The sequence below is a fragment of the Kogia breviceps genome, chromosome 6 (assembly GCF_026419965.1).
Source record: "Kogia breviceps isolate mKogBre1 chromosome 6, mKogBre1 haplotype 1, whole genome shotgun sequence".
Lineage (NCBI taxonomy): Eukaryota > Metazoa > Chordata > Mammalia > Artiodactyla > Physeteridae > Kogia > Kogia breviceps.
Window position 1 is genome coordinate 120191629 of NC_081315.1, and position 950789 is coordinate 121142417.

A 950789-nucleotide genomic window follows, 5' to 3' on the forward strand; every position below is an offset into this window, starting at 1 on the left:
AGCTTTCTTGCATGGCCAAAAATAAAAATAAAATTGTCTTTTATAACAGAATCTTCAAACTATTCAGAGATGAGCCACCAAGTTTTACAGACTTTTTTTTTGCTACAAATAAGTTATATAGTCTTCAAATGAATATACTTCTATATTAATCAAAGTGGGTTTTTATGATGCAGCAACAACCTTCAAGTCTTCCTGGCTTTCAACTCACACGTTTTTTTTCTTCCTCACGTAACATCCACTGTGAGTTGAGGTGACTCACAAGAACCACCACTCTTTATCTGATCACTCAGAAGCCCAACGAGCTTCGACATGTTGGCCTCACGCTCTCAAGAGAAGAGGAAGAGAGAGACCAGAGATGGAGCCTCACCCTCCTGTAAGGGGCCTGAGCATATGCCCAATAGGGTTAGGACATCAGATATTCATGGAGACTAGAAATGTCCTCCACAGTATCCAGCAGCAGGATTTTGTCCAGATGGAATGAAATGAAGTCACAGGCTTTGAATAAGAGTTTCAGAGTAGGATAAAGATAGTACCAATGAAATTCTGTTTCCTGAAACATGCAGGAATATTGCCCAGTGTATATGGGAGGCGCTATCAGGACAAGAAATAGTAATACTCAAACAGTGATACAATGATGGTCAGTGGCTGACGGTTGTGACTGTTACAGATTCTGTGAGACAGTGAAGATACTGTGTGGTGTAATCATAGCTACCTTGTTTACTGTTATTTGGAGACTCCCAATCCCTTCAAATATGCTATCAAAATTCTAAAGTGTGTCATGAATACCAAAAAGTTGAGAAGCCTAACATTTATGAATACTCTTCTTTTAGTCCCTTACAAAAGATCTTGTAACATCACTTGTTCTGCTGGGGTAGGAAAAGGGAACCATTGAACTTTGGTGTCATTTTGGTGGAAAGAGATAGGACTAGCAATTATCTGGAGAGCTATGACCAGTAGTTGCCTCCATAGGGATTTGCTCCAGCCTGCTTTGTAATGTGTTATCACCATTACCATCTTATACATGTTGTTATTATCGAAGACATGAGTATCTGAGAGATTCAGAGTAATGTGAAGGTGAGGGAAGGACTCTGGCCAGTGCCTTCATCAGTTCAGTTTCATCTTATGTAGTTTAGAACCATTTTGCTCTTAAAAAAACTAGAAGTCTAGACAAGTCTCCCCAATGTAGGAGAGCAGAATGGTCTTAAGATTCCAGAACAGTTTTACTCAAATAGAACTGAAACCCCTTTGAAATTATTTGCTCACAGAAAAATAAAAGTCAGTTTTCACTACACTCTTTCTGATTCTTCCCAGACTAAAGATGTCATATAGACTCTCCTAGATCTACTGAAAATGACAGGAACTTCTTTTGCAAAGCCATCAAGAGCTCTATTGGCAAGGCTTGCCTGTGCAGTGCCCATGTCGTGCAGATATAGTGAAATCATTTCCTTCTAATTCAAGAGAAACACTGGATTTGAACTCAAAACTTTTGAGTTGCTTTAGTGCTCCACCAGCAAACTCATGTTTTCTTCTTTGTCTATTTCAAGCTGCTGCCACGGCAATTTTGAGTTAAGGAAGCTATTAGTTCAGATAGGTTTGATTCAGGAAAAAAGAAACAATTTTGATCATGTTCTAGGCACTGTGAAATGAAAAGTATTAATGCGTTAATACAATAGTTATCTGAAGTTTATGGTTAGACTTTGTACAGTTTCAAAGGTTTTACCTCATGTGGTTTCTTTTCCAAAATTATCTGGAAAGTAAGGCAAAAAAATAAATTGATCATATCCTCACAATGAATCAATCTTCTTGTACGTTTGCATGTAGTGTTTCAATATATGTGAAAGATATGAAGAAAAACCACAAAATCAAATTAAAGTTATCCCAGAATCTCTCATTTTTAAATTATTTCAATGCGTAGCAAAATTTATGTTACAGAAAGAAAGCGATGGCAAGCCCGTGGGGTTGTCTTTTGTCACAGTGGCACTAGTTTGGCTTCTTTCTGCTATTCTTATACCAAAGAGGCAATAAACCCCCTTGAGAGTCATAGAGCTGCCTGTGGAGGCCTGACGGAGCATAGAAGCTTTTATGCCAAAATACAATGCACAAAGGGATCATAAACACATGTGAAAAGGAAGATGACCTCTTTGTCACAAGGAATTAGGCTTTATTGCAAGCTGCTACCCTGGAAACCAGCCCCCAGCTTTCTTTGCTTATTTTGAAGGTTCCTGCTCCCATATAACATGGACTTCAGCACTTTTACTTAATTGTTTCTAGATCAAATAAGATGGGTGAAAGATTTTTGGTTCTTTGCTTCGTTGTTTAGTGTCTCCAGGTATGCCTCCAGGTCCTGGAGTGAAGAGAATCAAGGAGAAGGTGGTAATGGAATCGTTAGAAGGGAAGGATGAATGAAGAAAAATACTGGTGGCACAGTCTGTTTTACAATTCAACGAGATCAGAGAAGATATACACCTGTTTTTGAATCTTTGAAAGACCAGCTACAGTCCAAACAGCCTCTCTGGGAGATGTGTCCTTTGAAATAACTAACTTTTTGCCTCTTGATTTCTTACATCTCTGGAATTCAGTACACCCTGCAGTGTCTACCAGGTAACATGACTCTACAGGGCTATTGTCCAAGTCAAACAAAATTAAAAGTATGCTTCCATTGGGAAAAATCTTGAATCCCAAGTCCTTCTATTTCGTAAGAAGTATGACTTTTGTGAGACACTTGATATGAAGGAAAACAATTGCTTATACAATTACAGCCTTGAAAAGTAAAAAGGAAAGATAAGTAAAAAGAGAATTTACAATGAGCTAAACAACTGTTGAAGCTCTGAGTCCAAAAGCTGGTGGGACACTTGAAGAATGGCCCGGGGTCCAGCTTGGTGAGATGTGGGGGCTCGGGAGAGCAATGGGACCCCGGTCGCGCAGGTGCTTCGCGGATCCCCCTTGGTTCCCGCCTGCGTCTCCCCGCCCCCGCCTTCCCGGAATCCTGGGCTTAGCGCCCGAGGAGGCTGAGCGTTTCTCCCACAGGTGAGACCTACCCAGGCTGGAGCGCAGAGCTGGCGGCTGTCCGGTTGCTCAGGAAGCCCCAACCTCTCACGTAGCGTTCCTAGTCAATAATCCAAGTTGACTTTTCCCGCTTCGCGCTTGAGGGTCTGGAGAAGCAGGGTGAGAGAGAAAGCAGAGATGAAAGCAGAGAACTCCCGCCGCCTAACCTCCTCCTGCGACCCCGGCACCGAGAGGAAAGAAAAACAAAACCAAAAAAAAGGTCATTTATTGTAGCGCACACACCATCAGGACTCTTTCCCACTCCATCTTCCGACTCCCGCCACCTTGCAGGGATATAATAGCTCCGGCCACACTGGCTTTCTCGACCCGCTTTCCGGATGACTGAATTTCTTTGCTCCTCTCTCCTGCCGGGGACCATCTGAAACTGCCCCCATCTTGCCTCCCCAGGGGCCCTCCCCACCCGCCTCGTTTCCACTCGGGGACCAAAGAGCAGCGCCCTTCGGCGTCCTCCTTAAGACGAACCCCACCCAGGCTGGGTAAACCAAACTGGGAAAGGAAGAACGGGTGGGGGGCGAGGAGGACCGCTCCTGCAGACCTCGGCCCCGGCGGACCCCGGCGGGTGCCCACTGCGAGCCACGTGGGGAGGCCCCAAGCGAGGCGCACGCCCGCAAGGGCTTTGGAAAAGAGACTGCCGAGAACAATGAACCCTGGAGCACAGAGGGAGGTGGAGGGGGCTGAGAACTCTCGTCCTTCACCGCCTTCCCCCTTTGGGGACATTCCTTAGGTTTAATCATTAAAGTGGATCCTTTTTTTTAAAAGGAGGCAGGAGCTTAACGCAGCCGTTTCTGACAATCTACCCCACACGCTGTCAGCGAAGTGAAAGATCTGGATCGAGCTTTGTTGCGTCTCTACCAATAGCAGACTTGGGGAGACCAAGCCTCCGATTTCTGGCCACATCAAAGCAGTGATTATGCAAATACCCATTTTTTTTTTTAAAGAATAAAATGGAGGGGGAATTATTTATCAAACAATGAACCCCCTGCCAGGGCGGGAAACAATAGATCAGACCAGATAGCCCTTCTAGCCCCAGGCTGGGGGAACGGGAAGGGGGGGGGGGTTGCTGGAGCCCTCACGTTTTATTGGTCTAACCTAATTTCACTAATTCTCTTTTCACACATTTTTCTTTTGCGGATTCGGAGGCCAGGACTTTCACGCTCCCGAGAGCGCCCTGCGTTGGCGCGATTCAAGGGCTGCCTGCTTTATTTAATTAATACATTCAAAGCTCGCCTGGGACCCTAGAGCCTGGGGGTGGGGGGAAAGACCGAGGCCGGGCGTGAAGAGGAGGCGCTCTTAACGGGTTCCAGGTGTCGAGGCCCAGAAGTCACAACCAGCCCAAGGCTGTGCGATGCAGGGGGTGCACGCGGCGGGCGGCGGCGGCTCGCAACTCCCTGCCTCTGCCTCGGACTCGGCCCTGCCGCAGCCGGGCGCCCAGGCGACCCGGGCTGGAGGGTGGGCGCCGCAGAAGCGGGCCCTGGGCCTAGATGCGCTCCGCGGGTAACAGGACCTTCCTTCCCTCCCGGTCAAGGCCGCCCGGGGCCTTCCGAAGCCCGCGCCTCCTCCGGGCCCGCAGGGCTCTGCCCGGGAGGGAGCCTACCCGGCGGCTGCCCAGGTGCTGGGGGGCTCCGGGAGCCCCAGTACTCCTCTCGTCCCCGCCTCGCCTGGCGGCCCACCTCTCCGCTTCTCCGTTTTCTCCTTGTTCGCCCTCAGATGGATTTGTCTTAGATCTGGTGAAGGAAACTCAGCCCTAAGACCTGGGCATGTCAGAACAAGTAAATACAATCAATGCCCAGGGCCTGGCGGCGCCGAAGCAGAGATCCACCCGGGCCAGGACCTACCCTCGCACCTCTCCGCGCTTAGGTAAACACGCCACCGCGCCCCTGGTGCTGGAAAGATCTGGCAACTTCTGCGGTGTGGGACTGTCATCAGAACAACATCTTCGTGGCCTTGCTTGAAACGGCTCTCAGCAGAGAGCTCCAGAAATAGAATGGTTTGGCTCAGCGGCCCACGAACCTGCTTGGTGCAGACAGACCAAGCTGGTCACCGGGCGGGAGGCGAATGGGTAAAATGAAAGAGCGACTACATTCCCTACTGCTGAAGCTTCGACCAGTAACTCTCATCCCTACAGGGGACGGGAGAGGACGACTGGGCCTCAACCCACAGGCTGCGGAGTTTGCAGTGGGTGGGAAGGAGAACTCCCAGCGCGAAGTGAGGCAGAAAGAACATCGTTCTTAACGGCTAGAAGTGATTAGACGCCCTAAAAAATAATTGCACCTATTTAGTGTAAAATAAGGTCTGCTGTAGATAGCGGAGGAAAAGCCCCAGCGTAGATCACAGATGGGAGACGGAATTCCTGCCGTATATGACGTGATACTGGTGTGTAAGGGGACCTGCAAGCCCTTGCTGAACGGGTCTCTGGTCCTGGAGAAACTGTGCAGAGTTGGATTCAACTAGGTCGCAGGTTAAGTCATTAGGTGTATTACCCATTACTCAAAGCTATGACGATTGAACCCTCCCCCCATCTGTGCTTCTCCAAATAAGCTGTTAGGGTCACCACCTGCTTATAGGTTCCCACTCACCAAATGAGGTTTCCTGAGTACCTGCACCTGAAGATTTACCTCCCCAGACTTGTGTCTTGAACCTGTGTCCTTGGCAGGTTTCCAAAAGAAGCCTATAATCACCATAAAAGCATCATCATCACTAAACTAACAGTTATTTGGCATTAAAACCGTGATTTTTAAAACTCTCATACTACGATTGCTTTGCTTGCTGGCTTGGCTTTTTTTTTTTTTGGTGGTATGCGGGCCTTTCCCGTTGCATGGTTCATGGGCCCAGCCGCTCCGCGGCATGTGGGATCTTCCCAGACCGGGGCACGAACCCGTGTCCCCTGCATCGGCAGGCGAATTCTCAACCACTGCGCCACCAGGGAAGCCCTGGCTTGGCTTTTTAAACACTAGAAACATAAAGGTGAATGTATGAGAAAAATCACTTTCTCATAGCAGATAATCGAGTGGCTAATAATAATACAATCTTTAAATTAGAAGGGGTTTTCCAACAGGTCTCCCTTACATCCAGAGATGAAAGCCAGACAAACCCTGGGTGGGTTCTTCCTTTTGTTAAAAATGGAGTTATTGAGATATTAAACAATATTTTCCATATGGATGGAGACGAAGAGCAGTTTCAGATAGACATCTCAGGAGAGTTATCACTGCTTTATGGAGTGGAGGATTTGGCTCAAACCAGAAGCAGATATGAAGTTCATGAGGGTGGGGGAGACAGTGAACAACCAACATTTCTTTACTGACATGATCTTTTTTTTAGCTTGTGTCGTCCTGGACACCCTTCCCTAAGGGGCTTAAACCTAGAATGTGGTCAACCTTCACTTGGTCATCTTTGACCCAAGGCCAAAGGTCATTGATTTCTGCTTTGGAGATTGAGGTCCAAGTTACAGAGTTATGTACCCTGGAGATTAGGAAACCATTTTTGCTTTTTCTTTGAAGAAGTTGTGTGAACTATTTTAACAAAGATTGGATTGGCTAATATGAAATCAGCTTCCAATAATGAATTTATAAATACTCAGTTGCATCACAGATGTTAGAGCTGGAAGGGGCCCCCTTAGAGATCACTGTCCAATCCCTTTAGTTCACAGATGATAACTGAAGCTCAAAGAAGTGAAGTGTAAGAATCAAATTTCTACATACTCCACCAAGAAATTTCAACTTCACTGTTTTTTAAAATCAAGGTTTCTGAACATTGGCACTTATCATGACTTAATTATCATTAATTAAAATGATAATTATTAATTATCAAAATAAAATTATCATAAATGCTCCCCCCCTTTTTTTTTTACTAATGTTTGCTCCGAAATTGATTTCTTAAAAACTAAGTTTTGTCTGTATTGAGAGTTACACTTTTATATCAGTGTTAGTGTCTCGAATATAATTCAGCTTCCTGTGATTGCTTAGACCTTATGTGTCAGAGAAATTTCTACACAGACATTGACCAAAAACTACAAGTACTCTACTCAATTTGATATTGGGAGAATTTCAGAAAAATGAAACTCATTCTTCTGGAAGCCACATAAGCAGGAAAAAATTGTAATACAACACACAAAAACTATGAAAATTAGATATTTTATTTATAGTTTAATCACGAGAACAACTTTCTTGTTCTTCCAAGATGTAAATACATACTAGAATAAACTCTGTAGAATATACAAAAAATACATACTTTTCTCATGAAATTTTTCTTTATAATAAATAGAAGGAAACACGTGTGTGGCTGATCCTGATAATGCTCCGTGTCTGCTTAGGTTTTCAGCCTGTTGATTTATTTTTAATCTCTTGAAAGAATAGGGGAGTTCCTTCTCCCCTAAAAGGTCGAGATAAATAATACATGAAGCAATCCTCCCTCCTGATTTTTCCCTTTTCCTCCACATTTCTCCTTTTGATAGAGAGTTCAGCCTAAATTTCCACGCTTGCATTCAATCATTACAAAGCCTACAAATTATACAATGACTTCTAACCTGGCCCTCTAACAAAACAACTTTTTCCCCCTTATAAATCATAAGAGACAGATGGCAAAATGGAGAAGAAAAAGGAAAGAGAAGGGCGGGACAATAGGCATTGTGACGAATCTGGGAAACAGAACAAAGTGCACATCAGAGAGAGAAAGTTTGGTTTGACAGGTGAAATTCCCACAGCCCGCAGACAGCACTGGGAATAAAGCAGATGCCAGCCATTGCAAATCTGTGGATAATATTATTACCGGTAAAATCATTCAGATGCTAAGATACATTTCTTTCTACTCGACATTAACATCTCTACATAGAAGCAAGGTGAAGAGATCACAGGAACCAGTTGCATTCCCTCTGGGAGATTCACACGAACTGCACCGAAAGAGGGGAGGAGCGTCAGTCAGCTCTGCAAACTCTTTAGACATGCCACCTTCATCTCTTCCCAGCATCTTTTTAGCCTTAAGAAGTGCCCCCCAAACTCTACCATCCTCTTTGACAATAAGCTCCATCACACCAATAAATTAGAGAGCCCGTCTGAATGAAGGAAACCCTTCGCCAAGGAAGGCAACAAACAACCCAGGAATCATAACGGCTACACCTGCTCTGAGTAGTGAGATCGTTTCTGGGGCATGGAAAGCGGGGTCAGGAGAGGGGTGGGAGGAGGGCTTGAACGGGGACAGGAAAGGGTAGCCACTAAGGTAGCAGAGATGGAGGCTCTAGATACAGTCCCTGACTATGGGCAGGTGAGGTGCGTAGCGGTGCTTGTCGGGAGGTGGGGGTTGCCAATAGTCCATGTCTGAACCCGCCGGGCTGGCAGGAGATAAAGTGCAGCTGTAAGGAGAGGTGGAGTTGGAGGAGGCGGAGGAAGACGGCGCGGGGCTGTTCGTGCAGCTCCACGTCGAGGCAGGCGAAGGGCTATCTCCGCTGTTGCTCAGGGCGGCACTAGAGCCTCCGGGGCTCAGCAAGACGGCCTCGGAGAAGAGCGCCCCCGGCAGGCCGCCGCCGCCGCCCCCGCAGTGGTCAGCCAGGCGCAGTGTCTCGGTGAGCGCCCATATGTAGTTATGGGCGAAACGCAGCGTCTCGATCTTGGTGAGCTTGGCGTCCTCGGGGAACGTGGGGAGCACCTCACGCAGCGCGTCCAGCGCCGCGTTGAGGTTGTGCATGCGGTTGCGCTCGCGGTTATTGGCCTTCAACCTACGGGTCTTCTTGATGCGCTGCACCGTCTCGGCAGTCTTGGCGCCGCGAGAAACGGCCCGCGCCCTGGAGGGGCGCCGCTTGCACTCGTGCACCAGACCCAGCAGCCGCGCTGGCCGGCAGCCCTCGGCCCCTCCGGGCGAGCCAGCCCGCGCCCCGGCCCCGGCCCCGGCCCCACGCTGCCGGCGCGCCCCGCCCGACGCGCCCAGCTCCTCCTCTTCCTCCTCGTCGGCGCTGGAAGATAAGGGAGTCAGAGCCGCCGAGGCGGGGGAGGCCGAGCCGAGCAGCACCAGCACGTCCTCTTCCTCCTTCAGCTCCAAGGTCTCAGACTTGACGAACATCCTGGAGAATAGAGCACAGAGGGAGAAAGAACCAAACGAGGTGTCAGTATAGACGCAGAGGCATGTTCATGGTGTCACCGGGATGTACTGCTGCGCGCACGCGAGAAGACCCCTTCGGAACGGCGCCAAGGAGGAAGGTACATTGGGGAGGAAACCCCTCTAGTGCTCCCCAAGCTCAGGAGCGCCCCTTGTTGGGACCCCGTCGCCAGCCAGCTGAGTCCCGAACTCTACCGGCCGCCCTGACGGCTGTGTTCCCGCCCCGGAAAGGGTTGCGGCCCCCGTGACAAAGATTCTGCGCGAGCGGAGGGCGTTCGGGCGTGGTGGGCCGGAGTGCGGGAAACACCCTTCCAAGTTGGAAGCCGCCGCGCGGATACTTACTTGGCTCGCTCTCTAAATGTGCCTCGGCGTCGCTATTGCTTTGGCGTGTGCTGTGATTCTCCGAGCCTCCCGGAGCGCAGTGCTGCCCCTTCTGCTGCCTTGGAAGCAGCGGGCCTGGCGCTACTGCGGCGCGGCTCCGCGGGGGACCTCTCCGTCGTGCGAGTTTGCCAAGAGCCCCGGCGGCCGCGGCGACCCGCCCGGGTCTCGTGTGTTGTGCTGGTGGTGCGTGTCTGTCTGTCAGTCAGTCCCCGGCCGTGCGGCTCCTGGCACGCGACTCCCAGGCACTCCAGTTAAAGCGAAGCTGCTTGTGGTTCAGTGGCTGCGTGTCTGGCACACGACCCTCCTTAAAACCCCTTATATACCACCAAGAAAACAATCAGATCTGCCCCCGGGGCCCCCATCTCCCCCCTCCGTGGCCGCCGCCGCCTCCTCCCCCTGTGCCGGCCCCCCTTCTCCCCCGCTTTTCCCTCCCCGGCTTACTCTTTTCATTGCATTATCATCATTCATTTCTTTCTCTTTCTTCACCCACTTCCCCCCTCCCCTGGCCCTGCCATCCATCCTCCTCCTCCCATCGCACCCCCCCCTTCTCCCCCTTTATCTAATCAGCATAAAATGGTTCTAAAGCTCCTGCTGGAGCTCGAGGCTGCGGTCGGAGTGCTGAAGCGGTGGCGGCTGCACCGGCTCAAGCTGCGGCTGTTGTCGCCGCCGCTGCCCATTGTGATTGGTGGCTCGCGCTCGGCTGGAGCGTGCCGCTAATTTATTAATGAATGGAGGTCGCGAGGCGCAGCTGGCCAATCAGGGCGCCCGGGACTCCGGGAGGCCTGCGAGCCACGCGCACCGGAGCCCGCTCCCTTTCAGCGGCTCATTAGGGGCCGGGGCGCCGGGGGCCGGTGGGGAGACCAAGGCGACCGCCCCCGCCCGGGGACCTTGCGGCTGCACCCCACCCCCGCCCCGACGCGCGCGCGCGCGCGCGCACACCGCACCGGGCGCTGCCCGGCCTCCTAGCTCCCGGACGTCGGGATCCGAGGAATTAGTTAATGGGGGTCAGAATCCCGGGGAAAGCAGTTAGCCCTTTGGTGCTGCCGGACGTCTCTTGGCAAAGCTTCTTAGGAGCTGTATCAAATAGTAAACTATTTAAAAACGCTTTCATTTGGTTAAAGGAGGAATGGGATTTGGATGACGAGCTGTGGGCACTTGGTGGGCAAGCGTGTTTAGGTTCCAGAAGGACTGACGTGGGAGGATGAAGAGAGAGGAGATTGGAGGATTCATAGGGGCGTCTCCTGCCAGGGCAGATAGAGTAGGGGAGCAGCTGATAGGCTTTTAGGGGATGTGAGAATAAAAGCACTCACATATGAGAACGAAAAGGGACCTCCTCATTTTACGTGTGACACACTGCACTGAGGCTCCGAGCACGGATATAGGTTTTTGGTCTGTTGGGGGTGGGGGGCGTTAGGGTTAACCCCAGTTTATGGTGGGGCGGGACAGCAAAGAGGCTTCCTGCGTGGGGGCCAGGGGGAAGAGCGGCGGACTTGCAGCTCCCTCGAGCGAATGGGCTGCGTTGACATCTCCATGACCTCTGCTCCGCGCTGGGGGGCGTTGTAGGGACATGGGGCCCGTCCTCCCGATTCTCCCGGCTTTTCAATAGGAAAAGAAGAGCTGGAGGGCTACTGGACCTCGAAGGGAACTTGTTCTGAATTGCTCAACAGCCCTCCCTGCGTCCTCCTCCTCCTCCCCCTCGCGCTCACGCCCACCCTCTTGTCGAAGTGGCTGACTTCTTAAAACCAGAGCCCCCCGAAGTGTGTGCTGGGCCGAGTGTTAGACGGTGCATGAGTAGCGGGGATGGATCTGGACTCCAGTAGATTGGAGAGGAGTCCCTTTTGCAGATTTAAGTTTCAGCAAAGCACAGTTGGAATGTTAGGATTTGAAAAGTGGCCGGAGAAAAAGGATATTGTCTGTGGTCTCGGTCTCATTCGAACTGTAGGAATTGGAAACAAGTTGTATTTCAGAGAAGGGGATGATGGAAGTGTTTTAGAGTGGTTTCAGTTTGTTTAATGTTTTCTGCAGGGAGATCATTAGCCGGCCTGGAAGGCACAAAGTAAAGAAAATGAAAATTAGAATCCCATGAAAGAGACTGTTATCTGCTGCGGCTACCCAACCTCAAGACTTCCTTCTGTCCTGAATTTATTTGAAAACTTCCACGATTTTCACCTTGCTGGTTGATATTTGTGCTTTGCGTCTCCTCCACTTTAAAAACAAACTCCCTAAATTTAAAAGAATTATTTCCCCAGTTCCCTCCTCAATCCTTTTAGAACAGATTAATTTCATAAGGCAGAAATGCAGATACTAAAAAAGAAGAGAAATGTTCAGTGTCTCCAGAATACAGCATTTGCCTCTCTCACACTTCTTTGGGTCTCTATCATGAACCTGCAGAATAAGAACTTCATAAAAGAGTTTGACCAAGCAAAAGATGTGTCAGTAGTGAAAGATAGCAGAAGTGCTTACCATGGTTGCATGCACACATTAGCATTATTTTATAGGTGATGATCACTGATACCAAACAAGTAAATACTCTTTACAGCCCCTCTAAAAGAAAACCCTCTAATGTCTTGGCTAGCCAAGGTAAAAAATTGAAGGGACACATGGGAGTGGATGCAGGATTTTTGTGTTAATTTTAAAAGAAACAGAGGATGAGAAAGCTAGGTTCTGAGGAAATGATCAGACTGCTAAAAACAAATACTGGAATGATGGGAGATATTATGGAGTGTCAACCTTTAGATATCTACGTCTCATGGAAGGAGTTGCCTGCAAAGAAAGACAAACCAATAGGTTAATGTAATAGAAACAAAAGAAAGTTTACTTTAGCATAGAAACATGCTTCTTTGGACAGGTCTTAAATTTTTGGTTTAGCTAGGAAGTACTGGGTTGATTTTATGATCAAATATATTGGGGGGAAGAACAGAATCAGAATCCAGTTAAGTGGAGGTTTACAGGAAGACCTGATTAGCTTTTTATAACTCCAAACAAACACTGAGATCAAGCTGGTTCTAATGGTTAGGGCTAGTGAAAAACACAATGGATTTCTTTTTGTTCTTAATTAATTAATTTATTTGGCTGCATCGGGTCTTAGCTGTGGCACCTGGGCTCTTCGTTGTGGTGCGAGGGCTTCTCTCTAGTTGTGGCGCGCAGGCTCCAGAGCGCTCGGGCTTGGTTGCTCCGCGGCATGTGGGATCCTAGTTCCCCGACCAGGGATCGAACCTGTGTCCTCCCCATTGGAAGGCAGATTCTTAACCACTGGACCACCAGGGCAGCCCCACAATGGATTTCTTTAGTTGATTTTTAACAGTATTGGGGTATCTGACCCACTAGATTTTATGTTCTCCCAAGACTTTATGTTTTTATGATGCGCTGAAACGGTGAATGCTTTTCTTTGTCAAAATCCAAACTTTCTCTAGTCTCTGTAAGATGTTAATAGTGCATATTTAAGTGTATCCTGTGCAGATATGTAGTAACAGTAAAATATTATTAGGATGAATTGCACATTTCTGATTCTGGAAATTTCCAGGCAAGGAAATTATTTTCAAAAAGAAAAAGTATGCCAAGAAACTACTATATTGTGTACGTATTCACATGACATAAAGCAGTCTCTAATCTATGTAAATCGAAAGATATCAGGGAGTTTATATAACTTTAAAATAAGGGCTTCTTTGGGTATATGCAGTGGTGTGTGTTAGATCACTGTGCAAAAGTACAGGCGTTTAACAAAAAAGTCACCCTCTATATTATAATGGAATTTGAAGAATTTTGGTTGTGTGTTTCCATTGTAGCCTTCAAGAGAAACATCACTCTTGATAATATTTCTGGAAATATTCCCCATCATGAAGAGTATTGCTTTTTAAAAGAACGCCAAGAACAATTAACTTGCTAGCGCAATCCAGAAATCAGCCGTTCACACTCAGTTGCAAAATTTTATATGTTCAGCATTTTGCTCGGTTTGGCTGAAAGAAAGCAATTTCGATTTGTACTCAGATTTGCAAAGACGTGAGCAACGCCAAATATCCTTAGCTGGACTCTTCTTACACTCTTTTAACTTAAATAAATTCAAGAGGCACTTGTGTGGTCTAAAAGATTGTCCAGATGAAACAAGGCTGAAATGTTATGCGAAGGGGAAGGGGAGCGCGTGAATAGCGTCAGGGAGTTTGGTGACCGAGAGCTGCTCCTGTCCATTGCGTGAACTGTCCTAAAGGGTCAAGCTGTTCATCTTCAGCCCCTCTTTCAGTGTGCAGTCCTACTTTAAGGGAACAAAAGCTCAAAGCAGGCAGTTATCAAGAAATGGGAGCCCAATGATTTAAACTCATCCCCAAGCCTTAAAAAGAAAGGGGGCCAGAGTGCGTGTAGGGAGAGAAAAGTGACGTAAGGGGAGGGGGGAAGGGGGTGGAGACCTTTAGAAAGCCTTTGTTGTTTTTAAGAAGTTTGAACTTTGAGACGACCCAAAAGCCCCAAAGTTTAGGGTAGGTGTTGCTGTGGAGCCACAGGCTACATCCCCTCCACACTTCGACCTCAAAAGTGACCAGAGAGGACAAGTGCCCCCCACGCCATACTCTCGCTGTTGCAGGTGAATGGGGCGAGGGCGGCGGCACAGAAGGGCTCCTTTCCCAGAGCGCTGCAGGAGCGAAAGTTTGCCCGCCCAGCAAACCCGTCCCCCAATTCACAGTAAACCGCCCTGCCTGCAGGGGAAGGGAGGGTCTCTGCTCTGCTAAAAGGACGGGATGACGTATCTGCCAAGGGTGGCTTTGTAGCCTAAATCCTAATCTGCCTGGTGAGCTCTCAGAAAGGCGGAAAGAGGGAGAGAAAAAGTTAGCCAGTCCTGAAGAGCTTTGGTTCTTCGCCGCGGACTAGAAACACAGTTTCCAGCGCCGAGGAGGCCCGAGTGGGAAAGATCAGCTCCCCCCACCCCCCCACACATCCCAGCAGAGGACTCCTCACCCTGTCAGAGTTCATTACCGGCGATGGTGAGTGCTTGGGAGCCAGAGTAAGCTCAGTATTTTCGGCAGTCCCCTTCTGGGGAGCCAAGGAAGCCGAGAGCAATAACAATGTAAACTCACGCCCCACCTTCTTACTGGACCCCTGTGCGGATTTCTCAGTCTCATCCTCGATTTTCCCTCGGATCCTGTCGGGGAGGATTTGTCAATCTAGTCCTGCACAGGTCCGAGCTAGGATGCTGCGCTGTCATTTCAGCGTGCCAGCCCCTCCCCCTCCCGTGTTTGGGGAGAGGCGGGAGAATCTACAAGAGGAGAAGAGAGGCAGAGAAGATCGTAACCCCTCCCCCTGCACCCCCATTCCGAGACCCTTGCCCTAATCCCGCATAACGTGCTTTGGTGCCTCAAGTCAAACATTCAGGAAATCCAGCTTGACACACAGGTCGTCTTGATGGCGGCGAAATCCGCCCGGCAGGTGCCGAAAGGCTCCCTTCCTTCTGCGTCGACTCTACCCTCTCCCCACCCGCTCCGGAAAGGCAGCGCCCGGCAGGCCTCTCTTCGCTCCTTACGCGACCCGCTGCCCAAGCGCCCCTCTTCTTTCCCACGAAGGAAAGAAATCACTGTAGGCGATTTTGCCAATCTCCGCCAGCTTTCTGATTGTTTTCCTCAGGTAAGGGGAAAAGAACAGCCGGCGCGTGAATGGGGGGCTGGGGGCCCGCTAGGGAGAGAAGCCCCCACCCCCACCCCTCTGTGCCTGCAAAAAGGGACATTGGCTATCCAGGGGAAAGTGCAAGAAAGAGAGCACTAATCGCTGAACCAGGAGACAAACACGATTACCAGCTCCGAGCCTTGAGTCAGAAAGTCTCATAGACTTTAAGATGTTAATCCCCAGCATAATCCTTCCTTTGGCGTGTAGGAATAGTGCAGCCACAAGAGTTGTTTTGTTATTTATATTGGCGTTTAATAAAACTCAGCCAGTGGTGAATGGCTGCCCACTCTCCAATGGTAATTAATTCCCTATTTCAGTGACCCAATTGTCCTGGGACAGAGCGGTGGGCCCGTCCGGGTGCCCCGGTCCCTCTTTGTGCGGATACACGGCCCTCGTGCTTCAACAGCTATGGAAACTTATTCTTTTGATGTCATTCAAGGAGTTTTCCTTGGGCATCTTCTAAACTTCAAGGACCCTTTTCTTTCTCCGTTTCATGAAAAGCAGTGCGAGCTTGACCACCTCTGTAGAATTTAATGATTTGGTGAAAGAACTCTTTGGGGTTTGTGTAAGGAGTTAGAGAGAAAGGAAATTTGGCAGCCTGCTCCCTTGCACGGACAGTCCCGAACCTGGAAAACACAAAACTTATTCAAAGCAATGGATAAAGATCTGAAAGCCGATTTTCCCTCTCCTCTCCCCACTAAGAAAAATCATAACCTCCCCAAAACATAACCTCCCAGAATTCTCTTCTGAAAATTATTGTTTGTTGATATAAATTAAAAGGGTGAGGTGGGGTAAATAAGTTCGAATCTTTAGCAGAGAAAGTTCTTAAATCTGTTCCTTTGGGAAATAGGATATCATCTTTCTACGTTAGCGCATTCATTCAATCATCTCTCCCTTTTACCTTCAAAATGTACTTAATGAGCACCCATTGTGTGCCAAGCACTGTACCAACCCCTGGGAACAATGCCATGCACAAGGCGGACACCATTCCCACCCCCATAGAGCTTACATTCAAATAAGTAGACAAAAAAATTAGAAAGTTACATGCCAGAAAACCGTGTGTCGGGAGAGGCGAGACTACCTTTTCTCTTCACGGATCCAAAAGGATACTTTAGGACACAAACCACTGGGGTCAACCCGCGTAGCTGATTTATTCACTTTTTCATTTCCCCCGTATATTTCTGCAAGCGCCTGCTGTGTGCCGGGCGCAGTGCGAGGCGCGGAGTACACACCGCGAGCGAACCGGGCAGCTGCGGCCTGCTGGTCGTTCGTCCGGCCTGCTGGTCGTTGGTCTGGTCCGCGCGGCAACACAGTCGCCGGTGTTACACTCCGCGGAGCCTCCGGGGCTCCAGGCCGGGAGGGGGCGGCCGCGGCGCGCCCAGCAGCTCTCCTTGCACAAGTAGCTCTTCTATGTCTTTATACGCACTTCCAAAAAAACTTCGCAAGTCACAGAAACAATTCAGAATTCAACTAAGAAAATACAGAGTGAACCATATGGCCTGGGTGGCTCGAGTCGGCTGCATTTTACTCCAGACAAAGAAGGGATTGAGAGTTGAAGGAAAGGAGAAAAAAACCAACTTTCCGGCTGATGAAGCTGTTGTCTGGAGGCAATGATCCCAAATCTGAAGGCTTTATTCCGGCTCCGACGGAGACGTGATATGTCATATGATTAGCATCTTTCATATTTACAAGAGTGGTATGGGCTGCCAGTGTTGAGAGAAAGGCGAGAGAAAGAAGGGGGCATATGCTGAAATGGATTTAGCATTTGAAAGAGAGAAAGGAGATCGGATAAATACACTTAAACGAGGATTTCGTTTTACTCCTGTTGAGTTCTAATGGATTGTTGATTGAGATTGTAGGGGCCTGGAACCGAGGTGTCAGCAGTAATTTAAAGAAGGCATTCAGCCTTCCATCGCCTCTTTTCTCCATTTCCCCCTCTCACCCCTCCCACCCTCTCTCATTTACGCCTTCAAGCAGTACGGGGGCGGAGAAGGCTTTTTAAACAAAACACAAAACAAGGTCTTACGCTCGGGCGATAGCCGAGGGAACCGAAGCGCGGATGGGTTTGGAGCAGGCGCCCGTACAGCCCGCCGCGGCCCGGGATCACGCGGCCTCCCTGTCGCACCTGAGCGTTTTTAGGTCTCGCCTAAGGTCCGGGGCCCGCTGGGCGCGCGGCGAGGTCCTGGCGCCCTCTGGTGGGGTCGGCGGACAAGCCCCCTGCTCGGCCCGCCGGCCGCAGACACCGCGTTGGGCTGGGCGTCGCTTCGCAGTCCCTCCCGGGACCGCCTCTGGGGCCTCCCCCTGCGGCTTGGGTTTCGAACGCAGGTACGCGGCCACCTGTAACCTTCAGGCTCAAAAGCGTCAGTGGTGTGCGCCTCGGAGCCGAAATAAACCGACCTATAAGACACCTCCTCCAGTGGTTCTGATGGCTGTCAAGTTTGAGAACGAGCGGGCCTCGGTCCCAAGACTTTTGTTTTGAGGAGTTCAGCTATTCAGCCGCTAAAAGCGACGCCAAGACTCAATAGTTTGGGGGAAAGACTTAGACTCCAGACTGTTAAAAGGACCTCATATGCACTTAGCGGGTATATACTATGTCAGTACAGATCTGTGATTCTCCTCACATCCAGAGCCACTTCCAGACTCATTCTCCACAGTGCTTTTCGCTCCCCTGGTATTTTTTATTCTCTTCCGAATTGGTGCTTAATGCTCATTTTAGCTAGATTTCATGTGTGTAAAATGTTGGGGGAGGAGTCTAAGAGACTCAAAGTGCCAGTCGCCTTAGGCCTTATCCCCTGGATCCAGATGCCCGAATTCCGGTTTCCGCTCTGCTTCATCTCTTTCTTGCTTAAATTTGCTTGTCCTTAACTTTGTCAGGCAAATTGTGCTTTCCCAAGTGTCAAAGGCAACTTAAGGATGTGTTATTTTAGCACTTTACCTGTGAATCTTTTATGCTGTCCACATTTACCAACAGTAGAGACTAACTAATAATAAATATAATAATGCCACAGTAACAAAATGTCGTGCAGACTTTAAAATCATATTTTTGATGGATATTTAATTTTTTTCAAATTTGATATAATGCTTAGTATGACCCCAGTATGTAGATGATTTATATCTCTGAATGATTGGAGGGAAATATAAACACATACATCCAGGAAAGAAAAATATTCATAGTACTTATCTTTTTGTTATTGGTAATTTAAATTTTCTTTTTTGTGTTTTCCAAGTAAATTTAGGAACATTTATACTCAGAAATTGTAATTTAAAAAAACAAAACAAAACAGTGGCCTTCTGGAAATGCCCTTGTCTTTTTTAGTCTTCATTAAAGATTGGGAGTAAATTTCAGATCAGAGGTATCTGAAATGGGATGAGTTATATCATAAACCTTGCTCACAGTTAAAATTAAGGCCCCAGGAGCTGGACCATTTGTGTTGACATGGGATACTGTAACTTAAAAACGAACATTTAACTATAATGGAAACGTTGTAAAGAAGAGAAACGTTCAGTGCTAATTTTTAAATTTAATTTTTGTCAAATCACAATGCCTGGGATTGGACAGAGAAAGGAAAGCTTCTCAGTGCTATTATTTTCTCTTTTCTGGGTAAATCACATCTAATTTTCCCGGAGATGTGAGATTACATCCCAGGGACTGGATGGATTTTTTTTTTTTTTGTCTGCCTTGGGTCTTCGTTGCTGCGCACTGGCTTTTCTCTAGTTGTGGCAAGCGGGGGCTACTCTTCGTTGCGGTGCGGGGACTTCTCACTGTGGTGGCTTCACTTGTTGCAGAGCACGGGCTCTAGGTGCATGGGCTTCAGTAGTTGTGGCGCACGGGCTCAGTAGTTGTGGCGCACGGGCTTAGTTGCTCCGCGGCATGTGGGATCTTCCTGGACCAGGGATCGAACCTGTGTCCCCTGCATTGGCAGGCGGATTCTTAACCACTGCGCCACCAGGGAAGCCCGACTTGATGGATTTTTAAAGAAAGATTTTTTACCAATGTCTCAAGGTGATATATTCCCTTATTTAATAATATTTGGTAACAGGAAATTATTTATGTCTAATCTTTCTTAAACGTGTTTCTTGACCACTCCTCAATAGTGATTACAAACTTTCCTCCTCTGTCATTCTGTGCTTGAAAATATAGCATCTGATACTTATATTTTAAAAATAATCAGGATCCAGAAAATGTTTAGTTCTGAGTTTTGCTTTCCTATGCTTTTAGGCTTTTGGCTTTCTCTGTTGACAGAAGCCAACTTTACACTGAAGGAGGCTACTGTGGGTTTCTGTTTAACTCTGCATTTTTATAGCACCAATCACCACACTGAAACTATGTTGTATTATTGTCAGTGCATGAGACAGCAGGACTCAGAATAAGAGAAAGGAAAGGATTTACAAGAGGATAATGGCATTCTTCTAAGCAAATTCTTTTTTCTCCAGGGTTTTTATTTTTGAGGATTTGAGAGTTCATTTTCTCTTGGAGGAAAAGAAAGAATAATCTCACAATACAATATTGTACAGAAAAATCAATATATTTTCATGGTAATTGTTTACTAAGAAATTCGGAAAACAGGCTAGAATTAAAAACTAAAACTTCATGTCAATATTAATCCAAATTTGAACTCCTGTTAATGCCTTAAATAGAACATAGCTTTTCCCTTCCTTTTTAAAAATTTCCCAGCTGTGTAGAATTTAATGTGCCACCAAAAATGAGAGGAAAGTACAGTTTTATTATTTTCATGAATCTAGTGACCTCTACTCTTATACTACAAATTATTTGAGTTACACTGGATTTGAGACCAACACTGTTTCTCAGAAAATGAGTCATTGGAGGTTTAAGGACTTTTTTGGGGCTTTGTGCATTGTTCCTTAGGGTAAATTGCTGGCCACTCCCAAAGAATCCCATGGTATTTTGGATTTTTTCTCTGAATCTTCCTTTGGTCCTCAGTCTCATGAAATTGGCATCAACAATGTTTACTTTCCCCCCCCGGAGCTGGTGCTTGGAAACAATTCCTTTGTTCAGAATAAGCTAATTATGAAGTAGCGTCTTGTTAAAATATCAGCCTTTTCCTTTCCTCTTATCCCAAAAGCTCAAAGCGTTTTTCTTTCCCGCACAAAATAGGGGTGAAATAAAATATACCACACAGAATTTTAAAATAATGGTTAAAAACATGTGCATACAGTCCAATAAGAAGTCAGTAATACATTCCTTTGTTCCCAGCATTTGGCCAAGAAAGAATACCTTGATGGTGATTTCAGTCGTAATTTGTGGGCAACTGGAAATTCTAACTCAATATTTAAGAAGAAATAAATCTGTATCTATAGAACACAGAGTGAATTTAATCATTGTAGGGGAGCTAAGACAGAATTTAGGTCACAAGGCATTCATAGGAATGAGGACCATCACTTTTTTTTCACTTCCTCCTCTTAATTAATTAATATTGATTGGATGGTACATAGTTCATGGCTGTGCTAAGGCTAAGCAGATCAATATCAGTGCTCTTGACAAAACTGTCTTTTTTTTTTTTTTGGCCAAACTGCCCGGCTTGCAGTATCTTAGTTCCCTGGCAGTTAAAGCACTGAGTCTTAACCACTGGACCACCCAGGGAATTCCCCAAACTGTCTTTTACAGGAATGATTTCTTTTGCAGTTTTTCCTTCATTTAGTCTTTCCCTATATTTTTAGGTTGCAGCGAGTGGCCAAGGAGGCAGTGTTTTCTGGAGTGCTTTCTCACAGGCTTCTCTGTGGCTGATACCTGATAAAAACTGAGGAAATAGGAACTACCTCTTGTGGAGGGGAAGCAGACCTACAGTGGGCCAGGCCCTGTACCACGTAGGAATTTTCAATATATTATTTTGCTTAGTCTTCACACAAATCCCAAGGAGAGCATTGTTGCCATTACCATCTTCACAAATGAGGAAACTATTGCCCAAGGTCACATGTTGGCTAAAGTTCAGGATCCCAATCACTGTCTAGACCTGTCACACTGTTTACAAAGACTTGACAATTCCAGGCCTGTGTCCCTTCTTTGAGTAATATGTTCATCCTTCTGTAAAGGAAAAGATTCTCTGTGTTCCCCTCAGTGTAGACCATGACTATTGTTATGATGTTATTTAAAGATCTATAAACATAAATCTTGGTGTATGTTTCTTATGTTTCTATCTCTTATGAAACCATGGAAACCAACAAATTTACTAATTAAATATAAGCACAACTATAAAGGCAATTCCATCCAAATCAATATTAGTTTGATGTGATAGATTTTATACATTTTTTCCCCTAAGGACCTCATAACACAAATTTTATACAGTCTGCCGCTGTGAAGTTTCAAGTTTGGGTGCCTTTAGTATCACATCAGTATCATATGATGATGCCCACCACTTTTCTCTTTTATATGTATTGAGAAATCTTAGGACAGTGTCATTTGGCTGTCATTAAGTGTCTACAAATAATGTATACACAGAGGATTTTTTAGGGAAGGAGTAATACTCGTATGATTTTTTTTTCTTTTACTATATATATATTTTTTAATTTTTGGCTGTGTTGGGTGATCGTGGCTGTGCACAGACATTCTCTAGTTGAGGCGAGCAGGGGCTACTCTTCATTGTGGTGCGCAGGCTTCTCATTGTGGTGGCTTCCCTTGTTGCGAAGCACGGGCTCTAGGTGCGCAGACTTCAGTAGTTGCGGCACACGGGCTCAGTAGTCGTGGCTTGCGAGCTTTAGAGCGCAGGCTCAGTAGTTGTGGCTCACGGGCCGAGTTGCTCCGCGGCATGTGGGATCTTCCCGGACCAGGGCTCGAACCCTGGTCCCCTGCGTTGGCAGGAGATTCTTAACCACTGTGCCACCAGGGAAGTCCCTCTGTTTAATATTATAATGATGGCTATATGTCATTATACATTTGTCCAAACCCATAGAATTAGAATGTACAACACCAAGAGTGAACCCTAAGGTAAACTTTAGACTTAAGGGTGATTATGATGTGTCAATGTAGGTTCATCCTTGGTAAAAAATATGTACCATTCTGATGAGTGATGTTGATAATGGGGAGGCTGTGCGTGTGTGGGGGCAGAAGGTATATGGGAAATCTCTGTACCTCCTTCTCAATTTTGCTGTAAACCTAAGTGCTCTAAAAAAATAAAGTCCTTTCAAAAAAAAAAAAGATAAATTCAAAGGAATCTCCCAGAGTATAGGGGAAAAAAAGTCAAAGATTAAACAACAGTAAGGAAAAGATATTGATATTTATCAGTCCAGGAGTCCATCATCTGACCAGTAGGAGTTTCAGAGAGGATAAAGAAAATAGAGAAGATGAGAGTATCTCAGAAGTGAAGAACTGGTGAACAGATTTAAAACAACAACAACAACATTCATACAAGAGCATATGACTCAGCATTCAAAGGAATGAACTGCTGAGACATGTAATTACATGCATATACCTGAAAACATGCTGAGTAAAAAGACTCGAAAGAGTAGATACTGTATGGTTCGATTTACATGAAGTTTTAAGGCAGGTCAAACCGATCTGTGGTGACAGAGTAGATTAGTGGTTACCTTGGATGGAGGGATTGATTGAATTAGTGAGATTTTTGCATGTTTGAAAAATCATTCTGGTGGGAAGAGTGACTGGAGGCAATGAGTTGAAGAGCTTATTAGGGACATATAACTTCTGGGCCTGTGGGACCTGTGAGATCAGTTATCATAAATGTGTTGTGGCACTAATCTGCACATTAGTACACTTTTCCCTAGAGCACCAGCAGCCCAGGTGTAAGAAAATGGAAGAGGATGTTTGGACGAATCCATGGAAAAATGTGTAGCAAAGAGGCAGTGCACCAAGGCAACGGAGAATGATTCAAAATAATGGTGACAGGAAGAGATAAAAGGCAGCTGATAGAATAGTAAGGAGTCAGGAGATGCGAGATGATGATGGGGCTGGAAAGTATGTGTAGGGGAAGTGAGGGAGAGGCTGTGGTCAGTGGCGTGCCGGAGTAATCCAGGGGCTGACAAATCCCAGGCAATTCTTTAAAAGTCTAGACAACATGGAATGAACTCTAAGATGTGCTGTTTAGTGAAAAAGACCAGATACAGGAAGATGTGTGTATAGTAGGCTACCAGGTAAAAGGGGAGACCATTTAGATGTATGTACTTGCATGTTAGTAAACTATTTCTGGAAGGAAATATAAGAACCTTATGATATCAGCTGACTCTGGGGAGGAGAGCTAGGTAGCTGGGGGACACAGGAGGGAAGGAGACTTTTCACTCTCTTCCCTTCTGCTCCTCTTGAATATTGACCCATGTGTATGTTACTACCTATTAAAAATATACAAATAAAATTTAAAAAACAAGGAAAAAGAAAATAGATGTGAGATAATTAATAAAAACAGAACGCAAAGTGAGGTATTCATGCTTCACATATAAAGGTATGCTTCAAATATATATACGCTTAGGCACATATGTGAACCAGTACTAGACAGAAAGAGAAACAAGCCCTATTTGATTTGTTTATTTATTAGCCACATGGCATGTGTGATCTTAGTTCCCTGACAGGAATCGAACCTGTGCCCCTGCGGTGGAAGCACAGGGTCTTAACCACTGGACCACCAGGGAAGTCCCTGATTTGTTTTAGAATATAGACGAAAATGCTTAAAAAGAAGGCAATCAGGGCTTCCCTGGTGGCGCAGTGGTTGAGAGTCCGCCTGCCGATGCAGGGAACACGGGTTCGTGCCCCGGTCCAGGAAGATCCCACATGCTGCGGAGCGGCTGGGCCCGTGAGCCATGGCCGCTGAGCCTGCGTGTCCAGAGCCTGTGCTCCGCAACGGGAGAGGCCACAACAGTGAGAGGCCCGCGTACTGAAAAAAAAAAAGAAAAAGAAAAAAAAAAAAAGCAGATCACTGGACATTCTAGATTATATTATCTAATGGCTAAACACTTAGCACCTACTATGCTGGTGCTGATCCCAAATTATTAATGCAAAATATGATTCTGAAGAACCATTGGCACTAAAGTTATTCATGTAGCTTCTTCACAATATATTGTCTATTTTGTCCGTGGTCCTTTATATTCAGTCAGCTTGCTTAGAGTGTGCCAGCACATAAAAGCAAGTCTCGGACTTCCCTGGTGGCACAGCGGTTAAGAATCCGCCTGCCAGTGCAGGGGACACGGCTTCAAGCCCCGGTCTGAGAAGATCCCACATGCTGCAGAGCAACTAAGCCCGTGCGCCACAGCTACTGAGCCTGCGCTGTAGAGCCTATGAGCCACAACTACTAAGCCCACGTGCCACAACTACTGAAGCCCGCGCCTCGAGCCCATGCTCCGCAACAAGAGAAGCCACCGCAATGAGAAGCCTGCGCACTGCAACAAAGAGTAGCCCCCGCTCGCCGCAACTAGAGAAAGCCGGGGCGCAACAACGAAGACCCAACTCAGACAAAAATAAATAAATAAATAAATAAATAAATAAATAAATAAATTTTTAAAAAGAAAAGATTGACCTTGTGGCAATAATTAAAAAAAAAAAAAAAAAAGCAAGTCTCATACAACATCTAGACTCAGCAATTACACTTTGCCTGATGCCCTGATCCTGTACTCATGTGATGTCACCATGCGGTTTGAGAAGGTTATCATTATCCATTCAAAACACTAGATAGGGCCTGTGAGACCTAAAAGAAGTCATAGATGATCTGGTTTTACACCCACATCCCCCCCCACACACACACCATCTGTGCTGAAAGACCTAGGATCTTTTCATGCCTCAGAATTTGTCAACCATGTGTCTTCCTCACCGTGCATATCTGTCCCTCTTTTACTTCTCACTGCCTTACTTGGTCCTCAAAGGTCTGGTCTCTGCCTCACAACCCAAAGCCTGAAAGCCTGACATTAACTCTAGAGATAAGGAACCTGAGGATGTAGAGGACAATGTATCTGAGCTCCCAGAGCATCACGGTCGTGTTGGTTCTTGGTTCATTTAGAAGTGTACATTCCAAAAGAACGGCCAAAGAAGCCCAATTTTCTTACCTCAAGAATGCCACCAATTCTCCATCAGGGAGAGCTTTAGCTTGCCCCATGTAGGAGTAGAGTGATATGTAACTAGTTCACCTATACTCCACGCCTGGACTGAGAAATAAAACAAGCTGCACATGTCTTCCAGACTGAACCAGACTGCTCTCCATTTACACAGGACCAGCCACAGAGTAGATGTTCAATGAATGCACTGACTTCAATGGAACCAAAGAATCTTTTCCAAGAAGCCACAAATCCATCAGCATTCAGCCAATAAAATCAATGTACTGGAAGTTTTTGTTTTAAAAGAAGCAATAGGTACCTTAGGAAGCACTTAGGAAGTCTTCTTTACTAATTTTTTAACCTGAAAGTTGACTGCTTCCTGATTATTCACACACACACACACACACACACACACACACACACACACACACACCCCTTCATTTACTGTATTATCAAGATCAGATTTGCCCAATTAGAAAGTAGAATAGTAAGGAATATCTATAATTAAGAGACTAATAAGAAGAGTTTTTTAAAAAAATCAACCTAACTAGTGTTTCAGGATGAAAGGAACTCAGGGACTTGCAGAGATATTTGGATTGTATTTTTCCTTTACTTTATAATCAAGTCATGCTAATATAAACCAAAAACATAACTTGAACTAAATATACATTTCACTCATGACTAATTACAAAGCAGGCATTTCAAAGCAGTGTTGAGCTAATGCTTTTAGAACAATTATTTAATTTTCAGCGTCCAATATCTGTCGAGTAAATCACCAATTTCCATTTCATACTTATTTAATATAAAAAGAATCAAATTAGTATAAAGCTATTTCACAGCTGTCTTTAAATTAAACCATAATCAAGAGCATGCAGCATTTGGGGCTTGCTTTGGCATCTCCAAATCAAACATTCTTTTTTTTTCAAATATTAAAGAACAATACCAATAGTTATGTTTTATTTTGAAGTTTTAAGCCGGGCTTCATAATCTCAGATTTTAACTTGTGATTTTTCATAAGTAACTCAAATATTGAAATGTATGTTTCTAAGGACAGGGGTTGGCTGCGGAGTGGAGCAGAGTATGAAACATAATTATTAGTTTTTAACTGACTTTTGATAATAAGAAGAGAATCACCAGCTCAGCTATTACTACATTTTTGTTAATAATCAGTTTTTCTTACATTAAATCTAAACAGATCTTCTCGTAGCAAATGTAGACCTTCAAGACCTTCAAAGAAAAATCAACAATCCCATTTTCTAGCAAAATTTATTTACCAGGAAGGTATAGATTTTTCAAACAAATAAATTGTTAATAAAGTTTTGCATAATAAATTAACCAAGTTAAATTATCAGGAAATGAGCCTGTTTGGTTCGGTCAAAGACGATTTTTGGTTTTAGTGTCTTTCACTGCTTGATAAAGTGAAGTGACTTACCACGCAGGCAGTGCAGTGTTGCAGAAAAGACTCCACTGGGTTAGTCTGGGTTCCAGCCCTGCCTGTATCCTGCCTTGTATAGTAGATTAGATGGATCACTTCAGTTTCTCCGACTGTTGGCTTCATCATTTATAAAATGGGGAAAATACCTGTTCTCCTCCCTAGGGATCATTGTGATGTTTGTGAAAGAATCTTGGAAGAAACCTCACACACATACCCTGTGTGAAGCAAAGGCAATTGGTGAGTGGATGAAAGCCTAGAAATTTCATTGTCTCGTTATGTGATGCCTAAACTAACAGACCTTTTTTATAAATAAAAATCTAGAGATCATTCTTATTTAATTCTATCACTTACTGAGCACAAAATGGGAAACATTGTTTTAATATTATTTCTATCTGGGGACTTCCCTGGTGGTCCAGCGGTTGGGACTCTGTGCCTTCACTGCAGGGGACACAGGTTCGATCCCTGGTTGGGGAACTAGGATCCTGCATGCCAAGCAGCGTGGCCAAAATATATATATATATATATATATATTATTGCTATCTGTAGATATATGATGGCTCTAGCTGTAAAACTGACCTGCTACTTTGAGTACATTGTAAAATCATGAGAAATTTTAATATTTGTTGTTTATTGAATGGGATACTCCTTAAAGTTCAATTTGTGTCTATCTAACCTTGGTATTTGAGATGAAAAAGATAAAGCAGGCATTAGTCTGGATTTTGGAGATTTTTCTTTATCAAGAATTGTTATGGCCCTTTTCTTCTTGAAAATAGAAATTAAGGCCCTACTAATATTCAGGGTTCAGACAGTATGTTTTTGCTCAGAATAGATCATGAACCAAAAACAACTCTACAGTGGTCAACACCACCCAATCAGAAGAATGTTTTGATTTATTAAATTAATCTTTGAGAAAGTCAATATATTCCCCAGCTCCTCTTACTGAGTGAGTTTGTGAAGGAAACAAGGAAGTGAGAGCTAACTGTCCCTCACCCCATTTCTGTTGTAACAGCCTTGGGGAGAAGGAATGAGTGAAGCCTGATTGTGCTCTGATGGGCAGGAGCTAGGGCAAGAACACTGTGTAGGCTCTGACCCCTGCATCTTCACCAGACCTGCTGCACCAGACAGTACACCCTGGGATGGTGCTCTGTGAGCCAATCCAGATAGTCTCTCTCCAGGATAGGAAAGATGAGAACCAGAGAAAAAGACACCAACACCATATCCACTGAAAGTCATGTGCACCCAGAGGGAAAGAAAGCCTAAACTGTGAATCTCCACCCTGGGCTGAGAGAAGCAAAAGAAGATAGATTGAGCCATTTCCATCTCTTCCCTTTTTTCTCACACCACTATTACTTCTTTTTCTTTTCTAAAGTGCCTTGTGTAAAGGACTGCTTAATATGGTAAATTATGCAGGTGGGCTAGAAAAAGGAGAAAAGGTTGGCCCAGAAGCAATTTTGCAACACCAATGTTTTCTGTTAATTAGGTTTTAGAACTCTGTTAACTTTAATATACTATAAATTATATAGATATATGCAACCCCATGTTCACTGAAGCATTACTTAAAATAACCAAGATATGGAAACAACCTAAGTGTCCATCAGTGGATGAGTGGATAAAGAAATTGTGGTATACAGTCAGCCCTCTAATTCACAAGTTCTGCATCCACAAATTCAACCAAACATAGATCAAAAATATTTGAAAAAAAATTCTAGAAAGTTCCAAAAAGCAAAACTTGAATTTGCCTCACTCTGGCAACTATTTACATACATAGCATTTACATTGTACTATGTATTATAAGTGATCTAGAGATGATCTAAAGTATATGGGAAGCAAATCATAACTACAACGAGGCATCTCCTCACACCAGTCAGAATGGCCATCATCAAAAAATCTACAAACAATAAATTCTGGAGAGAGTGTGGAGAAAAGGAAACCCTTCTACATTGTAGGTGGGAAATTGGTACAACCACTATGGAAGTTCCTTAAAAAACTAAAAATAGAGTTACCATATGATCCTATGATGCCACTCCTGGACATATACCCAGAGAAAACCATAATTCAAAAAAAATACATGCACCTTCATGTTCATAGCAGCACTATTTACAATAGCCAGGACATGGAAGCAACCTAAATGTCCATCAACGGAGGAGTGGATATAGAAGATGTGGTACATATATACAATGGAATATTACTCGGCCATAAAAAAGAATTAATGTGGATGGACCTGGAGATTGTCATACTGAGCGAAGTAAGTCAGAAAAGGACAAATATATCACTTATATGTGAAATCAAAAAAAATGGTACAAATGAACTTATTTACAAAACAGAAATAGAGTCACCACAGTCTTACGGTTACCAGGGGGGAAAGGGCAGAGGGATAAACTGGGAGACTGGGACTGACATATACACATTACTATATATAAAATAGACAACTAGTAAGGACCTACTGTAGAGCGCAGGGAACTCTACTCAGTACTCCATAATGACATGGGAAAAGAATCTTTAAAAGAGCGGATATATGTATATGTATAACTGATTCATTTTGCTGTACAGCAGAAGGTAACACAACATTGAAATCAACCATAGTCCAATAAAATTTTTTAAAAAGAATTAAACACAAATCTCTGGGAGAGGCAAGGTTATCACATTGTAGTGTTGAATAAAATTGTTATTTAAAAAATAAAATATAGGGCTTCCCTGGTGGCACAGTGGTTGAGAATCCGCCTGCCGATGCAGGAGACACGGGTTCGTGCCCCGGTCTGGGAAGATCCCACATGCCGTGGAGCAACTAAGCCCGTGAGCCATGGCCGCTAGGCCTGCGTGTCCGGAGCCTGTGCTCCGCAACGGGAGAGGCCACAACAGTGAGAGGCCCGCATACCGCAAAAAAAAAAATAATAATAAAATAAAATAAAATAAAATATATGATAGAATGTACACAGGTTATATGCAATACTACACAATTTTATATAAGAGACTTGAGCATCCATGGATTTGTTATCCAATGGGATAACAATGGGAGACTGGGAACCAGTCTCCCTCGGATACCAAAAGATGACTGTATATATACAATGGAATATTATTCAGCCATTAAAAAAAAGGAAATCTTGCCATTTATGACGACATCAATGAACCCTGAGGACATTATGCTAACTGAAATAAGTCAGAGAAAGACAAATACCATGTTGTCTCTCTTATATGTGGAATCTAAAAAACAAAAACAACAAAACAAAAAATCTCATAGAACAGAGAACAGATCAGTGTTGAGATGGAGGCTGGGGTGGGAGAAATGGGTGAAGGGGGTCAAAAGGTAAAAAGAAAAAAAAATGGAATGTCAAGTTATAAAAAAGAAAAAGTATTGCCATTAAGGAAAAAAATATATATAAATACTATAAATTAGAGAAAAAATTAGGTATGTAATTATAAGATATAGCTACCCCTTAGCAAAAGTAGAATACCATATACCATACTATCAATCTCTTAGCCACCTACTATACCTATTAACATTTTTACATATTATTATGTTCTATATAAGCATATTGCTAAATGAATCAGAAGTTCTTTTAAAGATGTTGGTGTGTTCCTGTTTAAAAGGTTTCAGTAGTCTCTGTCACATTAAAATAACTGTGAAGACACATAAGATAAGTATTTGACACTCATAGCTGACCTAATCTCAGAAGTTGGGAGGAAGAGTCATGAGCTGTAAGGATGACAGCACTGGACTGGGAACGTGCCTGGTGGACTGCCTGTGTAATGCCATTAGAAATGGGCAGGCATGCCTACCTAAAAATAAAAAGTTTCTCCGCTCTCCTTTATTAACTGTTGCCTGGATCAAAAATACAAGAGGGGGGCTTCCCTGGTGGCGCAGTGGTTGAGAGTCCGCCTGCCGATGCAGGGGACACGGGTTCGTGCCTCAGTCCAGGAAGATCCCACATGCCACGGAGAGCCTAGGCCCGTGAGCCATGGCTGCTGAGCCTGCGCGTCCGGAGCCTGTGCTCCGCAACGGGAGAGGCCACAACGGTGAGAGGCCCGCGTACCGTAAAAATAAAAACAAAAACAAAACAAAACAAAATACAAGAGGGACACCAACCAGGAAATGGGGCAGCCATACTTCTAAGTGCAGCTGCCTCTTTTGGAGACAGCTGGGATGCTGGACCCACTCTATATCAGGATATTTGGCAATGGCTGGAGACATTTTTAGTTGTCACAGCGTGTGGGGAAGGTGGAACTGGCATCTAAGGGGCAGGGGCCAGAGATGCTGCCAAACATCCTATGAGGCACAGGACAGCCCCCCACAGCAAAGAATTATCTACCCCCGCATGTCAAGAGCACCGAAGTTGAGAGATCCTGCTCTACACCATCAAGACCTCTTCCTACATCATTGCAGAAATCAAAATTTCTTGAAAACTGACAAAGTGAGAGACTGGATGTGGGAACTAATGGTAGCTTGAGCACAGGTGGGGAAGACTGTATCAAAGTCTTTGAGAAGTATTAGATGAAAACCAGTAGGAATTAGACTACAAGCTGTGCAAAATCAGCCTGCCATCTAGGTGTAGATCTGAGATGGAAAGTCAACTGTCATCCAAATGAACAGGAAGTGAGGCCAAGGGCAATTCCCGTGGTGTTTAGATAGCTCTCATATGTATATGTAACAAAAATATATCTTCAGATATACCAAGCCTCAAAAGTTATGTCATTTATACACTCTTCTCGGAAAAAAAAATAAATTACTCGAGACCTAGCTCCAGATGGCCAAGAACGGATTAACTCAAGAAATGAAAAATAGGGGAAGTTTGGGTAGCAAAACTCAGGAATAAAGTTTAAGTATGTGTCGTCAGACTGTACAGCTCAGAGGTAAAGCGTGGCTCTGTAATACTTCCTTTAACTATTCCTTACCCAATGTAAAGAACTGTTGAGAATCACATCTCGCTCCCTCCCTCCCTCCCTCCCTTCCTTCCTTTGTATAATTCATTTACAATGTTGTGTTAGTTTCAGGACAACAAAGTGATTCAGTTATACATACATAAATATCTATTTTTTTCAGGTTCTTTTTCCTTATAGGTTATTACAAAACATTGAGTATAGTTCCCTGTGCTATACAGTAGGTCCTTGTTGGTTACCTATTTTATATATAGTAGTGTGTATATGTTAATCCCAAACTCCTAATTTGTCCCTCCTCCCCCTTTTCCCCTTTGGTAACCATAAGTTTGTTTTCTGTGTCTGTGGGTCTATTTCTGTTTTGTATATAAGTTAATTTGTATCATTTTTTTAATATAGATTCACGTATAGCAATATGGTATTTGTCTTTCTTTGTCTGGTTTACTTCACTTAGGATGATAATCTCTAGGTCCATCTGTGTTGCTGCAAATGACATTATTTCATTCTCTTTTATGGCTGAGTAATACCCATTATATAAATATCCCACATCTTCTTTATCCATTCCTCTGGCAATGACATTTAGGTTGTTCCCACGTCTTGGCTATTGTAAATAGTGATACTATGAATATTGGGGTGCACATATCTCTTTGAATTATGGCTTTCTCTGAATCTATGTCCAGGAGTGGGATTGCAGGATCATATGGTAACTCTGTTAGTTTTTTCAGGAACCTCTATAGTGTTCTCCATAGTGATGTACCAATTTACATTCCCACCAACAGTGTAGGAGGGTTCATTTTTCTCCACACCCTCTCCAGCAATTATTATTTGTAGATTTTTTGATGATGGCCATTCTGACCAGTGTGATGTGATACCTCGTTGTAGTTTTGAGTTGCATTTCTCTAATAATTAGCAATGTTGAACATGTGCCTGTGGGCCATCTGTATGTCTTCTTTGGAGAAATGTGTATCTAGATCCTCTGTCCATTTTTTGATTGGGTTCTTTGTATTTTTGATATTGAGCTGTATTCTTTTTTTGGTATATTTTGGAGATTAATCTCTTGTCGGTCACATCATTTGAAAATATTTTCTCCCATTCTTTATGTTATCTTTTCGTTTTATGGTTTCCTTTGCTGTGCAAAAGCTCTTAAGTTTATTAGGTCCCATTTGTTTATTTTTGTTTTTATTCCCATTACTCTAGGTGACACATCCAAAAAGACATTGCTGTGATTTATGTCAAAGAATGTTCTGCCTATGTTTTCCTCTAAGAGTTTTATAGTATCTGGTCTTACATTTAGGACTTTAATCCATTTTAAGTTTATTTTGTGTGTGGTGTTAGAGAATGTTCTAATTTCATTCTTTTACATGTAGCTGTCTAGTTTTCCCAGCACCACCTATTGAAGAGACTGTCTTTTCTTCACTGTATACTCTTGCCACTTTTGTCATAGATTAATTGACCATAGGTGTATGGATTTATTTCTCGGCTTTCTGTCCTATTCCATTAATCTGTATTTCTGTTTTTGTGCAAATACTATATTGTTTTGATGACTATGACTTTGTAGTATAGTCTGAAGTCAGGGAGCCTGATTCCTCCAGCTCTGTTTTTGTTTCTCAAGATTGCTTTGACTATTCGGGGTCTTTTGTGTTTACATACAAATTTTAAAAATATTTGTTCTAGTTCTGTGAAAAATGCTAATGGTAATTTGATAGGGATTGCCTTGAATCTGTAGATTGCTCTGGGTAGTATCATCATTTTGACAACATTGATTCTTCCAGTGCAAGAACACGGTACATCTTTCCATCTGTTTGTGTCATCTTCAATTTCTTTTATCAGCTTCTTATAGTTTTCAGAGTACAGGTCTTTTGCCTCCTTTGGTAGGTTTATTCCTAGGTATTTTATTCATTTTGATGTGATGGTAAATGGGATTGTTTCCTTAATTTCTCTTTTCTGATCTTTCATTGTTAGTGTATAGAAATGCAACAGATCTCTGTGTATTAATTTTGTGTCCTGTGACTTACTGAATTCATGGATGAGCTCTAGTAGTTTTCTGGTAGCATCTTTAGGATTTTCTATGTGTATTATCATGTCATCTGCAAACAGTGACAGTTTTACTACTTCTTTTCCTATTTGGATTTCTTTTATTTCTTTTTCTTCTCTGATTACCGTGGCTAAGACTTCCAGAACTATGTTGAATAAAAGTCACAAAAGTGGACATCCTTGTCTTGTTCCTGGTCTTAGAGGAAATGGTTTCAGCTTTTCATCACTGAGTATGATGCTAGTTGTGGGTTTGTCATATATGGCCTTTATTATGTTGAGGTAGGTTCCCTGTATGCCCACTTTTTGGAGAGTTTTTATCATAAATGGATGTTGAATTTTATCAAAAGCTTTTTCTGTGTCTATTGAGATGATCTTATAGTTTTTATTCTTCAATTTGTTAAATGTGCTGCATCACACTGATTGATTTGCAGATATTGAAAAGTCATTGCTCTGTACTTCCACTGCAGGGGGCACAGGTTCGATCCCTGGTCAGGGAACTAAGATCCCTCAAGCTGTGCACCATGGCCAAAAAATAAAAATAAAAATAAAAATAAATAAAATTTAAAAGTCCTTGCATCCCTGGGATAAATCCCACTCAGCATGGTGCATTATTCTTTTAAAGTATTGTTGAATGGGGTTTGCTAGTATTTTGTTGAGGATTTTTGCATCTATGTTCATCAGTGATATTGGCCTGTAATTTTCTTTTTTTGTGATATCTTAGTCTGATTTGGTATCAGGGTGATGCTGGCCTCATAGAATGAGTTCAGAAGTGTTCCTTCCTCTGCTATTTTTTGGAATAGTTTCAGAAGGATAGGTATTAACTCTTCTCTAAATGTTTGGTAGAATTCATTTGTGAAGGCTTCTACGGTCCTGGATTTTCATTTGTTGGGAATTTTTTAATCACAGATTCAATTTCAGTACTTGTAATTAGTCTGTTCATATTTTCTATTTCTTCCTGGTTAAGTCTCAGGAGATTGTAACTTTCTAAAAATCTGTCCATTTCTTTTTTTTAAAACATATTTATTGGAGTATAATTGCTTTACAATGGTGTGTTAGTTTCTGCTTTACAACAAAGTGAATCAGTTATACATATACATATGTTCCTATATCTCTTCCCTCTTGCATCTCCCTCCCTCCCATCCTCCCTATCCCACCCCTCTAGGTGGTCACAAACCACCTAGCTGATCTCCCTGTGCCATGCGGCTGCTTCCCACTAGCTATCCACCCTACGTTTGGTAGTGTATATATGTCCATGCCACTCTCTCACTTTGTCACAGCTTACCCTTCCCCCTCCCCATATCCTCCAGTCCATGCTCTAGTAGGTCTGTGTTTTATTCCCGTCCTACCCCTAGGCTCTTCATGACAATTTTTTTTCTTAGATTCCATATATATGTGTTAGCATAAGGTACTTGTTTTTCTCCTTCTGACTTACGTCACTCTGTATGAAAGACTCCAGGTCCATCCACCTCACTACAAATAACTCAATTTCGTTTCTTTTCATGGCTGAGTAATATTCCATTGTATATATGTGCCACATCTTCTTTATCCATTCATCTGTTGATGGACACTTAGGTTGCTTCCATGTCCTGGCTATTGTAAATAGAGCTGCAATGAACATTTTGGTACATGACTCTTTTTGAATTATGGTTTTCTCAGGGTATATGCCCAGTAGTGGGATTGCTGGGTCATATGGTAGTTCTATTTGTAGTTTTTTAAGTAACCTCCATACTGTTCTCCATAGTGGCTGTATCAATTTACATTCCCACCAACAGTGCAAGAGTGTTCCGTTTTCCCCATACCCTCTCCAGCATTTACTGTTTCTGGATTTTTTGATGATGGCCATTCTGACTGGTGTGAGATGATATCTCATTGTAGTTGTTTTGTTGTTGTTGTTGTTGTTGTTGTTGTTGTTGTTGTTTGCGATACACAGGCCTCTCACTGCCGTGGTCTCTCCCGTTGAGGAGCACAGGCTCCGGACGCACAGGCTCAGAGGCCATGGCTCATGGGCCCAGCCTCTCCATGGCACATGGGATCTTCCTGGACCGGGGCACGAACCCGTGTCCCCTGCATTGGCAGGCGGACTCTCAACCACTGCACCACCAGGGAAGCCCTCATTGTAGTTTTGATTTGCATTTCTCTAATGATGAATGATGTTGAGCATTGTTTGTTGGCAATCTGTATATCTTATTTCGAAAAATGTTTGTTTAGGTCTTCTCCCCATTTTTTGATTGGGTTGTTTGTTTTTTTGTTATTGAGCTGCATGAGTTGCTTGTAAATTTTGGAGGTTAATCCTTTGTCAGTAGCTTCATTTGCAACTATTTTCTCCCATTCTGAGGGTTGTCTTTTGGTCTTGTTTACGGTATCCTTTGCTGTGCAAAACCTTTGAAGTTTCATTAGGTCCCATTTGTTTATTTTTGTTTTTATTTCCATTTCTCTAGGAGGTGGGTCAAAAAGGATCTTTGTATGATTTATGTCATACAGTGTTCTGCCTATGTTTTCCTCTAAGAGTTTGATAGTGTCTGGCCTTACATTTAGGTCTTTAACCCATTTTGAGTTTATTTTTGTATATGTTAGGGAGTGTTCTAATTTCCTACTTTTACATGTACCTGTCCAGTTTTCCCAGCACCAGTTATTGAAGAGGCTGTCTTTTCTCCACTGTATATTCTTGCCTCCTTTATAAAAGATAAGGTGACCATATGTGTGTGGGTTTATCTCTGGGCTTTCTATCCTGTTCCATTGATCTATATTTCTGTTTTTGTGCCAGTACCATACTGTCTTGATTACTGTAGCTTTGTAGTATAGTCGGAAGTCAGGGAGCCTGATTCCTGCAGCTCCATTTTTCGTTCTCAAGACTGCTTTGGCTATTCGGGGTCTTTTATGATTCCATACAAATTGTGAAATTTTTTGTTGTAGTTCTGTAAAAACTGCCAGTGGTAGTTTGATAGGGATTGCATTGAATCTGTAGATTGCTTTGGGTAGTAGAGTCATTTTCACAATGTTGGTTCTTCCAATCCAAGAACATGGTATATCTCTCCATCTATTTATATCATCTTTAATTTCTTTCATCAGTGTCTTATAATTTTCTGCATACAGATCTTTTGTCTCCTTAGGCAGGTTTATTCCTAGATATTTTATTCTTTTTGTTGCAATGGTAAATGGGAGTGTTTTCTTAATTTCACTCTCAGATATTTCATCATTAGTGTATAAGAATGCCAGAGATTTCTGTGCATTAATTTTGTATCCTGCAACTTTACCAAATTCATTGATTAGCTCTAGTAGCTTTCTGGTAGCATCTTTAGGATTCTCTATGTATAGTATCATGTCATCTGCAAACAGTGACAGCTTTACTTCTTCTTTTCCGATTTGCATTCCTTTTATTTCTTTTTCTTCTCTGATTGCGGTGGCTAGAACTTCCAAAACTATATTAAATAAGAGTGGTGAGAGTGGGCAACCTTGTCTTGTTCCTGATCTTAGTGGAAATGGTTTCAATTTTTCACCATTGAGGATGATGTTGGCTGTGGGTTTGTCATATATGGCCTTTATTATGTTGAGGAAAGTTCCCTCTATGCCTACTTTCTGCAGGGTTTTTATCATAAATGGGTGTTGAATTTTGTCAAAAGCTTTCTCTGCATCTATTGAGGTGATCATATGGTTTTTCTCCTTCAGTTTGTTGATATGGTGTATCACGTTGATTGATTTGCGTATATTGAAGAATCCTTGCATTCCTGGAATAAACCCCACTTGATCATGGTGTATGATCCTTTTAATGTGCTGTTGGATTCTGTTTGCTAGTATTTTGTTGAGGATTTTTGCATCTATGTTCATCAGTGATATTGGCCTGTAGTTTTCTTTCTTTGTGAAGTCTTTGTCTGGTTTTGGTATCAGGGTGATGGTGGCCTCATAGAATGAGTTTGGGAGTGTTCCTCCCTCTGCTATCTTTTGGAAAAGTTTGAGAAGGATAGGTGTTAACTCTTCTCTAAATGTTTGATAGAATTCTCCTGTGAAGCCATCTGGTCCTGGGCTTTTGTTTGTTGGAAGATTTTTAATCACAGTTTCAATTTCAGTGCTTGTGATTGGTCTGTTCATATTTTCTGTTTCTTCCTGGTTCAGTCTTGATAGGTTGTGCATTTCTAAGAATTTGTCCATTTCTTCCAGGTTGTCCATTTTATTGGCATATAGTTGCTTGTTGTAATCCCTTATGATCCTTTATATTTCTGCAGTGTCAGTTGTTACTTCTCCTTTTTCATTTCTAATTCTGTTGATTTGAGTCTTCTCCCTTCTTTTCTTGATGAGTCTGGCTAATGGTTTATCAATTTTGTTTATCTTCTCAAAGAACCGGCTTTTCGTTTTATTGATCTTTGCTATCGTTTCCTTCATTTCTTTTTCATTTATTTGTGATCTGATCTTTATGATTTCTTTCCTTCTGCTAACTTTGGAGTTTGTTTCTTCTCCTTTCTCTAAGTGCTTTAGGTGTAAGGTTAGGTTGTTTATTTGAGATGTTTCTTGTTTCTTAAGGTAGGATTGCATTGCTATAAACTTCCCTCTTAGAACTGCTTTTGCTGCATCCCATAGGTTTTGGGTTGTCGTGTTTGCATCGTCATTTGTTTCTAGGTATTTTTTAATTTCCTGTTTAATTTCTTCAGTGGTCTCTTGGTCATTAAGTAGTGTGTTGTTTAGCCTCCATGTGTTTGTATGTCTTACAGATTTTTTCCTGTAATTGATATCTAGTCTCATAGCATTGTAGTCAGAAAAGATACTTGATATGATTTCAGTTTTCTTAAATTTACCAAGGCTTGATTTGTGACCCAAGATATGATCTATCCTGGAGAATGTTCCATGAGCACTTGAGAAGAATGTGTATTCTGTTGTTTTTGGATGGAATGTCCTATAAACATCAGTTAAGTCCATCTTGTTTAATGTATCATTTAAAGCTTGTGTTTCCTTATTTATTTTCATTTTGGATGATCTGTCCATTGGTGAAAGTGGGGTGTTAACGTCCCCTACTATGATTGTGTTACTGTCGATTTCCCCTCTTATGGCTGTTAGTATTTGCCTTATGTATTGAGGTGCTCCTATGTTGGGTACATAAATATTTACAATTGTTACATCTTCTTCATGGATTGATCCCTTGATCATTATGTAGTGTCCTTCTTTGTCTCTTGTAATAGTCTTTACTTAAAAGTCTATTTTGTCTGATATGAAAATTGCTACTCCAGCTTTCTTTTGATTTCCATTTGCATGGAATATCTTTTTCCATCCCCTCACTTTCAGTCTGTATGTGTTCCTAGTTCTGAAGTGGGTCTCTTGTAGACAGCATATATACGGGTTTTGTTTTTGTATCCATTCAGCCATTCTGTGTCTTTTGGTGGGAGCATTTAATCCATTTACATTTAAGGTAATTTTCGATATGTCTGTTCATATTACCATATTCTTAATTGTTTCATGTTTCTTCTTGTAGGACTTTTCCGTCTCTTGTGTTTCTTGCCTAGAGAAGTTCCTTGAGCATTTGTTGTAAAACTGGTTTGGTGTTGCTGAACTCTCTCAGCTTTTGCTTGTCTGTAAAGTTTTTAATTTCTCCATCAAATCTGAGATCCTTGCTGGGTAGAGTAATCTTGGTTGTAGGTTTTTCTCCTTCATCACTTTAAATATGTCCTGCCACTCCCTTCTGGCTTGCAGAGTTTCTGCTGAAAGATCAGCTGTTAACCTTATGGGGATTCCCTTGTGTGTTATATGTTGTTTTTCCCTTGCTGCTTTTAATATATTTTCTTTGTATTTAATTTTTGACAGTTTGATTAATATGTGTCTTGGTGTGTTTTTCCTTGGATTTATCCTGTATGGGACTCTCTGCACTTCCTGGACTTGATTAACTATTTCCTTTCCCATATTAGGGAAGTTTTCAACTATAATCTCTTCAAATATTTTCTCAGTCCCTTTCTTTTTCTCTTCTTCTTCTGGGACCCCTATAATTCAAATGTTGGTGTGTTTAATGTTGTCCCAGAGGCCTCTGAGACTGTCCTCAGTTCTTTTTTTTTTTTTTTTTTTTTGCGGCATGCGGGCCTCTCACTGTTGCGGCCTCTCCCGTTGCAGAGCACAGGCTCCGGATGTGCAGGCTCAGCGGCCACGGCTCACGGGCCCAGCCGCTCCGCGGCATGTGGGATCTTCCCGGACCAGGGCACGAACCCGTGTCCCCTGCATCGGCAGGCGGACTCTCAACCACTGTGCCACCAGGGAAACCCTGTCCTCAGTTCTTTTCATTCTTTTTTCTTTATTCTGCTCTGCCGTAGTTATTTCCACTATTTTTTTTATCTTCCAAGTCACTTATCCGTTCTTTTGCCTCAGTTATTCTGCTATTGATCCCATCTAGAGTATTTTTAATTTCATTTATTGTGTTGTTCATTGTTGCTTGCTTCCTCTTTAGTTCTTCTAGGTCCTTGTTAAATGTTTCTTGCATTTTGTCTATTCTATTTCCAAGATTTTGGATCATCTTTACTATCATTATTCTGAATTCTTTTTCAGGTAGACTGCCTATTTCCTCTTCATTTGTTAGGTCTGGTGGGTTTTTACCTTGCTCCTTCCTCTGCTGTGTGTTTTTCTGTCTTTTCATTTTGCTTATCTTACTGTGTTTGGGGTCTCCTTTTTGCAGACTGCAGGTTCGTAGTTCCTGTTATTTTTGGTGTCTGCCCCCAGTGGTTAAGGTTGGTTCAGTGGGTTGTGTAGGCTTCCTGGTGGAGGGGACTAGTGCCTGTGTTCTGGTGGATCAAGCTGGATCTTAGCTTTCTGGTGGGCAGGACCACATCTGGTGGTGTGTTTTGGGGTGTCTGTGACCTTATTATGATTTTAGATAACCTCTCTGATAATGGGTGGTGTTGTGTTCCTGTCTTGCTAGTTGTTTGGCATAGGGTGTCCAGCACTGTAGCTTGCTGGTCGTTGAGTGAAGCTGGGTCTTGGTGTTGAGATGGAGCTCTCTGGGAGGTTTTCGCTGTTTGATATTATGTGGAGCTGGGAGGTCTCTTGTGGACCAGTGTCCTGAGGTTGGTTCTCCCACCTCAGAGACACAGCCCTGATGCCTGGCTGGAGCGCCAAGAGCCTTTAATCCACATGGCTCAAAATAAAAGGGAGAAAAAAAGAAAGAAAGGAAGGAAGGAAGGAAGGAAAAAAGGAAGGAAGGAAGAAAGGAAGAAAGGAAGGAAGAAGATAAAATAAAGTTATTAAAATAAAAAATAATTATTGAGAAGAAAAATTTTTTAAAGTTAAAAAAAAAAAAAACGGGACAGTCAGATCCTACGACAAATGGTGAAAGCAAAGCTATACAGACAAAATCTCACACAGAAGCATACACATACACACTCACAAAAAGAGAAAAAGGGGGAAAAAAGTAATATATCTTGCTCCCAAAGTCCACCTCGTCAATTTGGGATGATTCGTTGTCTATTCAGGCATTCCACAGATACAAGGTACATCAAGTTGAGTGTGGAGATTTAATCCGCTGCTCCTGAGGTTGCTGGGAGAGATTTCCCTTTCTCTCCTTTGTTTGCACAGCTCCCGGGGTTCAGCTTTGGATTTGGCCCCGCCTCTGCATGTAGGTCGCCTGAGGGCGTCTGCTCTTTGCTTAGACAGGACGGGGTTAAAGGAGCAGCTGATTCGGGGGCTCTGGCTCACTCAGGCCTGGAGGAGGGAGGGGCACGGATGCGGAGTGAACCTGCGGCGGCAGAGGCCAACATAACATTGCACCAGCCTGAGACGCGCCATGTGTTCTCCCGGGGAAGTTGTCCCTGGATCACGGGACCCTGGCAGTGGCGGGCTACACAGGCTCCCAGGTGGGGATGTGTGGATAGTGACCGCTTCTTGGTGGCGGCAGCAGCAGCCCTAGCGTCACATACCCGTCTCTGGGGTCCGCGCTGTTAGCCGCGGCTCACGCCCGTTTCTGGAGCTCCTTTAAGCGGAGCACTTAATCCCCTCTCCTCGCGCACCAGGAAGCAAAGAGGGAAGAAAAAGTCTCTTGCCTCTTCAGCAGCTCCAGACTTCTCCCGGACTCCCTCCCGGCTAGCTGTGGCGCAGTAGCCCCCTTCAGGCTATGTTCATGCTGCCAACCCCAGTCCTCTCCCTGCGATCCGACCAAAGTCCGAGCCTTAGCTCCCAGCCCCTGCCAGTCCCGGTCCCGGCGGGTGAGCAGACAAGCCTCTCGGGATGGTTGCAGCTGGTCGGCACCGATCCTCTGTGCGGGAATCTCTCCGCTTTACCTTCCGCACCCCTGTTGTTGTGCTCTCCCGCATGGCTCTGAAGCTTCCCCCCACACCATCAGCTGTGTCTGCCAATGAAGGGGCTTCTAGTGTGTGGGAACCTTTCCTCCTTCCCAGCTCCCTCCCACTGGTGCAGGTCCTGTCCCTATTTTGTCTGTGTTTATTCTTTTTTCTTTTGCCCTACCCAGGTATGTGGGGGAGTTTCTTGCCTTTTGGAAGGTCTGAGGTCTTCTGCCAGCATTCATTGGGTGTTCTATAGGAGCAGTTCCACGTGTAGATGTATTTCTGATGTATCTGTTGGGAGGAATGTGATCTCCGCATTTTACTCTTTCGCCATCTTCTCTCTCCCTCTGTCCATTTCTTTTCTTTTTTTTTTTTAATTATTACTAGGTTACTTTACACTCTTTTCTTACTAAGATTTTTTTTTTTCTTTTTTTTGGCTGTGTTATGTCTTTGTTGCTGCGCTGGGGCTTTCTCTAGTTGCAGCGAGTGGGGACTGCTCTTTGTTCTGGTGTGCGGGCTTCTCACTGCGGTGTTCTCTCCTGCTGTGGAGCATGGGCTCTAGGCCCAGGAGCTTCAGTAGTTGTGGCCCGCGGGCTCCAGAGCGCAGGCTCATTAGTTGTGGCGCATGGGCTTAGTTGCTCCGTGGCATGTGGGATCCTCCTGGGCCAGGGCTCGAACCTGTGTCCCCTGGATTGGCAGGCAAATTCTTAACCACTGTGCCACCAGGGAAGCCCCTGACCATTTCTTCTACCTAGAAAAATCTGTAGAACTTAGTAAAAAATAAGTGAAACGTCTCATTGCTGAAGCAAAGAAAAATTACAAGAAAAAGGTGGCAGTGATGAAGAGGAGACAGGTGATCCTTTAGAAGATGGCATGCAGGGCGCCTGTACGCAGGCTCAACCTCAGATCCCCTGGAGGATGGTGACCCAGAGGATGACAGGACACTGGATAATGATGAGCTGGCCGAGTATGACTTAGATAAATATAATGAAGAAGGTGACGCAGATACTGAAAGTCTTGGTGAATCTCTTTTGGGTCTTACAGTCTATGGGAGTAATGATCAAGACCCTTACGTTACTCTGAAAGATACGGAGCAGTACAAACGTGAAGTTTTCTTGATTAAGCCCAATGACATTCTCATAGTTTGTGGCAGAGCTGAACAGGACCAATGCAATTTAGAGGTACATGTTTATAATCAAGAAGAAGATTCTTTTTATGTCCACCATGATATCCTGTTGTCTGCATACCCTTTGTGTGGAATGGCTGAATTTTGATCCTAGCCCAGATGATTCAACTGAAAATTACATTCTGTGGAAAACATGGCCCCCGTTATTGAAGTGTGGGATTTTGATATAGTGGAATTCTTTAGAGCCAGTCTTTTACACTTAGAAGTAAGCTATCAAAAAAGAAGAAAAAGAAAGGAAAGATGAATTCCTCAGCAGATGGGCATACCAATGCTGTCCTTGACCTTTCTTGGAATAAGCTGATCAGAAATGTGCTGGCCAGTGCATCAGCTGATAACACTGTTATTCTGTGGGATACGTCCTTGGGGAAACCAGCAGCCAGCCTTGCCATACATACAGACAAGATCCAGACTCTCCAGTTTCATCCATTTGAAGCACAGACTCTGATTTCTGGATCATATGATAAGTCAGTGGCTTTGTATGACTGCCAAATTCCAGAGGAAAGCCATCAAATGTGGCGATTCAGTGGGCAGATTGAGAGTGACTTGGAATCACTTTTCACCTTGTCATTTTTTGGCCAGTACAGATGATGGTTTTGTATATAATTTGGATGCACGTTCAGATAAGCCAATTTTTACACTTAATGCACACAATGATGAAATTTCTCATCTTGATCTAAGCAGTCAAATCAAGGGCTGTCTTGTGACTGCATCAGCAGACAAGTATGTGAAGATCTGTGTGAAGAATCTGTCCATTTTATTGGAATATAATTTTTCTTAGTGGACTCTTATGATCCTTGATATTTCTGTAGTGCCGGTTGTGACTTCTCCTTTTTCATTTCTGATTCGGGCCCTCACCCTTTTTTTCTTGATGAGTTTGGCTAAAGGTTTATCAATTTTGGTTATCTTTTCAAAGAATCAGCTTTTAGTTTCATTGATCTTTTCTGTGGTGTTCTTCATCTCTATTTCATTTATTTCTGCTCTGATTTTATGATTTCTTTCCTTTAACTAACTTTGGGTTTTGTTTGTTCTTCTTTCTCTAGTTGCTTTAGGTGTAAGGTTAGGTTGTTTATTTGAGATTTTTCTTGTTTCCTGAGGTAAGCTTGTATTGCTATATACTTCCCTCTTAGAACTGCTTTTAGAACTGCAGCATCCCATAGGTTTTGGATCACTGTGTTTTCATTTTCATTTATCTCTAGATATTTTTTGAGTTTTTCTTTGATTTCTTCAATGATCCATGGGTTGTGTAGTAGCATATTATTTAGCCTCCATGTGTTTTTTGCAGTTTTTTTCTTGTAGTTGATTTCTAATCTCATAATGCTGTGGTTGGAAAAGATGCTTGATATGATTTCAGTTTTCTTAAATTTACTGAGGCTTGCTTTGTGGCCCAGCATGTGATCTATCCTGGAGAATGTTCCATCTGCACTTTAAAAGAATGTATATTCTGCTGCTTTTGGATGGAATGCTCTAAATATCAATTAAGTCCGTCTGGTCTAATGTGTCATTTAAGGCCTGTGTTTTCTTATTGATTTTCTGTCTGGATGATCTGTCCATTGATGAAAATGGGTTGTTAAAGTTCCCCACTATTATTGTATAAGTGTCAATTTCTCCTTTTATGTCTGTTAACATTTGCCTTATATATTGAGGTGCTCCTATGTTGAGTGCATGTTATTTGCAATTGTTATATCTTCTTGGATTGATCCCTTGACCATTATGTGGTGTCCTTGTCTCTTGTAACAGTCTTTATTTTAAAGTCTATTTTGTCTGATATGAGTATTGCTACTCCAGGTGTCTTTTAATTTCTATTTGCATGGAATACCTTTTTTTCCATCCCCTCAATTTCAGTCTGTATGTGTGTCTCTAGATCTGAAGTGCATCTCTTGTAGACAGCATATATACAGGTCTTGTTTTTGTATCCATTCAGCCAGTCTGTGCCTTTTGGTTGGAGCATTTAATCCATTTACATTTGAGGTAATTATTGATATGATGTATATTCTTATTGCCATTTTGTTAATTGTTTTGGATTTGTTTTTGTAGGTCTTTTTTATTTCTTTCCTCTTTTATTCTCTTATCCTGTGATTTGATGACTATCTTTAGTATTGTGTTTGGATTCCTTTTTCTTTTGTGTGTGGTGGTATATCTATTATAGATTTTTGGTTTGTGGTCACCATGAGGTTTTGATATAGCAGTCTGTATATATATTTGATTGTTTTTTGCCGGTCTCTTTTTTTTTAAACATTTATTTATTTGGCTGTGCCAAGTCTTAAGTACGGCACATAGCATCTTCGTTGTGGCATGCAGGATCTTTAGTCGCAGCATGTGGGATCTTTAGTTGCAGCATGCGGGCTCTTAGTTGCAGCGTGTGGGATCTAGTTCCCTGACCAGGGATTGAACCTGGGCCCTCCTACGTTGAGAGCATGGAGTCTTAACCACTGGACCAGGGAGGTCCCAAATTGCTGGTCTCTTAATTTCAAATATCCTGCATTTGCACTCTTCTCCTCTCATGATTACTGGTTTAGATGTTATATTTGTATGTGAATGATTTCCTACCTTTCTATATGTTTGCCTTTACTGGTGAGGTTTCCCAATTTGTAGTTTTCATGTTTCTAGTTGTGGCCTTTTCTGCCTAGAGAAGTTATTTTAGCATTTCTTATAAAGCTGGTTTGGTGGTGCTGAATTCTTTTAGCTTCTGCTTATCTGTAAAGCTTTTGATTTCTCCATCAAATCTGAGAGCCTTGCTGGGTACAGTATTCTTGGTTGTAGGTTTTTCCCTTTCATCACTTTAAATATATTGTGCCATCCCCTCTGGCCTGCAGAGTTTCTGCTGAAAAATTAGCTGATAACCTTATGGGGATTCCATTACATGTTATTTTCTGGTTTCCCTTGTTGCTTTTAATATTTTATCTTTATCTTTAATTTTCATCACTTTGATTACTATGTGTCTCAGTATGTTCTTCCTTGGATTAATCCTATATGAGACTCTCTGCAATTCCTGGCCTTGGGTGACTGTTTTCTTTCTGTTAGGGAAGTTTTCAGCTATTATCTCTTCAAATATTTTCTCAGGCTCTTTCTCTCTCTCTCTTCTCCCTCTGGGACCCCTATAATGTGAATGTTGGTACATTTGATGTTGTCCCAGAGGTCTCTTAAACTGTCCTCATTTCTTTTTCTTTATTCTGTCCCATGGCATTGATTTCCAGCATTCTGTCTTCCAGCTCACTTATCCATTCTTCTGCCTCATATATTCTGCTATTGATTCCTTCTAGTGTATTTTTTTTTTTTTTTTTGTGGTACGCAGGCCTCTCACTGTTGTGGCCTCTCCCGTTACGGAGCACAGGCTCCGGATGCACAGGCTCAGCGGCCATGGCTCACGGGCCCAGCCACTCCGTGGCATGTGGGATCTTCCCGGACTGGGGCACGAACCCGTATCCCCTGCATCGGCAGGCAGATTCTCAACCACTGCACCACCAGGGAAGCACCCTTCTAGTGTATTTTTTATTGCAGTTATTGTATTCTTCAACTCTGGTTGTTCTTTATCTTTTCTAACTCTTCATTAAAAACTTCTTGTAGCTTATCGCTCTGTGCATCCATTCTTTTCCTGAGTTCTTGCATCATTGTTATGATCATTACTCTGAACTCTTTCTCGGGTAGATAGCCTATCTCTATGTCACTTAGTTGTTCTTCTGGGGCTTTGTCTTGTTCTTTTGTCTGGAACATATTCCTTTGCTATCTCATTTTGTCTACATTTATATTTGTATTTTTATATATATGGAAGGTTAGTTATGTTTCTCAACCTTGGATAAGGGGCCCTCTGTGGGATGTGTCCTATGAGTCCCAGCAGTACACTTCCCTCTTGTCACCCAAGGGCCAGGGACCAGCTGGTCCCAGGGTAGGTTATGATCTATGTCTGCTGACTTGGTTCCACAGGCTGCCGGATCTTAGTTTTCTTGCTTCTGGTGTCTGCCGCTGGTGGGTGAGGCTGGTCTAGAGGCTTGTGCAGGCTTCCTGGTGGGAGGGGCCAGTGCCTGGGCACTGGTGGGTGGAGCTGAGTCTTGGCCCTCTGGTGGGCGGGGCCATGTCTAGGGGCATGTCAAGAGGTGGTTGTGGGCCCAGGAAGTTGTTAGGCAGCCTGTCTGCTGATGGGTGGGGCTGTGTTCCTGCCCTATTGTTTGGCCTGAGGCATCCCAGCACTGGAGTCCACAGGCTTTTGGGGTGGGCCAGGTCTTGGTCCCAAAATGGCAGTCTCCAGGACAGTTCACACTGATGGATGCTCCCCAGTATGCCCACCACTGGTGTCCTTGTCCTCACAGTGAGCCACAGCTGCCCTCCACCTTCCCAGGAGACCCTCTAAGACCAGCAGGTAGGTCTGGCCCGGGCTCCTATGAAGTCACTGCTTTTGCCCTGGGTCCTGGTGCGCATGAGACCTTGTGTGCACCCTCCCAGAGTGGAGTCTCTGTTTCCCCCAGTCCTTCCTGTGGAGCTCCTGCACTCAAGCGCTGCTGGCCTTCAAAGCCAAATGCTCTGGGGGCTCCTCCTCCTCCTGATGCCAAACCCCCAGGCTGAGGAGCCTGACAAGGGGCTCAGAACTCTCCTGTGGTAGAACTTTTGTCATATAATTATTCCCCAGTTTGTGGGTTGCTGACCCGGGGGTTATGAGATTTGATTATATCATGTGTGTGTCCCTCCTACCATCTTGTTGGGTCTCTTCTTTATGTCTTTGGATGTAGAACATCATTTTTGGTAGGTTCCAGTCTTTTTAATTTTTAATCTCCTCATAAGAGGAGATGAGCTCAAGGTCCTTCTGTTCTGCCATCTTGTGTTTTGTGAAAATGTGGGTCCTTTCTTGTCCATGTAATTGACATAAGGTGGCACTCAAGTTTGCACTCTCAGTAGAGTTGGGAAGTAAACTGGCCCATTAAGGCTACTCCTTTTCTTCTGGTTGTAAGACACACAATTCTGGGGTAGAAAAGTAACTTGCAACTAAGCAAGGCCTCTTTGGGGTAATGGCAGATTGGTAAAGGCTTCTCTCCCCTCCCGTTTTCCCAGATGGTGATGCAGAGCTCAGCCGGGGCACCCACCCTGTCTAGCCTACAGGTGGCACCTCACATGCTATCTTCAGGCCTGGGTCTCTGTCCTAGTGAATCTGCTGAGGATGTGCTGGGCTCAAGGGGCTTTTGGGCCCCACCAGGGTCCCCAAGGGGCAATGAGTAATTTCTGAGGTGTCTCCTATTGCCTGGAACTTGAGAGTCACGTCTTTCACTTAACATTAAAAGAACAAAAGCTGTTGCAATCATTAACACATTGTGGACAAGGCTTGGAGAATTACAACTTTTGTTTCTTCGTTAGATTTATTTTTCTCCCAAACAAAAGAAGAGTCTCATAGACTGGTCATTTTTTACAGTGAAGTAATTCAAGTAAGCAATTTTCTGCATTTTAAAAATAAATATTGTGACTCAAATCACTCATAAAAAATATGAGTTTTTAATTGGTAAAGACAAATATTTCATTGGTATTAATTATAATCAAGTCTTTGCCATTTTTCCATGTAGGATAAGTAAATGTTCCTTTGTTTTTTGTTTTTTTAGGGGGGGTAGGAGTTTTTTAAAATTAATTATTTTTGCCGCGTTGGGTCTTCGTTTCTGTGCAAGGGCTTTCTCTAGTTGTGGCAAGCAGGGGCCACTCTTCATCGCGGTGCACGGGCCTCTCACTATCGCGGCCTCTCTTGTTGTGGAGCACGAGCTCCAGATGCACAGGCTCAGTAGTTGTGGCTCACGGGCCTAATTGCCCCGCGGCATGTGGGATCCTCCCAGACCAGGGCTCGAACCCGTGTCCCCTGCATTAGCAGGCAGATTCTCAACCACTGCGCCACCAGGGAAGCCCTGTTCCTTTGTTAATAATAATGGCTAAAAATCATACAACAAATGGCTTAACTTATTTACATATTTACATATGGAATATAAGCATAGAAAAAAGACTGAAGCAATATGTTAGCAATTATTATCTGGGTAGTGAATCTCCAGGTGCTTTTTATTTTCTATTGTATACTCTTCTATATTTTGCAGATTTTCTATAAGGGGGATGTATTCTTTTTATAATATTTTAAAATCCATTATATACTATATATACCAATAACTACTATGCAAATAAATGCACAGGAAAAAGACTATAGAATGAAATGAGCCAAAGGGAGTCTTTCATCCATCCATTCATTCATTGATTCATCCATCCAACAGATACTTATTGAGCACCTACTATACCAGGGTCATGGACAGTTTTGAGCACTGCTGTTTTCAGGAATGAACTTTTAGTTCATTTTTCTTCTTTCTTTTGTACTGCTTAAAAGTTTTATTGTGAATACATTTTTACTTATAAAATGACAGGGCATTATAATTATTTTTAAAAGATTCGGCTAGAGCTGTAGTTCAGAAAGGAGTGTGTTGGTATAACTGTGTAGACATGTTTTAACAGATGAGCTTTTGAGATATTCACTTATTTTTGAAGTATCATTGGTATTCCCCATAAAGGCTTTTTCCTGCTCCTTGTAAAATTCATTTCTTTAGCAAACAGAAACCATAATTTTTAGAAAAAAATTATTTTTATTAGTTAGATTTCATATTACTTTCAACATCTGCCTATCTTAATATAAGTAACTATACTTTTTCTGAAGAGCAAAATTTTACATGTTTATTTATTTTGTTTAAATATCTTTTTTATTTCAATAATGGGTTCGGGGTAATAAAAATATACAAATGTATAGTGTAAAATGAATTTGAAATTATATAAATACAAACTATATCATGTCTTTCTGCAAATAAGATTTATCTTTAGATTTATCTTTTTCACTCTTTTTCTTCTGTTTTTCTTCTGCTTGTTTTTCAAAATAATCTTTAAGGAGATGGTTCAGCTGTGGTTCATACTGGCTTGCGTGTTGCAATCCATCTTCCCTCCCTTAGAAAGATACAAAACATGAGACAACTATATTTTACGGTAGTTTCCATATTATCATTTCACTCATCTCCCATAGTGGCAAATTCAGAGCTGTTCCTACCTGAACCACCCCAAGCACTAACCCAAAAGTCAGTTTTAATTCAAAATGCTTGAATTAAATATTTTTATTTTACCTTCACAGTGTTGGATCACACGCCCCCATAGTTGATTTTTCTTCAGACAGGCTAAATTTCCTACAATCAACAAATGCCTCCTTCCTCTGGTCAATGCAACATTCATTCTTTTTTCTGAATCAATAAATCCTACTTGTCTGGTCCTTACGCAGGACAGAATAATGATCTCCTTTTCAGCTCCCTGAAAAGCATCTACTGTGGACACCTGCACTGCTTTTATATCAGGATGGCCAAAGTCCACAGCACTGAGTAAATGACAGAGCTGTGGAGGAAAGAAGACAAGGCTCATGCGGTGCATACGTCATGAAGAACCTACACCTCTCAACCTACCCACAGCAGCCCTCATCATTTAACTAATAGTGGGTAACTTTCATTTTCTTTTTTATTACTCTCAGAGATTTGGCTAATTTCTGAAATGATAAATAACTAATGATAATGTAAGTTATGAAACAAAATCAAAGTGATGATTTATCTTTTGCTAGGAAACTTATTTAGATATGCTAACTTGGAGCTGATAAACTAAATGAAGCAGATGAAAAATACTAAAAATAAATAAATAAATATAAATGAAAACTAGTTAGAAATAACTGGCTTGTGTGTAGATTAATATCTGGTATCTATCTTTGATTTACTGATAAAATGTAATAATAATAAAAGAACATTTTGGAAAACAGATTCAATCCCATCTGTCCCAAAACACAAAGCATATACCATATTTCCTTCCCTCTAATTTGTTTATTTGCATTTTTGCCCCAACAGCTGTAAACGGAATTTAATTAAACCTTGTTAGGTTTACATTTAATTATACAGAAAAAAAGCCAGACTAAAGTCTGAATGCTGCTTTTTAAATATATTAACTACAGTCCCCAAAGTTTTTCTAGCACCAAACCAAACTACTACAAATGTAATATCAAATAGTATAATATATGATAAATATCATAATAGGTAACACAAACCTTGTACATTTGGGATTTGTATAATGTTATCACCCCAATCATAGAGCCCGCTATTCCACTTGCAATCAGTGACTGGATCAGCTTGAGTGTAAAAGCAGCTTCTGCCACATTATGAAAGCTGTTATCTCTTTCAATCTGGAATAAGAAACAGAACCTAAATTACATTTCCCAGAAACACTACAGAAAGACCATGAAAAGCACGCAGACAACAACAATAAAGTTAAAACAGGAAACTAAACTGTGTTGACTTTTATCAACACTAATGTCATTTACCTGTTCCAGTCCTTTAACATTATAGAAACACAGGGTTGGGAGCCATTCCAGTAAAGGGCTCCTCTCTGTTTCTGAAATACCATTCATGAGGTTTCCTTCATAAAACAGATCATTAGCAATAGCACTGATTGTAGGGTGACAACGGTACTGGGTTCTCAATAGAACTGGTTTGTGACCCTAAGAAATTTAAGTGCAGAAAAATAAGGAATTAAAACAGCATTTTTTTTCTTAGTGGAAAAAAAATCCACAATATTTTAAAGTTTAAAAATACTGCCATATTGTGCTCTCAGTAAATTAATTACAATGATAAAATGAATAAAAAGAATTTTTTTGAATTTACTAAAAATGTTTTTATAGTAAACTTTTTATACCAGAAAATTATAAAATATAAACAAATCTTAGACTATCTAATAAGTATGGTACCTAACATCATGCTTTCATAATCTGTATAGAATTGGCCTCACACTAAATTGAAAATAAATCTTTAAAAAAATTAGAAACAGTTGTTGATAACTCATTAACTATCCTCCTTAGGTACAAGCCATTTTTCATCCTGAATCTTCAAAGAAGTTTCCGATTTTCTTAATACATCCATAAACCAACTCCCATCTGCTTCAGGGCTTTCTGTGAGTATGTTCTTTATTCGCAAAGTGTTCTGTAATATTGTTTGAACATTTTGAATAGTTACAAGGCACTCTAATAATATGTAATAAAATGCAGGATTAGTGATCACATGGACAGAGGATCTTCTATGGGAGAAATACGTGAGGAAATAAAATCAATCCCCAATACTCTTTTAGGGCATAAACATGTGAAAAGACAACCTACCAAATGGAAGAGAATATTTGCAAATCATTTATCTGATAAGGGATTAATATCCAAAATATATAAAGAACTCCTACAACTCAACAACACAACAAACAACCCAATTCAAAAATAGGCAAAGGGCTTGAATACGCATTTTTCCAAAGATCAGTGCATGAAAAGATGCTCAACATGATTAGACATTAGGGAAACCGCAGTGACATACCACCTTATACCCATTAGGATAGCTGTTATTTTAAAAAATGAAAAATAAGTGTTGGTGAAGATGTGGAGAAATTAGAACCCTTGTACACTGCTGTTGGGAATGTAAAATGGAGCAGCAGCTATGGAAAAGAGTTTGGCAGTTTCTCAAAAGTTAAACATAGAATTACGATCAGATCCACCAGTGGCACTTCTGGGTGTATACTCAAAAAAACTGAAAGCAGGGCTTCCCTGGTGGCGCAGTGGTTGAGAGTCCGCTTGCCGATGCAGGGGACACGGGTTCGTGCCCCGGTCCGGGAAGATCCCACATGCCGCGGAGCGGCTGGGCCCGTGAGCCATGGCTGCTGAGCCTGTGCGTCCGGAGCCTGTGCTCCGCGGCGGGAGAGGCCACAACAGTTAAGAGGCCCGCGTACCACAAAAAAAAAAAAAAAAAACTGAAAGCAGAGACTTGAACAGATAATTGATAGCAATTTTCCTAACAGCATTATTCACAATAGCTGAAGGGCGGAAACAACCCCAATGTCCAGCAACAGATGAGTGGATAAATAAAATGTGGTGTACACATAAAATGATGGACTATTATTTAGCCTTAACAAGTAATAAAATTCTGACACATACTAAAATATGGACAAACTGTGAAAACATTATGCTCAGTAAATAAAGCCAGACACAAAAGGGAAAATATTGTATGATTCTACTTATATGAAGCACCTGTAATAGGCAAATATAGAGACCAAAAGTAGAATAGGGGTCACCAGGGGCTCAGGGGAGAGGGGAATGAGGAATTATTGTTTAATAGGTACAAAGTTTCTGTTGAGTTGATGAAAAAGTTCTGGAAAAGGATAGGGTAATGGTTGCACTACGTTGTAAATGTACTTAAAAAAAAAAAAGTATTGTTACATGCCGCCAGTGTGGATAAACCTCAAAAATGTCGTGCTAAGTGAAAGAAGCCAGACACAAAAGGTCACATATGGTATGATTTCAAGCTGTATGATACGAACATTGTTAGACTGTATGATATGAAACACAGAAAAGATAAATCCATACAGAATGAAAGCAGACTGGTGCTTGCCAGGGGCTAGAGGGAGGGAATAGAGAGCAACTGCTAAATGGGTACAGTTTTATTTTGGGGGGATGAAAATGTTTTGGAACTAGACAGAGGTAGTGGTTGCACAGCATTGTGGATGTACTAAAATGCCACTTTATTCATTTAAAATGGTTAATTTGGGGGGGGGGATGATTTGACAGACTTGCAAAATTTATTGTTGGTTATGATTGCTTTCCACATTTTAATAAATATTCACTTTTGAATTTTAATTTTTGCATCATTGAAAGTGAACTCCCAAAATGTATAAACCCAGGCCCCCCAAATCTGCATCCATCCCAGTGAAAAAACTGGAAGAATGAGCCTCCAAATGACAGTGATTATAAAATGGTTAATTTTACGTTACGTGAATGTCACCTCAACTTAAGACTATATTAATAATTTTTAAATTAAAAAAAATGTGAAGTAGAGTTCTACAACATTATAGATTTTTTAAATTTTACAGCAAAATCAATATACTTACTACCCACTACGAAAGTACACAGGAAAAAGATTCATTTCATTCTAAATTATTAGGGTTCAACTTATCTTGAAGATGAGTACTTTCTAAACAATTCCAATTAAAATAATTTTAGGGCAAGGACTTGGTCTTCTAATATTTTCATTTTCTATCAACCTACACAGTGTATTATCAATAAATAATAGTTCTGTATGAATTCAGCAGTAGTACCATTAAGCAAAGTCGATCAAAAAGAGTTTGTTCCAATCCGTTTTCATGGGCTGCATCAGAACCCTGAATAGTAGGAGGGAGCTGTTTGGGATCTCCAACAAGAATCAGCTTTTCACACTCAAACCTAAAAACAGAATTCTAAAAATTAATCTAAGCAATGAGAGAAACATGCATTAACATCATTTACTGCACTATTTTCTAAAATGTATTTCAAAGAATTTGAATACCATGACACGTTCTCAGAACTAACAAGGCTTAACAGTGCTAAGTGTATTAAAAGGCTTTAAAAAGTTGTGCAGTAAAGAATCCTTTACATAACTTTACATTTTTTCCACATAAAACCTAATAAGTGTCCCCTGCCTCTGCAAGGACTTAGTATTTCACACAACACACTTTGAGAAACAATGATTTTTAGAATCTGTAAACTTAGAAATGTTCTTAGAAGTCATCTGGCTTAAACTCTTGTTTTAGAGATGAAGCAAATTAGGCTCTCAGGGGTAAAATGTCTTTCTAAATAGGAATAGAATATAGTGGGAAAAAGTCCAAGTTTTGAAGAAAAACCTATATCCAAATTTTAGCTCTGTTATATTGTGTGGACACAGCAAGTTATTTAATCTCTACAGCTTCACTATTCTTATCAGTTACCTTGCTATAATAATACCATGCATGGCTGTTGTAAGGACTTCATAAAGTATGTAATGTGTTTAGTAGACAGTAGGTGCTCCACAGTATTAACCCTCCACCCTCGCATGCAGGGCCTTACTTTCTCCATCCCTGGCTCCTGAGTAGGGTGACCAACTCATTCTGGTTTGCCCACGACTGTCCCAGTTTGAAACACTGAAGACCCCATGATGCCAGAACCTCCCAAGTCCCAGGCAGATCGTGACAGTTGATGCCCTACTCCCTCATCCTTATACCTGGGAAGAAAGACCTGTAAATTCACCAAAATAATTGTTTGCTTTATTTTACAGTGGTTGTTAATGTTACATCCCCATTTTTTAAGGGGAAAAAAAACATACTTTTGGTGATGACGTGTGGAGATTTATTGCCATATATACTGAATCAAAATATATTAACATAAAAGTACTTGTGAAGTAAAATCTTTCTTGTGCATTTCCAACACTTACAAACTGGAAATCAGAAGATTAAATATTTACTATAAAGAAGACAGAAAAGGAAACAACAAGGGGGACAGAACAAGGCCTAGGACTGAAGCCTACTGAGTCTGGTCTAGTACTCCTTCCACTACCTTTAGGATTCCTCAATAAGAGAGGCTTTGAAAGCACAGTGTTTTAATTGGCTGAGACAGCTTAGAAGATTTCAGAGTTTCCTAAATTTTAGTAGACAAATTTTCATTTTCAACTTATTTTTCTTTATATACTTTATCTACTTTCATAATCTAAAAAATATTTTCAGAACCTAAACACTGGAATTATATCAAGGTAAGGCACCAAACAACATTCTTCAGTAGAGTTAGGTTCTTAAACTATGACTAAAGAGGCACCTTTAGTCTGGTTGAGAAGTCTGCAACGTTCTAGTAGAATCCTAGCACTAGAACTTTCAAGGCTTTAAGAATGTCTAAACTGTGATCTAAGTACATGATCCAATTGCCTCAACTGTGATCTAACAAAATTTTGATACATTAACCCCTCCCTCAAATTTCCCTCTGGATTCTTTGAAAAAATCAGTTTAGTACTTGCGTTGCCAGGAATTTTCACAAAAGTTTGGGAAGAGTTTGAACTGAGGAAATGTTTGAAATAATTGTAACATCTGAGCATCTTTGGAAAAGAACTTTTTAGGTTACCTGGCAATGGGAAGGAGGGAAGCCGGTTCTGTGATTTGACTACACTCATCCAGGACAGCCACAGGAAATTTAAGATCATTCATGCATGGGAATGGGCAGGCTGCACAGGTAACTCCAACTACTCGGACCTTTATTACAGTAAGAATGTTATTCATTAACAACTGTTAAACAAATTAAGAGAATATATTTACCAAAGAACTTACAGGCTAAAATCAGAAATGAGCAGGTCCTAATTTAATCACTGGCAATCAGAAATCATAGGCCACTTTATCTCTACATTTTCATTATTCCCACATAAGAGATGGAAATTCCTCTAAGAGTTTTATTTATGAACAGGTGATACCGACGAGCAATAGTTTATAGTAAACCGGCTTTCACTTAGAAAGGTATCAAAGAAACCATTAATAATTATTCTTACATATCAATATGCTGGATAAGGATGTAAAATGGTAAGTAGTTTACATAAATGACTAATTTGCATTAATTGAATGTAGTCAAACTAAGCCCCTCTGGATTTGGTTGGGGAGAAGGGAGGAAAGGTAAGTCTGTAACCCAGATAATAAAAAGCTGGTCTGAAGGCTTCTGAGGATTTCTAGAACCCAAACTTGTTGTAGATTATTATTTACAATTCCCTCCTTCCCCGTGACAGTATTGCTCATCCACACCCTTTGCTGCCTCTGCAGTGCCTCCCCCCAGAGAAGGAGGTGGAGTATACTTCCCTGCCCCCTGATGTCGGGCTTGGCCGTGTGACCTGTTATAGCAATGGAACGTTAGCCGACATGCTGTGAACAGAAGCTTCACACATATCTGTGTGATCTTGCCTGCCCCCTTGCACTTCTGCTGTCTGTCAGGAGAGGGGCATGAATCATGCCACGGACAACTGTTCTCAGAACGAGAGCCTTCACCACACCAACTGACCTGTAGAGTCGTTAAGTCTGTTGTCTCAAATCACTGAGATTTTGTTGTTAAGCAACATTATTTCAGCAGCAGCTGACCAAAACAGGGTCCCAAACAGGTTGACTGTCCCAAATCTCTCGCAGAAAAAGTGGACCCATGTCCACACTGTCCAACAAGCCAACAACCCTCTTTTCCTCCACTCTCTTTTCTTTCCCCCAGGCTCTCCTTTCACAGGAGAAAGCTACTAAATGACTTCCTCCTCCCAGCTGACGCCCAGACTGGCCTGGATCAGAACTTGATGAAGATGATGCTACTAGTTGCAGCCGGAGGCCCTATGTGTCCAGTGTTGGTTCCCAATACCTGGCATTAAGTGTCTGAGCCTCCTAGATTCTTAGGATAGATTTCAGACAGACCCTGAAAGGACTGGTTTTCTAGGAAAGCACCAAAGATAAAAATGAACTTGGATATTTTGCCCAGTGTCTGACTTTCTCTTCCTCTGTTTCTCCTAGAAAAAGCCAAGTGTCGTTTAACTTCGCAGGAATCTATTCCCACCTCTTCCCTTTCCCCTAAAGCCTATAAAAAGATAGACATATAGGGAGAAAGAGGAAAGAGGACTCTGTCATGGAGAGTTGGATGTGTTCACAAATTTGAAGAACGCTTTGCAATAAAATAAAATGTGCACTGGATAGACAGGCACACTTCAGTTGAATCTGAGCTATCACAGTCATTTGTTTCATTTAAGGGAAATAAATAGGAATAATACTCCTATCAACAGGAATAAAAGGGATCTAAATCGTATCTATAAATTAAATAAATAAACAAACTGAAGCTGTTTCCCCTCACCTGCTTCAGCAGGGTTTTATTGGTCCCCAGTTTATGCTGCTCAATACTTTTCCTCACATAGACTCTTTCCACAGGAGTCAGGTCTTCCTTCATGAGTGCATGTAGTTCTTTTAATTGTTCACTTTCATTTTCGGAGCCAGCATGCAAACTTAAAAAAGAATTACATAAAAGAATACCCTTTGATTCCATTTTCACAGCATCACAAAAAAGTAAAAGACGGATTTGCTAAATTAACACCAAGAAAAAGATAAAGCTTTCTCTAGTCTTCTTCAGAAACCAGATTTAAGGTAAGACTTATATAAAATTATACTTCTGTGAACATTCTGTGACTTGGAATTTAGCCTTCTTACCTGTAAGGTAAAACTGGCTTGGCAATCTTCCTGACACTCCCAACCCTGACAAACTTTTCAAATCCAAGACTAAGAAGCCTTTAAAGAAAACAGGGTAAAATAGATTCTGATTATTTAGAAAATGGAATCTAAAAGTTTCACATAATATTTACATTATTAAAATTAACTTTGCATAACAGTATATTTTATATTATGTAGTTCAATGTGAAATGCCTAAACTCAAAGTAAATATAATGTACTTGAAAGACTTTTTTATAAAATGTGTTTCAGAGAATTTTAAAAATATGTATTATCTTTTTTTTAAAAGCATGCCTTTATTTTATTTTAACTTTATTTATTTATTTTTGGCTGCATTGGGTCTTCGTTGCTGCGCACGGGCCCTCCCCAGCTGCGGCGGGCAGGGGCCACTCCTTGCCGCAGTGCGCGGGCCTCTCAGAGCACGGGCTCTAGGCGTGCGGGCTTCAGCAGTTGTGGCATGTGGGCTCAGTAGTTGTGGCTCGCAGGATCCAGAGCACCAGCTCAGTAGTTGTGACCCATGGGCCCATTTGCTCCGCAGCATGTGGGATCTTCCCAGATCAGGGCTCGAACCTGTACCCCTGTATTGGCAGGTGGATTCCTAACCACTGCACCACCAGGGAAGCCCCAAAATATGTATTATCTTATGTTGAGGGCTCATGAAAGGTTCATAAAATATTTATGTTAGAATTTATCACAAATAAAATTGCTCTGGGAATTCCCTGGTGGTCCTGTGATTAGGACTTGGTTCACTGCCATGGCCCAGGTTCAATTCCTGGTCAGGGAACTAAGATCGCAAAAGCCACGCGGCCACAAAAGAGAAAAACAAAAACTACAAAAAAACGAACTGGCCCCTAAAAACATAATAATATGGCAAGCAACAGCTACCATATATTTAGCATCGAGATTTAGTAGGAAGAGTGTTAGCCTCTTAACATACCTTATCTTAATACTCGTTACAGCTCTGCACAATATCTTATCTTAGAGATGAGGAACTGAAACTCAAGTCAGGTATTTTGCTGAGGCCACATAGCTAGTAAGTAGAGTCAACCATGATTCAAACCTAGGCAAGTCCGTCTACCTCCAAAGGCTACCAATGATTGTTCTTCTACATATGTTACCCCTCAGTGAGGGCTTTGTGAATAAGTGGCCCTCACCTACCCTTCCCATTATATATCTTACAGCTCTAGCTCTATGCTAGGAACAGAGTAGGAGCTCACTGAACATCCAGACTTCTAAAACATCTACCACATCAAATGGGAAATAAAGAGCTGAAAAACTAAAGAAACTATAGCTCTCCAAACACAGTTTTCCTAAATAATTTTGAAGCAGTTTATTTAATGTCAATATATGAATAGACTTCAATTTTTGCATTTTTTCATAGTTTTCATCTTGGAGAATAGTCAGCTATTTTTCAGCCTGAAAAACTAGTCTACATTTTTTTTGTTTCAATGTCAGTTTGCATTAATTCTATAATAGAGAGTATAGTATCCTCATCATACCATGGGGCAAAAATGTTTTATTTCTTCTCAAGAAACTCTTTGTCCTATTCTGTCCATTGCCATTGAAATGCATTATCCAAGCGCACAGCTAAATGTCAGTTCAGTGTAAAGAAATGTATGGGTCCAGCTTACATGCAGTTGAGGTATAGATCCTAAATGAGGATTCACATTCCTCAGGTCCTCATCAGAGGCTTAAGCACTAAAGAATATCTTCTACGTGTTTTCTGTTACTTTTCAGTAGTTAGTACTTACTCTTCTAGCTTCTTGATTTTTCTTTTTTAACAGTCTACAGTTAAATTTTAGTCTTAGGCTAAGCAATCTAAAGTTCTTTGCTGGGCTTCCCTGGTGGCACAGTGGTTGAGAGTCTGCCTGCTGATGCAGGGGACACGGGTTTGTGCCCCGGTCCGGGAAGATCCCACATGCCGTGGAGCGACTAGGCCCATGAGCCATGGCTGCTGAGCCTGCATGTCTGGAGCCTGTGCTCCGCAACAGGAGAGGCCACAACAGTGAGAGGCCTGCGTACCGCAAAAAAAAAAAAAAAAAAGTTCTTTGCTGTTTAGTCTCCAGGTAACTTGTCATTATCTTGAATCAGAAAATGTCCTCAGCCACTGTTTTAGATTACTCAGAAGAAAGAGTATACACAGGTAGAACCTTCCTGGAGGGTGATCTTGCAAAGTATATTAAGAAGCTTAAAAATGTTCATATCTTTTATTCTAGGCCTAGGACTTTTTCTTCAGGAAAGAATAAGAAATGGAGACCAAGATTTATGTTTAAGCAACTTGGTTGCAATACTATATATATAAGGGCAAAAATCTGGTAAGAACTTACTGATCAAAATTGCTTATCGTATAAGAAAATCATTGCATTTAATAGAGCTATGAAAAATTTGGCTCAGCAGCCATGGCTCATGGGCCTAGCCGCTCTGCGGCATGTGGGATCTTCCTGAACCGGGGCACGAACCCGTATCCCCTGCATTGGCAGGCGGACTCTCAACCGCTGCACCACCAGGGAAGCCCGGTTTCTAAGATTTAATACCATAGAGAAATAATCACCAAGTAAAAAAAAAGCAGGACAGGGCTTCCCTGGTGGTGCAGTGGTTGGGAGTCCGCCTGCTGATGCAGGGAACATGGGTTCGTGCCCTGGTCCGGGAGGATCCCACGTGCCGCGGAGCGGCTAGGCCTGTGAGCCATGGCCGCTGAGCCTGCGCGTCCAGAGCCTGTGCTCCGCAACGGGAGACCACAGCAGTGAGAGGCCCGCGTACCACAAAAAAAAAAAAAAAAGTCTGTAAAGAAATATAATAAAATATCTGTACTGTCTGTATATTTTCTGCCATAAGCATTAACTTATGTAATTATAAAACTTAATTTTTAAAGAGTCTACATTTATAAATAACAGATTATTTTTCCTAATCAAATTTTATCATTTATGTGAAATTCTGATCATTCAACACTGCAATATTGGTAAAACATTATGTAATACTTTCTTTGGTTTTTTTTTTTTTGGCCACGCTGCAGCATGAAGAATCTTAGTTCCCCAACCAGGGATCGAACCCGCCCCATGCAGTGGAAGCGCCGAGTCTTAACCACTGGACCACCAAGGAAGTCCCAATTTTTAATCAAATTTACACAAAAATTTTACACCTGTAAAACAGATTGTGCTATTGCCTTCCATGAAACAGCAACAGGCTAACTTACTAGTCTGTAAGTAGGATAAAAGCAAATACAAAACCTGACAATTTTGGTACAGGGATGGGATAAAGGTAAAACTAAAGGTAGATCCCTCTTATTGAAACCAAAAACATAATTTAATCAAACTGTTCAGCTGTTTTACTATTATTTGTTCATATAGGCAGGGGGATAAGAGAATAACCCATGACTTGGTTTTGCAATTTTAGCCTACTTCCAAGGTAACCACCCAAAGCTCCTGGGTCAGAGACAAAGGACTTTTACTTATGGCACAGGAAGCAGCATAAGCACCAACATATCTACCGTGGTTTCCCTTGGTCCCCGTGTCCTGTGAGGAGACACAGAGAATCCAGATGGATGCCTGCACTGCAGTGGACTGAGTTGTAGGAAAGGAACACTGAGCTTGGGAATCCACTATTTTTATAACAAGCAGTAAGTAACCCTGCTCTTTGTTCTGGAGGGAGCTACTACCTCATCAGTCAAGGCTGCTCACTGCAGACACAACCCTAAGAAATGTGCTAAGAGTGCTCAGGGCCTTGCACGGTAGTTTCCTCCCCCAACAATACATGTTCTGGGCTGGACTCAAATTTTTACATGAGCAACTAATAAGTTAGCCTCTTACTATTTCATGGATGCTGGTTCTTGAGTCAGAGATAAAGGCCTTTGCATGTCTGGCATACCCAGGAAAAATGTGCATGGACACTCAGGGCCTATGGTGATCTACCTCTCTCAACAATAATCTAAAACATTAGGTACCGAAATACACCTGTGATACCTACCCAAGAAGTACTCTGTCAACAGCTACATTAGTAGAAGAAGAAATCAAAAGTTTCCATGGTCTTGCATTTCCAACTGTAAGAGCTTCACTCTTTTCAAATAGCTGCACAAAAAATAAAATCACCACTGCCAGCAAATAACTCTTTCCTGCTCCAAAAACACCTAATTATTTTGAAAGGGAAAAAAATAAAGGCAATATCATAAATAAATCTCTGAAAAGCACAAGAAATATTTCATCCATCTCCCTCTCTCCTTCATTTAAGTAATTTATTAAAAATATTAACTGAGTGCTCACTATGTGCTTAATTAGGACAAGGGATAAATACATAGATAACTATTCAAAAGACCTCTATATTTAATGAGACCATAGTCTACTTAGGAAGACAGACAAGCAAAGAACAATGATAAGACAATATGGTAAGTAACATTGTTGGTATCAGAGAAAGAACATCTCTCTTTGCTTTGGCAGAGATGGGAGTGCTTCCTAAAAATAAAAAGAGTAACAGAACTAAATCTTCCAGGATAAGATACTCTGCTAAAGAGAGGGTCGTTCTAGGCAGAAGCATGACAAAGCACACAGCTGACAAGTATTTCCATGCAGCCTATAGCAAACCGGCGAGAGATGAGGCTGTCTGACAAGGTAGGCAAGGGGATAAATCACAAGAGCTCTGCTTGCTACGGCTAAAAGTTTGAATTTTATCTTAAAGACCAGGGGAAATCAACGAAGGATTTTTAAGTAATGGAACTAAATCAGATTTTTTTTTTTTAGAAAAACTACTTGAGTGAAGATATGAAGAAAGGTAAAACTAAAGGTAGATCAATTAGAAAGCTGTGTGAGATGATCATAACAATAATACATGCTACCTTTACTAAGTGCCTCCCATGTGCCAGACACCACTCCAAGCCCTTTATTTATGTTAACTCATTTAATCCTCCAAACCTATGAGACAGATGCTATTATCAAACCCCATTTTACAGAGTAGTCTCACCAACTAGGCTATACGGAGGCATGATGAAGGCTTGGATTGAGGAGGTGCAAATGAGTCGGCGAGGAGAGAATCAATATGAAAAGTGGGTACAAACTAGAAGGGACATCTCAGTGACTGATCTCATGAGGGGAGAGAAACAGAGAGATGGAGGAGGATTAAGAGAAAGTCACTTAATCTAGGGAGAAAAATAATCTAGGATGACTCCCAAGTGTCTAGCTTGGTCAACAGAGTGGATGTGAAGCAAATCCTCAAAATAGGACAAAAAGTAGGATCAGCTTCAGAGAAAGGTCTGTGAGAGGAAATGAGTTAAAGAGGGAACAGATTCCAGATAAAAGTAGTAGCTCTGAAGAGGAGAAAGTAAAGCCCCTTCACTGAGACAGAACCAGAAGAGTAAGAATAGGTCCATACTTAGGTAAGTTGGAAAAGGAAGGCAGGACATTGAAAGGAGTTTGTTATGACCTCCATTTCCTATTTTAGAAGCAAAATCAATTTCAGAGAGAGTGGGGCAGGGGCAAGGATGGGATTATGAGAAGGATGAAGGTTTAGAATAGCAACTATGAAGGGTGAAGGGTGAGCTGACTAGGAATTAATTAATAGAGGGCAACACATAGATGTCTAGATCAAATCTGGATACTTTGATAATGAGAGTATAATGCTACCCATTCATCAGATATGCTGTCTATTCTCCCTTTTAGGATGGTCAGTTCTGCTCTCATCTAATAGTTTACTAAAATGGGTCCAGATTTGAAAAATGTAGAGTTATCCTGGAATCTTGTCTGACTAGGAAATTAAAAGCGAGCAGATTGAGTTACAAAAGCTTATATGACAATGTATTTACTAGAACCGTTTTCTTTTCTTGCTTCTTACCATGTATGATTGTGATAGGGAGGGTATGAATTCCCAGTTCCTTCACTTCTTCAACACTTTCACGTGATGCCATCATTTGAGCTATCTGAATTAGAGCTGTAGCTTGATCCTTGTTTAACTTGTGTGCCTGAATTAACTCACTAGCTAACTGCAATGTTGCTCCGATACTGAGTAGTTCAAATTTTGTGTTGATATTTGAGAAGGCCGGTGGGATAAATTTTCTCTTATTGACTCTCTTGTTGCTCATTGTAGTTGATGAAGACCTAAGCAAATGAAAATTTTTTTCAATGAGGGGCTTTTGAAATAGGTGAGTAGACCTAGTCATAAGTTAGCCTTCACTTTATAAGCGTCACAGCGAACATTTTTTTGGAGACACAAATACACATATACCCCAATTTGGAGGAGGGTGGAAGAGAACTAACATTTGTTGAAAACCTGCTATGTGCTGGCATTATACTAACGATTTTACATGTTACTTGATGCAATCTTCACAACAATACTAAGTAGTTAATTATCCCAAATAGAGGTACAGAAATATTAACATTTTTCCCCCAAAGCACACAACTAATAAGTCGTATACTGACTTAAAGCCCATGTTCTATTAAACAAAACCGACTTAGGTAATTAATATAGCCTCCATTTAAGGTAGAACTGCAATAAACTGGTTTTCTTTCTATTTCTATTAAGACTGAATTCCTGGGCTTTGCTGGTGGCGTAGTGGTTAAGAATCCACCTGCCAGTGCAGGGGACAAGGGTTCGAGCCCTGGTCTGGGAAGATTCCACATGCCACGGAGCAACTAAACCCGTGCACCACAACTACTGAGCCTGCACTCTAGAGCACACGAGCCACAACCACTGAGCCCATGAGCCACAACCACTGAAGCCTGTGTGCCTAGAGCCTGTGCTCTGCAACAAGAGAAGCCACTGCGATGAGATGCCTACACACTGCAACAAAGAGTAGCCCCTGCTCACGCAACTAGAGAAAGCCCACGCACAGCAATGAAGACCCAAAGCAGCCAAAAATAAAATAATTTTTTTTTAAAAAAGACTGCATTCCTTTCAAAGTAGATAAATGACATAATGGATAAGGATATTTATTTTTCTTACCTAGGACTTTATTATGGCGAAAAAAAAAGAAATACCACAAGTTGGATCATAATATTACAAATTAGAAACTAGACTTTTTCTATCATTTTAGTGAATTCAATATAATGTCGCTCCCAATTTTTAAAAAAGGGGCATAGTGCTTGAGAAATTAAAAATGAGATATAGGTTATGTCAAGAATAAAATTAGTATCAATATATATACTGGATTCAAGCTGTAAAATGTTACATAATTTTAAATGTTTTAAATGTTAAATAATTTGTAGCATAAAAGTACAGATAAATAAATAAACAGAAACACTCAAAAGATCCTTAGGAAATTATTCCTTGACAAAGGAAAAAAATTTGCAGTAACCCTTTTACTAGACTCTACCACAATAAATAAATAAACAGATAGATGAATGGGTGGATTGTTGGGAAATGATGTGTATTCCTCTTTCTCTATTGAACCACTGACAAACAGTAACTTCATAATCCTTGAAAGAAAATTAACACTTTGCTGGCAAAAATTTATGTAATGTACTTTTATTACATTTTCATATTTACAATTAGTCATCATTTTTTAATACTAATGACCCAAAGGTAAATAATGACTTACATTGTTAACAGGTACTGTGTTAGAGGTAGAGTAGCTGGATTAAAGTTGTCCTGAATATTTTTCAAAGTGGTCAGCTCTGTGCTAGCATTACAAACCAATAATGCATGGACCACTGCTGTAGACAGAATGCAGAAAATTAACATTAATGTAAATGAAATGAACCATTAAAAAAATCTATTAAATATACATACAACTCAGAGTTCAGCTACTGAATTAATCACACAACATAATATAAACGCTTAAGTACATGCAGAGGTCCTTTTATACATTAAACTACTATACTACCTGCTCATTCATACTTTATAAATTGCATAACTTACATCAGATTTGGACTTCCATATGTCAGTTAATGAATAAGAATAACTGTTTTGAGTTAGGGTGTGGTGACACTGCTTAACAGCCAGTTCGATTTAATCAGCATACATTGTACAGTAGTGTTTGTGGAATTTTAAAATATTTTCTTGCATTTCTTCATCAATTATTTTATAGGAATATATGGAAAGCAGAAAATTAGAATGCTGTTATTGGTGAGGAAACAACTACAACAAATAGGAAAATATGCATTCAAAAAATGACAAATGTTCACTTAATTAGGCTCTTATTGAACTCAAGCTGGTTGACTAGGTTTATTCAGTTCTAAAAGAAAAAAAATCAAGTTAAAAATGTCTATGAAATATTTGAAATGGGTCGTTAAATGCTGTGTCTTAATTAGATATGGACCAAATTCAACCATCAGAAATTACTCCAGAGATCAAAATGTATAGAGAAGTATACAGATTCATAGAACTGGATAGGGATTCAGCTTACTAAAGTTTCCTTTATTAAAAGAAAAGTAAGGCTCATAGCCTACTGTCTTATTAAGAATTTCTCAAGGCAGATGATAAAATAGCCTCAAATGAAAATCATACCCTCCTGGCTCAACTGCTCACAAAGTCTCTTGCAAAATCTACAAGACCTTCTCAATGTAAAAATAAATGATTTGTTTACTAAATGTACACTACTAGAATAATAAACCAAGAGGATTAAATAAATCAAAAACTGGAACTTGACGTAAGAAATTATTTAAGAAAATTCTTATTTGTATGTTTAATATTTATATTTTTAGAAATCGGGTATATACTTGTAAATTCAACTTTAACAAAATACTTAAGTGAGGGGTCAAGATTTTATTATATTGTTAGTCCTCTAGGACTTGAGCTGCAGAAATATTTAGATATTCAACTTTCATACACATTTCAAGAATACTGTACACAATAATAGGAAGTAGAGGTGGATGCTTTTTGTTGGCTTTAATCAAACAATCCCACACAAAGTTAGCATTCTTGCTCACAGTGCATCACATGTTTTTCATTCTTTTTTTAATACAAATTAATATGGGCATAATAATACTTACTGTTAGTGGGCCAATTCGAAGGGAAATAACCTTTCAAAGGTAGTAGCTCTACCTCATTGATAGATGATGGACCAAAGAAAGTACTACATGCAATAAAAGTATCCAATTCAAAGTCTAGGGTTTTTGAAACCACCCAAAGATCATCTGAAAAGACAAACACTTTTAAAGGATTCGGAACTATGCTCCATCCAAAGCTACCTTGGATTTCTTTGATGCTTAGTCCTACATTATTTCTCAAAAAAACAAACTTGTTTATTATCACCAACAAGATTCCACCCAGAGACCCAAACACATAACATTTCATTTCCATGTTTTTAACTCAATTAGTTTAATGTTTTTAAAGTTACTTTATAATTATTATTTTCTTATAATTATTTTTTTAAAAAAACACTGTAAATAAAGCAGACAACATCTAACTCATTTTTCTCTTATAGCTACATTTGATTTTCCAAAGGTAGAATATCAGTCTAAAAAGATGTTCCACCATGTAAAGGTTTCTATGCTCAAATAAAGTTGGCAATCCGTGGATAGAATACAAGTTCTCTTAACAGACTTCCACTTAACATATGTTCCAGATTAATTAACGTTCTCCTTTCTTCTCCATAGTACACTGAGCACTCATAGCTAGTAGGCTGCTTTCCAGAATATCTATGCACTATTTCTACCATCAGTGGAGTTTACACTTACAAAGAGTCAACTGTATTTGTTCTAAAACTTATTTAAACTAGTTGTATTTGCTATTATAATTATATAACTTAATCACATATTATTTGACCCATTATAAGTATGAAGGAAAAAACTTGTTGTTTAAAGAAAACTACATTCCGGGCTTCCCTGGTGGCACAGTGGTTAAGAATCCACCTGCCAATGCAGGGGACACAGGTTCGAGCCCTGATCCAGGAAGATCCCATATGCTGTAGAGCAACTAAGCCTGTCTGCCACAACTACTGAGCCCATGTGCCTAGAGCCTGTGCTCTGCAACAAGAGAAGCCACCGCAGTGAGAAGCCCGCACGCTGCAACTAAGACCCAACACAGCCATAAATAAATAAATAATAAAATGTATTTAAAAAAAATGTTAGGTAGGGCTTCCCTGGTGGCGCAGTGGTTGAGAGTCTGCCTGCCGATGCAGGGGACACAGGTTCATGCCCCGATCTGGGAAGATCCCACGTGCCGCGGAGCGGCTGGGCCCGTGAGCCATGGCCACTGAGCCTGCGCGTCCGGAGCCTGTGCTCCACAGCGGGAGAGGCCACAACAGTGAGAGGCCCGCGTACCGCAAAAAAAAAAGAAAAAGAAAAAGTTAGGTAGCTACCAGGTACTAGATTTAGCTTTGCTTTGTTGATTCAAAGTTTCTTATATCATTTAAAATAACTCATCAAATAACAAAAGCAAGCTAGGTTAGGATTAATGACAAGAGTAGGTCATGAAACCAAAGATAAAAATTAACCCAGCTTAGGGACTTCCCTGGTGGCGCGGTGGTTAAGAATCTGCCTGCCAATGCAAGGGACAAGGGTTCGAGCCCCGGTTCAGGAAGATCCCACATGCTGCAGAGCAACTAAGCCCGAGCACCACAACTACTGAGCCTGCGCTCTAGAGCCCGTGAGCCACAACTACTGAGCCCATGTGCCACAACTACTGGAGCCTGCGCACCTAGAGCCCGTGCTCCGCAAAAAGAGAAGCCGCCGCAATGAGAAGCCTGTGCACTGCAATGAAGTACTCTTCATTGTACTGCTCGCTGCAACTAGAGAAAGCCCGTGCGTAGCAACAAAGGCCAAACACACCCAAAAAAAGAAAAAAAAAATTTTTTAAGGATTTTTATTTCCAAATATACAAAATTTGGGGTCCAATGTTGTCATATTGTGCAGCAATGACAGAAGTATCACTAAACTCATTACATTTTCAGCTTATTTTTTATATTAGGTTCAGGGCACAGTTCATTCAGTATACTTACGATGCCAACAACTTGGTGTGACTTTAACCAAAATTAAACAGTTTTTGGTAGCCTATAATAAAGCTTTTAAAAAAACTAAAATTTAAAATATGCTTTTTAGGGGTGGGGGAATAAAATATGCTTTTTAGAAATGGTCTAATTTATTATACAATAATTCACAATATGTACTATGAAACTGTACTCTTAAAAACCTCTTTAATATAAAGAATTTACAGGGCTGTATGTAACAGAGATACAAGGCTAGACTCAGCCACAACATAATCAGATCAACTTACCTTTCCTGTAAGTCGAAGAACTTTCCTTCCGACTCAGCTTAAGATAAAGTTTGCTCTTAGGTTCATTATAAAATTCAGGATCTACAGTAGTAAACTTCTTTAGTTTACCATACTGTTTTCTTTGAAAATCGAACCCTTTTCTGCAAAATGAGTAAAAGACAAAAGTGAATTTGAATATTAAGGTATGATTTTTTTTTATTGAGATATAACTGACATATAACATTATATTAGTTTCAGGTGTACAACATGATTTGATATATGTATATACTGTGAAATTATCAGCATAAGTCTGGTTAACATCCATCGCCACACAAAGTTTTTTTCTTGTGAAGAAAATGAGTGAACTGTTTTTATTTTATTTTTTTTTATTTTTTTTTAAATTTTTTGAACTGTTTTTATTTTTAAATAAATTGAATTTTTTAAAAAAGCACGGAAGAACTCACTGCATGTATAAAATTTTTTTCAAATAAAAATTTTTTCTTGTAATGAGCTCTTACTCTCTCACCAATTTTCAAATATACAGTAAAGTAATATTAACTATAGTCACCATGCTATACATTACATCTGTAGGACTTATTTATTTTATAACTGGAAGTTTGAAGGTACAAATTTTTTTTTTAAATCTCTAAAATACAGTATGAAGAGGAAAGAACCAGGGAATGTGTATGTTTATATACTTTCATACATATATACACAATAAAAATACACTGTGTCAAAGGAAGAAAATAGCAAGCCTCACAGAAACATCATTAGTTTTAAAAGAGACCGAGATAGGAATAATATCTAAAAGAAAGGGTACTTCAGTTTCTATAACTGTAAAAATGTTATAATAAATTATCATATTACCATTTCTTATAAATTATGGTGATTGAGTAAATGAAATAATACATGCAAAGTGCTTAGAAGAGTGCCTGGCATGTACAAGCTCCCAATAAATGCCGTTATTATTAAATTACCACGCAAATCCTCATAATATTTACTTTTTGGGTAATCCAACTTTTTGTGTGTGTGTGTGTGTGTGTGTGTGTGTGTGTGGTACACGGGCCTCTCACTGCTGTGGTCTCTCCCGTTGGGGAGCACAGGCTCCAGACGCGCAGGCCCAATGGCCATGGCTCACAGGCCCAGCCGTTCCGCAGCACGTGGGATCCTCCCGGACCGGGGACACAAACCCGCGCCCCCTGCATCGGCAGGCGGACTCTCAACCACTGCGCCACCAGGGAAGCCCTAATGCAACTTTTGTAAGACATGTTTCCAAAAAGTAGCATTCTATCATCCTATAAACTATGTAGTTCAGGCTTGTGAATGACCAATATGTATTATCCTGTGCTGATAAAAATTATTCTTGTGATTTGATAGGGTTTCCCTTAGAATTATGATTATATGTAAAACTGGTTAGAAAAATGGCATTCCCGCCAGTAATCCTGATATTGCTGACACTGCTCAACGTTAGGAGGGAGCCAAAAATAGCTTTAGGGAACTATTCCCATTTTATAGTCATAAAAAATGAGGTACTCTATCTTTTAGATATTCTTCCTATCTCAATTTCTTTGAAAACTGGTCATAATTCTGTGAGGTTACTATTTTCTGATATAATTAGAGGCAATTACTTGGCACCATAAAACATACCTCACCAAAAGCTGGCATTCCTCATAGAGGGGTATCTTTTGACTTCTTAAGTACAAGCCAATACTTTTTATATCATTTAAAACCATGCTAGGTAGAGATTTTTCCTGTGTTAAATATCCTGGGGTCACTTCTTCAAGCCACTTGAAAAATTTACATCGGTCAGCTCTGGGTCCATCACAGGTATAAAAGAGACGACCCTAAGGGGAAAAAGATATTGAAACTTTAGTGAGAAAAATAATGTTTTTATCTGCTTATTTTTTTTACTGTTTTTGTACTATGTTTGTCAAGACTTTTATAAAGGCTGCTTGGCATTAATGTACTCCAATAAATTAGCCACTATACAACTTAATCTTTTTATTAATTTAAACAATAAAACTTAAAACCACCTATTTTTCATTTTTTACTTTTTGTCAAAACTTACACTATTCTTAAAATTCAATCTTATTTGAAAAATAATATTTATTGGGCTTCCCTGGTGGCGCAGTGGTTGGGGGTCCGCCTGCTGATGCAGGGGGCGCAGGCTCGTGCCCCGGTCCAGGGGGATCCCGCGTGCTGCGGAACGGCTGCGCCCATGGGCCGTGGCCGCTGAGTCTGCGCGTCTGGAGCCTGTGCTCCGCGGCGGGAGAGGCCGCGGCGGTGGAAGGCCCACGTACCGCAAAAAAAAAATAATAATAATAATAATAATATTTATTGATTTCTGACTTAACAACATGTTCACTATAGAAAACCTGAAAGCTGCCCCAAAACAACTATAAGGAACATCTCGTGCATTTCTTTTTTTTTTAAAATTTAATTTATTTATTTTTGGCTGCATTGGGCCTTTGTCACTGTGCGCAGGCTCTCTCCAGCTGCGGTGAGCGGGGGCTACTCTTCACTGCAGTGCGCGGGCCCCTCATTGCGGTGGCCTCTCTTGTTGTGGAGCACCGGCTCTAGGCGCCCAGGCTTCAGGAGTTGTGGACCGCGGGCTCTGGGGCGCAGGCTCATCAGTTGTGGCGCACGGGCCTAGTTGCTCTGTGGCATGTGGGATCCTCCCGGACCAGGGCTCGAACCCACGTCCCCTGCATTGGCAGGCTGACTCCCAACCACTGCGCCACCAGGGAAGCCCCTCATGCATTTCTTTCCAGACTTTTTTCTCACTCACATAAGTGCAAGCATATGCACAAACACATACACATACACACACACACACACACACACACAAGGATACACGCATGTATGTTGTTTTAATAAAACTCAGATAACAATACATTTTCTAGTCTATAACCTAACCCTTACACCCAATAACATACTATGAGCATGACAACCATGTCATCAAATAATCTTAAAAAGAAAAAAAAGACTTTTAGTGGCTCTATAATATTTTATTCTATGGTTATAATATTTTTATGAATTCTTGCTTTTGAAAACCGAATTTACATACTCAACTAATGATGAAGTGGAATATGCAAGCAGTGGAGGAAAGTTGTATTATTATGAGTGAAAGCACAGTCTTATGAGTACAAACCATAGCTCAATATTACAAACATTTTACTAACTTAACTTCTTCCATAATAATGTTATCAGCAGTATAAATTAAATTGATATGCTTTTCTATTCTCCTGGCCTTATCAGTTACGTTACTCATATTAGGGATCACATAGTAGACCAGTTTTAACCTTTATTTCCTTCAGGCTCATCTCTGCTTCTCTAAGCCCTCAGGTTGGGACATATTCCCTTCTCAGTGCTCTCACTGTAATTTGGGCATATCCCTCCTACTCTATCAATTACAGTATTATATAAAATTTCCTTTTATACATCTCTCTCCTTCCACTACTGTGCAACAAGTTCCTAAGCAACTCGAAGGTTGATTTTAACTCATATTTTTGTATCGTCGAATGCAAATCATCTTTCAGGAAAAATGTATTGAGAGTTTACTATATGTTAGTTACTAATGTCTCAAGCAGAAGGCTCCCAGTCAAGACTTACTCTTTTTTTTTTTTTTTTTTTTTTTTTTGTGGTACGCGGGCCTCTCACTGCTGTGGCCTCTCCCCATTGCAGAGCACAGGCTCCGGACGCGCAGGCTCAGCGGCCATGGCTCACGGGCCCAGCCGCTCCGCGGCATGTGGGATCCTCCCAGACCGGGGCACAAAGCCGTGTCCCCTGCATCGGCAGGCAGACTCTCAACCACTGCGCCACCAGGGAAGCCCAAGACTTACTCTTCAAGCTTGTTGTAAAGCAATAGGTACCTAAGCCTTTTATGAAACTTACTTGTCTCATAAAAGGAGGGGAAGAGGGAACAATACCTTATTTGGACCTTCCTTTTTAACCACGACAAGTTTTGCAGGCTGACAATGATGGCAGGATGGCACATTATTTTCTACATTTTTCAGTTTGTCTCTGTTTGACGATGTGTAAAATGATATGTCAACTTTTGAAAGAGCTCTGTGCAACCTTTGTGCCAACCCAAACAGCAATATATTTAAATGTTCTACAAAAAAATTTTTAAAGATAATTTTAAAAACTCTATAGGTACAGATGAAAATTAAATACAAAATAATTTCACATTTGTATCATATATGTATTAGCTAAAACTGAAAATAGCCTTTTGACAGAGTAAACTATAACCTAATACTAACATCTATTTTTTAAAAGTCTAGTTTTACTCTTGAACAAAACAATGTACCATACTTAAAATTTCCTACTTAATTTAACAAAACCATCTGTAACACTTCCAGTTTAAAAAAATTTTTAGACTCCACCTTGAAAAAGATAATGCTGTCATTTCCCACTCAAAACTCAATTTCGATCTGAAATTAAAATACAATTTGCTGTCAAAAACTGGATTAAATATATAGAAAATAACAAATCTCAAGTAGACAATTTAATGTAAAAATTCATAAAAGATACTATACTTTCTTACAGCTAAACTATTTACATTAAGCAGCAATCAACCATAATAAAATAAAAAGATAACAGTCATACCTATGAGACAAGATGTAAAAATCTGCTTATAATGAGCAGGAGACTGAAAAACAGCTGGTATGCGAATTTGCCTTTGGGGAAGATATGCAGATTTTATTTTCTGCCCACTTGGGAAGCATAGCTCGGAGTCATTTATCGCCTGAAATGGAATAATTAAAGTTATTATAACAACTCCAGAAAAATACTGTTTACTAATAGATATGTTAAAGGAAATAAACAAATTTTTGATTTCCAGAATCCATGAAAACCATTTTCTAATTTTAAATGAGAAACTAAGTATAGCAAGAAAGGCTATGCCATGGCACTTTTTTTTTTTTTTTTGCGGTACGCGTGCCTCTTACTTATGGCCTCTCCCGTTGAGCAGCACAGGCTCCGGACACGCAGGCTCAGTGGCCATGGCTCACGGGCCTAGCCGCTCCGCGGCATGTGGGATCTTCCTGGACCAGGGCACAAACCCGTGTCCCCTGCATTGGCAGGTGGACTCTCAACCACTGTGCCACCAGGAAGCCCCCCATGGCACTTTTAATGATAAATAAGACTAACTTTTCTTGTTTGCTCCTTAATAAGTTTTAAAATATTTTTGCTAGGACTTAACTGATGTGAGTGAATCATTATGTATCTCTATTTCTGGTTATAACTATAGTAAGAATTGTTCGTAACCAATGTATCATAAGATGTCTCTTTACCCTAATAATGATCTGATCAGCAAAACTGAGCTGAGAGTGAAAAATGAAAACAATCATAATAACAAGCAGTGGAAGTGATGGTAGAAACAGAGCTATAATTTATTAAGTACCTATTATGGGCCAGATACTGCACCAGACACTTTCAAATATAGAACTTCATTTAACGTTCACAAACTCTAGGAAAGATCTTAAGTCAAAGAAAATGTGAGTGTAGCAAGAGTTTTGGAAAACTCAAAAAAAAAAAAAGACAAAACAAAGCTATTGGCTCCAAGACTAAAATCACGGCACCTGGGGGCTTCCCTGGTGGTGCAGTGGTTGAGTGTCCGCCTGCGGATGCAGGGAACACGGGTTCGTGCCCCGGTCTGGGAAGATCCCACATGCCGCGGAGCGGCTGGTCCCATAAGCCATGGCCGCTGAGCCTGCGTGTCCGGAGCCCATGCTCCACAACGGGAAAGGCCACAACAGTGAGAGGCCCGTGTACCGCAAAAAAATAAAAAATAAAAATCATTGCACCTACATGATTTTGGTAATTCTTTTGCTGAAATTCAGATAATAACTACTGGAAAAAAGATGCAAAACACTGGTACATTTCCTCACCTGAAAATCTCCTGTTACACTGCAGTTGTAGCAGGCATAATCTCTTAACACATTCTGAATTTCCTCAGTCTTAGAAGTCTGCTTTAAATTCAAAGAAAATGCTTTCTTTCTGGAAACCAAATCTTGACTGCTAAAATCCTGCTGCTGTTGCTGAAGCATGTGTTTCATCATTTGCAAATGCACAGAGTCTACAGAACTTTCATTCACAGCACCACTCTGTCTTTCACCCGTGTCACTAAAATGCATCCCAGAAATAGCCTCAGCAAAGAAGCCATCTGTTACTTTCTGATCAACTCTGTTTGGAGTAGTCAAGTTGCACTGGAGTATGTTTTGATATTTTAGCCACTTGCTTTGAGTAGATATATTATCAAAAAGTGAAACGTCCCTCGGAGTCACTTCCTTAGATTCTTTAGAGAAAGAAGTTTCGCTCTGGTCCTCTGACCCAAAGCTAAAAGAAGGAACTGCTGACTCTTCACCGAAGTTGAATATGGGAGAACCAGAAGACTCTTGCCTATCACAGTCAATCACATATGAACAAGAATCTACGTCAGGTGGCCCACTGGCAGGTGGCAAAGTAATAAGTGGAACTCGGGTTCCACTTACTAATGAAAGCCTTTGAAGGTTCTTATCCTCCAGAGAACTCGATTTTTTCATTACTAAAAGAAAAAAAAAAAGCCAGTTAAATAAAAATGTATTATGGACATCACCCAATCTCTAGAAAACAGTGGGTATCCATACAAAAAAACAAAAAGTACCAACATGCCTTGTACCAAGACAAACAAAAAAATCACATTTCCTTTTAAAAAATTTAATGGTTTTAGTCTCCAAAAAATAAACTTTTTCAAGGTTGATAAACTTGAAATCCTTCTCTTTTTCTTTTCCCTCTTAGCTAAGGATTTCTACTACCACCGCCCCACCAATTACTACATTATATTTACATAACACTGAAGTTTTCAAAGTATTTTACAGCCAAGAAGGGATTCATCATTCTCATTTTATAGATAAGATTGCCAACAAGGCCTAGAGGTAACATGACTACCAACTGGCAGAGTTAAGGCAAGAACCCAGAACTAGTTTCTCGTTCTCAATTTTATATTCTCCAGAGACTGAAGTTCAAGGTTTACTTATCGATGTGTTGCAACTTCCTTTATATATTTATTACATTCACAGACTAATATGTTGACCTTCAGGGTAAAGAAGACTTTTAGCTTTACTGTGATATATTGTTATGTGATAAGAGTTCAACTATGGTAAACTCATGTTATGGCAGATTTTGGCTGAGTTTTATAATTCCTTCTGTCAGCATCGTTAGTAACTGATATATTCCTGAAAATGTAAAAGCAGTAATATTTGTTGAATAAATAAAGAATGAATAATACTGCATGGGAACTATATAAGCTTTAAGTTTTTCTCTGAAATGCTATGGTTTCCTATTTTATAATAATGTACCTTCTTGATAGAGTTTCTATTTTGTTGGGAATAAACTCTGGAGGTCACTTGGGAAGGTAGTAGAACACCAGGTGAGTCAATGATATTCTTTTATAAACTGTTACCCCGTAATTCTAACAAGCTGATCAAGCAACACTGACAGAAAAGTTAAATCCTCATTAAATAGTAGAAGATTCATGGTATAACTCTGTAAATCATCTATATGCCACTGTCACCTCACTTGTGTTAGATACGCACAGCTCCCATACTGACTCTTTCCTACCTTGTTTCCTCTATCAACCACAGCTACTAAACCTTCTTCAACCCAGCTACCCAGACACATTAGTTTTTATTTTTATATCATCCACCCATGACCAAAAAATTATCTACAACTTCACCCCTCACCCAACATAACTTCAGAATCAAGGGAAGATACATTGATGAGATTACAAGAAAAGAGACAGAAAAAGAAAAGTTAGTGAAAAGGATCCTACAGAATGTATTATAATTATCAAGAAGCAGGAAATTACTCACAGGGAAGAGTCAAAATGTATGAAAACACAGAGGCCTGAGAATGCAATTGAGGTAACAGCAACTGAAGAGTTCCCTGATATTGCCAAGATCCCAAAGCAAAAGAGGGGAACTAAGAGGTTATGCTAAGGTCAACCATGACCAGACATTCACAATGAATCCTTTCCCTGGGAGGAGAAGAGGCTATAGAGGGGCCAGGCTCTGGAGTTACAGCTGTGAGAAGTGTTGGCAATGGTAGAAGACACTTTTAGAGGTCTGTGATGAGAAGATGAGAGAAGAAATAAGAAGGAACTAGAAAGCTGGAAGGGAGTATTGTATTTGGAAATAAGAGCCATCTCCAATAGAAAAAGTCAAAAGGGAGAGAGGGTGTGGGAAGGCTTGAGGGCGTAAGACATTGAATCTGGTTTCAAGATTATTTTTACTTTAGTAACAATCTCTCAAATAAAAAACTTCACTTTACATGGACAGACAGATTAGAGCCATATGGTAGCAACTGTCCAAGTTGAGAAAGTGAAAATCACCAGGTAAAGTTCTTGCTTTCAGGGACTCCTCAGAGAATTCCAGTATGAAGTCTTCATCTCCTGAGTTCAAAGATAAAGTAGAAACAGGACTTAATGTTGAGATCTTTTGTTCTGGTGACATCACCTATCCAGAAAGAAGAGACAAAACTACAGATCAAAATCTTCTTCCCTATAGTTTGAATGAATTCTAGTAACAATTGTAAAAATAATGCTTTCAAGCACATTGTGTAGAGCTATAGTGGGGCAAAGCTTCTTCCAAAAGGGACAGGATAGAATAAACTCACTAAAATAAACAAGAATAGAAAGTGAAATACAGAACATAAAACCTGTTGGATTTATTTGAAATGGGTCAGATTCTGATTTGGATTGATCTGGGTTATGGGATTTGGTTGTGAAGGTCAGTTTCTAGTCTAAGGGTCTCAGGCTTAATCAGATCTTATGTTTGGAGCTGTGAAGGTAAAACTTCCTGAAAACCCAAGGACAGCTTTCTCTTAGGTCCTCAGGTATAGGATACACCCACAGTTGCTCTAAACTTCAAAATATTGCTCCTAAATGGAATAAACTTTTTTGATATATTCCACATCTGAACAGTCATATTATTCCCTATGTTATTCTCCTTAGAACAGTATTTAATTTTGTTGCTGCTTCCAGAAATTAATCACCCTAAAGGTCTGATACTAATTGAACAGACAAACCTGGGGCTTGGGCCTCAAAACCAGCTGGAATGGGCTTCCCTGGTGGCACAGTGGTTGAGAGTCTGCCTGCCGATGCAGGGGACATGGGTTCGTGCCCCGGTCTGGGAAGATCCCACATGACGCGGAGAGGATGGGCCCATGAGCCATAGCCGCTGGGCCTGCGGGTCCGGAGCCTGTGCTCCGCAACGGAAGAGGCCACAACAGTGAGAGGCCCGCATAATGGAAAAAAAAAAAAAAAAAAAAAAAACAAAAACAGCTGGAATCAGGGCTTCCACTGCTGCCACTAACTCCGTCTCTTTCTCTGAAAGTCTGCTTCTCTCTCTTTCCCTGTAGACCAGATTCCTCCACATGGCAGGAAGCACAGCCCACTGAAAACTTCCTAAACTTTCCACCATTAACCACTGTAGCAGACGCTGTTGCTGTCCTGGCCGTGGCTCCTTGGCCCATCTATGAGGTCATTTACAGCTGGGGAATTGCTCCCCTACCCATCCCAGGCTTCCTACCTCTAGCATCTACATCATTCTGCCTGAGGACAGCGGCTGGGGGAGCGGGCTGGGACAGCAGGTAGGGCAGGCCAGAAGTGCCAGGTGGTTAATATGCCCAGGAGTAATCTTCAGCCAAAGAGGGGTGGGAATTGGTGCATGAATACCTTACTTTCCTCATTCTTTGGGAGGACAATTCTGAGTTTTGTTTTATAGGCCTCTTAGAGGGTTCCCAGCAGGACTCAACACCTTTTATTATTGCTTTCTTCCTTCCCCTGTCCCCCAGTGTGACTGTATTTGGAGACAGGGCCTTTAAGAGGTAATAAAGGCTAAATGAGGTCATGAGTGGTGCCCTGATCTGACAGAATTAGCGTCCTTATAACAAGAGAGTTCTCACTCTGCTGTGCTCTCTCTTGCTCTCTCTCTCTCCATGTGCACATACCAAGGAAGGACATGTGAGGACAGAGTGAGAAGTAGCCATCTGTAAGCCAGGAATAGAGTTCTCACCAGAAACTTGATCTTGAACTTCTACCTTCCAGAACTGTTACAAAATAAATTTCTGTTGTTTAAGCCACTTATCCTGTGGTATTTTGTTACAGCAACCCTAGCCAATTAATAGAGTCCTGCATCTTACTCCACTCAGTAAAGCCCACCTCAGTCCACGCTGTTAAGTCGAAAGCCAGGAGTCTTTCTCCTCCCCTTCCTTCACCCTACTCTCTACATCCAATCCAGCAACATCCATGCTTCTAACTCCAAAATTTATCTTAAGTCTATTTACCAACTGCTCTAAACTTTCACTGCCACAATCTTTACTTCAAGTCACTATCATCTACAGCTCCTCTTGACTGGTTTCCTGGCTTCCACCACAGTGGCCATCAAATGCATCTTCCACACAGCAGCCAACAAAATCTCTTAAAAGTGTAAATGTAAATGTAACGGGTGTTCTGCTGAAAACCCTTCAGTGACTTCCCCGGGGGGAACACAGAGCAATATCAAAGTTCTTAACCTGACCTGCAAGGCTTTGTATGTCTGGTCCTGCTCCTTTCCCCAATTGCAATTAATTACCGCTTTTCCTGTCACTTTCCACAATCCAGCTACTCTGGTCTCCTTTCACATTCTTGAACCCACTCAAGTCTTTTCAATCGCAGGGTATTTACACTTGCTTTTTCTGTACGTGGTATGTTCTTCCCCCTACTGCTGCAACAGCTGGAGAAGCCTTCCTAATCATCCATAAAGTAGATTCCCCCTATAATTTCAGAGTATCTTCACAACTTTTCTGTATAGCAATTATCTCAGTTTGTTTGTTCTCTTGAGTAACATCTCTCTCCCCTGCTGGCCTTTAAAATCAGAGATCATTCGTGTTTTGTCCAACACTCTATATCCAAGTCTTACAAGTCCCTGACCTAGAAAGGCATTCAGTAAACACTGCTGAATTCCTATTTATTCATAAATTTTATATTTCACAGTAAAATTTCATTGCTCATTTCACACATGTTCCACATATTTCCAATTAAGATCATGCCTAGGCACTTCATTGTATATCATTTGTTACTATTCTTGGGACTCTTTTTCTGCTATATTTTCTACTTGGTTTAAGAAAGCTATTAAATTTTCAAGTTTATCTTATCTATAGCTCCTTTACAAAATTCTTCTTAAACATCTCATTTTTAATTGATTCATCTAATTCTATTTCTTCCTTTCTAATTATGTACGCCTCTCATTTCATGTCACATTGCAAAAAATAAAACATCTGAATAACAAAGAAGATAGAAGTCATCCACATTTTGTTATTTATTCTAACAGAAATTATTCTGTGCTGTTTTATTACTAAAATAATCATGGTTGGTTGTTCATAAACTTTCTTGATCATGTTAAAAATATCATCTAGTCTTAAGATTTTTACTTTTTAGTTTTTAGTAGAGTCATTTCTTATAAGACCACCAAAATTTTTTACTCACAACTGTTAAAACTTTGTTTAGGGAATTCCCTGGTGGGCCAATGGTTAGGACTTGGCACTTTCACTGCTGGGGTCTGGGTTCAATCCCTGGTAAGGGAACGAAGATCCCATGAGTCGCAGGGTGCAGGCAAAAAAACCAACAAAAAAAACTTTGTTTACATTATACCTTATTTGCTTCCCATGAAGTCCTCTCTGTTGATTTAAAATTATAATCCAAATAATTATATAAATGTTCTAAATCTTTAGGAAGGAAATCTAAAATTGCTGTGGGGGAAAAAATAAGCATGGATCTTTACATAATAGTTTGTTCGATGTCAAATAACTTCTTAATGTTACATTTTATTTATAATTTACTTACAATCACTTTCAACTGAGTCCTTATTAGACTCAGCTGTCACTTGAAAATTCTCTTCAATATTAAAGCTAGTACCTCCTTTTGGAAAGTTTTCTTCATCTGGGAACTAGAAAATAGTGATCCATTTATCAGTTTAGAAAAAATGTGTGTGCATATCCATATCTTTACCTATTTCTCTCCACACATATAGTTATAACTTGAGACACAGACAAACGGAAAGAAATATGTTATAAAGCCACTTCCATTCCGAGAAAGCAGGGTACATTATATTTCATCAATTCTTATGACTCACGTTTCTTACATCTTAACATCTTTGAAATACAGATGCAAAAAAAAATTTTTTACATCTCTATAGCACAGGCAACATCTGTGACATAGATGTCTTTGCCTGTGCAAGTGTAACTATATGCAAAGTAGTAATACTAGTCAAATAATGATGACTTAAATATGACTTTGTGCATTGTTAACATTAGACATATTAAGCAATTCTGCTGTTCAAACATCTTCAAAAAGATCACACAAGGATTTAGCATTGAAAAAATTGTACTGTGGGGAATTCCCTGGTGGCACAGTTGTTAGGAATGCACCTGCCAATGCAGGAGACATGGGTTTGAGCCCTGATCTGGGAAGATCACACATGCCGTGGAGCAACTAAGCCCGTGCGCCACAACTACGGAGCCTGCACTCTAGAGCCCACGAGCCACAACTGTTGAAGCCCAAAAGCCACAACTATGGAGCCCGTGTGCCACAACTACTGAAGCCCAGCGCCTAGAGCCTGTGCTCTGCAACAAAAGAAGCCACCACAATGAGAAGCCTGTGTATCGCAATGAAGAGTAGCCCCCACTCACCGCAACTAGAGAAAGCCAATGTGCAGTAAGGAAGACCCAATAAAGCCAAAAATAAAGACTAATAAAGAGCAGAAACTAACACAACATTGTAAAGCAACTATAATCCAATTTTTTAAAAAAAGGTATTCACTGATAGCTTCTATCTCTCAGGCACAAAGCAAGGCACTGGATATACAACAAACAAGCAGCCACTGACGGTGCCTTCACAAAACTGATACTTTTAGGGGGAGAAAATTAAGGAAGAAGCGAAATTTGTGGCCCTGAACCAAGATGGCGAAGTAGAAGGAAGTGCTCTCACTCCCTCTTGCGAGAACACCAGAATCACAACTAGCTGCTGGACAATCATCGACAGGAGGACACTGGAACTCACCAAAAACGATACCCCACATCCAAAGACAAAGGAGAAGCCACAATGAAACAGTAGGAGGGGCGCAATCACAGTAAAATCAAATCCCACAGCTGCTGGGTGGGTGACTCACAGACTGGAGAACACTTATACCACAGAAGTCCACCCACTGGAGTGAAGGTTCTGAGGCCCACGTCAGGCTTCCCAACCTGGGGGTCCGGCAATGGGAGGAGGAATTTCTAGAGAATCAGACTTTGAAGGCTAGTGGGATTTGATTGCAGGACTTTGACAGGACTGGGGGAAACAGAGACTCCACTCTTGGAGGGCACACACAAAGTAGTGTGTGCATCAGGACCCAGGGGAAGGAGCAGTGACCCCATAGGAGACTGAACCAGACAGACCTACCAGCTAGTGTTGGAAGGTCTCCTGCAGAGGCGGGGTGTGGCTGTGGCTCACCGTGGGGACAAGGACACTGGCAGCAGAAGTTCTGGAAAGTACTCCTTGGCATGAGCCTCCCAGAGTCTGCCATTAGCCCCACCAAAGGGCCCAGGTAGGCTCCACTGTTGGGTTGCCTCAGGCCAAACAACCAACAGGGAGGGAACCCAGCCCCACCCATCAGCAGTAAAGCCGACTGAAGTTTTACTGAGCTCTGCCCACCAGAGCAACAATCAGCTCTACCCACCACCAGTGCCTCCCATCAGGAAACTTACACAAGCCTCTTAGTTAGCCTCATCCACCAGAGGGCAGACAGCAGAAGCAAGAAGAACCACAATCCTGCAGCCTATGGAACAGCCTGTGGAACAAAAACCACATTCACAGAAAGATGGACAAGATGAAAAGGCAGAGGGCTATGTACCAGATGAAGGAACAAGATAAAACCCCAGAAAAACAACTAAATGAAGTGGAGACAGGCAACCTTCCAGAAAAAGATTTCAGAAAAATGATAGGGAAGATGATCCAGGACCTCGGAAAATGAATGGAGGCAAAGATCAAGAAGATGCAAGAAATGTTGTAACAAAGACCTAGAAGAATTAAAGAACAAACAAACAGAGATGAATACTACAATAACTGAAATAAAAACTAGACTAGAAGGAAATCAATAGCAGAATAACGGAGGCAGAAGAACGGATAAGTGACCTGGAAGACAGAATGGCTAAATTCACTGATGTGGAACAAAATTTTTAAAAAATGAAAAGAAATGAAGACAGCCTAAGAGACCTCTGGGACAACATTAAATGCAACAAAATTCGCATTATAGGGGTCCCAGAAGGAGAAGAGAGAGAGAAAGGACCCAAGCAAATATCTGAAGAGACTATAGTCAAAAACTTCCCTAACATGGGAAAGGAAATAGCCACCCAGGTCCAGGAAGCACAGCGAGTCCAATACAGGATAAACCCAAGGAGAAACAAGCCGAGACACATAGTAATCAAATTGGCAAAAATTAAAGACAAAGAAAAATTCTTGAAAGCAGCAAGGGAAAAATGACAAATAACATACAAGGGAACTCCCATAAGGTTAACAGCTGATTTCTCAGCAGACACTCTATAAGCCAGAAGGGAGTGGCATAATATACTTAAAGTGATGAAAGGTAAGAACCTACAACCAAGACTACTCTAACCAGCAAGGATCTCATTCAGATTCAATGGAGAAATCAAAACCTCTACAGACAAGCAAAAGCTAAGAGAATTCAGCACCACCAAACCAGCTCTACAACAAATGCTAAAGGAACTTCTCTAAGTGGGAAACACAAGAGAAGAAAAGGACCTTCGAAAACAATTAAGAAAATGGTAATAGGAACATACATATCAATAATACCCTTAAACGTGAATGGATTAAGTGCTCCAACCAAAAGACACAGGCTTGCTGAATGGATACAAAAACAAGACCCATATATATGCTGTCTACAAGAGACCCACTTCAGACCTAGGGACACATACAGACTGAAAGTGAGGGGATGGAAAAAGATATTACATGCAAATGGGAATCAAAGAAAGCTGGAGTAGCAATACTCGTATCAGATAAAACAGATTAAAATAAAGAATGTTACAAGAGACAAGGAAGGACACTACATAATGAACAAGGGATCAATCCAAGAAGAAGATATAATTATAAATATATATGCACCCAACAGAGGAGCACCTAAATACATAAGGCAACTGCTAACAGCTATAAAAGAGGAAATTGACAGTAACACAATAATAGCGGGGGACTTTAACACCTCACTTACACCAATGAACAGATCATCCAAACAGAAAATTAATAAGGAAACACAAGCTTTATATGACACAGTAGACCAGATAGATTGAATTGATATTTATGGGACATTCCATCCAAAAACATCAGATTACACTTTCTTCTCAAGTGTGCATGGAACATTCTCCAGGATAGATCACATCTTGGGTCATAAATCAAGCCTCAGTAAAATTAAGAAAATTGAAATCATATCAAGCATTCATTTTGACCACAACGCTATGACACTAGAAATGAATTAAAGGGAAAACAATGTAAAAGACACAAACACATGGAGGCTAAACAATACATTACTAAATAATCAAGAGATCACTGAAGAAATCAAAGAGAAAATAAAAAAATACCTAGAGACAAATGACAATGAAACACGACGATCCAAAACCTATGGGAGGAAGCAAAAGCAGTTTTAAGAAGGAATTTTATAGCTATACAAGCCTACCTCAAGAAACGAAAAATCTCAAGTCAACAATCTAACCTTACACATAAAGGAACTAGAGAAAGAAGAACAAACAAAACCCAAAGTTAACAGAAGGAAAGAAATCATAAATATCAGAGCAGAAATAAATGAAATAGAAAAAAAGAAAACAATAGCAAAGATCAATAAAACTAAAAGCTGTTATTTGAGAATATAAACAAAATTGATAAACCATAAGCCAGACTCATCAAGAAAAAGAGAGTACTCAAATCAATAAAATTAGAAAGGAAAAAGAAGAAGTTACAACAGATGCCGCAGAAATACAAAGCATCCTAAGAGACTACTACAAGCAACTCTATGCCAATAAAATGGACAACCTAGAAGAAATGGACAAATTCTTAGAAAGGTATAAGCTTCCAAGACTGAACTAGGAAGAAATAGAAAATATGAACAGACCAATCAAAAGGAATGAAATTGAAACTGTGATTAAAAATCTTCCAACAGGGGCTTCCCTGGTGGCGCAGTGGTTGAGTCCGCCTGCCAATGCCGGGGACGCGGGTTCGTGCCCCGGTCCGGGAGGATCCCACTTGCCACGGAGCGGCTGGGCCGGTGAGCCGTGGCCGCTGAGCCTGCGCGTCTGGAGCCTGTGCTCCGCAATGGGAGAGGCCGCAACAGTGAGAGGCCCGCGTACCGCAAAAAAAAAAAAAAAAAAAAAAAAGTGTTTAAAAAAAAAAAAAAAAAAAAAAAAAATCTTCCAACAAACCAAGTCCAGGACCAGATGGCTTCACAGGTGAATTCTATCAAACATTTAGAGAAGAGCTAACACCCATCCTTCTTAAACTCTTCCAAAACATTGCACAGGAAGGAACACTCCCAAACTCATTCTATGAAGCCACCATCACCCTGATACCAAAACCAGACAAAGATACTACAAAAAAAAGAAAATTACAGGCCAATATCACTGATGAACATAGATGCAAAAATCCTCAACAAAATACTAGCAAACAGAATCCAACAGCACATTAAAAGGATCATACACCATGATCAAGTGGGATTTATCCCAGGGATGCAAGGATTCTTCAATATACGTAAATCAATCAATGTGATACACCATATTAACAAACTGAAGAATAAAAACCATATGACCATCTCAATAGATGCAGAAAAAGCTTTTGACAAAATGCAACTCCCATTTATGATAAAAACTCTCCAGAAAGTGGGCACAGAGGGAAACTACCTCAACATAATAAAGGCCATATACCTCAAACCCACAGCAAACATCATTCTCAATGGTGAAAAACTGAAAACACTTCCTCTAAGATCAGGAACAAGACAAGGATGTCCACTCTCACCACTATTATTCAACATAGTTTAGGAAGTCCTAGCCATGGCAATCAGAGAAGAAAAAGAAATAAAAGGAATACAAATTGGAAAAGAAGAAGTAAAACTGTCACTGTTTACAGATGACATGATACTATACATAGAGAATCCTAAGGATGCCACCGGAAAACCACAAGAGCTAATCAATGAATTTGGTAAAGTTGCAGGATACAAAATTAATGCAGAGAAATCTCTTGCATTTCTATACACTAATGATGAAATATTTTAAAGAGAAATTAAGGAAACACTCCTATTTACCATTGCAACAAAAAGAATAAAATACCTACGAACAGACTTACCTAGGGAGACAAAAGACCTATATGCAGAAAACTGTAAAACAATGATGTAAGAAATTAAAGATGATACCAACAGATGGAGAGATACACCATGTTCTTGGATTGGAAGAATCAATATTGTGAAAATGACTATACTACCCAAAGGAATCTACAGATTCAGTGCAATCCCTATCAAATTACCAATGGCACTTCTTACGGAACTAGAACAAAAAATCTTAAAATTTGTATGGATACACAAAAGACTCCAAAGAGACAAACCAGTCTTGAGGGAAAAAAACAGAGCTGGAGGAATCAGACTCCCTGACTTCAGACTATACTACAAAGCTACAGTAATCAAGACAATATGGTACTGGCACAAAAACAGAAACATAGATCAATGGAAGAAGAAAGAAAGCCCAGAGACAAACCCAGGCACCTATGGTCAACTAATCTATGACAAAGGAGGCAAAGATATACAATGGAGAAAAGACAGTCTCTTCAATAAGTGGTGCTGGGAAAACTGGACAGCTACATGTAATAGAATGAAATTACAACACTCCCTAATACCATACACAAAAATAAACTCAAAATGGATTAAAGACCTAAATGTAAGACCGGGCACTATAAAACTCTCAGAGGAAAACATAGGAAGAACACTCTGACATAAATCACAGCAAGATCTTTTTTGATCCACCTCCTAGAGTAATGGAAATAAAAATAAAAATAAACAAATGGGACCTAATGAAACTTCAAAGCTTTTGCACAGCAAAGGAAACCATAAACAAGATGAAAAGACAACCCCCAGAATGGGAGAAAAATATTTGAAAACGAATCAACAGACAAAGGATTAATCTCCAAAATATATAAACAGCTCATGCAGCTCAATATTAAAAAAATAAACAACGCAATCCAAAAATGGGCAGAAGACCTAAATAGACATTTCTCCAAAGAAGACATACAGATGGCCATGAAGCACATGAAAAGCTGCTCAACATCACTAATTATTAGAGAAATGCAATCAAAACTACAATGAGGTATCACCTCACACCAGTTAGAATGGGCATCATCAGAAAATCTACAAACAACAAATGCTGGAGAGGGTGTGGAGAAAAGGGAATCCTCTTGCACTGTTGGTGGGAATGTAAATTGATACAGCCACTATGGAGAACAGTATGGAAGTTCCTTAAAAATCTAAAAATAGAATTACCATATGATCCAGCAATCCCACTACTGGGCATATACCCAGAGAAAACCATAGTTTAAAAAGACACATGCACCCCAATGTTCATTGCAGCACTATTTACAATAGCCAGGACATGGAAGCAACATAAATGCCCATTGACAGAGGAATGGATAAAGAAGATGTGGTACATATATACAATGGAATGTTACTGAGCCATAAAAAGGAACGAAATTGGGTCATTTGTTGAGACGTGGATGGATCTAGAGACTGTCATACAGAGTGAAGTAAGTCAGAAAGAGAAAAACAAATATCGTATATTAACGCATATATGTGGAAACTAGAAAAATGGTACAGATGAACCGGTTTGCAGAGTAGAAGCTGAGACACAGATGTAGAGAACAAACGTATGGACATCAAGAGGGGAATGCCAGGGGGGGTATGAATTGGGTGATTGGGATTGACATGTACACACTGATGTGTATAAAATTGAGGATTAATAAGAGCCTGCTGTATAAAAAAAATAAAATTTTAAAAAAGATTAATTAAAAGTATTGTGTTCACAGAAAGACAAGAAAACAAAGCTGTGTGATATACAATAAAACACTACGCTCAAATAAATCTAAAAGAATCTTCCACTAAATATAACATTCAAAATCCAAGTGAAAAGGGCTTCCTGGTGGTGCATTGGTTGAGAATCTGCCTGCCAATGCAGGGGATGCGGGTTCATGCCCTGGTCTGGGAAGATCCCACATGCCACGGAGCAGCTGGGCCCATGAGCCATGGCCACTGAGCCTGTGCGTGCAGAGCCTGTGCTCCACAATGGGAGAGACCACAACAGTGAGAGGCCCGGATACCACACAGACACAAAACAAAAATCCAAGTGAAGGTGAAAAAGTTCTGGAGATCTGTTTCATAACACTGTAAATATACTTCCCATTACCAGAGTGTACACATAAAAATGGTTAAGACTGTAAATATTATGATATAAGTACATACGATATGTTTTTTACCACGTTAAAAAAAAGGCTTTTTAAAATAAAAAAGGCAGTGAAAAACACTATGTAGTGCTAATTGACTGCTCTTTCTTAGTGGTATATATTATAATGGTGCTTCTTACAATCAATGATAGTATGTTAGGAGCTGATGAAATACAAGATTGTTTTAAAGTTCAGAGACTGGTGTGTGCAAGCAATCTGTCACACTTATTTCAAAAAGTTCTTATCTGTGTTGGTAAGTCTAGTCATTTTGCCTTAGAACATTTTTTATAAACTCAGGATATAAAACATGACCATTCTGATGTATGTGAAAATAATTTAAAATAAAACAAATGGGACTTCCCTGGTGGCACAGTGGTTGAGAATCTGCCTGCCGATGCAGGGGACATGAGTGCGAGCCCAGGTCCAGGAAGATCCCACATGCTGCGGAGCGGCTGGGCCCGTAAGCCACAATTACTGAGCCTGTGCATCTGGAGCCTGTGCTCCACAACAAGAGAGGCCACGATAGTGAGAGGCCCGCACGCCGCGATGAAGCGTGACCCCCACTTGCCACAACTAGAGAAAGTCCTCACACAGAAACAAAGACCCAACACAGCCATAAATAAATTAATTAATTAATTTTAAAAATGTATATTTTTAAGGGCTTCCCTGGTGGTGAAGTGGTTAAGAATCCACCTGCCAGTGCAGGGGACACAAGTTCGAGCCCTGGTCCGGGGAGATCCCACATGCCACGGAGCAACTAAGCCCGTGTGCCACAACTACTGAGCCTGCACTCTAGAGCCCGCAAGTCACAGCTACTGAGCCCATGTGGCACAACTACTGAAGCCTGCATGCCTAGAGCTAATGCTCTGCAACAAGGGAAGCCACCACATTGAGAAGCCCATGCACTGCAACGAAGAGTAGCCCCCACTTGCTGCAATTAGAGAAAGCCCATGCATAGCAACTGAAGACCCACTGCAGCCGAAAATAAATAAATAAAATAAAATTTTTAAAAAGTATATATATATATATATATATATATATATATTTTTTTTTTTTTTTTTTTTTTTTTTTTTAATCTGAAAGAAGTCAATCTGCATACAAGTGCTAGGCAACTCTGGTGTCAAAAAACAACTGTTTGTTGTGCAGTTTTCATACACAATACTATCTGGAAACTGACTGCACTCAAGCTGTGAGCTGTGTCCTCTCACTATCACAGCACTAGCAGCTGATCCTTTCACTTGATGCCCTTGAAATTCAACAGGCTATAGTAAATTATTAAAAATGAGTATTACATAAGTTTACATATTTACAATATACATATACAAAGAAAATAATGCATAATTCGGTTTTCTATTGAATATTAATGTAAATAATTACTAAGAGACTAATACTGTAAACCAGGAAATATTCATATTATCCTAAAATACGTTACGGGTAGACTAATTTAAAGTGCAATGATTGGGGCTTCTCTGGTGGCACAGTGGTTAAGAATCCGCCTGCCAATGCAGAGGACATGGGTTTGAGCCCTGGTGTGGGAAAATCCCACACGCCGCGGAGCAACTAAGCCCATGCGCCACAACTACTGAGCCTGCACTCTAAAGCCCACGAGCCACAACTACTGAGCCCACGTGCCTAGAGCCCATGCTCTGCAATAAGAGAAGCCACTGCAATGAGAAGCCAGAGCACCACAGCGAAGAGCAGCCCCTGCTCGTGGCAACTAGAAGAAAGCCCACGCACAGCAACACAGCCAAAGATAAATAAATAAAAATAAATAAAACATTAGAAAATAAATAAAGTGCAGTGATTTAACCGCATTAAAGGTCAACATTAATAAGTATGATTTTTTTTTTTTTAACAAACACAAGGAGTGTAATGATAATGGGTTGATTAAGCCAGAAAGACACAGGTGCTCCTTCCACTATGCTTCCACTATACATTACACAACTTTTTTGGTTTTTTATTTTTGTTTTGGCCACGCTGCATGGCTTGTGGGGTCTTAGTTCCCTGACCAGGAATCCAACCCGGGCCCTTCGCAGTGAAAGCATGGAGTCCTAACCACTGGACTGCCAGGGAATTCTCCACAACTTTCCATTACAGACATCACATTACACTACAATGAAGTTTCTTCTTATCTGTATACTAACTGTACTGCAAGCTCCTTGAGGGCAAAGACTCTTCTGCTTCATCAGGATATCACCTGCATTTAATACCATGCTTGGAATACAGGAGGCAATCAATAAACACATGATAATAGGAAGGGAAGAGAGAAGGAACAGAGGAAACATTTTCCTTTAAGGGTTTTGTAAACTACCAGGCTATTAGCAAGAGGGATGCTGGGTTCCCAGCTTCCCAGATGATCTGATCCTATAGCTCTGAGAACAAAGGCCTAAGAGTACCAAGACAGACATGTACCTCAGAGGGGTGTTTTCACCCCCTCAGAGACTTGGTCTGCTTTCAGACTTCAGATGGCTTTCTCTGCTGCCCCCTTGAGGGTTCTAGGATTTTTACTCTGCAGAGGGTGACAAAGCCTACCCAGAATGTGGAAAAATAAGAGTGTGTACAGTCAAAGGAATGTACATAAAGAATTAATTTATTTCTAACTGATAAATTAACAGAATGACAAAAATACATAATCTGAATATTCTCTTATTTTAAAATGAAGATTCTAAATCACACATTTGAAAGGAACTAAATTGCCTCTGAAACAAGAGTTTTGTTGAAAACATTATTCTGAATTTTAAAACATAACATATATGAATAAAAAAAAGTCTAAACCTTTAAAGACTGTATATTTCTGCTTTGTTTGATGTGGAATACAAATTCTCTGCAAGCAAACAGATGCTTTGCTTTCTTTGATGCTATGTAGATCTTTTCCAGAGATCTGCTGAGTTTTAAGACTAGAATCACTATTTACAAAACCCAACCATTTATATGCTGTTGTCTCTATCAATTTTTGCTGTGGAGTGGGTAGCATTACTTAGATCTTGGGTTATATACACTTCTATCCCTTCAGCCTGAAGTAAAAGTGGTTAGAGTAAACTATAATGAAGTAAAAGTTATAAACATCTTCACTTTGTTCTACAAAGAACATTCATTAACTGTACTTTACATATCTTTGTGCCCAATCCCTAGGATATACTATGCATACATAATGCATTATTAGTTCATGAGTAACAGAGAGAAGGCTCAAGACCAAAAAAGGGATAGGAGTCATTACTGTCTCTTGTTCTTAAAACCAGGTTAATTCATTTTGCTCACTAACCTTCTGCCTATGAAAACTCTGATAGTTGTGTAAAAAAACAGCAGGAAAATACTGTGGCTTAGAAAATCAATTCTTCACAAATTTTACCATGGGGTCACAGGTTTCTCCCTCCATTTGTTTAGGAATAACAGCTAGAAAAGCAGTCTCTTCTTCACTGCCCAAGGAAAAGAACTAGGATAAAATATCAATAAGTATGTTAGCTAAAATAGTTTTGTAGGTGTTTATGAGTTTGATGGGAAAATATTCCTCAAACTTAAAGTTAAGTCTGTCCGTTGAAAATGATGATACTTGTTATCTCCATCTTGCTTCTCTCTATATATATATATTCATATCATAAGCTACCCCCAGCAAAGGAGTGCTCTAGCAGAGAAAGTACGAGACTGGTTAATTTTAAAACTCAGCATATTAGAATATTGGAATTCTAAACTTTTAATTGAATTCTTTTTTAACATTGCTGGGTATGTTATAATTCCAATACTAATATTTATGTTAATGCAGATTATTTAATTCAAAAATTAGTGTAAAATTAAAGAAGTGTAATAGTTTATTTAAAGAATGAATCATCTTCTAGCAACCATAAAATACAAGATACAGACAACAGCAACTAGTCATTTTTAGTTCATCAAGTAACTATATAAAATAGCCATAATTTCTAATATGAACTACACACTCAGAAAATGAACTCAACTGTAGAAGTAATTTCTTTATGTTTAATAAATATGGAGAAAAACTTTGTCACTAAAAGAGGTAAAATAGTGTATTTATTCAAATAATAGTCACTTTCCCTTTATAACAATATACATAAGTACAACTGCCAATCAGGTAGCTCTTAAAAACATTCAACTCATATTTTAGAACTAGCATTTTTGAATGTAGTGAGTTTAAAAAATTAGTTAGCATATAGTATCTTCTAGCTCCGTTGCTTTGTGTGACTAATCACACTTACAGAACATAAGGTGAAGGTGGCATTAAGTATTAAGAGCACCCTAACTTTAAGTTTTGAAAATTCCTTCAATCACTAGTGTGTATGAAGAGTTTGATTCAGATAGTTGTAGCAAGAAAGCTATAATAAAAACACAAATGTACTTTAATATTAATGCTAAAAAGATTTAAATTATTTTTTTTTGCAAAAGATTCTAAGACCTTTTTCATTACTGTGAGATTATAAAATATTTTGCTTTAAATATATATGACATTTATTTAAATGGCAACTCATCCTGGAGGGAAAAACATTGATAGTGTTAATTTGCAATTTATACTTTGTGATAATTATCCTTGAAAAAGTTTAAACCGTATTTTTTTCAAGTGAAAAACACCCAGTAGGAATGTGATCATTTGTAAGCAGCTGCTGACTATTCATTATTTTATACACTTGATCTTGTAATATAAGTGTGAAAAATGATTGAGTCACCACAATGGATTTTGTTTTATTTTGTACTGTTCTAGGCAACAGAGCCTGCAGATGCAGTTGTAATTGTCAATGACAATTCTTGGATTAGGTAATGCTTACAAGTTTGAAAAATTAGCTTTATGATAAAAGATTTCTTATTTACCCAAATCCTACTGACTACACAGGACACTTATACAAGACAGTAGGCTCATCTAAATGAGTATAAAAGGGTAACTAATTACAAATAAATTTGAAAACTGGCAATATAAAATACAAACATATAATTACATGCCATACCTATATATATGAATACAATTTCTGCTATGTTACATTTCAAAAGTTAACTCACCTGCAAAGACTGAAGTGATTCACTTGGTTCAACTTCATTTTCTTTTATCATCTTAGGAATAGAACATTAATATAAGATAAGCCAAAAGGTAATAGCAAGTTAGAAAATAAAATATAGATTTTTTTAGACATAAGAAATATAAGGACACCATTACTAATAATCAAAGAAAAAAAACTAAGTGTTGATTGAACACTATTTCACTTAGGAAGAATTTTAAAAGATCTCAGTACTGGTAAATATGAAATGAAACAAATATTCATACTGTAAAACATTAAGATATTTCTATTTGACTTATATCAACAATCTAAGAAAGTTGTTCTTGGCCTCTCAAATTATCAGTTCCACTTCTAAGAATCAAATCTAAGGAAATAACTAAATGTAAACAATAATTTATGTGCAAAAACATCTACTAAAGTTTTATTTACAAAAGCAAAATGCTGGAAATAATCTAAATGTCCAAAATAGGGAACTGTTTATCCAAAGCATAGGATATCCACGAGATGGAATGATAAGTAACCTTTAAAAGGTATGTGTAAGAGTTCTTAATAATGTGAGAAAATATGATATTAAGGAGAAAGGATATAAAACTATTTGTACCCATCAATCTAACCATATTTTAAAATTAGGCCAAAAATGCCGGAAATGTTAATAGTAATTATCTCCAGGTGGTATGGTAAGTTTTATTTTTTCTTTACCTTTTCCTGTATTGAAAAAAAACGGAGGAATATATTGATATTATTAAAAAACCAGTAACATGAAAGGGCTTCCCTGGTGGCAGTGGTTGAGAGTCCACCTGCTAATGCAGGGGACACGGGTTCATGCCCCGGTCTGGGAAGATCCCACATGCCGCGGAGCGGCTGGGCCCGTGAGCCATGGCCACTGAGCCTGCGCGTCTGGAGCCTGTGCTCCGCAACAGGAGAGGCCACAGCAGTGAGAGGCCTGTGTACAAAAAAAAAAAAAAAAGAAAGAAACAGTAACATGGAAAACAGAATATGATACAAACTGGGGGTAAATGAAACAAGGAAAGAACTATCTCTTCAAAAGTGCTAAATGCATCTTCACTGAGAAACACTAATCTAGATAACTTATTCTAGAATTCCATTTCATCCTAATTAGTACTATTTTTTTTTGTATTATTTCCATGGTTCCCAAACTGGTATAACAAGGTACTTTGGGGTGCCACAGTGAACTCAACAGAGGCTCCACAAGATATTTTAAATTTGAGAGAAACACAGTGTCATTAGACATCTGTCAGAAACCGAACAAACTGCGAACTCAAGGTAGCTCAGTTTCAACATCAGATTTCATGTCATTTCTGTCAGTGACATCATATCTTTGTGAAGCTGGGTTTTAGGAAATTTCTATGATAAAAATCAATTGCCATACAAAAATCAATGTGGACCCGGAAACTGAATCTATTCCAAGCTTTGAGAAGTTGGACAGTGCCCAACAAGTGCATGCATTCCATTAGTAACTGTGTTTATTTAAAAATAAAATGCTTATCATAACCATTTCACAATATATGCATATATCAAATCATTATGTTGTACATCTTAAACTAATACAATGTTATATTGTCAATTATATCTCAATAATACTGGAAAAAAAAAAGACAAAATGCTTAACAAATTACTAAGTTTTTAATACTACTAACTAAATAAATGGAACTGCTAGTTTCTTTTGGCCAAGCAATGCAATAAAAGAAATCACTAAGATACAGGAGAGGTTGTGAATGAACATAGCTTCAGACCCCTGTATTTCTACAGTATCATTACAAACTATAGGACATTCTATGTCAAAATAATAAATATACTGACAGAAAAAAATGTACCTGTTGAGGATCCTGGTTTAGATGAGGAGACTTTGGTATAGTTTGTGAAACTACTGCAGTCAATGGTTTCCTAGCTAGAATGGACAAAATCCAATGATCTTATACATCATAAATACAGTAGTGCTCTAAAATGTTTAAAAACTTATTTCTGAAACTGAGTGAAACAAGGAATATAACACTTATTTCCAAAATACAGTATGCCAGGCACTGGGGAAACAGCAGTGAACAAAACAAACAAGATCCCTTGAAAAGAAAGGGACACAGGAGATAAATAAATTCAGATTATGATACAAAAGGGTTTCATAACACAGGGCGATATGACCGAGAGTAACATTAGCAGGATAATCTGAAGAGATCTCTCAAAGGAAGTAACATTTATGCTGAAACCTGAAGACAAGAAAAAACCAGCTATGCAGGGGTAAAGGTGTTCAGGTGAAAGGCAGAACAAGTGTAAAGACTCTGAGACAGGGCTTCCCTGGTGGCACAGTGGTTGAAAGTCCACCTTCCAATGCAGGGGACCGGGTCCGGGAAGATCCCACGTGCTGCGGAGCAGCTAGGCCCGTGAGCCATGGCCACTGAGACCACACGTCCGGAGCCTGTGCTCTGCAACGGGAGAGGCCACAACAGTGAGAGGCCGCGTACCACAAAAAAAAAAAAAAAAAAAGACTGAAACAGAAAAAGCTGGCAAGACTGCAGAATGGAAAGAAGGATGGGGGGAACTCAGCCGGCTTGAGAACGAAGAAGAGCGTTCTGAGAAAGGTCTTGGAAAATATTTGGAGATGAGTCGAAAACTTCCCTAACATGGGAAAGGAAATAGTCAATCAAGTGCGGGAAGCAGAGAGTACCACCCACAGGATACACCCAAAGAGAAACACACCGAGACACATATTAATGAAACAATCAAAAATTATATACAAAGAAAAACTATTAAAGGCAGCAAAGGAAAAGCAACAAATAACATACAAGGGAATCCCCATAAGGTTAAGAGCTGATTTTTCATTAGAAACTCTGCAATCCAGAAGGGAGTAGAGGGCATATTTAAAGTGATGAAAGGGAAAAACCTACAACCAAGACTACTCTACCCAGGGGAAAAACCTACAACCAAGATTACTCTAACCAGCAAGGATCGCATTCAGATTCGATGGAGAAATTAAAACCTTTACAGATAAGCAAAAGTTAAGAGAATTCAGCACCACCAAACCAGCTTTACAACAAATGCTAAAGGAACTTCTCTAGGCAGGAAATACAAGAGAAGGAAATGATCTACAATAATAAACCCAAAACAATTAAGAATATGGTAATACGAACAGACATATCGATAATTACCTTAAATGTAAATGGATTAAATGATCCAACCAAACCACACAGACTGGCTGAATGGATACAAAAACAAGACCCGTATATATGCTGTCTACAAGAGACCCACTTCAGACCTAGGGACACATACAGACTGAAAGTGACGGGATGGAAAAAGATATTCCATGCAAATGGGAATCAAAGAAAGCTGGAGTAGCAATACTCATATCAGATAAAATAGACTTTAAAATAAAGAATGTTACAAGAGACAAGGAAGGACACTACATAATGATCAAGGGACCAATCCAAGAAGAAGATATAACAATTATAAATATATATGCACCCAACATAGGAGCACCTCAATACATAAGGCAAATGCTAACAGCCATAAAGGGGATATCTACTGTGACACAATAATAGTAGGGGGCTTTCACAACTCACTTTCACGAATGGACAGATCATCCAAAATGAAAATAAATAAGGAAACACAAGCTTTAAATGACACATTAAACAAGATGGACGTAATTGATATTTATAGGACATTCCATCCAAAAACAACAGAATACAATTTCTTCTCAAGTGCTCATGGAACATTCTCCAGAACAGACCATATTCTGGGTCACAAATCAAGCCTTACTAAATTTAAGAAAACTGAAATCATATTAAGTATCTTTTCCAACCACAACGCTATGAGACTACATATCAATTACAGGAAAAATAACTGTAAAAAATACAAACACATGGAGGCTAAACAATACATTACTAAATAACCAAGAGATCACTGAAGAAATCAAAGAGGAAATCAGAAAATACCTAGAAACAAATGACAATGAAAACACAACAACCCAAAACCTATGGGATGCCGCAAAAGCAGTTCTAAGAGGGAAGTTTATAGCAATACAATCCTACCTCAAGAAACAAGAAAAATCTCAAACAACCTAACCTTATACCTAACGCAATTAGAGAAAGAACAAAAAACCCCCAAAATTAGCAGAAGGAAAGAAATCATAAAGATCAGATCAGAAACAGATGAAAAAGAAATGAAGGAAACAACAGAAAAGATCAATAAAACTAAAAGCTTGTTCTTCGAGAAGATAAACAAAATTGATAAACCACTAGCCAGACTCATCACAAAAAAATGTGAGAAGACTCAAATCAACAGAATTAGAAATGAAAAAGAAGTAAACACTGCCACTGCAGAAATACAAAGGATCATGAGAGATTACTACAAACAGCTATATGACAATAAAACGGACAACCTGGAAGAAATGGACAAATTCTTAGAAAAGGACAACCTTCTGAGAATGAACCAGAAAGAAATTGAAAATATAAATAGACTAATCACAAGCACCGAAATTGAAACTGTGATTAAAAATCTTCCAACAAACAAAAGCCCAGGACCAGATGGCTTCACAGGCAAATTCTATCAAACATTTAGAGAAGAGCTAACACCTATCCTTCTCAAACTCTTCCAAAAGACAGCAGAGGGAGGAACACTCTCAAACTCATTGTGCTAGGCCACCATCACCCTGATACCAAAACCAGACAAAAATGTAAACAAAAAAAGAAAACTAAGGTCAATATCTCTGATGAACATAGATGCAAAAATCCTCAAAATATTAGCAAACAGAATCCAACAGCACATTAAAAGGATCGTACAACATGATAAAATGGGGTTTATCCCAGAAATGCAAGGATTCTTCAATATATGCAAATCAATGTGATACAGCATATTAACAAAATGAAGGATAAAAACCATATGATCATCTCAAGAGATGTAGAAAAAGCTTTTGACAAAATTCAACACCCATTTATGATAAAAACTCTCCAGAAAGTAGGCATAGAGGGAACCTACCTCAACATAATATAATAAAGGCCATATATGACAAACCCACAGCCAACATCATTCTCAATGGTGAATAACTGAAACCATTTCCTCTAAGATCAGGAACAAGACAAGGTTGCCCACTCTCACCATTATTACTCAACATAGTTTCGGAAGTTTTAGCCACAGCAATCAGCAAAGAAAAATAAAAGGAATCCAGTTCGGAAAAGAAGAAGTAAAACTGTCACTGTTGCAGATGACATGATACTATATGTAGAGAATTCTAAAGATGCTACCAGAAAACTACTAGAGCTAATCAATGAATTTGGTAAAGTAGCAGGATACAAAACAAGTGCACAGAAATCTTTTGCATTCCTATATACTAATGATGAACAATGTGAAAGAGAAATTAAGGAAACACTCCCATTTACCATTGCAACAAAAAGAATAAAATACTTAGGAATAAACCTACCCAAGGAGACAAAAGACCTGTATACAGAAAACTATAAGACACTGATGTAAGAAATTAAAGATGATACAGATGGAGAGATATACCATGTTCTTGGATTGGAAGAATCAACATTGTGAAAATGACTATACTACCCAAAGCAATCTACAGATTCAATGCAATCTCTATCAAACTACCAATGGCATTTTTTACAGAACTAGAACAAAAAATTTCACAATTTGTATGGAAACACAAAAGACCCAAAATAGCCAAAGCAATCTTAAGAAAAACTGAGCTGGAGGAATCAGGTTCCCAGACTTCAGACTATACTACAAAGCTACAGTAATCAAGGCAGTATGGTACTGACACAAAACATAAATAGAGATCAAAGGAACAGGATAGAAAGCCCAGAGATAAACCGACATACATTTGGTCACCTTGTCTTTGATAAAGGAGGCAAGAGTATATAATGGAGGAAAGACTGCCTCTTCAATAAGTGGTGCTGGGAAAACTGGACAGCTACATGTAAAATAATGAAATTAGGGCTTCCCTGGTGGCGCAGTGGTTGGGAGTCCGCCTGCCGATGCAGGGGACACGGGTTCGTGCCCCGGTCTGGGAGGATCCCACATGCCGCGGAGCGGCTGGGCCCGTGAGCCATGGCCGCTGAGCCTGAGCGTCTGGAGCCTGTGCTCCGCAACGGGAGAGGCCACAACAGTGAGGCCCGCATACCACAAAAAAAAAAAAAAAAAAAAAAAAAAAAAAAATAATGAAATTAGAACACTTCCTAACACCACACACAAAAATAAACTCAAAATGGATTAAAGACCCAAATGTAAGGCCAGACCCTATAAAACTCTTAGAGGAAAATGTAGGCAGAATACTCTATGACATAAAACATAACAGGATCCTTTTTGACTCACCTCCTACAGAAATGGAAACAAAAATAAACAAATGGGACCTAGTGAAACTTAAAAGCTTTTGCTCAGCAAAGGAAAACATAAAGAAGACGAAGACAACCCTCAGAATGGAAGAAAATATTTGCAAATGAAGCAACTGACAAAGGATTAATCTCCAAAATTTACAAGCAGCTCATGCAGCTCAATATCAGAAACACTAACAACCTAATACAAAAAGAGGCATAAGACCTAAATAGACATTTCTCCAAAGAAGATATAGATTGCCAACAAACACATAAAAGGATGCTCAACATCACTAATCACTAGAGAAATGCACATCAAAACTACAATGAGGTAACACCTCACACCAGTCAGAATGGCCATCATCAAAAAATCTACAGATGATAAATGGTGGAGAAGTTATGGAGAAAAGGGAACCCTTTGCACTGTTGGTGGGAATGTAAATTGATACAGCCACTAAGGAGAACAGTATGGAGGTTCCTTAAAAAACTAAAAGTAGAACTACCATATGACCCAGCAATCCCACTACTAGGCATATATCCTAAGAAAACCATAATTCAAAAAGAGTTGTGTATCACAATATTCAATGAAGCACTATTTACAACAGCCTGGACATGGAAGCAACCTAAGTGTCCATCGACAGATGAATGGATAAAGAAGTTGTGGCACATATATACAATGGAATATTACTCAGCCATAAAAAGAAGCAAAATTGAGTTATTTGTAGTGAGGTGGATGGACCTAGAGTCGGTCATACAGAGTGAAGTAAGTCAGAAAGGGAAAAACAAATATGCTATGCTAACGCATATATATGGAATCTAGAAAAAAAAATGGTTCTCATGAACCTAGGGGCAGGACAGAAATAAAGATGCAGACGTAGAGAATGGACTTGAGGACACCGGGAGAGGGAAGGGTAAGCTGGGATGAAGTGAGAGAGTAACAATGACATATATACACTACCAAATGTAAAATAGATAGCTAGTGGGAAGCAGCTGCATAGCACAGGGAGATCAGCTCGGTGCTGTGCGACCACCTAGAGGGGTGGGATAAGGAGGGTAGGAGGCAGACGCAAGAGGGAAGGGATATGGGGATACACGTATGCATATAGCTGATTCACTCTGTTATACAGCAGAAGCTAACACAACACTGTAAAGCAATTATACTCCATTAAAGATGTTAAAGGAGAAAAGGAAAGAAAGGAAAGTGCATAAAGGAAAAAAAAAAAGGACAGGGTGGCTAGGCCAAACCACCTTATCAGGTATCTGTTTAAAATGGGATTTTTCCCTTAAAAGAAATTCAATAATCTCAGTTTCTTGCAAAGTCACCAATAAGACTAATTTTAGTGATAACTACCATTAAAGAAAATAGCTATGGGGCTTCCCTGGTGGCACAGTGGATAAGCATCTGCCTGCCAATGCAGGGGACACAGGTTCAAGCCCTGGTCCGGGAAGATCCCACATGCCGCGAAATAACTAACCCCGTGCACCACAACTACTGAGCCTGCACTCTAGAGCCCGTGAGCCACAACTACTGAGCCCGCGTGCCACAACTACTAAAGCCTGCACGCCTACAGCCTGTGTTCCGCAACAAGAGAAGCCACTGCGATGAGAAACCCATGCACCGCGATGAAGAGTAGCCCCCGCTTGCCACAACTAGAGAAAAGCCCATGCACAGCAACGAAGACCCAACGCAGCCAAAAATAAATAATTAATTAATTTAAAAAAAAAAAATTCAATAACTTTTTTTTAAAAAAAGCCATATCCAGGGCTTCCCTGGTGGCGCAGTGGTTGAGGGTCCACCTGCCGATGCAGGGGACACAAGTTCATGCCCCGGTCTGGGAAGATCCCACATGCCGCGGAGCAGCTAGGCCCGTGAGCCATGGCTGCTGGGCCTGCGCGTCCGGAGCCTGTGCTCCACAATGGGAGAGGCCACAGCAGTGAGAGGCCCGCATACCACAAAAAAATTAAAAAAAAAAAAAAAAAAAAATTAAAAAAATCCATATCCAGTGCAAACTTCACTTTTTGCCAATTGTTACTTTTGGTTTCATTATTTTCCTGTAAACATTCAGACTATACTAAATGAAACAAAAATAAGTGGATTTTGGAACTTGAGGTTATTTATAAAAGGAATTTTTAAAAGGCACTGGATGAAAATTATTTTTCCCTTTACTGCCTTCACTCAAGAATAAAATTCTAAATTAACATTTCTAAAAATATCCAGTCATCTCACAAAAACTTGAAGATAATGGAAAAAATATTTTTTAACACTTTCACACATTCTAAAATGGTGGTAAAACAGATTCTTCTCTAATTCTGTATTAAAATCCATGAAGTCATTTGCTATATTCCAATTTTAAAAATTCCAATTCTCAAATTGTCTCAAGAAAACCAACTTAATCATTTTTAGAGAAATATATTTATGTCAGAAAATACAGTCAATCCTCATTATTCACAGATTCTGCCTACTTGCTAAAATTTATTTGTAACCTCCAAATCAATACTGTGTTTCTGAGGTCATCTGCAGACATGCAGAGCTACAAAAAATGAGTTGCCTGACATGCACATTCCAGCTGAGGTAGAACACGGTGACATTCTGCCTTCTAATTCCAGCCCTCATGCTACAAACAAGTGTCCTTTTTATGCTCTATTTAGTACATTTTTCATATTTGGGGGCTTTTTATTGGTGACTTTGCTATTTAAAATGTTCCCTAAGCATAGTGCTGCCTAGTGTTCCAAAGTGCAAGAAGGCTCTGATGTCCCTCATGTAGAAAACATGTGGTAAGTTTCATTCAGGCATGAGTTAGTTACAGTGCTATTGGTCATAAGTTCAGTGTTAATCAATCACCAATATATATTAAATAAGGCATCTTTAAATGAAAACACACATAAAACAAGGTTTTGTACCAATCAGTTGATGAAAATGTTCTGACCAGAGGTTTGAAGGAACCTAACCCTGCATTTCTCCAAAAAGCAATGGACTATTTTTCACTAATCCACTGTTTGGTAACTTTATAGAACATAATCACCACAAATAATGAGAATCAACTACAATCCTCTTTTCCAATTTGATAAGAAAAAAGAATAAATTTCCCAAAACTAAATTCTGTAATTTCTAAACCTTCATATTAGGAATTTATATCCTTATATGATATTGCATAACTACATCTACCTATATTTATTTTTCAATAGGTTTCTTATTTTTTAATTTTTTAGAAAAAAAACCGTAGGGACTTCCCTGGTGGCACAATGGTTAAGAATCTGCCTGCCAATGCAGGGGACACAGGTTCCAGTCCCAGTCCGGGAAGATCCCACACGTCGCAGAGCAACTAAGCCCATGCGTCACAACTACTGAGTCTGTGCTCTAGAGCCCGTGATCCACAACTACCGAGCCTGCATGCCACAACTACTGAAGCCTGCGTGCCTAGAACCCGTGCTCCGCAACAGAAGAAACCACCACAATGAGAAGCCCACGCACCACAACGAAGAGTAGCCCCCTACTTGCCACAGCTAGAGAAAGCCCACAAGCAGCAACAAAGACCCAACACAGCCAAAAATAAATAAATAAATTTATTTTTTTAAAAAAGAAAATAAACTGTAATAATAGTCATCATATTTAACTACATTTGAAAGAAACATTTTACTAGGTACAATAATTTATTCCTATTTTTCTCAGGGATTCCTTGAGCTATTCAAAGAAGAGTTCAATTTTAACTTTTGAGTACACTGTTCATTCACATTCATGTGTACATAATATTTATGTCCTATAATATTATTTTTCTTAAAAAAAAAAAATGCTATTGGCAACGTACCACAAGCCAAGTCAAAAGACCAATCAATGACATACTGAAGGAAAATATCTGCAACATAGATAAAGGGCTATTTCTAATATATAAAGAGCTCTTCCAAGTAAAAGAGAATAAAAGACCAACAACCATTAAAAGACTGGACAAAAGAGTAGAGCAGACAATTCATGAAAAAAGACATACAAATGATGCTTAAACATATGAAAAGCTCAATTTCACCTGTAGTGATAGAAATACAAATTTAAACTACACTCTCGTTTCTCATCTATTAGATTGGTAAAAATTCAAAAGCTTGGCAAAATACTCTACTGGCAATGCTATGGAGAAGCAGGCACTCTCATACGTTATTGGTGGGAATGAGAAACAGTATGATTCCTTCGAGAGAATTTTGAAGTATCTAACAAAGACACACCTTTACCCAACAACCTTACTGCTAGGAATTTGCCCTGAAGACACACCTGCAGTAACATGCAAAAAGTCCATATAGTTATACAGATACAGATATATAAAGTTACTTATTGTCACATTATTTGCAATAGCAAATACTGGAGACTGGTTGCAAAAATGATGGTTCATCCACAGAGTAAAATATTATACAGTTATAAACAAATAAAATGAGGATGAGTCCTATGAAGTGATAGGTAGTGATTTCCAGGATATATTATTAAGTGAAAAGAAGCAAGGTGCTAAAAAATACAGAGCACGGTATCTTATATTGCATAAGGAGAAACAAGAATTTATATAGGGAGGTGTTTATTTTTGCAAAAAAATAAAAACCAGACCACAAGTATGATATATTGGTTACCTACAGCAGGATGGAAGGCATAAGGAAGGAATTTGAGTATATGTCTTTATAGTTTTGATTTTTGTACTCAGTTAATATTTTACATAGTCAGAAAAAAAAAATTTTTAAGAATAAATCAACTATATCCTCATACAAAATATAGACGATGAACTTAACTATATTTATATCAAATGATTAAAAAATCACGGTAAAGAAAAAAAAGTACCCAATAAGTTTGGAACATAATACTCCAACTCTATACTCTCAGGATAAACTCTAAACACAAACAAAGGAACAAAACACAACCAGTTTTAAAAAAATGCAAACAAAGAAAAACTCCAAGGAATTTGTAAGCTTTACAAATTTACAAATTTTTTTGCCAGTAGTGATACTGGTTTAACAATTTGGAAACCATTTGGTGTGCACCACAGAATTGAGGAAGTAAATATACTGATGCTGCTGGGCACCAGGACCCTTTCCACTCTGAGAATAAAGAAACACAATTATGGAACGAAGGGAAGAAAGGAAGAACCCTGTGGTTTAGAACTGCAGTTAGAGATATCAATATGAGCTTATGACTTTTTTCTTAAAAAAGTATCTCCTAGCACATGACCAAAAATGTATAACGACAGGAATGGATTATAACACACACACATATTTGCTTATATATGCCTATATATGCTTATATATGCATAACATATTTTTGAAAGGATACTCTGGAAGAAGATTGCTAATTCTGAGTCGACTGAAGGGCTGTGGTAGGAAGGAGACTTACTTTTCACTGTTTTATCCTCTATTAGAGTTGATTTTATCAAGTACATGTATTACCTATTTAAATACCATGTAATTCTTAATGTAGCCTCCAGAGCAAATATCTTCTCATCCTTTGAACTATAAAGAGAACAATCCAAAACAGACATGACATTCTAACCTTCAGGATTGCTATCTGGCTCATCTGTCTGCCAAGCTCCTTGTTGTTTAAAAGCGGCACTCCTCTTTTTCAATACTTCCAAGCCTTCCAAAGCCGTACTGTGTTCAGACAATGATTTTAATAGGGAAATGCTATTTACTAATCTGGAAAGTTCTGAACAATGTCTAGGATTATTCCAGTATTGTCTGCTTTCTCCAGCAGTTTCTACATCAATATGGTCCTGGGGTAAACTTCTAGTCCTTCCCAAGTCTTCAGATTCAGGAATATGTGATTCTGTGTCTTTGGAAATAGGATGTTTTTTTCCCAAAGGGTAAAACAAAGAATTGGAAACTTGGGTATGTGATTTATCAAGTGCAATACATTCTTCAGAGTGAATCTGACTGGCATTTAATAGTTGGATACTGTTGTCACTGCTAGAGGTTAATGGTAAATCCTGTTTGGCATTTTTGTCCAAGTCACTTCCCATAATAAAAGGCCGAGGCTGAGCCTGTTCTGAAAATAGGTTTTTTTCAGGATTCTGTTGAGTGGCTATGTTTAAAAAATGAGGAATATGTAAATTTGTGTTTATACTTTCAGATTTATTTGGGAATGAAGCGCTAACAGATTTATTACTGCCTTCTTTATTTTCTGCATATACATCATCAGTCCACTCTAAGGATGAGTCAAAATTGCTTAATGTGTCACTCCACTCCTCCTCTATTTCTTTTCCAGTGTTTCCAGCTTTCCAAGGTCCTCTGTCAAAACCCACACAAGTTTTATCACAAAACTGTGATGGCAGAATCTCTTTCATGGGAAATGTCTCTGATAGTTTGCCCGCAGTAGACGTTAAGAGAGGCAAGTGTTCACTGCCAACTTCTTTACAGCTTACATTCTCACATCTTGAATTGCCGTCATTAACCAAAGTTTCTTTCATCCAACCCTCTGAATCCTGGGAAATTCTGTTGCTTTCCTGTGATTCCTCCTCAGTGTCACTGGTTTCAAAATTGTTTAGATTAAATGTGACCTCCACAAGTGGCTGTGTTACATTACTCATAGGTTCATGAATATTATTAAGGAGTTCATTATTAGTACTACTTTTAGAAAATATGTCAGTATTATCATCAGAGATCCCAGAATTGTTACTTAGTGAAGATTCAATTTGTAGAGGTTTATACTCCTTTTCTGGTGTTCCATGTATATCTATCTCCTGAGCTTTTTTTCTAATGAGAATTGATCCTTTTATGCCCATCTGGTCATTTTGATTAAGAGGTCTTTTATTACTGTCTTGAATGTCAGATTCTGATAACAAGCCATCATTTTCTGCGCTACTACAGGTAACTGGTAAGCTGCTGCTTTCACAGAATGAAGGAATTTCTAATTTTCCTTCTTGATCCCAGGTTTGATCATTATCTTCTACTGGCTTGTCTTTGTTATAGTTTTTTCCATTTTCAGCACCTGTTTCAAAGAACTGTATCTTTTTTTGCACCAAAAGGTCTTTCCGGTTTAAATTACCAACTTGGGCCTTGGGTTTTTTTCCTATATCATTTCCATCTACCGTAGATGAATGTACAGGTGAACTCTGTGAGGATAAATACATGGCCCACCGGCTTTTATTTCTCATGGTATTTTCTGATTGATGCTGGTAGTGTAAACTTGCTGTGCTCTTCACCTCAGCAAACTCTTCCTGTTCAATTAAGCACTTTGGTTTAGTAGGAATTTTTAAACTTCCTTGTGGTTGCATTTGAGGGAAATGTCCTGTAATCTCAGAATTTAGTTCCTTAGACGTACTAGTTGATTTGGACTTCAGAAGAGCTAATATTTGGGCTTTGCTTCTAATATTTTGTGAAACTCCTAAACAGTGAGATACCAAACTATCTCTTTTCATGGGCTCATTGGTCAGTAAAGAATCTGAATGCTTATTTACAAAACTGACAGGAGAGCAAAAATAATTTTCTTTACACAGCATTTCTGGGTTAACCTTGAAGGACGAAGCAGAGACAAGTGAAGAAAAAGGTATGCCATTTCTCTCTCTGTTCTTGTAAGTGACAATGTTCTCAGTGTCTGTTGGTATATTATTTATATCTTTCTTACCAACTGTAGAAAACAAAGGAGGTGTGCTGTTGAATGGAGAAAGAAAAATAGGACCAGGCTTCTTAGCTTCAAATGAAGCAGCTGATTCATTATTTTCTGTAATAACGATTTTCTTTGGCACTTGACGTGGTCCTTGAAAACCCTAAAAATATTAAACAATTATTAGCTGTTCTATAACCTATAAAGAAAATGTAAAATGAACTGACTAAAAAAAAAAAAAAAAGGAATGTGGATGCTTTACAAGGTAAAGTAATAATTAAGATATAAAGTTTGCTAAGCTAAAATGCAAACACTCATTTGTATTAAGATTAAGGTTTACTTCCTTTCTACCTAAGCATACACTATGAAGCACTGTTTTAATCATACAGTACAATAGCTTCACAATTCACTACTTCTTAAAACAATTTTATAAATATATATTGATTTATTATTTTCAACAGAGAAACTTACAGCAAACTTCCTTTTTAAACCAGCAGGCTGACACCCAAGGGACCGGCCAGAAGATATAAACCTCTTTGAATTCAATGCTGGTGCTTCTTTAACAATATCCTGTTTGACAGCTGTGCTTCCAGTAACTTTAACCTCCTCAACTGTGATTAAGTATCGATCACTTTCTAAATTATCTCCAGGTTTCACCTAAATTTTAAAGAATTAACATCAAGATCATACACATCTAATTATTTGATTACCTATGTGTTCCAATAAGCTTCTAGCACAGGCAAAGACACAATGGATATTCAATAAATAGTTGCTGAATGAATGAATCAATAACGAAATTATTGATTACTATGCACTACTTAACTAACAACAAGCACAAAAAAAAGTAATACAACAAAAAAAATTCACTAATTTGTTTATTCAACAATATATATTAGGGTGACTTCCCTGGTGGCGCAGTGGTTAAGAATCTGCCTGGCAATGCAGGGGACACGGGTTCGAGCCCTGGTCTGCAAAGATCCCACATGCCATGGAGCAACTAAGCCTGTGCGCTACAACTACTGAGCCGGCACTCTAGAGCCCGCGAGCCACAACTACTGAGGCCCTCATGCCTAGAGCCCGTGATCCACAAGAGAAGCCACCTCAACGAGAAGTTTGTGCACTGCAACAAAGAGTAGCCCCCGTTCGCCGCAACTAAAGAAAGCCCACGCGCAGCAACGAAGACCCAACACAGCCAAAAATAAATAAATAAATTTATATTTTAAAAAATACATATTAGGGACCTATATGAGAACTTTTGTTACATGCTGGGGATACAAAGACAATCAAGGAAAAGATGCCTCCGCTCAATTCACCTAGAATTCATAAAAGTAAATGTAATTTTTAAATTAGAGCTATTAGAGACTTCCCTGGTGGCGCAGTGGTTAAGAATCTGCCTCCCAACGCTGCGGACACGGGTTTGAGCCCTGGTCTGGGAAGATCCCATGTGCCGCAGAGCAAGTAAGCCCGTGCGCCACAACTACTGAGCCTGTGCTCTAGAGCCCGTGAGCCACAACTACCGAGCCCACACACCTGCAGCCCATGCTTCGCAACAAGAGAAGCCACTGCAATGAGAAGCCCGCGCACTGCAACGAAGAGTAGCCCCCGCTTGCCACAACTAGACAAAGCCCGTGCGTAGCAACAAAGACCCAATGCAGCTAAAAAACATTAATTAAAAAACAATTAGAGCTATTAAATAATCAGTTATATATATATATTTATAAATTAATGTGAATTAGATACATACTCATAATTATCACAAATTATTATAAATTGTTAGTTAACCATATTCCCAAGAAAGCATTTTTAATCACTTTAATAAACAAATACAGCACTTGCCACCACTTCTGACTGCAGCATAAAAATAAGATTATCAACCTAGTTGATAATATACAAAATCTGTGTATTATCACAGATAATGTGCTCAATCTTTACTCATGAAATAATTTTAAATGAAATAATAACAACAGTCATTACCATCACTAAGTATCTACTAAAACAGTGCTTCTCCAAGACCCTCTTTTGGTAAGTATAAAAATTCCACAACAACTACTGTCATAAAAGTTAAAAACAGATTAAGTACCATGGCCAAAATCAACACAGTGATAATAAGAATATGCATTTTAGCACTTTGAGAATCACTGTACTAAACTGCTAGGCACTTTGCCTAAGCTATTTCTAACTTCCCCACCAACCGAGTAGTCTGTCTCCAGTCTACATTTGACAGCTGAGAAGCTGAACACAGAGAGGTTAGGTTAGCTAGGAAGTATGTGAAAGTGGGAAATAAACCAAGAACAAACAAATTCTAATATCTCATTCTTTTTTTTTTTTTTTTTTTTTTTTTTCCATATGCGGGCCTCACACTGTTGTGGCCTCTCCCGTTGTGGAGCGCAGGCTCACGGGCCCAGCCGCTCCGCGGCATGTGGGATCTTCCCGGAGCGGGGCACGAACCCGTGTCCCCTGCATTGGCAGGCGGATTCTCAACCACTGCGCCACCAGGGAAGCCCTAATATCCTCATTCTTTACACTAAAATATTCCCTTCCATTTTCCAACAGAGGAAAACATGGAATAAATATCTGAGAAAATATTTTAAATTGGAATAATTTCACAAAATATATCCCACTGTAGGTCTCTGCTTATCAAAACCACATAATAGATTTTTTTTTTTTTTTTTTTTTTTTTTTTTTGCGATACGCGGGCCTCTCACTGCTGTGGCCTCTCCCGTTGCGGAGCACAGGCTCCGGACGCGCAGGCTCAGCGGCCATGGCTCACGGGCCCAGCCGCTCCGCAGCATTTGGGATCTTCCCGGACCGGGGCACGAACCCGTGTCCCCTGCATCGGCAGGCGGATTCTCAACCACTGCGCCACCAGGGAAGCCCCACATAATAGATTTAGAGTCACTTTCTGGGTTCAAATCCCAGCCTTACCACTTTAACTCTATAAGCATGGTCAAGTTATTTAAACTTTCAGTACCATACTCCTAATCTATAAAAATCACAGGGTTGTATAAAGATTAAATGAAACAATATCTAAAAGCTGTTAGCAGAGTCTGGCTAATAATAAATGTTCAATAAATACTAGCTATAATTATTAGTATTAGTACCATCACTATACTATTTTACAGTATTCACAAAGGAACTAAGATTTAACAATAACTTAAAAATAAGATAAATTAAAATACCTCAAGGCACTTAAGAAATAAACTCTCCAAACATTCTCCTTTGTCATCGTATAGAATTGCCTATATTAAAACAAAAAAAGTGTTAAAAATGTTAAAAAGGGACACAACACAATTCCACTTTTCTTAAACATCTTCAAAGCAAATCAAAAATTGTTATATAAGTAAATCATGTAATGAAAGGAATACCCACTTTGTAAACTTGGATTAGCAAGTGCATCTATCTCAAATGTTTACGAAGCATCCATTCAGTGTGTGCAAGAGAGCAAAGGCATACACATAAATTCAAGAACTTATTCCCTACCAGGAGAATCTTGGAATGGAATCAGGGAGAAGACAGAATCGGAATGAGTTATAGGAGGTTAAACAGGAAACACGATCAGTAAAGAGATTATTGTAATGGTATGATATGAAGGATCAAGGAGATAATTAGAGCTTGAAATAAGTCATTAGTACTAGGATAAGACAATTGTATAAGAGGCATAAAGAGTAAAACTTATTGAACATGCAGGATATGGAAGAAAAAGGAAACTAAGGTGATTATCATTTTCTGGCTTTCTCCTCATGTCTCTCTAGCTCTGTAGCCACTTTTCAAAGCAGCTTCTCTACTAGCCCCTTAAACACTGCTGTTTCCATCACTTTGGCTAATAGTTAGCAGTTCCTTAAAAGAGTGAACACAGAGTTACCACATGATCCAGCAATTCCAGTCCTAAGTACCATATATGTACAGAGAAATGAAAACATGTCTTCAGAAAAACTTGCATACAAATGTTCAGAGCATCATTGTTCATAATACCAAAAAGTAGAAACAACTCAAAAGTTCATCAATTGATGAATGGATAAACAAAGTGGGATATATCCATAAAGTAGAATATTATTCAGCAATAAAAAGGAATAAAGTATTGGTACATGGTTCAACATGGATGAACCTTGAAAACATGCTAAATGAAAGAAGTCATTCACAAAAGACCACTTATTGTATCATTCCATTCATGTGAATAGTCCAGGATATGCAAATGTGTCAAGACAGTAAGTAGATTGGGACTGCGGGTTGGGTACTGAGTAGTGCCTTTATGGTATCTCTTTCTGGGGTGACAAAAATATTCTAAAATTAGACTGCGGTAATAGTTGCAAAACTGTGAATATATCGAGTTGTATACTTTAAATGGGTGTAATGAAAAATATGTGAATTGTATCTCAATAAAGCAGTTAAAAATTTTGGTATTTCTAAGGTCTCCTACCTTTTCTTCTCTACTCTTTACATTCTATTCTCCATCCCTGAGCACATTATTCACAAAAATCATGTCGCACTTCTGCTCAAATGTCTCCACAGCTCCCAAAGAATAAGACAAAAGTCCCTACGTTAGCCAATAAGGCCTACATAGTCCCCTTTATCTTCATTCTTACCCTTGCTCACTCTACTTGTTGTTTGCCTAACTCACTAGACATACATCTTCATTTAGTTTACTGGTCTGTCTCCTCCATGTTATTTCCACAAAGCCAGGGATTTAACTGTTTTGTTACCTGCTGCATCTGCTAGAACAGTGTGTAACTCATAACAGGTGCTCAAAAAGTATTTGTTAAATAAATGAATGAAGGAATCCACTCCAGGAGCTTCAAATATCATCTAAATGCCAAGTACTCCCAATCTACATCAGTAGCCCAAAACTGCTTCCTGAGTTCCAGGTCCCTATCGCCAATTACTTACGTGTTTTCATGACACTGCAAATTCGGTATGTCCAAAATGAAACTGAAAATCTTCATTGTTCCCCCTAAACTTGCTTTTCTTTTTCATATATCCTATCTCACTCAATACCATAATCATAATACAGAAACCTGAAAGTCATTCTGGATACTCTTCACCTTCCATATCCAAGACCTTAAGATTCTATAATATTTTCACAATTTCTCTCTAATCATCCTTTCTCTCCATTGTCAGTGCTGAGGCCTCCTTGGTCAGACCCCCATCACTTTTCATCTACATTATTCTATAGCCTCTTTATTATAACTGTCTTCCTAAATCCAATCTTTCATCCTACATAACTTAAAAGGTATGTCAGACATTGCTGCCAGAGTGATCTTTCTAAAATAGAGACATGCTTATGTCATTCTGCTTCTAATTCTTCACTGGCTCCTCAAGCTGAGCACACAAAGTCCTTCATGATATGGCTCCTGCCTACCTCTTTAGCTGTGTATTCTACAGTTTCCCCACACGGGACCTTCATTCCAGCCAGAGCCAATTGTTTATAGTTCCCCAGAAATATTTCACACTGTTGCACACCTCCACACCGTTACAGCAATGACACCATCTTCAGCTCCCCTACTTCCGACCTATCAATTTTGTTTACAAAACAAAACAAATACTCAAAAAAATACTCTTCATCTGGAAAGACTTCTCTGAACCAGAGTCAAATTTTGAGGTCTCTCATTTGTAATTTCATAGACCGTTAAGCATATCTCTGTATATACTCTAATCCTTAGGCGCTTAGATAAAATTCCCTTGAAGACAAAAACTGTAACAGTTACTATTTATTGCATGCTTAAAATGTGCCAGGTACTTCGTTAAGAGGTTTATTTGTTTTCTTATTTAATCCTCAAGAAAACTTTATGAAGTATCATTTTCCCCATTTTACAAAGAAGACACTATACGCCTTGAGGGACTAAATAACTTATCAAGATTACACATCTAGTAAGTGAAGAGCAGGATCAGGCTAATGTCTACTTGACATTAACTGCCCTCCTACACTGCTTCCATACGTCTTATTTGAATTTTCCCACTGCCCAGCAGCAATATATGTTTACTGAATGATAACTCAGTTAATGGAAAATGAATAACCCTGACAGTAAGAATCTGAATACATAGAGAAAAGGCATTACTAGCAAGAAAAATACTGTAAGCAATAGCTTGGATTTGGGAACAAGGGTTAGGATATGAGATTGTTAATTTTCCTGGATCATAGAAAAACTCCCTGAGACTATCTTGTATTTATCTTGCTTTCCTGTAACCTACCAGTGTGAGGTATATAATGGACACTCAATAAATATAAGCTATAGATGAAAATAAAGTTGGACAATACCACTAGCATAACCTTAATACTTATGATTTTGTACCAAAAGAAGACATGAAAGATAGGCAGAATCCAATCATATGTCTTTTTAACATAACACAAACTATGTAAGATTTTAAAGACTTGGCCATAACTGAATAGGAAGAACACCAAAAAAAAAAAAAAAAAAAACCCAGTGTTTTACAGAGCAGCATTGGACAGTGAATGGATTAATTAGTTTAAAAGTATTGGGCTTCCCTGGTGGCGCAATGGTTGAGAGTCCACCTGCTGACGCAGGGAACGCGGGTTCGTGCCCCGGTCCGGGAAGATCCCACATGCGCAGAGCGGCTGGGCCCATGAGCCATGGCCGCTGAGCCTGTGCTCCGCAACGGGAGAGGCCACAACAGTGAGAGGCTCACGTACCAAAAAAAAAAAAAAAAAAAAAAAAAAAAAAAAGTATCTAGCCTGTTTGACTTAAGTTGACTAAATATTGAGCTAGGACTCAACTAAAAGTTAAACTAGGGCTTCCCTGGTGGCGCAGTGGTTGAGAATCCGCCTGCCAATGCAGGGGACGCGGGTTCGTGCCCTGGTCCAGGAAGATCCCACATGCCGCGGAGCGGCTGGGCCCGTGAGCCATGGCCGCTGAGCCTGCGCGTCCGGAGCCTGTGCTCCGCAAAGGGAGAGACCACAACAGTGAGAGGCCCGCCTACCACACACACACACACACACAAAAAAAAAAAAAAAAAAAAAAAGCTAAACTAAACTAGGTTTATAAACTGAATAAGATCTGTAAGCTGAAACTGAAGGCTTAAGGCAAAACTAGCTTTTCTTTTACTTTTCTGGTTTTTTGTTATTGTTTTTAAAGAATAGTGCTCATTTCCTTCCCTACCATCTTTTTTATTTTATTTTCTTTGGCCACGCCACACAGCTTGCAGGATCTTAGTTCCCCAACCAGGGATGGAACCTGGGCCCTCGGCAGTGAAAGAGCAGAGTCCTAACCACTAGACCACCAGGGAATTCCTACTTTTCTGCTTTAACAAATCAAATGTTAATTTAAAAAATGATAAGTACTCTTTCTACATTAAAAATTTTCTCTTAGTGATAATTTCAGAGTGATAAATATGTAGAATAAGGACAGAATATGGAGATCTTTAACTGCTGGCTTCATTCAGGCCACAATCTTGTCAACGTGTCCTATATGTTATCAACTCATCTAAAATAAAGTTCTTCTTTTAAATTAGTAATATTAAAAGAAACAATAGAATGGCTAGGGCATGGGTTCTGGAGCCACAAAATCTAAATTAATAAACGACTCCTCCACTTTCTAGCTGTGAGATCTATGGGCTTCATCTCTCTGAGACTCAGCTTCATCATCAAAAAAATAAAGATAAAAGTAGTACCTAAATAATAGGGGAGTTATAAAGACTAAGTAAGTTGATACATTTAAAGCATTATGCCTGGTACATGGTAAGCACTTGATAAGTTTTTTTTAAAGAAATCAAAACAGGGTGATGGGCCAAATGGGTGAAGGGGGTCAAAAGATACAAATATCCACTTACAAAATAAATAAGTCATGGGGATATAATGTACAGTACGGTGACTATAGTTAATAACACTGTATTGTATATTTGAAAGTTGCTGAGAGTAAACCTTAAAAGCCCTCATCACATGGAAAAGAAAAAGAATTTTCCTAACTATGGATGTTGATGGATGGTAACTAGACTTATTATGATCATTCTGCAATGTATATAAACATCAAATATCAAATCATTAAGTTGTACACCTGAAACAAATAATGTTACATGTCAAAAATATACCTCAGGGCTTCCCTGGTAGTGCAGTGGTTGGGAGTCCGCCTGCCGATGCAGGGGATACAGGTTCGTGCCCTGGTCCGGGAGGATCCTGCATGCCGTGGACCAGCTGGGCCCATGGGCCATGGCTGCTGGGCCTGCGCGTCCGGAGCCTGTGCTCCGCAATGGGAGAGGCCGCAGTGTTGAGAGGCCCGCATACAGCAAAAAATAAAATAAAATAAAAAATAAAATAAAATAAAATATATATATATATATATATATACACACATACATATATATATATATATATATATATATCTCAATAAAATAAATGACTACAGCAGATTACTCTGTGGATGGGCTTAATCCCATCAGTGGAGGGCCTATATAGAACACAACAGCCAATAAAAGAAAACTCCTCCTGCCTGTCTTTGAGCTGAGACATCAGTTTTTTCCTACCTTCTGACTCATACTGAAATACTGGCTCTTCCTGGGTCTCAAGCCTGTTGGCATAAACACTAAAACCACATTATTAGTTCTCCTGGGTCTCCAGCTTGCCAACTACAGATGGTGGGACTCGTCAGCCTCCATGATCACATAAGCCAATTCCTTACAATAAATCTGTTTTCTCCATAGAGAGAACAACAAAGAGAGACAGAGATAATTTATATATAAGAGCATGTAGGCCTGAGTCCTGAGTAAAAATTTTAAGTATGGGAAGAGAATGAGCCCACAGAAAATACACAGAAGTGGGAAGTAAGCAACATCAGGAGAGCATGGTGTCACAGAAGTCAAATGAAGAAGAGGTGTTGTGAAGAATGGAAGAGATAAGGGTATTAAATAAGGTCACAAGGACTGATAAGAGGAGAATATGAAAATTTGACAGATGGAGATAATCAGGGTGGGAAAAGAAACCCAAGGAAGTATCACCATATCTAGTAGGGTCAAAGATTATCCTAGTAAATAATTTTCTCAAGACTGATAGGATCATATCATAAAATAACAGATTCAAAGAAAATCCAAAACTGGAAAAATTCTATACATAATTTCAGAAATTGGCAGCTTTTCTAAAATGGTATGTCAACTCTGTATGTACCATTACACTGTGAGTATCGTGTTAGAAATATATTTTAATAGTAGTTTTTTCTGTATAGTTAAACTCTTATTACCTGCAAAGAAAAAAGTGTGCCGGGACTTCCCTGGTGGCACAGTGGTGAAGAATCCGCCTGCCAATGCAGGGGACATGGGTTCAAGCCCTGGTCCGGGAAGATCCCACATGGCGCAGAGCAACTAAGATTGTGTACCACAACTACTGAGTCTGTGCACTCTAGAGCCCGTGAGCCACAACTGCTGAGTCCATGTGCCACAACTACTGAAGCCCGTGCGCCTAGAGCCCATGCTCTACAACAAGAGAAGCCACTGCAATAAGAAGCCCACGCATTTCAGGGAAGAGTAGCCCCGCCCGACCCCCCCCCGCCCCCCGCCCCGCTCAATGCAATTAGAGAAAGCCTGCACGCAGCAACAAAGACCCAATGCAGCCATAAATAAATAAACAAATTAAAAAAAAAAAAAAAAGTGTGCCAAAATTCCTGAAAAGTTTCATAGTATTAACTAAACTTTTATAATGCACAAATGAATCACTGTGGTATGGGAATCATTTGACAACTTCTGTTTTCATATCACATCAGCTTATGGACATATCTAAGATTTTATCATCTACAGTTTCCTTTTATTTTTTTTGCGTTACGCAGGCCTCTGACCACTGTGGCCTCCTCTCCCGTTGCAGAGCACAGGCTCCGGAGGCGCAGGCTCAGCGGCCATGGCTCACGGGTGCAGCCGCTCCGCGGCATGTGGGATCTTCCCGGACCAGGGCAAGAACCCACGTGCCCTGCATCAGCAGGCGGATTCTCAACCACTGCGCCACCAGGGAAGCCCTACAAAGTTTTCTTAATATTCAATCAAAAGGCAAGAACCCAACTCTTAGACTCCGTAGTCAACTGTTTTGCACTTACTTTGTTTCCTAAGTGAGTAATCTTCAGAATTCCATCTTGCCACACTTTAGACTTCTTCATCTTTTGATGAGTATATAGTACCTTATTTCCAAAAGTACAAAGGAAAGAAATGGTTTCTATTTGCAAGTATTAAATGTTATATATTTTTATACCCCTCCTACCTATATAAAATATTTAAGACATCTTTTATCAAAATAAAAGCACAGATATCATAACAATAACAACAAACACCACCACCAACAAAAAAACCTGGTAGCAAAAGGCAAGGGAGGGGGGCTTCCCTGGTGGCGCAGTGGTTGAGAGTCCGCCTGCCGATGCAGGGGACGCGGGTTCGTGCCCTAGTCCGGGAGGATCCCGCGTGCCGCGGAGTGGCTGGGCCCGTGAGCAACGGCCGCTGGGCCTGCGCGTCCGGAGGGCTCCGCAGCGGGAGAAGCAGCAGCAGGAGAGGCAGCAGCGGAGAAAGACCCGTGTACCACAAAAAAAAAAGGCAAGGGAGAGGAGAAAGGAGAGGTAAAATCTAAGGAAGAAACTGAAAAGTTAACTAAGCAACAAAAACTATTTTGAGCTTCCTAGTCATTTGTGGGATAGAAAAAATTGAACAGTTCTCAAAGTCCAGGAGTACAGAGACTCCTGGAGGTGCCCCCCTCAAGATTTTGTCAGGGGTCTGTGAAGTCAAAACTATTTTCATGATGTTGTTTGCATTTCAATCTCATTCCTTTGGTCATGTACTTAGTAGAAGCTCCCAAGTTTATATATATGCAATATTGCAAGATTCAATTTCCGAACGAATGCAGAAGCAGAACTGAGAAGCTAGCAGTCTTCTATTAAGTCAAATATTAAAGGGATTTGCAAAAAATGCATAGCATTGCTACTCTTTACAATATGTTTCTGTTGTTATTGTTTTTGGACCATAAGCTTTTCATTAAAAATGTAATCTATGTTAAATGTAATGGGCTTCTTATTTTTAATGAATTAATAAACATTTAAAAAATTTCCATTATAATTTCTAATATGAAAGACAGCAATAGATATAAGCCCCATAATCAAAAATTCTTTGGGGTCCTCAATAATTTTTAAGAGTATAAAAGGGTCCTGAGGGCTTCCTTGGTGGCACAGTGGTTAAGAATCTGCCTGCCAATGCAGGGGACACCGGTTCGAGCCCTAGTCTGGGAAGATCTCACATGCCGCGGAGCAACTAAGCCCATGAGCCACAACTACTGAGCCTGCACATCTGCAGCCTGTGCTACACAACCGGAGAGGCCATGACAGTGAGAGGCTCGCGCACTGCGATGAAGAGTGGCCCCCGCTCGCCACAACTGGAGAAAGCCCACGAACAGAAATGAAGACCCAACACAGCCCAAAATTAATTAATTAATTAATTAATTTTTTAAGAGTGTCCTGAGACCAAACAGGTTATGAACCACTAATCTTGAAGAGGCATGCCAGTCCTTCAAGAGAAAGAAATTATTTCCTGGTCCCAAACTTCCAAAGAATTTGTTCCAAAGGACTTTGTATAACCAATGTGTAGGATTTCCAGACACAATATAGGGCAATATTTGGGACATACATACTTATACTAAAAAAATTATTCACTGTTTATCTGAAATTCAAATTTAACTGAATGTCCTTCTTTTAGGTTTGGGTTTGTTTTTTATTTTTTTAATTTATTTTAGGTTTTTGTGCTGAATCTGGCAAGACATTTGTGAAACATGGAAAGAAGGAAGAAAAAAGGAAATAGTGAAAATTGATAAGACTTACAATAAACTCTTGGCTTTCCATTGTTTCTTCTGAAATTATATATAGTCAGGTCCAAAAAATAATCAGTGGTCATTCAACAATTTATATCACCTAAAATGAAAAATGACAAAGAATATTCAACCCTGATGAACAGAGTAAGTATCAAATACAATTTTTCCCCCACAAACTCTTGACCAGAGAGAGGCATCTAAGCGTCCTGAGACTATGTAACTGTCAAGGCAAACACAGGTATAGGGAATTCCCTGATGCTTCAGTGGTTAGGACTCCACGCTTTCACTGATGAGGGCCCGGGTTCAATCCCTGGTCAGGGAACTAAGATCCCACAAGCCATGTGGCATGGCAAAAAAAAAAAAAAAAAACCCCACAGGTGTAATCAAATTATCTGCCACTGAGGACACGATAGAATAGTGACACTACATTGTGGAAAAAGAATTTGCCAAGTAAAGAGAAAACCAAGTAAAATATATAAAATAATTAGTAGGCTGCAAACATTTTTCCAGCTGCCAATATATGTATCAGAAAATATGATTCTTCCCTTCCCCCCAAGCTTGATTCTTTATAGAAAAAGCTTCAATTTTTAAAATTTTCTGAATTTCTACGATCACCACAAGATGGCCCTCTTGCATTTCAAATTTTTCATTTTACATTTTAAAGTCAATATAATACAGTATCTTAGACCAAATATACATTATAATACTTCTCCAAGGAAAATCCTTTCCAATATCATTGCAGTGAGTACTGTAGTTATCCTACGTTATTGGATAAAATTGTTACTGTGGACAAATTCAGAAATCTAAAATCAGAGGGTGAATTGAAGAAGTAAATAGAGATGTCGAAGAAAATTATTTTTAACCACTGCCTTAGGTCCCTGGGCCAACATCATTAGCATCACCTGGGAACCAGTTAGAAATTCAAATTCTTGGGTCTTGACCTATTAAATTATAAAGTCTGGGGTTGGGGCCGGATAGCCTGTAATTTAACAAGCCCTGCAGGTGATAGTGATACATGCTCAAATTTGAAACCTAGATGGATTCAATAAAGCTATAGTTTGCAATTCTGGATTAAATTCATCCCATATACATAAAAAATATATAAAAACAGGCCACCTACATATTATTTATAAATGACATATATTTGTACTTACTGCGTGCCAGACATTGTGCTAGGCCGAGATACTAAATTGAACAAAATACTATTCCTAGTCTCAAGGAATTTTCAGTATAGCAGGGTAATAAACGGTAATTACAATCAAATGTGGCAGGAATAAGCACAGGAGGGGCACCCAACTCGGTCTAAGGCATCAAACAAGGTTTCCTGAAAGACATAATATCTAAGCTGTAAACTGAAATAATCATTAACCAAGGAAAAATGCCAGGGAAGCTATTTCCAAATAGGAATCAACATGTCCAAAATCCTGTGGAAGACACAGCAACACATAATCAAGGAACTCTAGTACAATCAAGTGTAAGATAGTGAGTTGTGAGAAATAACATCGAAAAAGTGAACAATAACAGGATTCAAGGGGCCTTCTATTTTATGCTAAGTTGTTTGGACTTTCTGTAAAGACAGTAGGAGGCCAAGACAGGATTTTAAGAATAAGATTACATAATGTGACTTGGGTTTTAACAAAGATTGCTCTGGCTGCCAAATGGAGAAAGGATGTGGCAAGGGGTACGCAAATGAGTTGTGAATACTTGCCCCACAACACAGTGCACAGGACAGAACCCAGACCTACAGAGGCACTGCGTTTCAGAAATATAACTCCCATATCCAATATCCCTCCCCTGCGGCCCACGGGATTGCTAGATGCCCAATGAAATCCAAGAAGATAACAGAGAGGTCCAGAGAAACACATCATTCACTGCTACTTTTATAGCAACTTGCTTCTAGCCACTGAATGGGTTAGACATTCTATATATGTAGGTAAGACGACATGGTGTCAAAACAATGCTTGGCATGTGGCAGTTGTTAACATTAGGTCCCTTTAATAACAGCTATTATTTACTCAGTGCAATTATATGCTAGACACTGTTAAAATGCTTTAAATGTTCACACCTTATGGTATAGATATTATTTTTTATATTCATTTTACAAAAAAGGAAAATAGGTATGTAATTTGCCTAAGATCATGAAGTAAATAAATGGCAGATTCAGAATTCAAAACTAAGTAGGCTAAATTCTGGTGCTCATATTCACAAAAACTACATTATGTGACTATTTGTTGAACGCCAACTGTATCAGGCAGGAATGGGACTAGATACTTTACATATAATATTTATCAGCCTCATAATCCTGAAAAGTAGTTATTACCATCACAATTTACATATTAGAAATCCAGTATTTACTAATTTAGGATTGCTTATATGCTATTTACAAATTGCAAAATAAAATTTCCCATTGTTTTCCTAAATTAGAACTATTACTTGTTTAAAATTTAAAAGGAACTGAGGAGATCCAAACTCACATATGTGGTAAGTTAGTTTATAGGACTAGACAATGAAAAAAAAAAAAAAGGCTAACTGGATCTTAAAATATTTAGAAGAAGCCCTAATTCCCACATTCAAAGGTGAGTCAACACCCCTTTCTTACCATTAAACAGGAAAAACGTTTTTAGCGAAAGCATTATATATTTCAGTGAGGTGCAAAGATAAAAAGCCTTCTGAAAGTATTCATCTATCCATATCTCTAAAACAAATCAAGTGTTGACCAACCTCTAGTGGGTGAAAGCTTAATGTGCAAATAAGTTTTTGGTATGGAGACCCTAGACGTTCTGTGATACTTAAGTACAGAAATACATACATATCTTCACACATACATTATTGTGCTGCTTTATAGATTTATGTATAAATTCTGTGTTACCACTAAAATATGAGATGTTTTCTGTCAAGCACGACGAGATGTTTCTGGTCCTTTTGTTTTGGAACAAGCAGGATCTTCCGAATCCCTAAATGATTCACAGATTTAAAAGTTTAAGAGTCACGAACCCGATAGCTTTTTAAGAAAGCATCCAGTCCAGACAACCAAAAGAAGCTCACATTTCATTTGACAAAGTTTAATTACCATCATTCTGTGTAACCAAATGACAGTGGAGAATTAACCCTTTGTCAGTCCTAAAAACAAAGAGCAAAACCATCTCTGGCTCTCACACGTATGTGGGAACTGCAAAACAAGGGCTGGGAAAGGCGGTGAAGAGGAGACACCAATTCTTACAAGTCGTCCGAGAACCCTGTGATCCAATCCTGTTTCCACACGGCTTCCTCACCGGTCCGCTTCTGGCGGAGCAAATTCCTTCGTCCAGTCGCGCCAAAATCAGTGACACCACCTCTCGCACAAAACTCCAGCTTAACCCTCCTTACTCCTCGGAAACTCCGTGAAACAGCTCACTTCACACATCTATCGCACAAAATCCATTTTCGAACGTCTCCCGCGAAAGGCCGTGACGTCATCCAGTAGCGACCACACCAGATCAAGCTCCAATATTTAGCCCGCCCACCACCGTCCCGGCGAGAACCGCCGTTTTCAAACCGCCAATCAAATTCTTCATTGTCTGCGAGCCTCCGTAGTGGTCGCCTTCTCCGATGCCCCGCCCCGCACGCTGAGGCAGCCCACGCCTGTGACGTAAACGACGGACGCACAGTCGCTGGGCCTGTCTTTTCCGAGGCGTACGGAAGAACGCTGTCGCTCCTCCTATGACGCGAAAACAACTACGACTTTAAGGATCGGGAGACGGGGAGGACTGAAGGACGCAGTCTCTGGCCCTGTATTTTGGGAATTGGACGGAGTAAGTTCTAAGTGGACTATAGGGTCGCCCAGGTTGGGTGAGGTCTGAATTCCTCTCAGTCCTTTTTTATGCAGCCCATTCTATCATCTGTCCTTCTCACCCCGCCCCCTCCCATCAACCCATCAGTTCGCTTGTCCTAGTGCTCTGTGCGCACGCGCAAAAGTCCTCCGGCAGCCTTTGTAGTTCCCAATTTTCAGTGATTGGGGGCGCGTGTTGTCCGGTGTTGGAAGGTTCGGGGCCGTCCCGTGTTTGGCGGCTTCCGTGCGGAAGGACGGGTACCGAGAGGGGCAGTAGTCAAAAGTGAAATTGCCTTACTTCACAGGTTCGAGTTTTGCTGGCTAAAAGATAGCGAGTGTGAGGACTTGTATTTTAAAATTAAGTCATTCTCTTTCTCAGAACTTTAGTCCTTGTCATTCAGAGAGCTGAAAATCCAGTTATGGAAGGAACAAATAATAAGGGTTAAATAGTGTACTGAGTACGTTAATAGACTTACTTAAGGGAAAACAGATGAGGAGGCAATTGATTACGGGAGACGTGGTAGTGGAAGGCTAGAAAGAGTAAGATGCCGTTTAACCTGGGCCTTGAAAATTGTATAGGAGTTTATGAGGCAGGGAAGATGAGAAGACTCATTTAAAGCGAAGGCTCAAGAAAGTGTTTGGGTACTGCTGAATACTCAGCTGTGACTAGAACAATGGTTCTTAACCTTTTGGGCACACCATTTGCTTTTAAAACATGATTTAAAAGCTATGATTGAGCCTCCCAGGAAAATGCGTGTACATGTCAAAACATTTTGCTACAACTTTTTCTAAGAATCGTGGAAGACGTTGAAATGGCCTATATATATATATATATATATATATATATATATATATATATATATATATATATATATTCACACACATATATGTGGTGTCTTGTCTAGTCTAGCTCACTGTTCCAGGTTATCTCTGCCTTTCATCGTCATTGAGCTATTTTACAATTGTGTAAGTTGTAGAAAACAATAATGGAAATCAGTCTTGCAATTATTGCCTTGATTAGTATTGCAGTCTATTTTAACAAATTCATGTCAACATTTCTGATTGCTTGTACTTGTTTGTGTCTAATTTTTGAGTTCTCCTTTGAAAAGGAGTTTTTGAGTAACTCCTTTTAACCAGGAGTTAAACTCCTGGTTTTTAACACTTGACTAGTTCCCTGGTTAATTGCTTAAATAAAATCTTTGACACGTGTTCATTTTATATATGTAGAAGTCATGATTTCACCTTTTCTTTAAAATTTATCTTTTGAAAATTTCATGGGATTCACAAGAATTCTTGAAATCCATCGCAAATTCCATGGACTTCAGATTAAGGATTTCTGAGTCAACATAGAGCGCATGGTAACAGGTTGCAAGAAGGTCTACTAAAAGGTAGGCAGTGTGGGAGTCAAGCATACCTGAGCTTACTTACCCAGCTAGCTTTAGCCAAGTCACTTAATCTTTGAGCCTTTGTAAAAAGAAGTCAAAAGAACCTAGAGGGATTATGAAGATTTTAAACAATGTATGTAAAGGAACTCGTATTGTTACACAGTAACTTTTATGTGTTTAAAGCCCATGAAACCAGTTCATTCAACAATTTTTTAAAACTACAGATTATGTTACTAGAAGGTGCTGAGGAGTTTCTGATGTTGAAAGTTTTAATGTCAGAGTCAGAAAATTAGATCTGTGTTTTAGACAAGTTACACAGCTTCTGTGAAGGATGGATGACTTCTAGAACAATTTATAAACTAGTTCCATATTGTTGTGACAGTAGTTGTGGAAAACACTGGATGGAGATAAGAGCCATTCCAAAGGTTGAATTGATAGGACTTAATAACAGATTGGTAATGATAATGATAATAACTCAGTAGAGTGTGTGCTATATAGCAGCAATGGGAAGGGGTTTATTTATTTTGATTAATTCTTACAACTCTATTATGCAGGTATAATTTTTATTCACATTTTATAGACCATAGAAAGATGAGGTAACTTGCTCAAAATCCATACAGCTAGTAAATAGCTTGATTGGTTAACTAAGTGGAATATGTCATCCTTAAATAAAATGAGGATGGTGAGAAGAACAGTCACGGGTAGGAAAGATAATAAGTTTGATTTGGAATGTATGGAATGACAACACACATATTTGTTATCATAGGACATTGAGAAAGTAAACTATGAAGATCAAAATTGTAACAAAAGTACTGCCATGTAACTTCCTGATCTTCTGCAACCATTGTGTAGGAAAGCTTAACTTGTACCATAGCTTGTTATTTCCTGTTTAATTAATGTCTTCCCCTAAAGTGAAGGTATATTTGATTATCTATAGAATATATTTTTAAGATTGAAAATTGCAGATGAGTGTTATTCACAGTAGGCAAGATTTTCTGAACTTAATTCTCCAAGCCACAAAAAACCGTTAGGAGAAGGAAAGAAGGAGAGTATCTGGGCTGAGATACGAGAATGATGGGAAAAGTCTGATTTCTGGGAGAATTGTGACTTTCTGTGCTTATGCAGTTCTGTCCACTATTTCCTTAGATGGTCGCTTTGACAATGCAAAGAAATGGAGAGCTGGTGGTCTGCCCTCTATAATTTGTAGTTTTTTCAGAAGGGAAAGTTAGCGTGTATCCTGCTGTAGTGAGTCGTACCCTACATTTGTATTTTGTTTATAATTCTACCCCCTAACAAAATAACTTGAAATGCTTAACACTTTACAGTTTATTAGATCCTTTTAAATATATTATTTAGCTAATCACCAAATGCTGAGGTTGTGATCAAACTCAAGTCTACCTTCATAGTGTTTATATATTCTAGTGAGACAGACAAGCAATAGAATTATAATTCCAGGTAGGGATAAGAGGATACAAGTGTGGAAAGTGGTGACTGAGCAGGCGGTAGGGTTAAGGTTGGCTGGGAGGGGATGTTTTAGATTGGGTGAAAGAGAAAGCCTCCTCTTGAGAAAGTGACATTTGCACAGCCCTGAATGAACAAGGAAGTAATCCCTGCAGGTGTGGCAGGGAAACTAGAGAGCAACAGGAGCAAAAGCCTTGAGATGGGAATGGCCTTAGCTTGTTTTAAAAGGAACAAAAAGATGGTGTGTTGTGGTTGGAATGAGCACCCTGGAAGAAGTTGCGAGTGATGAAGTTAGAACGAGATCCCCAAGCCAGATGGAATAGGGCCTATAGGCCACAGTAAGGACTTTGGATTCTATTCTGAGTGTGGTAAGAAGCCTGTGGAGGATTTTGTTCAAGAGATTGACATTTTATTTACATATTTAAATGATTATTCCAGCTGCTATCTGGAGAATTGATAATGGAAGAAGAGTAGAAGCAAGCAAATGTTAGGATGTGTTGGCAGAAGTTCAGGCAAGACACCATGATGGTTTGGGACAGGTGGTTGTGATGGAAGGAATGAGAAAGATTCATATTCAGTATGTATTTCGAAAAGGTAGAGCTAACAGAAATGCTAATGAATTGGCTGTGGGATGTGAGAAAAGAAGAATTAAGAAGGATTTCAGTGTTTTTGCCCTCTCAGCAATTTTGTCACTGGTGTTTTCTGAGGTGCGGAAAACTAGGCAAAAAATAGGTTTGTTAAAATTAGAGAGTTCAATTTCTGCCAATTTAAGCTTGAGATACACAAGAAATAACCAAGTCAAATGGACAGTTCCATGTTGGAATGGGGAGCTAATGGGAAAAGTCAGGGCTGGAAAAGATAGGTTTGTGAAATATCAGCATAGAGCCAAGGAGCTTAAAGCCGGACGCCCTCTGAAAGGAGGTCTGTGTAGATAAAAAGGGGGCTCAGGACTGAATGCAATCCTAGGCAGCATGTAAAGGTAGAGCAGAGTAGGAGGGTCCAGAAAAGGAAATTGAGAAGAATACGCCTGGAAACTAAAGGAAGAAAATGTTTTCAGTGAGGGAGTTACCAGCTGCGGATGCTGCTTAGAGGTCCCGGTAGACAGCAGAGATAATTGTTTTCAGTTTCATTAGAAAGGTGGAAAAGAAAGCCTGACAGGATGGGTTGGGGTTGGAGTGCAAGGTGAGGACTGTGGTTATACAGCACTGAATGACACCTGATTGTCTTTCTAATGATTAACTCTGACATATTCCTCCATTTTATGAGTTATGTTAGCATCATCTAAATAAATACTTAAGTACTTGTATATTTTAAAAATTGGTGCTTAGCCAATCAGCAGAAGCCTATTCTAAAATTACCAGAATACTCTTCTATTGACTTTGGTGAGAATGCACATTTAGTTGGAGATTGAAGTGAAAATGCATTAATGTCTTTGTACCCTTTTACTGGATGTCTCTTTGAAACACTATTTCTATTACTCTCTGCAGCATCACTGTTGCAGTGACAGATTCTAGCTGACAGTCAGACTCAGGAGACACAAATAGACTTTAATCTTATACTGTGTTTACTGAGCTTTAAAGGATGGATACAAGACAGATGATACAGTAGGACAGAATCTTCATCTCATCTGGAGGCCTAGCCCCAGCATTTACCCAAATCCACTGCTTCCCCTGCCCCCAGCCTCCGACAAGTATGACTTCCACAGATAAAGGCCACGGTGTTTTGGGTCACCTTGATATGTAAGAGCTTTAGCCCTTTTGCCCACCAATCTATTGTGTCATTCTGGTTACAGCCTTAAGGACTGCATACCAACTAATAGCAGATCCCAACCCAGTGAGACAGAGGAGACAGATGAAACTCTCCCCATTTGTCTTAATGCTCCCGTTTCCAAAAAAAACATGTTATGGCAGACCGAGGTTATTCTTAGGCAAGGCTGCATCACCCCAGGCCTCATGTTAAGCCTTTGCTCATCTACTCATTTTTTGTGTGCATACCTTTAGTGATTCAACTAAGATGACACAATTCATTCAACAAATTTTTGAATGAGTACTGTGTACCAGGGACTGGGGTTTCACCAGTAAGCAAAAGAGACAAAAATCTGATTTCATCAATCTTACCTTCTAGAAAGGATAAAGAATAAACAAATGTATAGTAATGTTAGAAACAAGTACAATAGAAAAAAGACTGGAGAGATGCAGTATCTGTCCAGAACTTTGCAGTTTTAAATAAGGTCATGGGAGATCTCACTGAGGTGACATTTGAACAAGACTTCAGCAAGTGAGGAAGCAAGCCATGTTATCTAGGGGATAATTTTAGAGAGAATATCAAGTTCAAAAATCCCTCAGTTGAGTTTGCCAGCTGAGTTGTAGCTACAGCTAGAAAAGCAGCATGGCTGGAGCGGAGGGAGCAAAGAGGCATGCACAGTAACTTGAGGAATGAGGGGGTTGAAAGTTGCGGCCCAAGAAATAAACACTGGGACAGGAAGGTCACCTGAAAAAGAAATAGTGGATTCTGTGACTTATCAGTTGAATTCTGCTTCTAGTAAACAAATTAACATTTTTAAAAATCAAGAATCAATTTTTATTTCATTAGAAGTTGTATTTTAAAATGCAAATAACTTTTTTGAGGTTTTTCAAAATGAAGAATGTTTCAGTTCCTTATGTTATACTTTGAGATATAAATTAGACATAAATTATACTAGGATAATCTGGTTCTGCAGTTTAAGACATAAAATACTGAAGCTATGCTCCATAACATAGGAGGCAACTTATTTTAAAAGTAAAAACAAGGCCAAATGAGAAGTGAATGAGAAAACTAAAAATTAAACACTCAAGAAGGCCAATGAAAGTTTCCGCAGCTGATGGTGAAAATGTCTGAAAAGTGCTCCCTGAAGTTTGTTCTCTGGCAGTCAAATTTCAGTCCATTTCCCTTCAGACAAAGGCGAAACTAAACATTTTTTCTGTATTACTAATTATTTGTACTGAGTTGATATTTACCTTTTTGCAGTTGACAGGAATGGAAACTGAAAGTGTAAATCAAGAAAAGGCACTGGAAGAGGAAAGCACTGAAAAGAAAAAAGAAGTAGAAAAAAAGAAAAGGTCTCGAGTAAAACAGGTCCTTGCAGATATTGCAAAGCAGGTGGACTTCTGGTTTGGAGATGCAAATCTTCACAAGGATAGATTTCTTCGAGAGCAGATAGAAAAATCTAGAGATGGATGTAAGTTTGCTTCAGTGTACAATTGAACTAATTTTAAGAGGTGTATCTACTTCTAAGGTAGTGTATGTTATTCTGTAATATAGTGCATATAGCATCAAATACTACGTTTTTGTAATGTGTATAATTTTACGAGAACTATAGTAGGTCACTTTTATAGCCTTTATATTTTTACAGTTAAAAACTCACTAGGCCTCTAGCAACTTCAAAGCAGATGAACATTTACCACGTATGTTTGAGAATGCATAGAGGTATGTGCAGGATTCAGACAGAAAGGCATTTTACCTAGTCCGCATTTCAAAACATCTTTGATTAGTTTTGAAGGGAAGTTGTATTAATTTTGTGTTATGAATGTATAACCATGACCAGTAGGGCTGTGCCTAACTTAAGGGGCATATTAAATTCATCCCAAGTACCATTTATTCTGCTGGTTTATCTTTTTAATGTTTTATTTTTAATTGTATTTATTCACTTTAACTTTTATTAGATGTTGATATATCACTTCTCGTGTCATTCAACAAAATGAAAAAATTGACCACTGATGGAAAGTTAATAGCCAGAGCATTGAAAAATTCAGCTGTTGTAGAGGTAAGAATTGTTGCAACTTATTATGTCACATAATATTGTATTAGTGTATTAACCTTATGTACTGTTTTAAAGCTGGATTTAGAAGGCACCAGAATCAGGAGAAAAAAACCTCTGGGTGAAAGACCAAAGGATGAGGATGAGCGGACTGTGTATGTGGTAAGCCATTTTTCTGTAAAGTGTCATCCCCAAAAAATAGCAAACATTTTAATATGCAGTTAAGTAAAAATTTATTCTAAGACTTAACATTTTATTTAATATTGCTTCTAATTTATCATAGGAATTACTTCCCAAAAATGTTAATCACAGCTGGATTGAAAGAGTATTTGGGAAATGTGGCAATGTTGTTTATATAAGTATACCACATTATAAGTCTACTGGAGATCCAAAGGGATTTGCCTTTGTGGAATTTGAAACAAAAGAACAAGCAGCAAAAGCTATTGAGGTAAGTCCAGAACCTAAAAGAAAGGAAAAGAAAATTACCAAGTGTTTTTAAATAGTAACAAAATTTTATTTCATTTCAGTTTCTTAATAACCCACCAGAGGAAGCACCAAGAAAACCTGGTATATTTCCCAAGACAGTGAAAAACAAGCCCATTCCTGCCCTTAGAGTAGCGGGTGAGTTATTAAATATTTTTAAAGTAGATGTAGTTGAAGTAAAATAATAAATAATAAAAAGATAAAATTGTTACAGAAGAAAAGAAAAAGAAAAAGAAGAAGAAAGGCCGAATGAAGAAAGAAGACAGTATCCAGACCAAAGAGTCAAATATGGACACAAGCAAGGAAAGCGTCTGTAAAAAAAGAACGAGGACCACATCTGAGGGCTCTGAAGTAGAGGTTACTGAACCCCAAAAGCCACCCACAAAGAAGAAGAAAAAACGAGAAAGAATTGAAGTATCCAGCTTACCTTTAGGCAAAACAGGGAAGAGAAAGAGAAGTAGCTCTGGAGATGCAGATTACGTAACTCCCAAATCAAAGCTTAAAAAAGTGGCTCAGAAAGACAACATTAAAAAAGAAGCTTCAGAAGTTTGTAAAGAAAACAAAGGTATTTCTAACTTTAAGCTTACGATTAGATAAATAAGGTTTTTTTTTTCTTAACTTTATTTATTGTTATTTAATTTAGAATTAGAAGTCTCTACTGAAGAGGAAAAAGACACTGGAGATATAAAAGATGGATCCCTCTTGAAAGCAAAAAGAAAGCATAAGAAAAAACATAAAGAGAGGCATAAAATGGGAGAAGAGGTTATACCATTACGAGTACTATCAAAGTAAGTCAGCGGTACAAATTATATTGTTGGCAGTTGACACACTCCATCACCATTGCTAAAGTGCAATTCCAATTTGTATTGAACAGAGTTGCATATTAGCAACAGTAATGGCCTGAAGCCATCATCTGCAGGCAAGTTGCTATAACACAATTGGGGTTTAAAGAGGAACCACCGCACTAAAACATGGAAGCACTTATTTTTTATCAAGTCACAGCAAGTGCCTCCATGTTAAAGTAGAGGGTGTTCCTTAATAGATTTAGAAGTACAGCTTTAATGTACCATAGACCGGCCATTCAATTTAAGTACTCCTGAATTTTTCTTGAAGTTAAAATGAAAAAGGAAGACTTACCATCACTAAAACATGGAAGCACTTACTTTTTTAGTTTCAAAGCAAGTACATCCACGTTTAAGTGGTGGGGAGCCCAGTCTTGGGAAGAAAAATAAAAATCATGAATGTTCTTTGACCTGTAAAGGAAATTTAGAAAATAATCTGGGATCAGAACAAACGCGTCAGTTTGGACCTGTCCGACAAAGGCCTATTAAGTTAAATTAAGTAAAATTTCATCGTAAGGATTATATATTTTTATCCTTTACTCACAATTAAACAAGCAATGCTGTATTTTCATTATTTTATTTTCAGAGCTTCATTAGTAGCTAGTTTCAACAATTTATCCTATAAAAATAGATCTGAATCCTTGAAAGTGTCGGTTTGGGGACACCTCCACTGAAACATGGAAGCACTTACTTTTGTTTTACACAGCAGGTACCCCCATGTTAAAGCAAAGGGGATCCCCTTGGCTTCTGCAAGTTGGAAAGTTTGCCATCTCGAATCCAGAGGCATAATTTGGATTCACTTCTACTCAAACATGGAAGCACTTACTATTTTAAAAGTCACAGAAAGTACTTCCATGTTAAAGTTAAAGGGAGTCCATCTACTCAAGGGGTGAGAGATAAGTAGAAGAAAGCAAATGGCATACCTTTTAGAAGAGAGTTTTTCTTAACCTTCCTGGATTACTTTCCAAAGAATCCAGTTTTCCTCTTGGAGGGTTAAAAGGCAAGGACTTTGGGTACTTCTATTTATACTATTCTTAACTCCTGAATTCCTTTTGCCTTTTTATCTCAGAGAATCATTACAAGAGCCCTTTGTTATTCTAATGTATCAGCTCTCAGGGAATGTATGGTCCTGGGTGGGTCTGGATACTTTTTTTTTTTTTTGAAGTATACAGATGTCAATGTTAACAGCTAAAACCATTACCACAGATATTCTCCTCTTTAAAAAAAAAAAAAAATCCCCTATCTGCTTGTTTGATGGCATAGATTAGGGTAACAATGAGTGCTCCTGCAGAGCCAGGGGAGGCATTGTGTTTCTATCTGGTGGAGCTCTAGCTGTTTGAAGAAACATCTTACACGTTAAATGTATGTAAATAAATAAATTGCTTCCATGGGGTGTTTTTTTCTTCTTAGAAATTCCTTTTGATTCAAGTAAATACTAAGGAATGTTGTCTCAAATTGGAAGCAGTTTAACAAATCTTTAAATTTTAATTTCTCATTTTTTCCCCAGAGTTGACTGACTTTGCTAGTGAATGTTACTAGTTAATTAATTCAATACTTTTAGTTTCATCAGTTCAGATATTTGAAACACACTCAAGAATTGACTCAGCAAATATAAAACATTTAATCTGAATGTTGGAGCAAAGGAAACTCCCCTTTGCTTGTTTGCCAGATGGACTTAGAACTCAGGAAATAATTTGAGTGTAAGTGTTTAAAGAAAGAAAGGTTGGGAGGAGGAGTGATTGTAAGTCACTGAATGTCTGTATTACATACTTACTTTTTATGTAATGATCTGTTGTCACTATTTTAAAAGTACAGTGTTTTTTCATTATAGGACCGAATGGCTGGATTTGAAAAAAGAGTATTTAGCACTGCAAAAAGCTAGCATGGCGTCTTTAAAAAAAACAATATCCCAAATAAAATCAGAGTCAGAAATGGAAACAAACCATGGAGTACCTACTAAGTCCGAAATGAAAAATGAAAAAAGTAAGCATCACTATGATAGTTTTTGTAGCATTATATTGTACTTACACTAAAAGTACTTTGAGTTATTATAAGATAAACTTTAGTTTTAAAAACTTGATTATACAATGGCTGTTATTAGAACAATTACTGATTTGTCAAGTTGTCCAGACGTGATTTATTCTTAACATACGAATATTTGAAGGGTTCATTTTAAACAGTATCTTTTTTAATCATATAAGTTTTCTCTACAGTTTTCATTATTAATCAAATTTAGTAATGAGTGCCTAGTTTGAGTTGGGCAGGTTTGTAGAAACAAAGATGATAATTTCTCACCTGACATGTTATTCCTTGGTATTAACCACAAGCAGGAACAAATTAAAACAAGGTTTTTGTGAAATCTTCAATATTAGGATATATTTTAAATTCCTGTAAGTTGAAAATACAAATTTCACATTTGAATTGTAATTTATATACAGTATTCTTAAATATTATCCTATGCCTGTTTATTTCTTCACTGAGTAAAGCATTTTGTTACTTGGTTCATTGAAAAGGAGCTTTTTTTTTTTTTTTTAAGGTTTTACAAGTGCTCTTCTAATGGTAAAAGTTTGCATTTACAATAATAAAGGTTTTTGTATTTTACTTCTTGGTAATCTGCAACAAATAGTATAACTTACAACATAATGACTCTGTGAGTAAATTTAAATTATTTAAATCAGCCTGAGAAATCATTATTGTTATTCTAAAGTGGGCCTCCTAAGGGTTAAATAATTAAGTGTAAGAGATTTATTTCTGCTCTTTTTCTTTTCAAACAGCAGACAGTGAAGAGGGTGGTCCCCAGGAGAAGGTTAATGCTGCAGGACCACAGTTTGTGAGTGGTGTGATTGTGAAGATCATTAGCACTGAGCCTTTACCTGGCAGGAAACAAGTCAGGGTAATGCTTTGGAATCCCCAGGATAGCTGTTTCTCTTTCCTCTAAAAAACTCCCCCATGTGAAGGTGTTTTGAATGTGGAAAATGAGGCAAATCAAATTAGAATTTGTTCTCTTGTGGTAAACTGGTCACTGGTTTTGATTCCATAATAACCCTTAAGTTTGACTTGAAGCACATTCTAAAGACTGAAATTCCTCACTGGATCAAATTTACAGCGAACATAGTTTAATCCATTTATAGGAAAAGTGCAATTTGTGCTTATTTTTATTGGTGCCCTTAATGGTGGTTGTATAGTTGGATGAGGAAACCATACTACAGTTATTATAACTAATAGGGTAGATAAAGTAAAATGTTTCCCAGTGTTCCTCTGTTTTCAGAAAAATCTAGAGAAACTAGATTTTAGGAAAATGCTTAGTGATAAAACTTTTTTAAAGATTTAATCAACATTAGAGTTGGTTTGAAATTATTTTTAAAATAAAATTGTAATTATCTGCCGTTGTCTGGTTTGGAGCAAACTAGAGAATTTGTGATTTGTTTTCATTAGAGCTCTTAGCTTTCGATAGATTCCTAAAAGATTTTGTGACTTAAAACAAGTCAGAACTATTTTGGAATAAAAGGGATAATATGCATATTTTTCACTTACCATGGGCTTAGTTTCTTTTTGTCTGTTAATGAATCCTCTTGGGAATTGAAATTTTTTTCCTGAAAGAAAGGCAGGGTTTATTTTGGAGGTAAGAGCCTTTTAAATTTTTATTTTTAAAAATTTTTGGTGTTTTTAATCCATGCTGATTATTTTAAACATTTGAAACAATGACAGAAAAGTGTAAACTATTTTGCAAAGCTCCAAAAATTTTACATGCATATGCAAATAAATCTTTATTTCTACACAATTTACACTTTAAATTGCTATTCATACGGTGTTAGTCTTTTTTCACTTTATAAAGTTATCTTCTACAGCATTTTGTACAGCACAGCAATATTTCTTTCTTATTCACATATTCCTTTGAGTGGGAGTACCCTATTTTATTTACTTTTAAACCTTGTCACCCATTTAGGTAAGACGCTTTCTTTTTAAACTATGTAACATGTTCTGTAACATAGCACATATATTTAAAATTCTTATACTGACATCAGCACCATGTAGTATATTGTTTTGCTTTTGCATAGACTCTTAGCAGTCACATTTTTTGACTTGCATAACCATTAAGGTTGCTCATTGTAACCATCTGTAAGCACTTCATCTGAAACCCTATCCCCTAAAATCCTGTAGCTGTCATTAACACATAAATTTAGATTCTCATTACAGTATTAATGAGGAACCTGGTCAATCCCAAATTGGTATTACCAGCTTGCATTTCAAAGTTTGGTCACAGTATAGACTATCAAATAAGAAGGAGAAAAAATTGAGGATGTAAATGCTGCTGTGGTTAGTAAGACTGAAAAAGATTTAACAGAAAAATTATACAAAGTTTGTTATTTGGAATGACTGACATAGGATCAATTATATTTATCAAATAGCTTTTATTATCTAAATGGTAATTATGTCAATTACAGATTCTTCATTTATGATCACCAAAATCGTAAAATAACTGCATTAACCAAGTTAGTAATTACTTACATTTTGCTGGAACAAAAACTGAGCTACAATTGTTACTGCTGTCTGTGACTTGCCCATGTGATTACCAGGTTAATTTGTCATTCTAAGAAGGGTTTTAAATCCGGAGATTAGTCTGACATTATAATGGATATTTAGTAAATATCTTTTGAATTGTAGTAATCTAATCTGTCTGATAAATCAATTATAAAACTCTCACTACTACCAATGAATACATTAAAATTTCATCACTTCATTACCATAGTTTCTTGCTTTGTGTCTAAATTTAATACTGATTAGATAGAGAAATGGGAAGAATTAGCAGGTATATTTCTCTCCAGTTCTCTTAATTTTCTTTCATTGAATTAGCATACATCTATTAAGAGCCTATTTTGTGATAGACAGTGTTTTAAGTGTTGGGATGAATTAAGATTTAGTCCCTGGCTTGTACATAAGCACAGGTTTTTACTACTTTATAAACTTTTCTTATGAAAAAATATTTCCAGGTATTGCTCAGTTCTTTTTGTAATTCATACTTTAAAAATCCAATGTCTAAAAGTAATCTAGGGAATTCTTTGGCGGTTCACTAGTTAGGACTCCTCGCTCTCACTGCCGAAGGCCTGGGTTCAATCCCTGGTCGGGGAACTAAGATCCCACAAGCTGCATGGCGGGGCCAAAGAAAATAATAAATGTTTTAAAATAAATAAATAAAAGTAATCTAAATTAGTTGTGCCTTGAAATTTTGGGTTAAAACTAAAGGAGGTGTGGTGGGTAAGACTTTTTTCCCCCAGTTGGGAACCTTCAGTTATTTCTTTAGCTTTATGAATGGAAGTTGATGAATTAAGAATTAGTGTAACATTCCTGCATAATTGCATTGCATACACTGTAGAACCTGCTGCGAAAAAAAAAAAGACTAGGAATGCAGGAATCTTGTTAATTTGCCCTCACAGCAGGCCGTATAGGTAAAACTTTTCCTTGCTGTGTGACTCAACTTGTTTAGAAGAGGTTGCTTAGGTATTTTATCAGAGAATAAAAGCTCTTGAGATATCTGTATTACCATAGACTACTTGGGAACTACTTTGTATGTTCCTTGAAAGTTTTTTTACAAGTGGTTATAAAAAGTTTACATATATTTTAAGTCATAAGTGATTTGGTACAGGTGAGTGGAAATACACCTTCTTCCTTAATCCCTGTTCGATTTTGTTTGCTTTTTAATTTTACTCTTTAACTACACCCAGACTTGGAAACCTTCTTCTGAATTTGGGGTTGTATTTGTACATTCTGCTCTACAAATCTCTTTTCCTTATGCAATATTCCCATTCCAGTTAAGATTTTAAGGATGCTGTTGAAGGAAGGAAAGTTATTAGAGTTGATGTTAAATTGGTTCTTAACTTTGTCCAAGTCACTTTTTAAGAGCATTCGTTTTGAGGGATTTTTTTTTTTCTTGTTTTTTTTTTTTTTTTGGTTTTTGGCTGCACTGTGTGGCTTGTGGGATCTTAGTTCTCCGACCAGGGATTGAACTTGGGCCCTCAGCAGAGAGAGCACAGAGGCCTAACCACTGGACCGCCAGGAAATTCCCCATTTGTATATATTTTAGAAGAAATGTTTGATATAGGGTAGTTTCGCCTCATTTTAAATGACATATTCCTGAATTTTATAATAGATTCTAGTACAACCATTGAGATAATTTTAGAATTATATTGAAACATTTTTATTATTTATTTTAAGCCTTTCTAAACTCTAACGCAGGATACTTTGGCAGTAATCTCAGAAGTTGTTTATGTTGATTTGCTGGAAGGAGATACCGAATGCCATGCTAGATTTAAAACTCCTGAGGATGCTCAAGCAGTAATAAATGCATATACGGAAATTAAAAAGAAACACTGCTGGAAACTAGAGATTCTTTCTGGTAAAACTTTATAGAACATTCTTTTTTAACAATTCTTATTGTGGGGTGATTGTTTTCTAATTTCTGAGTTTGGCTAATGAAACTACGTTGTTGGGTTTTTTTGGTACTATAATATGCATAAAGTAGCATTAAATAAAATCAGACAACTATTCCGGTTCTGTTGTTGACAATATAAAGCCTTGAATATGTTTCTTCATCTGTATCCTTATGATCAACATTTTTGTGGGTTTTTTGTTCCGTTTTTTTTAAGGTGACCATGAACAGAGGTATTGGCAGAAGATTTTGGTAGATAGGCAGGCCAAACTTAATCAGCCTCGTGAAAAGAAAAGAGGCACTGAGAAGGTAATCAATTCATTTTTTTAAATTTCTCTAGATTTTGAAATATACGAAATTAGAATTATTTTCCACACAAGGGTACATAATTCTATCTTTTTTTAAAAAGAAAATAGTGATGTAATTTAAATTTCTGACTGTTTTCATTTATGGCTTTGTGGTGAATGATTATTTAAAGATTGTCTTAATGGTAAAAAACACAATGTATTTAGATTATACTTTTTAAAAATATGAGCCTCCACAGATAAGATTGAGAGACTATGCATCACATTCCCTGTAGCAATGGTAAGCTTTATTCCTTTTTCTCTAGACGAGCTGACAAGTGAAAGAAACAAGCTTAAATAAGTACATTAAATAATTTAAAGCAAGCTCTCTTTCAATAATTTTATTTTAAATGACACTAAATTTATTAGATATTTATTGTTGCTAGTAAGCTGTCTAGTATATTCTTTTAAAACATTATTATACATGTAAAGATTAGAACATCTTAAAGTGCTTAGAATAAAATAGGGCACATAATAACTGCTCTACTATGTGCACATAATAATAGTAATATTACTAGTATCAATTTTTTAATGTATATTTTAAAAATATGGAAAGATGTACGTACATCCTTTTATGATTGATTAACACTTGAAAGGTCATACTTGCTGTGTTCTAGGTTTGTTGCTTTACGGTCCTATTTATAAAATTCTTTTTTTTTTTAATTGGAAAATCAAGCTTTTTCATCAGCGTTACATAGCCTAGGATTCATTGGAATTTAAGATGATTTAGTAGGAGGTTTTCTACTGGTCTTTGTTAATTCTGTTTCTGTGAATGTGGACTGAATTTGCTGAGATGGGGAAGCCTCCCTTCTTAAGGACTCTTTCAGGTTCAAGAGGTGTTAATTTCAAAGCCTGCTTGAGAGTATTTAAATGTTAAAATCTTTAATCCAGAACTGACAACTGAAATGAAATCATTTTGTTAAATAATACTTATCCTTCTGATTGGTGTGAAATTTCATTTAAATTTTATATATTTTTAAAACTAGAAATCAGAAAGTGTGTTTTTCAGAAAGATTCCATCTCCACAAGTTAAATTTGAGACAAGGAAATAAACATTGACTTAGGGAATTTTATAAATTGGGTTGGAAAGCAGTGAGTAGTTCTATCGTTGACTTGGAGAGTTCTCATTTAGCTGTTTCACCATCAGGTTTATCATACACATGATTTGTGTGATAAACCTCTGAAAGTATAGAATCCTAGCTAAAGCTATGGATGTAACTAGTTAGCTCATTTCATGAAATGAAAAAAAGGTACCACACAGAGAAGCTTCTCAGAGGAGAGGGGGTTAGACCATAATTTAGTTTACTTCTTTGTTCATTTATTTAATTAATATTATTGGTGCCAGTTTGTGTTAGCCACTGTTCTAGGAACTGAGTATATAGCTGTGAGTAACAAAGTCCCCTTCTTTGTTGAGGCTTAGAGGTAATATAGTAATAGGTCAGATGATGACATGTGCTGTACAGAAAACTCAAAAGTATAATGGGATACATGAGATGAGATTGTCTGGGAAGTTCTCTTTGCAAAGGTGACAATAGAGGAGACCTTAGGGAAGGGAGCAAGCAAGCCAGGAAAATTTAGATGCCTAGCTTTCCAGTCTGAGGCAACAGAAAGTGCAGAGGCCTTGGGACTTCCCTGGTGGTCCAGTGGTAAAGAATCTGCCTTCCGATGCAGGGGACAAGGGTTTAATCCCTGGTCAGAGAACTCAGATACCACATGCCATGGGGCAACTAAGCCAGTGCGCCACAACTACTGAGCCTGCCACCTCAACTAGAGGGCACGAGTACCACAAACTACAGAGCCCAGGCTCTCTGGAGCCTGCACGCCACTAGAGAGAAAAAACTCCGCATGCCACAACTAGAGAGAAGCCTGCGTGCCGCAACTAAGAACCGACACAGCCAAAAATATAAATAAATAAATAAATATATTTTTAAAAGAAAATGCAGAGGCCTTGAAAGGAAATTGTGAGACTAGGAGGACAGTGTAGCTGGAGTACTGGAAGCAAGCATGTTAGTAATGGAAATTAAGTATTTAGAAAAAATTAGCAGCCAAAAGTATAGCATAAATACCTCACTGACATGCCAGCCTACCGTTTCCACAGTAACATTATACTTGGTCCATAATTGAGTGAAAGAAAAGCACCAATAAAAAATACTGGTTCTTATTTTAACATTGTGGAGGAGCAGGCTACTGGGGACACTTTCCTGAGCTCTGGTCAGTTTACACAGAATTAAAAGACAAAAGAATTGGTATAAATATTTTATTTTCTATGTATGATATTTTTACCCATAAAATCAAGTACAGATAAGTTAAATTAAGACCTCTGACAAAAGATCAGTAAGATGAAGGAAAGATCTGCCAAAAGGGATCTGTTTCATTCTACCCAGACCAAATCTTTGTAGTGTACCCTATAACTTTGAGCACATTGGTAAAATTAGATAACAGGTACTGGAGACACAGTAAGGCTTTTCTCATTTCTCTTTAGCTTTTAAAGCATATTTGAATTTTTTTATGTTTTTATTAAAATGTTCTTTACAAAGTACTGATAGGTCAGATATTAAGCAGGTATAGGTAGAATTCATAAAATGTGTGAAGAGCATATCAGTGTGACAGTTTTAAACACTTACATTTTTACTCACTTCACTGATAAAAAGGCTTTTAGTTTAATCTGAAAGTGATTTCCTGCCAGTGGCCACTTATCACCAGTTTAAATAAACTATTTTAATGAATACTCATTAGAATCTGTGTTTTTAAGAGAATAAAATTTTCATTTCCTCCAAAGCTAAATAAGATACCTTAAGTTTTTTTATCAAGAAAGCTTCTGGAATATATAGATATTTTAAATGTTCTTCTGCATTCCATATAATTTCATTTGCCTTCTTTAAAATTTTCAAGTATTTATGTAAGGGTGTAATTAATAAGTACTCTTAATAGCAGTTTCTTATTTGGAACAAATTTTTTTAATTTGTAAGCAAACCTTTGTGTAGCACTTAGCCCAAAATACGCTGTCTCATTCAAATAATATATGAATTTTCAAGCACAATATAATTATTAAAAACCACACATCATTTAAGAAGTGTCTTGATAATTAATACTCAAGCCCAAAGGGCTATGAAACAACAAATGTTGGTCCTTAAGCCTCCTAAAATGTCAAAAAAATTACCAGCATGGAATGTTTTTTTTCCCCTAATTTTATATTGGAGCATAATTGATTAACATTGTTGTGTTACTTTCAGGTGTACAGCAAAGTGATTCAGTTATACATATACATGTATCTATTCTTTTTCAAATTCTTTTTCCATTTAGTTTATTACAGAATATTGAGGAGTGTTCCTTGTGCTGTACAGTAGGTCCTTGTTGGTGGAATGGTTATTTTTAATTGAAAATTTTTTTAGTAATCTGGAACTAAAATGAGAGGATCTTAGGTAATTCAAAGATTTAATATCTATTTAATAAGCCATAATCTAGACAGTTCTGTCTGTAACTGATTTGATCTAAGCTTAATTATCTCATTTGTTTTCTTCCACTTTTTAAGAAATTTTATTCAAGCTAATAGTTATGAGATTTTTCTAGTCATAATTATCTTCCTCTTTTTAGGTATCCAGTACATTCTAATTTCTGATTTCTTTCTCTGTAGTTAATCACCAAAGCCGAAAAGATCAGACTCGAAAAGACACAACAAGCAAGTAAACACATTAGATTTTCTGAATATGATTGAAAAAAACATTTTGGTTCACCTCTTAAGATTTCACTCGATGCTAGAGCTATTCTTAGGGAATTCTTTTTTTTTTTTTTTTTTTTTTTTTTAATGGTAGTAATGTATAATGAATGTTTTTCTAAAACCTACATTTAATTAAAAAATAGTTTTGTTCCTTAACTTGTAAACAAGACTTTTGTCCAGAGGCAATTACACTGCATACCACAGTTTTTTCAGTAAACATTGTATTTGTTGAAATTATCTGATATAAATCAACCTCAAAGTGATTTAGAAAGTAAATGTGTTTTGAACATTATCTTTTTTTCCAAACATTATCATTAATTTTGCTGGTTTGTATTACAAAAACAATAACATTTTTGCAAAAATAATAATACCACATAAATAAATAGTTAAGGAAAAAATGTTTAACAGAGAACTCTCACTGTACTTATTTTGTAGCTTGCTTTTTCCATTTGAAACATCTTAAATACTTTTTCATGTTGATTTATGCAGAGACATATGTGTGATATTTCATTCTGCTTATTGCACTTTGCTTATCTGAGCTTCCACTGAACAGACCATATGAACTGTTTCCAATTAAAATGTTAAGTGAGTTTGTTTTCATAAATGAAGCTAATAAACATTTTATTTTGGTTAGACAAAATAAAATGTACCAGATGCTGTGAACACAGAAAAAAAAAAAAAAAATCTAGGAATCAGCCTTAGGCATAACCAAAGTCTTTCATTTTATTCGGGTAAATCACAGAATGGTATGTTGAAGGCCTTCCCAGAACTGAACCTTGCAGGGCATGTACGTGACTGGCATCTTAATCTCTCACCAGGTATCAGGAAAGTACTCTGGACAGCCCTGGGGTTCATTTTCTTGGGCTACAAACCCATTTTTAGTTCCATCAGTGTCGTCCAGCAGTGAGGGACTAATTTGGCTCTCCCTTCTATGCATTGTGGGAAGCAAAGGATCAAGAATCTATTCACTCCTATGGGCCAAAAATTTGAGGAGATAGGCTACATCACTAGTTGGGATGGCAACAGCTTATCAGTGCCAAAAATAGGTATGCTGGGGCTTCCCTGGTGGCGCAGTGGTTAAGAATCCACCTGCCAATGAAGGGGACATGGGTTCAAGCCCTGTTCCGGGAAGATCCCACATGCCATGGAGCAACTAAGCCCATGCACCACAACTACTGAGCCTGTGCTCTAGAGCCCACAAGCTACAACTACTGAGCCCGTGCGCCACAACTGCTGAAGCCTGCATGCCTGGAGCCTGTGCTCCTCTGCAACAAGAGAAGCCACGACAATGGGGAGCCCGCGCACCGCAACGAAGAGCAGCCCCCGCTCGCCGCAACTAGAGAAAGCCCGCACGCACCAACGAAGACCCAACGCAGCCAAAAATAAAGACAAACAAATTATTTTTTTTTAAAAAGGTATACTGACAGGTTGCCACTGACTCACTAGTTTTTCTCTCCCCATGAAGGAAAGTTAGCATACACACTCGTGAAGGAAAAGAATGATCAATTAATAGTTGCTAAACCCTCTTGTGAGGATTGTGACTAAATATGCTCCAGTTGACCCAGAATAATCAAAAGTAGGTGTATGTCTCAAGAATTGAGTTAATCTCAAGGAGGACTCTCATAAGGTGACTTCGAAGAGGTTATCAAATAAAATTTCAAAAATTCTCCTCTTGGCAGTCTTTAAAATAAGAGAAGCAATCATTCAACAAATATCTGTGTTTAGACACTCTTGCCCTCGTGGTGCTTATGTTTCAGCAGTAGATAGAGAAAATAAACAAAAATAAGTAAAAATCACACAGTTGGTTAGATAAGTCCTAGGGACAAATGGAAAAGGTGGAGGAGGAGAAAACCCTATTCATTCATTCTTTCACTTATTCTTTAATTCACTTAATTAAAGGAATACTTATTTAGCCCCTGCTATATATCAGACACGGACACTATCAACGTTAGAGATACAAAGAAGAGGTAAGGAAGGTCCCCTGCCCTTGAGGAATTTACAGCCTTGGGGAAGACAGGCAAGTCAACATAAAGTTGCAGTACAATGTAAGTGACAGGACAAGTTACTCCAGATATGGGATGGGTTCCTGAAAGCAAAGTCATAATTCTGCATGACCTTTCAAGGTCTCTAACGTTTGATCCTCTGGGTAGGTGTATTCCCTTCATTATCCAACACTTAGTACCTAGTAATTGCTTAGTAAGTATTTGTTTAATTGAGTTGAATGTGTGCTTCAGGATGTTCCCCAAGATCTGATGCTGATTTAGTTGCATAAAGGATATTTTCTCTTTCAAGTTGGATTCTCAGTACTCATGTTCTTTTTTTTTTTTTTTTCTTTTTTTAGTGCCTACTACATACCTGTCTTTGTGCGTGTCAGTGGGGTTTCCTTCCTTAACTGAGATGCTAATTTTATTTAAGCACCTTGCAGTAGCTCAGTACCACTGTAGCAAAGAAAACCTCCATGGTCATTGTCTTTTGTTAACCTGTTTACTTTGTTACTTCAGTGAAGTAGGTGCCACTATTATCACCACTTCAAAAATGAAACTGAAGCACTTGCCCAAGGTCAAAATAGCTAGCTAGTCTAGGATTTAAACTCAGTTTCTCCTACTCTAAAGACCACATATTTAAATGATTAGAACACCTCCCTTTCTCCCGACCTCTTCCCACTTTTCTTCCTTTCTTATTTCCTTCTTTTCAACCAATGCTTTGCCTCTCATAGTAGAGATGTACTGCAATTTCTTGTAGTTATCTGCTTTATTTTACTACTAAAAGCAATGCTGTATGTCCTCCACCTTTGTTGACATGTGTGTGTGTGTCTGCAGTATAGATTTCTGGAATGGGAATTGCCAGGGCAGAAATATATTTTACATAGCATGACTGAAATAGTCCAAAAACGCTGTACAAATTTTCACTGCCAGCAAGTTAACTACATTCTTGTAAATATTTTCTCCCATTCAATCTCTTGCCTTTCAACTTGGTTTATGGAACATTTATTTTACAGATATTTTATATTTTTACAGAGTGATATCTTTTTTTTTTTCTTTTTATCTATACCACATGGTTTGTGGGATCTTAGTTCCCCCACCAGGGAACCCAGGCCCGTGGCAGTGAAAGCACCAAGTCTTAACCTCTGGACTGACAGGGAATTCCCAGAGCCATATCTTTTAATTTGCTGTTAACAGAACATGATTTCCCAATCTGAAACCTGTGAATCCTGTCTTTACCTCATTTTTTGATTTTGATATCCAGAAGATAGAGACATAAGCAGAGATCTTTCTTGAGTTAGCATGAGTGAGTCCATTCTTTGCAGCCAGTACAACCTTAATTAAAAGGAATATCATTCTTTAAAAAATAAATCACACATTTTTTTTAGTCTAGGTTCATGAGTTTTTAGGCAGTAGTAATTTCTCAAGAACTCAGTAGACTTCCTTGATTCCAGAGAATTCCACATGCTAATAACCACATCCTTGGTCTTTTTAAAGACATATTTCTGTGCTATCTTGCTTCCTTACCTCTCTCTGGATTTAAGAGAGCTGCTGTGACCAAGTTATACTATTCATCTAAAATTTTTTTCCCCAAATTTCCAGTTTTTTAACCATTTGTTTAAATTGAAGTATAGTTAATTTACAATGTTGTGTTAGTTTCAGGTGTACAGCAAAGTGATTTATATGTACATACATATATGTACTTTTTCAGATTCTTTTCCACTATAGGCTATTACAAGATATTGAATATAGTTCCCTGTGCTATACAGTAGGTCCCTGTTGTTTTTAAATCACACATTTTTGAAAATGCCTTAAGAAGTTTATAATACAGAAAAGCAATTGGAATGAAAAACTAGAAAGGAGTCATTCTAGGAAAGAGTCAACGCTATCACTTGTACTTAGTCCTCACTTGTCTGTTGACCTTCTTAATGATACCACACAAACAAGGCTGCCTTTTTCATATTGAGGCCCAAGTCATGCACTGATAGCAGCATTTGCATAGGTTACAATGTGAATGGTGTTCTTGGATTTGTGCAGTGCACAATCTGCCCACCATACGTGGCAGCCCAGCGCACAAGGATGTTCAGCTTTTTGTGTTTTGTATTTGAGAATATTCTTCCACTTCTGAAGGAAACAGAACCAAAAACTACCATTCTTATAAATCGTCACAAGTAGTCCAGGTCTGGGGCGATCCAAACCTAGAGGCACGATTTGTAATATAGACCAAATCATCATCTAAGTAGAGACTTCAGGGACAGGAATTAAAATAGGGATCTCTAAAGGTAGTCCATAGTCCTGAGATTTTGAACTACTATAGGACAATGTTAGTTTTTCATTATTATTCTTTCTGTAGCCAATACTTAGAGCTATAATCATAACTATATTCCAAGGGTATGGAATATAACATATTCCTGGAAGGTTTTAGATTTGTTTTATCTTGACTAAACAAGGCTTGGTCTTAAGAAAAGTGTTGTGTTTTTGTTTTTAATCCTACAAACCAATGAGGAAAGATTAAACAACTTAATAGAAAAATGGATGAAGATTAGGAAGTACAAATGGCCAATAAACATAATGAACAGACCCATGAACTCATTAGTAATAAAGAAAATGAAAATAAAATGAGGCACCCTGCCCTTTTATGGGTCGATTAGATTGACAAAATAAAAAAGATTAGGGCTTCCCTGGTGGCGCAGTGGTTAAGAACCCACCTGCCAATGCAGAGGACATGGGTTCGAGCCGTGGTCCAGGAAGATCCCACATGCTGCAGAGCAACTAAGCCGGGGAGCCACAACTACTGAGCCTCGTGCCACAACTACCGAAGCCTACGTACCTAGAGCCCGTGCTCCGCAACAAGAGAAGCCACCGCATTGAGAAGCCTATGCACTGCAACTAGAGAAAGCCTGTGGGTAGCAACGAAGACCCAATGCAACCAAAAATAAATAAATAAAATTTTTTAAAAAAAGATTATTAGTATTATCCTGTATGATCAGGGATAGGGGTAAAGGGCTAATATTATATACTGTATTGTGAATTGATAGAACTTTACCACCATGCAACTGGAATCCACAGTAGTATTTAGAATAATAGCTTATACCAATGAACAGTTATTTGAAAGAATCAACTGACAATATCAGCATCCTTATACCCGTACAATAGGCTTAGCTGATGCTAGGGAAAAAAAAAAAGGCTTTTTTGTGCTTTGAGTCCATTTGATAAGCCTCTTGCTCTGTTATCTTTTAACTAGAATAGCTCTGAATTTGTATTTCCAAGAGTCTTTAGTGGCATGAGTAAACAAAAATTGTCCGGATTTAAGGAGTTTATTTTCCTGTACTTAAAGAACATTTATTTCATGGAATTACTTATGAAGTAACCTTTCAAACAAACCCCTACCAAATCCTTATTTTAATATAAAGTGAAGTGTACAAAAATAGGATGGCTATTTAAAAATTAATCTTAAAAAAAATTTTAAATTAAAATTAATCTTCATATCTTGTGGGTTAACTAGTGAATTCATTATTCAGTTGATAAATTCTGAACCAATGAGTATGGAAAATAATAATGTACATCTTTACCTAAAATATTACAAAACCATTATTTCAGTTGCAATAGAAATGAGCCCACAAACGAAGGTGTACAAGGAATATAACTTTATTTTCCCATAACACAACTCTGTTTCAAGCCGCACAAATATTCTTTTTTTTTTAATAGATTTTTATTGGAGTACAATTGCTTCACAATACTGTGTTAGTTTCTGTTTTACACCAAAGTGAATCAGTCATATGCATACATATGTCCCCATATCCCCTCCCTCTTGAGCCTCCCTCCCACCCTCTCTCTCCCACCCCTCTAGGTCATGGCAAAGCACTGAGCTGATCTCCCTGTGCTATGCTGCTGCTTCCCACTAGCTATTTTACATTCGGTAGTGTATATATGTCGATGCTACTCTCACTTGGCCCCAGCTTCCCGCTCCCACCCCACGTCCTCAAGTCCATTCTCTATGGCTACATCTTTATTCCTGCCCTGCAACAAGGTTCATCAGTACCTTTTTTTTTTTTGGGATTCTATGTATGTGTGTTACAATATGGTATTTGTTTTTCTCTTTCTGACTTATTTGCAAATGAAACAACGAAGTATTAATCTACAAAATATATAAACAGCTCATGGAGTTCAATATCAAAAAAACAACCAATCCAATTAAAAACTGGGTGGAAGATCTAAATAGACATTTCACCGAGGAAGACATACGGATGGTCAAGAGGCACATGAAGGGCTTCCCTGGTGGCGCAGTGGCTGAGAGTCTGCCTGCCGATGCAGGGGACACGGGATCGTGGCCCAGTCCGGGAAGATCCCACCCCACCCCATGAGCCATGGCCGCTGAGCCTGCGCGTCCAGAGCCTGTGCTCCGCAACAGGAGAGGCCACAACAGTGAGAGGCCTGCGTACTGCAAAAAAAAAAAAAAAAAGCACATGAAAAGATGCTCAACATCACTAATTATTAGAGAATTGCAAATTAAAACAACAATGAGGTATCATCTCACACCAGCCAGAATGGCTATTATCAAAAAATCTAAATAATGCTGGAAAGAGTGTAGTGAAAAGGGAACACTCCTGCACTGTTGGTGGGAATGTAAATTGATACACCCACAAATGTTCTTAATCTCAGTCAATTTAGGGTTCTCTCCCTTTCACTAAGTGTTGAGTCAAAATTCTCAAGGCTATGCAATATGAAGTTTGAGGGGACTATTTATCTCCAGAAATATATCTGAGAAGGCCACTGTTCCATTTATGAAGTTACAAGTCTTGAATTCAGCTGCAAAGGTATTCTTGTATACTTGGCTCAATAGTTCTCATGGTACTTCTGGGCCATGCATAGGACACAAGAATAACTCCAGAGCTTTTGTGCTGTGCTGAAACTTGCCCGGCTCATGAGATAAATACTCAGTGATTGTTGATTTTCTTCACCTGTCAATCAGAGTAAGAATAGGTCAATACAGGGCCCAGCAACATATTTACAGAATAAGTGTGCAAGAATGAGTGAGAAAGAAATTTTATTATTTACAGTTTTTTTGGTTGCAAGAAACAGAAAATAACTCCATTAAATTAAGCAAAGGAAAAAAATTATTGTCAGAATACAAGGGAGGCACATGAACTCTGTGGAAGAGATAGCTGAATAATAAAGCTTCAAGAAGTGCAGGACCCCTGGCAGCTCTGGACCTCTTGACAATAGGAGTTTTTAGAGAGCCTACTTCAACTGTTCACTTGACTCAGTAGCAGTGCTCTCCAGGCTTGTAACTCTCAATTCCAAATTCCAAATTCCCAGAAGACAGACTCTGACAGACCAAGCCCGGGTCAGGTGCATTCTTAGATCAATCAGTTGTGGCCAGAGGAGTAGATTTTCTGAATAGTCACACTAGGATTGATTACAGGTTTGGAAGTATTTCTTAAAGAGGGCAAAAGGTTGTTAGTTGAATATTTACCTAACTAATTCTATTGTAGTAGTAAAGTTGAGAGAACAGCATATGTAAAAATAATAAATTTGGAACTTGTCTGCCATGTTTGGGACACAGCAAAGAATCTCAGCAGCTGAAAAGATTGATTAAAAGAATGTAGGAAAAGATAAAGAATGGGAGAAGTAGATAAGGATCAGTCTATAGAAATTTTTTGAATGTCAGACTCGGGGTATGACCTGAAGGCAACTGAAGATTCTAAACACGGGAAGGATATCATGAAATATCAGTCTAATAAAATGAACATCAATATGTAACTCTTTGAAGTGATGAAGGAAAAAACAGATATCAGTGAAACTAGATTAGAAAGCCACTAGAATATCTCTGTCATGAAGAAGTGGAGTCCAGTGAAAATGGAAAGGGTATTATTGAGGAAGAGCTGACAGTCATTGGTGACTGATCAGATATAAATGTTGATGGAAGTGGAAGAGCCAAAGCCTGAGATTTTAGGCTGGATGGCAGAACACAGCAGTTGATTAAAAAAAAAAAAAAATAGTTAAGATGAGAGTTGATTTTTCAAGAGGTAGACCCGTGAGGTGGAGGTGTGATTGTTAGCTTTTTAATATGTGCTAATTTGGGGGTAGAATTCTAAGTGGAAATATCCTGCAGTTTGTTGGACAAATAGGAAACCACGATCAGATAATAGCAAGAGGCCAAATACAGGGACTTGGGTTTCTCCCACATAGCTGTGCTATTGAGGCTGTGATGCCAGAGCAGTATTTTGGAAAAGAGGGTATAAGGTCACATGTCAATCATTTATTTGTAATTATTATATATTTAGTCATTTAAATATGCAAAAACACAGAGCTAAAACTTAAAAGTAACCTAAGTAATCGCTGTGCTGCAAAAAGCACCAGTGTTTAAGTCTTATAAATAGCAATTACAGTAACAACTCTCTTTTCAACTTCTTATGGAAGTATAACATGTGTACTGAAAACTATATGTTAAAGCTTAGTAAAGATTAATGAAATTTTACAAAAGGGCTACACTTGGGTAAGCAGAGCACCCAAATCAAGAATGATAAGCACCCTAGAAAAACCTCTGCTTCCAGTCGCTCCCACTCCCTTCACCAAGGGAGGACTCAGCATAGATTAGTTTCACCTGATTTTGTGCTTTATACAAACAGAATCGGACATTTAGATGTTCTTCTTAGGTCACTGGTTTGCTCATTCCAGGACTGTTTCTAAAAGAAAAATCCTAAGTCATCAAAAAGAGACCAGTTGTTTACATGATGGTACAATTTATACAATTGAATGCTCTGTAGCAGTTAAGACTGAAGTGGAGAAAAGATGTTACAAACCAATAATATATGAGCCCATCTGGGTAAACATATTAAAGAGAATATATCTCCTTTAGAAAAGCATATATCATATATGTACTGTTATATACATTAAACACATTTTAGAATAATACACAGGAAATTTGATAATAGTGATACCTTTGGTGAAGAACTGAAGTAATGACAAAGACTTTTTAATTTTTATGTCTTTCTGTCCTGTTTCCATATTTTAATAAACATGCATTACTTGTGTTTAATTTTAAAAATATGAATAGAAAGTTGAAGAATCCTCTGAATACAATCCTTACATTTAATATGAGAACCCTTCTTGCCATCTGTGCAATAAGATGTTGGCCCTTGAACTTAAATTGTAGCATTGGAAAGTGTCTGAAAATTCTAGGAGGAAATGGTGACCCACTTAAAATTGTTTATTTAAGCTGTTAAAATTGTTGGTTTAAACTTTGAATCAGGCCCTTTTCACAGTCATCATTTTCAAACCCCTAGAATAAAATCAAACTGATAATTAGTATGCATATCTATTACTCAGGAAATCCAAACAGTTTTAAAAGAAAGTAATGGGAAAAACAAAAAGAAAGAATGTTTGGAAGCTTTAGCTGCTATTACTAAGGAAACCAACTTTATTTGCCCTTTCTCTAGATTTAAAAAAAAAACAAAACCAAAAATGTTTGATAAAGGGTAAGGAAGGAAGACTAAATATAGGAATGAAAATATATTTGTTTTTAAATTATCTCAAGTACTGAAAATAACTTTAAATTTTTTATTAAAAAGTTCTTCCCCTGTTATTATAATTCAAATATATAAATAACACAAATTCTGAGGAAAAATATTAGAAAATATATATGGAAAAAAGAAAAGGAAGTCATCAGAATTCTATACATGTTATTACACTGTTTCATAACTTCCTATGTTTCCTGAGTAGTATACTATAAAGATTTTACTGTCAATAAATATTACCTTCAAGTCAGGTTTTTAATCTGCAAAATAGAGATAGTAATATTATCTACCATCTAGCACATCCATGGCATATGGTAAGCATTCATCAAATCTCTTAAAAATAGCATCCTTATTTTTAATAGCTATCTGGTGTGCCATTATGTCATCTGCCATAATTTATTAATCAATCCATCATTACTTGACATTTAGTTTTCTATTTTTTGATTATTATAAGTGTTTGTGTATGCTTAGGATAAAATCCTGGAAGTGTTGACGGCAGGTAGCTGGTGGAGTACAGAGGAGGTTGGGCCATGCAGTCCTAAGTAAGGACCTGCTAAATATTTCTTAAAGCCTTTTTTGCCCCTCCTGCAAAGTTAATATGGTTTGTGCCATGCATCTCAAGAACCTGCTTCGCTACTGTGACCATGACTGACTAGACGAGAGCCAAAGGCACACGTGTGTGCTGACCTGATGGAATGCAGTCCCTCCAGGCGGTGTACCACTGGACGCAGCATCATCCTCTGTCTTGGGTGATAGGTCGCTGAGCTCCTGGGTGGCTCTCCAACAGGACTGCTTTCATCACAGGCTTGACTGGAATGCCTGATGAGTTGACATATGTGTCATATTCTGAAGTAACCTGGGCATGTCTCTCTCCTACCACTTTAAAGAATCTAACTTTCCGTCTTCAAAATGAAATAAGAGAAACTGGAAGAAAGGAACACCTAATTAGAAATTTCTAAGACACTATACATTTTTCTTAGCTCTGAGTAAGCCTGTCCTGTTTCTGAGCACCAGCTGAACTGTTGCTCACTATCAATGCCAGCCTGAATACTCGGACATGCTCTTTCTTCCCAATTGTGTCTTCAGTGTTTTAGTAATCTGATGAAAAACACTGCTTTTCTAAGAGTAAGTTGTCTGCAAGTTTCTGATCACATCATGCTATTCACGTGCCTTCCCCACGGATGCTGAGATCAGCCCTCAGGACTGTTTTCTGCTTCTATGGACATATTTTGGTTTGGTTGGATCTAGCATTAGTCTCAGATTTAATATATCATATATCAAGATTTCTTAGATTATTTTTAAAGAAGAAAGGCTGACCTCAATTATTGTCAGTGAATAAATAGATTTACCAGCTCACCAAAGGACCATATTCTCTATTACACATTTATCCTCTCTAACCAGAAACTATACAGCTTGGTTCCAGGCAGCCTGGAAGTCAGTACTCTGTCCAAATTTGATTATGAGTATGTATGGGAGGGGCTTAATTTATGTATAGTGAATTTAATTCTACTATATATATATATACATACATACATATATATACATATTTCTTGCTGATTATAAAATAAATATATTTAAGGGAAAAAAAAAGTTCAAGAGCAGAATAAGCCCACTCATGTAAGACAAATATGCACATACATTCAGATGTAAAATTTGTATATGTGTATAAAAACAGGACACATATAAACCAAACTATTAACACTGGTTATGTATGCAGTATGGGATGGGTATGGATTTTCACCTTTTACATTATACATTTCTGTATTAATTAACAATAAAAGAATACCCGCAGCTGCTTACTGTGCCAGGCACTGTTACAAGCACATGCATTTATTCACTCATAACAATCCTATGAGATAGATACATTTTACCTTTGAGGAAACTGAGGATCAGAGAAGTTAAGAAACTTGTCCAAGTCTGCACAGCTAGTAAATGGCAGAGCTGGGATTTCAAACAAGATCTCTTCAGTGCCTAGATCTGTGCCTGCTGCATAAGAAGCATCAAGAAAAATATGTTGGTCATCTCAATACATGCAGAAAAAGAATTTACCAAACTTCAACATCCTTTCACTATAAAACTCTCAACAAATTAGGTAGAGAAGAATGTATATCAACATAATAAAGGAGAAACACCATTAATAATAAAATTTATCCTAGGGAAAAAAATTCCCCACAAATATGCCTCAGTGGAAAAACTTGTTCTTTAAGCTCAGCAGGGAATTCCCTGGCTGGCCAGTGGTTAGGACTCAGCACTTTTCACTGAAGGGGGGGAAGGGTTCGATCCCTGGTTGGGGAACTAAAATCCCACATGCAACGTGGTATGACCCAAAGCAAACAAAACAAAATGAAACAAACAAAACAAAAAAAACTCAACAGAGCCAATTTTCTACCACTATTAGAAGCAGTCTCTGTTCCTTCAGGTGGACACCAGTGAACATGAGGGTCATGTCATTTGACAAATGAATATTTATTTATTTACTTATTTATTCAATTTTCTTAAATTTACGGAGGCTTGATTTGTGACCCAAGATATGATCATTCCTGGAGAATGTTATGTGTGCACTTGAGAAGAAAGTGTGATCTGCTGTTTTTGCATGGAATGTCCTATAAATATCAATTAAATCTATGTGGTCTGTTGTGTCATTTAAAGCTTGTGTTTCCTTATTAATTTTCTGTTTGAATGATCTGTCCATTGATGTAAGTGAGGTGTTAAAGCCCCCCACTATTATTATGTTACTGTCGATTTCCTCTTTTATAGCTGTTAGCAGTTGCCTTATGTATTGAGTGCTCCTAAGTTGGGTGCATATATAGTTACAATTGTTACATCTTCTTCTTGGATTGATCCCTTGATCATTAAGTAGTGTCCTTCCTTGTCTCCTGTAACATTCTTTATTTTTTTTTATTTTTTTTATTTTTTTATTCTTTTGCGTTACGTGGGCCTCTCACTGTTGTGGCTTCTCCCACTGTGGAGCACAGGCTCTGGACGCGCAGGCTCAGCGGCCATGGCTCACGGGTCTAGCCGCTCCGTGGCATGTGGGATCTTCCCAGACCGGGGCATGAACCCATGTCCCCTGCATTGGCAGGCGAACTCTCAACCACTGCACCACCAGGGAAGCCCCATTCTTTATTTTAAAGTGTATTTTATCTGATATGAGTATTGCTACTCCAGATTTCTTTTGATTTCCATTTGCATGGAATATCTTTTTCCATCCCCTCTCTTTCAGTCTGTATGTGTCCCTAGGTTTGAAGCGCGTCTCTTGTAGACACCATATATATGGGTCTTGTTCTTGTATCCATTCAGTGAGCCTGTGTCTTTTGGTTGGAGCATTTAATCCATTCACATTTAAGGTAATTATCGATATGTATGTTCCTGTTACCATTTTCTTAATTGTTTTGGGTTTGTTTTTGTAGGTACTTTTCTACTCTTGTGTTTCCCACTTAGAGAAGTTCCTTTAGCATTTGTTGTAGAGCTGGTTTGGTGGTGCTGAATTCTCTTAGCTTTGGCTTGTCTGTAAAACTTTTGATTTCTCCATCGAATCTGAATGAGATCCTTGCTGGGTAGAGTAATCTTGGTTGTAGTTTCTTCCCTTTCATCACTTTAAATATGTCATGTCACTCCCTTCTGGCTTGTAGAGTTTCTGCTGAGAAATCAGCTGTTAACCTTATGGGAGTTCCCTTGTATGTTATTTGTCGTTTTCCCTTTGCTGCTTTCAAGAATTTTTCTTTGTCTTTAATTTTTGCCAGTTTGATTACTATGTGTCTCAGCATGTTTCTCCTTGAGTTTATTCTGCCTGGGACTCTCTGCACTTCCTGCACTTGGGTGGCTATTTCCTTTCCCATGTTAGGGAAGTTTTCGACTATAATCTCTTCAAATATTTTCTCGGGTCCTTTCTCTCTCTCTTCTCCTTCTGGGACCCCTATAATGTGAACGTTTTTGCATTTAATATTGTCTCAGAGGTCTCTTAGGCTGTCTTCATTTCTTTTCATTCTTTTTTCTTTATTCTGTTCTGTGGCAGTGAATTCCACCATTCTGTCTTCCAGGTCACTTATCCGTTCTTCTGCCTCAGTTATTCTGCTATTGATTCCTTCTAGTGTAGTTTTCATTTCAGTTATTGTATTGTTCATCTCTGTTTGTTCTTTAATTCTTCTAGGTCTTTGTTAAACATTTCTTGCATCTTCTCAATCTTTGCCTCCATTCTTTATCCGAGGTCCTGGATCATCTTCACTATCATTATTCTGAATTCTTTTTCTGGAAGGTTGCCTATCTCCACTTCATTTAGTTGTTTTATGGGGGTTTTATCTTGTTCCTTCATCTGGTACATAGCCCTCTGCCTTTTCATCTTGTTTATCTTTCTGTGAATGTGGTTTTTGTTCCACAGGCTGCAGGATTGTAGTTCTTCTTGCTTCTGCTGTCTGCCCTCTCAACAAATTAATCTTTAAATGCTAAGTGTAGCTTCATGCCCACACTCAGAGAGGAATGTGAGGAAAAAAGAGAGGAAAAAAAATGTCAGGGAACAGGATCCCCTGGTGGCGCAGTGGTTAAGAATCTGCCTGGCAATGCAAGGGACACAGGTTCGAGCCCTGGTCCAGGAAGATCCCACATGCTGCGGAGCAACTAAGCCCATGTGCCACAACTACTGAGCCTGCACTCTAGACTCCATGAGCCACAACTACTGATCCCATGCACCACAACTACTGAAGCCCATGCACCTAGAGTCCGTGCTCCGTAACACGAGAAACCACTGCAATGAGAAGACTGCACACCGCAATAAAGTAGCCCCTATTCCCCACAACTAGGGAAAGCCCACATGCAGCAACGAGGAACTAACGCAGCCAGAAATAAAATAAATAAATTTATTTTTAAAAAGTCAGGGAAGAGCATATTCCCATTTCCCAATTAAGGAGACTTTTCCATACTAATTACATCATTGTCACACTCTCAGTCCTCTCCCGCCCTTCCTTTTCTTCACTCTCTCCCTCATTTTCTCCCTATCTTTTTTCTGAGTGTGTATGGTTTGCTATTTAAGGTCAATGTACATATTTTCTGACTCCACCATAGTTGATGGGCTCATAGAACCACAAGAGGAACTGAAACAGTGGGAACAGAGAAGAAAATAGAAGAATGATGTGCATCTGCTGGTGAGGAAACTACCCAGTGATTTTCTTTGGTTTATATCAAGTAGGAAATCCTTACCCTTTTTTTCTTGCCATCCCAATGACTTACTCTCCCAAAATGCAAAACTCATTTCTCTATACTTTTGGCCAAAAGTTAGTGTTGACCCTTAACACATGTTGAATGAAATCTACAGGTTCTGCTTTTCAATACTTTGCTCTCCCTAGCTCTTAGAGTCCTAGACAGGTTTGGAAAAGTTTCTCTTTGATGTCATCACTTCCAGGCTATCAAGTCTTAGCAAAATTCCTACACTGATTTGTTATTCATCAAATCTGCTCTTGATTTAAATTCTCCACAGTATCCTTGAGTTATGTGGACCCCAGAGTGAACAATTAGAGCTCAATTATAGATGACTTCTTATGCATGTAGAATATCAAAATTAAAAAGAACAGTAAAACTCAGGATTAGTACTAGACATATAGTATCACATTTTCTCTTTTATTTAATATCTTCGACATATTTAAAATATCAAGATTTTTAAGAGCTATTTTCAGCCTTGTTACTGCTCCAGTTAAAGATGGTGATATTCAAGTCTAGATGCAGTTGCCTTAAATGAAGCTGACATTGTATGCAAAAGACATAGCAAGCAGAGACTTCACTGGTTTGACCAAGTTTAAGTGGTACAGCCTTTACAGCTCAAAGCAAGTGGAGGTTCAGAAATGTAGTTCAGAAATACAGTGTTAGGATTGGTTCAAAAAAACCTGAACTTTTGCATGATAGAAATTTGGTGTATTAGAGGTTATTTTTTTCTAGCACAAATTTACATTAGAATTATTCTACATTGTTTGATGCTTGGGTTGGGGGGAATAGGGCAGGGAATTGTTAAAGCAGATTAAGTATACAAACAGGAGAAAGACATAATAGTGCAAATAATTATTATGTGTCTTATTCACAACAATTCTTGCTTTAAATGGCTTATATTGCCAACAATATAAACCCATGGATTTTGACTTCTATCTCAGTATTCATTTTGGATGTGAACCTTTTTTTATTGTTTTTATCACATCACTACCTCATTGTAAATCTATCAAAATTCTCTGTTTACTGGTTACCGTATCTCTCAGTTTAGCAATCTGGGCTCACTGTCAGCTCTCCAACCTCAACTTTTGTTATTCCCTAACATGACCTTCTTCTTGAGCCAAGTTAATTGGCAGATAGCACCCAGCATATGACTTGCTAGTTCCTCTCTTTGGCCCTTGGAAAGGCCATTCTTTAAACTTGGAGTGGCTTTCCGACTCTCTGCCAATCATATCCATCACTTCCTCTCAGTGCTGATCCAAAACTTAACTTTCTTCTGGAAACCTTCCCTTCTGATCACTTCTTTACTGTGTATTCTCTAATCACTTAAGTACTGTGGTGCTTCTCACTTATTTCCTTAAATTACTTCACGTGATTGTTGTCTTTACAGAACAGGGACTGATTCTTTGTTTCTCTGTTACTTGAGTTGAATTTAGCACATGGCAGCACTCAATGCCGTTTTCTGCAGGAGATTCAAATGCTATGGCCACTGTTTGTCGTAAAAATCAGAGTTAGTTATTTTCTGTTTTTAAGCCACTGAAAAGGAAACACACAGAAAGACTGGAAAGCATAACAATAAAAAGCATATTGGCTAAACTGATACATGGAAGTGTGTACATAAAACAAGTGAAAAAGAAGCGGTAGCCTCAAATCCTTAATAGATAAAGGTAAAGCAGAAATGAAAAAAATTAAAATCATATTGCAGAAATAGTACATATACACTGATTTCAACTCAGGTAAAATATTGTGTGTACTTCGTACAATGTAAATGGTGTTAGAGATTAATATTTTCTATAAATTTGTGTTTTTTTTAATTGAGGTATAGTTGACTTATAATATTTTATTAGTTTCAGATATACAACATAGTCAATATTTGTATAGACTATACTCCATTTAAAGTCACTGTAAACTAATGGCCATATTTCCCTGTGCTGTACAGTGTGTCCTTGTTACTTATTTATTATACATAGTAGTTTGTATCTCTTTGTAAATTTGCTTGAGTATAACAAAAACCAGAACATGAGAGATGAGTGATGGAAGTTGATAAGTTCTGCTTCTCTGATATATATGAATATGTTCCTCCCTTCCCACCTTTCCTTTTGTCCACAAGGCCACAAGAATTGATGAAGAGCCTATTCTGCGCAGGGCATTAGAGGCTGTGATCTATCACCAGGTGATGATCCTAATGTTCATGAAGGTTGCAGAACTATTGCACCAGGGCTTGAGATTCACTAGTTCAATGGTTCTCAAATGTTACTGTGCAGCAGAATCCTTGGGGGGCTGGGTAAGCTTGCTGCACTCTACCCACAGGGTTTCTGATTCAATAAGTCTGGGGTGGGACTGACACTTTGCATCTTGAACAAGTTCCCAGGTGATGCTGATGCAGCTGGTCCTGGGACCACACTTTGGACCACTGTTCTCGAGATTATCTCGTGATTATACATGGAAGTGTATTACTATCCCATACAATACATTTTTGCGTATCATTTGGCTTCTTCTACTTGCTTAAACCCCACATCATCATATTCCCTTGTGAGGTAACCTATTGTCTGCTTCTAACATAACCCCTCTTCATTTATACTTAATTTTTCTTCCCCTAACCCCTCTAAGTAAAAAAGACTACCATCCTCTAAATAGCATTTCTTTCCATCACTGCTTCCTAACTTACCTATGCCAAGAAGGAAAGAGCTGTAATTAAAAGTTTTCCAGAGCAAGTTTTGGATGACTCTGCTTTAGTTGGCATCCAAAGCTGATGTTTAATCCTGGAGTTGTGAGACCCTGCATGGGGCCACAGAAGTGTTTGGTTTCACTACATCTCTGGCCCTGAAGTGCATATCATTGAAATGTAGTCTCTACTGATCTCATTCTTAATTTTGAAACGGTTTGAAAAAGTAGGAGGGGACTTAAGACCTTTCTTACGTAGTTCTAATCTTAAAGAGTTATTGAAAATTGACTTCACAAAGACTAGAAGAGGCTCTGGGTACTGGTCTGAGAGTGTGCGTGCTATCAGAAGTGAGAAGAATGCTGTCACCACATGACAAATGTTCTTGCAGCAGCTGGGAAGGCATACATGGCTTCCAGTATGATACAGTGTATTTTTATCTGGAGTCACGTAGCCCCTGCCTTTAAATATCCAGTTTGCACTTGGAAAAGATGGTGCAAATACCAGACCATTTAAATTTCTAATTATTATATGAAAATAGAGAATTGCAAATCTTAGTTTCTTAAACTTTCCTATCTCAAGGTTGAAACCAAGAATAACATAATGTGTTCCTTGTTGATAGGATCTTATTTTGGCAGAACTTAGTCTTTATTTCTTACAGTACCATGTAGCTATATTTAGTTAAGTCATTCTCTTCCGGGCCCTTGAAGTAAATTTTTTTTTTTTCCCTCTAACTGCTCTTAGAAGAAAAGGAGAGATCTATTAACATGAATGAGAAATGGCCACAGAAGAGTTTTAATACAGTGGAATTTCTTTTTTTTTTTTACAAAGTGTTTTTATTTAATTAATTTATTTATTTATGGCTGTGTTGGGTCTTCGTTTCTGTGCAAGGGCTTTCTCTAGTTGTGGCAAGCGGGGGCCACTCTTCATCGCGGTGCACGGGCCTCTCACTATTGCGGCCTCTCTTGTTGCGGAGCACAAGCTCCAGATGCACAGGCTCAGTAACTGTGGCTCACGGGCCCAGTTGCTCTGCGGCATGTGGGATCTTCCCAGACCAGGGCTCGAACCCATGTCCCCTGCATTAGCAGGCAGATTCTCAACCACTGCGCCTCCAGGGAAGCCCCAATACAGTGGAATTTCTGAGATGAGGTTTGGGTTTTCTTCAATTGCCTGGATTAATGCAACATTGTTTCTGGCCCACCAAAAAGGCTTGGCTTTCTACAAAATGATCAGGTAGACGAGTTTATTTCCAGACCTCCAAGACTGTCCCGTTCCATGCCCTTTACCTCCATGTGTATCCCATCTGATTCTCATGCTTCCTCTCATGATTGTACTTTTAGAAAATATTTTCTCAGATAATCCATTTCAAATGGCAAGGTATATGATTTATTCACTTATTCTTTCAGCAAATATTTATTGTGTAGCTATTAATGGCTAAGCATCAGCAATAAAATATATATCTGCCCTTGTTGAGCATATGCTCTAGTGGACAGAGATAGCAATCGATATATAAATGCATATGTGCTATTTTGGATTATGACACATCTATGGAGAAAAATAAAGCCAGGAGGGGTTGGTCTCATTGAGAAGATGATATCTGAGCAAAGAACCTGAAGGATGTGAGATAGAGGGAGTCTAGGTTTTAAGTCCAGGAACATCAAATGCAAAGTCGCCAAGGTGGGAGTGTGCCTTGGATATTGCGGTACAAAAAGAAGGCCAGCAGAGCAGCTGCGGAGTAGCTAAGAGTGGTAGAATATGAGGGTAAGCATGGAGCTGGAGATCAGGTGATGTAGGGCCTTGGGGGGGTGGTCACTGTAAAAATTTTTTAGTTTGATTCTAAGGGAGATGAGAAGCCACTGGAGGGTTTTGAGGAGAATGATGTGATCTAAAACATCTTAGAGTACTGTCCCTTCCAAGACTACAAAATTGTAGAGATAAAGTAAAAATAGGGAATTCCCTGGTGGTTCAGTGGTTAGGAGTCTGCGCTTCCACTGAAGGGGCCCAGGTTGGATCCCTGGTCAGGGAACTAAGATTCCCACATGCCACGCAACATGGCCAAAAAAAAAAAGTAAAGATAATATGTAATTTTATATATATTATATGGTAATAGAAATAGCCATCATATATTGAACAATTAATAAATATGTGCTGGCACTGTGATAGGCATTTTACAAGGAGATTCTGAAATAGAATTTCAGGGGTAGGAAGATATTTTGGGGCAAGGGATATCTTCTTTCTGAAATTACCTCATTTTCTCTCTTCCCCTATCTATAGACAGGACCAGCAAGGTAGTACCCTGAATTTTGCTAGTGATGTGAGAATGAAGATCTTCTTTTAGTGACAAGAGGTAAAATGAGAAATAAAGAGAAAAGTTTCAAATCACATTGTTCCAGAAATATTATTCTTACTATAAACCCATCATTAGATGGGGACCCATCATTGCTACCTCATCATAAAAATATGCTGACCAACTCTTAGCATTTCATATTCTCTCTCCTGTTGGATCCTAAGTTCTTTCTAGGATGAGGCAGGACCATTATTTCTCTCCTCTTCCTTTTCTAAATTCTCTACCTGAACTAGATTTATATTGAGAGTCCCTGAAGTTGATGGCTAATGCAAAGTCCTGTGTGGCTCTGCTGTCAATTCAGTAGTGCAGGCTCTATGGCAACACAGCAAAAAATTCCTGGATCTGTGTCCTACTGGCCACTCTTAAATTCTCAACCCTTTTCTTTTCTTTGACATGGAGCCAAGTAGACTTCATAACCTGAGGTATGTACATGTGAGTGGAAGTGCTGGGCACCATTTTGTGACATTGAAGGGCCAAGGAGATTTCTCTCCCTTGCAAAACTTCTCAGATGCCTATGCTGGCAAAGAATTAAACTCATGTATATATGTGCTCATCTATTTAATTCAGTTGCAACGAATACACATGAGACACCATTCTAGCTGTGCTAAGAAATAAAGGTTTAAAAAAACTATCTGCCTGGCACTCTATTAGTCTTTTTGCATATATTATTTTATTTAGCACTTAAATTTGCAGTTGGGTACTATTAGCTGCATTTCGTCTAAACAAATTGAACTTTAGAGAATTAAAAATTGCTTAATGAAGTTCCCACAATTAATAAGTGGCAAAGTCAGGAGTAAGATTTCAAGTTTATCTGACATCAAAGCCCATGTTTTACCAGCACAGATGATAACATTTTGTAAAATAGAATATAAATATCAAGCATACAGTCTATATATAGTTTCATTATTTCGTGGAACATTAAACATAAGTAAACTCTTTAAATTGTGTATCCCTATGGCAAGAGAGATCTCTTTGATCTTTTACTGAGGTGAGAATGTTGCCCAAACCCAAGGAAGTTGCCTAAAGCAATGCTGATCATTAGGAACCCTAAGGGATCACTCAGTACCAGCCTAAATGTCATGGGCGTTTGCATTGTGCAGTGAGAACAGGAGAGTGGGAGTTTAGGCTTACCCTGTCTTAATGTGTGTCTCCTCAAGGGCAGGATGGAGGAGGGGGGTTAAGGGCAGGCACTGGTGTCCAGCAGGAGGCCAGGTGCAAGATGAGAAGCAGCAGCAGCTGAGGATCCAGGGCCTCTGAAACCCATCCTTCCTCTTTGACCTTGATTTATTTTTTCCACTTTCTTTTATATCCAGCATCAACCTTCTCTCACTTTGTGTTTTGTGTTCCCTGAAATGAATAGGTGAGACGTCCTAAATCCCTCTAAGAAAAACATTACAACAATATGAAACTTCAGCTCAAGGAGGCAGCTTTTATTCCTCCAAGTTGAAAAATTAGGTTATTCTCCATTGTTGATGATAAATAACACAGACAAGTGCAGGTGAAGTGCAAGGGGTATATATACATACATTAAAAAAAAAAAAAAAAAGATGTAGTACAGTATATGCCAGGAATTAACGTTGTTGCTTGGAATACATCTTTTGGATTTCTTTTTCCTTTTTTTCCCTTGTATATTTTATGATGTTCTTTAGTAAACAGGTATTGCTTCTTTAATAAAGATGAAGATTACATTTCATTTTAATATATGCATATATGATGACTTACCAATATATTTAAAAGTGGAAAACAATATATAAATTGGAAAGGCTATATAAGGACAGATGTAGCACCATGATAGAATTAAAGAAACTAAAAATAAAGGTGAAGAGTTAAGGAAAATCTGTAGAGGGTCTAGCATGGAGATGTCTATAAGCCTACTTTTGGGAAAATTTGTTCAGTGGCCCCTAATGGTGTGCTAAGGAAGGGCTAAAACCACCACTTAGCTTGACGGGTCAACCTGATTAAACTCTGATGGGTGGGTTAACAATAGTCAAAGATAGAGCGTACTAATATCCAAGTAAATTCCACAGAACATTACAGTCATTAAAAAAGTATGTTGGGCTTCCCTGGTGGCGCCGTGGTTGAGAATCTGCCTGCTGATGCAGGGGACACGGGTTCAAGCCCTGGTTTGGGAAGATCCCACATGCTGCGGAGCAATTAGGCCCGTGATCCACAACTACTGAGCCTGCACGTCTGGAGCCTGTGCCCCTCAACAAGAGAGACCGCGACAGTGAGAGGCCCGCGCACCGCGATGAAGAGTGGCCCCCGCTCGCCTCAACTAGAGAAAGCCCTCACCCAGAAACGAAGACCCAACACAGCCAAAAATAAAGAAAAAAAGAAAGAAAGAAGCTTTCATTAAAAAAAGGAAACTGTTTAATTATGTGGAAAAATGTTAAATGAATAAGTTGGAATGTGAAATTGTATTTATAGTAGGAATACAAATAAGTTTTTTAAAAAATAAAAATAATCTAAGCATTAAAAGAAGACTGGAAGGAAATCCACTAATAGTCTATCAGTGACTTTGAGGATGGGACATGAGTAAAGTGTTTTTCCTACTTCTACCTTTCAGCATTTCTAAAAATTTTTAAGTAAGCGTGTTACATTTGAAATAAACAGTAAAGCCATAGTATAGTAGTAAAAATTTTAAAGTAACTCCTTTTCATATGTTAATCAAACAATTTGAGAAAGATTGGGATTTTTCACTGAAAATTTAGAAGCTTTTAAAAATTTTTATGTTCACCAAGTTCAGTTTAATTTTGGTCTTATACAGATACTGAATAGAGAGATATATTTTAAATGAATTTTAATATATTAGACAAAATATTCATTATTTTTGACCCAGCAATCCAAATCTGAAAATTTGACCTAATATTATAATCCGAAAATAGGAACGTTCCTTCAGGGCTATTTATAATAAGGAAGAATTAGAAGAAGCTGTAAGCGAAATAGTGACTGAAATAGTAATATATATACTCTGCATTATACAATAATTATAAATGCTACTTTTGAATACCATGTAGACAAAAGGCAAAGTTGAATATGCAATATAGATGATAGGTTATTCCCAATAATGTCATTATGCAAAAATATGCATGCATTTTGCAAAGTACTAGGAAAATAATATACAAAATATTAAAATTAGATTTAAGGAGATGAAATTAGGTTGATTTTTCCCCTATTTTCTTCAAAAATAATTTTTTTTTATAGATGTAGTTTGCTTTTAAAAGGGAAAAATTATCTAAAAAAAAAAAAAAGAAAACACTCAAAAAGCAACCAAGAGGGCTTCCCTGGTGACACAGTGGTTAAGAATTCTCCTGCCAATGCAGGGGACACGGGTTCGAGCCCTGGTCTGGGAAGATCCCACATGCCACAGAGCAACTGGGCCCGTGAGCCACAACTACTGAGCCTGCACTCTAGAGCCTGCGAGCCACAACCACTGAAGCCGGTGTGCCCAGAGCCTGTGCTCCACAACAAGAGAAGCCACCACAATGAGAAGCCCGCGCACCACAACGAAGAGTAACCCTCACCCACCACAACTAGAGAAAGCCCGAGAGCAGCCACAAAGACCCAATGCAGCCAAAAATAAATAAATAAAACAAAAACAAAAAACCCCAAGAGCAAGAAGGGTTACTCTGTATGAGCACGAGTTTGGGTTTGGGCACAAGACAAGTGGCAGAGTTCAGAGCCTATGAAAGGATGAGTGAATGAATGAATGAAAGAAAACAAAGTCCTATGCATTCAGGCCAGTTTAACTGCTATCTTTTTCCCACATCTCACATCCAACCAGATTTTGTCAGCCTTACCTCCATAAATAACCCAAATCTGACCTTCTTCATCACCTACACTGGTACCATCCTAGTCTAAGCTACCAAACTTGCACAACTGGGCAATTGCAATAGCCTCTTAACGGGCACCCCTACGTTCATTTTTGCTGCCTACAATCTATTCTTTTTTTTTTTTTTGCGGTACGCGGGCCTCTCACTGCTGTGGTCTCTCCCATTGCAGAGCACAGGCTCCGGATGCGCAGGCCCAGAGGCCATGGCTCATGGGCCCAGCCACTCCACAACATGTGGGATCTTCCCAGACCGGGGCACGAACCTGTGTCCCCTGCATTGGCAGGCGGACTCTCAACCACTGCGCCACCAGGGAAGCCCCAGTATATTCTCCATAAAGCAGTAAGCGTGTGACTCAGAGTTTCTCACTCTTCTGCTGTAAAACCTCCAATGACTTTCAGTGTCAATCAAAATGAAGTCAAAAGGCCTTACAGGGCTTCCCTGGTGGCGCAGTGGTTGAGAGTCAGCCTGCCAATGCAGGGGACACAGGTTCGTGCCCCGGTCTGGGAAGATCCCACATGTTGCGGAGTGGCTGGGCCCGTGAGCCATGGCCTCTGGGCCTGCGCATCCAGAGCCTGTGCTCTGCAATGGGAGAGACCACAGCAGTGAGAGGCCCACGTACCACACACACACAAAAAAGTCCTTACAGAGGCCTGTCAGACTCTGCATCTGCCCCCTCTCCACATCTCTCTAACCTCATGATCTACCCTTGTTCACTCAGTTCTGGCCATATTAGCTTTTTGCTCCTTCCTTAGGTCCTTTGCCCCTGCCTTTCCCTCTGCCTGGAACTCTTTCCCCAAAATAACTGCAAAGCTTGCATCACTTCATTTAGGCCCCTGTGTAAATGTCAGCATATCAAAGAGGACTTCCCAGATTCTTCTACTAAAAATAGCACCATTTCCATCCATCATTCTCCTGTCATTCTCTGTTCCTTTACTCTGCTTTGTTTTTCTTCATAGCCCCTTTAACCACCTGAAATAATACATATTCATTTGTAACATCTATCTCCCCTCCTATCCCCCTGGATAGAATGTAAGGTCCATTGACGCAAGGGATTTTCTTGTTGTTTTTATTACTGCTAGACACAAAATTAATTTTTTGAAAATTAAAACACAATTACTAACTGTTAAAAGATTATTGATATGTTCCCCTCTCTGAATTATCTCAGACTTGTAATAAGGGCACCTTAAATTCATTTCTTCTTTAACTTCAATTTTGAACGCTGAAAGGTTCCAAAATATCCTAGTGCTAAAAAATAATGTGTTAGGCTGAAGTCTACAATGAGAATTACTAGACATCTGGCATACAAGGTACTATAATATACCTTGTGTACCAAGTTAGAAATATTTTGATTGATTGTATTTAAATTTTTAATATATTGGTTAGCATTAATTCATATTGAAAATGATGTATAACTTATGACAGAAGAAATATGGCAGCAGTTATTGCTTGATACTTTTCTGAGGTTGTGTCTCTATGAATATGACTACTGGGGCCTTGAAACTTGATTTCAACCTCCTGATAGCAGATTATCTTAACAATTAGCTAGAAACACTGGTTCCACAGAGCATGCCCCATACAGTAATCTCAGGCAATTTAGATGGACTGAATATTATGATCCTTGTTAATGTACATATTCTGAGATAGTTTAACTCCTCATTTGCTTTGTGATCTTGGCCAAGGGACTTAACCTCTCTAAACTGCAATATCCTTGTCTGTAAAATGGCGATAATGATAGCAGGCAATTAATAGGCTTATTATAGAAATTAAATCATATACTATCTATTAAGTACTTTAGAAGGAAGCAGAGGTGCAGGAAAAGGGATATGTCATTAGCGAACATAGAAGGAAACTGCATTCAGTGAATTTGTGCTACCAGTATATGCCCGGTAGCACTAAGTGCTTTATGCATATTTAGAAACCAGCGATGAAGAGCTCTTGCTCTGGGACCAGACCACCTGGTTCTAACCCTTCCTTTGACACCACCAGGGTGATCTGGGGCAACTTGCTTAAACCAGAATTGTCCCATAGAAGCATAATAGGAGACACATTAGCAATTTAAAATTTTCTAGTAGCCATGTTAAAGAAAGTAAAAGAAACAACTGAAATCAACTTTAATAAAGTATTTCACTTATGCCAATATACATGAAATGTTACTTCAACATGCAATCAATGTAAACTTTTACATTTATTTATTTATTTATTTATTTATTGGCCTCACCATGTGGCTTGCAGGATCTTAGTTCCCCTGACCAGGGATCGAACCCATACCCTCTACAGTGGAAGCACAGATTCCTAATCACTGGACCAGCAGGGAATTCCTTAATGTAAACTAATATTAATGAGATAGTTTACAATCTTTTAATTTGTGCTAAGTCTTTGAAATCTGATATGTGCTTCACCCCTACATCTCAATTCACACAAGCTACATTTCAAGTGCTCAAATGTTACATGGGCTAGTGGCTACTGTGTTGAACAACTCAGGCTTAAACTTCGGCCTCAGTTTTCCTATCTGTAAAGTGTGTGTAAGAACGGTAAGGTCTGGAGGGTGGGGAGGTGGGTGAAATGGGTAAAGGGAGATCAAAAGGTACAAACTTCCAGTTATAAAATAAATAAGTCCTGGGGATGCAATGGATAGCATGGTGACTATAGTTAATAATACTGTATTGCATATTTGAAAGTTGCTAAGAGAGTAGATCTTAAAAGTTCTCACAAGAGGGCTTCCCTGGTGGCGCAGTGGTTGAGAGTCCGCCTGCCAATGCAGGAGACACGGGTTCGTGCCCTGGTCCGGGAAGATCCCACATGCCGCGGAGCAACTAAGCCCGTGAGCCATGGCCGCTAGGCCTGCGCGTCCGGAGCCTGTGCTCCGCAACGGGAGAGGCCACAACAGTGAGAGGCCCGCATACCGCAAAAAAAAAAAAAAAGTTCTCACAAGAAAAAGAAATTTTGTAACTATGTATGGTGGTGGATGTTAACTAGACTTGTGATCATTTTGCAGTAATACAAATATTGAAATCATGTTGTATACCTCAAATTAATACAATGTTGTCAATTATACCTCACTAAAAAAAATAAAGATAACATTTTAAAAAAACCTATCTCGTGTGATTAAATGTTATTCGTTATGAAGTGCTTAGCACAGTTTCAGAGTTTATAAAACAAAACCCTCTCCAAGAATGGCCTGGTGGTCTGTAGGGAAAGAGGAGCTTGTTGCCACTCAGAGTAGCACAGGGGAGATCTCCTGACAGGAGGCTGAGTAAGGCTGTAATCATGAGTTAGCAAAGGTCAAAAGGTTGCTTGAAAGACACTGAGAGCATACATTTGCAAGGATTTACAAGATTTGCCCAGTAAAACATTAATGATCTATCACTTTGCTGAGACTTTAGCTTTCTTTTTCTAATTACTGATGTTACCACTATCTTATTTTGCAGGTGCTCATTTTTGCAAGAGGAAATGCCAAATAGGCAACTGCTCTTAAATTTTATCTTTTAAAAACTTTTTAATTTTACTGTTAAGTCCACTTAACATGAGAGCTACTCTCTCAACAAATTTTTAAATGTACATTACTGTTGACTATTTAAATTATTATCTTAATCTATTTGCTAAGAACTCAGTAAGAAGAGTGTTTTTATCTCCATTTTCCAGCCTAGGGATCTTATAGATGAAATCAAGGGAGAATAGCTAAGTCATCCAAAGAATGAACAAAGATTTGGGCCTGAATTTATCTGTTTCCAAAGCCCATGCTCTTTTCATTTCACCATATACTGAAGAGAACATAGACTGTGTCAGATATTTAAATCAGATTGATTTTGTGATATGTCTTTTTAAAATCCCATATCTTACCACTATTTCCTAATTTGGTGTATGTTCAAATATTTATTTCTATTTGGTAGATTTTCGTTTCTTTTCTTTTCTTTTAATTTTTGGCTGCACCTTGCGGCATGTGGAACCTTAGTTCGCCAACCAGGGATCGAACCAGTGCCCCCTGCATTGGAAAGCAGAGTCTTAACCACTGGACTGCTGGGGAAGTCCCAGATTTTAGTTTCTGAAATGGTACTAAATCTTATACATTAATACCATTCCTATCCAGAGCCCAAAGAATCATGAAGTAAGGAAAGTATTCTGTTAGGCAAATATAATTGTCATTAAGACTACTGCCCTAAAAAAAAAAAAAGACTACCGCCCTAGAGTCATGACCATTCTCATAAGAGAGTGTCCAGGACCTCATTCTGAATCTACCTGTGTTTTTCATACAGTTACAGCAATTTTCATGATGTTTTCCAAACTTGTAACAGATCGGAATGGTATTAGAGGAAGAACAGCTGACTCAGGTGGCATATCAACAACAGTAATAAGCAACAAGTGATTTCATGTCAGCAAGGAAGCTAAGAGAAAACTATAGAAAAAAACTACTTCAAAGAACAGTAATAAGGAGTCATTTAGAAGAGTCCATCAGTGGGCTTCCCTGGTGGCACAGTGATTAAGAATCCATCTGCCAATGCAGGGGACACGGGTTCGAGCCCTGGTCCAGGAAGATCCCACGTGCCACGGAGCAACTAAGCCCGGGTGCCACAACTACTGAGCCTGCGTGCCACAACTACTGAAGCCCATGCGCCTAGGGCCTGTGCTCTGCAACAAGAGAAGCCACCGCAATGAGAAGCCCATGCAGTGCAAGGAAGAGTAGCCCCAGCTCACCGCAAGTAGAGAAAAGCCCTCACGCAGCAATGAAGACCCGACCCAACGCAGCCAAAAATAAATAAATAATTTTTTTTTTTTTAAAAAAAGAAGAGTCAGTCAGTATTTTTTTAGAAGGCAGGGAGGTTGTAATACGTCTTAGAAATTTTTCTACATAAAATGATTAATATAAAAATATTTTTGTTGCTTATAAGGAATACTGTCAGCCATCCTTAAATATCTCCATTCATCCATCCATCCACCCATCCACCCATCCACCCACTAGACACTGTATTCAAATTGAACCCAGTATCCAAGGCGTTTACATTCAAGTGGGGAGGAGAGACATAAATCATCACCACATTTTGACAATATAATATAATGCCTGGCACATGGTAGGCACTCAAATATTTGTTGAATGAATGAAGGAGTAACACAGGTAAAATGAGAGCGTAAGACAGAGGAATTTATTTATCTTTTTAAAAAGTATTTATTTATTTGGCTGTGCCAGGTCTTAGTTGCGGCATTCAGGCTCTAGTTCCCCAACCGGGGATTGAACCCAGGCCCCCTGCATTGGGAGCATGGAGTCCTAACCGCTGGACCACCAGGGAAGCCCCCAAGACAGAGGAATTTAAATTAAAGTGATGGGGGGGTAGGGGTAGCAGAACCCAAAAAAGGACCTTAAGTGTGTTTTAAAAAGGAGAAGAGCATTTGAGTTACAGGGGGCAGGATGTCTGAAGGCAAGATGGTGAAAAATGTGTGTAGTGTGTAGTGTGTAGGAATATGGTAGATGATGATGCAAGAGCCACAGGCAGGGACCAGATTGTGAAGGGCTTTGTGCATTCAACTAAGGGGTTTAGAGTTTATCCTGATTACTATGCAGAACCTTTGAAGCAGTGGAAGCAGATGTGCCCCCGGATTAAACATTGGTTTTAGAAAGATCATTCCAGGATAGATCACAGGATTGAAGTGGGAGAGACCAGTCAAGAAATCCTTGCAGGTGAGTCTGCGCGGGAAGTGGAAACGGGCGCGGAGGAGAAGCGGCGAGAGGGCCGCCCAGGCGGCTTCAGCTTAGCTCCTCTCTCCGCGCTGCTGGGCTCGCGGCCGGCGGTCCGGCCCCTCCGCCGCAGCCGCCATGTCCGTGAAAGGCTACTTCCCGATACTCCGCACCCTGCAGTACCTGGGCCAGGGGGACGTAGTGTTCAAGGACTCGGTGAAGGTCATGACGGTGAACTACAACACGCACGGGGAGCTGGGCGAGGGCGCCAGGAAATTCGTGTTTTTCAACATACCTCAGATCCAGTACAAGAACCCCCGGGTACAGATCATGATGTTTAAGAACATGACGCCAACACCCTTCCTGCGGTTCTGTTTAGATTCTGGGGAGCAAGTCCTTGTGGACGTGGAGACCAAGAGCAATAAGGAGATCATGGAGCACATCAAAAAGATTCTGGGGAAGAATGAGGAAACCCTCGAGAAAGAGGAGCAGGAGAAAAAACAGCTTTCTCACCCAGCCCACTTTGGCCCCCGAAAGTATTGCCTGCGGGAGTGCATCTGTGAGGTGGAGGGGCAGGTGCCCTGCCCCGGCCTAGTGCCATTGCCCAGGGAAATGACAGGGAAGTACAAAGCAGCTCTGAAAGCCAGGGCCCAAGACTGAGGCCCCAGAAAAGCCCCTGCTCCTATTCCCCGAGAGACTGAAAATCTCTTTGCAATAAAAGGGTCTCCTTTACAAAAAAAAAAAAAAAAAAAAATCCTTGCAGTAAAACAGGAAAAAAAAAGCAGTGAGAGCCTGAATTGAGATTATGGCAACTGTGAAGAAAGAGAAGGGAACTGATACAAAATAAATTGGTATAAAGGGAATTTAATATCTGATGTGGGGATGATTAGACAAAAAGAGGAAGGAGAATGGGATAATCCCTGAATCTCTGGGATTTCACTATGAAAACACACAGAAGCAGTCAAGGTGGTTGTGGACATGCTGAGTTAGAGATGCTTACTGGGCCTGAACAGTGGACCTATAAAGGATGTTTTTATTTATTTATTTATTTTTGGCTGTGTTGGGTCTTCGTTGCTGCACGTGGGCTTTCTCTAGTTGCGGCAAGCAAGGGCTACTCTTTGTTGCAGTGCGCGGGCTTCTCATTGCTGTGGCTTCTCTTGTTGCAGAGCACGGGCTCTACGTGCGTGGACTTCAGTAGTTGTGGCATGCAGGCTCAGTAGTTGTGGCTCACAGGCTCTAGAGCGCAGGCTCAGCAGTTGTAGCGCAGGAGCTTAGTTGCTCTGCGGTATGTGGGATCTTCCTGGACCAGGGCTTGAACCCGTGTCACCTGCATTGGCAGGCGGAATCTTAACCACTGTGCCACCAAGGAATCCCCTATAAAGGATGTTTTATTCTCATTCTAGTCTTTCATTATTATTCTCCATATCCCCTTTTGCACTGTTTAAAAAAAAAAAAAAGAAAGAAAAAAGGATGTAGGGAATTCCCTGGCGGTCCAGTGGTTAGTACTCCTTGCTTTCACTGCCAAGGGCCCAGGTACAATCCCTAGTAGGGAAACTAAGATCCCACAAGCCACAAGGCCTAAAAAAAAGATGCATATAAGTGAAGAAAGTATTTCAAGGACACAAACTGAAATTTGCTTGTGTGTCAAATTGAAAAAATAGAGATAATTTATCTTAAAAGCTAACATATAAGCATTTTTGCAGAAATAGGAAAATAATTGTTTAGTTTGGAGTTCCAGACGTTATTTTCTTTGTCACTGAAATAAACTACTCTCCATTTCTCTCCCGTTCTTTCTGATCTATTTTTACAAAGTCACATTTATGTGCCATCTGCAAACCAGTGAAATTTGCTATTCAAATTTTCCTAGTTGCCTATGAATATTCTGTTTCTATTTACAGATCCTTAGATCACATTTTAATTGATAAAAAGAAAACAAAAGGTCAAATGCACATTGTCCCATCTATAAACCTATGTCTAACTTGATTTCCTGTGCTTGTATTCCCTCCTAAGAACTAACATTGCTAAGGAAAAAAATTCTATTATATGGAAAAATTCTTTTTAAAAAATCTATTTATTTTACTTTATTTATTTATTTATTGTTTTTGGCTGTGTTGGGTCTTCATTGCTGTGCGTGGGCTTTTCTCTGGTTGTGGCGAGCGGGGGCTACTCCTCACTGCGGTGCGCGGGCTTCTCGTTGCAGTGGCTTCTCTGGTTGAGAAGCACGGGCTCTAGTCGCGCGGGCTTCCGTAGTTGTAGTGCACAGGCTCAGTAGTTGTGGCTCACGGACTCTAAAATGCAGGCTCAGTAATTGTAGCGCATGGGCGTAGTTGCTCCATGGCATGTGGGATCTCCCCGGACCAGGGCTCGAACCCGTGTCCCCTGCATTGTCAGGTGGATTCTTAACCACTGCACCACCAGGGAAGCCCCGATATGGAAGAATTCTTATATATTTGTGAAATTTTTTTCTATTCTACTTTCCTCTTTTAGAACAGTGCTTTTTTTTTTTTTTTCTTGCGGTACCCGGGCCTCTCACTGTTGTGGCCTCTCCCGTTGCGGAGCACAGGCTCCGGACGCGCAGGCTCAGCGGCCATGGCTCACGGGCCCAGCCGCTCCGCGGCATGTGGGATCCTCCCAGAGCGGGGCACGAGCCCGCGTCCCCTGCATCGGCAGGCGGACTCTCAACCACTGCGCCACCAGCGAAGCCCTAGAACAGTGCTTTTTGACAGCATATTACTTCACATTTTCTGAAACACTTTATATAGCTGTTTCAGCAATTGTGAGGTTAAATGTGTCCTAAATTTGTAGTTTTCCTCAGTCTTCCTTTTCCTTCACAGTTTGCTAACTGCTCCGAAGGATGAATATTATCTTAATACACTAAGATACTCCCTGTCTTTAAACAGGAAGTTGTTTCAAACACTAGAGCGAGTCCATAAAAGGGTGCTTACCCATTTGACCTACTTAGATAGCTGGTTTTCACATTGCCTCTTCATGTACCAGGCATTCTGCCCTGGATGAGCTGGAGGATATCCCAGTAGAGAAGAAGGTCAGAAGTCTTCTGGGTTTCCTTCAACCTAAGGTTGCTGTTTTTGTCTCTTAAGTTCAAATTAAATCATGTTACCAAATGATAAAACACGTACAAACGGAATGGTATTTTTGAACTTTATACATTTTCTACTGGAAAGACTGTCCTGGGCCTCACCCAGGACCATATTCATAAAGTTCCCATTACACTCCTGAAAACAAGCTGGGCCTATATTAATTTCATAACACAATCCTTGACTTTTAGGGTCACTTAGATTTGATTTCTTGAAACATGTTGTGATAGAAGATGCTGTGGCATCTGATAATACCATGCTGCTTATAGTATTAAGATTCTAACTTAGACCACTCTGCAATAAAAAGGAATGAAGCGGGCTTCCCTGGTGGCGCAGTCGTTGAGAGCCTGCCTGCCGATGCAGGGGACACGGGTTCCTGCCCCGGTCCGGGAAGATCCCACATGCTGCGGAGCGGCTGGGCCCGTGAGCCATGGCCGCTGAGCCTGCGCGTCCGGAGCCTGTGCTCCGCAACGGGAGAGGCCACAGCAGTGAGAGGCCCGCGTACCGCAAAAAAACAAAAACAAACAAACAAAAAAAATAAATAAAATAAAAAGGAATGAACCATTGATGCATGCAACAACTTGACTGGGAATTTAACAAAAAGGTTAATCTCAAAAGGTAACATACTATATGATTCCCTTTATATAACACTGGGGAAATCTGAATTGGTAGATTGTATCAAAGTCAACATCCTGGTTGTGATATTATGCTGTAACTGTAAAATGTTACCATGGAAGGTGACTGAGCAATGTGTACAGGGGATCTTGCTGTATTGTTTCTTACAACTACAAGTGAATTTACAATTATCTCAATAAAAATTATAGTTTAATAAATAATAGGCTCATATTTTGTTTTAATTATTATATATTTGTTACATAAGTTTTTTGTAGGTATCAAGTATTATATTAAAGTTAAAGAAACAAAGTAGATTTATATGTACTGATATGGAAACACACTATATTGTAAAGTGAAAAAAAAGTAGACTGTATAACACGATCCCTAAATTATACTTATATCTTTGCAGATATGTGTGCTAAGAATTCTGGAAGGACAAATAAGAAAGTTTAAGTTTAAGTTTATGGTAGTTTACTGCTGCGTCATGGGACTAGAATAATGTGGAATGGAGGACTTTTATTTTTCACTTTATATAGTTTTGTAATGTTTGTATGTTGTTTATAATGAGCATTTATTACCTTTAAAATCAATATTTTAGAAAAAAGATTACAGCTTCATAACTATCTTAAATCTTAATGAAAGTTTGTGAAGTACTGAGATACTTGTAAATATGAGAGTCAAAAACATCTGGAATAACTTTATATAATATGGTATCAATAAGTTGTCAACTAAAAACCAATGTGTTCTTCAAAACTTGCTTCTCTATGCTCCCTATTATTTTGATGAAGCCAAAAATGACTTGAAAATGAGAAAAATAATCCTTTTTAAAAAAAGTTCCTGTGTAAGAAAAAGCCCATTTCTAACATTTTTTTCCTATTTCTGGCAACTTCTTCAAATCATCAACAATCATCATTCTTATTTCATGCCTACTATTTATAGTACATGTGCTATGTTCTGAGAAAAAAAGCAAGCATATGACATAGCCTCTGACTTCAAGATGTTGATGATATAGCTACTGAGAAATAGAATATATAAATAAAATATAGATAACTGTATAATAAGTGTTATACATAAATATTATATATATGTATGTGTTATATACTTGCTACAGACAGTAAGTGCTGATAAATTATCAGAGGATGAGGTAGTTACAGAAGTTTAGGAAAATCCAATAATACTTTTGCTAGGAGGCCAAAATAAATGTGGGGACTTATTTAAGCAAGAGGAGACTGGTTCAGCTCTACAAAGATTTATGTAGAGAAAAGATAGGAAATAAAATTGAAAGGAATCATATCAGTCCTAATGTGAAGTCTTCATGTCAGCTTCCTAACATTCAGTCTATATTAAATATGAAAATAGAACTTGGATCAAGATCTATATAAGATAGAATATCTGAATTTCAGCCTATTGGTTTGTTTTGTGTAACTGAAACTCCTGTTTTTTTGTTTTTTGGTTTTTTTTGGTGGTACGTGGGCCTCTCACTGCTGTGACCTCTCCCGTTGCAGAATACAGGCTCTGGACGCACAGGCTCAGCGGCCATGGCTCACGGGTCTAGCTGCTCCACAGCATGTGGGATCTTCCTGGACCGGGCTACGAACCCGTGTCTCCTGCATTGTCAGGCGGACTCTCAACCACTGCGCCACCAGGGAAGCCCACTCCTGTCCTTTTAGTTGATCAGCTTTAAGACTGTTTTGGACCTTTGCATATTGGTTTAGTATGTTTATTTGGAAAAGGGCCCAATTCTCTTTAGAGAATTATTACCCTCTCAATTTTGTCTGGGAGCTGGAGAGAGTTTTTAAACCTTTGCTAGGGTATTGTGTGGAAAGCAAGGTCTAGGGTTTTATTTTTATTTTTTATATTTATTTTTTTATAAATTTATTTTTGTCTCTGTGGGTCTTTGCAGCTGTGCACTGACAACTGTCAGTAGTTGTGGCACGCGGTCTCAGTAGTTGTGGCACATGGGCTTAGTTGCTCCGCGGCATGTGGGATCTTCCCGGACCAGGGTTCGAACTGTGACCCCTGCATTGGCAGACAGATTCTTAACCACTGTGCCACCAGGGAAGTTCCAAGGTCTAGGGTTTTAGATTACAAATCCCAGCTAAAGTATCAATTATACTGTATTAAAACTATCTTCTCTTATGAGTAAGATGGGTCCTTAGCTTCTTTTCCAGTTATATATGGAGGTAGAGGAGGAGGAAATACCTGTAAGCTAATTAAAAATGCTGTGGCCAGGTGGTGTGCTGCAGGTAATGATCCTTGACATTTGTATGCCATGGCCCTTATCACTTACAGTGTGTTATCACATATATTTGATCCTCGGGAATGCAGCTCGTGATGAACATCAGAAGGGGTAGAGTAATGGCACATTAGTGGCAGACCCATAACTTCCTAGGAATTTAATTCAGCCTTTCACATGATCTAGTCTGGTTATACATTGAAGCATTTATTTCATGTTATTCATGGTCTTCAGTTCATCTGAGCCAACGAGTAAAAGCAGGTGGAGGGAAATCAAGCTCCAGAGTTAGAAGAGAAAAGGAAAGAAAAGAGAGCTTTTTAGTCAGAATTAGAAAACAGCTGGGAATTTTAATAAAGTTCCACAGTAGTATAATTCAGCAGAAAGTGCTTGACAAGGGCTCTGGAAACATTGATTACTAGCCATGTGACTAGGGTCATAGAACTATACTTCTCTGGGTCTTATTTTCCTTAACTATAACATGAGTGTAATGTGGTCCTGCTTCTCCACGTTGTAGTTGTGAAGATCAAATGTGTGATAGGTATAAAAGCCTGCAAATGAAAAAGTAATCCTGATGGGAACTTCAGATTAAGGAAAAAATAATACCCAATATTGTTTCTCACTCATTTAGTTCCCAGACCCAGTAATGAGTGTTTTACACTGCATTTAGAGCCTCTACCCCACTAGACACATACATACACACACAAAACAACCCATGAGGTTCCGAGAGGTAACTTGCGTAAGATTATAAGAGACAGAATCCAAACTCAAAGCCAAGTTTGTCACACCAAAATACATACCTTTACTTTATTGGACCTGCACAAATATCTGTGTGTTCTGGCAATGAGGGTAATGAGTCTCTGTTATGAAATAGAGATCAGGAGCTAATTGGAAACATTTGAGAGGTTGGGGGCCCTGTGTTTTTTGAAGCTTGATTGAAGTGCTTATTAATACATATTTAAAATATATTCTTAACATATATATTACATTATGTATATAATACTATTGGGGGAGTTTTGTGAATCTAAGAAAATACAAGATAATAAATTTATTGTTATTTATTTTTATTTTATATGTACATTTCTATTACTCTGTAAGAAGTTATAATCTCTTAGAGGAAACAAACATCGACCTTTGAGAAGATTTCTGAGAACTGTAAGTTAAGAATTACGTGGTTATGTTTCTTTGCTTCATATTTGATACAATGGTCTCTCCAAATTATGCAAACACACACACACACACACACACACACACACACACACTTTCTTTCTCTAGTTATAGGTTATGATTCAATACTGTTTCAAGTTGTGCTTCTTTAAATCACAAGCTTTACTGAGTATTTATTAAATGTGAAGAACTATGCTAGGCACTGGGAAATCAGAAAAAAATAAAACCCAGTCTTAACCCTTGGGAACTCATAGTCTGGTTGGGGAAATAGCTGTGTAGACAGACAATTTACAGATGTCAAGTATTAAAATATAACTAGGAAAAATTGCTTGTGGCACACAGAGAACAAAACTCTAATCAGGGCTTCCCTGGTGGCGCAGTGGTTGATGGTCCGCCTGCCGATGCAGGGGACACGGGTTCGAGCCCTGGTCTGGGAAGATCCCACATGCCGCGGAGCGGCTGGGCCCGTGAGCCACAACTACTGAGTCTGAGCGTCTGGAGCCTGTGTGCTCTGCAACAAGGGCGGCCGCGATAGTGAGAGAGGCCTGCGCACCGCGATCAAGAGTGGCCCCCACTTGCCGCAACTAGAGAAAGCCCTGGCACAGAAACAAAGACCCAACACAGACATAAATAAATAAACTAAAAAAAAAAAAAAAAAAAAAAAAACAAACTCTAATCAGTCTGAGGGAGTCAGGATGGCTTTCTCTTGAACTAGGGGTTGCAAGGTACATAGATGTTAGTCAGATGAAGAAGAGAGGTGAGGGCATTCTGGGCACAGAGAACCTAGCGTGTGTGAGGCCCCAGTCACAGGCAAGGCTGGCTTTTAAGAACTGAGGAGTGGCAGGAAAAGAACATGAATGAGAAACAGGAGACAGGCTCAAAGGCCAGCTGTGGAAAGACTGGGAAGGGCAGGCACTAAAGGGAAAAAACCCCAACCAACTAATAACTTGAAACAATTTTATTATGACAACAACTATACCTGAAAGAGTTGCCTAAAGTATTATGTGAATGGCCTGAATAGCATTCCATTATACATCCCAATATGCAGAATTTATATAATGTATGCACTCAATTTTTCCTTTAGAATATTTAGGTGATTTCCAGGTTGTTATTGTTTATCTGTTTTACTATTATAAAGGCTGCTGCAGTAGAAAAAATCTTTGCTCTTGTTCATGATTATTTTCGAAGCCAAAAGTTATATATATATTTTAAGGCTATTTTTGGTACAGAGTGACAAAGTACCCTTCAAAGAGTTTGTACCAATTTATAGCTGTATCAACAATGCCTGAATATTCTTTCTGAAGCTCTGGGGGAATTTTCTTTACTAGAAATCTCTTCTCTGACAGTTTATAAGTGAAAATAGTATTTTGTCATTTGAATTTGCATTTCTTTAATTTTAATAAGTCTAAATATTTTTTTTCATCTGCTCATTGGAAGTCACTATTCTTTTGTGAGTTTTCCTAAAACCCCTCCTCCCTTTTAATAAAGTGATTGTCTTTTCCACATACTAAGGATATTAACTCCATCTGTCCATAAAAACTGTATAAATGCTTTTTCGTGGGGACATTTAATTTTTTCTTTTCATACACACACAATACATACACACATTTATGTGTATTATACATGTTCATACCCAAATTATAATAAGATGAGTTTTAACATAAATTTTATAATTTTACGTAGAAAAAAATCCAGCAATCTTTTTCTTATTTATTATTTTATAGCTATCATCTTTTTAAAAAATTAATTTATTTATTTATTATTTTTAGCTGTGTTGGGTCTTCGTTTCTGTGCGAGGGCTTTCTCTAGTTGCGGCGAGTGGGGGCCACTCTTCATCACGGTGCGTGGGCTTCTCACTATTGCGGCCTCTCTTTTGCAGAGCACAAGCTCCAGACGCCTCAGTAGTTGTGGCTCACAGGCCCAGTTGCTCCGCAGCATGTGGGATCTTCCCAGACCAGGGCTCGAACCCGTGTCCCCTGCATCGGCAGGCAGATTCTCAGCCACTGTGCCACCAGGGAAGCCCCATAGCTATCATTCTTGAAAAATCTCCCTCAATACAAAAAGTATATTAATATTAAGAAGGGCTTTTACATCAAAGCAAAGGGATGTAGATTTTTATCCTGAGGGCAATGGAATGCCATCAGGGCTTTTGAAATGAGAGAATATATTTTTTTAAGCAAGGTAACAAGATGTTCCAGGATAGAAAAAGCTCTGCAGGGTCATTATTAAGAAACTACAATATACTAGGTGTAGCTGAAAGCCTGGAATAAAGCCATGGATATGGAGAAAGAGAAGCAGGACATTACCATATGAGAATTCCTGGAGTTTGGTGAGAGATTATTATAGAGTGTAAGAGATGTAGAGAGGCCTAGAGTGACAGTACAGTTTCTCGTTTGAGTCACTGAGTTGATGCTGAGAATCTTCATCCAGATTAGGAATGGAGGGTGGAGTAGATTTTGAGAATTTGTGTATATGGATGGATAGAGGAGATGGATAAGAAAAAAGGGATGTGTTTTACTTCATCTCATATTCTAGGGACTGAATAATGCCATTACTTAATGCACTGGAGCAAACACTTTCCTGGAGTACTCTTCACTGCTGTGGCAGGTGCAAGTGATACCAAGATGTATGAAAGTAAAAATGGGACTCTTTTCCCACTCACAAGATTACATTATAAATCTATTTATCCAAATCTATCAATCTCAATATCTACCTCTATTTATGTACCTATTACTTACCTATCTGTCTACCTGAAACCTTAACATTATTTATTGATATATTCCTTTCTTGTTAATTTTGAAGTAAGCACCCCAGGCCACTAGAGACTGAAGAACCTGATTTAGATTTCTATGTTCCCAGTCATGATACAGAAGAGCAGGAAGTCATAGCCAAATTACTGTCACTTAACTTGCCTCACTAAGTTTCCCCTGATTCTCTGAAATAAAGGGTTTCTTTTTAACCACCTTTATCCTCAGCCTCCTATTATTATTTTTTAAAATTAATTTATTTTATTATTTATTTATTTATTGGCAGTGTTGGGTTTTGTTGCTGCACGCGGGCTTTCTCTAGTTGCAGTGAGCGCGTGGGCTCAGTAGTTGTGGCTTGCGGGCTCTAGAGCGCAGGCTCAGTAGTTGTGGCGCACGGGCTTAGTTGCTCCATGGCATGTGGGATCTTCCCGGACCAGGGCTCGAACCCGTGTCCCCTGCATTGGCAGGCGGATTCTTAACCACTGCGCCACCAGGGAAGTCCCTCTCCTATTATTTTTTCTTTTTCTTTTTTTTTTAAATTGAAGTATAGTTGATTTACAATATTGCGTTAGTTTCAGGGGTACAGCAAAGTGATTCAGTTATATATATATTTTCCGATTATTTTCCATTATAGGTTATTACAAGATGTTGAACGTAGTTCCCTGTGCTATATAGTAAATCCTTGTTGCTTATCTATTTTACATATACTAGTGTGTATCTATTAATCCCATACTCCCAATTTATCCCTCCCCCGACTCAGCCTCCTATTTTTTAGGTAGCTATCATTACATAAATAAATAGTAATAACTATATTATTGAGTGTTTACATTATGTGTTTATAATGTTTATGTACATTATCTCATTTAATAGTCACAATAACCCTGTAAAGTTACTACTATTATTATTTCCATTTCACAGATAAGGAAACTAAAGTATAGAAATGTTAATTAACTAGAATTTCAAGGTAGTAAACTGAAAAGTAAGTTCACCATCTTAAAGCGTACTACACTGCCACCATAAAAATGTTCACATTGATTGACTTGAGGAAATGCTTGTAAAGGAAAAAAAAAACAGTTTTTATGATGTAGTTTCATAACGAGTTTTTCATATTTGAATATGAATGTAATTCTTATCCACACATTTGAGAAACTGTAGTATAGTGTTTGAGTTATAGTATAGAGTTTGGGTTTTAAGATTTGAACTAGAGTTCAAATCATGACTCTCCAGTCTTCTAAATAAACTTGACAGAAATATTTAATTCATTCAACAAATACTTATTGAACATCAATGTGTCAGGCACTGTTCAAGGTACTGGAGGTTCTATGTGTTAATTGTTTGCTTGTTTTTTGTTTGTTTGTTTGTTTTTCTCTTTTTGGGGGCCATGCTACCCAGCTTGCAGGACCTCAGTTCCCCAACCAGGGATTGAACCCAGGTCACAGCAGTGAAAGCCAGAATCCTAACCACTAGGCCACCAAGGAACTCCCCTAGGTGTTTAAAACAGTGAACAAAATCAATTCCCTGATCTCATGGAACTTACCTTCCAGTGACAGGCGAGTGTCAATAAATCAACAAGTTAATATATAAACTCTGTCAGACAGCGGTAAGTGCACAGGAGGGATGTACTGCAAGGTAAGAGATATAAAAAGGGTGGAGTGTTATTATCTTATAGGATATATTAGTTTTCTAGGGGTGCTATAGAAGTACCACAAAGTGGGTGGCTTAAACAACAGAAATCTATTGTCTCACAGCGCTGGAGGCTAGAAGTCTGAGATCAATATCTACAGGGTTGGTTCCTGATAAGGGCTTCGAGGGAGAATCTGCTCCATGCTACTTTCCTAGAGTCTGGTAGTTTGCTGGCAAACTTTGGCATTCCTCCATTTGTAGGTGCATCGTCCCAATTTCTGCCTTAATGTTCACATTGTGTTCTCCCTGTGTGTGTGTCTATGGACAAATTTTCGCTTTTAATAATGACACCAGTCATATTGGACTGGGGATACATCCTACTCCAATATGACCTCACCTTAACTAATTACATCTGCAATAACTCTATTTGCAAAAAAGGTCACATTCTCAGGTACTAGGGATTAGGATTTCAACATCTGCATTTGGGGGGACACAATTTACCCCATAATACAGGGTAATCAGGAAGTCTTCGCTGATAAGGTGATATTGGCACCAGGGGCTTGAAGGAAGTAAGGAAATGATCCATGCAGATATCTGAGGGAGGAGTGGTCCAGATACAAAGGACCTGAGACCAGGTCCTAGAATGTTCAAGAAGTGGAAACAAGGCCAGTGTGGCCATGGTGAGTGAGTGAGGGGGTGGCTGGAAATAAGGTTAGAGAGGGGTGGGCAGGAATGGAGGATGGATTACATAGATCTTATCTTACATCAAAAGATGGAAAAGCCTTGGTTCTTAACTCTGAGTGAGAAGGGAAGACACAGGAGGGCTTTGAGCACTGCTAGCTGCTCTCTGGTAAGCCACGTGTGAGGAGCAAGGGTGGAAGAATACAGACTGGTTAGAGACTTTTGCTATCAGGCAGGTGAAAGACAATGGTGGCTTGGACTAGACAGATTGTACTGGAAATACAGAAGTGGCTGGATTCTGTATGAATTGCTCTTAGAGCAAATGTGGATTGTGAGAGCAAATAAGGAATTAAGACTATCTCTGAGGTTTTTGTCCTGAGCATCTTAAAGGTGGGAAAAGCTATATTGGAGCAGTTAATTTGGCAGGGGAAGATAAAAAGGAGCTCAGTTTTGCCCGTGATAAGTTTGAACCTCCTAGATATCCGGTAGAGGCCAAGGCAGTTGGCAATAGGAGTTTGAACTTTAAGGGGGAAGACTGCGGATGGAGACATACATTTGGAAATGCATATCAGAATATAGATTCTATTCAAAGTGATGCAGGCCTTCCCTGGTGGTCCAGTGGGTAAGACTCCACACTCCCAGTGCAGGGGGCCTGGGTTGGATCCCTGGTCAGTGAACTAGATCCCGCATGCTGCAACTAAGAGTCCTCATTCCGCAACTAAGAAGTCCACGTGCCACAAGGAAGATCCTGCGTGCCACAACTAAGACCCGGCGCAGCCAAAATAAGTAAATAAATAAACATTAAAAAATAAATAAGTAAAGCCATGGAACTGTGAGATCCACAACAGAGTGAGTACAGAGATAGAGAAGATATACATGGAGAGGAAAAGGACCAGAACTGAACTCTTTGACACTTCAAAGTTTAGAAGTTCAGAAGTTGAGCCGAATGAGGACTGAAAATTAATCATTAGATGTAGTAACATGGGGGTCACTTGGAACCTTGTCAAGAGAAAGTTTGGTGGAGTAAAAAGCCTGAATGGAGTGGGTTCAACAAAGAATGTGAAGAGAGGAACTGGAGGTATTAGAACTTTGTGGAAGATCTTGCTGAGAAGCTGTGTTGAGACTGGAACACTAGCTTCAGGGGAGAGGAAGGAGGGAGAGGAGGGTGTCTGCGGTAAAGGAAAACATTTTTCAAAGGTGGGAGTATGTTTATATGGAGATCCATAAGAAAGGGAACAAATTAATCTCTTGAGGGTCATCTTATCTATAAAAAGCCATAACTCCCACCTCCATGGGGCAACTGAGCTAATGAAGGGAGATAAGGATCAGGTCTTGGAAAGTGGTTTGCCCTCAGTCAAAATGACAGCTCCAACTGCATCCCTGAGAAACAGTGATGTACACAAGGCTGGCCCCCCAGGCCTGGCAGAGATGGAGGTCTGCAAAACCTGGTGCTGCCATTTAAGTTCTTCACAGGGCTGGGGGACGAGGGGCCCTCACTACCCTGTCCAGTAGCTGAAAGATGCTTTCTCATCGTGAAGAAGGTGGGAAGGGAGAAGCACGATCTTGGGGAAGGCGGAAACGCCCAAAGCGTGGAAGACACACGGCTGAAGTCACTTCACTCACCAGCCCACATCTGACTTGGGGTTGAAGTCGCAGTTCGCATTTCACACCGCATTCACTCCAGAAATTAATTCCTCCTAATCAAGAGGGAGTGGTTGGCGGAACAAAGAATAGTGTGTCTGCGGAGGCTAGGGGTGGCTGGGTGGGTGCCTATCACAATGCGAAAGGGGAGACTGCGTGGGACTAGGCAATGTGTGCACGGTATGAATGGAAAGAGGCCAGTGAGTGTGGAGATGGGCAGGGGAGAGCTGCACGCGGCGCCCCAGCGGCCGGGGGCCTCCCGAGGGAACGTCTGCCTGTGATGCGGGAGCGTCCGCCGAGGAGCCTCCTTCTCCCCACCCACCTCCCAAACTCCGGCAGTCAGTGGTGCATATAGACATATTTCTGGGAGCTGTCCATGAGCTCATCGCTCTCCCGGCGATAGCGGCGGCAGCGAGAGAAGCAGCCTCATTTCCCCCCGGCGCCGCTAGAATAAGCCCCGCCGCTCGCACATTCACACGCGCGGCGCGCGGCGCCGGGAAGGAGCAGCCGCCGGCCCAACCCCGAGGCCAAGGTCGCCCCCGACCCTGGCCCGCCATGGCCCGGAGTCTCCCCGCCGGGAGGTAGGTGGGCGCAGGAAGGGGCGAGGGGCTCCGGCCAGGACTGCGGCCGGGCGAGCCAAGCGGGCAGCCGCCCCTCGCGCTCTGCGGCGGCGGAGCCGGGCGGGGCCGCGAGCGCGGCGGCTGCGGAACCTCCCGGCCCGTCTGGGGCCGCGGGCCGCAGGCCCCGCGCGGAGGAGCCGCAGGAGACCCGAGGGACCCGGGCGTGACAGGAGGAAGAAACCGGAGCACCAGGAAGATGGCTTCTCCCACCTCCCCGGCCCCGGAAGGCGGGGCCTCCACGCCGCCGAACCCGCCGCGGATTCGTCAGGTGGGTGCACAAAGTGCGGGGAGGGGCGCCCGCACCCCATTGTTCTCGCCTTCCCCAAGGACGGGGACGTCGCCCCAGTGCAGAGGCTGACGAGGAGTGGGACTGACACAGGCGTACTTGGCCGTATCGCCTGGTCCAGGACCATTCTCTGAATGCCCTTTTCCCAGTCTCGCTTCACACACGGACAGAGAAACACACACACACACGCGCGCGCGCACACACACACTCCTAGAAAAACACGCTTTCCAAAACCAGATGTGTAACTTATGCATACACACACGCTCACACACACCCCGCAAACTCACCCCCCAAACTCATCCCCCCACCGCGCACAGAGACACACGCCCAGCTGTCACATGACCCACTGCGGAGCTACACCATTAACGAGGAGCCCTTGGTGCCCTCAGGGGGGAAATCCACCCCAGACCCCAAACCCCCGAGGACGTTGAGAGGGACTGCTGGAAGCATTCACTTCCCACCCACAGGAGAGAAGGAACCGTGTCTAGAGGTTGCTTATTAGTTCTCAACTTTCAGATAGAGCTACACCCAACAATTGCAGCCTTGTATTAGACAGTACTGGAAAACATGTGTTCCTGCTCTCCCGACTGTCTCTGTCTGCTGAGACAGTAGTTTTCCCCAACACTGCAAGGGAGGGTGTGGCGTGGGTGATGCACATTTCTTTGGCTGTCTGCATAAAACCTGTTTTCTGTTTGTATGGTAATATTAAAACATGGGAGTACTCCACCTCGTTGTGATCTGTGATTTGGTGTCTAAAGGAGCTTTCTTCTTTTTGTGCTACCATTGCCAGGAACTACAGCATTAGCACTTTAGGTTATCGCGGTAGCAACGCAAGCGTCAGTTTGCCCTGTTCAGTGTAGTGTATGGGTGTGAGAATATGATCCACTGCCTACAGATGGGCAACCTCTTTACCAAGGAGAATCGAACTCCTGTTTAGAAATATGGTACAACTGGTTAATGCAGCAGGAGGGGAGTACCCAACAGAATAGTTTTTCTTCAGGGCAATGTGGAAATTTTGAAGAACCCAGAAGCTTTAGAATTTATGAAAACATGACAGTAAAATTTGGTTGACACTTCACAAGGTCTTTGCCGCATTTGAATTTTAATGTGTATAGATAATGTTATTTTAGGGATAACCTTTGTTTATGTGCCTTTATAATGCAATGACTAAAAATCAATGTGTACTTTTTTTTAAATGGCCCTCTGTGTCTCAATGAAATTGTTAGGGTTTTAAATGCTGGTAGAATCCAAGACTCTAATTTTATGACAATGCATTTTTAATTGCACTTGGAGTTATTTATTTTTTTTTTTGAAGCATTGTGGTAGCAGGCATCATTACATCTGTATTTGTGATACAGGCATCAAAGAATGATGGGTGAAATCACCTCTATTTGCAATGTAAGAAAAATCATGTCCTATGTGAAAAATCACTTATACCTATTTGGCTAAATATATATGTACGTTTGTGTGTATAGTTATATGTACTCATAAGAATCTCTGTGAAGCCTCATTCTATATTTAGAATAATTTTACTGATCTAAGAAATAGTATGTGTGAAAATGGTCAGGAGAAAAAATTTATATGAAAGGTCATTGCTATTTTGCAGAGTAGACACTCTACTTAGAGGATCTCATAATTAGAAGCTGTGTAAATGACATCCTGCCACAACATTCAAGTAATTGACTGGTGTCCTCTGCTCAGCTTTTCATTTATATGACCTTACAGAAGCACTCTTTTAGTGATTGGTGCATTAATTTGCATAGGGTGTAGAAATAGGTTGCTGGAATTATTGGTCATTCCAGTTTACATGATTCATCTAGGCAGGTGGAACGGAAGTCCTGACAACCTCTGAGTACAGTATCACCACTTTCCTGCAAGTGATTTTGAGCAAATTAGAAATTTTAAAAAGCAGAAAGGATAGCAGTGTTTTCCTGCAAAGTGGTGAAATATTTTAGGTCCCAGTCCCGGTATATTTTAACTGTGTCACTGTTTCCCTGACATGTTTCTCCTTGTTCTTTAGTAATTCTTTTTCAAATCAATTCTGGATTGAATCAGAATTGAATTAAAGTCTGAATTGTTTTCCTCATTTTAAACCATAGTTGACAGAAAAAGTATAATTGAAAGAACATAGAAGTCCAAAGGTTGAAAGATTTTAATTAAAGACATGGCATGGGCTTTAGCAACAGATAAATTTATTGGTCATCATTTAAATTATATAATAGAAATTTAGAAATAAAATATTTTAGAAAGGCTTTCAGTGAATATATATTTATATCTTGTAAATTAGTATATTTAACTGCTAATTTCAATGAAAATATTCTATGTGAAGATTCATTTATTCAACAAACACTTATTCAGCACAGAGTAATGTTTCATGCCCTAAAGATAAAGAAATGAAGAAGATAAAAATGTTATCCATTAAGAGGTGTAGGTGTTTTTAATGAAGACAAGCATTAAAGTATCTGAAATTTGAATTGCTTATAGGGGCTTTTCCACATTATTTAAAAATATATTCCTCAACTTTTTGTTTTGATCATTCCTCTAATAATGAGTCTAAATAATTCCTGGGTTTGCATATACCTAAAAAGTCACTGTATGACTGAATTAATGTTTGCATCCATTTGATATATGATATAGTTCTGTTTTAATTATTTAATCTGTTATTAGAATGATATATCAGAAACTGTATATATTATTTTTACAACCTGATCTTTTGGACAAAGTGTTTTATTTATTTTTATTTTTTAAGCTTTTCGAAATTGCTGATATAGCATGAAATAGCTGAAGTAATCCAGTGCCTTTGCACAGTGCTGTTAAAATCTAGGTTTCCAAAAATGAGATGATCAAGGGAAAATGACCTTCAACTTCATTCTGTCATGTTAAGTGAGAGAAAAATTTATTAATATGCTCTGTCTTCTCAGGCTCCTAAGATACTAGATAGTTAATTTTTTTCCTCTTTTAAGAAAAGGGTTATATTTTCTTTATTTTCTATACAAGATAACTATGGTACAGAAGTTTCACTACTTTTTAAAACCATTTAAGTCAAATTAGCAACCAAACTGTAAAGACAAATCTCCTGGATTTCATTACGTGTTTATTCTTTATTCATTTTCTGACCATAAAAGATTAAGAAACGATAGTTTTGCCCCCTACGTTTTTAAATAGTTTGTCTACATATATTATGTGTATCAAGAGATCCATATGATTTCTATGGCCATTGCCAGAAAATTTAAATCAGTTAATTAAATGAGTATTTATTGAGATCTTGAAGTTAAGATACTTTGCTAGGATCTTTCTGGGCCTTATCATCTTTCTGATGAGCTATGATGGGAGTTTCCAAAGCATTGATTGCTTTGAGAATTGGAGAGCTATAACACATCCTTTATAATTGGTGCCAGTAGAATTTAGTGTCTTTTTCTTGTTTCATGATTGATCCTTCTCCATGATCTGTGGGTATTAGTGTTATTTCATTTATGGAAGCAAACCAGTGTTCTTTCTTTCTTTGTTGTAGAAACTCAGAAACCTCTCCTATGGTAATGATAAAATATTTACAAAGGGGCCAGGTGTGATGCTAAGCAAGGCACAGTTTTCCCAACAGTCCTATGAAGGAGATGTTATTATACCCATTTTCTGATGAGTAACGTGGGCTTAGCGAAACTAAGCTGCATCCTCAAGTTCAAAGCTAGTTAAGCTGCAACTATGCAACTCCGGGATTTAAAACGTCGTCATGATGCCTCATGTCACACTCACTGTTATTTTATTGTCTTCCCCTTCTAATTTGTAACCATTGGGGGAGATCATCTTAGCACTCTTTCTACTTTGAGCCCTCTGTAACCATTCTCAGGAATTTTCCTTTAGTTTGCCTTGATTAACTGTAGGATCTACAACAGAGTTGAAAAAATTTTCATTATTTTAGTTCATCAAATGAAAATAACTTGAATTCCACTTGCACTTCTGTATTCTCTAAGAGAGCATTTCTGCAGTCTCATGGTTGCTGAGAGGAGAGACTGAGGCCCTTATTTAGCTTTTGTTTCCCCTGAGAGCTCCTCAATTATTCCTGCTGTTTCCACGTTGGTCCTGAGAAAACTAGTTCTAAGAATGAGCTGGATTAATGGAGAGTCTTCTTGAACAGGCATAAATAAATAAGAGGCTTTCATTTTCAAGTTTTTTAGTTTCTTCCAGTATTAATTCCATGATTTGTTTATGCTTGTCAAAATAAGTTATATTTTGAATTTTCGTGTTATGCAAAGTATTTGAGTTACAAAAAGAGGATAATTTCCTTTAGACAGTGAAGGGATAAAAGAGAATAAAAGGAATAAGAATATAGTGATGCATTGATATAATTGGTTTAGATTTTTAATTTTGTTTTTTAATTTATATACAGTAAAATTCACTTTTTATACAGTTTAATGAGTTTTGACAGATCCTTAGAGTTGTGTATCTATCACCACAATCTAGGTGTACAACAGTTCTAGCTCCCTGAACTATTCCTTTTTTTTTTTTTGGCCACACTGCGCAGCGTGCAGGATCTTAGTTCCCCAACCAGGGATTGAACCTGTGTCCCCTGTGGTGGAAGTGCAGAGTCCTAACCATTGGACTGCTGCGGAATTCCCCTGAAATATTCCTTTGTGCTAATGCCACTGTAGTCAAACAAATCCTCCCACCTTCAACCTCTGGCATCCACTGAGCTGTCCTCTGTCCCTATACTTTTGCCTTTCACAGAATGTCATATACATGGAATCATCCAGAATACAACCTTTTGAAACTTTTTTTCACTCAGCGTAATGCCCTTAATAGCCATCTAACTTCTTTCATTTGTCAATATTTTGTTCCTTTTTATTGTGGAATAGTATTTCATTGTATGGGTGTACCATTGTTTAGCCATTCAGATGAAGGACATTTGGGTTGTTTCCAGGTTGGGGCAATTATGAATAAAGTTGCTATTAAATATTTGTATACAGGTTTTGTGTAAACATAAGTATTCACTTCTCTTGGGTGTATACCTTCAACGTTTTCTTTGTTGAAGTGTCCAAATATTTTGGCCATCTTTTAAATTGGGTTGTTTTCTTTTTGTTGAGTTTAGAGAGTTATTTATATATTCTGGAGACAAGTTCTTTGTTAGATATATAATTTTTAAAAAAATTATTTTATTTTTGGCTACGTTGGGTCTTCATTGCTGCGCGTGGGCTTTCTCTAGTTGTGGCGAGTGGGGGTACTCTGTTGCGGTGCGGTGGCTTCTCTTGTTGCGGAGCACAGGCTCTAGGCGCACAGGCTTCAGTAGTTGTGGCTTGTGGGCTCTAGAGCGCAGGCTCAGTAGTTGTGGCGCACTGGCTTCGTTGCTCCATGGCACGTGGGATCATCCGGACCAGGGCTCGCACCCGTGTCCCCTGCATTGGCAGGCGGATTCTTAACCACTGTGCCACCAGGAAAGCCCTACATATATGATTTGAACATATTTTATCTTAGTCTATCTCTGCTCTTTTTATTCTCTTTTTAGTGTCTTTCTCAGAGCAAAGGTTTTTAATTTTGATCAAGTCCAATTATCAGTATTTTCTTTAATGGGTTGTCCTGTTGTATCTGAGAACTCTTTCCCTAACCCAAAGTCACAAAGATTTTCTCCCATTTTTTAAAAAGTCTATCATTTTAACATTTGACATTTAACTCTTTCAGTCACTTTGAGTTGATTTTTGTGATGTGTAGTTCAAGGTTCTTCTTCTTTTTTTTTTTTTTGCATATGAATATCCAGTTATTCCATTACCCTTTGTTGAAAAGACTATGCTTTATTAAATTGCCTTTGCATCTTTGTAAAAAAAATAAAATCAGTTGACATATTGGCATGAGTTAATATCCAGACTCTGTCCTCTGGATTTAGATATTTTGAGTTTTTCAGATTTCAGAAAAAAGTATGTATCATGTAATTTTTAGAAAATCTAATGACATTAACATGCTTTTTTTTTATTAACATGCTTTTGACTTTGTTTTTTAAATGTTACTTACAGAGTTTTTAATCTAAACATCATATTAATGTACAAGGCAAGCCCTTATGTCTGGAATGGAAGCAGTTTATGAAAGTGAAATGCATTTAATAAAACTATATCAAGAAAACAAATGGAAAAAAGACAAGCTGTACCCTATTTGATGAATACAGAGAGTTTCCAGAGGTTTTTAGAAAACAGTTTCTAACTCAGCTATGTTGCATATGGAAGTGAGATGAGAAGTAAATGGGGACTTTAAGCTTCATTCACTATAGGCTTTGGCGAAGATTAGCATTTCATTTTTTATAAAGCGTTACTATATGGGTAGATATGGTATATTAAGGAGCTAATTATCTCTTCCTAGTGACACATATGGCATTGAGTTCAGTAGTCTAAACCTAGCTTTTAGGTTAGGTTAGGTTATCTATTGCTGTGTAACAAACCACCTCAAACATAGTAGTTTCAAACACCAGTAATCATATGCTTTGCTCATTAATCTGCAATTTGAGTAGGGCTTGATGAGAATTTTGGGAGTCAGCTGGGGTTCCTGGAAGGCTAGAGGTGACTTTACGGCTGGGGACAGATCATCTCAGGTTTGCTCGCTTGCATGTCTTCTGGCCAATGCTGGGGCTCTTGGCCGGAACACCTATATGTGAGTCCTCTTCAGGTGGATACTCGTCTTCCTCACAACATAGTGACTGGGGTCTAAGAGTAAGAGTCCCCAGACATCACAGCAGAAGTAAAGGACATCTTATGACCTAGCCTTGGAAATCACATAGGGTTACTGAATGCCATACTCTCTCTCTTGGTTGAGGTAATCACAGAGGTTCAACCAGATTCAAGGGGAGGGGAATAGACCCCACTGCTCTATGCAAGGGATGAATATCAGCATTACATTGTAAGAAATGCACGTGGGACAGGCTGTTTGGCCACCTTTGAAAATATCATCTACCACAGAGTGAGAGCTAAGTTAATACAAAGTAAGCTGCTATATTCGGCACATTATTTTTGTCATTGGATCAGGAGGTAACACAGATGAGACAAGAACTGGTTAAACAAGTATGTCTCAGGAAATATTTTCCCACTTAAATATCATAAATCACTCTATGCAAACACTGTACTTTTTCACATTGTTTGATTTTCGATTGCTTAGTAGTCCTGGACTTGGGTTCTGCCTGTGGAGTTTGGAGGGCGTTGCATAGTACCACCGTTAGACACAAGGCTCTAGAGCCTCCGAGAAGTCAGAAATCAGGCTTGTACAGCTGTCCTGGTTGCTATTTGAGTAATTCTGAGTAAATAATTTCATCTTGCTAAACCGTAGTTTTGTAATCTATAAAATGCAAATAATTATCATTCTATCTCATAAACCCATTATTAAACTTTGATATAATATTTGGGCAGGTATTTCTAAACAATAAAATAATACAGAGGTATACTTTATTGTGAAAAAACATGTAATTTTTTTTTTTTTTTTTTTTTTTTTTTTTGCGGTACACGGGCCTCTAACTGCTGTGGCCTCTCCCGTTGCGGAGCACAGGCTCCGGACGCGCAGGCTCAGCGGCCATGGCTCACGGGCCCAGCCGCTCCGCGGCATGTGGGATCCTCCCGGACCGGGGCACGAACCCGCGTCCCCTGCATCGGCAGGCAGACCCTCAACCACTGCACCACCAGGGAAGCCCCCAAACATGTAATTTTGATTTGAATTATTTGTGACCTAAGCATCTTGGTTAACTAATTGAACTTATTCTAACAGTTTATAAACATAATTTTATTATACTTTTTTTAAAATTGAAAAAGTCATGTAGGAATGTGGTAGGGAATTCCCTGGTGGTTCAGTGGCTGGGGCTTGGCGCTTGCACTGCTGTGGCATGTGTTCGGTCCCTGGTTGGGGAACTAAGATACTGCCAGCGGTGGTGTGGTCAAAGAAAAAAAAGTGTGGTAATAAATTAATATTTTTAATGATGGATATTATATTTGAAATGTAAACCTTACTCCAAACCCAAACTCTGCAATCCCCTACCCCTGAAACAATCATTTCTTATGTATTCCCTTAGAAATATTCTGTTTACAGAAACATTTATCTGTGTACATATTCCTCCCCCCTTTTGTTTACACAAATGGGAGCCTACTGTACACGTTGCTTGATACTTTGCTTCTTTCATAAAAATTTATTCTGGTCCAGCTTGGTACATACACTTGATCTTTTATTGTTACATATTATTTTATTAAATGAATGTATTTATAATTCATTTCACTGTTTGTGAATGGACATTTAGGTTGTTTCTAGTATTTTGCTTCAGTGAAAATCTTGTACATTTGTATTTAAGAATGTGTGTGGGCATATATGGCTCTTTGAACACATGTATCGGTAAATAAATTTCCAGAAGTCAAATTGTTGTATCAAAGGCTACTTTTTACTCCCTCTCACTTCTGAATACTATATTCAACAATGTAGAAACCCTCAAGTAACAAAACTGAATTATATCAATTTTGGTCTTAGGTGTGTAATTGTCAATCAACTTTATATTTTGCTAATCCTTTTTTTGTTTTCTCCATTTTTTAAATGTTACATCCTCAAATGTCAACATATTAGGAAAAGAGCCATCATAATCTTGCGATGCATCATTATGGATCATACTACTTTGGCTGAAAACTTTGCTTCATTTAAATCCATTCTTTCCTTAGATCACTTTAGATTACTCAAGTTCCAGAGTGTTATTAACAAGTATTATTTCTGTTCACTTTTCAGAATCCTTCATTATAATTCTTAATTTCACAACGACCAACACGTGTAACAACTTGGAAAGCAGATAATCCATATCTTAGATTTCAGATTAGTTAAGTGGATGCACAAAGCGTATAGTTTGCTTGGGATTACCTAGCAAATGAATGGCAGCCTGAACAAGGCCCTGATTAGTAACTGTTTGCTTTTTAACCAATAGAACTTTATTGCATTTCAAACAACCAGATAGCAATCAATCACATTTTCAATTTTAACTATCATTTGGTGGAAGGTTACTAATAATGTAACTCTCCTTAATATTTTCACTTGGATATAGATAGTGTATACTTGGATATATAGAAAGTAGCTCTTAAAATGAGAAATCAAATTTAACAAATCAGGTGTAGAATACCCCTAAGTGGTCATTTTAAGAGATAACTTCCTCAGATTTTTCAAAAGAAAAGCCATCATTATGTAAAGTAAGTTATGGTTCATTTGGAAAATTCTTCCTCAAAAGGATATTAGATCTATCCCTGCTCTCAAAAATCTTACAATCCTATAGAAGAAGAAATCAAGCAGTGTATGCAGCTTACTGTAATGCAGACAGAATATGCTAAGTATACTAATAGAGTACAAAATACCATGGGAGGAGATAAAAGAAGTTTATTTTGATTGGAGGAAATCATATTAGGTTTAGTGAAACAGTTGAAATGTGAGTTGAATATTTAAGAATGGATTTTATTTTGACAGGTAGAGATTAGATAAAAAGCATTTCAGAGCCAGAATAAACAGCGTGAAGAGACGCATAGAGATGGAAAAATATTACAGGGTAGGCAGAATGGTTAGTAGTCAATCCCAGTTGGCTACAGAGTAGGAGACAAGGAGATATTAGTGAAAAATAAAATTGGAAAAATAATTGGTATAACATCATGGAAAGTCTTCAATTTACCAGAATTTGGTCTTTATTTATTTACTTATTTATTTTGCGGTACGCGGGCCTCTCACTGCTGTGGCTTCTCCCGTTGCGGGGCACAGGCTCCGGACGCGCAGGCTCAGCGGCCATGGCTCACGGGCCCAGCCGCTCCGCGGCATGTGGGATCCTCCCGGACCGGGGCACAAACCCGTGTCCACTGCATCGGCAGGCGGACTCTCAACCACTGTGCCACCAGGGAAGCCCCAGAGTTTGGTCTTTATTCTTTAGAATATGCATACTCCTGCTAGGGTTTAGTTTTATTGTTCACCTCCCTCTCATCCTCAGATAAAAGCTACCTTCAAATAAAATAATCATCTTCATCATCACCTAATCATGGATAAGCCATATTTTCACAATCTTAACTAAAAGGTGAATAAAAGTTACTTTAGATTACTTGTAGTAACTACTACTTTTAGTAACTACTACTTTTAGTAACTTTTAGTTACTTTTTTGCTATTTTCATCAATTCTGTAACATAAAATCTAAGAAAAACCATATGTTTACTCTCTGCACAAATAACTTCATGCCATGCTCCCTTAGATTCTCTCTGTCTTCCTATCAGATTACCTTCTCTTGAATAACCATTTTGGAGCTGTTGCTGCATGTCGGGATTTTAGTGGAAGCAATAATTTATTTCAAAGGCTGAACAATAATAGATTTAACATCATAGCTCTCACTCAGATCCTTTTGTGTAAATGTACCTCGTAGAACACTCAGAAAAAAAAAAGAACATTGTAATAGTCATTGCTTATCTGATTTGTCTCATTTGAGCTCCAGAATCTTAACTAATGTCTGGGAATTAAACTAGATTTTTTTTTTTTGTAACAATGCTTTCAAAAAGTTCTTTAATTCAGGACTTTATGAAGGTAATAAAAGAATGCATAGGGAATAATGGAACTCACAATATACAATAAAAATTACATGTCTTTAAAGATACAATAAGTTAAGCATATCCTTGCAGTTATTAATACTATTCAGTGGGGTTTAGATACGAAGTTCTGTGCCTCTTCAGTATCGCTCAGTCCTGTCTGGATTTCCTTTCTTCCAGATGGAGCCTGATCACATTCTGAATCCCATATCTTTCCCAGTAATGTTTGTGCTGTAGTTGATAAATTCTTTCAGGCCATTATCATTATCTGCATATTAATCTCATTTGATACTAATGGGATTTAATTTGAAAATTGTTAAATTAGTTGATTTTATTAAAAATTAATTTAAATGTTATTTAATGTACTAAGTTTTATCGTCTGATTTCTGGGCTATTGTGCCTCTGTCACTTTACTCTGCAAATCTTCTACCATTATATATCTATTAACCTGTTAATGTTATCTCTCTAATCAGTGTCTTCCATCTTGAGAACGTGTATGTGGCCATGGTCATCATTTGGTGAGCTGTAGGTGATGGGAGGGGTATTTTAAGTTACAGCTTACTAGGTCATTTCTTGATGAGAGTTCAGGCTGAAAACAGAATCCCTGGGGCGGACTGCTGGTACTTCCTGGGTCACGCATGACCAGAAGCAGAATCTGTGGTGATATACTCGAGTGTAGACAATGGAAGCCTAACAAGAAAGCAAAGATGCGATCATGCTCATGGAGCAAGGTATCTCACAGCTGAAAGAAATGAGAGGAAACACCAAGATCTGAGTTTTTGTCAAGAGCTACACCTGGAATTTATTATTTTTTTCTTTTAACAAACATTCTTTTGTTTTACCTGAGGAGGTCTGGAAACAGTTTCGTTCTGTTAAATGCTTTATTTCACATAGACTGAGGTAGTAACAAATCTCCTTGAATCTGCTACACTTATCTTTTTTTTTTTTTTTTTTTTTTTTTTTTTGCGGTATGCGGGCCTCTCACTGTTGTGGCCTCTCCCATTGCGGAGCACAGGCTCCGGACGCGCAGGCCTAGCGGCCATGGCTCACGGGCTTAGTTGCTCCGCGGCATGTGGGATCTTCCCGGACCAGGGCACGAACCCGTGTCTCCTGCATTGGCAGGCGGATTCTCAACCACTGCGCCACCAGGGAAGCCCTACACTTATCTTTATACACAAGTTATTTATCTCAACAATTTTCCTTTATAATAGATGGTAACTTGCTAGCCACTTGGTATTAAAAACCAGACTCCTGGAAATGCAGTTTTTCAAATCCATTAACCTTTATTCAACTCTTATGGTAATAAATATAGAAGGATCACATCATTTTTCTTCAGTGTATGATCTAATATAAATTGGGTTTGTCTGACCTTTTTTCTGACTGTCCTAAAGGATAGGCTTATAAAACTAAAAGAAATCTTCCCACAGGTTTTATGAATACTGTGTTTCTCTTTTGATGTCTGTCTTTGCTTTAATATCATAAGGTTATTTCACCCTAGTTTATTTTGGGATCCGGCAAGTCAAATAAACCTTTTCTGGAACTGGATTTGACCTGGTTTAACCAATTTGCTGCCCCATGTAATGACTGATTATCCTGAACACAAGCAAAAGTATTAGATGCATGATTTTGTGATTTTGCTTAAATTGTGCAAGCTTATAAACTTAAGAGTAACGGTTATATTTAATGTAAATTATATGGACTAATCACTTTCATAGTGCCAGTTTATAAAGAAAAATATTTGTTTTGTACATTTGCACCGAGCTAAAAATGATATTCAGTAAATCAATATATTGAGTGTTATTTCCTACCCATGATAGTAGTCAAGTATTTGTATAGCTTTGTTAGAAGTTCTCATACAATTTATTTAGACACCAATGAATAAATATTTACTTAAAAAACATGAATTTATAGATATAAGAAGCTAAAATGGACAACAGTAACAGAGCTGTTGACTAAATCAGACTTCCAATTGGATGAAAGACCTTGTATGGCAACTTAGAAAATCCTATCTCTATTTTTGATAAAAGCTTGGATTGTTTATCACTGAATTAACTCTTTCATCTGAGAGTACAAAATGTTTTATTCATGAATGCCTCTTTTATAGCCACCTTCTTCAGTTATAAAAGAAAACGAGGAACATACCTCCACCTCTAAACCTCGTATTTTCACATATTCTTGCTTTCTTCCTTCCTATTTCAGAGGAAGAATTATCCTGGCCTCGATCACACTCCTTTTGCCTGTCCTAGGAGTTGACTATGTCCAGGAGGTGCTTTTCTTTTTTTCCCAATTTTTCAGTCTTCATTGTTACAGAGACTAGGGCAGGGGTGAGCCTGATGGTGAGGGTAAGGAAACCCAAAGGCTGTGGAGAGAAGGATGCTTTGGTTGAGAATTTAGCAAACTGACAGCCCTAATCCTTTTAGACTTCTCAGCAGTTTTGATTCTATTGATCTTTCTCTCCTTCCTGAAACTCTTCCCGGTAGGACTGTAGATCTCCATTCATATGTTCAATAATTACATTAACTTCTGAAGTAATGATGTTCACACTTAATTGAGCCTGAGTGTGTGCCAAGCTCTGTGACAGGTTCTTTACATGTATTATCTCATTTCATCCTCCCATCCATCTTCTGAAGTAGATACAATAATTATCCCAATTTAAGGATAAAGAAACAGGCTTAGTAGTTTGCTGACGATCACACAGCCAAGTAAATGGCAGAGTGAGGGATTCAGACTCAACATGCGTTAGGCATCAGAACCCTCATCCTTAAACAGAGCATATGATACCACCTCTTCATGCCAGGTGCCTTGGTAGGGGCTGGAAATACAGAGGTGACAACACCTCAAATACAGAGGTGAAAACACTCAGTACTCATGGAACTTACGCTATAGTTACATGGCATATATGTTATAGGGAAAACAAACTAAACAGGTAGAATGTGATGATTTTGATATGGAGGTATGATCCAATGCAGTGGGGGCTTTTCTTCGGTTAGGGAATTCAGCAGAGGCCTCAAGGAGAAGCTGGTGCTTGAAGGAAGAGTAAAAGTTTGCAACATGACTAAGATAGGGAGGGAATTCCAGGCAGAGGAAACAGCAGGTGCAAAGGCATGGAAGTGGAAAGCATATTGCATTTTAGGGAGTGATCAGCAGTCCTGAATGGCTGGAGCAGAGTGTTCGGGGGAGGTCACAGGAGATGAGACCCGTGAGTCAGTCTAGAGCCAGGTCATAAAAAGCCTTGTTTATTATCATGACTCACTTGTGGTTTTCTTCCTAGTGTTTTCCCAGGCAGTTCTTTATCATTCTCCTCCATCTCTTCCTCTTCCTTCCCTTGTTATCTAGATATTAGTGTCTCTCAGAGTTCTGCTTGCTGTCTTTGATTTTCTTCTCTTATGTGTTTATACTTCTTCCCAGACCCAATCACCAAGTCCTATGGACTCCATTACCACTCAAATGCTGATCTTTCTTCCATCATTATCTTAGCACCAACCCTTCTTTTAATATTTTCATCTGACCTCTGTAAATCTTCTCCTTTTTATTCCTCAGGTCCTTCAAACTTAATATTGTCTAAAAGGAAGTCACTGTTTTCTCCCTACCCCACCAAAAGTTTCACATGTGTGGACTAGATGGAAGGAAAAAAGTAGAGTTTGGTTTTATAGTGTACTTTTAATAATTAAGTTATTTCAGAGCATTTTACCATGTTATGAATAACTCAGATATGTGTTGTCTAGAGATTGTGTTGACAAATGGAAAAGCCATTATGTACTGAAAAAGAGCTTAAATTTGGCTGTGACTGTCAGTGAGGGATGAAAGATATAATGGGTCCATGACTAAGAAGTTTTGCCTACCTGTTGTTTTTCCGAAAAGTTACATGGGATTATCTCAGTATTTTAAAAAGTCACCCACGCCACCCTCCTCAACTTTGTGGGCTCTTTTTACTCTCTTCTTAAAGTTCAAAAGCCCATATGCTCCCAGGCCACTCTAAAGGTTGGGTGGGAGAAGGACGCTGAGGAAAAGGTAGGACAGAAGATGAAGAGTTCCTTTGTGTTTCTTCGAACTGAGTTGCCATTGTGATGAAGGTAATGGAGATTCCTTCATCACCCTGGAGCTGACTAGGAGTTTGGCTGCCCTGAGGAAGGCAGTGTCCCTGTACACCTGGAAAAAGGCTGTGAGTTTCCAAATTAGAATGTGGGAGAAGTGGAAAGTAGGAGAAATGATTCCAAAGCTATTGCTCTTTTCAAAGGGAAACGTAACAATGAAATTGTGAATCCTGAATTGAAAGTGTCAGGAGTTATTATGTCTAGCTAGCAACTCACATGCAGGTGTGATGGAAGTGGAATTGCTAGCCTTAACAGAAGAGATATCAAAAGTAAGTCATTGTTTGAGTAAGTGAATCACCTGGGATCACACTAATCTAAACTCATGGCATGGAGAGCAATTAAAATGAGTTTCTCTTAGAAGAGAAGTAAAGGCGTCAGAGAGGGAATTTGCCTATCTTGCATGCATTATTAATCAGACTTCATTTGCTGTCCTCAAATTTAATAGAAAAAAAATGTAATCTCTTGAAAGGTTTTGTTTTATTAACTTTTATTAAAGGTTTTGCTTTGTTAACTTTTATGTCCATAGATTCCTGTATCTGTAGACATATTATTTGAGTGATTTCTAACTAGCTACCACCATTTTGTATGCTCTAAATTGCTTCAAGGCTGGCAGGGACAGTTCCCACAAACATGTTATAGTTGCAGTTTATCTTGTGTTTAGTCTTCAACTCTCTTTTAACTCATCCTTACTTCTGGTCCCCAAAGCTTATAAGTTTGAACCACCTAACAGTCTCTCTTTCTCTGTCTCTCTGTCCCTCTCTCTCTTTGCAAAAGGTGCAGCTGTAGTCTAGAATTAGAGCTATTTAATGGAAGAGTCTACCTAAAACACACACGCACATTCACACACATCCCTAAGCCATACAGATATCTACTGTTTAGCTAACAAGGAGGCTGAAGTTATCAGTCCCAGGATGTTTGGTTCAGTAGTTCAGTAATGTTATGAGTAATTGAAGCTTCTCTGATTCCTCTGCTTTGCAGTCCTCAGGTGTTATGTCCTCTCTCTTGGTCATAAGATGGCTGCCACAGTTCCAAGCATCGTGTCTTTGTGTAACAGCCAAAGCAGAAAGCAAGGGTAAGGCGAAGGTGGCAGGTGGTGGCCAGGTCTTCCTCTGGTCATACATTTTTCTTGTAAGGGAGGGAAATCTTTCCTAGAAGCCATCCTGCAAAAGCCTCCTTTCATTTCATTGTTAGAACTGGATCATGTGCCTGCCTATCCCTTGAAAAATCCCTAAAAATGAACAGGATGCCATGTGTCGAGGTTGGATACATTATCATCCAACCAAAATGGATGGGAAAAGTTAGAGAAAGGTGTTTGGTAGCCAACCAAGAAATCTGCTACATCTACATAGATAGAACTCAATTGAATTTTAGAGCTCATGAATCTGCAATTAATTTACTGGATATTTACCACAATTAGATTTAAATGCTGTATCTTATGTTCAATTTATCTACCTCAATGGAAGGAGAAGTTGTTTTTAAATTCTTTTTCTGTTTAGCTGTTTCTACAAGGGCTTGATATAAGCGTTGTGGTTGATGTTTCCATGGTGATCAAGAACATTGTCATCTAAGAGCATTCCTTTAGAACCTAACAGCAAAGGAAACTGTTTAGATGATGATCACAGGAACAAACAAATATGGTTCTTGACAATTGCTGAGAATGTGTTTTGAAAGAATTGATTCTTCAGCTGATGTGATGTATACATTACATTACTGAAGTTACATCTGCTTTTGAATTTTAAATTGTCATCAATAGTGATAAGAGTCTCAATTTTACACTCAAACTTCTGAGGGGATCTGTTAAAGATGATCTATGTAATAATTCCTACAATAACTATTCTCTTGTCTTTTCAATTTGAAAGTTATGCTAAGATGAATGAAATCTCGAAGGTGGGCTATCATTAGTTCATTCAACAAATATTTTTTTGATAACTAATATGTATCAGGCAGTGTTATAGGATTTGGGAATACAATAGTGACAAAAATGAAGTCCCTGCCCTCGTGGAGCTTATATTCTAGTAGGTAGGAAAGATAGAAAATAAAGACATAAGAATAAATATATATAATCTCACCCACATTAGGATGACCACTATCAAAAAGCAAAAAATAATAAGTGTTGGTGAGGATGTGGAGAAATTGTGCACTGCTGGTGGGAAAGTAAAATGGCAGAGCTGCTATGGAAAACAGTATGGCAGTTCCTCAAAAAATTAAAAATAGAATTACCATATGATCTAGCAATCCCACTTCTAGGTATATAACCAAAAGAGTTGAAAGCAGGAACTTGAACAGATATTTGTACACCTGTGTTCATAGAAGCATTATAGGCAAAAAGTGAAAGCAACCCAAGTGTCCATCAATGGAATAATGGATAAACAAAATATGATATATATATTATGATATATATATATATATATATATATATATATATATATATAGAGAGAGAGAGAGAGAGAGAGAGAGAGAGAGTCATCTCTTGTATCCATAGGGGATCAGTTCCAGGATCCCCTCAGCTGCCAAAATCTGAGGATGCTCGTGTCCTTTGTATAAAATGGTCTAGTGTCAATATTTGCATATAATCTATGCACATCTTTCTGTATACTTTAAATCATCTCTAGATTACTGGTAATACCTAATACAATGTAAATGCTATGTAAGTAGTTGCCTGCCATGCGGCAAATTCAAGTTTTGCTTTTTGGAACTTTCTGGAAAAATTAAAAAAAATTTTTCCGATGTGCGATTGGTTGAATCATGGATGTGAAACCCATGGATATGGAGGGCTGACTGTACATACGATGAAATATTATTCAGCCTTAAAAAGGAAGGAAACTCGGACATGTGCTACAATATGGATGAAACTTGAAGACATTGTTAAGTGAAATAAGCCAGCCATAAAAGGACAAATACTGTCTGATTCCACTTATATGAGGTACCTAGTCAAATTCATAGAGACAGAAAGTAGAATGGTGGTTGCCAGGGGCTGTGGGGAGGAGAGAATGTGGTGGTTTATTGCATATAAAGTTTCAGTTTGGGAAAATGAAAAGAATTCTGGAGATTTGCTGCACAACAATGTGAATGTACTTTACTGAACTGTACAGTAAAAATTAGTTAGGATGGTAAATATTATGTATATTTTACCACAATTCAAAAGAAATAAAATGTCAGGTGGTGATAAGGGCCATGGAAGAGATAAAACAAGATGCGAGTGGGAACACATGGGATTTCCGGGGAGGGGGGTGGATTGATATTTTATATTTGGTGATCAGGGAAGACCTCCCTAATGAGTGACAGTCAGGCAGAGGCGTGAAGTATGTGAAGGAGGGGACCCACCTCTGGGGGAAGAGCGTTTTAGGCAGATGTTAAAGCAAATGGGAATGGTCAACGGTAGGACCAGTTTGGTGTGTTCCGGGAATAGGGAGCTTGCCAGTGTAGCTCAAGCAAAGTAGGTGAGGAGGAAAGTGGTAGAATGAGATCTCGCAGAGGTGGGGGTGGACAGATCGTGTTTCAGGTTATGACACTGAGTGGGTATAAACACGTCCTCGCATGAATAAAATATGGGTATTATATTTCTCTATAATTGTAGGCATAGTGTCGGTTTGTTGGAAAGCAGATGATTGTATTGATCTAAATCATGTATGTTTCACTCTCTATACCTCTGCAGTTAACAGATGAACATTTGTGTTGGCTCACACATTCCCTAAACTGTATTCAGTATGATTCTAACCCCCTCAACCCCCCAACTCTGCTCCCTCTTGCAATTCTTCTAAAGGAATATGTTTCCAGAATGTTCACATTACAGAATTAACATTGTGTCTAAATCTTCAGAGTCAGAAATTACAGTTCATTTTAAGAATACCATGATTGTGAAAGTAAATTAAAAATTACAGAAATCAAAGTATAAGCCTTATTGATTTTGGTATTATGGGTAATTTACTGGAAAATATACACTAAGATGAGTTTTCTCAGTGTTTATAAATATCCAGCTAGAGCTTACTATGGATGGTATATATAAAATTAAATAATACATACATGGTTCAGTATATAGTAGCTGTAGTATGCAGCAGAGAGAGTTATTGTTAAAATACTATTATATAAGCTAACCCAAATTTTTACATGGAACTGAAACAAAATGAAAAACAAAACAAAAAAACTTCTGCTAATTATGAAATAATGTGGGATAATGGAGCAAGCTAATCTCTACCCTCAAAAGACTAGGTTAAGTATATATGTTATATTATTTCCGAGATGTGTACCCTTTGGAAAGTTATGAATCCTCTCTTAAGCCTCAGTTTCTTCACTTGGGGATAATATCCACCCAATATGGTGGCTGTAAGGATTCATTGAGATATTGTAAGTAAAGCACATGGGATACACAATTAATTGTCATGAAATTATAAATCATGTATCATTAATAATGTCATTCAAATAGGAATCATTCATGCATTTACAGTGGCTCTACTCTAGGAGGGGAATAAGGGTGGAAGTCTGACTAGAAGTGGCAGAGACATTGGGGCAATCTGTGTTGATCTGTATTTGCATAGTAAGCATACTATTTTAGTTAGGTTGTATGTTTTTGGGGGGCCTCCTGGGAAGTAGGGCCCCCTAGGCACTACTGTAAATTCAGTTATTCTGAATATTATAGGGTATTTGAATGATACAAAATCAGAGAAAATGCTGTCATATGTATTATATTAGTATATATAGTAACTAATATCTATGTATTTTGGGTATATATATAGTATATATATATATAGTAATTAATATCTACATAGTGTGTGTGTGTGTGTTTTTTTTTTTTTTTTTTAGTACGTGGGCCTCTCACTGTTGTGGCCTCTCCTGTTGCGGAGCACAGGCTCCGGATGCGCAGGCTCAGCGGCCATGGCTCACGGGCCCAGCCGCTCCGCGGCACGTGGGATCTTCCCGGACCGGGGCACGAACCCGTGTCCCCTGCATCGGCAGGCGGACTCCCAACCACTGCGCCACCAGGGAAGCCCTGTGTGTGTGTTTTATAATGCTCTGCATGCAGTGGTGAGCCATGTACCAGCTTGAGAGAACCAATTGTTCAAATATCAGGAATTCTGTGAGCGGATTGTCTTTACGTTGGTAGCTTGAAATTGGCTGTGGAAGGAAATAGGCAATTTCTAGAAAGCAATCTTATCTCACAGGCCAATTGTTAAACATTTTCCATCACACCACTGTGTGTTTATCAACTCATTTTAATCTCAAAATGACTCCATAAGATGAGTACCATTATCATTCCCATTTTACAGATGAAGGAATGGAGGCCAGGGGAGTTAAGGTCAGTGGCCCATGGTCACTCAGATAATAAGTAGCAGAGTAGGAATTTTAGTTGCAACAGTCAGGCTCTGGAGTTCATGGCCTTAAACGGTTTGCATTGCTATTAATTGATTATTTCCAAAGAGGTGTTCTCTCCTTACAGTGTTTTCTACAAAAAAAAAAAATGCAGCCTCACAATTGAAGGTTGTAATGTACTCTTAAAAGTCATCTATATGGGTTTTCATTAACACCAGACAATACCGTTTACTCTGGATTGGAAAGGGCCTGGGTTTCCCTCTGCATCTAAATACTATACACTATTCTTCCTGAGACTCAGATTCCTCACCAAAAAAGTAAAGAATTTGGATTTTCTTATATCTACAGTGTCTTCTAGGCGTAAAATTCTTGCTTAACCAAAGCCTGTCCAGTTCTGCCTCTTGGCCCTGATGTTTGGAGACTCAGCATCTGTTCCATGTGTAGCCTGTAGCTCTATCAGTGATTAAGCATTTGACTCCATTGGTAATTTTTCTCTAGTTGTTTCGTACAAGTATACTTTTGCATAAATTAGGTAGGTTTTAGACTAATAGCCTATTATGATTTTGCAAGTTAGACTCTAAAGTTTGTGATGGCAGAAACGCTGTCTGTTTGGTTCACTGGTGTAGCCTGGGCATGTAGCTCAAATTAGGCATTTGTTGAATGAATAAATGAAATTTTCTTTGATTCAATTGAAGAATTCAAATGAACAAGGATTAATACTATGGGTAGAGGTTGAATATATTGGGGGTGGAAAGAAATTGGAAAATCGGACACACGAGATCATTTATGTGATGTAATATGATGTGATGTGTGTGTGTAACATACATATTTGTGTCTATATGCACAGAATATGGAAGAAAATGGGAGAAACTAGTAACGTTGTTGTTGTTTTAAAAATAAATTTATTTATTTTTGGCTGCGTTGGGTCTTCATTTCTGTGCGAGGGCTTTCTCTAGTTGCAGCGAGCGGGGGCCACTCTTCATCGCGGTGTGCGGGCCTCTCACTGTCGCGGCCTCTCTTGTTGCGGAGCACGGGCTCCAGACGCGCAGGCTCAGTAGTTGTGGCTCATGGGCCCAGTTGCCCCGTGGCATGTGGGATCTTCCCAGACCAGGGCTCGAACCCGTGTCCCCTTCATTGGCAGGCAGATTCTCAACCACGGTGCCACCAGGGAAGCCCTAACATTGTTTTTTTTTTTAGGGGTGAAAAATGTGAGTTCAATTGTAAGCCTACTCACAGTCTCTTCTTATGAGAAGATGCCGTGTCTTCTACTTTTTGGGTGAGGAAACTAACTCCCCAAATTGGCTCACCGATGGGACCTGACAAGTTATATGAAACATTCTCCTTAGCGTAATAAGTGATGGGAGTATTCCCACTGTTCCCTCTTTCTCGTTAAGTTCAGGGCCAAAATGAACCCCAGGGATGGCTTAGTGCTTTCTGTCTTTTGTGTTCTGAGTCACTAATCCTCAAGAACTGTTTACTGAGAAAGTATGCTGGAAAGAGCCTTGTTAGGGGTATGTAAAATCAATGAAACACAAGTTACCTGCCACCATGGAGCTGTAATCTCCACTTTGCTTGGTGATACATAGATGTGGAGAGTGGTCTGAGAAGGCTTTGAGGGAATCTGACCAAGAGAATATGTCCCCTTATTTTGTTGTCAAAGAGGATCCCCATCTTTCAAACAATACTTCTTCCACTTTCCAAAGTGATTTATTATATTGGAAATTTATTTCATGAAATGTTTTTTCATTAGACAAGGTGTTCATGCTTATTTTTAAAACAGAAATAAAAAGTGATACAGGGAAAAAGAAGAAAAAAGTCTTGCATTATTTTACCATCCAAAATATAACCAGCATTATTGTGAGACACTTGTTTCCATTTTCACTTTGTATAGTACTTTGTTGGTGTGTGTAGGAAGTAATCTGGACATTTTGCCCAGTTTGGTTTAATTTTTGTTTATTTGTAAAGTGCCTTAGATTACATTAAACTTATTAAATCATTACTGTTATTAGCTGTTACTAATGATATATTATAACATGTTCTTACCAATCTAAGATTGAAGCAATAAAAAATTCATTCCCTAGGGCAACCTCATACGTTGTCTCAGGTATGAAATGGTGCACAGTGGAAATATAACTCTAACTATAGTGAAGTTAAAATTCCCTGGATTTTGGTTGTTTAAGTATTTCTTCTCTGTTCTCATTGCTTAGTGCAAAATCAGAGTCGTTCTCTTCTGACCTCCCAATACACTGGCCTTTTCTACTTCCCCAGTTTTTTTCATCACTTCACTCTTCCCTATCTCCACCTGTCAAGACTTAAGTCACAGTTTTACTTCCTACAAGAAAGCTTCCCTTATCACACTAACATTCACACCAAACAAATGTATCTCTCATCTACTCAAACGCCTGCCCTACTTAGTATCTGTATAATTCATGTGGTATTTATATTCTATTTCCTTTCTTTTTTATTGCGGTAAAAAAAACTCATAACACCAAATTGACCATCTTAACCATTTCTAAGCATACAGTTCAGTTATGTTAAGTATATTCACATTGTTGTGCAACCGATCTCCAGAACTTTTTCAGCTTGCGAAACTAAAATTCTGTACCCGTTAAACAACAATTCCACATTTCCGCCTTTCCCCCAGCCCATGGTAACCACCATTCTACTTTCTATTTCTATGAATTTGGCTACTCTAGATACCTCATGTAAGTAGGATCACCCAGTATTTCATATACTATATTTTTCCTTGATTGCAATTATTCACTGATGCATCTTTTCTTTCCTATCAGATTTTAAGCTACCAGAAAGATAGTGTCATGTACATTTTCTTTTTTAATGTGCATTTTCTGATTGTTCATGTTGCTTAGAACAGAAAAGTTTTAGTTAAATATGTTCAATAAACTTGTGTTAAATGAATAAAGCAATTTGACCCATACGGAGAATTGCTTTAGCTACATGCCGTGCATACTGGTGGAGACCATGAGGGCTACTTATGTAACATTTCTCATTCTCGGGTTTAAAATTTATTTTTCTCAACAAGTTTTAACGTTGCTGGCAGATTTAATGTAGATAATTTGTCTCGGAGTCATTTGTACTAAGTGTTCCCTAAACTCTCTCTTTTCTTGTAAGTTTCAGAATAGAAATAACTCCATGTATTACCAGTACCTTTCAATTAAGTCATGATATTTTATAGTCCTTTACCTAACTTAATGACTTAAACAGCTACATTCCCTAATTTACCTAACTTAGTGACATAGCTGCTAAATTTATCTTAAAAATATTTAAAAAAATAGAACTATAGAATCAAAAAAATAAAGTTCTCTAATTTTACACATGAAGAAATTGAGTCCAGAGAATTGGGTTTCCAGAAGTATGTAACAGATCAGTATCGCTTCCCTTCTGTGATGGCACACTTCAGGCATCTACCAGTTGGGGAAGAAATTTTTGTCAGACGGGTTTTCTTTGCAATCACATCATTTCCGTAGGTGCTGAATGTTGGCAAGGTTGACTGTCTTTCTACAAACCCTTTTTAGAGGTAAAAGATTGCCAATTCTCCCACTTGACCAGTAGCCCTGGAGGCGCTCTGCTGAAACTAGAGAAAGAGAAGTGGTTAGCGTGACAGATCCCTGTCTTCTTCCTTTAAGGAGCACAATTAATGGTTCTGATGATTGGGTGGCGGTGGCAGCGGTTCTTTTCTGAAAATCACTGTAGTGTTTTTAAGATCTTGGGATCTGAAGGTACATTGTCTGGGTTCAAATCCTGGCACTGAATCTTGCTTGCTGTGTGACCTTGGACTGGTTAGAGTACTTCATCTCTCTAACCCTCAGTTTCCTCATCTGTAAATTGGGGAAACTATGTGTAGCACAGAATCATTGTGAGGATTAAGTGATGCCTACAATATGCAAACACTTCATACTGCTTGATTTAATAACACATCAGACTCTCATATGTCCAGAAAATATACAAGTTCTTTCTGTAAATTTGTTGCCTTTCATTGAAGCATATCTTTGAGTATGCTTGTGTATATATTTATTTATTGGGTATTATTTGTATGAAATTTAACATTTGTCCATCAACCATCTATCTCAGTTATCGATTCCTGCATAACAAACCCTTCCAGTATCTTTTTTTTTTTTTTTTTTGCGGTACGCGGGCCTCTCACTGTTGTGGCCTCTCCCATTGCGGAGCGCAGGCTCCGGACGCGCAGGCTCAGCGGCCATGGCTCACGGGCCCAGCCGCTCCGCGGCATGTGGGATCTTCCCGGACCGGGGCACGAACCTGCGTCCCCTCTATCGGCAGGCGGACTCTCAACCACCGCGCCACCAGGGAAGCCCCTTTCCAGTATTTAGTGGCCTAAAACTACAGCAAATCGTTTATTTGTTCATGATTCTGCCATTTGTGCGGGACTTGGCTGATTAGCTTGTCTCTGCTTCATGTGGCATCAGCTGGGGCTGCTTGATTTGGGGCTGGATGGTCCACTTCTAAGGTGGCCCATTCACATGCCTGGGAAGTTGATGCTGGCTGGGGGAGAGGTTCAGTTCTTGCTCAGCTGAGTCCTCAGTTCTTGCTGTTGGCTGTGTTCTCAGTGCTCTTCCAGGTGGCTCCAGCATATAGGTAACTTGGGCTTCCTCCTAGCTTGATGGTCTTAGGGTAGTTGGACTGTGTACATGGATTAGCTTCCAAATGTGCAAAAAAAGGAAGCTGCTAAGCTTTCTTAAGGTTTAGGCCTGGTTACTGGCACAGAGTATCTTCCACTGTATTTTATTGGTTAAAGTGTGTCAGATTCAAGAAGAGAGGACTGCGCAAGGATGTGAATAGTAGGAGGTGTGGTTCATCGGGGTCCATTAATGTAACAGACTGCCACACCTTTAATCTAATAAAAATATTTGACTACCCTTGGTGTATAAGAGGATATTTATTTGTTATTTCCACAGTTATTTACTGAGCATTTATCCTGCACCAGGGCTTGTAGGCACCGGAGATACACAAGGGAACAAAATGTACAAGATCCTTGCCTTGATAGAGCATGCATCAGGCAATTAAACAAGTGATTTCACTAACTTGTGATTTGACGGTGCTCTGAGAATGGTAAGAACTATATGTTGGCAGGATTTAGCAGAGATCTTAACCTAGTCTGCCGGTTCAGGAAAATTCTGCACTGTGAGGTAAAAACAATACATTCTGTAGGAGTTCAAATGAAAGGAGAGAAGCAGAGTTAAAGTAGGTAAGGAGAAGTCTCTTTTGCCTGGATACTAAATGATGTGCAACGCCTGAAATGGTAAGGTGTAGGGGAGGAAGCATTCCAGATGAAAAAGCCCAGTGCTGAGAATGGAAGCCAGTGCGTGTGTGAATGAGGTGTGTGATTTCTCTCTGTAGCAGCTGTGCTGAGGTTGTACTGCTTCTTTACTGCTTTCTAACTTAGAGCCACAGGCGTGTGCTTGCAAAATAGCAAGCAGAGAGGAGTGTGCATTTGGTACTCAGGAATCTAGGGATTGACCCTTCGACCTTGAGGTTATCAGCAAAATTCCCAAGTGATTCCAGAGAGGGAGAGGCAAATGTGCATAGGATATGTATATGTATGTGTACAACTGAATCACTTTGCTGTACGCCTGAAACGAATACAATATTGTAAATCAACTCTACTTAAAAATAAATAAACTGCACAGGATGGAAGCTTTTAAAGTCTACCTATGCGCATGCCCCCTTATGCCAAATTACCAACTTCCTGATGTTTCCTTGGGAGGGGGAACAATTTCCTCATACCTCCCCTCCAGTTTCTCTTTCTGATAAATCTGTGTTGTCACCTTCTCTTTTGTTAGTGGAGGAAAATATTAGAGAACCACTGATTTGACTCAAGGATGCTAAGAAGTTTCCAGAAAAAAAAAATATATATTTTTTGGCCACGACGCGTGGCTTGCGGGATCTTAGTTCCCCAACCAGGGCCCTCGGCCGTGAAAGCACCGAGTCCTAACCACTGGACCTCCAGGGAATTCCCAGTATTTCTTTAAAATACCCTTGTCATTGTTGAATATAACAATTGTCCAATTTCCTATTCAAAATATGAATTCTTATAAATTAGAATAAAATAGGGGCCAGTTTAATCAAATGAGGCATACTCATCTGTGTAATGGGAAAGTTGGGTTAGATCCCATGGTTTAGGTTTCATATGGTGTTTTTGCTTTAGGAATGAAAACGATGTGGTTTGGGTTTTAATTTTTTAATATATTTGTTTCATTTTTAAACATTGGAAAAAAAGCATAACATTGAAATATATTAAATAAAAATACTATAACAGGAAACCACAAATTTGAGTCAAATTAAAATCTCCATTTACTTCAAGCCTGCACGCCACCGTTACATTTGGTCAAAGAAAAATATGCAACAGTGGTGCCTGGTTTCCCTTTAGATTCATAATCCTGAACCTCCAGGGGCTCTTAATGTTGTCCAGAATTGTTACTGCACTTCCCTCATCCCACGTACTCAGATTTCATTGCATATCACTTTCACCAGGGAGGAGTGCTTGTTAGAACAAGACATCCAGGAGTACCTCCCCTCCTAAGTTTCTGATTCAGTAAGTCTGGTGGTCCTTGAGATTTGTAATTTCTAAGAAATTCCCAGATGACACTAGTGCTGCTGGTCTGGGCACCACACTTTGCAAACTAGTGTCTTAGACCGTTCACGTTTTCACTCTATTTCATAATTTCATTTCTCCATTCTCTTAAACTTCTAACATCTCCTCCTTCACCTTCACTCTCACCTTCCTTCTGGATTCACTGAGAAAGTTGAAGCCATCAAAAGAGAACTTCCACAAGCTCCCATCAGCACCAGCATGCTCTGTCCACCAAGTAGAGTCAAACACATAACCAGCTCCAAGTCATTATCTTAGATAAATCTTAACAAGTATCTTTACAAAAAAATATAGGTTTGAATTTATATAGCACATTTATCCTAATAAAATGCAGTTCATATCATCTTATATATTGGGTTGTTGTATAATTGTTCATTTGAGTTATACAGCTAAAAACAAAACTGAAAAACCACTGGAGTTTATGACCTTTAAGATCTCTTGCAGCTGAATCATTTTCAGACTTCATTTAATGTGGAATAATGAGACAGGATAATACTCAAGGGAATGGGGGTATTTCACGACCAGGGAAAAATTAAGTAGAGAAAAACTGCAACAGTTATCCTGCTGGACAGAAGGTCGCTGTCATGATGATGAACTTCTATAAAGAGTTGCTTATTATTTGTTGCTTATTAGTCATCACATTGAAAGATATGTATGCGAGTGACATCATCTGAATTACTTTTTATCCTTTATTTTTTAACTTTATTTTTTATTTTTTGGCGGTGCCACGCGGCATGTGGGATCTTAGTTTCCCGATCAGGGATTGAATCTGCAGTGCCTGCGTTGGAAGCGTGGAGTCTTAACCACTGGACCACCAGGGAAGTCCCCTGAATTACTTTTTAAAAAATTCAGTCACTACTGGGTGGAGATTAGGTGGAATGGGGACAAGAGTGTTAACAAGACTAGTTAAGATAGTATATAGCAATCCATGGGAGAGATAATGGTAACTTGGATTAGAGTGCTATCAATGGAGATAGAGAAAAGTGGATGGTATTGAATGTATTTAGAAGATAGAGTTGCAGACTTCCTGATAAATTAGCTATGGTTGGTGGGTGAGGGAAAGAAAGGAAGCAATAAGGTGCAAGGTTTGTGATTTAAAAAATAATAGCTCGAATAATTTAAAATTTTCTTCCTAATATTGCCCAGATTGTCATCTTGCATTAATAATGTTCAAAATAATCAACCGAGTCTAAACCATTTAAAAAGACATGTAGGCACAGGGTGAAGTAACTTCTGAAATATCTGAATGCTTTGTACAATCAAAAGTATGCTATGAAATACATTTTCAAATTTACCTTTATGACATATATATTCAGAAAATAGGAGGATATATAAAAATTTTTGTTGTTGTTACTCAAGTGTAAATTACACAAGGGCAGGGATTGTGTTTCATTTTTCACTGTTCATTTACCCTGAAACCTAATTGGAACTAAGTAAATATTGTTAATTATATTATATATATATAAATTACATACATACATATAATATATATAATCTTTTTTTTTAACATCTTTATTGGAGTATAACTGTTTTACAATAGTGTGTTAGTTTCTCCTTTACAACAAAGTGAATCAGTTATACATATACATATGTTCCCATATCTCTTCCCTCTTGGGTCATCCTCTCTCCCACCCTCCCTATATATAATCTTATGTATACTTTTAAACTTTATATCTAAAATATTTTGTTTATAATCAACAATTTTGACTAATTTATTGAATGATAGATACTTGAGGAGGACAATCTTCAATCCCATTAGTATAACCTTGTGTTACCATATTTTCTTCAGAAAGATGTGGGAAATTTGACACAGTCCAGATGGATTGGATTACTGTTCATCCTAGGAGATTCTTTCTAGCTCTAAGAAAACCCAGGTAAATGTCAAGTTAAGTTCTTAATGAGTGATTCCTCTGTTTACCTACTTCCATTAGGCTAACAGTTTGCCCTGAATTAGAAACCTGGTGTCCTCTAGCTGCCAGTGCATAATTAGCATTAACACTCATGCTGAGCTAGAAAACGCCTATATGCTTTCTTCTGGGTCTATCAGGAAAGTATGGCTGGAGTTTCAGGGCTGGAAGAAGAGGCGTACAATACAAACATTCTGATACTAACACAATCAATTAAAATTTAATCCTTGTATTTCCCACCTCTCCCCCCCACCCCGCTAGAATGATGAAGTAACATCTCTTACATGTCCCTTTTTGCTTTTTTGCTTTTCTTACTCTCTTCTCTTACTAGCTTGTCTCCTAGTGTCCTCTATTTCATCCTTTACTTTGTTGCCAGCAAGATCTTTTTAAAACTCAAATTTGATCCTGTTATTTCCTTGTCTGAAGCTATTCAATGATTCTTCATTGCCTTTAAGATAAAGTTCAGATTCTTGATAAGGCTTCTAAGATCCTGCACAGTCTGAATTGTCCCTTCTGAGCAAGGCCCCAGGTCTCTGAATGGGCCAAGCAAATTTTGCTTCTCATACAAATTCCTTTGGATTCCAAGCCTTCCCCCTTCCTGCCACCCACGGAGTCTACTTCTATCTCAGACTCATCTTAAGAGTCAACCCTCTATGGGAGCCTTTTCTGAGTCTCCCAGGTTGAATTCATCAGTCTTTCTTTGTGCTCGGCCTCCACCTTTCTAAGCTTTCATTGTCGCCACCTCCAACAGTTTAATGCACTTCTTTGTCTTAACATCTGTAACATCCTGGAGTGCATGGACTCTGTCTTATTCATTTTATCCCCAGTGTCTAGCATGGTGCATGGTGCAGAGAAGGCACAAGATGTATGTTATATGAATCGTTAAATGAATGGTAAAACCCTTCTTAAGAAATGAAATCTTGGGAATTCCCTGGTGGTCCAGTGCTTCCACTGCAGGGGGCATGGGCTCGATTCCTGGTTGGGGAACTAAGATCTTGCAAGCCACGTGCATGGCGTGGCCAACAAAACAAAACAAACAAATTATATATATATGTGTGTGTGTGTGTGTGTGTGTGTGTGTGTGTGTGTGTGTGTGTGTGTAAATTCTTGCTTGCAGGCTGGTTTTTCTAGCTTGGCTATTTTGTTTTCCAAATTCTCACCACCAGCCAGCTCCTTTTAAATGTGGTTAGTTGTCAGTATTTGCAGTCCAGTTTCTTATTGAGGGGATGGGGAGAAGGAGGAAAAGCAGAAACAAATAGGTATTACCAAAGGGGCAAAAGCATTATTCTCTGAAGGATTATTATCACCTATGACAACCATCCTCTCCCTACCAACAACCATTTATCATGTGCTTCTGTATCCAGAGATTCAGCTTTGCCTTTCTCACCCCGACATAAACACCCAGGAGAAAGAGATGAGCATGACTGCCTTCTGTTCAGTGATCTAACTGCTCCCACTAGGCTTTTCCTTAACCAGTAGGCTTTCCTCTTTCCAAAAGCACTTTCCAATAAGGCCTCTTCTTTCCAACAAGTGTAACACTATTACACTTGGCCCTATATCAGTAGAGAGCTTCCTTTTTCCTTACATGTTCATCTGGACAAGGCAGCTGCCCTGTGCATGTTCTCTTAGGGCTGGGACTGGGAAGTATGGTCTGCAGAGCTGCTGGCTGTCCCTCACCACAGCCATCTGTCTCAGGGCTGGGGTCTGTAGAGCTGTCTAGGATAATCACTCATAGTCAGATTTTGTTCTGGATATAATTTTATAATTATAAATTTGTTTTTTGTTCTCCATTCCATTTGGATTTCATTAGGCTTCCTGTGAAATGGCTGATTTGTAGATCTTTAAAATTGGTATTGGATTCAAAACACTTCTCAAAGCATTTTCCTTACGCTTTACTTGAAAAAGTTACTGTTTACAGCAGAGAATAAGCACTTAAACAAATAAAACAAAGTGTGATAAATATCACACAAACTCAGGGAAGGCTCCATAGAGGAGATGAAGTTCACCCTATGTTAGCACTGTGTCCTCATCAAACTTTTCACGGAGTTTGTGTGTGTGTGTGTGTGTGTGTAGGTTGGGTGTGGAATTGGGCGAACTGAGATCCTAGGTATGACTGGTTAAGGTAGGTTGGGGCCAGAATGCTAAGGGCCTGTTTGCCTTGATAAGGATGAATTTGGGAATTATCCTTTGAACAATGGTTCCCCATAATAGATTTGCAAGCAGAGAAGGAACATGATCAGATTTACTTTGTTTCTTCTTAATACAGCGTAAAACTAAAATTGGGTAAAAGTCCCCCAAAATGAAATGCCAGATGATCCAAAATTCTATTATAACAATCCATAAACAGATTTTGGAGATTTCCATTTCATTCCACGTGTCCTTCTGAGTTCTACTGGGGCCACCAAATCAGGTCAAAGCCCAAATGTTGACTCTGAGCTTTTGCGTGAAGAATATGGAAATTTAATCTTCCTTAGGCCGTGAAAGCAAATCTTTTCCCACATCAGCTCACTGCATTGCTAGGTCAATAACACGGTCGTTAGGAAACTGGCTTCTTCCCCAGTCTCACCATTTTAATGGTTTTCTGTGATCTTTCCTTTCCATTTGGGACAGAAACATGAAAATACAGGCAGTCTATGGTCGATACCTGACAAGTCCATTAGAGTAGAATCCCGTGAATCACTTTGTTTATTTACTAAATTGTTATTTACATATTTTGTTTCAGTTCTACGTATTGAATTTTATTTTAAAATAATGTACTTTTCTGGTTACAGCATAGTATTTGCTTGTAAAAACTTGAAACGTTATAGAAATATATTAAAGGAAAATAAAAGTCTCTTCCCTAAAGATAACTTCCCTAGTATAGTCTTCCAACTTTTTCACGTGTCTGTTGTTTAAACCAACACGTGTAGATGAATATTATTCTGCAGTTTATATTTCTCACTGAATATTTTGGATAAAATAGCATAAATATATTTACTTAATGGCTGCAGAGTATTACATTTAATGGGTAATTCTACTCTAGGGACATTTCCATTGTTTCCGGTTTTCATGTTACCTATAATATTTCCTTAGGATGAGATCCTAGAAGTCAAATTTCAGTGTGTTTTGAATTTTAGAGTATATTGCCAAATTGTCCTCTATACTTACAGCACAAATTTACATTCCTGCTTAAAGAATATGAGAGTGCCTGTTTCAGCAGTTGCTTGCCAATGATAAATCTTTCCTCTCATTTTTTATCTTTGCCAACCTGACAGTCAAAACCCATTTCGTTGGATTAACACGTATTTCTTCATTTGTCATTAGGTTAAACATATTTTTATAAGTTTATTAGCCGTTTATATTGTCCTTGTTTGTGAATGTCTGTTCACAGCCTTTGTCATTTTCTATTCATGCTTTGGTCTCTTTTTAATTGACTTGTGAGGACTTTTTGTATAAGTCATATGTGATCAATTAATTTCTTTGCAGTTGGATTGGAATGCTTGGATTCCATTTATCATAGTTTTTCTTTATTATATTCATAAGCAGGCAGTCATATTTACCACTCTTTTTTCCTTCATTATATACTTCTCCCCTAATTCTTAAAAAGAAAAATTACCTATATACCTATTATACAGGTACCAACACATAAGCATCAAATATAAATTCATACATAAGAACTATAATAACAATTGTGTTTTTTTTTTTTTGCAGTACAGTATTGACTTTTGCCTCTAACCCACCCCTGCGCCTCACTTCATCCTTGAAAGAAATCTACTGAATTTTCAATTATACACTTGCTAAGATATTTTGGAAGTTATTAGATAAGATTACACATATTTGGGATGACAAATACATTAGCATGTATGGCCAGGTTTTGTTGATCATTAAAATGTACAAGAATTAAGAAAATTGAAGAATTATATTAATCGTAAGAGTAGTTTCCTAAGTATATTTAAAGAGCACTTTTTTGTATGTTTTACATCAGTTAAAACTGCTTTTTTTTTTTTTTAAATCTCTTAAGTATGATGCACATAAAAGGAGAGTCCAAATAAAATGTTATTTGGATTGTGCAGGTGGCAGAGTTAACTTGGGGACCAGAAAATGCCTTTAAATACCTACCTCTTTCTAACATGCATAATTTTCTGGGTAAAGAAAAATATCATTATTTTTCTTGTATTGGAAAGATGCAGATGATGAGCCCCTTATGTTTTGCACATGCTTTCCTGTTAAATAATATTTAGTTTTATCTGAATATTTGTAAAATAGGAACAAATACTCAATACATATTAATCTAAAAGAATTTATTAATTTTTAATACTTTAAAATAGGTTTAAATGATTTATTTATTTTTTTGATTTATTATTTTAAATGTTAACTATGCATAGCAGGGAATGCCTGATGAAGCTTATTAAAGTTATTCCTATTATTTGGTGACCAAAAAAAGACATGATTTTATTATTCTGTAAATACTTCAAATGCATTCAAATATTCAATTTTAAGCAGTAACTAGGTCTATAACTATATTCACTTATTTATAAAATTTCTAAAATGAATTTCAATATGTATTATATTATTTCAGGAATTGAGTACAGTTAATAGTTTCAGACTCCAATTTCCCCAAAAGAAAGGAGCAACAATAACCAGGTCTTTTGAGGTTGAGGAATTCCTAAGAATGTAAGTTATAATGAAGGGTATCAACATCCTGAGGTGATACATTCTTCACCCAAAACTCTGTGGGGATTTTCAAAGTGAGAAATTCTTTTGTATCTTTCAAACCAGGACAATCAAAGGAATTTCTTTTAGTCTGATTTACATCCAGGCCAGTGAGTGGTACTAATAAGGAACAAACACATTAGCACCTAAAGGAAATGATAATTAGAAATGAAATCTTAATCCAGAGACCACTGGCTGGGATCTCTAAAGCCTTGCCACTGGACTTTAAATGGAAAAAATCACATTTACAGGTGCTAAATGGTAATGGTACAAGGATATTTGCATGTGAAAATGAGTGGTTTATGCGCAAATTGGTTAGGTGAATACCTTTTGTAGGGGAGTTGGAAGGTGTCTGTTCTTTTGGGGTGGAGGCGGTAGGGGAAGCACAGTTTTACATGAAAGCACTAAATTTAAAAGTAGATTTATTTTGCAAATCAAAAGTTAAATATTAAGTGCTGACAGTTAAGCAAGTTGACTTTGCTCTGAAGTGATTTTTTTAAATGGTGGTTCTGTAATTTCTGGTTCTACTTATTGGAATTCAGCTGCCCTCTTAATATTGAGAATTAAAAGAAGGTGGGAGAAGTATGAAGAGTGATAGGACAGAAGTAACAATAGACTTTAAATAATACTTTAACCCTTCAGTATCCTAGGGTTGAAAAGGAGAAATATTAATTAAGAGATAAAAGGTAGAAATTAGTAAGTATTTCTAAATCTAACATCATCTGCTGATGTTATCAGGATACCCCTGGCACAAGGAGCCGATAGTTCTTTATTGTAGAGATTCCCAAAGATGTCATCATATGTATGTTTACTTTTTTTTTTTCCATTGATAAAAAGATCTGGCTATCATCCTAGAATATAATGAGCTTTACATTTGCTATTGAGATATAGTAAAATCTGTTTTCATACATACATTTTTTGGTAAGGCATCCTCCAAGTGATTCAATATCTTCAGGACATCAAGAAAATGTAGTGATTAATAGTGTATGATGTAGAACCCTAAAATCCCTTCTGGAACAGTCTCTTGTTCCTGAATTTCTGTACCAATTTACAAGGGATACCTGAGGCAAAAATAAGTTTTTAATCAGGAGCTAAACCACCAAATTTGCCTTTTTACACATACATGTTTCCCATGTAATAATTGTTAGATAGCAAATTAAAATGGTCATTGTGAATTTCATAGAGGAACAAGTCAGGAATAAAATTCAAGGTCCCCAAGTATGGTAGATCTAATTCAGACTTGCTACAACTGAACTTCGTATGGAAGGGCTGAGAACATCTTCTTAACAAACCTGAAGCACTTACTTTTAGGAAAGTGAGTGACCCTAGTGTCTTTAATTCCTGGGGAGAGGACTAGTTCACAATGATAAATTCTTCTTTCCTTAAATCTGTCTTTTTTAATTTAGTTGGCTCTATCTTTGTCTCATGGTTAACCTGTAAGGGTGTGTTAATTTCATACACAGAAAACACATTCCTGTTTAATCTTATTTCCTTTCCTCTAAGTCTAGTGCTGTTGGGCCTGAAGTTTCTTACAAGATGATTTTGTCCTGCATGTGTTCTGAGAATGGATGAAAACAAGATTCTCATATACATGCTTTATGGTTCCCTGAAGCAACGCAGTTGAAAACCACTTTGTTGGAGAACATTATGAAACACGATCATACTTTTTTTTTTTTTTTTTTTGCGGTCCGCGGGCCTCTCACTGTTGTGGCCTCTCCCATTGCGGAGCGCAGGCTCCGGACGCGCAGGCCTAGCGGCCATGGCTCACGGGCCCAGCCGCTCCGCGGCATGTGGGATCTTCCCGAACCAGGGCACGAACCCGTGTCTCCTGCATCGGCAGGCGGATTCTCAACCACTGCGCCACCAGGGAAGCCCCACAATCATACTTTTTAAGTGCTTGAAATGATTGGAAACAGGAATTGCAGATAATCAACTTAGTAAATAACAGGTAAAAGTAGAGGTGGTTCTTTAAAATAAAGGCATTGGACTGATTCATGATTCTAAGTCACTTTTTAAAAAAAAAAATTATTTATTTTATTTACTTATTTTTGGCTGTGTTGGGTCTTCGTTGCTGCACGCAGGCTTTCTCTAGTTGCGGTGAGCGGGGGCTACTCTTCGTTGCAGTGCCCTGGCCTTTCATTGGCGGTGGCCTCTCTTGTTGCAGAGCACGGGCTCTACAGCACGCGGGCTTCAGTAGTTGTGGCTCACGGGCTCTAGAGCGCAGGCTCAGCAGTTGTGGTGCACGGGCTTAGCTGATCCGCAGCATGTGGGATCTTCCCGGACCAGGGCTCGAACCCGTGTTCCCTGCATCGGCAGGCGGATTCTTAACCACTGCGCCACCAGGGAAGCCCTCTAAGTCACCTTTAATCAATTTTTTTATGACCCCTGCACATTTCAGCAATTATCACCATCTATAGTGTTGTCACTGGTAACATATATATGTGAGGATTTCAAATTTCTAGTGGGAAAATGGCTTGGTTAACTTTGCACTTAGGTATAAAACTAGATCCGTAGCTACTAATGGCAAGCATTTGCTTATGGGCCTAAATAAATAAACTTTGAAATTTGGGGGAAAAAAATGTTACATTCAGATAAAGTATGGAAAAGCATGGGTTGTTTACTCTAAAACTTCCCAAAGTCAGCTGTTCCAACCCTGCAGTGCTTGTAAGGTAGATGGTTGGCTACTGAATAATGTCACTGGATTGAAAACAGTCACAGCAGTATTTTATAGGATTGCACCATGATGTTCTGGATGGTGCTGGATAATAAGGAAGCAAATTTTTTGTTTTTTTGCGATTTGCGGGCTTCTCACTGTTGTGGCCTCTCCCGTTGCGGAGCACAGGCTCCGGACGCACCGGCTCAGCAGCCATGGCTCACGGGCCCAGCCGCTCCGCGGCACGTGGGATCCTCCTAGACCGGGACACGCACCCGTGTTCCCTGCATCGGCAGGCGGACTCCCAACCACTGCACCACCAGGGAAGCCCAAGGAAGCAAATTTTTTACATCGAGATTTATCATAGTAATAAAATGTGTTCGTTTCACTATTATTCAGCTCTAGGCACCTTCTAACACATTATTTTCTTACTTCCGTAATTTTTTACTTGGAAACTCAAGAAAGATGCCTCCAACCCCAAACTTTTTTGATTACCCTAGTGTTCATGAATGAGAAAAATTTAAACAGATCAACAGTAAGTAAGCACCTGTTTATTTCCATGCATTAGAGCATGGATATTATTAGGCTTTATTTGATCTGTAAGGACATTCACCTTCTCTTACAGGAAGCAGATAGTGAAGGGGTAAATCTCAGGTTAACTGAAGTGTAATTAATAGGAGTCAGTGCTTATAGAAAGCCCCAGGATCCCCTGCCCCATTCCAACGAATTTGTGATTGAACACATCAAGGAAAGAAAAAGAGAAATGGAAGCCATTGAGACAGAAGCTCATTAAGTAGGAAATATCTACCTCTTTTTCAGAGAAATCACCCTTCAGACTTTTATGTATGTAGATCTGGTTGAGTTATAAGGGCAGACAAGAATCTCAGCACACTGCCTTTTAACCAGATTCAATGTTGCTATCTAGTATTACTATTTACTACAATATAACTATTTGTATCTGTTGTATATATATATATCTGTGGAGGTGGAGATTTCTCCTAAAGTCTTTCTACCTCCTGCCAGTGCAATCCTTCAAATCTCAGCAGATGAAGCAAGACCTGTGCTCTGAGCCCAGAAGCCCCCAGGTGAGGCCTTGAGAGGCAATGAGGTACTCTATGAAGGAAAGGGCCTGGGGCTACAGAAAAGAACCGGGAACCAGAGGCCTGTGGAAAGAGAGGGACCAGGCTCATTGGAAGGCTGCTGAGAACATCGCTATGAAATGAAGGCAGTGAAGAAAAGAGACAAACCTGACCAAGAGAGTGTTGCTTAGAAGAGAGGGAAGGAAAGGCTGTGTGTATACTACAAGGCCAGGCCTAGAATGAAGCAAGAGGCACCAAACTGCCCAAAATTTAATGACCCGGAGAGCAAGCATCTGTCTTGCTTTGTCCTTGTGTCCTAGGTGTGAGTGGAGTGCGTACCGTGCACACACCTATGCATGTCACTCAAGGAGGGTTGGTGGGGTCGAAACAGATGGTAAAGAGCGGAGGATGATGTTAGTAATCTAATGAGGACAAGGAACACAGTCAGGTTCCTAACAGGGTCTCCTATAGAACTCAGTGGATGATTGATGGATGAATAAAGGATTGGGTTTTTTTTCCCCTCGATTTTCCGTCTCCTGAAGAAACTAGAGTTCCTGGGAGGGGGGGATCAGGTTGTGCCATGTATATAAGAAGTCTTGGTTTCCATCGTCTTTTACCTTCAGGTAATATGTCCTAAGAATTGTAGCAAAAACACCAGAGCATACCCCAAACTTTATTCCCCCTATCATTGTACTGAGAGTACAAGCAGCTCCCTAAGATGTCACCGTCTTCACTAAACAGGCTTCTCAGCTCTGCTGCAACATCACTTCTTGAGACCTCAGCACGTCCCCACAAGAAAAGGCCCAAAAATTTGCCCCACTTCTTAAATCCTTAACAGCTCCCTTGGGATTCCTTATGCAGATAGCCCTCACTTCCTATTTTAGAGATAAGATCTCTGCCATCTGGTGGAAACTCCCTCCACACCTTAGCATATCTCAGGGTGCATTCCAGTCCCTACAGTTTTGCTAAAGTTGTTTCCTTCAGCTCTCCACCCCGACGCCCACTTGTAATTCCATCCCTTCCCCCCACCCCCACTACTTAATCCTTCTCATCCTTTAGGACCTAATCTAATCCATAACTCCTCTGTAAAGTTTCCTCTGCTCCCACTGTGTCCTGCCCACAATGATATCTTTCCTCTTTGAATTTCAGTGAAGTCTGTCCTAAAAAGTCTTAGGATGACTTGAACTGGCAGCTCCTTAAGTTGCCTTCCAGTCTAACCTCATTGGTTTAGGTATTTGCCTAATCCTTGAGCTAGTTAATGGCTGAGCCAGGACTAGACCTCTGCTTTCTCATACCCAGGGCTGTGTTAGCTGCACCATCGTATTTTTAAAATTAAAGCCCAAGTGTTTCTTCTCCCTCACAGGTTGCCTGATTCTGGTATGTGGCATTCTAAGTACTGGCAGCTTTTCTCTGTATTGGCAAGCGTGGCCACATTTTATTCTGCTCCGTTTCCTTGGAGTGAGGGTTTGGGGTTGTTTGTAGGAGGCAGGAGGCAGTCTGGTATGCCTGGAGGAGTTTGAGACTGGAACCAGAGACCAGGGTTGGGAGGACAGACATCAGCGGACTACTTACTCCTTTGTTCTATTTCTGTGCCTTGAACAGTGTTTTATTGCTTGGGCGTCGACAAGGATTTCCAAGTGTTCACAGGTTCTTTCTTCCACTAGACTGAGCAGCTTGAGGACAGTTCCTTGAGGGCATCCGAGTCCTCTGCCTGGCATGGTAATTCAACCCCAGTTAACACTGGTTCACCTGCACTGAAGCCGTGGTCCCTCTCGGGGACCCAGTTTCCTTTCTGCCATAAAACAAAGTTTCCTGCATTTCATGATTTCTAAAATCCTTTTCAGTTCTAAATTTCTATAAGCAAGCTAAAGCTTCTTGTAAATTAAAGCATAGGTAGCTGTCAACTTGTGGGCTGAGTTGGGTCCATGTTATGTTTTTGTTGCATGTGTGGGCTGAATTGTTTCAAAAATTTTTAGTATCCAATGGTTAAAAGCCTTCACATAAAAGTATGGATTTCCAGCTTCTTTTGAAAAAACTTGGTTTCCTTAAGCTATCAGCTGGAGCCACTCTCTTGTGGCCACCACCTGCAGACTGGATAAAGTTCACCAGTTCCCAGGTCCACAAGCCTGTTTCAGCGTTTCATGTTATTTCCTAACCACTGTATGTACCGTATCTGAGTCCCTGCCCTAAAATTGCCCAGGACAACTTGCTAGAAAGGAAAGTGGTAGAAGGGAGAGTGAGGGATCATGTAAAGAAAAACCAGGAGTGGAGACTGGGGAGGATGAATACTGAATGACAAATTCTAACTTGACAGCGGTCACCCCTGTAAACAGACAGAGGAGGAGGCGTGGAGAGGAAACTTTTACTTTCTACCTTAAACTCTGTGTCCTGACAATCTACAAGTGGGGAGAATCCAAGACGAAAACTTTCAGGCACATAAAAACTTAAAAGTAGCTAATATTTACTCTGTCAAGATGTTAAGTCTGATGGTAGACCAATGTATATACCTTGTGGCAGGAACAACTCTTGTTCATTCTTTTAACTAGCCTATAAGCCCTACAGAGTGATACTGGTGCAGAATAAACGATTATTGCATTGAAATAAGAGAACTATTAATCTTCAGATTATTGCTTTGTATACTGGAGAGAAGCATGTATTTCAGTATTTCTCAAAGTTGGTTCCTAGGATCCTTTGTGCTATTCTTGGCTGGATGAGGTTTACCGATGTGATTTGAATCTGTTGGGATAATGGTTCCAGTATATCTGACCATGAATTTGTCAGCATCTGGTCTCACCATGCACTGGAGGATGTTTGCTAAATGGGTCCCAGGGGAGGTCATCGGGTTCCAGCATGTCAGCACGTCATCTGACTTTGGTCCTGCCCTGTAAACTGTATGGGTCTGGTTTCTACAGTTTAAAAAGGCAAGACTAGATTCTCTAAGGTCAGGTGGAATGTTCTTACTAAATATTTGTTCAAATATTTGTTCAAAAATATGGTCCTTCTGCGGTTACCTCATCAGTGCCATTATTCAGGGATGTTACTGCTACAGAAAACAGGAGGAAGTCGGAGCCTTAATAATCTAAGCCTGCAAAGTCTGTACAGGTCTATCTGGACTTCCCAACCTTGTTAAAAACGTAAAACAGGGCTTCCCTGGTGGCGCAGTGGTTGGGAATCTGCTTGCCAGTGCAGGGGACACGGGTTTGAGCCCTGGTCCTGGAAGATTCTACATGCTGTGGAGCAACTAAGCCTGTGCGCCACAACTACTGAGCCCACATGCCACAGCTACTGAAGCCCGGGTGCCTAGAGCCCATGCTTTGCAACAAGAGAAGCCACCGCAATGAGAAGCCCGTGTACCACAACGAAGAGTAGCCCCCGCTCGCTGCAACTAGAGAAAGCCCGCGTGCAGCCACAAAGACCCGATACAGGCAAAGAACAAACAAACAAAAAACCAAAAACAACCCCACATGAAACATACACTCTTAAATCTCACACCACCAAATGCGCAAATGAAATGTACTGTTTATGATTTTTTTTCGGGAAAGTCATCTAGTTTATTCTGTAGATCTGCCTTTTCTAATTTTTAGAATAAACGTCTATTTTAATTTTGAGCCAAAGTATATTGTTGCCCTTGCATCAAGTTTTGTTGGAAAAATACCAATATAGCACTAGCCTTCATAAAATCATAGACTGTTGAGAGTGGATAAACTTGTACATAGATTATAGAAAACAAAGTGAGACTCCAAAAGGTTCTCTCTGATATATCTTTATTGACCTCAATTTATATTATATAGCTCAGTTAATGACAGTGAGTTCTTGCTGTGTGTGAGAAGGTACATGATGTGTAAGGACCCTCCTACCCCTTGACTGCTGAAAACTGGGGAGGTAGGGAAGAGGTGTGAACAAAGATTGGCAGTGAGATATAGCGGGAGGGGATGGCCATATTAAATCAAGAAAGTGAAGGCAAAAAGTGAAGACATTGCAATTCAAAAGGACTGGGAGCACACCAAGTAAGACAACAATTACTTAGATGGCACTTAATTAGCATTGCTTTTCCCCATATTTGATTTGCAACCTTGACTAACCTTGCCAATCCTTATAAATATGGTAATGGTTTTATTATTTCCTAACCACTGGGTTCATAAGTTTTCGACATCATTTATCTGTGTAACATCATCTTCATTAGAAATTATTATTAAAGTGAGTCACTATGTGTCTGAATAGTTTTTAAAAAGGGAAGAAAATATCCTGTACTCCTTAATGACTACGAGTGGAAAATATATTTCAGGTAGAAAGACCCCTCAGTTCCTCTCATAAAGGGCCTTTCCTTTCTGGGAGCTCAGCTAGCCCCTGAATGAAGCAGGAATACAGGATTGAGTTCTGGTTACTAGAGCCTTTCCCAAGTGAAAAATGGGATCCAGTGTTAGGCCAGTGCAAAGGGGCTAGAATAGAAAGTAAACATTGGTGGTTTATTTATTTATTGCTTGAAAACACTCTTTTGCCATATTGCAAAGCAATGTCCAAGTATTTTCTTGTAAACAGAGAGACCATATTTAGCAGGATTCTAATGAAACTGATATTATTTGTTCCCTATTGGGATAGGAGATTATATTGGGGGAGGGGAAGGATACTTTTGAATCTTAAAATATTTGAATGTAGTAATTAAAATAGTTTTAGTGATATCTTATAGATGTAGAAAAATAAAAATAAGAAAACAGATAAAAAGAAGAAAAGTAAAAATCCCTGATAGTATTCACTTGAAAATGATCATTGTTAACGTGTTGTTGTATGCTTTTCTGTTTTTTTCCCCTATGCATCTAATTTTTAAAAGGAGAAACAGGACATACATAAATGTGTGGAGTTTCAGTTATACTAAATGTCTGAAAAAATCAACAAATCCCCATCTCATTCTCTAGAAAGACAGGTTATTCCTTGTTGGCAAATCTAGTCCTTTTTATCCCTTATCCTTATGAAATGCAGGTGATAAATAGTGTATCAGTGATTGAGGAAATCCCTCTTCTTGCAATTAGAAGTCAAAATATTTTATATCTGGAAGGAACCTAAAAGATGGAGTTCAAATCCCTCATTTTAGAAGTCAGTAAGTTGGGTTCTGAAAGGTGAGCCACCCAGCTGGTTGAGAACAGAATGTGGCCTGGATCCCAGGTGAGGGTATCTTTCATCGCATCATGCAGCCATATCGTTCTTCTAAAAACCTTAAATTCCAGTGTGGGGACAGACTGCACAAGAGGAAAGCAGAGAAGAAACTTGCCTTCGTTTGACATTGAAGAAGTTCAGTTTTGATTTATTTAGGAACTTGACTTAAAAGGCAAGTTTATTAACAGCAGTAAGACCAAAGAAGAACAAACCAGCAAAAATAAAACTGAGTTGATTAAAACCTTTTGAAACAAACAAACGAACAAACAAAACTTTTTGAGCTCTCAATAAGTTCAACAAGAAGTAATAGCAATTATATTGTTTTAAGAGTTGTGTACTTCTTAATGCTCTTCTGATTTTTAAAATTACTTTTCTTGGGACTTCCCTGGTGGCCCAGTGGTTAAGAATCCACGTTCCCAATGCAGGGAGCACAGGTTCAGTCTCTGGTCGTGTAACTAAGATCTCACATGCTGCATGGCACAGCCAAAAAAACCCAAAAAACACACAAAACACAAAATTACTTTTTTTATTATGGACGTTTTCAATCCTGTAGAGAAGTAGAGAGAATAGTTTAATAATCCTCTTTATAACCATCACTCTGACTCAACAGTTATCAATATTTGCTCTTGCTTCATCTGAACCCTATTTTAAAAAAAAATAATTAATTTATTTTTAGCTGCATTGGATCTTCTGCTGTGCACGGGCTCTCTCTAGTTGAGGCGAAAGGGGCTACTCTTTGTTGCGGTGCGCGGGCTTCTCATTGTTGTGGCTTCTTTTGTTGTGGAGCACGGGCTCTAGGCACACGGGCTTCAGTAGCTGTGGCTCACAGGCTCTAGACCGCAGGCTTCAGTAGTTGTGGCTCACGGGCTCTAGAGCTCAGGCTCAGTTGTGGAGCATGGGCTTATTTGCTCCGCGGCATGTAGGATCTTCCCGGACCAGGGCTCGAACCCGTGTCCCCTGCATTGGCAGGCGGATTCTTAACCACTGCTCCATCAGGGAAGCCCCTTTACTTTATTTTTGTTGCTATAGTGTTTTAAAGTCAATCCCTGCCTTCTTGTGATTTCACCTTTTCCATTTGTGATTACATCATCCTACAATTCCCATGTTACAATTTCATTGTTGACAGTTAACTTGGCATTTCCTGTGGTCTCTTAATGACAGTGACATTTCTTATTAGTAACTGTCTAACAGTATTAATGAGTCTACCTTGATGGCACCCCATGTGTCAGGCATTTTCCATGTATTAATTTATTTAAGTCTCACAATAATCCTGTGAGAGGGGATCTACTATGTTCTCTGGTTTTATAGATGAGGAATTGGAAGTACAGAGAGTTAGTCTATGGTAGATTACTTCTGAGCAGTTCGTCACTTAATAAGTAATCCACAGTTTACAAAATTGAAGTCAGAGTTTCTCAAGCATGAATGTCGTATACTTTTCAACGTTTTGCCTGCTAGGTTTTAGGGTGAATCTTCTTTTTGTGTCTGTAGCCATCCCATCCTAACACAGGAATAGTCTGTGGGTTGAGAAATGGTGTATGTGGTAAAAGACAGAAATATCAAGGGCTTCATAATCTGGAGTTGTTAACTGTAGGAGAAGAAAACATTTTTCTCGATCCTCTTAGGTTTCCTGGCTGGGTCTGAAAATGAGACTCACAAAGACAGATTCATAGGAGAAAGCATATAAATTTTTTTTTTTTGTGGCATACAAATTTATGTGATATAAGTGTTATAAGACGTGCGAGCTCTTATAAGGAAAGATCTGAAGAAGTTAAACCTGAGTGTTTTTTATGCTTGGTTGTCAGCGAATGGAAGGTCATGGAAAGATGTTGGGACAAAGAGTATGAGGTCAGTGGGGGAAACTGGGGGAAACTTAGCAAGGCCTGTCCATTCAGATTCCTCTCTGTGTCCCTTTCTCTTAAGAGATAGATGCTCATTTCCTCCAGTATAGAGATGGCATCTCTCACATAATGAACTTAAGACCTGCTTCAGGGGTAGGTAAGAAAGTTCTTCCTGCACCGGCTGTTTCTCAAATTCCTTCAGCTTAAAATGTTTAATACGCCAAAGCACCGTGTTTTGGGTAGTATGTCCTGATTATGAACCCTGTCCTAATCTTTCCAAAGATGCAGTGTTTTAGGTGTATGATTATGTACAAGTTTTAACATCAAGTTAGAAAAATAGAATTTTTTTCTGTTTATTGTCTATTTTGGATTTGAAATGCAAACCTAAATATATTTTAATTCTCTGATCAGTTTTGAATGTCATTCCTTCCAAATTAGTTTTTCTATTTATGATTTTCAGAAAACAATACTAAAGATCAGATCTTACTAAACTGTCAGAACAGTCTTTACAAGGCAGCAGATCTTTCTAATTACCAAATTTGAATTGCTATTTTCTGTTTTCTTCCTAGGAATTGGTATCAGACAATAAGAACAAAGGTGGAAGTTGCATAAAAATAAGAGGATTCCCTCTGGTCCATTTCTTGGTGGTAAATTCCATCTCAATACTGTAGAGAAGTGGGTGGTGGTGGTGATTAAATTAGCATATGAAAGGAAAGTCCCTTTCCTCTCTCATCCTTAACTTCTGTGGTTTTAATTGGTTTCAGTGGTATCCCTCCAGCATTTTCCTGTCATCCAGACTTGGATCCTTTATTTGATAATTAGTGATTATTAGAGCTTCAGAGGACTTTATGCTTTTCAGAGGACTTCTGTATCCTTGATGTGTTTCACTCCTTTTCCCCTTCATCTTCTCCCTACCCAATTTTTGTTAAGTTCCTATTGATTCCCTATTATGTCTTTTAGATTCAACCCGTCCATTCCAGTAGCTGATGCCATAAAAATCACAGCATGGTGGGGCTGGAAGAATCCTTAGAGACCATTTAATATGAACACATCATCTGTTAAATGAAGAAACTGAGATATGAGTGTTATGTAACTTTGGCAAGATTATAGGTCCCCTGCCTGCCCCTGGCCCCTGCAGGTCTCTGGACCACTGCCTTCTAGGCCATAAATCACAGTTTGGCTGCTTACTGTCTACCACCCTCATTCTCACCCCAGTTCCAGTTCATTCTGTAGAGTTAGGAGGAAAATATTTTTCAAATTCCATTTTCTTAAAGCTGAGTTTTCTCCTCTAGACTTAATGGGACTTATTTTCTGATATATGAAATCAAAAGGGCTTTAGGTAGGTTAATGACGTGTACCGTCTTTATCAACTATTCGTTTTTTTCTTGAACATGTGTGTACTGTCTTTATAATAAATATATTACATTTGAATGTATATTGCTTTTGTAATGTACTGAAGTTTTGGGTGTGTATGCTTAAAATATCTGAAGTTTGAAACTGTGCCAGTTATTTCTTTTGTAGGCTTCCTCAGTGTTTAATACAGTGTTCTGAGCTGGATCTCAATTAATAAAAATAAAGTTCTCTACCAAGTTGAGTGCAAAGATAGTACTTGGAAATATTTCTTTCAATAATGAATGCTTACTTAATGTTTGCTAATTTTCCTCTACTGTGCTTCTTCCATTATCATATACCTATTTTTGCATGTAATTGTATTTTTTTCTCGTGTCACTCTATTACTTATTGTAGGTGAGAAAACAATATCTTTTTTCTCTATTTTTTTTAGTTCTGGACTGCAACCCCTTCAAGAAAAGATGGATTAACACTAGAAAAGCATACAAGTTTATTTAATATTATTTATGTGATATCAGGGCCTTTATAAGGAAATGAAGACCTAATGAAACAAAATGGTTAAACCTGAGTGTTTCCATGATAGATTTGCTGCAGAGTGAAAAGTTTTGGAAAGGTCCCAGTGATGGGACAAAGGATATGAAGTAAGTGCAGTAAACTGGGGGAAAACTTAGCAAGGCCTGTTCATTCAGATTTATCTCTGTGTTCCTTTCTCTTTGGAGATAGGGATGATCCTTTTGTCTGAGTACAGGGAGGGTTTCAAGATCTGCTTTAGAGGAAGGTCAAAAAGTCCTTCCTCCACCTTCCATTTCTCAAATTCCTTCAGCTTAAAATATTAAATATACCAAGATGCCGTATTTTAGGGAAGCGTGTTCTGAACCCCATGATATAAACTCCTTGAGGGAAAAAGCTAAGCCTCTGATGCACAGCATATAGTAGGCTTTTAAGAAATACTTCCTTCATCTAATGACACTGGAGACACCAAGTGTTGTAGGAGTACAGAAAAGCACAGAGGAAGGAGTGATTAATTTTTGTACAGGTGACATAGTGTGAAAGGCAGCTGGACCAATATTTGAGCTGGTCCTTGAATTTACTGGGCTGGGGGAAAGACGTTTCAGGTAAAAGGAATCATATCACCAAGGTAGGGAGAGTTCCAGCATTTTAGGTGTGATTTGCCCTAGTTGATCAGTGAAAGACTGAAACATAGACCTCTGAGGGCTAGTCTGTTTCTTTGGAATAAAAGAGGTAAAGAAAAAAAGTTTTCTTAACGTTTGATTAAATAAATCATTGGAATTTAAGAGAAGCCAAGGAAATATGTTAGCTAAGGTGAAAATTACTAAGCTCAAATCTGTACCCTTAATAAAATGAGGCAATTTATTGGTTTAAGCAGAATACCTTCTAATTTAAAATTGCAATAAGCTCGATAATATAATTCTGATATTTTTTTTTACTTTTGTAAGAGTTTCAAATATTGTGTCAGTTAAAAAAAATCAGTTTAAAAATATTTAATGGAAAAGAATAAAATTAAGCCATGAGTTAGATTTTCTAAATATTTTGACGCTCTAACCTGTACTCTATTTTAAAAATACTTCAAAATTGAATTTTTAGCAACTTGAAAACTATGGTATTTTTAAAATGCTTGTGCTTCTGAGCTTCTAGTGCCCTCTAGGGGCAGGAATGGACTATTAAATCCTTAATTTAGTGTTTTGAAAATGCTCAATACTACTTGATAGAGTTAATTTTATGCATATTCAACATTTCATTAGGAGAAAATTAGGCTTACAACTAATGGGAAGGAAGTACTAATATGGATTAACATAAAGTAATAACTCCTAGAAACACTGTTGGAACATTTGATGAATGTTAAATTCATTTAAGAAAATAAAGAATCAGTGGGCTACAGTTCTCAAAAAGTGTTACGGTATGTAGTTTGGAGCTGATACACTTATCTAGGAAGCTAAGTATATCAAATCAAGAGGAAATCAAGAACATACAAAGTGGAGTGGTAATTTACATAGTTTCTTTCATCTGTAGGTCTTCAATAATTAGGGAATTTTGCCCCTGGGAGGCAGTAGTCTGCCGTATTCAAAAGATAACTAAGTGCAGTGGAATTTTCCCTGATCCCAGAAATCAGATTACAGAGGTACAAAGTATCAGATAACCGGTCGTGTTTCTTTTGAAAAACTCAAGGCAGAATCAGGCAGCTGAAAACTTTAATAGAAGACCTTGCTTCTAGTTCAAGATAAGTCACCTCACCAGTGGGAGGGTGGTGCCCACAATATTTAAAATACGCTGTTTGCCATCACCCCAATGGTGGGCTCAAGATCCAGAGTCTGGAGACTGAGTTTGGACACTTGCTTCAACTCTGACTGGCTGTTGCCATTTATCCTTGCTGGGCTTCAGCTTTCTCATCTGTAAAGTGGAAATTGTAATATCATTGTTTATTAGTTTGATTTTGTGTCTTAAATGAAATGGGTAGATAAAGAACTAGCTAATTTTAGAACAACTTTAAAAATTAGTGTTTTCTGTTTTGTATTATTGTTATTTTTTAATGTTTTAGGCCATGCCTTGCGGCATGCGGGATCTTAGTTCCCTGACCAGGGTTCAAACCTGTGTCCCCTGCATTGGGAGTTGGGAGCACGGAGTCTTAACCACTGAACTACCAGGGAAGTCCCTAAAATTTTTTTTTTTTTTTTTTTTTTTTTTGCGGTATGCAGGCCTCTCACTCTTGTGGCCTCTCCCGTTGCGGAGCACAGGCTCCGGACGCGCAGGCTCAGTGGCCATGGCCCACGGGCCCAGCCGCTCTGTGGCATGTGGGATCTTCCCGGACGGGGGCATGAACCCGTATCCCCTGCATCGGCTGGCAGATTCTCAACCACTGCGCCACCAGGGAAGCCCTAATTGGGTTATTTTTATTGCTAGGAATTGTTACTATCGTTACTAGGCAGAGCATGAGGAGACAGAGAGAGATGGAGGGCCGTTCCAAAGGGATATGTCAACCAGGCTTTTGGCAACTGCTAAGACATTCTGAAAATTTTGCCAGTCTCCGAGTTCAAAACTAGAATGCATAAAGGAGGCTAGGCCTGAAAGGTCAATAAAGGCATGTAGAATTAGTCTCCCAAGGGGAATGGGACTAGATATTTCTCTCTGGATCCGTGAACAGTGTTTATTGTGCGCCTTTCTCTTTTGACTATGTAACTGTTAGGGCTTCATTTGGGTCTTTGTTGGGGGACTCTGGGGTGTTTGCATTCGACTTTATGAATTGTCCTTGAAACTTTTCAAAACACATTTAATATCAATCATCACTTTATTTAGGATACAGCCATTAAGATCCAGGCCCCATGAAAAAAACACTGCTTTCCCCCTTTGGAATCTAACTGTGGGAGTTAACACTGCCGGACTCCAAGGTGGCTTCTGAAATGCAAGGGTCACTCACCTAAGGGTTCATTCTAGACTTTGACTAAACCTACCATCTGGCAAACAGGAAGTTTTCCCTCAAAGAAATCATTCCCTTGGAATCCACACACTTTTCTTCCACTGAGGTGTTTCCCTGTATCTTTTTTTTTTTTTTTTTTGTGGTACGTGGGCCTCTCACTGTTGTGGCCTCTCCCGTTGCGGAGCGCAGGGTCCGGACGCACAGGCTCAGCTGCCACGGCTCACGGGCCCAGCCGCTCCGCGGCACGTGGGATCCTCCCGGACCGGGGCACGAACCCGTGTCCCCTGCATCGGCAGGCGGACTCTCAACCACTGCACCACCAGGGAAGCCCTCCCTGTATCTTCTAACTGGTGTCCTGACTGCACTGTCTCTTCGAAGCCTCTAACTCAGTAGTTCACAGTGTCAGTCAATGGAGGACCCATATACAACTGCTGAAGCTAATTTCAGGAATTCCAGGGAATCTTGACTGTTAAGTAAGCCAAAGGAACCTAGCTTGTGTCACAGTATTAAAATAACTTAAAGCAATGACAGTTGCAAACATTTCTAGGGCAAAGCTTCCCAGCATATCTTGCTGTCTTTTCTTTCACTGGAAATCACCTTTTTCCGCACTCCCTATGCCCCCTAGGATTTTCCAGCCTCTCTTTTTACTAGGAATGCTGACACTGTGCTCTGGCTTCGTATCTGGGCCCAGGGTTTCTATTTCAGTTCTAAATTGAAACTATAGTGAAGAGGCAACAATACCCCCAGTGGCTACCTCTCTTGGATTCTGGCACAGACTCTGTTCTTCAAGGCTCTCCTTTGTCATTGATATGCAGTCTCCCTACAGGGTCTACCAAATCATTTCCACCTAGTTCTGACATAATTGCTTTTATAGTGAATTGGTTGTTTCGTCCATCTCTTTCAATCAGCTGTTTCTGTGCTCCTTTCTACTTAGACTACTTACCATCTATATATGAACAATGGATGTACATCTGTACACACCCATTGTTTCATTTGATCTTACACTATCCTTATGGGATAGGTTATAATGATCCCATTTTACAGATGTGGTTCAGAAACATTTAATGATTTGCTAGCGTAAGGGAACAAAAATTCTTTTTCCTACTGAAAAAATTCTTTTTTCTCGGGCTGGGGCCCTAAAAAGTGATCTGACAAAAGACAGATTAACAAGAGAAAAGCATACAAGTTTATTTAACATAAGTTCTATGTGACTTGGGAGCCTTCCTAAGACCCGAAGAAACTGTGAATCTTGAGAGTTTTTGAATTAGGCTTGATGAAGAGTGAAGAGTCTCGGAAAAATGTGCTAGGACAAAAGGGTATGAGCTAAGCATAATAAACTGGGAGGAACTTAGCAAGGCCTGTTCCTCTGTGTCCCTCTATCTTTGGAGATAAGAATCTTCCTTTCCTCCAGGTATAGGGAAGGCATCTCTCACATGAGGGTCATAAGACTTGTTTCTGGAGAAACAGGGGAGGTCAGAGAGTCCTTCCTGCAAGAATTTCTTCTCAAATTCCTCAAATTTCTCAAATTCCTTCGGCTTAAAACATTCAGTATGCCAAGGTGCCACATTTTGAGGGATAGTGTTCACTTGATAATGGCAGAGCCAAGACAAGATTTTACACCTCCAAGATCCTGGTCCAGTGTTCTAGCCACTGAATTACTGTCTCCCTTTTATCTTCTTGACCTCTGACCTCTTCTCCTTTTTTCAAATACCTGTCCAGGGCTTCCCTGGTGGCACAGTGGTTGAGAGTCCTCCTGCCGATTCAGGGGACACGGGTTCGTGCCCCGGTCCGGGAAGATCCCACATGCCGCGGAGCGGCTGGGCCCGTGAGCCACAGCCACTGAGCCTGCGCGTCTGGAGCCTGTGCTCCGCAACGGGAGAGGCCACAACAGTGAGAGGCCCGCGTACGGCAACAAACAAACAAACAAAAACCAACCAAACAAACCTGTCCATCTACTGAGATTTTTCAAGGACAAATGTTGGGTGTTTAGTACTTCAGTATTTTCTAGCAGTCTCTCGTTTAATCCTCATGATCTTATGGGGGAGGTATTACTATGAAATTTTTTTTTTTTAGTTTTTTAAAAAAATGAAGTATAGTTAATGTACAATGTGATATAAGTTACAGGTGTACAATATAGTGATTCACAATTTTTTAAGTTTATACTCTATTTATAGTTAAATTGGCTAAATTCCCTGTGTTGTACAAACTATGAACCTTGTATTACAAATGAGGAACTGGATGAAACATGGAGAAGTGAAGTAAGAGGTCCAAAGTCACACACCTAGTGTTTGGTGATGTGAAGATGTGAATCAAGAAGTGTGACTCCAGAGTTCTTGCTGTCAACCACAGTGCTGTGCAGGCATTTTGTTTCTTTCTGTTTTCTTTTTTGGCTTAAAATCCTTCCGTGATCTTGTCAACATGTTCTTTCATCACCAAAATCAATCCACTAACTCTATTCCCTTATCAACTGCTTACTCTTCCACTTCCTGCATTCTGGCTCTTGATCAAAACTTTTTTTTTAAGATCAGCAATCACCAGTTTTCTAACATATTTTCTTTCTTTTTTTAACCTCCATTTACTCTTGGCATTGTTAAGTCTTTCCTCTTTCTTGAAGCTCTTTCTTTTGTTTTCTGTGACACATCAGTCTGACTGGTCCTTCTCCAAATTCATTTATTTAGGCATTCATTCATTTAGTGTGTGTGTGAATGTATGAGAGAAGATGAGAGTCACTGTACTAGTCATTGGACATTGGAAAATGGTTCTGTGGTGTTTTATGTTTTATTCTTTAACTTGATTACTTATTATAGGGATGTGAAAATTCATAAAGCCCTACATCATGATTTGTGCCCTTTATTAGTCTTCAACAAAACATTTAAAAACAAGTTAAGTACAATGAGGAGGGGTTTAAGGTCTAGTATGGGAAAGACACACACCATTCCAGTACAGTATGATTGCATTGCTATGGCGTTATTCTGGTATGGGTTATGATACTTGGGGTCCTAGGAAATTACAAACTGAGCAGTGAGAACTGAAGTAGTGATGCCAGAGTTGAAAGTTAAAAAAATGTTTAATAAGGTCAAAGAGTTTGAAGAAGATTTAATTAAGACGAGGTGTAAGCACCTTTTGGGCAGAGGTTACAGCATGTAAAACGTACATTTAAAACATGGGGGGCTTCCCTGGTGGCGCAGTGGTTGAGAGTCCGCCTGCCGATGCAGGGGATACAGGTTCGTGCCCTGGTCCGGGAAGATCCCACATGCCTCTGAGCGGCTGGGCCCGTGGGCCGTGGCCTCTGGGCCCGTGAGCCATGGCCGCTGAGCCTGCACGTCCGGAGCCTGTGCTCCGCAACGGGAGAGGCCACAACAGTGAGAGGCCCACATACCGCAAAAACAAACAAACAACCATCAAAAAACATGGGGATTGGGCTTCCCTGGTGGTACAGTGGTTAAGAATCTGCCTGCCAATGCAGGGGACACGGGTTCGAGCCCTGATCCGGGAAGATCCCACGTGCCGCGGAGTAACTAAGCCCGTGCGCCACAACTACTGAGCCTGCGCTCTAGAGCCCGCGAGCCACAACTACTGAAGCCGGTGTGCCCAGAGCCCGTGCTCCGCAACAAGAGAAGCCAGTGCAATGAGAAGCCTGAGCACCGCAACGAACAGTATCCCCTGCTCACTGCAACCAGAGAAAGCCTGTGCGCAGCAACAAAGACCCAACGCGGCCCCCCCAAAAACCATGGGGATTTCCCTGGTTGTCTAGTGGTTAGGATTTGGCACTTTTTTTTTTTTTTTTTGTGGTACGCGGGCCTCTCACTGTTGTGGCCTCTCCCGTTGCGGGGCACAGGCTCCGGACGCGCAGGCTCAGCGGCCATGGCTCACGCGCCCAGCCGCTCCGCGGCATGTGGGATCTTCCCGGACCGGGGCACGAACCCGTGTCCCCTGCATCGGCAGGCGGATTCTCAACCACTGCGCCACCAGGGAAGCCCAGGATTTGGCACTTTAATTGCCATGTCTTGGGTTCAATCCCTGGTCGTCAGGGAAGCGAGATCCTGCAAAAACAAACAAACAAATAAACAAAAAAAAACATAAAAAGAGTTTGCCAAGTTTGGAAGACTCCATAGCCTTCCATCCACCTGATAGATTTTGGGTACCTATGCTTAGGTACTATGCTAGGAATGACAAACTCAGTCTCTACTCTCAGTGAGTTTACTCTCTAGTGTAGCATATGAGATTGACAGTTAAGCGGTCAGTTTAAGGTGTGATGAGTTAACTACTACCAAGAAAGAACACGGTGATATTAAAGTTGAGATCTAAAATATATGAATAGACATTAGCCTGGAAGCTGAGGCCAAACCCTAATGGTCATGTTAATTGCTTAGGATTTTATCCCAAAGGCAATTTTTTTTTTTTTTTTTTTTTTTTTTGCGGTACGCGGGCCTCTCACTGTTGTGGCCTCTCCCGTTGTGGAGCACAGGCTCCGGACCCGCAGGCTCAGCGGCCATGGCTCATGGGTCCAGCCGCTCCGCGGCATGTGGGATCCTCCCGGACCAGGGCACGAACCCCTGTCCCCTGCATCGGCAGGCGGACTCTCAACCACCGCGCCACCAGGGAAGCCCCCCAAAGGCAATTTTTTCACTGACAAGTGAAAGGATTAGATTTGTGGTTGAGGGAGGTTCTCTCTCTGTGGCTGCAGGGGCTGGACTTAAAGCAAGGCTCCCAGTTAAAAGGATGTTGAGACAGGAGAGACATAGGAGTTGATGGCCTGGCTTTGCTGGCTGCCTTGGTGATAGGAAGACAGGATGGCTTCATGAGATAGATTTCTCAGGACCTGGTGTTGATTGGATGTCAGCCAGAGAGTGAGGGGTTGAGGAAATCTTCCACACTTCTGACACGGTCATTAAAGATAGATCAGGGCTTCCCTGGTGGCGCAGTGGTTGAGAGTCTGCCTGCCGATGTAGAGGACACGGGTTCGTGCCCCGGTCCGGGAAGATCCCACATGCCTCAGAGTGGCTGGGCCCGTGAGCCATGGCCGCTGAGCCTGCACGTCCGGAGCCTGTGCTCCGCAACGGGAGAGGCCACAACAGTGAGAGGCCCGCGTACCGCAAAAAAAAAAAAAAAAAAAAAAAAAAAAAGTTAGATCAGACTGTAAAATAGAAAATGTGAGAGCAGGTCTTGCTGTAGGGAAAGTTGATGAGGCTAGTTTTGGCCTTAGTGACATGCAAGGTCAGTGTGGCTAAATGTCCGCAGCAGGTTGCAGCTAAACTAGGGAGATGGCTGAGGAGCATATCTTGGAGGGCATTCCATGTCTGTGTGCACACTTGGAATCTATCTTTAAAGGCCACGGGGAGCTAGCTCTAAGGGCTTCTTCTGTGCCAAGATTTGTGCGTTTATGTTCACCATTCTTATTGTACATTTACTGATCTCACTCACTGCCAGTGCTTTAATCACTGTTTTCGTGCAGGGTGGTCCTAAACCTGTGTTTCCAGGTACCTATCTCCAGAGACGCATAGATAACATTTCCATTGGCCTACTTGGTAATTGGTGCTACCTGGTTGTCCTATAGCTTTCCCTGGGTATCTCACTCACACTTAAAATTTAACATAACTCCCACGTTTATTCCTTCTGGGTCTCATGATTATTTTCCCCCCACCATCCTCCCATTATACAGCCACTAAATATTGGCATCATCTTTGGCTTTGCTTACTCTGCATATCCAATCAGATGGCTCTTGGTCCCATTGATCTCTTTTCTACTGTAGCTCTCTAATCTATGGCTCCTTCTATTCCAGTCACTTTTGTGTTTTTTTTAATATCTCGCATTGATTTTTTTCCCTTGTGTCTTCTAATTGGTCTCCTTGACCTCACCATACATCCCCTCTAATTTACGGTCTTGACTGGTAGGATTAGCACAGGTTGTCGTCATGAATCAAGATCTCCTAGAGAGCTTTCTATTCTGCTCCTCTCAAACCACCCGGGCTATATCAGACCCTCAACAATATACTTTGTTTTCTCTTCCCCCTACATTCTACAAAGAACCAGTGAGTCCAGTTCAGTTTTCCCCAAAGGATGAGAATTAGCTAGAGTGATTCCTGGACCTGAGATTACATTTTACTAGATTTTTGATGGGGCTCAGGAATTTGTAGTTTAAGACTCTCTGGTCTAATTCATTCTGCATACACTTGCTAAAGTTATATTCTTCAAGCACAGGCCAGGGCTAACCTGTGGTTTCACTTTTTTCAAGTGCATTGAACATGGAGGCAGAGGCCTCTGATTATGATTTGCCTTCATTGTTTACGAGCTCTGTGAACTTGGACAAGTCCTCAATATCTTTGAGCCATGTCTGCAAAATGGGATGATAATAAATAATATTAATCATCATGATATTGAATTCTTATCTGGATCAGAAACTTCTTCAATTATGAAGATCTTTCATATATTTACATTCCAGTGTCTTCTCATAGTAATGGGGATATTGATACCCAGTCAGTTTTATCTCAGATTTCAGAACTGGGTCATAAAGTGAGAATGGTCCTAGAAGAAAGAGTAACCAAATGCTGAAAGGCAGGGTCAGGGTTATTAAAAAACCCCTTCTTGACTCAAGCCAGTATAAATTCCGAACTGCAGGTTGGTATCAGGAATTTGATAGGGCATCACCCAGATAGGATGAGGGACCCCCGCATGCACACATGAATGAATGCAGAGTAAAATTTGGGTCAGTGTTTATCAACTTGGCTGCTCACAGGACCGGAGGAGCTTTAAAAACTGCTGATGCCTGGTTTCTACTCCCAAAGTTTCTGATTTAATTTGTCTTGGTGGTGGTGGTGGGGGGCTACAAGGAAGTTTAAAATACTTTCCAATACCCAGGTTGTTTTAATGTACAATTATAATTGAGAACCATTATTTTAGAATGTCTCATGAGGAGTTTGCTTTTTCCTTCCAAATTGTCACTTATTAAACTGAAATGATCTTTTTAAAAAGAATTTATATGCAGTTTAATATGTGCCAGGTATTGTTTTAAGCACTTTACAAGTATTAATTCATTTAACCTCAACCACATATAAAATAAGTATTATCTCTATTTTACTGATGAAGAAATTGAGGTGTTGAGATTTTAAGCAACTTGCCCATGTTTTGAATTCAAGCAGTTTCGAAATGATGTTCTAAGTGTGTAGGCTAAGCTGTTTCTCTAGTTTTTCTTCAGCTTTAAAATTAAAAGGAGTGGGGAGACCAAAATATTATAGCACAGTTCATACCCCTTAGTGTTTTCTTAAATAAACAGTTATTTATTAAAAAAATTGGAAGTTGTTTAAACGAATCTTTAAATAGTATCAGTACATAGAAACTATGTAGGACAAGAAATAGAAAACCATAGGAAGGATGCATATGTATTATTTCTTCAATTAACTATGATAGTCATAATTTTTAATTGACATTCTATTATGAAAATTCTTCTAATATAGAGAAAAGTAGAGGGAATAGGCTAGTGAAAATCTATATATCCAGCAGTATTTTAACAAAATAATGAAAAAGCAGTTAAAGAGGATTAAAATGCTAAATGAATCTAACACAGTATCCTAGATTTAACAGTTATTAAGATTCTGCCGTATTTGCTTCATCTGAAATATTTTAACATACTAACAAACATGATGATTGTCTACCCCTGAATATTTAATTATACATCTCTAAAAACATGAATATTTTTCTATATAACTACATCAAACAAACTGGACAACTTCTTAATATCATCGAAGATCCAGTCTGTGTTCAGATTCTCCCAGTTGTCCCCCAAATGTATTTTACAGCGAATTTGTTCAAATCGGGATTCAAGCACGCTCAGCATACTTATCACGTTAGCTTGTTCTGTTTCTTAGGTCTCTTTTAATCTAGAATAGTTCTCACTGCCCCCCAGCCCCAACTTGTTTTTGACCTTGCCTTGCTGAGAGGGAGGACCAAATGACTGCAGAATGTCTCCATTTTGAACTTGTCAGATTGAAGGTCGATTTTATTATTAACTTGTTTTGTCTTGCCCCTGGCTGCTGGCGACCTCAAGCATTTTTTTTCTTTCCATCCTTAATCATTTGCTATTTCATATCTCTTTGTATTCATTGAAACCCTTATTTGTCTTTTACCTTCTAATAGTAGATATCACTCTGTTCTGACTTCTTGAACAACTTTTCCTATTCTATATATATATATATTTTTTTTTTCCTTGATGGGTACTTCTGATATGCCCTTTATACTGGACATGCTTGACAGCTCTAAAATCCTTAGTTCTATGATGTCATGATCAGGGTCTCCCCCCTCCTCGCCCCTCAGTCACTCTCAATCAGGAGTAGTACTGCCCTCTAGAGGAATTTCTGGAAATGTGTGACAATTTCAATTGTCACAGTGACTGGGGGCTTACTGGCATGTATATTGGCCAAAGGCCAGGGATGCTAAATGTTCTTCCCTACTTGGAATAATCCTGAGCAACTAAGAATTATCTTGCCTAAAGTTATAATAGTGCCCATGTTGAAAAACACTATGCAGATGACACTAGGTAATTTACTTTTGGTTGACTGATACACCAGCGCATAGTAGGTGCTCAATAAGTATTTGTTGAATGAATGAATTTTGAAATTTGACCTTTTAAAGCAGACTGTTTTGCCACACACACACACACACACACACACACACACACACACACATTACACAAAATTATTTTGTTAGAACTCCTTTAATTACAAGTGAGAAAAACTCAGTTCACACTGGATTATGTAATTGAAAAGTTCAGGGATATCTGCCTTCAGAAATTGCCAGATCCATGGCCGTAAATTGTATTATTGGCACTTGATCTCCTTTAACTTTTGGCTTTCTACTATGAATATTGGCTTCACTTTCTGATGGGCTTTTTCCTCAAGAGAGTGCCCAGCAGCTCAAGGTTTATATCCCTTACCCTGAAGTCCGGGAGAAAGGAGAATTTCCTTTTCCTAACAGTTCCAACCCACACTTTAATCTTACTAGAGTCATTTGCATCACCTGCTCATACCTAAGCCAATCACTGTGGCCAGAGGAGATAGGGTACATTAACAGGTCAGGCAAGATTGTTTCTTTTCCTTCACTCAAGGCAGGCACTGAAGTTAGCCCATCTGCCCCAGGTGCTTTTATCAAAAGAAGAGGGGATGGATGCTGAGCAGGAAACAGCAAAACAGCATGCATTTCCACTGCTCAAACCCATCACTCAGTACAGAACACCAATCAAATATTCACTCAGTCATCATCATCTGAACCAGGGACAGATTTTAAAAATGTAATTATACAGTGTAATTTTAACGTTATTATACAATACTAAATAGTAAACATTATTTGTGTATTTTGAATATCTTATGCTATAAAGCATCATCCCTGTCTTACCATGAAACTATTAACTAAAGGAATATTCCAAATAGAACTGAAGTGTTTTTTTTGTTTTTGTTTTTTCTTTTCTCTTCTTTTGTTTTCTTTTTGGCTGCACCACATGGCTTGTGGGATCTTAGTTCCCCAACCAGGGATTGAACCTGGGCCCTTAGGCAGTGAGAACTGGAAATCCTAACCATTGGACCACGAGGGAATTCCCAAATAGAACTGAAGTGTTTAATTCGATTCTACAAGTATTTCTTGAGGCCTACTTGGAGTGTCACATTGTACTGAATTGGTCGACCAGACTGGCGTCTGGGTCCTAGCCTGAGAGAGATAGGAGGTTTTGGCCAGGGAAGTTCTTTTTCTGATAGGATTTGTGCAGCCAATAATGAAACTGATGCTGAGACTAGAACAGCACAAGCTTTATTCAATGGCCAAAGAATGGAGAAGCCAGAACCTAGTTCACAAATCATCCTCTCAACTCAGGCAGAGACACCGAATATATAGGAGGGTGGAGGTAAAAGGGAGGAAATTGGAAAGAGTAGGAGGAATGTTCATGAGTTATCCAAGAACAGGGGTGTGGTTTGGACCTGGAATTGATGCAACTCTCCTTTTCATTCCTTGTTTGGGCTTTCCAATTGTTGTCACGGCTCTGGTGGGTGTGTCATTTAGCCATCTAGTGCATTACAATTAGCTATAATGAAGCTCCAGATCTACTGGAAGGCAAATCCTCCCCCCATCTTGGGCCTAATTGGTTCTAACTAGTTCATGCTTTTTTTTTTCTTTTTTCTGTTTGCAGCTTCTTCCTGAAACTTAGATTAGTTGGTTTTTATTTAAGGGAGGGGCAGGGGTATGATTCTGGGGCAACAGCCTTGGTAACAAAATTTCTAGTAAAACAACTGAAGAACACTTCAAGGTAGTATGAGTTAAAATGCTAAATTTAATTTCTAAAAATATAGTTTAGTCCATATATTCCTAGCTTTCACCTCTGGGGCAAAGGGAATGGACAGCAGGCAAATATTATTTATAGACTAAATTTTCTTTTTGGATATGTCTTGAATATGTAGGTGCTATTGTTAAAAATTAAATGTCTGTTCCTCGGTAGCATTTTTTTTTTTTTTTTTTGGCCATGCGGCATACAGGATCTTAGTTCCCCAACCAGGAATCAAACCTGTGCCCCCTGCAGTGGAAGCTCGGGGTCTTAATCACTGGGCCACCAGGGAAGTCCCTCATTGGTTGCATTTTTGGCGATTGTTGTTACCTTAGCAGATGTTAGAAGTAACATTTTCTTTCAACTTTAAAAGGAACTAATGCTGTACTTTTGAGTCAGAAAGAGAAAAACAAATATCGTATATTAACGCATATATGTGGAACCTAGAAAAATGGTACAGATGAACCGGTTTGCAGGGCAAAAATAGAGACACAGATGTAGAGAACAAACGTATGGACACCAAGGGGGAAAGCGGCGGGTGGTGGTGGTGGTGGTGTGATGAATTGGGAGATTGGGATTGACATGTATACACTGATGTGGATAAAACTGATGACTAATAAGGACCTGCTGTGCACAAAAATAAATAAAATAAAATGCAAAAAAAAAAAAAAAAAAAGAAGGAACTAATGCTCAAAAAGGCTGGGTTTTCTGACCCAGGCAATCAAATACTCCTATTAAAGGAATACCTGGGCTTCCCTGGTGGCGCAGTGGTTGGGAGTCCGCCTGCCGATGCGGGGGACGCGGGTTTGTGCCCCGGTACGGGAGGGACCCGCGTGTCGCGGAGCGGCTGGGCCCGTGAGCCATGGCCGCTGAGCCTGCGCGTCCGGAGCCTGTGCTCCGCAACGGGAGAGGCCGCAGCGGTGAGAGGCCCGCGTACCGCAAAAAAAAAAAAAAAAAAAAAAAAAAAGGAATACCTTTCCCATCTCCTCAATCTCATATCAAGGTCTGAAATACTCCCTTTGCCTTTTAGCTGAAAACAATCAGAGGAAGAAAGGAATAGGGCCAGAAAGGCACAAAAGGGGCAGGAGACTGGGAGAGGGCAAGGAGGAAGAAACCCGGGAAGGCAATGTTGATGTGCAAGATTTCTCGCATGGCTGCTGTTGAATGGGAGTAAGGCATTTGGATGTATGGGATGTTTAACTTTATATGTTGTCCTTCTATCTGCATTGACATTACTCCATAATCTATAGGCATATACATTTTCAGACCTCATCCGAACTGAAATCAGAAGCACTTGGTACTATTGTTCATGCTTGCTTTCTTGAAATTCTGTTTGTTTATATTTTGCGGTATTATTTTCTTCTGTAGCAGGAGAGAATACCTGTTTTTCTGACTACCTTTTAAATGGTGTTCCCCAAATTTCTTACTTTGCTGTTTAAAAAAATTTATTATTATTATTATTACTTTTTTATTTTGCTGTTAAAAAAGAAATCTTACTGCTTGTGCTCTCTGAGATCAGTTCATGCTAAAGGAGCAAATTTATGTCGCCAGCTCAAAATTTTGTTTGGGTTCTCGACTTGTGTTTCTATGTTACTTTTGCATGTTTTTACCTAGTTGTCCTATAATGATCTTAAACTCATGATGTCTAGACTTGAATTTTTCTTTCTCTACTCACATGCTCTGCCTCTGTTTCAAAGTCTGCAAAGAGAACCACTGGGTTTCTTAACTATCTCAGTTACCTTTACCTGTTGCTACAAAAATGCTGTGTCACAGTTCACTTTGAAAGCTCAGTGGCTTAAAATACAGTCATCATTATGGCTTACAGGTCTCAGCTGGTTTTGCGCATGTAGTGTGAAGTCAGCTGCCCTTTGGTTGCGTGGTTCTGATGAGCCTGACTAGGCTTTCACATGTTTGAGAGCAGCTGGCTATAGGCTGGTCTAACATGACCTTAGTCGGATAACTGGGCTCTTCTTCAAGTGTCTCTCATATGCACATGTTTCTCATGTCCTGGTAGTAGGCTAGCCTGAGCATGTTTTCAAGCAAGCTTGGAGAATATGCTCATAGCGATCACAGAGAAGCAAAAGAAGGTAGCAGTTCTTAAAAGCTTTTTTAAGTCACTGCTTGCTTTAAGCTTGATATTGTCCCACTGGTGAAAGCATGTCATATAGTCCAGCCCAGAGTCAGAGTAAGAGGGAACTAAATATAGGGTAAAGGGTCTAGATATGGGAGTCCCTTTAAGTGGGGCCATTAATGGAATCAATTTACTGCACTTTTCTAAGTATGCCTCAGAGTTATCCTTGGTTTCTCTATTCCCTTTACTTTCCATGCAGTTAGTTGATCATGTCTTCTTTTTTTTAATTTAATTTTTATTTTATATTGGAGTATAGTTGATTTACAGTGTTGTGTTAGTTTCATGTGTACAGCTAAGTGATTCAGTTATACAAATATATCCATTTTTTTAAGTTTCTTTCCCCATATAGGTTATTACAGAGTACTGAGTAGATTTCCCTGTGCTATACAGTAGTTCGTTGTTGATTATTTAATATACAGTAGTGTGTACATATTAATCCCAAGCTCCTAATTTATCCCTCCCCCCCACGTTTCCCCTTTAGTAACCATAAGTTTGTTTTCGAAATCTGAGTCTGTTTCTCTTTTGTAAATAAGTTCATTTGTATTCTTTTTTAAAGTTTAATTTAATTTTAAAATTTTTTATTAAAAAAATAGTCACGGCACGTGGGATCTTTCGTTGTGGTGTGCGGACTTCTCTCTAGTTGTGGTGCAGGGTCTCTAGAGCGTGCAGGCTCAGTAGTTGTGATGCGCGGGCTCAGTAGTTGTGATGCGGGGGCTCAGTAGTTGTGATGCGGGGGCTTAGCAGTTGTGATGCATGGGCTTAGTTGCCCTGCAGCATGTGGGATCTTATTTCCCTGACCAGGGATAGAACCTACATCCCCTGCACTGAAAGGCAGATTCTTAACCACTGGACTGACAGGGAAGTCCTGTATCTTTTTTTTTTTAGATTCCAAGTATAAGTGATATCATATGATATTTGTCTTTCTCTGTCTGACTTACTTCACTTGGTATGATAATCTCTGGGTCCATCCATGTTGCTGCACATGGCATTATTTCATTCTATTTTAAGGCTGAGTAATATTCCATTGTATATATATACCACATCATCTTTATCCTTTCATCTGTTGATGGACATTTAGGTTGCTTCCATGTCTTTTTTTTTTCAGTGATTTTAATTTTTATTGTGGTTAAAAAATATAACAAGATATAAATACAGTCAGCCCTCTGTATCTGTAAGTTCTACCTCCACAGGTTCAAACAACCATGGATCAAAAATATTCAGAAAAAAAACAAACAATTCCAGAAAGTTCCAGAAAGCAAAATTTGAATTTGTCACATTCCAGGAATGATCTATATAGTATTTTTTTTTCTGAGCTTGTCATATGGAATGTGTAGCCTTTATTATGTTGAGGTGAATTATATACTTTTGAGGTTTTATAAACAACACAGAAAGGATGGACAGCAAAGAAAATACTTGGTTCAAATGGAGATGGTACTAAAGTTACCTCTGGTTGCCTCAACGTTGCTGAGTCTGATGCATCCCTTAGCTACCTCTGCAAAACAGCCCACCTTCCCCCAACTCGGTGCTGAAAATAACAAGCACATGTTGTTGCTTGTGCATCTCTGGATCAGCTGGTTAGTTCTTGGCTTGGCCTGGCTCCCTCACATGTCTGTTATTAGCTGAGTGTTGGCTGGAAGCTTTGCTTTGTCTGCTCTTCCCATCCCTGGTGTATGAAGCCGTTTTTGCTTCTCTGCAGAGGTATGGTCTTCCTCAGCATCGTTCCTATGTCTTCTCCTTGGACCCCAGCCAGCTCCATCCATCATGGTTCCGTCAGCTGAACGCTGGGCATGTGAACCTTCTCATGGATTATTTGGGTTGCATCTGAATCCTTTGTGTTAAAAGTACATCGCAGTTTACCCTTCTAATCACCTGTCCCTCATTCCCCTTCACCTCTTATCACACACAGGATTGTGAATTCCTTTTACTTTGTTCATCTCTCTCTCTTATTTTTTTTTTTCAGGTATTATTTTATTTTATTTTTTTAGCATCTTTATTGGAGTATAATTGCTTTACAATGTTGTGTTAATTTCTGCTGTATAACAAAGTGAATCAGCTATATGTATATATATATCACCATATCCCTTCCCTCTTGTGTCTCCTTCCCACCCTCCTTATCCCAACCCTCTAGGTGGTCACAAAGCACCGAGCTGATCTCCCTGTGCTATGCAGCTGCTTCCCACTAGTATCTATTTTACGTTTGGTAGTGTATACATGCCCATGCTGCTCTCTCACTTTGCCCCAGCTTACCCTTCCCCCTCCCTGTGTCCTTAAGTCCATTCTCTACGTCTGCATGTTTATTCCTGTCCTGCCCCTAGGTTCATCAGAACCATTTTTTTTTTTTTTTTTTTTAGATTCCATATATATGTGTTAGCATACGGTATTTGTTTTTCTCTTTCTGACTTACTTCACTCTGTACGACAGACTCTGGGTCCATCCACCTCACTACAAATAACTCAATTTCGTTTCTTTTTGTGGCTGAGTAATATTCCATTGTATATATGTGCCACATCTTCTTTATCCATTCATCTGTTGAGGGACACTTAGGTTGCTTCCATGTCCTGGCTATTGTAAATAGTGCTGCAATGAACATTAGGGTGCATGTATCTTTTCCGTTTATGGTTTTCTCTGGGTATATGCTCAGGAGTGGGATTGCTGGATCATATGGTAGTTCTATTTTTAGTTTTTTTTTTAAAGAAGATGTTGGGGGTAGGAGTTCATTAATTAATTTATTTATTTTTGCTGTGTTGGGTCTTCGTTTCTATGCGAGGGCTTTCTCTAGTTGTGGCAAGTGGGGACCACTCTTCGTAGAGGTGCGTGGGTCTCTCACTATCGCGGCCTCTCTTGTTGAGGAGCACAGGCTCCAGACGCGCAGGCTTAGTAGTTGTGGCTCACGGGCCTAGTTGCTCCGCGGCATGTGAGATCTTCCCAAACCAGGGCTCAAACCCGTGTCCCCTGCATTAGCAGGCAGATTCTCAACTACTGCGCCACCAGGGAAGCCCGATTTTTAGTTTTTTAAGGAACCTCCATACTGTTCTCCATAGTGGTTGTACCAATTTACATTCCCATAACAGTGTAGGAGGGTTCCCTTTTCTCCAGCATTTATTGTTTGTAGACATTTTGATGGTTGCCATTCTGACCTGTGTGAGGTGGTACCTCACTGTAGTGTTGATTTGCATTTCTCTAATAATTAGTGTTGTTGAGCATCTTTTCATGTGCCTATTGGCCATCTGTATGTCTTCTTTGGAGAAATGTCTATTTAGGTCTTCTGCCCATTTTTGGATTGGGTTGGTTTTTTGATATTGAGCTATATGAGGTCTTTGTATATTTTGGAGATTATCCCTTGTCGGTTGCTTCATTTGCAAATATGTTCTTCCATCGTGTGGGTTGTCTTTTTGTTTTGTTTATGGTTTCCTTTGCTGTGCAAAAGCTTTTAAGTTTAATTAGGTACCATTTGTTCATTTTTGTTTTTATTTTCATTACTCTAAGAGGTGGTTCCAAAAAGATATTGCTGAAATTTATGTCAGAGTGTTCTGCCTATGTTTTCCTCTAAGAGTTTTGATCCTGTCTTCATTCTTCCTTTGAATTAAATCAGCTCTTTCTCTTCATCAGTGCCCACTAATGCTGATTGATTTAAGACCTTAACCATCACTCTCCTGAATTACTGTAATAGTCTTTGCACTGGTAGGCTTCCCCACCTGCACCCTGTTTTATCAAGTTCTACATCAGATCACAACAAAACTGGTTCAGTTTCTCCATGAACCCTGCATATCCCCATCAGTTTGGTTTCCCTTTTCTGGAAGTTCTGACTCACAACCCCAGAGATGTTTTAGCCCTCCTAGTCCTGTGCCCCAGTCAGGAGCTCCAGGGAGTGTGGACATATGGGTTGGGTGAGCCTGCTACAGATTCTGTGCTGTTTGTTCATCCAGCATGGGGTATGTTACCGAACGCAAGTTTGTGTGCCCGACACAAGTAAGGCCAAACAATACTGAAATGTTCGGAGCAGAGAAAGGTTTATTCTAGGACCATGCAAGGAGGCGGGTAACTCATGCCTCCCAAAACCCCAATCCACCGAAGGGTTTCAGCAAAGCATTTAAAAAATAATAATAATTTTATGCAGTGTTTCACAGAACTAACCCCCGAGGTTTTTTTTTTAAAATAATTCTACAGCATTTCTATTTATTTATTGATTGATTGATTGGCTGTGTTGGGTCTTTGTTTCTGTGCGAGGGCTTTCTCTAGTTGCGGCGAGCGGGGGCCACTCTTCATCACAGTGTGCGGGCCTCTCACTGTCGCAGCCTCTCTTGTTGCGGAGCACAGGCTCCGGACGCGCAGGCTCAGCAGTTGTGGCTCACGGGCCCAGTTGCTCCGCGGCATGTGGGATCTTCCCAGACGAGGGCTTGAACTTGTGTCCCCTGCACCGGCAGGCAGATTCTCAACCACTGCGCCACCAGGGAAGCCCCCAGCAAAGCATTTTTAAAGCCCAGGTAAGGGAGTGGGGTTGCAGGGTATGTGATCAGCACGTGCACAATTCTCTGATTGGTTGATGTTGAGGTAACAGGGCGGTTAACATTATCCATCCTTAGGCACCAGTAGGTCTGGGAGCTACATGCTACATGATCATCAAGTAGTTAATTTCTTCCATTTGGTGGTGTTTTTTAGCATCTGAAAAATTCAGGAAATATGCATGAGATAGTATTATCTGGGTACTCAAGAGAGGAGCTAAAGCAGAGGATGTGGGGGAGGGGTCTGTCCGGGCAGGCCCCATAAGGTCCTGCTCGGTTACCGATAGGGTATCAGAAGGCATCCCAGGACTCATGCTTCATTCATCGGTAATATCCCTGGTTAAATGGGAGGAGAGCACTTTTTACTGTAGCTAATGCTGATGAAAATTCCAGTTCTCCATAGTACACTCATCAGCAGAGAAATGGATGCATCAGCATTGGAAACAGATTCTGGAGGCCTCTAATGCTGGGGTCACAGAAGGTCACTAAAAGCAGATCTTGGTTGGGATGGCAGTGGCTCTCTGTGGTATCTCTTCTTGGGCATGCCTCTGCTGATGCCTTTCAGAGCCTTAAATCTTCATACTTTCTACAAGAACAGCAGCTGGTGCCATAGGCTCGACATTTCTAGAAGAAAATCTAAAATCTCTTGTGGCCAAAAAGCTGGGTGGGATATTGGAGGATTTCTACTACGAGGATGAAGTGAGGAAGTGTTTGGGGAGGCCTGTGACCCTAAGACTATTGTGGTAGAAGTTAGCAAGTGTCTCATCCAGATCTGGCACCAGTGTCTCTTTTTTGTTGATGGCCCTAGGACACAGGGGTTGGAGGAGGGACTCCATACTGAAAAGTTTGGTGCTGACTTACCACTCTGATCTGAGGAGCTCTAGAGCTTTGTGGCAAAGGCCCAGAAGGTGCACGGGCCCAGCAGACACTGCATTATCTCAGTGTGCCTCACTGAGGTCCATGCAAGCCAGTTCTGGCCATTAGACAGGAATTGGGGGACTCAAAGGTCAGTGTCTAAGAAGGACATAGGACAGAATGAATAGAGAGTGGGTAGAGGGGGCAGTAGGGCAGCAGGTATGGGCAGTTTGAGGGGACCCTTACTGGGAGAACTGCACTGAGGGCTCTCTGGGAGTCTGGACAGAGACAGCCTCACTGGCTTTCAGTCCAAACAAGACATAAATATCTGTAAAGTACCTGGTACTTGATACATTGTAGGTGCAGTATAAATGTTTGATTTATTGTGTTTCTCTTTGCTTTAATTTATACAATCAGAGTTACCTTTCTAAAACACAGATAAAAGTATTCAATACATCATTACTTTGTTTTCAACCACCAGTCACTACCTTTCCTTTACATCAGTAGTTCTCAGATTCATGTACTTTAGGATCACCTGGAGGGCTTTTTAAAACACAGATTTCTAAGCCCCACCTTCAGGATTTCTGGTTCAGTAGATCTAGGGTGATGCCCAAGAATTGCATTTCCTAAGAGATTCCTAGCACCGTGTTAAGACTGATGGTCTGGTAATTGCACTTTGAAAGGTACTTTATCTCTGAATAAAGTCCCAGCTCCTCAGCATGGTTAACAAGGACCTCCATAACTTGAGCTCAGATGTGAAGACGGGGCATTCTACCTCGGAGAAGCGACAATGCCAAGAGCGCCATCCCCTCTCTGGTGTGTCACACCTGGATTACCCTCCCCTTTTGGCTAGGCAATATTTTATTCTCCTAAAATCTGGCTTAAAAGAGTGTGAAGGACTGTTTTGAGGGGAAAAGAAGGCAGTAAAGGCAAATGTACCTTCACTAAATAGTACAGCATAACCTCAGGAAAGAAATGTGTGTTCAAGAGGGAGACGGCCAAGACCCTTGCTGTTTAGTCTGGTACCCTTGATGGGATGGATTTTGTAACCAGGTCACACCTTCAAGTCCATTTTATTATCTGCTGGTGAAGTTGCTTTCTTCTTCTGTTACACTTTTAACAGAAGTTGCCCCACCCATTTACCACCAGAAGTAGGAGGTTATTGTATTGGGGAACATGTGTCCTGTGGGGTGTACCAGAATCATGTGGGGAGACTGGCAAAGAATGCAGATTCCCACTGTAGATTTACCAGCTGAGAACCTCCAGAATGAAGCCTTAGAATCTGTATTTTAATTTTAATACAATGTATTAGGTCTTAAAAAAATACAGAAAACTATTTTTTTAAAACCCATAAGAGGGGTTCCCCTGGTGGCACAGTGGTTAAGAATCCGCCTGCCAATGCAGAGGACACAGGTTCAATCCCTGGTCCGGGAAGATCCCACAAGCCATGGAGCAACTAAGCCCATGTGTCACAACTACCGAGCTTGTGCTCCAGAGCCTGTGAGCTACAACTCCTGAAGCCCGGGTGCCTAGAGCCCGTGCTCTACAACAAGAGAAGCCACTGCAATGAGAAGCCCACGCACCACAACGAAGAGTAGCCCCTGCTCACTGCAACTAGAGAAAGCCCGTGCACAGCAACAAAGACCCAACACAGCCAAAAATAAATAAATAAAATTTTTAAAAAGTTATTAAAAAAATAAAAAATAAAACCCATAACATTGGCCATATTCCTCTACTCAGATAACCTATATTGGCATTAAGAATACAAATATGAACATATTAGAACATTGATATAGTAAAACCTTCCCTCCATGCTCTTCTCCTTAGTTCCTTTACTAAAAAGTAATCACATTGCTTTCCCGTTTTTATCTAGATAATATTCTGGGAATCTACTTTTTGGGGAAGAAATGTACATACTGAATGTAGAACTATTTTTATTACAATGTGAGGAGAACACTACAACATATCTATAAGTATCCCTCACTAGCTCCTTTTCCCTTATTTCCTTCTTAAATTGGGCATGCTGCAAAATCCATCCTCAGCCCTCTTCTGTCACCATCACCCAGGTGTGACAGCCCCTGTTCTGGAGAAACCAGGAGGGACCCATTCAAGCATTTAATTTGTGCCAAGATAGTTAGGTTGGTTTGGCTTAACCTTTGTGTGGTAATTGATACAATATGTATTTCCGCTCAGTTAGTGTTTATTGAGTGTGTCTTAGTCTGTTTGGGCTGCTATAACAACATACCACGGACTAGGTAGCTTATAAACAACAGAAATTTATTTCTCGCAGTTCTGGACTCTGGGAAGTCCAAGATCAGGATGTCAGCATGGTTGGTGAGGATCCTCTTCCCTGTTGCCAGCTTCTCATTGTATCCTGACATGGCCGAAGGGGCTAGGGAGCTCTGTGAGCCTTTTTATAAGAGCACTAATCCTATATGGGAACATATGTATATGTATAACTGATTCACTGTGTTGTAAAGCAGAAACTAACACACCATTGTAAAACAGTTATACTCCAATAAAGATGTTAAAAAAAAAAAAAAAACAAATAAAAGAAAATTCAACTCCCCCCCTCAAAAAATTAGAGCACTAATCAATTGGCGAAGACTCCATCCTCATGATATAATCACCTTACCAAGGCTCTGCCTCCTAATGCTATAAACATTAGGCATTAGAATTTCAAAATATGAATTTTGGGAGGACACAAACATTCAGACCATAGCATAGTGCTTTCAAAGTAGGCTAAGTAGTTTAAGAGATAGAAATGAATTAAGGTCTCCATCATGCCCTTTAGGGCATGTGTTATCAGATAAGCAAATAACTACTATGCCTGGAAGAAAGGAAACTCTCACGGAGGTGTAAGAAATGTGCCATGGGGAACTTCCCTGGTGGTGCAGTGTGGTTAAGAGTCCACTTGCCAATACAGGGGACTTGGTTGGAGCCCTGGTCTGGGAAGATCCTACATGCTGCGGAACAACTAAGCCCATGCGCCACAACTACTGAGCCTGTGCTCTAGAGCCTGCAAGCCACAACTACGGAAGCCCACGTGCTTAGACCCTGTGCTCCAAAACAAAAGAAGCCACCGCAATGAGAAGCCTATGCACCACAAGGAAGAGTAGCCCCCGCTCACTGCAACTAGAGAAAGCCTGCACGAAGCAGCGAAGACCCAGCGCAGCCAAAAAGTAAATAAATAAATAATAATAAAAAAAGAAATGTGCCATGGGAGGCACAAATTTAACTGATTTGTGAGTTCTGATTGGCAAGTAGCATTCAAACTGGTATTTGAAGGATAAAAAGTAAAATGGTAAAGAAAGAGGGATGGAAATGGGAGGTGAAATCCAGATCTAAGGAGGAGCATGAATGAAAGTGTGGGGTGGGACCACGCTGTCATGGCAGGGGGCAGGGGTTTAAAAAATCATTTTAAAGAGTTGAGATTTTTAAATAGACGATGGGAAATTTTTCTTTTTTTTGGCCTTACGTCATGTGGGATCTTCCCTGAACAGGAACTGAACCTGTGTCCCATGCAGTAGAAGTGCGGAGTCTTAACCACTGGACTGCCAGGGAAGTCTCGACAATGGGAAGTTTTGAAAGTTTTTTTTTTTTTTCTTCCCCTCCTCCTGAAAGTTTTTGAGAAGAGATTTAGCAGGAAAAGACTAATGTTTTGGAAAAATAACGCAATACTATTAATATTTATGAGCAACAGGGTCACAGAGAGAATTGAGTCCCAGAAAAAGAATCTTTTGGAGCAACCAGCAATGGGATTATATTGAGGTACAACATAGTGTTTCTCCCTCTTTGTTTTGTCCAGCAGAAGTGTGAGGGATGGATTTGGGTGGGGATCAACCAGTGGTGAATAGACCTGTTACTGCATTACGGTAGTGAAAGTAAGAAAGGAGAGTAGGACATGAGAGACATTGCTAAGGTAGAGTCAGGACTTGTGACCAGAAGAAAACTAAAATAGATGATTTTTAAGATTTCTAGGCTAAGAGACCAGGTGAATATTAGGTATCATTAATTGAGATGGGAGAGCTGGAAAATGAGCAGGCTTTGGGGTAGAGGTGGTCAGGGAGAGGGGTAGGAAGGTCAAAGTTTATTACTTTGCTGAGTTTGAGTTACACTGGGGATATTAAGATAGAGAGATTTAGCAGGCAGATGGTAACTCAGGTCTGGAGCTCACAAGAGAGGTCAGAGCCAGGAAGTACAGGTGTATAGCCACAGACCTAAGAGGCGATGAGATTGCCTGGAGGCAGTGGTTTTCCACACTTCAACACACATCAAAATCACCGGGAGGCCTTGTTAAAACTCACCGCAGGGCCTCATGCCTAGAGTTTCTGATTCAGTCTGGGATAGGCCCAGTAATTTGCAGCTCTAACAAACGTCCAGGTCGTGCTGATGCTGCTGGTCTGGAAGCACACTTGGAGAAGCATTAGCCTAAAGAAACATGTAGTGAAAGAAGAGGGCTGAAGGTGGGAATTGGGGCAGTGCCCAGCTTAAGGAGGAAGTGAAGGAAGAGGAGCTAGTGAGAGTTACTTATAGATATATCTTAGTGTTCCCTTGCTTAGTAATAAAAGTAACTGTACATTAAATGTGTACATTACATATATTTGCACATAAAATATGCACATTTCAGGTATACAGTTAGATAAGAAGTATCAGAGGAGAACTGGAGAAAGAGGATGCTGTGAATCCCAGAAATCTGGTCTTTTCCGAGGAATCGCTCTCACTCTGTTTAATCCCTGAATGGCTTTCATTTGGGTGTCATCCATTGGGTTGCTTCTAAAAATTGAAATAGATTTTAATTTTCTTATTAGGAGGAAAGTAAAAATAATATTGGTAACAGTAACTCAGTAGCGGTTGGTGTAGTATATTCTTGTTAATTGGGTTGCGTCGTTTCTATACACAGTTTTGTTCTGAGGGGTAAGCTACAGCTGGCCAGCAATATGCACATGGAAGACTCAAATGAGCAAAATCACACTGTGGGGAACTTGCTCATTAAGGTAAACTTTTTAAAAGCCCTGCTGATAAAAATATTGGAAATTATAGAAATTAGTTTTTAAAAATATCCGTAATTTCATATTTGAGAAATAACCACTATGAAGATTTAGGTAGATTTCTTTCTAGTCTCATATATTTTGTAGGGGAAGAAAATTTCTTTTTTTTTTTCCTTTTTACTACACTCTTAGATTCTCTGGCTGGGGCCCTATAAATTGGACTGACAGAAGATAAATTACCGAGAGGAAAGCAACCACACTTATTTAAGTTTTATGTGACTTGGGAGCCTTCATAAGGGAATGAAGACCTGAAGAAACAGTTAAACCTGAGTGTTTTTATTCTAGATTTGATGAAGAGTGGATAGTCATGGACAAAGAAGTATGAGCTAAGGGTATTAAACTGGGGGAAACTTAGCAAGGCCTGTTAATTGGGATTCTTCTTGGTGCCCCTCTGTCTTCAGAGATAAGGATGCTACTGTCTTCCAGGTATAAGGACGGCACCTCTCACATGACGGTCTTATCACCTGTTTCAGGGGAGATGGGGTAGGTCTGAGAGTCCCTTCCATATCTGTCACTTCTCAAATTCCTTTAGCTTAAAATATTCAATATGTCATGGAGCCATATTTTGGGGGCAGCATGTTCTGAACTCCATCAATATTTAGAAAACTTAAATCAAATAATTGATTTAATTTTATATCATGCTTTTTCCCACTAAATATTATAATGTGGTCATTAAGTATCTTTTGGAAACCTCATTTTTTATTGGCAGGACTGCATTCTAGTTTATGGTTGTATTATAATTTAACTATTGCCTCCAGTTGTTTCCTTTTTAAAATTTATTCTAATAAAATACAGTGAGGTAAAAATTAATGTTCTTGTATGATAGAGAATTTCTACTAAAATGTCATAAACAGAAATTAATTTTTGGCAACATTCTCCTTGCTGTTTAGATATTTAGATGATATCTCATCTGAGTTAATGGATGTATCTAGTGCTTAAATATGCTCAACAGTTTTATTTTCCTCGATTTCTTTCATTTTGTTGGACATGAATCACCTGCTTGAGACTTTTTTGCTGATTGTATGTGTGTAACTTTTAACAATACCCAGTAGCAAATATGTATTAAACTCTGTGTATCAAGAAATATTAGGTGTTATGGGAAATTATAGAGATAAGTAAAATGGGGCCTCTGGTCTCAGAGAGATCATATGTAGTAAGGCAAAAATATAAGAAGAGTATAAATGATAATCAAATTTAGTTTATTGATAAACCACTCTCCGATTTACAGTTCCAAGTGAAAGGAAAGAAGTCGTTAGGCAGTAGAAATTACATGTATATTTCTTCCCTTCTGTAGTGTTAGGAAAAACAGACTGTTGTGTTAAATATGCACATTGATTATAAAATGCATCCCTATTTCAGAAACATTAGATGTGTAAAGATATATAGTTCAGAATTAAGACATTCTAATTTATGTGTATGTATCTGATATCTATCAGATATACATGTACCCACCTATTATCTATCTGTGTTTCAGCTATTGATGTATATTTCTTTTCCTTTTATATTACTTAAGAGAGTCTCTTATTCTAGGGCTATTTTTGTGGTCCTTTAACTGCTCTATCTGCCTCCAGTCACTTCTGATCTTGCTTATTACTTCCAGATGAATATTCCCAATCTCCAACACTCATCAGAATGTAGTGAAAACAGTCTATGCTGGCCCTGGGGCCACAGCTGATTCTGGGATTGTCAAGACAGTTGATCCTCTGTACTGGCTACAAAAAAGACCAGGGTCCTGCTGATAATAACAGTAAGACCTTGAAGAGCCAATCAGGGTGGCTGTCACCCGCCCTTCTCTTTTCTGTGGTTGTTGGGATTTGATAGCTAAACGAGGTATGGAGAAAATCACACTGGATATAGTATACCAGAGTTTGAGGCCCATCTTTGTTACCTATCTTGGTTTTTTCAGTGAAGTCCCATGTAGTCTTAAACAACTTTTGTAAATCAGGATAATAATTATTCTAGCCAGACCTTGAAGTAGCAGGGTGCTGACAAAATTTAACTTATTCATGAAATAATGTATCCTTTTAAAAGCAGTTTCATACACATAGCTGATTTCTTCTTTACTATGCTACTTCAAGGTCTGGCTGAACACAAATCCTGAAATATTATGACTTCCAACCAACTGCAATGTCAACAAACATCTGTGGAGGATACAATGAGACCTGGTAGTGCTAAGGGCTGGGAAGACAAGGGTAAATAGAACACACAGTTCCTTTCCTTGAGAGGTCGGTAGGTACCTTTCCTCTGAAAGCAGGTCCCTGTACCTTGCTTACCCCCTTGCAATAACTATGTCATGGAAACCAAATCTTTGAGAACTGATGCCAGACTGCAACAGGATTGGCTAGCTAAATTATTCTTGTTTGTGTTTGGCTGGTGGGAGCATGGTGAGAGAGTGGCTTGACTATCAGATAACCATCCCGCACACCATTGCCTGGAGCTGCATTTGTTGCTTTGCTAATTTTTCTTTTGTATGGGGAAATTGAATTTATAATATCTTCTGACATCACCTTTTTCAGGCACTTACAACTTATTATTACCACTGATTTCTGACTTGCTGAGTTAGCTTAAATTGCCTGTTCTTTACATCAAATCGAACCTCTAGGGAAATCTAGTTTGCACCAAAGTGGTCAGAAATGAAAGCCTGCTTCTGTGCAAGGTTTCTACATCACCATTCAGTTTGTGTGATATGCAACTTCCATTTATCAATGCTGTCTTCTTGGACCGTGGAAACACTCTCTGGGTGAGGTTCTGGTGTATTTTCAATAGCTACACACATCTTATAATAGAAATGTGGAATAGGTAAGTGATTTTTTTTTTTGATAATTCCGTATTTTCTTTAAAAATCAGTCACCTTATTCTTACTGACAATGTAGTATAATAGTATATAGATTTCTCATTTTCTTCTCATTTACTCACATAATTATCTTAATTTTACAAATGTGTGAGAGACAGTCTCAGATTTTATCACCGGATTTAGCATTTTTTTTTTTTTTTTTTTTTTTTTTTTTGCGGTACGTGGGCCTCTCACTGCTGTGGCCTCTCCCGTTGCGGAGCACAGGCTCGGGACGCGCAGGCCCAGCGGCCACGGCTCTCGGGCCCAGCCGCTCCGCAGCACGTGGGATCCTCCCGGACCGGGGCACGAACCCGTGTCCGCTGCATCAGCAGGCGGATTCTCAACCACTGCGCCACCAGGGAAGCCCGGATTTAGCATTTTTCTCAAAGTCTTGGAGAGTGGAATACTCTACATGACTGTTTTACATAAGCATTTATACATATTTTAATTTCAGACCTTTTCACAATTATTTTATCAGACAGTCTTCTCTTGCTTTCACCTGAACATAATCTTAAAATCGGATTATGGAGGAAAATAAAAAATTTATGATAGAGCTTGACTTTCTGTTTTCCCAGAACAAGGGATTTATTGCAGTGCATCTTTCAAGGTTTCCTTTCTCCCAGGAACTCTGCCAGAAGACAGCATCCTGCTCCCAGAGGCCCCTCTCTGCTGCACCCAGTCATTAGAAGTCAGTGAAAACTGCAGTTGGAAGGCCCATTAGCCTCAGACTGGCAGGAAATGAATTTCCTTGTGTATCTTCAGTCAAGGACAATGCCATTAAGGGTTGCAAAACTACAATATCTCAGAATAAAGATTTTCAAATTCTATTACCGGCGCACCATTGAGACATTTTTCATTTCATTTCGACCCAGGGCTGGAAACCCAAGTAAGGAAGCACAGTAGTTAAGGTAGAATACAATTATGATAATGAAAAATACAAGTCAATTCTAAAAGCGAATCTCTATATTGAGTTAGCTGGAGAATAGATCTCTGGCTGTTTGCTATACTTTAATGACCATAGTTGAATCTGTTTTTAATTTTCAATGGTATTTCCTTTCTAAAAATGCTGTTTGTTGGTAATGCCTTGAAAGACTACCCTGGCATATTTCTGACTTCCATTTTCACTGCCAGTGGTAACAAACAGTATATTATATATTATTTTAGAAATAATGAAAAACACCTAAGTTGTCTAAAAAGTCGAAATAGGCTCATATCATTCATCACTGTAATGTTAATTTAAAAATGAAAAATTACTGTGAAAGAGACTGTCAACCATTTGTAAGATGTGACCCTATGTGGATCCTGATTTGAAAAAAACTGTAAAAAACACACAAAAAGATGGAAAACTCAACGTTCTATTTCTTCTTCCAAGCGCTGGCTGGTTACATGGGAATGTTCACTTTGTAAAAATTCAGCAAGCTGTGTACTTATAAATACTGCAAAACAAAATTTACTTAAGTATTTATGAGACAAGCAAGGAAATTGAAGCAGTGACTAGATATTTGATAATATTAAGGAACTGTTAATTCTTAAAATGTGGTAATGGTATTTTTGGTTACGTTTCTAGAAATCCTTATGTTTTAAAGACATATAAAAAGTATCTGGATGAAATCTAGGATTCCCTTCAAAATAATCTAATGTGTGTTTCTGGGAATGGGGGTAGAAGTGAAACATATTGGCCATGCTTTGCTAATTATTAAAGCAAAGTGATTGGTACATTTGGGCTTCTTATACTAGTCTCCTTGCTTTTGTTTATATTTACAGTTTTCCATAATAATAAGTGAAAATAAAATAAGTGAAAAATATTTTCATGAAATATTACAGCTGTACAAAAAGCTATAGAATATAATAGTAGCTGAATCAAATAATGCTTACCCATGTGCCAGGTACTGTTTAAGTGCTTAATATATATTCACTTATTTGATTTTCATGGTACCCCTGTGAGATATGTTTTCTTATTATACCCATTTTACAGATAAAGAAATTAGGTTAAATAACTTGTCTTGGGTCATAGAGCTAAATAATGGTGGATCCACATGGGTTCCTATGAACCCATGTGTATCTTCCTCTTAGCTTAAAAAGTAAAACCTATTTAACATAGTCAAGGACCACTTACATGTGAGGTTGAACCATATATGACATTGTTGTTTTTGTAGGTCAAAAATGGTGGAACATTGGCAATATCATGTGGTTTAACCCAATACCTTGTCCCAATTACATTGTCCTTCCTAACCCCCATGCATTTCTTTGTACTCTTAATTCATATATATGTGTCCCTAACAGTAGGTAGAATTGTTTCTCATGTTTTAAAATTTCATATAAATGATATAATATTGTTAGTATTTTAGCAATTTGCATTTTGCCCTCAATTTATGTTTATGAGATACATTTATGTTGATATGTTTTATAAATATATTGTGGTATACTCATACTCTGGCATAGTACACAAGTGAAAATACATGAACTAAAGCTAAACTTTTCATTTTAACTTGTTTTCAATGTCACTTATTATTCTTTGGTGTGCTTTCCATCTCAGAAATATTGGTCTACCTCATTCCTTTTCATTAGCTGCATAGTATCCATTCACTGTATTGGGTAAACTAATTTATTTAACCAGCTCCCTACTGATAGACATTTAGGCTGTTTCTAGTCTTTTGTTATGACAAGCACTCTCCTACAAATATATAGGGCATACTCGTATGAGTGTGTTCAAAGGATAAACACCTGTCAACAATGGCAATTTATAAACTTTACAATTAGTGGATAAAAACACGATCTTAAACTTCTGTTGCTTCTCAAACGTATTTGATTGGATTTTATTTGGTCCTTCCTGAAAATATTCCAGATGGTTCGCACTGATTCTCATGACAGACTGTATTTCATCTGTTCTCACAGAAAAATATAGCCCCCCTTAAGAGCAACTTTAAGTGTGTGTGGATAGACAAAGCAGATAATGTGGTTGAGCTGGAAAATGTTTACTCAGTTTGATACTGTGGCCAGTAACATAAAAAAGAGGGAAAAAACCAGAAATATGAGGAGAGAGGGAGTCTTCACAAAATAATATATTATCTTATAGAAATAACCCCAGTGTAGCTTTGGTGAAACAGCTGCTTGCTCTTGAGAGAAATCCATCTTCAAGAGTCTGTGGGCTGTGGGGGACATCCCTGGTGGTGCAGTGGTTAAAGAATCCTCCTGCCAATGCAGAGGACTCGGGTTCGAGCCCTGGTCTGGGAAGATCCCACATGCCGTGGGGCAACTAAGCCCGTGCGCCACCACTACTGAGCCTGCACTCTAGCCTGCGAGCCACAACTACTTAGCCCGTGTGCCCCAACTACTGAAGCCGGTATGCCTAGAACCCGTGCTCCGCAACAAGAGAAGCCACTGCAATGAGAAGCCCGCGCACGGCAACAAAGAGTAGCCCCTGCTTACCTCAACTAGAGAAAGCCCGTGCGCAGCAACGAAGACCCAGTGCAGCCAGAAAGAAAGAAAGAAAGAGTCTATGGTGGGCTGTGGATGTAAATGATGGAAAAGTTTGTACATCTGGATCGTTGGTAGGAATATTTATCCATTTTTACTGCCCACTCTCACGCTTATTTTGCTACCTCTCCTTGATACCTAATATATCTTTAGCCTTTCTGGTGACCTTTTGAGGCCCTTGGAAGTAGTGACCCTTTCTTACATAAAACCTGAAAAGATACAGGGAAGCCTGAGCTTCAATAATGAACACTGGGCATACCAAGGTGCATCTTCTTTGCCAGGCTGCCGTGGCCCTTGTGCTCTTGGTACACACATTTGTAGAAAGAGGTAAGAGGTGGTGGAATGACTTTGGAAAATAAATCGTTACCAGTCGGTGTTGTTTTTTAACTGTAAGCTTTTCTCTTTTTCCCACGTTAGCAATACTTAGTAGTCAATGTTCCTGCATTGTAGGTAGATTCTTAGTTGAGATTATCTTGGAAAACTGGATACTTGCTTTTTTTTTTCTCTGAATATTAAAAGGTTTCAGCTGCCTTCACTTCAGACAGAGTGAAGGAAGATATTTCAATTAAAGAATTATGGTTAAAAAATTTTTTTAAAACATACTGCTAGACACAGGAAAGAACATTTTAGCATCTTACTCCTTTAAACTTTCTTGCTACTTATGCTTTGCTTTAAAAAATCATTATAAAGCAGACCCAGTTATTATGCATTACCAATTGGAACCATAAAGCCTTTAATATTTAAATTCAACTACAAGAAATATCAGTCTTATTTTGAGATAGCTGATAAATTTTTTACAATGTTGACCAAAATATTTAGGCTTGCAAAATCCATTCTTCACTGCGTGTAAAAAAATATGACAATATGAGATTTGGATGTAGATGTACATCTTTTTTTTTAAAGGTTTATTTTTTAGAGCAGTTTTGGATTCACAAAAAAATTGATAGGAAGGTACAGAGGTTTTCCATATACCCTTTGCCTCAACACGTGCATAGCCTCCCCCATAATTTTTTTTTTTTTTTTTTGCTACACCCTGTGGCTTGTGGGATCTTAGTTCCCCAACCAGGGATTGAATCTGGGCCCTTGGCAGTGAGAGCACCGAGTCCTAACCGCTGGCCAACCAGAGAATTCCCACCTCGCCCATAATTAACATCACTCACCAGATTGGTACATTTGTTACCAAGGATGCATTTCCATTGATGCATCATTATTACCTAAAGTCCATAGCTTACTTTCGGGTTCACTGTGTTATATATTCTAATTCTATGAGTTTGGACAAATGCATAATGACATATAATAATATGTCATTATAATATCATACAGAGTATTTTCACTGTCCTAAAACCCTTCTATGCTCTGTCTCTTCACCCCCACCCCCATTTCTGGCAACTGCTGATCTTTTCACTGTTTCCATATTTTTGCCTTTTTCAGAATATCATATAGTTGGAATCATACAATATGTAGCTTTCTCAGATTGGCTTCTTTTACTTAGAAATATGCATTTAAGTTTCCTCCATGTCTTTTCATAGCTTGATAACTCATTTCTTTTTAGTGCTAAATAACATTCCATTGTCTGGATGTACCAGAGTTTATCCATTCGTCTTCTGAAGGACATATTGGTTTCTTCTAAGTTTTGGCAATTATGAATAAAGGTTCTATAAACATCTGTGTGCACGTTTTTGTGTGGACATGTTTTCAACTCCTTTGGGTAAATACAAAGGAGCATGATTGCTGGATTGTAAGATAAGAATATGTTGAATTTTTTAAGACAGTTGCCAAACTGTCTTCCAAAGCGGCTGCATCATTTTGCATTTCTGTCAGAAATGAATGAGAGTTGCTGTTGCTATACATCCTTGCCAGTGTTTGATGTTGGCCAGTCTGATAGGTGTGTTGTGGTATCCCATTGTTTTAATTTGCCTTCCCTTGGTGATGTATGTTGTGGAACATCTTTTCACATGCTTATTTGCCATCTGTATATCTTCTTTGGTGAGATGTCTGTTAAGGCCTTTGGCCCATTTTTTAATATGGTTGTTTTCTTATTATTGAGTTTTAAAAATTCTTTGTATATTTTGGATAACAGTCCTTTTTCAGATGTGTCTTTTGCAAATATTTTTTTCCAGTCTGTATCTTGTCTTCTAATTCTCTTGACATTGTCTTTTGTAGAGTAGATGTTTCAATTTTAATGAAGTCTAGCTTATCAATTATTTCTTTCATGGATCATGCCTTTGGTGGTGGTGTTCCCAAGGTTATCTGGGAGTTTATCTCTTGGAGCTTTATAGTTCTTGCATTTTACATTTAGGCCTATGATCCATTTTTAGTTAATTTTTGTGAAGATGTGAGGTCTATGTCAAGATTCATTTTTTTGCACATGGATGTCCAGTTATTGCAGCATCATTTGTTGAAGAGACTACCTTTGCTCCATTGTATTGCCTTTGCTCCTTTGTCAAAGATCAGTTGACTGTATTTATGCGAGTTTATTTCTGTGATCTCTGTTCTGTTCCATTGATCTATTTATCTGTTCTTTCACCAATACCACACTGTCTTGATCACTGCCACTTTATAGTAAGTCTTGAAGTCGAGTAGCATCAGTCCTCCAACTTTGTTATTCTACTTCAATATTGTGTTGGCTACTCTGGGTCTTTTGCCTCTGTGTACAAACTTTATTTTTTTTTTTTTAAGTTTTTTTTGATGTGGACCATTTTGAAAGTCTTTATTGACTTTGTTACCATATTGCTTCTGTTTTTTATATTTTTAGGTTTTTTGTTGCAAGGCATGTGGGATCTTAGCTCCTCCACCAGGAATCAAACTGACACCCCCTGCATTGGAAGGCGAAGTCTTAACCACTGGACTGCCAAGGATATCCCCAAACTTTAGAATCAGCTTGTCAGTATCCATAAAATAACTTGCTAGGATCTTGGCTGGGATTGCATTGAATCAATTGATCAAGTTGGGAAGAAATGACATCTTGACAATATTGAGTCTCCCCATTCATGAAGAGGCAGTATCTCCCCATTGATTTAGTTCTTTTATTTCATTAATCAGAGGTTTGCTCATATAGATCTTATTTTGTTAGATTTATACCTAAGTATTTTTTTTTGATGTAAATGTTACTGTGTTTTGAATTTCAAGTTCCACTTGTTCATTGTTAGTACGCAGAAAGCAACTGACTTTTATATATTAACTTTGTATCCTGCAACCTTGCTATAATTACTTATTAGCTTTAGGAGTTTGTTCCTTTTGTTTTTTCACATAGATGATCATGTCATCTGCAAACAAAGATAGTTTTATGTCTTCCTTCCCAATCTGCCTGTGTACCTTCTATTTCCTTTTCTTGCCTTACTGCATTAACAAGGACTTCTATTATAATGCTGCAAAGAAGTGGTGAGAGGGAAATGTCCTTTCCATATACCTGATCTTAGTGGGAGATATACATCTTTTTTGTGTGTGAAAAAAAGATTTAGAGAGCATCTTCTTATTATGTCAACACACTACTAGATTTTTAAATACCTTTGGTTATCTGTGACAAATAGATATAAAATCAAACATTGTTATTTATGCTATTCAAGTCACATCTCTCTCTCTCTCTCCCCCCCCTTTTTTTTTTAAGAGAAGCCTTGTGTTTAATGGTAAAGCTTAGCACACTCTAGCACTGGGCATGGCCTGGAGTGGAAGCATCAGGGGTGGGTAGGTGACCTTCATGGAGCCTCACATGGCAAAGAGGATGAGGAAGGTGACCATCAAACAGAAGAGCCCCATAGACTCAGACAGGGCAAAGCCCAGAATGGCATAGGAGAAGAGCTGCTGCTTCAGAGATGGGTTCCTGGCATAGCCAATGATCAAGGTGGCAAACGCTGTGCCAGTGCCGGCCCCCGAACCAGATACACCAACTGTGGCCGCTCCAGAGCTGGTAAACTGGCCTCTGTGTCAGTGTCCCGGGAGACAACACTGATCTGGAACTCTCGCCTGGCCACGGGGAGTGGGACACTGCTGTAGGAAGGCTGTTCAGATGGGACCTCTGGCCTCCTCAAGAAGGAGGCAGACACAGGCCTGATCAGACCCCTGGTACAAGAGCGGATCAGAGCAGGAGGAATGAGTAGTGCCCCGGTGGGCTGCATTTTCTCAGTCTGCACACCCACTGCCCTGCTGCCCCTGCTCGGCCCACAGCACTCGCCCGGCTTGAGGTCACTGACTCCTCAAGTCACATGTATCGCTTGCAAATTAATTTATTTCAGTCTTGACTGATAGGCACTCTTCTGGTTTTTTCTTTTTTTTATTTTTAGGATGTTGGGGGTAGGAGTTTATTAATTAATTAATTAATTAATTAATTATTTTTTGGGCTGTGTTGGGTCTTCGTTTCTGTGCTAGGGCTTTCTCTAGTTGTGGCAAGCGGGGGCCACTCTTCATCGCGGTGCGCGGGCCTCTCACTATCGCGGCCTCTCTTGTTGCGGAGCACAGGCTCCAGACGCGCAGGCTCAGTAGTTGTGGCTCACGGGCCTAGTCTCTTTGCGGCATGTGGGATCCTCCCAGACCAGGGCTCGAACCCGTGTCCCCTGCATTAGCAGGCAGACTCTCAACCATTGCGCCACCAGGGAAGCCCTGGTTTTTTTTTTAAAGTTTTGCCAAATGTGCAATGGCAAAGTGAAAGTAAGATTACATAAAAAAGAAAGAAAAATATAGCTAGTATTCAAAGTTCTTCACAAGTGAAGACCTTAATCTACTATTTTGAATTTACCTTTTGCTGTCCCCCGGATAAACCCTTCATCAGGGTAGACCTGTGTATTGCCTGTTCCTAAAATATATTGCACTAGGCTTATTGTTGTTGTAAGGAGGAGATTCATTCAGGTAATCTTAAGATAAAAGGGGTTTATTGTAAATACCAAGGACCTAGACTTTGTTTTCTCATGTCTTTCTGGGTGACTGCTCTCTATTTTTCTCCCCCCTGTTCAACCTTCTCTGCATTCTCCAGTATAAATTCTGGCGGGAGATAGTCTGATTGGACTAATTTCCACTGCTCCAGTAGGAAGAGTCCTTTGAATTGGGCCACCTCATGAGTCAAGACTGTGGAGTTGCTGCCCTTGGGTCAGGCCCACTCTGGTTTACTCAGTGGCCATTTCTGAGTAAAGAAAAATTAGCACCACTGTCATGGGTAGGCAGTTTCAGTGAGAAGAATGAGATTTTCTGTGTGACCCTGGGACTGCTACGTCCAAGACATGTCTAAGGTGTTTCTACCTCTCTGCCTCTGTTGACACTTATTCTCTTATCCATAGGGTGTTCCCTATGAATTTACACATATTCTGATTTTACCAAGCTGAAATATTAATGAGTTAGGTAGGCAAAGCCTGCCCCCAATATTGCAGTCTACCGATATCGTCCATCTTTGAATTTTTAGTGGATCATCACAGAGCACAGTGATGATTTGAGACCAAGGAAGTGAAGGGCCTAGAGAGGAATGACTTTTTCAACAGTCTGTAAGAATGCAAAAATAAAAATATTTATTAAATTTGGAGTTGAATTTATTCTGGGCTTGGAGGTACGGGGAGAAGCAACATGCACTAACAAGGACAAGAAAGATTACTGAATTCTTTAGATCTCACCAATGATTTACCCAGGTGTGTGTGGTTTACAGTCCCTATGTCCTTTATACTCTAGTAAATCTGTGCTTTTTTGTTTATTTTTAAATTAAAATGTAGTTGCTTTACAATATTGTGTTAGTTTCAAGTGTACAGCAAAGCAGTTTGTTTATACATATATATGTATATATTTATTTTCTTTTTTTTCATTATAGTTTATTATAAGATATGGAATACGATCACGCTGCTCTACAGCAAATCCTTGTTGTTTATTTTATATATGGTAGTTTGTAGCTACTAATCCCATACTCCCAATTTATCCCTTCCCTCCTTCCCCTTTGGTAATCATAAGTTTGTTTTCCGTCTGTGAGTCTGTTTTTGTTTTCTAAATAAGTTCATTTGTACTGTTTTTTAGATTCCACTTATAAGTGATATCATATGGTATTTGTCTTTCTCTGTCTGACTCAACATCACTTAGTGTGATAATCTCTAGGTCCAACCACATTGCTGCAAATGGCATTAGTAAATCTGTGCCTTTGATCTCTGTGTTGTGGACCACGGCAGTTAGTATTCAAAGTAAATTTTTTGACAATTCAGATGTGACATATTTACAAGAAAAGCACAATAGTTGGAATAAGCTAGAGAAAAAGAAAAAAAGGATGGGAGAGGACATGAACCAAAAGGTGCAGGACTTGAAGGCAAAAATCTCCCTCTCGGCACTTCCCTGGTGGTGCAGTGGTTAAGAATCCGCCTACCAATGCAGGGGACATGGGTTCGAGCCCTGGTCTGGGAAGATCCCACATGCTACGGAGCAGCTAAGCCCGTGTGCCATGACTAATGAGCCTGAGCTCTAGAGCCTGCAAGCCACAACTACTGAACAACAACTACTGAAGTCTGTGTGCTTAGAGCCTGTGTCCAAAACAAGAGAAGCCACCACAATGAGAAGCCTGTGCACCACAACGAAGAGTAACCCCCCACTCTCTGCAACTAGAGAAAGCCCACACGCAGCAATGAAGACCCAACACAGCCAAAAAAAAAAAAAAATCTCCCTCTCTTTGGTCCTTGGAAGCAGCGCCAGAGGGTTACCCAAGATGGTGACAGCAAGGGATTCACTGAGGAGTTCCCCAGGTGCCAAAGGACTAGGCTTATTTGCTCTTCTAATATAGTAGTTTACATAAATGTGCATTGGACTAACTAGTTTATCCCTATGGAAAAAAAGAGAGTGAATAAGAGTAGACTAATGTAGACATTTTGGACATAAGAAAGGTGATAAAAAATACATGAATTTTACTGGTGAGAAGGAATGAATGGATTCTTTGTCCACAGTGACCTTGAAGTAAATAGAAATAATCTGTCCTCAATGATGTACTCATTTATTTTCATGAAGTATCAGGTCTCCAACCCGTTGATCTTGAAGTCTATCTTGTTGATTTCTGAGCCAGCTGACTAGATTTCCAGCAGAGGGGACCTTACAGAAGGTTTTTCTTCATAGATAGGTGGTCTCATAGACTGAAGTTCCCTTCCTCTTTTTAGAGAGTTTAAAAAAAAAACCCTTTTTAGAGGGGTTTTTAGAGAGTAGCTTTTCCTCAGGAAAATTTAGGAGTAATTTAGCAAAGTATCGTGCCCCTTATTATTCATATTTATGGAGTACTTAAGGAGTCTTTGTAGCTGCCACATTTTAAAGAGAGTCTTGGTAAATTGGAGTATGTCTAAGTAAGAGGCTAAAGGATAGAGAAGAGTTGTTAAAATATTGGGGACTCTTCATGTAGTCGTTTTTTAAATTGAGAACATAGGTTAAATTTATTTCATGTAGCTCCAGAAGGCAGACATTGGATTATCGGGTGGAAGCTGCAGAAAGCAGATTTCTGCTTAAAATAAGAACTTTCCAACACTTCTAGTTGTTTGAGCGTGGAATTGGCCACCTTGTGAAGCAAGGTGTATTAGTCTGCTGCTAAAACAAAATTCCATAGCCTAGGTGGCTTAAGCAAGAGAAATTTATTTTCTCACAGTTCTGGAGGCTAGAACTCCAAGGTCAAGGTTCTGGCTGATTGAGTTTCTAGTGAGAGCTGTTTTCCTGGCTTGTAGATGGCTGCCTTTTCATTATGTCCTCACATGGTATTTCCTCAGTACATATATGGAGGGAGAGGGAGAGAGAGAATGAGTGAGTACTCTGGTGTCTCTTCTTTTTTTTTTTTGCGGTGCGCGAGCCTCTCACCGCTTTGGCCCCTGGCTCCGGACGCACAGGCTCGGCGGCCATGGCTCACGGGCCCAGCCGCTCCGCAGCATGTGGGATCTTCCCGGACCGGGGCACGAACCTGCGTCCCCTGCATCGGCAGGTGGACTCTCAACCACTGCGCCACCAGGGAAGCCCTGGTGTCTCTTCTTATGAGGACACTAATTCCTGTCAGATCAGGGCCCCTATGACATCATTTAATTTTAATTGCTTCCTAAGCAGCTCCATCTCAGCCACATTGGAGTTAGGGCTTTGGCATATGAATTTTGGGGGGACAGAAACAAAACAGGAGAACGCTGTGTTTGGAGTGTTTAAATAGAAACTGGTTGCCATCTGCCAGGAAAGTTTTAGAGGTGATCCTCAAACTAGGGGAGGCTTGGCCAGATGATCTCAGTTTTCTTAAATCTGAAGGAACAAGGTCAAGCTGTAGATTTTTGAAGGTAGGCATGTGTAGGAAAATCAAAGTGGAAGTAAAGAAAACCTCTTACCTCTAGAGCTGCCTGTACTTGGTTAGCTATGAGAATTGAAAATATTAGAATCTACCTAGATGGAATTTCCAAATATCTTATTCTTCATAAATAACAGAAATAAAGGGAATACATATGTATTTGTCATGTAGCTGGTTCTTTAAAGGACAGATTCATAATAACGTTATAATATGTTGTGTAATTATTGGATGTTGATAACTACTTTTTGAGAACATAAACCTCATTTCATTTTATTCTTCAACACGTCCTGACAGAGTTCCTTTTTCAGTAGGCAGTGAGGTAAATTTTGCTTCTGTTAGGATATCGGAATTGGACCGAATAACAATCAACATTTGAATGACTTGAAAACATTATTTATTTATTTATTTATTTTTGGCCGTGTTGGGTCCTCGTTGCTGCACGTGGGCTTTCTCTAGTTGCGGCGAGCGGGGGCTACTCTTACTTGCGGTGCGCGGGCTTCTCATCGTGGTGGCTTCTCTTGTTGCGGAGCATGGCCTCTAGGCGTGCGGGCTTCAGTAGTGTGGCTCTTGGGCTCAGTAGCTGTGGCTCGTGGGCTCTAGAGTGCAGGCTCAGTAGTTGTGGAGCACGTGCTTAGTTGCTCCGCGGCATGTGGGATCTTCCCGGACCGGGGCTTGAACCCGTGTCCCCTGCATTGGCAGGTGGATTCTTAATCACTGTGCCACCAGGGAAGCCCTTCAAAAAGTTCTTATATACAGGTTTATTGCATTGGAATTTGAATCCTTTTAGCATGAAAAATAGATGATAGTCTACATTGTTCAGTGTTGTTGATGACCATAGATTGGCTACTAGGAGGATGGTCATCTTAGGCGTTTGGTATTTACTTTGAGTCTCACAAAAATTTATACTTTATGCTAACTGCAGCAGAAAAAAAATTTGGTTTGTGACAAGAAATGTTAGAAACGTATAGATGCTACACATCATATAATTTTCTACCTTCCCTGCTTAGTTGATTTGCTACTATTTTACAAACCTAGAGAAATGAAGGGCCAAAAGGAAGGAGAGAAATAGAAAAGTTTTGTCCTGATATAAAGGAGAATGTGAATTTTATTTGCATGGTATGCTATTCTTTTGTTTTTGTTTTATTATAAATTTGATACATGCTTATTATAGAACACTTGGAAAAGAGTGCATTCTGTTTAAACTTACCATCTGTTACCTCAAAACTAAATTTTTTTTTTTTGGATAACTTGAACTCATCCCTTTTGATCCAAAATTATGAAATAAAACCACAACAGTGTGGTTTACTTTAAAAAGAACTTCAATTTTTAGAGTTAAGAACCTAAAAGTATTAAAAATATAAAAAAATCTTCAAATTAGTTTTTTTATCTTTTGGTGCCATTTATTAAATTATTTTGCCCAAGAAATTAAAACAAGTCACAAACGAGCCAAAAGTGAAGGTGTTAAGATCGTTCATATCAAGATTATTGATGTGAAAGCCTGGAATATTATTTATATTTTGTTCAAAGAATTTAATTATAAGCATATTAGTTATACGGTAATAACTTAGAAAAGTAGTTATTACAAGTAGTTTTTATCATTATTATTTACCCTGCAAACCCTTTGTTAAGAGTTTTATCTCATCATGCCATTAGTTATTAAAAATTAGATAGGAACTATTTTGTATCTTGGTTTATCACATTGCTGAATAACCAAATCATAAAAGCTCAAAGACTGGAATATAATTAGAGATGATTTTGCTCAATTCCATCTTTCATAGATGAGAAGACCGAAGCTCAGATGGAAATGAGATAATTTCCTCCATTGAATAACTAGCAGCTCCCCTGCCTTCCCAACCCTGTCGGGTTTCATCGCATTTCATTGGTGGGGTTTGTGGAATAATGAATTGTTGATTTCCCCCACCACAATCCAATGTGTTGGAAGATATATTAACAATGCAGGAGACTCTGAAGTGCTTCTATGACAAAAGTGAATTTCATTTTAGGACAAGCCATAAAAGGTCATGAAAATCCTTTGGAAAGTTTTCATGCAGTTGAGTTTATTTGTGTAGCTTTCTAACTTGGAAGTCATAAAATCAATTTCTGTGTAGTAAGATTTCATTGATAAGAATTTGATGTATTTAATGCAGTATTTTGATAGACAAGTCTGCTGTTGTCTGGAAGAGGAGCAGGTCACTTGTTGGAAGATATTCAGTTACTTAAATGAGTAATAAAAACAGAGTATATAGTTATCCTATTTGTTTATTGCTTTGCTTATTCTTAGCCAATAAAGTAAAATCAATCCCATAAGAAATACTCCTGAAAATGCAATTTAAATATAATTAAGCGTACAAGGTCTAGAATGCCTGTAGGGGAGTACAATATCCAAGCCTGAATTTAAACTTAGTGATTTGCAGGCATCAGGTTTAATTTCTTTCATCAGTATGAGTTGGTGGCTGTTTTCCTCTTGAGCCAAGGGAGGTACTGAAGGCAGGGGTAAGAAGCACTTTCTTCTGTTGCCTCTAATTATTCTAGTTGAGAATCAATTCTTAAGTGCTTTCATCAAAGAATGAACTTGCTGCAGGAGCCTTATTTTCCTGCCAGCATAAAAGTTTTTTATTAAAAAACTCTTTAAATCTTATTAAAAGATTTTTAATTTCAGGGTAACATAGCGCTTTCCAAGGAGGACCCAATGGCAGAAATCGACTCTATAGGCAACTGTGAGACGGAACAATATAAAATGATCCTGGGGTATATGAATTAGAAAATAGTCAAGTTTGAATCCTAGTCCTAGGACTTGCAGGCAAATGACTTTGGGAAATACTAATTGCTTTGAGCCTTAATTTGGCCGTCTATGAAATGAGTATAATAATATGTTTGTTATAAGAATCAGATGAAATAATGAATGTCAAGCACCAATGGCAGTATATGGTACATGCTACACGTCTTATTTCCCTCCCTGTCTCCCTACAAATTCAATTCCTCTTCCTTCAGATTTCTTTGGAGACTAAACTGCAGAATAACTGAAGTGGGGACAGAGCATGTTGGGCTACTACAGAAGCCATCTGTGGACATTGCCTTTAAATACAATTGAGATGACCATTCTCCACTGTGTCCCTTTCCTGACCCCTGCTCTAACTTCAAGCAGTGCAAATCCAATTAGTTCCAATTCCCGGGAGCCTCATCTTTGGCTATATCACTTAGAAATTTGACATGATGATAACGAGGCCTTCATTCCAGGGTGAAGTGATCCAAGATTTTTCCCTGTGCTCAGGTAAGGTGGGTTACTGTTATTCTCTATGAAAGATGAACAAGAGCCACAGATGCTAAAGTAAGATAGATATCAAGATCCAGGGACAGGATCAGAAAGGACAACTGTATTAATCTTTTAAAAAATGTGGTAAAATACATATAATATAAACTTTACTATTTTAACAATTTTTAAGTAAGTGTACAGTTTAGTGACATTAAATACATTCACAGTGTTGTGCATTCATCACCAACATCCATCTCTAGAACTTTTTTTTTGTTTGTTTTAACCTCGCTAAGCAACTTGTGGGATCTCGGTTTCTTGTCCAGGGATTGAACCTGGCTGGGCCCTTGGCAGTGAAAGCGCCGAGTCCTAAGCACTGGACCGGCAGGCAATTCCCTCTATAACTTTTTATTCTTCCCAAACTGAAACTCTATACCCATTAAACAATAACTCCCCACCCCCACCACCCCCAGCCCCTGGTCACCACCATTCTACTTTCTGTCTTTATAAATTTGACTATTCTAGATACCTCATGGGTGGAATCATACAGTATTTGTGCTTTTGTGAACAGCTTATTTTGCTTACCACAGTGTCTTCAAGGTTCATCTATATTGTAGCATGTGTCATAATTTCCTTCCTTGTTGTGGCTGAATAATATTCTATTGTATGTGTATATCACATTTTGTTTTGCCATTTCTCTGTCAATGGATACTTGGGTTGCCTCCATCTCTTGGCTATTGTGAATAATGCTTTTATAGACACATAGGTGTATAAATATCTGTTCAAGTCCCTGCTTTCAATTCTTTTGAGTATATACCAAGAAGTGGAATTACTGGATCAAATGATAATTATATTTATAATATTTTGAGGAATCCCCAAATTTTCCATAGTGATTGCACCATTTTACTTTCCCACCAGCATTGCACAAGGCTTCCAATTTTTCTATATCTTTGCCGATACTTGTTATTTCTGGTTTTTTTTTGTTGTTGTTAATGTCATCCTAATGGATGTGAAGTGGTAAATTAATCCTGAAGAAATGATGTATAATGCATAACCTGTCTAGGCTTCAAGCACATAGTAGGTGCTTGTTAAATGAATGAGCAAGAATTCACATTTCATATATGAAATGAAATATCATTAGAATATAATCCAGGAAGTATTACAATACAATTTATTCATCTATCCATTAATGAAATGGAGTGTGTACCATGCACTATGTTCATTATTAGGAGTTCAAATTTCAATAAAAAGTGAAGCCAAGACAAATGTTCCTTCTCTCAAAGAGCTCACACTCTCCTATCTCTCTAAGGAGGGAAGCTGAGTCACCAAAATATGACAGCTTAATGAATGGATCCTTAAAAACATCTAATCCTTTTGGCTCTAGAGTCCATGTTTTTCAAGCCACATTATAATTAATATAATTAGCCACATTATAACTAGATACTATATTCTAGTTTTTGTGACACATGTATTTTCTTTTACCAATTAGTAAATATAATACATGTACATACCTACACACATGTATACATATATATGTATAAACTATATATATATATATATATATATATATAGTTTACTTCATGGGATTCAAGCCCTCTGGAATTCTGGGAGTGAAATAAGCCCTAATGGTTATTAGGCGTCTGTTGCATGTAATGAATTAACTTCTCTTTGCATCTAGAATGGTAATAATTATTTGCCATCCTTGGGAGAATTGAGAAATAATCTCTCATAATTTTCTGTATTCTGTGTTCAGATGAAGAACCTCTGTTGAGAAAGTCTGCCTCAGTGACTTTCCACTTTTGAGTGAAATAGTAAAATTGAGCTTCTGAGCCTGCAAAGCTGAGGACTGTTCACTGGACCATGATAATGGCAGAAACATGCAGGAATCAGTCAACTCTGCCATTACATTACTGCTCTTACTTTCTGTATAAATTCAGAAAGATAAGGTGGAAAAAAATTTGCAGCTGAATCACAGTCTGGTTTTCTTCCTGTAGGGGAATGGGCTTATTTGCAAGGGGGCGGGGTGGTGGTGTTTGGGTTTATTTGTCTTATGCCCAAGTCAACAAAATGCTGTAAACAATCATGCTGCCATTTTGTTTATTACACTGAAGCCATACATTGAACTGCCTCCCTGAACAAAAGTGTACAGTACCTTTGCTACTGGGATCAGCATTGCTCTTTCTACCCATTTAGTTCCATTTATTTAACAAGTATTTATTGAGATCCTACTGTGTCCCCGTTACTAGGCTAGGTAGTATTTGATAATACTTTGATAATACAAAGGTGAACTGATCCTGTGGTCTAGTGGTGGTGAAAGACAAATGAATAGGCAGTTATAATTGCTAAGTATTAATAAGTGACAGAAAGCACAGGATGCTGAGATAGAACAGAAAAGAGACCCCTAACTCAGACCAGAAGAATCAGGGGGAAGACCTCCTGGGTAAACTGATGGCTAAATTAAGACCTATCAATTTAATAGGAGTTAGCTAAGCAAAGAGAGAGAAAACTCTTTTCAGAAGAAACAGCACATACAAAGTCCCAGCGTGGGTAAGCATACACTCTTAAGAAAATGAAAAAATGTGAACATGATGGTTTGAGACCAAATTGTGAGGGTGTGAAATGAAGCCAGAGAGATAAGCAGGAGCTCACTAATCTAGGATATTATAATCCCTCTTTGGAACTTTGGTAGCTTTCTGGATATACAACGTGGGGGAAAAGGGTGACTCCCTGGTTTCTGGCTTGGCCACTGGATTAGATGGAAAACACTAGGAGTATCAGGTTTCCTAGGGAAGAGAGTAAGTTCAATTTTAGATAATTTATATTTGAGGTGCCTGTGCAACAAGCAAGAAGGCTTTTGGGGTGAAAAGTTTAGGGGGAGATTAGGGGAAATTATTGTTGTTGATGTTTTAATTCTTGCCTTATTGCCAATCCTCTCTTAGGATGCCACTATAAAATAAATAATTTGTGAAGTAGAGATATTTCCTGTGGGATTGGATCCAAAGCATATAACAAGCAGGAGCATGTAACTTGCTGCTTCTTGGGAGCATAATGTGCTGAGGTAGCATTGTTTTGATTATCACTTTCTTTCTTTTTTTTTTTTTTTTGGTGGTACGCAGGCCTCTCACTACTGTGGCCTCTCCTGTTGCGGGGCACAGGCTCCGGTCGCGCAGGCTCAGCGGCCATGGCTCACGGGCCCAGCCGCTGCGCGGCATGTGGGATCTTCCCGGACCGGGGCACGAACCCGTGTCCCCTGCATCCGCAGGCGGACTCTCAACCACTGCGCCACCAGGGAAGCCCTTGATTATCACTTTCTGCCAACAGCTAAACGATTGCTCTTTCCTATTTACTTAAATATATACATGGTTATATATACATAGATAAGGTCTTGATATATCTGTTGATGTGCTCATCTTTGGGAAGTGGGTTTAGTCGGAGGAGAGGGAAATATTACTTTATATACCTCTATATTGCTAGAATTTTTTTTGACACAAAGCACTTTATTTTTATGAAATAATAAAATGAAAATCATTTAGCAAATAATTGAGTAAAAATTTTGAGTACATTGAGTTGAAAAAAGTAGTTGAAATGTTGGGGAAGTTTTGAAGGGCAATGCAGAAGACATAGAAAGAAAAAAGAAAGACTGGAAGTGAGATAGGAGGGGTGGGGATACTCCACAAACTACATGGAACAGGTGTTTCTGCCTTCCTGCCTCCCTAAGTGGTATATCAGGAACCATGTGTAAAGAATGTTTGTCATTCAGTTGCTGCTGCTTATTTATTCTCCAACATTATACCTGTTAACCGCACTCCCTGGTAGGCTGTAGTGGATATTTATAGATAATGTCTGTTATGGTTGGTCTGATTACTGGTTGTTATTATCACTACTGCTTTAGTTATTTATACCCTCTGGCATCACTGATTTAGAAAACCTTTCTTGGCATCTGCTTTTTTTCCATCTCCTTTCAAGTTGAACTGTCAACTCCTTCTCTGTTTTTCCAGTGTTCCCTGATAGATGTCTATCATGGCTCCTGTGGTGGGCCGAACGATGACCCCCAAAGGTATCTGGTCCTAATTCCTGGAACCCTCAAATGTTACCTTATTTGGAAAAAGGATCCTTGCAGATGTGATGAAGTTAAAGATCTTGAGATGGGTTATCCAGACAGGCTGTAAATGCCATTACAAGTGTCCTTATAAGAGATAGGCAGAGAGAGATTTAACACACACACAGGAGAGAAGGCAATGTAAAAGTCGAGCAGACAGAGATTTGAAGATGTCGGCCTTGTAGATTCGAGTGATGTGGCCACAAGCCAAGGGATACTGAAAGCCACTAGAAGCTAAAAGAGGTAAGGGACAGATTCTCCCCTAGAGCCTTGGGAAGGAGTGCAGCCCTGCTAACGCCTTGATTTTGATCTAGTGAAACTGATTTCATGCTCTTTAACTCCAGAAATCTGAGACAATAAATATCTTAAATATACTGAAAACCTATTGTTTGTTGTTTATTTGAAATTCGAATTTGATAGGGCAGGCATTCTATATTTTATTTGGTAACCCTAGATAGAGATCATGTGTTAATCTTCATATTACTGTTTAGCAGCATTTCATAAAATGGATGTTTGGTGAATAAATAAATAACCTAATAATTTTACAAATAGTTAAAGAGTATTTTTATTATTGAAATTTCCAAATATATTCAGAAGTAGGGAGAAGAGTGTAATGAAGCTCCATGTAGGGGTCACCTAGCTTCCACAATCATCAATGCATGGCCGGTCTCACAGTTTTTAAAACAATACTTTGTTTAAAATAAGCAGCTCTGGTTGTTTTGTTTTGTGTGTGTATATTTATGAGTATGTGTGCATTTGTACAGCAAAACAGGGGTGTGGTAGTAATAGCACTGAATTTCAAGATACTATATCTTTCCAAAAGAATCCAGAAAGTGGAGAATGATAAGCCTTTGTATATGAATGACAGGAGAGCAAAACGAGACTTCTACGATTAAAGGAGCTTGCTATAGAAAGCTGGGTAAGATAGAGGACGTGGCCAATATTTTCCAAGTATAAACTGAAACATAGGTACAGAGACTGGTAAATATAACTTCTGGTAGTCTTGTTCTGCTAAAAACGAAGCAGTTCATGAACGCTCAACTAGCTTTGCTGCTAATTTCACCTCTCAGAATAGCAAGGAATCAATCAAGAGAATGGACATCCAGAACTTGATTCTGAATGCCAGGGGGGAACAGGTTGGAAACGTGGAAGTGACTGGCACTGAGTCGGGGGCATGACCATGTGGTCCTATCATCCCTGAATATGAAGTTGCCAAGGAACGGAGGGCTGGGCTTAGTTAGACCATGGTTTGTAGGAAAAGCAGGCTTCGAAAATTCAGGTTTAATTGCATCATAAGGATGTTGAATGATGTGCAGGTGCCAGAGAAACAGAAAATTTTTTTAAAAAGAAAATTTTACAGTTAAGCTTCAAACATTTTTATGGGAGGAGAATAAACCAGAAGGCATCTGTAGCAGCTGCTGTTCGTTGCCCATCCTCATAACAGGTAGTGTGAACCAATGAAGTGGTCCAGTCCAGCAACTCAGCCGAGAGAGCCTTTTCTTCTTCCAGCTTTACTGAGGTTTCATTGACAAAGAAAACTGTATGTATTAAAAGTGTATGAAGACATAAGAATGAGGAAAGAAGAATGAATAGGAAAAATAGGTCAGGGAAATGTACAAAATGTGTCAGAGAAGGAAGATTACGTGTTTGCTTACGGGTCAATCAATAAGCATTTATTGTTGTTCTTTCATTGTGCACCTCAAAAATTATTACTTTGGGACCTGAAAATTCTTTAAAATTTAAAAGTAAATTTCACAAGTACCATGGCTTAGAAAGTTCACTTTTCTCTTATACCTTCTTTAAAGATTGTTGTATTATTTATATAAATACCAGTTATTAGTATATTAATTATTGATAATTGTAATATAAAAATAATATCTTTAATATAGAGAAAATATATCTAAAAAAATTAGGGATTCAATTGTGATTCTTATAGCAATGAACCTTTATAAAGCCATTGCTACATGCTAGGTAGTATACTAAACACATTATACCCATTAACTAACGTTAATTCTCTCTACACCCTCTAAAAATTGATGTTATTTTAATCTCCATTTTATAGTTGTGGAAACTGAGGCACAAAGAGGTAGAGTAACTTACCTTTAGCTAGTAAGTAGCAGAATAGGGTTTTGAGTCTAGAATCATAAACGTTATATAATATTCCCTAATTATTCTACCAAGATCGCTGTCTATGATGAGAAGTATTCAGTAGAAGAACCCAAGTCTTGTATGTGACATCATAGATGTCAGCCTCACAAACTAATCGGGAAAGATGTCTGAATTAGTTAAAATCTGATTTAAAGAAAGACTGAAAAAATTACATTCTCTATTTTGACATATATTCTTTGGCAGTACTTCAAGACAGAGGAACAAAGCACAAGAAAATGTCACTAAATAGGAATAATTTGAAATCAATATCATTAATCGTATGTAAATGGGTATTTCTTAAGTAATCAAAAATTCTTATGATAATTAAAATAAACTTAATCTATTTATAATCCTTTTTAAAGGTTGTACAATGTGATGATTTATTCTATGTATAAATTGTGAAAGGATAGCCAAAATCAAATTAATTAACACAGCCATCACCTCACATAGTTACCAATTTTTGATTTTTTTTCTTTTGTGGTGAGAACATTGAAAATTTACTATCTTAGTATGTTTCCAGTATACAGTATATTATTATTAACATAGTCACAATGCTGTACATTAGATCCCCAGAACTTATTATCTTACAACTGAAAGTTTACACCTTTTGACCAACATCACCCCATTCCCCTCACCCCCAACCCCTGGCAGCCACTGTTCTATTCTCTGGTTCTATGAGTTTGGACTTCTCTAGATTCCACATATAAGTGAAATCATACATTGTTTGTCTTTCTGTGTCTGGCTTATTTTACTTAGGACAATGGCCTCTAGGGTCAACCATGTTGTCACAAATGGCAGGATTATATATTTTTTATGCCTGAGTAATATTTTATTGCATATATATACCCCGTTTTCTTTCATCCATTCATCCATTGACACTTAGCTTGTTTCCATATCTTGGCCACTGTGAATAATGCTGCAATGACTTGGGAGTGCAGATATCTCTTCAAGACGCTGACCCCGTGCCCTTTGTGTATGTACCTAGAAGTGGGATTGCTGGATTGCGTGGTAATTATATTCTTAATTTTGGGGGGAATCTCCATGATGTTTTCCATAATGGCTGTACTAATTTACACTCCCACGAACAGTCTATGAGGGTTCCCTTTTCTCCATATTCTCACCAACACTTGGTATCTATTGTTCTTTTGCTAACATGTGTGAGGTGATATTTAATTGTGGCTTTGATCTGAATTTCCCTGATGATTAGCGATGGGCATTTCATTTATTTATTTATTTATTTATTTATTTATTTATTTATTTATTTATTTATTTATTTTTTAACCTATGAAAGTCAAGGTTTATTTGAGGTTGCTGTATAATTTTTCTGAGTTGTACAATAACCTTGCAAAGGAAGCATTATGCACAGTTCATAAATGGGGAAACTGCGGTTAAAAAAAAAAACAACTGTGGTTAATTTTGTGGTTTGCCCACTTCCACACAGTAGGCAGTTTTGAAGTTTGTATCCTCCTTGACACCAAATACATGGTATCTTTTCCAACATCAACAGCCAATTCGCCAACTCTCCGGCATCATCTAGGTATCCAAAAATTCAATTCAACTCTGATACTATCAGAGTTAGCTCATACCCCTCTGTCCCACCAGGCTACCCTACGTCAGACACCAGCCACAAATGGGTTGCCCAGGCTACCCCACATTTCTGCTCAGCTGACTACAAATGTGGGGTGTCCCACTGAAATTGTGCAACCCAGATTGGGCCTTGAACCCGTGGCCTTTTATTTATTTATTTATTTATTTATTATTTTTTTTTCAATCTCCCAATTCATCACACCACGACCCCCAGCCCCCGCCACTTCCCCACCTTGGTGTCCATACGTGTGTTCTTTACATCTGTGTCTCAATTTCTACTCTGCAAACCGGTTCATCTGTACCATTTTCTAGGTTCCACATATATATGTTAATATAGGATATTTGTTTTTCTCTTTCTGACTTCACTCTGTATGACACTGTCTTGTTTCATTTTTTTTTTTTTTGCGGTATGTGGGGCTCTCACTGTTGTGGCCTCTATCATTGCAGAGCACAGGCTCTGGACGCGCAGGCTCAGCGGCCATGGCTTACTGGCCCAGCTGCTCTGCGGCATGTGGGATCTTCCTGGACCGGGGCACGAACCCGCATCCCCTGCATTGGTAGGCGGACTCTCAACCACTGTGCCACCAGGGAAACCCTATGACAGTGTCTAGATCCATCCATGTCTCTACAAATGACCCAATTTTGTTCCTTTTTATGGCTGAGTAATATTCCATTGTATATATGTGCCACATCTTCTTTATCCATTCATCTGTCGATGGACACTTAGGTTGCTTCCATGACCTGGCTATTGTAAATAGAGCTGCAATGAACATTGTGGTACATGACTCTTTTTTTTTTTTAAATTTTTTTATTTATTTACTTATTTATTGTTGTTTTTGGCTGTGCTGGGTCTTCGTTTCTGTGCATGGGCTTTCTCTAGTTGTGGCGAGCGGGGACCACTCTTCATTGCGATGCGCGGGCCTCTCACTGTTGCGGCCTCTCTTGTTGCAGAGCACAGGATCCAGACGCACAGGCTCAGTAGTTGTGGCTCACTGGTCTGGTTGCTCCACGGCATGTGGGATCTTCCCAGAACAGGACTCGAACCCGTGTCCCCTGCATTGGCAGGCAGATTCTCAACCACTGCGCCACCAGGGAAGCCCTATGACAGTGTCTAGATCCATCCATGTCTCTACAAATGACCCAATTTTGTTCCTTTTTATGGCTGAGTAATATTCCATTGTATATATGTGCCACATCTTCTTTATCCATTCATCTGTCGATGGACACTTAGGTTGCTTCCATGACCTGGCTATTGTAAATAGAGCTGCAATGAACATTGTGGTACATGACTCTTTTTGAATTATGGTTTTCTCAGGGTATATGCTCAGTACTGGGATTGCTGGGTCGTATGGTAGATCTATTTTTAGTTCTTTAAGGAACCTCCATACTGTTCTCCATAGCGGCTGTGTCAATTTACAGTCCCACCAACAGCAACATAGTCTTTTGATGCTTTGTATGCCTCAGGCACTGACCTAGGCATTGAGGAGCCCATTATAAAGGATCCAGACAAAGGTCCAGTGTACCAAGAGCCAATATTCTGGTTGCAGTTTAAGACCACAAGGATGTAGGGACTGTGACAAAGTAGATAAGTCTGTGGATTTCTGTATCTTTTTTTTTTTTTTTTTGAGATTGTGTGGGGCAAACAAAATGAGACTGCAGAGGAACCTGGCTCTTGGGTGGCCTGTTTTCAACTTTCTCCTAAAGGATAAAGTTGAAGTTTCTCAGCATGGTTTCCAAGGGACTCTCTGATTGAGGTCTTTAAGAGGTACTTAAAGGATGTTACTTAAAAGGTACCTTCCATCCTTATTTCCTGCTACTCCATAATTCTCAGTCCAGTAGTACAGAACTGTTTCTAGTCCCTGTACACACTGTGTTGTTCTGTGTCTCTGTTTCTGTTGTTTTCGCTGTTGCCTCCCTGTCTCCTCTTACAGTTGCTGTTAAAATACCTGACATTCATTAAGTGTAGGTTGAATTGAACTGAATGTGACTCAGTGTTGTTTAAGTAACTTAAAATCTGATTGAGGAGACAAATGTGTATGCAAACACCTTCACAGAAGTGCATGCAGGTACCATAATAAGTTCATGGCTCTAGACTTAAGGAATGGTATAGCAGAGCAATGAAAAATGTGTAAGTGCAATTCACAGTCATTATTCTTTGAGGAGAGCTGGAGAATGGCAGAGATTCTAGGTGATGGGTGACTTTTATTCATATTTTCAGAAAGGGGACAAACTTTGGATTTTGATGTATAATTGTGTTCGACGTTGGTCCTCAGCAAAATTTAGAATGAATTTTAAAATAGCAGGTGTATGAGCATTCAGATTGGGGAGAGATAATCATTAGGAATCAGTATGGGTTTACGATGAGCAGGTGAGATCAAAGTAACCTTGCTCATTTTTCTCCTAGGTCTCCTAGTTGGTAAGAAAATGCTAAAGATCCACTATTTCAACTCTGCCTTGGGCAATACCCCAGAATGAAGCATTTGGTTATTTTGTCATTGGACTTGGTTCTTTACTCTTTGTCAGACATGTTTATTAAATTTGCTGATGACTAAGTTTTAATTCCTTGAAAAGTAAGATTTGGATTTATAGTTAGGCTGAAATGATGGACCAATGTTGAAAAGATGACATTTCACAAGGGTACATATAGTAATATATATACAAATAGATTCAGCATTCGTCTGCTTATATTCAAGAAAATGTAGATCTATTTTAAGAACAATTCAGTGGAAAAGTTCTAATGATTTTAGTTGGCTGCAAGCTCATTCTGAGCCAATAGTGTAGAGGACTGCCAAGAAGACTGGATACAAATGTAGACTCCATTAATAACAGCTGAGTGTTCGGGATAGAGTAAATAATAATTCCTTCTTTGTGCTTCTCAGATCACATATAGTTGGAGTCTTGAGTCCTTAGATCTGTGCTTCACATTTCAAGAGGAAACACTGACAAAGTGGAGCATATTTCAAAGTGGGTAAGCAGGACAATGAAGAGAGTGAAAAATCATGTCAAACAGGAAACGGCTGAATAAACTGGGAACATAATTGCGCTCTTCAATTATGTAGAAGGAGTTCACAAATTTTATGTCACTCCAGAGAGCAGAACTAAAACTGTGGGCTTGAGGAATTTGAAGAAAGCACATAATAACTCAATATGAGGAGGAATTAAAACTAGAGCTCTTAAAATTTGAGTGAGATTAAGTATTAATTGTCAGTAATATAGAGATAACAATCCTTTCCAATTCAATTTTAATGAAACCCCAATAGAAAACAAACAAAAATAGGATTTTTTTTGGAGGTTGGGGGCAAATGTCAAAAATTAGTCCAAAAAACAAATGGACAAAGATAAATACTGTATGATATCACTTATATGTGGAATATAAAAAATAAACCAAACTTATGAATATAATAACAACAGAAAAACGAATGGGCAATAATGGCTTTAAATATTGAAAAGAGAAGGTTGTTTTATCATTGCATAAGGCTATAATAATTATATTAAAATGACACTGGTATAGATATATCAATGGAATAGTTTTCTTAGAAATAGACTAATATATCAATATTTAATAAAAGACAAAAAAAGTATAACAATTGAGGAGAAATAGAAGGATTATTTAATAATTTTTTAGGGCAATTGCTTTCATAATTGGGGAAAGACAAAATACTGCGAAAAACAGTCCAGGTAACTTAAATTGTTAAATGGTTAAAAAAAAAATCAAACCATAAAAATTAGAAAAATTAGAAGTAAATATTTAGAAAACTCCTGGACTTGGGAAGTACTTTTCTGTGTTATTATGTTTTACTATAAAACCTATCAAATATGAAAATAAATAGGGTGAATAGCGTGACAAATACCCACATACTCCTATATAGGAGTTACTAATTATTAACATTTTGCTGTATTTACTTAATTTTCTTTTTAAACATTTGGAAATAAATTACGGTCATGTCGTTTTATCTCTACATTCTATGGTATGCATCTCTAAAATAAGGATATTTTTCCTAAGCATGACACTATTATTATCACATCTAAAAAATTAGCAAAAATTCCTCGATATCTTGTAATACCCAGTACACATTCCTTAGTTGTCCCCAAAGGGTGTGGTTTGTTTTGTTTGTTTGTTTATTTGTTTGTTTTTAGCTAATTTGCCCAAACCAGGATCTAGTCAATGACCTACATGGCTCTTACCATTTGGCTATTGTATGTCTTATTTCTCTGTTAGTTCAGGAAAGTTCCACCGTTCTCTATTTCCCCCTTTTTAAAAATTATATTTACTTGTTGAAGAGACTGGGTCAATTTTCTGGTAATTCCACCCTCTGGACTCACATGATTGTTTCCTTCTGGTTTCATTTAACTTTTCATTAACTCTCCACCGTATTTTCTGTAAACCCGAAATTTTGATCTCACGTTATGACTAAAGTCAGGTAAAACATTCTTGTCAAGAATATTTCATGGGTGATGCTGTGAATATATATATTTTTAAATTAATTAATTTATTTTTTAGGCTGCCCCAGGTCTTCGTTGTGGCATGCGAGATCTTTAGTTGCAGCATGAGGGATCTTTAGTTGTGGCATGTGGGCTTTTAGTTGTGGCATGCATGTGGGATCTAGTTTCCTGACCAGGGATTGATCCCAGGTCCCCTGCATTGGGAGCATCGAGTCTTACTCACTGGATCACCAGGGAAGACCTGGTGCTGTGCATATTATATTGTTTATTTTAGGGGTTGCATAATACCTAGATGTTTTGCTTTTTAATAATCTAAGCTCCATCACTGGATTAATGGTTAACGTGAAAATTGCCACATCACTCCATTGTAAAGTTATGATTTTTCCCCTTGAGACAAGTAAATATTCTGTGTGTTGATAACTTTGTGGTAGATTAGTATCCAGTCCCTTGTCAACCTCATATTGAATGCTTTCAGCATCCATTTCTGATTCTTGCCTGAACCACTTATTCCATTACAAGTTGAAAAATGGTGATTTTTTTCCACTTCCTTCAGTCCTTTTGCATTCATTGCTTGGAATTCTTCTGTCAAGAAGAGCTTCCCCTCATCAACTGGAGCTAATTTTTACTCTGAAATAGAGTCCCATGTAGAAAAGAAAGAATTCATACTTAAATTTCTCACTTTACCAGTTTTTGAGTAAGGAATTGGTATAACTGTCATCTCAATTAGTGGCAAATGTGGGTTTTTTCCCTGTGTTGAGTATCATTAGGATTTTTATATATTCAAGTACATCAGTCAATTATAGGATTCTTTATTATGCTGTGATTACATTTACCAAAGAAGGCTACACCAATATATTTGGTCTCACATGTTCTTCTTATAATGTGATATTGACACTTCTCCATCACTTCTGCCTGGCACTCTCTTGGGACATGAGTGTTTGGTGAAATTTGATCACCTTGAAGACATTGCACTGAAAAGAGCATATCAAAAGACACCATAGAGACAAAGAGAGTTAACTAAGAAGTCCAGATTGTTCCATTCCTTAGCTGTTCACGTCCAGGCAACAACAGACATGCAAGTGAACAAGCTGTCAGTAGATTTCAGCCTCTACCATTTTTTTTCTTTTTTGGCTGTGTTGGGTCTTTGTTGTTGCGTGCGGGCTTTCTCTAGGTGCGGCGAGCGGGGGCTACTCTGTTGCGGTGCACGGGCTTATCATTGCGGTGGCTTCTCTCTCTTTTTTTTTTTTTGCTGTACGCGGGCCTCTCACTGTTGTGGCCTCTCCCGTTGCGGAGCACAGGCTCCGGACGTGCAGGCTCAGCGGCCATGGTTCACGGGCTCAGCCGCTCTGCGGCATGTGGGATCTTCCCGGACCGGGGCACGAACCCATGTCCCCTGCATCGGCAGGCGGACTCTCAACCACTGCGCCACCAGGGAAGCCCCGGTGGCGTCTCTTGTTGCGGAACTCGGGCTCTAGGTGCGTGGGCTTCAGTAGTTGCAGCACGGGGGGTCAGTAGTTGCAGTGTGCGGGCTCTAGAGCACAGGCTCAGTAGTTGTGGCGCACGGTCTCAGTTTCTCCGCAGCATGTGGGATCTTCCCAGACTAGGGATCAAACCCGTGACCCCTGCATTGGCAGGTGGATTCTTAACCACTGCACCACCAGGGAAGTCCCCAGCCTCCAGCTTCTGAGATGCTCAGTTGATACTGAGTAGACACCAGCTGACGCACTGAGCCTTTCCGACACTAAAGATTTGAGCAAAAATAAATGTTGTTTTAAGTCAGGTTTGGTGTGGCTCTTATATATCCATAGTAAGTAGAACAGATGCTTTGATGAAACTGGCCTTTGGGAGCCTCCCCAAATTGATTCCTATGTCCTTTGACACGACGCCAATGCTCTTCAATAGTTTCCTTTCTTTCTGGCGTAAGAGAATGTCCCAAGTTTACTTTGTACCTTCTCGGCCTCAGATCTGAAATCAGCCTTTTCCCTTAAAAACCCTGACTCTTTTTAGTGAGGTAATGGTATTTAGGTTTCAAAATCTGGGCATTTTGAAAAAATGAAAAATGAAAAAACAACATGAATAAGCAATTCTCAAAAGATGGAATACAAATGAACACTAAATCATGTTTAACTTCCTAATAATAAAAGAGAGAACATATACTACTATTTTCCTTAATCAACTTAGTAGATTTTCTTTAAAAGAAATAAGCTTCAGTGTTGACAAGAATGCAGTAAAACTGTAATCTTGTACACATTGGTGGAAATGTCACTTGATTTTTGGCTTTCTGCTAAGTGTGCAATATGAATTAAGTTGTAATATTAAAAAGTTGTGATCCAAAAAAAAAAGAGAAAGTTATGACCACTTATACTAGTTAGGATAGCGCCTAAGATTCTGTGACAAAGAGGTACCAAATAAAATGTCTTAAAACAACAAATTTATTTTTCTCTCATATAACAACAGTCCATAGAGAGTGGTCTGGGTTGGAAGAAGAGCTCTGCTTTCTGTCGTTATTCAGGGGCCACTTTTCCTTCCATTCTCTTGCTCTGCCATTTCCAAAGTGTTAAAGCTGTGTGGTTGAAGCTCGGTCACAGGCAAGTCTGTGTTCCAGTTTGCATGAAGGGGAAAAAAAAGAACTCTAAGACAAGCAATTTTCTTTTAAGCAAGAGAGGTAGAATTCTGCTTACAAGGCCACACCCAGCTGCAAGGGACGTTGGGAGCTCTAGTCTTTGCACAGTCAACTATGTATCTAGCTTAAACATTATTACTTTGGAAGAAGACCATATGCTTTGATGCAATAATTCCATTTTCTGATAGTCTACCCTAATGAAATAAATCAATTATAGAAAATGTATTAATTCCTTAAAGAACAATAATTCAGTCAAGGAGAGTAATGTTCAATATGTTACTAGAGAGGAAAGGCTCTTGAGAAACATCTATACACTATTATTGAAGGGTTTTAAGGGCCGTGGTAAGGAATTAAATGAGATGGGAAACTGGTGGAAGGTTTTAAGTAAAAGAGTGATTCAATTTGATCAAGAAGAACATTCTGCTTCCTGAATGGAGGACAGAGTAGAGGCAGTGCCATAGTCTAGGAGACAAATGATGATACAGTTTGAACTAGGGTTTTAGCAGGAGCAGTGATAGTCTTTTGAATATTAAATTTTTATTAGCTGTATAGATTTGGAAGTAGCATTTTGTCTGTGAGGCCAAATTTCTCACTTTACTTATCCCATATAGTAAGAGATAATGGCAAGAGATCACTAAGTGGCGTGTTGGTACAGACACGTTTCTGGGAAGTATTATTTTAAAATGTTCAAGTTAATTATGTTTATAAAGTTAAAGGTGAGCAAAATGCCAAGAAACTAAACAAAAGGACATTTCTTAAGTAGAAAAATATATCATTTTCATTTTCTTGTATCTTAGTTTATTAATATGCTTTTTCCTACAGAATAACCAAAATCATTTTAGCTTTGTTTTTTTAAAATTTTATTTTATTTATTTATTTAAATATAGCAGGTTCTTATTAGTTATCTGTTTTATACATATTGGTGTACATATGTGAATCCCAATCTCCCAATTCATCCCCCCCGCCATCACTTTCCCCCCTTGGTGTCCATACATTTGTCCTCTACATCTGTGTCTCTATTTCTGCCCTGCAAACCGGTTCATCTGTACCATTTTTCTAGATCCCACATATATGCGTTAATATATGATATTTTTTTCTCTCTTTCTGACTTCACTCTGTATGACAGTCTCTAGGTCTCTACAGATGACCCAGTTTTGTTCCTTTTTATGGCTAATATTCCATTGTATAAATGTGCCACATCTTCTTTATCCATTCATCTGTGGATGGACACTTAGGTTGCTTGCATGACCTGGCTATTGTAAATAGAGCTGCAATGAACATTGTGGTACCTGACTCTTTTTGAATTATGGTTTTCTCAGGGTATATGCCCAGTAGTGGGATTGCTGGGTCGTATGGTAGTTCTATTTTTAGTTTTTTAAGGAACCTCCATACTGTTCTCCGTAGTGGCTGTATCAATTTACATTTCCACCAATAGTGCAGGAGGGTTCCCTTTTCTCCACACCCTCTCCAGCTTTTGTTGTTTGTAGATTTTGATGATGCCCATTCTAACTGGTGTGAGGTGATACCTCATTGTAGTTTTGATTTGCATTTCTCTAATAATTAGTGATGTTGAGCAGCTTTTCAGCTTTGTTCTTTATATTTAAAGTGGACTGTATTGTTTTCTTATGCATTTATTAAAGCTATAATATCAGTGATTAGATAGTGTCTCCATATCCTCTTTGTTATGGAAACAATCTAATCTAATAGCAATCTATTATCTATATAATTATTAATCTAATAATCTATTTGTTATTTTATATGTAATATTTAAGTCATCTATTTGTTTTGCATCAAACTTGTGATGTTTACCCCTGAGAAGATTACCTGGTTGCTTGTGACTGTGGAATTCAATATGAGATTCCATGAGGCAACTAATTTCCATTTGATCTCTATTGGGAATAAGCCATATAAAGAACAAAACTGTTTGAGTCAATTCATTTATTCTTACTACTTATTGAACACCTATTATGTTTAAATCACTGTAAATAATACCGAGGTACATGGCATTCAATGGGTTTCTAAGCTGGTTAGGGAGCTCCTGTTTCCACATAAATATCTGAAATGCAGTTGATTAACCAAATTCACAGGAAGTAATATAGTTAAAGCAGACAGAGTGAATTCTCCTCTTGATTAGGGAAGAATACATTTCTGGTTCTTGCTGCCTAGCTTGGCTATTTTGCTTCATAAAAGCTTAATAATTTTGGTTATTCTTACCTTAAAGGTTACATTGATCCCCATTTATCATAATGAAATTAGGGTAGAACATGGTTTTGTTATCAGCCTTCAGATTCAGTATTCGACGCAGAACATATCGTAAAAAGCCTTCATAAAGCTATTACTTCCACAGCATATTACAGAAATAGAATTAGAAGCCCTGTGCCAAGTTAAAAAAGAACTTGAAGCTATGCATATTGTTCAAATATTCACCCCCCCAATTTAATATTCCCCCTTTGTTCTGGGTACCTAACAGGTGATCAATAAGTAGTTATTGAATGAATGAACACAAGCAAGAATAGATCATCCTGACTTTCTACCTACTTACCTCTCTGTCCGTCCAGATCTACAAGTCATTTCTGTTGGACTGTATATGAGTGCCCTCACGGTGGAATTATTGTAATTGGCACTGAGTCTAATGGTTACCTCCCTGAGATCTTCTTCCATGAACTAACATCAGTGGTGCCTAGCTTATAAAGTCTACACAAAACCCACTGCTATTTTATGATATATATAATATATATAATATACATGATGATCTACAGAAACATGGGGGAGGTGGTGGTGATTTGCAGATGAAATCACCCCCCTGGTATTGGCATCTTGACAGTGGCTCATTCATCACCTTCCCTGAACCAGGTGTGGAAGTCCAGTTACTTCCCATATAGCTGATAAATTCTGGCTGCAAACGAATCCAAGTGCTTTCTTACTTATTTTTTCCTTCTGTTAGAAACAGAAGGAATCAGGCAAAAAAACCCATTTTGTGAGAAAACAACAGTTCCTTACTCTGTACCACCTGCTTAAAGGCAAGCTAAAGGCACCCAAATGATGCAACCCATGAGTGTGGAAGAGGCTGGCCGATGGGCTGTCACGTCTGGCTGATCTGATGTCAGAGCAGATCATGTGGTGCTCTGTGGGCAGCTGGGACTGGCCCGCCGAAAGCACATGGATTACAGTCTGAGGCTGTAATGGGAAAGTCGGCTCCTGGGCTACTGTCTCCTAGACATCAGCTTGCTGGGAAGCTGGGGGCTCTCCGATTTGCCCTGCTCTGGGACCCCTCCTGCTGCGTGACTCACATTGCTGAGAGAAGCTGCTGCTCCCAGTAAGTGCTTAAAGAAGGTCTTTATTCAGAGCATTTTGGAAGCGGAAAGGAAGCACTGGTGTTGATGGGGGTTCCTGGAAGCCCTTTGTAAAACGCTCTCCCAGATCTGGGCTGGGCAGCATTGCTTTCTGTGCCATCCTGGAGTTCATAGGCAGCACTGATGTGCAAATGTCCCCCAGCCCTGATTCCTGTTTGTTCTCCACGTGATGTGTCTTTCTGAATTTCATTTTCTATTTTTGTAATTGTAGGGTAGATTTGTTAGAGCTGGTTAAAGCGAATTGATTTCAGATTCACAGACCCATGAGTGGACTTGGTATTCTCTGTATGGTAAGCAGGGAGAGGGGAAAGAGGGTGGTGGCTCTCTTGGTCAAAAGCACTGCTTCTGTTAAGATATTGGCTGTGTCTGAGCTGGATAAATATTTAGTGGTTGCTGCCTGTTTTCTGCTTTGGGTGAGCGGGTGGTGAGAGAGGAAGGAGGGTGAACCAGCAGTGAGGAGCGTGTAGATTTAGGTAGTTACTGGTAAATTGCATTTTTTTAACGGTCTAATTTATCTTAGGTGGGGTCAGCTGGCAGAACAGGTGCCGGTAGTGGAAGAATGATGGAGTTCTCTCCCCTTTTTCGCAGCAAGCAAATTGTTGCCTGCTTCCAAAGCCCAATTAAAGAGCAGTGAGAAGTGCGAGAGCACAGATTTCTAAGCACTGCTTTTTGGTTTTTTGCTGGTAACAAGCATCACATTCCCACACTCATGCATCAGAAGAGATCCTCACCTTGGCAATGTTTAGGTGTGGGCTTTTTGGAGAGCAAGGGAATAAATTCAATAACATCTTACAGTTTCTCCTGGGCATATGACACTAAATTTGTTTTAGAGACTGAAAATAAGTGTGTGTGGTTGGAAGGGACTTTAAAGGGAAATTTAGGAGAACAAATTGTTTCTTTGCCTTCGTACTTTTCTATGAAAACTTGACAGAGTTTTAGGTCAAGGTATAGGATGCCCACTTGAAAGACAATAGCAAATAAATAATTAGGCTGTATCTTTAAGCATTGTAAAATATTTATCCTTTTTTTGTTTTATTTTGAGGGATAACCCTAGTCTTTTCTGTGAGTCTCTGCACGAACTGTAGGCTTTGGGGCCAAAGACCAGTTCCAGAAACATGTAGCCACTGAAGAAACTTTTGGGTGGGAAAGATGGTGAGATGGGAGCAAAGGAAGTAAGCTGAGATGAGGTCTATTCTGTTTTACAGCCTTTTGCAAGAGATGATTTAAATCACGGAACAACAGACAAGAGCTTGCCCCACCCATAGTGTGGTGAACATGGATTATTCACTTGCCGTTTTATTCCACTGAATTGCATGAGCACTCAGTGCAGAAAGGGTTCCAATTCATCCCATGAGCTCTGTGGAATAGAGTACAAACCAAATCAAATGAAGCATAGAAAAATGAGCTTCCCCCCGTCCTGCCCCACCCTACCTTGTCCTCCTTCCATATTGTTGAGTGCAGGCAGATTTATGCTGGAAAGGGCCCTATCCCTGCTTGTAAATTTGTGAGTTATTTCAGAGCCGCTGACAAAGGGCAGAGGAAATGCAGCTGGTACTCTGCCGGGGGAGAGAGTAGGTGAGCGGAGCGTGAGGAATGTTTTCAGAGGTATTACTGACCCAGCCCTCTCTCTCTGCCTTCTCTGACCAGCCTGAGACCACACCCCCTTTTCTGGCCATGTGCCAAACACCATCTCTCTCTGAGGGGAAGCCTGATGAAGTGATGCCCATGCTTGGGCGTGTTGATTCCTTGGATAGAAACTTGAGGAGCCCTCATCTCTCTGTAAGCAAACAAGTCGTGCTTCTCAGGGTAGAGATGCCCATTTATGGGAGCTTTAGAATTTCTTTTCTTCAAAAATTAATACACTGCTATGAAAAGAAATGGAAGAAAAGTTACCCATTTCCCCATGTCACTCGCACAAGCTCCGTTTACTGTCTTTGTGTTCCCTTGTCCTCATCATTACTTTGGGCAGGTTATGATTAATGCAGAGAGGCCATCTATACCCCATACCACTTTTCAGGGAAGGCATGCACAGTTAGGAACTTAGAGCTGAAAAAAACCTTCAGGACTGACAATTCACCCCCTGATTTTACAGAGGGGGCAACTGGCCAGAGTTATACATGTGATGAGTGACAGAATCAGGACCAGAACCTAGATCTCAGTGCACCTCTGCAGTCACGTAACTTAAGGAAAGAGTATTTTCCTACAAACTTAGGTGTTTTTTCAATTTCAGGTTCTTTTTCTTTTTAGTTAGCTATGGTATTGCTGGAATAGTGAAACCACTGCCACGTCACTGGCCTAAGAATATCTTGGAATAGGTTGGAAAGTCCTTAAAGAGAAAATTAAGTTTCTTTTTCTTAGGGGCGTAGCATGTATATATTCTTTGCAGGTCATGTGATGAGCTCTCAAATACCTGATCAGTAGTTTTCCAATCTTGCCGTACCGGAAATGAGGAGCACCCTAATTAATAAAGGGATTATTGTTCAGTTTTGGCAAATCAAATACCACAAGATCATGTAGAAGCTTCTTCCCATTTGGGCAGTTTTCGGAGTCATATTAATGTTCTTTGTTTATGCAGGCCCTATTTATGGTGACATATTTAAAACCAGGTATAAGGGATGTTTAATTTAAAATAAAGTTTCTGCTTGACCTCCTCTCCTTAGATTACTGCTAGACCCCAAAGAGATTTCAAAAAATACTTACTGATTGAGTGATAGAATATACAGAATACTACAATGCCTGCTTATGAGTATAATGAAATTTAAAATGTAACACAATGTTATGATGTTCCTTAATGGTATTAGAATGCCCATCTGTAAATCATTCAGTCTAATTTTAGTCAGGGTGAGATTCACATATTTGTTTGAAATCAATATAAATATGAATAAGTGTCACATGTAATTTGTCTGTGTTAATGCTATTTGTAAAAGCAATAAACACGTAATTAGATTGGGTGTGGTTTGATTACATTTTTTTAGAAATCTTGACTACAATACAGAGGCCCTCTGATTATATCCTTAATGTGCAATAATCAGTTTCTACTGGTCCAGTGAGGGCATCTTTTCATTCTAGACGTTAAACTATAGTGATATATTGGGAGAAATTAGTTCTGGTAGCTTTGAGTGGTTTCAACAAGAATAATTGGAACACTGTTCTAAAGAGCCTGCACTCTCTAGCTTAGAAACAAATGGCTGCATGTGTGACATTTCTAAATGGTGACATAGTCAAGGAACTCTCTGATTTTTTATTTTCAGCTTCAGGTTATGGAGAGGGGAAAAAACCAGAAAAGGGAAATTAGGCATTAATGTTCCACTGTGGAGAGACAGAGACTCCAAATAAAGGTACCACTTATTTTAAAAAGATGTAACTTAAGAGGAAATAAAAAAAAAAAAAAAGGATGTTCACTGGAGCCTCAATACAGTGAATAGCTGCTGTCCTGGTTGTAAATTTCACTCTTAGGTCTTGGGTGCCTTTAACTCGTTCCATTTAGGCTGAAAGCACAAGAAAATACCTCTTGTGGTAAACAAAGCAACAGATTTAAGTTAATGCTAATGTGTTCACAGCCAGAGCCAAAAGCTTTTCAGGGTTATTATAACACACTGGGCTCTTAGCCCATCCATCTAAATGTCTAAAGTAGACTAAAGTTATGGATCAGTCCATTGTATACACCATCCCACATGAGAGCCAGATGCTACTGTTTACTGTGCTAGTAACTCTGCCAGCTTCAATGTGAAATCTGAGATTGCAGTTTGGGGTCAATGGAAGTTATAGATTGATTTTTTTCTGATCATGAATTCAAGCTTCTACACTCCAGTCTGTTTTAATGAATGCTGCTTTTTAGAACAATCTCTTAAACCTAATTTACACCCAACTGTCTAAACTGTTTAGATGGAGGGCTTCCTTGTGAAAACTTTATTGTCTTTTGGGCTTTGGGTTTGGTGTAGGTCTTCAGCATATTTTTGTCCTTTGTCTTGAGCATGGAAAAGAAGGCATGAAGATCTATTGCACAACACTACATTTGAAAGCACCACTACATCCCAGCCTTTGAGAAGACTGGGTAGAAAAACAGTTCTGTGTATACTAATTGAGAAAACGACTATCTACTGTCCTCAGGTGTAAAGACAATTCTATCATTCAAGACTCAGTATTGTGTTTTACTGACTCAGATCCTTTATTTTAATCTTACCCCATTTGATTTGTGCCTTTTTATCATATTTTGAGGAAGTATCATAAGCAATAATAATAATAACAATAGCAATTACCACATGCTCAGCACTTCCCATATGCTATACCGGCTACCAACATTTCATTTATTTATGGACATTTCACAGACGGTAAGGTAAACTTGCACCAAAGCACATGACTTGTTAGCTGAGATTCTAACCGGGTCTTTCGAAGTCTAAAGCGCTTTCTCTTATAACTTATGCTTCTTGTTTCAACTATAGACTTCTATCGATTTTTGTACACCAACTTAAAAGTTGTGACAAAGCCCTTTTTATCTACATACAACACAGACTTGGTGATGGGGGGGGATGTTGATTTACAGATGAGGAGGGAATGCCTTTATTTTAGGTAAGATTTCGTTGTGTTCATGAATCGTGGTGTGATGTGGTTGAAAGGTATGGGGAATGCTTAGAAGTAATACTTACCTGCTTGTTCTTCTTTCAGTATCTAGAAGACAGTCCCCATAGCAAGTTCCTAATGAAAATGTAATTTAACAAAATTTTGCATTACAGGTCCTTATTATTAAAAGGGTAGCTCTTTTAGCTTTATCCAAAACATGGTAGACTTTACTATAAAGTTTTGCAATGATTAAGGACTTCAAGGTAATCAATGTAGTTTAATGCACTAATACAATTATTTCACAGAACAATATTACTAAAAATCTAAAAAAGCACATTATCGTATTTGTTATATTTTCCTCCTTTTGTATATTAGTTCACGTCCCTGAACTTGGGTAGTCAGTTGCCCGCATAGCTTAGATTTCTTTAAGTTCCTTGAGAGCGAGGCCAACTTTTACCTTTGCCTTCTCAGCTGGGCACAGTAACTGGTACAGGATGTTGCTTTGTTCACAAAATTGCCATCCACTCAGAGGCCAGCTCTCTAAAGGTGTAAGCTTAGTGGTTGAAACTTCAAAGTAGGATTTCTTTGACTTCTTAAGAGAACACATTGTAGAAAAACAGAAAAAAATCTAAGAAATCCAAACTGAACTGCTTGTGCCTTGGTTTTTAGCAAAGCAATTTGACAAATCCTTTCATGCTAGCCATTCAGAATACCTACCCATTGTTGCAGGTTTTGTTTGTGACACTTAAAAGTATACCCTTAAATGTGCTATTCAAGTGTTAATGAAAAATAGGTTTCAGAAAGTTTTACATATTAGATCTTTTTTCTCATCTTGGTGTTGAAAAATCAACTCTGCCATTCATAACTTTTCCTCATAACTCAATATTATTGGGTTTTATAATAAAAGAAACATTAAACCATCCCTAATGAAGAGTGAAGCTGATTTACAAGGTAGATTTTGCATGATTTTACAGTCACACAATTATTATGTTTTGTCCAGAAATACTATTATTTCTCCATGTTGTATATGCTTACTAAAACTGTTGGTATATATAAAAGCATATTCTTTCTAGTTGTGAAGTTACTTGTGGAGTAATACGGCAGAATTTTAAACTCCTCATCCTGACATTGTATGGTATTTAATTTCAGAATAAACTAAAACCTGTAAGAACATTTGGCCCAGATGTTACTAAAAATAATTGTTGCTCTAAAGTTTCACAAAGGGAATAACATTCCATGATTTTCTATTTGTTATGTACTCTGGCTTCATTTTCCATTTGGGATTGAAAAGAAGAAATTTAGAAAAAAAAATATTTAAAAAGGAGATGTCTTGGTGCTTTATAAGCTCCCAATATGCTGCCTCAGTTAAATCTAAATTGTTGCTGTAAAGAGACAACTATATATTTGTGTTTAGGCACTAATCTGTTTAAATTATTTAAAATTTAATTTGGAAAAAAGGCAAATCCCCCCTAATGACAGCTAGACTGGTATATGTTAATTGATCAACACTTAGCTAGGTTGGAAGGACAGAAAATTATCTGTAGCATCTGGATTGTAATAATACAGGTCTCATTTGGATGTGGGCCAGTGTTGAAAGGTGGTCTCGCTTTCAGCTTAACCACCAGAGAAATAAACAGAGAGGCTTTGCTCTACTGAGGGAAACGCTGGAACATAGAAATATAAAAAGGTTTAACCAGAATAAGCCAAACATGAGGTAGTAAGTAAGGGAGATACCAATAAGCTGAAGTGGCAGTCTTATAGACCATAGTAGCTTGAAAACCCAGAACACAATATTGGATTAAACAGATGGCTGGAGATTTCTGAGTTTAGAGATATCAGAGCAATCTTCCAACATAAATCTGGTAGGATACCAAAGTCAGATTAGTTTAAGCTGTGACTGATAATCACAGTTAATGATTAGTTTTGGTGATACATGATGCACCAGGTGTCTATACACTGTTTTTTTCTTTTAATTTATGAATGATTTATGTTTTTGAATATATAATATACAACCCTAAATTCAAAAGATACAAAAGGATAAACACATCTTCTTCCTTCCCCTGTGCTCTAGTTTCCCTCCTCAGAGACAACCACTGTTTTTAGTTCCATGTGTATTTTCCGGATGTATTTCATGACTTTCTGTCTCTCTCTATATATACATGTATATATAGACATATATATATATGTATATATGTACACACACATATCTCTATATCTTGTTAAACACAAATTGTGGCATAGTACGTACACTATTCTGTGTCTTTTTTCACTTAATATGTCTTGAGCATTTTTCCATATCAGTACATACAAGGTTCCTTATTTTTTAAGCAAGTGTTTTATTATGAAAATTTCAAACATACACAAAATTAGCGTGTATCATGACCCCCCCAGATATCTATTATCGAGCTTCAACATACATATTAATATTTTGACAATCTTACTGTATGTTAGAAAATATTAAGAGATTATCATTAATTTTGTTCCATGTGATATTGGCCTAGTTGTTATGTGAAAAAGAAAAACTCCTTATTGATTAATGATACATGTTGATATATTTATGAGTGAAATGATACGTTGTCTGATGTTTGAGATTTACTGTAAAATATACAAGAGAAGATGTGTGTGGGAGGAATAGCTTGAATCAATATAGGCAAAATGTTGAAGTTGGATGAATGCAGATTCATTGTTTTATTTCTCTGCTATTGTATATGTTGGACGATTTCCGTAAGAATACCTTTGCTAATCTGGTTTCAACTATAGCTCTCCTTTTTTCTCAGGAGTGTTTTAAAATAAATCCAAGATATCATGTAATTTCACCCATAAATACTTTAGTATGTATTCCTAAGACATACTGAACAAAAACCCACTACAATGCCATTATCACATCTCAGAAAATTAATGTTTTTTGATAATCTACAATCCAGTCTATTTTTCAATTTCCCTGATTCTCTCAAAAATATCTTTTAAAAGTTGTTTTGTTTAAGTTAAAAGTCAAATAGGTCCACATATGGCATCCATTAACACTTCTAAACTTTAATAATTCTCTTCCTTAACAAAAGGCATCTATTCATTTAAGAAACTTAAGTTATTTACCTTGTAGAAGACCGAACCTTCTGGATTTGACTGTTCCCACCATGTGTTGTTCAACTTGTCCCTCTGTCCCTCGTACCTGAGGCTTGACTGGATTCAGATCGAATATTTTTGGCAAGAATCCTTCCTAGATGGTGCCTGCTGTGTTCTTGCTGCATCACCTTAAGAGGCTCATATGTCTCACGTTTGATTTTGAGTGATTCAAAGATTGAGCAGAGGATTTGGGTGGTGTCAATCTGATCTGCCTATTGTAAAGCTTCCCATCAACATTTTATATAATGATTTTGGCATCCAGTGTCTATTACTGCCTCAGTCCATTTTCCATTAGGGGTTGCAAAATGATTTTCTAGTTCTCCATTCATCTTTGCATTTATTGCAAAACGAAGAAATTCCCCTCGTCAACTTTTTGATTAGTCTAAGTACAGTTGGCTTATTCTTTTAAAGACCATATAGCATTTTACCATACCATAATTTAACTGGTCCCTATTTATGGATATTTAGAGTGTTTCTTTTGCTATTTCTTGGATTAAATATGTTTTCATACTGTATTTACTATTCATTATACATACATAAGCATATGAGAAAACTATAGAATTTTAAGGTATTTATATTTTAATAGAAAAATAATTATTCGATTTTTTACTTTCTGCGTGTTAGTTTAGTATAAACATAAGAGTTGGAGTCACACAGACATGTATTTTAACCCTGGATCACTTATTAATCACATGACCTTGAGCAACTTACTACATAGGAAGTGCTCAGTAAGATGAACTTGGTTAACATTTGAGGGTTAAATGAAATAGCACATGCAAAATCCATTGGACAGCCCCTGGCAAATAGATGCTCAATACATAGTGCTACTTTTCTCCCTTTCTTCACTCCCCCCGCACCCAATCTGAGCAGTAATGATCATTCTTTTTCCAACTGTTTTCAGGAATGAAAAAATAAAACCCCCAAAGTCTTAGTTCCTCTGACTCTTTTGCTGAGAGACCATTCTGTCACTCTAGTATTAGCCTTGATGGAGACCCACCTGGAAGTTCTGGGGCCTCAGCTTCCTGTTGTGGAGGCCTGGCTACATACGGAGAAACCGCTTTTCAGGTTGTCTCAGTCCAAAAAAAGAATAAGTAGAATGCAAACAACACTAAGTTCTAACCATGACCAGTAGAAACAGTGTTCCTCTCCTCTGCCTTGCCCTCCCTGCCCAGATAGAACCATGACAAATTAACATTCCCAGCAAACATTACTCTAGAATAAATGCAATTTGCCTGAAAGTTGATACGCTAAATTATTTTTGCCGGCAACTTATGAGAATGACTATTTCTCCTGTGCTCTTGGCATTCCTCTTTCCCATGTATTCCTCATCTTAGTGAGGTTTTCATCTTAGCTTTATTCCTGTACTTTCCCCTATCAAATCATGGCCACTCTTCCCCCTTTCCCCTAGGGATTTAGGCTTCTAGCATCTCCTCTTCTTACTTTCTGCTCTAATCTTTCAATTTTCAGAAGCATCATCTGTCCATGAAGTAAGGAGACATTTTGCACAATTCCTTTGTTCATGTGATTGGATAAAACTGGCCCTTCTCAGCATTACCTCATCATTTCTTTTTCCCATGTTCCTATAGAATAGCTGACAAGCACTTTTCTTTCACTGGTCCCAGGTTTCTTAGGTACACAGAATGCAGAAAGGTTAAGTGATTTGAAATGATATGCCAAAGATAATAATGGAGACAGCCTTGCAGACTGGATGAGGATGGTTGGCTCCCTGATGCCAGGATCAGGCTATTTTCAATGAAATCTGCTGAAGGAGCACACACATATTTTAGTAACAGTCTGGAAAACAAGAGGTACTTTTGGTAATTCTAGTGATACTCTACTTTGACAGAAAGATACCATGAATGTGTGCCGAGTCTTTAAAGAGTGGTGAGGCTAAATATTTTGCCAAATTTGAATGACTTTTAGGTATTAAGGTGTGGTTTTGGTTAAGGTGACTGTCATTTGGTATATTAATTGAGATTTGGAGTATCACAAACTCTCATAGAATGGCTTTGCTACTTAAATGAAAAATAAAGTATAAAGCAGAGGAAAGAAGGTCAAGAACACGGAGGCCGCTTATCTTTTCAGTCACTTTATGATTAATCCATGACAAGTTAGTTCAGATGTCAGTGATCAATTTTTAGCAGGAATGACCCATGTCTGCTCTTCAATCAAAAAATTTCTATACCTAGGATGAAGGATGACTTAAAAAATTATATGTAGAAGTTGAAACTTTGTCTTGTACATTCTCTGTACCTGGAACTCCTAAAGAGGAAGACCTCTTAAAAATGTCAACTTGTGATCTTTCTCTGCTAGGTTTGCACTCCTCTATGTTTTGGGCAATAGATTGTTTCTCCCACCTATGAAGGACAAGCATTATTCTTCCTGCTCTCACTCATTCATGCAACAGCTATTTTAATAAGCAACTACTAAGTGCTACATCTGGTGGTACAAAGACAAATAAGATGCGGTCCTGCTCTAACAGCTGGCACTAGGTTAAGCATCTCTGCCTGGAACAGGCAGCGTTTCCCAGAGTGTGGTCTGTGGCCTCTCCTGGGGCCCTACCTCAGCTACCGAGTCAGAATCTCGGGATAGGCTGAGGAATCTGCATTTTCATCAGATGCTTCTCATGCACTGGTCCAGAGCATAGTAGGAATAAGGTGGTTCAGGGGGAGAGTAACAGCCCGCATGCGGTGCAGCACATCCCTCAGAGAGAGCTTTCTTTCCACTCAGCATTAATATTTCTGGGAGGCTCCACGGAAGGGGAGCACCTTGCCTGGCTTGAAGGAGCTTCCCTTGGAAGGGGTAGGCCGAGTGTTGATGTAAAGGCTTCTGGGAATGGTATGAGTTCTGTCCTCCAGAAAGTCATAGTCCTGGATCGAGGGGCAGATTCTGGCTTGGGTCAGGAGTGGTGGTGGTGGGGATAAGGGCCAAGGGCTTGTACCCCTAGAGGGTCCATAATTTAGTCCCTGGAGTGTTCAAGGGGAGAATATAGCTGGCAGCTAATATTCTGAAGATTCATTTAAGGACAGAAAAATGTAGAGGTAAAACCATAAGAGCTAGTACATATGCAATGTCTTGTTATACCTAGGTGCTTAGAAGGACTTTACATATATTAATTCATTCAATCCCAACGACTTTATGAGTCACTGTGTTAGTACTATTGTTCTCATTTTACAAACGAAGAAACAGGAAGGTTAAGCAATGCTCCAAGTCCCCTAGAGGACCCAGGATTCCAACACAGGTAAGTGTAGTACAGAAGGTTAGCTCATTACCACTGCAGCCAGCTGCCTCTTAGAAGCAGCCTCGTGAAAATGGTAAAGCGGAAGTGCACACCTTTCATACTGTTCTACTTGAGCATTGATTTCTTCAGCTTTTCACCAAGGAGTATCCTCCCTCCTCCATGGGCCGCACAAAGAACACTTTTGGAAGCCCTGACAACTGCCCTCTTAAATGCCTTTAGGACTGGCTTCGGTTTTAGAGAAGAAATTACATGCTTCTTTTTGTTGTTACCTTACAATCTAGATGCACATGAAAATCCCTGTTGCAGAAGATGTGGTCCTTCACTTCACTGCCTGAGTGCAGACTGGATGCACTCTTTTTAGAGATTAAGGCCCCGACGTCTTAGTCTTTAAGCAAGTGTGTGATACAAAACAAAACAAAACCAACCAAACAAAAAACCCCCCAAACTCACAGTGCATATTTAGAAGGCTGAACAACCTTTCAGTTTCTTTTATTTAAAAATTTTTTTTTTAGTTTCTTTTATTTGATTTTAATATCAGATTGAGTATCTAAAAGCTTTCATTTTGTGTGTTCAGTAACATGGCTAATTATTAACAAGTTTAAAAAATGTTAACAAGGAAAAATACTTTTGAACTCTGTCTGAGCTTCTGACATGGAGAGTTATTTGACTTGAGTTCTTATTCAGGAGCTATTGAACATTTTTACATATTGTGCCAGCTGACAGAAACCTGGCTTACAAACAGATCTGGAGTTGTCTTGAATCAGAAGGAAATTGGTGAATTGAGATGGCTCTCTTTTTTTCTGTAGCATGAGGAGCAAGAGGCCTGCCGTTTCTTGGAAATGTTGCCCAGTAGTCTGGCAATGTAGACATCTTCCTGGCCTCCTTGTTGGAAGAATTACACCCACAAAACGTTATCCAACACTGACCAAATCATTCTTAGGTGTAGGTTTGCTGCATAAACACTTATTCCTGCACTCATCAATACCCTTGCCTAACTGGGTCAGCTCTTGCAGCTTTACTGAAGGGCATGGTTATTTCTGACTATGAAAAGCTGCATGAACTTCTGATAGACCCTACTGAAGATCCAAACCCAAATTATGTTATTAATTTCAACTAATTGTTTTCCATTAAAATAATATGTGCTTCTTATAAAAAATTCAGTAGAAGAAATATTTGAAGTAAAAGGTGAGTGACCCTCAACTCCCAATTATTTTCAATGTTCACAGATATCTGGTGCTTCTCTTAAAACCGTTTTTCCACCGAAGAAAACAATAGTTTAAACCTCTGAAAGCTAGAGTTATGATTCATAAGAGTTATTTTTAAATTTTTGACTATTAAGAGACTATGTTAGTTTCCTATTGCTGCTTTAATAAATTTCCACAAATTTACTGGCTTAAAACAACACAAATGTATTACCTTACAGTCTGGAGATCAGCCGTCCCAAGTGGGTTTCACTGGGTTGAAACCAAGGTGTTGGCAGGGCTGTGATTCCTCTGAAGGCTCTAGGGGAGAATTTGTTTCCTTGCCTTGTCTGCATTCTAGAGGCTGCCTGCATTTCTTGGCTCCTGACACCATCCTCCATATTCAAAAAACATCACTCCAGCCTCCGGTTCTGTCATCACATCACCTTCTCCCTTGTTGATCCACTTGCCTCCCTCACAAGGATCCTTGTGGTTACACTGGGTCCATCTGGATAATCTCTCATCTCAAAATCCTTAGCTTCATCACACCTGCAAGGTCCCGTTTGCCATCTGTGGTGACATTCACAGGTTATAGGGCTTAGGAGGTGGACATCTTGTGGTGGAGGCATTACTTAGCTACCACAGAGATATATGACTCTGATTTGCTCAGGGATTTTGTGTGGGAGAAATTCATATTAAATTAGCACTTCTCCCTCAACTCTTCTTTCTGTTTTCATCCAAATACCAGAAGCTCCATTAAGGTCTCACATTTGATTTATTTATGAAATGTTAAAGATGTTCTGTGTTAAAAAGTGTTCTGAGGGAGTTCCCTGGAGGTCCAGTGGTTGGAACTCCGTGCTTTCACTGCCGTGGCCCGAGGTTCAATCCCTAGTCCGGGAACTAAGATCCTGCAAGCCACTTGATGCAGCCAAAAAAAAAAAACAAAAATAGCGTTCTGAGTCAAATAAGATTGAAATATTCAATACATTGTATGCTCCTTCCCACTCACCTTCCTCTTGTTTTTTTTTTAACATCTTTATTGGAGTATAATTGCTTTACAATGATGTGTTAGTTTCTGCTTTATAACAAAGTGAATCAGCTATACATATACATACATCCCCATATCCCCTCCCTCTTGCGTCTCCGTCCCACCCTCCCTATCCCACCCCTCTAGGTGGTCACAGAGCACCGAGCTGATCTCCCTGTGCTATGCGGCTGCTTCCCACTATCTCTCTATTTTACATTTCCCACTCACCTTCCTCTTTAATACACATTAGCATATGGGAAAACTACTGAGAATTGTTACTATTGTCTGTGATTCCAAATGTATTTTACAATGAAATATTTTCTCTCTCTCTCTCTCTCTCTATATATATATATATATCTATATCTATATCTATATCTATATCTATATATATATATATATATATATATATATATATATGTTTTTGAAAGAATGCTTATTGGACTTCCCTGGTGGCGCAGTGGTTGAGAGTCTGCCTGCCGATGCAGGGGACACGGGTTCGTGCCCCGGTGCGGGAAGATCCCACATGCCGCGGAGCGGCTGGGCCTGTGAGCCATGACCGCTGAGCCTGCGCATCCGGAGCCTGTGCTCCGCAACGCGAGAGGCCCCAGCAGTGAGAGGCCCGCGTACAAAAAAAAAAAAAAAAAAAAAAAAAAGAATGCTTATTAATGACCTTCTCAAGGATACGAATGTATCATGTTCAGGAACTGTTGTTCTTAATGCGGCCTTTCATTCTAAAACTTAACTAACTATATTGCCCTGAAAAAATAAATAAAATAAAAAGGGCATAGCAGAGCTGACTCATTAAATATCTCCTAAATGACATTTTTCCTATTTAATTCTGTCTCTACTACTTATGTGGAACTTATTTAGACTGTAAAGCAACCAACTTTCATAATTTAAATTAAAAACCTGATATTAAGAATAACTTAAGTTTCTGTTAATAAATATTTAGAATAATATTACGTGCATAAAACATTTTGTGACTATGACAGCACAAAATTGTTTTGAAAAGGAAGATAATGTCTTTTTATTTTTTTTGATGGTCCTTAGCATAGGTTGGCAATGCAATCTTTGTCAGATAAGACTTTCATTGCACTTTCTTATGACACTGATCACTTTTTAATCATACATTATTAGTTGTATATTATGGCTTACCTGCACAAAGTAAAGTTCCTGAGGGTAGGAGCCATCAATATATCGGTTGTGTGCCTGTTTCAGTGCTTTTCCCTTAGCAGGAACTGGAACAGTGTTTGTCAAATGAATGGCTCAATGAATGAATGAATGCATTAATTTCGGATGGAAATCCTAGCAATATCAAGTGTGTATGTCAATAATCCATCAGTTGATCCATCCATTTATATCCTTCCCTACTTAAAATTTGAGGAAACTCTCAAATATATATAGAGAGAATAAGGAAAAAGCTAAATTAAAATTAGGTAAGACAATTAAGGCAAAGGAAGGATAAGGGCTGGAAAGTAAAATGGATTTAGGACTGAGCCTAGTTCTGAAAAATATATACCACAAAATCTTATGCATTTGTAGGGGGAGAACAGTAATTTGGTGCTAAGCTTACTGGAAGCCTATGAAGGAAGCAGTTGGTTATTTGATTTTCAATATCTAGAAAATTATGATGTCAGTTGCTCACATGAAACAGTTATTCCTGGAATTAGGACCAGAGGGAAACTCTTCTTATGGTATAACAGAAGGAATTTACTGTGTAATATAAAGAATGATGTATTCAGCTTATCTTTAAACACAGCGATGCATTTCAAAGAGAAATTTCTTATAGTACCCTTGGTTTATACTGATAGCTTCCCCACCATAACCTATATGAAGAGTACAGCTGTAGAAAGGGATAAACAGTGGTTCATGAGATCCTGTGATTCAAAGGAAACTGCAAGATAGCTTTTAAACATTTTTTGCAAAACCTGTACTTAGCAATTAATGTGTATATAAAATTTCACTAGCAGGTAAAAGAAACGAATGTGGAATAATGTAAAATCTATTGCCTAGTTATTAGAATAAATAAATTGTAAACAATTAATAGAATCAATTATCTGAAGATGGGGCTCAAATATTGATGAACATCATTTACTTTTTTTTTTTTAACTTTTCTCTCTCTATATAACTACAGAATGCAGCAAATGGAACTAGTTATTAAACAACAGGGAAAATTCAGTTAAACAGAGAATATACTTCTTCCTTAGGTTGTAATTTAACTTCCTTTTCAGTAGAAGGAAACGGACTCTAGTGAGAATTCACAGATACCAATTATCCCAGAAAATGATGACTTAAAAGGAAGGTGAGAATAGAAATCAATTAAAGAAGAGCATGCACCTGGAGCCCTCTCTTGGGGATGGGAAAGTTGGATGGGAGTGTTGTAACTGCAGGGATGTGATAGATGGAAATAGCATGTCTTTTGGGAAATTAACCATCACTAGCTTCCCTCTTATGTGCCCGTGTGGATTCTGTGTTGCCATCTTGTAACAGAGGCACCACCAATGGCAGTTTGGAGATATTTGTCAACCTGCAAAAATTTACTGAAGAGTTTACAAAAATGTGAATTCCCAAAAGTTATTGTTAAATCTTAGAGATTTTCTTGGGATGTTGTCTAACTATTGGAAGTTCTAAGGTTAGGATAAAACCTTACCCTGTCCTCCTCCCTTACTTCTGACTTACAGTGTTGGTGCTGGCAAGGGGAACCCATCAGATCTATCGATAGAATGGAAAATAAGCCTTCTTACTAGGTTTCTAATTCCTTTGAGTCACCATACATTTAGGAGTTTTAAGCCTATATAAAATGACCGTCAAAATACTTTTTTCCATCTCTCTTCCCTTTACTTCTTTTTTTAAAAAAATTAATTTATTTTTGGCTGCATTGGGTCTTCGTTGCTGCGCACGGGCTTTCTCTCGTTGAGGCGAGCGGGGGCTACTCTTCGTTGTGGTGCGCAGGCTTCTCATTGTGGTGGCTTCTCTTGTTGCGGAGCACGGGCTCTAGGCATGCGGGCTTCAGTAGTTGTGACACGCAGGCTCAGTAGTTGTGGCACACGGGCTTAGTTGCTCCGCGGCATGTGGGATCTTTCCGGACCAGGGCTCAAACCCGTGTCCCCTGAATTGGCAGGCGGATTCTTAACCACTGCGCCACCAGGGAAGCCCCCTCTTTACTTCTTGAAACAGTAGTCTTCCACAACTCTATCTGCTTCCTTCCTTCCTGTTAACTTTTAATAGGCCACCACCCCTACTGCTTCACTGACTTTGTTCTGGCAAAGAATAAAGATCAATTTTGTTCTTCACCAAATTGATTAGCCTCTTTTAAATCTCCATCTTAGTTTTCTTCTGCCCCATTGTATATCTCTAAACTAGTCTTCTTCCTGTCTGAAGTACTCTCCTCTCTTTTGACCTTCTCCTACCCCTGTGGCTGTTTCTTTTAGGTCTTGTAAAAGGGCCTTTCTTCACTTTTTAGAGATTGTTGTTCATGTTTGTGTTCCTTTAAGTTTTCTCTCTTTTTTTCTGCTGATCTCATTCCTCCTGAGGTTTGAACTATATGCTGATGCCCCATGCATTAGTCAGAGTGAGGCTAAGCTGCTGTAACAAATAGGTAGGCGAGTGATTCTGCTCCATCTGGTCTCCCAGGACCTCAGTTTTCTTATCTCTTGTTGCTCTACCATCTCCTAAGGCGCTGTCTTTATCTGCGCCATCTGCAGTAGCCCAGTGGCACCATGCCTATGTTCCAACACCCAGGAAGTGAAGGTCAATAATTTCCAAAGGAAGTGATAAAGAAATTGTACACAATGTTTCTGCTGAAATTGCATTGATGAGGTTATAGTGTCCTGACCACCTGTAGCATCAAGAGGGTCTGGGAAATGAATGGCCATGTGCTCTGTGAAAACGGTGAGTTTAATAACTATGAGGAAGAAGGGGAGAAGGCAAAATGAGTGGTCCCTGCTAAAATACCTTCCACCCCACTCTCTGATGTTCCACATTCATAGATCTGTCTACTTTGTGATGCTTTTTTTTTTTTATGGTTCATTAGTTCTTTTAAAAAAATTTCAGCTTCGTTGAGGTATAATTGACATATAAAGTTATAAGATATTTAAAGTGACCATTGTGGTGGTTTGATATACACTGTGAAAGAATTCCTCCATCTAATTAATTCACGCATGTGATGTCTTCTTCTGCGTGTCCTGTAGACACCTCAAACTCAACATGTCAAAACGAAACAAGTGTGAACTAATTGTTTTCTCCAAGTCTACTCCTCCTACCAAACTTTCTCAGTCTTAGTTAGTGGTCATTACTATGTTGTTTGAACTAGAAAACTTAGTCATTCTTGATTTTTTTATTCCCCACCACAAATTTGCCACCCAGTTCTATATATTTTAATTATTGAATCCATCCTTCTACCACTGTCTGTGTCTATCCAGACCCTAAAAAGCTTTATCTTATATTATTTGTGAAGCCCCCTGACTGGTCTCCAGTCCAAACGTTGTTTCCTTAGATGACCGTCCTCCCCACACAGCCACCATATTTATCTTTCTAAAGCACATATGGATGATTAAAAGTCTGTAGTCACCCTCCATTTGCTCCCGTGGGTTTTCTTTAAATACGATTTTTAGAAATGGAACCCTTCTTTTTTCTTAAAATAAATCCTACCCCAAATTCCCCATATAAAAAATATTCAGAACTTCTTATATGGGCATCGTCCTTAGAGTGTCATTTGAAAATTACTGGCCTCAGGATTTTAATTCAGGTTACTTGCTGGTAAATAGAAGACCCTCACAATCCGGGCCCATCTGACCTTCCCAAACTTACCTCTAGCCAGTATTTCCATCATCTTCTCTGCTCTAGTCACATGGCATTAATCACACCCCCTCACACACTTCAGGTCCTTGTAGGTCTGTGTTTGCTCCTGTTCCTTCAGTCCTGAGCGGTGCCTCCTTGTTGTACACTGGCCACACCGTTACTCACCTGAAGGGGCATGAGCTTTGGAGCTAGGCAGACTTGGATTCAGAGCCTCATTTGAGCCTTGGTTTGCTCATTGGATGGGTTTAATAAGAGAATCTACATAAAGTACCCAGGCTATAGGAGAACATCAAAATGCCACTTCCTTCTCTCTCCTTCTTAAATGTCACTTCCGTATTGTCTGTGTGTGTGTGTGTGTGTGTGTGTGTGTGTGTGTGTGTGTGAATACTGCAGGAAGAAGTTGGTTTCCCCAATCTGTTTTTATAGCATTTGATAATGCTTCTATAAGAGAACTTTTATTATTATATTTATTTATGTATGTAGTTGTCTCACCTGTTGGATTTTGAGCTCTTTGAAGATAGGAGTCTTGACTGACTCACCTTTGATCTTTGGTGCCAGGCAAAAATAGACATAAAATAAATGTCTTTTAAACTGAAGTGCATTGAACTGAATTGAAATGGAGTTGTGGTAGAGAAAAAAAGGTCAGTCAATTTCCTTGGCGCCCTGACTTACTCTTCTCATAAGGAATGGAACAAGAGTTTGATGGATGTGCATATGCTGTTTTGCAATACAAAGGAGCAGACTTCTGATTCTGAACATGAAATAGCAACTGCTGGACTGTGAAACAATTTGCAAAATTGCATTTATCCTGGAGTGTTTTGTTTTGGCATCAGTAGGGTAGAATGTTGTTTCATAGTCCATGTTTACTGAACCATGTAAGGGATTTACAGGAGCATCTGTATGGAGGCCAAAGTTGAAGTGGGGCACAGTCCCAAAAAAGTGACATGTAAAACAAATTGATGTGTTCAAGCATTCAGAGTTGACGACATAATCTGCTATTTTTATAGAGGACATTTTGGCACTAGGTGCAGGGTGTATGTATATGTGACAAAATCAGGCTTAACATCAACTCCACCCTACCAAACAAATAAACAAGTTCCTCTTCTTTACTTCTCTATTTCTTTTTATTTTAATGTGGTAAAAAACATAGCAAAATTTACCATAATAACCATTCTTAAGTGTATAATTTAGTAGTGTATATTAACATTATTGTGCAACAGATCTCTAGAACTTTTTCATCTTGTTACAGTGAAATTCTGCACCCAGTGAACACTAATTCTTCCTCTTGCCTTCTCCCTGCCCTCAGCACCACCCTTTTACTTTCTATTTCTGATTTTGACTACTTTAAATACTTCACATGAGTGGAATCATAGAGCATTTGTCCCTTCGTGACTGGCTTATTTCACTTATAATGTTCTTTGAGGCTCAGCCATGTGGTAGCACATGACAAGATTTCCTTCTTTTTAAGGCTGCATAACATTCTGTTATTTGTATATTCCACATTTTCTTTATCCATTCATCTGTCAGTGGACATTTGGATTATTTCCATCTTTTGGCTGTTGTGTTAATGCTGTGATGAACATGGGTATGCAAATAGCTTTGAGATTCTCTTTTGAAATCTTTTGGATAGATACCCAGAAGTAGGATAGGTGGATAATATGGTAATTCTATTTTTCATCTTTTAAGGAACCTCCATCTCCATGTTCTTTTCAGTAATGGCTGTACCATTTTACACTCCCACCAGCAGTGCACAAGTATTTCAATTTCTCTTCATTCTCACCATCCTTGTCATTTTCCTTTTTTTTTTTTTTTTTTTTTTTTTTTGCGGTACGCGGGCCTCTCACTGTTGTGGCCTCTCCAGTTGCGGAGCTCAGGCTCCGGACGTGCAGCCTCAGCGGCCATGGCTCACGGGCCCAGCCGCTCCGCGGCATGTGGGATCCTCCCGGACCGGGGCACGAACCCGTGTCCCCTGCATCGGCAGGCGGATTCTCAACCACTGCGCCACCAGGGAAGCCCTCATATCGTTTTGATTTGCATTTCCCTAAGGATTAGTTATGTTGAATATCTTCTTTGGAGAAAGGTCTGTTCAAGTCCTTTGCCCATTTTTAAAAAAATTGGATGTTGCTGTTGTCCTTGTTGTTGCTGAGTTGTGAAATTTCCTTATGTATTTTGGATATTAACTCCTTATCAGATATATGCTTTACAATTTTTTTCTTCCATTCTGTAGATTGCTTTTTCACACTATTGATTGTTTCCTTTGATGTGCAGATTTTAAGTTTGATGTAGTCCCACTTATTTTTGCTTTTGTTGCCTGTAGTTTTGGTGTCCTACCCAACTTTTTTATTTCTTTCAATGACATTACCAGTTTTTGTATTATACAGCTCTGAAGTCTTGAAATATCTCTTTCTATTTTTCCTATAGAAATGTCCCCTATAATGAAGAGTTGCCTAAGAGTTGCCTAAGACCACTCAATTCGGTAATAGTTCTTATATCCATTCTCTCTCTCTGTCTCCATTTCACTGCACACATGGTTTATCACTCCTGTATGGATTTCTCTCTCTCCTCCTTATATGATCTCTCTCCCCTTTCCAGGCTTGTCAATATACTGCCTCCAGTTTGTGCTTCTTAAAGAAGCATATGTCTAGTCATAGATCTGTTTAGAATACTTAAGGTTTCCCCATTGCTGTGCAGAAATGTCTAAATTTTTCTAAAATCTGGCTCTGATTTACCTTTACAGCCTATCCTTTGTTCCTTTCTCCCATTCCCTACACAGACTTTATAGTTTAGTTAAACAAGGTTAATCACCTTTTCCTTATGTTGCCCCATAGTTTCCTGACTTTGCCCGTGTGCGCTGGTCTTTTTGCTTGGAATGCATTAGCACGTGCTGGTGACCCTCGATTGGTCATTCATCTCTCTGTCTGCCATCTTCTGCTCTTATTTCTCTATATCTGCTCCTAGAGAATTCATCTTTAACCTTGACCTATATGTTGATATTTCTTAAGTTAGCATCGCTGTGTATGATCTCATTGCCTCATGTATGTTACTGAGGTTTTAGGGGACCAATGACTAGCACTCATCCTCCACACCCAAGATATGAGCCAGTTAAGGGATAGACTAGGAGTAAGACAAATGAAACCAAAATACCATCTTTATTATTAATAAAGTTGCAACTGGAAAAGGTGGCTTATACTTGGGAGAAATAGAGTTCCTATTGCTGGACCTAAAATTAGCCCACTTTAGTGTATACAGCAGGATGCACCTCCTACTGGCAGTTGCTGCCCAAAGATAAAGAGAAAAAGGAGAGATGCTGTACATGTCCAGCTTTTGCTCTCAAGTTCCTCAGTCACCCTCCTGTGGGGAGGAGTGAGTGAGGAGATGGAGCAAGGCTGAGGGCGTTGCACTACTGGACATCTGTCCACACGGAGGAAACATCGGGAGTGGGAGGAACATTTCTCCTCCTCCCCTGACACACAGGTCTCCTTCCTGATCTCCCACTCTCATCCACATCCATGTTCATCATATTCTCCTCAAAGACAGCTTTCCTCCCCGACTGCTCTTGTAACACTAGAACTTTTCATCACCTTTAACTCGACTTCCCTCATATGCCACAAAGATGAGTATTTTAGTATCATTCCTTTTCTTTAAAATGCCTCTGTAATTTGTCCATTCTCCAGTATTGCTACCATTAACTTATGACGGACCCTTAGCACCCTTGAATGGATTTGTCCAATCTGTAAGTGTTCTCCTTCACTTCTGGTTTGCTTCCTAAAGAAGACTGTTTATAAATCCAAGGTCTTTTGGATTAGATGCACATTGGCATTCAAGTGTCTCTTCATTGCTCTAATGCATGACATTCTTTTACAACATACTCCAGCTTACAAACAGCACTTTAGAAAGATAATGTTCTTGGAACATTCCATGCTCATTCCTATTGCATCTTTGCCCAAGTGGACATTTCTGCTTGAAGGGCAGCCCCTTGATCCTTTATATTTTTAAATTTCCAATTCAATGTCCATCTCTCCTAGATGGCTCTTTGTGTACCTCTGGTTGGCATCTCTGCTATTGTACTTAAAGTTTATTATTTTACAATTCTCAACTTATTTATTTTTTGTTTTATTTTTTCAACTAATTTTATTGAGGTCAAGAGGATTTCCTTTACTTCTTATGTCTGCCCACCCTTTCCCTACATGTCTAATATGGGCTAAACACAACAAAAAATCAGTGGAACTGATTAGTCAAGAAAGTTAGAATAACATGAGTTACTTAATATGTTTGAGGTTAAATTTCCAGGCTAAGATGTGAGTCTTTACATATTAAACAACAAAAATTTTCTCCATTTCCTAGTTAAGAGCTTCTGTAAATGACTTGGCATTTATAAGTATACAATTTAGAGTTCTTCTGATGCATTCCTTGTTGGAATATAAGACCCTTTTCTTTGCTGAATCCTAAGTGAGAGTATTGGAATGGAATACTGACAGGAAAAAAAAAGCTCTCAAGATAACACATGGCCTCAATCAAGAAAGCATCAGAAGGAATTAAGCAGGAATTTGGAGAAAAGACATGTTGTCATCTGGGCTTGTTGATTTTAAAAGAAAACATTTGGGTACATTTAATATTTAAAGCCACTTTCTGGACCCTTCATCTTAGAAAATAAGTTATTTATTTATTTATAATGACTCTGGTTTCTCTCTGATGTATATAGTGGTAAATTTGAATTGACTTTGTACAGCATAAAATATGTGATGGAAAGGTCAAAAGATGCTCTAGAAGTATCTACTGGAATTTAATTTACTAAAGGAAAATATTAAAAGCAGAAGTTTTGTCTTACTTATATCCACACAGTTGTTTTTTCTAATAAATACAGAACAATTTGAGAGGTTGACTCCCTGAGCTTTTATTGTTCTTGACTTTCAGTTGTTAAAAAAGTCTTCCTTTTAATAGTAGAACAACTATTACAAGTTAGCTAATCAATTGAGTCTTCCATCTTTTATGAATATTTTGAACTGCTAAGACTAGGAGGAAATCTTGGAGAAATTGGGACTGTTTCTTAATTCACAGGATTTCAGGATCCTGGAGAAGGTGCCATGTCTAGGAATGACCACAAAGTGGTGTAGAAATAAATACCTTAAACATACATGTCATTGATTCATTCAGTAAACAAGCATTTAATAGTCCCCAGCTACATGCCAGGGATTATGTTAGGCACCAGAGAAATTGAAACAACTTAGATACAGTACGTGTCCTCAAGGAGCCTAGAGTGTAGTAGACGGAGATGTACTTGTAAGGAAATAAGGGCAATAAGAGTGGTATAGGGACTAAGGTGGAACTTTATATGACAAAGAATGGGGACCAGAAAGAAGGGATGGGCACGTCTACAGAAGTTGGGGGATGGAGGAGGGAATGTGGATTTGCAAAGGCACAACAATGGAAATGATTCTTTTTTTTTTTTTTTAACATCTTTATTGGAGTATAATTGCTTTAAAATGGTGTGTTAGTTTCTGCTTTATAACAAAGTGAATCAGCTATACATATACATATATCTCCATATCTCTTCCCTCTTGCGTCTCCCTCCCTCCCACCCTATCCCAACCCTCTAGGTGGTCACAAAGCACCAAGCTGATCTCCCTGTGCTATGCAGCTGCTTCCCACTAGCTATCTGTTTTACATTTAGTAGTGTATATATGGCCATGCCTCTCTCTCACTTTGTACCAGCTTAGGCTTCCCCCTCCCCATGTCCCCAAGTCCTCTAGTAGGTCTGCATCCTTATTCCTCTCCTGTCCCTACGTTCTTCATGACCTTTTTTTTTGGATTCCATATACATGTTTTAGCATATGGTATTTGTTTTTCTCTTTCTGATTTACTTCACTCTGTATGATATACTCTAGGTCCGTCCACCTCACTCCAAATAACTCAGTTTCGTTTCTATTTATGGCTGAGTAATATTCCATTGTATGTATGTGCCACATCTTCTTTATTCATTCATCTCTCGATGGACACTTAGGTTGCTTCCATGTCCTGGCTATTGTAAATAGAAATGCAATGAACATGGTGATACATGACTCTTTTTTGTTGTTGTTGTTTTTTAAACATCTTTATTGGAGTATTAATTTACAATGGTGTGTTAGTTTCTGCTTTATAACAAAGTGAATCAGTTATACATATACATATGTCCCCATATCCCTTCTCTCTTGCATCGCCCTCCCGCCCACCCTCCCTATCCCACCCCCCTAGGTGGTCACAAAGCACCAAGCTGATCTCCCTGTGTTATGCGGCTGCTTCCCACTAGCTATCTATTTTACGTTTGGTAGTGTATATAAGCATTACTCTTTTAGAATTATGGTTTTCTCAGGGTATATGCCCAGTAATGGGATCGCTGGGCCGTATGGTAGATCTATTTTTAGTTTTTTAAGTAACCTCCATACTGTTCTCCATAGTGGCTGTATCAATTTACATTCCCAACAACGGTGAAAGAGGTTCCCTTTTCTCCACACCCTCTCCAGCATTTATTGTTTGTAGATTTTTTGATGATGGCCATTCAGACCGGTGTGAGATGATATCTCATCGTACTTTTGATATGCAGTTCTCTAATGATTAATGATATTGAGCATTCTTTCATGTGTTTGTTGGCAATCTGTATATCTTCTTTGGAGAAATGTCTATTTATGTCTTCTGCCTATTTTTGGATTGGGTTGTTTGTTTTTTTGATATTGAGCTGCATGAGCTGCTTGTAAATTTTGGAGATTAATCCTTTGTCAGTTGCTTCATTTACAAATATTTTCTCCCATTCTGAGGGTTGTCTTTTCATCTTCTTTATGGTTTCTTTTGCTTTTGAGTTTCATTAGGTCTCACTTGTTTATTTTTGTTTTCATTTCCATTTCTCTAGGAGGTGGGTCAAAAAGGATCTTGCTGTGATTTATGTCATAGAATGTTCTTCCTTTGCTTTCCTCTAAGAGTTTGATAGTGTCTGGCCTTACATTTAGGTCTTTAATCCATTTTGAGTTTATTTTTGTGTATGGTGTTAGGGAGTGTTCTAATTTCATTCTTTTACATGTAGCTGTCCAGTTTTCCCAGCACCACTTATTGAAGAGGCTGTCTTTTCTCCACTATATATTCTTGCCTCCTTTATCAAAGATAAGATGACCATAATTGCGTGGGTTTATCTCTGGGCTTTCTATCCTGTTCCATTGATCTATATTTCTGTTTATGTGCTAGTACCATACTCTCTTGATTACTGTATCTTTGTAGTATAGTCTGAAGTCAGGGAGCCTGATTCCTTCAGTTCCGTTTTTCTTCCTCAAGGTTGCTTTGGTTATTCGGGGTCTTTTGTGTTGCCATACAAATTATGAAATTTTTTGTTTTAGTTCTGTGAAAAATGCCAGTGTTAGTTTGATAGGGATTGCATTGAATCTGTAGATTGCTTTGGGTAGTAGAGTCATTTTCACAATGTTTATTCTTCCAGTCAAAGAACATGGTATATCTCTCCATCTATTCGTATCATCTTTAATTTCTTTCACCAGTGTCTTATAGTTTTCTGCATACAGGTCTTTTGTCTCCTTAGGTAGGTTAATTCCTAGGTATTTTATTCTTTCTGTTGCAGTGGTAAATGGGAGTGTTTCCTTAATTTCACTTTCAGATTTTTCATCATTAGTGTATAGGAATGCCAGAGATTTCTGTGCATTAATTTTGTATCCTGCTGCTTTACCAAATTCATTGATTAGCTCTAGTAGTTTTCTGGTAGCATCTTTAGGATTTTCTGTGTATAGTAACATGTCATCTGCAAACAGTGACAGCTTTACTTCTTCTTTTCCAATTTGGATTCCTTTTATTTCTTTTTCTTCTCTGATTGCTGTGGCTAAAACTTCCAAACCAATGTTGAATAACAGTGGTGAGAGAGGGCAGCCTTGTCTTGTTCCTGATCTTAGTGGAAATGGTTTCAATTTTTCACCATTAAGGACAATGTTGGCTGTGGGTTTGTCATATATGGCCTTTATTATGTTGATGTAAGTTCCCTCTATGCCTACTTTCTGGAGGGTTTTTATCATAAATCAGTGTTGAATTTTGTCGAAAGCTTTTTCTGCATCTATTGAGATGATCATATGGTTTTTATTCTTCAATTTGTTAATATGGTTTATCACATTGATTGATTTGCGTATATTGAAGAATCCTAGCATTCCTGGGATAAACCCCACTTGATCATGGTGTATGATCCTTTTAATGTGCTGTTGGATTCTGTTTGCTAGTATTTTGTTGAGGATTTTTGCATCTACATTCATCAGTGATATTGGCCTGTAGTTTTCTTTCTTTGTGACATATTTGTCTCATTTTGGTATCAGGGTGATGGTGGCCTTGTAGAATGAGTTTGGGAGTGTTCCTCCCTCCACTATAGTTTGGAAGCGTTTGAGAAGGATAGGTGTTAGCTCTTCTCTAAATGTTTGATAGAATTCACCTGTGAAGCCATCTGGTCCTGGGCTTTTCTTTGTTGGAAGATTTTTAATCACAGTTTCAATTTCAGTGCTTGTGATTGGTCTGTTTATATTTTCTATTTCTTCCTGGTCTCCAAAGGCTGTGCTTTTCTTAGAATTGTCCATTTCTTCCAGGCTGTCCATTTTATTGGCATAGAGTTGCTTGTAGTAATGTCTCATGATTCTTTGTATTTCTGCAGTGTCAGTTGTTACATCTCCTTTTTCATTTCTAATTCTATTGATTTGAGTCTTCTCCCTTTTTTTCTTGATGAGTCTAGCTAGTGGCTTATCAATTTTGTTTTATCTTCTCAAAGAACCAGCTTTTAGTTTTATTGATCTTTGCTATTGTTTCCTTCCATTTCTTTTTCATTTATTTCTGATCTGATCTTTATGATTTCTTTCCTTGTGCTAAATGTGGGGTTTTTTATTCTTCTTTCTCTAACTGCTTTAGGTGTAAGGTTAGGTTGTTTATGTGAGATGTTTCTTGTTTCTTAAGGTAGGATTGCATTGCTATAAACTTCCCACTTAGAACTGCTTTTGCTGCATCCCATAGGTTTTGGGTCATTGTGTTTTGTCATTTGTTTCTAGGTATTTTTTGATTACCTCTTTGATTTCCTCAGTGATCTCTTGGTTATTAAGTAGTGTATTGTTCAGCCTCCATGTGTTTGTATTTTTTACAGATTTTTTTCCCTGTAATTGATATCTAGTCTCATAGCATTGCAGTCGAAAAAAATACTTGATATGATTTCAATTTTCTTAAATTTACCAAAACTTGATATGTTACCCAATATATGATCTAGCCTAGAGAATGTTCCATGAGCACTTGAGAAGAAAGTGTATTCTGTTGTTTTTGGATGGAATGCCCTATACATGTCAGTTAAGTCCATCTTGTTTAATGTATCATTTAAAGCTTGTATTTCCTTATTTATTTTCATTTTGGATGATCAGTCCATTGGTGAAAGTGGGGTGTTAAAGTCCCCTACTATGATTGTGTTACTGTCGATTTCCCCTTTTATGGCTGTTAGCATTTGCTTTATGTGTTGAGGTGCTCCTATTTTTAGCGTATAAATATTTACAATTGTTATATCTTCTTCTTGGATTGATCCCTTGATCATTATGTAGTGTCCTTCTTTGTCTCTTGTAATAGTCTTTATTTTAAAGTCTATTTTGTCTGATATGAGACTTGCTACTCCAGCCTTCTTTTCCTTCTTTTGATTTCCTTTTGCATGGAATATCTTTTTCCATCCCCTCACTTTCAGTCTGTATGTGTCCCTAGGTCTGAAGTGGGTTTCTTGTAGATAGCCTATGCATGGGTCTTGTTTTTGTATCCATTCAGCCAGTCTGTGTCTTGGTTGGAGCATTTAATCCATTTATATTTAAGGTAATTATCGATATGTATGTTCCTATTACCATTTTCTTAATTGTTTTGGGTTTGTTTTTGTAGGTCTTTTCCTTCTCTTGTGTTTCCTGCCTAGAGAAGTTTCTTTAGCATTTGTTGTAAAGCTGGTTTGGTGGTGCTGAACTCTCTCAGCTTTTGCTTGTCTGGAAAGTTTTTAATTTCTCCTTCAAATCTGAATGAGATCCTTGCTGGGTAGAGTTATCTTGGTTGTAGGTTTTTCCCTTTCATCACTTAAAATATGTCCTGCCACTGCCTTCTGGCTTGCAGAGTTTCTGCTGAAAGATCAGCTGTTAACCTTATGGGGATTCCCTTGTATGTTTTTTGTTGTTTTTCCCTTGCTTTTAATATTTTTTGTTTGTATTTAATTTTTGATAGTTTGATTAATATTTGTCTTGGTGTGTTTCTCCTTGGATTTATCCTGTATGGAACTCTCTGCCCTTCCTGCACTTGATTAAGTTTTTCCTTTCCATATTAGGGAAGTTTTTGACTCTAATCTCTTCAAATATTTTCTTAGTCCCTTTCTTTTTCTCTTCTTCTTCTGGGACCCCTATGACTCGAATGTTGGTGCGTTTAATGTTGTCCCAGAGGTGTCTGAGGCTGTCCTCAATTCTTTTCATTTTTTTCTTTATTCTGCTCTGCAGTAGTTATATCCACTATTTTATCTTCCAGGTCACTTATCCGTTCTTCTGCCTCAGTTGTTCTGCTATTGATTCCTTCTAGAGAATTTTAAATTTCATTTATTGTGTTGTTCATTGTTGTTTATTTTCTCTTTAGTTCTTGTAGGTCCTTGTTAAACATTTCTTGTATTTTCTCTATTCTATTTGCAAGATTTTGGATCATCCTTACTATCATTACTCTGAATTCTTTTTCAGGTAGACTGCCTATTTCCTCTTCATTTGTTTGGTCTGGTGGGTTTTTACCTTGCTCCTTCATCTGCTGTGTGTTTCTCTGTCTTCTCATTTTGCTGAACTTACTGTGTTTGGGGTCTCCTTTTCACAGGCTGCAGGTTCATAGTTCCCATTGTTTTTGGTGTCTGCCCCCAGTGGCTGAGGTTGGTTCAGTGGGTTGTGTAGGCTTCCTGGTGAAGGAGACTAGTGCCTGTGTTCTGTTGGATAAGGCTGGATCTTGTCTTTCTGGTGGGCAGGACCACGTGTGGTGGTGTGTTTTGGGGTGTCTGTGACCTTATTATGATTTTAGGCAGCCTCTCTGCTAATGGGTGGTGGTGTGTTCCTGTCTTGCTAGTTGTTTGGCATAGGGTGTCCAGCACTGTAGCTTGCTGGTCATGGAGTGCAGCTGGGTCTTGGTGTTGAGATGGAGATCTCTGGGAGATTTTCGCCATTTGATATTACGTGGAGCTGGGAGGTCTCTGGTGGACCAATGTCCTGAACTTGGCTCTCCCACCTCAGAGTCACAGGTCTGACACCCATCCAGAGCACCAAGACCCTGTCATCCATATGGTTCCGAATAAAAGCGAGAAAAAAAGAAAGAAAGAAAGAAAGAAAGAAAGCAACCAAACCAAAAAATAAATCCACCAATGATAACAAGAGCTAAAAACTATACTAAAAAAAAAAAATACAGACAGACAGATCCCTAGGACAAATCGTGAAAGGAAAGCTATACAGACAAAATCACACACAGAAGCATACACATACACACTCACAAAAAGAGAAAAAAGGGGAAAAAAAATATATCTTTGCTCCCAAAGTCCACCTCCTCAATTTGGGATGATTCATTGTCCATTCAGATGCAGGGTACATCAAGTTGAATGTGGAGCTTTAATCTGCTGCTCCTAAGGCTGCTGGGAGAGATTTCCCTTTCTCTTCTTTGTTGGCACAGCTTCCGGGGTTCAGCTTTGGATTTGGACCCGCCTCTGCGTGTAGGTCGCCTGAGGGCATCTGTTCTTCCCTCAGACAGGATGTGGTTAAAGGAGCAGCTGATTCTGGGGCTCTGGCTCACTCAGGCCGCGGGGAGGGAGGGGCACGGATGCGGGGCGAGCCTGCGGTGGCAGAGGCCGTCGTGACGTTGCTCCAGCGTGAGGCGCGCTGTGCGTTCTTCGCTCAGACAGGACGGGGTTAAAGGAGCAGCTGATTCGGGGGCTCTGGCTCACTCAGGCCGGGGGGGAGGGAGGGGCATGGATGCGGGGCGAGCCTGCGGCGTCAGAGGCCGTCGTGACGTTGCACCAGCCTGAGGCGCGCCGTGGTTCTCCCGGGGAAGTTGTCCCTGGATCACGGGAACCCGGCAGTGGCGGGCTGCACAGGCTCCCGGGAGGGGAGGTAATAGTGACCTGTGCTCGCACTCAGGCTTCTTGGTGGCGGCAGCAGCGGCCTTAGCGTCTCATGCCTGTCTCTGGGATCCGCGCTGATAGCCACGGCTCGACCCCGTTTCTGGAACTCCTTTAAGCGACGCTCTTAATCCCCTCTCCTCACGCACCAGGAAACAGAGGTAAGAAAAAGTCTCTTGCCTCTTCGGCAGCTCCAGACTCCTCCCGGACTCCCTCCCGGCTAGCTGTGGCGCACTAGCCCCCTTTACGCTGTGTTCACGCCGCCAACCCGTCTTCTCCCTCGGATCTGACCTCCGAAGCCCGAGCCTCAGCTCCCAGCCCCCGCCCGCCCCGGCGGGTGAGCAGACAAGCCTCTCGGGCTGGTGAGTGCAGGTCGGCACCGATCCTCCGTGCGGGAATCTCTCTGCTTTGCCCTCCGCACCCCCGTGGCTGCACTCTCCTCCGTGGCCCCAAAGTTCCCCGCCTTCGCCACCCACAGTCTCCGCCCATGAAGGGCCTTCCTAGTGTGTGGAAACCTTTCCTCCTTCCCAGCTCCCTCCCACTGGTGCAGGTCCCGTCCCTATTCTTTTGTCTCTGTTTATTCTTTTTTCTTTTGCCCTACCCAGGTACGTGGGGAGTTTCTTGCCTTTTGGGAGGTTTGAGGTCTTCTGCCAGCATTTAGTAGGTGTTCTGTAGGGGCTGTTCCACATGTAGGTGTGTTTCTGATGTATTTGTGGGGAGGAGGGTGATCTCCGCGTCTTACTCTTCCTCCATCTTTAAGCTCCTCTGGAAATGATTCTTAAATGGAGTCTTATGAACTTGGTGTGAGGGGGGGGGTTAGTAGGAAGTAGGTTATATAGATTGTAGAACTGGAGGAGGTGGGGCCCGGGAGTAGAGAAGGGGCTTTTAGGCAGAAAGAAATACATGATTGAAGGACCAAAAATTTAAGAGCCAATCTGGCATGTTTAAGGAACGTTAAGCAGTTTAGTATGATTAAGGCACACAGTAGGAGAGGAACCCGTAGACAGTGCAGGTCAGATGACGGACAGCCTGCCATGCTGTGGTGACGGGATAGCCTTGTGTTCCAGCGCGGTCACATTGGGAGAAGACCCCATAGGTGGTGGCAGGGAGGCAGGAGATAAGTTGGGAGAGTGTTGTAGACTCCAGGGGACAGACGATAAGGGCCAGTACTGTAGGAATGGGAGGTTAGTTAGATCCACATGGTTTAGCAGTTCAGCTGTCTGGAAGTAGTATTTCAAGAAGGTGCTGAGGAGTTCTAGCTTAAGAGAGAGTGAGAAATGATTGACCGAGACTGGAGTTACAGGAGGAAGAGTGGGATCAGGAACAACACCTGATAGAGCTGCATAATGGGTTCATAATGAGCTTGTGATGGAGGGTTCAGTTTAGAACCGATTGTGCAGAGGTAGGGGCTAGGGTGAGGAAAAAGAATGGGAGGCGTGGGTGCTGAGAAGGTGCTTGGTGTGGGAGGAATGGGGTAGCATGGGGGGGGGGTGAGGTGCTCTGGCTTGATTTTGATTATTTGCGTCTTTGTATAATATTACTTGTGTTTCTGATCGGGTGTCGAAGAGTTAGGTTGAAGGTATATAGACAAACCTCACAGAAGATTTTAGTTTGTTTCTCAACATTAAGCTCCGGATGACAGAAGTGTTGCTTTTGCAGTTCAGTTTCTTAATCCCACAAATACATTGAGTAAGACAGGCTACCCATTCTCTGGGCACAGACCATGAACTTGCTCTCTGCACGGCTGTCTAACGTTGGGCAAGTTAATGATTTTTTTCCTCAGTTTCCTCATCTTGAAATGGGAAAATGTATTAAGCAGGGGGCTAATATAGAATTAATCCTCTTCTCCCCATGAGTTAAAAATTAACTGAGAATGACAAAGGATTCAGGGAAACAGCAAACTACTAACTGTAGTACTGAAAAAGCTGGGTGAAAGGATGTGGCTTAGATGTGTGGAAACAGTGAGCTTCCTAATTGTCTCTTTCTCTCAGTGGAGACCCTGGAATAGATAAATTACACTGTTACCAGGGATACTTTCTGCTAGATTTTGTGAAAATTAAAAACGGGTGTCTGGACCAAGGGCTACCCTCCCAGATGGACACAGCCCTGGCCACACGCAGCTTACTACTCCTGGTGGGTTGCGTTGCCCTCCTGGGATCACCTCAGTGGCAGCCGGTCTGGCCCAGAGTCCTGTGTCCATCTGCATTCCCTTGGTACCTACCAGCCTGCTCAGACTGAAGTATTGTCCACTTTTCTACTCGATTGTCTTTGTGCAGTTTGAACACCTGCTGAGGCAACTTTCAGCTAAGCTAAGTTGCCTGGCCAGGAAGTCCAAGCAATACCAGTTATACTTTTTGGTAGTGCCCTGATGACAGGTTGCATAGTTTTTTTTTTTTTTGTGGTACGCGGGCCTCTCACTGTTGTGGCCTCTCCCATTGCGGAGCACAGGCTCCAGACACACAGGTTCAGCGGCCATGGCTCACGGGCCCAGCCACTCCGCGGCATGTGGGATCCTCCTGGACCGGGGCACGAACCCACGTCCCCTGCATCAGCAGGCGGACTCCCAACCACTGCGCCACCCGGGAAGCCCCAGTTGCATAGGTTTTAAGAAGTCCCTCTATTCCTCTTTTGCCCCCCATAGACTGTATTTTTAGAGCACAGTTTTGTAGAATATAGAATTTTTTTCAGGGTGTATATATCAAGCTATAGCTGAAATACCTGTAATGATAATAGCTAATATGTCTCTAGTACTTACTGTGTGCCAGGCACTGCCATAATCGAATTACACATACTAACTTCACAACGACCCTATGAGGTAAGTATGATTATATGCAAGAAAACGAGAGGCACAGGAAGGTTAAATGACTTATCCGAGACCCCACACCTGGAGACTGACAGAGCCAGGGTTCAGACTCAGAGTCCCTGAGCTTAACCACCAAGTTACCCCGTCTCTTCAAGGAAACAACAAATGGTGAATAGCAATGGGTGCAGCCGTCGCCTCTGTTACCCTCCTCATTCTTTGCTTTCTGCAGCCCTCCTCCCAGTCTTCTAGTGCCCTCAGTGATTGTGTTTCATCCTTCTGAATAAATGGGAATGATTTGTCAGGTGCAGGTGTCTCGTCCCAGCCCCATATGGAACGCCTCTCATCCTCCATGCCTGTCCTCACTTTCTAACTCTTAACAGTAGGGGCTCTTCTGGATGACTGCACTCTACCTCTAGGCTCTCCACCTTTAAAGGAAAAGCAAAATTTCCCCATTATTCTAAACTTTTGGGGAGATGAGAAGTAATCATGGTAGTGTATTTGTGTGTCTGCGAGTATTGTGAATGCCATACCTTAATCCTTTTTTTAAAAATAAGCTTCACTGATAATATAAGACACCCGTCCCTCCCATCTCCTCCTTTTCTTTCTCCAAGAAGATGAAGTCCTCACCATAAGGTTTAGCAATTTTCAATGAGTAATTCACATTGTGAGATTTTTAAAATAAACTTTTTATTTTTTGGCTGGGCCATGCGGCTTGCAGGATCTTAGTTCCTGACCAGGGACTGAACCCAGGCCCTCAGCAGTGAAAGCGCCGACTCCTAACCACTGGACCACCAGGGAATTCCCACACAATGTGGGATTTAAAGAAAATGTTCTGTGGCAATTGCATTTGGGAAAACCCTGGATCAAAGAAAGTTATACAGGCTCCTTTCCTTCGGAACTTTTCGGAACCTTACATGCTAATATGATTTAGAATCTTTTGTATGCTAATGAACATATGATTCTTTTCAGGGAGGATAGAGCATTCATTCTTTTCCAAGTTAAGTTGATCAAGGAAACCAAGGAGATGCCTGTAAAAGTGGCCTGAAATTTTCTTATAATCTATCCACATTTTAGTAACTACATCTACTTTGACCTATTTTGTTAATTTTTAGACTTGAGAGTATTTAGAGGTCTTTTAAAAAATATCCCCTGTGGGGGACTTCCCTGGTGGTCCAGTGGGTAAGACTCTGTGCTCCCAGGGCAGGGGGCCTGGGTTTCATCCCTGATTGGGGAGCTAGATCCCACATGCATGCCACAACTAAGAGTCCACATGCTGCAACTAAAAAAATAGAATAAAATAAAGGAGCCTGCATGCCATAGCTAAAGATCCTGCATGCTACAACTAAGACCCAGCACAGCCTAAATAAATAAATAAATATTTTTTAAAAAATAAAAATTATCCCCAGTGGGAATGCTTGATGTGATGGGGGCAGTATTATGTAGAGTGCCTGGACCTTTGGAAATTGACCATCCTGTTGTCATTTTGATGGCCTTTGGAGGGATGTGAGAAGAGTCTCCTGTTGTCTTGTTTCTGGGACTTAAATTGAGGAGTATGAGTGAAATTCAGATGTGGGTACTTGCCCAAGAGGTAAGTTAATGCGGGATCACTGGACCTCTGTTCAGCTTGCTCATTTCTATTTATACTCCCAACAGAAATAGATGATTAATATTTTGGGGCTTCACATTTTTGGACCATTGTTTAGATGTTTGATTTTATTTAGACTATCTCTATCTAGCATTCTGGGTAAAATCACAGCCTTGAATAACTTAACTTGTTTTGTTTTGAGCTAAATAGTCTCAAAAATACTTTTAATAAAATAAACTTGGTTCAAACAAACTGTTCCCAGTGTTTTACAGTTCTCAGTGAGTAAGCTACAGTTCTTGCCAATGTTTCTGTGCTCTGGCTGCTGCTTTTTTTTTTTTTTTTCCTGGTTGCTTCTTAATAAGAAGTTTTAAAAAGGGTATTGTTAAAGACAAAATTATTCTGACACTTGTTAAAATGGTAAGGAAGACTACTTAGAAGTATTATGAAAGATGTCAAGACTACAGTAACAGAAGTGAGAGATCAGCCTCAACTCTCAATATAGCAAAGAGAGCTGGGAATTTAGAACTAGTGGGCAGAGTGAGGGGGCCAGTGGATGGAAGATAATAAGAGGAGGCCTCAAGAGTAGGAGGATTCTTGCTGAACTGACTTAACAGGATTCTTGCTGAAGGCAAGCCACTGTGACTAGATATCAAGAATGGGAGATGAAGAATTTGCTCAGATATCCAGGGTGGGAGATTCTTTCTAAACTGACTTAGCAGGATTCTTTCTAAAGTTGGGCTATCCCAACTTTAGGGGATAGCAAGGATGGGGTCAAGATTATCCCAGCAAGGATGGGGGTCAAGATTGAGGCTTAGTTGAGGTCTTAAAGGAACCTAACTAAATTTTGGTAAAGAGGGTCTTTGTCAATTGGAGAAAAAAAAAAAAGAAAAAAAATTTTAAAAGGACTGTGAACAATAGACGTGTGATGTGGGTGAAATTAGTTTTCTAAGAAATGGAGGAAGGTATTCCTCAGACTTATTGAGCATTCGTATTTCAAAAAGTCAGGGAATATCAAATCAGCAGTGTATGTAAGACAGTCTACTTTTTGAGCTCACCATAACATATTATGTAAAATGTATTCTGTGCTACACTGGCCATAGCACAAAGGGCAGGTGCTCGTGGTTAGGCTTAGGCAGCTTGAAAAATCATTAGGAAATATTCTTCCACCATGTTTAAATTCACAAGAATATATTTGTCCAGAATTTGGCACCATGGATAGTCCAAGCCTTTTACACATTGTACAAGGCTCTAACTGGATTTTAAAAAAAGAAATAACAAGTTACTATGCTGTAATAATTTACTTAGTCACCTCCTACTGATTAGAAACAGAATAATAGAATGTCACCACTCTGAGTTGGCTGGCAAGTGGAGGAATATGGATAGTAAGGGTCCAGTGTTCCTCAAACTTTAAAGTGCATACAAATCCCCTGGAGGTTGTTAAGATGCAGGTTCTGATTCCATAGATCTGGGATAGGCCTTCAAATTTTGCATTTCTATCAAGCTCCCAGGTGATGCTGATTCTGCTGGTCCTTGGAGTGTAGCAAAGATCTAACTCAGAAGGAATAGCACTAAGTGCTCTTTCAAACTGTTTATTTACTTGTCTCCCCTAAGATTAAGATGAGTAGTTCTTAGTTTCAAAACATATACAAATTTGTAGGGGAAGGAAAAAAAAACCTTTTAATCTACCCTTTACCTTCTGTTATTGAGATGTTCAGATTAGACTGAAACTGACAAAATGGTTAACAGGGGAAAAGGCATACACATTTTATTTGATGTTAATATTTTAATTTTAGGGTACAGAGCCCTTCATAGAAAGGAAATGAAGATCTAAAGAAGCAGTTAGCTTTGAGATCTCATATACCATTTTAACAAAGAGTGGTAAATTGTGGAGAAGTGATTAGACAAAGGAAGAAGGGTTTGGGCTTCTAGGGAAAGTATATTGGGGGAAAGTAAGTATATGGGGGAAAGTAATGAAAGATAAAATTTATTTTAGTAAGGTTTGTTTGTGCAGACTGATTTTGCTGTCATCTTTCTGTCTCCAGTAATAATAGCTGTTTTCCTTTTCCTGGTTTTGGAGAAGAAAGGGAGAACAACTTCAAAAAGGGAAATTTATGTTTTGCTTTTAGGCAGATATGGTGAGAGCAGAGATCTCATTCTACATTCTACATGTGCTGCTTTTTAATGGCCTTCAGCTCAAAACAATTTTTATGCTAAAGTGGCATATTTGGGGGCAGCATATTTTGATCCTCTTCACATTCTTGTCACATCATGAAGAAAATCAGAATTTTAATTTATTTATTGCTTCCAGGCAATGATGATGACTGTTATTTCATGAAATATCATGAATTATTTATAGGTATTACTGCTTCCTTCATTCTAGGCAAGCTCCTAATGAATGACAATATTATTACTCACAAAAATAAGGTCAATAAGAAAAATAATAACACTGTCATATATTGAGCACAGATTATGTGTTAGGCATTCTTTCAGGTGCTCTTTATCTATTTTCTGTATTAGTCCTTACAACAACATTGCAAGGTAGATATTATTAAATATGTTTTGTTGATGGATGTGGAAATCATAGTTCAGAGAAGTTAGGTATCTGCAATGAAAGAAGGGAAATTTGAACTTAGATCTGCTAGACTTTTTTTTTTTTTTTTTTAATTTATTTTTAGCTGCATTGGGTCTTTGTTGCTGCCCGTGGGCTTTCCCTAGTTGCGGCGAGCGGGGGCTACCCTTCGTTGCGGTGGGCGGGCTTCTCATTGTGGTGGCTTCTCTTTGCTGCAGAGCACAGGCTCTAGGCATGCGGACTTCAGTAGTTGTGACGTGGGCTTCAGTATTTGTGACTCATGGGCTTTAGAGCACAGGCTCAGTAGTTGTGGCGCACGGGCTTAGTTGCTCCATGGCGTGTGGGATCTTCTCGGACTAGGGCTCGAACCCGTGTCCCCTGCATTGGCAGGTGGATTCTTAACCACTGCACCACCAGGGAAGCCCTGCTTGACTTCTGTTTCTTTTTTTTTTTTTAAGAAGATGTTGGGGGTAGGAGTTTATTAATTAATTAATTTATTTTTGCTGTGTTGGGTCTTCGTTTCTGTGCGAGGGCTTTCTCCAGTTGTGGCAAGCGGGGGCCGCTCTTCATTGCAGTGTGCCGGCCTCTCACTATCGCGGCCTCTCTTGTTGAGGAGCACAGGCTCCAGATGCGCAGGCTCAGTTGTTGCGGCTCACGGGCCCAGCTGCTCCGCAACATGTGGGATCCTCCCAGACCAGGGCTCGAACCCGTGTCCCCTGCATTAGCAGGCAGATTCTCAACCACTGCGCCACCAGGGAAGCCCTGCTCGACTTTTAAGTTGTTTCTAATCTATAAGAGCAATTTTGGGGTTGGTAACGGGAATGATGTCAAGGTCTCTTATTTTTCCAGGATTCTATTCTTTACCCTACATCTTAGTTCTTGTATTGACTGAAACAAAGGGAAAATTAGAAAATAAGACCAGCTTGGCTTAATGATTTTCTTTAGGACTATGGCTGTATGTAACATCTTTGAGGACAAAGATGATTTAGAGAATATTTACCCTCTTATTGTCTTCCTTGAAAGTTTCTCTTTTCTTGACCTGGAGTATTGATTCATGATTATATACTACAAATGCTAATCAGTCAATTAACACACATACACAAGTATTTTCAGTGAATTGCTACGCTGGCAGCAAAGCCCGCTGCATAATTTTTTTCTAGTTGAAAACAAAAAAACTTGATATATAAGCTAATATGTATAAAATGGATAACTAATAAGAACCTGCTGTATATATATAAAAAAAAACTTGATATATAATCTGACAAGGCTTAAAAACAAAACCCAAACCACAGGGCCTGACTGCTCCTATTTACTGAAAGGGACGTGCATTTCACAGCTTACTTAACCTTCAGAGGCCGTGCCTCTAGTCCTCCTAGAATCCCGCAGTGCTATCTTGTCAGCAGTTAGTGGGATCAATCAAAGTTCAGCCACCAACATCACACATCACCCATATATATCGCATTCCTGTCTGTACTGTTTTATCATTTTGCTAACAAACTTGGAGATTATAGAAGTAAATGTAACTTCACAACTTTTATAGTAATACCTTGTTCTAGAGGGGGACTTACATGTGGGAAATTTCCCTTTTAATTCCCTCTTTGTTCAGGAAGAACAAACACAAGCAGAGGTGGGCAGCGGTGGAATCCAGTGGCACCCACCACTGGTCTCTCTTGAGAGTGTGGGCAGTTCTCAGGTTCTTTTTGTGCACGTAGTAGGTGCTGTGAGTAGAGGAAGTGAGTGAGAGTTGTTTTCTCTCCCATCTACAACCTAACTACCGTGTGACATAATACAATAAAAGCACGTGTTGGACCAAATTGTGTTCCATGAACATACATTTAATAGCGAGCTAGCACAAAAGCAGTCCTACAACCTGGAATGCAACTTCTGGTCTCCACCCTTTCATGCTTTCCTGAAATCACCAACATCTGAGGCATTGTTATGATGGTCTGACAGCAGGGTTCCTAACGCTGTATTTGGACCAGGTGACAGAATTTTCTGTTATGTGACAGACGCAGGAACAAATGAAGTCTTTGTTTTGTCATAAGAGCTGTCTTAAAATTGTTATGCTGCTGGGCTGGACAGGTTCTCGACCCTGCAGGGCAGAGCTTTCCAGCCAGTCCCCATTGCCTGAGCACCACTCAGTTCACCAGTAATCGATTATATCTAAGGCCCTTGTGTTCATTAATGACCCCTCTTGCACAGATTCAGAGGGAGATGACTGAAGTGTTTGCCCAGGCAACCTTGGGAATTTGGACTCTTGGTGAGGGTTTGTCCAGTGCCCAAAACCACCCCCTAGGAAACGTGATTCAGCTGCCCTCAGAGTGTGGATTAAAATCAGTGTACAACCACATTATCCTGCTGCCTACCCTGAAGTCTTTGAAGTAAATGACAGACAAGTATGTCTGGATCAAGGGCTATATAGTCACTGGGCTAAATAGTTCCTGGTCAAAGCAAAAAGAGAGACCTTTGGGGGTTTTCTTAGCCATACTCTCTTAAAGAGCTGTAGTTTTTTTTTTTTTTTTGGTTTTTTTTTAGTGGTACGTAGGCCTCTCCCATTGCGGAGCACAGGCTCCAGACGCGCAGGCTCAGCGGCCATGGCTCACGGGCCCAGCCGCTCCGCGGCATGTGGGATCCTCCCGGACCGGGGCACGAACCCGCGTCCCCTGCATCGGCAGGCGGATTCCCAACCACTGCGCCACCAGGGAAGCCCAAGAGCTGTAGTTTTAAATAAGGTAATTGTGATCATTTGTTTCAATATCTACATTAAAATACCATGCCTGTTATACTCCTGGTACTCTTCTTTTGTGCTTTCTGGATTTGGGAAAGGATAAGTGCAGGTGACCCAGATAGATGTCAGTCTTCCTGAGTTGTCTGGCCTCAGCAGGCTCCCCCTCCTCACGTCCAAGAAGGCCCCAACCCTCAGCGGTGCTGTGCCCAAGCTTGTGCCCTTCTATTGTCTCTTATTTGCTGCCAGCTTATATGGCAGGAAGCCAGAGATTTTTGTTCTGCTGCCTGAAGTCTCTTTCACAAAGTCTCTGCTGAGCTGCAAGTGTGTGTGCATTCGGCATGGGGGCAGCTGCATCCCTACTCATCTGTGACCACCCTGCCTGTCCACAAGCCCTTTCTGAGGCTCCCTCTCACCTGACTGACTTCAGCTTAGATGGTTAAGAGAGCTAGCACTCTCCTGAACTGATAACCTTTATTGCTTGAAAAAAAATAATAATGAAAAGATGAAATTTTAGTTGCTTACTAAATGTGCCCTGGTTTCCATGATGTTTGTTTGCTCCCTAACAGAGGTGAATTCACTGGCTGATCTGCCAGTCTTAGAGCAGCCATTCTCTACAGAATACAGAATACCATTCTCTACATTGGGTGGGTGGTGTATCCCAGCAAATCTGATCCATTCTGTGGGGGAAAATAGCTGTAGTGAAAGGAAGATTCATGTCAGTGTTTCTTTATGACAGCATCCTATCACTCAGGGAATAAAACATTTATTTGATTAAGTGCCATTGACTGTGCTTCCTTTCCCAGTCACTCTCTCCTCCCACAGTCTCTTGGAGTCAAATTTACCATTTATTGTGACCCAAGTTTTTAACAGAAGTTTTTTTCTTCCTTTTTTTTTTTAAAAAGTTTTTATTTGAACACTAAGAAATAATTGAGAAGATCTGGGTTCTGGACCCTCCCTGCTACTAACTGGAAAAGATATTTGAACCCTCTGGTCTTTAAGTATCTGGAAAAACGAAGCAGTTAGAAAAAGTGATTACTGGTATCTTTAGGTCTAAAATTGTGTCACCATATAGTTTCAACATAAGGCAATACTTGCTAAGTTAGGAGCTTGTTTAAATATGTGGGTTTAAAAAGTACCAGTAGAATATTTAAAAAGTTAACATTTTAAAGTGGAAAGGTTTTAGAATGGCTAGTTTTTGGATGTGAGTTTTGCTTTGCAAGCTTGGGTGACTGAGGCTATTGGGATTTGGGGTCCTTAGCTATGTGGACTGCCAAAGGCTGCAAAAGAATCGCTTCACTGTTAATTCTGGTGGACTTTTCTAATGGTAAACAAACTTCCTTTGACATGCACAAGCTTCCAAAGCAGTGCTTTCCTTAGGGAAGGTAGTTGCAGCAATAGGAGCAAAGCCTTTCCAGTTAATTCATTGGGTGAACATGAAAGCCAGGCATAAATCTTAGCACTGTGCTTTGCTGGCAGGCAGAGAATTCTCCCTACACTCTGATGTGGGGATATGCAGGAGGAGCCCAGGAGGTCCCTGGTAGGGTGCAAACCAATTAAGTAGAAGTCTTGAGCTGAAATAGCTTTTTATCATCTGGGTGAGAAGCCACAGATTTAAAGAAAAGAACTATTGTTTGACAAAGACCTAATTAGCTGGGCTACACTCTTTGTCCTCTTAGGGAAACGAAAGGTTGAAATTGCATATGGACTACTAAATAGGTTGGAATTCCTTGAAATGTGGAACTTCTAATCCATTTCTGAGGAATTTAGGATTCTCCCAAAGGCTGATCATATTTGACTAACGAGGATTTAGATTGAGACCCAAACTAAACATGTGGTTACCCTGATTTACTGAGGGTTGTTTAAATACCCTGTTTATTGCAGGCATGGCAGTGCACATGTTTTAGCCTATTAAAGAGCATGGACTCTGGAGTAAACAATATGTGGGTTTCAAATATTGCCGTACAAAAATTTCAGCTTTATAAATAGCTATTTGCTTTGAGGGGAGTTACTTGAGTTATTTGAGTTTTTGTATAAAATGGGGTACGTCAAGGGTTATTGAGAGGATTAAATAAAATTTAATGGCATGGTCCGTGTCCCAAGGGACCTGATAGTGCTTCTAATCCTTACTTGGTATGATGTTTTAAACTATAGCTCTTTCAGGGTGCAACATTTTATCATAAATGTGCATTGAGATAATTCTTTGTTAAAAACAAGCAAACAAAAAGGTGGTGAGAGATAATGAGGGAAGAATAGGGGGTGGTATTCAGAGCTATGTGGAGAACATAAAGAAAAATTTTCCTTATTCTATAATATAAGAGCATCAAGAACTTGGCACTGAGTTCAAATCTAGATTCAGATCTAGAGTGTGCCACTTACTAAGTGACTGGGGCAAGTTATTTAGCTTCTCTGCTTCAATTTCCTCATCTAAAGTAGTGAAGGTAATAATACTCCTAGTGTTGTGGAACCCAAGGTTGGGTTCCTGATGCACAGTGAGGTTAAACAAACTGAAACATCGGAGTTTGGAGCAGAGAAAGATTTATTGCAGGGCCAAGCAAGGAGAGCGGGCAGCTCATGCTCAAAGATCCAAACTTTCTGGCTTTCAGGTGAGGGTTTTCAAAGATAGTGTTAAGGGAGAGGGTCATAGGTTTATGATCAGCTCATGGACTTTATTCTGACTGGTAGGTGGTGAGGTAACAGGGTGATGTTTCCAGAATCTCAACCTTCTGGCTCCAACCAGTCTGGGGTCTAGTGTTTGTGGTTAGCATGTAGTCACAGTCCTCCACCTGGGTGGGAGTCTCAGTTTCTGTTGAACAACTCATCATCAGATGTATATCCCTTCAGGAGGAACTAAGTCCTGTGCCTTTATTGTCCTAATTATTAACTGCTTAAGCCTGCTCTTTGGAACTCAGGGGAGGCCTAGGAGACTAAAGCCTTTTTTCTTTTTGCTACAAACGAGAAAGAGGGGGGCACATAGGGGCATTTGTACCTGGGAAGACCTCGCAGAATCCTGCTCAGTTTCAATTCCCATTTTCTTTGATACTCCTCAATTTTGAGGGGGAACAGGTGTGGGACAAGAAAGGGAATAAAATTTTGGGTGGAGAGGTTGATCATAAACTCAGCAGAGAAGCTCAGTTTCAGGGGGTCCTGGTTTCACTGGGGGTGGTTGTGAAGATGAAAGGAAATAAAGGATGGAAAGAAAATATCTGGCATTTGCCCAACACCTAGTAGAAGTTAAGGATCATCATTACTTCCACCACTGGCATTAAACTGCTGAGCACTCAATATCAAAAATAGGAACAAAGAGCTTTTTTATGGTAGTATTTGACAGACTTAAGGAATGATGCTTCCTTTTGGAATAAATTCATCTCATTATTTTTAGCATCCAATTATTATGTTTTGATTTCATAAAGAGATAGAGATGGTTTGTTCCATGAGAGCACTTCTAAGCTACATTTTAAAACATGCTTATCTTCCATGTGAAAGCTGGGCTTCATTATTTCTGGAGTGTTCCTGGCCAAGGCAGATGAGAGCTTTAATTTTTGGAATGCTAACAAGGGCAGCTGTATTCCAGAGTCCCAGTGGTTTTTTATAGGATTTTTTAAAAAAGCTCAGAAACAAAACTAGTGGAGGAAATGTTTATGGACTCTGATTTGAGTCTAATTCCATTGAGAAGGGTTATTTCTACTCAAATTAGATGGCAATGAAATTAGTCAGTCAAATACTCAAATGTGAAGTCTTATGACCTAATCGTATTGTTTGATTAAATAGTTTTTTTCTTTTCAGTTATTTTATATATTTGATTTGGAAAACATTCTTAAGGCATGAGATAAATGTTTTTCCTATGAATAAAAAATTAAATGAAAACCATTTACTCTAGAGGATTCAGGCAATTCCAGAATTTGAATTTTCCTGTAAATACAGTTTTTATACATAAATGATCACGTGTAACTTTAGTGATGAAGTAAAGATTTTGGAATCTATTAAATGCCTTGACATTTTATAATTTCTTCTAATTTATGTTTTTGTTTTTTTCCTAAAACAAAAGGTTAGTAAGCTATGTCCCCCCGCACCAAATATGCTATTTCATTAAAAAAAAATGATTTTAAGGGATATTAATTTATACATCGTTAGTGTGATTGTAACTATAAAAATCCAAGGGGTCTTTCAATACAGAAAAAACCTAGGAGGAAGAGTGGCTATGTGTGGGTAGTGGAAACATTGGTGGTTTAGAGTTTTTTATCTTTCAAATAGTCTCATTAAAAAAATATTAATGATCATGTATTACTCTCAAATTAAAAAGTCAATTTCTAATTTTATGTAAGATGTAATAAATTCAATAGCCTGAGATTTCAGCATTATCTTAAAGGTTAAAAAAAATCTTGTTTTGGGCTTCCCTGGTGGCTCAGTGGTTAAGAATCTGTCTGCCAATGCATGGGACACGGGTTCGAGCCCTGGTCCGGGAAGATCCCATATGCTGCAGAGCAACCAAGCCTGTGCACCACAACTACTGAGCCTGCACTCTAGAGCCTGTGAGCCACAACTACTGAGCCCACGTGCCACAACTAGTGAGCCCACGTGTCACAACTACTGAAGGCTGCACACCTAGAGCCCGTGCTCCACAACAAGAGAAGCCACTGCAATGAGAAGCCCGCGCATTGCAATGAAGAGAGTAGCCCCCGCTTGTTGCAACTAGAGAAAGTCTGTGTGCAGCAATGAAGACCCAATGCAGCCAAAAATAAATAAAGTAAATAAATTTTAAAAAATATTTCTGTAAATTTTTTACTCCTATGTAATTTTGGGGAAAATATCTAACTTTAGAGTATCTTTATATGTATTTGATTTGGTGATGACTATAACTGAGCAACTCCATCTTTTGTAATATTACAAGGAAAATAATCAAATATTTGTAAACAAAGGAAGGTCAAATATTATGTGATAAAATACTGTTATTAAAGGAATTAATAAAAGGTAAATGACAGTATACTCAGGGGTCCCCAAGGGCCTTACATTTATGTAGGTATACATGCAACCAGAAAAACTATCTAAATGTAGAGGTCATGAGAAGAAGAAACAGGGATTAGATAGGGTATTATGGAGAAGAGCCAAAAATTACTTGTAGAAGGAAGAAAACAAATTCAAAATAATAGGGAAGGACTAAAATAAGTGTTCTGGTTAATAAATGATTATTAACATTCATTTAGCATTCAACAAAGATTTTGTTCCAGGTGGGATCACGATATCCCTTAACCAGTTACATCACTGATTCTCAGTGCCATCTCATCATTATGACATTTTGGGAAGGATGAGTAACATTTTCATTAAATGGTAGGGATTTTTTTTAAAACTTAGGCTTTATTGAGGTACAATTGACATACAAAATTGTAAGACATTTAAAATGTACATCTTGGTGATCTGATATATGTATACTTTGTGAAAGGAATCCTTTCCCCTATCTAGTTAATTAACACATTGATAAGAATTAAAAAAAAAAATTTTTTTTTAAATGGACATTGCCAACATCTGCATCGACGACTTTCCATTTGTGTTCCTCTGCTACTGATGAATTCTAATTCGAAATAGTACATTCTTACTTTGGATATGTTCATATAGTAAATGAGATCTCAGAGTGTTAATGATCTCAGAGACTGCCACTCATTCATTCAATGAATATTTGTTGAGATCCTTATTATGTAGTAGGTGCTGATCAGGGCAGGGGAGTAGCAGGTATGACATTCCCTTTATTTTAACTTAGGCTACTCTGCCTCTTTAAGATGACTTTGCACTATGGGCTGATTTTATATGTTAATTCTTTGAGGAGATCAGATTTCTCACTTGTGACTATTGATATTATGTACTGCCTGTAAAACAAAAAACAAAACAAAACAAAAACAAAAATCAGGCAATATCTTTTATTAAGGTTTGAGTCCACACCTCCAAGATTTTTTTTCTTTAATGTTTACTTGGTCAAAAGTGATTAACTAATGCTGTATTTTGAAACCATATAAAAACAACTAGGTGCTATGCTGGTGGCACTTTAATTTGGGTGACAGTTAGGAGTAGAAACTAGGGATTCTTTAGCCTTAGAAATGGCATTAGCTAAGACCTGTGCATTATGATGACTCTGATCCACCCAATGATACAGGTTACTTCAGCTGCTGCCAAAGTAATGGGGAGAACTCTGGCTCAGCATTTTAAGTCATAATCTCCCAAAAGCACTGTATACAGTCTTGAAACTTAATGTGGAGAGTTTAAAAATTGCAGTAAAGAAATTAACCTTCCCATCTTTCATTTTCTCAAAACTTTTTGAAAGCTCTGTTACTTGTAGTTACAATGAATTTTGGTTTATACCAAACTCACAACTGTAGAAGGTCTCACTGAGAATGCTTGTGTATTGTTTTTAACTCAAATTAAATAAAAAATCTTTTTAGAATCTGCAAAGGAATATATATATATATGTGTGTGTGTGTGTGTATGTGTGTAACTGAATCACTTTGCTGTCCACCTGAAACTAACACAGTGTTGTAAATTAACTATACTTCAATTTAAAAAAATGGTTTAAAAATCACTTTTTAAAAGATTTCTGGATATATGAAAAGCATTTCTGTGCCACGTAAAAAGGATGTACTTTGTTGCACTAATCTCACTTCACTGCCAGTTTCACCCATGAAAAATAGATGAATAAACTACTTACAGAGTGGCGAGGACAAAACAAAATGTGGTGTGGGGATATGGAGATGGGGAACATAAGGAGTCACTTGAACGAATTTTTGCTGCAGTTAGAATTCATAGAAAATACTACAAGGAATCTAATTTAATTTTACACCATAACCTTAAAAAATATATTATCATTTACCTAAGATTTATTTCCTGACATATATACTTGAAACACTGAAGATGGATGAGTTTCACAAATTTCCTTACACCTTTAAAAAGATCTATCATTGGTAGGAATGGTCTACTGGGTTTCTTACATGTTCATTCCAAAAAAATCATTGCTCGAAGTTTTAAAGCAATTAAGTACCCTGTTATTTTCCATAGTAATGTGCATTTCAGTTGTTTAAGAGTGTTTTGTGGGAAATTAATTATACGCATGCACACACAAACACTTTATCTTTTTTTTTTTTTTTTTACAAAGCACATTTTTATTTGAATATGATACAAGAAAAAATACGATTTCCATGAGTGAGTGCAGCTTTTCTCACTTCATTCATTCTTCTCCCTTTGGTATAATCCACAGGAAAGGACCTGCACTCCACCATGACACAGTCATAGCAAGTTAATGCTCATCGTAACAGAAATCAAAAACACACTTACTTTTGGCCTTACTTAACTCTTTGGTGGATCATTTTGCTACATTTATGAAGCATTCTGTTTTAAAAAGAGTCATCACTGCTGTTTTTCTTAAACAAATACCAACCATAACTTTTTTAATTGGTGTGTGGTATATGTTACGGCAAGGAAAAATATCTTTTGGAGAATTAAATATTCTTAATTATTCATTATTGGACATCTACTTTGTGACTGTAATTTATGTCTTTTTACCTCCTGTATGTCCTAGACAGGAAAAATCCTTAAGCAGCATGATACAATAGGTGCTGCTTACCCAGCTGCTGGGTAAGAGTATCAAAATATTGATTGCGGTAGAGGTCCAGTTAAGGTCTTAGTCAACATACCTGGGGGAACCATTTATGTGAGATTATATAATGACAATAAAAAGATAGAGTGACTAAACCCAAACCTCAGAATAAGAATGATAGGAATTTGAATACTCTTCAGGTACCTTCAGGTACATAATTATATTTACATAACAAGCTAAGATTAATGTACAGCATTGTTCTTTTTAATTCTTTTATTATGACTTGGTTATTGCAGAAAAATGATAAAACATTAACAAAACACAAATAAGCAAAATGAAGATAATAAAGTTCATTTATTATCCAACCACCCAGAAATTAACAGTTAATTTTTGATGTTAACACTGGTGTAAACTTTTAATGTATTTTTCCTCATGTTTATTATTCTTTTTTAAAGAGATGGGAGCTTTATGCTGTGGTACCAATGTTAAATTCTTAACTTTTTCTTAAAAGTCAAATATATCTAAAGGAAAACTATAGTCTTTTCTTTTTCCCTCACAATTCTACATTGTCTGCTGATAATCTTTTGTGGTGGTTTATCAGTCTTGGTCTGTGTCAGAATAGTTACTTCGTTGTAAGTAAAATTACATAAATTGTAAATAAACCTAAGTTTCTGCAATTCAAATTTACTTTTCATACACTAAAAAATTATTTGTATTTCTATAGATCTAGCTATTTCCTAGATTCATGCTATACTGGATTTCTAAGTTCTCCTTTAATATACTCCAAAAGACCTTATGTTTTGTTTGTAATGTACTTCTTTTCTGCTTTCATAATGATTTCCTTTTTTGAGGGCTTTTAATTGTGTGTGTGTGGCCATGCCACATGGCTTGTGGGATCTCAGTTCCTCAACCAGGGATTGAACCTGGGACCTGGCAGTTAAAGCCTGGAATCCTAACCACAGGCCACCAGGGAACTCCTGAGGTCTTTTAATTTTTTTCTTTCATTTTTTTTTTCTGAACTCTACCAGTTCATGTTTTATCTCCTTTGAAAGTATTTCCCTATCTTCCCTAAGTACTTGTATTTCTACTTTGTGCTCTTATTTTATAAAGGTAACTACTTTTAAAAGTTTTTTAAAAAAATTGTATTAATATACTTGATTAAATTTTATATGTCTTTGGGAGCATTTTTTCTGGTGAATACTCTTAATTTGTTATTTATTTCTTCTGTTTTTCTTCATTGTTGCATTTTTTTGGAATAAATTCTATTTTAAAAAATTGAGGTATGATACATATACATAAAATTCACCATTTTAAAGGATACAATTCAGTGTTTTTTTTTTTTTAGCATATTCACAGTTGTGCAACTAACACCACTATTTAATTCCATAATATTTTCATCACCCCAAAAAGAAACTCTGTACCTGTTAGCAGTCACTCCCCATTCCCACTTCCTCCCAGTTCCTGGCAACCACTAATAAACTTTCTGTGTCTGTGGATTTGCTTATTCTGGATGTTTTATATAAATGGAATCATATTGGGTTGGCCAAAAGGTTCGTTCATTTTTTTTCTGTAAGATGGCTCTAATAGCGCTTAGTTGTCTTTAACTTGATTCAAAACAATTTTGTTAGATTGTACTGTGACAGCTGTCATATGAGCATGCATTTTTAAAAAAATTCATCAAAACTGGTGAATTTTTGTATAGCCATTTTAATGTTGGAAGAAAAAAAGCAACATTTTCAGCATGTTATGCTCTATTATTTCAAGAAAGATAAAAGTACAACTGAAACGCAAAAAAAGATTTATGCAGTGTATGGAGAAGGTTCTGTGACTGATCGAATGTGTCAAAAGTGGTTTGCAAAGTTTCATGCTTGAGATTTCTCAAGCTGGTGATACTCCACGGTTGGGTAGACCAGTTGAAATTGATAATGATGAAATCGAGGCATAAATTGAGAACAGTCAACGTTATTCCACACGGGAGATAGCTGACATACTCAAAATATCCAAATCAAGTGTTGAAAATAATTTGCACCAGCTTGATTAGGTTAATCGCTTTGATGTTTGGATTCCACCTAAGTTAAGTGAAAAAAACCTCCTTGACCATATTTCTGCATGCGATTGTCTACTGAAACATAACAAAAATGTTCTGTTTTTAAAACAAATTGTAACGGGTGATGAAAAGTGGATACTGTACAATAATGTGGAATGGAAGAAATCGTGGGGCAAGAGAAATGAACCACCACCAACCACCAAAGGCTGGACTTCATCCGAAGAAGATGATGTTGTGTATATGGTGGGATTGAAAGGGAGTCCTCTATTATGAGTTCCTTCCGGAAAACCAAACAATTAATTCCAACAAGTACTGCTCCCAATTAGACCAACAAGGCAGCACTCTATGAAAAGCATCCGGAATTAGTAACAGAAAATGCATAATCTTCCATCAGGTTAATGCAAGACCCCATGTTTCTTTGATGACCAGGCAAAAACTGTTATAACTTGACTGGGAAGTTCTGATTCATCCACCATATTCACCAGATATTGCACCTTTGGATTTCCATTTATTTCGGTCTTTACAAAATTCTCTTAATGGAAAAAATTTCAATTCCCTGGAAGACTGTAAAAGGCACCTGGAACAGTTCTTTGCTCAAAGAGATAAAATGTTTTGGGAAGATGGAATTATGAAGTTGCCTGAAAAATGGCAGAAGGTAGTAGAACAAAATGGTGAATACATTGTTCAATAAAGTTCTTGGTGAAAATGAAAAATGTGTCTTTTATTTTTACTTAAAAACTGAAGGAACTTTTGGGCCAACCCAGTATATTATATGACCTTTTGTGTCTGGCTTCACTTAGAATAATGCTTACAAGATTCATCCATGTTGTCATGTATAAGTCCTCCATTCCTTTTTATGGCTGAATAATATTCTACTGTATAGATACACCACACTTTGTTTATTCATTCATCAGTTGACACATATTTGGATTGTTTCCACTTTTTTGCTATTATTAATAATGCTACTATACACATTCATGTACAAGTTTTCACATGGATATTTGTTTTCATTTCTCTTGGCTCTACCTAGGAGTGGAATTGCTAGGCCACATGGTAACTCTAGGTTTAATCATTTGAGAGACTGCAAGATTGTTTTCCAAAGAGGCTGCATTTTCACTGGCAGAGTATGAGGGTTTTGATTTTTCTATATCTTCATCAACTCTTGTTATTATCGGACTTTAAAAAATGTTATTATTTGACTGCATCGGTTCTTGGTTGCGGCATGCGGGAGCTTTGTTGTGGCGTGTGGGCTTCTCTAGTTGTGGTGTTTGGGCTTCTCTAGTTGTGGCATGCAGGGTCCAGAACGTGCAGGCTCAGTAGTTGTGGTGTGCCTCAGGTTTAGTTGGCCCACGGCATGTGGGATCTCAGTTCCCTGACCAGGGATCAAACCCACATCCCCTGCATTGGAAGGCGGATTCTAAACCACCGGACCACCAGGGAAGTCCCCGGACTTTTTGATTAGAGCTGCCCTAGTGGGTGTGAAGTGGTAACTCATTGTGTTTGTGATGTTGAACATCTTTTCGTATGCTTATTGGTTATTTTTAGTCTTCTTTGGAGAGATGTGTATTCAGATATGTTACTTATTTTTAAATTGAGCTTTTTGTCTTGATCACTGGACCAACAGGGAAGTCCCAAGCCACATATCTTTTATAAAAATAAAAATAAATAAGTAAATAAAATTCTTAAAAAGCAAAAGATATGCAGCTTCTATCTTGTTCTGTTGGCTCAGTATCTGTAGAGCAAGCCACCTGCCTTGGTGTAGGGCACTCAAACAGCTCCACACCTGTAGAGGGGTCATCTGTTGAGGCACTGAGGCCTCCGGACAACAGCCATATGTGTGTTTTTTCTTGGAGGCAGATCCTCTTCCCCAGGCAAACCTTCAGATGTTTGGAGTCCTGGCCTGAGTTTTAACACAATTTTGTGAGGGACCTTGAGACGGAACCACCCAGGCAAAGCACTCTCAAGTCCCTGAGCCACAGAAACTGTGAAATAATAAATGTTTATTGTTCTAAGCTATTAAGTTTTAGAGTAATTTGTTACATAGCAATAGAAAATTAATGCAGAAGGCTTTTTGTTGTATACATTTTTATAGGTATTGAACTCTTGAACCATGGTGCATTATATGTATAAACAAACAGAGCAACGGCAACTACAAACGGAGCTCTGAAAATTAAATTCCTCCCTAAATCCCCCAATGGTTTCTCATTACATTTCGAATTCCTTGCACTTACCCAGTCTATGTGATCTGGTTCCATTTTCCTCTTCAGCGTCTCCAGCCAGGAGATACTTAGTGCTGGTTCCCCTGGACTTTCATCTATGTTCTGACATTTTGGAATTCCAGGATCAACAAAGATCAGCTTCTTGAATTGAAACTCCAGCTGTATACCCTAAAGCAGCTCTTTAACAAAAGTGATATCCCCTACATATTACTAGCACAGTGGGACACACACACACACAACTTTACAGAGGTATAATTAAAATATAATAAGCTGTACATATTGAAAGCATACACTTTGATAAATTTAAAATAAATTTGAAGACATCACCACAGCCAAGATAGTGAATATCCATTATGCTTAAAAGTTTCCTCCAAACCTCTTCCTCTCACATCACCCCCTTCTTCTCCAAACTACTTTGGACAAATTATACTTCTTTGTGCAAATTATAGAACATTTCCGTCATTACAGAAAGTTCTACTGGAAAGTGCTTGTGTAAGTCTGGTAAAGAATACCCCATTTTGTTGTAGTTAATATACTAGTTGTTTACAAAGTCACTGAGCATTGGAACCTAATAATGCAGGGAAACAGTTCTATCTATTGACAGTTGTGATGAGATGGCTCTTGGGTTTTAGAGATCTGTTTGCCAGATCGGTTGAGATATAGTAAGTTACACCACTGAGCAGAGTGTGAAATGCCAACAGCAAAGCATCATCTTCCTCCAGGAAACTAGCTTCTGAGTGTAATTAGAAAAGTTATCTTTATAGGTTGAAAGAGAGATTTGTAGTTTTTGATTGAGGTAGAAGAAAAACAAAACTTGCTGTTTCCATTTAATTATCACATACAAATTTGATCAGAGCATCCCCTATCTGTATCCTCTGATCCTCTTTCCTTTTTCTCTTTTCTCTATTTGATTAGACCAGAGGTTGGTAACTTCCCTATAAATTCTGCAAAGAGATTGATGAATTAGGATAAGATTAGAATTCATGAATTAATACAGTCTTTTCCTGGAGAATAGCTCCAATTGTTTGTTTCTTGGAGAATAGCTTGAAATCAGATGTACACATAAGCTAAAAAAAGAAAGTAAAAGTCATGACTATGCCTAACATACAGAAATAACTACATATATATACAGTTTTTAACAATTACAGTTTTATTAACTATTTTATATTTTAGTATAAACAGAATTCTCATTCTTCTTTATAACAATGAAAATATACTACACGTTTTAAGTGTTATGTGAATTATGTTATCAACTATGGTCTATAGCACAATTTAAAATAGCTAACGTATACTGTTGTTTAATGAAATTTGAATATATCAGCTGCTGTGAATAAAGATATTTTTTTCTCTAAGCTTTTGACCCTTGAATTTTTTTTTTTTTTTTTTTTTTTTTTTTTTTTTTGGTACGTGGGCCTCTCCCGTTGCGGAGCACAGGCTCCGGACGCGCAGGCTCAGCGGCCATGGCTCACGGGCCCAGCCTCTCCGCGGCGCGTGGGATCTTCCCGGACCGGGGCACGAACCCGTGTCCCCTGCATCGGCAGGCGGACTCTCAACCACTGCGCCACCAGGGAAGCCCCCTTGAATTGTTTTTATAGTCCCACATATAGGGAAAAATATACAGAATTGCCAGCTTAGTTAGAAAAGAAGAAAATATTAATTTTTTTAAGTTGCTGAAATATTCATTAGTAGTTTAAAATGTATTTTCCATCTCAAATTCTGAATGATGTTTACTAATTGGAATGGTTGGAAACCTGATCTGGGAAATGGAATTTGGCAGCTGATCGATGGTTCAGAACAATAAGAATGTTGGTTTAGGATCAGAATCAATGGATGCCATACCTAACTGAAACTTTGGGAAAATTTATGTAAGCAACATGGAATTATCCAAATTAGAGTTAAGCAAGAATACCAGGTCTAATGCATCGATAATTGAAAGATTAAAAGATAAAACAAAGCCAAGATCCCTAGGTTCTGTTGATTTCATCACTTAATATAAGCAGAAAATACTTAATTTTTTTAGGAATTCTGAGAATATGAAAAATATTTCTAGACAAATTCCATGAAAATAACAGTCTTGTACAAAGGATACAAAACTTTATTAGCTTTTAACAGAATACAGTAAGTGTTCACAAAGTCATCAAGCTGGATTAACCTATATACTCTTTTCCCCTGGAGAATATGCTGAATGTGGCCGTGATATGCTGAATGCATGTGGCGAGTGACCACTTTCTCGTTTGCCTGGGAGTTGTGTGCGTACCCATAGTCCTTTGTGTTTCTGTCTCTTTGTATTTGTTATTATAGTCATGCAAACTGCTTAAATGTTACATTGTAGATGAAACATACTTGAAAAAAATGTTATTTGTATGAAAAATGGAATGCTTTGGAAAGGTGATAAAAGTGAGTCAAGGTGGGCCAGAAAATTGTAAAAGATTAGAGAGAATTTCCTTTTATATAAATATAAATCATGAAGGATCTATATTCAGATTGCCTCACATTTGGCTTGACATTTTTCCTCCACTTAAAGAAACTGAAATTTGAAGTAGGAGAATATCCACTGAGGATGTGGTGTATGCAGGGAAGAAGACTTGGAACTCCATATTGTAGACATGAAATTAAACAAGGGGTTTTGTCCCTTTGCAATAAATGGTGAATAAATGCACTTTTAATTAAGTTAAAATAAAATATTTAAGTTACGTATACATCTTTTAAACTAATTCTCCGTTCTGACTTTTCAATTTATCAGTCAACACCTGGACCTGATTTGCTCTAGAGAAGGAGATAAGAGAGTGGACTTAACACTGTGAGTGGTTTTCAATAGAGATTAAAAAAAAAAAGATTCAGTAATGGTTCAATCAAATTTGGTCTCATTTCATAAATTCCCCTGAGTGACTATGAAAATGTGACTTAGACTCATCAGTACTTTTGGTAAGCAATTATAGGAAAACTTGAAATTCTGATAAAAGGTTTTCAAAACAGTGATCGACAACAATATAAATTTGTAATCTTTAAAATTCTCTCTAGTTGTCTTATCACAAAAATGAAAGGAACTGACCTATTTTGACTTAAATTATTAAACTTGTTGGTCTGTGGGTAATAGAATAAATTAGGAGTTTCATTTTTGTAGACCAGGGGTTATAGCTTCTCTGGTAAAGGACCAGATAGTAAATATTTTTGGCTTGTGGATTATATGGTTACTACTCAATTCTACTCTTGTGCCCAAAGCAGCTGCAGACAACATGTAAATGAGTCAGTATGGTTGTGCTCCAATGAAACTTTATTTATGGGCACTGAAATCTGGATTTCATATAATTTTCACATGTCATGATATGTTATTCTCCTTCAGATATTTTCTCAACCATTAAAAAATATAAAAACCATTTTTAGCTCACAGGCTGTTTAAAAAAACACATGGTAGGCTGGATTTGGCCCTTGGGCCCTCGTGTACCAACCCCTGATCTATCCTTCATTCAGGTTATCCAGCGTTGCCTTTTCATGACCTAATCAGGATGTTTTAGTAAAACAGAAACATGTTGTGTTCATATTTGCTAACACATTTTTTTGCTCACATTTTTTATTGCCTGGAATAGCTTCTTTGTGTCTTCTAATCCAGAATTAGCTTAATTCCTCTGCCTTTCCTCATAACTTTCCCAGCTTCCCTCAGGTGTCTCCTTTGCTTTCAAATTCTTTTGAGTACCTTCGGTCTCTTTCCTATGATTAGTGTGAATTAGTCCTTTATTATTCCGGACCCGTGAGCTTTGATTCTTTTGATTATAATTTCTAGGATCAGAGGTCATGTATTATATATACTCCCTCTAATTCCCCTCAGCATAGTACTGAGCACATAGAAGGATAAATACTTAATAGATTGACATGTTTGCTATCAAAATACGATACTTATTATTCTTTCATTAAGTTTTAAAGCATTTTGATTTGGGTCTTTGGTCTCAAATATCCTTTTATTTCTCTATCTTTACTTAGTCTTTCTCCATTGACTTCCCTCCTTGTTCGTAATCATGCTCAAGTCTCCACTTTATTAAAAAACTAACAACAATAACAATAAAGCTTTCTGTCTTTATTGGTATTCATGTATTCCTTACTGAGTTAAGGCATTTCATTTTTCCTGAGATAATATATTTTGGATATCTAAAGGGATAGGGACGAGGTGGCCCTCACTTCTTTCTGGAAACACTTTCCTGCCATGACACATGGAGGTGGAGCCCAACTGAAGCACAGTTTAATTGGGCTGAGGAGGCCAGGATCAGAGTTTGAGCCTGCTGAAGTAGCTGGGCTTTGTAGGGCAGGACTCTGGAGAAGAGGAGAGTCATGGAAGTCTTCTTGGGGACTTACTGTTCATCCTTGGCCAAAGGCAGACCTGCATATATATATATATATATAAGGCAAGGCTCCAGGAGGCCCAGCAGAAATTGCCTGGTGCAGGGTTGAGAGGTGAATGCTATACAGAGCTTGTACTATGCTGGGAGATGTTCAAGTTCTGGTCCAGCAAGAATGGAGACACCACATTGGGCACCTTAAGTGTTCAGTTGAGCTTCCCTAAAGACCACAGTTCAGTGAGTGTGTGGAGTAGGGATAGGAGCTATGCCTTAAGTTTAAGTTCAAAATAGACTTGCCCTAACGAAGAATGCAAAACTGATTCTGATGGGACTAAAAGTGTCTGAGTAATTTAACTGCCTTCCAGAAAAAAGCTCAACATACTTTACAGGAAGATAACATAATCCAGACTTCCTACAATTTATCACCAGCAGTGTTCACTAGACATTGAAAAGATACTACCGGTCATGTGGGAAAGCCGAATGAGACCCATGATCAAGAAAAAAATGCAGTCAATAGAAGGTGTACCTGGGATGACCGAGATATTGCCATCCCACAAAAAAACCTATATTGCCTTTTCCCATTTTTAAAGTTAATATTTAATACATCCTTCAAGATTCTATTTAAATAGTAGGAAAATTTTAAGAAGCTTCCCTGAATTCCTCCAACTTGAAATAATTTGTTTCTCTTTTGACTTCTCACTGATTTATGCCTCTTCCATGGTACCTAATTATATTATATTATATTATATTATAGTTACCTCCATGCATATTTTATTTTCTTGGTTGAGGTCAGGGATTGTATTTCCTTATCTTTTTACTCACTAATGTATTTACCCACTAAAGTCATATAGTAAGCACTCAAAAATTATTTTTGAATATATGAGTAAAAGATGTATGTGTTCTGTTCTTTTTCCCCATTTTAAAAATATTTACTTTCTGAAATTTTTGTGTTTACTTAGGTACATATGTGTGTGAGTGGAAAATCTTCCTCAATGTTATCATGAATTATGACTTTTCGTAGTTTTCCAAAAATTAGTAGGCTAAAGTGATTAGTCTTCACTCCCTTTGTATTAATGGGAAAAGTAATTGCTTATTGTTTTTATCCTAGAACGTTGAATATAAATTTATTTATGTCTGTCTTCTCCACTAGAAGATAAGCTCCTTGAGAATAGAGACTTTGTTTATATTCCCAGTATTCTCAACAATTTGTGTCACATTGTAAATGCTCAATAAATATTTATTAAATTTCTTACATTGACTGGTATTTGTCCAAATTTTGATAAATATGGTACCCATTTTAGCATTTCATGATAATTTATTTTAAACCCGTTAAGTGTATCAAGAAAAGCCTTCAGAGTTTCCAAATAATTTTTCTCAGAAATGATAGTTGCATATAAGTCCTATTAAGTAAATCTATATTTTAACAAAAATTAAGATAAGTAGTCTTTTCCTTTACTTGTTAGTTTCTTTCAAGATGGTTTTAGCTGAAGATTTTATTTGCTATTTATACGTACCATACTGACAGTAATTTTATTCTCCCTTTGATAACAACTCACAAGTTAAAAATAATCAGTTGATGGGGAATTGCTAGTTATATAAAACATGGCAGTGGTTAACAGAATGTTTACTGTCATCACATTCTCAAGCCAAAATGGACCCTAGAGATTCATCTAATCACTAGAGGTGATGAAAAATTCTAGAAAGTTAAAGAGAGTAGTTCACAGTCAGGATAAATTGATATTTTAGAAAATTAATAAAACTTTTTTCAAATAAAAATACACAAGGAAGATTTTTTTTTTGCATTCTGAAAATAAACAGATGTTTACATTTTAAAATATAACTAAGGTAAATACTCATCATCCAAACGTATTTTTTGGGGAAAATTTTAGCAAGGTAAACAGCTCTAAATAATTTTAATTTTGATATTTTCTTTTTACTTTACAAAGGGGAGTTCTGCCTGTTTTCTAACCTCTCACCCTTCCACCCCCCAAAAAAGAAACAAACTAACAATGCTCAAAGAGATAAATCCAGGCTTTGTTCCACAAGATTCTTTCAACCTGGCACTGGCACTACCACTGGCTTGGTCCGATTATAGTTAATCCACTGCCTACAACATGACAAATGTTTTTGGTTCAAGTTGAATGGCAAAGTCTTTTCAAATAGGAAAAGCAGTTGTCAGCTGTCCTTGTTGTGGTACCAACAAGTATCATGTCAGGATAGCCAAACAAAGAAGGGGATGATTCAGAATGCTGACCCCAGTACACTGAACCTTATTGACTCTGGTGGGTTTTCTGGAAGCCTTGTTAATAGTGATGCAAAAAAGCAATGAGGGCATAAACCCCTCATTATATTTGGTCCCTGTGACTGATACAGATTTATCAACTAACATACATCAAGTGGTGTCACAAAAATGTGAATTGCAATTCCTAACTCTCCTGTAAATGACATTTCTCTTCTCCTTAAAATCTCAATTTATGAAGGTTTCCTTAAAATAACAAAATTTCCCAGCTTTTTTAAGCTTGTTAAATAGAAACTATTTCAGTTACAGTTCCTGAATTCTATGAGTGCTATTTCTCTTGAAGTTCTCGTTCAAAAAGATTAACTTTAAATTCACTTGAACACTATGGCTACTATTAATCATCTCTTTTATGGGAGAGATTGACTTTTCTCTTTGGGGTGAGTGATGCATGATGTTGCTTCTATAATACAGTACTACATACAGGCTATAATGTACATTTAGAGATGTATGCTCTACATGGCCTATTTTGATTCTTCTAGGTGCAGTGGAGCCCATAATTCTGCAGAGCTACACTGAATAGAATAGAATAAACACTTATCTCAATTGTATTTTAGATGTCATACTGTAGATTTTCAGGATATCATTATTTTTTAAAGATCTTTCCTTTTTTCACCATTTTTTTTGCTGGGTTCCTGATTTTTTTCATTTTTTTCCTTTTTAAAAATGACCAGTTATTTCTACTTTACAAAATTAATGTGAGAAATGAAAGTACACCATGATACTTTATTTATTAGTAAAGCATGTCATGATAAAATAGGTTTATGTTTTAATTTATCCTTGAAAAGAACTGAGTTTATGGTCTTTATTTCACATCCCAGCTGTTAGGGAATTACTAAATCCATAGGGAGTTGCATCAGCTCTGTAATTGGCATGAATTATTTGAGTTTAAAGAAACACAATCACCCCACAATATAGTGATACACAGTGCTGGATAAATCTACATTCGTCAAGGATTCAGGGTTCCAGAGGTCTGTGATGTTTTCTTAGTTGAGTGCCATTTTAAATTGATTTCTTTTTTTATAGCCTGTTAGGTGAAAACACATAATTCTTTAGCATCTTGCCTCATGACTATATAGCCAAGCCATGCTATGAAGGAAGACTACTTAAAAGATGAAATAAACAAATAGGATTAGGAAATGTTAAACTAATAATATTTAGTGGTTTATAATACATTCACACCCCCTCCATTCTTTCTCACCTCTTCTTCTTCTTTTAAATATAGTACAAGGAGATACAAGCATAGTATCCTTGCCAAATAGTTTTCTTTCACATTGGGAGAAAGGAAAAGAGCTTCATTTTACCTTGCGGCTCTGGGATTTCCTTTCCTGTTCCCTTGAGATGTCTTGAAACTTAGCTCCTCAGTCTTTGAAGTCCCAGATTTTAGAATAAAAATATGTATCCAAGAGTGTGGTGTGGTTTTCCTACTTCAACCTACAAGGTAAGACCACCTACAATGAGTTGACAGTCGGGCTTTAGGATATTGTGTGGCCTTCAAGAAATGCGTTATGTAATGGATTCATTTTTGTAAATAATTCCCAGTTCTATAACTCTGAAGAATTAAGATTACAGCAGGAAGTATTGGTATAAATTGCTGTTGGCTCTTAATGTTAGGTGCCTGTCCAAAGGCTGTTTAATTCCTCTAAGAACTCATTTTCATTTGCAGTAGAAAAATCATGTAATATATAAGAGAAACTGTTCAAAAGAATAACTAAACATCTATTTTTTTGAGACCTTATCATGTTCCAGGTACTTTTCCTGAGTAATCTTAAGTGCTTTTCACCATAGCCCTGGGAGTTGGTGTTTTTAACTCTGTTTTATAGAAGATATTAATTGAGACACACAGAGGCTCCTTGGACGATGGCACACAACTGACTAGTAGCAGAGCCCGATCTTGAATCAAGGTCTATATTGATTCCTAGTTTTTTGTTTTTCCTTCCTCTCCGTAGTCCCTTTGTATCCTAGTGCCTATGTTGTAGAATATTCCTGTGCTGTTTTCTCTTTTGGCCATGTCCACTTAACTATTATTCTTTTATTGGCAATAGGGTGACAATATAATTTATTCTTCAAACACTTTTTTTTTTTTTTGGCCACGCACCATGCGGGATCTTAGTTCCTCGACCAGAGATGGACCTGTGTCCTCTGCAGTGGAAGCACGGAGTCTTAACCATTGGACCATCAAGGAAGTTTCCAAAGAAGGACAGTTTTGAGAGTGAAAGGGGGTGCTGTTAATTATTCTGGGAAAACAGGCTCATCCCAGAATTATCCTAGGCAAGTTAGAATGTATACATGCCCTAATTATAAAAACAAACAAAAAACCCTAAAGCAAGTATAGCTTATTAAGAGGAGCAGCTCTCAAGACAGAACTTACTTCAAACCATGATTCTGCTATTTACTAGCCAAATAAATTTTGTCAAAATATCTCACCACTATGCTTCAATTTCCTTATATATAAAATGGAAATAATATTATTAGTACCTATTTTATAAGGTCATTGATTTAAATGAGGTAATACACGTATATCACTAAAACAGAATAAACACTTGGTATTATCTATTATTATACATAGAGAATTTTGAATGTCATCCAAACACTTGTCTGACAATAAATGTAGCTTTATTGGTTCTTAGAATTAAAACATTAGTTTTGGGGAAGTATCACATAATGAGTTCTCAATAAATATTTATTAAATGAATAAATGAATATACTATTCCAGAGAAATAAAATGCACTAACATCCATTTGTGTTACAAAGATAATTTGTATTTTAAAGAGACATAAAAGAACAGAGATAGGTAGGTAGGTTTTGAAGGTGGCAGTAGAGGATGGGAGTTTGGGTAGGAGAAATGTTGTGTGGAGCTTCTCGGGGTGCAGACTCAGATGGGATGTGGGAGTTCTAGACAAATTCTGTGGGCCAGTAAAACTTCTAGAGTTCAGATGGAAAGAAGAGGTAGAAATGGAAGAGGCCCTTAGACAAATGTCATTTGCACAAAGATTTTATTGGCATTATATGCTAGGAAAAGAGAAATAGCTCTTGCATGGCAGGAAAATTCGGCCCTTGAAGTCAGACTATCTTTATTAAACTTGAGTAAGTCCCTTGGGCAAGCAGCCTCAGCTGCTTCACTGGAAAGCTAGGGATAATAATATTTCCTTTATAGAGTTGTTGTAAGGATTAGAATGAAGTATGTGTGTGCATGCAAATGTGTATACATGAATATAATGTTTGCTCATAGTAGAAATTCAACGCATGATAGTTTTATAATTTTTAAGGATCGTAACAACTACCTTACTCATAGAATTTTGAAGTCAAGTACTTGAAAGCTCTTTGTGACTGTAAAGTGCTTTACAAAGATGTGGCCCTGCTATGAATGCTGACATTGTTCTAGTTACAATCTCTGGACCTTGGGTGTGCTGTTCTTAGGAAACAGCAGTGTTCCGTATTCACGTGGTCAGAGCAGCAAGGATTCAAGAGTCGAGGTTGTGACTGATGTGTTTGCTAAGAGTGTATTGGGGTTAAACTTTAAAGCATAACTACTTTTTAAATTCCCTTGAAAAAAAAATGAGGCTTAAGTAGTTTTGAGCTTAATAAAGATCTTTGAAAAACCAGTTTCACTCCACATATTTGACTATCGAATGCTGCTGCATCAGTGGCCTTTAAGGTGAGAAGAGATAATCTTCTTGCATTTACATGTGCTTTAAGTATCTTATTTATAGTTTTTACAAATTATTCATTAAAACAGGTAATATATCCAAAAAATAGTCGTTTCAACCACATTTTGGATAAATGTGTGATTTTTTCTTTTTAATTGTTTTTATGTTTCCTTTAGAGCCCATTCTGATATTCTAACTCTAATTTTGTGAATATACCTAGGAATGTGAACTTCAATTTTCTCAGATATAAAATGGAGGTATTACTACTTTATATGGTTGTTGATTGGGTTAACATGATAGAAGTTATGAGATGCTAAGAAAAGTGCATTATACCTACAAGTGTGAGATATTATTATTGTGAATATGAATAATAGTACATCTTAAATCTTAACTTGCTATAAGTAACCTCAGGAAATGAGGGTATCATCATAATTACCATTTATCAAACTTTACATTTTGCATATATTCTCTTGCAAGATTCTTCTCTTTTTAGAGATGGAGGAAATCTCCACAGAGGTTATTTATTCAACATCACACAGACACGAAATTGTAAAATCAGAATACAAACACAAGCCTGTGTGACCCCAAAGCTTGTGCAGTTTCCACCATGTCTTGTTGATTCCTAGTTTCGAAGCTCAGTGATGTCTCAATTCAAGATGTCCTAGTTGACTACTCATAAGCATATATTTTTAAACCTAATTCTTTCATTTCTTGAGCACCTACTATGTGCTAGGCATGTATTAGTTCCCAGTAATACAGAAGTGTACCTGTCTTTGAGAAATTCTGTGGGGGTGTCCTTCTTTGTCTCTTGTAATAGTCTTTATTTTAAAGTCTATTTAGTCTGATATGAGAATTGCCACTCCAGCTTTCTTTTGATTTCTGTTTTCATGGAAAATATTTTTCCATCCCCTCACTTTCAGTCTGTTTGTTTCCCTAGGTCTGAAGTGAGTCTCTTGTAGACAGTATTTATACGGGTCTTGTTTTTGTATCCATTCAGCCAGTCTATGTCTTTTGGTTGGAGCATTTAATCCATTTACATTTAGGGTAATTATCAATATGTATGTTACTATTACCATTTTCTTAATTGTTTTGGGTTTGTTATTGTAGGTCTTTTTCTTCTCTTGTGTTTCCTGCTTTAAAAAGTTCCTTTAGCATTTGTTGTAAAGCTGGTTTGGTGGTGCTGAATTCTCTTAGCTTTTGCTTGTCTGAAAAGGTTTTAATTTCTCCATCAAATCTGAATGAGATCCTTGCTGGGTAGAGTAATCTTGGTTGTAGGTTTTTCCCTTTCATCACTTTAAATATGTCCTGCCATTGCCTTTGGGCTTGCAGAGTTTCTGCTGAAAGATCAGCTGTTAACCTTATGGGGATTTCCTTGTATGTTCTTTGCTGCTTTTAACATTTTTTCTTTGTATTCAATTTTTTTGTGTGTGTGGTACACGGGCCTCTCAATGTTGTGGCTTCGCCCGTTATGGAGCACAGGCTCTGGACGTGCAGGCTCAGCGGCCATGGCTCATGGGCCTAGCTGCTCCGCGGCATGTGATATCCTCCCGGCCCGGGGCCTGAACCCGTGTCCCTTGCATTGGCAGGCGTACTCGCAACCACTGCGCCACCAGGGAAGCCCTGTATTTAATTTTGGATAGTTTGATTAATATGTGTCTTGGTGTGTTTCTCCTTGGATTTATCCTGTATGAGACTCTCTGCACTTCCTGGACTTGATTAACTATTTCCTTTCCCATATTAGGGAAGTTTTCAACTATAATCTCTTCAAATATTTTCTCAGTCCCTTTCTTTTTCTCTTCTTCTTCTGGGACCCTTATAATTTTGAATGTTGGGGTGTTTAATGTTGTCCCAGAGGTCTCTGAGACTGTCCTCAATTCTTTTCATTCTTTTTTCTTTATTCTGCTCTGCAGTAGTTATTTCCACTTTTTAATCTTCCAGGTCACTTATCCGTTCTTCTGCCTCAGTTATTCTGCTATTGATCCCTTCTAGAGAATTTTAAATTTCATTTATTGTGTTGTTCATCATTGTTTGCTTGCTGTTTAGTTCTTGTAGGTCCTTGTTAAACATTTCTTTTATTTTCTCCATTCTATTTCCAAGATTTTGGATCATCTTTACTCTCATTACTCTGAATTCTTTTTCAGGTAGACTGCCTATTCCCTCTTCATTTGTTAGGTCTGGTGGGTTTTTACCTAGCTCCTTCATCTGCTGTGTGTTTCTCTGTCTTATAATTTTGCTTAACTTACTGTGTTTGGGGTCTCCTTTTTGCAGGCTGCAGGTTCGTAGTTCCCATTGTTTTTGGTGTCTGCCCCCAGTGGTTAAGGTTGGTTCAGTGGGTTGTGTAGGCTTCCTGGTGGAGGGGACTAGTGCCTGTGTTCTGGTGGATCAAGCTGGATCTTAGCTTTCTGGTGGGCAGGACCACATCTGGTGGTGTGTTTTGGGGTGTCTGTGACCTTATTATGATTTTAGGTAACCTCTCTGATAATGGGTGGTGTTGTGTTCCTGTCTTGCTAGTTGTTTGGCATAGGGTGTCCAGCACTGTAGCTTGCTGGTCATGGAGTGGAGCTGGGTCTTGGCGTCGAGATGGAGATCTCTGGGAGAGCTTTTGCTGTATGATATTGCATGGAGGCGGGAGATCTCTGGTGGACCAATGTCCTGAACTTGGCTCTCCCACCTCAGAGACACAGGCCTGACACTGGCTGGCGCACCAAGACCCTGTCAGCCACACGGCTCAGAAGAAAAGGGAGAAATAAAATAAATAAATAAAGAAAAATAATAAAGTTATTAAGATAAAAAATAGTTATTAAAATTTTTAAAAATTATAAAAGTAAAAAAAAAGAAAAAAGAAAGAAGAGAGCAACCAAACCAAAAAACAAATCCACCAATGACAACAAGTGTTAAAAACTATACTAAAAAAAAAAAAGAAAAAAAAACAGACAGACAGAACCCTAGGACAAATGGTAAAAGCAAAGCTGCACAGATAAATTTATTTACAACAGCCAGGACATGGAAGTAACCTAAGTGTCCTTTGACAGCTGAATGGATAAAGAAGATGTGGCACATATATACAATGGAATATTACTCAGCCATAAAATGAAGCAAAATTGAGTTGATTGTAGTTTGGTGGATGGACCTAGAGTGTGTCATACAGAGTGAAGTAAGTCAGAAAGAGAAAAACAAATACCGTATGCTAACGCCTGTATATGGAATCTTAAAAAAAGAAGAAAAAAAATGGTTCTGAAGGACCTACGGGCAGGACAGGAATAAAGACGCAGACGTAGAGAATGGACTTGAGGACACAGGGAGGGGGAAGGGTAAGCTGGGACGAAGTGAGAGAATGGCATGGACTTATATATACTACCAAATGTAAAATAGAAAGCTAGTGGGAAGCAGCCGCATAGCACAGGGAAATCAGCTCAGTGCGCTGTGATCACCTAGAGGGGTGGGATAGGGAGGGTGGGAGGGAGACGCAAGAGGGAGGAGATATGGGGACATATGTATATGTATAACTGATTCACTTTGTTATAAAGCAGAAACTAACATACCATTGTAAAGCAATTATACTCCAATAAAGATGTTAAAAAAAGTTCTATGGGGAAGGAGGACTCCATTCATTTGTATAGATGGCATCTGCTAGTCTTTTCTTTGATGTTATTGACTGACATAAAATTTTTGGACTGCTTATTTTCTCTGGGTGTGCTATAGAATGTTCCACAATTGCCTAAGAGTTAGAAAACACAGTAAAATACAAATACTCAAACTCCCTGTCATTGCTCGTTGGAAGCATGATGTTCTCTTGGATTCAGTCACCACCCCATTTTTTTTACCATCCCTTGGCTATTCCAGCATGACTTCACAGGAGTGGAAACGAGGGGAGTCTGGTATACTCATGATTTAGCTGTGGTTTTCTTTGAGTCACATCAATGAAACATGCTTTAGAACAGCCGAGCTCATAGATATGATGAGACTGCATGGGTTGAATGCCCAGTTTGGTATATAATATTTCTTTTTTCCCCTCAATTTTCATGACTAACAAGTGATAAAATTTCAGCAACTCACTAAATGCCTGACAGGGTTAATGTACCAATTATACCACCAGGATGCTGGTGCATTAGACACGTTTTGTGCAGTAGTTTTATAAGGCTGCTTCCGTTGGAGACGCTTAGAAATGAAGCATCAATGTACTGGTAAATGACCTAAGGGTAATTTAGTTATCCTGAGCATTCTTAAACATATTTTCCTAATGGAAATTTTTATTGTGATGAGAATTGAACCACTTAGTATCATTGCTATCATATTCCATTTGTCTGAGTAAAAATACAGATGGCATTAAAAACAGGCGTAATGCCTAATTAGCCTAATGCCACAATGGATGACATCAGTACAGTACTTAGGGGGAACTCGTTAGAGTTGCCATAAAGCCAGTGAATCTTCTCTTTCCCAGACTTGAGGAGGTAAGCCTATTTTCTTTTTCTTTTTTCTTTTTTCTAGTTCAACAATTTTAATTTTACAGATGAGAGTGATGAAAAAAGGCTTTCATATGTTTAAAATTACAGAGTTATTTAATAGCAGAACCAAGTCTAAATGTAAGCCTATTTTCAATTTAAAAGAAAAAAAAATCATTCAAAGCAGGACTTGCAAAAGGAATTTTCATTCATAGTGAAGATCAGGATTACTTTCCCCACCAATTATATGACCTTTTAGGTGAAAAATGTCATCAACTTCTCCCCAGAGTGACAGAAAGTTATCATTGTCTATTCTTCAGGGGAATTAAATAGATCTTTTAAATGCTCCAGTGAGGTCACAGTTTTACTTTTATGCTCATAGAGCATCAGGGCTTGCAGATGCTGGCACTTCTGTGTTTTTCAGACAAGTGATAAGAGCCCATAGGAACACTTTTAATTCGTAAGCAACTGCACTGTGTAGTTCAGTTACTTTGAAATTCTGCCTAACACCGCCCTCCCCGACCCGTGTGTCCCCAAACTAAAGAGAAATGCCAGATTCTAATGTTAAAAACAAGCCAACAACAACAACAAAAACAACAACAACAAACCAGGCAAGACATCCAGTCAAGTCTACCTTCCTAAGCATTTATGAATTCCAAAATCAAAATATGAACAAAAGCAGTTTAAAAATAGTTTTCTTGGTTGGCAGGAATTTCAGGGGCAAGCTGGAGATATTTGGGACTCAGGGTATGCATCAAAGTGAAAGCATCCAAACCGTCTGTGTTTCCATGTTGGCCCATTGTGGCCTCAGGGCTGCCTCTAATTGTGTTGTATTTGTGAGTCAAACTCTCGTTTTTGTCTTAGCAAGCTGCACAATGGAGGCATTTGTTTTCAGTCTCCTGTCACCGCACTGCTTGCGTTCCAGGCCACTGTGCCCAAACTCATCGGAGAAAAAGGAACCCACTTTAGAATGCTTTGAAGGGTCAGCAGGATTGCTGGACTTGGAGTAAAGCACTGACTTAATTTATATCCATTGGTTATTTTGAGAGCTTAGCTGTGTGTATGTTGTTTCTCAGCCACAGGGGAGGAGCTACAGTATACTTGCAAAAATTATTTCTTTTGCCATGGGTGATATAGACTATGGTTTGAAAAAGTTCTGTTTATTCACCAGGGTCGTATTCTCAGGTGCAAGCGTGAACTTCTCCTCCATTCCATTTGTTGCTAAGCCCTTAGCTTTGTCTAAGTAAGTGACGATTCTGAGAGGTAAATCTGTGCATTGGAAAGTTCAAACTATTTTCACCAGAACAAAATAAAGAGGGGGAGAAAAGAAGATTGAGGAACACAGCATAAAACTTAGCTTACTGAAATCTCTCTATCCTTGCAGAAGGGATAAATGAATTGTCTGGGTGCTGGTAACCCTCTTCTCCGGGTAGAGAAAGGCAGCCATTGAGTTCTCATTTAGTGCATCTCAGACGCTGAGGAAGGGGTTAAGGAGCTTTTGGCCGAGGTTTTTATTGCTGCTATGGGGCTGGTTTGGACAAACACTATGAATGCTGGGCTCACACTGGCGGCTTTGTCAGGTTGTCACTTCTGTTGTCACCAACCTGAGACCTTATTAGGGGCTTCTGTCTGTATTTGACCTTGGAATCATGGCCATGGCCACTTCCCTGCTCTAAGGACAGCTCCTTCCACTGAGTCATTACTGACGTTATAGTCAAACTGTCCTTTAGAGGAGAACAAACCACTTAACTCCAAGTGTGAGCTTGCTGAGCGCATTAACTGTTTACAGACGTGTCAGTGACAGTGCAGCCTCTTGTATCCTAGGTGAAGATCATTCCTTAGTCACGAATTCCTTTTTTCAATTTCCCTTCTCCAGGGCACTCTCCCACTGGTTCTTTTCCAGCTGGTGATCTGACAAGTCTTTCTCTTACAGCCAAGGCTAGAGTCCCCTCTCTACTTGAGCTTCTCTGATAACTGGTAACTGAGGAAGTGGACAGTTCTTTAGGGATCTGGCAATGGGTACTCAGGGTTTCACTCAAGCAAAACAAAAACTGTATCTGCCTTCAAAAACCTTGTATGGCTATGGCTTCTGGACCCCATGACAGAAGTTTCTCCCATCTCCTGGATTTTCCTGGGAGCTTCAAGTGCGTTGACTGAGTCTACCAACCCTCTGTTTCTTTGCCCAGTGACTCTTATTTGTGACTTCGTCCTTGTTACTGTTTCATTTTCATTCTCCATAATAGGAATTCAAATGGAAAATACCTCCTGTCTCAAGCAAAAATCATTTGCATACATGAGGATAAAGAAAAGAGGCCGATTTTCTCTAACCTCTTAGAATCAGGGTCTTTATCTTTCATGTTTCAGAAAAGTATTGAGAGGATTGCTTATCAGAAATTAGTTGGCCGTTAAAATTCCCTCATCTGTGAAAATGAAGGGATTAGAGCAAAGGATCTCATAAGGGTCTTTCTCGCGCTAAAAGTTGCCATGCACTGATGATGGTCTGTCTCCTTGTGGGAGAGGACAGATGGATGCTCAGCTTTCACACCACTCATCTTTTGGATCAGTGGGTTGAACATCTGTTTGGGATTTCTGATACCACTGCACTGCAGTTCCCATTGCTGTCTTTCAGCTGGCAGCAACAGAATGCCTCTCCAGAAGGCATCAGGCCTCTTGTCTCTGCAAGAGCTTTTTATTCTTATTATTTCCAAGAATATTATAAGAGCTAGTTTCCTTCATATTTCCTTTCCGAGCCTGGGAAATCTATTTTGGGGTAATGGAGAAAAAAAATATTCCTCTCAAGTAGCTCAAAAGAACAGAGATTTAATATCTAGTCATGATATTAATTTATAAAATGAAATATACATTTAAAAGGTAATATATTTTGATTTATTCAAGGGAGAAGCGAACCTTTTAAAAAAATTAACAGAATTTATTTTTAAAATTAATTAATTAATTAGTTTGTTTTTTATTTTTGGCTGTATTGGGTCTTCGTTGCTGCACGCAGGTTTTCTCTAGTTGTCGCCAGCGTGGGCTACTCTTCGTTGTGGTGCGCGGGCTTCTCATTGCGGTGGCTTCTCTTGTTGCCAAGCACAGGCTCTAGGCACGCGGACTTCAGTAGTTGTGGCTCGCAGGCTCTAGAGTGCAGGCTCAGTAGTTGTGGCTCACGGGCCTAGTTGCTCTGCGGCATGCGGGATCTTCCCGGACCGGGGCTCGAACCCGTGTCCCCTGCATTGGCAGGCGGATTCTTAACCACTGTGCCACCAGGGAAGCCCCACTGTGTCATTTTACTTGTAAATATTTCATTATGCCTCTACCTAGTAAGTTCTGTTTTTTTCCACCATGCCACATGCCATTATCACACCTCATTCATATAACTTAATACCAAATATCTAATTTTCATATTTCCCTGATTGTCTCAAACCTGTTTTTTTTTTTTTTTTTTTTTTTTCCAGTTGATTTGTTCAAATCAGAACCCAAACAAGACCCGTACATTGCATTCGGTTATAGTGAAGCCTTGTTTGATCTTCACTTGTAGGGGAATGTGATTTATGTCAAAGATGGATAAATGATGGTCTGCATAAAAAGTTTATTTCTGCTTCACTTTTTCTCTGTTCTACTTAAACATTTAATAGCGTTAGGCCTAGAATTAGCCATTTTCATGATCGAGCATTTTGGTTCATGTGTTCATTCATTCAGTAAGTTCCTACTGAGTGCCTACTCAGTGTTAAGCACTGTTCTAGGCACAGAGTTTCAACAATTAAAACAGCATCAGCAATCCCTACCTCATGGAGCTTGCATTCTGGTGGCTGGAGCCGCTGCAGGTGATAGCACTAGATTTGACCTGGAAGGGAGGAAAGGAAGTTTAGCAGTAAGTCCAGAAGATTTAACTGATGCAGATTTGGCATTTAGGAGCTAAGATATTAAGACTTGAAGTGTTTTGCAGTCGTCAGGTCCTTATTAGAGCATTATTTCCATTGCAGTTATTTTTCTCTAACCCCTATCCAAGCTGCCTGCCTACTCACTAGATGAATCTTCTTAAAACTCTGTTTTGATCATGTCATTTTCTTACTGAAAAATCTAAAGTGTGACTCATACTCTGTCAATAAAGGTCAAACTGCCTAGCTTGACACTTAAGACATTGAAGTCTGACCTTATGTTTTCAATTTTATCTTTGTGTTTTGTTTACTGCAGCCAGACTGGTCTTTTGAACTTACCTTGAGTATCTGCTCTGTATCTTTACATTAGGCCAATAGTAATGCATCTTACATTCTTCTTTGGGTCATTCTCTTCCCTTCCCTCTCCTTCCCTCGAATTTCTTTTCCTATTCTCTTTTTTTTTTTTTTCAATTTATTTATTTTTATTTATTTTTGGCTGCACTGGCTCTTCATTGCGGCGTGCAGGCTTTCTCTATTTGCGGTGAGCGGGGGCTACTCTTTGTTGCGGTGCGCAGGTTTCTCATTGTGGTGGCTTCTCTTGTTGCGGCGCATGGTCTCTAGGCGCGCGGGCTCAGTAATTGTGGCACACGGGCTCAGTAGTTGTGACTCGCGGGCTCTAGAGCACAGGCTCAATAGTTGTGGTGCACGGGCTTAGTTGCTCCACAGCATGTGGGATCTTCCCATACCAGGGCTGGAACCCATGTCCCCTACGTTGGCAGGTGGATTCTTAATCACTGTGTCACCAGGGAAACCCCCTATTCTCTCTTCTTATCTATTTCAAAGCTCAGCACAAGTTTCATCACCTTAGTTAAGATTACACACCACTAAACCATTTAATGCCCAGTCCACCAATGTGCCACTTAGTTTACCTTGCCTTCATTTATACAACCAGCTGTGGCTAAGATCTAGACTTTATAAACCAGAAAGGCCTGGATCTGATTTTCAGTCCAGTCACTTATTAGTAATAGGGTCTTGCAGCAAGTCCCTTTATTTCTTGGAGTCTCACTATCCTTGTCTTAGAATATAAATACAGGATGATTTTCATGGGGCTGTTCTTTCTTTTTTTAATATTTATTTATTTGGTTGCACTGAGTCTTAGTTGCGACAGACAGGTTCCTTCATTGTGGCTTGTGGGCTCCTTAGTTGCGGCTCGCCAGCTCCTTAGTTGCGACATGTGAACTCCCAGTTGTGGCATGCGTGTGGGATCTAGTTCCCTGACCAGGAATCGAACCCAGGCCCCCAGCACTGGGAGCATGGAGTCCTATCCAGTACACCACCAGAGAAGTTCCATGGGGCTGTTTTGAATAGTAATCGAGATAATGTATGTAAAGTAGTCAGTGCAATTTTTGGTACTTGGAAGCATTCTATAAGTGATAGTCTATTATTATTATTAATTATTTTATTTTGTTTAATTACATCATCTCCAACTTGACTGAAAGGCCTTTAAATAATTCCTTGTACGCTGTTGATACTGCGTGTCATTTTGTGGGCAGTCATTTGTTTTAGGTTTCTGACCTACCACTTTTAGCCCCTGGGTCTCCTACATAGTCATCTAAATATTGATCCACTTGTCCAGATATTGTTTTTAGTAGTCAGTTGTGACTGGACAGCTATAAGGTATGAACAGAAACATACATTGTGAAAAATGACTAGAACGTGAAGGGAAAGCAACGGTAGCTATTAATCCTATATAAGGAGTTAAAATTAGGCCAAATGATTAAGTTAGGGAGTCTTTGTCTTTATATGGGGTTTTCTATTAAGTTTAGGCAGGAAAGAGAGATGTTGAGAGACTGATGCTGAGAGATTCTGTCTTGTTAATATTTTATTTGTTGCAAATGGTTTTCCGAGTTGTTTCCTTGCCAACCTCAAAGCAAAACACTCTGCCTTGAAAGAAGAAAAATCAGAGGTGTGTTATATTTCACCATAGGAAGCTATTCACAGTCAGAGGCCAGGAGAATCCAGTTGAATTGCGGATCTGAAGGAGGCCAAAAAAGTGCATTTTAAACCAAGCTAAGCACAAGACACTGCCTCATTAAGAGAGGAGAGTTACAGGCTCACAGTGAAGAGGAGATCACGTAAATTGCTCTCAATTCTCTTGGAGAAGAATAAATGCGTATGCAAATGCCCAGGCTCTGGTTTTCAGTTTCAAAAGGAAATAATGTGTGTTCTGTCAGTGGAGCTCAAACTATTCAAAGGCTCGACAGAACAGCCCGATGGGAGCTGGATGCAAGGACTTCACGTAGTAGCTCTGTGTCAGTGGCAGTCTCTTGAAATTGGGACTAAAATTAAAAGTAGTTGAGTGCAGCCAGTTCTAAGTGTCAGATGAAACACTTTGCTCAGCGTGTGGTGTACAACACTGATTTTCCTATTGTGTTCCACATCGTTGCGTGAGATGTTGAATCAGGTCCCTGTGAGTTCATTCATGAATATAAGAGCTGGAAGGCAACTCCATCCATAATTACTGTTCTGAGATGTTATTGCCTATTTGCCTTGAACTTTAATTGGACAAGGTATTTGTGAACTTGCTTTATTCTTTTGACACCTGGAGACGATGTTTTTCTTCTTTCGATTTGATTGGCCTTTTCCATGGAAACATCTTATGAATGCTTAAATGTTGTACTTTCTAAATTGGTGCTAAGGCACAGAGAGGATTGTTCACCAGAGACAAAGTGGACTAGGGGAAGACTTTTTCTAAATGGTATTATGCAAGCTGTGTGATCTCTATGGTTGCATATGTGATTCTAAAGGAATTTGAAATGACGGTTCTGATTTAAGTGTCTGAATACCTCTCTGATTTTGGTAGCTCCTAATAAGATTATGTGAGTGTGGACACTGCATCTGTTGAAACTTTAATCTTTTAATCTAGACATAGGGTAGGTCAAATAGATAAGGGCAGGGAAAGAGAAATGGTAAGCATTTGATAATGTGTGTACCAGAGAGGTCTCTTTTTGGGACTTAAGAGAGCCTCCTGGGAAAGTGAAGAGTGACAATGCCTTGGCTCCATAGTGGCTCTAGAATAGTCCCATAATAAGAGAATGCAAATAGGACAAAGGATCCAGGAAATTGCTTCACTTAGGGCAGTGGTCTTCAAACTTTCACTTGTATCAGAATCACTTGGAAGGCTTGCTAAAACGCATATTATTGGGCCCATTTCCTGAATTTCTAATTCAGAAGGTCTGGCGTAGGGCCCAAGATTTTTGCATCTCTAATAGGTTTCTAGGTGATGCTGATATACTGCTGGTCCTGGGATCTCTGAAATAAAGCAATGATTCTTGCCTTGTTCTCTCAAACTTTAATATGCAGAAGGATCACCTTGCAGAGGTTGTAAAAAATGTAAAGTCAAAAAATTATACTGGAGTGAGGCTCAAGACTCTGTGATTAGAAAAAGAAAAAAGCACCCTTAGTGATTGGTCTGTTGTAATTGGCCCAGGGACACTTGCGGGAGTGCAGCTCCTGCAGGTCCAGGAGTACCGGAGGGATGGACAGCGTCGGCGAGGGGACGTTAAATAAATCAATAACACTGTGTATGTACAAGCATGGTCTCTCTTTCTTTATTTTCTCACAGTCAGATTTATATACCCTAAGTGATGACATCATCAGGTGTTTAACTAAAACCTCAGAAGATATTCACAATAGATTGTACCTAATATTTCTAGATGTACTTAAAATAATTCTAAATGTTCTCAAAACATCATTGTGTTTTCTTAGAGTAGATTCAATCGATACTAACAAAAAAGCCAGCTAATATGTAACAAGCAATTAAAAGAAACTATGGAGGAGGAAGTTTCCTAAACTTTCCTAGGTGTCCCAGAGGTCCGCATGGACAGGTTTGAACAATGTATCCCCTAAATCATCTACAATATTTTTCACAATTTAATCTATCACTGTGTTTCTCTGGGCATGACGCCTTGTTTGAATGGACGAGTCAACAATTCCAATGTTGGCAGTTGACTCTGTATGATTAATTTATCCTTATACCAGAACCAACAGTACCCATAATCATCTATTACTCCCATGTAGGGCCATTGTTTTTTTTTTTTTTTTTAATTGGTGTTTTCCATAAAAACAACCCTACATTTCCAGGTAGTTTGTTTTTTCTCCCACCAGCCAGGGGCTGTTGTTCAAAAGTCCCAATGCGTAGGTTTTGGTTTGGGAGGGGGAAGGGGATGTTTTACACGGTTAAGCTTGGGACGGGGTGGGGGGGCGCAAATCCTCCACGGACTTTTTCAAGGCAGAAGCACAAAATGACAAAACAGCTCAGAAGAGAAGTAGTCAGCTTCCTGGGCGCAGCACTGCCCTGCAGCGCTGTCTTGGTGTTGTTCCATGACCCTGTCGTGGCACAGAGGCTCCAGGTTGGCTTCCAACAGACACTGGTCCAGGGGCTCCAAGCCACTGGGACATCACTAACTCTTTAGTACTTGGGTCCTTCATATTTTCATAACTATTTATAACCTGACTGTCACTTAAAGACTGTTAGAGTTCTAATATGCCTTGAAGAGTAAGAGAAAATAAAATGGAAACATTTCAATATTTGTTTTACAATTTTTTTGTTTTTGTTTTATAATATTTTAATGGCCTAATGATATCATAGGCCAAATCACATCTTATGCAAATATGATATATTGTGATAAAATATGATGAGCATTTAGCAAAACCTAATATAATATAACAAGATTTTGGCATGAAAAAGTTGCTCATCTCCTGATATCAAGTAAAATGTAAATAAATCAAATCTTTTAAAGGAGGCAGCAAGATATAATGAAAAAGAAGACTAAAAGAAAAAAAGAAAAGATGACTTTGGAGATGGACAGTTCCAGACTTCAGCACTTAGAGCCTAGGCACATTACTTAACCTTTTTTCGTCTGTGAAAGGGATTTAGTAATTCCTGTCTTACATGTCATGAAGAATAAATAGATAATATAAACAGAGAGACATATTGTGTTTAATAAATGGTAGTTGTAGAAGGAAGAAGAAAAAATAGGACACAGGTACTTCCCATCTCTTAGTTTTTTTCATTGCAATTTAACTGAGACAAGAGATGCCTGTCCAGCTTAACATTCCTTGAACAGCAATTTCAACCAATGCTTTTGTATGAATTTGAGACTGACTCTGAAAGTAGACATCATCTCTCAAGTTTCTTTCATGTAAGAATTATGAATGTAACCCTTGAAGATACAAATTAAAACTAAGAAAAATTTAGAGTGATTTTAGATATTGTGTAATAGAAAGCATGTCTTTCTTTGATTAAATAGATATATGGTATATGCCTATTTTCTGGAAGGCTAAGAAAATTTAAACAGATGAGGTGAGTTTGTATATTTAGGCATGGTTAAGGACCATGAGGGCAAAAAAATCAATGTTATATAATAACAACACTATATAATATTTAAGACAGTAACTATATGTATGTATATAAAGTGATTCTGGAAGTAGTGTGCTTCTTGTTAAGCCTGGTTATTCCAAGAACACCTTTCCCTTTACTTTTATATGCTTTATATATAGAATATTCTTCTTTGTACTTTATATGCTTTCACTTTTTTTTTTTTTTTTTTTTTAAATGAGAAGGAATAGATGAAACATTCAGCCAGGATTCTTGAAGAGACTTTAATGAAGAGGTAGTTTAAAGAGAAGTGAGTCAGGTCAAGGGAACCATCAAGGGGTGGTGAGGGACCATGGGGCAACCACCATCACTCTTAGGCTGGATCTGAAAGAGGTGGAGGAAGCTGCGTTTACTAGAATATAGAGGAGGGAACCTCTAATGGAAGCTGTGGTGCTAGAGGAATGCAGCTACTGCCTGGATGTCAAAGCAGGGAGGGAACATGAAGAATACATAAATTAATCTCTCTCCGATTCTATTTTGGGATCTGTTGCTGGTGCATTCAACTGAGCAAACACAAATGGATGCCGGTGGGCAAGAGAGTTTGTGTGACATAGTGTAGGGGTCAGCCTCACAGGATGAGAACAGGGCAGAGAAGAAAAATGAACAGATGGGAGCTCAGGGGTGCCTAGAAAATAACCAGCATGAGCAGTTATTTCTTTTGTAATAAATTTTTAAAAAATGAATTACCTTGAGGTAAAGTATGGAGACAGGAAATTGAGATGAAATTTTGTATGTATGTAAAGGGGAAAATCAAGGAATTTGGTCTTGTTGTAGGACGAGTAAAGGGAAGTAGTGATAATGTTGGAAAAGGTTATTTTGAGTCAGATAGATGGTAAATGGTTTTTAATGACAGTTTCAAGATTATAGGTGATATTCACTGGATTTTAAAATAAATTAGAAAAGGCTCTTTTCCAATCATTTCAAATTAAAAGGAAATCTGTAGAATATTGTGAAATCCCAGATCTTAGTAGGGAAGAGTAATGAAAACGGAAGATAGGATGTCATAGTGGAGAGCACATTGACTTAGGATCAGAGAAACAATGGCTAGAATCCTGGATCAGTGTTGAATATTACCGTAAATTTGTCCAATATAGAGTCTGAACTCATTCCTCGTGGGCTAAATGTGCATAGTATTTCACATGGCTATTGAGAAAGTAAATGAATAAACATATGTAAAATGCTTAGGATGAGGTCTAGACATGGCCTTCTGTCAATGGGTGATGATACCTACCAGTTTTTGAGTGCCAAATTTATGCCAGGTGCATTCTACCTACTATCTCCAAGCCTCCAAGTAACCTCATTTCAGGAGGAGAACTCAGACTCAGAGTAAGCCATTTGTGCAGGGCCTGTTGTTACCAAGTGGCAGAGTCAGGCCTTGAGGCCATGCCAATATGATCCCAAAGCCAGGCCTCTTGCTGTTAAACTGCAGTTCACATCCTTTGGCCTTTTCTCCCATAAGGTGCAAATGCACTTATAATAGCTTTCTAAGAAAAGCCAAAGGATACAATTGTGTAGTAAGTTTTCTCTGAAAATCTGTTCAGGAAAACTATTTAGGTTGGTACTTACAGGCTCGTCATGCAAAGGTATAAAATGTTTGAATATTATGTATGAGGCAGCATAATTTCTAAATGGACGGACACACTAAAATCAAAGCCTGCTTTTGAAATAAGGCTCAGTAAGTCATCTTAATCGTCCTCACTGTCATTAACTACAGATTGTTCTGAATATCATAGTCTGTCTAATTATTTTAAGTTCTATAAAGGGAATACTCAGGAAGACTTTGTGAATTTTCCTTATAGTTTTTAAAAATTGTGATGTAATTAGAGAAATGTCAAAAACTTTTAAGAGGCTATAAACGTTCTAAGGAGAATAAACACAAAATAAACGTGTAGGAATGAATAATAGTAATGTATATCAGAGAGAAAATGCAATTAGAAAGAAGTTCCTTTTGACAACTGCAAGAAAAATTATGAAGTACTTCTTAATGAGCTTAGCAAAGGATATGCATGAACTATGCAAAGAAAACTGAATACTCTTCTGGGAGATGAAAAGGGAGATTTGAATAAGGGATGGATAAGATGACAAATGGTTGTTAGGATGTCAGTTCTTATCAAGTCTGTTTATAGACTGAATGTAACCCTAATAAGCCTCGTTGGACTTTAAGGAATTAAACTCTCAACAAAATGATACTAAGCTTCAATTGGAAAACACATAGACATGAGTATAAAAGTATATTCTGGAACCACAATGAGGAAGGAAGTATCCTACCAGATGTAGGGATACTTGTAAATCAGCAAAAGTTAGGACTAAAGATAAGTGGAAGTGAAAAGTGATAAAAAGGATATGTATACACATATACTTGAATTATTATTTATAGAAATTTGACAATAATTTAAATGTCATTGAAAAGATAATGGCTAAGTAACTTATGAAACAGCACAAACTTGCAGATGTTAAAATGACATGTATGAACAGTAGACAGACACATGGAAAAATAATTATAAATAATAGGTAAAAAATGAATACAATATTTTGTTATTATAATGTATTATATATGCCAGGTTTAAAAGAGAACATACTCATATTCGTGCTCCGTGTATGTTCACCTGTTTAAATGAGTACATATTCATATTCATAGATTTAAAAGAGAAAGAACATGAATAAATATATTTGTTGAATTCAGATAGTGGGATAAGAATGATTTTTGTTGTTCCTGAAATTATCTTACTGTTTTTGAAATGCTTTAACCATAAAAGTTTTAATGTAGATTATGTAAACTTTGATATAGACTATGACTAAAGCATCAACCAAAGTGTATTGGCTAGATGATGTTTGTCATATGAAACTTGAACCAATAAAAAATAATTCTGAAGTACGAACACAGAATTTAATCTTGTTCTCAATTATCTTGACCATCTCAAATCTACTAATGTTGCTTAAAGTTCCTTATGATTAGATGAACATTTTCATAATTTCTTAAATCTGTTCCTCTTATATATGCTATTTTTCCATCTTTTCATCTACTCTGTTTTGCCTACTTTTCTGAGCTCTTGAAAGATTTACATTTTGTTGGTTGCTCTTTCACATTTATAATACAGTGACAATTTTCTTATTAGCAAGTTTATCAGTGCCTAATACAAACCTATTTTTATTAGAAATGTAAAAGCTGTTCTTAAAGATAATTTGAAATTATTTCAAGCTTATGTTTTCTTTTTTGTTCTTTTAGGTAAGTAACTGAACAGGGACATGAAGAACTGATATTTCAAATGACAGCCATGTTGCAAAAGGTACTTTTGGTATTTTAATGTTACTGTAGAAGGAGCACTATAAAAAGACAGAGGTTGGAATGTATAAGTTCTATTTTGGTAAAAATAATCTTTTGTATAAACAGATTTAAAGATGTTATAGTTTTGATAATATTTTAATTATGAGAAATGTAATACCTTTATGATAGGACTTTTCTTTCTGAGTCTAGGAAATTATTTTAAGTATTATTTGGGAATGGAAAGATAAATAAATTGATTACTTTGTCAACATATTCATTGGTGGAATGAGGGAGGTGGGGGAAAGAAATCGGATGCAACAAAGTGAACACATTGAGATTTGTGCATCAAAGCTGTATGTTTTCTCCAAGGGCTTATGGTTTGTTTCCTGTGATCAAAAAATTATCTTCAGAATTGCTCATAAAATTGATTGCTCTAAGCTTGTCAATAAGGCAATTTGATTTTGGATAATTCAAATGGATTGCATCAGTGTGGAGAATTTGCCAGATTCTGTTTATATGAAAAAAAATTTAAATAAAAGGGAGGGAGGGAAGGAGGAAATATTACACTTAAATAATAGAATATAGAGGTCTTGGATATCTGTCACATGCATGATTTGGGGAAATATGATTCTGTTTTGAAGTTATGAACCTTATCTAGAAGAATCTCTATTTTCAAGAAGGAATCTTTAAAATATTATAGAAACCATGACATCTGGTTGAGAGGGAGACAATTGCCCTATGAGCTATTAGATGAGCTGTGTGACTCCACTACCATTGACAATTATGCAAAAAACCAATGACATTTATATGCAATGAAGCATGTATTGTCCCTTTATACTAAATTAAAAATTCATTCCAATGAATAGAAGATACATGAGAATAGTAAAAGAGAAGAACTCAACTTGTCTGTGTAAAACCACAATTAAAAAAAATTCTAATCTTGCTGAAGGGGCTTATAAGGACTCAGGGCAGGTGCTATGAAGAGGCTTAATTTGAAGAGAAGTTAAAAAAAAAAAATTAAGGAAATAATTTTACACCAAAAAGTTTATACTCTTCCAATGATGACCATTTAAGTAGCATGAATTTTCTCTACTTTGTGGCTATTTTTTGAATGTCAAATGAGAATTAGGCAACTGATAATGAGAGAGCACTGTTTAGCTTGGGCTATTTTTAGAAAGGGCAGATATTACCCTGTATTATTATATGAATATATTATGATACAATTTGCTTCACTTGAGATATCAGTGAGATTTCCAAGTGTAAATGCTAAGTTGGCAGTTGGATAGATAGATGAGTCTTAGAAACGCAGAGCAGAGATCTATGGTAGGTTTTGGAAACCATTGTCTCACAGTTGGTAACTAAGACTATGGAAACCAATGGGACCACTTCTGTAGAGATTATAGTATATGATGAAGAACAGAGGACCCGTTCCAATACTGGAAGAAAAGGAGAGAATGATGAGTTGAGATGGAGTGTCAAATGTTGCTGACAGGTCAAGGAAGATGAAAACTTCAGAAAACCCACTGAATTTTTCCACATAAAGGTCCTTAGTGACTTTGGCAAGGGAAGTTTCTTGGATTGGTGAGGGCATATGCCATATTGGCGTGGGTTGCAGAATAAATAGGAGGTTAGGAGAAAAAGTTAGCAAAAAATAGATAGTTCTTGTGAAAATTTTGTCTGTAAGTAAAAGTGGAGAGAATCCAGTAGCTGGACTGGGATGTTGGGATGACATAGTTTCGAACATGTTTAAATGTTAATGGGAACGTTGCAGAGAAGGGGAGAGATTAAAGGCATGGGTTTCTGAGAAGGAAGGAAGGGATGGAGTCTCAGTGCAGGAAGGGGGATTACTCGTAGCTGATGGGAGGAATCCGCCTCAACATAACTGAGACAATGGCAATAGGATATGTACAGAAACAGATAGGGTTATAGACTTGGTAGGTAGTTTAGGGGAGTATCAGCAAAGGTTTCTGTTTTCTCTATGAAGAGGGTGTGGCCAGAATAGTTAGTAGGGATTTGAGGAAATGAGAAGAGTTTGAAGTAGTGTTTGTGGAGAATGGGAGAGGGAAAGTTTCACTGGGGACAGTGTTGTTAGACTAGATTGGTATTAATGACTGGGAATTTGTAATGGTTGGGAATTAATGACTGTGTCATACGATGCCCTGAATTTTGCCAGTGGACTTAAGCTTCCAGTCTGATTACAATTCTCAGTCAACCATTGTAGACCATGACAAGCCTTAGGTGGTTGAAGGACTTACTGAAATCTAATATATAATGACCTTCTCCCATAGAATTAATATAGAGCCATATTTGAAGACACTAATCTAAGTGTGGTGTTTTCCCTTAATTTGCATGAACATATGTGTGTTTATAAGTGTACTATATGCATGAATATTTCTTTCTAAAAATCAGAAATCAGACATATTTGGCTTGGATGAAAGGGAAAAGAAAGATACTGAGTATTCTTTTCTCGGGTACTCATTTTTGCTGTGTGTCTCCTAATGACAGTATTTTTATGGCAAAATTTAAGAAACTGTTTGACCTTGAAGAAAAGATGACTTTTACTTTTAATTCATAACTTATATCTTGTTTGCCATGACTGAAGAGAGCCTGCTGTCTGAAGCTACTCAGGCATCATTGGTTTGGCATGTTCTTCCTACTCTGGTGCGCGTCCTTTGGATGGTCTAGTTAGACTGTGGAAGTATTGAACAGGCCCGAAGATGAAAGACTTCAGTTTGTTGACTTTGAATTATAAGAATGTTAATATGCTTATTTAAGTAGAAACTCTAAATTTCTATTTCCCATTTTGATTTTTTTAGACTGTTTACTTGAGAGTATGGGGCTTTTTATAAAACTGAAGAGATCTCTAGTTGAGGGACTTTCAGATGTTGTTTTAGCTGCAAAACAACACTGAAAAATAAAATCTGGTGTAAATAAAGATAAAAAGAGAACTATTCTGGTTCTAGTAGGCATGGGGGACCTGGAGCCCACTTACTCGGGTCACCTCTTTCCCCTCCTCTTCATCCACTTTTGGGTAGGTCCCCTGAGACATCACCATTGACCCTCCATGAAACATTGCTTGCAAATTACAATTCTAGGTGGTCACAACTCTACTGAATTTCATTAAAATATAAAGTTCTTAAGATAAGTTAGCTGTGGCTTTAAGATAATTTTCCTCTCTCTAATAAAATAGGCAGGTTAGTGTTTACTTTGACCCAAAGTGTATAATTATCTTATATTGTTAATTTTAATGATAATATAATAGATACTGAGTTTGGTCAAAGCAACTCCATAGAAACCACTGCTATTTATGTTTGAAAAGCCAGGCACTCAATTTAATTAATTCTGCAGGTCAGGATGACCAAAGTTCGTAAACGGGGACCCCTTTACTAAGTTCAGGAATAGAACTGTTCTTTATTGTCCTCAGAGGATGGACATAGGACTATAGCAGGAAGGATTTAACTGCCTTGGTCTTGAGTAGCCATGAAAGTATGTTGTTATAAGTTACGGAGATGTTGTTCTTCTGTTAGGGTATGACTTTGTCTATGACTGACAGTATCCGTAGACATGGAATTGGATGTTTTCAAGAAAATAATAGTACCTTTTTGAAAACTAGAGAATGGATAAAGTGGATATAGAGAATGGTCAAAAGAAAGCTAAAGTGGAGTATGTGTCACTTGCTAACAGAGTTATAAAGTCAAACTAATATGGGACAGTATTGAACATATGATTTGTGCCACATACAATGTCAAATTGTTTGCTTGAGTTATTTTTAACAGTCATAGCAACTGAATGAGGAAAATATTATGACTTGATTTTATATTCGATGAAATCAAGTCTCTTAGAGGTTAAGCAATTTGACCATCTCACACAGTGAATTACCAGCAAATGTAGTGGGGTCAAAATTGAGATCCGGATCGTTTTATTTCATCACCAGAGTGGCCTAGTGAAGTCAGATTCAACAGCCAGCTGGAACTTGAAGTAGCTGAAGTGAAGGCAATGTCCTAAACTGTTAGGGACATAGCTAGAAGAGGGCTGGTCTTCCACATCAGAGTGCTTCCCAGCAAGTGAAGTACCTCCAATAGCTCCATGAGAAAGAAGTGATTCTGACAGTCCAATGACGGTTTGTATCCTTAAAATCTACTGCCTTTTTCAATGCCTCCAGACAATCCTTCCTCCAAATACTACGGTGATTAGAGGACTGTCCCTTCAGGGCTCAGGTCACTTGGGGCTTATGCCACCAAGAGCTTTAGCACTGAGGTCAGATGGGAAAAACTCTAGCTGGCTGAGGACTCCCCATGATGTCCCTGACTTGAGAGTCTGGCCATTGATGGGGAGAGCTTTGTCTTTTCATTCCAAGATTCATTTCCTGGAGAAGGAAAAGGAGCTCAGTTCTGGGTTGTGTCCTGACATCTTCTATTCAGGTTTTTATCCCTGAATCACACACTAAGATCTGTATCTCTTAGTATGTGAAATCTTGTTGTAGTTATGGAGAAGAAAGTAATGAAAGGAAATAAGAAAAATTAAAAGGGTTAAGTATGACATCATGTGAGCCAGATATAAAGTTTACAATCTTGAGTTTTTAAAAGGTTTTTTAAGGCTTGTTTAAAATGTGTAGGGTTACTGGGAGAAAATAGCAAAGACTAATAAACTTCTCAGATGTTAGGGAATAGAATACCCTGCATGGACATGATCATTGATAACACGTGTACTTTTGTTTGTCTGTGATGTCAAACACATTTTTTTATACTTCAGTGGTGTCAATTTCTTATCTTTTGGTGTAAATCAAATGTAATATTTGCGACTTTCCTACAGTGATGAAATATTGACCCTCTGTTCTGATCAATAATTATAACATAACTTGCTTTAATTTAGAAAACTCAAATCTTAAGCTCTGTATCTTCTGGAATATTTTTTTCCTGGAGAACATATATAATTGGGAATAATGATAGAATTAGATTTGTTCATATTAACCCATTTAAGTGTTACTAACCGTCAAATCAAAGTGGCAGCTTTCTGGTCTCTCTCTCCTCGGCTAAATTTAATAGATATACTATCCTTGTGTTACTGAAATGGTATTTTACATACAGTTCTTGTGACTGAAGATAAGAATCTTTTTTCACTTCATTCTATTTCCTGTTTTGTTATATTTTGTTTTTGGTTAAAGCTATTTACAATAGGCATAAAAACCCTTTTTCTGTCTTTGCTGTGAAAGAGGGGGAAAATGAAAACTCAGTAAACCAAAGTACTACTGATTTTTCTGAAAGAAAAGAAGAGAATTTTTGGGGAGGGTAACGTGTTCATTCTATGACGAGTTTTTGGGGAAACTAATCCCTCACTCTGTGGTCAGTCTATGTGCAACACAGACCGTGTAGAAAGAATTGATATCCGATAAAATGAACAAAGCTCTAATGAGCTAATTGATTACTTAATTTTCTCAAAGCAAAATTTGCCTTCCTCTCCCACAGTCCCTCCATTCAACTTGTATAAATTATTTGCAATTCAAGCAAAGTTAGTAATTCTTTATTACAGCTACTATATTGGTCACATAATCAGGGGCACAAGAGTAAAATTTGTGTTAATTATTTTTATCAACCATATTCTTTAGTGTTTAACATTTTGCAAACAAAGTAACAGTAGAGTAAGTATGTTCTTCCTGGGCATGTTGGAGAGCCTTTTTTTTTTTTTTTTTTTCACAAACATATGAATCACAGCAATCTCCATGTCTGAGTCCACATGCTTAGAGGCAAAGCATAGGAGAAAAGCAGGGCCTTACCCTGATCAGTGGACTGAAGCTGGAAATACTGATCTCACAGAAAAGATCATGCCCTTCTCAGCATGCATCTGGCCCTTTTCATTTTGCTTTCATCAGCTGGGGCTGTTCAGTGGTGCAAAGAAAACATTGTAAAATGCTTACAGCTTTTGGAAGTGCTTCTGAACACTTCAAATAATGGTAAGAGTTGCAAATCTTATAGGAAGAGCCTATCACAGAAAAGCTTTATTCAACTCCACAGGGAATGGTGAACGCCAGTGAGTGAGAGCTGCTCTAAAGTAAAATACTTGTAAGAAGGGGATGCTGAAGTGTGCATTGTTGTAAAGCTTAAAGGGAACAAATGTTTGTTTCATTGCTCATCTAAACCTAATCTGAAAAGGGTGTCTATGGCCGCCAGCAGAGGGAGAGTGAAACTTTGCAGATGGATAAAAAAGGAACTTTCAACAACCTAGCTTAGCTCTTTGGCAAAAATCCAGTGCACTGGGAATTCTCCAGCAAAATGGGTTGAACTTGGCAAATCTGCAAATGTGCATATTTCTACTCAGAACAATCAGGCAAACATAGAGACTTCCAGAGGAACTAATTATCTTTTGTTTTTTTCACCTTAGAAAGAGGATAATATTTGGAAGATGATTAACTGCTAAGAGATTTTAGAAGCAAAGTTTGAAAAATGGTGAAAGAAAAACCTATATTTAGCCTTTTTCAAAAATGTTTTTAATACCCATTTGTGCTCCCTAAATAATTTATCATAATTAACAGTAGTCCAAGCCATATGGTTTATAATTTGAAGACATTTGTTTATTATTTGCTGTTTGCCTTTTAACTAAAAAAATTCTCTTTCATTATCTTTTTTTTTTTTTTGCGGTATGCGGGCCTCTCACTGTTGTGGCCTCTCCCGTTGCGGAGCACAGGCTCCGGACGCGCAGGCTCAGCGGCCACGGCTCACGGGCCCAGCCGCTCCCGCGGCATGTGGGATCCTCCCGGACCGGGGCACGAACCCGTGTCCCCTGCATCGGCAGGCGGACTCTCAACCACTGCGCCACCAGGGAAGACCCATTATCTTTTTTTTTCTTGCTGCTTATTGCTGTAGTTTCATCGTTATGAAACCAATGCCATTATTTCTTTAATTATGTATCTGTATGAAACAATCCCTGTTTACTGACTCAGATTATTTACATTACAGAAAAACAAGCTACAAAAGAGTAGAGATGAGTTTATCTCCAAAGAATATTTCCTAGAAAATACTGGCATATATGAAAATGTTCTGCTATATCGATATTAACATATATTATAGTATATGTTTTATAGTATATGTGTTTGTATGAAAATATATGAGATGGGTGGATGACGGTCTTTCAGAACAAATTATTGCAGCAATTTAAAGTAATTGGACCTAAGTGTTTTAAATTCCAGTATACATATTTTAAGTATTTTTATCAAAAAAGTTAAATCATACAAGATAGTAGAGAGGACTGACTTACTTGAAATGTAAATCCTTGATTTTCACATTTTGTAGAATTTTTTAGTTATAGTTGTGGCATTACAAAATATTTAATGTGTTTAAAATAGGAACATTAAAGAGAACATGCACTTTTAAGAGGGGACTGGTGGATAGAGTTTTTTAAATAAAATGAATAAATTTATATGTTCTGAGGTGGAAACATGGCCAAAGTGAAAGAAAAGAAAGGCATAGAATACTATGATTAAATCTATTTCTGTGCCTGGCCATAGTAAATATCTGAAGGACACTAAACTGTTAATGGTGGCTGCCTTTGGTAAATAGGACTCTGAGTAGACATAGGAGATTTTTATAAATACATTCTGTATTGTTTGGATCTTTTTTCAATGAGCGTGTATTAACACTCACACACATATATTTATTTTTCTAAGGGAATATGTATATATTTTAGAGAGAATAACATAGTGGAAAGACTATTAGTCCTAACTTTGCTATTGAGTGTGTGACCATTTAAAAAAGTAAATAGATCTGCTTATCTTCCATGATTATTATGAGAATCATTTGAAATTATGGATGAGGAAGAGATTAACTTTTTTGTTGTTAAATAGGGACACTGACAACTAGAAAACGTTGCAGTTCTATTGAGAAAATTAGGCTGAGAACTTTGCAGGAAGTGTAGAGTTAGGATGGTGTCAAGAGAGTAGCACTGACATAAAGTTATTTCTGTTTGTAAATGTTACTCCAAAAAGACTGAAACTGGGGAATCACAAAAGCCTCCCTGTGATAGAGAAGGCTGTATGTGGTGGAGTTACAAAATACATCATTAGCCATTGTTAGTGAGTGGAAAAGTAATTAGCAATTAGAGGTCCCCCCCCCCATAACATATGTAGAGTTTTGGTTTGGGTCCATCAGTTTCACTTACTATAAATCTACATTAAAATTCCATCTGGTCTGTATCCTTCAGGAGCATGATAATGACTACCTCTAGGAAAACATATTAGGGAAAAAAATGTACTGAACTGAATACTTAACTGACGTCTCTAACGTTTCTTCCAGATCTATAATTTGTTGATATAATAGGTCAATAAAGGATTGGAACAAGATATACTACGTTGGCCCAGGTTACCTATGTAACAGTAAAAGAACTAATATTAGCTTGTGGTTAGAGTACTTTATATAGCTGTTCACATCTATTCTTGCTAGTTCTTCCCATTGTAACTATCCACATTATCTGATAACACTCAAATAGTGCCATAATAAATATTGCCTGAATAATACATATTTATATAATATGAAATATTTACGTAAAATGTCTGTCATCGGCACTTCAGTATCTTTTTGCAGTACAATTTTATAGCAAAATGAAGCTTATTGTAAATACTTTTGACCAGTGTAACTCATTTCCCTGTTGAATAGGTAAAGTTATTATCATTCCCACTTTTTTTTTTTTTTTTTTTTTTTTTGCGGTATGCGGGCCTCTCACTGCTGTGGCCTCTCCCGCTGTGGAGCGCAGGCTCCGGACATGCAGGCTCAGCGGCCATGGCTCACGGGCCCAGCCACTCCGCATCATGTGGGATCTTCCCGAACAGGGGCATGAACCCGTGTCCCCTGCATCGGCAGGCGGACCCTCAATCACTGAGCCCCCAGGGAAGCCCATATCATTCCCACTTTCTGAGCCAAGGTAATTAAGATACTGAGATAATAAGAGATTTGCTCAATATAATAATTCTTAATAAAAGTGTTTAAAAATGAATACAATCTCTACCATTTTAAAAACAAAAGGGGTAAAAAAGAAGGAAAGGAGAGATAGAGGGAATGAGAGAATGAGAAAGACTTTCCAGTGTATCATGACTACTTTGTCAAGTCCAGATGAGCCCCTTAAATGGAATATTTTAATGTTGAAAATTGATTTTAGTTTGTACTTTTAAATTATTTTCCTAAAACATTATTTTAGATCAGGATTAATTTTTTAATAATAGCTTTTGAAAAGGATATGTTCTTGAATTTTCCCAGTTAGATTTTGGAGTCTGTATTTGAGTTCAACACTTTGAATTCTCTAAATGTTTAAAAAAATCTCTTCATATCCTTTATTCTCTTCATCTGTGTTGGCCTTGTCTGTAAATTTGTTAGACATGTATCATCAAACTGTTAAGATGTACCTATTTTTATTCAGTAGCTTGAAAGCCTTATTTGGAAACCACAGAGAAGTTGTAGTGTGGAGTTTGAAAAGAGATCCAAGTCTTATAAACATGGGGCAGTTTCTTATGAAATTTAGATATAATAGCATCTTCAAAATATTTTTTTTGTATTTATGTTTTCTTGTATTAGGGAACTTTCACTGATACTTGTCTTATGTTCTTTTCAATGGAAATGTTTTATTGCAGTAAGAGCAGACATCTTTAGTGTTTACTTCGTGCTAAGGACCTCAGGCACATCATACCCCCCTTTTTTTTTCTGGCCACACTACGCGGCATGCGGGATCTTAGTTCCCCGACCAGGGATCGACCTGCACCCCCTGCAGGGGAAGCACAGAGTCTTAACCACTGGACCACCCGGGAAGTCCCAGGCGCATCATACTTTGAGGTAGACTTTTATTCCCATTTTGTAGAAGTGGGAACCAAGGCTTAGCATGGTTATTGACTTGTTTCGGTCACATCAATTGTGGCATAGCTGCTAGGCTTCAAATCCGCACCTGTCTGATTTCAAAACTCATGCCTTTAATCACAAAATCAAACTGCAACCTATGTATCTAAATACATAGGTAACTCTCATATGTAAACATAATAATGAAATATCCATTTGTGTTACTTTAGTTACATCCAGTCATTGGTAGAATTAACATAGGGTAAGATGAGATGTGATTGCATAGGGTTTCTAATGTGAGCTACAATCTGATTCCACATCTGCTTACTTTTATTTCTGTAACCTGAGGGGGGAAAGGCCCCAGCACATGGGTATTCAGATTGGGAGGGAGTAGCACCTGCTGTTTCCTAAAATTTAGAGCTTATAGGGGCCTTAGAGAGCTAGTCCAACCCCTGTTTTTTCTTTTTACATTCGAATCCCCAAATCACGGTTGAAATGATAGTCTAGGAAGCACATGGTGTTTCTTCTGTTGGAGGAGAGATCTGTTGAGGATACGTGAAGGAACATGTGAATTTGAAAGTGTGAATATACTATTTTTGAAAGCTTAATGCAACACAGTCTTAATATTAATGGTAATGACAGGTGCTTCTGGGGCTGAGTCCCAATGACTGCTGTCTTCTGAATAGTTACTAGAAAATACATCTAGACTGAAGTTTGTGGCTAAATATGGGGTCTGTATTTTCTGATTTTCCCAAGATAATAAGTCTATGACTTCTAGTGAATAGAATTGAGTTACAAAAATTAGATTTCGATTTCTTCTCTAGTTATTGTTTCTCTTTCTACTTCCTTGTGTGTTTTCTAGAGAAAGCTCTTTTGGAGCCGGAGTCTTGTCTGTTTTCTTAACCTCAGGATCCTCAGTGCCTTGAAGTTCATGATGGGAGCTCAGTAATCATATTGGGTTAAACAAATAAATGGTAAATGCCAAACTAGATTTAAAGAAATCTTTACCAAGAATATGAAGTTTGAGAGGAAAATTCGTCTCCTAAGGGACTTTTCTTAAAAGGATAGGTTAAAATTGTCGAAGAAGAATATGGGATGGAGTGTATTTGGGTAGTAACGTGACTGAGAGTAAATGCGTCAACTTTCTGCCAAGACTGTACTCTCATTAAGGGTCAGGAATGAGTCACTTTCATACCTTCCATTCCTAGCACAAGGTCTGACACACTAAAGAGGTAAAAAACGAAAACCTCAATAGGCATTTGTCAGATAAGTGAATAAATGAGCATGTGTGAGAATATCTTCAACCATTATAATAGCATCAGGATTTCCATTCAATGTATTTTAATCAGTAATTCAATGATCAAATTACATATATCCTTACTATATATAAAGTATTGTTATAGCACTTCAGTGGAATTAAGATGACTTAAAGAGGGCTCTGCTTTTAAGGAACTTACAATCATAAAGGAAATATACAGGGGCAACTTATATTCCAGTTCCAAAAATGCTGTGGGAGCAGAGAGGAGGGAAGGCTTGAGTAAAGGACAGTGGGTATTTCAGAAAAAAAGAAAAGCATGTGCAAAGGCACAAGGGTGTGTGGAACATGCCGATTCCAGAACAGCAAGTAATTCAGGATAGCTAGTCCTCAGGGCTTGTGCACAAAACAAGTCTAAGTAGAGGGCCCAAGAGTCACACAACTGCTTTCAGCTACCATCTTTCTGCCAAAGCACCAAACGCCACAAGAAGACAGAACTCATAAAAGTCTCTTTATGGATAGCTCTCTTGGGTGTAAACCACTTCCCATATCATATTACATCCGGGTCAGTTCTACAAGCTTTTGATGCTCCTAGCTTCCAATGTTGTTTCTCATTCTCCTATTTTAGATTTTGCTCATAACTTTAGATTTGATGCATCCTATTCTCCACTCTCCACCACCAGCACTGCCATGGGTGGCACTCCTGCTGTTGGTACCAACTGGAGGACCACATGAGATGTAAAATTAGAAACAAAAAGGGTGGGGCTCAGATCACAGGGGACCTATCTTCCATGTGTTAGATGTTGAGGGTCTGATGAGAAAGAAGTGGCATTAGAAATAAATTCCAGCTGTTTGGTTGTTATGATATGTTGTAAGATGCCACAGATCTTGGGGAATCCATCATGGCTCTGTACTGAATCCTTACTTTGTAGGCTCAGAAACTGTTTGTCAGCACATCAAGAATAGAGCAGTCTCAGGAGTGAATTCATATTAACTGAGCTCGCAGAAAGTGATGTATTAAACAGGATTCCACTGTATTGTCACGGCATTTGAATAGTAGTGCTAACGTGAGTATGGTATTCTAACTTTAAAAGCAACTGAAATTATATGGGAACCAAATATTAACAGAAGGGTTTTTTTTTTTAATGTTTTTTTTCCCTTCTACTCCTTACCTTCTTATTTCTTTTTCTTTTCTTATAGTATTTGTCAGAACCCTTAGTACTATTTTTTTTTATTTTTTGGGGGGTGTGTTGGGTCTTCATTTCTGTGCGAGGGCTTTCTCTAGTTGCGGCGAGCGGGGACCACTCTTCATCGCAGCGCGCGGGCCTCTCACTATTGCGGCCTTTTGTTGCGGAGCACAGGCTCCAGACGCGCAGGCTCAGTAATTGTGGCTCACGGGCCCAGTTGCTCCGCGGCACGTGGGATCTTCCCAGACCAGGGCTCGAACCCGTGTCCCCTTCATTGGCAGGCAGATTCTCAACCAGAAGGTTGAGAGCCTTCTAACAGAAGGTTTTTACATAAGCATGAGACCAGAGGAAGATAATTATATAATTTAATTGCCAATGGCATCAGCCTAATATCCCAAGATACCATCTGCATAAAAAGGATTATCTGGCTAGCAGGGTAGGAATGCAGATGATGCAGGGCCAGTGCATCACTTCCCTTGCTTGGACTGGCACTGTCCACATCTTTCTTCTCTGACTCTGCTTTACCTGTGAGGCCACTGCTGCCCAGACTGTCATCTGGTCAGAGCATTCTCCTCATTAGCAATGTATTCAGGAGGTGAATAGGTTTTATTTCATGGGCCACCTCTGATTGATTGGAATTGGCTGCCTGGAGCAGTCTTGAGAAGGACTCCAAGACCCAGACAAGCTCGGTGGACTAGAGTAGCTGGGAGATTGTGGTTGAAGAATGCTCTGGGCTCCGGGAGGGGAGGGTAGACATAATTCAATATATTTGCCTTCCCGGCATGAATTATTCATATTATGTACAGTACCTGAAAGAGCATACGCAGAAAAGTGACATCATCAGACTTTCCTTTTAAGGGGGGACCAAGATGATCAAGTCACCTGCCCAGATTTGGTGCACCCAGCATCACTGAGTGTAAGCTATTTGACTGGGCATAGCCGGGGGACATGGCAGAACCGTCTAACCTCAGACGCTAGTTTTCTGTGGTTGCCTTCAGCATGACGGCATCTGTTGTCCAAGGGAATACCATTTTTCCCGTTTGAAGAATAAAGAGAAACATATTAAAAAATCTTGGCCATGGGCTTCCCTGGTGGCGCAGTGGTTGAGAGTCCGCCTGCCGATGCAGGAGACGCGGGTTCGTGCCCTGGTCCGGGGGGATCCCACGTGCCGCGGAGCGGCTGGGCCCGTGAGCCGTGGCCGCTGAGCCTGCGCGTCCGGAGCCTGTGCTCCGCAGCGGGAGAGGCCACAGCAGTGAGAGGCCCGCATACCGGAAAAAAAAAAAAAAAAAAAAAAAAAAATCTTGGCCTTGTTCAGCAAAGCTGAGGGACTTTTTAAATTCGGTCAACACTCCTCAATTATAAAACGGAAAATTCTTGCTTAATTCTGAGTAATGGTTAATTGAAAGACAAGTTCATCATATTTTATGGCTGAAATCTACTTGTGCCTTTTAATCTGACTACTGCTTAGTATTACTCAAACCATTCCACTAAGTGCTTTTAATCCTCACCACCTCACTTCCATGTTCACATCTAAAGATTTATAGTTTTGTTTGTTGCTTTATTTCATTAGTAAGTGAAATCAATTTGATAAAAGACTATTTAATTGATAAAGAGAGTCATTTTTATGTTTTGCTGTGGGTGGGATTGGGCAGCCCCAGGCTGTAGCATGAAAAGACTGTACACTTCACTAACAGGGTCGAGTCTCTTTCTTGAGCAGCTTTTTTTTTTTTTTTTTTCTGGACATAGGAGATTTTTTAATGACTAGAGTCTCATTTGCCTGTTAAAAGAGTATTTTTCAAATGTTATCTCTAAGGTACCTGGCTTAGGCATATAATTTATTGTAAGACATGGTTATTTTTGTAAGTAACTACAACTAATAGGCTTGGGCCTTTTATGAGCCAGATGCTTTTTATGTGCTAGACACTTTGTGGATGTAATTTTGCACCCCCACATCTAATTTTTGAGGGAATATTATTATTATTATTATTTTTATGTTAGGGGTAGGAGTTTATTAATTTATTTATTTTTGCTGTGTTGGGTCTTCATTTCTGTGTGAGGGTTTTCTCTAGTTGTGGCAAGTGGGGGCCACTCTTCATCATGGTGCATGGGCCTCTCACTATCGCGGCCTCTCTTGTTGCCGAGCACAGGCTTCAGACGTGCAGGCTCAGTAGTTGTGGCTCATGGACCTAGTTGCTCCGCAGCATGTGGGATCCTTCCAGACCAGGGCTCGAACCCGTGTCCCCTGCAGAGGGAATATTATTAATATTCACTTTTGAAATGCACATTATAAGAAATGCACATTGTAAGAGATCAAATAATTTGCTCAAGTTTAGACAGCTAAAAATGGTATTTAAATTTGAACCCAGGCCTGTTTTAATGACAAAGCCTACCATCATTATAACTACATAGGAACATATGTGAGAGAACACAGTTTGCAAAAATACAATAATTTGAATGTTATTCGTGCTGTTGTCCCCAAAGGATTCTGTAGGGTGTAAACTGATACTATTTACATTCTCTCTCAAAATCTTTTAACCTGAAGATTATGCCACATTATAACAAATAAAATAAAAAAGCATGGCAGTAATACTAAGGATATTATCTGCTGTCTTCTTAGTGTTTTGCGTTTTATATTTATGTTGTTTGGCATGCCAAAAGAATTATTGGCTTTGGATTGCAACTGATTTTTTGTATTCCTAATTTTTAAATTCTTTAATTTTCATGCCAATTATTTTCTGTTTTTGGAAAATTGTTAAAGTTTTTCATGGTAATTTATTTTCCTATGTTCCTATCTGTTCTTTAATTGGCTACTTCTGGAACTGGGATTAGAGTTTGCTTATCGTCATTTCTGCATAATTATTTAAGTCTGTATAATGCTAATCAGGGGGAGCAACATGCTGTGCTTTAATTGACCCCCCATTACTTATGCTCGCTATTTTTAAAATTAATTTTTGTTGGAGTATAGTTGCTTTACAGTGTTGTGTTATATGCTCGCTATTGAGTTTCTATTTTCTTACACTCTGTATTTAGTAAATATTTACCATTTTCTCCATGCAAATGCCCTTTTTTTTTTTTTTTTTTTTTTTGTGGTATGCGGGCCTCTCATGTTGTGGCCTCTCCAGTTGCGGGGCACAGGCTCTGGACACGCAGGCTCAGCGGCCATGGCTCACGGGCCCAGCCGCTCCGCGGCATGTGGGATCTTCCCGGGCCGGGGCACAAACCCATTTCCCCCGCATCGGCAGGCGGACTCTCAACCACTGCGCCACCAGGGAAGCCCCAAATGCCCTTTTGGATTGACTAAAATGGAACTCTTCCTAGCTTAGTAGAAATGTCTTAGTATACTGGGATATGCATATCGGTATTGTCCGCTGGCTTTAGCTCCATATTGAAAATTGGCAGATGCATTTTTTATTTGTAAAAATTTTATTGAAATATAGTTGATTTACAATGTTGTATAAATTTTTTCTGTATAGGAAAGTGACTCAGTTTTATATATATATATATATATATATATATATATATATATATATTCGTTTTCATATTCTTTTCCACTATGGTTTGTTACAGAATATTGAATAGTTCCCTGTGCTATACAGTAGGACCTTGCTGTTTATCCATCCTATATATAATAGTTTGCATCTGTTAATCCCAAACTTCCATTCTTTCTCCCCCTTCCTGCCCCTTGGCAACCACAAGTCTATTCTCTATATCTGTGAGTCTGTTTTTGTTTCATAGATTGTTGATTTGTACCATACTTAGATTCCACATATAAGTGATATCATATGGTATTTGTCTTTCTCTTTCTGACTTACTTCGCTTAGTATGATATCTCTAGATCCATCCATGTTGCTTTGCAAATGGCATTATTTCATTCCTCTTGATGGCTGGGTAATATTATATAATATATATATATATATATATATACACACACACACACACACACACACCGCATCTTTTTTCATTCATCAGTCGATGGACATTTAGGTTGTTTCCATGTCTTGGCTATTGTAAATAGTGCTGCTATGAACATAGGGGTGCATGTATCTTTTCGAGTTAGAGTTTTGTCTGGGTATATCCCCAGGAGTGGGATTGCTGGATCACATGGCAACTCCTTTTTTAGTTTTTTGAGGAAACTCCATACTGTTTTCCATAATGGCTGAACCAATTTACAATTCCACCAACAGTGTAAGAGGGTTCCCTTTTCTCCATACTCTCTCCAGCATATGTTATTTGTAGACTTTTTAATGATGGCCATTCTGTCTGGTGTGAGCTGGTACCTCATTGTAGTTTTGATTTGCATTTCTCTAATAATTAGTGATGTTGAGCATCTTTTCATGTGAGAAGAATCTTTTATATTAAATGGGTTTATAGGTGACATTGAAGACTTGTAGTAACTATATGGAAGTGTAGTTTATACTTCCATTAGCTTTAGTCAGGTTTCATTTCTTTATCACAGATATTTTCCTTTGTAAGTATTAACTATGCTTTTCAAAAACAAATGGTATTTTTAAATAAATAGAAAACTTATGTTCACTCACTGATTGTCATTAACGTTGGTTGAAATCCAACCCTTCAAGTGAGGAAATAAAGCAATTAGTTTACTTTATGAAAGCCAATAGAGGATAATTAATGTAACTAATTTGAAAATATATTGAATTATTTTTAACGTATACCTAAATCCTAACAATTTGAGATGCATAGAGGTTTTATTCTCTTTATTTTTCCGAAGAGAAGTGAAATAAGTGCATTACCAAATAGAATTCCCTTAGCAAAAAATAACAAGTAGAAAATTCATAAACCAGCATTTTGCTCATACTTCTGTCATAGGGAATAATCCTTTGTTTGCTTTAATCATATTAAGCGTCTTGCTAATGCTTGCAAATGTAGCTAAGTGTAGCCAAACTAAAGTTCTAGTTGGGAAATAAAAAAATGAACTTTAAGGAGTTTCTCTAGTGGCTCAGTGGTTAAGAATCCGCCTGCCAATTCAGGGCGACATGGGTTCACGCCCTGGTCCGAGAAGATCCCGCGTGCCGCAGGGCAACTAAGCCTATGTGCCACAACTACTGAGCCCACGTGCTACAACTACTGAAGCCCACATGCCTTGTTGCTCTGCAACAAGAGAAGCCACCACAATGAGAAGCCTGCGCACCGTAATGAAGAGTAGCCCACCCTTGCCGCAATTAGAGAAGAAGCGTGTGCTCAGCAATGAAGAAGACCCAATGCAGCCAAAAAAAAAAAAAAAATTTTTTTTTTTTTTTTTTAAATTGGGCTTCCCTGGTGGCGCAGTGGTTGAGAGTTCGCCTGCCAATGCAGGGGACGCGGGTTCGTGCCCCGGTCCGGGAAGATCCCACATGCCGCGGAGCGACTGGGCCTGTGAGCCATGGCCGCTGAGCATGTGAGTCCGGAGCCTGTGCTCTGCAACGGGAGAGGCCACAACAGTGAGAGGCCCGCGTACTGCAAAAAACCCCACAGAAAACAAACAAACAAAAAACCAAAAATTTTAAAAAATGAATCTTAAATGTATTAAAATGTCTGCCATCAATGAAAATTGAGCATCTTAATGAAAAAATTATTTGTCTAGATAAGAATAAATATTTTAATAAATGAATCTGTCAATCAGCTTATAGTTTTTCCTCATGCAGATATTAACAACATTTATTTTATTTTAGAGTAGAATAATAAAATTTTAGAATTTTAGGTCTCCTGGAAAGGACCTTTACAGATCATTCAGCCCAGTGATCTTATTTTAAGTGCTGTAGAAGTAAAGGTTAATTAAAAAAAAAGAAGTAAAGGTTCTCCACCTGGCTGGTTAGTGGCAAAGCTAGGTTTAGACCTCACATCTTCCACCTCTAAGCTCAGAATGTTGTTCCTCACTCAGTGCTACCTCTGATTATGGTATATAATATCCACTAAACCTTTTATTAGACACAAAGGCTGCATTTCTAACACTGAGGAGACTAAGTTCAATTTTCTTTCCTCAAATATCTGTAAAATACATTATGTGCTGGCAACAACTCCTGAGATGGTGTCAGATGAGAGACATGATCTCAGACATTTGAGTGGGAAATGTCAATATATACATACACCTTCCCACAGCCAAACAAAATGTTTTCCCTATGGAAAAGCAATTAGCTAAGAGATAATAAATGTTTCCAAAATATTACACACATATCAGAGGATATAGAATGTAACAGTAAAAAAAGAAAGATTTATTTTTTATTAAGAGCTCTGCTTTTAAAATCTGAACAAAGTAAAACAATCTTAAAGGATTTTTGATTACTAACAATTATGTATTATTTTCAGTTATGAATAACAATTTTAGCATTAATATTTTAAATTCTCTTGGATTTTTTGAAGGATTTACCATCTTGGTTATAAATAGTGTGCAAACTGGCACAGAGAAGCCATTTATTTGCTTACCTTCCTCAGAGATACAGTGTGTATAGATTTTGATTCTGCCATCAAAGATGGTTTGTTCTATTCTTATATAATCAAATTGTCATGTTTATTTTGTAGACTTTCATTCATTCTGGCTATACCTTATTGCACACATAAATACTTAAGGATCAAGAATTCTCCCTTCCACCCTCCCTCCCTTTCTGTTTAATATTGCTTTAAACACCAAATATAAAATTGTTAAATTTTACTTTTAAAACCCTACCTTAAAACAAAACTTTGGCTTGTATAGCTCAGGGATTTCTGGTTAAGAAATATTCAGGGGATCTTATTTATTTAAATATATTATCAGACAGTTTTAATGGTGATTAGTCCAAATGAATAATTCTAAGTATCATTGTCTTATGAGAAAATTTTCTGCATTAGGTTTCTTTCATTCTTTTTATAGTCACTATTATATGCTCTGATTCAGAGTTAAGTAAAGGTATGTTGAGAAATGTGAGATACCATTTCTCTAATTTTTATAAGATTTTTAAGAGTGACTTTAAATACAATTCCACATTTTTTCATTTCCCTCCATTTGTTCATGTGTTTAAACGTTTGTTGCCATGGCAACAGCAATTCAGCTCTCATTCATTTGTCCTTGTATTCGTCTGCCTGGGGACTGTCATCTGACACTCAGTGGAGGGAGGTCTGGTCTGGAAGTTGGAAGACTGGGGTGCTAGTTCTAGCTCCAGTGCTGTTTAATCTTGTGGCCTTGAGCACCTGACCAACATCTCTGGGCCTCAGTTTCCTGAGTTGTTAAATGAAGACGTAGGACTGGATGATTTTTAAGGTCCTTTTTAGTTCAAATATTGTTAATTCATGAAATTGTAGGGCTACTCTAATTGATCTTGTGAATGTCCAAATATACCAGTCTCTAGAACCCTTGATTTCCTTTAACTGGTCAGTTAGAGAGGGAAGACTGGTTCTTATTTTCAGGATTTTTGAGGAGAGTAAGCAAGTTTTGAGTAGCTCTGTATGGGGTTGTATTTGAGTTATCCTTGTCCTGATCTCTGTCATTTTTTTAGTGGTTGGTCTTTCAATCCTATTTTTCATGGAGCCCAAGGGTTCTAGCATCTGTGCTCATGACGGCACATCTAGTTATGTGACCAGGTTCTTTACTATCCCTATGAGCCATAGTTAAAATAAAACGATAAAATAATTGACAAGGCATATTCACTAAGTCTGAAATCCTGTTCAGCATATGTAGCCCAACTAGGATTTATGTTGGGAAACTTTGAACTTTAACAGTGTTCTCAATTAAGGCTCAGTAGTAAAGCAATACAAAGAAGTAAAAGAGGACTTGACTTACAGACATTTGAGTAGGAAAAACTCACTTCTTCTGTGTGTCTCCTTTACTACTCACACAGAACACTTGATACTTCTGGCCACCAAATGTGCCGGGTCTTTTCCCCACACCAAGTAGTTGTGCTTCACTAGCTGAGGTGTCCCATGATTTAACTCAAGTCTGACAATATTGACCTGGAGATAGTGTCAGATCCCACACGTTCAGGCCTCAGTTCTACAGGACTGCCCCCACGCATCAGATGCCTATGTCAAGCCCAGCTCGTTACTTGTGCTTCTGACCTAGAAACTATAAATTGCAGGTTCCCACAACTCATTCCTCTGGTTTGATTGATTTGCTAGAGTGGGTCATAGAACTCAGGAAAACAGTTTACTTACTATTTGCTGGTTTACTATAAAAGGAGATGATAAAGAATACAGATGAACATCCAGATGGAAGAGATGTGTAGGACAAGCTTTGTGGGGAAGGGGACAGGAGTTTCCATCCTCTGTCCCAGCATCTCCCATGTATTCACCAACCGGATTTGGGGCACTCCAAATCCCCTACTTTTAAACTTCATCATGTAGTAGGATTCTTCATGAACTCCATTTCCAGGCCCTCTCCTCTCTCTGGAGAACGGGGATGAGGTGGGCCTGAAAATAACAAGCTTCTAATCAAGGCTCGGTCTTGCTGGTGACCAGCCTCCATCCAGGACTCCACTAGGAGTCACCTCTTTAGGACAAGAGGCACTCCTGTCACACAGGAAATGCCAAATTGGTGGCAGGAACCGGGGCCAAAGACCAACTATTAGAACAGAAGGATTACGTTCTTCTGCTCTGCTCTTATTATTTACATGGGTTTTAGGCCCTCTGTGCCAGGAGCCAGTGGCGGAGACCAACATATATATTTTCTATGATCTCGCAAAACTAAAGTACATATTGAATAAAGTGTAGTTTGCTTAGGAATATTTGAGATAGTAGCAAAGACTGCTCAACCTGGTGCGACAGAGTCAGAGATGGGGTGAATCACTTATTTTGAGCAAAGGTTTCATAAAGAGCTTACTTGGAGTTTCAAAAAGAAGGTTTTGAACGTTGATGCTGACTTAATACATTAATCAATCTGGACAGTTCAATATCAGTGTTGCATTTTAGTTAAGTATGGCCAAAGCCTGAAAAAAACAGCTATAATTAAAAATGACTGTGAATATGAATATTAATTCATTGTCACTGACACCAAGCTAGCAAAACTCAAGACACAGTAGCATAGGGAACAGAGTTCTTGTCTTAGGTTGTTTCCCCTTTTTCTAGTATTATAAAGGATAAGTTTTTCTTTACAAAAAGAAAAACATTCTTACATAATGCTAAGATTATTTTTCTAACTACAAAGAAAATAATGCTTTGAATTTATTGTTAGAATGGCATAGATTTAAATGTCACAAGATACGTAGTTCCAAAGTGGAAGTGCAGTTTCACTAACCAATATACTCTTGTGGACGCATTATTCTATTTCTTGACGTTTTTGTATTTTAGCATTTAATAGCACTAGATTCAAAACCATTCCCACTTAACACATAGTACTAAACTAGAGATCAGAGAAATGAAATTTATTTATTTTCCAACACTTTAAATAATTGCTTTAGAAGATAATAATGAAGAGTTTAAAAAAATGTATTTAATGCTGTTGCCTCTTTGCCTGTCCAAATTAAATGCTAAAACAGTCGCTCTAGTAGAGAGTGTGTTGTGGGTACTTAAACTGCTAACTAAAATGTTAAACTCTGTAGTATGGAATTACTTTTGGAAGCTGATTATTAGCTGATTATTAAGGTAATTGTTGCTGTATTGTTTTAAAAGAACATTGGGCTAATAAAATCCCAACAAATAGCAAGCTCAAGTAATAAATGATGTTGGGGAGAAAATAAGATGAACTAGGTATTTCTGAGAAGAAAAAGCACTGTCTTTTGCAAATATGAATTAGATATTAAGTGAAAAGAGTTCATGACTGCTCTAAAATTAGAATGTTCATTTTAAATACTCCAGAGGGCCAAGTGCTGAGATTTGAACAAAATGGGAACCAAAATATTAACATTATGTCATCTCTTGAGTAAAGCTGTAAAAAAAAGAATTGGTTACTTTTGCTATGTTGTTAAGATATTTTAGATATTGGAATAGAGAGGAGTGAGGTATTTGGAAAGGAATACAATGAAACGCCCAAATTCTTGGAATTTGATTCAAACCAAAAGGAAATGATCTCTTAAATTCAGCACAGATTTAAAAATAATTATTCTTCCAGTTGTGAAACATTTTAGTCACACCTCTGTTTTAATGACCCCCAAAATAATTCTGTAAGTCTTGGTGTGAAAAATGAAAGGATGATATGTTAAAATGATTTTTTCCTATTGAATTTATTTTAAAAATCTTTTTTTCCATTTTATTGAGAAATAATTGACATACATCACTGTGTAAATTTAAGGCATACAGCATGATGGTTTGATTTACATATATTACAAAATGATTAGCACAATAGTTTCAGTTTACATTCATCTTCTCATATAGATACAATAAAAAGAAAATAAGGAAAAAATTCTTGTGATAAGAGCTCTTATAATTTGCTTTCTGAACAATTTTTCTATATAACATATAACAGTGTTAGCTATATTCATCATGTTGTACATGACACCCCTAGTACTTATTTACCTTGTAACTGGAAGTTTGTACCTTTTGATCACCTTCCTCCAATTCCCCCTCACCACACACTTCGTGTCTGGTATCCAGAAGTCTGATCTCTTTTTCTATGAGTTGTTTTTTTTTAATTGCACATATTAGTGAGATCATACAGTATTTATCTTTCTCTGTCTGATTTATTTCACTTAACATAATGCCTTCAAGATCCATCCATGTTGTCACAAATCCTTGTATTTTATGGTTGAATAATATTCCGTAGTACATATTTATACTACAACTTTTTTTTTGAGAGGCATTTATCATCTATTTCTTTGTTTATCACACCAGATCCAAATGTCAGTCCCAATCTCCCAGTTCATCCCACCCAACCCCCTGCTTCCCCCTTGGTATCCATATGTTTGTTCTTTACATCTATACTACTTCTTTATGCATTCATCCATTGATGGATGCTTAGGTTGTTCCCATGTCTTGCCTATTGAAAATAATGCTGCAGTGAACAAAGGGGTGTACCTATCTTTTAGAGTTAGTGTTTTTGTTTTCTTTGGATATATTCCGGGAAGTGGAACTGCTGAATCATATGGTAGTTCTATTTTTAGTTTTTTGAGGATCCTCCATATTGTTTTCCACAGTGGCTGCACCAATTTATAATCCCACCAACAGTGCACAATTGTTCCCTTTTCTTTACATCCATGCCAGCATTTATTATCTTTTGAATGATGTCCATTCTAACAGGTGTGAGATGATATCTCATTATGGTTTTAATTTTCCTAAAAATGATTTTGAAATTAATTAAAAAGTATATACTGACATTTTCAAGCTATGATCTTTTTAGAATTTTTGAAACATCTCCAGAAAATTCGAGTGGTTTACAATTGAGTGGTTTATATGACACTTTGTCTTAGACAATTAGTGCATGATATGGATATTGCTTGGTGAGAAAACAGCTTTTAAAAAGCTGGTTTACTATTATTATAATGACCCCAAATTGAAAACAAAGTTTTTAATGATAAGGAAATTTTAAATACATTATGGTTTATCATGAAATAGAATATTATGTATCCGTTCTAAAAGTAGTTTTTAAGGACTTCCCTGGTGATGCAGTGGTTAAGAATCCGCCTGCCAATGCAGGGGACACGGGTTAGAGCCCTGGTCCGGGAAGATCCCACATGCTGCAGAGCAACTAAGCCCATGCTCCACAACTACTGAGCCCTTGTTAATGACATGAAAAATGCTCATGATTTATTAATTTAAAAATTCAGGACGAAAAAATGCATTCAATATACTCTCAACTATATTATTCATATGCATAGAAACATACAAAAATATATATGTCAATAGTGGTTTTATTGGATACTTACCATTTTTCTTTAACTTTTTCTTTAATTTCAAATTTTTCTTACCGTGAACATTTATTACCTTTTATAATTGGAGACTATATTTTAAAAAACTTATTGATTCCAAATTTTATTCCACTCTACAGTGGTGAAAATAATCATTATCAATAGTATATGTTAAAAGCTAGTTTCTTTTCTGAAATGCGTGGGGGAAAAGACAACAATGAATGCAAAAATACCTTCATTACCCTGAAACTGGTATCAGCTGCTTCAGTTGACCTCTCAAGATTAGCAGTCATTGTCTTAGAAGAATAACATTCATCTGTTTTCCCTCTGCCATGGTTAAGTTGTATGACATTTTTAGAAATGTGTATATTTTACTTTATCATTAATATAGAAGATATATCTGCCTAATATAGGTTCCATTGCTTATATGAATTATGTTCTCAAAGAAAAATTTCACGTGGTTGGGAGAAAATAATAGCTTACTTCTGGCAAATCCCCACCAAGATGAACTTGGTATAGTCCTCCTAATACCCAGCGATAGTGATAGTAAGTAACTCAAAGGAATTTTTAATTAATAAAATCCAATGGTTACAGTATACTGTAAACATTTTGCGACTACTTTAGTGGAATAAACTTGGAAGAACTTTGAGAGATTATTCAGAAGAGTTAGCTGGTACAGAATATAAAATTAATTAAAGTTGTAGAGCATGAAATAAGTTTCTTTCCTGGACTTCCCTGGTAATCAGTCTATTCTTCCACTCTTGACTGGACCTATTGTCAGCTAAGAGAGAAAGTTTGTAGTGATCATGAAAAGAAAATACAGTGTTACTTTGCTTTTAATAGAATAGTTGCAAGTAAAGTCAACTATTAGTTTGTGTTCTGCACTCCTACACAACAATTTCAGAAATAACTTCTTTGAACCTTTTCTGTCCTCAACAGTGTGTCTTTCCTGTGGGCTGCACATCAGAATCATTAAACAAGTTCAGAGACTTGGATTCTGTGCCTGGAGAATTCTGTGCCTGGTTCAGTAGATTTCAGTAGGGTCAGGGTGACTATATTTAAACAAAACAAAATGAAGCATAAAACCCCCTCTAGTCATTTTGATGTGTAGCCTAGATTGAGAATGACTGGACTGTATGTACAAACCACTGAGGATATGAAGAAATAAGATGTCAGGCCGGTCCTCACATTGTTTACTCTCTGAAAGAGCTCAGAGTCTACTTTTTAAAATTTAATTTAATTTAATTAATTTTTTTAAACATCAGGTACTTAGTAGTGATCCATTTAATACACATCAGTGTATACTTGTCAATCCCAATCTCCCAATTCATCACACCACCATCACCACCCCCCGTGGCTTTACGCCCTTGGTGTCCATACGTTTGTTCTGTACATCTGTGTCTCAACTTCTCCCTGCAAACTGGTGCATCTGTACCATTTTTCTAGGTTCCACATACATGCGTTAATATACGATATTTGTTTTTCTCTTTCTGACTTACTTCACTCTGTATGACAGTCTCTAGATCCAGCCACGTCTCAACAAATGACCCAATTTCGTTCCTTTTTATAGCTGAGTAATATTCCACCATATATATGTACCACAACTTCTTTATCCATTCGTCTGTCAATGGACATTTAGGTTGCTTCCATGACCTGGCTATTGTAAATAGTGCTGCAATGAACATTGGAGTGCATATCTTTTTGAATTATGGTTTTCTCTGGGTATATGGTTTTCTCTGGTATATATCTCACACCTCACTGGTGTGAGGTGATACCTCATTGTAGTTTTGATTTGCATTTCTCTAATAATTAGTGATGTTGAGCAGCTTTTCATGTGCTCCTTGGCCATCTGTATGTCTTCTTTGGAGAAATGTCTCTTTAGGTATTCTGCCCATTTTTGGATTGGGTTGTTTGTTGCTTTAACATTGAGCTGCATGAGCCGTTTATATAATTTGGAGATTAATCGTTTGTCCATTGATTCATTTGCAAATATTTTCTCCCATTCTGAGAGTTGTCTTTTCATCTTGTTTATGGTTTCATTTACTGTGCAAAAGCTTTCAAAGTTCATTAGGTCCCATTTGTTTACTTTTGTTTTTATTTCCATTACTCTAAGAGGTGGATCAAAAAAGATCTTGCTGTGATTTATGTCAAAGAGTGTTCTGCCTATGTTTTCCTCTACGAGTTTTACAGTGTCTGGTCTTAAATTTATGTCTCGAATCCATTTTGAGTTTATTTTTGTTTACGGTGTTAGGGAGTGTTCTAATTTCATTCTTTTACATGGGGCTGTCCAGTTTTCCCAGCACCACTTATTGAAGAGACTGTCTTTTCTCCATTGTATATCCTTGCCTCCTTTGTCATAGATTAATTGACCATATGTGTGTGGGTTTACCTCTGAGATTTCTACCTTGTTCCATTGATCTATGTTTCTCTTTTTGTGCCAGTACCATATTGTCTTGATTACTGTGGCTTTGTAGTATAGTCTGAAGTCAGGGAGTCTGATTCCTCCAGCTACGTTTTTTTCCCTCACTGCTTTGGCTATTTGGGGTCTTTTGTGTCTCCATACAAATTTTAAGATTTTTTGCTCTAGTTCCGTAAAAATTGCCATTGGTAATTTGATAGGGACTTCACTGAATCTGTAGATTCCTTTGGGTAGTATAGTCATTTTCACAGTATTGATTCTTCCAATCCAAGAACATGGTATATCTCTGCATCTGTTGGTATCATCTTTAATTTCTTTCATCAGTGTCTTATAGTTTTCTGTATACAGGTCTTTTGTCTCCCTAGGTAGGTTTATCCCTAGGTATTTTATTCTTTTTGTTGCAATGGTAAATGGGAGTGTTTCCTTAATTTCTCTTTCAGATTTTTCATCATTAGTGTATAGGAATGCAAGAGATTTCTGTGCATTCATTTTGTATCCTGCAACTTTACCAAGTTTATTGATTAGCTCTAGTCGTTTTCTGGTGGTATCTTTAGGATTCTCTATGTATAGAATCATGTCATCTGCAAACAGTGACAGTTTTACTTCTTCTTTTCCAATTTGTATTCCTTTTATTTCTTTTTCTTCTCTGATTGCTGTGGCTAGGACTTCCAAAACTATGTTGAATAATAGTGGTGAGAGTGGACATCCTTGTCTTGTTCCTGATCTTAGAGGAAATGCTTTCAGTTTTTCACCATTGAGAATGATGTTTTGCTGTGGGTTTGTGGTATATGGCCTTTATTATGTTGAGGTAGGTTCCCTCTATGCCCACTTTCTGGAGAGTTTTTATCATAAATTGTATTGAATTTTGTCAAAAGCTTTATCTGCATCTATTGAGATGATCATATGGTTTTTATTCTTCAATTTGTCAATATGGTGTATCACATTGATTGATTTGCATATATTGAAGAATCCTTGCATCCCTGGGATAAATCCCACTTGATCATGGTGTATGATGATCCTTTTAATGTGTTGTTGGATTCTGATTGCTAGTATTTTGTTGAGGATTTTTGCATCTACATTCATCAGTGATATTGATGTGTAATTTTCTTTTTTTCTTTGTACTATCTTTGTCTGGTTTTGGTATCAGGGTGATGGTGACCTCATAGAATGAATTTGGGAGTGTTCCTTCCTCTGCAAATTTTTGGAAGAGTTTGAGAAGGATGGGTGTTAGCTCTTCTCTAAATGTTTGATAGAATTTCCCTGTGAAGCCATCTGGTCCTGGACTTTTGTTTGTTGGAAGATTTTTAATCACAGTTTCAATTTCATTCCTTGTGATTGTTCTGTTCATATTTTCTATTTCTTCCTGGTTCAGTCTTGGAAGGTTATACCTTTCTAAGAATTTGTCCATTTCTTACAGCTTGTCCATTTTATTGGCATAGAGTTGCTTGTAGTAATCTCTTAGGATGCTTTTTATTTCTGTGGTGTCTGTTGTAACTTCTCCTTTTTGATTTCTAATTTTATTGATTTGAGTCCTCTCCTTCTTTTTCTTGGTGAGTCTGGCTAATGGTTTATCAATTTTGTTTATCTTCACAAAGAACCAGCTTTTAGTTTTATTGATCTTTGGTATTGTTTTCTTTGTTTCTATTTTATTTATTTCTGCTCTGATCTTTATGATTTCTTTCCTTCTATTAACTTTGTGTTTTATTTGTTCTTCTTTCTTTAGTTCCTTTAGGTGTAAGTTTAGATTGTTTATTTTTAGATTTTTCTTGTTTCTTGAGGTAGGCTTGTATTGCTATAAACTTCCCTCTTAGAACTGCTTTTGCTTCCTCCCATTGATTTTGGATCGTCGTGTTTACCTTGTCATTTTTCTCTAGGTATTTTTTGATTTCCTCTTTGATTTCTTCAGTGACCTCTTGGTTATTTAGTAACGTATTATTTAGCCTCCGTGTGTGTGTGTTTTACGTTTTTTTCTCTCTAATTCATTTCTAATCTCATAGTGTTGTGGTCAGAAAAGATGCTTGATATGATTTCAATTTTCTTAAATTTACTCAGGCTTGATTTGTGACCCAAAATGTGATCTATCCTGGAGAATGTTCCATGTGCACTTCAGAAGAAAGTGTAATCTGCTGGTTTTGGATGGAATGTCCTATAAATATCAATGAAATCTATCTGGTCTATTGTGTCATGTAAAGCTTGTGTTTCCTTATTAATTTTCTGTTTGGATGATCTGTCCGTTGGTGTAAGTGAGGTGCTAAAGTCCCCCACTATTATTGTGTTACTATCGATTTCCTCTCTTATAGTTGTTAGCAGTTGCCTTATGTATTGAGGTGCTCCTATGTTGGGTGCATATATATTTATAACTGTTATATCTTCTTCTTGGATTGATTCCTTGATCATTATGTTGTGTCCTTCCTTGTCTCTTGTAACATTCTTTATTTTATATTATTTTATTTTTTTTGTGGTACGCAGGCCTCTCACTGTTGTGGCCTCTCCCATCATGGAGCACAGGCTCCGGACGCACAGGCTCAGTGGCCATGGCTCATGGGTCTAGCTGCTCCGCAGCATATGGGATCTTCCTGGACCGGGGCACGAACCTGTATCCCCTGCATCGGCAGGTGGACTCTCAACCACTGCGCCACCAGGGAAGCCCCATTCTTTATTTTAAAGTGTATTTTATCTGATATGAGTATACCTACTCCAGCTTTCTTTTGATTTCATTTTGCATGGAATATCTTTTTCCATCCCCTTTCTTTCAATCTGTATGTGTCCCTAGGTGTGAAGTGGGTCTCTTGTAGACAGCATATATATGGGTCTTGTTTTTGTATCCATTCAACAAGCCTGTTTCTTTTGGTTGGAGCGTTTAACCCATTCACGTTTAAGGTAATTATTGATATATAAGTTCCTCTGGCCATTTTCTTAATTGTTTTTGGTTTGTTTTTGTAGGTCCTTTTCTTCTCTTGTGTTTCCCACTTTGAGAAGTTCTTTTAGCATTTGTTGTAGAGCTGGTTTGGTGGTGCTGAATTCTCCTAGGTTTTGCTTCTCTGTAAAGCTTTTGATTTCTCCATCGAATCTGAATGAGATCCTTGCCGGGTAGAGCAATATTGGTTGTAGGTTCTTCCCTTTCATCCCTTTAAGTATATCATGCCACTCCCTTCTGGCTTGTAGAGTTTCTGCTGAGAAATCAGCTGTTAACCTTATGGGAGTTCCCTTGTATGTTATCTGTCGTTTTTCCCTTGCTGCTTTCAATAATTTTTCTTTGTCTTTAATTTTTGCCAGTTTGATTACTATGTGTCTCGGCATGTTTCTCCTTGGGTTTATCCTGTATGGGACTCGCTGCACTTCCTGGACTTGGGTGGCTATTTCCTTTCCCATGTTAGGGAGGCTTTTGACTATAATCTCTTCAAATATTTCCTCTGGTCCTTTGTCTCTCTCTTCTCCTTCTGGGACCCCTATAATGTGAATATTATTGCGTTTAATGTTGTCCCAGAAGTCTCTTAGGCTGTCTTCATTTCTTTTCATTCTTTTTTCGTTAGTCTGTTCCACAGCAGTGAATTCCACCATTCTGTCTTTCAGGTCACTTATCTGTTCTTCTGCCTCAGTTATTCTGCTATTGATTCCTTCTAGTGTAGTTTTCATTTCAGTTATTGTATTGTTCATCTCTGTTTGTTTGTTCTTTAATTCTTCTATGTCTTTGTTAAACATTTCTTGCATCTTCTTGATCTTTGCCTCTATTCTTTTATAAGGTCCTGGATCATCATCACTGTCATTATTCTGAATTCTTTTTCTGGAAGGTTGCCTATCTCCACTTCATTTAGTTGTTTTTCTGGGGTTTTATCTTTTTCCTTCATGTGGTACTTAGCCCTCTGCCTTTTCATCTTGTCTGTCTTTGTGTGAATGTGGTTTTTGTTCCACAGGCTGCAGGATTGCAGTTCTTCTTGCTTTTGCTGTCTGCCCTCTGGTGGATGAGGCTATCTAAGAGGCTTGTCAGAGTCTACTTTTTAAAATTGATAAAATACTTATTTTTCTAATAGAAAAGTTATTTTTCTGTCATGAGCTCTCATCTCACATGTTGGCAGTTTTTATATTCATTGTCTAATGTTCTACCATGCCAGGAGTACAAGGGCAAAAAACAGGCCGATTGATTGATTCAGCTATGTCAGAATAAATTGTCAAAGATATGAAATGGGCAGAAGAGATTACTGGGTGTCTGTTCAGTGGAGTGCTAAGTGTTATCAAGCAGACCTTCCTGGAATTATCTGATTTTATTAAGGGTTTGCATATTTAATTTTCTTTCCAGGCCATTTTACAACTTTGTGGAGGTAGAAGTTAATTTGTAGAAAACTGATAGGAATGCAAATGATTCTTTTCCTTAGAAATGCTAATAGATTTTGTCCAGTATGAATACATTTAATTTCTGTTTTATAGAAAAGATAATCCCAAACATAATATTTTATTGCCAATAGAATATTAACCAGTTTCACATATACTAGCAAATTATTTCAGCATTTCCCATACATAGTGGTCCATGTATAAGTCTGTTCTTCTAATCCTCCTTTGAACCAGTTTTAAAATCTTACTGATCTTGTCATTAATTAGCTATATAAAATCTCTGACATGTATTATCTATATTTGAATGATAGTTATGATTTTACCTTTTTGAAAATGATGCTTTCTCAACTATAAATCCCCGCATGTCTTACATTTGCCTTTGGAAAGGATTTCTCATCAGGGATATTTCTATACCTGCTGCTCTTCCAACTGGTGGCTGTTTTCTCACTTATCACTACCTGGCAATGGAGCTGGAGATAGTATACATATCCTCCTTGCCCATCACTGCTTCTTTCATAAGTTGAGATGATTTCTTCTCTGATATCACACGGAAAAAATTCATAAAATAATCTACCCTGTCTTTTTCTGAAAAACCTATTCTGGCAGATATATTGACAAAAATCAACTCTCCTACATCTTTTAATTACATCATAGTCATTCTTACATCTTTTGCTAAGCTATGGTCATACCCCATCATATTCAGCGGAGAAACATTCTTTGTTACCATGGCAACAGGCAAACTATGTCAAAGTTATATATAAATTGTACTTATTTCTTTGACCTCTTCTGTGGAGATGTGACTTTGCTCTTGAAACAGTTCAGAGATATCCTCTCTTGCTTTCCAGACCGATAAACCTTCTCATACCAATGATCAGAGCCAATGTAAGTCGATCTCTAGATACTCTTCATATTTGATTAAGAAGGACCCTGCTGTACCATTAGCCTATAAAGTTTAGAAGCATTTTCTGATGTTCTAATAGTCTTGTAGGTTCATTCTGATTTTTAAAAAAATCAAAATATAAATGAGTATGTACACTTTCAGAAATATCAAAAAAAAGTTTGCCAAAGAATAGACTCATGTGTGAGAACATATTTATTAAGTTTTAAAATAATATAATTGCATTTTTAAGTAGTGCAAATATACAGAAAAGAATAATATATTGGAGTTCAGAATAAAACAGTTGCTGGGTTTTTTTGAACTAGCTTTTACAGTAATTATAATTGACAGGAGGAAGTACCTTTCATTTTCCTAAGCTGATGCAGTTAGGAAATGTTTTAAATAGGAAAAGAATATATTCTCATGTAATTAGCACTTATGATAGAAAACACAAATGACACTACGAGATGTTTCCATTGTCAATCATTAAAATATACATTTTACTTAAAACACCTAAGGTAGAATTTTTTGGAATAGCAATTGTTATGGGCTGCACTGTGTCCCCTCTAACTTCATATGTTGAAGTCCTAAGCTCCAGTACTTCAGAATGTGACTGTATTTGGAGATAGAGCTTTAAAGAGATAATTAAATTAAAGTGAGGTCGCTAGGGTGGGTTCTAGTCCAATATGACTATTGTCTTTGTGAGAAGAGAGTAAGACACAGGTGCACCCATAGGGAAAACCATTTGAAAATTGAAAATCCATGAAGAAGACAGCTAACTATAGGCCAAGGAGAGAGGCTTCAGAAAAAAACAACCCTGCCTACACTTGATTTTGGACATCTGACCTCCAGAATTGTGAGAAAATACATTTCTCTTGTTTAAGATACCCAGTCTTAAAGTTTTTTTTTTTCATTGAGTTCAAGGTGGGATAAGGAACCATATTAAGGAACCATATTAAAGTCTGTAAGTAGGTTAATTTGTGCTTACCAGTCAACATTTATTTGGCTTATTTTTTGGTCAAAGTCAACTTCTGTTTTTAGGAAGTCCCTGATTTATACTACTATGTATCTCTTCATTTAAAAGTGATTGGCATACTATTTATTCTTTAGACATATGTCTATTCTAACCAGGGTTTGCCGTGATAAAAACAAATTGTTTTTAGGATTATGAAAATAATGAAGAAATGAGGAGAACTTTGTGGGAAGGGAGCTCCTGAACTGGTAGACTTGCTGTGACAAATATTCATACTGTTCTTAGGATTCAGTCTATAATTGTGTTCATGTGCAGTCATTGCATTAATCCTTCTTTTTTGTTTCTGTCATGACCAACTTAGGCACTAGCCAGCTGGCCAAGCTGATTTTCCCCTAAGAAATCTTCCATTTCTTCACCTCCAATGAGTGTCTCTAGGTGAATTCAATGATAAATGAGTCTGGGTTACAATGAGCGATTGTCCTTGCGTCCGGTGGCAGGCTCTCATCTAACCATCTGCCCTGCAGACTCAACCTTGATTCTCACTCTCTGATGACCACAAGTCTAGTGATAATCCTTCTATGGGACGAGGACTGGCATATTGGCCTGTTCTCTCTTGTTCCCAGAAAGTAGCGGCCTATACAGATGTTGGAAGAACTCTCCTATACCCAGTTTACAATGAGTTAGACATTGCCCAGTGAGGAGACTGTGATAGACTCTCTGACTCATGAAGTGTAGTCTCTGAGTGCCTGGCGACTAGCAGAATAATGCACTTTTTGCTTCCAGGCCCATAAAAGGGAGTGGGTGAAAAAGATGTTGCTGAAGGAGTAGAGGAACAGAGTATTTTGGGGTGGAAGTTCTTATCAGAATGGGAGCTCATCTTTTTACAGTCATTCTCCTGATTGTTGAGAATGTTCAAGTGTTGTTTAGGGTGCTACCTGTGAATACCAAGCAGAGGAGTTTGGGTAAGAGGGGCAGAGAGAGAAGACTGGATTGCACTGTGTATGGGGGAAAAAAGCGATGTAAGTGATAAAGGACAACAGACAGGAATAGTAAGTGGGGTCTCCATTTACAAGAGTACAGTGTCTTAGCAGGGCAACTATATTAAGCAAGGATTGAGAATAACTGCCAGGATTTGGTCAGAGCACAAGTGGAATAGGACACCGAGGCTTCAAGATATCAGGTGTAGATGAGCAGGAAGTTTGATGATTTGTAACAGTGCTTTAGTCCTTTCCTCTTGGTGATGGTAAGAACTTTTAAACCCATTGTGGAGTCTGCATGTGACTAGGGAGACAGCCTGGTACAGATGATAGGGGGACATTTCTGGGAAAGTGGTTGAGCAGAGCAGAGCCTTGGAGGCCAGAATGCTAGTGGTTAGAAATAGAGAGGCTGGCACCCTACAAAATTGGTCTTACCCTCAATCCCATATTATCATAGGCTCACAGCATAAATTCATGGGGATTCAAGAAGCCCTATGTTTTTTGTAAGTTAATGACAAGCTTGACTGCATACTACCTATTTTATGTACAGTTCCAGGATTTCTACTTTAACCAGTTCCACAAAGGCTCCTCCCTCGTTTGAAGTGACTGCAGGTTGGTCTTGATGCCTTGACTAGAGAATCATGTGATAATTCCATCAGACAGCATTCCATACTGATTTATAGCCCCAATCCTGGTATCTCTATCTTAATAGGAATTGTACATTTCTTACAGACAAGATGAATCTTCATTCATATTTGGGAGTTGTCATGGAATCAAACAATGAAGCTTAGAGTGACTCTAAAAAATTGGAAGTTGCAGCTTAATATAGGTGCTGAAGATCCAGTTTAATTCATATGTAAAAAGACAACAGAATATCATAGTGTTCCCACTGCTAAGAACTAGTTATTTATCAGTGAGTGTTAATTTGTTGTTTAATAAGTGCAAGGGTCAGCCTCTAGCCTGATGAGAGTGATAAAGATAAAACACTTGGCTGAAATGCTGAACAGTCTTAAACGAGGTAGCCTCGTTCTCATGTCTGTAGGTGTGGCTTTCTGCCTACAAAGGATATAAGCTAAGGATTTAGTGTAAATCCAAAGTTTAAGTTGTTTGTAATCAGATTTAGTAGAATATTTTAAGGCCAATGGGAAAGAAAACTTCTTGAAAGTATTTTCCAGATTACTGCATATAATTTCACTCTTCAAAAACCTCTTTCAGTTAGTTTTCAAAGTGGTTTCATACTAGATAAGATTAAAGTTTCCCTAATGTAAAGCTAAAGGAAAATGATGTGCTAGTAAGAAACTTTAGTAAAATTGCCAATGTAATTTTCCTTCATTTAATCAAAGAAGTTAACTTCATGTAACCTTTGATATTCTCCTATTTCTTCCTATATTCAGGAAAATTTAAATATCAGTTAATTGATTATTCAACACTCAATTTCCTCTTTCATCTTTGCTTTCTTAAGCATACCTTTTTCCATTTTCTTTATAATTTCCACGGTACAGTAGAAAGAAGAATGGATCAGGAGTTAAGGCATATGACTCATGAATAAATTAATTGAAAAAATCCAATAATTTTGGATATAAGCAGAAAAATTTGAATATGGAGAGGCAAATTAGGTGATACTAAGAAATTGTTGTTAATTTTGTTAAATGTGATACCAGTTCATGGTTATGTAAGCAAGCGTTCTTATGGTTTAGAGATGCGTACTAAAAGATTGAGTGATGAATTGCCAAGGATGCCTATGTCTGGAATTTGCTTTAAAATACTTTGCCAAAGAATAAAAAAACTTATATGAAGCCAGTGTTAATAACTGTTAAATCTAGGGAAAGAGAATATGGGTGTTCACTTTACAAATCTCTCTCTGCTTTTTGTGTGTGTGAAATTTTTCATAATAGAAAGTTAAGTAAGAACAAACCTAGAGACAGGTATTTGATATTGGACCTACGCTCTGGATATGTCAGTGAGCCCTCCTGATTCTCAGTTTTTGCAACTTAAAATTTTTAAAAAGGCATTTTACAGTGAGTGTTAATATAATTCACATGAAGGAACTCTGAAGAAAGTAGAAAGTGATTCCATAAATGAGGTAGAGGTTATTAAATAATCACTTAACTTTGGCTTATCTTTGTGAAAATAATTTTTTAAATAAAAGCAAACTGAAAAGTTATGATAGATCTAAAGGAGATTGACTAAGAGGATGACCGTCTGGAACTGATGTTCTCTTAGAGTGGCCAGAGACCCTGGGGAGATTTAGCCTACGGGAAGTATGGTTGCGGGAGCTGGGGCCTGTTTGTTTCTTTTGAATATTTGAAGAGCTGTGGAAAGAGCATCAGCGCAGTCCTGGAAGGCAGAATGGGACCAGTTTATGGGAGAATAAAGTGGGAGGTTTGGGTTCAGAATTTGGAAGGACTTCTTAATGAGCATTTTCTTCAGATAGAATTTAATTATCTTGTAAAATAAGACTATTTCTGAGTGTAGATTTCAGTGGAAGCTAGTGACCTACTATCGACCCCCGCTGAGGTGTTTATGTCTTTAACTGGGAGGTTAGATCCTCTGGAGCCCAGAGAAACCTTCCAGCTGTCTGTGGTTTCATTGATCCCTGTCGCTCCATATCATTCTATTTTTCATTTTATCCAAGACATTACTCTCTCTCAACATTCTTTTCTTCTCCCTCTGGGCTCCTAATTCCCCTCTACTTGAATTTTTTTGTCAACATCTCTATTTTTTCAGGGTTTACGTCAGTTCATTGGTATTTTATTAGATTCCATTATCATATTTTCTCTTTCTGCCATTAAAGGTCACTCACTATCAAGCCACCTCTTTCCTTTTCCCAGTATTTATTTCTTCATATTTTGTTGAACACATAGTTCTATATTAGGAAGATGATGTAAAATTAACTTATAATAAATAACTATTGAGCATTTTCTACATGCCGGGCAATATTTTGGATACTGGAGATACAGCACTAAACAAAATAAGCAAAAGATCCTTGCTCTTTCAGGTGAAAGTAAAAAACAAAACAAAACAAACAAGCAAAAAACCTAGATTAAAACTGTGAAGACAAATATGATATCATCTTTTGTTTATGTGAATAAATACTTGGGGGCATGTACCATGGGATTATAGCACCTATGACAGTGATCATTCGTGAGAGAAAAAGATATCTAAGCCATGTCCCTGCCTTTGAGACCATCCATCTGGCGTCTTGTCTTCTCAGTTCTGTGATTTTTGAAGAATACAATAAACATAACAAGGACGACAACACCCTTTGAGAGTCTCCCTTGGTCAATATTATGAAGAATATAAAAACATACAATAAAACCACTGCCTCAGGAATTTACAGTCATTCATAGCAGGAGACAAGGAAAGATATACAGAAATTAAAATTTAAGAATGACAAAGGAATAGCAGTGATGTAAAATAGTGAGTGTTTATCTTTCCTGGGGCAGAAAGACTTGTTAAATTAATCTGTCGCTAGTTCAGAATGACGATACGTCAGTGACCACTCTCACCATCTATCAGTGATAGATGCTTTTCTTCTAGAGCATTTCTTTGTCTGTCTCTGGAATTGTGTTAATTGAAAGTTTGTAAGTGGAGGAGCTTCTGTATTGTACACCACTAAATGGCAGAGAGCTCATGTGATTTGAGAAGTAGGAACAACAAGAATACTGTTAACATGTATTGAGCTCTTACTATGTGCTAGGTCCTATTCTAGGCGTTTTCATATATTCACTCATTTTTCTCTTGCAACTCTAGGAGGTACTATTACTGCCCCTGTTTTACAGATGCAAGGCTCAGTAACTATCCCCAAATCTTTTAATTGGCAGGTGGGGAGCCAGAATTCTCCAAGACAGTCTGTACTCTACAGAGATCATGTTCCAAACTATTCTACTGATAAAGTTTATTTATACTTCAACAACTTTTTAAAAAGTTGCCAACAAATAAATCTGAACTTGCTTTCAAAGAGCTTACACGTATTTGAAGGATTGGATGAAATAGTGGTAGGTGTTGAAAATCTTACCTTTCATTACTTACCTTTTGGATGGCAGGCTCTATGTTGGAGCAGCTATAAAAGTACCCAAGGGCTTCCCCGGGCTTCCCCGGGCTTCCCCGGTGGCGCAGTGGTTGGGAATCCGCCTGCCAATGCAGGGGACACGGGTTCGAGCCCTGGCCCAGGAAGATCCCACATGCCATGGAGAAACCAAGTCCGTGTGCCACAACTACTGAGCCTGTGCTCTAGAGCCCGTGAGCCACGAGTACTAAGCCCACGAGCCTAGAGCCCGTGCTCCGCAACAAGAGAAGCCACCGCAACGAGCCCACACACCGCAATGGAGAGTAGCCCCCTCTCACTGCAACTAGAGAAAGCCCGCACACGGCAATGAAGACCCAATGCAGCCAGAAATAAATAAATAAAATTTAAAAAAAATTTTTAAAAAGTACCCAAGATATGTGAGTATAGACTTTATTTGTATGATCACAGTTCTTACTCTTTCAACTTGGGCATCTTTAGGTCTGAGTAGCTGGATTTCCCTGCATGAAGCAGTTACATTCCTTACTCTGTCATGCTTTGAAAGGCATTCCTGTTCTTTAGTCCTAGCATACCCTAAGTGTTCTGTTGGTTATGATGTTTTCAGTGGTACAGGGGCTCCTCAAGCAGCTCATATAATGGATGGTTTATAGAAATGAGGTGGTCCTTGGGAAGAGATGAGCTCTGTCCGCCATTTAATAGCTGAGTGGCCTCTGGCAGGTTATTCTATCTCTTTGTAACACAGTTTCCTCAGCTGTAAATGAGGATAATAATAGTATCTACCTCACAGTGTTACATTTAAATATTAAATGAATTAATATTTTAAAGCAGAGCCGTTCATGATGCACAGTAAGCACTAATTAAAAATATTATTATGTTCATAATTCCAAAAATCATGTTATTTTCTCCCAGCCAAAATATCTTGTCAGAACCGCATAGCTAAATGTGTCCAAAATAGCACTTTCAGGGCTTCCCTGGTGGCGCAGTGGTTGAGAATCCGCCTGCCGATGCAGGGGATACGGGTTCGTGCCCCGGTCCGGGAAGATCCCACGTGCCGCGGAGCGGCTGGGCCCGTGAGCCATGGCCTCTGGGCCTGCGCATCCGGAGCCTGTGCCCCGCAACGGGAGAGGCCACAACAGTGAGAGGCCCGCATACCACAAAAAAAAAAAAAAAATAGCACTTTCACAGATTTTAAATCATTTGATCTTCACAAGACCCTCTTAGATGACTAAGGATATATTACTCCCAATATTTTTCTAATGAGAAACTTAAAAGTCATGGTGATTTGGTGAATTGTCCCTGGTTGTTCATCTAAAGGTGAGTTAAAGGGGAGCTAAAGCTAGGACTTGAGAATGCATATCTCTAGACACCTTCTCCAGACTTCTGTTCCATCATGCTATGCTGTTTCTTTTCAGGAGTTCTATTCGTTTGCGGTGAAGATTCTGTCAACCACCATGTGTGTTGGGATGTGATTGAGTGATGTGTTAGAAGGTGGTTATGTTCTAGCAAACTCAGACTAATATCTCATCTTTTTGTATATTTTTTGTTTTCCCCATATGGTATATTTTGAGTTGTGTTTTGGTCACAAAAAAAGCAAGTTAAAAACAAAACCAGGGCTTCCCTGGTGGCGCAGTGGTTGAGAGTCCGCCTGCCGATGCAGGGGTCACGGGTTCGTGCCCTGGTCCGGGAGGATCCCACATGCCGCGGAGCAACTAAGCCCGTGAGCCATGGCCGCTGGGCCTGCGTGTCCGGAGCCTGTGCTCCGCGACGGGAGAGGCCACAACAGTGAGAGGCCCGCATACAGCAAAAAAAAAAAAAAAAAAAAAAAAACCAAAGGAGACAAAAAGAATACAGCGTGAACAACCAGTTACTTTTTATTCTGATCAATGAATACAGTGCCACCTAGTGGAATTTTTCTAGATAGCTGAGCTAAGAAAGAAAAATTAGAGGAGGCAAGAGGAAAAAGTGGAAATGAATGGAAAACAATGAAAGGGGAAAAGTAACCATGGGGTCTGTTTTCCACCTCAGAATCTCTAGTATACTGTAACCACTCATCAGTGGACTATTACACTGCAACGTAAGCACCATAATTTTTCTTTTCTCTTCATTACCGTATCCCCAAATCCAGAACAGTGCCTGCCACTCAGTAGGAACTCAGGAAGTACTCATTAAATGAATTAATTGTTAAAGTTGACTTATTTTTAAAATTAAAAATATTACTCATCTTTTTCTTTTTGCTGGAGAATTTTCTGCAGTTCATATATAAAAACAAGTTTGTAAGTCTTATTAGTACTTTATAGTTTTGGATCCTAGCTCCTTTCATAAAGTTTATTTGTTAATATCTGGAGGAACTTGAAACAGTTTTTTTTTTTTAAACTAAAATAAAGCTTGTGGAAATATTTTCATGACTATTTTGTTAAATTTGCTTGGGAAATGGCAAGTCAGTCAGTAAAAAATGGGAAAGCTGGTAAGCATATTAATCAAGTCAAGTTCAGAAGAGACTGAATTTAAAAAAACATAATATCAGGGAACAATCATTCTTTAAAATTTAAATTTTATTTTAAAATTGGATATTCATTAGAGTGACTCAAAATTCAGAAAGTAAAAAAAATATGAAACTTCTCCCTCTCTGTCTCTGTCCCCCAGCTACCCAGTTCCCTTCCCTGGAAGCCACCAGTGTTATTTTCCCATGTGTCCTTCCTGAGATGTCTTAGATGTTTGCAAGTGAATATGCCTGTCTATAAAATTGTACCTATTATTATAAAACTACTATACAACTTAAACCTATTATTATATAGGACAAAATTTGATGGAAAACTTAGTTACTTAGTCTTTTCGATTTTCATAATGTGCTTTTAATTATTAGAAATGGCAGTGTTTTCCCAATGAAAAAAAATTCCTTTAGGTATTCCCTAAATTATATTTAAATAGGAATTCTTATTTTAGTTTTGTCAATTTCTTAAGTTAGTTTTCACAATAAATTTATATTTGCATGTGAGTTATTTACAGAGGTTCTCGGTATGTTGGTTGAGAGTTTTACCAGGTTGTTTTAAATGTCCACCAAGCCATCTCATGTTTCTGGTGCCTCAGTAATATCCTGCAATCATATCAGCAGGCAAGGAGACACAATTACAGGCATTTTATACTATCAAATGTTATTTGCTTGTTACCCAGGCTAGTTTTTGCCTAATTTCTTTAATTTGCTATTAGGAAACCAGTAGACACGCAAGATACATATTCATCTGACAAGTCATTCTTAAATACTCCTATGACCCTAAAGCTACGCTAGAGACTGTAGAATCACCTAATAATTATGTAGAGCATTTCTGGTACAGATTCTACCTAGGGACACATAAATAGAAGACGCTAGTGACATTTTGAAAATTGGCTGTATCTGAACACACACAGGGAATGTCTAATTACTTACAAAAATGACTGACACCAGACCACTTTCAGTATTTGGTTATAATGAGAAGTGATGTCTTTAGCATTTTAAGACTCTCCAAATGCCGGAGGCGTTGTACAGAAAATTAGGGTACCCATTAATATCATGCGCTGGGGGTTCAGACTGTCTGACATAATGGTCAGTTGGATAACTGTTGTAGGACTTCATTTAGCATAACAGCCTCTGAATCATACCTACAATGTCAGCTCAGTAATTACATTTCGAATAAAGGAACCCAAAGTGACGGAATCTATTGAAAATCTTTGAACATTTTTGTGGTTTGTTTTTTGCATGGAAAAGCAGCATTTTTATTTCAGATAGCTTAAAGCACATTGATTTGACCCTGAGGCATCTGTTCTGTCTTGGTGAAAGTGTAGCCAAACAGGGATTCTTGTGTCAAGGCATATGATTTATTTATGTACTGGAGCACAGTTTAATGCCTGAATTCTCATTAAGAACTTTAGATCAAAGGTTGAAAGGGACAGATCATTTCAACCCACCCGCGCTGTTGTAGATAAGATTTTGGCATTCTAAAGGTTGAGAAAACGTACACTGAAAAATTGTCAGAGGAATTTGGCTACTTTGCCATGAATGTTATTAAAAGCGTCTTTAAGATATTTATATTCTTCATTTATATAATACTGTATTAAAATCATATGGCAGAAGAATAGTTAATAATATGGGAAAATGTTCATGCTATTTTGTTGAGTAAATAGAACATATTAAAGCATATTAGAAAATAATATAAACTGTGTTAATCTAATTTGGTTAAAAAGAAAAAATATATAATATATATGCACAGGGAAAAAAAGAAAGCTATACATCAAAACTTTGATAAACGTTTTCTCTGTGCCTCAGTTTCCTCAGTTTAAAAGTGAGGATAATGACAGGAAGTATTTCATAGGGTTGTTATAAATATTAAATAAAATAATAATTATAAAATGTTTAGAATAATGCCGCCTATAAATGATAGCTATTATTATTGTCATCTTTATTGCTATGAATAGTGTTTTATAGATTATTGTTATATAGATTTATTTTCTTTTGTTTCCTTACTTTATTTTCCTAATTTTCTATAATCAACATATTAATTTTATGATTAAGTTATTTAAAAATATATTATCTACTTCTAGGATATTTTTTAGTTCCCACATGCTGTCATCCAAACATTAGAGGGGTACATAGGATCTTATCATTCTCCTTTGCAGCACATACTGATATTGTAATTCATTATCTGTGTGAGGATTGTCTTCAGTAAGCTGTAAGTTTCACTGAGAGGGCTGTGTGGGTCTTGGTGATTTTAGTTTCCTTTGTGTCTAATGCTTTTCCAGTTCCTAGTCTGTGCTCAGTAAATATTTGTTGAACGAATGAAAGCTAAGGATATGTTTAAAGGAATTCATAGTAACTTAGTACTTTGTGCTTTAGTTTTATGTGTTATGTTATTTAATGATATTACTCCCATTTTACAGATGAGAAAACCAAGCTGACTCACACAAGCAAATAGTGGGGTCAGGGTTTGAACCCAGGTACTTTTATTAAAGGGTATGGCCCCCAATGAGAAAAATGAGGAACAATGATCAAAGCAATACTATTAGGGAATTACACCAATAATATAGGACATATTTGAAATATTTATTGGGATTGAAAAAAATAAAACTGGTAAGGATGGAATGGAATACGTACATATCTAGCATGCTTTACAGATGGGTTTCATGTGTACACATACCAAATTCTTTCCTTATAATTTCCCAAACAAATCATTTTTATTTTTATCAACTTTAATTTTATATTTATTTGCATAACTCTTTATATTACCTCCTATTCATAAAATTAAGAAAATAATTATCTCCATTAATTTCTTACATACTATCTCTTTTGCGGGAGAGGAGCTTTTTTTTTTTTTTTTTTTTTTTTTGCGGTACACGAGCCTCTCACTGTTGTGGCCTCTCCCATTGCGGAGCACAGGCTCCGGATGCGCAGGCTCAGCGGCCATGGCTCATGGGCCCAGCCGCTCCGCAGCACGTGGGATCCTCCCGGACCGGGGGCACGAACCCGTGTTCCCTGCATCGGCAGGCGGACTCCCAACCACTGCGCCACCAGGGAAGCCCCGAGGAGCTTTTTAAACTAACGGTAATCTAAAGTATTAGCAAGAAAACAAATTGCTAAATTGAACCCAATTTTACTTGCCCAACATATAAATAATTAAACTTGGTAACCATTTTTGCAGCTCTTAATCTTTCTTTTCTTTCTCTAGACTTCTGTGAACAGGAGTATGGGACAGTCTAAGTCTCATAATGAACCCCTGACTCTGAGATCAGATTTAAGCAGAAAGATGGGGCTCAGCAGGTGGCTAAGTCTTCTTATCCTAGATCCTAGATGCTGGTGTCTCAGATGTACAACTTGAAAGGAAAGTGTATTCTCTGTGAGAAATCTCTCATAATAAACTGTTAAGTTTCTCTCTCCCCACTCCTTCCCCCCTTCCTTCCTCCCCTTCCTCCTCCTTCCCTTCTCCCTCCCTCCCACCCTCCCTCCACCTCCTTCCCTCCCACCCTCCCTTCCTTCCACTTGCAAATGTAGGCAACCTCAATTAACAATTAACTGTAGTGATTGAACAACTGCTGGAGAAAATTAGAGATGTTGAGAGAACCAGATTCCTGTTAGTCTTCTCCTTTCTGTTTATCTTCACTTGTGGCCATTGTACCCTGGTGAGAGCAGCCCTTGACTAGAAGTCATATGATCTGGATTTCAGTCCTGGATTTGATTTCTGTAGGATTCTGTCTTCTCATCTTCACAATAATGGCATTAGGCATCTAAAGACCCTTTCAGCTCTAAACTCTTCTAACTTTATTGTATATCAAAGGCGTGTGTGTGTGTGTGTGTGTGTGTGTACACAATAATGTCAGGATTAATGACGTTTCACAAAAATAATAATAAAATGGAGCCCATAATGATTTTTACTTTTTCCTCTACCTTGTTTTGCTGTAAATATTTGGGGGATGGAATAGGGTTTGTGGAAAGAGAAGATTACTCAGAGAATATAATTTGATTTGTTTTCTGGCGTTCTTAGATAATATTTTTTAATTAGGAAAGAGTTGGTATTCAGTAACAAGCTTTATGGATTCAAACCTAATTTGTATGTCAGATGTAATTTAGATGACTTCAGACGATTTATGTGAAATGAGAATGGGTTTTGGTAGCCCTTAATTAGAGAAGCCTGAGGTATAGTTTGCAGAATTTTCAGTCCATTGAACTAATACATATCTTTAACAAGGACTAGAGAAAACATGTATAAGGGTTATCTACATAGAAATCAGCCCTTACACCCTCTTCCATTTCTGGACAAACCTTTCACTTATTGTTCTGGGAGGGCTTGGACTTGGTATGCATCCCTTAGTTATGGCCTGTTAGTAATTGGCAAGAAATGATATATTGTATCAGCTGCCTTGTTTATTTGTCTACCATGATGTCACCCACCTCACCCACAGACTATTGTACAAGTATTTTCATTTCCAGTTAATAAACTGAGGAAGTGATTTTTGCAGTTGACAGACCTGCCAAGTGTAGTATTTTCTTTAGCTTGGGTAAATGAAATCATGGGCTAATTTGGAATTTTTCAAAGATGCAAACATTCTACCTCTTTGTGATAGGATAAGGGGAAATTATTATCAATAATGAATACATTTAATGAGTGCTACAGCACATAAAAGGTACCCTTAACTTTAAGAGCCTAGGGAGGCTCTAAACTCTTAATTTTCTCTTTTATATAAACACTAATTTTCTCTTTTCTGTCCATCTAAAAAACATCTCCTCCCTCCTTGATGGTGACCTCTGAATGGGAGGACCCCTGAGGTTTGATGGGTAGTTGCTTGCACATGGCAATTGGGAAGTGATTCCAAGGTTAAGGTGCAACATCGAAAATAAAATGAAAAGACTAGCTTATTTTCGGCAAAGAGAACTGAGGCAGATAGTATAGAATAAAAATATGGCTTGTAGAGGACATTAGAGGGAAAGAGGTAACACAGACATCAGTGGACTGGTAAAGATGACACCTCACCTTTGAGGAAGAATAGGATTTCGTGCAGGTAGTTCTCCCTCTCAGGGCTGATTACCTTTTTTTTTTTTTTTTTTTTTTTTTTGCGGTACGCGGGCCTCTCACTGTTGTGGCCTCTCCCGTTGCGGAGCACAGGCTCCGGATGCACAGGCTCAGCGGCCATGGCTCACGGGCCCAGCTGCTCCGCGGTATGTGGGATCTTCCCGGACCGGGGCACGAACCCGTGTCCCCTGCATCGGCAGGTGGATTCTCAACCACTGCGCCACCAGGGAAGCCCCTGATTACCTTTTAGGAAAAGGTAGCTTATTGAAAAAGGCAATGCCGTAGTGAACGCTAACATTCTCAGGCTAAGGCTGTCACAGCCAAGGTTTTATACAAGTTGTTAGGTAATATTGAACCAACTGTGTACCCGTCAAAATGGGCAAGGTTATACTGAAGTAGCAAATAACAACAAAATTTAGTGACTTAAAACCACAAAGGTTTAGCTCTTCTTATGCCATGTGTGTATCTTGGGTTGGTGGGGCTGCTGCCCAGCACTGCCCTCATTCAAGGCACAGGCTGACAGAGCTTCCAGCGCCTGGAATACTGCTGTCTGCCATGGCACTGGCAAGGAACAGGTGGAATGGGCAGGGACTGTGAAAGGCTTCTCCTTGGAAGGAAGGAATGTTACTCCTACTCACACTTCACTGACCAAAGCAAGTGCAGGAACGGGGCAGTCCCACCTTGTACCCAAAAAGGAGGAGAACCAGAAATATTGGTGAATGGCACCAAGCTCAACCAAAAGGAGCAAAATACATTTCCAATTACTATTTAGTATCAAGAGTTTCAAAGTAGTACATTAGTTAAGGAAAAATGGACGTAGTGACGAATCACAAAAAATTATTGAATACATCCCCGGGTCAGGGCTACTATTTATTATCAGTAACCGCAGCAGTCACTCTGAGAAGTGTACCTGGGAATGCATCCATGAACAGCAGTTGGAGGAGTCCCGATTTAAGAAACTGAAGTTTTATTTTCTGAAAACACCTATTAATTGCAAATTATCACTAAGGAAAAGTTTATTTCCTTCGGAAAGGGGTAAAATAGTTCAACATGGGTACTGCAGCAGACACAGGACCCTACTCCCACCCTGTAAGTAACCCCCTACCTCAAGAATTCGATTCAACAGACTCTGGTTTGAGAAATACAAGGTTATATCCTACAGTACTTATAATAAGTGATGGTGGTATTGTAATGCCCATTTTATGGACAAGGAGCCCAGGCTCTAAGAGGTCAAGTACCCTTTCCCGAGTAGCACGGAGCTCTGCCTGTCTGGCCTCGAAGGGCATGTGCTCATCCACATACTCTGCTAGTTTGCAGCAAGCCTGGCACCGCGGGACAGCTGACTGCTGGGGCCGTGGAGGGTCAGGAGACACAGTTGGTGCAGCTGGACCAGCGGGACTCCCCGAGGGAAGGGTGACTGATCTCGGCTCATACATTTACCATAACGAAGTGTTTTAAACTAGCGATTTGGGGCTTCCCTGGTGGCGCAGTGGTTAGGAATCCGCCTGCCAATGCAGGGGACACGGGTTTGAGCCCTGGTCCGGGAAGATCCCACATGCCGCGGAGCAAATAAGCCCGTGTGCCACGACTACTGAGCCTGCGCTCTAGAGCCCGCGAGTCACAACTACTGAAGCCCGTGCGCCTAGAGCCCGTGCTCCCCAGCAAGAGATGCCACTGCAGTGAGAAGCCCGCGCACCACAACGAAGAGTCGGCCCCGCTCGCCACAACTAGAGAAAGCCTGAGTGCAGCAACGAAGACCCAATGCAGCCAAAAATAAATAAGTAAATAAATAAATAAGCGATTTTCTGGGCTTTTGCTACAGAAGTCCAGTTATTATTGTTGTTTTGCCTGGGCCTGCGAAAGGGGCTTTGTCTGAGGCTGGGAGCCAGGGATATCCCAGAAGATGAAGACCACAGCCCTTCCTGGAAAGAAGCCCTTGCCCGGCCGAGCCGGCCTCCCCTGATGCTTGGATGTGGTGGGACTGAGGGCGAGGTGGGCTTTTAGGACCCGAAGCACTGGGGAAATGAACAGGCGGACTGATACGCCTTAAGTGCTGCTAAAGTCAGAACAGTGGTGTGAGAATTCTTGTGAATGGAAGAGTGCCTATAATTTGATTAAGGCACAGCCAGATAATGGACCTCTAAAGGAGTGCTTAAAGCAAATCAAGTGAGGAAGTCGGCACTCGGGGAGAATTAAAATGCAAATAGGGTGAAATTGTCAGTCAACCAGACACAGCTGTCTATTTTGACCATTTCTTTTTTTTTTTTTTGCTGTACGCGGGCCTCTCACTGTTGTGACCCCTCCCCTTGCGGAGCACAGGCTCCGAATGCGCAGGCGCAGCGTCCATGACTCACGGGGCAAGCCGCTCCGCGGCATGTGGGATCTTCCCGGACCGGGGCACGAACCCGCGTCCCCTGAATCGGCAGGCGGACTCTCAACCACTGCGCCACCAGGGAAGCCCTGACCATTTCTAACTTAGAAATAAATAAGGCCTCTACCATGTGTATACCGGGAACAATATCAGACCGACTAATTTTGGTATTTGCAACCGTAAAAAATCTGCTTTTCCTTAAAATTGACTGCTAAACAGTGCCAGGTACTATAGTAAATACAGATTTTTTATTGACGCCTCACAGCAACCCTATGAGGTAGGTATTATGATTCCATTTTATAGGTAAGAAGACTGAGGCCTAAAGAGATTAAGTAATTTCCCTCACATTATACGGCTGGAAAGTCACAGTGCTAAGCTTCAAATATCTGCTTTCCTTTGAAATACACTTGCACAGGTGAATATTTTCAGTGGATCAATTCTGCTTTTAAGTTGAAGAATTATATGTTTTCTCAAAGACTCTACTCGCCCCACATTTCTAGACTCCCTTTCCCAGTTAACACCAGTATTAAACCGATGCAGAAACAGTAGTATTTTCTCTAGAATGATTCACTCTTATGTATGCGTGCTACATTAATTAAGTCCATATTATTAAGTCCATATTATCTTCCACATAATATTGTATGCCCTTTGGGAGTAGCAACCATAGCTAAACAGTTATTTAACACCCATTATTATTCTTGGTGTGGTGCCCTTCAATTAATGGCTGATTTTATGAAGTGTAGTTTTTTTATGGTTAGGCATTTTATGTAGCTCATTAACTGATGACATATGCCCAAAATTTTAATGAAAATCTTTGCTCTGGGATCTTGCTATCAAATAAGGTACTTATACTTTGTTCTGAGTTATGCCAAAAACAATGAGTAGAATTATTTAATTATGCTTTCATAATCTTAAGAAACGAACAAGAAAAGCATGCAAGCATCTGGAACAAAGCCACAGAGGGAAGCCCACTGAAATCTGTACAACTGAAGGTTATAATCTTACTGTTCCCAGACAATGAGGAAGTATATATTTAGCATAGATGTTATACTGCTAAAGTTAAAAATATTAATTTATAAAATAAAAAAATTGCTGCAATTTATAGTAAGTAGCCAGAGAGCTTGTGGGAAGTAATGGAAAACACACAGGGCAAAGTCTGTCAGGTAGACTTGGGTTCACATCCAGGCTCTCTCACTAGTAGCTATGTCACCTGCAGCAATTTAGATAACCATTTTGAAACTGATTTTAAAAAATTTATTACATGGAGTTTGTAATTCCTAGCTTGTAAGGTTGTTCTGAGGATCAAATGTGTAAAAACATCTAGACCTAAGTAGGCACTCAGTAAACAGTAATTGCTGTTATCGTTATTTAAGCCCAACGCTTAAAAGACTATTTCGAGAAGTCAGCGAATCTACTGGAGATGCCATCTTTTCTGTTTTTCTGGAGAACATATTGTGGCAAATAGGAGAACCATATGATATCTGCCAACCTCATGATGAGATTTAAAATTTCTGGTCTCGGGAAGTGCTCAGAGCCACTCTTCCCTCTTGACCCATGTCATTTTATTACATGCATTTCCTAATGTTACATGCAGACCTATGATTATCATTTTCCTCATCACATTTTTCTGTCCAAATCAGAGTAGAGAAAGATCAGAAACGGAGATGTTGGGGGTAAGTTATCACAGAGGATCAAATGTGTGCCACTTGCCTTGGAAAACTGGGCATTGACAGTTGATAAGGCTGCCTAAGGGGCTGGCAGCTGCCTTTTGCCTACTTACTAAAAATCAGCACCTTGGAGAAGCCATACACACACACACACACACACACACACACACACACACACACACACACACACACACACACACAGAGACTTACTCCATGCCTACTTCCTATCTGTGGTTTATTTTTGTGACAGTTGATGTAAAATTTTAACTGTTTGGATTAAAGTTGAACGTATTTGTTATTTGTGTTTGAGCAATTTTAAAGTAACAGTAATTAGTTACTAAAACTATTCCTGGTGAAGGAAGAGGCAGACAGATCAATGAGCTGGGGTAGAAGCCAGAAAGAAATTCAATTATATGATAAATGTGTAACTGGTTTGATTCAATGAAGGGGCTGCACACAGGAAACAGCTTTGATTTTTTTTCCTAGCATTTCATTTAAGCTCTTGTCATTTCTTTCCTGGCCCTGGATATCATCTCAAGTCCTCTGATAGCTTTTGGTCACTTTCATGTGCCCAAATGGTCTCATTTTCAGACCTGAAAAAGTCTAGTCCATGTATATCAAAGCTTTATTTTGATACTCAATCTAAAGGCTCTGTCTCCTTTCCGCTCAGGTCTGACTATTGGTTGAATTCGGAACCAGAAGAGGGTAAGGAGGAGTATGGCCTGTACTTCTACTCTTTTGCCCCATATTCTCCTCACTTTCAGATCTTCTGTGGTTGGGAGAAAGAGGATAATGAGTAATGTTGTTTGTAGTACTTTCCTTGTATCAAATGTCTTCTTTATTTCAAGTATTCAGATGCTGCCTCTTTTGTGAGGCCACTAGAGTTCTTTGAAGATCTCCCGTGGCATTTCTCCAGTGAGTCTCAGAGTTTCTCTCACCCCTGAGCTTTTGCGCAGGGCAATTCAACTCCCACCATTTCCTGTTGGGTCCTTTTTCCCCAGCAGGCGGCAGCTCTCTTGGCAATGCCTATCAAGTCCACAAAAAGTCTAGCTTAGCTATTTCAATCTAGTTTCATTGGTCTTAGCTTGAAAGAAGAGACTGGTATCTCCTCAGGTGGGTAAAACTTGCAACCATCTCCAAAGTGGTTCTCTTGGTCCCTCCTTTTCCTACCAGGCTTGACAGAGGGGAGACATCAGAGAGCATTCTCCTCCTAAAATTGTCATCAAGGAAACAGTCTTAATGAATCTATAGCTTTCTTGTACATATTCACTGGCTGACTGTTGTAATCTTTTGATTCTTGTGAAGATGACGGATCTATTTATTGGTTATTGTTAGAATATTTGTAGATACCGCTGACCTACTGGGGCTTCAGCTTAAATTCTGAGCCAAAGCAAAGAGTTTTATTCCACAATGTTTTTCAAATGTAATAATCATATATGTTTGAGAAAGTTTTTTCCAAATGGTATGGTATATCCTGCTAACCATTTGGAACAAAAATATTATGATCTCTGTTTTAATACCACACACAAAAATAAACCTGAGATGGGTTAAAGATTAAAATGCAGGGTAAAGTTGATAAAAGTAGTAGAAAAAAGAGATATTGTCATCTTAGTCTGGAAAGGCTTTTCTAAGTTTGATGCCAAAGTTAAGAAACCATAAAGGAAAAGAATGCTCAATTGAGATACGTAAAAATTAAAGACTTTTGTATGGCATGCACCATTAACAGTTAAAAGACTAATTATACAGTGGAGAAATAATTTGCAAAATGAGTTAATATTCTCAATATATGAGATATTAAGAAAAATAGAAATATGATAGAAAAATGAACAAAGCCTAGAAATAGGCAACTCGATAAAGAAGGAATGCAGTTGATCAATAAACATAACTCTGATTGTATGTTCACCCTCACAAATGACCTATTTGACCTGTATTAAATGTTTCCTTCCTTTCCTTACAAATTTTATAAGCTTGATTCCTTTTCCCTCAGGTCTTCATTCTAATGCCCCTCAGCTCAGTAACCCTCTGTGTCACAACCTGTCTGACTCTATTTGAATAGAAACTTTTTAAGGTCAGGAAGCTAATCTCTGGGATTTTTCTAATATATGTCTAGTGCTTGGTCACAGTAGATGCTCAAATGTTTGTTGAATAATTGTGTAAATGAATGAAGGAGTTAATAGTAGATAAATTGAAACAATTACATACAATATTTACCTATTGAATTGAAAAAGGTTGAAAACAAAATACACAGTGTGGGTGAAATAGTGTATTCTTATAAATTAACACAATATTTCTGCAGGAAGGCAATTTGAATCAAATTTTAAAATGTGCATCCTTTTGATCAAGTAATTCCATAATTTGGAATTTATTCTAAGAAAAGTGTTGGATAAATTATGCACAAGGGTACATGCACATGGTTGTTTATCAAAGTATTATTTATGATGGGAAAAGTTATTAGCAGTGAAATGTTCATTAATAAATAGGAAATTGATCTATTGTAGTACATCCAAACATCCAAATATTATGTAATCACTAAAAATGATGTATACATCTGTATTTCTTGTTGGAAAAAAATTTTTATGATACAGTAGGGAAAAAATAAAATTATGAAGAAGTGTGTATAATATGACCCTGTTTTTGTAAAATGTCTACACGGATATTCACCAAAATATTGACAGCACTTAATTCTTTAATCATTTTATGGGTCATTTTACTTAATTTATATGTCCTTGTTCATTTTATGAATTTTTTAATACTGAATGTGGGATATTTTGAAAACTAGCTAGTACAGGCAGCCTTAAAATGGTCATAATTTTCTTTTCCAATATTATTTAATAAATCAAATGAAAAGAAAACAAATGAAGTAATTTCTTTGTAAATTCCTTTTCCTTCTAGTTTGTTTTTCTATTTTCTTTCTTTTTTTTTTTTTTTTTTTTTTTTGTGGTATGTGGGCCTCTCATTGTGGCCTCTCCCATTGCAGAGCACAGGTTCCCTACACGCAGGCTCCGGGCACGCAGGCTCAGTGGCCATGGCTCACGGGCCCAGCCACTCCGCAGCATCAGCATGTGGGATCTTCCTGGACCAGGGCACAAACCCCTGTCCCCTGCATCAGCAGGCGGACTCTCAACCACTGAGCCACCAGGGAAGCCCTCTATTTTCTTAATTCTTGTTACTGCCACCTAGTGGGTGAGGAATTGTTTACTTTTTTACTATTTGAGATTACAGCTTGTTTTTTCCTACTATTTAAGAGTTAAAAAAAAAAAACACCAGCACTGTACTGGTGAATGTTTAACAACCAGGTCTCCGAAAAACTATATATATAAATAAATTTTAAACAAATTCTACTCACATCAAAGATGCAGACAATTAATATGAAGGTAGCACACAATTTACAAGTCATAATAAAATAAGAAATACTATTTATTTAAGCTGTATATACCTAATTCATTTTCACAAAATATTTTCATTGATTTTTTGCTGAATTTGTGTCTTTAGGTAACCAATGTCTTCAGTTCAACCATGATTTTTTTAAAATTCAAAAGTAGTTGATTTATAATATTGTGTTAGTTTCAGGTATACAGCAAAATGATTTTAATATATATATATATATAAATTTATTCTCAGATTATTTGTCATTATAGGTTATTACAAGATGTTGAATACAGTGCCCTGTGGTATGCACTAAATTCTTCTTGCTTATCTATTTTATGTATAGTAGTTTGTACCTGTTAATCCCATACTCCTAGTTTATTCTCCCCCCCCCTTTCCACTTTGGTAATCATAAATTTGTTTTCTATGTCTGTGAGTCTGTTTTTGTTTTGTATACAGATTCATTTGTATTATTTTTATTTTATTTTTTTACTTTTTAATTTAATTTTTTTTATACAGCAGGTTCTTATTAGTCATCCATTGTACACACATCAGTGTATATATGTCAATCCCAATCGCCCAATTCATCACCCCTCCCCACCCCCTGCCGCTTTCCCCCCTTGGTGTCCATACTTTTGTTCTCTATATCTGTGTCTCAGTTTCTGCCCTGCAAACCAGCTCATCTGTACCATTTTTCTAGGTTCCACATATGTGCATTAACATACATTTGTTTTTCTCTTTCCGACTTACTTCACTCTGTATGACAGTCTCTAGATCCATCAATGTCTCAAAAAGTGATGCAATTTCGTTCCTTTTTATGTCTCAGTAATATTCCATTGTATATATGTACCACATTTTCTTTATCCGTTCATCTGTCTATGGTCATTTAGGTTGCTTCCATGACCTGGCTATTGTAAATAGTGCTGCAATGCACATTGGGGTGCATGTGTCTTTTTGAATTATGGTTTTCTCTGGGTATTTGGCCAGTAGGGGGATTGCTGGATCCTATGGTAATTCTATTTTTGGTTTTTTAAGGAACCTCCATACTGTTCTCCATAGTGGCTGTATGAATTTACATTCCCACCAACAGTGCAAGAGGGTTCCCTTTACTACACACCCTCTCCAGCATTTGTTGTTTGTAGATGTTCTGATGATGCCCATTCTAACTGGTGTGAGGTGATACCTCATTGTAGTTTTGATTTGCATTTCTCTAATGAATAGTGATGTTGAGCAGCTTTTCATGTGCTTCTTGGCCATCTCTATGTCTTCTTTGGAGAAATGTCTATTTAGGTCTTCTGCCCACTTTTGGATTGGGTTGTTTGTTTTTTTAATATTGAGCTGCATGTGCTGCTTGTAAATTTTGGAGATTAATCCTTTGTTGATTCGTTTGCAAATATTTTCTTCCATTCTGAGGGTTGTCTTTTCATCTTGTTTATGGTTTCCTTTGCTGTGAAAAAGCTTTGAAGTTTCATTAGGTTACATTTGTTTGTTTTTGTTTTTATTTCCATTACACTAGGAGGTGGATCAAAAAAGATCTTGCTGTGATTTATGTCAAAGAGTGTTCTGCCTATGTTTTCCTCTAAGAGTTTGATGGTGTCTGGCCTTACATTTAGGTCTTTAATCCATTTTGAGTTTATTTTTGTGTACAGTGTGAGGGAGTGTTCTAATTTCATTCTCTTACATGTAGCTGTCCAGTTTTCCCAGCACCACTTATTGAAGAGACTGTCTTTTCTCCATTGTATATCCTTGCCTCCTTTGTCATAGATTAATTGACCATATGTGTGTGGGTTTATCTCTGGGCTTTCTATCTTGTTCCATTGATCTATATTTCTGTTTTGTGCCAGTACCATATTGTCTTGATTACTGTAGCTTTGTAGTATAGTCTGAAGTCAGGGAGTCGGATTCCTGCAGCTCCGTTCTTTTCCCTCAAGACTGCTGTGGCTATTCGGGGTATTTTGTGTTTCCATACAAATTTTAATTTTTGATTCTAGTTCCGTAAAAAATGCCATTGTTAATTTGATAGGGATTGCATTGAATCTGTAGATTCCTTTGGGTAGTGTAGTCATTTTCAGAATATTGATTCTTCCAATCAAAGAACATGGTATAACTCTCCATCTGTTGGTATCATCTTTAATTTCCTTCATCAGTGTCTTATAGTTTTCTGCATACAGGTCTTTTGTCTCCCTAGGTAGGTTTATCCCTAGGTATTTTATTCTTTTTGTTGCAGTGGTAAATGGGAGTATTTCTTTAATTTCTCTTTCAGATTTTTTTTTTTTTTTTTTTTTTTTTTTTTTTTTTTTGCAGTATGCGGGCCTCTCACTGTTGTGGCCTCTCCCGTTGCGGAGAACAGTCTACTGATGCGCAGGCTCAGCGGCCATGGCTCACAGGCCTCACCGCTCCACGGCATGTGGGATCTTCCCAGACTGGGGCGTGAACCCGTGTCCCCTGCATCAGCAGGCAGACTCTCAACCACTGCACCACCTGGGAATCCCTCTATTTCCGATGTTTCATCATTAGTGTATAGGAATGCAAGAGATTTCTGTGCATTCATTTTGTATCCTTCAACTTTACCAAATTCATTGGTTACCTCTAATAGTTTGCTGGTGGCATCTTCAGGATTCTCCATGTATAGTATCATGTCACCTGCAAACAGTGACCGTTTTACTTCTTCTTTACCAGTTTGTATTCCTTTTATTTCTTTATCTTCTCTGATTGCCGTGGCTAGGACTTCCAAAACTATGTTGAATAATAGTGGTGAGAGTGGACATCCTTGTCTTGTTCCTGATCTTAGAGGAAACGGTTTCAGTTTTTCACCATTGAGAATGATGTTTGCTGTGGGTTTGTGGTATATGGCCTTTATTATGTTGAGGTAGGTTCCCTCTATGTTCACTTTATGGAGAGTTTTTATCATAAATGGGTGTTGAATTTTGTCAAAAGCTTTTTCTGCATCTATTGAGATGATCATATGGTTTTTATTCTTCAATTTGTTAATGTGGTGTATCAGATTGTTTGATTTGTGTATATTGAAGAACCCTTGCATCCCTGGGATAAATCCCACTTGATCATGGTGTATGATCCTTTTAATGTGTTGTTGGATTCTATTTGCTAGTATTTTGTTGAGGGTTTTTGCATCTATATTCATCAGTGATATTGGTGTGTAATTATCTTTTTTTGTAGTATCTTTGCCTGGTTTTGGTATCAGGATGATGGTGGCCTCATAGAATAGTTTGGGAGTGTTCCTTCCTCTGCAATTTTTTGGAAGAGTTTGAGAAGGATGGGTGTTAGCTCTTCTCTAAATGTTTGGTAGAATTCACCTGTGAAGCCATCTGGTACTGGATTTTTGTTTGTTGGAAGATTTTTAATCACAGTTTCAATTTCAGTGCTTGTGATTGGTCTGTTCATATTTTCTATTTCTTCCTGATTCAGTCTTGGAAGGTTATACCTTTCTAAGAATTTGTCCGTTTCTTCCAGGTTGTCCATTTTATTGGCATAGTGTTGCTTGTAGTAATCTCTCATGACTCTTTGTATTTCTGCAGTGTCAGTTGTTAGTTCTCCTTTTTCATTTCTAATTCTATTGATTTGACTCTTCTCCCTTTTTTTTCTTGGTGAGTCTGGCTAATGGTTTTTCAATTTTGTTTATCTTCTCAAGGAACCAGCTTTTAGTTTTATTGATCTTTGGTATTGTTTTCTTTGTTTCTATTTCATTTATTTCTGCTCTGATCTTTATTATTTCTTTCCTTCTGCTAACTTTGGGTTTTGTTTGTTCTTCTTTCTCTAGTTCCTTTAGGAGTAAGGTTAGATTGTTTATTTGAGATTTTTCTCATTTCTTGTTTCTTGAGGTAGGCTTGTATAATATAGCTATAAACTTCCCTCTTAGAACTGCATTTGCTGCATCCCATAGGTTTGGGATCATTGTGTTTTCATAGTCATTTGTCTCTAGGTATTTTTTGACTTCCTCTTTGATTTCTTCAGTGATCTCTTGGTTATTTAGTAACGTATTGTTTAGCCTCCATGTGTTTGTGGTTTTTACTTTTTTTCCCCTGTAATTCATTTCTAATCTCATAGTGTTGTGGTCAGAAAAGATGCTTGATATGATTTCAATTTTCTTAAATTTAGTGAGGCTTGATTTGTGACCCAAGATGTGATCTATCCTGAAGAATGTTCCGTGCGCACTTGAGAAGAAAGTGTAATCTGCTGTTTTTGGATGGAACGTCCTATAAATATCAATTCAATCTACCTGTTCATTGTGTCATTTAAAGCTTATGTTTCTGTGTTTATTTTCATTTTGGATGATCTGTCCATGGGTGAAAGTGGGGTGTTAAAGTCCCCCACTATTATTGTGTTAGTGTCGATTTCCTCTTTTATAGCTGTTAGCAGTTGCCTTATGTATTGAGGTACTCCTAGGTTGGGTGCATATATATTTATAATTGTTATATCTTCTTTTTGGATTGATCCCTTGATCATTATGCAGTGTCCTTCCTTGTCTGTTGTAGCATTCTTTATTTTTTTTATTTTTAAAAATAAATTTATTTATTTATTTTTGGATTCATTGGGTCTTTGTTGCTGCATGTGGGCTTTCTCTAGTTGCGGCAAGAAGGGGCTACTCTTTGCACAACTGCGAGCGGTGCACAGGCTTCTCACTGTGGTGGCTTCTCTAGGTGCACGGGCTTCGGTAGTTGTGGCACGCAGGCTCAGTAGTTGTGGCTTGTGGGCTCTAGAGCGCAGGTTCAGTAGCTGTGATGCATGGGTGTAGTTGCTCTGCTGCATGTTGGATCTTCCTGGACCAGGGCTCGAACCTGTGTCCCCTGCATTGGCAGGTGGATTCTTAACCACTGCGCCACCAGGGAAGCCCCGCGTTCTTTATTTTAAAGTGTATTTTATCTGATATGAGTATTGCTATTCCAGATTTCTTTTTATTTCCCTTTGCATGGAATATCTTTTTCCATCCCCTCGCTTTCAGTCTGTATGTGTCTCTAGGTCTTAAGTGGGTCTCTTGTAGACAGCGTATATATGGGTCTTGTTTTTGTATCCATTCCGCAAGCCTGTGTCTTTTGGTTGGAGCATTTAATCCATTCACTTTTAAGGTAATTATTGATATGTCTGTTCCTATGACCATTTTCTTAATTGCTTTGGGGTTGTTTTTGTAGGTCATTTTCATCTCTTGTGTTTCCTGCCTAGAGAAGTTCCTTTAGCATTTGTTGTAGAGCTGGTTTGGTGGTGCTGAATTCTCTTAGCTTTTGCTTGTCTGTAAAGCTTTTCATTTCTCCATCAAATCTGAATGAGATCCTTGCCAGGTAGAGTAATCTTGGTTGTAGCTTCTTCCCTTTCATCCCTTTAAGTATATCATGCCACTCCCTTCTGGCTTGTAGAGTTTCTGCTGAGAAATCAGCTGTTAACCTTATGGGAGTTCCCTTATATGTTTTCTGTCGTTTTTCCCTTGCTGCTTTCAATAATTTTTCTTTGTCTTTAATTTTTGCCAGTTTGATTACTATGTGTCTCGGCATGTTTCTCCTTGGGTTTATCCTGTATGGGACTCGCTGCACTTCCTGGACTTGGGTGGCTATTTCCTTTCCCATGTTAGGGAAGTTTTCAACTATAATCTCTTCAAATATTTTCTCTGGTCCTTTGTCTCTCTCTTCTCCTTCTGAGACCCCTATAATGCGAATGGTGTTGCATTTAATATTGTCCCAGAAGTCTCTTAGGCTGTCTTCATTTCTTTTCATTCTTTTTTCTTTATTCGGTTCTGCAGCAGTGAATTCCACCATTCTGTCTTTCAGGTTCTGGAAGACCTGGAAGACAGGTCTTCCAGACCTGTCTGTCTATGTGTGTGTTCCAGACACCATTCTGTCTATCTGTTCTTCTGCCTCAGTTATTCTGCTATTGATTCCTTCTAGTGTAGGTTTCATTTCAGTTACTGTATTGTTCATCTCTGTTTGTTTGTTCTTTAATTTTTCTAGGTCTTAGTTAAACATTTGTTGCATCTTCTCGATTTTTGCCTCCATTCTTTTACCGAGGTTGGATCATCTTCACTATCATTATTCTGAATTCCTTTTCTGGAAGGTTGCCTATCTCTACTTCATTTAGTTGTTTTCCTGGGGTTTTATCTTGTTCCTTCATCTGGTACTTAGCCCTCTGCCTTTCATCTTGTCTATCTTCTGTGAATGTCTGTATTATTTTTTATATTCCACATATAAGTGATATATAGTGTTTTTCTTTCTCTGACTTACTTTACTAATATTCTCTAGGTCCTTCTATGTTGCTGGAAATGGCAATATTTTATTCTTTTCTTGTGGCTTAGTAATATTCCATTGTATATATACCACATCTTCTTAAGCCAATCATCTGTTAATGGGAACTTGGGTTATTTTCATGTCTTAGCTATTGTAAGTAGTGCTGTTATGAACAGTGAGGTGCATATATCTTTTCAAATTTGAGTTTTCCGGATATATACCCAGGAGTGAGAATGCTGGATTATATGGTAGTTCTATTTTAGTTTTTTAAGGGACCTCCATAATGTTTTCCATAGTGGCTGCACCAATTTACAATTCTCTACACCCTCTCTGGCATTTATTATTTGTAGCCTTTTTGATGATAGCCATTCTGAATGGTGTGAGGTGATATTTCACTGTGAGTTCAACCATGATTTGACACATAGAGTTGTATCCCAATTCACTAACTCTCTTCCCAATTATATATGATCTACTGTGTAACTATTTATCCCTCTTGTACAAATTATATTTATGAAACTCAAATCTCAGCTTTAGCACTAAATCAAGCCCTTTTGTGTAGCATTTGTAAATTTTTGTTGTGTAAATATCCCACCATGGTCAGTCTCAGTCTAATCAATGTGACATCACTGAACATGGATTTGGGAACAGATGCACAGTAGTACACCATTATATAGTATTTTCAACAAAAAGGTATAATAGTAAATTGTAGTAAATGTAGTAAAATAAATAGGAGGAGATAAGTTTGAAATGTGCTTTTATCTTTTTTTTTTTTTTTTTTGCGTTACACAGGCCTCTCACTGTTGTGGCCTCTCCCGTTGCGGAGCAGAGGCTCCGGATGTGCAGGCTCAGCGGCCGTGGCTCACAGGCCCAGCCGCTCCGCGGCATGTGGGAACTTCCTGGACCCGGGCATGAACCCGTGTCCCCTGCATTGGCAGGCGGACTCTCAACCACTGCGCCACCACGGAAGCCCTGTGCTTTTATCTTTACTTTTAATATCATGTACTTAATTGTAAGTTTATATAACTTTAATGATCATTAACAACTGACTTGCAGAATTCTTGAAAATTTAACACTTGACTCTTGCACACCTGTGTGAGACAGCTACAGCACACCACTGAATATAGCTTTTTTTTTTAAAACATCTTTAATGGAGTATAATTGCTTTACAATGCTGTGTTAGTTTCTGCTGTATAACAAAGTGAATCAGCTATACATATACATATATCCCCGCATCTCCTCCCTCTTGTGTCTCCCTCCCACCCTCCCTATCCCACCCCTCTAGTTGGACATAAAACACCAAGCTGATCTCCCTGTGCTATGTGGCTGCTTCCCAGGAGCTATCTATTTGACATTTGGTAGTGTATATATGTCTATGCAACTCTCTCACTTCGTCCCATCTTACCCTTCCCTCTTCCCGTGTTCTCAAGTCCATTCTCTACGTCTGTGTCTTCTGAATATAGCTTTTATCTTTGCTTTCTGAGTTACCTTTATTGTTCTGGGAAAACTGCAGAACCATAAAATAGAAGCATTCTTTGAGTTTCTAATTTGTATTTGTGCAGTGTATTATGGCATTTTTATTGTTATCTGCCATTAGTACATGTTAAGAAAGAGTAATTACTTCCTTAACATGCAGTAATTAAGGAGGTGACTCTTGCTTAACATGCGCCTTTTAAGTCTTTGAGCATCTGGTTTTAAAAAAAAGGGGAAGAAAACATAAAAGATATATGTAAAGCTCCCAGTTACTGAGTGAAATTATTACCATGCAGATACAATTATCTGAACTAAACTATCTCTTGGTGATACTTTTATAATGTAAACCTTTTACATTTTAAAATGCTTCTTCATACTGCCTTATTTGACCTTTTTAACAGTCCAGTTAAGGGGGATATTGTTGCTCTCATTTTAACAGGTTAGGAAATGGGGATACAGAAAAGTTAAGTGACTTGACCAAGGTCAAGAGAGATAAGGAAACAGAATAGAAAGCCCAGAGATAAACCCACGCACATATAGTCACCTTATTTTTGATAAAGGAGGCAAGAATATACAGTGGAGAAAAGACAGCCTCTTCAATAAGTGGTGATGGGAAAACTGGACAGCTACATGTAAAAGAATGAAATTAGAACACTCCCTAACACCATACACAAAAATAAACTCAAGGGCTTCCCTGGTGGCGCAGTGGTTGAGAGTCCACCTGCCGATGTAGGGGACACGGGTTCGTGCCCCGGTCCGGGAAGATCCCACATGCCGCGGGGCGGCTGGGCCCGTGAGCCGTGGCCGCTGAGCCTGCTTGTCCGGAGCCTGTGCTCCGCAACGGGAGAGGCCACAACAGTGAGAGGCCCATGTACCGCAAAAACAAACAAACAAACAAACAAAAAAACCTCAAAATGGATTAAAGACCTAAATGTAAGACCAGGCACTAATAAACTCTTAGAGGAAAACATAGGTAGGACACTCTATGACATAATTCACATGAAGATCCTTTTTGACCCACCTCCTAAAGAAGTGGAAATAAAAACAAAAATAAACAGATGGGACCTAATGAACCTTAAAAGCTTTTTCACAGCAAAGGAAACCATAAACAAGATGAAAAGACAACCCTCAGAATGGGAGAAAATATTTGCAAATGAAGCAACTGACAAAGGATTAATCTCCAAAATTTACAAGCAGCTCATGGAGCTCAATATCAAAAAAGCGAACAACCCAAACCAAAATTGGGCAGAAGACCTAAATAGACATTTCTCCAAAGAAGATATACAGATTGCCAACAAACACATGAAACGATGCTCAACATCACTATTCATTAGAGAAATGCAAGTGAAAACTACAATGAGGTATCACCTCACACGGGTCAGAATGGCCATCATCAAAAAGTCTACAAACAATAAATGCTGGAGAGGGTGTGGAGAAAAGGGACCCCCTCTTGCACTGTTGGTGGGAATGTAAACTGATACAGCTACTATGGAGAACAGTATGGAGCTTCCTTAAAAAACTAAAAATAGAACTACCATACGACCCAGCAATCCCACTACTGGGCATGTACCCTGAGAAAACCATAATTCAAAAAGATACATGTACCAGAATGTTCATTGCAGCTGTATCTACAATAGCCAGGAGCTGGAAGCAAGCTTAGTGTCCATCGACAGATGAATGGATAAAGAAGATATGGCACGTATATACAATGGAATATTACTCAGCCATAAAAAGAAATGAAATTGAGTTATCTGTAGTGAGGTGGATGGACCTAGAGTCTGTCATACAGAGTGAAGTAAGTCAGAATGCGGAAGACGTATACTGCATGCTAACACATATATATGGAATCTAAAAAAAAAAAAAAAGGTTCTGAAGAACCTAGGGGCAGGACAGGAATAAAGACGCAGACGTAGAGAATGGACTTGAGGACACAGGGAGGGGGAAGGGTAAGCTGGGATGAAGTGAGAGAGTGCCATGGACATATATACACTACCAAATGTAAAATAGATAGCTAGTGGGAAGCAGCTGCATAGCTCAGGGAGATCAACTCTGTGCTTTGTGACCACCTAGAGGGGTGGGATAGGTAGGGTGGGAGGGAGACGCAAGAGGGAGGGGATATGGGGATATATGTGTATGTATAGCTGATACACTTTGTTATAAAGCAGAAACTAGCACACCATTGTAAAGCAATTATACTCCAGTAAAGATGTTAAAAAAAAAAACCTGATTTCTTGTAACAGATACTCTATCATACCACATCTTTGTGGGGTTTTGTTTGTTTGCTGACTTTTGATGAATGTGAGGTTCTCTCTGCTAACTTGGTAAACAATATTCTACTGTGTAGGGGATTGCCTATTTTTAAACAATTAACCACTCAGTAATACAGCCTCATTGTTCTCAGCTACACGTGTTTCTATTTTGCATCATTCCAGAAAGAAGTAAAGTGCTGAATTCAGGTGTTTGATTCTATGTGAAACTCCAAGGCCAGAGGTCTTTTCTGCTGTTCCAATGAGGGAGATGTTCACAGTGAGGGCCACCCTGCCTACCATTCCCAAGCCCCCTCACGTGGATGTGGGGAGAATCCCATCCTTAGTTTGTTGAGAGGATTACGTGTGTTTAGTTTGCATTAATTTCAGAGCTTTGACATTAGCATTTCTCATATGGGACTGCTTCTGCTAGATACTAATTTCCGATTAAGGAAATTGAACTTTTGGCATTCTCTAGAGGTCTAATCCCTGGCTCTCCACTCTGCAAGAAGGTAGTTCTTTTGCTTGATTGGCACTAAAGCTTACCCCTTGAATTTTGGTAAGGATATTATCAGGTGTTTTGTTGCCTAATATTAAGCATCTCATACATTGTGAAAATAGATAGGAACTAGCCACAGATATCTTATCCACTTTATTCAAGTATCCCAGTTTTTAAGTTTCCTGTTAGGTGGTTGAAGTTACGTAAACAAATCTTTTCTTTTGTACAGTGTAAGAAAAAAAAAAAGCTAGAGAACTGAATAGGTTGACACTTTAAAGACTGAGAAAAATACAGTAATTTTTGTCCACATTTTAAACCCAAACAGAATTTTATTACCTAATTACTACTACCATGTGAATAATTTGGTTCATTTTTATGGAATTATATTTGTCATTGGATATTGAACTTTTGGCATTGTCTCTCCTTCCCCCCATTTCTCTCCCTCCTTCCTTCCTTCCTTTCATCCCTTCATTCCTTCTTATCTTTCCATAAGTCCGTTCAGCAACATATCAACCCTAAAAAGGCATAGTTCCTTCTACAGAGTTAGAATGGCAAAAAGTGCTTCCATTAACTTATTTCCTGAACCAAGGTAGAATAGTATTGGAACTCTAGTTATGCCATTTATTGTCCATGGGAATAATGAGATAAAGTATTTAAATGGAAGGGATTGTGCACCAGGAGCCCATATGCCTCATATCTAGTACACAATTAGAATATAAGCACACTAGTAAGAACTCTAAATTGTTAAAGAGGTGGTGGCTTTTGGGCTTCATTCAGTAGAAAATCTTACTACCTCCCTAGACCAGTAATTCCTGGTTTTCAACCTCCATTGATTTCTTAATAAATTTAATTTTATTTGACCATTAAGTGGCATTTATTTCTAAGCAAAAAGAATAGCAATAAATAAATATAGTCTTTAAGAAGACAACATCTTCTTAAACTAGAAAGGTGATAGGTTATGAAGTGAAAAACTTTAGAGTTAAAAAGCCACCTCTGCTTTTTGTATGTAGATACAAATTCTGTGTAGATACAGTATTATAAATAGGGTTTGTCTGCAGCTATGAGCATAAGATGGGGTAATATTTTTGGAAAATATTTTGGAAATATATATTAAAAGCATGAAGGTGTACATAAGCAAGAAGTCAACTTCTAGGAACCAGTCCTAAGGAAATAATCCTAAATATGTTAAAAAAAAAAACAACTGTGCATGGCCAAATGAGTGTGTAATTGTGAAAAATGTAGACCTCTGGCAAGAGGTATGAAGTCATACTAACTATGCTCACATTACAATTATATTAACAAAAACAAGGCAATAAAATGAAAATTTATGACCATGTAAATAAAAAAGAAGATAGAAATAATTTTCTTTGATACAAATCCAATAAAGTTCACTAAAAATAGGCAACAATATAAGCTATCTATGGAAGAAAATACTCAATATGCTAATAGTGGTTGTGTTCTAAATATGTTTTACTTTTTTTAAATTAAAAAGATCATGTTACTTTTATAATAAAGAACATGAAAACTAAGAAGCTGCATTCCTCATCCAGAAATAGGCATCACATTAACCTAGGTCTAACGATTATACAAACCATTTTTCACCCCTGTAATAATTTAAGATTATGCTCAAGGTAAGAATTTTTAATAGTGAAAGGGCCAGAACCTTAGAGATCATATATTCTAAATTTCCATTTGACATGTAGATGTGGCAACATTTATAGCAAGGAAGATTAAAACCCCACTCTTTTAATTCTTAGTCCAAGATCTTTTAAACCCCAAAACATCTTATTATAAAAAAACTTTTAAAAATCAAAGTGAAGTTGTTGTCTATGTGATTACATAAGGGATTACTAATTTACTACATGGCACACATACAGCCTGATACAATGGGATTCTAGTTTATCATGTCATGAATGTTACTTACTGAAAACAAACATATTATATGCAGTAATATGCTGGGCATATAAAACATTAAATATATAAGTACCAATATTTATGTACTAATCTTTGAGTAGTAGCATTTGAGGGATGAGGGACAATGAAAGACCCATATCTCTATTTAGGAAAGTTTGTATGGATGTCATCTTGTTTCTTAAATATTTTTTTTTTTTGCAGCAAGTACAGGCATTTATTAATTTATTCATTCACTTAATAGGTACTTATAAATCACTACTATGTGCCAATTGCTGTACTTAGTGCAGGAGAGATAATGATTAGCAAAGACATATAAAAACATTTTAAAAATTCTTATTTTATTCTTCCCTTCAAAGAGAACCATTGCATTTTATAAATATTAGTCATCCTGAGATAATCATTGTGGATAATCTCTAAGTCATTACCACTTGGGGTCTTGATGAAAAAACTAAAATTGAAAGAAGGGAATAAAGTGGGTAAAGACATTGAGTGCTCTGGGTATTAATTAAATATAATGGCTAAGGATAGGAAGGTGGACACTGTCTATACTCTGTAGATTATGACATATTTCTTTAAAGTGGCCTCTTGAATTTCCCTAAAGTGAATCTGCAATATTGCCCTTGTCTTAAAGCTTTAATATGTACCACATATGGTCAGTTGTTTTTGAGTTGACTGTGTTTGAAAAACATGTAATGACAAATTATTGTTAATATATGGAGCCAAGTGTTTGCCCCTATCCAATGACAATGGTTTCTTTTATTGGGAAAAAAGAAATTGAAATGCAGACGTAACCCCTAAAGAAGCATATTTTCTGGGGAAAAAATAAGCTTCAGTATATGAAATGTTATTTTATTAATGAAGCCCTCCCTACTGCCACAAATAAGAGGATGTTCCTTAGGGATTTAAAAAAGTTATTTGTGGGTCTCTAATGCTTTAATCAATATTTGCCTAATTGAATTGATGGAAAGGTGAAAAAATAAAGGCTTGGGGACATTGTGAAGATATTATGGGACACACACATGCATATGGATAGGTAGATAGACAATATTTTGTTTTACTTGAGATAGTCTCTGTCTGTAGTATAATTGCCTTTTATGACCAGAATTCTTACCTCAAATGTATTGATGTGTAGAAATATAAGTGCTATTACTGAAAGTGCTGGCAGTAAAATTAAAGAATGGAAGGAAAAATAAACTCTGGCTAATAGACTGTAGGAATATTGGGAGAAGAATTGTCAAATCCAGCTACCAATACTTGCTCAGTCCCTGAGAAGTACCTTATGTCAGCCCAGTTTTAGACACCCTCATCTTTGAAATCTGCCTCAGAACTGTCAACAATTACAAATGTTCCTGCAATCTGGAGGCCAAGGCTTAGACTGACTTAATGTTAAGCAGCTGAAATAGCTTGAAACCAGCAAAACAAAGTGCATAATGGAAACTCTGATGAGCTTTTCATTGTGTTTGTCTCCTGTGGTGACACTGGTAATAATAAGAGTTTATTTAAAATAACCTAGGTGGAGAGAAAAGATTTTGTGTATCCAAGCCTAACAGCTCAGATGAATAGCAACATCTAAGAGAAAAACTTTTGAGAAAACCATACTGTGATAATATGAAGCCCATCTGTGTCAGCAGTGTCAGGAGGTGCCACTAGATTTGAGGACCTGTATATAGTCAGAAAGCCTCTTTCTGTGGACAAGGTGGTCTAAATGGGATGACCGTAGATGAAATGTATGTAGGGTAGATTCTAAACCAGAGAAGGAACAGTGTGAATATTTGCTGCATTTTAAAAGTTTTATTGTTATCTTTTGGTATCTCATTTACAAAGCCACTCAAAATGACAGAAAATAGATGAGTTGAGCATTATACCAGACATATATAAGAAGTTTCCATTTTCTAACATAGTTTTTCTGGCTCCCAAGTATAATCACTGTTTGTTTGTTTTTTAAAAATTTATTTATTCATTTATTTTTAGGATTTTTAGAAACATCCTTATTTCAGTTGTCCTTAAACACATCTCTACGTGCATTAGAAAATGGATGTGGGGCTTCCCTGGTGGCGCAGTGGTTGAGAGTCCGCCTGCCGATGCAGGGGACGCAGGTTCGTGCCCCGGTCTGGGAAGATCCCACATGCCGCGCGGAGCGGCTGGGCCCGTGAGCCATGGCCGCTGAGCCTGCACGTCTGGAGCCTACGCTCCGCAACGGGAGAGGCCACAGCAGTGAGAGGCCCGCGTACCGCCAAAAAAAAAAAAAAAGAAAGAAAGAAAGAAAGAAAATGGATGTGACCTCCACTCGCTGTTACAATTGTTCACAATGCAGCTTGCAAGTACCATTTTTTCAAATTGAGATATAATTGACCCCAGGGTGTTGTAATAGAATGGGGCGTGAGAGGATGGTCATACCCCAGGTCTCAGGTGAGTCCCTGGGACAAGTCGGCAGGTGAGGGTCCTTGGCTTCTCACAGGAAAGAATTCAAGAGCAAGCTGAAGTAGAGTGAAAGCAAGTTTATTTAGAGAGATACACATTCCATAGGTAGAATGCAGTCCAAGTCAGAAGGAGAGAGTGGCCTGTTTTTTTCTTTATTTTTTGCTGTTTGTTTTTTTTTTAAGAACCAGAACCCAGAACATCTTTTATTTTATGTTATGTTATGTTATTTATTTAATTATTTTGGCTTCGTTAGGTCTTTGTTGCTGCGCATGGGCTTTCTCTAGTTGTGGTGAGCAGGGGCTGCTCTTTGTTGTGGTGCGTGGGCTTCTCATTGCGGTGGCTTCTCTTGTTACGGAGCACGGACTCTAGGCATGTGGGCTTCAGTAGTTGCAGCACGCGAGCTCAGTAGTTGTGGCGTGTGGGCTCAGTAGTTGTGCCTCACGGGCTTAGTTGCTCTGCAGCATGTGGGATCTTCCCACACCAGGGACTGAACCTGTGTCTCCTGCATTGGCAGGCGGATTCTTAACCACTGCACCAGCAGGGAAGTCCCAATCTTTTATTTTAAAATAAATTATTTGTCCTAAACTTTGGTGCAGTCATAATGCCTAAAATTAGATTGTATTCAGCTCAAGACCAGAATTAAATCAATTTAAAATAAACAAACAGTATTTTCTTGATAAATGTATTCTTTAAGATAACAAGTTACTGATGATTCTTAACATGAAAATTTAACTCTACCAATATTTTCCTTAACTGCATTTTATAGTATTAAGAGTAATTTATTTTATATATTGACTTGTCAAGTTTCCTCCCATGCTTTTTTCCTCTTAACCATCATAATATCCCCATGAGGATATTGACATAGGTATCATTTTTTTTAATTAAAAAATTTTTTTAACATCTTTATTGGAGTATAATTGCTTTACATTGTTGTGTTAGTTGCTGCTGTATAACAAAGTGAATCAGCTATACGTATACATATATCCCTATATCTCCTCCCTCTTGCGTCTCCCTCCCACCCTCCCTATCCCTCCCCTCTAGGTGGTCACAAAACACCGAGCTGATCTCCCTGTGCTATGCGGCTACTTCCCACCAGCTATCTATTTTACATTTGGTAGTGTGTATATATATATATGTATATGTCCATGGCACTCTCTCACTTCGTCCCAGCTTACCCTTCCCACTCCCGGTGTCCTGATGTAGGTATCATTACTCTAATTTTACAGATAAAACCAAGGTTCAGAAAATAATAATTTGCTCTTTCCCTTATTACCTAAGTTCCACGTTATTCTCAGTTTGCCACATGTTCTTATCATCAGATGCTTTCACAAATCATCAGATTTGTAAGGTATTTTCAAAATGCAATTTCCATATCAAACGCGTAGCATTGTTAGTTTTTAAAGATATACTGTAAATTCTTTAGTTTATGTAAATTAAGTAACTGCTATTATAATAGTGGGCTTAATTGAGACAAATAGGTTACAGATAAAATTCCATTACAAAAATGTCACTACAGAGAAGAGTTCTGTACAAACAGCTATTTCCTTGCCTGGGCAGACAGCCCATGGAAAGTGTTTGTCTGATCTAGTTGCAATGAATTCTGTGTGAAGAAAAAAAGTGCTTTCTCTGGATTCTAAAAGTCAGTATATCAAATGCAACAGTACTCTTGTGTGCTACTTTCAGTGTCTGTGGGAAAAAGAGAACTGACTTAAAGGATGGTTTTATAAGTATATAAGAGTGATAGTTACTTGTTTCCCTCTCAAAATATTATCAAACAGAGCCTGTTTTTACTTCAAAATTACTAAAACAAAGCTACGAACATAAAAGTTCTAAACATAGGATTGAGAAAGGAAAAGTATGTGTTTAATCAGCTCCTCATTTCTTTAATGGGTTCTAAATACTTTAAAATGCCTTAGAGACTGGACCTTGGCTTACCTGTAGGTTCTGTAGGTACCTACAAATCATCACATATATATAAAATGGAAATGATAAAATATTTGTTAACTTCGCACAAATTTTCTTTGAGGAAAAACATAGCTTAAAAAACACTGTAAAATACGGAAGCTTAACTATGTCTCTATAGAATGTGATGTTTGCAAGAATCAAATAGTTATAAATCAAAACATCTAGCATAGCATTGATACAAAGTAAAAATATAGCAAAGAATAACACCCACATACTAGCACAATTTCATTTTTTGTGATCCTTTGCTGCCTTTACCCCCATTATTTATAGTAGCCAACTGTTTATACTTACGGATGTTGATATCTTATAACCACTTCATGATTGTATACAGTCATCCTATGCATCATGTTAATGACGACATCGTATTATTATTCAACTATATCCCTGTTGTGTATTCTTACATTAGTTACAGTAAAACATGATACTCAATTTTTACTATCCTTTTGTCTAGATGATATTTTGAATTACATTTATTAGAATATTCCTGTTATAACCAAAAATATAATTTTTATAATAATAGCTATTGCCTGATTTTACAAAACCATTAAAATTCATAAAAAGAGTCTTAATGACACTTTCAAATTATTTTCAGTGTATTTAGATAGAATTATACCTGTCACATTGTTAATTATAAAACAAAAAAGTTTAAATCTATAAACATCTTCAATTATAATAATTTAATTACATGTATCAAGTTTAAAAATACTTTAGGAAGAAACTGTGATGATATATTTCCATTGCCTCATGAATACTTCTGCTGCAAAACCAAATTATATCATAAATGTTTGATTAAATTTATTTCTTCTCCTTCTTAAAAGATTATATGACTCATTAAAAAATTAAAGTATACTAAAATAATTTTTGTTTATGAAATTTTTTTTTTTTTTTTTGTGGTACGCGGGCCTCTCACCGTTGTGGCCTCTCCCGTTGTGGAGCACAGGCTCCGGACGCGCAGGCTCAGCGGCCGTGGCTCACGGGCCCAGCCGCTCTGCAGCATGTGGGATCCTCCTGGACCGGGAGATGAACCCATGCCCCCTGCATCGGCAGGCAGACTCTCAAACACTGCACCACCAGGGAAATCCCTATATAATTTTACTATAACTCTTTTCAAACGTATTTTTCATTGTAAAAAATTTACTAGTAGAAAATTAGTCACATTAGTCACATTAGTCATGTAAATTAGTGTTCATGTTTTATTTTTCTTTCTAGTTCTTTTAAAATGAGTGTGTGTGGGGCTTCCCTGGTGGCGCAGTGGTTGAGAATCCGCCTGCCGATGCAGGGGTCACGGGTTCGTGCCCTGGTCCGGGAAGATCCCACATGCCGCGGAGCAACTAAGCCCGTGAGCCATGGCCGCTGAGCCTGCGCGTCCGGAGCCTGTGCTCCGCAACGGGAGAGGCCACAGCAGTGAGAGGCCCGCATACAGCAAAAAAAAAAAAAAAAAAAATGAGTGTGTGTGTGTATACTTTTAAAAAACATCTTTATTGGAGTATAATTGCTTTACAATGGTGTGTTAGTTTCTGCTTTATAACAAAGTGAATCATCTATACATATACATACATCCCCATATCTCCTCCTTCTTGCATCTCCCTCCCACCCTCCCTATCTCACCCCTCTAGGTGGTCACAAACCACCGAGCTGATCTCCCTGTGCCATGCGGCTGCTTCCCACTAGCTATCCACCCTATATTATTTTTTAAAAGCAAATTTGTGATCATGTTGAAAATTAATCTTTCAACTTAATTATATGAGAATTTCTTCATGTTTGTAAATATTCTGAGAAAATGTTCTCTTATCATTGTTGCTTTTTAAAAAAAAATATTTCAAGTAATGCTACAGTGAACATTTTTGTACATAGAGTCAATTCTAGAGAATTAAAGATGTCTGTTTTTGAGTATCACTGAGAACCATAGCCATATGTAAGATGGTAGATATATAAAACAATATATTCTATGTAAGGCTCTAAAAATCCATTATGAAATTGCTTTACAAACAATTAAAAAATCTTGATTGGTGGTGTTTGATTGACACATAAAATGTTGTAAAACCTATTAAATAAAAGTGTTACTCCTCTGACCCTTCCCTCTTGGAATGGCAAAAATCTCATTTTCAGCCTGAACAAGCACTGTCAATAAATGTAAGAAAGCTTGATGAGAGCCTTGGGGTTAGCATGTCAGGGCAAATTGCTGGTTCTTTTGTCATAATAGTTGTTTGGGGATGTTCTTAAGACACATTAAGCCATTCTGAGTGGTAGGAGAAAATATATTCTCTACAGATAATTTAGAAATTTTCTCAGTGGAACTCTTCATGAAATAAGTACTTATTATTTAGAAATGCTGAAATGTTATGGTATTGTACTGAGTTTCAAATAAGAAAGTGAATGCAATGTAATCTCCACCCTCCAGGAAGGTGCAACTTGCAAGTTTGTTTGTATGGCCTGTCTCTCTTGTCCGGTACAAAGGCTGGATTATGGTTTACACCTTCCTGGGGCTGGAAACCAAGAGTCAAGATCAAGATTAGACTAATCCAGATCTTTTTTTTTTTTTTTTTTTTTTTTTGCCCATGAGTATAATGATACTTAAAGAGGACAAACAACTTCCCCCAGGCCACATAATTCTGTGCCAGAGCTGAAACTTGCATTTTAGGGCTTTTGTTTGATCACCTTTCCTCTCACCACCATTTAGTACAGAGGTTCAGAAGTCTCTTTCCTTTATTTTATAATCAAAATAGTAGTTTAGATGATAAAGTTGCCCATTATTAAATGGCTTTTGATTTTTTTCTTTTTAATCTGTGAAAATGGCTACTGGAATGATGTATACATTTCCAAAGGTATAAAAAATAAAACTGAACAGAGATGAAATCAAAGTTGTAGTGAGTCAAAGGTGTTAAAAATTTCATATTTCTCCTTTAAAAAATGTCAAGCCAGTATATTTTTGATGTTATACTGATTTTTATTTTAGTTAGATCCTTTATTTTTAGCTTGTTAATCACACTCAGACAGATCTTAAATGCAAAATCCTTAGTTGTGGGTGGCAGAAACAGAGAGATTAGCAGCTTGCTTATTTTAATATTTCATCATTTCCTCTCTCAGTTTGAGGTGAATGGACAGAGGCTTGTGGACATTGTCAAGGAAGATTGTCAAATCCATTGTTTCATAAAAGGAAGTCTAACTGATCCATTTTGTCTACCGTACAGACATTTCCCTAGTAGTTGATGGTAGATTACTTATGTTAGGAGGTAAAATTAGTTGATTTTCATAGTGATTTTTATTCATCTTTGACTTTCTTTATTCCAGAGAGATTTATTCAGTCACAGAATACGTAAAATTTGAAGGCATTGAACTTTCTTTCAGTTGATTGTTCATCTGAAGGACTTTTCTATGAATCATTAATTATAATTGAACATGAATTATTAGTAGGTTAGTGAAATTCTTAATTTGAGATCTGTATCGCTGAACAGGGTTCAGAGAGGTAGTACTGCTATTAAATAATGGTCAGATGCATTGATCCTTATAGCCACAGATTTTATTTTCAGATGTTAGAGCAATTGAATGGGACATCTGTCACTTCACCATTGACAGGGCTCATTAGTCTGGCTGGCCTGTGCTTTTTCCTATCTCAGCTCTCCTATACCATGCCATTGGCTGAGGTGGATGGCCGTCCCAGAGAAAAGAGTGAGTCTTTGGTTGAGAAATGGCTCATGCCTGATTTTTTTCTTCTACTTGTCTCTAGTAAATTTATCCTGCCCCCCAAATGAAGAACAGAGGAATGAGGATACAGAATATCTGCAAAGACAGATTCCTTATAGAATCACCCTTTTCTGTTTTTACTCTTTTCCCACATTGTGACCGCTGTTGCCAATAGCAACCACCATTATAACACTCACAGCAATTTTTGCTACAATTGGAAGGAATGCCCCGTTAGAAATTGTATGATTTTTCCATACAGGATGCAATCCTTTATTACTTAATTAGCTTATTATAGGGTTAAAGCATTAAACAATCTGTTTTAGAGAGTTTAATATTTTTATAACCCTTTAGTTGCTCATTTCTCTACTGACCTTCCTTGATTGTTTACACCATTTTAAGCTGGTCCTAGATCTCTGGAGAAACAGGATCTTTTTGTGTCTTGGCCTCAAATCCATCACCACAGAACTCAGAATGGCTCTCTTCCTTAATAATAATTACAGATTAGAATTATTATAATATACAGATGAGAATTATTATAATAATTCTAATTCTAATAATAATAATAATTACAGATTAGAATTATTTAGCTATTACTTTGAATAGCCCAGGAACTACACTGGAGGTTCTGCATACATTATCTAATATTCACCTTTGTCTTGCAAAGTGGGTGTGATCATATTTTATAAATGGGAAAACAAGGCTCTGGGAGACATTTGCCCAAGGCCACATGGTTAATAAATGGTAGTATTTTTATTTCTCAGACTTGAGGCACTGGAGCTCTTTTCTTGAATCTACAACAACTCTGTTAGTGAGAGTTACTTGCAGCTCCACTTAGATTTCAGGACATAGAAATGCACTGAATACTCTTTGCCTTGGACATGCAGCATGTCATTTCTCCTGGGGAAGTGTCTATCATTTCCTGAGTGTCCAGGATAAAGGTATTGCCTATTCCCCAAATTTTCCTTCTTACTTCCAAATCTCTCTCTTCAATTCTTATCCTTTCAGCCTTCTTTTCTGACTTCTCATGTCATTGGTCTTGCCCAGGACTTCCATGCTGAACAATATATACTGTTTCCAAAAGAAGTTTAGATGCTGCAAGGGTAAGACTTAAGGAAAATGAAGGGTAGGGAGGAAAAGAATGGAAAAATGAGCCTGAGGCTGATGTTCTGAAGAGGAAGAATATGAACTGAATGGTGCGGAGGATAAAAACTCAATCAAACCTCATCTAGCCAGGTTTTCAAAATATTTGGGGACATTTTGTTTATAGAATATTTGTTCTTACATCTAAACCAATGTTTGCCCTGTACCGTGCACCAGTATCCTCTAGTTCTGTCCTTGGTGGATATGCATAACTGTTATTCAGCAACCTCCTTTTGTATTTGATGATAAGTATTATGCTTATTCAGAGCTGAGTCCTTACATGGTACTTTAATATACTAGTCTCATTAGTGATGAGTATAAGAGGGCTAACATCTAATTCTAAAATATATATTTTTAAAGATTTTTTTTGATGTGGACTATTTTTAAAGTCTTTATTGAATTTGTTACAATATTGCTTCTGTTTTATGTTTGGTTTTTTGGCCATGAGGCATGTGGAATCTTAGCTCCCCGATCAGGAATCAAACCTGCACCCCTTGCTTTGGAAGGTGAAGTCTTAACCACTGGACCACCAGGGAACTCCCCTAAACACTATTTTTTTTTTTTTTTTTAGTGTCCGGAGTGAGATTCGAACTAAATACTATTTTTGATGCAAGGTGTTGTCATACTGTTTTATCTGACAATAGTGCTAAACTATATATATATATGATATAAATCTCTCTCTTTATATGTTATCTCTATATATAGATGATATATGACGTGTAAATGATAAGTGATTCAGAACAGCTTACAAAAATATGTATAACAAAATGGGAAGCTATAAATAGAAAGTTAAAATCATGATTACATAAAATATGTTAAAGTATGACTTTATTATTTTTTCCTTTTTTTGTTTTTTTAAGAAAAATTTTTGTTGGAGTATAGTTTATTTACAACGTAGTGTTAGGTTCAGGTGTACAGCAAAGTGAATCAGTTATACATATACATATATCCACCCTTTTAAAAATTATTTTCCCATGTAGGTCATTACGGAGTATTGAGTAGAGTTTCCTGTGCTATACAGTACATCCTTATTTGTTATCTATTTTATATATGATAATGTGTATATGTCAATCCCAATCTCCCAATTTATCCCTCCTCCCCTTTACTCCCTGGTAACCATAAGTTTGTTTTCTATATCTGTGACTCTATTTCTGTTTTATAAATAAGTTCATTTTTACCATTTTTTTAGATTCCACATATAAGTGGTATCATATGATATTTGTTGTTCTCTGTCTGACTTATTTCACTCAGTATGACAGTCTCTAGGTCCATTCATGTTGTTGCAAATGGCATTATTTTGTTGTTTTTTTTATGGCTGAGTAATAGTCTATTGTATATGTCTACCACATCTTCTTTATCCATTCCTCTGTTGATAGACATCTAGGTTGGTTCCATGTCCTGACTACTGTAAATAGTGCTGCAGTGAACATTGGGGTTCATGTATCTTTTCAAATAATGGTTTTCTCTGGGTATATGCCCAGGAGTGGGATTGCTGGATCATATGTTAGTTCTATTTTCAGTTTTTTAAGGAACCCCCATACTGTTCTCCATAGTGGCTGTACCAATTTACACTACTACCAACAGTTCAAGAGGGTTCCCTTTTCTCCACACCCTCTCCAGCATTTACTGTTTGTAGATTTTTTGATAATGGCCATTCTGACCTGTGTGAGGTGATATCACATTGTAGTTTGGTTTGCATTTCTCTAATAATTAGTGGTGGTAAACATCTTTTCATGTGCTTTTTGACCATCTGTATGTTTTCTTTGGAGAAATGTCTGTTTAGATCTTCTGCCTGTTTTTTGATTGAGTTGTTTGTTTCTTTGATATTGAGCTGCATGAGCTGTTTCTATATTTTGGAGATTAATTCCTTGTCAACTGCTTCATTAGCAAATATTTTCTCCCATTCTGAAGGTTGCCTTTTCATTTTTTTGTTTATGGTTTCCTTTGCTGTACAAAAGCTTTTAAGTTTAATCAGGTCCCATTTGTTTGTTTTTATTTTCATTACTGTGGGAGGTGAATCAAAGAAGATCTTGCTGCAATTTATGTCAGAGAGTGTTCTGCTTATGTTTTCCTCTAAGAGTTTTATAGTATCTGGCCTTAAATTTAGGTCTTTAATCCATTTTGAGTTTATTTTTGTGTTTGGTATTAGGGAGTGTTCTAATTTCACTCTTCTACATGTAGCTGTCCAGTTTTCCCAGCACCATGTATTGCAGAGACTGTCTTTTCTCCATTGTATAATCTTGCTACCTTTGTCATAGATTAGTTGACCATAGGTGCATGGGTTTATCTCTGGATTTTCTATCCCGTTCCATTCCATTTATCTATATTTCTGTTTTTGTGCCAGGAATATACTATTTTGATGACTGTAGCTTTGTAGTATAGTCTGAAGTCATGGAGCCTGATTCCTCCAGCTCTGTTTTTCTTTCTCAAGATTGCTTTAGCTATTCAGGGTCTTTTCTGTTTCCATAGAAATTGTAAAATTTTTGGTTCTAATTCTGTGAAAAATGCCATATATACTTGCATAGGGATTGCATTGAATCTGTAGATTGCTTTGGGTAGTATAATCATTTTCACAATATTGATTCTTCCAATCCAAGAACATGGTAGATCTCTCCATCTGTTTTTGTCATCTTTGGTTTCTTTCATCAGGACCTTATAGTTTTCTGCATACAGGTCTTTTGCCTCCTTTGGTAGGATTATTCCTAGGTATTTAATTCTTTCTGATGTGATGGTAAATTGGATTGTTTCCAAAATTATGATTTTAAAAATGAAAAATCCTGACTCATGAAAGTATAAAATGAATACATGTCACAGATGTCATTCATCTTATTAATTGATGAGGGAACCAGTAAAATGTTAAAAACCAGTCCAAAGACTGGTTTGGGTTTTATAAGATTTATTACAATTTATTGGACTGCTAAATTAAATATAAAACTGGGCCATAAATCATAACCTTTGGGTTCCACTGGACAGACATTATTTGCATTTCTATTGAACAGAATCTACATTTTAACTTCTGTCCCTACAGAGTTGTAAACAGGCACGAAATAGAATGTCAAGCAGAGTACTGCACTGAAAGCATACTCAGTAATTTCTTTTTCCTATTTCCAGGTTTCAGATAATTTTTCTGACAAATAATTCAAAAAATTACTGTAAAGGATCAAGAGCCAGGTGGGAAATGGACCATAAGTACACAGTCTAGTTGTAAGGTCCTATGTAATCAATATGTTTGAAATTTGCATTTAGTTGTAGGTCTTCTGGTAGCCAAAGAGAATAGAAGATTTGAATGGTTAGAAGATTTTATGGTTGGAAAGAATAAATACGTCAATTCTTAGGAAAAGGCAAGTATATCCTGAGGAGCCTCAGATTGTGGGTAAGGGGGTCGGGTGAGGGCTTGGAATTACACTTCCCATGGTCCTCAAAACAGTTCTCCAGCAAACGCAATAACAGATGTCATAGGGCTGTTTTCTTAGAGTGCCCTGTGATGGAAGCCTCAAACATGACATTAAAGTCTACCCAGAGAAAGCAATTCCAGTGGGACAGGAATAGGGTGAGAAGGGAGTGGAAAAAATAATTATAGTCCAAGAATCTGACTTTAAGATGGCCTACGTGATCCACCTCTAGCAATGGTTCTTATCAAAGGGATGTAGAAGAATCACCGAAGGTTCAGTGGGCTCTTTTGACAGTTGTGCCAAGAGCAGTGTGAAATTTAAGCGAGAGGAGTCCTGCCAGGGCAGGAACAATAAAGCGATATTGAAAACAGCATAGTGCCTGGAATGAAGTAAGTGTTCAATAATCTGTAGCTGCTATTATCATCATTATAATTATTATTCTTACTATAAAATAAGTTTTTATATGCTTCTTAGATATGCAAGTGTGGATGTCAGGTGGACTGAACTGATTGAAGTTCAGAGGGGAGAAGGGACCTGGTGATGAGTGTTTGAGAGTTGTCAGTGTACAGGTGTTACTCTAAGCCAGGGGAGGGCCTGGAGGGGAAAGGTGAATGAGTGGTAGTGGCCTTGGCAGTAGGATAGCACAAATAGTGAATATGGGGGAGGTAGTAATCAAATAGTCTTCCAAAAATACAATTTCCTCAGTAAAACTTTCATATGAGTAGGACAACAAAGAAATGAGATTATGAGAAATGCACTCTCTGGAGTGAATGTTTTTCGTTTTTATTTTTAAAATCAAATGAGCAGATGCAGTTTGAGTTTTGCAAAACTCTAGCAAATAGTTGTGCTAGGATATTTTTACCTCTGTTTGCAGCTGACAAAGTATAGAAAAGTAGAGTGATGTGCTCAAGATTTAAATATATGTGTAAATATATATATTATATGATTATAATAATATACTAATAAATTTGTATTATATATATATATATCTGTAGATGGCAGAGTTAAGTCTTGACCTCAGAGCTTCTGACTAGTTTAGTGCTTTTCTATCTTATCTTCCCCCCCCCACTGTGCTTGTACTCTCCTTCCGAGTTTGTGGGGTTGCTTTTGATGAGGATCCAATTAGACATGGTCACAGAGAGCTGATTATTATTTTCTCAGATGCCAACCACTGCCTATACAGACTTAATAAGCATGTTCCTTGTGCCGTCATTTAGGATATTGATTGAAATATTTACTAATCCAGATGCAGGACCACTTCTGCCTATCATTCCTTCAGTCTGAATTGTCACACTTTGGGTGATGGGTTGTTTGATGTAGGTGGTTCTCCATTAAGGAACTGGATTAAAACCAGAAATATATTCCTTACAGGCCACAGCACTGTCGTTAGGGGTCAGTCACTGCCCGTCTGACTGGAGAGATAACTAAAAGTAAGAAATATTTCATTATAATCTTAGGAAAGCCTCCCACTACTTATGCAACCAGCTACCATACTTGAAAAAGCAAGTCATTAAAAGGTATAATAATTAAAAGCAGTGACCTTGTCTCTTGGTTCTCGGAGACATAAAAATTGCTTGTAGCATCAGTCAGCTTTTGCTTTGTGGTGTCTTTAAAAACAATTCAAATCACGTATTGGAAAGGGGCCAGGAGACCCATCTGCTGAGAGTTTGGCTTTCTAAATTGGGTGCAGTGTGTAGTGCTGAGGGAAATGACACACCTCTCTTATGCATGTTTTCATTAGACTTCTCAGTCTCTAGAGAATCTACCCATGCACTGTTAAATTGTGTCATTTGTGGGAACACAATGACAAAGGCCTAAATTGGAAAGCAATGTAGATTTAGCAAGAAAACAATTTTCCACTAAAAGGGGACTTTGCTAATTTTCTGTGTCCAATATAAAGAGCTAGGGGGATTGAATAAACAACACAAAATGCTAATTCAAAAGGCTTACTTTCTCTTGTTACTAAATTAAAATACTGATATTTCGTATAGATCATAGCACAGAGTAAAATGGAATTGTAAATGTTTGTGAAGAGAGGGAAAGTAAAATAAAAAGGAGGAAGAGAAGATATAGATGATCCTGGACTAGTCCTATTTCTCCTTCCATCTTCCCACTATAAATAAGCAATAACAATAATAGCCAGAATTTATTAGGTGCTTTCTATGCAGCAGGGGCTACATATGGATTATCTCATGAATCCTTGGGATCATTTTATTATTTCACTTTATAGATGAGCACAATGCAGTTTAGAGAGATTTAACAAAATTGGTCTGGTTTTGTTTCCCTAGCTAGTTTTCTACAAAGATCTCACATTCTCCATAGAAATGTCTTCTCTGTTTCTTCTCTCCACCATAGCTCCTAATTTTGCCTTGGCAAACGTAAAAAAAGAAGAAAAGCAGTGACCATAGATGTGGCCTTTGCCTGTTCAAAAGTGAAGAAACAGGGTTATCAAAAGAGAGGAAATACCATAGGAAAGAATTTTCAGTTTATCTAGTCCAACATTTTCATTTTCATATGGCTTAACTATAGTTTCAAAATAAGTAAAACATTGAGTTAGAAGTAAACCTGGATTTGAAACTAATGTTGCCCATTCCCAGGCTAGTACTTTTCATATATCACATTGCTTTTCTTCATTTCAAATCCAGAATATGCCCCCCGAAAAATTTAAGTTACGTGAGGTTATTGATCTGTCTGACATAGTCTTTTTGTAAAGGAATATACTGCTTAGGAACTTCCATTTAGTTACCTGTATATGATGAGTATATTTTATTGATGTTTATGTTCACTTAGCAGGAATCATAATTTTCCCAAGTTCATGATGATTATTTTTTACAATTTTTTTTCTTGCTAGAGTGAATTTGAAGTTGCCATTTCTCTTTCAAATAAAATGATATATTCATAGTTTTCAGACTGTCAAGTATAGCTGAGGTAAATATAAACTTGAAAGGAAAAAAAAACTTATTGGATCCTAAAAAAATTTTGGGAAAACATTACACACAACTTCAAATGGTTTTTCCTTGTTTGATGTATTCAATAATAAAGAAAAAATAGGTTTAATTAAATTGGAGGAAATAAATCAAAAGGAAGGGCTGACAGTTTTATCTAATGTGACCTATGAATTGAAAGCAAACATCATCAACCACTCTAATTTTTATTCCCTCTGTAAATAACATACAGCAGGATTGGAATCAAATAAACTCCCTTTTACCATTCTTTGTGGTTTTATTGCACAAATGCTTTCCTTAATGTTGACAATAATCAGGTTCAAGGTGGTTCCTCTATATTGTGATAATCAGATATTTCATTTAAACTCTTAGATTATTAGATTACAGCACTGATTGATTACTTTCTAGAGAATTCTCTCAACATGGTAAATGGGTACCATTTGCGGGTATATTTGTATATGACCAATCTATGTCAGGTGTTAGTTAATCTTTAGTTTTTTATTATTCAGAAAGCCTCAGATGGCTAAGTAGTTGTTCCCATTTTATATATAATTGATGTTTCTCATTTTGAAAATGTGATATGCCAAAACATGCTTCTGACATTTCTTCATTTCACTTCTTGCAGACTTGTTTTTGCAATCCACAAATTCTCTATGCCTTCCTTTTGTAAGTATGCTAGTGGGAAGTGCAGTGAGGAAGCAGTTTAAGAATTAAAAGTGTTTATTATAAATAGCCCTGGGATTTATGAGCTGCGTAATTTTGAGCTGGCTGCTTGTCTGAGAGACACCTTCCTCTTCTGAAATATGGGAGTAATCATAGAGCCCTAAACAGGCTGTTTATATCCAGTAGTGTATGAAGAGTCGCTTAGTAAATTTTACAATGAAACATAGGGTGATATTAGAAACGTAAGGGGATATTAATGTTGATATTGGCTTTTTTCTAAAGACATCCATTCCAAACTAGAGAGACTTGTAATTTCCTTTTCTTTTATCTCTTTCCTTTAAGAGAGCTCCAGAATCACCAACTTCGAGTTGACTACTTCTTTGTGCCCCTACTGTACTTTGAATCTACCTCTTTTATTAAGTCTACCTCTTTGAATCTCTACTCACAACATGGAGATGCATTTACGTGCACGTATGTCTCCCATGGACTTAATTCCTCGAGAGCAGGGAGAAAGGGCCTTAGTCATCTTCGCAGCCCTAGCATCTCATACTGGGGGTTGCCAATTATATGCTCTTGCAAGTCCTTGTTGAGTTAGATTTAATTTGGAAGATTGGAAAGCAGGAATTGTGTGTTCCATTCTTTCACTTGTTTTTCTTTTCTTAAACAAAATAGAGGTTTGCCCTGCTAAAAGAATAGTTTATCTTGGACCAAATTTATTTTAAAGATTAGATTTTTATGAAAGGGGGAGCAAATAGTAGGCATTAAGCTGAATTCATATGCTTTTCTTTTATCTTTATTGTCATCTTTAAAGAAATGAGTTGATGATGTCAAATTGACTGTTTTGGTATGGAAAAAAATAAAGTTATTTGTTATGAATAATAACCTTTCTCCCTTAAATGGTATTGTTGAAATTAACAATAGCAAAGTATACTTTTCTTTTTCAACAAGGTACAAACTTTTAGAAAGTACTTTGTGGAATTTAATTTCAAGAATAGTTTTATATTAATTTTATAATATAAAGAAATTTGAAAACTTAGTTTGAATCATTGAGTCTAATGTCTCTTCTGAATTTCTTTTAAATGTGATTATGTTTTCTAGTGTGTATCATCATTCTTCTTTAAGCACAACATTGATTTCTTGATTTTTCCCCATAAGATTCTGATAAAAAAGAAAGTAATTATGAGTCTTTTTAAAAAAGTTTGTTTTCTGTTACTTTCATTTAAAAATTCCTCTTACTCTGAGTTTGCAATGTAATTTTGTTCCTTTTTTTTTTTTTACTGTGGAAAGATATACATAACATAAAATTTACCATTTTAAGCATTTTTAAGTGTACAGAGTTCACTGGCATAAAGTACATTCACATTGCTGTAAGAACATTACCACCACCTCTCTCGAGAATTTTTGCATCTTCCCAAACTGAACCTCATATCCATTAAACAACAACTACTCTTTCCTCCGTTTTCTCACCTCCTGGCAACCACCCTTCTACTTTGTATTTCTATGAATTTGATTACTCTAGGTGCTTAACATATGTGGAGTCATAGGATGTTTGTCCTTTTGTGACTGGCTTATTTCACTTTTGTAATGTCCTCAAGGTTCATCCGTGTTGTAGTGTGTGTCAGAATTTCCTTACCCTTTAAGGCGGAATAATATTCTGTTGTATGTGTATACCACAGTTTGTTTACCCATTCATCCATCAGTGGACCTTTGGGTTGCTTCCAACCATTTGAAAAAATTTCCCCGTAATTTAATGCTTCTGGGACTGTAATTTTAGCAATTTTAAAGTACTTCAGCAGGCATAAATTTTACCAAATCCTTTGACCATAGAGTGTGGTTAGGCTCCATATGGGCTCAAATCTTGACTCGGTACATCACTGGCCATGTGGCCTTGAGTAAGTGAGTCTCTCAGGGACCAGGTGTCCACATTTTTACAATGGAAATAATAATAGCATAACACTTGATTGCTACGGATGGTAAATGAAGAATTGACATTTAGTTCTGCCTGTGAGAAGAGTATTGCAAACCAGTCCCGCCATTTCAATTCATTTAAACATGTATGTGCTGAGTGCTTTAATCAGGCATCATGTTAAGTGATCTACTGTATGCTAACAGGTGGTGTAGTCCTTCCTCTTTGGGGCGCTTAGGGTTGGGGTGGGAGCTGTGGTAGGAGTTAGTAAGCACAATAAAGCAGAATTCGTGTCAATAAAGTGAAGATTTTTAATTGTGAGATTTTTAATTGAAAGGGATCATTTCAAAATAGAGGAAATTGGGAACGCTTTCAATGATTATGTGCCAGATATGCATGCGTGCATGCGTGTGTAAGTATATGTATTTCATTTAATCTTTATGAAAACCTATGTGGTCAGATTATTATCCCCATTTCACACATGAGGGCACTAAGGATTAGAGAGAGTTTGCAGTTGGTAGGAGTCAGAGTTTAGTATGAATCAAGATCTGCCTGCTGGCCAAGCTTGTACACACCTGTGCTACCATTTTACTACAGCATGCCTCAGGCTGAAAGTGTAAATATTTGAGATGGATCTGGTAGAAGATATGGGAGAAGAGTGTGGAGGAAGAACATTCCAGATAAAAGTGGCAGAGATGTGCTCAAGTGAGGCGCATGCTTAAGACTTCACTGGTATATGAGTAGGGAAGGATGCGTAGTAAGGCTGGAAAAGCAATTTGGATATGAAATTGTGGAGTAGATATCCTAGGCAGAATGCCAGTTGTGTGTGTTTGACTTGGTAAGCAATGGCAAGATATCAAAGATTTAGGTACAGAAATGTCAGAGTTGCCTTCATGAAAACTAACAAGCAGAAATGTAGAGGATGGAGAAGGGAAGGTGGGAGGCAGATTGAGAACAGTGAAGAGGAATATCAGAAGAGTTTATATGAAAATGGCTGGATTAAGGTGATAGCTTGGAATGAAAAAGAAGGGCTAAATTCAAGAGACACTGCAGAAGTGAAATCCACAGGATTTAGTAGTACCTTATTGGATGAGAAATCGAGGCGAGAAGGACCGACTAAAGTTTTAAGTTGAAAGGACTAATAGAATGATAGTTCTATTAATGGGAATGATAAAATCAGAAGGAGGAAGAAGCTGGGGAGTCGGTGGCGAATTCTGGTTTTGGTATTTTGAGTTTAAGAGTCTAGAGATTAGTCCTTTTGCTAATATACCCAAGGAAGATACACTGGAGGAGTATCAATTTTAGTGGAAAAGAATGGAGGTCCTGCAAAATTTAAGGGCAAAAGAGAGTCTGAGCTAGAGGTAGGAATTTGGGATTGTGAAGGACTGCCTCTTCATTAAAAACAAATCTTTAAATTCCAAGGTTAGGAGGAGGCCAGATTGTGTGATTCTAACTTTATTTTAATTAATGAATTAATTAATTATAATCTGCCAAATCTAATTTTTAAATTTTTTTATACAATTAAAATGTTTTATACAATTTTAAAGATTACTTTCCATTTACAGTTATTACAAAATATTGGCTATTTCCCCATGTTGTACAATTTATACCATATGTCCTTGACACCCAATAGTTTGTATGCCTTACTCCGCCACCTCTATATTGCCCTCCCCCCACTGATAACCACTAGTTTGTTCTCTATGTCTGTGATTCTGCTTCTTTTTTGTTATACTCACTAGTTTGTTGTATTTTTTAGGTTCTGCATATAAGTGATATCATACAGTATTTCTCTGTCTCTGTCTAACTTGTTTCACTTAGCGTAATGCCCTCCGAGTCCATATATGTTGCTGCAAATGGCAAAAATTCATTCTTTTTTTATGGCTGAGCAGTATTCCATTGTATAGATATACCATAATGTCTTTATCCATTCTTCTGTTGGTGGACACTTATGCTGCTTCCATATCTTGGCAATTGTAAATTATGCTGCTATGAATATTGGGGTGCATGTATCTTCACAAATTAGTGTTTTTGTTTTTTTCAGATATACACCCCAGAGTGTAACTGCTGCGTCATATGGTAGTTCTATTTTTAGTGTTTTGAGAAACCTCCATACTGTTTTCCATAGTGGCTGCACAAATTTACATTCCCAGCAACAGTGTACAAGGGTCCCCTTTTCTCCACATCCTCGCCAACATTTGTTATTTGTGTTCTTTTTGATGATAGTCATTCTGACAGGTGTGAGGTGATATGTTATTGTGGTTTTGATTTGCATTTCCCTGATGTTTAGCTATGTTGAGCATCTTTTCATGTGTGGTTCTAACTTTATTCATTTAACAATCGTAAGTGCATCTACCTGGGAGTGGGGTTATGAAAGGGTTTCTCTGCCTTTCTACAGTTGTCTCTGCCAGTGCTATGCTTATAGAAGCAGTGGGACTTTCACTTTGACCCCAGAGAACAGCTGGGACAAGGTTTAAAAATCCAAACAAAGCTATGCCAAACTAAGCCCTTTTCAATATGTTCTGTGAAATAAGGATTGTTGGTCCGTGGGGGAAAAAAGGTCTGTGGTTAAAAGAGCTTGGAAATGCTGGAGTTAAACAAAGGTAAATCATTTTTTAAAAAATGATAAAATCTTGTTTTATTTTACTTCATTTAATTTTACTTCATTTTATTTTTACAGTGAATACTAATTATTATTATTAATATTCACTGTCAGCCACTGAGAGAAAGCTATAGAATGCTGAAAATTTAAAAGAATTTGAGATGGAGAATAAGTTTTTAAAATACTAAGCATGACAGATAATTTGGTTCACAAAGTATTTCTAACTTCTCTTTAGTTGGTATCTACTATGGGCATGTTTTTTTTTTTTCCCCCATGGCTCTCAGACTCCCTCCATGCAATGGCTATCCCAAAACCCACCATCCAGGATTCCAATCCTAATATCTTTATTATTAGGATATTATTAGGATCCCTATCCTAGTATCTTTTTCCTCAAGATTTTTGACCAAGATAGACAGGTCAATTCCATAGCTGGGGTCTATCCTGATTGTGTGTGTATCTATTTCTTTCTTGGGTCTTTGACATGAAGATTGACCTCACTTGGCTAATATTCTTCCCATAATGACAATGAGGTAGTATTAATTTTATAAGTTTTAACTGAATAATCTATCTCAATACAATGCAATCATATAATATTTGTTATGGGTTGAATTATGTCCCTCCCAAAATTCACAGGTTGAAGTCCTAACCCCTAGTACCTCAGAATGTGATCATATTTGGAGATAGTAATTACAGAGATAATTAAGTTAAAATGAGGCCATTAAGGTGGGCCCTAATCTAATATGATTAGTATCCTTATAAGAAAATTTGGACATAGACACATACTGAGGGAAGACAATGTGAAGATGCAGGGGCAAGGTGGCCATCCAAATAGAGGCCAGGAACAGATCCTTCCCTCACGCCCTTAGAAGGAACCTTGACCTTAGACTTCTAGCCTCCATAACTGTGAAAAAATATTTATCTGTTGTTTAAGCCACTTTGTTATGGCAGCCCTAGCCTAGCAAACTAATACAATATTAAATTTAGAAACACATGTATATTTGTAATGAGGGGTGTTGAAGGGAAAAACTGGGAGCTGTCATTATTTTAGGCTGAGGTGGGTATCTTTACGGAGGACATTTTTGAAGCCGTGGTAGAGAATGGGGTCACTGAGAAAAAGATTATAGAGAAGAAAATTTATCAAAGCAAGAAACTTCAAGAAATGTCTGTTTTGAAGAGAAAGTAGAGAATGCAGGAGATATGGTCATTGAGAGGTACAAGAAGAAGCATAAAATTGATAGGAGAAAATTTTGAGTTAGAGGTAAGTGATCTCCAGCATTATTTTTTTTCCCCAGCTTTAAATTCTGAAATAGGGTCATCATCTTTGACAGACACTGAAAAGTCCTATTATTGTCTTATATAGAACCATTAGTATAGAGTGTTCAGAATGGCAGACTAATCTAATTGGTAAGAATAGCATGAATTGAACTTATCCTGCAGATGAGGAGAAAATGACACAAAAGCTGGCCAAATTTGAAGCTGAACTACCAAGAAGACACTGTTACACCTTTCAGTTAAGCAGTTCTAGAAAGTTCCATCATTTAGTGTATATTCTGTGGCTCCTCCTGGTAGTTGAAGGAAAAAGCAGAGACAGGAAAGTTGTTTTGTGGTCTGTGCAGTGGAATTCATTCTTTGAATATTTGTTATTGATTGCAGAGCTGTTTTATCCTCTGTTTGAAGAATGCAACAATATACACCATGGCAACCAGTGTACCATACCCACACAGCATTTCAGCCACCCCAACAAGACTAATAATAGTAATCATTTTCATTTCTTTTATTAACTCTAAGCAGTATTTTTAGCCATCTTTTTTAAAAAAAAATTATTTTATTTATTTATTTTTTTATACAGCCGGTTCTTATTAGTTATCCATTTTATACATATTGGTGTATATATAGCCATCTACAAAGTCAAAATTCTCTTTATTATCTTGAAGAAAAGCTGTCATGCAGGATTGTAAAAGAATATGCATTTCTGAATATAATGGGTGTATTTCCTCACATCATTATATATTTTATTTTATTCAACATATTCTTTTTTAAAAAAGAATAAAAGATTCTTTTATTTTCTAGTTCATATATACATATTATAAAATAATTTTTCAGACAGTGACAAAAATGATTATGTTTCCTTAGCATTGGGATGCCTTAAATGTCTATTTATCTGAGGTGCACAGACTTCTAACAGCATTGTGCAAATGTGGCCTAAAAAAAATTGAACTCTCTTTATAAATTTATCTCCTGCTGTTTATTTTCTTCTTCATATTTTAATGGATAAAATGGGAGAGATGGAGCTGAGTTCTAGGAGAGTGAACAGCTGTCTTTCCCTTTCTTCCCTTTCATCACTCTGACAAGATTCAGAACACACTTTAGGAACTTTCAGGACCCCAGGGTCATCATCTAACAACCCAAATATTTTAGGTTGCATATGTATATGTATGGAAGTTAGTAAAGACAGAGTCTGCTTAAAAGAATTTATCTATATTTTTAGTATATTGAAAAAAATAATAATGATAATTTGATATCCTGCTGCCTAAAAGCAATTTGTAAAGTCCTAGACAATTATTTGCCTGGGCAGAGGCTCAGTCAATATGGAATCATAACCAAAGTTCTCCTACAATGTGTTCAACTGTGTGCAATTGAAATTAGTATCTTGGTTTTTCTGATGTATGGAAAGGATCAGGAAGATTGATGAGTATAAAGTGATGGGGTAAAATCTGAGCTATGATTCAGAGCCCAGGTCTTTATTACCAGACCTCTGGTTTCCCATGTAAAGAAAAGAGATGATGGGCTTCCCTGGTGGCGCAGTGGTTGAGAATCCGCCTGCTGATGCAGGATCCCCTGCATCGGGTTCGTGCCCCGGTCCGGGAAGATCCCACATGCCGCGGAGCGGCTGGGCCCGTGAGCCATGGCCGCTGAGCCTGCGCGTCCGGAGCCTGTGCTCCGCAACGGGAGAGGCCACAACGGTGAGAGGCCCGCGTACCACCAAAAAAAAAAAAAAGAAAAGAGATGACTGGGTGTGTAGAGCCCCAGAAATTCATCCCCCAGTAGGTTACTATTTTCTTTTTAAATTTCAGCTTTATTAAGGTATAAATCATGAATAGCGATTTGATATATGTATACATTGTAAAAGGATTCCCCCTCGCATCTAGTTAATTAACATATTAATCACTTCACATGTTTATCCTTTAAAATTTTGTTGTTATTGAGAACATTTAGGTTCTAATCTCTTAACAAATTTCAATTATACAATACACTGTTATAAACTATAGTCACCATGTTTTACCTTAGATACTCAGAACTTATTCAACTTACAGATGAAAGTTTGTACCCTTTTACCAACCTCTCCCTATTTTTCTCCACCCGCTAGCCTCTGGCAATCAGTTTTCTACTCTCTGTTTCTATGGGTTTGACTCTTTTTTTTAGATTCCACGTATAAGTGACACCATGCAGTATTTGTCTTTGTCTGGCTTTTGTCACTTAGCATAATGCCCTCAAGTTCCATCCATGTTGTTGCAAATGTCGCTGACTATTATTAAAGTTCATCCTAGCAGTCAAGAGGGAGCTCATGCACGCCAACCTGGGGAGAACGTTCAGACCGTCTTTGGATTCAGGCTGCTCAATTCTGTTACCAGTATGTGTTGAGCCACATGTAGTCCCTGATAAACTGAGCTCAGTGAACTAACTCCTGTATAGCTTGTTGTCCCCTCACCGATGTCCAACATTTTATTATGAAAACGTTCAAATATACAGAAAACTTGTACTGTGAATGTTCATATACCTACCACCTAGATTCTATAATTAAACTTTTATCAAGGTAGAAGTATTTGTATTTCTAACCTGTCTACTACATCACCTAAGGTCCTCCCTTAAGATATCCACTTTTTTTTTTGGCTATGCCATGCAGCATGTGGGATTTTCGTTCCCCAACCAGGGATCGAACCTGTGCCCCCTGCAGTGGAAGGGCGGAGCCCTAACCCCTGGACCACCGGGGAATTCCCAGTATCCACTTTTGAATAGTGTTCTATGCCTAAACCACTCCAACTGAGATATAGTTCCAGCTATGAATCAGTTGTGAGTGTGTCTGCAAACGCCATGTTTCACTCTCACAGGTTAGAGACTGCATTACAATCGAGACTATCCCACAACACCCACCTGTGCCAGTATACTAAGAATGCTAACACAAGCCTGTTTTCTTCCCCACTTCTCTCCTGTCATTTTTCTAAGGGTGAAAGGTAGGCAGTGAGAGCGAAAATCCTTCTAGAGGAGGCTGTCTCACAGCGGTGTGCTTTCCTTCTGCAGCTATGTTGTGGTTTTAACAGAAAGAAACCTCTTTCCGAGCTTTTATTGAGGATAGTCCTTATTCTCCATATTTGTAAGGTGGTTCTCATCTGGAGATTTATGAGGACATCCACTCTTCCACAGGGACCTGCTTGGCTTAATGTTAGTTCTTTGAAGCTACTAGTTTCAGAGGACTTCTGTATATTACTTTAGTAATATAGCCGTCTACCTGCAGTCTCATTACTCAAGTTGTCTGATGGACGTTCTGATTAGGCTCCACAGTTTTCCCAGGAAGGCAGGTTTGGGGACTGAATATTCAGAGACCCTAAGCTCTGATTAAAGAAATATACTCTGGTCTAAGTTAATAGAATCGGGGTTTAAGATCCCAGTAAGGTCAGTTAGTTTCTGTTTATCATTGAGTTGTACAATACATTTAGAGAAATGTATAGCTTCTGTGTATAAATAGCCAATTTTTTTCTAAGTGAATGTCATACCATTCAAATGGATTTTAAGATTTAAAACATAGTAGAAGTTTCACTTATAAAAATAGGAATTTATAGCATTTGAAATGCGTAAATGCTAGTTTTATATAAAGGCATGTGCTTTGGTAACCCGCATGAGCATAAAATCAGCAAACTGTAAGAGTCCCAGAAAGGTAGCCAGCAGAGGGTTTTCTCTTAAGTTATTCCAGACAGGGAATTGCTGAGAGGGGGAGAAGGAACACATGCAGAGAAGAAGTGACTTTTGACTGTGGGGAAGAGCCTTCCTGGTAACATTTGTCTTGGAAGATCTTCAGCACATCTAAGATGCCCTATATATTGTGTGCCTGCAACAGATATCTTTGTAGGTGACATTTTTACGGAAGCCAGTAACAGAGTGCTTTTCAGGCATTTCACTGTTAAGCATTCCAGTATTTTGGATTTGTGAAATATCAAATGGGAAAAATAGCTAAATAGCATTATGAGTATCCTACATATATAATAATAGTAATAGTAATAGTAATAGTATATTACTATTATAATAGTAATATTACTATATAGTAGTAATAGTATTTGGGGTGATGAAGTAAGTGTAGCTGTTTAGAGTGAACATTGAGTGCTTGCAGACAATAAGACTGTGCTGTGTTCCACCTTTTCTGTTCAAATTTCACTGAACTTGCACTTTGGCAGATTAAATGGACATCAGCATACATTGCACACATCTGGTTAAACTTTTCACATATCAGCTACTGAATTATTTCAAGATATTGCATGTGTCTGTGGTCCCATCTTCCTGTCTTCTTCATCCTAGGTTGACATACAGGGCAGATATCTGCTCTTCTGGCTCAAACTCCTTCTACCCCAGCTTTGTGGGGAGTGCAGGGCTGTAAGCAGGTATATGCTCAGCTCTCCTGGTTGATAGGGCAGGAGATAAACAATAATCCTTTATCCCTTGTTTCAGGTACTAACCAGGTTCAGATTGGAGGCTGGCTTTCTGACCCACCTTTGTTAGAACGTGGCATGTTTTGGGGAAGGGAATGCCTGATTAAACGTGGCAGGACGTGGAAATAACCAATTGGCTCCCAGGTCAGCAATTCCCACACACCTGGGAGAATTATCATCCACCAACAGGATTGCTTGTCTCTGGGAAAGTCAGTACCAGAAAGAAATTTGATTCAAGAATTATTATTTTTCATGTCTTGTTTCTGAGGGAGCAACTATAACATGCAGGACTGTTGCCCAACTTTCAGACACTGAACTTTGTAACATTTTTGTTCAGGTGCACATTATGATTAAAAAAGGGAATTTCCTATATATTATTTCAGATTCCAGGGAGTGACAGTATTAGTGTGCAACAGAATAGGATATAGAAACAGGGAAGGTGACTCAGATAGCAGAGAAGAACTAGCATAACAAAGGAGAAATGGGCTCCGAATTTGGATATCATTTATGCTCTAGCACTTTTCAGTGCCCTAGTGAAAAGAAATCAGTGGTTTGCACTGCAGAGTAATAATAGCTATACATATATGGCTGCTGTGGAAGAAAAGAAATCTTTTAGAAGTTGTTAAGGAAGCATACTTGAAGCAGGTTAATTTGTTCATTAGATATTTACTGAGCTTATTGTATGGGCCAAGCACTATTCCAGCAGCTAGGATGCAACATTAAGTAAAACAGAGAAAACACTTTGCTCTTTTGTCACATACTTTGTTGTGGGAATCAAGTCTCCTCAACAGACCTTTGTACCTGTTATTCTGGTGACCATGTCAGGAGCTACATGATGATGGCTGAAGTACCTGAGTGGGTGATCCACTTCTTACTTATGTGGACTTGTTATTCCATGTTTTACACCAGCCCCCAACTTCGGTGGCTCCTGAGATGTGGAAGCAAGGATTTAGGGAATCAATGGAAAGAAGATTTGACCTGAGAAGAGAACCAGCATATACTTACTCTCAAAGGGAGAGGAAACAATTTGCTACAGGCCAATCAAACACAGTCACCTCCAGTCCCCAGATTTAGGGATGGAAATTGGAGAATAGTATCTGGAGATACAATGACTGATTAACTTGGGATATATTTTAGCTTTTTTTTGTTTCTTTGTTTTGTTAAATGGTAACAGCTAAAGTACATGCAGTGCCTCATGATCTACAATCTTCTTTCACCTAACTTATTCTTTTGGAACCTAACAGAACCCTTTAGATAAATGGGAAATGTAATGTTAACCTGGATGTATGCATGAGGACAGGTAGATAAACTAGTAGATGGAGGTTAGAGTCTTTATTCTACTGATAGCTTTTAACCAGGGACCAATATGTATGCTTTTTCTGGGTAACCCAAATGGTAAAAAAAAATCTGATGGGTGTTGACTGAAAAAAAAAAAAAGCACAACCTAAAAGTTGAGAATTATTTTTTATTCGGTAGACATAATGAGGACTTAAGCCTGGGAGGCAGCCTCTCAGCTCTGAGGGACTGTTCCAAAGAGGTAAGTGAGGAGCCAGGATATATAGGAGGTTTTGCAAAAAAACCAGGTGGTCTGCACATCAAAAGATTATTGTTAAAGGAAAACCAGACGTCTCAAGTTAAAGAATTTAGCACTTTGCCATGTATGGGAGGATGCAAGAGTCTGGGCTTATTGAAATCATTCCTTTGATATGCACCTTGACTATCTAGGGCCAGTATCCTGTTTTTTTCCAGTCTGAATCCCCTCAGGGTACACAGTAGAGGGCAGCTGCAGTGGCTGATGTCTTGATGGCTGCAACATCCTTTGTTTACTGATGTGGCAGGTGACTTTCTTCATCCACGTGGGAGAGAAAAAGAGCTTTGTTTTAAAACAGTCTGATGGGAGGGGGGCAGATTTTCTAGGTGAGCCTGATGCCATGGGAATGACTCTGCTCGACTCTGTGTAGACAAATGCTACTTTAATTTATGTGTAGATGTATCTCCAAGCTGTGTTTTTCTTAAAGCAGGTAAAAACCAACACTATGACTAGAGGTAACCCTAGAGATCTAGTTCTTCTCATATTTTAATAAGAAAACTGAGACACAAAGATGTCATCAGGTTCCCGAGTTAAAAATTCTTACTTAATAGTATAACAGAAACTCATAAATAACTTTAATAGGGCAATTTACATTATAATATTGATGAAAATGAAATCTGTAGACACAAGCATATGATAAAACATGTGCTCTTACTGATTCATTGATCCTTCATAGCCATGATATTTACCTACCATATTTCCTTCTAGTTGTGGTGGTGTTTTATATTTATTGTAGCTAATTGATTCTGGGGATAAAAATAAGCCCTGGTGCCTCAAAGACTCAGCAGTCTTGTACAGTATGTTCTCATTATAGGTTCATAAAGTAAGTCTTAGATTATCAGATGTTAAGAAGCAACATAGTGGGGCAAATTTTAAATAAACAGTTTTAGAAAATGTCCTGCAAGCCTTGTCAGCTCCCCAAGATGGTGGAAATTTATCAGAGATCTTGGAAAGAATATAGCTTTAAAGGGAATGGTGGGAGGCCAGGGAGCTTGATGGTATAATGGTAGTGTATGGTATGTTAATAGCCTACCAAGTTTTGCACCGTTGGAATAATGCTTGCTTTTAAACCCATGGATCATAAGGGAATACGTTTTTTAACTTTGGATAGTTCATGACTGGATCCTTCCAAGATGAAATTGAAAATTAACATTCAATTCCATAGCTCAATAGGTATGGTTGAAATTACAATATATTAGCAATCTGAATTAATAATTTTCTAAAATAATGTATGTGTTAAGCCAAAACAATAACTTTGAGGCCATAAGAAGGCTGACATGAGCAGAATCTCTAATGCATGAATCCCTACTCTCAGATGTTGCATTATACCCTACTCTGAGTATTATTCTTTGATTAAGCCCAGATACTTCCTTGTTCTCTCATGTCCAGCATGTTAGTGAGAGGGATTTTTTTTTTTTTTTTTATCTTGGTGTGTGTTTTTGTCTTGGCATACCTAAGAGTTACATATACATGTTTGAGTCTGTTCCAGAGAGACAGTCTAATTTATCATTTCTAATGCACCTGTGTAAATCAACATTTCATGTTTTCAAATGATAGGCACTTCAAAAAAGGAGACAGTACCAATTTGGGGGGCAAAATAGACAAAGAAGGAAATGATCCACTGCTTGTTTGTATGAATCTTCTATGCCTATCACAGGACAGAGTACACTTAGAGCATCAGCATTTTCTCTCCCCTACTCCCTCACCCCGCCCCTGGATTGCATGGCTGGTGTGATGGTAGGTCATTTTGATGTGTCCACAATAAGAGTTCCCAGTTATTCCATCAAATTCTCATCTAGGTGTTGCTGTAAAGGTGTTTTGTAGATGTGATTAAAGTCCATTATCTGACTTTTAAATAAGGGAGATTATCCTAGAAAATCTGAGTGAGCCTGGTTCAATCAGTTGAAAGGCTTTAAAAACAACTGAGGTTTTCTGGATGAAGAGGACATTCTTCTTGAGGACAGCAGTTTCAGCCTGTGCCCGGGAGTTCCAGCCTGCCTTTCCTGATGGCCTGCCCTATGGATTTCACACTTGCTCAGCCAGCCCTACATTTGTGGTAGCCAATTCCCTGCAGTGAATCTCTTAATATATACCTCCTACTGAGTCTGTTTCTCTGGTTGTATACCTTCTGTATTCTGTGCATTGTTGTGGGTGCTAGGAGCACAGAGGTAAACTTAGACAAAGTCCCCAGGTACATGGAGCTTACATTCTAGTGGCAATTAAATTCTTGAGCTCATCCATGCACACAAACATATTTCCATTGGACAGACAGTCATCTTATTGGAGCCTCTTATTCATTTCTAGGTAGGTTTTTTTTTTTTTTTTTTCCTGCGGTACGCGGGCCTCTCACTGTTGTGGCCTCTCCCGCTGCGGAGCACAGGCTCCGGACGCACAGGCTCAGTGGCCATGGCTCACGGGCCCAGCCGCTCCGTGGCATGCGGGATCTTCCCAGACCGGGGCATGAACCCGTGTCCCCTGCATCGGCAGGAGGACTCTCAACCACTGTGCCACCACGGAAGCCCTCTAGGTAGGTTTGTATGCTGATGCTTGGACCTGAATGAAACAATGAATACATTAATTAAAAACAGATATTAATCCAGCCAATTTTCTCGTTTTGACTTAATCTCAAAGTTATTTTTACAGGTTCCCTCTGACACTGAGGAAGACATTCTTCTTCCATGTTTTTGTCACATATTACAATAAACAAATGGCTGTAATTCCCTTTACTGGTTGATTCATTGCAACTAATAGTAAAAAGAAAAATGATGTGATTCTTTACAAAATTTGAACATTTATATCCTAGCTAGGTCAATAATTCATAGTAGAATTAGCTAAGAACTACTTTGGAGTTTCCTTTACTAATAAAGTTTTGGCAGTACTTGGAATGCAAGTTGTCATGAGTAAGTCTCCATTAGTTAAAAAAATTCTTTGTGATATATACGTTGGGTTTTTGATAGTATGATCTATTTTCATGGGGTATTGGTGAGGATTCTACACCCTTTCCAGCTTTCATACATTGCTGGTGGGAATGTAAAAGGTACAGTCTGGAGAAAAATATGTCTCTTAAAAAGTTAAATATACACCTACCATACCCAGCCATTCCACTCCTAAGTATTTACCCAAGGTAAGTGAAAGCATGAATCCGTACAAAGATTAATATTCAAATATTTACAGCAACCTTATTTGTAATAGCCCCCAACTTGAAACAACCCAAATATCCGTCAACTGGCGAATGGGTAAACAAAAAGAAACACACTATTGATACATACAACAATAGACATGATCTCAAAATAATTATCTAAAAGAAAAAAGCCAGACATAAAACACATATTGTATTATTCCATTTATATAAAACTCTAGAAAATGCAAACTAAACCATAGTGACAGAAAGCAAATCTGTGAGTTTCTGGGGACAAGGTTTGGCATAGGGAGGGACAGATTACAAAGCTGCATAGGGAAACTTTTGGGGGTGATGGATATGTTCATTATATTAAATGTGGTGATGGCTCACATATGTTCTATGTATATACATATGTTAAAACTCATCAGACTGTACACTTTAAATATATGCAGGTTATTACCTTGAGGTATCAATGATACCTCAATAAGACTATATTAAAAAACAGAATGTGTATTACGTTTACACATCAAACATGGACGATGCTTATAGAATGCAATTGGAACATCTTTTATTGCACCCTTCACTTAATTTGTATCATAATATTTCATTCATTTTAATCCACATAATTTTTAAGGTTCTTTCCTAGTGCTTTTGCACTAGTGTATCTTCACTAGTCAAGATTATGATGGAGTTTCTTTTCCTGTAGTAAGAATATGTAAAGATTTGCAAACTGCAAATACATCCCACTTTGTGGAATCTGACAGAACCAATCTGTGGGAGTTTCCTTCCCACAATACCCCTCCCCCAGTTCGTACCCCCCCCCCCCCAAACCACTGATGATACAATGTGCTTAACAAACACCCAACAGTGTTAAACAGCTCTTCACCTTGAAACTCTTCAGAGGCTGAGGTGATGCCTCCATCATATCTCTTGGATTTTTCACCCTTCGGAGCTCATTTCCACTTACACACTAAAAAGAGTTAACAGAACTCCCCTGTTTTTGGAGAATGTAGCGTTTTGTTCTATTCTCACAGTATACACAAATACTTTGGTCATTATTTTCTAATTGTGGTGTCAGTTTTCACAAAACTTTGGTGCCATTGACTACTTTGTTTAATTATATAGCATGTGGGAAATTGTAACATATACAAAAGTCAACTTTTGAGCATGTGGTCCTAAATATGATGGTTGTAATTCCTCACATTTTATTCTCAAAAGTTACGGGAATCATAAAAAGTCCATTAGTTGAGATTAATATTTTTATAGAGTCTGGCCCACTGTGAGTTTTTCATAAATCTCAGATAATCCAGTGGTAATAAATAATTGCCATTTTCAAGGTACATTTAGCTATTTTGCCAAGGGCAAACAGACTCTTTCAAGCAGAAGTCAATTATGTCTGCCTCCTTTTAGGTGCAATTTTCCCCTCACCCACTAGGCCCTTAGGGTATAATTCAGAAGAGGTTTTGTGTCCAAAATGAGTGATGGTGTTTAACAACTATAATACTTTGTACCATTTGCCAGAAGTGTCCTCTGCCTTTCATTCAATCTCAGTCACATGGCAGCATGTTTTTATTTGCATTTGCCAGGGTTTTCCAGGATGACTTTTAGGTTGAAATGTCAGTGAGTGAGGAAAAAAGTGCTCAGCAAGCCTAGTTTAAAGTCAACACTTGGGTGTCTTTTATTTTCACAGTGACTGTTGCATATTTGAAACAGACTTCAGCTTTTCCTACATTGTGTTATGCAGAACACTAGAAGTTCGTAAGCTATTAATAGGTGGTTAGTTAAAAAAAATTGAGTGTCACGTTAAATAAATTTGGGAAACTGTGTTAAATAAAGTTGAACAGATTCCTCTGTTGCAGGATTTCTTGGAACTTTTCATAAATTGCTGTATTCTTAATCTCTAAGATAAGCATAGCATGTCATCCACAACATTGACTAAGCATATGTGATCATGGCACCTTTTTTTTTTTTAAATTCAAAAATACCCATTTTCATCTTGCAAAAATTAAACACACTTCTAAATTATTTTGGAGAAATCTTTCTGTATATGCTCCTTTTGGTATATATTTTAATTGCAAATCAAGATAGGAAAAATCAGAACAATAAATATGAATTTAGCAAGAGTAGCCTTGTCTCTATACTTGTAGAAGGTATATACATATGTAAAGTATTTCAAGACATATATTAGACAAAATGCTCTGTATGTGCACATTACGCCTTTTTAAATATTAAAATAAACAATTTCCTGTCATAGATTCTGCCCTCCCATTTTCCTGCGCAATGCGGATAGATGTGAAGAGATCATTCCTCATGGTTGAAAATATTTTACCCAAATTTTTAATAATAAAATAACGATAAGGAATACAGTTTCAAAAGAGTAACTGTAATGTAATACTTCATATTTGTATGTCACAGTTCACCAAAAAATTTTAAATATATTGTTTAACTTAGTTCTCGAAATCATACTGCAGGGGTAGAGAAGCCCAACCTGACCTCCTTTTACACTGAGGAAATGAAGATCAGAGAGGTTAAATGACTTGCTGAAGACCATAAGCCTGATCTAGGCCTGCATCTCAGGAGGGAAAGGGACAAAAATTCCTAAAGTCTATACATAGTTTTGAAGTATTCAGTTCACTGTTTTGGTTCACCAAAGAACATCTAAAATTGTATACTGCAAAAACTGTAGGAGATTTCTAGCAACATACTAAGTCTCCCCTCTCCCCCATACCCTGCTTCTTCCTCCTTAAAAAAATAAAAGAAAAAGAAAAAGAAGGGCCCATATCCACTGTCAGAATACCAACCATGAAGGGTTTGGCTGTGAATTTTAATTTTATTTGAATCCCTGGAATTCTTTCTGGTTTTTCTTGGCAAACATCACAGGAAAGTTGATTTGGGAGCGTGAAATCTGGAGGGTCTTAGAAATGACTGAGGTCTAGAGACATAAAGGTACTTATTCAATAACATATAATAAAGCTGGGGCAATCGGGAGTAAAGTCTGGGTTTCTTAATACACTGTCCAATATTTTTCTCATCATACTACACTGGCCAATGTATTAATGGAGGAAGGTAATCTGATAAGGCGGTTGCAAGTTTTCCAGGAAAAAAAAAAAATGAAAAGTTGAATATGGTAGCTAAAGACAGAGTTATAATTTGGGTAAACCAGGAAAACTAGATTTGTGCACACAGCTTCTGGTGAAAGCATGTGGGTGGTTCAGATCAACTCCCAGCAAATCGACTCAAAACTCCAGATGCCTTCACATGGCTCTTTGTTATAGTTTCATGACTGAACGATGTTGATTTTATTATTCTCCTTATCACCCAAACAATCATCACTGTAAAGAAGAACGTAGGGGCTTCCCTGGTAGCGCAGTGGTTGAGAAGTCCGCCTGCTCATGCGGGGAACGCGGGTTCGTGCCCCGGTCCGGGAGGATCCGGGAGGATCCGGGAGGATCCCACGTGCCGCGGAGCGGCTGGGCCCGTGAGCTATGGCAGCAGAGCCTGCGCGTCCGGAGCCTGTGCTCCGCGACCGGAGAGGCCGTGACGGTGAGAGGCTCGCGTACCGCAAAAAAAAAAAAAAAAAAAAAAAAGAAGAACATAAACTGATAATTGTTTGTCACTTTTCTAATTGTTTACAAAAGACCCGGGAGTAATTTCTACAAAATTTTGAGCTCATGTCTGTGATGGTAAAGATATGAGATGAATGTTGAACATTTTCTGTCATTCCATTGCACTTTCTTGCTTCTTTTCTTTAAAAATAATGTGAACCTTTATAATTGAATGTTAATAAAAATACCTTTATTATACAGAAAAACATAAATGATGAAGCAAAACTACCAAAGAGAAGACTGCAGTCAAATGATTGATATATTCTTGAATATTCTGGGAGTGTGTCAGACTAATAAATATTTAACTAAGGTTTTTCCTTCCCCATCCCACTCTACCCCCCCAAATTAAAGCATTTCAAGTGTCCCTATGTTTCTGATTAGGTCAACATTATTCGAATATTATTTTACCTTTGATTTTAGTGATTGACTACTCACTCACTGTGAATTTGGTCCTGCCCTGGATCCTGAGACACCACTGAGTCAAATCCACTTACAGTTCTGGTTATTCCTGTCAGTCTTACAAGGATTCCCTTCCTCCACTTGACGTTTAAAGTTTGGGGTTTCCTAGGACTCTGTTGTCATACTTGTCTCCTCCCCGTCACCTCTCTGGGGAGGGGTGATGAGATAAACCACCAACAGATGAGTATCTTGACTATGACAGTGTGTTTCATCTATCTCCAAATATTTACCTCCTTGAAGTTCTCTCTCCAGTCCGGGCCTGGCACATGCTCAAGGCAGAAAGCTGTAATCCTCCCTCTTACTTTTCATATTCTATTATTTATAAGTCCTAAAATTCTACTTCCTGAGAATCTCTTTAATCCATTCCTTGAGCTCCAAATTGCAGACCTTTGTTTTTTCCTACCTTGAAGTTTGAAATATTCTCCTATTTTCTAATTTCTGGGCTAGCCCCTTTCTGGGGCACTTTGGACCTTCTCTGTTTGTAACACTTCACTATCTGTAAAGTCTAAGCACCTTGGAAAGACACAAAGGTCCCTTGTGATTGGGCTCTTGTCCACCTTTTCAGCCTCATCTCCTCCCGTTCCCTGTAAGATTCTGACAGATTTTCTCTGAGAAACTATTTACAGTTCATCAAGTCATCTCTTTCTCTCAGGTGTCTGTGGCATTGTACAGATTCCTCCATCCATCTGAAGTGCCTTTGGTCTCGTTGTCTATTGGGAGACACCTATGTATCCTTCAGGTGACACTCCTCTGTGCAGTAATCTCCATGGTCCCATTCCCATAGTGTGTTTTTCCAGCCTTTTTTTTTTTTTTTATGGCAGGCATCACATATTTCAGTGGTTCTAGTAACCTGAATGTTTTATTATTGGAGTTTGAACTCTTTGAGCATGGAAATCTTATCTTGCAATTCTTTGTACCCCCAATTACAACAGCAACAGAAAAGATAAAATACTTTAGAATAAATAAAACAAGAAATGTGTAAGCTTTTATTAAAAAAAAGTTATAGCTATTCCTGAGGTCTCAAAAACAAATATGAACAAATGGAAAGGCATACCATGTTTTCACATAGGAAAATTCAATATCATATACATTTTTCCTAAGTTAATGTATACATTTAACATGACCCCCAAAATAATATTACTGATTTTTTTTTTTTTAGCTAGACAAACTGAATCTAAAATTCAAATAAAAAAAATAAAATAATCTAAATTGACTAAAAGAAATTGACTAAAAGATTCTGGAAAAGGAGAATAATACATGGGAAGAGAGCTAGCCTGGATATTTAAAATTTTTAAATATTATATTTAATATTTAAAATGTTAAATATTTAAAAATATTATAAAACCATGAAACATAGAACATAGTATTGGAATATGAAAAGAGACAAATCAATGAAACCAAATGGAAGGTCAAGAAATAGACTGGGATACATATGAAGATTGAATATATGATTAAGGTGGCATCTCAAATCTGTGGGGACCACTGATCAGGTATGAAAAAATAATCTTATGTGACGCCACAATAAATGGCAATGAATTAAAGATTTAAATATGAAGAATGGAAGCATAAAATGAATATTTCAATAAGCCATAGGAGAATATTTTTTATAAAATTGGAGTAGGGAAAAGCTTTCTAAGTATAACATAAAAACAATAAGCCTTAAGAAAGAAAAATGACAAGTTCAACTACATATAAATAAAGAATTTCTGCATGTAGAGATCACTGTAAGTCAATTCAAGAAAATATCTCTAAATCAGGGAAACATATTTGCAACATGTATCAGGACATAGGACTTGTTTAGCTAATATATAAAGGGCCCTCACATATTGATAAGAAAAAGTCCAATGAACCAATAAAAATAGGTAAAAGACAGGAGATAGTTAACAGAAAAGGAAATAAGTGTCTCTTCAACATATGCGTAGAGGCATGACTTCACTCGCAAGAGTAGTACACATTGACGCTCATTGGATTATCATTTATCATCTTTATAATTAGCAAAAATGAAAACATTCTGATAATAATTTCTGTTAGAAAATGTGGGAAAACAATTTTCCTCATAGGGTTTTGGTAAGAGTATAAGTGGGTACAACTTTTATAGAGGGCAATTTGGCAACATCTATCAACATTACAAATAAATATACCCTTTGATCCAGTAATTCTACGTGTAGGGATTTAATTCACAGATATATTTAAAACTGTGTTAATGTACTTCCTATATGAAAAAATGAATAAAATTTTAAATTAAAATTAAATGAATTTTGTTTTTAGAAACCTTTATTTCACCATCTTTTAGTTCAGCATTGTCTTTTTTTTTTTTTTTTTTTGGTATGCGGGCCTCTCACTGTTGTGGCCTCTCCCGTTGTGGAGCACAGGCTCCGGACGCGCAGGCTCAGCAGCCATAGCTCACGGGCCCAGCCGCTTGGCGGCATGTGGGATCCTCCTGGACCGGGGCACGAACCCGTGTCCCCTGCATCGGCAGGCAGACTCTCAACCACTGCGCCACCAGGGAAGCCCCAGCATTGTCTTTTTCTTTCCCCCTTTCTCCACTCCCTGCTGGGGCAATGTGTCTCCCTATATTCTGCTTCAAACATATAAAACTTTGTCATGAATCCACCAAGACTCTGACAAATACATTTCCACAGAAACTCATAATTTTAAAATTGCTAACAGAAAATTTAAAGGAAGGAAAAGAGTTACTCTTCTTATCTTCTACTTTGAAGCTAAAATGCTAGCATTTTATTTAGCCTGAGTAAGTGGTCTAAAAAATATATATAGATACACTATACATTGGCATATACCATCCATTGCTTTTCCAAAATACCTATTTTTAAAGTCAGTTATATCTTTTAGGGTACATGCTTTGATCGAATGTTGGTTACTTATTTTAACTTAAAAGAAAAATGGAAAAATATATAATACATGAAATTACCTGACTTTGGTGTTTTGTGGAGCAGTTGGTTATAAATATTTTGACCCTGGTCTTGGCCTCTGGGGAACAGAGTAAGCTTTAAGCTTTTCAGAATGGAGTTCTCACGCATATGGCTACCTGCTGTGCTGTCCTACAGAAGCAGGTGGTTAAGTCTGACCCTGGTCCAAAAACCCCTGATTTATCCTTACCTGACAACTACACTCAGAAACTGTGAAGAATCAATAGTTCCATTACAGGTCACCCAAAGTGCCATCTGCCAAAGTGGGTGGATGTATTTTTCCCATGTACTTTGTTGAGAGTGTTTTATTCTCCCCATCCCAAGAGAAAACTATTACTCAAAGAAGGGAAAGAGCTCTGAAAGACTTTGATGTAAGAAAATATTATTTAGCATCACATGACATTTAACTAATTAATGATTCGGATTGCTAAACAGAGAACATGCATACTGAATTTGTTAATGGTGGGGAAGTTTGTACCTGGAAGTACAGCATTAAGATTTAAAAACAAGCAAAAAAAAGATGAAAGTGAATAAAAAGGCAATGTTATACAAACATAAGCATAGCTAAAATGGAAACCAGTATTGGAGTGGGTTGTACACTAAATGTGAAACAATACTGTCATGGTAGTAATATGGCATGAAAATGCCGCATACAGGAATTATAGAGTGCTGTTTCTCTGTACTGTGTAAATCCAAGCTAGTGGGCTTCAGGATTCCAATTCAACTGCTCTAAAATCTTTCAGTGTTAAGAACAGCAAACATTTTCTTCCTTGGAGCCACCATCATGCACAGTTTTAATTCTTCCATTTTATAGTAGCTTTTACCCTGGTAATATTGTATCTGCACCATTCACTTCTTAAGCTTTTTTCTTTTTTCTTTTTTTTCTTTCTGAAAATAATTTTCTTTTTTTTTCTTGTGAACTAAATTTTAATGGAAATAAACTCAGGCTGTAATTTCAGGATTTCCCATTTGTACAGGACTGTAAACACATATAAAGCCTTGTGTGCTACACTTTATTGGCTTTTAAAGGCAGTTAAGTGTAGGTTTTTGTCCATATGTCTTGTATTGGTAGTTAGAGCAAAACCTCACATGATTACCATCTGTTTTTGCAAGTGTAGCCTTAAAATTTAGTTCTGATATGCCAATGGGAATGTTAGTTTAGCTTTAGTTAAGACCGATGTTTTTAGACAGGAAATTTAATTCTCGTGCCAGAAAGAGTATTTGTGACCTCTGATTATAAGCCAGTTTTAGGCTAAAAGTTTGAAAATCATTTACAAAAAATAGAATGGGCAATAAAAGAATTTACTTTAATTCATGCTTATTATGTAGTTGGGGGGCCCTGAAATAAGCCTTTGGTATTTGGTGTTTTAATGTGAATTAAGGAATGAGGTCCACTGCAGAAAACTAAAACGTAAGTGTATCCAAATACTATTTGGAGAGCATTGGGGAGAAAATTATTGAATCAAATGGTGATTTTTCATTTTGTATCATTAGTGGGATAATTTTCTTATCTAATATCCCAGATACTCCATTACTTAAAGTAAGCACCATGCCTGCTGGCCATTGGCAGGTGTGGCTCTGGGGCTCTGTATTCCATGTCTGGCTGGTGAATGGGAGCAGTGCCGTCCAGCTGCCCCGCAGACCCAGCCTGTTCATTAGGGAAAAGGGCTCAGTGACCAGAGCTAACAATGACAAGCTCAGGAATAAAGCAGAAGACTTGCAGCTGCTGGTCTTCAGCTGCCTCACCACTTAAGGAGCCTCAGAGAAAGAATTCAATGTTCTAAACAGCGTGTTTTAAATAACAGTACAACACAACACACCTACCTACAGTAGTCTACAAGGATGGCTGCTGGGAACTTATTCCTCCACTAGGCCTGAACTAAAGATTTTTAATTATAAACAAGCAGACATGCATATAAAGGAGGACTCTGTTCTGGTGAGTGGCTTTGTTTTGTTTTGCTATTTGAGCTGCTATTAAATTAGAGCAAGAAATAAGCGAGATGGGTGTGGTGTCCAGGGATTCCTCAAAATGATGGCGAATCCATGCTTTTCTTTGGTTTAAATGTTTTCTGGAAACTACAGGGTCCCCAAACTCTGAAACTTTTAAATATACATGAGTTATTTTAAAGTTTTATGTGTTTGGGATGTATTTCTTCATTGTCCAGATACCTCTTTAGTCGAAGTACCTCTAACATCAAAGCAGATGGGCCCAGGTGTTAAGCTGAAAAAGATGCAATAAATACAAAGCAGAGTGTGTTAAAAAATCTGCAGACACCAGGGTATTTAGAGGTTGTTCACCTGAAAACGTGTTTGGAAGTTGAAGAAAAGCATATTGAGAATGTTTTGTGTAACTGTAACTATAATATAATGTAGCTTTTCTGTTTCCAGAACCCCTGCAGTTCTAGAGCCTGCATGCAGCTGGGTCAGAGGACACAGGGTGTTTTCTCTTGCTCAGTGCTGGGCAGCTTCTCAGGATAAAAAGGATCTTGGGAATGGATTTGGAAATTTTAACATTTGGTTGTATGTGCCCTTTGTAAACTAATCCACAGTAACTCAGCGTGATAAATCAATTTTGGAAATGCCTCATTGTGCATTTAAAAAATGTTTTATCTTTATGAAGTACGTTTGTGTTTCTAATTCTCAGCCTCTCTTCATAAACAGGCCTAAAGTTTTTGGTAGGTTCCATGTTTTTCAAGGCGTCGTTGTTGGGAGAGATCACACACACACACACACACACACACACACACACCTGTTATGCTTGCGGTATGGCAATGCTTTGGCCTGAGAATTAGGCAGGAGAGCAAATAATATAATAATCCACACATGGTGAAGAACTGAAAATTCAAAAGAATTGAAGAAAATATGGAACCTCTAGAGAGGCTTAATTTTATCTTTCATTTTTATTTTGCCTGGTTTCTCATTTTGGTGGAACTGCACTGTGTGATCCTGACTTGAGGAAATTCTTGATAGGTTGTGTACTTTTTGTAATAATAAGTGCTTTCAGAGAAGTGTTTGGTGTGTGTGAATCAATTTAAGCACTTGATATACTATCCACTTAAAAATTGTTCCCACTGTTACGAAAGCAATACTTTTTTCACAGAAAATTTGAAACATAAAGATAAGCCCCAAAGGGAAAAAACACCCTTACTTCCACTAAATTGTTAATATTGGGTAATTTTTTTCCATTTTTAATGCACATATATTTACAAAAACTCATTTGTTCACTCATTCATTCATTCAGCAAATATATACTGAGCACAGACTCGTTGCCTGATATTGTGTGAGATGCGGGGACACTGCAGTGAGCAAGGCAAATGAGGTCCCTGTCCTTCTGGAGCTAGTGGGGGGAGAAAGTCGTTAGATGTGCAAGTGAAGAAGCAAAGGGGATCACCAGTGGTTGTAATAAGTGCTGTGAAGGAAATAAACAGCGTACGTGATGGAGAGTAACTACCTGGGTTCTCTTTAGACTTGGCAGATGGGAACCAGCCCTAGGAGGAGATTTATCAAGTCCAGACCTGAAGGATGAGAAGACACAAGTCATGTAAAAGTCAGGGAGGGAGTATTTCAGGCAGAGAGAACACGGGGTATATCACAGTCCACAAGATTTTATATAGAATGCAGAATATTTTTAACTTTTGAAATGTAATATGTTTAAATTCATATATTAGGAAACATTTTCAGCAGTGTCTAGGGTAGCACCCTGTAATCAAACACATGAATATTTCTGTAGTGAAGCATAAGAATAATCATGCTGTGTGAGATAAATAAAGCCTCTGAAGTCTCACTTTCAGTTAAGTTTTGGTGCCAAATGAGTCTGGTCAGATCAGGTTTTTCTGCCAATTAGGTTATATATAGACGTTCGATTTTTTGTAGATTTTAGGTTTCAAGATGATAGGTAAGGGGGTTGTGGAGCAGGGTTTCATGATACAAAACACCATAATTAATTTAGTGAGTACCACATTTTTATATATGTAGACTGTTTCCCCTTAAGTTATTTGTTATTTTCGACTGCTGGAATGAACGTTCTTCTAACCACGCATATGTACACAATAATGATTTTCTCATGATATGTTGAATTGTTATGTAGGGATGTGCAACATGCTTTTGATGCAGATTTTTTATATAGAGTTGATATTTTATTTTATTTTATTTTATTTTTTTTTTGCGGTACGCGGGCCTCTCACTGTTGTGGCCTCTCCCGTTGCGGAGCACAGGCTCCGGACGCGCAGGCTCAGCGGCCATGGCTCACGGGCCCAGCCGCTCCGCGGCATGTGGGATCTTCCCGGACCGGGGCACGAACCCGTGTCCCCTGCATCGGCAGGCGGATTCTCAACCACTGCGCCACCAGGGAAGCCTGAGTTGATATTTTAAAATAATTTATCAAAATTGGAGACTTCTCAAAAGGGCTTTCTAATTCTGTAGCTTAGCTGAGAGTGATTATTTTCAGAATATCATATCCATGGCTCAAATTTAATAACTTTCAAAGGCAATGACAACAACAAAAAAAGCATTGGTTATTGCTTCCGGTTATTTTCACCTTCATTCCTTCTCACCACACTCCATTTTGTAACAGAAACTGCATAGAGAGAGAGATTGGATTATTAACCACAGAATGTAGCCTTTCAGGGGAAGGCAAGAATGTAGTTAGTTTCTTTTCCATATCAAAACAGAATGATTCAGGATCTGGGTTTATAGAAGAGCATCCTTTAGTTATAGAACCGTGGGTCATGTGTGTATATTTCTGGGCTGTTGTTGTCTTTTCTGAGCCTTCACAGATCTGATCCTGCATCTGACCATCCTGATTAAGATCAGCCTGGGAATGACTCTAGAATTTAGTCTTCAAGTCTTACCCTGCTCAGAATGTGACAGATCCTTTCCTTCAGAGCAGTAACTCACTCAGTCCCTTGTATCAGCTCTGCTTAAGCATGTGTGATATCAAGGCCACGTTTCTGCTGTGCACCCTCATAATTAGCCATACCCTCACTCTCAATAGTGCCTGTGGATTTTCAAGTGTGATACCAGTTCTGAAGAAGGCTTTAGAATTAAAATGTCAAATAACTGCTGCTGGTTGCAAACATGTAATTTTATTGTTATCTCTGTTAATTCAGTATGAAGTATATACTATTTGGGAAGCATGTAAACTTTAGCTATTATACTATGAAATTCAAGGATTCTGCTATTATTTACATATCCTCCAAGGGCCAAATGAAATGTCTTCAATTTTTTAGCCATGTAGAGTACACTTTTATATGTGTTTATTGTATACATATAAGATGTGTTCAAGGCTCGGGTATATTATTTATTAACTCGCTATTCTATTGGATCTCACAGGCCTCTCATCCATAAATGTCTGTCACTGAGTTCTGTATATTTAAAAAATTGGAATGTCAACATTATTCTTCTTGGAATAAATGAAGGGATGCTGTGGGTGTGAGTTGTGGCGGGTTGCTAAGAATATCTAATCAGGTTGCATTGCTATAGCAACGGTGTTGCTAGGACTTTAAAATTTCCCTGCAATCAGTTGGAATTCATAAGTGAAAGACATTGTTTATCTCAGTGGTATTTTAAAGTGATCCTAGCTAGCATAAGGCAGGAACTCCATACTTTGGAAAGGAACTGATATCCCCAATGAGCTGCACTCTAGTTTATGATTAGTACAGCATATGTAATCTTCAGTACCAGGGTGGTAATTTAGCAACCTGTTTTTTGGAGTGTTTTGATTTCACAGATACTGCCTAATTCAAGGTCATTTCCACCTGACTCTTCCAAGGGCCCACAAAGGAGTCAGACCATCAATCATCACACGTTGATGATTTGAAAGCAAAAGTATTATTTCATATTTCTGTCATGCATCAGAATGCGTGAGAACTCCAAAAATTATATTAGTATTTGTATTTCTCTCTTTTCCAAAATGAAAATAACTTTTTAGTTATACTTATTACATATTTCTTATCGAAAATGCAGACAGTTTAGAAAGCATAAAGCACATAGTTAAAAATCTCCTACAGCTAACTGCTTTGTACATCTTGTGGTAAAAATCATGTATATCCATAGCTGCTAAATAAAGAGATGTACAATGTATTTGTTTCCTCGGCAGTGTGTTTTTTAAAGGTACCTTTACATTGAATTTTTAATCTGCTTTAACACTGTCTTCATGTTTGTCCTATTGTGGTTTTGACACCGTTCTTTCCTCCACAGGCATGCTGAAACATTGAAATGGTCAGGGGTTAGTCATAAAGTTGAAATCCTCCATGTTTACTAAATATCTGCTTTGTCCTGTTCCAAGAGGTATTCAAAATATTTGGTTTAAGGATTTGGTTAATCACCATCTTGACAGAACATAAAGCCAGCATTTTTTCTTATTTTCATCACTAAACTTGAGTGAGGGAAAGGGAATGTACAACTGTTTCATTTCAACTTTGTAATGAAGAATTTGACTCAGTTTATAGAATTAAAATAAGCACATATTTTAACAGGTTGAGCACTGAAGCCTGGAGAGCTGGTTTTAGGTTGGCTGAGTATGGGTTTGCATCAGACATGAATTATAAGTAGGACTTTCTGTCTACTGTTTGTCATTTCATGGAGACCCACAAATGAGAAATAAAACAGAAGACCTTTGAAGATGTCATAGGATGTGCCTGGCTGATCAATAAAGACTGAGCTGCTTGTGCACCTAAGAGAAAATAATAATAGCTGACATGTTTTGAGAGCTAAGTATGTGCCAGGCACTGTTAATAAGAGTTCCGTTACTAACTCACTTAAGCCTTATGATACCGTACAGGGGTTCTATTTCTACTGATAACCCTATGAGTGTTCTGTTATTATCCCCATTCTACAGATAAGAACACTGAGGCAGAGTGAATTTGAACAACTTCCCAAGGTTGCATGGTTACTAAGTATCAGAGCCAGAAATCAAACCTGGACTACTTCTAGAGCCGTCTTCTAAAACCACTGTGCTTTGCTCTGAGGGACACTGGGTGGTTGTTTTAGGCTAAGCCATCCTATTGGGGATATTCATGGCCCATGATTGGATCCGCAGTTTTGCTGGTCCAGAGACTTGTGTTTTTTGTCAGTTCATCCAGGGGTGCAACTGCCTTTAGTGGTTTGCTCACCGTAAGTAAATACATAAACAATTTAAACCATTTACAAAGGAAGACACCACTTTTTCTGAAACATGGACTAGTCATCTCCACAGAGCACGTCTTATTTTCTTTGTACAGATCTACTCAGGGAACCAAATTACAAATCAGAAAGTTCTGGTGAAAATGGAATTAGAATGACTATTTTTCAAAATAGGTTTTCATTTTCATTGTAGCTGATTTTCTTTAATTCTAGGAATATATCACTGTCAAGGAAAAAAAAAAGGTCTTCTAAGATCAAAGCACTTTCACATCACAGTATGCTGGATAAAAACTAACCAGTAGGTATTAACTTGCTCTTCTTCATGCATTTAGCTCACCTTCTGTAATGATAAATGAGAATTCACTTCATTTGCTGACCAGCTTGAAGAGGTTAAGGCAATATTGCAAAGTTGTTTAGGACCATGGCTTTTGCAGGCCAGCAGACAGGGTTCAATCATGACTTTGCCACTTAATAGCTATGTGCTTTGGGGGAAGGTACTTCTCTCTTCTTTTTTGACATTTTTATTTATTTATTTGTTTATTACGGAAGTATAGTTGATTTACAATATTGTGTTAATTTCTGCTGTACAGCAAAGTGATTCATATATATATATATATATATATATATTCCTTTTTTCATATTCTTTTCCATTATGGTTTATCACAGGATTTTGAATATAGTTTTCTGTGCTAAATACAGTAGGACCTTGTTGTTTATGCATTCCATATATAATAGTTTGCATCTGCTAACTCCAACCTCCCACTCCATCTCTCTCCCAGTCCCCACTCCTCCTCAGCAACTGCAAGTCTGTTCTCTACGTCTGTGAGTCTGTTTCTGTTTTATAGATAGGTTCATTTGTGTCATATTTTAGATTCCACATATAAGTGATTTCATATGGTATTTGTCTTTCTCTTTCTGACTTACTTCACTTAGTATGATAATCTCTAGTTGCATCCATGTTGCTGCAAATGGCATTATTTCGTTTTTTTTTTCTGGCTTAGCAGTATACCATTATATATATGTACCACATCTTCTTTATCCATTCATCTGTTGATGGACATTTAGATTGTCTCGGTGTCTTGGCTGTTGTCAATAGTGCTGCTATGAACATAGGGGTGCATGTGTCTTTTTGAATTAGAGTTTTGTCCAGATATATGCCCAGGAGTGGGATGGCTGGATCATATGATAATTCTATTTGTAGTTTTCTGAGGAACCTCCATATTTTTTTCCAAAGTGGCTGTACCAACGTCCATTCCCACCAACAGTGTAGGAGGGTTCCCTTTTCTCCACATCCCCTTCAGAAGTCACTTCCCTAAGCCTCAGTTTTCTCATCTTTATGAATGGAAATGATAAGGAACTTTCTGCTATAGATTGAATGTGCCCCCCCATTCATATGTTGAAAAGCTAATGCCCAAGGTGATGGTATTAGGAGGTGGGGTGTTTGGGAGGTGATTAGATCATGAGAGCGGAGCCCTCATGAATAGGGTTAGTGTCCTTTAAAAGAGACCCCAGAGAGTTCCCTTGTCTCTTGTGCCCTTGAAGGTACAATGAAAAGTCAGCAGTCTGCAACTCAAAAGAGTGCCCTCACCAGAACCCGACCATGCTTGCCCTCTAATCTTAGACTTCCAACCTCTAGAACTGTGAGAAGTAAATTTCTGTTGTGTATAAGCTACTCAGCCTGTAGTATTTTATTATAGCAGCCTGAATGGATTAAGACACTCTCTTAAAGTTACTGTAAAAATTAAATGAGAAAGTGTATAAAGCACTTACTACTGTGTCAGTCACATAGCACTCTTAGTACATGGGAGCCAATATTCTTGTCATGTGGATTGGATTTGAGGACATCATTTCTGTAAATAGGGATCATACAAAATTTGATCTATTGTTTATGGAGCAGGTTTAAAGAAATTTTAGAAATAACCCTGGCATCTAAAAGTATGTGACTTCTGGCAAATTCCTAGCCTCTTTCAAGCCTTAATTTCCTCCTTTCTCTGAGGAGATACAGTAATACCTAATTTTCAAGGTTGTGATAGAGTTTAAGGATAAGATGAGAATGGACTTAGCTCAGAGCCCTAAATAAATGGTAATGACTATTTTTTTTAATAGTGTAAGTAATTGAAATTTCAAAGGGTCTTACTTTCGTGGTCATATGCACAAACTTTGAGAGCATCTAACCCTAGCCCTCTATGCACTCTTTACTGCATTTTCAGTTGTTGAATTAAATGTCATGATTTAATATGTTCATGAGGTCATTCATAATATTAGTTTATTAGTTTCTTTTTTTTTGTTACCTGAAGTTTTTTTCTTCTTTGTTCTACTTCATGAATAGTGAAAAATATATAGGCTGTTGGATCATATTGAATCATGTTCCATTTTCCATGCAAACTACGTGGTCTAATGATTATTGTTATGGAGGATGCCATTTCACAAAAGGAATTTGGAAGTATAAAAACATGACAGATTTTGAATTCCCAATTGTGCGTATATTTTTTTGGTCCATATATTTTTTTACTTTCATGAGTTTTTGCTCATTTAATTTCTAGAGAGTTAAAGATAATTCAGCATAGATTTAAAAGGTTATGCTCAAGGTTTGAGGAATAACATTTGTATATTTGGGGAGATAAGCAAATGATTAATAAGGAGATCATGATATGGTCTTTAAAAGTAGTCAGTATTTGCAAAGCACACCCATACAAACTTTTCAGGAAAAAAAAGATATGGAAGCATTCAAGAGAATCATCAGAGAAACTGATGATTCTCCTCACATAGCTTTGTTTTTTCCAAATTTCCTAGTAGATGGCAGGCTTCCAGTCATTAAGGGCATTTAGGGAATGATCAGGAGACCTTAGAGATATGGAAGCCTCATCTGATGTGCGGCCCATAAAAGCTTTCATGTACATTCTTTTTGTTTTGGCTGTGTTGGGTCTTCGTTGCTGCGTGCAGGCTTTCTCTAGTTGCAGCGAGCAGGGGCTACTCTGTGTTGCGGTGCACAGGTTTCTCATTGCGGTGGCTTCTCTTGTTGTGGAGCACGGGCTCTAGGTGCGTGGGCTTCAGTAGTTGCAGCATGCGGGCTCAGTAGATGTGGCACACGGGCCTTAGAGTGCGCGGGCTTCGGTAGTTGTGGCTCGCAGGCTCTAGAGCGCAGGCTGTAGAGCACAGGCTCAGTAGTTGTGGCGCACGAGCTTAGTTGCTCCATGGCATGTGGGATCTTCCCGGACCAGGGATCGAACCCATGTTCCCTGCATTAGCAGGCGGATTCTTAACCACTGCGCCACCAGGGAAGCCCCCTCATGTACATTCTTAATGTGCAGGAAGCACAAACTCTTGTAGGTTCTTTACCTACCAAGTTTCTGCTCAGCAACTCATAGCTCATGTGTCAAATGGTGATGCACGACAGTTTTGGGGAAATGGCAACATTGTCATATTGTTTTGACAGCCAGCCTTTTCATTTTCAGAGCTCCTATCATCTTTTCTCTGCTCCAGGATGCTCTTCCCTAGGTCTCGCCTTCTTCCCTGGGCTGCCGTCTAGGCCCTGCAAAGGGCTAAATGCTAATGAAGGCATTAACTGATAGTTTGATGCCTCCCTCTGCATCTTGTGGCCATGACCCATCTCCCCCAGCATAGGGTTTGTGTTTCTTAAAAGGGCTGTTGTCAAGACCCAAAGGAATGAAAAATTAATACAGTAGGAAGATGGGTCCAAGGTAGCAGTGTAGAAAGGAAGCTGGATTCTGGTTCTGCAGAGCCCACCTATACATTCTGCCGGAGCGGCTGTTGAGAGGTAGTGAGGGCCAGGAGATGAGAAGAGGCTGCCCTGCCGAGTCTCAGTCCCTGAGGGTCAGAGGCGTGTGGGTTGTCCCCGATGGCCCTACCCCACAGCAACTTGGAGGGCTTGGGGGCCATGTTTCCATACCCGCAGGCTGCGTTTTCTCTTCAGCAGGTGAGGGAGAATTACTATCGGTGTTCCCTACTATCCCCTTCACTTCATTTCTAAGCAAGTATGTACTTAGAAAGGTGGCAGACCACTTCTGAAACTGTTGTGGGCACCTACAGTAAATAAACAGCTCTTAATTTCTAGTTTAAAAGTGTTTCAAAAGGCTTTGTAGCTGATTTTTGACCTCTGTGTATGCTGCTGAATTTTCTTTTGCAAGGGTTTATTTTCTTATTTTGCTTAGTGAAATATTAAACTTATTTCATATTCCTTGAGTACATTGTAGAGCTCAAAATTTCCCAAACACCCATTTCACTTTCAAGAAACGTATTGGGGGTTTGGAAACTCTGACTTGATCAATTTTCTATTCTGTGAATAACTATGCTTGACAATATGAACTCTGCAAAAAATAAAAATAGAAAAAAACGAAGGATGAAGCCCAGTGTGCTTCATGTATAGCATAGTAGTCTTTGGTCTTTTTTCTTTAAAGAGGAAATTCTGCAAGACTGAAATGAAACCTCTACTTTGGCCTATCCAAAAGAGAAAATCTAAGCCAACACTGCAGAAATTAGAACTCTAGTACATTTCCCGAAGACTCTGTAATTTAGTTGATGGACTCTCTCTTCATGAAGTATGCAGCAACTATAAATCTTTTAGAGACTCATATTATTTGGGTTCCATCCAAACCTTGGATTTGCATCTCTCATTAACATGTAGCTTTTCATTGGGACTTTTAATCCTCCAATTGTTTTAGGTGCACTTAAAAAATGGGTTTGAAAAGTTGGCCAGTGAGATTGAATTTTAGCTGCAGCATGCAGTTTTTATGGAAGCCCCTATTAACTAGACACTGAGCTGGTGGTATATGATGCAATGAGATCCATACCAATTGCTCTGAAAAGCTTTTTCTCCCTACTTTTATTTCGGTGTCAAATGACCCATCAGATCCTCAGTTATAGAAAGCATTCATTTTCTACATAATTGTATGTGGTAGGTGTAAGGGCAAAAGGGCCACTGAGGCACTCCCTCTTATGAGAATATAATGGATACAAAGAAGAAAAGTTCAAAGTCATACATGTGAAAACAGTGGGTATTTATCACAATTCTCGATGACATTTCCCTTGAAAGTAACAAGATGAACTGTTCAGGGTGTGTGATTTTTAAGGAGTGCTTTATTTGTCAGTCATACTCCAAGTCTGTGTGTTCAAACTGTCAAGACCAGTATTCTGTTGCCTGAGGTAGCTGGCTGAAATTAATAATATATAACACAGGCGACTTGACAAGAAGCCATTTTACAAAGCTAGTGGTTGTGACTTGGGGAAAATTTGAAATTAAGTCTTATCTTGGGATAAGGGCCATACTTTGAGGGATAGTAGTCATTGATCATCAATCAAAACACCAGCTTACAATTAAAATGCATGATTGGGCTTCCCTGGTGGCGCAGTGGTTGAGAGTCCGCCTGCCGATGCAGGGGACGCGGGTTCGTGCCCCGGTCCGGGAGGATCCCACGTGCCGCGGAGCGGCTGGGCCCGTGAGCCATGGCCGCTGAGCCTGCGCGTCCGGAGCCTGTGCTCCGCAACGGTAGAGGCCACAACAGTGAGAGGCCCGCGTACCGCAAAAAAAAATAAAAAATAAAATAAAATAAAATGCATGATTTTGCTCTGGTAGCAAAATTTCTAAGGAACCATTGTGTTAAGAATCAGCATCATAGTGGTTGATCACATTCTCTTAAGAGAAAAGCCTGTGTGAATGGAAGAAAAATTAAATCATTCTTTACGATTTGACAGCTCACCAGCCCAGAAACTTAGAGTTTAGATATAAGTCTGAAGGGTGCTTCCTTTAGCACTTGTGCCAAACATGGTAAGTAAGATGATGTTTTAGGGACATAGCCAGGGCTAACCAAAGCACAACTGTAAAGAATATACCAATTCTATCATCAGCCAGGTTTCCCCTCCTATCATTTCACAGAAGCACAGGAGCCTGAGGCTTGGGGGATGCTTCTCCAGGTTGCCCTTGACCTTGTTTCAGCCACCACTAGGCAACTGCATGCTTTCAGATCTTTCGGATGGGCTACTTTGTGGGTGGCTGCAGGAGTCCAGCTCCTGCAGGTCCAGGAGTACCAGAGGGATGGACAGCGTCGGCGAGGGGACGTTAAATAAATCAATAACACTGTGTATGTACAAGCATGGTCTCTCTTTATTTTCTCACAGTCAGATTTATATACCCTAAGTGATTACATCATCAGGTGTTTAACTAAAACCTCAGAAGATATTCACAATAGATTGTACCTAATATTTCTAGATGTACTTTTAAAGTAATTCTAAAGGTTCTCAAAACATCATTGTTTTTTCTTAGAGTAGATTCAATCGATACTAATAACAAAGCCAAGCTAATATGTAACAAGCCATTAAAAGAAACTATGGAGGAGGAAGTTTCCTAAACTTTCCTACGTGTCCTAGAGGTCCGCATGGACAGGTTTGAACAATGTATCCCCTAAATCATCTACAATATTTTTCACAATTTAATCTATCACTGTGTTTCTCTGGGCATGACGCCTTGTTTGAATGGACGAGTCAACAATTCCGATGTTGGCAGTTGACTCTGTATGATTAATTTATCCTTATACCAGAACCAACAATACCCATAATCATCTATTACTCCCATGTAGGGCCATTGTTTTTTTTTTTTTTTTTTTTAATTGGTGTTTTACATAAAAACAACCCTACATTTCCAGGTAGTTTGTTTTTTCCCCCACCAGCCAGGGGCTGTTGTTCAAAAGTCCCAATGCGTAGGTTTTGGTTTGGGAGGGGGAAGGGGATGTTTTACACGGTTCAGCTTGGGAAGGGGGTGGCAAATCCCCCATGGACTTTTTCAAGGCAGAAGCACAAAATGACAAAACAGCTCAGAAGAGATGTAGTCAGCTTCCTGGGCGCAGCACTGCCCTGCAGCGCTGTCTTGGTGTTGTTCCATGACCCTGTCGTGGCACACAGGCTCCAGGTTGGCTTCCAACAGGTGGCACCACTCTTTTCATTTTCCCCATTTCCTTGGTAAGTGAATGGACAGAACTGGGTTGCTGATTCTTGCAAGAATATCAATTTCTTCTGTTAATTCTGCAATTCTCTGGGATTAGCTATTATTCTTTTCATCTGAGTAGTCACATAAATCCAAGGTGTAGCTGAGTCTCCTAAAATATTGGATTTCTCCTCAAATTAACCAACTGAGGGGGAACTATATGACTTCCTTATTCTTGAGCATTTATGATAGGATTTCAAAACTTTTTATTTAAGGTAGCAATTAAAGATATGTGTACATATTTATATTTAAAGATACATGTGGGCTTCCCTGGTGGCGCAGTGGTTGGGAGTCCACCTGCCGATGGAGGGGACACGGGTTCGTGCCCCGGTCCGGGAGGATCCCACGTGCCGCGGAGCGGCTGGGGCCCGTGAGCCGTGGCCGCTGAGCCTGCGGGTCCGGAGCCTGCGCTCCGCAACGGGAGAGGCCACAGCAGTGAGAGGCCCGGCTACCGCAAAAAAAAAAAAAAAAAAAATACATGTACTTAAAGATTCTGTGTATAAGAAAAGGTAGTTAATAACTTACTGCCAGTAGGTTTAAAATTTTTTAAATATCCTAGTTAAAAATATTTTGTATTTTTCAACAATATTTAGTTGAAAGTTCTCATCAGTTCTGTCACTACACTTATAGTGTGAAATAAATACACAGAGAGCATTTTACTTTAATCACACTTTATTTATATATTTATTTATTTTAACATCTTTATTAGATTATAATTGCTTTACAATGGTGTGTCAGTTTCTGCTTTATAACAAAGTGAATCAGTTATACATATACATATGTCCCCATATCTCTTCCCTCTTGTGTCTCCCTCCCTCCCACCCTCCCTATCCCACCCCTCTAGGTGGTCACAAAGCACCGAGCTGATCTCCCTGTGCTATGCGGCTGCTTCCCACTAGCTATCTGTTTTACATTTGGTAGTGTATATATGTCCATGCCACTCTCTCACTTTGTCCCAGCTTACCCTTCCCCCTCCCCATATCCTCAAGTACATTCTGTAGTAGTTCTGCATCTTTATTCCCGTCTTGCCCCTAGGTTCTTCTGACCATTTGCTTTTTTTTTTTTAAGATTCCATATATATGTGTTAGCATGCGGTATTTGTTTTTCTCTTTCTGACTTACTTTACTCTGTATGACAGTCTGTAGGTCCGTCCACCTCACTACTACTCAGTTTCATTCCTTTTTATGGCCGAGTAATATTCCATTGTATATATGTGCCAATATGTGCCACATTTTCTTTATCCATTCATCTGTTGATGGACACTTAGGTTGCTTCCATGTCCTGGCTATTGTAAATAGAGCTGCAATGAACATTTTGGTACATGACTCCTTTTGAATTATGGTTTTCTGAGGGTATATGCCCAGTAGTGGGATTGCTGGGTCGTATGGTAGTTCTATTTTTAGTTTTTTAAGGAACCTCCTTACTGTTCTCCATAGTGGCTGTATCAATTTACATTCCCACCAGCAGTGCAAGAGGGGTCCCTTTTCTCCACACCCTCTCCAGAATTTATTGTTAGTAGATTTTTTTGTTGATGGCCATTCTGATCAGTGTGAGATGATATCTCATTGTAGTTTTGATTTGCATTTCTCTAATGATTAATGATGTTGAGCATTCTTTTATTTATTTATTTATTTATTTATTTTTGAGCGTTCTTTCATGTGTTTGTTGGCAATTTGTTTATCTTCTTTGGAGAAATGTCTATTTAGTTCTTCCGCCCATTTTTGGATTGGGTTGTTTGTTTTTTTGATATTGAGCTGCATGAGCTGCTTGTAAATTTTGGAGATTAATCCTTTGTCAGTTGCTTCATTTGCAAATATTTTCTCCCATTCTGAGGGTTGTCTTTTCATCTTGTTTATGGTTTCCTTTGCTGTGCAAAAGCTTCTAAGTTTCATTAGGTCCCATTTGTTTATTTTTGTTTTTATTTCCATTTCTCTAGGAGGTGGGTCAAAAAGGATCTTGCTGTGATTTAGGTCATAGAGTGTTCTGCCTATGTTTTCCTCTAAGAGTTTGATGGTGTCTGGCCTTACATTTAGGTCTTTAATCAATTTTGAGTTTATTTTTGTGTACGGTGTTAGGGAGTGTTCTAATTTCATTCTTTTACATGTAGCTGTCCAGTTTTCCCAGCACCACTTATTGAAGAGGCTGTCTTTTCTCCACTGTATATTTAATCACACGTTTAAATAAACTTGTGAGCACACTTTTTGTATCTAAAATCTGCTCTAGGTTTATAAAAGTCAGTTCTTCCAAGCAAAATGTTTTTGGTCAAATGTTTTTATGTGATCTTGTATAGCCTTTGATTTTTTTGGACAGAAATAAATCAGGGAAAACAAAACATATAAAAATATTCTAGAAAAAAACTATAATTGTTTTTGATGATTGAGTAAATAAAACTATTTTTGTTCATATTAGTATATGGATCCTTTCAAAAAATTTTAATCATAAGAAGAAATTAAAGTATGTTTTCCATGAACACAGATTAAAAATCATTTGAGCATAAAAAACACCTTCTGTATGTGAGAAAATTATAATGCTTTTCAACAAAATTTCAGTACTTCTGAGTCTGGGTTTGGAGCTTTATTATGTTTTAGGGAGAAAGGTTCCATGATTTTGTTTTCTGAAAGAGTTAGATCACGAATTTAAAATCTCAAGTAGCAAAACTATTTTTTATGACCATAAAAATCCAGAAAAATAGTGCATGTATTCCCAAAAACAACTGAATGTGTATTTATGTTGCGAATTATATTTCTAAACTAAATATAGACTTGGAAGGTATTCTCTATCATCTAATAAATATATAGATACAACTGTATAGATAAGGAGTAAATTTCAAAGATTATATCTTAATTGCATTAATGATGTACTGGTCTTTCCATGATTCAGAAGACCTGGGTAACTGGCTAGGCTTTATGATTAGACTGATACTAGCTGTGCAGAATTTTTCTATTTTGAATATTTATCATTAAAAAAAAGTCTATATGCAAGACATTTCCCATTTTCACTGTCTTGGATTTGTTTTTGTTTGTTTATATTTTTTTGACTCCCTGAGCCAAAGAAAACTTTCACTTTTGCTTACAAAGCAGTTTAAATGATAAAATGTTTCTGGTCTACCTTCTAGCAAAGACAAGAAAGGATTCTTAATGAATTTATTTGAAAAATGGAGAGACTGACATAGCAGTTCATTTAGAGATTTATAAAATCAGGGTATTGCTTTGGGTTAGAGAAATAGAGAAAATAAATTATTTTTCTTTTTTTTAAAACTCTTTTGGGCAGATATTCATTTATTACAAGGCAGAAGCTATAGCATTAATTAATAAATAATGACGGCGTGGAACATGTTCTTCGGAATGCAGCTCATGGCTTCTTGCCCAGGATAGCAGAACAGCTGTTGCTGCTGAATTATTGGAATGTGAGAGCAATGATGTAAACCCTTCAAAGCACAGAGAGTAAAGGGGATTTTGTTTTTTTCTCTTAAATCCCAATGAATAGAAGCCTTTATACACAAAGAAAAAATGCAGAGTCCTGTGCTCTTTGAGCACAACACTTCTTCCCCTTGTACAGTTCCATTATTCTACCAGATACTTAGAGTAAGATGTTTCAGGGGTTTCTGGTCGCACAAGACTATTCTGTTCTCCCACAAATCACTCAGAACCAGAACACACTATAGCAGCAGCCCCCAAACTTTTTGGCACGAGGGACCGTTTTCGTGGAAGACAATTTTTCCAAGGATGGGGCCAGAGGGAGATGGTTTGGGGATGATTCAAGAGCATTACATTTATTGTGCACTTTTATTTCTATTATTATTATGTCAGCTCCACCTTAGATCATCAGGCATTAGATCCCGGGGGTTGGGGACCCCTGCTAGTCAACTTAGGGTGAACCCCTGTAAGATCTCTGCAAGGAGAGGGTGTGGAGCAATGCCAAGCTGGGGGGGTAGCTGGCAGGGAGTGCAGCGGGGCAGTTAGGGCTCCAGAGTCAAAGGATCTCAGAGCAGATTCCAGCTCTGTCTCTTTGTAGCGGTGGGATCTCCGTCAAGTTACTTAATACAGAGAGCATGTTACTCAACTGTGCCTCCATGTTTTATCAATAGCATGAGGATCTCATAGGGTCCTTAATGAGTATTAACAGAAAAGATTTATGGAAAGCAAAATGTCTGGCTCATGTAAGCACTGAATAAATGGTAGTTATTTTTATTAGGCATTTTATTCCTAAGCACTTTTCAGTAGGTTCGTTGTATACAGAAGGTGACATTTATGGTATTGAATAGTTTCCGTACATTTAAAAAACATACTGAAATGGAAATGAAACCAGATCCTGATCAGACACCACTAAATACTTGCTGCGTGATTTAGAGAAGTCATTTAAATTCTCCAAATCTCAGTTTACTTATCTGAAAGATGGAGGTAATAATGGTTTCTATTGATTCTATTTTTATTACATTCTAGGTACTGTTTTAAGTGCTTTACATGCCTTAGGTGATTTAATTGCCCTAACAGCCCTAAGTAATACGAACTATTAAAACATTTTACAGAGAAAGAAAAGTACAGAGAGGAATCTGATTCCATTCATTTAAAGAGTACTTACTGAACCCCTATTACATGTGAGATACCTTTTCTTGATGCTGGAGATGTAGCCATGAACAACACAGACAAAAAAGGCAGGGGCTGGGGCCCTTATAAGCCTATGTTCTAATCAGGAAGGAGAATAAATGAAATTTTTAAAAAGAAAATATATCATATATTGGAGTGGTAAGTGCAAAGAAGAAAGAAAAAAGAAAAAGCAGTGAAACGTGGGATGATTTATAATTTTAGGTGGGGTCACCAGGGATGGTCTCACAGAAAAAGATGGCATTTTGGGGGTAAAAACCTAAAAGGATTAAGGAAATAAGAATCCCAGGGAAAGGAAAGAAGCAAGTGTTTGCATTTTCAAATGCTCCCCTATGCTGCTGCTATAAACCTACCTACCTCTTTGGGCTCTTGAGAAGATCAACTGAAATAATATGAATAAGCTTTGTAAACAATAAGTACTAGTTAAGTAATAATAATTATTATTATTCAAAAGAGGAAGAGAACATTGCGATACAATTTAGTATCAGATGGAGGTTTATCAGGTTTTCTCTACTGTTTTCCTGTCTTTTTGTTCCTTAAAACTACATTTTCAGAAAATGTTCTAGTACAGACAACATGAATTTACTTCCTAAGGCAATCTCAAAAGAAAAGACATATCACTGCTGTTCCACCCGATGTAGACTCATCACTGAATTTCAATAGCTCCTTAGAAACATTCAGAATAATTCTCTGCCTGTAATGGAGACCAAACATATATTAGAAAACCATGCTTGGTTTCTCCAATAAAAGCAATTTGGGATATCAGAAATGTCCTTATCCTCTTGCTGACATTAACTTCAACGATGCAGCTCATTCAAAGTCACAATTTTGGGCTTCCCTGGTGGCGCAGTGGTTGAGAATCTGCCTGCTAATGCAGGGGACACGGGTTCGAGCCTTGGTCTGGGAGGAACCCACATGCCGCGGAGCAACTAGGCCCGTGAGCCACAACTACTGAGCCTGCGCTCTAGAGCCCGTGCTCCGCAGCAAAAGCCACCGCAGTGAGAAGCCCACGCACTGCAACAAACACCCAACGCAGCCAAAAATAAATAATAAATAAATAAATAAATAAAAACAAAGTCACAATTTTTAAAAATAGTCCATTAATTATTATGTCACCCATATGATTCAGCCCAACGTGACTCAAAACTAGCACTGAAAACAATTGTAAATTTTGTTTCGTGATTCTCTAATGACCCATCTGAGACCAAGTTAATCAAAATGACTGACAACTTATTCCAGTGATTGAATCCAGTATATCCTCTCAATTTCCATTCTTGTTTTCCTTTTTAAGGTAATGTAGCTTTAAGTAAAAATTCTTCCCATATATTTACTGAAGTTTAGGAGTCTGCAAAATAAAGGAATTCATTAATGAGAAACTCATACAACTGAAAGAAGCTTTTCTTTCAGGGGTGCAAAACTTGCAGGTCATGTAACCTACAAGCTGTAGGCCTTGTATTAATTCTGAAAATAGTGAGTACTACTCTCAATTAAGTAACTATTGATACCCTAGGTGATGCTTCATTTCTTTTATTTTTTAAAAGAAACTTTAAATATATGACATTTACTTCAGTTTTGTGGTGAAAAAGCTTCCCAAAGATATGGGAGGGCGGTGATATAGAGAGCCTCTGGTGATGGATCTTGAGTTGAGAAAACATATTGATGGTAGAGTCAGGGAAGAAATTCAGTCTGGATTCTGGAGGAGCAGGGAGGTAAATTCTGTGGACATTTTTTATTTACCCTTTTTGGATTGGATCTCATTTTATCTATTTTGTATGATTTTTTAATGTCAAGAAACATTATCTTGAGAAATAACTTTGCCATCTTTATGAGGAGTTGCCTTTCTGAAATATGTACAAGTGTTTATAATTCATTGACTGAGACATAATATTATGTATTTATGGCAACCTCTATTTCCCTATGTGATTGTTAAAGCTGTATTACATATACATATGTATTAGGCAATTTGAGCCATGGCTTTGGAGGAGCTTGGAATCTAAAGGGAAAGAAAGGAAACTTAGATAACTGTTATAAGAATTAACTATGTTTTAAAATATTAATAACAACTAAAGTAAACTAACCTTCCCACTTTGAACAGTCTTTGGATTGCGTTCTTGTTCTCTCCCATTTTCCCCTTTTCCCAATCTTTCAGAACTTCTAAATTTTTTCCCAAGTTTTGGTAATTTTATATTAATAGATAAAAACTTTGGGATTCTTTGGTCAGGGGGTCCAGCAAGGTTGTTTTTACAAAGAATATATGTGTGTGCACATGTGTGTGTTTGTGTGTGTGTTTTTCCCCCTACCTGGGAAGGGAAACTAGGGCAGATTATCAATTTGTCCATATGATGTTGCCGATCGCATGTATTTGATAACACACATAAATTAACTGCTGAACTTTGGGAAAGTTCAGCAACACTGCTCCTGTCATTTATGAAATTCATGTTTTACCAGATTGCAAATGAGAGCCTAAGAGAAAAGGCATTGTTTTTATTAAAATGTATTCTAACTCCTCATCCTTCAATTGGACACTCCTCACCCAAATTGTGTTTGCTAATCAGTTGCAAGATAACAGCATTTTCCAACTGGAAGGGGCTCAAGTACAAACTCATCACTTTTCACAGTGACTCAGAGTGGTTCAGAGATTTTTCAGTCCTTGGTAGGCCTAGAATCCTGGTCACATCCTGCAGGCACTTGACCATTGCCTGCCAGGAGACACTGACTGTATGTGAATGAATTTTAGGGTATATATCTTTCATTAAGAGCTAATCATGATAGAGAAATTTAAAAACTAAAAATATAGTTGCTACTTCTCAGTGTGGCTGTGACACTAATTTACTTAACCTCGAGGGGGTCCAGAGAGTGGCTTTAGTGTCATAATAACCATGGCCTATTTTTAGCAGAGACTTCATATCACTTTTCATTGACTGGGTGATGCAGTGATGAGTCCTGAAAAATTAGCCAAATTCCTCTTATTAATGTTTTTTCTATCCGGACGGGAGAATTGTTGCTGAATTTCAAGAGGGTGGCATTATGAATGCAACGGAGCTACAGCAAAAGAGATGATTTCTCCTTCCATTACTTGAATTTTTACAAAAGTAATAAATGTTAGGATTGATTAAAAAAAAATCTGTACATAGCTCCAGGGGGTATCTATGATTCAAAAACAGTTTATAGTATGGGTGGGAGAGGAAATGAGGAGTGAGTCAGTCCATAAATATGGACCAAAGAATAGAGTGAATTCAGATCACAGCTTAAATTTCACACCACTCTTTTCTGGTTTTTTTTTTTTGCGGTATGTGGGCCTCTCACTGTTGTGGCCTCTCCCGTTGCGGAGCACAGGCTCCGGACGCGCAGGCTCAGCGGCCATGGCTCACGGGCCCGGCCGCTCCGCGGCACGTGGGATCTTCCCGGACCGGGGCACGAGCCCGTGTCCCCTGCATCGGCAGGCGGGCTCTCAACCACTGCGCCACCAGGGAAGCCCTCACACCGTTCTTTATCATTAAGCCCTCATCTCATTTCACAAACTCCCCACCAACAGTGTAAGCCAGCAGGAGCCAGGCTCTCCTTGGATGGGTCCGGCTACCTCAGCCCCATCACATGTCCTCCTCCCATCCTCCACTCCACCTGCCTGGACCTTCTTGGTCCTCACCAAATGCTCCATGCAGGCGTACTCTACTCTGCTGCGTGGAATGCTCTGTTCAGATGTGCTAGTGGCTGATTCCCACACTCCCTTCATGTCCCTGAACAAATGCCACTTTCTGAGTCACTGTGTCTAAACACCTCATCTAAAATCCGTTCCCCCACCACTCTCTACTACCTTACCTTGTGTTGTCTTTGTATCACTACCGGCCGTATTCCATCTTCACTGGTTTGTTTTCTCTCTCCTTGCTCTATTATACAAGCTGCATGAGATGGGGTCTTTGTTTTGTTCATTGCTACATCCCCAGCACCTTGATCAGTTCCTGGCACTTAGTGGGTGCTTAATAAATAATTGGGGGAAAATCAGTGAGTTCCTTCATGAGAAGATAATTTTAAAAGGTAACAGTGTAGGAAACTGATCAAGTCCCTTCCTTCATGGAACTTAAAATATTCAACCTCTTATTTTAGTAACTTTACATCTATTCTAGTCCATTAACACAGAACATATATACTCATACCAGGCTTAAAGAGACAAGGAAATGAGAATGGAAAGCAAAAAAGATACAAATAAAGGAATTCTTTAATTTGTTAACAGCACGAAACTGTGTATTTACCCAAAGAGCATCCTCTTCCATTGCAGAGACAGGGTTTAATAATGAGCAGTATATGTTCACCTGTTTTACTTAAAAATTGCTAACATATTAGATGTTCTCTCAGAGACACAGGTGAGATGGCCTGTTGTTCAACTTTATGATGTCAGATTTCTTTTCCCTCATTAAAATTTTTCTCTACTTATTTACTTTGTCAATTTGTCACATAGAGAAAACATTCTTAAAAGGATGCAGAAATTTTCCTTTATCTAGAAACAAAACAAAACAAAACAAAAAACAAATGAAACACTAACAGGAGGAAAAAAAAAATCCAAGACACTCAAGGGAATATTCCTCCAAACAAAATGTCCCTGCCAGAAGTTGTGTAACTGTAGCGATAGTCACGTGGCCTGTGGCCGGCAGGGTAACTGTGAAGTTCGCCAGGACAAACCATTCTCTGTTTGTAAGGATCATAGAGCTTGTAAGTTAAAGGCTCTGAGGACCTAATGCAAATTTAAATACACTTCCACTTCCCAGCCTTACAAAGAACAGACAATGAATACTGTGTATAAATTATTGTTGAAGCTAGAAATAGTATGATTTAAGTTATGAGTTCTAAATATTTGTTGGTCACAAAATTTCAGGCCCTGTGATAATAGTAACAAGTATGAAAAATGTATTATTAAAAATGTCAATGATTAATCTTTTCCAGCATACTTTAAAAAAATATTTTAAACTAAAAAAATCTCTTTACTTAAAAAAACTATTTTTTTTTTTTTTTTTTTGCGGTATGCGGGCCTCACACTGTCGTGGCCTCTCCCGTTGCGGAGCACAGGCTCCGGACGCGTAGGCTCAGCGGCCATGGCTCACGGGCCCAGCCGCTCCGCGGCACGTGGGATCCTCCCGGACCGGGGCACGAACCCGTGTCTCCTGCATTGGCAGGCAGACTCTCAACCACTGCGCCACCAGGGAAGCCCTAAAAAAACTATTTTTTAAAGCAGTTTTAGGTTCACATCAAAATTAAGAGTAAGGTACAGAGATTTCACAAGGAACCTCTTATCTTTACATTTATAGGTAATCTACTTGTGTCAATTTTTAGAAATTGTATTTCATGTTAGTTTTGTACCTCTTGTTTTTTGTAGCATACAATTGATTTATTACTCTGTTAAGTTTCATTATTATTCCAAAGCTAAAATTCTGAAAGCCATCATCTTTTTTCCCCTAATTCTTACATTCATAATTCGTGTTCAAAGTACACCTCCATATTCCTCGAATTCTTTTAAAATTCTTTTCTTCTGCTCTTTTTTGCTCTCTTCCCCACTTTATCCTAAACATAAGAGGCAGGATCAATCTTCAGATGCCACTCTAACCACATGGCATTTTCTGAAAACACAGTAACGTGTATAAAGCGGCTGTCTCCATGAACTCCCCACCCTTCACCCCTCACAACACATACCCATGAGGTAAGAATCACGACAGAGCAAGAAAGTTTGTGTGATGTAAAATCGATAGCTAGTGGGAAGCAGCCGCATAGCACAGGGAGATCAGCTGGGTGCTTTGTGACCACCTAGAGGGGTGGGATAGGGAGGGTGGGAGGGAGACGCAAGAGGGAGGAGATATGGGGATATATGTATACGTATAGCTGATTCACTTTGTTACACGGCAGAAACTAACGAACCATTGTAAAGCAATTATACTCCAATAAAAATATTAAAAAAAAGATTGCGTGTATATATGCACTTTGGGAGTTTCCCTGGGTATTCTTTCTTTTAAAAAATTTTTTTAATTTTATTTTTTTTAAACATCTTTATTGGAGTATAATTGCTTTACAGTGGTGTGTTAGTTTCTGCTTTGTAACAAAGTGAATCAGCTATACATCTCTTTTTTTTTTTTAAACTTTATCGAAGTATAGTTGATTTGCAGCGTGGTGACCCTGGGTGTTCTTATACACCACTTCACTCGGGCCACCCCGTCCACATATTTATTTCCTGACAGGCCCATCTCCACTTACATTCTTCACTTTGTCCAAACGAGTGTAAATTTCTCTTTTCTTTGTGCCTTTATGGATAATCTCTGAACTCCAGAGATATAATGTTTCTTCTGTTCAAAACATCGCTAAAAATTAATCTCTGTGACGCTTTCTAAAGCTTCTTTTCAGTCATACTCACATTCTTTCAAGCTGAATGAAGCTATCTCCTTATGCACTTGTAATGAGCTTTCTTCTTTCTTGTGTTCTGGTGAATGGTTAATGAGTACCTCTTTCTTTCTCTCTATGAAATCTGTAAATATAAATTGCTAAGGGAGTCGAGGGGATTGGGGGGAAGGGGGTCTCACTCTGATGGTGGGATCAGGAGTTATTTTGTGGAAAAAAAATTTTTCAGAGATGTGGAGGTATGGGTGGTATAACTAATAGCATTGTAACTTTAAATTGTGAGAAATGATACATGGTTGAACTTATGTAGGTTATTTCATCTTTATGTGTGTTAATTTCCTAATTTATAAAATTAGGAGATCAGGAATACAAATTAAAACAGAAACAGGCAGGTTAAATAAATAAATGAAGCTGGATGGGCCTAATAAGCATTTCATTGTTTTTTCTTGATCACTTTGCACCTTGACATTTGACAGACACAGAGTATGAGATAAATTTCTGAAGGGAAAAAAAGTACAAACACAAGTGCCATGATATATGGCAGCTGACACTTGGGACCTGATACGTGGAAAACAAATACCCTGTCTGAAGGGAACTGTGGCAATTTAGCTCTACTTATTGTTGCCACGTAGGAATGTGAGCTCAGTGTGGCCAGATCTGAGTTTTCAAAAGAATTAAGAAATTGACATTTAAAAAAAAATAAATTTATTTATTTATTTTTGGCTGCATTGGGTCTTCGTTGCTGTGCACGGGCTTTCTCTAATTATGGTGAGCGGGGGCTACTCTATGTTGTGGTGTGTGGGCTTCTCATTGCAGTGGCTTCTCTTGTTGCAGAGCTAGTTGTGGCTTGCGGGCTCTAGAGCGCAGGCTCAGTAGGTGTGGCACATGGGCTTAGTTGCTCTGTGGCCTGTGGGATCTTCCCGGACCAGGTCTCAAACCCGTGTCCCCTGCATTGGCAGGCAGATTCGTAACCACTGCACCACCAGGGAAGCCCAGAAATTGAAATTTTGATACAAAATCTCCTGACCTTTTTTTAAGTGACCTCTAACAAAAATGAAACTGTAGGCCAAACTAAACACAATGAGACCACACAACAAAGCCATGTGCCGCCCAGGGCCTGCCATGATATGTTTCCTAAAGACTAGATCACCTCTAAGATTCCATTCTGTGCTAGAGAGCTCTTTTCTAAGTTCCTTGAGGGCAGGAACTGTCTGCTGTTTAACTATATCAACAAAGCATTGCTACTGTGGATCAGCAACTGATAGAAATATTTTAATCGAAACTTTCGTTGGATTGAATTTTTATGGGGAAATTTGACCTACAGAAGTATTTTTAGTGGACCAAGAACATTGATAATTATGAGGGCAGCCATTTATGAGAAAGTGCTAAGCTGTGGAACATAGTCAAATCTGGCTGGAAAAGGTTTAATAGGATGCAAAGAAAAATGACAGGAGTAGCAGGAGAGGGTGGAATTACGTCTGGAAGTACAGGTCAATGGGGAATCAAGGAGAAGAGTTATTCATAAGAGTGGACTCTGCTGACTGGCTTTTTGGAGGAAAGAAATAAAATGATTAGTCTAGGGAAGAAGCAATTTGATTTGGCTGAGAGGAGGTTATTGGAAACCTTGGAAAGGGTGGCCTTTTGTATGAATTGGGATGGAAGCCAGGTTGGAGAAGGTTACTGGAGTGAGAGGTGAGAAACTGGAAGCACCAGAGGTATGCGACTTTTCCAGGAGCTTGGATACAAAGAGAAAAGGGACTAGGGTGAGAGTAGAGGAATCCATTCATTTCAGGGAAGCCAGTGTGTTGGAAATGGGGAGCATCTGTGCTTGCTTGAAGTTGGATGGTGATACCCTCTCTTCATTGTCACTGGTATCTTGGAAAGTAAGTGACTTCTTTTGACTTGCATGCCTAGTGACATATGTGAACCCCTCTATGGTGTGTATAGTTGAAACATAAAATTTCTTGCTAGCTTCTGCATGGGATGATTAATAAAATTGTGACTCATAATTTGAGCATATTCAGAAGTTCAGTACCTTCACTACCTCACAGGTTGCAGAAGGTAAACTCTCTCCTGTGTGTGAAGGTCACTCTCCAGCATGTAATAGTGTCTCCAGACCCATGGTCTTAGTTCCTTAAAGGTGGGTTGTACGTCAAGAAATATGACTGGGGGGCTAAGCTGAGCCAAGAGTCTTCTGTGGTTATTTTTGCTGGCTGTGCAGAACTGGATCTCTACCTCTTTCTGTATAGCCCTTCTCCTGAACTCCGTGTCTGTCCCCTTCCTGGAGCCACCATTACCTGAGCTGACTCACGTGCTCCGGACCCTGGGCTCCAGCATTATATCAGGTTGCCGGGAGCTAAGGAAGAGCTCATGTCCCCAGGTGTCTTACAGCCATTTTCTTTGATCTCTACTGAACAGTATGACACACTTCCATTTTCACAAATACTAAAACTCCTGTTAGCCTGTTGTTAGCCGAAGTTAAACATAAATCCTCTGTTGGGTGGTATACAGGCAATAAATAGAAATAGATATCTGTCTTCTTTGTTGAAATTCCCTAAAACCACAGAAATATAGCTCATATAGAGGAGGGGAGACTAGTGGATTTATCTGGAAATGGTGCCTTTGGATGAAATGCTTGATTTCTCTGTTTACAGTACACCATCGTGTTGTCATGTAATGTGGCATAGTTTTGTTGATGTTAAAAATAACACAAATGTGATGGTGTAAACATGTACATTCCTACAGCTCATCCACTTATTTGTTTCGAATTTCTGATTAATTTCCTTCACATTTATTTCTTCTGTTCTGGTAAAGGTATTAAAATAGGTGACTGACAGTCATTCATCCAACAAACATGTATTTAGCACCTTTGTGGATTATACCCTAGCGGTGATGGTAAACAATTTGCACGTATTTACTTGCATCCAGCAGGGGACATGGTCCATTAAGCAGGTGCAATAGAGTGGCAGGTGCCATGGTACGGAGTGTAAAATGCCATGAGAGCACAGAGTGAGCAAGCAACTAATCTAACAGGACAGAGGTTTCTCAGAGGAAGTCACCTGTGGCATAAGACCTGAAGTAGCACAGGAAGGAACGAAATAAAGGAAGGGGGTGATTCCAAACAGAGAGATAGGCAGGTGATGACACTGTCCCAGAGGTCAGTCAGGACACAGCAATTCAGAAAAATGGAGAGAACATTTGTTAGCTCTCATTCATCCAACAAACTGATATATTAAGCGCCTATTATGTGCCAGGCACTCTACTAAAATCAGTTGCAGAATCAAAGCAACTGTCTTCATGGTGTTTATTCTGTAGTCAGGAAGTAACATTAACACATTAACAAATAATTGCAGAGCAGCATATAGATACTGGAATAGACAGACATGTACAAAGGCTGCAGTAGAATGAAGAAGGAATAATCAATTATGTTTAGAGGTTCTAAGGAAGGCTGGAGATTTATTTGACAACAATCCAAACGTTAAAAGGGACTTTTTGTTAAGTCTTTATTTAGGAGCTTTATTCTGAATTCAAGATTGTACTACCTAGATAATATGTTTGTTTTCAGCAGGTTTCAGAATAAGAAACGTAGAATAAGTGAGCAGAACGATGCTTGTGGAGTGTCTGTACATTCGATTTGGGGGATTGTTTCCATGATGAAGGATAATGGGTTGCTAACTCAGAGGTTGCAGGAGATACTTTAAAGGCCATCTACTTCCATTATTATTATTATTAATTATTATTTTTGCGGTACGCGGGCCTCTCACTGTTGTGGCCTCTCCCGTTGCGGAGCACAGGCTCCGGACGCGCAGGCTCAGCGGCCATGGCTCACGGGCCCAGCCGCTCCGCGGCACGTGGGATCCTCCCGGACCGGGGCACGAACCTGTGTCCTCTGCATCGGCAGGCGGACTCCCAACCACTGCGCCACCAGGGAAGCCCTACTTCCATTATATTTTGCATTATGTGAACTCAATATGTGTAGTCTCCTCAGGAAAAGGATTGAAGTACACAATCAACTCAAGTACTGTGTACTAATATAAATTAATATCTTGGAGTGTTGTGTTGCTAGGTGTTCTTTTAGTGCAATTCAGCTTCTGAAGGCTTGATCATATTGGGTGTCAACACAGTTGAATGAATTTAGAAGATTAAAATGAAAACCCAAGGCGTTCCCTGGCAGTCCAATGGGTAGGACTTGGCGGTTTCACTGCCATGGCCCCAGGTTCAATCCCTGGTCAGGGAATTAAGATCCTGCATGGCATGGCCAAAGGTTAAAAAAATAAATAAATAAATAAATTAATTAATTAAATGAAAACCTGGATTCAGAGTAGCTAGAAAAACTACAGGCACTTTTAACGTATAAATAAGAATAGATTATATATTGCTTGTCATTAATTCCTTATTTTATTTATTTATCTTATTTTAAGAAAACAAAATTATTCTAAAGTAAGGACTTTTCTGATATGTGGGGATTTGGGTTTTTGACAAAAGATACTACAAATAAATGTGACAGAAGTTTCCCTTAGCTCTTCCCTTTAGAGCTTAAGAGACCACGGTGATCAGTGAGTCTTGAGGCCCATGGGGACCCAGTGAGTTGGAGTGACCTGCTCAGAATGACACACCCACACGTAGAGCCTCACCTGTGCACCTTTCCTCATTCCTGCCTGTGCCTTTTCTCTGTACTTCCATGCTTTAGAATGACATCCTTACCTTGACAGCCCAAATACTCAGTAGATTAAGGAGGCAGATTAAAGAGGTAGGGTATTGGGATGTCTGTTGACTTGTTCTTAAATTATAAGTGAGAGAAATAATAAAGTGTTTCAATTTCCATTTGAAATTGAAATGTAAAATCTGGTTTACTTTTTAATTTACCTGCTACTAAGTTACATTTTTTCCATGAAAAGTAAATAATTCTATTTATTATTTAGAATTAAAATACATATTAAAAATAATATCTAGTGTACTATATGAATTTTAAATGTCATCAAAGGCAACAGGATGATAGTGTAGAGATGGGTAATATGGAAAATGAAGCATGTATTTCATCTATGGAACTAAAGTCAGAAGAAAAAGTACATTCTTAATATAATAGTAAAAACAATCAGATAACTTGCAGGGAGGGGCCAACCATCTAGAGAATGGAAAGTCTTATATTTGACACACTTGATAGTTTCCTAAACAAAGTAGTGACCTCTAGCCTGGCTGATTGTTTGAAGAGGAGAGAGCTTGAAGCAAGAACCTACGCAGTTCTCTGTAGCTCAGTTCCTTTCTTATGGGATATCAAGCAACAGGACTGGGCTTGGGGCCCCTTGCTTTACTATCTTTACAGAGGACCTGAAAAAAAGAATCTGGAATATGTTTGTCAGATTTGTACTTGATGCTTAAATCCTAGGTGAGACCCTAAAGGTTAGAAGTAAAGTTCAAAGGCTTCCCTGGTGGCGCAGCGGTTGAGAATCCGCCTGCCGATGCAGGGGACACGGGTTCGTGCCCCGGTCCGGGAGGATCCCACATGCCGCGGAGCGGCTGGGCCCGTGAGCCATGGCCGCTGAGCCTGCGCATCCGGAGCCTGTGCTTCCGCAACGGGAGGGAGAGGCCACAACAGTGAGAGTCCCGCTTACCGCAAAAAAAAAAAAAAAGTAAAGTTCAGGTAGTTTTACAAACAGAAATAATACTTCTATACAGAGAAGTATGGTGCTCTTTGTAACTTAAATACAGAATTGGACTCAGCACAAGAAATGAAGGAAAAGACCGGGAAGAAAATTTGGTACAAGCTGAATATGAGTCAGTAATACAATGCCATTGTTTAAAAATGTCGACACCATGCTGACTGTGGTTTTTATTAGTTCCATGTTTGCGGATGGCTAATGTACTTTAAGAACTAAAAGGTAAAACGGAAGAGTGTTGAAAAGTAATCCAAATGCTATAAAAGAAAGAAAAAGGAGGTCATACATGAGTACAGGTTTAAGAAATCAGGATGTTTCAATCCAGAAAATTAAAAAAAAAAAAACCAGAAGCTTAAAAATTACTTACATAGATGCTTTTAAGTACAGGAAGGGATTTTTTTTTTTTTTTTTTTTTTTTTAGTAAGGGGTGTTGATTATTTCCTTTTTATGTTGAGATGGAGGGAAAATGGGCTCAGTGGAAGGAAAAAGACATTTTGGTGACCATGAGAGTGATAAATATTAGAGGAGACAAGGAGAATAGTGAAATTACCATCCTGGAAATCTTGACTGAGATAATGAATGGTTGTTTTTCCTTAAGATTTGAGATATTTACTTGCTTGAAAAATACTTAGCAGATGACTTGAATTGTCTTGTCTACCATTCCTGTGACTGTAATTTGAAGTTTGCCAAAATCTCTGAAATAAATTATAAATTTTAATTAAAATAAATGAAAGGCAGAGGTATGTAACATTATTTTTGAGAATCCTATAGAGATGCATTAGATATAGATGCGTAGAGATATAATTATAAAATTACATTTTATAATTAATTTCTTAATTGGCTCAAAATTTCTCTTTATTTCATCTTTTTTGGAAATATTTCTCTCTCTGTGAACTATCCATTCATCTTGCCTTAGATATATTTAGTTAAGGGGAGAGAAGATGCCCTGGGGACTGTTGCAGAATAAGAGGCAGAGGGGCTGATTTCTTGCTTATTAGTAAGCTGGAATGGTTTGACTTTAAACTTCTTCCTAAGGGATAGGAGCCACTTAAAATGAGGTTTACTCAATCATGGAAATATAAATAAAAAATAAAGATATTATTTCACTTCCCCTACCCCCCCACTTATTTCTCATTTTTGGTATTCTGGTTTGACTTGATGACTTGGTGTTATCACTGATGAAACCTTAAGTCGACCAGTGGTTTGTTCTTTTGTTATCAGAGTAGGACAGATGTAACTGCAGCGTTCAGCGGGAGGTAGCTAGAAGCCTCTCATTAAAGAAAAACTGGGAAATCCCATCTGAATACCCCTCCTCCTATTATTTCGTAAATGGAATACACATGATGAATAAAACAGTGAGATCCTTAATATCAAATGCAAGGGTATGTGAGAACTGCCATAAACCTTATTCATTTTTCTTTCCTCCTTCCTTCCTTCCTTCCTTCCTTTCTTTCTTTCTTTTTCTAAAACAAAACATTTGTATTTACTCAAGTTACGCCCAGCGTGTTTTGAGGTAGTCCCCTTCGATGTAATTACTGTGTGATCAAGTTGTAGTGTAACTCCTCTATGAGCCCAATAGAGTCCTTTAGAAATAAAGAGCTTCTCAAACTAAAGCATCCCAAATATCCATGGCAGGAATGTTAACGCCCTCACACAGGAATCAAAGCATCATTTTGACTTTAATTAACAGTTCTATTTACTGTACTACTATTTGGCTACACAGACTATTGGAAAAATATATGCAACTTAAATCATATATCTGTCGTTTGGGGAGGGAGAACAACATAAAGAATGTTTTGAATTCATCTCTTCTTTTTTCTATATTTCCAGTTGGTTTCTACATATAGAAAACCTATTGTTCCACAGATTTGTCCCAGACCTGGGGCACAAACTGTATGGAGAGTTAAGGGCATAGGTTAAATATAAGGAATGTGGAACAGTGGAAATGGGAACTGGAGGACCTGCATTGAAGCCCCCCTCTCTGCCACCGACTAGGGTTTGCCTTGGCTAGTACTTAACCTCTCTACAAGTCTCCTACCATGTAAAATGGGAGAACCAAGGAGAACCTCTTCATAGAGGGTTATGGTGCAGACTAACAGCAATAATCTAGGTGAAGTCACCTTGTGAATGTCATGTGCTACAGTACCGATTTGGGTTCTCATTGGGGAACTGAACTCCATTTTCCCAGTGGGGCATAAGAGGGATTCCAGAGCAATGAGAAATCAATCTTTCTTTCTCTGAGTCCTTTTTCTATTGCCAGCTCTTCTTCATTCCCACCTTCACCCTTTTCATTTTTGATCATTTGTAAGTAATTTTTATTTTTTTATTTTTTAAATTTTTTTAATTTTTTTTTTTTGCGGTACGTGGGCCTCTCACTGTTGTGGCCTCTCCCGTTGCGGAGCACAGGCTCCGGACGCAGAGGCTCAGCGGCCATGGCTCACGGGCCCAGCCGCTCCGCGGCATGTGGGATCTTCCCGGACAGGGGCACGAACCCGCGTCCCCTGCATCAGCAGGCGGACTCTCAACCACTGCGCCACCAGGGAAGCCCAGTAATTTTTATTTTTAATTGAAATACATTTGATTTCCAATATTATATTAGTTTCAGGTATACAACATAGTGGTTCAATATTTTTATAAACTCCCTTTAAAGTTATTACAAAATAATGGTTATATTTCCATATGCTGCATAATATGTCCTTGTTGCTTGTCTATTTTATACACAGTAGTTTGTATCTCTTAATCCCCATCCCTATCTTAACCCTCTCTCCTTCTCTCTCTGAAATGGTATCCACTAATTTGTTCTCTATATCTGTAAGTCTGTTTCTATTTTATTTTTTAGATTCTACCTATAAGTGATAACATACAGTATTCACATCTAACTGTTTTCCCAAAGGAATTCCATGCTGAGAGTATAGATTATTAATTTCCCAATCTGGTAATTTTGGTGTTGGGGTTCTGAAAGTAGATCTAGAGATGTTCATGTGGTTCCCAAATCTTCCACTTAGCAATGAGGAAGGCTGTAACGTGTCTATGAGGTATTTCCCAAAGGTAGCTTCTTCTGTTTTCTGAAGTCAGTGATACCAGTGAAAGACGTAAGAATCAGTTTAGAAAGAAGGAAGGTACTCTTTTACAATTCAGCGAGTCTCATTTGTTTTATATCACCCAGAGATGGCTACCCCATAGTGTTCTGTTTCTGATAGGATAGTGTTCCTAGGCTGAGTTAAAATACCAACTCAAACACTTATAGATATATCTTTTCTGAAAATATCTACTATCAGCGAGGTGAAACATTCTTCTCTACTCAGGAAAGCAATGAGTTCCTTCCAGAGGAGGAACCTTAAATTTTAGAGTGAGTTTTGGAAGAGGGTCCAGCTGACGCTCACTGTACTACAAAAGAGCTTCCATTAGCAGGAAAAGCATATGCACCTTGGTGGAATAACAAGTACTGCTGTATTTGCCCACAAGGGCCGTTTAAATTAGATTACAGTTGAGAAAAATGAAACAGCCTCTTTCTTATGTTTTAAAGACCACTTATTACCTGGACCTAAGAAACATGATAAATAGTGATTCAAGGAACACCGTGTGGCTGCCAGTGTAATGCAGGATAACAGCACAATCTTGCATTACGTGAGGTGAGAATGACTGAGTGTATGCCAGGATTACAAGTTCAGAAATCATACCTATCGTTTAACCTTGGAAATCATAACTATAGTTTAACTGTCTTATGTTAGAAATAAAGGTGCTGAGATGCAGGCAAAGTGACTTGCCCATGGATATAATCCAATTAGTGGTCGATCCAGGAATGGGATTCTTGAGTCCTGACTTCTTATCCTATAGAGCAAACCAAAAACTCAAGGTGAATAATAGCATGATAGGAAAAAAGTGCTCTCTAGGGAATTAAACTTTAGAAACTAGAGAAATACTTTAAAAAACAAAGCAGGGCTTCCCTGGTGGCGCAGTGGTTGAGAATCCGCCTGCCGATGCAGGGGACACAGGTTCGTGCCCCGGTCCAGGAGGATCCCACATGCCACGGAGCAGCGGGGCCCGTGAGCCATGGCCACTGAGCCTGCGCGTCCGGAGCCTGTGCTCCGCAACGGGAGAGGCCACAACAGTGAGAGGCCCGCGTACCACAAAAAAACACAAAGCAAAACAGAACTTTTCCACATCGAATGCAAACTTTGTATTATCATCATATGCCTTTATTATATTTTTGGAGAAGAGGGATTTCTTTCTCTAATAATAGCTACAGACAATATGAAAAAGAAGTTTGTGGATTCCATTTCAAGTTTGGTCAGATGGAAGTTGTCATCTTCATGACAGCCCTCATTCAACAGTATCATGAAGTCCAGCCGGGTATGTGACTTTTATGGTAAAAAGCAAATTAAATGGGCATTTTTCATTTGTTCTACAAGTATAGGCTCCGAGACAGACAGCATTGTAGGGACAACCTAATTGCCCGTTTGTTACTACCACTTGACCCTTATATTGACAACTTCCAGCAATCACCTGCCTCCATTCTCTCTCCTACATTCTCTCATTGCTACGTCTTGGATGAGTGGTTGAGTTACAGAAAGAGCTTTGTTAACGATCCTGAAGACTGTGTCTTGGCTTCCTGGTTGAGCCTCCTAGTAGAACTCAGTGCATAGATCTGGTGCTGAGGGACCATCTCTTTTCCTGCTTGCTTCCTTTTTTCTGCCAGTATGCTGCCGTGTCAAATTACCAGTCAAATTAGCTAGCAGAATGGAATGAGTAATTTGCTGGGAATTACCAAAAAAGTTCCAGAGGAAGAGGCTCTGACTTCAAGGGAAGAGCCAGGTTGAATAGTGGAACAGGAAAACCTTGAAGATGGGTGAATTTGAGAATGAAATTATACAAGATGGGAAATCAAGATCAGTTTTAATTATGTCACAAACGTTTTCTAGGTGGGCCAAAAAGAGGAATCTTTGCTATTTTTTTGGTATTTTTACGTAGCTTATAACCATACGGAGTTTTCCAATTAAACTAATAATAACTGAGTTAATAATCGATTTATCCGCAATCTATGCAATTGATCAAGAAATATGCCCTGTCTGCTGTGTGACCAGCATTACTGGAAAGAAATTATTGTTGAGAAAGGACTGCAGCCAATATAAAGGAACTTCCCAGGGGTGGTTTTAACCTTCCTAAGGTTACAGTGAAGGCAGGAACAGAGAGTTTGCAATGAGAAGAGTGCCTTTTCATGCCTACCCTTGAGGGCAAGAATCATGTCTTAATTATCTTTGCATCTCTAGAAGAGAGAACAGAACCTGGCACTTAGCAGGTGCACGATAATGTTTGCTGAAGGAGTATTGCAATCTTTCTGGGCAAATGTAGAGAATGAGTGAATTACTTCATTCTTGTCCATCTAGTGACCTCCCTCTCTCCACTTTTCCCCATTTCCCTGCATAGGCTGCCATGATAAGGAAGTATGTTTTGGCATCCCTAGTGGAGAATGAAATTCATTTTCCTATAGAAGACACACTTAAAACAGCAGTTTAGATGTAATTGAAAACTGTTTGGGGGGATGCAAAGGGTTTTGTGGGATATCCAGGAACTCATCAGGTCACGTATAGTTTCTAGGACCAAATGTGTTCAAACTTGGGAACCCAATCCTTTTTCTAAGTTAGGTTCTCACATCCACCTTTTTTTTTTGTTTCTAGTAGGCTTTTCTACTATTCTTGCTGCTATGACCCTGTAGAGGAAATAAATATCAAGAGTGCCTTTCACTCAAGATAAAAAGATATTTATCAAAGGATAAGTGGTGCTGTGGGGGATTGTTCTGAATTTATCCATGGTTATTTTATTTGACTTTGCAAGGCATTTAGTTGGGCGTAAAAGATAGATGTATATTAAGCAGTTAACTAACTTGTGTAATTAATACAGAGAAGTAGCATAGCAATCTTGAGAGAAGGAAATTTTAACATAGTTTGTTGTTAGAAAAAGCTCCATGATCAGTTTGGGACTTGAGGTGGTTAGATTTTAGGGAGAAGGAAGAAAATAAGGATAGTAGTTTTTAACTGTGAATTTTTCACTGACCCACGTAACTGATGCAGTTCATGGATGCTCCTCCGCCTAAAAGCTCTGGTAACATTTCCTTAACAAAAAGCTGAACATATTGTATTGTGATTTATCCATCTCCTTTAAAGTAGACCATTTTGAGTAAAACACTTGAAGACAGATATATTTGAGTAATAATTGGGGATATTTGAACTTTATTCTGAGGACGCTGAAGACTAGAAAAAAGTGTTTTATGAAGAAAAAAATTACAACAGTCTGGAGGTCAGATTGGAGGAGAAAAACCTGAAGGTTTTTCAACAGCAAATTCTGTTGATTAAAATAGTTCATATATATGAGAGAAAAAGACGTGACACAGTGGTGATAGGAATAGAATGGAAAAAATAAGAATACATAAGATATATTTCCAAAGTAGAAACAAAAATGATTTTATTTACTGGGTATAAGAGACTGGAAAGAGAGAAGGGAAAATGACAGAAGTTTTAAGCCTAGAAGGCTTTTTATTTCTGTCCAGACTGGTGGGTAAAATTCCACAGCATTTCTACGAGTGCCAAAATTGTTTTCCATGTCTAAATAATTTGTATCATAACTGTCAGCATTTCTGTTTTTCCCTCATTATTTTCTTACTTCATTTGTTGACCTTGAGAAAATTAGGTTCTGTAGCTCATATGTTTTCCAATGTATTGTTATCTATTAGAAAAAAGAAATTGAAAATGAAGATAGTTACATCACATTCTGTTTGATACTGAATCACTGGCTATTTAATTTGCTTATTAAATTCTCTTTGAGTCATTTTTTTCCCCTTTAAAATGTAGGTTCATAGATTCAAGGACTTTTAGCAATATAGAAGTAGAGAATTATCTAGGGAAAATAAGAGAATGATCGTACATTCAGAGATATGTAGAAACTCAGGCCCAGGTAAATTATATGATTTGTTGTGAGCATGTTGTTAGTTGACAGAATGCTGATGAAAACCTACGTGTGCTGACTTTGAAACCATTGCTTCTTATTGTACGCTATAGTAATTCTCGCAAAACTACTTTGTGTGTGAAATCTTGTGAAATCTTCCAAATGTTTACAACCAAGCTAACTGTTAAAACTTACTGCACAGACATTATGTATGACTGCAGAGAATTTGTTTAGTTTCCACTTAAATTTAGATAGTCATGAAGAACAATTTGGCATTTATCTCCTCATCTGTAGGATAATGTGTATTTTTTGAAACTTTCTCTTGAAGAGATAATTTTCTGTCAGTTTCTTACATTTCTGTACATTTTTCAAGCAGAGGCCCTGGCTGTCTTTGTTCCAGACTATTTTTTCCAGGATATTGGTATAGCATATAGCCCTGCAAGATAGGGGAGAGAAGATCAGGCATGCTTACTATCCAATATAGTAAAGATAATGGCTCCCTCTGGAGCAAAGTACAGATATGCTTATTGCCTATTACAAAAGATTCAGGTTCCCAAAACTCAGGGTTCCTCTCCTGTGTGCAGCCAACCCAATGAGTGTGCAGGTATGCATTTGGACCATACAAGTTACCTCTGTGAAAATTGAGAGTAAGGGAAACTGACACAAGTATGCTGATGACCATGCTTGCTTGCCATGCCATGAGTAATAAAATTCTTTGTCTCACACGCAGGAGTTTCATGTCTTCTGGCAGCATCCATGAAACTGCAGCAAGCTAACTTGTTAGCTTGCAAGTAAGATCTCAGACCCTTCACGATTCTTAACAGTTTCTACGTAGAGAGGTTTGTGGACCCTGGAAAAGTCTGATAATTGGCTAGGCATTAAGAAAATTTGAAATGCTGTATATCAGTTTTTACTTGGTTAGACTTCTATAGTTTTAGATACAACAGCCAAAGATCCAAGTGTGGCATTAATAACCTGGGGCTCAGTGATAGGATTTGTGAAATAACACTCGCTATCACCCTTTACAACCCATATAGCGTTGAATACATTACTGTTATATTCTGAATGTTTCTGTGAATTGACATACTGAAAAAAGTTATTTTGGGACACTTATGCAGATCAGCTGGCAAGCAGATATTATATAGTAATTTGTATAGTCAATGTGACCAAAATGGATGGATTGACTCTACTTTAGTTCCTGAATTTTGCAAGAACTTCCTTGAGGAAAATTCTTTTTCCTACCTGAATTTGGAATCTCTCTTTCCAGGTCTGCTTATTACTATATTATCAAGGCCCGAGGCACAATCTGTTCTTGGTAGTTAAGCAGATTGAATAATTAAAATAGACATTGTCTGTTTTAGTTTTACTACCAAACCATAAACATGAAATGTGAGGACTAAATAGAAGAGAATACCACGAATATTGAATGATAAAGAGAACCCACTAGATACATACGTTTCGTTAAGGCCCAGAACAAATAATATCCAACATTTACACAAATCAGCACTAAAGACTAAATTCTGGGCTGTAGTAACTGTGTAGTTAACAAGTTAATAATCTTGCCTCCAATCATTTTCCTGGTATAGAGTTTAAAGCTAACAATGAATATGGGTGCACTGCATGTCTCTCTTTTTAGACATTAGCTAAAGTTAGCTCTAAGCTATTTTATATACTTTTGTTTTCTTTTTAAGCTTTTTTATTATCATATTTTTTTGTACAGGAGAATTTAAGGTTGTGATGAGGTCATATTGATATTATATAGAAGGATAGAATGGATGAAAGAGTGAGGGAGAAGGTCAGTGGTTAAGGATCCGCCTGCCAATGCAGGGGTCACGGGTTCGAGCCCTGGTCCGGGAAGATCCCACATGCCGCAGAGAAGCTAAGCCCGTGCGCCACAACTACTGAGCCTGCGCTCTAGAGCCCACGAGCCACAACTACTGAAGCCCATGTGCCTAGAGCCAGTGCTCTGCAACAAGAGAAGCCACTGCAATGAGAAGCCCGTGCACTGCAAGAAAGAGTAGCCCCCGCTCGCCGCAACTAAAGAAAGCCCGTGCACAGCATTGAAGACCCAAAGCAGCCAAAAATAAATAGATTTATTAAAAAAAAAATAGAGTGAGTGAGAGGCCAAGGAGAGAGGAAAGAAAGTAAGAATGAAAAGAAAAAGTGCAAAACAAGCTGTACTTCAAATGTAAAATACTTCCTGTGAATTTATTAGCCACAATGGCTCACAGTCAGAAAGTGTAATACATGAAACTCATCTTCAGAGATCAACAGAGACTCGGCTTTGAAAGGAAATAGTTGACTTTGACCCAGTAATATGTAGTTAATCATTCCAGGAATTAATATTGATAAGCTTTTTTGTAATAAAATAAATAAATAAAAGAATGCAGAAAACTGCATTTCTAGCTAGCAGAGTCTGTTCATTTGGGAAAAGACCTTGTGTTTATAGTATGCAAAATCAGCCCTTATATTTCATCTCCCTCATGGCCTACTTCACTTGCTAACCATCTGTGGCAAATTGCATTTTCCAAGATGGCTCCCATCCCATATGTTCTTCTGCCAAGTGACCTTTCCACCCTTCCCATCAAGAGATGGAGTCCATTTCTTTACCTCCTGAATCTGGATTGGCCCTGTGACTGCCTCGACCAATAAAATATGGCAGCGCCCTTAACTGGTCCGGCACTTTCCAAGTCCTGCCTCTTAGAAGCAGCTATCATGGAAGAATATAACCACCTTGAGACCACCATACAGTGAGAAGCCTCAGCCATGTGGAGAGATCCTGGAACATGAGATGCCACGTGGATAGAGAGAGAAGCCAATCAATCAGCACCAGACATGTGAGTGAGGACGCCATTGTGGAAGTGGAGCCTCCAGCCCCAGCTGCCTCGTTTGTCACCACATGAATATGAATGAATCAGTCAGCTGAGCCCTTCCAGAATCCCAGGCCCACAAGTTTGTGAGCAAAATAAAATTATTGTTTTAAACCACTAGTTTATGAGGTAGTTTGCAACGGCAATACGTATTTAGAATAACATCAGTCTGGACTGGGATGGTAGTTAGAAGTCAGAGAGCACTAATAGATAATAAACTCTTCACTTTGACCTTTTTTTTCTAACTGGGAGGGATAGTAGTGGTCATTTATTAATAATTCATTCTCAGGAGTGATAAGATAGCAAACGGGCTTCAGTTGTCATCTGTCTTTTTTTATTATAGCCATTTGTTTAAAGGCTCTTTGGAGCTTTAACCTTCATATTATCACTACTTTTTTTTTTTTTTTTTTATCATTCTTGAGAGTCTTTGGCAAAGAGTTAACACTGTGGAAAAGCAATTGATCCTCCTTTGCCTTCTCCTACTGTGATTCTGTTATAGTAAATCCTGGTCTAAACTCGGGATGTTTTGCAACATTAAGAAATATATTATTTTGTCTTATTCAGTTCCCTGCTTCTAATGCCTGAAACAGTTCTGCCTGGTGTATCATGAATCATATAATTTTTCCCCCCATTCCGTGAGTAACGGGCCATCGCTGGGCCTGTATGTTTGCTGAGAAGGGAGGGCTTCTTAAAGTTCATTTTAGTAGAGAGACACCCCACTGGAAGACATCAGTACTAGATTAGGAATGAGAAAACCTGGAATTTAATTCAAAGTTCTACTAACTGTAGGTACCGCGTTGGGTAAGTAGCGTAACCAAGTTGGGCTCCAATTTTTCTTACTTGTTAAAAGTGAGGAGCTGGATGCAGTAGTCTCTAAGTTACCTTCTAACATTGTGATTCTTTGTGGTTTTGTCACTTCTATTACCACCATGGTTATGCATCTTTCAGAATATGATTTATGTTTCTATGAGACTTAAGCCTCTAGATTATTTTTATGTTGGGTATTTACCAATGGACACTTACTTTCTCTTCATAGTTAAAAGAGGAAAAAAATGACCTTACTTTCAAGCTGGTTTAAGGTTTAAAATGTTTACAGTAATAAATTGCTTTGAAAAAATATGTCTGTCAAGGACACAGCCTGCCCCAATGTGCCTCATTTGCATCTGTAAGGAAACCCAATTATAACAGCTATTTTCAAGAACTCACATCACTGGAGACTGAGCAGAGACCCTAGAGTAGAGCAAGCAAGTAACGGCACGTCCTAAAAAACTGACCTAGACAGGGACACAGACATGGTGAGCTCAGCCACATTTTGTTATTCTCCTGTAAGATTCTACCTTTGATCTCAAGTATTGTTGCTGATATTGATGTAAAATGAGACTCTAATCAATCACTATGCTAATTTTAATAAGTGGGTGCCTCAGGTGAAGTGAGGTGCTAAAATTGTTTGCCATGGGTTCCAAAAGCTCCTTTTTATGCTGGACATGGTAAGTTTTGCAGCCAAATACCTCTTTGGTAAACCTTATGTAAGACTGGCTTAAAGGGAAAGAAGTAGGTCCCTAATCAATTGTTGCTGCTGCTTCTTCAAGATCCATCTCAGTGAAACAACCACTGAGCCTGCTGCAGTCTGGGGTTGGACACATACCATATTTACGTGAGAAACAAGGGTTCTTTCCCTGAGGGGCATGGTTATTTCGTGGACTAATTTCTCTCTAATTTCTGTTACACCTTATGTAAGAGCTGAGGGCTCCTTAACTTAACATAAAAATAGATAAGATTTGACATAGGCTTTCTAAATTCACCCATGTGAAGATTACCATGGTATAAAGGCTGCTCAGTGAGGTGGGATGAGTCCTGGATCCTGGTCTGCCTCCTACTACTAACTCGTTATGGAACCTTGGGAAAAATTTCTGATCTTTCTGAGTCTTGTTCTTTCTTTGTTAAATGAAATGGATTTCCAAAATTTTTCTTTGAGGCCTTTTCTCAATATGAGACTTTAACGAAGATGAGGTCTCCTTTTTTTTTTTTTTTTGCGATACGCGGGCCTGTCACTGCTGTGGCCTCTCCAGTTGCGGAGCACAGGCTCCTGACGCGCAGGCTCAGCGGCCGTGGCTCACGGGCCCAGCCGCTCTGCGGCACGTGGGATCTTCCCGGACCGGGGCACGAACCCGCGTCGCCCGCATCGGCAGGCGGACTCTCAACCACTGCGCCACCAGGGAAGCCCACAAGTACATATTCTTTATAAGCTAACAGGGCCATCTTGCTACAGGATTCACAAGTTATATACTAATGTTTAGGTATCACACTCGTATACCTACATGGGGCAATAACCAGTCTGTGGACAGGCACACTTGTTGACACGTTCAGGCCTAGGATGAAGTCATTACTGCAGGCCGGGCTAGGAGCTGCCCCATACAGCCGTGGGGGCCTTGTCTCAGTTCTGCCGATTCCATGTTCCTCCCCACCAGAGGGCATTCATCTGTGCTGTTGATTCTGCTTGAATCATACTTCCACAATCTCACCTTATACTTCCCTTTCCACGTAGATAATTCCTAGTCATCATTCAGGTCTTCTCAATATTCAAGTCACTTCCTCGCAGAAACTTGCTCTATTCTTTCAGACTGCGTTGGATGTCCCTTTTTTATGCTTTCATAAAAGCTTAAAAAGCGTCCCCCTAAGAGGACAGGACCCTTAAAATCCCCTATAGAGTTATTATGCTTCTAGTTCAATGACCGTCACCACTTTTATACTGTAAACTCCTTAAAGGCAAAGATTATTTAATTCATGCTAAAGCCCCTAAAGCAAAGATGATTTAATTCATGCTAAAGCCCCTAAAGCAGGGAGCCTGGCATACAGCAGTCTGTCATCCAACAGAATATCTGTTACATGAAATAGATGAATGATGGAAGAGGAGTACACAGGTGAGGAGGAGGAGGATTACAGGGAGGGAGAGGAAGTACTTTCTGCTGATGCTCATGGTGGGACAGCAAAGAACTGGGAGAGAAAAATGAAGAAGGCTTCTTGCCTGGCCCTTGAGCCTGACTTTAGCTTCCAAGGAGGTGTTACTGTTAAATAGACTCCCCCCAGGTCTCCTAAGGAAGATAAATGATATGGAATAAGACTTGTGCAGAACTCCTGGCAATTCAGAAAAAGCACCAGAGGAGAGCAGTTCTGAGTCCGACACTGTGTACATTCCAACCATTGTGAACTTTGAGAAGCTAATTTTTTCATTTGTTTGCTATCTTTCCTTCATTTTCTCCCCACTGATAACAAAAATATTTAAAAAAAAAAAAAAAGAAAGAAAAGTCCTTAGAGAACTTTGAGAAGGTTTTGTATTTGCTTATATGATAGACTTGCTTTCTAAGTGTTCATACTCAGTGGGGCAGAGAAGGGAGACCACTATGCTTAGAAGCAGTGGCTTCTGGAAATAGGAAAAGAAGCAAAGGATTTATCCAGGAAGAGAGACAGGATGAAGAGGAAAGTGGACAAAAGCCGTTCTGAGACTCTGATCCCATAGAGTCAGGCATCCCTTTCCCCTACCCACCGCTAATCAACAACCGTTGCTCACCTCTAATTACTTGTGTTCCACCTTTTTCTTTTTGTTCTTTAAATGAGACTAGCACCTTTGCTCCAGGGCATAAGATCCATTTCCAATGGCTAAAAGCTTCGATGCACCGAGAGTGTCATTCATGTAACAGGCAACCTTAAAATAGAAATGTGACTACATATTCCCTGGAAAACATGAGTAGATATGGTTAGTTACCACAGGCTAACTGCTGTAACAAACAACACCATTACCACAAAGCACTCACGAGAAAAAGTTACTCAGGTTTAATGAGGGTCAATGGAGGAGGGAGCAGGGAGAAGAGGGTCCCTCCTCCACACAGTGATTCAGGGACTCAGGCTTTTTTGCACCTGTTGCTCTTCCACCTTCCAGGTTATATCTTCCTCTGTATTCCGCCACTAGATGGGAAAAACAGGTAAGATTGCTCATCGGGGGACTTCCCTGGCGGTCCAGTGGTTAAGACTTTGTGCTTCCAACTGCAGGGGCGTGGGTTTGATCTCTGGTTGGGGAACTAGGATCCTGCATGCTACTTGGCATGGCCACAAAAAAAAAAAAAAAAAAAGAAAAAAAAAAGCTTGCTCATGGGAAGGTTGTATTAGCTAGGCCTGAGAGTGGCATACACTTCCACCCACATTCTGCAGGCTAGTGTAATAGGGGCGGAGCAGCTGCACAGCCGTGAGTGTGAGAGCCTGAGCACGTGGTTAGTCCCGCCCCGCCAACAGTCAGCCTGGCAGTGGTCCTTGCAGCAGAGAGCACGGTGAGTGCTGGATTGCGGCCTTCTCCCTGGGGCCCTCCAGGCCCTCTGGCCTCAGGGCCGGCGGCTGAGCTGAGGGGCCCTGGGACAGGCTGAGGGCTGTGCCCCGCAGAGCTCCAGGGCCCTGGCCGTGGCGTCCGTCCGCCGGCCGGGCCCAGGCCTTGAAGCAGTGGCGGACCCCTCCCCCTCCCCGACCCCCCGCGACTGAACGGCGGCTCCAGTCTCCACGGGTCGCAGTCCACGGGGGCCTCAGCAACTGGAGTATATGAACACTGCCATTAAGGTAACAGCTTCAACCAGCCTGAGTCTCTCTGTTCACGTTTCAAAAACGGGGCCAGTTTAGGTCAGTTGTCTATCCCAAGGAGGTGGCCCGAGGTCGGGGTTACGTTGTAAGGACACTGCACATCCTTAGTTCAGGTCCACCTCTGAGGTTGGGGCTCTTCTCAGAGAGGACAATTGTCGTGAGCTGGAGATTCACCTGATGGGTATTTGCTACAACACGTATCCCTATCGATCCCATACAAATGATTCTCTCCGGTTTCAATGAAAAGCCTGAGGGCTGGCTGGGTCCTGGGCGCCTGGCTCCCTCAGTGATGACCGCTGGGCAGGGTCTGGGCACCTGGCCCTGAGGGTGCTGCCAGCTGAGATCTGCCTCCTCAGCTGGGCCTGGGCAGTGCTGCGAGGACCCAGACGGGGTTCTGGATGAACGTTTTCAGGCAGGGTAACCGCCCGCGCAGGGACCCCCCTCCTCTTAGCCAGGGCCTGGACCTCAGAGGGCGAAAGCTGAGCCTTGGGACCTTGGCCTTTCTGGTCAGACCAGAGAATAACATTTGTTTTGGTGGAGGTTAACAGAACGTCATGACCTGACCAAGAACAAAGGATCATGAAAACAAAAAAAAAAAAGAGAGAGAACAAAGGATCTGACCCCAAGAAGTATGCAACAGATAACTATGCCCGTCCCTCATGTTTCCTATAAAAGGGCTTTGCTGAAAGCTTTCAGGGAGTTTGGGGTTTTTAAGGCATGACCCAGCCGTCTCCTTGTCTGGCCCTGCAATAAACCTTTCGCTGCTCTAAACTCCGAAGTTTTCGTATTGGTTGGGCCTCACTGTGCATTCGGCACACAGACTTGCGTTCAGTAACACTAGGACTAAGTCATGGCTGGGTCCAGCTGCAAGGGTGGCTGGAAAATATGGTTGTATTACTGTCCTAGGATTTTCATAACAAAGGGCCCCAAGCCGGGTGGCTTACCATAACAGAACTTTATTCTCACGGTTATGATTGCAGAAGTCTGCCATCAAGGTGTTGTCAGAGCCATGCTCCTTCAGAAAGTTCTAGAGAAGGATCCTTCCTTACCACTTCCTAGTTTCTGGTGGTTGTTGGCAATTGGTCTTCTTTGGCTTGCAGCTACATTGCTCCTGTTTCTTCCTCAGTCTTCACGTGGCCATCTTCCCGCTGTGTGTCTCTGTGCCCACATTTCCCCCTTTTCCTAAGGATACCAGTCATTGGATTCAGGCTCACCCTATTCCACCCATCCTTATCTTAACACGATTTCATCACATTCTCAGTGCTGGAGGGTTAGGACTTAAACATAGACCCAATTGCTTACACTCCAGGGAAATTTACCCCGCTCAAATAAATGACGGGAGTAAAGTATCAAGAATGGGTAGGTAGGATAGAAATGAGGTACAGAGTCTGTGGCCTTGGCCCCAAACACTGCTGGGCACGGGACATAGCCTGATATGATTTGAACCCAGCCGTGATGCCATTTCCTTCCTCTGATGACAATCACCAGGGCCAGTCCCTCTTTGAGCAACCCTCTTGCTGTGCCTGGAGTCATGTCCACTCCGTCATGTCCCGAGGGTTCTCCACCCAGCTCCAGCTGCACGACAGCATGGAACAGCAGGCCCGTTAAAATTAATATAATCACCTCTAAAACGCCATGCCTATAAAAGTATGCTTAACATAAAACTAATAAAGGTTTCCCTTTTCTACTCGGGTCACTGTCATCTGACTGTAGTTTCCGCTCTTGGTATTTTCCATCTTACTGCACTTTATTAAATGGCTGCTCTTCATTGAAGCCAGCCATGATTTAATAAAAGAACAGCGACATTAGAATCAGAAGAACGTTAGCTCTGTATCTGATTAACCTTGTTATCTTGGGAAAGTCACCAAAACTGCTTTTTACCTCAGTTTTTTCACCTGTGCTATGATTGATCTTAACCTTTTTCCATGTGTGGTTGTGAGAATGCCATAAAGTCACTAAATGTTTGTGTCTGTCATATGCCAGTATTGCTATAAGTGCTTGGGATATATCAGTGAGCAGACAGAGATCTCAGTCTTCATGGATCTTCTATTTTGGAGCTAAAAATTATATAAATTATAAAATGCTTTAAAATATAACATACTATTATCACTGCTATTTTGTCTGCAGCCACTCCAATTTCTCAAGTTTCTTTAAAAGTCTTATTTGAGGGCTTCCCTGGTGGCGCAGTGATCGAGAGTCCGCCTGCCGATGCAGGGGACGCGCGGGTTTGTGCCCCGGTCTGGGAAGATCCCACATGCCGCGGAGCGGCTGGGCCCGTGAGCCATGGCCGCTGAGCCTACGCGTCCGGAGCCTGTGCTCCGCAACGGGAGAGACCACAGCGGTGAGAGGCCCGCGTACCGAAAAAAAAAAAAAAAAAAAATCTTATTTGAAATTATGCATAGCTCCTAGAGGTCAGAAAGTACACAAAATAATCTAAGAAATGAAGAATTTACCCATTGGAAGTTTAACCATAAGTATAGACTCATGGTAGATATTTAAAATGTCTCCTTATTGCATTTAATAATAAACCTTGGGCCCCTATTATATGCTACACAATGTGTTAGGTTCCACGTGTGATGCAAAGATAGACACTAATCCTGCCCTCAAGGAGCTTAGCGTCGGATTGGAAACGTGCCCACAAAAAACTGCACTATGAGGACAGTCGGGGAGTGCCTACTAGAGAGGCACTGAGAAATTGATTGAAAGCTTCGAAAAAGAAACCCCCTGCGTTCACAGTACCATAACATGTTGTTGATGTTCTCTGTACGTATAAAATGTACCTTCTAATGCTGTAATGAACATAATACTACTAGCACCTGTTTATGTGCTGAGATTTTTACTTTATAGTTTGAGGGTGGGTGTTGACCTCTGTGGTATGCAGGTCTAGTATGTGTGCAGTACTTTTACTCTGTAAAGAAGGTATACTGTATAAAAGTTTAGAAGAAGCAGCTAGAGGTTATAGCTCATTGTCAAAATCAGAGGCCTGCATCTGAGTGTTTAAGCTGTGTACTATATATTTGGATATTGACAGAGAAGGCACTGTTACAAGAGGTGGCGCAAACATAATCAGAAGTTGCTTGGGGCTTCCCTGGTGGTGCAACGGTTAAGACTCCACACTTCCAATGCAGGGGGCCTGGGTTTGATCCCTGGTCGGGGAACTAGATCCCACATGCATGCCGCAACTAAGAGTTCACACGCCACAACTAAGGAGCCCGCCTGCTGCAACTAAGGAGCCCACGTGCCACAGCTAAGGAGCTGGTGCAACCAAAAAAATAAATGAAAAAAGAAAAGTTGCTGATTCATAAAGTAGTGAAATATGAAGTACATCTGTTTGTGATATACACTGCAGAGGTGATGTAAAAGCAATGATTAGGTTCCAAATTGGTCTACCAAACCGATTGATTGAAAAACCCATTCTGGCGTCACATGAGAATGCAGGGTATTAGTAACATAAGTCTCCTATAGATCCAGTTGCTCGAAAAGTTTTCCTTTTCCCTTCTTTTCCCCTTTTGGGGTATCATAGTGTTCCTAATATGTTTGACAAGAAGTTCCCATTTTAGGACTTTTGAACTGCTTTTCTCTTTGCTTTGAGGGCAGGATTAGTGTCTATCTTTACATCCCACATGGAACCTAACACATTGCACGGCATATAATAGGGGACCAAAGTTTTTTGTTTTTTTTTTTTTTTTTTTTTTTTCCGGTGCCCGGGCCCTCACTGTTGTGGCCTCTCCCGCTGCGGAGCACAGGCTCCGGACGCGCAGGCTCAGCGGCCATGACTCACGGGCCCGGCCGCTCCGCGGCATGTGGGATCTTCCCGGACTGGGGCACGAACCCACGTCCCCTGCATCGGCAGGCAGGCTCTCAACCACTGCGCCACCAGGGAAGCCCCCAAAGTTTATTTTTAAACGCAGTAAGGAAACAATCTTCCTCCAGATAATTGCTTGGCTTGGTCCCTCACTTCATTCAGGCTTCTAGAGCGTGTTCTATCAGTACCTTATCTAAAATAGCATCTGTTCCCCATCACTCTTTGTCCTACTTTTTTCCGCCCTAGCCCTTACCACTATTATTTTTGTTTACTGTCTAGTTTCCCTGTTAGAATATAAGCACCGTGATTGCAAAAAATGTTGCCCGTTTTGTTCGCCATTATATCCCTGGTGGTTAGGGCAGTGTGTCCCTAGTGCTTAGTTCCTACCGCATGGTAGGTATTCAATAAATATTTATTGAGTAAATTAATCCGGTTTCCAGGCTGAGGGTGCTCCTAAGAAAGGTCCAAAAGGGAGGCACGATGTGGACAGGTGAGGGGATAGCGGAGGAGTGGGACGATATCAGGAGGGATTTTCAAGAAGGCTCTGACAACAGTGCGAGTTGGGCTCTTAGAAGCGTCTGTAGAAGTTCCCGTAGGGTTTTGTTTAGGAAACAAGGGTCCTATTGCTTCTGTCCTGTTTGTGGGATCCAAGGCATCACGGTGGGATGGGTCTGCTCAAGCAGAAGGAAGGTGGAGGGAATGAGAGGCAGCAAGGCGGGGCTGACCCTAGGTGAGGAGGTGGCAAGGGTCTCAGGGGAGGTCAGGCAGAGATAAAGAGCAATCCGACAGCAGTGGGGAGAGAAGGTGAGTTTTTCTTGCTGCGTTTACTGGAAAGATGAATTCCCAATTTTGGTAGCCATCTTCCTGTAAGGAACCTTTGTAAGATATACTTTTCTGAGTTGAAAATTACCTATATTTGTAATAAAAATAGGATTAGCAATAGCAATAACGCATTTTCATAGGGACCTTCCATTTGCAAAGTGTATTTATATACATTATCTCATTGGTTTAATCCTTACTCTATTTTCCCAGTTAAGTATTCTGTGTGTTATGCTTTGAGTTTGTTTTCTAGGAATAGGGGTGAGTGTTTAGTGTGTGCACGTGTGTATTTGTACAAAACGTGTTGGGCTCTGGTTGCGTCCACAATTTAATATGATTAAACATACAAATATGGCCACCTCAATCCAATAGGATAAAATTGGGTTTCTTGTTATAAAAACACGCTCTAATTTCTTTTCTTATCAAGAAGAATTCTGGAACTTTATAAGCTCCTGGAGAGCAGGAATTGGGTTTTATTCATCAGTCAATAGAGAGAATTAGGTTAAGAAGATTTGAAAGATCAGTTATAAAATGTTCTAACTCCCCAACTTTCTTATATTTGTATTACTCATAATGTCTTTAATGTACCACTGCATCATGCTTGGTTCTGGGAAATTCAGCAATCTCCCCCAACCCAAACACACACACACACACACACACACACACACGCACACACACACACACACACACACACACACCCAAAGCTCAATCTCTGGCTTTAAGAAGCTCTTGGCCTGTAGAAAATAGACAGCTGGGTAAACATGCAATTGTGAAACAGTGTTACGGGTGCTATGTCAGAAACGGTCAGTGGAAAGGGGAGGCCCGGAAGAGGGAGAGGTCTGTTACCTGGTTGCTGAAGAGCCTGCCCGCAAGGCTTTATAACAGAAATCATCCTTGACCTGAGTTTTGAAAGATTATCCTCTGGAATCAAGTGAATAACATCTTAAAAATGTAACTTTCTTACATTTACCTTAGGATATTAATAGCTAATCCTGTTCCTTGAGTAGCCTCTTTGCCAGCTAAAAGGTGCCTCTTCAGGTTCAGAGACATTCAAGGATGTTACAGTTTTCTTATTACGCACTGTATCTGCTCTGTGTTGAAGTACCTGTAGGAGGAAAATTAAGTGCAGGTTTTGTGTGGGGGTTGAGAGCCATTGGAGCTGCGGGTGTGTCAAAAACCAACCAGCAGTGTCCCCAAATCATTCGAGTCCCTGGCATTTTGTTTTCAAGGCTTTCTTCGTTGTAACCAGTCCCTGATGGTAATTGGTTGAAACAGATTGAACAATGCAGTCAGATAAACAGTTGTGGCAGCTGCTGCCATGGCAACGTCACCGTCCTCACCCTCCCAGTGCGCGCCCCTTCCCCACCCCTCCTCCTCCTCCTGCTTTCCTCCAGTAAGTGCATACTCGCCAGTGGTCTGGACAGGCGGCAGGGTTTAATGGCAGCGCTATTTTCTTTCCAAACTGCTCAAAATGATGAACGAAGATGCAGCTCAGAAAAGCGACAGTGGAGAGAAGTTCAATGGCAGTAGTCAGAGAAGAAAAAGACCCAAAAAGGTAAATTGCTGGAATTAGGAATGTCTGTGTATAGATGTGTGTGTACGTGTGAGTGTGTAATATCAGTGAGGCTGTAGAAACCATGGAGCATTAGGAGTAACTACAGACTGTAGCTGTGCAAGCGTTGCTTTTTAAAGAGGTCGGTGCAAAACGCTGCTTTCTGAGAATAGGAAAGAGACCTCGGTTCATAGTAGATACGTTGACTGGAGCATGGTGAAGTGCACAGAGATAAGGTGTGTTTGGCATGTGGATTATTGAGGACTGTGGCCGCTGATGGATGCTTCTGGTATTAAGTGGGTACAGAGAGAGTCATTTTATTTTTAGAATGGGTGAGTTTAAAAGGAACCGTTCAGCAGGGTGGATTGTGGAGCAAAAGCAAGAGTCGGGGCCACATGTTTTGGCTCCGTGATGATCTTGCAATGGCTGGACAGCAAATGCCTTTTGGATCCGTGCTAAGTGTATTCCTCCGAAGGAGAAAAGACTGAGGTGACAGGAGAAATTTGATCCCCCAGCATGACATTTCTTTGGTTTGCTTAGCTCCTTTGCAGTTTTTCCAGACATTAATGTGATAGCTCTTTCATTGATTAAGATAAACAGCTGAAGATATTATGGGTTAGGGGGTGTCGGGCACACCAAGCAGTCTGTAGGATTTCCTACCCTGGCATACATTCCCACACCCTTGACTTTCATGGAAACATACCAGTGAGAAGCAGTGGGAAAAGATGTGAACTGCTCAGCCCCACCCAGTGCCAGCACTTCTTTCTTTATGGCCTCACTCCTGGGAAACTGTTGCAGCCTCACAGAGCTCTTTGAGCTCCACCTCTCAAGGAGATGCCTTTTAAATAAAGTCTCCTAAAATCCATTTATTTCCTGAGTCAATAATATGGGCGGGATCTATGATTCTAATGTAAATGGATTCCAAAGCTAGATGGTTTAGGGTTTTGAATGAGCAGATTAAAAAAAATAAGTATCATGAGCAAATGAATATTTTTTATTTTGATAATGTTGAAATTGCATTGTGCTTCAAAGTGGTAGATCTCTGATGTACTAAATGTCTCCTAATCTAAAAAATTTGAAATAATTCGAAATCTCTGATACTGAAAAGATCATTGGCAAAGAAGGGATTAGTATATTTGTACAGTGCCAAGTAATTTGATTAAAAAAAGCATGCCCACATATGACAGTGTTTAGATAATAGCATGAAGATAGTGATGCAATCTGATAAACGCAAAAGGATAATTCAGGGCAGGCGGGAACATTGGTAGAATGTCCTTTTGTACTTAAGGATTCTGGATCCCCCAGCCCTCGAGGACATTTTTATAGGGTGTTAGCTAATTGATCAACATTTTTTTTAAAAGGAAAAAAACAACTAGAAAAGAGAAAGAGAGCAAGAGATAGGGAAAAAGAAAAAGGGAATTTTTGCTTGAATTCACAATATCATTTCAAAATCCTCTTAATTTCTTTCTGAATTCCCTGTGCTGTGTTAGAAACAATATACTCAGAACTATTAAAGGGGTGGAGAATGTATCTCAAGGAGATTTTAAGCTCTGAGTGATGATACTAAATTCACACGACCTAAGCCATCTTAAAGTATTTGAGGGGTTAGAGCAGAAGAAATCATCATATGTGATAACTGTAATATTTTTAAAGCTCCATTTTCTCAAACATATTTATTTTAGGAATAAATTCTTTTCCAAACTTGCAGTCAAAATGATAGCAATTAATAGCAAGTTTTGAGTGTGTGTGTGTGTGTTTGTGCATACATTAAAAGGCACATACTACACGAGTTGTTAAAACACAGTGAATTTTGAATGTTAAAAGTAATTTCACCTAAAAAGAACACACACACATACCACACATACACACAGGTAAACATCCTTCAGCTTGGCAAGTCAGACGAAAGTGGGTTTTCACCTTAACTCTGTCATTTACTATTGTGTGTTTGGAGCCTATCACTTAATTTCTCTGATCCGGGTCCTCATCTGTAAAATGTGAAAAAACTGTGTATACCTTTTGGTATTTTGTGAGGATTAGAAATAATGTGTATAAAATTCTTTGAGCAGTATTTAATATATAGGTGATGACAATAACTTTTAGGTGTTATTGCTCTTCCCTTAAATGGAATTATTTATTGGAATTAACCATGTAGAGGAAAGTCTATTTATAATTTAGAGAGAGGCAGAATATGCTGTTGGTACTTTGCAAAGGCTACTAGTCATTTTTCAAAATGTCAAAAGTTATATGCTATAATTGGAAACATTTTGTCTCATACAAATTATTGAGATTTATATAAATGTACCCCCGGTCTTTAGATTACTGCTTCACATCTTTTGCACAGCAGGCAATTTAAATTTTCATATTTAGAAACTTCTAAATTGTCCAAGCCAGAAAATATCAGACATCCCCCTCTCTTGCTAACTTTAATAAACCATTAAATGTGCTTTTATGGGGAAATAATAATTGAGAGATACGCATCCCTAATAAGGATGAAATCTGAGAAAAGCGAGAATTGGAGCAAAGTCAATGCCACATCACTTAATTCTATTGTCTGCGTTTCTACTAGAGGTTCACATTGAATCCATTATAGGATTATCTTTTAAAATTTTATTTATTTATTTTTGGCCGAGTTGGGTCTTCATTGCTACGCGTGGGCTTTCTTTAGTTGCAGAGAGCAGGGGCTACTCTTTGTTGCAGTGCACGGGCTTCTCACTGCGGTGGCTTCTCTTGTTGCAGAGCATGGGCTCTAGGCGCATGGGCTTCAGTAGTTGTGGCACGCGGGCTCAGTAGTTGTGGCCCAGGCTTAGTTGCTCCGTGGCATGTGGGATATTCCCAGACCAGGGCTCGAACCCGTGTCCCCTGCATTGGCAGGTGGGTTCTTAATCACTGCGCCACCAGGGAAGTCCCACTATAGGATTCTACATAAGCATCCAGGATTATGGGCCACCAGGCTCACTGTGGCCTGGGTGTTGATCTAACATGTTGAATCCTAATTTTTGGAAACGTGCCTCTTCCTTGAGTAAATATTTAACAGTTGAGCCATAATCCACCTGTTTATTCTACACTTCACAAAAGCAATTCTTCTGAGGGACAGAACTGAAGGGTCCTTTGCCAAAAAAGCCACCATGTGAGAAAATAAGCTCAAGGAGTTTATTTTGTATTAGAATTTTAGTGAGTATCTGGAAGATAGAAATTCTTTTAGCTTTTCTTAGGAATGTCTGTTCTGGCTGTAGTAACTGAGCTTGTCAGCGCTCTCCCTGCAAAGACCACCAGGAAAACACCTGTCGTTGGATGTATTGGGGTTCTGACTCACTGCAGTGAGGGAGGAGCATATATCACAAGGAACTGAGTTTGAAATGACTCATTAGGTTTGGGCTTTGAATGAGTGATTTGTGGGAGGGTCCAAGAAAGTGGGGACTCACTCTGGGTTGGGTACTCTCAGAAAGCAGGAACAGTTTTATGATTGTGTATCCCAATAAATCTTAGCTCTAGGAGGGCAGACTAAAGCTGTAGTCAGTAAAGAAGTGGCAATCTCTCAGTTAGCAAGAGAGAGAGGGATGTCTAGAATTTTGTGGCTTGGACAGTGTTCATATTTTGTCTGTGTTTAGACATGATAAGGTGCCATTATTGTCCTGCTCCATCGTGGTCACAGAGTGGCCTGGTCTGATGATGATGACCTGTGAAATGATTTATGTTCAACAGCAAAACACCGAGGTCAAGCTGATAGTAACAGGCCAGTTCCTGGAAATCAGCGGCTGCTTTTCTCTTTCTCAAGCTTGAGCACAAAGATACTTTTGGAGAGAGAGAGAGAGATTTATTTATTATTGGATGCTCGTTAGCGTCCAAGGAAAATAAATCAGATAGTATTGTTGCTAAAATATTCATAGAAACCTTTTTCATCTAATACTTCAAAAAAATAGTTTCCTTAAGGCTCAGTTATTTCACACAAATAAATATTAGCTAGGACACAGATTTGGGATTGATGTTCTAGTGAGGGTTCAGTGGAGAAGAGGATCCGGAAACTACTGGAATTCTCACCTGGGATCCTGGACTAAAAGGAAGCGTTGGCAACTGTGTGAAATGTATCAGGGTAAGTGTTTGGCCTGTTCTAAATCCCAGCCAACTCTATACAAATTTCTCATCCCAGACAATATTTTGGCAGATTAGATGAAAAGAATCCAAGACCATATTAGTGGGCAGCACCCCATACTTTCCAATTTTGTATCAATGACATGAGTGGATTTGCACTGGAAGAGGCTGCACGAGCCTTAGATAATTTACGTAAACGATAACGGAAATGCTCAGACATCAGTCACATGTGACAGAGCCATCCGAAACCACTAGGCTTGGTGAGTTCTTCTAAAACAAGTAAATAATTAAATGGCTTAATAACTATTTTCCTCATTTGGTGGAATAACTACATAAAGATGAAAGTATAAATATGTAGTGTTGTTTTTAACAAAGTAGTAAGATAAAATGGCTTTGTAGGATACCTTCTATTCATTTAAGAAGTTTTGACCTGGACCATTATTTGAAAATATTTATGACCTTTGCAAAAATATTTTTGTTTCATATAATTTTATTGCTGTTTACTTGCCACTGCCTAAATGGGGAGATGAAAGTAGTGCCAGATGCGTGATTGAAATGTTGAACCATTGAAATGTGAACGAGAGACGAAGTGAAAGGTTTGTTTTTACGGCAGCCATGGAAAGCATGGCTTTTTTAGTGGAATCAGGTAGCAGATCCAACATTTGGATGTTCAGCTTGTCTTACAGTCAAATTAGTTTTGAATTTAGTTGGTGCCTTATCTTGTCCAATCAAGTCTAGGAAGGCTTTGATATCTAATTCACCCTGAATAATATCCACATTTCTTCAATTTTCCAGAAACTTATGATTTACCCTTTATTTTACATCAGTTTATAACCCAGAATAGCGTGTGTTGCCTGAAGACAGCAATTCCCCATCACTGAAAGTATTTAAAATGACCATCTGTCAGAGATTATGGAAATTTTTTTACTGGATGGAAAAATCCCTTACAACAGCGGTCCCCAAGATTTTTGGCACCAGGGACCGGTTTTGTGGGAGACAATTTTTCCACGGATGGGGGTGAGGGTTAGGGTTAGGGTTCGGGTTCCGGCTGTAATGCGAGCTATGGGGAGCAGCAGGTAAAGCTTCGCTAGCTCGTCCACTGCTCACCTCCTGCTGTGCGGCCCGGTTCCTAAAGGTACCGCGGCCCGGGGGTTGGGTACCCCTGCCTTACAACCTAATATTCTGTGATTTTCTTTCTATGTCTGTCTCTCTCTTTCCATCTCTTTTGACCCACCTTCATGATACTGATATTTTTCACTGCTAATTTCATATGTATGTAATAGCTAGAAATTAATCCTAAAATATCCTTTTTTAGAGCAAAGTGCTGTCTGCTGACCACAGCTACTAGAATTACCTGGGTTGCCTGCTAAAAGAACAAAATTCTTAGGACCTACTTTAGACCTGCTCAGTCACTTTTGAGGGTTTTTAACTGGCACCCCCACTCTTTTTGATGTGTGCTAGAGTTTAGAACCATTGCTTTAGAAAGTGGTCAGCAGTCATGAAGTCGAGTTATTTTAGAAAGAAGAATCTCTGATTTCAATTAGATGTGTTAGATTGCTACTTGGCTCTTACATTTTTTTCTTTTAAGTCTAGATGGCAACAGCAATGATACAAAAGAAGCAAAGGCATTTTTCTCCCATCTTCTTCTTATTCTACATCTAGAACCTAGAATGCTTCACGTACACCATCTCATTTAATCTTCAAAATAACTCCCATTGAGTATTATTATCCCAGGTTTGTAGATGAGCAGCTGGAGACTCAGAGACTCTATACAGAGAGGGAGATGGAGAAATGATAGACATTTTCCCCACCAATCAACAAATGACATATTTTGAACCATTTCTCCCACGGAAACCAGATGCTAAACTCTTCTATGCTAAGTTATTCCTGTGTCTCCAGCAAAGCTTCTAAGCTATCTATAGCTTCATCTTCTGCCAAGATATCCTCCAGATCTTTTCCCCCATTGTTACTTGCTATCTTTCATCAGTTGATCATGTTTTTCAAAATGCCCACTCTAATCTCTGGGAATAATATGTAGAGGGGATGTCTTTCCTGGATGTCTATAATATTCTTCCAAGCAGGACTCCTCTTTCTCTTCATTTTGCTTCCATTACATTTTCTGATATGTTGGTGTAGATGTTTCTTTCAGTTTCTTTCAGATGTTCCTTTGAAAATCCACAGAAAGGAAAGGGACAACAAAAGAAGCAAACAGGTATCCTCATGCGTGTTAAATTAAGCTAACATGAAAACTTGATCCTACTTTCACAATATGAGTTCTAATTATTCTCTTGAGGAACTTCTTTAGTATGATATTCCCAGTAATTGCTCTTTGGAAGGCTCTTTTTCATATAGTCTTTTCTGAAGTGTTTGAGGTTTCTTTTTCCTTCTTGATAAAGTTTCTGAAGAGACGAGTGATTGCATATTGAAATAGAATTAAGATTTTTAATCTGCCTTTGTTAGAGCATACTAGATTATAAATGTGTCTACAGTTTTATTTCTCTCCTGCTTGTATTCTGTTCTAATTCCTGTTGGTAGCAGAAACAAAGCCACTGCTTATTTTTATCTCAGTGGGCACTGGTAGGATTCATCACAGCAAATAAACTTACCATCTCGATTTCCTTTTACTTTGGAAGGACAATGTTGCGATTGTTAGCAAATGAGACAATCTTTTGATAGAAAAAAAATCTATTTTATATACTCGAGTTCAAGTCAGTATGATAGCGTATTTCTTTTCTTTGAAATCCATTAATACTGGCCAACGCTTTAGGGAGGGTCAATTTTTTAAAGCTGGAGGGAGACAGTAAGAAATGTTCTTGTTAATGATACACGTAAATCTAGAGGGTAAGCTTCTACTTAGTTATCAGACCTGGTTTTTCTTCATGTTTTTCTGGTAACTCAGACAAATATCTTCTTCTTTTACCCACTAATTTGTGTTTGTGCCCATTAAGACAAAGACCTTGATTTGTAACATTTGCTTAATGAGCTTCGATTTCTAAGAATCAACTTGTTTAACTCAGTTTAATTTAGATGTTTCTTCCTAACACATAGGAAAGCTCCTTTAATTCAACAACTGGTTTGCTAGGTGTATAGTACTGCAATAGCTGCTATGGCATTGCTGGACTAAAAGTCAATGATGGATACCCTCAGTGAGTTTATAATCTGACTGAGCAGACATTTCTATCAAAAAAATAAGCCATCCAGAGAAATATTATAAATATTGTGTAATACCTATATTATAAGTAATAATTATTATGTTGTACATTGCCAAAACTTAATTCTCAGGAGCCTGGAGAAGGGCAAGAGATCAGTGTGATTTTGTTAAAAACATTAAGCCATATGAAGGGGTGAACAATAGCCCTGAGCCTTGAATTTCAACTAATACTTAAGTATGAAGGAAGGGGATACACAGGCAATCAGATGGAGCAACCTCAGCCATATAATTACAAGCTACATTAAAGATTAAGAGGGACCTCCTTGGTGGTGCAGTGCTTAAGAATCCGCCTGCCAATGCAGGGGACATGGGTTCGAGCCCTGGTCTGGGAAGATCCCGCATGCTGCGGAGCAACTAAGCCCGTGTGCAGCAACTATTAAAAAAAAAAAAAAAAAAAAAAAGATTAAGAAGCTGGTGAGACATTTAATGTAGTTCACAGTTACAAACTTTGTGGGTGAACTCTCTCTGACATGTCCTTATGCTCTGAGCCTTGGTCAGTTCTAGGCTTACATTTTGGAATCCATTTTGTTTGGGGGATTATACTGTGTCCTTCTCCTATAGAATATATCACTAATCACTCATCTATGAAGGTCTTGCCCCATATTTATTCATGTTTATACATTATCTCTGTAGTCAATAGTAAATTCCAAAAAATAAGCATAGGAATGCTCTTTGAAATTATACAAATAATCAACCTCTGCCTTCACCTTAAGAGATACTGGTATAGTTAACCCAGGGCTGTAATTACCTAGAACACTTACAAAGGAATTTCTAAGACTTTACATATTAGCTGAAAATGTCTTTTCTCATTTCGTTATTATTATATCTGTTGTATGTTAGCCTACTTTGTGTGTTGGCCTACTTTTGAGTTTGCTCCGAGTAGCTAGATCCTGTTGTACTTTCAGATCTTTGAATGTGAAATTCACGACTTTTCCCTTTTTCCCACTAGCTTGGTCTATCTACAGGCTTCTGCCCTTGGTCTTTGTCCATCTTTACTGGCAGGCAGAGTGACTCATGGCCAATTATTTTACCTCTGGCTGCCTTGGACTTTCTACCCATAAAGTGAGGACCGTTATAGCTGCTGCCACTTCAGAGAACACTTAAGTTTAAAGAGAAGTAAAGGAGTGTTTTAGAAGTAAAAGTATGAAAACAGAAATAAGTGTTAGGATCTGTGTGGCTTTTGCAAGTTTGAAGAAGTTAAAAATGAAAGGTGGACCATTCTAGACTGTTTCACCAAGTACTAGAAAGTGATACCTTTTTATAAGTATTTTAATGTAATAATGTAATGATTTACTATAATGTGATCTTTAGCAACAAATATATGTGGCAAATTGAGCCAGTTTAGGTGAGGGTGTCCTAACTTTTAAAAAATTATTGAAAACTTTAAAGAAGCAAAGCATTATGAGAATTATGTATGAGAAATTTGGTATTTTCTGTGTCAGGATTTCAGTTCTCTTTTCATAAAATGTGTAGCCCTAAATATTCCTTTTCCTGGGTGTTCTCAATATTTGCCCTGATTTGAGACAGTGTGGGGGCAAGATGCCCTCCTCTCTTATTTTGTAGCATTATCTTGTAATCATTGCACAGAGGGGTGGCAGCAAAGCTAAAAAGCAATATTCAAAAATGAAAATCAGGGAGGAAAAAAACTAGGACAAATACAGACACTTTTCATTCAGTAGTTTAGAGATACCATTAGAATTATTAGCACTATCCATGCTATTGGCTTATTAAAATGAGTATGAATATCTACCTAATTTTAACACATCCAATCAAATCTGTGTTAGCCGTGTTTCACCTGCCACAATTGTATAGTATTTTCTGTGTAACTGACACAGTAAATCATTTCAGTGTCCTCTTAAATCAGTCAAATTCAAAAGACGAGATCTACATATGAATTTGGTATATGTATATTGTTGTCATGAGCTGTAGTAGTATATTTAATAATTGTCTATGCAACTGAGACTTAGCATGATTTATCATGTATCATCATCTGTGTAGAAAAGGTGTTCCAAAGCTTATGTTTAAATGGCCAACGGAGAGACTTCATAAATAGCCTGTAGGAATCAGTTCTGTTCTGCCTCAGCATGCAGACGAGAGGGTATCATAACGGTGTATTTGTATAAACATTCCACTGTTCCAGTACTTTTTTTTTTTTTGCTTTGTTTGTTTGTTTGTTTGTTTTGCTGTATGCGGGCCTCTCACTGTTGTGGCCTCTGCCGTTGCGGAGCACAGACTCCGGACGCGCACGCTCAGCGGCCATGGCTCACGGGCCCAGCTGCTCCGCGGCACGTGGGATCTTCCGGGACCGGGGCACGAACCCGTGTCCCCTGCATCGGCAGGCGGACTCCCAACCACTGCGCCACCGGGGAAGCCCTGTTCCAGTCCTTTGATGTGGCTATATGCCACACACCTGTGCGTTGCCGGGTCACATCGCCTGTAATGGGGATGTGGGCCTGTGACAGGGTGGAGGCAACTTTGTCATACTCAGCGTTGTGACGTTTCTTCTAAATCTCCTGAAGAAAGCTAATATGCCTTTCAGTATGATTGTCAGCTTCCCATCCTCTGTAGAAAGTCACGGTACTGCTCTATCCTGATGATAATGCTTTATCCTGTGTAGTACAGGTGAGGAGAAGGATTGAGGAAATGTCTCATAAGTAGCTCCTCTTCCACCTATTTCTGAAGACATGCATCAAAGTTTGTGATTCAGAAGGATGAAATAAATTTGTATCTGAGGTTTATCTGCAGAGCAGTTTTTTTGGTGTGGGTTTCAAGGTACTATAATTGTTTGATCATTTTGAACATGTAAATCTGATATTAGAATAGAATTTACATTGTGGCATTTACCCCTAGTTCTAGCAAAGGGATTTGGTTCTCTCAGGACAACATACAGAACAAAATGAAACAAGTGACAGGAGTAAAATTAAGAATATGTGTAAAAAGTCTTTGAGAATTTTGTATTTGTGCTTTGAGAATTCAGAAATTGGCAACACTTTCCTCATAGCCTATGATTTATAGTAGTGACTATGGAAAGCCTTAAATTACCCATTTGTTTTCATAAATTTAGACTATTTTGAAAACCACATTTGAATAGCACTAATAAAATGTTTGTGAGTAACACATTACTCTGAGACTCTGAATACGTCCAGGTACTGGGGTTTTAGGATGAATAATGACTGGGTTTTGGTTTGAGTTGCTAAGCTATTTAGGGTGTAGTGCTAGTCTAGCCACTATATTCCATACAGACCAATTCTCTTCAGTGTCAAAGGCAAGGACTTCATGTTTAACCTCAAAGAGTAGCTGATCGAAGGGAGACAAAGAAGGAGGATACTGCTAGATGTGTGCAAACCTAAATCCATTACCCAAACACACACTTTTTAAAAATGGATACTCTATTGACATGTATTTATGTGTCAAGATTATTCCCTAAGTACTATCTCCTTAATATGATAAGGAATTCTATCTTTTCTAGAAGATCCAAATGAGGAGTAACAATAGTAAAATCATGAAAGTAACATGGAGGTTCTCTATGGCTTTATGGTGTTCACCGAAGTCAAACTTGTTTGAATAAATTATGTTTTATCCAATAAGATGAGCAATTTAACGATAGAAAAATCATTCATTAGGAAAAATAGTTCACCTCACTGGAACAACATTTTACAAGAATAAATAAAAAATAAAAAGCAATAGTTAAAAATATTGAGAGCTTATCATAGTATTAGGTGCTAGCCATTGTGCTACGAGTTCTACATAGATTACCTAATTTTCTCTTCACAATAATCTGATGAGGGCTTCCCTGGTGGCGCAGTGGTTGAGAGTCCACCTGCCGATGCAGGGGACACGGGTTCGTGCCCCGGTCCGGGAGGATCCCACGTGCCGCGGAGCGGCTGGGCCCGTGAGCCATGGCCGCTGAGCCTGCGCGTCCGGAGCCTGTGCTCCACAACAGGAGAGGCCACAACAGTGAGAGGCCTGCGTACCGAAAAAAAAAAAAAAAAAAAAAAATCTGGTGAGTGGGTACTATATTATACTCACATTAAAGATGAGGAGATTGATGTCTAAAGGGATTGAAAGATCTCCCTGATTGAATCCATGTAGCTCTCCCAGGTTTTACCCCGGGTCAAACCTACCATTCTGCCTGTCTCCAAAACCCTGTGCTGTGCTAATAGAACAAAGTTTTAAACAATTAAAATAGGATCAAGAATGAAAGAAATAAACCCATTGTCCCAAACCCATTGTACCAGTATGCCTTCATTGATTGGTCAATGAATCTAAACAGCTACTTTGATTGATTTTTTTTCAAATATAGTTTAAAACACATGTATAAATCCAAATAGGAAAATGTTTTTTATGTAGTTGTTGACTAAAATGATCAGATGCTTTCACAATATCCAAGCCAGATGTGAGTTCTCAGTCGTAGCACTGGAACACCGAAGAATGAAGCTTTATACATTGGTATTTGCATCTGTGCTTCAGCTATTTTAGGCAAATGGCTGACCCCCTTAACATAGCCTCTCCAATATAAGGGGGAATTTGTTAGTGAGTTCATGTTGCTTGTCCTAATTCAAAAGGTCACTAATCTATCATGTGTTCCATAATCTCATTACACAGCAGGAACCTCTTACCAGTTGTTAAAGAATCAGTAGGAGTGATTGGGCTATTACATGGGGCAATCAGGCATTTTTCTCCTGGCCCACGTGCGAACCTTCATTTTTGAGAGGATAGGAGGTCTGTTCCATCTGCAGATTCTTCCAGACGGCCTGACCCCAGATGGCTTCCATGCCTGATTTGTGAAGGTAGTTCTTAGGCAACAGCAACAAGTATATGTGGTTTGGGGACTTACTCTTACTTTGAAAGAATGCCTTGATCAGATAAAGAACTACTCATGGACAGTTTTCTGAGTCACTGGCCAGAGTCCAAGGAAATAGTGAAATTCCTTTCCTTATTGCTTCTTTCTGATAATAATTTTAAGGGATGATTATATTTCTACAACATTTTATTTATTTATAATTTATCCAGATGTGAAGACAATTAGCTGAATGGAAGTATTTTTTCCTTTGCAGAGCAATTAACTTTTCTTTTCGAAAAAGGCTATTAGGGGCTTCCCTGGTGGCGCAGTGGTTGAGAATCTGCCTGCCAATGCAGGGGACACGGGTCTGGGAAGATCCCACATGCCGCGGAGCAACTGGGCCCGTGAGCCACAACTACTGAGCCTGTGCGTCTGGAGCCTGTGCTCCGCAATAGGAGAGGCCGCGATAGTGAGAGGCCCGCGCACCGCGATGAAGAGTGGCCCCCGCTCGCTGCAACTAGAGAAAGCCCTCGCACAGAAACGAAGACCCAACACAGCCAAAAATAAATAAATAAAAAAAGAAAAGGTATTATGAAAACAATTTTTTAATAAAAGGTTATTAGGATATACTTTTTGTAGGCTGCCTATAACAATGTCAGAGTTTAGGAAAAAAAATTATACACACATACATACACATTTGTATTATTCTGAGTTCCAGCTATGATATATTGTAAATGGCTTAGAAACTTGATTTTAAAAAAAAGTTATGGGCTTCCCTGGTGGCGCAGTGGTTGAGAGTCCACCTGCCGATGCAGGAGACACGGGTTCGTGCCCCGGTCCGGGAAGATCCCACATGCCGCGGAGCAGCTGGGCCCGTGAGCCATGGCCGCTGAGCCTGTGCGTCCGGAGCCTGTGCTCCGCAACGGGAGAGGCCACAACAGTGAGAGGCCCGCATACCGCAAAAAAAAAAAAAAAAAAGTTATAACCATACTCTAACTCATAGTTGCCTGGATGTTTAAAGTGTCTTCATTATTGTTGTTGTCATAGAAAGTTTCTATAATGAATTATCCTCATTCTAAACCTAGTGATATGCCATGTATAGATTTTAGATTCTTGTCTACAGCTGGATTATTAATTTGGAAGCTATAAATTGAATTTCCAAATATTCAAACAGGCTTCCTTCCCCTTAGGGTGGGTTTGGCTACTTTCATCTGTGTATGCCAGGATCTATGATGGCAGTCTCAACTTTCAACCCAGGAGTCAAGGGTCATGCGGAGATTATCGTGGGATGAGCTAATCTATTATTATTTACTTTTAAAAATAAACTTATTTATTTTGGGGCTGCATTGAGCCTTCGTTGCTGCACACGGGCTTTCTCTAGTTGTGGAGAGTGAGGGCTACTCTTCATTGCAGTGTGTGGGCTTCTCATTGTGATGGCTTCTCTTTGTGGTGGAGCATGGGCTCTAGGCACATGGGCTTCAGTAGTTGTGGCATGCAGCCTCAGTAGCTGTGGCGCATGGGCTTAGTTGCTCCGCGGTATGTGGGATCTTCCCGGATCAGGGATTGAACCCGTGTCCCCTGCATTGGCAGACGGATTCTTAACCACTGTTCCACCAAGGAAGTCCCTAGATGGCCTAATCTATAATTCAAATATCATGTACATTTCACCTTAATAGTTTGTAATAAAGAAAGTAATGTTAGTGTGCATTTTGTAATTTTTACTCTTTGGAACGGTTTCTCAAATTCATTTCAAGGTGATCAATGAGTTTAGATCTTGTTATATTTTCTATTGACTGTACAGCTCTTTGTATATTTCTATATGAATGCTTATCACCCTTTCATAGTACATTTTTTTAAAACCTCCAGAAGAGCCTTATTTTGAGTAGAGATTATTTAACATTATATGAATTGAAGAAATGAACAGTTATGAATAATTCAGTAAACTGAGAATATGTGATCCAACATGGAACTTCTAGAACGTTTTTGATATAAATGAGTACCTCATGGGGGTGATTGATACTTAGGCAGATATGGCTGACTACATTTTTCCATATACTGAATATTCTGGGTTATGAGAATGATCCCTTGCCTCTGTTCAATGGCAGTTGTCAAGTACATAGTCACCTATTATTTAAACAGTAATTTCAAGGCTGTATAGCTGACATATTTAAAAATAGAATTGATATTTTGCTTTTTCTTTCTACAGTACTAATTTGATCATTTTCCCTAGGCCTGCCACAATGAAAAGTAATTATGTCTGTTGACCCTAAAGTGACCTTGAGGAAATGAGGTGCTTATAGCAACTTAGGTAACAGATGATAAGTGTCTGTGTTACAGCTGACCAAAATTCAAGTTCTACAGTGTAATTTCTACTTGAATCTAACATTTTGAAGTTGAATATGAAATTTGGTAAAAATATATCCAGTGGAATATATATGAACATGTATTCATATATATATATGTGTGTATAACAAATCTTCAGATATTACCAAATAATAGCAAAAGATACCACAAAATTTGCCATGTTTTCGAAGTGATAATATTCAGTTATCATTTAGTAAAATCATATCTGCAGCCAGTATTGCAGATAAGATAATATTTGATAACAGTCATCATTAAATTAAGACATTCTGAGAAAGGTGGACTCCAGTATTACTTTCTTAGAAAATATGTTGTAGTTCTTGAGTTCGCTTTCACTATGTATCTAGTGAAAGTTTGTATTTCTTTAATGATGCAGATATGTCATTTTCCATTGGAAAAAGAACTGCTTTTAGTCACAATCAAAAAACATTTTCTGTTTTTTGTGGCTACTTTCTCAGTTGGGAGAAGATGGAAAACCAAATAAACTGGTAAATAGTAATCTACATCTATGATATTTATTAGAGATTATTTTCGTTGCTGGCAGTTATAGATAGCTGTTTTTATATTTTAATTTTAAAAATTCTTGAAAATTAATGTAAATTTGGAAATCAAAGAACTGAATTATGGAAAATGGTATTTTGTCTCATGATAAAATATTTCTACCTTTAAAATTATGAAACCAAACTCAAAGCAAATATAAAAGTAAGGCTGAAAAAGAAATCTCCAGTCTACTTTGAGTAGACATTGTGATAATTCTTGCTAATTTTCAGCTAAATACATTAGAATTTGTTTAGGTTGCAAAGGGAAACATACTTTTCTGCTTTTGTATTTCATTTGATGGCTCATATGTCACTTTATTTATAGAGTGCTCACCACTCAGCTCATTTTAGTACAACATTTTATTTTGTGGTTGACCTAAAACATTAAACTGAAATATTATTTTTTTCAACAACACACAAAAAGTTTTTTTTTTTTTTTTTTTTTCAGTAGACATGTACAATACAAATGGCTTTTCTTCCATTGAAAGTCATTTTTGGAACTTTTTGCAGTGTGATCCAGTTTAAACTGTATTGCTTTTTGGTGTTAAAGATGTATATTACTTACTTTTGAGAAATTTTGCCTCATTAATTCTTTATGAATTTGAAACCCTTTTAGAGTTTGTAGAGTTTGATATGACATAGTGGATTTCGCCGTGAGTCTAACAGTTAAAAAAAAAAAAAAAAAGGTCCTTTCCACCTACCTCATCCATCACTCTGTGGATTAAGTTCCCTCAACAATACTCCTAGGGGCTTATCATGATGATAGGATTTTGTGCCTGCTTTAGTCGTGTTTCCCATATGCAGGTGCCAGTTGTTCAGTGAGTATATACGTAACAGCAGGCACGCCAGTCAGGATTCAGCCAGGATTAACCAGGAGGGCTCTATACTCTGGTGTGGCACACAGCCATCTTTAGTTTTTCCCATGCCAGAAGCCCCTCATTTTCCTCGTTTTTAGAAAATCCAGACTAGTGTGAACACTGTGGCCTTGTGTGGTTCTTTGGGAAGTACAGTCTTTTATTTATGATCTGCGTCATGAATTGTAATTCATTTTCTGTGCATCTGTAGAACCTCTAACAAAAACAATTTTAGAATTGAAATGTAAGCAAATGTAATACCTCTTAAATATCCATAGCACCTATCCTATGTGTATAATAAAGGTAATATTTTTATTATTGCAAAACCAATATATTTACGAACCCTCAATCTCTCTCTCTCTCTCTCTCTCTCTCTCTTTTTTGAGAGTGTGTGTGTGTTGATGTATGTATGCATGCGAATGAATTTACTGTGTGATTCATACTAGTTTCTTCGAGAGTATAAACTTGTAGGGCTCCAAGTAGCTTAAAATAGAGCTGGAATTAGCTTAAATTTCAAAATCCCAATGTCTTATTTTATATGAGGAAACCGAGATACAGAGAAATCAAATACATTGGCCAAAATCATGTTAAGTATTAAGGGCAGATGTGGGCCTAGACTTAAGGTCTCCTGACCCCTAGAACAGTGATGTTTCTATTGCTTAGAGGTCGTCTTAAAGAGCAGTCAAAGCCTAGCAATGAGAAGGGTATTTAAATGTTGATTTTGAGCGAGGTACAGCTTTACAAAGGCCCCTTATCTGCTTATGAAGGAGACTCAGGTCAGCCTGACAGTGAGGACAGGCCATGTTTCTAACACCAAGTGATGTGCCAATTTTCATCTGCAAGGTTATTATGCAAAAGCTAATTTCTTGATATTTACTAATCAAATGCTTCACGAGAACTTGTTATACTAGTGTTCCCATATATGTGTTAGCATACGGTATTTGTTTTTCTCCTTCTGACTTACTTCACTCTGTATGACAGACTCCAGGTCCATCCACCTCACTACAAACAACTCAGTTTCGTTTCTTTTTCATCCACGTATTATTAATTCTTCACTCAACACACATTTATTGAATGCTTCTTAATGGCAGGGCATTGTGTGGTGCAAAATACAAAATATAGAATACTAATTCCTTGAGGCCCAGGAATATGTCTCCCTCATTTAATAGATGACTATTTTATTACATGTTAACTGACATGATGGAAATGTGCATAGTCTAGTACAAGAGCACAGAAAAGGCCAGACAAGAACTCCTGCAAGTTCTGATGACTGCGCTGAGCTTTAAAGGATACGTAGGAGTGATCCAGGCACAGGTGCAACAGAAGCATTTCTGACGGAACTTAGAGCATGACTCATGTCATGCGGAAGTGAAAACAGGCCGGCACACCCTGGAAAGAAGGGCATATTGGGGCTGAGGTTGGAGTCTGGAATGGGACAGCGGCTCGGACGTGTGCGAGGTGTGTAAGCTTGGACAAATAATTTAGCTTCTCCGTGTCTCGGTTTCATCATCTGTAAAACCTGAGATAATTACAGAACCTGCCTAATAGAGTTTCCATGAGAATTACGTGAGTTAATATACATAAAGTACATAGCATAAGCCTTGGCAATAGTGAGCATCCTGTAGGTTTTCTGTCGCTAGATTATAAAATGAAAAGCAAGTAGAGCATATGATACATGAGGCGGAAGTAAAGCTATTGTGCCTCATGGTAGTGAGCTTGGACTGTATGTGGTGTAGCTAAAGAGGAGACTTGAAAAGGCTTTGAGCAGTGGGGTGACATGACCAGATTTATTTTTTCCATCATTGTGGAGACTGCAGAGAATGGGAAAGTCTAGAGACAGAATTTATTTAGGGAGTTATAAAACTTGGGAGATGTGATCTGGGAATAAAGTAAGATGTAGTGGTGGTAGCTGTGGAGAGGAAGGGACAGATAAAGAAATGAGTCTGATTAAGCCACTGAGTGGACTTAGTGGTGAGGTGAAGTGGGGGAAGAGTAAGAGTCAAAAGTGACTCCTACGTGTCCAATTCTGGTGATTTGGTGGCTGTTGGTACTAGCAATGGACAGAGCTAATAGCAGAGGAGCAGGTTCAGAGGGAAAGGGGCTGGGTTCCGATTTTCACCCGTAGAGCTCATGGTGCCCGTGGAACATGCAGAGGGAAAAGTACAACAAACATTTGATGTGTGATACTTGGGGGAAAGATCAGGACAGGTATAATTTTAAGAACCATCAGTGTGGTGAGGTTGAAATCATGAGAAGTAATGAAATCACTCATAGATGGAGGACAGTCTTGGAGCGACACCTGTAGTTACAAGAAAGGCTAAGAAATAAATTGTTAGGATAGAGACAACAAAAGGAGATCGAATAGCTCCTAGGAGAGCTGGGAAAGAGAACATGCTCATCTTTGCCTCCAGGTATGATTTCCCCACATAAAGAATGCCAGGCTTAGACTCTAACAAGTATTCCTCTGAGGCTGCACTTTGCAAATGCTAACCCAAACCATGAGTCTAAAGTTGCCTGGTTTTTCACCCAGGCTGCATGGCCACAGTGAAAATAAGTTAACTGGTCACATGTTTCTCTCTGGTTAGGTGGACCAAGCTTGTTCTCCTGTCCATTGGTCACACAATCATTGTGTCTTTGGGGCCATTAAGTAATGCTAGTTGATTTTCTAAGCATACTGTTATGAGTCTGTACAGTTGGGGCATTAAGTGTATCATTTGGGCAGTTATTCCTAAATTAGAGGGATCATTAAAGATCACAAGTTAAGGAGATGATTTGGGCAACTATTCCCAAAGAAACCCCAAATAAATCAACTCTTTCTGTGATATTTTATTTTTTTCTTCAGTTTTCTCCAGAGTGTTGGAAAGATCTGAAATTATAGCCACGTCTTTGCAACAAAACAAATCTGCTAATAATTGCCTGTGACTAGCTGATAAAAAATCTTTAAGCTTTTCCTGCCTTCATTGTGAATTTCTCCTACACAATGAAAGAATTGTAAAGATACACAAAATTGAGGCAATTAGTTATGTAAATACTGGATGTGTCGCATGTAAGTGGTTATGGAAATTATTATAAGAATATTTACTTTGTTATTTTAAAATAATTTGCAAACTAGAGGTCCCTGGAAGTCCTTTAAACTTGTGTTACCCTTGTTTGCTTCTACCAGTTGCTGTATTGTGAATGTCATACAAATAAGCATCCCCTAAAAACTTTGGAAAATTTTAACTTGATAACGTATGATGAAAAGCAAATAAAAATATACTGTTTTAGTAATGGATTAGAAAAGTGCCTAGAGAAGCACCTGCGTGTATTTCCGAGATTTCGGATTAGAGTTTGATATCAAATGAGGATCAAGAGAATGATCAGAAATGACCCATATGATTGCATATTTGTTACCAAGAGAATAATGACATGGCTAAGAGTCCCCAAATGTAGGCTTTTTAAATAATAAATAAATAATAAAGTACCACTCTAGATTTAGGGAAACACTGAAAAGATATAAAATCAAGTAAGTGGTGTCAGATTCAACAGATTAAGAAAGTTAGAAATGAAGATCAAAGTCCTAGAAGGAATAGGCGATGTGAACAGATCGCAGGGGATTCTGTAGAGCAAGGAGGGAGGGAGGGCGCTGGGCATGTAATCAGCAAGGTCGGGGAGAAATGAAGAAAAGAACATTTATGCCCTAATTAGCCAGCAATTTGTTATAAAACAGCCTTGCCACCTGGAGAGCCGAATTTTAGAATTTATTGGCACAAGCCATCAAATGAGCCAAATTAGAGCAGGCTGTCATCCAGGTCTCCAGCATGGGCTACAGTGGATGATTAGCAACAGCTACACGCCTCAGGAAGACTGGGAGAGGAGAAGGTGTACTTAGTAAGAGGAGGGATAACACGATCAAAGAAGATCCACGTACGTTCATGAGACTTCCCTATTGCAGTCAGTCTTTTAAAAGTCAGGTAATGCATCTGGCCTTTGACACAACTGTATGATATCTCAAACGGAGTATTTTGCTACCGAGTGAAACTAAATAGGACAAGAAAGAACTGCTCATCTCTTTATTGCATCGTCGTTTATGCTAAACTTTTCCATTAAAGGGTAATGTTTCTCTTTAACCTTGGGGACTGCATGTGGCTCATTGTTCTTTCTCATACTGAATATCCAGTGTGTTCCTGTAACTCATCGCTTCTACCTTTACCACAGTCCCTATTTATTCCTCTTTCTCTGGCCTCCCTCAAGGATGCATGACTTTTCTACCTGTAGCGCTACTGCCAGAGTTCTCTCTTCTGTTTGACTCCGGTAACCTCCTCCTCCCTTTCATCTTGTTTACCAGGTGCGGGCCTTTACAGCTTTACACCGTGCTGTAAATTGGTATTATCTCCCTCTGTATTGATACTTCACGGGAATAATCTAACCCATCTTATCCCAAGCCCAGTTGGATGTTCTGGTCAATATTGTGGCTTCGTATGACCCTCTTGTGTCGAGGGTCAGCCCACATGGCAGTCTTTACACCACTTGTCTATTTTGTTTTTCATCCTGGGTGGACACTGCAGAGGATTGGCACATAAATTCTCCTCTCCATGACTTTCTGCTCAGAGAGACATTTTATAGTCTCCAAATGAAAATGTACTATTATTCATTTCTCTTGTCGTGGAATGCTTTCCCTTCTGCTAGACAAAGCTGCTCGGCTTTCCTTTGTCCTCTACTGAGCTCTATTCCTAGAATGCAAACATTGTCACTTTGTCATTTTAAAAGTCTCGGCATCACTAGAGTTCATGAAATTGTGAGTTCTAATTAGAAGTGTAGTGCTGATTCTCTAAGCACATGAATACTTGGCATCTTTTACTCTGGGACTAATCAGTACAAATGGCCTTGCGACTGTTTGAATTTTTTCATCTGATTCCAACTAAACTTAGTGACTCTGAGTTTGAATTCCAACAAAAATGCAGTTACTTGCATTGCTTGGTTTTGGTATATCAGGAAAGCACTGCATTTGTCTGAAAGACAGAATATCTATTTGCCCTGTAAGTCTATCACTACAGTTTCAAAATCAACCAATTAAACACTCTTTATTTTCTTCTGCAGCAACCATTCCTACTCAGTCAGACTGTCCTACATTTCCTTGAATAGAGATCCAGTGCCCTCATTCCCTTGTGTAACTTTCCCGACTTTACTCTCTGCTGCCATGGAATGCACTGAGTCTTTTGAAAACCCTGAGATACTAATTAATTTATGGCCTATGTCATTAACCTTCCAATCCGCCGTGGTCTTTTCTGTATACGACAATAAGCCCTTGGGACATTTGAACTGCTTATATTTACTTGCTTAGTAAACCCTTGGTACCTATCATAACATCCAGTTTTGATGACAGTAATGGTGATGGATAAAGGACACTATCACACCCCAGAGAAGTGAGGAGCCAAGAATGTCTAGTTAGATTTTTTTAGAAAGAAATAATAGACAGGAGAAAGCCCTAAGAATAAGATTGAGTCCACTTAAAATTGAGATGAAACCCATCCCATAGTCCTAAAATAATGACTGCTTCTCATGTATATTGTACGTCTTAATTGCCTCACATTTATTTAAAAACAAAGCCTAAATGAAATAGGAGCTGACAGAAGCTTAGGCCTGATGTCTTTTCACTCAGATTAAAGACAGAGACTCGCAGATACAACAGCATGGTTTCCAACGTCAGTCAGCTGACAGGGTGGTCGGCTAGATAATGAACAGCATTTACAGTTCCCTGCGATGAAGGCCATGCTACATATTTTTGAAGAGTGCTATAGAAATGCATAGTACAGTTCACTCCTCAGACCAAGGGATCAGGCAGGACTTTGTGAACATCTCCGTATATTTCATATCTTGTACCTCACCTGGACTGTAGCCCACCTTGGCTGCCAGAAAACCTCCTCCCAAACTTAAATCCACCTACTTAACCAGGCTTCCTCTTTCCTTGATCCACTAACATATTTACTCTTCCCTACTCACTACCCACACCCCTGGTGGGATTAACTGCTTCCTTTTTGTTGCCATGATAGCTTTATAATCTGGTCTAGGCTTAGATAGCGGTACACCTTACCCCTCCCCTCTTTTTAATAAAATCAGCACTGTACAGCCAAAGAGATCAGACAGAAAGACAGGTACCTTGAGGAGACATTTACCAACTAACCCCCCACTTTTACCAACACTTTTACCATTGTCCTATTGATATAAGTAGGAGGGGGCCTCTGGCTTCATAATAACCTAAGGGTTACTTAGGTTATGGGAAAGAAGGACAATAAGACACAGCTTCTGTAACAGTCTTTATGTGCTCAAACCAGATCCTCTGTCCGGGGCATCTCTAGCAGGCAGGAATGAATCAGAGATTCAGTTGTATGGAGTCATATAACAAGCAAACTCAAGCAACATAGACAGTTGAATTTCTGGGGGAAAACTGTGTTTTTTAAAAAATATATTTATTTATTTTTTGGCTGCATCAGGTCTTAGTTGCGGCGCCCGGGGTCTTCATCGCGGTGCACATGCTTCTCTTTAGCTGTGGCGTGAGGGCTCAGTAGTTGCAGCACATGGGCTTAGTTGCCATGCGGCATGTGGGATCTTAGTTCTCCGACCGGGGATCAAACCAGCGTCCCCTGCATTGCAAGACGAATTCTTAACCACTGGACCACCAGGGAAGTACCGGAAAACTGTATTATGAATGCTGCAGAGTTCAAGTGTCATTCTTCTTGCTAGACTGGCCTTTGTGATGTTCAAATAAAGTAAGCATGAGGTGTTCTCCAAATTAGAAGATCATTTTCTTAGAGGTATTGGGAGGGATGGGGTGTGAGATCACCTCAGAGAGTTGTATAGGGAGGTTGTTTAGGCAATAACAATGCCTTATTCAACACTCAACCAAAATGTAAGTGTAAGAAATTACCATGATGACTTTGATTGTTCTTTCTTTTTTCTTAAAAAAAGTTACTTCAAGAAAATTGTTTTTGCTGTCCTTCCTTTCTAGCTCCCAAAGTACATGTTTATTGTTTATTGGGTGCTGTAATTAAAAATATTAGAGTGTCCCTATTCAAACTCTGTTATACAATTTATGACAATTGAAATGTACTGTTCGTAGACCTGCCTATTTTCTCCAGTGTCGATTCTTGGAGTTTTGCACAATACCTGGCAGTTTATTTTTTTAAATAATGAGTAAGTTAACTCATTGTTGATTGAGCATTTACAACTTAGATTTCTACTAAATAATACTGAAGAATACTAGAATAGATAGATCTGGGTAATATGGCCAGGGCAACCTAGTGTACCTGGATCATCTGTATAACTCAGGTGAAACTAGGACTCAGGCTGAATTATTTAAGTAATTCCCAGAGTCCTCTGCAAAAGACTATAACGCAGAGGTAGAACAAAGCAAGGAGAATTGCATTCTTTCCTACAGCCAGCTTTTCAAACATTCCACTTCCTTGTTTCCATGGCATTGGAATCTCCTGGGTACATTGCCAGGAGATTCTCCCTTAGGAACTGAAAAGAAGAAAGAAAAGAAGAGAAGATACAGAAACCCATTGCGGTGTTTTCTGAAAACAGCTTGGCTCTCCTGCTGATCATCGACGGCTGCCAGGCTGTAGAAACACCTCATCTGATGGAGCCCAGGTCCACTCTACTCAGCATGCTGGAAATTTGTGATTAATTTTGTTTGACAGCAGCAAAAAGTGTGCCCTACCTTGGATGTCAGCTGATTATTTCCAGTATGGTTGCTGCTGCAAATTCCATTAATGATTTGTAATATCTGTTCAACTTGAAGAGAGGAGAAAAGTGCTTTTCTGAAAAAAGAAGAGTAAATTGGATGCAGTCTTATGGAAAAATCTTAATCTACAGAGTGAACATGTGATGGCAGAGGAGTTGAGGAATAGATCAGAAATTTCAAAATTTTTTTGTACAAAGGATTTGGTCTGTTTTGATAGTCTATCACCTAAGAATGTGTTGTGAAGAATTAAATTTTTTTTTTTTTTTTTTTTTGCGGTATGCGGGCCTCTCACTGCTGTGGCCTCTCCCGTTGCGGAGCACAGGCTCCGGACGCACAGGCTCAGCGGCCATGGCTCACGGGCCCAGCCGCTCCGCGGCATGTGGGATCTTCCCGGACCGGGGCACGAACCCGTGTCCCCTGCAGCATCAGGGGGACTCCCAACCACTGCGCCACCAGGGAAGCCCAAGAATTAAAATGTTTGATTAATGTGCTTTCCTTTTCTTCCCAGTGTTCAAATATGACAAATTTAAATGTTCAATTTGATGTGTATTAAGTGCCTACTATTAAGTGTTCAAGGCCTTTAGTAAATATTTATTGAGTTGAATTGAGTATACTATTATAAATGCTTATGCCTAAGACCTAGTGCAACCCTTTGGAGAGCCTACCATCTAAGATGGTGATTCTCAACTGTGGTGCCATGAATCCCAGAAATTTAAAACAGTTCTGATGCCTGGGTCTCACTCCCCAGAAACTGTGCTTTAATTAGTCTTAGGTGAGGCTTGTGGCCTCAGTTTCTGTCATATGTCTCCTCATATGCATAATGTGCCACTGGATTTGAGAAAGAACAACTGGTCTAAAGGAAGTGAAAAGGTAGATGGCCAAGTCCAAGTAGATGTTCAAAGGACAGTGTTTATAATGATTTGTCTATTTGATAAGTATGAGAATTTGGAAGGAGGGGAACATTACATTCTATTGAGGCCATCAGGAAAAATTTCATGAAGGAGGTAATATTTCAGTGGACTTTAAATGTGTAAAATTTCGACTGGCAGAGTTGGATGTCCAGGAAGAGAGTCAAAGTCAAGGATGAGAAAGAATGGGGCCAGCTCTGTGAACACTGAGTAGCTAAGGCATATTTTGAGAAAAGTAGTATGGGGTTGATTGCTATTATGAAAAGTACCATGGACTTGTAATTTTTGGCCAGCTAGTTAAGAGCCCAAATACGTTTATGAAATGGTGGGATATTTCAACAACTTTTCTTCCTCATGCTCTAAACATTACTCCTAAAACCACAAGGTTAAAAGTGCCTTATGTATGGTGCAGTAGGTATAGATTTAAAAATGTACTTTAGACAACAGTGTAAATTAACTATACTTCAATTATAAATGGTTGTAAAATTGCACCTTGCTATTCAAAGTGTGTGGTCCTCAGTTCAGCAGCATTCATATTATCTGTAGTCTGTTAGAAATATAGGATCTTGGGCCCCACCCCAGACCTAAGAATCAAATCTGCATTTTAGAAAGATTTTTGTGTATTCACTAAAGTCTGAGAAATACTACTTTTGTATCTAAATTACCATTACGACTATACAGCTATAATCAACTGAGGACAGTAGAGAAGTAAGCACATGTTTCAATAAATTAAATTATATTTGACTGTGAATGAGAACAATATATAATATTGATAGGCAATAATTGTGGCTTTTTATCAGATTTAAAAAATATCTATCACACCTTACTTTCCCATATGATAATTTCCTTAAGCATGATTACTACGTTTAAATTCATGTGACTTTCAGAGGTATTCCTCTTCAGTTCCAATCCTCATGTCCTGAATGAGGATCTTTTCACTTTAGACCTTGATAATATTGCATTTGCTTTTCAAATGGATGTCCTCAAAATCACCTCTGAAACCCCATTATAATCCACTATACTGTGCCACTGCCATCCTACAGCATGTGGGTTTGGTGGCATATGGCAGATGGGAAAGAAAGACAGGGGCCTGTGAAACTTCATCCATGGAAACCTGGATGCCAGAATAGACCTGATGTACTTAGGGAGAGAGTCTAGCATAGATGCTTAAGCATTATTTACCTCTTTAATCTGAAGTTAGCACATAACTGTAAATAGTGATTCAGAGAGGTTTTGCTAAATGGCAGAATATTTTATGAATGGCTATTTTCCAATAGTGCCTCTGATTCAAGAAAAGGCTGTATATTCACAAACAATTATTAAGACATTCCTTTTCTCAAAATAGCACTGGATTTGGCGATCTGGTTAAATATTCTTAGGTTGCTATTTGGCAACAAGAGCTATTATGTTTTAGATATAGAAATCATCTGCTTTTCTCAAACTTTAGTGTGCGAAAGAATATCTGAGGATGTTGTTCAAAAAAGATATCCCAAACCCTACTGAGATTCTGATTCAGTAACTTGGAAATGGCTCAGGAATCTGCATTGAAACAAATATTCCAGGAGATTCTTTTATTGGTTCTAAGAATACTACATTTTGAAAAAACATTTCTGTAGGCATTATATTCTTAGGAATTGATAACTTTCTTCCAGTATCAGTATTAGCTAAAACCTAATTGTCAGGCTATTACCTAAGCTTAGTAAACTGTAGATTAATACACTTAATCATGCAAGCTTTCTGAAGGAGATGATATTAGAAAATGATTTCTTTTATTCACTGTAGAATTTCATATTCTAAGCATTGAAAGGTACAATCCATTATAGTTGATTATTGATCAGGTTGCATTTTTGTAGGAAATAGTTCAGTACATTTTTGGTAAGAAATTTATAATTAGTATCTGACTTTACTGGGCTAGAAATTTGTTGTTGTTGTTTTGTTTTTTTCCATACCTACTTACCATTGTAGATGGAAAGGAAGGAAGGAGAAAAAAGAAAAAAGAAAATGAGAAAATAGGAACAGATGTTCCTATCCATTGTCAGGTGATTCAGTGGGCTGAGAAATATTAGATAACAGTTGTCCTGTTGAAAATCTGCTGCATGGGTCAATGTCAGGTTTTATCTTAGGAAGTGGGGAGTTTGTATCATTTCTCCTCCTTAATTTATCAGTGAATTTTTACAACTGTGACTAGTCAATGACTTTATTGCATTCCCATGTAAAATGGAGCTAAGAGCTTTTGTAATACAGATAAGATACAAGAGACAAAATACTCCGGTTGACAAATTTGGAATACCTTTTTGACAGTAAGGGAGAACAATGCACTTGATTTACGTTACTTAAGACATGAAGAAACCTTTTTATTTGAGATATGGTGTGATCAAAATATGATTAAGTTACCTTCATGTTCTGTATCACTTTATCTTTTTTAATGTTGAAAATGTAATTTTAATAGATAATTCTTCATCTTACATAGGAGCACAATAAAATACACCACATTCTGAAGAAACTCCAGAAGTTACAAGAATAAGAGTGGGGAAAATTCAGATGGGCTACAATATCCATTACCTTAAACTGCAAGAGACAAAATTTTCCCACAGGTTAACATTTACATACTTATGACTGACTGCATTTATGTCTTAAAAACAACAAAAATCAGGAATTAGATACGGAAGGGTAGGAAAGAACAGCTTTGTTGGGGAGGAACTCTGTCAATGCAGAAAAAAGAGCTGATTATCAAATTAAAGAATAAAAGGAGCTCCCGTAGCTAATATTAGAGAGATGACGGTAAGAATCATTAACTGAGGATATGATGCCTTCTAAGGGAGAAACCTTTCTGATGACACTTATGCAAGCTGGCTGCTTGAGATTTGCTCAGCAGGTCTGTAAGAAAGACTCATAAATGCCTCAGCAAACCCCAAGTGATTATCAGATTGGTGTTTCCTAATAATACACACCAGTGGTCACACATGAAGTTTTTAGACAAGAAATAAGAGCAAGGTCATAACACAAATGCCAGACACAAATGTGGCACACGTGAAAGTCCCACACAAAGCCAGTCACAAGTTTGGCTGTGCTGTGATTCCTCTACAGTAATCTTCAAACATTGTGACAAGACACCAATGATCGTCTAACTTAATCAGACAACACAAACACATTTATTTCAAATTTCTAGGAGGTAAAAAATGTCACATACTGATGCTTTAGGCATGCTCAGTGCCGGCTTATAAATTCTCCATTCAGTGATATATCTTAACACAAATTTGCATCAGTGAAAAGAAACTGGCAAAATCTATCTCTCACCATTCAATTTGTCAGACGGTGAAGACCAAAACAGAATGTTCCATCAGTTTTAATTTTTAAATACGATTGTCACATTGGGAAAAATGAAATAAACACAGTAAAATAAACTGTACAGAGGCAAAGTAGACTAACAAAAAATATTTTACTAAAATATAAGATTTACAGAAGTTTCCAGACAAGCCATACAAAGTGGTCACAAGCTTTTAATTGAAGGGCGGATTCTACACCTGACAGCAAAGTCACAATGTTATTAGTGAGGGCTGTGATGTTTGTGTAATGTTCCCATTTTGGTTCAAACAATCAATTGTCCATCTACAGTGTCTAAATAAAGTTAGACTTGGCTAGAGAGCACATTCTAAAGAATTGGTTAGCTGCTTTTAGCCAATGCAATTAGATCACCATAAAAAGGGGGAAAGGAGCCCATAAAATTAAAATAAAACTACCTTCCCCCCCCCACTAAAAAAATAATAATAATAAAATAAGGAAAAACACCCACACCCCTGCAGCTAACCCTGACCACTACCTTCATTCACAGTGCTTTATACTTAAACCATGATGGGGGAAGTGAATAAAATCAGAGAAGGGCCACTGCTTTTAAACATTTTGCAACAATCCAGATGACACTTCTAGCCTCTGCTCATGCTTTCCAACAGTGAATCAGGACAAGACATAGATTTGCTAATGTGCATTTAATCACCAAAGGACTGAAGATGTCTGGGCTTTTATTCTGTAATGTTTCTAAGACTGTGTCCATTAAATGCAAACAAAAAAGGAAGAAGCCTTGGCAGAACAGAAGTGATGTACACTTGATGATTGGATATATTTAAATATTATTCAAGGCATATAGCCTAGTCCGTGCTCTAGCTGTTTCTATGGCTATGGCTTGGGCTTCGTTGGTCTTCCACTGCTCTGCTACATCATTTGCTAATGGATCATCTGGATTGGGAGCACTTAACAAAGCCTGGATCGATAGCAGAACTGCGGATCTGCAGTGCTGGGGACCACTTATCTTTCAAAATATCTAAACAGGGCTTCCCTGGTGGCGCAGTGGTTGAGAGTCCGCCTGCCGATGCAGGGGACACGGGTTCGTGCCCCGGTCCGGGAAGATCCCACGTGCCGCGGAGCGGCTGGGCCCGTGAGCCATGGCCGCTGAGCCTGCGCGTCCAGAGCCTGCGCTCCGTTGTTAAAAAAAATATCTAAACATACTCTTCCCAACTTGTCTACATTAGGATGATAAATTTTGGTCATGAAACATACTTTAGGGGCTGCCATTGGGTATTCTTCTGGAAAGAATAGTTCAAGTTTAAAAGTCCCTCCCTCAAAGGGGGAATACCTGAGAGCCAGCAGTGACCACATGAAAATAACGGGCGTTGCTGTCATCTGGTTCTGCTTTGTTTTATTTTTATTTATTTTATTTTTTTTCGGTACGTGGGCCTCTCACTGCTGTGGCCTCTCCCGTTGCGGAGCACAGGCTCCGGACGCGCAGGCTCAGGGGCCATGGCTCACGGGCCCAGCCGCTCCGCGGCATGTGGGATCTTCCCGGACCGGGGCACGAACCCGCGTCCCCCGCATCGGCAGGCGGACTCCCAACCACTGCGCCACCAGGGAAACCCTGGTTCTGCTTTAATGCCGGGAACTGATTCTGCCGGCAAATGCTGGGTTTCCTCGATGATCCTGCAGGGCAGCCCGGCCACCTTGTCGGATCCCAAGTCCGGCCTCTGGTCTGGTCTCCGGCCCACTTTATCTCTTGTTCCTAATTTTATTCTGCATCAAACAGCAACAACAAGTGTCTGTAACATTTTAGACTTTGTTATATTCAAAGCCAGTTTATCTTCAATCAGTCATGCTGGCTTTTGTCAAGGGAGGATGTCAAATCTCATTCTCTGAATGTCTTTAAAAATAAAATATATTTCAGGAATACCCACAAACTCTTGGATTAGCAAACTCAAACAAATAAAGAACATAATATTTAAGGCTGATGAATGTAAAGCGGCCCTCATGTATTGCTGGTGCTTTCTTGCAAACAAAAAAAGTCATAGTTGTAGTAAAAAAAAGTTGTTTTAAAAGTCATAGGGCTTCCCTGGTGGCGCAGTGGTTGGGAGTCCGCCTGCCGATGCGGGGAGCACGGGTTCGTGCCCCGGTCCGGGAAGATGCCACGTGCCGCCGGGCGGCTGGGCCCGTGAGCCATGGCCGCTGGGCCTGTGCGTCCGGAGCCTGTGCTCTGCAGCAGGAGAGGCCACAACAGTGAGAGGCCCGTGTACCGCAAAAGGAAAAAAAAAAACAAAAATAAAAGTCATAAAATCTTAATGCTCCTTCAGCTAGTAATTCCCTCTCTAGGATTGTCTAAGAAAATAATCAGAAACTTGAACAACCCTTTCTGTAAATGGATGATCATTGCAGCATTCTTTATCAATAGCAAAGTAAGCTTGACTGTTGAACCGTAGAAACAAGGGTAAACATATTTTGGTGTATCCATGTGAGAGAAAAATGCAGCCATTTAAATTAATAATTTTCAAGAGTATTTAATAGGAAGATTCTCATCATATAATCAAGCTTCGCTCATATAATGTTAAGAGAAAAGAGCAGGATATAATAAAGTTAATTCTGAAAACGACAGAAACATACATGTAAAACATTGAATGGAAACACATCAAAATGTAATAATGGCCATATGTAGAGTATTGAATTGTAGGTGATTTTAATTTTGTCTTGATAATTTTCTGTATAATTCAAAGTCTTTTCAATGAGCTTATGTGAATCTTATAATTAGGAAACAATTTTAAAGAAATATAACCAAAAAATCGGATATGGTGTTAAGGGTGGTTCTGTTTAAGAACAGGCATATGGGAGGGCTTCCCTGGTGGCGCAGTGGTTGGGAGTCCGCCTGCCGGTGCAGGGGATACGGGTTCGTGCCCCGGTCCGGGAGGATCCCACGTGCCGCGGAGCGGCTGGGCCCGTGAGCCATGGCCACTGGGCCTGCGCGTCCGGAGCCTGTGCCCCGCAGCGGGAGAGGCCACAGCAGTGAGAGGCCCGCATACCACAAAAAAAAAAAAAAAAAAAAAAAGAACAGGCATATGGGAGAAATGAACCTTTAATGTGCCTGCAATTCTAAGGACCATCTGCCCAGTCCTATTAACCAGTAACCACTGAAAGAAGTTAGATGCAATTAGTAAAGGTAGAAAGAAACAGTGCCTTTGTGAGTTCTATCTATATCCCTGTGCATATCTCCCGCCTTAAACTAATGGAGCTATTTATTGTGTTCAAGCTGTCCCCAAGGAGGGCTGCTTTCTACTTTGCTTCTATGCAAGTGTTGTTCACTTTTTACAGCTGGCTACTGAATCAAAGCCAGCAGCTGGCCATCCATGCTATTACAGAGAACAATAGTCCAAGCCCAAGCTCCTCAAAAGGGGCCCTGCTCCCGTATATTGAATATGCCTGCATAAAAAGCAGACACCACCGAGGACAGGTCTATCTGATTCTGCTCATGCAATAATACATACAGAAAATATGAAGACAGAAGACGTGAGGGCCACATCTTATTGAGTGACCTTGGGAAACTCAATTGAACTCCAGGTTACTTATCTTTAAAATTGGAATCATATTGGCTTTATCTATCTCCTGTAAAGCATGTAAGAAAGAAGTTTGTAAACTACAGTTAGTTGTTAGATGATTATGTTCATATTTTTCTCACGACTTCTTCTCCTTTTCAAGTACATAATGATGCTAAAGAGACAGTAAAATAGCATCAGTCCTCCTGCCTTGCCCAGGACTTCATGCAGCTTTGTAATGTGATCTCAAAATGGAGTGCAACTGGATGGCCTGATGCTATTTATTAGCACCACTTAAAGTGAACCCATATGCCAGTGGCATATTGAGCTGACAAGCTGTGATGTCACTGGCAGGAGCAACAATTCCAGAAGGCAGAGTTGCTGAGGATTCTTTATGACATTATTCTCTCAGCATATTGGATGCTGCTGGTCAGTAGTGGCAGTGGTGTCCGGGGAAATAAGGTCAAGTGAAGCACTGCGTTACTAATGATTTAGCGGTTACAGCCTGTGTAACCGCTATAGGCTGGATCCAGATGAATTATGATTTTTTTTTTTCTAAAATTAAGCTTAAATCTCATAGAGTTATCAGCACTGATTTCTTTTGTCTTTCAAAAGTTTATTAATTTTGTGGTAGGTAGACATTTTCCTCTTTCTTGTCAGAATAGAAAAATACCCAGGTGTGAGCCTTTCCTGCTATGGTTTCTTTAGCTGTTTTATTACTAAATTTATAGAGCAGTATTCCTACCTTTTTGAGAAAGGAGAAATACTCTTGATGTTTGTTACAGAACAGTGTACTGTTCTGACTCTCTTTCTACCTTATTGATTAAACCTTCCCTGATGCTCTCCATGAGATCATTCTATGATTTTTTTTTTCTAAAGCCTGGTATGCAAAGAGCTGATCAGGCACCATATGTTTTGAGATCCTTAAAAGCCAAGCTATGTTGTCCTTTAGGCAGTGGAGTTTTAATGAAGAGAGGAAGTGATGGCCATATTTGTATTATAGAAAAGTCACTTTGGCAGCTATCTAGTCAGGGAGACATGTAAGGATGCTATTATCATCCAGGGGATAGATGGGGATTTCTTCAATGGGCGCATTGGTAGTCAGAGATGGGAAAAAGAATTCAAGAAATATTAAGGAGGTGAGATCAACAGGTGTAGACTGGGTGTAAAGCTAACTGCCAGGTTTCTAGATTGGGTGTCTAGGGTGACACATCAACAGGTGCCTACCAATGTTCTCTGTCTAGTTACAACCTAGTAGAGAAAAGAAATGTAAAAACGTGTAAGTGCAATTATTGAACAATTCCCATGTGCCAGGCATTATACAAAACATTCTATGTGCCTTGTCTTATTGATTCTTCTCATCAGTACTATGATATAATATTGTTATTGCCATTTTAAAGATGAAGAAACTGAGGCTGTGAAAAACTGGGCAGTACAGTCAAGGTCAATTGACTGGTAAGTAGTGGACCAAAATTTGGAGCCTCCTAGGTAGGCTGATTGTAAAACCTCTGCCGCACAGTACCTAGCAATGTTTACCCGTAAGTATTCTAAACAAAGTTCAAAAAGGAACATTGAAGCACCTAGAAGTACCAACTGCCAGAGGGTATTTTAGGGTTAGCTATTCATGTAAAAATAATGCAAAATAGTAAGATGCTTTCTTCTCAAACTCATAGTTTAATATACAAGTAAAATTGCTAATTCCCAAATTAGAGAATCTTAGAGGAAAGTTTCAAAGATGGAAAGTCACAAGAATATTTCATATAACCCATTTATTTTCTAAAAATGAGAAATTAAAACCTAGAGAAGGCTCATTTCCTCCTAAAATTCTCATAGTAAAACAGGTGGAACCTACACAAGAACTAAAGCAAAAAATATTCAACCCTAGTCAAAGGTGATAACAGGAAGCAATTTTAACCATTCATTTAAGAGAGGAGAGCCAGTTGCCACCCTGACATTCTTAATGTCTTGCTTCTGGCAGATGCAGTTCTAGCTAATCTGGCTGTGGTCCTTTGTGACCTCAGAGAATGATGAACTTGACACATGGTTAGCTAGGCTTTAAGATGATCTCTAGAGCAAAACAGTCGCTATTGCTCTCCTGAGGAAGAGATTTGTGTGTGATTTATTAAGGTAGAATTGATTTTATTGTTAGAGCAGCCTGTCATTTCACAGTCAACCCCTAATGGTTATATTTTCCACTGTTATTCTTTATCACTAGAAGACTTTAAAAATCAGTATAAAGTATAAAATTCCTGGGAAGCCTTTTAAATTGTTTGTTGGAAAAACGGTTTTGCTTACTAAGTGCACATTTTGGAAGGCCTCCTTCCCTATCGTTTCGAGAAAATATACCCAATATAATGGATATAGACTCTACTATCTATAACTATATCTTAATCTATACCTTAGGTTCTAATCAAATTGAAAGGTCACTTTCTAAATTGAGCTGTGACAGATTTATTTATTTATTTTTATTATTTTATTTTTAATTTTAAAAAATGGAAGTATATTTGATTTACAATGTTGCAGGTGTACAGCAAAGTAATTCAGTTATATACACATATATAATATATTTGTCTTTCTCTGTCTGACTTAATACACATAGTGTGATAATCTCTTGGTCCATCCATGTTACTTCAAATGGCATCAGTTCATTCCTTTTTTATGGCTAAGTAATATTCCATTGTATATATATATATATATATATATATATATATATATATATATATATATATATATGTATGTATATGTACCACGTCTTCTTTATCCATTTATCTGTTGGTGGACATTTAGGTTGCTTCCATGTCTTGATGATTGTAAATAGTGCTGATATGAACATTGGGGTGCATGTATCTTTTCGAATTAGAGTTTCTGGGCTCAGAGGTGGTATTGCTAGATCATAGGATAACTCTATTTTTAGTTTTTTAAGGAACCTCCAAGCCATGACCAAGTTTTAGGTGATTACAGTTGTGAGTGACTAAGCTACCCAGGAAAACCAATTTCATGACTTTATACTCTTAAACAGGTTAAAATGTTGAAGCCTGGAATTAGCATACGTATATGAAAGGCCATTAGAAACCGTTCAAATGGAAGGCAAGAAATCCTGCTACTTGGAAAAAAATCCATCACATCTGTAGCTGGCTTCACCTACTTACTAGTTTTGCTGTTTGTGCCCTGTCACATATTGGTTAGTGGGCAAGTAACCCACTGATTTTGTATTCTTTTTTACACCTTTGTATTTGGAATCCATCTCCCTAGGACAGAAAGACAAAGGGAGATGTGGGAGAACGTGAGACCAGGGATGCTGTGGACAGGAAATAGCAGGGATGGGGAGGGAGAGGATGGCAGAGAAAAAAGACACAGGAAGGCCTATTAGGGACAGTGTGGTAACCTCCGCATTAATCCACTATCAATGCATTGACAGTATAAACAAAATTATATAGGAAAATTTAAATCTATAAAATACATGAAACAAACTATTTTCAAGCACTTCAAAGGTATTACTTACAAAATATATATTATTCTTATCAGAATCCAGAAATCTATTATTTTGTGTATTTTAAAGAAGTTGAGTTTCTTTTTAAAAATACTATAATATAGAGTTTTCACCAACTCAGACTGTCTTTTCATTTAATTAGGCCTGTTAAGATTTTTACTGTGTATATCTAGTACCACTTACCACTTTAGATTTTTAAGCTCAGCGTAAACTGGTATCAGGGGGAAACTCCTAAGTATGATGATTGCTTTTAAGTTTAAAAGGAGTATATTTCTAAATAGTCATCAGTTCCTTTAAAGAACATGATTCCACTCCAGGATAACAGACTTCGATGCCCTGCTACAATGACTGGACATTTTTCCCAAATTAATAAAGCTGGCTTCCATTTAATTGAGTTAATCACTAATTCAACTGTCTCGATCCTAGCAGCATGACATTAAGGAGCATTTGGTAATAAAGTAAATAAGAAGCTGAATATTTAATAGAAAGAAACATCTATTTTTTTAATGTAAACATTTTTTTCTCATTGACCATTCTTGGGGAAATTTTTGCTGTCATGGCAACTATTCTTAGCAGAATCTTACCTTGCTCTTCTGCTTTACAGTCAAGGTGTTTTGATGGTTGAATAGATTATTTAAATCACTAGCGGAGAACACGTAATAGCTGTTGGTTTAGACTTCAGATGGTTTTACATGATAAATGATAAGTGCTTTTAATGATGATGAAAAATTATTTATTAATAACAAGCAAAACTGGCCACTCATCTGTCAAGTCTCAGATTAGATGCTATTACTTTAAGGAACTCTTTTCTACTTAAGTAAACTCAATCATTACATTCTACACTTTTCCATCTTACTCCCTGTAAGATAACTTGATCCTACTTATATTCCCAGCAGTTAGTACAGTTGGCTGCACCTTCTAAGTACTTGATAAATATTTGCCGGATAAATAATACATGAAAATCTGTAATGTACAAAAATTTTACATTTTGTACTAACTTGGTTTTGGATTTGCATGATCTACATTTTGCATTTAAATATGCAGCAAATGTGTGCAATAATTCAGCTTCATTTGGTCCAAGAATGCATTACTTCTTATTTCTGAAGGATTACATTTATATTCAGATTTTTTAATGGCTATACATTTTATTAATTTATTTAATAATTAATTTTATACTATTATTAATGATGAAATGCCATGATTGTTAAAACTTAATGAAACATGTTTAGTTTTAGTGCACAATTTACCCTTTCATTTTATCCATTGGACTGTTTACAAAACCAGTTCAGCTTCAGCATTTGAAACATAATGAGTGGATTCCTCTGTTGTGGATAATTGCTTCAGTTGAGAATATTATACAAGAGAGGAGAGAAAACGTGGTTTAAATATTCTGACTCGATATACTTTGCATCTTTTGACTATTATAAGACAGAATGCCTTGGTAATTTATTCCTAGCTCTCTCTTTAAATTTTATATATTTAGAGTTCATTGTTATGTTTCTTAAAATATCATATAAATTCTGCTATAAATTTTGAGCCATCTTTGTGAAAGTGGTCCTGCTTAAAACTACAAAATCTGTCTGAGTCTCAAGATGGAAACATGTCTGGGTAGCTTGGGCACAAGTAGTGTGAGTTACTCTCTGACACATGCCCTCAGATCCATTGGACAGGACAGTGCATTTCTCTATAATTTCCTAGTTAGTTCTGCAGCTAGATTACGCAAGTGACTTGCATCTTGTCCTCAGCTCCATGAGTTCCATCTCTGATGGGTATACGGAGTGGGAAAGGGGGATTACAATGTATTCCTCCCACCATGTAATCTATAAGGCCCTCTGAGCCAAACAAAATCATGTGGGCATTGAATTTCAAAACCATAACATATATGTATTGATTTATAGTGACAGTGTTGCTTAGGAAATAAGAAATCTCAGTCTCATTAAAGAAACTAGCCAATAGCAAGTATGTAAAATATTTATACATCTGGTATAAATAAGCAATTCATTCAGGTTGGTTTTTTCTGAAAATGTATCTCTAATGGATATTAACTCAGCCATAAAAAGAAACGAAACTGAGTTATTTGCAGCCAGGTGGATGGATCTAGAGACTGTCATATAGAGTGAAGTAAGTCAGAAAGAAAGAAACAAATACCATATACCAACACACATATATATGAAGTCTAAACAAACAAACGAACAAACAAAACAATGGTTCTGAAGAACCTAGGGACAGGACAGGAATAAAGATGCAGACATAGAGAATGGACTTGAGGACACGGGGAGGGGGAAGGGTAAGCTGTGACGAAGTGAGAGAGTGGCATGGACATATATCCACTACCAAATGTAAAATGGATAGCTAGTGGGAAGCAGCCGCATAGCACAGGGAGATCAGCTCTGTGCTTTGTGACCACCTAGAGGGGTGGGATAGGGAGGGTGGGAGGGAGACTCAAGAGGGAGGAGACATGGGGATGTATGTATATGTATAACTGATTCACTTTGTTATACAGCAGAAACTAACACACCATTGTAAAGCAATTATACTCAATAAAGATGTTAAAAAAAGATATTTAGATTTTTATGCTAAATTTAGGTGATACAAGAGTTATGGTTGATGGTCACTATAACATACAAGTCTGAAATTTCATGTCTTAGCACAAAAGAAGCTTAGGTTTTGTTCACATAAAGTCTAGTGTGTTGATTGTGTTTTGTGGGTTGAGGTTCTTATATATTCTGCACACCATTGTCAGGGACTTGAGTTTATGCAGGTCTGTTTAGAGACTCAGGTGGATAAAAACTCTGCTTCTTGTAACATTGGGCTTCTGAGGTGTCTCTCGGGGTTGACCAACTAAGGAAATGAAATGTGGAGAATTGTGGACTTTTATCTGAAAGGGGTGTGTATTTCTTTTACTTGGGTTCCATAATCTGTTTTACAGTCTAACCAAATACAAAAGGAGTGGGAAGACAGGTTAACAGTGGGTGGCCGTTTTCCAAAAACAACACTTCGCTGTGAGAGGACAGCATGAATTTTTGGTGAATAGCTTGCTTCCTCTGCTATGGTAAGAGAGTGACTATGATTGCTGTATTCAAGCAACAACTGAAAATTGTCTTTGGAGAAATGGTATTAAAAATAAGGCTATTTTTAAAACTGAAAACTAAACATTATCAATCTATAATTGAATATATTTAGGACTGTTGTTTTAGAACTAGAGGATTGTTGTGTCATCAAGTAGAATCCTGTGTAGATGATTATGGAGATATTCTTAGATTTCAGAAGTGCAAAATAGTTATTTCCTTTTTTCCCTCAGGTGATTATTTTTAAGTAATGGAATAGAAAGCCCTCTTTCTGTAGTTGCTTACATAAAATTGCTAAGCAAGATGCTAGCTTTATTTAGAAGATATATACAATACATCCTTTTGTATTATAATGATTATGACATATAATCATTCTGTGCTGCTAAAATAAAGTTCTGTGATTAAGAATAACTGTGTCGGGGCTTCCCTGGTGGCGCAGTGGTTGAGAATCCGCCTGCCGATGCAGGGGACACGGGTTCGTGCCCCGGTCTGGGAAGATCCCACATGCCGCAGAGCAGCTGGGCCCGTGAGCCATGGCCACTGAGCCTGCGCGTCCGGAGCCTGTGCTCCGCAATGGGAGAGGCCACAACAGTGAGGCCCGCATACCACCAAAAAAAAAAAAAAAAAAAAAAAAAAAAAAAAAAAAAAGAATAACTGTGTCTTTATAGTACTTTACAAAGGATTTCTAAGTCCTTATACCACTTCAGCCCATCAATGAGTCTTTGAGAAAGATGGAGAAGGTATTATTAGCCTCCTTTTGGACAAGAAATATAGACTAAGCAATTACACTCCAATAAAGATGTTAAAAAAAAAAAAAGAAATATAGACTCACAGTGTTTAAATAACCAGCCTAAAATACTTTGGATTGTAAGGGTTAGATGAGTAAGAACTGTAATCTTGTAATGCTGTTTTCATTACCTACATGACTGAATCTATCTGGACACTGGAAAGGACCATTAGTTTGAATTTTGCAGTTTGTACAATCTATAAAAATGACCACTGATGCAGGTGATATGAGAATCACAAGGTGACTGAAATAACAGATCAGCATTGTTGGTTTATTCATTTTGCTGGTGTAGGCATATCTTGTGTATTAGCTTTTAAATATTCATAGAGTAGAATTCCAGGAGTGGACAGATCTTAAGGCTTTTTCTTTTAATTCACAAGGGCCATTGAAGCTGAAATACATCGAAGTGAAATAGACTCCAGTGTATTTCTAAATGAACCCATAAGTCTTCTATATTTTTCAAAAATGCTTTTATTTAGTATAAATAACTTTTAAACTTTTTATTCACTGATACATTATTGAGTTTTTATTGCCTAAAATTGTTTAGTACAGATATAAAAGACAAAGTTGCTTTTCTCAAGAAGATCACAGTCTCACGAGGGTTTGAGAGTAAGCAGAGACTTCTCAATCTGATAAAGTCGATGAAAGAAGAGTATTCAGGGAGGCTTATAAGCCCTTGGAGTAGAGGCTACCTCAGCGTTGGGTGGGATGGAGTGATTGTTGTAGAAGGTGTTCCAGAGGAGGTGATGTTTGAATTGATTCTGGAAGGATGAGTGCGAGTTGAAAACAGACATGTGGTACTTCTTTTTTAAAAAATAAATTTATTTTATTTATTTATTTTTGGCCACGTTGGGTCTTCGTTGCTGCATGTGGGCCTTCTCTAGTTGTGGCGAGCAGGGACCGCTCTTCGTTGCGGTGCGGCAGCTTGCAGTGGCTTCTCTTGTTGCGGAGCACGGGCTGTAGGCGCATGGGCTTCAGTATTTGCAGCATGAGGGCTCAGTAGTTGTGGCTCGCGGGCTCTAGAGCGCAGGTCCAGCAGTTGTGGTGCATGGGCTTAGTTGCTCCGGGGCATGTGGTATCTTCCCTGACCAGGGCTTGAACCTGTGTCCCCTGCATTGGCAGGCAGATTCTTAAGCACTACACCACCAGGGAAGCCCGACACGTGGTACTTTTTTAAAATGTAAAATAGAAAGTTCAGTTACATTATCAATATTTGACTTAAAATTCTGAAATAATATGAAAATATAATATCAACATCTGGGCTTCAGAAAAGTAATTTAAAGGATAGCTCAGTAGAGACTCATAAACATTGGGAAATAAAACCAATTAAAAAAATAAGATATTATTGTAGGCATGAACTATGGTTAGATTTATAATTAACTTGAACTTATTCTATCCTGTCATGTATTGTGATCTATGTGTATTTCCTATTATGTGTAGTACCTATTTGTAATATGTGTATTTCCTATTATGTGTATTACCTATTTGTAGTTTATCCTTCCCTTTACTCGTCTCCATTATACCTGTGGCTAATCCCTCATTAAATCATTTCCTGCACCTGCTCTGATGCACTTATGATGTGTATTTGTTTCCATGTGGGTTACTTATGCCCAACTTTATTGTGTCAGTCTTTGTCCTTCATAGGTTTCTGTGGCACTTCTGCTTCTGCAGGCTTTTTTTTTCCATTAGTCCCAGTGGTAATATTTATTGCCTACCAAGGGATTTATTGCCTACCTAGAAGTCATCAAGGGATGCAAATTGTGACTTTGCATATTAAAGTCCTTTGGCAGATCAAAGAAAGTTCATCGTAGAGAAAATAGACCTAGAACACAAGTTTGTAAAAGTGTTGAACTACTTGAAGGCCCTCTTAGCAGAAAGACTGGTTGTGGGAACACGGTGGGGAAGCCCCACCAGTACAGGCTTCGATGGCAGCCTAAGACGTTTAGAAGAAGGAGGAACGTTCAGTCACTAGGCTTTATAAAACCTTGATCTATTTTTCTTTAAGAGAAATTGTTTCTCATCTTCTGGAACAGTTTACTGGAAGCTCTGCATGAATATAGACAGGAGAGCGAAAATGGAAAGAACAGAGGACCTAGCAAGATTGCTTTTAGCTTCGAGTCTCTGTAAAATCCAAGTCAATTTACTTACAGGTTTTTTCTTTTGTGTGACCCAAAAGTTGGTCCAAAGCATATATTTATTGATCATTGATCAGAAGATTATAGTAGAACTAAGGTACTATATTATATTTAATATAAACGTAAAAACTGCCTCAACACTCATTTAAGAACCAGAATACTCTCTTAATATAGACCTTGAAACACCAAGAGAATGGTCAGAGATGAGGTCAGAGGTCACGAAAGTGCCACTGTGTGTGGCAGGTATATGTTGGGATACAGAAATACGGAAGTGACAGCCCTTAGCTTCACGAAGCTTATATTCAAATACGCAGAGATGTGTAAGCAAATAAATTACAATGCAATGTGTTAGGTGCCATTATAAAGAAAGGGACAAAATGCAGTAGATAGCAAAACTAACTGTACTGCGCAGGGTGGGGGCAATGATGGTGAAATGGAGTTTGAAGGATGAATAAGAGTTTTCCAGGAAGGGAAGGGAGGAGCACATGGCAAAGCCAAGACATATTTTTAGGTCTGGAAAAATGTGTAATGAGATTAAGAAAAAAACAAAACAAAAACCAAAGATGTATATTGGAAAGTAATGGGAGATGAGGCTGGAAAATAGATTAGAACCAAATAGAAAAGGTCCCAAGTTACAAAAACCTTTCAGACATTACAGTAAAGTATTCTAGACTGTTTTTCCTTCTTAATTTGAGTTATTTTATTCTATGGAAGTTTAAAATGTGTATCCATTATATTAAACTCATTGGTTTTCTCTTTTGGGGGGCACTCCTTAAAAGCAGGGAAAATTGTTAACAATCAATTAATAATATCAAATAGAGATGATTTATTCATTTCCTGCAGGAAAACAAGGAGAATTTCCAAGGCTACATTTTTTTTTTTTTTTTTTTTTTTTTTTTGTGGTACGCGGGCCACTCACTGTTGTGGCCTCTCCCGTTTAGGAGCACAGGCTCCGGACGCACAGGCTCAGCGGCCATGGCTCACGGGCGCAGCCGCTCCGCGGCATGTGGGATCTTCCCGGACCGGGGCACGAACCCGTGTCCCCTGCATCGGCAGGCGGATTCTCAACCACTGCGCCACCAGGGAAGCCCCCAAGGCTACTTTAAGTTTTAGTTTTTGGGAAAAAAAAAAAATCAAGATCTCAAAGTTATATGTATATTATTTAATAATTATTTAATTTCTAAAAATGATGGATTTCCTCACAGAAATTGACTTTTCGCAAGTTCTAGAGATATAAATATGGTAATGTATTTTTTTTGAGGGGGGTTAAACATTTTTTATTGTGATAAAATATATATGACAAAAATATGTCATTTGAATCATTTTCATTGTATAATTCAGTGTATTAATTACATTCACACTGTTGTGCCACCATCACTGACTGCTCTGTGTTTCCAAATCTTTTCCATTACCCCAAAAAGAAACTATGAACATAAGACAATATCTCCCATCCACCTCTTCTCCCAGTGGGCCACTGGGAACCTCTACTTCACTTTCTGTCTCTATGAACTTGCCTATCTAGATATTTCATATAAGTAGAATCATACAATATTTGTCTATTTGTCACTGCCGTATTTCACATAGCATATTTTCAAGTTCATCCATGCTGTCGCATACATCACAAATGTATTCCTTTTCACGGGTGAATAATATCCCATTGTATGTATAGACCACATTTTGTTTATCCATTCATTTGTTGATAGACACTTGAGTTGTTTCTACATTTTGGCTACTGGGAATAATGGTACAATGAACACGGGAGTCAAAGTGACTCCCGTTTTTTTTTTCAGTTTGTTTTTTTTTTCTTTTTGTGAACATATGTTTTCATTTCTCTAGAAATGAATTGCTGGGTCATAGGGAAGGTGTACATGTACCTTTTTTTTAGATCTTTATTGGAGTATACTTACTTCACAGTACTGTGTTAGTTTCTGTTGCACAACAAAGCAAATCAGCCATATGCATATACATGTCCCCATATCTCCTCCGTCTTGAGCCTCCCTCCCACCCTCCCTATCCCACCCCTCTAGGTGGTCACAGAGCACCGAGCTGATCTCCCTGTGCTATGCGGCTGCTTTCCACCAACCAACTATTTTACGTTCAGTAGTGCATATATGTCGATGCTACTCTCACTTTGCCCCAGCTTCGCCCTCCCACCCTTTTGTCCTCACGTCCATTTTCTATGTCTGCCTCTCTATTCCTGCCCTGCAACTAGGTTCATCAGCACCATTAGTTTTTTTAAAATTTTTATTTATTTATTTATTTTTTTGGTGGTACGTGGGCCTCTCACTGTTGTGGCCTCTCCCGTTGCGGAGCACAGGCTCGGACGCACAGGCTCAGGGTCCATGGCTCACGGGCCCAGCCGCTCCGCGGCATGTGAGATCCTCCCGGACCGGGGCACGAACCCGTGTCCCCTGCATCGGCAGGCGGACTCTCAACCACTGCGCCACCAGGGAAGCCCCAGCACCATTAGTTTTTTTTTTTTAGATTCCATATATATGCATTAACATATGGTATTTGTTTTTCTCTTTCTGACTTACTTCGCTCTGTATGACAGACTCTAGGTCCATCCGGTAATGTATTTTTAACAACTGTTTCATGCTCAAGTAATATTATTTTTCAGGAGATTTCACATATCTTGAATGACTGTTATCATTGCTTAAAACTTATTTGCTTTATTATCTTACATCCTGCCTGGAAACTTTTAGAAATGAATTATAAATAAATTCTAGATTCTGAACATAAATTTTCTCAATGTAATATTTTCATTGGTACTCTTTTTTGTTTGTTTGTTATTTTATAATCATAAACCGAAGTCTGGAAGCCAGCTAGGCCCGCAGGGATATAGGAAAAGGGGGACCTTGAAGAATTGCAGCAAGAGCCTGAAGATTACAGGATGCTGCCTGCTGGTGGGGGTGGGCACACGCTCTCCTGAGCTACAGGAGGAATGACCTGGTGTTTAAGTTAAAACACAAGTCACATTTATTAGGGTCGCCCACAGTGGACAATTGTGAGCTTCTTGCTGGTCCTGCCATTCCTTGACCCAAACAGCTCCACGGCTTCTACCGTATACCCCCTTTTGCGTTACCTGCGTGTGCCACGCAACCATTCTGTCTTGACGGTGCAAGTGGAAAACTGGGAACTGTTTGTGTTGGCCCGGTATTTGCCATGGACAAGATGCCAGGACTCTGTGATTCAGGAAGAAGTTCACATCATCAAATTTCTCCCCCTACATGGACTTACCACTAGTGCCATTATCACTTACAAACCCCAGAAGAATTCCGTGAAAGCACCAACCCTTACAACAAAACCCTTTCTCCCCAGAGCTCAGAATGCAAGTATTCTGCTGTCTTTGGAACTTCGTCTGCAAGTAGCTTGAAGGAGACGTGGCCTAAGGTCTCACCCTTGACTGTGATGTCAAAGAACAGGGTGGGTTGACCTTGGCTGGGTGTTGGCGTTGGTGGCATCTGCAGAGCCTCATTATACTGTTTTTGAAGATTTAAGTGCTTCTAGAATTCCTAGAACAGCGTTGTATGCTCTCTATAAGAAGTTTTAATTCACTCATGAGCGTTGTTCACTGGATAGGTTTAGGGCTCATAAATTGCTATGTCAGCTATCCCTTGACGCTGGGATACTGCAGGCTGTGTAAAACCTGAGCTCAGGGACTCGGGGGTTCTCCAGAGGTGTAGGCAGCGCCCTGAGAGGCACAGTTGGGTCGCTGGGAGTTTTTCACAGGCGCCTCTCTGGCTATGTGAGGGGGCCTTTCGTTAGCGGTTGGCAACCATCACAGTTCATCTAGGAATGAGCAGATAGCAGTGGTGCTTTTTAGCATATGCATGTCCATGTGAGCAGAACATTAGCATCTTCCTTAATTTTCAAACGTAATTTTAAAGTGGAGACTTTCACAGCACACCATCAACAACAACTGTTCTCACATGCTTAAAAGCATGATTGTAGTGTTGTTTTAATGAGCTTTATGTAACAAAGCTCAAAAACCTCAGAATATTCATCTTTTACAAAACGTTATTTAGAAAAGAAGAACATTTTATGTCTCCAAAAGACAATGAAACAGAAGACAAATGACCTGAGCTGGAAAGGCAGCTAACATTTATCTGTATTTGGGTCTTTTACATTAGTTCATGTGCCACAATTTGTTACACAGACATCATTAGCACCATATTTTACAGATGAGTAAACTGAGGCGCAGAGAAGTTGGGTGACCAGATCATGAATTGGAATACAGTCTTTCTGGCTCTCACGTCCATGGTCTCACCTATCATGAGTCCCAGTTCTGCTAAAACACATCATTTGATTGTTCTGAGCCATAGTTCTACTCTACTTAATTATCACAGCATAACAAACCAGCAGAACACTTAATGGTTTAAGACAACAACAATTTAGATTCTCTCATCCTCTAGCAGGCTCCATCAGCTTTTTTTTCATGGTGGTCTTAAGGCAACATTCCAAGAAGATGGAAATGAAAGTTGCAAGGTGTCTTAAGACCTGGGCTCTGAACTGTCACCGTGCTACTTCACCACATTCTATTAGTCAAAGCAAGTCACAGGGCCAGCCCAGACTCAATGGGTGGGAAAAGAAATTTGTCTCCTGATGGGAATGGCTGCAAACATCTTATGACTGTGTTTAACTGGTCGCTATTCTTTTCTGTTTGTAATTTTTAATATGTTATATTATGTTGCATTATTACCAAGGCACTAAAGAATGTTAGAAAATGACATTTTAGATTCTTGAATATGTCTCCTAATTTTGTCCTACTTTACCATTGTGAAGGAGCATGAAGGAAGATACCTTGAAAACCTATAACTAGAGCCCTCTGTAATCTAAGGTGTTATAGAAGATGCTAGATTTGCAGTTGAAAGGAACTTTTAAGAGATTAAAAAGAAATGTGAAACATAATCTCTAGTTCATAGGGCATAGGAATTTTCACCTAGACTTACAGAGGCATTAATAGTTTTCTAGAATGCTATGAAATGTGATTTTTAAAAATTGTTGTTGTTTGTGTAGAATCAAGCAATAAGTAAAAGCTGTGTGAAGTCAAAGTCTTGCCATCCTTCAGATACTTAGTACTATTAGATCCAGTGCTCTCATACCAAGAAGTCTGTGGAATCATATTATGGACATGGAATGGTCCTGGCTAATGCACAAATACCTGCTAACTCTAAAGGCTTTCCCCCAATATAAGATTTCTCGGTGACATCCTCTCTCTCTAAGAATTATTCTAACCTTGAATATGACTTTCATAAAAGTACCAAATAATTGATAAACTACCATTTTACATAGTAAATCATTACTCTTAACTCCCTCTCCTTCCAAAATCTAATTTCTTTTGGCATCTCAAAATATTATTGCGGTGTGCTAAAATGAGTTCTAAAATGGAAAATCTAAATGGTGCTACAGAAAGAGATATCCTCCTGAGATTTCTTTTCTAAGAGGAGGCTGCCTGAGATTTGGGAACTTGATTTAGGAATAAGTTCTTGAAAATTAACCCTGGGTGATCTGTTCTTAAATGGCGCCGGTAACTGACATTGTAAGGATTTAAAGTTTCCTTTTTTGGGTTTTGGTTGTTTTTTGGTTTGTTTTTATATAAGTTTGTCTGCTCAAATTGCATCCTGTACAATAAAATCTGGGATTAGAAAATACATGGCCTAAGCTACAGGCATATTCTGTTTTGCTTACGTAATGTTTAAAAATTGACTTAGTTGTTAATATTTTGATAGAAGATTTTACATAAAAGTCTGAAATTCCAGCTTCTCTATAAAAATCAGAATATCTGATATATCTGGTATAGCACAGGGAGCTCAGCTCGATGCTCTGCGGTGACCTAGATGGGTGGGAGGGAGGTCCAAGAGGGAGGGGATATATGTATACATACAGCTGATTCACTTCGTTGTACAGGAGAAACTAACACACCATTGTGTAGCAATTATACTCCAATAAAAAAAAGACTATCGGATAATATTGGGCCAGCATTCCCACTTGAACGTAATGGTTTGAAGCTGAATAGAAGTTACCCTCTTTATTTCTTTTTTTTTTTGCGGTACGCGGGCCTCTCACCGCCGTGGCCTCTCCCGCTGCGGAGCACAGGCTCCGGACGCGCAGGCTCAGCGGCCATGGCTCACGGGCCCAGCCGCTCCGCGGCATGTGGGATCCTCCCGGACCGGGGCACGAACCCGCGTCCCCTGCATCGGCAGGCGGACTCTCAACCATTGCACCACCAGGGAAGCCCAAGTTGCCCTCTTTAGATGGGGCACATGCAATCTGGTCACCATCATCTCCACCCCCTATGCTTACATAACCTGCTTGCCTGTGTAGGCATTTGAGTTTGAGACGGTGAAGGAATTATGGCTGAAAGGATCCAAACACCCCTGTGATGTCTGGTAGTCAAAGACTTTGGGGGCTACAGCGGGGTGTCAGTGGTATACAAGTAACAGAGTATGGAGACCATCAGGTGTATGGGTGCAAAGACAAAAAAAGAACCTCCGTCCGTCTGCCTCCTGAACCTCAGTGGTATGGATTCTGCCTGTCTCTGAACTATATCATAAAACCTGATTTTGGCAGTAATACTTCAGCACAGATTGCACCTGCTGTTTTAAAAAATACTTCTTATCAGTCATCTTTAGCATCGTATTGAAATGCAAACCAACACAGCATGAAATTTTGACTTCTCTCTTACAAAGCTACAGAGGATAAAAGATATATATATAATTCCAAGTTACCTTGAATTCTGAATTCAGGAATCTAGGCAAACAAAATAGTAGTCAAATCTTTTGATCATATTTTGGATTGGGACAGCCTTTATAAGATGTGTTCCTGGATCTCTCTCTCTATTTTTAAATGTTATGTGTTCTGCCATGTTTGTCATTATTAAATTTTTCCCACAGTATAGTTATGAATTTCATGCAAATTGACAATTTTAAGGGTGATTAAAAAGAAAAAAATCACCAAATATCTATAGTTCTCCTTTCTGAATCGAAGAATGGATCAGCATGAATAATTTTGAAAATTATAAAAATTAGTTTTTAATAACAGTAGCTAACATTATTGTTAGCTTATTACATGCCAGTATTTTAAGTTCCATGTTAATTAATTCATTTGTTTCTATTAGGTAGCCCTACTTAAAAAAAAATTTATTAGTTTTTGGCTACAGTGGGTCTGCGTTGCTGCGTGCAGGCTTTCTTTAGTTGTGTTGAGTGGGGGCTACTCCTCGTTGCAGTGCACGGGCTTCTCATTGCGGTGGCTTCTCTTGTTGTGGAGCACAGGTTCTAGGCGCGTGGGCTTCAGTAGTTGTGGCACACAGGCTCAGTAGTTGTGGCTTGCGGTCTCTAGAGCACAGGCTCAGTAGTTGTGGCGCACGGGCCTAGTTCCTCTGTGGCATGTGGCATCTTCCCAGACCAGGGCTCAAACCCGTGTCCCCTGCACTGGCAGGTGGATTCTTGACCACTGTGCCACCAGGGAAGTCCAGCCCTACTTTATAGATAAGAAAATTGAGGCACAGAGAGGGAATAAAATTTGTCTAAATTCACAGAGATCTGTCCCCCGGCAGTCTGATTTCCAAGTCTGCTCTTTTTTTTTTTTTTTTTAATTTATTTATATTTGGCTGTGTTGGGTCTTCGTTTCTGTGCGAGGGCTTCCTCCAGTTGTAGCAAGCGGGGGCCACTCTTCATCGCGGTGCGCAGGCCTCTCACTATCGCAGCCTCTCCCATTGCGGAGCACAGGCTCCAGACGCGCAGGCTCAGTAATTATGGCTCACGGGCCTAGTTGCTCCACGGCATGTGGGATCTTCCCAGACCGGGGCTCGAACGCGCGTCCCCTGCATTGGCAGGCGGATTCTCAGCCACTGCGCCACCAGGGAAGCCCCTAAGTCTGCTCTTAATCACTCTTCTCTACCTCCTCTCTGCTGGTCTCTCTCAGACACCCATTCCAGCCTCCACTGAATTTCACAAAGGCCTGTTTTCAGACACTGTAATAATGTGCAGGAGTCTAAAGTGTACTGGGCTTCTGGAACGTATTGTATGAAACTTAAGGAATTTTCATCATAGGTACTATAATGACAGATAAAAACAAGATTCATCAATATGAAGACTGGTAGAATCTTATAAAATAAAATCATGTTTTTCCACTCTAAACATTATTTTTCTCCTCTAAGATGGTTTGAATAGAGTCAGTGTACATTCTCAAAGTTACTTTTAAAATTTGGTAATGTACAAAGATGAAAATTAAGGTTAGAATATTTGGATTTATTTAGAATGGCGTCTGACTATAGGATTAAAATCCATGTGGTCAAAGTCTATACTATACACAACAGCAAAGTTATATATAGCACTTATCACAGTGCAGAACTGCCCTTACTCTTTGTGGGTTTTTTTGATTTTTTTTTTGCCCTTACTCTTGACGGTGGGGACTGGGGTTTAATAACTATTAAGCTTAATAAATATATGGAAGAATTAGTGAGAAGTAACTTGATATAGAGGCAGAAACAATGGTATAAATCCTTGCTAATCAAAGTGTATCCATAGACCAGAAGCATGGGCATCCCCTTTTAAGAAATGCATAATCTCAAATACCAGCCCAGACCTAGGGAATCAGAACCTATATTTATATCAACAGGTGATTCACGTACACACTAAAGTTTGAGAATCACTGGGCTAGAGATATTGGATTCTGCCAGTAATTAGTTGTGCAACCTTGAATAAGTCACTTACTATACCTCTATTTTAGTTTCCTCCTTCCTTGCCACCTTGCTACATTGATTCTGGACCAGTTAATTCTGTATCTTCATTTAGCTGCTTGGAAAATAGAGGTAATAACAATACTTACCTCATCCTATTGTAAGGATTAAATAAAGTAATGGTTAAAAGGTGTATGGACCATCCTTCACATAGTATACAGTTAATAAATGCCTGCAATGGTTATTTTAGTTATTGTTTATCTGATGTACTGTATTACCTTACTGATCACATGGCAAGTGAGATAATACATTTATTTCAGAATTCCGTATACTTATAAATAGATATGCTTTTTTTTGAACATTTTCAATTTTAGGAGGCAATACAAAATTGTTTTCCAAAGTTGTACCACTATAAATATGCTTTTAAATTGAAGTTAAAAGGAGGACGATTTTCTAGTTAAAGAGCCCAGTGGAGGAGACACTAGAATAGGGATTAGACAGACTATACTCTAGTCCCATTCTCTTGACCTTGGACCTGTCATTTGACATCTTGGGACTTCATGGATATTATATGAGAACATAAAATGCTGTAAAATGCTTATAGTACTATTTTATAGATTTTGTAGAACTGGCAAAACCCAATTATTATGCATTTGTTATCTTAATGATGAGAATTTGTGTTCGGATGACTGCTCTTTTGTGGCACTATATTGGGTACTTTTAGAAGCTTCAGAAAATCATTCAAATTATTAAATTACTGTTTCAGCCACACACATATACCCTAATTGCCTATATCTAATCCCAAATATATTATTTCTATAGGAAATAATTTGTTATTTGAAAATGCAGTAGCTCATTTATCAAAGCTTCGAATAAAAGTCTGCTGTCCTCTTTCTGTCACCTTATTGTCTAGGCACTGTGTGAGCACACTGGCTGAATCATTGCAGGCACACAGTAAATCTTCATTGAGTGAAAGACAGTGACTTCAACCTAATTGTCTGCTCTCCACTGGAAAACTCTCTGAAATTTGTTGCTTCTCTTTTCTGTGTATAAAGGTTACAGCAAAATATCAACTCTACGATAACCAAAAACTTAAGTGTTTGGAGTTGACTAATTCTTCTTTGCCTGACAAACCTGTCCCAGATTCATAATCAGCTTAGCCAGGGTTTATGTTGGACCAGAGTATATTATGAAACTTTTATAAATGAGTAGAACTTCTTGGACCTTTCTTCATTTGCTGCCTTTATTTCTCTTTCTCAGTTAGTGATGGTAAATTTTCCTGGTGAACATGTGGCCAGCACATTTAATAAATATTTAAATTGAATTGAATGTTAAAGTGAATGCAAATTAAATTGGGTCATTTTTTCTGCTTATTTTAATACATCTGTAAGTCATATCCCATTGAGGTACTCTGTGATTCAAAAAAAAAAAAAAAGAGCTCCGCAGCAAGCGAAGCCACCACAATGAGAAGCCTACGCACCACACCACAACTAGAGAAAGCCCGCGTGCATTAATGAAGACCCAACGCAGCTATAAATAAATAAATAAATAACTTAAAAAATTTTTTTAAAAAGAGTGGTTTCTTCAAAACCATAGGAATGCTATTTTGCTCAGTCATCAGATTTACAAATAAATAAAGACTTTTCTTATCAACATATCTCTGAGAAAAAGGCTTTGTGTCATTAGAAAAGAGACAATCTCAAGGGAACCATGTTTATATAAAGTTTAAAAATTTGGACAATTTATCTGAAGAAAGATCTTTGGTTATGGATTCAAAATGATTACTTCAGTGCTGAGAGGGCCAGAAAAAAATTACTGATCTGGAGAGAAGTATATAGCTCGTGTGTGTGTGTGTGTGTGTGTGTGTGTGTGTGTGTGTGTGTGTATAGCTCTTGTGTGTGAATGTGTGTGTATATATGTGTGTGTATATTGTATGTATGTGTGTATACATGTGTGTATTTGTGTATGCATGTGTGTGTATGTAGCTCGTGTGTGTGTATCTTCTTTTCTACTAGCAGCTTTTAAAGATATAATTGACATAAATATTTAGTGTGCATATTTAGTGTAGTGTACAATATAAGGTTTTGTGTTTTTTTTTTGTGGTAGGCGGGTCTCCCACTGTTGTGGTCTCTCCCTTTGCGGAGCACAGGCTCCGGACGCACAGGCTCAGCGGCCGTGGCTCACGGGCCCAGCCGCTCCGCGGCATGTGGGATCTTCCCGGACCGGGGCACGAACCCGTGTCCCCTGCATCGGCAGGCGGATTCTCAACCACTGCGCCACCAGGGAAGCCCCTACAATATAAGTTTTGACATACGTATAAACCATAAAGCCATCACCACAATCAAGATAATCAACATATTTAGTTATCTTTGGATTGATGGAGGTGTTTAACTGAAATGTCAAAACCAAATCCCATCTCTTCTCCAGAAAAAAATTTTACTATTATATTGAATTTTAAAATTAAAATTAGATTTGTGTACCTTTATTTGTGTTTGGTCACAAGCACTTTTTGTAAATACAGTTGAGATGTAAGTATGTTTAATTTAGTGTGGCTGAAATTCATACTGTAGCGTGACTGGCCTCAAGTGGTGTATAGGCAGAACAGCATCACTGCTAGATTCAAAGCAACAGGTGAATTTAAAGAGCAATGACACATCAGCTAAGATCATGCACCATGTGCTAATCCACAGGGCTCGTGAAATGGAACATCAGGTCTTCCATAACGGGAGGTGGGAACTGTGTCCCTCTAGTCTTGGGATGCCCCCAGTATGGAAAAAGTGTTCTGATACTGGGTGATACTTTACTGCAGTTGTTGCTCAGGACTTTTTCACAGAGGAAGGTTTATACTGATTTTCTTTTTCTCAGAGAAGAGACTTACTTCTCTCTGGCTATCTTCTCTCTGCTATGCTGCCACTTCTTCAAGATATACCTTTATTGTATTACCTGTGTTTTCTTTTGTGCCTTTTTTCCTGGCAGCTTTTAATTTTGGTTAGATACTCTAAGAACTCTGAAATTGTACCTATATAGGTGAAAATGAAGGATCCACAAAACAATGGCCCTGTTAATTTGAAGCCATTTTAATGATGAGTTTGGGTAACTGGGAGGTTTTCCTGAAGATAGGGAGTGTTCAGACCTTGAACTATGTTTTGGCATGTCCTTTCTCCTTCTTATTTCTCTCTATTATTCTGTTGTCCCCAGCAGTAAACAAGAAGAACCATAAATAAAATGATGGAGACCAGGGAAAGGGTCTAGATTAGAACAGGTGAAGCAAATATTGTATTTTTCTGATTATAAGTATGTTAATAATTCATCTATAGAAAGTCAAATTCTTCAAATACTAAAAGGAGAACCTCAAATACCAATTAGATTGGTTAGCACCAATTGTGAGAAAAATCTGCGCCGCTACTAAGTTGTTTCTAAGATTTTTCTGCTCACCTCCTTCAGCCCACCACCACTGCATATTTTTTTCCCTTCTGCTTTCCAGGAACTGTGGAATCTTTAGCCCTTGCTTTAGTTTCTCATCTAAATACATTTATATTGTACATGTCACTGTCTGCACATGCTCATATTTATATTCTTCCATAGTTCTTATATATGTGGCGTTTTGTATTCGTTAACTGTAATTCAGGCACTGGCAGATAGAAACCACATCTGGATGTCCACATTTTCTTAGACCTCACCAGCCATGGATACAAAGGACATCAGTTTACTAGTCACATGTCTTATTTTATGACCCATATCCCCATCTCGGTCTCCTGAGAAGCCTACTGCCCTTGCCCTCATTCACCACTCTTGTATTTTGGGAGGTGGGGTCTCTAGGTGGGATCCGGCACGTGCTCATGAGCGAGCCTGGTGAGCTGTCTCATCGGCTGCCGTAAGGTTGAGCACATCACTCCTTTTCTTCCGCTGCCCGCTGCTCTTGTCTCCAGGTTCCACAGACACAGCACCAGTGCCCTTGAGGTGCCAAGGAACTGATTGGAACTCATTCCCCACTGTGCTACACTGAAGGGCGGCCAAAGTAGTGTAGCTTGCGGCCCAGTGTCTTACAGAGTTCATTCCAATTCTTTCTATAAAGTTCAAATGTGAGAGGACTTCAGGAGCTGATGAGGAGTTACATATCTGTGACAGCTGCCAGCTCTTCCTGTTTTTTGAAGATGACCTTGTTATTACATAAATCTTCTGTGACTCACTTCTTTTTCCATTTGGATGAGTTTGGTTTTTTTTTTTTTAAATCACAGTGTAGTTGATTTACAACGTTGTGTTAGTTACAGGTGTACAGCAAAGTGACTCAGTTTTATATATATATTCAGTTTTATATTATGTATATATATTTTCTTTTCCAGATTCTTTTCCATTATAGGTTATTATAAGATTGAATATAACTCCCTGTGCTATATACAGTAGGTCCTTGTATATCTATTTTGTATATAGTAGTGTGTATCTGTTAATCCCAAGCTCCTAATTTATCCCTTGACCCCCACCCCCCACTTTGGTAGCCATAAGTTTGTTTTATGTGTCTGTGAGTCTGTTTCTGTTGTACAAATAAGTTCATTTGTAACATGTTTTTAGATTCCACATATAAGTGGTATCATAATATTTGTCTTTCTGACTTACTTCACTTAGTATGATAATCTCTAGGTCCACCTATATTGCTGCAAATGGCAATATTTCATTCTTTTTTATGACTGAGTAAAATTCCAGTGTGTGTGTGTGTGTGTGTGTGTGTGTATGTACACACACACATATATACACACACATATATTGTATTGTATATATATAGTATATATACATTCCATTATATGTGTGTTTATATATATATATATATATATACATATATATATATACACCACATCTTCTTTATCCATTCATCTGTTGATGGACACTTAGTTGCTTCCATATCTTGGATATTATAAATAGTCCTGCTATGAACATTGGGGTACATGTATATTTTCAAATTAGAGTTTTCATTTTGCTGGACATATGCCCAAGTGTGGGATTGCTGGATCATATGGTAACTCTACTTTTAGTTTTTAAGGAATCTCCATACTATTTTCCGTAGTGGCTATACTAATTTACATTCCCACCAACAGTGTAAGGGTTCCCTTTTCTCCACACACTCTCCAGCATTTATTATTTGTACACTTTTTTTTTTTTTTTTTTTTTTTTTTTTTTTTTTTTTTGCGGTACGTGGGCTTCTCACTGCTGCGGCCTCTCCCTTTGCGGAGCACAGGCTCCGGAAGCACAGGCTCGGCGGCCATGGCTCACGGGCCCAGCTGCTCCGCGGCATGTGGGATCCTCCCGGACCGGGGCACGAACCCGCGTCCCCTGCACCGGCAGGTGGACTCTCAACCACTGCGCCACCAGGGAGGCCCTATTTGTACACTTTTTGATGATGGTCATTCTGACTGGTGTGAGGTGATATCTCACTGCGGTTTTGATTTGCATTTCTCTAATAATTAGCGACGTTGAGCATCTTTTCATGTCCCTCTTGGCCATCTGTATGTCTTCTTTGGAGAAATGTCTATTTATATCTTCCCCCCATTTTTTAATTGGGTTGTTTGTTTTCTTGATATTGAGCTATATAAACTGTTTGTATATTTTGGAAATTAATCCTTTGTCAGTCGCATCATTTGCAAATATTTCCTCCCAGTTCATAGGTTGTCTTGAACAACCTATGTTTGTTCAAGACAACAAACATGTTTGTTTATAGTTTTCTTTGCTGGGCAAAAGCTTTTAAGTTCGATTGGGTCCCATTTGTTTATTTTTGCTCTTATTTCTTTTGCCATGGGAGACTGATCTAAGAAAGTATTCCTACAACTTATGTCAGAGAATGTTTTGCTTACGTTTTCTTCTAGGAGTTTTATGGTATCATGTCTTATATTTACGTCGTTAAGCCATTTTGAGTTTATTTTGTGTATGGTGTGAGAGTGTTCTAATTTCATTCTTTAACATGTGGCCATCCAGCTTTCTCAACATCACTTGATAAAAAGATTGGATGAGTTTTTTGTTTGTTTGTTTTTTTACCAAAAGGCACACTACTCTCTTCATCATTAGAATTAATTAGTTAATTGACTGATTCATCTATCACTAGAACCAGTGAAAACCCAAAGTAACAGTGGCTTAAATGAGAGAGAAGTTCATTTCTCTCTCACATAAAATAATTTGGGACTGGTAAGGTACTCCACTGGGTCAGGAATCCAGGGTCGTTTTATCATTCGGCGCTGTCATCCTCACCATGAGGCTTCCACCTCACAGCCTGAACTAATGACTCACTAATCATCATGTCTAACAGAAAGGGGAACGGTAGGGAAGGGTATTCATGCCTTGTCATTGAGGACACGTTCAAAAGTTGCAAGTGGTCGTTTTTTTTTTTTTTTTTTTTAAAAAAAACTATTGGTTATCACATAGTTACATTACTATACTTGGCTTCAGATGAGACTGAAAAATATGGCCTTTATTATGGCAGAAGAGAGAATAGCTCTTGAGGAATAACAAGTGGACTTTGCCACAATGGTCATGCAAATAGTTTTCTGGACCACCCACCAGTTGACCTTGGGCCAAACCAGTGTTAACTGGCTCCAGTGCCATCATGGGCTATTTGATTTGGCCCTCTCTATGGCAAAATATTACCACTCCTTTAATTTCCCTTCTAGCTAAGATTGTTATTTATAGAATTGTCCAGTGGCACTCTTCCTTTTCCTTTTTATCTCATTGGACTTGCTCAAAGTAAGTCACTCATTCTCTCTGCTGTGCTAGAATTCTCTGTATGATGTGATCTTTGCACCAGATTGTACCAGATAGCACGCTTTGATGACAAATATTCACTCCCCTAAAGTCTGGCCACAGAAAGGTATATTTCTGATGGGGCCATCTGCTGGAGTTAATAGCACTCATGCAGATTGTTTATGGTGGACTTCTAGACACTCAGCATATAATTCTTTTTATCTAAATGAGTCCTAGCTTATGTTTTGTTCTGGTAGATCTGGCTGCTTCAAGCTGTGGTGGTAAGAATAATAGATTCCAGAATGCAGTTGTGCCCAATTTATGCAGCTTGGGAATATTTTCTTATCAAAGTTTACTGTTTTTCCTAATCCAGAGGGAATCAATCAGGATCAGGATCAATTAATGTTAGGTCATTTTTAGAGCTATCTGCTTTTGATACATATTTATTTCAGGAAGCATTGTATAGTTGAAAAACTTGCTAATTTTTGCCTAAGGCTGATCCTGTTTGAAAGGATATTAATTTTCAGATACAGTCAAGAGAAATTGTGGGCATAGAGTCAGGAACATCATATGATGCAGATATTTGAGGACTGCTAATTATCTTACCTTTTAGAAAGCTAGTTTTGAAATTTGGGTTAACTGTTGGCTCAGAGAAAAAAATCAAAATATCTATAGACGTTTTTCTTTTGCACATACACATAAACACATATATACATGTATGATTTGAATAAAGTGATAAGTAAGGCCTAACATCTTAGTGATCAATAAGTTCTAGCCATGTTTCAAAGTTTCCATTTCTTTTCTATATTTGCTTATATGTGTAATATGTGTTGAATCTACTTTGAAAAATTAAAAAAAAATAAAGATGAGCAAAGCAAAGCAAAACAGCAGGAGCAATGCTTAGAAGGAAATTTATGGCATTGAATGCAGTTTTAGAAAAGAAGATCCAAAATTCAATAATCTAAGCTTCCACCCTAGGAAGCTCTAGAAGGAAGAGCAATATAAACCTCAAGCAAGCAGAAGAAAAGAAATAATAAAAATTAGAGCAGAAGTCAATGAAATTGAAAATAATAAAACAATGTAGAAAATCAACAAATCCGAAAGCTGGTTCTTTGAGAAGATAAATAAAGTTGATAAAATTCCAGCCACGCTAACCAAGAAAAAAAAAAAGAGAGAAGACACAAATTATTAATGTCAGAAATGAAAGAGGGACTATCACTACTGACCCCAGGTACATTAAAAAGACAATAAAGAAATATTTGGGGGACTTCCCTTGTTAGCCAGTGGTTAAGAATCCCCCCTCCAATGCAGGGGACATGGGTTCGATCCCTGGTCGGGGAACCAAGATCCCACATGCCATGGGGCAACTAAGCCCACGTGCCACAACTAGAGAGAAGCCCGCGCGCTGCAACAAAAGGATCCTGCATGCCGCAACGAAGATCCTGCTGGCTGCAACGAAAACCCGATGCAGCCAAATAAATAAATAAATATTTTTTTTAAAAAGAAATATTTTGAACAACTTAGAGGAAATAGACCGAGTCCTTGAAAAACATAATCTACAAAGGGAAATAAAATAAGGCTTATCTGAATAAGCCTGTATCTATTAAAGAAATTAAATCAATGATTAATAACTTTTCAATAAAGAAAGCATCAGGCCCAGATGATTTCACTGATGAATTCTACCAGACATTTAAGGAAGAAATAAGATCAGTTCTCTATAATCTCTTCCAGAAAATAGAAGCATTCTATGGGCCATCATTACTCTAATACCAAAACCAGGAAGGACATGATGAAGACACATTTAAGTGAAAAATTTACAATATAGATACAAGATAGATTGAATGTGGACAGTTCCCAGGTTTTTGGCTGGCTGCTATTCATACAAGTTGCTGCTGCTGGGGAACACATGTAGTGTGAGAAGAGAGAAGACCCCAGGACAGTTCTGAACATCTGAGTTGAGATGATGGAAAATGAGTTCACCCCACAGAATACTGAAGCCTAGCTAAAATGATGGGAGGAAGAACAGCTGATTCTAGAGCCCAAACTGAGGAAAGAGAGTTTTCCAAAAGAGGAAAGAATATTCAGTTATAGTAAATACTCTTAGAAGGTCAGATAATTTGAGAACTGACAACCCTCTATAAGATTTGGCAGCATGGAGGTCACTGGTAACTTAGTAAGGTATCTCCAGGTGTCTTGAAAGCACATAACTAGACTGAGCTGGATTTCTAGAACATCCTCTTCTTTATCCTTCTCATCATTATATTGTCCCCAGGGAATGACTTCATTTTCCTTTCTGCTCCAAGTTATTGTCCCCTGTCTAATTTTTCTCCTCTCTTTGAGCCAAAAGAAAAGTATGACACGTGGAGAGGGGAGACAGGGAGAATGAAACAGGACAAAAGAAAAAGTTAATACAACGTGTATTCAATATATAATTATTTTGTACCATCCTTCATAGAATTACTTTTCCTCTTTCTTAGATTTACTTAATTTACTTACCTTCCTCGACTTAGGAAAATCAATAATAAAATATTATTTGTTTCATCAAACCCATGTGACTACATCCTTGTTTTGTCTACTCCTGATGTAATTAAATCACAAACAGAACTTTCTTTGCAACTTAATTTGCTGTAATCCATCGCATACAATGAAACTGGCGTTAATCTGGAACACAAATACTGTGACACGGCTTATGTCAAGATGACTTGAACTTTTTCACCTTTTTTCACTTCTTTAATTTTTTATAACATTGATATAAGAAAAGATATGGCATTAAATGCTAAGAAATAAATGCTTACGTGGCCAGGAATTGATTAAATTTGATAGACTTCGCTGTAAGCATCAACTGTTTTAAAAATAGTGTTATCTAAGACTGAAGATTTCGTCTAAGTAGAAGATGTGTTTTGAAATAAAAGAATATTAGTGATTTTTTTTTTTTTTTTTTTGCCTAAGGGGGAAAAATTCCTCTTCATTTGGTGATGTTTTAATGGCAATTTTTGAAAGTAGTCAAAATCGCTCCAGTAATGCATCATCATGAATATACTGTAAATGACTTGAATAGTTTAGAATCCTGCTTAGCACTAAGCAAAATCCAGTTAAAATAGTGCTTAGTACTTTTGAAGCACATAGGATCTCTGGAAATACATTACTGAATATGATTTGTGCCTTGAATGATTCATCATCATTTAGGAATATAAGTTTTATTGGCAGTGTTTTAAAAGTCAGCTGTATAAAGTTGATAGAGTATACAAGTTAGATATATCCAGTTGTAATTTTTTAGGATATTGCATAAATATCTCATGGAATGTTTACTTAAATATAAAATAAGAGGAAGATGTTTAAGCCTAGTTTTGTAATAATCATTTGTATCCCTGTCCTCCTACATGCCTCTTATTCTTTCCCTTAGAAGACAGACAAAATGCTGACTTGGGCAGTACTTTTAAAAATATCAAGGGTCTCAGAAACCTGGGATTTGATGAGTATTTGCTAACGTTGGAAACAGATTGAAGGGTAAACCTTTGTCCGCATTTTCATTCCCCAGCCTGTTTCTTTTTTTCAGTAGTAAGCTAGGAATGTAACCCCACTTAATGTTCCTGTTCCCTGGGTGAAATGCTACAGTCCTTTTTCCCAGAAGTTAGTGATTTGTGATTTTGATGGAGACATTGTGGCAATTCTGGGTTGGCAAATGAGAAGAAAAAGAAAAGCGGATCTTGCCTTTTAAAAAAAATTTGAAAACCTTATTAACACAACGAGCTTTATAAATCTAGACAGTTTTTTTGAAGAAGAGAAAAGAATTGTGAAAAACATGTATAATTGAGAAAAAAACTGAAGGAGAAGGCAGGATCATTAAAAAAGCAAGTGAAGTGAGTCTTATGATTTAAAATAAGTGAAATAAAATATAATGGCTGAAGGTGAAGAACATAATTTTGGTAATAAGCGTAGTACCTTGGAACCCCTCCAGCAGTGTCTAGTTAAGGACAATGAACAGAAGAAACAAGAAATAGCTAGACTCAGTATACTCAGTGGTTAGGGTGATATTAGAAAATGGCTCCAGGAAATAGGTGATAATCCAAACAGATTGAGAGGGTCTAATATGCATGGCAGTGGTGTTCCAGCAGACAGGTAAGGCATGGAGTTGGAAATCCAGGAGGAGAGTCATTCTGGGTATTCGGTAGAATGCTGGGCAGTTGGTAACAGGCAACTCTTGTCAGTAGGTAGCACTTTCGAAGTCATAGGCATTTTACCAGCTCAGGTTGGGATCAATTTTGACATCAAAGCATAAACCCAGTTGCCTAAACTGAGATGTAAAAGTGAGTTGGTCCTGCATTTTGGAGAAATGGAAATGAATTCCTTAAACCCTTCTTGCCTTGGGACAAGATTAGCAGAATTTGAAAGTGAACATCAAGTGGCCTCTGCTGTGGGGATGGGAAAATTGAAGACTCTGAACCAGGCAAGACCTTATCAATTGGTTTAGGAAGAAGTAGTGACAGAGGCTGGGCATATGAAGAGAGGGTTAAAAGTAAGGAACAGTTTTAAGTCCTACAACAGGAAGATGGGATTTTGAAAAGATTGGATATGTGAAATAAAATTAACCAGAAATTGATCCAAGACCTAAACAGACTACTTCAAGACTCATTCATTTTAAGGCTTACTATTGAGACTTAAAAATATACATCAACTAATTTTCCATTTAGGTTTGATGTAAGCATGAAAATTAAATAGTGAAACAATTTTTGTAAAAACAGTATTGTTCTAGGACGTGATTTGCTTCAGAAATTGCACATCCAAATTAAGAGATGAATATTCTAGACTGATTGTCCCATGATGTTTAGAAATGTTCTCACTCTAAACAAAAAGCTGACTATATTGTATTAATCAAATGTGTATAAGATTAGATCTGACAATGCATATTAGTGTACAGTTTGAGACTGCATCAACAAATAATTTTTTAAATTGGTTATAAATGTATTGATCTAACTTAGAATGAGGTTAAGAGAAATCCTGGGTTGGGATTTGGCAACTGACAACCTACAAATATATTTCTTGTCTGCAAATTTTACTTGCTTTTTTTCCATTTCTATTTTTATTTTTAAGAAACCTGCACAGTATTTTAATTTATAACCTGCATTAGATTCTTCTAGTTTAATGTTACATGATATGGCTTGGCAGAGAGGATATTTCCTATCTCTCTTATGCAATAACAGAAAAATATCCACTAGACAAAAAAATGCATATAGCAAGCATTAAAGTTGTCCTATAAACCTTATGAAAACGTTTCGTTCCTCAAATAATATTTTAGAGCAACTGGATTTAATATCCTTCATCCAGCAGAGGGCTAGCAAACTCTATCAATTTCAATTTACACACTTGGCTACAAATTTATATAGTTTATTTCAGTTTTCTAGTTGTTTGTTTGTTGAAGCACCAGACCCTTTTCTTAAAATGGAGTTTTCCAACACGTAAGGGAGATGCACATGGAACTGCTTTAATTTCAGAAGGACCCCCGAGCTGCCTCTGCAGGAACCCCAGTGAGGTGTGGCAGATAATTGAAACCCTCTGCTCTGATTTATCCAGAAATACTCTTCCAAATTCAAAGTTAGCTCTTCTTGAGTACAATCGTAAATATTTTTCCCTCTGTAAAAATCCTAATGCTGATGCTGCAGGGAAAAAATATAAGCAGAATAATGTTCAAGTTATGAAAGTGCCTCATGCAGGGTTTTGTCTTCAATTGTAGTTCCTACTGTGTGGTTATAGGTCTTGTTTGTTTTTGTTTTGTTTCGGGAAAGATGGCACTTTTATCTCCAATCTTTTGAGTGAAAAAGGCATTTATTTTGACAAATTTTCTTCACAATATTTCATAGGTGTGCCAAACTGATGGACTGTTTGACTGTGTACTTCTAAAACTATTCCTGTAACGGGACCAGTTTTGCCCTTTACTAAAATTGAATTTTAGGGATTAATTATGAGAGTGAAAAAGCATTCCATCTCTTGCCTATTTGTTACTTTGCCTTGGTAATAAATCTATTTGCAAAAGAAACCATTACAGAGCCTTCCATTTGGAACTATGCCTGCCTCGTAGCCAAATGGTAATTGTTCTTTGCTTTGTTTTTCCAATCAAAATGAAGCTTTTGTAGGATGTCCCTTTATTCTGATTGAGGCCTGGTCTAAATCTTTGGTACTGAATTTATTTAAGTATTATAACTGTAAAGAGCTGTACTTTCATAGGGGCTAATAAATACTTTCCAAGGCACATATGTTGTCTCAGTCTGGTCAAGCTACTATAGCAAAATACTACAGACTGGGTAGCTTATGAACAACAGAAATTTATTTCTTCTAGTTCTGGAGTCTGAAAGTCCAGGATCAGGTGCCAACATGGTCAGGTGAGATGAGGGACCTCTTCCAGATGCAGGCTTCTCCTTGTATCCTCACCTGGTGGAAAGGAGGCATGGAGCTCTCTGGGGTATCTTTTATAAGGGAACTAATCTCATTCGTGACCTAATTACATCCCAAAGGCCCACCTACTAATACCATTGCATTTGGCATTAGGATTTCAACGTGTGAATTTTGGGGGTGGGTCACAAACATTCAGACCATAGCACATGTTCATTGACTTTAAGATTTATTCTGTTACAAGGTTTGTGTTGGATTTCATTATTACCATATAGTCTTAAGAAGTGTGAACATATTATTGGTGTTGATTAACCAAAGTGATCAGCATTTTCTTTCTACACACACTATTTTGAAGGGTGATCCTATCTCATTTCCTACTTATTCCCTGTTTTTCTGTTTTACAAGTCTACTTTCCTTCCCTTTCATGCTTTTATATTCATGTTTTTTTTTTCTCAGAACAATAATCATAGTAGTTACTACTAATTGAGCACCTACTAGATGTTTTACATATGCGAGTTCTCTTGGTTCTATTTGATAGACATTATCCCCATTTATATAAAAGAAGATTGAAGTCTTTGTAGGCTAAATAATATACCCAAAGTTATAAAGCCCAAGTTGGAATTCAAAACCAAAACTCAAGACCCTTTACCACACAAAAGAAGCTCTATTTTATAACATTATCAAAGCTATTATTTTTATCCCTTAGTAAAAAAAAAAAAAAAAAAAAAGGTGGTTAAAGTGGAGAACCAAAAACAATGATACGTACATACTTTAAACGGTTTTTTAAAATTTGAAACGTATACATTGGAATTCTTTTTACCAATGGTTTAATGTAGGATCATAATCTTTCATTTAAGAATGTTCTGTTTACGAATTTTCCACTGTTTGGGGCTTCACCTTATCTTTTTTGAATAAACAATACCTACTTAAAGGTACTGTCTCATCTATATTTTCCAGTTTGGCATCTTTTAATTAGAGTCAGAACTTAAAGACACTTGCAAAACAATCTGATTGTAGAATTTCTAGATTTCCAAAGCCGCCTCCCCAATCTTTTACATTTATTTCAGCCGTACCTATAATTCAACAGCAATATTTGTTAGGAATTCATCTTTATCAAGTCCTTACAAAGCATTTATATTAATTTTCAAAAAGCCCACAACTCTTTTTTACCCATATTTTATAAGTTTCATTTAAATCATATAGTTGCAATAACAATTACAACTGGGATAAAAAGGTTAGCAATAAACATACCTGGCTCTTGGTAAGCATACGACTTTACTGGTGGGAGAAGAATGTACACATAGTAAAGAAAAGCTGTTAAGCTACAAGCTTTTAATACGGTGGCCATCAGTCAGTATGCAGAGGGAATGGAGACATTCTGTTAAGTAAAGGTTTGTTAAGAGAACTTCTACTCCATGTTTTAAAAAAAAAAAAAAGGAAAGAAGTATAGTGTTCTAAAGTCCTAGAGTACATATTGTTTCTACAATTCATTTGATGCTTATATTGCCCATTTATCTAACATTTATTATTATTTGTTCTTATGCAAAGTAGTATAGTTTGGTGGAAAGGTACAGAAAAAAAATGAAATAAAACTAGTTTGAAGAGTTCGGATTACTTAACTTGCCAACTAAGTGATCTTACTTTGGGGGACCAGAACTGATTTTTTTTTTTTTTCTTTTAATTCACCTCTTTTGTGTCAGGGCCTTGTTCATAGTTCTATTACTTCAAGTCTTTATAAGTCTGTTTCTCTGCTCTGTGGTTTCTGCTCTATGCTTGGTTGTCTTTGATTACATGCTGGTCATTGTTCTTGCAAAGTTATTTATGGAGATAATTTGAGGTCAAGGATGAAGGTAACTTCTGCAGAGAAGACATATATTTACTTCTGCCAGGGTCTGTGGTCACAAATGCTTTGGAAATCACCCTAAACCAAGTTCAAGGCTTGAGTTTTGTTGAAACTCCAGGCAATAAAACCTCTGCTGGAGGGCAGGTTATTTATTATTCTACCCCTAGCTTAAGAGTATAGCTTTTTGAGGTCTCAGACAATTGTGGGGAGCCCCCCTGTTAGACTCTGCACCTTGTGTAGCCACTGGTCTTTGATTTTTACCCTCTTCCTCATGAAGTTTTCAAAATGAAAGCTCAAATTCTCTAAGAAATACACTTAGGAAACAAAAGGAATTTCTCTGCTTGTTTATCTCCCAGTGGTTCCATTTTCCTTCAGTTTTGCCTAGGAATTCCTTATTATCATGTCAGCTATTTGTTGCTTTTAATAGGAAGTTATTTCTATTTTATCCGGCATGCCTAGTGTGTTTCATTGGGAGGGTGGGTCCAAATGACCTGGCTCCTGTTAGCTGGAAACACATACTGTACAGTGCTTAGTGTTTCCATGATTGATTTGATTTAGAAGTGATGCAAACACCATGTCACGTAAAAGGTGTTACTATGCCTTACCTCTGCAAATGTGGTTTCCAAGGAAAGTTTGATTTAATTTTATACTTTGGCTTCCATATTCGTGGACTATGACTTTGCATGAGTAAGTATAAAATGAAAAGTGCTGGTCATGCCTAAAGCAAGAAACACTGACTGCCTAGCAACAGATTTTATTTATAGGTTAATTAAACAAAGGTTGCCATAAAAAGAATGTCTTATGTGAAGCAGTTCCTGGACACTCAGTGGGGCAGGGAGGAGACAGTTAAATACATGTAGTAGCATCCAGAAATAATCCAGACCTTTATAAAAATTACTAACTACCCATGGATACATCAGTAGCACTTTAGAGCACTTCAGTTTTCTGGTACCTGCAATGCGGCCATGAGGGGATTGTTTTTTGAATGTTTGTGTTATTGAAACAAGATATTTTATAAGTCGTTTATATTTATTACAGTATCTACTACACAGAAACTCTACTGGGCATGGCATTGGTTGTTGAAATTGCTGAAAGTGTTTATGTGTGTGGTTTAATGATAAGGGCACAGCGTTGGAAAATCAGAGATCCGAAATGTCTATCACTGATTTGATGTTTGATCTTCAGTGGATTTGATTATACTCTAAGATTACATTTTGCCCTCTTTCTACGGTTAATTTTGAAAAACAATGAGATCTTTTTGCTAATAATTTACTGGCCAGGGAATACTGAGTTAGAGGGCTATAATTCATAGTCCATAAAAAGTATAGAATAATAGCCCAGTCATTTAAAGCCACATTTACTGGCTTTTAAGCCTTACTGATTTATATGCAAATATAAATTATTTCATGAAAATTTAAGACACCCATGGCTAAAATTTGGAGTCACATAAAGAATAACAATTTTAAAAAAAGAATAACAATTAAAAAGAGTTTTGTCACAACCAAGAAAATAATCTCTTTTTGTGTCTAACTAAAACATGTTCTATCAAACTATCCCAATAACACTTCTATAATTGACATTATGCAAATATAAACCTTCAAGTATTGATCAAACTTCTCTCTCTCTTACCAATAAGTTGTTTCCTTTGCGATGTTAGAGCTACTATCAGATAATAATTCCTGAGTAAGAAAAAAATTCTAAAATAAAAATATAAATTTTTTCATGGATAATAGGCACACAGAACATCTTCAGGGGTCTTCAGGACTAACAGGCTTGAGATTGCATTTTTTACATTTTAACCGCCATTCAGTGCTCTTTATTTGACCAAAATAAAAGGGCTAAAAAATACACTCACAGGGCTTCCCTGGTGGCGCAGTGGTTGAGAATCCGCCTGCCGATGCAGGGGTCACGGGTTCGTGCCCTGGTCCGGGAAGATCCCACATGCCGCGGAGCAACTAAGCCCGTGAGCCATGGCCGCTAGGCCTGCGCGTCCGGAGCCTGTGCTCCGCAACGGGAGAGGCCACAGCAGTGAGAGGCCCGCATACCGCAAAAAAAAAAAAATACACTCACAGGTTTTATAAAAAGCTGTTATGAACCCCAAAGGGAAGTTTTATGTTTTTAAAAACACAACAGTAAATTTTCAGTAGGAGTTAGAATTTAACCCCAGTATTTCAATCTCTAATAGACTATGGGGCTTTCTTGTCCAGGGTCCGTATGTTTTTCAGAATAAAAGTTTAATTATGAGAAGAGAGTGGCCTTGAGGAGACATTTGAAGATATCTAGAAATAGTTGGAAACTTGAAACCAGGCATGTGAAGCTTGTGAAGCAGCTTTCTAGTCAAGATCTGAATATTCGTAGTTCCAGTCACTGCAGATTTTACGAAGTGACTGAGGTGTTGCCGAAGTCTGAAAATATACAACCAATGGATTTTCAACTCCACCAGGGCAGGGACTTTGTCATTTTTACTACTAGAACCCCAGTGCTCTTTGACTGGCCTTCAGTAACTGTGTTTGATTAAAAGATGGCACCAGAGGGCTACCCTACCCTGGTGGCGCAGTGGTTGAGGGTCCGCCTGCCGATGCAGGTGACGCGGCTTCGTGCGCCGGTCCGGGAAGATCCCTCCGCGGCTGGGCCCGTGAGCCATGGCCGCTGAGCCTGCGCGTCCGGAGCCTGTGCCCCGCAACGGGAGAGGCCACAGCGGTGAGAGGCCCGCGTACCGCAAAAAAAAAAAAAAAAAAAAAAGATGGCAGCAGAGACAGAAGCTGTGCAGTAACAAGATGAGGACAGGGAGAAAGTTTTTATTTTAAAAATATTTTCACCTTTTAAGTTTAATTCCTAGGCTTTCAATCCAAGATACCATTGAGTGTAAATTAAAAGGAAGGAAGATTTTAGCATTGTGGGGCTTTTCTGATTCCTAAATGAAGTTGTTTCTTTTTTTCCTGTCCAACTGAGCACAGAGAAAATAAATTTGATTAAGAAGCCTCAGGGAAGGGATTTTCTGTCAGAAGAGTTTTTCACAATGAGCAAATCCAACCCATGTCCGCAGTCTCCAGTAGAGTTTTTCACAATGAGCAAATCCAACCCATGTCCACAGTCTCCAGTTTATGCAGGCGAGGCTAAGGCACCGGCATCTTTGTCCATCTAAATTCGCACTCCGGGAATGAATGATTGGTGACGGGGCTTGGGGGGAAGCAGGGAGAGATAGGCTGTGTCTCTCTTTTTCTTCGGAACTGGGCTTTTTCACTTTTCTTTTCTCTGTGCCTTTCTCTTACCTCTGCGCGTTGCAGATGTAACTGCTGCCAGTAATTCCCTGACCATCCTCACCGTCAGTATAGAGCTGAGGCCTGCGGTCACAAAATGCTATCTGTATTTATGACCTACACTTTGTGTGGCTTGATCTTCTTTATGTGTAAAGGCATCTCCAGAGGGAAGCTTTTCACTCCTTGTCAGCTTACCATTGTTACCGGCTGAACACTTCTGGGAAACCTCCGAAGTGCTATGAGCTTCTTTCAGAGGCTGCAAGGTGGAGACCTTGAGACTGCTTTGCTTCTCCATCCTGAGCTATGGAAACCCTCTGTTTGCATTCCTCAGGCAGAAGTAGAAGGAAGATACCTTTTGGGTATTCTAATTTTAACGAAGTCATCTCCTTACAGAAACTGTTATCAACAGAAAGTAGGATCTATTATATTACTAGCAAGCTCTGCTTTATTAATTCGTGTTACCACATTGACTTTTGGATTAAGCTTCAGGTAAAACAAATCGGGCGGAGATACATCAATGTAGTCAATCACTCGTTAGGTTTGCTTTACCTTACCCTGACCATTCATGAGTCTCAGAACACACACACATTTTTAAATGTGGATAAACACCCTTGAACTTGAGTAGAATGAACTCTTGGTTCATAAGTTCAGGTGAGCAGAGCCTTCTTTTATGCTGGTTAGGTGATGTTTTAACTGTCCTTGTAGTGTATCTGCTTCTTTTCCCACTTATCACCCACATTCCGTTTGTGGAAGAGTGACAATATATGCGATTTCATTGCATAGCTGCTTCTCCTGGGTGAGGCTGGGGAGAGAGAAGGGGAATTAAATTGCATATGGCTAGCTCAGTTGTTATTGAACAACATTCTGACTGATGCCTGATGTCTGCAGAGGATTTTCTTTGGATTCTGATCAATGGAATGCTGGACACACTGAGAACAGCAAATGGCCATTTTCTCTCCTGTCTTTAAAATGAAGTATGTCCTCTCTGAAGGGTGATCTCTCTAAGCCGGATCTCAAGTTTAAATGTAAACGACAGTGCATTCCTTCCTTTGAAGGCAGACGCAAGCTTATCCCATTGATGGCCAAGATGCTTTGTGAAAGGAAACAGCTTTTGTTACAAGTTCAAAATTCAGCCAGTATTAGATCTCTGCTGGAGGCTTGATGGGAAAGACTCCTTTAATGTGGTACAAGCATCATTTAAATGGCCGGGAGCTCCTGGGACTGGAACCTGGTGCCCTGTCTCTGCAGAGGTCAGCTGGTGAGTGTGTGCCGCTCTCGATTCTTCAGAAAACTGATACTGATTTTTTTTTTCCATTCAAATAGAAATTATAGGAAAGTTTGAGCAACACAAATATACAAGAAGGAATGATTTTAGAAAATTATTTCCTCAACAGTTTACTACTGAATAGGTTAGTTGTAGAGAGGCAACATTATCGCTGCATAGGAATGTCTAATCTGCCTCGTGCTCCGAAAAGGATTATGTGGTCTTCGTTTGTCTCATGTGGGAGCAAAATTTTCTGTGATTGGGAAAAAGATAAATGAAAAATCACATGCTAAAAAAGAACTTGTGATTAGTTGATTTTATATAAAAGTATTCATACTAGTCTGAGATGTTCTATTTTGTGATTTCAGTAGGGGAGCCCACAGGAGGGGTTTATGAGTGGGTTCCTTCTCCTGAGGCGGGCTGATTTAAGAGCACTGAACCTCAGGCGTCCTGCCATTCCTGGGGAGGGCTATCTGGAACAAGTCATTTGCCTTCTGGGGTCCTCCACTGTAAAATCACGGTGACTTTGCTTCTCTGGGTTGCCTCCAAAGATATGAGAAAATGTAAGCAAAGTAGTGTAACTATTGTTTCTAAAGATTTGGCAATCATGGTGCTTTGTGAAATATTAATGTCAAACTAACATCTAACAAACTAACATCTGACTCATTACCTATTCTTCATGCGACAAAGTGAAGAAAAGAGCTCTCATACTTTTTGTAGAAAAATGGAGGGAATCTAGGGGACTAAGACTTTGTTAACCATGCCTCAATTCTTTTTTTTAAAGTTATTAGATTGAAGTTTTAAAAATGTGTAATTCTCCTGGCATTAGAAAATCACATAATTGAATTGATGCCGCCCAATTTTACAAGTAGGTCTATTGAGTTCATTAAAGGCTAGTGAAAGAAACTAATGTTTTTGACAACAGGAACTCCCTACTTTCTTCTCAGCTACTGCTTGTAGTTTTTCACTTTCCTTTTGGGAAATCTATAGAGGGGAGAAAATATTGTGATATAGTATAAGCAGGTTCTAAAGGGGCCGGGGGAAGGACATTATCCTAGACGAAGCCCAGAAGAGTCAACCTCATTAAAGGGAATCTACTGTAGGAGGCTCTGCTACAGTTTGTTGGGACTCATGTTATTAAGTTAAAAGGATAGTCACAAATCAAGTAAGACTTGTTGGTTGTAAACATTAAAAAAATTTTTTTAAAGAAAAGAGGATGCCAGATGGCATTAAGATCACCCTATGCTCCAGTCTTGATGCTTTCACTGAACCACTTTCACTCCTAATGACTGCTTTGATACCATCACAACTAATTATTTCAAAGTACCTCAGAGGAGAAAATGTTTGAATTATGTGAAGTGGCAGGTGATGACTCACCTGGTTAAGGAGCCTAAATGTCTATGTGTGTTTCTTTGTAAATATTTTCCAGAGGAGGGAGTTAATAAGAAGCTGATTCTTTTTTTTTTTTTTAGAAGATGAATTCTCAACTGCTCAAATCAGAGAAGATTATGCTCCCCATATATAAGAAACTAGTCATGCTGCCTGGAAGTTAACTGACCCGTGAACCGTCATGGCGCCAAGACAATGCTGGCTCATGCCATGGCAATTATTCTCTCCTTTGACTGGCTTTTGAATCCGATTAAGTGCGGTTTCTCTATGCCATGGAGTGCATTTCGCTTGCTTGTGGGATATTTTATTAATCCTACAGCTTTCAACTTAATTTAGGTAAAAAAGAAAAATTATAAATTTTGTTGTGCTAGGCTAAAACATGTAGTGACCACCCACAGTACAGAAAATTAGTGTTTTCCCTCCTAGAAATAGTACTGAAATGAAATTTTACATTTTCCATTTATCTAGGTAGATATGTCACAGAGTTAGGATACAAAAATATGTCATTTTCTAAAAGGACACTTTTAATATTATTTTACTTTTTTCTTAATAATAGGATATATATATAGAATCGAATTATATTGTTTAAATGTCAACAGTTAAGGTACTTACCAAAACTTTTCTTCTAAAATGAGACAACTGTGTGACTGCATGTAAGGGTGGTGGTGTCCGTAATCCACTGTGTACAACACAGTGTTATGACTCTGTCTCCAGAGTCCAGGGATGAATAATTAAGAAACGAGTGACATCCTATTGGTCCCTGATAAAATTGTGGTAAAATTCTGAAAAATTGGTAGTGTATGCAATTGGAATAGTATAGAAAATTTCATCTTCTTGAATTAACAGGTTGTATCCTTTCTCTTCTTTCCCTGTGTCTCTTTATTGGGTATACATACAGGAACATCCAGAAATACTAATCCTGCGTTACTTCAGCACGTGATTTAATGTCAATTTGGTATTTAACAAAAGCTTTTGGTAATGAATAATGAGTACCTGTGTGCCTCTTAGAATGATGGAGAGTGATTCAGGTGCTGCCTGCTTCCCTCTCTCCCTTTCTCTGCCTCTGTCCTCCTCTCCCTCTTTGGAGGGCGCCCTCTTTCTCCCAGGATAACCGGGCTGAGCCCAGCTTATGCTGCGTGCTCACTGACAGCTCCTTTCGATTCCCTGCTTAATGCAGCTCCCTAAGGCGGCCTCACGTAGGTCTGTAATTGACACACCGAGGACTGGGCTTGTCCCAGCCCTTCTCAGACGTGCACACCCCTGTGTTTCGCTGGCAGTGGCAAGTGACTCCAACTGTGCTCGTCTTCTCCCCAAACGGCAGCGTTGATTCTTCTTTCTAAAATGAACCTTGGAGAAGGGAAGGGCTGAGAGATTTCAAAGGCAGGGACCCGTGTCATGTGCTACAGCAGAGCAGCAGTAGCAACGGCAACAGCGGCAGCAGCAGAAGCGAGTCGTTTGGCGCGACTGCACCATTTTTTTCTCACCCTGCATAGAGGTGTGGTTGGAGGCGGCAGTAAACTACCCACCCCCTAGCAGTCCCACGGAGGTGGCCTCTTCCTGGCTCCAGTCGGGAGACACAGGCTGTCTGGAGGAGTCCCCAAAGACCGCTCCTATTGGTGATGTGTGCCTAAGGAAGGCTTTTTCAACTAGTAGGATGCTTGTCTGCACTTGCGGCTACCCAACGGCTGAAGAGCTCGAAGTCTAGTGCTCCGCCTTCCCGCGGGACCATTTCCGAGTGTGGGCGCCCACCTATGCCCGCGTGTGTGCAGGTGTGTGCTCCTGGGGGGCTTGGCCTGGGACCTTGGGACGTGGTGGTGAATTATGGTGCTGCAGAGGCTGGAGCAAGATTACGACCTAGCTCGGGCGTGGAGCGGATTATTGTGTGAGTGTTCTGGCTGCCAGCCACTGCCCTAGCGGGGAAAATCACATCCCCATCTGGCTCTAAAATCACCTGGATCGCTGGGGAGCGGAAACTGAGCCGCGGCAACCGCTTCTGCTGCTTCGCTCTGCAAAAATGGCTCACGCTGCTGCTTCTGTTAAAAAAGTTCGAGAGGCTGAACTGGAGGAAAAGGAGAAAAACCTTGAGAGAGAGAGAAAAAAACAACGGAAAATCCCCAGGGAGCGTTTGGAACGGAAAAGAAAGGTATGAGGCGCATCCCTTTAACCCTTTGCCTCTGTGGCTCCGTGTGGAACCATGCACCTCAGAGCCGGCAACTTCCTTCTCCTTTCCCTCCATCATTCATTCCCCTGCACCATTTCCAAGCTCAGTTTGCAGCCTATAGCTCGTGCCTAAATTTGCTGCATTGGGAGGAGATGCCTGAGCAGGGCACATTTCCTTTCCTTTAACCAAGTAAAGCAAGAAAATGTCTCCACTTCATTTTTCTGCTTTTCTCAATATCTTTATTCAGTCTCAAAGCCAGGTGTTTTTATTTCTCCAAGTGACTCTGAACACCTGTCTTAGAAGAAGGAAGGGATTGGTTTATGGTTGGAGGGTTAAAGTATTTTCTTCTTGTTCCTCACCTTTACTACAAGATCTTTAGCCTGTGTGCCTTCTCACTGACTCCATGTATTTGATGTAGATCTCTGGTTAAGAATAAACCACAAGTTTTATTTACACTTCTTTCCCCCCCTTCTGAAGGTTGACACTGTTCTATGTAAAACTGCGCTAAGAATCTTGGTGCAGTGAGCCGTCTATCAGAATTTTTAAAATTTTCATTAATTCACTTTTGGGTTTTCATTATTAATCTTACGATTTTCTTTTCTGACTATGGCAACTAAATGAAAAGACCAAGGTTAACTAACGGGACAGAATGTCGGTTCCCTTTACGATAAAGTGTAGCATCGTTGTCTTTGAAAATATTGTTTTTCTTTAAAATAGAAACAATCTTACAACTTGATGGAACTGCTCTATTCATGTAGCTAGTGCTCTGTTTCTATAAGGGAAGATCTCTGTAAATGCTTTAATTAACAAAGTAGGTCACTGAATAATTTCAGAAGACGATAAATGGCATATTGCATCAGCAGAGCATAAACATCGTGGTTTGTACACAAGCTGTTAAACATAGCTCTGGGATTAGGGATGAACTGGGGATCCATAGGCTTAGTAATCCATGTGTTCAATGTCTTTTTTTTTCCTTCAGTAATAGATGTGTTTACCTTTCCATTTGGGGGATATTAGCTTTGCCTTACTTTTGGAAGGACACTTGAGGACGCGCATTAAGTTGAGATCTTACTGCATAGGGATTCCTCACATTTCCGTTTTACTACTAGTTAGATCAAATGAATGTCATTGGGCAACACGAATAAATAAAATTTGCAGTATATTATCATTTCCCTTCTGGGGAAAACTTTAACGCTGCCTGTCTGACCTTTAAAAGGCCTTGTTTCAAGGATGCATTAATTCTTTTTTATAATATCAAAAGTATTTTGGGACATTTTTGTGGGAGTTGGCACCCTTCTTGACAGCTACTGCAGTTCTGTTTCTAATCGTCTAAATGGAACTTTATGGCATAAAGCAGTTTCCTGCGATGATATCTTTTTCTATCTTTTGTTCTCCAAAACACAGTCTATTATTTTTTTGCCGGGGAGTGCTTTTTCAGTACACAGTGTGACCTAGTAACTTTGCTCACCTAGAGTACCACGCATACACCTGGCAAATCTCTTGGTCTCACTCTGGTTTGTTTCTGTATCTAGTTCAAGCTTCTTCCTTTTCTATACTTTATTAAAATTGGAAAACCACATCATTAGGATGGAAAAGTGCCAATAGTTGTTGAGAATCTCAGTTGCTTGGATGCTGCATTGCTTTAGCTTGAATCCAGCACAGCAGGAGAGAGATCATTGGTTGATACTGTGATCATATGACAGAATCATCTGATCTTCGTATTTAGATAATATCATTAAGTTAGAACCAGGGAAATTGGGGGAATGATGGCATAGCTACTATTTGTTTTTGTTCCTATTCTTTTTATATATATACACATCTATTGGTCCCCTTCCCTTTTCTACTTCAGGTGCATGTGGCATTACATAGGTATTTACATAGCAGCTTGCTAAAAGAGTGGCTGGGTTTTTTAGCTCTGTCAGATTTATTTTCTAAATACATTTATACCTCCCCCTCCCCCAGCCCCATGCACACATAAGCAATTGAGCCAGTTCTAAAATTTGGTTTAAAAGAAGAAAACTTAAAAAAAAAAAACCTTAAAAAAAAAACTTAAAAAAATAAAAGAAGAAAACTTTCCCTCATAATTATTCCTTAGGGTATATATAATGGTAATTCATAAAGAAATGAAAAAAAGGATGGTTACCTATTAGTAGCACTCTGTAACACCATCTCCAGAAAGTAATCTAAAAATCATTATACTTTATTTGCTGATGCCATTTTATAACCATAAGGGAATACATCAGTTGTAGAAATGATTGAGTTTATCGTTTGCATGTCCGTTTGGAAAGTGCATTGCAGATGAACCTGTTTATTCGAAAATTCAGATGAGACCTGCCCTAGTGGCAATAAAAGCCAACCATGGAGCTTGAAAAAAATAAATAAACTGATTTTGAAAAGATTTTTACTGAAGTAAAATTATTATTAAAACAAATCAATTAAGCAGCCTTATATTTGGATTTCATTTTAATATCTTTTGTAAACTCACTGCTAATTAAAAGAATCTTTGCATTATTATTTTGTACTCCATAAAACATTTAAAGTAAATTTTAATTATTTGTAAAGTTAAAACACATTGTATGCTTGGCTGTAAGCCCTCTACCAACTTCTCAGTGCTATGGTTTTTGTAAATGGCTGGATTTGTATACTAAGGGACCTAGTTTCAACCTCATTACAAGCAGAATTTATCTTAGAATAAAATGTTCAGGCTTCTTTGGGCTATCTGGAGAGCTAATATTTAAATGTAGTATGTACCAAACTTATATTGTATATGTGTCATACTGTGGTAGACCTAGAATAAAACTAAGCTTCAAACTAATGGACCAAGATTAATATTAGTTGAAGCAAACTAATTTACCATTTATTTGTTCAAAAGAGTACATTGATTCCAGCTTTTTACAGAGGTAGGGCTCATTATTAGCTTATTTTAACTTCAGTCATTTCTTTGTATGTCCAGGTGTCTAGTTTCTATTCTAACACTGAGAATTTTAGACTTGAGAAGGATTCCAAAAGGAATGATTTCTCACAGACTTGTAAGATTTTGTTCTAGAATGAGATTTTGAGTATAATATTCGTTCTACAATCATATACTATTTCCCAACTGTACTTTTTTTAATTTGGAAAAATAAGTAATTTTCAGAGAATCAGTAAACAAAATAATTTCATTCTTGAACTAAAGCATGTGTTTAAATTCTCTTCCTCATTTAAACTTATGATCACCAGTTATTTTCAAATAATAGATACATTCTCCATTTCTCAGCACGGACAAACCATTCTCTAGTCCATCATAATGTCTGCAACACTCACTGAAATCATACGGCATAAAAGGCAATTTGTATGACTAGTTCTTGGTATTCCTATTATTTTAATTTATACTATTAAAATGCCAGAGTTTACATTTCCTGTAAAAACTATGATAATAATATTCGCTGAGTACCAATGTGGCCCTGTGTCTGGCACACACGTAGTGCTATTTAATCCTGATGGCAGTCCTATCTATTAGGTATTCTGTCCATTTCACAGATGAGGAAACTGAGGCTCAGCATTATGGAACTTGCTTAATCGCACCCAGCTGGTATATAGCAGAGCTGGGATTGGATCCCCAGGCTCCAAAGTTCGTTGGGAGAAGAAAACGTAATACCATTGCTTGGTCTTGTACCTACACTGAATCTAGAGCATAAGTAAATCATTTAATCTGCCAATGCCTTGGTTTTTTTAACCTCCAAAATACCTTCCCATAACTGAAATTTACTGTGAGAATAAGTTAAATGACATATTTGAGAGGAAATTATATAAATTTAAGGTTGTCCTTCTGTCGTGATTGCACCAAAACATTTCATGAGATTTCTTGGAAAATCGGCTATTAGGAGTACCCATTTGCTTCTTAAATATAGCAGTTGCCGTCAATGATAGATGATTATATATGATCATTGTTTGTTACAGTTTTACCAAGACTTCAAAATGTATTTGCGTATTTACATTTATTAAACTGACACTGAAAGGTGATTTTGCATAGGATTAAATAGAAAATAAAAGCAAACTTTTTTCCACGTCCCTTTCATTGAATTTCATAGAAGAGGGTTCTGATCAGTTATTTGCTTTTTTTACATGTATATAATTAAAATATTGGAAGGAACAAGACTTCTTATTTCTAGGATAACCTTTGGGGGACTGCCCCAACCATATTCTCCTTGTCCACTTTGTTATTAAGTTGATGACAGTGAGAATACTTACTGAGTATATATAATGGACTTATTACCAAGTTGTAAGGGAACATGAAGAGATGAAGAATTTTAAAAGTCACTCTGTTAGTGTACTTCGTTAAAATGAAAGAATGCTTAGTTGCAAGTGTGGAGAGAAATGTATTCTGTAACTTTTGACTTATGAGTTGTAAATAGACATAAAATATAATGGCCAGCTGAACCTGCCTTCCCTGGTGGTCTTTGAGTGAACCCAGCTGTGCAGGGAGAAGAGTGGACAGGCCAGATATCTCTCCTGTCCTTGAGTCTTTTGCTTGGGCACGCAACCTGATTCCAAAGGGAAGCCCAGCTCTGAGACCAGCAAAACTTAGTCAAGAACCATGTATGCAAAGATTTCTGGACATCAAACCAAATGCAATGTGACTAAAAGTACAAATCACAACACAATAATGTAGTCCTGTATAATGTATTACATTCTAGAACTCTTTAAACATGGAAAATTCCAATAACATTTTTTAGCATTTACATCAAATTGTCTTTGTATAATTTCCTATAACCCCTTCATCGATGCATCAGTATGTCTAGAAACAACACTAACATAGAGTAGATTGGTGAGGTCTTGAGCTTTATCTGGAAAGCTTAATCTCTTTTTATGACTTGATGTTCACTTCAGTCTAAATAAATATGTTCAGGCATATCTATGTACATGTGGAGGCTTCCGTAGAATCATGATTTTTTTTTTTTAAATTTTGGCCATGCCGTATGGCTTGAGGGATCTCAATTCCAGGGATTGAACCTGGGCCACAGCAATGAAAGCACTGAATCCTAACCAGTAGACCACCAGGGAATTCCCAGAAGCATGATTTTTTTAAAAACCTATTTTCTTCTTCTTTAACCCTCCTTCTATCCCCTTTTCTTAGTTCAATTCAGAAACCCTTTCTGGACTAGAATAATTATCTTTATAAAAGTGACTTGCACTATTAATGGCACTCTTGGCCAGCACTCTAAGTCTGCGTTTTTATTGGTTTTTTAATTATAAAGAACCTCTTTCAACCATTTGAATGGGTGACTAACTACTAACTTAGGGTTACAGCTGTCAAATTGGTGGGACTGTGGCAAAAATAGTCCCAAGTATATGGCTTGAGATAAGTTTTTAAGAAGACGGTTAAAAGACAAAATCTTAAAGTAAAAAAACCTACTGTGTGTGAGTTTATTTTTGGAATCTAAACTCTTTAAACAAACTCAATGTAATTCCCCACCCCCTCTTTAGTTGTGTTAATCTGAATTCATATAAATGTTTTATTCTTTATGAAAACAGTTTTCATTGGTGGCCTTTGTTATCAGATTTTAATTTTATTAGTTACTTTATTCATCATTTGGGTAAAAGTAATGATACTTACAGCACATTTTTACATCATAAAGAATACTGAAAATATTTTGTAGAAGTATTATAGGAGTCAGTGAAAATACAAGGAAGTTAAGAATTCTACTTGTGCCATATTTAATGATCTTTTGTGTGCGCTTTTATTTTGCCATTATGTCGCCCTTTTTCATTTGTATTTCTCGAAATAATTTCTTCTTCACAAAGAATGATTGCTTTTAGTATCAGAGACAGAAACACGGTATATTAAAATGGAGAACAGTACAAAGAAGTCACTTCCAAAATTTTGGAGTTCTGTGGAAATTGCTAGTGGAATCATCAGCTGTTTGAGTGTGACCCTTTTACTTCAAAGGTGACTTGTCATTTTTAAATGTATATTGTGGAAAATCCCATTAGAGTCATCTGGCTCCATTCCATTCATAATAAATCAGGATCCTGGGGTAGACTGAAAGGGAGAGGACACCATAATCTATATATGTTTAAAGCTCCCCTGGTGATTCCAACCAGAACTGGAAACCACTGCAATAAAGAGTTTCATCCCCCCACCAACTCTTACTCTATTCCATCTTTGATTTGAAGCAATAACAGATCTGCTTCTAATAATCAGGATTACTTTAAATTGCCGTTGAGAAAAATTTTCCATGTGTATATAGGAGACACCCTGGCCACTTTTTGAATGTTTAATGAGACTAATTGGTCTATATAATAACCAATTAATTTTGAGCCAGGAAAAGAGGAACGAGTGTTTAATAGGTAAGTTGTAAGGCTTCATGATCTGCATGCGGTATGCGTATCTCTGCCCTGATGGTATCATCTTCAAGCATGAGGCTTGTATGTTTCTGTGTATACACACATACTTAACTAAGCTCCTAGAGCATCGAGGTGTTATCCAAGCTAACTTTTTGAAAGAAAATCACTGAAGTGTGATTTAAAAGTTATGTCTTAGGGGCTTCCCTGGTGGCGCAGTAGTTGAGGGTCCTCCTGCAGATGCGGGGGACGCGGGTTCGTGCCCCGGTCCGGGAGGATCCCACGTGCCGCGGAGCGGCTGGGCCCGTGAGCCGTGGCCGCTGAGCCTGCGCGTCCGGAGCCTGTGCTCCACAGCGGGAGAGGCCACAACAGTGAGAGGCCCGCGTAGCACAAAAAAAAAAAAAAAAAAAACGTTATGTCTTAAACAGATTGTGCTGTTTTGAATGAACTCAAGTAAATGTCCTGGGAATTTCATTGGTAATTTAGCAGCCTTTGGAGACCTCAAACCTTTAGAGATGTCAGCACTTCTGGAACTCCTAAACACAAGTCAGTAACTACTTTTTGTTCTTTGTACTTGACTTTGCTAGATTTTTCATATCTTCAAAATTATATAAAATCCATGAATGTGGGGAAGGAAGAAGGAATGAGCAACCCATAGATAAATTCTCTCTCCCAATTCTTCAGATATTTCCTTTTAATATTTCTAACTCAACAGGATCTTTACAATGCCAGGGTTTTTTATTTGTTTGTTTATGGTTTTGGTTTCTTGCATGAATATTTTACCAACTGGTCTCTCACTCTCCTCCTGGCTCACCACAGCTGCCAGGGCAGCCAGAAAGGGATTCCCCCTTAGGTTGTACAGAAGTCTGGAATGGACTTTGTAGCATGTATAGTTGGAATTACTCCTTCCATTTTCCATCACTTCATTCGCAGCTTGCCAGATAAAAGGAAAAGCTTCTTTTTCTCATTAGACTTTCATTGTAATCCAACTTAGCCTTTTTCTGGAGACGTCCCTTTATTGTATGTATATCATTACTGCACTGCTCATGTCATGAGGAACACCTTAATAGAAAACTATGTGGTATTAAAGAGGAGAAATATCAGGGTACAACAATTATTATAAACACATAATCTAGTTTTTATTTGGTTAGGAGTGATAGTGTTATTTCACATTAGTAATTTCACATTAATATATATTTCTTGGCTCTCTCTATATTTTGCATAGAGACCTGTTAATTACCAATTTTAACTCATTTGTTTACAGTTTGTAAAAAAGGTTGAAATCAAAACTGACATTGACCTCTATGTATCTGTATGTGAGTAATGTTGGTTTTACCAAATGTCTGTTTTTCAGCGGAGCTATTTAATCTCTAGATTAAATTTTTAAAAATAAATTATATTAGCATCACGAACATGAACTCTAAGAAGCTACTTTCATTTTTTATTAATATACAGGGATCAAATATTACTTTTGCATTTGAAACTAAGTTTAGCTGCCAACACTTTCAAGACATTCAGCATGATTAGAAGTGGATATGGGATCTAAGGTTATAAAGAACAGGCCACATACCAGAAAGCTGTTTACTAATTTAATAAATGATATTTACACAAAATTACCAGATACTTCTAAAGCTCCATAAAAACAAATTCAGGAGACCTGTGTGTAACTCTGTCTACTGACTGTGACTTTGGGTAAATTATTGACCTGACCTTAGTTTTTTTCACCTATAAAATGATGAGGACCTGAAATCGGTTAGAAGTCTTTCTGTTCTTGTATGATTCTGCACCATTTTAAATTGTCTTTGCTTCTTTCTATTTTTGTAAGTGATTGAGATAGTTCAATGGAATTTCCAAGTTTTTTTTCATCTAATAGGAATTTTTTTGAGCTGACACTATGTCTCAGACAGAGTTCCTGCATCCAAGAAGCTCTCAGACCACCTGGGGTGATAGGTACTTTCACAAATAACAAGAATAAAATGTATTTGGGCCATTAAGTTGGAATGGAAATTGTCTATTTTTGTATATATGATGCAAGTTTTCTTTAATAGGTCTTGTATTTGTAAGCTCTTGTCTGGCAGAAGAAATAATGGAGGGAAATTGTTCCTGTTATGGTACTTGAAATTTTCTGGAAGTTGTTAAGGCAGGAGATATAGAAAATGAAGTAATCTTATGAAGCTTGCAGTTGTTTTTGTTTTGTATTTTAGGTACTGATTTGAGTCATTTCACAGGAAGAAGTTTATTGTGGTTCCCTTATTTTCTATTAAGCCTGTGTATACTGGTACTGCCATGACTTATAAACCCGCGGACACATATCATCACTGTGTTGTTAATCATTTTACAAAGGTCCAATGGTAGTAATGGTAACTGCCTTTGAACCACAGGGCGCTATGGCTAACAAGAGCCCATGGTAAGCACTTAAAGAAACCTCAGCAATTTACAAACCATTTAGCTGTATAGCTCAGGGAAAATAAGACATCTCCTGCGTTCTTCCTGGGTAGAAGTGCAGACTTCCTCCTTATTTATGGCTCCTGCCTCAAACTGGGCCAGATGCTTAATTAAACTATGTCACATTCTAACATGACTGAAACCAATAAAGTGTAAGTAGCACAGGTTACCTGGAAACAGTAACTCCTTTGAGGAAGAGGTCACTTAGGAAACGAGGAGCTTTTGTTCAGGGCAGTCACCTACAAAACATGGGGCTGCAATGTGGGCTCTGAGGGACAAGCATCAAAGACTGGGCGTGGGTGGGGGAGAAAAAAGCCATCTGTGAAAGCACAAGTTGTCATTAATGGGGAGGAAGCAGATGACAAAGGACCCAGTAGCAGATGCCAGCCCTATGACTATACTGTATTGAATCATATAAAGGATTTTGTATATAACATAAAACACTCATACTCAGCCATTTAATACAAGAGGCAATATTTCAGAACTTTTGACTTTTATACTAGAAAACAGCACTGGAAAGATGGAAGAAGGATTTGTAGTAAGCTAATATGAGAAATTTTTTTGTCACCAAAGGCAGCTTGATAACTGAGATGCATGTCTCTTTAATCACTGTAATTAGCCTTCTGGGTTATGTATTCTATAGTAAGTTGTATAAGAGCTTACAAAACAATTTACTCACTCCAATGATCTTTAAAATTCTATAAAACTCAATTGATCAAGAAACTCAGATAATTATGTTAGAGAGTTTTTTTTTTTTTTTTTTTTGCGGTAGGCGGGGCTCTCACTGTTGTGGCCTCTCCCGTTGCGGAGCACAAGCTCAGCGGCCATGGCTCACGGGCCCAGCCGCTCCGCGGCACGCGGGATCCTCCCGGACCGGGGCACGAACCCGCGTCCCCTGCATTGACAGGCGGACTCCCAACCACTGCGCCACCAGGGAAGCCCTATGTTAGAGAGTTTTACATTTTTCACTTAGAGCCACCCAGGAGCTTTTAGATTGTACTTGTTAATTCCTCTTTTTTCTTGTGTTAGATTAAAAAAATCACAATTCATTTCCCATTAATCATCCTCTCTGTTTCCAATATGAGTTCAGATGTAACATAATTCGAGATATTGCAGTTCTTGGATAAAATACTTATTAAATGAATAACTACTATGAGCTAACTTTTAAGTTGAATGGAAAAGATTTTTGATTGAGGAAAAGAAATATTTTCTGTCAAACAACTTCTCTTCTAGATAGGTATTTAAGGTTGATGTCAATGGGGAAAAAAATGAGAGGACAGTGCTAGATTGGTGTAATAGCCTTTTATGTTTATAGAGGTTGTGGACCTCAGGTTGGGCATTAGCAGGGTAATTAAGTTTGGCTTAGGTGGAGAGGCTGTCTTAGAGGACAGACATAGAAGCTGATGAACAGCCTAGCATGGCATGACCAGAGAGTAGGACTGGATAGGAGTTGGTGGATAGTTGGAAATAAAGCTGACTGCACAGGAGAGCCTTTAAAACAAGGAAGAGGTAACTGAGCTCAGTGAAGCAAAAAATAAGAAACTATGGAAGTTTCTGTGATGATGTAAGCTTATGGGGAGGAAGTGGAGCTAGTGAGGTCACCCAGGAGACTGTAATGTCATCCAAGAGATGTGAATCGGGCTTGGATTAGAAGAGTTGCACAGGAGAATCGGTGGAGAGGGAAACAGGATGGATATTAGCACTCAACTAAGAATAGGGAACAAAAGAGGTGAATAAAAATGACCTTAAGGTCATACATTTGAATGATATTAAAAATGATGGTATCTTTGACAGAAACAAAAACTTCCAGTGCAATTCAGGGGGAAAAATAAATATACATAATATGTGGAGTGTTTGAAAAAATAAAAATACATATACTTTATATATGGTAGCAAGATGATGTCTCTCTTACTTAAATCCAGAGACTTTATACATAAAGGCCAAAAAAATAGAACTATTTTCTCTCTTTCTGTTTTGGTATAGCAGGACGAGTATGAAATTCAGAGTCAGAATCCTGCTTTGCTTCACCACATTCTGGTGATATGATCCTCAGCTTTGGCTTTCTTTTCTGTAAATCAGAAAATAATGATTTACAGAATCATTATTTATGTGAATGATGATTAACTCTAATAATATATATATATATGTATCACAGAGTAGTTGTAAGGACTAAAATGAAACAATGTTTTTGAAAGCACTATGCACATGATAGTATTAAATATTATACCACCAGACTTTTCCCCTTTTTAACATGGGAGAAGGAGAAAAGGAAATACACTGACCACTCAAAGGATTAAAAATGTTCATGAAAGTATTGCTATAAACTCATTATTTTTAATATCTATATATACATATAGATATAAAGAGAAATATAGAGAGCTATGTTGTGTGTATGTGTAAATACATATAGCTCAGCAATGATGTCTCAGTAGCAATGGGCATATGTAGCTCAGACCTTTTCTAAATATCATTTTCCAATACAAGGAACCATAATCTCTTGGGGAAATGGCTGATTCAAGTAAGAAAGTGCTAAAATAATGATGGGGCATGTCAACCTGAAGAAGCTCCCAATGACCTGCTATAGAGAACTTTCAGCAACAAAATAAATAAAGTAATGGATATTAATTTATAGAATAAAATAAATACCCGTGAGTCCATACTAATAGAAATAAATAATTGGATAAATGAATAAATAAGGAGAAGGGGAATATTTTTCTTACAGTAGAATTCCAATTAACAAATCTGGAAGAAATCATATAAATTATGATTAATACAAAGGTGAACAGCAATCTAGCTTGTTAGATAGTTCAAAGTATTAAAAGTTCTATCAGTGAATTGTTTTTAGATACAGAATTTGGTAATAATTAACTGATTGTGCCTAAGTCTTCAAAGAGGGAAAAACTTAGGAGACACAATTATCTTGTATAGTTTAGAATAACTTTTCAACTCCCAAACACATTCAGATAAAGAGATTGTGTTATGATATTTTTAATGATTTATTTTAAAGATATAATGGGATTATAAATGCAAAACAGAATTGTTTTGGGTTTTTGTTTTACATGTATTTCTGAAGGTTTTTACATAAATTAATATTTTTTAAAAGGCACATGCATAGAACTTATATACAGTATATCAAATAATATAACCAAATTATCAGAATGATATTTTATTCGTGACAGTGCTATTTTTCAGTTATCTGAAGTGGGTCTTTATGAATCACATGTCTGCCTTATACTGACTATTGCACTCTTGACAGATGATGTTGGCATCGATGCAATGCTTTTCTTATTTTTTTCATTTTATTCCTGAATCCTTTTTGAGTAAAATGATAATTTAAAAGATCCTTGTTTTGGTAATAGGTGGGGTATATTTATTTGCTGGTGATAAAATTACACTGGCAACTAACATTTGTTGAGCCCTTTTCATCTTCCCATTGGTGTGCAAAATTATAATTTTACATAGTTTGATTACTGAGATAATTGTCCTACTTCTCTGCCTCTTTTTTGTAACTAAGACACACCGTGAATCTGCAGGAACCTGTTTCAGCGGTGATAATACATGACAGAGTTGTCCTTTGTCCACTTTGACCCTGAGAATTGACTTTCTCTTTGATTTACCATACTTGATTCTCTGATAATTTTCACGAGCAGGCAGCTGCTCTCCATGTATCCGATGATAATCTCACAACTAATGACTCACTCCCTGGTCCCTCCCAAAAGTGCACTCCCATTTCTCCTTTTAATTAACTTTGCTACCGCATGGCCAAAGTCAGTAAAATTTTTCCTTTTGTTTTCCTTTGCCTATAGTAATTCATTTGCCTACCTCAATCTAGCTTGGGAAAATATTTAGGTGTGTAACGTTGTTTCACTCTTGACACTAAATTCTTAGCTGTAATCAAATGTATGATGATACTGTAAGTTGAGCATGTATTTTAAACAACCTCCTGCAGAGAGCACTTGACCCTGGATCAGAGCCCACACAAGTACTTCTGTTAATGTTACATGCTTTCTCTCTGCGTAAATGACTGTATGATAGAGTGATAACTAAATGTGTTTACCTAGGAAGACTAAAGTTCTTTCTCTAAGCCTACGTACTTAGAAGGTTTTTTTTTGTTTTAAAGAAGATGTTGGGGGTAGGAGTTTATTAATTAATTTATTTATTTTTGCTGTGTTGGGTCTTCGTTTCTGTGCGAGGGCTTTCTCTAGTTGTGGCAAGCGGGGGCCACTCTTCATCGCGTTGTGCGGGCCTCTCACTGTCGCGGCCTCTCTTGTTGCAGAGCACAGGCCCCAGACGCTCAGGCTCAGTAGTTGTGGCTCACGGGCCCAGTTGCTCTGCGGCTTGTGGGATCCTCCCAGACCAGGGCTCGAATCCGTGTCCCCTGCATTAGCAGGCAGATTCTCAACCACTGCGCCACCAGGGAAGCCCCGTGTACTTTGAAGTTTTAATGTATATGATGAGAACAGTGTCCTGCATGGAACAGCCTAATACCTGGATGTCATGGTATATGACCAACTGCTGTGCCCATAACGGCTACTGATTTTCTTCCTATGTCATGTTACCGTAGATACCCTACTGGTTCTAGACAATCTAATTACTCTTTTTGTGTCATAAACTCAAATTTGTCATAGGCTAGTCTTCTGAGTCAAACCTAGAAAGAAGTTTATTTGGGCAACTTGTAGATTGTAGCATAAGCAGTTATCACAGAATGAAACAGAACCAGAGGTTTTAACATTTTGTGAACAGCTATTCTCAATTGTGTATATTAACAAGGAAATTAAAGATGTTATGAAGGATGAGACAAACAATTTTCTGGAGAAATATTTTCTGTCTTCCCTTGTATTTGTATACTTAAATGTTAATGCACTGTATTTGCATCTTAAAGTCACACTAACGTTTAAAACTATAAGTTAGTAAACTATTAATTTTACTGTTTTCAATACAAATTCCCTTGTCTTTGTAGGACCTGAAACTTTCCTCTGTGGTACATGAAGTCTACTACATTAGTCTGGCAACACTCTCTCATAACTCCTGTTTGCCCTGTTTCTCCTGTTAACCTTGATCCTTGTTCACACTCACGTTTAGCACATTTAGCTGCCCTAAAGCGTGGCCAAATTCAGTAAATTTCCTTGCTCTCTTCCTGCTCTACTTTGATGAATGCCACCCAGGCTCCCGTGATGAGGTGTCTGCATGCCAGTGACCTGGGCATATAGCTTATTTAGGTATAGGTTGCATTACTGAAATCTAGATTTCATTCCTTGGGAGACATATCAGAGTTCTAGTGATTTATAAAACTTTTGAGGGATTACCTCTCCTGATACGTAGAGGGTCTCTCCAATTGGAAAGCTGCTGGAAAGTATGCACATCATTGAAATGCAAAAGTAAAGCAAGGAAGTGGGAAGCTCATTTAGACTTTAAAGGCTGGCATGTCAGCATATTTTACAGACTTCCAAGTGGAGACCAACCTGCAAAACAGAACACTAAAGGCACGCTTCTGTTGCAACAAGCAGTATATTGTAACTGAGTATAAACCTTCTAACATTCCTGCACATGAAAGTGTGGTGGAGTTAAATCGGACTCTTTGTGATTCTACATATCCTGAAGAAGCAGTTTTTCTCTGTGTGAAACCACATGCATTTTTCATGAAAGATTCAGGGATAAAAACACATCTGGGCAAGATATAAGAATGAAATGTATAGACAAAAGCCTTAAGGGTTCAAAGGCTTTCCCCCCGCCTTTCCTCTTTGAGTCCAATGATCATTTAATTCCTTGGAGTAGATAGGTCAAGAATTTGACCTACCAGAGTAGTAAAGTTGACTAGGAAAGTGTCTCTACCATAAAAAAGAAAAAATAGGATACTATTCTGAGCTGTCACAACTATCAGATCATAAATACTAATGCAACTTGATTAGAGGGTTTTTTTTTTTTTTAATTAGCTCACTTTGAAGTAGGTTCTTCTTTGAGAAAACCTATCCTTGGAATTTTGTTCTTAAGATATGATGTGTATATATATGTATGTACATATGTATCTATAGTCTATACATCTGTATTTCTCAAAATTTTATTTCCATTTTTATATGTGTTTTAATAATGTCTCTCTCTCTATTTTTTCTCCCCCTGAGTTTTCAATCTATTGAAGTTACAGCATTGCAGTTTTACTGTAGTATGTACTTCAAGTGTATTGAAGGGAATGATCATTTTAATAAGAATCAACAAAAGAAAGGATCTTTGTCACAAGTATGTGAAATTGAAAACAAATTTTGTAACTTAAAAAGTATCAAAATTTAAAGTATAGAATCATTTCACAGCGCTACTTTGTATACCTTGCAACTCTAGCCTGAGGCCTGATGGCGCTGTCTCAGACAGACACAGCTCAGGAGATGGATGGGTGCGTTTGGGATCTGGCATTAGACCCAAATAGTTGCAGAGACTGGGCCCAGCCAGGTATGCCAGGCATGTTATCACATAATTACCTCATCCACAATGTAGAAAGCAGTCAACATTGGGGGTTTTATTGGGCATGGGAAATACAGAAATGGGGAATTTCAGCAGCTTGGGAATCAAGCAAACACCTCTTCTTGGCCAGCATGATACCGCTCTCTGGTATTGATTATGGAATAAAGCTTGGATATTGGGAAAGAAAAATGTCATAAATGTACCCTGGAAGTTGTACCATCCACAATCTTCTTCACGGCAGCTCTCCAACCAGAGGGAGGCACTATAGCTTTGGTCACATGGACTAAATTTAGAAGGAAGGGTTACTCCTCTTCAGTGACAACATGTAGAGGAAGATGAAGTTATACTTTGGGGTGACATCATTATTGGTTGTCCCTAGATACAGGTGAAGGTACAAGGACTTGCTTCTAAATGGTTGGTGAGACAGGGGAGAAAGAGGAACTTTTCCTGAGGATGACTTCATTGTGAGCTACCCCTACGTGGAAGCCTGAGGAAGTCTGACCCATTTATTCTGAAATTAAGGATGAATGGTGGCAGCAGATGAGGTGCAGAGGGAAATAAGACCATACAGGTTCTGTACTTGTTTTTTTTTTTTTAAACAATTATTCACTATATTATTTGATTATCACAATGAGGTAGATCTTTTCAGCCTCATTTTTCAGGTGCAGAAAATGAGATTTAGGAAGATTAATTCATTTGCCCCAAAATCTCACAGCAAATAGATCCCAGATATCCAATTCCAAAGCTCATGCTTTTTCTTTAAACCATGCTGGTATGCACTGTGACACAATATCTAATTTTGTAATACTTTCAAATTAAATTGTAGAACAGATAAATAGATACAAGTACAATTCAAACAAGGAAGAGTAAAGCTGAGGAAAAATAATCGTAGCTAACATTTCCTGAACGATGCTATGTGCCAGGCACCATGCTAAGCATTTAAGACGCAGAAACTTATTTCATCTCTCAGCAACACCATGAGGTAGAAATGACTATAAACCCCTTTTGTCAAGTGGGAAAAGTGAGGTTTAAGGAGGAAAAGAGGAAGAAAGAGAAAGGTCTGGACAACTTGTATCTGTACTTCTCCTACTTATAATGCTAGAGAGAAAAGTAGCTGAGATGTAGAATATATGTCACTAAGATACACAAAAATATTTCTAACACTTGCAGGAACAAAGCAAACAGGATAGAGGGGCCTCTTAAGAGTCATAATATGGTCTACACTACATGAAGGTCTTCAATAATAAGATTATAGGAAGAAGGACAGAATGGTTAAAATTATCAAGTGCTCAAGTATAACTCGCATCTCCAACAATCAAAATAGCTTCAAAGCAGATGTCTAAGTCCTAGATGTCTTCAACAGGAATCTGTTGTAAGAGTGGAGGACAGGTGATGTAGGTCTCATAGATCCAAAATATCAAATGGTCAGTTAATTTGAAGTCAGTTTATCAAATTGCAGATGCAGGTAGTTCTAAACTTTCTTGAAAATTAGTTGTTTCACTGGACCACAGAGAGAACCCAAGGACATAAATACAAAACAAACTGGAAAAGGAAGACCACTGGGGTATTGTTGACTCCAAAAACGAAAAGGTGGGCAGCACGTAAAGGCCTTTGAATGCCATTTCTGCTTTGCTTAACAGTGAGGTCCAGGATCTGTATATTATCTTTATAATATAGAGAGGTCGATCTCCCCTTATTTTAGTGTGGGCTAATAATAAACTGAACTATTCTGGGTTCCAGATCAAAGATAAGGAAAATTATAAGATATGGTTTTAACATTTGATCCCCAAAGTGGCTAAAATCAAATGTTATTAAGGTAGAAAGAACATATTTAATCAAAATTGACATTTTAAAATGTCAGTGGTTAATGGAAGCCACATTCATGCTTATTGGTGATTCTTTTTCAGGAAGAATTTAGGATAAAAATTAAGTTATCATCATTAATCATTAGAGAAATACAAATCAAAACCATAATGAGATATCATCTCACACCGGTCAGAATGGCCATCATCAAAAAAATCTACAAACAATAAATGCTGGAGAGGGTGTGGAGGAAAGGGAACCCTCTTGCACTGTTGGTGGGAATGTATATTGATACAGTCACTATGGAGAACAGTATAGAAGTTCCTTAAAAAACTACAAATAGAACTACCATACGACCCAGCAATCCCACTACTGGGCATATACCCTGAGAAAACCATAATTCAAAAAGAGTCATGTACCACAATGTTCATTGCAGCTCTATTTACAATAGCTAGGACATGGAAGCAACCTAAGTGTCCATCGACAGCTGAATGGATAAAGAAGATGTGGCACATATATACAATGGAATATTACTCAGCCATAAAAAGAAACGAAATTGAGTTATTTGTAATGAGGTGGATAGACCTAGAGTCTGTGATACAGAGTGAAGTAAATCAGAAAGAGAAAAACAAATACCGTATGCTATCACATATATATGGAATCTAAAAAACAAACAAAAAAATGGTCATGAAGAACCTAGGGGCAAGATGGGAATAAAGACTCAGACCTACTAGCGAATGGACTTGAGGACATGGGGAGGGGGAAGGGTAAGCTGGGACAAAGTGAGAGAGTGGCATGGACATATATACACTACCAAATGTAACTTAGATAGCTAGTGGGAAGCAGCCGCATAGCACAGGGAGATCAGCTCAGTGGTTTGTGACCACCTAGAGGGGTGGGATAGGGAGGGTGGGAGGGAGGGAGGAGACACAAGAGGGAAGAGATATGGGGCCATATGTATATGTATAACTGATTCACTTTGTTATAAAGCAGAAACTAACACACCATTGTAAAGCAATTATTCTCCAATAAGATGTTAAAAAAATTAAGTTATCATAACATGCTTCTTAGTCAGCCAAATAGAATATTACCTATGTGTTTATTAAAATTTGACAAAATCTGATTAGTCCTATGAGTTATCAAAATATGAAGTCAGAAATAAGTGTTATTGCCATAGGGATTTAGCAATTGTAAATTCTAACTTCAAACATTAGACGTGACATAAAAAAAGAAGGCAAGAGTTGAATTTGTATGGTGTTCCTTTCTTCAAGATGCACATTTTCTGCAGTTACCATATATCTGGATGACTGACATCTAATAGTGGCAAAGATTGGAGAGTTCCACCTGAGCACTTGAAATGGCTGTTTTTCAGGAACAAAAGTAGAAAATGTACATCTTTTCTATGAGTCCTATGGTAGGCTGGTCACCATGTGGTGTTTTTGTATTTATGAATCTGTGATAGTATTGTTTGTTGTTGTCTACAAGAGGTTAGTGTTTGCACTGAAGGTAAGACATATTAGAAGTAAGGTTATGTGTGAAAAAGTAAAGAAAAACAGTGGGGAGAGAAGGAAGTGGGTGTCATAGATTGGAGGCAATGTCAGAGGTTCTGGCTGTACAGAGGTGATGGCTGTGGAGAGGTTTATATGTGACAGTAAAGGGCAGGGATCTATTGATGATCTATCATCATCAATAAAAAAAGAGCCAATAATGAAAGATCACAGAGCAGTTCTCCAGCTGGAAAGAATGGAATGAAAATGGGTTTCCACCACACGTAACACATTAGAGGCCCATGGTGGCCAAGCCACAGCGTAGAGTGTGTGTGTGTGTGTGTGTGTGTGTAGACACACGTTGTAAGAGTATTCATGGCATTTCTCTGGCATTAGCAGTGATTACTCTCCATAGGTTTTAGGCATGGATGAAATATCCATGGTGTGATCAGTTGCCTTACTCTTACATTAAACCATCTTCTGGTTTGTGGCTACTTTTGTGGTCATTTGAATTTTTGTGCTTTTCAGTCCTCCTCGTATTCAGATGATTAGCAATAGGTTCAGTGCCTAGACCATTTCACGACAAAATCAAACGTCTGGAAAAATAATCATCGGAGAGCTAACAGAATAGTAATATGAACAAAACCAAGGAGCATTTACTGGTAATTGAATAGTTTGCTGTGGATTGCCATTCTCAGAGGCTTGTTGAAGCATTTCTGTGTGTACATCAGAAATATTACACATTTGCCTCTTTTTATTTAAATGATATGTTTCGGCCTGGCATATAGTGCTGAATAGGTATTTATGGGATGATGAAATAAATGTTTGTAAAAACCAATCTTATTTTAACTGTGTTAAGGAAGATTTTTATTTTTTATATATTCAGTAATCAATTATGAGTGTCTGCTATATTAGAGGCCTTATCAGAAGCACTAAAGACAAAACAGAAAAATAAAATATAATGAGCTCATATTCTAGTGAAGGAGAGAGGCGTAGAAAAAGATTACAGTTCAGTGTAGCAATCACTGTGATGGCTCTATGTTCACAATAGGCTCTTAATCCTGCTGGCCAGGCAGGGCTTCCAAGAGATGTCTTGTAAATATAGAGGGAGGAAGGGAGGTGATCCAGATGGAATATTAGTTTTAAAAAGTCCAGAAGAAATCACAAGAGAAAAGGCTAAGATGAGGGGAGGAGGGGATCAGATACTACAGGACTCTGTGTAGACCACATTAAGGATTCTCTCTTTTATGGTGAAGGTTATAAGAAGTGCCCTGAATAGGTTTAAGCTTAGGAAAGATCACTCTGGCTATGGTGTGGAGAATGGATTGGAATCGAGCAAGGCTAGAAGTAAGAAACGATTTAGGAAATGGTTACAGTAAATCAGCCAGGAAATGATGAATTCCTGACCTAACATAGTGGCAAAAGGATGGACAAAAGTAGACTCTTCAGGATTAGGTGTATGGAAGAGAGAATGTCACAGCATGAACATTTCCAGCTTGAGCAGCAAGGTGTGTATAGGGGTGCTGGTCGGTGAGTGGAAAAAGACAGGGTCAGAAGCAGGTTTGGGGAGAACTGTAGCTCAGAGGAGAGATGTTTATTGACCCGGCAAAGCCCTGAGCATGTTTAAATACTAGCTTTAAAGATCTAGTAAAAAGGAAAAACATTTCTATTAAAAAGATTTTTAAAATAACTCCTCTTAAAAAAAAAAATCTCTTAAGGTTTAGAAACAGATCTGTATTCTTATCATATTTATGTTCCTTCTTTCCTTCCATTCCTCCTTCCCTTTCTTCCTTATCTTCTGCAGAGAAGATAAATCATCTGCTGACCTCATAGCATGATTTATAGACTTATAACTCTAAAGATTAAACACATACAAATATTAGCATAAGAGTCTATTTACTGTAGCTCATTAGTATACAGATGAGAACAAATTTCAAAATGGCAGCTGACAGTGCTCTGTCCAGTATTCATTCCTTAACAACATGTGGCCAATAACGTCGTACCTTGGAGGACATAAGACTACACTGACACAATTTTAGAAGAACTGAATTAACAATATGAATTTTATGATATTTTAATTTTTATATTACCACGATTTTTGATTGCCTATATAATTATTCTGTCTTCAAAACACTTAGGGCATAATTAAAAACTTTTGAACAATTTCTCCCATTTTTCAGGGAGAACAAATGATATATAATAATCAGGATATTTATTCCAGTATGAATAATAAGTGAAAGATTATAAACAATTATTTATACTTTAAGATACAAAGAATAAATTTGCTCTAGAGAGATCTTGAAAAAGAGCCCAAATTAATTATCAGTTGGACAATGCAATTCAGATTCTTTTTGGTGCTCTTAAGTTTTCACAGACTTTGAAATAAGTTCAATATAGTCTATCACTTTATAATTTTAGTTCTTTTAATTCTTGATTAAATGCACACTTAACATGAAATTTAAAAAAACCTGGTGATACCATAGTTTACAATCACTCACTGAGGTAAGTGCAACACAACTGGACGAACCTACGTGATTCAGTGTTTTAATATAGTACGAGGATATCAGTTATCTAAATCAGTTTAATTGGTAATTTTGATGAACACTCATATCTACTTCAGTGTGAACCAGTATTAGATATTTAGCTTGAACTTGAATTTGTTCTTGATTGATCAGTAACTGGCAGTGTATGTCAAATGGTGTGTGTGTGTGTGTGTATACATGTGCATTAACTTTGTTTAGAAAATATTATTTTAAAATACTTTGAGACCAATAGATTAAAATATTTCAGTAAGTATATGATTATATTGAACTGGGCTCTCTTTTACAACTAAAGACATTCTTGCAGTAATGACAAATGTATCAAAACATTTAAACCATCATATTGTATGTCATAACCCCCAAAGCTGATGAAAAGTTGCTATTTCTAAATAACCTCTAAGGTAAATGTACAAACTGAGAATATAAATACATGTAGCTTAATGCCTCTGAACCATCAAAGGAAAACACTGTCCAGACACTGAGTGAAGTGAGAATTGAGAAGTTTAGAAAGGATTAGTAAGTTTTTATTTGCTAGTCTCAGTCATGGATAATTCATTTAAGCTTAGTAGTGGGGTTCCCTATATGCTTAATAGGAGAACATTATTTGGAGAGGTTGATTATAAATTCTCACTAGTACAGCTCTTCTGTTTATCTTGTCCTAAGGCTCAAGCCCTGTGTCTAAACCGCTGTGGCATGTCAGAGACCTCTCTGATAGATAGGTCTAGACAACTGTGACACACAACATATAGAGCAGAGCTGGTCCGCTTTCTCCCCAGCCTCTGAGAACGTTGTTCCTTTGAGCACTAGACTTTCCCCATTAACTAATCCACAGTTGTGCTATGCACCATTCATTGATTTTAAAATCACCTTAACAGAGTACTTTTCAGATTACTTCTATCAGCGGTCTTCCTAGTTTACAGATAGAAACTTACAAGAAATGTTAGTGAACTAAAACACTGACTTGCGTTTCAAACGGTAACAATTAAAGCCAGTTTGTAATAGAGCCCTCTTCCTCTCTTGACCCTCTCTATAAACAAACCTTGCTGGGAACGCCTGCTTTAATAATTAACCTTTTTCTGAGTATTATGTACACACATATTTTTCTTCGGAGAAAGTAGGAGTGCACGATGGCTAAATTGTTTTATTCATGTTGTGTTTCAAAATCCAGTTTAATATGACAGCATAGAATTGGTCAAATGGCTAGCTTTGCATACCGTACACTTCTTGCCTCATAGTCTAATGTCAGTCCACAACATTTATTGAGTGCCCGCTTTGTAGTGGGCATTGTATGGAGTAGCCTTTAGAAAACTTCTCAAGTTGTTAGCACTGTTTATTAAAGAATGTCCTCCTTTATGTACTAGAAGTCAAGAGGCAGCAGTCTGGAATGAAAACAATTGCTGGCAGGAATGTAAAATTAAATTGGTTAATTAATGTTTGTGGGCACATAAATGGCTTGACAATATTCATTTTGATTCATTTGTGTACAGCATAAACAGTAAAACTCCTTTGTACTGACCTCAATTAGAAAAGTTATGCCCCATGTTAATATAGGGAATCTAGTGTAGATCTATAAATTATGCAACAGTTTTCCTGATTGATCAGTTATATAACAGATCCAACTGGTAAAAATCATTACATATTTAACTTTTAGCCAAAGAAATGATATTGAATGTACCCAGATATGGGAGAAAATAACATGCTGCCTCTGTTGTTGCACAAAATGTTCCAGTTTTATTTCCACAGGTCAGTGATTCCCAAAGTTAGAAGAACTTGTCCTTGGTTTCATGTGGTTGGGCATGGAGAATTTTGCACACAATAAGAGTAACGAAATATTAGTTTATCAGATAAATACATTTGACCAAAAGAGTCTTTTTTTTTTTTTTTTTTTTTGAGTTTCAACCCAGTGCTTTTATTATCCTTATTGAGGCTCAGATTTTCCCATCGTGGGTCAGTGTGTAGGTATGATAGCTCAGATTTCAGCAACCATTTAGGCTTGTGATTTATTTGAGTTTATTGCCGTGTTTTTACTATTTGTATGCCATTGGTCCCACCTGTTATATTCTTTTTTCTATTCTTCTTTGCCTTATTTTGGATTAATCAACTATTTTTTATTGTTCCATTTTTTTCCTCTTCTTTGAATTTCTTAATTATTTATTCTTTTATTTTAGTGGCTACCCTAGAGATTATAATATATAACCTCAACTTCTTATAGATCCAGACTTCTTTTATCTTGTTGTTCCACAGTCTTTAGCATAGGTTTCCATCTTCAAGTTCACCTCATGGTCCCAATGGCTGCTAGAGTGCCAGCTATCACACCCACATCCCAGGCAATGAGGAGAAAGGGGGAAGGGCAAAAGGGAGCACACCATTAAAGAGCTTTCCTAGGACTCTCTTCCCACTTCTTCTTAAATCCTAATGTGCACCTTTATCTGAAGTGCAGACTAGGAAATGTAAGGTTTTGGTTAGGCAGAATACCCAGGACTCTGCTACTAAGGAGGAAGTACAGAATGGATACTGGGTGGGCTTGAATTATGACTACCATGGGGAAAAAGAGAGGAAAGGGAGAGATGTTTTGTAATCTAAGCAGATTTCTAAATTCAGCAAAGGTAATGTAAATCTTACATGTTAACAATGATCTGCAAACTACAAAGTGTTAACTGAATATCATGTTAGGACAGTGCATTTTGTACGTGATAGTTTAGATTAAGGGAGACTCTACCTTGATTTTTTTCATCTGTGTGATGGATACTCTTGAATAACCCTTACAAGTTGGAAGAGAGGAATAAATTAACTTCCATGACTCTGAGTGAAATTTTCTTTTTGATTTGCCACTTTAAAGACTTTCGGCAAAATATTTTTTTCAGTATTTTTAATATGATAGCACTTGCCCTTTAAGAACAAGCGAATCAAAAGATTTGAAGGAGAATAAAACGCCCACTAGTGTTTGCAGTTGATCTGCAAAAACTTGTTCTGCAAAGTCCTATAAAGCTGTCCTACCATGTCCGTTTTGGTGAGTGAGACCATTCAGAGTGAAAGTTCTATTACAAATTGTGAGATGTAGAAAACTGGCAGGGTGTGGTTTCCAAAATGTTTGAAGTTTTTCAGTGGGGCTAATATTCAGGAAGGGTGGGGCAAGAGCAAAAGAGTCTACATCCTGGAAAAGAGCTCCGGATCCCAACAAAGAGTTGGTCGCATTTCACACTGTGGTCCTTTCATCTTTCCTTGTGAGTCTCCCAGGGAAATGCTATGGATCATAGTCAGCTCCTAGCACAGGAACCCATGATGCAAGACACTGAGTAGTTCTTATCCTTTTTGTTTGTTTGTTTTTCACGCTAACAAACTAAATAGATGGTCAGCTTCAGACACCACCTCGTGTTAGATGTTATGTTCAAGTGTTAACAAGTTCTGTTTCATAGAAGTAAAGAACTTCAGAGCTGGAAGGGATCTAGCAATCATTCAGTCTAACCCCCTTATTTTAAAAAAGAGAAAATGGAAGCCCAGATTTGATAAAGATTACACACATCCACACAGGTAAATTAGTGGTAGAACCAAAATTTGGGATTAGTTACTCTAGCTAAGAGGTCTTTTCACACCTCTGCAAGAGCTGTGATCTAACTCTTTAGGTTAAATTATACAACTGTGACAGTTATTTCTTTTCCAAGGTGTTAGTTTTCTGATGATTCTGTAATCATTGCTTCTTACTTAAGTGGTGAAATTTAAAACTGCAATGGGTGGTTTTCAGATTTGCTGTCATAGGGACCTTAGCAGTTACTTTCAGAAGATTACAGCTGAGAAGCTGGCCTTTGTTCTCAGTCCTTAATCACTTCTCTCTTTTGATGGATTTGAAACACAGCAATACAGATGAAATAATACCAGTAAAAGAAGTGCTTGGGAATTTAAGCAGATATTGCAAATATGTCACAGCATGGGGGTCTTGAATTTCACTTTCTATATCGTATACGAAGTTCAAGTATCCTGCTCCAAGTGTGGCCAAACATGCAAATATTTGCTTTCTGAGTAATTTGCCCTAATGACTTTGAAGCATTTTTGAGAAACAGTGGTGACATTGTTCTGCCCTGGCAGAAAACATGTCCCTTGTGATGTCCACAGAGATCCCAGTAGTCTGCAGGCACATTATGAAGACATGGGTGCTGCTCAGTATTTGCTAATCTTGCCCTTCTGTGTGACACAATGTTAAGTATATAGGCTGTCACATCACCCAAGCCTTTGTGACAAACCTGTCAGGCACCACTCTTAGTCAAGCACTAGGAGTAAAACTGGAAATGTTTTAACTTCTGAAGTAATACCCTCTTCTGTGGACCCTTCTCCTCCTCGGTTTTGATCAGGCTGAAAGCATCAGACCATTGGCAAAGTTTGGAGTGATCACAAATGTGAAAGCTGTTCATTGCAAGTTATGTTTTCGTAGCTATCATATCTTCCAGGTCGATAATTTAAATCTGTTCAGCCAGAAAATAGAAAATTTCAGCAATCACAGGAGCACAAGCCGTGTGTACTTGTCTTTCCTCTGGTCATTCTTCTTTAGGCATTCAACTTTAGCAGTGAGATTTCGGTACCACTATGGGGCGTATTTGGGGCAGCCCAAGTGATAGGAGCATGGATGTTATCTTCAACAAGCATGAAGTTTCTCTAGTAGGGAAAGAATGAGAAGATTTCCCCGGGATGAAGGGAGAGAAGGGTAGAAGACTGATTGCTAGTCACTTAGAAAAAGTATCTTCTAAGAGTTGTCAACATGTTTCTCTGTTGGTTTCTAATTCAGTGTACTTTTAGACTTTTTTTTCTCTTGTAACAAAGCACTACAAATTATTTTCTAGGAAAATACACCCCAAACAATGTTAATATTTTCCCAAACACTAAAAAGCGTGTTTATTGCAAATCTGGAAGTAAAACTAAAGATTTGTTATGCTTAAAATGTTTATAATTTTCAAATCTGTTACTGTTAATGTGTAAAAGGAGACGTTTAGGTCAGTATAGTCCAGTTAAATATTGATATTATGAATTGGGCTCCTATTGGGGACTGCCTTTTATTCACTTACTCAACAAACATTTAATACTCCCGTGTGTGTTTTACTTCTGTGAGAAGGTCAGTGAGAGAGATGAGGCATTTTATGTAAAAAGACAAGAGCTGATAGTAGTCTCAACTTTATTCAAAAAGATAGAACAAATTAAGAGACTAACATAGGTGTCATTAAGACTTCCAGGGGAAAGTGAATTTTAAGATGAGTTTTGAAAAAGACAGTGACCTTGTACTGATAGAGGAAGGGAGATGCATGCTTGGCTGAAAGAGAAGCAAAAGACACAGTGGTAGAATGGGTAATGTATTAACGCGACAGAAACATGCCAGGAAACAATTCATGCTGTTAAAGCACTGTAGGAGTATTTATGAAGCACCTAGGAACATCTTTCCCAATCCGGAGTGGTTAAATATTTCTTTTATATGTATAAGTACAGCTCAATGAGTGGGGGAGGCTAGAGAGAATTTTCAGGATTTGCTTCCAATTTTTAAGTGGCATGATTTTATATCAAAAGACTGTTAAATATTAAATTTCTTGTTTTAAAAAGAGTCAGTTTACTAATTCTAAATGTACGTAAATGTAAACGGTTGGTGAAATATTGGTTTCTATTTTGAATAAAATAGTTCATATATATTCAAGAAGAAGCAGCTGTTTTGAGACTTCGTAAGGCATTATAAGGCTTTATGAACCTTCTTCTAGAGAAGATAGGAAAAAGTAAAACATATCCTTTTGGTAGAGTGTGTAACCACATCATTAAACATCATAACTTACTTAATTCCTATAGTACATGGTTCAAAGTATATGGAACGTTTGATGAAAAATTACTGCATTATACAAAATCATTAGTTTAGTCTATATAAGAATAATTCAGGCAACTTGGAAGGCTTTGCTTGATACATCTCAGCTACCAGTCTAATCTTTTTACTGATATTGAAGCTCCATCTTTTTTAATACTTTCACCCAAATCTTTAATATCTTAAATGTTTAGACTATGATGCTGTTTAACGTGAATGGAGAAATCATCTCCACCCCTCCATTGTTGTCCTAATATTGTTGGTTCAGTCAATTAATTTTTTTAGAAAGGTTTAAATAAGATCTTCACCAATAGCTGAAAGGTAAAAATAATTTCACTGAATGCTGATAATGCCTCTCAGATACTGACGTGTAGGGCTCCAATATTTAGTAACATACCCTAGGCTCGTGAACTCTGGGATAAAGAGTTATTCAAAACAGGATTGGTAAAAAAGTATTGTGGGGCTCTTGTGGAAATCAACAGTCCAAAAGTGCCAACTGCAGATTTGAGTTCATAGGGCTTTGGACAGCAATATAGAGTGATGGACTATTTCAGGAATGCTGTTTTTAACAAAAAAATGACAAAGCTTTTTTACTTTTTTCAAAAAATGACAAATTGAAAGGTGAGTTCTATCAAATGTAATGTGCTTAATTCCTAAGTATTGATATCTTCTACTTCCTGTTTTCCCCAAATGATCGCTTTCATTTCAGTACATTTCTTAAACATTTACTATTTAATATGTAACATATGGATGGATGATACAATAATCAAGTCTGGGCCCTACCAGTGAAGAGTTTAAAACCTATTTGGAAGAGAAAATATGCACACACAAAACAAATAACAAATGAAGAAGGACAGGACTATTAAAATAATTAGATATATAATGTTGTAGAGGAAATTCAACGGGGGAATGAAGTTCAACCCATAATAGTCTATAACAAAGTCTTGATTTTTAAAAATATCGTAATTGGCTTCAAAAATCTGTGGTGTGGGGAAAGGGAAGGCTAAGCTGGGACGAAGTGAGAGAGTGGCATGGACATATATACGCTACCAAACGTAAAATAGATAGCTAGTGGGAAGCAGCCGCATAGCACAGGGAGATCAGCTCTGTGCTTTGTGAGCACCTAGAGGGGTGGGACAGGGAGGAGATATGGGGATATATGTATACGTATAGCTGATTCACTTTGTTATACAGCAGAAACTTACACAACAATGTAAAGTAATTATACTCCAATAAAGATGTTAAAAAAAATCTATGGTGTGTTTGCTGTGCTCATCTCAGTGGGAAACAATTTCTTTCAAAATCTGTAATATGGTTTTAAAGATAGTATATATCATATTGAAATCCATTCTTTTTTTTTTGTTGTTCCCCCTCCCCTTGAAAGCCATTCTTGATTATCTGTTGTAAAGCGGAGGGAAACATTTTCTAAATAGTAAAAATTAAAAAGAATTATAAATGAAGCAAAATGTTTGTTCTTACTGGAACACTCATGAATAATGAAAAACCATGGATAACTTATTAAATTTAAAACATCCATACTGTTGTAGAATGAGCCATTTTGATTGATGTGTTTCCAGTGAATTTTAAATGCTGCAAGGATGGCTAATTGTTTTCTGTAAATGATTATGAAAAAAAAAATCTGTCAGCCAAGTGAGTCTTTCTTGGTTTAAGCAATTACAAAAGTAATTTTTACCTGTTATGCTGGTGAAGCGAGGTCATTAGCAACTCTAGTGTTCTGTGTGAATAGGAAGACAGAGAGGGGGAAAATCAAAGACATTCATTGAGTAATGCAAAAATTCTCCTATGTAGAGACATTTTACACAGCAGGAACTTCAGTCCATGTGTAAAGGAGGCTGCTTGCATGGTGAAAAACAAAACAACACTGCCCCCTCCCCGGCTCCCCCTTGGCCTCGCCCCCCCTCACTCCATTGACATGCATAGCTGGCCTGGTAGGTGTAAAAATAGACTGGCAGAGCCTGAATTGGAAATGGTCACTGAAGGCAGCCTGCAGTTGCTCGGGTTTTGAGTTCTCTCTGACACCAGCAAGCCAGCCAGCAGATGGGGAGAACTGGTGAGGGGCGTGTAGGGGAATTGAACAGAGGAACCAAAGGTCGTCTGGATGAATTGTCCACGTTAGTGTCCCCCCGGGAGCCCTGGACAGAGCACCGAGGGCAAGGACGGCCCCACTGTCAACAGGAACCGTAGAACTGAGATGGGTAATGCAGCTCTCTGCCCGTCTTGTCATGCGGATAAGAGTGTAAGAGCACAGGAACCCTTGCAGGAGTTGGACAAAACCCCAGACTACTACGGCTGTAACAGCGAGGACACCAAAGAACTTGGGGTGCGGGTAAGTTCTAAGTCACAGACTGGAGGAGAGGAGGATGGTGGCCCAGGAATCAACAGTGGACCTCATTGGTTAAAACTCTAAACTTCCTGGAAGGAAGTTGACAGAATAAAACCAATGTGATCAAACCAGCTGACTGCCTCTGATTCAGTGGCCTGCTGGTGTTTCCTCTTCGTGTTCTGCAATGTTCATGTCTGTTCCTTCTGAGCTGGCTTCAGCTGTGAACTGACATTTGGGAATAAGCAAGGATGCCGTCTCTTTAATTAAGTGTTGTCCAAAGCTGAACATATATTTTATTATAGAGTGACTTGCAGCAATATTGCAGAGATTCACTTACATTCAGGCTGTTAAATTATTTTGCCTGTTTATATATTCATAGTTCATTTTTCGTTAGGATTTTTCATTAGGATCATTTTTCATTAGGAATAAAAAGCACGTACTAACTTCCCAGGTTCAGCCTATAAAGGCATTCTTCTTCTAATATTTAACTAACTTCAGTGAAAAGCCCTTTAAATACAGAATACTGTTCTGATTATGATGATAATATTTTGTGCAGAGGCCTAAAAGTCGAGCCATCAAATATCTAAGTTGACTTGCAGACTTTAATAATTCATAGTCGTGTTATGTTTCTTAAAATGATTACAAAGGCTTATTGTGATTTTTTTTTTGGGGGGGAAGGGCCAAAAATCTTTCTGAAATATTTTGATTTTCCTTTTTGCTGGAGGATAAAGTTTATCTGTGATCTGTCAGATGCAGGAATTTGACCTTATTGCAAGTCATGTATTTCAGAGGGTAGCCATGAAACTAAGATAAGGAAGATTTCTGAATCAGAGAAACACACTCTGTATTTTGAAGTGTGTGTCTGATATTTCCAGGAGTGAGGACTTTGAGGTGACTTCCTACTCTCTTTGGCTTTTACTCTGACCTGGATGAATTTCGTAATTTCGAATTTCGTAGCATTGAAATTCTGTCAGACCACAGTGAAACTGAAAGAGAAACTAAGGATTTATCAGTAAGAACAACGTGCAGAGCCATTGTTTGCAGATAGCTGCAGTGAAAAGAAAGTCTGTCAGCACCGTAGTGCAAATGAGGACGGTGCTTCCCCAATTGGAAAGAAGCCACCCCAGGCAAGAGATTAAGCAAAAGCGTGGGGAGGGGAGGACACCTGCCTTAACAACCACACGGCCCAGTTTTGTGACCAGGGGCTGTTGCAGTTCTCATTCTGCGTTATGGTTTATGGTTTAAATTATCCACATCCACCAGGAGCTTCATTCGGGATTTCTGAGCGGCCACTTCAAGTGCAATTTCTGGACTGGAGGGGCGAAAAAAGGTGAACTTTTGGGTAACTGTTTAGTAGCTCTACAAGCTTGCTTAGTTGCAATACATGAATATATTCTCCAAGAAGTGGCTACCTTGCTTAAAGGTAGTTTCTAGGAATTTTTTTTTCATTAATTTAACATTGAGACCCATTTTTTAAAATGTTAGTTAATAATTCCCTCGATATTTTTAAGCTACACAAGTGTATTCCCTGTTTTCACCTCTTAAAAACCATTAAGAAAAATGTAAAGCATGAAAATAAATTAGAGGTACTTTAAAAATTAAATATAAAGGCCTATTTTTAAAACGTAGAGAGCAGAAGTGATGATATTTTGATGCACTGATAGGTTCCTTTGGGTAAAGAAGAGCAAGATTTAGCGTGATTTTTAGATCCAAGGGCTGAAATAAGAAATGTATTCAAAACTTTTGAGTTCAGAAAATGATTAAAAACTTTTTCAGAAGAAATAATCAATAGAGATATCATTCCCTTGTTAAAATCCTCCTATCCATTTTAATATAGATATTAGCCCTGAAAAAAATTTGAGTTGATATTTAAAAAATTATTATAATCTGATTTCTCCGAATTAAATAATGTAACCTGCTGATCATTGAATAATCTCTTCTGTCAAAGATTTTATGGACAGGAGCATATAATGATTGTTGTGACATGGAAAGGTATGGTAGAAGTGGAAATGCACCTGTTGTCTACTTTCTTAAGTGATATTTTACTCAGGATTTCACCACTTTAGACATGGGAAAAAAAAGAAAAAAACTAATACCAAAGATGACAAGCAAAATATGTGGTTCTATCTAGCTTTACATTTCCCAGATTTAAGAAATCTATTGTCTTTCTTTACTTTTAAATGGGTACTGTAAGACTGAAGCCACTCACTCCTTACATCATCTAGATACATTTCATAATTCATCATTCATGCTTGTCATTATTAATGATTGTTAAGAGGTTCAGAACTTATTAACTTTTATTTTTATAATAATCTTTTTTTTGGGGAAAAACAGAAACAGAGGTCCTTAGCAGTTTTTTTTCTTCTGGAAATTAACTTAGAAATGTTTCATAGAGTTTATTGTGTTTGGGGGACAAAAATTTCAACTAAATAAATGTCCAGGTTTATTCATAATGGGAACTAAACTCATGGAAAAAAATATAAATTTAAAGTTCTAAAACTGCTGGGCTTTATGTAAATTAATACTTCATTCTTTTCTATAAATTTTATTTATAATTTTGAATAGTCTGACATTTGTTTGTATATATAAGTATAGCAATGAGGAATAAATCAGTTACCAGGAATTGTTGAAAGTAAGTGAACAAAAATAATTTCTTCTAGAACAATATTATGGTATGTGCATATTTGAAATTCCACTTAATAGGCTTATACATTTTTTATAAGATAAAAAAAACAGACCATAATTATTTCCAGCTATGTTACATAATTAAACCCAGAAATTATACCACAAAAAAGTAGAAAATGAAACTAAATATTATTGTGGCAATATAATAATTTCCTAAGTTTTAAAGTAACTTTAAAAGATTATAGCGGGACTTCCCTGGTGGCACAGTGGATAAGACTCTGCGCTCCCAATGCAGGGGGCCGGGGTTCGATCCCTGGTCAGGGAACTAGATCCCACATGCATGCTGCAAATAAGAGTTCACATGCCGCAACTAAAGAGCCCGTGTTCCACAACTAAGGAGCCAGGGAGCCAAAACTAAGGAATCCTGGAGCCACAACTAAGGAGCCCGCCTGCCACCACTAAGACCTGGCACAACCAAAGTAAATAAATACATAAATATTTTTTTTAAAAAAGATTATAGCAAAAATGATGAACAGCTAATATGTCACAAAATTTTAAGGTTCTATAACTGGACAAATAATATTTTATAATGTGTATTCAAATTAATACTTAAATGCCAGAGCCAAGTCCAGCAAACTCTTTCTGTAAAGGGTCCGAGAGTGGATATTATAGGCTTTGTGGGCACGTAGTCTCTTTTGCTGCTTCTCAGCTCTGTTGTTTGTAGAGCAAACGCAGCCTTAGACGGTAGGGCAACAAATCGACCTGGCTGTTGTTTTCCAACAATTACTTAATTTTTCTATTATTAAATTTTCAATTGCTAAATTTTTCAGTCACTAAATATTAATTTTAGTATTCTTTTCCTATTTTGTAAAGATATACATTAAAACAATAACAAAATATTTTGTCTTTTAACAAAGATATAAAATATAATAATATTCAGTCTTAGAAGAGTGTGTTGAGACTGGTAGACATTCCAGGGTATGCTGTAAATTTTTCTAAATATTTGGAAAGCAATTTGGAAATACATTTCCAACTAGTTAGTGTCTTTTTTTCATTTTGCTGGTGCAGCCAGGACTCTAGTAGCAGGGAGATATTTGCATGGAGAAAAAAAGTAGGCAAACCTTCAGGGCAGACTCTCACTCCCCGCCCACGGATAAAGAACTGCTCTGGACTCCAACCCCTGTGTTGTGAGTATTCCCAAGTCCATCCCTCCCTTCACTCAAACTTTAAGGGCACGCGAGAGCTCTACTCCCAGAGACCTTATTCTAAATCTACTGAGAAAAAATGTCTGCCTTCCTAATGAAGATGTAAGGCTCATGAGCCTATGTTAGGGTTTTCCTCTGAAATGTGGTTGCCTCTTACATTAGTCCTTAAAGGACTCCAAGATCTGCTATTATCACAATCAGCTTGACAGTTCCGAAAAGAGGAAGCATGTGGAGTAGTAGAGAGTTGAGAACAAAATTCAGCTGTACTAAAATTCTTATTCAGAGTAAGTCCTAGTGATATTTCTAAATATTTCTGTTGATCACAGAAGGGAAAACTGCATGATCTCTCAGATACCTTTTCCTTTTTACAGATGATGGGTGTATATATGCCAGTTTTACTTATGAAAGAAGAAGCTCTCAGAGATGCTTTATAGATTTTGTCCTGGATTCTTAGGTGAGCTCTGTCTGGGACATGAGTCCGCAAAGCCATGCAAGGGCTAAGCGGGCTCCAGAGAGACGGCTTCTTGACCACGCTTTGGTAAAGTGCAGACTAGAACAGCGTCAGGAATAGATCCTCATTTCTTGTTCTTCTTGGTTTGTATTTTTGTCATGGCATCATTTATAGATTTGCATGTTGGTCTAAGTGTTCTTTTTATTTGTCTTACATTGAGATCATGTACTTTTCAGTGTAGTTTCTTTTTTTGTTTGTTTGTTTTTTGCGGTACGCGGGCCTCTCACTGCTGCAGCCTCTCCCGTTGCGGAGCACAGGCTCCAGACGTGCAGGCTCAGCGGCCATGGCTCACGGGCCCAGCCGCTCCGCGGCATGTGGGATCCTTCCAGACCGTGGGCACGAACCCGCGTCCCCTGAATCGGCAGGCGGGCTCTCAACTACTGCGCCACCAGGGAAGACCCTCTTTTTTTAAAAAAACATCTTTATTGGAGTATGATTGCTTTACAATGGTGTGTTAGTTTCTGCTTTATAACAAAGTGAATCAGTTATATATACACATATGTTCCCATATCTCTTCCCTCTTACGTCTCCCTCCCACCCTCCCTTTCCCACCCCTCTAGGTGGTCACAAAGCACCGAGCTGATCTCCCTGGGCTATGTGGCTGCTTCCCACTAGCTATCTATGTTACGTCTGGTAGTGTATATATGACGATATGGGGAGGGGGAAGGGTAAGCTGTGACAAAGTGAGAGAGTGGCATGGACATATATTCACCATAGTTTCTTTATCATATCAGATTAATTTGCTTTGTCCCGAGAGCAAAACCATAAATGTGATGCTTCATCACAAATATTACTTAGATTATCTGTCCTAGATGACTTTTAAATTGTTATCCTCCTCGTTTTACCAGTTTTTTCTCAGAGATTTTTATTTTCTTGCTTCATTTATTTAAACATTTTTTCAGTTATAGTAAAAAAAATTTTATCTTCTTTATTTCAGCCTTCTTGTTGTTTTATACATTTTCTTGTGACCTTAGCCCATGGGCACTGAATGCTGATGTTTTTGTGAAAACAATTCAGTACTTTTCTGCTGTGCTGAATCAAAAGGTAGTAAGTCAATCAGCAAATATTTACTGAGCTAGGTATCGATCCAAATGCTGGCCATATGTGGATGAGACAGAGTAGGGGGAGACAAACATTAAACTTGCATAGGGAGGTGGGGGGAGCGTGCTGCCCAGCTGAGGTAGGAATGTGCTGGGTGAGTCCAAGGGACAAAAAGGCAGCATGGCTGCAGCATTGTGAACAGAGAAGAAAGGGGCTGGCAATGAGGTCTGAGAGGCAGGCACAGGCCTACCTTGGCAGAAGTTCAGATTTCTTTCTAAATGTAGTGGGCCTTGGTAAAGGACTTTGGATTTCATTCAAAATACAGTGGGAAGCCTCTCGAGGGTTTTAGAGAAATAGGAAAACCTCATTTATGCTTCAAAAGATCTTTCTCGCGTGAGCTTTCTCCTCCTCCCTCCCTCTCTGTGCCTCTGTCTCTCTCTCTCTCTTTCTCTGTCTCTCTATCTCTGCTTGGTGGAGAATGGATTGTACATTCCATCAAGGGAGGCCAACTTAAGCTGTCCCAGAAACCCCTGAGGTGAACGATGATGTAGGATTAAATTAGGGTGTTAATAGTGGTGGTGAGAGAAGTGATCAGTTTCTGGATGTAGTTTTGTTTTTATTGAAGGATTGTTTTGGCTCTTGAAAGAAAGAGAAGGGGTTATTGGCTTAAGCAGCTGGGTACAAGATGGTGCTATTTACTAAGGTGGAGTGGTGTGTGTGTGTGTGTGTGTGTGTGTGTGTGAAAGAAAGATGGTTCCTTATCTCTGAAGCACACAGTATGTAAAGAGAGTTAAACTTTTCTTCAATTTTGAGTTCTAAGAGGATAGAAATAAGAGACTTTAAATGATATTGTGAACATTATCTTTGGTAGCCTTTTTTATAACTGTTATAAGAAAACTTTCTTCCTATAGTTTTGTTATTAACCCTAAAAAGGTCCAAGAGTATGATGAAAATCACTCTGGTAAAGCATTTTTAAAAATATGAAATGATATAGAGCATGATTATGTAACTTTTGGTTAATATATCTAAAGATAAATATTGAAAGAAGATAAGATATGGCTTCTGTCGTCTAGGAACTTTCAATCTAGTTTTAGAAGCAGGACTTACCCACATGTAATCAATTAACTATTAAAGTCAGTAGGAGAGTAGGTGGCAGTGTGAGTGAAGCAGTGAGTACCTGAAAGATGACAAGGAAGAAGAGGAACAGTACAGATCATACTGTTTGGGGAATGTCTCATGGACATGGCTGAGATTCAGCTAGTATGGAGCAGAACAGCTGTACCAACTGTTTATACTTTGAAATGATTCCATGCAGACTAGTTAAATAGCTGCTTCTATGAGCCCACCAAGCTGCTCCTTCAACTCTGGCTCCTTGGAGCCCATCCTCAGGATTCCCCAGTCTACTTCTAACCCCAAAATGAACAAATAGAGGGAATGATGCCTGGACCAGCTAGGGCCCTCCAGGACCACCTTCCTCCAGTGCTACAGACAGTGTCCATTGCGATTGGCTGGTGTGTGAACTGTACCAATTGTTCAATATTTTAAACATCCATTCTGCTTATGGAGAAGTTGGAGCCTGTAGTAGATTTTTAAAATTTTCATTTTTAAATTTTTTTATTGCAGTAGAGTTGGTGTACAATATTATATAAGTTTCAAGTATATGACATAGTGATTCACAATTTTTAAAGGTTATACTTGATTTATAGTTATAAAATATTGGCTATATTCCCTGTGCTATATAATACATCCTTGTAGCTTATTTATTTTATATGTAATAGTTTGCACCTCCTAATCCCCACCCCTAATTTCCTCCCCCCCACCACTGGTAATGACTAATTTGTTCTCTATATCTGTGAGTCTGTTTCATTTTTGTTATACTCACTAGTTTGTTGTATTTTTTAGATTCCGTATATAAGTGATATCATACAGTCTTTGTCTTTTTCTGTCTGACTTATTTCACTTAGCATATTACCCTTAAAGTCCGTCCAGGTTGCTGCAAATGGCAAAATTTAATTCTTTTTTTATGGCCGAGTAGTATTCCACTGTATAGATGTGCTAGCTTACAGTAGATCTTGGAAGCAGAGTACAATCTTGGTTCCTGTTGGGAAGAAGGCACATTCAGTAAGCATTTATTGAGCATTTATTAAGTGCCAGGCACTGGGCTTACCAAGATGAATAAGACATGCAACTTTGACTTGAAGGAACGTAATCCAAGGATGGACAAAGCAGGAGTCCCAATATGGTGCTACAGTGTGGTGAGAAAGCACAGGGTGTTGTGGAATACCTAAGAATGACAACTCAGTCTCAGAGGGTTACAGAAAAGTCAAACCTTGAAGCATTATGAGCAGATCACAAGCTCAGTCTTGGAGTTAATAGTAACATTAGAATGAGAGAAGCAGTGTATGAATCCCCATGGCTGTAACACCTCGTTTTTTTGGACACGTGTAGAATTCATGAAATTTGGTTAATATACATGGGATCAGACTATCAAGAGCTTCATACGCCAAACTTCGGAATTTGGACTCTGTTCTACTGAAAGACCACTGACAAAGGCTGTTTTAGGAGAGCCAATTAGGTTGTGGTTTGCGTATCAGAAGCTCCACTCTCTTTGCAGTGCCTAACCAAGCACCTAGTACCTAACAGATCCTCAATAAATATTTTTGGAAAACTTGAATAAACTAATGACTAAGAAACCACCCAAGATAGCGAATCTAGTTGTGGACATTTTCCAGCTGCAGGTGACAAGCCCCCGGATGAAACCAAAGACTGTGAAAATTGAAAAAAAAGTGATAGAGATACAAAAGGCATATCTAAAAATATTTAAAGAACCTGGAAAAACTAAGAATTAAAACTAAGAAGATTTAATTATAACCTTCTGCTCAAAAAAAAAAAAGTACCCTACTGCAAGTGCACACACATTACTGCTGTGAAATATTAATTGTATAAAACATATTTACTATAATAATTCCTTGAATTATTATGCAATCTCTATATGAAATTGTACATAAAATGCAATAGATGCCTTTCAGTGAAATATTACACTGTGATAAGAGGAATTATTATTATAATAGAAACAGTCAATATCTAATACTATTTCCATTATATTTTTCTTATAATGAGGTTCATCCAAACCAAACACAATTTGAACTATGTAATAATTTTAAGTCTTCTTTTAATAAATAAAGACTTAAATAAGACTTAAATAAATTTAAGTCTTCTTTTAATAACATTGGTTCTAATGGATATACAGTGGCTTTTTCAGGGTCACATGTATGGTAGAGCTGAGAATACTCTGTGGAGAGAGAGCTGTCTTTTCAACCATATTTTGCTTCCTTCCCACACAAGACATCTGCTGCTTCTTACCCACTTTCAGTTGCTGCTTTGGATTGAATGCCCTCTTAATGGGTGAAACTTAAAATTTATTTTGCCATAAGAAATAGCTACTGGTTCCTTCATTTTCATTTAAAGGTTTCTCTTTGAAATTGGGGCATATTATATTACATTTCATTGTCAGACTTTTAAGAGTTTCACTTTTCAAAGCTTACATTCACATCATATTTGTATGGGCTTATGTGACTATAGTAAAACTCTTTTGTACCTTTCGTTAAAATTTGCTTATAAGGTGTAAAAATACTACAACGATCATCGGAAGTATAATCATTGCAATGGCATCTTTGAGCTAATGAATTGTATCTAAAAGCTATGTGAAAGCCAGGTGTTGAATAGTAGAGATTGTGAGTTGAAACAGTGTTTTTGATGAATTATAAATGTTGCTGACATATTATTTTAAAATTTGGATTTTTTTGTACTCTTTACCTACCTCAGTTATCAATGAGTTTCAAAAGGGGGCTTTGAAGTATAATCTTATGTTCTACTTGATACCATAGCACTTTCTCTATCTAGTATATCAACTCTATTAAATAAACACATCATGTACTTAAAATTAAATATTTAAGATTGTTAATTTGTCTAATGAGGAATTCTCACTTTATCATGGAAAAGATCGCTCCAGGCAGAAATAATGTGTTAAAACTACATTTGAAGTCTCTTCAGATTTGCTACTTTAGAATCATATCTTTCTGGATTGTTAGTCTTCTGAAGGAAATTAGTTAGAAAGCATGTACTAAGACATCTAGTAAAACAGAAGTACATAGGAAAATTTGTGGCTCTTTTCTTTTTGAAAACCACTGGTCATCACATATAATTTTTTCTTTAGATTTACAAAAGGAAAAACTCCTTTTTCAGAAGTAAAAGGCATTCAACAGTTTTCTGTTAGTAAGGTGTATGTTTCACAAAATTGTCCATATGTCTATAATGCATAATTATTTCTTTAAAAACTGGCTTATCATATTCAGCTTCTTATGCATTCTTACATTGTACATTCTGACTGCCTAAATGATTGAGGATGACATCAGAGATAAAGTGTTTTTGGGTTGTGTAATAAATACATAGAATGAAAGGTCTAGTTATCCGTTATGTCATCACCTTCCAAAGTGTGTTCCATGAACTGCCCACATCAGAAGAATCACCTGGGGTGTTTTAAAGTGATGTAGCTTGCTGAGCTCTACTCCAGACCTCCAGAATTAGAATCTCTGAGGTGGGAGCTGAGAATATTTATTTAACAAGATTAAGCATGATCTCTAAGTGACCCTTAAGTGCATTATTGTATGATAACCACTGCTTTATGTTCTAAGAGGTTGCCTTTACTGAAAAGGCGGGGCTGAATATGTAACAACTGCACATAAGGGCATAAGAATATTAAAATCCTTCACTTTATATTAAGTTTCTTCTAATCCAGGTTAATTCAACTGATTGCCATTTCTGTGTGCTGGCAATTAAAGACACCAAGACCACACAGGACACGTGGGGACAGAGGCTGCTCTGCCAGCAAATGGGGCCTCCTACGGTCCTTTATCTTAAAAGTAAGATGGTGTCTGCATTGTATCACAATGTAATTTTAAATCACAGTACTTAAAGTAAATTTAAGCTCCACCTCCTAAAACTAATAACTGCTGTATGCCTATATAGAGTCCTTTCATTGTTTAAGCTTGTAAACTCCCATCAGAAATCTAGGCGCTAACAACATAGGATGTTGCTATGAAAATGTGTCCCCCAGATTTTTAAAAATCAGAATTTCATTCCACTATTGAGCAGCCAACTTGAACAGTAAGATTGTTCTGAATGATTTGATCCTTTCTTGGAATTGAAGTCCAGTACAATTTCCTGGCTGAATACCACACTTCTGCCTAAAAAGTCATGCAGCATGTGCGAGATGATTAACAAAGTTCTTTTGGTCTCATTAAAACTTCTTAGTATATCAACTAATGTGAGGTGTCAAATATTCACTCTGTATATTTTCAATTTAAAAAATGATATATGCATTTCTAAAAGACCTGTAAAATTAAGTATTAAATCAGTTTCTTCCACGAAAGTAAATAATGAATTCCACTGTCTACATGCTCTTTCTTTCTTTCGTTATATAATATATAAATATAGATGAAAGAATCAGTCTTTTCTTTGGTGTTGATTTGTGTAAACTCACCAATTAATTATTTGAAGAATTAAACAGTGATCCAGATGGACATGTCAACTTTCATTTCTATTTAAAATGTGACCCAAGCATTTAGAGCTACGTTTCAGACCCTAGCCATAACACTGTCAGCCAAGTTATTGATACTGGACTGCTTTCTGGTCTACCCCTAATCACTTGATTTTGCATTGAGACTAGATCTATTCTATTCAGGATCGACAGTTGACTTAGATTTTGGAAAATAGCAGGAGAATAAAAAATAAAGAAAATAATAAATAAATGAAATGTGGAAATGTAGGGGAGGTTCTATATTAATTAATAATAATAATAGCTATCATTTATTGAGCCCCTATTATTTGCCAGTTTCTGTAATGGTGCTCCACATACATTTACATATATAAATTTCATTTACTCCTTATGATAGCTCTGTGAATCAAGTATTAAAATTTACTTTTATTGAGTGTCTGCTCTTCCAATGTACTCTTCTTAGGGATTTTACATATATTATCTAATTTAGTCCATATAATCCTATACATTTTAAAGACAAGTAAACTGAGGCTTATTTGAGTTCAATACTTTGCTCAAGGTCACACAACTCGTGGTAAGTGATAGAACCAGGATTGCAAAGATAGAGTTTTCCTTTCTTCTTTCATTCTCTTCTCTTGTGATTTGATGACTATCTTTAGTGTTATGTTTAGATTCCTTTTTCTTTTTTGTGTGTGTATTTGTTAGAGATTTTTGGTTTTGGTTACTATGAGGATTTTTTTAATAGCAGTCTATACATATATGTGATTGTTTTAAGTTGCTGATCTCTTACTTTCAAATGCATTTTAAAAGCCCTGCATTTGTACTCCTCTTGAAAAAGTAGTTCGAAGCTCATTATATTAGACTAACTTTTCAAAGAAAGAGAAATGTAAAGAGGATACATTAGGGGAAGTTAAAAGTGGGTTGAATGATTTTCAACAATTGAAAAAAATTGCCTGCTTGGAAAATTTCAAGTAAGATTGTCATTTATGCCTCATACCAAAACAAATTTCAGGTTACTAAAAGTTAAATGGGAAAGAAAAGCAATTTTTTTTTTAAGCCAGAAGAAAATGAGGAGAAGTATTTTATTGATTTCAGGGTTGGAAGGCATGAAAGCAATGGAATAAAAATCTAAATTTATACTTTTCAATTTATAGAATTTAAAACTTCTAAAAGTCAAAAGATATATTAAAGAGAAAATAACAAACTTGGAAAAGTGTTATCTTATCTATATAAAGTTTTTAAAAATAAAAGAGACATTTGAAACTCTGAAAGGACGAAAAATGTTGACAAGTCAAAGAAGATAAAAATTGTAATAGATATTAAATGTATGACTGAACTTTTAAACTCTTCAAAAATGAAAAAGGTAAATCAAAACCATTAAGATAGGCATGTCAATTGAGCAAAGCAAATTTGAGCGTGTGATTAAGTTGAGACAGGCTCTTCCACAAAACAGTTAGGGTAGCATCTTTTGCTTCAGCCTCTCTCAAGGATAGTTTTGCAATATTACAATATGTAGCAAGAATCTTCATCCTTTGACATTATTCCACCCTCAGGAATTTAAACAAGGGACACAATTAAGACAAGGACAAAGACTTATGTACATAACTTTTTATCATAGCATTCTTGACAACAATGAAAACAAAGGCACTAGTTCTACAAATAATTAGGGAAAGCTAAAAACAATTGTAACCCATCTGTAAACTACTATATGAGATTAGAATATCCTTCATGACTTCTGAATGCTATAGGCAATACTTATTTGGCAATGTTAGTTTTTAAAAGTAGAAGACAGAGTATTATTATCCCAACTTTGTAAAAATATTATTTATATTCACAGATACAGTGTATGTGTAGAAAAATTTTAAAAGAAAATGCATCAAAATATGCAGTGTTATGTTTGAGTAATGGGACTATGGCTGTTGACTGGTTTTTTAAAATTCATTTCTTAAATGTTCTTTGAGAATATGTATATGTTTTTATAATGATTCCCCTATGTTTTTTTTTTTTTTTTTTGGTATGCGGGCCTCTCACTGTTGTGGCCTCTCCCGTTGCGGGCGCAGGCTCAGCGGCCATGGCTCACGGGCCCAGCCGCTCCGCGGCATGTGGGATTTTCCCGGACCGGGGCACGAACCCGTATCCCCTGCATCGGCAGGCGGACTCTCAACCACTGCGCCACCAGGGAAGCCCTCCCCTATGTTTTTTAAGAGAAGAGAGATTGTAAGAACAAAAAAGTAGTTAAAGAACCTAGAAAGTTTTATAGTTTAAATAAATGCTCTGATGGAATATGTATTTCTGTTTTCTTTAGGTTTCATAACAAATTATTATTTTATTTAATATTCGACACTTATTTAGCTTTTCAGTTAATTTGGAGGAGAGGACTTTTTATGGGTACGTTTTACTAAGTTTTTACAGGGAAAATAAGATTTACTATGATCATTTCTATAAGTGTAATCAACATTTAAATAGCAGGTGTGGTGATTAATTAAAAACAGCTGAGAGAGGTTTCATCCACCTTGGAAGCAGTCCAGATTTAAATCCCACTCAGGAAAATATGTCAGTACGAGCATGTAAAAGTCTGCATGCTGCTTTAAAAACAGAGGAACAAATGTTGTCTTTGAAGCCTACCGTGCTGTGGAGATTGATATTTCTTTTCTGTGCATGGTAGTAATAATGGTGATGGAGACATTGCTCTAGATTCACTTGTTGAGTATAATATGCAATAATATTTTGAAGTAATGTAACTGAGTCCCTTAAAGTCACAACTCTTGGGTTAGCAACATTAAAGAAAAGAAATCTTGGTAGTCCAGAGGTGTCAGTGGCAAATGTTCAAACTTTAGGCCCTACCCCTAGCACAGGAAAGGGAATTGAGCATCGAGGGCAATCATAACATGAGCACTGAGGCCAGGAATGTGATTGCAGTAGTTTTTCCCCAGAACAGGAAGCAGCAGACACTTCTACAAATCATTCAACAGTGGAAAGGTATTTGGCATCTTTGGGTGGAGCTAGGGAAGTGGTACCACACGGTGGTATGATCATGGCCTCTGTAGTAAGACTGACTGGGTACCAATTGCAGCTCTGGCATTTATTACCAAATATCTGTGGACAAGTGCTTTAATCTCTCTAAGCCTCAGTTTCTTCAATTGGGTGCTTTATGAGGATTAAATGAGACTATAAATATTTTGACATACTACATTAATATTGTAGTAGTACGTACAATAGTACAAACTTTTTGACAAAAAGTACAAACTATTATTCATTCCTTCAAGAAGTTGAGTAGCCAGAGTGTATGCACACAAAACAAGCTGCATGTCATGGAATCTCATGAGTAGATGAATGACTTAAAAGAAAAAGCAAGTCTAGGTGGCATGTAAAATTCTAATATGGTGTATGTTAGTTCATATTCTATAAGAAAATATTTTTTAAATTTAAGTAAAAAAATCACTAAAACTACATAAATTTAAACAAATTATGTAAAAATGATGAAAAATTGACTTGCTCAATGTGACTTTGACAATTATCTTTAAGCAAAATATAGTGAACAAAAGTGTAGTTACCCCAATCAAATCACATGACACATGTAATTAATTCTCTTTTTTTTTTTTTTTTCCTGTTGCGGAGCACAAACGCGCAGGCTTAGCGGCCATGGCTCATGGGCCCAGCCGCTCGGCGGCATGCGGGATCCTCCTGGACCAGAGCACGAACCCGCGTCCCCTGCATCGGCAGGCAGACTCTCAACCACTGCGCCACCAGGGAAGCCCGTAATTAATTCTCTTACTTGAAATCATAACCAGAAGAGAAAGGCTTTAGGTTAGGCTAAATTTTTGTAATGATTACTTTACATAATTTGTGCTAAATTAATAGTTACATCTATGAAAAGATATTATTAGTAGAGGGAACTCAATTGCTGAAATATGCCACAATTCTCATATGTGGGAAAAAGAAACCAAATAGAAGTGGAGCTTCTTCAACTATAAAGGACTACCTTGTAGGGATGCCACAGGATTTTAATATATACCCAAGTTCTCTTCAAGCTTCACATTATGTGCTGGGTTCTCATTTTAAACATTGTTAATCAGAAATGGCACAATCCGGGCTTCCCTGGTGGCGCAGTGGTTGAGAGTCCGCCTGCCGATGCAGGGGATACGGGTTCATGCCCTGGTCTGTGAAGGTCCCACATACAGTGGAGCGGCTGGGCCCGTGAGCCATGCCCGCTGAGCCTGCGCGTCCGGAATCTGTGCTCCGCAACGGGAGAGGCCACAACGGTAAGAGGCCCGCGTACAGCAAAAAAAAAAAAAAAAAAAAAAAAAAAGAGAGAGAGAAAAGAAATGGCACAATCCAAACATCTTTTGTTTTTTTATATATTTTTATAGAAGTATAGTTGATGTACAATATTATATAAATTACAGGTGTACAATACCATATAGTGATTCACAATTTTTAAAGGTTACACTCCATTTATAAATAAATTTATAAAATGTTGGCTATATTCCCTGTGCTGTACATTATATCCTTTTAACTTATTTTACACATAATAGTTTCTCTTTATCCTCTACCCCTAATTACCCCTCGTTCTTCCCTCTCCCCATTGGTAACCACTAGTTTGTTCTCTATATCTGTGAGTCTCCTTTTTTGTTACATTCACTAGTTTGTTGTATTTTTTAGAATCCACATATAAGTGATATCATACAGTATTTGTCTTTCTCTGTGTGACTTATATCTCTGAGCATAATACCCTCCAAGTCTATCCATGTTGCTGCAAATGGCAAAATTTCATTCTTTTTTATGTCTGAGTAGTATTCCATTGTATGTATTTACCATGGCTTCTTTATCCATTCATCTGTTGATGTATACTTAGGTTGCTTCTATATCTTGGCAATTGTAAACAATGCTCTTGTGAACATTGGGGTGCATGTATTTTTTCAAATTCATGTTTTTGGGTTTTTTTTTTCAGATATATGCCCAGGAGTAGAATTGCTGGGTCATATGGTAGTTCCATTTGTAGCTTTTTGAGAAACCTCTCTACAGTCTTCCACCGTGACTGTACCAATTTACATTCCCACCAACAGTATACAAGGGTTCTCTTTTCTCCACATTTTTGCCATTTGTTATTTGTGTTCTTTTTGATGATAGCCATTCTGACAGGTGTGAGGTGATATCTCACTGCGATTTTGATTTGCATTTCCCTGATGATTAGTGATGTGTCGAGCATCTTTACATGTGCCTGTTGGTCATCTGCATTTCCTTTTTGGAAAAAATGTCTATTCAGTTCTTTTGCCCATTTTTTCATTGGGTTGTTTGGTTTTTTTGATGTTGAGTTGTATGAGCTCTTTATATATTTTGGATACTAACCCCTTATCAGTAATATAATTTGTAAATACTTTCTCCCATTCAGTAGGTTGTCTTTTCATTTTGTTTATGGTTTCCTTTATTGTGCAAAAGCTTTTAAGTTTAATTAAATCCCATTTGTTTATTTTTGCTTTTATTTCCTTTACTTTAGGAGACAGATCCAAAAAGATATTGCTACAATTTATGTCAAAGAGTGTTCTGCCTGTTTTGCTCTAGGAGTTTCATGGTTTCCAATCTTACATTTAAGATTTAGTGCCTTTTGAGTTTATTTTTGTATATTGTGTTAGAGAATATTCTAATTTCTTTTCCATGTAGCTGTCCAGTTTTCCCAGCACCACTTATTGAAGAGTCTTTTCTCCATTGTGTATTATTGCCTCCTTTGTTGTAGATTAACTGACCATAAGTGTGTGGGTTTATTTCTGGGCTCTCTATTCTGTTCCATTGATCTCTGTGTCTGTTTCTGTGCCAGTATCAAACTGTTTTCATTACTGTAGCTTTGTAGTATAGTCTGAAGTCAGGGAGTATGATTCCTCCAGCTCTGTTATTCTTTCTCAAGATTGTTTGGCTATTTGAGATCTCTTGTGTTTCCATACAAATTTTAAAATTATTTGTTCTTGTTCTGTGAGAAATGCCATTGGTGTTTTGATAGGAATTGCATTGAATCTGTAGACTGCCTTGGGCAGTATGGTTATTTTAGCAATATTAATTCTTGCAATCCAAGAACATGGTATATCTTTCCATCTGTTTGTGTCATCTTTAATTTCTTTCATTAGTGTCTTAGAGTTTTCTGAGTATAGGTCCTTTACCTCCTTAGGTAGGTTTATTCCTTGGTATTTTATTCTTTTTGATGTGATGGTAAATGGAATTGTTTCCTTAATTTCTCTTTCTGATATTTCATTGTTAATGTATCAAAATGCAACAATTTATGTATATTAATTTTGTACCTTGCAACTTTACCAAATTCATTGATGAACTCTAGTAGTTTTCGGGTGGCATCTTTAGGATTTTCTATATGTGTGGTATCATGTCATCTGCAAACAGTGGCAGTTTTACTTCTTCCTTTCCAATTTGGATTCATTTTAGTTTTTTCCTTTCTGATTGCTCTGCCTAGGATATCCAATACTATATTGAATAAAAGTGGTGAGAGTGGGCATCCTTTTCTTGTTCCTGATCTTAGAGGAAATGCTTTCAGCTTTTCACAATTAACTATGATGTTAGCTATGAGTTTTTCATATATGGCTAAACATCTTTTGAACGAAAATCTTAGTATCTTTTAGTTTCACAAGTTTTGACCTTTAATTACTAAGACAAATGTAGCCTGCCACCTACTTCTTAGTCAAGGGCCAAAAATAAGGTTCTATGGTGTTAATATTTAAGAAAAAATGTTGATATATCAACTAAGTTAATTTTGGTGGACAAATGAGGTCTTTGTGGCTACAGTTTACTGCTTTGCAAAAAAAGTTCTAATGCTATATTTTTATATGTACAAAAGTAATCTAACTTTTCTTTAATTTCTAAGTTTAAGTTTTGAGCAATTAAAACTAGAATATCTTGCATCTATGTTACCTGTTCTCCACTTTGCATAAGACTAAAAAATATGATAATGCTCTTCCCAAGGTTCTGTTGTCATCATAATCATCTTTATTGGCTAATATATTTTAGGCACTAAACTATGCTTTGGAAATTCTAGAATTAGAAGACATAGTTTCTGTCTTCAAGAGAAGTTATAATTTTGTTCTGACTGGTGGGATATATGACTCTCCCACTCTCCACACACATTCTTACACACACATACCACACATACACATATGCACAAATAGGATAGTTTAATTTTACATGTCATATTACAGGTAGATATTTATATGAGAATGTAGAGGTAGAATTAAATATATAGTTTTACCTATGACTGAAGTGAGGTGAATTTTACATACATAATAATTCTAAAAGAAAAGAGCCTCTCTCCTCTGTATCTTCATGGAATAATTTATACATACCAATGATCTCTTTTATTTAGAAGTTAGTCTTACTATAATTTCTGGGGATAGTGCAGTATATTACCATATGTTGTTATGCATTCAGTAATTCCCCTCTTCTTTGGATAATTTTTACAATAATAAAAGCTTATGTTATTGCTCTATGTAAAGTTTTCCCCCCAGAAAAGAACAGAATTATAGTTTCTTATTTCTGAGAAACAGGATACTAATGGTTCTGTGTAGTCAGGATCAGTATGATACCATTTCTTTCTATGTTTAATTTCATTACTAATGTCAGAGTTGGCAATTATCTGTTAAACTAATTAAGGTCAGAGAATATTGAGCTCCATAGCCTATCTAATCAATTCCATTGCTAAGTACAGTCGTTTTCCCATGATTTCAACTGTAACATAATAATTATACAGACGGAGGGCCTCCTGACCCATTATTCTTTATTCACTTACCCTTAGGAAGAGTTAGACAGGATTTGGTTTATTGTGGTTATCTAATAGAATAATAAAGGTAAATTAACATAACAACTATAAATTTTGCTAATCAGGATTTTAAATCAAGTTTTAAAATTTAGTAAGTCTGCAAAAATTTACTTGATTCACCAAACTTTTCACTAGTTTAATTCATACAGACCAATGCTGCTTCATGTGTCTATTTGGCCACCTTCACTTTGTTGAACTTCTTCCTTTATTTTGTTTTATTTCCACAAGTATTTATTGATCTACTTTGTGTTGGGCCCTGTGCTGGGCAGAGGAGACACAAAGATGAGGAAGTCATGGCCTCATCTATCCTGGAGGGCCAGGCTAGCTGGGGAGATAGATATGTAAACAGATAATTTGGGGATCCTGCTAGAGCCATTCACAATATCTAGTGCAGTGTTGTGCTTATAACTAGTAGTCAACAAACATTTATGAATGACTGAATTCTCAGCATGTTATGGGACCCCAGAGTAAAGGAACTTGGTCAGACTTGAGGGGAGAAGGGTAGGTTGGGAGGGTGTTGTGACGAAGTTATCCCAAGCCTCTGAAAAATACACCCATAGGATCCACTTAATACAACTTCTCGTAGAAGTCAAATAATAAAAAACAGCTAACAGAGAATTCTCCATTTCTCATTAAACCTGGCTGGCTTAAGCCCGATATTTTAAAAAAATGGTCTTGGGCATCTGAACCAAAGCTTAGTTTCATGAGATAAATTAACCCTGTTTTTGTTTTTAGTTATGTTTAAATTTTGAGTTTCCTTACTTTTCAAAATTCTCTTTGGAGTTGATGCCAATGCTCTTACCCCAACAAATCAAGAATTTGTTTTGAAAGCTGCCTCAGAAGAAGTTCAGATATTCTCTGAAATGCAGTAATAACCAGAGGAGTTTTTATTGACTGATTTCCAACTGTGGGATTTTGTAGTATAAGCTAAAATGTTAAAAAAAAAAGAAAAAAGGCAGTGCAAGCTACAAATACTTGATTTGCTAGTCTTTTTCCACTGCCATGTGTCATGTACTGTAATTAATTAAACACATTCCTTTTTAAAGCCAGTTTTCCATCCTCTTTTCACATTTCAGTGTAAAGTTACGGAAGCTCTTTACCTTGCATAGAATTAGAATTGAATAGCTCAAAGTAGTCTAGACAATTGCAGTTCATAGCACAAGGGTAAATTTAGAAAGTTACAGCGGGTCACATCCATTGTGGATAAATCAATAGCTCAGTTGTGCCCTGGTCTTATAGGGAAATGTCAGCTGCATGACATTAGTATTCTGAGCTCATGTGAAATCTCCTGTACAGAATTCTGTTTTAGTCTCACTGGTGTATATGTATACACATATACTGCAGTATACATAGATCTTGCGATTTTTTATTTTATCAGCACTTCCTGGCATTTCATGCAAGATGTTGATAGGTCAACAGTATTTGCTTCCAGAGGCAATACAAGAAGTGCTTCCCTATTCCTAGGAGTTTTATTGACAGAGAAATGGTAAGGAATGAAGCAAAATCCAGTATTGCTGCAAAAAACCCAGACCAACTCCCAGAGGTTAGGCTGTGGCCTCTGTCTGTAGTCCATATCCTCTCCTGGATTTTTTAGTCTTGCATTCTACCATGCCGTGATAGCACATCAAATTTCATCAGACCAAGACCAAGCTATTGTGTTCTCTCCAATTTTAGGGTATTCTGTTTCCCCAAATTTCTGGTCTTGATTAGTAATGTTGCTCATTACACGCCAAAGCTAGATGTTGCCAAATTTTCCTTAATTTCTTTTCCATAAACCCTTAAATTCAATTCCCCCAAGTTTTATAGCTTCTTTTCCCTACATCTATGACAAATCGTTCCTTTTTTCACACTGCTGTCCCTGATATACTGCTCGCCAGAACTGTTGCAATAGTATTCCAGGTTGTCTCACAGACTCCCCTCTCACTCATCTTCCATATGTTATAGGGTGGTTATTTTGAAACGGTATTCTGATCTTGGCTTTTCCCGTCCTTTCACTTAGAGGGTAATGCTCAGCCTTCTTATGATGGCATATAAGAACCTTCATGGTCTGGGCCCTGCCTTACTTTGAGAAGTTTACTTCTTTCTCATTTCCAGCACAATCTTTATAATTCACACGCACTGCATTACTTATAATTTTCCTCCTACTGCGTTCTTTCCTACCACTATAATGTTGCACTCATTAGTCCCTGTGCCTGCTATGTTTTCCACCTAACTTATCACCAGGAACTTTATAAAATACTATGTTGCTATTCCTACTCTATATCTACATGTAAAATATATTTGTAAAACAAAACAAGCATCTATTGCTTGGACTACTGTCTCTAAATGGATCTCCCTGGATCCACCTTCACCCATTTCTATCTAATTCATGGACTATGTTGCAGCTAAAAAAATTTTTTAATGCAGATCTTAAAATCTTTTGAGGGGATGGATCATGTTTATTTTTTCTACATTTAATCCCTTGCACACTGTCTGGCATACAATAGGTGCTTCCAAAATATTTGTCTTAGCCTGTTTGTTAAGAGCTGGTTAAATTATTTTAACTAATTTTTTAGAATTTATTTTTTTATTGAAACATAGTTGATTACAACGTTGTGTTAGTTTCAGGTGTACAGCAAAGTGACAGTTTCATATATATATATATATATATAATATATATATTCTTTTTCATTATGGTTCATTACAAAATACTGAATATAGTTCCCTGTGCTATATAGAGTTGGACCTTGTTGTTTAGCCATTCTATATATAATATTTATTATCAAAATAATCTGTTGTTTGACTAATTTATTTTCACTTTTTTCCAAACTGAAGCTATGATTTTTAAAAAAGTATATTTATTTATTTGGCTGAGTTGGATCTTAGTTGTGGCATGTGGGAGCTTCATTGTGACATGAGAGATTTTTTTGGTGTGGCACACGGGCTTCTCTCTAGTTGTGGCACACGAGCTCTAGAGTGTGCAGGTTTAGTAGTTGTGGTACGTGGGCTTAGTTGCCCCGCAACAGCATGTGGGGTCTTAGTTCCCCGACCAGGGATTGAACCCACATCCCCTGCTTTGGAAGTTAGATTCTTAACCACTGCACCACCAGGGAAGTCCCCTGAAGCTGTGATTTTTCCATTATGTACACGTTTAGATAGGTACAACTATAGATCTTTTCAGAAATTTAATCAAGTTAATAAAGTGAGTCAAACTGGAAGTTATTTACTTCTTATACAGCATACATGTTGCGTATTCTTTAGGTTTTTAAAAAATTTAATTTAATTTTTAACAGGTCTGTTGACATTCATCAAGGACCAGCATGGTGAGGGTCAAGAAAAGAATGTAAAAATGATTTTCTATATTACATTTAGGATGATGCAGATTTTTTGAGAATTGCAATTTTGCTTTCCATGTAGATCATCAGAAATGTGCGAAAGAGTCTGAAAACTGTGCATGCTCCTTTGAGACCCACATACTTTGGAGAATGGGTTGAATAAACAACTTCTCAAAAATTATATGCACATTAGAAAGAAGGGCTTTTGCATTTTACAGATGACAATGAACTTAATAGCAGTTTAACCAAAGGGGCTAGAGACACAGATTATTTCTAATAAACAACATGATTATCATGCTGAAATTTCTGACCCCCAGTAATTAGAAAGATTTCCAAAAAGATAGAAACTCTAAGGGTGGCACAAATAGAGTTCTTGGGTCTATTATTCCTATAAAATTAAAATATTGTCTTGGGACAAAAAGTGATCTTGAATCACTTTTTTTTTTAGAAAGTGATGAATTCAAATTCTTATTTATTCTCGAGTAGACATTAATATGGCAGAACTTACACACTCAAAAAATAAAATAAAAAAATTGAGTTAGCACCTCAGTTTTGATGCATTTTCTCTTTTTCTGAAAATAGTATGAGTTCAGAATTACATTTAAACAAGTAGAGTCAGGTTGTTACTTTGTGTGTTTGCTGAGCGGTAATTAAGTGATACCCCCTAGAAAATTCATCTGACTGACAACTACAGATGTACACTGGACTGTGGTAAACAGAAAGCCCTTCTCTGTGTCCATGTGCATGGTAACAGGGCTACACTAAAATCAACAGTGTAAGGATACAAAAATATATGCAAGTTCTTTTAAAATAGTGGTCATCTAATGAGGTAAGCCACTGTGAAGCTTTCATTGCAAGAGTGTATTTTCTTACTGCCTGGCATAATAAAGAATTGATGAAAGATATTTTCACTGAGTTGGGTTTGGTTTTTTCATATCCTGACAGTTCTAAAGGCCTTCAAAGGAGACTAAAACCTAATTCAGTTCCATTTATCCTGATACTTAAGTGTAGCAGTGGGATAAACTCTAATGTATCTTTCCCTCCAAATGCCCTGTAATATTTTAACACACTGATTAATCAGGGAATGAAGAGTTTCCTGTAGAGAAGATTTCTTAAAGAATTAAATAAACTATTGTTGCCAAATTATATCAAAAGGTCTCTCTTTTTTCTCCTGACCCAAGTATTATTATAGTAGGTTATTATTCATTTATAAAACCTACTCTTTTTATGGCCAGCTGTGGGCCAAAGGGAAATTCCTTTGGAGATTTGTGTATACAACATAAAAGCTTGATAAGCTCTTCCATGTTTTGGCCCATGTTCATTTGAGTTTAAGATGCTAGCAGAACATTTTTACAGAGATGTCCAGCTCATTGAAAATTAGGAAAGATATTAGACCTGGGATACAGATTGTTTTAAAAATAATGCTTCATTATTTTACACACAAAACCAGTTGGAGATCCAAAGCAATAATAGAGAACCGTTTAGAATTCAATCCTATATAGATGCGGTATGTGTTATTAAATTTCTATTGTGGAGCTCTAGGTTTTCATTATTTTTATTGTTGGCATGTTAAATGCAGATATCCATGTTACTTTAGCTATTGAAAATATTAGGGAATATTATGGAGAAAGTATAATATTCAGTATAAGATTTGTATAATATTTTGCTTGTCTTTCCATTGTCAACATTTTAAACATAAAAAGTAAAGCAGTACTCTGTAATGACCTATATGGGAAAAGAATCTAAAAAAGAGTGTATACATGTATATGTATATGATTCACTTTGCTGTACAGCAGAAAGTAACACAACATTGTAAATCAACTATACCCTAGTAAAAAAAATTTTTTTTAAACTCTGAAAAGGTAAAGCAGAACTTTTCAAATGTATCAGTTCACCCAATAGTGTTAGTGGTTGTATATGGCATTAAACCATGGTGTGACAAGATACCTCTACATCAAGTAGAACCAGTGATGAGAGTGAGGTGTCATAATCTCCTAATCATATGCCATTTTCTGAAAGCATGATAAGCTCTTTAGAAAGAAATATTAACTCCTGATAAATAGTTTAATAGCTAAAGCAATCATTAAGGTGCTTACCTAACCAAAGCAATAATATCTTAAATCTGTTCATGTCATAGAGAATGGACTTGAGGACACAGGAGGGGGAAGGGTAAGCTGGGACAAAGTGAGAGAGTAACATTGACATATATACACTACCAAATGTAAAATAGATAGCTAGTGGGAAGCAGCCACATAGCACAGGGAGATCAGCTCAGTGCTTTGTGACCACCTAGAGGGGCGGTATAGGGAGGGTGGGGGGGAGATGCAAGAGGGAGGGGATATGGGGATATATGTATATGTATAGCTGATTCACTTTGTTATACAGCAGAAACGAACACACCATTGTAAAGCAATTATACTCCAATAAAGATGTTAAAAAAAAAATCTGTTCATGTAACTGAAGCCTCTCAAAGAGTATCTTATCCTTTGAGACAATCTGAAGCATTCAGTTGCAGTGTTCTTCAATTTAAATTTTTAAGATGAACCTCAAATTATTTAATCTGATGTCTGACCTACAGTGACAGCAAATGTTTCCTTCATTACTCTGATTTTCTTAGATTTGTAAATGTTGTGGAGGAGCCACAAATATTTCCATCTACAAATTTACCATTTTCCCATTTAAATTCAGAAAAAAATTGATGTGTTTTATTTTGTGACAGAACTGCTGAGTTCTGCAGGTGTTTTGGATTCATAGGCAGAACATATGTCTAGAATACAAGTAATCAAAACTTGTTGATTTCCCTGCCTTAGGAGAAGTTGCTTAAAGTTTCAACTTATGGTAATGTTCAATAGGAAACTGAGACATAAGCAAGTTAACTTAAGAAACTTAAGCAAGTTTCTACCTATCTCTGTAAAAGTTCCCATTTTAGTGAAAGTTTTAATGTCTCATTGTATTGACATCTTCGAATTGAGCCTAGTTGTAGAAACATCTTATGGAACCAAACTCATGTCAGCAGAACAGTTACTTTGCAAGTTAGACTTTACTGTCTCATAATATACTAACTCAGGAATTCCTATTTCTTCTGTTCAATAATTATTTTAAAATGAATTTCTATAAGAATATATAAGCATTTTAAAATTTCAAAATCACAGGGAATATGAAGTATAAAATAGTTATCAAATATATATCACAACTTTTTTTTTCTGATTTAGGGTTTTTGTTCCTACTAGTTTTGTGTTCTTGCAGTATTTCTAATTTATTGAGAAACATATCGTCACATTATTAGTATTTTGATTCAGTTTTCAGAAAAGTGAGTGATACAGAAAGTGTGTGTACAGAAATTTTTTTAAGGTATAAAATTGTCTCCTAGAACTTACTTATATTTATCCCAAAAGACAAAACAACCGAGATCTCTGAACCAGACCTGGTCTTCTTGGATTTGTAGTAAATATTTTTGAAGACCAGAGGAGTACTATTTGTACAGTATAATAAAAATATACTGTAGAATTTGAGTTAGCAACAACCTTCTTCTGAGTTCAAGCACAAAGACATGGGCATTTGGTAGTCCGCATTTTCTCTTAGACTGTGTAGCACCTTAAATATATGCAAATAAAATTTTCATTAAAAGCCTTGCATAATATGAATACTCTGCATTAGAAAAATTGCCTCCATGGTAAGAAAAAGATACTGCTTTTGAATACTATTTTTTTCATCTATTTACTCTTCAGTGATTTCGTCACTATTGTGTAAGTTAGGAACAACTTACTTTTCAGTGTCACCATCTTTTTAAAGTAAATGTTTCATTTAATTATAACATACATACAGAAAAATGCATAAATTATATTGTTTGTCTTGATATTTCTCACGAAGTTTACATACGCATTTAACAACACCCAGGATGAGCAGGTAGAACTATGATATTACCAGCAACCAGAAGGCTCTTTCTTTCTGCCTCCTTCCAGAAACTACTATTCTGACTTCTTACAGGATAGATTAGTTTGGTCTGTTTTTGAACTTTAATAAATGGAATCATAAAGATGTCCTTTTTGGGTCTGACTTATTTTGCTTAGCCTTTTTTTTGTGTGTGTGAGATCTGTCGATGTTCCATGTGGATATGGTTCATTCACTTCTGTTCCCACTGCTATGTAATATTCTAGACTGACTCTGTTTTGAAGCGTAAGAATTGTACAAGGGATTCATGAATCTCTACATAGTATTGCAAAATATTCTTAATGCTTTGAAAGGGATGGAATTGGTATGCTATAGGCAGTTCTTTCTTTTCATGGATGATAATCTCAGGGAAGACACCGATAATGAAATAATTTTAGTATGCTAGTGAAAAATCAGTGTCAAAGTGTAATACTAAGTTAAGGGAAAAAAACATTGTCTTTATATAAATGTGTAATTTCATATGATCTCACATATCAAAAAGATATTTGCTTAAAATATGCTGGCAGGGCTTCCCTGGTGGCGCAGTGGTTGGGAGTCTGCCTGCTAATGCAGGGGATGCGGGTTCGAGCCCTGGTCCGGGAAGATCCCACATGCCACGCAGCAACTGGGCCCGTGTGCCACAACTACTGAGCCTGCGCGTCTGGAGCCTGTGCTCCGCAACAAGAGAGGCCACGATAGTGAGAGGCCCGCGCACCGCGATGAAGAGTGGCCCCCGCTCGCCACAACTAGAGAAGGCCCTCGCACAGAAACGAAGACCCAACACAGCCAAAAGTAAATAAATTAATTTAAAAAAAAAAATGCTGGCAGAATTTAGATATTGTTTTGATATTTTATGCATTAATCATTAATTTAATGTGTTAATCATTAATTATCTTAAGTAACATTTTACTTTATTTATTTTAAAAAACACATTTATTCCATTATAATTATTATTATTTTGACCTCACCATGCGGCATGTGGGATCTTAGTTCCCTGACCAAGGATCGAACCCACACCCCCTGCATTGGAAGGACAGAGTCTTAAACACGGGACCACCATGGAAGTCTGTTAAGTAACACTTTAAAAGTAAAATAGAAACACCTATACCTGAACCAATTTTCTTAAAACATAGGTCACTGAAGTAAGAACAATCTTTAGAGAAATTGCATTATTTCTTTCTGAAGATCACAGCTCCTTCTACATTTCGCATTTAATAGCAGTGTAAAGACCTATTGAAATGACACTAAAAATGGAGCTTAATCAGCATGGTTGAGCTACAGTATACAAACTTATGGTTTATAGCAATTTTTGTTATTAGTGTCCAGCTGAATTGAAATTAAGTAGGATTTCTTGGTATAAAGTGTTTTCCTGGTCATTTATATGTCCTAACTGCAGGAAGGTAACTTGTGGAATTCTTTCTGAAATATTTCAGTACATCTAGTTTGCAGTTCTCAGTTGCCCCCCAGTTTTTGGTTTATGACAAGATAGTGATAACAATTTGAGCTACTAAAAGAGCTAAAACATTTAAACAATCCAGCAGTCCCTATACAAAAGTATGATTATTTAAGTGAAAGCATTCATGTATCACAAAGAGGGTGTTTTGTAAAATCTTCATCTTTGGAGACAGACCACACCCAGTTCTGCCTTCTTTTTTGTCCTTTTGCACCTGCACACAGCAAAGTATTTTCAAACACTCTGGTCTTCTTCTGGCAACAACCTTTTTATTTAAAGAAGGTAATGTGTATGCATCTATCCTTTGATTTGTCATTGTTGTTTTACCTTTATCATTTACAAGAAAAACTACAATTATTAAAAAAACTCGGTCAGTGTCCTCTGTGCCTGTCATTGAGCTAAGCATCTTCAAATCTTATTTCATTCTCCCAGCAACTCTAAAAACTACGTTTATTTTTTGTTAAGGAAATTAAAACCCACGAAGACTGAAGATCATACAACTCGTGATTTGCTGGACATGGTTTTAACTTATCCAACATTTCTAGGAAAAGACCTAAGGAATTGTAGAAATGTCCCTTATTTCATTATGTATATATTAAAGGTTTTCCCCTCAAGTAATTTTAATACATTTTATTTATTTTGTATTACTATAAAAATGTGGATCTTGAGTAGGCAGGTAAATGACCCTGTTTTTACAAAGGAATAACTGCATCCTAAGAAAATAAGCAAATTCCCTAAATTCCACAAGGAGCATGTGCTTTCCTATGGTTAATCAGTCAGCAAATATTTGTGGAGGGTACAGGATAAGCCAGAGGCTGTGAGGGGAAGTGTCCCATGTCACTCCCTAGGCTAGTTGAGGCTGGTGGCTGACCCACACTAGAGGATGCCTGTTTCTCAAACTTGAATAATGTATTCCTCTCTTTTGAAGTATAAAAAAAGTTTGTGACCTCCAGTGCTCTATTTTTATTGTAGTGTTAATTTATTATTTTTTAATTAAAAAAGACTCTTTTTTTTGGCCATGCTGTGAGGCTTGTGGGATTTTAATTTCCCGAGCAGGGATTGAACCTGGGCCCTTGGCAGTGAGAGCATGGAGTCCTAACCACTGGACCGCCAGGGAATTCCCTATAGCGTTAATTTAAGTGTAAAAATCAAACTACATAAAATTCCTTAAACTCTTAGACCATTACTAAAAAGAAAGTTGTACAAATTAAGCATGAACAGAACTACAAAACTAGTATTATTCAAATAAATAACACCAATGTAATAGAATGGATAGGATTGTCTAAAACTAAATCACAGATGTTGGATTTAACAGTAAAAAGGTTTAACCTCCGATTTTTATACATTTCTGAATTTGACTTCAATGAAAATAATATAGAATGTACGTTTTTATAAGCATGTTGTACAACCATTATGAATACATTTAAGGTTTTGTTTCCTACTTCAGAAGAGTTAAAGTGATCAGAGAACTTTGACAATGCCTCTTTTTTTTTTTTTTTTTTTTGCGGTACGCGGGCCTCTCACTGTTGTGGCCTCTCCCGTTGCGGAGCACAGGCTCCGGACGCGCAGGCTCAGCGGCCGTGGCTCACGGGCCCAGCCGCTCCGCGGCATGTGGGATCTTCCCGCACCGGGGCACGAACCCGTGTCCCCTGCATCGGCAGGCGGACTGTCAACCACTGTGCCGCCAGGGAAGCCCGCCAATGCCAATTTTAATGGCATGCCATTTGATCATCATTTAAAGCTCTCTTCATTTACTTGGAGATGAAATTAGTATTGTGGTAAAGATGTGTACCTCATCCAATAAAAGCTGTAATTGGGAACTGAAAAACATTTTATTCTGGATTTTCTGTTCCAGTCACTGCTAATAGTCCAGGCAAGTTGGACCATACAAAGATAGCATCTGAACCTGTTATTTGCAGCTTTAATGTGCTACTGAGTGCTGTGCTCAGGTTCTTTTGGTACATTGTACCTTGTATGATGGCCAGAGTCTCTGATCAGTCTCTGTCCCATGGCAAAATATTTTGCATCCCATGCATCTGTCTATATTCCATCCCTGTTTCAACTGTTATGCATTGACTTATAAACACAAAGGCATATATCAAAATTATATGGTTGGGGCTTCCCTGGTGGCGCAGTGGTTGGGAATCCGCCTGCCGATGCAGGGAACACGGGTTCGTGCCCCGGTCCGGGAAGATCCCACATGCCGCGGAGCGGCTGGGCCCGTGAGCCATGGCCGCTGAGCCTGTGCGTCCGGAGCCTGTGCTCCGCAACGGGAGAAGCCACAACAGTGAGAGGCTCGCCTGGCACACACACAAAAAAAATTATATGGTTGTACTCAGTTAAAGGGTAGCCATCTAGATGACCTGGAACATGCTTATATTCTCCTTATTAGGTTGTTATTGAACTGTAAGCATAGAAGTTTTACAAAATCTTGGAGCAAACTCATGCATCTCTGTGAGTGTGCCCCTGGGCCCTTTGGGGAAGCACTCGTTTAGGACATAATGTGGCTCTGTGAATGCACATTCCTCCTTGCCTTTCATGTCCACCCTGCTGGATGCTGAGAAAGTATTGTTTTTCTAACGTTTTGATAAAAAATGTACAGAACTGTGTCAAGAAGAACTGAAGAGGAAAATTTCCTTTCTCGGCTTGAGATGCCACACTCAGGTTGAAAAGGCGACAAGTTTTAATGACATCCATCTGTTGCAGATTAAAATAAGTGGAGCTCAGCATTTGAATGCCTTGTCCAGAGTCACACTTTATAGGCAGAAGTACAATTGGTTTTAGGATTGAGAGTTCTAGAGACCTAAAGCAGCAAAGCAGAAGGAGGTTAGTCTATTTGCCTGAGACTTTTCCCCCAAAGGAATTGCTATTGCCTCATTTTCTTTTTCTTGTACTTTTTATGTGTGAAATCTCCTGATTGAGGCAAGAGACAGCTGTCTATTTTGAAAGCATGCTTCTCCCCTACTAATACCTAATTTTAATTTTTAAATTCTTACTTTTGTCATACTCAGAGGGAAACATAGCATGGTAAAAATTGCTGCATCTCTCACCATGAGTCCCTGAATCCTCTTTTATCTCTGTGTTGATTGAAGGTAACCAGACTGACTGCTGTTTATCCTAAGCTCTTGTGTCAAGAGCTTTAATCACAGATTGACCTCTTTGTAGCATAGGGCTTGCATGTGTTTATGTGGAAGTAGCAGAAAAATATATACTTCCATGCTGGTCTATACTTTTAACTTTCAAAGATGTCAATATCTACATAATAAATTTTGAAGTCTCATTTGAATTTTGTTCTTGAAACTCATGCTCTGGAACCGTTTTATAATAACACACTTACTCACATTTGCAAAATGCATTTCTAATACATTTTCTCACTTTGGGAAAACTCAATCCCTTAATGGGGTTCTAGAAGAATCCAACTTATAGCAAAATCTACTGTGACTTAACTGTTGAAGAGGTCCCTGGCAGGATGGCTCAGATGTTACATTTCCACTGTCTCCAGCCCCTCCAAAGCACTGGGAGCATTTTTTGCTAAAATTCCAGGGACTGGCTGTAAGTCTTTGACTTGCCTCTACTTTTTAGGAGTTTGATTCAGAAAAGAGAAAAATAATTATTAAAACTTGTTATGTAACAGCAAAAGCCATCCTCAATGTCATGCCCAGTCCCTAGAGAAGGTTCTAAGAGGGTCTAATAGATTCCCCTCTGTGATGCCGGAAGCCCCATTCAGACCAACAGTTGCCTCTGTAAGCTTCCACAGGGTGTCTCCAGGTGTTTCTTCATCCCTAAAGGGTCAGGCGCTCCCTTCTGGCTCTACTTGTTCGTGGCATTCTTTTTTTTTTTTTTTTTTTTTTTAACAAGAATTATAGAGCGCCCTGATCTTCGTTCATGAGTTCATGAGTTTAATCATGTCAGACATGTAGAGAGAGACAGTCAACTGGCTTTTTAATGCAGTGTGTACTTTACCATCTCTTTCTTTATTCCCAAGTGAGTATGTTTCTAATTAGTTTGTCTCAAGCCAGCTCTTCACTTTTCTAGGTGCATAGATGGCTGATACATTTGAGGCTAGGGCTGTCTGCCAAGAATTCCCTCTCCAGCTAAGACACTCTGTTTAGCAAGTGCCATGATTTACAGAGCGAATATGTAGACCAAGGGCATACTGAGGTTATCACAAATGAAACAAACTTATAGCTCATAGGTTAGGTATTTGTACTAACATCTGCTTTGATACTTTGCAGGGATGAGGTAGAATAGCAGATAAGACTAGCTTTGAGGCTGATAAACGTGAGTTAAATCTTGAATCTTCCACTGAAAAGTTATGTGACCTTGGAAACTTTCCAAGCCTCTCTCCTCACCTATTAAATGAGCGTAATAATGGTTCCTTTCTCCTAGTATTATTGTAATAATGATATAATGCATATGACTTCTTAGTTCTGTGCCTGGCCCACAGTAAACACTCATAAATGTTACCTATAATTATGAAGCCTCATGTAAAAGATGGAAGTACTTTCTAGGCATCCTCTTTAATACAATATAGAGCATGTGGATTTATTTTTTAAATCTATGGGAAGTAACATTGTCATACTTTCTGTGACCTAATATTACTTACCTTTTGTTGTTTTTTAGTAAGTGATGTTTCTTGTGGGATATTGACAGAACATGATGCAGAGTGTAATGTTTCGCTTTTAAGTACTGTGGCAAGAAACCTGAAGGCGGAAAATCTTCCTGGAATTTAGCATTTGCTGCAAGCCGCAACGTACATTCATAGAACAGGCATTTAAAAATGAGTCATAGTTCAGTCCCCACAGCATTGCAGATATACTTGGGGCACCCTGCCATGGGCACAGCTTTCCGGAAGGATGGAGAGCGAGGCATCGTAGCAGGGCAGGGAGGAGGAGAAACAGTGCGATATTAGTCACACCGGGGTACCTTTGTAAAGACTCCGAGCATGAATTCCAGATGTGTAGACTTCAGTCATACCTCTCAAATCCTCACAAATTACCTATATTATTTGTAAATTTATACGCCATTGTGGTATTTGGGTTAAATATGAGGTAATATCATTCTAGGGTTTTCAGTCTGCCCCTGTGTAAATCATTTTAATGGTATGCAAATAATTCTGTATTTGAGACTCCCAGAGAAAACGCTTCCATTTCTATCTCATCACCAGTCACAATAAATAGGCCTGACAGAGTGTGCCAAGGGCCCTGGCCAAGTCCATTCTTCAAGGGAGGGCAGGGCAGCCTACTGAGGACCAGGATGGATTAAGAGCTGCCTCACCTGAATCTTAATTCTTAGTAGGTCCCTTCTCGTGTTACCATTTTCTCTGTAGTCAGATGTTGTACCGCCCAAAGAACTACAAAATGATGCCAGTGTCTTGGAACCTGACGAAAGTTTATCATCATCCTTGTGTTAAGGTTTGAAAATCAGACTTGGTCAGCAAGTCAGAGAGGCAGGGCAATTGTGGCTACATCTCTTGAGTAGCCTCCCCGAGACGTTGTGTGGGGGAAATTCAGCTGTTCTCCCTGAATCAGATTTTGAGAGGAATGGGCGCAAGATGAGGACTTAGAAAGCAATTTGTACCCAGAGGGATCATCTTTACCAAGAGATTTGAGCCTGGTATTATGTCAGCTGGTTTAAATTTAATCTTGTTTTTCCAGAATCACCGGGATCACAAAATTTGCATCGGCCCAGCCCACACTTACCAACTAGTGCTATCTGCTTTTCTCAAAGCATCCTTGGAGCTTTCTGTTATTCCCTTATAATGAGGACAGACTGTCAGGTGACCCATACCTGGCGCTCTCCCTCAGATGCATCTGAAAACCAAACAGTAAAGGAAGAGAAAGAAGAAACCCAGTACCTTATTTCATTTGTTTTTTAGCTCGACCTTAGGCTCAGTATAAAGTCACTAGCTTCCTGAAGCTAAAATGAATGGATAGCAGTAGATTTGGGGGTAGTGTAAATTCATCTTCAAATGTGGCTGTAGATTTGGAGTAAAGCAGTAATAATTATTTTTATTGTTCTTTTATACTCTTTAATATAGCAGAGTGTATTTCCTATTGACTTTAATGTCCTTAAACAACTCTCTAGAAATACTAAGTTGCTGATTTGTACTTTGAATTATTATTCAGTGTTTTAACCTCAGGATTGAGATATTTCGCAACTGAAGCTTTTGTTGTTTTTTTTTTTAACATCTTTAATGGAGTATAATTTCTTTACAATGGTGTGTTAGTTTCTGCTTTATAACTAAGTGAATCAGCTATATGTATACATATATCTCCATATCCCCTCCCTCTTGAGTTTCCCTCCCACCCTCCCTATCCCACCCCTCTAGGTGGTCACAAAGCACTGAGCTGATCTCCCTGTGCTATGTAGCTGCTTCCTACTAGCTATCTATTTTACATTTGGTAGTGTATATATGTCAATGTTACTCTCTCACTTTGTCCCAGCTTACACTTCCCCCTCCCCGTGTCCTCAAGTCCATTCTCTATGTCTGCGTCTTTATTCCTGTCCTGCCCCTAGGTTCATGAGAACCTTTTTTTTTTTTAGATTCCATATATATGTGTTAGCATACGGTATTTGTTTTTCTCTTTCTGACTTACTTCACTCTGTATGACAGACTCTAGGTCCATCCACCTCACTACAAATAACTCAATTTCGTTCCTTTTTATGGCTGAGTAATATTTCATTGTATATATGTGCCACATCTTCTTTATCCTTTCATCTGTCGATGGACACAGTTCAACTGAAGCTTTTCTGATGCATGGTGCAAACATTCTTGTGTTTCTGTCTTTGATATGTTTTCATTTTATCAATACTTCACTAAAGGTCTTTTCTTTCTCTCACAGTCTGACAGCAATGCAAGCTTCCTCCGTGCTGCCAGAGCAGGCAACTTAGACAAAGTAGTGGAATATCTCAAGGGGGGCATAGACATCAATACCTGCAACCAGGTAAGAGCACGGCCTCTGGCTCTGTATTATACATTGAAGACACTCTTATTACCTGCAGATACATTCCAAGAGCCCAGCTTTTTTCGTGTGCTTGTTGAATTTACTCAAATAGCAGCAATTCAGAATCATGAAAGTCCATTTTTCTGCCTTACCACCTTTTGAAGCCTCATATGGTTATATCTAGAGCTCATAAGGCTGGCAAATTAGATAGATCAAAAATAATTGAACATCAGTTTTGCCTATGAAATGATCTGGGCTGCCCTGAGCTGGAAAGTTGACCAAGAACCATGTTTTACTTCTCATTTCTCATCAACTAGTTATCCAGACTCTGACTTCTTTTCTTGTTTGCTGTATGCCTTTTACTTAGGTAACTGATTGTTACAATTTGGGATAGAGAAATAAGAGGATAAAATCAAAATTATCCCTCCCTTTCCCCCTAATTAGTTTTATATTTTTTGCAACTTTATGCCTTTATTTATTTTTTATGCTGTATTACACTGACTAGGACCACCAAAACAATCCCCCCAATTAGTTTTAAAATATAAATTTGAATGAGAAGAAGTTGCAACTCTTGGCTTAAATGAGGTATTTGGATTATTTATTTATCACATCCATTCACTAAAGACTTTAGACAATATTATACATTTGGATATTATTTGGTCCCAGGGATGTTGAGATTTTTGTGCTATTTTTAACTAAGATTTTAATGCCATGAATTAAAGTGTCTAGTGGACTCCAGTATTCAATATAGTGTGCTAAATGTTGTACATTGATGTGTGTGTGTGTGTGTGTGTGTGTGTGTGTGAGAGAGACAGAGAGAGAGAGAGAGAGAGAGAGAGAGAGAGAGAGAGAGAGACAGAGCTGACTGGGAAGTGAATAATCCTGACTAATTTTAAGTTAACAGGAGATGAATTTCATTGGCGGATTCTAAATCATCTATAGAATTCCTGTGATATATGTTGCTATATATTCTGATATATATTGAGCCCAGTTATGTTCCATCTATAGTCGTGTGAAATTAGTATATCTTTCAAGTACAGCTTTTCAAAAACAACCTGATATCTTTTCATACTCAAACTTACTCTCCTCTCAAATTCCTACCTGCTGGTTTCCTCACCAATATGTTAGTTCCAACAGCTCTCCACCCTTGTCTTCTCCCCTACTCCAGTCTAGCACTCCTTTTTTGGTTCATCTTCTATATCCACAAATTTGCACTAACTCACAACATGGTCACTACCATGGTTGCCGTAACAGCCTCCTTAATTAGGTCCTTCATCTTGTCCACTTTGGTCAATCTCCACACTATGTCTTGAGTCATCTTTCTAAAATAAAAATATGATTATGGCACTCCTTTCACTACCAAACTTTCTATGGCTTCCAATGCTTAGGTCAGAAAGATAGTTGTATAAAAATTACCTGAAGCCTTTTGCAAAGGGTGCAGGATTTTCCTTGCTCCTCTTGAGAGTAACCGGCTTAAAAAGCACTCGTCATCGATGGCAGTATTTCTTATCCTTTAGAGGAGTAACTCCCGTGGCATCAAAAATATTGATTGCTGCTTGCTGTAGGGAATATCAGTCTGCTGCCACCCTGAGCATCCCTATGTGTTCTTTTGTGTGTGTCAAGAATGAAAGACCATGTATGCTCTTTATCTGGAGCATTTCTCATGGTAGTGATTGCAGTGAGCAACCTTGAGGGATTAGGTAACTCTTTCCTCCAGATAAGAGGTAGACTTGTTCTTTCTTATTTTAAAAGCTGTGAATTCCCCAAGGTTAATGTTCTTCTTTAGCATAACCCATGACATGCACAGGCATCCATCACTGGTCCCGTGTGCCACCCGCATGGGATTGGGAGGGGGGCATAGGGAACTGGTGTAAGCTACATGTTGACACTCAGCCACTCCTTTTGCCATGAACTATAAAGTCGATTGTCTCTGATCCAGGAGACTCATGTCTTCTACCAGTATCAGAAAATAGTAGCAGTTAAGCTTTTTAGCTTGTAGGTGAGATAAAGTCCCAGACCTTACATAGTTCTTGACACCGATCTATGGAATAAGACTAAATTCCTTTATCCCAATATATAAGATCTTCATATTTTACATCTCTGTTTCCTATCCATCTTATACCTCATTATGAATCTTTTTTGATATGTTTTTAGTGTCCTTTTGAACAAATAATTTGAAGTTTAGATACATTAGTTACTTTAAAAGAGAAAGACAACATCCAAATTCCTATATAGATATAGATATATGAAATTCTTCCAAAACTACCTGTGAGATTGAATATGAAATATTTAAAATTTTTAACATGTTAATTTTATTTATTTATTTGGCCGCATGGCATGCAGGATCTTAGTTCCCTGACCAGGGATCAAACCTGTGCCCCTGCAGTGGAAGTGCGGAGTCTTAACCACTGGGCCACCAGAGAAGTCCCTTCACATGTTATTTTAGACTTTTTTCAAGTATATTAAATACATTCCCCCAATTTTAATATCAATTCATTAATATTCTAAATTTGCAGTATGCTGGAAAATAGGCAATGAAACTGTTAGAACTATTAGTTCATTTGGTAAAATCATTGTAAGTGATACAAAAAGACGAACCCAAGGAAAATAAAGTTAACCTCAGTCAAACCAAGTCCACTTCACCCTAAAGTATAAGAAATATCTTAATCTTATAAAAGACCTTGGAGTTTATTTTTCAAGAAAAATAAACTCTCAGCAGTAAATACTCAATTCTTATTTGCTTTATTGACCAACCTCACTTCTTGAGTTACCTTGAGAAGTTTTTAGCTGCCTAACATATTTTTTATGTAGTGACCGACTGTCCACTAGCGTGTTGCTATAAAGGGGAAGAACATGTATTTTTGTGAGAAGGCAACAAAATATGAAACCATACGGAACTTAGAGCCCAGCAGTTCAAGTTCCATCTCCACTTTTGTTAAGTCATTTCAATTCAGAAAGTGACATTTTTCTAATCTCTAAAACCAGAAAGTAATAATACATTCAATCTTACACCACCGAGTTGCAGTGTAAATTAAATATGAAATATGAAAGGACTTTCTAAGGTGTACCTATTCTAATTGCAGTTACTGTGTATGTCTGCCAAGAATCAGAAAAGTTAAAATTAACCCCCACACAAAGTATGAGATTGACTCTCCTCAGTCACCTGAATTTACTAGGTAGAAAGTAAATGTTGTTGTCTGGTGTTGGTTCTTTATTATTACCATTCAAGAATGTACATTGAATAGACATTAGGGAGATGAAGTGACTAGTGTTAACTAGTTAGCTGCTATGTATCAGGCTTTGTGCTGGGGGCTTTCTGTGTGATGTTTCATCAATCAGCAGAGACAACTGTTATAAGGTAGGCATTCGCCTGAGTTTATAAATGCAGAAACTGAGTCCACAAGTGGTTAAGTGATGTCCCCAGGGTCACACAGATCTGTCTCTCACATACAAGTCTTTTCTACTGCAGGACGTCTTCCTGAGATGTTTGAATCTTATTATTATTATTATTTTTTGAATCTTATTTTTAATCTACCATCGCTAATACAAAAAGGACTTTATTCATCCTCAGATCAACATAATATGTAGTTAAAGGAACTTTTAAGTCAAAGAGCACCACCACCAGGATTACTACTAAAACTCAAATAAAATATAGTACAGAATATAATTTCCAAACACCTAGGAGGGCAAAAGAGGCAACTCTTCAGCCAAAGTACTGCTATTTCTAAATATGTGAAAGCTCAAAGCTAATATGGCATATGAAAGAAGAAAAGAAAAAGTGTTCTCCATTTTGCTTGTAAGCCTGAGTTTCTGGGGAGCATTATGTCATGTAACATAGAAAGCAGGACTTTCTGTACCGTGTTGTATTTCTCAGTGAAAGGCAATCTGGGCTGTACCAACTTTCCAAAAATACCACATGTATTGGTGTGCTAAGATTCCTTAAACTGAAATTTGGATGATAATCTTTTTCTTTATGAAATTGGTCTCATAACTACCATGAGAATTTTGAAATTTAATTGAAAAATACCATTTGCCTTCTAATTGTTTAAAGGATGTGGGAAAAATTCATAAATTTGACACAAGACAATATTCTTTAAAAAAAAACTTGGTTTTCATTATTTTCCCCAAATAGTTACAAATTTGTTAACTTTCATTTTCCTTAAAAGATCAAGCTGGTAATGTATTTATTTATCTTTTAGTCTCTTGTACATTCAGAAAAGAGAATAAATCTTAGTGTTTGCTCCCTATTTTTGAAACTCGTATATACTTATTTTTAAAATTTATTTAGTAATTGTTCATAAGATTACAATATTATAAACAAGGTTAACAGAGCAAGTATTCAATAAATATTAGCAAATATTTTTATATTGATTCTCAACCTAAGTTTTAGCAAAAGTGGTGCTGGTTCTCACAGGCAGGACAGACATAAAAGGTGTTATCATAGCCTGTGTCACCAATTAGGAAAGATCACGTTTAGTAGCAATTTGGTAACAGTTACTGTTTATCTGGGTTTCTTTAAATTAAAATCTTTTTTGGAACTAAAATCTTTTTTACAAATGCCATTTGGATCCATCTGGTCTGGACCTCTCTTTAAAAATGCCAGAAACGGCATTTTAAAATGCCAGAAACAACAAAAATGAACAACTGAGAATTGAATTCATAGAATTAGTGGAATATGAAATGAACTATATGTAGTTTTCTAACAAGTTAAATGAGGTAAAAATATTTGTACAAATAATCTTGTTATATATCTATGAGTTTATTTTGACCCCTCATTTAGAAGAAGCAAAAGGTGTTGCATCTGTCTAGTTCTGGCTATGTGTGCTCTTTTGTTTCTGGATTCTGCATTATTCTCTGATTTTTTTCAATACATTAATACCAATTCTTGCTCTATACTGAGTAGCACTAAGTTGGATTTGAATAATATCTGCTAAATATTTTGAGAATTTAGAATTTTTAGTTTCAATGTTGATAAGTCATTCAATGTAAAGTAATTCCAGTAGAGACTTCCTCAACTACTTGTCCATAGCTCTAATAAGTTTCGCTTCTGTGTGTAACTACACAGGTTTATGAAGATGTTTGAAATGTAAGTCTTCTTTCATTTAAAAATTGCCAAGGGTAGCTTCACTAAAATTTTTTTGTGACTTGTCTTTCTTTATTTTATTTTTAAAATTTTTTATTTATTCATTTATTTTTGGCTGCTTTGGGTCTTCGTTGCTGCCCGCAGGCTTTCTCTAGTTGTGGTGAGCAGAGGCTACTCTTCATTGCAGTGCGTGGACTTCTCATTGCAGTGGCTTCTCTTGTTGTGGATCTTGGCCTCTAGGCACGCGGCCTTCAGTAGTTGTGGCTCACGGCTTCTAGAGCTCAGGCTCAGTAGTTGTGGTGCACGGGCTTAGTTGCTCCATGGCATGTGGGATCTTCCCAGAACAGGTATTGAACCCATGTCCCCTGCATTGGCAGGCAGATTCTTAAGTGCTGCACCACCAGGGAAATCCCGACTTGTCTTTTTAAGTATTCTGCTAATGTGATTCAGATTGAACAGAACAATTTATATTCTAAGAATTCTCTTGAATGCCCTTTTTCTATGACTAAAAGATGTGAATTTTAAAACATAACTCCCAGGCACCCACTCAAACCTCCCTAAGTCATCTCAAATTTTATCATCATAGCAGTCTTTTGGCCAGTCTGAACTCAGGCTTACCATTTGTTTATCTGTTTATTCAAGCATGTATTGTGTGTTTACTATGTGGCAGGCACTGTCCTAGGTGCCATGAAGAGAGAGGCAAAACCCTGCCCTCATATAGCTTATAATCTGCAACCTGAGAGGAGAGAGACAGTCACCAAGGAAAAAAGTAAAATATCTGGAAAGAGAGATGGAAGTAAATGACAGGGAGAAAAATATAGTAGAGGAGGAGGAGAGGGAGGGGAAGGGGAGCAGCATGTTACTTGAGGTAGGATGGTCAGAGGAAGATCTGAAGGGATTGAACAAGGAAGCCCTGCACTGTTAGGAGGGAGTATATCTTAGAAGAAGGCTTGACGGGGAGAAAGCCCCAAGGAGGGAGCATACCTGGCATGTTTGAAACCAGTGTAGCTGGAGTAGAACGAGGGAGGGGAAGAGAAGTAGGAGGTTGGGGAGAGCCTAAGGCAGCACCAGAGAGCATATAGGCTATTTTAAGAACTTGGCTTTAATTCTTAGAGAAGAGAAGTGATTAGAGGGGTTTTAGCAGAGAAGGGACATAAGCTGACTTAAGTTTGAATAGTCACCCTTAGACTGAAAGGGAGCAAGGGCAGAAGGAAGGAACACTTTTGAAATACTTTACCAAGAAGGAGTATTACCCTTTACAAAGGAGCATTACACTTTACCAAGAAGGAGTATTACCCTTTACAAAGGAGCATTACACTTTACAAAGGAGTATTACACTTTACCCTTTACAAAGGAGTATTATACTTTACACTTTACAAAGGAGTATTACCCTTTACCCTTTACAAAGGAGTATTACCCTTTACCCTTTACAAAGGAGTATTACCCTTTACCCTTTACAAAGGAGTATTATACTTTACACTTTACAAAGGAGTATTACCCTTTGCCCTTTACAAAGGAGTATTACACTTTACAAAGGAGTATTACACTTTACAAAGGAGTATTACACGTTACAAAGGAGTATTACATTTTTGTCATACTTTCAATGAGAGATGAGATGTTCTATTCTAGGCAAGCAGGCAGGAGAGATGGTGAGAAGTGGTTGGATTCTGGATATATTTTGAAGATAAAGCTGATAGGTTTTGTTGATGGATTTCATGTAGTCTAAGAGCGAAACAGAGGAGTCAGGGATGAATGCTGGGGCCGCAAAGAGAATAATGAGGGTGGAAGATTCATTACCCGAGAGGAGAGAGAAGGTGTGAAATAATCCTCTAGGAGAGTGGGAGAGAGTGATTAAGTGTAACAACGAATGATTGCCGAGCAGAAAGTAGGATGAGTGAAAAAGGGAGGAGTCAGGGATGAAGGCTGGGGTCACAAGACTCATGCGGGCTAACGTTTCATTAACTGAGATGGGAAAGACTGGTTTGAGCGGGTTTGAGGGAATAATCAGAAGGTCACTTGAGAATATGTTAAATTTGATTTGTCTAGTTGATATCCAAGATATTGAGCATGTAGTTGGATAGATGTGTCTGGCGTTCAGAGGAGAGATTTTGGCCAGAGATCTATTATTTGGAGCATTCAGTGTTATAGATGTTATATACAACCAGGAAACTGGACAAGGCTGCCAAAACTGAGTGAAAGATTTATGAAAAATTGAAGATGTCCAAGTACTGAGCCTTGGGACACTCCATCTCTTAGAGGTCAGGAAGATGAGGAGGAGCCAGCAAGAAGAATGGGGAAGAGTGCCCAGAGAAGTGGCAAGAAACCCTGGAGTGTGGTGTCCCGGAAGCCAAGTGAAGGAGTTATTTTCAGGTGGAGGAAATGATCAACTCTATAAAATGCTGTTGATCAAATAAGCTGAGGAACAGAACAAATGCTGTAGTAAAGTGGTGGTAGCTAATGACTTGTTAAAGGCATTTTCAGTTGCCTGGTGGGATGAAAGCCTGACTGGAGTTGATTCAGTTGGTAATGAGCAGACCAGATAGTACTGGAAGGTCTCTTTCTGTAATGGGAAGGAGAAAACAGGGGATATAGCTGGAAGAGGAGGTAGGATCAAGAGAGGCTTTTTTAAAAAATATGAGATAAATTATAGCATTTTTGTTTCATTAATGGAAAAAAGAAGCAGAGGAGGGAAAAATCAATGATGCATGAGAGAGAGGGTAGACTTGCTGGATGGTGTCCTAGGGTAGGTGAGAGGGGATATGGGACCTGGTGCGCAAGTGGGGGAGTCAGCCTTTGCTAAGAACATGGATAGTTCAGGAAAAAGAAGGGTTAAGGGATAAAAGACCAAGAAGTAGTGTGGGTGTGGTGCTGGGAGCTGGATGTGGAATGGAAGTTCTCTTTTAATTGCTTCTAGTTTTAGTGAAATATGAATGTCATCAGCAGAGAGCTAAGATGGGAGAGGAGGTGTTGGAGACCGAGGAGACAGAAGATATGAAATAATCATGTAGGAGAGTGGGAGAGAGAGTGATTAAGGGTAACAGAGTATGATTGTCAGGCAGTGTTAAGGGCCCACTTAAGGATTATGACAAGCGAGCACGTATGTGTATCTCTGCAGCCACATTCAGACATGGGGTCAGTTGCAGAGATTGTGGCTGAGATAAGCATGTATAGTACAGCCAGAGAAGGGCAAGCCAACTGCAGATGCATACAAGGGAATGACTAAAAGGATTATAAAGATTATGCATGGAATTAAGGCTGATTGAGGAAAGACATGGACACAGTGAAAAGGTGAACAGATTCTAGGTGTCAGGGGCTGAAAGATTGTTTGATTTGGGTCAGTAGATTGGCAGGAGGGTAAATGGAAGTTAACGGCTCGGGTGCTTGAAGTTGAAATCCTGGAGGAAGATTATATCATTGGAAATGACCATGGAAAGAGTAGATAAGGTAGAGAGAAGAAAAATTATTGGTAGAAGAGTCAGGAACCTGAATGTGTAGAGTTCTGGAAAAACCACCTTCATGTATGTTGGAAAAGGTGGCAATGAACTAGAAGCTAAAATCTTCAAGAGATAAGGATGGGATCTAAGACATACAGGCTAGTGGCATCCAGAGGTTTCTGTAAAAGGATGAGGAAAAAATAGTTTTGAAGAGCCATGAAGAGCAAGGAGCATTAGCATAGCTCCACTGAGTGCAGTGGTTAATTGGGGTGTAGGGGATAAATATTATCACTTGAGTAGACTTCAGGGAAGCAGTAGCTTCGGGTTTCATTTAGAACAGAAGGGTTAAGAGGAATGCTCAGAGAAAAGATTTAAGACAGAGATGCTGCTAATGGCCACATTCATGTGTTCTAGAGGACACTGTGTAAGACTTTCAGGACATGGGAAGTGATCAGAGACAGAGTTAGAAAAGGGGATAGCAAGGCATACAGGGGTTGCATTTGGAGGGATGAGGATTGACCTGGTGACTGGCACAAATAGGGATACAGGGTGTGATAAGTTTAGTCCATATGGTCCCAACCAGATAGTGATGGTGAGATTGTGAGAGTTGTCTGGCAAAAGGTAAGAGGCAGCAGGGAGTCTAGCCAGGAGCCCATAGAGTTATGGAGTCCCACCTTGATTTCTGCTATGGAGGGTCAACAGAGGGAAGATCTTGATCCAAACACGTATTCAATACAGCTCTTCAGGTATGCACTACAACCAAACACAGGTGGTGTGTGAGGTAAGAGGTAGATGCCATTTTTGCTTAGTCATTTTCCTGCTTGGTTATTTTCTTTGTGCCATGAAAAATCAACCAGCCCCTTTGCAGTAACTGAGATTTTGTCCATTCATAGTCTTAACAGTCTCTTTGTTTGCTGATCACTTATTCTAAACAGTCTTTTTCCTTTCTTCTCTAGAAGTTTCCCAAGCCTCTCCCATCCCTCCCTACCCTCATAGATTTCTCCTTCTCCTTTCACGTGTGTGTGTACGTGTTTTGATGATTATAAAGGTGTAACCCCAAATCCTAGGATCTCTAGTCTTTTCAAGGCCTTCTCTCTTCTGGAATAAGGAGGAAGGAGAAAAAGGAAACCTTGTTTTCAGATGATACCTTCTTCAGATTCAGAAAAAGAGAGGAGAATTCAGCAGCTCCATATGAAAAGTGGTTGTCTGTTGAGATGGACATGATCAGGGGCTACCTGTCTCTTGATGAGCCTGTATATGTACATGCGTATAACTTGATGTAGGTGACTGATTTTAGTCCTTTACTCAGTTTCTTTTCAGCCTCTTCCCGCAGAAACGAAAGGTCTTCAGGGTAAGATGAAAGAGTCTAAGATGCAGATGAACAAAAGCTCATAAGGGCACACCTTGGAAGAGGTCATCCCTGGCTCTCCCCATACCCCCATTCCCCTAGCTACCACCACCAAACAAACAAACAAACAAGCTACCATCAATAAAAAGAAGAAAACTTCTTTGTGCAGGGTAGAGGGGGCAGAAGGGACAGTCTGAAATTAAACCCTGCACCTGAGTGGGTATGCAGACTCACTGCGGGAGTGGGGGAGAGAAGCACACCGCTGCCCTTGGGAAAGAGGTTTACTGGAGAACCTGTGATGTGATATTTCCCTTAAGGAATGAGGGAAGACAGCAATAGTGCCCATGGAAGGCAGAGGAGGGAAGTAGCATGAGAAAGAAGCAATTTACCAGGGAGATGAGAATATATTTGCTCATCCAAAGCAACCACCAGAAGTTATATCAAGACATCTCTTATTCAAGTTCCCTTGAAATTATTAATTTAGACCTCAAACTGGAGATGGTCTCTACAGCCCTTTTTTTTTTTTTTTGCGGAACGTGGGCCTCTCACTGTTGTGGCTTCTCCCGTTGCGGAGCACAGGCTCCGGACGCGCAGGCGCAGCGGCCATGGCTCACGGGCCCAGCCGCTCCGCGGCACGTGGGATCTTCCCGGACCGGTGCACGAACCCATGTCCCCTGCATCGGCAGGCGGACTCCCAACCACTGCGCCACCAGGGAAGCCCTACAGCCCTTTTTAATGACTCCTTTTAGTGAGATTTCTGTGTCTCTAAAGAAGACAGTAGATTCTCATTAACCATTTGCGTTCACAGCTAACAATTTAGCAGTACACAGAAAGGAATGCAGGATCCACAAACTGGGAACTTGGAACATCAACAACACAGGAAAATTAAGGGGTTTAAAAAGAAAGGCCCATGAAGTATACCAATCTAAATACGGTTACTAGGTTATATGAACCAGGTCATAAAGAATGATTTATAAATTAGTATTTAAGCTTCAGTGTTGTTTAGTGAAAAGGGCACTTTGCTGGAAGGAATAAGACCCAGGATTGGCACACAATAGGTTTCCAATTAATATTTGATAAATGAATAATTGAATAAACACAGACATTGAGCCAATCACTTAAATTATTCTGAGTCAAATAATCCATTCATTAAATGGGAAGTAATAATACCTATGATATCAAATAATAGTTTCTTTATTGCATGCCTACTACATGCTCATACTTTATGTATGTAATCTTCACAACATACTTCTCTACCTTAAAGGGAGATTCCTTTGGGCTCAAATGATACATGAGAAAACCCACTGTGTTGCACACACTCATTCAGGAGACCAAATTATGGCTGTGACACTTGCAGTTGGAGAGAAGTTAATTAACAAAAAGTTGGGCTGGCCACAATGGATGATTTCACTCAAGCTAGAGTAGCTGGATGGACAAATTCTTGATAAGTTCTAACAAGTTTATTCCTTCCAACTTAATCGAAGTTGTCATTATTCCTTTCAGACAACTTATAATTCTGTGGGAAATAGTAAAGCTTCTAATACTTAGGAAGGTTCTAGTCTTGCTTCCTCAAGCATCTGTTCTGCTTTCCGAATGGAAAGACCCAAGTTTCATCAGGTTATGTTTACAGACCATCTCTTGAGGTAGTATTTCTTCTACTTAGAGAAGGAGATTTTTGGGGGAACCCTGAGAATACATCTGTGTGCTTGTTTCAGAAATCCTGCATTAAGGTTCATGTTCCTTGAAATGATCCCTTGGAATCAATCAAGAACACAAGAACAAGAAATTACTAGATGATATTTAATTAAATGTGATTTACCCAGATGATCTAGCGTATATGTCAATTAATTGTTTTTAAGGTTGGCACTTAAATGAAAATATCAGATTAAAAAAAAATCTCAGAGAATTCTGAGATCCTCAAGAGCACATCCAAGGATTCCAGGCTGAGAAAAGCCACTTTAGATTAAATCCTTCTCTCACGGTCTAATTTGCTCTCATACACATTAATGTTAAGCAGCTTCAGCCTCAGAGAGTGCACTTTTCCTGATTGTGTTTCCGAAGGCTAGAGGTGGATGGGGTTGTACCTGACTTGTCTGTGCACTGACCACATTTCCTGATAGAATGCACAGTGACTGGATGAATTAAACAAAATCCTGTTTACCTCTGCATGGTACATACTATTCATTAGCTCATTCATTGTAAGAATATTACTGCAGTATCCTTTGCCTTGTGCTAGGTACCTACTATATTAGGTGTAGAGGTTACAAAGGTGAATAGATTTGACTTTTGTTCATAAGAAGCCTTGTTTAGGACACAAAATACAATCAATTGTGAGAAGAACCAAATTTTGTGATTGTTCAGAGGATAAAGTGACTAAGCTGGCTTGTGTATTGCAGACAAACCTGAAATTGATACTGAATGCAATTTGCAGGAATCATTTTATTGGGTTGGCCAAAAAGTTTTTTCCGTAACATTGTCTGGAAAAACCTGAATGGAACTTTTTGGCCAGCCCAGTATTATGATGGAAAGCAGAGTGATGGTGTGGTACTTGGAAGACTCCTATAAGCTAACTTTTCTTGTTTGATGGCTCCCTCCTCACTCTTGCCATATTCTTTTAGAGTCCAGCAAGCCAAATTTGGCTTATTTTTAATTAAAATTGTAAAACAGGGGGATATTATTATTAATTATCTAATAACATTACTAGATCATTTTATGGGTACCTTGAGAAGGAATGTAAACTTGGTTCCTCGCACAATGCTTGGCATACAATACATGTACAAAAAAGTTTAGGTGAATAATTGATATTCAGTTATTAATTATTGAATTTAAGCTTTCTCTAGTTTACATTAATTTGAAACTCTGTGCCATGTTTTTACCTGAGTTTAATATTGTGGACAACATTCTCGTGTCTCACTAGAAGTAGGCAGACACAGCACATACTAGAAGGAGCTGTGTGGAACCTTTTTAGGTTCCATGCTCCTGTCTTGCTTCCTTCCCTTTGAGATCCTGCTGTTCTTTCCCTCTCTCACTTCAGTCTCACCCTTGGCCCCTGGAGGCACGTCCACTTCAGGCTGCCCCACTAGAGAAGTTTTCTCGTTTCATTTGAAGAAAAGTTACTGGTTAATTCTGATATACATTCCTTCCCCTGCTTGCCAATCTTGATAAATTCTATGTCAGAAGAAGATCCATGTTTTTAATGCCCTCCTCTAAGATGAGTTGATTGAAATATTAAATGAGTCAGTGATAAATATACAAAGATGAGACTTCGTCTACTAGATATTTTCTTTAAATCTTCTGGAAATTATACTCTCATTACTTGTCATTTAAGAACCAAAGAATTTTACTACTGTAAGTAACTTATGGGATCAACCAAACATAACCCCTCTCCTCCATTTTTAAGTTAAATTAAAACTAACTAAGCTTGGCATGGACATGATACTATAACCGTCTAGAATTCATTATAGAATTCCTTTCTAATTTTGACACTCTTAGACACTGTAAGTCTAGAGGCCTAAAGGAAATAATTTTTCTCCTTAACTACTGACTTATTATCAGAGGCTAAGATATTTTTATTCTAAAAAATATCAACTAAGAGTTAATGAGAAATTGAGGTCTAAAGAAAGCTAAATAGAATTACAATGCAGAGCCCATAGTTGTTTTTTGTTGTTGTTTTATTTGTAGGGGTTAAGAGTATATTTTCTGAGCTAGAATCACCAGGTAGTTCATAACTCATAATGTTCAATTCAGGGTTAAATGAGTTAATGCAATTAAAAGCTTAGATCTAAGCCTGACACATGAGAATAAACTGTAATAAGTTTTAGGTTTTATTTAAATAATTTGCTGCTGACTTTTAATGTCTAAATCTCTTTAAACCATGACTATTATAATAAGTAGCTCAAATAATTTTCTGTCTTTGAGCTTCATGTTAAGTCAGATGTCTTGCTTAAATAACACATTAAGTCAAATACTAAAGAAATAATTTATCTATCATTTCTCATAAAATTAATTTAACCAGAGAAATGAGACCACATGAAAATGACATTTAACTTAGGAGAGTTAAAGCTCAGTAGTAAAATAACAGCCCTTTGAATTTTTGACAGGATGACTACTAAGAGACCAGGTTCCCATCTGCTTTTTAGGTTTCATTAGAATTCAAAATACATTTAACAATAATAACTTCTGTCTAACTTAATAATTTTCCCAGCCCAGGTAAGCATTATATGTTAGACCCAAAATACTCAATTCAAGAGTGATTTGTAGGGCCTCTCTCCCATAGAGCTGTGGGAGGTCCCTTTTCTCCTCAGCCAGGACTGGAGGCCAAGATCACCCCTTGAAGATCATTGTCAGGGCTGCCACGAGCTGGGCAGCCTTGTTTTCCTACCTCAGACACCTGTAGTTGCTGGGAGCCCCAACTTGGTCTGTACCAAGCGTGCTGGCCTCACAGCCAGACTTGGGCCTGCTTTCCTTGGATCGGCTCTTGTGAGCCCCAAAAGTAGCTTGGCCCCTGCCTGCCCCACAGGCAGGGTCCTGTACAGGATGGCGAGGCGGGGGGTGGTGAGGAAGAGCCGAGAGTGGGTGCTGGAGAAGAAGGAGCGCCGCCGGCGGCAGGGCAGGAAGTCCGATCTGACACTCAGTACACCGGCCGCAAGCGCAAGCCCCGCTTCTGAGCAGGCGGCCGGCGTCCAGTGGGACAGCTCGGGGACCACACAGGTGTGAGCTGTGCCATCCAGCCCAGGACTTGCTTCTGGAGGGTTTTCTATATTGAAGTGCCTACTTTATCAGCTGACAAAAATAGTGTTTTAGAAAAGTTCTAAAAAGGTTTAAAGTTCTAAAAGTATTTTCTTCACTAAAAAAAGTTCTGAGAGCATCTTATTTTGTTCTAAAAGCCGTAAACCACTTTACGTGGGGAAAAAAAAGTGATTTGTACATGCTACTCTGTGGGCTTTAACCACGGAGGAAGAGGCCACAAGCCAAGGAATGCAGGTGGCCTCTAGAAGCTGGAAAAGGCAAAAAGAACTGTTCTACCCTAGAACCTCTGGAAGGAATGCAGCCCTGCTGACACCATGATTTTAGCCCAGTGACCCTCAACGTGGACTTCTGACTTCAGAGTGCCATCTGCTTGTGGCCCCTTCCATGAAAGAAAAAACACTCAATTCAGCTCATCATCTTTAACCAGATCTCTGTGATAGAGCACAGAAAGAGTTAGGAATATGTGTGAATTTATTACTTTCTGCACCTAACCAGGAAATCATAATATCTTACATTTGTAAGAGTCCAAATAACATAAACATACATTACTTTATATTCTTTGTTTTTTACCATTTTATTTTATTTATTTATTTTTAACATCTTTATTGGTGTATAATTACTTTAAAAGGTGTGTTAGTTTCTGACATACATATGAATAGTGTGAATCAGCTATACATATACATACATTCCCATATCTCCTCCCTCTTTCATCTCCCTCCCACCCTCCCTAACCTACCCCTCTAGGTGGACACAGAGCGCCAAGCTCATCTCCCGGTGCTATGCGGCTGCTTCCCACTAGCTATCTATTTTTACATTTGGTAGTGTGTATATATGTCACTCTCTCACTTCATCCCAGCTTACCCTTCCCCCTCCCTGTGTCTGCAGGTCTATTCTCTATGTCTGAGTCTTTTTTCCTGTCCTGCCCCTAGCTTCTTCATGACCATTTTTCGGTTTGTTTTTTAGATTCCATATAAATGTGTTAGCATACGGTATTTGTTTTTCTCTTTCTGACTTACTTCACTCTGTATGATAGTCTCTAGGTCCATCCACCTCACTACTAATAACTCAATTTCATTGCATTTTATGGCTGAGTAATATTCCATTGCATATATGTACCACATCTTCTTTATCCATTCATCTGTCGATGGACACTTAGGTTGCTTCCATGTCCTGGCTATTCTAAGTAGAGCTGCAATGAGCATTGTGGTACATGACTCTTTTGGAGTTACGGTTTTCGCAGGGTATATGCCCAGTAGCGGGATTGCTGGATCGTATGGTAGTTCTGTTTTTAGTTTTCTCAGGAACCTCCATATTGTTCTCCATAGTAGTTGCACCAATTTACATTCCCACCAACGGTGCAGCAGGGTTCCCTTTATTCTACACTCTCTCCAGCATTTATTGTTTGTAGATGTTTTGATGATGGCCATTCTGACTGGTGTGAGGTGATACCTCATTGTAGTTTTGATTTGCATTTCTCTAATGATTAGTGATGTTGAGCATCGTTTCATGCATTTGTTGGCAATCTGTGTATCTTCTTTGGAGAAATGTCTATTTAGGTCTTCTGCCCATTTTTGGATTAGGTTGTTTGTTTTTTTTTGATATTGAGCTGCATATGCTGTTGTATATTTTGGAGATTAATCCTTTGTCAGTTGCTTTGTTTGCAAATATTTTCTCCCATTCTGAGGGTTGTCTTTTCATCTTGTTTATGTTCTCCTTTGCTGTGCAAAAAAGATTTTAAGTTTCATTAGGTCCCATTTATTTATTTTTGTTTTTATTTCCATTTCTCTAGGAGGTGGGTCAAAAAGGATCTCACTGTGATTTATGTTGTAGTGTTCTGCCAGTGTTTTCTTCTAAGAGTTTTATAATGTCTGGCCTTACATTTAGGTCTTTAATCCATTTTGAGTTTATTTTTGTGTATGGTGTTAGGGAGTGTTCTAATTTCATTCTTTTACATGTAACTGTCCAGTTTTCTCAGCACCACTTATTGAAGAGGCTGTCTTTTCTCCATTATATTCTTGCCTCCTTTATGAAATATAAGGTGACCATATGTGTGTGGGTTTATCTCTGGGCTTTCTATCCTGTTCCATTGATCTATATTTCTGTTTTTGTGCCAGTACCATACTGTCTTGATTACTGTAGCTTTGTGTGTGTGTGTGTGTGTGTGTGTGTGTGTGTGTGTGTGTGTGGTACGCGGGCCTCTCACTGTTGTGGCCTCTCCTGTTGTGGAGCACAGGCTCCAGACGCGCAGGCTCAGCAGCCATGGCTCACGGGCCCAGCTGCTCCACGGCATGTGGGATCTTCCCGGACCGGGGCATGAACCCGTGTCCCCTGCATCGGCAGGCGGATTCTCAACCACTGTGCCACCAGGGAAGCCCTACTGTAGCTTTATAGTGTAGTCTGAAATCTGGGAGCCTGATTCCTCCAGCTTTGTTTTTCTTTCTCAAGATTGCTTTGGCTATTTGGGATCTTTTGTGTTTCCATATGTATTGTGAAATGTTTTGTCCTAGTTCAATGAAAAATGGCATTGGTAGTTTGATAGGGATGGCACTGAATCTGTAGATTGCTTTGGGTAATATAGTCATTTTCACAATGTTGATTCTTCCAATCCAAGAACATGGTATATCTCTCCATCTGTTTGCATCATCTTTAATTTATTTCATCAGTGTCTTTTAGTTTTCTGTATACAGGTCTTTTGTCTCCTTAGGTAGGTTTATTCCTAGATATTTTATTCTTTTTGTTGCAATGGTAAATGGGAGTGTTTCCTTAATTTCTCTTTCAGATTTTTTCATCATTAGTGTATAGGGATGCAAGATATTTCTGTGCATTAATTTTGTCTCCTGATGCTTTACCAAATTCATTGATTAGCTCTGGTAGTTTTCTGATAGAATCTCATGTCATCTGCAAATAGAGACAATTTTATTTCTTCTTTACCAATTTGGATTCCTTTTATTTCTTTTTCTTCTCTGATTGCTGTGGCTAAAACTTCCAAAACTTTGTTGAATAACAGTGGTGAGAATGGGCAACCTTGTCTTTGTTCCTGATCTTAGTGGAAATAGTTTCAGTTTTTCACCATTGAGAATGATGTTGGCTGTGGGTTTGTCATATATGGCCTTTATTATGTTGGGGTAAGTTCCCTCTATGCCTACTTTCTAGAGGGTATTGAATTTTGTCAGAAGCTTTTTCTGCAACTATTGAGATGATCATGTGGTTTTTCTCCTTCAATTTGTTAATATGGTTTATCACATTGATTTGCATATATTGAAGAATCCTTGCATTTCTGGGGTAAACCCCACTTGATCATGGTGTATGATCCTTTTAATGTGGTCTTGGATTCTGTTTGCTAGTATTCTATTGAGGATTTTTGCATCTGTGTTCATCAGTGATATTGGCCTATTGTTTTTTTTTTGTGGCATCTTTGTCTGGTTTTGATATCAGGGTGATGGTGGCCTCGTAGAATGAGTTTGGGAGTGTTCCTCCCTCTGCTGTATTTTGGAAGAGTTTGAGAAGGATAGGTGTTAGCTCTTCCCTAAATGTTTGATTGAATTTGCTTGTGAAGCCATCTGGTCCTGGGCTTTTGTTTGTTGGACGATTTTTAATCACAGTTTCAAATTCAGTGCTTGTGATTGGTCTGTTCATATTTTCTATTTCTTCCTGGTTCAGTCTCAGAAGGTTGTGCTTTTCTAAAAATTTTTCCATTTCTTCCAGGTTGTCCATCTTATTGGCATATTGTTGCTTGTAGTGGTCTCTCATGATCCTTTGTATTTCTGCAGTGTCAGTTGTTAGTTCTGCTCTTTCATTTCTAATTCTATTGATTTGAGTCTTCAGTATTTTCTTGATGAGTCTGCCTAATGGTTTTTCAATTTTGTTTATCTTCTCAAAAAACCAGCTTTTAGTTTTATTCATCTTTGCTACCATTTCCATCATTTCTTTTTCATTTATTTGATCTGGTTTTTATGATTTCTTTCCTTCTGCTAACTTTGGGGTTTTTTTGTTCTTCTTTCTCTACTTGCTTTAGGTGTTTATTTGAGATGTTTCTTGTTTCTTGAGGTAGGATTGTATTGCTATAAACTTCCCTCTTAGAACTGCGTTTGCTGCATCCCATAGGTTTTGGGTTGTCGTGTTTTCATTGTCATTTGTTTCTAGGTATTTTTTTGACTTCCTCTTTGATTTCTTTAGGGATCTCATGGTTATTTAATAATGTATTGTTTAGCCTCCATGGGTTTGCAATTTTTACAGATTTTTTCCTGTAATTGATATCTAGTCTCATAGATTGTGGTCAGAAAAGATACTTGATATGATTTCAATTTTCTTAAATTTACCAAGGCTTGATTTGTGACCCAAGATATAACCTATGCTGTAGAATGTTCTATGAGCACTGGAGAAGAAAGTGTATTCTATTGTTTTTGGCTGGAATGTCCTATAAATATCAATTAACTCCATCTTGTTTAATGTATCATTTAAAGCTTTTGTTTCCTTATTTATTTTCATTTTGGATGATCTGTCCTTTCATCAAAGTGAGGTGTTAAAGTCCCCTACTATGATTGCATTACTGTCAATTTCCCCTTTTATGGTTGTTAGTATTTGCCTTATTTATTGAGGTGCTCCTATGTTAGGTGCATAAATATTTACAATTGTTATATCTCTTCTTGGATTGATACCTTGATCATTATGTAGTGTTCTTCTTTGTCTCTTGTAATGGCCTTTATTTAAAAGTCTATTTTGTCTGACATGAGAATTGCTACTCCAGCTTTCTTTTGATTTCCATTTATATGTAATATCTTTTTCCATCCCCTCACTTTCAGTCTGTATGTGTTCCTACATCTGAAGTGAGTCTCTTGTAGACAGCATATGTACGGGTTTTTGTATCCATTCAGCCAGTCTGTATCTGTTGATTGGAGCATTTAATCCATTTACATTTAAGGTAGTTATCGATATTGATGTTCCTATTACCATTTTATTAATTGTTTTGGGTTTGTTATGGCAAGTCTTTTCCTTCTCTTGTGTTTCCTGCCTAGAGAAGTTCCTTTAGCATTTGTTGTAGAGCTGATTTGGTGGTGCTGATTTCTCTTAGGTTTTGCTTGTATGTAGAGGTTTTAATGTCTCCGTCAAATCTGAATGAGACCCTTGCTGGGTAGAGCAATCTTTGTTGTAGGTTTTTCTCTTTCATCACTTTAAATATGTCCTTCCACTCTCTTCTGTCTTGCAGAGTTTCTGGTGAAAGATCAGCTGTTAAACTTATGGGGATTCCCTTGTATGTTAATTGTTACTTTTCCTTTACTGCTTTTAATATTTTTTCTTTGTATTTAGTATTTGGTAGTTTGATTAATATGTGTCTTGGCAAGCTTCTCCTTTGATTTATCCTGTATGGGAATCTCTGTGCCTCCTGGACTTGATTGACTATTTCCTTACCCATATTAGGGAAGTTTTCAACTATCATCTTTTCAAATATTTACTCAGTCCCTTTTTTTTTTTCTCTTTTTCTTCTGTGACCACTATAATTCGAATGTTGGTGCATTTAATGTTGTCTCAGAGGTCTCTGAGATTGTCCTCAATTCTTTTCATTCTTTTTTCTTTATTCTCCTCTGCGATAGTTATTTCCACCGTTTTATCCTCCTGGTCACTTATCCGTTCTTCTGCCTCAGTTATTCTGCTATTGATTCCTTCTAGAGAATTTTTAATTTCATTTATTCAGTTGTTCATCATTGTTTGTTTGCTTTTTAGTTCTTCTAGGTCCTTGTTAAACGTTTCTTGTATTTTCTCCATTCTATTTCCAAGATTTTGGATCATGTTTACTATCATTACTCTGAATTCTTTTTCAAGTAGACTGCCTATTTCCTTTTCACTTGTTTCATCTGGTGACCTTGCTCCTTCATCTGCTGTGTATTTCTCTGTCTTCTCATTTTGCTTAACTTACTTTGTTTGGGGGTCTCCTTTTAGCAGGCTGCAGGTTCGTAGTTCCCGTTGCTTTTGGTGTCTGCTCCCAGTGGGTAAGGTTGGTTCAGTGGGTTGTGTAGGCTTCCTGGTGGATGGGACTGTGTTCTTGTGGATGAGGCTGGATCTTATCTTTCTGGTTGGCAGGACCACGTCCAGTGGTGTGTTTTGGGGTGTCTGTGAAGTTATTATGATTCTAGGTAACCTCTCTGCTAATGGGTGGGTTTGTGTTCATGTCTTCCTAGTCGTTTGGCTTAGGGTATCCAGCACTGTAGCTTTCTGGTCGTTGAGTGGAGCTGGGTCTTACCATTGAGATGGAGGTCTCTGGGAGAGCTTTCGCCGTTTGATATTACGTTGGGCCGGGGGGTCTCTGGTGCACCAATGTCCTGAACTCAGCTGTCTCACCTCAGAGGCTCAGGCCTGACACCCGGCCAGTGCACCAAGACCTTGGGGGGGGGGGTCTCTGGTGCACCAATGTCCTGAACTCAGCTGTCTCACCTCAGAGGCTCAGGCCTGACACCCGGCCAGTGCACCAAGACCTTGTCAGCCACATGGTTCAGAAGAAAAGGGAGAAAAAAGGAAGGGAGGGAGGGAGGGAGGGAGGGAGGAATGAAAAGGAAGGAAGGAAGGAAGGAAAGAAAAGAAGAAAGAAAATATTAAAATAGAAAAAAAATATTAAAAATAAAAAGTAATTTAAAAAAAGAGAGAGAAAGAAAGAAGAGAGCAACCAAACCAGAAAACAAATCCACCAATGATAACAAACTCTAAAAACTATACTAAAAACAAAAAAAACAAACCAAAAAACGGACAGTCAGAACCCTAGGACAAATGGCAAATCAAAGCTATACGACAAAATCACCCAAAGAAGCATGCACAAACACACTCAGAAAGAGAAAAAGGGAAAAAAAAAAAAAAATATATATATATATATAATTTAAAAAGGAAGAGAGCAACCAATTCAATAAACAAATCTACCAGTCATAACAAGCTCTAAATATTAAACTAAGATAAATATAAAATGAGAAACAAACTAGATGCAGAAAGCAAACCCCAAGTCTACAGATGCTCCCAGAGTCCACCGCCTCAATTTTGGGATGATTCGTTGTCTATTCCACAGATGCTGGGTACATCAAGTTCATTGTGGAGCTTTAATCCGCTGCTTCTGAGGCTGCTGGGAGAGATTTCCCTTTCTCTTCTTTGTTCCCATAGCTCCCGGGGTTCAGCTTTGGATTTGGACCTGCCTTTGTGTGTAGTTCGCCTGAGGGTGTCTGTTCTTTGCTCAGACAGGACGGGGTTAAAGGAGCAGCTGATTCTGGCGCTCTGGCTCACTCAGGCGGGGGGGGGGGGGGCACGGATGCGGGGTGAGCCTGCGGCTGTGACGTTGCACCAGCCTGAGGCGCGCCTTGTGTTCTCCCGGGGAAGTTGTCCCTGGATCACGAGACCCCGGCAGTGGCGGGCTGCACAGTCTCCCTGGAGGGGAGGTGTGGAGAGTGACCTGTGCGCGCACACAGGCTTCTTGGTGGAGGCAGCAGCAGCCTTAGCATTTCATGCCCGTCTCTGGGGTCCTCGGTGGTAGCCGCGGCTCGCAACCGTCTCTGGAGCTCGTTTAGGCTGTGCTCTGAATCCCCTCTCCTCGTGCACCCCAAAACAGTGGTCTCTTGCCTCTTAGGCAGGTGCAGACTTTTTCCTGGACTCCCTCCCGGCTAACTGTGGTGCACTAGCCCCCTTTACGCTGTGTTCACACAGCCAACCCCAGTCCTCTCCCTGGGATCCGACTGAAGCCCGAGCCTCAGCTCCCCTGCCCCTGCCCGCCCCGGCGGGTGAGCAGACAAGCCTCTCGGGCTGGTGAGTGCTGGTCGGCACCGATCCTCCGTGTGGGAATCTCTCCGCTTTGCCCTCCGCACCCCTGTTACTGTGCTCTCCTCCGTGGCTCCGAAGCTTCCCCCCTCCGCCACCTGCAGTCTCTGCCCACGAAGGGGCTTCCTAGTGTGTGGAAACCTTTCCTCCTTCACAGCTCCCTCCCAGAGGTGCAGGTCCCGTCCCTATTTTTCAGTGTCTATTTTTTCTTTTTTCTTTTGCCCTACCCAGGTACGTGGGGAGTTTCTTGCCTTTTGGGAGGTCTGAGGTCTTCTGCCAGCGTCCAGTGGGTGTTCTGTAGGAGTTGTTCCACATGTAGATGTATTTCTGATGTATTTGTGGGGAGGAAAGTGATCTCCACATCTTACTCCTTCAGCATCTTGAAGGCATCCTTCTATATTCTCTTTTAAATAACTATCTGTAGAAGGCAGAGTGGAAACTTCCCCTTTTAGTAGTGAAGAAACTAAATTATATTGCTCGTAATGGAGAGACAGAATAGGAACTCTAACATGTGTGTTCTCCACTATTCCACACTCTCTTGGAACTCCAGATGTGGATGTGGTTTAACCATGATTCTGCTAGTATTTTCAAAAGGAAGAATTCTTGTTTGTCCCAATGTTATTCATCTTATTTGCATCACAGCACTCATCTAAAATGAAAATTACTGGTTTCATAAAATTCAAATAAGCATGTCATAAAAACCATTCCTCTCTTAGAATGCTCTTTGTGAGCATCAGCTTTTTTACTTATTTGGTCTGAAACAACATCTTGTTTCCCCAAGATGCCCTCATGTCTTGGGTCTTGCCTAAACTTCCTTAGTTTTTTTTTTTTTTAATAATCTAGAGAAGCACATGTGCACATGCACACACACAGAGGTGCATACCACATGCACACGCACATGCAGACATGTGTACACATGTATGTGCATGTAAAGTTTCACCAAAAAAACCCTCAAAAACAAAGTCAACACTTGCCATCCACAATGCACTCTATTTTTCTTTGCTCTACTTCATGTTTTGAAATACACTGATTGGCAATCCATTAAACAAATTTTATGACGTACTTGTGCATGATGGCCTACAGTTTGAAACACTGGTGTGGAGCTTAATTACTTTAGCTTTTTTGAAAGCATGAGTTTGGAAATCAGATCTACGTTTGAATTTTTGCTTTCCTCTTCTTGGTGGTAAGGATCTTTGAGGCAAATCACTTGGCTTCTGAGAATTTTAGTATCTTCATCTATAAAATATAATAATGTGATATGTAAAATATAAAATGTAATAATGATATCCATGTCATTAAGCTTCTCTTTCATTCATTAAGTATTTATTTCTCAGCTCTCATAATCTTTCATCCTTCTTGGTCCTAGTTAGATTTTGAAGAATTTTCATAACTCTTTCTTCTCCCAGGCTAACTCACCATCACATTTAATGTTATTCTCCTTATTTGCGGGATTGTATGATTGAAACATTTGATGGGATTAGACAGGGGAAAAGACCAATGGCCAAAAAGGGAGCTACCAGCCACGAGCGCTAGAGGGGCTTCCACTATGGTTGAAATGGAGATCCAGAAATAGACTATATAAAGTCGTATCTTCGAAGCACTCTTATTCTAAACCTTTTCCCTATGAAATGACCAATGAGCCACCAAATTTCAAGCCTCATTGTAAATATTTTTAAACTGATGAAGACTTAGCAAATCCTCATTAAATATTCATCATTTGGGAATTGAAAAGAAAGCCTCTAGGATTTGAGAATAACTCACTAATAAAACAAGTTTCCTCTTGGGTCATCCATAGTTTGATTTATATATTAAATCAGAAATCTTTGGATATCAAAGACACAGTAAGATCAGTTCAACTGACAAAAGATGACACGTGCTTTGCTTTTCCCCATCTTCATGAAAACTAAATACATTCTTAATTCCATCATAGTGAGTACTCTTAGTTTAGAGCAGCCACCATGAAAGAGGTGGGAAAGGTGCAGATAGATTATGGATGAGTATACTGAGTGGGAAATGGATTGGGAATATGTAAACAGGTCATTTTCATTTTGAGTTTGATTTTTTTCCTCCCATTATAAAGATGATTCCTTTCACCAGTGTCATTTATGGTAATGGCAGAGTGAAACTATAAACAGCATTTCATAATTATTTGTATCTCTATATGTGGGCATGTAGTTCCTCTTGAAAAGAGCTCCTCATTTAGGGTGTCTCTGACACAGGAGCCCCATTATGAGTGGGGGTGGGGTGGAGGTTAGAGAACAAATTTCACTTTCTCTTCTCTATTAATATTTAATATTTTAAATTTCCTTTAATATTTTCAAGAACTCATATTTGCAATTGCCCCCTTTCAAATATTTAAATTTTAGTGTTATTAAGGAAGTTATATATTAAATTAGTTGTACTTTTCTGACAGACTGGAGGGCCCTTAATTCAACATGTAAGATTTGCAAAGTAGAATAGCCAAAGATTTGAAAAAATCATGGATGAGTACACGCTAGCACAGAGGTGATTTTCAATTGTTTAATAATAAATATTTGAGGGGCTCTCTGGGGACAGAAACTATGTCACTGGTCCTCCCTTAGAACCTAGCACCTAGAGCTGAGTACTTGGTGGGTAACTAGCAAATGCGTGTTGATTAACTGATAAGTTTATATTAATCACAGATTTGTCCTAAGATCCAAAACAGTTTAATGGATTTTGATGCAAGCATTTAAGTTTCATGTATGTTTAGCTGTATCTTCTTGAATCTGTTCCTCTACTTTTAAAAATGGACTAATCTATACGTTTTCCGTATGTGCCAGAAATGTAACCAATGCTTAAATGGTTCTATACAATTTTTATTGGTTCTACCTGGGGTTTCATCCACTAGTTTTATATGCTCATAGAAAAGCAGTCAACGGGCAAAATATCTCATAGAATCATCAAGAGAAATGGAGAATAGAGCTTATTGCAAAATTTGATTATAAACAACATGTTATAATATTGCTTTATAAAAATTTAACAAAAGTGCTAAACAAAAAAGATAACTCTGTCCTTTAAGGTTGATTAATGTGCACGTGGTTGTTTCAAAGTAGCCTTAAGATCTTATTTTTAAACTACATGGTATACTTAGTCATTTTAATGATATTATATAGAAATAGAATTATTCCAAAAGTTGTAGATCAAAGTGATGTCTTGCCTGGGACTTGCAGATCTATAAGCCCAGTCAATATTTTGCTCACAATAAGCCAGCTCAATGAATATTTCTTGATTGTTTCAAACAACTCAAGTTCATATTCTTTTATTATCCACGTTAACTTACATAAAGCCAATATCAAAGACTTATCAGTAGTAGCCTGCTTTGGTCGGTCCCCATTCAGGATGCTGCCACAGTAATGATAGCAGGTGGCGGGCCAGCCCTGCGATTCCCAGGTGCAGGAGGACCTGTGGTCCTGGGCCCTGGTGTCAGCACCCGGGCAAGGGCAGCAAGGAAAGCTTGGAAGAGATGGAGGCAGAGACGGCCCTGTTTGAGCAGGAAGTTCTGGGGCTCCGGTAACCAGAATCCCAACTGCTATGCCCGCTGTACCCCAGGGCCCACAGTCCCCATGGTAGAAGTGATGCAGTTCCCAGCAGTCCCTGTGCCTGCCCAATGATAGCGACCAACATACCGGCAGGTCCAACAGACTCTCCAGGCCTGGGCAGCCACTGTGGCCACAGTGGTTCCTCCCGTGGTGGGTGACCCTCCCTTTGTGGTGTACCTCCTTTCCAGGTGCATTTGGCCCCCATGATTGGATTCACCTGGACAGTCCAAAGGCTGCAGAAGCCCTGTTCCTGCCATGAACAGCTGTGGCACCCACCACAGAGGGCTCCTCTCCTGTATCCAGCACTAGTCCCCCACATGCTACAGAGAGCACATTCTGCTCTTTACTCTGCAGCAGGCAGTCCTCACCCCATGGCCCTGCTGCCCCCTCACCAGGCCCTCGTGGGCCCCCTTTTCTGCCTGGACCCCCCCCTCCCCGGACCACCTCTAATGCTGTCACCAATGGCTCGGGGTCCTGAAGCCCTTCCCTGGGTTCCATGGCTGCTCTGAGGCCTCTCCTAGAAGAGCCAGCAGCATACTGAGAGCTGGGCGTCAGCCTGGGGTTGATTCTGGAAGAGAAGGAAGGGGCAGTCGTGGTGGCAGCAGCTGTGCTGGAGGAGGCTAGGGTGCTGGTGCCTGTGAGGGCAGGAAGCACCCCAACTGGTCCTGGTCTTTGGGCCCTGGCCACCTACCACTGGCCCTGACCATGGATTTGCCTGAGCCCCTGCCCCTCCTGCTGGAAGTAGTGTGCCGGGTTGACTGCCTCCAGAGCACATTCCTTAGCTCCTGGCCCCTGCCTGCTCGCCCTGGCCTTGTGACCCTCTAGATCCCAGAGTCCCTGGGTGAGGACAAGAAGAAAGGAAAGCCAGAGAAATTGATGCACCATTCGCACCAGCAGCAGGGAGCAGCTGGGAGGACCCCAGCCTGCTGGAGCAGTATGCAGATGGTTTCCGAATCTTCCGTGGGGATCTGGGCAATGAAATGGAGATGCCATCTTGGAACTCACCTTTAGCCCCTTCCCCTTCCCATGCTTCTTTAAGGCTAAGGGGATCTGCGACAAGCGCACTGGCAAGATCACGGGCTATAGCTTCTTCAGTTTGAAGGAGCCCAGCAACTATGTGCGCTCCGTGCGTTGAGAGGACTGCGAAGTACGTGGGCTCGTGCCCCACCAAGCTGCACAATAGCACGTGGAAGGCCCGGAACCTGGGCCCTGAGTGCAAGAAGCAGCAGAAGAAATTGGGACTGAGATAGGGTCTGTGGCTGAGCACCCGCTCCCTCTTGGCTGGGCGCTGGCTGCTACCCACAGTTCTTTTTGGAAAACCCGTAACTATCCACTCACCGATCCTCCCCAAAACCAGTTGCAATAAATTTACGTTCATCCCTGCCCCGACCCCCTGAAAAAGGCTAAAGCAATGATGGGCACATAACTGGTGCTTTCTTTACCGTCGTCATCATTGTTTTTCATTGTCATCATTATAAATATTATTTGTAGATAAGACCGTTAGACCACAGAGAGGTCAAGTGATTTGCCCAAATTCACACTTCTGGTTAGTAGTGGAGCAAGGAGAAGATTGCATTTCTTATCATTCTCATCACCATGTTATTCCTGCAGTTGACCACACTGTCTCAAAAAGAAAGAAAAAAAAAAAACTAGTAGTAGAAGAAGAAGGATTAAAAGATAAAACATAAGGGAAGAGAGAAAAAGGAGGAAAATCCCCACATTCAGTCAATCACATACAAATGAGAACTATTTAAACTTTTAAAACCTTAAAAAGAAATATTTCCAATATTCTTTAACTCAGTGATAAGGATGTTCTTCCAGTGCTTATCTAAATTCTTTTTACTGTGAATTTATTTATTTTCCTCCCGGTTTGCTTCAACAGAATTATAATACCAGTGATTTTATTCTCAAACATACTGAGGATATTAACTCACTACTTAGCCTGTTATTTTTCAGATTTAATTCATTCTTGAATTTTTCTCTTAAAATTTTGTTTTTTGAATCATTTAAAATTTTCTGAGTTTTTTCCAAAGTGTTGGTCAGTATTTTGAGTCACTGAGTAGCGAATTAGAATCAGCAACTCTGTCTATCAAAGTATAATTGCTGTCTATAAATCCTATCAGGTAGGGAATACATCAAGCTAAGTGAGAATAGCACTTGGCATAGTGCTGTTTTGAGATACAAAATCACTGACAATTTTTTTTGCCATGAAGTATTGGTGCCACAACATATATTCAATATATACATACACTCGTATACTGTAATTCTGATATTATTAAAAATGAAACTAAACAAGACAAAAGCAAAACCAAGTAAAAAGACGAGAGGAATAAGGACGTGTGTTACTTAATTCCAATGGATACTGAATTTATTCTGTGTTTTCTGTAAACTAGTGAACAAAGACAAGCACATTGAATTATGCAATTTTCCTAAATTAAAGATTAGTGAGAATAAGCATAGTGGCTTTTCATATTACTAAAATTTTTCCTGTTATTGAACTCAACAATAGTTCATCAAGATAACCCATCTAAAATAGACACAAGGACATAAATATTGTTCAAATGGACATTGCTTCTATCTGCCTTATGTAAAAATCAAATTTGTAGTAACAGTTTATGATTTCATGAAGCCATTTCTGTAGAGAATAGAGGTAACATGCCCCGGGTATGTTGCTTTTTGGTGATCTCACTGAATGTCTACTCTGATATCAATCTAGGAGAATGAATAGTTAATGTTTCTGTTAAATATGAGTTTGCCTCAGAACACTTTTTGGCCAGAGCTCAGTAAGCTCATCATGAGTGTTCTAATAAATGCAGAAAGTGACAATATCTTCTGTTTTGATATAAAAAAGGACCTATGTGCCTCAAATACCATATGTGTGGGAGGCATTACTGGGAAAATACTAAGCCCTGCCTTGTATTTGAACCCAGATACAAAAAGTCTGACCAGTTTTGCATGTCTACCTCCTTCCCACCCCACATCCAACAAAGTGAAAAATATCTAACAGCAAAACATCCTTTGGAATGTGGGCCAGTATTGGTAATTGGCTGTGGAAAGCTAAAGAGTGTTAATGTAGCTCCTAAGGGAAATTTGGTTTTTAGACGCATGACCTGAGGGACTCACCCAAATGGGTTAACTACAAAATACATTCTCAACGAGTTAGCTGAGCTGTATTATTAAATAGGTTTATTTATCACTTTCCATTTTAACCATGATTAATTTATATGTTAGCTCATATTCACAAGATGAAACATTTTGGTGTTAAGTCCAGTTGCTGCTGAGTTGCTTTTTCTGATAACAATTACCCAACATACTCAATTGCTAATTTAATATATTTTGAGTTAGAAATTCTAAAACCAAAACATTAAAGAAAGTTGCTTGTCTTCTGTTTCCTACAGCTGAAGGACATGAATTCAACCATATGATAGCAGTCCCAATTTGACTGTATTTTAAAAGAAGGCAGCTTAAGAATTTACAACATTTATAATTAGAATTTCATATCATCTGTGTCTTTATAATCGCTCTAGTTTCGGTAGTATTAGTGTTACAGAAATCTTGAAGACATATGTATATCCTGAATGCGATTTACATATTATAGACAATTTCGTTTCTGAACTATTCCCTCGTATAAAAAATTTTAATCATATTCTTAATGACTTTTTAAATAAATTGCAACTATATTGCAGTGATTTGTAATAGGATCTTTGTGTCCCCCCAAAAAGGTACTTTGGCCTCATAAAATTCTTTTAATTTAGATCCCAGCCTTGTAATTAATTGAGAAGAAAGCTGGCCAATTATTGAGAAAATGTTCTATCCTGTTCTGCAGATTTAAATGTTTTCTGTTTGTGTTTTTGTGGGTGTGAAAATGAGGTTGACTACATTTTGAATTCATGAAAAGAAAAGTCTGGAGTAAACTAAGAGAAATAGTTTGGCATTGGAGTCCTCCTTAGAATAATGTCTCCTGAAATTTTTAAAGTTAAATATATATTTGAGCTTCATACGTTTTTAGATTGTGTCAACTATATTCTATTTGAGATGGTGTCTTGTTACCTTTGTTAACTTTTTAAAAAGTTTTTGTCAATATTTATTGAAACATGAACATAGTAAGTTTAGTGTTCTAACAGTGTGGTCTACAGCAAGTTAAAGCTTTCAGCTGAGCTGATGCTGTAGTGACGGGAGTAATATCTCCCAGAGGGGAGATTGAGAAGAGTATCGCAAATGCTCTAACCTTCAGAAAGTTGGTCACTCGTGTAATCAAATAAAAATTTATACCTTTAAAAAGTCTTAATTCTCAAACCTTTCTATCTTAAATTTCATAGAAAGTTACATTCAGAATGCACTGTTGAGATCGTTTTCAAGCCAGTCTAGGGTAGGAATTGAGGAAAAGGAAAGGCAACTTCTTACAAGAAACATCTTTTAAAAAAAGAAACATCTTAAAATGCAAAATTATTTAAATATTAGTTTGCTAGGCTATTTCAACAATTCCCAAGGATTGGAACATTTGATTCTTACAGACTGAAAGAATGGATCCACTCTCCAAAACATTTAAGCAATGGCTCATGATACAGAGTAAAAGATTTCTTCCTGTAAACAACTTAGGAAAATCAATAAATGTCATGATGAAGAATATATAAAGTAAAAAGAGATGGGAAAGTTAAAGGATCTTAACTATCATCAGGCTTAGTTAGCTCCTTAAAAATTCCTACCCAATGGACATACTGCTTTCCCTTCCTTATTTGTTAGAATGAGTTTACTGTTCGTGAAATAGATTACCTCTGTTTAAATAAAATACTTCCTGTTGCCAAGGAGACTAGGTGTTGAGTAATTAACTCAGAAAAACAACTTTAAAATATAATGCTTTCCTTGGTCTGGTAAAGGGAGTGAAAATTAATTTTCTTTGCGGAATCATTTGTGTACAGTCAACACCATAACATCATTTGCATACTAGTAGAATCCAGGGGTCATACAACTTCACATTTTTCAAGTTTTTATTATATTGTCAATTCATTTGTTAAATTTTCTTGGAATATACAGAATCATAAATTTCAAATTTTAATTTAATAAATGATAATAATAAATTTAATTCTTATCATTTTGTGCCAGTAAATATATGGAAACCATGACATGAGTGTATTAATAGTACTGAATTCAACTTTGTCAGCTACTCAAAGCTGAATGTTGGTGACAAACCAGGACCATGTTTTGCAAAGAAGAAAAACAAATATTACTTTATTTTTGAGTCACATATAAAAGCCTGAATACTTTTCCTAAGAAAATCATTAAGTATAAGATATACAGTGACCACAGATAGGAAATTTGCCATGAAGCAATTTGTACTTGTATTTGGTTCTTCCTATATGTATGGCAAGGTCTGCTTTCAAGCTTTGTCAGTATAATATATGTAGATACCATATTTAGTGAAATTTTCAAAGAATTTTTTCAATGCTATGGTGAGTAATAAATTTTTCAGGAATTTAGATAGATGGGAACAGATATTACAGTACTATCATAGATTATAAGATAAATTTTTGAAAAAAACCCTCAAGACACATAAGTGACAAAGTACTAAATGTTCTTTTAAGTACAGTGTTGTCCTTACAAAGTTGTGTTACCTTAGAATTTGTCCTATGACACTGTAATTACTTTTTATGAAGAGGACATTTCTCTCCCATTTGTTAAAAAAGTAAGATTTATTTAAAGCTCTTTATGTTCTAGAAACTATACAGAATTTTATTTCTGGCTGGCACAACAAATGATACAGAGTTGCTCTTTTTCTTTCCTCATTGGAAAAGTATTTAGATATTTCTTAGTCTAAAGAGAAAGTTTGTTGAAATGAAGTTGCAGATCCACATGTCTAATAAATATTTACCTCTTTGCCTCTCTGAATCAAAATCACTGGAAATTAGTCTCTCTGAAATTAATAGCTTCAAACTAACGCAAAAAGAAAGAGAAAATGAGGGGATCAGAGTCTGTCCATCTTCTGGGTTATATACTTGCATAAGATCAGCCACTGTCTACCTCATCATTACTCCACTTCTGAGGCCTTGTTTGTTTCTCTTCTCAGAATGGACTCAACGCTCTCCATCTGGCTGCCAAGGAAGGCCATGTGGGGCTGGTTCACGAGCTACTGGGAAGAGGGTCCGCTGTGGATTCTGCCACTAAGGTAATGTTTATGCTAGTAGGATTTATTTCCTTGGAAAAGAGGAAATGATTTAAAGCTTCTCTTCCCGGGTTATATATACATTTCAGAGGTTTGCTGGAACACCAAAGATTCTTAACAATGCAGTACTAAAATTGAAACTCTGTCCATTAAACTTTGCAGAGTTTGAATGGTTTCGTTTAGGGACTTATCAGAGACTGAAGAATTCTGTATCTCTAGTTTCTAGTATTCTATCTTTTTTCCTTTGATTCACAGAGAGACTAGACTAATATAATCCTCTGTAGACAAAAGCACCTATTTTCCCAAGGTTAATTCATTTTTTAAAATAATTGATGTAGTAAACTTCTCAATGGAAATGAACAAATAATTGTCATGCTTTCATTAAATTGTTATATCTTTTAATGTATTCATTTAACTTGGTAAGAGAATATACAGATCCTTTATACTCTAATGGAAAAGGGATTTTGGGATCATGGATTTAATTATTAGGGTAAAATTAGATTTTGTCACTGTAGCATGTGTTTGTAAAGAAATTTGACTCATTTTTAAAGGAATTTACAAGACGCTTGGTATACTACAACCTGTTACTTTCTTGTTGATACTTCTTTTGGTTAAATATATTTGAACCTTGTCTTTGGGGGATCATTTCAGAAACAACAGGTGTTTTTAAAAAATATCAGTGGTGACAAACCTTTGTCTTTAGAAGGTGAAATTTTAATTTGGAAAAAAAAAAGTAGCCAATCAGAATCACACCATTTGACCAGGGCTGCAGTGTGACAGTTTGGTCGTGGGAGATGCAGAGAGAGGTGGCAGGCACTCAAACCCCCGGCTGGGTCATTAGTCTAATCAAGGATAGACAGAAAGAGCCCTGGAGTAAATTAGGGATATGGCCAGTTAACCTGGGTTTCCAACATCTCATACATAATTGCCAAATGTAGACTGACCCTGCTCACAGTATAGTGTACAGCAGTTCTAGTGGAAATTTAAAAACGAAAGCAAACAGATAACTCTTTGGCAGTTCCAAAGATGTTAAAATATAAGTTTGCTTTGGAAGAAATTGCTTAATTTAAAGAAAGAATAAACATTTTTTTTAACATTTCTCTTGACAACATGAGATAAATGTTAAACAAGTGTTTAAGAATATCAGTTTGGGGCTTCCCTGGTGGCGCAGTGGTTGAGAGTCTGCCTGCCGATGCAGGGGATACGGGTTCGTGCCCCGGTCCGGGAGGATCCCACATGCCGCGGAGCGGCTGGGCCCGTGAGCCATGGCCCCTGAGCCTGCGCGTCCGGAGCCTGTGCTCCGCAACAGGAGAGGCCACAGCAGTGAGAGGCCCGCGTACCGCAAAAAAAAAAAAAAAAAAAAAGAATGTCAGTTTGAATGTATATCAAATTATTTGCTTCCCCTGAGTTGCTCATATTAATATATTCATTAAACCGATCACTCTTTCTTGCTTGACTGTTTATTATCGTTTGTTTCCTTTCCTTTAAACTCTGTTGATGTTTTAAAATATAGGTTCATTTTTAATCGCAGATTACAATTGTAGAATTTTAGCTCCAGAAAAATATCTCATTAAGTCTCCTCATTTAAAGAGAAGGTAACTAAGTCTTCAAAATAGTACAAGAGGCTAAGGGCCCACAGTGAGTAGATGGCAAAAAGAGAATTAGTGTCCAAAATGTATGGCTTTGAATGTATAGATTTGCTTGGTTTTTAGTCTTCTTTTTGTTATTTGTTTTAATCCGATGATAGGCATCCTTCAGTCTCTTAGCCTATATTTTCTTTTCATGATAGGTTTAAATTATTTTTCATTTTTGTTTGGTAGTGTTGCTAAATTTTGACGTAGCAAATGGTAGAAATTATTGGTAACATTGTATAGTTCATGTGAAATTTATTATTTTATTCCCAAAATATTTTGAACAACCATGTGCTCCAGTGACTCGAAATACAACTGTGAATTGTCAGTTTCTCTACCACTGAAAATTCCTAGGTTTCTCTGCAAGGTGAAATAAATTCAATGGTTCAGATAAACTTTTATTTATTTATTTTTTTTAGTTTATATTATCTTGGGGTAGGACTCTTGTTGTAATAACGTGAATGGTAATATTGTCTCTCTCTCTCTCTCTCTTTCTCTCTCTCTCTCTCTGTCTCACACACACACACACACACACACACACACAGACACGCACGTACACACATCCCAGATTATTTGATTCATTAAGAACTCAGTCTTTTCATGTTCTTAACACTAAACTGGAATTGTGCTGGATAGAAAAGGAAGACACTGTATGGGATGGCCAATGTTTTGATGGTAAAAATTATCTTTTCCCAAGGTGGGCTGCAATCTTGATGGAATGACAAGTTTTAACCACTTCAAATCATCAGCAAAATTGAAAATACCTGTACATTTTGATTTCCACAAAATTTGGAAGCCTCCAACATTTTCCATTTTGTTTCTCCAAAACAGAAAGGAAATACGGCTCTTCACATTGCATCTTTGGCTGGACAAGCAGAAGTTGTCAAAGTTCTCGTTAAGGAAGGAGCCAATATTAATGCACAGTCTCAGGTATTGCATTCCGATTTTCTCTGATGTAAATGAATTTAACTTAGAACAGCCTTGTGAAATTGATTTAATCGGCTGAGCCAGCTGTTGGGTAGATAGATTTACTATAAACACTCTGTGATTTATTTCAGGCAAGTTATTTTATTAACTCATGCCATGACATTTCTTATTTTCGTGATGTATCATCATCTCCCTCTTTTTTTCTAGCTTTTTTATTTTTAATTTATTTTATTGAAGTATATTTGGTTGACAATGTTGTGTTAATTTCCACTATACAGCAAAGTGATTCAGTTATACATATATATACATTCTTTTTCATATTCTTTTCCATTATGGTTTATCACAGGAAAACCATATAGAAAACCATTGAATATAGTTCCCTGTGCTACACAGTAGGACCATGTTGTTTATCCATATAGAGATATAATGATTTGCATCTGCTCATCCCAAACTCCCATTCCCTCCCCCCCACACCTCCCCCTTGGCAGCCACAAGTCTCTTCTCTATGCCTGTGAGTCTGTATCTGTTTCATCGATACGTTCATTTGTGTCATATTTTAGATCCCACATATAAGGGAAATCATATGGTATCATTTGATATCATTTGTTTTCCTCGTTCTGACTTACTACACTTAGCACATCATCTCTTCTTAATATAACTGAAAATTTGACAAGTTCATAGTCTATCATTGTCTTTAAGTGCAAAAAATATATATATAGTGTTTTTTCTAGAATGACAGTGACATCTATGAAAGATGAATTATTCATGCAAGTTATGTTGCTCTATAAAAGTATTTTCTCTTCTTAAATTTAAAAAAATCCTCGGGCTTCCCTGGTGGCGCAGTGGTTGAGAGTCCGCCTGCCAATGCAGGGGACGCGGGTTCGTGCCCCAGTCCGGGAAGATCCCACATGCCGCGGAGCGGCTGGGCCCGTGAGCCATGGCCGCTGAGCCTGCGCGTCCGGAGCCTGTGCTCCGCAACGGGAGAGGCCACAACAGTGAGAGGCCCGCGTACCACACACACACACACAAAAATTCTCAAAAGGTTTATATTCCAGTGGGAAATCTGCTGTAAAATGGGAATCACACTACTTTGGGTACTTCACATATAAAATATGGTTTTTACAAAGCTCCTAAGGGAAAGGAAAATTCGAGACCCACAGCTTTATGATGCATGTAATAACAATTGTATAGAATAGGGTATGATATTCTTAAAATGAAATTAAGAACAATTTTAAAAGAATAATCAAAATACATCATACTATAAATTTGATCCCTGTTTTTTCTCTGGTTGAAAGGGGAAGAAAATATTGCTTCTCCCAAAGCTTTACTCTTAGTATCTGTTATGTATTTATGCAGAAATTGAGGTGCATACCTTTATAATCAAATCAATTCCTTCTATTTTTTTAAAGTTTTTATCCTTTCTAATAACATAGGCCACACCATGCAGGCTATTGGCAAAATAAACCAGTTCCTCTCTATCCATTCTTTGGGCCTTTGTATAGGAATATGTGTTATCTATATTGTTCATTCATTCATCGTGCAGACATGACTCTACTTGTATAAATGGCACAAGTTCTGGACCCATAAAATACCAATGGGGAAAAGTTAGAACGAGCCCTATTTTCTTTGACCTTAATTATAGGGAAGAATCTGTTTAAATTATGACAGACAAGACATTATCCATTTTTATCTCTGTAATATCATGCTGCTTTGAATAACCACATTTTCCCCTTACAACCCACATTTTTAGTTAAGTGCACATCAATATTTTAACATTTATTGAGAATATGCCATATTCTAAAATCTTGGTGAAATGAAATTCTTTAAAAAAATTGGTATCATTTGTAAAGAACTCTGGTATATTCTATAATGTATAATGGCATCTTGAGCTTAGAGACATAGGATACTACAAAATTGACTGTTCCCAAGTAAGGGATAAAAACTTTTCTGTACAGCTGGAGAACATCTTTTTGCTTTAGAGCAGAGGTTCTCAAACTTTAGCCTGCGTCACCTGCAGGGCTTGTTAAAACACATATTTCTGGGCCTCACCTTAGAGTTTCCGATTTAGTTCTGGCTAGGGACCTGAGAATTTTCATCTCTTACGAGTTCTCAGGTAATGCTGCTGCTGCTGGCCCAGGGACTATGCTTTGAGAACCTTTGATTTAGAGAATGTAAGAGAAAACTGAGTGTAAGAATATGGCAGTAAGATTGTTTAAATATAGATTCAACTACGTGCATGAATCAGTCATTTGTGTTCTTAAAAAAGCATGGCAATAAAAGCCTTCCATTGCCTGTAGGAGGTTACTTTTGACAGGGAGTTCACATATGTGTTGGTGCTGTTAATATCTATAAAAAGAGCTTGGTTACTTTCCTCAAAATGACTAGTTGAACATAGTGATTTCAAAGAAGTTGACAGGTACCAAATGCTGCAAGGTAAAAACTTTTTAAAAGTTGTATCAGTTGTTATACTGGTTTATTAGACATTAGATGCTTTGGAGACTTTTCAAGGAAAACAAGCTAAAACCATTTAATCAGTGATTTGCTTCCAGTGTCAATGAGGCTGTTCTTCACAGTCACAATCATGCCAGATAATAACAGATCTTAAAGGAAAATGCGTATTATTGATGAGATTTAAATAATCTTTATTTGTATTGTACTCAGTTAGCTCTATTTAGATTTACATTGTAGGAAATCCTGACAGGGAGTTTCACATTGATTTTTATATTGTGAGAAAGTTTTAATTTATACTGTAAGAACAGTTAGTAATTTAAATTTAGGGTGTTTTTCGAAATGCATAAGTCATTTGATAAGACCTGTAACATCATTTGCTATTAAAATTAGGTAGCCATCATTAACAATGAACACAAATTGTTATTACTTAGAATATTTTATAATTTAATAATTGAAGTTAAAATGCAGGAATTTATATAAAAGAGGTTCATTATTTTGCCCTGTGTGTGATCAGATTCCAAAGGCATGGTTTTAAGGATTGTTGAGGGGGAATGTGAACCCCTCTCCATGTATGATTCTTGTTGGTGGTGTCTTGTTCACGATACAGATTTCTTGCGCGACAACAGTGAATGTCAGGTGAATGGTTAGGAGCCGTGCTCATGATAGTCGAACAGTCACTCCCTTTTGAGAACCGGAAAAAGGGCATAGGAATCCCAGATGCACAACATAAATTCTGAAGTTTGTACTCAAATTATACCTTCTCCTACATCTTTTTAAGAATGTAATACAAAGTGGGGGCAGAATAATCTGTTATTATAGGAACATGGGTGACCGCATAGTAGTTTACATTTGACAAACTTCCGAGTTACTTGGACATGGAGCACCAAGGTTATTGTTGAATTAAGAAGGTAGGGGGCTTCCCTGGTGGCGCAGTGGTTGAGAATCCGCCTGCTGATGCAGGGGACACGGGTTCGTGCCCCGGTCCGGGAAGATCCCACATGCCGCGGAGCAGCTGGGCCCGTTAGCCATGGCCGCTGAGCCTGTGCATCCGGAGCCTGTGCTCCGCAACGGGAGAGGCCATGGCAGTGAGAGGCCCGCGTACCACAAAAAAAAAAAAAAAAAAAAAAACAAAGAAGGTAGGAAACTCTCTGAAAAGCTCCAAGGAACAATCACACAGTAAACATTTACAGGCTTCTAGGTTATGGAGATGGACGCCTCTATGGAATTTTTCTGCATTCTCTACGTAAGCTACGAGATCCATAGGAGACCGACCTTCAACATGGCACAGTGCCAATTTGGGTAGGCAGTGTGCTTAATTCATAAAGAATTCCAGTACACTAGCAGGAGTGTATTTAAGTGTGTTAAATAGAATTATGTGACTGATACAATAACAGTCAACAAATGTTTACGTTTCTGTGCTCAATGGTGGTAACAGTATAGCCTCTCCTGAGTTAGTTCTTGGTGTGATTTTAAGCCTTGCCTTGACCATGTAGCTCTCTGGCTTGGTTCTTTAGTCTCCTGGTGTGAAGATCTCATCAAGATCTCAGTGAAAGCGGTTTGGGCGGAATAATGTGGCTGGAAGTCAAATTAGAGTGATTTGAGGAATGCTATTTGCTTTGAAGGTGGGTGCTTGCTTTCTGAAAACCACAGGCACGTTCATAACATTTAAGCATATTAGCATCCTTTAAACAGTCCTATATAAATAATGCTGGAATGCTTTCCAGCTATCTGTGCAGACATTTGTTTGTCACTTTTGTAACCTGTAAAAATATTAGACTTGGAGATATGACTTTAAAAAATTGTTCCTATTATATATTATCAAAGAAATTATACTTTGAGAAGGTTTTAAAAATATTCTCAGAGTGATGAGTTTCTCTAAATTCTTGTAGCCTTTTTTGCCTGTTGATATTTGCCCATCTCAGGTTTATTTTTTTAATGTATAGTTATAGTTTCTGCAAGGTGGTAAACTTCTTGGGAGCAGATAATTTTTCTCGTACTTTATAGTTTTAGGATTTGGCACAATGCCTGGCTTATTTCCAACTGGAGGCTAAACATATGCATGTATCCTCTTCATGTCTAAGAATTAGCTTTGGTGTGTATTCCAGTCATTCCTAACAGTAGATGTTAATATTAATAATAGTACAAATAATAATACTGGCTGCCAGGCACTGTCTCTGTTTCATTGTGTGCATTATCTCTTTTGATCTTCATTGACTCTGTCAGTATTGATGACAGACTGAGACAAAGATGGTTCATTTCCCTGCTCATAATTTTCTTCTCCAGGCAAAACTGCTTCTCATAGTTCCTGGAACAGTTCTACCTTCACTACAGACCCCAGAGAATAATTTGTAAAATTCCTCTTTCTTTTGGCCCAAACCCTATTAAGGTCCAAGTAAGCTGATTCTCCTGAAGTAAAATCCATGCAAAAGGTTTAAGGTGAAAATTTTTTACTTGGTACGTTTTGTGAACTGTAAATACTGTATCTCTGCAAAATGTTCAAAGCATGAACCAAGTGCTGTTGCTTCCAAGGAAATCTGGCCTGAGAAATCTCTCCTCTTTAATCTTCTCTACCAAAACGTTACTTCTTGTTCCTCATATATGAGAGTATTGTTTTTAGATCTTTATTATAGTGTCCGTATATAAAATTATTAAAATCAAAACGACTGCTGAAATAGAACAAAGTGACTTAAAATAGGTATTTGGTTTTTGATTTTACAAAGAAAACTGGCATATGTTATTTATATTTTATCCCAGCTTATAAAGCAAACTGGGTCCTGGGATAGGTGATATCTCCATACAGCTAAGTGAAACTGTGGAACGTGGGGAGCATAGAACTTGCGGTCAGCTGTAGCTCTCTATCTTTTACCTTATTCAGTGGAGCCTATGATGTTTGAGCTCTCTGACAGTTATATAGAGAGAGGAAAATGTGATTTCATTAGAAGAAAGGATGGGCTAGAAGCTCTCCTGAGACTGTTTTAGAAGTATACGTCCAGGGAGCTGAATGTTGCTTGTAATAGATTCCAGATGCCAAAGAAATACAGCCCAATTGTAATATCTTGCACTTAGACTCTTAATTTTAAAAAGTGTTTTTATGTGTTCTTTAATCTCATTTTATCTTTATAATGATGTGAATCAGCAGTGATTATTCTCATTTTGGATATGGGGGAAATTGAGGCACAAATAAGAAAACCAAGGTCTTATAAAAAATTAGCAATGGAGCCACAAACCCAAATGGCATGGACCCCTCCCTTCCCCAAATCCTCAGCATACTTCACTGTTTCCCATGAAGCTGTCTCTACACCTCTGTCTCCTCTAGGGAGGTCCAAGACCCTACTTACATCCCACAAGAGCCAGGTCTATGGCTTAAATGCCATCCGTTCTCTCCTGGTCTGTCCACTCAGATGCTGGGAGTACTGAAAGCATTTCACAGAAGCTAGACATCTAGCAGATAAAGGGATTCATTAGCACTGCGACACTCAGCCATCCATTTTCTTAGAGTGTTCTCTGACCAAACAATTTTTAACACAGGGCAGACTCTACTTTCTGAAATGTGGTTTGTGATTGTTTTGATTCATTTTTCTTCTCTATGTCTACATTGTTCTACTTTTTCTTGGAACTTCTTATGTTTTCAGTCCTTTTATGAGGATTTCAGGAACACCATATTTTTCTTTTTATTTTATTTTGATGGTAAGTGAGTCCAAATAATATATTCTGATTTGGTATTCCTGATACCATATTTTACTGAATTTACTTCTATTTTTCTTGAATCCTTTTGCCTATTTTATGCTCACTACTCTGTGTTCATTTACTCCCGGAAATTTTATTCCAGAAGAAGACTTTCCTATTTGTAACACAAACATGATTAGGCTGTTAATTTTATTAGCTTTCAGATGTTCAGATTATGACCAGTAATGCCAGTTGCCAGATTACATGATCATTGATAACACCCCCAGAATTTTAGGGGTGCATACACCCACTATATGCAATGATAAATGTCTTTTCAGGTGTAGCTTCCAATAGTTTTTTCTTCATTGGCGCTCACCCATTGTCAAATGTAATTTGAATTGCGTTGTGAAGAGGAAGAAAGCCTACACAGTTGGCCAGCATGCCCACTACACTGAATCGCTTCCATATGGCCGTAGAGCCAACCTTGCCTCTCAAAATAAAAACTCATAATGGAACATTCCGTTCTGTCAATGCCGCGCGCACACACACACACACACACACACACACGCACAGTATAAAATGGGATCCATGATCACAGATTCCAAAAAAGGTTTTGTTTTCAGCTTTTTTTCCGAACATATACATATGGTTCTTTTTTAATAAGGTTCTTCGTTTTTTAATTGGGAAAGTTACTATTGTAATACAAATTCTCTAAAGTTAAGATGATAGCATCTACTTGCATTTGACCAGAGATACGAGAGAAGTCAGGATATTTTTGTTGTCTTTTTGACTCTGAAAGTCAGTTTATTGGGTGATTACAAGTTTGCAAGAGCATCTGCATTCCTCAGCATTCCAAATTAAATAAAGGAAATATGCTTTCTCCAGTTCTCCATCCTCCAGTCTGCTTAGAGAAATGATGAGAATTGATATCTTTAAAAATTGAATGAATTAAGGCATAAGCATCATCAAATGTATTTCTTTGGTAGATGTCCCATTTATTTATCCCTTCACAAGCCTATCCAAGTCCAATATTACTGTGTTTTAAAGGAAATAGATTTGTAGTAAGGTAAGACTTGTAGGGAGAAGAGCAACATGTCAAAGATAGCTCCAAATTTCTGTTAATAAATATGGAGTTCGAATTTCATACAGAAGGCCATTCTTTCTCTCTCCTTCTGAGTTAATATGGAGGATAAGCTACTCCGGCAGCAATTAGTTAGAATAACACTGTAGCTGTCCACCTCTTCCTTCAGATCTCACAGCTCACCGTGTTCATTCCACAGCAACCAAGATGTAGGTGAAACCATCAGGAAGACCTCAAAACAATCATCCTTTAAGGCAGAGACCACAAAACAAAGCAAAATTGGAAAAATATGACACTAAATAAAACTTCCCAATAGATAATTGTTGGAAGTAATCATTCATTCCCTCCCTCCTTCCCTCACTCACTTAGCAGGTATTTGGGAATTTAATGTGTGCTCTCTAATAGGTGAGGGTGGTGGAGTCTGAGGAAGTGATGACTAAACTGCTCTCTTTTTTTTTTTTTTTTTTTTTTTTTTGCGGTACGCGGGCCTCTCACTGCTGCGGCCTCTCCCGTTGCGGAGCACAGGCTCCGGACGCGCAGGTCCAGCGGCCACGGCTCACGGGCCCAGCCGCTCCGCGGCATGTGGGATCCTCCCGGACCGGGGCACGGCAGGCGGACTCCCAACCACTGCGCCACCAGGGAAGCCCAACTGCTCTCTTTTTTTAAAACTCATAGATAATTTTTAAAAAAATTTCCCCAAATTTATTGAGGTGTAATTGACAAGTAAAATTGTGAGATAGTTGAAGTGTACGTGATGATTTGATACACATATACTTTGTGAAAGGATTCCCCCCATTGAGTTAATTAACAATCCATCACCTCACGTCTTTCCTTCCTTCTTCCTTCCTTCTTGCCTTCCTGCCTTCCTGCCTTCCTTCCTTTCTTTCTTTCTTTAACATTTAAGCTCTACTCTCAGCAAATTTCAGTTATGCAAGTGTTATCAGCTGTAGCCACCATGTTATACATTAGAGCCTCAAACTTTATTCATCTTATAACTGAAAGTTCGTACAATTTACCAACCTCTATTTGTCTCAACGCCCAGCCCCTGGCAACTACTTTTCTATGCACTGTTTCTATGAGTCTGGCTTTTTTTTTTTTTAGATTCCACATATGAGTGATACCACGTGATGCTTGTGTTTCTCTGTCTGACATTTCATTTAGCATAATGACCTCCAGTGACCTGTTCTCTTAAAGAAAGGATTGATATGAAAACTAGGGGTAAGAAGAGATAAAGTGTGCTATGGGAAAATGATATAGTACGTGCAAGAGCCTAAACGTAAACTGGGAGTTTAAACATTAGTGGGAAATGTGGTATATATGAGGGCTGAGAGAGAAAGTCAGATCCTATGGGACCTTGTGAGTCATATTAAGGATTTCGTTTTAAGATGTTTATCCTAAGCCCAGTATGAGGTGGAGGTGGGAGGTAGAGCAAGACAAGATTTGGATTTTGAAAAGCTCACCTGCTGCAGTTCGGAGAACAGCTTGAAGGGAGGCCAGGACAAATGCAAAGCAAAGTATTTGGAGACTGCTACAGAGGTTGACTCTAGACAGTCGGTGATATTAGTCAGAGTGGAGTGCTTGCTGCTGCTCTGGGTGATGGAGAAAGGGAACCGCTTTGAGGGAGGATGGTACAAGGATGACTTTTGGATTTCTCTTCTGTCAGTATGGATGGTGATACAGTCCATTGATATAGAGAACACGGGATAAGGACAAGGTTTTGTTTTTGTTCGGGGTGGGAAGGAGGGTAGAGAGCATGAGTTGTATTTTAAGTGCTTGTGAGACATCCAAGAGGAGGTTTCAATGGTAAGTCTGAGCTGCAAGTCTAGAGCTCAGAGGAGAATTCTGGAATGAAATGAAGACATTTATGGGTCATCTGACAGAAGTGGTTATTGAAGCAGTGGACTTGAATGAGACTGCCAAAGCAGTGAAGCCAGGGAGAAGTGGAGGAGGGTCTGGGTTTTCAGGAAATTTTTCAGATTGGAGAAAGTGAGGAGGTAAAGAAAATTGGGGATATATGGCCAAAAATTTGAAAAATTTATAGTAATTGTCCAGAGGACTGTGGATTCTTAATGTACAGTGAGTGAAAAATAGCAGGTTTGGAAGAACTAGAATGAGAACCAGTCAAGACCAGCGTAATAAGCAGTTGATTTAAACTTGGACAGGCTTCAGTTTAGCAGTGGTTAAGAGCAACATCTCTGGGGTCAGACAATCTTGAATCCCGAATCCTGCCCCCATCACCCACCTCATACCCTTGTGATTTGGGGAAAGTTACTTATCATATCTGTGTCTGGATTTACTCATCTGTAAAACAGGAGTAATTATAGTACATAAAATGTAGGGCGGTTGTGAGGATCGACGTATACAGCACAAACCATGACACATAGCAAGCGCTCTATGTTAGATGCTGTTGTCATTTTTATTCTTTTTGTGGACCTGAGATTAGAGCCAGACATTTTCTTGTTGTCAAAATAAGGGAACTTTGTCCCAGCTTTCGACAAGAGAATCCTGAGTTTGACTGATTAGACCATCTTAAATCTCTTGCCCAAACTTGAACCACTCATTGTATCTAAGAGAATCGAATGTGTTGATTGGCTTAAGTCATCTGATGCTCTTCCTGGAGCTGGAAGATGAGAAGTTCAGCTTTGCTGGGACTTACATGAACTATGTGAGTAAAGACAAATACTCTAAGGAAAAACCAGCATGCTTTCAAAAAAAGAGGAGGGATCCTGGGTAGGCATCAACCAATACCTATTACTATATCTTGGGTACTCCATTCAAAAAATTCATTATAGATTATATTAGTTGTATACTACATCTGTTTATTTGGGTTTTTGTTTTATGGACTCTGAATAAAAAAAAACAATTCATTTGCTTTCTTCAGTCTTCAAATTTCATTTACTTTCTTTTAAAATTCATTTGCTTTCTCTATGTTTATTTAAAAATTCATTTGCCTCTCATTTTTTGTTGACAAATCCAAGGAGATTAACTATATAGTTATCAGTAATGGCTTCACAATGTAATGAGGTGTTTATTCATTTTTGTAAAGTAAAACACGGAGATAAATGTTTTCAGTATTTTGGAGTTATGTGAGAATGAATAGAACATCACCAGCCATCTCGTCTCCTTTGTAGAATGAACTGGTGGTAAGTCACCTGTTAAATTTAAATTTTAAATGAATAAAGGAGAGCAGCATAAATCTAAGTTATTCATCATTGTCAGGAATCGAGGGTAAACTGTTAGTCAGAAGCTGTTTACTGGGTGCTTACTGTATACTCAGCAGAGTTCTCGTTGCTGTGGAGGATTCTAAACAAGTGTCAGGCAGGTAGCTGCTTTTAAAAGTACATAGGCTAAAAAAAAAAAAAAAAAAAAAAAAAAAAGTACATAGGCTACCTGCAAAGTCAGGACAAGTACACCAGAAACAAAGGCAAACAACAGAAGATGGTAGATGATTTCAACCTTCCACTCTAGACTATATTCTAGAGTGGAAGGTTGAAATTGGCCAAATTCTATTAATGAAAAATTGTCAGAGGACCTGAGCCCATCACTGAAAGTTCTGCAGAGGGGAAATTGAAACAGAAGACTTTCCACTGGGAAGATTAGTTACAACAGTGGTGGAGCAGTACAGTTGAGCTTGGTGAGTGTAGAAATATTGGTGAGACAAGCTGGTCTGGAACAACATCAGAATGTGCATTGAAGGTTTGTTCTTAATATGACAATGGAGCTAGGGTATAAAAGGTCTTCATCTTTAGCCATGGTCTGTGAAAAACTGATGTTTAATTCTGGTCAGTAAGATGACAATCAATTCAGAAAAGCGTTGAAAATAGTTTTAGGAAGATTAGTTCAGGTTGATGTATAGGGTGCACTGGAGTGAGTAACTTGAAATATATAAAATAGTTCACATGTTTTCTTGGTCATTCGTCCATGAGGAGGTGAAAGCGGTGATTATGGGAATACAGTATTTTCAGTGGTGTGTCTGATTGCTGGCAATACTCAGACATGATAAAATACTGTCTGTCAAATTTGCCGCTAAAACACATGACAGAATAGTGTAGTAGAAAGAACATGAGCTCTAGAATTAGTTATACGTGGAATCAAATCCCAGCTCCACGTTGTAAGTGGTATGAAACTTTAGGAATGCTTCCTAATCCCCGTGAGAGTTAATTTCCTTAAGTCATCTAGAGATATATTACTTATTTCACTGGGCTGTTAGGATTAAATAACAAATATGAAGTGTGTAGCTTTCTCTCCTCACTACCACCACCCCATATTTCTTAATCACTGGAAATAAAGACTGGAAGAATTCTTATACCTAAGAGGGCACTTGGGCATTCTTCATTAAGCAAGTCATGGCATTTCCAATACTGTCATTTCTAGTGTGGAGGTTAAGAGAAGGCTAATTGTCCAATTACTGGAGAAAAGTGTGCTTGTTCTCTGAGGTAATCTGATCCTGGTTGAAGGGGACAGCTGAGGGGGGTGGAAAGAACACTGTGTTTGGAGTCCTTCAGTGTTCAGACCCTGATCACACCACTTGTGGGTGTGCCCTTGGATGAATGACTATGAGCTGTAGTCTTAAATGGCCCTAATAGCATAGGGGTGGAGATGAAACACGATGACAGAGTAAACACTCCATAAAGTCTAACCTTCCTAGAAAGATTTAGTACATTAATCATTTTAATATCATCTAATAGTTTAGCTATAATCCTTTAAAGAGGACCTTTGGAGAGAAGATGGTGAAAATAACTTATAATATCCTAACCCTGGTAAAGAACTGTCATGTTCTGATTATCTGAGAAAATTTGTATGACATTTTAATTAATAAAATGCCTTCTTAACTACCAAGCAAGTGTATAATCGTATCTTTTGTTCTTTTGCCCTGAGCACACCCACAAAGTACACAAAGTAGTCTTTAATTTTGTGACTACAATTAGTACCCATTGTTTTTTTTACATCCTTTGCAGCTGTGCATTTACTGTATATTTAGGGAAATAATTTGAATTATCCTGACCTTAAAGCTGTGTGATAACTTTGGGATGCTTCCCAAACGTCTCTCTCATAATGCTAATTCAAAAGAAGAAGATGTTACATAGTATTTGGAATAGATACTAGAGTAGTAATTCCCAACTAGTGCTAACCAGCGTGTGACAAAAAGCCTCCTACCATTTCATAGCTAAGGCTGCTGAAGAATTCTGCTTTGTGAAAAAATGTAAATCTTAACAGGGACCTTCCTGCAAAAGACAAGAAGGTTTCATCAAAAGGGGAATTCTACTTTGGCTAAGTTTAAACCCAGAGCTATCTATAACCATTCCCATTTTCTACTGTCGGGATTGATTGTGTAATCTGTTGATGAGTTTTCCAGTAGATGTGGAGAGTATATGTAATGTTCTTATTAACTGGCAAATGGCACAGGGAATTAAGGGTATTATAAATATTTAAAGCTGCAGTTTTCAGACTCTCTTAGATAGAGATTGCTCCATCTAAGCAAATATACACAAGCTACCTACTTTACTCATTCCTTCTTATTAATGGAAAGGCTATATCATTTTTAATTGCAAAAAACTAAAAGAAAGGTAACACATGACTGCCATGTTAGGCTACTCTGTCTTTGTGTTTTCAAACAGTGGTAGCTCCTAAAACTCACCATTCTACTACAAGGATCCCTGATATACCTCTGGAACACAGCCCAGTTTACAAACGATTGTCCTGGTAGTTTGAGAATAGGGAAGACATTGCTGAAAGTTATAACTCATTCAACATCAAACAGAGCAGCAGGGTTTAATATTTTTATTTTCAGAGTTTTTAGGTTAGATAGCATTTGAAGAGAGTTATATGACTAGAAAATTTGAAAAAAAAATCTTTCTAGGATCTGAATGTCTTTCATAAACGGAAAGGAAGTAGAATAGAGTAAGAGTGGTAAGAGATGTGGTTGGCAAGGTTGGCTGTGGCCAGATCATGTATGACCTTGTTAGACATTGTGTTAGTTATTGCTGCATAACAAATTATCCCAAACTCAGCGGCTTAAAAGCAATAAACATATATTATCATCATAGCTTCTGTGGATCAGGAATTCAGTAGTAGCTTAGCTGTGAAATTATGGCTCAGAGTCTCTTATGAGTCTTTAGTGAAGATGTTGACCAGAGCTAAAGCCATCTGAAGGCTTTCCTGGGGCTGGAGAATTCACTCCCAAGGTATTTTTTTTCACATGGTTGGCGAGCCGTTACTAGCTATTGGTGGGAAGTCTCAGTTCCTTCTCATGTGAGTCTCTCCACAGGCTGCTTGAATGTTAATATGGCATGGCAGCTCATTTCCTCCAGAGCAGGTCACCCAAGAGAAGCCTAGTAATAGGACAGTGACTTTGAACCCTAGCCTCGGGAGTCACACATCATCGATTCTACCATAATCAATGCATTAGAAGTGAATTACTAAGTTGGTCCACACTCTGGGGAAATGGAGTTAGGTTCCACTTTTGAAGGGAGGAGTGTCAAAGAATTCGCAGCCATATATTTGTGTGTGTGAATTTTTAATTTTTATTTATTTATTTATTTTTTAAGATGCCATTTTGCCAACAACACAATTCGTTTCCAGAATTCTCTTCATAATTTATACTTAGGTTTTGAGCTTTTAGACATATGCATTGTTCTTTTTTTAATTTTCATTTTATATTGGGGTATAGTTGATTTACAATGTTGTGTTAGTTTCAGGTGTACAGCAAAGTGCCTCAGTTATACATGTACATATACATATGTCTATTCTTTTGGGGGATTAACATATACACACTACTATATATAAAATAGATAAACAACAAGGACCTACTTTATAGCACAGGGAACTCTACTCAGTATTCTATAATAACCTTTATGGGAAAAGAATCTGTAGACATATTTTAAAACCACCACAGATGTAGAAGGAAACTTGGATCCTATTCCACTTTATTTATTCATCCATTTAATGAATATTTATTGAACGCCTACTATGTGCTAAGATTGTTACGGGCACTGAATAAGGCCTCCCAGGGAGGGTGACACTTGTGTCAATGCCTGAAAGATGAAAAGAAAAGGGCAAAAGTTTCCAAGCATCTTTGCCTCTGCTGTGTCCATTTACTTCCTACTAACCTCCTGTTCCCTCCTTAACCTCTGTTACTGCCCAGTCCACTTGGAACTTTACTGAATCTCTGGGTTAAAATTTCCTCAACGGTAAAAGGATGGGTCTCCTTTTAGCTATAACATTTTCATCTAGAAAAACAGGGCAATTTCTTTTAATCATTGAAATATACTTAATAATTTTAGCAGCATAGAACTGAAAGTAAGAACAAGTAAAATAACAGTGTAACAGTAGTTACAGAGAAATTAATTTATATACCATTTGAAGTTTCTATAATCAGTTTCTACTCTTTAAGCTTACACTTGATCTATGAAATTACCTAAAGTATATCTTTAGCTGGGTGGTAATATGTTAGACATGAATTAGAGATCTTTGAAATTAAAAAAAAAATTTTAGACCTGTAAGAATTCCTTTCAAGATGCATTCTTGCATTAGATTTTACTCGTGTTTTGTAAATTTACTTGAAGTTCTTTTTTTAATTCATTAGACTCAGTATTGTGCTTAGAGGACAGAATTCCCCAAGTGATATATGCCTGCAGCAAATACACTCTGACTTTTCACACAAACACCACATTTCTTGAGAGGGAGAATGAAAGAATAGAAAAAAAAATGGCCAAGAACATTTTCTTTTCTTTAGATCTACCATCTTGACTTCATTAAGGTCTCCTAATTTCCTCTCAGGTCTGTGTGCTTGGGCCTGAGATGCCTTTCTTCATGGTATCAATTGCTAACTCTTTAGTGCTCTGACAGCATTTTATTCATGCTTCTCTTCTGGCAATTACAGTATGTCTTGTGCTGTGGTTCCATATACGCGTAGTCGGTGAATCTGTTATATTTTCTTCTCTTGAGGTCAGGAACAGTATTATCTCCATATTTGTTACTTGGCATCTAGTCCAGTGTCAAAGTGAAAAACTTTAGAACAAATTTGGTGCTATAAAAAAGACCTTTTTGGGCTTCCCTGGTGGCGCAGTGGTTGAGAGTCCGCCTGCCGATGCAGGGGACACGGGTTCATGCCCCGGTCCGGGAGGATCCCACATGCCGCGGAGCGACTGGGCCCGTGAGCCATGGCCGCTGAGCCTGCGCATCCGGAACCTGTGCTCCGCGACGGAAAAGACCTTTTTTTGAAGTCCCCATTACAAGAAAAATTATTTATGGTGATAGATGATAGCTAGACTTACTGTGGAGATCACTTCTCAATATGTACAAACAATAAATCATTATGTTATACACCTGAAACTAATATAACATGTTAATTGCATCTCATTTTTTAAAAAGAGACCTTTTGAATTGAATAGTAACATTGACTTTTTTTTGAATTTTAATTTATTTTTTTATACAGCAGGTTCTTATTAGTTATCTATTTTATACATATTAGTGTATACATGTCAATCCCAATCTCCCATTTCATCCCGCCACTACCCCCTGCCACTTTCCCCCCTTGGTGTCCATACGTTTGAACGTTGACCTTTATGTTAAGAAAGAAGTGATTTTGTATGATCATTTCAAGTCATCTGACTGATGAATCTTAATTTGTGTAATAGAAGAATAAGGTTATATGTTCTGGCAAAATTATGTCTGAAAAGTTAAGATTCTGTAAAAATAGGTAATATTGATACTCTTAGAGATTTGATCCTTACCCAAAACATTGATTCTAAACCATTTATTACTTTTCATACTGACATTATTTATCTCTATATAATTTCTTGGAAATGACGTACAGATATCAATAGGTTTATTGCATCAAAATGTTCCCCCAAACTGTAATAAATCTAACATTTGATAGGAAGATTATCAGCTCATGTTAATTCAATTTTCCCAGATAATCCAATTATCAAAAAAAATTTTTTTTTTTTCTCCAGTGGCTAAAACCTGATTACTGGTTCATACATCACTAATGAAAATAGGAACAACATTTTTGGTAATATTATAAGTGTTTGAATTCTCTAAAATATGATATAATTTCTGGATTTGAAGAAAAGTATTTTAACTTTTAAATAAATCTGAGAAATGTGAATAACTGATAACTCATGCAGACTGAAACCACTTCTGATCTTTAAGTGGAATATAAATACATGAATACTAAATGACATTTCAAAATCTCAAAGCCATTTTAATGTTTCTAATCCTCACTTCTCATCTGAATTATTACAAAAACTTTCTTTCTACTCCTCCAGACTATTCTCTGGCCATTTTCTAATTCATCCTCCCCTCTCTGGCAAATTAATCTCTTTAAAATGCAAATGTGGCCATGTCAAACCCCTGCTTAAAACCCTTCAGTGACTCCCAGAGTTCAGAAGAAGATTCAGGTGCCTCAGCGTGACAGATGGGGGCTGACCCTTGCCTGTCTCAGCCTCCTCACCCCGCTAGTCACAGTGAATTTTCCAACGATCCCTCTATGGTCAGGGTTTTCTCTTCTCATGGGCTTTCCTCTATTTGAAATACCTTTCCTGCCTCTGTGCCTAAATTCAGTGTCTTCATATCTTCGCTCAAACCGAATCACTCCCAGTGTTTCATTCAGATGTAATTTTTTAATCCAGTTGAGTTCTGTGTCCTTTTATGTTCTCATTATACCCAACGCATAACATTTTTTTTAAATAAAAACTATATGTGTGTTCACTGAACTGTAATACAGTAGTTTGGTTACTTGCCCATCTCAGCCCCTGGGCAGTGAGCTCCTAATAAACAGGGAGCTTTCCTCTCTGAATCACCCAAGCTGAGCACAATGCCTCGCAGTGAAGAGTCACCAAACACAGTTTTAGTGAATAAATATAAATGAATGGCAAATAATTAGTAGTTTGCCATGGAGAGGGATAATGTTCAAAATATTTAACAACCAGTTGATAGAGGCACCTATTGGTCACCCTGGAATTACCCTAACAACAAATACTGCTGTACTTGTACGCATCCTTCAAGTATCAACCTGGGCTCCGGATCTCTTTGACTTTTTTATACCAAAAAGGAGAAAATGCATATACTTTCCTACCTACCTGCAGCCAGACTATTTTAGAAAAACGTGGAGACATAATATATTGGAAAGCACTTGGGTACATGGACACAAGAGCCAATAATCCTGTGTGGCTGACCTATTTATGTGGAAAGATAAAAGCTTTCCTATAAAATTTACAATGGTGTTAAAGTGCTGCCATGCCCTTTCCCAATTACCCAGAGGTGTGCTTCACATTCTCCGGTGGACTAGTTCTTGTAAAATAGCATCAGTAAGTTAAGGAAGGATAATTTCCCACCTCTTTAGGACCTGTAGTAAATCTTTACTGCCTTCTTACTTCATACGTTTAGTAACAGTAAATAGCTCCCCCTCCTTCTAGCCAAGGTGTTGGCTTAGCTCACGTTACCTTCATCATTTAAATACACTATCACAAATACTGCAAAAGCTGATTAATCCCTTCCTTCCATTCTTGAATCCTGCCATCCCAAGCCAAGGCATCTGTGGTCACCAGAGTGAACTTTCTAAAATGCGTATGTGATCCCTGGCCAAAACCATTCAGTTGTTCTGCATCACCTAAAACAATGTCCTTGGGGCAGTTTTTTAAATTGAGCTTTTTTAAAAAAAATGCATGTACTTTGGCTTCATATATGGAGACTACAATTCAGGAGAGGCAAGGTGGTCCCTAGGCATTCTTACAAGTTTCCACAGGAGATTCTATAACACAGCCAGGCCGCGAATCACACATCCACATGATCAAATCCCAACTCCTTTATGGGGAAGAAGGCTGTCCGTGTACTGGCTCCTGTCTGTCACTTCCAGTTCACTTATTAGCTGGGAGACTTTGGCCAAGTTACCTAAGTGTTTGAGTCTCAGCTGCCTTATTTCAAATGGGGATAATAATACCAATGTTACAGCACTATTCTAAGGATTAGAGATGATGTTGGACCATTTAATTTATCATCCAAACTGAGATACTATTAATAATTGCTCCAAGCTAACTATGCATAAACTTAGACCGTCCTGGGGAAACCGGAGCATGTGGTCACGGTAATTTGAAGCAGTAGAGACAAAGCATTTCCCACAGTGAATGGCATAGAGCAGAAGTTCAATAAATCACTTTGATTTTTATCGTTCTTTATACGTGTATCCCACTCTGCCAGAAGCCCTTGCATGCTGAGGTTGTGGCGCAAGGAGCAAATGGTATTCATGATGCCCTCTAACCCAGAGCCTGATCATTTGTCTGTCACTGCCCTTTCCCCACCAGATACTATATGTTGTCAGCCTTGATATTTCTCTATTTTTTATATTTTCCCTTTTCTTTCTCTATTACTCTGGCCCACCATCAATGCTTGCAGGGCCCAGGACGAGACTGCAAAAGAGGTCCACTTACAGTATATTTTTAAAACTAAAGCTATATATCAAGCTAATCAACTATCAAATAAGTTTCTCCCATCCTCCTACCTTGATAAATATATCTTTCTAGCAATATGATAGGTCTAAATTTAGACTTCTTAGAAACCTTGGAGTTCGTTCCCTGCAGGATTGGGGCTGATTTTGCGCTCTGGCTCCTCCCCTCATCCCCTGCTCCATCCACACGACAAGAGTATCATGTGTAAAGGTGTACACACCCCAGCCTGCACATTCAAGCTCTGTTCATCTCCTAACTTCCACCCTCCCTCACAAACAACTCTAAGAGTGTGTATTAGCCTCCTGTTGCTGCTGTAACAAATTATCACAAATTCAGTGGCTTAAGCTAACACAAGTTTATTCTTGTATAATTTTAGAAGTCTGAAGTCAAAAAGCAGTCCTACAGGGCTAAAACCAAGGTGTTGGCACTTCTGGTTCCTACTTGAGGCTGTAAGTGAGAAGCAGTGTGGTATCTTCTCTCTGACCTCCTGCCTCCCTCTTATAAAAACCTTTTGTGATTATATCAAGCCTACCTGGATAATTCAGGATAATCTCCCCATCTCAAGATCTTTAACTCAATCACATCTACAAAGTTCCTTTTACCATTAAGTTAACATTTACAGGTTCCAGAAATTAGGATGTGGGCATATTTGGGGGCGTTATTCAGCCTACTGTAGGGTATGCCTACCTGTGGACCCTTGGGAGGATGAACCCAAGGAAGAAATCTGAGCCAGCACTGGAACCACACTTGGGGCTGTGTGGGCAGGAGCTCTGGGTGGTTTCATGTCTGGTGTGTGATCTGGAAGCAGGGGAGCTGCAGGATCAGGCTGGGTGTGCCCCCTTGGCCCTCTGGATCCCTTGCCCTGCTCAGCTAGAAGAGGTCTCTCTAAAGTTTAAGACCCAGGACAAGAGCCTAGGGATGGCACATCTCTCCTTTCCCCTATTCATCTGGTAACCACAGTCTATTTCCCTTTCTTCCGATCTACACACAAGATTCTGTCAGAGGGAAACATGTAAGCAAATTGTTTTATTCTGTTCAAAGTTCTTTTTGCGTCCCTGCCTTTTACTTGTCGTGAAAGAGCCCCATTCCACACCCACTCATTGTTTTTAACCATCCTCGCTGGCTTTCCCTTCCTTTGAATCTCTAATTCCATCCTTCCGCCACCTCTTCAGTTCTTAAAATACACAAAGATTTCACCTATTTTCTGTGTTTTAAAAAATATGCTCTCCAGCTAGCAAGTTATTCCTGAATCCTACAAAATTGTCAGTTCATTCCGTTTGTAATGTTTCTTAGTTTTAAATTTTCCACCATTATTTGAAACCTACAGATTTTCTTCTGCAATCAAATTTAAAGTTACTTTTCTTGTTCTACTTGTATACTCTGTATTTGTATTTTGCTCTATCTTGACCATTTTGAATAATGTTTCCACACTTATACAAGGTATACAGAATTTTTCAAAAAAGAAAAGAATTTTTCAAAAAAGAAAAGAATTTTTCAAAAAAGAAAAGAATTTTTCAAAAAAGAAAAAAAATTTTCTCTCCTTGTAAATTTTTGGAAATACCTGAAGTTTCATCTATGTTTTCATTCTCATTAATGTGTGGAATTTTTAAAGTAATCAACTGTCTTTAAGGCTCACATAATTTTAAGAGAGTGTTTTGAGAGTTGATGAATTATTTCACAAGTTTCCTTTTTTAAATAAAGTTTTGTGGGTTTTTACCTTAATGAAGTATTATATATTGCAAAGGATCTAATGAAAAGAAAATTTGCCAGTTTATACTTAGTTTCAAATTCATGTTACAAAATTTCAGTGCTTTAAAAAAAAAAAAAACTGTGACTACATAATGTTATCATATTACCGTAGTACGTACTCCATGAGGGCAGATGTCTGTCTTGTTTATCATTGTTTCCCAGTCATGGCCCAGCTACCACTGCTTGGATTTTTAGTGAATAATTGAATAAATGAATATGAGAATTAACGAATGATAGGATTTTAGAATGGCTTTTAAAAAGTAATGTAAAGATGTTCAGTATAAATCATGCTACCTCAAGCAGAACATTGAAATACAGATTTTTAAAATTTTCAATCAGCTTTGCAATCTCTCAGCTTATTCTGATATGAGTAATAATTTATACTTTTAAGGGTGTTGAAATGTGTATATTCAAGATAATCGTCATCTGTTTAAATAGTTTATGAATTGATAAATATAGCTGATACTACATAAATATTACTTTATATAGATATTATATATAATGAATGATATATATTATAGAATCATATAGATATTAAGATACTAAATATCTTCAGTTTTAACACTAAATATCTTTAGTTTTAAAGATACTAAATATCTTTAGTTTAAGATACTAAATATCCTTAGTTTTAACACTAAATATCTTTAGTTTTATATAATGAATGATATATATTATAGAATTATATAGATATTAAGATACTAAATATCTTTAGTTTTAACACAGTGTTGGGTGATAAGAAATGTGAATCTCTGGTGCTGAAATGAAGGCAGGAAATGAGGGGGATATTTCTTCCCTTTCTCCTTATTCTTTGAAAAATTGTGGGTGGGAACTGGTTAACTGAGTTGTCTAGTTTTCTGATGGTAAATGCATGTATGACTTCTTCAGTGTGAAGGTATGCTATATGTTTCACCATTTCAAAGTTTTCCTTCACAGTATTCTCTCTCTCTTTGTCTTATATTCTTCCCTGGTTTAAACTTTACAAATGATTGAAGATACCTTTTTCACTGTTTGTCCTCAGAATGGCTTCACTCCTTTATACATGGCTGCCCAAGAGAACCACATTGATGTTGTAAAATATTTGCTGGAAAATGGAGCTAATCAGAGCACTGCTACTGAGGTAAGACACTTGAATTCTTTGATCTTTATGTCCATGTTCTTTGTTTCCAGATGCAAAGGGTCTCCATTACCTTTATCCTACGAGTGTTCATGTTACCATTGTAATCTACAACAGTGGCCATGAACGAATGAATGACCCAGTGCACACAGTTCAATGAGTTTATGCCTTGATTTGGGATTCATGTCAATTTATTCTTACATGAAATCATGCTTCCATCAATTTGCCATTCTCTAGCTTGGGGGAGCTTTATACTATTCTAAAATCAATTTATAGTAAATTTTATCCATCTCTTTTCATCAATGTTTTATCTTTGTTAGGATCTAATACAATTCCTTAAAAGCAAGTTTTTTAATGATTAGCAATAATTCAGAGTTATTTATGTTCACACAATTTCATGAGGAGTATGTCGTCAGAAAGCTGTTCATATTTTATGAAGTACAAATTATGGCATGTGGTTGTGTGACTGTGAATATGGCAACAACTGAATAGAATGTTCAAAATCAATCCAGTCTCAAAGCATTCAGGCCATCTAGACATGAAGAGGAGTCGGGATGGGCCAACTTAGAACATCCCTTTCCTTTTCCTGTGTGTGTTCTCCAGTAAACCGAACCTGCTTTGTATTTTCCTTCTCATTTTTGCCTAAACAGATTAAGGAGGGAGTTCAGTGATTGTCACAGTGATTTTTAAGTGATGCTTAGGATGCATTAGAGCTTGAAGAAAATGCCTCAGGGGCCACTAGAAGGTTGGGAGTAGGTGACACAGGAGAGGAGGGGAAGAGAGCTCCCTTGGGACATGCCTCTCCTCACCCAAAAGCAACCAGGCTTTAGTTTTCCTATTTCATGTTCTGTGGCTCCACTGATAAAATTTTAAAACTCCTGCCCTGGAGTGAAAGATAACTGGTAGATAGATGGCTGTCACCCAGAAACTATCTTGATAACTTTTAATGTCTCATATAGCCTCCTTTCTGGACAGTTAAGTCTTTCAGTGAAATAAACATGAAATCCCTTCTACCCTGCACTGTGGGGAGAGGTCATTTATAATCTATTAAATTCACGTCCAGGCCCTTTGAGAGAAAACTTTTTATGGAGCCTGGCAATAACTTTCTGACAGCTTACTCTCATTAGTTAAAAACAATCCCAAGACATCACTATTAGTGGGACCACATTTCCCGTTTATGACTGGAAAACACGACTGCCTAGTATTAAACGATTTCACGTTCTCTACTCAGCACACACAGATTTTACACTCTCACTACATGAGTACAGTGTGATTTTTATGATTATTATTTTATGACTTTCTGAGACACTGATTCCATCAGTGTGTATATCCTCAGGCAAAGCTTGGGTAATAGTACGAGACCATATCTCTGCATTAGGACCTCTGAGAAATGTACCAAACTATGGAAATATGCATTTGTCTTACTTTATTTCCTTGAAAGCAGAATCATTTACCTAGAGAAACCTTTACACTACAGAGTTCTACTCACCAAATAGACTTTTCTAGTGTATGATTTAGGGAAATGCACCCTGACAGCATTGTCAGCTTTCTCAAGACTCCTCCAGTCTGGACCTCTGTAGCATCTCACTCTGCTTCCAGAGATACCCTTTTATGTATGTTGCATCAGCGGAGTCCGTGTTACACTCTGATTCTCAGAGAATTAAAACTGTCTCTTATTTCCACAAAGAAATATGACTGTTGCAAGTAAATCACATGAGGTTTTGAATCCTAGTTTAGATACATATATGCTTCTAAACAAACATATATTTGTTTTGTAATCATTTAAATAAGTGAAATTAATTTTCCCTGACTGGATATGTATAAACTTATTTGATTAATTCCATACCACTGGCCCGAATGGTTATCAGGAAATACACTAATAGAAAAATCTTTGCATGTTCCCTTTTAGTCTATCATTCTGTGAATGAATTACATCTTCCTAGGGCTATATGGTTGATTACTAGTTGATCTTTTAGGCTATATTGCTAAATACCTTCTATGGTTGTGTGTACATGTATGAATATACCTAAAGAAGACACTTACCCTGAACCCATTAGTAGCCCTAACTTGCAAAACTTAGTTACTAATCAAGACATTGTGACCACTTTAAAAATCAGATAATTATGAGATCATTCAGTATGGCAATGAAACTCATGTTTGAAAAGAAATATTTAAAGTGTTGAAATTTCCCATAAGTATAGCAATTAGCATTGGTAAATAAATGATGAAAAATTAAGCTACAGAGTTTTAATATAGGTTTCCTTTTCATAGAGTTAGTGAAGGTACTTCAAAAAGTCATTTCAAATCTTTACCCTTCTCCCATGAAGTGTAGGTTAGAATGAAATCCATGCGGTGGAGGTCCAAAGTTAAATTCTCTGAAAGGAGTTCTCTGTCTGTCCAGTACCATTTTTGTAATTCTCTGCTTTCTTCCTTCTTCCTGAATGTTACCAAAATTGAAGGCGAAAAACTTTTTAATTAGGTTCTGTGCTGTCAGCAAATGCCTTGTCTCTAAGAAAAAATAAAGTTCACATTCTTTTAATATAAACTATCCCAGTGTTTCAGGGGGGAATCAAATTAAATGTGTGCATGATAATGAGCCTGTTCTTCCCTTCTTCACAGAGGGCTTAATTTGTGCCAAACAAAGTTCTAAATTTAAGCTACTCTCTTTCATCTTACAACACTACATGCTTTACTCTTCCATTCCGTTAAGTAATGTATTTATTTAAAATTCAATTCTAATTTGAAAAATTCAACTCTTACTGTGGTAGTGCATATATGATATGATGCATTTGAGGGAAATGATTTTCCCTCCGAAGTCTACAGTTACCTTTTAAAAATATACTGTTGAAAACAAATGGAGTAGTTAGATGCTGATAAATTGCCATTATCTCTGGAATATATTCAATAGATGTACCATATCCAGTTGCCCTCATCTCTTCTGTGAATGGAAACATTTAACTCTGAGACTTATTTTCAAGCTTTTGTGAATTAAAGGAGGTTTTCACATTAACCGAGCCTAGAATATATACGTATATTTTTTCTACTTACTCATCACCTTTCCATTGCTGAATACTTGTTTCTAGAGAGAAAACATAGCTTCTAATTTTTCTAATGTGGTTATCCATCTACCTCTAAGGTTCCTCTAACTTTGATGATCTTTGTTATTTTTTAAATTGTTAAGTTTCAAATTGAAAGACTGATTTTCTTTACATTACTTAGCACAATTTTATATCTAAATGATTTAAATAATATACAGTTCAGCTAAGTGCAAACTTAATGACTTAACCTTATTTGCCAAAGAATTTTAGATCATATTATGTCCTAAACTTCCCAAATTAATTGGTAACAGACCATTCCATTAACAGTTGTTGTGAGATATTTAGCAGGTTGCATAGTTCATCATGTAAGTTATTTCCCTGTCTTGGCTACAATATCTTTGATTCTCAGTCAGACTTGTTCTCCATTATTTCTACCCTTCCCACATTTTCCTTTCCATAAGCAGACATTACTTAGGGTTGGTTCTAATTTTTATTTTCACATTCAAAACACATTTGAATACATCCTGTGTGCATTATGCTTTGTTAGGAAATGCAGATGTTTTAAAAAATAAATAGAATGGGTATTTAAAAAATCTGATGTAAAAAAGTCTGATGAAGCCAGTGTATAGTACAACAAATGATGATAATTTGCTTTAATCTTCATAGCAATAATTAATCCCTTCATTTTTCTTGTCAGTCTTAATCATTAATTTGAAAATTAGATGCACTATTTCTTGGAGTTGAATCCCAGGCTTCCGAAAGCTGATGGAAGATTTTTGCTTCTGTTTTACCAGGATGGCTTTACGCCCCTAGCGGTGGCACTCCAGCAAGGACACAACCAGGCAGTGGCCATCCTCTTGGAGAATGACACCAAAGGGAAAGTGAGGCTGCCAGCTCTACATATTGCAGCGAGGAAAGATGACACCAAATCTGCTGCACTCCTGCTTCAGAATGATCACAATGCTGACGTACAATCCAAGGTAAAAGCTGCATACGTTTGTGGAAGGGCCCTCTTCGGCCACCAGATTCCTCCTGGGAGATGATAAAGAAGTAGGCCATGGTGACAATGCAAAATTACTTCTGGTCATCAAAAGAGATAATTTACTTTCAGAGGTATTTCAGAAAAAAAGGGGACTGTCTCTTGAGTGCAGTAAGAAAACAGAAAAAAACCTCAAGATAATTTTCTTTAAAAGGTGAGGTTCAGCTTTTTAGAAATCTGCTTATTCATTCTATTTCAATGTGTGGTAAAAGAATAATAGAACCAGAATTAGAAAGATATAATTGTATAACGTTATAGTTGTCTTTTTTCAGTAGAATGCATTTTGGCCTGCTGGAACGGTATATTCAATTGCAGAGAACAGATTGATTGTTTCCTTAATTTTGCACTGTGTAATATCTTCCCTCTTTTTCCCACACAACACTGCTTCAGATGATGGTGAATAGGACAACCGAGGTACAGTATTGCAGTTATATCAAAATATACCTTGTTTTTATTTTATTTTTTGTTCAATTAGAATAAATGCTCACTAATTTATACTAATGATTGGAATTTTCATTATTAGGAAATTAATTAATTTGGAAACTTTGCCCATAATTAAGGCAAGTGGATAATTCAAAAAATTTAATATAGCATGTATTTGAAGCATTATTTAATCAGTGAAACTTTAAATAGCTCATTAGAGTAGAGCATGAAACAAGACTCTTCCGTAATATATATTTTACTAAGTGAGCTTTATTATTCACTTTTGGCCAATAAGAGATGTGACCTCCTTTCCTAATGAGAATTCTCCATTTAGAATTTAGTGAAGTGTAATTTAAGGAGGTTTCTCTGCCACTGTCTCATCCTCTTACCTAATTGCAGTTGCCCTTCTATTCTGTCTCTTTATTTTTACCACACTGTATATAATCAGTAATGATATCGAGCCTATCATGAGCAAAGCATTTACTTTTATCTTGCTCTTACAATAGTTGTCATGAAATCATCTATTTTCCACATACCTAAATAAGTCCCATTAATTAACAAAATCAACAAGAGTGTTTGGTTCAGAAGCCTCTGAGAGTGTGTGTGTGTGGGTGTGTGTGGAGGTGGGTGGGGGGGGTGGGGGGTGGTATAAGAGGCACTAACACAAACATTGTTGAAAGTATATTATAAAAATTAACCTATATTACAAAAATTAACCTTCAAAGGCAAGCAACTGCTTATGTAGGTTGATTTTCACTTTGCTGAGGGAATTCTTTAGACTAACATCTCATATGATCACTGGGTTGTGGGCCTATGGGGGTTTTGAGCACTCACACTTAGTATTTACAGAGAGTAGTGTATTTCTAAACCTAATTTCTTGTTTATTGACAAATTTACCCATTGAGATGTGAATATACTTGAATTATTCATATCACTTCTTCTGTTCCATATCTGTGTGTGGAACTTAGGTCAGAGATTTTTTTAAAAAGCCCACTGCTTGGTGAAATTTCTCAAGACTGGAATCATACAAATTGATATATCTTAATTACTGATTTTAATACCTTTCTTTTGTAGGTGATTTTTGGTAATTGTTTAAATTTTTTAAAGCAGTATTGGCTCTAATCATTATGCTGAAAGCAGCAATTTGAGTAGATACAGACTGAGTTAGAAATATTTCTTCGGGGGCAATAGAATAACGAAGAGGGAAAACCCCTCCATCAGTAGTCCTGCAGGAAGGTGACCTGAGCCTTCCACCTCCATGTTACTCAGGGAAAAGTTCCTCTGAGGGGCTTATACCAGCCTCGTGTTGATCCAAGAGTCACAGCCTGAGGCATCATCATGGATTTTCAATGAGGCTGTGTCAGAGATAAATTAGTTTATTTCTGCAAATAGGAAAAATAATATTATTATACTTGAATAATTTGAAAATGATTCATCACCAGTCACTATGTTTTTCTGAAATTAAATTGTAACTTGAATAAAAGATGCATATTCAGGATATAACTGGGTGACAGAAAATATCAAGATAAAAATGAAAAACATCTAGTCAATTATTTCCTAAAATACTAAAGCTTGACATTTTATAAAATAATAGCCAGGTTGTAGACTGATTTTTTTCTTCTATATTGACATTAATATTTGCCATCATGTAGAAACAAAATAAAAATATCATGACCACGGGCTTCCCTGGTGGCACAGTGGTTGAGAGTCTGCATGCCGATGCAGGGGACACGGGTTCGTGCCCCGGTCCGGGAAGATCCCACATGCCGCGGAGCGGCTGGGCCCGTGAGCCATGGCCTCTGAGCCTGTGCATCCGGAGCCTGTGCTCCGCAATGGGAGAGGCCTCAACAGTAGGAGGCCCGCATACCGCAAAAAAAAAAAAAAAAAAAATGACCACAAGAGTAGGATTTGGATTGATAGTTACTATTCTTATTTTGTGTCTTCATTTGCTACAGTCAGAAATTATTTTCAGCTAATTTGGCTGATAGCACAGAGGAATTTCTATTACCTAAGATATCTGAATGCTTATTTAGGCCATTTTAAAAATAAAGTCACCAAAATCTATATATCAAGTGAATAGAAAAATAATGGTTGTGATTTAGATAATGTTTCTTAGAAACAGTATTATACACATCAAAGTTCATTTCAAATAAAAGAGAACAATGCAAAATATCCTCAAAACTGCAGGATTTGATATCCAGTTTTACAGGAACAGTCTTTATTTTTCCTATAATCTTTTATTAAGCAATGAATATTATAGAGAGCAAGAATAATGCCTCTTTTCATACTTTAATAAGAAAAAAATTAATATGCATCTACTGTGAAAATGGCAGATTTCTAACTAAATTTTTATTAGAAAAAAAAAGAAAGGAAATATGCTTTTCTTCCATTTAAGATTTTCAGACTCATTTTTAAAACATTCTGATAGTAAACTGTTCTCTAATGCTCATGTAATTGATTCAACTTGCTTATTTTATTCTATATCAATCTTATTTTATTGATAAAGTTTGGTTTAATTAACATTCAAAATTGGGTTCCACTTAAATTTTTTCTTTATTTTATATTCATATTAATTCCAAGTATATTGTTTAATTTTTTAAACTTTTTTTTATTATAACAATATAGTCTGACTAAACATAGTTGTTAAAGAAATGTCAGGACAGCATAAATGATGTAAGATGAATTGTATATGTCCTGTAAGAATTTCTCACAATATTTTCATAGTTCCAAAGATACAATATCAACCAATGCTGTTATTCATTTTAAAAAACACCCAAACCAAAACACAAACAAATGAAAAAAATAGAAGTTTTGAGATTTTCTCTGGAGAAAAATTTTTTATTCATAATTATATTAATTCTATGGCTGAAAAAATATGCTGTTTAATCATATCGTTTTGCTCTAAAGCTAAATCAACTCAAGAAGCATGGTTTCATACAGATAACAGATCTCATAAATAGATAAATTGTTAATGTAATTGGAAATAATGTTGCCAAGAAATGTAGGATATTTATTTACCTGTTTATATGTTGACTTATTTACCACTAAATTTAAATAATAGCACTGAAACTTAAAAAGTCTTATTAAAGCATTTATGATCTGAATTGCGCTGTTCACGTATTAGGTAGATGTGATTTTCTTCTCTAATCCAGTAACTGCAACATACAGAGGTGAAATGCTTCACTGACTGTCATTTTCTCTGCTTTCCACAGAGTGGTTTCACCCCTTTGCACATCGCTGCCCACTATGGAAACGTCAATGTGGCAACTCTTCTTCTAAACCGGGGAGCTGCTGTGGACTTCACAGCCAGGGTATGGATTAAAATAGTTTATTTTCATTTTATGTTATATTATGTTATGTTATTTGGCCATGCGGCACAGCTTGTGGTGTCTTATTAGTTCCCCGACCAAGGATTGAACCAGGCCCTTGGCGGTGAAAGCGTGGAGTCCTAATCACTGGACCACCAGAGGATTTGGCATTTTGCTAAAGCGAAAATTAACAATGATAAAGATTTTATTTCCTTTTCCTTACCTGGATTTATCAGTGCTGGAGATATTAGATTTTCCATTTTTTTCCCTGCAAATCACAGGAAGTCGTCACAACCCAACACGTGCAAAATAGTGTGTCAGTTCACATGCACGCAAATCATTTGCAATAAGGAAGATGTTGATTCTGACATCGGTATGAGCAGTTACATTTAAAGGTCACACCACGAATCATGAACAAGCAGCTTCAAGTCGATAAAAAATTAAACTGTTAAAACATTAAGTATAAAATGTATAACTACATTTATACTATGTCCTAACAGTGACTATAGGGCATACAATTTGACAGGGATTTTTTTTTTTTAATAAATTGAGAATCTGCTCATATGAGGAGTCGTACTGAAATAGTAAAAAGACATTATGTTGGGCTTCCCTGGTGGCGCAGTGGTTGAGAGTCCGCCTGCCGATGCAGGGGACACGAGTTCGTGCCCCGGTCTGGGAGGATCCCACATGCCGCGGAGCGGCTGGGCCCGTGAGCCATGGCTACTGAGCCTGCGCGTCCGGAGCCTGTGCTCCGCAATGGGAGGGGCCACAGCAGTGAGAGGCCTGCGTACCACACACAAAAAAAAAAAAAAAAAAAAAAAAAAAAAAAGACATTATGTTGTGTTATAGTTTTAATGATATGCTTTCACTGGAAAGAGTTCACTTACATGACAATTATAAAACTCAGTGTACTTAATATGAATCAGTAAACACAGTACTTGAATATTTGCAAAATCATAACATACCAAAAATCAGGTACACATCCTTGACCTAATGATGGTATATGATAGCCAAGAAAAGAAATACATATAATTCATGTATATAGTATTTTTATCCTTAGAAGTCTTCTTCTGTGAAACTACATTGAGTTATTTTCAAGTTTTTCATACTGAATTATTCTGAGGAAGGTGTTTTTAAGAATCATTTTTCCATTGGGTATTGATATGTATATCTGTACTCTATTTTTAAGCATAGTAAACTTCAGGATCCCAGAATCTTTAAGTACATAAGTGTTATAATAAGAAAGATAGACTTTAGTCTAGGGCTCTGTCTAGGTAGGATCTGAAATTTTGTTTCTATTGAATATTATGCCAAAGTGCTCCCTTTGTCTCTTGACTGTGATGTGTACATTCAGTACATATGTTGCAGTTATTGACTAACTTAATTATGCAGTTTCATTCCATATATCATTCTCTACAGTGCTTTGTGGTTTGTGTGCTTTTTTGTTCCTTAAAAATCAAAAGCATTGAAACCATAGAAACCTCAGATAAAATTACAAAATAGGTCATAATCTCCTTTGTGCTAATACGAAGCCATCATCATAATGCCCTGTCATACCCAATATACTCTTGTTTGGTCTTTCCACGGTGTAGAATGGAATCACTCCTCTGCATGTGGCTTCCAAAAGGGGAAACACAAACATGGTGAAGCTCTTACTGGATCGTGGTGGTCAGATCGATGCCAAAACTAGGGTGAGTGTCTCTGTTCTTTCAATTTCCTACCATTATTATTTTTTTGTATTCTTTTAGCAGACACTTTTAAATAACAGTCCCTAAACACAGGCAATGTGTTTTCAAAGAAATTGCTTTCTTGGATTCTATTTAAACCTCATACAGCATTTAAAGATTGCACATCATATGTAAAGTGGAATTAATATTTGCTCATAAGTGCCTGGAGAAACGGAATGCTAGCTCCTCAGTGAGACAGTTTTTCAAGTCCTTACTTATAGATTTTCATGGAACAAAGATCAAAGATTGAACTTACTCATCTCTGATTTGGCTAGCTGTAAATATCAAGAACCCAAATCATTTGCATACATTAAGCTATGAGAGTGTGGTTTTTATGTAAAATATTTTAATACATGTTGAAAATCTTTTGCTTCAAACTTTTCAGCTCCTAAATCATTTTTCTTAAGTGGTTATGCTGTAGGGATCTGAGCAGGATATCTCCTATTATGCTTACGGAAAAAAAGGTATACAGTTATTATGTTGCACTTTTACTCATGTCAACTCTCTAAGAGGCAGTGCCCTTCATTCATTTCAAACTTGTTGAGTTAAATATAATTCTGAGTTTTTACGCACTCCGAACAAATAAATAATAAGGTAGGCAGGACAGTACACCTGTTGAAAGTGCAGACTTTGAATGCAGATTACCTAATTTCAAATCCTGCTTCTACTGCTTACAAGTTGAATGACTTCGGCAATTTATTTGCCTTCTCTGAGCTTAGGCTATAATACTACCCTACCTCATAGGGTCATGTGAGAATCAACTCGTAGGGTATTTTTTAAGTGGCGTTAAGTAAATTACTTAGCTACTCATAATTTTTTATTATGTAATGGAAATTATGTACAATTACTTGCTTAAACATTAAATTAAACTAGTATTGTACTTTAATATTAATTCTCTGGAGTAGACTTGATTAATCATAGACTTAAGTAAAGTTTTAAACATTCCTATTATATAAAATTTTGAAATATATGGTGGAAGAAGTCTATGGAAGTTAGTAGATAGAATATGTCCCTTATGATATTTTATCTTCACTTTGTTTAATTCTGGGACTTTGCATTCTCATAGTCCAAGGAATAAGGATCTAATTTAATTCCCTTGCAAATCTTGAGGCTAACAAATATTTTGTTTAATAAACCTTATCATCTTTGAGCTTCTAGAAACTACACCAGTCCCAGACTATACATTTTGGGTTTTAATGACCTCAGGAAATGTTGCTTTCTTAATCTCATTTCTCTAAGACATTTGGTCCAGAGCACTTGTGTCATATTATCATGTGGGAGTTCTGCAGTGGTTTGCTTTGTCTATCAAGATCTTTGTTGTGCTGTCCATTGTCTTTGCATCAGAGTTTTTATATGGTTTTTACCTTTTGCTTGGATGGCATGCCTTTTCCCTTGCTATGCTGTAGGTGTGCAGAATTTGGAACAATTACATATAATGCTGCATGCTTTGCTTACTTGTTCTCTATATTTAAAGGAAAGAGTTTCTGTACCTCCTCCTTTAAGTACCTTTCTAACATAATAAGTCCCTTTACATTTACCTTTCTGTTTCTCTTGAGACTCTCTAATAACTGAGAGTACCAATGGAAAGACAGCACTTTGTAAATGCAAAAAACTTTTATCTTGGTCATTAAGGATGCACATTGCTCTTATTAATGCTTTTCTGGAGTATTCATTCATTATTGAGGCAATTGATTTTGTTTTTATTGATCATCACAATATTTGCTTTTTTCTTTAAAAGATGCTCTAATTTGCATTCCCTACATACATTTGCATGTACAATTTAAAAGTCTAACTCAAAATAGGCATTGTTTTTTCATAAAAGAGTACTAAGAAATGGAGAAAAATGGATTCTTATGCTAGTTCTGCCACTAACTAATTGTCCTTGAGCAAGTTAACAATGAAATGTAAGCCTTGGTTTATTATTCTTGAAGGGAATATTTGGACTGTATTTCATCCAGTGTAGCCTTTAGATATAGCAAATAAATGGAATTTCATTCAAGAATTTATAAAGTGAAAATGGATTTTCTAATTATACATTGTACAGACATTCTGTTCATTCCTTCCTTAAACAAATAATTATTGATTTCCGACTTGGTGCTGTGAACCCTAGAGATAACAGCAGTTAACAAGACAGACTATATCCCTTTAGTCAGAGATGCAAATCAACAGTACCCAAGGGATTAGGTTAGCAGTGTACTGGTAAAAGTTTAATAATCAGCTCTTCAAAAAAATAAAATAAAAACCTCTGATTTGTAACCTTTGCCTTTGATGATTTCCATGGTGTAAATACTTCCATACTTTCACCATGGCCAATTGGAGCTACCAATATGGTATCACTGAATACAGAATTGGGAAAAGATGTGCAAAAAATTGACTCTCACTAGTGTGTGCAAACTGGTTCCAGTGCACCCTAAGGATCAGTCACAATAATGAAGATGGTGCCGAGCTTTTCCCTGCAAGTGAAAATACTTCCTCATCTCTAAGGAGTAGGATTTTAAAAACAGTTAGGTTCTTTCAGTTTTGGCTATAACTATCAGACCTGTATCCTTCTTACCAAAAGTAAAATCAAGTAGGAGGTAAATACTGAAATGCACTACTGTGGTCTGGAATCAGGAGGCTAATTCTGGAACTATAATATTTGATTACTATGGGAATATGGTTTGCTTTTTTGTCCTTTAAAAATATATTTTTAAATTTAAAAATGTTATACTTGTTTTTGACTATCTTTTTAGGTAAACAATAGTGTGTCTTTATATGGAATTTAAAATAATATTAATATTATTGTTTCATTTTTTTCACAGAGGTCTCAAGTTCCCCTAGCAGTCAAACTAGTCATAAACATTCTGAATTTAGTATGTTCCATCAAAAATTTTCTCTTGGTCTTATTATTTTCTCACTTATAATGTTTTCATTATTAGGAGAAGAGCAAGATATATAAAGGCTTTGGGGTAATTAAAAAAAATCATACCCGTAGTTTCTCCACCACTTTCACCAGCACTATGTCAATCACTGACACATTTTGCATCTCACTGGCATTCTCATCATTGACTAGAATCTAGTGTGAAACTCTGACACATTTTCACCAGAGCCCTGGTTTTCTGGTATCTGAAAAACCTCATTTTAATGTTAAAACAGAAACGTTATAGCTAAAATGATATTATTAATTCAAGTTTTATTAAAGGCATTATTCATTTTTATTTTTAAACTTATTTTTTTATTTAAATGTGGAAATGCTTCCTATAAGGATTATGGCTAAAATATTGAAATACATATTTCAATGCAAACAATAAAAGTATACAAAACACATTAAAGGATGATGAATGAAAAACCATACATCAGAAAAAGGGATCACTCTTGCTACTTGTTATTAGGAGTAATAATTAAAATAATAACAATAGTGGCTACCAATTGTCATATGCACACAATGTTCTGGGCACCCTTCTAAGTACTATACAAATATCATCTTAATTCATCTTCCTAACAACTTACAAAGTATTATTATTTTCTTGTTGAGAAAATATGGAGGTCTCCATTTGAGAAATGAGACTACCAAGGGGAAAAATGAGTTCCAGAGGAGTTATATAACTTAACCTAGGACACACAGCTTAGAAATTAGCAGAGCCTATATTAGTACACAGAATTCAGGATACACTGCTGGAAGAATAATCTAAGCTGAGAGAGAAGAGAGGAAAAGATAAGGAGAGAAATGGTCGTAAGAAGCTAATGATGTGGGTTACCAGCTAGATGAATGGTGTCCCTTTAAGAATTACTGACATCGGGCTTCCCTGCTGGCGCAGTGGTTGAGAGTCCGCCCACCGATGCAGGAGATGCAGGAGATGTGGGTTCGTGCCCCGGTATGGGAAGATCCCACATGCTGCGGAGCGGCTGGGCCCGTGAGCCATGGCCTCTGAGCCTGTGCGCACGGAGCCTGTGCTCCGCAACGGGAGAGGCCTGCATACTGCAAAAAAAAAAAAAAAGAATTTTTGAACTGATTCCAGTGAAGAAAAAGAGAGAACACATGGAAGGGGACTCTGGAGGGGAGGAAAGTGTAAACTTCAAGCACAGTCTTAAGAATTTAAAACAAGAAAAAAAAAGATCATGAACAGATCATAGTCTCTAAGAGTAAAAACTAAATTAAAAGAGTAAGTTAAAAAGTTCTTCAATACAAAACCTTTTGATAAAGATTTTATGGGGGCCAATAATGAGACACTGCACTTTGTAGAAAATATCCAAAATCTACCCAGATTGAGCATTGTGGGCAACTTGAATTTGATATAATTCACATGTCCTTTATAAGAGCAGATAAACTGCATCACTAAACTGTAAGATTTAGACCCAATTATTTAATCCTTATTTTAACTTGATGTTCTTGCGGGTTTATTAAGTATTCTCCATATTTTCCTATTGTTGTTCTGAGAGCCTTTTAGAGGTTTCAACATGATTACACAATGAATATTTCATATAATCCATAGAAAACAATACTCTACCTTTTTAAAAATGATGTAAGGCAGCATCCCCTCATTTTTCAAACAAGGCTGTAAATTAAACGGGGTAAGAAAAAGCATCCTCACTTGACATATCGTGAAGCTGAGCCTCAGAGAGCTTCACCCATGATGGGCTGATCTGAGACTCACACCCAGAGCTCTGTGATTCCAGGGCCTACCTGCTGGACTGTGCACTTCATGCCTTCATTCTCTGTGTTGGATTTCTCCAACTCTAGATCTCAATAAAGCTCCCACCAAGAACATGTTTGAGAAATCAAGCTGTATCTAACTGCTATTTCACTTATATAGCAACCAATGCTCTGTGTTTCCACCATAGGGCACTGAGGACAAGATACAAAAGCATCATCATTTTAATCACTTTGCCCACACAGTTTGTCTTTTAAGCTCCTTTTGGCAAACTTTAAAATAACTTGGCATCCAACTACAGTAGTTACATACATTTTTTTCTCAAAAGACAGTCTTTTCATGCTAATTCCCAGGTAACCAAAACTGCAAGGTCTGTTTAGGTTATTTAGTATCTCAATACTGGCTAAATAGGTTTAACCAAGCAAGGAATAATTATCATCAAGGTCCTAGACAAAAACAGATGACACACTCAAATTTGATCATTTGAATAGAGATTATTAAAGGGCTTATTGATACCATTGTGGCTGGACTGAAGGGGAGGCACAAGGGATAGTGGGGTATCCTTGGGGCTAGTTAACAGCAGGGCTCATTACCAACCCTAGACCTGAAAGGTGAGAAGTAGAAGAGGTTACCATCCTTTCAAAGGAGAAAATTGTATGGAGAAGGCTGCTTTGGCAGGAGCGTAACCTTGGACAAAGAGTCACAGCCGGATCTAGTAGATGCCTCAGGGAGTTGCTTCCTTGTCTTGCTGCATATCCCATTGGCCAGCCCCAACCAGAAGCCAGAGGGCAGGGTAGCCCACTGATACAATCGAGAGAGATCAGACCAGCTGACAAGAAACAGTGGAGAACAGAAGAGCATGGATCTGGAAGGGCAAATGGAAGACAGCTAGCTTAGAAATCCCAGAATGTTGGATCAGGAAGAGTGTTGTAATCCAGGTGAATTCTATTTATTAGGAGGAAAGCATAACCCAGAGATATGGTCCATTAGAGTTCTGGATAAATCAGAAGCTTCTAAAGTCCTCTTAACTGCTCGTCATCCCTCCTTTTCTAGACCTCTACCTACCTTCTCAACCTCTTTCCCTGAGACAATCTTTTAAGTCTGAAATCACCAGTTAATTTATGTAGTCATGATTTTATTTTCTGTTTCACTTCTTGCCCATTGTTCTTATATTTTGCCTCATATTTTCCAGCTATTCTGCTTTTTGGCCATGAATAAGAGAAATAAAACCCAAAAGACAGAGGGTATTTGGAGATTGCTCTAGAATCAGAAACTACCTGAGAGGTTATCAGGGTCAGAAAGGTTTATAAAGAGCATAACGTACAGTTGTGCCATAGTTTTCTTGATACTATTTTAATGCTATTTATTGATAATTAATTTTTGAAAAATAATTATGTATTTTGTAAAATGATGAAAAATATGAGTGGAAACCTTTAGAAGAATGTGAAAAAATGACCCTTCCCTTTTACGAGCCTCAGGGAGCATTTTAGGAGAATTTATGAAAATAATGACAATTCAAGAGAGAAGATCAACAAATTAGATTAAGAAGAAATTTTAGGAGTTGTGTTAGGACAACCAGAATGAAAATAGTATAACAGTATAATCTCTGGGTGTGGCTCCAGGCAGGTAGGGCTTTCAAGTTCAACAAATGCAACACCCTCTGCTTTTCCATCTTCCTAAATATGCAAACACATGACCAGCCACAGTGTTTTTTACATTAAACCTCCACACATGGGATTTCCCTTGCTCGCTCCCTGTTTCTGTTTTGTCTCTGTCTTTCTCATTCTCTTTCTCTCTGCCGAGATTCTCTGTCTTGTTTTCTCTCTTACTGTTCTTTATCATTTAATTGATAGCAATTCTATTACTGACCTACTGAGTCCCTAAGGCTGAGTTTCAGACACACTCTCTTCAAGGTATCAATAGATACAATCTTGTTTTTTTAAAAAAAGTGAACTCAGGCCTATCTTTCATTCTTTTGGCAGGATGGCTTGACGCCCCTTCATTGCGCTGCAAGAAGTGGACATGACCAAGTGGTGGAGCTTCTGCTGGAGCGGGGGGCTCCCTTGCTGGCAAGGACAAAGGTGAGTCATTATGAGGAAGATGGGATCCAACAAACTCTTTAAGACATTTTTTTGATAATCTCTATTCTTCTTGAAATCAAAGCATCAGCCAAGTGTATTCTAGTTGCTCAATATTTGTGTTCAAGGAATGAGTAATAGATATAAAAAATTTTTAATTATTTAAAATAAAAAAATGCATTAAGATGTATTAAATGTATAACTTCAAGTTCTTTCTATATTTTTACCTGCTATTCTCTCTGCAGATGGAAATGTAAATGTTACTGTATTATACGTGAATGAGAATATTATATATAAGTGAGAATATTTCTTACATTCTATTAGTCTACATTTTTATGATACTCTGAGATGACTATAAAATATATATAAAACTGTCTTTTAAAGAAGCACAAGTAGCAATACAAGATAAGTCTTTTGGCTCTGCAATCTTTATCTCTTAGACAATACTAGTAAAAAGAATTACTCACCGGTGGTGTTGGTTGATTATAATTGGGATTAATAGGTGATGTGGAAAGCATGAGTTAGGATAGGCCAGCTACAAAGAACCAATAAACAAGCATACTGTTCTCTATGGCACAGTACATCTAGTATTTTTTGTCTCATTTCATCAACATGCCCAGCCATGAGGAAAACTCTTATCCATATAAATAGAAACCAAGTGATGAGCTAATTTGTTGGAGGTTTTCTTTGGGTTACCAGAAAATATCATGAGACGAAATTTGAAGATAATCACACAGAGTTACTTAATGGGACGTGTAACAACCCTCGGATCCTTAAATACAAAAAAATTTAGACAAGGGACATGTCTTAATATTTTCTCCCTATTTCATCTCCCCCATCCCCTGAACATGATTCATATCAACTGATGCTGTTACTAGGGTAAGCTGAGAAAAATAAGGCAGCAAACACAGCAAATATTTTAAAATTTATATTATATCTTAATTGAATATTTAGTTGATATCATTTGGAGCAAAACCGGCCCACACATTCAAAATTTGTATAGAATGAACTCAGTCTTTAGAGATGTGCCACGCAGATCATGAAAGGGTGGCTTCAAATCAGAAATATATGAAGATGAGAAATAAATCATCTGCATTATTTTTATTCTCATACCTATACTGAGAATGTTGTAGAGATCTGTCTTTAAAATGTAACATTTTGGGCTGGGTCATGCAAAGATAATTATGGAAAGTTTTCTTGAGGAAACGGATTGAAATTTAAATGGAAATAACAAAATTTCAGACTAGTCATGTTATAACCAATAAAAGGCCTATATCAAATTGAGGGTAGGTAGATATACTTTTGCACAAACCATAAAATAATCTCATCTACAGAATCTGCCAGTAATTGTCATATCACTCATGAAGACCATGGGTTACCTAGATGGAACTCTTTTAAATGGCCTCTTGTAAAATCAAATATCATTCATATATAAGGATAGAGCATAAAGCATCATATAAGGTTACAGCATAAAGCATTCATATATAAGCATACAGCATAAAGCATCTGTGACTGCATAATCTGCGATTGTCCTACACTGTTGAAATCACCTTCCTTGTTAAGAATGTTGGGCCTTTGGCCTATTCTGGCTTCTTTATCCAGTTCTGCTTCTTTGAATATAATGACTGCCAAACTAAATCTTTGGTCAACAGTTATTTTCTAGTGACTGTATTTGCATTGATTGGTAAGAAAAGACAATAGTCCCCTTCTTTTAATGGGCAAATGTTTTCTAATTTAGCTTTTTCCTATGAGCATATTTATTTAATTTTTTAAAACGAGAGTCTCACCTAGACTAATAATTATCAGTGAACTACTTGGCTGTCTGGTATTCCTGCTGTTGACCTTCTCTGAGGATTAAGTCTAAAGCTGTTTTCGGCAGTATCAATGATGATAAATTTAGATTATCCTCAAAATTTTAACGTTGGGAGGTCATTGACACGTGGTCCATATTTGCCTTATACTTTTCTAGCTCTTATCTGACTGCTTTCTCCAAATCCAACGCACGTCTCATGACAGTAAAAAGAAGTTGCAGAATTTCCGAGCAGTTTGGATCTAAGAGATGATCAAAGTCTCCTTCTCTCCCTGACCCACCCACTTGCTCCTCCTGCATCCACTTTCCCCTCTATTGAGAAGTAAAGAGATTCATGCAGAGAGATGAATTGAGTGTAGATTTCTATGTATGGAATTGGATACACATAATTTAAGCATCAGCTATTACTTGTTTTTGTACATCTAATATTGCCCTAATAATTGTGGGCCAACTGAATTGCTACACATACTATATATTCATTCATGAAAGTCCTATTAATTTTTGCCTAACAATATCACAGTTATGAAATTAAACATTCTCTTATCTTTCCTCTCTGCCAAACATAATCTGCTGTATGTTTAGGTGTTGAGTGGAGATTATTTTTCTCTGCTACCAATGGTTCCAGAGATCAAGAATTGACTTTGTCGTGTTTCAGAATCTGAAAGTAATGACTAAAATGTGGTCTTGCTTTGGTTTGGTTTTGATGCGCAGAATGGGCTGTCTCCGCTTCACATGGCTGCCCAAGGAGACCATGTGGAATGTGTGAAGCACCTGCTCCAGCACAAGGCGCCTGTTGATGACGTCACCCTGGACTACCTGACGGCCCTCCACGTTGCCGCACACTGTGGTCACTACCGTGTAACCAAACTCCTTCTGGACAAGAGAGCCAATCCAAACGCCAGAGCCCTGGTAAACCTAGCCCAGTCCACATTAACTGAATACAGATCGACATAAGCAAACCCGCATTGATTGACCAATGGTTGTAGACACAGCAGTGCATGGTTATAGATGTGTAGTTAATTCTAAATTCGTCACCTCCCACAAGCTGCCTGCCTACTTCATGCCTTCACAGTTTGCTATTAAATGATGGCAAGGATAGATTTAAGAGAACACCAAGGTAACATTTCCATAATTAGCAACTCATAGATAGGTATGAAATCTCTGGAGTGATAAGCATTTTTAAACGGAAAATAGAAGTTGAAAAATAGGCAATTATCAAGTAAGTTCTAGAGACCTCTACGTAGAGTCAGAATAAAATTGTAAAAAAGTTGAACTTTATTAATCTCTTTTTGACAAAGAAAGTTTTAAAGTGGTGAATAGATTTTACTACACAAGATAATGTAAAATGTAAGCCTGTGAAGAATTCACTTGGAGATATTCCTTATTGACCTGATTACTCAGTCACGGGCTAATAGAAAAGTAATGCTTAGCGTCTTCTTGCTTCAGGAAGCATTTTATGTAAACTATTTCAGGAATTGCTCAGGAGAAATCTGCAAGAGGCTGTCCCTAGAGCAGCTTCTGTTTCTCCCAAGTTCTAATATTGAATAAATCTTCTTGCTTCACTTATATTTAACCATAATCATTGGAAGTATTAGACATGTACTGATTTATGCCTCTTGTTTCTTAATTCTGCAACTAAAAGCAAATCCTTTTTTCTATTTGTTAAATGGTTTATGCAAGTTAAATGAGTCTTTAGACAATCAATATTTAAGAGAATGTCATTAGATTTAGCAAATATTGAATCTTATTTTTATTAGAAATTTTCCATTGGAATTTATTTGTTAGTGCCTGGGAAGCAACTGTACTTTTAGGTTTATGTGCAATTATGTAAGGATATTTATTTTCTTACAAGGAGGAAAGTACTCATTTTCATTTGGATGGTGGTCAATAAGCATGTAAAATATCACACTCTAATCACTGCACATCTTTTAAGTGCTGCATATACATGTAGTTATTTATATCTGGCTTATTACATAGCTCATAAATGGGAAATTACTTAACAAATATCGTGAACAATAATGTCATTAGGTTAAAGAAAATCCTATGCTTTCCTGAGAACTGCTAGTATAGAACAATATTGACTGATAAACAGTCCCTATTGGGACATGCAAAATTGTTAACTAGCAGAATAGATACGATTCTATATAGAGACATCATTGTTCAGATAAAAATATAATACTTAAATATAACACATAAGGATTAAGCATGGGGCTAGTTAACAAATTTTTATGTAGTTTCCCCTAATTGCTGCACATTAGCCTAGTAGGGAAAGTTAGAAAGTACCTTAAAGACTTCTCCACATTCCTTTGCTTCTACGAGATACCTTCTTCCAGTTATTCCAAAAATTCTCCATACTTATTTTGAAAATATTTGGGAACTTAATAATCATTTCTTTTTGAAACGAAATGTGTGTGATTGACATGTTATAAAAAATATATTAAAATATTAGAAATATAACTTCTGGGTATTAAATATTATCAACATAAATAATGATTTCCACTAACATACAACAACTCCTCATAAAAACTTTTTAATATAAACGTTATAACTTCTGGATATAAAAAAATGATCAACACAAATAACGATTTCTGTTAATTTGTAACACCTATTCCCTAAAGAAAATAGTAGCTAGGCTGAAACATTTATTATAGTCATGTTCTTAGATTTTTGAAGTAAAACAGGTAATGATTTTTCACTTTAAGAAATAGCTCATCATCAGAAAAACACATGCTTATCTTTGATGCATCTTTAAGCCATTCCATAATCTGACCAATCAGTATACTTTAAAACATTTTAGAACTTGTAAAGTATAATTGCCTCAGTTTTTTCCTTCTTGGAAGAGTAGGCCCATGTAATTTTCTTCCTTTCTGTTTCCTCTGTAACCACACGAACAGTGCCATACCTGCCCACCACATATAAACCAAGTTCAGAGCCTCCAGAAATATACCACCACTTTCTCTCTAAATCCAACACCTACAGCACTTGAAGAAATGGTAACACTACATGAGGATGTAACATTACTGCCTGCAACGTGCCAGCATGGAGTTGTGTGAGAATCGTTTCTGCATGTTTTCAACTAACTTGATTGTCTTTTGCACAGAATGGTTTTACTCCACTGCACATTGCCTGCAAGAAAAACCGCATCAAAGTCATGGAACTGCTGGTGAAATATGGGGCTTCAATCCAAGCTATAACAGAGGTAGAAAAATGTTTCAGCTTGTCACGAAACATTCCTTCTCTTACTCCTTCTTCCCCTTGCTTCTGCCCTTCTGTCCTCTTCACTCAAGTATTATTTATCTGAAGAAGCCCCAAAGCCCCCACCCGTGCAGAGGAGTAAAACTGCTGTCGCTTTGTTTCGCAGTCTGGCCTCACACCAATACATGTGGCTGCCTTCATGGGCCACTTGAACATTGTCCTCCTTCTACTGCAGAACGGAGCCTCTCCAGATGTCACTAACATTGTGAGTATGGCTTGGGTCAGAATAACCACAGGGAGAAAGAGAGGAAGCGTGTGGGTGTGTAGGGATTGTGTGTGTGTGTGTGTGTGTGTGTGTGTGTGTGTGTGTGTGTGATCAAAGCTCAGCAGCAGAGCTTTGAGAAGAGCCCCTATGATAACCTATTATTGAAATAATTGCTAGAAGGTCGCTGAGAGGAACCTCCATAGGGTAAGGAATGTTTTAGAAAATAATATAATGGAAGCTGTGGAGTAAGACTGTGTCAGCTTCCTGGTGCAGGTAAATTGAACATGCATCTCAAACACACTTATAAAACAAAATACATTTTAAAAGCTCCTCTGAACGTGAAGGAATGATTGATTGGAATAAAATGTTCAGGACTTGCTCTACTTGCTTGAGTGAGTCATATTCCAGAAAATTTTGGTTAAAATATTAAGTCAGTACCATAATCAATTATATCAAATGATTAACCAGAGAGACCAATATTAGAAGATTTTTTACCTAATATCAAATTCTCCCTCCCTCCTTCAGTTACATGGATTTTCTATTTTCTAACCTTACTTTGATTTTTTCCTTTTGATTTGGCTGGCTGAATTAGTTATAACTTGTAACTTTTTCATGTATCCTGAAATCCCTGTTGGTCTTCAGACAACTTTTGTTCTGACAGTAAATGCTGGATATTCCAGAATTCTTCAACCTAATCTAAATTAGGATTTTTACTTCCCATTTCTTTATATTTCTCTCATTTTCTTGGAGTCAGCCCAGTTAAACTTTGATCATTGAATGCAGGTTTTCTCCTGAGCAAGAGACTTTGCTCTGTACAAAATACTGTCATGTATTTGAAGCTCACCAGGACCCACTGGAATATTGAGATTTTTTAAAAAGTATTCAACAGAAATAACTCCCCAAATAAATGTTAGTGCTTATTATTTAAATGAATCATATTTTCAAAAACAATTGGTTTACTATTGTTGCTAATTTTGGGTATTCCATTCCTTTTGAGTTGTGAAATGGAATGTTCAATTTAACTTTTTATTCATATTCTCTTTCATTTTCTCATTTCCTTGTATTTTATGTACTGTTTCTGTGTTGAAGTTTCTGATGCATGGACAAAATCCATGTGAAATAAATTTATTTGATTTTAAATATGAGTTAATACCTCTCTTCATATTATTCACAACTGGAGTATAAAACCATTAAAGAATTGAAATATAGTCTGTATTTATACACCCCCCTAATTACAGCTTACTGATCCTAAAGTAATAATATATGCTAATTTTAAATTTCTCCAATAAGGATAAGAGTAATTTCACAACATGCCAATTTGAGTTTAATTTATGGTCACTCCTTAGAACTTTAAAAGAAATCAATAGCATCCGTTTTCTGTTCAGAGATGACCACCTCCCTTTTTAAAATTGAGACCTACACAAACCAGTACCTTTTAAAAGAAGTTCTCTGAGTACTTTCCCACTGTACTGTATTTTCCTTCTTTGCATTAAAATGCCTACAGGGTCTCAGGAGCAATGGGAATACTCTGTGAAATTATATTATCATAGTAACATAGACAAGTATATTCTATGCAATGCTTGATTGAAATCCCCCATGTTAATCGTTTTGAGGGGAGATGTTTGCAAAATCATCAAAGAAAAGCCGCATGAAATGATTGTATGATTTTGTGGCACTCTTAATTTGCTTCTTAACCGACCAATTCCAAATTATTTGATGGTTGTGTATTTGCTCCATATTGATATACTCCATTCCGCAAAAAACAAAAACAGAAAACTATATGGGCTACATATTTTCAAATAAAAACAAATTTTTATTTGTTAAACAAAATATCAATTAAAACAATAAAAATGTTGACATATTTAGGTTCTTGAATACTCCCAAATTAATTAAACTTTAAATTCCACCTGTTGGTCATTATAAAGTTCTTCACTTTGTTTTATCTTCTCATTTGTCCATTACATACTCTTTCTCTTCAGCCTTCTCAAAACAAATACTTGAGAGCCACCTGCCAATGTAATCCTCTTCTCAAATGTGTTTCCTAGTTGCTTTTTGTTTGTTCATTTTAATTTTTGTATGATGTGTCCTTCAGGGAGCAGGTACCATATAGATAGGGTCACCAGATAAGATACAGGACTCCTGGTTAAATCTGAATTTCAGATAAACACCAAATAATTGTTTTTAGTATAAGTATGTACCATGCAATAGTTGAGACACACTTATACTAAGATAATTATTCTTTGTTGGTCTGGAATTCAGATTTAACCGGCCATCCTGTATTTTGATATGCTAAATCTGGCAACCCTACATTTAGAGGAGTTTTACTTTCTCTAGCAGTGGGATGCCTGTGAACCGGTGTCTTCTCAGAACGTGAGGATATAGCTGCTGCATCCCAAACTCTTTGCAGGTTGATTAAGAAACTGTGTGAACACTGACTGCCTGCTTGCTGTGTCAGAGTTGGTCATTTCCTGACCCCAAAGTACCCTACCCTTGAAGCCTTTGTGTGTTGCCTGAAATCATGTTGCATTTTTGAATGCAATGCTGTCTGTTGTGCTTTGATGCTTTACAACTGATGCAGCCAAAGTGGAAGTCAATGTAGCTGTCAGCAGAGTCAGTTTTAACAACTGGGAGGAGGGGCATGAAATGTAGTACCTGCTTTGGACATGAGCATACCCATTCTCCTGCCAGTCTTGTTTTTGTCTCAAAATTCACTCCAAGTGTGAAGTGTACCAATAACTCAATCATGTGCAGATATTATTACCGCGAATCTCCCTTTCCAGAAGGCTCACAAATGCACTTGAAAACCTAGAAAGCTGAACTGCCAGTTGTAATACATCCATAATCCAAAGTATTCATTGACAAGCGTGGGAGTAGAAAACCCAGCACTTTTGGAGCTGTCCAGAATGCAAAGTGGGGGACAATCGAGTTTTTCTCTTCTTACAGCAAATCAACGGATTCATGACTAAGTTCACACTTCATATTATGTTTAAGAATTTCCCCTAATCCCTAAAGTTAATTAGCTTATGATAAGGAAAACAGGGCATTGAATGAGGTGCCCAATAACTAAGAAATGGAATCTACTGATTAAAATATATATACCCTCTTTCATTTTCTTATTTATACTTATGTATAAACAAGGGTAACATAATATAAAAGGGTAAAGGCAATTTACATAAAGGTCAATTACCCAAAAATCATTAAATAATAATTAAACAAGACCATTGTTTTAAAGTAGAGAGACCATTTGCCTATATATATATATCTTTTCTTTGTATATAATGTTTAATACTTTAGATTAGGTTTCATATCTAACTTGTCAACTTCAAATGTGTAAACATCATAAAAACAACTTATTTTAAGCATAAATAAAGGTACTAGAAATACTAAGACTAGTATGTAAAACCTTTTAGATTTTGAAAACCCCTTATTGATAAAGTTTAGCTTGTAAGCATATAAATTCATTGTTGAATAGGTACTCCTGAGGCATCTTTGACTTAACTTCTTATAAGGAAACTCATTTTTTGTCTTCATTCTACTAAAATTAGTAAAATTGCTATACTATTATAAGACTTAGAAATGGAATATTTGAGGGTTTATTGTTAATAGTTAGAAGATCCAGCTTCATCTATTTAGAGACAGGTTTTAAGTGATATAGAAAAGTTAGAAATCATGGCTGTCTGAAGAGGAAAAATCTTGCCATACATCCAAAGTCTGAAAACAGTACTGCTGTTCTAGTCATGTTATTTTATGTAATAACATACTCCAAATACATTTACTCTATAAAAGTCAAAAGATGTCATCAAAAAATAAGGCCATTAGAGGATAAATGAATCATCAACAAAAAGATTCGAGTAGACATCCAGTTTAATGGTCTCAAATTCAAATCATTGGAATTGAATTTCTCATAACTTCATAAGGAATGGGTCTCTGAATACTGGCAAACAATGAACTCTGAGCTAAGTACCAAACTAAAGTTTGTCTTAAATCTGGGTTTAAGGGTTTGTTGTGCAAGTAATCAGAAGAAATTATTCACTGGAATTTGTCAAATGTTATCCAGTTACCTCAACCAATGTTGAAATCAATTTAGTTTATTTGAATAGTTTACCTGGTTGAAATCAACCTTATTTTCTAGTATAGTTGTGGTGACTAAAATAACTTTTATTCCAGTATCTTATTCTTTTATAACTGTAAAATTGTTTGAAAGAATGAGTCCCTGCTTTCTTTAGAACTACGTGTGGTTTTAAAATACGCGGATTGAAAAAAAAAACCCTTCTCTTAGAGGCAGTAATTAACAGGCTTCCCAATGAGAAAATTCTCTGATGTCTAACCATCATCCTTCATGCTGCAGGTTAAGCTGCCTTTTTCTGATAAGTGTGTCCTCCTTGATGCAGCATGAAGCTACTTGAGACACCCGAAGCTCAGTGCTGCCCACCTCAACTGATGGCACTGTTAACATTGCTTTACTCATCTCTCAGTATTTCTCTCAAATAACTGTCTGTAATTAAATACGCTCATCAATAATAAGCAGAGGACCTCCTGGGCAAATCAGATTCCTCGTATGAACAGTCTTTACCTAGTCTCATAACACAAAGATAAAGCCAATGTAAAAAAAAATAGTTAATTTCAGAAGTACATTTTGAATTCTGAAAAGAAATGACATGTATGGTACAGATGATGTGATTTTTTTTTGCACTGCGTTGACTTGATCTTCAGTATCTAGAGTTTCTCATAAAAACGGGATCGAGCTGTAATCACATTTTAAGTGTGACAGATTTTAGATTTGAAGGATGAAAGGTAACTTCATATCACCAAAAGCAATTTAGGTTATTCCACGTTGATTGTGAAGTTAAACCTCAGGGTATCCTGAATGTTTGGGTAAGTTCACTGGTTTGTCATGAGTGAAAAAAAAATTAAACACTTGTCCTATCCTTTTGAAGATGGAGAAGATACTGTTTTTCCAGACTCAACAATTATGAAATAATTATACCTTTTCATAGATTTCTTAAACTTTTGGATATAATGCTATCTTTCACAAAAAGGCACATTTTTATTCTATGCCATGCAGAGCAGTGGGTTTACTTATGATTGAATGATCTTTGTTTCCTGGCAGCGTGGGGAGACTGCACTGCACATGGCAGCCCGGGCGGGGCAGGTGGAAGTGGTCCGATGCCTCCTGAGAAATGGTGCCCTTGTCGATGCCAGAGCCAGGGTAGGTGCTGGTGCCTGCGGTTTTCTTCTGTTATGTGCATGAGTTCTATCCTTAAGAGATGCTGCTATTCTTCATCTCTTGATGCGGAAATGCCAAGGACTGTAAGTGAAAACATCAATTCAGTAACAGTTTTTCAGGCAAAAATGAAATGGTACAGGGCTTCCCTGGTGGCGCAGTGGTTGAGAATCTGCCTGCCGATGCAGGGGACACGGGTTCGTGCCCCGGTCCGGGAAGATCCCACATGCCGCGGAACGGCTGGGCCCGTGACCCATGGCCACTGAGCCTGCGCGTCCGGAGCCTGTGCTCCGCAACGGGAGAGGCCACAACAGTGAGAGGCCCGCGTACTGAAAAAAAAAAAAAAAAAAAAAAAAATGAAATGGTACAGTAAATATACACAATGGAAAATGCACTTCAATTTCAGAAACACTAACATTTGAAAAAATAATACAATTTAGTATTTAAGAAATTTGGCATTGACTAACATTTTAATAAATTTTTTTAACCTATGAAAGCACTTCCACTTATATCTTCATTTTCATGAATTTTAACATTTTTATTATATAGATACTATATATTAAAATTTATTTCTTACCACCAAAGCCAATCAAATTTCCATAGACATTCCTTACTAGTAACTTAAAAACAAACCATATTCAAAGTTTTAATGTTTCCCTTCATCTGTTTTACTTCCCTCATTTCTGTAATGAGTTCTACTTTTCTTCTTGCTGTGATTTTCCATATTTAGGCGCTCTACCCTTCCACCATTCCAGAATAAATGAATTTTGGCCCAGGAGATTGTGTGATTGGACCCTCCTATTTCTGATTCCCACAACTTGATTTTTTTCTTCTTCTTTTTAAAAAATTTCCCTTCCCAGTTGCTTTTTTCACCTGCTTCCTTTACACTGAATATTTTATCAATATCTTCTGTTTCCTTTTCCACGCTGTTTCATTAACTTTTGCACCAGCACCTTTGGGATTCTCATGGACTATTTAAACAATTTCGCTTCTTGTTCAATATTTGATATATCTAAGCTAGAACTCACTTCACCTTGAATCCTACCGTAGTGAGTCCATTTTCAAAACAGTATTGTATTGGAATGAGCTGGAAACATACAAATTGTCATTTCAGACAAGTCATTTCACTTCTGGGTCTTTATTATTAAAATGTAAGGCTTGGACTTAGAAACCTTGAAACTCCTTTCCAGATTTCTTAACATTCTCTAACTATGAATTTTATAGCATTTTTCACTTCTGGGTCTTTATTATTAAAATATAAGGGTTGGACTTAGAAACCTTGAAACTCCTTTCCAGATTTCTTAACATTCTCTAACTCTATGAATTTTATAGCATTTTTTTCCGCAGACCTTCATGCAGAATCCAGTGATACGTGGGCAGCCTTCATTACTCTAGTAGTTTTAATTTTTTTCTGCCTTTCTATCCGTTGTACAAGTAGTGTAATTTATGTTCTTTGCTACTCATCATTGGCATTTTATGCTCTTATATATTAAATGCTTTTGTTATTCGAACTCTATTTTTCCCTTCCTTGGCACTTTTCTTGTTTCCCTTCCCCACCCCCTTAAAGACTATGTTTTAAAAGCAGTTTTAGTTCCACAGCACAATTGAGAGGAAGGTGCAGAGGCTTCCCATAGGCCCCCCTGACCCTATAATCTTCCCAGTTATGAGCATTCCCCACCAGAGCAGTGCATTGGTTATGAGTGACGAACCTACCTTGATACATCATTATTCCTCCAAGCACCTAGTTTACGTTAGGTTTCACGCTAGGTGTTGTACATTCTATGGGTTTAGACAAATGTATAATAACCTGTATCCATCCTTATAGTATCATATCGAGTAGTTTCACTGCCCTAAAATTCCTCTGTGCTCTGCCTAGTCTCATTTCCTTTTAAGTTTACCTGGCAATTCAGCCGCTAAAAAAAAATGTATGGTCCGTCAATGCGCTCTGGATATCATGAACTTCATTAATTTTACCAGAAATTGTGGGAGTGTTCCTGGTAAATATTTTGTAATCCATACTTAATAATAAAGGGGTTTCTCATTAATCCCTCTTATTATAAAATAAAACTGCTTAATAGTTTGTAGTCAAATTCCCACATGCATGCACTTCTGAAAACTCCCTCTCTTGACGTAATACCATTGCTCTACAATTCACTCTCTTCCAAAGGGGAGATAGTTAAAATTATACCCAGTTACTACACTGATCTCCAAGGTGAAGATCTCTGGGTAGTCTGTTTTCTTCTCTATCAGGTTTAGAAATAATACCTCATGGTTATATAATCATGGGGCTAAGTCATATTTATGCCTACTCCCAATATATAATGAAAGAAAAGTCATATCACCACAATAATATCTCTCAGTGAAAAGTGTAAGCAGCGTACTCTATTCACCGGTCAAGAGCATACGACATATTTTGCTGTACAGACTGGAAGGCCAGGGCTGCAGTGGCATAAGTTCCTGGGTCAGCCAATGTGCATGTCCCCCAGGCCCTGCCCTCAGAAAGGTCCTTTCTTGTCCAATGTCCTCCATGGACATAGCTGAGAGGGCAGCTGGGACCTTTCCTTTTGGGAGTTCTCTTGCTTTAGGTGCCCATATTCTGTTGGCACAATACAGGGGCCTGGCATTTGCTTTAGGGATCGAGCGATCACAGGGCCCCTAGTCTTAAACTCACTTGAAACTTAACTCACTTAAAACTTTAGTTATCTGCTGGTATATATGGTTCCTGGGAATCCTGTTAGCTAGTAACTTATAGCAGAAATTTTATCAAACATTTGAACCCTGTCCCAGCCTTTGCTCTTTCTGTCTTTTGGTAAAAGGAGTTGGGGCTCAGCAGGTTTCCCTAATTTTGGAAACTAGCAGTGATGGTAAGGCAGAGCTCACGTCTTCCTGGATCAGGCTGTATCACTGTCAGTGATACTTTACGATGAGAGAATTATTGCCCCTTATATTTGGAAGGGGCCTAGAGGACAATCTGCCCACATTTTTTTCTTTAGCTCTTCCCATGAATATTATCTTCTGTGATTTCCCAATTCTTTGCCTTGGATTGAATTAGCTTTAGCTTGGGGTGGCAAATTCAACTTTTGCAATTCTACAGGGAAACAATTACCCAAACCTCCAAGGTCTTATCATATCTGATTACAGGTGGAAAGACTTTCTTATCAAATTTGTAGGTTCTTCCCTTTTCCACTTTCAGATAGGAGCGTACCAAAAGTTGAAGAAAATGGGCAAAACAGCTTATTTCTTAACTTTCTTTTTTTTTAAAAAAAATACAAGTACCTTAATGCTCTGAGAACCAAGAGACACTGATCGATAATTTAACCACCAGTCAGGGACTGCCGCTTCTCAGCTGTGGATTAAGGGGTCACCGTTGCCCTAACGCTCCCCCTCGCTCACTGCAAACACATGTTAGAGTCTGTCACTTGTAATAAACCACCTCAATCAAATTCTGGTGGGCAGAAGTCCAAGCAGGGAAACCCAGAAACAACAGATGTTCATGATAGCTATCCTCAAGTTCTTTAGTCTTTGATTGTGTTTTGCTGTCCATTTATTTTTGTAACTGTTAATTCTCTCCATTCCTCTCTTTCGCCTCTATTTCAGAGAAAGTTGTATCTTTTAAGTGTTGTCTGTCTCCCTTCCTATTGAGAGACCTCTTGTCCTGTTAGTTTTGTTAGAGGCCATAATATTGTATCTCTTTCTGTGGAATGAATAGACAAAAAAATGTCTTTAGAATCCAATGCCTGAATTCAAGTTCTGTTTTCATAGATGTGTAACCTTGGACAGTCCTGGAAAACTCATTTAATTCCTCTTAATCTCTTTTCTCTGGAAAATGGTTGAATAATATATGTTATGCCTTCCTTTCAGGTCTAAGTATAGGACTTGTCAGGTATGCATCATACATGAAAGAAGTTTATAAGGTGCAAATTTTTCTAAAATTCTAATTCTATTGCTAAAATAATTGTATTATTACTGTTTATTATTTAGTTTTTACCACCCTGCAATGCACACAGTGCTATTTCATCTCTTCCTGTACCTTCCACTTAATACTTTTTTCCTTATAACTTTAAGATAAAGTGCATTTATTTGAACAGTTCTCCCTATTCTATTCTACCTTCTCCATTCATTCTTAGCCCTGGAAGTTGGCCCAGCTTTTCCTTTCTCACCTTTGTTATGACATGCCCTTGGGCAGATTATAGAGATATACCTCTTTTCATCACTAAGGTTACACACAATTTTCTTTTATCAAGACAATGGTTTGGCCTCGTTTTCTTAACACTGAAAACATTTTCCTGAACACACATTAGAGTCAGGTGATTTCTTGAGTCTTCTCAAACGTGTCCTTCCTGTCCCTTATACCAGCTATCTCCTCTCCCTGTTTTTAAATGAAAAGCAATTGGCAAATACTTAACCCCATTTGCTCCTCGCCAGACTTCCAGTTCATCTTTGAAGCCCTGGATGTAAGTCCCAGACCCATCTGCAACGTTTCCTGGAACAACATCTTTTTATTTTTTAAAAAAATCAGATTGCAACATCTTCTTTATCCACAGTCTCTCCTTGAAGAAAATAACCAGCATTTGTACCCTTGGCTTGCTGAGTGGAGTAAGGACAAAGTTTTCGCAGCATCCCTTTTTTTTTTTTTTTCTCTTGATACAGTTCCCAGAATAACTACTGTCTCTTAGTGAAAGCTTTTGGATGAGAATCTAGGTCTTAGGACTTCTGGACTAGATTTCTTTCTTATTCAGAACCATGAGCTGGTTTATATTTAAACATAAGTGAAGGCTGAGGCCTTAATGAGTTGAGAAACATTTTGGCTTGCCCAGAAAACAATGACCAAGTTCATGGAAACATCTACTTTTAAAAAAATTTAAGGAAGGTTTTGTGACCAAACAGGTCATTCTATAACAAGATATAAATTGTAGTCAGAGTAGCAGTAATTTCCTTTTGGGTAGGAGTTCCTGGAGATCCCAAGAAGACATCGTGAAACATCTGAGTGAAATGTATTACTAGTGAAGTTTGGTCTGTCCTGGCACTAACTTTTTACTTGATCTGAGTTGTAGGAGGAACAGACACCTTTGCATATTGCCTCTCGCCTGGGTAAGACAGAAATTGTCCAGCTGCTTCTACAACATATGGCTCATCCAGATGCGGCCACTACAAATGGGTACACACCACTGCACATCTCTGCCAGGGAAGGCCAGGTAGACGTGGCATCAGTCCTCCTGGAAGCAGGAGCCGCCCACTCCTTAGCTACCAAGGTAAGAGGAATGGTTTCAGGCTGACATGGACCAGGAGCGATCCTAAATCATAGAGTGTCAAGAAGGGTAGATCTCCTTTAGGCCTCCGACTTCTTCTTCCTCTTTGAATATTTTAGATTCATTTTCTAAATGACCAAGGGAGATTGTGAGATTGCATATAATATCTTCAAAAGGAGGGCTGGATTCGCTTCTTGTAATTAATGCCGGTGTTGTTTCTAGAACTTTATTATTATTATTATTATTTGGCCACACTGTGTGGCTTGTGGGATCTTAGTTCCCTGACCAGGGATCGAACCCGGGCCCCCTACAGTGGAAGCACGGAGTCCTAACCACTGGACAACCAGGGAACTCCCTCTAGAACTTTAATTAAGATGATTTCCATAAAGCAAGTCTTATTTTCTCTTTACTTTCCATGATAAAAATCTATACTATATTCCCATGAATATATTATAGAAAAAAAATACAATTCCCAAATACATTGAGCTAGTATTACTACTGAGGAAGATAATATCGCATTAGATTGGCAATACTGTATTTGTTGAGTTTGGTACTACCTAGAAGTTCACTTCACACAATCTTGCATTTTTCCAACCCTGGTTTCAGCTATTAGGCCCTTTCTGCTGCCTACACTTTACCAGCTGCACAGTGTCTAAACAGAACTGGGCTGCAGAGTCACACTTTATTAGTTGTGATCTAACAAAGAATTTTACTTATGTTCAAAGTTTTGAGCTAGGGCAGAGTAATTTTATCTCCGTTTGACACATTATATTTGAGATCCCCTCTTTGGATATGACTTAGAATAAAACACGAATACAGCTAATTGGAGCAAAAGAAATTGGACTAGTAGAGAAGAGAAGAATGAGACACATTATAGCCTACAACAAGTGGATTATTCACAGGGCAAAATAATTCCCACAAATACAACAGTGATTCAGATTACTAAGGAATGGGCATAAATACTGCATCTGGGGGAGAAGGGAGTTTGCAAGTACGAACTGAAGTACTGTGGTGGCATCTGTCCTCTTAGAGGTAGGAGCAGCCTGCTGGCTGTTACGACTTACTGGTTGCCTATGGCTGTAAAACATGCTTTGATGTAAGAAGCTGGTAATTATTCAAATGCTGAAATCAGAAGGGTTGAAAGGATTTTTTAAATCTTTTTTTAAAAAAATCATAAACTAAACAACAAACATAGAGTTGATCCTTAAACAATGAGAGCATTAGGGGCACCCACCCTTCACACAGTTGAAAATCCTCATATAACTTATAATCTGTCCTCATATCCGCAGTTCTTCTGTGTCTTGGGTTCCTCATATCCACGGTTCCACATCCTTGGATTCAACTAACTGCAGACTGTGTAGTACTGTAGTATTTCCTATTGAAAAAAGTCCACATATAAATGGACCTTCACAGTTCAAACCTGTGTTGTTCAAGGGGCAAGTGTGTAATAATAATAATAATCGTAATAATAACCCAAGAGAGACTGGGTGATTGTCTCATCCGATGAAGTTGATAAATAAATGAAATTTAGATATATAAAATACAGAAATAGGGAATAAAACATAATCCCTTGTCTTCCAAAGATTTTTAGATTTAAAAATATATCTAAAGCAATAGTAAATTAGGACAGTTAAATGGAAGAAACTATTAAGCGAAACAGTTCCACAGTGGAACTGACTGGGGTTCTGAAGGGTAGTTGACTCATCATCAGTGAAGCTATTTAAGTGTTGATAAATATCAGAGGGTAAATGAAATCCTGGTGAGATTAACATAGGGGAAGAAGGAAGACGTGTGATTCGAGAGATGCTTTCCAACCTCTATTCTGTGATTCTACAGGAAAGATTCTATGTAATTTTGTCTAATAATAGTTTCCAAATTTATAAAGGGGCTGGATCACTATTCCAGCAAGACTTTAAGGATAAGGAGTTTATTTTTGCTTTCTTACCACGTGGTTTGTCTCGGAGAACTCTACTTCATCCTGAGTGTCACTCCAATCATTGTGTGGGTTGAGTTAGAGGGAAGAGAGCATTAACGACAAATGTTGGCTTAAATGGACTTCCTATATTTGCCCCACACTTGGAAAAAGCAGAAGATTTACTCCCCTCCAAGGACTTCTTAGTACCTTATGTTCAAAAAACAGCAAAAAGAAAAATGACATCTTAGCTAAAAATAATTTGTGTTGTGACACTGTGAAAAAGCGGTATTGCTTCTTGAGGGATATTCTGTATTCTGATGAAGGCTTAAATGGTCTGGAGGATAAGCCCTATCTGAGACCACTTAACCCAGGCATGTTTGCTGTGTGTGTTTTGCAAGCCCCAGTCAGCTTTAGAATTCTCCCACTCCCAATGTAGCGCCAGAAGAGCATATGATTAGACTGTCTGGCCAAGAGGATGGATTTGAGATCATGGTGTAGGAACTGTGCCATCCTTGAGCTCTGAGTCCAGGGACCTAGCTGTATTTGTAACACACTGCTAATAACAGAGAGTGACATTGGTTAGGCACACAAGACGTTGAATCTGTATGTGTAAACATGTGTAGGAGAGCAGCAGTCTCGAAGTTTGGTGTTAATCAGCTCAACATCCTGCCAGAAGTAGAGTGTATTTTCCGAAAGGAATTGGTCTTATATAAAGTGTGGGTCTTTTGAGAAAAGGGATAAAAGTCAGGACGAGAGGTGCTTTTTAAACGGTGAACTGTTTTTGTTCTCTCCACCATTTTATCTTGCTATTTCTGCAGAAAATGCAATCAACTGAATCATAAATAATTTTTCTTTATCATAGCTGCTGAAATACCCTAAACCTTAAATAAAGAAATTTGGAATTCAGGTATTATAAAAAAGATAGGAAAAACGAGAAAGCCTGGACAGGAGGTACTGCTGTCTCAATCCTATTAATTTTAGAGGCAAGAAAAAGACAGGGTTGGTTTTTTTTTTTTTTCACTCACAAATCAGAGCCATTTTACTGACACATAAATTCCAAGCCTAGAAAGTCAAATTTCAGTCTCTAAGCCCTCAAAATAAAATTTCTTTTGTTCAGTCTGTCAAGCCAAACTCTTGCTTGGGAAACTTTATTCTTTGTCCTAGTCCTTGTTTATGGCTAACAGATTTAATGCTCCCGGTATTTTTCCCAAATGGAGAATCAACATAAGTTTGCTTAATATGTTAACCAGTAAAAAAAAGATTTTGTTAGCCGTCACAAAGAAAACTGCTACATTTTACTTTTGTTCTTCACATTTTCAGAAGGGTTTCACACCCTTGCACGTAGCAGCCAAGTATGGAAGCCTGGATGTGGCAAAACTTCTCTTACAACGCCGTGCTGCTGCAGATTCTGCAGGGAAGGTAATAAAAGTTTTCAAGCATATATGTTTGTTATATAACTCGGTCAAGTTGGAAGCTTGGGAGATCTGCATTTCAAGACATTTTGCTCACTCTTCTTAAAGGAATATGAATGTAACGGATGAAACTATACCAAATAGATAGGACGGCGGTGTCCGTGACCTGCCCACATATACACTGATTTAGAAGGTGTTTAAAAGAGCTGTGCCTCAAATGTGTGTTCCTGTCGCAACAGGGCCCAGAACTTCTCTGTGTTAAGAAGAATCCTTGCAATGTTAACATAATAGTTCTTACATGGCATTTTAGACATTTAATTATGGTGGAATCAAGATGCCCTGTGCTAACTGAAAGCTCAACGGATCATTTTCAGTTTTAGTTACGTTTCTAATAAGAAAATCATGAGGTATTTATTTTAATTATTTTCCTCTTGACTATATTAATTAATTAACATGGACTTAATCGATACCAGTTGCCTTGCATCCTGGCAGCTTCAGGGCAGCTAATGCTAATTGATTAATACTGAAACTTCAACACACCCGTTACAGAACGGCCTTACCCCGCTCCATGTTGCTGCTCATTATGACAACCAGAAGGTGGCGCTGCTGTTACTGGAGACGGGCGCTTCCCCTCGCGCCACGGCCAAGGTGAGGACCGCAGACAGGATTGACAGACTGCAGGGTGAAACTCGAATCTGACCGGACATGGGAATTGTTTTCTAAGCACATGGTGCTGATATAACTGCAACTAGTCCTGGCAATGGTAGCAGCTTTTGGTGTTGTCCTTTTTTTTTTCCCCGACCGTTTGCTTCCACAAAGCCTTTTAAGATTTTTTTAAGGGGACATGCCCAGGAACCAGTAAAGATGACTCTGATTGCCGACACTCAGTGTTTTAGACACACAAGTATGAGTTTTGAGAAATTAGACCTAAGAAAGGCAGTTCAGGTTTTCCCTTCTCTCGTATAAACACAATGTTGTGATACCCCTACCCTTTTATTCACGCATTCCTTCTGACTTCAAATTTTTCACTGTGCTCTATAGGAAAGACTCCTTGTTTTTTACATGTTTCATTCGTGTTAACGATAGCGTACATCCTTCCAAGTTCCTAGGCTAGGAATGCATTTCGGGGTTATGTGTAGCACCAACTCATAAAACAGCTCCAACTAAGACTTGAACCTTTGGACAGAGTGTTTCCCACCATTTGAGCTGCCTCTTTATTACACTGAAAATATACATGAATGTCATATAACAGATAAAGTCATCACTGTATCTTTCATTTATTCATTCAGTAAACATATATTGAGAAGATGTCATAGTTTATTTAAAAAGAAAAATATTTCTTGTGGTGGGAAAATATTCATGCTATATTAGATGACATAATAAAGCGACAACTATTACCACTTACATGCCAAGCACTGTGCCTAGCATTTTACATGCAATATCTCATTTAATCTCATAATAACCCCATGAGATTGGTATTATAATGATTTCTATTTTACAGATGAGGAAGTGAGATTTAAATAGGTTACTTTGTACGTCCAAAGTCACATGACTAATAATTGACAGAGCTAGGATTTGACCTCAGACAATCTGACTTTAGAGGCAGCACTGTTAACCACTAGGTCTACTGCATCCCAAAGCAGTAGAGGAGAATTATTCCACTTCTATTATCTAACTAAGTACATATATACTCACGTCTATTTAAATTATACACATTATACATATATAATAAAATGGAATACTCTATGTGAAAGTATATTGTGTATATAAACAAGTTATATATAATAAACTATTATATATATATAACTTTGTACCCGTAACTATATATAGATCTATATATATGTATATATACACACATATACATGTTTTATTGCTACAAATATACAGCTTATAATAAAATATTTAAACTGTCAAAAGAGCAGGACAAATATTTTTATTGCACGTACCATTCTTATTTCTTTATAACCCTTTCTCTATAATCTCATCAATCATGCATTTGGGTTTTTTTGTGTTTTTTTTGTTTGTTTTTGTTTTTTTAAACATCTTTATTGGAGTATAACTGTTTTACAATAGTGTTAGTTTTTCCTTTACAACAAAGTGAATCAGTTATACATATACATATGTTCCCATATCTCTTCCCTCTTGCATCACCCTCTCTCCCACCCTCCCTGTCCCACCCCTCTAGGTGGTCACAAAGCACAGAGGTGATCTCCCTGTGCTATGCGGCAGCTTCCCACTAGCTATCTAATTTACATTTGATAGTGTGTATATGTCCCTGCCACTCTCTCACATCGTCACAGCTTACCCTTCCCCCTCCCCATATCCTCAAGTCCATGCTCTAGTAGGTCTGTGTTTTATTCCCGTCCTACCACTAATCTCTTCATGACATTTTTTTTTCCGTGCATTTGTTTTATGTCTTTCTTCCTACTAGATTAGAAACTACTTGAGGACATTAATCATGTTATATTCATATTTGCTTATCTCTGAGGTGTCTCATTCAGTATTATGTGGGTTCTCAATAAATTTGAATGGAAGAATGAAGACTGAGCGACTATTCCAATGGAATAAAAAAAGTATGCTCATTTAACATGCCAGTATTTTCTTCATTAACTTTCTAGGCTGACCATTTTGAACAAAGATATGACTTTATCAACACCCAATACAGCACATATGTATAAAGAAGGGATTGTAGTAAAACTATAAAACACGTGTTCTCCTCCCACAATGGGCTCTCAATCTACCAGGGAGAGAAGACTTAACTTATAAAATAACATGTATGGTTCTTCTAAAGAGACAAATGTACCCTTGATCTCCAGCCTCTATAGAATGTGGTCCTTACTCTTTGGCACACATGAACGAAGTCCAGAAGACTAGGGAGAGCATCCTCTACTCCAGGGTCCACGGTAGGGGGGCTTCAGAAGGCTCCTCTAGTGTCTTCCACTCATGTGACCTCTCCTGTCAATCAGCATGAGTCCTGTAGCTCGGGGGCCGCTCCGAGAGGCTGCCAGTTGGTTGGACCCCACCCCTAACTCCACTTTTGACACTCTATTCACTACAGTTCCCCGCCCCACCTCTCAACACACGTGATCCCTTGGACCCTAGAACCTCTTTGCTTCTTTCTACCAAAATCCAGAATCTTTTCTTAGTCTCCACTGGGTTTTGTTGTTGTTATTGTTATTTGCTTCCAAGCACTTTGACTCTACGTGGAGTTAGGAGGGTTCTTCAGACTTGCAGGTTCAGTATCTGCTGGACAGTCAGACCTCTTATATTACTAAAAATGTGACACTCTTTGATGATCTCTTACATTGTTGTGTTAAAACCTACCTGCCCTCCTCCACATAGGTCTCTGACTTTACCTAAACTTGGTAGGTTTACTGATTCTTTGCTTAGCCTTGCTAAATCCTGTGCTGCAGAAGTACGGGGAGTTGGGGCTGAAGAAAGCCCACTGTGGCCAAAAAAAGTGTTTAAACTTATAGGTTCCACAAAAATCTATGTGCCCTTTTATTCAGTAGAGCCCACGGTCCAGGTGCAATGTTCTAGAGGACGTGGAACATCACGGACCTATGAAAGGACTTCCAAGAAGAGCTGCTGAATTTCTTGAGCAGCTTAGAGGGAAATATCATTCATCTGAACTGAAAGATGCTTGGCGAAAGGAAGACAGAGTAGATAGATAATGTAGGCACATTTGAAGATCAAGGTTTCATGACAACACATAAGGGCATTTAAATTCTCAAAACTCCTTTTTATTCTTTGGGTACCCTTTGCAGTTAGACTTCAGGAAATCCCATGACCTAAAATTCTTCTTAGAGTTTCACAAGAAGCCCTTGATCAATATGCTGTCTTTCCCTTCAGCATGCCACAGCCAGTGGCAAAGCCACTGTTTTTCATTTCTATCACGCATTTTTCATGGAAAATTCTACCTGACTTGATAAAGAAAAGGAAAGGAAACAATACAGGTTCCAGACTTACACTTGTTCCAGAGTTTTGTTTGTTTGTTTGTTCTTTTAACTAAATATGGGGTTTAAAGTTTGGCTGTTGTAAACGAAGTATGAGTTCCTCTGGTCCTCTCCACAAACTCTCACATAAAACTAGTAGCCTCTTATTGCTACTTTTGAGCAGTTTGTAGAGATGAAGGGGGGATCCTGGATTTTAACTGACCACCTAATAGGATTAATTAACTAGTTAACCTAATAGGATTTATAGAAGCCTATTTTATTAATATATTTTTCACCAGAATGCAGCCCCTTAAAGACAGGGATCAGGTCTTGTCCACCTCTATATCCCCACACCTAGCACGCTGACCAGTATACGCTAGGTACCTACTAAACAGTTGTTGAGTGAGTAAAAAGTACAATCCAACCAGAAGCACATTAGTAGGAATGTTTTAACAAGACCATAGAAATAATTCCATTTTATTCTCTTCTATTAAAACAATGTCTGAAATATAGTATTCAGTTCCAGGCAGCACAATTCAAGAGCTATATCGACCAACTAGAATCAGTCCAGAGCAGGTCATCCTTAATGGAGAAAGCTCTAGAAATGGGGCTTCTGTCAGGAATAGTTGAAGGAATGGGAAATTTAACCTGGAATAGTGAAGACTAAAGGGAGATATGAAAACCATCACCAGGTATTTAAAGGACGGTCAGATAGAAGAGGAATCTGGCTTTTTGCTCTTCAGGAGCAGCATTTTGAGGGGGAGATTTTAAGCTTTGGGGCATTTGTGTCTTTATCTGTCTTACATGTAAGTAGAATGGGGTGCCTTGTGACATGGGTTGCAAAGATGTGGGTGTTGTTGGATGGAAACTTATGATGGGCAAGAATTTGGATTTACTATAAACGCACTTTTTTTTTTTTTTTTTTTTTGCGGTACGTGGGCCTCTCACTGCCGTGGCGTCTCCCGTTGCGGAGCACAGGCTCCGGACGCGCAGGCTCAGCGGTCATGGCTCACGGGGCCCGCCGCTCCGCGGCACGTGGGATCCTCCCGGACCGGGGCACGAACCTGTGTCCTCTGCATCGGCAGGCGGACTCCCAACTACTGCGCCACCAGGGAAGCCCTAAATGCACTTTTAACTTTTCTGTTGATTAGAGATTCTTATTTCCTTCAGACATATATCGCGGCAATTGCTAAGCCTACAAATTACATGTGTTTTTATCTTTGCTTTTTTAGAATGGCTATACTCCTTTACATATTGCTGCCAAGAAGAATCAAATGCAAATAGCTTCCACGCTGCTGAACTATGGAGCAGAGACGAACATTGTGACAAAGCAAGGAGTCACTCCACTCCATCTGGCCTCTCAAGAGGGGCACACAGATATGGTCACCTTGCTTCTGGATAAGGGAGCAGATATCCACATGTCAACCAAGGTATTCCGGTTTTGCCTCTTGCTTAGTGAAGAGTCTACTGAACGAATGTAAATAGAAACCAACCTGAGAGAATTTGGAACAAAAAGGGGGCAGATTTTAAAGGGAAACAGGAATAGCTCATAGAATTCAAGTGTAGCAAAGGAGTAAAGCCTCATGAGGGACTGGAAGGTCACAGGAAGGAGGGAGTGAGGCTCACAGACTCCGCCTGTAGGGCTGCATGTTTGCATCTTGACTTTTCCCTACAGGTCGGTGTCATTTGCTGCTCTCTGTGGGTCTGCTTCCTGTGCGTCTCTGTGTATGTGACCAAAGAGGCTGCCCTGTAGCTCCCAATAGATAGCATCACTGCAGTTCAAGCAGTCCGTCCAGATTGCCATGGTACCTGCTGGTCCTAATTCCAAACTCCAGAGAGGGAGAGAGGTGGCAGTTTCATCTGGGTTCCGGCCCAAGCAATTGCTTCTAAGCTGCTGGTCTATGCCCATGACCGAAGTCATTTTCAGCTGGGCTCAGCTTCAGAGGCACCTGGTGGTTGGGAGCAGGGAACTCAGTAAAATAAAGATTTCTGAGCCAACTTCAGTTGAGCCTAGCTTGGCTGGTTGTTGTGGAGGTGGTCAGATAAAGCACCTCTCCAGAGAATAGCCTTTGTGGACAGCGTATTAGCTCTAATAGAGTAATAGGGACATATCAGAAAAAGAGATTATTCAAATATTTAGATTTTTACAAGTACATGTCAGTCTCTCTCCATATATAGCTATACCCCTATCTATCTTATCTATCTATATCTATATATTTATATCTATATATACTTCTATGTTAGATCTCCTAATACTCTTTTGTAACACGTGGTGTGAGTTTAGTGAAAATTAAGTTTCTTAGGATTTTCCACAAATATACAAATAAGATGTTTTCCACATCTCGCTGTTGAATTAATTAGTACTTTTGGAGACTCAGTTGTCAGTTGGTCTTAATAACATTTGTAAATGGGTCATGTAGCTTACGTCCTTTAGAAAGAGCTGTGAAAAAGACAGGCTGTCTTGAATGCCTCTAGAGCCCTATTCTGTGTCTTTATCACTCTGAAGTGTTCCAGTACATCCCTTGCCCTTACGCACTTCTCTCTTCTCTGTCAAAAGGCCTCTGAGATCCTTTCTTAAACCATGGTGAGACTAATTACACGGTTAGCCCTCCAGAAGATATTTGCATTTTAACAAGAATGAACATGATGAAGCCTTATGGTGAAATTCAGTGTGTCAGACAGTCATTAAGTCTGGGGCATGGATTTCCTTGTGGTCGTTAAAATCATGCCTCTCAGGTGGTCTTTTACTCCACTGGGGATAGTCACACCATGAAACCAATAGTAGAATATTTCATTTAACATCAGTATACAAATGAGTCATGTAAGTGTTTATTGTCCATTAAAAACAAATCTTCATTAAAAAATAAACACAAGAAATCCATAAACAAATCAGGCAAAATTTTGAATAGAATGGAAGTTCTAGACGTTTCATGAAACTGATCACACAGTGCTTCTGATGGTGTAATTTTTAATTCATAAAAATTGTAGATACATATCTGGAATCAGTTCACTATGTTCTCCCTGATAGTATTCTTCTAAACATATTACTTCCTTTGAGAAAATTTTAGCAGTCAATCAGCAAATATTTAATGAGTATTTTTGAATATTTTCTCCACTCAGCAATGGATAAAAATATTCAATTTGAATCACAAAGTATTTATGTTATCTTTATAACTGATTTCAACATTGGGTGGTGTCTTAAAGACAAAGGTATGAAGTACTGATATTTGCTCTAGAGTAAAATGTTAGTAAATATGTTAAGATATATCTGAATAACAATATAATATATAAAAATATAACCCTGGCTTTTGGTTGGTATTATTTATAATTATACATTATAATAATTAATAAATAAGTTATATGTGAAATAAATAAATTATAAGCTAATGCAACCATGAAAGTATCTCAGGTAATAAGCAAAGCCAATAATAAATTCTCCCGTTTTTGTAAATTATATATATTCTTTTTCTACTTAAGACCAACTAAAATCAGTAATTTCATATTCTCTAAATGATTATTTCTCAGTAAGAACTGTAATATAGAAATGATATTACATTCCTTATCCAATCACCATGTAATAATAAAATCAAACCAACTGTAGAGTCCACTGGTACATCTTAGGAAATAAATTACTTTTTTTGAAAAGAACTCCTTCAACATCTTCTATTTTCTTAATTTATTAGGAAGGTTTACATAATTTGATTTAGGTATGCAAGCTTACCATAATAAACTATAGAGGATTTTCATACTGGTTGCTAGTTTGCAATCTTATATTGTAGAAAATCCATTCTGCACAATAATGTAGAAAACAGCACATATATTTGAAAGGCCATTAAAGATGCTTTTGAGATATTTGATGATCACTTCAATAACATTTTTTAAAGACCGATGATCTCAAAGGAGAAATATTTTTATGTTTGCTATTTTAATATGGAGAGAAACAACACGAAGAATAATCTTCTGTTTTGTCCTAATATTCATACTGTTTATACTTTAGGACTGTATACTATCTGTTTAGAAGTGATAACATTGTAATGCAAAAGGGTGCATATTCCACCTCATCCTCATGGTTTATGAAACTCAAAGTTGAGCTCCAGAATTCCTTGGTGGTCCAGTGGTTAGGACTCAGAGCTTTCACTGCCAAGGGCCTGGGTTCGATCCCTCGTTGGGGAACTAAGATCCCACAAGCTGCACGGCACAGCCAAAAAAAAAAAAGAAAAACAAAAGCTGAGCTCAGCCAGGACTCTAAGAATCAAAAAGCCTTGGACTCTTAAATATAAAGCCCTTTCTCTAGTTGGAGAATTTTTTCTTTCTCTGTAAATATCACTTCGATTTTTTAAAGGTCAGAGAACTTGTCAGTTTATAGAAGTAAAGCAGGCCTGCAGAGCCATGGTTAAGAGGAATGGTCAACTGTAATTGGATGTGAATTGGGGGAGAGGGGGTGCCAACTCAGAGGACAAGAAAGATACCTCAGTATACAGATGCAGGATGTACAGGAAGAGGATAAATATACTAGGTATTTGAAAAATATAGCAGGAGAGAAACATATGGCATGAATATAATGTTAGCTGGAATATAAGCTCTAAAAGGGCAGAAGCTTTTATTCACTGATATATTCGAGTGCCTAGAACACTTCCTGGCATGTGGAAGGTACTCAGAAAACATGGGTTAAACATACAAATGATTTAGGTTTTAGAGATACTCTTTAAATTTCAATTTTGCTTGGTGGGAGATACTTGCATATGTAGTGAGGCTGCCAGACTGTGGCATTGACTGAATAAACCACTTTTCCCTCCTCCTTTCTCTATTCTTCCATCTTTTATTAATTCTTAACTGTACTTTAATTGCATGTTCAAATAATTAAAATAATTACTTGATGTATATGTGCCAGGACATTTACATAAAACTGGCCAAATTTATGGGGCAATGGCGTCACTATTTAGCACTTAGAGGAACCCCCAAAATAATATACTATCTTTGGATGCTGGAGAAAATTATTCTGAACTCATTTCCTGTAACTCTGGACATTGTTTTCATTGATGTGATGTTTTATTGATGAAAATATAGATTATTGCTGTGGTTATAATGTAGAAGTAGTAAGCGGTTGTTCCATTATTTAAGGAAATAAATTGATTCAACAGGAGGCACAGATGGGTTTGAAATAAATGTTGTTTGGAAGCTTATTAGCTGAGTTATTTTAAAGGCTCACATCATAATATAAGTGCACAGTATAGAAAATGTAATGTGAAGAAAGTGTTGAGTAACTTAGAGAGTATGTCTTAGATGGAAAGTCGTATTAACTTGGAGGGTTTGTCTTAGATATCAGAAAATGCAGTTTCTAGAGAGAGGCTATGAATTTTTCAGGATTTTTCAAGACTTAGTATTATAGATGATACCGTGTATTTTCTTCTTCAATTGTACCCCTTTGCTTCCCTTCTCTATAGAGTGGACTCACATCCTTACACCTTGCAGCCCAGGAAGATAAAGTGAATGTGGCTGATATTCTCACCAAGCATGGGGCTGACCAGGATGCTCACACAAAGGTAAAGCGAATCACTGTCATATTGTGACAGGTTCTGACTTGGATTATCCCCAGGAGCCCCCATTCAGGTCACCACAAGTCCAAGTTCCCCCTCCTCAAAGCCCATTCTGAATTAGTTATGACTCTCCTGCTCACAGATCTATAATGGTTCTGCATTTTTGCTGAAAGCAAGTCCAAATGGACAGCAGGTATTAGGAATCTTTACAAAAAGATTCCAACTTTGCAGACTTCGGTTTACCCTCTCTCCCTCATTACTTCAGCTAGTCAGGATGACTTGCACTTTTCTTCCTGTACTTGCTTGCCTCCATGCCCCCCTCTCCCCTTGAGTATGAACTACTAGAGTAGTAATTTATTTGTTTATTATTATTTATAGCTTGGTTACACTCCTTTAATTGTGGCCTGTCACTATGGGAACGTGAAAATGGTCAACTTTCTTCTGAAGCAGGGAGCCAATGTCAATGCAAAAACCAAGGTAAAATACATGTACTCATTTTTATTTTCTATAAGCAAATGGTTTGGCCATCTGGACACTTCAGTAGCTCACCACAGTTACAAACATATGTTCTTTTTAGTTCTTCTTAAGTGATTTTGAATAAGCGATATCGTTTTGTACAGTTGTTTGGGACTTTTCATTCTAATAACCTTTGACAGCCATGTAGGCGACATCAATTTAACAATTTACTACAGGATACAATAGATGCCGGCTACAATATCTTGATGTTCTGGCCGATTTCCTTTACATTGTTTCAGGGCCTTGGCCCTCCCCTAGCCCTCAGTCTCTGGTGAGGAAATACAGACAGGCAGCCTGGACTGCATGCCTTTCATTTTTAATGAATTCTGTCACATTTGGACTAGCACGTGGCTGTGCTCAGTGAGGCAATACTGTGTAAGGCCTGGCTTGGAAGTTTTCACAGATAATGCAGAGCTGACTGTTTTTCCCAGTGCCATCTGAAGGGTCCTATCCTGCGAAGCACGATGGGAACATAAAACCACACTTCGGTATATTCAGATTATTTCAGGGAAGAGAAATGAGTAAAATAACTACTGCTACTATGCATAATATAACCTGCAGCTCCAATTTTCTTGGTCCAAAGAAGTATTTAATTGCATTTTTTTAAGTTTATGTACCAGAAATCACTAATTGCAGCTGTGTGAATAGGTTCAAGTAAATTAGTGTGAGCACATTCGGGAGTTTTCAAAGTCATCATTCAAGATGCTGCTAATTAGCCACCACCATCTTGAGTTGAGCTGTCGTGGTGTCCCAATTTCTACAAGGAACTCTGGTCTGAAGCACTGGGTTCGAGGCCTCTGTGTGCGGTACCCTATGAGCAAGTAAAACTAGAATAAGCACAAAGGGAATAAAAAGGATCCAGGGCTGTGCAGAGATGTTGGTGAGGCTTCCCAGGGGATAAGACTCTCACAGACTACAAAATTAACACAGAAAAAGAGAGAAAGAGAGTGAGAGAGAGTGAGAGAGAGAGCTGCCTGTGCGGAACATAGCACTCAGGCACACGGCCTGCCAAGCTGAGGTGTTGGGCGCAGCCATTTCACACTAGGAACTCTGGTCTAAAGAGCGGGGTGCACTTCAAGTGAAACTAGACAAGCACAAAGGAAAAGAAAAAAAAGATATACAGGTGTTCCACCAGACACGGCCCTGCCCACCAGAAAGACAAGATCCAGCCTCATCCAACAGAACACAGGCACTAGTCTCCTTCACCAGGAAGCCTACACAACCCACTGAACCAACCTCAGCCACTGGGGGCAGACACCAAAAACAATGGGAACTATGAACCTGCAGCCTGTGAAAAGGAGACCCCAAACACAGTAAGTTAAGCAAAATGAGAAGACAGAGAAACACACAGCAGATGAAGGAGCAAGGTAAAAACCCAGCAGACCAAACAAATGAAGAGGAAATAGGCAGTCTACCTGAAAAAGAATTCAGAGTAAGGATAGTAAAGATGTTCCAAAATCTTGGAAATAGAATGGAGAAAATACAAGAAACGTTTAACAAGGACCTAGAAGAAATAAAGGGCAAACAAACAATGATTAACAACACAATAAATGAAATTAAAAATACTCTAGAAGGAATCAATAGCAGAATAACTGAGGCAGAAGAATGGATAAGTGACCTGGAAGATAAAATAGTGGAAATAACTACTGCAGAACAGACTAAAGAAAAAAGAATAAAAAGAATTGAGGACAGTCTCAGAGACCTCTGGGACAACATTAAACGCACCAACATTCAAATTATAGGGGTCCCAGAAGAAGAAGAGAAAAAGAAAGGGTCTGAGAAAATATTTGAAGACATTATAGTCGAAAATTTCCCTAACATGGGAGAGGAAATAGTCAATCAAGTCCAGGAAGTGCAGAGTCCCATACAGGATAAATCCAAGGAGAAACACGCCAAGACACATATTAATCAAACGATCAAAAGTTAAATACAAAGAAAAAATATTAAAAGCAGCAAGGGAAAAGCAATAAATAACATACAAGAGAATCCCCATAAGGTTAACAGCTGATCTTTCAGCAGAAACTCTGCAAGCCAGAAGGGAGTGGCAGGACATATTTAAAGTAATGAAAGAGAAAAACCTACAACAAAGATTGCTCTACCCAAAAAGGAACTCATTTAGATTCAGTGGAGAAATTAAAACCTTTACAGACAAGCAAAAGCTAAGAGAATTCAGCAGCACCAAACCAGCTTTACAACAAATGCTAAAGGAACTCCTCTAGGCAGGAAACACAAGAGAAGGAAAAGATCTATAATAACAAACCCCAGACAATTAAGAAAATGGTAATAAGAACATACAAATTGATAATTACCTTAAATGTAAATGGACTGGGGCTCGAGGAGAAGATGGCAGAAGAGTAAGATGCGGAGATCACCTTCCTTCCCACAGATACATCAGAAATACATCTACACGTGGAACTGCTCCTACAGAACACCCACTGAATGCTGGCAGAAGACCTCAGACTTCCCAAAAGACAAGAAACTCCCCACGTACCTGGGTAGGGCAAAAGAAACAAGAAAAGACAGAGACAAAAGAATAGGGACTGGACCTGCACCAGTGGGAGGGAGCCATGAAGGAGGAAAGGTTTCCACACACTAGGAAGGCCCTTTGCAGGTGGAGACTGTAGGTGGGGGAAGGGGGAAGCTTCAGAGCCACGGAGGAGAGCACAGCAACAGGGGTGCGGAGGGCAAAGCGGAGAGATTCCCGCACGGAGGATCGGTGCTGACCAGCACTCACCAGCCTGAGAGGCTTGTCTGCTCACCCACCAGGGCGGACGGGGGCTGGGAGCTGAGACTTGGGCTTTGGGTCGGATCCCAGGGAGAGGACTGGGGTTGGCGGCGTGAACACAGCCTGAAGGGGGCTAGTGCGCCACGGCTAGCCGGGAGGGAGTCTGGGAAAAAGTCTGGAACTGCCGAAGTGGCAAGAGACTTTTTCTTCCCTCTTTGTTTCCTGGTGCGCAAGGAGACGGGATTAAGAGCGCTGCTTAAAGGAACTCCAGAGACAGGCACAAGGCACAGCTAACAGCGCGGACCCCAGAGACGGGCATGAGGTGCTAAGGCCACTGCTGCCACCACCAAGGAGCCTGTGTGTGAGCACAGGTCACTCTCCATACCTCCCCTCCCGGGAGCCTGTGCAGCCCAGCCCGCCACTGCCAGGGTCCTGTGATGCAGGGACAACTTCCCTGGGAGAACGCACGGTGCGCCTCAGGCTGGAGCAACGTCACGCTGGCCTCTGCAGCTGCAGGCTCGCTCTGCATCCGTATCCCTCCCGCCCCCTGGCCTGAATGAGCCAGAGCCCCTGAATCAGCTGCTCCTTTAACCCCGTCCTGTCTGAGAGAAGAACAGACGCCCTCAGGTGACTTATATGCAGAGGCGGGTCCAAATCCAAAGCTGAACCCCAACCCCGGGAGCTGTGCGAACAAAGAAGAGAAAGGGAAATCTCTCCCAGCAACCTCAGGAGCAGCGGATTAAATCTCCACAATCAACTTGATGTATCCTGCATCTGTGGAATACCTGAATAGACAATGAATCATCCCAAATTGAGGAGGTGGACTTTGGGAGCAAGATATATTATTTATTCCCCTTTTCCTCTTTTTGTGAGTTTGTATGTGTATGCTTCTGTGTGAGATTTTGTCTGTATAGCTTTGCTTTCACCATTTGTCCTAGGATTCTGTCCATCCGTTCTTTTTTTCTTTACTTTTTAAATTTTTTTTCATATCTTTTATTTTAATAAATTTATTGTATTTTACCTTTATTTTATTTTATCTCCTCCCTTCCTTCCTTCCTTCCTTCCTTCCTTCCTTTCTTTCTTTCTTTCTATTTTTTCTCCCTTTTATTCTGAGCTGTGTGGATGAAAGGCTCTTGGTGCTCCAGCCAGGCGTCAGGGCTGTGCCTCTGACATGGGAGAGCCAAGTTCAGTATACTGGTCCAAAAGAGACCTCCCAGCTCCACGTAATATCAAATGGCAAAAATCTCCCAGAGATCTCCATCTCAACACCAAGACCCAGCTTCACTCAATGACCAGCAAGCTACAGTGCTGGAAACCTTATGCCAAACAACTAGCAAGACAGGAACAGAGCCCCATCCATTAGCAGAGAGGCTGCCTAAAATCATAATAAGGCCACAGACACCCCAAAACACACCACCAGACGTGGACCTGCCCACCAGAAAGACAAGATCCTGCCTCATCCACCAGAACACAGGCACTGGTCCCTTCCACCAGGAAGCCTACACAACCCACTGAACCAACCTTAGCCACTGAGGACAGACACCAAGAACAATGGGAACTATGAACCTGCAGCCTGCGAAAAGGAGTCCCCAGACAGAGTAAGATGAGAAAAATGAGAAGACAGAAAAACACATAGCAGATGAAGGAGCAAGGTAAAAACCTACCACACCTAACAAATGAAGAGGAAATAGGCAGTCTACCTGAAAAAGAGTCCAGAATAATGAGAGTAAAGATGATCCAAAATCTTGGAAATAGAATAGCAAAAATGCAAGAAATATTTAAAAAGGACCTAGAAGAAATAAAGAGCAAACAAACAATGATGAACAACACAATAAATGAAATTAAAAATACTCTAGAAGGAATCGATAGCAGAATAACTGAGGCAGAAGAACAGATAAGTGACCTGGAAGATAAAACAGTGGAAATAACTACTGCAGAGAAGAATAAAGAAAAAAGAATGAAAAGAATTGAGGACAGTCTCAGAGACCTCTGGGACAACACTAAATGCACCAACATTCGAATTATAGGGGTCCCAGAAGAAGAAGAGAAAAAGAAAGGGACTGAGAAAATACTTGAAGAGATTATAGTTGAAAACTTCCCTAATAGGGGAAAGGAAATAGTCAATCAAGTCCAGGAAGCATAGAGAGTCCCATACAGGATAAATCCAAGGAGAAACACGCCAAGACACATATTAATCAAACGATGAAAAGTTAAATACAAAGAAAAAATATTAAAAACAGCAAGGGAAAAGCAATAAATAACATACAAGGGAATCCCCATAAGGTTAACAGCTGATCTTTCTGCAGAAACTCTGCAAGGCAGAAGGGAGTGGCAGGACATATTTAAAGTGATGAAGGAGAAAACAACCTACAACCAAGATTACTCTACCCAGCAAGGATCTCATTCAGATTTGATGGAGAAATTAAAACCTTTACAGACAAGCAAAAGCTAAGAGAGTTCAGCAGCACCAAACCAGCTTTACAAAAAATGCTAAAGGAACTTCTCTAGGCAAGAAACACAAGAGAAGGAAAAGACCTACAAGAACAAACCCGAAACAATTAAGAAAATGGGAATAGGAACATACATATTGATAATTACCTTAAATGTAAATGGATTAAATGCTCCCATCAAAAGACACAGACTGGCTGAATGGATACAAAAGCAAGACCCGTATATATGCTGTCTACAGGAGACCCACTCCAGACCTAGGGACACATACAGACTGAAAGTGAGGGGATGGAAAAAGATATTCTATGCAAATGGAAATCAAAAGAAAGCTGGAGTAGCAATTCTCATATCAGACAAAATAGACTTTAAAATAAAAACGATTACAAGAGACAAAGGACACTACATAATGATCAAGGGATCGATCCAAGAAGAAGATATAACAATTGTAAATATTTATACACCCAACATAGGAGCACCTCAATACAGAAGGCAAATACTAACAGCCATAAAAGGGGAAATCGACAGTAACACAATCATTGTAGTGGACTTTAACACCCCACTTTCAGCAATGGACAGATCATCCAAAATGAAAATAAATAAAGAAACACAAGTTTTAAATGATACATTAAACAAGATGGAGTTAATAGATATTTATAGGACATTCCATCCAAAAACAACAGAATACACATTTTCCTCAAGTGCTCATAGAACATTCTCCAGGATAGATCATATTTTGGGTCACAAATCAAGCCTTGGTAAATTTAAGAAAATTGAAATTGTATCAAGTATCTTTTCCAACCACAACGCTATTAGACTAGATATCAATTACAGGAAAAATATCTGTAAAAATTACAAACACATGGAGGCTAAACAATACACTACTTAATAACCAAGAAATCACGGAAGAAGTCAAAGAGGAAATTTAAAAATACCTAGAAACAAATGACAATGAAAACATGATGACCCAAAACCTATGGGATGCAGCAAAAGCAGTTCTAAGAGGGAAGTTTATCACAATACAATCCTACCTTAAGAAACAGGAAACATCTCAAATAAACAACCTAACCTTGCACCTAAAGCAATTAGAGAAAGAAGAACAAAAAAACCCCCAAAGTTAGCAGAAGGAAAGAAATCATAAAGAGCAGATCAGATATAAATGAAAAAGAAATGAAGGAAACAATAGCAGTGATCAGTAAAACTAAAAGCTGGTTCTTTGAAAAGATAAACAAAATTGATAAACCATTAGCCAGACTCATCAAGAAAAAAAGGGAGAAGACTCAAATCAATAGAATTAGAAATGAAAAAGGAGAAGTAACAACTGACACTGCAGAAAATACAAAGGATCATGAGAGATTACTACAAGCAACTCTGTCAATAAAATGGACAACCTGGAAGAAATGGACAAATTCTTGGAAATGCACAACCTGCCGAGACTGAACCAGGAAGAAATAGAAAATATGAACAGAGCAATCACAAGCACTGAAATTGAAACTGTGATTAAAAATCTTCCAACAAACAAAAGCCCAGGACCAGATGGCTTCACAGGTGAATTCTATCAGACATTTAGAGACCAACTAACACCTATCCTTCTCAAACTCTTCCAAAATATAGCAGAGGGAGGAACACTCCCAAACTCATTCTACGAGGCCACCATCACCCTGATACCAAAACCAGACAAAGATGTCACAAAGAAAGACAACTACAGGCCAATATCACTGATGAACATAGATGCAAAAATCCTCAACAAAATACTAGCAAACAGAATCCAACAGCACATTAAAAGGATCATACACCATGATCAAGTGGGGTTTATTCCAAAAATGCAGGGATTCTTCAATATATGCAAATCGATCAATGTGATACACCATATTAAAAAATTGAAGGAGAAAAACTATATGATCTTCTCAATAGATGCAGAGAAAGCTTTTGACAAAATTCAAAACCCATTTATGATAAAAACCCTGCAAAAAGTAGGCACAGAGGGAATTTTCCTCAACATGAGAAAGGCCATATATGACAAACCCACAGCCAACATCATACTCAATGGTGAAAAACTGAAACCATTTCCACTAAGATCAGGAACAAGACAAGGTTGCCCACTCTCACCACTCTTATTCAACAGAGTTTTGGAAGTTGTAGCCACAGCAATCAGAGAAGAAAAAGAAATAAAAGGAATCCAAATCAGAAAAGAAGAAGTAAAGCTGTCACTGTTTGCAGATGACATGATACTATACATAGAGAATCCTAAAGATGCTACCAGGAAACTACTAGAGCTAAGCAATGAATTTGGTAAAGTAGCAGGATACAAAGATAATGCACAGAAATCTCTTGCGTTCCTATACACTAATGCTGAAAAATCTGAAAGTGAAGTTAACAAAACACTCCCATTTACCACTGCAACAAAAAGAATAAAATATCTAGGAATAAACCTACCTAAGGAGACAAAAGACGTGTATGCAGAAAATTATAAGACACTGATGAAAGAAATTAAAGATGATACAAATAGATGGAGAGATATACCATGTTCTTGGATTGGAAGAATCAACATTGTGAAAATGACTCTACTACCCAAAGCAATCTACAGATTCCGTGCAATCCCTATCAAACTACCACTGGCATTTTTCACAGAACTAGAACAAAAAATTTCACAATTTGTATGGAAACACAAAAGATCCTGAATAGCCAAAGCAATCTTGAGAACGAAAAATGGAGCTGGAGGAATCAGGCTCCCTGACTTCAGACTATACTACAAAGCTATGGTAATCAAGACAGTATGGTACTGGCACAAAAACAGAAATATAGATCAATGGAACAGGATAGACAGTCCAGAGAGAATCCCACGCACATATGGTCACCTTATCTTTGATAAAGTAGGCAAGAATATACAATGGAGAAAAGACAGCCTCTTCAATAAGTGGTGCTGGGAAAACTGGACAGGTACATGTAAAAGTATGAAATTAGAACACTCCCTAACACCATACACAAAAATAAACTCAAAATGGATTACAGACCTAAATGTAAGGCCAGACACTATCAAACTCTTAGAGGAAAACATAGGCAGAACACTCTATGACATAAATCACAGCAAGATCCTTTTTGACCCACCTCCTAGAGAAATGGAAATAAAAACAAAAATAAACAAATGGGACCTAATGAAACTTAAAAGCTTTTGCACAGCAAAGGAAACCATAAACAAGAGCAAAAGACAACCCTCAGAATGGGAGAAAATATTTGCAAATGAAGCAACTGACAAAGGATTAATCTCAAAATTTACAAGCAGCTCATGCAGCTGAATAACAAAAAGCAACCCAATCCAAAAATGGGCAAAAGACCTAAATAGAGATTTCTCCAAAGAAGATATACAGATTGCCAAAAGACACATGAAAGAATGCGCAACATCATTAGTTTAGTTGTTAGAGAAATGCAAATCAAAACTACAATGAGATATTCTCTCACACCAGTCAGAATAGCCATCCTTAAAAAATCTACAAACAATAATAAATGCTGGAGAGGGTGTGGAGAAAAGAGAACCCTCTTGCACTGTTGGTGGGAATGTAAATTGATAGAGCCACTATGGAGAACAGTATGGAGGTTCCTTAAAAAACTACAAATAGAACTACCATATGACCCAGAAATCCCACTACTGGGCATATACCCTGAGAAAACCATAATTCAAAAAGAGTCATGTACCAAAATGTTCACTGCAGCTCTATTTACAATAGCTAGGACATGGAAGCAACCTAAGTGTCCATCAGCAGATGAATGGATAAAGAAGATGTGGCACATATACACAATGGAATATTACCCAGCCATAAAAAGAAACGAAATTGAGTTATTTGTAGTGAGGTGGATGGACCTAGAGTCTGTCATACAGAGTGAAGTAAGTCAGAAAGAGAAAAACAAATACCATATGCTAACACATATATATGGAATGTAAGAAAAAAATGTCATGAAGAATCTAAGGGTAAGATGAGAATAAAGACACAGACCTACTACAGAATGGACTTGAGAATATTGGGAGGGGGAAGGGTAAGCTGTGACAAAGTGAGAGGGTGGCATGGACATATATACACTACCAAACGTAAAATAGATAGCTAGTGGGAAGCAGCCGCATAGCACAGGGAGATCAGCCAGGTGGTTTGTGACCACCTAGAGGGGTGGGATAGGGAGGGTGGTAGGGAGGGAGACACAAGAGGGAAGAGATATAGGAACATATGTATATGTATAACTGATTCACTTTGTTATAAAGCAGAAACTAACACAGCATTGTAAAGCAATTATACTCCAATAAAGATGTTAAAAAATGTAAATGGATTAAATGTCATGAATTAAACATTCCATGACTTAAATCACTGCAAGATCCTTTTTGACCCACCTTCTAGGGAAATGGAAATAAAAATAAAAATAAACAAATGGGACCTAATGAAACTTAAAAGCTTTTGAACAGCAGAGGAAACCATAAACAAGACGAAAAGACAACCCTCAGAAAGGGAGAAAATATTTGCAAATGATGCAACTGACAAAGGGTTAATATCCAAAATATACAAGCAGCTCATTCAGCTCAATATCAAAAAAACAGACAACGCAATCCAAAAATGGGCAGAAGACCTAAATAGCGATTTCTCCAAAGAATATATACAGATTGCCAACAAACACATGAAAGGATGCTCAACATCACTAATCATTAGAGAAATGCAAATCAAAACCACAATGATGTATCACCTCATACTGGTCAGAATGGCCATCATCAAAACACCTACAAACAATGAATGCTGGAGAGGGTGTGGAGAGAAGGGAACGCTCTTGCACTGTTGGTGGGAATGTGAATTGATAGAGCCACTATGCAGAACAGTATGGAGGTTTCTTAACAAACTACAACTAGAACTACCATATGACCCAGCAATACCACTACTGGGCATATACCCTGAGAAAACGATAATTCAAAACGAGACATGTACCACAATGTTCACTGCAGCACTATTTACAATAGCCAGGACATGGAAGCAACCTAAGTGTCCATCGATAGATGAATGGATAAAGAAGATTTGGCACACATATACAATGGGATATTACTCAGCCATAAAAAGAAATGAAATTGAGTTATTTGTAGTGAGGTGGATGGACCTAGAGTCTGTCATACAGAGTGAAGTAAGTCGGAAAGAGAAAAACAAATACCGTATGCTACCACATATATATGGAATCTTAAAAAAAGTGGTTCTGATGAACCTAGGGGCAGGACAGGAATAAAGACGCAGATGTAGAGAATGGACTGGAGGACATGGGGATGGGGAGGGGTAAGCTGGGATGAAGTGAGAGAGTGGCATTGACATATATACACTACCAAATGTAAAATAGCTAGTGAGAAGCAGCTGCATAGCACAGGGAGATCAGCTCAGTGCTCTGTGACCACTTAGAGGTGTGGGATAGGGAGGGTGGGAGAGAGATGCAAGAGGGAGGGGTTATGGGGATATATGTATATGTATAGGTGATTCACTTTGTTATACAGCAGAAACTAACACAATATTGTAAAGCAATTATAGTCCATAAAGATGTAAAAAAAAAAGATGCTACTAATTAGAAACATAAGTTTTGGAACTCAGTTTTTTTATATCCTCTTTGAAGTAGAAACAAAAGCATGCCTATACATAAGCGTATTTGTTACTGAATTAAAAATAAATTTATTTTTTTAATTATTAATAATATAACATTTGAGATTCAAAATTTAATCTGACTCTAAGAAGAATAGCTATTGCCTAGTTTCTGAGCAGTTCTTGAGTTTTCATGAAATTGCACTTTGAGACTTATTTAGAAGCTTCTATATGAATTCTCAGGCTTTAGCATGTGATACCTTTTTGCTGAGTCAGTTCACATATAAGTATTACTGGAAAGACTTTCTTGTTGGAATCCAGGTATTCTCCTGAAAGGCATAAATGCAGCAATGCAATGAGATTTTTTTCAGAACTTGAAAACCTTTACCATATTTTTTTGTTAAGTGTTTGTTGAAATGGTTAGGATATTTAGAAGCCAGACATGTTGTCTATATAACATCATTTACCTCCCCTGGGTTTCATCTGCATTCAAATGGACATTTGGTTGAGAGAAAAATCTCATTTTAACTTTTCAGATTTTAAAACAGTGAACTATGTAGACTTTACCTGCTTTGGGAAGTAAATATATCTTTTCATATATCTTCAGGGGAGTGGACAGATACACACCTCAAAGGGCATTCTTTTAATAAATAGTTCAGAATTTTTTCACTTAAAATGACATTTTTGGAGGAGGAATCATGTTTTCTTCCTCACATTCCATATGTAACCATAGTTACTAAAAAATTGTTGCTGTGAAAATATAAACATATGTATTTCATTTACTCTTCAAACATTCATCACTTGGTATAAAAATTTGGGAAAGTTTATAAAACTTTGGTATAATCTTTATAAACACAATGGAAAGGAGGAATTTTTTTAGGAAAAGAAATATTACTTTATGCTCCTGAAATATCCATGGATTACTTGATTTGAGAGCAGAGTCCTTGTAGTAGCTATAAGTTTCTCAGAGTCCTTATAATTGATTATATTTCCAGGTTTCCTGGGGTCATTCCATCGTAGGGATATATAACAGACAAGGCAGAGCTGATGACATTCCAGCCTGGGGGTAGTCAGACAAATAGACTGTCACACATATGGTACATCTCCATGGATGGAAAGGCTAGAGTGAAAGCATAGAAGGAATCATGTGGCACCCTGTGCGTTGTTTAAAAAAAATTCAATCAAGTAAATTTTAAAGATCTAATTGGCTTTATTGAATGATTCATGAATCAGCAGCATCTATCTAGCAAGTAGAGAGGAGTTCCAAAGGACTGCAAAAAGGAAAAGGTTTTTAAAGGCAGAACAAGGAAGTCATAAAGAAAAAAAGATTATTTCAGACCTAGGTATCCTACCTATGGGGGACAGAAGGGGTCTAAGTGGCAGATTACCTCATCTTTCTTTTGGGGATGATGAGAGCCCACGTGACAGATTACGTTCTTGGTGCTGACCAGAAAATTGCTGACTGACCAATTAAGACTACATTTCTGGGGAGGTTGAAGCTTCAGTTAGGTTAGGTATTAAGCCCCGGTTTCGTGGTGTGGCCTAGCACAAGTGACTCCATTTTGGGCCTATGGCTTTTCTTTTTAACAATTACCCCCTTTTGATCAGACTTTCATCTTAACTGAGAGAAGTGATCCAACTTTAAGGCATTAGCCTCACTCTCAGCTACCTCTCTGAAGTTCTCATGGTTTTTATCATCCCTTTGGTGGTATCCATAGGTTATGATGTTGTTTCTACCCCTGTGATATTCACAGATTATAGCTTCAGGTTCACAATCTTTAAATTGGTTATTCTCTTCGTTCCTTTCCTGGTGTTCCAGTCTTAGGGAGATCATTTGCTTTGTGGGTAGTGGCTGTGAACATGTATTTAAAGCTTTTGCAAATACACGATGCACCAGGGAGATTATTATAATTATTATAAGCAGGATAATTCGCAATGTTTGGAGTGCACTTCTGAGCCATGGTGCCCAAGATCAAAATCAGCTAAGTCAAGGAAAAGACCCCATTGAACGAGTCACCTATTTTAAGCCAAGTGGCTTGCTCAGTGATCTTATGTAATTGTTTCAACTTCCCCAGAAGTGTTAATCCAAGTGCAGCAGGGGGTGTTGGCTGCAACACAGGCTCTTGCTCAGCTCAAACATAATCAAGGGCTATCCTATTATCAAGAATAACTTTGGCCCAGAGTCTAAGGATCTTTGTTGGGCAGATCTTATCTTAGCAACAGAATCTGGAATATCTTCAAAAGTTAAAGAGAGGTTCCTCATTAACATTCACTCCTAATCAGGGATGTAGGGAATCTGTCAAGGAGAGTTAATTTGGAATCACGAATGCCTCCTGGTATTAAGGGTCTGTGGACCATGTAGGCAGTTGCATTCTGGTTATTCTTGCCTTGTATCCCTTTCTTTGCATAGAACCTGGACACAAAGTTCCCCAAATTTGGGGTATCAATAAGAGACAGGGAAACATACCAGGGGTCTCTAGCCTCATGGACAGATCCGAGTTTTTTGATGACAAATCCAGCAGTCTGAAAGGTTACTTCTGTTAGCAATGGCCTGGGAGATATGAATGGTGGTGTTATCTTTCCAGGCCAACGCTGGAGTAAAGGAAAGAAAAAGAGAGGGTTTCACGTTTAGTTAAAGCATGAATTCATGATCTGGTGTCTTGGAAAGAAGCAGTCTACCTTGATGTCAGCTACTTCTCTTCCTAGTTAGTTTAATTTGGAGGTCTCCAGCATTTGGATGGGACCAGATGTCAGCTGGAGTCTTCCTTAACTGTGAAATATGTAACCAAGGCTTGAATTGTTGAAGTTTAGCTGTCATCTGAATAGTAAAGGGGACTTGGTATAGTCCCTTCCAAGAATATTCAAAGGCAGGCTTTGTTCTTACCAATTCAGTTTTATGATCTTAAAGTTATCAGAAGCCTGCACTTGTCAAAAAGTTATTTTCTTGAATTTTTCTGAAGATGAAATACTTTTGCTGGAAGACTTTTGCAAAGTGTCAGAGTAAAACAATAGCTCTCTGCAAATGACAGAAGACTTTTAAAATGTCCATTATTAAAGACCTGATGGAATTAACGAGGATATTTAGTTATTTCTGTGACACACAACATTTTTAGATAACTGGAATTAGGACATATCAGATTTCCAGGAATTTTGCACAATTTATGAAATACTTATAACATATACCTGTATAAACACAACATAAAGAAGGCTTTGTATTACTTCTTACATGCTTCCCATGTAATTTAACATACCAAATAAGCATAATTAATACCAAATAAGCATCTCCCTTTTTATAAGGAGAGAGAACAAATCTTTTGAAATGTTCCAGGGGCCCTCTGGAAAATTTCCATGTTAGTTTAAGTTAAAAAAGACTTCATTTAGAATTTGATTTTGGTGAAGTTTGTCAAAAATATCAAAGATTTTATAACACTTGATCAAATAGGGTCATAGGTCATTGTGAAACAATACTTAGTTACCTATTTAATCAAAATAACAAAGATTTCCTAGGTAGACATTGAAGGTTACATAGTTCTGAGCAAAACTTAGCTCTTTTAATATCTAGAGGACTAGGTTTATTTAAGTAATCAATGACCTGATAAAGACAACATAGAACATAGGTGATTATTTTGACAAGACATAATATCTTTGTTTTTTCTAGGCAGATTACTTAAAGAAAAACCTTTCGTAATCTCTTATTTTCAAGAACAGATTTATAGAAAACAAAAAATGTTGACCTTCCAACAGAGAAAAAAACAAATTCCAATTTTGCACCAGCCAACTTTTGATATTCAAATTTATTTACTTAACTAAATTCATTCTATTTATCTAGTCCTGACCACATGTAAAATTCCTTTTCCTTATTATTTCTAGTAGGCTTAACTAACTGCACATATAAGAATATTTAACTCTGGGCTTCCCTGGTGGCGCAGTGGTTGAGAATCCGCCTGCCGATGCAGGAGACACGGGTTCGTGCCCTGGTCCGGGAAGATCCCACATGCCGCGGAGCGGCTGGGCCCGTGAGCCATGGCCGCTGAGCCTGCGCGTCCGGAGCCTGTGCTCCGCAACGGGAGAGGCCACAGCAGTGAGAGGCCCGCATACCGCAAAAAAAAAAAAAAAAAAAAAAAAAAAAAAAAGAATATTTAACTCTTAGTAACCTTTAATTTCTAGTGAAAACTAAGAAGTAAGCATTATAAACTGTCTTTTATATCAGCATTCTGTTGACTGGCAGACTTATAAATACTTTTTATAATTTCTGGAAATACGCTTCTCACAATGGCACAAAACATGTTTGCTATTACACCCAAATATCTTTAATTCCTTTGTGAAAGGAAGTAAAAAGTGGATAAACCTATGCCCAGTAATAAATGTTTCAATATTTTATCCTATTTGGAAATGGTCTGTATGTTCAATGACTATCCATCATTTAATTCAACTTAGCAAAACTTTAAGGTTTCAGGATACTAGAAAGATTTGGGGTAAGTACTGAAAAAGTTCATCTAGAAACTTTTCTCTCACTTACACCCATTTAATTTACTTGTTTTCAATAATTATGTTTAGACCACCCACAAAAACCTCATGAGACATTGGACAAAGTCTGTTAATGTTCTAAGTTATTTTTCTGGCTGACAAATTTTGCAAGAGATAACATGAACCTCTTTGACTAATAAGCCCAGGTAGAATAAAAAGTTTTATGTCTGCATTATATTCAATGTTATTAACTCTAAAGGCATATCTATTTCCATTAAACCATCAAACTTAAACTAGCCTTTATTTACCAAACATTATCGCAGATCATGTGAACCTGAAAAGCATTTGGGTTAGTTTGAATCCTCAATTTGTAAAAGGCTTGCTTGTTTAAGCCAGTTAAATAGAGCTCTTTTACAAATTAACTTTAGCAATACCATTCGAAGGTAGAAAAATGCCAAACACCTACAACACATATATAGACACACATAAGCATACAGACAGACATAAACAGAGATCTTACAGTTTTCATTTAAAATTTTTCCTTGAACTAGATTTTTGGGCAAGAGTGCTGCTTTAGCAATTTGTATTTTTTTTAAAGTTCCCTTCCCCACCTCCTTTTTTATTTTCTGCACTTCTCTAGAGCTATACTTCTAGCTTTGCAAAGACTTTTAAGATAAGGACAGTTGTTCTCAATTCCTTAAAGAACTGGTTTGGAGCCTGGATGCTGATGGACTGACATACCCCTTTACCTATGTTGGAATGTTTCTCTCTGGTTACATTTAGCTTAGAGAAGATGGCCAAAAAAATTTTGTTTTAATCTGTTAGGCTCTGAATATCAGCTTCCAATTCCGCCAAACCTCTGGTTATAAAGTTATTAAATCCTTTCAAATATCTTGTCAGTTTTCAGCCAGAACAAACAATGGCTATTTCTGGTAATATTGAACAAACTCCTGGACTCAAGAGGTGTCCCCCAAAAGGGTGCAAAAGATATTATATTCACAAGATCTAGAGTCACCCAAAGGCAAGCAAAAGAAAGAACTGAAAACTTGCATGTTCCAGGCAGGCAGAAAGCCAAGCCAGGTACTTAGGGCATCAAACAAAACAAGCAAGAACGCAATGGCTATCCCTGGGAGAGACAGGATCAATAACCAATGGATCTGTATTTGGAAAGGAAGGGACAAGTTGAAATTTTATTTTCCTCTTTCACCTGTGCTCTGTAGACTGGTTCGGTAGAACTGGGTTTGGTAAGAATTCTTACCTTTCCCTGGCTTCTGCCATTTTTCCCTGGATCCCCTCTGCAGGCTCCTGTTTTTTATTCATTTTAATTTTAGCTTTCCTTGGCAGTTTAAGGGCATAGTGTAGCAGTTTACCAGAAAATCCCTCAAAGTCTCATCAACTCTGAGAGGTGTCCATGGGGGCCCTCCTTCGAAGATAGACATGGGGGTGTCTGTAAGGCCGTTAACATGGTGGGCTTTTGTTTACGGTCTCCTGGTCTTTTTAGAGTGGAAAAGACAATTCAGATAGGATTACTAGAATGAATACTTAAGCAAAGGAGGAAAGAGGGGAGCAGTAGGAGTTATGTCAGTCTTATAGTCTTTTGTTTTAGGTACCTCTTATATCTTTAATTTTTTCTTAGCTCTTTGCAGCAGAACTTTCAATGGAGCTATTTTGGAATTTTGAAGCCTTTTGGAGGCTTTTGCATACAATTAAAATATGTATCCCTTACTTTTTAAGTTCACTTCTTAAATGATTTTATCTAATTGGAATGTTCCTCATAATGGCCATTGTAATTTCCCTGAGGGCTGGCAGCAGTTTGGTAGGACCCTAGCTTCATATGGGGTTCAACCCACATTTCTGTTCAGATTTTGCCACAAATGGAGTGCCACCCACATTTCTGTGTGGTCATGTTTTGGGGAACCCCGACATGATAGTTACCAGGCAAAGCTCTCAGGACACAGTAAGATTTTGACATTTTTGTAGATATCTATAGCTTCTGCAATTATAGTTCTTAGACATAAAATAGGCAGTTGTACCAGAAGGTGGTGCACTTGACTCTTTAGAAATTGAAGATTCCCATCCCTTTTAGCTAGCCTTTATCTACACACAACAGGACAAACGAGTATGTGTACCTTAACACTGCAGAATTAAGTACAGTAAGTACCAAATACTGCAGCCTGGCCAAGAAAAAGGCCCTGGTTACACTACCAACAATTCCCAACTTGGAACCTGAGACTGAGGTGAAGAACTGAACCAGCAGACCTCAACAAATGGGGTCTGTGGACTGATTCCAAACAAATGGGGAACTGTAGCTAGCAGTTCCCAACATGGAATCTAGGGACAGAACCATAAGCTGGGGTTTCCAATCAAATAGGAAATTGTGGTCAGGACTACCAGAAGTACCCAACATGGAACTAGTGATTCCAAACAAATCGGGAACCAACTGGAAAGCCGGTTAGATCTGGAGTTCAACACAAAAAGAGCGGAGCTCCAACTGAGAGGAACTTACCAACAGCCCCCAGAAATGGAGAGAAAGACAGTGAACTCAGATAGGAGTTTGCAGGTATCACGACTGTGTTCCTTGTTGTCCCAAAATGCCATCAGAACTTCACTTTGGATCACACTGCTGCCACCAAATCTGTTAAAAAACCAAAATTCATCTGAGTAAATTTTAAAGCTCTAATTATCTTTATTGAATGATTCATGAATTAGGCAGCATCCTTCTAGTGAGCAGAGGGGAGCTCCAAAGGGCTACCAAAAGGGAAAGATTTTTTTAAAGGCAGGACAAGGAAGTCATAAAGAAAAAAGGTTATTTCAGGCTTAGATACCCTACCTATGGGGGACAGAAAAGTTCCACGTGGCAGATTACTTCATCTTCCTTTGGGGAATGAACGTATTACCTCATTGGTATTGACTAGAAAGTTCTTGACTGCCTGGTTCAGACTAAATTTCAATTAGGTTAGGTATTAAGCCCCAATATGGTGGTGTGGCTTAGCATAAGTGACTCCATTTTGGGGCCTGTGGTTTTCTTTTTAACAGCACAGAGTCAGACACTTCATGTAGACAGGAGAAGCAAATGTGCCTGTTGGTCATGAGGAGGCAGTGACACTAGATACAGGGGACATATACTCTTCTACATAGGATCTGAACCTAGAATGACTGTGAAGAAATTACTTACCCTTGTTATTTCCAGTTTCATCATCTCTGAAATGGGGAGAAAATTATTCATGTATTCAGTCCTTTGTTCATGCCCTCATTTAGGCACCCATTATTTATAAAACACCTACTGTGTACCAAGCGCTCTCATTTTCAGAATGGTAGTGAAGATTAAAAGAGACAATAAATATAAGGTCCAATATCTGGCATAAAATGGACGCTTAATACACAATAGCTATTAATGTTTCGCTGTGCCTTCAAGGATTCCAGTGCAGTTTGTTTAATTAATGTGCATATGCAACCAACCTGTACCATAACCACCACCCACTAGAGTTGTGAGCAAGATTGGCTTCCCACTAAACTCAATAACAATTCCTCACAAATCACGGATTACAGAACTTTCATCTGAGTGAAAGTTTAGACTAGAATGTTAAAAGGAACCTACTTTTAAAAGACATTTTTTAATTGAAAGTGGACCACTCAGCTTCCAATGAAATCTTCTTTTAAGTGTGTACGTCTTTGACTGAGGTGTTCTCTGAAAGGAATATAAGGTTTAGATTTACTTTCATTGACTTAGACTTCTTAAAGCTAGCCCAGAGGCTAATGATGAAGTCACGACGAACAAGCAGCGGTTTGTATGATCCTCCGAAGCTTCAGTTAAACACTTGACCGTTCCTTTTTCCTAGGAAAGAAATCACTGTGACAATGCTCTTTTTCATTGTAAATCTTCTCTCAGCATACACATTTTTAATGCTAACTAGAATGCTAATTGGTGAAAATATAACTCTAGTTATGATTTGGAGCCTGTTAATGTTGCTACTTCATAAGCCAGCCTCTTTGTCTAGCAGACGATAAGGTGGGGGAGGGGAGTTTTGCTGCTGAGAAAATGGGCTGCTGGTGATACTGTGCTCCAGAGACGCAGGCATCTGTGTCGGTTTGGTTGTAAATAAGACTAAGAAATTCAAAATAAAAGCTAACCTAGTTTTCCTCCTCCTTTTGCAAATCTCTGCTCGGTCTGCCGCCACCGTCGTCTGCAGAACGGCTACACGCCTTTGCACCAGGCCGCCCAGCAGGGCCACACGCACATCATCAACGTCCTGCTGCCGCACGGGGCCAAGCCCAACGCCACCACCGCGGTAAGGCGGCGCCGGCTGCCCCTCTCCGCGCAGCTCCTTCCTTGCCCCCGCCCCCATCCCCCTCCAGGGGCGCCGCTTGGCTGAGCTGAGTCCCCATACAGCCTCCTTAAACGAGCCTCCGCACTCGGGAAAGCCTGGGATTTCCAGAAATCAGCCTGGGATTTCGCTGAGAGCGCTCGTCCCGGGAGGGAGCGCTCGTCCCGGGAGGGGGCGCCGCGCCTGACCCAGTCTTCCCTCCCCAAGGGGGCCCTGCGCTCGGGCTGCCGGAACGAGCTCGGCTTCCAGCTGGCTCTCGGCTGGGCGCGGAGTCCGCCCCTCCCTCCCGGCCCTCTTAAGGGAGCACGTTTTCGGACGCTGCTGGCTCAGACTAAGCTGTTTGGGATGTGGAGCCATTGAAATGTAAACTAAGCCGTGCAGTTTAACAAACGGGGATCCCCAGTGGCCGCTGGAGTCTGCGTTGCTTGCTTGTGTCCTTTTGCTGCACGGTGAGCTTCTGCACAGCTGCAGCTAAATACGTTACTGTGTTCCCTGTGGTAACATCTTACCTGCAACAGATGGCCTGACCTCTGTTGAGGAGTGAGTGTGCTTGGTACTTGAATAGTTTTCTTCGGAGGCCTCGTCCTCAGTTCAAAAGAGTTACTTTCCTAAGCATAGTACAGGATTCGGAGAGGGGTTTGACAACTTTAGGGTTAAAGCCGTCAAGCGCTTATTAGAAAGAGCAAGCAGCTGCAGCTTGTTGTGTTACCATGGTGACCCGGGCTATAGTCTAAAGAAGTTACAAAGAAGATTCAGATGTAATGGTAAAAACTAGTGATTTTCCTAAGCTGTGCCTGTTTTGGAAGGAAATGCTGGCTCATGTGGAGCCGCGGGTGAGCTCATTGGCTCACCTCGCCGTCCTCCCTCCCGGCTCTCACTCTCTCTTTCACTCTCTCTTCAGAATGGCAACACTGCCTTGGCGATTGCTAAGCGCCTGGGCTACATCTCCGTGGTGGACACCCTGAAGGTTGTAACCGAGGAGGTCACCACCACCACCACGGTAAGTGACAGGAACCCATCGGCTTCCGCTCCCTTGTCGTGGCTTTTAAGCCACAGACATTTGCAGTTACAGAATGTTCTGAGCTTTTGATTCTGAACTTCTTTTATCGTAGAGCATACATTGAAGTATGCAGATGTAAAGGCATTTACACAACTAGTAACAGGGATTTCAGCTTCCTTTAGTCAACAGAAATGCATATACAATGCGTGAATGTAATTTTATAATACTTAGATCCTTTTTCTGTGGCTGACTTCTTTTTTTCTGGCTCCTCTGCCCTGTTGCTGTAGTTGGGTGTGACACCTACCGCTGGCAAAGTGGTAGGACACTCCACAGCAAACTTTTTATCTTGGCCCGGAGGTCACTCCAGACTCCGGGAAGACCCCATCCCCTCCTGTGCTCACGACTGGGTCAGATGCATTCCCAGTGAGAACACTTCATCCTGCTTTTCTTCCTATTTCTGATTATTTTTTATTCAAAAAGGAAATCGAATGTGCTTAAGAGAGAAACTGTGTCTGTATCTTGACAGAATATATATTTAACGTTTTTTATTTTTGCTGTTTGGAATATGACTGCTGATTCTTTAGGAGAGAACGGTGATCATCACTGACCTTTGCCAGAGAAACTCTGGAAGAGTGAGGACCGTGATGTTAAGGAGTTCTAATGCTCTTGTGCTATTCAGTTGGAGCAAAGCTTAAAAGGAGGCCTCCTGAGAGGAAACTCACAGCTGAAAGTGCTCTTCTCTTTGCATATATTTATTAACTTTTCTCCTTAAGCGTCAACTCTGAGAACAACAGCTCTTTAATTTCTCTTCGTAAAGTAGAAAAGTAGAGCGAGACAGCAGAACATTTAGATGTTCCTGAGAGACAATAAGATCATGAATCAACAAATAAAAAATTCTGAATGAGGTTCTAGTAAATGCTCCAAGCTAGGAATGATAGAGTTTTTTATAGAGTTTTGGAACACCTGGTTCTTTTGATAGATATAAGGAAAAAGAAAGGAATTTTGTTCTTCAGGCTGACAGCAGGTCCCTGCTGACAGATATTGAGGTAGTTGGTTTGATGTGAAGTTTTAAATAGAGTGGAGTATGATTTATTAATGAACTACAAGACAGAGACCGAATTTAGATGAGAGAATGGCACTGCTTGTTTTCTCAAGCAAAATCTTTGGCCAGTGTACCACAATATTTTTAAAGATTTAAAGTATAGCGTCAATAAATTATATAGGAGAAAAACAAGTCTTGTCATCACCTAGCACTATACTTCTGAGTCACTATATATGGCTGAATCGTAACGGCTTTTTCTTACTATATGGTTTGTTATACCAGGAAAATCTTCCTATTGGGTACCTGTACATAGATCTTTATTTGGCATCTTTGAAACAATGTGCACGTCACAGATAAGTGAAGGTTTTGGTGGCAAGATTGGGTAAACACTCTTGTTCTTAGAAGTCATGTTTTCTCTCAACTTTACCTCTTGCATGTTCTGGGAATTATGCATGTACATTTTTATCAGATGGCCACTAGATGGCAGACGTGCATCTTTTAGCTATCTTGACCTGCTGCTTCTTCCATTCATTTCAGTAATTCATTCCTGTAGTGTTTATTGGATGTAAGATATGTGCTGGGTTCTGTGCTCCCTGCTGAAGTGTCATCAACGGTGAAAACATTACTCCTCCCTACCAGCAACTTACAGTGTAGTGGGAGTGAAGAATGAGACTTAACTTTTGTTTTTGAAAATATCAATACATTCTTGTTTAATATCAATAAAACTATAGAACGTACACGTCGAATTTCAAAGAGATCTCAGGCTCGTAAATATTACTTAGAGTGAATGACTTTAACTATACAGGTCTATATGTAAAAAGAGGAGCAATTTTTTAAAATACTATTGCTAAAGTTCTCCGATACCTTGTCAGAAATCAGACATATGGTCATATCTCCACACATGTAGCTCTAGGGGGATGTGAAAACTCCTCATAAAACTCTCTGTGACCTTTTTTTCTTTTCTGGTAACTGTTAATCTCTATGCTGCCTAGCTAATCATTGCTCCAACAAAAACCACCATACTTAGAAATCAAGTTTCTAGGTGAAAAGCCAACAAACAAATATAAAACATAATAGCATGTCTGCTTTCAGTCGGGAAAATAAGAAATCATTGCCCACGTTAACTAAACAAGTACCCCCTTTATCTAAATGGGTAGTTTTATTGGTTACATGTTTTAATGCTGCCCTATCTTTACTTTCTTCTTCTCTTAGAATTGGATTCTTAGAACTGTGAATTTTATTGTTTTGTGAAATGGAATTTGGGATTAAGGATTAAAAATATGAACTTATTCCTTCTGTGATGTGAGTCTTCTTACTCTATACTTCTTCTCTTTCAGAAGAGATTTTCATTCATTCTTTTCCCACATAACGATGATATTAATGATATTAAAAACTATAACTAAAATTTAGTAGCTACAAATATGCCAGACACTGAAGGTAGATCTAGGATTCAAATTTAGCTTGTCAGATTCCAAAATCCATATTCTTAACCACTCTGATGTAACTGATCTTGGCTTTGCTAAAAGTAGCTTACCAGGAATTTTCAACTTTTAAAAACTCACTTAAAGAGTGCCCTTTATTGATTTTCATGGAAGTATCATATTCAAGGTCATTTTCTAAAATCTACAGATTCACTAAAAATAACTTGGAACTACTCACTGGTGGTAGGCAAATAGCACGAGGCAATAATTATGTAAAATTAATCAAATTAAATTTAATGTTACTACCATTTGAATGTCATCGTTGAACTACAGCCATACATCTAACATACGCATTTCAGGTCATTGGCCTCATACGATGTGCCATTTGAGCAGAAATGTGAGTTCTCTGCCATCAGAGAAAGTTTCCTTTGCTTTTCCTCCTTCCAGAATTCTTCACCCCAAAGTATGGATAAAGTCATTGTGTGGAGAGAAGAGTAAGGCAGCAGTTTGTAAAGGAAAAGTCACTGCTTCAGAAGTTTTTGAGACATTTTTGGAATCATGGTTTGTTTCCTTAACCTTTGCTTTTCTAACTTCGTAAGACCTAGCAGAGGATATGAGACAGTTGAGCATTCTCTGGGGATTACAATCATTGTCTGTTTGCCGGAATGGACATCAGAGTGGGAGGACACATTTCTGGCAGCAGAAGCCAGCAAGCTCAGTCTCCTAGTGCAGTTTGGAAGAACTGTGAGATATGACTCATTCCTCTACTTACTGATCAGCTATTTTCAATTGTATGCATAGTTTTAAAGTGATCGTTGCATATAATCATTGATATGTAGAGCATAAATTACTGAATAAGCTGCTAAAATAAAAATGACATTATAGGGCTTCCCTGGTGGTGCAGTGGTTGAGAGTCCGCCTGCCGATGCAGGGGACGCGGGTTCGTGCCCCGGTCCGGAAGGATCCCACGTGCCGCGGAGTGGCTGGGCCCGTGAGCCATGGCCGCTGGGCCTGCGCGTCCGGAGCCTGTGCTCCGCAAAGGGAGAGGCCACAACAGTGAGAGGCCCGCATACCACACACACACACACACACAAAAAAATTTTTAAATGACATTATAGTTGTATTACCATTTAAACTTTGGTTCTAAATCTTATCTGATGCCATAAGTCAGTTAAAATGGGAATCATAAAAGTGGCAGTGTAATAATATATACATGTAAAGTCATTTGACACTTTTTAAGTGGAGTCAAGAACTTTTCTTTGAATACAGGTCCATTGACTAGAAGGCTAAGTTGTCATTCTTGAACAAAGAACGTCTATAATACGTACTGTATTGTGTGTGTATGTGTCTATCCTATAATATCTATAGCCATATAAAATTTATCCTGTGTATTATCTTAAAGAGACACTATTCTGAGTGCAGAACCTTTTTAAACTTTTGACATTTTTTTCCCCAACATGCTCTAATCGTCTCAACCACAGCTGAATAGCAGTTATTTTTGGAGACTCACCTTTGTTGAGACTTTCCAAACCATTTACCTTCGTTTTTATAGAAAAATATTACTTATGTAGTATGTAACTTATATATAAAAATTACGTTAACATGTACAATTGGTATAAAGGGGTTTGGGAGCAAAACCAGGCTTAGCTTGTAGCACTGAGGGGAGCCAATGCATGTGGGCACTGGAAGGTGGCATACTAGCCAAGGTCACTCGCCACGCTGTGACTTATTGTGACTTGCTGAGTAAGTGGTACAAAGGAAGTGGTTGACCAGGGGGATGGACTAAATGAAGAGCAGTAAAGCACACTTTTTCTTTTGCACACAAACAAAGCAGATATTAGCCCCCATTTATAAAACACCATGTAAGGACTCATGTTTCATTCTCTACATCATGATAAATGTTAAAAACTCATTATTAAATCTGCCATCTATCGCATTCTATTTGTTTTGCCACATTATATGATTTAATTACATCCTATTAAACTTTTGCTTCGTGCACTACTCATTTTAACTTTAAAGTAGTTTCTAATCTTTTTTTTTTTTCTGCGATACGCGGGCCTCTCACCATTGTGGCCTCTCCCGTTGCGGAGCACAGGCTCTGGACGGTGCAGGCTCAGCGGCCATGGCTCACGGGACCAGCCGCTCCACGGCATGTGGGATCCTCCCGGACCGGGGCACGAACCCGTGTCCCCTGCATCGGCAGGCGGACCCTCAACCACTGTGCCACCAGGGAAGCCCTAAAGTAGTTTCTAATCCTGACCATAGAATCTGAGATTCTGTAGCAGAAGAAGATGCCCATGATCATTTAATTACATCCTTGTTTTCTTTGGGCTGTTCAGATGTACTTGCATAAAACCATATTTATGTTTGGCTAATCAAGTTTTCAAAGGACACTTCATTTAAAGGGACAATTTTTTTCATTTCTTATCACATTACTAATGAGTGAGAAGACTTATTTATTATCCATTCAATAAATATTTACTGACGACCTTGTAAGGGTCAGGCACTACGTCATGTACAAATGCATACTATATTTACTACATTGTATATAGAAAGCAGGGTTTTTTTTTGTTTTTTTTTTTTTAAAAACTTCATTTGTTTATTTATTTATTTATTTTTGGCTGTGTTGGGTCTTCGTTTCTGTGCAAGGGCTTTCTCTAGTTGTGGCAAGTGGGGGCCACTCTTCATTGCAGTGCACGGGCCTCTCACTATTGCGGCCTCTCTTGTTGTGGAGCACAGGCTCCAGACGCGCAGGCTCAGTAGTTGTGGCTCATGGGCTTAGTTGCTCCGCGGCATGTGGGATCTTCCCAGACCAGGGCTCGAACCCATGTCCCCTGTATTGGCAGGCAGATTCTCAACCACTGCGCCACCAGGGAAGCCCAGAAAGCAGTTTTAATATCTGTGCCAAAAAATATCCATGACCAATATGATCAGTGTTACTTTTTCTCTTGCCACATATATTTGCTGATAATAACCTTAATAGCATTCAGTAACCAAATTAAAGCAAAGTTAGTTCCACTCACACAAGTTCAAAGAAAATATAGTAGCATTATCAGCATCTGAAAATAGAAACTGAGGAGGTCGGGCAATATACTTTAATCACTTAAAATGTATTTCCATCAGTTATTTTCAAATGGAGAAGCATCTTCTTGTGGAAATGTTTCCTATGAAGGGCAAATACTCTAGAACATTTATGCAAAAATGGACTTCCTGGTGTGGTCTAATGAAGTAGATATCCCTTAACATTTTAAATCATTTAATGTACATTTAGATACTTATTTTAAACGTTTCCCCAAAAGGCATAGTTTAATTGAATGTCATTGTCTCTATCCTGTATTTTAAACGTAAGTCATTTTTCTGCAATCTATACACTTTCCTAATGCAGGAAAGTGGGTTGCAAATTGAGCTGCACAATAGACCCACCTGAGGAACTTTAAAAAATACCTATAGCTGGGCCCTGTCTTCAGGGATGCTGATTTAATTGGCTTGCATTGAGACCCAAGCAACAATATGTTTTAAATTTCTCTAATAATTATAATATGCAGGTAGAGCAGAGAACCATTAATATAGAACTTAGTTTATCATCTTTCTGTGTTAAATTCATAAATTAATTAATATTATAATTAAATGGTATATTTTTAAGTTTGTTCACTCATCAAATTCTTATTGACTACCTGTTATTCTCCAGAACTTTGGATAGATGCTTTTGTCTTTCCTACAGTGTTTACTTTGTTTTCAGTAAATAAGACATTATGGAATTATTTAGACATCAGAAACAACATGCTGGAAAGCTGAATTTACTACCCTAGTCTTCAGTTGTGCCTTCATCTGGATAACATGAGACTTTCTTTACTTTTTGCATTTCTTCCTTTTCTTTTCTTCCCAAAGAAAATCTATGTGGTCATTATGTGGATTTTAAATGTATTTTGCATAATTTTATGTCATCAATTTATTCCAATATGCATTTGGGAAGCCCCTACTATGTTTCAGGTTCTGTGGAAACAACTCCTTTCATGACTCACACTCAAGTGGGAGGTGGAGGGGGCACATACAAGTGTGTAATGTGTTACATGTGATGCTATAGGAGTGGGTAACAGCAGATAAACACGGTTGAGCAAACACATTCATTGAGGAGGGTCAGGGAGTGTTTCTCCAAGGAAGTTACATCTTATATGAGCCAAGACAAGAAAAGAAAGAACATTTCTGGATGAGGCCTCCCTGCCTCTCCTTACTACCTCACCAGGCATCTTCCCAGCCGGTTTGCCAGACCCTTGAACAACCCGGGGTGTTCATCCGAATACAACTTACAGTCAGCCATCTGTATGGATGGTTCCGCATCCGTGGGTTCAACCAGCCTCGGATCATGCAGTAATGTAGTGTTTACTGTTGAAAGATATCCACGTGTAAGTGGACCCATGAGTTTCAAACCTGCATTGTTCAGGGATCAACTGTATTAAGTTTTCTTCTGAAGACAATGGGAAGCCACTGAAAGGTTATACAGTAACACATTGTGATTTAATCAGTCCTTCTTAACATAGAGAAATTATACCCATGTATGTAAATATATTCTTAATCAGTTGAATTTCCCTGTAAAATTATTTGAAGTTATCTACTGCTTTGGGGGAAAAAAAAGAGTTGGTGGTAGGGGTATTGTAGCCAAACAAGTCTGTAGTCTCTAGGTGGCAAAGCTTAAAAACCTAGACAACCTATTTACTGTATTTTGGTGGCTTTAGTTGAAGATTTTACTCTTATTTCAGGAGATTAGTTTTTTAAATTTCTCATAACAATGCCAATTGATGTACTTAACGCACTTTCAATGTAGAAACTAGAGATAGGAATTTGAGACTCAACTATCTTAAGGTGATATTTCAAGTCATGAGATGTGGATTTTTATCTTTTTTTTTTTTTTTTTTTAATCACTCTGGTATCCCTGGTGTCTGAAACAGTGCCTGGCATGCAATAGGCACTCAGAATGTTTCTTGAGTGCCTAAATGACTAAAAAGTTCAGAGGCCCTTTGTTTTTAAGATTAATTTAATATCAAAATATAGTGATGATAAATTATGCTAGCTAATATATATTGAATACTAACATATACTAAGCACTGTTCTTAGAGCTCTTATATATTTCATTTAATCTTCATAACAATTTTATGAACTAGTATTATTATCCTGTTTTACAAATGATGAAATTGAGGCACAGAGAAATAAAGGGACTTGCTAAGGCCTCATAGCTAATAAATGATGAAGTTAGAATTTGAACCCATGTAGCCAGACTCCAGAGCCTGGTCTCTTAACCTTCCATCAGGGATGGAAGGCAGTGGATCTGGCAACTCTGGAGGGCTATTATGGAAGGCAAATAAGCAGCAAGCCAGAATTGTAGACCAATGAAAGACTATAAGGATGGGTGATTCTCCACTGTAGATCCTCTAATCCCAGAAGACATGCATCACATTTTCTGCCCTGAAGTTTATGTCTTTCACATTATTTACAACTTCGTTCCAGTGGCTTTGTTTTTAATAACTTGCATATATTCACTGCTTCTTTTTAAAGCTTTTCTGGAGACATTACTTAGTTCATTTTAGGGAAGCCCTGAAAACCTGAATCTGCTTTCTCAATATGGCTATTAATGCCATTGCTAAAGAATTTATTTTGCAAATGGGAATTCAAAATAATGAACTTTCTCTTGTACAACTTCACTGGAGTAAATGATCATTTATCTTCAGAAAGAACAAATGAGTTTCCATGAAGGAGAATAAGAGACTAAGCTTCCAAAATGTCCATGTGGAGAAGATGGAGTGCTCGGGGCCTGATCACTTGCTGATGCTGTTGACTATGGCCTCCTCTGTGATTCTTTTGATCTTTTGTTTGATTTTTGTTCTTAAGTTGAGCATTAATGATTTTTGTCTTTCCAGACTATCACTGAAAAACACAAGCTGAATGTTCCTGAGACCATGACTGAGGTTCTTGATGTTTCTGATGAAGAGGGTAAGACTTTTATTCACTCTTCTATGACATCTGTCATGGTCTTACACAAAGGAAACCATCCTTTTTTTCAGGGAACAAGCTGGTACAGTGGATGTGGATGACAGCATCTTAGCACTTAAAGTAACCTTTTCACCTTTGTTTCAATACATTTACTTTTTCAATTTGGGGGAGGGAGGATTTTGTTTATATATTTTCAACTGGTGTTATCTTTAATGACTTACTAAATGACAAGACTAGGACAAGGGAGAGAAACTGGAAGTCGGCCATCTGTTAAAATATCTACCTGATAATACAATTATTGTTAACATGTTTTAACTATGCTAAAATACATTTTTTATTAAAATGCTTTGAAGTAAAAGAACTTAATGTATACTCTATCAATGGTATATTGAGAAATCTCTGCTTTCTAATTGGTTCAAACATACAGAATATATTTTAAAACTAATATATAGAAAAAAATATATTTTAAAACTAATATATAGAAAAAAAAGAGCCTTAGCGAAGGTTAAAAATAGCACAGCAGTAAGTCATACAAATTCAACATAAGAATTTGATTCTTTAAGTCAGAAGATATGCCCCCTATAGTTTTAGAGTTGATAAAAATTATCTAAGCCAGTGGATTTCAAGGTGGTTATGGGGCATCAAGCAAGAGGTACTGCCAGCAGGGTTTCTGGCTCCCCACCTCTACTTCAACTAGAGTAGTTGACTTTTCTTGAACAAAAAGAAAAATCTGCTAAAAAAATCATGAATGCAGCACATAAAGTATGCAACCAAGTTTCAATAGTGCAGCTATTGGTCAAGTGTACCTGTTAGAAAAATATATATGTATGTATATACATGACATGACATGTATACATGAATACATGTACATAAGTGTACATGTTTGAAAAATTATTGCCATACTGACCCTAGTAGTAGGCCCAATACTAACTGCTTTTATGGAGAAATATTAAAGGTATTTCTTTAGGTTCTTCAAGATGTATTCAGAAGGTAAAACTTTACATTGAGATGCCCTTATTTGGAACCAATTTGTTAATTCACCTATTGGTAACAGATATTGAGTTGTCTCAGCTTTTATAAGAACTTACGACAAGAACAAACAAATGTTGGGTCAATGTATTATTGTAAGTAAATTAAAAGGTATTGCTAAAGCTTATGGTTCCAAGTATTTATTATAATAATTTTGTGTTCCATCCTAATACTTGCCAATTTTCAGCACCTGTACGTGCACACTATATTTTGTTTTGTGTGATCTTCTTTCTTATCTTCACTTACATGTTGAACAGCTTTTAAACAGTTTGGTGACCACTTTATTGATGGGGAAGTGCTTAGTGATTCAGGTACCTTTAGAGGAAATTGTTGAAGTGAAAGTTTGTCTTCGCTTTTAATTTTTCTTAACTGGCTAGAAGCAACTAGCTTAATATTTAAATCTGGATGCCTAATACTAATCTGGTGGTTTCTGAAATAGCATGTGTAATATGAGTGGAATTGCTTATGTGTGCATTTGGGTGTGTGGATTGTATTAACTTGGAAGCTTAACACCATGAATTGCTTATACTATTAATGATTTTTGAAACTATTATTGAGACCTATTAACATAATTAAATTATCTAATGAACATTATATAAATATTTTCCCAAAACTAATATTTCTTCTTAAAATACTAATTTAGAGAAAAGTTAATTTTTTGATAAGTTGACATTGAATTAGCATGAACATGTTAGCAACTACGTGAGGCTGCTTGATATGCAGTCATCCCATTCCTGGATAAAGATACATTTCAGATGTGGCTAAAAATATATTAAGTTAGTAGTTATAATCTAATTTTTTTAAGTTAGCTAGGAATAAAGTAACCTTTAAATATTATTTAGGGGGTACTTTGGCCTATAGGGAAAAATGAATAATATAAAATATTCTATCTAGCAAGAAGTTTCCAAAGTATATGTGGTACCACTTTAAGCAAACCTATTACATGAAAATCTAACTTTATAAATCAGAGAAATTAGATAGTGATTACATAATCTAAAAATAGTTATTTATTTCCAAAATAATTGTTAAAGAATTCCAATAGCTAATGCATCCAAACTATTTACTGGGTTTTTAGAAATTCCATTTGTGTGAAACATCCTCTTGGACCTGCCCATTGCATAATATAAGACCTAGCTATAACATCTTATACACTTTTGTTAAAACTATTATATATTAAAAGTTATTAGTGATAAGAACTCTTGATTTGAGAGGAATGTTGCCTAATGATCAAGAATATCTTTCATGGTGATGGAGGAAGCTCTCCATGTCTAGATATGGCCAAAAACTTAACATTTTTCCCCAGAAAGAAATTCAAGATGAATAATATTTTTGTATAGGATATATTTGAGTTTTGTGAAGTAACTTTTTAGTACAAACAATTAGTATAATGGCATTTGACTAGTTGACATTGCCAATCCTTTAATTTTTTGTGCTCTTAAAATGTTTTCACGGAATCTACCATCATTTATATGGACAAAGTGCAGCCACATGTGTTTGGATAATATTAGCCAGTTCTTGTTTTCTTTACAGCTCTACTATTTTAATGATAGTCTATGTCTCAATACTCAGAAGAATATCCAAACCAAGTACAGATGTCCTTTCAGGCTAACTTGCTATAGTGAAGCAATCAGAATTTTCCACTCATTAATCCAATCAACAGATAGTGAAAGTGATGTTATTGTGTGTAAAGATCTATGACTGGTACCATGGGGGAATCAAAAATGAACATATATGGAGAGGTAATGTGTAAATTAATGAAGCATAACTAAAGGCACTATGTCATCTGCTTTTCATATCTGCCTGGGAAAATCTGGAGAGGGAGAGACCTAGCACAGTTTCAAGGAATTGCTGAAAGCTGAGAGATAAATAGGAAGGTAGCACAGGTTTTAAGGAGTGGAGAGGGAACAGTATGGGAAGGTCCCAAGATGGGAAAGGGCAAGAGAGAGACACAGAGTGACAAAATAATCTAGTCATTCATTTTGGCTGATGCATTAAAACACACGGGGCTTCGCTGTGGAATGTTTGGATCCTCAACTGAAAAGTCAAGGAAATTAGGATGTGTTAAATATTTCAATTAATGATTGAAAAATTAAATCTGTTCCGTACAAAGATTAAATCAACAAAGATTAAATCAATTAATGCACACCGAAGGAGTGCATTAGGATGAAATTGGAAGGAAGCAGGTATCTGAGGGAAGAGAAAGCATTTACTAGACATCACAATGCTAGGTGCATTGAATCATTTAATCCCTACAGCATCCATATGGGATAGGCTATGGATTTCCCCTCATTTGTTTTTCAGGTGAGAAAGGCTCACCTGAAGATGAGGAGGCTAAGGCTTAAACACGTTAAGTAGTTTGTTCAGTGGCACAGAGCTACTCAGTGGTGAATGTGGAATCGAAACCTACTTTGAAAGCTGTTGTAATAGCTCAGTCATGATGTAGATGAGTCCTGATGGAGCAAGATGGCAGAGAAATGGAAGAAAAAGAGAAATGGGAATTCAGTCTAAGAATATTCTACTGTGCAGACTAAGACAAAGCTGTAAATGTAATCCTCTACATCTTCATAGGATCCTGAGCTGATTCCTGTCTTTGCTGACTCAGCTCCATAGCCATAAATTATATGGTAGGGCTCAGGGGTTATACACCCGGGTGACTAAATTACCTGTGGAAATGTGACCCATGTATCCCTTATACTCAGAGATTTGTGAGTGGGTGGTTTGTATAAACTTCTCCACTAGTTCTCTGGGACGATGTGTTCTAATAATCAAGAGAACTCCAGAATGACTGAGTGTTGGGATGAAATACGGAGGCACATCTACCTTCTTTTGACACACTTCCACTGTGGACGCTTGACGTGAGCGGGGCTCCTCACCGAGGTTTCAGTCCTTTACCCACTTATCAGCAGAAGCGCTGAGTATTCTTAAGAGAGAGAGAGAGAGCTCAGTGACATGTCAGAGAATCTCCTTCTTCCCAGCACTGTGAAGAGTTGTCAGAATGAAGAATCCTTGGGACCTTCCCACTTTATCTTAATTTATTCCCATACTCTTGTGATCTGTGTCTTATAGAGGCTGGTCATGGCTAAATGTGCCTCTATCACTGAGGAATCTAGGTCTCTGTAGTTTCCAGATAGTAAAACATGAAACTTTAAAAGCAAGTAATACATCTATGCTCTACAATTAGTAGGAAAGGGTTTTCATAAAATTGTTCAGAAAGATTGGAGAATACAATGAAAAAAATTTAAGTCCTAAAACCTGGAAGTCAGAATTCTATTAAGTAAGTAAATATGTAATGGCAGGGAAGGGGGTGGTCAAGTGTAGGAAACAAAAAGGAAATTCACTTTAGGTTTATTATGATGCAAAAAAAATAAGGTTTGCTTTTTGTTTATTTGTTTTACATCAAATAAGTAAGTTGATAAAAGAAAGTATGTTAGGGTATAACCATTCTTTCATAAGCTTTCTGAGTTATGCAAAATTCTTTCCAAGCCTAATAGAACTGTACTCAAGCAAGAGTTAAATATTTAAATTCAAAATCTTATTTGAAAGCAGACCTTCATCCCTACCCACCCCCCACCACCCCTTGGCTAGGGTAGGGAAGTAGTTGTACTGTTTGCTGCTGTAGGGAATTTGCAGAGAAGCAGGTGGGCAGAGAGTGGGTGAGGAAGAAGATGAGGTGTGTGCTACCATGCTGAATCTGAGGCGCTTATAGGAAGTTCAGGTGGAGTCCAGGAAGCATTTGAATGTGCGTGTTGAGTTTGTGAGAGAGGTTTGGAATGGACGCAGATATGTGTGTAGACCAAATGGAGGTGATCCTTGAAGTTTTAAACACACATGATAATTTGTCAAGTGAGAAGAAAAGTCAGATGGGAAGTATCAACATTTAAGGAGAGTAGAGACTGAGAAGAAAGACTCAGAGAGGTAGGGGGAAGACTGGGGGAGATTTACGTCAGAGAAATTGAGGGTAGTTTTCCAAAGAAGAAATCACCTCTTGGCCACTGATTAATTTGTAAAATAGAAAGCCTCTTTTAATAGGTTTGACTATGAAAGGAAGAGGACTCAGAGTGTGAAATAAAGAAGGCCTAAAGAGCTGGAGGAAGCTGTATTTCATAGATGGCAGTAAATATGGATGATGTTACGGTGGAAAGAAAGGGCTGACAGAGAAGTAGAGGTTGAAGATGAAGGACCTAGCAGACAAGGTATCTAGGAAGATGAAAGAAGATGAGGATTTTTTTTTAACATCTTTATTGGAGTATAATTGCTTTACAGTGGTGTGTTAGTTTCTGCTTTACAACAAAGTGAATCAGCTATACATATACATATGTTCCCATATTGCTTCCCTCTTGCGCCTCCCTCCCTCCCACCCTCCCTATCCCACCCCTCTAGATTGTCACAAAGCACGGAGCTGATCTCCCTGTGCTATGCGGCTGCTTCCCACTAGCTATCCACCCTACGTTTGGTAGTGTATATATGTCCATGCCACTCTCTCACTTCGTCCCAGCTTACCCTTCCCCCTCCCCGTGTCCTCAAGTCCATTCTCTATGTCTGCGTCTTTATTCCCGTCCTACCCCTAGGCTCTTCATGACATTTTTTTTTCTTAGATTCCATATATATGTGTTAGCATACGGTATTTGTTTTTCTCCTTCTGACTGACTTCACTCTGTACGACAGACTCCAGGTCCATCCACCTCACTACAGATAACTCAATTTCGTTTCTTTTTATGGCTGAGTAATATTCCATTGTATATATGTGCCACATAGAAGATGAGGATTTAAAGTCTGGGATAGGCTAGTCTTGGACGGTAGAAGTCGTCTCACTTACCAAGATGAAAGGCAAGGATGTGATTATCTTATTTTTTGGACACATTAATAACATTTAAAGTGTTGAGCTGTATTATATTTTGCCCAAATGATTTTTCATTTTCTACTAATTTCTACAGGCATTTCTACTTTCCATCCCACACTGCAGATATGTACTATCGCATAGCATGCTTTATACATACATGTCCTGGGAGAGACATTTTATGGTAGCACTGGTGAGATTAGTACCTAAACAGGTACCTTTCCAGCTAATTCCAACATTGGGTTAGCATCTGGCCACTGACAACAGCATTTAGGGATTTTGCATCTTTGGGCCATTTCTCTCTGAGACATAATCAAGACATCAGGATATACACCTAAGGCCACTGTCGGTGTCCCCAAACCTCTAAACTTCACATTTGGTAACACGGAACCTAGAAGGGGATTTTTTAATGTAGCAGCTGTCTTAGTCAGATAGCATTGTAATCAAGCCATCAAAATGCAGAAATGAGGGAGAATGTAAAGGACATCCACTATTTCACGAACTCAGTGTAATCAAGGGTTTTGAAATTGTACATTGACTCGACACCAGAGGCACACAATTTGATACAATTTGATTAAAAATGTACTCTTCCAGTTGCTTTCCTTCTGTCTTAGAGTAAGTTTCTTTGTGCATAAGAGGGCGAAAGCTAAGTTCATGTAGTTTGTTTGCATCTTTTACAAGATAAAACTGCCGACACTGGGCCTTGCTTCTCCACACTGGGAGTCAATCCACCTAGATTTCCTTCTTTTCTCTTTTCTTTCCTTCACTCTTATAAACCTTCTCTTTACCAAGCAATAACAAGAGGGGAAGATGAGAGGAATAAGACAGAAAACTTGAAGTGTCGACCCTACTGTATTAAGGAGTTTTGAGTAATTTTAAGAACCAAGCAATTGAAGCTTATTTTGAGTTGTCTTCATTCTCTGTAACCATCTTGGTTGCTAAGAGACTGGTGAGAACTGGCAAATTAGGAGAAGCAAGATGAAAGGCAAAAGCAGATTGACTCTGAGGATGGGCAGGATGCCCTAAGCTGGGTGAAATTAGGAATTAGATGCTAGAAAGCAAAGCTCAATTATTTTAGATTCTTGGGGATTGGGGGGGGGGTAGTAGAGTGGGGAATAGAGAAAGAGAGAGAGAGTATATTCAAGCAGGCTTTGGGGTTTTACATAGTTTCGTAGGCCTTTTGCTCAAGGGATCCATTCAGTCATTCCATTCACTTTTTCATAAATAAGAATAGGCTTAGTTTTCTCAAATGTTAACAGGACTTGCAAATTTTTTTCTGAAAATAATTTAGGCTTATATCCAAACCAGACAATGCCTGTGTCTTGGTAAACCAAGTCTTAGGATTGATCTTAGAATTTGTTTTCTCCCAGAAATAAGGCAATGGGGATCCCAACTTACTTGACTCATAAAAATACTCCTATATAAAGATTTACCAATTAAACAAGAAGGGGGAAATAGTGGAACACGTAAGTCCCACAAGTCCTGTAATAAAATGTCCAAGCTTCACGATCTTGTCACTCTGTTCAGACACCAGCTTTCTTCCTGGACTTTCTGCCATTGCTCACCAACAGGGACACTGACTATTGCTAAGTTATCCCACTTAGTGTTCTCTACGTAAGTAATGCATACTACTCTTTTGTTCATACTGTTTTTACTGCCCTCCATGACCCTTTACACACTAGCCTCTCACGTGAAATACCATCGTCTCTGCCCATCAAAATTGCCCCCAAGCGATTGACCAGCTCCCGTTCCTTCTTCAGTGATTCCTTCTCCAGCTTCCTTGGGAAATTCCTAGGGCTACCGCAGCAAATTACCACCAGCTGGTGGCTCAGATTCATTCTCTTACAGATCTGAAGGCTGGAAGTCCATGGTGGGGCCACGCTAACCTCCAAAGGCTCCAGAAAAGAACCCTTTCTCGCCTCTTCCAGCTTCTGTGCCTGTCAGCAATCCTTGGTGTTCCTTGGCTTGTAGACACATCACTCCAACCTCTGCCTTCACCTGGGCTTCTCCTCTTTGTCTCCGTGTGTCCTTCTCTTCCTCTTGTAAAAAATACCCTCGTTGCAATTATCCAGTATGATTTCGTCTAAATCCTTACTTTACTTACATCTACAAGGACCCTATCTCCACATAAGACCACATCCTGGGCTTCCTAGTAGACATGAAATTAGGGGGCAGGGGAGACGTTACTCAACCCACTACATTATTATTCTAAAGTGATCTCTCCCTCCTCTGACCTTTTTGGTTCTTAAAGTTCACCAACATCATGCATTTCATGTTCATCTGTATTGTTATTTATCTATGGATTGCTGCTATTGCTGCATCGTGTTTTGTGAGGGAACACTTTGAAGAAGAGAATATATACAAGAGTTGGGGGAAACCGCTTTAACAAAATTAATTTTAAAAACTTATTCATGTTTTCATTAGAGTTGTCAGATTTATGAAATATTTAAACAGTACAATTATTTTTCTTTAAATTTTTCAAAAATTATTCTGCATAAATGAAATTTAGCTCATATTTCATTGGTGTGTCAACACTTACATCACTTTGTATTGATAAAAATAATAACTGGCAATTACTATATTCCAGAACTCTGTTGTACATCCTTATATGTTATTTAATTCAGATAATTGACAGGTGAGATAGATTATTAGTATCATTCCCATTTTCTTCTTGTGGAAACTGAGGCTTAGGAAGATTAATTGGCCAGTAAGTAGTAGAATTAGAATTTGAGCCCAGGTCTATCTGATTTTAAAGACTAAACTTTTTTTTTTTTTTTGCGTTACGCGGGCCTCTCACTGTTGTGGCCTCTCCCGTTGCGGAGCACAGGCTCCGGACGCGCAGGCTCAGCGGCCATGGCTCACGGGCCCAGCCGCTCCGCCGCATGTGGGATCTTCCCGGACCGGGGCACGAACCCGCGTCCCCTGCATCGGCAGGCGGACTCTCAACCACTGCGCCACCAGGGAAGCCCTAAAGACTAAACTTTTAATAACTACTCTGTGTAGCCTAATTCACATAGCTAAAACTAAATAAAAATCTAATGATTTCACTGAGGAGCAATAAAAGTAATTTTAATGATGAGATTTGTAACTGCCAAATATTAAATGCATTGATTTTGAGAAAAAACTTTAGTGGTGAATAAGTTACATTTCTATTTACTGGAAGGTCTTTTGTTCAAACTATCTTTGCCTTTAAGTAATTCAGAGAGCTGATAGTCTTGATTATGGGCTCTTAGGATCATATATACAGGGAAGTAATGAGATGCTGAAGACATATTCCTCTTAAAAGTCTTTAATGCTGTATCTTTATAAATAAAGTAGTATTGATTTAGAACAGTTATTTTAAACAGATGAGATTAAAATAAATATTTAATTTAATTACAGGAATGAATCACATTCTTTCACGTTCTCCCTTACATTGGTTATCAGGCTTTCAGCGTGTGATTAGTTCTCTTAAAGGATCATCAGAAATAGTTGCTCTCGGCTAAATTATCCCCCCATCCCAGCACATTAATGGTATGGAGAGCATTTCTGTGAATGAGGTATTATTTATTGAATTTCCTGAAATGTGTATTTTTGCAAGTGTTCTGTTCCAGTTCATGGGCAGGGAATGTCCTCGTACCGTCTGTGCTTCCAAATGAGAGCTACAACACTTAGTCAGCGCTTTTTGCCACTGCTTAATTATTATCTTCACTTTTCTCCCTGTACTTCACCTTTGGGAAACCATCTAGTTTCCCACAAAGCAGCCTTTTTATGCTCTGTAATGATTTTAAAATTAAATTCCAGGTTGTTTATTAAAATGTCACAATCTGTCTACTTCGTTCTAGTGTTCTTTCCCTAATGTGCGTATTTTGCTAATCTTATAAATCATCTTATTCCATTGAATACACCTCATTTGTTTTAGAGCGGTAGGTATTTCTTAGCATATTGTCAATTACATGAAAAGACTGCTAATGCTGGACATTATGTACAAAATTATTGATACTAGAGACAGAAGCTAAGTTGTCTACATATTGTACTAATTGTTAAGTTAAATATAAAGCTGTAAATCAGTTATCATGATAAATCAGCTATCGGGATAAAGAAATGAGTAAAGAAAATTGACTGATGTTAAAAGAATTCCAATTTAGGTAATTATTTCTTCTTAGTAGGTAATAGGAAAATGGGTCAAATATTGTTTACCTGAGTTTTAGCACTCTTTAACTGCATGTGTTCTGTTTTTTTTTCTAGTGTGCAGTGTTTCAGTGATGACAGTACTATTATGCTGATTTTTTCACAATCGTAATCATATTTTGTAGTCGATATTACATTCAACAAGTAATTCTCCATCTTTCTCTGATTGCTTCAAGGTGATGACACAATGACAGGTGATGGGGGAGAATACCTTAGACCTGAGGATCTAAAAGAACTGGGTGATGACTCCCTACCTAGCAGTCAGTTCCTGGATGGGATGAATTACCTGAGATACAGCTTGGAGGGAGGACGCTCTGACAGGTATTCACATAAAGCTTTCCCTTGATATCAGAAGTGAGTGCAACACACTTTTATGATAATAAGAAAAAAAGTAGATACCATTATTGATACTCGATAGGTATCTCACTACTCTCAGCAGTTAGCATGTTATCTTACTGCATTCTCTAACAACTTCAAGTGTCCATTTTAAAGGAAACTGAGGCCTAGAGAGATTAAGTAGTTTAGTAGAAGCCAAGCATTGTAAGAATCAGAGCCATGATCAGTAAAGAGCTCTGAACCATTAAAATATGATATTTTTAATCATCTGCAACTTTTTTCTCTAGGCAAATTAAAAGGACAGTTTTGCCTTATGGACACTCTTACTAAACAGCAGTTATAAGAGCCTCCCAATCTTTCTGTTAGGGCCATAGTTTCTGTGAACAAAAGTATGTTGTGAAGAAGGATTAAAAAGTAACAAATTGAGAAGGAAATGTTGCCTGGAACTGATTTTTTCATGGAAAAGAATCAGAACAGAATCCCTAAAGAGCCTGGATACCGAAAGCAATCATAGCAAAATCTGAAGGAGCCCAGATTTTATAGCCAAATCCAGGGAGGTTTATATTATATTCTGAAATATACAATCAATTTTGGGGGTTATTACTAACTAGCACACCAGGGGTTTATTATTTTTTGAGGTAAACTGATTAAGAACATTCCGTGGTACCTCATCAAAAGTATGACTGCCAATTTAGGTTAAGCATGTGGTTGTACATATAGTGTAATGTCTTTTGCTAATCAATTATCTTAGGTTTATAACTTCAATATTGGCTCTATTCTTGGCTGTATCCAGCACATTTGGAGTGTAAGAAATAAATGCCTTAAAGAGTAGTCAATTCTGAATGGACAATTAGCAAAAACAAGCTTTTCTTGGGTCTTTCCCTTGAGTACTAATGCCTCCCTCCTATCTTTTTTTTTTTTTTTTTTAAACAATTCAGTGTGCGTGTAATGAGTGCCTTTCTGGGCCAGCTTCGTGGTGGGTGCCAGAGGTACAAACATGACTAATATGTAATTGCTAAATTGAGAATCTAATGGGGTGAGAGAGAGATGAAGCTAGTGGTACCCACAGAGTGCAACTGGAGCCCTGAAGCTCAGGCTTCCTGGAGGGAATGAGTCCAAACCGAGACAGAATAATAGTGATGATGGTGAAGAAAGGTGGGGAGGGCATTTGAAGCCTTAATAAGCTGAGCAAAGGCTCGTGGTGTGTGAGAGAAACAGAATAGTGAGGTGTGGCTGGAGTGTAAGTATGAAGGAGGGAAGGTCACATTTACATTTTGGATGGATCCCTCTAACAGTGATATAGAGGATGAATTTTAGAGGAAAGTTGTCAAAGGGCTAAATTCGGCAGTATCGACCATCTGAGAAATTATTGCGGTAATGTTCGCTGAAGTTGCTAGGACACGACTTGAACTCTAACCTGGGTGGTAGAGGTCATGGGGAGAGTTTTAGAAATGAAAAATTTGAGAACATATCTGTGAGTTAAACTGGCCAGATTTGGCAATGGATTTCATGGGGTAGGTGAAGAAGAGGAAGAAGACTTGATTGGCTCCTTGGCTTCAATGACTTAGATAGAGAATGGTCCTTGGGATCAGGGTACAGAAGGAGAAGCCATTTGGTGGGTGAGGGTAGGGGAGCTTGTGATGGTGTCAGTGTTCTAGATCTTGAATTTTGACACACTGATTGCATTGATTTGGGCCTCACAGTCTGAGATTCTTAAAAGGCTTCAAATTTCAATAAAGTGAAATGTTTATGGCTTTGCGAAAATTCATAATAAGCTATGAATAATCATATTACTGTTATCCAAAAATCCTTTTTTTTTATCTTGATTTATTTTATTAAGAATAAGTGCTTGATTTGATCCTTTTGCCTTCTTTGAAAGTACTTAGTACTGAGAAAGATTTAGAACAATACTTTCCATAAGACATGGATCAGTGGTTGGAGGATTCTACCTAAACTGAATACTTCTCAGCTTGTAAAGACAGGGGATATGAAACAATGAAGACATGAGCTGTTGTCCAGGTCCACACTTGCATTTCTAGAACACCAGATGTATTCATGCTCTCCAAGATGGAATTATAGTCAGTATCTCACTTTCATGGTTGCAATGCAATGTTTTATTTATTTTTTAAATTTTTCTTAGACAATTCAATGTAAGTTACCCTTTTTCGGTAACCATTTTTTTCCTTTTCATTATTTCTTTATTTGGTGTGCTTTCAATAGTACCATGCCCAGGTAGGTATTACATAGCATGAAAACATGACCTTCCTGGATACATCCACATTTCCCTGCTCCCTGCTCAGTGTGTGTGTGTGTGTGTGTGTGTGTGTGTGTGTGTGTGTGTGTGTGTGTGTGTGTGTGTATGTGTGTGTGTCTTGGCAGGGGTTGCTTATATTCTAGAATTATGGATTTATTCTCAAATTAGGATTTTTATGTATTAAATTGAATATCTGTTCAAGCTAGAAGGGTGAATATTTTACTAGAATCAGTCTGTGACAGGCCCCAGGCCTGACTGTTTTAACTGTCACAGCTCCACCTTGTGGTTGATAAAACATGAGCATGGCTTCCCCAAAAGGAACCTAATTAGCCTACGTATAGTTGGAGATGATTTTAAAAAAATGATTCAGATGCCTAAAATATACATGGATGCAGAAGAATAAAAATAAGTAAATTTTAATCACATTGAATAGAAACATAGTCAAGTTGATTAGTTGGGTTTTGTGTCCATTTTATTTTATTATTACTCACAAATTAAAAATATTATTCAAATTCAATGTAAAACAATAACAATGAACCACAAAAGATTCTCCGTGTATTAAAGCAGATACATTGAAATTTTTGGATATTCATTTGCTTAATAGGTTTGAAAACACCGTTAATTGTATGTCTAATAAATATTGCAGCTTACTAAGATAGTAATTATTATACTTTTCTGTGGAATTACAGACTTTGATACCACCTAATATGTGTCCAGAAACCAGTTGTATCATGGTGAAAAAGTATAAATTTAACATCATAAAAAACTTTTGGCCTATCCCTTAGCTAAACAGCAAGTAAAAATTTACACTTTTATGGATATGTGTTATTGCAGATTTATTAACTGAACAGCACCACCTCTGACTTACTGGGGAAAAAAAATGGCAACTCTGTGGCAGAATATTTGAATTTGCTTTGCCCTGTTTTAAATCAGGGTAGGCAATTTCTGATCCAGAGACTTGAATTATCCCAGACCTTTGTGCTGGTCGTGATTCCTTTAGAGAGAATAATTTCTTTACTCTTGGAATATTCTTACTTCATTTATTTCATTTAAGTAGATTCTATAACGTCCTAGAAGAAAGATCAGTTAGAACTATAAACATCGATTAATTACCAATTAGCATTTTAGAAGGCAGAAAACAGAGTGAACTAGAATAAAATCAGAGCATAGAGATATTTAGACATATAGTTTCAACTTATTCTCTCTCCCTCTGTCTCTCCAACTGTCCTCACTCTCTGTCTGCATCTTCTCATATCTTTTTTTCCCCCACCCCGATCTCCTTTTTGTGGTCACTTAGTCTCTTTCTTTCCTTTCTTCTCCCTCTGTATTTCTGTCCTGTTGGGGCTCTAGGAAAGACAAAAAATAGCACCAACACCCTTTTGCTCCTCCTGTTTCAAAACCAATTGAAAGATAGACCCAGGTTTCAGGTAGATGGATATCAGTAATCCACCTTTATTACTGATACATTGATTGCAGGATGTAGCTCTACATTCACGGCCAAATGAGCTCCTTAAGACCTCATTCCTAAAGCAGACATCCACCCGGTTATGGTGCCTCCCTGAGAGCGGCCATTGATATCTGGCTGCCTTTTTTTTCAAAGTTTACACATTTAGGACTTCCCTGGTGGCGCAGTGGTTGAGAGTCCGCCTGCCGATGCAGGGGACACGGGTTCGTGCCCCGGTCCGGGAAGATCCCACATGCCGCGGAGCGGCTGGGCCCGTGAGCCGTGACCGCTGAGCCTGCGCGTCCGGAGCCTGTGCTCCGCAACGGGAGAGGCCACAACAGTGAGAGAGGCCCGCGTACCGCAAAAAAAAAAAAAAAAAAAGTTTACACATTTACTGTAGTGGCAGCCGTGTCACTGGGTCTTATTTGCGGTACCTTCTTTTTGCCATTCGAGTTGTTCCCGTCCAAGCTAAGTTTCCATTTCCCCTTTGAGACCTGTGTTTCTACTATTCCAGGGCTGCATTTAAGTGTTAATCTACATAGCGATGAAGTCTCTACTTGCTGTGATGAGCAGGCATTTTTACTCCTTTACTCCAGTACCTGTTGATCCTTTAGTACTGTTCACTCATAGGAATCTAGCGCTTGTAAGTGTGTAAAGTCACCATCTGGATCTTTGAATTTTAAAGCTGAGGATAGAGATTAGGTAATTAACAAATCAGAGCCCAACAGAACTAATGGGGGAAGATGGTTGAGCCTGTAGACACCATATCATTTCAAGAGGTTGACCTCTCTACTGTTTTCCCTCTCTTGGCTCAATTCAAAACAAAATAAAGGATAATAGAATTTAAGAGCTGTTGATCTTAGTGCCGCCTGGTACAAAACAACGAAAGTGCAGGGAAAAAAGAATGCTCAGTCCGCTAATTGAGACAAGCTTTTGCTGAGATTAAAAACCCCTTGCCTCAATAATTTAATCACCTCCCCGTCCTCAATTTCAAGGTCACACCAAGGTGAGTCACAGCAGCCTGTTTATGAAGCGCACCATCAAAATCTAACTGCGCGGCTGTAAAAACAGCTATACTATAAGCTGTTTCCAAGTGCCAGGACTAAAACCCCTGTGAATAAGTTTGCTAGGCATTCAGGCTGCTCATGCCTTGGCTGTGTCAGGAGCCTCAATCTTCCCCAAGAGCTTATATAAAATAAAACAGTATATTGTCAAATTCTATTTAGATTTGATTTTATTATAAACACAGATTAATATAGGTGTAAAAACATAGGATCAATTAAATATTTGTTTTATCTTGTATTGAAGTATACTTGATTATTTATTTGGCCACACCATGTGGCATGTGGGATCTTAGTTCCCCAGCCAGAGATTGAACCCCTGTCCCCTGCATTGGGAGCGCGGAGTCTTAACCACTGGACTGCCAGGGAAGTCCCAGGATCAGACAGTTAATTTTTTTTGATTCATGTCACTTACCCTCTAATATTCGGCACTTACTTTGGGGGCATAAATCCTACAGCAGAATAGGAGAAGGCCCCAAATTACTATGAATTATCTACCAAGTGATGATTTCCTCAAAAATAATTGAAGTTGGCAATATTGACACCTCATAAAAATGACAGTATATGGCTTACAAACTTAGATATATTTGCAGAAGAAAATAGTTTCTACTAATAAATATGCTAACTTGACGTTTAGTCCATAATTCTGTAGCGCTTCACTAGCCAAATACCTAGCTAAACGTAAATGAAACCTTGCTTCTCTCAATATTGTGAAAGTTTGCATATCTCTTTATTTTCCCCTATGGGCTTCGGGCTAATATTTTGAATACAGATCTTTGATACTTGGACTAACATGTATAAAATATAGTTTATTTAAGTTATCAATCTATTTGTCATTTGATTGTACAAATTGACTAGGAAGGAATGAAATTGCATCTATGCAAATATCAAGGTTCACCAATTTCATTTGAGTATATAATTCAGAATTTTGAAATTCAGATTTATCAAAAATGTAAAGCATTGATTATCAAGGCCTAAATCCCATTTTGAAGCCAAACCTCAGTTTTGGTCAGTGTCCACTGGCAATTCGTTTTCCTGCTGGCGGATGTGTGTGTTTTGTGGGTTGGGCTTGGAAACAGTTTCTTGTGCTCTTGCATCTCATTGCCACGGCAACCAGCACTCTTTGGTGCTTCACTCACCACACACAGGACATGCACAAGGAACAGTGCTGTCCTTTGAAATAGCATTGTTGGAAACACCGGGGGCAAACAGGAGGAACACCACTTCCGCAGGAAACATGCATCTGGCCCCAGTTCATCTCACTCTGTAGCTTCCAGGGGTGTGCACCAACATTCAGTCATTCACAGTTGGAGAGGAGGAAAAAGAGGCGTGGAGAGAAAGGAAAATGAGTGAAAATGAAACCTGTACTTTCATTTCAGTCTCTCCAAGGGCTGTCTTATTCCCCTCCCCCACCCCCTAATATTTTTCTTAGTTGCAGGGAGATTTACATTTAACACAGATTTAAGCAATCTATCCTGGAATTCTTTGCTGTGTGAACTTCTTATACTGGCAGTAAGTAAGCTACAGTTGTTGATTTCAAACATTTCTGGGAAGAAAATGAATCAGATTAGGAGTATCAAATTTTATCTTCTGGATTCCCTTGTGCCCTTCCCATTGAGTGGTAGGAACCAGTGAAAAGATACATTAGTTTAGTTGTTGGACAGAGAGGTACGGCAACACAGAAACCTGTGTTTCCTTCTTCCACGGTTGCGATTTATGTCCCCCTGGAAGTTGCACTGTTAGCTAATAGCACGCTTTTCTCACTCTCCTGCTCGGCTCATCATTTCATCCTTCCAACCCTACTACTGCTGTTGGTATATGACCATGACCTCCTGCCAACCTACCAGCCTTCGATCCTTCAGTTCCGACAGGTCTCACACCCTGAGCCATGCCTCATACCTGAGGGACAGTGCCATGATTGACGATACAGTTGTGATTCCCAGTCACCAGGTATGTGACTTCTTGCCTTCCCATTTCTGCTTTCTGGAGAGCTTTTTAGCATTATCTGATGCCGGAAATGTCCAGAGGAAGTTTTTTCATCTAAAAAAAAATTGTATTAATTCAGTTGATAATGTAGGATAAGGGATTTAAGAGTTTTTCTAAAACATAAAAAATGTTTGCTGCATTTTTAAGTGAGCAGAGTTTTTCTAAAATAACATACTGCTTGTTTCTTCAGCTATACTGGATTCTTCCGTGTAGACATTATATATAAAACTGAATTCCTTTATAAAATCTCTATTAAAGGAAAATGTAAGGTAGGATGCATTTAAGGTATAAGATGAAAGGTACAGGTTAAAATGTCTCTCTATATTTAAAACTGTTTTCTATTAGAAAAGATGTAGAATTTGTTATGGAATATTTTCATTTTAGATATAATTTTATCAGCTTTGGCTGGATGTAGGAAGTAGATGAACACCTACTCTTTTCAAAGACATTTACAGAAATGTGATCCTATATCAATAATATAATTTAAATGGGAATGCATTATAAAGATACATTTTAAATGCCTTGGTCTTCTATCATATTTTTAAATGAACGTTTTTCCAGGTAATACCACTTTCCTGTAACGCCATTTTTTTAAAGTTCATTCTATTTTAATTTAATTGAAGGAACATCTTTTTATTAAATCCAGTGTTCTTTGTGTTTAGGTGTCAACTCTAGCCAAGGAGGCAGAAAGGAATTCTTATCGTCTAAGCTGGGGCACTGAGAACTTAGACAACGTGGCTCTTTCTTCCAGCCCTATTCATTCAGGGTAAGTAAATCAATATTATGCATCCAGATCAAGAGGTAAAAAGAGATGAGTGAAAATAACAGCTTTGTCCAGTAGCTTTAGCTCATGGCTAGCTTACAGGGGAAGTGACCTTTTTAAAAACTTGTCACTGCTTTATCCACCATGGACTCTATCCACACAAACAAACCAGCAAAAAGCGTTGAATTCAGCATAGAAGAACTGACCATTGTTTTAAAATAAGTCGTAGAATTGCGTCAAACAGCTTGCTAGCTAACCAGAGTCTACCAGTGGCCTCCTTACTGTTCACGTTTTTGTCTTTAAGATGTCCTTGAAAAGAGGGGCATCATTTGCTTTTCTGAAATTTCTATTTACTAAGATAAACTGACTAGTTTAATAAATGCCTTTGCTTATGTATTAATGCATTTAAAATAATGTTTACAGAAGTGTGAGTCATACAAATGTATAGAGGAGTTCGCAAGCTGTTTGAAGTAGGGATGTTCTAAAAAGGAAAATTTGAATGCAACCAGTCAGGTTCCCAGATATCTTTTAAAAGTCATCCAGATAATATATATGCCACTACTTAAGAAATGCTGCCTATTTATATTAACTGATTAAAAAGTAGGGCTTTGAGTTAATAATTTTAAACATTCTTAAAGATGTTCTTAAGTTATAAGAATTCAATTATGTGGAATATAAATTCCTTAAGGAGTTTTAAATTGTAAACTCTTCATGATTGCTTTTTTCCTTACATTTTAATGGTGTCAAGTTGTATAGTCATTTCATAATTACATATAAACTTTTAAGATGTTTTTATTTAATCACTGCTCATATTTTATCTAACTTAATATAATATTTTGATTTAAATTATTATCCCAAACTCCTTTTCCATAATCCCCAGAACTACTTTTAGAAGATCCTTTCTTGTTCTGATTATTCTAAAATATTCTTCTTTCAGGAAAGCATTCTAAGATATTATAGTTAAAAATGTTGTACTTCTTAGCCTGATCTTCAGTTAAAGGCTTGGAGAATGAATGTAAAATTAGTTATTGAAAGTAATCATAATATTCCTCTTTGTTAAATAAGTAAAAGCTAGTCCTTGATGCAGGTGTTATTCAAGGGAATAAAAACCAATTAAACCTCATCCAAATTTACTTACATATTTTTAAGTATAAAAGAATTAAAATCTGACAGCTATACATTATTCAAAAAGCATATCATTGCATTCTGCTACTAAGTTTTTCAACAATGATGAGAAGAAAAAAAAAGAAAATTGGACCTAGAGTGTTGATGGATCTAGAAACCATAGTCTAGTATATGAAGCCCATACCCAGCCTACAAAGTGGCAAGATTATTTTAAGCAAAATGTAATTAACTATTAGTAACTGAATTTATAAAAGAGTCAAAGTGTTATGGTGATATTTCAATTTCCAAAATAATTTACTTTAAAAAAGAAATTTCTTAAAGAAGTCTTAACTACTGAAGGGCAGTAAAATACTCAGATGAAGTACATCAATATACATACCAATAGTATAAAACTAGATACATGTATAAGTAATTAGAATTGATTACTTATTATGAAACAAGAGTATCCAGTGGTTAAAGTTTAATCACTCATTAAAATAAGGATCTTTAAAATTTTGGTCTCTAATAAATCAGTTTTTCTGTGAACTTCACACCTGATCACTGATGCTAATCCTCAACTCTGGCTGTACATTGGTATCACCTGGGAGCTTTAAAAAATATTGATGCCTAGGCCCCAACTCAAATCAATTACATCACAGTCTCTGTCACTGGGGCCTTGGCACTGGTATTTTCTACAAGTACCAATAGAGCAGATATATATGTTTTATACAAACTGTTAGAAAGGAACAAAATTGCCTAATAAAAGTTTGACTTTAAGGGTGACTTTGGTAATTAACATATGACTAGTTACTTCAAATATTTTTTATCCTTTCCATTTACTTAAGTATTTGTTGTTCACACACTGTTGAATTCTACAATGTATCAAACCTTGTGCCAGGCACTAAGGAAAATAGATGAGTAAAACCTAGCCACTACCTTTAAGAAACACACCTGTGTGTTGTTATTTGAACTTGGAAGACAATCTCTGGAAGAGAGATAACATGATGGTTAAGAGTGTGTTTGGAATCAGATGAATCAGAATTCAGATCCTGGCCCTGACACTCAATATGTGACACTGGGCAAGTTGTATAAAATATATAAGTTTCAGTTTACTTACCTATAAGATAATGTTATATTATGAATTCCATAGTGGAGCTTTAAGGATTAGATGCTTCTTAAGTAGTTAGTATTTTGCCTAGAAAGAATAAGTACTCAATAGATTATAGCCGTTAGTATTCATACAATCAACATACACATTTTCCACATCTTTAACAAATTCCAAATCAGTGAAACAAAATGTTTTCTGAATCCTCTAAATGACAATAACCAATGTGGTACAGTTCATAATGGCAGTGTTTGACTTATTTTTAATCAGATAATCTGTCATAAAGTTGTGTCTCTACTATAGTATTTGAATGAACACAGTGCAAAAGATGACTCTAATAGGATGGGTAGTTACCACTGAAAACTCAATGATTCTGAAAGTGATGGTATCTGAAAGCTACCATGATATGAATGTATATGAATAACATTCATAATATATCATATAACAATGACATGTAATTTTATTCATTATACACCAGATTCCTGAGTAATAGTTTTTATATAGTTTTCAAGGAACTGCGTTTCTCTTTAATTAATTGGGTGAATTCCTAAGCCACTTCAAAATCTGCCCAAAATGTATGAAAAAAATAGTTTTTGATAGAAGGGATAATAAAGTTAGCTTTTATATGCATATGCCACTAATTTGATGTATAATGTTCTATTAGTTTAGATAAAGGGATTTTAGATTAATGGAAGACACAGCTTCTACCAATAAGCACTATTAGTGACTTTCTTTTACTTCTACTGTTTCCGATGACTTTCTGTCACTATAGGAGAAGAGGTATCAGTGATTTAAAAAATCTGTTCTGACCAAGAGATACAGCCAATAGCTAGCAAAAGAAAGGCTGACAGTAATATTTTTGTTGTTGTTCTTGAAGAAGTTGCCTTACTGATTCACACTCTAACCAACAATTATTATTTCTAGTATCCCAGTCATAATCACATCCAACACAAGGTTGGACAAGATTGAATTTGAATTTAAGCTTCCCTATTTCATAAGTGCATAATGAATCAACAGATGTAAGGCACAAGTTCCTAGTGAGAGCTAGTTTTGTGACTCATTTGAAATATTATTTTGAAAGTCTTTATGTTTATACTTTTTTAATAACAGCCAAGTGCCAACAAATAAATGTCAATTCATGATGTTATACTATAAGATATGGTAACTAGAAGTCAATAAGAAAGTAATCTTTTAAAGGACTTCTTTTTCATAAAAACATGTTGAAGATGGTTCTGCTGTGAACCTAAAACTACTCTAAAAAATATAGAATATTTTTTAAAAATGTAGAGCTGTTAGCTCAAATAGTGGAAGGTGATATTTGAAACTCAAGGAAGTTAAAGCTGTTCCTCATTTGACAACGTTAATATTTATCTAAGTACATATAGAGGTTAATTTAGCTGTTAGTGTATTTCAAACACTCCTTTTTTTAAAGGTACATGAAGTTAAATTCTTCTGGATGAAGAAAATTATTTTATAAGTAGCAAAACAACTGTTTTGTAAGGCTGGGTTTCTGGTCCAAAGGATATGTATATCCATTTGTATATCATCAGGTGTTGAAAACCCAAGTGGACTCTGTGAAAAACGTATGGAGTGTTTTGAGGAAGAGCAGACTCAGGTAGAAGAGGAGTGAAAGGCAGGACTGTAAAGTGGGATTCAACAATATGACCAGTGAGGAAGACAGCAATCCCCAAAACAGGGAGTGAAAGTCTTGAGAAAAGCACTAAGATTTTGTTTGCATAGTTTTTGTTACTTACTAGTAGGTAATTAATGTTACCTACTCTGCCTTATAGTTTATGCTATTGTGTGTCATTGGAGCTATTTTTTAAATTGTGCCTTTTCTGTTTGCATTTCTTCTGTAAGAGCCCAAAAGGTCATTACCGTTATTTTGAAAGTATTAAAAGTATGAAAGAAAAGCTTTGGCGGCAAAACTATGTCCATCAAATTGAAAACTTTATAACTCTCATTATAATGCCCTTTGATGCTTTGTAGCTTCTTGGACATTTAGATTTTAAGTGCCCAAGTAAGCCAGAGTGGAATAAGGCTGCAAATCCATGTCCAGTGATTTTATAATATCCCAGTTCCCTAACCTGGGAGTTGCTACAGAGCCCCTGTACCTGGCTCGTCTCTCAGCATTTGCATAGAGCTGTATCTCATTTGTATTTCCATTGTTTTTTCAATGAATACGGTATTAGTATATAAATAATATATCTCAGTTGAAAATCACTTCTGATTTCCTTCTTTATATTTCACGTTATCCATTCCTTCTCTGTGCTAAAGTATCTATTCTGTTGCAGCCGCACCTCTCCATGTCTTGATCGTGACAACAGCAGGTGAACTTCTGCATAATTCTTTCTCTGAACATGTTGCCTCTTCCTCTCCTCCTTTTGTCATTTCCTTCTGCATATACCCTGCCTCAGGATGCTTTAGTGTGACCATACCTAGCCAGAGAGAGAGAGAGAGAGAGAGAGAGAGAGAGAAGAGAGCATGAGGGAGAATGATGTATTTTCTCCAAATCATGGCCATATGGTAAAGAGAAAGTGGGTATTTCTTATTTTGTTGGAAATTAGGTGGGGTTGTACCAAAATGAATGTAGACCTAAAGTGAGAGCCTGTCTTGGTCATGGGTCTCCATATCTCAGCTTCTTTTGTGAGAACAAGTGCTACATAGAGCTGAAAAATGCTATTCCAGCAATTATGCAAATTGGTTGAGCTGTTTTCAAGTTATAGTAAAGGTTATGATTTTAAGCGTCACTTAGCAGAGTTCTTTTTTTAACTATATTCTAGGTGAACCAAGGGCTGAAAGTTTATTAATAGTGCATCTGCTTGCTAGTACTACTTTAAATGCAGCCTTTTGATATTTTACAAATTGTGCTATAGAGTGATTCCAGTGTTCTAAAAATATCCATTATTCTATTTTATTTTAATAAAGTTATTTTTATAAAGGTTCTTATCAAACTGCTGATTATTGTATTTTATTTTACAGTCATCCATCATGATACTAAAGATTGTCTACAAATAAAACAGTTTTCAATTTTGAAAAATTTACATCCATTCTTTTACTTTTTTCTGAAATGCACACTAAATATTATGTTTCTATACATGAACATAGTGAGTGATAAATACTTTTTTTGTGATTTTAACAAGTTTGAGGCACTTTTTTCAAAGCCGTTTTTCATCAGCTTTTCAATTCATGGAATTTCAAAGATTGGGAAGAAATTAAGGAAATTATAGAGGAGAAAGAGCTCATGATATGGTTTTCTCATAGAACCCCAGAAATCAGATTTAATTTAAGGCCCTCTTGCTATGTATATGTGGATCACTGAAGCACCCTGATGACATTTTTTTCCCTATTTTCAATCAATAACTAACTCTGAATGCTGCAGTCTCCTCCCCATCCCCACCCATGGTCCTGGATGAATTAAAAGTAAACCTAAGGATTCATAACTTTCGGGGTGGAGAATATAGTCCTCAAAAGTGCAGAATCATTGTTTTCTGCTGCCTCTTCTGAAGCATGTACCTGTCTAGCTAATCAACTACATATTCCTAGGCAAGTCATCTGCATAATAATGGTGGATTGCTTTTGCTTTTATTCCTTTTAAATTGTGATAACATATCTCACAATTTAGAAAACGTCAATAAGAGTTTCTACTTTGCATGATTGTTGAATTTCATTTGGAGAGTAAGGTATACAATTAAAACCGAGTATGTTACGTGATGTTTTCTGTCTGTACAGTCTGAAGTCAATGTTTAGTGCAGTATGTGTATACATTTTCTGCCAAACTGCTCCTTGACTGTTTTAACCATACAGCAAAAATAGTGTATATTTCTTGCAGGAGTAGCAGTTTATTTTCCAAATAGGAATGCTTCCAGAACATCTGAAATGGAATACTCCAATAGGTTGCCTAACCTAGTTAGAATTTTAACACCAGAAGACCACCTTGGAGTTTAAGAATTTAAGAATTTAATGTCTCTCATGTTATGGATGAGAAAACTGAAACCTAAAGATATTAAGTGACTTGCCCGAGGTTACAGCAGTAATTCAAGACAGGGATCGATCTCTTGGTAGATCAGAGTTGTATCCAGGAAAGAGCATGGTGCTTGCTGCATTATCTTGTGCTCTGTGATAATAGTATTTTTATATCTTCTTTGAATAGTACGGTTCATAAACCAATGAAAACTCCCTATTAAACTGCGTTAGCAAAGTTCCGGGTTCACTGTAGGTATTTAATAAACGTTAGTTTCTCTGTTTATTTTTTAGGTATTATACTATAATTTTTAAGACATTCCAAATATATAAAATCATATGGGTGCCAGGAAAGGAAAATGATGGGAACAAGCATTTATTGAATTCTATGTGCTTTACCCGGACATGATTTAACCCTCACTCTGCCCTTAAGTGGTGGTATGATTATCCTTCATTGACGGATGAGGCTTCAGTCAGTGCTCACAAACAGTGGGGCTGAGCTTTAATCCATATATGATACCCCTGTGCATACTTAATTACATGTTTTTGCTTCAACTCCTTTCATCTCCAACTGTTTATAGGCATTATCTTATCCCATTTTTAATCTGAAAATATGAGAAAATCGTATTTACTTAATCAAACCTTGTATGTGAACTGATTCATCTCATGATTCCCTCCTTTCCAACCTTTCACTTTTTCCTATGGTACCAAAAGAAGTAAAATGGTCTTTTATAATCTGCTTTTTGAAATTTTTTTTAAAATAAATTTATTTCATTTATTTATTTTTGGCTGCTTTGGGTCTTCGTTGCTGTGCGAGGGCTTTCTCTAGTTGTGGCGAGCGGGGGCTACTCTTCGTAGTGGTGCATGGGCTTCTCATTGCAGTGGCTTCTCTTGTTGAGGAGCACGGGCTCTAGGCGCGCGGGCTTCAGTAATTGTGGCACGCAGGCTCAGTAGTTGTGGCTCGCGGGCTCTGGAGCACAGGCTCAGTATTTGTGGCGTATGGGCTTAGTTGTTCCACGGCATGTGGTGTCTTCCCAGACCAGGACTCGAACCCGTGTCCCCTGCATTGTCAGGCAGATTCTTAACCACTGTGCCACCAGGGACGTCCCTTGAAATTGTTTTATACATCACAAAATAACTATCCACTAATTCTACTACCTATCCAAATAGTGACACCTTTTGATTCTGATCTTTTTAAATGAAAATGCTCAAATGCTAACCCAATTTTATATTACAAACTATTGGGATTAATGATTAGCATGTTGACTTTTATCTAAAAGATTTTTCATCAGCACTAGACATAAATTTGAATCATTATTTCTCTTATTCCCTCTTATTTGAAGAAAAGACTTCTTTTGGTATAGAGTTCTACATAGTCAGCTTTTTAATTAGTTGTTTATTCTGCAGTTACATTATTTGAGTCTGATTGGCTTGGGGTATTTTCTTGCTGAATTTGCAAACATTTTTATTCATTTTTACCATCAGTATTTAGCTCTTTCATGACTTCCAATGCTTTTGTTTCTTTCTTGATATCCTTCTGATTTACTTTCCCCTCCATCTCCCTCCCTCCCTCCCCACCCCTTTCTTTGTCTCTTTCTTTCTCTTTCTGTCTCTCTCGTCAAAGAATTCCCTCAGTAGAGCTTCTTGCTTTTTGTTACTCTGTTGCATTTCCTTTAGTTATTTGATAAAGACACAAAAACTTGTTTTCATTGGAAATTTAATTTTTCTTTTCTCTGAATTATTCACACTGGTACCTAATTTTTTCCAATTTGCTTTGTGTTCCAGTGCAGCACTTAAATATAATTTTCCAGATCTGTGATGACACCAAGACACATATAGTTAAATTTATCTACTTGCAGCTCCGGTCTTTAAGTTCTTTTATTTTCCAATCTTTGGTCTTTCTTCATCCTCTATCAAGGGAAATAAATATATCGGGTCTCTCATTTTGGAGCAGGAACATACCTATAGAGGAATATTTAACATTGAGGTCGGTCCTTCTCAACTGTTTTGCTATTTTATGAGCTGAAATATGAGTGTTGTAATTTGAATGAGGTCTGACTGGATTGTTTGTCCAGGGACCAGAGAATTAAATAACCTTCTACTTTAGGCTTCTTCTCAATTAGAAATAAATATATACAGCTTCTCACAACTTACCATTTTCACTCTTCCATTCATTCACTGTTCAACAATTATTTATTAACTACCTACTATGTGCTCTATTTACATTGTGCTAGGCACTGGGGGGACACAGGAAGAAATATGGAGAACAAGGTCACTGCCATTGTGACACTGATACGGCTTCTATATATGGTTTAATTCATTTCTCATTGACCAGGAAAGTAAGTGATTCTGGGTGAGTGAAACCATCATGTGACACTTGGGGCTTAGACTGTGAGCAGCTTGGCAGCAGCAACTATGTGTTTACTTTCTGTATTCTCACTCAGTTCCTAGCAGGGTACCTGGCACTTACTAGGAGGGTAACAAATTGTTGCATGAAAAGGGGCGTGGAAATTATGGAGTAAATGAGAACAAAAGAGAATTTTTAAAAGATCAGTCAATGACACAAAATCAGAGAAAGTAATCAAACCTATAGTTACTTTAACATTGTTTCAGCCAAGAACGTAGCTACTTCAGTTCATTCCTTAGAGCAGCAGTCTCTTAACGTTTTTGGCACCAGGGACCAGTTTCATGGAAGACAGTTTTTCCACAGACAGTGGTCAGGGGGATGGTTTGGGGATGATTCAAGAGCATTACATTTATTGTGCCCTTTATTTCTATTGTTATTACCCTGTAATATATAATGAAATAATTATACAACTCACCATAATGCTGACAGGAGGCGGAGCTCAGGCAGTAATGCGAGTGATGGGGAGCGGCTGTAAATACAGATGAAGCTTCACTCATTTGCCCGCCACTCACCTCCTGCTGTGCGGCCTGGTTCCTAACAAGCCATGGACAGATACCCGTTCATGGCCCGGGGGTTGGGGACCCCTGCCTTAGAGAATGCACCTCTAGAAGATGTTCTAAATGGGGATGTTATATAGGCCCTAAGCCATCACTGGAATAAACATAGTGGAAATAGAACAGCATGTAACATGAATTGGAAAATTCCCTAAATGCCTTCAAATGGTACAAATAGTATTGAAGATTGATCATATTAAGCAGATGTATCATACTTCCTTAGTAGTTTGAGTCCCTGTTCTTCACCAGTGCTGCTAGTATTCAAAAGATGAAACAAAATCAGAGAAAGTAGAGAACGTCAGAAATATAGCAATGAGTTTGGAACAGCACTGGTTGAAACTTAAGTCACTTTTTTCTAGTTTTGATGAAAATCAACATATCATAGTCAAAAGAAAATAGTAAAATGGAAAAGGAACCTTTATAGTCATCTAGAAGCGTTACCAGTTCTTTCATTCTTTTGAGCAATAGTGCATTTTAAAAAGCAAATAGAAAATAATTTTTTAAGAATTCCTACTTAGTGGGTGGCCTGGTGGCCTGGCGGTGGGAAGGGCGCAAGGGCCGAGGCTGTGGTTTTGTCCCAGGCTCACCTGGCTGGGGGTTGTAAGAAGTCCCAGAGGCGAACTTGATGAGGAGCCCCGTAGCCCACGCCCCCGTGAAGATCAAGCCAGCTACAGCCGGCCAGGAGCCGGCTCTCTGTGAAAATGGCGGGGCCGGAGCTGCCGCTCGACTCCAACATCTGCCTCTGGGTGGTCTTGCCATCATCATCATCACCTTCGTCATGGGCATGATTTGCCACTACATGTCCATCCTGCTGCAGAGTGACAAGAAGCTCACCCAGGAACAAGTCTCCGACAGTCAAGTCCTAATTCGAAGCAGAGTCCTCAGGGAAAATGGAAAATACATTCCCAAACGGTCTTTCCTGACATGAAAATATTACTTCAACAACCCAGAGGACGGGTTTTTTGAAAACACTAAAAGGAAGGTTGTGCCTCCTTCTCCTATGACTGATCCCACTATGCTCACCAACGTGATGAAAGGCAATGTCACAAATGTCCTCCCTATGACTCTTATTGGTGGATGGATCAACGTGACATTTTCAGCCTTTGTCATAACCAAGGTCCTGTTTCCACTGACCCTCTGTTTTAAGCCTATGCTACAGCAAGAAATTGAACTACTCACATTAGATGCCTCCTGGGTGAGTTCTGCATCCTGGTATTTCCTCAATGTCTTTGGGCTTTGGAGCATTTACTCTGTGATTTTGGGCCAAGATAATGCTGCCGGCCAGTCATGGCTAATGCAGGAACAGATGGCTGGAGCAGCCATGGCCATGTCCGCAGACAACAGTAAAGCTTTTAAGACAGAGTGGGAAGCTTTGGAGCTGACGGACCACCAGTGGGCACTAGATGGTGTCAGAAAGGAGCTCATGGGCAAAGACCTCCACTTCGAAGGCATGTTCAAAAAGGAATTACAGACTTCTATTTTTTTGAAGACGAAGCAGGGGTTAGCTGTGTCAGGAACTCGGAGTAGCGGCTAACCTTGTAACTTTTGTTTTGAGCTGGAGCCTCTCGGAATAAAAACGGGGATGCATGAGCCGGCGGGTGTGCAGCAAGGATTGTTCTTGTCTGAGCCGGGTTCCCCTTTATGTTTGAAACCGGAGGAGACATTAGGAGCGTGTGCTAGGTGACTTACCCAGAAACAGCTATTTTTGAAATATTTTAAATTTTCCTTCTGGTGACTCTAGTAATAAAAGTAAGAGAGAGGGGGGAACTCAAGCTAGTGATAATATACAAAACTTAGCAAAAATTCAGAAATTTCAGAAAAAGTGTTGTCAGTTAAACCTAATTATTATGTACACTCATTCTGAATTCTAAACCACAGTAGACTCCTGTTTTCTTGGGATCCAAAAAAAAAAAAGAATTCCTACTTAAACGCTAGTAATAAGAAAAGCAGCCAACATTTTCTCATTGTGATTTGATAAAGACCAGAAATAGCCACACTTCAGGATTTAACTGTTGATTATACTCCCCAGTTTGTGCCCCATACTAAAAACTTAGAGGACCGACTATGAATTGGTAGGTCTAGACCGGCTCCTGAATATGGGAAGAAGTGTGTTGCCTCTTCTCATGGTCTCATCCTGCACGATCTGCTTCAGACAGGCACTCTGGGCTCCTTCACATCCATTTGTATTACTAGCAACAGGGGTTCTGTTTAAGCATGCTTAATGAGTTGTGTTCTGCTACGAAGAGGATGCTAAGGTATTTTTCCTTCACTTATCTAAAAATAACATAAATGTATTGTGTTTCTGTCCCATAACTTACTTTGATGAAACACCTTTGAAATGTTTTACATGTTGTCATGGATGCAATATCTAGGGGTGATAAATCTGGTATAGTTCTGTGCTGGTTAAGCTATCAGTAGATCCATAATACACCTATATGGTGCTTTCCTCTTTCTGTTTTGGTATAAAAAGCTTGCAAATGCAAGGAGAATTGGGAAAGACAGTAATGTTATTTGTGTAAGGGTGTGCACACTGTGTGTGTCTTTGTGTATATGTGTATGACCATCAGATTGCCTGGTTTAATTTTTGGTCCTTGACAAAGTGCGTGCTTCCAAGGCTTTAATGAATGTTACACTAACATAGTGAGAAGAACTCAAACTAAGCTGCAGAAACAGCCCAAAGGAAACAACTTCAAAGTTAAGACAAACCCTTTCTCTTGGTACACTTAAAATATTAACAAACCAAGTCACCTTGGATCATTATTCCCCTATTCACAAGTAATTAGCTTGGCAAAAAAGGAGCAAAATTAATAGAGATGCCTTTACATTTCTAAATTACTACCTATGACTTTCCATATTCAATTTATTATAATTTGGGGAAAGTCATGATGCACAGATATCCTCCATTAGCATGAGCCCAGGTTTTCCCACTTCAAAACCCAGAATAGAGGGTATTTATAATCTTTGTTTCCTATCTACCCCTTGAATTAGAATGGTATAGCAGAGAGAGTTCTACGTAAGAAGTGAAAAAGTGCATTTTAACTAGTAAATTGGTTCTATCCAAAACATTTGATTATTTTGCTTTTCCTCTTTTTTTTTAGAATGTAATGAGTTAAAAACCTGCATCCTGGGTAAGACAATGTTGGAGCAGGTTGCATGAACATGGGTTTGATCTTGGGAGAAGGCCTGTGAATTTTTTTAAGTCATAGAATTATACTAAAATGATCTGGACAAGATGTAATTTTTAAGAGTCAAGTTGAGTTTACTTAGAAAAGCTGCAATTTAGTTTTTCTTCTCTGCTCTATCCTTATATTATTTCAAAATCTGGATTTTTCAGGACACACATAGAAGGAAGCAAAAGTATTTGCACTTATAACAAAAGGAAACTCATCAAGATTCTTTATGTAATTTCATTCTACTTTCTAATCAATTGGATATATTTTTAATTTACAATTTATATTTAATATTACCATTATCAAAAAAAAAGTAGGACTCTTCTTTAGTTACAGATCAAAAAATCCAAAAATTAAAACAACAACCAAACTAAAATAAAGGCATTGGTATAAAGTAAAATAACTTTTAAGGGCAAATTTTTGGCCACCATGCATATAAATAAAAAAGACATGTTTTAAGAACAGAGCATTATGGAAAAAATAATAACTTGGCAAAGCTCGTTTATCTGCCATTGATATTTCTAAACACATCTAATCTTCTATTTTAATTCTTAGTTTCCTGGTTAGTTTTATGGTGGACGCCCGAGGTGGTGCAATGCGAGGATGCAGACACAATGGGCTCCGCATCATCATTCCGCCTCGGAAATGTACTGCCCCAACCCGTGTCACCTGCCGACTGGTCAAACGCCACAGGCTGGCGACAATGCCTCCAATGGTGGAAGGAGAAGGCCTGGCCAGTCGCCTGATTGAAGTCGGACCTTCGGGTGCTCAGTTCCTTGGGTAAGGGTTTCTGATAAACCTCCCACTTAGTCACCGATGAGCTTGTGTCCTCCACATGAAATCACTAGGATGGAATGGAAAAAGGTACGTCAAAACATTTTGAAAGAAGATTGGCCCCTATGAAATTTTTTTAAGAATTGGAAGTAATGCCTCAATGCTTGACTCCACTTAAATGCCTCTTATTTTAAGGCATTAATGGGTTAAACATTCAGGTTAACTATTACTCTTTGTCTTTGAATGTGATACTAGATGCTAGACTTCCAATATGAATAGTCATGTTTTGGTCGATGGTAGGTATTTTTTTAAATCTGAGATTTAAGGGGTGAAGTCATAGAGAAAAAAATACAGTTGGCCCTTGAACAGCACAGGGGTGCTGACCCCCAGAGTTGCTGACCCTCCACGCAGTCAAAACTTTGCACACACCTTAGAGTCGGCCTGTGTGGTCCTGTAATATTTGCTATTGAAAAAAATCAGGGCATAAGTGGACCTGCTTAGTCGTTCAAGGGTCAACTGTACTAGTCTATTCCAAATATAAAGTCTTGTATAGTTACAAAACAGAATCATTATCTTCACTTTGGAGAGCAGTGTTCTTTATAGAGCATCCAAAAATTTAGTCTATGTGATTTGTCTTTTCTGTTGTCAGAATTGCTACCTTGAGTCTTATAATTATACTGGCATTTTATTTAGGCACAGTGTTCATTAAGAGGACCAAATCAAGAATAACTTTCACCATGCTCATTTTAGCAATTTTGAGCAGAAATAAACATTTCTTCTTTCTTCTGTTTGTTTGTATGGCTGCTATTATATTAAGTGGTATCTCGGTTTGCCAAGAAGTGAGTAGCTACTGCTGAAAACTGACAAAACGATGAAGTTTTGGAGGGGGACAAGTTTCAAAATATTTTGAAACAAATCAATTGTATTTAAGTCTTGTCATATCAACTCTTTGTGCTCAAAAACTGGGAGAAAATCCTATTAATCATGAGCTCTTGCTTTGCCAGTGTCATACTGGGGAGAGGATTTCTTGCTTTAGAACTCAGGAAATGTTCTAAAGCCTTGCAATTTGGAGCAAACTGTTAACAGCTTGCTCCAAATTATGTTCGGACATGAAAAGGGGTGTGTCTGTATTTCCCAACTATGGAAGCCACCCCCCCATGTCCTCCTATCAGACAGACCAGAGATTTAGAAGGAGCCTGTGAAGTTCTGGGTTGCATCAGAAGATGCCATTATGGTTGGAATAATCCCCCAGTGGTTCCTTTCATTCTGTATATACCAGGTCCTTTCCCCTCCCTCACGTGCAGGTAGTTGTAGGCTTTTTAATACTCATCACGTCTGTTGAGGAATATCCATGAAAACTTCTGGCCTCACTATGGAGTCAGAGTTTTTACTATATCCCCAACAGCTCTGTCTTTCCAGTGGAGCATATTTTTTTCTTTTTTGGCTCATGCCCTGGCGGTGAACCTAAGTAGGGACAGATCCCACCCCCACGCTCCCTCCTTCCAAGCGCCTCCATTGTACACTCTGGGTCTCTGTTCTTGCTCTTTGTGACCAATGGAGGGGGCAGAACCAAATGCAGTGTGAAACCAAACTTCACCCTGTTCATCAGCTGGTGACGCTGGGGTTCTGTGGAAAACAACACCTGAAGCTTACTTATGTTCTTTCTTTCACTGCTGCTTTGGATGTACTCAGTAAACTTCACCTGCCAACGGCTCCTCCCCCACTTAATGAGGGAGAAAGTTTGGTCAGCCGCATCCTTCAGCTGGGGCCTCCTGGAACCAAATTCCTTGGGTAGGAGTGACTTAAAACAAATTGATGGCTGCTGGCCCCCATTCTTCTCCTTCTTCTGCAATATGATTTCTCTTTTTGTCATTGTGCCCATGACATGTCCCTCTCTATGATTTAAATTCTGTATAACCTATCTTTAGTGGACCATTTCTGACCCTTGTGGTATGTGACTTTTATTTTCGAGTGATGTTTTTCTATCTTTTCCCTTAAAGTGCTGTGACCTTCATTTTCGTTTAAAGCATGAGATCTGCCTAGTTGTACTATGTGCTAGTTATGATGTGATTATGATAAATTTGGAGTCTGTATCAAAGCAACCTGGACTGAAAAATCAAAAGTCTCTCTAAATTTTGAGAGCGACCTAAAAACAGTAGGGCAGTGCATGTTCTGGATCCTGAATATAATAGGCATTGGACACAAATTGGGCTGCCAGCTGAGGTGCTTGATTAGGGCCACACTGTGTGCACATGCCTATTGTTTCCTTGAATGGAGAAAATATAAGGAAACAAATCCCATGAGTGCATGTCTTTCTAGTTACCAAGTAGTTGACTTTTCTGACATCTCCTCATTTACAGCACATCAAATTACGCAGCGTATGAGCCATTTTCCCTCTTAAACCATTTTGTCATTTTGTACCTTGTAGAAAACGTTTTAAGAGATTGGCACACCTCATAGATATGCATGTACATTTCTTTTGGTTAAATGTGTTATCCTTACATTTATCAAAGGAGAAGTTCCAGAATGCCACATGCACTCACAGAGAAACGTCATTGGCTTAAGGTAGCAACATGGCCCTGAGGATTGATGCCTCTGAGGTGAAGTGCTAGCTACCGTGGGACCATTTGCTAGCCTCAGGGCTTCAGAGGATGGCCCACTAGGTCCCTGTCCCCAGAAAGAGAAGAATTCCAGGTCACTTTGCAACAGACAGGGTCAAGGTGCTTGTCTCGCTATTGGTTAGCTCCTGTCCACACTGAATGTTCTGCCTTACTGTGTCAGGCCTGTGATCGTGGAGATCCCTCATTTTGCTGCCCTTCGAGGAAAAGAGAGGGAACTGGTTGTCCTGCGCAGTGAGAATGGGGACAGCTGGAAAGAGCATTACTGCGAATACACTGAAGACGAACTGAATGAAATCCTTAATGGCATGGATGAAGGTACTTCATATTAAAGGTTTTAAAAGAACTCTGAAGTGAAAGCATGATAATGATGCGTTTCTTTATGTCCTACGGGCGTGTGTGTGTTTGTGTTGCCTAATCCAGCTTGGGTCTGCTTTCCCTTGCACAGTAAAGCCAATCTACTGATCCTGGGTTGTGGTGAAGGTAAGTGTGGCATTTATTGCAGGTACCAAACAAGGAGTCTTGGTCTTTTGAGCATTAGCTGCCCAGACCCCTTGTTTGGCACCTGCAATAAACGCCACAATTTCCTTCACCACAACCTGGTGTCAGTAGATTGGCTCTACTGCGCAAGGGTAAGCAGACCCAAGTTTGGTTTAGTAACAAATGTGTCCCTTTGTTATTTTACCACAGCAAGTATTCTGGTATGTTCCAGTGGTGATGCATTGAGTATACAATATATTTGTCTAGTCTTACTTTTGTTACATTTGGGAAAATAAAATCATTAATAGTAAATACCTCATTTTAATAAAGAGATACAGCCCATCTCTATCTTTAGTGCAGACTTTTCTAAAACGTGAGATAGAATAGGTATTTTTGTTTCATAACAAAATGAACTGATACTGGATAAATCCATGATTTTAAAAAATGCCTAACTTGAACGTTTAGATATTTAAGACACTGATAAAAAGTGTTAAGCTTTTCTGTAGGAAAACCTACATATAAATATTACTACTGCATTATAGGATAATATAATTTTTAACTTTCTATTAAGGAGATAGGAAAATTAAGTTCACTCACACTTTATATATAATTTGAACAGGGAGTTAGTTAAGGTTGAATTTCATATACAAACCTACACATATAGTTAAGGAACTTATTTTTCATTAGGGCTTTAATCTCTGTAAATCACAAATCCAGCTTAGGCCATTTAGCCCCAGGTTGAAATATCTTAGTTTGACTAGAGGGAGGTGGCTCATTCTTAGGCCTCCCAAGGTTACACAGAAATGAGGTCTCTCAGTCCTGATAACTGCAGATATGTTGCACTTTATGTAACTACACAAAGAGGGCAAGTTCTTTGCCTAAGTGCCAAGAGCCTACCAAAGTTTGCACAGAGGTAGACACACAGCTGTGTGGCTGTTTGTCAAGTTTTATCAGTCTTCCAGGACCACCGGCTGTAGCTTCAGGTATGGCTCACAAATAGTAAAGTGTAGCCTGACAGCAGCTGCTCTAACATTTCTTTCTGCACCCTGCTGAGGTTGAATAAGAAGAGAGGCCAGGCTTACCCTATCCAAGAGGTGGATGGAAGAGGAAATTATGCCTTCTAGATGTGTAGGTCAGCATCTTCCACGCAAGATGAAAAGATCAGGATTCTTACTGATAAGGCTTGTTCTGTGCAGTATTTAGCTGCTTCTACTCCTTGAAACCATTTCTTTTGCTTGCATTTAGTTTAGGATATTTCCATCTGAAGTATTTACCTGTCATTAACACTGCCATCTTGTCCTTGGATCGGGACCCACTCTTATAACTTTTTACATATGTAAAAGGCTCATTTTAAAACAGAGAATCGGATTTGTATATTTTTATGTTCATTATGTGTGGTAACCTGTTCTTTTATAAGTATAAGCTAGAATTTGCCAATGCATCGATCTTCAATCATGAATGATCAGATCCTGGGACTTCTGACTTTTGCTATCTAGTTATATTCAATAGTTAAGAAAAACATGATTGCTGTTCCTGCCTCTATAAGAATTGTAAATGATTTCTAAAAATGAATAAAGTTCCATAATCCCTTAAAATTCAGTGATCCACTTAGTTCAAATTTTCAGCATTTTAAACCAGTCAGATTTATTGTATTGCCCTACATATCTAACTAATACAATTTATAAAGAGCCCATTATCCCATTCTCCTGATGTTAGATGATCTGTTTGGTAAGTTAATGGTTTCAGGAGAATATTGAAACCCTGAATTTATAGTCACTGATTTTTTTTTTAATATCCAGAGTGATTATCTCAGAGACAACCATGCCACTGGAATGAACGCACAAACACGAATCTTACCCTTCCAAGACAGATTTTATTCCTGCACTGCTCCCCTGAGGACTGAAAGGGCCATATTACTTCTTAAAACCACAATAACTGGTTTTTGAGCTAAACTTTGAAATTTGCAAAGAAAAGGAGCCCATAACAAATTTCCTCTCCATCATGTTGAGCCGAGAATAGAACAGGTTCATTTTCATTCCAGGTTTGCCCTCAAACCCCCTCATTTACAAAGGCAGCCCTGCAATACCACATCTGGAACTAGATGCTTTTCTTTCACAGTGCCCTGGAAAGACCTAGTTTCCACAAAGAGAGAAAATGTGCCAGCTAAATGCTGACAAGTCTTGAAAGATTGCAGTCGTTTTTCTGGTGTTGTTAGGATAGCCTTACTTTAAAATTTTTCCTATTATTTAAAAAAGGAAGTGTTTTGTTACAACACCTGTTCACTATTAACTATGCCAGTGAGTCTGCTAGAATGCTTTCAGAAGGAAATCCTTGCTATATGAAGAAGGGTCATTTCTTGTCTCAGTGCTGGATAGCCCGGAAGACCTAGAAAAGAAACGGATCTGCCGCATCATCACCCGTGACTTCCCACAGTACTTTGCAGTGGTGTCTCGCATCAAACAGGACAGCAACCTGATTGGCCCAGAGGGAGGCGTGCTGAGCAGCACAGTGGTACCCCAGGTGCAGGCCGTCTTCCCAGAGGGGGCACTAACCAAGCGGATCCGTGTAGGCCTACAGGTATGCCCACACCAAGAGGAGAGTTAACCGAACGTGGATTTTATTCCAGTGATTAAAAATCAACTTTTCACATGGGAATTAAATGGTTAAAGAATCAAATTATTCCTGGGTGAGCAAAAGCTGCCCTAGGAGATCATATGTCTCGTAAAGTTTTAGATGAGCATTTGGTAACAGTAGTAAACTTTCAGTTGCCATATTTGAAGCCAGAAAACTAAGTTATGAAATAAAGAGCAATGCATTAAGAAATTTGACATGGAATATAATGATATATTGTTTATTTTATTTTATTTTTTTCTTTTAAAAGGCTCAACCTATGCACGGTGAGTTGGTTAAGAAGATCCTAGGCAACAAAGCTACCTTCAGCCCTATAGTCACTTTGGAACCTAGAAGAAGAAAATTTCACAAGCCAATTACCATGACCATTCCTGTCCCCAAAGCTTCAAGTGATGTCATGTTGAATGGTTTTGGGGGAGATGCACCAACCTTAAGATTACTATGCAGCATCACAGGTGAGTCTCACATGTGACTACTGTAGTAGAAAGTTCTGAAAGAGGAAACTTAGATTGTCGTAAATATTAAATTACTTTGGTCCTAAGATGCCTGCAAGGTTATATGCATCAATTCAGGAAAGGCACTCTAACCTAGGGGAAAGGAAATGAACTAATATTTACTAAATAAAGCCTGTATGCGAAACCTTCAGACACTTCATATACATTGTTGTTTTTATCTCCACAGTAGCCCTGTGAGGAAACTTTAATCCTATTTTGCTGAAAAGGAAACCAAGATTGAGAGAAGTTCTATAACTTGCCTGAGATTATACCGTAAATATCTAGCAGAGTCGAGATTCAAAGCCAAGCCCATATTCCTCAAAACCCAAGCTTTAAGCCTTCTTTGAAGACATCCTTCTAAACCTGTTGAAAAATAAATAATATCTTGAATAATTATACCCAATAATTCAAACTTTTCTGTCCAGGGATTGGTTATGTCTTTATCATTGATCTGCTGAACTAACTTTGGAAAAACGAAATGAAGGTTTTTAATGATGAACTGAATTTGGGGCTTTTCAATTGGAAGTTATAATAGCTTTCAGTCGGCTACCAAACTCCAGAAAGACATTCCCAGAATATTGGTTGTTTCTGCCAATAATACCACCGCAAATAGTGAGAGGTAGAAAATCCACATAAGTAACCTGTGTTAGAACTACATAATTTGGCTGATAATTTCCCTAATTAACAATAACTACATGGTCTTGGCTTTCAGTAAATATTCATACTGTTGTCAGTAGGAATAATGACTATCTCTGCTTGCTTAAGTATTGTTAGAATTTTTTTTTCATTTGTCCTTCATATTAGCAGAAACGTTTACCCTTTTTTTAATTCTTTCATTCTTCCTTCTTATTAATGTTTTTTTCTGTACTCTTAATAGCGAATCATTGAGACTTTACCGCATAAGTTTAATAATATGACATAATTTTAAAGTACATGGACTAAAATGAGAGTAGTGAGAAATCATATGCTTCACCTATAGCTTCTTCCCAATTACTCATTTCTGGTTATTACATAGCATTCCTGGGTATCTTTCCCATACTTTTTGGTCCATGTGTATATGATTAACCTTCCTACAATGTGCAGTGTAATAGCGTGGATGCAAAACAAGTCAGGTAGAAAAATGTCCGTGGCACATCCTGCCCTTATAGATGATAAAATGAAGATACCACACGGGCCTATGCACCATCTGATCTAGTTATTTCAGCCCTCTGTCTTTGGATGGATTTGTAGTAAACAATTTCTTTACTTTATCTATTAATTTTTACAAATATGTTAACCTAGGTGTTTGGATTTTTGTGTTTTGCTCTGTTATATTTTATGATTCTGCTCACAGTGTATATTTTAGAGGCCTCCAAGAATAAGTTTCCATGACCTTTGTTTGATGACTCATTCCCTTTAAGAAACCCTAGTCAAAATTTGTTTTCATCTCAAACATATATTCCTCCTGCAGTGCTTGAAGACAATTTTGTCCTATCTATGCCAACTTAATTTCTCAGTAGAAATAAAAGTCAGCGTCACCCTCCATAGTGATTTGTCTGTGTACAGAGGTCATCCTTTGGCATTCAGTCATTTGCTCATTCACTTTGCAGTATTTATTGAGCTCTTAATATTTTCCGAGCACTTTTTTGCCAGCCTTCAATTGCAAATTAGAGGAAATTCTCTTTCTTGAAAATACTTGCATAAAATACGAAGTTAAAGAAAAAAGAATATTTGGATTTTTGCTTTAACAAAGCATTCAGCTCCTTGGTTGGTTGGTCAAAGGATCTTTCAAAATCATCAATTGTGTATAATTCAAAATTATCTTCAGAGCCTCGCAATTACAATAAAAGCTTTAGAATGTCAGGCAGAGAATAGAGCACCTAGTAATTTGAAGCAGTTATTCAAATGACCTCCCTTAAATTTAGTTCTGTGAAGTGTGGTGTTTGCTGTTTGTTTTCAGTGTATCATTTTTTAGCATACAGTTTTTAGTCATTTTTCTTCCAGTGTGTCATCTTGAAGGGTGAGTGAACATAGCCAGAACCACAAAGACTTTATTTTACAATACAGGGTCTGGAGTTTTGCCTAATTTTTTTTCAACAATCATATTATTTCAGGTGGAACCACCCCTGCTCAGTGGGAAGATATTACAGGAACTACGCCATTAACATTTGTCAATGAATGTGTTTCCTTTACAACCAATGTGTCTGCCAGGTATGGTTATACTGCACAGAAAAACCTGCTGTGAAATTGTGTGCCCCCGCTGTCTTTTATTTTGTTCCTTACATTCTTTAAAAGTCATTTTTTGGGGTATGGTTTTAAATATGGCCTGCATTTACCTTCATATTATAAACTAGACCTGCCAGCAAATGTAACAGTGATAATGCAATAACAAAGCACAGCCAGTCAGATTAAAATCTAAAGAAAATAAATGATTGTTGGCTATTACTGTATGACCCAGACTCTGGTTTTAGCAGCCACTGCTGATTTTTCCAGTCCCAAAGGTCTTAGGAATGATAGATTTCCTGTTGTCAACAAAATAGCCTGAACTACTTTTTCCAACAGAATGATAACCAAAACACAAAGCATATCATGGTTTGCTTAAACAGTTCAGAGGTTCCGGTGATGCTTATGCATCATAGCACATTTACGTATTGCCCACTTATGTATCCCACATCTTTAAAAAGCTTAAGCTATTTAGTTTTATTGCATGTGTATACACTAACTCAGCTTATTAATATGAGTCCTCATTTGCATGATCATTAATGGATTGCCAAGCATTTTCCCTTTTATTTAATTTGATTACTACAACACCTTTGCAACTTAAGAAGGGCAAGAAGCATTATGTCCATTTTACAGATGAGAAAACTGAAGTTGAGAGTGGTTAAAGCTTAAATTCTTATTCGGGGGGGAAAAAAGATAGATGCATGAATAACAGTGCACAGCAATAGCTGGGTGTGGTGACACATGTTTATAGTTCGAGCCACCCAGGGGGCTCAACTTTGAGTCTCCGGTTCTGTGTGTCAGTGTGCCCTGCCACTCAGGCATCCACGCTCTAATGCCAGAAAATGACAAGTTCTGAATGGAATGGTACAAAAGAGGTACTAAAAGAATTCCGAGGTGAGTGTTTGCATCAGGGTGGTCACAGAGGATGTCTGAGAAGAGGTGACTCCTGAGATAGGTAGGAACCTAACAGGCAGATATATAAGAGTGGAAAAGACAGTGACATGACCCAAGATGCAGAAGGGCATTGGGGGCTGGCAACCACGGAGTCTGTAATTCAGCAATAATGCCGCAATGTTGGTTAACAACGTTATTTACAGAAGGCCTTGTAGGATAGACCAAGAAATCATGAGTTATTATGTTATTGTATTAATAATTTAAGTTTTTCAGACAATTGAAGGAGCAGTAAATAAAGTATAGTTCAATCAGTATAAAGAGGAAGGTAATATTGAGTGCCTGCCGAGAGCCAGGAACTGTGCTGAACCTTCAACACACTAAAGTTAAATGAAATAGGCCAGACCCAAAAGGACAGGTATTGCATGTAAATGAGGTACCTAGAACAGGCACATTCGTAGAGACGGAAAGTTTAATAGAGGTTACCAGGGGCTGAGGTGAAGGGGGAAATTTGAAGTGATTGTTTAATGGGTACGGTGTTTCTGTTTGGGATGGTGAAGAAGTTCTGGAAATGGAAAGTGGTCATATTGCACAGTATTGTAAACGTACTTAATGCCAATGAATCGCACCCTTAAGAATGGTTAAAATGGTAAATTTTACATTACGTATAGTTTATCACAATTAAAAAGAAGAAGAAGAGAGATGGGTCAGGAACTGAAGGAAAGAAAGGCTAAGAAGATAAGGAAATCTCAGAATACCTAAAGATTATGGGCAATGAGTTGGGAGGAGGGTGATCATAGATGGAGAAACGTTTCAAAGTAAGAGGATGTGGAATAAATCTTTGAAGCGTATGAATAACAAATTGAGAGAATGGCCGTCTCATCGTCTCTGCTTTCTCAGTGAAGTTACCTTTCTGAGGGTCTGAGGTGAGAGGGAAGGTCCAGGGGTCTCATAAAGCTTTAGCACCACTACTGTACTGAATAAAATGGTATCTGAGGAAGAAGTTGCCAAAATATGTCGCAGATTTAGCTGAGGCTAGAAATCATAAATTAGTCACAAAGCTAGTAAGTTCTTCTATTAATTGTATTAAGCAATACTTAGGAGTTCTGAAGCAAAAGCAGATTTTCTTTAAGTGGCTGGGTTGATCCAACTTTGGTGACTGTGAGTCCTTTGGAAAAGAATGATGGAATGAGGAAGAAAGCCAGGTAGATTTTGGTGAAAAGAGTTTCAGGAAATGAAGAACAGTAGGGGGCAATCATGGAAAATAGAAACTCATCCAGTAAGATACTTGACATAATGTCCAATACTGGGCTTATACCACTGAAGGATTCTAAACACTGAAACTATATTTCAGGAGATCGAATACTAGGAAGAGTTTCCAAGGGACAAAATTACAAACACAGTATTTAATAGTTGACCTTAAACACCTGGTACCTCTTTTTCTCTTCCCCTCACCTGCTGCCTCCTTCCCATCTATCCTCCTACCTTTCCTCCCTTCCCTATCTTTCCTTCCCTTCCTTTTTACTTCCTCTTATTATCTCCCTTTCTTTCTCCCTTCTTTTTTCAAGAAGCATTTAATGATTACTTTGATCATACTGAAGGAACTGACTTGGTTTTCGTGCAGTTGGCCTTCCTTATTCATAGTCGTGGAGTCCACTGATACAGAGGGCTGACTGTATTCCACCATTTTAAATAAGGGACTTGAGCATCTGTGGATCTTGGTGTCTGCGGAGTTCCAGGAACCAGTCCTCCATATATACCGATGGCTAACTGTACGTTACATTTCAGATAACAGACCTTATTTTATTTTTATAGGTTCTGGCTGATAGATTGTCGACAAATCCAGGAGTCCGTTACCTTTGCATCACAAGTGTATAGAGAAATTATTTGTGTACCATATATGGCCAAATTTGTAGTGTTTGCCAAATCACATGACCCCATTGAAGCCAGGTTGAGGTGTTTCTGCATGACTGATGATAAAGTGGATAAGACGCTGGAACAACAAGAAAACTTTGCTGAGGTGGCCAGAAGCAGGGATGTGGAGGTACTGTATTTGAAAAACCAATTTTTGTTAATATGTCGTTTATACCTTTATTAATAAATTATATTTAAAATAGTATACCATAAATAGAGACATCCAAAAAAAAAGACCAGTCGACGTCTTGATCAGTTAGAAGGTCAAGGTCTAAAATCAGCCATTTTTAGCCAGTTTGGACCTATTCAATTGGGATAGTCTCAGTGTATGTGAGGAGGTAAAAGGACTCTTAAATATTATTGTGGGAAAAATTATATGTCACTGATAAATTCAAAGTATGTAAATGAATATAGCAATTTATATGTTTTTATCTTTCCTTGTTATTATTTTTTGAGGTGAATATTTTTTTGATTTCTTTTTTTTCTTATTATTCTTTAATAGTGAAGAAAACAGTCCAGGAAGTATATACTTTGTATAAATGTGGAAGTGTGATATCCAGGGCTTTTCTACATTACTTTTTCTTATTTCAGAATTTTCCATCATTGTGGGCCTTTGGATATTGAACTCAAGTAACATGACTCATTGTGAAGTCAAAAAGAAATTTAAATTTAGGATTTAAAGATATATTGGTTTGCGAAGGTAACATGTTTGAGGATTAGAAATGAGACCATTAACATCAAATGCCACTATGCATTTGAAGATTCCCATTACTCGTAAGAAGAGGGAGTGCTGGTACATGCTTTGTCATAGATAAGACCAAATGTCAGTCAGGAGTTTAAAGATTATTGTATGCACATTTTAAGAATTTTAATGTTCCAGGTAATACCACCACTTCTTCATGTAAATAACAAGTAAAAATTGCAGCTATTATATTCTGTGTTGTTTTTCTCTATTTCCACCAGGTATTAGAAGGAAAACCCATCTATGTTGATTGTTTTGGCAACCTGGTGCCATTAACCAAGAGTGGCCAACATCATATATTCAGTTTTTTTGCCTTCAAAGAAAACAGACTTCCTCTCTTTGTCAAGGTAATATATACATGGAACTTGGTAATGCATTTAATTCAAGATCAAGTAAAACTTTGACTCCCTTTAGTAGAAGAAAATATTTGCTTTTCAGTCATTTCCAGTGATATTTTTAAACCATTTCTGTAAAATTTTCAAGTCCTAGAAAACAAACCATTTTTTAAAATTTCAAATTCAACCTTAATTTTTAGTTATAGACTATGTTTAAGTCTAAGAATGAGGGACAAATAGCCAATTCATTAATTAGAAAAACTGGCCATTCTTTTCCAGATTTTAAGGGAAGTCTCTCTCTCTCTCTCTCTTTTTTTTTTTTAACTATTATTTCTTTTAAATATTTGTGCTTAAATTTTTAAAACATGTGATTTCACAATTGTAGAGACCAAAAGAGTTCTTAGTGACAAATTTTTGCAATAAAAAGCTCTCACAAGACCCAGGATCTTGCTTAATCTATTAAGAGATTATCCCAGATAGAGCTATAGACTGGATATACTTTCATAAATTCATTCAACAAACATTTATGGAGACACTTCAGTGTACCATAAATTTGTTGTCCCTCTTTAGGAATATTAATCCACGTTAGGAATTTGGCAGTAACATATACAAGTTTTATCCTAGATTCCCAGTTCTAAAGAGAGAAAAATGGATATGAGTGAGAGATTCGTGAAATTGAAGTAATAATTCTATTTAAGTTTTAATAAGTCTGTTAAGTTTTCTCAAGATCTCTACTGCAGGCTTTCATCGTGCCATTTCTGGTTCAGTTGTTTTGCCTGATTAAAGAAAGGCTCTTACAGATCACACATTAAGCACTAACTGCTGAGGGGCAATGGATCCATTTAACACAAACAGCTGTATAATTGTGCTAATATTTGATATTATTGATGTGCAAAAGTCATTTTATAACCAACACAATACAAAAACAGGAAAACGACTTAAATAAACATTTCTCCAAACAAGATATACAAAGGGCCAATAAGCACATGAACATATGCTCAACAGCTTAAGTAAATTCAAACTAAAACCACAGTGAGATCCCACTCCATACCCTTTAGGTTGGCTATTATCAAAAAACAAACAGACAAACAGAAAATAACAAATGTTGGTAAGGATGTGGAGAAATTGGGATCCTGATGCATTGATTGCTGGTGGGAATGTAAAATGGTGCAGCCACTGTGGAAAACAGTATGGCAGTTCCTCAAAAACTTAAGCATAGAATTAGCATATGATCCAGCAATTCCTGAAGAATTGAAAGCAGGGACTCGGTTACTTGCAATGTTCATAGCAGCATCTTCCCAGTAGTCAAAAGGTGGAAACATCCCAAATACCCATCCACAGATGAGTGGATAAACAAAATGTGGTATATGCATACAATGGAGTATTATTCAACCTTAAAATGAGTGAAATTAGCCAGACACAAAAGACAAATATTGTATGTTCCTTCCCACTTATATGAAGTACCTAGAGTAGTCAAATGCAGAGTCAGAAAATAGAATGGTGGTTACCAGGGGATTGGGGAAGGAAGGAATGGGAAGTTAATGGAAACGGTTTCAGTTTGTGAAAGTGAAAACATTCTGAAGATGCATGGTGGTAATAGTTACACAACAGTGTGAATGTACTTAATGCTACTAAACTGTTCATGTAAAAATGGTTGAAATGGGGCTTCCCTGGTGGCGCAGTGGTTGAGAGTCCGCCCGCAGATGCATGGGACACGGGTTCGTGCCCCGGTCCAGGAAGATCCCACATGCTGCAGAGCGGCTGGGCCCGTGAGCCATGGCCGCTGCGCCTGCGCCTCCGGAGCCTGTGCTCCGCAACGGAAGAGGCCACAACAATGAGAGGCCCGCGTACCGAAAAAAAAAAAAAAGGTTGAAATGATGTTTTATGTATAATTTTTTTTAAAATAATGATATGGTATTTCTTATTTCTTTTGGAAAGTACCTTTTCTTTTTTAAAACTTTAATTATTTTTATTTATTTGTGGCTGCATTGGGTCTTCGTTGCTGTGCATGGGCACTACTCTTCATTGCAGTGCACAGGCTTCTCATCGTGGTGGCTTCTTTTGTTGCTAAGCATGGGCTCTATGCACATGGGCTTCAGCAGTTGCGGCACGTGGGCTCAGTAGTTGTGGGCCCGTGGACTCCAGAGCACAGGCTCAGTAGTTGTGGTATACGGGCTTAGTTGCTCCATGGCATGTGGGATCTTCCCGGACCAGGGATCGAACCCGTGTCCCCTGCATTGGCAGGCGGATTCTTAACCACTGCGCCACCAGGGAAGTCCTATGTATAATTTAACACAAATTTTTAAAAAGAACGAAATTCTGATATATGTTGCAACGTGAATGTATAACTCTACCTATACGAGGCACTTAGAAGGGGCAAATTTATAGCAACAGAAGGTTGAATAGAGGTTACTAGGTGCTGGGGGAGGAGTAGAATAGGGAATTACTGCTTAATGGGTACAGAGTTGCTCTTTGGGATGATGGAAAATTCTGCATAGTAGTGATGATTGCACAACTTTGTGAATGTGCTTCATGACACTGAATTGTATGCTTGAAAATGGTAAGTGTATAAACAAAAATGGTAAATTTTATGTTATGTATATTTTACCACATTTTTTTAAGCTAAATGATTTTTTTTAACTATTCTAAATGATAATAGGAAAAGGAAAAAGGAACACCTCCAAATCCTTATTTAACATTATCTAACGATTTTTCCTGATTCTTTTGAGTATCATCTCATTAAAATAAATAGTGTGCATCATATGGGTAAAGCATGTATGCCTTTCTTGTTCAAGGTACGTGATACAACTCAGGAACCTTGCGGACGACTATCATTTATGAAAGAGCCAAAATCTACAAGAGGCCTGGTGCATCAAGCTATTTGCAACTTAAACATCACCCTGCCAATTTATGCGAAGGTATTGTAATCTGCTGTAGTGCAATTCAGGGAGTATAGGATTTGATTTTCAAATTCTTTAGAATAAATAAAAGCAAAGACACTGAATGCAACCATATATAACAGACATTTTTGATACCCTGTCCAATTTATGATTTTCCATTTAAGTAAGGGGAAAAGCAGCTCTACCTTGTTTCACATTAAATTCACTTTGATGGAAAATTTTCTGTAAATACATATTGGATATGGAAGGGAGAAAATTCAACTTTAAGATTTAATTTTTTGGACTAATTTTTAAAAATTAAATAATTCACTTTGCCTTTCTTATTGTTTTTATGTGCCCTCCTGGCACCATACTAGTACATTTCACCCTACCAAAACTTTATGAGTCTATTCGCTTTGGTTTACTACCAGTTCACGGTGGATTATGTATTATGAAATTCAGAGGAACAACAGGATATTTTACCTTGTTGCTAAAATAATTATTTGTTCATCTTGTAACCTATACTGTTTTAGGAGCATTAAATTAATTTTTCAACTATTTTAACATGATTAGTATATAAAATACTCGCATGTTATAGGAGTAGATTTGAAACATTGTTGAAAGGAAAATTCATTCATTCTTGACCCAAATCTACCTACAGGTATTACTTTCTAGTCAAACCTCTCCCCATTATAGAATTCTTTGATTACTCTGATCAAATCAAAGAAGGCAAAGGGGATGAATTAAATGTTGGGGAGAACTTTATTATTAAAAAAATTTTTAAACAGTATCCTTTTTTAATGGAAAGCTCCCACATGGCAATTTATAGGAGGTTATAGCAAGTTGTCAGTGTGAATTTTAGAGGTTGGGAAGTAGGATGAGTAGTGGCAGGTGAGACCTGGAGGAGAGGTAGAAGTATATTTAAAATCCTAAATCTTGACTCTGCAAAACAAAATATTTCCTATACTTCTTTTTATTCACCACGGTATGTTTTCCTTACTTAATTATTCTTATAAATTAGAGATCAGTCACACAGAGATAAGCATGTAGTATCATGTTTAACATTGTAAATTCTTATTAAATGATAAAAATTAAATGAAATACCAGTATCTGTTTACATAAATTTACATATTATTCCAAGAATTAGAATACAGCAATAGGTATATTGATCCAGTAAGTGTACTGTAATCGCACTCCAATGGTACAGAATGTACCTTGGGGTTTGCAGTGCTGATCACTTTTGAGTCACCGAAGCAGAGTACCAAATAAGAACCACAAAGAAGTATGTACTGCTGGGGCGATCCGCCCAAGTGATACGTAAAGATGAATGAGCTTTGTCTCTGATTTCAATGAGCTTTCAATGTGCTATAAAAGAAAGCATTCAGTTTATTATTGCTTTTTATTTCTAAGTCAAGATATATCAGACAGTTATTAATGCTGTGATGGTCCAGGACAACTTTCCCTTTAGTAACTCAAAACAAAAGAAAAAATTGCCGTACAGTGTATAGTTCAGATATATTTTAGAACTTAGTAGCTCTTTATTATAATAGAACTCCCAAATATTGCCTGTGTATTGAAAATATTTTCACCATATGTTTATTTGTGGCTTTTAACATTTTTAGCCAATATCTGTAATGGCTGAGATATTGTTATCACCATTTCTGTAGACATATGCCATCGAATCCATTAAATGTCAAACTTTGAGGCTGCTGGTAACCGAGCATCTGAAATTAGTATATTTATAATTTTAGTTCTTTTGTCTAGTAGATTAGTCTATTTATAATCTTGGTTCTTTTGTCTCTTGAATCTACAGACATTTGCATTTAAATCAACCTTCTTTAATTTTTGTGCTTGTTTTCTGTACACTCTTGGTAAGAAAAAATACTAGTACACTGGCGTATGCTTACCTATTGATATCTGTTGTCAGAGTATTTAGTCTTGTCTTTTCTTCTAAATACTTTCTACTCTTCCTGCTTTCTTTTTTCCATCTTGCATGGCATCTTGGGGCGGCAAGGAATCAGAGTCAGATCAAGAACAGGAGGAAGAGGTAATTGTGTGGCATTGTCACTTGTTAATGGCTGTGTTATTACTATAACCACTGATAAGAGCACATGGTTACCTGGGTCTTAGAAGGGTTACACCGTTGTCCTTAGTAATTAAAGGGTCATGATCTTACTTAACCTCTCTGAGCCTGTTTTCTCATCTTATGGACTGATTTCAGAGGACAGTAAAATTTCCCTATAAATTGTTACCTGTCTTTATGCAGAAATATAGATTTCTCTGTCAACAGCTGAAGACCAAAACCATTATCTCAGTGGTTCTCAAAGGTAGGTCTGGAGACACCTGGAGGTCAGACCTCTTTCCTTAATAGTACTGAAACATTATTTGCCTTTTAACTCCCATATCCTCACAAGCTACATAGGAGTCTTCCAGAGGCTCCATTACATGTGATGACATCATCACCCTGACACTCTGGAATGTGTGCTTGTGTATACTTGGGTTCTTGTCTATTCTCAGCTTTCATTTGTAATACAGATATTTATTTATATATGTTAAACATAAACAGAAGTTCCTCAGACTCCTCAGTATGTTTTTAAGAGTGTAAAGGGGGTTTAAAAACAAAAAGTTTGAGAACCACTGAAATAAAAAACTTTAAGGAGCATATAGTTCATCCATTTGACTGTACTAATATTATCATGCAGAACTCTACATATAGTGAGCACTTCTTATAAGGTAGATTCTTTACTAAGTGCTCCACATACCCCACCAACACTGATCTCACAATCACCCTATGAGGTGTGTGCTATCATATCATAGATGATATGTGACAGATGAAGAAAACGAGTCTTAGAGAGGTTACCTTGAATAAATAGCCATTTGAATTATACCTGCTTCGATAGTCAAAGCAAGTATGTGTTTGTTTCCCTTATAAAGGTCTGAAAAGGCCCAAACATTATCATAGAAATGACAGAAATCATTGGAAAAGTCCTTACACTTAACTGATTAACATATTGCTTCCTGTTTCTAAGGTAGACAAATGGAATTGTTATTAGTTGCACGTAAATGTTGTCAAATATACTAATTTTATTTTTTAATGTTATTCTGTTGGATTTAAAATAGAAAACCATAAAGGAAAACATAATAAACACCCTTGTACTCATCAGCTTAAAATGTAAGGCCTTATCAGTTCATAGACTGCCCCCGAATTCACTTCTTTCCTGATACCCAGGCAGTGGAGCAGGATGAGAGGGGTGATTATAGACTCATTGTCCTGCCATGTATAACCAGATACACAATAAACTGACGACAAGACTGAAGTCATTTTTTCCCTCAACTGTGCAGTCATGCTTTGTCTCTCATATTCAATTTCCTTTCTGTAGTTGGTGACTCAATCCCCAAGCTGTTCAAGATGATACCTGCATACCTTGTTGAAAGAGCAACACAATTATGAAACCAACTTTGCTATGTTCAAATGAGTTCTTCCATTAGGCTTATGACTTTTCTATTGAGTATTTTCAGGAACTATTCAGGGCGACAGATCCAGTTTGTATTCTTTTCAGGATTTGGAATTCTGGCTTATAGCTAATAATGAAACTACTTCTGTAGAATGTAACACCCCGGCATGCTCTTTGTTCTTTCCTTTCTCTCAACTAAATTGACATTTACTGTTTAAAACCTACTTCACTTTTTTCCTGGCCTTTTCCGTAATACGTATTTCTAACATCAAACACACCTGCATCATACATTCCCAGGAGTAACATGTTAGAAAGGACTTTCCACCCATAGTGTCTAGAAAGGAGATTTGTTTTTTCAAAGTTAGGTTAAGAATCAGAGACTCTAGGTAAGAACGGTAGCAAATTACTCTGACCTTCCTCTAGCTTATGGCATTTCCCATGTATATAAAATAGGAGCTTACTGTACACATCAGGGGCTGTGAGGCAAGATGTTGTTTGTAACCATTCAATTTATGTATGTTTTCTTTCAGATCGATATGACATCAGAAAAAAGTAAGATTTTAAATAAAATTGAGTTTGTTTGAAAGCTGGCTACAATAAAGAAAAGCATGAATCAAGACGCAAGCTAGTTGCCATTACTAACCACTATAATAATTATGTTTTTATATTATCCTTATTAATCATTAATATTTATTTAGAAAAGCAGCTTGGCCAGTTAAATTATGAATATATCTAATTTGTGAGCTAATTAGCAGTAAAATGCAATGATTATTCATCTAAGCATTCACTTTCTTTTAGATCCCTGTTAACCCTGCTATTGCTGTTATGCTTGTTTAGAAACCCACCCTACCGTTTTTGTCCAATTTGTTAGCATAACATTGTCATATCATTTTTTTTAAGCTCTGACATGACGGTATCACTTTGTATATCAAGCAACAACTGACATCAGTAGAGAGTTCATTATTTATGTAGGCTACACCTGCAAAAGTGATACTGTCTTAATAGTTTTCAGCTAAAGCTAACTCTCCCCTCACCCCACCCCGACCCCTACCCCTTGCATCTCTTACTGTGGTGAAGTATAAGTGACTTTTCTAGGGCTGAGGTCTAATGGACTTTTGTGAAAACTTTCTGAAAAAAATAAGAACCAGAAAAGCAAAAATTAAAACCTCCTGGATGAAATTATTAATCACAACAGTATGTCATAATAGTGCTAATTTTAAATAATGATGCAAAGCCTAAATGTAATCTAGTACAAAGAGAACTGATTTTTACAGACTTTGAGAGAGCTATCTTAGAGTTCATTTCAGGTTTGTAACATTCAATTAAATTTTTAGTTTGTTGGACTGTTTTTGGTGACTCTAGCTTCTTTTTTTTTTTTTTTTTTTTGTGGTACGGCCTCTCCCGTTGCGGAGCACAGGCTCCGGACGCACAGGCTCAGCGGCCATGGCTCACGGGCCCAGCCGCTCCACGGCATGTGGGATCTTCCTGGACCGGGGCACGAACTCGTGTCCCCTGCATCGGCAGGCGGATTCTCAACCACTGCGCCACCAGGGAAGCCCCGACTCTAGCTTCTTATGTGGAAGAAGTTGAGTTTTTCAGGTTTCCTTCTTGCTTTTATGCCCAAAATGCTCTAGAAAAAAAAATCAAATTTTTAATGTTTATTCATTTTAAGATTTATTTTGGTTTACTGTATTTCAGGGTGCTATTCCCAAAAGGAGAAAATTTAGAACCATGTTTAATATGGTCATCAGGCCCTATACAATAATCTTCAGGCTTTTTTTTTTTCCCCCCTTTTTTTGAAGTCCTAGCACAATGTAATTTACTGCTAAGTTATTGAAATACTTTTAAATGAGAGTCTCCTTACCCTCATGTTAAATCTTTATTCAGGACTAGACTATTTGAAATTCTGGATGTTTTCATTGTTTTATATCTGAACAAATCTGTACTAATATAAATTAGTTTAATATATCTTTGTATATGCATTTCACATAGTATAGCTCCTCAACATATACTGATTCTCTCAAGAGAAGGCACTTAACGTTTATAAAAAAATTTACATTATCATTGCCTTCATTAATTCCTTTTTTTAAAGAGATTTTATTATCCCACTTTCTTCTCTGGGACTACTATGTTTATTTAAATGGCCCTTTGTTCCTTGGATACAAGCTAGTAGGAATTAAAAATTCATCCATCTGGCTCAATCATTTTTTAAAAGTTACTATATTGCTATAATGTCATAGATCCTCCTGAATGACTCCCAGGTATTGTGACTGCTTTCAAAGTTTCAAATATAGACTCATGTTTGGCTTTCTTTTAGTATAAAGACAATCATAAAATAATCTTCAACCAGGCATGAAATAATCTGCAAAGGAGGGCTCTGTTGAAAGAACTCTTTCCTAAGATCTTTTCATGAGTAAATCCTAGAAGAGTTTGAGTTTTCCCCTTGCCTTTAATGGGTGCAGGCCCCCACTACCTATGCGTCGAGCATCTTGTATGTGGACTTTTAGGGAATTAAATATGCTTCACCACAGTAATGTTTTCCATATTTGTTCTAGTTTCTTACCATTCTCCTGCCTGCACATTTCAGCAAGGCTACCTCTCCCACCAGTTTTATTCCACCTTTGCTTTGCATGGAAATAACTTGGCTTACATAAACTGTGCGTGTGTCCCGTGTGACTGTCTCTGATTTGGGTTGCCATGCATCACATTTTAACTTTGGACTCACATATAAGTTTAATCACAATGGTTGTTTTTGTTGTTTTTCTTTCCTTTCCTTTCTTTCCCTCCTTGGTCTGTCCATTACGTGTCTAAACAAGGAGGTTGCTCCAAGGAAAGGACCATGCCTCTCAGCACAAGACTGTTTGTTTCGTTGTTAGTGTGAATTTCCCTTAGATGAAATGCCGGTTTGCAGCTGATTCGGATATACTTTATATAGTCATTGTATATTGGCAGAACTAAACACACTGAATTCCAGATTTTTCTGTGATTAAATAATGTCTATACATCATTAGACGATATTCTGAGCTTGCTACGACTGGCTTTCTCCTAGAGGAAATCAACTTTCTGCAATTTCTAATGCTTTTTTCCTTTTTTTCCCATGTTCATCTTTTTTCAACATTGATCTGTAACATCTGAACAATCTTGAGATATCTCTGTGTAATTTCACTGCGTTTGTTCTTTGTTTTGTGATTTTGTGTGTGTCTTGATTATTTGTTACAGTTTTGTTGTATGTGTGGATGTGCTACAAGTGAGAAAATTAAGCAAGTTATTTCCTGCTCATTTTTCCTTTTCAGTTTTTTTTCCGTTAGCCTTGCTTTGCTTTTGTATCCTGAGACCTTGTGGATCCACCATTCCCAGCCCATTTTTGTTCCACCCGCCACGACAGGAAAAGACACTGTGTCGTTTCAGTCCTGATTACATTTGCCAATATCTTTTTTGATTTCCATTTTACTTTCAATGTTTTTCATTCACATCAAAGATGATGAGACAGAATCTACAGAGACATCTGTCCTGAAAAGTCACCTGGTTAATGAAGTTCCTGTCCTAGCAAGTCCGGACTTGCTCTCTGAAGTTTCTGAGATGAAACAAGATTTGATCAAAATGACTGCCATCTTGACCACAGATGGATCTGATAGGGCAGGTTCCCTCAAAGTGAAGGAGCTGGTGAAGGCTGCCGAGGAAGAGCCAGGGGAGCCTTTTGAAATTGTTGAAAGAGTTAAAGAGGACTTAGAGAAGGTGAACGAAATCCTGAGAAGTGGAACCTGCATGAGAGATGAAGACGGTATGCCAAGGTCTCAGCCAGAGAGAGAATTAGTGGAAGAGGAATGGGTTATTGTCAGTGATGAGGAAATAGAGGAGGCTAAGCGAAAAGCATCTTTAGAAATCACCGAATACCCATGTGCAGAGATTAGAATAGAGAAAGAGACCAAAGTGAAAGTAGAGAAAGACTCAACAGGGCTAGTGAACTACCTTACTGAGGATCTAAATTCCTACGTGTCTCCTCGCAAAGAGCCACCGCAGACAGTGCAAGATCTGGCAGGGGAGAAACGTGAGGCTCTGGGTCCTTGCAGGAGCTCTGAAAGCGAAGGGAAAAATAAAGAAGCATCTTCAGAGGAGACACAGAGTACACAGAAACAGCCCAAACCAAGCCTGGGCATAAAGAAGCCAGTGAGAAGGAAATTGAAAGAAAAACAAAAACAAAAAGAGGATAGTTCACAAGCTAGTGCAGAAAAAACTGAACTTAAAAAAGGTAGTTCAGAAGAGTCATTAGATGAGGACCCAGGTTTAGCCCCCGAGCCTCTTCCCCCTGTAAAAGCTACATCACCTTTGATAGAAGAAACTCCCATTGGTTCCATAAAGGACAAGGTGAAGGCCCTTCAAAAACGAGTGGAAGATGAACAGAAAGGGCGAAGCAAGTTGCCTGTCAGAGTCAAAGGCAAAGAAGATGTGCCAAAAAAGATAACACAAAGGACACATCTAGCTGCATCCCCCTCTCTGAAGTCCGAGAGACATGCGCCAGCATCACCCTCCTTGAAAACAGAAAGACACTCTTCTCTTTCCTCTTCTGCAAAAACCGAGAGGCACCCTCCAGTATCACCGGTGAGTAAAGCTGAGAAACACTCACCCTTGTCACCCTCCGCAAAAGCTGAAAAGCACTCACCTGTGTCATCATCAAGTAAAACTGAGAAACACTCACCCTTGTCACCCTCCGCAAAAACTGAAAGACACTCCCCTGTATCCTCCTCTACAAAAACAGAAAGACACCCACCTGTTTCGCCTTCAGGTAAAACAGACAAACGCCCACCCGCCTCGCCCTCTGGGAGAACAGAGAAACATCCGCCAGTGTCACCTGGCAGAACAGAGAAACGCTTGCTTGTATCACCAGCTGGAAGAATTGAAAAGCATTCGCCTGTCTCGACCTCCGGGAAAACCGAGAAGCACCTGCCTGTGTCACCTTCTGGGAAAACAGACAAGCAACCCCCTGTGTCCCCCACCTCAAAAACCGAGAGAATCGAGGAGACAATGTCTGTTCGGGAACTGATGAAAGCTTTCCAGTCAGGTCAGGACCCATCGAAACATAAGACTGGCCTCTTTGAGCACAAATCAGCAAAACCGAAACAGCCACAAGAGAAAAGCAAAGTTCGGGTGGAAAAAGAAAAGGGGCAGGCAGTCACCCCGAGAGAAACGCAGAAAGCGGAGAGTCAGACAATCAAACGAGGCCCGAGATTCCTGGTCACGGGACCTTCCGAATCCAGGAGAGCAGCCCGTGCTTCCTCCTTAGGGCTTAAGAGAGAAGATGTAGCCGAAGAAAAGGAGAAGGCGCTCAGCCACAAAACACCGGAGCCTGTTCGGCCAGCCCCTGAAGAAGAAAGCCATAAAGATAGTGAAGTCCCCCAAGAAAAGCTGGCTGCTGAACAGGGAGACGTGGATCTCCAGATCAGCCCGGACAGGAAAACCTCCACTGACTTTTCTGACGTCATTAAGCAGGAACTGGAAGACAATGAGAAATACCAGCAGTTCCGCCTGAGTGAAGAGACCGAGAAGGCGCAGCTTCACTTAGACCAAGTGCTCACTAGTCCTTTCCGCACCGCATTCCCGCTAGATTACATGAAAGACGAGTTCCTCCCAGCCCTGTCTTTACAGAGCGGTGCCTTACAAGGCAGTTCTGAAAGCCTGAAGCAGGAAGGGGCAGCAGGTTCTCCGTGCAGCAGCCTGATGGAAGGGACCCCTCACATCAGTTCAGAAGAAAGCTACAAGCATGAGGGCCTAGCAGAGACCCCTGAGACGAGCCCAGAAAGCCTTTCTTTCTCACCAAAGAAAAGCGAGGAGCAAATTGGGGAAACGAAGGAAACTACCAAGTTAAAAACCCCACCGGAAGCTCATTCCGACAAAGGACGTCCCTCAACCAAAGACGTTACTGACGGTGCTGCAGGGCAAGGGGCTGCAGTCACGGGGGGCACAGAGCCCTCCGCTGAGTGTTTGCTGAAGGAGGTCACCCTAGACCCTTCCAGAGACACGTGCCCCCCCCGCGGAGGCGACGGCCTTGGCAGTCAAGGTGCATCATTAGCAAAAGAAACCTCCGAAGGACCGACCGAGGGGGTGTCCTGTGATGAAGGTCCACTTGAATATGTTAGTTCGGCCCACGAGGCACAAACTGATACTGAAGCTCAGGAATCCACAGCCACCAAGCCCTCAGATGAAGCCAAGGCCTCGCCGCTGCCTGATTCTGCTGTCGAGACAGGCCCAAGGGCTGAATCAAAGCCCCAGGGAGTCATTCGAAGTCCCCAAGGGCTAGAACTTGCACTCCCTAGCCGGGATGGTGAGGTCCTCAGCCCCGGGGCCGACGAATCCTTCACAGTGAGCCACAAGGACTCCCTGGAAGCCAGCCCAGTGCTGGAGGATAACTCCTCACACAAAACTCCTGATTCTCTGGAACCGAGTCCTCTGAAAGAATCCCCTTGCCATGATTCTCTTGAAAGCAGCCCTGTTGAACCAAAGATGAAGGCTGGAATCCTGCCGAGTCACTTTCCTCTGCCTTCAGCCGTTGCCAAAACCGAACTCTTCACGGAAGTGGCCTCTGTGCGGTCCCGGCTGCTCCGAGACCCGGACGGCAGTGCTGAGGATGACAGCCTTGAGCAGACGTCACTCATGGAGAGCTCAGGGAAGAGCCCCCTTTCCCCTGACACCCCCAGCTCCGAAGAAGTTAGCTATGAGGTCACACCCAAAACCACAGATGCAGGCACCCCCAAGCCAGCTGTGATTCCTGAATGTGCAGAGGAGGATGACTCAGAAAATGGGGAGAGAAAGAGGTTCACACCCGAAGAGGAAATGTTTAAAATGGTGACCAAAATCAAGACGTTTGATGAACTTGAACAAGAAGCCAAGCAGAAAAGGGACTACAAAAGAGAACCCAAGCAAGAAGAATCTCCTCCCTCCTCTGACGCGGATGTTGACTGTTCAGCAGACATGGATGAAACAAAACACACAGAGAGTGTAGAGGGCGAAAGCGATGTCCCCGTGGTTGTAACATCAGAGAGCAGAAAGGCTTCTTCCTCCTCAGAAAGTGAACCTGAGTTGACACAGCTGAGAAAAGGTGCTGACTCAGGCCTCTTATCAGAGCCAGTTATTCGAGTGCAACCCCCTTCCCCACTTCCAGCCAGCATAGACTCAAATTCCAGTCCTGAAGAAGTACAGTTCCAGCCTGTCGTTTCCAAACAATACACTTTTAAGATGAAGGAAGATACTCAGGAAGATTCAGGTAAATCAGAGGAAGAAAAAGATCGTGAATCTCATTTACCTGAAGACAGCCCTACTGTTTCGACTGATGGCCCAGAGATGTCGTATGATGATCTAAACAGAGTCGCTGATCAACAAAAACTTTGTGATGACCGTGGGTATGAAGCCGGGAGTCCCAGCAGCTCAGCCACTCCTGTCACTTCAGGTCTCCTCAGTCCCACTGGTGACGATGCCAGCGAGCAGCTAGTTAGCCACGAGGAATCGTTAGCTCTGCAAGACACTGGTGAAAAAGATACAGAAGAAGAAGGAGAGCTTGATGTTTCTGGAGTCGAATCTCCACAAGTAGGTTGCCCCAGTGAAAGCTCTTCATCTTTGCCCTCTTTGCATCATTGTCCAGCATCTGAAGCAAAAGAAGTAGATGAAGACATAGTCTCTACATCTTCTGCTACAAAAATGGAGGTCACAAAACCTGACCAAGCTTTTGAAAGCTTACCAGAGGACCGGTCCACTCAAGACTCATCCATTACTACTCAGGCTGATAGATCATCCTTGGATGTTCCAGTGTCTGACCCAGCGGAGACTGATGAAATCTCTGATCCTCAAATCATAAGCCCTTATGAAAATGTTCCTTCTCAATCTTTTTTCTCTAGTGAAGAAAGCAAAACCCTAACAGACACAAGACACACAGGTGTTCACTCTTCTGAAGTGTATTCTGTTACCATCACATCCTCCACTGAAGACGTAGCAGTGACAAGCTCCTCTGGAAGAACTGTTTCAAGTGAAGAATCTAATTTTGAGGACCAGAACCTGGACGTAGAACCCAAACAAGAAAGTACCTTGTGGGAAATGCAGTCAGATAGAGCCTCCTCATCTTTAGAGCCGGCTGTACCAAATACATCAACAGCTGCTGGTGAACAGAGAAGCCAAGTCATCATCACAAAAACTGATGTGGATTCTGATTCCTGGAGTGAAATCCGTGAGGATGATGAAGCCTTTGAGGCTCGAGTAAAAGAGGAAGAACAGAAGATATTTGGTTTGATGGTAGACAGACAATCGCAGGGCACCACCCCCGACACCACTCCTGCTAGGACCCCAACTGAAGAGGGGACCCCAACCAGTGAGCAAAATCCATTTCTCTTTCAGGAAGGAAAGTTGTTTGAGATGACCCGAAGTGGTGCCATTGATATGACCAAAAGGTCCTATGCAGATGAAAGTTTTCACTTTTTCCAAATTGGGCAAGAATCCAGGGAAGAGACTCTCTCTGAAGACATGAGAGAAGGGGGTACTGGTGCTGAGCCCCTACAGCTGGAGACATCGGCTGAGTCATCAGCACTCTTAGAATCGAAAGAAGCAGTGGATGACGAAGCAGAGCTACTCCCAGATGACCTGAGTGAAGAAGTAGAAGAAACACACGCTTCAGATGCTCCACTTAACTCCCAAATGGGGATTTCAGCCTCCATTGAAACATCAGTGAAAGAGGCAACTTCTGCGGGAGCTGAGGACCTCCCCACCATGGGAATGGGTGACACACCTCCCCTGTCCGGTGTGAAGCAGCCGGCTTGCCCCGACTCCCCTAAACCAGTTGGACAAGTTCAGTTAGATTTTTCCACAGTCACTAGGTCTGTATATGCAGATCGAGGCGATGATTCTCCCGATTCATCCCCAGAGGAACAGAAATCAGTCATTGAAATCCCTACTGCACCCGTGGAGAATGTGCCTTCTACTGAAAGCAGATCCAAAATCCCTGTAAGGACTATACCCACTTCAACCCCAGCACCTCCATCTGTGGAGTATGAGAGCTCCCTTTCTGAAGATTTTCTACCCAGCCTGGATGAGGAAAGTAAAGAGGATGAAACAAAACCAAAGTCTAAAATCCCCATGAAAGTACCCGTCCAAAGAGTCGAGCAGCAGCCTTCTCATCTAGCCCTGTCTCTACTGAAAACAGAGGCTCCTCAGGGACAGGACATGACAAGCAGAGCGCCAAGCAGTAGAAGCAAACCTGAATCTGATGCCAGTTTGGACGCAAAGACCAAATGTCCAGTAAAAACTAGAAGTTACATTGAGACAGAAACAGAAAGCACAGAGTGGGCAGAGGAGCTTGAGGGAGAATCAGAGGGAGGGGCCACAAAACCAAAGATATTTGCATCCCGATTGCCAGTAAAGAGCAAAAGCACCACATCTTCCTGCAGGGGGCCCACGAGCCCCACAAAAGAAAGTAAGGAGCATTTCTTTGACCTTTACAGGAACTCCATAGAATTCTTTGAGGAGATTAGTGATGAGGCTTCCAAGTTAGTGGATAGACTTACACAGTCAGAAAGGGAACAGGAGTTAGTTTCAGATGACGAAAGTAGTAGTGCCCTGGAAGTTTCAGTAATTGAAAATCTGCCACCTGTTGAGACCGAGAACTCAATTCCTGAGGACATCTTTGACACAAGGCCCATTTGGGATGAGTCCATTGAGACTCTGATTGAACGCATCCCTGATGAAAATGGCCATGACCATGCTGAAGGTATTTGCCAGCCACTGGGATTCCCTGTGCTACGCATGTCATAAATTTGATATAGTTTTTGTGTGTGTCTGTTTTATTTGGTGATTTGTGTCTCATTTTCTTTAAGCTTTCTGTAGTGGTGACTATGTTTGTGTAAGCCCTTTGTGTTTTGTGCTTTCTCTGTATACTCTTGTCTGTGGAAACGATCTCAAGATTGAGTAATGAGAATGCTTATGGAAAACATAAACATGATCGACAGGCAACGGGGATCTTGCCTTTTCTCTAGCTACTGCACGTGAGGCCATGCAAGCTTTGAGTTTTGTTGTTCTGACGTTCCAGGCTTAACCTTAAATTAAGCATACAGATGTATTTGGTTTTGTTTCATATTATGCGGATTCATTACTTTTTCTAATTACCTATGAATACTTTAAAATAATAAGTACTTAACAATTTTATAAGGATTAGGAAGCCATTTGCCCAAGAAGATTTCACATACCATGAAATTCTAATTGTTGAGGATTTGGTTTTGATTCAGAAAGGTTGGATTTCAGATACCATTGGTAAACACGTTAAGCAAGCAATCGTAACGTAGAAACATGCTTTTCATTTATGTGGCAGATGAGTGGAGGACAGACTCTGATCAGATGAAGCAGACACAACAAAAACTCAAACTTTGCATGATTTAAGCTGACTGTGAGGGGGTGATGGCTCTTTGAATTATAAAAAAAGGAAACCATAGATGGCTTTGAGAAGTAGCCTCTGGTCTTCCAATATCTCTACAATAAAGACTATTATCCTTAAATTGGGGTTATAAAAAAATGACCATGACCTAAAATGCTGCCCATCAATTAATGGGGGTTAAAAAATCAAAGGGAAAATTATAGTCTGTGGGAGTATTATATGAGCTTACTTAGTAGTAAGCAGACAGAAACTTTGCCCCAAAGACATATATACACACTAATTACACATACACACACACACATACATATACATACACTTTATTCTTCCTTCTTCCAAGGTTACCAGGACCAAGACAAACGTTGTTTCTGGCCATACTGAAAAAAGCCAGGATGGTCTGATCAACCCATGATCTCGGTCTTTCGTGAATCTTGGATGCGATATCTCTTTGCAACATGACCCAGAAGTGATCTTATACTGCCACAGGCAATAATAGGAGGTCCTAACCAATTACTCCATTTCTCCATCCCATTTATGATTTTTCTGGTGTTTGATGAGCAAGATGATTCTCTTCGGGTGGGCAGTATCCTCTCAGATAATTTTAAGAGGAAAGTCCTAAGATTACTAGAAATCAGTAACTTATATAATTATGTCCAGTGACTAGTCTTGATTAAAGAGATATGGAAGCAGATGGTTTTCATGATTTTTATTACATTAATTCCCCATTCCATTCCAGAAATCAGGCAAACACACAATTTAATATGATTGAAAATGTAATCGTTAATTTGTGCTCTAATCAAATATTTGGACAATTGACTGCCTTTCTTTGGATGATCAGTACTGTGGTCCCTCTCCTGTCATGGACAACCTTTGGCCATTCTGTTTTTGACCTTCTGTAGATCAACAGGATGAGCAGGAGCGGATTGAGGAAAGGCTGGCTTATATTGCTGATCACCTTGGTTTCAGCTGGACAGGTAAAATGAGTGTAAAATGAGTGTGACCCGTTCTTTTCAACAAAACCTGCTTGGTTTAAATGACATTGTTGCATCAGCCAACCGTCACTAACAATGAAAAAAGGTCTTTTCTTCTTTCCTTGAGGAAGACCGCATGGAATAGTGAAAAGAATGATACTATGAACTAGAAAATCCAGGGTCTGCTTTAACTCACTGCGTGAACCAGGGCAGACCTTTTATTGTCTCTGGCATTTTGAATAATAAAACTATAGATTAAGAGATTTTGAGAATATAAGAAGCCCCACTACCCTCCTTTGGGAGCTGTGGATATCGAAACTTTGGGGAGATTATTGTGTTTCAAAACCATTGTTAGTTGTAATTGTCATAAAATTTAATTTGAGATTCAACCGGGGCTCCTTGTTTTAGATACCTTGAATCAGATATCTTCATCCTGAACAGTACTAAAATTTACTTCAGATGAATGTCGAAGTACATATGAATGAGATGTTTAATAATTTTCTGAGAGATGGGTATGTTTCAGTTTAGAAATTGTATGTTAAATAATTTTTTAATGGAAAGTGAATTCTAAAATCAATATGGTTTATTTACAAATAATGAGTTGTAGGTTTTAAAAGCTATATACCCTTTCATCTTTCCTGCTATTTAACATGTTAAAGCAAGATTGTCCGTCTGGATTTTTTTTCTTTTTTCTGTTTTTGTTTGTTTGTTTGTTTGTTTGGTCTGACTTCCTTTTATGTCACTTGTGACTACTTAATTGAAACAAGCAGTTTAAGGTTAATATTAATCTCCTTTCAGTTTCCTAAACATTTGGTATGAATAGGAGATAGGAGTCATAATATCCTTAACAAAGATAATTGATAATGTAGAATAAATGACTAAAGCATTTTAAAGTAATTTAAAAGTACTGAGCAGATTTATTTAATTGAGGGATTTAGGGGAAGGAAGGGTATCAAAATATCCCTGATTGACTGACTAAGTAGGTAGCATTCAGAATTATTTATTTTGCTTCTTAAGTATTTATGAGTGTATATATTAAATGTAATATCTGTTATAGCTGGTGAAAATTCAAACCTTACAATCACACTGAATGGTATAAAATGAAAAGTAAATAAGTCTCTCACACGTACATCTCATCTTTGAGCCCCTTTCCTCAAAGGTAACTGCTAACACTTTCTCATGTATTCAGAAAAAAATCTGCAGTGCCCACATCTATGCTTATTATTTAAAAATAAGCAAAATTTTACTTAACAGTATTCTGCATAAATACTCCATCAGCATAGAAATATCTATGGCATTCTTTTAAATGGCTATTTAATTCCATTGTATGGAGGTACCATAATTTTATCAATGGCCTTTGTTGATGGCTACTTAGGTTGTTTCCTGTTAGTGGCAGTAGATATCCTTGTGCACCTACAGATTTTTGTGGATGTTTCTATAGGGCATACTCCTAGAAGGAAAACAGCTGTGTAAATATATGTATATTTTTAATTTTGAAAGATATTGGCAAATTGCCCTCCAAAAAAGACACCTCATTCACACACACGCGCGCGCGTGCGCGCACGTACACCTCAATGTATAAGCAACAATATAGAACGTTAATGGTAGGCTTTAAAGGAAAACTTTGAGGCTTCTTCCCTAGGTCAGTTAATCCTTCCCAGACCTTTTATTCATGTGACATCAAATCACAGAAAGGAGTTTATCCAACCACCGTAATATAGCTACAACCAGTATTTATCCAAGTACCCAGAAACAGAATTTATAGTATTTGCAAGTCCCCTAATTATGATTAAAAGTGAGACCTGATCTCTTTCTACTGTTTTCAGTCATTTATTTTCCATTGTCTTGGTTAAGGGTAAAAGCCAGTATTAATGGTGTCTTCCAAATTTTGGAATTAAATGGTCCTGAATTTACATATTTTATCATCATTGCCTCAAACTTACTATTTCCACTATGACAGTGATCAATTCTATACCCAAATTTAAGGAAAATATCTGCGGTTAGTGCTAGAAGAACAAAGGCATACGAGAGTCATTTCTAATCAGTAGGAAAAAAATAAAGGAACTCTGTTACAGCAATACAAAGGACACATCATTTACAAAATCACAAGGCAAGATGTAGAGACTCAAACTATGAAGTTAATGTATTTACAAAGGAGTACTTTCTCTTTTAGAATTAGCAAGAGAACTGGATTTCACCGAGGAGCAAATTCATCAAATTCGAATTGAGAACCCTAACTCCCTCCAAGACCAGAGTCATGCACTACTGAAGTACTGGCTAGAAAGGGATGGGAAACATGCGACAGGTAGGTGGAGAGCTATATGTAAAAGGCAATAGGCCGGAGGTAGAAAAAAAGTCGTCTTCAACAAACGTTTTATGCAAATTCAGTAAAAAGATAAAATGACAGATGCCATCAACCTGAAGTGCTGCTGTAAGCAAATGAGAAGAAGCTGTAACATTTCTCAAATACGCACGTTGCATACAAATTCTTGTACTGTGTTCCTGTGAACAGCATTAACTAGTGGAAAGTGATACTAGCACTGGCTGCTAACAGGAAAGTTATTAAAGTTCTAAAATTTTCTAAGTATTAACAGCAGACACACTTGCTTCATTAGCCATCGTTTTATTGATGGTGCATACATTCAGTTCCCGCTTCCTTTACTCCTAAATAACTAAAATGGGGGAAAATGTCAAGTAGATATTCTACATAATGATTTATATATGATATTCTGACCACATCAAATAAAATGGGAAGTGATACAGAACATAACTACTTCTTATCCCTCAGCTGGTCTAAGTTTGCCACTTTGTTTAATGCCTCTTTGAAGACCTACCTAGAGACCTCCCTTATTTACATCTAGCCCACATTTATCTTTCCTTCTCTTACCATTATTCTAGGTAGGATTGCCAGATTTAGCAGATAAAAATTGAGAGCACCCACTTAAATTTAAATTTCAAATAGTCAACAGATACTTTTCTAGTATAAGTATATCCTATGCAATATTGGGGATATACGTTGACTAAAAAAAATATTTTTTTTTCTAAAATTCACATTTGACAGGGTGTCCTATGTGTTATCTATCAACTCTACTTTTAGGGCTTATGCCCATGCTGTGTCACCCATTTCGTACATAGCTCTTGTTTGTTTGCTTACTTTTACAAAGACCCTTAATTGAGCTTTGGTTTCTTGTACAAACGTCAAAATTTTTGGAAATTTTTCCTATGCTTAAAATATGTCACCAAAAAAAAAATCAGTAAAGCAACTAAATGAAAGAGATTTTTAAAAGAGTAGCCCTCAGATGTAATGAATAGTTTTTCTCTAATATCCCAGATACCAATCTCATTGAATGTCTCACCAAGATCAACCGAATGGATATCGTTCATCTCATGGAGACCAGCACAGAGCCTCTCCAGGAGCACATCAGTCATAGCTATGCAGAGATTGAACAGACCATTACACTGGATCATAGTGAAGGTCAGACAATTTGTGTGTGTGTATGAGTGTCTGTGATGTGTGGTTAATTCAGGCAGCTGGACTCACTGTCTTCCTTTTTTCAGAGCGTCGACCATGGCCTTTGCTGATACGTTCTTCTCCTGAGACTTCCCTGTCCATTTTAGGTGCCCCCATCCCTCTCTTTCTTTCTTATTGCATCGTCTCAGTCAGCATGGGCTGCTGTAACAAAACACCATGAACTGGGTAGCTTAAACAACAGAAATTTGTTTCTCACAGTTCTGAAAACTGGAAATTCAAGATCAGGGTGATCGCATGGCCGGGGTCTGGTGAGGGCCCTATTCTAGATTGTCCATGGCTGTTTCCTTGCTCTGCCCTTACGTAGGGGACAGAGAAATAGCTAGCTCTCTGACCTCTTCTTATAAGGGTGCCAGTCCCATTCATGAGGGCTCCACCCTCATGACCTAATTACCTCACAGGGTTACCACCTCTGAATACCATCACGTTGGGACTAGGGTTTCAACATATGAATTTGAAGGGGACCCAAACATTCAGTCCATAACAGCCGTCAACATGGACAATCCATCCAGTGCCCTTTCCTCAGCTCCTTGATGGCACTTCTGATACTTGTGTCTTTTACTCTACCTTAGTGACCCATATCTGTGCCCACAACCCAAACTAAATCATTATCAGTGACTGTACTACTTCCAAGTCCTAACTTGAAGCATTATACTTACATCCTCTTTTACTTCTACACGATAATTCTGCATACCCACTGGACCTCTAGTCATTGGTCCTACCTCCTTTCTCGAATCCACCTTCATTCACTTCCGTGCTCACTCACTCCCATTCTTTCTCCTTCTCTCTCTCTCATTGCTATTTTTACACTTTCTCTTCTTTCAAGCCTCCAACATTACTCTTCTTTTTATTTATTCCAACCTGATGACTGTACTTCATATTCCTTAGAAAAAATAGGAATACCTGTAAGCAAATGTCCATATTCTTTCACCACAAAGTCTCTCAACCTAAGTGCATCTCAGTACTTATACTCTACTTCCCTGCTGTATGAAATGACCTTCCTTTGCTAAAGCCATCATCTCTTCTTTTGTACTAGGTCTCATCCCCTTTTACCAACTATCGACTTCACTCCTGCAATCACCCACTCTGGCTCCTACAACCAGAACATTGTCAACAGCACTGAAACGTGCTTTAATAGATCCCAGCTTTAAAAACAAAGCAAAGCAAATAACTCCTTTCACTCAATATGCTCCCCTGTATGACTGCTCTGTTTCTCCATCCATTTCATGGGAAATCTCTTCAAAAGAATAGTCTAACTTTTCTGTCACTACTCTCTACTTTCTCTCTTCCCTTCTCTCTAGAACTGTCTCTAGAATCCACACAAGTCAGGTTTTGTCATCACCACTCAACAGAAAAGAATCTTGCAAAATTCACCAACTGTTTTCTCGTCGCCAAATGCACTGAGCCATTCTCAGTCTTCCTTTACCTCTTCTTAACATTTGACACAGAAAATTAATCCCTTCTTCTTAGACATTTTCTTCCCTCACTTTCCATGATAACCTCTCTTCTTGTTTTTTTTATTTTCTTATTTTATAGGATAGTCTTCCTCAATGTTTTTCTGCAGCTTACTTTCCATAGGTTTACATGATGGCATGTATTACTGTTCAGCAAGAGCCTCATAGCTCGGCCCATCTCCCATCTCTCTCCCTCTTTCCCAAGTCCCAGACACCTGGCCTCTGGGCTGTGCCCTGGGCACCCTACACCTTCTCAGGCTTCCAGGCTCTGGTGCTTCCTCTTCCCTGCATTCTGGAGTGTTCTTCCCTAAGATCACCAGGTGCCTTTTTCTTTCCCTTTATTCAGGCCTCTGCTCAAGTATCAGCTCCTAAGAGGAGGAGCCTTTTCTGACAAATCTATCTAAAAAACTGGCCCTCTTTTCTTTGTACCTTTACCCTGGTTTCAGAAATATGAATCTGCAGAAATGCAAGTTCAGTCAGGCCAGAAGCCTCTTCTGTCTTGTTCACTGCTATGTATCCAGCATCTAACAGCACCTACTACAGTGTTGATACTCAATATACATCTACTGAGTGTATAACTAGATAGATGAAGGTCAATCACACCTCTGCCGAAAGTTTTTCAGTGACTCCTTGTTGCCCTTGCTATATGAAATTCCTTAGCTTGGCCTAAGAGATCCTTCATCAAAAGAGTACCAACCTCAGAGTGTTGTTTAATACAAGTTAATACTTGCAAAGCACCTAGAATGGTGCGTGACACATAGTAAATATTCAGAATGTGTTAGCTATTTATTATTATTATTATTAATGCTCTTCTTACCATGTAGATTTATGCCTCAACTGTCGCAGTTGATACCTGCCCATCTTTAGGCCTCCTTAAGATGTCATACCCTCTTCGTTTCTTTTCCTGATTCTTTAACCCTGAGTTGGATGCTCGGCATTCATCGACTGGCACCTGTGGCCCCGTCACTCTGCATTTAATTATCTCTTACTTGCCTGAGCTTCCCTAGATGGTCAGCATCTTGAAGGCAGACACAGTGCCTCTTTCAGCTTTGTAACCATGACCAATCACAGGCATGGCATGTAGTAGTCACTTAATAAATACCCACTTAATATAGTTTAGCTTCAATTAAATACTTAATTTAAATCGTTCTCCCCTGTAGGGTTCTCGGTACTTCAGGAGGAGGTATGCACTGCCCAGCACAAGCAGAAAGAGGAGCAAGCTGCTTCTAAAGAGGACAAGTCCTATGATCACCCTCCCATCGTCTCGGAGGAAGACATTTCTGTCGGTTACTCCACTTTTCAGGATAGCATCTCCAAAACTGAGGGCGACGGCTCAGCAGCAGAGCTCCTTCCCCAGACTCACAGGGAGCAAGTTCAACAGGATTTCTCAGGGAAAATGCAAGACCTGCCTGAAGAGTCAGCTCTTGAACAGCAGGAATACTTGTGAGTTCCAAAAGAAAGCCTATGCAGTGTCATTCCAAAGACACAAGCCAATATGCAGAGGGTGCCAAGCATATACAAGCGTAAATCGTTTTCAAATAGTTTTCAGAGCTACAGGGAAAAAAAGCAAAGTATTTGAGACATGACTGTGACGGCGTTGTATGGCACAAGTCTGCTTGAACCGACTTCCAGTTCCATGACCTTGGGCAAAGGCCTAAGCCCTTTGAGTCTCAGTTTCCACATCTATAAATTACGATAATAATATACACCTTATTCATCTTACAGAGTCAAAGGTCAAGGATATGCCTGTGAAACCATTGTTGAAACTGTAGACCACACAGTTATTACTTGTATGTTTGCTGCACCTCACTTCTCTGTATGTGTGTCTGTCACACCCTGGCTGGTTCAGAAGGTGAACAGTGACAGTGTAGGTGAAGCAGCCCTTGTGCATTTCAACAAAGCTATGAGGTGGCTAGCAAGAAAAATAGAAATGCAACACAGATTACTGACACAGAATGAAAGGCCATTAGGGGTTGGGGTGGGAATAAAGAGAAGTCTTCTAGAGCGCTTCTGCCTAAAGGAAGCTGCAGAGCACAGTCAGCTTAGAACTCAAGTTCTGGGCTTTCTGGAAGCAAAGGCAAAAAAGAGCTGTATAAATGACACTTATTGTCTAGAAAAAGCAACCAGATCATGAGAAAGGCAAGTATGTCCCAGCCCTGAAATGTGAGAATAAGCGTGTCAGGAGGTTGTAACACAGCATCTCTTTGTCCTTGCTTGAGTTTTGTGCTGGAGTCACTGGAACTTGAGAAAAGGGTGAAAGGGGTATTGAAATGAGCTTTTCTTCCACGGAGCACTGCCCCTTCACCCATCTACCTTTAGATTGTAGGGGAGAGCATAAAGAAGAGGTCGGGAAAAGAGAGAAGGAAAGAGAAAAAGATGGGAAGCAAAGAGGGGCTATTCAGAAAGGCACTTTGGGCATTTAGTATCTATGGAGTGACAGAAAATTAGAAGGAAGGAGCAGAAAAAGCAGATAATTTTTTTCTTTTAGGAATATTATAAAGATTTCATGCTTATCTCCAAACTCTATCAGTAGAAAAAGTTTCAATGCCAACAGATCTTCCTATCAAGTAATGCAGTTTTCTGGATGGATAATAAGAATCTCCCTGTATTTATGATTTTGGTAACTATATTAACATGGGGTTTATATATTACTTTTAAAAAATTTTGCCAAATTTTGATCCTTGCTTCAAAAGCCTTATTGTCTACAGATCTTTATTATATAAACCTCCTCAAATCATCAATATTACCTTGAGTTATCGAAGGAAAGATGAAATTATTATTTATTAATATCTATCATTATTTATTAATTATCTCTACTTTGTAGAGATTAGGAAATGGTAATACATTTGAGGATAATTTTTATTATTTTAGAGTACATTTTTCCCAACCAGTGCTAGATCAATGAGCTGTAACTGTATTCTGTATTTTACATATAATTTTTATTCACATTTCATTTCTTAGCCATATTTACAAAACCTCTTTAGACTTTCACGGACTGTGAAGACAAGTTCCATCTTCCCTTCCAAATCCCTTGCATCAGCAGGGGCGGAAATGCGTATGCTCTCATGGTTTAATTGGGCTTTTCTCTTTCAGTGTGACAACCCCAGGGACAGAAGTGTCAGAGACTCAAAAGGCTATGGCAGCATCTGGCTCTCCCACCCAGACTCCTGAGGAAATCAGCACCCCTACTGAGGAGGAGAGGCCATATCTCCAGACCCCGACATCAAGTGAGCGCGGAGACTCTCCCATTGTGCAAGAACCCGAAGAGCCCCCAGAACGTAGGCGGGAGAGTTCGCCTCGAAAAACCAGCCTCGTGATAGTGGAGTCTGCTGATGTCCAGCCACAGGCCTTTGAAAGGCTCGATGAAGATGCTGCTTTTCAACAGGTAAAATCTCCTCCTTTATTTCCTTGCCCACATGTAACAAAGCTACAAACCTTCTCCCAGTTTCCATTTCTCTGATGGCTTATGCTTTCACAGAAGGGTTTGCCAAATTAATTAACTTGGGCCAAGGGAAGCCCTCAGTCCCTTTTAAAATCTGGGAACCGGTGAATCTAGAAAAAGATGATACATGGTTCCAACTCTAGCTACTTGACCATCAGCCCGAATTTTATAGCTGGAAACCCTTTTGCTAAGAAAAATGAACCCTGGGGTGAAACGATATACCAGATGTAGCTTTTCAAAATTAGTAATCTTGGGCATAAAGAAGAGCAGTGAGGGGAATTAACCGAGCCTCAGGTAAGTAAGTCAGCCTGCCGTGGGAAATTGCTGGAACCTTCACTCCTGTTCGTGAGGTCCATGCTGTCAGGGGATGAGCACACAAACTGGATACTGAGTGGGGTTTACTCCCCAAACAAATTTTTCTCATTAGAGGAAGGATTATTTTCAAGTGAAATCTCCTTATATTTATTTTAAGAATGACTCAGAAAAAGGACATTATGCCTAAGTTGTTGGCTGGTTCTAAATGTCAGAAAATCCATAGCAGCGTGAATATGCATCACTGTCTTTCCTTTGTCTTTAAGTGAGCTTTGATGTTGTGAAGAGAGGTGGAGGAACTCATTTAAACCATGTATTCTCAAAACGTGGTCTGAATGGTTCATATCCCTCAGCTTTAACTGGAGGGCTTGATCCCTCCCTACTCAGGACTCCTGAATCAGAATGAATCCCAGGGAGGGGAGGAGAGGGGAGAAGAATCTGCATTTCAGTAACTCTGTAGAGGATTAAATTAGATATAGTTTTCCTTTCTGGATTCAAAAACATTTTACATGTCGAAGTATTTTCAAAGCATGAATATACATCTTTTAGGAAAGAATGTTTTATAAAAGAGTTAAAACTCTGGGGGAGAAAGTGATACGACATATCTTTGGGCTTAACAGCTACATTTGTTTTTGTTCACTATGAGTGTGATATCTGCTAACAGGATTTATCTAAAATCATAGTTTAAAATTAGCGGAGGTCCAGGCAGATGAGAACTGCTCGAAATGTTGGCAGTTATCTTAAATAGTGAATTCATCCCACGAATGGATTTTTATTCCAAGTTTGCCTTTGTATAGAATTATTCATCTCCAAGTTTTTGGCTTAAATGAATCCTAGTAAAAATGTTTCGTACATGCTGTCTGGACTTAAAAGTTGCCAATTTTAGTCTAAGAATCTATAGGCTAATTGAAGCATAGGCTTGAGACAGTTATCTGGATAATTCATATGTTTAATCTGTTCTGTGTATATAAATAAATTTTGACAAGTTGTCCTGTATTCCACATTATTTATATGGGCCTGTTCTACTTATTCTTGATGAATTTCCAATTCTTAAGCTTCCTATTTTGACCCTTATCTTCTCATGACCCTGACTTGAGGGTCCAATTTCAATCACTTTTCTGGCTGACCATATTTCTAGGCAGCAGATTCCTAAGTGTATTTAAAGAATAATTTGGTTTAAAATTTACGTGTTTTCCTTTAGCAGGAAAGAATATAGAAATATAAGCGGTATTTTAAACTATGTTGACAAAATTTAGTTGAGTTTTTCTTTTCTTTTTTTTAATAGCATTCCATTAGGAAAGAATGATTCGCTATATAGCTCCCAAGACATACATTTTCATCTAAGCTTGTGTTCTTAGCTCCAGCTTTGGCTTTGGGCCAGACCCATAAAATTGGATTGGCCTCTGCACCTCAACTTCTCTGCAAAATGACTCTAATACTATTTGTAGCCTGTCTTCTTTCCTCTATCTTGCCAGTAGGGACATGTACTACTGGCCAGATAACAGCTACAGGAAATTTTGACTTCCTGCAGAAAGTTCTGCTACAGGAATTAAGACATTTCTATACCTTCGGTTGGATCATTGCCCAAGAGGCAATGGCTCACAAGTATTTGTTGTGCTGCCTGGGGGTCTGTGTTTACCTTTGGTTATTCACCAGGAGTTTGAGTCCAAGATGTAATGTGGGCAAAGCTGCCTATTTCTTCTGATGGATTTTGACAGATGGGTGCTCAGACAGCTTTCAGAATCGAGAACATTTTTTTTTTTTCATTCAATGAACAAAAAGCTATATTCTCACTGAGGTTTGAGCCCAGCATGCACTGTTTTCACTCCTGCTGGCTTTTCCACCAAAATCACCATGAATAAAGCTTTCAGAAACCAGTAGTGAAGACATTCCTTAGCATGATAAACAAAACAGTGCTTCCGTGCTTCCACCAGGAGCTAACAGAGGAATTAGGTGAGCTGGAGGCCAGCTCAGATGAGGAAGCAATGCTAACTACCAGAGTTGTCCGCCGACGAGTGATTATTCAGGTACCAGCTGTTAAATTACTGCACGTCCGGGACAGTTCTGTCCCCGTAACCCTTCGAGAGTGACCGACCTGGAGCGGAGGGCTTGGCATGCTGCTGCTTAGGTAGTGCATGGCCTTCAGAAAGCAGATCCCGTAACTCTCCTAAGTTCTGATTGTGCAGAAATGCAGCGGTAATGACATTCGCCGCCTACCTCCAAGAGAGCAAAGAGCAAGATTTAGCCTCTTCAGTTCCACCCACCTCACCTCTGGCTTGTCTGTTTTCGTTTGTTTGTTTGTTTAAGTTTGAGCTAACTTTGGTCAGGTTCTCTAGCATGTTATTACCCACCTTTTTTTTTTTTTTTTTTCTTTTAAACATACTACTTGACAGGATTTGGCATCTCAGCAATGCTTCTCGAAGCCCCTTTAATTTTCTAACATTCCTGGCATTGTAAGCACTTGGGAGTAGTTCCTCAGCATTGATGCCAAACATGGAAGTGACCCTTTTCTTTCAACTGTGTAGGGAGATGATATGCCTGACATACCCCCGGAAACAGTCACAGAAGAAGAATACATCGATGAGCAGGGACACACTGTGGTAAAGAAGGTATTATCTTAAGTATCTTACCATGGTTAATTTCAAGCCTCCTGTCTAAAATGTATCCGTACCCTGGCACTGTCACTCAAAAACAAGATACCTGAATACAATATCTTCCAGGTCACTAGGAAAATCATTAGGCGGTACGTCTCCTCTGATGGCACAGAGAAAGAAGAGATTACGATGCAGGGAACACCACAGGATCCCATCAACATTGAGGAGGGGGATGGCTATTCCAAAGTCATAAAGCGCATTGTGTTAAAGAGTGACACTGAACAGTCGGAGGTGAGACCATCTGATTCTCCAGAACTGATTCTATGGAGAGGTGTAAAATACAGCTCACAGGAGATGGACGAGATTGCTTATTCCTATTGGCCTCACTTCTCCCCTTTATAAGGCAGTCTTCGTTTAGTGAACACATTCATTTTTTTTCTTTGTGATTTTGTGGAATTTTTAGATAACCATCAGCGAGATTTGTAACCATTATACTCATTGTCTTTGGTCCTTTCTAGTTCCACTTTCTCTTTAATTCAGTGGACTGCAGCAGAAATCCAAAAGTCAAATTTTAAAAGACAGCAATCCCGTCGGCTGGCAAGCAGTATGTTCTGCAAAAAACTTGTGCAGATGCACTGCGGTGCTTTGCCCAGGCGGCGACAGCAGCCTTCTATAGGGCACCTTAGATAAATATCTGATTTCCAAACTTCTGCATTTCAGAGTCACTGAAATCAGGATCCAGAAACTCACTTGATTTATAGTTTTCTTTCTTTCTGTTTACTTCCCTCTTTCAGAAACATATTTACTCTCTTTGACATGTAATTTGGGAGATTCTTACATCTCGCATTCATTCACATCCTCAAAATGTTATTATTATACACATGAGGTTCTCTAAAAAAGCTACATTTTCAGTTTCTCATAGCTCTGACAGTTCCTCCTTTGGAGGTTAATTTTGTCTTCATAATGTCAAAGCAAAGCATTTACACATGGGAAAAGGGTTCATCCGCAGGGTGCTATGTCTGCACTGCACTGAGCAGTCAATTTCTCAGTCATGAAGCTTCCTGACCAATTTTCATTCAAGTGACTAAATTAAGTGGTTGATTTGGTACTGTGTACATATAGTCATAATATAGATGTTACCAATTGATTCCGGATTTTTCTTCTAACTGCTTCTTGTTGCCAAAATGCTGTTTTCAGGATATACCATTGTAATGTGTATGTTTTTTAACATAGAAAAAAAATTCATCATTGTTACATTTTGGCAGTCAGAAACTGTGTATTGTGTGTCCTTCATTCATCAGGTAACTTTGTCTGAGCCCAGCATTTTGTCCAGTACCTCACAATTTCAGGCTGAACCAGTGGAAGGCCGTAGAGTCAGCAAAGTTGTTAAAACAACTGTGGTACATGGAGAGAGGATGGAGAAGCATCTAGGGGATTCTAGTTTAGCCACTGATCTTCCTTCAGCCAAAGATGACTTTGAAGAGGTATAAAGCATCATCACTTTGTCTGTGTGTGTGAGGGGGGGTATTTTATATTTTATGTGTGCTTTATGTTTGAGAAGAAAATGATTTATCATTGTGTCATTCCATACATGTGTCCATGGAAGGGTGCAGAATAATTCAAGAGAGTAGAATTCCTGTTTGAATACTGTGTACAGTGAAATAATATTTTACTCAACTTATTGTGTTCATTTGTGCCACCTTAAGAGCTTAAAAAAATCCATATGACCAGGATTCGCTTCAGCTCAACGAGAATCAGTATCTCTAAAGTCGGGACATGATTGTACATCTTGCCTATAAGTCCCAGAAGTGACTTGCACTTCCAATTAGTAAGGGAAAGAAATAGATATTGTACATTATCTTTGCTAGCTAATATTCTCAGATATTTCCAATGATAGGCATTAAAGAAAATTCAGGTATCTTTTATTAGTTAAGGTCTGATTTTCAATAATTAGGAAACAGGTCCACAGTGACATCCACAAACACTTATAACGATTCAAAAATCTCAAGGGCTTCCCTGGTGGCGCAGTGGTTGCGAGTCCGCCTGCCGATGCAGGGGACGCGGGTTCGTGCCCCGGTCTGGGAAGATCCCACATGCCGCGGAGCGGCTGGGCCCGTGAGCCATGGCCGCTGAGCCTGTGCGTCCGGAGCCTGTGCTCCACAACGGGAGAGGCCACAACAGTGAGAGGCCCGCGTACTGCAAAAAAAAAAAAAAAAAAAAAATCCCAACATTCTGGAACTTACCTAGTGCACTGTGGTAACTTAAATGGGAGGGAAGTCCAAAAGGGAGGGGATATCTGTACGTGTATATGCTGATTCATTTTGTTGTGCAGTGGAGGCTAATACAACATTATAAAGCGACCATACTCCAATAAAAATTAATAAAAACCCCCACAACTAATAGATTGGTAATGCTACAAATGCCATAATTGAAAACCTTATATTAGCATTTTGCAATTAAAAATGAATTGGCTTATTTTATATAATAATTGAATATTTTGTTTCTATATCACCAGCTAAAAGAGGGTTTTAGGCTGCTGCTTATTGTCTAGGATGTTTTTCAAACTACACATTCTAGGTCTTTTCAATAAATGGGGAGCCAATTTGAATAAAATGTCACAATTTTCTATTTTTAATTCTGGATTTGAAACACTAAAGATATCAAAATGTTGGTATAAGAATTTTGATCCAGTGAATGGAATTTATGGTGCTGGTGAAGATCATCTGAAATAAATTCCCATATCTTAAAAAATAAATCCCAACATTCTGAAAACCAAAACAAGTTTTATAAGTTAGTAGCAAGCTAATTTGGCAATAAAACAATGTGAACTGACATGGGGCTGTAATGACTTGGCAGTCTTTTTTATTCTACAAGAGTGAATGTTCATGTTTTGCTATTGATATATCAATGGCTTTGATTACAGGATGCTGTCCCTATCCTATCTGAGCTATTAGAATATACGGTATATACATCACATTACCTTTCTAAAATCCAAAAGGAAAAAAAATCTGAAATCTAAAACACATCTGGCCCCAAAGGTTTCATCTAAGGGACGGCGGGCATGTGCAAACATCTTCGAAACATTCTTTGCTATTGAAACATTTTGAAGTTAAATGTTACATGTGTGTCCTCTTTTATACCCACAATATGCATTGAGGTTATATATGAATGCACTGGGATATTAAGAGCATACCTTATTTTAAATACTTTTAGTTCTTCACATTTTGACAACTGGTGACCTTGGACAATCAAAAGATTATACACTTCGGGACTTATTTGTTCGTGGCTTGTTTTTGCCTCTGGTCATTATTCATTGTATTTGTTATTAGAGTCTTCACTGCAGAAAGAATGTGGGTGAGGCAAGCACGAAAGTAGGAGTCAACCAGTATAGTTTGCAAGAATTGCAAAGTAATTATCAATAGAACAAATCTCCCTCACAAATGGGGGAAATTTAACAGACTTGCTAAATAAAACTCAATACTTAGATCTGCCCCTAAGAATTGTTTTTCCTTATCCTTTCAAGCCTGTTTTTTTATACTATTCATTAAGCCGAGTAATAGGTTATGTTAGAGTCTATGGTTTATGATGGGTTTTGTCTTCGTTTCTTTGTTTTCTTACTTCAGGCTCTGAGTTACACAGGTAGCCACATGGAAGTCCACTCCCCCAGTTTAGTAGAGAATGAAGTCCTGAAGGAGGATGGATCAATACTTAGAAGGTTTGGGTTAGCATGGGGTGATGCTTTGCCAACTAACACCTTTAAAAAGTTTTCCAATTTTAAGAAAAGAAAAATAGAGCCCCCGCATCTACCTTAAAACCCCTTGGGAACTGCAGAGTCTCCCTGCATTGTGAGATTTTTGTCAAGTGGTACATCTGTCACTGTGTCATTCCTGAAGTGTCCTCTTGATGCTTTAAAAGTAACACTAAGGCAAGACGATAGTCAGACAACTGTTTACACAATCGCTCCCTGAGTTTCAGCAAGTCATCAATTTCGTTGAGGTCAAGCAGCTGGGATCTGCCATTGTCGAGCACAGTAAGAGAAATCTGATCAATTGCTCACCAATTAATCTCGTGACCAGCTGCCTTCCGCCCTTGGTAATCATTCCTTTGAACGGCACATGGTTTTTTTGTTTGTTTTTGTTTTAAACAACCTGCTTCATGACTCTGCATGTGAGTGGCAAATAACATGAGCATGAGTTTGATATCCATGAACCTCAATGCACCTAGCGAGGCTGAAACCAGGGGCTTTAATAAGTTAAGAAAGTATCATAAAAGCAGTAAGCAGCTCATATTTGTGCATATGAACAGGGACTAGCTATGAGGCTTTCTAGTCCACCCCCATCCCCATCACCTGTTTGTTGTGTAAACTTCGGCACTGTTGCCTTCGTCTACCCTCACCTCTCTCTGGACCTCTAGCAGCGCTGTGAGTATTGACAAAATGTTCCCAGCTTTGCAGTGAAAAGATACAATGGAAATTGAAGTTACTGTTGTGCTTTTCACTTCATTGAAAAGAAGAGAAAGATTGTCATTTATAGTACTCTACAAAGCTATGTTTAGCCTGTAGAACATAATAATTAGAACAGTGAAATTAAAGGTTCTGTCACAATTCCACCCTCCAACCACATGTGAAAACAGCCCCAGCTAGGAATGTAAAAGAGAGTAATTGCTCACAGAACTTTAAAAATGCTATATATGAATTAAGGATAAAGTGCTTCTTATACTCTGAACTTTTAAGTCTTTTACTCAATCATGCGTATGGAACCACCCACATAAACCACAGACACCCTAGCATCATGAGATCTTCACATGGGAATAGATTTAGAGATCAATTAATCCAAAATTCGCAATGACAGCTGGTGAGTTGCGAAGCTAGGGATATAGACATCTCAATCCAGTTCCACAGCTATTTAGTCATGGGAGTCTATTTGTGATCTGCAACACTTTACCTTATATGTTGCTGAAGACATTTGATCATACCCGCTGCTTGAGTAGTATACATATGCGTATTTATAAACATATTCGTCTACATGTGTGAGCACAAAACACCAGGGAATGTCCTATGATAGAAGCTTATCCCTCGACACTAACGCCATAGAGGTTTTTACTAGCTCTTGGCAACCATAGTCAGATATTTGCCTTTTGGGAGAAAAAAATATATGTGGATGCTGAATTAGTTAGAAAACATAATCTGATTTCAACCACTGGAACCAAATTTGACCTTTTAATCAAAAGGAACAAATTTAAGTTTGCTTTCAGATACAAAATAATTCATGTAGAATCAAAGGAAAGGGGAGGTAAGAAAACACGAAAGAAGGAAGGGGACAAGATGTCCAAAGGAAAGCCAGAAGAGTTCTGGCTGAAGTCAGCCATTTTTTAAAAATCAAGGTGATCTTAAGAAATGCATAGAGGTGTTGGAGGGTAGAGTAATGCTAAGGGCAGCCTACGGGCAGAGCCCCCAGCTTCTGAACACCAGGAATCCATAAGGAAAATGCTGGGTAAAGCTACGAAAATGGATCCTTCTGATGGTGATGTAAAGCAAGGCTGCATGGCGTCGTGGTTACAGATTCAAGCTCTGGAATCTTTGACTTTGGGCCCCGCTGCGTAGTAACTGGATTATTTTTTATTTGGAGCATTGCTTAAATTCTCTGAGATCCAGTTTCCTTACTTGTTACTATAATAGTACCTGGCCCATAAGGCACGTTCACCACATATTTGCGGAGTGAAGAATTGTATTTACCAGTAGAGAGGGAGGGACTTCCCTGGTGGCGCAGTGGTTAAGAATCCGCCTGCCAATGCAGGGGACACGGGTTCGAGCCCTGGCCCGGGAAGATCCCACATGCCGCGGAGCGGCCAAGCCCGTGCGCCACAACTACTGAAGCCCGTGCGCCACAACTACTGAAGCCCGTGCGCCACAACTACTGAAGCCCGCGCGCCTAGAGCCCACGCTCCGCAACGAAGAGTAGCCCCCACTCGGCGCAACTAGAGAAAAGCCCGCGCTCAGCAACAAAGATCCAGAGGAGTCAAAAATAAATACATAAACAAGTAGAGAGGGAGAAGAACTGAGAGGGAACAAATCACAGTATAATCATTTTCAAGCAAGGATGCAGGAAAATAATAGTACGTCAGAGCTGCTTTTCTCAAGTAATCGCCAGTCTGATGAAAGGCCAAGAAAGCAGCACACCGTTGAGTAGCTGTAGGGCGTATAAAGCGGGCCAGTACTTGCGCTCTGGGAAGACAGAGGAAGGATTTGTCTCTCAGTGGGTTTTCTCCTTTCCCTCTCCCTTCCCCACTGTCTCCAGAGGAAGCTTCAGAGGCCTGGGCCAACCTTCAACTGTTGCTGGTAGTCACCTGCCTTTATGCTCATAGAACATTATTCCAGTGTTTAGAGCCCTATACCCCATGGAAAAGTTCTCTTCGAACATTTTTGGGGAAGTTTGAGCTGGGTAGTGCTCTAAGGATTAAGCTGGCAGCTAAGGTGTTTTAAAGAAATCAAATTAAAAACTGTTTTTCTTAGCCTGTCAAAAATTACGTATGGAATCGCTATTTCAGGAGGAGCCGTGTTCTTTCCTAATCGAAACATGAATGATTGTGTGGTTACTTTTTGAGAGAATCGTATGAAGGCACGGTTTCATTTTTTTGAAATATTTCTTAAAGGTTTATAAAAAACTCCTTGTTCCAAAATACTTTTAAAAAAATCTCGTGAGTCATTTCAGATAGGAGAACCATGTTTACAAGAAGGAAGGGAAAAGATGGCTCTACTTGTTCTACTAAGAGCCCAGCGTAGAAATATCTAGAGGTTAAGACAGTAAGCAGTACTTTCGTATCATGGGTGCTGTCATACCAAAGGTAGTGGCTGCCTTTTAGCGGCGAAGAAAGAATATAATGTTCTCTTGTCTGCTTTCCTCCAGGACAACAATGAGTAAAGCCAGAACCCAGAAGAGGGCTGTGGTGAAGGACCAGCATGGAAAACGCATTTACCTGGAGCACCTGGAGGATGTCCCCGAAGCACTAGACCAGGACGACCTCCAGCACGACCTCAAGCGACTCCTTCGGCATTTCTGCAAGGAGGACTTGAAGCAAGAGGCCAAGTGAGAGGCTGTCCAGTTCTCACACCAGAAACCACACATTCACTCGATATGCAACTTCCCGTTTCATTAGAGGAATGACCTAACTGGCTGGATGAATGGGATTTCCACCTTTAGCGTATACACTGCATTTTGTTCGAGTTTTTCCCCATCCTCTTTAACTGTAAGCTAATTTGTGACCAAAGATAGCATCCTTCATCCTGGATGCTGTATCCACTCCTTTGTTGTGTCTGTGCTCACCTGGGACCTGGCCACCTCCATTATTCTTCTTGGCTTCTGCACAAGCTCCACGAAAATCCATTGAACAGAAGAACTTCACCTGCAGACCTCTTCAAATGACGATACCTAGGAATCCTTCAAAGAGATACCCGCGTACAATATATATAGCTAAAACGCTCAGACGAGCTACATATTAAAACCACTGCCTGTCGTAAGTACACTGGGCATCACGGAATAAAAGGCCTCTAGGAATTGCTGAACAATGGTTCACTAAGATATTGCTAACACAATCGAACGTCATACAGTTCTCCTGCAAAAGAAGCACTTCAGACCTACCATGTCCTTAGAACTTCCAGAGTAGCCCTGGCTCCTAGTGAAAGGTGGGTTCCTAACCTTGAAGAACTGCCCTAACTAAGCACTTACTGCTGGCGCCGGCCAGCTGTGATCTATGACTCTCCAGCAGCCACTGAGGGAGGGGAGGAAGGGAGCTGCGGCACCGAGGTGAAGTAGTGAGGTATTCAGTTGCCAGCAGTGGCATCCTGCAGCTGTCTAGCATCTTCAGGTCCTTCAGATTTGGGACGTGTTGGCAGGGTATTTTAAAAAGCTATAACTACTGTAGTTTCCCAGTTTTCATTGCTGCTTTAGCAAACCACGCTGTCTTATTGGTGGTACTTTCTCCTGGCCACTGCACTGTAGATAATTCATTGGAAACAAGATTTGCCCCCTACACAAACGGTTAAACTCCTTCACCGTGGTGGAGTGGTTTCTTTCATTTTTTTCTTCCGGGTTTATATCTTCTCTAATACCTGCATGTAGCATTTAAGAACCAGACCACAGTTCAAAACCCATCTTCTAATCACATTGATGGTTTTCATTCTTTTTACCCTCAGCAAGCACTTTTCACTTTTCAGCTAGGTCTGTTTTTTAGCTTGCAGACGAGATTGAGAAATCCTGAAAATTTTGGTTTGGGTTCAAATTTGGGGTTTATTTATTTGAAATCCAGACTCCCTTGGAAACCCTGCAGTGCATTTGTGCACTTTCCTGTTTGTTTGTTTCAAAGAAGGGACTTTAATCATCTGAGTGATTTCCATGTCCTATTCCTTATTCCTCTAGTGGTTGAAGCTGTGTAGCATTTTAACATATATATATATATTCACAAATATATTCATATAAACAGTATACATTTTGAATCAGTTATTTGTTAAAGAAAAGTATATTCAATGAAGATGAAATTAAAAAATTTTGAAAACCAGAGTCTATCCTCCAGGGATTAAACATTTTCGAATTCTATCTGGTCTTTTCCTGTTGTGCAAAAATGACTCATTGTTCTGAATGTCAAAAACAAAGATGACAAAAACAATGGCATTTCATCATTTCGAGTAATTTTGCCAAGAGAGAAGATTTCCTGGGAGGGAGGTTTCCCACAAGCCGAATCTCCTAAGCCTCGGATGCTAGCACGTTTGGCAGCTGGATAGGAAAGAAAGCATCTTTGGCGGCCAAAACGAAGGAGGCCAATGGTGAAACATTTTGGACATACCATGGCCTCCTTGTCTACACCTTCACTGGAGCTCAAGAAAAGCATTTCTGTTGTGTTATTTGCAGTGCAGATGATGTCTGTGTAACAACATAATGGTTAATCACCTTTTTTTGATTTTGATTTTTGCTGTGTAATCAAAAAACTTGAATAATGTGAGAAGAAGTGAATTTTCAGTTGATGAATCAGCATCTTGTTCCCATGGTGATAACACTAATTGAATATATCTATGAGGGCATGTATTAGTTAATGGAAAAAAATACAACACTAACAATACATAGCTGCAATGTGTACAATGGCTGATTTAATTAAATAAAATGTACAAGTGTTAAGTGTGGCAACAATGATTTGTTCTTCTTTAGCACTCACCTGTGATTTCAGGCGGTAAGACATTATTACAGAGATGAAATAGATGTGAAGCCAAAAGAAAAACAGCTTGCCTTTGTTCTTTTTATTTAGTAACTGAATATGCTCTATGCCCGACACTGTGTTAAGCCCTTGGAGAAACAGAAAGATTGTATCCCTGCACTCAAAGAACTTTTATTGCTATCGTTATGCAAAGGGAGAGAAACAAAGATTTCGTTCGGGGGTCACTAGTAAATGAGAAATAGGCACTTGTGGGCTTGGAGGCGATGAGGAGAGGGGATCCAGGGGTGGGCAGCACAGACGGGGACCCCGGATGCACTTCTCTCCTGTAAGGTCATGGCTCTCAGGAAACACCTTCTGCCTTTGGGAACAGAGTTTAGCTCTGGGGTTTTATTTATCTCTCATTGACTGACAGTTAGAAATGAAACGGATCCGTTAATAGAAATAAAGACAGGGCAGGAATATGCAAAACTGAAATCAGTTTTGTTTGGAGACTATTTGGGGTTTTGCTTTTTGAAAAAATCCCTTCAGTGCTGCTATAGCATTTTTTTACTGCAAAAACGGAACGGAAAGACATGGTTTAAAAATTAAGTTTTATTTAAAGCTTATCTAGTATGAGATAGGAAACTCACTGGATCTGGCTTATCTGCCGGGTTGATTTACAAGACCTTCCAAAATTAAAGTACCAGTTATGCTTGAAATATTTCAAAGAAAAGAGAGTCAAAGTAAAAAAAAATATTTGTTTCCGGAGTGGGAGTGTCTGTGTGACCATCCCTCTTTCCTCCCATTTGTTTCATGTGCTGTGCTTTCTATTGACAGGAACTCGGCTTCCATTGCCTTGAGTTTGATTAAGGAGATTAAAGCATCAGAGAATGTTCAGTGTCTTCCCATGTTTAATTATGTGGTGTGCAAACCCCAGTAAAAAAAAAGGAACAGTGATTCATATGACCTTTTACAGAAATATATTTAAAATGTGAAGTTGGGGGGAACCCTCCAGACTGAGGGAAGATTATGCACATCTCATAAATGAATTAACCAGAAAGAGTTGCAAATCAAATACAGGCACATTGAAACAAACTTGAATTTGAACTTGAGATGCCTGTGTCATTTATGTCATCACGGAAGGTCTGGGTGTGGGCAAGTAGACAAGCACATGAATAAACAGATAAAGGGAAGCTAAACAAATATTTAATGAGAACCAAAATCACTACAAGCTTTTCTGAATTCATAAAGATGGTCTGCTTGTTTTCATTATGTTATAAAAAAAAAAAAAGCTGTTTGAACAAGTCTGTCTTCGGTCACCACTCCCTGCTTAAAAACTATACTGTCCTTCCTTCAGTTAAGGTATGCTTTCCGTTTCTGATCTGATTAAAGCTAGAATTACAATCTTGGAATGAACCACCTATGTAAATGTGTAATACAACTTTTTCTCACTCTAAGAGTAGAACATTTAAGAACATCTTTTAAAGACCTTAAGAAAAACCTTCATTCCCACCCAACTCCTGCACACGAGTTAAAATATTCTTTTTTGGTTATACTCCTGGGAAAAAAAGAAGTACTCCCTTGCTTTGGATTAGCTCCAAGGTACGGAGTAAACGATACACATAAATATATTTTGGGTAGAGCTGTTATGTATGGTAGCCAGAGATATTTGACAGTGGTATTTGCAGTACTTCAAAAGATATCTTCAATCACTAGAAATGCTCAGTTAATACATCCTTGAAATATTTCAGTGAGGCAATATGACACAAGGGTTTAAATAGATGATCTTGGAAAAGACTGGACTGAAATCAATCCGGCTATGTCGATATTTATGTGACTTCGTGAAAGTTTCCCCACTGGAACGCAATTCCCTTATCAGTAAAATAAGAGAGGATAATACAGTCATCCCTCATTATCTACAGGGGATGGTTCCAGACCCCGTGCGGACACCAAAATCCGTGGATGCTCAAGTCCCTTGTATAAAATTGTGTAGTGGAGTCAGCCCTCCAAATCCGCGTGTTCTGCATCCAGGGATTCAATAGGTGAAAAACTGATCCACGATTGGTTGAATCCAAGAATGCAGAACTTCGAATCCGGAGGGCTGACTGTACTTGCCTCAGAACCCTCTGGCCTTACCAGACCCAGGGAAGGGCAGCAAGTCCTGCCCCACTTGTCACCCCCTTTAATCCAGAAGTGCCACTGTGGCCTATGTGTCCTTGGAGGCCATTAGGTATGGACCCATATTTGTGACCTTCCACTTCTTTGAGGAGGAGTGAGCCTCTGGATTGGTATTGAAGGTGTTAGCCCTCTAGGTTGGAAAATAAAGTTAGCTGCTTCCTCTCGGGAACTCGCAGCACATGCTTGTCAGTTAAGCCCTTTGATTCACTTCCCCTTCTGGGGAAGGATTCTTCAGCATCTCTTTTTCTCATCAGGCTCTTAGTGCACGGTTCTGGTCTCCAGTCCTTTTTCAAACTTCCCACCCTATTTCGGGTCTTCTTTCTTTTCCACTTTCAAAACTAGAGAATTAGATAAAGCCACCCAAAGTCCCCTACCTCCAGCTTAGCTGCTGCAAAGAAAAGTGCTGGCAGGGCCCTGGGCTGGACTGGAGGTGGATCTGAACACAACAGCTGCCTTTACCGTTGTGCAGAAACAATTGAATTACAATGTCAGCGTGAAATCCACATCCTGCCCGTTTTTCTTGGGCGTCCAACTCAGCCTTCCTCCAGGCCATGATATAGGGTTTACGTGACTCACTAGTCTAGCAGCAACTTCTGGATGAGTTGGACCTTGTGTGTATTTTCCAGGTGACTCACAAATATTTGATACCTTAGAGAAACACCTCCCCCGGCCACCCACTCTCACCCCAAAAAGTCAGAGGAACAATTTGGAGAGTCTGTTGTTCCAACAATGCCTTTAGCCTTTAGATTGGTATGTAAGTTTCCTGGGACTGCCGTAACAAAACACTACACACTAGATGGCTTCAACAGCAGAAATGAATTTTCTCACAGTTCTGGAGGCCACAGATCTGAGATCGAGGTGTCAGCAGATCGGATTCTTCCGAGACCTTTCTCTTTCTCTTTGGCTTGCACATGACCGTCTTCTCCCTGGACCCTCACGTGGTCTTTCTTTTGTGTGCGTGCATCCCCGTGTCTCTTTGTACGTCCAAATATCTTCTTATTAGGACACCAGTCAGATTCCATCAGGCCCACCCAAGTGGCCTCATTTTAAACTGATCACCTCTTTAAAGGCTCTGTCTCCAACTACGGTCACATTTTGACAAAATGAAGGTTAGTGCTTCAACATATGAGTTTTGGGAGGACACAACTCCACCCACAATTGGGTTTAGTCCAAAAAACAAAGCCCAGTAGGTATTTGAAGTAGGAGAGGATTTAATGCAGGGAATTAGATGCTTACACAAATGTTGGAAGAGTCAAAAGAGTGAAGGCAAGGAAGCCGATGCTACTTTGAAGAAACTTCTTACATGAAGAATCCAGAACCCCAAGCAGCCACTAGTGGGTTGGGCTCTTTGCAGCAACAAGTGTGTGCTGCTTAAGAGAAGGCCCAGACATGAGTGCACAAAACCCTCCTCTGTCTTCTGCCAAAGTCCAGGCACGCTCCGCAGCTGCCCCTTGACAAATAATTTGTTTCCTTTTCTTTCCCTTTCAAACATCAGGCAAACACTTATCATTGGCAGAATGTATCACATAATGCCTCTGGAAAGGGATTCCAAGATATATAGTCCTGAGCATCTTTCCCTGCCTGCAGGGAAGAATGTAGAGCAGAGCAGTAGCAACACAGGGGCTGAGCCACAGAATAAGAGTCTTCATCCATTCACTCACTCAGGCACTCAAGACCTACTACTCTATTCCAGACATTTTGCTAAGTACTTAGGGTCGATTGAGGCCAAGATGATCATGAGTTTTTACCATTGCCAGTCGCCATTGAAAGTGCCCTTGAAACTTCTTTAATTTCTACCAAATCCTAGGAGGTATATATAGATGAGGAAATTGAGGGACAAAGAGCTTGGGTAATTCACTCAAGATCGTGCAGTTGAAAAACAGCAAAGCTAGGATAAGAACCCAAGCAGATGACTCCAATAGCAAACCATGCTCCATCTTTGGAAGACATAGTCCCTACCCCTTGAGTTTATAATCTTGCAGCAGAGACATACGGAACCAATCATTTCACAAATAGTTGATTAAAATTTAAGTTCCTTCTAGAGAAATACCTTGTTACCTTATTTATCAGGAAATAAGCCCTGTTCGGTACCATCCTCACTTCTATCCTGCAAAATCTCTCCCCAAACCGACTTTCTCTTCCTCACCTGCCTCATACTCAGCTGATGACTTTGACTCTGTTTTATAAGAAAGTAGTTGTCAATGGGCGTTAGTTACTTCAGTGCTGTATCGGTCAGGGTTCTACAGAGAAACAGAAACAGTAGGATGTCTGCGTAAATAGAAACTTATAATAAGGAATTGGCTCATGTGATTTTAGAGGCCAAGCAGTCCCAAGATCTGCAGTCAGCAAGCTGAGATCCAGGATGGTATAATTTCAGTCCAAGAGCCAGCAGGCTCCAGATCTAAGAGGCAATGTTTCAGTCTGAGTGTTAAGGCAGGCAAAGATCCATGCCCCAACTCAAGGCAGTCAGGCAGAAGAAGTTCCCTCTTACTCAAGGGAGGGTCAGCCTTTGTGTTCTAGCCAGGCTTTCAACTGATTGGATGAGGCCCGCCCCCCACGTTGGAGAGGGCAACTGGCGTTAGAAACTACGGGATATGTCTAAGCATAGGTCAAAGGAAAACTAAAAGCCTTAAACTAAGGGTCATAATTCGTATGCCTAGAGTGGCCAGACAGGAAAACAATGTGTGAGTTGTCTGGGCAAAGAAAATAAGAACTAGTAAGGCCTGTGGCAAACTTAGAGGGTATGCCACATGTAATATATATTGAGATAAATATAAACCTTCAAGAATCAATTTATTAATTACAATAAAAAAACAGTAAAAATGCAAAATCTATCTAGAGCTGTCTTTTGAAACTATAATATAGATAATTGCCACTAACATAAACAAGAGGTCAGAGAAAGCAGAAATGTGCAATGGTAAGAAAAAGAATGGGGTAGTGTGATATTGTGATTTATATAATAAGAAATATATTTGGTCTTGGTTTCTGGCACGGAGTTCCTAAAACCCTGGGAATTTCCTGAGGGACAAAAGCAATGGGAGCATCTTTCGTTATAATATTTGGTCTCTTTTCCTCAGTTCCTCAAATGGCTTCAGAGCCACAAACGTGAAATAGATGTCTTGTTATTCTTAACGAGCCCTTTCCACTACACGGAAGTTTATGTTAATGCAGTGACTTTTGGAAAGCACCTAAGGATGGGGACTTGTTGCCAGGGGAACCAACCGTGAACAGAGGGGTGGAATATCGCGTCCACCACTCCACCCCCCAATTTCCAGGGAGAGGAGGGCGCTGGAGGTTAAATCAGTTACCAACAGCCAGTGATCTAGTCAATCACGCCTGCGTAATGAGGCCTCCGTAAAACCCCAAATGGCTGGGGTTTGGAAAGCTTCTGGATGGGTGAATGAACACTGGGAGATGTAGGGAGAGAGAGGATGTGGAAGGTCCTTTCCCCACACCTTGCCCTGTGCCGCCCTTCCCTCCGGCTCTTCCTGAGTTAGATCCTTTTATAATAAACCGGTGATCTAGTAAGTACAACGTTTCTCTGAGTTCTATGAGCTGCTTTGGCAGATGAACTGAACCCAGCGAGAGGGTCCTTGGAAACTCTATAGCTGGTTATGCAGAAACACAGGTAACAACCTGGGCTTTTGACTGGTGTCTGAAGGTCGGGTGGGGGGGCAGTAGGGGAGGGGACAGTCTTGTAAGACTGAGCCCTGAACCTGTGGGATCTGATACTGTCTCCGGGTATAGTGTCAGAATCGACCCCATGCAGCTGGTGTTGGAGGGTTGCTCCTTAGGGTGGGGAATCTTCACCCTGTCCCCGCCTGCCCCCTCCACCTCACCAATATGCGCATGCGCGCGCGCGCGCGCGCGCGCGCGCGCACACACACACACACGCACGCACACACGCACGCACACACGCACACACGCACACACACACGGGAATCATTACTTCCGGGCGTCTGTGCAGCTGTTTCCAGTAGAGGGTAGCGTTTGGAGAGTAGACGGAGTAAAGAAGACGCTCGCTCACCAACGCACGTGAGGATCGTGCATTCCATTAAAGGCTCGAACAGAACACAAGACAAAGAAAGGGCGAGTTTGCTTTAGCTGGAACGTTGATCTTCTGCCTTAGATGTCATTGCTCCTGGTTCTCGGGCCTCGGGACTTGGCCCGGAACTTATACAACGGACCACCTGGTTCCCGGGCCTTCGGGTTTGCACTGGGACTCTACCACCGGCTTCCGTGGGCCTCCAGCTTGCGGACAGCAGACCGTGGGGGCTTTCGCAGCCGCCATAACTGTGTAAGCCAATTCCTCACAATGAATCTCTTTCTGGTACAGGGGAATGGGGCGCGAAAGGATGGTCATGTCTCAGGTCGCAGGTGAGTCCCCGGGATGGGCTGCCCAAGGAGGGTCCTTGGCTTCGTGTAGGAATGAATTCAAGAGCAGCCATAGTGAAGTCAAAGCAGGTTTATCTAGAGAGATGTGCGCTCCATAGGCAGAAGGCAGTCTGTCTCAGAAGGTGAGAGTGGCCTGGGCTGCAGGGGTGGTCAGTTTTTAAGGGTGGGTAATTTCATAGGCTAGTATATGGGAGGATGATTCCAACTCTTGGGGGAAAGGGGCGAGGATTTTGAGGAATTGGGCGACTACCCACTTTTTGGCCTTTTATGGTCGGCCTCGGGACTGTCATGGTGCCTGTGGGTGTGTCAGCCTCTCACCGCTGTGGCCTCTCCCGTTGTGGAGCACAGGCTCCGGACGCGCAGGCTCAGCGGCCATGGCTCACGGGCCCAGCCGCTCCGCGGCACGTGGGATCTTCCCGGACCGGGGCACGAATCCGTGTCCCCTGCATCGGCAGGCGGGCTCTCAACCACTGCGCCACCAGGGAAGCCCGGGGTGTGTCATTTAGATGCTGATGTGTTACAGTGAACGTATAGTGAAGCTCAAGGTCCACTGGAAGGTGACTTTTTCACCATTTTGGATCTAATTGGTTCTAGCCCGTCCAATGGCTAGAATGGCTGTGTCATTCTTTTAAAGGCTGTGCCCTGACCCCCTTTTCTTCCGTCTAATTTCGATCTATTTATATATATCCTATTGGCTCTGTTTCTCGGGAGAACACTGATTAACACACCCAACAACCGTGGAAGAAATTGAGAAAGTAGCCAAAGACTTAACCCCACAAGAAAGCTCCGGATCTTGGTGCTGTCACAGATGGATTATATTAAGCTTTCAGTAAACAGACAATTCCAATACCATTTAAACTGCCACAGGGCCCTGGGAGAAAAGAAAATTTCCCATTCGTTTCTTTTAACAAAGCAAGTCTATCTTTGGTACCGAAACTGGACAAAATGCCACCGAAAAACATCCAAAATAACAATAACAACAAAAAAAACCCTCATAGACCAGTTTTACTAAGGCATAACTATGCAAAAATCACAAATAAAATAGCAAATTTAATTTGGCACACATTTTTAAAAATAATAAACTATGACTAAGTGGCTTCATTCCAAGATGAAAGTGGCTAATGACTAATAGCTGTTAATATATTACCCGTATTGAAAAGTGAAAGAGAGAAAAACCCATAGTTGGGCAAGAGGCATTTGGTAAAATGGAGCATGCAGGCTCGATTTTATTTTCTTTTTAACATTTATTTATTTATTTATTGGCTGCGTTGGGTCTTCGTTGCTGCCCGGGTTTTCTCTAGTTGCGGCGATCGGGGGCTACTCTTCGTTGTGGTGTGTGGGCTTCTCATTGCGGTGGCTTCTCTTGCTGTGGAGTACGGGCTCTAGGTGCGTGGGCTTCAGTAGTTGTGGCACGTGGGCTCAGTAGTTGTGGCTCACGGGCTGTAGAGCGCAGGCTCAGCAGTTGTGGCGCACGGGCTTAGTTGCGTTGCGGCATGTGTGATCTTCCCGGACCAGGGCTCCAGGGCTCAAACCTGTGTCCCCTGCGTTGGCAGGCGGATTCTTAACCACCGCGCCACCAGGGAAGCCCCTCTAGTCTTGGAGATATACAGGGTTTTCACTTGTAATTTAACTTTGACAAAGTTATGTAAGATTTTACTAATATCTCATTTATAAAGAAAGTCATAGTGGTTATGGTGTTGGCTTGAAACCAACTAAAGGAGGTTCGATTCCTTCCTTTCTTGATCATTTTGGGTTGATATATGTTGGTTCTTCAAATGTGTGGTATGGTGGAGGGCATCCATTTAATCATTCAAGGTTTGTGGAGGTGAGGTCTACTGTAGACACTTCTCGCTTGGATGCGAACACTTCTCAGATGATGAAGACCATTAGTATAACCGCAGTTAGTGAAATAAATGAGCCCATTGATGAGATAGTATTTCATGTCGTATAGGCATCTGGGTAGTCGGAGTATCGTCTAGTCTTGATTTTTGTATCTTTTTAAGAAGTCACGGGCACGAACCCGTGTCCCCTGCATTGGCAGGCGGATTCTCAACCACTGCGCCACCAGGGAAGCCCTTGATATTCTTTATACAGGGAAAAACAACCAATGGATTGAAGGAATGCAGTGCCTCCCAGGAGGTGGGGCACTCTTCCTGAGGGGTTTGGGACGAGAGCGAGTTTCACAGAGCATTAGAGGAGACAACTCAGAATCAGGGCGTGATTGGTCAGGAGGTGGAGGATTTCCTTATAAGGCTCGCAGGCCTTATTTTCTAGGGTCAGGTAAGCTAGTTGAACCTAAGTTGTAGGGTTGTGATTGGTATATTAGGATTCCTTGACAGTGATGTGTTTACTGGAAGTGGCGGCTGACAGATTTGTGATGTGGGCCAGACCACTGGGGCGGCCTCTATTTTGTGGGTCCCAGTGTACGATTTCCTTTATCACAAGTGAAAGCATTTCTTTCTCTTTTCTTCCCCCCACAACCCCCATGGCTTTTTTTAAATGAAATTTTTAAAATTGACGTATAGTTGATATACAATGTTATAAGTTACAGGTGTACAATATAGTGATTCACAATATTAAAGGTTATGTTCCATTTACAGTTATTATAAAATATTTGCCATAGTCCCTGTGTTGTACCATGTATCCTTATAGCTTAATTTATGCCTAATAGTTTATACCTCTTAATCCCCTTCTCCTATGTTGCCCCTCCCCCCTTCTCTCTGCCCCCTGGTAACGACTAGTTCCCTCTATCTATGGGTCTGCTTCTTTTTTGTTTTGTTCACTAGTTTGTTGTATTCTTTAGATTCCATGTATAAGTGATATCATACAGTATTTGTCTTTTTCTGTTGTACTTATCTCACCCAGCGTTAATACCCTCCAAGTCTATCCATGTTGTTTCAAGTAGCAACTTTTCATTTGTATCCAAGCTTGTCTCTTTGCAAGGTGATATCATTTCTGGAATATTTATGAATCCTTGCATGTAGAAGTTTCAAAATTAATACATTCATTAAGTTATTTAAAGCGTAAGAACAGAAAGAATGTGCAATAGAGGATTCTTTTGTACATTACTCATATACTGCAAATAGAAAGAATTTACTTTTCGTAGTTCACAGATGATATAGCAATTTTAAGCAAAATTTATACTTCATAGAAAATAACTTTTATTTCATTGCTTTTTGCCTTGTAACCCAGATTATTTTCTAATGAATTAAGGGCACTAAGGAGGGGACATGTGCCCCTTACACCATAATTCATCTTTTTTAACCTTGAACGATGGGAGCATTCCTATTTTAAAACTTTGAACAAGACAAAAAAGTCCGTTATTTCCATTACTGCCCAGAATTGATAAAGAAGTATTAATCAATGCAAATTTGAAAAACAAACAAAGAAATTAAAGCATAAAACCTGGAAAAGAAGTGGAAAACATCAATTTATGCAGGTAATATGTTTGTGAAACAGGAAAACCAGAGACAGACTGAAAGAAAAATTAGTCAACAATTTTGTCACTCTTTTCAAGATTAACATAGAAAATCCATAACTTTCCTTAACATAAGAAATCTCCAAATTAAAAACAAAAATGGAAGAAAAAATATGTATAATTTATAATAGCAACAAAAGAGATTAAATTTCTAGTTATAAATTTAACAAGAAATGTATAGGACCTATTAAAAAATGTTTAATGGCTTTACTTAAATAATTGGATAGATATACTATCTTGTATATAATTATAAAATATTGTAAAGATGTCAATTTTCCATTAATTTATTTCCTAGTATGATCACAATAAAATTTCTTATAGGATATTAATTTGAGTTTGTATGACAAAAGACAAGCATGTGAAATTAAGATTCTAGGGGTTAAAAAAAAGGAATGTTTGTAACAAGGTAGCCCGACTGGATATTAAAATGTATTTTAAGCTACTGTTTCTAAAATAGTTTAATATGAGTGTAGTAAGTGACAGCAAGAGCAATGAAATAGAATGGGACATCCAGAAAGAGAAATTGATCCAAAATAAATTGAAATTTGGTATGTGATCAATGTAGCCTTTCAAATCAAGCAGAAAAGAGCAGACTATTCTATATAGTGTTAGGTCAAATGACTAGTTATTTTGGGGATGAAATAAAGCTAAATCGCTATTTGTTCCCTTCACTAAAGCAAATTATAGATAGCTCAATTAATTAAATGCAAATTTTTTCAAAGAAACCATAAAAATAATAAAAGAAAGCAGTAGCAAATTTTTTTATTACCTTCAATAGGGAAGCTATTTGTAGTCAAGAAAAAACCCAGAAGCCCAGGTGGAACAAAACCCATACATTTGACACTATAAATATTTTAAATTTGCACACAGAAAAAAAACATAAGCAAAATTAAAATATAAATGAAAAAGTATGAATTTACTGATTATATAAAGAGACTGCATATGTCAACAACCTAACATGAAAACAGCAAAGGATACGGACAGACTTCACACAGATATGGGAAGAAATTCAAATGACTTGTTTACCTGAGAAAATAGCCCCATCTCACCTACAATTAGACATCATAAAATAAAACAACAAGATGTTATTTTTAAACCTATCAATTTGGACACTCTTAGAATTTTCATTAAGACCAACTATTAGCCCAAGTGTGGGAAAATGGGGTACCTATATGCCAGTGGGAATAAAAAATAATTTACAAAGCAATGCCTTTCAGAATTAAATATGTACAAATCCTTTGACTCAACAGTTGTACCTTAAGGGATTTTTTTCATGGTCTCCATGGGAAAGGAAAATATTGTACCTTCAAAAAAAAAAAACCTAGGGGCTTCCCTGGTGGCGCAGTGGTTGAGAGCCCGCCTGCCAATGCAGGGGACACGGGTTCGTGCCCTGGTCCGGGAGGATCGCACATGCCGCGGAGCGGCTGGGCCCGTGAGCCATGGCCGCTGAGCCTACGCGTCCGGAGCCTGTGCTCCGCAACGGGAGAGGCCACAACGGTGAGAGCCCCGCGTACCACAAAAAAAAAAAAAAAAAAAAAAAAGAAAAAAAAAAAACCTGGAGACAAATTTTATATCCGTAATAGGATGCATAATGGAAGAGTATGGAGCTGTAATGAATAAGTATGAATAAGTAAAGTCCAGAGGAAGGGGTATAGTATGCCCACATCTGTGTAGAACTTAATATATATGTGTTGGTGGGAATGTGTGAATCTATTGGCAGTTGTTCCCCAGGTTGTATGTACGAGAGACTCACCCCGTACTATGTAGCCTCCGACTGTGTTTAATTTCTTTCTTCTTCTTTTTTTAAAAACCACATGCTATTTGAGAGAGAGGATCTAGTTATTCAATAGGTGATTAAGCCCAGGTAGAAATAGATACTGATAAAGAGCTATTGTTAATACATAAACAACACTTTAATTTTAAACAAATGGGGAGGTACATGAAAGAGGGAAATGTAAATACAGACAGTCGCAGACTTAGGATCATTTAATTTTGCGATGGTGTGAAATTGACATGCATTCAGTAGAGACCATACGTGGAATTTTGAGTTTGGATCTTTTCCCAGGCGAGCGATATGTGGTGCCACGCTCTCTCAAGATGCTGGGGAGTGACTGCTGCCACAGCTCTCATCACCCACGTGATCATGAGGGTAAACAACTGATACACTTACAACCATTCTGTCCCCATACAAACATTCTGTTTTTTACTTTCAGTGCAGAATTCAATTGCATGAGATATTCAACACTTGATTATAAAACAGGCTGTGTGTTAGATGATTTTACCCAATTGTAAGCAAATGTAAGCATTCTGAGCATGTAGGCTAGACTCAGCAATGATGTTCTGTCGGTTATGTGTATTAAATTTTTGACTTACAATGTTTTCAACTTACAATGGGTTTATCAGGATGTAACCTCATTGTGTGCTGAGGGAGATCTGTATATAAAAGAGGAATAATCCCTTATATTATTTGTGTGGAAAGAATTTTAGCTACTTATAATATAAATAATACAAACATCTAGTAGTTTTAACTTTTACTTCATTATAGAGACAACACAGGGAGACTTTGGTCCATGCCTGTTGAGCCCTCTACAAATAAGCAGTTCTTGTTCTACAGCTGATCCTTGAACAACACAGGTTTGTACTGTGAGGGTCCACTTAGTTACAGATTTTTTTCCAGTACAGTACCTCACGATCCTCAGTTGGGAACTGTGGATATGGAACCGCAGATCCTGAGGGCCGACTACAAGATATCCCCGAATTTTCACCTACTTGTAAGGTTAGCACCCCTAACCCCTGTCCTCCCATATTCAAGGGTCCACTGTACTATCGTTAGTACAATGTTCTTAGCTATCATTGTACATAAGAGGATTTCCCCAGCTTGCCACTAGAGGGCAGCAGACGATGGGTCATTTGCCAGACAGCTCCAGGTGGTAGCTGCCACAGTAAGAGTGGGAATCGCCCAGCTCAGGAGCTTTGCGACTGGAAAAGTTGCTGAACTTTTCCAGATCTCAGTTTTACCGGGAAGTGGCAAAATATTGCCGAAATAACAAGGTATGGGATGCCATTGCATGATTATATGCCTTGGAAAAGCTCCCAAGAAAGTCATTTTCTGTAAAGACAAAACTATAAATTGCCAGCCAGATGCAATTAATGACATTTTATGAGACATGGGGAGGAGTTGTGGACTGGAAGACTCTAAGACCTCTGCCAGCTCCAACAAGCTGTGATTTTAACTTGCAGTTAGACTCAGTGACTACAGGGACTCAGTTAGAAATTAACCACGTTAAAGTTTAACCTTTAAATAAACAAACCTTATTTAAGCCAAACTCTGTTTAAATACTATTCTATTCCTTTTTAAAAAGCTAACAGTTATGGAGAGCTTCTTATGAGCCAGATACTGTTCTAAGGACTTTGCTTGTACACAACATTCCATTTGAGGTGTCCGCAGTTAACGCTCCCATTTTGCAGAAGAGGAGGGGCAGGTAACTTGCCCAAAGTCTCTCAGCCGGGAGGGGTAGGGCCAGGATGTGAGAGATCTGACGCCAGAGGCCACATTTATAATAACTGCTCCATCATGCTGGGAACTAGTGCAATGAAAGGCAACCCCAATGTCTAATAAAATGTCACTAATTGCATCTGGCTGGCAATTCATAGTTTTGTCTTTATAGCAAATGACTTTCTTGGGAGCTTTTCCAAGGCATATAATCATGCAGTTGCATCCCATACCTTGTTATTTCAGCAATATTTTGTTACCATAAAAGCATTGTAATCTGTTGATTGCAATGGCTGTTGATCTCTGCACTAATCTCTCCCCGCCCCCATCTTCATAGCTGCTGGCAATGTCTCCCACCTCCCCATGGTGTTTTCTCGCCTAACTTAAAACAAACGTGACTAGAATCTGCTATTTCCTCCAAAGACATTCCATGTCTCTTCCTCCCCAACCTTAAGGCCAAAAATTTCACCTACTATTCCTTGGTAGGTGGAGAGGAGCCCGGAGGAATGTAAGGGTACAGCCAGAGAGGAGGACTTGTGGACGGCATATTCAAGGAGTACTAAGAGACCAGTATTCACGACAGTGGAAGCTGGTTTGGGGGAATGATGAGAAGTAAATCTGAAAAGGTTTTTTTACATTAAATTACCAAAAGTCTTAATCCAAGCTGTGGAGTTTGGGTTATAGCCCTGTGCAGCCACAGCAGATATTTGATTAGGAAAGTGCTGGGTAGAATGCGTTGAAGGGACACAGACAGGACACAGACAGAGACGCAGAAAGCTGTGCTGTGTGTGGTGTAGGAAGGAGAGCCTGGCAAACGCAGAAAAGAAAAGAAAACCCTGATGGTGTTACCAAGAGCAAACTTTTTGAAAATAAGAACATTATTGGAAAAGTAGGATATAATTACCAAGGACAGGGTTTATTAAAATAAAGCTGTAATTAGTATTTAAAAATGTGTTTATACATGGGATTTTACACACAGTGGAAAATTTTTGAAGAGAGTTACCGGTATGTGGAGTAAAATGTTATTTTGCAAAGGAGAAATGCATGTACAGATACATGTATACATAACTAATGCTTGGAAAAAAACTAAGGCGGATTAGGAGGGACAGGGCGGTCTTCTGCACGTGTATGTGTGTGCACGTGTGCTCATCTGTGTGTGTGATTTGGCCTGAGGCACGACCTCCATCCTCTCCCTCTGACTGCAGCCCCCATCTCTGGAACCGTCAGCTGGCTGCTTGCTACGCCCCCTTACCTCCAGCTACCAATAATCTGTTTGGGGGCCACCTCACTTTGTGTGTCCTCATCTTGAGTTCTTCTCGGGCCAGCTCAAGGCTACTCACCTTTTCCTGTCCACCTGGCTCTTGTGCATTCTTGCCCTGTTACTATCTGGAAGTTCAGGCCACACCAAAGCACACCTGTTTCTTGCCTTTGCTCTGCCACCACAGATCATTCCAGACTCTTTGGGCCTGAGTCAGGTGATTTCAATCTCCCCAATTCCAGAGGACACATGCCTATCTGCGCAAGTGGTTTCCTTGAAGCTCCCCCTGCATAGCTGGGAGTGAAAGCGGAATTCACAGGACATCAGCAGTGTCTGCAAAGTACAGGCGTCCCCACTTCTCTAAAGTTTGCTTTATGCCGCATCGCCTTTACAAAAGACCTATTTTAATACTTGTTTTCACCAACTGAAAGAAATGCCAAAGGTTTTTCGCGTCTATGGAAAAAAGCGAAAATTGAAAATAGCGTTCAGCGTCTGTTTTGCAGGAGCCTTTATAGAGGCAGCGTGCACCCTCAGCTCAGCGTGCACTGCCAAGCTCCTTCCCCGGGAACTACACTCAGCATCTCAGCATCAGGCCACCACAGTTTTGACCTGTGTCTGTGAGCATCTGGGCTTTTGCTGCCTATATTTTGTGTATCCAGAGCCAGACGTGTCCCTAAGGTAATTGCGTCTTTGCTGTACGTCACTTCGGCTTACAGAGGTTTCATAGGAAGGCTCTGCTTTCAGATAGTGGGTGGGTGGGTGGGGAACCTGTACTCCACATCATCAGGCCTGGCTCTTCCCCTACCTTCCCCTTTCGGTTCAATTCTTGCAGAGTGAGTGATGAGCTAGCGTTGCCAGACTGGCTGAGCACCTATAGTTCTTGCCCTTTGGGACTCACAAAAGCTCCAAGCTGTGAGTCAGCAGGAAAGGATCATTTAGCATCTGAGACACACACACTCACACACATATGTGCACACACTCTTGCTCAGACTCACAGGCTCACACACACACACACACACACACACACACACACACACACACTCATGCACAACATGGAGGAAGGGTAAGATGGACAATAGTCTTCTGTGAGTACAAAAAGGAATTCTTTTCTGCTTTTCTGTGCTTTCCAAGTTTTCTGCCTTGAAAATATGTTACTTTCACAAGTAACAAAATATTCAATATTGTAAAATATAAGAATAAAAGCAAAATAAATTCTATGTAATTTACTCCAATTTGGTAAAACTCCTCAGAGAAAGAATATTTCCTCTCTTATATGTCTAATGACCCATTTGACTTGTTTCTATTTGTGAAAATTTATGGTTTCATTCTTTACCTTGCAGAAATCCTTACTAACTTATGTAATAAAAATCAGTGAGGGGCTTCCCTGGTGGCACAGTGGTTGAGAGTCCGCCTGCCGATGCAGGGGACACGGGTTCGTGCCCCGGTCCGGGAAGATCCCACATGCCGCAGAGCAGCTGGGCCCGTGAGCCATGGCTGTTGAGCCTGCGCTCTGCAACGGGAGAGGCCGCAACAGTGAGAGGCCCGCGTACTGCAAAAAAAAAAAAAAGAAAAAGAAAAAATCAGTGAAATATTTATATATTTTAAGTTATTGCACCTTGAAAAAGAGACCTTCCAATTGCGCTGATTTCACATTTGAAAGTTGAAAGTTCAGTTTGGGGCTTTATATTGCATTAGAAATTGTTGTGGCTCATAAATATTTATTTAGAAAATCTGATTAATGCATGAATGTTCTTCCTTTCCTTCAAATAATCACAACAGAAGCCTGGAATCACACACATAACATCAACAGAAGTTCACGCTCCACCCTGCTTATCTCCCCACAGAGTGGAGGTCCTGAACGTCCTCGCGTTCTGGCCTCCTGTGTCATCGTCAGCCACCTGGTCATCTCCAGTGAGAGTCACAGGTGACCCCGAATTTGGTCAACAAACTCAACAAATCATTCAAAAGGGATATTGGAATTTCCACTTTCAAAATAAATTTCTGAAAACAGTTTTCATAAACCAAATCTGAGTTTATGTATAAGGAAGTGAATATTCTTCTTTAATGACCCACCTCCCTGCTTGCCGTGGGATCTGAAAGTAATGGTGAATCACATCCCCTCTCCTGAGAGTTCTCAACCAGATGGAGAAAAGTTTAGGAGTAAAGATCAGCTTTACTTTGGTAGTAAGATAAAGTAGGAGGAGGCAAGGATTGGGGCCAAAATTGGGCTTCCTACTCTGTTCCCACTTTTTTATGCCGACTTTTCCACCCAGTTTGAAAGGGTGGGTGGAGAGGCTTTGCCCTGATGACCTTACTTTTCATGTAGTGGCAGTGTTACTGGACCAAACTTGGGTCCATTCACCCACACCCAGTAAAGCCAATCTACTGACAGTGGGTTGTGCAGTGTTTATTGCAGGCATCAAACAAGGAGTCCAGGCAGCTAATGCTCAAAAGACCTGAACACCCCTGGCTCTCAGGGGTGAGGGAGAATTTTGAGGGGTGTGTGATCAGCTCATGGACATTATTCTAATTGGTTGGTGGTGAAGTAACTGGGGGTCAACATCATCAACCTTCTGATTCCAACCAGTCTGGGGCCTATGTGCTTGTGGTCAGCATACAGTTAACTTCTTCCGGCTGGTGGGGGTTTCAGTATCTGCAAAATAGCTCTAGAATATGTCAGAATATTATCTCTAGCCCTTGAGGAGGAACTAAAGGTTCCTGACTTTGTTTAATGGCTAAACTATTATTACTTTGTCGTGCTTGACTGTTTTCCTTTGTTTCTGCATTTTTTCACTTCTCTGATTAAATTTATTCATTGGAACTCAGGGAAGGCCTAGGAGGGTAAAGTTTTTCTACAAACAAGAGGCAGATGGAGGACATGGGGGGCAGGGGTGGGGTCTCTCCCGAGAAAACCCCATAGGGTCCTGCTTGGTTACAGCAGGGTAATGTCCTGCAAGAAGACATATGTCCTGCAAACTTTCTGGACCTGCCAAAACAAAGTGAGAGGAAAATAAATCATTTTCTTCAAAAATTGTTCATTCATAGGGAATAGAGTAATCTCTTTAGCAACATGAGGAATGTGGTAATAAATGTCATGCTTGCTACTGAACATGTCTGAATTCTTTTTTCCTGTTGCTAAAAATGTAGGACTCTGTAGTTGCAGTGAGGTGATTGGTGGATCAGCTCTCACAATATCCATGGTGTTCTTTTACTAGTGCTTTACTTAGGATTTTATATATTTCCTTCCTTTGGATTAAATGAATGGACTTAATGATCATTAGAGTGAAGGGAGTAAATTATGAGGAGTTTTAAAATAAGAGTTCAATTTCAGAGCTAACAGCAGTGTTTATTGGTCTTTCTGTTTGGCTTAGGAATGATGGAGTAAACATATCATTATGGCCTCATGCCCTTCCCTATCAGGGGAAGATCTGGTAACTGAGCTATCCCTGAGACAAACTATGAGTCTTACAACAAATGGAAACTGATGAATAGAGGTCTTATTTGTTTCTGGCTTGGATTCCTCAATAATGGTCCAAGATTTTGTGCAGAGAACCAAGGTTTGATGTTGATCCAGGGTTTTGTATTAGGAGCCAATTTGAATCAAGAGCCAAGAGCTGAGGAAAGGTCAAAAGTCTTGATGGGGGAGGAAGGCTGGGGGCAGAGATGAGGAAGAAGGCTTCTCTGTTTGGCCTCTGTATCCACAATGGCTTGGATTCTCCCTCACCCTCAGCTCCTGCACTAGTGGAGGCTGATCCTGTTCTTCTGAACTTCAGTCTCCCAGAAAGTGGGCAGATGTGTACATATGGGTAAAGTTCTTCATCTCAAAGGAGAAAGAGGAAAGTTAATGCCCTAGCAAATACCTAATTCCCAGCACATAGTGGGTACTCAATAAATGCCCTTCTACCAAATGAAAGTAGTTTGGAAATGGCTGTTTGGTTCAGGAAGACCCTTGGCTGTTTCATTGCTGATTAGCACCTGAACCAGCTGGTGAAGAGAAGAAGATTGAGAGGGTGAAATAAACACAAGCCTGGTAATTACTTCTTAACACTGGTGAAAATAGTGTTGACAAGTTATAGCTGAAATGCAGTTAGAACTGTGGATAATCATCCTTTATCTCCTCCTGGTCTCATAGGCACAGAGGCTTGAGAGATGCTTGAGAGAGGTGTCTGTGAGATTATTTAACACTCTGACTTTATCACATATTCATGTTAAGAAGAGTTTCATGTATTGTTTTTCCTCCTTGTAATGTTGTGTTATTGTGATTTATAATGAGAAATATGTATATTTGGTTAGCAGCCGAGCCCAGTGAGTCTAGTAGATCAAAGCTCCTTTGGAAGCAGGCACCTTTATGAAAAACATCAGCTATCACTTTGTCCAATGGGATCCTCCAGCCGTGGTAACCTTGGGTACCAGATGTGAGCCCCACCTTACCCTGTGGAAAGCCCAGCCATAAGTGTCAGAGGTCTGGTATCTCCTGGAGGAAGGAGGCAACTCTTTGGGACGTTGTGTACATTAGCTGGCACATGATAGGTGCTCAGTCAACAGAGAGGAACTCCTTTATACATGCCCCAGAGAACAGCAGATACCATATGACTGGTTTCCTGAGCAAGGCTGAGAGAAAAGCCATTCATTCTATAAACACAGAGAGGATAGAGTTTGGTCTTACTGAGTCCACCATGTTGTTTAGAGTGGGCTCCACACCAAGTTGTAAAGGACTTGAAGGTCACTCTTACCTATTGTCTCAAGGTCCTGATCTGTTCTCCTTTCTTATGTTATGTTCCTGTTTTTTTATAGTTCCTCCTCTGTGATCCATGTCATAATCACTTTTCAAGAGATCTTTGATTGAATCATCTCGCTAAGGAGAAAATGACTAAGAAAACATTTATTTTGCATATCCCGACATATTTGTCTTTTATTGGGGTCGGACAAAGGAATAAAGCTTTAATCCAAAGGAGTACATTTCCAGCAGTGGAATTGAAGGTGGTGGATTAATTGGGATGGGCTAAACCACCATATCATCAATCAAATACAACAGAATTTTATATCCCATTCACACAACAATCCAGTGTGGATGTTTGGGTGACTGGATAACTTTCCTTCACATGGCGATTCAAAGACCCATGTGCTAGGCCTTACAGGTGCATGCGGACAGCAGTGGAAGGAAAAGAGTGTAAAAAGTCCCCGCTGCTCTGTTAAAAGCTCCCATCAGGAAGTAGCAAGATCCCCTGTGCTGACATTTCCCTGGTGAGAACTCAGTCCCATGGCCGCAAGGTCTTGCCCATAAGAGTCCTATCACCCTGGAAGAAAAGGAGGATGGATTTGGGCAGATAATCAAGAGTTTCAGCCCAAATCCCAGAGTGTGGAGCTTTGTTGCTCTGGAGGGTGAAGAGAGGCAGATTTTTTTTCTCACACAGTCAGGAAACCATGTCCCGTAGCCAGACACCACCTAAGCTGAAGCCTCGTGCTGTGGCTGAAACTAATTCCCAGCATTTTTCAGACTCACTCACAAAAGTCATTTAACCCTTTGTAGCTTTCCCTAGGTTTGTAATGGTAGAAAAGTACAACATGGACCTGTATATAGGTGGCCACGAGACCCAGAGCCATTCACCAGCTCTTCTACTGCTCCAAGCAGACCCTGAACTCAAGGTGTAAATCTCACACGCCAGATGGGACTCCTGCTCACTGACTCACCGTCCTTGCTTAGCTTGGGATCAGCCTGGCCCCAGGTTTCTCTTCTTTTCTCTGTTTCTTCTCTTTTCCCTCAACGATTTCACTGCAAATTAGCACCTGAACCATATGTTGAGGAGGAGCTAGAGATGGTGAGCTTAAACACAAGCCTGTTAATTACTTCTTAAAACTGGTGAAAATGGAGTTGACCAGTTGCAGCTGAAATGCAGTTAGAACTGTAGATGATCATCCTTTATCTCTTCCTGGTCTCAGATGCGCAGATACTTGAGAGGTGTCTGTGATGTTACTTAACACTCTAAATTTATCACATCTTCATGGGAAGAAGAGTTTAAAGCGTTTTTTTCTCACATTATGATATTGTGATTTATAATAAGAAGTATATTTTAGATCTTTGTCCCCTTTTTTACTCCTAAAGCCCTTAGAATTTCCTAAATGATGAGAGCAATAAATGAGTCTTTTATTATGTTAATGAGATGACTTTTGGAAAGCACTTAAGGGTGGGAGGGCTGGTTGCCAGTGGAGCCAACGAAATGATTAGAGGGTTGGAACTTTCAGTCCCACCCGCCGACTTCCGGGGAGGGGAGAAGGGCAGGAGCTTGCACCAATCACCAACGGCCAATGAGTTCGTCAGCCATGCCTATGTAATGAACCCTCCATAAAAACCCAGAAAAAAGCTGGGATTGGAGAGCTTCCAGGGTGGTGAACGAGTAGAGAGAGGTACCTGCAGAGGTCGTGGAAGGTCTGTGCGCTTTCCCCAAACCCTGCCCTATGCATCCGTCCCATGTGGATGTTCCTCTGTATCCTTTATCATATCATTTAAGAAGAAACCAGTAAATGTAAGTAAAATCTTTCGTTGAATTCTCTGTGCTCCTTCGGCAAATCAGTCAAACTCAAGGAGGGGATCATTGGAAGCTCTAATCTATAGCCTGTAGGTCAGAAACACAGGTGACAACCTGGGTTTGTAATTAGCATCTGAATGGGGAGCAGCAATCTGCTGCGACTGAGCCCCTGACCTGTGGGATCTGAGGATGTAGCTGGGTAGAAAGTCTCAGAAGTGAATTAAGTTGTAGGACACCCAGCTGGCATGGAGAATTGCCTGGTGTGGGGCAAAACCCCAACACATTTGGTGATGAGAAGTGTCAGGAGTGAGGTATTGTGTGTTGAGTAGTAAAGGAGACACATGGGAAAGAAAAACAGAAGAAAGACTCATAGGAAGGAAGGACCGGGTTTGTTTGTTTCTGGGAAGAACTGTAGTGTTTTCAACAGCGTAACAAGAAATCATTGTAGGGCTTCCCTGGTGGCGCAGTGGTTGAGAGTCCGCCTACCGATGCAGGGGACGCGGGTTCGTGCCCCGGTCCGGGAAGATCCCACATGCCGCGGAGCGGCTGGGCCCGTGAGCCATGGCCGCTGAGCCTGCGCGTCCGGAGCCTGTGCTCCGCAATGGGAGAGGCCACAACAGTGAGAGGCCCGCGTACTGGGGAAAAAAAAAAAAAAAAAAGAAAGAAATCATTGTAACAGTGCATGTTTATTGAGAGATTGTGTGTCCAGCATGGTCTTAAACACTTTATGTACATGGTTTCATTTAATTCTCACTAGAACCCTAATGGTAGATGCTTTTGTTACCCCTATTTCATAATCACAAAAATTGGGCCATAGCCAAGCACACATACCTAGTAAGAAGCAGTGCTATCTGATTGTAGAACCCAAGAGTTGAACCTTTATATTACCCTCCATTTTCTAATAGCAAACTATGGCATACTCATTCTTAGAGAAAGTATGGTGAACATATTTTTCTTTTTCTTTTTTTTTTTTTTTTTTTTTTTTGTGGTAGGCGGGCCTCTCACTGTTGTGGTCTCTCCCTTTGCGGAGCACAGGCTCCGGACGCGCAGGCTCAGCGGCCATGGCTCACGGGCCCAGCCGCTCCGCGGCACGTGGGATCTTCCCGGACCGGGGCACGAACCCATGTCTCCTGCATCGGCAGGCGGATTCTCAACCACTGCGCCACCAGGGAAGCCCCATATTTTTCTTTTGAGAAAGTGTATTCATCTGTGATATTCTCCTTTTCTCCATGGGGTTAGAGTGGAATGAAATATCTAATCGAGAGCTGAGATCTCCCATTCTATGTTGTTAACTCAGTCATTAAAGCAATGCTCCCTGGACAGACTTCATCAAACTAGCTAGCTGGCAATAGAGTACAGGCATACCATGTTTTACTGCACTTCCATTCATTGCACTTCGCAGATACTGTGTTTTTTACATATCGAAGCTTTGTGGCAACGCTCTATCGAGCAAGTCTATTGGTGCCATTTTTCCAAGAGCATTTGCTCACTTCCTGTCTCTGTCAGTATTTGTAATACAATATTTCAAACTTTTTCATTATTATATTTATTATGGTGATCAGTGATCTTTGATGTTACTACTCTGACTTGCTGAAGACTCAGATTATGGTTAGCATTTTTTAGCAATGAAGTATTTTTTAAATTAAGGTATGTACGTTGTTTTTCTAGACGTGATGTAAACGTAACTTTTATATACACTGGGAAATCAAAAAATTTGTGTGCCTTGCTTTATTGCGATATTCGCTTTATTTCAGTGATCTGAAGCAAACCGCAGTATCTCCAAGGTATGCCTGGGTCATGGAATTTAGATGACCCAGCCTACTATAAGAGGAGAAGAAAGTTAACAGCAAGAGAAAATGGAAGGCAGAGAGAGGGAGCCACACCGTGTACCCTTGTCCTCCACACACAGGACAGAATAGACGCTGCTGGTCCCAGTTCTGTTGACTGGTCTACCTAGCTTATAAGGGAGGTCTCCTGTGAGGTTAGATGGCTGCCATCATGCCTCATACTAAATCCTTTTCTGCCCTTTCTGTCCTGTAACTCAACAAATTGCAAACATTTCTCTAGCAGGTGCTAAAGAAGGTGGCAATGAGTACAGAGCGAGCAGGCAGCTTGGGTCACCTGAGGGCATGCCAATAGCTGTGCCTAATGACAATATCAGAAAGCCCAATTTGGCTCCAGAAAGTTCCCTTGAGCAATCCCTGATATGGTGTTGACTTTTGTGAGGCCTCAGCAATGCAGAGCACCTGCAAAAGGGCTCGTTAGCTACAGGAAGTCTCTTTTGCTGTTCAGCTGCACCTCCAGATCAGAAACATCAAACTCTTGGCAGGCAGAGCCTGTCAGCAGCTCAGGGAAATCTTTCCTTTGGTTTCAGTTCACAAGGTTTAGCAACCTTTTCAGTCACCTGTGAAGGAACTGAAAACCCCCAGCAAACTGCAGCCAACTCACCCATTTATAATAGCTATGACCATGCACACTATTTATTGTTGTAGAGTTCCAAGCACTGTAAAGCCCTTTTGAGAATTAGTCTCTCTACTCAAATATAGAATTTGTATGTTTTTCCCCCCACAGAGCTTGCCCTTTCTCTGTTCTATTTCATAACATCTAAAAATAACGTATAATTTACTATCACTATTTGTTTTTGTTTGTTTGATTTGCCCTGCAAAGACCTTTTCTGATATATTTTTCCTGGATATATAGAGATCTTCTTCACCTCACGGTGAGGTTATCTCCTCATAAACCTATTGTGAGTTGAAAATATCCTAAGTGGAGAATGCCTTGAATACACCTAAGATACCGAACATCATAGCTGAACCTAGCCCACCTTGCACATGATCAGAACACTTGATTAGCTTACAGCTTGGGTAAAATCATCTAACACAAAGCCTGTTTTTTAATAAAGTGTTGAATATCTCATGTAATCTGTTGAATACTGTACTGATAGTGAAATACAGAATGGTTGTGTGGGTCCAGAATGGTTGAAAGTGTATTGGTTGTTTACTCTCTTGATCACATGGTTGACTGGGAGCTGTGGCCGCTGCCCAGCCTCACGAGAGAATGTGGTACCACGTGCCGCTAGCCCAGGAAAAGATCCAAATTCAAAACTCAAGGTGTGGTTTCTACTGAATGCATATGGCTTTCATTCCAATGCAGTGTCAAAAAAGCGTTAAGTAGAATCATTGTAAGTTGGGGACTATCTATAAATTAATTCCTTTCATAGTAAAGTGACTTCAGAGATGATTGCAAAGCAAATTTTCAATTAAACAAGTCTCTCCTTGCTTCATAAAAGAAGTCTTTATTTACTGCATACTATGTGTCTGTACTCTTCTAGCTCCTGGGGATATAGCAGCAAGTAAGAGACAGAGATCTCTTCCTTCATGGAAATGGGAGGCTTTCCTAAAGAAATAAGATATATAGCAACACAGATAGTAAAAGTCCTACTGAGATGAATAATCAGGAAAGCATAATAAGAACTAGGGTGTAGGGGTGGGACTGTAATTTTGAACTGACTGGGCAGGGAAGGTCTCACTAAGGTGACGCCTGAGTAGAGATTTGAAAAAGGCAAGAGAGTGAGGCTTACAGCTATGTGGGGAAAGGAGTGGTCAGAGAGAAGAATGAGTGTGGTCGTTTATACATAGGTTGATTCCTTTTGGTCCTTGTGTTGCAAAAGGGAGACAATAGTTCCATAATGATTGACTGTGTTTATGGCTGAAACCTATTGCAATGGACTGCGAGTTTGTATTCCCCCCAAATTCATATGTTGAGACTAATCCTGATGTAATGGTGTTTGGAGAGGGGGTCTTTGGGAGGTGATTAGGTGATGAGGGTGGAGCTCTCATGAATGGGATTAGTGCCCTTACAAGAAGAAGCTAGAGAGCTCTCTCACTCTTTATCTCCCAGTGAGGATGCACCCAGAAGTCGGCAGTTTGTAACCTGGAAGAGAGCTCTCACCAGAACGCCACCATTCTGGCACGCAGCCTCCAGAACTGTGAGAAATACTTTTCTATTGTTTATAAGCCACCCAGACTATGGTAATTTGTTTTAGCAGCCCAAAAGGACTGAGATGCCTATGAAATTAACTAATTGGTTTGGAAGGATAAAACAGTGTGAAGAAATCTCAAAAGATTTTCTCTAAAATGGCTGTGTTTAAAATAAAACAGTCAAATCTGTTTATATAAGGCATTGTTAAATTCAAGCAAAACATACTATATTTTATCAAATAACTGATTTAACTGCATTTCATTTTCAAGCAATTATTTTTGTGACAAATAACAGAAAAGCTTCTCTGATAGAGAAAAAGTAAAGGCATGAGACAATAATCAATACATTCAGGTAAAACAAATTAAGAAAGTAGATCTCATGTTAAGTGTTCTTACCACAATAAGATAAAATTTTTGAAAATGAATTCAGGTAAAAGTCTTTCTTCAAGGGCAAATTAACCTGACTTGGTTTTCCAGCTTCTATTTATGAGTCAAATAAATCGAATAATTTGAAGGTACGTCATTTTGCAAGCCTGATATGATCCACATCCCTGAATCTTCTATTAATGACTGAGAATATCCCTAAACTGTTTTGTGTGTGGAATCAAGAATCCTGGTCATCCCCTCCATATCTGAATAACTGCACTGGGAAATCCTTTGGTGCCTATGCAATTATTATCCTATTTTCCAAAATGAGAAACTGTAGGGAAGAAAATAGTAAGAAGGCAAGAATGCTGTAACCCTTTAGCTGGTTTCACTCAATGGTGATTTGTCAAAGTCCCAAGAAGAGAGGAAGGATAAGCATCCTTCATAGCTGCCCTGTGTTGGAGAGGGGGCTCTGCTCTGGGCTTGAAGTGGGTCCATCACACCCTCACCTTCTTGAAGGTCAGTACAGTTCCTGCCCTCAGCGAGTGTTCGGGAAATTTTTCAGTGTGGACACAATGATTAATTTAGTCTTAGAGTTCAAAACCTCATTCTATCATTTTGAGTAAGTGACAGCACAAAGAGAGTACAGTAAAACAAACAAAAACACCCAAAGGCTGGGATCAAGGCTCTCTGGAAATGCACAGAAGTTTCCAGATAGGTCTCTGCAGTCAAGTCAGGTCTGACCTTGTAGGCTCTGCCCCTCCAAGGCATCTGAGCATTTAAGTTCACAAAAGGTCATGAGCCACTAGACACTTCAAATCTCTCATTTAAACATTGCCAACATCCAGATAAGAAAGGCTCTTTTTCATTTTCCTAGCTCCTTTTAAATGCACTAGGCATTTGTTACGGTTTTGGGACAATAAAGTTGCAGTGACCTCTTCCTTTGTAGAGACCTCAGGAATCTGCCAGGATTTTCAGGGACATGCTCTCCAGCAGTGGTTTGAAACTTTTTCTTTGTTTTTCTATGTTTGTTTGCTTTTAATCCAAAGTGCAGTTATATGGTTTGTCAGCTAAATGGTTCTCTCTGTCTGGTGTGTTGTTCTTAATGATTCTCTGTGGTATCCTTTCCATTTCTCACTCCCTGATCACCAGAAGTTAATAACAGTAGAACTCTAAACCAACGAGCCGCTATTTCCAAGGGACCGTTTCTGCCAGCATTAGATTATTTTTGTATTGTATGAAATGGTTTCCTAGGAGGATTTTATTTTCAGTAACCACAGTCTTTTTTGCTTCTTGATTTCATGGATGGTAGAAAAGAAAACAGTTTTGGATATGTAGAAAAATTATCTTTAAAATCTCCAGCTACATAGCATATGATTTCCTATAAAATTTTTATTGTGAAGCACAGAAGAGCCTTTTAATGGAAGTAATCACAGGTGCTTTAATATAAAGCTTGTATATAGAGAGAGATTTTATAAGCTAAATTCTATATCCTAGGGCCCCTTTAAGTTCAGTGGGAGAACTAACCATAATGCTGTGATTTCAGCCTGTGGCCAATAATTTTCCCAAACTGTTTATTCACTTGAAAAGGTCTCTAACAATGGAAAATGACTTAACCGACGGAGAGGTGTTTGTTTGAACTGTATGAAATAACCGTTTTTGCAGGTCAAAAACGGCGGAATAGCAGCAATGTTATAGGGTCCTATTTAATAGAAGACTTAAAATGATAGAAGTGAAAAAAAAAAAAAGTAGAGTGCTAGATCCATACAAAGACCTGAAGCAGTGGGAGAGATGGAAGCTCTAAGGATAATATAGAGCAGCTGGGCAACCCGGGGCTGACCCTCCACATAGGCTGCTCTTTTGCATTGGTTCAAAGTTCAGTGCTGTCTGCTGTTGTGGAACATTTACAGTGAGCTAGCTACTGTGCTATCAAACCTCCGTATGATCTATACGTGCTGTCTAGAGATACGTACTATCAATAGTCAACTATAATACATTATAATTGACAATGTGTTAATTTCTGCTGTAAAGTGATTCAGTGACATATATATACATTTTTTTACATACTCTTTTCCATTATGGTTTATCACTTTATCTTCACTTTTAGAGATGAGAGAATTGAGGTTCCCATAGTTGAAATAACTCTCAAGGCCAGAAAATATTTGTCTCGTCTTGTCTGATTCTAACATTCCTGCCCTGAATCGTGACGCCATTTTTGACTTGTGACCAAAAAGCAGAGAAAGCCTAGGTGCTGGGGAGTTTTGTGGGTGCTCTGCTTTCTGTATTACCAAGAAAGAATCAACACCCCAGAGCAAATTCCCCTGTGTTCCTCTTTCTCAGGCTACTCTTCTTTCTTTCTGTGTCAGAGCTTTAAAGCCACCAGGTGTCAGAGTCATGCAGATTTTGAAAGAAATCATTCAATTTCCTGCTGTACCTCAAGAGATTAGACTGTCTTACTTATAGTTAGAGTCTGTTACAAATTCCATCGTTTATTTTTCCAACCAAGGATGCATCAAAGGTAGAAAAGAGCTCAGCTACAAGAGCTATGGATGGATAGGAATGGGGCAGGAGGATGCTAATAAGACAAGAGGTTTTCCTTTCCCCTTTCTTGGTGGCATTGTCTTAATTTCATCCCAGGGTCCTGGGGCACTAAGAACGTTTTAGGAGATGGTGAATGATAAACTCGCCCAAATCAGCATATTTCCTTTTCCAAATTATATCCAATTTATATTTTAAAAAATAAATAGAAATACAGATGTATTATAAAAATGGATACAATGTGAAAACGAGGGAGAGAAAAGCCTTTTTAAAAATTAAGGCCTTGAACACATCTATAATATGTGGATTCACAAATGTAAATTCAATTGTGAACGGTTAGTTTCAGAAGCTTTATAATCTGTGAGAATGCCTTTAACTTCCCACCTACCACACACACACACACACACACACACACACACACGCACACGCGCGCGCGCGCGTGCCCCCTTCATGGGTCTAAGCTTTCCCTTTGCCTCAGATATCTCATGTTTGGGAGCTTAAGTTAGATTTCTTTTTAAAATCTATTTTCAACCAATCCTTCCAAAACAAATCTGGTGAAGTCGATGCCATGCAGGGTTGAGACGTGGTGAACTGGCTGGGCAGCAACATGGGTTCCTGTATGGATCCAATACTGCTGGAGAAACTAGAAATTTTCCTAGAAGCTTGTGGGAGAAATTAGCTCTACTTTTCCAGGAGGTTGGTTTATTGACTCATTCATTAGACTGTTGTTTTTACATTGTCTACTTTAAGTCAGGCATTTTGCCGAGAGTTGTGGCTACAGATGGTTTTGACATAATTCCTACCCTCCAGGAGAAATGACAGTGGGATTCAGACAAGTAAATTGTCTATGACACTGTAGTGTAGGAGACGAGAAAAGCAGTGATGGGGGCAGAGGACGCTACACTACATCATGCAGGGTCAGGTGAAGTGTCTGCCAGGGGTACTGAAGTTACAGAGCTCTTCGCACAGAAACCTTAGCCTTAGTGGCATGGTATTGCCTACTAGGTTCTTTCCTTCGTGTGTAATCCTTCTGCAATTGATAAAACAAACGCATCTTCCTCAACTGACATCAGACGAATGTGAAGAGAAGTGACAGGCTATGCTGAGGCAAAACAGAAAGAGAAATGAGTGCATCTCTGAAACTCTAAACATTTTTCCATCGTATGTTGTCAGTCATAGATAGACTAGCCATCTATGAGAACTGCTGTAGCCAAAGGGATTGTATGCACCGAAGAAAAGAGGGCGGAACTTGTCTAGGAATTTTTTTTTTTTTTTTTGTGGTACGTGGGCCTCTCACTGCTGTGGCCTCTCCCGTTGCGGAGCACGGGCTCCGGACGCGCAGGCTCAGCGGCCATGGCTCACGGGCCCAGCCGCTCCGCGGTATGTGGGATCCTCCCAGACCGGGGCACGAACCCGCGTCCCCTGCATCGGCAGGCGGATTCTCAACCACTGCGCCACCAGGGAAGCCCCCTAAAACTCCATTTTTGTACAGCAAGTTGGCTATAAGGAGTGCTTAGGAGGAAATCAGCAGCGGCTAACACCTAGAGTTAGTTAAATATCTCCCAGCATGGTATAAATCATCTTAAATGGAATTAATCCCCATCCTTTCAGTTTGTTTCCTAATGTGGGGTCCAAGGACCAGGTGCATCAGAACCATATAGGATGCTTTTTACAAGTACAGGTTCTTGCGTCTCTCTTCCACATCTACTGATTAAGAATCTGTTTGGATAATGGCCCTAAACATGCATTTAAAAAATAAAATTCAGTGATTTTATGCACACCACAGTTTAAGAGTACTGCTACAGCAGTTTTCAATCTTAGAGTACAATCTGGCATAGATATACATGTAAAGTAAGAACATAAAGAGAGATATAAGGAATACATTTAACCCATGATAATAAATGTGGATAAAAGAGAATAATACTTATTATATTGCAGTCCCAGAAACCACTGAAACACAATTTATATCGAGCAAAAATGCATGAAGAAAACAAATTGATGCTTTCTTCTTAGACCGGCTAAGATTATAAACAGTATCTTTCAGCTGGACTTGAAAAAACTTAGGGAGACCAAAAATCACTATTTATCAAATTTGCTGAATTATAAAATAGTTCCATCCATGTGACATGAAGCTACTAGATACATTGCATATGTAAACAGCAGGAGGAATGTTTACCATGGGTGCGGACAGAAATACAGATTCCTCTTCCGTGTATCTATCATGCCTTTCAAAGAAGGGGCAAACAACTTTAAATATGCTACATGGGCTTCCCTGGTGGCGCCGTGGTTGAGAATCCGCCTGCCGATGCAGGGGACACGGGTTCGTGCCCCGCTCCGGGAAGATCCCACATGCCGCGGAGCGGCTGGGCCCGTGAGCCGTGGCCGCTGAGCCTGCGCGTCCGGAGCCTGTGCTCCACAACGGGAGAGGCCACAAGAGTGAGAGGCCCGCGTCCCACAAAAAATATAAATAAATAAATAGTAAATATGCTACATGCCTTTCAGCATTAGAATCCTCTTTGCTAATAAGTGCTAAGCACAGAGATGCTAATTGCTGACCAGTCTCAGATCCAGGAGATTTAAGTAGCTTTCCTGACGGGTTTAATTGGCTTTTGCACTATGTGTATCTTGCTAGTGGTAAATTCAAGGTCTGTTTCATAGACACTAATGGTACCTCGGTATAAGTACAAATTTCATACCAGAGCCAATTTTATTCCATGATAACAGTCAGGATCTGGGGTGACGGGGTGTCCTATTACAACCAAGAAGAATTATACAAATTTTATCAGCAGCTTTACAATCAATTTTCTTTATTTTTAATTTTCAAAATTTCTTTAATATCTGGCTTAATAATAAAAGAGCTGGATTGTCATAACTGTTTCTCCATTCAATCTGTTACAATATTTTTTTATTTTTAAAAATTTTTATTGGAGTAGAGTTGATTTACAATATTGTGTTGGTTTCAGGTGTACAGCAAAGTGAATCCGTTATACATATTTCTACTCTTTTTTAGGTTCCTTTCCCATATAGGCCATTATAGAGTTCCCTGTGCTATACAGGAGGTCCGTATTAGTTATATATTTTATATATAATAGTGTGTATATGTCAATCCCAATCTTCCAATTTACACCCTCTCCAAGCAATTTTCTTAATTATCCAGGCTTGGGCAAATGGACATGCAGGTAGAATCTCACCTTTCCTTGGCCACTTTTCATTCCATAGCTGATGCTGACTCCTCCCTCCCTTGCTCGAAATCTCCCTCTTTCCTGGGGTTAAGTACATTTTCCTAGCCATCCCTGCTAAACAAATAGTTCTGGGTTATGATCTGCATTGGCTGAAGCTAATTTGATGAATGAGAAAAAACAAAGTTCAAAAGTCTGCATCAGGTTCTTAGATTTTCATATGATGTAGGAAGAAAGAAATAAACAGTGATGGGGAAAGGGAAAAAGGAGAAGGAGAGAATTATATAAATATGAAAAGAAAGCAAGATTATGCCTACTAGACATTAGATGTCAGTATCATTTTTATAAAGATCAAACTTGGAAGAGGAAACATTTTTACCTGTTATCAGGAGTAACAGTTTTTCTCTTCTTGTTATGGATTGAATTGTGTTGAAGATGTTGAAGTCCTAACCTCCAGTACCTGTGAATGTGAATTTATTTGGAAATAGGGTCTTTGCAGATGATCAAATTAAGATGAGGTCATTAGGGTGGGCCCTATCCAATATGACTGGTGTCCATAAAAAGAGGAAATTTGGGCCCAGAAATACAACGTGACAGAGAGAAAGCAATGTAAAGACATGGGGAGAGTGCCTGAAGCTACCAGAAACTAGGAGAGACATGGAACAGATTCTTCCTTCCAGACCACAGAAGGAACCAGCCCTTCCAACACTTTGATTTCTGACTTCCATCCTCCAAAACTTGAGACAGTACATTTTTGTTGACTAAGCCGCCCAGTTCATGGTACTTTGTCGTGGCAGCCCCTGGAAATGGGTATACTTCTTGAAAATGATATTTAAAATTAAATATACTTCTTGGGCTTCCCTGGTGGCGCAGCGGTTGAGAGTCCGCCTGCCGATGCAGGGGACGCGGGTTCGTGCCCCGGTCCGGGAAGATCCCACGTGCCGCGGAGCGGCTGGGCCCGTGAGCCATGGCCGCTGAGCCTGCGCGTCCGGAGCCTGTGCTCCGCAACGGGAGAGGCCACAGCAGTGAGAGGCCCGCGTACTGCAAAAAAAAAAAAATAATAATAAATAAATAAATAAATATACTTCTTGAAAATGTTCTTTAGAATTAAAAAGAACAAATTAAAATGTTATGAAATTGTAGAACTTTGCTCTGTAGGACATAAGAATTTTCGGAGGAGTTTTCTGGTTTGGTAAATGGATTGTTAGAAATTGAGAGTGGAAAATAAGGTTGATAGGCAAGGTTGTAACTCAAGTTGAAGTCAAATTGTCTGAAAAGCAATGAAGATAGAAATAGAATTACCATGCATTAACATAACAAAGTACAAAAGCTCTGGATCTCAGGTTAATCTCAAGCCACTGGGTGTGGACTGACAGAGCTGAGAGGGCTCTTATAATATGGCACAAACTCCCCTTTTTCACATGATGAAATTGAGGCCCCGGAAGTTAAATTACTGGTCAAAAAATAGCTTCTAGCTTACAAAGCTGTCACATTGGCTATATGAACAGAAGCTTGATATAGCAGAACCAATTCCATATACTTTATTACACGAAGTGATTAACTCAGAGACAGGCATCATTGTCTGCCAGTATGATTCCAGAATCCAACCTTGGCTTAGGACGCAAGGGTTTTAGGTTTCTGCCCGGAGACTTTCAGTCATTCAGTAGCTACATGCCATGTTCACTCACCTGAAAGGAGCAAGGAAATTAAGGTTTCAAGGGACACAGGAGTAATTATTTCCTCCATATCACGTTTGTTTTATACGGTTTGAAGGTGATAAGCAAGATAATCAGGTGATGTGTCCCTCTTTCCCTCCCTTCCTCCTCCTCCTCTATTATCATTAGATGATAAGCAGGAGCTGTTACAGAATCGACTAAAATTCATGGACACAGCCTTAGAATCTCTAAGATCTCAGGCTGGATGGCGATTTTACACAGCAAAGAAAAACAGGAAGTCTTGAATGCTGCAATTGAAAGTGAGCCCCATTTATCAAGACCTCCGGGTTTGGAAGGACTTGTTGGACATAAGCTGCAGGGTGTCCAACAAGAACCATACTTTGATGGAGCAGTGGCTTCATTTCTGAACTAAAAGCTAATATTCATAAACTGCTGGTATGCAGTGAGTGCTTTGCTGAGAAAATCTTATCTCCTAATCTTAGAAATTGGCTCTAATTTTTAGGAGCTATGCCTCAAGAAATATACTTTTCAGGTTGGCTATCTCACCTATCATGGTATTCTCTGATAATTATACACATAAACTCAGATTAGGGCAGGGATTCTGTACTTTGGTCAACTTTTTTTCTATCAAAGTAAGCTTTCACAACCCCTCTCTAACAGTAACTAAAAAAAATCCTTATTTTAGATTTGCAGAAGAAACTGTGAAGTACAAAGAGTTCCTGTATACTTCACATCCAATTTCCTCTGTTATTATTAGCATCTTACATTAGTATGGTACATTTGTTACAATTAATGAACCAACATGCTACATTATTATGAACTAAAGTTCATACTAACCCATATTTCCTTAGTTATTACCCACTGTCCTTTTTCTATCCCAGGACATCACATAACGTTTAGTGCTACATCTCCTTACACTCTGACTGGCAGTGACAGTTTCTCAGACATTCTTATTTTTGATGACCTTGACAATCTTGAGGGGTACAGGTCAAAGAATGTCCCTCTCTTGGGCTTTGTCTGATGTTTTTCTCATGATTAGACCAGAGGTATATGTTTGAGGGAGAAAAACCCCAGAGGGAATGTGCCACTTTCATCATATTTCAGGGGTATATAGTACCCATCTCACTGTGACATCACTACTGGTGTTAAACCTTGATCGCCTGGCTCGGGTCGTGCTTGTCAGTTTTCTCCACTGTAAAGTCACTCTTTCCCCACTTTCTGAACTGAACTCAGGTTTTTTTTTTTTTTTTGCGGTACGCGGGCCTCTCACTGTTGTGGCCTCTCCCGTTGCGGAGCACAGGCTCCGGACACGCAGGCCCAGCGGCCATGGCTCACGGGCCCAGCCGCTCTGCGGCATGTGGGATCTTCCCGGACCAGGGCACGAACCCGTGTCCCCTGCATCGGCAGGCGGACTCTCAACCACTGCGCCACCAGGGAAGCCCTGAACTGAACTCTTTGAAAGAAAGTCATTCTCCACAATCCACACGTTAGGAGTGGATAGTCATGTCCCGCCTCCTTGAGGGAGACATTTACATGAATTATTTTTAATTCTTATGCAAAGGAGACTTACCTGTTCCCTCCGTTTATTCATTTATTTGATCATTTATTGATATCAGTATGGACTTAGGAACATTTTTATATCTTGAATTACAACCCAATACAACTTTATTTTGTTGATTAAGTTGGTTCAGCTTTGGTCATTGGGAGCCCTTTCATTTGGCTCCAGTGTTCCCTTTGATACATCTCCATCACCGTGGGGTATTTTTTTAAGCACTTCCTTACATAAGTGGCACTACAGATATCCAGGGCTCATCTTGTTTATTTCCTCCTCTAGTCCTAGAACTAGCCATTTCCTGGTTCCTTTCATTGGAGAATGGTATAAATATCTGGGCACTAAGTGTGCTCACTGCTACTGCAATATTGTTTCTCATAGGCCTTCTCAGCTGACAGAGCAAGGAAATGTATGTGTATAATAACCCTGACATATACATATATTGACAAATATTATCTGAAACCATCTGTATCTACATTAGGCTACATATGAGTTCATACTGATGTCTCCAACTCTAGAGTCATTCTAGCCTCTTCCCCTTATCTTACCATTCATTTATGTTACTTATCTCCCATTCAAACCAGCTGCTTTTCACTTATATAATGTTTGCTTCTAGTATATGTATAGTGGTATCAGAATTATTAACCAATACCCCCATGGGAAACAAATTGATCAATTAGAGTACAGTGCTTATATACAATTTCTTTTCCTTTCAGTCTTACACACTCCACTCTTTTCCAAAGTTACCTTGATCAGGACCTTTTCCCTCAAGTTCTTTTGTGAGGTTTTTTTTCATACATGTGTGATACAGTTAGATTGTATTGTCACATTCTGCATTCCATCCTTGGATCCCCTGACCTCCTATGTGATATTTTTAAAATTTGCTTTAAGATTCATTCTTTGTACTGTAAAATTCTATGGGTTTTGACAAATTCACAGTGTCATTTATTCACCATTGCAGTATCAATACAGGATTGTTTCACAACCTTAAAAAATGTCCCGTGTTTCACCTATTCAGTGTGTCCTCCACCCTTAAAACTCTGCCAACCATTCATTTTTTTTCACCATTGCCAGAAATGTATCTCTTCCAGAATGTCATATAATTGGAATCATGTATGTACTTTATCAGGCTAGCTTCTTTCACTTGGCAATATGGATTTAAGATCCATACATGGCTTTTTGTCATTTAAGACCTCTTTTTTTATCCCCCCTGCTAAAAACATTCCATTGTAATCATGTACCAGTTTGTTTACTCATTTACCTTTTGAAGGACATCTTGGTTGCTTGTAGTTTGGGGTATGAATACTGCTATAAACATTCTAACACAGATTTTTGAGTGGACATACAGTTTTATCAATTTGGGTAAATACATAGGAGTGTGATTGCTAGATTGTATGGTAAGACTGTGTTTAGCTTTGCAAGAAATTAATAAACTGTCTTCTAAATCGGCTGTGCCATTTTTCAATCCCACCAGCAAAGAATGAGAGTTCCTGTTGCTTCACATTCTCATCAGCAATTGGTATTATCAGTTTTTAAAAAAAATTTTAACCAAACTAATGAGTGTGCAGTGCTTTCACTTTGTTGTTTTAACTTGTAATTCTCTAATGACGTATGATGTTGAGTCATATGATTGTTTGCCATCTGTATATATTCTTTGGTGAGGTGTCTAAGGTGTTTTTTCTGCCTATTTTTAAACTGTGTTTTTCCATTTTTGACTTTTAAGAGTTCTTTGTATGTTTGGGGTACAAGTCCTTTATCAGATATGTGTTTTGCAAGGATTTTCTTCCAGTCTGACTTGTCTTTTCATTCTCTTAACAGTGTTTTCCACAGAGCAAAAGTTCAACTTAACAATTTTTTTCTTTCATGGACTATGCTTTTGGTGTTGCATCTAAAAAATCATCACCAACACAAAGTTGCATAGATTTTTATCTCCTAGAATTTTTATACTTTTAGAAGAAACTACAGAAGAAGTGCTATAGTTTTCCATTTTATATTTGGGTTTATGATGCATTTTGAGTTAATTTTTGTGAAAAGTGTAAGGTCTCTGTTTAGGTTCATCTTTTTGCATATGGACATCCAGTTTGTTTTAAGCACCATTTATTGAGAAAAGTATCCATTCTCCACTGAATTGCCTTTCCTCCTTTGTCAAAGATCTATTGACTATATTGTTTGGATCTATTTTTTTTGGCTTTCTAGTCTGGTCCATTGATCAGTGTATTATTCTTTCACCAATACCATGCTGGTATTGACTACTTGATTACTGGAGCTGTATAATAAGTATTGAAATTGGGTAACGTAAGTCCTCTATGTTCTTCTTCAGTATTGTGTTGGCTATTCTAGGTCTTTTGTCTTTTCATATAAATTATAGAATCATTTTGTCAATTATCTACAAAATAGCCTATTGGGGTTTTGATTGGGTTGCACTGAAGCTATAGAACAAGTTGGGAAGAAATGACATCGTAACAGTATTGAGGCTTCCAATCCATAAACATGGAATATCTTTCTGTTAATTTATATCTTTCTTGATTTCTTTCATCAGAGTTTGTGGTTTCCTGTATACAGATTTTGCATATATTTTGTTAGTCCTTCATTTTTTGTGCTACTGTAAATAGTATTTTTTTTAAAACTTCACATTTCACATTGTTCATTGCTGTTACTCAGACAAGCAATTGAATTTCTTGCATTAACATTGTATCCTGCAACCTTGCAATATTCACTTATTCATTCCAGGTGTTTTCTTGTCAATTTTGGGAGATTTTCAACATCAGCAATCCTGTCATTTGTTTAAAAAAATAGATTTTTCCCTTTCCTTTTCCAATCTGTGTACTTTTTTAATTGCATGAGTTCTTATACGATGATGAATAGGAGTTGTGAGAGTGGACATCTTTGCCTTGTTCCTAATCTTAGGGGGAATGTGTTCAGTTTTACACTACTAAGTATGATATTAGCTGTTGGTATTCTATAGCTGTTCTTTACCAAGTTGAGAAAGGCCATTTCTTTTTCCCAGTTTTTTATGTTACATAAAAATTGTATACATTTTGGACTGTACAATATGATGATTTGATATTTATATACATTGTGAAATGACTACCATCATCAAGCTAATTAACATTTGCCAATAGTCACTTCCACCCTTTTTGTGGTGAGAACACTTTAGATTTACTCTTAGCAAATTTCAAGTATACAATACATTATTATTAAAATGGTCATCATGATGTACATTAGGTCTCCAGAACTTATTCATCTTATAACTGAGAGTTTGTCCCCTCTGACTCACATCTCCCTTTTCTTCCTACCCCCCAGCCCCGCAACCACCATTCTACTCTGCTACTATGAGTTTGACTTTTTTCTTAGATGCTACATGTAAGTGAGATCAGCAGTAAATTTGTCTTTCTGTGTCACACATGACAGGATTTCCTTCTTTATCAAGACCTTATAATGTTCTGTTGTGTGAGTGTGTGTGTGTGTGTGTGTGTGTGTGTGTGTGTGTATTCTTTATCCATTCATCCACAGATGGATAGTTAGATTGTTTCCGTATCTTGGTTACCGTGAATAGTGCTGCAGTAAACTGGGAGTGCAGATATCTCTTAAAGATGATGATTTTATTTCCTTTAGATATATACCCAGAAATGGGATTTCTGTATCATATGATGGTTTTATTTTTAATTTTTTGAGGAAACTCCATACTGTTTTCCATAATGGCTATACAACTTACATTCCCACCAATAGTGTACAGGGGTACTCTATTCTCCACATCCTCACCAACACTTATTATCTGTTGGCATTTGGGTAATAGCTGTCCCAACAAGTATAAGGTGATATCTCATTGTGGTTTCGATTTTAATTTCCCTGATAATTAGTGATGTTGAACATCTTTTCAGATACCCATTGGTCATTTGTGTGTCTTCTTTGGAAAATGTCTATCCAGGTCCTTTGTGCATTTCTTAATTAGTTTTTTGTTTGTTTTGGTTTTGGTTTTTGCTATTGAGTTGTTCCTTACATATTTTAGATATTTACCGGTTATTAGATATGGTTTTCAAAATATTTTCTCCCATTCTGTAGGTTACTTTTTCATTTTTCTAATTGTTTCCTTTGCTGGGTAGAAGCTTTTTAAAGTGTGTAGACCCACTTGTTTTTGTTTTTTGTTACCTGTGCTTTTGGTGTTAAATTCAAAAAATCATTGCTGGGGCCAAAGTCAAGGAGATTTCCCCTATGTTTTCTTCTAGAAGTTTTACAGTTTCAGGTCTTAAATTCAAATCTTTAAATCATTTTGAATTGATTTTTGTGTATGGTGTAAGATAGTAGTCCGATTTTGTTCATTTCCACGTGGGTAACCCATTTTCCCAACACCATTTGTTGGAAAGGTATCCTTTCCCCACTGTGTACTCTTGGTGTCTTTGTCAAAGTTTAGTTAACCATATATTCATAGGTTTATTTCTGGGCTATTTATTCTGTTCTATTGGTCTATGTGTTTGTCTTTATGCCAGATCAATACTGTTTTGATTACTTTGGCTTTGTAATATAATTTGAAATCAGAAAGCATGATTCTCCAGCTTTGCTTTTCTTGCTCAAGAACACTTTATCTATTTAGGGTCTTTTGTGGTTCCATACAAATTTTAGGATTTTTTTTTCCTGTGAAAAATGCCAGGGCTTCCCCGGTGGCGCAGTGGTTGAGAATCCGCCTGCCGATGCAGGGTACATGGGTTCATGCCCCGGTCTGGGAGGATCCCACATGCTGCGGAGCTGCTGGGCCCGTGGGCCGTGGCCGCTGGGCCTGTGCGTCTGGAGCCTGTGCTCTGCAATGGGAGAGGCCACAACAGTGAGGCCCCCGTACCACAAAAAAAAAAAAAAGAAAGAAAAGAAAAGAAAAAAAATGCCATTGGAATTTTAATGAGGATTGCATTAAATCTGTAGATTGCTACGGGTGGTATTGACATTTTAAAAATATTCTTGCAATCCATGAACACAGGTCATTCTTTCACTTATCTGTGTTTTCAATATTTTCCATGAATGTGTTGTAGTTTTCAGTGTACAGATCTTTCACCTACTTGGTTAGATTTATTCCTAAATATTTTATTTTTCTGATGCTCTTGTAAATGGGATTGTTTTATTTATTTCTTTTTCAGTTAATTTGTTGTTAGTGTATAGAAATGTAACTGATTTTTGCACTTTGATTTTTGCATCCTGCAACTTTACTGAATTTGTTTATTAGCTTTAACAACTTTTTTGCCGAGTCTTTAGGTTTATATATAAGATCATGTTGCCTGCAAACAGACAATTTTAAATCATCCTTTTCAGTTTGGATGCCTTTATTTCTTTTCCTTGCCTAAACAGTCTGGCTAGGATTTCTAGTACTCTGTTGAAAAAAAGTGGAGAGAGAGGACATGCTTATCTTGTTCCTGATCGTAGAGGAAAAGCTTTTAGATTTTCACTGTTGAGTATGACATTAGCTGTGGCCTTGTCTGTATTATGTTGAGGTATATTCCTTCTGTACCTAACTTGTTGAGAGGAGTTTTTATCATAAAGGATGTTGAATTTTGTCAAATGCTTTTTCTGCATCTATTGAGGTGATCATATTATTTTTATCCTTCATTTATTTTAATGTGGTGTATCACATTGATTTATATCTTTATGTTGAACCATCCTTGCACCCCAGGGATAAATCTCACTTGATCTTGGTTTATGATCCTTTTAATCTACTGTTGAATTAGATTTGCTAATATTTTGTTTAGGATTTTTGCATCTGTGTTCATCAGGGATATTGGCCTGTAATTTATCAGGCTATAGTATCAAAGTAATTATGGCCTCATAAAGTGAGTTTGGAAATATTTCCTCATGTTCAACTTTTTTGCAAGTGTTTGAGAAGGGCTGACATTAATTTTTTCTTAAATGTTTGGTAGAATTTACCAGTGAAACCCTCTGGTTCTGGACTTTTCTTTGTTGGGAGATTTTTGACTACTGATTTAATCTCTTCGCTTAACATAGTAATATATTAATTGGGGCTGATGTTCATATATTTTTATGATTGTTATATCCTCTTGATGAATTGACCCCTTTATCATTATATGATGACCTTCTTAGTTTCCTCTTAAATTTTCAGACTTAAAGTCTGTTTTGTCTGATATTATTATTGTTACCTCTCTTCTTTTGATTTTCATTTATATGGAATATCTTTTTCCATCCCTTCACTTACAGCCTATGTATGTCCTTAAAGTTGAAGTGAATCTTTTGTAGGCAGTATAAAATTGGGTCTTATTTTTTAATCCATTAACCCACTCTGTCTTTCATTGGATAGTTTAATCCACTTCGCTTTAAAGTAATTATTAATAGGTTAAGACTTACTATTGCCATTTTGTTCATTGTTTTTTGGTTGTTTTGTAATTTCCTTCCTCTCTTGCTGTCTTTCTTTGTTATTTGATGATTTTCTGTAGTGGTATGCTTTGATTTCTTTATCCTTTGTGTATCTACTATAAGTTTTTGCTTTGTGGTTTCTGTAAAGCTACATAAAACATCTTATAGCTATAACAGTCTATTTTAAGCTGATAATAACTTTGATTGCATACAAAAACTCTACCCCTTTACTCCCTTACCCACATTTTATGCTTTTTGATGTCACAATTTACTTTTTATATTGTGTATCCATAACAAATTATTATAGCTATAGTTATTTTTAACACTCTTATCTTTATACTTTAATACTTCATACTAGAGTTAACAGTGACTTACACCTACTATTGCAGTATTATAATATTCTAAATTAGACTATATATTTACCTTTACCATTGTTTTACACTTTCATATGTTTTATGTTAATTAGTGTCTTTTCATTTCAACTTGAATAACTCCTGCTTTAAGCATTTCTTGTAAGTCAGGAGTGATGAAATCCCTCAGGGTTTATATGTCTAACAAAAGTTTTTATGTCTCCTTCATTTTGTTGTGGGTTTTTTGTATAAATTTTTAAATTTTATTTTAAAAATTTTATGGAATATAGTTGATTACAATGTGTTAGTTTCAGGTGTACAGCAAAGTGATTCAGTTATACATATGCATATATCTATTCTTTTTCAGATTTTTTTCCCATATAGGTTATTACAGATATTGAGTAGAGTTCCCTGTGCTATACAGTAGGTCCTTGTTCATTATCTATTTTATATATAGTAGTGTGTGTATGTTAATCCAAAGTTCCTAATTTATCCCTCACCCACACCTTTCCCCTTTGGTAACCATAAGTATGTTTTCAAAATCTATGAGTCTGTTTTTATTTTGTAAATAAGTTCAGTTGTATCATTTTTAATTAGATTCCACATATGAGTGATATCATATGGTATTTGTCTTTCTCTGTCTGTCTTCACTTAGTATGCTAATCTCTAGGTCCATCCATGTTGCTCCAAATGGCATTATTTCATTCTTCTTTATGGCTAATATTCCACTGTATATATGTACCACATCGTCTTTATCCATTCTTCTATTGATGGACATTTAGGTTACTTCCATGTCTGGGCTATTTTAAACAGTGCTGCAATGAACATTGGAGTGCATGTATCTTTTTGATTTATGGTTTTCTCCAGATATATGTCCAGGAGTGGGATTGCTGAATCATATGGTAGTTCTATTTTTAGTTTTTTAAGGAACCTCCATAGTGTTCTCCATAGTGGTTGTACAAATTTACATTTCCACCAACAGTGTAGGAGGGCTCCTTTTTCTCCATACCCTCTCCAGCATTGATTGTAGATTTTCTGATGATGCTCATTCTGGTTGGTGTGAGGTGGTACCTCATTGTAATTTTGATTTACATTTCTCTAATAATTAGTGATGGTGAACATTTTTTCATGTGTTTGTTGGCCATCTATATGTCTTCTTTGGAGAAATGTCTATTTAGGTCTTCTGCCCATTTTTGGATTGGGTTATTTATTTTTTTGATATTGAGCTGCATGAGCTGTTTTTATAGATTGGAGATTAATCCTTTGTCAGTTGCTTCATTTGCAAATATTTTCTCCCATTCTGAGGGTTTTCTTTTCATCTTATTTATGGTTTTCTTTGCTGTGCAAAAGCTTTGAAGTTTCATTGGGTCCCATTTGTTTATTTTTGTTTTTATTTCCATTTCTCTAGGAGGTGGGTCAAAAAGGATATTGCTGTGATTTATATCAAAGAGTGTTCTGCCTCTGTTTTCCTCTAAGAGTTTTTTTTGTTTTTTGTTTTTGCGGTATGCGGGCCTCTCACCACTGTGGCCTCTCCCATTGCGGAGCACAGGCTCCAGACGCACAGGCTCAGTGGCCATGGCTCACAGGCCTAGCCGCTCCACGGCATATGGGATCTTCCCGGACTGGGGCACAAACCTGTGTCCCCTGCATCAGCAGGCGGATTCTCAACCACTGCACCACCAGGGAAGCCCTAAGAGTTTTATAATGTCTGACTTCATGTTTAGGTCTTTGATCCATTTTGAGTTTATTTTTGTGTATGTTGTTAGGTAGTGTTCTAATTTCATTCTTCTATATGTCGTTGTCCAGTTTTCCCAGGACCACTTATTGAAGAGGCTGTCTTTTCTCCATTGTATATTCTTGCCTCCTTTATGAAATATAAGGTGACCATATGTGTGTGGGTTTATCTCTGGGCTTTCTTTCTTGTTCCATTGATCTACATTTCTGTTTTTGTGCCAGTACCATACTGTCTTGATTACTGTAGCCCCCAAAACCATTAAGAAAATGGTAATAGGAACATATATATCGATAATTACCTTAAAAGTAAACGGATTAAATGCTCCAACCAAAAGACAGACTGGCTGAATGGGTACAAAAACAAGATCCGTATATATGTTGTCTACAAGAGACACAATTTAGACCTAGGGACACATACAGACTGAAAGTGAGGGGATGGAAAAAGATATTCCATGCAAATGGAAATCAAAGAAGACTGGAGTAGCAATACTCATCTCAGACAAAGTAGACTTTAAAATAAAGACTGTCAGAAGAGACAAGGAAGGACACTATGTAATGCCCATTTTTTGATTTGGTTGTTTTTTTTTTTTTTGACCTAGAGCTTCATGAGCTGTTTGTATATTTTGGAGATTAATCCCTTGTCATTTGCTTTGTTTGCAAATATTCTCTCCCATTCTGTGGGTTGTCTTTTCATTTTATGGTTTCCTTTGCTATGCAAAAGCTTTTAAATTTAATTAAGTTCCACTTGTTTATTTTTGTTTTTATTTCCATCACTTTAGGAGGAGGATCAAAGAAGATATTGTTGAGATTTATGTCAGAGTGTTCTGCCTATGTTTTCCTCTAAGAGTTTTATAGTGTCTGGCCTTACATTTAGGTCTTTGGTCCATTTTGAATTTTTTTGTGTGTATGGTGTTAGAGAATGTTCTAATTTCAGTCTTTTACATGTAGCTGTCCAGTTTTCCCAGCACCACTTATTGAAGAGGCTGTCTTTTCTCCATTGTATAGTCTTGCCTCCTTTGTCATAGATTAATTGACCATAGGTGTCTCCTTCATTTTGGAAGGACAGCTTTGCCAGGTAAAGTCTTCTTGGTTGGCAGGTTTTTCTTTTAACACTTTGAATATTTCATCTCATTCTCTCCTGGCCTACAAGTTTCTGCTGAAAAACACACTGATAGCCTTATGGGATTCCCTTATATGTGAAGAGTTTCTTTTCTCATGCTGCTTTCAAACTTCTCTCTTTGTCTTTGATTTTTACATGTTTATTATAACAAGTCTTGGTGAAATCCTCTTTGGATTGAACTTGGGAACCTATGAGCTTCACATAGATGTCCATATCTATCCCCAGATTTGAGCTGTTTTCAGCTATTATTTCTTTAAATAAGCTTTCTGTTCCCTTCTCTCTTTTACTTCATGGACTCCCCTAATGTGTTTCACTGGATAATGTCCAATAAATTCCATATGTTTGCTTTAGTCTTATTCCTTTTGGGTAAGGGGGGTTGTTCATCTAACTGGATAATTTCAAATGACTTATCTTTGAGTTCACAGGTTCTTTCTTCTGCTTGATCAAGTTTTCTGTTGACATTCTCCACTGCAATTTTATTTTAGTCGTTGAATTCTTCAGCTTCAGAATTTGTTTGGTTCCTTTTCATAATTTCTATCTTTGTTGACCTTCTTGTTCATGGATTCTTTTCCTGACATTATTTCATTTTGTCTATCCTCTCATAGCTTGCTGAGCTTCCTTGAAAAAATTATTTTGAATTCTGTGTCCATCAAGTCTTCAATCTCCATTTCTTTGGAGACAGTTATGGAAAATTATTGTGTTCCTTTGGTACTATCATTTCCCTTGATTTTTTTCATGTTTCTTGTAGACTTGCCTTGATGTCTGCACAAGTTTGATGCAACAGTTATCTCTTCCAAACGTTATGGGCTGGCTTTGGTAGGGAAAGATCTTTATCTACCAGTGGGTGTGAGGGCACTGCCTGGGTGGGGTGTGGTGGTTTCAACACCGGGGACGGTGCAGCAGCATAGTCTCCATGCAGCTCTGTCTGTGAGGCCACAGGTCTGGAGTGTGGGTGCTTTTGCTGCAGAGCTCATGCTCTAGGCACAGGCACTCGTGGACTGGCTGCTGAGTCAGAATTTTTAGCATGGGCATGACAGAGAAGCCACAAAGCTGAGGTCTGGAGTGTGGGCATGCATAGTGGCTGCAGCTCCAGATCCAGGGTGTGTGCAGGATTGTGGGGGTGGGGCAGACCTGGTCTTGGGGTGGTGCAACAGTGACTGCTTTTTGGGAGTGGGTGAGCATGCAGCAATGTCTCCCTTTCCAGGGATTCACTGCAGTGATGGCTGTTGGTTGCATGAGTGACAAAAGCTGCTGGTGCAGGCCCCTAGGCTCCACACTGATGAACACCATGGGGCCCTCAGCTGTGAAAACTATAGGGAGTCAGCAGCTGTCAGCTGCCACAAGAGCCACTGGAAACCATGGTATCACCTGATGCATGGCTGATGCTGAGAGTTCCCACCGTTCTTTTTTGTTCCTAGCCATTTCCAGAAATTTCACTTATGCCAATCTCCCCAGCAGTTCTTTGTTTACATTTATTCTCTGCTTTTTGTTTCACTGTGTTGCTGCAGGTTCTTATTGTACTCATGAGCCCTCCCAGGGTCATTTTCATTCATGGATAGCTGTCTAATTGTTGGGTTTGAAGGGGGAGCAAAGGCTCATATCTCCTGTTCCATTATCTTGCTGATATCACTCAAGGAAAGCCACTTCTGTTCTTAGTTTGCTGAGACTTATTATCATGAATGGTGTTGAATTTTGTCATATGCTTTTTCTGTAACTTATATGATCATATTTTTTAACATATTGACATGATGGATTACATTAATTGATTCTCAAATGTTGAACCAGCCTTGCATATTTGGAATAAACCATCTGATTATGGTATTTAATTTTTTTTTATGGTTATGCTTTTTTTTAAAATTTTATTTTTGGCTGCATACAGTATTTGTTTTTCTCTTTTTTTTTGGCTGTGTTTGATCTTCGTTGTTACGCTCAGGCTTTCTTTAGTTGCAGCGAGAGGGGGCCACTCTTCGTTGCAGTGCATGGGCTTCTCATTGCGGTGGCCTCTCTTGTTGCGGAGCATGAGCTCCAGGCATGCAGTCTCAGCAGTTGTGGCTCGCAGGCTCCAGAGTCCAGGCTCAGCAGCCGTGGTGCACGGGCTTTGTTGCTCCCCGGCATGTGGGATCTTCCTGGACCAGGGCTCGAATCCATGTCTCCTGCTTTGGCAGACAGATTCTTAACCACTGCACCACCAGGGAAGCCCGGTATTTAATTTTTTTCATAAATTTTGGGTTCAAGTTGCTAATATTTTATTGAGGATGTTTACATCTATATTCATGAGCGATATTGGTCTATAGTTTTCCTGTCTTATAATGTCTTTATCTGGCTTTGGTAATACTAACCTTATAGAATGTGTGCACTCTGCTTCTGTTTTCTGGAAGAAATATATAATATTTTTATTATATATTTTATTTTATTAAATATATTTTATTTTATTAAAATATTATATATTTTATTATATATATTCTGGAAGAAATATATAATATTTTTCTTAAGTAGTCAGTAGAATTAACCAGTGAAATGGGCCTGGCACTTTCTTTTTTTTGGAAGTTTCTTAATTATTGATTCAGTTATTTTAATAAATACAGGCCTATTTAAATGATCTGTTTTTCTTTGCATGAGTTTTGGTAGTTTGAGTCTTTCAAGACATTAGTCAATTAAATCTAAGTTATCAAATTTGTGAGCATAGAGCTGTTCATAGTTTTCCTTTATTATTCTTTTGACATCCAGGAGATTGGTATTAATGACTCCTTTTTCATTTATGATATTAGTACTTTGTGTCTTTTCTCTTTTTTTCTTGGTAACAATAATTTTTTAAATCTCTGAATTTTAAAATTTGCTTCTGTCCAACATGTCATTATTCACTTTGTCAAAATTTCTCTTATTTTAAAAATAAACTTCCTTGGGGTGTATATTGGATTGACTCCCTCTTGATGAGATGCATAGTTCTTCAGATATCATTTTGTTCCAGGGCAAGGAGCACCCACCAGAGATAGATTCTAGGCTCAAACGGTCTAATCTACAACAAATTAAAATCCCACTTAACTGAAGAAACATCACAAATAACCCCAAGGCCTTAAATAAAGTGTCAGGGCAATTTTTTTGAGACTGTTTCCATGAGGTCATTTGTTTTCAGTCCTACTTTCTGGCATATTAAATCATAGTGTAAAGAATGTTCCCATGCCATGCCTCAAAAAGTTTGCAACTGTTTATAAAGAAAAAAATTATTAGTCTACAAGTTTGTACAAATCCAACAACATTCTACATAAACCTTACTGTCACCCCATTCTCAGTCTCTTTATCTTCTTGTAAAGTTTGTTATACCCACATGCGAAGAAAATTTAATATCTTCAATGGAAAACATTCAACCACTGGCTAATTCTCTTCAGATTTATCTATATGCTAGGAAATAATTATTCTATTATGGAGGTAGAGTGGTAATCTGCTCCCAAAAGTAGAGAAATGGATTAAAACTTGATTATCCAAATAAAATCAAAATGAATAATTAGAAGATATGATTTAAGCTCTCTTAAACCTCATAGAGGACAGGCATGTAAAATGTGAAATAATCATATCATCATACAGGGTTAATTTTAGGACAGTGCCACTAAATCAACACAGGTGTTTTGATCTCTTTCTAAAACACAGGTAATGTAGCCATTAAGCAACTCTGGAATCAGAAAGACATTGAATCATAGTTCTGATATTACTAACTCTGTAGTCCTAGGCAAATTACTTAATTCTCTCTAAGCCTAAATTTTATCATATATAAAATGGGGAATCAAATAATTGTTGGTTGATACAGAAATGAGAAAATGGATGCAAAGCATTTTAGATGAGTGCCTGGTACCAGTGCCTATAAATATTAATGATGATAATAATGATGTTGCCAATGGTAATGATTAGTCCAATATGTTCAGAGGAGAGCAATAAGTACATTTGCCTACCTGACTTTAGTGGTGACCCTTTTAAAAACAACTTTATTGAAATCTACTTGGCATAGTATAAATTTCATTGATTTAAAATGGTAAACTGGGTGGTTTTAGTGTATTTACAGAGTTGTGCATCACAACCATCTAAGTTTAGATATTTCATCATCCGCAAAAGAAACCTCATATATATTACCAGTCATTTTCCTTTCCATCCCCATCCCAAGTCCTAAGCAACCACTAAACTACTTTCTGTCTGTGTAGATTTTCCTATTCCAGGTATTTATAGAAGAGAAATCATACAATATGTGATCTTTTGTAACTGGCTTCTTTAACTTAGCATTATGTTTTCAAGATTCATTCATGTTGTAGCATCTATTAGCACTTAATTCCTTTTCATTGCCAAATGATATTCCTTTGGAAGGATATACCACATTGTATTTATCCACTCATTAGTTGATGGACATTTGGGTTGTTTACACTTTTTGCCTATTATGAATAACACTGCTCTAAACATTAATGTGTAAGTTTTTGTGTGGACATATGAGTCACAACCAATTTTTAAGAGGAAATTCAAAAATTTCCTTTGATAAATATGAAGAAGCACTGTCCAGATCCTCTTCAAAGCAAAGCCTGCTACTCAGTTTGTGGAGAGTATGATTACTAGATGGCCTGATAATCTGTCAATTCCTTCCATGTCTTCCTCAGCAGCAGAGAATCTCCTCACTTAATTTTATGCCCTTCCCAGGGCAGCCCACGTAGAATGACTGACCAGAGCAGGAATCTAAAGACCAACCATTTCCATTCAATGTGTGACACACTCAACAGGCCACACTTGCTCAAGAGTTTCTGGTCTGGTTGGCCAAGGTTTGCTGGTAGTCTGTTGTAGTTTGACTTCTTCCTATCCCCAGTCCTGCTTCCTCTCCTTTTCTTCATAGGTGTTGATCCCTAATAAATATCTTGTGCCCTAACTGCATCTCATCATCCTTTTCTTGGCAATCCAACCTGGGACATTCCTGGATGGGGTGATGTTATGAAAGAATTAATGACAGTGATCATTTGATGATGATGATCATGAGTCTTTCCTACCTCTAGTGTATTGTTTCCAGGATTGCTTTGGAATCATAAAACTGAGATATCCAGAATGGTGGCATTTTATGGCTCTTGGTAAAAAAGTAAATATGAAAGATTTCAGAGAAAGAGGTCTTCATATATCTAATGGCAATGTGACTGAAAACAAAAAACAAAACAAAAAAGACCCTGGAAATTTCAAAATATAAATCCAAAAATGGATTTTTACTCAAACATGTGCTATCCTATGGAACAATCCTTGATAAAGTAGATATTCAATACTACTTTACTCCTCAAAACTTCTCAACTTAGTTCTATTGATCTAGACTATTCTAACTAGATATTTACCAGGCAAGAAAAATATAAACACTATCTGAATTTGTCACAGATTCTTGTACTGCTTCACATAGGGCTTCCAGTTCAATTTGTTAAAGAAGCAAAATGAAGATTTTAGACAACTACCTAACTGTTAATCTGATATTTGAATGTAACGCATGGAGGAAAAGGGATTTCTTTCCTACATCTTTAAACACACTCTTATCTAGGGTGGAGTAGGAAACAAACTCCATATCCTTGATTTAGTTGGAACATCTATTCTTCTCTGAAGCTTTTATGTAAGGTGAGGGAGAGAGGGAGAGAGAAAATACCAATGAGCAATTACCTACCTGAATTTTCTAGGCAAGGTAGATGTCCCAGGAAATTAAGGAAGAGGTTGTCCAGTAGCCCTTAACATGGACAATGCTCTGTTAGTAGATCTTAGGCACCACAGATTTTTTAAAGACAATCTTATGTCTACAAGCATTTTGCCATCAATCTCACTGGTTAATATGTGCTCTATTATTTTCAACTGCCATGCTCTTTTCTGTGGAAATCATGTATCCATTCAACCCAAGAAAAATCAGACTGCTTTAGGAAATGTGAAATTTAATTGACTAGTCCATTGCAAACTAAATATAGTCACTGGGCTCTTTATTTCCTGCACTTGTCTAGTTTACAATTCACATCTGGGTATTTTCTCCTCAGTAACCACATTTTGTTAGAGGTCTCTAGAGCCTGAATCTATTTTGTTTATTGGATTTCTTCTAATGCTTCGTTTTGAGACATTGAGATAGCTTACATTCAGAGTAACTGAGAACTTATTTGCTGTTCTCCATCCACAGTATACATTTGACCTTAGGAGACCCTCTAAGTTGCTCTCCACTTGCACATGCATATCGTAGATCTCACTGCCGTCTTGGATGGAATCTCTTTCCCTCAGCTTTTCTGTCTTGTTACCAAACTGTTCTATGTTGTAATGTTTTAAGAATGAGATCATGTTCACTTGGGCTCTTTGAAGATACTCCTTGCTCGTCATAACTTTTATTGACAAATTATTAGCCTCTCCTTTCATCCTAACGGAGCGTCTTACTTTTGCCATCCCAGTCCACAAGATATGCTCCCTTTGGAACCAGAATCATCAGGAAGGGGCTCCATATAAGAATATTAACCCAGCTGCTATATTAAAGATTGTGAAATTTTAGAGGGTCATCCTTGCAAGGAAAAAAAAAAAATGGGGCTTCAATTAGCTATTAGTGCTGAAGGCTGGCTGTACATTTTTGTGGTGAAGGAAGTGGAAAAAATTCTAGTTTGAACTCTATTTTCTATGGTGTGTGTGTGTGTGTGTGTGTGTGTGTGTAACCCTGGGAAAATCTGATCACAAATCCTTACTTAGACAACTTTGAGCTGAACAGTTGCATTTTCTTCTGGTCCAGCTCAGTCTATTTCATGTGCTTTCTCTTACTTAACAAAACATACCTACTGTTCCAAAAGCCACAAGGTTGCTTCAGAGTGTTCCCAACTGCCTAACTGGCTCCTCTCCACACAGAGCTGTTACTGGGCTTTCCATTTCCTGTCCACCGAACCCTCCATTCCAGCAACAGTAAGACACAGCCTCTGCTTTGGCTCCAAATCTCTTCTGAAGAGGCACATTCAACCGGGAATCCTTCATCATAACAAACTTGTTTGTTCTTCAGAACTAAGTACATACTTGAATTAACATTTTCTTCTAACAACCAGGTGGTCCTGGCTCTTTAGAGAACATGCACATTTAAAGGGTTAATGTAGTTTTTTAGAGTTGTGGTTTTTGTTTTGTTTTTTAGTTCACCTTTTCTTCGTCCAAAGCAAAGTTGGGATTTGGAATTACTTGCTCTAATTCTCACTGCCTGGCTGCCTCATTTTACTCATTTGGTTAACTGACTTTGATTTTTTTTGTTTTTTTAAATTTTATTTAAATATCTGGTTGTTAGCAGACAGAAGGGCTGTACCATGTTAATGAGGCCAAAAACAATGACTCATCCTGCATCTGGAAGTGCTGATTTTACCCTCATGGAATTGAGAGCAGAGACCTCTTCAGTCAAGATGAGATGATCAGCCTTGCTGCTATGGTGATAGAATGCATGTTTTCAGAGGTAGTCAGAACTGGATGGCACTTCAGCATCCCCCTAGGGAGAAAGACACCACTGCCAGCAACTCCACTCTGATCGCAGGCAATTTCAGAAACCAGTTGCTTACCCTGGTGATGGTTCTTAATTATGAGTCACAGCAGTATTAGGTCAGGCATGTCTGGAAAGCTGTTGTTTTAGTCTTACACTTTTAAAACTTTGCCTGAGTAAAGTTCATTTTGGTATTACTTTCCAAACACTGTTATTTTTAAAAAATGACTTATTAATGAAGTTGCTTTTTGTTGAGAAAAGAACATCTTCAAACACAAACCTGAAAGAGCACCTACGTAACACTCCACTTCTATCACCAACCCCTGGGAAACTAAAGGATATTGTATATGAGAGCTTTATTATTAATTAATATTATTATCATTAAGTATATATGTTGATGACCTACTATGTTCCAGGACACAGTAGTAATGGTTTCTGTCTTAGAGACACTGACATCTGGTTATTAATAGCTACATCTTCTTAAAAAAACCTTTTTTCCTTATATCAAAAATATTTCATATTACAGAGCATTTGGAAAATTCAGAGAAGCATAAAAAATAAGACAGGAATTATCAGTAATGACAATATTCAGACTTGTTTATTAAAATTTTAGTGGATATTCTTCCTTGATTCTTCTATTTATATAGATGGTGGTTGTTACAAGGCTAGCATGATTCCATTCATGTGTGCTTGTCCTACTTTTACAATGAGTGTATCAACTGTTGCTATTGATATATATTTTCCAGCTTTTATAATAAGCCCTATGTATTAGTTAGGACAATGCTACCTATGATTATAAATATGCTGCCAAATCTCAGTGACTTAACCCAGGAGAAGCTTCTATCTACCTTACCTAACAAACCACTGTGAGTAGCTCTGGTCTGTGGGCAACTTTTCACATGTGGATTCAGGCATCCAGGCTTCTTCCCCTTGTGGCTTGGTCCTCTCCTAGAGTTTGAAAATAGTTTGTCTTCAGTGGCAGATGGAGAAAGAGAAAATGGAGAATGCACATCTGTTGCACAGATTTCAAGTTTGAAAGTGACCTGCATCATCTCTACTCCCATTGCATTCACGTTGCTGGAACCAGTGGCAGGGCTCCACTTAGCCTCGCAGGAAGCTGGGAAATGTAGTCTCTAGCCGGGCAGCTACTTCCCAGTGATGATTCTAGGCAATGGAAGGGAAGCACAGAATTTGTGATGATCAGTTGAATGTTTCTTACATGTTCCATCCATCTGTGCAGCCAATATCTACATTCAAACTTCTTTCTAAACACAGAATATGCCTACTTCCTCCCCAAGGATTTTTCAATTAATGCATGCCCCAAATCTTAGATCTCTGGATGAGGAACCGTCCTCTCCACAGGTTTGGATGTGACTCTTCATGATTTGGCAACATTTGGGTTAAAAGGCACTCCCTGACACCCATATCATGGTGGAGCAGGGACAGGATAGCTAGAATAGTGAGAATTGATAGTATTTGTGTCAATGGGACTTAGCTAAGTATTGTGGACCACAATTTCATTGTTTGTTCCAGGAGAAATTTGACCTGGAAAGACATGGGTGTAAATCAAGAAATAATTTTATGGTTGCTTTAGGAAATTCCCACAGATTTTTCATTGAGATACAATGGTCTGCTCACCTGGGTAAATAGCTCAATAGTCAGTAACAGCTTACTTATCAAGGCTTTGCTTCAAGACCTTCCCTTTCACTTACATCTACCAATCCTAGACTATTATAGCACGTACTTTGCCTTAACTCAAATACTTCCTCACCTTGAATGACTTACCCTAAACCAATTGATCCTGAACTCTGAAATCTATCAATATCCCATTTCTGACTTCTCCCTCCTGAGACAAAGCTAAACCTTCAACGAGGCAGTAATCTCTTTTACTGCAATGAGGTCTAAAAAATTTAGATTTGTTTTAACAGACTAATGACACTTGGGCATTCAACAATTGAGAGGAAAATTGGGAATCACACAGAAGTCCCTGCTCCCTGGCAAAGTTGAAATCATGCTGAGTTTGTGGCATTGTGAAGTCAGTCCCTCTGTCCTGGCCAGCGGGTGAGTGGTAGGTGGGGGAAGTGTCCCTTGATTCAATATGGAACCAGTTTTCTAGTAGGGATTCCACTGGTGGGAATGGCCATATTGGAGTGAGCGTCAGAGACTGTCCTTTGGTTCTGTTGAGCTTTCCATTTGTGCAAGTTTTGGGGTTTGAGGATAATGGTTAAATGTTCAATAGCAGTTTTTTTTCATGGGTATTGAATATCTTTGTTTTCTTCAAATTTTTATTTTATATTGGAGTATAGTTGATTTACAATGTTGTGTTAGTTTCAAGGGTACAGCAAACTGATTCAGTTATACATATACATATATCTATTCTTTTTCAGATTCTTTTCCTAAATAGTTATTATGGAGTATTGAGTAGAGTTCCCTGTGCTATACAGTAGGTCCTTGTTGATTATCTATTTTATATATAGTAGTGTGTATATGTCAATCCCAACCTCCTAATTTATCCATCCCCCCTACTTTCCCCTTTGGTAACCATAAGTTTGTTTTCTAAGTCTGTGAGTCTGTTTTTGTTTTGTAAATAAGTTCATTTGTATCTTTTTTTTTTTTTTAGATTCCACATATAAGTGATACCATATGATATTTGTCTTTTTCTATCTGACTTACTTCACTTAGTATGATAATCTCTAGGCCCATCCTTGTTGCTACAAATAGCATTATTTCATTCTTTTTTATGGCTGAATAATATCCCATTGTATACATGTGCCACATCTTCTTTATCCATTCCTCTGTCGGTGGACATTTAGGTTGCTTCCATGTTTTGGCTATTGTAAATAGTGTTGCTATGAACATTGGGGTGCATATATCTTTTCAAACTATGGTTTTTCTCCAGATATATGCTTAGGAGTGGGATTGCCGAATTATATGGTAATTCTATTTTTAGTTTTTTAAGGAAACTGCATACTGTTTTCTATAGTGGCTGTACCATCAACAGACTTTTTGTTCAGGATTATGGATTCTTTGGCAATGTAACTTCCTTCCTCCATAACTTAGAGTAGATTCCTGTCCCAGGCAGTTTCATATGCCAGGACTTACAACTAGAATTTTATCCCAGACCTCATTCTCAGGTCTGCTTTACTTTTTGCATTTCTTGCCCCACACCTTTCTCTTAACTTAATGATGCCTATCTTAAAACAACGGGCCTAGGTGGGAAGGAAATATCTTTATTCTGATTTTGTGTCCCAAGACTGAGTCGTATTGTTTAACTGAAAATATAAAGGGCCTCTGTTGTTCGAAAACTTTTCAGTTACTTATTGATGTTTGAGTGCTAGAATTATGCAGACTTCCCAATTGTGAGAAACCCCAGAGAGCTGCATTCTGTATACTTCCTTTCATTTTTGCTTGCAAACTGGTCAATTCTTGCCCAAGTTCATCTTTCTTCCAACAGCGTGCTAAAAAGAGCCAGTAACAAACTAACACAACTAACATTCTAATTTAGAGCTGCAAGCTTGGCAGGTACTTACTTATTGGCAGCCAAGTTTTTTCAAATCAGTTGCCACTGCATAACATGACTCTCCCTCTTTCCAATTCCTCCATCAATTTCTGCCATCCCCTGAATGATGGCAGTTGCTGTAGGATTCTGTTAGAACAGCATACTAGGTGCAGTGCCAGTTTTTAGGATGAAAACAAATGTCTCAGTCAGTGATTTGAAAAAAATAGAATTGTATTTCCTGCTCCTCACACAGACCTATGTGGGTGTTCCTTGTCAGCAAGTGACCTTCCATGTAGAGATTTGCGGACCTCCGTTCACACTGTGATTCTGCACACCCTGCTCCCTTGCCACCCAGAGCCTCAGAATCCTCACTCAGACAAAGGATGGAGAGAGGACAGAATGCACACCTGGGTTTTCAGGTCTTTGGCCTTAGAAGTGACACACAGTGTTTCTGTTCACATTCCATTGGCGAGAAGTAGTCACATGACCACTTGTTGCCGGGGGAGGCGGGGGAGGACTAAGACATGCAATCCTTCCCCAGGGCCAGGCAGCAACTTTCCAGTGACACCATTGTACTTAGGAAGGAGAATGATTTGTAGTGACAAGTTATTCATCTGCCACATTTCCTTTTTTAGGGCAAATTTCTTTTTGATCTGGACACCAGAACACTAATTTTCTATGGTGGCACCTAATAAATACCCAGTGAATTCATCCTCTCTTCTCCACATGCACTGTTACCATCAGGGCTCAGGAGTTTCCATCGTCCACCTGGATTACTGCCTTAAATTCCTAGTTGAAGTCTGTATGAGTTTCCTACTGCAGCTGTAAGAAATTACCACAAACTTAGTGGCTTAAAACAACTCATTTCCTTACAATTCTGAGAGTTGTAACTCTCCTTGGGCTAAAATCAGTGTGTACCTTCTGGAGGCTGTCTGAGAGAATCTGTTTCCTTGCCTTTCCCAGCTTCTAGAGGCCACTTGTGTTCTCAGCTCATAGTCTTTTCCTCCATTTTCAAAGCCAGCAGTATAGCATCTTCAAATCTCTCCTGTGCTCTCTCTCTCTGATGGCTGGTTCTGTAGTCATATCTTCTCTAATTTCCCTGCCTCCTTTCTTCCCTATCAGGACTCTTGTGATTATACTAGGTCCAGCCAGGCAATCCAGGATTATCTCCCCATCTCAAAATCCTTAATTTACTCACATGTATAACATCTCTTTTTCCATATAAGATAACATATTCCCAGGTGCCAGAAATTAGGACATGTACATCTTTGAAGAGTTATTATTTTGCCTTCCCCAGAATCCACATCTCTAACCTTGACCCACTTCAATATATGCTCCACACTGCTGCCAGAGTGATCTCTCTAAAGTACAAAACTAACCAAATCATTCGTATCATTATAATTTTTTTTGAGAAGTAGTACATTTTATTACTAGACTAGTCAATTTTGGAAAACCACTTCTCAAAGCAAACCTAATATGAAGAATCAAATGAGATCACACCAACTGGAGAAAATTCATATCAGATACAGAAGCAGGAACATTTGTAATTTCCCAGTTTACTTTGTTGTGTCCTATGACATACATGATTTTAAAAAAATTTGATTGAGGTATAATTGACATAAAATCTTATATTAGTTTCAGATAAACAACATGATGATATGATATTTGTATATATTATAACATGATCACCGTAGTAAGTCTAGTTAACATCCATCATGATAAAAAGTGACAGTTTTTTTTTCTCATGATGAGAACTGTTAAGATCTACTCTCTTAGCAACTTTCAAATATGCAGTTCAGTGTTATTAACTACAGTCACCATGCTGTACATTACTTTCCCATGACTTATTTATTTGATAACTGGAAGTGTACACTTTTGACTCCCTTCACCCATTTCCCCTACCACCCTCCTCCACCCCCATCCTCTGTTTCTAGCAACCACCAATCTGTTCTCTGTATCTATGAGCTGTATTTTTTTTTTTAAGATTCCATATATAAGTGAGATCATATGGTATTTGTCTTTCTCTGACTTATTTCACTTAGCATGCTACCCTCAAAGTCCATCCATGTTACAAATGGTGAGATTTCCTTATTTTTTTATTACTGAAAAACATTATATATATATATATATATATATGGCACATTTTCTTTATCCATTTATCCTTTGATGGGTACTTAGGTTGCTTCCATATATTGACTATTGTAAATAATGCTGCAGTGAAAATGGGAGTACATATATCTTTTTGATTTAGTGTTTTTGTTTCCTCTGAGTAAATACCCTATTTTTAACAGAATCTCCATACTGTTTTCCATAGTGGCCACACCAATTTACATTCCCAAAAAGAGTGCACAAGAGTTCTCTTTTCTCCACATCCTCACCAATGCTTGTTATTTCTTGTCTTTTTGATAATGGCCATTCTAACAAGTGTGAGGCAATATCTAATTTTGGTTTTGATTTGTATTTCACTGATGATTAGTGATGTTGAGAATCTTTTCATGTACCTGTTGGCCATCTGTATGTCTTCTTTGGAAAAATATCTATTTGGGTCCTCTGCCCACTTTTTTATTGGATTGTTGTTGTTGTTGTTATTGAGTAGTTTGAGGTCTTTATATATTTTAGCTATTAACCCCTTATCAGATAGGTGATTTGCAAATATTTTCTTCCATTTGGTAGGTTGCCTTTTCATTTTCTTGATGGTTTCCTTTGCTCTGCAGAAACTTTTTTGATATAGTCCCACTTGTTTATTTTTTGTTGTTGTTGCCTTTGCTTTTGGTGTCAAATCCAAAAAATCATCACGAACACCAGTGTCAAGGAGCTTATCACCCGTTTTCTTCTTAGGAGCTTTATGGTTTCAGGTCTTATATTCAAGTCTTTAACCAATTTTGAGTTAATTTTTGTTTACGGTATAAGATAGTGGTCTATTTTCATTCTTTTGTGTGTATCTGTCCAGTTTTCCAACACCTCTTATTGAAGAGATTGTCCTTTTCCCATTGTATATTTTGGCTCTTTTGTCCTAAATTAATTGACCATACATGCATGGGTTTATTTCTGGACTCTCTTCTGTTCAGTTAATTTATATATCTGTTTTTATACCAATACCATATTGTTCTGATTATAATAGCTTTGAATATAATTTGAAATTAGGGAGCATGATGCCTTAGCTTTGTTCTTCTTTCTCAAGATTGCTTTGGCCATTCAGGGTCTTTGTGGTTCCATACAAATTTTAGGGTTTTTTGTTCTATTTTTGTGAAAAATGTTATTGGAATTTTCATAGAGATTGCATTGAATCTGTAGATTGCTTTGGGCAATGTGAACTTTTTAACAACATTCTTCCAATCCTTGAGCACCAAATATCTTTCTATTTATTTATGTCTTCAATTTCTTTTATCAATGTCTTGTAGTTTTCAGTATAAAGATTTTTACCTTCTTGATTAAGTTTATTTCTAGGTATTTTCTCTTAATGCAATTGTAAGTTGAATTGTGTTCTTAATTTCTCTTTCTGACAGTTCATTATTAGTATATAGAAACACAACATATTTTCGTATATTGATTTTGTATCCTGAAACTTTATTGAATTTGTTAATTCTAACAGTTTTTTGTTGGAGTCTTTAGAGTTTTCTATATATAAAATGTCATGTTATCTGCAAATAATAACAGCTTTACTTCTTTCTTTTCAATGTGGATGAATTTTATTTCTTTTTCTTGCCTAATTGATCTGCCTAGGACTTTGAATACTATGTTCAATTAAAGTGGTGAGAGTGGGCATCCTTGTCTTTTTCCTGATCTTAAAGGAAAAGCTGTCAGCTTTTCACCATTAAGTATGATGTTAGCTGTGGGCTTGCCATATATGAACTTTATTATGTTGAAGTACATTCCCTCTATATCCACTGTGCTGAGAGTTTTTATCATTACTGGATGTTGAATTTTGTCAAATGCTTTTTCTGATCTATTGAAAGGATTGTATGGTTTCTAGCCTTCATTTTGTTAATGTGGTGTATCATGTTGATTGATTTTTCTTATGTTAAAACTTCCTTGCATCCCTGGAATTAATCCCACTTGATTGTATTTTATGATCCTTTTAATATAGTATTGAATTTGGTTGCTAACATTTTGTTGAGGATTTTTGCATCTTATGTTCATCAGGGATATTGGCCTGTACTTTTCTTTTTTTTTGTAGTGTTTTTGTCTGGTTTTGGTATCAGGGTGACACTGGCCTCATAAAGTGAGTTTGGATGTGTTTCCTAATCTTCTGTTTTTTAGAAGAGTTTGAGATGGATTGGTATAAATTCTTCTTTAAATGTTTGGTAAGAATGCACCAATGAAACCATCTGGTCCTGAACTTTTGTGTCTTGGAAGGTTCATCACAACTCCTTAATGTCTCTTTATCCATTATGTGTAAGTTCCGTTATTCTTACCATAGATGATATTGCATATCCTTTGCTATCTGCTACTTTTAGTAGATTTACCTGTCAGGAGAAAACACTAAACCACCAATCTCTCTAGTATTATTTCCTGATACATTCTCTGCTCTTCTACTTTTTGCTTCAGCAACACTAAACTTCATGTAGGTTTCTGAATGTATCATGACATTTTAGCTTTTCATTTTTTCCCACATGTTGTTCTATCTACCTGAATCTCCTCTTTAGTTCTTCTAGAAAGCTTCTATTAATGTTTCAAATGTTAACATATGTACCTGCTCAACTGAAGTCTTTGATAATTGCCTTGCATAAGCCTGACAAAATCCAACTATTGATTTGCTCTCTACCAGCACCCACGCAGGTGAACATGACAGAAGAAAAACATTTCGCTGTGCTGACTTGTCTCATATTTTATTTGTGACCATAAACCCTAGTGGGCTCTCAGAACTTACTGTCAACACAAGTATATTTCCCTAGCCTGCTTCCTCTTCTCCTTCTCCCTCCCTTAACAATATTTCCTTACCTTTTCCTCCCCTCTCAAAGCCTAATATCTCATCTTCCATCCTCTCACTAAGCTGGGGATTTTGCTTCCTACTTAACTGAAACAGGAAAAAAGTGAAGAGAATTTCATGCTGCCCATCTAAAACCTACCATCCTGTATGTAGTGAGTTACTGTTCTCCACTTTTCCTCCTGTTATATAAAAGGTCTGCCAGTGCTTCCATCTAAGGCAACCCTTCTTCTGGGGCACTGGATCCCATCTCCTTTCAAGGACTTTGCTCCTGCAGTTGTCTCCGCCACCCAGTCCTGTGTCATATAACTGAAGATTCAGAAGCCCATGAACCCCGAGCATGAGAAAATACACATCATATGGAGAAAATACACAACCATAATGATATGGTTATATTTTAAAAATCAAATTTGGCAATAATTTCTTCAAATGTTTTTTTTTATTTCCTCCTATTCTCCTTTTATAGGGATTTCAAGTATACATATATTAGGCTGCCTGAAGTCGCTCACGGCACATTAATCTACTGCTCATGCTTTTTCAGTTTTTCTCTCTATGCTTCATTTTGCATAGTTTCAATTTTTTTCTTTAAGTTCATTCATTTTTTTCTTTTGTAGTGTCTAATGTGCTAATAATCCCATCCAGTGTATTTTAATCCCAGACATTGTCATGTTTATATCTAGAAGTTATTTTTGGACCTTTTCCTATATATATTTGAATTTCTACTTAACATTCTCAACCTTTCCTCTACTTTCTTGAACACAAGAAGTATAGTAACTGTTTTAATGCCCTTGTCTACTAATTTTATCATCTGTGCCCTCTCTGAATCTGTTCTTATTGATTTTTCTTCTGAACGTGGTTTGTGTTTTCCTGCTTCTTTGCATACCTGGTGATTTTTATTGTATGCCAGACACAGTGAATTTTACCTTATTTATTGCTGGGTATTTTGTACTCTTGTAATTATTAAATTTTTTTTTTTCTGGGGCTCAGTTAAGTTACTTGGAAAGTGTTTGATTCTTTTTGAGGTTTTTTAAAATGATCTGTTAGGTGGGATCAGAAAATCCTGTAGGGCTAATCTTCTTCCACTACAGGAGCAGTGCACTTTTGAGTACTCTATCTGATGCTTGTGAATTACATGGATTTCCCACTCTGGATAGTGAAAGCACAAACTATTCCCAGTCCTATGTGACCCCTCATGATTAGCTCTCAGGTATTTCCCCCCAGACTTGCTAATCATTACTCACCTGAAGACTCGAAGTGGATCCTCTGCAAATCTCCACAGCACTCTCCGTGCAGTTCTCTTCTTCCTGGAACTTGGTCCTGTGAATTCGACTTGCCTTGGCCTCCCTGTTCTCACACCTCCTTCTCCTCAACTCAAGGATACTATTGAGTAATTCTTGGGCCCCCACCCTCACCTTGTGTTAAGGCTGGAAACTCTCTCCAGGCAGTGAACTTGGGTAATCATAGGGTTTACCTTGTTTCTTCCTATCTCTCAGAGGTCACTGTCCTGAGGTACTTAATACCTAATGCCTGAAAACCATGGTTTGCTTTTTAACTGTTTCGTCTGTTTTTGAAATTGTTTCAGGCAGGAGGGTAAATTCAACCCCTGGTATTCCATCTTGACATACTTAATTTTGGATGCTTGACTTCTTCTCTCTCCCATCCTCCAAATGTCATATTCATACAGTCAATTTCTGTCTTTGGCTGCATTTTTTCCTCCTTATTTCTGTCCAAATCTTTTTTACATCTTATCCTATTAATCAGTGGTGACCTTCACTTTGTTCTCATCCTACATTTAATTAATTCTCTGTTTAGTATCTAATCACTGTTTGTGTTTATCATCATAAATGTACTGGGGGAGAGTGGATTGCAAATAGCTTTCTGTTTGTGAAGACTTCAGGAACATTACTGCATTTCTGATTAGTTACTCCACACTTTTTTCTTATTTCCTCTAGGCCAGAAGTTCTCAGCATGACCCGAGAATATCTGAAGGGTCCCTGAGACATTAGCAAGGTTTACATAAGGTCAAAACTATTTTCATAATAATACTAAAATCTTAACTGCCTGCTTTATTCTCTCATGATGGCAGTAGATTTTTCTAGAGGTTGCATGACATATGGTGACATCCTTGCTCTAAGGTCTAATGGATGGTGTGCTTGTATATTATCATGTTTGAAAACCTTTTTTGGTTTTAATTTCTAATTTGGTAAATGTCAATAAACATACCCACATCAACAATACCTTTATGAGTTTGTCGATTGCTTTTAAGGGTACAAAGTGTCCAAAGACTCAAGTGTTTGAGAAACATTGCTCTAGGTTCCATAAATTCATCCTTTTCATTCCACATTTAAAATTGGTAATAGCTATTTGCCAATTCTTGGGTCTTATTACTCACAAGATTTGCTACTATATTGGATGCCATCTATAAGCTGTCAATTTATCCGGTCTTCTTGAAAGTGAGATAGTTTTTTTCTCTATCACTGCTAATACTGGTCTGAATGTTAATTTTATGTGTCAACTTGAGTGGGCCATGTGGTGCCCAGATATTTGCTTAATGTCATTCTGGGTGTGTCTGTGAGGGTGTTTCTGGATGAGTTTAATATTTGAATTGGCAGTCTGAGTAGAGCAAACTGCTCTCCCTCATGTGGGTGGGTCTCATCCAATCAACTGAAGGCCTGAATAGAATAAAAACGCTTACCCTCCCTCTAGTAAGAGGGAGCTCCTCCCACCTGACTGCCTTTGAGCTGGGACTTCAGTTGGTCTTTTCCTGCCTTCTGACTTGAATGGAAAGATGGCTTTTCTTAGGTCTCAAACTTTCTGGCTTTCAGACTAGAACGAAACCATTAGCTTTTCTGGGTCTACAGCTTGCCAATGGCAGATCACGGGGCTTCTGAATCTCCATAATTATGTGAGCCAATTTCTTATAATAAATCTCTTTATATATGCATATATCATATTTGTTCTATTTCTCTAGAAAACCCTAACTAATACAACCAATAGAACAAAAATAACAAGGGGAAGTTTCAAAGGATCTTGGATCCTTTTGAGTGTTCATAGTCATTTTCACCCATCTGTAGTTACCAGACTGATAATCCAGGCTGAGTAATTCCATCAGGACTTCCTAGGCCTGTCTAAGGGAACTTGCCAGCCCCAATAATATTTAACAGCAACCTAAATGATCTCTAGAAAAATAGATATGTCAATTTTAAAAGACAAGTGGAAGTGAATAAAAAAAGAACAAAAACTCAAACAGGGGCCTAAATAGTAAGGTTCATGTGTAGGAAGATCTGGAGATGAATGTAATCAGGTGGAAAGAACAAGTATTTCAAAACTAAAACTATGAATAGTAAGAGTGTTCTGGAATTTCCCTCCTATGTGGTACCTTGTCCTTCCACTATGGTGACCAGAGTAGAGTATGGGGGCTTAAAGGAACTTCAGATGATTGGACAGTGGAACGTATACTAGACACGAAATGAGGAAACTTGGATTTGAGATAAAATTTTGTCACTTGAGTGAGCTCGGATATGTAATTTAATCTCTCTGATAATTTTTTCACACACACACACACACACACACACACACACACACACACACACACACACTGTATTTTATTTTTACAAGAGATAAATAAACTGACACCAAGCATTGTAAATGGATGACCACAACAAAAGCAACAATGATTGCAATTACCAAACACGAAACACACTCATATTATGTCATAATATTGACATTCAGCCCAGTAATCCTCCACTGTAACAGCTCCTTTACTTTGCAGTGAAAATTGATTTGTATATTTTTTGCCTCTGAGTCCTTGTAGGGCTTTTTAAAAAATTATTCAAACAGAAAGTCACAAACATTATAATCATCCTCATCAGTTCACTCAGTCCCATGTAATTAATTTTTTTATCTTGATCTTTTGTTAGCACTTTTATGAATTCATCAGTTTTCCATTAGAGTTCTGAAAATGCTTATTCATTCAGTTCAGAAGTATAGTCAGAAACCTGTACTTGTCAGAGTCTTTTCCATGAATTCCTTGAAGATGAAACCCTTTTATAGGAACATTTTTGCAAAAGCATCAGAGTACACCCAGAACTATCTGTAAATGACAAAAGACTTAAAAATGACCACAGTTAAAGATTTGATGAAAGTTCATAATAATGCAATTGACAAGGAAATTTAGTTATTTCTGAGATATACATTTTAAAATAATAACTAGAATTATGACTTATAACATTATACCAGAATATATAAGATTTTTAGAAATTTCATGTAATGTCTGAAACATTTATATTAACATATTTTCATACAAATAACCCAAAGAGAGTTTAGTATTGTTTTTTCTGTTTGTTTTTTTATACTGCAGGTTCTATTAGTCATCAATTTTATACACATCAGTGTACACATGTCTATCCCAATCGCCCAATTCAGCACACCACCATCCCCACCCCTCCTCGGTTCCCCCACTTGGTGTCCATATGTTTGTTCTCTACATCTGTGTCTCAACTTCTGCCCTGCAAACCGGTTCATCTGTACCATTTTTCTAGGTTCCACATACATGCGTTAATATACGATATTTGTTTTTCTGACTTACTTCGCTCTGTATGACAGTCTCTAGGCCCATCCACGTCTCAACAAATGGCTCAATTTTGTTCCTTTTTATGGCTGAGTAATATTCCATTGTATATATGTACCACAACTTCTTTATCCATTCGTCTGTTGATGGGCATTTAGGTTGCTTCCATGACCTGGCTATTGTAAATAGTGCTGCAATGAACATTGGGGTGCATGTGTCTTTTTGAATTGTGTTTTTCTCTGGGTATATGCCCAGTAGTGGGATTGCTGGATCATATGGTAATTCTATTTTTAGTTTTTTAAGGAACGTCCATACTGTTCTCCATAGTGGCTGTATCAATTTACATTCCCATCAACAGTGCAAGAGGATCCCCTTTTCTCCACACCCTCTCCAGCATTTGTTGTTTGTAGATTTTCTGATGATGCCCATTCTAACTGGTGTGAGGTGATACCTCATTGTAGTTTTGATTTGCATTTCTCTAATAATTAGTGATGTTGAGCAGCTTTTCTGTGCTTCTTGGCCATCTGTATGTCTTCTTTGGAGAAATGTCTATTTAGGTCTTCTGCCCATTTTTGGATTTGGTTGTTTGTTTCTTTAATATTGAGCTGCATGAGCTGTTTATATATTTTGGATATGAATCCTTTGACCGTTGATTCCTTAGCAAATATTTTCTCCCATTCGGAGGGTTGTCTTTTCGTCTTTTCTATGGTTTCCTTTGCTGTGCAAAAGCTTTGAAGTTTCATTAGGTCCCATTTGTTTATTTTTGTTTTTATTTCCATTAATCTAGGAGGTGGATCAAAAAAGATCTTGCTATGATTTATGTCAAAGAGTGTTCTTCCTACGTTTTCCTCTAAGAGTTTTATAATGTTCAGTCTTACATTTAGGTCTCGAATCCATTTTGAGTTTATTTTTGTGTATGGTGATAGGGAGTGTTCTAATTTCATTCTTTTACATGTAGCTGTCCAGTTTTCCCAGCACAACTTATTGAAGAGACTGTCTTTTCTCAATTGTATATGCTTGCTTCCTTTGTCATAGATTAGTTGACCATAGGTGTGTGGACTTATCTCTGGGCTTTCTATCTTGTTCCATTGATCTATGTTTCTGTTTTTGTGCCAGTACCATATTGTCTTAATTACTGTAGCTTTGTTGTATATAGTCTGAAGTCAGGGAGTCTGATTCCTCCAGCTCCATTTTTTTCCCTCAAGACTGCTTTAGCTATTCGGGGTCTTTTGTGTCTCCATACAAATTTTAACATGATTTGTTCTAGTTCCATAAAAAATGCCATTGGTAACTTGATAGGGATTGCATTGAATCTGTAGATTGCTTTGGGTAGTAGAGTCATTTTCAAAATATTGATTCTTCCAATTCAAGAACATGGTATATCTCTCCATCTGTTGGTATCATCTTTAATTTCTTTTTTCAGTGTCTTATAGTTTTCTGCATACAGGTCTTTTGTCTCCCTAGGTAGGTTTATTCCTAGGTATTTTATTCTTTTTGTTGCAATGGTGAATTGGAGTGTTTCCATAATTTCTCTTTCAGATTTTTCATCATTAGTGTATAGAATGCAAGAGATTTCTGTGCATTAATTTTGTATCCTGCAGCTTTACCAAATTCATTGATTAACTCTAGGCATTTTCTGGTGGCATTTTTAGGATCCTCTATGTATAGTATCATGTCATCTGCAAACAGTGACAGTTTTACTTCTTCTTTTCCAATTTGTATTCCTTTTATTTCTTTTTCTTCTCTGATTGCTGTGGCTAGGATTTTCAAAACTATGTTGAATAATAATGGTGAGAGTGGACATACTTGTCTCGTTCCTGATCTTAGAGTAAATGCTTTCAGTTTTTCACCATTGAGAATGATGTTTTCTGTGAGTTTGTCGTATATGGCCTTTATTATGTCGAGGTAGCTTCCCTCTATGCCCACTTTCTGGAGAGTTTTGATCATAAATGGGTGTTGAATTTTGTCAAAAGCTTTTTCTGCATCTATTGAGATAATGATATGGTTTTTATTCTTCAATTAGTTAATGTGGTGTATCACATTGATTGATTTGCATATATTGAAGAATCCTTGCATCCCTGGGATAAATCCCACTTGATCTGGTGTATGATCCTTTTAATGTGTTGTTGGATTCTGTTTGGTAGTATTTTATTGAGGATTTCTGCATCTATATTCATCAGTGATATTGGTCTGTAATTCTCTTTTTTTGTAGCATCTTTGTCTGGTTTTGGTATCAGGGTGACGGTGGCCTCATAGAATGAATTTGGGAGCATTCCTTCCTCTGCAATTTTTGGAAGAGTTTGAGAAGGATGGGTGTTAGCTCTTCTCTAAATGTTTGATAGAATTCACCTGTGAAGCCATCTGGTCCTGGACTTTTTTTGTTGGAAGATTTTAAATCACAGTTTCAATCTCATTCCTTGTGATTTGTCTGTTCATATTTTCTATTTCTTCCTGGTTCAGTCTTGGAAGCTTATACCTTTCTCAGAATTTGTCCATTTCTTCCAGGTTGTCCATTTTATTGGCATAGAGTTGCTTGTAGTAGTCTCTTAGGATGCGTTGTATTTCTGCGGCTTCTGTTGTAACTTCTCCTTTTTCATTTCTAATTTTATTGATTTGAGTCCTCTCCCTCTTTTTCTTGATGAGTCTGGCTAATGGTTTATCAGTTTTGTTTATCTTCTCAAAGAACCAGGTTTTAGTTTTATTGATCTTTGCTATTGTTTCCTTTGTTTCTATTTCATTTATTTCTGCTCTGATCTTGATGATTTCTTTCCTTCTGCTAACTTTGGGTTTTGTTTGTTCTTCTTTCTCTAGTTCCTTTAGGTGTAAAGTTAGATTGTTTACTTGAGAATTTTCTTGTTTCTTGAGGTAGGCTTGTAAAGCTATAAACTTCCCTCTTAGAACTTCTTTTGCTGCATCCCATAGGTCTTGGATCGTCGTGTTTTCCTTGTCATTTGTCTCTAGGTATTTTTTGATTTCCTCTTTGATTTCTTCAGTGATCTCTTGGTTGTTTAGTAACGTATTGTTTAGCCTCCATGTGTTTGTGTTTTTTACGTTTTTTCCCCTGCAATTCCATTTCTAATATCATAGCACTGTGGTCAGAAAAGATGCTTGATATGATTTCAATTTTCTTAAATTTACTAAGGCTTGATTTGTGACCCAAGATGTGATCTATCCTGGAGAATGTTCCATGCACACTTGAGAAGAAAGTGTAATCTGCTGTTTTGGGATGGAATGTCCTATAAATATCAATTAAATCTATCTGGTCTGTTGTCTCATTTAAAGCTTGTGTTTCCTTATTAATTTTCATTTTGGATGATCTGTCCATTGGTGTAAGTGAGGTGTTAAAGTCCCCCACTATTATTGTGTTACTGTCGATTTCCTCTTTTATAGTTGTTAGCAGTTGCCTTATGTACTGAGGTGCTCCTATGTTGGGTGCATATATATTTATAATTGTTATATCTTTTTCTTGGATTGATCCCTTGATCATTATGTAGTGTCCTTCCTTGTCTCATGTAACATTCTTTATTTTAAAGTCTATTTTATCTGATATGAGTATAGCTACTCCAGCTTTATTTTGATTTCATTTTGCATGGAATATCTTTTTCCATTCCCTCACTTTCAGTCTGTATGTGTCCCTAGGTCTGAAGTGGGCCTCTAGTAGACAGCATATATATGGGTCTTGTTTTTGTATCTATTCAGCAAGCCTGTGTCTTTTGGTTGGAGCATTTAATCCATTCACGTTTAAGGTAATTATTGATATATATGTTCCTATGACCATTTTTAAAAATTGTTTTGTTTTTGTTTTTGTAGATCCTTTTCTTCTCTTGTGTTTCCCACTTAGAGAAGTTCCTTTAGCATTTGTTGTAGAGCTGGTTGGGTGGTGCTGAATTCTCTTAGCTTTTGCTTGTCTGTAGAGCTTTTGATTTCTCCATCAAATCTGAATGAGATCCTTGCTGGGTAGAGTAGTCTTGGTTGTAGGTTCCTCCCTTTCCTCACTTGAAGTATATCATGCCACTCCCTTCTGGCTTATAGAGTTTCTGCTGAGAAATCAGCTTTTAACCTTATGAGAGTTCCCTTGTATGTTATTTTTCCTTTTTCCCTTGCTGCTTTCAATAATCTTTCTTTGTCTTTAATTTTTGCCAATTTGATTGCTATGTGTCTCAGCATGTTTCTCCTTGTGTTTATCCTGTATGGGACTTGCTGCACTTCCTAGACTTCGGTGGCTATTTCCTTTCCCATGTTAGGGAAGTTTTTGACTATAAACTCTTCAAATATTTTCTTGTGTCCTTTCTCTCTCTCTTCTCTTTCTGGGGCCCCTATAATGCGAATTTTGTTGCATTTAATGTTGTCCCAGAGGTCTCTTAGGCTGCCTTCATTTCTTTTCATTCTTTTTCTTTAGTCTGTTCCACAGCAGTGAATTCCACCATTCTGTCTTCCAGGTCACTTATCCATTCTTCTGCCTCAGTTATTCTGCTATTGATTCCTTCTAGTGTATTTTTCATTTCAGTTATTGTATTGTTCATCTCTGTTTGTTTGTTCTTTAATCGTTCTAGGTCTTTGTTAAACATTTCTTGCGTCTTCTCCATCTTTTCCTCTTTTCTTTATCCAAGGTCCTGGATCATCTTCACTATCTTTATTCTGAAATCTTTTTCTGGAAGGTTGCCTATCTCCACTTCATTTAGTTGTTTTTCTGGGGTTTTATCTTGTTCCTTCATCTGGTACATAGTCCTTTGCCTTTTTATCTTGTCTATCTTTCTGTGAATGTGGGTTTTTTTCCACAGGCTGCAGGATTGTAGTTCTTGCTTCTCCTGTCTGCCCTCTGGTGGACGAGGCTATCTAAGAGGCTTGTGTAAGTTTCCTGATCGGAGGGACTGGTGGTGGGCAGAGCTGACTGTTGCTCTGGTGGGCAGAGCTCAGTAAAACTTTAATCCTCTTGACTGTTGATGGGTGGGGCTGGGTTCCCTCCCTGTTGGTTGTTTGGCCTGAGGCAACCCAACACTGGAGCCTACGTGGGCTCTTTGGTGGGGCTAATGACAGACTCTGGGAGGGCTCACACCAAGGAGTGCTTCCCAGAACTTTTGCTGCCAGTGTCCTTTTCCCCACTTTCCCCATGGTGAGCCACAGCCACCGCCCACCTCTGCAGGAGACCCTCCAACACTAGCAGGTAGGTCTGGTTCAGTCTCCCCTGGGGTCACTGCTCCTTCCCCTGGGTCCCGATGCACATACTTTGTGTGTGCCCTCCAAGAGTGGAGTCTCTGTTTCCCCCAGTCCTGTCAAAGTCTTGCCATCAATTCCCACTAGGCTTCAAGGTCTGATTCTCTATGAATTCCTCCTCCCGTTTCCAAACCCCCAGGTTGGGAAACCTGACGTGGGGCTCAGAACCTTCACTCCAGTGGGTGGACTTCTGTGGTATAAGTGTTCTCCAGTCTGTGAGTCACCCACCCAGCAGCTATGGGATTTGATTTTACTGTGATTGTGCCCCTCCTACCTTCTCATTGTGGCTTCTCCTTTGTCTTTGTATGTAGGGTATCTTTTTTGGTGAGTTCCAATGTCTTCCTGTCGATGATTGTCCAGCAGCTAGTTGTGATTCTGGTGTTCTCGCAAGAGGGAGTGAGAGCATGTCCTTCTACTCTGCCATCTTGTTTCCTCCCCTCTCTGATAATTTCTGCCCTATAAATCATAACTGTTTATGTGAGGCTAAAATTAAATGGATGACAGTGTTTTCTTCTCTGGTAATTTCTCTAAGGAAATAATCAAGGATCTGTGCAAAAAGTTAGCTACAAGGATGTTCATTACTTATTGTTGATAGAATAAAAGTAAAAAGAAACATGCATGTTCACCAATAAAGAATTGGTTAAATAAATAATGGTATATCATTTGGGTAAATTGTATGAGGTTACTAAAAGTAATGGTATAGGAGCATATTGAAATGAAATTTATTATATGCTAGCAAGTGAAAAAAAACAACTTATATAAGGGAACATATAGTATCATCTTATTTTTGTTTTATGTCTGTAACTGGGAGAACTGAACAGCGAGTTTTTCCTTCCTATAGATGAAGAATGATAAAAACAAAAGATCCTCAGCATTTCAAGCCTCTCTTATGAAATAATCAGTAAATGTAACAGGGCTCTGTCATTTTTCTAGTAAGCTTGGAGGAGAAGTAGGAAAGAAACCAAGTCTGTTAAGAATGAGAAAGGCTATTGGTGATCATGAGGCAACTAGCAATGCGTTTCCTTTTGTCAATGAAAATAATCAGTAAACAATCTATAATAAGAATAGGAAAGAGTTTTATTTGAGCCAAACTGAGGACTAGCTTGGAAGCCCACTTCCCAGATTACTCTGAGAAACTGCTCCAGAATAGCAGAGTTTTCTGCACAGTATTATATCTTGGCAGAACAAAGAAAAGAACATTAAACACATCAGGGCTACATTTCTTCAAAGTTTCAAAAAAAAACTACATCATGTACATAGCAAGTTAGCATGGCCGTTCACCTGGGAAGGGAGTATTATCATCAAAGGATAACCAGCACTGGCATGCCAGGAAGAAAGGCATTTAATCTTTGTTTTTAACATGGACTTTTAAAAAAAAATAAATTGATTTATTTACTTATCTATTTATTAATTTTTGGCTGCGTTGGGTCTTCTGTGCATGGGCTTTCTCTAGTTCTAGCAAGTGGGGGCTACTCTTTGTTGCAGTGTGCGGGCTTCTCACTGCGGTGGCTTCTCTTGCTTGTTGCAGAGCACAGGCTCTAGGTGCGTGGCTTCCGTAGTTGTGGTGCGCAGCCTTCAGTAGTTGTGGCACATGGACTCTAGAGCGCAGGCTCAGTAGTTGTGGTGCATGGGCTTGGTTGCTCTGCGGCATGTGGGATCTTCCTGGACCAGGGATTGAAACCATGTCCCCTGCCTTGGCGGGTAGATTCTTAACCACTGCGCCACCAGGGAAGTCCAACATGGATATTCTTTACTTATGGTCATTGTGTCTTTTTCTCTAATAATTAAAGCAGATGTACAGTGTATGTTTGATAGGCCACAAACAGGCTGTTTTAGTCAGCATCAAACTGAAGTTAACTCATGTGTAAGCCAGAATGACTTCCCCATATCTCGATATGTGAAAATTTCTTTTATCACTTTCTGTCTTGAAAGAATTAGTATTTGTTCTTGGAAGGGTGTGTGTATTCATGCTTTTAACAGATATGTTTTAAAAAAAAAAGAAAAGAAGAGTGAATGTGGAACACAAAGGTGGGATTAACTCAGAGAAACTTGAGGTTTCAGGCTGCTGGGATCTGCAGCTTCATAATCCCTCTTTCTTTTCACTCTCCTTCTTTGCTGCCAAGTGGCATCGTTGAATCAGCATAGAAATCATACAGGAAACATTATACAGTTGACCCTTGAACAACACGGAGGTTAGGGACGCTAACTCTCCATGCAGCCGAAAATCCTTGCATAATTTATAGTCAGCTTTCCCCATATACACGGTTCCTCTGGATCCGCAGTTCTGCATCTGAGGATTCCAGCAGCCAGGATCCTGCAGTGGTGTCATGTTTACTACTGACAAAAATCCACATGTAAGTGGATCCATGCTCTTCGGACCTGTGTTGGTCAGGGGGAAACAGTACGAGGCAAGGAGGCTTCTGCAGCCTCCATGCCTCAGACCCTGGGGACGGCTCTTAGGGAATGGTAACCGATTGGGTGGGGAGAGACAGCTTTCTTGACGTCTACCGAATGTGAGATATGTTTACCTGTGTAAATTTTAAGGAGTCTGATGGCCTTAGCATGAGTCAGAGAGCAGGGCAGCCAGTTTAAGGACAAGGTAGACGCTCACAGCGGCCATCTCCTGGCAAGGGGCGCTCTCCTGGGACAATTTTTATCACTGAGCCTGTGACAGAGCAGGTACTTGGTCAAGGTTTCCTTCTGTTCTTGTTTCCTGCCTGTAAGGGCATTTAGTTTTGCTCTGTCTTTCCCACTCGTCACGTTCAATTGCCAGCCCGGTGCCTCTTTGCCGTCCCAAAGCGCTTCGTTCTCCCTGTCTCTTCATATATATGTAAGCTTACGCCTGTGTATATTCATCTTTTAGCAGAGTGGTCTCAAGGTGGATGAGCTCATGTTCTTACCAACTGAATGAGGGGAGGCAGCAGTGTGAGATCAGTGGTCACTTTTCAAATTTGTCCTCTTAGCCCCGCACCCTAGAGGGAGCCCCTCCCTCATCGTTTGCGTAATAGGGAATCTAGTTCTTTTGTTCGGGGTGAAGAGGTGCTTATGAATATATTCAAAGAGCAAATATGAGAGGAAGGTAAAGTCTGAAAATTAAGGCTTTGGGAAGCAAGGCTGTGACGACTAACCAACCCCATCTCCAGTGCAAGATGCCTCTGAGTCACCTATATTTGCGACCGTGATACAAAAAGGAGCATCGTACGCATAACACCAAGTAATCACACATCAGCTCTTCCCCCGCAACAGCAAATTGTGGCTGCAGACCCCGCAGGAACAGGTTCTAGGGAGGAACTGCCTGTTCTTTTCCCTTTGTGGAGTAGAATCCGGGGGGTGGATGGTGAGTAAGATCTCTGATGTTTACTTAGTTGATACACTCCCCGGGCTCGACACCCCACTTTCCTACTTTATTTATTTAAAGTGATAAAAAAGGAAAAACAGCACTGAAGAAACTGATCGCTAAATGTGGTTTCAGGCACCAAGTGTTCTTTACTTTTTTTTTTTTTTTTTTTTCGAGTTTTTCACTGAAGTTTGGGCAGGGTGTCTGGAGGGCTTCAATGGGCCCTTTTGGGGGGACTGGAGTTCTTGGAAGAACTTCCAGTGGAGTGAAATGACTAAACTTTCCTACTCCCAAGGAGTTCTGTGGGGGGAGAATTCCCTAGCACTGAATTCACTGGGCACATCAGGAATATAACACAAGAGAGAGGCTTCTGTGGATGCGATGTAGAGTTTGGAGGAGATAAATGATTCATTTTTTTTCTTTTTTCACCATTCTCACTCCAGGCATAGAATAGCAGCTTTAAAGGGGACGATAAAAACAAAGATTGTTTTTGACTTTCTCAATGTATTTGTTATACGACAATATTTGTTCCTAAACTTTTTGAAAGTTTGATCCAGCCTTTGTGCAGGTCTTCTCCCTTCCGTAGACACCTATAGTCTAAGGGGAAGTAGCCCACCCCCAGCCCTGGGGCACGTCCTTATCAGTCTGAGCTGAACACGGTAAGGCATGTGACCTAAGAAATATTTCTTTGCTGGGGGGTGAGGCGTGGCGGGTAGAGGAGAGAGAGAGAGCAATCCAACCTTCCATTGGATGTTGTCCTGTCCGGATGTGTCACTAGAAACCATGTCATGTATTTTGGGACCTTGAGGTCTTTTAAACTGGGTTATAAAGTTTATACCCTTGGAAGGGCAAGCTGAAAAATGTTTATGTTGTTGTCACTGAATTTATCAGGTTGTTTATCCAGATTGTTTTTCAACCCTAGAACTTAATTCATCCATTTCTCGTTCTGCGAAATAATGTATTTTCCTTGTTAAGCTATTTGGAATTCAGTTTTGTGTTCCTTGCAGCCTAAAAAAGTTCCAAATTTGTACATTGATGCTGAAAGTTTATTCTTTAACTATAGTAAAGTTTTTTTTTTTTTTCTTTCTTCAAGTAATTATGATGTAGGCAGTTTACAACCCTTGGCGTTACTCTGAGGCAACTCATATATGGGCTGGGAGCCTCAGCTTTTCTAACTGTAAAAGAGGAGAGCAATTCATTAATTTATTTGTTCAACTACAAATTATTAAGCACCTACTATGTTCCAAACACAGTTCTACGAGCTGGGAGTATATCATGAACAAGAAAGACAAAAATCTCCACCGTCATAAAATAGATAAAATGAGGAAACCATATGTTACATAGTCATTGTAAGGAGAAAAAAAAAATTGGGGAAGGAGGATATGAAGTGTCCTGTAGGAGAGTTAGGTCTGAAGTCTTGGATAAGATGGTTTGAAGTCTTAAATAAGGTGGTCAGGGAAGGCTTTACTGAGAAAGTGACTTAATTTTGCAAACAAATAAGTAAGTGAAGGAGACAGCCACTTGGATCTCTGAGGAAGAGTGTTTCAACACAGGAAAAGACAAGTGCAAAGGCCCTGAGGTGGGAGCATCCTAGCATGTTCACAGAAGTAGTGATAAAGGTAACAGGGAGCAGTATCAGGTCCAGCCGCCTCGAAGGCCACTGTCAGGACTTTGGTTTTCACTCTGAGTGATAAGGGGAACTACTGGAGGGTTTTGTGCAGAGAAGTGACATGCTTTGACTTCTTTTTTAAGAGGCTCATTCTAGCTGCTACATCAAGAGTAAACAGAAGAGAGATAAGAGTAGCTGAGAATCCAATTAGGGGGCTATTCCAATAGTATAGAGAACACGATGGTGATTTGGCCCAAGGGAGGTAGCAGAAGCCATTGTCAGAAGTGGTCAGATTCTGGTTATAATTTGGAGGTAAAAATGACGGGATTTCAAATAGAGGAATTAAGAGAGACACCAAGATTTCTGGCCTGATCAGAGGAAGAATTAAATTGCCAATTCTTGAGATATGGAAACAGCTGTAAGGGGAGCAGGTTTTGGCACAGACGATTAAAAGCTCGGCTTTGGACATTTTGGGATGCCTAGCAGATCTGCAATGTAGATTTTAGGTAGGCAGTGGGATCTACATGTTTGGAGTTTAAGAGAGTGATCCAGGCTGGAGATAACGACATATCTGAGAGTCATTAAAATAATTTAAAGTCATTGCGATTGGGTGCAATTATCCTGGGAGTGGATATAGAAAGAAAAGCAGCGTTCCAGAATTTAAGCCAGGTTGTTGAAAAGGGACCAGTTAAGAGATTGGGAAGAAGCATCTAGAACGGTAGGAAGAAAGTTGGGCAAGTGTATTTTCTGAAGGACAAGAGAAAAATGTTTCAAGATTGAGACAGGAAGCTGTGTCAAATGCTGCTGAGAGAGCAGGTGAAATGAAGACTGAAAATTGGCCCCTGGAATGAATGACACGGAGGTCATTGGTGACTTTGGGAAAAACTGCTTGGTGGATTCGTGAGGGTGGGCTTAAGGGGACAGGAGGAGAGAGGTGGCAGACAGCAAGCGCATGCAGGCCTTTCAAGGAAAGAAGCGGGGCATTGGTGGGGATGTCTAGTGTAGAGGAAGAGATTTATGATGACGGGGTGAGGTGGGGAGACTTGCCTTGCCTGCCAGCAGGTGTGAGGGGGAAGGGTGTCGGCCTCTGCCAGGTGCACAAACTATTTATCCACAGCAGTGGGAGAGAAGGCCAGGTGTGTAGACAGAGATGCAGAGATGGCTTTATTTCTTGCTGTGAAGTCAGAAGCCGGGTCCTCAGGAGAACATTTCAGCTTACTTTTGAGAATTGTTTTATTTGACAGAAAAGCAGAAGTACCGTAAATACTTCGTGCTGCTCTCTCAGGCCAAGGTGGTTTATGACTGCTAATTGTTCCGATCACGGACACATGGTTTAGTATGCTGACATTCATTATCTTTTTTAAAAAAAATGAAAATATATTCTCACTTTCATCTGACAAAGGAGACCATGGAAAGTGAAACATTTGTAGAAGTCAGTAGAATTTTATTTAATGGAGTCACTCAAAGGTTGTGCTTTCTGTGTTCACCCTTACATTATATATAGTTTTTATTTACAGAGATTCAAAACTTCAGTTACTTTAGGCTAAGATTCCTTGAAT

At 38.6% G+C, this 950789-nt stretch overlaps 4 protein-coding genes, 1 long non-coding RNA gene, 1 other non-coding gene and 6 pseudogenes across 61 annotated transcripts; 8 read left to right on the forward strand and 4 right to left on the reverse strand.

Moving 5' to 3' along the window:
• Positions 1-8202: 8202 nt before the first annotated feature.
• NEUROG2 (neurogenin 2) lies at positions 8203-9563 on the reverse strand. The gene is made up of 2 exons (XM_059066660.2): positions 9493-9563; positions 8203-9115 (listed from the first exon to the last, which is right to left on the reverse strand). The coding sequence occupies exon 2, from the start codon at positions 9112-9114 to the stop codon at positions 8296-8298; it is 819 nt and encodes a 272-aa protein (XP_058922643.1). The 5' UTR covers position 9115; positions 9493-9563; the 3' UTR covers positions 8203-8295.
• On the forward strand, positions 9015-51904 carry LOC136794400 (uncharacterized). Its single transcript, XR_010841132.1, has 3 exons — positions 9015-9251; positions 50227-50408; positions 51813-51904. It is a non-coding gene; the product is annotated as an uncharacterized lncRNA (long non-coding RNA).
• On the forward strand, positions 41693-43538 carry LOC131758207 (periodic tryptophan protein 1 homolog pseudogene; annotated as a pseudogene).
• ZGRF1 (zinc finger GRF-type containing 1) lies at positions 49510-122761 on the reverse strand. The gene is made up of 29 exons (XM_067036493.1): positions 122518-122761; positions 120452-120621; positions 119308-119397; positions 117550-117630; positions 110704-110763; positions 107996-108181; positions 105476-107687; positions 95473-95546; positions 93642-93692; positions 80970-81072; positions 80778-80875; positions 77478-77601; positions 74998-75653; positions 73715-73853; positions 73036-73220; positions 70754-70950; positions 69128-69267; positions 66904-67047; positions 65511-65625; positions 63809-64071; positions 61955-62114; positions 57974-58051; positions 57624-57771; positions 55884-56011; positions 54080-54203; positions 51279-51455; positions 51006-51140; positions 50050-50311; positions 49510-49876 (listed from the first exon to the last, which is right to left on the reverse strand). Exons 3-29 carry the CDS (start codon positions 119326-119328, stop codon positions 49719-49721), a joined length of 6219 nt encoding a protein of 2072 aa, XP_066892594.1. The 5' UTR covers positions 119329-119397; positions 120452-120621; positions 122518-122761; the 3' UTR covers positions 49510-49718.
• A 51-nt stretch (positions 122762-122812) lies between these two features.
• On the forward strand, positions 122813-142155 carry LARP7 (La ribonucleoprotein 7, transcriptional regulator). Of its 7 annotated transcripts, XM_067036494.1 has the most exons (14): positions 122986-123088; positions 124394-124493; positions 128958-129168; positions 129653-129753; positions 129826-129909; positions 130031-130195; positions 130275-130368; positions 130445-130795; positions 130874-131018; positions 132904-133055; positions 133847-133965; positions 137307-137466; positions 137717-137808; positions 141478-142155. In XM_067036494.1, exons 3-14 carry the CDS (start codon positions 128967-128969, stop codon positions 141556-141558), a joined length of 1746 nt encoding a protein of 581 aa, XP_066892595.1. In that variant the 5' UTR covers positions 122986-123088; positions 124394-124493; positions 128958-128966; the 3' UTR covers positions 141559-142155. The 7 variants fall into 7 exon arrangements, with proteins under 7 accessions (XP_058922602.1, XP_066892598.1, XP_066892597.1 ...); XM_059066619.2 differs by lacking the exon at positions 124394-124493 and having other exon boundaries at positions 122813-123088; XM_067036497.1 differs by lacking the exon at positions 124394-124493 and having other exon boundaries at positions 122813-123088; positions 133847-133902; positions 141478-141964.
• A 28746-nt stretch (positions 142156-170901) lies between these two features.
• LOC131758477 (small ribosomal subunit protein mS25 pseudogene) lies at positions 170902-171507 on the forward strand (annotated as a pseudogene).
• Positions 171508-185242: 13735 nt separating this feature from the next.
• On the forward strand, positions 185243-874515 carry ANK2 (ankyrin 2). Of its 50 annotated transcripts, XM_067036514.1 has the most exons (52): positions 292846-293009; positions 371908-371968; positions 662351-662452; positions 694479-694577; positions 697037-697135; positions 718548-718646; positions 722476-722661; positions 723111-723134; positions 726356-726454; positions 728044-728142; positions 734792-734890; positions 737409-737606; positions 739798-739896; positions 740059-740157; positions 745268-745366; positions 750436-750633; positions 753866-753964; positions 754507-754605; positions 759125-759322; positions 763337-763435; positions 763808-763906; positions 783364-783462; positions 784400-784498; positions 792874-792946; positions 794233-794286; positions 803159-803303; positions 809925-810027; positions 810726-810829; positions 815330-815365; positions 823685-823909; positions 825596-825694; positions 826685-826839; positions 829367-829578; positions 829883-830087; positions 832220-832316; positions 835035-835263; positions 836097-836222; positions 839006-839128; positions 841104-841136; positions 843075-843096; positions 846023-852289; positions 853846-853920; positions 856091-856222; positions 857249-857392; positions 860061-860343; positions 861994-862285; positions 864589-864681; positions 865180-865263; positions 865375-865539; positions 866550-866732; positions 868872-868963; positions 872154-874515. In XM_067036514.1, exons 2-52 carry the CDS (start codon positions 371948-371950, stop codon positions 872335-872337), a joined length of 12447 nt encoding a protein of 4148 aa, XP_066892615.1. In that variant the 5' UTR covers positions 292846-293009; positions 371908-371947; the 3' UTR covers positions 872338-874515. The 50 variants fall into 50 exon arrangements, with proteins under 50 accessions (XP_066892636.1, XP_066892631.1, XP_066892615.1 ...); XM_067036535.1 differs by lacking the exons at positions 292846-293009; positions 371908-371968 and adding an exon at positions 185243-185453; XM_067036521.1 differs by lacking the exon at positions 794233-794286.
• On the reverse strand, positions 266998-267442 carry LOC131758479 (ATP synthase F(0) complex subunit C1, mitochondrial pseudogene; annotated as a pseudogene).
• On the reverse strand, positions 554919-594314 carry LOC131758792 (ubiquitin-conjugating enzyme E2 N-like; annotated as a pseudogene).
• On the forward strand, positions 676578-676709 carry LOC131759044 (small Cajal body-specific RNA 20). The gene has a single exon (XR_009336377.1). It is a non-coding gene; the product is annotated as a small Cajal body-specific RNA 20 (non-coding RNA).
• LOC131758793 (RNA-binding protein 42 pseudogene) lies at positions 676854-689664 on the forward strand (annotated as a pseudogene).
• On the forward strand, positions 820600-821493 carry LOC131758794 (ER membrane protein complex subunit 3 pseudogene; annotated as a pseudogene).
• Positions 874516-950789: the final 76274 nt, after the last annotated feature.

Excerpts from the sequence above, each read along its gene's own strand:
- NEUROG2 (XM_059066660.2), bottom strand. The coding sequence starts at position 9,114 with ATGTTCGTCAAGTCTGAGACCTTGGAGCTGAAGGAGGAAGAGGACGTG.
- ANK2 (XM_067036500.1), top strand. The coding sequence starts at position 627,925 with ATGGGTAATGCAGCTCTCTGCCCGTCTTGTCATGCGGATAAGAGTGTA. Across the intron at positions 810,028-810,725 it reads TTGTGATTCCCAGTCACCAG|GTGTCAACTCTAGCCAAGGA; the intron begins GTATGTGACTTC and ends CTTTGTGTTTAG. Across the intron at positions 860,344-861,993 it reads CTTGAACAGCAGGAATACTT|TGTGACAACCCCAGGGACAG; the intron begins GTGAGTTCCAAA and ends TTTCTCTTTCAG.
- LARP7 (XM_059066619.2), top strand. The coding sequence starts at position 128,967 with ATGGAAACTGAAAGTGTAAATCAAGAAAAGGCACTGGAAGAGGAAAGC. Across the intron at positions 130,796-130,873 it reads AGTTTGTAAAGAAAACAAAG|AATTAGAAGTCTCTACTGAA; the intron begins GTATTTCTAACT and ends TATTTAATTTAG. Across the intron at positions 131,019-132,903 it reads CCATTACGAGTACTATCAAA|GACCGAATGGCTGGATTTGA; the intron begins GTAAGTCAGCGG and ends TTTTCATTATAG.
- ZGRF1 (XM_067036493.1), bottom strand. The coding sequence starts at position 119,328 with ATGGAAAGCCAAGAGTTTATT. Across the intron at positions 108,182-110,703 it reads TATTTCTTAAGTGCCTTGAG|GTGAAACCTGGAGATAATTT; the intron begins GTATTTTAATTT and ends TTTAAAATTTAG. Across the intron at positions 81,073-93,641 it reads AATCACTTCAGTCTTTGCAG|TTCCCAGATGAAGAAAACTT; the intron begins GTGAGTTAACTT and ends ACTATTTTCTAG.